Here is a 1098147-nt window from a genome sequence, read left to right on the forward strand (position 1 = left end):
GTCCCTGCGAACTCAACCTTATTTGGAAATAGAGTCTGTAAATTACCAAGAAGAGAAGATTCGGGTGGGCCCTACCCCCATCTACTTGGGTTCTTATAACAAAGGCAGCTTTAGACACAGAGACAGACCAGCACACAGGGAGGATGCTGTGGGAAGATGAAGGCAGAGATGGGGATGATGCATCTACAAGCTAAGGAACGCTGGCTTGTAGAGGCGAATGCTAGCAGAGTCAGATGCTGGGAGGGAAGCGTGGAACAGATTCTCACCGCCCTCAGAATGGACGAGAGTTTTCCTGAAGAAGACTGAGATTTCTACTGAGAGACTTTGCAAAGAAGGACTTTGCCAGAGGAGCTTGTTGGCATGATGGCACAGAGCCCTGGTGAATAGCGGGGGGACTATGCGTGAGGAATACCTTCCTGGTGAGGCTCAGGAAAGGCCAATTCAGTAGACCCTCCTGTTCTACTAAATCATCTGGAACCTTAAATTATCCATATACACATACACAGTTTTTAAAAATTCCCACACTATGCTGTACCCCAGATGAGTTATAAATCAGAACCTCTAGGGAGGGAGGATCTAGGTATCAGTCTTAACTGTTTCCCGGGTGATACCAATATTTAGCCAAGAACAAGGATATTGAAGTAGAGGATACCTTTCCAAAAGGCACTGAAGGGCACACCTGTCTTACCTTTAGTTTCAACGATGATAAAGTGTATTTGAATAGAAATGCCCATCTCAGGGACTTCTGTACTGTTGCTGGAATGATTTATATAGTGGAAACAACAACAACAAATGGGTAGCCTTGAGGTGGGGAAAAAAGAGCAATGCTGTTAAAAATAAAACGTTTTGATTTTTTTCTCTTTGCTCATGAAAACTTTGCAAAATATTGCAAAGTTTGCCAAAACAAGGTTGGATTCCTACTCTGTTTTCTCTCCCATAGCAATTCTAATTCCCAGCATCAAAATGCCCTCCTGTACCACCCTCTGATTCACAGATCCCAAAGAGGTTGAGTATTCCATCTCAGAAATTCATTCTCCCTTGAACTTAGTACATGTTTGCACTCTGAGGGCATTTAGAAGGAATTGCTTAGCAAAAGGCCTGCAGGGAACCTGTCGTAATGATGTGGTTTTAAAGAACACCCCAGACCACTTGTGGGGAATCACTAACCACCCCCTGTGTTTCGTTTTCTTTCCTGGTCTCCAGGCTTTCTGTAGTCCTTCGGTTTCGTTTCCAAGGCAGAATTTACAAGGTATTGCTGACTGAAGAACAACTGCATTTTATCCAACAGTCTTGTTGGGTTTCAGTTTCTCACCAGGAGAACCGTCATATTTTCCCACAGTTTTTCCCAATATGTTCATTTTTATTTTGTTCCATGTTGTCCCTGAAGATGGAACGGAGAGGGGAGATAAACATATATACCCTTGGCAGACAGGTTGCAAATGCAGATCTTTTTCCTCCTTTTTCTAAATGGGGAAGCAGGAAGTCTAGCTCTTTGTGTATGTGTGTGTGTACACGTGTACATGTGTGCACGTGCACGCATGCGTGCGTGTGTGTGTGTGTGTGTGCCCTTGAATCCTTTGGGGTGTGGGAATAGGGAATAAAATAGATCTTCTTCAATGGCTTCAAATAATGGCCAAACAGGAGCTCAGGTTCACTTCCCAGACCCCACTTGGTCCCTTGATTGAGTTTCATGATGCTTGTATCGAGTGGGTGTCTCAATCCCTGATCTTCCTGTTCAGCGAATCATTTCACCTGGCAAGCAGTTGATTCATGGGGATAAAGGCCCATGTCTGGGATGTAGAGGCTATAATTGAAAACCCCGGAAGTTTGCTTTCGAAGCCTCTTTTTGAACCAGAGGATGCCAATTGCCTTTTATTACCAGATCACATCGCCTTTTTTGTGAATTCAGCTGAGTGGGTTTTCTTTTAAAAGTAGACTTCGTGTTCTTCCCCCATCTGTTTCCAAATGTTTTATTCAATATTTGTTTCTCATCAAAATTCGGGTATCACTTCCCACATCCGCGCACACCAGAGGCTAGTTTGCTTTCCAATTACATGCCCCTGGTTGTCTGCCCTTCTCCTCTCTGGACTGCAAATGCTCATTTCTCCCCTTTTCATATCAGGCCTAAAAAGACGCCACAGGTGTTGTCATATTTAGCATATTCCTCTTTCAGCTCTGAATGAAGACAGTGGCTCTGTGGCGTCTGATATGAGTCTACGGGCTAAATCGATAATGAGCCTGTCGAGACAAATAGGGCAGCAATTGTTCTAGCCAGGCCAGAGGAGACAAGAAAAATGCCAATTGCAGACCCAGTGGTGAGCCAGCTGCAGAGAGCAGAGGCAGTACTGGATTAATGAAACTGCAAGGGCTCAGCTTGCACCGGGAACGAAAGCGGCTTTGGGAAAGGCATATGGCAAAAATAAGCCAAAGTTAATCGTTAAGTCAGGCGTCCACTAACGCAGCATCTGCTCGAAAAGGAAAACACATCAACCCCTGCACGGTGACATTTCTCCAGCTCCTGTCTAGCAGGGAGGGTGTGCAGGGGGGGATTAACAGGGCAACCAACCACAGTACTACCGCTGTGGCTGCCAGGGAGGCAGGGGGATCTCTGGCCCTGAGTGTGCCTGGGGCCCCGGACCTGCCAAGCACACGCTCCAGGCGGGCAGCTGTGGGTCCCACTACTGGCTGTGGCCAGGGGAGCTCTGGTGCTCACCCGCCTCCCCCTTTTCCTTCTCTCTCATAAAACGAGAGTGCAACCATGCACTCTTGTTTCCTACAACTTCTTCCTGCACTGCCGGTTATCATCAATGGTCTGCAAGCTCAAGTGCATGACCTCATTTACAGAGCTCTGGCAGAACGTCAGTGGCAGGTTTTTTCCTGCACCGTTAGTAATGGCGTCCCATTCGGCCACTTGATTCTGAGTCTGCCATAACTGCCACAAAGAACATCTATGTCCAGGACTTTGTAACACTCCCACTCCCCTCCCTAAGAGACAAGAAGAGGCCAGAGGGTATGGACTCTCAAAAGCGTGCTGCCTTGCCTGGAATTTGTTTTTGTAGTTGTTACAGAGGATGACCATGGTTTTAGCCTTGGGCTGTTCTGCTTGAAATCCAATTGCGTGTTCTGAGGGCGATTCCAATGGATATTAGTGGGACGGATATGAATGTCACTTAAGAACATAGCTTCCCAAGTCACCTAGATTTGAGAAACACTGGGTTTTGCAAAGGTTTCTTATTGTACAATGTTTCTTTATTGTACAGAGGCTCGATATTTTTAAGATGCTGACATGCCATGCTTTGTGAGTATAGGCAGAAGATAAGAGTTGGCAAAATGTCCCAATTTATTTTTAGCCTCAGAACCCATTTTTGGAAGAGTATTTATGGGTTGAACTCTGTTCTCCCAAATTCATATATTGAATTGTCGCCTTCGTTTGGGCTGCTGTCACAAAAAGACCATAGACTAAGTGGCTTAACCAAGATTTACTTCTCCCAGTTCTGGAGTCTGGAAGGTCCAAGATCAAGGTACCGGCAGATGAGGTATCTGGCGAGCCGCTTCCTAGTTTATAGGTGGCCGTCTTCTCACCATGTCTTCACATGATGGAATAGACAAGGGATCTTTCTGGGGTCTCTTTTATAGGGGTGCTGATCCCATTCCTGAGGACTCCAGCTTCATAATCTAATTGCCTTCTTAAAACCATCACATTGGGAAATATGTTTCCACCTATGAAATTGGAGGGGACACATTGAGTCTACAGCACCTCAGAAGGTGACCTTATTTGGAAATAAAGTCTTTGCAGATCAAATTAGTTTAAGATGAGTAGGGGAAAATTTGGACACAGAGGCAGACACACACATGGGGAGGACACTGTGTGAATCTTGGATTTATGCTGCCAATGAGCAAAGAACCATCAGCAGGTAGGAGAAAAGCTTGGAAAAATTCACCCCCTTCATAGGCAGCGTGGTCCTGCTGACACCTCACTCTCAGGCTTCTACCCTCCAGAACTGTGAGAGGATGGATGTTTGCTGCTTAAAGCACCCAGCTTGTGGTGCATTGTTGTGGCTGCCCCCTGGAAACTCGTGCAGTATTTAGGGGAACACTGTTTGGAAGAACTTGCTTTGAGAAACTCTACTTATCAGGGTTAGCAGAATAGCAGTTATAACAGTCTAAGAACCTATTTGTGGAAGTTTAAGATTTTAAGAAGTTTAAGGCTTCGTTTAAGATTTTCTATATGTTTGAGGATCGAGTTAATTATGACTCATTGATGTCACTTCACATTTAAAGAAAAATCTTAGGTCAACCATATAAGATATTTTCTAAAGCAAAACGGACACCCTGCCCTCTTAAGTCCCACATGCTCCAAGTATGAAACTAGTTTCATTAGCTTAAGCTGATGGTAATCTTTCTGCCTTGCCTGAATAACTGCTGCAGCCTTTGATGAGATGGGTTGGCATAAGTGTCCAGGAGTTTCACTAGCTGTCTTTATTGTATTCCTATACCCCACTGGCTTGAATTGAAATGGAATATCTTACAATCTGTGGCTACTCAGGAGCTGGTGATGTAGCTATTTTATTGGGGGAATTCCTGAAGTTGAATAATAGTTAACACCCAAATTTGGGGGTTTCATGGATCAGTAAAATTTTTTAAATTGGGACGGACATAGGTTTGTAAACTGGTCTGTTTGTCAAGCAAGCATATTAAAACAACAAATGACAAAATGAAAAAAGATCCACAGCTACCATATTCTTAGGGACATGACTTAAACTTTTTATTTTCCCAAGAAAGAATATTTAAACCAACAACCAACTAAATATACCAAAAACCCCAAACCAGTGTCTCTGACAACCATATACTAGTGAAACTGGGTTTTTTTTTTTTTTTTTTTTTTTTTTTTTGGTCTTTTTGCTATTTCTTTGGGCCGCTTCCGCGGCATATGGAGGCTCCCAGGCTAGGGGTCAAATCGGAGCTGTAGCCACCGGCCTACGCCAGAGCCACAGCAACGCAGGATCCGAGCCGCGTCTGCAACCTACACCACAGCTCACGGCAACGCCGGATCGTTAACCCACTGAGCAAGGGCAGGGACCGAACCTGCAACCTCATGGTTCCTAGTCGGATTCGTTAACCACTGAGCCACGAGGGGAACTCCCTGTTTTTTTGGTTTTTTTTTTTTTTTTTAAGTTTCCTTTTATTTTTTTTTATACTACTCAATGAATTTATTACATTTATAGTTGTACAATGATCATAGTGAAACTGTTTATAAAAGGAAAGGCTATTTCTCAAACCAGAAAGGTAGAAAGGACGAAATGTCATGAAGATACTAGTGGGTTATGTGTTTTGAGTGCTGTGCTATGTGCGAGGCCTATTCTTTTACTTTTTTCTTTCTTTTTTCTTTTTTTTTTTTTTCTTTTTTAATCTTTTTGGCCACACAGATGGCATGGAAGTTCCTGGGTCAGAGATTAAAACTGCACCGCAGTAGTGATCCAAAGGTGTTGCAGTGACAATGCTGCATCCTTAGCCCTCGGTGCCACCAAACTCCAACCAGGAATATTCTAAATGCATTATATGTATAAACTCAGTCCTCACAAAAACCTGTAAGGTTGAAACCACTGCCTTCATTTTATAAGGGGAGAGGCTGACGGAGGTGCCAGGTTTAAAAGTTGCCTCGGGTCACCCTGTTAGGTGTGAGGTGGGGAGTTGAATTCACCCTCTGTTAGGGGTGAGGCTGTCTGCTCTGGTCTGTATGATGTGATTTTGAATATGGTACAATCTTGCATCTCCATCAAGATGGTCTTTCCCAAAAAAAGAAACCTCTGAAAATTGAGTGTGTGTGGATGTTTTTATTCTGTTTTCCCCCTTTTGCTGTGTAACATCATCGCAGAAGCAGTCTGGCTTGGCATTTGGGGAGCCCTAGATTGCTCCTTTGCAGGCTGTGTGCCAGCAAGAGACCCAGAATGGAAATAGGCTGTGCTGTTTATGGAGGGAATTCCTAAGGTAGAGGGGGGAAATGGCTCATTTTTCTGTAATCAGTCGTCTAGGGTTTGTGGTAGGACTTGAGCAACCTCAAAAAAGGTGATTTCAAATCAATCATTTCAGCTGACATTTTGAAAATACTTCAGGGCGGCAGAAAGTTAATGTATCAAATGCCATTAAAGGTTTAAAACAACCAAACCAAAACTAATATACTCTAAACTTAACCTCAAAATCTGGGTTTTGATTTGGTCCTGAGCTTGACTGTGTGTGCGTGTGTGTTAATTTGAATGCTGTAGCCAAGATGCATATGAAAACAGCCCACATAAGCCACTCAAACGGAATAGCAGGAGTTACTGTTGTGGCTCAGTGGGTTAAGAACCCAACCCAGTGCCGGTGAGGATGCTGGTTTGATCCCTGGCCTCCCTTAGTGAGTTAAGGATCCAGCATTGCAGCAAGCTGCAGTGTAGGTTGCAGGTGTGACTCATTCAACTCCTAGCCCAGGAACTTCATATGCCATGGGTGTGGCCTGAAAAAAGAACAAAACAAAACAAAACAAAACCAACAAATCAAAACAAATGGAATAGCATCAAGTATATAGATGGACTTCTGTAACCAGAAATTACCTTACAGAAGTAACATTTTCGAGTGCAAAGTTTCACAGTGTAGCATGATTTAGTGCAAGGAGCACATGCCTTGGAAGCGGATAAACCTGGGTTCAAATCCCAGCTCTTCTTCTTCACTGTGTGAGCTTGGGAAAGTCACTTAACCCTCCTGAGTCCATTTCATTTGTAAAATGGGAGCATTGAAACTATCTGATAGTTTTTTAAATGACGGTTAGGTTAATTCACATCTAGTGGTTAGCATTATTACTGACTAAAGGAGAATCGTATTATTAAACAAATATTTATATGGGTTCATATTGTTAGACCCTATCCTAAGTGATTTATAAATTTTTGTGGTAACTCTGTGAGGGTAGGTATTGTTATCATTTCCATTTTACAGCTGAGAAAAATGAGGCATAGAAAGGTTGAGTAACTTGCCCACGGTCACAGAGCTGGTGTCAGAGGAGGGGTTCAAACTCTGGGGTGGTCAGAGACAATAGCCACGAGTGTGTAACCGCCCGGTAACTGTCACTGAAATACTTTCAATTGTAAGCATTTATCAGTCAACCAGACTTGAAAGATGGGCTTCACCAGAACTTCAGAAACAAAGAAATAGTTGTTGGGGTTTTTTGTTTGTTTGTTTTCTTGCTTTTTAGGGCCATGCCTGCATCCTATGGAAGTTCCCAGCCTAGGGGTCAAACTGGAGCCACGACTGCTGGCCTACGCCAGAACCACAGCAATGTGGGATCCGAGCCGCGTCTGTGACCTACACCACTGCTCACGGCAACGCCGGATCCTTAACCTACTGAGTGAGGCTAGGGATTGAACCCGCATCCTCATGGGCACTAGTTGGGTTCTTAACCTACTGATCTCCAATGGGAACTCCAAGAAATAGTTGAATGTGGACCGATTGTATATGGTTTTGGCTAGCTGTGAATGTGCTCTGCTAAAGCCGCAGAGGAATACAGGGTGGATTTCTTTAACCACCATTCTCTTCACACTAGTGTGTGGGCATCAGTTCCCAGGTGGCTCCTAGTCCTCCCCCATCGCTCCCCTCTTATTCTCTGGAGTCCTTTCTGGCCTGACTCTCCTACCCCAGCCCCAAGGTTCTTTCCTGGCCCTCCCTGGATGCAGGGATTCTCCAACCCTCTCAGGGGCCTCCTGCCTTTGTCAGCATCTTCATCGTGGCCTGCCACTCTCCCAGCCCTTCTCTGATGCCAGCCTCCTTCCTCTCCACCTCTCCTTTCCCCATATCCTGCCCAGGCTCCACTTGTACCCAGTCTTCTCACCGTCAGCACAGGAGAGAACCAGAGGCCAGGACACACAAGCCCCCAAGCTCACCCACCCCAGCACGCATGTGCTGCAGTATAGAAATAAAGTTCTTCCTCCTCTTTATTTATTTTTTTATTTTTTTTATTTTCCCACTGTACAGCAAGGGGGTCAGGTTATCCTTACATGTATACATTACAATTACAGTTTTTCCCCCACCCTTTCTTCTGTTGCAACATGAGTATCTAGACATAGTTCTCAATGCTATTCAGCAGGATCTCTTTGTAAATCTATTCTAAGTTGTGTCTGATAAGCCCAAGCTCCCGATCCCTCCCTCTCCCTCCCCCTCCCTTTAGATGCGCCGCCCTTGGGCTTCTGGTCTCATTCTCTGCTCTACACAGGGCCTTTCTTCATTCCTGTTTCTCCCTCTTTCTCTCTTGCATCTTCCTTTCTCTTGAGTGTTCTCCATCTCACAACTGCCCCTGCCCCAAACCCTGCCATGGCGTCAGCCTCCTGCCCTTTCTCCCCTTCCTTCACTGATGCACTTCTTGAAAGAGAGCTTGTACCGGTTTCTCCTTTCTCTCGTGCAACCCACTTGTCAGCTCCTGCGGTCTGTTTGGCTTCTTTCCACAACACTTGACTGAATTGCTCTCTCGGTGGTCATCCATGGCCTGTTAATTGTTGAATCCAATAGCATCTTCTCGGTCCTCACACCTGACCTCTCAGCAAGACCCCGCATGGTCTGGCCCAAGGCCAGCTCTCTGGCCTCATTTCCCAGCACATCCCCCTTCCTCACCCCCTACAGCTACACTGACCTACCTACTGTTCTACAAACAAGAGGGCACTGCTCTTTCATGGCCTTTGCATGCACTGGTGCCTTTGTCTCTAGAACATTATTCTCCCACATATTTGCATCTCTCTTCTCTTCATTTGGATCTGTGTAATGGCCACCATTTTTTCTTTCATTTTAATCCTCCCTCCATTTTTTCTTTTTCCTGCCACACCCTTGGCATATGGAAGTTCCCAGGCCAGGGGTCAAATTGGAGCTGCAGCTGCTGACCTATACCAGAGCTACAACAACACAGATCCTAGGCACTTACACCATGGCTTGCTGCAACGCTGGATCCTTAACCCACTGAGTGAGGCCAGGGATTGAATCTGTATCCTCATAGAGACAACATTGTGTCCTTAAGCTTCTGAGCCACAATGGGAACTCCTAAAGATCACTTTTTAAAGAAGCCCTCCCTGAACCCTGATCTAAAATGGGACCCTCTTTCCTCATCACTTCCAATCCCCTTACATGCTTGAGATTTTTTTCATAGCACACATCACTACCTACCTGTTTTCTCCAAGAATATAGTTCTGTGAAGGCAGGGACTAGTCTTTCTTTTTTGCAGATGTGCTTTCAGCACCCACACACACAGTAGGACCTAGCACATAGTAGATGTTGAGTTAAAGGAACAAATTTGAATGTCCCTCATCTGTCAGCTTCTGTGATGCCACACTCTCTAGTTCTCTCATTGCCTCCTTGACCAAGCTTTCTTTCTCTTGAACTTGACCTTCTTCATCCACCCTGGATATTGGAGTTTTGTTCTTGATCCTCTTCCCCCCCCCCAACTCTAAATCTTGCCCCTGGGCCAGTCCATCCATTGTAGTGACTTTGGCCCTCACTTACATGGGGATGTCTCCTGGGTCTTTATCTCCTGGACCTTTTGACTAAGACAATAATTGATCCATTATTTCCAGCAGTCTACTGTACACCTTGACTCCCTCCAACTTACCGTGGCCAAAAGAAGGCCCATCCTTCCTCTAGATTCTTTATTTCTGTCTCAGCTAATGGCATTGCCACCCACCTAGTTGCCTAGGCTAAACATGTATTATCTTTCCCTTCCACATCCAAGTTTTGGTACGTCTGCTTCAGAAGAATCCATTTCTTCTGCCATGCTTGAGGCCAGGCCCTCCTAGTCTCTTAGTTGGACTGTTTTAAGAATCTGGATTGTTTTAAAGCCCTGTCTCCAGACTTTGCTACCACCAATCCAACCTATCTACAAAAACTGCTGCTAGAATTCTTTTTTCTAAAAGGGAAATTTGATCACCAGCTGTTATTTCAAGAATCTTAGCAGATACTCATTGCCTTGAGATTAAAATCCTAACTCCCTGGTATGACCCTCAGGCCCTTATGATTGGTCCTGGTGAACTTTTGCTTTCTTTTTAAAGCCAAACTTGTGGCATGTGGAAGTTCCCAGGTTAGGGGTGTAATCCAAGCTGTGGCTACCGGCCTACACCACAGCCACAGCAACGCCAGATCCTTAACCCACTGAGTGAGGCCAGGGAGCAAATCCACATCCTCATGGACCCTATGTTGAGTTTTTAACCCACTGAACCACAGCAGGAATTCCAGTCCTAGGAAACTTCGCATCTGTTCTGAAAGAACAAAGAGCTGTAGCAGAGGAGCTGGTGCCTTTCCTGCAGGCAGAAAGGAGCAGTAAATGTCTCCTGCCTCAGCCAAACTCAAGTGAGGCAGGAAAAGCCAAGGGCTTCTCAGCATAAGGTGGGGATGGGCTTGGAGAGTTAACCTAAGGAGCAAATCCTACACGATACTAATGGGCAAAATACCCTTTGCTCCAAAGATATGAAACTTTTCCTAAGAAGGAGTAGTAAATTCTTTTTTAAGTGTGCTTACTTCATAGGTAATAATGTTAATATTTATTACTTATTATATACTAGTGCTATTCTAAATGCTTCATATGTATTAATTCACTTAGTCATTAGACACTATTAGGTAGATATTGTGATTCTCACCGTTTTTACAGATGAAGCAACTGAGGCACAGAGAGGTTATGTAAATCTGCAAAGTGCTTACAGTTAGAGGGGATACTGGGATTCAGATTCATGTAACATGGCTTTAGCATTAGTAAGGTAGTCAGGGGAAAATGCAGGTCACTGAGAAGGCAATGAAATTGGAATTGGGGAAACCATATTTCTTCCTTCTTTCTCTGGGGCCCTCAGTGACTGAGCTGAAGAAAATGCCATAAGTAACTGAGGCAGGAGCATACAGGAAGAAATTTGATGGGAAGGAGTTTAGTTTTCTCGACAATACAGTTTGGGTGTTTGAACAGAGACAGGAAGGAGTGGGATGGAGAAGAAAGGACATGGGGGAGAGAGAGAGGAAATGGATGAGAATCAGAGGAATGACCAGGCTCCGTGGCTCCCTTTCCTGTGATGCTCTGAGCTGAGTATGGAAAATTCTTGTTTGGCCAAGGATACAAGTCGTTGTTTGATGACAGTGTGGGCTTTCATACCTCCCTTGCTGGCTCTGTCTCTTCCACAAGCCTCCAGCCATTGCATCTTTTGGAGCATTTGACCATGTGGAAGCCGGTGGACGGAGCAGTCTGGAAAAAGGGCTGGTTTCACACACACACACACACACACACACACACACACACACACACCCCGCACACTTTGATAGAGAAGAGGTTAAAGGAGTGTTGGCCTTTGAATGAATTAAACTTGGATACAGGAGAAACCAGTGATTGAGGACTTGGATGATCCCAGCTTCCAGAGGCAATAGTACTAAATGTATTATTGTCCCAGGTTGGTGCCCCAGGACACAGCAAAGGCCTGCCACAACCAGACGCACATATTTCAGCCACATCAAAAAGCCCATTGCTGAGGAGTTCCAGTCGTGGTGCAGTGGTTAACGAATCCAACTAGGAACCATGAGGTTATGGGTTCGATCCTTGGCCTTGCTCAGTGGGTTGAGGATCCGGCATTGCTGTGAGCTGTGGTGTAGGTCGCAGACACGGCTCAGATCCTGCGTTGCTGTGACTCTGGCATAGGCCAGCGGCTATAGCTCCAATTAGATCCCTAGCCTAGGAACCTCCATACGCTGCAGGAAGCAGCCCTAGAAAAAGGAAAAAAAAAAAAAAAAAAGCCCATCGCTGACTCATCCACTAGGTCTCTCCCACATCTGGGAGATTTATTTGACAACGTGCTGCTCTGACCTTCCATTCCCCTCCCTCTCCTCCAACTCTTGTTACTCCCTTCAGTTCTTTCTCCTTTAGATGGAGGTCTTACGGGACATGGGGTGTATTTCTGTTATCATATAAAGCACATTGAATTATGCTTTTCTTACTAAACTGTGAGCTCCTTTAAGAGCACACTTTGAATTCTATTCTTAGTATTCCCAGCCAGAAGCACAGAGCACATGGTAGGCGCTTAATAAATGTTTGATGAATACATAAATGAATGAATACCTGTAAAACATTTAATGGTGCTGCAGCTGTTGCTGCTGTCACTCCTCATGCATCTCGGTGGATTTTTTTTCTCCCTGCATTGGCACACTGTTTCCACTGAGAAGTAAACAACCCCCTTTTCCCCTTGGGAGATTCCAAGGGTTTCATTTGTTACATGTCACTCGTTATGGCATGCAAATAATCTTTTATCAGTTGTTATTTCAGTTTCTTTATTTAAACAAAAAAAAACCCTGGAGTTCCCCTTGTGGCTCAGTGGTAACGAACCAACTAGTATCCATGTGGACTTGGGTTTGATCTCTGGCCTCGTTCCGTGGGTTAAGGATCCAGCATTGCCGTGAGTTGTAGTGTAGGTTGCAGACTTGGCTCGGATCCTGTGTTGCTGTGGCTGTGGTGCAGGCCGGCAGATGCAGCTCTGATTCTACCCCTAGCCCAGAAACTTGCATATGCCGTGGGTGCGACCCTAAAGCAAAAGGCAAAACAAGAACAACAATGACAAACAAACAAACAAAAACAACTGCTTTGTAGTAGAATCACCCTATAATGGAGAATCTACACTGAAAAAAATTGTAATTCTTAATAATGATTACAGAAAATTTCCCAGACGGATTCACTTTACAGTGGCTACTGCCCTGGACACTTTCAATCCATTTTCTTGTTTAATCCTTAGAGTAATCTCCATTTGAGAGAACATTGTTTTCCATTTTAAGATGAAGATACTGAGGCTTAGGAAGGTTGAGTGACTTGTCCAGTCTACCTAAGAAGTGGAGAAGTCAGAATTCCAAACTAGATTCATCTGAGTCCAAAAATCCATGCAAGGTGGAGGCATGGTGGGAGCTGAGTTTCAGAGCCCTCTGACTGCTGTTCGGAGGATGGTGTGAGGGCGACAGGTCCAGAGCTGGAGAGACAAGCATGAGCATGCCCTGGCCTTCAGCTGGAGTGACTGTGAGGAGGACTGTTGATAGATGCAAACTGTTACACTCAGAATGGATAAGCAACGAGGTCCTGCTGTAGAGCAGCGTGAACTAGATCCAATCCCTGGGGATGGATCATGATGGAAGATAGTGTGAGAAAAGGAATGTATCTGTATGTATGACTGGGTCACTTTGCTGTACAGCAGAGATTGATGCAACACTTTAAATCAACTATTCTCTAATAAAAAATAAATTTAAAAAATTTTAAAAAAGAAAGCATATTTAGGACATACAATGTAAGGAATTATTTATTTATTTTTGTCTTTTAGGGCTGCACCTGCAGCCTATGGAGGTTCCCAGGCTAGGGGCCCATTCGGAGCTGTAGCTGCCAGCCTACACCACAGCCACGGCAACACGGGATCAGAGCCGCATCTGTGACCTACACTACAGCTCACGGCAATGCCGGATCCTTAGCCCACTGAGCAAGGCCAGGGATGGAACCTGCGTCCTCATGGATGCTAGTCGGGTTCATTAACTGCTGAGCCATGGCAGGAACTCCCTAATGTGAAGAATATTGTGATTGAGTAGATGGAGAAGGACAGGCCAGGGAAGACTTTTTGACGTTCTAGCTCCTGATTGGTCGCCTGGGCATATGAGGGCTGTATTTACTGAGTAGGAAATAATAGGAGGGAAATACGGATTGGCGAGAAGATAATAAAATTCAATTGTGGGGGGGGGTTTATATACTTGGGGTATCCAACTGAAACTTCTTGCAGACATTTGTATATATGAAATTCAAAGGGAGTTCTTTGAATCTTCTAAAGAGTCATTCGCACTGCATAACCATTAGATTTACAGCTCTTTTTAGTTACCAAAAGTTTTTCACTTAACAGTCAGAGGAAATGAAGGAAATATCTGTTTGTCAGTCAGAACTTCTTAGGGAAATATTATCCATATTATCCTGTTAAATGCTTGAGTGAGGTTTTTCCTTGTATTGTTCTTTGCTATTGCCTGAAATCATTCTGCACACTTAAGTTTATTGTATTGACTTTTGCTCATTGTCAGGAAACAAACAGCTAATGATGTTCCTTCTGCTTCTGTAGTCTCAAACTTCTCTTGGTTGCCAGGTGAAACATCTACCGCTGTGAGTTATGTCCAACTATCCCTTTGAAAATACATGTTGTAATAATATCCATTTTTCTTCCACACCGTCATCTAACTTAAAAGAATTATTACTTTTCCCTTTAATTAAGCATTTGGCCCTTCAGTATAGCCTTGTTTATATTCCTAGGCACAAATGAAAATACCATGATTAAATAAATCCTAGGAGTCCCAGCTCAGACTATCTCACTAAGAAGACTGCAAAATGCTCTGAGATAAAAGGGAATACAGAATGGCAGCAAGCGATAAAAAGCATTATGTAATTGAACAATGGAAGGAGGATGTGCAAGCCAAAATGGGCTGCTTGCAGATCTCCTTGGCTTTGACTGGGTGTCCAGTATAGCTTGCCTGTCGTTGCAGATATTGCAATGAATATTGGTCTGCTAACATCTGCATGCCCTTCATGTCTGTGAACCACTTCTCCCCACATCAATTTTTTTTTTTGTCTTTTTTTTTAGGGCTGCACCCACGGCATATGGAGGTTCCCAGTTTCTAGGACAGGGGTCAAATCAGAGCTGTAGCCACTGGTCTACGCCACAGCAATGCAGGATCTGAGCTGCCTCTGTGACCTACACCACAGCTCATGGCAATACGAGATCCTTAACCTGCTGAACCAAGCCAGGGATCGAACCTACATCCTCATGGATACTAGTCAGATTTGTTTCCTCTGAGCCACAATGGGAACTCTCCCCCTGCCCCACCAAATTAAAAAGATCTGGATCCTACTAGAGAAGCTGAAAACATCATGATTATTCTCCCAGATCCTTGGAGTTACAGTGTAGGTGCACGATCCAGACGCTGGCAATGAAAGATTGCCGCACCATGCTTGCAGCTGGATGCTGGTGGCAAGAAGCAGGGACTGCGTGGACTCTGCAGCAGCAACAACCAGTCTTCAGAGGCTGCAGAGTGTGGTTCTAGGACCAGACAACTGTGTCTGCTCTCAGTGGTTTGGGCATACTTGTCGTGGAATCCATGGCCAGCTCTTGTGGCAGTGGTGTCTTCATCAGACCAGCTCTGTGGTGTGTGATTTGGGACTTTGCCTTTGTCTGTGAAGTCTCCATGCCTGGCTCTCCTAAAGATTTTGCAGGATACCCAGTGCACTTTTATTAAATTCATTTTCTGCTCACATTAGCCAGTGACATTGTGGATTGCCTGCAATTGATACATGGCCTAGAAATTCCAGTCTATATACCAAATTTTAAGGATTCCCAAGGCCCTGTCTCCCTCCCTATGGCTTCTTTCTTGGAATGTCTTTAGAATGTATTTCACTTTGCCTGGTATTATAGTTACATTTTTAAATATTTATTTATTTATTTACTTTGCTTTTTAGGGCCGCACCTGAGACATATGGAAGTTCCCAGGCTAGGGGTCGAATCAGAGCTTTAACTGCCGGTCTACATCACAGATGCAGCAATGCCAGCTCCAAGCCACATCTGTGACCTACACACCACAGCTCACAGCAACGCTGGATCCTTAACCCACTGAGCGAGACCAGGGATCAAACCTGCATCCTCATGGATACTAGTTGGATTCACTACTGCTGAGCCATGACGGGAACTCCTAGTTATATATTTTTTAAAATCAGATATTTGAGAGCAGAGACTACCTCTTATTCATCTCTGTATCCTTCTGCTAAAGCTGCATGCCAAATGCCTTGCACACAGTAAAGATTGTTTGTAAAATTGATTTCAGCGAGCTGTAAGTCAACCATACATTTATAGCTGCAAAAAAATGACACAGGCTAAGCCCACCTGTAAGAGTGGTCTGTGGATCCCTGAGAAACATTGGGGGGAAGAGCTAAAGGATGCTCTTCCAGTGGTCCAGGCTTAGGCAGTGAAATTCTCCCTATGATGCTTGACCTTTAACAGGTAGCCCACTGGTCAGTGAGAGCCAGAGTGATGCCAGTAGCCTCTCTAATCAGAGTCTCCCATCTGAGTCTATTCACTAAGCAATAATGGTCTGTGTCTCAAACCTGCTGGGTCTTCTGGTGTGTTATGGACCTGGCTTTTTCTCACTTTTCAGCAGAAGGGAAAGAACCTTCTTTCCCTGTTGAAGAGAAAGAAGTAGGGATTTCCAGTTGTGGCTCAGCAATAATTAACCCAGTTAGAATCCATGAGGATGCAGGTTTGATCCCTGGCCTCACTCAGTGGGTTAAGGATCCAGCATTGCCATGACCTATGGTGTAGGTCGCAGATGTGGCTCAGATCTGGCATTGCTGAGGCTGGGATATAGACCGGCAGTTAAAGCTCCGATTCAACCCCTAGCCTGGGAATTTCCATATGCCGCAGGTGTGGCGCTAGAAAGACTGAGAAGGAAAAAAAATAATTTTTTTTTGAATGAATAAATGAAGACCATGGTAAGAAAGTGTGATTTTACTGAGTGCATAACAGGGGCAGTTCAGTGGAAGAGTTTTGTGCAGCAGGGAAACGTGATGAGAGTTACATGTTATCAAGACACTCTAGCAGCATTGTGTGCTTACCCATTAGCAACCAGGAAATTACATTTACTTTTGGACTTGAGAATATTAACCAGTGTCATTTGGGGCAAAGAAAGGCATGTGAATTGAAGAAATTGGAGATTAGAAGAATAAGAAGAAAAATAAAGAGGAGGGTGAGGAGAAGCAGAAAAAAAAAGAAAGCATAAAAAGAAAAGGGTTGTGAAAACAAATGCCTGGGAAATTTAACTCCAGACAACCAAACTGGCCCCTCTCAGTGAGATCGAGAGCGTGGCGAGGCAGTGAAGCTTAAACGAATAAAAAGAATTCCCTGGCAAGAGCTTTGGGTTGTGAAAATTTTACCCCTAGAGATTAATCTGAGCCCTTATGAGGTTATTTTCAGAGCTGTGCTACCATCTTTTCACCTAAAGTTTTTGAGAAATTTTGTGCTGATCAATGATCCAGGAAGTTGCTGGTATCTTGGGAACTCTATTTAACCCTTGTGCATCACATATGGGCAACAGGCAAGCTGCTGGTGGGATTGGGGGTGGGGACCCCTCATGATCCAGATGACTTTCCGTCAATTTTAATATAATAGTGGTGGCTGCTAAGATAAACAGGACCTCTTAGAATGCTGGGTTCAATATGGAAATCTCAGGTGATGAAAAGAAGAGGTCTCATAATTAACTCTGAGTTAATGGAAGGAGAACAGTGTCATGAATCATATCAAACAGTAGATCATTTTAAAACTCCATCGAAAGCTGGGCTGTGGAATGCACTGTATGACGTCTGTGGCAGAGGGTTTACGTCTTATATGCTTTGCTTAAGCTAATAGTAAAATTGGTTTGTATTCCATCTGCATTTGAAAGATGTTTGGTAGCAAATGGACTGGCTGGAAGGAGTAAGAGTAAGGAGAAGAGGAAAGGAAGGTATCGGAGGAGAGAAGTGGCTTGAAGCAGGCTGGCTGGCCAGGAAGTTCAGGCTATGGTAAAAACTTGCCACAAGGGTCTGCATGATCCCAAACCTTTATGCACCCAGTGAAGAATGAAATGTCTAGTCAACTGGTATCCTAAAAGCACAGGGCCTGATAAAATCAACATGTGATAAATATTTGTTGAATGAATGAGAATGAACTTTCTCTGATTTTTGGAGTCATGACTCCTTATTTCATTGGAAAGCCAAAGTCTGTTGCTCTTTATTTTTTTAATTTTTATTCTTTGGTCTTTTTATCTTTTTAGGGCCATACCCACGGCATATGGAGCTAAGGGTCTAATCGGAGCTGCAGCTGTCGGCTTACACCAGAGCCACAGCAACGCCAGCTCCGAGCCACGTCTGCCACCTACATCACAGCTCATGGCAACGCCTGATCCTTAACGCACTGAGCGAGGGCAGGGATGGAACCCACAACCTCATGGTTCCTAGTTGGATGTGTTTCTACTGTGCCACGATGGGAATGCCAGTCTGTTACTCTTTATGAAGTGATGTCTTGAAGGCACAGAGATTCTTTTCTTTTTTTCCTCTCTCATTGGACTGATCCCAGAATAGTAAAAAAAAAATAATAAAAAAAAAGTTTTTAGGCCTTGAATATAAAGCCAGCTGTTGCAACCAGAGTTTTAATACTCCAGCCCGACCTTTGCTGCCATTGCTCTTTTTGAAAAGCAGTGGGTGATTGGCTTTTTTTTTTTGGGGGGGGGGGTATTGGCTCAGCTTTTTTTTTTTATTTATTTTTTTTTTATTTTCCCACTGTACAGCAAGGGGGTCAGGTTATCCTTACATGTATACATTACAATTACATTTTTTCCCCCACCCTTTCTTCTGTTGCAACGTGAGTATCTAGACATAGTTCTCAATGCTATTCAGCAGGATCTCATTGTAAATCTATTCTAAGTTGTGTCTGATAAGCCCAAGCTCCCGATCCCTCCCACTCCCTCCCCCTCCCCCTCCCATCAGGCAGCCACAAGTCTTTTCTCCAAGTCCATGATTTTCTTTTCTGAGGAGATGTTCATTTGTGCTGGATATTAGATTCCAGTTATAAGTGATATCATATGGTATTTGCCTTTGTCTTTCTGGCTCATTTCACTCAGTATGAGAGTCTCTAGTTCCATCCATGTTGCTGCAAATGGCATTATGTCATTCTTTTTTATGGCTGAGTAGTATTCCATTGTGTATATATACCACTTCTTCCGAATCCAATCATTTGTCGATGGACATTTGGGTTGTTTCCATGTCCTGGCTATTGTGAATAGTGCTGCAATGAACATGCGGGTGCATGTGTCTCTTTTAAGGAGAGTTTTGTCCGGATAGATGCCCAAGAGTGGGATTGCAGGGTCATATGGAAGTTCTATGTATAGATTTCTAAGGTATCTCCAAACTGTTCTCCATAGTGGCTGTACCAGTTTACATTCCCACCAGCAGTGCAGGAGGGTTCCCTTTTCTCCACAGCCCCTCCAGCACTTGTTATTTGTGGATTTATTAATGATGGCCATTCTGACTGGTGTGAGGTGGTATCTCATGGTAGTTTTGATTTGCATTTCTCTTATGATCAGCGATGTTGAGCATTTTTTCATGTATTTGTTGGCCATCTGTATATCTTCTTTGGAGAAGTGTCTATTCAGGTCTTTTGCCCATTTTTCCATTGATTGATTGGCTTTTTTGCTGTTGGGTTGTATAAGTTGTTTATATATTCTAGAGATTAAGCCCTTGTCAGTTGCATCATTTGAAACTGTTTTCTCCCATTCTGTAAGTTGTCTTTTTGTTTTCTTTTGGGTTTCCTTTGCTGTGCAAAAGCTTTTCAGTTTGATGAGGTCCCATGGGTTTATTTTTGCTCTAATTTCTATTGCTTTGGGAGACTGACCTGAGAAAATGTTCATGATGTTGATGTCAGAGAGTGTTTTGCCTATGTTTTCTTCTAGGAGTTTGATGGTGTCCTGTCGTATATTTAAGTCTTTCAGCCATTTGAAGTTTATTTTTGTGCATGGTGTGAGGGTGTGTTCTAGTTTCATTGCTTTGCATGCAGCTGTCCAGGTTTCCCAGCAATGCTTGCTGAATAGACTTTCCTTTTCCCATTTTATGTTCTTGCCTCCCTTGTCAAAGATTAATTGACCATAGGTGTCAGGGTTTATTTCTGGATTCTCTATTCTGTTCCATTGGTCTGTCTGTCTGTTTTGATAGCAGTACCACACTGTTTTGATGACTGTGGTTTTGTAATATTTTTTGAAGTCTGGGAGAGTTATGCCTCCTGCTTGGTTTTTGTTTCTCAGGATTGCTTTGGCGATTCTGGGTCTTTTGTGGTTCCATATAAATGTTTGGATTGTTTGTGCTAGTTCTGTGAAAAATGTCATGGGTAATTTGATAGGGATTGCATTGAATCTGTAGATTGCTTTGGGTAGTATGGCCATTTTCACAATATTGATTTTCCCAATCCAGGAACATGGACTATCTTTCCATTTCTTTACGTCTTCTTTGATTTCTTTGATTAAAGTTTTATAGTTCTAGGCATATAGGTCCTTTACCTCCTTGGTCAGGTGTATTCCAAGGTATTTGATTTTGTGAGGTGCAATTTTAAAAGGTATTGTATTTTTGTATTCCTTTTCTAATGTTACATTGCTGGTATACAGAAATGCAACTGACTTCTGAATGTTAATCTTATATCCTGCTACTTTGCTGAATTTATGAATCAGTTCAGGTAGTTTTGGGGTTGAGTCCTTAGGGTTTTCTAGGTATAGTATCATGTCATCTGCATACAGTGACAGTTTTATCTCTTCTCTTCCTATATGGATGCCTTTTATTTCTTTTGTTTGTCTAATTGCTGTGGCTAGGACTTCCAAAACGATGTTGAAGAGCAGTGGTGAGAGTGGGCATCCCTGTCTTGTTCCAGATTTGAGTGAGAAGGCTTTCAGTTTTTCCCCATTGAGTATTATATTTGCTGTGGGTTTATCATAAATGGCTTTGATTATGTTCAGGAATGTTCCCTCTATACCCACTTTGGCAAGGGTCTTGATCATGAATCGATGTTGGACTTTGTCAAATGTTTTTTCTGCATCTATTGAAATGATCATATGATTTTTGACTTTTCTTTGGTTAATGTGGTGTATGATGTTGATTGATTTGCCTATGTTGAACCATCTTTGTGAACCTAGGATGAACCCTACCTGGTCATGGTGTATGATTTTTTTGATATGTTGTTGGATTCGGTTGGCTAAGCTTTTGTTGAGAATTTTTGCATCTATATTCATCAATGATATTGGGCGATAGTTTTCTTTTTTGGTGGTATCTCTGTCTGGTTTTGGAATGAGGGTGATGGTGGCCTCATAGAATGTCTTTGGGAGTATTCCTTCTTCTTCAACCTTTTGAAAGAGTTTAAGGAGGATGGGCACCAATTCCTCTTTATATGTTTGATAAAATTCACCTGTGAAGCCATCTGGTCCTGGACTTTTATTTGTAGGGAGTGATTTTATGACCTCTTCAATTTCATTTCTAGTGATTGGTCTGTTCAGTTGGTCTGTTTCTGCTTGATTCAGTTTTGGCAGGCTGTAAGATTCTAGAAAATTGTCCATTTCTTCCAGATTGTCAAACTTGTTGCCATACAGTTGTTCATAGTATTCCCTTATGGTTTTTTGTGTTTCTGCTGTATCTGTTGTGATTTCTCCTTTTTCATTTATAATTTTGGTGATTTGGGTTCTTTCTCTCCTCTTTTTAGTGAGTCTGGCCAGGGGTTTGTCAATTTTGTTCACCTTTTCAAAGAACCAGCTCTTGGTTTTATTAATTTTCTCTATTGATTTTTGATTCTCTATTTTATTGATTTCTTCTTTGATCTTTATAATTTTCTTCCTTCTGCTGACTTTAGGACTTTTTTGTTCTTCTTTTTCTAATTCGTTTAGGTGGAGGGTTAAGTTGTCAATTTGGGATCTTTCTTCTTTTTTGAGAAAGGCCTGGATTGCTATAAATTTCCCTCTGAGCACTGCTTTCGCAGCATCTCATAGATTTTGAGAGGTTGCGTCTTCATTATCATTTGTTTCAAGGTAGTTTTTAATTTCCTTCTTGATTTCCTTATTGACCCATTAGTTTTTTAGTAGCATGTTGTTTAGTCTCCATGTAGTAGGTTTTTTCTCTTTCCTTTTCCCATGGTTGATTTCTAATTTCATGGCATTGTGGTCAGAGAAGATACTTGAGATAATTTCTATGCTCCTAAATTTATTGAGATTCGCTTTGTGTCCCCATATGTGGTCGATTCTTGACAATGTTCCATGAGCATTTGAGAAGAATGTGTATTCTGATTTTTTTGGATGTAGTGTCCTAAATATATCAATTAAGTCTAACTTTTCTATTGTTTCCTTTAGGATCTCTGTTGCTTTATTGGTTTTCTGTCTAGAGGATCTGTCCATTGATGTGAGGGGCGTATTAAGGTCTCCTACTATGATTGTATTCTCATCAATATCTCCCTTTATGTCTGTTAATATTTGTTGTATGTATCTGGGTGCTCCTATATTTGGGGCATATATGTTGATGATAGTAACATCCTCTCCTTGGATGGGTCCCTTGATCATTAAATAGTGTCCTTCTTTGTCTTTCTTTATGTCTTTTGTTTTAAAGTCTATTTTGTCTGATATGAGCGTTGCGACTCCTGCTTTTCTGTCATGTCTATTGACGTGAAATACTTTTCCCCACCCTTTCACTTTCAATCTATATGTATCTTTTGTCCTAAGGTGAGTTTCTTGTAGGCAGCATATTGAAGGTTTTTGCCTTTTTATCCACTCAGCCACTCTGTGTCTTTTGATTGGGGCATTCAGTCCATTGACATTTAAGGTGATAAGTGATAGATGATGATTATTTATTGCCACTTGAACCTCGTGTTCCAGTTAATTCTATGGTTCTCCATTCTTCCTTTTTTTTTTTGGTTGGATGGTCTCCTGTTATTATCTGCTTGAGTGTATTTTTTTTCATTTTTTGCAAATGCAAATATTTGCTTTTGGCTTGTGGTTGCCCTGTTTTTTAAGTATGCTAACCCCTTCCCATAATTGTGTGTTTTAGCCTGATGGTCCTGTAAGTTCAAACACTTCATTACTATATTAAAATTAAGAAGAGAAACATACAAACAAACCAACAAAAAGGGTTATTTACTTCCTAACATCCCTTGCCCACATTTTATGGTTTTGATGACTCTTTTTTATTTTTTTCTTTTTAATTTTATTTTGTTTGAAGCATGTTCATGATTAAATCTGTATGCTGGCTTATTTGAGTGACTGCTCTCTCATTGCGGTTTCCTCAGTCCTAGTTCTTCCTCTTCTTCTTCTTTTTTTTTTTTTCTTTTCTTTTTTCTTCCCTTTCCTTCCTTTCTTTTTGGTTTAGAGAAGCCCTTTCAATATTTCCTTTAACCTGGGTTTTATGTTGCTGTATTCTTTAAGTTTTTGTTTGTTGGGAAAAATTCTTATTTCTCCTTCTATTTTAAATGATATTCTTGCTGGATAGAGTATTCTAGGTTGCATATTTTTTCCTTTTAGCACTTTAAATATCTCTTGCCATTCCCTCCTGGCCTGTAGTGTTTCTGTAGAGAAATCAGCTGATATTCTTATGGGGGTTCCCTTGTAGGTAACAATCTGTTTTTCTCTTGCTGCCTTTAGGATCCTCTCTTTATCACTAACTTTTGCCATTTTTATTATGGTGTGTCTTGGTGTGGGTCTATTTGGGTTCAGTTTGTTTGGGGCCCTCTGTGCTTCTTGTATCTTGAACCCATTATCCTTTAGATTGGGGAAGTTTCCATCGATAATTTCTTCAAATATATTTTCCATCCCCTTATCTTTTTCTACTCCTTCTGGAATTCCTATTATGCGTAGATTGGCCCGCTTTATATTATCCCATAGGTCTCTTATATTGTCTTATATTGCTTTCCAGTTTTTTGATTCGGTTTTCCGTCTGTTGACCGGATTGAGTGATTTCCATTATTCTATCTTCCATATCACTGATTCGTTCTTCTGCATTATTCATTCTGGTTTTTACTGCCCTTAGTTCAGTTTGCATCTCTGCAAACTAGTTTTTCTTGGCTCCTCCTTATATTTTCTAGTTCCTTTCTGAGGGTATCTGCATTACTGTTCATATCTTATCTTAATTCCTTCAGTATTTTCACTATTTCTCTTTTGAACTCCAGATCTGTCAGACTGCAGAGATCTGTTTCATTGTTGACTGTTTTAGGTGAGTTCTCCTATTGGTTTGACTGGGGATGGTTTCTCTGCTTCTTCATCTTGCTTGTTGTTTTCTTTTTCCTGGTGGAGTTGTACTCTCCGTTATCGGGCAGTGTTTGCCTTGTCACTGCCGTGGAATGTTTCCTGAGGGCTGGCATTGTTGGTCAGTCTTTTTTGAGGCAGTGTGGCCTTTCTGGAGTGTTGATGGGGCTAACAGGGTTTCTTTGAAGCAAAGGAGGACTTCCTGAGGGCAGACAGGACTGGGAGGTCCACACCACGATGGTAGCAGATTTCACTTGGTCATGCAGAGCTTGCTCTGGTGTTTTTAGGCTGTGGGGTTCTTGCAGGGGGTTGGCGGTGTTGGGCAGCTACTTCTCAGGACTGCAGCACCCCCTGGGGGCTGGAGCAGCTATCTGGGTCACTGAGAACCTAAGAGGCTCTTCCCTATGGCAGCCCAACTCAGAAGGACAGCCTGAGAATGTAGGCGGATCTTTTCACAGTCTGGCCGAGCTTGTTGCAGATTTTCTGGTCTGCAGGGGCTCTTCCAGGGGGCTGGTGGTGCTGAGCAGTTATTTCACGGGAGTGGGGCACCCCCTGGGGGCTTGGGCGGGTAGCAGGGCCGTTGGAAACCCAAGAGGCTCCTCCCCGGGGCAGCCTGACTCAGAAAAACCATCCGAGAATTAGGCAGATCTATTCACGGCCTGGCTAGGCTTGTTCCAGCTTTTCTGGGCTGCAGGCCTTTTCTTGGGGGCTGGTGGTGTTTGGTGCTGCTCTGCGGAAGTGTAACCCCTCCAAAGGGCAAGCAGGCCTGTGCAGGGACAGCCCCTGTGGTGGTAGGCTTCAGGCAATTGTTGAGGCCAGCCCTCCTGGATGGCAGGCAGCCCCAGGTTTGGCGAGAGGGTAGGAGGTGGTGGGGGTGGGGGGAGGGGATGCACTGGGAAGCACAGCTTTCAGCTAGCTAGCGGGCCTGTAAGCTTGCTGTGGCGTGGGGGGTATTCTATGGGGACCCACCCCTTCTTCTCTCCCCTCCCCAGCACGGGCTCAGATCAGGCTCTTCTCCCAGGTTCCCTCTGATGCGGCTTTCCACGTGCCCGCCCCTAGAGTATTCCTCCCTTTCTCTGTGACAGCTTTGTTTTCTAGTCTCCCAGGCAGTCTCTGCCCCGTCAAATGGTTTCTAGACCTCCCCAGCAGTTTCCGCTCTGCCCCGCCCCCCCAGCCCGTTCTCCCGACTAACCTTCGGAGGCGAGGTCTCGGTGCCCAACCCCCACCCAGGCGTCCCCCGGCCCTTTCCCGGGGACTAACCTCTGGAGCCGAGGATTCGGTGCCCAGCCCCCACCCAGGCGTCTCAATTTTTGGTGACTGTGCCTGTAGTTCAGGTGGTCCATTCGGTTCTTGATCGGCCTTTCCGTACTCCAACTTACTGCTACACTCTTCTCTGCATCTGGAGATTCCTCCGGTTCGTTTGATCTTTCCCCTGTGTAGGTGACTTTCCAGGGTGCAGGATCCCTTTCTCCTCCGCAGTTCCCTTTCGGGAGTGCCCGTCCCGCTCGGATTCACCTTCTCTCACTCTCCTCTTTTCTCCCGTTCTGCCCAGTAATGTCACGAACTTCTTGTCGTTATTGGAGTTTAGGTTCCTCTGCCAGCGATTGGTTGCTGTTCTGTGCGAGTCATTTATTCTGTAGATGTGCTTTTTTTGTTGTGTTTGTGGGAGAGGGCGAGCGTGTCCCCCTACTCCTCCACCATCTTGTCCTCTCTCCTGTGATTGGCTTTTAAGTAGAGGTTTTTATTTATTTATTTTATTTTTTGTTTATTTTTTATTTTTTGTCTCTTTTTTTTTGTTGTTGTTGTTGCTATTTCTTGGGCTGCACCCGCGGCATATGGAGGTTCCCAGGCTAGGGGTCAAATCGGAGCTGTAGCCACCGGCCTACGCCAGAGCCACAGCAACGCGGGATCCGAGCCCCGTCTGCAACCTACACCACAGCTCACGGCAACACCAGATCGTTAACCCACTGAGCAAGGGCAGGGACCGAACCCGCAACCTCATGGTTCCTAGTCGGATTCGTTAACCACTGCGCCACAACAGGAACTCCCTAAGTAGAGGTTTTTAAAAGACAGGAGAATTAGGTACTTTAGTCTGAAATCTCCAACTCTTAAATGTCTGGCCGCTTTTGATACCTGTCAATACAACCTGTGCACAACCTGGTTACCTTTGGTGAAACTGGAGCCTGATCTCCACAGCTCTGCTGCTTCCATGGATTGGGGCTACTTTCAGCTGACCTAGCAGAGCTGGGTGCTACAGCCAACCCTCCGGAGAGCCTGCAGTCACAAGACACTCAACCAGCCCATGCTGCTGCTTTGTACCAGTTGGGACCCATGACTAGGAGACCCAGAGCTCAGAGGATTTTTGGCCGTCAGAACAATGCCCCCCAGCGGGTTGCTCCGTACCTTGCCTGGAGTGGTGAGAAACTCGAAGCTTTAATCTTTTCCTTGATAGGGAACCTCCATTCTTTTTCTTACTGGATCTTATCAGGACCATGACATTAAAGCTTGCTGGTGATGGTGTCCAGATGGTGTGAATCCATAACTCCATGTACACAGACTGATCTCAGAGAGAACCTGCTTTGCATTCCCATCATCAGACCACATAGGAATCTGTTCTAAGATACCATGTCTCTAATATCTCACATATACCTATCCTTAGATGTGCAAGTATACAAACTCTGTGTCACGGCAATAGAGCCCCATACAAACAAGGCACAAGCGCACAGAGAGCAATTCTGACCACATACCACCCAACCACCTGTAGAGATGGCTCCATTATTTCCAAAGTTGTGATCTAGCAGCCATATGGATAGACATTTCAGTTTCTCCTTATTTTTGGTGCTGCCCATGGCATGCTGAAGTTCCAGGGCCAGGGGTTGAATTTTAGCCACAACAGTGACAATACCAGATCCCTAACCTACTGAGCCACCAGAGAAGAGCCACCATATTAACAGACATTTTCAAGACGTCGATTTAGAGCCCTGATTGTCATAGATTATTCTCATTCATCACTTCCATCTCGCTAGCATAGTACAGAAAGAAAGCCAACGTCTTGGCTGTTCTGTGACATTTGTCAATGTTCTTTTATGGGCCAAGTTTACTGGTTGGTGTCCCTCATTTCTAATAAAAGAAGAGCTGTATTGGTCATTGCATTTGGCTGAATATGACAGGAATTTGACCTCAGTGGGTTTTTATTTCTCTTATGCACTGAGGTTTTAGGTATTCTGGTGCTGTAGGGTGGTTCCATGATGTCATCGAGCCCGGGGGCTTCCCCTTTCTTTCTGCTTGCCACCCTGCAGGTGAAATGTCTTCCTCATGCTCACAAGATAGCTTTTTCTCCTCTGAGCATCACCTCCAAATCCAAAAAGAAACAGGGTGAAGTGGAACAAGGAAGGAGAGATAAAGGTCAAAAGAGATGCCAACTGAGCCTGTCCCTTTTTATCAGGAAAACAATAATTTTCCTAAAATCTTAATGGAGTCAATTTATATTTCCACATATTTGGTCAGAACAAGACCAAACAGCCACCCTTAGTACTAGAAAAGAAGTTTGGAGACTTCAGTCTTAAGTCTTAAGTCTATTTGGCTGTTCCAAACTTCAGGGTTCTGTCGGTAAGAAATATGGAGAGTACTTTATCAGTAAGGATATTAGTCAGACAACCAGTTGCCTTTGTTGTAAGCTAAAACATGTGGAATACAGTTTTTTTCTAAATTCATTAAAATTTTTTGATACTGCAGATGATTCATCAGAGTTATTCCAAGCTTCTAATATATGAAGCAAATAAATAATCAGATTCTGACATTTCTGTTGGTGTGGTGATGGTGTGGAAATTAAACCTAGATCTGAAGGGCCTTGTTTATTTTTCTTCTTCTAGACTGTGGGCTCTGATAAGTGGTGGAAAAGACAGTGGGGGAGCGAGGGTGTATATTTTTTCTTTCTTTTTCATTGTTTTTCTTTTTTCCCCTGAGCATCTAACACATTAAAAGAACACACTGAATAATGAGTAAATGCTTGAGTAAATCAGTATACCCATGATTTGGCACCATCACCCATTGGCTATAGGATCTTGATCATGTGACTTGGCTGTTTCAAGTCTGCTCCTTCCCATCTCTGATACGGTGACATTACATGTGCGAACGTGCCTCACGGGGCTGCAGAGAAGATCAAATAAGATAACCTTGACAAGCATTTCTTAGGTGATGTAGCTATCTGCAAGCTGCAAAGTGCCTTCCATCCCATTGTCCTTCTTGCCTTGTCCTTATGTCACCCCCGAGTTGAAATAGAGTGAGGGCACCCTTACTGCACCCACTTTTGACAGATTAAGAAACTAAGGCTAAAATGGCTTGTAATTGATCTGAACTCAAATAAATTATAACTGATAAAGCTTGGTATTTAGGCTTGAAAAAAATAATATGCAAAAAACCTTCCTTATTTATAACCTGCATTTTTCCAAAAAAGATTTAAGGAGATGGGGAATTGTGAGGTCTTTAAAATGCTTATCCTGAGAAATACACTCAATAGCTTACAGATAGCTTATAGTACATAAAGTATCTTTTAGGTGGAAGCAAAGATTGAAAGCCCTCATGAAGTGTTTTCAAGACTATAAGGAACCCAAGGGTATAGACAAGAGGAGTTAATCTGCAATAAAATTAAGCTAAATGTGAGAGTTACCACCATGGCTCAGTGGGTTACAAACCCGACTGGTATCCACGAGGGTGCAGGTTTGATCCCTGGCCTCACTCAGTGGGTTAAGGATCCGGCATTGCCATGAGCTGTGGTATGGACTGTAGACGCAGCTCAGATGCTGCATAGCTGTGGCTGTGGTGTAGGCCAGCAGCTGCAGCTCCAGTTTGACCCCTAGGCTGAGAACTTCCATATGCCATATGTGCGGCCCTAAAAAGACCAAAAAAAAAAAATTAGGATAAGTATTGTTAAACAGGAAGGGCTTTAAAACCCTAAAATAGGCTAGTAAGTTTACTTTCTTCAGGATTTGAAAAAACAAGATGCACTCTCCTCTGTGGGAGGTGGTTGAAGTGCAGAACACCAAGAAAAGACCATGTGGTCGGCCTCCCTAAGTGTGCCTTTGAGCTTTATAATCTCTACACTTTTAGAATTCATTATCACTTCTGCTTATTTACTTCAAAATAACAACTGACACTTTGCAATTTACAAAGTGCTTTCACACATAGCCTCTCATTTAATCCTCACAACAACCTCCTAATATATTATGCACAGATTTCAGAAGAAGTAAATAACAAAACTGAAATTTGAACCAAGTTCTTCTGAATCTCAATGTGATGCTCTTTTTCTGAACATCTCATCTACCTCCCACTTGCACGTGGTCAGGCTGTAGTTGGCGCACTGGGGGGTTTACTCTTTTCTGCTCTAAACATGCTGTTTCTACAGTCCTAGGCTTGGTTGACGGAACCTCTTTCTCCTCAGTTGCCTGAGTCAAGAGATCTGGGAGTCAAACTAGACTTTTTGCTCTTTCTTTCTCCCACTTTTGCTCAGTCTGCTCAGGTCTTGTTGATTTTTTTTTTTAGCTCCTAAATATATCTCAAAATGTTGCCTTCTCTCCACCCACCACTACATTTTCATTCTAAGTCTTCACCGCCAATTATCGGAATTGCAAAAATAATGCTCCTCCCACACTTTCTCCTTTCAGCATTGCTTCCTGAAATCCAAACTGGGGCCAGAGTGAAGAACTTGTAAGCAGAGTGGTAAATGGGGAGATTCCCATGGAAATACCTAGCCTGGAGCCCTGTAGCACTCCCAGCCTCCTACTGCAGTGCTTCCTGCATTTCAGCAATTTTATAGTCCTTTCATCTTGTTGCCGTAGTCCTACACCATTGAAAATGATATTCAGGAGTTCCTATTGTGGCTCAGTGGATTATGAACCCAACTAGTATCCATAAGGATGCCGGTTTGATCCCTGGCCTCAGTGGGTTAAGGATCCGGTGTTGCCATGAGCTGCGGTGTAGGTTGCAGATGCAGCTTGATTCTGGCATTGCTGTGGCTGTGGTGCAGGCCAGCAGCTGTAGCTCCCATTTGACCCCTAGTCTGGGAACTTTCGTATGTCACAGGTGCAGCCCTAAACAGCAAAAAAAAAAAAAAAAAAAAAAAAAAAAAAAAAAAAAAAAGAAAGAAAGAAAGTGATATTCAGTGTACTGTTGGAAAGAATACGTTCATACTTATTGTACTCAATATTGGAGAATCCACATGACCAACTCATATCATGTGTTCTTTCCAACCTTCTAAATACTTGTGAAAGATGCTTCAGTTGTTCAAGGTCTGAAATATTCCTATGAGAACACTCGGCCTGAAATGTATGGGTCCAGGTAGGATGAATCAACAGAGAAGTAAGTGTTTTGGTCTAACCAAGAAAATAATATTCATGAAATCATGAGTTTGATGTACTAGCTATCTTTCCACCAATATACATTAAAAGCACATTTAGCTATTAAAAAAAAATTTTTTTTTTTGTCTTTTCTAGGACTGCAGCTGCAGCATATGGAGGTTCCCAGGCTAGGGGTCCAGTCGGAGCTACAGCTGCTGGCCTACACCACAACCACAGCAAGGCGGGATCTGAGCCACGTATGCAACCTACGCCATAGCTCACGGCAACACCAGATCCTTAGCCCACTGATGGAGGCCAGAGATCGAATCCGCAACCTCATGGTTCCTAGTTAGATTTGTTAACCACTGTGCCACGATGGGAACGCCTAAATTTTTTTTTAATGTTTGTGTTTTACCTAAAATTATCTCCTTATATCAGTGATAAACCTAGTATACTTTTGGAAACTTCTAGTGTGAAATAAATGCCTCTTTATAATTTGACCTCTGTTTCACTCTGTAGCCTCATCTGTGGGGTGATTGTAGGGTGGCGATACAATTTATCACACATACCAGCACATTTCTGAGTGTGAATTCATGCTTAACTTAGTTTGGACTGTCAGATATAAAACTGTACCATCCCAGGAAAATCTGAGCGTATAGTCAGCCTATTCATCTGCTCACTTCCTAATTTTTACTCTATGAACTTGAGTGATACTCAAGTATTTTCAGGTTTTTGTACCCACTATATGATTTGTATCCTCTGAGTCTTTGTAAATCCTGTTTCTTTAGCCTGGAAACCCTTTCTTAATTTTCTTTTGATACCTAGCTCCTAGGCATCAGCTTCTGCAGGAGGTCTTTCCAGACTCCACTCTGGACCAAATGAATGTTGCTGGTATTTCCTGAGAACACACCTTTATCTCATTTTCACAATAAGACATTCTCTAGAGCAAGAAGCATGCCTTACTGATTTTGTTCCCTGAAACACACACGTACATATTCAAGGTACATATAGTGACACATATATGGCTCACTATTGACAAGCCTGTGCAGGGACCCAGACTGTCCTCCTGAAGGTAACTCTGAAGTTGCCTGATGATGCTGACACTGCTTAAAAGCATTACTCTTGTCTACGCTCTCTTTTCTGTATTTACCTTCACATTTGGTGCAGAAGCAGAATATCGTGGTGCCTAAGACATGCCTTGGGGTTAGACCAAACAGGTTTAGAATTCCTGCTCTGTACTTACTAGAGTTTTGACCTTAGGCAAACAATTCAACTTTCCTAAACCTCAGTTTTCTTGCTTGTGAAATCTGGATGAGAATAAAACCCACCTCGCGGGAATGCTGTTATAATTAAGTGCTATGATACATCTAAAGAGGGTGAGTACAGTGTCTGGCATGCAGTATGTGCTTAATAAATGCTTCAGGAAAGAAACATGGGTAGATGTGATGAGATTGTAAAGAACGTGATATCTTTCTTCCACTGGCTCATTAAGGAACCTTGGATGTTCAAGGCTGTTTGGTTTGAGTCAAAGTCCCAGCATAAAGGACCATTCACAAGGCTCTGAAGAAGCCTAGAATGAACATAGAGAATGAAGACCTTACTATAGGGAGCATGTCTCACATTATAGCACTGTAATCATGAGCTGCTATGAGGTCTATTTGGACCTCTTGGCTACAGATCTTCCGTGCACCCAAAAAAGTAGGTTAGTAAGTCCCTAATGCCTTCTCCTCCAGCCTATGAACAACCTAGTTAATTAATCAATCATGCAATAGTTAATTAACTGGTTAACCAAAGAGTTATTGCATGCCTATTATGTGGCAGGTGCTTTTCCAGGTTCCTAATAAGCATTAGACATTTCAATATGTACTGGGGATAAGATGATGATGATCTGAGTATCTGGTTTTAGGAGCTCAAGTGAGTCAAAGTTTTCATTACATAAGCTCCCTAAATGTGGCAATCAGGTGCCTGACAAAGCCATGCCCAGGTGCTAAGGGAGCATGGAGGCATGATACCTAATCTTCACTTCCTCAAGGAGTGGGGATGGCATTTCAGAAAAGGCTTCTTCTCTGTTTCTTCAGTGGGGATTACTTGACATGAATGATCTCATTATCCAGCAATGAACTGCACAGGGCAAGAGCAAAGGCCTTCTTCACTGGGTCCTCTAACCCCGCCTGTTGTAATGAGGCTGAGAGGGTGTTAGGCAATGCCCTTGCATGCCTTTAGGGATCCAGCCCGGTCCCTGGGCAATGCTCCCTGCCCCCACTCCCCAGTCCTCAATGCTAGAAACAGAGAGAATTGGCTACTGCAAGCAGAAAAGTAATGTAATTAGGTGATTTCTGCAATGCGATAAAAACACAGGTAGGAACCAATGGAGTGGAAGAAATCTGAGCTTCATAGGTAACAGGGTGGAAAGAGAGAGAGGCAAGCTCTGATGAAATCAAGGTTTCAGCCTGGGTGACCTGACAGTGGCAAATAGTATTACAAGTTAGGGAGTCCTAGGGCAAAGAGGAAAAAGCTGTAATGAGAGTTTTATACTATTTTTGTTATAATTATATATAATTTTGAACAAGGACTAATCATTCTAACTATAAATGGCAATTGCCTTCTGCCTGGTGTTTTCACATTTTCTTCAGGTTCCAAACAAAATGAATCCTGCCACATGTGTCCTGATACAACCTAAACACACTTGGGACAAAGTGTATTTGAACAAAGCTTAGAAAGACGGTACAGTTCCAGTCTGTGCACAGCTCAGGTCAAGCTCTGTCAATTGTTAGCTAATGATTTCCAATAACTGATAAGCCACTTTTAACGTCCCTATAGATAAGTGTTTTTTTAAAATGACAGAGATGAAAACTGGTGGCTGCTAACCAAGACTTGGCATGCCATCCTTGACCAGCTTGGTGGGATGTGCATCCTTGAAATGTTCTTTTAATAATCCCAGCGTTGGTTACTTAAAATCAACCTTGTCACATTGGCATAAAGTGCAGAGATGGTGTCTAATTAAAATTCCAGTTTGGAATAATGAGTAAAATGTCTGAACTGTAGGCTCCTTTGAAACAGTCATAAACATCACTGTGCTTGCGCTGTGTTGTGTCAAATTATGCCAATCAATGTGTTTCTGGACAGCTGTCCTGCCATAACAGAGACATTTTAAAAAATATTTACAGCTATTAAGTCAAAGTTTTGTCATAAGCATTTATATGATCACAGAGTTAGTATGAAAATAGTTACTTCTAGGAGTTCCTGCTGTGGTGCAGTGGATTAAGAATCCAACTGCAGCAGATCAGGTCACTGTGGAGGCATGGGTTTGATCCCTGGCCTGGGTATTTCCATATGCCATGGTTGCAGCCATAAAAAGAAACAAGAAAGAAAATGGGTGGGTCTAAAGTGTTTAAAAGTTTTGTTCTGTGACATAGCAGGATATGTTTGAAATCTCCATTATGTATTTCATCATTCTGAAGCACACCTCTTTCGTCTCTATTAGAACAAAAGTAAATTGCCGGTCATTTCTCGATTTAATTTAGGTCTAATCTAGGTCTAGGAGATATAGTCTAAACTATATGTCCTTAGCTCCTGACCTTATGGAACCTTCATTTATTTTGGCGAGCGGGATGATGAGACAGAAGATTTATTCTAACAATACATTTTTATGTTACTAAATGCTATAAATGCACTAAATAGGGAATAAAGAAGTCCTAGGAGAATGGGGGCTATTTTAAGTAGAGGGTTAGGGGAAGAGCTCTCTGAGTTTATTTATTTGATCTAACATCTCACTGATGATGGAAAGACAGTCAAACTAATTTGTGGGAGGAAGAGGGCTGCAGGCAGAGGGGAGAACATATGCAAAGACCTTGAGACATGATAGAAAATGATGTGTTCAAGGAACAGAAAGGAGGCCTGTGTGGCTAGAATACATTAAGTGGAAGAGAGGGAGGAGGAGATGAGGTCAGCCGGAGATTAAGCCTTTCCCGATGCCTTTCCATTGCAAAGGCGGCAGTGGATGGTGTGATTTAATGTGGGCATTGAGATCACTCTGGCTGCAGTGTGAAGCACGGAATTTGGGAGACAAAAAGGAAACAGGAAAATAGAAGATGATGCATTAGTCTAAGCAAGAGCGAATTGAAGCTTTCCAAGTTGGAGATGGGGAGAAGTAGTTAGGTGGGGGATGAGTGTTGGCAGTCCAGGTCCACAGTACTTGCGGAAGGACTGAATGAAAGTTATCTTGAAAGAGAAAAATTGTAGGTGGCGATTTGGGGGGTTTAGTTTGAATAACTTCCTAAGTGCCGTTTACTGAGACGGGGGCCCCTGGGAAGGGAGCAAGATGGGGGGAGTAAATTCAAGAGATTAATTTAAGACATTAAATTTGAAGTAGCTTTTTGGACGTGCAAATACAGAGATCTCATAGGTAGTCATAAATATGTGTCGGTAGCTCATGGCTGCATCAGGATGGGAGATGTAGATTTGGAGGTCACGAGGATAGTGAAATTGGGGAGGCGGTGGTGTCAGTACATTGTCGATGCCTATGGGACAAAGGGGGAGCTGGACTGGGAGGCCTGGAATAAGAGAATTAGAGTGGTAGAAGGAGTATGCGGAGCCTAGGATGAATTGGGACTTTGTTTGTGTTGCTAGTAAAAATGATGCCTAAGTTAGGACCATGGGGAGGAGGAACTGAAGTGGAAGGTGGAGAATAATGTCAGGGTATAGTCCTCCCTGAGGATGTTGCAGGCACTTTGAAGGACCTCGGGAACAGAGATGGAGGTGAAGACAGAGGCTCAGATGCAATAGCTGCCCTGATTGAGGAGCAGGAATCAACTGAGGAGCAGGGTTGGCAGATGGGAGCAAGCAGGAAGCATGCAAGAATCAAATTCAGATGACTTGCACGTTAAAGGGTCTGGGAGAAAGGAGAATAAGAGGTTTAGGAGCAGCAAACTGGAGCAAGCAGGACCTGCTCTACCTCTAGGCCTGAGATACAGGCCTGGGAAAGATGAGGAGGAGGGGAAGGAAATCCCAGTTCCAATTAGAGCATCAGAATCCTCTTGGGAAACACAGATTTCGGGGCCCTATCTCCAGAAATTCAGGTTCTGTAAGTTTGGCGTAGGGCCTAAGAATGTGCATTTTTAATGCATTCCCAGATGATGTCGATGGTGCTGGACCCACAGACCCCAGCCTGAGAACCACTGACTTCAAACCAGAGAGGGACGTCCAGTTTCAGAAAAGAGGTTGGGGAGATTGTTGATAAGAGACTGACCATCAGAGGGGAACTTGGAAGTTTTAGAAGAGCAGAAGGGATGAGATACTATAGGAAAATGACTGGATTGGGTCTCTGCTGGTGCCTGGAGAAAACCAGAGACACACTCTCTCCTGGGATCAGCTCTTGTTGGCTACGGAAGGAGAGTGATCCAGGAAAGCCTCATGGTCCAGGTCGCCTTTATGCTTTAGAATGGCGTGTAGACCTGGACCAAGGTCAGGGCAGCTCCATGAGTGCAGAGGCAGGGACAGGGCATCGGACTAGGAGTGGGAGAAAAGAAAATGCGACCTCCAGTCTTCTGCTCTCTCCCCTGCATGGCAGGGCTGACTCAGCAGGAGGACAAGGCTGGTTGAAGAGCATCAGGCAGCTGGGGTCATGTGGGCTCCAGGTATTAGATTAACTAGAGCTAGGGATGATTTAAGAACACGTTAGCTTAGGAGTTGCCATCATGGCTCAGCGGTAATGAACCCAACTGGGATCCATGAGGATGTGGGTTCGATCCCTGGCCTCACTCAGTGGGTTGAGGATCCCACGTTGCCCTGAGCTGTGGTATAGGTCACAGAAGTATCTTGAAGCTGGCATTGCTGTGTCTGTGGCTGTGTTGTAGGCCAGGAGCTGTAGCTCCGATTTGACTCCTAGCCTGGGAACTTCCATATGCCATGGGTTCAGCCTTTTAAAAAAAGCAATCAATCAATCAATCAATCAAAATAAAGTTAGCTTACAAGACATTGAGCTCTGTTTTGCACAATGAACAGTGGTGGGCGCTGTTGTGGCAGGTCTTGCCCATTAGGATTTCAAAGCCCCAGAGGTGCTGGAAGAAAAGAATTTGTTGAACCTAGACTCTTTCTCTTGCCAGTCTCTGGATGTGACTGTTTCTAGGCACAGCTGAACCCAGGCGCTCAAGCCCTGTCATTTTGGAACCTCTCTCTTTCTCTCACAAATATTTCAGCCAGGTTGACTTCATTTCCAGAAATGCTTTCTCTTTCTGGTGGCCATCAGCAGCCCCAGCCCACACCTTCCCATCCAGAAAACCCTGTGAGAAAAACATGTCACTGTACCGCATAAATTGAGGTGACCCACCAGTCATTGTACTGAACACTGTGGCCAGGGGGACAGATGCACTGATTTGTCCTTATGTCATGGGCTCTGTGCAGGAAAAGGAGGGGGTGAATAGGGTTTTCTGTCAGCTCCACCTCAGTCTTATGCACAGAAAGAGTATGAAACTGATTTTCTACTGATACTGATTTCCTGTTGATATTAGGATGCACACTGCCATGTGCATATATAAAGTATATGAACAGCAAGGATTTACTATATAGCACAGGGAACTCTATTCAGTATCCTGTAATAAGCTCTAATGGAAAATAATCTAAGGGAGTTCCCCGGTATTGCAGTGGGTTAAGGATCCGGTGTTACCACTGCAGTGGCTCGGGTTGCTGCTGTAGTGCCGGTTTGATCCCTGGCCCAGGAAGTTCCACAAGCTGCAGGTGGGGCCAAAGTAAAGAAAGTAATGGAAAGAATATATATATATAACCGAATCACTTTGCTGTACACCTGAAACTAACACAATACTGTAAATCAATTATACTTCCATTAAAAAAAAGATGTCTTAGGATAAAAAACATAGTCATAATGTTTGTTGGACACTTAAGCTTGGTAAGTTATGTTCTGACAATGCACAATGTCATCTGATTTTCACAAAGCCTGGTGACAACAGTCCTGTTGGTATTCCCATGTTACTGATGCGCTGAGAGGTGAGGTCCGTCCATAGGTTTCTATGGCTTGTGAGTGGTGGGGCAGAACCTGGAGTGAGGACTGGAAGGGGAACAAGGACAAAGGGCAGTGTGTGTTTTGGGGAAGTTCTGATTGAGGAGCCCAGGGAGTGCCACCCAGGGGCTGATGGAAGGAGCGGCGTCCCCGTGTGAGGCAGGACCGTGGCAGATGGACATGAGGTGGGGGGCACATTCTCAGCATAGGGGTGGGTAGCACAAGTAGTGACCCAGCTGTGCCAGAAACCAAGGCCCTCCAGGAAGGGGAGAGGCTGTCAAAACAAAGTGCCCCGAAACTCAGAAAACTCCCCCGTAAGTGACGATGGACTTAATGAGGCTTTACTGCACTAAGCTGTTGCTGTCATGATCACTTACTCCTTCTGCAAACAGGTTAAAGCTGAGGTGGCACAAACGTTGAAGGAGAGAGAATTGGAGTCATGAGGATTATTGGTACCTCACTGACATGTTTGTACAAATATTCCTTCGTTTCCCATCTGCTTTTCAATTTCGCTTTAAGAGTCTGGAAACTTTATTTGCAGATCCACTCCCCCTTTTCCCCATAGGCAGAGTTGTGCATAATTATGCTGAACTTGAATAGATAACATGTGATTATGATTCCAACTTCGGCCATAGGAATGTTCATTTTGTTACCTCACACAACACTTTTAGGTAATATTATGGGAATGAGAAATGTACAAGGAATTTTCAGCAGGTGTGATGCTCACAGAACCATGCGCCAGTTCTTTTGCTGGTGTCCTGTTGGAAAGCTCTTTGGTGAAAGAATCACCAGGATCCTAGGGTGCCAGGTACAATTAGGTCCATGTGATGGATTTCCAGCTGCCCTTGAGAGGCGTCTCTGCTTCCCTCCGTGTAGGTTTCCCTCTCTTTATTTGCCCTCAATTGATCATAATAGCTGCAATAAAACCCACTTCACCTTAATAAAAACGAGTCAGAGAGGCTTATTCTATATATTCCAACCTCTCCTGCCCAAGTGCTGATTATTGATCTGAAAACATGCTATGCCTTAGCCTGGTAATGTTTAGCTTTATTTCCCCATTCAAGTTTCAGTAACAGCCACCATTGCTGCAATGGAGTTGCCCTAGCAGAGAGCTATGATAGCGGGCAGGTCAGAAAATCTATCTTGGGTCAACAATTCATCATAATGAAAATTGCAGACGCCCAAGCGCATTCACTGAGCAGTTAGCAGTTAGCAGATAGCGCAGTGCTTTCCCCCTGATGTATCATATGCAAAGGACGGGCTGACTCTCATCGATAAACTCAATTTCTTCAGAGTAGCTGATAATTATGGCATTAAGAATTGATTTTGCATAGCCAGTAACCGCATCGCCAAAGCTGATCTGGCTATCGTTGCTGTGAAAGGGAAAATGACAATGGTTGCTGCTGAAAGCCACAGGCCCCTAGAGAACTGTTAAGGAAAGTGAAACCCCAAAGCATTGAATTCTTTCCAGATGAGCCATTCTGCCAGCTACTTATTGTGCAGTGAGAAGTGGATATTTTGGAAGTGACAGCAAAATGACACAGGGCCGTGGCTACATTTACTTTCATCCCATGGTTTCCAGCCTCTTCCAACCACAAAGTTTACAGGTTGATGAGGTCATGTGGCCAAAAGGGCAAGAACGTCAGAGCTGTTCCAAGGTGGGAACATCAAGCTGTGTGTTCTGCCTCTTATTTTATGGTGAACAATAAACCCTGTAATATTCCATTCTATTCAATAGAGGTTTATTGAGTGTCCACAAGTCTCAAGCTCCCTGCTAGGGGCCGCAGTTTTGTGTGATTTGTATGCACCTTGTTTCTGTCCGTGTTTGAAAGTGCCACGGAGATGTTTCCTGGGGCAGGCTTTGCACTGTCAGCTAGATTTCTGCTCAACACCACGGCTGTCACGGTGTGTTATTGTGTCATCTACGTGCTCACACAAGCCACGAGCTGAGGGGAGCAGCTTCACAGTTGAAATTCCAGGTGCCATAACCTGCAAGCAAGGTGGGGTGTGACAGGGTTCTTCAGAGGTGGCTGGCCCTCACTCTGCACCTCTGGGCCGACTCAGCACAAGCGTTGGGAAGCAGGGTCTGACCTGGTAATTAATCCCATGCAAATGCATGACAAGGGAAAAACACAGAAATTACAGACATTTTACAAAAAGAAAGATTAAAAACTCACTTATAATCACCTGTAAATAACCACTGGTATTATTTTTGCTACCTGAACATTTACTTTGTACACACACAGAGGCATGTGCACACATACCCTCATAGTACAGAAATGCAGATGTACCTATTTTATAGACTTTTTTTTTTTAAACCATTGAAAAGATATCGTGAAGGAGTTCATATTGTGACTCGGAGGATTACGAACCTGACTAGTATCCATGAGGACGCCCGTTCCATCCCTGGCCCTGCTGCTCCGTGCATTAAGGATCCAGCATTGCCCTGAGCTGTGGTGTAGATCACAGACACAGCTCAGATCTGTGTTGCTGCAGCTGTGGTGTAGGCCAGCAGCTGCAGCTCGGATTCAACCCCTAGCCTGGGAACTTCCATATGCCGTGGGCACAGCTTAAAAAAAAAGAGATACTTTGAATACGTATTCATTTAGTTCACTTGTATTTATTAAGCATCTGTTATGTGCCAGACACTATTCTGGACCTGGAGATTTGTGAAGAAAAGAGCAAATTCCAGATTTCATGGAGGACTCATTCAGGTGGGCTTTTGAAGAGAACAGAAAACAGAGACATAAGAAAGTATGATGAGTACATAGCAGGCTGATGTGCTGGAAGGAGCTTCAGGGATGCTTTTGTTTGGCCAGACAGAGGGGGCCTCCTTCAGAAAATGACATTACACATGGAATCCAGTAACAAAGGGAGCTGGCCATGGCAAGATTTGGGGAAGGCATAGAGAGGCCAGCTAGTGCAAAGGCTTAAAGAGGAACTTGGCTTGGAAGTCTGTGGGAAGAGAAGGCCCTTGCAGCTGGGGTGGATGAAGGAAGGAAGATGCATAGGAGATGCAGGTAGAGCGTGAGACAGGGACCAGCTCTTTTCTACGTAGTTTTTTCTCTGTATGATCAAAGCCACTGGAGGATTTTAAACTAGAGAGTAACATGAATGCATTTGTATTAAACACATTCCCCCCACGCCCAAACCCTCTAGCAGCTGAGTGAGAGTGGATTGCCGGATGGGGGGAAGGGGACTCTAACTAGGGATGGCACTTAAGTCCTTAAAGCGGTTGTAGAGAACCGGGGAGTTCAAACCTTTACCCTGTAGGAAGCTTATTCATATCTTCCAGTGGGATTAACTTATTCCAAAAGCAGGCAACGTATGGGAGGAATCCCTCCAGGAGGCTCTTGGGAAGAAGAAAACCCATGTGAACCTTAGGATCAGGAACAAGAAAACTCTTTGTCCTTGAGTGCCACTGGCAGCGTTGACATTGGTGGGGGCTGGGGGGGGGATAGATGAAAAAGACAATGTGAGTAGAAAATGAGGAAGAGCAAGAAAGGAAAGCGCCAAGGGGAGAAATTAGAAAAACAGATGTCAAGTGGTTGTGAGTGGTAATGCCATTAAAAATTTCCTACTCACCGGGGAGTTCCTGGTGTGGCGCAGGTGGAAATGAACCTGACTAGTGTCCGTGAGGATGCGGGTCTGATCCCTGGCCTCGCTCAGTGGGTTGAGGATCTAGCATTGCCGTGAGCTGTGGTGTAGGTCGCAGACGTGGCTCAGATCTGGCTTTGCTGAGGCTGTGATGTAGGCCAGCAGCTGCAACTTGGACTCAACCCCTAGCCTGGGAACTTCCATATGCTGCACCTGTAGCCCTGAAAAAAAAAATTCTACTCATTGGCACCTGCAACAAAAAAATTATCTACTTCCTCCAATACTGTGTCATTAGTAAAATTAGCTAATTGTAAGGACTTTGCAGAGAATGATGGAATCCAGTGGCTTATGCACAGCTATAAGGACTCTGTTGTCTGAACTGTGGTGGAATTCTTATTAGGATATGAGAATAAGGAGCACAGGGTCTCAGGTAGGAACAGAAATGCAGAGTAACAAGATGTCATCTCAAAATCATTTTCCTGATAATTATACATAAAGAGCTCAATCTAGGCTCTCTTTTGTGCACTTAACTCCCAATTGAAGCCAAATTATAAGTAGAGAACCTGACTTTCATAAATTCTCATATCTGATCTCACATCCTTTCCTGTAATCGCTGCCTTTATCTCTTCTCATGTGTTGTTGGCTCATATCACTCTTAAGGATGGATGCAGGGGAGGGAGGCGTGCACACACACACACAAATGTAGAATCTAAATAACTGCCTCTTCTCTCAGGTGAATGCTTTCTGGGTGAGCAGTGTCTGTGAAAATCTTGTTTTGTCTGGAATATCTGGACAGTAATTGGGAAGGTTCTATACTCAGAGAATTATTGCTGAATGTAAAGAATGACAGGAGTTGCAGAAAGAGCAGGCACTTGGAAATCCTGGGTCTGATATCTGTTCTGTGACCTTGTCCATTCATGTAACCTCTCTTGGGGACTTGATTTTGTCATCTGCAAATTGTAGGTGGGATTATCTATCTTTCAGAACCATTTGCAGAGAATAGATATGATAATTTTGAAAAGTGCCCCATACTTAAAAAACGTCTTGTCTCCTCCTCATTGCCTTCTATTGCCTGGACACACAACCAGTCTAGAATTCCTTCCTTGAAGCCTCTTTCTCTGTGGACACATCTCCATGTGTACAGACAAAACACGTGCCTCTCTCACAGTTGTCTCCTGTCCTTCTGTCCACTAAATCCTGTGGCCATTATTTGGTGCATGGAGCTTTGTGGTTTCAAGCTGTCAGCTCACTGGGCCACAGTTTGGATCCATCAACTTGGTTATGGGCTATATAGTATATAAATAAAGACACCTCTTAAAATATTTTTAATCCTTCATCTTGATGGATGTTCTTGTCTTTTGCATTTGTCCTTTGAGTGAGAAGGAAACTAATAGTTCCTCTAGGTGACAGGGTAATTACACATCAAGAGCTATGTTGGCACCAAGACTATGCTGAGACTTCTTGCCAAAGGACAGAGTTTTTCAAAATCCCACCCCTCTTCCTGATGGTGTTAAGAGAAAGTACATGAACTTTTTTTCTTCATTTTAAAAAGTTTTATTGAAGTATAGTTGATTTTCAAGGTTGTGATAATTTCTGCTATTCAGCAAAGTGACTCAGTCGTTCATATACATACATCCATTCTCATTCAGATTCTTTTCCTACATAGATAATCACAGAACACTGGGTAGAGTTCTTTGTACTATAGAGCAGGTCCCTGTTGGCCATTTGTTTCATATACCTCAGTGTGCATATGCTAATCCTAAACCCCCAATCTATCCCTTCTCCCCCCAACATGTCCACTTTAGTAACTATTAGTTTTTCAAAGTCTGTAAATCTATTTCTGTTCTGCAATTAAGTTCACTTGTATCCTATCCTTCGATTCCACATGCAAGTGATGTCATATAATGTTTGTCTTTATCTAACTCAACTTAATATGATAATTTCTAGGTCCATCCATGTTGCTGTAAATTGCATTATTTTATTCTTTTTATGGATGAGTAATATTCCACATCTTCTTTATCCATTCCTGTGTCAATGGACATTTAGATTGCTTCTATGTCTTGGCTATTGCAGATAGAGATGTGTTTTTAAGTACATTGAAATGCTGGATCATCAGGGAAGTGAGAAACTGTTACTGACTCAGTCCTTTCCAGAATTGTCCAGAAATGGAGGATGGAGAAAATTCCTTGAACTCAGCACCAGGCTAAGCAAAGCCAGTTTGATGGCATCTGAGCTGAATTCATGGCCCATGTGTCCCAAAAGTCAAACAGCTAGAAGAGATCTGGTTCATGGTCTTGGTTCTATTACTGTTTCTTCTTGGCATAATCAAATTATGGTGAAATGACTCTGAGGCTCCCCCATACCTACTGAAATGTAGGTTGGCTGTCAAACACCCATGGAAAAGCCTATCCAGGTTAATGGGATGAAGCCATGTAGTGCAGTAATGTACAATAATAAAAACCAACATGTGTTGAGCACTGACTATATGTCAAGCACTTTACATGCATGAATTCTCTCAACAACTTTTTTTTTGTAGGTACAGTTCTGAGTTTTAATACAAGTACAGATGAAAGTAACTATTACTGTAATCATGATACAGAACACTTCTGTACCCCCCAAATTCCCACATGCTGTTTCTTTTTTTATCATTCATTTATACATATATATTTTTTTCTACTGTGCAGAAATGTCTTTATTTCCCCATTTTACAAATGAGTAAACTGAGGCACCAACTGACTCAATGACTTCTCCAAGGTTATATAGGGGCTGACTCAAAATTGAACCTAGGTAGCCTAACTCTGAAATCTGTGCCATTAGCCACAATGTCGTATTCCCAGTATTGACCCACATACATGGGAGAAGCACAATAGACTCAGAGTCAGGGAGTCTGAGCTTGAGCGCTGCCATGCTATTGCTCTGTACTCACAGGTAAATCCCTTACATTCTCTTATGTTTCCTTGTAACGATTACAATGCTGCTCCCCCAATTTCTTAGGACAAATAACCCTATCACTTATTAAGGATATACTATGTTCTGGGAATTTTATATACAGGTTAAAAAATTCCTTAGCAACGAGATCCTGCTGTGTAGCACTGGGAACTATGTCTAGTCACTTATGATGGAGCATGATAATGTGCGAACATAGAATGTGTACGTGTATGTGTAACTGGGTCACCATGCTGTACAATAGGAAAAAAAATTGTATTGGGGAAATAACTACTAAAAAATGATAATAAAAAAAGAAAAAAATATCTGAAAGGGAGGAACAATGATCTCCCATTTGTGACTTAAATTTTTAAATAACATGCTCAAGACCTGTTGGATGCAAAGCTATATGGATGCAATGCCTACACTCTTTAGGGTGTGTCCATTGAAAGAGTAAACATGAATACAAGATTCTGAAACCAAGAAGGTCACATCAGTCTGCACACACTTAAAATGTCCCTCTTGACCAGCCTGTGACCTGTTCTCATCCCCATGTCCCCATTGCTGTTTCTTCACCTTGACTCTTATTTTATATCATTTAGTGATCTGATTACTCACTACATGCCAGGAGCTATGCAATGTGCTTTCCATCCATTTAGTACTCAAAATAACTCTATAATGTAGGATTTTAGGGCTCTTTTCCAGACTATTCACTTGTGAATATACAAAGGAAGAAAGAAAAGAATAACCAGAGCAAGAAGTAACATTTTACTGAACACTTATTTTGTACCAAAGAGTGTCCTTAGAATTTTATGTAGGTACCACTAATCTTCCCTTTTTAAAGATGAGAAAACTGAGGTACAGGGAGATTAATATCAAGCCTGCAATAGGCAGCCTGACTCCAGATCCAATAGTTTCAGCCACGTTACAATCTTGACTTGTCCTCTCAGGGTAGATAATTTAATACTCATTGACTGAGGAAGAGACTAGAGCTCAGAGAAGCTGACTTATGACAAACACCTATTATGAGTCAGAACTGTTATTCAGGAGTTCCCACTGTGACTCAGTGGAAACAAATCTGACTAGCATCTATGAGGACACAGGTTCCATCCCTGGCCTTGCTCAGTGGGTTAAGGATCTGGTGTTGCCATGAGCTGTGGTGTAGGTTGCAGACATGGCTCAGATCTGGCTTTGTGGTGGCTGTGGAGTAGGCCAGAGGCTATAGCTCCAATTCAACCCATCACTTGGGAACCTCCATATGCCACAAGTGTGGCCCTAAAAAGACAAAAAAACAAAAACAGAAACAAAAACCAAAAGACTGTTATGCAGACCAAGCTTCTTGATTTGAAAGACCATCATTTTTGTATTGTACCTTGTTGCTTCACTTACCTGGCCTTCAGCCTATACTGAAGGCCTTTACTGTTTTCAGAATTTCAGTTCAAAAGGCACTCTGAAACTAAATATATAACTACCATATGATCCAGTAATCCCACCCCTGGGCTATCCAGACAGAACTATAGTTCAAAAAGATACATGCACTCATATGTTCATAGTAGCGCTATTCACATTATCCAAGACATGGAAACAACCTACATGTCCATTGACAGATGAATGGATAAAGAGGATGTGGTACATATACAACATATACACAATGGAATACTACTCAGCCATAAAAAGGAACAAAATAATGCCATTTGCAGCAATGTGGATGCAACTAGAGATTCTTATACTAAGTGAAGTTAAGTCAGGAAGAGAAAGACAAATACCACATGAAATCACTCATATGTGGAATCTAAACTATGGCACAGGAGTTCCCATTGTGGTGCAGCAGAAATGAACCTGACTAGTATCCATGAGGATGCGGGTTTCAACCCTGGCCTCTCTCAGTGGGTTGGGGATCCAGCATTGTGAGCTATGGTGTAGGTCACAGACATGGCTTGGCTCTGGTGTTGCTGTGGCTGTGGTGTAGGCCCACAGCTACAGATCCAATTAACCCCTAACCTGTAAACCTCCATATGCTGTAAATGCAGCCCTAGAAAGAAAAAAAGAAAGAAAAACCCCAAAAATCAATCAATAAAATACGGCACAAATGAACCTATCTACAGAACAGAAACAGACTCACAGACATAGAGAACAGACTTGTGGTTGCCAAGAGGGAGACAGGAGGGAGTGGGATAAATGGGAAGTTTGGGGTTAGTAGATGCAAACTACTATATTTAGAATGGATAAACAATGAGGTCCTACTGTATAGCATAGAAAACTCTATTTCTTGAGATAGAACATGATGGAAGATACTATATGAGAAAAAGAATGTGTGTGTATATAGATATATATATAGCTGGATCGCTTTGCTGTACAGCAATTAGCACAACATTGTAAATCAACTATAATTCTAAAAAGCTAAAAAATTTAAAAAATGAAAGAAAAGAAAGGCACTCTATGACACCTGAAGCCACTTTTAAATAAACCCTCTGAATGTGACCCTAAGGCCTAGATGATCTCCCTTTGCCATTGGCACCATGGTCAACTCTATAACTTTGGAGGCAAGGAAGGCAAACTGGTGGCTATGAGACTATGATTGAATGGTATGAAGCAGAACCTCTGTTCCTTTGGTACATGTGGTCCCCCAGACCTGTGGTTACACTTTAAATGAGGCATGATCACAGTGAGCATGTGAGAGATACTTGAAAACAACCCTAAACAGAAGAGCTTTTCCTGTGGCCTCATCCTATGATGACTCACATAAAATACCTTTCTGAATCTGTTATCCACCCCAGAAAGCAGGGATATAAAACAATTTTATTTAGCGCACAGTTCCATGGGTAATTTGGACAGGGCTCAGCTGGGTGGTCTTCTGGTATGGGTAAGGCTTACCTGTTTTTAGCTGGCCCCTTCAAATGTCTAGGGCCTTAGCTGGGAGGGCTGGAACTGCTGGAGCTTTCCTTCAAAAATCTCCTGTCGTCTGAAAGGCTGGCTTGAGCTTGATCACAAAGAGATGGAATGGCTCCTAGCCTGAAAGCAAAAGTTGCAAGGCTACTGGAGGCCTGGGCTGGAAACTTGCACCATGTCATTTCTCATACATTCTGCTCATGAGAACCAGTTATAAAGTCAACTAGTATCCATGGGGTGAGAAAGTAGATTCCACTTCTTGCTAGGAGCTTCCATGGCTCTATAGCCATATTTGCCCTCTGTCACACTTTCCTTACTTGGCTCCTTCCATATGGAAATTTCCCAATTCTCTTCTGCTCATCCATCATCACATGTCTTGTCCATTTCAGGGACTCAGTCTTACCTGAAGCCTTCCCAGTTACACAGACCATTTCTGTTCCCTTCTGGCTATGGTAAATAATTTAAACCATAATTATATATTATCTCTTATAGTTCTTTGTGTTGAATTATTTTGTTCATGGTGAATATTACCACTCTTGCTGTCTTCTCGCTGGAATTTGCCTAATAGAGCTTTGTTCTTTCCTTTATTTGAAACATTTCTATGTCATGTTATTTGAGGTAGGTCTCTTGTAAATAGCACATACTAGAATTTTGGTATTTTACCTAATCTCAGAATCTTTTAATAGGAATATTTGATGTATTTGTATTCCTTATAATTCTTTTTTATCTGTAATTAGTTTGCTTTTCTTTTTTCTTCTTCTTTTATTTATTTATTTATTTATTTATTTTGTCTTTTTGCCTTTTCTAGGGCTGTACCCGTGGCATATGGAGGTTCCCAGGCTAGGGCTCTAATCGGAGCTGTAGCCGCCAGCCTACGCCAGAGCCACAGCAACGCTGGATCCGAGCCGTGTCTGTTACCTACACCACAGCTAATGGCAACGCCAGATCCTTAACCCACTGAGTGAGGCCAGGAGTGGAACCCGCAACCTCATGATTCCTAGTCGAATTCATTAACCACTGCGCCATGACAGGAACTCCGAGTTTGCTTTTCTTCTTTCCTTCCCCCCCTCCCAGGAGTGTTGAAGTCATACATCTTATCTTTTTTCTTATAGGGGTTAACTTTATGTTTTCTTACATATATTTAATCTCTATATATCTCCTTGGTCTAAACAAAACCTTCAACATGCTTTTACAACTCTGCCAGGCTACTAAAACTTTCTCCATATATGCAATAAGGCTGTTTAACTTTCTTACCAATTGTGTGTTCACTGGAGTCATGCTTTTAATTTCCTTCAAGAACTTTTCCTCCGCATTCACATCTTGGCTAACTAGCTATTTGGTGCAAGATGCCTACCTTTCAGCCTGTCTCAGCTTTTAAGGTGCCTTCCTCACTCAGCCTCATCATTTATAGTTTTTGATTTAAAATGGGAGACATGATTTGTCCTTTCACTTCACTTAGAAGCTATTGTAAGTTTTATTAATTGGCCTAATTTCAATATTGTTGTATCTCAGGGAATGGGGAGGCCCAAGGAGAGGGAGAGAGATGGGGCAACAGAATGTCAGTGGAGCCAGCAGAACACACACACCATTTATCATTTAAGTTCCTGTCTTAACAGGTGTGGTTCACGGAGTCCCCAAACAATGACAAGAGTACCATCGAAGATCATTGATCACAGATTACCATCACAAATATAATAAGAAGGAGAACATTTGAAATGCTGTGAGAATTACCAAAATGTGACACAAGACACAAGGTGAGAAAATGCCATTGGGAATAAGGCTCCCATAGAATTGCCTGACCAGTGTTGCCGCAACCCTTCAATTTTTAAAAAATGTAATATCTGCAAAGCTCAATAAAGTGAAGTGTAATAAAACAAGGTACACTTGTAGAGAACATTTCCACTACTCCTGAAATTTTCCTAGGAATGCTTTGCAGCCAGGTCTCCCTCCATCTCCCTATGGTAGCTTTCTCAGAAACCAAGTGACCACTTATGTATGGGTGTAATTCTGGACTTTCTCCTCTGCTCCAATGTCACACTCCCTTGGCTACTATAGCTTGATAGCAAGTTGTGTAATCAGGTGATGTAAATCCCCCGACTTTGTATCTGGCTCCTGAAATCTCTGTTCCACTGACTTAAGCTACTAGTGATTGGATAGAGATTTCCTCAAACTCCTGGAACCAATCAAGGCTGCAGACTGTGCTGAGGGACTCTGTGTATATTTTGGGGGTGCTCCGTCAACCCTGAGTCAGGTTAACTGACTTTGCCTTTATTTCCTGCTGTGACAGAGCCTCAAGCTTAGAAGATCAGCCCTGGTGGGCCTTCGACTCTCCTGAGCACACACGTAGCCCTGCACGTGCACATGGCCTTTGAGGCTCCCAGGAATATGCTGGAGCTTTTCAAAGCCCTTACAGACATTTCATTTTCTAGCTTTTCACCTCAAGCTTTTGATTAGTTTATTGTTTGTTCCAACTGTACCTTAGGCAGGGGCAACTAAAATGTTAGCCTATAAATATTTTCAACCGATGCCCGTGGGAAGCAATGTTAGCACTGGACTAGCTAACGTTAGCATTGTCCTTTGATCAGGACAAATCCTTTGAGCCTGATTTCCAGGGAGCCGCGAAAAAGACCGATTTGTGTTCCCCTGGTGTGGGGAATAAGGGCTGTTTATCTTCATTGCTACTGCTAGGCTGAGAAGCAGGGGATGGGACTGGGACAAGTTAAAATGCCACGAAGTTCTCTGTTCTTACTGACAATCAGCTTTTTTGTTTGTTTTTTAGGGCTGCATCTGCAGCATATAGAAATTCCAGGCTAGGGGTTTAATCGGAGCTGCAGCTGCTGGCCTATAGCATAGCCACAGCAACACAGGATCTGAGTCGTGTTTGCCACCTACACCACAGCTCACAGCAATGCTGGATCCCCGACCCACTGAGCGAGGCCAGGGATCGAACCCGCATCCTCATGGATACTAGTCAGATTTGTTTCCGCTGAGCCACAACAGGAACCCTGAGAGAATCAGCTATTTTTGTTGAATAAGTTCTATCCAGACTGCTGAAGCCTTTGGTCAATTTTCAGAATTCTGAAAAAACTGATTGTGAAAGACAGCTTTTGTCAGTTTTTCCACTGCTTTTATTATGGCAGAATAGAATTTGAATCTTCTGACTCTGCCATATTTGCTGATGGCATTCCTCTAATGGATTTTTCTTTTGATAACGGGTTATATTTTCCTGCTTCATGATATATCACATAATTTTTTCTTAGAGTTTTGGCATTGTGAATTTTATAATGTTGGATGCTGGATTTTGCTGTATTCCTTTAAATATTGTTGGGCTTTATTCTGGGATGCAGTTAAATTATCTGAAACAGGCTTGATTTTTTTCAAGGCTTCTTTTTAAGTTTGGGGAGGTGGGTCCAGACCAGTTTTTAATCTGGAGCTAATTTGCTCCATTAGTAATTAATACTCTTCCAAGAACTCTGCCCAATGCTTTACATATGTGGTGGGTTTCCTATTCTTGCTGGTTTGAGGACAGACTCTTTCCAGCCCTATGGGAGCTCCAGGGATTATTGAAGCTTTTCCAGTGCTCCTCCAAATTTGGAATTTTTTTTTCTCCTGCATGTGCCAATTAAGTGACTAAGCTGTCAGGGGACCTCTCTATAGATCTCCAGAGTCATATCTCTGTGCAGCTCCCTCATCTCTGGTGCTCTGTCCTTGGCATCTCTTTTGTCATTTGACATGTCATAATATGACATAGCTCAGTGCAGCAACTGCTAAGATACTTGGCTTCTCCCTCCCTGCATAGCTGCCTGGAAACTCACCCCAAGCAGTAAACTGGGAAAATGGTTGGACTCAGCTTGCTCCTTTTTTTTTTTTTTTTTTTTTTTAAACTTTTAGGCAGCACTGTTGGCCAATGAATGAAAACCAATGTTTCATCTGTTTTGACTGGTTTTCCAGTTGTTTAAAGTAAGACTATTAATCCAATCCCTGATACTCTGCCACAGCCAGAAGTAGATGCCTTTGTTAACATCTTAATTAACTTAGAAGTAAATAGTTCTTTGTCTTGTTGGTCCTTTTATCACCAGTTTTCCCTTATAGTCCATGCTCTTCTTCTGCTTGGATTTATTTTTATCTTGCCAGAAAGGATCCTGGGTGGTATGCCTTCTGAATCTTTGTGTGTCTAAAACTATATTTCTTCATTTGTTGGCTTGGCAAATAAATCTATGTTCGAAATCAGTATAGCTTAAAGACATTTATTTATTGTTTTCCAGAATCTAGTTTTCCATATAAAGTTTCTATTTCCAATTTGTTGATTGCTTTTATTTATTTTCTTTCTTTTTTTTGGAGGTGGGGGGGCCCACACCTGTGGCCTATGGGAAATTCTGGAGCTGTAGCTGCAGACTACACCACAGCCACAGCCACACGGAATCCAAGCCACACCTGCGACCTACACCACAGCTCATGGCAATGTTGGATCCTTAACCCACTGAGCGAGGCCAGGGATTGAACCGGCGTCCTCATGGATACTAGTCAGGTTCTTAACCCACTGAGCCACAATGGGAGTTCCAATTGTTTTCACCTCTTTAGAAGCATTTAAATTTTTTAATTTTTCTCGGAATTTGGAAATGCCTGTGTTCCCTGAACCAAAACTCAATTGCTTTGATGGGAGGAGGATATAGGAAGATACTTTAAAAATTGAGCATTATCAAAAAACAAAACAAAACAAAAAACTGTGAAAGATGAGGTTTCCCCCCACAGATCTTTCTGAGCCCTTCGTCATCTGTATACTCTTTTTGACACCTCAGGCTTGCCTTGTCCCCAGTATGCCTGTTTTTGTCCTTATTTCTTTGAACTTCCTCATCAAGTCTGCCAATGGCTCTCGCTTGCTTTTGTAGGATATTTTTGGTCTTGTGAATCAGGCCTGTGCTACTTGTTTAGCTAACAGTAATTTGCTTTATGTAGAAACATAGCCTGAACATTCTATCCTCCATATAAGAAATTCAAATGCAGAGAATTATCTGCTAAAACATATAGATTTTTACAATTTGATATACAAATGTTCTGAAATTGGATATATCACTTTGCAGCTAGGTCTAAAAGAAAAGTGTTTTAGGTAAAAACCCAAGTTCCAATATGAGGATGACATATACTTACTAGTAAATGTTATGGCCTATGAAAATTAATTTGAGGTTTAAATAGGCACAAAAGAATGGTATTCGAGGTAATAATGTGTTAAAGGGAGCATTGCAGGGCCCATTTTCATTTTGCGAATTGTTCCTAAATTATGTAATGTCATTAAAATTGAAGCCAGCCCATGGAAGGCCATGGCTGTTGATTAAAAGCTGGAGAAGCAGCTTTGCTTTTGTTTGTGTGTGTTTTTAACCTACTGCGTGTCTGCTACACAGCATGAAAATGGCTATTCCCTTTCCAAATATTCAGCAGAGGAGAGGAAAAAAAAAAAGATAGGATATAATCTGGGGTAGATGCTTTTTGTTTGTAAGAATATGGTTTCTAAAATGCAATTTTCAGGATCATTCTACTGGAGCGTATTCTGACAGAGGTTTGATAGACACATGGAAGGTGAGAGAGGTAAGTTACCCTCTTGGGGGTTTAACACTGTATGCAGTGCAGTCAGTCCTCATGTAAATACTTCGGTCAACAGTATTTGGGGTGTTCCTCTCTAAGGCTGTAGCATAAACTGTTTTCAGTGCCACGTATGTATCCTTAGGGCTGAAGTAGGTTTATAAAGGGTTTCATTTCCTAAGGGGCTCTGGACAAGTTGTAGAGTCTAACGCTTCCCTCTGGAAAATGCAAAAAGAGGTTGGAAGAATAAAAGAAGAGAATGTGAGAGAATCGCATTTAGAAGTTAACCTTGGAAAACAGGGTTAAACTGCCTTCAAATTTCTGGTTTCAGTTTTGGTCCCTTCTCTAAGCTCTCCCCAGTAGCTGGACTGGCTGATAGGGTGTTTTGGGTGAGCCCCAGAAGAGCTTGAGGGTCACCAGAATGCTATTCCATGGGGCTCCCACTGGAACAAAGGAGCCTCAGGCTGGATGCATCAAGGTTCTGGTTTCTAATGCTTCTTCTGCTTTGAAATGTAGATGGAAGAAAGGGACAAAGGCAAGATGTTAATTTCAAACAGCCCCTGCCCGTAGTGAAAGACTGGTAGAAAAGAAGAGCTGTTTTGAAAAGAAATGCTTCCTTTTTTGAAAAAAGGATGACATAGAAATAAGACATGCTGAAGGCAGTGCAGAGACAGGAAAAGTGCAAGATTTAGGTAGAAAAACAAGCAGGCTCTCCAAGGTAGAAAGTCTACTTGGGAATGAAGTTCTTAAAAATATCTTCAAGACACTGCTGAGATATAGTTGGTTAAGATAGGAATTGTGGGCAACGTGGCTTCCATATAACAAATGCCTGGTCTCAGCCAGGATGAGCTCCTGCTACAGAAGAAACAGCTTGTGGTAGAGATGGACAGCCTGTGTGACTCTCCGTTAAGTTGTGCCAAATCAAAACTGCTGTGGCCATCTATCTAGTTGGTGAAGAAACAGTGGACAAGCCCATTGAGGGAAGCTTTATTTTTTCAAAAAGAAAGAAAAGCAAGGAATCAAGCCTTTTTATCTTGGGGAAAGAATTTTGGATAGCAGAAATGATTAATCCCACAAATGCCAGCTGCTTACATTCAAACTGACACTTGGGTACATTACGGATGACAATTGTAAACTAGTATGATTCTCTTGAAAGCAATCTGGCAACACAAAGTGAGAACTGTAGAGACAGTCATAGCCCTTAACCCATGAATCTCACCCTGGGGAATATGTGCTAAGGAAATAATTCCACAGAAACAAAGCTTCGACATGCAAGAAAATATTCATTGTAGCAGCTTTATAATAAGAACTACAAAAATGTCTCCGAGAAACAATATAGGTATAAAACAGTCGTGAAATTGTTTAGTAAATTATGGGCCATTATGTCTATGGAATATTATTCAGCCATTAAAACGATAATTATGAAGACCATGAATAACAAGAAAAAAATGTTTACACCACGATGTTGAGAAAAAAGCTGAATTAAAACACAATGTACATAATGATTGCATCTGTTTAAAAATCTGTATGTGAGTGGAAACAAAATGTGCAAAACAATGTTGTTATGTTCATTCGTGAACTTACTGATGACTTATTTTCTTTTTCAAAATTGAGTCTAATGAGAAATATATTTTAATAAAGTGCAGTGGAAATGGAACTGATAAAAGTGGTAAATAATAGAGCAAAATTGGCAAAGAGGGTATATAAGGTCATGCTATCTGTTGCTTGTGGACATTTTGTTCCTTTAGCTTAGCAGAGGAAAATCACTCTAGGTGTGTGTAATATAATTTACCTTTTATAATAAAAACGGTTATGCAGGTGAAGTGAGTCTAATGGAGCTGCTCTAAGCTTTGGTGTTAAGTGTACGGTTATCTTTCCATGATCATCAGTTAGAGATGCAGTGTAATCAAACCACCAGCTTGTTAGAAACAGATTTGCTGACTCCTGATTCCCCATTCTGAGCGACTACTACCACTGTCCACTTCCACCAAAACTTATGTGTTTAATATGTGCAAGTGAACATGTAATATGACTGTGTCCTTGTGTCTGTTTGTGCATCTGTATATATGTTTGTTTTTACCTGTTAAAAATTATGAACTATTTTATAATACAGAAAAATATATGAAACCAGTAAGTGCAGACCACTAAACAGTTATAAAGTGAACCCTTGTATAACCACCATCTAGGCTGGGAAATCATTGTACAGCCACCATCTAGGCTAGGAGCTCCTTGTACAGCCACCATCTAGACTGGGAACTCCTTGTGCAACCACCATCTAGACTAGAAACTTATTGCACAACCATCATCTAGACTGGAAACTTATTTTACAATCACCATCTAGACTGGGAACTCCTTATACAACCACCATCTAGACTGGGAACTCCTTTTACAACCACCATCTAGACAGGGAAATCCTTATACAGGCACCATCTAGACTGGGAACCAGAATGTTGCAAGTACCTCAGAGGCCCCTTCTCTCACCAACCAGTGTAGCCAAGGTCAGGAAGTGCTGCCTTGATTTGGGTAGGGGATAATCATTCCATGGTTTTGCTTGCTTTTCTCATGGGTTCCAGGTGCACAGAATTGTGTTAGTCATGATTTTTGGTTCACAGCCCACTGCTGTGATGAGTCTGTGCAGACACAGCTATTTCATTCCATTTCATGACAATATGATGAATCATGGAATTCATCACCTCACCTGAGAACTAGGACATTACCACTAACTTATAGCTTCTAAGTGCTCCTCAACTATCCCATTCCACTGCCTCCTTCTCAGAGGATCCAGAATTGTGTGTTATTCTTCCCTTGCTCTTTTTAGAACTAGTTTAACATCTGCATATATGTCTTCTCCTCTTCCTCTTCTTCCTCTGTCTCATAATGTTTAATTATGTCTGGTTTCAAATTTACCTGGATGGAAATATGCCACACATACTTTTCAGTGACTTGATTCCTTCACTAAAATTATGTTTATAAGATTTATCCTGTTAATGTGCTATCTCTAGTCTGTTTATTTGCACCTCTAAGTAGTATTTGATTGTATGAATATACCACAATTTACTTATTCAATTTAATTTTGATAGTCATTCATACTTCCTGTTTTTAAAATTATGAACAGTGCTGCTGTGAACAATTTTGAGCACATTCCCGAATGCACACATTCAGGAATTTCTCTAGGTTATATTCTGGAACTACACCAAATATACATTTCAGCAGCGTTTTAAAATCGATATTCAACCAAAGTTGAGGTGAGGGTTAATGCTATCCTAGTAGAATCACTTCTGTTACATAACCATAAAGTCTGACATTTTATTATAATATAATTACAGTAACTTAAATATTAAAAATTTTAGTGGTCCAATTTTAAACATTTTAAATGATACACTTATTTCTCAGTGCTGTTGATCATTGTTGGTTCCATTGGTGACACTATGGCTACCATATCACAATTTTGCAATAGAACTTACTTTGAATTAAGGTCATGTGAGAAGCAAATTATCATATCACACTCTATGAAGAAGCTGTGGGCACCAATGATTATTATCATTCCTTTCTTTCTAACAGGCTAGCTTCACTAGGCAAGCTAGGTAAAAGCTCTACTTCAGCTCACAAACTTGAATATTTGGTCTATGTGATGATGCAGTTTTACTGAAGCAAACCAAACCTTTGGGTACTTCTTGAGGAAGATCATGTGTATTTGCTGAAGTAGATTTAAGACTAATCTTTTCAGCCTTTTTTATTTCTAATATTTTTGCCTTTAATATTTTCCTACAACCATCGAATTAAGAAAAAAAAGTTTTTAAACCTCAAATTTAGAAATGAAGCAATGCAACAATGTTGTTAACTTTCAAAATTTAAAAAAGTGTCATACGGAAATGTCTACTTGTATCTCAACTTTCTCTGCGTGCGCAATAATTTCAGATTCTCCTTTTGCGTAGAATGATGGGAGAATTTTTTCAGCAGGTGTCAGGCAAGAAGTATTTGCATTTTCAAGCACTTGAGTTTGGTTACTTCCTCAGAATCTTATAGAAGATATATTATTTCATGTGTGCTGGCAATCCTGATTTACTGATATCGTTCTTTGCAGTGCATAGTACTGTTTTTGTTGTTTCTTTTAACACATAGAAGTTGCTTTTCTGATTTTTAAAAAAACGCCTTGTGCAAGTACAACACAAAAGTGTCCCCAAATCTCTTGTATGTCATGTATGTTGACTTTGGTAACAGTGGCCCCATATCGTTCTTTTATGATCAGTGATTCTGTAACATTAATGTTGAAGAATGAACACACCACTTGAGGGTGTGAACAATGTCATATATATCCAATTTCTAAAGCACTGGTAGTCCTTGCCATACAGTTTCATTATTGAATGACAATTCCATCACATTTATGATGTTTGATTTTTTTTTGGAGTTAAGCAATGTGATTAATAAAATTCATGCAATGGACACATATAGAATATTGCAACCAACAGCTACATAGACTATATTTCATTTTATTCAAACATATTCAGAATTTGAACATTTTCTGTTCATAAAACAAATCTCAACAAACATTAGAGACTAGAATCATATATACACATCCACTGACCACAATGCATTAACCTAGGAGTCAAAATCTTTATTTGGAAAATTTAACATGTACATTTGTAAAGTAAATACATAGATCAGAAAAGAAATCACATAGGAAATTGGAAAACATTTTGGAACTGACAAGAATTAAAATGCTATATATCAAATACTGTGGGATTCAACAAAACTAGGAATTACATATAACTACATATAGGAATTACTATAAGGGTAAAAATGCTCACATTGAAAGGAAAAGTAAAAATAACAATAATTATAATTATAAGCTAATCATCCAAACTAAACTTAGAAAACTTAGACTGTGAAATAAACTCAAAGAATAAAAAATAAGAAAAGAAATTTTAAAAACTGAGTAGCAATTAATTAATAAAATTAAAATGTAAACTATAGGAAATTTAAAAAGACAAACTGTTCTTTGGAAAGGCTAATAATTGACAAACCTATGAATGAGAGTGAAGAAGCAAAAAAAACACAAACTTTATGAAGGATGTAAAAGTGTAGAAACTGAAGACATTAAAGATAATAAAATACTGAGTTCCCCTTGTGGCTTGGTGGGTTAAGAACCTGAGGCTGGGGATAGAGTTTCGATCTCTGGCCTCACTCAGTGGGTTAAGGATTTGACATTGCCACAAGCTGAGGTGTAGGTTGCAGATGTGACTCAGATCCAGTGTTGCTGTGGCTGTGGCATAGGCCTGCAGCTAAAGCTCCAATTGGACCCCTAGACTGGGAATTTCCATAAGCCGCACATGCAGTCGTAATAAGAAAAAGAAAAAAAAAGATAATAAAATATTATTAATTTATAGGCAGTTTCGTGGAAATAAATTAAAGTATACAGATGAGATAGCTTACAATCTATTAAAATATTAAAATAATATGAAAATATAAATATAATAGGTTATACTCTATAATAGCTTATATTCACCATTCTAGAAAAATAGGAAACTTGATAGAGCCATAATAAGCATTAAAGAAATTCTATCAGTACTCAAAATTCTTCCCACAATGAAAACCCCAGGACCAGATGGCTTCACTGGCAAGTTTCAACAAGCATTCATGGAAAACGTTCTTCCAGTTCTCAGCAAATGATCAAAAGGTATGAAGAAGGAATGCTCTCAAACTCACTTTATGAGACTAGTTTAATATTGATACTGAAAACTAAAAACAGTTATTCAAGAAGGGAAGAATACAGATGACTTATAAATGTAGATGCAAAAACTCTAAGCAAAATATTAAATCAAGTCCAGCAATATATAAGAGGGATAATAATACATTCTGGTCACTTTGGGTTTAACCCAAGAATTCAAGACTGATTTAACATTAGAAAAATTAACAAATGTAAATGATTATATCAGCAGTCGAAAGGAAAAAACTCATGATTATCTCCATAGATGCAGATAAATTGTCTGACAAAAACTGACAATAAACATCAATTTATTATTGAAATTTGTAAGAAAACTAGGGAAATTTCTTAATCCATAAAGGTATTTATAACAATTTTTTCAACCTCATTTTTAAAGTGAAATTTTGAAGGTTTTGCCTTTAAAATCAGTAAAAGACAAAACGCTTTCATCTTCCCCTTTTTTAATATTTGTTGGAGATCCCAGCCAGTACAATAAGGCAGGAAAAAAAATAAAAGAATTATAAAGAAACTCAGCTGTCATTTCTCTACTATGATAAAAGGTATTATTAGAATTCATATTATTTTGCATTGAGCCTGTAATTTTTTCTCAGTTTTTAAGACCCATTATTATTTTCTACTAAAAAAGAAAAAAAAATGATGCCAATTAAATTCTGACATTTGCCTGAATAGTAGTTCTGCATACTGAATGATTTAATCTTTATTTGTACAGAAAGATTTGTCAGTTTCTTCAGTCCTTCAGGGTGTAGAGAAGTTCTGCTCTCCATTTTATTGCTTGATGTATGGCAGATAATTATTTTTTACTAATTGCAATAAAAACCTGCCACACAATTTCACCTGATATGGACATTTTCCTTTTTTTGTTTTTTTATCCTTCTGTAGAACACTTGTTTATTGTTTAGCAAATATATATAATATATTCTTCCTATATATCATTCCTCCTATAATGCATAGTTACTACATTAATATCGAGTCTATGCTCTCTTGCTCTGTTTCCGTGCTTTTTGTGTAATCAGTAATTTTTCTTGCAAGAATTTAATAATGTAATTGTTTTAAAGACATTTTAATTGTTACACTCAGCATACCTAGTACTAACTATATATACAGTTCGACTGAAACAGTAACTATAGCAAAGTTCACTATGCACAGAAAATGATGACTACTACCTTGAAAAGGTGATTATAAATTTGATTTTAAGATTTATTTGCATTTCAGAGATATTAAAATGTATAAAAAGATATACTTTGGAGTTACTTAACTATAAGACAATTAGCAGGTTTGCAGGATACTAGATTAATACAGAAGGACGTTTCCATTTCTTTACTAGCACTAGATGAAACATCCCGTTAGCTGTGTTGGAGTTGCTGAGTTTTTGTTCTACTTGGGGCAATAATAAGATGGAGCAAAGCACACTATAAGAGCTATGAGCACACTATTGAGAGTTAGCTCCAATAACTTCCCCTACTTTCCTGTTCCTCTTCTACTCTAGGTACTTTCCTGCTTTTCTACCCCCTTTCTTTTTTCTTTTCTTCTTCTTCCTTTTTTTTTTTTTTTTTTTTTTTTCGGTCTTTTTAGGGCCACACCCACAGCATATGGAAGTTCCCAGGCTAGGGGTCTAATCCAAGCTATAGCCAACAGCTTACACCACAGTCACAGCAATGCAGGATCCAAGCCATATCTGTGATCTATACCACAGCTTGTGGCAGCACCAGATCCTTAATCCACTGAATGAGGCCAAAGATTGAATCTCAGTCCTCATGGATATTAGTTGGGTTCATTACTGAAGAGCCACAGCAAGAACTCCTCCTGCCCCCTTTCAGACCCAGTACACCTTCTGTCTCTTCTGGGGTTTCTTGGACAGCTCCTGTAATGTTTTGGCACCATGAATCTTTCTATGGCTTATGGATTTCTCCAGGATTAGATTTGGAGAATGGAATAACATCTAGGTTAGTTTTCCATCTAATAGAAAATATTCAGTTTATACTTTTCTAAATCTCCTCAAATATCTCCTATTTATATATGTGTGTGTTTTCTGTTAAGTAACAAGGGTATGAGAGGGGTTTAAGTTATTCAGTGTTTCTATAGAAAAGGGAAAAATTCACCATATGATCTCTTTTTCACCATTTATTTATTTTTTTTTTTTTTTTTTTTTTTTTTTTTTTTTTTTTTTTTTTTTTTTTTTTTTTTTTTTTTTTTTTTTTTTTTTTTTTTTTTTTCACCATTTATAATCTTCATATATGTATATTTGAAAAATGTAATATTTATCAAGCCCTGTTATGTAATTTAAAGAAGTGAGCACAGTGTCTGTTATTGGAGCTAACTCTCAAAAGATCTGACAAAAGCCTTTAAATGTCCTGAGTAATGGATCTTGTATGTATTTTCTTTAGTTGTATCAAGTATTTGTGAATCCCTAGTCTAAAGAGTATCTAAGCAGAAAACACACTTTTAAAAATCACTTTAGGGAGTTCCCATCATGGCTCAGTGGTTAATGAATCCGACTAGGAACCATGAGGTTGCGGGTTCGATCCCTGGCCTTGCTCAGTGGGTTAGGGATCTGGCGTTATCATGAGCTGTGGTGTAGGTCGCAGACGTGGCTTGGATCCCACGTGGCTGTGGCTCTGACATAGGCTGGCGGCTACAGCTCCGATATGACCCCTAGCCTGGGAACCTCCATATGCCATGGGAGTGGCCCTAGAAAAGACAAAAAAAAAAAAAATCACTTTATACTCAGTCCTCTCAGAAAATTTCCAAGAACTGATCAGCCAATTTTATCTTTCAATAAATAAACCCTGATGATAGCCATTTTATGATTTGCAAATCTTTTATGACTTCTCTTTTTGGAAGCTGACCATTTTCTAAAAGAGGGCACCACCAAAATGTCACCTGTCTTAATGAGATAGGTGAAAAATCTGTTGTCAGGCATGTGGATGCTTATGTCTTCGTTCCCTCTCCAGTTATTCCTGCAGGCATTGTAGTTGTTCTCCTTGGTGATGCCATTGACTTCATCAAGTAATGTGCCACTTTTTGTTAATCACATAATATGGCTTTCTTATCAACCCGGTTCTATACTGTGCACTTTCTTTTTCTATCTTGGCCATTGTGTTGTGAATGAAGGAGCAAAATAAGGTATATCACCTGTATTGCTTTGGAAGAAAGTGATTGTCAAAATAATACTATCCCACTCCATCTATCTTTTCCCAAGTGACACAGCTGACTGCTTTATTGACAACGACAAATGTGGCAAAGCCAATAGAGCCAGGGAAGAGAAAAATAAGTGCCACCCATATTAATGATCTGTGAAAGACAGGAACACTTGGACAGTTTGATAGAGTTTTGGATATGGACACATCTATGGTAAATATGTCATATACATTTTCTTCTTCATAGGAAATCTAGAGGGGCTAATAAACTATAAACTACATCCAGTCAATTTTACAGTTACTTTCTTTAGTCTATTTGTAAGCAGGCTCATTATGGAGGAGACCTGAGGGTGAGAGATTTCTACCTTAGGTATCCATTTTGCCCTGAAACTTTTAGCAAGTTGTTTTCCTAAACTGTCTTCCTAGGAAGGTGGCAGAATTCTCAAGAGTTATTTAACATTTGCCTACCTCATGAATACATTTAAGTTCCTTTCACTGTTTATAATTATACTCCTTTAATAACCATGTTGAGTAGAAGGATAGAGCTCTAGGCTCTGGACTCGTTATTAGCTGTAACTTTGTGTGAGTTGCTTAACCTCTCTAGTCTCAGTTTTCTCATCTGTAAAATGAGAATAATTTTCACCTAAGAGGGATTAAATGAGAAAATGTGTATAATCATATAATAGAGGGACAGGATGAGAGTAAATGCTAGACAAACGTAGCTGTTATTTTTACTAACATCAGGGCAAATGAACGGAGGAAGTGGCTGTGTGGATAACAGTGGTTATGGTGTAAGGGGTATAACCAACCACATCTGATATCATGAACCTTGATGAAATAGAAAGCAGGGGACAAGGCACAACTCACACAAAGGATGACATAGCCTTTGAGGATGCAACAAAAACTGGTTAGAACCAACTAGGTCCAAGATGGCATAAAATTCAACTTCTAATAGAACTTGAGCTTCTATATGCTCATTGTAATACATATTACCTAAATGACACACCCACAGGTGCCATGACAGTTCCAAGGCCAACTATAAAAGGCCAAAAGTGGGCGTGGCTCAATTCCTGGAAATCCCTGCCCCTTCCCCAAAATAGTTATAATAATCTTCCCACTCATTAGTCGATGAAATTGCTAATGATTACAGCCCATAAAAACTCACCACCCTATGTTTTGAGGCCTCTCACCTTCTGAGATGGCCCACATTCTGTCTTGTAGAGTATGTTTCTTCCAGGTTGCTTTCACCTTCTGCCTCTCACCTTCTGAGATGGCTCACACTCTGTCTGTGGAGTGTGTTACTCTCTCAATAAATCCATTTCTTACCTATCACTTTGCCTCTTGCTGAATTCTTTCTGCACTGAGACATAAAGAATCTGAGCTTCATTAAGTCCTAAGGCCAACTACGTGATTTCAATTAAAAACAGTGGGTTCATGTCTTAGCTATCGTGAATAGAGCTGCAATGAACATGCCCAAATGTCCATTAACAGACAACTGGATTAGGAAGATGTGGTATATATACACAATGGAATACTACTCAGCCATAAAAAAGAACAAACTAATGCCAATTGCAGCAACATGGATGGAACTAGAGACTCTCATCCTAAGTGAAATAAGTCAGAAAGAGAAAAACAAATACCATGTTATATCACTCATTTCTGGTATCTAATATACAGCACAAATGAACCTTTCTACAGAAAAGAAAATCATGGACTTGGAGAATAGACTTGTGGTTGCCAAGGGAGAGGGGAGGGAGTGGAAGGGATTGGGAGCTTCAGGTTAATGGATGCAAACTATTGCTCTTGTAATGGATTAACAATGAGATCCTGCTGTGTAGCACTGAGAACTATGTCTAGATACTTACAACACAGCAGACAATGGGAGAAAAAATCATGTATACTTGTATGTGTAACTGGGTCTCCATGCTGTACAGTGGAAAAAAAAAGTGTGTTGGAGGAAATAACAATAAAAATAAATTCAAACAAACAAACAAAAACAACAACGAAAAAAAAACCCATAGTTCAGACACATTAAAAAAAACAACAACAACAACATATGTGGGTTCAAGCCCCAGTCTGGGTTTGGGCTGGGTTCAAGTCCCTGTCTGAGTTACGCAGATTCAGCTGGCCCAACCTGAGTTCCAATATTATTGAAAAGACTTCTTTTGTTCTTCCCAAGCCCAAAATTTGCTCTAAATCATAGAGGATTCCTGAAAGAACATAAAGCTGAAATGAGTTGGACAAAATTACAATGCTAACCTACTGGCAGTAAAAATTATTTTCAGCTTCTGAAGGAAATAAAAACTAATGTAATGAATGGAAGTGAAATAAAATAACCTTGAAAAGGATAATTAATTGATGAATAGATGATTAGAAAACACTTTAAAATTGAAGTATGACTTAGATCAAAGCTCTTGGCTAATATTTGAGCACTGAAGAAACACTAGATGTCTTATAAAAGAACTTTCAGCCTTATACTGAAACCCCAAGGCGAATAAACAAGGAAACAAAGCCAAAAAATCCGGAGATGCTGAACTGTATACAGTAAGTGAAAATGTCTTACGTTTTCCTTACCCATCTTCATAAACATAAGCTGCCACAGTAACAGAATCCATTGCATCAGATACAATAGGAGAACCCAAACCCCAAGATGTGACACATCCAGAAATGTCAAGCAATAAAGGGAAAGCATTTGCTTTATTACCATGAACTTTGAAGACCAGGGGTTAACGATCCCATAACCTCTGACCAATGTGTCCTTCATTTGATGGAAAAGCCCCACAAATTTAATATGATTAAAGATAAATCAGAGCTCTTGAAAAAACCATTAAGTCTTAAGTGTTAATTTCCTTAGTGAAATCTTTGCTCTATCACCTTGTTATATATGAATCATGACAGAGGAGTGAAAAAGCAGTGCTCCTAGATTTTGAGGGCTCAGCTTTATGCCTCCCATCCTAGGCCAAATCCTTAAGCTTCTAGTAAAATCTAACAATTTCTGAGAGCCTATTTATAAGGTCAAAAGAAGGGAAGAGAAGGTGGTGGGGCAGGTGGGGGGGGCTATCTGAACAAATGACAAATGAAGACATATTTCATTGAGATCTCATTGACTTTTAGAAATACTTTGAACAACAGCCATGGCCACTGGGGTGCTGTAATGACATGCCCCATTATAAAATGTAACACTAAGTAAACGTAGGAGTGGAAATTTAACAATTGAACATTTAATGGCTGCAATTATGGCAAAAGAATAATGAACCTATTAGACAGGAGAACTGGCAATTACTCTACAGCTTATTGGAATACAGCTGTGAAAAAGTAATACAGCAGCATACTTAAGAATGGTTATTAAAAGAGGATAATGCATTCTGTTTACACTGACAGAAGCAATTTTTCTTTTGAAATGAAATGGGGCTTTTTGGCTATCAGACATATGAACTCAGATATGATGAATCCTACTATTTAAAGGTAATGCATTTTCAAGATATGCCTCTCTAGCTGTAAATGATGCCTCCACTCAGATCATAAGGTGAGATTTTTTTTTTTTTGGTGGAAAAAAATGGAAGAAGATGTCACGATGGACTTATAAACGCTATATAAATCACCTGGAGAAAAGTGGGCTAAATTTTAAATGATCCAAATAGCTGCAATAAATGAAACAGCTACAGGTTCAAAGATGAGGGCTGTCAAGAGAGGGTGTTCAGAACAATTACATGATCTATGAAATCATCATTTCGGTGTCCAGGAGTGATGGATGTGTCCCACGAAGTTTTTAAATGTATACACTTCTACATACTATTTATATGGCCTTCTCCATTTTCAGATATACCCTTCCAAATGTAGTTATCAGAACCCTGGGAGTCAGCCAAACATCAGGCTGGCTGAAAACAATAATTGAGACAAAGGGGTCAGGCACTGAAATGCAGTTGAAGTGTAAGAAAAGTGTCCACCCTAAGTGCATTTGACAGAATGGAGAGGGGGCTGAGCCTTTCGAGACCCAGACGCCTGCCTGGAGACAGATTTTGGAGGGGGAGATACATTCTTGAAACAAGGTGTCATTTCTGGCCATTTTCAAAGTAGATTGGAGGAATATAAAAGAGAAGTCTTAACTTCCCAGAATCCTGGAAATTTTCAGAGATCCTTGGGGGACGCCCTCTGGTCCATCCTCTTCCTACTGATAGGACCATAGTTAAGCCATCTCACACAGAGTCCTCTGTTTTGTCTTTTACCAAGGAAAACTGAAGACTTGATGTTCACAATGAAAAAAAAAAAATGCGAACCTCCCTCTCTGTGCAGAAAGGCTGCCTGAAATTCAAAATCAGATCCCTTTTCCTATCATTTTATAGGACAGGATTAAATCATGGCGACCAGGACTTGAACCTCAACCTTCCTGGAAAACTGTTGTGTACAGATGCCCCCTCCCCAACTCCAGTTCGAATTTTGCAACAATCCCATCAGGTCACATGCCTGAAGCTTGAAGTCAGCTGCTCATTACGCCTTAGATAACAAGCTTATATAGCAAGAGATTGTTTTTAGTGGTGTATTCTGTCTGGTCTAGGACCATTTTGATGTCTGACACATGCAAAAAGAACAAAGTAAATTATCTTTTGACCTGGAAGGAAGTTGCTTAGGGCAGGGAATGTGAAGCTATAAAACAACAAGATATTTTTATCGTTTTAGGGCCACAGACCTGTTGTGAGAATCTAATAGAATCTGTAGAAAATCGCCCCAGGAAATTGCACATATATGATAGTTCTGCATGAAATTTCAGGGCTAGATCCTAGTGGGAAGTTGGCAGTCCTAGATTAAGACTTATACATAAGAATGGCCATTATCAACTTCTGTCACCCTTTATCCAGATTAAACTTATGCAACTCAGAGTTCTTGCTGTGGCTCAGTGGTAATGAACCTGACTAGTATCCATGAGGATGCAGGTTTGATCCCTGGTCTCACTCAGTGGGTTAAGGATCCAGCTTTGCTGTGGTATAGTCTGGCAGCTGCAGTTCTGATTCAACCCTTAGCCTAGGAACTTCTATATGCTAAAACAAAAACAAACAAACAAAAAACCTGATGCAACCGCCAGTTCTCAAACATTTGATTTAATGAAGCCAGTGATGGTGAAATGAAATCCATGTAATTTAAAAACATGATTGTAACTAAATGGTTTTCCTAGCCATCCTACCAAGTCAGATTCCAACTGATTTGGATTTTGCTCTCTCTTTCTTCCTCTGTTTGAGCTGGTAGAGAAGCAATGGAGAACAAAAGTCTAGTATGTGAACAAAGAAAGAGGATTTCAGATGACCAGCTCCTGAGTAATGACAGCTGATTAATAATTTTGCAGATAGGGATGAAGTCAAAAGATTAGAGGATGGCTAACCTCTCTGAACCCAACTTGTTCCCATTCAAGTTCAAGATGATGGAAAGAGGAGTTCCCACCATGGTGCAGCGGAAACAAATCTGACTAGGAACCATGAGGTTTCGGGTTCGATCCCTGGCCTTGTGCAGTGAGTTAAGGATCCGGCATTTCCATGAGCTGTGTGTAGGTTGCAGACACGGCTCAGATCTGACATGCTGTGGCTGTGATGTAGGCCGACGGCTACAGGTCCAGTTAGACCCCTAGCCAGGGACCTCCATATGCTGTGGGTGTGGCCCTAAAAAAAAGACCAAAAGGCAAAAAAAAAAAAAATGATGGAAAGGAATGAGAGCCCCTCTCTTCAGAGGGCCAATGAAAATGACCTGAAAAGACCTGTCCCTTTGTGGACTTTGCATGTGAACTCCAGTGTCTTGCTCGCCCTGCTCTAATCTCAATAGCTGCCCTTCTCGTCCCATACCTTGGCCCTTGGATTTCAGATTTTTCCTTGGACTTGGGGACTGGTCTCAAAATAAAATCATGCTAATCTCATTTACTTTCTGACTAGGTTGCTCTTAGATTTTATTCCCTTGAAATAGTTGTAGGTGTTTCCTAGAGCAAACTCATTTTTTTCGGTATACAGCTGCCCAACTAATCTCCACCTTCCAGACTCTGAAACCCAGAAAGAGGGCCCGAGAGTGAACCTGAACTTGGGCTTCCTGGCAGCATTCTACCGTGTGTGGGTACAGGCAGCAGGAGAAGGGGAAACTGTGGTGATCATGAATGATACGGTGATTATTGAGGTCGCAGGGGAGGAGGGTACTTGATTGACATGTACGCAGAAGTCCTCAACTTTAAAGTTCTGGCTTCTTTCATCAGATCACACAGACAGGTTAGAAAGAGGTAAGAAACACAGGTTAGAAAGAGGGCAACCTTCTTGCAATTTTAGGCTTGTGCATCATTTCAGATCACAGTGCCTATTATGCAATGAAATAATTCTTCGAAAATATTATAATTGTCTTATGAATAGTGCAATTACATTGCTGTGTGTGTGTGTAAAAGTTGTCAATTTGTCGAGTGAAAACATTTCATAGGTGTTCTAGATCATTTTCAAAATTTGTATGTAGTGGGAGCTTTGAAAAGAAAGAAAGGAAGAAAGGGAAAGGAAGGAAGGAAAGGAAGAAAGAAAATATCCTAAACCTCTATCTATTTATGAGAAGCCGTGGAGACAGAGGCGGGGGGAAGGAGAGGGAAAGAAAATTGGGAGAAGAGAAAAGAAAAACCGGACTTCCCGTTTAGGTGCAGAAGAAACTCAGTCTATCTTTTACTATAATGCCGTTGCTGTCCCTTCCGTTTCTTCCCACAAAAATTGAAATGTCCCTGTCCCTCTCCCTATCTATTGCCTGATTGTGTACTGCTGAATATATGCAAATTAAAATATGCAGAGGACATGGTATGGTTTCCTTGAGAATATATACTAAGGTGTTTTATTAGATGCTAAAGTACAAAGTGCCAAAATTCCCTGATTCGGTGACTTCACATAGTAGGGTCTTCATAAACATTTGTTATATTGAGTTCAAGTGAGTAAGTAAATTCTGAGATTGGTACATTTTCAAGTTCATCTCCAATGTCCGTAGCAAATCAGTGAGTAGCTTTGCTTAGAGGTATCCTCATGGACCACTTGGGTAGTGAATTGGCCTCATTCACTCAGGAGCTATCTGGTCAACCCTCTGTATTGCACACACAAAAGAAATGCTTGACTACACGAAAGAACTAAATTTCCAGCCCCAGATCTGTCTTTAACTAGCTGTGTGATCTTGAATAAGTCACTTTGCCATTCTGAGCTCTGTTTCCTTCTCTGAAACTGGAGTCACTGAATGATGAGTGTCTGAGAGATGTTTTTCAGGTCTAAAAGTTTGTAATTCTGTTAATCACTGTTCAATATGATGCTGTTTTGTTATAGGGCACAAAAACTCAGTCCTACATAGTCTGTTGTCTGAGTACACTGTATCAACATTTCTCAAGCTAATTAATATTTCTATTCATGCCTACAACTATGGAGCCTTTGTTTTTCTGAATACATCAACGGCTTATTTTCACTCGGCATGTCAATACAGAGGTAATAGAAACTTGGTCTGAGGGACAATTGAAGAAATAAGGCTTGTGATTATTAAGGAACATATGCAAATTTCTCAACAACCCAATCCTAGATTGCTATGATGAGATTTTTAAGTCTGACGCCAGCCCTAGCCTACTCTGGAGATTATGATTACATGTTTAGACACGTCTTATCATATCTCAGTGGGAGCTAGTTGAAAGCACCAACCAACTGTGATTTCTTGCACTGGAATTTTCAGCTGTAATGGCACAAGCTATTTTCTTTAGGAAGTGCATTTTACTGATTAGAAAGCACAAAAATAAAGCCAAATCTGGCAAACAAGGGGCTCAAAAAGGTGATTAATAAGAAAGAGAAAATTATGCTGTAAGAACATATCTTTATGAATGTGTTTGCTCCCTGGAGCTAATATCTGAGGCAAATATTCCGGATTTGGAATTGGCTCAGAAATGCAGCTATCAACAGAGTGATAGTGGCATAATTCTTAGAGAATATGTGTATTACTTCAGGAATAAACATAGCTCTTTCTTAATAAGTAGTGAGCCTTTATTCATTATTGACTGAAAAAAAAAAGTCAAAAAACAGTAAAGGAAAAATTTCAGAAGAAACTCTTCCAGCTTATGCCACTCTAGGTAAATTGTATTTTACACAAAAGAGAAGCACAGAAACTTGTTTTATTACCATGTAACATCATTTTTCATTATTTTCTTTGCTAGCTTTCAATGTTCATGGTAAAGCAGCTGTTTACATCCAATGTACTCTTTTCTTAGCTTCCTTTATCTTTAGCAGACTTTGAGAAAGGAACATATTTCTTTTACAAATACGGTACAAAAAGTCCTGCGCTAGGGAATAGCTCTACTTCTCAAATCTAACAAATCGATGCAAGGCTTTTTATTGTTTTCTCATTTATTCTCCCTGTAGCACATCAGCGCATATATCAGTACTGGTGTATTAATAATATTTAATGATAATTACGTTAGCAACATTAATGAAGCATTTTAATTCTCTTTCCCAATTAAATCAATTCCCTTGTGCTAAAAAGAAATCACTAGTAGTTCCACATCGACTCACAAAATTTTCCCATTATTTTAATGTTGGATTTTCAGACTTCCACAGAGATGTGGTTAATAAATATGCCTTTGAATGTAACAATTCAAATCCTCCCATTTCAGCTTCTACAGGTGGCATTTTTGTGGTCAGTCTTAAGGAAAGGAAGAGCAAGCTCCTGTGGTGTTGGGATGGGCTGGGAATGGGCACCTGTATTTGCCAATTTCAACAGGAGGCTTCTTCAGTAATATACAAGTGGGATTGAGTTTGCGCTTTTTTCCTTGGTTTCCTTGCTAGTATTTAACTAAGTTGGTCCATCTTTTACTGTTTTCCTTTGTCTTAATGTGTAGCACAGTCTTTTGTATTTATTAAAAAAAAACAGCTCTTTTTTATGATTTTTTTCCATTACAGTTGATTTATAGTGTTCTGACAATTTCTGCTGTACAGCAAAGTGACCCAGTCATATATATATATATATATATACATATTCTTTTTCTCACATTATCCTCCATCATGTTCCATCATAAGTGACTAGATATAGTTCCTTGTGCTATACAGCAGGATCTCATTGCTTATTCACTCCAAATGCAGTAGTTTGCATCTATCAAACACAGATTCCCAGTCCACCCCATTCCCTCCCCCTCCCCCTTGGTAACCACAAATCTGTTCTCCAAGTCCATGAGTTTCTTTTCTGTGGAAAGGTTCATTTGTGTCTTATATTAGATTCCAGATATAACATATATCATACAGTATTTTTCTTTCTCTTTATGACTTACTTCACTTAGTATGAGAGTCTCAAGCTCCATCCATGTTGCTGCAAATAGTATTATTTTGTTCTTTTTTTTTTGGCTGAGTAGTGTTCCATGTGTATATATACCACATCTTAATCCATTCACCTGTCGATGGACATTTAAGTTGTTTCCATGTCTTGACTATTGTGAATAGTGCTACTATGATCATACAGGTGCATGTGACTTTTTCAAGGAAAGTTTTCTCCGGATATATGCCCAAGGGTGGGATTGCTGGGTCATATGGGAATCAGCTCTTTAAATAAAGCCCTAAGTCTCATTAGATTAATACAATCAATGTTCATTTCTTACTCATGGCCCAGTCCAGTGTGGGTCATCAGACCATCCCACATGGCTCTCAACCAGCTCTGGGGACCAGGCTATTTCCATAGTGCAACTCAGGAATCCCAGAATCCTTTGCTCTCAACCTCTTTGCTGGAAAGTTTGTGGAAAAGGCACACCCACTCTTCTCTTCCTCAGATTAGAAAGGAGGCTGACCTCCTTTCGTTTTTCATCAGCAGGAACTAATATCCTGCACCCATCTAGACACATGAGGACAGAGAAATATAGTGAAGCCCTTTTTGTGAGGGAGGATATTTTGTGGGTACCAACAGTCTCAGCCATATCTTAAGAAAAATTAGAATCATTTCTATCAGGAAAGGGGAAAAGGAAAATTCAAGGTGTAGGTAAACAAACCAAGAAATCATTATTTCTCCCAAGAGTGTGGAAGGCTTTGGGGATCAATGAATTCTAGACATTCACTAATAGCAATAATTCCATCGTTAGTAATGCTGAGTATTTCCAGTTTGAAAAACACTTTTATAATACTGTACCCTCACAACTTGTACAATTTCCAAAATGTAACATTTGCTCAGTAAATACTGTTGAACCCATGACTGTGTATCAATTCAATTCAAAGCTTTAATAGCCCAGCATCTTATCACTGGTTACCTTAAGGGCCACTGTTAATAGTGTAACTTTAGTTACAGATGACTTTGCCACCGTCTACAATGTTCATTGGGCAACAAATGAGCAGAGTTGCCTCTTCCTTCTTTGACCTTTGCCCAGACAGCTTGTGTATATGGAACTGCTCTGGATCTGCTCTCTAGAAAGGAGAAAAAACTATCCTATAGTAGCCTCATTCTCCCTCCTTTTTTTTTTTTTCCTTAAATAGCTTTCTTGATATTGATGAGGGTAAATTCTAAGGGCTGTTACAGATGATCCCCCAACGTCTTTGAAGGATTTTATTACTGAAGTTTATTCCTTACTCATGACAGCCAGTGCAGGTGCTCCTGGTCAGATAGGCTCATTTGCAAGTTATTCACAGAAACTAAAGCTCCATCCCTCTTAAAGCTCTATTGCCTTCCACTTGTGTCTCCCAGGTTACACAGTGGTGTCATCTCCATTCAAGTCAACTGGAAAGGGAATGTATCATAGAAGTTTGTTTTTCTTTGGGGGGGGGGGTCTTTATGTCTTTTTAGGGCCACACCTGCAGCATCAGGACATTCCCAGGCTGGGGTCGAATCAGAGCTATAGCTGCTGGCCCACAGTCACAGCCATAGCAATGCCAGATTCGAGATGCGTCTATGATCTACACCACAGCTCACAGCAACACTGGATCCTTAACCCACTGAGCAAGGCCAGGGATTGAACCCACGTCCTCATGGATGCTAGTCCGGTTCATTAACCACTGAGCCATGGTGGGAACTCCATTACGTTTGGGAGGCTCTTACAGTAGAATTTCCATAGGCCCAGATCACTCCCACCTCTATTGCACTGGCTGCATCTCAGTCTCATGAACATATCTAGCTACAAGGGAGGTTGGAAAATGTTTTTGAGCAATTATTCTAGGAGGAGAAAAACAGGCAGTCTGTCTCACAATAGTCAACACAGATTAAGTAGTCATGGTATTTATAAGTTAATTCCCAGAAAATATATGGTACTTATGTCGAGAGGACTAAAAATTTTACTCACACTGTTCACAGGTATGTATTTTATCTACTAGCTATTCACTTTCTTTCACAAGCTGCCACCCACTGGTAATGGAAAAAGAAAAGAAACTAGATTTTAGTTCAGCTGAGTGATACAATAACACAGAAACCTTCTTATCTGACAGTCTCATTATCTATATTTGGTTGAATACTTAAAAACCTTAACAAGGCAGGAAATCACCAAAATAGTCATAAATACATTAAAGATTTCAACTTACAACATATAAATATAAATAGATATTGTTTTGCCTAGCTTTTAATATAAATTCAAAGACTCATTTGCATATGGCTTATTGACTCAAGTTAATCTTATCTTTTTTGCATAAACTACATCCACTGTGTTTTCTGTAATTTTAAGTTTCAATTTTCTTAAAAAGGAGCACATTTCCAACTCTCTGTCTTTCATACTTGTCTCTCCCACATCAAATCTGATAGTCATTTTAAATGTGACTTATCTTTTTTTTTTTTTTTTTTTTTTTGTCTCTTTAGGGCTGCCCTTGTGGCATATGGAGGTTCCCAGGCTAGGGGTCAAATCGGAACTGTAGCCTCTGGGCTACACTACACAGCCACAGCAATGCATGATCCAAGCCCTGTTTGCAACCTATACCGCAGCTCATGGCGACACCAGATCCTTAACCCACTGAGCAAGGCCAGGGATCAAACCTGCGTAGTCATGGGTCCTAGTCAGATTCGTTTCTTCTAAGCCATGATGGGAACTCCAAACAAGACTTGTCTTTAATGAGATTTTCCAATGCATTCATATTCATTTTTTTCTTTTTATGGTGAAATGCATCAAACAAATCAAAATATATATCTACAATTTAAAAATGTACCTATCACTCAGCTTTAGAAATATAACATTACTTATATACTAGAAGCCCTATGAGTGCCACTCCCCAACATTATACTCAAGCTTCTGCTTCTGAGCTAAATTTTATCTTGAATTTGAGGTTAATCATTTCCTTTGCTTCTTGCATAGTTTTATATCTATATGTAAATATTCCTGAAAATATATCTTCTTTTCTTTTGCTATTTCTTGTACTTTATATATATGTAATCATAAAGCCTAACAAGGACTCCCCCTTTTTTTAATTCAAAATTATTCTTCTAAAAACCATCCATGTTAGTGTGTATTTCTACCATTCACTCATTTTAACTGTTGTATATGATTTCATATTTCAAATAGGTCATAATTTATCCACTCTGCTGTTGATGAAGAGTGGATTTTATTCTAGGTTTTGTTACTACGAACGCTCTTGTACATGTCTCCTCCTGCACATATATAAAATCTCCTTGGCTAACTGTAGGAGTAGAAATACTGAGTCTTAGATGGTGGGCATGTTCAAATTCCCAATGTAATGTCAGTTTTCCAAAGAGGCTGTACCACTTTACCATCCTACCAGCTGTATGTGAGGGTTCTCATGGTTCCGCATGATCATCAACACTTGATATTCTCCTACTCTTTATGCCGGAAACTAATCCATTGTTGGATGAACGTAGGTATCTTTTTGTCAGCTTTTGGATTCTCATGACTCTCTTCATTGTCTTTTTAGTGAACAGGCATTTCAAAAGCCTCCACATGATAAAATGTATTTTTTTTTTTTGGTCTATAAATTGAGTTTTATGTCTTGTTTAAGAAACCTTTATTATCCCAACATCATACAGGTATTCTCCTATATTCTGTTTTAAAAGATTTATAATTTTCCTTTCACATTTAAGTATTTAAACTATCTGGAGTTGATTTTTATGTCTGGCGTGTGAAGAGCTTATTGTCCTAGTGCCTTTTATTAAAAAATCTGTCATTGCTGCACTAATCTGCAATGCTGGTTTTCTCATGCATTGTGTTTCTATATTAAATGAGTTCCTTTCTAGGATCTTGCTGTTCTATTGAGTTATTACCCCTGAGCCAATACAAAGCTGATGATTACTATAGCTTTACAAAAAAATTTTTTTTGTCCTGTAGGAAACTTTTCCTGATTTCCCTTTGTGGAAACATATTATGGTATTGAATTTTCTTATTCATGATCATAGTAAAATTCTCCATTTATTTAATACTTTAACTGGGAGTCTGGGGTTAATAAATGCAAACTATTGCATCTGGAGCGGATAAGCAATGAGATCCTGCTGTATAGCACAGGAAACTATATCCAGTTAATTGTGATGGAACATAAGGGAAGATAATGTGAGAAAAAGAATGTATATGTGTGTATGCATCTATATATATGCACACATATATATGACCGAGTCACTGCTGTACCATAGAAATTGACAGAAAACTGTAAATCAACAATAATGGAAAAAATAAAAATCATAAAAAAAATTTAAATATACTTTCATAAGAGTTTATAATTCTATCCTTGAAACTCTTTTATATCTTTCTAAAATTTGTTATTGGGTAGTTTATATATTTCTTGATATTGTAAATGTATTTTTCAAATTATATTTTCTAACTAACCTTTTCTTTATTAAACTCAGTAAGATCTTTTGAGTTGTCTATGTATACAGTAATGTAATTGTCAAATAGTAGCAATTTTGTTTTTTGCTTTATTGAAACTCATCAAAATAATATTTTCTGTAGTCATTTAGATGTTCATATCATTTTTTTTCTCTTTTATCTGATAACCCAGTGAATTACATCTATCAGTTTTCTTTATATTAAGCCAACTTTGAATTTCTGACATAAATGCAACTTGGTCAACCATATTTGGATTTTGTTGGCTAATAACTTAGCACTTCTACATTTATGTTCATAAGAGACATTGGACAGTAACTTTTTCCTTTTGTTCTATCATTGTCAAATTTTGATATCCAAGTTGTGTCAACCTCAATAAATTAAAATGGGAATGTTCTCTTTTTGCTCTACTCTCAGGATTAGAATAACTCACCTCTTGACTATTTTATATAAATCTCAGTGAAGCCAGCAAAAAAAAAATCACTAATTGTTATGTGACCATTCAGTTTTCATATTTGTTTGTGAATCAATTTTGGTAAGTTATAATTGTTTAAGAATTTACCTAATTCATCTCAGTTTTCAGATTTTTTGGCATGAAGTTGATCTAAACATTTTCCTTTTATTTCTTAATCACTGCTGTATATGTAGTTTACCACCCGTTGCCTTCTTAAAATTATTCACTTATCACTTTTTTATTCTTTACATATTTTTGCCTGTTTTGAAGAAAAATCTTTCTTAAAGAACAGATACTTGATACTCTTTATAGCAGCTTTTTTCCTTCTCCATTTCATTGATGTCCACTCTTATCCCTATTATTTTCTTCCTTAAGGTTTAAACAGCTTAAGGTGTTCTGTTTAAGGTTTAAACAGCTGGTGTTCTGTTCCTAACTTAATTCATTAATTTATTATTAGAAAATAATAAGCAAATGTTCTTATTTTCTAATATAAGCATGTAAGGCTATAAATTCTCCTCTAAGTAATGCATTAGCTGCCCACCACAAGTTTTGATAAGCACTGTTTCAAAAATTGTTAATTTACAAATATTTCCTAATTTCCACTGCAATTTTTTAACTAGGAATTGTTTTGAAGTATAATTTAAAGTTTCCAAGCATTTAGAACTTCTTATTTTTTTTGGTTATTTTTGTTAGTTTCTAAATCTGTGCATTGTAATCAGGAATTAGGAGTTCCCATCGTGGCGCAGTGGTTAACGAATCCGACTAGGAACCATGAGGTTGCGGGTTCGGTCCCTGCCCTTGCTCAGTGGGTTAATGATCCGGCGTTGCCGTGAGCTGTGGTGTAGGTTGCGGACTCGGCTCGGATCCCGCGTTGCTGTGGCTCTGGTGTAGGCCGGTGGCTACAGCTCCGATTTGACCCCTAGCCTGGGAACCTCCATATGCCGCGGGAGCGGCCCAAGAAATAGCAACAACAACAACAAAAAAGACAAAAGACAAAAAGAAAAAAAGGAATTAAGTTATGTTTGGTACTAATCTTTTAAAACTTATTAAGGTTCTCTTTATGGCCTAGCACATTATTAATTTTCATAAATATTCTTTGTGTACCAAAGAAGAATGTGTATTCTGGAATTTGGGGATGCAATGTTCTCAACTGGTCCTAAAATATTCATTGTGCTATTTAAATTTCATCTATTCTTAACTCAATTTTGACTGTTCTATCAATTATTGAGAACCTTATGTTTAAGTACCCCATTGTGATAATAAATTGTCAAGATCTGATTTGAGTCTAATGATATAGACTTTCAAATAAACACTTAAGTAAGCAGATGCAAATATAAGTTTGGAGTTCAGAAGAGAGATCCAGTGTGGAAATGGAAATCTAGAATCCTTGCAAGTAGATGAGTTTTCAGGCCAGGAGACTAGGTAAGGTCACACAAAGAGTGAAAATAAGAAGGAAGAGTGGAAGTCTGAGGATTGAGCCACAGGGCACTACAGTGTTTATAGGAGCTAATGAAACAGAAAACAAAAACAAAACCAGAGAGAGCGTCATCCTGAAAGCCTAGTGAAAGTTTTTCAAGGAGCAGGGACTGACCAACTGTGTCAAATTTTGCCAAGTCAGATGAGGACTAAGAATTGCACAGCAAACCGAAAGGATCTAGTAGCTCTATACTCAGTCAATGAGAGCAGAAGTCTATGTGTGAGTGGTGCTGAGATTAGCTATTGCTGGCCACCAGCATTCAGGGCACTGGGGTCCTGTCTTTGGTGTCAAGGAGCCAAGGAGAAGAGGAGTCTGATAAGAAAACTCAGGCTGTCCCTCTCTGCTAACCTTACTATCCATCTACCTCTACCCTGATGGGATTGTCCCCCACTGTGATGGGGCTGTCCCCACAGTGATGGAGCTGTCTCTGCTGTGATGGGGCTGTCTCTACTGTGATATGGCTGTCCTCACTGTGATGGAAATGTCCCCACAAGGATAGAACTCTCCCTGTGTGATGGGATGTCCCCACTGTGATGGAGCTGTCCCCACTGTGATTTAGATGTCCTTGCTGTGATGGAGCTCTCTCCACCATGATGGGGCTGTCCCCACTGTTATGGGGCTGTCTTCACTGGATGGGGCTCTCTGCTGCAATGGAGCTGTCCCTATTGTGATGGGGCTGTTCCTGCTGTGAAGGGGCTGTCCCCACTGTGGTTTGCACAAGCCTATGTGGTAGCCTCTTACAGGTTCCTGTAAAGAGAGTGGGACAAGAGTCTCTGTGAACTCAGAGCTGTGGTCCATAATTGAAAGCCCTTCCTCTTCCTTCTAGGGTGGATCTCACAGCAAAACGCTCTCACTGCCAACCGTTCTGCTTCCTCTGGTGGACTCCTGCCCACACTTCCTTGCAGCTGGAAAAGACAGGGCTTTTCCTTTGCCCACCTTCTATTCTTTTACTCCCTCTTCAGTCTCAGTGGAAAAAGGAGGTATTCTTCTGTGCTCTGGTGAAGCTCATGCTAAAGGACTTTGGGAAGTGTTTATGTTTGATAATGAACAGTCCATCACATTTGGCCTATAAGAAAGATGAGTTCTCCATCTTACTCTTGTCTCCTGTGCATGCTCACACACACAGACTGGCTCCTGGCTCTGGCTTGGAAGAAGATGGCTGCAATAGATAAGCCTTTAGGGAGAGATTAAAAGGTAACAGTTGAATGAAGGAGCCACTGAATTGGAAGCTTCAGAAGCAGCAGCATAAAAAGCCCTCTGTTCCAACCATTGGCATTGGCCTTAGAGGGGTAAACAATTCAAAATAACTCATGTGGCACAAGGTGGGGTGGGGGGAGTACCACCCTTGGAACTGGGTGAGAGAGAGCTGTCCCCTGTGTCCTGCACTTTAGGGGACCTAACTTCAGACTTTCTCTATCTCTGCTTTTCCTTACTGGGGTAGAAGTCACAGGAATAGACCCACCAGGAACCTGCATCTCCCCAAACCCTGCTTTTAGGCCACAGTCTCATCATCCATGTCTCAAAGCCCATATTACTAAGGCTTATACAGAATTCTTCCCTGACATTAGACTATGAGTCCTCCCATGAGTGGACCAAATCTGAAATGAACATCCCTCTAGGCTCTGGGTTTGGCCAGTGAGTGGTTGTTGTGGTCGGGGAGAGGGGTATATGTGTGATGGAGCTTGGCACTGGACAGAAGTATGTGTGTATGTATGTATGTATCTATCTGTCTATCTATCTATCTATCTATCTATCTATCTATCTATCTATCTATCTACCTATCATCTATCTACTGATTATTTTTTTTGCTGCACGCATTGCATGTGGAAATTCCCGGGCTCAGGATCAATCCTGCGCCATAGCAGTGACCTTGGTCGACATAATGACAATACTGGATCCTTAACCCCCTGAGCCATATAGGAACTCCAGTAATCATGTATATTTGAACTTCTCACAGTATGGGATGGAGTCAGAGATGGGAAGAGTGAAAGAGTGAACAATGCAGATTTTTCCAAACTACCGAATTCCAGCATAGAAGTTGGAGGGTTCTAAGAACTCTTAAATTCAAAACTGACCATCCAGGTTGTTATGAAGATAGATTGTTGACTTGCTAATGATGGACATTCTGATAGGTGTGAGGTGATACCTCATAGGAGTTTTGATTTGCATTTCTCTAATAATTAGTGATGTTGAGCATTTTTTTCACGTGTCCATTGGTCATCTGTACATCTTCTTTGGAGAAATGTCTATTCAGGTCTTTTGCCCATTTTTCAATTGTGTTGTGGTTTTTTTGCTGTTGAGTTGTATAAGTCATTTGTATATTTTGGAGATTAAGCCCTTGTCGGTTGCATCATTTGCAACTATTTTCTCCCATTCAGTAGATTGTCTTTTTATTATTTCCTTTGCTATGCAAAAGCTTGTCAGTTTGATTAGGTCACATTGGTTCATTTTTTCTTTTATTTTTGTTGCCTAAAAAAACATTTGTACTGTTGAACAAGACAACAAATAACAAATGCTAGAGAGGGTGTGGAGAAAAGGCTACCCTCCTACACTCTTGGTGGGTATGTAAATTGGTACAACCACTGTGGATAACAGTATGGAGGTACTGAAGAAAACTAAATATAGAGCTACCATATGACCCAGAAATCCCACTCTTGGGGATACATCTGGATAAAACTTTCCTTGAAAAATATACATGCACCAATATGTTCATTGCAGCACTATTCACAATAGCCAAGCATGGAAATAACCTAAAAGTCCATTGACAGATGAATGGATTAAGAATATGTGGTATATATACACAATGGAATACTACTCAGCCATAAAAAACAACAAAATAGTGCCATTTGCAGCAACATGGATGGAACTAGAGACTCTTATACTAAGTGAAGTAAGTCAGAAAGAGAAAGAAAAATGTATATGATATTACTTATATCTAGATTCTAATATGTGGCACAATTGAACCTTTCCACAGAAAAGAAACGCATAGACTAGGAGAGCAGACTTGTGGTTGCCAAGGGAGAGGAGGAGGAAGTGGGATGGGCTGGGATTCTGGGGTTAATAGATGCAAACTACCGCACTTGGAGTGGATAAGCAATGGGATTCTGCTGTGTAGCAGTGGGAACTATATCTAGTCACTTATGATCGTACATGATGGTGGATAATGTGAGGAAAAGAATGTATATATACATGTGTGACTGGGTCACTTCTCTGTACAGTAGAAATTGACAGAACACTGTAAATCAATTATAACGAAAAAATAAAAATCATTAAAAAAGAGATTGTTGTCAATGTAGAAAGATAAAACAGTTTTCATTTGACATTTTGTTAGACAGATTCATAAATTGTAAATATTTTAACATATCCCGTATCTTGCTCTGGGTCCTATAGATGTTAGGGGTGGAGTACAGGGGTGAAGAGTCACAATTAAGGCTGGTGTATGTATAAAATAGTGCCATAAGCAATGATATAATTTATGAACAATAAATGCTCTAGGTGTTTCTTTTTTAAAATGTTTTTAAATTAAAGTTGTGCTAATTTCTACTGTACAGCAAAGTGATCCAGTTATACACACACACACACACACACACACACATACACACACACATATATATATATATGTACATTCCCTTTGTTATATTATCTTCCATCATGAACTATTCCAAAAGACTGCATATAGTTCCCTGTGCTATACAGGAGGACCTCATTGCTTATCCATTCTAAATGTAATAGTTTGCATCTACTAACCCCAAACTCCCAGTCCATCCCACTCCCTCCCACTCCCAACCCCACAACCAAAACTCTGTTTTCTTATGTCTATGAGTCTGTTTGGTAGATGGGTTCATTTGTGCCATATATTAGATTCCACACATAGGTGATATCAGACGGTATTTGTCTTTCTCTTTCTGACTTACTTCACTTAGTATAAGAATCTCTAGTTGTATCCATGACATGTCTCCTTTAATAAAGCACCACATCTTGCAGTGCTGCTTCCCAACACAGGGCCCTAAGCAACACTCTAACTGCTATATCCACGAGGTGATCCTGCTAACCAGGCTGGCTGCCTCACTCCTCTGCTATGTAATCCCCTCTCCAAATAAAAAGCCCCTTCTCTCCCTAGGCTATGTACCTTACCTCCCTCCTATTTTTCTCTTTTCCTCCTGCTGATCTGAATTGTGCCATCTTATCAGCTCCCTTCTGCTCTGAGTATAGTAAAACCCTACTTGCCTTTCCAAGCCTAATAAAAGTCCCAACCCTGGTGATTTTTGACCATCTGTTTATGTTTCTGTCTCTTTCGGGAGCATTTGCGCCCCTGAGGTCAGGGAACATATCTGATTCATCTTTGTTTCTCCAGGCCTCCTCAAGAATCCTACACATGCCGGCATTCACTGGATGTCTTTAGGATAAATGAATAAATTATATGATTCTCACAGCATATGTATCTAGCACGATGGGTTCAGTCCTGGAAGATATATTAAATATATCAGCAGGAAGGCTGTTTCCTCTCTGTATCGTCTGCCTCCACCAACTGATTTAAAATTCTGAAACGGATACTGTAGTTATCTTTCAATGAATCTTTGAGAGTAACTAGCATTCTTGTAAGAGCGTAGAGGGTTTCTGAAAATACCTTGTTAGGTTGATTAAAGAAGAAAGGATGTGAAGAAGATGACTTAGGATGGAAAGGGAGACTGGTACTTCTCAAACCATCGTAACAAATGTCCCATGTCTGCAGATGTATTTTGGCTAAGGAGAAAGGGAGAGAAAAATCGGAGATTAGAAATTATCTCAAGATCCTGCAGTGAGAATTCTATTTTTTATCTCTTCCCTTATCACTGTCCTTATTTTTAGGATTCAAAGTGATCTTGGAGGTGATCTCCTCTGTCACTAGAGCCTCCCTTCTTAGTACAGGCTGTCACAGTGCTTGACAGTTGCATATTTCTATCTGGTTTATACAGCTTAAAAATACTTTCCACAGTGTCAGGCTGTCTTGAATAAATAATGCTGGCAGTTGTGACTTTGTGTCATCCCCTAGTCCAGTAATAGAGCTTTAAAAACCCTCCTACCAATTCATATTGGTCTTTGGAATATTTTTTTTCTGAACATTATTAGTTCAGCAGTGAATTAATTTCATTATGGCTTTAATTAAGGTTTTTTTAAAAAACCATCTTCACAGATAATACAGTTGAGATGGCTTAAAAGAGTCACTATCAAGCCAAAAGCTACACTATGATTAGGCAATCTATCAGGACAACACTTTTTCTCACAATTCAAGTCAAATAAAAATGAGGAATGGAGAATGAGGTGGCTGCTGAAACAAAGCAATCCTCTGCAGTCATGCCCCTTTCCCATTAGCAGGGAGGACCAGGGCTTGGGCAAGTCAGAAACAGAAACAGTAGCAAGAGCAAGCAACTGGATCTGGATGCATTTTTTTTTCCCTCTGGCTGCACCTGTGGCATATGGAGGTTCCCAGGCCAGGGATGGAATCTGAACTGCAGCTGCGACCTATGCCACAGCTCTGGCAACACTGGACCCTTAACTCATTGCACCAGGCTGGGGATTGAACCTGTACCTCAGTAGCAACCCAAGCCGCTGCAGAGACAATGCCAGATTCTTAACCCACTGTGCTACAATGGGAACTCTGTGGATCTGCATGCATTTTTAAGTTAGAGGGAACTGGGTGCAAATTCCACTTACTAAAACCTTAGGCAACTTAATCTCTCTGGGCTTTGATTTCTTCATGTTTTATTAATTATTAACATGAAACCAGCAGTAGATCTCAATAGATTGCTGCAAACAAGCTCAATCATGAATACAATTTATAAGGAAATACAGAGTCGTGCTCCTGTGATTTCAAAAAATCACATCACCAAACACATGAGTGCAGTGGTAATTACACACACTCAGAGTGGAACTGATAGAATCTGTAAAAGAAAAAAATACACCATGTTTTAACCACCACATACTAAAATTTTACAGAAAACTGACATAGGAACTAAGTCTTGAAAGATAAATTTGAATTCTCAGGAAAAGATTTTTTTAGCAACAACTAGATTAAACATTCTTATTACTCCAGAGGGCTCAGTGGGTAGAAATATTAGAGAAGAAGACTTTAGGTCACTGGGAGACTTGTCCAACCATCAGAATGCACAAGGATGAAGTAGGGTGTTTCTGGGGCTAGTGAGCTTCCCATGCCTAGAAGCAGTCAAGCAAAGGCAGGTAAGCATGCATTCTGGAGAAAGACTGCTTGGGTTGAAATCCCAGCTCCATCCCTTACAAGTCATGCCTTTTCGGGCCTCAGCGTAAAACGGAGATAAAAGCAATGCTGGCCTCACATGATTTTTGTGAGGATTAAATAATTAACAAATGTAATGCACATTAGTGCTGTGTAAGTTTGAGACCTTAGAAATCTAATATTTTAGACATAATTAGTCTATTAGTGGCAGCATTTCTTGGAGGGATTGTCATAGAAGGAATTCATGCTTTGGATGAGTTTCCCTGGATAATCAATACGCGATCTGTCTCTTCTGAGACCTCCTATTTCTATATTCCCTGCTTTTAAGGGATTAAAATTGTCGGTCAGTTGAACACATACTGAGACATTTTTGAAAAAAGGAAACAAAACAACAACAAAACCCCGTGACTCTCTAAAAAGTTTTTGACCACCTTTTTAAAAATAGTAATGAATATTACTTTTGAACAATTATTCATATAATTATTTTATGACTCCCCAAAGAAAATAGTTTCCCTCAAACTAGCACTTGGGCACCTCAGAGCATCAGGAGTAGAGAAGGAAAAGAGAGGGGACTGGGAATCAACATTAAATTCATTTCAGAAGAGACCAGTCTATTAAATGACTTTACAGTGTGATGTGTACATACGAAGGATGTTTGCTTTGGGCCATGGTGAATACATCCCTTTGCTGTGAATGCTGAGATTGGTCAGGATGGCAGCCCTAATGCATGTCCCCAAATTGAGGTAATGCAATGACTCCTTATTGCATGCAGCTTCCTTAGACTTCCCTGCTCCCACTACCTTAGACTTCCCTGTCTTCTGTGCTGCTGCTTGAGTGTTCCTTCTAAAATGCCACTTCATCCCCACCTGACCCCTCTCATGAGCTTCCCTCATATCTACAGTATGACATAAATTCTTTGTGTAATGACTCAACCACAGTGAAGTTCTCCAACTTATGTCTGTTTTCCAACTGAGGCTTTTGACCACCCATGATGTAGCTCCCTGGGCACCACCCAGATGTACTAAATCAGAGTTTCTGTACAGGAACGCAGAGGTCAAGAAACTCAACCCAACCAATCCATCCACAGTTGGCCTGGCTGCCATGATAGTGGAGAGGATTGGAGGTGGGGGTCTATTTTCACTGCAATTTAAAAGGCATTGATAAATTAATGTAATCAGCTGATCGCGAGTGAGCCATTATCCCAGGTCTGCAGAACAGTGCTCAGCCTTGAGTTCTTGTTTCCTGTGGCACATCCTAACCCAACCCATGTGGAATCTGAAAAAGGACACAATGAACTTCTTTACAGAACAGATACTGACTCACAGACTTTGAAAAACTTATGGTTTCCAAAGGAGAGAGGTTGGGGGGTGGGGGAATGCTGAGGGTTTGGGATGGAAATGCTATATCATTGTACAACTATAAATGTAATAAATCCATTGAGTAATATAAATAAAATAAAATAAAAGGAAAGGAAAGGAATTATGTTTGGCCCCAGCCCTCACATCTCTTTCCCTAATCAACAGCAGCAGCAGCAGAAGCAACACTTAACAAAAAGCTCCAATTGAGGCAAATAGCCAAAGACAACCTATCCCTTCTCCCTGCACTCTGTCTTCCAGCTAAACCAGAGATATAATTCACAGCAGCAAATCTGAAACTGCAACTCTTGACAGATAAATTCCATAACAAAAACCAATCATGACACTTGTTGCTGGCATGCATAATATTTTGAGCTTTCTGCCTAGAACCACCGAGAAGCAGACCTCCTTGACCTTGACTATATTAAATGAATGCACTGATACATTCATGTAATCAGCTGATCACGAGTGAGCCATCATTTCAGGTCTGCAGGACGGTGATCAGCCTTGAGCTTTGTTTCCTGTGGCACATCCTAACCCAACCAAATTGCCGTTTTACTAGCAGAAAGGTTGTCTTTTTGGCTGAAAATAGTAGTTATAGCAACATCCTGTGAAGGTCTTATTTTTTGACTGGTCACCTCAGGCAATATGTCAGCTGATTTGCCTGCTAGGTTTTCTCTGAGCAAATATAAGCCAGACAAGAAATAATAAAAATAAAAAAACACTGAAATCTCAGTTTGACCACAGATTTCACCCTTGTTCATGCCTAGGGCCAAAGAGGTTAAACAGGAAAGGAAACATGGACAGATGGCTGAATGAGCACATGGCAAATGCACAGGCTGGAGCCGTAGGGTAACAATGTGGGTGGAGTGGGGAGAAAAAAAATAAGTTCACTCTTTAAAATTAGGGAATATGAGGGAACTAGATTACCCATGACAATGTGATTTGCATCGTGGGGAAGAAGAACCCTCCAGAAAAGTGATTGATTCTTCAACTGGATTGCTCACCATGGTTTTGTCTAGATGGGTGAAGACTTTGGCTGTCATCTGAGAGTAGCCTAGAGTGAACTTCATCGAAAGCATCTTTCCAGAAACTTGGACCGCTCTTGCTGATTTTCCCAGTGGTAATTTATAGATAAAACAAATGATATTTGGGTTACTTAGGAAGGAGTGTTGTTGTGGCCACTGTCCCCAGCAACCCCTGCCTATAGAGAAGCCAGTGTCCCATGTGGAACCAGAAGTGACCCTGCATGATTCTTTCAATTAGACAAAGATGGCTAGAGGACACATCTGGACTTAGATACCTTTGTGCCAAATAAAGACGTCTCATTTTCAAAGCTCTTAATTTGCCAGTTTTTTAAATGATCCTGTGGCAAAAGGAGAGAGCTAATTAAGCATTTCATTATCTGACTGATATAACAAAGCACAAACTGAGGGTGAAAAAAAGAATCAGCACTGGGAAACATCTGTCCCACTCTAATGCTAAGAATTTCACAGCCTAGGACAGCATCTGCAGATGGAGGTTTTTAAAAATTGAAATAGAGGAGTCTTCAAATAGCATGTTATAGGAATGAATACCTACAGGGAATAAACTCCAGGTAAAGTCTGCTCTTCAAACCTGTACATAGAATTTATTGTTCTTAGAGATGATAGGGTACCCTCTGTACAAAGCAAATCATGTTCAAGTTGGCAGTGATTTAATGAATACAAAGAAATTATACTGGATTTACCATGTGTTGTCGCTCTCATTCACAAGACTTTCCAGAGTGTCTTACTAACAAGCAATTAAAATGTGAGAGATGAGGGATGGTGGGCGATGGGAAGATTGGTCTTAGTCCAGTAGCTTACAAATTGCCTAGAGTATCTCCTGGGTGGCTGGAGGAATGATGATTGCTGATGTCATAGCTGTCCCTACACATGTTTGAACAGGCAATGAGATCTGAGATTCTTTCTAAGTGGAAATGAAGAAAAAACTCAATTTGAAGCATCTTTAACGACTACTGTAATAAACCAGAATGCACATGGCACCATGCATCAATCCTGAAATGTGCTGCCCAAAGACAGCCACTCTAAAGCACATCAACAAATAAAAGCTTAATTATTTTTGATCTAAAATTAGTAGGTGACTAGTGCAGAAGTACAGAAAATACAGACAAGCAAAAAGAAGAAATAAAATCAATTTATAATCTCACCCCAAAGAGAGTTAACGGCCAGAATGCCTGATGCATAGTATGCACTTCAGAAATATTGGTTAAATAAAGATTTCCCCCGAGTTTTCTTTAATGCAAATATATACATTGCTTAAATAAAAGTTGGATCATATTGTACCTATTTTTCTGAAACCTGACTGTAAAAATTTTAGCACTGGATCATAAATAGGTTTCCACATCATTAAATATTCTAACAGTTTACACGACTGCTTGGAATTACCTTTGGGGACACATTTAAAGTGAACATTTGATGACATTTAGTAGCATCTTCTCATTCTTTCATCCATTCAATAAATATTTTTTGAACACTAAGTATGTGCAAGATTCTATTCTAGACAGTGGGACTTCATCAGGGAAGAGACAAAACTCCTGCTTTCAAGAAACTTAAACTGTAGCTGGGGAAGGCAGACCATCACATGAGGCATAATACCTCCATGTTTGAGCACAATAAGCACTGAAGAAGAGAATAAAGCTCAATAAAGGGGACAGAGCCTATCAAGGAAGCAGGGGAAGAGTATTAATTTAAAAAGATGAAATTTAAGAGTTCCTGCAGTGCCACAGCAAGTTAAGAATCTGGCATTGTCTCTGAGTCGGTGCGGGTTCAATCCCCAGCCTGGTGTGGTGGGATAAAGATCCAGCATTGGGGAGTTCCCATTGTGGAAACGAATCCAACTATTTTGCACAAGAATGCGGGTTCAATCCCTGGCCCTGCGCAGTGGGTTAAGGATCTGACATTGCTGTGAGCTATGTTGTAGGTGGTAGATGCAGCTCTGATCCTGCATTGTTGTGGCTGTGGTATAGCATGGCAGCTCTAGCTCCAGATTGGACCCTAGCCTGGGGAAATTCCATATGTCATGGTTGTGGCCCTAAAAAGACAAAAACAAACAAACAAACAAAGATCCTGCATTGCCACAGTTGTGATGTAGGTTACAGTTGCAGTTTGTATTCAATCCCTAGTCCAGGAACTTCCATATGCCATGGGTGCAGCCAAAAAGGAAAAAAAAAAAAAAAAAAAGAGAGAGATGAATTTAGATAGAGTCTTGAAGAGAGCCTTGAAGGAGGAGAGAGACAGGGTCACACAGATGTTTCAGAGAAAATGTTTCTGACAGAGGAAACAGCCACGACAAAGAACCTAGGTTGAAATATAATTGGTGTGTTCGAGGAAGCAAGGCAGCCGGAGCACGTACGGTAAAGGAAGAGAAATAGGACAAGGTCTGAGAAGCAGAGAGGGAAGATCAAGAGTGCTGGCTTTTTCCCTGAGGGAATTGGGAGCCTCTGGGGTGTTTTGAGCAGAGGAGTGACACAGGCTGACTTCTATTTTCACGGGGTCTGCTGAGAACCACGTCAAGAAGAGAATGGGCAGAGGTGGGGAAAGGAAATGAGTTGGGAGGCTACAGCACTGAAGCTGCCACAGTGATGATGGCTCAAGCAAGGATAGGACAGTGAAGGCTAAATTCAATGCTAGATGGGTTTTGAAGGTAGCATCAAGAGTATACACGGATGGGTGGGATGGGGTGGGGTGGGAAGGAAAGAAAGAGAAGTGTGAAAGTAACGCAAAGTGCTTGGCCGACCAACTGGAAGGGTAGAGTTGCCTGGTATAAGGATGAACAGAGTGTGGATGGGGCAGATTTCAGGAGGCAGAGGCCAAGGTTTGGTTTGAAGCCGTGTAAAGTTTGAGACCTCGATTAACACCCAAGTGGAGATGTTGCTGTGCAGTTGGATTTAGAATTTGGAATTTAGTGTCTGGGCTGGAGGTATAATATATATATATATATATATATATTTCTTTTTGGCTTTTTAGGGCTGCACACAAGGCATTTGGAGGTTCCCAGGTGAGGGGTCAAATCGGAGCTAGAGCTGCCGGCCATAGCCACAGCCACAACAATGCCAGATCCGAGCCGGTCTGCAACCTACACCACAGCTCACAACAACACTAGATCCTTAACCCACTGAGCGAGGCCAGGGATAGAACCCACAACCTCTGAATCCTAATCAGATTCGTTTCCACTGCACCAGGATGGGAACTCCTGGGGGTATAATGTTAAGAGTGATGGTCATAATGGTAGCATTAAAGTCAAGGGACAGGGTGAGATTGTGTAAGTGTAGGTATGGGAAGAAAAAAGAAGGGGATCAAAAATTCTAAAGCATTCCCACATGAGTATGTCCACCAAGGAAAGATGAAGAATTAGTAAAAGAAACTGACTGGTGAGAGGGGAGGAAAATCAGGTATGTGGGGCCTAGAATCCAGGTAAATAAAGCATATAAAGGAGGAAGGCACAGTTGGTCAGCTAAGTTAACCACTGCTCACAGGATCACTGCTACTAGTTAAGACAGTGCCTGGAATGAAACACCTCTGGAGAGGTGGGCTCCTACAAACTTGTAGCCAAACAGTCCAAGCGTGGACTAGGTTCCCCTCCACCACCAGCATCCCCTTCTCCAAGCAGCTCCACAGGGACCACCTGCACAACTGTACATGGCCACCCTCATTGCTGATGGGTAAGATAAGGACTGGGGATTGATCACAGACTATAGCAATGTGTGCACCCTGAATGCCTCTGACAGGAGGAGTTTGGGAAGAATGGTGGTCACAGAAACATGAATGTTAAAGGATCCAGAGAGAATGAGAACAGAGAAAGTGGAAAGAGAATCTTTTCCTTATTTAAGGAGGAGACTTGGTACAAAGAGGAGCAGAGAACTCAAGCAGTAGCTGTTGGGGGATTCAGGAGCACAAGAGAAATGGAAGTAATAGCAACATATTTGTGTGCTAATGGGAGCAAGTACAGCATCATCCTCTCTCGCCTTGACCCAGGGAGTGGCTTTCTCTCTTGTTTCCTTACATTCATCCTATAGTCTTTACTCCAAATATTCCCTGAGTGTGATCCTCTTAAATTATAAACCCAATAATGTCATGTTGTCTTCCTATCATGCTTACAATAAAATCTAAAGGCCCTACCATGAGTTGTCTGATCTGGCCTGGCTAACCCTCCTCTCTCATTTCCTACCACTCATCCCCTCAGAGATACAGCTTCAGCCACACCAGCCTCCTTGCTCTTCTTCAGACAGTTCAACCATTCTCCCAGCACAGGTGCAGGGCTTTGCACTTGCTCGTCCGTCTCACTGGAATTCTTCCCCACGTTGTTGCCTACCTTGTTTCTGCACCACATTTAGGCCTCTACCCAAACATCTCTTCCTAAGTCCTTGTCTGGCTCCCTTATGACCTTGTCACTCTCTGTTTTCTTACTATGCTCTTTTATTATCATAGCATGGATCATTCTATGACTTTATATAATCCTTTTTTTTTTTTTTTTTTTTTTTTTTTTTTGGCTTTCTAGGGCTTCACCCATGGCCTATGGAGGATCCCAGGCTAGGGGTCCAATTGGAGCTAAGGCTGCCGGCCTACACCACAGCCACAGCAATACAGGATCTGAGCCACATCTGCAACCTACACCACAGCTCATGGCAACACTGGATCCTTAACCCACTGAGCAGGGCCAAGGATGGAACTTGCTTCCTCATGAATGCTAGTCAGATTCATTAACTGCTGAACCATGATGGGAACTCCTAATTCTTTGTTACTGTCTATCTTCCCTCTAAATTGCAAGTTCCATGAAGATAAGGACTTTTTTTCATGTTCTTCATGTGTATGCCTAGTTGGTAAAATAATGTCTGGCATGTAACAGACACTGAGCAAATATATTTCAAATGAATGGATAGGAGTTTCCTGGTGGCTCAGTGTGTTAAGGATCTGGTGTTGTCACTGCTGTGGTTTGGGTAGCTGCTGTGGTATGGGTTTTATCCCTGGCCTGGGAACTTCTACATGGCACAGACATGGCCAAATAAATAAATAAATGAATGAATGAATAAATAAATAAATAAATAAATACAATTAGAACTACGAACTCTTTCATGCTTTTTAGCATATTGGCAATTGGGGGTCATGGCTTTGAGTTCTGATGGCCTTTGCAGATGAGTAGAGGATCTCCGGGGTGTACTTGTCTTTTCAGCATACAGGTGTTCCCTAAAGATATTCTGTCCAAAGGCAAAGGATTTTTGATTCAACCTAATCATACTATTTAAGGTAGTCATTTAATAGAAACATTTTGGTCAGACAAAAATAGAGAGATGCCCTCTGTCGTGGTGGAAAAGACCCTGGACACACATCAGAAGGCCTGGATTCAAGTCTCTGCTCTGCTGCAGTGTGACTTTCTGTAACTCACGATCTCCCTCTGTGCGGTTGAGCCCTGATTTCATATTTGTGAGAAATGATACCTGGTGTACCTGCCTCACCTCATTGCTTGAGGACCAAATGAGATAGTTGGAGTTGTGCTAATAAATGAGTGTGCATACATCTTTCCTCCGAATAAAAAGGAAGTGTTTGAAGCTAATCTAAGGGGGTGGGGAGAGAGCACAGGGTTCCTCTGCAGCATACGCACCATCTGGCTCTTGCAAACGTGTCCCTCAGGAAGACAAATGAGATAGTTATGGAGAATGGCACAAAGAAACATCTCGAAGGTGATATTTTCCAGCTCTAATAAGTCTGTGATCAAACAATCAAGTTTCTGGGGTAAAGGCCGCTACTTTCCACAAACTCACCTAGAAGCAGGTACCATATATTTAATGTCAAGAGTGTGCAAGCATAAGCACTTTCTGCCTGGGAAGAAGGGAAACCAAACTCATGTCGTGTAAAAGACAGGACGCCCTATCTCACTGGAATCTGAAAGAGCAATGTGTTTCCATAGGCGTCCCTCATGTGTCACCTGGCCATCCCAGCTGTCCCTGGAGTGACCAGAGAGATAGTTTACTCTATTTTACTGTATTTTCTTTATATTGCCCATGCCCATGGCATGTGTAAGTTCCCGGGCTGGGGACTGAACCCGTGCCGCAGCGGGGACCCAAGCTACTACATTGACAATGCTGGATACTTAACCCACTGAGCCACATGGGAACGCCATCAGAGGGGTAGTTTAAATTCAGCTTTGGTGTGTGTTAGTTCCGAGGAAACAAGAGTTGCCTGCAATGATGTGCAAGCCAGGAACAGCAAAGGGGAGGGAGAGCTCAGGGTTCCCTTCTATTTCATCTCTCCTTCCAAGCAGCGTTTTCTTTCTGTTCTTACCTGCTCCAGCCTCCTCCTCCATCACCATCCTTTGCTGTCTCATGTTTTTGTCCCCGTTACCTCAGGTTATGCATGTCCTACGAGGGTTGCCCTGAACCTGTGTCCCTCTCTTTGCAGTGGCCCGGAGAGCAAAAAGGGCCTCTTGGCTTTCCAGTCCCAAATATTTATAGCGAAATCTCATTGGCCCAACTCACCTGAATATTTTGATCCTGGCCACATAAATCTGGGGTCACTAGTCTCTTCGTTTTGGGCTGCCCTTGGGAGAGATGGCCACCCCTGGGCTGAAGCTGTGGCCAGAGTGAGATCAGGGGGAACAAAGCTTGGCTGGGCCCATGAGCAGACACTTTATGGGCTTGAGAAGATGCTTTGAGAAGGAGATTGGGTGGCACAGACACTTTAAATGAACCTTGTGCATGTGAGGGCACGTTATGTGTGTGGGTTGCCCCAGAGTCTCTTCTAGAATCATTGTTTATTTAAAAATAGAAGATTGGACTTCACTTCATAATTTGGCAGTTAACAAAACGACTAGAACCCATAAGGATGCAGGTTCGATCCCTGTCCTCGTTCAGTGGGTTAAGGACCTGGCACTGACGTAAGCTGTGGTGTAGGTCACAGATGTAGCTCAGATCCCACATTACTGTGGCTGTGGCATAGGCTGGTAGCTGCGGCTCCAATTAGATTCCCTAGCCTGGGAACCTCCATATGCCACATGTGCAGCCCTAAAAAATAGCAAAAAAAAAAAGTAGAAGGTTGTTACTCAGAGAGACAGGCTCAGTAGTTTATGGAGTCTCTCACTTTCTTTCCCTCGTGTCTATCAAACTAAAATATTTTAGGTCAGCCAAATTCATTGTCAAGGCTAACAGACTGGTTTCTATGTGCCCCAAAGAGGCTTAGACACCAAGTTCTGTTAAGCTGTAAGAGCTGTTTCACTGTATGTACCTTACTATTGTATGTTTAGGCTGCCCAGTGTGTAGACCCCACAGTGGAGCACAACCTGGGATTCTTTTACACTTCACCCCTCCGTGATGCCCACCTACCCAACTCTGGTCCCCAGTGGTGAGAACGGGACCTCAAACCATGACTTCATTTTCCCAGGAACATCCTTTTGGCTGTGCAAACCCAAGCAAGCAATCACCATACTTGGAGAAATACGGTACACCTGTCACCTGTCCTATTGAAAATAGAGGACTCATGGTCATATGGGGGCTATCATGGTTCTCTGTTTGACCATCGATGCCCCTGATACCAGAGATGCCTAGAGATGGGAACTGAAAATGCCCTCCCTCTGGGCACTGAGCTATTAGCCAACCCGTGTGTGCAACTGGTTCAGGGCTTGGACATTTACATGGCCTCCTGAGAGATGTTCTCAGGACAAAGGGGCCTGAAATTCTGCTGTCAGCTTCATCCCAGAATCTGAAGCACAGTGAAGTGCTCATATGCCCCACCCTTCACCAGTATAGCTAGAGGACTGGGTCCCCCAGGACTTTCTTGAAGTGGGGTCCCTATGGCTTTCTCTGTCATGGCCAGCCACCAGCCAAGTTACCTTTATTAAAAAGAAGGATGAAGAGCTCTGGCTCAGCCTGACTAATGAAGCTGATGGTATAAGGTTGCTATGACTCCCTTTCATTCCTAAATTTCTGGACTGGTTCTGGGAGGCACTCCGGACAGACTTCCAGTGACAGACAGCCTTCCCACGTTTGAGAGATCATGGTAAAAGATGGAGTTTCTCACCTTAGCAGCCAGTCTGACCTCCCACAAAGGGTGTCAGGGAGCCTCAGGAGAGTTTCCCAACAATATTCCTTCTGACCACATGTCCAGGTGAGGATGAGGATGACAAGGAAGATAACACCAGTAAGACCCATGGGTACTGGGGACAGTACCTGGATAGGGTCACATATGTGTTAGATGGCCCTGGTACTGGAGAGACATTTTCCCATTAGGGATAAAGGCAAATGTTCAAGAGCTGTTCACATGCAGGGACTGATTCGCCCTCAATTTTCCAGCCCTGTTACCTTTTTGACTAATTTCAAAGGGGGGATATCAGACAAAGACTGTGTGATATCACTTCCATGTGGAATCTAAAAAATAGTACAAAGGAACGTATATGTAAAATAGAAACAGACCCACAAATACAGAAACAAACTTGTCCTTACCAAATTGGGGAGGGACACATTCGGTGTATGGAATCAACAGGTATTAACTACCGTGTATAAAATAGATAAGAGGAGTTCCTGTCGTGGCTCAGGGGAAACAAATCTGACTAGTATCCATGAGGACATGGGTTCAATCTCTGGCCTTGCTCATCAGCTTAAGGATCCAGCATTGCTGTGAGCTGTGGTGTAGGTTGCAGATGCGGCTTGGATGTGGTGTTGCTGTGGCTGTGGCTTAGGCCCGAAGCTACAGCTCCAATTTGACCCCTAGCCTGGAAACCTCCATATACTATGGGTTCGGCTTTAAAAAGACTAAAAAAAAAAAACCATATATATATATATATATATATATATAGATAATAGATAGATAAGCAACAAGAATATTTTGTAGAGCATAGAGAACTATAGCCATTTATATCTATATATTATATCTATATCTATCTATATATATATAAAATAGATAAGCAACAAGAAGATTTTGTAGAGCATAGAGAACTATAGCCATTATCTTGTAATAACTTGTAATGGCGTATAATCTGCAAAAATACTGAATGCTATATCATACATCAAAAACTAATATTATATTGTAAATCAACTATGCTTAAATTTAAGAAGAAATAAATAAAAGGGGGAATACTGACCTGGAATCTAGATATTTAGGGGCTAAAATGATTCCACCATCTTTCCATCTCAAACTATCTTCAATGTGTTTGCAGGATATATTGGGAGGTTTGGAAGAGAGATACACTAGCAGGAAACACCCAAGAGGACTGTGCTTGCATTTCCTTTTCACACGTGGACAAAGGCTAAAGGACACGGAGGTTCTAAGACAGGGCTTCCGTGTACAGTTGGGCAGCTTGGCACTGCGAAAGGGGTCTGGCCTAAAGAAGCACAGACGTATTAAATAATATGCCCAGGTCATGGGGATGGTAAGTGACGGAACTCCTTGCACAGTGCCTGAAAAAGAGTAGGCTGCCAGAAAATAGTTAATAAATGAAAGACAGACCCCATCCAAAATTCCATTCCAAAGGCAGTGTTGTTTCCATTTGGACCATCTGCTTCCCTTTCAAATGTCTTTCATTCATTCACATTGAGAGAAAAGGCATTCTTAATTTTACATGTTATCTCTGAAACAGAAACATCACGTCTTGATGCTGAATAATCACATCAGATTATGAAGGTGGTAGGAACTTAGTCATTCTGACCACCCTCCTTGTCATGGGTGAGCAGCAGGCCGTAGTCGGCCTGGGATTTCCTTTGGGTTGGGTTTGGCAATGGAATACCAAGCGAGAGAATCTTAGAAGAAAAGATCCCCCCTTGGGATGGGTGGGAGTTTGGGGTTAGTAGATGCAAACTATTACATGTAGAATGGATAAGCAATGAGGTCCTACTGTACAGCACAGGGAACCATATCCAGTCTCTTGGGATAGAACATGATGCAAGATAATAGGAGAAAAAGATGTATAGATATATATGACTGGGTCACTTTGCTGTACAGCAGAGATGGGCATAAGATTGTAAATCAATCACACTTTAATAATTTAAAAAAAAAAGAATACCACGTGAAATGATTGCGTTGCCATGAATACAATGTATGGACCAATACCACGTCAGTCTCCCCTGCTGAGAAGCCCAGTGGGATCAGATAGGGAAACACAATGACACAGAACTGCGTGGGACCATCCCTGAGATTTATCAGGTGAGCTAACTCCCTCGGGTTTTAAAAGCTGGTGATCAATGTGGAGTATCACTCTAATGCAACTGGCCACAGCTTAGAATTCAGCATAAAGTTAAAGAACCTCTCCCAGGATGGTCTCATAATCAAGTAGCACAAAAGAACTTGTCCACTAGTAAGGCAGGCTCATTGCGTGAGTGGAGGGAGATAGCACTGGACACTGGATGAGTGCTCTACTTAGCATTTAACGGTGAGGGGAATGACTTAATAGGATCTCTCTTGGATTTAAACATCTGAGAATTTCTCTCTCTCTCCCTCTTTCTCTATCTTACTCTCACTCTCTCCTCCCATACTTGCTTATTCCTCTTCTCCCTCTTATTTTCCCTCTTGAGCTCACAGGAAGAGTGAGGTTTGTACACTCTACCAAATTTCTTACCCACTGGAACTGTGTCAGTGACGGTCTCTCTCCTGGAACTCTTGGTGCAAGAACTGGAGCCATTGTGCCTGTTTAAACCTTATAAAATAACTTCCTCCCCCTGGATTGCTCCAACAGCCATCTCGCTTCTCATCACCCTCTTGAACAAGAGAGTAAAAGTTACTTGCGTTTCTTACAAGTGCAAGCAAAGGCCTTATTACCTACTTGCCTCTGGATGCTGGAAATTGAGGGTGGGAGAGGGCATATGAATGGGCAGAGGCAAGGTACCAGAGACTGTTAGAATCCACTTCTGCATCTCAGGCTAGAACTGATTTATTAAACCATGTAGGTTTGCAAGAGGCCATCATGCCGCTAAAGTGGCCTGTTTATTCTTGTGGATGAGGGAAGGGCTCACTCCTGTTCCACTTCTGTTTTATTCCATCTTCTTTTCATTATGGTATTACATGAACAAGAGCAGGCAGCCCATGGATGGAGGCCAGGACCAAGTGATGCACCTCTCACACAGACCTGTATCCATGAAAACTCATCACAGGGAGCTAGTGGACTGGTTCAGATGGAATTAGAAGACATGCAGCTTCTCCAGCCTCAGCATCTCTCTTCTTCAAAATGGAGAAATTGGTCTAAAGTGTTCAATGATCTCCAGGGTCTTTCTGGCTCTTCGAAAATCTATTGAGCCTAAAGCATGGTTTTAATTATTCTGTTCACCTAGTGTCTATCATAGCACAGTGCCTCTGATTTGCCCTCGGATATATTTATTGTCTTAACCCCCCCCCATACACACACACAAGTTTTAGCAACTTAAAGTGGAATGAAGGTTGTCACATATCACATTCACATGGTGTCTCTGTCATACGGTAGCATATGGTTCTCTCAAAGGAATAGGATGGAAAATAATCCCTTAATTAGTTTAGGTGGTGGTTGGATGTGGAGGCTGTGAAGTGGGTGACGGGAGAGAGAAGATGAAAAATGTTGTAAAAAAAAATTCTTGATTTAAGCAGAACAAGATGTTTCTGGCAAGGGACTCATTTTGTAAAATTGTCAGTTTTTTGCGTGTTTTTTTTTTTTTTAGCAGTTTGATAAACGTTATAATATGTAGACTTCAAAACAATGATTCAGTAGCCACACTCAAATGGTCTTCTTTGGTAAATGAACAGAGGGGCCAGGTGAGAACTAGATTGCCCCAGAATCAGGGGGAAGTACCCCCCCATTAACTCAACAACTGGCAGGCAATGCATTTTGAATCATGTCCCATGTTACTAGGTCACATGGAAAAAAAAAGATCACCTTGGTGAGAGCCACTTGTATAGTTTAAACAACAAAACCTATAGTTTAGAGATCACCCGTGGGGCTTAAGTTCTGTGAAGAGAGAATTTCACAGATCTGGAGAAAATACCTTCAGCTGCACAAAAAGCATTATGAATTTCAAGAAATATGATCCTTATTTTCAGAATTCTATGACTAACACCCTTTTTAACCTTGAGATATTACGGAAGCTCTGGTAAGGTCCAGCTTTGGTATATATAATGCTAAAGCTGCTCTGTCAGAGACAGATTGATGGGAGGGCTATTATGTTACTCTGATATTAAGCTTAAAAAAAGAAAAGTATCTGTGGGCGGGTAAGCAAATCACGCTTTGTATTTTGATCTGAGAGAGATTGAAAGACATTTTCTGAGGCAAAGAATTTTTCTAAGTTCCTTTTGTTTGAATGAATTGTCCTCCTCCTACACTTTGGAAGGCTATTTTGGGTGCTGATTATAAGTTTAGGAAAACTTTTTAGTTGCCTGGTTTTTACTTGATGAACTGACTTCTGCAATCATCTTTTTTCCCTTTGATTTTTGTTTCTGAGACACGTGTAGGGCCTTTCAGTGTAAGTTTTGCAAACTTTTCAAATAGAGCCTTGTCTGAGATGTGAAGCAGCCATGTCTCCTCCAGCTGGGATTGATGGGCTCTCTGGTCATGCTCAGTGTGGCTGCACCGAGTTAGGATGTACATTTGCAGTCACTGTCAGGAGAGCACTCGCTCCTGAAGGATAGTGACCATCCAGGAAGATGTTACAGCTGGAAATGACTTATTTGAGGTGCCGTAATTGGGAGTCCAAGGCTATGACTATCTCTAGGTGTTTATTCCTCCTCTTCTTCTCCCTCCCTTAAAAGTGGAACATAAGGGAGTTCCCGTCGTGGCGCAGTGGTTAACGAATCCGACTAGGAACCATGAGGTTGCGGGTTCGGTCCATGCCCTTGCTCAGTGGGTTAAGGATCCGGCGTTGCCGTGAGCTGTGGTGTAGGTTGCAGACGCGGCTCGGATCCCGCGTTGCTGTGGCTCTGGCGTAGGCCGGTGGCTACAGCTCCGATTCAACCCCTAGCCTGGGAACCTCCATATGCCGCGGGAGCGGCCCAAGAAATAGCAACAACAACAACAACAACAACAAAAGACAAAAAAAAAAAGTGGAACATAAAAACTGGCAATGTGTCTACTACCCACGTGGGATTCCCTGGTAATTCCCCCAGGTCCTTTGAGACACCTATCTCCCATTCCAGCTCTTCCCAGGTCCTCAATATCAGACTTAAAAAAAAATCAGAAAAAATTATTGGAGGTGTTCATTTTCAAGGATAGAATAAAGTGAATATCCAAGCAGGATAAAGGAGACCAAAAGAGAAAGAGCACAGACGTGGGGAGACGATGAACAACCAAGTTAAACAGAGGCTGGCTGGAGGCATGAGGAAGTAGAACATTTAGACAAGCAAACAGAAAGAAATTGCTCACAGAAGTCTTAGGTTAAAGATGGTCTGCAGAGGTATCCTTCTTGTGATTGGTAAAAACTACGTTACAGGAGTTCTCGTCGTGGCTCAGTGGTTAACCAATCCTACTAGTACCCGTGAGGACGCTAGTTCGATCCCTGGCCTCGCTCAGCCAGGTAAGGATCTGGCGTTGCCATGAGCTGTGGTGTAGGTCGCAGATGTGGTTTGGATCCCACACTGCTGTGGCTGTGGCGTAGGCCAGTGGCTACAGTTCTGATTCGACCCCTAGCCTGGGAACCTCCATATGCGGTGGGTTCGGCCCTCAAAAGACAAAAGACGAAAAACAAAAACAGAAAAAAAAAAACAAAACAAAAAAAAACCCAACCCTGAGTTATAGCATCATTACTCCCTAAAACTCTTTACCAGAAACCTTTGGGGAATGAAACACTGCTTTTTACGTAATTGCCATTGACTTAATCTTTTGTTGTTTTGGTGGTGGTAAAATATATATATAATATAAAATTGGTCATTTCAATCTTTCTTAAGGTATCATTCAATTCAGTGGCATTAATTATGTTCATGATGTTACGTAACCATCACCACCATCGATTTCTAAAATGTTTCACCACCTAAACAGAATCTCTGTAATCGTTAAGCAGTAATTTACCATCCTCCTCCCTCCCACCCCAGTCTCTGGTAACCTCTCATCTACTTTCTGTCTCTGAATTTGCCAATTCTTGATATTTCATGTAAGTGAAACTATACATCCTTCCTATCATGTCTGGCTTATTTCACTTACCATAACGTTTTCAAGGTTTGTCCGCAAGGCAGCATGTATCAGAACTTCATTCTTTTTTAAGGCGAAATAATCTTCTATTGTATGTATATATCACATGCTGTTCATCCATTCATCTGGGATGAACCCTTGGGTTGTTTCTACCTCTTGGCTCCCGTGGAGAAAGCCACAGGTAACTAGTCTTTTAAAACTTACAGTAGTCATTTTCTAAAGAGTAGTTCTTCTTTGTAAGGTTATTTCTTTAAGGGACAGTTTTAAAATATCTTTGCTTGGAGTTCCCATCACGGCTCAGTGGTAATGAAACTGACCAGTATCCATGAGGACGTGGGTTCTATCCCTAGCCTCACTCAGTGGGTTAAGGATCCAGTGTCTCCATGAGCTGTGACGCAGGTTGCAGATGTGGCTCAGATCTGGCATTGCTGTGGCTGTGATGTAGGCCAACAGCTGCAGCTCCACTTCCACCCCTAGCCTTGGACCTTCCATACCCTGTGGGTGCAGCCCAAAGAGAAAAAAAATTTTTTTAATTAAAAAAAAAAACCTTTGCTGGGGAAAAGAATTTCCAGATCCACTTTGAATGCTTAGAGTGGTGGGAACCACATTCTGGATTTGAATATTGTCAGCAAAATCCCTTCTGACCCTGTCCTAGTTCTGCTAAGATGAACTAAGGGGTATCACATAGCAAGATTACAGTCCTACAGCCCCAGATGAAACCGGATGATAAAGAGTGCTCAGTACTGAGTCCAAAAATGGAAGTGAGATCCTAAGAAAAGAATGAGTGTCTGAAATACAGTTTCCTGTGTAAGTGGCTGAGCTATGTGGCTTTAGAGATAATAACGAATCATCAGAGATTCATACAGAAGACAGATCACTCTAAATACTTAAAGCAAGAAGGAATTTAAGATGGGAGACTTGTTGCTTTCAAAATTGTCAGAAGGACTGCTGGAGTGGGTACTAGGAGGGTTCTAAAGGGGTCTCAAAACCATTCTTCATTGACCCTTAGAGAAGCTACTATCTGAAACCATCACTGGGGTAAGAATTCAATTCAATTCATGCTCTTGATCCAGGGTCTGGAACCTGGAATCATGGCAGCAGGGGCAGCTTATGCCTTTGGCCACCTTCAGGGCACTTGCCTTGCAACATCTAGAAAGTTGGGAAATGGACTCCAGGTATTATTTTCTGGAATGTCTCACATTCTACACCTTTGCTTGCCAGCAGAAGCAGCAAAATAGACAGAAAAAGGTCATCTGTCTTACTTTCAGCTACGTACCCTTTACTCTGATCTTGCGAGCATTTGCTTTCCAAAAGAGTAGAACAAACTTGGATAACATTGTACTTTTTTCTCCCCGAATGGGTCTCGTGAGCACCAAAGACAATCGAGGCTGAATCAAAGGTCATGCATCCCCTGATGGGATTTCCTTTCTTTTTCAGGTTGAATAAAAATAGATTGTCCAGGGCTATTCAGCAGAATTTGAAGTTTGTGAGGAAAGGAAATTGAAAATGTGGAAAGAGATATCACCACTTAGTAAATAATTTTTTAAATTACCAACTTAGAGATGGCGATGAAAAGTAGCATTTCCATGGTAGTGAATTTAAGATGCGTGTCTGGGTCTGTGCAAGCAGATAGAGAAGAACTCTGTGATTTTGGAGAGTTGTTCCTCCTGGGGAAAGGGGTGCAGTTTCCACTATAGAAGACCTGGCATTTCAATTAGAGCCCAGCAAGTTCTAGAATGACCCTCGCAGTTTCTGAGGAAGAGGTTCTAAGTCAAGGGCTCTCAACATGATTCTGCCACTTTGCAACAGGATGGAATGGATCCAGTTTTCCTCAGGCATCAAATGGGCTTTAAAATACCCCTTCTGCCTAGTTTTCTCAAAGGATGTTGAAAAGACCAGGTGCAGTAAGAGCTCTGATAGCATTTTAGAAAAACAAGCAAGAGTTATCCATATGTAAGCTACTGTTATTCTTATCATTCGTTTAATTAAGTGCCTTATACTGCAGAATGCTCTCCATGAGTAGCTGTTTGAGGATTGCAGTTAACTGATTAACTCAACATAACTTCATTGTTCTATGTTTAAAGGCATTATTCAAGGCCGGGGAGACAGAGGCAATTCTTGTCCTCAAAATACTCTTAATCCAAAAGGCTCACAAACAGTATGTCCATTGGGTATACAAACAGATCATTTCAATGTCAAGTGGGAAGAGCAGAGGTGTGTACACTGGGGACTGTGGGAGCATAGAACAGGACCCTAATTTGGCCTAAAGAGCTAAGAAAGGTTTGTTAGAGGACGTGAAATAGAGAATGAGGGACAGTAAATGCGTGAAGCTGCCTTTCGGCAGTGACAACGAACATGTTTATTTTTTTCTTTCAGTAAAGAGGTCTGTTCAGAGAGAAATAAAAATGTTTACAGGTCCCTTTCAAAGGGATTTTAAAATAGGAGATGTAGTCCTTTGTGGCAAAACAGGTTTTGGTGTTTCTTCCACCAATGAAAGATTTTGGGTTTTGGAGAAAATTTTAGAAACTCTCTCTAGCATTCTTCACAGCATCCAATTGTAACTAGTATCTTTGTGGACATTGTATAGACGTTTAGATCTGGTAGTGGGGAGATGAAACTGAGAGACTAGAAGAGGGTGATGGATTGGCTTCCAAATTAGGCAGAAGACCAAAAAGGCAAAGGTTGCCCCCATAGGAGATCCTTAGACACAGGAAAGCAGGAGGAGGTGAGCTGACATTAGGTAGGGGTGGGTCTAAGTGGGCATAGGAAGTTTCTGAGTCAGCAAAAAATGAAAGGGAGATAGATACAAAATTCCAAGGGAATCACGAATTTCTCCTCTCTAGGGTCCATTTATAAAATAGCAGCCTTGGGAGTTCCTGTTATGCCTCAGCAGGTTAAGAACCCGACAAGTATCTATGAGGATGCAGGTTCAGTCCCTGGCCCAGGGGGTTAAGGATTCAGAGTTGCTGTGAGCTGTGATATAGGTCACAGATGCAAAACTGTGGCTGTGGCATCGGCAGGCAGCTGTAACTGATTCAACCCCTAGCCCGGGAACTTCCATATGCCTCAGACAGGCCCCTGAAAATTAAAATAAAAAAAAAAAAAATAACAGCAAGCTGCAACACTTCTGGGAAAAAGGATTAGTCTACTGTGTGTTGCAAGTATGTGTGGGGGAGAGGGTACTTCTCCTACCTTGGGGACCTGCACTGGTTAATGAGTTTAGGAGGAGCAAGGCAGGCATTTCGTTCTCTCTCTCTCTTCCTCTCTCCTTCTGGGAGCTGACTTCCCTCAAGAAGTACACAATCTGCACTGTTTCTCCGTGTTTGTCGTTTTTCAGGCGAGAGGTAAGAGCCTTTAGTGTTCACTGCAGCCCAGCATTCTTTGACCTTCAATTTCTCCTTGGGAATTTCACCAGGGAAGACGGCTTAAGTTCTAATATGTGGCACTCTTTTCATTGATGGAGAGTTTTGGGGTTGTCATGTAATCTCATTGCAGAGGCAGCAATAAGCTAAATCAGATATGTGGTGGACATGATATAAGTTGGGGAACAAAACGGTGGAGCCATTGACTATAACATGACTGTGTACTGTCCTCTCTGGTACTGTTTAGCCAAGGTCAGAGCTTTCTGGGACAAAATCTAACTGCCCAACTAGTGGTTGGTAAAGGGTGATTTCTTCCTTCAGTGGAATAGCCAGAGTCCTGATCGACCCTTAGGTTAGGTTAGGGAATATATGGAGAGAAGCTAATTTCTCCAACTCCAGGTTTCTGTGTAATAAACTCTCAATTAAGTGATACACTTGGGAGCATTGAGTTCACAGTGTTAGTTCTTTCCTCTCCCTGGGGTCTTTGGAGGCTCTAGGTGACTGAAGGTATAAATTATGCCCTGCCTGGCACCTCCCTTCCAGGGGAAGTGGTTGTTCAGCTCTTCCAAGGATTGTGGATGGGCAAGTCAGGGCCAGGTATGACCGGGCCCACCTGGCCAGGAGATGTGAAGCACGGTCTCTAATATCAGCTTTCATCAATAATCTGCCTGACTTTGGGGCCTCTCTCTTTTTTAATTCTAAACTTGGGTCTCTACTGATTCTGAACTTGGGTGGGGAAGGGAGGAATATTAAGGACAAACCCTCTCAAAGCCTTACAAGTGAGTGTTGGGAGGCTTATCTGCACTCCTTTAGCCTTTGCTGCATCATATGGTGCACACATGAGGGGCCAAATGCCACATCCTGGATGGCTGACTCCCGTGGTAGTCATCTCCCTGGCTCTGGGTGGTGATGTCATCAGCTTGGGAAGGGCTTTTGCAGTGCATTTGCTTTTCAAATGGCTTATTAGTCAGACAAATTTTTAGGTGCTATCCAGATAAAACTCAGGGTTTCACAAAACTCATTTTCACCATAGTGTCTCGAGTAAAGAAACACAATCCAGCAAGGAAAAAAATAACAAAAAATAATGTGGTTCCAATTTTTATATGCAGCTCCTAAAGGACGGTGAAAATGATTCAATTCAAAACCCAGAAGCATTTATTCAAAACTCCTGCTTGTTCCTCTTCAATTTATTACCATCTCAGTTGTTTCCTGAGCCTTGAGCTCAAAACTTTACTAGTCTCCTCACCACTATCCTTATTGCTTTTTTGTTTTCTCTTCCTTGCCCCCTTTTCTTTATATGAAATAGACTATTTTTCCTCTACCTACTTATAGGATTCTTTAGAATAAATGAGACCTGCGTGTCAATTTGAAATTTTTAATATGCAAGAGTGGCTTTTAAGCATAGAAAAAATTGGTTTTATTTATACTTACCTGGGTTTTAACATGATATCAGTTGTTTAAAATCTGTCATAATTTTATTTTATTACTTTTTATTTATAATGATTTTTATTTTTTTCATTATAGCTGGTTTACAGTGTTCTGTCAACTTTCTACTCCACAGCATGGTGACCTAGTTACACATACATGTATACATTCTTTTTTCTCACATTATCATGCTCCATCATAAGTGACTAGACATAGTTCCCAGTGCTATGCAGCAGGATCTCATTGCTTAAAATCTGTCACAATTTTAAAACCTGGTTTTCTTTCAGCCTTTACATTTAACTGATAAGTCTGTCATTCTATTTATTAATTCAGTAATTTAGGCATAACATAAAAACGATTTCTCAATGTCCATTAACTCAACAGACTAAATTCACTGTGACTGTTGTCAATTGGACTGCTCCATCCTGCATTGCTTGTTCTTCAAAAATCAATCCTTAAAATGAGCCTTTGAAATAGAGTTCTCTGCTAGCCCACCTGGGGCCAGTAGTGGGCGCTGGACAGACTGCAGCAGGAAGGGGCTTTTCCTCTTTGAAAGGCTCTTGCATTGTGTGCACTTTCTCCAAGTGCCCATCCACTGTGATGTGAGTAGCTTCTCCAAAGTCTGGAGATTCCCATGAAGATGGCTTTTCCACCTCCAGGATACTGCAGTGTGGGTGGTTTCTCCAGTGCCTTCTGTCTGCAGTGTACACCTGGCAGCTAGCAACTCTTCCCAGAGCCCTCTCAAAAGGTTCCCCAGCAAGATGCCTCGGGTAAGACACTCCTGTAACATCTTTCCCTGGCATCTTAGTGGATTTCTGGAAAGTTCCAGAGGGTGGCTTTCTAAATTTCCAGCTGTAGAGCACCACAGCAACTTCTCTGGTAAGGTCTCTTCCAGGAGTTTTATGGTGTCTTGTCTTACAGTTTAGGTCTTTAAGCCATTTTAAGTTTATTTTTGTGCATGCTGTGAAGGTGTGTTATGTTTCATTTATTTACATGCAGCTGTCCAGTTTTCCCAGCATCACTTGCTGAAGAGACTGTCTTTTTCCCATTTCATATTCATTCCTGCCCCTTTGTCCAAGATTAATTGACCAGAGGTGTCTGGGTTCATTTCTGGCTCTCTAATCTCTTCCATTGATCCATATATCTGGTTTTTGTACCAGTACCACACTGTCTTGATTACTGTAGCTTTGTAATATTATCTGGGATTCTGGGAGAGTAATGCTTTGGCAATTCTGGGTCTTTCATGATTCCATATGAATTTTTTGGATTATTTGTATTAGTTCTATAAAAATGTCATGGGTAACTTAATAGGGATTGCATTAAATCTGTAGATTGCTTTGGGTAGTATGGCCATTTTAGCAATATTAATTCTTACACTCCAGGAGCATGGGATTTTTTTAAATCCTCTTTAATTTCCTTCATTAATGTTTTATAGTTCTCAGTGTATAAGTATTTCACTTCCTTGGTCAGGTTCATCCCTAGGTATTTTTTTGGTGCAATTTTAAAAGGTTTTTTTTTTTAATATTCCCTTTCTATTATTTCATTGTTAGTATACAGAAATGTAACTTATTTCTGAATGTTAATCTTCTATACTTCTACTTTGCTGAATTTATCTGTTCAAGTCATTTTGTACAGTCTTTAGGGTTTTATCTTATAGTAACATGGCATTTGCATATAGTGACAATTTTACCTCTTCTCTTCTAATTTGGATACCTTTTATTTCTTTAATTTGTATGATTGCTGTGGCTAGGACTTCCAATACTCTGTTGAATACAAGTGGTGAGAGTGGGCATCCTTATCTTGTTCCAGATTTTAGCAGGAAGGCTTTCAGCTTTTGTCCACTGAATATTATATTGGCTGCGGGTTGATCATAAATGGTTTTTATTATGTTGAGATATGTTCCTTCTACACCTACTTTGGTAAGAGTTTTTCTCATGAATGGATATTGAATTTGTCAAATGCTTTTTCTGCATCTATTGAGATGATCATGTGGTTTTTGACTTTTCTTTGGTTAATGTGGTGTATGACTTGATTGATTTGCATATGCTGAACCATCTTTGTGAGTTTGGGATTGTTCCTTTATTCTTTAAAGTGTTGTTATTTCTCACTAGGCAATAGCTTATTACTCCAGTCCTCCATTATGGGTAATAACTCATTTTTTCAGGTGGGGGAGGCACACCTGTGGCATGTGGAAGTTTCCAGGGCAGAGATTGAAGCCAAGCCACTGCAGTGACACCAGTTCCTTAACCTGCTGCACCCTTAAGGAACTCTAATAATAATTCTATATATTAAACTTTCCCTGTGACAATTGCTATATGACTTCTGTCTCTTGAATGAACCCTGACTGCTATATATCCTTTAAATAAGCATTCCATTTATAAACCTAATTAATTGAATATGCTTAGACTCTTCACATATATACTCAATACACTTGGTTTTATCTTAAAACCTTTAAAATGTCTGAAAGGATAAACTTAAAATTCTAACAAGCAAAATCTTCTCAAATACCTAAGAAATCCATGTAAATTTATTTATTTATTTATTTATTTATTTATTTATTTATTTATTTATTTATTTTTAGAGTCACACCCATGGCATATGGAAGTTCCCAGCCAGGGGTTGAACCGGAGCTGTAGCTGCCTGCCTACAACACAGTAACAGCAAGGTAGGATCCAAGCCACATCTGTGAACTATATTACAGCTCACAGTAATGCCGGATCCTTAACCCACTGAGTGGGGCCAGGGATTGAAACCATGTCCTCATGGATAATAGTTGGTTCGTTACTTCTGAGCCACAATGCAAGCTTCATAAATTTAATAAATTAAATGCATATAAGTTCAAATTCATGTAAGCATTACAATTTGTTTAAGTCAAATTCTTGTAGAGATTTCAATTTAAATCATAAATCTAAAATCATTTACTGACTTAATTTTGGTGATAAAAGGCTAATCTTCTAGATTCAACATGCCAAGTTATCAAATACTATAATCAAAATTAAAATACTTTTAAATTTTTTTCTAGCACACTCTTTTTTAACTTTTTTTTTAAAAATCAAGGTATAACATACAATACTGTTGACATATAACACTAGTTTCAGGTGTACATGTAATGATTCAGTATTATATATATAATCACTTTATTTTTTATTTTATTTTATTTTTTATTTTTTGTCTTTTATAGGGCCGCACCTGCGGCATATGGAGGTTCCCAGGCTAGGGGTTGAATCAGAGCTGTAGCCGCCGGCCTACGCCAGAGCCACAGCAAAGTGGGATCTGAGCCGCATCTGCAATCTACACCACAGCTCACAGCAACGCCAGATCCTTAACCCACTGAGCAAGGGCAGGGACCGAACCCGCAGCCTCATGGTTCCTAGTCGGATTCGTTAACCACTGAGCCACGACAGGAACTCCTATATATAATCACTTTAAATAAAAACAGAGATTAGCTTGAACTTGACACAGCAGTTTGTACACTATAGAGTTGAGTTGCTTATTCATTCATTCTGTACTTATTCCCAAACCTTCTCAGGGCTGAAAATACATTTTCTAAGCTGTGAGACAATTTAATCTCTAGTTAAGTAAGGTTATTGGATCTGTGATTCATACTCATGCTGTACTCACCATCTGAGGCAGGCTAAAGAGATTGTCTTACCTGTTGGTCAAGATTTTGAGACTATAGGCAAGATATAGGTACTGAAATTACCCAAGTCTTTCTTTAAAAAAAACAAAACACCAAAAACTCTTCTTGATGTTAATAGGGGACTCCAAGGTCATAACCTTCCCAATGCCTTCATGTGATTTGGGTAAGAGGAGTTCTATAGTTTCACTCAGATTGCAGTTAATTCCTCTCAATTCTTGACTGAGTTCTGAACTTCTTTAGCAAAGAGTCAACAATGTTTAAGATATTTTTGATGTCATTTGGTTAGACCGTGCATTCCCATTCATTCCCCCCACCCCCACCCCGCACTTAAGGCCTTAATTCCAAAGTGCTGTTAATGTTATCTGGAAGCTACCACAGAAAGCTAGAATCCTGCCCTTTGAAAAAAGGATACTGAGCTTGTAAGTTGGGGAGAAGTGTAAATGTTTTCCTCCATTTCCATTACATCTGTATGTCTGAAATCAGGTTTAAGAAACAGTGAGCAGCTGGACAGGCCCTATGAAGACTGAGAGTTCAAATTTGGCCATGATTACTTTTCATGCTGTCTAATCTGTTCACACCTTACCCTAAGGGTAAGACTGCTTCTTATATCTGTTATTCTTTATAGTTCTCTTTACTTGGTTTCCTGGGTCATGCTAGTCTTGGGGTTAATTAAGAGCTTCTCTATTTGTCTTGAAGCCCCTTAGTTACATCATCAGAACTCAAAAACCTGGCCTCATTACTTTCCCATGGGTTCAGAGTAGCTTATACATCTTTACTCTTTCAAACAGGCATTTGCTGAGCACTCTGTCTTCCAGGCTCTATAATTGTCACATTACATAAATTATCTCATTTAATTCTCACCATGAGATAGGTATCTTTCACCACTTTTTTTTTTTTTTTTTTGGTCTCTTTAGGGCTGCACTTGCAGCATATAGAGGATCCCAGGCTAGGGGTCAAATCAGACTCGGAACTACAGCTGCTAGCCTAGCCACAGCCACAGCCACAGCCTCATCAGGTCTAAGCCATGTCTGTGACCTACACCACAGTTCACAGCAACACCGGATCCTTAACCCACTGAGCAAGGCCAGGGATTGAACCTGCATCCTCATGGTTACTAGTCAGATTCATTTCTCCAGAGCCATGATGAGAACTCCCACATTTATTTATTTATTTTTAATGGCCTCACCTGCAGCATAAATTTCCCAGGCCAGGGACTGAATCCAAGCCATAGCTGCGGCAACACCAGATCCCTGAAGCCACTGCCCTGGGCCAAGGATCAAACCTGCAGCTTCACAGCAACCCAAGCTGCTTCAGTCAGGTTCTTAACCCACTGCACCACAGTGGGATCTCCCTCACTACATTTCTATAGATGAAGAAACTGAGACCCATACACATACATACATGCTTATATTGCACCAGGTACTCTGCTAGGTGCCAGGGATGGAGTGGAAAGAAAATAGTAGTCCCTGTCTCTTGGAGTTTACAGACAAGTATGTGGGGGATACATATATATATTGTAATCAACATAGAACCTGACCAAGGACTGGGGGGCGAGGAAGGCTTCCCTGTTTAACTAGCAAAGTCCTTTAAAGCCCTTATTAGTTGAGAATTGTTGAAAGTATATGAACCCTAAGTTACAATAGACCTGGATTCAAATCCTAGCTCTTTTTTTTACTCTCCATGTTAACCTACCTAAACTTCAGTTTCTGCATTTGTAAAGTGGTGGTAATGATGATGATGACAATGATGACGACAGACAACTCATAAAAGTAAGACTTAAGTAAGACAATACATGTAAACATTTAGCATAGCGTCTGGCATCTAGATTTTCTTTTCTGATCTCTTGCTGTCCAATTTTGTCCTTCATCTTGGTTGAGCAGTCTTTTTTTTTTTTTTTTTTTTTTTTGTCTTTTGTTGTTGCTATTTCTTGGGCCGCTCCCGTGGCATATGGAGATTCCCAGGCTAGGGGTTGAATCAGAGCTGTAGCTGCCTGCCTACGCCAGAGCCACAGCAACGCGGGATCCGAGCCGCGTCTGCAACCTACACCACAGCTCACGGCAACGCCGGATCGTTAACCCACTGAGCAAGGGCAGGGACCGAACCCGCAACCTCATGGTTCCTAGTCGGATTCGTTAACCACTTCGCCACAACGGGAACTCCGGTTGAGCAGTCTTAATTCTCATTTCCAAGAACCTGGCTTTGTCTCAAAGTCCCCTTCCTTTTGGAAAGATCATGGAAGCTTCATCAAGCTCAGATTTCTAGAGGTATGGGTCTCAAGCCCAAACTCCCTAAAGAGGATGTATAGATTAGGTGCCTACCTCAAAAACAAAAGATCCTTGTGAGAAAAAACTCCTCACAATGAGCCAAACTGACAAACAAACAAACAGATAGAAAAGCTCATCTCCTACTGCATCCTTGCCAGTTGGCTATTTTTTCTCAGCTCTGATTTCTTGGGGTTCTGCCTTTCTTAGGAAAGCCGAGAGGGCTCTGCTCATTGCCACTCGTTTTTCATCATCCTCTGCTTGCTGTGGAGGTTGTGGCCACCTTGCTGAGCCTGCCAGCCCAGGATGCAATTACTGCCAGTTGCATTGAGACATCTTGTGTGAGAGAATGCCCTGTTACAGAACACACAGAGGGAAGCAAAACACTGATTATTTAATTTGCATTGTTTTTCCATGAATCTAATGCAACTCCCTTCTGCAAGGAGCATAGTGACAAAATAATTAATACAGAGCAGCTAGAATACAATAAAATAAACCTAGTTGCTTAAAAGAAAAGAGTGAGGGTAACTCATGGAAGCAGAAGCAGTCATAAAACATCATGTTATTTAAATAATGCTATATCTCTCCTGCCTTATCATACTGATTACATTCAACTAATTTACAAAATTGAAAGGTAATGAGCAGTATTTCCTTAAAGCACACTAAATAATAGTGTCAAGATGCAAATTTATTCATTAAGTATAGATGAGTGTGTTAAATATTCATGAATTGTTGCTCGTGGTATATAATTAATCCCATGGTCTTTGTGTCCAAAGCATTGAGAAGATAAAGGGTTGCACCACCATTGTTATAAAAGGATATCATCCCCCAAAATACCTCTCAGGGCCAAGGTCAGGCACCTAACAGATCACAATCTGGAACTTCATTTTATCAATACATTACATTGCATTTTAATAGAAACACGGCTATCTGATGACACAAGATTTATTTTTCCAGCTCCTATTTGATAATCTTGGTGAGAAGTAAACATTTCAGGCTTGGAGAAGCTCTTTCTTGATCAGAATATACTAGATCTGAGATTCTTTTTTTTTTTCCCACCTGGGGCATATGGAAACATTTTATAAAAAGTCCCCTTCTTAAGCAGAAAATATCATGCATCTACTTTTTTTTTTATAATCCTTTCTTAAAAAAAAAAGTTATTCCTTTAATTTGGAACACCTGGTTCTTGAATCTCTAGAAAATATAGCTCATTTTCTCTACATGGTCCATCTCATCTAGGGCCATATGGAGTTTGAAAAGTATTTCCCCAAATGGCTAATATATCTGTGCAGGTTCTGGAAACTTAGATCCACCTGTTCGTAGTGTTCCTTATTTACTTTCTAGGTTATTGTATAACTGTTTATTTTGATTCATGAGTACTGTTGTTGATCTCTGGGGAAACTCACAGGTGAAAAAAAAATTCAGAATTTTACCCAAAGTCATAGAAGCTGTAAGTATTCCTCCTTTTATATCTAAACTTGTTAATAAACTTTGAGGTGTTTGGAAGTTTTAAGACTAGGAAGGAAATTCTTCCAATTCTGTGACTTATCAAGAATGAACTAGGTATTCATGGTGTATTTTATGCAAAATTATATAAGTATATCTTAATGTCTGAGTGTAGATTGGATTTTTGTTCTCAGTTCTTTATTTTGGTTATATACCTGGAACTATAATTGCTGGATTATATGATCATTCTATGACTAATATTGTGAAGAACTGCCATATTGTTTTCCACAGCTGCTGGACAATTTTACTTTCCCACCAACAATATACAAGGGTTCCAGTGTTTCCACATTCTCACTAACACTTTCTATTATCTTTTTTCTTTTCTTTTTTATCATAATAGCCATCTACTGAATAGGAAGTGGTATCTCACTGTGGTTTTGTTTTGCTTTTCCCTATTGAATTTCCCTAATGACTAGTCATGTTGATCATCTTTTCATGTGCTTATTGGCTATTTATATGTCTTCTTTGGAGAAATGTCTATTCAAGTCTTTTTTTTAAAAAAAAAATGTAGCTGTAGGAGTTCCTGTTGTGGCTCAGCGATAATAAACCCAACTAGTACCCATGAAGTTGTGGGTTTGATCCCTGGCCTTGCCCAGTTGGTTAAGGATCTGGCGTTGCCATGAGTTGTGGTGTAGGTAGCAGAATATGGCTTGGAGCCTGTGTTGCTGTGGCTGTGGTGTAGGCTGGGAGATGAGGCTCTGATTCGACCCCTCGCCTGGGAACTTCCATGTCCACAGGTGCAGACCTAAAAAGCAAAAATAAAATAAGGTAAAATAAAATAAAATAACATGTAGCAGTAATTGATTCATACAAGATATATTTGCACCAGAAAAATATGCCTTAAAAAGGCATAGTCGTTTTCACTTGTAGAAATCGCAGTAAGTTTTGTTTTCTCTTTTATTCTTTTTGGTATTTTTTGTATGTGTTTACAATGCTTAGGCATCATTAGTTTTTGTTTTTTGGATTTTTTTCTATATTTCTTATAGGTTTAGCTCTTACATTTAGGTCTACAATTCATTAAAAAAACAAAAAGAGAAACCACAGAGTGGGAAAAACATTTGCAAACCATACATCCAATGACAGACAGGCATCTAGAACATAAAGAACTTTTCCAACTCGGTCATAAGTTCACAAAAAACACTTTAGAAATGCACCAATATTTGAATAGATATTTCATCAAGTAAAATACATGATGGTTAATAAGAACACAAAGAGATTATCAACGTTGTTCTTCACCAGGGAAATGCCAATCAAAATCTGCCATGAGATACTATCACACACCCAACCAGAATGTCCATGATCAATAACACAGATAATATCTAGTGTCAGGGAGGATAAGGAAAAACTAGAACCCGATGGATTTCTAATTGGAATGGAAAATAAGGTAGCCACCTGCAAAATATTTGGCAGTTCCTCAAACAGTTAAACTCAAATCCATCAGATTCTCCAATAATTCCACTCCGAGAAATTTACCCAAGAAAAATGAAATCATATGTCTACATAATGAGTTGTGTGTAAATAATCACAGAACCACCACTCATCACAGCCCTAAACTGGAAAAAAAAAATCTAAATGTCATAAGCTGGTTGTAGATAACAAGTTTTGGTTCATGCATACAAAGCAATACTACTTCATAAGACAGGAACAGAGTATTAATACATAATACTGCATGAGTGAACCCCCTCCAAATATGTGCTAAGTACAAGTCAACAAACACAAAAACTACATGATGTATAAAAATTTATATGAAATATCCAGAAAAGGTAACTCTACAGAGGCAGAACACAGATCAGTGGTTGCCTGGCACTGGGGCTAAGAGTAGGTATTGACATCAAACTGACACTGGAAAATTTTGTTGGACTGATGGAAAAGTTCAAAAACTGTACTATGATGATGCACAACTTGTTAATTTACTAAACTCACTGAACTCTGCACTTAAAATGAGTGAAATTTAAGAGCACACAGGAGTTCCCATCATGGCGCAGTAGAAATGAATCTGACTAGAAACCATGAGGTTGTGGGTTCAACCCCTGGCCTTGCTCAGTGGGTTAAGCATCCTGCGTTGCTGTGAACTGTGGTATAGGTCACAGACACGGCTGAGATCTGATGTTGCTGTGGTCGTGGCGTAGGCTGGAAGCTGTAGCTCTGGGAACCTCCATATGCCGAGACTGCGGCCCTAAAAAGCAAAAAAAAAAAAAAAAAAAAAAAAAAAAGCATACAAATTTTATCTGAATAAACCTGTAAAAAATAATCAGCCAAAGGTAGAGGGAGTGAGATACTGTAAAACCAATTTGGCAATGTGCAGAGAATTGCTGAAGCTGGGTGATGGTTAATACAGGTTTCATTACATAATTCTTTCTGCTTTTGTGTGTATTTTAAATTCCTCATGATAATTTTTTTTTTTTTTTGGTCTTTTTGCTATTTCTTGGGCCGCTCCTGCGACACATGGAGGTTCCCAGGCTAGGGGTCCAATCAGAGCTGTAGCCACTGGCCTATACCAGAGCCACAGCAACGCAGGATCCGAGCCGCGTCTGCAACCTACACCACAACTCACGGCAACACCGGATCGTTAACCCACTGAGCAAGGGCAGGGACCAAACCCGCAACCTCATGGTTCCTAGTCGGATTCGTTAACCACTGCGCCACGACGGGAACTCCTCATGATAATTTTTTAAAAGATTGTCCTGTGTTGTTTTGGTGGTTCCAAACTTTTATTGAGGATGATGACCCATATATACAGTTTTAAAATAAGGAAATTTTATGCAAAATTTAAAAATGAGAAAATGTCATCGATTTCTGACTTCTCTTAGGAAAATTTATAAAGGAGCCCAAGCAACAGTGGCCTATCTTCCATCATGTCAATATTAACTCAGGTCTGAATACTGGTTACCGACCCGCCTTTTCTCCTTCCTTGCTTCACTTTATCATGGTAGCTCCATTTAAGTTTGCAACTCCTGGGCAAAACAGAGATGTGTGAGAGCTTGGAACATTTAAATTCCCCAATCCCCCAAATTCCACATGTGGTGAATGAACAGAAAGTGTTTAAGATTTGAAGTCCAAGAACCCTGAGGTCAAATTACCTCTCTATCTTAGTCTTTTGATGATGTTGCATAAGTATCCCAACTCCCCAAAGTCTCTGTCTTCTTCTTTCTAAAATAGGGTTATCCATAGTACAGGGTAATTTTGAATATTATGTGAGATAATATATATGGAAATGCCCAGATGAGTGTCTGGCAAAAGGAAGTTCCCTGCACTTGGGTTTCCTTCCTCCTCTTCCATCCCAGTCTCTCAGTGTTTGACATGGACAACAACAACAGCAGCAGTGATAACTCTAATTTCTTGAGTGCTTATTAAATGCTAAATACTCTGTTAAATACTTTGTAATCACCATCTGGACCCATCCTTTCCAGTAATGCCTGGGATCGTCTTACGCTGGATATCTTTTGCCTACGTCCCTGCCTCCTTCAAATTTTTTGCTTAAAAGTCACCTTCTGAATGGCAAGAGATATTTAAAGTGCTAAAAGGAAAAAATATGCAACCTAGAATACTCTATCCAGCAAGAATATCATTTAAAATAGAAGGGGAAATAAAAATATTTCCCAACAAACAAAAACTTAAAGAATACAGCAACACAAAACCCAGGTTAAAGGAAATATTGAAAGGGCTTCTCTAAACCAAAAAGAAAGGAAGGAAAGGGAAGAAAAAAGAAAAGAAAAAAAAAAGAAGAAGAAGAGGAAGAACTAGGACTGAGGAAACTGCAATCAGAGAGAAGTCACTCAAATAAGCCAGCATACAGACTTCATCATGAACATGCTTCAAACAAAATAAAATTAAAAAGAAAAAAATAAAAAAGAGTCATCAAAACCATAAAATGTGGGCAAGGGATGTCAGGAGGTAAATAACCCTTTTTGTTTATATGTATGTCTCTCTTCTTAATTTTAATATAGTAATGAAGTGTTTGAACTTACAGCACCATCAGGCTAAAACACACATTTATGGGAAGGGGTTAGCATACTTAGAAAACAGGGCAATCACAAGCCAAAACCAAATATTGCATTTGCAAAAAATGAAAAAAAAAACCACTCAAGCAGATAATAACAGGAGACCATCCAACCAAAAAAAAAAAAAAAATGGAGAACCATAGAATCAACTGGAACACGAGGTTCAAATGGCAATAAATAATCATTTATCAATTATCACCTTAAATGTCAATGGACTGAATGCCCCAATCAAAAGACACAGAGTGGCTGAGTGGATAAAAAGGCAAAAACCTTCAATATGCTGCCTACAAGAAACTCACCTTAGGACAAAAGATACATATAGATTGAAAGTGAAAGGGTGGGGAAAAATATTTCACGCCAATAGACATGACAGAAAAGCAGGAGTCGCAACGCTCATATCAGACAAAATAGACTTTAAAACAAAAGGCATAAAGAAAGACAAAGAAGGACACTATTTAATGATTAAGGGATCCATCCAAGGAGAGGATGTTACTATTGTCAACATATATGCCCCAAATACAGGAGCACCCAGATACACACAACAAATATTAACAGACATAAAGGGAGATATTGATGAGAATACAATCATAGTAGGAGACCTAAATACCCCCCTCACATCAATGGACAGATCCTCTAGACAGAAAACCAATAAAGCAACAGAGATCCTAAAGGAAACAATAGAAAAGTTAGACTTAATTGATATCTTCAGGACACTACATCCAAAAAAAGCAGAATACACATTCTTCTCAAATGCTCATGGAACATTCTCAAGAATCGACCACATATTGGGACACAAAGCGAATATCAATAAATTTAGGAGCGTAGAAATTATCTCAAGTATCTTCTCTGACCACAATGCCATGAAATTAGAAATCAACCATGGGAAAAGGAAAGAGAAAAAACCTACTACATGGAGACTAAACAACATGCTACTAAAAAACCAATGGGTCAATGAGGAAATCAAGAAGGAAATTAAAAACTACCTTGAAACAAACGATAATGAAGACACAACCTCTCAAAATCTATGGGATGCTGCGAAAGCAGTGCTCAGAGGGAAATTTATAGCAATCCAGGCCTTTCTCAAAAAAGAAGAAAGATCCCAAATTGACAACTTAACCCTCCACCTAAACGAATTAGAAAAAGAAGAACAAAAAAGTCCTAAAGTCAGCAGAAGGAAGGAAATTATAAAGATCAAAGAAGAAATCAATAAAATAGAGACTCAAAAAACAATAGAGAAAATTAATAAAACCAAGAGCTGGTTCTTTGAAAAGGTGAACAAAATTGACAAACCCCTGGCCAGACTCACTAAAAAGAGGAAAGAAAGAACCCAAATAACCAAAATTATAAATGAAAAAGGAGAAATCACAACGGATACAGCAGAAATACAAAAAACCATAAGAGAATACTATGAACAACTGTATGGCAACAAGTTTGACAATCTGGAAGAAATGGACAATTTTCTAGAATCTTGCAGCTTGCCAAATCTGAATCAAGCAGAAACAGACTAACTGAACAGACCGATCACTAGAAATGAAATTGAAGAGGTCATAAAATCACTCCCTACAAATAAAAGTCCAGGACCAGATGGCTTCACAGGTGAATTTTATCAAACATATAAAGAGGAATTGGTGCCCATCCTCCTTAAACTCTTTCAAAAGGTTGAAGAAGAAGGAATACTCCCAAAGACATTCTATGAGGCCACCATCACCCTCATTCCAAAACCAGACAGAGATACCACCAAAAAAGAAAACTATCGCCCAATATCATTGATGAATATAGATGCAAAAATTCTCAACAAAATCTTAGCCAACCGAATCCAACAACATATCAAAAAAATTACACACCATGACCAGGTTGGGTTCATCCCAGGTTCACAAGGATGGTTCAACATACGCAAATCAATCAGCATCATACACCACATTAACAAAAAAAAGGTCAAAAATCATATGATCATCTCAATAGACGCAGAAAAAGCATTTGACAAAGTCCAACATCCATTCATGATCAAGACCCTCGCCAAAGTGGGTATAGAGGGAACATTCCTGAATATAATCAAAGCCATTTATGATAAACCCACAGCAAATATAATCCTCAATGGGGAAAAACTGAAAGCCTTCTCACTCAAATCTGGAACAAGACAGGGATGCCCACTCTCACCACTGCTCTTCAACATCGTTTTGGAAGTCTTAGCCACAGCAATTAGACAAACAAAAGAAATCAAAGGCATCCATATAGGAAGAGAAGAGCTCAAACTGTCACTGTATGCAGATGATATGATACTATACCTAGAAAACCCTAAGGACTCAACCCCAAAACTCCTTGAACTGATTAATAAATTCAGCAAAGTGGCAGGATATAAGATTAACATTCAGAAGTCAGTTGCATTTCTGTATACCAGCAATGAAACATTAGAGAAGGAATACAAAAAAATGATACCTTTTAAAATTGCACCTCACAAAATCAAATACCTCGGAATACACCTGACCAAAGAGGTAAACGACCTATATGCCGAGAACTATAAAACTTTAACCAAAGAAATCAAAGAAGATGTAAAGAAATGGAAAGATATTCCATGTTCCTGGATTGGAAAAATCAATATTGTGAAAATGGCCATCCTACCCAAAGCAATCTACAGATTCAATGCAATCCCTATCAAATTATCCATGACATTGTTCACAGAACTAGAACAAACAATCCAAACATTTATATGGAACAACAAAAGGCCCAGAATCGCCAAAGCAATCCTGAGAAACAAAAACCAAGCAGGAGGCATAACTCTCCCAGACTTCAAGAAATACTACAAAGCCACAGTCATCAAAACAGTGTGGTACTGGTATCAAAACAGACAGACAGACCAATGGAACAGAATAGAGAATCCAGAAATAAACCCTGACACCTATGGTCAATTAATCTTTGACAAGGGAGGCAGGAACATCAAATGGGAAAAGGAAAGTCTATTCAGCAAGCATTGCTGGGAAACCTGGACAGCGTCATGCAAAGCAATGAAACTAGAACACACCCTCACACCATGCACAAAAATAAACTCAAATGGCTGAAAGACTTAAATATACGACAGGACACCATCAAACTCCTAGAAGAAAACATAGGCAAAACACTCTCTCACATCAACATCATGAATATTTTCTCAGGTCAGTCTCCCAAAGCAATAGAAATTAGAGCAAAAATAAACCCATAGGACCTCATCAAACTGAAAAGCTTTTGCACAGCAAAGGAAACCAAAAAGAAAACAAAAAGACAACTTACAGAATGGGAGAAAATAGTTTCAAATGATGCAACTGACAAGGGCTTAATCTCTGGAATATACAAGCAACTTATACAACTCAACAGCAAAAAAGCCAATCAATCAATGGAGAAATGGGCAAAAGACCTGAATAGACATTTCTCCAAGGAAGATATACAGATGGCCAACAAACACATGAAAAAATGCTCAACATCGCTGATCATAAGAGAAATGCAAATCAAAACTACCATGAGATACCACCTCACACCAGTCAGAATGGCCATCATTCATAAATCCACAAATAACAAGTGCTGGAGGGGCTGTGGAGAAAAGGGAACCCTCCTGCACTGCTGGTGGGAATGTAAACTGGTACAGCCACTATGGAGAACAGTTTGGAGATACCTTAGAAATCTATACATAGAACTTCCATATGACCCTGCAATCCCACTCTTGGGCATCTATCCGGACAAAGCTCTACTTAAAAGAGACACATGCACCCGCATGTTCATTGCAGCCCTATTCACAATAGCCAGGACATGGAAACAACCCAAATGTCCATCGACAGATGATTGGATTCGGAAGAGGTGGTATATATACACAATGGAATACTACTCAGCCATAAAAAAGGATGACATAATGCCATTTGCAGCAACATGGATGGAACTAGAGACTCTCATACTGAGTGAAATGAGCCAGAAAGACAAAGACAAATACCATATGATATCACTTATAACTGGAATCTAATATCCAGCACAAATGAACATCTCCTCAGAAAAGAAAATCATGGACTTGGAGAAAAGACTTGTGGCTGCCTGATGGGAGGGGGAGGGAGTGGGAGGGATCGGGAGCTTGGGCTTATCAGACACAACCTAGAATAGATTTACAAGGAGATCCTGCTGAGTAGCATTGAGAACTATGTCTAGATACTCATGTCGCAACAGAAGAAAGGGTGGGGGAAAAAACTGTAACTGCAATGTATACATCTAAGGATGACCTGACCCCCTTGCTGTACAGCGGGAAAATAAAAAAAAAAAAAAAAAAAAAAAAGTCACCTTCTCACTGAAATCCATCTTGAGTATCTTTTTATTTATTTTTTTCTCTGTGTGTTTCACTTTGGATCTACTGTTGTGTCTTCAGGTTCACCAGTTTTTTTTCTTCCACAATTATCTGCTGCTAATTTTATCCTGTGTATTTTTAATCCCATACATTGCAGATTTCGCATCTAGAAATTTGATATGTGTTCTACATGTCTTTTCATGTCTGAACTTTTTGGAATGTAAGGAAAATAGTTATAATAATTTAAAACTTACATTTGCTAATTCTAATATCTGTGCAAATTCTGGATTGCTTTTAATTAATTTTTCTTTTCCTTTTCCTTTTTATTTATTTATTTATTTTTTTTTATTTTCAGGGCTGCACCCTCGGTATACGCAGGTTCTCAGGCTAGGGATCTAATCGGAGTTGCTGCCACCGGCCTATGCCACAGCCACAGCAACGCCAGATCCAAGTTGTGTCTTTGACCTACACCACAGCTCATGGCAACATCGGATCCTTAACCCACTGAGTGAGGCCAGGGATCAAACCCGCATCCTCATATATTATCCTGTTTCCTTGCATCCACAGTAATTTTTAATTTAAGGCCAGGTATTGTAGATTTTACTTTGTTGGGTAATGGTCATCTTTGTGTTCTATAAATATCCTTAGCTTCGTTTGGGGACACAAGTTACTCTGATTCAGTTTAATCCTTTCAGATCTTGCTCTTAAGATTTGTTAGGTGGGATAGACTAGAGTAGCCATTAATGATATGGCTAATTATTCCCCATTACTCAGTCAAGAACTTTCTAAATACTGTACTCAGTCTCCTATAAATAATGAGTTTTTTTCAGTTGTGCTAATGAGAATGGGCATTTTTCACGGCCCTGTATGAACTCTGGTAAATTTTCCTTCTAATACTTGTTGGTAGTTAATCCCCTGTCTCAAATGTGTGTGCTGATACCCATCTAAAAACTCTAGGGGACCTTCTGCAAATCTCTGAAGTTCTCTCTCTGTGCATCTTTCTCCTCTCTGGTACTCTGTCCTGCCAAATCTGGTCTTGCTAAAATTCGGGCTTCCCATTCTCTACTCAAAGATTTTGGTTGGGTTCCCGCTCCCTGAGACACAGCCAGAAACTCTCAAGTAGTGAGCTGGGGCAAACCTGACTTTGCCTCATTTGTTTCCCATTTCTCAGAGATTACTGACTTTTGTTGCTGGGGGTCCACTATCTTGGAAACCAAAGTTTTGTATATTTAATTTATTTTTTATTTTTTTGGTTGTTTCAAACAAAAAGGTAAATTCAGCCTCTCCTTATCACAGTTAGAAGAGGAGTTTTTAAGTTTTCTCTTTAATTATTAAAGAAAATATTTTATGTATATATCGCTAGAAAGGTCAGAGAACTTGAGCTTATTTTTGCCATTTATTGATCAGGGAAAGCCACTTTTGACATATGTGTTGGCCAGTACTATTTGATTTTTTTTTTTTTTTTTTTTTTTTAGGGCCGCATCCACAGCATATGGATGTTCCTAGACAAGGGGTTGAATCAGAGCTATGCTGCCGACATACACCACAGCCACAGCAACACCAGATCTGAGCTGTGTCTGTGAACTACACCACAGCTCACGGCAATGCTAGATCCTTCACTCACTGAGTGAGGCCAGAGATCGAACCAGCATCCTCATGGTTACTAGTTGGATTTTTTAACACTGAAGCACAATGGGAACCCCTTGATTTTTTTAATGATTAAATTTAGGAACACGGAACCAGAAATCACATGAAAACATGGAATGCATCGTCTTTTCTGTAAATAGCACACCATCCACAACAAGTAACATAAGGAATGCTTTCAATTTCCCTTGTGAGTGTCTGGAGGTGGAGAGGGCAGGGAAACATCTGGACATGATTGGAATGACCAGAAAGTAGGACCACAGACAGGCAAGCTGAATTTCAAGGCGTCTTTTATCATCATCAGTCAAGTCATTAATGAGAGAAAAGAATACACTGTATAAAGCATTAGAAGGAGATGGTGTCATTGTGAAGGACATCTCTTTGCGGTGTCATGATAAATGGAAATGAATAGTGACGGCGTTGACTCTTCCCTCTGGAGTTGTGAGACCATAGATGCCCAGGGTGATAAACTAAAGCTTCACTAAGCAAGAGAAGCAGCATTTGTGTGGTGCTCAATGGGGACGGTGACCTTGAGTTGCTGTAACATAGGACAGGCTACAGGGAGTTCCCTTCATGGCTCAGTGGTTAACGAACCCAACTAGGATTCATGAGGATGTGGGTTTGATCCCTGGCCTCACTCAGTGGTTTAAGGATCCAGCATTGCCATGAGTTGTGGTGTAGGCCAGCGGCTGTAGCTCCAATTCAACCCCTAGTCTGGGAATTTCCATGTGCCACAGGTGCAGCCCTGAAAACGCAAAAAAAAAAAAAAAAAAAAAAAAAAGGCTACGAAAAGGGCTGAGGACTGAGGCACCTGGAATTTCCTCAAACAGGTGGTAGATATAGAGATAGTGTGAGGAAGCAGCTGGGGAGGGACATCTATTTGCCTAATAATCTCTAGGTGATCCAGGGACATTAGTGATATTTTTAAAGTGACCCCAGATTATTTGCTAATCTTCAGCCTGACAATCTCACATGTTTATATTTTGAATTCTGCTTTCATAACTCAAATTGAAGTGGCTGTTGTCAGCTATCACGAAAACAAAGACTTGGGTCAGTCACAATTCAATTTCTCTCGGAACTAATTGACCAGGTAATTTTTTGGTTTCTTCATATCATATAAGCAGAATTCATATTCATTCATATGGGAGAGCAGAGGGTAATAATATTATTAGCAGATCACACTTACTCAGCTTGCTATAGTCCAAGCCCTTTATATGCATCAACTCAATTATGTCAATAGCTACAAAAAATTGATATTTTACCATTTGTAGATGAGGCTTTTAGAGAGATGTTAAGTAACTTGCCCAAAGTCATACATTTTATAAGTAGTGAATCCAAAAAGCCTCAGATTCCTCATCTAACAATGTGGGTATTTATTGGAACCCCTTGAATTTCCAGTGATAAATGAGACACCATGTGAAAAGTTCTTAGCTACAATGCTTAGCACAGAGTAAACACCCACCACATGATAGGCTGGTGCCTTTGTTATCATCAGTGTTTTTCTCAAGACACCTAAGTTGAGGCCTGAATTTGAAAACAATGCCTTCTGATTCCAGAGCCTAAGCTTTTTTTTTTTTTCTTCTTTTTGGCTTTTTAGGGCCACACCTGCTGCATGTGGAAGTTCCTAGGCTAGGGATCAAATCAGAGCTACAGCTACTCACCTATGCCACAGCCACAGCAACACAGGACCCAAGCCACATCTGCGACCTACACCACAGCTCACAGCAATGCTGGATCCTTTAACCCACTGAGCAAGACCAGGGATCAAACCTGCATCCGGATACTAGTCTGGTTCACCACCACTGAGCCACAATGGGAACTCCCCAGAGCCTATGTTTTTATCCTCTGCTTTTTTGTCTGTAACTTTAAACTATTATCATTTATTTCATATAGGTTTTAATGATGTACATGTGATTAGAGGCATGGCTTCAATTCCTGGCAGGAATATCTGACAACAGGAAAGTTTAAAGGAAACAAAGCAAGATAGAATCATAGAAGAGGAGGTCCAGGGTTTCCAGAGGAGCTGGCTTCTTCTTGGATAGTTAGATAAATATCTCAGGAAGAATTTTAGCAAACCCAGATTCTTGCATCTTCCCATACACAGAAAAGGACCAAAACCATTACCTGTTTATATTTATATTTATATTTATATCTATATCTGTTTTTGTGATTAGCAGTCATCTTTAACCACATCGTATGCTTGACTGCATATATTTCCTAGCCAAAAATCATATATAAACTGGCTCTTGAGGAGTAACCCATCGACTCAGCGGGTTACAAACCTGACTAGTATCCATGAGGATGCGGGTTCGATCCCTGGCCCCACTCAGTGGGTTAAGGATAAGGCATGGCTGTGAGCTGTGGTGTAGGTCACAGACACAACTTGGATCTGGCCTTGCTGTGCCTGTGGCGTAGGCTGGCAGCTGAAGCTCTGATTGGACCCCTAGCCTAGGAAATTCCACATGCCACAGGGGTGGCCCTAAATAAATAAATAAATAAAGCAAAAAAAAAAAAAAAAGTAAATAAACTGATTCTTCAGAGCAGTTCCCTCAGAGCTAACTGAATGACTGTCTCCCAGGCTACAATCCTCAGCAGGACCCTGCATGCAGCTCAAACTCACAACGCTTATGTAGATGTATCTTTCTTTAAGGCAACAGGCATAAGGATTATTTTAATTGGTTATTTTTAAGAGACAGCAGACACAGGAGGAGCTATGAAAACCAAGTACAGGTTGCCCTTTGTAAAATACAGTGGTATATGGTATGAGTGGCCAACACAGACCTGCTGTATAACCCCAGGAACTCTACCCAGTATTCTGTGATAATCTATAGGGGAAAAGCATCTGAAAGAGATAATGGATGTATGTACATATATAACTACATCGCTTTGTTATACAATAGAAATTATCACAACATTATAAATCAACTATACTTCAATAAAACTTTGAAAAGTAAAAAACAAAACAAAACAAAAAACCCAAAGGATTTATTTTTATCAGCAGAGAAGGCAACAATTTAAATTCGAGTAACAACCTTACCCTTGTTTACTGTGCTTTTCTTGGTAAACTCCCATAACTGTGTCCCCCTTACACAACTTCTTTTGTCTTTAGCGGGTGATGGTATTTAAGACGGTGGCCTCAGCCATTTTGGCAAGTGACTTAATTTTCCTGGGATTCTTGTGTGTTCAGAGATGTATGTGCTATTAAACTTTGTTTTTCTCCAATTAATCTGGCTTATGTCAGTTTGATTATTAGACCAGTGGAGGAACCTAGAAGGGTGGAGGGACAATGTCTCTTCCCCAAGCTCGGTGAGCAGTCAGCTCAGGGAGCAGCTAAGATGATCAGCAAGACCAAGAGAAGAGATGAGACCAGCAAGGTGGTGAACCTTGTGACCATGTGCCAGGCAATGGTGGGTCCTCAAAGCTTCCCAGTGGTTCAAGGAGCACATGGCAAAAAAAGAAGAAGAAAGGAAGTGGAGTCCTGAAAAAAATTAAGCATGAAGCCAATAGATGATGGAGGAAAAGTGTGGAGGAAAAAAAAAAAAAAAAAACAGTGGAAATGCAGTAGCAATAAGAAGAGCAGAAGTGCCTTCAATTCTGGTCCTTTCATCAGGAGCAGCTCACCCAGTAGCACAAAGCCTGATAATGAATGATGGCTGATACTTGAGCAGCTGCCTGAGCTTCCCTCCCTGTTACTACCTGCTTCCAGATTGTCCATCCTACAGTTTTCCTTGGCTTCTCAACATCTCCCCCAGTCTCTTCTTCACTTTGCTTGCTTATTAAGCATTATTTTATGCCAATCACAGTAGTCTAGCCACCTTTTCCTATTGCAAATGTCCTTGTGGTCACATGGTGGTAAGAAGCCCAAAGCCAGACAAGGCCGGGCCTTTGAAGCAGAAGAACAAGCACCTGAGGTGACCCAAAGCCCTAAGGATGCTCATGAGCCCTGGGCTGTAGGGGGCTGGGCTGTTGAAATAACTTTGTGCTGAAGTTCAACTTGACTCTCCCCAGTCCCTCAGGTTCTTTCTCACCTCTTCATCTAGACCTTATGCTCCCTGATAACTTGAGACTCAGACTTTGTGATCAGCTGGACTTGTAATAAAATTCTGCTCAATTGCTTATTGGCAGTGTGACCTTGAGCATCTTACTTAACTTTCCTGAATCTCGCTTTCTTGATTTGTAAAGGAGTAATGATAGCTCTTACCTTTGTCAAGGAGCTGCCCAGAATGTAGATGTATCAGCCAGGAGATGAGAGCTGCAGGATGAGGGACCCTGTGGGGTACCTGTAAAGAACTCCCATAAGAAAGTCAGCTGGTTAACAGCCTCCAGTCAAACACCTAGAATTACCTAGTAGGTTTATTTCTTTCCTCTTGCTTTTTTCCCATACCCCAAACCCAAGACTGGGGGGAGCCAAATGGCATAGCAAATGGGTGATGAGATTAACAGGAGAATCAGAGAAGGGTCTAGCTTGAAGCTGCAGAAGGGGAAGGGAGAAGACTTGATTGCTAAATCTTGTTCAGAATAGTCACTATTATGTGGGCAGACTCTTTTAATTTCTGAATTGAGGCCTGTTTTTGTTTGTGTCTTTTTGCTCTTTATTTTTATTTTATTTCATTTCATTTTATCTTTTGTTTTATTTTATTTTTATTAGAGACCTGTTTTTAATGACGTAAGTGGAAGAGGTGGTGTTGTTACCTGAAAGTGACCAGAAAAATACACGTCTTTATCCTGGGGCAAAGAAAACTCACTTTTTTTTTTTTTTTTTTTTTGTATTTATCTCTTTTGGAGTTTAAATTATTTCTTGAATCCATGGCTTGATGTCTTTCTTGTTTTAGAAAAAAATTTGGCCATATGTCTTAAAATATTCTCACTCTTTTTTTTCCTTCTAGGACTTCAATTATATATATGTTAAAATCTTCCTGTGCTTAAGCCTGGGTCTTTACTACTGACCTACCTTTCAGTTCACTAGTACTCTCTTCAGCTATGTCTAGTCTGCTCTTGAACTCATCTCTTGCATTTTATTTTCAGTTTTCAAAGTTTTCTTGTTGTAGAATTTCTATTTGATTTTTAGTTATCTGTTGAATTGTTCATCTTGACTTTTTTTAAAAACTATATATTACACACAGTTGTTTTGGTTTTACATGTGATATCTCCAGTATTTGTATTTTCCATAGGTTCATTTCCATTAACTACCATTTCCCTTGTTGGTCTCTTCTATTGGGTTTGCCTAATAGGTTTTTGTTAAAATTTTTTGATTTTGCATATGAAAAAATACAGACGTAATTTGATTCTGGGTCATATAATCTTCCTTCAAGAGAGGTTTATTTATTTATTTTTTTCCTGGAATTCAGTTAGTACTTTCAATGGTCTCAACTGGAAACCTTGGATGTTTACCGTAGTCTCTTCTCTATGGGGGCCTTGAACTTGAATTTTTTTACTTCCTAGCCCTGTTAAGCTAAAATTTTGCTGAGCTTCTCAGCCACTCAGAGGCTTCCTGCAAAGCAGCAAATGCTTTGAAGGAAAAAGCGGAGCTAAGTGTCAGGCTTGTCTCTTTGTACTTCCCTCCGTAAGGATCTTGATTCCTCATATCCTTGCTTCCTCCATGGCTCCCCAATGTTTTCAAACAGATTTTTTTGGTTCATAATTTATCCAGCTTTCCCGGTCATTCTTGGCAGTAGAAGTCAGTCCTGTACAAGTTAGTATGTCATCTCTGGAATCAGAACCTCTTATCATGCTTTTCAAATTGTAATTTTTGATGTACATATTTTATCTTCACTAGTAGGTGGTAAACTCTTAGAAGACCAGTCTATTTTCTACTTGTAACATCTTTCCGTACATATAATATATATGTTACTGACTGATTGATTTAATGAATTTTTATTGGGTGTCTCCCAATCAAAAAAAAAATACAAACTCATTTTCTACAAGTGTTAAAATTTCCCATAAAGATGCTATTGAAGAGTTATTGTGATAGGTGAATGTAGACTCAGAAAAGTGAGCCAGCTAAACTACATCAAAGTTTTAAAATAATGTCAGAAAAGTCAGACACAGAAATTCTGAAAACCTTGAACTCCCCAGGATGTATTCATTCTACACGAAATAGGTGTTCTGCTACTGACACTTTGATCCAACATCCTCGTGTTGTCAGAGTTCAGAAGCTTTAAGGCCTCAAAGTGCCCCTCTGATTTTGATCCAAAACCATAATCAGGTTTTGATCCATTGCAGAAAAGAGGTCTAATCTCTAGAGTCCAGCAGCATCCACAGCTCCAGAGGAACCATAAATGCATCGACCAAAGGCCCAGACAGGGGCAAACAACTGATAAATGTGTTGCGGAAACCATCTCTCCACTTCTTTCTTTCCTTTCTTCAATTACTTGCTCTAAAAATATTTATTTCTCCTTTTCTAGTCTTTTGAATTATGGTTTTTGTTACTGTTCTTTAAGAAATATTTTTAGTGTTTACTAGGAGCTAAATACTATGAAAGTACTGGGGCTGGGTAGATGCAGACAGGGATTTGAAAAGCATTCAAAAAGAACACATTTCCAGAATAGGGGAGACAGGTTTTGTGTGTGTGTGTGTGTGTGTGTGTGTGTGTGTGTGTGATGAAATACATAATAAAGAAAGTAGACAGCCTAGACAGGATAAAACCTGAGCCATGTTCCAAATTCCAGATTGAATCCTTACTGTGGAAAATATGTTCATAGAATGAACAACTGGATTTCAAGAAAACTGTTGAAGTGTAGGTTCTGATTGCCTTATAAAGTTCTCAGATTTGAGGGGCTTGTTATTTAGGTCAATGGAAGATGGTAAATTAGGCTCGCAGGATTTGGCAAAGATTATTTCAGAATAAAAGTACCTCTGGATTATTGCCTATTTTTGTTCATGTAAATAGTGATTCCAACAGACAGGAGAGTTTGGGCACTCAGAGGGATGGAACCTGCACCACAGCATTGACCTGGGGCCACTGAAGTGAACAACACCAGGTACTTAACCCACTGAGCCACATAGGAACTCCCTAAAACAAGGGTCAAACCATCTAAGAAAATATGGCAGAAGAGAGTCCTGAAAATCTGAGCCAGGAGAGAGTGTGATGGTTTTATTTATAAATAAACCATACTGGTTATACAGCTTTAAACAAGTCAAATGGATTATTTGGTATGGTGGTTCCATAAATAAAATGCTGGACCCACTGAGGACTGGCTCAACCAAAGTCTTCATTTTACCAGGGAAGAATATGATGGGCAACACGTCTCTTTCAAGTCATTAGGGAAATGGTTTTAACATTTTATAGCTGTCCTTACTGGAGAATATAATATTTTGATAATTAATTGGTAACCCGTCATCAAATTAATCTTTCTTCGTCTAGTAGTTATTTAGTGAGAACACATCTTAGTAGACTTTGGTGCGGAGGAGCCTAACTGAAAGATACTCACTGTATTATTTAGAATCGTTTTGATTGCTATTAACAGAAAGCCCCCAAGTAATAGGTAGTACAGGAGTTCCCGTAATGGCTCAGGGGAAACAAATCTGAGTAGTATCCATGAGGACGCAGGTTCGATCCCTGGCCTTGCTCAGTGGCTCAAGCATCCAGTGTTGCCGTGAGCTGATGTGGCTCAGATCTGGTGTTGCTGTGGCTCTGGCTACAGCTCCGATTCAACCCCCAGCCTGGGAACCTCCATATGCCGCGGGTGCAGCCCTAAAAAGACAAAGAAGAAAAAAGAAAAGAAAGGTAGCCCAGAGCTAGTATATTGCCTTTTCCAGGTAATTTCCATCATCATGTTGTCATGGTCCAAACCAGCATTCAGTGTTCCCAGGACACAATAGAAGGGGCAAAGCATGGGTCCAGTTTTGAAAAACTTTAATTATTATTATTTCAGTCTCCATAGAAAAAAAGTTAAATTTTGCATACAATTTTGATATTACACATCGAGTGCAATCCAGGATATATAAGGGAGGAAAAAAAAAACCCTCAAGAAATTCACTGCTATATGGGATAGTTTCAAATTTTTGTTTGCATATCCACTGACTGCTATTTACTTTCCAGAGTTCTCAGATAATTCCTTTACATTTTTTGACCAGGAGATAAGGTAGCGTGTGCTCACTCCTCAAGTGGAATCAGAAACCTGTCAGTTATTTTTAAAGAAATTTTCAGCCTCAAGCTTACATAGCATCCACACTTACATGTCCCTGACCAAATGGTCATACCCATCCGAAAAGTTATGCAACATATGCCCAGCCAAAAAGTAGAGGCTCTGTCATCGTGCAAGAATGGAAAAATAGATATGGAGGGAAAGCTATTAATTTCTGCACTACTCCTTTTATTTTCAAAACTCTGAAGGTCTAATAGGGTACACAGACATATAAATTATGTGCTATAGGAATTCCTGTCATGGCTCAGCGGAAACAAATCTAACATCCGTGAGGATGCAGGTTCGACCCCTGGCCTCACTCAGTGGGTTAAGGATCCAGCATTGCTATGAGCTGTGGTGTAGGTTGCAGGCATGGCTCAGATCTCACATTGCTGTGGCTGGGGTGTAGGCCGGCAGCTACAGCTCCAGTTTAACCCCTAGCCTGGGACCCTCCATATGCTGTGGGTGTGTCCCTGAAAAGATAAAAAAAAATTAAAAAATAAATCCTGTGTTACATTATTATATTATAATCTGTAAGAGGTTTATTTTTGTGAGCATATTTTCCACATTAGTGCCTCCAGAGTCTGGAGCTCTTTGAGGGTAGTCATGTAGTCCCAAAACTTTTGTAATATTTTGAAGAACTTCACAAAAGTCATATGTTTACCTTTAATTAGTTTCCAAAGATTAGTGAAGCATTATGCTTCTTTCCTTTGGTTAGAATTCTGTCAAGTCAATGAGTAATTTTAGCTTTCTTATCCTAATTAGAAGTTTAGATTCAATGTAAAATTTCTCAGTTATCAAAATGTAAAACAAATTGCTTTTTCCTTAATAGGTGCATTATAGTAGACAATACCTTTCAAAACATGGGACCTTCATGTTGATAGATTTTATTTGTCTAGATTCTTTTGGCAGCAAATAACAAAAGAGCAAAAACACGGTTCTGTTTTTAGTTTCTCTGAAACAAAAGGGGGAAGGGGGCATTTATTGACTCATGTCATCAGGAAAAAACATACTGGAATGGCATCATTCATGATTTCTTTGAGGGTTCAAAAGGTCACCAACCAGATAGATAGCTTTTTATCTCTCTATGCAACATGGGCATTTTTCTCACTGAAGGGAAGATTATTGGCCAGGTAGGCTGTTACCATACCTTTGTAGCAACATCACTGGGAAGTTAGTTCCCTTCTCCCAGAATCTGTTCATTAATAACAGGAAAAGGATCTGATTATCTTTGCTTGGGATCGATACCCATTCCAAACCAATCACCATGGTCGAGATCATATAGTACAAATTTGGTTCATCCTGGATAGCAGATCCTCTCATATGATCGTGTTTTTTTTACTGGATGAAGGGACATAAAGGGGAAAGAAAAGATATGTGTTGGGAAAAGAAAAATAACAGCTATTTAACCTTAATATGGAGTGCAATAAAAACCAAATATTATACCTGAGGTAATTTTATCTTTTGGTTGAGTATCCTATTTTTCTTCAGTTCCATCCTTGTATCATCCATCAAGCTTTTCCTTTGAGAAGGATAACAATCAGAGAAGTTTCTGCAGTTATCACTTACAGTAGTATACTCTAAACTTAATGTTCTTTCTGTCAGGAATTCTGTATTGTCACTTTGTGTCCCCAAGTCAGGAATATTTTCTATCCTTATAGCAAGAAAAGAAATCTCAACTTTATTTTAGCCATAGGTGGTATAGATCTGAAAGCTCTTTATTTTTTCTCTATCCCTTAGCCACATTCCAGCTGTGACATAGATAACCTAGCACCAGGCTTGAGTATTAATTTGAAATATTATACTTTTTTACTTTAAAAGATGTCCCAAACCATTTTTATTTAAACTTTTCAATTGTCAGTAAATATTTGCTAAATAAATGCATTTTAGGAGTTCCCATCGTGGCGCAGTGGTTAACAAATCTGACTAGGAACCATGAGGTTGCAGGTTCGATCCCTGGCCTTGCTCAGTGGGTTAAGGATCCTGCGTTGCCGTGAGCTGTGGTGTAGGCCAGCAGCTACAGCTCCAATTAGACCCCTAACCTGGGAACCTCCATATGCCATGGGTGCGGCCCTAGAGATGGCAAAAAGACAAAAATAAATAAATAAATAAATAAATAAATGCATTTTAAATGACTAACCTAATAAATATTTTTCATTCAGAATATCAAATATTAAAGACATTTTTGTCTTTTGGGGGGCTCTTATGATTTTCCCCTCTGTACATGTAACGTTTATGATGCATGTTTCATCCTAAGTTTAAAATGTAATGCAGAATTTTTGGAAAGGAGTATTCCTGACAGTTGCCTCAATTTTTAAAACTCAAATGCATTTCTCACTGTTTTGTCCTTTTCCCATCATTTTAGAACCTATCCAGCACCAAGGCCTCTAAGATTCTCAATTCTCAATGTGTTTTTTCCTGTTGATGAAGCCAAACCGCAAACAATGCATGCTTAGAAACAAATTTTACTCCTTAACTCTTGATAATGACTGAATTAATACTCCTTCATTCACACCTACTCATTCTTTCCTGTTTCTTTTTTACCACCATGACCTTCACTCTAAATATGTAATACTGGAGTTCCCATCATGGCACAGTGGTTAATGAATCCGACTAGGAACCATGAGGTTGCAGGTTCGATCCCTGGCCTTGCTCAGTGGGTTAAGGATCCGGCATTGCCAGTGAACTGTGGTGTAGGTTGCAGACGAGGCTTGGATCCCGTGTTGCTGTGGCTCAAGTGCAGGCTGGCAGCTACAATTCCAATTACACCCTAGCCTGGAAACCTCCATATGCCACAGGAAGTGGCCCTAGAAAAGGCAAATCAATCAATCAATCAATAAATATGTAATATTGTTTTTCCTAGTTCACTTGTACATTTCCTAGTTCATTTGAAAAAAAAAGGATAACTTTTTTTTCTTCCAGTTTTGAGATATAATTGACATAAAGCACTGTATAATTTTAAAGTTTACAGCATAATGATTTGACTTACATGAATCATGAAATGATTAAAATATGTTAAATGAACATCTGTCATCTCATATAGACACAAAATAAAAGAAAAAGGAAAACAATAATTTTTCCTTGTGATGAGAACGCTCAGGATTTAGTCTCTTAATAACTTTCATATATAGCATGCAGTAGTGTTAATTACAATTAATCTTGGCATGTATTATATCCCTTATATCCCTAATGCTTATTTATATTATAAGTGAAAGCTTGTACCTTCAACCAGCTTTAACTAATTCCTTCTCCCGCCATCCACACCCCTGGTAACCACAAATCTCATCTCTTTTCCTATGAGTTTCTTTGTTTGAAGTACAACCTACAACACTATGTTGATTCCTAGTGCACAACATAGTGATTTGGTATTTCTCTACATTTCAAAATGATCACAAGTCTATTTACCATCTGTCGCTGTACAAAACTTACATAATTATTGACTACATTCTCCATGTTGTCCCTTTCATAATCATGACTCGTCTATTTTGTAACTGAAAGGTTGTACCTCTTAGTATCTCCCACTTAATTCTCTCCATCCCTCACCCTCTCCTCTCTGGCAATCACCTGTTTGTTCTCTATGACTCTGTTTCTGTTTTGCTGTGTTTGTTCATTTGTTTTGTTTGTTAGATTCTACATATAAGTTAAATCATATGGTTTTTAATCTTTCTCTGACTTCTCACTTAGCACAATACCCTCCAAGTCCATCCATGTTGCTGCAAATGGCAAGATTTCAGCTTTTCACTTTTGAATATGATGTTGGCTATACGTTTGTCATATATGGCCTTTATTACATTGAAGTATGTTCCTTCTATACCCACTGTATAGAGAGTTTAAAAAGGATAATTTCTTATAGTCTTTTTCCCTCTTTCATCTTAGTTTTCCTTGAAAAAGCAACTCCATTGGATTATTCATTGATGAATTCACTTCCACATGCTATGTGCTAGATTTATTACAGCTTTTAAAACATTTGTCAGTTTGGCCTGTGATCAATTTTGACTTAGGAAAATATGAAAGTTTTGGTAATCAACATCAAGATGGAAAACTGGACATCACTGGTCTGCCCTCTTCTTTTGACTGACTATTTAGAATTCACCTATCTTCTCTCTGATTCATTTGTAACTTTTATGGAAGCTTTTTTTACCTCTTCTAGTTAGAGATGGAGAGGTAGGTAGTTATAGGTAACCCAAATAACCCTGCCTTTAGTTATTTATGGCTTCGTATAATCAATTTTCATTGAGGAACTTGATTCTAACCAATGAAATAGCTTAACATTGAAGGGATATTATTCCATGATTAGATTACAAGAGATTATAACTTTTATCTTACTGGCAGGCCCTTTCTTTTGATGCAGAAAGCTGTCATGTGTAAGCTGCCCTGTGGAGAGGCTTCCATGGCAAGGAACTAAGGGCAGACTCAGCTCAGGGCTTTCAAGAAACTAAATCTACTATCATGTATGCAGATGACATGATACTATATATAGAAAACCCGAAGACTCAACCCAAAAACTACTTGAACTGATCAATAAATTCAGCAAGGTAGTAGGATATAAGATTAACATTCAGAAATCAGTCGCATTTCTGTATAGTAACAATGAAACTTCAGGAAAGGAATAAAAAAATACAATATCTTTTAAAATTGCACCCCAAAAAATCAAATACCTTGGAATATACATGACCATGGAGGCAAAGGACCTATATGCTGAGAACTATAAAACATTAATCAAGGAAATTAAAGAAATTAGGAAGAAATGGAAAGTTATTCCATGTTCCTGGATTAGAAAAATTAATATTGTAAAAATGGCCATACTACTCAAAGAAATCTATAGATTCATGCAATCCCTATCAAATTACCCAGGACATTTTTCACAGAACTAGAGCAAACCATCCAAAAATTTATATGGAGCCACAAAAGACCCAGAATTGCTAAAGTAATCCTGAGAACAAAAACCAAGCAGGAGCATAACTCTCCCAGACTCAGGCAATATTACAAAGCCACAGTCATCAAGACAATGTGGTACTGGTACCAAAACAGACAGACAGACCAATGGAACAGAAGAGAGAACCCAGAAATAAACCCAGACACCTATGGCCAATTAATCTTTGACAAAGGAGGCAAAACATAAAATGGGAAAAAGACAGTCTTTTCAGCAAGAATTGCTGGGAAACCTGGACAGTGGCATGCAAAGCAATGAAACTAGAACACCTTCACACCAAGCACCAAAATAAACTCCAAATGACTGAAAGACTTAAATATAAGACAAGAAACCACCAAACTCCTGGAAGAGAACATGGGTAAAACATTCTCTGACATCAACCTTACAAATATTTTCTCAGTCAGTCTCCCAAAGCAACAGAAATTAAAGTGAAAATAAACCAATGGGACCTAATCAAACTGACAAGCTTTGGCACAGCAAAGGAAACCAAAAAGAAAACAAAAAGACAACTTAACAGAGTGGGAGAAAATAGTTTCAAATGATGCAACTGACAAGGGCTTAATCTCTAAAATATATAAACAATTTATGCAACTCAACAGCAAAAAAAAAAAAAAAACCCAACAACCCATGGAAAAATGGGCAAAAGACCTGAATAGACATTTCTCCAAGGAAGATATACAGATGGCCAACAAGCACATGAAAAAATGCTCAACATCCCTGATTATTAGAGAATTGCAAATCAAACTACTGTGAGCTACCACCTCACACCAGTCAGAATGGCCATCATTAATAAGTCCACAAATAACAAATGCTAGAGGGGGTGTGGAGGAAAGGGAACCCTCCTGCCCTGTTGGTAGGAATGTAAGCTGGTACAACCACTATGGAGAACAGTATGGAGGTACCTTAGAAATCTATACCTAGAACTACCATATGACCCAGCAATGCCACTCTTGGGCATAAATCCAGACAAAACTTTCCTTAAAAAAAGACACATGCACCCACATGTTCATTGAAGATCTATTCACAAACAACCCAAATGTCCAGATGATTGGATTAAGAAGATGTGGTATATATATATACAATGGAATACTACTCAGCCATAAAAAAGAATGAAATAATGCCATTTGCAGTAACATGGATGGAACTAGAGACTCTCATCCTGAGTAAAGTAAGTCAGAAAGAGCAAGACAAATACCATACAATATCACATATCTGGAATCTAATATAGGGCACAAATGAACCTTTCCACAGAAAAGAAAATCATGCACTTGGAGAATAGACTTGTGGTTGCCAAGGGGGAGGGGGAGGGAGTGGAATGGATTGGGATTTTGGGATTAACAGATGCAAACTATTGCTTTTGGTATGGATTAACAATGGGATCCTGCTGTGGGCACTGAGAAATATGTCTAGATACTTACGACGGAGCATGATAATAGGAGAAAAATGTATGTATACATGTATGTGTAACTGGGTCCCCATGTTGTACAGTGAGAAAAAAATTGTGTTGGAGAAATACCAATTTAAAAAAAAACAAAAAACTAAATGTAGCCAACAATCTCAGCTTTGAAGTGGATCCTCCCCGACTTGAGCTTTCAGACCAGATGTCATCCCTGTTTGACACCTTGTTATAGCTTTGTTAGAGACCTTAAAGAAGAGGACTCAGATAAGCCATGGCTATATTCCTGACTCACAGAAATTGTGATGTAATAAATGTGTGTTGTTTTAAAGCAACTAAATTTGATAGTTTGTCACAGAGTGATGTACCTAATAGAGATGATCTTTGTGATTTTATAATATTGTACACATATTTATCATAGCATGGATCACATCCTCTTCTTTATTATATAGACAAATCCCAAATTTATATCCTTGGCTAGCTCTACCTCCTGAGCTTCATGTGTAAAACTTCATTTCAATGTCCAGCTAAACATTTCCACGCAACTTAGTTTATCTCCAATTTCTTCTTCTACCATATTTCCTGGTATAGAAGTAGTACCAACATCTGCTCATTGTTCAAGTCAAAACTTGTGAATTATCCTAGATTTCTCACCCCTCATTGTGATCCTTTAAACAACAGGTCAGATCTCCTCCTGTGTTTAAAATCATTCTATGCTTTCTACATGTTGTTCTCACAATAACGTTAAAAATTCTTATGACAAGCTATAAAGACTTAGGTGGTCTGATCTCTGATTAATTGCTCATTTATCTCTTACCACTACCTTCCACCTCTCACCCCTGTGTTTTTTTCCAACCAGCTGTAGTAAACTTCTTTTCGATTCTTGAATTTCTTGTTCCCTTGTCTCTTAATCATGACTTTCTACCAGGTGCTATTCTTTGCCTATGCTTATCTTCTTCATACCCATTTTACTCAATTTGCTTCCACTCATCTTATTGATCTCAACTTAAATTCACTTTTATCAGAAAGGCTGCCTTGATAATCCCCTTGTCAACCTCTTGTCTGTGTTAGAATCTCCTCTGTCATCGCCCCTCAAAGCACCTGAATTTTTCTTATCCCAGCACTTATCCAATTGTGTGTAAAAGCCCATTAACTTGTTTGTTCTATCATTACACTATAAACTCCATAAAGGTAAGAATTATGTTGAATTTTTTTCACCAATGAGTCCCTTATGCCTAGTAGAATGTTCTGTTTTAATTGGTATTTCCTGTTCACTGTGATGCTGAGCACCTTTTCATGTGTTTATTGGCCATTTGTATATCTTCCCTTGTGAGGCATATGTTCAAATTGTCCATTTTTAATTCAGATATCTGTCTTTTTATTATTTAGTTGTAAAAATTCTTTATATATTCAGAATATGAGTCCTTTGTCAGCTATGTGTATTGCAAATATTTTTCCTCTCTGTGGCATGCATGTTCATTTTCTTAATAGTTTTTCAAAAAAAGCTTTAAATTTGATTACTCTCATTTATTAATATTTTTCTTTATAAATATGTATTAATATTTTTCATGTATAATTTTTTATTTTTGCATATCCTAAGAAATCTTTGTCCAGCCCAAAGTCATGAAGATTTTATATTTGGTTTCCTTTTTTTGTTTGTTTGCTCTTCTATGCTTAGATTAATCATCCTTTTCAGGTTTAATTTCTTTGTATTGTATAAGGGAAAAATTGAGTTCATTTTTTCCATGTAGATATCCAGTTGTTTCACCATATGTTTAAAAGACTATTCTTTTTTCCATTGGATTACTTTGGCATCTCTATGAAAATAAATTGACCAAATATATGCAGATCTTTTTGTGTGTGTGGACTCAATGACCGTAACTCATGAAAGCTGGGTAGCCCATTCAGCTGAATATAAAATGGAGAAAAGAACTATTAGGAAAGAAGTAAGATTCCCACAGAGATTGAGAAGAGACATGGAAGATTATTAATTTATGATCTTGCAACTACCTCTCTCCTCTCCATTTACCCTTATTCCCCACTCAGGGTCCCTCACCTACCACACAAGACAGTAATTTTTCCTGGAATAAGTCAATTCCAGAGAGACATAAGTAGGTTATTTAGGTCATGAAATCTATTTGATCACATGAAAAAGTGTGGTACCTTTATTAGATTTTCTTTGGAAGTTGTAGTCAATAGGTAAAAATCAAGGCAGATCCATATTATGATTTTTGCTTTCCCAGTCTGTGTCTTAACCCTGCTTAAGTCTTCAGTTAGATGCATATAGCTATCATTACATTAGAAAATTTTCATTCAAGCTCAGTAGATAAGTATACATAAAACTATCCTAGGAAAAAGCATAATCAGGGTAATTCATATTCACGGTAACTCCTAAAGCTGAGAGTGAATGCACATAGAGAATAATAATGGAAGACTAATTGATCTACATGGATAAGAGGGATAAAATGGATCCATATTTACACCTACATTGGTTCCACATCCTATGCTATTTAGATTCACACCTTACTTTGCAATGTCTTTTAGAGGTGCTATTTGTTCAATGAGTGCATTTAAAAACAGTACCAGAGCCCTCACTGGGGGTCCCCTAGCAGATTACAGAGAAAAACAACAGAGAAGATATTCACATTTTACTGAATCATGGACATTTTTATCTCATTTTTCAAAAATAATCCCTCCATTTTCAAATAAACATTGCTCTTCTGCAAGACGTTGCAGTCGGGAAGCCTCATCTTGTTTTAGATGAAAGCGTCTTTATGTCTCAGTGTCGATCTCCTGTATGAACCACTTCTATAAGGCATTGCTAATAGAAACTCAAGATGCACTTCCTGAGATCTAACATGCGCTGTGTCATCGGAGAGTTTGAATCAACCTATACGTGTATGTGAACATTACTTGCGCATATAATGTAATGATGAGTTTTATATATGAATCATTCTTTCCTTTTACTTCTTATACTTCTGTAATAACATATGATATTTTTGTTTGCATCATTCTTGTGTTTTTTATCTTATTCTGGGCCATCTTGTAGTTATTTAAAATTTTGATCTATCCTTCTAACTCGGTAAACTCCATAAAGATAAATACTATAGCCTACCTAGCTCTTTATTCTCCAAAGCCCATGTATTTGGTTATATTCAATGCATGTTTGTTGAAATAATATTTTTGCATAGCTATTAATAAAGACCAGGATTAATCCCGTAGTTATATACTAATTGTATTATCTAGCTTTCACTCTGGTTACGTTGTCAGGAACACAGTTAAAGCTTATGGCCTTTCAAATTCTCAGTAATGAGAAGACAGGTTTGACAGTGTGGGATGATTAAAGCGCTAAATGTTCAATTAGCCTTCTTGGATTAAGTCTAGTAAAGGCAAAGGCAGGTAATTTAAAGTTGTATTATGGAGAATATTATTCTACAAAAATCTTAAGGGCAATTTGAAAAGGGCATTGATTGCTCAAAACTTAAAATATCCAAGGCATCATTTGGAAACTACAAAAACCAGATAAAAGGATTATAAATATACTGAAAGTGAGTGGTACAGACTAGAAAACTGAAAAATGTAGCTCAACTCAAGAAGAATTTATTTAATCTAGCAATAATAGGAAAAGGTGGGCAATATAAATGACTCCTAAATCTACAGTGACATCCATTATCATAAATTACCAACACAAGGAGTGCTATGATACTAAAATGAACGTAATTTTCTTGAGTCATTACATTTAAAGACAGAGAGCATAGCAAGTATATAAAAAATATGGAGAGTTCCCGTCGTGGCTCAGCAGTAATGAACCCGACTAGTATCCATGAGCATGTGGGTTCCATCCCCTGCCTCGCTCAGTGGGTTAGGGATCCAGTGTTTCTGTGAGTTGTGGTATAGGTTGCAGACGCGGTTCGGATCCTGTATTACTGTGGCTGTGCATAGGCCAGCAGCTACAGCTCTGATTTGACCCCTAGCCTGGGAACCTCCATATGCTACAGGAGCGGCCCTAAAGAAAAAAACAAAACAAAACAACAACAACAACAAAATGGCAAAAAAAAAAAAAAAAAGGATATATGAAATGGAGCAAATTTTCCCTATTGGGAAGCAAAGGAAATTACAGCTCCTTGAGAAGCATTACAAGAAAGAAGCCAGTAATAGGCAGTTTTAAATTTGGGGTGTGTGTGTGGGTTGGGGTGCATGTGTGTATGTGTGTGTACATACCAACGATTGAATGTATCCCCAGAATTTAAGAAACAACTTTGAATGCGAATTTGGTGAAATTTGCCACCATCAGAAATAACGTGTTTTAAAAATGGCTTCTGAATGCACTGCTGATAAGGTAAGGGGATCCCCACACTCAGCCGTTCTCGGCTTGCTTTTTCAGAGCTTCCGTGTGCCATCTTCCCACATGGAGTTGCACACTGTTTCATAGGATGTGTGCTTTGAAAGGAGTCTGGGGTGGGGAGTGGGGCCAGTAAGTCCAACTTTCTGTCTAAATTCATGAAACATGGAACAAGGGGATGGGCTGATCCATCTGCAAATTATTTCACATGAACTCGCTCATTCTAAAAATCACACACTACTTTGGGTCTCTTCTGAATGTCCTCCTGAGATTTAATCTGAAATTTCATTCATTGACTCTAGTTCTGTCCAATGGAGCCACAGAGTTTAAAATTAATTTCTCACCCCCATTAATGCCTTTTAAATGTATGAATTCAGTTCTCCCTTAAACATTATATCAACCTAGATAAATGTTTTCAATCCCTGGTATGATATCACTTCCATTTTCCAAGTGATCCTGGTTTCCTCTCTTTTGAATGGATTCTTATTTGTCTGTTTCTGTAAAGTGCAGTGACTCTCACTGTGATAGAAAAATGGACATAATATTGGAAGAGCTAATTCATGAAAGAAAAAATATAAATTGTCAAATAACACACACGAACGTTTAACTTCCATGGTAATCAATTAAATGCTAATTAAAGCAAATAACCTTTCTTGCATATGTAAGTTTGGCAAAGATGAAAAATAATACCAATTTTTGACAAAGGTGCAGGGAAACACCTTTGTATATTGGACAGTAAAAGAAAAAAATCAAAGGTGTGTCAAAAAATTCATGAAAAAACTTGTTTATTCATGATTAAATAGATTATGGCACAATGTAGCTGTTGAAATTCTAGTGTAATTTAGTGACATTAAGAAAATGCTTGTGATTTCTTATTAAGGAGAAAAACAGGCTCTAAAATAGCATATTTTTATATATATGTAATTTAACTAGTATCTATAAAAAAAACGAGAGATGAATACCAAGCAGAGTAATAATGAATATCATACATTTCTGTCTTTTCAATGTTTCTGACAGTGGAAATATACTACTTGTCCAATCAGAAATTGAGTCAAAACAAATTTTAAAAATATTTCTAGAAGTGGTCTAATTAATCCTGGACCTTGTTGCTTGTCCTTAGACTCTTCTAGCATCTTAGGTCAGAGTGACCTTTGAAATTGTGACATATCATAGTAGATTGCTCTAAAACCTCCAAACACTTTGCATACGTACTTCTGTTAAGTCATGCTCCTGTCTTTTTTAGAACTTAAGGGCCTGGCTTTACATTTGTTCCTGTCCAATTTCATTTGGTTTCATCGGACCCATATGTTAGGCTGTTGAATGCTTTTTTTCTCCGTATTCTACTGTTCCTATTCAACCGCTAACCCCAGCTCTGCATGATCCACAGATGCATTTGCATGGTAATAATGTCCTCATCCAACATTAATGCCTTTTATCCATCAAAGATTGTAGATATGCCTTTTTTTCCACGAGAGATGAAACCTATTATAATCAGCATCACCAAAAGATGTGTTGGACAAGCCATTTTAATCTGAAGTAACACTGCCACTGAAGATGGAAAACCATGGTAATTGTCATACTTCTGGGGAAATTCAGGCATTTGGAAGAAAATCATTTTGGAAGATTATATAGATTTTTAAGTGATTTCTTAAGCTAGAAACAGTATATTTGAAAAGTTTAGCACTACTGGATGCCAGAACTCTTAACAATGCGTAGTATAAGGTGCTACTGAGGTACCCTGTATACTTGCGCTATTCACGAACTTTAACCTTGTGATTAGGGGTAGTGAGGACCTCATTTTATCCTTGTAAAGCACCTTAAGACATTCTTATCACCAGTTACAACTTTTAACCAGTTCAAACCTTGTCATTTATGAACCAGGTTCTCTAGTTTCTTGTCCTTAAAAGGAATTTCACAGTGACCTGGGAGAAGGTAAACATTAGCAGATTCTCTTCTCTAATTATTTTGTTTTTAGAGTCTCAACTAATCTCTCTCAATAGACAAACTAAGAAAATTTGTATGTTAACATGCAAAGCACTTTTTCCCAAGACAGTAAACAGTTTCCTATTAAATGAGAGAGAACTTTAGGATGTGAAATACTCTTTTCTTTTCTTTTTTCCTTTTTTCCTTTTTTTTTTGCTTTTAAGGGCAGCATCTACAGCATATGGAAGTTCCCAGGCTAGGGGTTGAATAGGAGCTACAGCTGCCCGCTTACGCCACAGCCATAGCAACTCAGGATCCAAGCCATGTCTCTGACCTACACCACAGCTCACTGCAATGCTGAATCCTTAACCTGCTGACCAAGGCCAGGGATTGAACCCAGGTCCTCATGGATACTAGTTGGGTTCATTACAGCTGAGCCACAACGGGAATTCCAGGATGTGAAATACTCTTGATATTAAGATAAAGTGTTTCTAGGTATCTTACAGAAAATAATGCCAAAGAACAGAAAGTACTGGGAAGGGAAGAGAAATGTTTGAAGGTGATGCATCCATGGGAATGCATGCCGTGCTGTTTTGGTGATGGACAAGACTTCTACGGCACACTTGGAGCTTTTTTCTTGAGCAAGCTTAAATGCCAATGTGAACAGAGAAAGGGAGGGGTGCAGAAGAGATATATGTAATTTTAAAATATAAGAACCAGTAATTTTGTTTTTTACTTTAAATATCATTGCAGCACTGTAGAGACCTGAACACCAAAGGAAAATTGCAAAGAGAGGCTCATCTTTGCAAAGCGAATAGGTACACAGAAATAGGTTGATCAGAAGCAAGGATCGATTTATATTACTTTAACCACAGACTATTAAGTCACTAAAGGTCATGTTTCTTCTGCTCTTGGTAAAGTTACTTAAAAGGGTTTCTTACTCATTTCTCTTTTCACTTCCTCTGGTAAAGGAAACCATATCCTTTTTCTGGCATAATAAGACCTCAAACAATATTCTGCTCTCAGTTTATTTCATTTGAGGTGTGGGCATTGACATCCATGTAAATAAATTGCTTCAAGTGTTCCTAATAAGAATTATCAACATAGATGAGTCATCCATGCAGCTAAACATAACTAAGTGGTTTTTTTTTTTTTTAAGGATGTATGGCTAAGAATATTATGGTAGAGACTCTTAAATGTTCATCAAGCCCAGTTTGTTTTACCCTTGGGCACACAGTTAGACGACATTGCCCATCTCACTACCAGGCCACGAGACTGAGCCTGGCCAATGGAATGACATGGAATGGTGCACACCACCTCTGGACTTGCCCATAAAACAAGATCCCCTCAACTTTCCCCATTAGTAGTCTAAATAGGGAAGCCTTCAAGGATGCAGAGCAGGGCAAAGCCTTGTGATGGAAGAAGCCCGTGAGTCTAAGTCATCCTTGGAGACAGGCTGGTTGGAGACGAGCGTCTATAGGGCTCATATTGTAAAGAGAAAGAAACTGTATTTTGTTAAGTCACTGAAATTTATGAGGTTGTGGTTATATCTATTAGCCTGCCCCTACTAGGTATGAATTCCAGGTCAAATTGCCTGTGTTTAAAAACCTCATTCCATCACTAGCGAGACACCCTTGAGCAAATTACTTAACCTCCCTGTGATTCAGTTTTATTTGAAATGGTGATAGATAGTAAAATTACGCACCTCACGGAGTATTTGAGGTGACTGGAAAAGGTCCAACATCCCTTTTATAAACCTGACATAGAAGCATAGGTTATTATTACTTTCTTCCCAGAAAGATCCTCATTTTTAAGATCATATCTAAATAAGGGTCCTGTAAAGAATTTGTTAGAGTACTACATGCTAATTTTGTTTTGTTTTTGTTGTTGATTTTTTTTTTTTTTTTTTTTTGGATTTTGTTGTGTTAGGGCCGCACCCACGGCACATGGAGATTCCCAGGCTAGGGGTCGAATCGGAGCTATAGCCGCTGGCCTCTGCCACATCCACAGCCACATGGATCCAAGCCACATCGGTGACCTACACCATAGCCCACGGCAACGCCAGATCTTTAGCTCATTGAGCGAGGCCAGGGATTGAACCTGTGTCCTCAAGGATGCTAGTCAGATTTGTTTCCACTGCGCCACGACGGGAACTCCAACATGCTAATTTTGTCAAAGGAGAAATTACCCACATATGATATTCAACTGCAAGAGTGCTGAGTTTTCTAGAAAGAAAACAAGGGGGAAAGGGAGGAGTTGAGGGAGGAAAGAAGTAATGAAAGAGGGAGTGGGGAAAGAACGAAGACTTCTCTATTTTAAGCAGCTTAGGTACCAATGCAACTTGAATAACAGGAAGGACTATATCTTAGCATCAGGATAGTTAATGTAGACAAAGCACATTCTGGAGGCTGACCAGCATTTTCTCTTGCCATTGTTGGCAGCGGTGTCCTACACATCTTTCTGCCTTGGATACCGAATATATTGAATCTCTCGCCCCACCCCACTACTGCCCTTTTTTCCCCGATGATGCATACTCTGGCTTTGTTCACCTCTTCTCATTTGTCGTGTTGTAAAAGTAAACCAAACTGAAATATACCAGTAGCCCTTTGCCACTTAGTAAGCTTTTCCCTAAGGCACAATGCCTATAAATAAAGCAATATGATGCCAGGGGAAAATAAAACCTCAACAAATGCACAACTGTGCATTTACAGTCTCTTCTATACATAGATGAAGATTACAGGTTTTTAAAGTGAATGAGAGACTACAGCAAAAATTACGTGAACTCAGAAAAATGAGTGAAGCATAAAATATACTGTATGTAATAGAAATGGGTATTTACTCAGTAGCAATGACAACAGAGTTAAACACGGGCAAATTAGAGCTTTGTAGGTTAGGTAACAAGGCATCACGAAATGCCCTGCTTTTGGTCCCTTCGGAGTTTCTTAGAAGAAACTGCTCACTATGTATATAGGCAAATATATGAATTTAGCAGTTGGTTATTTATTTGTCAAGATGTTCTTCACTTTTATGAAAGTGCGCCTCTATTTTTCTGAGGTCTCCAAGGCATGAACAAAAGGAGACATATCTGCGGAGAAAGAAGAGCTTTTTACTTCATAAACAAATTGTGCCTGTTCTGAAAAGAAAAAAAAAAAAAAAAGTAAAGAACTCAAAAAAAAAAAAAAAAAAGACATTTTCTGCAATGTTACAATGCCCAAGGACAGTTCTGATTTGATGCCTGAGCAATTTGCATGGAATTTTACTCTAGTGGTTTCCGTAAGATTCAGAAAAACAAGCAACAGGACAAATGCGATCACTGAGCCACAGGAACCATTTCCGAGCCTAGTGAATAGATTTTCAAATTCTCCTCTTCAAACAGTTTCACATGAATTGGCTGTAAAGAAAAAACCCTTTCCATCAGAGTTTTGTGGGGCATATGATTTACCTTCCAGAGAGTATGTGGGCTCAAAGGTGTACAAAGATGAGCATGAAACCAAAGGGTAACATTTTACCTACCAGTGCAGGCAAATTGTTTCACTAACCCAGGCAGCTGAATTGGTTCCAGGATGAGGCTAGTGAGGCTTTGAGGATAATTCAACAATAGGACCTGCCAGTTATACCAGGCAACCTCCATACTCAGTGGCTCTTAGGAATATCGATGGCTTCGTCATCCTCAATAACAAAAGAAACAAGAAACTGACTCTTACATCCTTTACACCAATCCTGGACTTTGCAATAATAGAACATGGCCTAGTGTTCACGACAAATGTAGATATTATCTGACTTACTCAAATATGTCCATACCTCAGGTGTAGGGTTATCTCTGATCATGAGTAGAATCAACATTAATTGAAGCCCTTGGTTTCTAGGAATAGACTCTTCCAATAAAGTCACTTAGGCATTTTTTTCATCTACTACTGTGTGCTAAAAACCAATCAACCAACAATGTAGTAGGACAAATACCAAAGAAGGAGGCATGAGATAAGAATTTAAGTCTCAGTACTGCCCTTATTCTGGTTTAGAGCCAGTGGCAAGTCACTTCACCTCTGCTGTCAGTTTCCTCACCTCCGAGATGCAGGAGTTTGATTGTTTCGTCTCTAAAGCCCCTTGCAGTTTTTTAAGTCTAGACAACTTACCAAGGCTAGCACTGGCCCCTTCAGTCATGGGATCTATGTATACTATTAAAATGATGAGGTCTTGCCTTTTAAAACTGCAGTTAAGGGAAAATTATTTCTCCCTCCTGGCCCCGGGAGTATAAATCATTCATTGTGCTAAGACATGCCAACAACTGACACGAGACAACAGAGCTTCTTCTTTGCGTTTGACATGCCACATTAAATGCAAATGGGTATGTTGTTTTTTAAAAAAGTGAGGAGTTCCCATCATGGCGCAGCAGAAATGAATTGGACTAGGAATCATGAGGTTGCGGGTTCGATCCCTTGCCTCGCTCAGTGGGTTAAGGCTCTGGCATTGCTGTAAGCTGTCGTGTAGGCCACAGATTTGGCTCAGATCCCTCGTTGCTGTGGCTCTGGGGTAGGCCAGCAGCTGTGGCTCCAAATTGACCCCTAGCCTGGGAATCTCCACATGCCATGGGTGTGGCCCCCCCAAAAAAGTGAGCCATCTGATTATATTTTCTTGTTTATTAAAATTAAACTGTGCTTGTAATTAACATCCAGTTAACACCACCAGGTGAGATACTTTAGTGCTTTTTTTCTATGGAAGTAACAAGTGATTCCCTTTGGATGGCTTTATACTCCTGGAAAGGTCAGCAAAGACTCCAATTCAGACTCTTGCTCTCACATGGGCTGATTCATTCCAAATCCTCAAAGAGCAATCTCCTTATATAATTTTCTTTTTTTCACAATGGTCACAGTTCTCTAGCCATATAATAAAAATCATGCAAATCTAAGTCTGCTCATGGTAAAGACAGGCTTATTTGAATAGGAGGACCAGTGTTCATTCACGTGGCGTGAATGGAGCTTGATGTGCTGTTTCTCAATGTGACTTTAGCTGAGCTGCAGTCGGCACAGTCTGTGATACAGATTGCTACACTTCCAGGTCTGATTTGTGACAACTGTGGCATCTAATTGTATCTTTACTTCTAGATTTAGCAGTTCCTCTAGCTTTATTCTTTTGGCCAGCCATTGCATATGATTTTATGTGCTCTTAGCATTAGCACATTTAATCTGGATTTTCTTTTTCCTTCAGGAATGAAAATGTAACCCAACAAATTTCGGATGAAGTCTAAAATAGATTTTCTGTGACTCTTACACATCAGTGAAAAATCAGGATTGCTACATCTTTGTGTATACACACACACACACACACACACACACACACACACACGGACTCTATGCTCATATATGCAAATTTCCCCTCAAATTGTTTTTTCTTTTTTGTCTTTTGAGGGCCGTACCCATGGTCTACACCATAGCCAACACCACAGGCTACATTGGGGCCTACACAGCAGCCACAGCAACGCAGGATCCAAGCCACATCTGTGACCTACACCACAGCTCACACCAACCCTGGATCCTTAACCCACTGAGCAAGGCCAGGGACTGAACCCATGTTCTCATGGATACTAGTCAGGTTTGTTACCACTGAGCCACAATAGAAACTCCCAAACTGTTTTTTCTTCAACAGGTTTGATAGCAATATAAAATCATATATTCTAAAAGGTTTCTAAATCACATTACATCATAACAATATAAATCATTACTACTTATCACTAGATTAGCTTAGAAGGGATTCAAACATTCATTTTTAAAACTCCTTTAAAATTTTCTTGCTTTTTTTTCGAGGATTCTGCAGAATTAAAATAAATAATATTTGCTTTATTATTTTTAGCTTGCTTGTTTTTATGTGATGTCAGAAAATTGTGGCCATTTTCCATAGTCCATTTGCCTAGGGCTTTGGATGGTATGGAAATATTTTTATTTTTCACACATTTAATTAACTTCTGTGATACATTCATATTGGTGATAAGTGAGTTCAGTTAATTTTTCCAATATTTAGGTGCTGGATGAAATCTCTTTCAGTTGACTAGAACCTATGGAATGGACCAGAAATTTGCATGACGAAGTAACTGTCCTTGAATTGCTTCTTTGCCATTCTCTTCTCTATCAGTAAATCTTAGATGGCAAATTTCTCAACAGGAGAGAAATGAGACTTTGTATTTCTACAAGCATCAGGACACTGAGGGTAAAGAAGAATAGGAAATGGAGGCAGAGAGCATGAAGACTGCGGAGAAAATAAGTCACGTGATTCTATCAAATGTTGATGACACTGGAAATCATCCAGTTAGGGTCTCCATGTTGTTTTTTTTTTTTTTTTTTTTTTTTTTTTTGGTTTTTAGGGCCACACCTGAGGCATATGGAAGTTCCCAGGCTAGGGGTCAAAATGGGAGCTGCAGCTGCCGGTCTACACCACAGCCACAGCCACACCAGATCCAAGCTGCATCCGCGACCTACACCACAGCTCACGTCAACACGGATCCTTAACTGACTGAGCAAGGTCCGGGATCAAACCTACATCCTCATGAATGATAGTCAGATTCGTTTCTGCTCCCCACAATGGGAACTCCTGAGAATCATCTGGTTTTTATTTCTCAATTTTAGAACAAAAGAGATGAGACCACAATAAAAAGTGTAGATTGGAGATTAGTAAGAGAAAGGGGAAGGGAGAGAAGTGGAGGCCCCCTTGCCCCCTCCAAAGGAAACACTGTCTATTTTACACACATATATTGGCACAAAGCCAGGGAGGCAGGAGGCAGCAAGTTCCTTCATCCCAGGACACCACACGGTAGGAGATTCAAGGAGAGATTCAAGGCAGGAGATTGAGGCAGGAGATTCAAGAAGTTCTCAAGCGTTTCTCATCCATAAGGGCTAAAACAAACAGGGCCACCCTCCATTTACCGGGAAACAAAATGAATCACATTATGTCATTCCCTGAAACACTCTGATAATCAAGGGCTCCTTTTCACTTAAAAAATGGACCTTCTGGGTCACAACAGGGGGGATAAAACAGTCTTATTTCAATGTGAACATTTTCATCTGTTTATTTTTCTTTGAGTGGGCATTCTATCCATCATTAGCTCAAAACAACTAACATATATAGAACTGGAAATCACACAAGGAAACAACAAAAGAATAGCAATGATAACAGTCCTGGCAAGGGAAGTGGCACTTGGTCATTTTTATGGATGTGAGTATGGGGGGGTATTGAAATGGCAGAAGAGAGCAGGAAAGAGGACTTTGCCCAAGATGGCCCATTTCAAAGGTGCTCATCTTGGAACTTCACAGTGCGAAGTCCTGCAAAGACCTCCTGAGATGAAATGCATGGTCACGTCCAGCCTCCAAAACGTGCTGTAAATTAAGCCCAACTTTTGTCTTCTGAATCATTGGCAAGGATGTTTTTGGTCTCTCAGCTTCTCTCAGCAAATCAACCGTCTACCTTTTAATGTGCAATGAGTCCACGGAGAACGAAGTCGTCTTAAGATGGGGACAAGAAACTGGATTTCTCAGCTTTTATTCCATCCTGTTGTTCCTGCTTCCTCATTCTTCCCCCACTTAAATATAGCCATGAAAACAAACAAACAAATCCCAAAAATGCCTTTGTTCGCAGGGGTCCTAGTCTATGGCCAAGACCATCCTTGGGATATTTTATTTTTTGCATAATCCTAATATAATATATTGTATTTGGCACTGACATCAACGGGTTACTAGTCTACACAAATGCTATTCTATACAAATATTAGCAAGGGGAGAGATCTGGAATATATCAGAGTAGTTTACAAATTACAGGTCATCTGCTAATATGTCAGAATGCGTAAGCAACAGCCGGGGGGGGGTGGTCATGAGAGTCACATAGGACAGCATATGTGAAAGGACTCCACATGGCAAAGCACTCTGGACATCAAGGTCATTCTTGTTATCATATAACAACTGATACACTCTACGGAAAATAAGCCCCAAGAAGATAAAAGCTCTGGTCAGATTAAACACAAGGAATCATTTCCTCTCCATGTCTAACAGTTGGCACTTGACAATGATAATGTTATGTATGGAGAGACACATCTTGGGCCTATAAAATAGAAATCTGAATATACAAATATATATTGGGAAGTATGGTGGGATATAAATTGATGTAAAAATATGCTTTGCTCTCCCTGTTTCACGATTTCAAAAAGCATACAATTTTGTGTTGTTGGATGTTGAAGCAGAGTTAGTAAACCCTTTTGGTTATGTTTTAAGAATGTTTTCACAGTATATGTTATTACAGTGTTGATATCTTACATGTTAAATAGCTCTCAAATATTTAGGACTCAACCAAAAATAACTAAACCTTAATACAGATGATTCTATTAACATGTTTAGTTATATTTTGGAGGACGGTAAGAATGGTGTGGTGAGAGTAGAAATTCATCAAGATGTGCCAGTTGGCCCATTTTGAATGACGTATTTGAGAGAGTCCAGTAATCCTGATGGGTCAGAGGTCCATGATCTCTTCCTCGTTAATTAGGAAATGGCCTGAGGCTTTAGCTGTAGGAGGTACTGCAGGAAGGTGGTGAGTCAGGAAGAGATCCCTCCCTTGCCCCCAGGTTGACCAGTACCTGTGGCAAGACCCCTGTGCCCAGGGTGCATTTCTTGGGTCAGTGTTTGACAATCAACCATTCTTCAAGATGGTGGAGCTGGTCAGGTTCGAGAGACTGCAGAGTCAATTCCCTTGGCTCATGAGGCCGAACCCCAGGGCTTTTGGAAGTTACTCACTGTTCAAGAATCCTGGGCAGCTTTCTTGAAGGATAATCTTTCTGTTTCACTGGTCATTGCTGTCATGTTACTGGCCTTTGTTTCAATTCCAGTTAAATTATAAAGTGCAGTATGTAATGTTGAACCTTCGGAAAGAACATAATGAACACGACCACCTTCCAATGGCATCCCAGGTTAAAAGTACCATCCGTATCTGAGAATGTACAGAAACTCGATCATCGCTGTTGCTGTCTCTATCATCAGCATCATCAGCATCATCAGCATCACAGTTGCAGTATCATGATCATGTCAAGTGGTGTGGCAAGGTCAGAACAGCCAACATCAAGACACTGTCCAGTTTGGGTGTGTAAATATTATCCTGTGTTTCTTGGCCCACTTAGCAAACACTTTCTTTTCAGTGATAAACCTATGCCCCCCATAGGGGGCATGTTCATGAAGGAAATATTCATCACATTCATCTCTTCCTTGTTCATAGTAATGGTAGGGGACTTTTCTATACCCTTCTGTCCTAGAGGAAAAAAAAAAAAAAGGAAAGGCAGGCTGAGATGAAGAATGAAGGTTTCATTTACAAGAATCCATTATGTGCCCAGTAAATGCATTTACTTGCAAACCTTTGCATGATTCTTGTCCATGAACTCAGTTAAAAGCTATTATGTATAAAAGCTTTTAGGAAGACATACCAGGTCCTTAGTGCTTTAATAAATCAAATGAAATTTATATATCATACCAATTACATGGCAAGCATCTAGCTCTCCTTTGAAGGAGGAAATGGTATATAATGCAAACAAACTTTGGATGGCCTGACTGCTTTTGCAGAGCTTGAAGAAGCTTAGTGATTTTTGGAGCAAGATATTTGGTTCATCTGTGCTCCATTATGCTTATAGTTAGGGTAGAAGTAGTGGATGATGAAGATTGTGGCTTATTTACCATTTTGACAATATCATTAAAACATTCTCTGAATTATGTCATGCCAATTGTTGGTAGGGAAATATATTTCACTACCTCGATGAAGCATGGAAGGTTTGTTTTATTATCTAATTAGAGACTATCCCACCAACAGGCATATACTGTGGATCAAATACCCATTTTAAATAAGGATCTGAAAGATTACTCACTAAGTAGTGAAATGCCATTTCCAGGAATTCTCATTAAGGTATCAGCTTCTCTGAGGCTCCAGGACATTTTGTCCTTCAAGATCAAATAGAACCACTGAGTAGATAGCCATCCATCAACCATTAGAGCAGCAGAAACAATAGTCCTGCTTTGCAAATTAAATCACCACTAAACTCATTCTGTATTTTTCCAAGCCACAACTCCCTGCTAAGCCATGAAGGGAAAAAATGTTCCCTCTGACATTTGACATTAGACAGTGGTAAATATTTTTCTTTTTATCATGCCTAAAAGTCACAACTTGATGCACTGACAATAAAATGTCATGTCAGCAAAGAACACTGGGAAATAATTGTTGCTTTATCTGTTTCTCAGATTTATGGTATTAAAATGAATGGTGATATTTTGACAAGATATCAGAATTGGAGATGCATAAAAATAATTTCCTGTGATCTTACTTGCAATAGGTGTCATTTATCATCCCGTAGACGTGAATGCCGTAACAGGCATCCATGGCCAGAATGAAGGTAAACCACCCGGTGCTGAGATAAGAGCCAGACTGGACTCTGTAGCGGGAACAAAAACAACAACACACAAAACAAAACCACACGGAAGACAAACACAGAGCAACAAGAAAGTGGCATGAGAAACGAGCAACCTTTTATCAAAAACATAACACTGGTTATCAGGGAAAAGCAGAAGGAAACTTGACAATCTGTCAAAGATACACACTTATTTTGAATTATCTCTGAATAATTTATAGGCATGCTCTCCCTCTTACTACCTTAAGCCTAGAAGCTATGGTGTGTGGAAGAGAAGCCATATGGCAAATATCTGAAGTCAAATAATCCTGCTTCCTTCAGGTGAAAAATAATTTATTTGGTTTTCCATAAGACACAAATTAGTGCTGTATATCAGAGGACAGGTTTTCTAAAGTTGCTTGGAGCCCTGATAGGAGCTGAATGATAATGGCGTTATCGTACTTTCTTGGACATATCACTTTCTCTGAGGCTTGCTGGGTTTTGGAGTGAAAATTGGATGCAGTGTAGGTGAAGGACTTGGTCTGTGAAAGCATCTGAAAAGTTTTCCCTCTCTGCTTTCCGGGCATCATGACACAAGACTCTTCCTTTGTAAGACCTATCTCAACCAGGCTCTTTTTATTGGACACCTACAATGTGCCCATTACTGTTATAGATGCTGAGGATACAATAGTTATCAACAACCAAAGCTTTTGTTTTCATGGAGGCCAGAGGATGGGATTCAGAGGTGGCTATGTTATAAAGATTGATTAGGGAAGATCTTTTTGATAATGCGAGCAAATATCTGGGGGAAAAAGGGGCAGAGAGGAGTTCCCATTGTGGCTTAGCAGTAACAAACCTGACTAGCATCCATGAGAATTCAGGTTCGATCCCTGGCCTCTCTCAGTGGGTCGAGGATCCAGCATTGCCGTGAGCTGTGGTGTAGGTGGCAGATGTGGCTCGGATCCCGCATGGCTGAGGCTGTGGTGTAGGCCGGCAGCTGCAGCTCCAATTGGACCCCTAGCCTAGGAACTTCCCTATGGCACCAGGACAGGGAGAGTGAATGGGAAGGAGCTATGTACCTCGTACTAGGAAGGCAGCCTCATGTGCAGTCTTTCAACCCTCTCTTGGTCACATAACAATATGTCTTTTGGGCCTGGAACTCTTTCTTGGCAAGGAGGGCTCACAGCCTGTGCTGCCGTATCACCTTGAGTGGGAATATCTTTCTCTGCTTCAGTCTCAACGTGTCCTCCTTTGTTTGGCTCATGCGTGTGTGTGTCATAGAGCACCTGGCCAACCTCACTGCTGGATCTGTCTCCTGCAAAGAGGGGATGGGGTCCTTTGTTCTGTGGCACAAGGGGGGGGGTGCATGCAGGCCAATAGCCCCGTTTCAGGTGCTGAGAGGGACTTGCTGACCATAGAGGCTCATGCCCACCATCACAGCTGATCTTGCTCTGTCTCTTCTCTAGGTGAGCACAGAGTTGTTCTACCCAGTGCCTGACTGTGGTGGGTTTTCGTTGGGGACTCCAATACCAAGATACAGTGGGTGGAAGTGTTTGGACTTCGACTCCTGGTGATAAGCAACAGATGCCACTTGCTTAACAGACCACGTGAGAGAAGCGCATTCCAGGGAGTTACCACAAATCTGAGGAGGTGTGCTGGAGTGTTTAAGGAAAAGTTGGGAAGTACAGTAACCAAGAGGAAGAGTGGCTGATGGAGTTAGATGCAGTGCTGATTGGAGGAGCCTGTCAAGTTCCCAATGGTTCAAGGGAATGTTTGATGAAAAGCTTGATCTCCATACTCATCTTTAGCCAAGATGACCCAATCCATCCAAAACAGATAACTGCCTGGCTCCTTAAAACTTTCCCCATATGGGCATCTGGGTCACCCCGGGTTATCTGGCAGCTGTGCAGCACCACTTCTAAGAAGGACTAAATTTCTTACTTTCCATCTAGGCTTTTGGGCCAACTGGAGCACACCCAGCTCTTCTACAAACTAACACTTGGCCACTGGCTACAGCTCTCTAGCCAGGAATTGTCCCCGCCGATGTCCAGCATCGTTGCTATGCTTCTCTAATATCAAGCGATCTGTGTGCTATAATTAGGACCCTGAATCCTTTGATTCTTTTTTTTTTTTTTTTTTTTTTAACCAGTGCCTAGGACCAAATTACTTGTGACAGGCAAGAATTTCAGGAGCAGCGAACTCGAAGTGGAGGTTGATAACGGGATTTTGTAACCTTTGGTTGATTTGTGAGGAGGCACAGACCCAGTGCATCTCTGTCCCACCCTCTCTGCCTATTTGTCACTGAATCCGAAATGCCCCTATGTAAGCAGACTTTCTTTATATCTCCTAGTGTGTTTAATGTATATATATGTATAACTGGGTCACTTTACTGTGCAGCACAAATTGACAGAACATTGAAAATCAACTATAACAAAAAAAAAATTTTTAAAAAGAAAGAAAGTATTCCAGAAACAGGATCACATGGAGCTGCATGTACTTTTCTCTATGATAGGAGCAGTTGCAGCAGCATGAGTTAGGGATGGGTGCGAAATGGGTAGGAACACATACCACAGGGAGGGAAAGATGAAAGAGCAACTTTGCTGCTTATACAATTGGACCTGCAGTCAATCCTGCATTTTGGGGTCTGAGGAGGAGCAGCAGTGACAGGAAGTGCTTAAAGCACCATCTGCTTAGAAACTTGGGAGACATCGGAAGAGGCAAGGGTCTGGACTAAAAGCTCCCAAATCAAATCAAGAAATTTTGTCTCTGCACTGATTTTTTTCCAGTTATTCCTGTGGCATTGCATCCCTCCCCACATTTCTTGCCTTTGCCTTTGATTTTTTTCTACCTTCCAATCCTCTCTTCATTACCAGGCTGACCAAATCCTAGGAGAGGTCATGAAAAATTACAGCATGGATTTGTACATGACAGGGAAAAATGAGTCTCATGTATTCACCCATTCATTCATTTTTATCAACAAACATTTATTGGGATCCTATTATGTGCCACTGACTCTTCTAGAAACTGGTGAAAAATGTAGAATATTTTCTTAAAGAGCACATGGTCTAGTAGGGGAGGCACAGGTGTTAAAACAATGAATCATGATACAGTATAACCACGCGGAGCCCATGCGTTTCAGAGTCAGTATCAAGTGCAGATCAGAACTGAAGGGAGCATGTTAAGTTTCCCATTCCACCTGTGCCACTACTCAAATGTGAGGCTTTGGACAGCTTACTTGGCCTCTTTGGGTCATCTTTGTTTCCTTGTCTCTAAAATGAAATAGTTGAACTAAATCCTACCCAAAGCGTCTTCTAATTTTAAAATCAAATGATTCAGGGATCATCACCTTTGACAGTCAATATGTTTTAACTTTTCGCCATTTGGCAGTTCCATGTTCCATGCATGTTGAACGTGTAACTAACAAACATATTAATCAATCAGATATCATTTAATGCACATTTGTGTGATGGGAAGGCCACCAAATGCCTGGGGTGTGTGGCAAGTTTGCCTTTGCATTGGTAGTGGCCATAGTCATGACATTTTTGAAGGAAGAAGCTCCATGTTTTTCTTTCTACTGCCCATGGAAGGTGCTGGGATGTCTGTCTAAGACCAAAGGCACAACCATAGTATTGAGGGTGAAGCATACTGTGAGTGAGAAAAAAGTCTAAATTGGGGCAAATTATTTTTCTTTTTATGTGTTTTTCTAGGATCCATCCCTCCACAGTGTTGCTATCAAGGACCAAGATAATATCAGAGCCCGGGGATAAGGGGAGATCATTCGTGGTGTGACATATGGAAACTTCCTCTGCAAAATAAACTCCTCTGCCTCGTTCTGGTCCATCCCAGACAGTTATTTCTGGGAGTTCAACAGCCAAGCTTTCAGAGCAGAATCCTCAATGGAGAAATAAGGTGCAGTCATCGAAGTGTTTCTCTATATACCTCTTCTTAACTACAGGGAAAGACAGGCAGGAATTTCAGGGTTTTGCATCTGGTCAAAGATTTTTTTTACATCTCATCTAATAAGGAAATTTTTATGTTTCCGATATTGATTACTTTTAAGCCTAACCTGATTTATTTTGTTTCTGGATAGACATCATAATTAATTAGCTCAAAAGCTCTTCCAGCAAGCTGTGGTGCATTTGATTCAGAGTGAGAGGCTCATACTGCCCACGTGTCCTCTCTTACAAATAGCACTTAATTAGACACATTTTTTCCCCCCTGGTGCCTCACTATATTTGATATGTGAAATCATGTAAAGTTTTCTACCCATAATACTTGCTGGGGCAAGCAAAGTGGTTACTTCTCAAAACACTCAGAGCTAATGTCCATATAATGATACTTGCAGTGGATAATGTCACCTGCTGGATTAGCATGGGGATTCTTCCAAATCAATGCCAGGTGATCTGGGTCCCTAAGGAATTTCACTGCCCTGGATGGCACTGGCTCTGGGAATTCTCGTAGTCACACTGTTTCTAAACTCTCCTGCTGTGTGGATCTACTAGAAAGGAGGAAGCATAAATTATATACTCAAGTAGACCTTTTGAGGCTCAATAAAAACAACAACAAAAAGGCTTGAGCTGATGTATGTGAAGTTGTTTAGGCTTTCCAGCTTGTAGTGACTTAGTGATAACTATCAGATGCCTTAAAAATTCTAAAAGGGTCTCCTCTGGGGCGAAATATAACGTAATTTGTCACTCATGCACGTAGCATTCTGTACCAGTTGGCTATCAGCCATGGCACTTTTTATACTTTCCACATTTGGGGATCGATAAAAACAATTATTGTCAACTACAAATAAACAATCAAGATTCCCATAGGGATGTTAAAAGAATTTAAGCCCTTACTTCAGTACAATAAGAAAGCTGAAATTAATGCAGCAGGATAATGAACCATGCAGGGGAAAATAAAGGCAGGAGTGTTAAAAGGAAGCTATCAATCATTTGTTTCCACCAGCCAAGCTTTGCATCCCACTGCTCCTTGGTAATCAAGATGCTTACCACTTGGAAACTGCTTAAATTTACTTGTTCATCTCTTGAAAAAAATGATGCTGTCAACACCTTGATGTAGCATATGCTTGAAGGCATATCATTTAAAATATGATCTTACATCTAGTTTATTACCAATAAAATATAAGCTACCATGCCCCTTGATGTTTACCCCTGTTCCTTGATGTCAAAAGGCCATCACATAGCCACAGGGATTCGTTGTCTGTCAAGCTAGCATTATTATTATTATTTTTTTTTTTACCAATTTCAATATTCGTGGCTGTCAGCATCCTTCATTTACCTGCTCCCCTGCTTCTGAGCACACTCCCTCATCTTTGCCTTTCTGGAAACATACTGTGAAGCATTTTTTTCCTATTGTTTGGCAAGCTGGAACTTTCCAGTGAGTGACATTTCTCTTTTGGATAGTGTCAGGGAAGGAACTGAGGAAATGGAAATGGTTATTTTTCAAAGAAAACAGAATTAACATTACATTTATTATCTATTCACAAGATCCTCTAATTATTGAGGACTGTTAGCTTAATGACTTGGGCTCTGAACTCAAGAAGCTTATACTTTAATGGGCAAAATAATAACACCTTCTCTCTATCAGGATTGTTTGTTTTATTTTCTTTGGCTGCACCCATGGCATATGGAAGTTCCCAGGCCAGGGATTGAATCCAAGCTGCAGCTGCGACCTATGCCACACCGGTGACAAGACTAGATCCTTAACCCACTGCGCTGGGCCAGGGATTAAACTTGCACAGCCACAGGGACAACACCAGATTCTTAACCTGCTGCACCACAGTGGGAACTCCATCAGGGTTATTTTAAATTTAATTTTTACTTTATATGGGAGTGTAGTTGATTTACAATGTTGTGATGGTTTCAAGTATAGAGCAAAGTGATGCAGTTATACATATAGCCATCCTTTTTCAGATTCTTATCAATCAGGGTTTTTAAATTTTGGCACATTTTAGATGAGATAATTCTGTGTTGTGGGAACTGTCCTCTATGATAAGTTCTTTTTCACATTTCACCAGACTCTTCGCTGTTACAAGCTCACCTGAGCCCTAAGAGGGCAGTAAACATCTTGAAATCCCTGGGGTCTGCTATTGGCTTTGGCGGGGAGGGGTCGCCAAGAGCCCAGTCCAAGCTGTGCAGGCTCTCCTTATCTGCAGTTCCCACTCTGCCTGCTCACTCTCCCACTGTTTCCTCATCCAAGACCAAGCATCTCCCTTCCTTCTCCTTTATGACAAGTCTACATGAAGCCATTCAGGCTTGGTCAATACTGGATTATTATCCTACCTTTCAACTTAGCCCTAGGAATCATCAAATACTCTTGGCCTAGACCCAAAGGGTAAGTCCTAGCCTGCAATGGGGGATGTGCAACAAGGAAGGGAAGCAAGTGTCAGAGAACAAGGATGAGTCCAGCTGATTAGTCTCTGTGGCTGCCTCCTTCATGCAGTGGTTCCTTTGGGAGCCTTTGGGAATACGCTTCCCCCCACCCTTCCTCACTCCCTTCCTTCCTTCCTTCCTCCTTCCCTCCCTTCCGCATATGGAAGTTCCCAGGCTAGGGGTCCAATCATACCTGCAGCTGCCGGCCTATGCCACAGCCACAGCAAAGCCAGATCCAAGCCACGTCTGTGACCTACACCACAGCTTACAGAAACAAGATATCCTTAACCCACTGAGTGAGAGCAGGGATCAAACCTGCATCCTCATAAACACTAGGTTGGGTCCTTAACCCATTGAGCCACAACAGAAACTCCCAGTTCTGCTGTTTCTAATTCTTTTCTTCCATGAGCCAATGCAAACAAGGCCTGAGGCATTCCAAGAGAAAATTTTGAAAGCACAATAACCTTTCATCAAAGCCCAAAGGGGATCCAGACCCTCGCCCAAATGGAGGTTTACTGGACAAACCACAATATTGGCAGTGGTTTCTGAAATCTGCTATATTCAGGAGTGAAAAGGGAATTAAAAAAAAGAATTAATCAATATTTCACGCCTTGTTTTAACACTCTTGGACCTCAGCTCTTTCATCAATATACTACACTGGCAGGATGAACAAAAATAGTGAAGTTTCCATATATCTTCCTAGGGAGAGGAATAGCTGACAGAATACAGGATTATTCAATTAAAACCATTCTTCCCCCATTTTTTTTCAAAGGCACATGGATAATGAAAGAATACATTTAAACAAAGAGACTGGCCAAGAAAAACAGCTGATGATTATCAGTAGCACCTTGGGATTCAATCTAATATTGTGAACCAGTCTAATGTAAGGGAGCTCAAAGTGTGGAAACAATTTCAGCTGTTCTCAAGTCATATATTTTTGTATGTCATCCTATAGTTGGTAGCTATGGTAATACTCTGGAGTTTGCACATTATATTAACACTGTATATTTGTACTATCTATCAGCGGGGCATGCCCAGCAAATCTTTCGGCAACAACTTCCTGCAAATCAGGTGGCAGAATTCTCGATCTTGGCTTGAATCATTGGCAAATGGACCTAAACTTTTCCAATGGGTAAAAACATCATTCTGTGGATGATTCCTAAGAGAATGTACCAAAACAAACAAACAAAAAGGAATCTAGGCCCGGAAAATAATGAAAAATGGGCCATGGGTAAATGGAGGAAGCTGTAAATCTTAAAAGACTGTAGACTGTCCCCATCAGCTAATGCAAAATGCCTGTGCTAATCAGTAGGCCCTTGGACTATAAATATAACAAATAGTTTTCCTGCCATAGAATCAACAGGACTCTCTGACTAGTGATGAATGCAATGAAACTGAACAAAAGGAGCATAATAAGAAATGACTGTGTTCTTTTCAAAATGTACATTTAAAAGTAAAATGGTACAGCTCCCAAAGGTATGATTTATGGCTGCTGTAGAAATAGAAGATACCACTCACAAAAATTACTTTGTTCATTCATCTCAGAAATTAAAAGGTTATTTCACTCTTGCCCTTGGGCTTTAAAGCCCCTTCAATCGGAAATGTTGATTTCTGGGATTTCATTCATTTTCTTAAATGAATAATGGAACCTCAGGAATGGCAGGAACTGATAGTGGAGATCTCTTTGGGCCACTTCATTAGGGCAGACTGGTTCCTTAACCCTTCTATTGGTTGAATAGCATCCCCTCTGAATTCATGTGTTTAAGCCCTAACCCCCACCGGAATGGTGTTTGGAGATGGGGCCTTTGGGAGGTGAGGAGCTTCATGTGAGCTCAGGAGGGTAGAGCCCTAGTGATGGGGTTACTGCCCTGGTGAGAAGAGGAAGAGATACCAGAGGTCCCTCCCTTCATGCTATGTGAGGACATAGCAAAAAGGCCAGAAGCCAGAAGGAGAGTTCTCACCAGAAACTGCCTGTGCTGGCACCTTGATCTCAGACTTGCAGCTTCCAAAACTAACAGAAAATGAATTTCTGTTGTTTGAGCCACCTCGTCTGTGGTATGTTTTTATGATGGCCCAAGCAGACTAAGACAATGGGGCCTTAAGGCCTTCTGCCAACAAACCTGAACTCCCCATTATATTTTCCAGGCCTTCTCTTCCTGAACTCCCTCGTGTAGTCACATGGGTCCATTTGTGGCTCCTTACGCACATCTTGTACATGCCAGCCCCCGTCTTTGCTCCTTTTGACTTGTGTACATTTTCCTTCTTCCTGAAAGGCTCTCCCCATCCTCTTCAGTTTCCAATCTTATCATGCGTTGATTCTGCTTGCCCTCACCCATTCCAGAAAGATTTGCTGAGTGCACTGTCAGTGGGAGGCACTGCGCTAGGCATTGGGAAGACCAAGTTGCCCCTAATCTCAACTCAGGGTCAAGTGGATGACTTGAGGGCTTGTTTCAAAAATAGGGCTGCCAAGGATGTCGTTCACCCACGAGGGCTATGAGAATACCCAGGGAAGAGTAACAGGCACTGATGGAGCAAATTGGGGAAGGTAGTTCCTTCCCCAGGAGGAGGTATGAGCTGAGCTGTAGATTCAGGCCAAATAAGAATGCAGGCAGGAAACAACGGAGCAGGAGGAGAGGCTTTTAGGCAGAGCGAATGGGCTGTGCAGTTGCACTGAGGTGTGAGGATAATGTGAATACAGAGTAGTTCTGATCTGTCCTCTAATCTGGAACAAACCTCAAAGCATCATCAGGGCTTAATTTCCATAATAAATTTCTGGTTGGAGACAGGATGTGTAAGTAACACTGACTTATTTCTCTTCTTTACATTATGTTTTGAAATATTAGAGGTAGCTTGACATTCTGTATAGCTAGTTTTTTTTTTTTTAGCAGATGGAAATTTATGGATTTGGAGAAAAGCATCTAGGGGAAAATTGGCAGAATTGTATTGTTTCTTCCTCGTGAAATTCCTCATTAATTCCGAACTGAGAAACAAGTAAACAATATGATTAAGAATAAAAACAATTGAAAAAATATGTGAGGCTAATGGGGGGTACCAAGTAAATGTTCATCTACATCAGAAACTCAGTTACAAGTTATGAGCAAACTCATCTAAACTCCACGTACCACCAAGCTGACGTCCTCAACACACACCCAAAGCCTCTCAACCTACTCCACTTAAAAGGTAAACAGTATTTACATAAACATTAAATTTAGTGAGTTTTTTTTCCTTTTTATTATTGAAATGAAAACTGATATCATTGCTGCTTAAAGGATGTGAACCCAGTGAAATACCTTTCTGGTGTAGAAACTCTGAATTTCTAAAAATGACTTCTATTGCATGATCTCCTCTACCCAGTGAAGCTTCTGAAGAAAGGATTACATTATGCACCCTAATACCCAACCTCTACTCTGAGTAACTGTTGCCTTCCCCAGACCTCTGGTTTTCTTAAAAGGCCCAGAATTTAAAGGATGTGCGGTATTAAGGACAGCCTGTGTGGGTTCTGGTTTCAGACCATTCAAACTACCATAGAGGCCCTTGTCTCAATGATGATAGATTTTCTATCAACTTTACTGCTCTAGATTATCTGTTCCCTCCTGGAACATGGCTTGCTCATGGGTCAGGAACTTTCCTGCCTCATGACTAGGTTTGGTCAAATGGCTTGCTTTGATGCAGGGACCGTAAGTAGAAGTGAACATTAGAAAGTTCCCAGTGGAGGTTTTCCTAAATATCACATGATTCCCATTTCTTACACTTCTTCCCTCCATCATGAGAACAGCATGTCCCAGGCAGAGAGTGCTCCTTCAGCCTGGGTCCCGTGACACAGATATGAGCCCCAAACTAGAGCCAAGTTCAGCTGAACCTAGCAGAGCTAGAGCTGATCCCACCCCCGTGAACAGGAAGTAATTGTTCTTGTAAGCCATTGAGTTTCAGGGATATTTGATATGCAAAAAGCTGACTAAATAAACTGTTTTGATTAATAATAATAACTTCTATTATTTATGGGACAGCAATATGTACTAGACATTGTGCCAAGACAGTGGTGCATGGGTCATTTTATTTAATCCTCACAACAAACACATCCTATGGAGAGTATTAATATTATTATACAAATGAAGGTTCAGGGATATATAAAATACTTGCCCAAAGACAGTCATATCAGAAAACTCAGTTCTTAACTAAGTTCTTTCTCGGTAACCATTATTCTTAGTTTTGCCCAAGGCATCACATATCTGATAGAGCAGCCAAGAAAAGACCCCAGTTCTCCTAGTTCTACTGTTCATCCTCTAGGAACATGTGGCTTCTTCTTGGACCACATTTTTTTTTTTTCTTCTCCTTCTTAAGGCCATATCTGTGGCATATGGAAGTTCCTGGGCTGGAGGTTGAGTCAGAGCTGTAGCTGCTGGCCTACATCGCAGCCACAGCAAAATCAGATCCCGGCTGCATCTGCAACCCACCTACACTGCAGCTTGAGGCAATGCTGGATAGTTAACTCACTGAGTAAAGCCAGGGAACGAACCCACATCCTGACAGAGACAGCGTCGGGTTCTTAACCTGCTGAGCCACAACAAGAACTCCTTGGGCCACATTTCTTTATGGTAAAATAAAAGGATTGTGCTAGGTAGGCTTAGGGTCTTTCATCACTAAAGTCTGTAATTGTAGTTATCATAACAGTCCATGCTAGAGAAATTATAAATGTCTAGCTGTATTTTTAGCATAAAGTTATTATCACCACTTTATAGATTTGTGTTTATAACTTTACCATTCAAAGAACTGTCTAAAATTTCAGCCATGGTCATATTCAAACAATAGCTTTCGGCTACTGATGTGGATATAGGGACCAACTTTAAAAAGAAATAGAGGTAAGCCCTGAAAATAAAGATCAAGTTCCTAGATTTACTTCATGCCCCAGGCATGGCTTCCTTTCAGCTGTTAGGTACTATAACCTCTTAATAAATTCCCTTCTTTGGCTTGTGGTCAGCTGAAGGAGGCATCTGTTCCTTGCAACCAAAGATTTAAAGTTGGATTGGTTGATCTCTAAGATCCTTTCTAATATAACATGTCTATTTAATACTCTCGGTAGGGTATCCACAGTATTCTTAGTGCTCTTTAACAATCACTATTTGATCTGATTCTAGTTCTACAGCTTAAATAAGTGGCTTCTTTCTAACTTACCCTTCAACTTATCTTGAAACCCTGCCCTTCCTAAGTTGATGTGATCTTCAGTATTCCGAATGCTAATCACCTTTCTCTACCCAAGGCCTGGGTACCTGTTCTGCAGCCTGATAAAGATAATTAAAGGAAGGTTTTGGCTTTCTCCCCTAGTTCTCTTATCAGCGATACCTGCTGCATATGCTTTCCTTAAGACTAAGGGGGAAAAACGGAAAGATTGTAATCAGGTAGGAGAATATCTAAGTAGATAAAAGGTTTTTTCCTGCCACTTTAAGTTTTTCGAAGAGAAAAACTTGTATACTTTTTCTTTCTTTCTTCCTTCCTTCCTTTCTCTTTCTTTCTTTCTTTCTTTCTTTCTTTCTTTCTTTCTTTCTTTCTTTCTTTCTTTCTTTCTTTCTTTCTTTCTTTCCTTCCTTCCTTCCTTCCTTCCTTCCTTCCTTCCTTCTTTCCTCTCTCTCTCTCCTCCTTCCTTCCTTCCTTCTTTCTCCCTCTCTCTCTCTCTCTCTCTTTCTTTCAGCTGCACCTGCAGCATATGGAGGTTCCCAGGCTAAGGGTTGAATCAGAGCTACAGCTGCCTGCCTACATCACAGCCACAGCAACACCAGATCAGAGCCACATCTGCAACCTATATCACCGCTTGCAAGAATGCTGGATCCTTAACCCAGTAGGGAGGCCAGGGATTGAACCTGCATCCTCATGGATACTAGTCAGATTCCTAGCCCGCTGAGCCATACCGGGAAGCCTCTCCCTTTGCTTTTTGACTGAACTGGCACTTGAATTAAACCAAGTTTTTCCTTTGGAAACAGTCTTAGCACAGAATCAGACTCAAACTTGCCTCTGACAAAAATGCTTTCTGAGCTCTTGTTTCTCTTTCAAAATGAAAATTTTTGTTTAAAAATAACTTTTAAAAAAATGAGGTTTACCTAACACATAGCATTATATTAGTTTCAGGTGTACAACATAATGATTAGACCTTTGTGTATATCTCAAAAAGATCACCAAAATAGGTCTAGTTATCCTTCATTACCACACAGAGTTACAGAATTTTAAAAATAATTTTTAAACAACTAAATTCACCAAAATAGGTCTAGTTATCCTTCATCACCACACATAGTTATAGAATTTTAAAAATAAGTTTTAAACAACTTAAAAGTTTTAACAAGGATTTAAGACAGAGACTTGAGATGGTTTCATGCCACTGAAGGAGAACTGGATATCCAAACTTGTCACTAAGGCCTCCAGTACAACAGGGATCATCATTAAACCAGCCTTGGCCAGAGCCAAACAACCAGAAAGATATAAAAGTGAAATTTAAAAAATTACAAAAGAGCACTGACCTTCTTCTGGTTAAGAAAGACCAATTTTGTTCCCACTTCCTGCCTTTCATCTATTATCGCCTTCTGGCTTACATGGCTCAATACATCTTGAGATAAATAATTTTGAGGGAATATTTACTTATTTATCTATTTTTAAGTGCTGCACTGACAGCACATGGAAGTTCCCAGGCTAGGGGTCGAATCAGGGCTGCAGCTACTGGCCTATTCCACAGACATAGCAATGCCAGATTCAACCATGTCTGCGCCCTACACCACAACTTGAGGCAATGCCGGATCTTTAACCCACTGAGCAAGGCCAGGGGTCGAACCTGAGTCCTCATGGATACTAGTCGGAGTATTAACCCACTGCTCTACAACAGGAACTCGGGAATATTTATTTTTAATAAGAAAATTTAAGCGGTATCCCCATTTCCCCATCTATTAAATTTGGTTTTATTTGGCTCACTCAAGAAGGATAATTCAGAGAAGGATGGACTGGGAGTTTGGGGTGAGTAGATGCAGACTCATATTTAGAAAAGATAAACAATAGGGACCTATCGTATAGCACAGGGAACTACATCCAATCTCCTGGGATAGACCGCGAAGGAAATATAAAAAAGAATGTATTTATATGAAAACTGAATCGCTTTGCTGTATAACAGAAATCAGCACAATATTGTAAATCAACTATACTTTAATAATTTTTTAAAAAAAAAAAAGGTCAGTAGCAACTGTGTATTGTCTTCGGGGACGGGGAACTTTAGCCTCTGACTTAGAGAAGGAGGTTTTGTTATTTCCATTAGGCTGACATTCATGACTGCCTTATACACAGTACCTTTGCCAAATTAGAGGCTATTCTCAGTGTCAAAGCAGACCTTGGATCTAGTTCTTCTACTCCAGCACCAGCAGATTCCTAAAAGGGCCATCTCTCAGCTCCAACAGAATACCTGAAGTCAAGGACTTGGTGATGGAATCTTCCTTGCAACAGTCCAAGCTAATGGGGTCTCACCTATTCAACAAGCTATTTGTCCACTAAGGTAGAATGTTATTCCAACTTAATTACGGGTATAACTCCCTGTGCTGTACTGTATGCTCTTGTTGCTTATCTATTCCATATATAGTAGTTTGTGTCTGTTGATCCCTTACCCCTAATTTGCCCCGCCCCTCTTCACGCTCCCTGTAGTAATCACAAGTTTGTTTTCTATGTCTGTGAGTCTGTTTCTATTTTGTAGGTACATTAAACCCAGTCATTTTTTTTTTATTGTCCTCAAATGTCTTTTTGTTGTTTTTTTTTGTGTGTGTGTGTGTGTGTGTGTGTTTTATTTTCCCACTGTACAGCAAGGGGATCAAGTTATCCTTACATGTATACATTACAATTACATTTTTTTTCCCCACCCTTTGTTCTGTTGCAACATGAGCATCTAGACAAAGTTCTCAATGCTACTCAGCAGGATCTCCTTGTAAATCTATTTCAAGTTGTGTCTGATAAGCCCAAGCTCCCAATCCCTCCCACTCCCTCCCCCTCCCATCAGGCAGCCACAAGTCTTTTCTCCAAGTCCATGATTTTCTTTTCTGAGGAGATGTTCATTTGTGCTGGATATTAGATTCCAGTTATAAGTGATATCATATGGATTTGTCTTTGTCTTTCTGGCTCATTTCACTCAGTATGAGAGTCTCTAGTTCCATCCATGTTGCTGCAAATGGCATTATGGCATTCTTTTTATGGCTGAGTAGTATTCCATTGTGTATATATACCACTTCTTCCGAATCCAATCATCTGTCGATGGACATTTGGGTTTGTTTCCATGTCCTGGCTATTGTGAATAGTGCTGCAGTGAACATGCGGGTACACGTGTCTCTTTTAAGTAGAGCTTTGTCCGGATAGATGCCCAAGAGTGGGATTGCGGGGTCATATGGAAGTTCTATGTATAGATTTCTAAGGTATCTCCAAACTGTTCTCCATAGTGGCTGTACCAGTTTACATTCCCACCAGCAGTGCAGGAGGGTTCCCTTTTCTCCACACCCCCTCCAGCACTTGTTATTTGTGGATTTATTAATGATGGCCATTCTGACTGGTGTGAGGTAGTTTTTGATTTGCATTTCTCTTATAATCAATGATGTTGAGCATTTTTTCATGTGTTTGCTGGCCATCTGTACATCTTCTTTGGAGAAATGTCTATTCAGGTCTTTTGCCCATTTTTCCATTGCCTTGTTGGCTTTTTTGCTGTTGGTTGTATAAGTTGCTTATATATTCTAGAGATTAAGCCCTTGTCCGTTGCATCATTTGAAACTATTTTCTCCCATTCTGTAAGTGGTCTTTTTGTTTTCTTTTGGGTTTCCTTTGCTGTGCAAAAGCTTTTCAGTTTGATGAGGTCCCATGGGTTTATTTTTGCTCTAATTTCTATTGCTTTGGGAGACTGACCTGAGAAAATATTCATGATGTTGATGTGAGAGAGTGTTTTGCCTATGTTCTCTTCTAGGAGTTTGATGGTGTCCTGTCTTATATTTAAGTCTTTCATCCATTTTGAGTTTATTTTTGTGCATGGTGTGAGGGTGTGTTCTAGTTTCATTGCTTTGCATGCTGCTGTCCAGGTTTCCCAGCAATGCTTGCTGAATAGACTTTCTTTTTCCCATTTTATGTTCTTGCCTCCCTTGTCAAAGATTAACTGACCATAGGTGTCAGTAAACCCAGTCATTTTTGATCCAGAGTAGACCAAATTTCATAAAGTGGGAATTGGGACAGAGGGAAAGCCATGTATCATAGAAAATGCCAGGAGAAATACGGGATAGAACTTAGAGAATGTTTCTTATTTGAGAGCATCTGATTGAAATGTGATGTTATTTCCACAGATTTTCCTACGCTGCAACAGTCACAGAATGTCAGCAATCTCCACGCCTGCCTATAAATATGAGAAGGACGCAGGAAAACAGTTGACTAGATCCTCTGCCTTGCACATTTGCTTTCATCAGTTGGTGAGTGCACCATGATGGTGACTAAAAGGGCTGCAAAGAAGGGACTAGAAGAGGCACCGAGCTCTGAGACCTGTTGGACAGCAGATGACAGAATGGCTCCTATTTTTGGAGCCCATGTATTGACTTTCCTTCATTCCTCCTCTCTTCCCCTTCTTCTCTGCTTAAATGTCCATAATCACGCCCAGAGGAAGAAAAGAACTACATATTTGCTTTTTGTAGAGGAGAAATATGAGGCATGAAATTTTGGGAAAGCCTAACCCCCAAATAAGCAAGTAGGTTGATGATTGCTGCCTTCCTTCCTCATGAACCCAGCAGAGGGAGCTGGTGAGTGATGCTGACCCATTGGGTTCTTACAGTTCCTGCCCCCTCAAGGAAGCCCCAATCCCTGAGCTTAGAGAGCTGAGGACTCCAGAGCACTCCACCATTTTCCCGCTTTGGAAGAACTCTTTACTGTCATCAGAGGCCAAAATCTCTGAAAAGTTCGGTTTTTTTTGTTGTTGTTTTTTCTTTTGTTTTGCTTTTGTTTTGTCTTTTTAGGGCCACACCTGTGGCATATGGAAGTTCCCAGACTAGGGGTTGAATTGGAGCTGCTGGCCTACACCACAGCCACAGCAACACCAGATCTGAGCTGAGTTTGCAGCCTTATACCACAGCCCACAACTCTGGATCCCTAACCCACTGAATGAGGTCAGGGATTGAACCCGCAACCTCATGGATGCTAGTTGGGTTAGTTATCACTGAGCCACAATGGCAACTCCTCTAAAAGGATTTGATACCACAGTATGGTTCCTTCTCTGAAGGGTATCCTTTCTTCTTGTTGCAGCCATCAATGGCCACATCCCCAGGTCCCACACGCCATCCCTGGAGACGCGGCTCCACTTCCCAGCTGTAGCCTTGGTTCCATTCTCCCTAGAGGCATTATTTCCACTCCTCTGCACCTTTTCCCAAGCTCCATTTGCCACCACTGCTACTGATAATGGATTCTGATTTTATTGTCCTGGGGGTATAGTCTGGGTATTGGTACTTAATAAAAAAAGTTTTTAAAAAAAGGCTTTCCTGGCTGATTATAATGTGATGTGTGTAGCCAGGGTTGAAAATCACTGCTATAAATGCTAGTTAGGTTTGAGGATTCTATTAGAAGTTGAGTTCCACTTTATTATGAATTAAATTAGCTTTTGAGGATTGGCCTGAGAATCTAACCACTATTTTACAATGTGTTTCTTTAGGAAAATGTGTCCCAAACTGACTGAAGACTTGCCAGTGAAGGAAAGCTGGTCAACAAAGGTATCCAGTATCCCAACTTTTTAAAAAGTTTATGTAATTGAAATATAGTTGACATAGTTTTAGGTGTACAGAATAGTGATTCTATATTATATAGATTTTACTCCACTTAAAATTATTAAAAAATAATGGCTCTACTCCTTGTACTCCCTGCGCTGTACAATATACCCTTGTTGCTTATTTATTTTACACATAGTAGTTTGTATTTCTTAATCTCATACCCCTGTCTTGCCCTTCCCTTCTCCCCATTCTCCACTGCTAACCACGTTTGTTTTTTAATCTGTACTTCTGTTTCTGATTTGTTGTATAATTCTTTTGTCTTATCTTTTAGATTCCACACACAAATAACACAGAGTATTTGTCTTTCTGTGTCTGAGTTATTTTACTAAGAATAATACCCACCAGGTCCATTCATATTGTTGCAAATGGCAAAATTTCATTCTTTTTATGGTTGAGTAATATTCCATTGCATATGTATAAATGTATCCCATCTTGATAATTCTCCCTGGCATATAGCAGGCACTAAATTTGCCCAACTTAGGTGAATAATTTTTGGAAGGCAGGCTGTTCCTAAGTTAGTAAATTGCTAACATTTTCCCCCAAGGAATTTTAAACAGTTTACCAATGTTTTCTCATTAATGATGTAACAGAGATATTGATATCTCCAAGGATAAACCCCATGCCAGAGACACAACCCAAATCACCATGCAAAATTTGGTCCACCTCAGCTGTACCCCTTGAATCCATCTACCTCCACAGTCAAGTTCCTCGGCCAGCTTTATTGAGATGTTAATGACATACAACATATGAAAGTTTAAGGTTTATAATGTAATGATTAAATATATGTACATATTGCAAAAAGATCACTACAATAAGGTTAGCTAACATTCACATCTCTTTATATTATTACAATTTGTGTGTGTGTGTGTGTGTGTGTGCACGCACGTGTGCAAGGGTGTGTTGATACCATTTAGGATTTACTGTCTCAGAATTTTTCAGGCATATAATATGGTATTGTTAATTGTAGTCACGATGCTATACATTAGATCCCCAGCTCTTAATTATCTTACAGTTGAGATAGAATCAAGATTTCAAATCCTTTTTTTCAGTCCTGTGACCCATAACTCAGCCAGAATTCTGATTTCATCTACCAGAACTGAAATGTGCTCTGCATTTTTTATAAATAATGATTCTTAGCACAAGGGTAGCCATATACAGTGGACCAAAGAAAGGAGGGTAAACAAAGATGGGGCTTCAAAAGCTGGGAAGAAGTGTTTTTGTAAGTTATTGGACCCATAGTGGATACATCAATATCAAGAGGTGTATTCACTATTAAATCTCTGAAATCATGAGGCAAAATATCAATTTACTTAAATTAATTCCAGTCTTTTGAATTTTTCACTGCAGAGCAAACTCTCAGAAAATTAAGTGTCATTTATACCTTCTTGAAGCTGTAAAGTACACACTTAATGGGCTTTCATGGCAGCCAATGTCTTAGGTCATTCTACAGACACAGGGAAGGCTCTTTCCTCTCTGCTCTTGGTGGCTACCACTCAGCCCTCCTGCTCCTATTGCCTTCCGTTTTGCAATCGACAAAGTCCAGAAAGTGGCTTTTGCATCCTGGACTCGCGTAGCAAAGCTTCCTCAGTCTTCCTGTCAACACAAAGCTCCTTCGATGATGTTCAGCCTCACAAGTGCTGTTTGATTTACCAGCAGGCCACTTTCCAGTTTTTTAAAATGGCTTAGGATCTGCCACTTCTTTGAACAACCTGCCTGTCAGAACACCTGCCATTCACCTTGGGCTGGGCTTGCGGTGATCCTTCATCCTCCGTAACTAGCATCCTGCCAATAGGACGGATGCATTTGGGATAGTGCCACCCTGACTTATTGAGAAGACGTTCTAAAACCCCAGTTTACAACTGCTGATTTACACGTTGTAAGAGAAGAAAATCAAAGTGCCCACAACTGTGGGGCTGTGAGTCCTGCTTCCTTCTGCTTGTGGTTCAGGAATTAATGGTGATATTAATGCAGCCAAAAGAGATGTCAGATAGTAGATGGCTCCAGATGCTGAATGATCTTACTTCATTTATCTATTTATATTTTGGAAGATGGCTCCATCATTCTTCAAAATATGTGTGTTACCCTTGACTCTGCCCTCTCCCTCATCCTTCAAGTCCCTTTAGCTAGTGAGTTGTGTTAATTCTTTCTTCATGTTGTTGCCCATATCTGTTTCTTTGCATTCCTCGACTGCTTTAAAACCCTGGGGAACAAGGTGGTTTGGGTGGAGGTCTCGGATTACTATATCCACCCATTGTGGTACATCTAGGAAATCTGTGTACACGTTTAAAAGAAGGGAATGGCTGGAACTGGTAGCAACAGTGAATAGGAATCCAGTCTCAGGAAGCCACTGTGAAACCCAAGATGTCCTTCGTTATCTGGTCATTTTCTTTAACATTACAGAAATAGGAAGTGGTGGAGGTGGTACAAAAATTTTTTTAAAGAGAAACAAGTATTGCTATGGAGAAAAATATGTTTTCTGATCTCCCTACCCAATAATTTTCTCTAGTCACAGGTGACTTTATTGTGGAAACAGCCTCTCTGTATTTCCTGGTGAGGTGTTGGAACTGGAAAAGCACAAGCTGGGTTAGACACAAAATCAATATTCTTTGATTCAGTTTCAGCTCTTCACTGTGGCACTTTCTCCCATCATCTCTTTCAAGAAGGTAATGCAAAGGAAAATCAGATTTTTCTCTAATCAAGGGTGATGAATGATTTTTAGCTTTGTGATAATCAAAGTGTTTCAAAGAACTCAGTGCTGCTTCAAATAGCACAGTCATACAAGTCCTGATTTCATATTGCAGCATAACACCGAAAGCTTTTGATTTTTATCATTTTTTCCCCTTTGTACACTAGTTCAAAAGTCACAGTATTTAATCAGCATGTTGAACATAGGCCTAGCAGTACTAAGTGGAAGGACCTTTGAATGGGTGAATGGATGAATTAGTTTCTCCCAACAAGTCACATGTGCTTCTGTGAAGAGAGGGATGGAGCATGGAGAGGTGGGAACCACTTTTCTATTGATAACCATTATTTCCCTCTAACACTCATATTTCCTTTCTTGGCGCTCATGACATTACAGAGGATAATGGATAACTCAGGGATATGTGATCACAGCAGCTTCTTTTTGTCTTAAAAGAAATATATCCAGGATTTAGTAAAAGAGTTGTATCTTGGAGTCCCCTTGTGCCACAGCAGGTAAAGGATCTGGGATTGAAATTGCAGTGGCCCAGGTCCCTGCTGTGGTGCAGATCTGAACCCTGGCCCAGGAATTTTCACATGCTATAGGCATGGTAAAAAAAAAAAAAAAAAAAAGTTGTGTCTTGTGCAACTTGTATTTTAGCCAAATGCAGATTATTTTTATTTTTAGGCTAGCCAGCATATGAATATACAAAAAGAGAGAGCTGGTAACTTATTAGCTGATTTAGAAAAAAAGCATTTGAATGTTAAGTTCCTTGACTAAGTTGAAATATCTGAGATGACTATTGCATCTTGAAAGTACTGAGGGAAAGAAAACTGAAAAATTTAAAGATTCAGTGCTAAGAAATACACCAAATAATAAAGGATTAACAAATAATGTATCTTTAGCACCTAAGGAATTTTATATATATATATATATATACATACACACACACTCACATATATATATACACACATATATATATTTTTTAAACCTAGATAAAAGGATTATTTTCTCTCAATTTAAATCATGCCCCACATTGAGAAGCACCTTGCATAAAAACAGGGGAAGAAAACAGATGTCCCCCCCAGATGTGGTTTTATTTAACAAACGCTATGAAGCTACTCACCAAACACCAAACACAGCAAGGTGTCTGTCTCGAGTGTGGCCCTGCAGAGCTAAGGTATTTTGGTTTTTGATGTTGAGTAATTTTTATATCAGAAAGGAAAACAGATAAACATCTTTGTGTGTTTTGATGCCGAAGCCCTCAGAAGATCCGAGAAGTCTTTCGTCTATAATAATATGGCATCTCTCTGAATAAAGTGTTCTGTGGCTAGAGGAGGAACTGGACTCCAGAGTGGCCCTGACACCCCATTTCTCCATGAATGTCCAACACTGTCCCAACAGTGCTTCAAAGGAAGTGTTTTAAAAAACCGGATCAATACTCTTCCATCCTCTTCTTGGGATTCCAGACCCACTAGTCATCTTCTCTGTTCCCTTTCTCCCTCCAGGCCTTCATTCTTGTCACCTCACTTTGTTCCCAGCGTCAGGGACAAGGTGCTCATGGAGGAGCTTGATTCTCTTGTCTAGGACTCTATCATTCCATGCTTCCCTGAGCTGACTTTGATGTCCCCCCCAGTTCTGTGGTGAACCGGAGTGACAAGAGCAAGGAGTGATTGCTTCTAAGCAGAGGAGGCTGTCTGAACTGTTAACCCTCTGGAGCAAAGAGCAATCATGTTTACGCACAGTGAGGAAAAATGGAGACATTCTGAAGCCTCATCAGTACAGAAAATGGAGCTAACAGGGATTCAATTACAAGCTCGCTGACAACCAGTTAGTGCTGTGCTTGGGTTCATCTCTCTTTTGGCTATTTTATAGAAAATATTTCAAATTAAGAAAATAAAATTCTATGATAATTCCCATACCGTACAAATTGTTCCAGAGCCTAGAAAAATGTGGGACATTTCCCAGTGCATATAACCAATCCAGCCTCACACTGATACTGAAACCCAGGAAAGAGCCAAAGGGGAGTAAGATGGAAAAGTGACAGTGCAATCCACTTATAATTACAGATTCAAAAACCCTCAATTAAAAACCAACCAACTGACCACAGCACTAAATTAAATAGCCATACTCTATGGCTAAGCAGGTCCTATTCTAGTAGGGTAAGGATAATTTAATACAAGGAAAGCTATGAATACGGCTCTTCCTAAATTAGTGGGATACTAATCAGTATTTTAGGAGGAAAGGACAGAGAGGTAATGTTTAGAAATGGTGGATTTAACAAAATTCTGATTTTTTTTTTTTTGGTTATGTTGAGAGAGAATTGACATAGAGCACTGTATCTGTTTAAGGTGTTCAGCATAATGATTTGACTTACATATAGTGTCAAATAATTGCCATAATAAGTTTAGATAACATCCACCATCTCAGGTACAAAAAAAAAAAATCCTTGTGGTTTTTTGTGATAAGAACTTTTAAAATCTACTCTCTTAACAATTTTCAAACAGAGAATTACTCACCATACAGCATTATGGTGTACATATTTTTAAACTGAATTTCTTCACTGCTAGACTTCTCAGCATCTTTCTCTATGATAAGAGCTAATAAATCTCTAAGAAGTGAAAATTCGGGGGAACATTTCTCCCAGCTATGTGATGAAGCTATTTGACCCCTCCCTCAATTTTTTTGATGGACCAGCCTGAGGAAAAATTGTTCTTGGGGAAGCATTTTTAGTGGATCCTATATTAATTTAATGCATTGTGTCAGTCATTCAAGGAAACACTATATCTTTGCTGCAAGAGATGCCAGAAAGAATTGAATAAATCCAATATTTAATCCAAATAAAATTGTTTTAATCTATGACTCAAGGGATATCTCCTTAATATAATAAAGAACCCCTCTCTTAAACTAAAGGCCAGCATCATAAGTAATAGTAAAGTGCTAGAAGGTATGTGTCATTAACATGCGGAATCAAAAAATATGTATGTTGTTATCTTTCTCATTAACATTGTTCTGGAAATTTCAGTGAATGAAATGACGAGAAATGTTAACAATGAGAAAGAACAGAGCTCTTACACCTGCATGAAATAATCGTTTAAAAAATATAGAAAGAGAGTCCCTGTTGTGGCTCATTGGAAGCAAATCTAACTAGTATCTATGAGGACACAGGTTCAATCCCTGGCCTCGCTCAGTGGGTTAAGGATCTGGTGTTGCCGTGAGCCATGGTGTAGGTCGCAAACACGACTTGGATCCGGCATTGCTGGGGCTGTGGGTAGGCTGGAGGCTACGGCTCCAATTGGACCCCTAGCGTGGGAACCTCCATGTGCTGTAGTTACTGCCCAAAAAAAACAAAAAAAGAAAAAAATGATAGAAGGGAAGCTAAAAGCTATTAGAATAAGACAGTTTGATAAAATGGCCAAATACAAAATACATATATTTAAAAGCGAATAGTAGTCTCTTATATCCAAAACCAATAGGTAGAAAATATAATGTCCTGAAATAATCCTAAACTTCCTAAAGCAAAAAGTGTTTTTAAAAGACTAAAGAATAATCTTAATACAGATTTGTGGGACTTTCAAGATTCCACCACCAATTTCACTCACTGGGAACACAGAAGGCTAAATAAATGTCCATTCTTCCCAAATTAATAAGTTTAAATGCAATTCTGATCAAAAGTCCACTGGTGCAAAAATAATCACAAGAGTAAAATACATTGACAAAGCTGGGGGTGGGGGACATTGATGACATATGTGGAATGCAAAGGGTTAATGTTTTAATATAAGAATAGCTTTTTAAAAACAACTCAGCAAAGGTAAACACTGAAGAAAATGGGCACAGGTGCATGCACTCACATGGGACTTTGTTCTGACAAATGCTCCTTCTCAGTGCTCCTCTGACCACCCTGTATCAATATCAAATTGACCACTCCTCACCCCCGGTCCCCTCATCCAGCCTCATTTTTTTCCACAGCACTGATCACTACCTGACATAGTAGAGAGTTGTTTATTTATTGCCTTTCTTCTCCTATTCAACTGTAAATTCCATGAGTGTTATTTATTTGGTTAATTTCTGTTTTTCCCAGGATCTAGAGTAATACTAGCTCAATAAGTATTTTTTAAGTACCATTTAGTCTCTTGTACTTATTTATTTCCTAAATGCACTGGATGTTTTGACTTATTTTATTTTATTTTATTTTTTTAATCTGTGATTGTCTTTTTCACTCCTATCAGTAAGTTCACACCTTAGGTTAATTTACTTAGGGCTACCCTATTGGCTTAGGATAGACTTGCTGTTTTGTAATGAAATTGTACTTTATTTGAAATTGTACTTTATGTGAAGCAGGGCACTAAAGCTTTGGGTACAAACCACATTTTAATCGAAATCTGTCACTGGTCTATGAAAATTCCCATTTGTGTTGACTGATTGGTTGATCTCAGTGTATAAGATTCTTATTAAGGAGGAATTTTAGGTGGCATTGTCACCTAGGAGCAGACTAGCCGCCAGAGATAATTAGGTAAATGCTTCGCTCGATTGGGGCAGTCATGGGACCATGTCAAGTAGAGCATTGCTAAGTCAGAATCAGAGCTCTAGGTCATGGCTGTACAGCTTGTCCCCTATAGTAGGGCACAGGGCCAGGAGGGAGGCTGGGGGCATGTGGGGCTCAAAATTAGCCTTTATTCTACTTGCCGAGACTTAAGCTTTGTTTCTGGCTGCACTGGCCCAGAGGAAGGGATGCCTTTCAATAATCCCTCACCTAGAGGGCCTCATTTCTCTTTTGTATCGTATCATAGGGTTATGATAGCATTGGGCCTGATCATACTGGATATTTTCCCTAATAAATTTACCACTAGTTCAGAAGGCAGGAAAAAAACAAACAAACAAAAAAAACCAAAAAAGGAAATCATCAGAGATTTCACAGCAAGAACATTTGTTGTCTAAAGAAAAAAGTCCTGGGACGAGCCTCTAGCAATTAGCAGTTAGGAGAGCTCAATGCCTCATTTTAATAAATCTCAATAAGCTTAATAAAAAAACACTTTTTAAAAAAAAAAAGAGATCAAAGTGAGAACAAGCCTGGAAATATGACCTTAAGAAAGACTCTAAATAAGTTTACACCCAAAATTAAGTTTAGTAAGATTGATAATAAGAAATGTTGAACTACAGAACTACCATCTACCCTTCTATTTATGAATTCATACATTTAGTGAGATTCTTCCAGCTGCCAATAGGTGATGGAAAATACAACGAGGATGGAGCTAGGTGAGGAGAGAGTACAATTGTAAGGTGCTACAACAGAGGTCCAAACAGATTTTTGGTAGTTTAGAAAATGCAATAACTATCTTTAACTGGGAATGTTGAAGAAGGTGTGCTGTAGAAAGTGATGTTTCTGGGTATTAAAGTGCAAATAGGAGTTTGCTTGTTGGATGAAGAGGGAGAGAACATTCCTAACAGAGGGATAGTATATAATGAAAGACAAAGAAGTTAAGCTGTGGAACATTCAGGGAATGATCAGGAGTTTAACATCACCACACTACAGAATATATATGAGTGAGTGGCAAGGACTAAGGATAAAGAGGTGGATTTTAAATCTGGACTGCAAGAGAGCCTTCTTTGCTATGTTTGTGTATTTGGATTATAGCTTTTTTATATATTTTAAAGAGAGCTAACAAATGTTTGTTAGAAAATAACATGATTAGATTTTTATGTGAATTATGAACTGTAGTTGGTAAATACGTGATAAAATGACAAGATAGGAAGCCTCGTTAAGACATAATGGAGATAAAGACTAAGGTGTGAGAAAGGATTAAAGTGAAGAGAGGCAGAGCTTAAGGATCATTCCAGAAGAATAGCAAAACAAATACAAGAAGATTCAACAAAGAGTCAACTGAAGGTATGTCTGATCTGAAAACCAGGTGATGATGATGCTGTAATGGAAATGGAGAATCCAGAGGCACAATATTTTAGGTGGTAGAGAGTTTAGTATGGATGCGTTCAATGCTAGATTCCTTTGGGACCTCAGTTTGGGAAGTTCCCAAACCAATTTAGAATGAGTGTGGACAAGTCAGGTCTAGAGGGGTCTTGACATGACCCAACTATGGCTTGTAGGAGAGGAGCAGAGAGCAAGGAGAGAAGAGGACCAAGAATGGATCTTGAAGGAATTCCAACATTTGCTGCCTCAGCAGAGGGCAAGGGGTCAAAGAAAAACATGGAGCAGACACTTCAGAGATGCATGATCCTTTTTAGACTTTTCTAGATATTACATTTATATTCTTTCTTCATCTCTCATAGAGAATATTTAAATTATGCATATTGTTCTTGTCATTAAATTTTTTTAATAAAAAAACTAATATAACAGCCAGAGTAGGTGCTTACTTCTGAATTTCTAAGAGTAGGTTTAGTACTCAGCATTTCCTAAACACATTTAATTACAGAACCCGTAAGATTCTGATGTTACATAGAACGTATTCTGGAAAAATTATATATTTTTAGTAATCTTGTGTTATGTACAGAAGTTAAATTGAAAGATTCATTATAATAAAGTACTTCTTATTAAAAATGAAACACTGAAATCAGTCTGTTCTCTTCACTCAAATATTCAACAGTTCTTTCAATGAACTGTGACTTTGCAAGAATGAGACAATTTTTTTTTTTATGTATTTCAGGGTAAAAGTCATAAAGACTTATACATTTAAACCAAACATATAAGCTTATAGACTAACACAAAGGCTTTTTTCTATACGTGACCTTGTTTTTGTCTTTTTGTCTTTTTAGGGTCACACTCATGGCATATGGAGGTTCCCAGGGTAGGGATCTAATCGGAGCTATAGCTGCTGGTCTACACCACAGCCTCAGCAACACCAGATCCGAGCTGTGTCTGTGGCCTACACCACAGCTCATGGCAACGCTGGGTCCTTAACCCACTGAGCAAGGCCAGGGATTGAACGGGCAACCTCATGGTTCTTAGTCGGATTTGTTTCCATGGTGCCACGACGGGAACTCCTATACTTGACTTTTAATTTCCAATTTAACTTTGGCCCAAATCTACATTCACTAAGATAAAGATTTTATACAGACAAATGTATAGAGGTAAAGAGTTTATCATTCCACAAAATAATAAACTAAGCTTAAAAAATACAGTATTATCAATTTAGACACTTATATTCCAATCCCCTGTCTCCATAGCAGGAGTGGTCATTATTTTAGTTTTTGGATTTATATTTGGTATACTTTTACTATATATGTATATGTCCATAAACCTCATATTATTTGGCTTTGTGAGTTTTTCAACTTTATATAAGTGGTATCACTTTTCATTTATCCCTCTGTGACCTGTCTTTCAATACTTTGTGAGATTCATCTCTGTTAATGCTTGTAGCTATATAGTTCACGTGCTTTTTTACTACCATAATAAAATCCATTTATGAATACATAACAATTTATTTATCCATTCTTTTGTCAACACATATCTATTTCCCAGTTTTCTTTTTCCTCTTGCAAACATTGCTACTATGAACATTCACGACCTGTACTAGTGTTTCTCTAGGGAAATACCTTGGAGCAGATAGAGAGGTAAGCAAATGTTCAACTACAAGCTAATGCCAAATTGTTTTCCAAGGGGCTGGGACCAGTTTCCATGTCTATCAATAGCACATAATAGCTCCTTCTGCTCTTTGTCCTCGGTAATAAACTGTATTTTTAGACTTAATTTTTTTTTTTACCACTCAGGTGGGTGTAAAATGGTATTTAATTTTAGTTTGAATATGCATGGCCCTGATTCCTAAGGTGGGGAATATGTTCACATGTTTATCAGATATTCATGTTTCTCCTTCTATAAAATGCCTGTTCAAGTTATTGCTTATTTTCTTCCAGTGGGTTGTTGGTCTTTTTTTTTCTTTTTCTTTTTTTTTTTTTTTTGTCTTTTTGCTGTTTCTTGGGCCACTCCCACAGCATATGGATGTTCCCAGGCTAGGGGTCAAATCGGAGCTGTAGCCTCCGGCCTATGCCAGAGCCACAGAAACTCGGGATCCGAGCCGCGTCTGCAACCTACACCACAGCTCACAGCAAAGCCGGATCATTAACCCATTGAGCAAGGGCAGGGATCGAACCCGCAACCTCATGGTTCCTAGTCGGATTCGTTAACCACTGCGCCACGACGGGAACTCCTGTCTTTTTCTTAATGATTTTTTAGTAATCCTTCAGGCTACTCTCCTCTCTGCGTTATAAGTATCTTCTCCCACTGTGCCTTATCTTTTTACTTTTTTTTTCTTTGAAACATTTTAATTTAAAATTAATCAATAAGTTAAACTGATGAAACTTTACAAAATAAAAATATATTAATACAATCAATAAGATTATCAATAATAAATGTGTCAATAATAATAAATTGTAATAATCAATAAACATATCAATCTTTCCTTTACAGTTTGTGATTTGGGAGCTGTTTTTAAGAAATCCATCCCTCATCAGGTATCAAACTTAAGATTCTTTAAAAAGAACATTTCCTTTGCTTGCTTTACACTTAAAATCACAAACCTTTTATTATTTTTTTTATTATTATTTTTTCATGTGTTTTCTGGGGCCGCACCTACAGCATATGGAGGTTTCCAGGCTAGGGGTCTAATCGGAGCTGTAGCCACCGGCCTACGCCACAGCCACAGCAATTCGGGATCCGAGCTGCCTCTGCAACCTACACCACAGCTCATGGCAACGCCAGATCCTTAACCCACTGAGCAAGGCCAGGGATCGAACCCTCAACCTCATGGTTCCTAGTCAGATTTGTTAACCACTGAGCCATGACGGGAACTCCCACAAATGTTTTATTATACTTAGATTTATTACAGTAATAAATCACAAACAAAACGGTTTCGTTGGCCTCAAGTGTACTCTTCCACCTTTCCTCCTGCTATCCTTCCCGGTCTCTGCTCACTCATCATGTCCTATGTGAATGAACACCTGTGTGCCCACACACACAAATGCATGCACCCGCGTGCCCCTTTCTTTCTCTCCCCACAGTCATCTCCTGTCCTACCGCCTCACTGAAGTGGTCCCCAGTCATAACTTGGGTGCGATGGCACCCTCAGATTTTCACACTGAAGCTTGTTTCTGTAAGTGCTGGCTTTGTGCAATCCTTAACCAAGCTGTCCCTAGCTAGGGCTGCCTTTCGCTTTTCTTCAATCCTTTTTTCTTTCTTTAATCCAAGAACGTCAACTTTTATTCATTCATGTCAAATTACCTGAAATTATATTTGCCGCATTTAAATGCTCATTAATGCAAATGGCTGAACAAATCCATTTCGGTGGATACTCAATACAGCTGTCACTTCAACACAGCCTCATGACAACTCCCACATCAAAACAGTTCTTTATTTGCTAAATTTTGACCCATTTTGACTCCCATGTTACTTTTTTTAGCAGTCGAGAGTACATATGACAGCTTTCTCCCCCCTCTCTTTCTAGAAGTCGTATAAACATTCTCTCTCATGATGACCTCACCCCTTTGCAAAGCAATTAGAGACTAAATCTGAATATTTCTTCCTTGTCATCTTCCCCACCTCCTCTGAATTTTTCTTCATTATCTGTTTTCATTCCCAGACCCATTGTTGGATCTTGCCCCAACCAACTTTGGGTTAGACTTCCCCTTACCCCCAAACCTCTCCTTTTCCAGACCTTTTCTTCTTGGTTTGTTATTTATTTATTTAGTCTTTTCTAGGGCAGCACCCGTGGCATATGGAGGTTCCCACGCTAGGGGTCCAATTGGGACTATAGCTGCAGGCCTAAGCCTCAGCCACAAAAGCACTGGATCCGAACTGCATCTGTGGCCTACACCATAGCTCAGGGCAATGCCAGATCCTTAACCCACTGAGCAAGGCCAGGGATTGAACCCACGACCCCATGCTTCCTAGTCGGGATCGATAACCACTGAGCCACAATGAGAACTCCTTCTTCCTGGTTTCTGATGGGCTTTCCTCTCTCCCCCAGCTGGTCTCTTTCAGCACTGCCTGTGCTAATTCCTACTCTCACTCCATTCTTTCCCCACTCCACTGCACACTGGCTTCCCATTCAGTCTGTAGGTCATGGACTCCACATAATTTTTCTTAGGAGACCTAGGAATTAATCTTGGTTTGGCCACTGGCTAGCTGTTTCAAACTCCAGAAGAAAGGAAAGGAATTTTTTCAGCCATATTGTCCTTGTAAATAAGAATAATTATCCCTACCCCATTAGGTGGTTGTGATTGAACAGTATTTGAAATTGAGCTTTGTGCCAGCACATAATGGGAGTTCTATATATGTAAATTTTCTTTATCTTTTAATTTAGGTGCCTCTTCTTTAATATCCTCTTTTAACTTTGAAAAATAAATGCTTCTTGAGCTAATGATGGAAATCTTTTACTGCACACTTATCTCTTTTAACCAAGACTCAATATTCTACTTCCTTTATTTATTAAAAATAATCATAAATTTCCCTCAAATGACTTGTTTATTTCATTTTTTATTATTTGTCCAGTGATATTTCAGCAAAGACTCGAACATAAAAGTAAAAAGAACTGAATTTAGTGAACTTTAATATGCTGTTTTTCTAAAAAAAAACCTTGAAGGTGGCTTCAATGCATTTCGTCAACTTTGTAGATGACCATTTCCAGGAAATTTTTTAGTGAAATGGAATTAGGAAAAATACATTAGATAAATGGCTTCTGAAGTAGTGCTCTAATCTAATTATTGAAGCTAATCAATATTCATAAATTGAAGGCTGACCCCACAATGTTGTTTTAATGCATTTATTTGAGAATAACCCAGAAACATTTTGAACCACACCAAACAGACCTCTTCAAGACACAGCACAGCACAGTCTCAGCAGAGTGAAATAGCCACAGAAGTAGAACAGATTAATATACTGGATGGGGTAGAATGAGGCATACACTCAGATCCAGGAATTTTTGGAGGGGAAGAGGGCACAGAAAAATGAGCAGGGGTCCTGTCTTATTGGTCCTTACATCCCTAGCTTCCAGCAGAATGTATGAAGTCAGCATGGGTACCCAGAGAAAGTTGGACTAAATAATGAGAGTAGGGTTGAAATGCGACTCTTCACTTGAGAGAGAGGTGAAGGTGATCCCATTTCCAGATTAGTGTAGCTTCAAAATACCATTTGTTTTAAAATAGATTGATAGGAGTTCCTGCTGTGGCTCAGCAGTAATGAATCTAGCATCCATGAGGATGCAGATCCATGAGGATGCAGGTTCAATTCCTGGTCTTGCTCAGTGGGTTGAGGATCTGGCATTGCCATGAGCTGTGCTGTAGGTCACAGATGTGGCTTGGAGCTGGCATTGTTGTGGCTGTAGTATAGGCTGGCAGCTACAGCTCTGGCTTGACCTCTAGCCTAGGAACCTCCTTATGCCACCAGTGCAGCCTTAAAAAGACAAAAATAAATAAGTAAGTAAATAAATAAATAAATAATAAAATAGATTTGTAAGTCCTACCTATTTCTCTCTTACCTCTAGATCAGTTTTCCAGATGGAGAATATAAACATAACACCTAGGACATCAGATTGTATGCCCTGAAAACTATATCTTAAGGATCATAATTTCGTTGAGGTGCATCACCCAAAATAATAAAATATGATCAGAGAATGGAAATATTTTTTCATATTTCCTGTCACTCACCCCTCCCACATACACACAGCTAAAAAATGGAGAGAGTAATAAAATAATCAAATAACCATTTATCATAATGTCTTAGATATTCATATGTAGACACAGTACTCAGCTCCTTTTCATCATCAAATGTTAGCTGTTATTTTACAATGAGCTCATACTCTACAACTGAAAAAAGAACATGAAATCTTACATAAACATTTTAATTACTTTATGCACAGGAGGATGATAAAAGATGATTTATTTTAATGTGAATAGCTAATGAAAAATAAATGAGAAGTATTAATGGTGTTTCTTCTATCAAATTTATGAAAATCAGCAATCCTAAAGATATGCATAAGGAAAAAAAGCAATGCGATGAATTCACAACCATGAAAAAAGCAAACAATACTCATAAAGGTAGGTTATTTTTTTAAAACAAATATTTCAATACTCAGTTTTGTAATGTGTTTTCACTTTCCGTGAAAAACACAGAAATGCAGCCCGAACTAGATATACTTGATATCACATATTTTTGTCAGAAATTTATTTTATATGTAGATAAAGAAGCAAGTATCTGGTAGGTATTTATATTTTTGAAGAAATGCTCTAATTACTTTTTGTTTAAACACAGGAAAAGGGATCTTTTTGGTCTGACAAAGGCTTCTCACTTCTTTTTTCATTTGTGAAGTATTTATGGTGGGAATGAGCAGTTAGCTCCTATGCTTTTCTATAAAGCACACCCGTATCATGGGTATAGAAGAGATCAGTAGAAGGATTAGTGGAGGTTTGAAAGATATTTTACTTTTTCCTATCATTGAATACAATGGAGTAGATATAAAAAAGTTTTTTTGATCCAGGAAGATTGATATAGGATTAGAATTCATATTTCTTTCCCAAGGCCTCACCATCAGTCTAAATTCTGAATCTGTAAGCAACATTTTGCAAAACATTTCTACTTGTCAGCTTGACTCCAGTCATTCTTTGGTCCCCTGTGGCAGCTGATCCTTCTGAAAATCCTGGAACCTATGCATGAAGTGCATGAAGGCATGAGATTCCTGCCCTCCTGGAATTTGATTGGCAACCTATTCATCTTGGTTGTGAAGGTATCTGGCTACGAACACTTAAACTGAGCCTGGATAACTAAAATCAGGGTCTGGTGGAAAGGAGGCAGGACAGACAGAGCAAAGAGTATGAGTCATGCATTATTTTAGGAAGAGCACAGAACCTGGGGAAGACCACAGAAGACCTAGACCTAGACCTAGACCTAGGAAGACCACAGAACCCAATCCATTCTCTGATGATTATTAGTGTGAATTTGAGCCCATCACTCAACCTCTTTGATCTCATTTTCTTCGTAAGTAAAGTGACAATAAAAAATACAGAGGCCCTCTACTTGCTGATAGTGTAAATTATCAATAGCTGCTCAGAAGTCCTCTTGCTTGTTAAGTCCAAAGTAACCAATTTTTGAATTTCTTTCAAAATGGCAGCCCCTTCAAAGTTTAAAACCAGGAATATTTTTTCTCTTTATTATTGGCATATTATGGAGGTAACTTAAAAAAAAAAATAGAGTCCTTTCACCCATTGAAAATCGGGAGAGAAAGGTAAGCAATCTCAACAAGGCCCACAATAGTTAGAGGGAGCACTGCCAGCTCCAGTATCTGCATTCAGTGCCCAGCCTACTTCTTCACACTGTAGAAGTAGTATATTGAGCCTATTCTCAGGACAGGGAAATAGTTTTGTCAGCAATTTTCCCATGCTTCTCAAACCGTGCTTGAACACTTCTGAGTTAACTAGAGTGGGTCTGAATCTCAGGGCACAAACAGATGTATAAATGATATATAACTTTATTTCTATTTTGAGCTTCCATTCAGCTTCATACGGCAAAAGTGAAGTCAAGTGGTGTGTGTGTGGGGGGGGGGGGTGTGTGAGAGTGGGTGGGTGTGGTATGTGGCTGTGGCTTTCCCCTAGAAAGAGAAGGAAACTCATCACTGTCCCCACCAGGACCTAGCACATGGTAAGCAAGCAACTTATATTTATTGAATAAATGAAGAGAAGATGCCTCAAAGTGAATGATGAAATGCTTCCAAATGAAGAGAAGATGAAATGCCTAAAAATGAACAGAAGATGCCTCACTGCTTTATTAGACCTTCTCCCCACTTCCTGGAAGTTCTGGGTAGGAGTGTCTTTGGTAGGCCTCCTACATGGATCTAATGGGAAAACTAATCAGTAGAAAACTGCCTACCATCTCTTTGCTTTATGCTTTTAGATTCAGACTAAACTGTGGATTTTCCTTCATTATTCTTTCTTTCATTAATGTCCCCAGAAATCTTTTAGACTAGAGAAAGTCTCTCTGAAAACACAGCAGTAGTTAGCAAGAAGGAAAAAACAAAAACCTTTTAGCCATCTCTTAAAATGAACTCAAGGATAATTATAAGCCCCAAGTATAAACACACTCAATCAAAATTGAATTCAGGTCTAAAGAGACTGACTAATACCATCCTATGCAACTCGGTGTGTGGAAAACCAGATTGTGGCCAAGTGTACAATTCATTGAGAGCCACAGTCATAACCATTGTTCTGACAATGTGAAAAACAGGGGAAAAGTTCTGGGCTGATGTTATTTTAATTTTTGCTGTAGCCTAATGTAATTAGTTGTTTACTTGTTAGAAACCCCTACTTCACTGTTGCTTTGTTTTCTAAAATGAGATACTAGGCTAAATTATTTAAATAAAAAACTTGATAGCTGCCAGAGATCTTATAAGATCAGTAACAATACAAATGCAAATTTGTCTACATTATATTTCTTGGAATTTGAAGTCGGTGCTGTCCAAGAATTTTTTTCAGTTAATACTAAACTATATTTATTTATTTATTTATCTTTTTAGGGCTGTACCTGGGGCATATGGAGGTTCCCAGGCTAGCGGTCCTATCAGAGCTGTAGCTGCCAGCCTACACCACAGCCACAGCCACAATGCCAGATCCAAGCCACATCTGCGACCTACGCCATAGCTTCCGGCAACACGGGATCCTTAACCCACTGAGTGAGGTCAGGGATTGAACTGGCGACCTCATGGATCCTAGTCAGGTTCGTTAACCACTGAGCCATGACAAGAACTCCTAAACAACATTTTATGTCTTTTTTTTTTTTTTTCAGATTTACACCCACCCACCCTCCCTTCCTAGGACCCTTACTGAGCAACTACTATTTGCCAGAAATTGTGATAAAAACTGAAGCTATCTCACATAAACAGGAGATGGTGAGAGCTGACTATTTAATTGGAGAGATAGGCATTAAAAATAAATAACTTCTTGTGATCAGTAAAATAAAAGAGGGCATGTTCCAGTCATGGCTCAGTGGAAACAAACCTGACTAGTATCCATGAGGATGTGAGTTCAATCCCTGGCCTCAATGGAATAAGGATCCGGCATTGCCCTGTGCTGCGATGTAGGTCGCAGACGCAGCTAGGATCCCCAGTTGCTGTGGCTGTGGTGCTTTCTGGCTGGCAGCTGTAGCTCCAATTCAGCCCTTAGTCTGGGAACTTCCATATGCCCCAGGTGTGGCCCTAAAAGAGAAAAAAGGAAGAAAGGAAGGAAGGAAGGAAGGAAGAAAGAAAGATAGAAAGAAAGAAAGAAAGAAAGAAAGAAAGAAAGAAAGAAAGAAAGAAGAGAAAGAAAGAAAAAGAAAGAAAGAAAAAGAAAGAAAGAAAGGAGGGAGGGAAGGAGGGAAGGAAGGAAGAAAGGGAAATAAAATAAAAATAGGGAGTTCCCGTCGTGGCGCAGTGGTTAACAAATCCAACTAGGAACCATGAGGTTGCGGGTTCGGTCCCTGCCCTTGCTCAGTGGGTTAAGGATCCGGCATTGCCGTGAGCTGTGGTGTAGGTCGCAGACGCGGCTCAGATCCCGCGTTGCTGTGGCTCTGGCGTAGGCTGGCAGCTACAGCTCCGATTAGACCCCTAGCCTGGGAACCTCCCATATGCCGCAGGAGCGGCCCAAGAAATGGCAAAAAAAAAAAAATAAAATAAAATAAAATAAAAAAATAAAAGAGGCATGCATAAGTTATTAAGGAGGGAGTAATTAATTCTGTTTGGGGAAGCAAAGGAGAAAGAAACATAAGCTAAAGCAGGAGGTCCTTGAAGAATTTTCCAGGAATCCTCCAGGCCTCGTTTTAATACATAAGGCCCACATTTCATGAGTTTATCTGAATTAAAAAGATAAACTCTGCATTTTCCAATGCAGTGGTTCTCAGCCTCAGTTTCTGTGCATTAGAATCACCTGGGGAGCGCTTGAAAAATGGGGATGAGGAGACTCTACAGATCAATTAATTCAGTGTCCCTGGAGTGAGCTTCAGTCACTGATACCTTAGAAAAATTTCCCCTGGTGATTCAAGTTAGCACTAGGCCTAAGAACTATTTTTCCATGGTAAGCAACTACAAGACACGCACGCGCTTTGTCTTAAGCCAAGGGCCAAGGGGACCATTATTTCAGGAGAAGGGTAATAGATGGAATTGAGCTATACGTTGTGTGTGAGCCTCCTTAATATATACATATATTAAGGATATATGTATATATTCCTTGGAAAGAAAATAGAAAAAAAAAAAAACCCAAAGGTTTATGCATGGCTTCATTTCAAATTGCATTCAATATAAAAATCAGATCCAAAGAGGCCTAATACACATAAATGATGTTTATTGGTAGTTCCTGGGCCTTGAAGATTATAACTCAGTCTGTGTATTTGAAAATTCTTATATGTTAAATACTTTGGGTTATAAGTGCTTGAAATGATTCCAATCTCAGTTAAACTATTCTGAGGGGAACATGTTTAGTATGCAGTGGATTAAATATAGAATATATCTATATTAAAAGTCTCCTCTTTTTGAAGAATGGAGGTAATCTGAATAAAATACAGGTCTTAGTTAATGCTAATACGATCTGTACATATTGCCTTGCTAATTATGACACATGAAAAATATTAACATAAGATGCTGAGTGTAAGGTATGTGGAAACTGTACTACAGTCTTTGAAATAAATTGTAAACGTTAAACTGTTCAAAACTTTAAGCTCTTTTAAAAAAGTCTCTCCTTTTTGTTTTTAAAGCTTATCTACATCATTCAATGCCTTTCTCACTCTGCATGAGAATCTGAACTTCGGTTAACTTTCCAGCTCTGTTCCCCTGTAGAGAGGTAGAATATCAACTATGTTACTAGCCAACATTGCTTATGATAAAAATGACTCCTGGTTGATAAACTGCATCTGAGCTGGGAGAACTATAAACATCTGATAGGAAGCCATAGTGTTAGGCTTACTTGATTGTGGGGACTCTTTCTAATTGGCAGGACCCTTGTGGGGGTACTGGAAGCCATACCTATGGCATTGTCATAGGAGATATTGGTTCCTGTGAACCACGAGGTTTTTGGAGCAAGGTAGTTCTTATACCTGCCTGGCATGAAGCTCATTTCCTTACAATTCAGCTGTCACCTGGACGCCAAGAGAATAGCTTCTGGATGGCTGTATGGACTCTGCAAGCTGTCCCCTGAGAGGAGAGCCTGATGCTGCCTTGCTGGAGACTGTATCCTGTCCTAAAGTTTTCTGAGCAACTAAATTGCCAAGGGTAGCCTATAGGAGACCTGTGAGTCTGTTAGAGGAACCCAGTCTGATGGATATTGTCTACCTGTACCTCCACCTCCTCAGAGAAGCTGTAGACAGATGAGAAATGGTATTACATTTTCTTTCATATACTCAGACATACATCTATTGAGTGGTTGCATAAGAGCAATTAAAAGATCAGTGGTGGTAGAAGTAATTGTTCATGCAAATTCTGTGGAATCATAGCTAATTTAAAGATGATCAAAGAAAAAACAATGTAAAGAGCCCAAAGGAGCATGCCTGTCTATTATCTATCTCTGTATCTATTTCTCTATGTATCTATCATCTATCTATGTATCTATCATCTTTCTGCCCATTCATCTGTCTACCATCCATCCATCTATCCATCCATCCATCCATTTATCTATTATTATTGAGATTTTTTTTTCTTGAGAGGACATATCAGGATATAGTTAAAAGCAATGTATTATGGGGTATAGTTTGATAACTCAGGTCTTCTGAAAAGCTAGATGTAATTAAGAGGGTATTTTAGATCTTTGGTACATTTGAAGGTTCCAAAAGTCAAGAAAGATCTTGAGGGACAAGTGTGTTTTTTTCTAAGAGAAGGGCAAAACTTTTAAAGAGTTAGGTAGATGCAGTATGGTTTTCTTCTTTTCTGTTTATCTATAAATGGAAATCATATTTGTAATGCTACTAATGGGACTGCTAGCTCTCTTATAAAAAGATTTAGTTCTAGATGTGTTGAGATGCTTCTTTTTTTAATAGCTCCATTTTTATGTTAGTACTTTTTCCATTTTCTACATTCGTCAGAAAAAATATATATATATATATTTCCAAGAACCAAAACTAAAATTATGTGCCCACATAATTGGATTTCTGCAGCCCCTAAAAGTCAGCCCTTAACCTATGTTCAGAGCCTCATCCTAAGCCAATCCAGAAGCTCCTTGTGGATGAAATGCAAGAAGAGGCAGCATGAGGGCCAACCTTCCACTCTGGGTCCCTTATGCTAATTGTGATGGGCTTTGTATGAATCTGGACAATTCTTAGATTTCCACAGGTGAGTGTGTGGCTTACCCCAAATAAGTAATTCCCCCTGCTTTGCCATCCCTGTCCTATGACCCATGACATCAGCCTTCTTATTCCACTGTACTGAAGCCATTTGTTTATAGGCTATATTTCCCACTGAACTGCAGTGCAAGTGCCTTGAGAGCAGAGACTGGGTCCCATTTATTTTGATTCCACAACAAGTATCACAACTAGCAGACATTCAATGATTAATTACTGGAATTAAAATAAATTTTGGGTGGAAGTAGAGCAAACAGTCTCAGATAAAGAGTCTGAGAGGTGATTCTGAAACTCTGGGCAGTCTTGTGATATTCGTTACCAAAGAAAGAAAAGTCTCTTATACTGCCAAGTTCAGTTTCTTAAAGTTGTGCCCCATTCCAGGCCAGCAAAGCTTCTGATCTCTTTTCTATTTTAGACAAATAGTAGTTTCCAAATGTTCACCCTGCCAAGATTTTGTTATCTAATGTGGGTGCCAAGAACTCAAGGTAGGAGCTAATAACCTTGTTGCCAGTAAGGATACCAAATTAAAAATTAACAATGCAATCACATAAAATTCCAGTGATAGCATCACAATTAGCTCTGCAAAACAACACAGTTCTTTGCAGAACCTTCCTTTGCTTCTATACTGCATTTTGTCTGATAATCACTTGCCAACAAAGACATCTTACTAATTACAATTTGTTATACAAGGAGCTGGAAAACTGATAAATGATTCATTGATTATTTTCTTTCAAAAATAATTCTTCCATCCTTGTCCTTAAGTTACATTTGGATAATAAATGGAGGCCTTAAGTGCTTTCCCAGGGAGTTATTTAGAAGAAATCATGTTGACAGTTTTAATTCTTAGCAACTTAGCAACTCTGAGTGGATCCCCCCCCCTTTTTTTAAAGGCACACACACACGATTTGTATCCTTTGCATCTGTGGAAATGCTTGGTTCTTTTCAAAGCAGATCTGTTCTATCAAATGCTCTTTGCTTCTCTGTAAGATACTTCAAAACCCCACCATTTCAAGTTATGTGAATGCAACTCCCTCTCCTCCTTATTCCCAGATGGGTGGCTGGCAGGGCAAGATGTTGCATAGCAATTATCCTGGTTTCCTTATTCTGAAAAGATCAACACATGATAGCTAAGTAGTCTGAGGACAGTGGTTGGGGAGTAGCAGGAATCGGGGCAGAGGTGGGATGGGGGCCAGTTTAGAAGGTCTTCAGTGACTAGGGAGGTGTGACCTGGAGGTCTCAGATGAAGAAGAGTAGAGGGTGATGGGGCGAGAGTCGGGGGCTCCAAGGTTCTCTGATGCCGTCTCTTCCCTAAGTGAGTGAGGGAGTAATAAATAAGTTGGTTTATGATCTTCAAATATATAACAAGAAATCCAGGACTTCCTCCATCTGGACATTTTCCCTGTGTGGGTACCATGTTCTTCTTCACAAGTAACTTGCTCCAAATAGATCTTTGTGTGTTTTCTCAACCATTTTCCCAAGGCAGTATCCTCATCTCAGTTAAGGATGTTAAGATCAGGTAGCCAGAAGCATTTCTTCACCATCTTTGTGTCTTTGTTCTCCCTTAACTCCACATGTTATTGCCAGATTCTACCCCATAATATTTCTCAAATTCATGACCTTCATCTTCCTTCACTTAGAACCTCAACGTCCCTGTCCTGGACATCTATAATCACTTCTTGACTGTTTCTCCCACTTATCCATCTCCTAAACTGCTACCACAGTGATTTTTCCATAATGCAAAGCTGATTCTGTCATTCCCCTTCCTTAAAAAACATCTAGACCAAGGAATCAAGGCTAGTATTTTTACTTTGCATTTTTAAAGAATCTTCACCATTTTAATCTTATTTACATTTCTGGGCTCATATCTGTAAGGTGATGCTCTAATTTCATGAGATATTAGAACTATTTAGAATAACTTGTAGAACTCCTTAACTGTGCCATCTGTAAATTAAACAAACATTTATAGTTTAGATACGAGGTGCCAGGAACTTTCCTGGGACTTGGGGATATAGATGTGACATGTTTGCACTGCTGTTCTGTCCTAGGGTCTCTTCACTGACTCTCCCAGACGGAGGCAGGCAGGCCATTTCTGTGCCATCAGAATTTATTGACCAAGTACCCACAGCTCTAATATGGTATATTATAAATATGTGCTTTGGTATCTCTTTCCCTCACTACACTCTAGGATTGAAGTCCTTGAAGAAAAAGGCTGTGCCTCCTTCATCTCTGTATCCTTAGTGCACAAGGTGGTACCTGGCATGGAGTGGATGGCTGGTAAATGGTTTCTGAATGAACATGACAAATGTTGTCTGTCAGATGTGTCTGGGAGACACAGGCTTCATACACAGGGGCCCTGTGTGCTACAAAATACAGGTGTGTCACCAAAGGACCCGTGGAGACACCCGCTGTCAAAGTAATCTCCCAAATTTCCCCATCAAAATGAAACTTATTTTGTTGAAAAATAAAAATAAACAAAACCAAAAGGAAAGTAAACTGGTTTCTCAGGGAAGTGAGCTTCCAGAGGGAACCTGAGCACAGGCCTGAAATGCCCACTCCCAACACACACACACACACACATTCCCCACCCAGTTAACTGTTAATAATCCTTTATATCTTCACTCATTTGCATTTTTGCAGAAAACCTTCTCTAATCTGCCCTCTGCTCAGATAAAGTGAAGTCCCCCTGTGATGTATTCCTATAGCAGCAAATGCCTTCTTTCCGTAGCCTTTACCCACCTGTAATTGTGTTTATTTTTGCAATTATTTGACTCATTTCTAATTCCCCTTCCAAATCGTAAGCTTGACAAGGACAGGCTCCATGTCTGCTACATAGGAGATGCTTAAAACATACATTTGCATAAAACATTTGTTGAATGGTAAATCCTCCAAATAATTTAAATGGTAAATCCTCCTAATTTAATCCTCCAAATAATTAGCCAAGGTAAACACCATTATCATCTGCATTTTCCAGACAAAACAGACACTGAGAACAATTAACTATCCTGCCCAAGGTCACAGAGTCAGGCAGGGATGAACCCTCAGGATAGTTACCGAATTTCTGCATACTGGCTTCCTGAAGTACAGGGAACAAATCTAGAGCAATTTAAAAACTTTGAATGAAGGAGCTCATCTTTATTATTCACTGTTGAATGCCCAAGAAAATGATTAATTTTAAACATGAGTTTAAAAAATTTTGAGTGAATCCACAGAGGGTTTGTCTTTTTTGATCTCTCAGCTCTGATTGGAAATAAGTCAGATTTAAGAGTGGTGTTGAAATCTCCACCATGAAGATCTGTATGGATGCCTGGAGTCTAACAATAGAAAAGATAAGCCTATTTTCTCCTCTAATGTATGGTTCTTGTAGAATTCCCAGGGTGAGTTTGAAATAATTTAAAAAAGTAATCTGATAGTTGCGATTTAGCGAAACACATCTGACAACTGGGTATTGAAAAATTTATTGTTGCATTATTTCATAGCCTCCCTAAAATCCTAATCCGATTTCTCTTGCAGAATGGCTGGGTTCTTTCCTAATAAAAAACACTGAAATGTAATGGCAGATGAGATGAGGTCACATTACGTAGTTGCTTAAAAACTCAGGAAAGTATAGGTCTTGATTAGAGTTCTACAGACCCCAGTTAATGGGGAGTAGAAATAGAGGCACTTCTTGAGTACAGACGTACCACGTGGGTACAACTTAGCCACGGTGAACACATTTTCCAAGGCCATTTGCTGATCCCACGCTTAACTGCCATTGGACTCAGCCAGAGAGGAATAAAATACATGCCCAGTTAGCAGGGTCCTTAGCCCAGTGAAAAGGCAGGTGACATAACACAAAATGGCTTGTGAGAACTGAAACCCATCTGCTACCCCTCAGAGAAAAAGTAAGGGGTTTCATTGCCCTCTCCTTTCCAAGTTTGGTGTAGACAAAAAGCTATATGCATGAAGGAATGCTGATCATCAAGGAAGAACTGGTTTCTAACCCACTAAATATCTGAATGGCCCATGTATCTGCTTTTAGTGGAATCTTGCTATTTTTTCAATGTTAATTTAAGCTACCCTTAAAACAAGCCAGTTTTTAAATTCCCCTTGTTTCAGATGGGTTCTCCTAATATTATTCAAGTAGTCATGCGGTTAGGACCAGAACTCTGGGGAGTTGGCTCCCTACCTGACGTACTGCATCATGTTAATGCTGAATTTCAGACATGAATAAGCTACTGTCGGAATGCTTATGAAAATTAGCAAGTTTTATTCTCTAACCACTTAATAAAATCTCTCTCAAGATTTTCTCATTTAGAAGGGAATGGTGGAAAGGAAGTCAGGGCACATTTGTCCTGCTAACCAGGCAAATTCCTTCACACTAAGGCAATGGGTAGGCATTCTGGTGAATAGGAATGAACTACATGTTAGAAAGCACAAGTGAAGAGAAAATACAGTTCAGAGCTGTTAGCATTCTTGCAAACTACTGCGTAAGTGCTTGATTGTCACGTGAAATGGTTTAGCCCTCATGACAAATCCTCAGGATAACAAACAGGGAGATATTTGTGAATGGCATGAAATATTAGAGACCAAAGCAATGCTTTGCTGTGGTGGGTTTTCGTGGCACATTATTCATGCATTTTTGTCTTTATTCAGAGCTATGTGGACACACATCTGCTTAAATGCATTAATTTCCCCTTTCTGAGTCATTGGGCAGGTGCAGGTTGATATCACCATGTGTCACATACCCAGTCAGGGTCTAGAAAAAAAACCACTCAGAGTACTTCAAATGGAGAAAATTTAATCCTGGAATTGATTACATTGCAAGACCTAAGAAGTCAATCAAGGGAAGATGAGGCATTCCAAATATAGGCAACAACAGGTAGCCAGTACCCCCAGGACTGGTATTTCCAGAAACTGGTTCACTCAGGCTGGAACAAGTACTACTGTGGAGGCTGCCTACAGCGAGGTGACTCCTTGGATGGGGTCACAGAGGGGAGGGATGTTCAGTGGGAATGGAGCTAAAGAAGAAGTAGTTTCTGATGGAAATGCCCTGCAAAGGCACAGGGAGAAATACCTTGGCTTCTCCCTCCTCCCTCTGTCCAGTCTACTGACAGTAATCCCTGCTGGCCAGATCTACAAAGCTGACTGTTGGGGGAGCCTGGAAAAAGGTGATTTCTATGATTGACAATAGAGCAGGGGAAGGGAGGGAAATGGACCCATGGACAAATAGGCAAATGGCCCATCCGCACACGAGCACTGCCCTCCAGTGTCCCATCCACGGCAAATATTAAGTATACTGCTTCTGTGCTATAAGCTTTGCAACAGAGTTAATGCTTTCTTTTCTTTTCCTTATGTTTCTTTTCAAAAAGTTTTTATGGCTGCACCAGTGGCATATGGAAGTTCCTGGGTCAGGAGTCAAATTGGAGCTGTAGCTGAGGCCTACACCATGGCCATGGCAACACTGGATCCAAGCTGCATTTGTGATCCATGCTCCACCTTAAAGCACTGAGGAAGGCCAGGGATCGAACCCGCATCCTTACAGAGACATCGGGTTCTCAACCAACTGAGCCACAACAGGAACTCCCTCTTTTCCTTGTATTTCTATTGACTGTTATTGACCTATCCCTGTTCCCTGTGCAATAAATACATTGAAGCTGAAGTTTGCTGTGATAAAAAAGCAGAGATCGGGAGCAATGTACCAAAAGTGGAGGCCAGTGGAAGGCTTAATACACTTTATTTGGACATAGCTACTTTTAAGAAAAAGATCTGGGTGAAATGTTTTGTCTCAATATATTTTTTTTGATAGACTCTACATTAAAAAAAAAAATTACTCCTTGACTATTAAACATTTATTGCATCTATCATTCATTTTGGGGAAGGGTTTTGGGGTACATACAGTACAAAGAGAAATAGGCCCTAAGGTCTATTCTAGCAAGGAGAAGAATGGCTATGGGTGAGAAAAGGAAAAGGGGCAAATGTGTTTTATGTATCTATTATCTCTGCTTCCTACCATCTCCTTTTATCTTCCCAGGTTTGCTGAAGCATAGCACCCCTGGTACCCTTTTCATGTTCCTGGAGGCCCATGGATGCTCACCAATGGGTGCTCTTGGGGCGTTTGTGGTACCACAACCAGCACTGAGATCTGGCTACATCTTTTGGTGTCATGAGCCTGCCTCTCACCAATCCCAGCCTCAGGTTTTACCACCCACATGCCATTTCTCTTGTGTCACAGGGACTCATTAGATGTGAACCTTACTGCCTGAGGGTGGGCTGTCTTCATGACTTCCATTTATAAAGAACCTGTTATGTGCCTGGAACTAGACTGGACCCTTAGCCTGGATTATTCCACTGAATCCTCATGGAAACACCTAGTTTACAGACAAAGAGACAGTTTTAGAGATTAAGCAATTTGCCCAGGGTCACCCAACCAGTAAGTCAGAGAAGTGTGAGTTCAACCGGCTTCTGTGTCCAATCACTGAGTCCATTATATCCTCTCAGACAGCCTGGGGCCAGTTTCTCAACCAGCAGGCTGCTCCTATTTACACCAGGCCACAGCTAAAGAACTTGGCCCTTTTAGCAGGCATCTCAGAGCCACAGTCATAGCTCTTCACACACACAGGAGCTGAAGAGAACTGGGTGGGCGGTAATGTTGGCCACCTGGCTGGCCGATGACATGTCTATGCCCTCAGGATACTGACCAGGACTCACACAATTTGCTCTGCCAGTGCCTGGACTTCTAATCAGCCTTCCATCTCACAGAGTGAATCAGTCGGTGTCAGGTAATCAAACAGATTTCTTTCCTTGTCTCTTCGCATTTAGGGGGCTGTATCTACTTCCTACAGCTTATTTTGTACCACTTATCAAGACTAATCTAAAATCATTCGAATAATCATCCACCCAAACTGGCCTTCATATCTGATTCCAGCTGGAGTATAACAGAAATCTTTTCATTTCAGTTTTAAAGCATTGCTTCATCCAACTGACTGTCTGTTAACTGACACAAATCTAACCTAAAGGTTATGAATCAGCAGGTAAATGCTAAAATTCTATCAGTTTTCAGACCTGGGGTTTATGCTATTCATTATAAATAAAATCAAAATCCTACACAGGAAGAGGAAAAGTACCAGGGATAGATTCATTTTAAAAAATAGCCACTTGGGAGTTCTTGTGGCACAGCAGGTTAAGGATTCAGTGTTTTCACTGCAGTGGCTTGGGTCGCTGCTGTGGCACATATTTGATCCCTAGCCCAGGAACTTCACATGCTGTGGGCCATAAAGAAAGAAATAAAATAAAATAAAATAAAATAAAATAAAATAAAACAAAAACATCCACTATTATCTAAGGGCCAAGAAGGCAGTAGTTTCTGAGTTATAGATGCTTTTTAGTCCTGTTCATTGACTTTGACAAAGACAATAAATAGCATACAGAGTAGATATATTTCAAAGAAATATTAAAGCACTGATTAATGTAACAACATTTAGATATATAAAGTCTCTTGTAAAAGAGGGAGAAAAATTAAAATGCTTTTGGTTCTTAATGAAACTGTGCCAGGCTCATATAAATCTAAATTCCTTAACCTTAACCTGAGCTTAAAATAATGGGCTAACTTGACAGAGCTTTACAAATCCTCGCAATGAACATTATCATTTATTACCAGAAGGAGCGATAATAGGAGTAGCGGGGAGATATCCCACATTGGGAAGTGTCCAAAGAGTTAAGCAAGACAATATTTCTTCTTCACAATACAAAGATAAAAGAGTTGTAAAACTGAGAGTTCATTTCATTCACTTGGAAGAGAAGGGCAGGTGGGTGTTCTCGTTAAACAGATTGGAACCGTTTCCTCCAGGAGCGGAAAAGAGAATGAACAAACACAGGAGGTAATATTCACTCCACAGTGCAAGAAGGTACATGGATTTAAAGTCCATCACGGTAATTAAATTTCAATGTTGACACAGTACATCTCAACATTCAGAGTTCTAAATATAGTTTATACAGTGCCTCTGAGCAAAATGCAGTGCACATGAATATTTATCTCTGGAGCGATGATTCTTCTGTCACACACTTGGAAAAGAAGGGTTGAGTTTACGAGAGACCAAAACAGAGTCCACAGAATTTGATGATAATAATCATTTTACATAGTTGAAATGATCTCGTGGCCTCATCTGAATCAGTGGTTTTCTAAACATTTTTGGTTGCAGAACCCTTTGTCCAAATGAAATCTAATTAGAAGTCAAATATTTGAGATGGGCTGAAGTGGAGTAGGTCAGTTGATTTATGAGGGAGACAGGGTGTTCCAGACCCTTGATTGCCTAATGCCACAGTAGGGCTCTCAGATGCACACCCTAAAACCACTATTTTAACTCATAAAGAGGTAAAATAAAAATGCATTTGGCATTTGACCAATTTTAAGGTACTGTAGTGATTTTAAGGTACTCACAGATGGTAGAGAGCTATGTATTTCAAAGGAAGGACATATGGAATCATTTGATTATGATAGGGAAGAAGTAATAAGATTAGAAGTAAATGTTATCTACTTTTTGCCACTCTTCTGGATGATACCCTCGTCTTTCATGTTATTCTCAGGTCCTCAGCTCTGGCTTGGTCCCAGCATGGGCTGTGCATCCACTCTGTGTTTACCTCCAGCTGTAGTCTGTCCAGCTCTAACCTCAGAGATGGTGTCTGTATTGGGGCTCTCCTTTTGCCGAAAGTGACTGGGACTGCAAGGTGCTGCTCTTCCTTTTATGCCTTGCATGTTTCTCCAGTATTAGTTCATATTTCCTTAGGCACACTCACTAGAGTATCGGTCAGGTTAAGCATGCTATGGTAACAAATAACCCCAAGCCCTCAGTGACTTATAACGACTTATTCCTTGCTAAGAAATGGTCTATTATATGGCCACAATGGGTTTGTTAGATGTCTCCTTCACTCCAGGACCCAAGCTAATGGGACCCTTGTATTTGAGACGTTGCTGGCCTTGTGAGAGGAAAAAGGATATGTGGCAGTATACTTCTAAGGGTTCTGAAAACTTTCCGTTGGAAGTGGCACACATCACTTCTGCTCATATGCCAGTGGCCCCAAAGAGTCAACTGATCAAATTGGATATCAAAGAAGTGGCACAGGGGTGAGGTAATATTAATATCTGTAACCCTATCATCTTTCCACAGGGAGGTACCCATAGGAGGGGCCTATAAGGAGTGGCAATATTTTCAACAACACTATTACTGCAACCAGCGAATTATTAAGGTTCCCTTCCTCACGCCACCTTTGAGAAAGCTCAACTGAACCATCTTGTTTTGTTTCTTATGACACATAACTTCAGTGGTGGTACCATATTTCTGTAGAGTTGGCATAACCCATGTCGATTTCCACTGAGAGTCAGAAGTAGGATTTCTTTATGTTCTTCTTTTAGAGCTTGTTTTTACTATTAGGACTGCCCATTAAATAATTTCATGCCTGAGGTTGCTGCTAGCTTTTAAAATAATTTGGAAAGCAGAGACATCTAACATGTTCTGAATCAAAAGAGTTGCTCTGCCTCAGTGCTGATGACTCTCCCAGAAGGATGTTTTTATGGAATTCTATAATTATAAGATCATAGATTAAAAGAAATATTTTCAGTACACATTAAGAGTGACAGACTTAATTTGCATCAAGAGGAATTGAGTTGTGTGTCATAGATGCTTATTAGGGGATATCATTCATGGATAACCCATAATATATTCATTCATTCATTTGTTCAGCATTTATGCGAAATAAGCAATCACTGTGCCATATAAAGCAGTGACCTCATGGACTTTACAAATACAATCTAACATGACATCATAAATGGCATATTCAATAAACAATATCATCCCAACAGCTACACTGATCCAAGCTCTACCATTTATTGACTAGATCTACTTAGGTTCTATAATTTTCTCCATACTAAGGAAGGGGAGAATATAAATAACAACCTCATAGGTTTGTTGTGAAGATTTCCTGAGATAGTGAAAAGCCCTTAATTGGGCCTGGAGCATAGCAAGTGCCCAATAAACATTAGGCATTGACCCTATCATCAACATGACCTCATTAAACATTAGAATGGAGGTGAGGAAAAGAATCTGGCTTTGAAGAATTTCATCTGAAAAGAATCTGGAGGTCTTCATTAAAGAAGCTTACTATAGGTCAACAGTGTAAAGTAGCAGTTTAAAAAGCTAAATCCAACTGAAATAATAGATGGAAAACATCATATTTTAGCAAAATTAATTTTATTTCAATCTTCCCTAACCAAAACTCACCTAGAATATTGAAACATGCTCTTTGGTGTGGGGCATGTATTTCTGAAAATGGAGTACCAACTGTATCTGCAACACACAAGGTTCTAAGAACATAGCCCCTATAAAGATGAGTTCCTGGCATTACATGCTGGCAAGCAATCTTGCATTTTTGTTAAGTCGCTAGGAGTCATAACACGCTTTAACTTTAGTTTCTTCTAGGAATTTTTCAGACAACTGTTGGTCAATCCTACAGGGATGCTTTACAATGCCCTTCAGAATGTCGAAAGGACTTACTCCAATCCCTAATTTTCTGCCAATCTTTACCATCTGTTACCTTGACCTTTTCATCAAAAGCTCCTCAAGCAGTGGGAAACCCTGCATGTTAACACCCAGTATGATACTCTTCCTGTGTTTCTTTGCCTCACTCTCAGCACTACACTTGCATACATTTTGTCTGCCATTATGGTTTGAAGCTATTCACCAGAACACAAAAATACATGGTAAAGGAGAGGCTCCTGAGTGGTGTATAAGACATACTGATGAACACTTTCAACTCAATGTGGTGCAGTGGTTGGCTGAGAATATTTGCCATATGGGGCACGACTGTTTGCTGCCTGAAAGCATATAGCACAGGCTACCCCACCAGCTCTCACTGCTCAGAGTACACCAGCACTCTGAGGACGTGAAAAATTATATATATATATATTAACAATGTGCTTTAAGGAATCATTCTATAAGTGTGCGTTTTCTTTGGGGAAACTATTTCATATACAAATAGTATTGTAGGGACATGGACAACAAGGGACAGTACTAAATGGATCTTTTGTTCAAATTTAGGGACAGTTTAAGAGCGATAAGTATAAACCATTGTTTGCTTAGATAAGCAGGTAATGAGAGAGGTTGGAAGCCAGGTTAGAGCAGCTAGGAATGGGAGCATCCAACAAGAAAAGTTTTACTTGAAAGGTACTTTCAAATAAAAAGGGAAGCTGACTTGCTCTGTCTGGTTCCAGAGGGCAGAAAGAGGACCAAAAGTCAAAAATTATTTTTAAAAAGCCTATTTTTGCCTAAATTGAGAAAAGGTTTTCTAGTATTTTCTTGCTCAAAAGAAGAATATTTTGTCTTCTATAATATTGAGCTCCTTTTCACTAGAAGTAGTAAAGTGGGATGACCATTTGTTAGAGACAGTATATAGGAGACTCATAATATTGGAGGTGTGGTGGTTTATAAACAATGGCCCCAAATCAACAATTTGACAAATTAACATTCCTTCTGTAAAGAGGTGGGGTCTATGTCCCTTCTTTTTGAATCTGGATAGGCTTGGGATTGCTTTAATTACTTTAACAAATAAAGAATGGTAGTTACTATGTTACTTCCAAAGCAAGGACATGGAAGCTAGACAATGTCTGCCTTGTTTTCTTGGAATGTTGGCTTTTGAGAGGCTCTCTCTCAGAATCCAGCCACCATGCTGTGGGAAATCCGTGCCACTTGGAAAGATTATACATGGGAAGAAAAATTCCAATTACATTGAAACTTTCATTTGTATCTGTTTTGTCACTTGAAAAATTAGAAATAAATTAAGTCCTACTAAAATTTAATATTCTACACGACAATGGCACCATCACTCATCTGTGTGTCAGAGAGAAAACATATTAAACATTCCCTTTGAGCATATTGTGACGTACTCTGATTTAGGTGGCTTAGTCAAACTGTGTTGTATATTTATTATTTAATTTTGACTTATTAATTAACTTTTTAAGATGCACAAGGGGCTTAAAGGTAATCCTGCAAAGAAATCACCAACTGACAAAAAATACTACCTAGGCAAACACAGGAACACAACATAAACTGGACAGAGCAGACACTTCCCCTTCCTAGGTCAAACTTTCTGCGAGTCTCAGTGCCAGAATAAAAGCTGTTACTATCCAATCAGAACTAACCAAACAGGAGTTCCCGTCGTGGCGCAGTGGTTAATGAATCCGACTAGGAACCATGAGGTTGCAGGTTCGGTCCCTGACCTTGCTCAGTGGGTTAACGATCCGGCGTTGCCCTGAGCTGTGGTGTAGGTTGCAGACGCGGCTCAGATCTCACGTTGCTGTAGCTCTGGTGTAGGCCGGAGGCTACAGCTCCATCTGACCCCTAGCCTGGGAATCTCCATATGCTGCAGGAGTGGCCCAAGAAATAGCAAAAAGACAAAAAAAAAAAAAAGAACTAACTAAACAATTCAGAAACTATCCAGGGGCGTATTTAAGATACATACTTACACTCACTCTATTATTCACCCTCACCCTGAGAGTTGTGTCTTGGTATATTAGTGATTAGAGCACATACATGCATATTTGTAAATAACTATAAATAGAAGGTTAAAGGAGTTCCCGTCGTGGCTCAGTGGTTGGCGAATCTGACTAGGAACCATGAGGCTGCAGGTTCGATCCCTGGCTTTGCTCAGTGGGTTAAGGATCCGGCGTTGCCATGAGCTGTGGTATAGGTTGCAGACGCGGCTCGGATCCCGCATTGCTGTGGCTCTGGCGTAGGCCAGTGGCTACAGCTCCGATTCGACCCCTAGCCTGGGAACCTCCATATGCCGCGGGAGCGGCCCTAGAAAAGGCAAAAAGACAAAAAAAAAGAAAAAAAGAAAAAAAAGAAAAAGGTTAAAAATATGAAATTGCCATTATTCACATATTTTTGGCCTACAAAATATCAATTTAATATAGATGGTTCAACCTAATTTATTGAGAGTAGATGCTCAAAAATCACTTACCCTTGGAGTAAGGACCATCAAAAATTGTAGACTACTGATTTAAGGAATAAGACGTGTGATAAGCATGGGCTTAGTGAATGCACAGGTAACTGTTTACCATTGCTCTCCAACTGTGTATATATCCTTGGTGTCTATGCGAGCACACATGACATGTTACAAAATTACTCCTTTCTTTGTCTGGAGGATAAATAATTTTATTATAATACATGGACTCTTTCCAATTAGAGTGGCTCTTAGCACCCAGATATATTGTGAGGCACTGACTTGAATGACAATGACTGTTCTTTGCCTGACTTCATTCTGCAGTGATCTATGTAGAAAATCAACATTCCTTAGGAAGAAACAAGGCTTTAAAAAGAATGATCTTTATGGGAGCTGGTGGTTATAGAGAATTTTAGTGCCAATAAAAAGAAGATGAGGATTACTTGTTCCTTGGAGCCCGTGAGGTAATTAAAAAACAATATTTAGTGGCTTTTAGAATACCTATTTCCATGAAATCTTGGCATTAAACAATTCAGGGAAATCAGAATAGATAAATCACCTAAACAGATCAGAAGAAATGGATAAAGGAACCATAATTCTATGCTACCTCCACCCCCTTCGGATTCACTAAATTATTTCAACCTCTTGGCACAAAATCCCCACAACACTCCAAAGCATGTGTCTTGCTTAGGTGCATGTCAAAATCAGCGTCTGAGAGATTGTACAGGGAATGCTTTTCTGTACAAGGGAGAGTTTTCCCATTGAAGCCTCCTCCCAAATGGCTTAGGAAGGCCACTCTCATCCTGCTCATGCAATATCAACATTCTAATACACCCCCACCTGCTAACATTGTGCTCAGTTTCACAGCACAATATCTAATTATTCCTGAGAATAAAAGGAGATCGTGAGGTTTCTTCTTCATTTTATCATTGATTCATCCAACAAGTATTCTAGTGGCTACCAGGTGCCAGGCAATGAGGAAGAAGACACAGAAGAGCATAGCAATTTGCAGTCTGGGACTAAGAGACCTCAAAAAAAAATCAGAATTCCGAACGCCAGGTGAATTTGGTTTGCTAAGATAACATAAAAATATGAGAAGAATAAGACATGTTGTTGAAAACTGATGTGTTCTGGCACTTTTGTGTATCTCAGTCATTTACATTTAAAAACCAGTTCCTTGAGAAGTTATCCCAAAGTTAAAACCATGTGACAGAACACTTGGAATGAGCTGAAAATGAGAGAGAAAGGGTAGGCTGAAGAAAATGGAGAGGGAGCTGCCCATTTCCAAAGTCCCTGAGATACAAACTTGCAAAAGAGTAAACTGTGAACACAAACGTGTCCAAAGAACTTGGTCAACTTTAAGGGGCTCCTAGGGGGGGAAGATAGGACATTTTCAGCATCAATAAGGATAATAACTATAATGGATAGAAATACTTCAATAAATTTAGATTTCTGTGTTCTTCATGACGTCAGAAAAAAATACTGGGTACTGACAAAGAAGGCCAGGGAGTTAAGTCATTATTTTGAAAACTGTTAACTAAAAGAATCAAACAACAAGGTCCTACTGTATGGCATAGGGAATGATATTCAATATCCTGTGATAAACCATAATGGAAAAGGATATGAAAAAGAATATACATGTAAAACTGAGTCACTTTGCTGTACAGCAGAAATTAACACAACATTGAAAATCAACTATTCATCAATAAGATATTTTCAAAATGCAAAGAAAAAGTTATCCTCCCTTTTCTACACTAACTGAGCCACTGTTAACCAAAGAGTAATTAAGATAATTTTTTGATTATAGAAATATTACATCTAACAAATGAAGAATTCATGAGAAGGTAAGAAAATCACCGCTTTGCAATCTCTAATGCATTAGTGGATCTAGGCATTGAAATTTAATGGCTAATATCTCCAAAAGAAACAACTAGAAATTATGTGTTTTCTATTAAGTAGACAATATCAGATATACAGCCGTCTTATCAAAATAAAATAAAATAAAATAAAATCTTGCAGTTCCTGTCATGGTTCAGGGGAAACGAATCTGACTAGTATCCATGAGGACGCAGGTTCAATCCCTGGCCTCGCTCAGTGGGTTAAGGATCTGGCATTGCCATAAACTGTGGTATGGGTCTTAGCTGTGGTTCCAATCCAACGTTGCTGTGGCTATGGCATAGGCCAGCAGCTACAGCTCAGATTCAACCCCTAGCCTGGGAACCTCCATATGTGGCAGGGGTGGCCCTAAAAAAAAGACCAAAAAAAAATCTGAATATGATTAAATCTCTAAATATATGATCTAACTACTAATTATAGAAATAAGAGGACCAAAGAACACATTAAACTATACTGTGAAGATGCAATCAGCAGAAGCTAGACTGTGAGAAGCTACAGGACCAGCAACCAAATATAATTAACAAATGAACTGCAAGAGAAAAAAAGAGGAGGGTAGTACCTATATATTTCTAAGAGTTTTAAAGACCTATCGATCTACTGTACTATATATAAACTTTATTTAGATCATTATTTTTTTTAAAAAAAGAGGTATTATGAGTTCCCGTTGTGACTTAGCAGGTTAAGAACCCGACTAGTATCCATGATGATGTGGGTTCACTTCCTCCCCTCCATCAGTAGCTTAAGGATCTGGCATTGCTGCCAGCTGTGGTATAGGCCACAGATGTGGCTCGGATCTGGTGTTGCTGTGGCTGTGACATAGGCTGGCAGCTTCAGTTCTGATTTTACCTAACCCCTAGCCTGGAAACTTGCATATACCACAGATGTGTCCCTAAAAGGAAAATAAAATAAAATAAAATAAAATAAAAAATAAAAAGAGGTGTAAGTGTTTATGACACTTATGAAACCACTGGAGATGTAAATACTGCCTGGATATTTGATGATACATACAAGCATGGTTGTTTTTTTTTTTTTTTTTGGTGTGATATTGGCATTCTGGTCATATATAAAAACTGAGTTTTTACCTTTTAGAAGTACATACTGAAATATTAGAAATGAAATAATGAAAGTCATATGACCTTGGTCTTGCCTCAAAATAATAAATGTGGGCTTGGGGAGATGTGGCTAATGGTGAAGACGGGTTAGAGTAGGTTGATGAGTTGATGTGTGTTGGGGCTGGAGGTGGATATGTGGAGGTTCATTATGCTTGTCTGCTCAGGTTTGTGTATGCTTGGAACTCTCCACAATAAAAAGAAAGGGAAAAATTAGCAAATACATAAATGCATATACCAAAAGACCATCAGGAAGAGGCTACTTTAAGCTGTATCAGGTTTTTCAGTCAAGTTAGCATACACCTAATGATCTGGTTCTCTCAAAGCCAAAGCTATACCCACATGGAGGCATATGAGTATATGTAAACATGATAGAAAATAGGACCTCTGTCTCTCAGTGCATTTGTGTAGAATATATGTATGTCCACATGCACACAAATGTAAACACAGCTATATCTCCAGATGCATCTTTTTGATATTCTGCTTGACACAGTTTGTAGTCTTGTCAGAGAAGGCTGAGATCAGACTGAAAGCAAATAAATCAATATTTCAATTATCACAAAAACACATTTCAGATTGTGTACCAAATGACATTAGTGATATGGGTAGGTAGCATATATAGAGTGTGTCCGTGTGGATGCAGACACTGTGCCTTAACAGTTAAGGAATTCTGCACTACCAAATATCTGCGCCTAGGTTGATTTCACCCTGGAGAAAATGCACAGGATCTAGGAATACACACTGCAGAGCGGCTCCGTGTTTCCTGGGGCTGATCGTTAAAACTGAATACATATAGAATCTCCCAACAAATCAGGCAATGAAAAGATGGTTCACCTACTTTTCATAGCAAAGGTCAAAGCATCCATCTTAACATTGCCCTGTGAAATGCCAGTACAGAGACACCTTTAAAAAGAAATACAAGCAAACAAATAGCCCCTTGAAAACTTCTGAAAAGTAACAAAGTCCAGATTATTACATAATGGCCTCTTGTGTCTGAGTGCTTACCACAACTAGTTGTTTATACATCAGACAAACCCTTAAGGACCCCTGAATTATTAGGGCAAATTAGCTTGTTTCAAGAAAGTAGTAGATTATTACAGATGAAAGTGTTTTACCAACTGGGGTTTTATGGTTGGCAAATGTGATTATACATCCATTAGCATCTGCAAGTCTAAAAAAACAGGTGCCATATACCTCTCAGAAACACCTCAGTGCGGCCATCCTAATTTCCACCGTTTCAAAAGAACAAAGGGAGTTTTCTCCAGGCTTAGTCAAAGACGATTTTTCAAAAGCTGAGTAGTAAATGAGGGCAAATTATTTCTGTAACTTAAACGGTTATCAACTCCCCATCTGCTATGGCAAAAAGAAGCGTCTGTCATTTTTTGAAATGTGGCAAATGTTGACCATCTACTTAATTAGTCTGCTGTGCTCACCCAATAAACATATTGAAATTTTATAGAAGAGAAACTTGGGGAAAGTAATAAATAGTCTCTTTCTCCATCTGAACAGAATGCAGTCATAAAAAATGAGAAAGCCGCCCTCCCAGAGCTGCTTAACCTATGAATGCAACTCTGCGGGCTCCATCACTGCGCTGAGGCAGGCTTGTAGTTTATATCATCACTAAGGAGAGCAAGATGTACTTGGGAGGAGCAGGCAGCACCTTGATGCTTTGAGGGCGTCGACACAAAACGTCCCCCCACTTCACCATGGCTTTATTTTCGACAACTGCCCATGTGTTTACAATGAACTCTGAGCAATACCTGGAGGAAGACATGCCCACTTTTCAAGGTCTATGGGAAATGAATGCTTTTATGACATGATTTATAAATGATATTATATCTATGAAATTTTAATGCTTTAATTTTGGCCCACATGGCATGAATTAGTGAGCCAAGATGCTATCAGGCCCCATTTTCACAAGAGCAATTTCCACCAAAAGATTAAGAGGCCATAGCTCTCGCTAAAGGTTACCTTCCCAGCCGAAGGACGCCGTGGCAATGGAAACCTCACATGGCCTTTCTACAAAACAATTCCCTCAGAGGAATCAAAACACGCTCTACTCTATAGTCTTGTCATCCAAGTCAGAGAGGTGGGAAGATGAGCACATTTTGCTTGGAGAAGATTCCATGAGGACAAATTAAATAAAAACAGATCAGAAAAGAGAGAAAAACTTTAAAAATATGTATGTGACACAATTTTCCCTTCTTTTCAAAAATTTTCATTGTATCTGAATCGTTGGGCATCAGGTCAACAAAGGAAAAGAAGAACTTTTTGTAGAGGCAGTTTTCACCTTTGAACCATAGACATAAAAATTTGTTGTTTTTCTTTCTTTTTTCCTTCTTTCCTTCCTTTGTACTGCTGGTGGTGGCAGCTACAGTTCCATCAGTCGACGCTGCAAGGGTACCACTGTACTGGACATTGCGGAGAAGTAATCTCAGAACCTGTTTTGATTTCTAAGGAGGAAGGAAGAGTAACCACTGCAGCACAATTGGTTGTAGTGGATGCTGACATTGTGTTATGTCACTGGCTCTAAAGAGTGCAGGGAGAAGGGAAGTCAAGGACATCTGCAGGGACCAGGAAAGGACTCCATGTAGAAGAGATGACACAGAAGAGGACAGAACTTTGAAAGCTACAGTGGGAAGGGACACTCCTCCCAGGCAAGCGATCTGCCTAGATCAGTAATGGCACTTCTGGCCTCCAGATAATGAATGTGTATGGAAGCTTCAGAAAAATGCATATTATAGATATAGAAAGAGATATACCCATATATAGCCATCTCTAAGTATCTATCTATATCTATTTATCATCTATTATCTGTTTATCTATATCTATGTATCATCTATCATCTATCTATTTCCACCTATCTACCGAAGGGAATTCATTACAATGCTAATCTACTCCTCCAGCCATGAGAACATTCTCGTTCCTGTGACTGCTGTGGAAAGGGTTAATCGGGCTCCTCAGAGCTCACCCTTCTGGCCTTTCCTCTAGCATGTCATCTGTACACGCCAGAGTTATTATACAACTTTCATGAAACTAAGTGTACAGGACAGGCTCTAAGGTGTGACTGATGTCTCTTTTGTAAGCCAGAGAAATTTGCACAGCCTGTGTCTCAGGAGACTAATATTTCAGCTCTTCTCAGGGTGTTATTACCTGTTTGTGTCTGGCTTCCACAGCAGTAGACTGCCAAGATTCCTTGGTCTAACTGCAGCAAGGGAAAAGCTTTCATCAATTATGGATTGGGAGCAAACGATTAACTTTGCAGGAAGCAATTCAAATGAGAGCCAAATTTCTCTTTGGACATTCTGGGATAGAAAAACTTTGGTTTGTCAGGAGATACAAACACACTTCATCTTCCATAGTGTCTATGGGTTCCATTAAGGTCTATCCCTTGGCCTTTCCCTGTGTTGCTATAAGAATAAAAGCACCATCGTGAAGAGAAACTTCTTGTGCCAACTAGCTAATAATCCTGTTCTCCACTGCATCTGACAGTCTCTCGGGGAGAAGCAGAGGCATTCTTTGTGCAGAGTTGCCTAAGGTTTCCCTAGCTGGCCCTGACTACACTGGCCACCTGTTCCCTGTTTAGAGAAACCATCCTCCCCCCTCCAACCTTCTGTTCCTTGTCTCAGACTAACGATGATATATGGGGTTCGGTGTTCCTCCTAATTATGAAAATTGCTTTCCATAGGTTCCAAGATTTTTATTTGATATCTTCTCGCAATCTTGGCTAGCCTCTGTGCCTTGGAGTTCTTAAGTAAAATTAGATCGTAAGCGTCCCCATATGGGGTCTGACATACAGCTTTTAACCAGGAGGTCTTATTTAAAAAAGGAAAGCCAATGCTTCAAAGAAAAAAATGCCAGTTATTTATCATGTGGTCCCCCACACCACCAAGCCTAGGCTTCCACATCTAAAAAAAAGTTCCTGCATCCTGTTGCAAGAACACCATCAGCCCATCATCAACGAACACACACCACTGCTCCCCTTCTCTTCCCTGTAGATTCTCATCCGTATGCTGCTCCTTCACGATTCTTTATCTATGTCTGCAGGGGCCCCACTATCTCCTTAACTCCCAGAGTAAGAAACCTAGAGTTGAGCACTTCCCACTCTCTCCTTCACTTCTCCCACATTTAGTTATCATCAAACCTCTCCCTTTGCTATCTTCTAACCTAGTCCACTCAAGTCCACCCAGACTCTAATAACTTCATTTTAGGCTTTCCTGGTTTCTCACTGGGATTACAGCAGATAGACAGCAATCTGCACTTAGTCCCACCTGCCTCCTTGTTTCAGCCTTATTCCCATTTAATTTGCACAGTTTCTACCCACTGTAGTCCAAATGATTGTTTGGAAATGCAAGTCTTCTATTATTACTCTCTTCCTTCAAACCCTTCAGTGCCTCTCCACTACTATTACACAATGCACAAGGCTTTTGTTAATAAACCCTGGAAGATCCTACCCCTTCTATTTCGAAGTAACTCTGATTTGTCCTCTGGAACATGGCTCATAGATTTCTTTCACATTCTTCTGCATTTCTCTAAAAGAACCTGTCTGCAATTTGTCTGTCTCCTTGAGCTCCTTTGGGGATGGGAGCATGCTCTGATTGGTCTGTGAGTCCTCAGATAATGACAGTGTCAGACACAGCCTAGGTTCTCATTATGTTTGGTGAATGAATCAAGTATGCAATTAATGAGTAGTTTTCCTCCCCTTGATTGGCTGCAAAGGGCAGAAGTGGATATGACAGCAGTTTTAAGGTGCTACTGGAAATCACAAATGGAGGGAAAAGAATTCCATTGTTTTATTTTTTCAGTGAAACTGTTAGTGTGCTTGTGATGGTTGTTGGAAAGGAACCTAAGCATAATTATCTTTCTATTGATAATTATATCAGTGGATTTTCATTTCCTCTGCACATAAAGATTAACACCATTACGGCATTGGAGACATTTCATCATTGGCTCCTCCATGACAGCATACTTTGCATTTTAGAGTTTCTTCTTAGCTATAAAAATAGGTATTTTGGCTGTTTCAAATGGCAATTCCATATCCAGAGTTTCTATTAAAATAACTTGGCAATTCAGACACCTTTGATCAAAGGGGAGTCCAAACTGAGCTCAGAAGATCAACTTTTCTTTTGCCTTAGCAACCAGTTTAAGGCAGCCACACGTAGATCAGTGAGAGAGGAAGGTGCCACCTTTCCAATTAGCTAAGTCAGATAAAATCAGCTCTGCAGACACAGGAGTGACAGATGTCAAAGCTAGGTTACTTCAGTCCTAGTCCTTCCATAGCCCACTGGTGTTTCCTTATCTGCTCTAGTACCTTTGTCACTGGTTTTACAGAAGAGACTTTAGCACCTTAGATACATTCAAGGCTCTTCCTGGATGCTTAACACCGAAGCCTGGGAAAAATGCTGCTCATGCCTCAATTCCACTGCCTGAGACAGTTCCTGAGACTTGCACATTACTTTCAACAGAAATTATAGGTCATGGATTTTAGGTTCATTTTTAAAACTGGAGCTACTGACTGGTGCAATGGGCTGCCTTAAAAAGTAGAGAATTTCCCGTGCCTGAAGATTTCTAAGAATGGTAGAGAATTACCGTTTAATATGCCAGGGGGAGGATGCAGCTGTGGGGAACAGGTAGGAACAGACAGGGCAGACCATGTAACATTCAAGTGTCTTCCATCTTTGAGATTCTATGAGAGTCTATGAGCCTAATAGATTTGACTCAAGTTATGGTACATTCTATGTGCAGGCTTAAATAATTGTCTAAGAGCTATAAAATACCATCTGCAAATAAGACCGATATGACAATCTCATTTTTATGTAATCCCCTATTTTAGACACACAAATTAGATAAAAAACCCCTGATCATGAATTTAACACATCATCACTCAAAACTTGCCAAATATCAGGTCCTGAAAGTGCTTATTTAGAACAATTTGGCTGCCAATTATTGATTGGATTTTCAAGTTTTGCACTGGATATTTTTACCCTTTGCTTTCTAGTTTCCATGGATTATAACGTCTACAAAGGCATTTTTACAGTATTTTTAGCATCTAAAACAGGGCTTGGTACATAGTAGGTATTCAATCATCATTTATTGAATGATGAACATTTCCTTACCCACAGATTGGTGGAAAGATAAAGGTCTTTGTCTCCAGTAAATATTTTCCTTGTATCTTTTGCTATTGCTCATGCCACACCCTCACTCCTATCCACAACTGCTTTCAAAGAGCAGGACCAGACTACTCATTACTGCCCAGAAATATAAGACCAGAGGATAAATGCAAAATATTAACAGTATTTATATTATGAATGTGATTTTTCTTTATGCTTTTTCATTTTGAATAATTTTCTAAAATGAATTGTTACTACCAGTATGACACAAAAATAAAAGGAGATGGAGTTAAAGGAGATGCCACCTTGGCCATCCCTTCATACGAATCTGGGCACCATCTCTATAAACATGGAGTCAAGACAGTGTTTTCCTTTTTTTCTGTGTAGATGAAGCACAAGTAATGTGACCTCGTTCATACAGTTGCACCAAGATCTGGGCAGAGATGAGCTGAACGCTTTGGCTCCCTGGATGAGGGCAAGGTCCAAATTAGAGATGCCTTGTACTGTGCAATTCACACCCAGAGCGCTGCTTCCCTGGAAATAAGAGCACTGCCTCTAGGTGTTTAAAATCTGTGTGATGGATGCTGCTCCCTGTTGGTCAACAACAGGATTTGTAATGTGAAAGGAGGAGGCAGATGACACAGTGGCCTGTCAGAGGGTTTATATTTGCCTCTGATGTTTCAACAAACATCAGAGGATGCTTTGGAGAGGACCTGAAAGGCAGGTTCCCTCACAAGGACTGAAAATTACTTTAAAAAAGGGCTGGGAGAAATCATCAGGCGCCTTGCATGCTCTGTGGATGAGACCTGGCCAAGGGGCTTCTAAGGTTTGCTCAGCATTGCCTTCAGCCAGAAGTGCAACTAAAACAATGAAACCTATTTCCCCATAGCTCCCCTGGCAACACACTTCTAATCTAGCCACATCGATCACTGAGAAAAGATTATCCACTTCTACGAAACTTAGTTAACTTTCTGGGCTATGGCCGGAGATCAGCCAAGCTTCTCTTAACTGATAAGACAAGCAATTTCATTTTCTTCTCTAGTGAGTTTACAGTACGAAGTCACTACCTAGAATTGTTCAAAATGGTATCGTCTTGTCTCTTTGCCAAGCTGCGAAACTAACAATACTTTTGACAAGCTGAAAAATTCTTGAGCTGCCTGCTGTCTCTGCAACAAATTTCCTTCATCAACTAATTCACTAATTTGGGTCTTCTTGAGAACTCGGCTAATTTGTAAGAACAGGTGGCTCATTCCATAAGTGTTCAATAAAGATTCACACATGATTACACATACAGCATTGCCTTTAAAACAAATGAAGAAATGTGTGTATTTATGGAGAAGCTAAAGAGACAGACAAGAGATTCTTCAGTAGCTAACAGTGTGCATCTGGTAGTCTGGTAAAATTATTTCAAAAACTGGTAGGGGAAGAGAGTGGAGGCAGGTGACATAAGGATATAAAGTTCTTGTCACAGGGACAGTTCACTAGTCTTGGGAACCCACCAAGAGGCGACAGATCTGAAAACAAAGAAATTGCCTCACTCTTTATTTTGACTTTATTCTTACGTTCATTTGAGTTCATTCATTCATTTAACATCTTTGGAGCACCTACGATGTGTCAGGTTCTGGATTTGAGTTCATTCATTCATTTAACATCTTTGGAGCACCTATTATGTGTCAAGCTCTGTTTCAGTCACCTCAAAAGTCATCTATTTTCTTTTGTTATAAAAGAAGAAAAGGTGTAAGGCTAAGAAAATGTCATTATCTTGTGTAACAAAATAAATTAGATGTTGATATATTACTGGAACAGGTTAGAAAAAATGAGTCCACGTCCAAAAATTGTAGCGTCAATCAATCCACCAGTTGTTTGGACATTAAGGAAAAAAAAAAAAGAGGGAGTCTGGATCAAGACGGCAGAAGTAGGGAAGATTCTGTACTCACCTCCTTCCATGGACACATCAAAAATTAAAAATACATGTTGAACAACTATCTCTGAAAATGACCTGAAGACTAGCAGCACAGACTTTTTTTTAACAAGGAAGAATATAAAGAAAAGACCACATCGAGACAGGGTGGTAGGAGGGACAGAGATGCAGTCTAGTTAGAACTCTGGTACAGCAACACACAAAGGGAGGGATCTCACTACTGCAGGCAGAGGTCCTCCCTGAGAAGTGAGGGGTCTGAGTCCCATACACAGAAAGTTAAGCAAAATGAGGGGACAAAGATAAGATTTGGTGTAACATGGACTGTGGAAGGCAAGGAAGAAGAGTCTTGAATACCTGAGATTCTGGCTTTAGGCCTGGATAAAAAGGAGCCTTACTCATCACCAGGGATGTGCACCATCTTTGCATTTCAGGGAAAATAAGCCAAGGACAGTTTGGGGAGAAAAGAGAATATGTTCAGATTTAGGCAGTTTGAGGCTTTAGTTTTCTGCAAGTGCACTGAAGTAGAGACATCTCGTTCTCTGATAACTGAGGTTTGGGTCTAGACCTCAGCAGGCATTGGCTGAGCATCTGATTGCATAAGGTGAACCTAAAGCCATGAGCATGGGTGGAGTTACTGAAGGGTTACACCTAAAAAGAAGAAAACCAAGAAAAAAGTCCTGGGGAGAGTATTTTTAAATTAAGAAGAAAATCCATAGAAGGAGATGAAAAAAGACCAAAAGGGATTAAAAAAAAAAAAAAAAAAAAAGAGTGGTGGACCACAAGGCAAAATAAGAGAGCATTTTGATGAAGGGAAATAAGACAAGGGAATGAGAGAGCATTTTGATGAAGTCAAATGCCCCAGAAAGGGAAATAAAAACAAAGAAAATCTCCATGTACTTTGGCAGCATAGAATGTCACTGGTAAGTTTTTTGGTCTGGTAGGGAGAAGAGTTACAGAAGTAAATGGAAACGTAGGGAAAGAAACATGTTGAAAGTATACACCTCTTTGGAGCAATTTAATATGAAATATGGAAGAGGTTTTTAAAACATTTTTAATGAATTAATTAATTTGGAATTGGGGTTCTTTTGGCTGTACCCATGGCATGGGAAAATACCCAGGCCAGGGAGAACTCGTGCCACCGCAGTGACAACCTCTGATACTTAACCCTACTGTGCCACCAGGGAACTCTGGAAGAGTTTTATCACAGTTAACCCAGGAGAATATGGGATCAAGAAACAAAAACAAATGATGGATGGAATTAAGCAACTTCCTAGGCTGCAGGGAGAAAAATCAAGAGTAAGAGAAATCATTGAAGGTATAGAAGGAGGGAAGGGGGGAAGTGAAATAAGGTCTGAGGGCAGAGGAGCCAATGCACAGCGGAAGAGTTGCCCATTACTACACATACATTTTAATGATGTTTCATAAAGGTTTATACTATAAAGATATTTTTATAAAGATATTCCATAAAGGTTTAACTTTCATATTGATTTAAGATGGACATTATTAGCTCACCCAACCAACATAAGTGTACACCCTTCAGAAATGACTGAATTAACTTTCTAAATTAGATCCATTACTTCCATAGTTCAGAGCATGGCTCGGCCCTTCTTTAACTTCACTGCTTCATTATAGAAAATGTATCGGGCTCGTGTCTAGAGCCTTAGACAGGAGATGATCAGTGATTTGGGCCACCTAGACATGGCTGAGATATTAAGTCATTTGATTCTTGAAGAGAAAAGTAGGTGTTAAGAACCGATTTCCCTAATTTCATGAGCATCAAATCCACGAACACAGAAGTTTCATGGCTTGAAAAAAAAACCTCTGATGCTAACAGCGCAAGTGATAAAATATGGGTCTAATCAAAATGAGTCAGTACTGAACATTAAGCCCTGCAGCATTAAATTACTCAGTGCAGTTTCTGGTGAGAAATATGATATTTGGGGATATAACCTAACCTGTAGCCATAAATAATACACAGGGTGAGAATAAGCAGGAAGAAGCTCGCTAAATGCTGTCCTACATGATCTTAATTGTAGTCTCATTAGGATAGTAATTTATTTGCGTTTTTTTTTCAAGCAATCAGGTTTTCACATTCAGACTGCACTTCTAAAGTTGACTTGCTAATAAAATTGCATTTGCAACCCATATTAACATGATTTTATTTTGAAAGTGTCATTTTGATTTGCCTAGAAGTCTTGTTTTGATTTGCCTAGGCTAATTTTGCAGCAGAACAAAACAGAATTTTCTTCCGTTGTCTCCGCTCACAGAAGGTTAATTTGGCAGCCCCTGGACTGGGTTAACGAACTGACTAGCCATGTTTCTATTAATTCATTTTTGCCAGGCTGAAATCAATTTTCAGGCTGGAATACTTCCTCCTCCTTGCATATACTGACCTTGTTTTGTATCAATACAACACGATATGTCTGGGAAGGAAAAGCTAACTCGGAAACAGAGAAACTGGGATTTTATTATGTTTTATTGTATTATTTTTGCTGCCTTCACTTCAAATGAGTGTACATTTGGGCAGCAGAGAGGGTATTATATGCCCGTCATTCATTTCCCTAGAGAATGGCTTATCAACTGCTGGAAAAGAAGTTATTCTATTCTGCAAAACGCATATCAGATCCTTTGACAACCAGTACTCATTAAGGTCCATTCTGCACACCAGAGAAGCCCAGGCGAGCCCTCCCCTGGGGCAGTTTAACCCATTTATTCTTCTCACTTTACCTCTAGGTTTCTGGCAACAACAAGAACTCACTACATTAAATTAACAAAATCCATTTGGAAAATGAATCTTTTGTGATGGGTTCCAGGAAATGTTAAGGCAAGAATGAATACTACCAACACTTCCATGCACAGCCGAGATGACTGCTTTGATACACAAGCAGAGCCGCTCTGGGCAAACAGGGGATTTGAGGCAAGGGCTCATTAATGCACCTGCACACTAAGGAATGTGTCCGTGTTTTCACTGTGCCTTTCCATCGTCTCCTCTCCATATGCAGAAACTCTGTCTGCTATTGTTTGGTGGGAGAAAAACGGCTGGTGTACGTGGGGAATGGTTGTGTGTATCAGAGTAGGTGTTAATCCATGCAGCCATTCAATGTCGTCGGACTCCTGTAGAGATTCCAAATTACAGCACGGCCACACAGGGTTTATAGACAACTCTCACGCTGGGAGAGAGATGGTGCGAGAGAGCGCCAGGAAGAAAGTACACACACAATATGGAAGTGGGCTTGGGCACAAACCTTCCATAATATTTTTATACATGAGCTTTGGTGTGTTAAGGGGAAATGCTTAACATATACGCCAGTTCGGCTGCTGGGGAAGATGTACAGGTGTCCTGGAATGAGTACCAGACTGTGGCGGGAAGGGCAGGGTTCGAATCATGCCTCTACCTCATACCTGGTGCCTGAACTCTAGGCAAGTGCTGGATTTCTCTGAGCTTCACAGCAGGGTGTGATAACAACCCGCTTCACGGAAGGGCTTACAGGATGGGTGACATAATAGATAAGCAAGCTCCTAATGCCCGCTGTGCCTTAACCAGGCATTCTGCCAGGCACTGGGGATACAAAACAGGAAGATATGATTCCTGTCTTGAGTTGAAAGTGTTTTCTTTAATTTCTAGAGCCTCATCTTATTGTCATAAGACCTTAAGAGCTAACAGTCCTATTTTTAACCAAATAGATGCAACTATTGAGGCACAGATACACACACACACACACACACACACACACACACACACACACTTGTCTTTTGTCTTTTTAGGGCTGTGGGCCACACCCACGACACATGGAGGTTCCCAAGCTAGGGGTCGAATCAGAGCTATAGCTGCCCGCCTACGCCAGAGCCACAGCAATACCAGATCCGAACTACACCATAGCTCACAGCAATGCCGGATCCTTAACCCGCTGAGTGATGCCAGGGATGGAACCCTCATCCTCATGGATCTTAGGTTCGTTAACCACTGAGCCACGACGGGAATTCCAAGGCAGAGATATATAATCACTTGATTAAATCAAGTAAAACAGATACTTAGCAGAGAACCTGTGGTCCTGATACCCAAATGACTGTTCCAAGCTCGAGAAGGCAGGTCCTTCCTTATCACATTCCACAAACTGATTACAAATTTACACACCCGCCCGAGACAAGGCTGAAGAACTCCCAGGGTAAATAACTGAAATGCGCCCAGAAGGGACACAGTAGGTTCTTGGGACCAGAGCATAAGCATTCATCAGAGAAAGTTATTTCCTGTTAAGTACCAATTTGATTTGATTTGAGCTGTTCAAAGCATATCTTTGAAATATCAAAGGATTAAAAGTGTTATATTAATTACCTTCACATTTGGATACTACTGTATCTAGTGGAGTGGCTGCCTAGTGGTGCAATTTTAAAATGTTTTATTGTGTGAAAGGAAAGAAAAAAATGAGATTTTATAGCATCGTTTTGTGAGTGTTTAGGACATCCTCAGAAACAAGTCTTTCATTTTGCTTGCGTTTTTCTAGTAAAATGTCCTAAGTAAATAACAAGTGGTACTTCCTCTGTTTCTTTGATTATTGGTCTCTTGTTGGTACCTTACTTTCCAGTCATATCAAAAGTAAGGTCATGATCGCGCCCAAGAATAGGCATAATTAAGAGCCTCCACCAGCTTGCACAGTATATTAAACCTGGAATTGAGATTTCAATCAGATACATTATGGTACAGTGAAACATCAAAACCAAGAAAAAAGAGGGTCTCATCGCTTAAACATATTTCATTTGATCCAGGCATCCCCTAAAAACAGTACAAAAATGTGTATTCTGCTTTCCATATAAATAATGGGGAAATATTAATATCCTTTCTCTCCCTTCTCCCCGTTCTCCCTCCCTCCACTCCTTCCTAGCTCCTGCCCTGCTTTATTGGTTCCTTTCTTTCATTCAACAACTATTTTTTGAGAGTGCGGTGACCAACAGTCTGGGATTTTCTGAGATAGAGTGAGTTCCAAGGATGTGAAATTTTTACTCATAACCCTGCGACATTTCCAAACAAACTGGGATGGGCTGGCCACCACACTCAACCTCGAGGAGTACCTGGTCTACTTTGTCCAGGTACTACTCCAGGTGCTGGGCACTCACAATAAATAAAACAGATCCCAACTCATCCTGTGTATTTTGCAATGGAGAGAGATCAGAAATAAATTCTGACAAAGCGCGTAAGTGCTAGGAAGAGAATGGGTAAGAGCGTGATGGGTAAGGCGAAGCGAGGACTCTTACTAAGAGTGGTCTAGCAAAACCTTTCTGGTTAGGCGACGTTTCAGTAGGGTGGAAGGACATGAGGGAAGGAGACACAGTGTGTCTCAGGGACGAGTGCTCCAGTAATGGGAAAGGCCCTGGGGCAGGAGGGTGTGGAAGGGTGGGGGGAACAATGAGGAGACCCGTGTGGCTGGAATGGAGAGGAGTAGGAGGTAGGAGATGGGGGTTCTAGAGGGACATTGTAAAGAATATGAGCTTTTACTATGAGTCTGATGCGAAGCCACTGGAGGGTTATTCAAGTCTATAAGAAAAGTTCTGGTTTCAGGGGAGAAAATTAACTATAGGGAGAGAGGGTAGAAGCAGGAAGTTCTTGCTACAGTCTATTATTGGGATGTTTTGAGATTAAATTACTCTTTATCTTCTACTTATTAAGACATGCTCCTTTGGAAGCTACTTTATATATCAGGCCAGTCTGGGATGTATGGATGGATGGTTGGATGGATGGATGAATGGATGGACAGGGGATGGATAGATACATACATAGATACACCATGCCATTATTTTGGTTCAAAATCTGGGAGATACTGGGAATTTAGCCTCCAGGGATCCTGATGAGACCTTGGAGACCATTTACTACTAACTCATATCTACCATCCGAGGAAATCACCTTTTCTTTAAAGATAACATCTTTTATCAACCAGATACAAATATGTATTTACCTGGCCGCTTTCTAATATATCACAATATCAAACTCAGAAAAATCACTGAAATAAAAAAAAATACAACACTGCTCAAAATAGAAAAAACTTTGGAAAGAAAATCTTTTTTAAAAAAGACTTTTAACAGTCTGATGGTATAGATAATAATTTTGAATCATATGAATGTACTCTTTTCTCCTTCATTCCCTTGTGCACACTCCTATATCATCCCAGAGGCATCCACCTGCCCAGGGAGGAAGAGGATTTCTAGGGCGGGGTCCTGAAGGTAAAGGAAGAGCTGAGTTGCAGCTTTGGACATCCAGATCTTCGGCACAGGCAGCAAGACAATAGTTCTTAATAACCAGCTCTGCTGAAATTGAATAGGATTTTCTAAAATCTGTTAGCTTCAATGAACACATCCAGAACCAGGCCTGAAGCACAAATCAGGCCTGTTTGTGCTTTTCCTATCATGCAGAGAGGATACCCTCTCTGACACTTCAACTGAGCTCTGAGGCTAACTGTGCCACCAAGAAAGACAGGACTTAGAGGAAGCCCAATCAAGAGAGCAAAGAAAACAGAGGGGCCTCGCTTTTCTCTGACGAGGTCCTTTGTGGGAAGAAACCGGAAGAGAGTGGTAGGGGACACGGATGGGAAGACCACGTCTTGATGTCTCCTGGGGGAGGGGACAGTGGTGCTCGGGGAGGAGACTGTAGCGGTGGCCTGTCCCAAGTGCAGTGGCCTGTGTTTAGCTCTCCAGAATCTTCCTCCGCTCATGTGAGGTGGAGAGGCCATTCAAAAGCTTCCTCCTGGACCCGGGAGAACAGCAGGAGGAGATGTGTGGTGAGTTTAAAGACACGAGCTATCAGTTTAGAGCCATTTTGTTCCCAGCATGGCACGTCCCCGTGGTGTTTACCCAGTGAGAGCCCAGAATAAAGCACAGGCATCCCCAATGAGATCAGAGGACCCCCTCCCCCGCAACATTGCTCCCACATACTCAGAGCTTTGGGAGGAGAAAGGAGGAGGGGAAAATTCTGAAAAGGCCTCGGATTTTCCTCAAAAGGAGTGCTTTATTTTATTTTGTCTTTTTGGCTATTTCTTGGGCCACTGCCGCGGCATATGGAGGTTCCCAGGCTGGGGGTCGAATCGGAGCTGTAGCCACTGGCCTACGCCAGAGCCACAGCAAGGCGGGATCCGAGCCACGTCTGCAACCTACACCACAGCTCACGGCAACGCCGGATCGTTAAACCCACTGAGCAAGGGCAGGGACCGAACCCGCAACCTCATGGTTCCTAGTCGGATTCGTTAACCACTGAGCCACTACGGGAACTCCCAAGAGGAGTGCTTTAAATAGAAAGAAAAAGAGGAACCAGAACTGTCAAGGTGAAGTTTCTCTCCTACCCAGGAGGAAGATGAAAGCTCACAAGGATTAGATGAGTAAAAGAAAAACAAAGATGCTACATTTATTCTGTGTATTTGAATCTGGAGTGTTCCCTTTGAGTCTTACCAGTTTGCTATCACCAGTGGATCTACCACCAGTGTGCCATTTAATCCAAATCGGGCCTGGCATTGAAGGTTGCTGTCATTTGTTTTTGAATAATTATTTTGAATTAAATTCTCTGGAAGAATGGATCCAGGTGACATGAGGCCTGAAGCCTCTATGATTAGAGGCCCTGAAGATTTTTAAGAAAAAATAAAATTACAGATACAAGTTAAGTAGGAAAGGAAGCATTTATGCTTTTTTTTTTTTTTTTTTTTTTTTTAGGGCTGCACCTGTTGCACATGGAGGTTCCCAGGCTAGGGGTCCAATCAGAACTACAGCTGCCAGCCTACACCACAGCCACAGCAACATCAGATCCAAGCTGCATCTTCGACCTATACCACAGCTAACGGCAATGCCAGATCCTTAACCCACTGAGCGAGGCCAAGCGTTGAACCCGCAACCTCATGGTTCCTAGTTGGATTCATTTCTGCTGCACCACAAGGGAAACTCTGAGAGCTATTTCATATAAATGTTTGGAAGTATTTAGAAGGAACAAATAAATCACAACAAATTATTGGAAACCTGGAGCTTTAGTTCCTTTTCTTTATTCCATGCAAATGAGGGGCCCTGATGCCTAAGCTTCATTAGCTTCATTTTAAATCTCTGGGCCTCGGTTTATCCCAAGATGCTATCCTGTTTTCCGTAGAAACTTATGCTGCAAGATTAAATCTAGGGCCTACTTAGAGGCGAACTGACAGACCAGAAGAGGACAGCCTACTTCCTTTCTTCATAGAAAGGGGTACCTTGTCGAGAAAGGGGTACCTGGTCAAGTTCATCATATGTTCACTCCCTGCCTCTTATCCATTCCTCCTCCCTGGACAGGGGATGCTTAAAGGATTCTTCTTGCACAAAACAGAAGAAATTATTACTACTTTCTATTCATGCTGACAATGTTAGGAACAGTGACTCTTAGCCAAAGTCTCTTTACAGGAGCACAAAGAAGAAAGAACAGTACCAGGGACTCTCACAGAAGTTGTGCTAAAATCCCTTCTATAGCCTTTATTTTTCTATGGAAAAAAAATTTTCTGCTTCATATTTTTTCATAATAAAATTGAACAAAACATCCTGAACAGTTAAAACAGTGTGGTTTTCTCCACTGGATAAATTAAATAAGACAATATATGCAAAGTGCCTTGTAACTATACCCTGCTAAATACATGTAAAATATTTTTACTATTGTTATTATTTGCTATTATTTCTACTGCTTGGGGGTACAACATTAAATTTATTACTAAATATGCCTAACTTTGTCATCAGGCTGTTGCTGAGACTCTGAAATCCTAAGTTCTATCTTCCTTTGGGGAATCCTGGAGAAAATTGTACAGGTAAAAAGAGTAACATTTTAAAGAAAGTGCTGGGACTGTTTTCAATAGCCAAGACATGGAAACAACCTAAATGTCCATCAACAGAGGAGTGGATCAAGAAGATGCGGTACATATACACAATGGAATATTACTCAGCCATTAAAAGGAACAAAGTTCCCGTCGTGGCACAGTGGTTAACGAATCCGACTAGGAACCATGAGGTTGCGGGTTCGGTTCCTGCCCTTGCTCAGTGGGTTAAGGATCTGGCGTTGCCGTGAGCTGTGGCGAAGGTTGCAGACGCGGCTCAGATCCCGCCTTGCTGTGACTCTGGCGTAGGCCAGTGGCTACAGCTCCGCTTGGACCCCTAGCCTGGGAACCTCCATATGCTGCGGCAGCGGCCCAAAGAAATAGCAAAAAGACAAAAAAAAAATAATAATAAAAGGAACGAAATGCCAGAATTTTTAGCAACATGGATGGACCTAGAAATTATCATGCTAAGTGAAGTCAGCCATACAATGAGACAACAACATCAAATTCTTTCACTGACATGTGGAATCTGAAAAAAGGACAGACTTAACTTCTTTGCAGAACAGATACTGACTCACAGACTTTGAAAGCTTATGACCTCCAAAGGAGACAGTTTAGGGGGGTGAAGGGATGTGCTTGGGTTGTGGGATGGAAATCGTATAAAATTGGATTGTGATGATCATTGTACAACTACAAATGTAATAAATTCATTCAGTAATTTAAAAAAATAAAGAAAGTGCTGGGAACGGTCCGCATGACTTCTGAGGTAGCTTCTGATTCTCCAGACAAAAGAGAGGTCAGGCATTTGCTTCTCTCGGTTTTCCCCTCTGTCAGCACATGGAAAATAATGTGCATTTTAAAATGGACCAACAAGATTTACTTTCATCTCTGGCTCAAGGCCTAGCATCCCTTCCTTCCCTTCCACAGGCTTCCCACTCCCCTGCCCGCCTGGCTTAGTGAGAGGGTTGCCAAGCAAGATTGGAAAGTGATTGATTTCCCATTTTGATACAGCTATGTTGCTGGTTGTATTTTTCTTTAGCGGTGTTAGTTAAATATTTAATGGAATCTTAAGAGAAAAATTCTGTCTATGTAATGTAAACATATTGTTAGGTTGCCTGAAAGGGTCACCTCTTGATTATGCTGAACATCAGGAGTATCCATAGTCTCTTCTCAGTATTCCAGAGAGATGCTGTCTCACATGGCATTGGGGCTGCTCTGACTTGATGCATAGCCCAAGAGTATTTACGGTAAGAGAGCTGGTCCAGCATCACAGGGGGGTTCGCTCCCTTCATCTGCACATCTGATCGACAGCTTCATTTTTCAAAAATAGAATTTTAATTTGAGAATTAATCTCTCTGACCTTCACTGTGCAAACATGTGTGCATTCTATAATCCACAACAGATCCTGATTGTTTACTAAACAAAGTTTTCCAAAGTTATCACAGCAACGTGTCTATTTTTACAAGGCAAAATTAAAGAGACTGGGAAGATGTTACAGGCAAGTAAATGTTGCTCCTAAACAGTAAAATGACTTAAAATTCTTCTCCAACCTGGCCAGCAGGAAGATAAGAAGTGATGGGTAAAGGCTTTGCGGGCAGCACCCCCAGCATATGGAGGTTCCCAGGCTAGGGGTCTAATCAAGCTGTAGCAGCTGGTCTATGCCACAGAAATGCCAGATCCAAGCTGCATCTTTGACCTACAGCTCACGGCAAGGCCGGATCCTTAACCCACTGAGTGAGGCCAGGGATTGAACCCGTGTCCTCATTGAAACTAGTCGGGTTCATTAACTGCTGAGCCAAGATGGGCACTCTGGCTCTGGATGTTACAAAATAAAGTGTTGTTTAACCCCCTATAAGGGGTGATGCTGGGAGTGTCTGTCTAGTTACCTCCTTATAATCTTGCATTTGTTCCCTCTGTACCATCCCCATGACCATTGTTTTAGTTCAAGCCCTACTTATCACATCATCATGTCTTGGACTAGAGCTACTTTCTTGAGCTAGTTTCCTTATCTACATTTTGTCTCTAACACCCTGTCTTCCTTATTAAGGGATACTTAATAACCTCGCTTTTTTTCTTTTTAACAGCTTTGTTGTGATGTAACTCACATATTAGTCATTCATTTAAAGTGTATAGTTCAATGATAGAAGATAATATGAGAAGAATATATATGTGTGTATGGCAAGATCACTTTGCTGTATAGCAGAAAATGACAAATACAAGGAAAAAAAAAACAGCAAAAAACCCATAAACAATATTCCACTGGACAACCAGTGGATCATTGAAGAAATCAAAGATGAAAACAAAGACACTTGGGTTGTTTCCATGCCTTGGCTATTGTGAATAGTGCTGCAATGAACATGCAGTGCATGTGTCTTTTTCAAGGACAGTTTTGTCTGGATTTATGCCCAAGAGTGGGATTGCTGGGTCATATGGTAGTTCTAGGTATAGTTTTCTAAGGTACCTCCATACTGTTCTCTATAGTGGTTGTACCAGCTTACATTCCCACCAACAGGGCAGGAGATTCCCTTTTCTCCACACTCCCTCCAGCATTTGTTATTCGTGGACTTATGAATGATAGCCCTTCTGACTGGTGTGAGGTGGTATCTCATGGTAGTTTTGATTTGCATTTCTCTAATAATCAGGGATGTTGAGCATTTTTTCATGTGCTTGTTGGCCATCTGTATATCTTCCTTGGAGAAATGTCTATGTCCATCGACAGATGATTGGATTAGTAAGATGTGGTATATATACGCAATGGAATACTACTCGGCCATAAAAAAGAACAAAATAATACCATTTGCAGCAATGTGGATGGAACTAGAGACTCTCATACTGAGTGAAGTAAGTTGGAAAGAGAAATACAAATACCATATGATATCACTTATACCTGGAATCTAATATATGGCACACATGAACCTTTCCACAGAAAAGAAAATCATGGACATGGAGTATAGATTTGTGGTTGCCAAGGGAGAGTGGGAGGGAGTGGGAGGGATTGGGAGCTTGGGGTTAATAGATGCAAACTACTGCCTTTGGAATGGATAAGCAATGAGATCCTGCAGTATAGCACTGGGAAATGTATCTAGTCACTTATGATGGAGCATGATAATGTGAGAAAAAGAATGTATACACATATGTGTGACTGGGTCCCCTTGTTGTACAGTAGAAAATTGACAGAACACTGTAAACCAGCTATCATGGAAAAAATAAAAATCATTTTTAAAAAACACATAAATTAGGGGGCTTATCCTGAGTGGACATGACCTATTCAGGCCAGCCAGTTTTTAAAAATAAAAGAGACTCAGAGTTTCCACTGTGGCACAACAAGATTTGGAATGGATTAGCAATGAGCTCCTGCTGTGTAGCACTGGGAACTATGTCTAGTCACTTACCACGGAGCATGATAATGTGAAAAAAAAGAATGTATACATATATGTGTAAGTGGGTCACCACGCTGTACAGTAGAAAAAAAAATAATGTATTGGGGAAATAAAAAGAAAAAAGAAAACAAAACAAAAGACACTTGGAGACAAATGACAACAAAGATACAAAAACCCAAAACCTATAGGACACAGCAAAAGCAGTTCTTAATAGCAATATAATCTTACCTCAAGAAAGAAAAATAAGCTCAAATAAACAACCTAACCTGACACCTAAAATAATTAGAGAAGGAAGAACAAAGGCAAAAATTAGCAAAAGGAAAAAATCATAAAGATCAGAGAAGAAATAAATGAAATAGAGGCAAAGAAATAGAGAAGAGCAATGAAACCAAAAGTTGTCTCTTCGAAAAGATCAACAAAATTGATAAATATTTAGCCAGAATCATTAAGAAAAAAAGAGGGCTCAAATCAATAAAATTGGAAATGGAAAAGGAGAAATGATAACTGCCTCCACAGAAATACAAAGGATAAGATACTACTATAAGAACATTGTAAATCAACGACAACAAAAAATTTTTTAAGTGTACAGTTCAGTGGATTGTAGTACATTCACTGATTTGTGTATCTATAGTAATTAATACAACCTAATTTTAGAACATTTTATTAGCCCCCAAAGAAACCCTGTACCCATTAGTAGTCACTCCTTATACCTGTTCCAGCCCTAGAAGACAATTACTCAATGCATTTTCTGTCTCTATAGATTTACTTATTATGGCTATTTCACATAAGTGGAATTATATAATATAAGGTCTTTTGTGACTTATTTAGCATAAACAAATATTTAGCATTGTTTACAATGTTCACCCTTGTTGTACCATTTCTCTATACGTTCACTGCTGAATAATATCGTATTGTATGTATATACCACATTGTTTTTATCCATTCATTACTTTATGGGCATTTGGGTTGTTTCCTCTTTTCGGCTACTATGAACAGTCATGTACTAGTTTTTGTGTGAATAAAAGTTTTTTGTTATCTTAAGTGAAATAAATGAATCACATATAGCTGTAGGTTGAACATTTTGAGAAACTATCAGATTGTTTTGCAGAGTGTCTGCACCATTTCACATCCCCAGCAGCAGTGTGTGAGGGTTCCAGTTTCTTCATCTTTGCCAACTCTCATTATTTATCTTTTGATAATAGTTACCCAGTGGTTATGAACTGGTATCTTATTGTAGGTTTGATTTGCACTTTTCTGATATATAAGGATGTTAAACATATTTTCATGTGCTATTGACAATTCACACATTTTTTTGGGAGAAATATCTATTTAAGTCTCTTGCCCATTAAAATTTTTTTAATTGAGTTATAGTCATTCTTTATATATTCCAGATACAAGTCCTGTATCAGGTAAAGAATTAGAAAATATTTTATCCCATTCTGTGGTGGTTTGTCTTTTCAACTTTCTCAACTGTATCCTTTTAAGCACCAAAGTTCTTAATTTTGATGAAATGCAGTTCATCTGTTTTGTTGTTGTTGTTTCTTATGCTTCTTGTATCAAATATAAGAAACCAATGCCCAATCCAAGATCATGAAAATTTACTCCCATGTTTTCTTCTAGGAGTTTTACAGTTTTATTTCCTACATTTAAGTCTGTTATCCACTTTGTTAGTTTTGTGTATTGTATGAGGTAGAGTCCAATTCCATTCTTTTATATATGCAGTTGTCCTAACACCATTTGTGAAAGGGTGATTTTTATTACACATAAATATAAGCGATTCATTTCATTTCGCACTCCAAATTCTGTAATAGTCCACTGTTGAGTAGAGTAATGATTTCTAGACTTGGACTCCATGAAGCAGCCAAGTAAAATAATTTTGGGAGAATTACATAGGGTTGTAAACTTTTCATTATTATTCTGGAGAGCAATAGGTAAAACAAGTTTATACTTCCTCTACATAATTTAACAGAATATATTTTACATAGATGCACACACCAGGAAAGAAAATAATCTCAGAAGTCAAGTACCTTAAATAAACTTAACTTTATTAAAAACTCTGCAGATTGCCCTTCTTTTTTTCATGTTCTTGAATACTAGTGGAAATATTTATCACAGTCTGTCACTTGTGAAACATCATGACTCCTCCTGCCTAACAAGCTCCATTTCTTGTCATGTTCCTCCTACACATCTTATGATACAGCCATATTGAACAAACACGACTTATTTTCCTATCTTCTTTGCTTCTGGCTGGAAACACACTCACCAAATCCCATTTTCCAAAATGGAAGAAGCACACACATAAACTGTAATATAATATGAATGGTATAATAGTGATATAAAGGCCATTGGCGTGCACAAGTTCATTTCCAGCTTATCTGATTTATATTTCTTGGAAAGGGAGTTAGGATAACTAATGCAAAAACACAGTTAAATCTCAACATCACTACTATCGACAAGTCTTAACCTTTCTTAGATTCAGATTTATTACCTGTAATCAGAGATAATAATGTCTCTTCCACAGGGTTACTGTGAAGCTCAAATTATTTAAAAAATATGTTACCTAGTGCAAAAGCTAGATGCATGGAAGTTGATGGGTAAATGTTATTTGCCTTCCTCTCAGCTCTAGAGGAATTAGAGGTTTGCAACCCTGATTACACGTGGAATCACCTGGTGAGTTTGAAATAGCCTATATCCATCCCATCAACAAGCTAATCCTGAAATTTATATGAAAATTCAAGGAACTTGAAGAAGAGGAAATAAGGCTGGAGAACTCATACTTTCTGATTTCAAACTTTATTCCATGTAGCAATAATCAACTGACTTTTCACAAGAATGCCAAGATAACTCAATGGAGGAAAACTAATACTTTTTTTTTTTTTTTTTTTTACAAATAGTTCTGGGACTATTGGATAACTACATGAAAAAGAATCAAGCTCTTCACACCAGACACAAAACTTAATTAACTAAAAATTGATCAGAGCTAAAGCTATACAATTCTTAAAAGACAATATAGAAGTAAATATTTTTGATCTTGACTTAGGCCAAGCCTTCTTAGATATGACACTAAAAGCACAGACAAAAAAGAAGTAATAGATAAACAGGACTTCATCAACATTAAAATTTTTGTGCTTGAAAGAACATTGCCAAGAATGTAAAAAGACTCCATGAGAATGGGAGAAAATATTTCTAAATTATGTATCTGACTTCCCATTGTGGCGCAGCAGAAATGAATCCAACTAGGAACCATAAGGTTGTGGGTTCGATTCCTGGCCTTGCTCAGTGGGTTAAGGATCTGGCGTTGCCATGAGCTGTGGTGTAGGTCCCAGACGTGGCTTGGATCTGGTGTTGCTGTGGATGTGGTGTAGGCCAGCAGCTATAGCTCCAATTAGACCCCTAGCCTGGGAACCTCCATATGCCATGAGTGTGGCCCTAAAAAGAAAAAAGAAAAAAGAAAGAAGAATAAATTATATATCTAATAAGGCATTGTATCTAGAATATATAAAGAATGATTACAACTTGATAACAAAAAGGCAAAATAACAGATAACAAATGGGCCAAAGATGAAATAGACATTTCTTCAGAGAACATATATAAATGGCCGAAAAGTATATGAAAAGTTGCTCAACATCATTAGGCATCAAGGAAATACAAATCAAACCCACAACGAGAAGCCACTTCATAACTACATGGGTGACTGTTACCAAAAGATAGATACTAATGAGAATTGACAAAGGTGTCAATTCTGGAACCTCATACATTGCTGCTAGGGATATAAAATGGTGCAGTCATTTTGAAAAACAGTCTGATAGTTTCTCAAATGTTAAACACAGAGTTAGCATGTGGCCCAACAATGCCAGTTCTACATATATATTCAAAAGAAACAAAAACATATGTCTCACAAAAATGTATACATGATGTTCATAGCAGCATTATTCCTAAAAGCCAAAAAGTAGAAATAATCCAAATATTTAACTGATAAATGAATAAATAAAATATATAGGTATATATAGTGGAATATTTTTCTGCCACAAAAAATAAAGTGCTGATATATACCACAACATGGATAGACCTTGAAAACATTATGCTAAGTGAAAGGAACCAGTCACCAAAGGCCACATAGTGTATTATTCCATCAATAGGAAATATTCAGAATAGGCAAATCTACAGAGATAGAAAATAGATTAGTAATTACCTAGAACTGAGAGAGATTGGGGTATTGAGAATGACTGCTAATGGGTACAGTTTCTTTTGGCGGTAATAAAAAATGTTATAAAATTGATTTGGTGATGGTTGCCCAACTCTAAAAATCCTGGAAAGCACTGAACTGTATATTTTAAGTGGATGCATTATGTGGTATGTGAATTATATATCTTAATAAACCTATTACAATTCCCTACTCTCAAAGTTTCTGATTCAGTTGTTCTGGCACCTTGACCTTAAAAAAAAAAAAAAATCCCTGGTAATTCTAATGAGCTCTTTATCAACTTCTCCCTTTAATTTTCCTGACCCATCTACTTTAGAAAAATGTATTCAGTCTGTCCCACGTGCTCCCTTCTTCACATCTGCTATTTTCTCACTCTTTTCCAGCTGTTCAATATCCTCGGTCTACCTTATCCCCAAATCAGAACTAGTCAACGCGTGTCTCACCTTTGTTGGATCTGATTCAAGTGTCATCTCCAGGAGACTTTAATTGGCCAGTCCCACTCTGCCTTGCTCAGTGGGCACTCATTGTGTTCTCCATTGATTTGTTTTTTTGGTGCTCATCAGAATCACCAACTCAGGTGTGAGCGGGAAGAAAGCTTTAAGAGAAAAAGTTGTCCACCCCACCATCATTTTAGTTCAATAGCTGATACAAAGGTCCAGAGGAAACAGAATTCAATTCCAAGCATTTGCCTACTTTGCATTTGTTGATATTTTCTTTATTATTTCAAGTAATACCTCACATACGTGTTTTACCTGTCTGATTAGGTTACAATCTTCTTGAAGAGATACAGTAACAATTTTATGGGAACTTTCTGATCCTGTTAACAATAAAATATATATTTACCCTGATGAGGTGACATTTCTAGTGTCTTCCTGAATTTTCTATTTATTTATTTATTCATTCATTTATTTTTAATTTATTTTATTTTCCCACTGTACAGCAAGGGGATCAAGTTATCCTTACATGTATACTTTTTCCCCCCCACTCTTTGTTCTGTTGCAATATGAATATCTAGACATAGTTCTCAATGCTACTCAGCAGGATCTCCTTGTAAATCTCTTCTAAGTTGTGTCTGATAAGCCCAAGCTTCTGATCCCTCCCACTTCCTCCCTCTCCCATCAGGCAGCCACAAGTCTATTTTCCAAGTCCATGATTTTCTTTTCTCTGGAGATGTTCATTTGTGCTGGATATTAGATTCCAGTTATAAGTGATATCATATGGTATTTGTCTGTCTTTCTGAATCAATCAATCAACATCATATACCACATTAACAAAAGAAAAGTCAAAAATCATATGATCATCTCAATACATGCAGAAAAAGCATTTGACAAAGTCCAACGTCCATTCATGATCAAGACCCTCGCCAAAGTGGGTATAGAGGGAACATTTCTGAACATAATCAAAGCCATTTATGATAAACCCACAGCAAATATAATACTCAATGGGGGAAAACTGAAAGCCTTCTCACTCAAATCTGGAATAAGACAGGGATGCCCACTCTCACCACTGCTCTTCAACATAGGTTTGGAAGTCCTAGCCACAGCAATTAGACAAACAAAAGAAATAAAAGGCATCCATATAGGAAGAGCAGAGATAAAACTGTCACTGTATGCAAATGACATGATACTATACACTGAATTTTCTTCTTATATCATTCAAGGAAGCTTTTACTTTTAAGGGTGTTGAGGCTATTTTATAAAAGGCAATAAAGAATCAACTAGTCTGTTTCCATTATGCAGAAGTGAAGGGATTTAACTTACCAAAGGAGACATTTAGGTAACTTTGGGCAAATTACTCAACTTCGATTTTCTTTTTTTAAAAAAAATTAATTATTTTCCCACTTTATTGAGGTATAATTTCTATGCAAAAGCTGTGCATAATTAATGTATACAATTTGATGAGTTTGAACACATATACACTTGTGTTACCATCACCACAATCTAGGTAATAAATATATCCATTGCATCCAAAAGTTTGGTTTTAATTTAAATGAAGCTTTCTTGCCAGGCTCAGTCTTAGTTGAATGGTGTGTTCACTTCTGCTAAGGGAGCTTTGGAGCCTGTACTACCTGGAATCAGCTGGAAAGATCCATAGAAATGATCTTCAACCTCAATTTTCTGAATCTCAGTTTTTTACTTGAAAATGACAGAATGCCCATCAAGTGTGGTTTTTTTGCTGAAGAGTAAATAAGTTAATACTTATTTAATATTTAGGGAGTGTTTACCTGCTGTATCCACTCAGGAAATATTAGTTACATTAATTGCCGTAGTCATTACAATTATTGGAATTATTTCTAGCCTGGAATTAGTCCTTAGCAACCCAAAGATTTTTACACAGTTGGAATGTATTTTTGCTTCAAAGCACTGAAGTAGCTCTTCACTGGCCTGAGTTAATACAGTTTCTTATATAGCTAATTTCCATCCAGTAAGTAAAAATGCTTATAAAACTATATGCAACAAATGTTCAAAATACTAATTTCCACCTGCCTCTGTATCAAACCATATGTCTAAAGGAACTGGCTGTATTAACCAAGTAAACTTCCTGACTCCAGGCTTCAGAGAAGGAAGAGCCTGTGTCCCCAGAGAATGCTGCCCCCATCAAGCAACGGCACGCCCCAAGGAGGGTGTCCTCATTAGTTAAGTTCTTCCACTGATTTCACGTTGAAGTTTTGTTTTGAAGCTCAGTAAAGCTGGCTTAATTGGCTTTTCTCCCCAGTAGCAGAAGTTTTGGGAGAAGATGTGTTTCTTGAAATCTAATTACATATCTTAACTGTAACCTGAGAAACTTAAAATTCACAGACGCACTTTATCTGTCAAATATGGAGACAGGTGGCAAACGTGGGCCATAAAGGTGGAGATTTAGTACCCAACCTCATGAATTGTTGCTGCTTTTCTGTGTTTATTACTTCACAGTTAATCAAGGAGATAACTCCCAGGAGTTTGGTATCTTTCTCCCTAAGTTCTACATGATGAGGAGGGAAAGAGAAAAGAATATTCTCTTTGTAACACATTTCTGATTGGAATAAGGTATTTGATTCACAAAGCCTTGAGTGGAAAACTAACATTAAATGTTTTCCTCAATTTCTGAAATCTTTTTTTAAAGCCAGCAGACAAGGATATTACATGATTGCTACTATTTGTGTACAGTCCTTTTGGTACAGTAACTTCTCAGTAATTGTATGAATATATGCATATAATTAGGATAGATATTCAGAAACAGGTCTGCTCAATAACCATCAAAACCGCATTTCTATGCTGACCTGACATTTTGCCACCAAGAGCAATTGCATTGAAATAATTTTGTAATATGGAAGCTCTAATTACTGAGCAGAACATAGTTTCTTTGCTGAGCATCAGAACTACAAAAGGTTTTCCATGTATATAAGTCTCAAAGACGATGCAATTACAAAAGATGAATAAAAATAGAGGAAAAAACACAAGTGGTGCTAAAAGAATAAAGCAGATGCATTCTTCACCTCCAGCTATCATCAGTGCTACCCAAGACAGCTTCAAGGAAGCCATGCCCTCCCAGTTCAAGCAGTATCCAGGTACCTTGAACAATTAAGGACCTTCTTCCTAAAGAGTTGACTCTAGATACAGGTCTTACCAAGTTTTTAGACAAAGGGCCAGCATGATTCACCTACTCAGCAAATAAGGTAATCATGGCACTGGATCACATTACTTCAGAAATCCTTGGCTGATAGGAAGTGCTTCTATACTCTTTATTTAATGCTCCAAAAGAAGTAATTAATGGTCCTCCCTCTTCATTTCCCACTGTTCATATCTTTTGCTACTATTATACAAGCTTTACATATTTCATTTTTTTAAATGTAGAAATGTCAAAACATGAAAGAAAGAAATTATGAACTAAGCACACAAAGACCTAAAAGGAAACTTACATGATGCCAAATAAAAATAATTGCTAAAAACCTTAAAGTTTCTACTCCTTTAGGAAAAGACCCAGATATCTCTTTGAAACGCTCTTGATAATAAATGTGTATTATCTTAGGAATTAAAAGATGTTTCAACGTTAGAAAAATCTATTAATGCATTACACAATATTAACAAAGTAAACAATAAACAATCCATGACAAACTCAATAGATGCCTAAAAAGTATTTAATAAACTTTAGCATTCATTTGTGTTTAACTCTTAGTAAATTAGAAAAAAGGGGGAACTTCCTAAACTTAATAATTATTATCTATCAAAAATCTATAGCCAGGATCAAACCTACCATTAGAGTTAAGACAAGGATGCTTGCTATCACTACTTCACTTGAATGCTGTTAGGAGGTCATATGAAAAGAAAAATAAAATGAAGTACACAATGCAAAGACAGAAACGAAACTATATTTTTGTGTAAATGATCAGTTTGTTTACATAATTAAGTTATGAGAATCTATAGACCATTAGAATGAGTCATTATTCAGTAAGGTGGCTAGATACAGGATCAACCTAAAGATAACAATAGGATTTCTACACACAGTAATAACTCCCTCAAGAAGAATAATAGAATAAATACCACCTTTACAATAACAACAAACTAAAATGTAGCTAAGAAAAAATATAAACAAATATGTGTTGATCTTTGAGGAATAAATTACAAAAGTACTTTCTGATGGACATCAAAGAACTGAATAGATAGAGCAGTATACCAAGTTTATGGATAAGAAGATTTAAATTAATCCATGTATAAATGCAGTGATTTTTGAATTTTCACCAGGTTTTTTCAAGAAACATTATAAGCCAATCTTGAAATTCATTTGAAAGAGCACAAAAGGTCAATAATAATTAAGACCATTTTGAAGAAGAAAAGGGTAGAGGTGGCCCGACCTATTAGATACCACAATTAATAATACTGATACTACAACTAAAATAATAGCAGCTGACTTTTACTGAGCAGTAATTAAATTCCAGGTAAAACCTTTGCATACATTATGTGTTTGGTACACATATTGTCACCATTTTACAGTTAAGAAAGAAATGCAGACACAAAGAGATTAAGGATTTCTCTGAAGGTGCCAAGGCTAGGCCATGGCAGAGCTGGGATTCAAACCCAAGCAGCATGACTCCTGAGCCCCTGCCCCCAACCCTATACAATAATGTCTCTAAAGCTATAGTGACACATTAAAGTGCCCTATTGATGGAGATATAGAAAAACAGCCACTGAAACATGATATTGAACCCAGTAAGTGACCCATGAATAAATGGAAACTTGATACCAATCAATGAACAAAAAATGAAGTATTCAGTAATGCTGCTGAGATTGCTAGTTATCCATAGGGAATAAAATAAACCTAGATCCCACTATTTTACATAAAAATAATTCCACCTGGACTAATTGTGGGGAGCAAAAACTTGAACTTTTTTAAAAGCAAATACGGGAAGATATCTTTAAGATTTTGGAGATAGAGAAGGATTTCCTATGTAAGACATAAAAACCCAAACCACAAAGTCATGAGTTGGTATATTTTACTATATTAAAATTTACTACTCCTATTCACAAAGCAGCATTGTATCAACAACATGAGTAGTCAAGCAGCAATTTGAGGAAGACATGTGCAATGTGTGTCAGCAAGAAAGGACTGCTATCCAGAATAAAGAACCTTACAAATTGATAATGAAAAAAAACAACTCCTTGTTCCCCTAAAAAGGGCAATAGATGTGAACAGGTGATTTTCATAAAAGGAAATCTGATTGGTCAACATATCTAGTGAAAGATCCTCAACCTTCCTCATTGTCAGGGAGATACAAAATAAAACAATTTCACACCAATAGACTGACAAAAATCAGATCAGATACCCAATGTTGACTACAGAAGTAGTGTCTCTCATCTACTACAACATTTTGTGGAATACTTTGGCAAAATCAAAGAAAGTTGAAGAAATACTTCCTTCACCCTGCAACTTTATTTCTGGACATATACCTTGGAACAAGAAATTCTCACATGTGTGACAAAGAAATATGTAGAAGAATATTAATTGTGGGTGGCATTATTTGCATTAGGAAAGGACTATAAGTGGTCAAACTATTTACCAAGAGGAAAAAGGATTATTAAATTGTAATATATTTATACAATGAAACAGTACTGAACTACACACAGGAAACATGGTTAAACATCAATAATATAATAGTTGAAAACACTGGAGGATAATATTTTTAGTAATCATATAACTCACGTTTATATAATGTTTATACAAAATGATATTTATATACAGCTGGAAAACATGTATAATGCCCCTATAGTTTTATACTGCTTATGGATATGTATATAATCATGGAATAAAAACACATACTAGACTCGTAAACCCAAATTCAGGACCTGGTTACCTCCAGTAGGAGAAAGGCGGCAGTAGGAGCAAGGGACCAGGAAAAGGGACACAGGGACTTCAAATCTTTTTGAGATGTTGTTTGTCAAAATGCAATAATAACCTCAGCAGACCACAAGAGCCTTTGGCAAAAATCTGCAAATCTGGCAGAGCTGGGTAGAGGGTATTTGAATGTTGAGTATTTCATTTCATTTATATGTCTCTATATTTGAAATATTTTTTAATAAAAAGGAGCTATGTGTAGATCAAATTTTGATAATCAGAATCCTGTTTTCCCAGGAGGTTGTGATTATATGATAATTTCAGAGGTAGTTTCTCTTCTCTTTTCTTCTGGCAGCCAATCAGCCTGAGATAAACAATATTTATGAAGTATCTGCCATTTGTCAGGCACAAAGCAAGCTTCTGGTGATCAAGTGGTGAGAGCCCCAGCTTTGAAATGTATATATATATTCCAGTGGGATTACGACTGTACATCTGCAAAGCATGGTAAAAGCCACAAAAAGAAGAGAACTATGACTGTATAACTGGGACAAGCACGTACTGTGGCAGGTTTGGCTGCCTGGAAGTTTGGCTGCCTAGAAGCTATTCACACCTCTCCATCTCCCTTGCCTTCCTCTGCTATAGAGGTTGGGAAGCTAATCATGATTTTCCAGACTCCCTTGCATGTGGCACAGTTCTAACCAATTAGATACAGTTCAGCGTCTCTGGGGACTGGGGCCTTTCCTGAATAGAGAAGCTAAACCTCACAGGCCGAAAGCCTTTCTGCCCTCTTGGCTCCTCCCTGTCATTCTGCCTGAAGCAGGGATGTGATGCTGGGGATGAAATAGACATCTTGGGATGATGAAGATGGAAATCACATATTCTGGGGATGGAGCAGAGGGAAAGGCTCCTGGGCCCTTGATGACATGGCTGAGCCATGGTTCCAGCCTTGAACTGTTTACTCTGAATTTCTTTTTTGCAGGGTTATAAAGATCTACTGACTTGAGCCACTTTTTATAAGAGTTCCTCTAATTTTCAGCCAAATCATTCCAAACAGACAGCTTCTAAGAGGTGTGACATTTAAGTTGCAAGGAGGGGAAGGAAAGGGGGCCAACCCTCCCTTTCCAACCTAACCCAGAAAGCAGGAGGAGGCAGGAGAGTAGGAGGGTAAAGAAGGCCAGCAGAGAAGGGTTGGCCTGTTTGAGGAACCCAGGGAAGCCCACTGATGCTGGAGCTTGATAAAGGGGACCAATTTGCAACTGGCTGAGAATCTGAATATTTGACTCTCTTTCTTGGGCTCCAAGGCTAAGAAAGGTGTATTGATCTTCAACAAAGATGGACTCAATAGCACCCAGGGTAGTTGCTCTTTTCCAAAACTGCTCTCTATAAAGAAAAGAATTAACCCTCAATCCATCTACTTGGATTTTTGTGTTTGCTTTTTTAAAAAATGAAGTCCACCTAGTCCTCCTTAAATCCAGAGACACAACTTTCTCTACTCTTCCTCCACCACCCAGGAGGAAAAAAAAAATTAGCATCTCACCAGTCCCCTTGACATAAAGTAAATTGCAATGATAGGATTTAACCAGTGCCCAGCCAACCATGTCTTAGGCATTCCCCGTGCTACAAAGGTTTCTATCTTGTTCTGTATTTATCTGAGTGAGAAGAGGCAAGTTCATTGTTGAAGAGAGTCTGACTTGAACAACACAACAAAAATCTAGTTGCTTTAATCCGGTCCTCACTGTGCATTAAGGAAAAAGTTGGCTTATTTTCCAGCATGCTTCCTATTGGTCTATTTCCTGAATCCTGTTCTTTTGTGTTGAATGAAAGTTATTTTATAAGACAGTATTTGCTGGGCAGCTGGGTAGGCAGAGTGCCGGTTCAGGCAAGAAGCCCATGGCTTGAAAGAAAATGTCCTTTTCATCTGAAAAGTTCTACATTTGAGGGGTATTCTGCAAGTTTCCACTTGGCTATTTTCAAACAGACCTGGTTATTTATTATTAGTTTCTGGATCTCTTCGCTTTCCTTCAGCTTTCTGCAGATAAATTCTAGCTATCTAATCCTTTGACTCTTTCATCCATGTCCTTTCCTCAGGCTCCTGAAGTCATTCACTCTTGTGAACGCATTTCTTCCAAATTGCCTGAGCGTCCCTAGGACTGAGGCAGTGGGAACACAACATGAGGGCCAGGTGCTGCTCAGCTAGAACCCTCCACAGAGGAAGGAAGGCAGCCTCAATCTGGACTTCCCTTTCATCCTGCCAGACTGCCTGGCTGGCTTGAAATTAATTTGCAGACCACTGTGCCCCCTGGGTCTACTTGGGCATCATTGCATTCTGGCGTCTGCTTCCCGGAGAACAGCTCTGTGTTTGAATTCTCTCCCCCCAGGTGTATTCACTGACTTGCCTTTTTCAAATGCTCACAAAATTATTATTCCCAGTCTACATACCTCAGGTCTCAAAGGTCGTTTGCATTTTATTTCTGTTGCCGGAGCTGCTCATGATCCTTTCCAAATTGGAACCATTAGTGGATTCCAAAAACAAGCAGTTTCTTCCCTTTTTCCATCCAGGTCATGAATAAGAATGCTTAAATAAGAGTCGGACCCACAGTTGTGCCAACAGCCTATCAGGTGGCACATTTTTTTTCTTTAAATTCTTTTCCAGTATGGTTTATTACAGGATCTTAAATATCATTCCCTGTTCTATACAGTAGGACTTTGTTGTTTATCTGTTCTCTGTATAAGAGTTTGCATCTGCTAATCCCTAACTCCTAATCCCTCCCTCACCCACCCCTTCCCCCTTGGCAACCACAAGTCTGTTCTCTATGTCTATGAGTCTGTTTCTGCTTTGTAGATAAGTTCATTTGTGTCATATTTTAGATTCCACATATAAGTAATATCATATAGTATTTGTTTTTCTCTTTCTGACTTACTTCACTACTAATCTCTAGGTCCATCCATGTTGCTGAAAATGGCATTATTTCATTCATTTTTTATGGCTGAATAGTACCCCTTTGTGTACAAATACATTTCTTTTTAATCTGTTCATTTGTCAATGGACTTCTATGTTGCTTCCATGTCTTGGATATTGTAATAGTGCTGCTGTGAACATACAGGTGCATGTATCTTTTCAAATTAGGATTTTTCTCCAGATATATGCCCAGGAGTGTGATTGCTGGATCATATGGTAGTTCTATTTTTAGTTTTCTAAGGAACCTCCATACCGTCCTCCATAGTGGCTGCACAACTTACATTCCCACCAATAGCATAGGTTCCTTCTATCCACACCCTCTCCAGCATTTGTGGACTGTTTAATAATGGCCACTCTGACTGGTGTGAGATGGTACCTCATTGCAGTTTTGCTTTGCATCTCCCTAATAAGTAGTGATGATGAAAATTTTTTCATGAGGTGGCACATCTTCTTAATCCTCCTTCAGGAGTGAGCCCACCACCACCAGCACTACTCAGAACCTTATCAGTTTACAGGAGGTTTTAGCCAATTTAAACCCCACATTTACTGAGAATTATGCTAGGTGCTGTGAGAGATTCTAAATCATGCATGACACAAGCACTGCCCTTCAAAAGGCTTCTGGAATCATAGAGTACAGGCATACCTCAGAGATACTGCAGGTTCAGTTCCAGACCACTGCAACAAAGCGAATATCACAAAAAAGCAAGTCATACAGATTTTTTTTTTTAGTTTCCCAGTGCATATAAAAGTTATGTTTACACTCTGCTGTAGTTAAGTGTGCAACAGCATTATGTCTAAAAAACAACATACATACATTAGTTAAAAAATACTTTATTACCAAAAAATGTTAACCATCATCTGAGCCTTCAGTGAGTTGTAATCTTTTTGCTAGTGGAGAACCCTGCCTCTGTGTTGATGGCTGCTGACCGATCAGGGTGGTGTTGCTGAAAGGTGGGGTGGTTGTGGCAATTTCTTAAGACAACAAAGAAGTTTGCTGTATTGATTGACACTTCCTTTCACAAATGATTTCTTTGCAGCATGTGATGCTGTTTGATAGCATTTTACCCACAGGAGAACTTTCAAAATTGGAGTCAGTCCTCTTGAACTCTATCAACTAAGTTTATGTAATATCCTTTATTACATAAAGGATATTTGTCGTTTCAACATCAATTAAGTTTGCCTTCTTATACGGATGTGGTTGACGGTGTCCCCAAACAATGACAACGGTGACATCAAAGATCACTGATCACACATCGTCATAAATCTAATACTGAAAAAGTTTGAAAAATCATGAGAATTACAAAAATGTGACAAAAAACACAATGTGAGCAAATGGCTATTAGAAAATGGTGCTGATAGATCTGCTTGACGCAGGGTTGCCATAAAACTTCAATTTGTAAAAAAAAAAAAAAAAAAGAATATTGGAATAAAGCAAAGCATGATAAAACAAAGTAAGCCTGTACATACGATCCTCAATATTTTATAAGTATCTTAAATGTGCCAAGCGCTATTAGGCACCGAGGTTTCAAGCAGGTAGAGTTTCAGTGAGTTTGGTAGCAGATAGTCCCATATAATTGAAACACAGTGTAAAAACAACAATGAAGTATACTTGTCATTCTTTTGCCTCAGTTTCTTCATCTGTAAAATGGCACCAGTCTTCTACTAAATTGTCGTTAAGGTGTGCATAATACGAGGTAAGGACAACACTTTGTCCCATACATGACACCAAGTCTTTGGAATGTTACTATTAATAACAGTTGCATGTATAATAATAAAGTGGTTATTATTACTACTGTCTCGTACCTTCAATCTGATTGATGAGGCTGTCTGCAACATTGTGATAGGATCATTCAGAAACATTACTGGGTCCACTGGTAAAGAACACTGTGATGGATAACAATACTATGATGGCAGGAGGAAGAGAAAGCCTGATGAACACAAATAACAAGGTCACACTTACAGTGCAGTTCTCTGGCTTAGGAATGCTGCAAAATGCATGGGAAGTAACTGACTTTGCATTTCAGTAGAGGGAAACGAATGTCATATTGTAAGCTCTTCTGTCACTCTTGAGTTTCAATCCTACATTATCCTGAATTAGAAACCCCAGATGTGGTTTTTAAGCTTGGCGAGTTTAAGAAGTCAGGGGAAGCTGGACGTGAATAAGACCTTCTGCTACCCAAATTAGGTCATTCCTGCCTAAGGCAGTTGCAGAAACTCTAGGGCGGCAGTGGTTTGCAACGGCTGCTTCTTGACCAAGTTCTCACTGATCTGCAGCAGAATGAGAATGGTAAAGACAGTGGAAAGAGGATTTCATGCAACTAAATGTCCTTAATTTAAAGGACTGATACAGTGTTCTTTTCATTTTGTGGGTGTTAAAGTCATCCCTTTCATAGGAAGAAAGATGCTCTGAATATCTCCCCTCCTGTATGGGGCCTCCAAATGTTCAAAGTTCCATGACACTCATTTCTGTGAAACCTTATCTAGTTCCATGACTTTAATACCATCAATATGATGATAACTCTTAAATGTATATCTAGTAGCAAAATATTCCTCTAAGCTTCTGATTTGTACATCCACCTGCCTTGGATATCTCACTGGCACCTTAAATTGACAAGGTCCCCAAAAGGGACCCTTGATTCTCCCTTCCTGTCTCGACCTGTTCCTCTCTCTCAGTTTCCTTGCTCAGTAAACAGTACATTAAATGGCGAGCTGCTCAAAATGGGAATGTGAGAGTCATCCTTGATACTTCTCTCCGCCTCCCTCCTCCCCCTCATCTATCAATATGGCTCAGCGATTCTAGTTTCAGAATATTCCTCAAATCAGAGTTCCTGTCATGGCTCGGCAGTAATGAACCTGATTAGCATCCATGAGGATGCAGGTTTGATCCCTGGCCTCACTCAGTGGGTTAAAGATCCAGCGTTGCTGTGAGCTGTGGTGTAGGTCCCAGATGTGGCTTGGATCTAGCGTTGCTGTGGCTGTGCTCTAAGCTGGCAGCTGTAGCTCTGATCTGACCCCTAGCCTGGGAAATTCCATATGCCTAAGGTGTGGCCCCAAAAAGCAAAAAAAAAAAAAAAAAAAAAAAAAAAAAAATTCCTCAAATCCAAGTATTCACCATCACCACAGTTGTCACACGAGTCATATCTATGTGACACATCACACTCAGAAGTCACATCTGATTTCATCCCAACTGATCTCTCTCCTTCCCTCCAATCACATCCAGAGGAATCTTTTAAAAATATAAATCCTGATTTACAATCCTTAATTGCTTTCTGTTACTCTTAGCATAAAGTTCAAGTTCCTCATCACGCTCTACAAGGCCCTGTATGGTCTGAGCCCTGTTAGGTCCAGGCATCTGTTTTAAAGAGGAAGAGCTCCCTACCCTCTCTGTCCGTATAAAATTAATGTGTCCCATGCTGTCAGAGAACCAGGTTTATCTCCTTAATAGCACCTTTCTCACTACGAATTTTATATATATTGGTGTAATTGATTAGCAGCTATCTCCATCACAGACTATTTTCTACTTGAGGGCATAGCTTATGTCAAGCTTTGTTTCTCATTGCATTTCTGGGGCATATTCTAGTCATTACAGCAAATACGTGCTCATAAGTCTTTGCAAATAGGTAGAAAGTAAGAAAAAAGGTTAACATCATTGCTTGGAAAAATTTTTTAAAAATGGGACCACCCTTTTCAGGACTCCAATTAAGATTTTTTTTCCTTGTCTCAAATTGAAAAGTCTGAGAATACTGCTCTGTGGTTGAACAGATAAATCAGTTTGGGCCTCTGGATATAATGGCCATGTGAATAGCCTTTGAAAGCTTGTGGGAGGTGCTGGTAGGGTTCAGCCAGTGTTGGCCTGGTTCTCTGCTTTTTGTAGTGGAGCAGGTTTTTTTGCTCTAATTCTAGTTCTAGAACTCTGGGCATGGGCTCTAAATTTTTTTTAATTTAATTTTATTTTTATTAGAGTATAGTTGATTTATAGTGCTGTGTCAATTTCTGCTGCACAGCATATGACCCAGTCATACATATATATATATATATGTATGTGTGTGTGTGTGTGTGTGTGTGTATTCTTTTTCTCCCACTATTTTCCATCATGTTCTATCTCAAGAGATGATTGGATATACTTTCCTGTATAGGACATCGCAGCTTATCCATCTAAATGTAATAGTTTGCATCTACTAACCCCAAGCTCCCAGTCCATCCACTCCCCCCTCCCCCCCAACAACAAGTTTATTCTCTGTGCCCTTGAGTCTGTTTCTTAAATAAATGCCAATGTGGTACCGATTCCAAGGTTAGGTTCTGAATTTCAGAAAAAAATTATTTGCAAATATCATCTGATGTGCTGATAAACTCTAAAGATAGAAAAACACATATATGGTAAAATCTGGTCCATACACCAATTGGCTATACAGTATCCCAAATCATAATACGCGGATGATAAATTAGAAGAGCAAGATTCTAAGCCAACCAATCATATTTCTATTTACAGTGGCAGCTTGTGTTATAGCACTTGGATTGTTCTATCAAATAATTTATTGAGATCCAGATGCTCCAGTTCCCCATCTTCCCTGAGTGAGTGATTTTCAGGTAATCCTGTCCAAAAACAAGGCAGTTGGTACTTAACTGTAGGCTCCCACACTTGTCAAAGGATCTCCAAAGAATATGAAATTGCTTGTCATCTTTGTCAAAATCACATATGAGTGAGATATTGGCTATCTGTGTTGTAATTAAAAACTCAATTAAAAGAAATCCTGAATCATTATCAACTTTTTCAGGCATGAGTTGTCCTATGGAAAAGCAAGCTGTTTATAGCTCAAGCTTTGCCCAGTATTCAAAAGATGGCTGAATTCCAAAACAGGCCCAAGGAAAAGATGAAATCTGGACCAAGGTGGAGGCATCGTAAGAGAGGGCGCGAGCAAGATGCAGACAGTGACATTGCCTGTCAGGTAGCAGTTCCTCTCTTTCTAGAATTAGTGTGTATAACTGTAATTCTCTAATTAGATTGTGTCATTTCATTAACATTGAGGACCACTGTCCCTAATGAGTCTCTTCAAAATGAGCAAACAGGAGGTAGCTTATCATTATGGCCCTCGTTTATACTATGCCTATCTAGTAGATGAGCATTATAGGAAAAAATTAATTGCATTACGGTGGGTGCCACTGCATAGGAGCACATTTGGTTCTTAGGAAATGATTATCCTAAGTGGTTGATCATATTAATTGGCTACAGAGAGTATGCATCATCGGCGATGAGAGTGAAGCAAGCGTGTGTGCATATCTGAAAAGGAAACTCACCACTTTATAGCCGTCTAGCAATAAAGCAGGCCGTTTTTTTTTAAACCAAAGAATGAATTATTAATAGTAGTAATTCCAGAGCAGCCTCTATTTATTGAGAACTTACTATGTACTAGCAATAAGGCTAAGCCCTTTAAATTCACCATCGCACTTAATCCCCACAACAGTTCTATGAGATACGTGCCATAGTTTGCAAGTGGTAATCAGGATGCAGATCAGTTTGACTCTAAAACCAGTACCTCTGACTATAAAGTTGTACGTTTTAGATACAAGCTTGATGGAGACCAGAGCCTCTTGAGCATTTTTTTTATTATTAGCCCAGCCATCCTGTCAGCCTGGGCATAGCCAGTTCATCTGGGATTCAGTATCTAGGTATGATACTGAGCTCAAGGAGCTCCTGTGGGTATTTTTTCCTTCTATTCATTTAGAGATTGTTTGGGCTTAATGGAAAACACTATTTTTTAAAGAAGAAAATGGCTTAGCTTTTGCTTTTGTGACTGTAACACCAACCAGCAAACAATAGTAAAGCCTGATTTTGTCAAAAAAAAAAAAAAAATGGCACCAATTCAAATTTTCCCAACTTTCTATTGACAGGAGGGGTAAATAGTACTCTTCATCTGTGGCCTGAAACTTCGAATGAATGGAGATAATATATACTGGACTATGTCATGTCAGAAGCAGCAGCAACTTTTCTTGAGCAGTGCTCACCGTGGCATACCTGACAATGGGGACACCACAGAGGATCTCCACTGTCCTCATTATTATTCCAACCACATGATCTTCATACATGCTTCACTTTGTGGAAAAGGGAAGACTCTGGTCAAGAGCAGAGAGTGCCAATTTTCAGAGTTTGGGAAGTGGGGTGGGTCCCATAGGACAAGGCCCCTGAAAGCCAGAGTGTCCATCTCAAGGGCAGATGCTTCTGGGATGGTTGGAACAGTTGACGGGGCATCAGCTATTTATATCTTTGAATGAGAGAGTTTCATCAAATAATCAATGGATTTCTTAAGTGTGTGTGAGGGCGGGGGTAGGGGTGAGAAAAGCTTATGCATGGAGGTGGCAGAGGCAGCGAAAGAACCAAGGGTGCTGAGGGGGAAAGTTTTAATGGCTGCTGGGAGAGCAGCCCTGAAAACGATGACAAAGATGATTTCACCTGGTAAATCACTGTGTTTGGTGTTTAGGGGAATGATAAATACTAATGACCTTGTCCTGAAGCCAGGAAGCAGGATCGACACCCCTACCCCTTCCACTCTCCCATCACCCACTTTCTTCTTTCCACCTATCCTTCCAGTCTCAGAGATTTACATTTAAGTCTTTCCTGCAAAGGGCCAATCTTTCCTATAGACCCATCCCCTCCACCTCTCCCACTTTCTTTGGGAACATGCTATAGCATTTTTTTTTCTATTTTATTACATATTTCTACCTTTCCTGTCATTGGTTCCTTCTCTTCGGCCTCCAACCTTAACTTAAACTTCTCAACTCTTAAAATAACCTGCTCCTGCCCCTGCATTTCCTCTCGCTGCCATCCCTCTCCTTCCTCCCCTCCAAAATTCTCTGCAAAGAAAGACTCTTTCTTTCCTCACTCTCCTTACATTCATCCCTCGGTTGACTGCAGTTGGGTTTCTGCTGCCACCCTGCAGCGTGACTGCTTTAATAGAGTCACCAAAATCACAGATTTCTATACTTAAGGGATTCTTTTTTAAGCCCTTATACTGGATTTTATTGCTCTGGGTTCCTTTGCACCCTAGCACTTTCCTGATCTTCCATTCTTCCGGCCTCTGTGCCATGATGCTGTATTGGGTGCCTTCACGCCACTTCACTGTCCCCTCTGGGGTTTTTGGCTTGCTCCTTGGCCCACCCTCTAAAATCTGGCCTTCCCTGGCTTCTGGCTTTGAATCTCTTCTCTGAGAGGTTTAACCACCCCTTTAATGCTCATGACTTACAAATCTGAATTTCCTACTCAGATCTGCTGTTCAAAATTCAGGGCCATGTATCCAACTGCCTCCTGGACACCTGCATTCGAATGTCTTATAGGAACCTTGAGATAAACATGATAAAAAATGAACATGTATCTTATGGCCTCTGCCTGACTCTCCCTCAGGATGCTGGTATATAAGCTGTACTACAAATCACCCAGTCAGTCTGACCATAAGCTTGAGGGTCATCCTCACCAACTCTCATAAAATGAATACTGTACATTATCTTTCTTTACTATTTTTCAGATCTGCCCTCCTTGTTCTAGCTCTCCCTGCCCAAGTTCCCGCTCACACCGTCTTTCACCCGGACCACAGTAATACCCTCCTCATGCTCTCCTGACCCTCAAATCCACCTTCCATACACCCGGAGTAACCTCGTTATGCCTTGGCTTCTTTGGGGTTCCAACAGCGGGGTAAAATCTGAACTTTTAACACAATATACTGCTGTGATCTGACCTCTCAAAGACACATCTTTTGGAGTCCCTGTCATGGCTCAGCAGTGACAAACCCAACCAGTATCCATGAGGATTTGGGTTTGATCCCTGGCCTCACTCAGTGGGCTAGGATCCGGCTTTGTCGTAAGCTGTGGTGTAGGTCGCAGATGCAGTGCAGAGTCCATGTTGCTGTGGCTGTGGTGCAGGCCAGCAGCTGAAGCTTCAATTTGACCTCTAGCCTGGGAATTTCCATATGCTGAGGTGCTCTCCTCCCTGCCCAAGAGACACATCTTTTGCTATTCTTTGTTTGATATTTTAAGCTTTAGTCATATTGATCCTTTTAGTGGCTCAGAATACACCACACTAATTTTTTTACCTCAAGGCTATATTCATGCCATCTCCTCCTCCTGGGTCTCCCTTCCTCTCCTCTCCGTAACTTCTGCTGATCCTCCTGACCCCAAAACATAGTCAGGGTTCCTTTCTATGCTACTTCTATGCCTCTTCTATGCTCCTGAGTACCTGACATGTATGTATCATTTCACTTATAAACACACTGCCATTCTTCTCAATTTTCCCAATATAAAACCAGAGTGTTTCCCCAATATAATTATAAATCCTTAAGGGCAAAGATTAGTATTATTATTTATCTGAATCCTCAGTACCTAAAGCAGTTCCTGATACAGATTAGGTACTCATGATTTCTACTGAATGCAACAATAACAGAAACAAATATGTATATAGGACTTTAGATTTTTCAGAGTGCCTTCCAACATATTATCTTCTTTAGTGTTCATGGTACTCTTCCTTGGCTATTCAAATATGCATTTTATCTCAGTTTATACCATATGTGGCTGAGAACTACCTGAGAAACACAGCACAGAATTCCCATTGTGGCTCAGTAAGTTAAGAACCTGACTAGCATCCATGAGGATGTAGGCTACATTCCTGGCCATATTCGGTGGATTAAGGATCTGGCATTACCACGAGCTGTGGTGTAGGTCGCAGATGCAGCTTGGATCTGGCATTGCTGTGGCCGTGGCGTAGGCTGGCAACCGTAGCTCTGATTCGACCCCTAGCCTGGAACTTCCATATGCCACAGGTGTGGCTGTGAAAAAAAAGAAAAAGAAAAGGAAAGAAAAAGAAAAACAACAACAACAACAAAACATGGCCCACCTTTATTTTAATAGGAAATCACCATATTCCCCAAATAAAGTTCAAGAGTCAGAAAAAAAAAAAAAAAACACCAGAAACAAAAACACAGGGTGTTTTATTTTTTTTTCAAATTCGCATTCTCATGTAAGCCTTACAGTTTACTCCAGGGTTTCTGATCTCTAAAACAAATGATTCAGTCATTTTCTGTGCTCTGTGCTGTTTTTGGTAACAACATTTTACCTACTTATTTTCCAACTTTTTTTTTTCCCCTTCAATTTTTAAAGCAGGTTTTACTCCTCATTTAGTCCAAAAATTTCTAGGAGTTTCCAGTCCTCATTTTTCATTTTACCTGATTTTTTTAAACTTTTAGATGGAAGATGAATTCACAAATTGGTTTTGTATGTAAACCATTACAGTGAACTGCTCTTTGACGACAATTTCATTTGCCCAGTAGAACAGTAGAATAAAATAGTTATCAAATTCCACATTTGCTCATGAAGCAAATAGAGTTAAGTTATAAGACATGTAGCCCATTACCAATACCATTTAATGTTTTTTCTTTAAGACAAATAGCTTTACCTCCTGACCTAGAGAAAAAGAAGCCTTCCAGCAACCAAGAAGCTCATGATTTAAATGCTGTTCAGAATTTTAATAATGGTTTGTTCAATATTTGAATTCACTTCCTTAAAGATAAGAGAAAGCAAATTAGATTATTTAGTTACTGCTTCCCTACTAAAGGGAAAAATATCATCTGCATAAGATTTTAATATATTCATATTCTGTTTCCATTTCTAAGTGACGGCTCTGTAGAGGAAAGAGTTGTGTTTTGATAGATAGAAAATATAGCACTCCAGATTCTGGTCCCAACATCTTTATCAGCCGCCACATGATTTAAAGGACAGTATTCCTTTGCTCTACTTTACAAAAGCCATAAAAATTAGAACCTGCCCTTTACTAGAAAGACAACAGACTGAGCCTAAAAGAAATCAGCTTGTTGTCTAATGATTATTATCCTATAAAAGAAATTAATTTCAGCAGTGATACTAGAATTCCTAGGGCTTTCTTTCTTTTTTTTTTTTAACACATAAGTATGAAGACCAGACTTCCATATGCCAAACGAGATACTGTTGCAAAGGCTAGCAGATTGACTTAAATTTATAAAAATATAAATAAACACTTACTATGTGTCAGACACTTGTCTAAGTGCTTTACAGGTAGGCGTTATCTTCTCCTTCTATCATTCTGGGAGCCTAAGAGCAGAATGCAGAGGACGTGCTCTCACCTCTGCCCAGCACTACCTCTCCCAGCCTCTGTTGCCTTGTGCATGAATACTCTGTATTTCATGAGGGTGACTTCGTGTTAAAGACTCTCCATGCTGAAAAATTTTAGTGACGTCCAGAAACTTAGCAACTTAGCGTGGACAAGTTTCAAGAAATCACTTTAACCGAGAGCCAGTTGATGTGCTAAGTGTCGAGCACCTAGTTGGTGGCAGGTTAGAAACCAGGACATAGTCTCCTGGCCACTGAAGAGTCTACTCTTTCCATATTCTTTTTCTTACATAAAAGAGGGAAAGGTGAGACACTCATTTAGGTCACACATATTTCCTGATCACGACCACATGCCAGGCACCAGCTTAGATACTGCAGACCTGGTTAGGAGGAGACAAAATGCCTACCTTCATGAAGTCATGGTACCCAATTCACTAAATAAATAAGGATTTACTGATTGCCGATTGTGCACTGGCTCCAGAGTGGGGATGGGTGGAGTGGGGGTGGGGAGAAGAGTGCAAGAAAGAGTCCTTGGTTTCCAAGGAGCTGCATGAAAGACATGGGAACAATAGGAAACACTCATAGGAAAATACAGAACAGTATAATCAAGAGCCCAGTTGTAGGGTAAATGGATACCAAGGGATTTCAGAGAAGGGGTGATCCAGAGCATGGGAGGGACCTGGTATGGACATCTGGAGAGAGCAGAGAGGTGAAGGTGATGGTTGCCTACGGTGGCGTAGGCAGCAGCCAGATTTAGAGACATGGATGGACTTTTAAGGCATAAGCCTTCATGAAAAAAATAAGACACGTGAAAACTAACATGCCGTTCATGTTAAGCACAATACAGACATATATAACAACAATAATTATTTGGTAAAGATGTATGCAATAAAAAATAAAGCACATAAAGCATAACAGAGTGCCTACTTATGCAGAGAGAGGAAAGGGGATAGGAATAAGTATGATAAACACTTTAATTCATTGATTAATTAAAAAGTAGGGAGTTTCCGTTGTGGTGCAGCAGAAATGAATCTGTCTAGTATCCATGAGGATACAGGTTCAATCCCTGGCCTTGCTCAATGGGTTAAGGATCCTGCATTGCCGTGAGCTGTGGTAGAGGTTGCAGATGCGGCCTGGATCTCGCGTTGCTGTGGCTGTGGTGTAGGCCGGCAGCTGTAGCTCCATTTCGACCCCTAGCCTGGGAACTTCCACATGCTGTGGGTGCAGCCCCCAAAAGCAAAAAAAAATTTTAAATAAAATAAAATCAGAGCCTTCACAGACCAAGGATGAAATTGTGTTATGACCTGATTCTGTCAATTCTCTGCCATCAAGTCCAAGGAAAAAAAAAAATACTCGAGGTGTCGGGGTGGCCTGGGATAGACTCAGAGGAGCTTTGTAGGATGTACTGACCTTCCTTCAGGCTGGGAGAAGGATGGAGAAGGTGATCTGGGGGAGGGGACAGTATTAGCAGGAAGCAGCCATTATGCCCAGAGGGGAAGAAGGTACATGTGGAGTGAGTGGAGGAAATCTAGGCAGACACAAAGCTTGGGTCTCCAGGGAACCCTCAGAAGTCAGGCAGAGGCTTCAGGTGTGATGGCAGAAAACAAGCAACAAGAAGAGGAGCCTGCCAGCATCTTTGGAAAGGAGGACTCAGGCAGTGAAGCACCTAAAAATTCAAATGGTGGAATGTTCCAAGGTTTGCGAATGAGGATTTGAATCAGTGGGACAGGCAGGGGCATGAAGAAGGGACACTGTGAGAAGCCCTCAAAAATGCCACAGGGATGTACTCGTTTGGTTCCTTGTGTGGGACATCTTTGAGAGTTTGCTTCAATGTAGCCTTGGTTCCTGAAAACAGTTAAGTGGGTCACTTACTTAGCTTTCCTTAGTGGTAGATTAATTAGCCAGCTGTAACTCCCGGATCTCTATTTTTAAATAACGACTTGCATAAATCTCTGAAGACAAGAACTCGCCACTAGTATACAGCATATTCCGGCAGCTGCAAGTTATTATGCCCAGTGGAAATTAAATATCTTTTAGGGAAATCATGCGAGATCTCGTGACAAATATGAAATTAACCCCTGCCACCTCTATGCCCAACTCATTTCTTCTCTGCCTGCCATCCTAATAAGCAGAGTCTCTGGGGTCCTGAAATGACAGCAGAATTGGCAATATTTTAAAAAGGCATTATTCGTCTATGAGCATTAGTGAAAGATAGAGCCTTTGTCCCAGGCTGAGCTAGAAGCTTGGAAATCAAACATTGATAAAAACACACAATAGGCTCCTACTAAAAATCTATTAACCCATGGTAAGACAAGTGATACTTATAACTCCAGGAATATAAACAAACAAGCCATTTTAGTTATCATTTTAAGCATCTTATCTCCTCTGCTGAATATGCTCATGTTCTCACTTCTTTTTCCTTCTGACCAAATGCATTCTCATATGACTATTACTTCTTTCTTTATTTACAAGCTCCAGCTTACAGATTACATGTGACTTTTTACTTTCCCTTTTCACTGCCTATTTTTTAACACTAGGTTTGGGTTCTTGTAGTTTGTAGGAGATGCAAAACTGCATTCTCAGTCAGAGTGAAACTGGAAGAAAGAGAAGGAATGATAAGAGCTGGCTGTTAGTAACTCCAGCAAAGATGTATGATGAAGGGTCCTGAGGTCTGGAGCATTGCTGGGTATTCAGGTGCCATTTGTAGACATGTGTTTAATAAAATGGCAGTCAATACACTGGCCGTCATCACCTAGCAAAGGATGTAATTCATTTGGCCATTTTTCAATAAAAGACAGAAGTCAGGCATGGTTTTGTCAGGAAACCCATCCCTGGGTGGGTGAAAAAGGAACCCTCAAATTTCCAAGTTATTATAAAGACTCCATAATGAACCCTTGATTTCCCATGTGAGCACCAACAATCTAGAATCCAGGAGAATAAAAAGATGGAAGCAACATACATGTCCATCCACAGATGAATGGACAAAGAAGATGCATATACACAACAGAGAATTACTCAGCCATAGAAAAGAATGAAATAATGCCATTTGCAGCAACATGGATGGACCTAGAGGTTATCATACTAAGTAAGTATGATAAGTATAGAGAAGGACAAGTATTGTATGTTATCATTTCTATGTGGAGTGTGAAACGTGATGCGAATGAAGTTATGTATGAAACAGAAACAGACTCACAGACATAGAAAACAAACTTATGGTTAACAAAGGGGAAAGGGGGGGAGATACATTAGGCATTTGGGATTAACAAACACAAACTACTATGTGCACAATAGCTAAACAAAAAAGTTCTACTGTATAGCACAGGCAACTCTATTCAACAATATATAATAAGTCAGGAGTTCCCATTGTGGCGCAGTGGGAATGAATCCGACTAGGAACCATGAGGTTGTGGGTTCGACCCCTGGCACTCGATTAGTGGGTTAAAGATCCGGCATTGCCGTGAGCCATGGTGGAGGTCACAGACACGGATGGGATCCCGAGTTGCTGTGGCTGTGGTGTAGGCCAGCAGCTGTAGCTCCGATCAGACCCCTAAGCCTGGGAACCTCCATATTCCATATGCAGCAGATGCAGCCCTAAAAAACCAAAACCAAAATATAATGAACCATAATGGAAAAGAATATGTGAAAGAATATCTATAACTGAATCACTTTGCTGCACACCAGAAACGGACACACTGTATATCCAATATACTTTAATTTAAAACAGAAAAAGGAGGAATCCCTTTATATAGATGCCATACTTTGGGGTTAGAGGCACATCAGAGGTTATCGGTGAGGACCTGAAAGGAGAAGGGAAATGATGGCAAGCGCAGCAGCCCTACATGGAGGGGCCCAGCACTCAAGCCTATTGCTGCGGAGCTGAGATCTGCTGAAACCTTTTCAGGGTCCGCCCTGATCCCCAGGCTTTCCCTTAGCTTTCCACATGCTCCAGGACAGGCCTGGCTCTTACAGGGAAGGCTTCAATCCCCAGTGCTGCCAGGCAATGCTGTTTTCCTTTCATCTGAGTCCAGACATGGCTCCAGCTCGGGTTTTCACCTTGACTCTTTGACCTCCTGGGTCAAGAAGTTAACACAGGTTTCTGCCTCCAGCTAATGGTTTCCAACACTGCTGAAGGAGAGTCTATCTTATCAATTATGGGAACTTCAGACGTTGGCATAAAGGTCATTATTGTGTTATGCACCTGGAATCACATTGTAATGAGGCAAATCACATTCTCTTACAGTCAATGAGGGGGAAAGAAAGCACACAAAATGGAAATTACTCCTAAAATGACCTTGCTAGGTTTCTACATCCGGCTGGCAGAGCCTGTTTCTATACATCAAGCAACTGACGTGGCAGCTTTGTCATATAACCAGGCAGCCCAATCTCATGTTAGCAAACATGCCATTATGGAACATATGGCATAAGCCCATTAATTGTGTGCACAGTTGATGAATTCCCAGCATAGGACCTGTGATGTTTACTGATTCACTGCCACCCTGCCCCAGGCTGCTTCCAAACATGTCAGAAAAATAAAATGTCATCCATATTTGCATTCAGAAGTTATTCCATATTTACACATGCTAATAAAAACAAAAGCTTGCTTTTTAAGGACGGGGCAAGCTCCCTAATCAATTTTCTGAGAGGCCCCAGTGTTTGACACTTTCTGCATACACTGCATTCACTGGAATAGCAGCTTAAACACACAGGGGGGCTGGCTCTGGGGCTTCTCACCCCTTCCGATGCCGACAGCAGCTAAGAGCAGACAGCTAGCCAGGAGAGCGGACGGTTCCCCTGGGTCACTCACGTCCTCCACCTGGTCAACTTGCCTTAGCCTGCTTCTTAGTGACTCAACAAATATTTCATGACCCAGTGAATGAATGAGCAGTACAAATAGCTGTGACCTGCCAGTGCCCTAAAACTTCGGGGCCTCTCCGTAATAGCCAGCTTCCCTCTCCAATTCCACAGCCTTGATCTCTTTGCTGGAATGTAGCATTTGGGTTCATTAAACAGGGCATAAAGGTCTGGCTCCAAAATTCACTGGTAATGTGATTTTCATGAACAAATCACTTGACTTCTCTGAGCCTCAATTCCCTAATTCATAAAATGGGTGAATCACAGCATCTGTCTAAGGATTCTTTAAGATGCAAGAGACAGAATCCCAATTCAAACTATTTTAAGGGGAGCACAAAAAAAATGTTTATTGGCTCCCATGGCTGGGAGGGATATGGCCCTACCTGTCCCAGTCAAGGGATGGGGACCTGGGCTTCAAATATAGATCAAGACTCAAAGCCACTGGAACTCCTTCCCTCCTCCATCTCTCAGCTCATTTCTGCTTGGCTTCATTCTTTCCTACTGCAGCCATACCTCCTCAGCTTAGAATGAGCTTGGTCACTGAGAACCCTAATTTCACATTCTTTTAGCATCATGAACTCAGAGGCAAAACTGTTTATTCTTCACCTTCAAATCGAATTATTCTCTAGTCTGCCAGGGGAGGCTTGGGGTCGGCCCGGCTGGCTCACATGTTTACCTGAGGATGAGAAGACTGATTGATAGACGTGGCGTTGTGCCCGCCCCTGCAGCTAGGGCAAAGGATGTGGCCACAGTGAAGTACCAGAAGGGGGATCAAAACCTTGCTGAACAAATAAAGCAAAAATAAAAGCTGTCCCTAACCCATCTCATCAGGCTGTTGTGAGCACCCAGGCACACGGCAAGCGCTGAACAACCCAAGGTTAATATGTTACATAAATGGACTTTGTAAACTGCCAAATGTCATATATGAGTCCTAGCAAATTAACTACCAATGCTATTTAATATTTCTCTTTCTGAGGGTGGAAGACCAGTATTAACCACAGATATAATGATAAAATTTACCGTGTAGGAAGCAATTACTACAAGTCAGGAACTGCTTTTCCGAGGTAGATAGATATATATGCTATGAAATAAATACTATCATTGTTCCCAGTTTTTACATAAATAAACTAACACAAAGAGAGGTAAAGCAACTTGCCTGAAGTAATGAAACCAGCAGGGCAGTGAAGGTTTGGCAGCATGGAGTCTGGGTCAGAGTTCACATGCCTAACCACCAAGCCTCAGTATTTCTTGTACTAGGAGTATGGGATGTAGGTTAAAAAGGAACTAATGTTTTGCATTGTGTCTTGTCCTTGATGTGCTGAAAACTCCATCAGATTGGTAATTGCGTCTATCCTACTCACAGTTACATAAATATGCCACTCTTAAGGTCTATATGACTCATGTGGGAAGAGTAGAGATAATGAGGATTGGGCTAGACTTTTAGCTGAGTGCCTGAATGTCATTCAAATAATAATGCTTTTGAAAATGAATATGCACATCCATTTTCCTGAAATTCAGAAAAGATGCATAATATTCAGGTGCCTAATAACTTGGCTGCTAGTTAATTATGCTTGACACTTATATAGCACTTCACCTTTTAAAATCATTCTAGAATATGTTAGTTCATTAATCCTTACAACATCCATGTGTACAGGGAAGGTTCCTGAACTTGCCTCTGATCTCCCTACCAGCTGGTATCTAAATACTCAGTGGATGTGGGAAGGAAGAAAAAAGTTGAATAAACCAAGGAAGGAACAAACACATGTTACTAAGAATGACAGAGACATCTGAGCAGTGAAGGCCAAAGGAGCATCCTCTGACTTAGACGCTTGCCTCTGACACATAAACTTTAAATATACACTATCCATATAATAATTATTCATTTCCAATTGGTTAAAATGTAAGAAAACTGCAATCAATTCACTTCAAATGCCTGTACACCAATCACTTGACCTTATCAGTGGTCATTTCCATCGATTAAGACTTGCTTCTACCTGTAAATTTCCATAGTATTTTTATATGTATATTCCGAGTCCTGTTTCCCACGCCAATTCTACTTTTCTCAAAAAGAATTGGCCTGATGTTAACATCTGGTATGGTTTTGGCTATGCTCGGTATAGATTCCTTCATGTTCATGTTCTCTTGTCATCTGGCTAAGAGTGTTTCTAGGACAGCTGGAGATGCTGGGGTGACCCCACTAGTCACCCAAACAAAGATGTTTCTGGCCATTGCTTTTTCACTTGTGTACTGTGACTGCCTCTGCTTCTCCTCAGGCATGGGTGCTGATTACCACTGACAAGCCAAAAAAGTGGAGAAAGAAAGGTGCCTAAACAAGGTAACAGGGTAAATACCATCCTAGGATCTCTGGAGCCACAAACAACAGTTTTTAAAAATTATCGATAAGGCATGCCCATTAACAGAATGGCATAAAAATGAGACCGGAAGCAGACCAACATACAATTCTGGTTAATAAACAATCATCTTATTTCTTGCATTGGCTCATCCCACTTTCTCAAAGTACTGAAGATTAAACGGAAGGCAGTATAGAAAAATAGTTACAAGCTCAAATTCTAGGGTCAGTAAGACCTGGGTTCAAACTGATTGAACAAATTACTATGTGATTTTAGGCAAGTTGCTCAATCTCTGTTGAGTATCAGCTTCCACAGGATAATACCAGAACCTACCTAGTAGAATTGTTACAGGATTAAATAAAATAATTTACTCACAGGTTTATTACCACAGTGCCAGGGGTATACTGGATGCTCAGAAATAAAGATTATTAACTGTCTCCAGAATTCTTTGAAAGTCCCATATTCAATTTTGAGGTATGAATTTGAAGCTTCTTTAAAATGATAAACCCAGGAATGACTGCCTGTGTAAGAGGCCTTGTTGCAGTCTGTGTTAACACATGGTGATATTTATACGCCAAGGTTAGAAAGAGGAAGGCTCTAAATCACCCAAAAGGTCAGATACAAGCCAGCAGTTACCAGACTAATATGCAGTGTTGATCCTGGGCAAAGTCAGGGAATAGATGATGTGTCTGTGATGAGCCTGTGTATTTCTGCTTGTACCCTCTTCCCTCTTCCTGAGATGTTATCCTCACCCTATTTTATTTGGAGCAATTGAGACCCTCCCAGATGTCCTGGAAGTCCCAACAACTAAATGACTACTTTACCTCCTCATGACTGCTACTCTGGCAGCTTAAGACTCTCAAGGTTACTGATGGTAGCTTTTGTCCATTTCCTATAACCACATTATTAACCTGGAAGATTTTTCAGCTCCTTTCCCTCCTTTCAAACAGCTACAAGATAATCCATGATAAAGGCACTTGACAATGTTGCCTCTGATTACTCATTAGCATGGGACAAGGCAAGGATGTTGAAGGTTGGGGAGAGGGGTCATCAAGTTCACAGGTCAATTTGCATTGGCATGGGGACATCTGAGCAGACCTTTTTAGAATCAATCCACTGGGGGAACATATAGAAGGAAGCATTCAAACCACAGTGCTCAAGCAGAATGAACACTTATTTCACAGACACAATTACAACTGCCAGGGGAGAAAATTTTTCTAAAACTATTTAATCTCTGAAATGGGCAATAAGCTTGTCAGCCTCTTGGGCATTTCAACCTTGGTGCAATGGTTCATAGCAAGTCTTTCTATGACCAAAACCCATTGGAATTCATCAAGTGTCTTCATTCTTTCACAATAAAATTCTTTTAGGGCTCCGAGGATGAGGCAAGCTTTGTGTGAGCAATATATGCTCCTCTCTGTCACCAGTGCAAACCTGGGGAAATGATAGAGAAAGGAGCCTTAAAAAAATGAGGATGCTCATCCTGTAAGAGTTTGAGATGCTATTTCTAAGGCAATTTCCCCCTGAAATCAACAAGTCCAATTCAATTCAAGTCCAATTCAGGCTTGTCTTCCAGAATGTCCAGTAAATCCTCAAAGACATGAACTGTGTACTTGTTTCTGTATCACTTTCTACCCATCCTCCTTTGCGCCCCACAAATTCATTATGGCTATGAAAGGTATTAAGATTAAGACGAGAATTAGCAGTCCGAGAATTTGCTAGAACTAGCCATTTTCCCCCCTATCATGTCTATTAATGACTGCAACATTATAAACAATAAAGTTTAATTAGAAACTAAAGTGTCTACAAGCAATTAAATATGGAGGAAGTATTAAAAAACACAGCATGAAGGATCATATTTTTAAAGCATTTAAATTGCAAATGATGTTATTGACAGAACTTTTGCAAGAAAATTTGTTTGGGAAAAGAAAAAAAAAAAGAAAGAAATCTAAAGTGAAGTGTTGACTCCCATGGCATTTACAGGCAAATAAATATTTAGGATGGATCAATTTGCAACCCTGAGCAGATGCTTCAGGAAATGTATTCAGATAATGGGAGCTGTCCTTAATTTCTACCTCACTAAGTCAATGAGGAAAAAAAATCAACTTAAAGGATTCTAGAGTAATGACATGACTCATTAGTGTTAAGGCCACTTCAAATTATAGGATTCATCTTCAGTTACTGAGAGAAGAAAATTATTAATGAGCTTCATGCATGAATATTTAGAAAGGGATGCACTCACTCTAGGCATAAAACTATCTGAGCCTGTAATCACAGAGTTTGAGGTTTCTGAAACCAGATTCTAAAAAAAAAAAAAAAAAAAATTTGCCTCACTTTGGTTCTATAGCTCACTGCTTGATAAACAGTGCTAGAAATGGAAGCTGTGTGCCAACTAAGACATTAAGAAGAGCTCAGAGTATTGTAAACTACAGGAACAGGATAAAGGCTGGGGAGAAAGGAAAGTTCTAACTTCATGGAAAGATGCAAAAGAAGGGGGAAGGTGAGTCTTCGTTCCTCTATGTTTATTCTATTCCAAAGTACAGTGGAAGCAACTTCAGAACAAAATGGAAAGATAACCAGAGGTCAGGCATTTTTTCTAAATGCTCTGAAGTGCTGCATGGTTTCTGCATTAGTCACTGGTTTTGGCATTTGTTCTTGAGTGTGAATCTGGACAGTCAGCTTCCATCTTTAACTCCACCACACATTATGCCCCTTTAGAGAGATGTTCATTTGAAGGCTTTTTTTCTTTTTCTTTTTTTTTTTTTCCCTGTCTTTTGTCTTTTTAGGGCCATATCCGCAGCATGTGGAAGCTCCCAGGCTACTGGTCCAATTGAAGCTGCAGCTGCCGGCCTACTCCAGAGCCACAGCAGCGCCAGATCTGAGCCACGTCTGGGACTCACACCACAGCTCACGGCAACGCTGCATCTTTAACCCACTGAGTGAGGCCAGGGATCGAAACTGCAACCTCATGGTTCCTAGTCAGATTCGTTTCTGCTGTGCCACAAAGGGAACTCCTGAAGCCTCTTGTAATAAAAGTTTGGTGTATGAAGGAACTGTGTAGAATGAGTAGTCTTATTTTTTGCAAATAAGATATATAAATAATAGTATTGTGCAAAATGAAATATTCATGTGTAAAGTCAAAGGAGAAGTCCAGAATGAGAAGCTTTCAAGGGATTCCGAAGTTTGTAGCCAGTGGTGGCGCCTCTTGTACCAGTCATGAGAAAGACATTAATGTTCTCTCTGCTGGGTTTGAATACTGCCAAAAAAAATGGGCATTTGTTCATTGGCTCATGGGATGACCTACACCACCTATAAATTATCTCTAAGGGAAGGAAGAAAACTGAGACAGATCTTTTGGAATTCCTTTCTAAAGGTCAAGAATAATGGCAACTCTATTTTCTACTACAATTAGGTCTCTTCCTACTCTGTGTTTGAACTACAGAGGAAGAGAAGTATGGCATTCCCAGTGGAAGTCTTCAAGTTGACAGCCTGATCTATTTTAATTTAATTTACTTTTTCTTTTTTCAGTGTTTGTGAACATAGTAAACTGATTTTATTTTATTTATTTTCTTAATTTAATTTTTAAAATTATTTCCCCAATAAAATTTTTTTCTACTGTACAGAAAGGTGACCCAGTTACACATACGTGTACACATTCTATTTTTGCACATTATCATGCTCCATCATAAGTGACTAGACAGAGTTCCCAGTGCTACACAGCAGGATCTCATTGCTAATCCATTCCAAAGGCAATAGTCTGCATCTATTAACTCCAAGCTCCCAGTCCATCCCACTCCCTCCCCCTCCCCCTTGGCAACCACAAGTCTATTCTCCAAGTCCATGAGTTTCTTTTCTGTGGAAAGGCTCATTTGTGCCCTATATTAGGTTCCAGATATAAGTGATATCACATGGTATTTGTCTTTCTCTTTCTGACTTACTTCACTCAGGATGAGAGTCTCTAGTTCCATCCATGTTACAGCAAATGGCATTATTTTGTTCTTTTTTTATGGCCGAGTAGTATTCCATTGTGTATATATACCACACCTTCCTAATCCAATCGTCTGTCGATGGACATTTGGGTTGTTTCCATGTCTTGGCTCTTGTGAAGAGTGCTGCAATGAACACACGGGTGCAAGTGTCTTTTTTGTCTGGATTTATGCCCAAGAGTGGGATTGCTGGGTCATATGGTAGTTCTAGGTATAGTTTTCTAAGGTACCCCATACTGTCCTCCATAGTGCTTGTACCAGCTTACATTCCCACCAACAGGGCAGGAGGGTTCCCTTTTCTCACACCCCCTCCAGCATTTGTTATTCGTGGACTTATTAATGATGGCCATTCTGACTGGTGTGAGGTGGTAGCTCATGGTAGTTTTGATTTGCATTTCTCTACTAATCAGGGATGTGGAGCATTTCTTCATGTGCTTGTTGGCCATCTGTATATCTGCCTTGGAGAAATGTCTATTCAGGTCTTTTGCCCCTTTTTTCCATTGGGTTGTTGGCATTTTTGCTCTTGAGGTGTATAAGTTGTTTGTGTATTCTAGCGATTGAGCGAGCCCTCGTCAGTTGCATCATTTGAAACTATTTTCTCCTATTCTGTAAGTTGTCCTTTTGGTTTCTTTTTGGTTTCCTTTGCTGTGCAAAAGCTTGTCAGTTTGATTAGGTCCCATTGGTTTATTTTCGCTTTGATTTCTGTTGCTTTGGGAGACTGACCTGCGAAAACATTTGTAAGGTTGATGTCAGAGAATGTTTTACCCATGTTCTCTTCCAGGAGTTTGGTGGTGTCTTGTCTTATATTTCAGTCTTTCAGCCATTTGGAGTTTATTTTGGTGCCTGGTGTGAGGGTGCATTCCAGCTTCATTGCTTTGCATGCCGCTGTCCAGGTTTCCCAGCAATTCTTGCTGAAAAGACTGTCTTTTTCCCATTTTATGTTCTTATCTCCTTTGTCAAAGATTAACTGGCCATAGGTGTCTGGGTTTATTTCTGGGTTCTCTCTTCTGTTCCATTGGTCAGTCTGTCTCTTTTGGTACCAGTACCACACTGTCTTGATGACCGTGGCTTTGTAATATTGCTTGAGGTCTGGGAGAGTTATGCCTCCTGCTTGGTTTTTGTTCCTCCAAATTCCTTTGGCAATTCTGGGTCTTTTGTGGCTCCATGTACAGTTTTGGATGGTTTGCTCTAGTTCTGTGAAAAATGTCCTGGGTAATTTGATAGGGATTGCATTGAATCTGTAGACTGCTTTGGGTGGTATGGCCATTTTTACAGCATTAATTTTTCCAATCCAGGAACATGGACTATCTTTCCATTTCTTTACATCTTCTTTAATCTCCTTGGTTAATGATTTATAGTTCTCAGCATATAAGTCGTTCACCTCCTTGGTCTGGTGTCTTCCCAGGTATTTGATTTTTGGGGGTGCAATTTTAAAAGATATTGTATTTTTGTGTTCCTTTTCTAATATTTCACTGTTAGTATACAGACATGTGACTGGTTTCTGAATGTTAATCTTATATCCTGCTACCTTGCTGAATTTATTAATCAGTTCAAGCAGTTTTGGGGTTGAGCCCTTAAGGGTTTCTGTGTCATCTGCATACGGTGACAGTTTTACCTCTTCTCTGCCTACTTGGATGCCTTTTATTTCTTTTGTTTGTCTGACTGCTGTGGCTAGGACGTCCAATACTATGTTGAACAACAGTGGTGAGAGTGGGCATCCCTGTCTTGTTCCAGATTTTCGTGGGAAGGCTTTCAGCTTTTCTCCATGGAGCATTATGTTTGCTGTGGGTTTGTCATAAATGGCTTTAATTATGTTAAGGTATGTTCCCTCTATACCCACTTTGGTGAGGGTCTTGATCATGAATGGGTGTTGGACTTTGTCAAATGCTTTCTCTGCATCTATTGAGATGATCATGTGGTTTTTGACTTTTCTTAACGTGGTGTATGACGTTGATTGATTTGTGTGTGTTGAACCATCCTTGTGCACCTGGGATGAGTCCCATGTGGTCGTGGTGTATGATGTTTTTATATGTTGTTGGATTTGGCTAGCTAAAATTCTGTTGAGAGTTTTTGCGTCTATATTCATCAACGATATTGGCGTATAGTTTTCTTTTTTGGTGGTGTCTTTGTCTGGTTTTAGAATAAGTGTGATGGTGATGCCATAGAATGTCTTTGGGAGTGTTCCTTCTTCAACCTTTTACAAATGTTTAAGGAGGATGATTTTAATCTCTCTTCGTATGTTTGGATTAAATACATCCTAATTTTGAATATCATATAATCTATGATTTATTTATTTATGACTACATTCATTTCACTGATTTTTTTTTCTTTTTATGGTCATGCCTGTGGTACATGGAAGTTCTTGGGCTAGAGGTGGAATCAGAGCTGCAGCTGCCCAGCCTATGCCACAGCCACAGCAATGCCTAATCCAAGCCGCCTATGTGACCTTTGCCATAGCTTGTGGTCAATTCTGGATCCTTAACCTGCTGAGGGAGGCCAGGGATCAAACCTACATCCTCCAGGACACTATGTTGGGTTGTTAACCTGCTGAGCCACAATGGGAACTCCCATTTTGCTGATTTTCGAGAGAGAGAGATAATTGCAGTGTCCAATTATAATTGTAAATTTATTTCACCTTATGTAATTCTAGTACGTATACCTTACGTTTTCAATGTTATGTTGTTAAAAACCTAATCATTTTTAATTCTTTCCATTTAAATTCAAGTACATTTACAATTGCTTGGGCCAGTGTTGCTTTACTAGTGAAAGTTTACATTCAACTATTCTGGGCCATTATAATACAGGCTTGGACTATATATAAAAGTTTAATGTAGCTGAAACCTTTTGTGTGTCATATATGGCTTCTACTTTAAATATTTTAATTGATTCATATTTATTGTAATAACTGAAGTATTCATTCTGTGGTGGTTTGTTTTTTTCTTCCTTTCTGTGTGTATTTAGTTGATTTTACTGAGTTTTTCTTCATTACATACATAGTAATTACGCATTCCACTTTTTCAGTATATGCGTATATACACTGTGGAAACTTAGAATTTTAAATTTTATGTTAACATTGAGTACTTTTCAAAATTAACCTCCTGAATAAGACTGTAAGTAATTTTTCAGTTTCTTTTCCCACCTCTCTTCCCCTTCCTGTGTTTTTTTGTAATGATCAGCAATTATATATTCAGGTTCTTTTTCTTAAAAAAAAAAATAAAGCTTTCTTAGTAATTATGCATACAAATTGTCTGAAGTGTCACACCCTTATTATCAATTGTTTTAGACCTATCAGTATACTTTCTGGTTAAATTATTAACCATCTTTTCTTATATCTCACATCATTATCCTTTTGTAGAATCTTTTGTTTTTTTCTGGAGCATATCCTCAAGTGTTCTTTTCAAAAAGAACCTATGAGAACTTGAGTCTAAAAATTTCCCCTTTATTTTCACATTTACAAAATAATTTAAGTATAAAATTCTAGTTTGAAAATCAAGTTTCCTTAGAATTTTGAAGACATTGTTCTACAAGCTCTATGTGTCCAAATTCTCTGATGAAGAGAAGGACACCAGTCAGTTTCTTGTTCCTTTGTAAATAATCATCATTCACTGTACTGTCTAAAAGAGTAGCCACCTATATCACATGTGGTATTGAGCCTTTAAAATGTGGGTAGAATGAATTTTTAATTTTGTTACATTTTAATTGATTTAAATGTAAAATGAATTGGTAAAATGAAGTGGTAAAATGAATTTTTAATTTCATTACATTTTAATTGATTTAAATGTAAATTTAAATAGTCATATGTAGATAGGGACTACTCTATTAACACAGTTTTACAATCATGCAGATATAGCTAATCATTAATCTTTATTAATTCTCAGTATGGGCTTTCATTCTCCATGAGTCATTTTTTCTTTCATATTCCTCAACTCTGTCATTTGTGCTGTTTGTAGGAGAATCCCTCGTTTTGATCTTTGGGCTCATTATTCAATTTTCGACCATACTGCTGATATATTAATTTAGGTAATTTTGTTTTTAATTTCCAAGATCTCTGCTCATTTATTTTTCATTGAAGCCAGTTGTTTTCAACATAGATGCTATGTTTTTTAAACATTTATGAGGTTAAAAATGTTTGTATATTTATAATATATATGCTTTTTTTCTTGTTTCCTCTGATAACTTCTGTTTCTTTGGTGGTTACTTCCTCTCTTTGATGAGTCAGTGACTCTTTTCATGCTGTAGTTTCCCTCAAATGTTTAGTGATTCATGCATGTTTGCTTATATTTGTATGTGAGGATCTTGATTGAAAAGTATTGATGGTGACATCTTATTTACTCAGCACAAATGAGAATCTCTGTGGACCTATCAGCAAATACAGACTCTGATAATAAGAGCCTTGGTTCCAGGGACTAGGTAAGGGAAGAGAGACTGTAACTAGTTAGACCTCTGTTTAGAGATAGTTCATAGCCTCTTATCTTGGCAAGCAGACTGTAAATTACCAGAAGTACTTCTCAGAATTCCCACTTTGTATAGCTCTTATTAGAGCTTAATCCTAGAGGCAATCATTGGAGTTGGCTGTGCTAAGAGCAAGAGATTGGCACAGTACACACACACACACACACACACACACACACACACACACACACACAGAGAGAGAGAACAAAATTACCCGACCAATCACCCACAGTCTGTAACTTCTAGCTGTCATTACTTCTTCTGATCTGGTAGTTAGTTGGGGTTCTTCTGGAAATTTTCAATTATTTTGGCGCTCTCTCTTTTATTTGTATGGCTTATAGATTATAGAGACCTGCTAAGTTTGTTTTTTTGTTTATATGGGATGCATTTAGATTTAGAATTATTATATCTTCCTCATGGATTGGCACCTTATTGTAATATGACCTTGTTTAGCCCTAGTAACCCATTTTGCATTAGAGTTTTGGAGCTGATATTAGTATTGCTATTCTGGTTTTCTTTGGTTAGTATTTATATGGTACATGGTACCTCTTTGCTGTTGTAAACACATGTAAGTTTTTAAAACCCCACCTAGCCTGAAAATGTTAATCTTTTACTTGAACTGGTTTATACATTTATAATTAATGTTTAGGTTTACAACCACTCTTATTATTTGCTGACTGTTTGGCCTATCTGAAGGGTTTTTTAAAAACATCTTTTGCTATTTTCCCTTCTTTGAGATGATTCAAGTGATTTTTGTCATTCTTTTTTTTTCTATCTAGTATTTATCAGTTTTACATTTTTAGATAATTCTGCTTGAGGGCAAATTTAATAAACTAAAATTTAGTCTATTGCTGGTATTCCCTGTCTCTAGTCTGGTGCCCTCCATTGCTTGCAATTGAGAGCCTGCTCTAACTATTAGGCACATTTGCCATAGCAGGTCTGTCTTCTCAGCATCAGGAGACTACAGTTTTTTTTCCATTCTACTTTTCAGAGTTTGTAATTTAGTCTTTAGTCTGTAGTCTTCTATCTGTACACTTTCAAACTTTGGAGTATATTTTGAGGGAGAAATCTCTTTTGTCTTGAGATTCCTCAAATATCCAATTTTATAAGTCCATTTCATCGAAATGCTGAAATATCTGCTGGTTTCCCTGTCTTCAGCAGTGACCCTCTGCCTGTTGAGAGTCCAGGTACCCAGCTTCCACATGTAAGAATCAGCACACACTTTCAAGGAAAATGCAACTGAAGATTATTATTACTCCCTTTTAAGAGTCTCCTCTTTCCATGATTTTTGCCTCTCTAGTCCTCATTATTTCTATAGCTGTATATATATTTAAACAGGGGATTTTTGTATTTATTTTGTATTGTTTTAATTTCTTCTCAGCAGGTGAATTGTTCTACCAAAAACTACCTTAATCTACAAGGGACAGAAAAGCCTGTCCATCTATTTTTATTCATGTCTCCAACATTCCTGCCAGTTTACTGCTCTGCTATTAGGATGCCCAGTTTTCCAGTCTTACCATGCTTTGACAGCAATTTGCTGTAAGGTCACATCAGAAATTATTTGAGAAGAAAATGAGTAATTTGAGTAAGCCATTTGATCTAGAAAGATTTTCAACTTTCTACTCTATAGTTATCCGATTGTGTCTGTCCCTACTACTATATTATACATTACTTAAAGGTAAGAACTATATATTATTTATGATCATGCTTGCTTTAGCGCTTAGCATATGTAATCACATATAGTAGGTGCTCATCATTTGCTTGTTAAAAAAATTATGAAATAAATGACCTAAGATGATCATGGTCAATAACTTTATTGATACCTTCAACATTTTTGAATAGTATTGCTTTTAAAAATCCAAAATATTGTGTATGGTATTAGAGAAATAGAGACAAATATTTTGTTTCTTTAAAGAATGTGGTATAGTCCATGCCCTTAAACAAAAACAATAATAAAAACAATTTGTTTCTAGCTTCTGGGATTTTTCAAAGAGAATTCTTTAAAAATGAAGGGCTTTAATCATCAGGTCCCTTTAGATTTTGTAGTGGTTCAAAAAATATAGAAAAAAATTGATATATATTTCATTTCCCTCCTAACACTTATATTTCCGTTTAGGAAAGAAAAAAAAACCACACACATGAAAAAGAAAATTGAAAAGAAATGTTATCCAACAACATAAAAAGTCATACTTTTCAAAGATTATATTTCCATTTCTACATAATACACTCTCATAAGGAAATCATCAGTGCATTTTTAGTCATAAACAAAGTACTGAAAAGAAAATGAGTAGCAATGTAAATGACTTTCTGGAAAGTGACATCTATTCCAATCTCAGAAAAAATGAACTCTCTGAAATATTAATTGATCATAATGAGGAGGCCAAACTTTAGAGGAGCCAGGGAGTATTTCCCACAGGCCCACAGCTTGTTGCGAAGACACGTATGAACACTGGCTTTAAATTTAAATTTAAAGTAAAGTATTGGCCAATATTGATGAATATAGACGCAAAAATTCTCAACAGAATTTTAGCTAGCCAAATCCAACAACATATAAAAACATCATACACCACGACCACATGGGACTCATCCCAGGTGCACAAGGATGGTTCAACACACACAAATCAATCAACGTCATACACCACGTTAAGAAAAGTCAAAAACCACATGATCATCTCAATAGATGCAGAGAAAGCATTTGACAAAGTCCAACACCCATTCATGATCAAGACCCTCACCAAAGTGGGTATAGAGGGAACATACCTTAACATAATTAAAGCCATTTATGACAAACCCACAGCAAACATAATGCTCCATGGAGAAAAGCTGAAAGCCTTCCCACGAAAATCTGGAACAAGACAGGGATGCCCACTCTCACCACTGTTGTTCAACATAGTATTGGACGTCCTAGCCACAGCAGTCAGACAAACAAAAGAAATAAAAGGCATCCAAGTAGGCAGAGAAGAGGTAAAACTGTCACCGTATGCAGATGACACAGAAACCCTTAAGGGCTCAACCCCAAAACTGCTTGAACTGATTAATAAATTCAGCAAGGTAGCAGGATATAAGATTAACATTCAGAAACCAGTCACATGTCTGTATACTAACAGTGAAATATTAGAAAAGGAACACAAAAATACAATATCTTTTAAAATTGCACCCCCAAAAATCAAATACCTGGGAAGACACCAGACCAAGGAGGTGAACGACTTATATGCTGAGAACTATAAATCATTAACCAAGGAGATTAAAGAAGATGTAAAGAAATGGAAAGATAGTCCATGTTCCTGGATTGGAAAAATTAATGCTGTAAAAATGGCCATACCACCCAAAGCAGTCTACAGATTCAATGCAATCCCTATCAAATTACCCAGGACATTTTTCACAGAACTAGAGCAAACCATCCAAAACTGTACATGGAGCCACAAAAGACCCAGAATTGCCAAAGGAATTTGGAGGAACAAAAACCAAGCAGGAGGCATAACTCTCCCAGACCTCAAGCAATATTACAAAGCCACGGTCATCAAGACAGTGTGGTACTGGTACCAAAAGAGACAGACTGACCAATGGAACAGAAGAGAGAACCCAGAAATAAACCCAGACACCTATGGCCAGTTAATCTTTGACAAAGGAGATAAGAACATAAAATGGGAAAAAGACAGTCTTTTCAGCAAGAATTGCTGGGAAACCTGGACAGCGGCATGCAAAGCAATGAAGCTGGAATGCACCCTCACACCAGGCACCAAAATAAACTCCAAATGGCTGAAAGACTGAAATATAAGACAAGACACCACCAAACTCCTGGAAGAGAACATGGGTAAAACATTCTCTGACATCAACCTTACAAATGTTTTCGCAGGTCAGTCTCCCAAAGCAACAGAAATCAAAGCGAAAATAAACCAATGGGACCTAATCAAACTGACAAGCTTTTGCACAGCAAAGGAAACCAAAAAGAAACCAAAAGGACAACTTACAGAATAGGAGAAAATAGTTTCAAATGATGCAACTGACGAGGGCTCGCTCAATCGCTAGAATACACAAACAACTTATACACCTCAAGAGCAAAAATGCCAACAACCCAATGGAAAAAAGGGGCAAAAGACCTGAATAGACATTTCTCCAAGGCAGATATACAGATGGCCAACAAGCACATGAAGAAATGCTCCACATCCCTGATTAGTAGAGAAATGCAAATCAAAACTACCATGAGCTACCACCTCACACCAGTCAGAATGGCCATCATTAATAAGTCCACGAATAACAAATGCTGGAGGGGGTGTGAGAAAAGGGAACCCTCCTGCCCTGTTGGTGGGAATGTAAGCTGGTACAAGCACTATGGAGGACAGTATGGGGTACCTTAGAAAACTATACCTAGAACTACCATATGACCCAGCAATCCCACTCTTGGGCATAAATCCAGACAAAAAAGACACTTGCACCCGTGTGTTCATTGCAGCACTCTTCACAAGAGCCAAGACATGGAAACAACCCAAATGTCCATCGACAGACGATTGGATTAGGAAGGTGTGGTATATATACACAATGGAATACTACTCGGCCATAAAAAAAGAACAAAATAATGCCATTTGCTGTAACATGGATGGAACTAGAGACTCTCATCCTGAGTGAAGTAAGTCAGAAAGAGAAAGACAAATACCATGTGATATCACTTATATCTGGAACCTAATATAGGGCACAAATGAGTCTTTCCACAGAAAAGAAACTCATGGACTTGGAGAATAGACTTGTGGTTGCCAAGGGGGAGGGGGAGGGAGTGGGATGGACTGGGAGCTTGGAGTTAATAGATGCAGACTATTGCCTTTGGAATGGATTAGCAATGAGATCCTGCTGTGTAGCACTGGGAACTCTGTCTAGTCACTTATGATGGAGCATGATAATGTGCAAAAATAGAATGTGTACACGTATGTGTAACTGGGTCACCTTTCTGTACAGTAGAAAAAAAATAAAAGGGAAAAAAATTAGGTTGTATTTAAAAATATATACAGGTATAACTTCATGGCAGTAAATGACACCTTTTTAATATTTAGAGAATATTTATAAAAGCCACAAAAAGCCACATTTTGAAAAGCAGAAGTTATAGTCTCCATTTTATGCCTAAACAGAGTATAAAACATGCCACCCCTTCCTACAAAACAAAGAGAAACAATAACCAAAAAACTCTCCAAGTATAAATGCAAAAAAAAACCTTTACTTTCAATAAATCTTTAAGAGGAAGACAAAATTAAAATCAAAATCTGTCTAGAAGCAAATAGCGGTAAATAACTATGAAAAATATAGAAAATAATTAAATAATTAACTTAATGTAATAAGCAGACATAAAAGACTATTGAAGGCAGGAATTAATAAAAGAAAGTAAACATAGCAATAACCGAAGGTAAACCTTAAAAAGATAAGATTGATTACTAACTGCAAAAGCTGATTCTTTGTAAGAATAAATAAGATCTATAAAAAATTGACAAGTCTAATGAAAAACTATATGAGATATTTAGGTAAGTTAAAAAAAATTTAAATTTTTTATATGGCAAAAATAAAACATTAAGAGTATACTTAAAAATTATATTCACTAGAACACTAAAAGTATAAAACACAGACATAAATCTATCCAAAACTTGCAAGACCTATATGAAGGAAATGATGAATTTTTACTATAAGACATAAAAGGAGAGTTGAACAAAGAAGGCAATATATCATATTTTGGGGTGAGAAGAATTCATATTTCAAATGCTTATTCTCTCAATATAAATCTACAAAGTTAATAAAATTTCAATCACTATCCCATGGTTATTAATAAATTTAAGCAGTTAATAATTTAGTTTATACATAACAATAAAATGTTTAAGAATATCAAAGAAAACTCTGAAATAACACCATAATTAATTGAGATGTTTCACCAGATATCAAATTTATATATAAATTGATAAAATGACTTAGAAAAAATAAAGGAAAAGACTGAAAGATTTTTATTAAAAATATATTTTTAAACTTCTATATTGGAAACGTTATGATAAGCAAAGTTGAAAGGTAACTAGGCGGAAATACCTATAACATTCATAATACACAATGGTTTGTTATGAATTTTATACAGAGTTCTCTGAAAAAATTATAAAGACAATAAGACATTAGAAATCTAAACAGGCTGCCCTGGGGAAGAGCCTCTTGAGTTTGCAATGGCCCAGTTAGCTGCTCCAGCCCTTGGGGGGTGCCACACTCTCACGGAACAGCTGCACAGGACTGCCAGCTCTCTGTAGGACCCCCTGCAACCCAGAGAAGCTACAACTACCTTGGCCAGCCGTGAAAAGAATCTGCCTACACTCTGAGACATTCCTACTGAGTCGGGTTGCCCTGGGGAAGAGCCTCTTGGGTTCTCAGTGACCTGGATAGCTACTGCATCCCGTGGGGGGTGCTGAACTCCTGAGGAAGAGTGCCCAACACCGCCAACCCCCTGCAAGAACCCCATAGCCTAAAAACACCAGAGCAAGCTCTGCCTGACCGAGTGAAATCTGCTACCATCGTGATGTGGCCCTCCCAGTCCTGTCTGCCCTCAGGAAGTCCTCCTTTGCTTCAAAGAGACCATGTTAGCCCCATCAACACTCCAGAAAAGCCACACTGCCTCAAAAAAGACTGACCAACAACGCCAGCCCTCAGGAAACATTCCAAGGCAGTAACAAGGCAAACACTGCCCTGTTACGGAGAGTACAACTCCACCAGGAAAAAAGAAAGCAACAAGCAAGATGAAGAAGCTGAGAAACCACCCCCAGTCAAACCAACAGGAGAACTCACCTAAAACAGTCAACAATGAAATGGATCTCTACAGTCTGACAGACCTGGAGTTCAAAAGAGAAAGAGTGAAAATACTGAAGGAATTAAGAGAAGATAGGAACAGTAATTCAGACACCCTCAGAAAGGAACTAGAAAATATAAGGAGGAGCCAAGAAAAACTAGAACATTCATTTGCAGAGATACAAACAGAACTACAGGCAATAAAAACCGGAATGAATAATGCAGAAGAAGGAATCAGTGATATGGAAGACAGAATAATGAAATCACTCAATCAGGTCAGCAGACAGAAAACCCAATGAAGAAACCTGAAAGCAATATAAGAGATCCATGGGATAATATAAAGTGGGCCAATCTACGCATAATAGGAATTCCAGGAGGAGTAGAAAAAGATAAGGGGACGGAAAATATATTTGAAGAAATTATCGATGGAAACTTCCCAAATCTAAAGGATACTGAGTTCAAGATACAGGAAACACAGAGGGCCACAAACAAATTGAACCCAAATAGACCCACACCAAGACATATTATAATGAAAATGGCAAAAGTTAGTGATAAAGAGAGGCTCCTAAAGGCGCAAGAGAAAAGCAGAATTTACCTACAAGGGAACCTCCATAAGATTATCAGCTGATTTCTCTACAGAAACACTACAGGCCAGGAGGGAATGGCAAGAGACATTTAAAGTGCTAAAAGGAAAAAATATGCATCCTAGAATACTCTATCCAGCAAGAATATCATTTAAAATAGGAGAAATAAAAATTTTTTCCAACAAACAAAAGCTAAAAGAATACAGCAATACAAAACCCAGACTAAAAGAAATACTGAAAGGGCTTCTCTAAACCAAAAAGAAAGGAAGGAAAGAAAGGGAAGAAAAAAAAAAAAAGAGGAGGAAGAACTAGGACTGAGGAAACCGCAATCAGAGAGCAGTCACTCAAATAAGCCAGCATAAAGATTTAATCATGAACATGTTTCAAACAAAATAAAATTAAACAGAAAAAAAAGAGTCATCAAAATCATAAAATGTGGGCAAGGGATGTTAGGAAATAATTAGACCCTTTTTGTTTGTATGTTTCGCTTCTTAATTTTAATATAGCAATGAAGTGTTTGAAACTACAGGACCATCTGGCTACAACACACAAGTATAGGAAGGGGTTAGCATACTCAAACAACAGGGCAACCACAAGCCAAAACCAAATATTGCATTCACAGTAAATGAAAAAAACAAACAAACAAACGAAAAAAACATTCAAGCAGACAATAACCGGAGATCATCCAACAAAGAAAAAAAAGAAAGGAAGAATGGAGAACCATAGAATCAACTGGAACATGAGGTTCAAAATGGCAATAAATAATCATCTATCACTTATCACCTTAAATGTCAATGGACTGAATGCCCCAATCAAAAGACACAGAGTGGCTGAGTGGATAAAAAGGCAAAAACCTTCAATATGCTGCCTACAAGAAACTCACCTTAGGACAAAGGATACATATAAATTGAAAATGAAAGGGTGGGGAAAAATATTTCACACCAATAGACATGACAGAAAAGCAGGAGTCGCAACACTCATATCAGACAAAATAGACTTTAAAACAAAAGACATAAAGAAAGACAAAGAAGGACACTATTTAATGATTAAGGGATCCATCCAAGGAGAGGATGTTACTATCGTCAACATATATGCCCCAAATACAGGAGCACCGAGATACATACAACAAATATTAACAGACATAAAGGGAGATATTGATGAGAATACAATCATAGTAGGAGACCTAAATACCCCCCTCACATCAATGGACAGATCCTCTAGACAGAAAACCAATAAAGCAACAGAGATCATAAAGGAAACAATAGAAAAGTTAGACTTAATTGATATCTTCAGGACACTACATCCAAAAAAAGCAGAATACACATTCTTCTCAAATGCTCATGGAACATTCTCAAGAATCGACCACATATTGGGACACAAAGCTAACCTCAACAAATTTAGGAGCATAGAAATTATCTCAAGTATCTTCTCTGACCAAAACGCCATGAAATTAGAAATCAACCATGGGAAAAGAAATGAGAAAAAACCTACTACATGGAGACTAAACAACGTGCTACTAAAAAACCAATGGGTCAATGAGGAAATCAAGAAGGAAATTAAAAACTACCTTGAAACAAATGATAATGAAGACACAACCTCTCAAAATCTATGGGATGCTGTGAAAGCAGTGCTCAGAGGGAAATTTATAGCAATACACGCCTTTCTCAAAAAAGAAGAAAGATCCCAAATTGACAACTTAACCCTCCACCTAAACAAACTAGAAAAAGAACACAAAAGACCTAAAGTCAGCAGAAGGAAGGAAATTATAAAGATCAAAGAAGAAATCAATAAAATAGAGATTCAAAAAACAATAGAGAAAATTAATGAAACCAAGAGCTGGTTCTTTGAAAAGGTGAACAAAATTGACAAACCCCTGGCCAGACTCACTAAAAAGAGGAGAGAAAGAACCCAAATCACCAAAATTATAAATGAAAAAGGAGAAATCACAATGGATAATGCAGAAATACAAAAAACCATAAGAGAATACTTTGAACAACTATATGCCAACAAGTTTGACAATCTGGAAGAAATGGACAATTTTCTAGAATCTTACAGCCTGCCAAAACTGAATCAAGTAGAAACAGACCAACTGAACAGACCCATCACTAGAAATGAGATTGAAGATGTCATAAAAACACTCCCTACAAATAAAAGTCCAGGACCAGATGGCTTCACAGGTGAATTTTATCAAACATATAAAGAGGAATTGGTGCCCATCCTCCTTAAACTCTTTCAAAAGGTTGAAGAAGAAGGAATACTCCCAAAGACATTCTATGAGGCCACCATCACCCTAATTCCAAAACCCGAGAGAGATAACACCAAAAAAGAAAACTATAGGCCAATACCATTGATGAATATAGATGCAAAAATTCTCAACAAAAGCTTAGCCAACCGAATCCAACAACATATCAAAAAAATCATGCACCATGACCAGGTAGGGTTCATCCCAGGTTCACAAGGATGGTTCAACATACGCAAATCAATCAACATCATACACCACATTAACAAAAGAAAAGTCAAAAATCATATGAACATCTCAATAGATGCAGAAAAAACATTTGACAAAGTCCAACATCCATTCATGATCAAGACCCTTGCCAAAGTGGGCATAGAGGGAACATTCCTGAACATAATCAAAGCCATTTATGATAAACCCACAGCAAATATAATACTCAATGGGGAAAAACTGAAAGCCTTCTCACTCAAATCTGGAATAAGACAGGGATGCCCACTCTCACCACTGCTCTTCAACATAGTTTTGGAAGTCCTAGCCACAGCAATTAGACAAACAAAAGAAATAAAAGGCATCCATATAGGAAGAGAAGAGATAACACTGTCACTGTATGCAGATGACATGATACTATACATAGAAAACCCTAAGGACTCAACACAAAAACTCCTTGAACTGATTAATAAATTCAGCAAAGTAGCAGGATATAAGATTAACATTCAGAAGTCAGTCGCATTTCTGTATACCAGCAATGAAATATTAGAAAAGGAATACAAAAATACGATACCTTTTAAAATTGCACCTCACAAAATCAAATACCTCGGAATACATCTGACCAAAGATGTAAGGACCTATATGCTGAGAATTATAAAACTTTAATCAAAGATATCAAAGAAGATGTAAAGAAATGGAAAGATAGTCCATGTTCCTGGATTGGAAAAATCAACATTGTAAAAATGGCCATATTACGCAAAGCAATCTACAGATTCAATGCAATCCCTATCAAATTACCCATGACATTTTTCACAGAACTAGAACAAACAATCCAAACATTTATATGGAACAACAAAAGGCCCAGAATCACCAAAGCAATCCTGAGAAACAAAAACCAAGCAGGAGGCATAACTCTCCCAGACTTCAAGAAGTACTACAAAGCCACAGTCATCAAAACAGTGTGGTACTGGTATCAAAACAGACAGACAGACCAATGAACCAGAATAGAGAACCCGGAAATAAACCCTGACACCTATGGTCAATTAATCTTTGACAAAGCAGGCAAGAACATAAAATGGGAAAAAGAAAGTCTATTCAGCAAGCATTGCTGGGAAACCTGGACAGCTGCATGCAAAGCAATGAAACTAGAACACACCCTCACACCATGCACAAAAATAAACTCAAAATGGCTGAAAGACTTATATATATGACAGGACACCATCAAACTCCTAGAAGAAAACATAGGCAAAACACTCTCTGACATCAACATCATGAATATTTTCTCAGGGCAGTCTCCCAAAGCAATAGAAACTAGAGCAAAAATAAACCCATGGGACCTCATCAAACTGAAAAGCTTTTGCACAGCAAAGGAAACCCAAAAGAAAACAAAAAGACCACTTACAGAATGGGAGAAAATAGTTTCAAATGATGCAATGGACAGGGGCTTAATCTCTAGAATATATAAGCAACTTATACAACCCAACAGCAAAAAAGCCAACAAGGCAATGGAAAAATGGGCAAAAGACCTGAATAGACATTTCTCCAAGGAAGATATACAGATGGCCAACAAACACATGAGAAAATGCTCAACATCGCTGATCATAAGAGAAATGCAAATCAAAACTACCATGAGATACCACCTCACACCAGTCAGAATGGCCATCATTCATAAGTTCACAAATAACAAGTGCTGGAGGGGCTGTGGAGAAAAGGGAACCATCCTGCACTGCTGGTGGGAATGTAAACTGGTATAGCCACTATGGAGAACAGTTTGGAGATACCTTAGAAATCTATACATAGAACTTACAGATGACCCCGCAATCCCACTCTTGGGCGTACATCCAGACAAAACTCTACTTAAAAGAGACACATGCACCTGCATGTTCACTGCAGCACTATTCACAATAGCCAGGACATGGAAACAAACCCAAATGTCCATCGATAGAGGATTGGATTCGGAAGAAGTGGTATATATACACAATGGAATACTACTCAGCCATAAAAAAGAACGCCATAATGCCATTTGCAGCAACATGGATGGAACTAGAGACTCTCATACTGAGCAAAATGAGCCAGAAAGATAAAGACAAATACCATATGATATCACTTATAACTGGAATCGAATATCCGGCACAAATGAACATCTCCACAGAAAAGAAAATCATGGACTTGGAGAAAAGACTTGTGGCTGCCTGATGGGAGAGGGAGGGAGTGGGAGGGATTGGGGTCTTGGGCTTATCAGACACAACTTAGAATAGATTTACAAGGAGATCCTGCTGAGTAGCATTGAGAACTTTGTCTAGATAACTCATGTTGCAACAGAAGAAAGGGTGGGGGAAAAAATGTAATTGTAATTGTAATGTATACATGTAAGGATAACTTGATCCCCTTGCTGTGGAGTGGGAAAATAAAAAAATTAAAAAAATAAAAGAAATCTAAACAAAGGACCATTTACAAGAAAAGAAATACATCTGGCTAAGAAATTTAGGCAACATTCATCAACCTAACCGGTATAAGAGAATACAATTCAAATAAGACAGTATATATTAGATTTAGAATATAAAAAGATGGATAGTATTTTTGAAAAGGTGGTAAAAAGAGCAAGCTCAGATGCTACCCAAGCACAACACTTTTTGAAGCAATCTGTCAATGTGTACTTATCAAAATATAGAATGCCCATATTCCCTGACCTTGCAACCTCACTTCTAAGAATCTCTCCTGTCAAAAATCTTGCATTTATACAATGTCATACTTACTCAGTAATTTCCCCCACCCCCAAAAAATCAGAGAGGACTTTTTCAATTGACTGGTAAAGAAATCCAGCTCAATTATGCCAAAAATAAAACATTATGAGTTTAAGCAAAAAATAAACAAAAACAAAAAGGAAAAAACATATAGCCATTAAAAGTAAACAATAGGAGAAAGAGGAAAATTTATATATATATATGAGTATAGATACACATATGTCTGTATGTATAAATATCTATATATAGATATTCTCAAGACATATTGTTAAATGACACTTAAAAACAACTCAAGTGGCAGGTTAATGCTAACATAATTCCATCAAACAACAAGAAGTAGCAGAAAGAACAAACACCCCATAAGTTAAAATATTTGTGGGTGTATGTGCATGCAAAGAAAAAGCGCTAGACTCTTACTAGAGGTTATTCTGAAGGAGAAATGGAGACAATCATTCACATTTTAAAATTCTATTTTCCATATTCTTAAAACCCCTTCCCTAGAAAAATCATAACATTCAAATATGGGTTTTTTTTTTCATGTAAAAAGAAACATGTATGAAGAAATGATATTAGGGTAGCACAGAGGGAAGAAGAGACTAATGCCAAGAAATAATTCCAAATCTGGAGCCTGAGATACCATCCCTGCCCTTCGGGAGGTTAAGGGAGATAAATTTTTCGCAGGTGGCCATGACACAAGCATACAGGTCTATATGAGAAGTAAAAACAAATTGAAGGAGAAGTCAGAAGAGAGCTATTACTTCAAATACGTTACCTCATAATTCATGTTGTTCCACTACTTAACATTGAGAGGAAAATTCATTTCATTCGAAATAATTTATTCATATCCCTAAACTGAACAGCATATTGATTTTGCTATTCATTTTCACTACACTCAAGAGGCCTTCTATGTGGGGCCCTTTCCATTTTTAAGTGTCCTCGAATCACCCACAATTGTACTGCCAGTCTCTGAATGTACTAAAGCATCGTCATCATAGAGGGAGATGGTTTTTTTGCTCAGTTTAGTTGAATATAGCAAAGATTTGTGTGCCCCGTCTTGTGCAAGGGCTGGAGAGGGTGATGGAAATTCCATGACTTGCTCTACAGGGGAGAACAGAAGTGTAAGGCTGGAGGTGTGCTTAGGGTCCTGTCGGACACTAGAGTGGCCACACTCAGGTGGGGTTGGAGGAGATAGGCAAAGACTTTTGAGGAGGAGCGGGCATTTAAGGGAGACTTGATCAACAACAGGATTTACCTGGGGAAGAAGGTGTGGAGGGCAGGTCCACGGGTGTGCCTAGTGGAGACAGAATCCGCTGTATCTGGATTGTAAGAGAGTACTGGAAAGAGAAGGGTGGAGGTGGCATCAAAGAGGCAACCAAGGTCAGACTACCTGAGGGCTCTGAATGGAGAGTTAAAGAATTTACATTTACATTTTATACTGGGCGGGATTTGAAGGGTTTGAAGTCGCAGAGTTAGATGTTCTTTGCATACACATACACCCACAAATTCTTTTAACTTATAGGGTGTTTGTTCTTTCTGCTGCTTCATGTTGTTTGATGGAATTATGTTAGCATTATCCTGCCACTTGAGGTGTTCTTTAAATGCCATTTAATAATACATGGATCTCTCTGGTGCAGGTAAGAGAAGGGAGCAGAGACACCCATTAGGCAACTTTGGCAAAAGATCCTGATGTTCTGAACTAGAGTGGGAATAGCAGGTAGAGGAAGTGGACATGTGTCTGAGAAACTCTATATGAGTCAATGTACTAGACGTGAGGATCAAATGAATTCCTATATCCAAAGGTCTGAGACTAGGCAATGGCACAAAAGAGACTATTTGGTATTGTCATTCTTGGATCCACTATGTTCTCTCTGCTCTGATCATCCTCCCTCTGGAGTCCCTCCCTGTGGTCCCATGGTTCGCACTGTAGTTCTCATCATGACACACAGGACAGTGTGCTCTCTCTGGCTATGGGCAGCAAGACTGCACATCTTTGTCTCATTTGTATTGCCTTCCCCAGCACCCACTCTCCTACCTTCCTCAAGGTCCTCAAGACATTTTTGGTGAAGAGTAGGAACCAAAGCCAATAATATCTTTTAATACTATTTTTTTTTAGCTCAAAATCATGCCTACAAATGTAAATTAATTCAGTATAGATGCCCATTCTAAAGTTCCTCTTTAAGGCTCTTAGTACATGGTGGGTTGAATCATATCCTATATTTTTTCTGCCGTGATCTATTACGCTAACGTGGAAAATCTAAGTCATCCAAGCCTTTGATTTCATTATCAGCGCTTCAGGACAGCCCACCATGTTTTAACGGATGACACTTCAGGACAGCCTAGCATGTTTTTTTGTTTTGTTTTGGTTTGGTTTGGTTGTTTGTTCTGATTTTTGTTTTTTTGTCTTCTTCCCTCCCTCCCCTCCTTCCTTCCTTTCTTTCTTCTTTTTCAGCTGCATCCTAGGCATATGGAAGTTCCCAGGCTAAGGACTGAATCTGAGCCGCATGGCATCTGCAGCTGTGACGTACACAATAGTTGCAGTAATGCTGGATCCTTAACCTGTGCAGGCCAGGGATTGAACCAATACCACAGAGACAAGCCGGATCATTAACCCAGTGTGCAACAGTGGGGACTTCCAGCCCACCATGTTTTAACTGTGTTGTGGAGAGTTTGGGCTCGGTCAGCCCTCACAAAACACTCTCTGCCACCTTCAGGCTGATACTCAAGGAACTGAGCAAATCTCTTCTTCTCTGTGGTAGTTAAAATGGCCCCCTAAAGTTGTCTATATCCTAATTCCCTACAATTCTGTTACCTTATACAGCAAAAGGGACTGTGCATTTGTAATTAAATTAAGGATCCTGTGATGGAGACATTGTCATGAATTGTTCAGTCCCAATGTAATTACGAGGATTTTTGTAAGAAAAAAAGGGGACGCAGGAGAGGCAGAAAAGGAGATGTGACAGTAGGAGTTAGCGTTCAGAGTGATGTGGGGCCATAAGCCATGGAATGTGGACAGCCTTGCATTCCTTGCTGGAAAAGGTGGGAAAAACAAGATTCTCTCTGACAGCTTCCAGAAGGACCAATCACAAAGAAAGGACCTTGACAACCCATTTTCGACTTGTAACTCTTGAACTGTAGGAAAATACGGTCGTGTTGTTTTAAACCAGTAAATCTGTGGTAATTTGTTACAGCAGCAATGGGAAACAAATACATGCCCTTATCTCGAATTTAATTGGAACAAACAACATCTGGTTGAACTTGTTCCCTTTGATGTAGTCTGATATCTCAAGAATTGCTCTTACATTCTACAGCATCAGAGCAAGCATAGTGCCTCACTCTTTTTATGATTCTAATCAAGATATTACTGTCTCATCAGCACAAAAAGAGAAATGAAGTGCTGATACACATGACAGTGTGGATGAAACTTGAAAACATTCTGCTAAAAGAAGCCAGTCACAAAGGGCCACATATTGTATGATTCCATTTATGTGGCATATTTAAAAGAAGCAAATTTATAGAGAAAGTGAATTAGTGGTTTCCTAGAGCTGGAGGAAGTTGGGGACCTGAGGGATGACAGCTAAAGGGTATGGGGTTTCATTGTGGGGTGATAAAAATATGCTAAAATAGATTCCGGTGATGATTGTACGACTCCCAGTGTACTAAAAGCCATTGCTTTGTATGCTTTAAATGAGTGAATTATATAGTATGTCAGTTGTATCTTTTTTTTTTTTTTTTTTTTTTTTTTTTTTTTGCCTTTTTGCTATTTCTTGGGCCGCCCCTGCAGCATATGGAGGTTCCCAGGCTAGGGGTCGAATCGGAGCCATAGCCACCAGCCTACGCCAGAGCCACAGCAACGCGGGATCCGAGCCGAGTCTGCAACCTACACCACAGCTCACGGCAACGCCGGATCGTTAACCCACTGAGCAAGGGCAGGGACCGAACCCGCAACCTCATGGTTCCTAGTCGGATTCGTTAACCACTGCGCCACAATGGGAACTCCAGTCATTTGTATCTTAAGAAACTTATTCCATAAAAAAGAAATGAAGTGAATGAATATTTCCCATTAAATTATTTCCTGAGGAGTTCCTGTTGTGGCTCAATGGGTTACGAACCTGAATAGTATACAAGAGGATTTGGGTTCGATCCCTGGCCTCACTCAGTGGGTAAAGGATTCTGTGTTGCCATGATGATGGTGTAGGCCAGCTGCTGCAGCTCCTGTTCAACCCCTAGCCTGGGAACTTCCATATGCCACAAACGCGGTCCTAAAAAGACCAAAAAAAAAAAAAAAAAATTTCTTGAGCTGCATCTCTGGTTACATGACCTATTTTACCTCCTCCAGCCGCCTCTCCCTCTGGCCCCACCTCCTCTCTACTTAGGACCATCAGGATCATATCCAGCAGCAGCTCCTAAGAGATACGGCACCAAACTGGCTAGCATTTTCCATGCTTTGTTTTGCCTGTGAAATAATGCTTTGCTTCATCCTGTTTGCGTCTTCCTAAAAACTCTTGCCACAGCCCAACTGCATGTCATTTTTCATTTTCTCTAAAGGGATGTTCACCTTAAATATGTATATCTGTTCTCTTGCGTGGACATGCCAAGGCTCCACGCCACTATGTCAACATTCATGTATGTTAACTTCAGCTGAATTCTAGTCTTTTTCTTCAGGGCCTGCTCTCACAGAGAGGTGACAGCTGATTGCCTTTATGACATGGCCTGAGTGTTGTCATCTGATCCAAGTGTCCTTAGCCAAATTGTCTCCAGCCTCCGCTTTTCACTAGCTAAGCCACCTGCCTTGGACCTGAAACTCTCGTTTTTAGTCTCTCCTTTAGAATAAGGCACGAAAGTCCTCCTTGAACTATAAACGGGCCTTGGAAAGGAAAGTGTGTTGAGACACTGACACATATTTTCTCCAATACAGAGTCAAATGTAACTGTTGCTCAATCATGTTTTCAAAGAATGGGTTGGAGAGATTGGGGGCATGCAGCACAATCTAGGGAGGGGTTTGCTATGCTGATAACCTCAGTACTGGGAAGATGCACAGAGCCAGGGAAAGCCTCGGGACAGTGAACACCTGTTTACCCGGGTCACTGCAAGAGAGAAAGGGACCATTAAAGGGAAGATGACGTTTTAGGGTAAGGATCTTTCACTTAATTCCATTCTGTCTGGGATGGGCTCAGACTCCTTTTTTGCCTGGGACAAGATTCTTCTTTTTTTTATTCTCCTTAATGCAATATTCTTCTACAACTATTGAACTTCTGTCACATTTCAGTGGTTGTAGAAGTAGCTGCCCTCTCCCCGTGGGTGTATATTTAGCTAGTACAGAGTTACAAGAGCCCCAGGATTCAACAGGATGCAGGGGACTATCTAATGAAAGAGAAGACCATCCTGCTCTGCTCTCACGGGCTCCACTTCCAAAGGCCACAGCAACGCTCTGAAGTTTATTAGCATATGATGTCTCAAATCAAACTCAAGTCTCATGTACAGCCCATTATTAAATAATGATCATGTCTCAAGGTAGGAGCTGAACCCACTTCATTTTTTCCTCTGCTGTTAAATAAGGAGGTTGCCTTCAGTGACTATTGACAAGGACACACAGTCACATCCACACTGTGCCTGGCACTGAAATTAAGTGGCACCTCTTCCTCCCATGCACAAGCTGCTCCATATGTATATTTGGAAATTATTTCTGGGAGTTCCTGCTGTGGTGCAACAGGATCAGTGGCATCTCTGCAGTGCAAAGACATAGGCTCATATCCCGGCCCCAGTAGAGTCACAGGAGGTAAAGGACCTCACCTGGCCACAGATATAATGTACGTTGCGACTGTGGCTTAAATATAATCCCCAGGCTCAGAACCCCATATGCTGTGGGACAGCCACAAAAGAAAAAAAAAATAATTCTGATTCTTAAGATTAGCAAAGGCAAAAAACTGATGATAGTGCAGCCCATGGCCCTCCATACTCAGCTCCATCTTCAGTGTTTAGCACTGCGTTTCAAGCAATGTATGGCCAGACGGACCAGCTCTGCGTCTCCAGGGATGAAGAGGTGATTCTACATTTAAACTTATTGAAGACTTAGTCTTTGGAAATAAAATTCTCAAATCAGGCAGACCGAGTTTTGCCAATTTGGCCCCAGTTTTAGTTGTTCTTGGATCTATTTATAAAATGAAGAATACATGGCAATAATTGATGATATAAGACAAGCTCCAGTTTGATTACATATCTAAATGTTATCTGACATATTACCCCAAATTTTTTCAATATTAATTTTGGCTGCCCATTTTTTTGCTAAAGTATGCTAATTAGCATATCACTACAGAAAATAATGTTTCTACTATGTATCAGGAAATATTCAGCCTCGTTACCTAATAGAGAATTCTATGGGGTTTAGTAGGATGATGATGTGATGATATCTGTCTCTTCATTGGCCAAGTTGAGTTTCATTTGTGAAATTATAAGATGAGAAAGAACTACTAGAAGCTTCTGATCTCTCGATCACTGAAACATGCTAGAATAAAATGACAGTGGGCATGATCCTATTAAAATATTTCATAACATCTTTTTACAGTCTACATCATTTTAAAAACATCAATCTAATAGTATTACCTAATAGTTTAAAGACACTCATGTTGTGAATAATATAACGCCAGCAATAGCAAAAATTTGATGTAATATGATCCATTATGCCACGGGAGCATAATTATGTTAGGTTCTTTCAAATCTAGGATTCCACACAGTGAAGACCCAAAATATCACGGTATCACCCGTTAACACAAATATCAAAATGTTGCTTAAGCATCCATTGTTGGGTTTCCTATGCTATTTGTATATTTGATCTGCATTTACACTTCCATATGCTTTTTAAAAAGACAGTTACTTTTTTGCAGTATAAATGTGTAAATCTTCATGCTGAATACTGAAGGCACGTTGAATATTCATTTATTTATTCCCCCAAACATGTATTCAATACAGCAGTGGGTTAAACTGTGAGCATCCAAAAGTATGTTCACCTGGAACCTCAGAATGTGACCTTGTATGGGATAAGGGTTTTTGTAGATGTAATTAAGGCACCATTGGATGGCTTCTCCTTTGGGAAATTTTGCTTGCTGACAGTGTTTGTTGGGCCAGTTTTTCTTTTTTTTAATTTATTTTATTTTTTGTCTTTTTGTCTTTTTAGGGCCATACCTGTGGCATATGGAGGTTCCCAGGCTAAGGGTCCAATTGGAGCTGTAGCCACCGGCCTACACCACAGCCACAGCAACTCAGGATCCAAGCTGCATCTGTGACATACACCACAGCTCATGGCAATGCCGGATCCTTAACCCACTGAGTGAGGCCAGGGATCAAACCCATGTCCTCATGGATGCTAGTTGGGGTGTTAACTGCTGAGCCACAACGGGAACTCCAGGACAGTTATTCTTTCTATCCCACATCCTTAACTTCTTTTGCCGGCTTCATTTATTTCAGTGTATAGAGCTTAAGGTATACTTGGGTTAAGGATCCAGTGTTCTAGTGAGGTATAGGTCAGGTGAGGTGAGCTGTGGTGTAGGTCGCAGACGTGGCTCAGATTCTACATTTTTGTGGCTATGGTGTAGGTTGGCAGCTGCAGCTCTGATTCCACTCCTAACCTGGAAACTTCCATATGCTGCAAATGTGGCCCTGAAAAGCAAAAAAAGAAAGAAAGAAGGAAAGAAAGAAAAAATTAAAATATTATTCAATCACTATTTTTCATATATTAACTTTTGTTTTCTTGTGTCTGGTGAGAAGAACACAAGTTTATTGCAAAAAAAAAAAAAAAGACCTAGGTAGGGCTATTGTGGTCTTGAGCAGGTTTTCTAATCTTTAATAGCTTCCATTTCTTCTATATAATGGTTTTATGGTTTGAATTATGCCCTCCTAAAATTCATGTTGAAATCCTAACCTCTAGTACCTCAGAATGTGAACTTATTTGGAAATAAGGTCTTTATAGGTTAAAGTTAATCAGGTTAAAATGAGTTCATTACGATGGGCCCTAATACAATATAACCAGTGTCCTTATAAAAAGGGGAAATGTATATACAGAGAAATGAATATAAGGCAAACCATGTGAAGGGACCAAGGGAAAATACAGCCACTAAAGCCAAGGAGAAAGAAGGAATCAACTTCGCCAATTCCTTAATGCTGGACTTCTAGCCTCCAGAATGGTGACAAAGAAATGTTTGTTATTTAAGCCACCCACTTTGTGGTCATTTGATATAGCAGCTCTAGAAAACTAATATTGATGGCAATAATAATACTTAACACAAAGGCTTATTTGAGAAGATAAAGTGATATGTCAGATACTGCATATCACTTTCCCAAAGACCAGCACTTTTTCTTACTTGCTACAGAGATCTGATTTTTCTTTAGGTATCGTGACGAGGTCCTTTGATCTCAAAAATGTGGATGTGGTCCTTGGACTAGGGTGAGCATGTGACACAGCCATGGCTCATTGAGATGCAAGGGGAAACGGCTGGGGGATTCGGAGGATACTGTTCCTGGATGAGAGTCACAAGGGGAGAAACATTGCCCTTTTTCTCGAGATTTGGAAGTGGTTTGTAGGAGGATGAGATGCAAGACACTGTCACATCCATCTCCGAATGGGGACACTGGGAAGGTCAAAGTGTCACAGAGATGCTGAACTGATCTGGAGCTCTAATTTCACTGATTGGCTGAATCAATTCCAGTGACTCCCTTTCTCCAGGCTGCTTATTATATGAGAAAAAGAAACTTCTGTTGTTTAGGCACACTTAGCTAAGGATTCTCAAACCAAAGCAACAAGGCTGCTATTTCATAATGTGCACTCATTAAACACAGGTTCCCTTTCCCTTTTGTTCTTTGCTTCCGAAGCCATCATGGCTTTGCTCCCCACTCTGCCTCGTGAGGCTTACTCATTTAGGCTGCCTTGATATCCTGCTTCTCAATCTTCGGCTACATTAATTTGGAAAAACTGTATTTAGCTTGTGCACAAGCCTGTTTTGTTCTTTGATTTTTCCTTTACTCACCTCATAAAATTTGCTTTCTCTGAACTGAACTCCTCTCCTGCTGTGTCAACAGAATGATTTTGTTTCCCTGGTGCTTGTTTTTGTGTGACTTAGAGTATAACCTCCTGGGATAAGGACCTTGCCTTTGGAAAGATTTGCCTTATAAAGCATCATTTGGGGATTTAAAAATTATGGATGGAGCATGTCCAGGGCGCTGGGGAGTGTCTGCAGTAGAGAATGGATGGGAAAGAGGCTGGAGTCATTGAACAGGCACTGGCCTTTTCCACCAGGAGGTCAGTGGTTTAATTTGGCTCAAGGTAATAGCGAGCAGAAATCCAAATGAGAAATGGCTTGGATGAGGAGGCAGAGAGGAGAAGGAAAGGAGTGCATTTTAAACTAATTTCCATGTAAAACATTACTGCCAACACTAGAACAAGGGAAAAAGGGGAAAATATGTGTCTTCTTCCTCCTCCTCCTGGGGGGTCCTCCCCCTACAACCCTAGAAGTAATCACTACGTCTTATTCCAGAAAAGGTTTATGAATATGTGGTCACATATAATTAGAGATAAGGTTTACTAGTATTGCCTTTGTATTTTGTATAAGTGGGTTCACTGTAAATACTATTCCACAACTTGTTCTTTACTCCAAAATATATCTTGGATATTTTTCCACATCTATATTCGTTCCATAAATATCTGAGTAAAAGGTAAAATTACTTTGCTGAAATTATCCTTCAGGAAAGAAGGATAATGACTTGGGGGTTCTTGCAATGTTTCTCAGATTTATAGAATGCTTTCCTGGGGGAAAAAATGTAATTGTAATGTATACATGTAAGGATAACCTGACCCCCTTGCTGTACAGTGGGAAAATAAAAAAAAATATTAAAAAAAAAAGAATGCTTTCCTCATTACCTGATTTTGAACAAAAGATTGTTGCTTGGGAAAGAGGCACCAGCCTATGACAACCTCGATCAACAGTAGTTTTGAAAGCTTTTTGAGGGTTCCTGATGGAATTGTTTAAAAGGCGGACAAAGAAATTGATCAGATTAATCTGTACCCTTGGGGGATAAGAACACAAAATTTCAAGCTTGACATGGTATAAGCAAGCCTTTCAAAGATCATTCAATAAGCCACAGAATTACAAGTAGTGTTGTGAATCCTACATATACCCCTACAGAATGAGGGGGAAAAAAAATCCAATTTTCCTGATGTTATGTGAATGGGTACTTGTGGTTTGGGAGAAAATTTCTAGTGAAAGCATCCTATGTTAGCCAAAATATGCTGCATCTCAAGTAACAGATGGAAATAAGTGAAATGTACTCTGAATGAAAATTATGTGTTAGATGGCACAGAAAGGAGATCCAGTTCATTTAATATTTAAATAATTTAAATAATACTGACTCAAGAAATGCAAAGAGTGAAAATATTTCCAAAGTAATATTTTACATGAAACAAGGTCTTAAATGTGAATGCATAACTATATTAATCAACTAAATATAAGTACACACTTGACTATTTCATTTATAATACCAAAAACATGTACATCTTAGTTAACCAAAGACTTTAAAAAAAAAATCTTCACATTGAAGAATGTGAGATTGCTTTATATTCTAAGAGACTTTCTATGAGAACGTAATGGAAGAGTTACCCCATTCTTGAGGGCTACCTACTACTCTCTAACAGAGATGCACTATGGTTTATTCTGCCAGTTGTCTTTGATGGCCCTTTATATTTTATGGTCTGCAATTACAAATAAGATTGCAATGGATTTCCTTACTCTTCATGTACTCTTACAAGTATGTCTATGGAATAAAATTCCTCCAAGTCTAATTTCAGGGTCAGTTTATGTTATAACTAAATAGAATTTTCTATTCCTTCTTTATTTTCTCTCCTGCTCACAAGAGGGGGTTCTATGAGTGCAGCACATTTGAGTTGCACTATATGTGGCTGTCAAAATCAGCAATAATATTTATTACCTTAAATATTTTCGCTCTGAACTCCACAGGACCTCCTTCCCTCCATTAAGCCTACAACTTAGAGCAAGATCCCATCAAGGGAGGATGTAACAGAACTGAGAATCTGGTAGCTGCGTATCTGGATGACTTGAAAGATAAAATGGAGGGAAAGAGCCATGGAAAGAGAAGGTGAGAAAGCGCATGGACAAGGAGACTAGAGAAGAGGCTCCCTGATATTCATCTGAGTTGGACTCTGTGTATTCAGGTAAGGGAGCTGAGAGGAAGAGCAAGCATATTCTCTGGGTTTCACGTCTGCTTAGTTTCTGGTGATCGGACTCTACCTTCCAAACTCCATCAGATATTATGGGCATTACTAAGAGGTGATAAATATTGCCAAACTGCCCTCCAGAGGGGCAATTTCAAATGCTACCTCCACCTAGACTTTTCCCTCTTATCCTCACCAATGTTTTGTATCATCCAACTTTTAAATTATTGCCAATTAGTGAAAAAATAATATCTCAGTGGTATTTCTTTACATATAAGATTGAGCCCTTTCTTGGTCATGTCTTATTTTTCTCTGCCTATTTTTTTAGTAGTTTATATTTTTCTTACTGATATGTAAAGAGCTTGTTGCATGTTAAGGAAATTAATCCTTTGTCTGTCAAGTGGGGCACATTACTGCATATGTTACTTATCTTTTGATGTTGTTTAATTAATAATATTGCTTTCTGGAGTCCTCATCATGGAGTCCTCAACCTGACTAGCATCCGTGAGGACACAGGTTTGATCCCTGGCCTCGCTCAGTGGGTTAAGGATCTAGCGTTGCCGCGAGCCATGGTGTAGGTCTCAGACACAGCTCGGATCCCATGTTGCTGTGGCTGTAGCGTAGGCCGGCGTCTACTTCTCTGATTGGACCCCTAGCCTGGGAACATCCATATGCCACAGGTGTGGCCCTAAAAAGACAAAAAGACCAAATAAAAATAATAATAATAATAATATTGCTTTGCAGAAGATTTATATTCTTATATAATCAAGCTTATCAATTGCCTTTCTTATATCTTCTGTTGTAAAGTGCTGCTATATTTTAAGGCCAGCTGGTTAATGGATCAGAGCATAGAAAAGCAGTCATAATCTCATTCTAGCCACTTACCAGGCAAGAGACTTTGGACAAGTCACATAAACTTTAATAAGTTTCTTTCTCTAAAGAGAAGAAACTTTACGATCTGTCTTCCTCTGTTTTTCTAAGCTGTGCTGAGGACTGAATGAAGTTTATCGAAGGCTCTTGACCCTACACTGTCTACATGAGTGGGAAAATAGTTTAGATCTGCAAAGGAAAGACAAAATATGAAGTATTTTTAGAAACGGAATTCCTCAAAAATAAACACCTGAATTAGGGAAAAGCAACGCAAATTTGTAGGATCAACTAAGTAGGTTTTGAGCAAGGCAAAGAGGGGATTTTATGAAAGTTTCTTTCTCCTGCTGGTCAAAACTCCTCCAAGCCATCTCAGATACCATAAGCTATTAGGTCATCCTAATGACCCTGACATTCAAAAATTTCCTTCATATATCCTGTCAGTAGTGAAGACCAGTGGTCAGGAAAAGACCTAAACACTTAACTCACTTAAAAAATAATAATAATTAACTATTTTTTTATTTTTAAATTTTAAACAAATTTTAAAGGTTACTTTCCATGTATAGTTATTACAAAATATTGGCCATAGTCTCCATTTTGTACAATACATCCCTCGTCCTATCTTACATTCAATAGTTTGTACCTTCCACACTCCCATGCCTATCTTGCCCTTCTACCCTTTCCCCTCCCCACTGGTAACCACTAGTTTGTTTTCTAGGTCTGTGAGTTTGCTTCTTTTTTGTTATATTCACTAGTTTGTTGTATTTTTTAGATTCTGCATATAAGTAATATTATACAGTATTTGTCTTTCTCTGTCTGATATTTAAATTAGTGTAATTCCCTCCAAGTCCATCCATGTTGCTGCAAATGGCAAAATTTTGTTCTTTTTATGGCTGAGTAGTATTCCATTATATAGAGGTACCACATCTTTATCCACTCATCTGTTGATGGACACTTAGAACACTAACCCGCTAACTACTTCCTCTTTATCTTGTAGGGGTTCTAATTGAGAACAGAAGGCACAGGCCAATTGGTGATTACAATAAAGCATCAGCTTTATGGGTGATAAAAAGCATTAAAAGGAGGCATTCCCAGAATGGCTCAGTGGTTAACCAATCTAACTAGCATCCCTGAGGATGCAGGTTTGATCCCTGGCCTTACTCAGTGGGTTAAGGATCCAGCATTGCCATGAGCTATAGTATAGGTCACAATTGCAGCTCAGATCCTGACTTGCTGTGTCTGTAGTATAGGCCAGCAGCTATAGCTCTGATTTGACCCCTAGCCTGGGACTCTCCATATGCTGTGGGTGTGGCCCTTGAAAAAAAAAAGCATTGAGGAATGTGGGAAAGACTTCCTACCACTTCCTCTTGGCGCACATGACTCAGACTTGGCCACTGGGTACAAGCAGTGGGTACAAGCAGAAATGCAGAGCCAGAGAGGGCAGAGCCCTGGTTGGACCACCCAAAGCAGCTCCTGTGTGGCTTGTTTACTGCATGGAGTCAGAGGGCAGGACTGAGTTGTCCACAGGGCACTGGTCTACCGTGCTCAGCCACAGGGTCTGAGTCTGTCATCCTGCCCTTAGCCAGCCTGGTCAAGGGCACTCACCCAGGCCTTTTGCATTCTCCCCCTTCATATGAGGCCCTCCCTTGGGGACACTGTGAATGCTGAGAGAGAGGAAAGAAGTGTTGTTTTTTAAAATATCACCCACGTTGAGGAGGTGCTGAATGAAACTCTCTTGTCTTCCAGTGGAAACATGAAGAAGGAGAGAGATCAGTATCCATCCCTTAAGATTATGGGCTTCGATGCAGACACACTTGGCTTTGACTCTACCAGTACTAACTGAGTACCATTCGGCAAGTTACTTAAACTCTGACCCTTAGCTGCCTCCTCTCTGAACTGGGACATGAATACCTATCCGCAGGGTAGGGGAGAGAATGAAAGAGACAATCATGTAAGGCACTTAGCAGAGGAACTGGAGCAGAACGTGAACCCAATAGCTGTTAGCTTTCCTTCTGTATCCCCTAAATCTTTTGTAAGGACCAGGCTTAGTTTTTGCTCCTTCACCTCAGTGAAGCAAACAGTCACAGATTAACCTCCCGTTCATGGTTTGGCTTCATGCTTCTGAAGCAAAACAATACCATTTCTTTTATCATCTTCCACTGGGCCAACATTTTCCAGCCTTGGACATTACCGTGGCCCTGTTCATAACTCTCTTCTAATTCACGTTATTCCTCTTTACTTGTGATGCCACAGACTGGACAATGGGCACTGCTCCCAAAGACCATGATGATCCAACAGGTACAACAGAGTTTCTTCCCCAGGCCCCTCCAAAGCTGCCCACCCTTATACCTCTCTCCCAGCCAGGAAAGTGAAGAGTCCTTCTTTGAATTCATGTGGCATCAATGATTCCTTCTTTCTTGCCATTCCAGATATTCTATCTCCCCTTCCTCAGAGAATCCTGAATTAGGGTTATTAATACTCCTGCCTAGGTCCCCTGAAGAAAGCAGACCATCTGGCATCATTGGCAAGATGCCAAAATGGAATCATTAAAAACAAAAACCCCAGATAAAAACAAAAATAAAGAACAAATACCAAACTTTTCAGTTTCTTCATGCATTTGAAGAAGGCAGGTGGCAGAATGGCCCTAGCACTGGAAAAAGGTCCCACCTGAGGCCACAGAGCAGTCAGCCTTAAAGGGCAGTGACTTCAGGATGCAGACATATGGAGAGGTCATTTGTTTCTCATTTACCCAACAGATAAGAATATGGAAAGAGTCTCAGTCCATTTGTTTGATGGGTCTCCTAAGCCAGTAATAAACAAATCAATACAATTAGTTTTGGCTCATCATCATTAAGGAACCTTCACTGCTGGGACACAATTTAATTACACCTCTTGCCTCCCATGAAAAGAAACCTCTGGAGGTGGGTGGCTTCTCTTGGGGTTGTTGCAGTGTGGTAGAGGGTGGGGCGGCTCAGAAGCAGAATAGTGTGCACATGTAAGGCACAGCTGGGATCTGCCCAGGATGGTTCTGAGTTCTTGGGAATTCTTGTGAACACATCTGCATTCTGTGTGAAGCTCAGACATAACAATGCTAACAAATTGAAACAATGAATAAAGATTAAAATGAGGATGTCTGATCCAGAAATGAAATCAAACCAGAAGGCAGAATGCCTGGTGTGGGTCCTCGACCACGTCCCTCTGTGATCGTGACAGTTACAGAACTGCCTTCTGCCTAAGCTTTTTCAGCAAAGTCTCTGGTACATTAGGACTAACAAGCAGCTAATTCTCTGTAAATGAGACCTGTGAATTCAATGATGCTTGTACAAAGCACTTTTTGGACCACAGTTGGTGCTCCATAAACTTAAAGGTTGGAAGAGCATCTGTCTACTTCTCAGGTGGATTGTTTCCTATGGACAGAGGAACCATTTCACATCTTTCCACAGCCTACCCCCACTTCCAAGTAGAACTCATCTTTAAACCTGAAGACATGATGGTCCAATTAAAATGGTTGAAATTTTGATTTTGAAAGGATCTTAGAAATATCACTGTGACCAACATCTTAAGTTTCAAATTGGGATACTAAGACACAGAATGGTTACCTTATTTGCCTAAATTACGCAACGTGATGTGGACCAACATTTTGGAACTTAAGTCTAAAAACTCAATTGTTTGGGCTGCCTTTGCTATAGCCTATCAAGTCCCTATTTCCATAATTCCCTGTTAAGGAAGACTCTCAAATATACAACCTTTTGAAAGTTTAATTTACTATCTCAACTTACAAGTTACAAGTCCTTCCCCACTGGGTTCCACAGATGTTATGGAGAAAAATTATTTGCCCAAGATTTTGCATCCTCTAATTTATAGGATCCAATAATCAATTAAATATATATTTTTGGAGTTTATCTTTCTTTCCTTTTCAAAATACAGTGAGATACATGTCGATTTAAAAACCCATATTTAGGAGTTCCCGTTGTGGCTCAGTGGTTAACGAATCCGACTAGGAACCATGAGGTTGTGGGTTCCATCCCTGGCCTTGCTCAGTGGGTTAAGGATCCAGTGCTGCCATGAGCTGTGGTGTAGGTCACAGATGCGGCACGGACCTTGTGTCGCTGTGGTTCTGGCGTAGGCTGGCAGCTATAGTTCCGATTAGACCCCTAGCCTGGGAACCTCCATATGCCACGGGAGCGGCCCTAGAAAAGGAAAAAGACAAAAAAAAAATATATTAAAAAATAAAAAAATTAAAACCCATATTTAAACATATGGAAAGGCTTTACAAGTCTATATTGTAACTTGGAGGTGAGTTACCTAGGAGAGTCTCCTGACCTTTGTCAGATTGTGATGTAAGTGAGAAAAAATATTTTTTTTATTAAGCTAGCATAATACAAGGATTGATTGTTACAGTACATAGCATTACTTACCCTGACAACTACATGAGACTTTTCACACCATTGTTTGAGATTACAAGGCATATCTTCCAACCAGAGCAAGAAATTCTCTCCTTCAGCACCTAATTCATATGCAACAATATTATGACAAGTATACTTTAATTTTTAGCACTCTTCTCTAATAATAGTAATATCAACTCTATCGCTCTCTCCATTTTCTAATACTAGTAAAAATGTCCATTAAGGAAGTACCTAGCATACACACCGTATGAAGGTTACTCTTCTGCGTAACCTTGGCCAAGCCACAGGATGTCCAAACATTTGGTTGAACATGAATTGGGAGACTGAGTAAAGAAGATTCTCTAGTTGCATCCATGTTGCTGGTTGCCAAGGGGAAGGGGAAGGGAGTGGGCTGGACTGAGAGTTTGGGGTTAATAGATGGAAACTATTACATTTAGAAAGGATAAGCAATGAGGTCCTGCTACATAGCACAGGCAATTATATCCAATCACCTGAGACAGAATACGATGGAAGATAACATGAGAAAAAGAATGTTTGTGTGTGTGTGTGTATATATATATGGTGCTAGGTCACTTTGCTGTATAGCAGAAATTGACAGAACATTGTAAATCAACTACACTTTTTTTTTTTTTTTTTTTTTTTTTTTTTGTTTAGGGCTGCACCTGCAGCATATGGGGGTTCCCAAGCTAGGGGTCTAATTGGAGCTACAGATGCTGGACTTCTCCATAGCCACAGCAACGCATCCTTAACCCATTGCGCAAGGCCAGGGATCGAACCTGCAACCTCATGGTTCCTAGTCAGATTCATTTCCACTGCACCACGATGGGAACTCCAACTATACTTCAATAAAAAAAAAATTTTTTTAAAGACTGCCCACCCAGGAGTTCCCGTCGTGGCTCAGTGGCTGGCAAATCCGACCAGGAACCATGGGGTTGCAGGTTCGATCCCTGGCCTTGCTCAGTGGGTTGAGGATCTGGTGTTGCCATGAGCTGTGATGTAGATTGCAGACATGGCTAGGATCTGGTGTTGCTGTGGCTCCGGTGTAGGCTGGTGGCTCCGGCTCTGAATGGACCCCTGGCTTGGGAGCCTCCATACGCAGTGGGTGCGGCCCTAGAAAAGGCGAAAAGACAAAAAAAAAAAAAAAAAAAAAAAAAAGGTAGGCCCCACCCTATCAGTTGAAGACCTGGATAGAAATAAAAGACTGATGCTCCCATGAGTAAGAAGAAACTCCCCCTGCCTGACTGCTTTGAGCTAGGACATTGGTTTTCATTCTTGCTTTTGAACTCAATATTGGCTCTTCTTGGGCCTGGAGGCCCTTGGGCTGGAACTACAACACTGGCTCTCCTGGGTCTCCATTTACTAACTGCAGACTTTGGGACTTGTCAACCTCTCTACCAAGAGCCAATTCCTTAAAATAAATCATACATGTTGATATGGATTTCATCCTTTTAGTTCTGTTTCTCTAAAGAACTCCAAGAGAAACCCAGTGAGTGTTGGTCAACGAATGTACAAATGGATTAGAAACTTAATTCAAGATATTTGAGAAGCTCTCATCATGGCTCAGTGAAAACGAATCTGACTAGCATTTTTGAGGATGCAGGTTCGATCCCTGACCTTGCTCAATGGGTTAAGGATCTGGCGTTGCGGTAAGCTGTGGTATAGGTCACAGACGCAGCTTGGATCTGGCGTTGCTGTGGCTGTGGTGTATGGTGGCAGCCACAGCTCCGATTCGACCCCTAGCCTGGGAACCTCCATATGCTGTGGGTGTGGGCCTAAAAAGTCAAAAAGAATAAATAAAATAAAATAAAAAATTAAAAGAAATCAACACCAGATGTATGCACTGTCTTTGAACAGCTGAAAATACACCTATGTATGTTATCTCATTTAAGGCAGGAAGACAGGAATTCTTTTTGAACAGTTCAAGGCTCACCTTTAGAAAACTAGAAGATTTCAAAATAACACGGCACATTTGAGAAATAATCAAAATCAGGAATTAGTACTTTGAAGTCTCAACACAAAATCGGGAGCAAAGGGTAGGCCTGGGTAGACTCTAGAGCTGAAGAAATGACAGCTATAGTTTATGTGTCTTTCTTTCAAACAAAGACCACGCTCTACATCTGGTATTCCTAAAATTCCTTGCCATATAAGCCACTCCAAAGGCTATTTTTTCAGTGTTGCCTTCTTGTCAAGTTTCTCTAGGCTTCTCTCTGGGCACACCCTGAGGCCGTGTATTTTAGACTTTGCCAGCTCTGCAAGGCAGCATCTACCTCTCCAGCCACCTGCAAGACTTCCAGCACAAATTGTTTTATAAGAGATATTCTTTACTTCCAAAGAGAACATTCAGTTTTGAAAGGTTGCTGAATGATATAAGCAACTGGAAAAAAAAAGAATCTAAAATTGAACTTAATAGAGATGAAAATTATATATAAAAACAAGTCTACAGGTACTTTAAAAATAAGTCAACAAAGGTCAAAAGATGTCAAGGCCGTGTACCCTATCCCCCACCCATCCCCTCACAGGCCTGGCCCTCGGGGTGAGGTAAGGGTGTAGGGTTTGAGACCATTCAGAAAATCCCAGGGCACCAGGGGGTGTCATCTCCTTGCAGAAAACTCAGCCAGTTGGAAGAACAGGTGATGAAACATCGCTTATGGGTGACCTTACTGATGCTCTCCTGCAATAGATCTGAAGAACTCCTAAAACTGCTCAAACCCACGTGCTTATTTGTCTTTTGTACTTTTTTTAGTACATAAGAAAAAGCTCCCTAAATCTCCCCTTTATTCATTCTCTTATTTGGAGTTTTCCTAGATTCCCACTTAGTACTTCCCTCAGGGTGGCTTACACTGCACACCAGTGTGTCCTATACCATAGGCTACTTCCATATCCAACTTAGGTTTGCGTATCTGCTTCCACATGGTGTTACCACATGGGGGTGGTTTGGTCTGGGTTTCTAAGACACTCTGTACAGCATGGCTGGGGTTCAGTGTTGGTGATAAGCTACTGATAATATGTTTTCTTCAAGCATGGACAAACCATGTTAACCTTTTATTATCAAATAATCAGATATCTAGTTTGCAAGAATAGAGGTTTTTTCTTTTTAATTTTTACTAAGCTCATATTTTTAGGTCTATATTTTTAATTCTTTTTGATGTAAGTCTATTTTTCTCACTTAAGCCAATTATTCTAAAGCACCATTAAATTTACTATTAGTTATGTGTTTTATTTATTCCATGTAAAGACCTCTTGGTAATTTTTTAGGCTTAAAGAACACTGATAATATTATTCCTATTCATTAACTCACTAGGCATCCCGTCCATTCTCAGAGGGCAATGAGTTAATTCATTGACAGGGAAAGAGCAGAGATCATGGCGGGGAGAAAGCCTACCACAGTGCAGGTTCCTGAATTGTCAAAACCTTAGTTTGCTCATATGACAAACAGGAATAATGATATAAGCTGCAAATGCCATGAGATAGTTGTGTACATTAAACTGTATATTCATATAAGGATGTTAAGTTGGAAGTTTTGGCTGAACACTCAGCTTTCAGAGATAACAAATACCACAGTGATTTATGAGACAGACCAGCCTGAAGGATTTGAAAAGGAGACCGCTAAACCCAATTATGCAATTTTAAGCAAGTCAGCTACACAGAGTATAAGAAATCTGAGATAGGAAAGAATATGAGTGGGAACTTGAGCATGAGCTGTGCTATGAGGTTTCTACCCCACAGGGGTATTTACCTTTCACCTCCAATCAAGTGAAAGAGACTTTGACGAGACCACTTGGAAATTTGGTATTTGTTTCCTGCAGCAGGGGAGATGTAGTTAAACTGGCATCTAACATCCAAAGGCAACAATGACCTGAGAAGTGTTACCCAGAGACTCTTGGGACAAAGGGTGTGAGGGTATGCCTTAGATTAAATATAGGCCATGTAAACATGGGAACCAGAATGAGGTCGTGTCAGCTCCATTCTGTTCAACAGGGCCTTTGAGATGGGAAAACTCATCGGATAGAGCCTGGGGGTGGGCCTCTTAGCCTTCATTCCTTGGGACTATGGAAGGATTAAAAAACTAGTCAGAAGAAAATAAATTATCACTTCTATCAAGAGAACTACGCCTTTGGGGAGTTCCCATCGTGGCACAGTGGTTAACGAATCTGACTAGGAACCAAGAGGTGGCAGGTTCAATCCCTGAACTCACTCAGTGGGTTGAGGATCTGGTGTTGCCGTGAGCTGTGGTGTAGGTTGCAGACATGGCTCAGATCCCGCATTGCTGTGGCTGTGGCGTAGGCCAGAGGCTACAGCTCCGATTCGACCCCTAGCCTGGGAACCTCCATGTGCCACAGGTGCGGCCCTAGAAAAGGCAAAAAAAAAAAAGAGATAGAGAGATAGAGAGAACTGTGCCTTTGGGAGATCCTAGCACTGAGGATGGAAGGGGGATTTCAAAGAATTCATGAAAGTATTCAATGAGAAAAAGAGTTTTAATATAGGCTGAGTTTAAAGGGCATGAGGCTAGCCTACAGCAAAACTGGCCATGTAAGAGCTTGCCTCTCCTCACCACTTCCTTCAATACCAAAGGCCTATAAATAGCAGCTAGCTCGTCGGAGAAGAGCAAGAGAGGAAAGGAAATCAAATGCATAACATCTGCAGGCTGTGGGCCCACTGGGAAGACAGAGAACAGCTGTAATTTTGAATGAAGTTGGAAGGTTTGACTGTTACATGGGACCGGACATTTCAAGTACCAAATGGTGACAATATTTTGTTACTTAAGGTGACCAGAATATTTTTATTACTTAAGGGGTATCAGAAAAACCATGGGTATATCTAAGATGAGGTTTCCTCCAGCAGCAGAGGAAAAAATAAAAATATTTTAGGGAAGTTCCCTGGAGGTCTGGTGGTTAGGACATGGTGCTTTCAATGCTGTAGCCTATGTTCAATCCCTGGTTTGGGAACTGAGATCCCATATCAGATATATGTGTATATATATATATATATATATATATATATATATATATGCCGCAGCTATAAAAAAATAAAATAATTTTAAAAATAAAAATAAAAATAGAGAGGTGACAAAATAATTGTATCATTACATTCCACAAGTTGTTAGTTTTCAATGTCAGTGAGATATATACACACAATATATATAAAAACGTATACACTGTATAATATTATGCTAAAAATTGAACTGTCTACAGAGACTACATTGAAAAAATAGATGGGAATTTCCAAGGCCAAATAGCATGTGCAAATTTTCAAAAACCTGTTCTTGGCTCCTAGACTTTAATCCCTACTTTGAGCATCCAGGAGGGTCTAGGGTGTCGTATAAGGAAGAGAAGATGTGAAGGCATGTCATCCAGAGAGCTCTGCTTTGTTGACTCTCCACCTCCCCACTTCCACCCTAGGTCTACAGTAGGATCTTCAAGAAGAACATTGGGAGATCTGTGGGCTGTTTCCGGGTTAGGAGCTAGAGACGACTAATGCCTAATTAACCCAACTAACCAGCCAACCCTCCCAGAGTCAGTCAGGGAAGGAGAGGCATGTTTCCCATGGAGAAGATGTGGGTCAAACAAGGGGCGTGAGATTTTCTAGTATCATCCCTAAGAAGTCTGCCTAACAGTCTCCCACCAAGAAAGGTACCCTCCAGCTCCTAATGACTGAGCAAAGAGCCACAAGAAACCATCTAGACTGGAATATACACAGGAACATGCTTAGGATATGGGTCCACAGAAGAAGGGGCCCAGTGGGGAACCTCTGAAGGGCTCATGAAAGCTTCCTCAACCAGGCAGAGCACCTTAAACCATCTGCCAGGCCGACAGCCAAGGAAGAACTAGTAAGGCTAAGGCACTTTCCCTTTAATCTCCCTCCCTCCGACATCCTAGTCAACCCTGAGTTGAGGTGATCTGAAATAGCAGATGAGGAGAGAAATGAGCAAAGGAGAACAGAAGAGTCCAAGCACTCTTCAGAGTCAGGAGCTCTCTGACTGCAGGAAGCCACCTGCGGGGGGCAAGAAGATGGAACTCAAGTTCAGAGTGTTGATTGTTCCATAGAACTGGAAATCACTATTACTGAGATAAGCCTGCATCTGTGACTTCAAGGCATTTTAGGACCGTTTTATCCATGAATGAACATTGAAATTATTGAGCCTATTTGAATTTTTCACCCAGGAGCAGAGAAAGAAAATCCCTTTCCAAAAAAAAAAAAAAATGGAAAAGAATGGTAGAAAACAAAAGTTGCAATTTGATTGCATAGCAGTCAACAATAATATACCCCAATGCCTAGAGCAGCCCTAGTGCCTAGTCAGTACTCAACAAATATTCATTGGTTGAATAAAACAAGCTAGTTTCATGTACATACACACACACACACACACACACACACACGCCCCTAAACTCTGGAAATTCTAGTAATACTCCTAAATTAGTACATTGTTATGATAATTATTAATGGTAGGATCCAATCCTCTGCAACCTTGAAAAGCAAGGCTTGCAGTGAAAGCATTCATCCATTTGTCCACTCATTCACTGAGATAACACATGTCAACTAAACAACTCTATTCCAGGCACCATGATGGCCAGTGGAGACAGAATGACAATACAACTTCTGTCCTTACAGATACCACAGTTCAAAGGAGGGGAGATGGTTAAGCAAACCAAGAACTGCTTCCAGAAATCTTGAAACTTTGACTGGGAGGAAGAGGAAGAAGAAGAAAGACGAGATCACAAAAAGTCCATGAGTGGAATTTGCTGAGTCCTGGACAGCCAGCAGCCAGATTAAAGACAACATGGGCCAGGGAAATCGCAGTACCAGCAAAGAAACAGAAATGGGAGAGGCTGCCAAACAGGTATTTTGCTCCCTTCACAAATTTGTGCAGTGCTAGTTCTGGAAGCAGAAGCCAGGTGGTTACACAATCATGGACCAAGGACAGATGTTAGAACAAGCAAGAATGGATGGCTGGGGAAGTGGGGGTGGGGGGGGTGTGAAGGCCAGAATGCCTTATAAATTGTCTTACATTGTTTTGCATTCATTTATGTAGTCAGTCATTCAGTAAATATTTATTGTGTTGATTCTGAGCCAGTCACATGCTCTGGGATGTGGGCTCTGGAGAATTGTCCATTGGAAGCCCACCCCGGTCTTTCTGTTTCTTAGCTGCTAGGGCTTCTTATTCTAACCCGTGCATGGCTGAACAATAAAGAACAGAGGCCCAAGGAGTTTTTGTTGTGGCTCAGACGTAATGGGCCCGACTATTATCCATGAGGATGGGGGTTCAATTCCTGGCCTTGCTCAGCAGGTTAAGGATCTGGAGTTGCTGTGAGTTGTGGTTTGGGTTGCAGACCTGGCTCGAATCCCGCTTGGCTCTGGCTGTGACGGTGGCGTAGGCCGGCAGCTACAGCTTCAATTTGACCCCCAGCCTGGGAACCTCCATTTGTCGTGGGTGCCGCCCTTAAAAGCAAAAACAAACAAACCAACAAACATAAAACAGAGGCTTGGAATGAACCCTCTCTGACTTTCGTCTAGGTGATTCCACTCAAGGTACTTAATTTCTCTGAACCTCAGTTCCCTTATGGGTGAAAATGCTATGGTAGAAGTACCTGCTTGCAGAGGTGTCAGGTGGGTGAAATGAAACAGTTCACAGGAAGGAAATGGAATAGTTCCATGCACACAGGAAGCCCTGGATGAAGGTTAGTTAGTTATCACTGATTGTTCTCTGCGTTTCTTTTCTGGTCTATTCCCTGGGAAATGAGGCAGTTCATTCTACTCCCTGCAAATGCTGTGGTGTTTAAGATATTCCTACTTTGTGAAGCCATTTAATATTGGTATGTGGGATAGCTCCTCTCTTTTCCCTCTTAATCAGTGTTATTGTTAACACTCAGAAGCAATATAATGATTATGACTCTAAAAGGAGTGCAATCTCAGGGGCTCATAACCTTTCAGAAAATAAAAGCTCTCTTGGGCTCAAATTCCGAATGCTGGCTCTTACTGCAAAGGTGAGTGTGTGTGTGTGTGTGTGTGTGTGTGTGTGTGTGTGTGTGTGTGTGTGTGTGTGGAGAAAATTTGATAGAACTCTCTTTGACAAATTTCTGAGTCATTGGAGCATGAAAAAAGGTGTTTCTCGTCCTTTAAAAGAAATTCTTGGTGCCTTTTTCAGTGCCTGAATATCTCAATGAGCAGCTTGATTTTAAAATGTCAAACTTGCCACAGAACTTGGTTCTTGAGTAGGACAAATGCCTTTGATTTGTTTGAAGAAATTTGATTTGGAAATAGCCAAGTGATTAGTTGTCGAGACCAAGGCTTTGAAGTCAGAGTATGGATTTCTATTATAGGCCCTTGCAAAGCTCCAGACATTTGCATGTAAAATATTTCTAGAACTTTTGCATATGCTTAGATATTAAAATAAGCATGCCTAATGCATTCATAAGATCCCATCTGTCACATACACAATGCACTTTAAAATGCTACCCAATGAGGAAATATAGTCTTGTTGTTTAACCTTAATCAAATAGGAGAACAAACACACAGTGCTGATGACCTATGATTGCTGAAGTCCTCAATGCACAATTGTATTTATTCTGTACACTGTGCATTTGGGTTACTGTTAAATAATAGTTTGTATGCAATCTCCATTTGAAAGAGACTCAAGAATATGGAGCTGAAGCAAAGAGAGTCAAGAATCATTCAAGCGTAAAAACAGACGTCTAAAAAGGACCTTGAAAGGTTAAATCATCCATCCCTACCTGAAGTTACACACTTTAGAAATGTTAGGGCTAGAGGAAACCAAGGGAGTTCACCTACTCTGAATCATTCATTTTCTAAAATCAGGAAATTGGGGTCCAAATTAGAGTTTGTTAAAATCTTATTTGTGGTTTTCTTTCAGATTTTCAGAAGAGAAAATTCTACAACTTCCTCTAGCAACAAATTCTTGTGCTTAATCATCAGGAAGCTGCAACTACCTTAATTTCCTCCAATTAGGACTATTTTCTTGATGTGTGTGGATTGAAAATAGCAGTACACCATACATCTTTGTTAGTGACTAATGTTAGAACATGACACTATGACAAAATGTGAGAGATTACATATAATTAATCCAGAGATGAGAAAATGCACAGAGAACCTAGCCAGACTTTTTCAATAGATTCACAGTTCCTCTATGGTGATGCAGTATCAGAAGGGTTAAAAGGGAGGATGAGCTAAATTCTAGCCCTGCCCCTTACAAACTGTGGAAATGGGCAAATCATCTCCTCAAAGTCTCTATTTCTCTGTAGAAAATAGCAATAGATAGTATTGGAAGACTGCTTTTAAAAAGACTCAGAAAAGCGTCTAGTCCATTGCCCATTTAAACACTCACTCTATGGTGTTTTGACTGTGATTAATATCATTTTTATATATCATATTTTTAGGGTAATAAATAAGGATAGTGATTAGCTCCTATCATCACCTCTGTCCTCTCTAACAAATATGTTATTTTATTTATTTATTTTTTTTTTTTTGGTCTTTTTTTGTCTTTTGTCTGTTGTTGTTGTTGTTGTTGCTGCTATTTCTTTGGGCCGCTCCCGTGGCACATGGAGGTTCCCAGGCTAGGGGTGGAATCGGAGCTGTAGCCACCGGCCTTCGCCAGAGCCACAGCAACGCGGGATCCGAGCCACGTCTGCAACCTACACCACAGCTCACGGCAACGCCGGATCGTTAACCCACTGAGCAAGGGCAGGGACCGAAACCGCAACCTCATGGTTCCTAGTCGGATTTGTTAACCACTGCGCCACGACGGGAACTCCTATTTTGATATATATATAAGAATTTACTGCTATAAAGAGAGTTTGAAGGACTAGTATTGGGGGCAGGAGCGAAGGACTCTTCAGGTTGCTGAAGGATCTTTTTCTTCTTTCTTCCTCAGAAATCAATAAGTATGATGTCAGCTGGAGGTACTATGTATTTTGTGCAGGAGGATGGACTAGGTGATGCTTTGATATATTTCTATGATTTCCTGACACTGGACTATCGAACATCATCTTTGAATTCCATCTTAATTTCTTAGTTTAAGCACTGATTCATGTTTACACGTAAAAGAAACTTAACAAGATACAGAAGCCACATATAGGCCTGTGTCCAATCTCAAGATCTAGTTGTAAGAAAGAGCTATTATTTACTCTTTTGTCAGAAATACAGAAGATAAATCTTGATTGCATTATCACTGGAGATTCTAACTTATCTGGGTAAAATGAATTCTAAATGATTATTGATAGTGATGGCTCTTATGCAAACCTATTTTGGATCAGTAGTTGAATATTAATTTGCGCCATAATGAAAAGCAAATCCTTTAAGTTCTCATTCTCATTATATAATACAAATTGATGTCACAACATGACCTGTAAAGAAAAAAAATCTTCCTCTATTATTTCCATTTATTAGTTTCATACATTTAATTACAGATGTGGGAACTGTCAATTTTATTGCCTTTATTAACCAACATCTACAGACAACTTCACTAATTTCAGGTCAGAATGTTATATTAAAAAAATGAGATTTTTTTTTTTTTACAAGTGGAATGACCAATAAAGGGATAGATTTAGATAGTAGCAGGTTGACACATAATCAGGGGAGTCCTGACAGGTCAATGATGGGTAGCCAGGATCTTCTTTGATTGGATGATGCTATGCAAGGTTTGGGGGAAGAAGAAGAAGAATGTTGACTTTGTCTCTACATTCCAATGACCTTCTCTCCAACTTAAACTCATTTCCTGGAGTAACCTCTTCTAATGATTTGAAGACCTAAGTGGAGTGGACAGTATTTCAGTTCTGCTCTATGTATCCAGAATACCAAAATAATTTTAAGCATGTTGACACTGTGCTGGGGAGGGTACCGCAAAATAGTAAACTAGCAGAAGGGCTACAGGCACAAATCTGACCACAGGGAGAAGAAGGTCAACCAGAGGGGGAAAAAAATCTAGAGCCAGGTGACTATAAAAAATAATGGAACTGGGAGTATCTTGATTTTAGAACAGGAAAAACATGTCATTTTCTCGTGTGAGCATTAAAAAGCCCATTCTTTGTCTGAATGGAAGTTAAAGATACTGGGCCTGTACGGAAAAGAACCTGACCTCACTGAGGAATTGAAGGCTCTCTGGAAATTACCTATAGTGGATCAATCAGAATAGGAAAGCCTGATACATCAAACATAGGACAGACATTGGTTCAACCTGGAATTCAACAAAATTTCCCCAGAGAGTAAACCCAAGGGCCTCCAGAAAAGAGAAAAGGATGTGTTTGCTGAAGCTCAGGACAGGAAGTCTATATCTGGTGAAATAGAAACTTCCCTACCCCAAGCAAAACAACCTTTGACCATGTGGCAGGATAAAGATGGCACCTGCAAAGTGAATGTGACAGCTCTGGGCCTAAATAGGCTGAGACTTCATTTAAAGATCATAATACAATTTAAAGAGAAATTAGCCCCAAGAGCAGGCAAACACAAGAGGATCAGATGAGGTCAGGAGATGAAATCCACTAGACGGGGGTAAGAATGAGAAATCAGGAACCCTCATTGTGTCTCAGTGGTAATGAACACAACTAGTATTCATGAGGATGACGATTTGATCCTTGGCCCCATTCAGTGGGTTAAGGATCCAGCGTTGCCGTGAGCTGTGGTGTAGTTCGCAGGCTCTGGCAGCTGCAGCTCTAATTTGAACCCCAGCCTGGGAACTTCCATGTGCTTCGGTGTGGCCCTAAAGAAAAAAAAAAAATGAGAAATCATCATCCACAGTTAAGAAACCGGGCCCATAGGCAGAAGGAGCTCATCAGTCTTTTCATCCTTTCTCCTGACCCTTTCCCAAATGCCCATGCTATGGATTAGCCTGGTTCAAAGACATTCGCCTTGGTCACAGGCTCACATGTGTCACATGCTGAACACAAAAGGATCAAGGGCAGAGCTCATGGAAGAGGGGTATTTTCAGCACAAGGTATGGAGTCATATGATGACTTTGTCTCTCACATTCACTGCTCTGTGGCCAGTACCTAGAGGAGTGTTTGGCAAGTGATAGCTACTCAATGTATCTGTGTTGGGGGACTGAACAACTGAATGAAGCAGAGAGTGGAGCCTAGAGGGCCCCTCTTCTCTTGATGCAACTCTTGCCCTGAGAACATCTGTTGCAAAGGGCCCTAAGGACCCTCGGAGAGGCAGCCCAGGCCAGCACTGTCCGAGGCACTGGGACAAACATGCTTGGACGCCCTCAATCTTGGACTGCTTCTCTTCCAGTACAAATGTGCTCTTCCTTAGCCAGCCTTCATTCCCCAAACAGGTGAGATGTCAAAGGCCAGGCTCCAGTGAAGGCTTAGGGTAAAAACAAAACAAAACAAAATGAACAAAAAACCAGAGGGAACTGCTCACCCTAATTTGCTTCAGGTTCCCTGTTATACTAAAGAACTCTGCTGGTCCAGTTTGGCTCACAGAGGACCAGGACCTCAGCTGCGGTGCCACTCAGATAGTGAGTCATGATTCTGTCTGCCTCTTGTAACAAAATACAATGTTCAGGAGTTCCCGTCGTGGCGCAGTGGTTAACGAATCCGACTAGGAACCATGAGGTTGCGGGTTCGGTCCCTGCCCTTGCTCAGTGGGTTAACGATCTGGCGTTGCCGTGAGCTGTGGTGTAGGTTGCAGACGTGGCTCGGATCCTGCGTTGCTGTGGCTCTGGCGTAGGCCGGTGGCTACAGCTCCGATTCAACCCCTAGCCTGGGAACCTCCATATGCCGCGGGAGCGGCCCAAGAAATAGCAACAACAACAACAACAAAAAAGACAAAAAGACAAAAAAAAAAAAAAAATACAATGTTCACCCAAACCATGCTTCATTAAAACGTAGGAAAGTGGCCCCACTCTCAGCATGTCCAGGGATAAACACTTGGGGTAATTTAAATGTTTTAATTATGTCTCTCCTTTTTCTTTTCATAGTCAATGGAAAGTGGAAAGTAGGCAGGACAACAGGGCAAAGGCGGGGAGGAGGAAGACACTACTGGTGCCTCCAAGGAAGCATCTTGGAACACAAGTCAGGAAAGAAAAGATCCAGGTGATCCTAGATCATGGCTTCCAGGAGAATCTTTCTCTCCTGTGGCCACAGAGTCAGGACCAAGGCAGGTGCAGGGGCTGAAAGAGCTGCTAACCACTGATGAGGATTTCCCTCCGTCGGGGTGACTAGAACATGTCCTAAAAACCCCTCATTGTGAAGCGATATTCAAGCGACTTGTACACAACACAAAAAGATGCGAGGGTGGCCCATGGTCTGGGCTACCAGCTGTTCATTTTCATAAAGAGCAACGTGCTTTTCAGTTTAGGGTTTTAGTGGCAACTAGTGCCTGATGCCATAAAGCCCTGTATCCCAACTGCTCCTCCTCTGAGGAGAAAGAAATCTGTGCAAAGCACAAGGATATTGTTCAGAACTAATGTGCTGAATGGTCTCCAGTCATGAAAATCATACCTAAGTTCACTGCATCTCAATGAAAATGGCCCTGTTCCATTGAGGAAAGCAATCTACAGCCTTATTGAAGCAGGTGAATGTCTGAATCAGAATCAGAATTTCTTACATGCTTTTTACTTAATGTATTTTCCCATTCTTTTTTCAATATTTTTTGGCATAAGTACCCTAGCAATAAATGATACAAAGTTACACTAGAGCAGGGGTTTGGGAACTACAGTCTATGGGTTAAATTCAACCAGTAACCTATTTTCGCAGGAGCTAAGAATGGTTTGCACATTTTTAAAGGGTTACAAAAAAAATAACAAAAAAGAATATGAGATAAAGATCACATGTGACCTGCAAGACAAAAACATTATTATTATTATTATGGTCTTTCACAGAAAAGGTTTGCTGAATCCTGCATTAGAACATTTTTTATTTTCTTAAATCCAAAATTATGAATGAGCACTAGGAAATATATCGAGTCACTTATGATGGAGCATGAGAAATAGAATGTATATATAATATGTATGTGTGACTGGGTTCCCCTGCTGTACACTAGAAAATAGAACACTGTAAACCAGCTATGATGAAAAAATAAAAATCTTTAAAAAAATTAAGAGTGATAAAATAAAGAGGAACCAGAATGTCAGTGGGTTTGCCTGAAGATTTACAAGGATTCTGTGAAGCAAGAGAATCATCTTGAAGACAGTATAAGTTATGGAAATCTTAAAGACAGTATAAGTTATAAAGTGACCTGTCATTATATAGTATTATATAAAACAACTACTACATTTAAATCATTGATTAATGCACTCAGATCTCATTTCTTTATGCTGCAAACATTTCTGAAAAACCATTTCAAGGATAGGCCAAAAATGAGAAAGCCTCAAATCAGCACTAATTCTAATGAGGATGGGTACCACTTATCCTGCCCTTAGCAGGTTAAGTGTTTCACATACAATATTTCATTGAATCTTCAAAACAGCCCCATGAGATGGACAGTACACCCCTCATTTACAAGCTGAAGTGACTGAGGTCCAGAGAGGCTAATGGCACATCCAAGCCTCAAGGTTAGTAAGCTATGGGACAAGACAAGGATTTGAATTCTGTCCGAGCTGATCACAGACCCTAGCCGCATAATCATTACAATAGAATCTTTACTCAATATCGTCTCCCTTAGAAGAGAGGCAGTATACTTTCTTTTCACTTTTTTTTTTTTTAAATACAGCACAGGGAGTTCCTCTTGTGGTTCAGCAGTAATGAACCCTACTACATCCATGAGGATGCAGGTTAGATCCCTGGCCTCGCTTGGTAGGTTAAGGATCTGGCATTGCCATGAGCTATAGGTCGAAGAGGTGGCTCCGATCTGGCATTGCTGTGACCGTGGGGTAGGCCAGCCACTGTAGCTCAGGTTCGACCCCTAGCCTGGGAACTTCCATATGCCATGGGTGCGGCCCTAAAAAAAAATAAATAAATAAATAAATAAATTTAAAAAAATATGGCACAACCTGGCAAATGGGAAGTCATGACATTGCCTGCCAGGTGAGTTTCACACTTCAAGATCTCAGCTGCCTCCCTCCACCATCCTTCTGAAGACACATGTTCACCCTTTCTGAAGGTTTAAGAATCCATAAAAGGATAACGTCTCTGGTCCTTTCACTGGGGTTTAAAAAGCTGGGATGAGGGTTTCTTATTTTCATTTGAGGCTATTTCAAGAGAGAACCTCTGAATGAGGATAATTTTAGTTGAGTGTGTATGCGCTGTTTCTTATTTTTGCTCAGGCAGCACAGTCTTCCAAAAGGTGTAACTAAAATAAGGTGCAAACCTGCGGGATACTTCATTGCTAGTTTTCTCTCCCACGTGTCATCTCCCTCTCCTTTCTTCCTCCCTTCTGCTTGAGGTCTCCGCTTTTTCTACTAAATACAGGAGTTAGAAAATAACCTCCAGGCTGGAACAAATGGGAGGAAAGGCTGGTTGCATCTTTTTGTTTGAAATATCTAATAGCTCCAGCCAAGACTAGGCCCTCAGTTTCTGACCTGTGCCTCTAGCTGTTATGGGAACAGTTTTACAGGGAAGTTGTGCTATCACATCAAAAAAAAAACAATTGTAAACTAGACTTAACCTTCCTCTAGAATCCAGCTCTTTTTCCAGACATATTGCTGTCCACAACATTACTTCTAGATGCAGAGTTTCATAATACCTTTATTTTCCTTTCTCTTCTGCCCCAATTAATCAGCAGGTCAAACTGAACCTGGCACCTACTGTTCTCCCACATTTTCCCCTACTTCTCTTTCTAGACTTGCCAGATCATCATCTGACACCTGGATTCTGTCTGAGAGCTTTCAATTTGACCCCTGTCTGGAAACTCTTGCCCTTCCCATCCGATTTCAGCACAATAAAGTTCTCAAAATTCAGAGGTGTAAAGTGATAACCACCATTTATCTGCACACATTTCTGCAATGCCGGTAAATTTCAGTGGCAAGGGCTTGTTTTTACTCCACATGTGTTGGTTGAAACAACTTGACCCGAGGCTGTGGGAATCAAGCTGCCAGGACTGATGTGTCTGGTGATGCTGCTGGGGTGGCTGGACCAGTTGGCCCTCTCTTCCCATGCTCTTTTGTCCCCAGGGCCTCTGTCTACTGGCCTTTCCCTCCAGTGAGCCAGGGAAGTTGGGCTTTTTATATGGTAGCCCATGATTCCTGAGGGCTGAAAACAGAAACTGCCATGTCTCTTAGGGCTTAGGCACAGATGTCATACTGTGTCACTTTTACTTCTTTCATTTCACAAGTCTGGCCCAGATTCAAGAGGAGCGGATAGACTCCACCTCTTGATGGGAAAAGTGACAAAGTAACATTGCTAAAGGGCATGTAGTATGGGAAGGCTTTTTGTGTGACCACGACAACAAGATAAAATGGAGTTCTCTAGTGGCTCAAGGGTTAATGACCCAGCATTGTCACTGCTGTGGCTCTGGTCATTGCTGTGGCGAGGGTTTGACCCCTGGCTGGAACTTCAGCATGTCGCAGGTGCAGCCAACAACAACAAAAAATCCATATTCTAGCACTTATGTTTCTACATTAATGGACTCCAATCTACTCAAAAATAGAATAGTCAGCCCTATAGACAGTTAACTTCCCATCTATATGTGCATTCAAGGACAGATTGTGTGGCACAAGGGTAGGACCTAATCCAACTCTAGAAGTCCACCCTTTCCAACAGCATTGTAAAATTGTAAGAAAGAGAAAGATGATTAGGTAAGTCAAGGAAAGTATGGATATCATCAATCATTTACTTGTGGTGAAGACTCTTTTGTGTGTCTGTGTGCAGAATCATTATAAATGTTAACTTCACCCTGTAGACCACAATCATTTCAAATGTTCACAGTCGACTTGCCATCAGCTGGAAATGTTCCACTTGTGGAAGCAAACACCAACATCTCACTCTGTGAGCACAATTTCTTTTCAGACCAGAATTTTCACTCCTTTGTCAGACTATACATTCTGGCTAGTGTCATCTTGTCTCTGGAAGTCACAGCCATGTAACTGCTTCATTTATCAGTCCTACTTCATTCCTCACTCCTGCCCCATCTTTCCTCCCACCAGAGGAGCTTGATCCTATGTCACAAGGACAACCAGCTATTAGTCTTGAATGCTTTCAACTTTCTGCTCCATACCCACAAAGGTATGCATTCTTAGCTTTTTCCCCCACTTTATTACCCCCATCCTACCCCAACCTGAGAAAACAGGAAGCTCCTCCTATCCGAGGTTCATCCATCCATCTACCTCTTCTCTGAGTTCCATCCTTCCTTGTCTTCTTAGTAATATTACTCTTAATAATGAATCCCTAACTCGTCTACATCTTCAACCCATCACTCTCTGAGAACCACTCCTTTTCCTCCAGGATATAAAATATTCACCTTCCACCTATCAGGAACAGACTTCCTAATCTCTATCCCCTATCTGACTATGACCTCATTTTCTCTCCAGCTCTCATTGCCAAGCTTCAAGAGTGATCTAAACCTGTCTTTGTATACTCATCAAAAACCACAGCTAGTATTTACTGAGGACTTGTAAGGATACTAGAACTGTTCTAAGTATTTTACCCACTTGATCTCATTTACTCCTCGTAACAACCTTGAGATGCTTATATTTTCATTCCTATATTATAGAAGAGGGGATGGAGGCAGAGAGGTATTTAGTAACCTGCCCATAGTCAACAGCTATTGATTGGCAGAGTCTGATGTTAACTTGGATGGTCCGGCTTGAGTCTGTGGGCTCACCCATCAGATTTTACCAGCTTGACCATTCATGCTATTCAGACCACTGCAGTCAGGCTTCTCCCTGAAACTGATCTCACAAAATCACCAAGGCCATGCTAATTGCCAATATCAATTGACAACCACACTCTTTTAAAGTGGCTGACAAATTATTTATGAAGAGAAATGAAGAGGAATGAAGCTGGGGAAAAAAAAAAGAAAGAGGAAAGAGACTTTCCATTTCTTGTTCAGGTGGGAAGGCATAGCATGGGAAAGCTGGTCCTTGTTCAGCATGACTGAGACCAAGAAAATCAATATTTTCTCCTATCTATGGCTTATTTGTCTTAGAACAAATTTCTACATGGAAACATCCAAAATGTTAGTCAATTCAAATCACAAACTCACAAATAAAGGCAAGTGCTCATTGTACTTGCAAGTAATCCCACAAATCAAGGGTTTACCTCCTTAAATGCCAATTTTGCCAGGGCTACTGCATACTCTTAACACATTAACACCTGCAAAATCCTATGGCTGTTAGAAAAACTTCATAAAACTCAGTCTTTTAACAATTGGTCAATAGTGTTAGCATGTTCAACTATTGAAAAAAGTCTTCATTGTTAAAAAAAAAAATAGCCGCCATCCTATAGAAGTTTGAAAACCTAACTTAAGACATTCTTATGAAAGCTTTTGGGAAAAACACAATGACAACAAAAAGTTTCAAAAATGATGCCAAAAGACTGAAGAATGTAAAACAAAGGGGAAATAGTTCATTCTTAGATATCTGAATACCTTTCATTTCTATCTCATTTAGTCAACAAATGTTTATCTGATGCTAAGTGGCATGAGAGTTGCCATAATCTGTGCAGAAAGAGACTTGAGAGGAAAATTTCATAGGCTTTAAATTCTGGCGCTCACTGTATGTGCAAACCAGGAAACATTTGTTTATTCATGTGACATATGCTGACTGCCTATGTTGGGTAAGGATTTCAATGCCTTTAGGGATCTGATCCACTTTCAATGAGTTTATAGATCACTGGAGGAAAAAGACAAGAACACTATGAATAATAATGCAAAGTAGGCACAGTATTTTTAAGCACTTGGAACAGCTATATGCATATAGTAAGGATTCAATAAATATTTGTTAATAAACAGTAAGTGCTATAACGTAAGTTCATATTAAGTACTATAAACATTAGAATAAGGAACTCAATAGGTGTTTCATGAAGATAGTATTTGAACTGGACCTGAAAGAGATTCATACTACCACTGATAGCCACAGAGAAAGATGCTCCAGGGCAAAGCCAAAGAGGCAGGGAAACCCAGAAGATATGTGATTGGTTGTTTTTGCCAAGACTAGGAAGTTACCCAAGGAGTTACCATCTCAATTAATAGGTAATAAGGAACCAAAAACATTACTGAGGAATGGTAGGACAGGATTAGAACTTTAACTTAAGAAGGTGAATTGTCAACAGGGTATTAATATAGGATGCATGAGATTCTGAGTGGGGAAAAAGAACAAATCATGTATGTATTTCCACACAAAGCCTAGCTATCAGTACACATATTAGATGTATGTCATCTGGTTACATCATCCAGTTCCTGCTTCCGGTAAAAGCACCTGAGCAAAATCACCCTGGCTCCATGCTCAGCCCAGTTGCTTGGAGCTGATCCTAGCTCTGTAGGAAAACAGTCAACCCAGGAAAAACCTTGGCCTCAGTGATGGGTTCTTGAGATAGACATCTGACCTAACTTAGACAAAATAAATCAGAACTTGAGTTTTTGTCCAAACTCTTGGGGGAAGAAAGCCCTTGATTTTTTTCCCTTTTTCCTTCTACTGGATTTGAGTAAGCATGAGTGAAAACATATGTTTGCAAATAGAGGCAACCCAGGAAAAAGTGTGCTTTATGCTTGTCATATAGCAACTTCTTAAAGTGCTTAAGCCATTTTTAGCTGCAATAGTCACCTAATTTGTACAAATAAAAAAGATCTTGACTGATACAACAAGAGCTTTATTTAATGAATAAACATAAGAACAGGTGACTGGCTTTACAGGCAGAGCTAGAATAGATCCAGTAGGAGAGTATCTAACAGATCAGCTCCCATCCCTTGATGCCAACTGTCAATTAGTTTCACCAGGAATCTCTTTCACCCAGGAACTCTAATTCATTTTAACCCAGTAATGTTATGATATATGTTTCAATCACAGAGAATCACAGTACTAGGCACACAGTAGCAATGCAATAAATCCTTTGATTGATTCTTTGCAGAAACTAAGCTTTAGAGAGAAAACAAGTCATGAAGGATCCTGTCCCCTCCCCCCAAAGAAAAAGTATATTTCACTGCAAGTAAAAAGATTAATCCTGGAAATGCCACTCAACTGGCCCAAACAGTCTCCACTAGGTGAATGCTGGAGAAACAAGAGGGGGCCATTTTCATTTCTGCTCACCTGATGCAATGGCTCCATTAATACAGAAGAAAAAAACCAAATACCCATCAGAATATTTCAAACTTTTTTCATTCTAGGAGCTTAATACAAATCAGTCACAGCCACTCAGTATTCCTATGGTGGCATTACATTGCCAAGGCTTTGGCTGCTCTGAAATAACATAACTGCTCTCCTCTGCCTTACCTGTCATTAAATTGGTGGGTTTTATACATCATTCATAAGCCTCCTGGTGTTATTTACTGTGAATCTCTCTGGCTCAAGTCACATTTGATCAACACACTGAGAAACAACTGTTTCAGCCACTAAACAAAACTTTTATAAAAAGAGAAATGATTTGAAACATGTTCTGGATTCAGCCTCCCTTAATACAGTTAACTGGATTAGCTGCCAGGTATATGTCTCTTTGTGAATTATTTGATAAATTTGTAACTCTTTCCTCCAAAGTTCTGAATTGAATTTATTCAATATTTACCGAACACTTACACTATGCAAGACACTGGGCTGGGTCCTGGGGCAATCTGGTGCTTTGTACTATTAGATACCATCCCTCAGATCCATAAGACAGTAACAAAAATGTAAAGGTGAGGACATGAAGGAGGAAACAGGATGAGGTGTGTTGTGTTAGGGTAGCAATAAACAGGGAAAAAGAAGTCTTTCAACAATAGTCTTTTGTGGAGGTGGAACCTCAATAATTCCGGCTAACCCCCAGGCTAAATCATTGCAACACATAACCAGAGGAATTAAAAAAACAACAACAACAGATACAATAATCGTCTCCTGCATAAATAGCAATATTATTTGACTACCAACCTAACAATATTGTAATAACCAACAAGTTATCCTTTTGTGAGGTTTTGTCTTTTATACTACGGAAGCAGAAAAAGCAATGATTCCCCATCTGTAGATTCAGTGGTTAAAGAAAGACTATTTTTTTTTTCATGGGTGATACCAAAGTATTGACTTTCCTTCCTCCTTCCCTTTCCTGCTTCCTTCCTTATATTCATCCCTCCATCTTTTCTCTGTTTCATAAATATTTACTTGAGACCACTAAAAAGTGAAGGAGAAATTTCCATCATTTTTGCTATCATCAAATTATACTGATTAGAAACCCCTCCTAATTAACTACAATGACACATCATACTCTGGACCTGGAATTCCATAGTCTCTCAATCTCAAATGATAGGTGTATGTTTTCTCAAGTATTATAAGCAAAGTCAAAATCTTTTGGTTAAAAAAAAATGAGTAAAGAACAGGAACAAAACTATGCCTAAAGCCCCATCCATAAGCACTTTCAGAGGGGTGGTAAAGTATTAGCCTTGGAGTTTAATCGTTTCATTAATTGCAGGGTTGGTATATTCAGTGGTAAGAACCTGAGAGATTTGGGGGCAACTCTTCCTCCGTATATTCACAAACAAAATTACAACATTGTCTTTTTTCAGGGTGTTCTATTTAGTAAGATCCAAAGCTAAAAGATTTTTTGATTCTTATGGTGTGAATCCAGTAAGCTAATGTCAGGCTCCTCCTCAGTGTGACCCAAACAGCTATTCACACCATTGCCATTAAATGATTTGGAGGGCAAGGTTTTATTTAGTTGCTAACCAGCAATAAGGTAATAAGGGTCTTTGCTGCCCGCTACCTTCATTTTTTTCAAGATTTTATGAACTCAAGACTTTTCACAAATGGGCAAATGAGCTAAACCCACCCTGACTCATTCTGCCTACTATTGCATTATTGACAGAAATGGGGACAGAAGTAGGGGAGGGAGGAGGAGAGGGAGGGAGCAAGGAAAGATAATTGATTTCTGGTATACATAACACCATCATTTTAGCAAAGAAGAGCTTCAGAAAAAAATAAAATAAAATATGAGTGTGTCAGCAAGAGCTTGCATAAACATAAATACCAATATTTGGCATTTCAATGCAAGTTACTTACTGGTAGAGTTACGTAAAGAGCAAATGACCTTATCTGAACACCACTGTGGACTTTCAGTCAATTGATGCAATCAACATTGCATTTTATTTCATTTCATTTTATTTTAATTCCTATGTTAGCTCTTTCTAAAATTGTTTCAGGCATCAGTTTAATTGCTATGTATTTGAGAACCTGTATTAAATTCCAATTAAGAAACATTTTTTACAAACAATTTTCTCCCAATTAAGAGAGAAAAAAAGGGAAAATATGGGTATGAAAAAAGAATTGCCTGCTATCCCACTACTCAGATAACCACTATTGACAAGTTGGCATCTTCCTTTTGTTTTTATTTATTTATTTATTTATTTTTTTGTCTTTTTGTCTTTTGTTGTTGTTGTTGCTATTTCTTGGACCGCTCCCGCGGCATATGGAGGTTCCCAGGCTAGGGGTCGAATTGGAGCTGTAGCCACCGGCCTACGCCAGAGCCACAGCAACGCGGGATCCGAGCCGAGTCTGCAACCTACACCACAGCTCACGGCAATGCCGGATCGTTAACCCACTGAGCAAGGGCAGGGACCGAACCCGCAGCCTCATGGTTCCTAGTCGGATTCGTTAACCACTGCGCCACGACGGGAACTCTGCATCTTCCTTTTTTTGGCCACATCTGTGGCACATGGAAGTTCCTGGGCTAGGGATCAAATCCTGTCCCACAGCATCAATCCAATGTGCAACAGTGACACCACTAGATCCTTAGCCCACTGCACCACAGAAGTACTCCAAGTTTACATCTTTTTAATTTCTTTTTTCTTTTAAGTCAGAGTGCCAGTGTCAAATTTGGAATCATCTTCTACACATAGTTTTGCATCTAACTTTTTTTTCACATAACTTTACTATAGACATTTACTTGACTAATATTTTTCTACTTTACATTCAATGCCCATTTAATAGACCATAGTATGACTAGAACATGCTTTATTTAAGCAGTCCTTTATTGTTGGGTATTTAGGTTATTTACAACAGGTCTTTTTCCATTGATGCTTTTAGGTCTGATTCAAGCCTGGCAGGGATATTTTTAATATTCCCTTTCTGTCTTATGGATCTTTGGAATAGAGCCCCTCCCACAAAGCCTATTATTCCACGCATGTAAGTACTTTTCAGTTCATGGCCACAAGCTACACTCTTGAAACATGTTAAAGAAAATGATTTTGTCTGCATTATCTGATGAGATATTCTTCCCCAGGCACCAACATTAAAAACCCTCAAAAGAACAAGAATGGAAAGATTATAAAATCTCTTCCATATTATGGAAAGATATCTAACTCTTCTGTTCACCGATTTGGTTTCTCTTTTGCCTAAATTTGGTCGGTTATACACTGGTTTTCCAAATCCTTGAAGCTTTCAGGCCCCAAAGGTTTATATCACAACAGCTACAATATCATAGTAAAGTTCCAATAAGAACTATAAAACATTTCTCATTGATATTAATCTTTACAGTTAGGTAGCTTTTAAGATCCTAATTATTGGTAAATGCAAAACAACATTGTAAAACTAAAATTAAATTGTAAAGCTAAATCTGAATATATTTCAGCAAATTCCGTTTCATCATATGCATGCAATAATCTTATAATATCATAATCAGTTTTTTCACTGACGACTATAGCATAAAATTTTACATGTCACCAACTAGAGTTCACATATATAAATCCACATAGGTTTTTAAAAACTGATTGAAAGAGTCTCAGTTGTTGAGTGCTTGAGTCGTTTCTAACTGTTCACTAATATAAAAAATTCTGCAGTGAACATCTTAAGTTTTTTTTTAAATTCTTCTAAATGATTTCTTTAGTCTAATTTCCCAGAAGTGAAAATACAATATCAAAGAATACACACTTTTATGTATTGCTGAAATGCTCTTCAAAGCAATTACATTGCTACCAATAAAATGTGAGTTCAGTAGTTTCACCAATATTGTACCAGCAGCGACTAACAGGGACTTGCTGTATATAGCACAGGGAACTCTACTCAGTGTTCTATGATAGTCTATGTAGGAAAAGAATCTGAAAAAGGAAAAAGACCAAAAGCAAAACCAAAAGAAACAAAAAACTAATTAAATTGCAAAGAACAAAACAAAAAGACCCCACTTTTAAAAGAATTTCTAATTTACAGTATAAAATGACAACTGCTCATGGTTTTTAATCTATGCATTTCTATGGGCTGCTCTCTCAAGAACCCCAGGGAGCTATGTGCAGGATTCTCACTTGGTGAAGTGGTAGTGAAAACAGGAAGATGTATAAAAATAATATAAATGGGTCACTCCAGAGCAATTCAGCTCATAGAGACATCTCTTCTCTTCCAGATAAAAGATGATCTAGGGAGTTGATACAAGTTTGCATCTCCCTATATCTGAGTCGGTGTCAGCATCACAATGATTTAACCCAACTATTTAAAACTGAAGGTCAGTTTTTCTGGAGCCTCACAATAGTCAACCTAGATTTATTTGGTATTAGGGCTATTATAAACCACGACAGGGAGAAATGTTTGTTATGACACAATTTATTTTTCTATGAGCATCCTTTATACTAAAAGTCATAAAACATTTTACAGTGATACATAAGCTAATGGTCCTTGTAGAATGCTGATTTTTCAATGTTTATTTAACTTGGGATGAAAAATTGGTTGTTTTATTTTCTGGCAGGTAACAGCTGACTTTTCAACAACTATGTTAAAGAAAATAATCCCAGAAGTTAAGACAGACCACAGATCCGGAACATCGTGATTTACTCTCTCCCAGTGCCTCATGCAGAACCGAGGAAATGCAGCAATATGGTGAAAACAAGGGAGGAGAGAGGAAAAGTACAGGAAACAACAATAACCTTCACCAACAGGGAAAAATCCGTCAACCAAGGAATATTTATTCCTCAAAGAAGTGAAAAACACTCTCTTATCTTTTCCTAGTAAATGTGCAACTCCTCAGTTGCTTTCAGGGTATGGCTGATATTACATTTAAATGATAAAGTAAGACAATTTGAAGTTCACAATATCAAATACAGCCAACGGCTCCCCAAGGACCAAGAAAGAAGAATCAATGGCTGTACGCTTGAAGGCTTTAGGCCTGCGGTAGTATTTTCATAAATTAAATTTATAACCAGCTGGCTTGCTTTCTTTTGCTCTTTCATTGAAGTCAAAACATCATACCTCCCCATCGAGATGACACTGACAGTTCTCAGACAGACTTCCCGGCTTTCTCTTTTTTTTAATCCCCAGTCCCTCATCTTCCTGCAGAAACTCTGGGAAATGCTTGCTTCTGAGGGAATAAAGGGTAGATGGGGGTTCTTCTCAAACCACACAGAAATGACTCAGCTAGTCAATGATAAAGCCTTTTATTCTCCAAGGACATAAATTCAAAATTTGGAATCAGGAGAATGTCTCATTGGGTAGTAGGGCAAATGACTCAATATTTAAAGTATAGAAAATTCAATGTTTGATTTTTATTCACTTGAGGGTTTCCAAGGTCCTTTGCTAATTTATAGTTCATTTATTCCTCTTCCTTCTCCTTCAAATTCCATACTGTCTACTCTTTTACCACCGAAAGGGAAGCAATGGATTACAATCAGATTTTGTTTTCAATTTATAGAATGTCTGCTTTAAAAAAAATGTTTGAAGCGTTGATAAGATGAAACATGATAGCAAATGAGCATTTTGGGCAAGCTGATGGCAAAAACAAAGAGGCTCTTGGAAGATGAAATAGTGGAAACAATGTTTCAGAGTTAGGTTAGGCTGAGTTCACATCTCAGTCCTGAAGCTGGCTGTGCAAGTCTGAACAAGTTACTGATACTCTTTAACTCCCAGTTTCTTCATCTATAAGATGGAATTTAGAGCTACATGATAGAGAAATTGCAGTGACTAAACAGGATGATAATATAAAGATTCTAATATGATGCCTGTCTAGGACCATTCCTGGAGTACAGCAGGGAATGAATAAATGGCCATTGCTGATAGCAGGAATTTGTTATCACCCCACCTTTTTTCATTCTTCCTGGAGAACAGATACCAACACCCAACTAGGACTCACAAAGTGGAGGTTGGTGGCAAATTCGTTAGGAGGGTAGTCAGTTCTCTCACTCTTTTATGAAACTCTTCCTCCCAAGATACTTACCACAAAGCCTACTGAACCCAATGATTAATGATGAAGGCTATGACTGCTTCATAGGTCATGATCAACATCACCCACAATGACAAATATTTATTGAGCTTTTCAAGTATCTGTTGGATAGAGATAAAATATATTTGTAGGAACCAGAGGTTGTGGTTTAAATACCTTTCCATATTGATTAATAAGATGGCTTCCTGGAAACATATATAAACATAAATTAAGTCTTTTGAAAATGTTTCAAAGGTGTCTGTCAGAAAATCAGCTAATGCACAAGTCAGGAGAACTGGAAGGTCTTAAGTGTGAGCGAGAAAGTGGGTGCTCCAGTAAGGTACACAATGCTGAAGGGGTGATGCAGATGCAAAAGAGAAACCATGGTGCTATGCTGCCCCCCAAGCCTGGAAACTGAGAGTTGTTGAGGGAGTGGTCACTGGAATAGAGACAGAAAGAACCATGTGGGGAGAGCATCTCAAAGGAACTGTGGTTTTCAGTACAGCAATAGAGCCTGCCTAGCATGACCTTGCAGGGAGCAAGCTGGGAGAATACATTGTCCTGCCTCATTCTCCTCCCTCCCTCTGATCTCCTGTTAGGACATGCAGTGGCTAAACCCAACCAGAGGGCAGAGAGCAAGAGGAGCCCTTGGCTGCCATCCATGTGGGCTAACCTCCCAGGGCAGAGAGTGAGATGAAGGTCATAGAGTGAGCCTGGGAGAGCCGATGGAGGAGCTTCAGTCTACCCATAGACCCAGGCAAGATGAAACCAAGTCTTAGAGTGGGAAAGTTCCTAGACCAGATGGTCCTTTACAGCAGGTTCTGTCTTGCTCACTTTGTAATCCTATCGTCCAACAATTACCTAGCTCAGAGTAAGCACTCAACAAATAGCTGTTTTAGGAAGAGCAGTATTCCCTGGGTATTCACTTTGGTATTGGATTTTTTTTTTTTTTTAGAGAACATTTTCAATTTGCTACTCAACCGATCAAAAGCTTGTCTCTGCAGAGTCATAGAGAAATACGAAAACAGACAAAGTGACAAAAGTTGGCATGTGAAGTCAAAACTGTCTTATCTCCAATGAGCTGTGCAAGGCAGTTCTGCACATGAATGCCTTCCCCAGCGAAGTCTGGCTCCCTCACAGCAAGTTGAAGTTTAAATCCTATATGAATGCTATTGACTGATATAAATGGAGCCCCACAATTTACCTAAAGCAGCAGCTTTTAGATTAATGTTTAGAGGAGCAAATTTAAAGAAGAGTACAAAATGAAATAACTCTGTGAATTTTTAACTTAAGCTTCCACTATTAATTTTTTTAAAACTTTCTATGTTTTTCCTATTAAGATTCTCTGTGGTATTTTTATTTTTGATTGGACAATGTTAAAATAATTATATGGGGATTAAACCTCCTAAACTTTGGCCATAATTTTTACAAAAGCTGACTAAATATAAAACTTTAGGAACTGTTTAGGCAGGACCAGTGATGTTTGATCACAAGCCACACATTGGGATGTCATTTAGGACAGTGTTATTTCAAACAACAAGCAATATACTGCACATAGCAATCTAGGAGACACTCAGACATATACTGGATCACAATGTAAAATGTTTTTCTTTTGTAGAGAGTGGTCAAACATCTTGAAATACATTTTCCTAAATGCCAATGTGGCATTTGCTCTGTTTAAAACATGCCTTAATGTATGATATTTAATCAGGGCTATTGACATACCTGTATCTTCTGTTTATCCATCCATTTGAAACAAATACTGTGTCTTTCTATGTGCCATGCATGCTAATAAACTGTATCCTTTTCTGGTCTATTTATTTCTTTAAAAAATGCTGACTGCTACCCAGTAAATTAATTTCAAGACCCACTAATGGGAAGAGACCTACGATTTTAAAAGGCTTGATTTGGCTTAGCTTATATGTAAGTGCCAATTGTGAAAAATAAGAAATTGCAAGGCAGCCTGAAACAGAAATAATGGGGACCAGAGGAACTAAAGAGAAAAACAACAGAATCATTTATCTGGGGACCTATGGAGATGGCTGACCCCATTTTATATTAAGAGTTGGGAAAGAGAAGAGGAAATAACCTATTAATTCACTCACACATATTTTTTCCATTAATTCAATCATTCATTCCACAGACTTTGAGTTCCTGATCTGTGTTTTGTCCCGAATATATAGAGAAGGCATAGCACCTATCTATATACTCCATAAGTTCACAATCTGGGAAGATGGTGACAAATGTGGGATGATTATTACATGGATGACAGCAGTTGCTTTAGATGTACAGGATGCTAAGGAAGCAGGAGGCCATGTGGTCGGCCTGACTGGGAACGTCAGGTAAACTGCCCACAGGAGGCCATGCTAAAGACATGGTAGGTCCCTTCAAGAACCTTCCCAACTTGCCTTTTCAGGGCTTCAGTCAAAGTAACCAAAGTCTCAATCTTTTTTTTTTTTTTAATGAATTTTATTTTTTTCCATCATAGCTGGTTTACAGTGTTCTGTCAATTTTCTACTTTACAGCAAGGTGACCCAGTCACACATATATGCATTCTTTTTCTCACATTATCATGTTCCATCATGAGTGACTAGATATAGTTCCCAGTACTATATGGCAGAATCTCATTTCTTATCCATTCCAAAGGCAATAGCTTGCATCTATTAACCCCAAATTCCCTGTCCATCCCACTTCCTCCCCCTCCCCCTTGGCAACCACAAGGCTATTCTCCAAGTCCATGATTTTCTTTTGTGTGGAAAGGTTCATTTGCGCCATATATTAGATTCCAGATATAAGTGATATCATACAAAGTCTCAACCTTTATTCTGCCTTTTACTACCTGAGTGACCTTGAACAACATTCTGAGCCTCAGTCTTTCCATCTGTAAAAGGAAAAGGTAATAACACCCACCTAGTGGAGTTGTGATACAGATTAAGCAGGATGTACACTAAGGAGCTTAGCAATGCACCAAGAGTCCAACACATGCTCACTGCTATTATCACTATCAAGGCAACACCAAGATCATCATTCTGTCCTTCTCCCTTAAGCCAATGGCAAGACTGCCCATGCAAAATAGTAACCTGAATGATTGAGCTTTTTGAGGATAGGTCGTCATGAACTTGTATAGGCATGGCAGACGTCCATGCCAAGAAAGAGACCACAGCCTTTAGGGAAGAAGGATGTGGAACAAAGGCTCCAGCATGAAGCATTATTTGTCTGAAGCATGTTTTCCTAAAGTTTCAATACCATTATCTGAAGTGTTTAATTATGTAATTTTAAATATTTTGATGCTTTTGAGGTTTAAGGGCACAGGGTATAATTACTTAAAGATGAAACATAAAGTAAGGAGTAAAGAGCTATCAAAACCCAAAGTCTGCCAGGGGAGAGACAACTTCAATATTAAGCACAGCTCATTAAACTGGACTAAGACTCAGATGATAACTGATCGTTGAACACTGTGCATTTTGCATAGTTAGAGGAGTCTACGGAGAATATAAACTACCAACAGATACAGAGTACCATGAAGACCAATTTTATAGGTGAGAAGAAAAAAGTAGAACCAGATTAAATAAGACAGTGACCGATCTCGACTGATAAGATTTCATTCCACTTCCAGCTTTTCCAAGTTATAACATTTTGTGCTATTATCTTATTTCAATAAATAAGACATTCAAATAAAATGATCACAAACATTACTCCTTCTCACTTGACTATAGAAGCCTAACTCTACCATGGTAAAATCTGCTACCAGTCCTTCTCTTATCCATGTAGCCCAAATGCTTAAAAAAAATCAGAAATTCTGGGTCCCTAATCTAGTCATTGGATCTAAAAAGAAATACATCCCTATTATCAAGCTAAATGTTTTCATCAAGAATGATTTTGATGATGTGAACGAGAAAAGTAAATGCTCTTTAAAAGATTTCATCTCTGTGTATTAAACCAAATAAAATGAAAGACAACAGGATGCTGGCTTGGGTTATAATCTTATTACTGCTTACAGCAATTGCTAATGCAAATGAAGAAGAATGAAGCTAGGCCCATTTAGCAATTGTCTTTGAAGATAATGCCGACTCCTGGAAACCTGCAGTGACGAAGCTTCAGATGCAATCGTGAAACTTGGTTCTGCACTATGTCATATATTTGCTGGAATCAAAGGATACCTTGTTTCTTGACAGATGGAGCCAGGGGACCAATGATCAAAGGGAAAGACATGAGAAAGGGACTTCTTAGTGAATAGTGGACAAAGAACTTAGCAAAATTTATCCTTGAGACTTTTCCATGTTATGTGATTTCTAGCAAAATGACTGACCAGTAGCTTCCAACTTATCTCAAGTTTTATGCTTAAAACATCATCGCACAAAAGCAAATGAATGTAAAAAATGGGCAAAAAGATTTGACATATCTCCAAAGAAAATATGTAAATGGCCAAGAAGCCCATGAAAATATTCTCAGTCTCATTAGATATTATGGAAATGCAAACCACAATGAGGTGCCAACTGACATGGAGTATGATAGCTATTTAAAAAAAAAAAGAAAGAAAAAAAATAACAAGTGTTGGCAAGGATATAGAGAAATCGGAACCCTCATACATTGCCAGTAGAAATTTAAAATAGTAAAGTCACTGTATAGAACAGTTTGGCACTTCCTTAATAAGTTACACACAGAATCATCATAAGATGCAGCAATCCCACTCCTAGGTATATACCTAAAAGAACTGAAAATTAGTGTTTGTACAAAGACTTGTACAAGAATATTCATAGCAGCACTATTCACAATAGCCAAAAGGTGGAAACAATTTAAATATCCCTCTACAGACGAAGTGATAAACAAAATGTGGTATATCCAGGCAGTGGCATATCATTCAGCCAAGAAAAGAATTGAAGTACTGATACACATTAAAACATGGATGAATCTTGAATGTATAATGCTACGTGAAAAAAGCCAATCACAAGGCTATATGATTCCATTTATGAAATATCCAGAATAAGCAAATTCACAGTTGGAGAGAAAGCAGATTAATGAGTGAATGTCAGGGAATGGGAAAGGGATAATAGGGAATAACTGCTTAATAGGAAAGGCTTTTCCTTTTGTGCGATGAAAATGGTCTGACACTAGATAGTAGCGATGGATGCACACTGTACTAAACACTGAATATACATTTTAAAATGGTTAAAATGGTAATGTTTATAGTACGTGTATTTTTTTTTTCTGTTTTTTAGGGCTGCACCTGCACATGAAAGTTCCCAGGCGAGGGGTTGAATTGGAGCTACAGCTGCCAGCCTATGCCACAGCCGAGGCGAGGGGTTGAATTGGAGCTGCAGCTGCCAGCCTATGCCACAGCCATAGCAATATAGGATCCAAGCTGCATCTGTGACCTACACCACAGCTCACAGTAATGCCAGATCCTTAACCCACTAAGCCAGGCCATGGATCAAACCCGAGCCCTCATGTATATTAGTCGGGTTCATTTCTGCTGAGCCACAATGGGAACTCCAGTGTGAGTATTTTCACACAGACACAATGGCAGCTCCAGAAGTTCTATACAGAAGTAAGGGAGGTACTTAAGGGTAGCAACATGTTTGAAAGGATCTAGAGGTTTTGCATCAAAACTGTGTTTGCTAAAAATAAACAAATTGGACCCAATCAAACTTAAAAGCTTTTGCACTGTCGGTAAAGGAAACTATCAATAAAGTGAAAAGACAAGCTACAGAATAAAAGAAAATATTTACAAACAATGTAACCAACAAGGGCTTAATTTCCAAAAAGTACAAACAGCTCATACAATTCAACAGCAAAAAGACAAACAACCCAATCAAAAAATGGGCAAAAGACCTAAGCAGACATTTTTCTAAAGAAGACATACAGATGGCCAAGAAGCACATGGAAAGATGCTCAACACTGCTAATTATTAGAGAAATGCAAATCAAAACTACAATGAGGTACCACCTCTCACTGATCAGAATGACCATCATCAAAAAGTCTACCAATAATAAATGTTGGAGAGAGTGTGAAGAAAAGGAACCCTCCTACACTGTTGGTGGGAATGCAAATTGGTGCAGCCACTATAGAAAACAGTATTGGATTTCCTTAAAAAACTAAAACTAGAGTTACCATATGATCCCAAAATCTCACTCCAGAATCTTTCACCAGAAAAGGTGAAAACTCTAATACCAAAAGATACATGCATCGCAATGTGCATAACTCCACTATTTACAATACCCAAGACATGGAAACTATCCAAGCGCCCATCGACAGATGACTGGTTGCAGAAGATGTGATATATAATAGAATATTACTTAGTCATAAAAAAGAATGAAATAATGCCATTTGCAGCAAGATGGATGGATCTACAGAATATCATATTAAGTGAAATGTCAGGCAGAGAAAGTCAAATATTATATGATATTACTTGCATGCGGAATCTACAAAAATACAAATGAATGTATATATAGAAGAGAAACAGACTTACAGATAAAGAAAATGACTTTACAGCTATGAAATGGGAAAGGAAGGTTGGTGGAAGGGATAAATTGGGAGTACGGGTTATAAACTACTACACATAAAATAGATAAGCAACAAGGATATACTATATAACAGAAATAGAGAGAACTATATTGAATAACTTGTAACAACCTATAATGAAAATAATCTGAAATAAATGCGTGTGAACTGAATAACTTTGTTGTATACCTGAGTAACACAATATTGTAAATCAACTATACTTCCATTAAAAAAAAAAAAAACCTAAGAAATTATGTTTGCTCAGCATGAACATGGTTTTCACATAGATTGGGATATTTACTTAGGATGGCAGGAAATAAGGGATTGATGGAGATGAAAGAAGGGAGAAATTTATGGGAACTATCCCACAGCACTGCCAATGTTAAAAAACCTTATAGAATGAGCCAGTTTTTCCATTTTTAAATAATAAATATGGTCTGCTATTCCTGACAGTGGATGCAGAGAAAATAAAATAGACTTTGTGCCTTCATCAAGTTCACACTTTGTTACCTATATATATTTAAATGAGCATAGCCTATAATCTCTACTTATTCTCCTCTGCAATACGGAAACAGTGTTATTTTTTTTCTCCACTCCCCTGATATTTTTTTTTTTTTTGTCTTATATTGCAACAGGGAGCAAGCATGTTTACATACTTGTAATAAGCTGCTCCCCCCGCCGCCGCAGCCAGCAGCCCACAATCAATTCATTCTATCCCCATATTTCTCTCTATTAGACAGCAGTGCCTTATTGTCTAAGGACACTATTTTAATCTATCAGGCCATCTTGAATCTAAGTTTAAAAACCAGGAAAGGAAAGGAAGCAAATTTCTCAGAACTGATAGCTTAGAGGTTGTTTCTATACAACTTAAGCAGAGGTATGTTCACTCCTAGGGATATTTACCGACATGTGAGGAGCATATAAATCCAAGAAATAATACAGTACATCTTCCTGAATTGTCAGTTTCTCTCCATGATAAGGGAATCTAAGAGTATTATTTTTATATTAAAAAAGATACTTTATGGAGCAAGATGCACAATCCATGTGGATTTTTGAAATTATATGAGACTTAAAAGAAATTTCTCACTAGCTTCCAGACACTGAAGGGGCAAGTTCATTCTCCTCTGCCTTGGAGAACATGTAAAAGCACTTTGTAAAAACTGCTCCAGACCATACAAATCTGCAGCAACATAGCACTGGGCATGCTGGTGGAAAAGTATGAGGGTGTAAGCTAATGCCACACAGACAAGCCATGATCTTACTGCAGAAATGTATTGTGCTTTACAAATACACAAAGTTCACAAAGTTTTTTTACATATATAATTCTTTCAGTCCTTACAATGTCCTTGTGAGGTTGGCATTTTCATGGAGAAGGGTAAGGTGGCTTGAGGATTTAAGCAACTTTCATTTATAGGGAGATTAACAGTCAGACTAAGACTCCAAAGGATCCTAAAAGGCAAAACAAAATGCTGGGCTGAGAGGGATGAAGCATTGGTTCAAAATGAGCACTGAGAGAACAGTCATGCAACTGCCCATCCTTCCCCCCATGGGAGGGGATGGGGAAGGAGAGAGGGGGAGGTAGAGTTCTCATCCAGAATAACTGAGATAAAAAGAGGAGTGGGCACAATGCAAAGTGCGAATGAAGATTTGTTGCTAACAAACTCACCCGAATATGCAACCTGAAAGTCAAGATACTCAGCATCCCAGGAACAAAGATTATATCCCCAGGAGATTGGGAGATTTTCCTGAAGAAATTGTATGTCTCCTAGAGAAAAGTCTACATATACTAAATTAGGAATCCTCCAGAAAAGTTAGTTAGGCAAGACCAAGCTACAATGAACACAAAACCCTCCACCCAACACAACTTTCGATCAGCTTTTATTCTCTGCTTTGTTCAATATAAATCAGCAGCCAGACTGTCATAAATTGAGGAAATCTTCCAAAGTGAAAGCCAAAAATTAAAACATACAGAAAAAAGGAAATAGTAAAAAGTAATATGCATACATAATATGTGCAGGAAACAGAAAAAAAATGACATGATATAAATAAAAAGACACTGCATTCATAAAATAAGAACGAGTTTTATGGAACAGAAGTAATCTGAGCATGCAAAGGAATTCCTGAAAGGGAAAAAATTAATAGCTAAACACTAAAAGCCTAATCATTGGAATATACATTAAAGTAAATCTTCCTAAAGGTAGGATAAAAGAGCAAAGAGAAAAGAAGAGAAACCCAGAGAACAACACCCTATCTAGTATAAAATTAACAGAAGTTTCAGAAGGAAAACTGAAAAAAAAAAGTAGATAGGATGAAATTATCAAAGAAATAATTCAAGAAAATTTCCCAGAGCATAAGAACAAACTGGGATCTCCATATTCAAACTGCTTACTAAAGCCCAGCACAGTCCATTTAAAAGGACCCACAGTTAAGCTCACCACACTGAAATATCATAACTCCATAGATGAAGAACAAAATTCTTAGAGTTTCTAATGAGAAAAAATCAGGTCAGGCACAAAGGAGCAAAAAAATAAGATAATATCAGACCTCCCAACTAGAAAATGATGGAACAATTTCTCCAAAATTCTTAGGGAAAGATTCCCCAGCTAAAGTCTATTCTTAACAAACTATCAATCCGGCATGAGGGTAGAATAAAGCCTTTCAGAAAAAAATGCAAAACAACTTTCTTTTCTTATTTACCCTTTCTTCCGAAGCTCGTGGATGATTAATCAAGAACAATGAGGGATTTACCAAGAAAGAGAAGACAAGGATGCAGGAACCAGCAATGCAACAACACATGTGATGTGGGGAGACTACAATGGCAACTATGCAAGAGGCCTGGAGGCTACCCTGTCCAGGTATGAATAAGTTTGAATATTCAGGTAGAAATATTAATATGCACATGGCAGTGCTGATGGACTGTTTAGAAAACTATGCAAGTAAAAATACAAGGCAATTCGTATCACTGGAAACATAACTGTAGCATATTTCTTAGCTTTGCAATAACATTTACACAGTTTTAAACACTGAAATTTTGCCTTAACTAAAAATTATGATAAAGCAGTATTGGGGGACTGGGTAAAGAAAATATGTGGTGGGGATAAGAGAGAAAAATTCTAAACAGCCATCACAGGAATTTCATAGGAAATGTCTAAATTTGAGACACCAGAGAAGTACATGTATGTTATTTAAAAACATGAGTATAAATAGCATCATCTAAAGATGATCCATGATTGCCACTAGAGGTAAGAATGACAAGAATGATGGTGGGGAGAGATGAATGGCCTGCTATTTTTAAAAACACTTTTAAGCATATGCATGTATTATTTTCTTTAAAAATTTTAAAAAGAACTCTATGTTGTTTTATGATAGAGGATTAAAGAATTTTGATATAGCCAATACAATAAGATGCTACATAGTCATTAAATAACATGTCACAAAACATCTGTATCCAAGAATGATTTATTGTTGAGGGGGAAATAAAAGTAGACTGCAACAGTATACATTCTACAATTCAATTTTGTAAAACACACACACACACACACACACACACACACACATGGTGGGTATATATTATGAGTATAAAAATAGTCCGTGGAGTTCCCACTGCGGTGAAATAGGTTAAGGATTTGGCATTGCCGTAGCTGTGGGGTAGGTTGCTGCTGCCACTCAGAGTTGATCCCTGGCCTGAGAACTTCCATATGCTTCAGGTGCGTCTGGAAAAAGAAAATAATTCCTACCCTCAAACAATTTCTAGTCTAGTAGGGAGGCACACATATAAGCTAACAGTTTTGATATGATGTGTTTGTCAATAAGATGCAGGGGTTCTCAAACTTGAGCATGCATCCAAATTACCTGGAGGACTTGTTTCATCAAAGCTTTCAGGGCCCCACTCAGAGTTTCTGATGAACAGATCTGGGGTGCAGCCCATGAATTTGATTTTCTAACATATTTCCAGGGGATGCTGATGCTACTGGCCTGGGACACACTTTGAATACCACCGATACTCTTATGTGTAGGGTTCTCTGACACGCTGGGACCAGCATGGGCATTAGCAGCTTCCTGGAGGAGATGCTTCCTGTCACATCTTAAATGGTTGCATGTAGTCTCTGAAGTTCTTACCAAGTTGGAAAACCATCTTGAACTGCTAACAAAGCTTACAAGAAATTCCAGATTTACCAATGACAAGACAGTACATACTGACTACCAACATCTTCTTTCCCTGCTTTGAACTAGAATTCCCTAGTCATTACTGGTTATTTCAGACGAAGCAGCAGCTCCACCTGGCATTTTTACATGATGAACAAAATAGGGAAATGAAAAAATTATCACTAAAGAATTGTAGCTGATGACAAAAATCTTCTGAGTGAAGGATGACTGGGAGGGGCCCAGGTATGTTGGGGTCCTAAAAAATAAGAGAAAAGCAGTCCTGATTCCATCTAAAAAGCAGAGGACACAAGACTGGCCAGCTGGTTAAGAGACAGCCAGGACTACCCCCTGCTGTGACCCTGCTCACTGCTGTCCCTCTGATCATTTTTCCAGAGCAGAAGGAACAGTGGAAAGTAAGAGAAGGACCAACACTAGTGACTTCCTTCCAGTGCCCCGATACTATCCTATGCCTTTAATAAGTCCCCACACTGGTAAGGACATCCCTAAATATTTCAGGCTGTAAGAATGCATCAAAAACAATCTCTGCTCACATGATGGCTCACATGAGCTAGTTTCTCCTCATTGATTTTTTCCACACTTTATTTTTTTTTCCTAAGGGCAAAAATAAAGGAGACTTATGACATGACATTCAGGCAGTATATAAATATACTACATCACACAGAAAGTCATTTACTGATCACTGACTAGGTCAGAGGCACTGTGGTGAGATGGCCAAGGACAGAGAGATGACCCAGTCATCCTCAGATAACATAGGTGCTTGCCCATGAGCAAGCAGGTCCTTAGTGGTGATACCACACTCTACACTCAAAGTGCATAAACAGAGGCAGACTGATGAAATAGCGTTGATTTAGAAATCCATATCTTGGTTTCTCATGGCTGCTCTGTCTCTGACTAGCTGAGTGCACTTGGATAAGCCTCTGTTTCCACGTCTGTAATCAGGAGATGGAAAGATGTTCCCTTCTTACTACTTCACAGGGTGGATACAGAAATTCAGTGACATCAAGAGCAAGAAAACAGTTCAGAAAGTAAAGGTCCTGTGCAAATGTATCAAGACATTACTGCCTTTTTTATCAACCAGGAATTTTCAACCTTATTTTCAAGATTATAAGGGCACCTGAGGCTCTTCATGAGCTGATTCCTGAAAACTTCTTGAGTTCACTACAATGTTTCAGGAACTTGTCTGACTCTCACTGGATGGTGTATGCTTCACATAGAGCATGGCCTTGAACAGGTATTGAGTAAAAATTGTTGGGTAAATGTGTGAACACATGTTGCAAAAGCTGTATGAGAGAACTGTGGACATATTTAGAGCATCCGGCCTCAGAAAAATGAATAGATTGAAAAAATATCTTCTAGCATCTCTTTACCTAACTCAAAGGATCTATAATCTGATCAATTTTTAGAGAAATGAATGCTGAAACTCAGATGCCATGATGGTTGCTATCAGTTGACTCATTGCGAAAGGAAAAAGTCTGAGGATGGATACCATGAAGCCCGTAGTTGGCCACGTCTAGCATAAATTAAAGCTACCCCTCCTCTAAAAGGGTGCTGACTTTTTGCTTCTGATTCTGTGAGAAGTAGAAAGTCTATTCCAGTTACCTGAAACATTGGTCTGAACTACCCTAGTAAAACTACCCTAATGAAAATTTGTGTTGAGAAATAATTGGAAACGCTCTTTTCCACAGTTGTGAAGATGCCAAATTGCACCCATTATAGAGTCTCCTCGAAAGTGAGAGCAAAGAGCACTTATCTGAAATATAATTCTCTGGCCATCTCTCTTGCATGGGAGCCTGACCTCTTTATGATACATAAGTTAAGATCAGAAGGGTATTTTCTATGATAACACCTTCATTTTTCAAATTGTGTTGTTTCAAACTTTGTAAAATAATTTTTATACAGCATGAGATTGTGCTTTAAAAACCTGACAAGGCCAGAACGCCCATTGTGGTGCTGTGGATACAGATATAATTAGTATCCTTGAGGATATGGGTTCAATCCCTGGCCTGGCTCAGTGGATTGGAGCTCTGACACTGCCATGAGCTGTGGTGTAGGTTGCAGACATGCCTCGGATCCTAAGTTGCTGTAGCTGTGGTGCAGGCCAGCAGCTACAGGTCTGCTTCAACCCCTAGCCTGGGAACTTCCAAATGCCATAGGAGTGGCCTAACAAAGAAAAAGAAAAAAAATAATAAAGAAAAAAAACAAACTTGACAAAGCCAAGAAAGCTAAACCACTGTCCAGTTCACACTTCAGCCAAAGCTACTGATAACAAAGAGTAAGATCCTGGAATTCCTGTGGTGGTACAATGGTAATGAACCTGACTAGAATCCATGAGGACATGGGTTCAATCCCTGGCCTTGGTCAGTGGGTTAAAGATCCTGCATTGGAGAGAGGATTAAGATGGTGGAATAGAAGGACTGGAGCTCAACTTCTCTCCTAAAAACAACGAAATTCACAACTAAATGCTGAGCAATCTCCACCCGAATGGACTGGAAACCTTAAAAAAGATACCCTACTCCAGAAGAAAAAGAGGAGGCCACATCAAGAGGTAAGAGGAATGATTTCATGATATAAACAACCCCATACCTCCCAGGTGGGAAGCCCCACAGACTGGGAACTAACTGGTTCACAGAGATTCACCTACAGAAGTGAGAGTTCTGAGCTCCTCATCAAACCCTCATGTGTGGGGACCTGGCACTGGGAAAAAGAGCCCCTGGAGCATTTGGAATTGAAGACCAGTGGGGCTTGTGCACAGGAGCTCCACAGGACTGGGGGAAATGGAGACCCCATTCTTAAAAGGTGCACACGGACTTTCACATGCACTGGATCCCAGGGCAGAGTGAGGTCTCCATAGGAATCTGAGTCAAACCTGACTGCAGTTCTTGGATGACATCCTGGGAAAACAGGGGTGAATGTGGCTTGTTGTGAGGGAGGGACATTGAAAGCAAAGCTCTCAGGAATATTCAGCAGCTGCCTTTCACTGGAGGTGGCCATTTTGGGAAAATCTGGCCCCACCTGTCAGTCAGCACTGAGAAGCCCCAGGGCAAACAACAATCCAGGAGGGATCACAGCCCCGCCCCTTAGTAAACAGGCTACCTAAAGACCCCTCAGGCACACAGCTGCCTCTAATCCCATCCAGAGACTAAGCCCCACCCATAAGAGGGATTAGAATCAGTTCCACCTACCAATGGGCAGGCATAAGCCCCCCCGCATCAGGAAGCCTACAGCAAGCCCCCATACTGACTTCAGACGCAAGGGGGGGCAGATGCCAGAAGTAAGAGAGGCTATAACTCTAGTATCTGTAAAAAGGTCACCACACCAAAAACCTATAAAAATGAAAAGACAGAGAACTATAACTCAGGTGAGGGAGAAAGGAAAAACCTCAGAAAATCAGCTAAGCAATGAGGAGATTCTCAGCCTCCAGGAAAAAGACTTGAGACTGTTGATGCTGAAGATGATGCAAGACATTGGAAATAAACTGGAGGCAAAGATGGATAACTTACAGGAAACACTGAGCAAAGAGATACAAGATATAAAACTTAAACAAGAAGAGATGCAAAATACAATAACTGAAATAAAAAACGCACTAGAAGCAGCTAACAGCAGAATACAGGAGGCAGAAGAATGAATAAGCAAGGTGGAGGACAGATTAGTGGAAATTATGGATGTGGAACAGAAAAGAGAAAAAAGATTGAAAACAAATGAAGAGAATCTCAGAGAACTCTGGGACAACATGAAACGCACCAACATCCGTATCATAGGGGTGCCAGAAGGAGAAGAGAGAGAGAAGGGGACAGAAAAAATATTCCAAGAGATCATAGCCGAAAACTTCCCTAACATGGGAAAGGAACCACTCACTCAAATCCAGGAAGCACAACGAGTACCATATAAAATAAACCCAAGGAGGAATACACCGAGACACATATTAATCAAACTGACCAAAATTAAAGACAAAGAGAAAATCTTGAAAGCAGCTAGGGAAAAGAAACAAGCAACATACAAGGGAACCCTCATAAGGTTATTGGCAGATTTTTCAGCAGAAACTCTGCAGGCCAGAAGAGAGTGGCATGATATAGTTAACGTGGTGAAAGGGAAAGACCTCCAACCAAGATTACTCTACCCAGCAAGGCTCTCATTCAGATTTGAAATGAGATTTGAATTTCAAAACCTTCACAAATAAGCAAAAGCTGAGAGAATTCAGCAACACTAAATCAGCCTTACAAAAATACTAAAGGAACTTCTCTAGGCAGAAAAGACAAGATCAGCAACAGGAAACAAAAATGCCACACATGACAAGGCTCACCAGTAAAGGTATATATATAGTAAAGATACAAAATCATCCATGCACAATTATACCACCAAACTCAGAAATCATGAGAAGAGGTGGGTACAAATGCAGGACACTGGAGATGAACTTGCAATTAAGAAACCAACAACTTAAAACAATCTCATATACATATAGACTCTTATGTCAAAACTTCAGAATAACTGCAAACCAAAAACCTACAATTGATGCACAAACAAGGAATCTCTGGAGAAGAAATGTATCACATAGTAAATAAGTGCATAATCCACCATGAAGGGGGTCATTTGACATCATTCTTGGAAGGCTGAAGTTTTCTTAGATCTGATTCTGATTTCCTCTCCATCAAAGAATCTATGATAAGTATAATTAAATAATGCAACTGTACAATTAAATAATGCAGTTCTACAATTGTATTATTAATAACCATTTCTCTCCATGGTACAGTGTAAGGGCTATAATGCCTTGTTTATCACATCACCTAGAATGGTGTAATGCCTATATTGAAGAATCAGAAAGATGTAACAAATTTTTTTAACTAATTTATGCATTTTATATTTTACTTATTTTCAGAGGGTGTATTATTTTTGTTATTCTTACCAGTTGTTATTCTTTTTATTATGCTATATAAAATATTTAATGGTATATAAGGCTTTCTTTATAAATTTCAGTTGCATAATATACACAATTGTAATATAAATGCTAATTTTTAAGAAAAATTGAAATGTAATAGATAATACTAAATGGTAAAGATGAAAGCCATACAAAATGGAATAAAGCATATAATAAATTTCCTATTTGTCTCAGCATATTTTCCATTCCACTTCTCCAGAGAAACTTAATCTTTTTCTTAAGATCCATGATATAATAATCTGTGTGAATGTAATTGTGTTTAAATATATGTATTTTACTCTGTAAGAAAATAAAAAATATATTAAAAAAAAAAAAAAGAAGATCCTATGTTGCTATGTCTGTGGTGTAGGCCGGCAGCTGCAGCTCTGATTCAACCCCTAGCCTGGGAACTTCAATATGAAGTAAGGTCCTTTTTGATGTAGAGATTCTTTTCTTTTTTTGCTTTTTAGGCAGCGCCTTTGGCAAATGGAGATTCCCAGGCTAAGTGTCGAAGTGGAGCTACAGCTGCCAGCCTACACCTCAGCTACAGCAATGCCAGATCCGAGCCACGTCTCCAACCTACACCACAGCTCACAGCAATGCCAGATCCTTAACCCACTGAGTGAGGCCAGGAATCAAACCCGCAACCTCATGGTTCCCAGTTGGATTCATTTCCGCTGCGCCACAATGGTAACTCCTGATGTAGGGATTCTTGATCGAGATGGGTAGGGAAGGGAAAAGATGCTTAAGAATTGCAGAGGGCCATGAGTCCCCCACCTCGGTCAGGACTTCTAAGAATTTCTGCCTTGTACTCTGCAATACCTTCCTGAAGAAAGGAGGCAGAGCCCTCCCAGTTCCAGGCTGAATGAACTGATGGAGCCATCACTCTTTAAAGCCAAGTTGGATAACACTACCTTAACCTATCCCAGACACTGAATTAACAATGACAGCTCTGCCTTTAGCTTTGGTTTGGCTGAGACACTTGGATCTTGTAATTCAAAAGTATACCAGTAAATGTGCTGGAATAAAACCAAGTTGGTGCCCTCAAGGCTTCAGAAATTAAGACTTCAAGGAAAAGAAATCTTGAGTAATCATACTTATGATACTACAGATTTCAGAGATCACAGAAGGAAGCTACAGAAAGCTAGTAATTTAAAGAGAAAAAAAGAAAGATCTTAAACACAGTAGGAAATTATTTTGACTTTCCTCATCAGTCCTAAGTGTGAAAAACTGAGGGCTATATTCCCTATGAGTCTGATGAAAGAGGATAACCAAGTTGTTTCCATTCAAACTGTTGAATCTTGAATTCCATGAAAGAAATACTTTTATTTTTTTATTTTTAGGGCCACACCCACAGCATGTGGAAGTTCCTAGGCTAGGGGTCCAATAAGATTTACAGGTACTGACCTACACCACAAGCCACAGCAACATGGGATCCAAGCTGTGTCTGAGACCTACACCACAGCTCCTTACAACGCCAGATCCTTAGCCCACTGAGCAAGGCCAGGGATCGAACCCGCATCCTCATGGATCCTAGTTGGGTTTGTTAACCCCTGAGCCATGAAAGGAACTTGCTGCCTTTTTTTTTTTTTTTTTTTTTTTTTGGATTGAATATTACCTTCTGTTGGTGAAAGTCAAAAGAGAGATTCTACAAGGGGAAATGTCAGAATGTCCACTGAGTCAGGTCCCTTGCTGGGCGGGAGGAGAATAATGCCAGGCTGGGTGCAAATTGGAGGTTCCCCTCAGATAACAGAGCCACTCAAGGAATAGATGGAAAAACAAACAAACAAACAAACAAACAAAACCAGCAAAGTGTTCTTGGTTGATTGAGTCAAAAAAAAAAAAAAAAAGCACTTAATACATTTTTCCCTAGTCCACATCATGGGTCAATAAAGCTTGAGATGAATTACTTCACAACACAGATAGATTGCTTCTTGGAGGTATATGGGGGTAAAACTCATCTAGGCACCTCTGAACTGTGTCATGCTAATAAAAGCAAGCCGTGATGTGGATAACCCCAAAGAGTGCAAAATGAGAAAGTCATTTATTTTGAGTTACAGAATGTACCATAGTCTTTGTTGTTTGCGTTTTGCTTGTGGAAATGTGAAAACTACTGTGTGGCCACATCAACGGGGAGAAGAGACAAACTCGAAGGAGTAAATCCGCTTGGGATGGAGTGTTTCTGTGGATACCTGGCAGGTGGCAAATTCAGAGCTAATTAATCATTAGATTATAAAGGGCAAGGGGTGTTAACTCATTACATGAAAGGGAAAACTGCAGCTGATGTTACTTCACCTGACCCAGGTCACACAATAAGAGTCCTTTGCTCTGACCCTGAGGTCTTTCCCACTCATTCCCACTATGGCTCCATGTATCTGCACATTAGCACTTTGAATGGACTGGAAGAACATCAAGGAGGTGACAGAAAGCCCTACTAAACTGATGAGTGAGAGACAAGGGGTTGTTTAGAGAAATTATAAAGCTTGAAGATTGAGACAGTCATCAAGGAAAGCTGACCCTTCCAAAGTGTGTCCTCAGAGACCTTGGCCAGAGAAAGAGCAGTATTTGATGAAGAATAATGGCATTCATCTCAATTTGAGGTTGTTCAGCTTTTCACATCCTGTTTCCTGCTAATGCTTTTTTGGGGGGGTGTTCTGAGGATAGGAAAGCTAAGTGTGTGGGCTCTAACATTAAATCTGAGTTGGAATCCAAGCTTGAGCATATTTTATCCCCTATCATTCTGACCCCTGATAGTTTAGGCAAGTCACATAATTTTTCTGAGACTCACTCCCTTACCTGCTATAAAATAAAGACAGTAATTGTACACGCCTCATAGGGTTATTGAGACGACCAAGTGAGATAATGTACATAATACACGGCCCAGGACCTGGCATTTAGTAAATATTCAACAAATGACATTTATTTTCATTGAAATAATAATCAGAGGTCCACACATCTTTGTTCAACCTTTCGGGTTGAGTAAAACCACATTCTCACATGTCCTTAAGGCTTGGTGTCCATGTTGCTTTTTGTTTTTCTTTCTACTCAGTAGCTCCTGAAATAAAGGACATCTTTTATCTTATTTGCTCTGCCTAGTTACTGCCAGACAGTGAATCTCATGATAAAAAACACGTTTAAAATTTCCATTTACTTTAAATAGGGCATCATAAAATTAATCAATTATAGTATACGAGGCTATAATATTCTTGAGCGGTTTGAAGGTAAAAATCTGAAAGAGAATTTGATGACGAATAATAAGATTTTATCAAATACAATTCTATTTTCTAGAAAAAGGAAAGGATATACCTGTAGGGGGTAGTTTGTCCTTGGTATAGTCTCCGTTTTCAGATCCTATCTCTCGTTGCCTTTCCATAGACAGCCTGTCACCGTCCTGGCCTGATCATCTCTAATTTGGGCTGTTGTAATAACCAGCGAATGACCCTAACTGGGCTCCTTGGTTGTACCCTTTTATAGGACATCATTTTCTGCCACAAAGCTCACTTTTTGCAAATATCAACATCAGGGTCAGAAATTTCTTTCTTTTTTTTTTTTTTTTTTTTTTTTTTGTCTTTTTGCCATTTCTTGGGCCATTCCCAAGGCATATGGAGGTTCCCAGGCTAGGGGTTGAATCAGAGCTCTAGCCGCCAGCCTACCCCAGAACCACAGCAACACGGGAACTGAGCCACATCTGTGACCTACACCACAGCTCACAGCAACGCTGATCCCCAACCCACTGAGCGAGGCCAGGGATGGAACCCGCAACCTCATGGTTCCTAGTCAGATTCGTTAACCACTGAGCCACGATGGGAACTCCAAGGGTCAGAAATTCTTGATCTGGCAAGCCAGGCTCTTTCTTATCTGGTACCTATCTTTACTTGCAGGACACCTCCTCAATATTTTCCATTAAAAGAAAGTTCTACCAACACTAAACTTCAGCACACGTCACACCTCCACACCTTTGTGTTTTTACTCAAGCTATTACCTCTGCCTGGGAAGTCCTTTCTCTCCTAAAAAGTCCAAAATAACCCTTCTTATATTTATATTCTCCTGAACACATGTCAGGGACTATTCTAAGCACTTGCAAAATATACACTGGCTCAATCTCCACTAAATCCAATGGGATGGTAACTATTATCATCTCTTATTTACAGAAGAGAGAAGTGAGGCACATAGAGGTTAAGCAATATGTTCAAAGTCACACTACTGGTAAATAGAAGCTATTTCTGATCAGTTAGCTTTAATTCTGTCCGCTTTCCCAGTATAGGATCTTGTTTATACTGCCATGTGGGTGCTTGTTACAGTCTGCTGGGTTATAAGCTCCTTTTCTTGTTTACCTTTGGATTGTCCGTGTTCAGCACTGTAACTTACATGTAGTGAGTGCTTATCTAATGGTTACTAACTGCACAAATCGAATAAGAAAATAGAGGTACGTTCTCTACAGATTTCCTTAATATCATGTGTGCCGTTGCATCTTTAGTTGGTTACAAAAATGGGTTTAGTGGCAGCTGAATAGAAATGAGGGAGGGTAGATGAGAGGACATAGTTTCAGAGATGGTATACTTTTTGTAAAAGTACATGCTTCAACCTACCGCAATAACCCAATGCCTTACACACTCCTAAATCCTGAAGTGTTACTGAAGCATATAAGGAGAAATTGAAAACATAAAGCATAGCTTTTCAAAGCCCAAATCTTTTTAAACAAACTTCCTTTTTTCATTTCTATACATTAGGTTTTATTTTAAGCGACACACATTAGGGAGAGTTAAGAGCTCCTTGAAACAGTTTAGTCTTGACAGTAACTCTTTGTAGAGACTCTTTACTAAACCATTTCCCCAGGACTCACTTCTCCCATTAGCTGTTACAAGAAAACTGATAATATACGATATTTCATGCCCTCCATAGACATTGCTTATCTTGACCAAAGTTCAGGCGAAGAATTACTCTGGGAGAATTACTATGGAAGGGTTACTGTGTTATTATAAAAATCCTTCAGACATTTCCAAACACCACATCTCAGTATCCATTGCAGCCTTCAGGAAAGGTACATAGCAATGAGCAACTGTGTCCTTATTTCAAAGAAGAAAAAGTAAACCAGGGGACTCTTGCTTAGCTCATGACATCACTGCTTTTCTGATGTCCAAGTTGTTGTTTATTGGGCACAGGGCTACAGGTACAAAAAGCATAAAACTGCCCTTTGTTCTCAAAAATGCTCACATTCTAGCTGGTCAGAAAGACATCTACTCAAATAGTTGCTCCTTTCCACATTCTGGCCTATAATCAAGGAGACCGAGAGTGCAGAGGAAAGAAAGAATTATTCTGCTTAGCTGTCGGCTGAGCAGGAAGGGTTCATGCCAGAGGTCTCACTTCTGAGCCTCAAAGAGGCACCAGATTTGGCCTGAGGTTGAGTATGGAGGAGGCAAAGTGGGGCTGGCAATCACAAGTGGGATGAAAAGCATTTGCAAACATAAAGGCAAGAAAAGAGGCTAAAACACTGTTTTGTTGGAGCATGGGGCGCTTAATGATACAAAAGGAGGAGAGAGAGAGGAAGAGAGAAAGTAATTAGATTTTTCCTACTTTATATAAGGAAGGCTATCTTATATGAGACTATTAATAAGGAAGTCAGAGGTCTGTAGGAATTAAATACAATTAAATGATTTATTACAAAGTCAGAATATGGCATTTGACAGCATATCATGGAAGGCTGATTAAGAATGATTATTTAAGGAAAATCATAAGGCCTTTCTAAATGGACCACAGTCATCAGTATGTGAAAAATTAGTATCAAGGGTTGGTCAAAACTTTAAAAGATAAACGATCTTAGAAAAAAAGGTTTAGATTAAGCCTTGATTACACTTAGAATATCCAGTTCTTTATATTTTTTGACATTAACTTTTTCGATAAATGCTGACTGAGAATCTTTTATTAACCAAGTAAATTCTTAGAAATGATTTTAAGGAATTAAGAAAACACAGAAATGAAAAAAGTTTCAAATGAAACTAAATAATTCCTCTTATTATTCATGTTAAATTATAGGTGGCCTTTCTGTAATAAGGAATTCAGTAAGCCTTAAAAAAAGAGACTTGGATGAACACTAAGAGTAAACCAATGCTATATTTATCAGAGAATAAATTCACCTTAGAAGTCGAAAAAGCACATCTGTGAGAATAATTAGACCACAGAAAACCTTACTGAACACGGTTGCTGAGAGGCAGTGATACAAAACCTAACAGAAGGTTAGGAGTTGTTCTGTAGTGTTGAACTTTTTCCTGGTATGAGCATACAGAGTTGCACAGGATTACTAGTTAAAAAGGCGTTTTCAGAACCTTGTCTCAGCAGCAGTAAGCATAGGTTGGCCAAATGCACAACAAAGCTCACCCATGCTGAACCCCCGCTCAGAGCAACAGCCCACTTTCCATCATGCTACCTGGATTGGTGATTGGAGATAAACTTCCTAGAATATGCAGTGGTTCAATTCCTAAAATTGGTGATGCTACAGTCAACAGTTGTGTCATTTTTCAAGACGCGGACAACTTTTAAAGTGAGAAAATCCTCAAAAATGTTGCAAATCATCTTAGACAAAAAATAAATTTGGATTATATGTAAGGTCTTTATGTTTCAATTCCCTTATTTGTGGGGGGCGGGGAGAATGGAGAGGAAGGAATGTTTTTCCTCATGACGTTATTGTAAGAGTTAAATAAGATAATGTGAGAAGAATAATTGGCACCGTGCCCAGTACAAAGCCAAGGATGTGTTAATTTTTTTAAAAAACAAATCTCCAACATATATACACCCGTTGTGTGTTGGGTTAAAGAGCTTATCTCCAATATTTAATGTATTAAATATGGCTGAAGCAGCACACACAGGTAAAACAGAAATGTTGACCCTATTTCTTGAGAGTTACATAGTCCTAATTAAATGAAAAGGCTGTGACTCAGAGTACTTCAATAGTAACCAGTGATCAATTCATTCCAAAAGGAAAGTAACCGCTTTAGGCTTAGAGTCACAGCCCATAGCCTTAATGACCAGCAGTTTCCCAAATGTGATATTCTGATGGACTTGCAGGTCCTTTGAGAATTACTGCCATGCTCAATCATTTGTCCTTTAATCTAGCTTTGAATTCAGTCTCATTTGATTATCAGCAGCTTGAGTTTAAGTGAATTTAGAAAATTACATATCGACACAGAGTAAAATTTATACTTTTTATAGTCAAATGCTTTAATGCAAAAGAAATTGGATTACAAATTTCATTCAAAGGAGTTTCAAAAACAAAGACAGTGGTTTTTGGTTTTCACTCCAATTTGATGAGTTTTAGAACAGGGTGAAGCATAGGGCAAAAGTCTGTTGTCATTTGATACTCTCCATGATTCACTGATATTTAATCATGATTCACTGATATTTAATCATCAGTGGAAGAAAATAACTTACCAATATAATCATGAACACAACAAAACTAATATTGTTTTGGTTATACTGAAATATTGACCAGAATCCTACAGAAACTACTTTTTCAAGAAGGAAAAAATATTCATTTTAGGGGATTTATAGTTAAGTCTTTTTAGCTTTGGTCAAATAATATTATTCAGGGAAAGTATTACCAGGGTCTGGGTGCAGTGCACTTCACATTTTCAGATTTATTCAATTATTTACTCAGCATTCAGGAAAATCATTAGCCATCATCTATCATTCAAACACGGGAACGTCAAACCTCTAAGACTTTCTTTAACCTTTGTTCTGGCAACTGAATAAGAATGTTCCTTATTTCTGAAAGAGGAAATGCTAGATTTTTCTCACTATTTGCCATAGGCATACTTTTCATAAATTTGTCTTCCATAATATGCATATATTTCTTTAATCACATATTTCCCCCATATATAAGCTAATAATAATAACAATTATAGTATCTTTCATCCCATATATATTATCAAATTGCTTTTAGATTCATAGTCATACTTGATGTCTTCAATCAACTCTTTAGTATATATTTTTATATTCCTAACCTATATATTTATTGAATACTGAATGAAGTATTAACTCAACTTTACACATAAGGAAAATGAGATACTGAGAAACTGAGTGGCTAAGAGTACTAAGTATGAATTACCAAAATATAAAAAGTAATAACAAGTTATCTTCAATAACAACTTAGAGTGTGCATTTGTACACGTATATCAGTCAATTGCAGTGAATTCAATACAAAGACAAATCTGTTCGTATGACAAAAAAAAAAAAAAATGGTTTACTAGACCTTAACTTTTCTCTCTACTATAGCCTGTAAATAGCTACCTCTTCTAAAATACTTTTTTATAATCTTGCTTTGCATCTATTTGTTAACATGTCTGCATCCCACACTAGAAGAAGCGCTTTTAAGGAAATTTTCATGTTATTCATTGTTGCAGGGTTTCTAGCCCATAGCAAATGTTCAATAAATCTTGTGGCATAAATAGATAAAATGCTAATGTGTCATATGTGTGAGCTGATTCCTTAGGATAGAAGCTTGTGTTTAATTAACAGCCCGATAGACCAAAGTGCTTAGAACATAACAGTTTATGGTATGAAATACTCTGTCTATATTCACATATACACAATGAGAGGCAGTAATTTCATAGGCATGTAAAAATGGGCCTGCTCCCTGATTAAAGGTTATTATCTTTGTCTCTGATTATTGCCACCTAAGAGAGGCTCTACCCCATGTTAATGACCACACCACATGGAAAGAAATCTGGGAGCTCAGGTTTTATTCAGGGTCCTGCCACCTTAGTTCCTGGGTGGCCTTCCATGGTTTACTTTTTGCTTTTTTTGGGTTTTTGTTTGTTTTGGAAGTTTGAGTAATTTTATTTTATCTTATTTTTTGTCTTTTCAGGCCCGCACCCCCAGCATATGGAGGTTCCCAGGCTAGGGGTCAGTCAAATCGGAGCTGCAGCCGCCGGCCTATGCCAGAGCCTCAGCAACGCGGGATCTGAGCCGAGTCTGTGACCCACATCACAGCTCACAGCAACACCGGATCATTATCCCACTGAGTGAGCCAGGGATCAGACCCGCATCCTCGTGGATACTAGTCAGATTCGTTTCTGCTGAGCCACAACAGGGACTCCATGGTTTACTTTTTGAAGCTGCTATCTGTGAGGAGTGAGCAAGGAGCAGCACTCATCATGCAACTTAAATGAGTGTGCAGCAATCAGTAAGAGCAGTCGATAAAAATACTAAAATAAATGAGTGAAGGAGTGAATGGAAAGATAAAAGATGTATTAAAAAAAAAAAAACCTCTGTAGTCACAATGTGATGCTATCATAATGAATAACCTTTCTCACATCTCACCTCTATCTGCTATCATAAGGAGCTTTCAAAAATAATTTCATATTGGACCAAGGGCACTGGATTTCATAAGGCAGCCAGGGCTCTTTCCCTGCATTTTCTCCATTTAGGAACAATTGGCAGTGAAAGCCTAGCCTTGGGGATTCAACAGAAGTGACCCATGACTTGTTGTTTTGTAGGTGCCTGCTAACCACTGGATCACTTCCACAATCCCCATGGACAGCTGTCCATCTCCAGCTCAGCCAGCCATTGTAGTCATGATTGGTGGTGAAGACAGACAAGGAAAAGGAGGTTTGATGGAGAGCTGGAAGCAAGACCCAAAGCCAGGCACTCATTAAGTTATTTTCCCTGCCAAAATACAAACCATTTCATTGCTTTTCTTTCTAAGTATAAATATTTGCACATATGTGCCATGAAGCAATTTCAGAAGTACAGAATATTATAATGAAGAAAGTAGAAGTCATGCATAACCCCATGACCCATTCTGCTAACTATTCTTTCAGACCTGAAGACATCTTGCATAGCCAAACTACAAAATGCAGAGGAAAGAAAAACCTGAAATAAGAGAGAGGATAAAATCTTTTTTTTTCTCTCATAAAGGAAAAAAAAAAAAAAAAAAAAAGCTTAACTACAAATCAAACTAAAACTGAACAGGAATGACAAGCATTACCAGAAGTCTAGAAGATCCACAGGACACAGAAAGCTTTCAAAAGGAGGGAAAAAAGACAGTGATCAAATCAGCCCGTCTCAAAAAAACCAAGGCGCTGAAAAGCATTAAGTAGCAGAGTCAAGAGCGATCAGAAGAACAAAGAGAGATTCAGGGGGAAGAGTGCGAGCAGGTACCAAGAGGAGAGGGAAAAAGGGAGCTACAAGAAGCAGGAGGCAGCAGGGACGGCAAAAGGGTGTCACCACGACAAGAAAAGCATCATACGAATAAAGGTGCCCATCCTCAGATTGCATCCCCGAAGACCGCCTGTATAAGTTTGTGATCTGTCCAATGTCTTGGTTTTTATTTTTTTAAGCAATAAAAATATGTTTAGATGGTACAAATCCAAGAAAAAGACTTCCAGTTATACTCCACATTTCCAACTCATAAAAATAAATTACTCGGCATTATAAAAGAGAAAAATGAAGGAAGGTCACTTAGCTAGATATTTTAGCCAGAATTTTTTCAGTGTATAAAATAAAACATTTTAAGAGGAAATGAAGCTTCCTATCTCATTTCCACATCTTATTTCACTGGCAGCTCTCTCCACATAGAAGAGAACCTAGTGTGCAAGAGATATCTGAGAAAAACTGATTTGGGAGAGAAGTGTGTGTGTGTGTGTGTGTGTGTGTATTTAAGACAGAAAGAGAGAGAAAGGACAGGAAAGAATTTCAGACAGATTTGTTTCTGAAAGGAGGCTCTACAAAAATCAGGTGGATTTGTCTTAAATTTTATTTGTTTACCAAAATGTGATTTTCATTTTATTTGGATCGATCTAGCTTCTGGTTAAAAAAAAAAAAAAATCAAATTTTAATGTTGGATTTTTTTCATCCATGTAAGCCTGGAAGCCATGGGAAGTGACTTGTCCAAGTTTACCTAGTCAGTGACAAGGCTGGGGAAAGCATCACCTGCTTTGTTTCTGGGATTTGCTAATCGGCATCAGCTACAGATGAGCTAACATCTGCTCTTTCAGAAAAGAAGTGAGTTAAGGGCCCTTCTAATATGGGAGACTGAGAAAGTGGCCCCTCAGCAGGAGAGGGGCTACCAGAGCTGTAAGCCTAAGCCCTGTGTGTCTGTCCTTTCTCAGAAACTCTCAGCTAAAAGGATACTTCCCCAAGGAGAAGGTCTTTGAATTGAGGGCAAAGGAGATTCTGCTTAATTCTGCCAAGAGGTTTCATAAGACTCCTCTAAGAAGTAGGCTCAGAAAACATTCCTTCTAAGTATGAAATCAGCTCCAGGCAGATTCTTGCCGTTGCAAGAAGGCTTTTGAAAATTATCTTCAAGTGTTTACAAAATTGACAGTTTCACCAACAAATATTTGTTGAGGACTTAATATACACCTAGTACTTTGTACAGAAAGATGTAAGACAGCCTTGAGAAGCTTCCAATCTTGACAATCTCATTGGCCAGCTAGAATCATACTCAAAGGATTCAGAAATGGCCAAAGCTGCCCATAGAAAGTGTAAGATACAGGGAAGGAAAAATAAATACCTGAGGAACTCATAAGGAAGGAGGGATAAATAGGCTGTTAGAAACTGCTGCAAGAATCGACTCTTGAGCTGTGCCTGAACAGATTTACAAGACCAGGGTAAAGAAGGAAGGGCATTTCACCTGGGGAAATAGGATTAGCAAAGATACAAAGCTCAGAGAATGTTGGAGGAAAATGAACAGACTCATTTGGTTGGGCTAGAGAATATTTGTAAGGACTGGTTGGTGATAAACTTGGAGAGAAGGTAGGACAAATTTCTCAGGACAAGAATGCCAGGTGAAAGATACTATTGACATGAGGAGCCATCAGAGATTTATGGGTAAGTGAATGAAATGCAAAGTGACTTAGGATGATTAACCTGGTAGGATTATACAATTTGGATTGAAGGGCAAAAGATGGGAAGGGGGGAAAATGGAGAAATTTTTGTTATCTAAACATGAGATGATGGAAACCGAGAAATAGAAATAAAACATATAATCCATATTATGAAGCAAGGGGTGGTGGACTTGGAAATGCAGTCAGAATCTGGTTTGGAAAAAGGAGCCAAGTTTTAGACAGATTAAGTTTCATACAGAAATTGCCCAATAACTAACCTAGTTTAAGAGACTAATATATAGAATTGATGTCAGAGATGGAGATAACATGTAATCGTGATGTTTGACACTATGGGAGGAAATGCTTCATTTATGCTCAGCATATAAAGGGAACAAAAGAAAAATAAAAACCCATGTTACCAAGTCTGCCAACTTCTACCTGGATTTCCTTGAATGGCCTCTGCTTCCTAATGACAAAGACTCTTTCCAAGGGTCTGGATAGAACCTCACAGTCCATTATTCTGAAGGTGAAACCCAAGTAGTTGGAATTGCTAGTGACTTGGCCAATGTCTTTCACAGCCCAAGTGTCTCAAAACTCTATTCTGGAGAACATGTGGATTACATATAAAGGGCCTCTATGCTATTTTCAATATGATACATGTAAGCCCTTTTTTTTCCATCAAAAGGGCTGCAAGTGATATTTTGAAAAGATACAGAGAGGTAAGAATGGTCATCCCATCCTTCACAAGAGGTACCAGAGGTCAAAACCCTCATGCAGTATGGTTTACCAGGATGGTTAAAAAGCAGGGTAACACTTGAGCACATCTGCCACTAACTCCTCCTCCCATCTCTCCCTCTCTATCCTGTCTCTCTCCCTGGCTTTTTAGGGCCGCACCTACAGCACATGGAGGTTCCCAGGCTAGAGGTTGAATCAGAGCTGTAGCCACTGGCCTACACCACAGCCACTGCAACATGGGATCTGAGCCATATCTGCGACCTACACCACAGCTCATGGCTGGATCCTCAACCCACTGAGCAAGGCCAGGGATCGAACCCACATCTTCATGGATGCTAGTCAGGTTGATTAACTGCTGAGCTATGATAGGAACTCCCTAGATGAGCTATTTTTCAGTCTTCTTTTTGTTCAAGGGGAGAACTGTATGCTTTCATCTCTCTTCACCTTTTCATCATTCCCATCTTCATTTTCCCACTCCCTTCCTTCCTCCCTCTCTCTTCTAGTGGCCATAATACAGAATTGAAGTCTTCAATTGTAAAGTTCCTGGTTGAAAAATTTTATCCTTCTCCCTTAAGAATGCCTTAGCTTATTTTTTTCTTTTTCTTTTTTTTTCTTTCTTTCTTTCTTTTTTTTTTTTTTTTTTTTTTTTTTTTTTTTTTTTTTGTCATATGGAAGTTCCCAGGCTAGGGGTTGAATTGCAGCTGTAGCTGCCGGCCTACGCCATAGCCACAGCAATGGCAATGCAGGATCTGAGCCATGTCTGTGACCTACACCACAGCTCATGCAATGCCAGATCCTTAACCCACTGTGTGGATACTAGTCAGGTTCATAACTTGCTGAGCCACAATGGGGGAACTCCCAAAGAGCAGATACTATTATTTCAACTTTACATGTGGGAAACCTGAAGCACAGATAGTTAACTCTTTGCCTAAGTCACATGGGTAGGACGCTGGGGTCAGTTGTATATTATAGTCTATAGCAAAGAACCAACAGCTACTCCTATCCTTCATCCCATATCTGGGTGGACCTCTTCTAACTTGAAAATTGTAGAAGTATTCTAAGCAAAAGCAGTAGTTACAGACAAAACACAGATGAGTCAAATACACACAGATATTTTAACTATATCGATGACATAATCCAAGAAACCTTTTAGAAAGCTAACCCCTTTGTAAGAACTCATATTTACAGTACATGTAACAAAAAGGCATTAAGTTATGGTTTCTGGTAGGATGGATGGTTGTGTTTCAAAACTTATAATAGAGGTGGACCCTGGCTTCACTACCGTCTCTGCATACACTGTTTCAAGCAAAATGTAGTCCGTTTATAAGAAGTGCAGAAATGTTGTTAAACTTAATTAGATGTAATTGTCACACTTTCATTAGCTATTAACATATGTAAAGATAAACTAATGCATAATGAGTTCTTTCATTGTCACATAATTATAATTGTAATGATTATATTATGACCACTATAGTACAGTGCATATTTTCACTTTTCCCATTAGTGGGCAATTATTTATAAGGTTTTCTATTACAATCTGTCCATAGAGACCAAGTTATTAATGCCTTCATTTTCCTATATCATCATTATATCCACAGTGTTGAAGTCAATATGATAGCCACAGGGAGAATTGTAAAGCAACATAGAAAGAACAACCAAACACTACAACCATGAAGTCGGCTCACTCAACACATGCCTGAGGAAATTTCAAGATGGAGAAAAATAATATATTAATATTCTTATGAGACATTCCAGTTTATAAGGTTTCCTCAAGTGTATTTCCTTCATTTTTGTGGCCTTAATTCTCCAACTCTCTCCTAAGACAGTTTCCATGGTATGAAATATTCACTAGCCTAACCTTTGAAAAATGTCTTAAACAGCTTTCACCACTCAGAGAATTAAATTAACATCCCACAAAGCCATTTTGAGAAATTTTTTGAATTGTTCAATCTCAGGGTTGTATGTCAGGAAGTAAAATGCTGATGAACTGCATGGTCCATCCCTAAAGATAGAAATGGGGACATTTACTGGAACAAAGGCCAAGGGTAATGTGACTGGGCAGTAATCATGGCAACAGTAATTGTGAGTCTGGCAAATTAATAACAATAATAATAATAGCACCTAATAGAGTTTTAGCTTTTAAGCACTACCTCTGAGAACTCACTCATTATTCTATTTGGGAAGATCGAGGCTATTTGGGGGACTGGGAGAGATATCCAGGAGTTTGCAAAGAGATTGATTGGTTTTTTTGTTTTTTGGGTTGTTTTGGGGTTTTTTTTGTTGTTGTTTTTTGAGGGGCCACACTGTGGCATATGGAAGTTCCCAGGCTAGGGGTCGAATTGGAGCTGCAGCTGCTGGCCTATACCACAGCCACTGCAACATGGGATCCAAGCTGTACCTGTAACCTACACCACAGCTCATGGAAACGCCAGATCCTTAACCCACTGAGCAAGGCCAGGGATCAAACCCGCATCCTCATGGATACTAGTCAGGTTCATTACCTCTGAACCACAATGGGAACTCCCTGCAAAGAGATTTAGAAATGTAGCCTACTCAACACCAGCCTCAGCTGGTTGTTCTTGAGGCCCCTTATGGAGGCAGTGAGTTCTTCAGGGCGTCCCTACAGCCCTATGAAATCCTAAACATCCTCCTCAGCTACACTGGAGCTATTCCAGTTATTTCTTCCATCCTTGGCCCCTGGGACTCTATAAGGTCTGTAGAAGAAATTAAGGAAATAGAGTTAAACCTCAAATTTCAAAGTCTCTCATAGCTTATATTATTCAAGTTAATGCTAAAACTAAACAGATTTTTATTTCTCTCCCCCAGTATCTCTCCCTGAGAAAAACCATTGGTCAAAGTGTTTGATAAACATTTATCTGTATAGTTTGGTCATAAGATTTGAATTTTTCTAATTTTTTTCCATTCAAATGGAGAATCAAGAATCCTGGCACAAAATAGGTCACTGATTCTTAAATACTGGTATGTGTAACACACAGGTAACTGATTAAAATGCAGAGCCCTGGGTTCTAATCCCAGAGATTATGAATCCACAGGGCTAACGGGCTATGGTTAGAACCTGCAAAAGACTCTGAAACAGGTGGTTCAGAGAGAACATACACAAAACAGTAACCATGGCACTTGGCTAGGATTCAGAAGACCCTATGATCAAAGCTTCACTATAATAAGAGGTGTAACCTTGAGAAAGTCACGAAATCTACCCTGGTTTTAGATTTCCTCACTCATGAGATGTGTGTTTTGGGCTCATTCTGGAGTTTCCAAACTCTCTGTAAAAAGGGACCATGACATTGGTAATAGAGATTCTTGAACTACGAATAAAATTTCAAAAAATGAAATAGGAGTCATTTATTTACCCAACGCAAAGTCTCATTGACGCATTCACTGCTTTTGGTTTTCAGCTGGAACCACATCACCTCTGGCTATCAGAATTTCTGATGGCAGTTTCATTTGTCTCTGATTTATAAAAATGGAGAAATGAATACTACTAACAAAGATGTCTTTTTCATAGATCACATCTTTCAAAGCATAAAGCCCAGAGGGCTAAAATTGCATAAGAGAATATTAGCACAAAAATTGGGGGACACAGTGGGATAGACTTTTCTAAGTTCTAATCAAACACTAAGATTTCTTGATCAATACTGCTTCTTAAATTAAGGAACTAACAGTTCCACATAGACTCATTTCATCTACTCAACAACTGGGTAATGAGCATCACTCATGGGCCAGGTGCTACTTGAGGAGGTAAAGGTATAGCACTAGTTAGAACAGTCCGGCTCTCGTGGTGCTTACAGTCTCATTCGGGGACTGGAAGAGGAACAAGCACAAACATAATGTCTCAGGCCATGATAAGAGACATAAAAGACAATAGAGTTTGCTAAGCAGGTTCGAGATGGGGCATCAGATGAAGATGCTTGTCAAAAGGGCTCTCTGATAAGGTGACATCTGAATCAAGATCTAAAAGAACTGAAGGAGACAAATCATGCAAATCTCTGGGAGGACTCAGACATAAGGAGTTACAGAATAGATCCTTTTTTAAAATAGAAAGATAATTCATCTTTGTTTTATTATCATAAGCTTTACATAAGCAAACACATTTACAAACTCATGTTCTGGGCCAACTTCAGTTCTGTAGAAAAGCACATGATCATGACTTCTTAACAGGGCTTGTAGACAGCACAGGTGAAATATCTAGCCCGCTGGTTATCCGACAATGGAGTAAAGCCTGGATTCTGGCACATGACTTGTTTCTGCCGCTTCAAGAACCTATCTTGATTTGCCCCACATCCTTGTGGTCAACATATTTTTAGCTCACTCTGGGATTTGTTCTGTCTTGGCAGGGTTTCTCAGCTGCTTTCATTTCCTACCTACTGACAGCCTGATGAGCATGATTTATAAATATTAAAAATAAGGAGGTGAGACGGATGCAAAGAATCTGCCAACACATGCCGAAACCGCTGATGAGTTCCCAGCAACACTAGAGAACATGTTTCAAACACCAGTGGAGTCACCACGTCTAGGACAATGTCTGGCACCTAGTTAGCACTCAGGGAATATGTGTGCAAGGAATGAATGGAATGTATCTAAGAGACTTGAATAATGCTACACTTCCTGCACTGCCTATCTCATACCAAAATAAAAGCTCTGCCTAAACAGAAGAGCTTGGTGTGAACGTATGTGGGTGTCTGTTAGTAAACAGGATGTTTTCTATCCTTTATGAGAAAGCATGGCAGCTGCTCACAGAGCTTCTAATACAGGAAGCTGCTAGTTTTATATCCTTGAAAGCCCCGATTTGCATAGACACCACATAGAAGGCAGGAGTTAGAAATGGAAACAGTATGTGATCACCAAATCTCACTGTTGCTAGAAAGTTCTGCCTGTGGTTTGTGATTTTTGGAAATGTGGATGTGCTGACAACAAAATTAACTCCACCAAAGAACTGAGAATTGCCTACTCTCATCATCCCTCTCACTATAATTTACATGACTTGACGAAATTAGACTGTTATTTTCATCGGGGTGATCTGCAAAATCATAAAATGATGTGTATTTTGGGAAGGCCTAATTAACTCCCGTTAGTTCCACTGAGGTTTTAGCTGCTAATATAAGCATTGCAAATATCACGGAGGTGTTCACATCTAGTTTTAGTAACTCAAAGAAATACTCAAAGGACTTGAAAGAAAAATCTCTTTAGAAATCAGGCAATAATGAGGATTTGAATCAAATGGTGAGCCTATGGGATAAAATCAGATCAACTCTATCTGCCAAACTTGCCTTGCAGCAATCAGCAAGAAACATTTTCATAGTTGAAGCCAATATTAATAATCAAAACAGAATTATAGACATATACACACAAAGTCCATCCCTATTCAGTTTTTACTACAAACATTAACTAATATTGATCAAGCTGTTTGTCACAAAAGTTTCCTTTAACATATAATCAGCATATGAAGTGAGAGCCATATTTCCTAGACAATTGCCAGCACCTTGTGTCATACTTGTAAATAATGGGCTACTCCTATTGAGCACCATCTGCTTAATATAGAAAAATGTTCATCTTAATTAGGAAATTCTTCTTATTATTTAATATTCATTGAACACCCACAATGTGCTTGGCAGCAAAAACACCAGAAACACATACTCTGCCCACTAAGAATCCACCTGCTAGGGAAAATATGATGAACAAGTTATGCAGCCATTTCTGTTTTTAACATATTTTATGTAACTCTTTCCAGGCGACAGAGTTGCCAATGGGTCCCTCTCTGGAAGGGTCTTGCCTCCTAATTAAGGTGGGATGGTGAACTGTGAGTAATGGGTGAAGAAGATGACAAAAGCAAATTAATTATGGTCACCACGATGAATAAGTGAAATCTGCTCCATTGATGGAATAAATTTTAATATACTATTGAGTAAACCCAACTTTATTTTTGTGGACTGACAGATTAGGACTGTACAATGTATTAGAAATACAGAATGCATTGTGGAAAAGTCACCTTGAAAAAGCAACTGTTCTTTGTTTTGCACTTACCTTCAGTGCTTATGCACCTCCACAAGGATCTAACTATTTTCTGTAATATGAACATCTTAGTTAATAAAGATTTAATGGTCAAAGATCTACACTCAACTAGAATCATTAAGACAGACTGACAACCTCTCCCAAAAGCCTCCAACTATATCCTCTTCTCTTTTTCCTACACTCCAATCAACAAGAGTTCAAGAAAATTTGACATGTTCAATATTGCAACTGTGTAGAAAAGCATTCTTGGGGAGAATAAATGACTGTTCACATCAAGAGACTGTTACATATATGCCTGTAATAGTGCCTGGCATGAATTATCTAGCACAAACTTTATCATTTTAGTGAAAATTATAATGTTTTTTAAATGTAGTTTTGCTCCAATAATTGAATAGCTCAAGTATGTTTTGTTTTTTGTTTGTTTTTCCCAGATCTTAAATTTTAACTAGTTCCCATGGGAAAGGCTTCCCCATCCACCTTGCCAGTGTCTCACTAAGTATTTCCAGTCTGGTTATGTTTCTTTATACTTCTCATGAAATCATATGTGCTTCTCATTCTGCTTTCTTCATAAGGAAAACATATAATGAATGAAAAAGAATGTGATGACATTGGTCATGTTTCTTACTGTCGTTAAGTTTTACTGTTTTTCACAAATCAGTAATACCAGTTTCCCCCAATGTCCCTTTGGAACAGGTTGAGTCAAAGAATGAAATATTATCTGATATCTCCCTGGATAACCACCTCACTCAGATAATTCAGGCAAAAGAGAAATTACATGCTAGCGGACGTAAAGCTGCAACGATGGCAGTTGTCAAACAGTGCCAATATGAACTTTAAATGAAAACAATTTGAAGGAAATACATGACAGAGGGATAATGACTAGCTCCTATATTGTCAGGGTAATAAATACCTAATGAGCAAAATTGTAAAGCAAATGGTAGGTTGAACATACACCCAAATGTTGATTCTTGACTCAAAGTCAGAGAACAGAATGATTTGTCTCTCTGTCTAGAATGATAAAGCATCACTTCTTCATAAGCTAATGAGCAGCACCATCTGGCATGATTGCAGAGGAGCAAGATCTTAAAGTGAAGAATAAAATGACAGAGCTGCAGCAGGATTTCCATAGGAGGTTAAAAAATTCCTCACTATTAAAACTCATCATGATAAAAATAACTTTAGAGGTTTACGTAACACTATGCCAATAGTATAAAAATTCACGACCAAATGTATTCAAAATAACTGAATCCTGACATCTCAGAATCTTTCTCTACCACAGTGATTCTCAAAGTGTGGTCTCAGGTCCAGCAGCAACAGCATTACCCGGAATTGGTTAGAACTGCAAAACACGAAGACCTTGGCCGAGAACCATCAATCTAGAAACTCTGGGGGGAGGCCCAACATCTGTGTTTTAAACAGCCCTCCAGATGATTCTGATGTAGCCTCACCCTTGGGAACTACTGCTCTACCAAACCAAAAAGGAGTCAAAGGTTTTTGCTGGAGACCATAGACATTAGCTAATTTGGTCAATTCTGTTTAAACACTGGTCCATGTGCTAAAAAATATAAATCAGTTAGACCAGTTCCTTGAATGACATGATGGTCTCTTTGAATAAGAGAGCTGTCATCTTAACATCCTTCTGTAGAACAACAGCAGAAAAAACTGCCTAAAACTTGAATAGCTTCTGAACACATGTGTTTTGTTCTTTTTAAGCTTCATTGGTAGATTCCTTGAGACATGTTTTGCAAGTTTGCCCAAATCTTTATTTAATTGATTTACTATCTCTTGGTCATTCATTCAGCAAATATTAAGTATCTACTATATGCCATGGACTATTCTAAATGCTCAGCATAGCAGTGACAGGAGCAGACAATGATCGCTGCCCTTAAGGACTTACATCTTAGTTGGGGAAAAGGAAAAAAATAATACTGATAAAGACCCATAAGTATATAAAATATTAGAATGTAAATAATGCTTCTGGGGAAAGAAAGAAAAAGTATAACTAAGTACAGAGAAGGAATGTTGCTTATAAGGAGCAGGGACTTCAATTTTAAGCAGTATTTTGGTAGACTCACCGAGGAGGTGACAAGAGCAAAAGCTTGAAGAAGATGATGGAATTGATCACGAAACATAGGAAGAGAAAGAGTGATCCAGCCAAGGGCTGAAATAAAGGCCTGCAAGAGCAGGTGTGCCTAGTGTCTTTGAGCTGCAACGTGGGAGACTTGTGGCCAGAGCAGAGTGAGCATGAAGGACGTTTAATAAATAGAGGTCAGAGAGGAAACAAGGGGCCAGATCACCCTGGGAATCATTGTCAGGCATTGTAAAAACGTGTGCTTTTACTCTTATCAGCATTTACTCTAAGGGAAATAGGGGACAATTTCAGGGTTCTGAGTAGAAGAGTAACATGATCTGAATGACACCAAAACACTCATTAACTGTCTTCTAAGTCTATGTACAAATTCATCAACCATTTATGCAGGAGGTTGAAAAACACGACTACTATTTTTTTCTTTTCTTCATGAGGTTATTTAAAAGTACTTTCACTAAAGAAATTCACTTTATTTTCAATGACGAAAATATTGCCTAGGAGACAATGAGAAGCTAAAGTTGGGTATGGTCTGTTCTCCTATACTTGGGTCCTTTGTTTTCTGCCTTCTGTGGTGGTTGTTGTATTTGCTTCCTAAAGGCCCACAGGTACCACCTTGGGTTTGGGTGTTAGAAATTACTTTTTTCACCAGGCAACTGACAGCTAACAGAATTGTGAGTGAAGTCTTGGAACCCGCTTTGCCACCAAAGTGAAACTAAAATGGAAATCTGTATTTGAGGAATGGCTCTGTCAGGGACTTATTAAAAAACCTACTGCCCAGCCATGAAATCCCTGGAAAAGGTAATAGACTTGCCAACCTTTGGGTAAGATAGAGCAAGGGGTGGTCTGTCTGAGTAGACTGTAGAAACTTTTCTATCAAAATGTAATCCTATAACTTGCCTTGTTCGGTATTACTGTGACCCCTATATACTGAAGACGAGGGTTTGGGAATTCACAAGTATTACAACAAATGGCAAAGGGACTTGTAAACTTAAAAATAAAATACTATTGGTATTATTTATTTCACTCCTTTATTCATTTATTCATTCATCTATCAAATGTTTACTGAGTATCTATTAGAATCAAACACTGTATCAGGTGCTGTGGAAACAGATATTTAAGAGCTGATATTCCCTTAAAGAGTTTATTGACTATCTGGAAAGATTAGACAGACATGACAACAATGCATGAGAGAGAGTGATGATTTTTATATTTAAAAAAAATCCAAATCCTGTGGATTTTCAGAGGAGGAAATATGAGTTCTTGTTAGAGATATTACAAAAGGTTTCATGAAAGAGGTAATATTTGTTTTGGTCAAAAGGATGCATTTGTGTGCATGGTGATGGGAGGAAGTAAAATTAGGCAGAAGGAGAAATCTTCTCCTTATTCTGTATAAACGCATAGTGTCAAGGCTGTATTATTAGTCACCCCTGTAAGAGACAAGGCCACAACTAGAGCAGCAGTAGTGGTAATGAGAGGAGAAAGAACATGAGTTATTGCTTGGATCATGTCAAGGAAACCTCAAATATCTGTTAGCCATTTAGCTGAAAGAAGTAGAGTGAAAACAACATATTGTTTGATGTTTTGATGCTTATCCACCACAGTTAGGTCTGAGAATAAATTGGAGATAAGTAAAATCCTTGTTCTTAAGAGGTGTGTTGTGGAGTTCCTATCATGGCACAGCAGAAACGAATCTGATGAGGAACCATGAGGTTTTGGGTTCCATCCCTGGCTCAGTGTGTTAAGGATCCGGTGTTGCCGTGAGCTGTGGTGTGGCTCAGATCTGGTGAGGCTGTGGCGTAGGCCTGCAGCTATAATTCTGATTAGACCACTAGCCTGGGAAGCTCCAGATGCTGCGGGTGCAGCCCTAAAAAAAAAAAAAAACAAGTGTGTTATCTAATGAGATAAGCAGACATATAAACACAGTCAGGCCAGATAAAGAAGACCCTTGTTGAATTCTTTCGGACTTCAAGATATCACGCTTAATAAGCCAAGAATAGGGCATAGGCACAACATTAGAATTCAATGACAAGCAGATTACCAAGGCTATTTGAGAAATAGCTATTCTTCAGTTATGTATTTCTTTAACACAAGGAACAATGTAATGCTGTCCCATCCCTTCATTCAGAGCGAAATCTCGAATAGTGCAGTTCCAGATGTCATCCATGGATTAAGAGCATTGGCCTGGCCTGTAAACTTGTTCAAAATGGAAATTCTCCGGAGTTCCTGTCCTGGCTCAGTGGTTAGCGAATCTAGCCACTAGGAACCAAGAGGCTGAGGGTTCAATCCCTGGCCTCGCTCAGTGGGTTAGGGATCTGGCGTTGCCATGAGCTGTGGATAGGTTGCAGACTTGGCTTGGATCCTGCATTGCTGTGGCTGTGGTGTAGACTAGCGGCTACAGCTCTGATTAGACCCCTAGCCTGGGAACCTCCATATACCACAGGGGCAGCCCTGGAAAAGACAAGAAAAAAAAAAAAATGCAAATTCTCAAGCTCCACTTCATATCATCTGAAGCAATAAGTGACTGTATGTATGCTAAAGTTTGAAAAGCACTGTACTAAGAAGGAAGGAAGGAAGAAAAGAAGAGTACTGTACTGGTCCAAGAAGAGCCATTCTTCAGTTTTAAAAAAAAAAAAAAACTAAAGATCAAAGCCCACTTAGAAGGTCAATAATACTATATCTAATAAAAAGTTTACCCAAGGCAGCAGAAATAAAAGGAAAAATAAACAAATGGGACCTAATCAAACTGACAAGCTTTTGCACAGCAAAAGAAACCATAAAAAAAAAAAAAAGACAATCCATGGAATGAGAGAAAATAGTTTCAAAACACAACTGACAAGTACTTAATCTCTAAAATATACAAACAACTTATACAACTTAACAGGAAAAAAACCCAACAACCCAATTGAAAAATGGGCAAAAGATCTAAAGAGACATTTCTCCAAAGAAGATATAGAGATGGCCAAGAAGCACATGAAAAAAGGCTCAGCGTCACTGATTATTAGAGAAATGCAAATCAAAACTACTATGAGATATCACCTTACACCAGTCAGAATGGCCATTATTAATAAGTCCACAAATAACAAATGCTGGGGAGGGTGTGGAGAAAAGGGAACCCTCCTGCACTACTGGTGGGAATTGGTTTAACCACTATGGAAAACAGTATGGAGGTTCCTCAGAAAACTAAATATAGAACTACCATATGACCCAGCAATCCCACTCTTGGGCATATATCCAGATAAAACTTTCCTTGAAAAAGACACATGCACCCATATTTTCATTGCAGCACTATTCACAATAGCCAAGACATGGAAGCAACCTAAATGTCCATTGATGGATGAATGGATTAAGAAGATGTGGTATATATACACATTGGAATACTACTCAGCCATAAAAAAGAACAAAATTATGCATTTGCAGCAACATGGATGGAACTAGAGACTAAGTGAAGTCAGAAAGAGACAAATACTATATGATATCATTTATATCTGGAATCTAATATACAACACAAATAAACCCTTCCACAGAAAATAAACTCATGAACTTGGAGAACATACTTGTGGTTACCAAGGGGAGGGGAAGGGAGTGGACTGGACTGGGAATCTGGGGTTAATAGATGCAAACTATTGCTTCTGGAATGGATAAGCAACAAGATCCTGCTGTATAGCACTGGGAACTATATCTAGTCACTTATGATGGAGTGTGATGGAGGATAATGTGAGAAAAAGAATGTATATATGTATGTGTGAGTGGGTCATTTATTTTTGTTTTCCTTATTTTTGTTTTGTCTCTTATTTTTGTTTCCAGAGAAGCAAAAATTCAATTCAAAAAACATTTGTAGAGCTCCTACAACATCTCAGACACTATGCAAAGTATTTTGAAATGGTTGTCTGAGCAATTAAAAATCTAGCAGTACAGGAAGTTCCTGTGTGGCACAGCAGGTTAAGGATCTGGCATTTCAATCACTGTGGTTGCAACTGTGGCATGAGTTCAGTCCCTGGCCAAGGAACTTCTACATGTCGGCAGAGTCGCCAAAAAAAAAAAAAAAAAAAAACCAAAAAACAAAAAACACCTAGTAGTACAGATGGACATGGTGAAGACTGAAAACTTTCAAAAAACCCAACTTTGTCTTAAGAGCCTAAACATGCAAAAATTGAGAAAAAAGAAAGAGACTGCCTCTGGTCCATATTTTTCATAAGCATTCTTAATTTCTTAATTTTGATCTAAACTTGGAGAGAGGTGGAGATATTAAAAAAAAAATTTCAAAGGAGAGGAGAAATCAAAATCATAGTGGTAAAGTTAATCAACTGAAGAGATAAATCTCAAGACATAAAATAAAAATTCCACCCAGCACAAATGAACATCTCCTCAGAAAAGAAAATCATGGACTTGGAGAAAAGACTTGTGGCTGCCCGATGGGAGAGGGAGGAGTGGGAGGGATCGGGGTCTTGGGCTTATCAGACACAACTTAGAATAGATTTACAAGGAGATCCTGCTGAATAGCATTGAGAACTTTGTCTAGATACTCATGTTGCAACAGAACAAAGGGTGGGGGAAAAATGTAATTGTAATGTATACATGTAAGGATAACTTGATCCCCTTGCTGTGGAGTGGGAAAATAAAAAAATAAAAAAATAAAAGAAATCTAAACAAAGGACCATTTACAAGAAAAGAAATACAGTGGGAAAAATAAAATAAAAAGTAAAAAAAATAAAAAAAAATAAAAATTCCATGACTTTAAATAAATACACAGAAAAAGAAAATTTAAAAATTAAAAAAAAAAAAAGCTTTAAAGCCCTTATTAAGTTTAAAACTGTAGATATACTCCAATGAAGTTTCTAATATAAGGCCTGTTTGTCTTTGAATTTTCCATACTTTGGCATCCTTGCATGCAGGTGTGTATTTTAACACATGACAGGTCACTACTGGTATCTTGATAAATTACAAACATCCCTTTCATTCTCCTATTATTAAAATAGATTCCTCCTTCTTTTTTATTGAATTTCGATTTCTATCCCTCGTGTATTATAGAGGAGGCCTAATATAGGTCACTAGATGCCATCATGAATAATAGGAAAAAGGAAGTCACCTGTTACCCTATGCTTGTTAGCATGAAAACACAGCCCTGGATGCCTTATTATGCGTTTTGACTCAGGAGTCCTATGGGTCTGCCCATGACTGCTGTGTGAACTCATTGTTCCTGCCAAAAACATCAGCTGAGGTGGGAACATTAATTCATCTTAACAGAGATGTGTCAGTGTTGCTCCTGAAAAAGTGCTGAGATGCTGTATTTGCAAAGACCATCTTCAAAAAGAAAAAAAAAAAAATACTCTTTTTAATACTGTGCTCTGTCTCTCAATCCAAGAATTTTTCTGCTTTGCCTATTTTCTTTTGGTCCAGGTTTTTCTGAGGTGAGTACCTATTTATTCTGAGTTAGAAATAACTTGACATCTTTGTTTTTGGAATCCAGGTAGAGTAACAGTACTTTTTTGGGTGAACTGTGCCTCTTGGTTGACTCTTGGAAAAGCAGTTTCTGGGTTTTGTTTCTGCCCCTCCCCCTTGCTGCACTGTGGTCTGTTGAAGCAGTTTGCCTACCTTGTGTCCCAACAGAGGGGACTCAGAGGGTTCCCACATTCTCAGGGGAGAAGCTTAAAATCTCTTCCCATTCTAGGAACTACTAAGGGTTTGCAAGCCTATGGGATGTGAGCCAGTGTAATCCCTAATATCGATCACGCAGCAGCCCCAGAAACTTTCAAAATGGCCAAACTAAAACAGTGAAATCTGGGCTGCACTTAAAACCCAAACCAGATGACAAAACCGTCTTCAACAGAAGGCAGTGAGAAACAACACGTTGCTGATTTCTTTTTCCCTCTGTAAGACTGAGCAGGGATGGATGGCACATGCAGGCAAAGACTAACCATGCAGCCATCTTGATATTTACCAATCAGCTTCCCATTTGACAGCATTTTCTGAAAATGACTTTTGTGCATCCTGTTTCCTAAATGATCCTTAAAAGAAACATCCTCCCTTCACATCCTCTGCACCTGAAGCAGTAATGTGTTGAAACTTTGATCTATTTGCTGCTAGCTTTCATTAATTTCATCCATCCCTGTAGGCAGAGCCACATTGGTGCCAGCTAATGAAGACCTATTTAGGGCAGCTCAGGGCCTTTTATCAGCCCTGAATTAGCTTTGCACTTTTAATGGGAACTATGGCTTTCTTAATTATTACTTAATTAAATAATGTGCCTGCATTTGCCAATGTATTTCTAAAGTATGATGCAAGCTGCAACTGCCTACCTGCCCATAGGTAAGCAGAAGAGCTCATAACAGGCTCTGTTGTTTCTTCAGGAGAGTTAACATTTGTTTTGCATCTGTACATGGCCAGGCACATAATCACATTCTTCAAATGTTGAATGTAATACCATTGCCACTTTCAGACCCAGAGCACCTCTAGGGTATTTCAGTCTTAAGATGTATTAAATGCAAATGTATAAATGTCAGCAGGCTAGTATTATTTATGCATAGCCATCATTCAAAGGGGAAAAAGAGATCCATTTTGGTCCAGATTATTTTGACTATAAGACCTTTAATTCCAAAGGTTTCTGTTTGTTGAAGATAGTTTCCCAGAAAAATATTTGGTAAGTGGAAATATAAAGGTGACCACTGCCCAAGGGACCTAGAATTCCAAAGAAAATGGAGCCAGAGAAGATGAACAGAGAAAGGGCAAGAAATCTCTCTTCTTTCTGTTCTCTCAGCCTTTCCCACAAGGTCACTCTTCCTAATTGACAAGCCAAATAATTTCAGTCAGTAACTGATAAGAAAGCAAATTAAATTTCATTTGGTTTGAAAAAGCATTCCAATATGCTTATGAGTTGGTCTAACTCATTCTAAGAAATTTAACGGAATACATATTTCTTTTATTACTTTGTGTTGTCTCAGTAAGGGATTCCTTAAGATAAAAATTAAAACCTGGAAAAATGTAAAGATGCCCACCTTAATGGAGGAGGGGCTTATATTTTGCCACAAGGATTTTGCAATTTGAGGAAGCAAACTGAGAGGCAAATTTTTCTTTGAAGAACTTCATTTAACATTTCCCTATCATGAATCACTTTAACTAGTAGGGATACCATTTTTAAAAATTCTATAAATTATCTATCATGATGGTGACATAACCTCTTCATTAAAAACTTAATGACGAAAATGAGCACTTGCTAAAATGTTCCAGGAAATGCAGACAAATCAACCAAAATAGCTTACACAAAAGTCAAATTATAGGGACGTACCTTTTTCCTGACTCCTTCATGCCTGCATGATGTATACCATTTAACTTACTCCTCTTTACTTAGGAGAAAAAAAAAATGTTTAAAACTTTCGTAAGGATATCATGGACCCATATGAATACTTGCATTAAAAATAGAACATGGCGGATGATAACATGAGGAAGAGAATATAACAGAAAAGAAAGTATACTGTTCTGAAAAAAAAAATCTTTGATGCAAAATAATCTTAAAATGTTTATAGTAATCATATTGCTAGTTGTTCTGTTATTCTACAAGTGTTGTGTGTATGCCGTGAAATAAGTATATGAGTATTTACATTGGTAGTTCTAGGACCTGTGATTGTCAGCATGCAGAAAGAAGAACAGATAAAGATAGATAAAATAAAATAAAAATGTGGGTAGCCCTGAATTTGAACTGCAAGTTTCAGTTTGAACTCATAATGATTTATATTTAAGCAGTACATACAGCATATGTTGTTCATATATTAGCTCTGTTCAATGAAAAGACTAAGAAATAATCCAGTAGTAATGAGCACCTGTAGCAACAAGATTCTTCTCTCTTAAATACTAAATGGACTAAAGATCTTTGGGAAAAAATGTCTGATTCCAGGTCTGCATCAGGATGTGAACAAGAAGAGCCTGAAATATCCTATAATGCTAGGAAGCAAAGAACTTGCCTTAGAAGACTTTGTTTCTTTCATAAAACTACTAAAGACATGTAAGCCATTTTGAAGAGGTTCCCATAGCTCAAAATAGGACAATTTGAACATAAGAACATAATTATAACGAATTGAAATATTTCAAATATGTTTAAATATGTAAGTCAACATGTAAATACTGAAAAATAAATTTACTGGTCATGATAGGGAACCCATGCTTTAAAATTAATAAATAAAGAGAAATAATTGGTACTATCTTCTATTTCAAGGTAACCAAATGATTAATGAGGGTAGGTTTATCTTTATAAAGTATATCAGCTAATAAATGAAAAAGAAATGATGAAATATCACCATTTTGCAACCTATGATGAATTATTAGATATAGACAATGACCATTAATGATTGCTAACATAAAAAGAGAGAAAACTAGATAATCTTCATCCTAATAGAAGTATTGCCTAATAGTCTTGATAAAAAAAAAAAAAAAAAAAAAAACTTAAAAAAAATTAGACCTGAATCTGATAAATCCTCAGTATAGAGATACCAATGTAGAAGGACCATATGGGGATGCAATCAGCAAAATCTAGACTATGGGCAAACAACTAGGTTTTACAATAATAGAGACAGTGGGAGAGAGGAAGCCATACAGGAGACACATCAACTATTTGTAATGTACAGTACCTTCTGCTAGTCCTGATTTGAACAATGTATGGTTCATAATGCTAATCCTGATTCAAATTAGCTTCAAAATGTTAATGAGATCATTGGAGAAATTTGAAAATAGACTAATATATAATGCCATTAAGGAAGTATGCCGGTTTTTATGTAGGACAAGAGCACTGTGTTTATTTTTAAGAAGCTTTATCTTTTAGAGATATATGCTAAAACATTTATGAATGAAATAAGATGATATCTGGAACGTGCCCCAAAATAGTCTTGGGGAGAGAGAAAGTGTATAGGGTACAGGTGGTATAAGACTGGCTATGAGTTAATCATTATTCAATTTGAGCTGCAGTTAAACAGAGGTTCATTACAGCATTAGTCTCTCTATAAGTCTGACATTTTGCTTCATAACAAGTTAAAAAATATCCTTGTTTGAAATTTCGCAATGAACATCAGGTCACTATGGGAAATCCTTAGACAATAAAACCCTCACAGCTAAATTTACGATATGGATTTAAATCCGCTATAGCCCTTGAGGTGATTTGGGGCAACCTTTTGTCATTCAACTAGGTTTTACCACAACTACAGGTTCTGCTCATTTCTCTAACACTAACACAGTTGTCTTCTTTGGTCTGCCTGCAGTATTCAGTGAAGCACCAGACGGAATTCGACTAGGTGAAGAAAACGACAAAAAGCATCCTAAAATCATTTTGACTTTTCTTCTACTTTTATTTTGGTAACTTTCTCAATTGAATGATACCTGCAAATTAATTTTACCAAATGAGCTTTTTGCCCACTGTCCAACAGGTTTCCTCATCATGGCAAGTAGGAAGATGAATCTCGAAAAGCCATTCTCTCCCAGTGCTCCGTGTACAATCCACACATCTGTGACAGTGCCGTCTCACGGAAAGCTCACAGCAGAAGCTAACACAATCTAAACACAGGGGAACAAACGGCATTGCCGAGCTCTTCTCTGATACCCCAAATTAGTCTGGGGCTTATAGTTATGACTGGAGGATACCCTGAGGGCTAACTATTACTAATGGAAAACCGAGTATATCTAATTAAGCATATTGCTCTGGGCTTGTGAGAGGTCAGAAATTTCTAAAGCCACTTGAGAACAGTCAGAGAGAGAGAGAGTGCTATAGAAATGATATTTATAAACATAGATTTATTTATTTATATAGACTGATGCTACATGTGAGAGTATTTCTTTGAAGTATGTACCTATTGCCTGTCTCTTTTGGACAGCGTATGATACACTGATTCAAATCTAACCACGGGGATTCTTTTTGCTAACCCTAAAGTGGAAGGGGTCACTATCATGGCTATTTGTCTTGCATTTCACTAGAAGCTATGCATTTTTGGTGCTCGGAAGTAGAAAACACTAAATTCAACCTAGATTATCAACTGGAGAGTTGGTCTAGACAAGATTTGAAAACAATTATCAGCATTTAAACTATACCAAGAGACATCAGAAACTCCCCTTCCCAAGCAGATACCCCAATTCAGTTAAAAGTTTAAGTTTGATAATAATGAAGAATAAAAGATAACACATTTTGAGGATCAGGAATGTTAATGTTGGAATTATAGCCAATGCTCCAGTTACCCACGATATTATACAAATAAGCAAAATTTACTGGCAATTCAAAATTTTACCAATCAGTTTCAGTATTTGCCTTCAGTAGTTCCCTTTTTGAACTAGATATACGACTTAAGATAGGCTGATTTATCATTTTACTTCTCTGTCATAGGCTGGCTACCTTTCTAAAGAGGAAGATAAAATGGCAAGCAACAGAGCTGTATGGGAGAGGAGGAGGATGAAGAGGGGGTGTGGGTAGGGGAAGCAGGAAAAATAAGGAGCAGCCCTTGAGAAAAGGAAAGGGGAAAGGGGGTTTATAGAACACCGTAGAAAAATGGATGTAATGAAAAAATGCAAATTGGTTTTTAGGTAATTGAGTGAACGGTATATATATCTCATTTCTCTTCAAGAATCCACTGGTAATGATTTTAAGTAATGCATAAATTCAATGTGGTATTCTGCTTAACACGTGAAATGCTAAGTTATGATGCGCACGACAGTAGGGTCTATTTGCATGCAAGGAGCTGTGCGACCTTATTAGAGAATCAATAGCTATTCTGTTCTGTGATCTCAGTAAATTTCTTCCACAACTTCCAAAGGAGTTTAGGTCCTAAAGTTTCTTAACATTTCTATTTTGAAACAGAAATGTGTAGACTTCTTTCGGCTAAAATCCAATTTAATCAATAACAAATTGAGCTAAATAAGAACAAATCTAAAGATATCTTGGGGACGCAGCCAGGGTTTTTTGGAGCCTCGAGCCAACCAAAAGGAAGTGAACAGAAGGTAGTGTAGGTGGAAAAAATGGGGCCTAGCTGCTGGCTCTTCGAGTAATCATAATAGTCAAAAACATAGAACAATCCGTTTGAAAAATAACTCTGTTCATTTGATAGCTGGCAAAAGAACTCAGCAAAGACTGAGCATGAAAGACAATAAGGCTGCTTCTCAGAGGACTCACCTGTCTTTCCCAGTTTCCTTCTTGAACACGCCATCGCAGTAACTCATGCGCTTCTCTGTGGTCACGTAAATTTGGGCATGGGGATAGATGTCGACAGTCTTTTTCAACATGTTGTAAACAATGCCGTTGCCGTCCTTCCTCATATTGCGGAAAGGGCCCCAAATAACATAGATAGTAGTGTTTGCTTCCTTGAAAAAATAATCAGGGTTTTTCAGCAGAAGAGGCACACTGGTATGGGATACGACTCGGATCCTCGTCATGTGGCCAACATCTTCCTCGTAGCCCTTGGTGGGGGCGTTGTTCATTCTCCAGATGCAGGAGGACTGGTCTATTTCATTCCCCACCTTCTGGCCAACCATCTGACCTGAGTTTGACACTATGGCACAAAGGTTACAGTCCAGCTGCAAAGGCTGAAAAACAGAATGAGAAACAGGGTGGTGGCGGGGGGTGGGGGGGGGGAATGTATACATTAGTAAATTCCACGTAACCAAACAAGTTCCTCTGAGAAAAGAGGGAATCCAGATATTGCACATAACTAATTAGCATGGGACTACCTCTGAAATATACTTTTACCAATCCTATAGCAGCTGCTGCAGGTTATCAAGCTCAGGGCATGCTTCCATTTAAAGGGTGAATACAGACTGTTCAGAAATAATTTTAATTTCTATCTTGTGTGAGCTTAAAATTAAATAATAATCATTTTTGTCCCATGCTCAATGATCTGTTTTCATTCAAAACGGTAATGTCCAAAGAAATAATATGGAAAGATTTGATCTCTGTGATAAGGAGAGTGGCTAAAAGAGAAAGAAAGCAAAAGGAATATATCCAGGCATCGATTCTGTATTTTGCTTATATATAGGCATGTTATACAGTAGTGGATAAAAATATGAAAAAGTCGGTAAATGATGAGGTTCTGAAAAAAGATTTCCAGTGCCTAGGACTACTTAAGACAAGTTTTAGGCTAGCAAAAATATCATACAGGGCCTTAAAAAAATTCCCTTGTGTCATTATGTTAACTGGCTTTTGTGTTTTTGTTTATTCTAGATGGATAAGGAAAGGTTTCTTTGAGGAACTCAGGGAAGGAGTGTACAGGAGTGTATGTTTAACTCATAAAGGTTAAACATCAGCTTTCAGGACTTGTATATGATAGAGCTGCTGTCAAAGATTCAAATCTAGATCAAACGCTAAACCCACCGCTCTTTGCACATATTTCCTGCTTGCTTTCCTCCCAAGCAAACCAAATACTGTCAGCCCTCCGTGGATGGAAATTACCACACTATCTGGGTTGGCTGAATCTCAGATGCAGAACTCAGTGTGGGGCTGACTGAAAGGGAATTAGCATCTGAGGGTTTTGTTGTTTGCGGGAGTCCTGGAACCTGGAAACTAAAACCCCTGTGGACATTGAGGAATGACTGTAAATTCCTTATTCCACTTCCTTCCCACAAGAAGAGAAGCCAAACTTCTAAAATAGTGATAAAGGAACAGAGTGATTTGTTGATACATATCTTTCTTATTTCTTTTCTATGAATTCCACGTTTTATGTATTTATTTATTTGCTTTTTAGGGACGCATCCGTGGCATACGGAGGTTCCCAGGCTAGGGGTCCAATTGGAGCTGCACCTGCTGGCCTACACCACAGCCACAACAAGGCAGGATCTGAGCCACATCTGCAATCTACACCACAGCTCACAACATCAGATCCTTAATCCACTGAGAAAGGCCAGGGATCGAACCCGCAACCTCATGGTTCCTAGTTGGATTCGTTTCTGATGAACCACAATGGGAACTCTGAGATTCCACATTTTATATCTGACATTTTTTTTAATGATTTTTATTTTTTCCATTATAGTTGGTTTACAGTGTTCTGCCAATTTTCTACTGTACAGCAAGGTGACCCAGTCACACATACATGTATACATTCTTTTTCCTCACAGTATCATGCTCCATCTTAGTGACTAGACATGGTTCCCAGTGCTGTACAATAGAATCTCATTGCTTATCCACTCCAAATGCACGTTTGCATCTATTAACCCCAAATTCCCAGGCCATCCCACTCCCTCTCCCTCCCCCTTGGCAACCACAAGTCTGTTCTCCAAGTCCATGATTTTCTTTTCTGTAGAAAGTTTCATTTGAGTTGTATATTAGATTCCAGATATAAGGGAGATCATATAGTATTTTTTCTCTTTCTGACTTACTTCACTTAGTATGACAGTCTCTAGTTCCATCCATATTGCTTGAAATGACATTATTTTGTTCTTTTTAATGGCTGAGCAGTAGTCCATTGTGTACATATACCACATCTTAATCCATTCATCTCTATTTGACATTTGATCTGGATTTTTTTGGTGCCCATTGATCACTGGCTCCTTCTACACTGGGTATCAGTTGTGTTGCACTTTAATTTATTGTTATGTCTTTCTTCTAGACAGTAAGCTCTGTAAGAGCAGAGTCAATGTTCACCTTCTTCATTTTAACTCCACTCCCCATGAGTCCCTAGAATACTACAGTAGCTTAATATACAGTGGTTAAGCTAGGAAACAAAAGCCATTTCATTAAAATAATTTACTAGGGCCCTGAACACTGAACTTAATATTAGGGAAGGAATAGACTTTTCCAATTCATCTAGAATTTCTAGAATTGTTGATTTCATTGAAAACAGAAAAGCAATCCAGAAGAAACATAATCACACACAACAGGTTCAATCTACATGGGTGAACTGACTGGCAAAAAGCCTCAGAAAAGTCACCAGGAAAACTATCACACAACTGTAACAACAGATCATCTTCCCTACCAACAGCAGTTATTTGAGTAACTACTATATGCTAAGCACTGCTCTAGGGTCTGTGAAATTTTTCAACAAATACGCCTGCCCTCACAGAGCTGACATTCAAGTGAGGGGAGAAAGGCAACAGGCAAAGGGGCACAGCATAAAAATGTTAGATGGAGGTAAGTGCTGAATGGGGAAAATTAAAGCAGGGAAGTAAGGATGCATGTGTGCATGTTGGTGGAGTGATCAGAAAAGGTCTTTTGAAGAAATGATATTTGAGGAAAGAGTTGAATCGAGTAAGAGGGCTGACCATAGGATTGGGGGCGGGGGGGCGCGGGGAGTCCTGTGAAGCAAGAGCAAAAGGCACTGCAAATACTCCAAGAGTAGAAGAGGAACAAAAGGAGAGCAGCGAGGCCTGGCTGAGCATTAGGAGAGCAGGGAGTGCTGGGGCAGGAGGGGTCGAAGTGGTGGCATCACTGAGGGCCTTTTACTTAGGGGCTGTTGGAGGGCTTGTGGCAGGGAATGAGTGGCCCATTTACACTTGAACAGCTATTGCTGCTGAGTGAAAACTGACACAAAGAAGGGAAGGGTAGAAATAGTGAGAACAGGCTATTGCCACAATCCCAGCAAGAGAGGATGGAGGCCTGGACCAGGTCAGGTAGTAGAGGAGGTGGCAAGAAGCTGGTCTCATGCTGAATATTTTCTGAAGGTAAAGCCTGCTGGGTTGACCAGAAGATGGAGGGTGGGATCTGAGAGAAAGAGTGGAGTTGAGGATAACTTCCTATTTTTAGCCCAGGCATTTGGAGGCCTGAAACTGCCTTTGATTGGGAAGAAGAAGGATTCTGATGGAACAGGACCAACGGAGGAAGACAGGAGCTCATTTTCACACCTATTGGATTTGAGATGCATTGAACACAGACTCCTGCAGCAAATGTTATCATAAAACTCATCACGCTTTCTCTTAATGTTTCCTGATAATTAAAGTAATATGGGTTTGTTGTGAAAAACTTAAATAATACAAAAAATTGAAACTCTACCACTCAACACCAGCTACAATATTCTGTAGCATTTTCTTCCTTCTAGACACAATGAAAATACCATTTATACAATTTGGCAGCCTTGGTTTTCACATCATTAAACTTTCCCATGTCAGTAAATAGTCCTTAGAGACCTTTTTAATGCCTGCACAATATTCTATTCTATGGCCATACCATAATGTACCCATCTGTCTATTGCTGGGCATTTAGCTAATATCTGATTTTGTTCTACTATAAAAAATTGCTTTGATGAACAACCTTGGGGATGCTAACAATTACCACATTAATTTAACTTCATTTCTTTGATTTAGTTTTTATCATACACTGTATGCTAGACTGATGAGTGTATCTATTTGAGATGTCAAAATAAAGAATTTCAAAGAAGTTTTCTTATACAGCCACAAAGGTCCATTTGTGAAGTGTCTTAAAACTCTGCTATGAAAGGGACTGTCCATCACTCCTGCTACAGTAAGATTTCTGATCTAAGGTGAGCAGCAGGTGATCCAGGCACCAGGTTAGAACAAGTCCTCTCAAGGTAAGTTGAGTATATTAGGGCAATTGGAAATAGGATTCTGGAGGTTGATGCCGTAGCAAAGACTTCACCAACAGGCAAAAGGAGGCACAAGGGAATCCTCTTAGAATCAGGCATTGACCTGACCCTTCCTCATGCACCTAGGAGTTTACAATCTTTTGGGATGATAAGGAAGAAAACAATTTTCTTCCTGCCAGGCAATTTGCAGCAAGGCCTGACATCCATGACACTTAGCTGAGTCCTCCAAGCTTACTTAGTCATGCAAATCAATGCCCGATTTAAATTGTGCCTGTCATGTGGCACACTTCAACTTATCAGTGAGATAGATGCACAAGACGCAGGGAGGTTAGGTTCCAATTACTGTTCCAAGACATTACTTCACAGTATAATAAAAACTATTTTGGGGGTACAGCCTCCACAAATTTTAAACAATCAAAAAGAAAAAAAATATATAAAGAAAAAGTCTTGGATGTATTCAAATCTGTAACATGCAGCATTTTGCAGTGGATTTCCAAATCGTTAAAGGGAACTAGTCGTTAAAGGCTTAATTAATAAGAATCAGGATACTGGAGTTCCCGTTGTGGCGCAGTGGAAACAAATCCAACTAGGAACCATGAAGTTGCGGGTTCAACCCCTGGCCTCGCTCAGTGGGTTAATGATCCGGCATTGCTGTGAGCTGTGGTGTAGGTCACAAACTCCGCTAGGATCTGATGTTGCTGTGGCTGTGTGGCGTAGGCCAGCAGCTATAGCTCCGATTGGACCCCTAGCCTGGGAACCTCCATATGCTGTGGATGTGGCCCCAAAAAGCAAAAAAAAAAAACCAAAACAAAATCAGCATACTGGTTCCACTTGACAACTGTAACCTCTGGGCGTGACCAATTGGGACATCACAATCTGTTGCATGACAACATATCAGGATGCTACAGCTGTGCAGATTATGAGGTCAGCAGCTGACTAACAACTTGAGGGCAAACACTGGGAACTACAGTCTGGTGTTGGCGTTAACAAATATGTCATGTAACTGGCCAGAGGGCTTCTGGCGCACTGACTTTGGGGGTAGGTGGTGGTCTTTAAATTGCCCCTTTCTTTTACACGATTCATTTGGCCAGAGTTGTGAGAAACTTCCACGAGTCATACTGCTTGGTCTGAGACCTGCCTAGCTGGCTTCCAGAATGAGGTACAGGGGATATGGCTGTACAGAGGGAATGCTCTTTTTACCACTTGGTTGCAGGAACCATCCTTACAGTGAGCTAGCAGCACAGGGCTGGATGAATGAAACCTTCCTAATCGTAATCAGGGGCTTCAGGTAACACAAAGCGCTGGTTAAACCCAAGGGACTCATTTATACATTTGAAGGCACCTTCAAACTACAGTTGAGCCCTGAATAAAAAGAAAGACGCACCTGGGCATGAATGGATGGTTTGACCCAAGAGCTGCTCTTATCTGGTTATCTCAGTTCCCTTTACTAGCTTTATCGCTGCAGCGTGTGATCTCAACTTTCTTTGTTAAAATGTCCTGCTGTTTCTCGAGCTCGTTTATATTATTTGATTTGGGGCTCTTGCTTGAAAATGTATTCCGGATGTGTCCACTCGCTCAGTTCTGCCTCAGTAAGCAGTTTCTTTCTAGATTGAGGCCCTGGATTTTCCGAGACCTTTGGAAAGATTTATCTGGCTCCCCTTTATCAAGACCCATCTTAATTTTGAATTCTTCTTTCGGTTGACTGGTTGACTTGTCCCTCTTTTTTGTTTCTTTTCATTAAAAGCAGACTTGACCTCTTTGTCTTTTCTTTTTGTACACTCAAAAAAAATCATCAAGCCAAATGCTTTGCTTGGACTCAGGCTGTGTCTATAAACTGACATCACCACAAATATTCAGCCGACCCTGTCTGGGTAACAGCGTCCCTGGGAAGACAGAGCTCGCAAATGTCACACACTTCCTTTTTTTATTCGAAGTCTCAGATATTGATTTTTTTTAATGGTAACATTAAAAGGCATACTTTGTTTTACTGTGCTTTGTTTTATTGGGCTGCACATCGTTTTTTTAACAGAAGGAAGGTTTGTGGCAACCCCAGGTTGTCAAATGCTGGCTAGGATTTTTTAGCAATGAAGTATTTTTTAATTAAGGTACATACCTTTTTTAGACATAAGACTATTTCACACTTAAGAGAGTACAGTATAGTATCAACATAACTTTTATATGCACTAGGAAAGCAAAATATCCATGTGACTTGTTTTATTGCGATATTCACTACATTGCAGTTGTCTGGAACTAAACCTGCAATATCTCTAAGGTTTGCCTCATTTGATTTGAGTATTCTCTCCCTCTGCAACATATACTAGCTCTATGCATATCTGATTGTAAACACTCAGCTTGGAGAAAGTTAAGAATTTGGTCACAAGTTGTAAACAACCCTGTGATTTTTATCTAGTACCTATTCCATGCAAAGCTCTGTTAAGGGTAAAAAAAAATTTGAATTGTAATCAGTGTGAGCTTTAACCTCAGTACGGAGCACTGAGGTAGGTGAGGGAGTTTTATGATCCACGAGGGTCAATTAATATACCATTTTAAAGGCCTAAGAGATTACCTTGAAAAACAAGTCCATTCTCTGCCTCCTTATAAGAAAAAAAGGACTTAGTTCCTGTCTGGAGTGTAGGGAGCGGATGAGAGACAGAAGAAAGAGTGTGAGGAAGATATACAAGCACAGTTTATTATATTTATTGATTGGTGACATGATTGAATTCCTACTATGGGCCAGTTATCCTGCTTAGCACTTTATTACATTATTTCACTCAGTTTTCATAATAAATCCTTCAAAAGCTAGTTTGTTTTTATTTCTGATTATTGAGTTGGGGACATTGAGATGAACATGATGTCTAGTGGGTTCTAGATATCTTTCAGGTTAAAAAGGGCACATGTATTATCTTTTATGAAATGCACTCACAGCACTATTAAGAAGTGGGAGATATTAAAGAAATATTAATTATTAATGTGCACAATTCCTAATCTACATACAGGCAAACATCTCAAATCTCACCTGGTATTATATTAAAATTATGCATATTAAATTATAAATTAATGCTTTTAAACATGCTGGCAGCTAAGAATTTTACCAAACCAAGACAAAGTTTCTTAGCTGATGAAAGTCTCCACAGGAGGGTAAGAGTTTGCATGGGGGTGGAAATAACCTCTTCTTTCTGGCAAGGACATTATAATAGCATGAGAAATTATGTGGACTTTTTTTTCTTAATAATTTATTTTGAAATATGGTTGAAATTTCAGTTCAAGATAAACTAGTCATGACCAGTTTTATTATCTTTAAAATCGTCCTCCACATTTTTCACTCAACGTGCTTTTCAAACTTTTTTCATAACAACAGTGAGCTGTGTTTCTGAAGCATTAAATGACTGCTGTCCAAGTCTGAGAAAACAAAAGGCCAGGGCAGATGACGTTTTTTATAATGCGGTCTCTGTGCCTAAAGCGAGTACCTCTCCCTTTAGGAAAGCCTCCTTGAGGGAAATTCTCTTTAGAAATGCAAAGTGGCTGCTTTTAAGCCCTTGGGACGCAAAGTCAGCTGGAAATTGCCAAGCAGTCCTCTGACTCATGAATCCCTCTCCCTTCTGATACGATGCAGTAGGGCATTCAGGTTCAGACCAAGGGCAGGAGTTCAAGGACCACCCTTCTGCTGATTGGAATAAGCACCTCCACAGTCCTAGTTTGACCTTATAGGGTCAAATACCCTCTTACCGGATACCAAGGAGGAGCTACTATTTGAAAGATGAAGAGGCTGTGTTTCCCTACTCCCACTCCCCTTGGATTATAAAACTGTAGCTCCTCTAATCCTGGGGCAGAGCCTCCTTCTCTATTTCTTGCCTATCACTTTGTCTCTTGCTGAATTCTTTCTGCGCTGAGGCACAAAGAACCTGAACCTCAGTAAGTCCTGACATCAGGTGAGTGTGATTCTAATTTAAAAACCCTGGGTTCAAGTCCCAATCTGGGTTCTGGTTGGGTTCAAGTCATCAGTGCTCTCAGTGTCACTTCCATTGGTATGAAGGTTCTAGGACACTGTCTATGCTCCTACCGCAGGTCAATTTATAGACACAGATTCTTGTCTGCAAAAATGTTAAAGAATGTAAGCTCAAGGGAATCCTTGATATTATGGAGGTGGGCGGGAGGAAAATGTGGCTAGTCTTACCTCTTTTTAAGAGTCTGTGGTATTTTAATAATTAGCTTTATTTTCCTGTGTTTAAATATTATTTATATAGACTCTTTCTTTGGCTGCACCTGTGGCAGGCAGAAGTGCTTGGACCAGGGATCAAACCTGAGACATAGGAGTGATAACACTGAGTCCTTACCACTAGGCTACCCGGGAACTCCTATATAGACTCTAGAAACCAGTTTACTAAGACATGCCCAATTGATGCTTGCCTCATTAAAAAAAAAGAAAAAAAGAAAAAATGACCCAAACCAAAACTATTAGGTATTCGCTTTGATCTGTAAGTTTCACCGTTTGGTGAGTCAGTCACTTTTCTTTTCAAATTAGGACACATATGAAGACCTCTTTCTGTTTCTCTGCTCTAAATTTACACACACACACACACACACACACACACACAGGGTCACCCTTATCCAGCTAATGAGGCAGCTCACTCTCTCAGCCACTTTTTTCATCCTGCTTCTTACCAACCACTCTGGAAAATTCCCCTCTCTCTTCTTTGGGTAAGAACCTGAAAAATGGCCCTATCCTTTTTGAATGATATATTGGGACAACTGCCAAGCACTTTACATTTTCATCAGTAAGAATGAAATATTTAACCTTTACTTTTTTCACTGTGAATAAGCTTATAGACAATAGAATAGATAATTAAAATCTGTGAATTAAAACTTGCAAAACAGTGTGCTTTCCCCAGCAAAGAGGAATGGCCATGTACGAAAGGTCACCTGTCAACTAGTTCTAGTTATTAAATCTCTGCATTTATCACTAAGGTGGCTCTATGGAAAGCGAAGGTCAAGACATTAAATTATGAAACAGTCAGGATTAGAAAAGGTCACTAAAAACTCAAGTAAAATTTAACCAAACCTGCTAATTCTACACTCAAACATCCAGGGATGAAACACAGCAATGGATAGAGCTAATCGATCTCCCTACTTTAACCCCATATTGAAAATGAATTTCCATGTGATGCCTTGAAGTCTAAAATGAAACTTGCTCATCTCAAATAAAAACAGGAGCTTCGATAAATATTTCAGAATGAAAATCATGTTTGAATCGAACCAGGTTAAATTATTAAAAACATTGTTTTACACTTCTCTAAGGGTTGCTTTCTTTTCAACCACGAGAATGCAATTTAAAATACTGGTGATGGGGCACTCTTGGCACCTTAAATGCTTTACAGGACAATTAGCAACTCACCACTCACTAATTTACTACTTAAATGTTGAAACAAATGAGATCTTTGTTTTTCATCATGCAATTTGAATGGATTTGAACAAAGCAGGTTGAACAAAGCTCCAGAGACACACTTTTCAGTTTGCTGTCATTTATTCCTCTACTCTTCCTGAATGTCTTTAGAGTTTTAGTTTTAGAGGCTTCAACACGTATAATGATGCCATTGGGGAAAAGATTTTGCCTTTATTCTCCTTGATGTTCTTTTGAGGTCTTTCAAGAGAAAGGTACAAAAGAGGCATTAACAATCTGGCATTGTTTTTATTGCTTGACAAAGGGAAAAAAATGTATTTTAATTTTTCCCGTGTTTCAGGAATGATTAAGCAAGCTGTTTTCATCTACACGGAGTCACTTTCAGCAGACCTCTAACTGTGAGCAAAGAATTGTAAAGACGGTTCTAGAGAGAAATCAACACAGTTCAACCAAACCAGCCTTAAATGTATTTCTTTGCCCCTCTGCTAACCAGCCTCTTTCAGTTAATGCGGCTTTCAAAAGCAGTGTGTGTAAATCATATACTCTGAGTAACAGCACATAAAAAGACAGATTTGATAACCCACGGTTTGGCTCTGACTCTCTGTGGATTTGGGGTATGGCATTTACCTTGATTCCTACCTAGTGGCATTACTCCCAAGCATAAAACTTAATAGGGGGGTACATTAAAATGTTAATGTCAAGAAATAATTCTAAAACTGGAAACATAAAACCATGTTTCTCAGTCACAGGAGATGACGTGTTCTCTTTATTTGGCAGTTCCTTTAGCAAATGCATCTATCTAATCATGAAAGCATGCCAAAAGAAACCAGTTTGCTTTCTCTGGACTGGAAGGCAGATAGTGAGTCTTCTCAAACCACAAGTTTTCACCTATTGACTGGAAAATTAGAGGTGATTCATATTTCACTATCACTATCAGATCAAAACAAAATTCAACTAATTTTGAGGCCAAATTACCTCTGGATTATCTTCCTCTCCTTTGAGGAAGATAAGCTCAGGACCCAGGGCTAACGTACTATCCAGGTATATCATGTAAAGAAGGTAAGAACAAAAACTGATTCATGCTGTGGTATTACTCTCCCACCCTGTCACTCAACTAGGGACATGGTTCTCAACTAGCTGCACATTACAATGACCACGAGAGCTTTTAAAAAATTATAATGGTCAGACTACACCCAAGACCAACTGACTCAACCAACTCTTGAGGATGGTACCTGCACATACGTTGTTTCTTGTTTTTAAGTTTCACGCATCATTCCAATGAGCATCTAGGTTTGAGAAATATTGTCCTAGAGGAATTAGCAATGGTAAATGAGACCAGAGTGCCTGACAAAAAGGATGAAAAACAAAATGGTAAATTTGGATTCCTCAGGCACTTACGTGGGCAAGATGGTAGGAGAGTAAATCCTTCCAATTACCCCTCAAATACTACTAGATTGGTGAGCAGCACTTAGAATGGACATCAGCCCTAAAAGTCAGAGGTTATGAAGAACAAATGGTAAAGATATTGGAAATCTGCATGTAGTACCCATCATGAGAACTTTTATTTCCACAAAGTTATCATTACTGTACAGCATTAGAGGGCTCCTTTATGGTCTGGTCAGAATTTACTTTGGAAACAAATAGATGCTACTAATTGTCAGGTAGAATTTCTGCTGGCATGTAAGAATAGTGATAAATTGAACAATCACTGACATTCATTCAATACAGTTTTTTTTTTCTCATTTTATTTTCCATGCTGGAGCATGCATTAGTGGATTTGAGAGGAAGGGATTGGTGGAGATTGAGAAATTGCAATACAAAACAAGGGCTCACTAATGGAGTGAGAACCCAGGAAAGACAGGAGTCAATAATTTAAGGAATATTACTCAGCAATAAAAAGAATGAAATATTGTCATTTGCAGCAACATGTAAGTCAGACAAAGACAAATATTGTGATATCACTTATATGTGGAATCTAAAGAATAATACAAATGCACTTGCTTACAAAATTGTATCAGCCTCACAGACATAGAAAACAAAACATATAGTTACCAAAGGGGAAAAGGGTGGGATAGGGATAAATTAGGAGTATGGGGTTAACAGATATATACCAGTATACATAAAATAGATAAGCAAAAGGAACTGCTGTAGAGCACACGGACTATATTCAATATCTCATAATAACCTACGGTGGAAAAGAATCTGAAAAAGAATTAATATATACGTGTGTGTGTTTGAATCCCTTTGCTGTATACCTGAAACTAACACAATATTTGAAATAACTATATTTCAATAATAAATAAATAAACAGATAAATAGATAAATAAATAAATGTAATCTAAGGGTACAGTTGGATGAGTAGCCTTTGAAAAAGTAGAGACACTCGTTTCTTTGATAGAGGAAAAAGAATTAAGAATGAAGAGAAATGTGACCTTTCAAGAGTGGAACCAAACTAGAATTGACTCCAGATTCCCTTACTCTTCTATAAAGCAAGTAAGCGGGTGATTATTAGGAGACTTAGAAATAAGGTTAACAGAATTTAGGAGAGAGATGAGCTGTTGAGACAGAATATTTTGAGAAAGAATTTAAAAGAGTCCCAATTGTGCCACAGTTAGAATTTAGAAATTAAGGATTTCTGATAAATATACTGAAGGTTATGCATTCTTTCTAGTACTGTTTAAGGCATAGAGGTTAGTATGAAGAAAGAATTTAACCAGCTTCATCCAGGGCTGGAGACTGGGGCAAATGGTATATTGAAATATCAAAGTTGAGAAATAATTGTGGGCACCAGCAACACAATTCCAAGATGAATGTGGAAGGAAATGGTGAAAAAAATGAGCAAATGGAAGAGGTAAGGAAACAAGAATTTCTTAGTGGGGGTTATGGGCATTCACTGAAGACAGGAAGAGATATGTTTGCTTTGAATATCCTAAAAGTATGCTTATTTGGGAATAAGGAGAAAAATGTGGTTTATATAGGCTTTAAATTAAGGGCCTGTGATTTCTACTGAGACATGCTTCAAGAAAGAAGCTGTATTATAAGTCATTCCTTGTAGTTTGGAAATGCAAAAAAACAAAAAGCAAAAGATATTCAAATTCATTATTGTTAAAAAAAAAAAGTACATCTGTGGATCAGAAGAATTATTGCTAGATGACCATACTACTCAAGGCAGTCTATAGATTTTGTGAGATACCTATCAAAATACCAATTAAGTTTTCACAGAACTAGAACAATTTTAAAATCTGTAGGGAAACACAAAAGGCCCCAAACAACCATAACAATCAGGCTTTTAAAAAAGTGGAGCTGAAAGAACTAGATAATCTCATGGGAAAAAAAGTAAACCTAGATCCTTATATGCAAGAATCAGTTTCTGGTGAATTGGAAACATGTATCTGAAAGACAAAATGTAAGCTTTAAGAAAAAAAAAATGAAGGAGAAAACTTTTCTAGTAACAGAATAGGAAATTTTTTTTTCTTTTTATGGCCGCACACATGACATATATAAGTTCCCAGGCTAGGGGTCAAATTAGAGCTACAGTTGCCGGCCTACAGCAACGCAGTATCTGAGCCACATCTGTGACCTACACCACAGTTCAGGGCAACACCAGATCCTCAACTCACTGATCGAGGCCAGGGATCAAATCCACATCTTCATGAATCATAGTTGGACTCATTAACCGTTAAGCCACGAAGGGACTCTGGAACTCTTTTAATTTTTATTTTATATTGGAGTATAGTTGATTGACAGTGCTGTGTCAGTTTCAGGTGTTTCTTTTTCAAATTCTTTCCCCATATAAGTTATTACAAAATATTGAGTAGAGTTCCCTGTGCTATACAATAGGTCCTTGTTAGTTATCTCTTTTATATACAGTAGTGTGTATCCTCCCCAACCTCTCCGCTCTGGTAACCATAAGTGTGTTTTCCATGTCTGTGAGTCTGTTTTCTATTTTGTAAATAACTTCACTGGTATCACTTTTTTTTTAGATCCACATATAAATGATATATGATATATATTTTTCTGTCTGATTTACTTCACTTAGTATGATAATCTCTAGGTTCACCCATGTTGTTGCAAATAGCATTATTTCATTCTTTTTATGGATAATATTCCATTGTATACCTATACCATATCTTTTTTATCCATTCCTTTCTCAAAAGACATTTAGGTTGTTCCCATGTCTTGGTTATCGGAAATAGTGTTGCAGTGAACACTGGGGTGCATGTATCATTTCAAATTATGGTTTTCTCCTATGCCTAGGAATGGGATTGCTCAATCATATTGTAGTTCTTAAGATATGAAAGCACTAACAAGAAAGAAAAAGATTGATAAAATAAACTGTATTAAATTTAAGAATAGCTGTCCTTTAAAAAAATGACATTAAGAGAGTGAAAAAGCAGGCTGCAGAGATATTTATACAGTTGATCCTTGAAAAACACATATTTGAACTGCAGGGATCCACTTACACAGGGATTTTTTTTTTTCCTCCAATAGTAAATACTACAGTACTACATGGTCTGCCATTGGTTGAATCCACAGATGTGAAACCAAGAATATGGAGGAATCATGTCTTCGGAGGGCCAACTATAAATTATGCATGGATTTTCAGCTGCACGGAGGGTATGGAGGGTTGGTGCACCTAATTCCTTTGTTGTTCAAGGGTCCACTCTATGTGTTTTCTTCCTTTCCTGGGTGTGTGTGTGTGTGTGTGTGTGTGTGTGTGTGTGTGTGTGTCCTAGAAAAGGCTAATATACAAAATATATAACAAATACTTACAAATCAATAACAATAATAAATCAACAATAACAATAATAAATCAACAGCCGACAGTCAAAGCAATAGTAAGACTGGCAAAAAAAATCAGTCGTTAAGTAGAAAAGGAAATTCAAATGACAAATAAACACAAGAAATAGTGCCTATCCTTAGTAATCAAGAAATGCAAATTAAAACGAGATGTGTTTAGACAGCTACCAGGTTGCAGAAAATAAAAACGTCTGACAATACCAAGTTTTTAAAAGAATATATAGTAACTGGAAATCTCAAGCAATAACTGGTAAGAGTGTGAACTTTACATTAACACTTCAGAAAACTGTAGCGTTACCCTGCATACTTGAATATATGTGTGCGCGTGCGTGTGCGTGTGTGTGTGTGTGTGTGTATGTGTATATATTCTATTTCCTGCAATACATTTCCCCGAAGAGTGCATTCTTTTAGGTACGAGGATTCAAGTACAAGCATATTCACAGCAGCATTATTTATAACACTCTTAAATTGCAAATAACACCAATTTTCATTAACACACGTGCAAGGGAATACTATTATGCATTGAAAACAAATGAACAACACGGATGAATCTTGAAAACATTACTTTGAACAAAAGCCAAAGGAACATATAGTAGAAGATTCTATTTATATAGTACTTTTAGAAAACTAACAGTAGTTTATTTTTTTTTAACATGGTAAGGAATATCATTCTGAAACCCAAACTGACATCACAGTTAACAGTGCCCTACCAGCACAGCAGTCATGTGCCATAAGATGGTAGTTAAAAATGGGCTTCTAAACAGTGTTTTGTAGATAAATATGTTGAGAAGTGTCACATATATTCTCTACCTCTTGAAGATTACCAATGCATATTAAATACTAAAGGCTATGAAAATTTATTCACTAGGGAAATCTGTCTCGTGTTGTTTAATTCTGAGTTTCATAAAATTATTTGGGAACCTCTTCCTTATTGGGGGGGGCAGGGCTGGGTAGGCAACCAATTAACATCCTATGGGATAATAGTTTGGAAACTCTAAACTAGATATAGTCTTATTAGATCTGGGAAAAAGACATGAATGCCCACTGATACCATAATTATTTCACATGGTTCTGGAAGTTCAATAAAAAAGCTGAACCCCAGAGGCAGAGTTGGGGTGGTATTAATACTGGAACAGAGGAAATAAAAATCATTTTTTATAGATTATATGATAACCTTCCTTGAAAACACAACAAGCCAGAGAACAATGATTAGAATTAAACGCAGAATTAAAAAAAAAATAGTAGCTGGCTACAACATGGATATACAAAATTACCAAATGTACAGCATCAGGAAAAACAGAACTAGTATAAAAAGAACTCTAATGCATAATAGCAATCAATATGCAAAATACCTAGGAAAAAATAAATAAGAAATTTTAAGAAAAATGAACATCTTATATAAGAATGAACTGTAATAGACTGTTCAAATATTGAATCATAAGTGGTTTGCAAGAAAAAAAAAATCAAAGTTATACATCCAGACTAGATGCTGGCTGAAGTTCATTTTTGGTTTAAGATCTTGTAATCTCCTATTGGACAAGCTAAACCCTTTGAGTTATAAGAGTCTGGTATTGAGATTAAACATAAAATTTATACTCACTTTGGAATCTCTTTTGCCTTTATTGCTATGGTAATTATAGTTTGAAATCCTTTTCTTGTTTGAATAATTATTTTAAACTATTTTAAATCTTCTTCTAGATATCATGGGTTATTGACCCAGTAAATGAAATTACTGAGGCCACAGTATTTTAATGCTTTAATGAAGTGGCTTTCTAAAATGCACAGTCCCTGTGACCATGTAAAGCATAGCAATTAGCTAAAACTGAAAATTACCACTCTTCCAGGACCCAAGATTGCGGGAACTAGACAAACTAAAGACTCCACTCAGGCTTTAGAAGATCAAAAGACAATAAACAAATAATTACTCACAGGATGAATGAATCAACCAAAATGCTTTGAAAACTTCATTGCATCTTGGCCACAGTTTTAAGAGCAGATTTCAGACTTTCTTAGTGTCTTCTCCAAAATCCATGTAACCAAATTTTAGAACTTTCCACAGGGTTATTTTGATAAAGAGCAATTTGGGCATCTTACAAGCACCGAATATTGTAGTAACTTTACATGTTTTAAAGTTAAAAAAAACCAAACTTATGGTTACCAAAGGGGAAACATAGGGGGGAGGATAAATTGGGAGGTTGGGATTAATAATATACATACTACTATATATAAAACAGATAACTAACAAGGACCTAATGTACAGCACAGGGAAATCTACTCAATATTCTGTAATAACCTATAGGGGAAAAGAATCTGATAAAGAATGGATATATGTATATGTATAACTGATTCACTTTGCTGAACACAAATTAACACTACATTGTAAGTAAAAAAATACTCCAATAAAATTTAAGAGAACTTCAGAAGAACAAAAATAAGGCTCTTAAGTGAAACCAGATCAATTGTCATTAAATATTAAAGCATAGCCAATTCAAAATATAAATGAAATTTTACTTTTTGGTTCATTTACAAAATAGAGGTTTATTCACAGTCCATGAAGGGATGGGTCTCTTTCTCATCTTAAAAGAAGGAAATGTGAAACTTGTAAGAGTCTTGGCTGTGTACTGCAGCCAACATAAAAGCCTCATGACAGCTTCCCTGCCTCACACCTGGACTCATGTCTGATGCTGCATATCCGAAACATAGGGCCTAATTAATAAGCTATGAATCAAGTATGAAAATATTACTGACTGTGGCCTGACAGTAATATTTTATTATTAAAATATTATTATAAAATAAGCGATTATTTTTAAATAATAAATATTTTTATTATTTAAAAAGAAGTAAAAAACAAACTTTCAGTACCATTTGGTGGAGGGGTCGAAGTGTGGGGTGTGAAGGGTGAAGGAGACAGGGAAAACGGTGAAAAGCCAATTTTTCTAGTTCTAATTTTTAAGAAAATGTTTTTCGTGTATATACGTGTGCACACGTTCCTGTAAACAAACAACTGCTAATTTTAGGCAAAGTATAGTTAACATTTCAAAAAATAGGATTTGCTCCAACTAAAGGTTTATCTCCTATTAGAGAGATAAGAAGTTTATCACACTGTGACCATATCATTTCTATACCTTTTTTGGTGCCAAAAGCATACATTTGCCCATAAACTGTATTTTCCAAAATGGGCTAAATAATGAAAACATAATTTAAAATAAAAGCTATTAATATCAGGGCTCTGAAAGTTTAATATGTAAACATTTACATATAAATATACACAGTTTTATTTTTATTTATTTTTTTTTTTATTTATTTTTTTTTTTTTTTTTTGGCATTTCTTGGGCCGCTCCTGCAGCATATGGAGGTTCCCAGGCTAGGGGTCTAATCGGAGCTGTAGCCACCAGCCTACGCCGGAGCCACAGCAACGCAGGATCTGAGCCCGTCTGCAACCTACACCACAGCTCACAGCAACGCCGGATCGTTAACCCGCTGAGCAAGGGCAGGGATCGAACCCTCAACCTCATGGTTCCTAGTCGGATTCGTTAACCACTGTGCCACGACGGGAACTCCAATATACACAGTTTTATAGTGTAATTTCAATACCATCAACCTTCAACATTCCCTCATCATTCAGCAACATTCATATTTCCACTGCTATCTCATCTGAAAGAACTTAAGTTGGCTTAAGAAAATTATAATGGAGCCAGTTTCTAGCAGCATAGTAGAATACAAATAAGCAGTGGCTTTGTCATCAGATTTGCATTCAAATCCCCCCATCACTTTCTATCTGTGTATTTTTGCATAGATTTCTCAGCTCTCACCTCTGTTTTCTGCAACCCACTTATTAGTTACCCATGAACAACCTCTGTATTTGCTCCATGGTAATCTTGAGTAAAATTCAACACTACTACTCATCTCCCACAAAAGAAAGACCACCCCACGGAGCATAAATGGATAATGTAAATTTAGCTGAAGATAGCTTGGGGATGTGGAAAAGATTCTCCCCTTTTAGATCTTCAGTTCTTCCAAGCAACACACCCTAGATTCTATATCTTCATTTCTTTACAAAGCAGTATATCCAGGATCCCTCTGGGTTAAATGCTCACATCTATTACTCACCCAGTTTCCTAAACACTTCGTAGTTTTCAAGTTCCAACCTTCTTAGGGATGAGTAGAGAGGCATCAATAACAAATCACGTGATTAATAAATAAAAGCACATGTGCACACATTTTCAAGGGGGAAAGGAGAGCTTTTTATTCCCTTCATTGTATCATGTGAGGATTCCCTTCAGAAGCTGTAAAATCATTCTGTTTTGGCTTTCCTCTTTGTTATTTTTCTTAGAAGATGTGAGTAATAAAGTTACATATGTTCCAGAAGCATCATCCACTTGTTACTTTCATTTTTTTTTTTATTCCACATCCGTCTGCTTGGTAGAAAAATGCTACTTAGAAAACAACAGGAGGTAAAAAGTCAGATGCAGCTTAGGGACACACAGAGGGAAGGCTTCTGTGTGGGCTGGATCACATATGTGGAATACGAATGGTGAATAAAATCATTCTTTCATCTCATGATGAGATAAACTCAGACCTCAGTTACCCCATTGTCCCACAGAGGAAACAACTGTGATCCATCCTTAAGACTGCGCTGCAAGCTTCAAAAGACAACCAAAGACAGGAAAATTCCACTAATGGCTATCTGTCTCCTCTGAGTGACAATAAGATAGTTCCAAATCAAACGCAGCATCAGGACTTATTTCATACAAACAAAAGGATAGATTACACTAAAATTTTTTAAAGAAAATTTTATTTCAAAATAGATTTCCTGGCTGGGTTTTAGGAAGACTGTTCTCAAAAAAAAAAAAAAATGTGTTATTTATAGTCCTTTTTGGAAAACTAGTTAGGTTTTATGCATAGTATGGATAACCACAGATGGCAGTAAAGTGTATAATGTATGCAAAGAGGAATGGTTCCAGGCTGATATTTTTTCCCTGGAAAACTTTCTAATATTTCCACATTAATAATGGACCATTATCTAGAAATCGAAGCTGCTAAGTCCAAACACCATAGGATTTGTAGTTTTGCTTTGAATGTGTGCTTGCAATTATCCAGCTGCAAGTTAAATGCAGTGTAGCCTATGGCTTCCCAAGCTGAGTTTTTGCTTTTATTTCTAGCCAATTGACCTGTGCTCTAGTTTTTGACTGGAACATTAGTCTACAAAAATGTCCTGGATGAATGAGATGACACTGCCACCAAACCCTAAGTTCCAACGCTCAGGCTGGAAGTCTAACCTCTAATTTACTCTAGTCCCAGGCTGATTAGACCCATTATTTAATGAAGTCTCTCTTGGTTGTCCGTCTATCAAATTATTTGTATTCATGGAGAGAAAGTGATAAGCCAAAATGCTAATTATCCATTTTTCTAAAATAAAGTGTCCATGCTAAGAATAACAATGAGTTATTAAAAGAGCACTTTTCATCTAACATATTATATCTTAACAAGCTCTTTAAATCCAGGGGTTTTCATTGCTGGACATCTTATCTAATAAAAAGGAAGATGTTTACCTTCTATCTATTCTCTCAGCACTGGGCTACAGCTTTCGAATTTGAAAGCTGTGGGAAATAATGAGATAAGATGGGGAAATCCAGTCTTTAAAAACAGATTAAAAAAAAAAAAAAAACCCTATCCCTAATGTATTGATTCATATCATTTGTTCAAATACATGAGTCTTAAACAGGAGTTTTCAACTGGGAGTGATACTGTCTCCAAGTGACACTGGAAATGTTTGGAGACAATTTTGGTTGTCACAATAGGGGGCGGGGGTAGATACTACTGGTAACTAGAGGGTAGAAGCCAAGAATGCTGGTAAAGATCCTTCAGTGAACAGCAAAGACCCCACAACAAAGAATTATCTGGCCCCAAATGTCAATGGTGCTGAGGTTGAGAAACTCAGGTCTAAAAGGAATCGAGGACTCCTAATAAATGATTGGGCAATAGGTCTAATGAAATCAGGCATATAAATGCTATGGGTGTAATCTTTTCTGTGTTCCAAGTTTTACTGATTTTTCACAAAAGCCTAACTTCTCAGAATAATATCGGTTGCTGAATGTAGGTCAAGCCCTAATTTGACAAGATCCCACATTTACATCTCTAGAAAACTTTCCCTCTGATGAAAACTGGATGGATAAAAATGTGTACTGATGGAGAAATAGGAAAAAAAAGAAAGAGGGTAGATAGGAAGAAAGACAGGGATTGCCGCTGGAAAGTGAGTAAAGTCAATTCCAGTGTTTTAGGTCAAACATACATATTGCTAAAAGCGTTGTGACTTATTTCTAAAGAATATGCAGTCCTGCAAAAAGTTTTATTAGCGAGTGAATTTATGTGCTACCTATGTAATCAGCATTACTTTCCCACATAACCCATCTTCATTTATGTACAACCACCCAGCTAGAATAATTTCCATCCCCTGTCCCAGACTCCCCACACTCACACTTGAGGACTTTCACACAGGGACTGCCTTCGCCCAAGAGCTGAAATAACTGTCACCACCACAACCATTTTATTAATCACTTAAAGAATTAATAGACATTTGGATAACTGGGAATAAAGTGATTTGGAGAGCATAAATAATGCACCATTTGGTTTTTGGTGTATACTTCTAGGATTAAACTTCCAGGGCAAAGTCCTAAGTTATTTTTTTCATCATAAAACAACTTATAGGTTCAACTCTTCTAGACTTCCTAGAGGAAAAGTCAAGAGAAAACAGTTTATTTTCTAGACAGGTTTCTGTTTCCTTGGCACACAAACTCCTGGCACTAGAGAGCTGTAAGGAACACAGTGGTTTGGGGTTGGCAAGCTCTGAGCATCTCAGTTCCCAGCAGCCAGGCTCCTCTGAGGCCTGCCAAAGCCACAAAGCAACACTTAGTCTTTGGAGCCAAAACCCCTTGGGAGGGAACCATCGTCCTCTGTGCAAAAACTCAGCACATGCTCCATTAGCTAAAAGGTTGATTGCCAGTAGCAGAATCTTTAATAAACCTTAGCTGATTTTTGAAATTTGAAGGATACTAGTGTTACAGGAGTTCGATAGTCAATAAAGTATTGATAATATAGATGCCAGAAAGAAGCAGCCATCTCTACTACTTAACACCAAAGTCCCTCTCATTGGCTCAGATCTAATTCAACAAATTCCTTTCAAAAGCAAAAAAAAAAAAAAAAATCTTGGAAATAAAGATAATAATGGCTGCAGATACTGGGAGAAAGAATCATAAACATTTATTTATACAGAACAACATATCTAAAATTCACGTATACCCAATGAGGAAACATTTATTAGATTGCAAGGTGGTTCTTTCCAAAGAAAACACAGAAATAAAAGTACCATGAAGCCAATATAAATAATAAATTACTTCTATAAATAAATGAGCACAGGGAAATCTAGCAAAACCCACAAAAACAAGAGTCATACATATAACTGAGTTGTATGTAAAGCCTGGATTAAAGGTCAATATGATACAATGATAGGAAGTGGTAGCAGATCACTGATAGAGGAGAAAGCAAATATCCAGCTGGGTTAAATTGTTGGCTACTATAAAAAATTAAATTATATACTTTCTTAATAAATGGTACCAAAAAGCTAGGCTGAGTGTATAAACAGTATTATGTGAAAGCAGAATACTTAATCATGTAGAAAACAAATGCATTAGGATGTTTGGCATTTGATCTTATTTCGCATTATTTTCTCTGTATGATCACACTTTCATTTCCTCCTTGACAGATAAATTGTGTCCAAAACAAAAATCTTCCAGAAAAAAAAATATTGAAAATGTGGTTGATGTGTGCCATACAGTATTAAGAGTATAAATTAAAACTGATTTCAAAGGTTAAATGTAATGAAGTGTATCTAAGATACACAGTTACCAATTAAAAACATATTTGTGGTAATTAGCATTCAAAATAAACATGGCGATCCTGAGCTCAGGAATCCACATCTCATATTCTCAAAAGGCATATAGACCCATGAAAGCAAGTGAATCCAAAAACAAACTCCACAAAGCAAGACAAAACCCTCTGGCATTCGTTTAAAAGTCTCCTTAAGGAGACTGCTTTATTATTTCTTTTAACACCCAGATCAACAAAGTTCCCAGTGCATGTAGAATAAACTCCAAACCTTTCACATGGCCTCAGGCAGCCAATCATAATCTGCCAGCAAACTTAAGCTCTGTACATTTCTTGACCAGGTCTTGTTCTTGCCTCAGCCTCAGGACTTGGAATACTCTGTTCCTTTATTCTTGGCTTTGACCTCCACTTCTGTGCCTTTTTTTTTTTTTTTTTTTTTTTTTGGCAGGTACTTTCTCACCATTGCAGAACCAAGCTTAAATGTTAGCTTTCCAAACAAGTCTTTTCCTGACCAAAGTAAATCCTTCCCATTAGGCCCTTTCATAGCACACAGTATTGTAGCCTCAGAGACATTATCATAATTATAATTGTGTATTTACGAATCCATTAACTCATTATCAGTCTCTCCCATTACATCCTAGATTTCTTGGAAGAAGAGAACAGTACATTTGACTCTGCATCCATGACACCAAGCTGCCTGCCCCAAGGCAGGTGTTAATAAATATTTCTGAACAAATGAAAATAGATTCAGATGTGCTGTAAATATCACACTGGTTAAGAGACTTAGCTGTGATGTTTACTGATAGAGTGGTTTCAACATCATTATCCAACATCAGTGTCATATAGGGTTCTTCTTTATTTATACAGCATCTTATATTTTTCAGAACAAGTCTGAATTTTTTTTTTTTTTTGTCTTTTTGCCTTTGAGGGCCACACCCGAGGCATAGACCCCCTAGGTTCCCAGGCTAGGGGTGTAATCTGAGCTGTAGCCACCGGCCTACACCAGAACCACAGCAACGCGGGATCTGAGCCCTATCTGCAACCTAGACCACAGCTCATGGCAACGCCGGATCCTTAACCCACTGAGCCAGGCCAGGGATCAAACCCACAGCCTCATGGTTCCTAGTTGGGTTTGTTAACCACTGAGCCACGACGGGAACTCCAAATTTTTTTAAGTGCGAGTAAAATCTGAGGAATCTCCAAAAATATGGAGACCTCTGGTTTCACTGAGACATACAGTTTACTAGCTTCCTATTGAACTGGGAAACAATATAAAATATAAAATGTCCTTGGTGTATTTAGTGCCAAGCCATACAAATATAAGTCTTTGTGTACATGAGCACATGTGCACATGTGTCAAAACACACCCATAAGCAGATTCCTAGCCAGGAGCTCTGCTGGACACTGTCTTGACAGAGATATGTGAGACTTTATCCCCTGAGTTCTTTCCTCTCTTGAAACTTTTCAAAAATTACTTTTTTAACCTACATTTTACTTTAACATCCAAGAGGTCTAACATGAAGTTTCAGATAAAGTACCGTATTGAGTTAGAGGGACTGAATCTAAAACAGACTTGAATTTACAATAAAAAGGTTATGATACCTAGAGAACCCAGGATGACAGGATTTTTTTTCTTAAGTAGGTCAGTTCAAATGGGTACCACGTGAAAAAGGAAGAGGGGTTTGAAAACAAGAAAAATAAAAAATAACAATAGGGTAGGATTATTCATCTACATAGAAGACCATAAAACAATTTTTAACCTTCATGTTTAAGAAAATAAAAGGCAATTTTAAGAGCTATTGGAAGAGTACAAGGTGTAACTTTCAATTATAGTTTTAATAGTTAATAATTAGATGGTAAGTTTTTTAAAAGTAAGGAAATTGTTTTGTCCTTTGCAGAACTCCAGCATCCAAAATAGTGTCTGACATGTAGTAGGCAATCGGTAAATACCTGTTAAATGAATAAAGGCAATAATAGCAACTTCTATAAACACTTTCTCAAATATTGTGCTTAAAAAGCTCATAAATAAGATACCAACTAACCATCACATCAACCTTAGGAGGAAGGTTTATCATTACCCTTTTATAAATGAATTAACACAGTCCAAATAATTTCTCCAGGATCTGAGAGCAAAGCTAGCATTCACATCCAGGACTAGTTGACTGCAGAGCCTGCATTTATAACCACCATTCTAAACAGGCTTTTTGGACATGCAGCACTGAATGGAAGAGAAATGCAACCACGTTTAAAGGATGTGCAGAAAGAAAAATCAGAATATAAGATGAACTACAGAGTTGGAGAACGGCACCTATTTCTGTGCAATCAGTTCAGTGAAGCTGCAAGTACGATGCCACAGGATATTATGGAGGTGGCTAAAGGCAGGATGGGGGTGGGAAAGGGAGTCCAGAAAGAATAGATAGCAAACAAATAAAGAGCTTATTCCTTTCCAGAGTAACAACTATACCGCTAGCCGCAACATTGCCAGTGCTGTCAGAAGAACCTTACAGAAATGAGGCAGACCCTGTTTTTCAAAAGAGTAATAATGAAAAAATAAAGTCCTGTGGTGCTTTTCCTCTATCTGCCCTGCTTATAAATTCATAGCACAGCATGGCGGTTATTAAAATCCCATATGTGAGAACCACACACAGCACAAAGAGATATGAATTGGCGTTCCACGGAGATAATGCTATCTAATGGGCAAAACAAGTAGTAGGGTTTCATTTTTATTCCGAGTACATTTGCAAAGGGCTCAGCAGCTAGCTACTTCGCATGGATAGCTGCTTCTCCCCTTCCTTCCTATGGATTAATAAGTGGGATATACAAGAGTAGGGTCGTGATCTGCCCAAGTTTGGATATTCCCATGACAGTTTTTCTTTGCTTGCAACTTTTGAAATAGAGTGGATTAAGATTGTCTCCAGTTGCCCTGGCACAGAAGAAGGGCAGAGCACAACCACTCTATTCCCTGCATGGCATCAGGCAGGCGCGGGAGTCTGAAGGGGCTCACCATTTCTGGTCCAGGAGTGCACCAGAAACTCGCCTCGTAGCCCAGCACAGGCTGGCTTACACTTGGTTATTTTTGGGTTCCTTTCTTCCCAGGTTTGTGTCTTTCTTTGGTCAGAAAAGACTGCTGAATGTCCTATTAGAGGAAATCAAATATGACTAACAGCAACAAATGTTGGTCTATGTGCTCTGACAGAGTGGAAAGCAGCATCCTAGACCAGAAAGCCAATTTTAAGAATATCCTATGATCTTAACCAACAGAAAACCTTATATCTGAAATTTCCTAAGTAACTTAGTGCTGGAATTTAAGGCAAACCAATGGCATCTTTTTAATGCATTTACTCTGAAGTCCCAATATTTTCAACAGCAGGTAAATTCTTGTCCATAGATACCTGGACCAGGTTATGGGTAGAAAACACTAAAGAACAAAGAAGTTTAAAATTTAACTAGAACACAAAGTCTTTCCAAGAAATCAAACCCCCCAAAACATCTAAACAGAATCTAAATCAAAAAAAAAAAAATCTGCAGTGTGTGGGAAAAGGATAATAAAGACAGGAAATTAACAAAATGTGAAGGACTTCTGAGTTGGAACATCATTCATTCAGGAAATACTTAATAAGCATCTGCACTGATCCTGCCCAGGAGGATTCCACAGGGAAGAGAGAGATGAAGTCTGTCCTCCTGCAGCTCCCATTCAGTGCTGAGAGGGAAGGTAGAAGACCACCTCCTGTAGCCCTAGAGTTACCTTAGTTTTTTAAAAAAATTAAATGGTTTGTCTGATGACCTACTTTTTCTTCAAAGAAACCTTGAGCTCCAATGTAAAAACTCATTTACTGAGACGACAGCTTGAAATGAGGAGGAACAATCTTGGGAGCCACGGTGAGACAACCCTCTCCAGCCTGGGAAGAAGACCAGAGAAACCACACCCAAGAGCAAGGAGAAGGCAGCAAGATGAAAGGCCATTCTGGGGAGAGGGTGAGGCTAAATGAGCCTTTCACTTCCTTGTGTGGGAAAGAGAAAACGCTGGGTGGGAAAAGTGGGAGCTTCCTGGAATGAAACTTCACTATCCAACTTGTTAGATCTCTTCAAAACCTCTACTGATGTAAGTCAACCATCTAACGACCACATCGGAAAAGGGCTAGTGATTCAGGACTACTCTGATTTCAAGAATCATTTACATAGAGGTCATAGATACTCTCACCAGAATAAGGCTACATAACCCCTATGTATGTGAGATACGAAGGTAGGCAAAAAACAGGGAGGAATAAAAATCTCAAGGCTAACAGTGAAGAGGCCTGGGTTCTAGGTTCATCTCTATCACCCATAGTTATGAGACTGTTCGGCAAGTCACTTCCTCTCTCGTCATCCTATATGTCAGTGGCAAACAGCCTCTGCTTGTCTAAAGGAAGGGTTATCAGGAGAATAAAACAAAATAGATTTTAAGAAACAAGAAAAGGATACATTTGGAAAGCTCATGGCTCATTTTCACAGTTCATTTCAGCTTAGTTTAAGCCTCTTGGCTGAGAGTAATTAAAAAATAACATCTACTGTAATGGTAATTACTATAATTTACAGAGTGCTAATACATGTACCAGGCACATATCTCATTTAATCCTTACAACTCTGTGGGGTTCCTAGGATTACTGCCCACATATTACAAAGGAGGAAGCCGAGGCCCTGAGAAGCGAAATGTTTTTTGTGAAAATCCATATATCTGGTATATCAACTCAAATCCACCTGACTCCAAAGCCTACAGGTTAAAGCACTCCACTGTTGTAGTTCTTACTCATCTCTCAAGATTTAATTCAGTTCAAATCAGTATAATTTCATTCGATTCAGTCCACAAAGAGATTTTTTTTTTTTAAATACATAGCTTTTCAGAGTTCAGGTAGCTTACACATGTGCAGAAAATGACATTTGCCTACCTTTGGGCGAGTTCTCAACGTACTTAGCCATGAGTTCTTACACAGTGAAGGGTGATTGCATCGGGAAGGGACAGAGGTCACATGTCCTGGCACTCACAATATGGGTCCTTAGCACAGTGCTAAGCTGCTCTTGACACTCTCCAGGGCTGCAGGGTCCCGCCAGAGTTAAGAAAACAAATTCTTCTCATCTAATTCTTAACACTTACACTAATTTATGCAGCTCTCTTCAGGCTTCTGGTTTATGAGCCAACTTTGTCATCAGTGTAAGCTCATCCTCATCCATAGAAAGAAAACAGAATCAGTTCCTAAAATATCTGTGCCTCCAGCTTTCCGGAAATCCCATCTCCTGACTGCTCAGTATAGTGCTAGGTATTAGAGGGATTTAAAACAAATATAACAAACGGTCCAAGCCCCCAAGGCAATTAGAGTAACAATCACAAACATTTATAGAGTGCTTACTTTTGTGCCAGGCGCTGTTTTAAGTAATTATTGACTCATTTGATTCTCAAAACAGCACTATGACATAGGTATTATTGTTACCTTGATTTTACAGTGAAGAAACTAAGACACTGAGTTTAAGTGATTTGCCCAAGTATTAAGCTGGGATTTAAACCAACTACTACGTCTCCGGGGCTATGTCTTTAACTACTGCATCGTGCTGCCCCTGTGTAACATGCCCTATGTGATGGGGAAAAGAAAGAGATCTGAGACAATTAAATAATACCATTAGCTGGTATATTTATTTCCATAATAAATAATAGATGAGATTGCTAATAGGGTTTAAAAGTAAGACTTTATTAGGCGGAGGGAGGTTCAAGGAGAATACAGAAATGGAACCCAAGAAATTCCCTGTTTGTAATATTTGCCTGCTTTTCACCCAGAAAGCACTTTGGCTTTTTTTTTTTTTTTTTTTTTAATCTTGAGTGGTTTGGCTTTGGGGATTTTTATTAAAAGATACATTTAATGAGATATAACATATATAAGTAGGAAAACAAAAAACTATTCTGACCTCTATCATTATAACTTCATTTTGCCTGTTTTAGAATTTATAAATGGAATCACATGCAATGCATTCTTTGTGTCTGGCTTTGTTTGCTCGTTACTGCATCTGTGAGACCCATCCATGTTGCATATGGATAGCAGTAGTTCATTCACTATTCCATTATATGAATATATGACATACAATTTTTCATTCCACTGTTGATAGACAAAGGGTTGTTTTCAACTTCATGGATATAATTGTACATCTCCCTCTCTGCCAAAGGTACCATTTGTGTTAGGTATCCAGGAATAGAATTACTGGGTCATAGGGTATGTGTATGTTCTTATTATCTTTTTGTTATTGATTATAGCCTGATTTCACTGTGATCAGAGGAAATACTACATGTAACTTCAGTCCACTGAATGTTTTAAAGATTTACTTTATTCATTAGCATGTAATCAATTTTATTGACTGTTTCGTGTTATACCTGAAAAGAATGTGTACATTACAGCTTTTGGGTAAAGGGTTCTATATATGTCATTGAGGTTAAGGTTTTGTTAACTGTTGTTCAAATATATATATTCTTACTCTTATTTTTGTCTGCTAGTTTAATTTTAATACCATATTATTATTCACATTTTTGTCAGCTAACTTAACAAAGAGAGAGAGCAATTCTATTAATTTTCCAACTGATTGTCAGATTATCCACTTCCAAATTTTGTCAGTTTTTGCTTCAAACAATTTGTGTTATTAACTGCGTATCTTTTAAGATTATTGAATATTACTGTCAAATTGCTAATTTTATTACTAATACGGTCTTCATCTTCTTTCCTTAAATCTATAGTGTCATATCAGTGTTTATCACTAATATGGCCTCTTTCACTTTTAGCATAACTTCTTCCCTTAAAATCTCCTTTTTATAAGTGTTTTCATGGTATATCTTTTGACATTCTTTTATTTCCAAACTTTCTGTGTCCTGATATTTAAGAATGTGTTTATTCAGGTGGCATAAAAACTATTTTTATATGATTGAGCAATATGTCTTTTTAATGAAAATATTTAAATCATTTATATTTGATATAACTATGCATATATCTGGATTTAAATTTACCACTTTGTTTCTTATTTCAATTTATTCTTTGTTTCTATTTTTTTCTTGTCTTTTAATCAGGTAATTTTTTCTTTTTACTTTTCCATGTCTTTTTTATTGATCTGTTACTCTACATTCTTGTATTTACTTTTTTATTTTTACCCTGGAAATTACATTAAGCATTCTTAACTTACTAGGTAAGTTTGTATTTTTACCAGTTCCCAAATATTTCAAGAATCTTACAACACTTTAAAACTTTACTCTGCTCCTATATTTTTTGCTATTATTGTCATGTATTTTAATTTCTAGACATTATTCTTTCTGTTGGCACAATATTTATCTGTATTTACCTTCATATTAAGCCTTTCTCTTGTTTTTCATTCTTTTTTTTTTTTTGGTTCCAGTACTTCCATGTAGGTTCATTTCCTTTTGCCTAAATAATCCTTTTTAATATTTTACTGTGAGTCTGCTGTCAACAAATTCTCTGATTTTGTTCATCTGCAAATATCTTTATTTCATCTTTACTTTGAAGGGTATTGTCACTTAGTAAAGAATTAGGTTGGCAGCCTAAAGATTATTATTTTCTTTCAGCACTTTGAAGATGCAATTCCACTGTCATATGGATTCAACCATCTGCACTGAAAAAGCAGTTTCAGTCTTACTATTATTCCTTTGAAGGCTCTTTTTTTTTCTTTCTTTCTTTCTCTTTTCTCTGGTAGCCTTCAATGTATATTCCTTTGTCTTAGGTTTTCAACAGCTTCATTCTGACGTTCCTAGGTATGCTTTTATTTGTATTTATGATGTTTACAGTTCATGAAGCTTTATAAAGTTGTACTTTAAGGTCTTTAGCATTTTGAAAAATCTGTAGGCCACACAGTTTCAAATGTGACTGCTGCATTCTTTATCTCTTTGACTTCTGGGGCTCCATATGTACATGTGTAATATCATTGTTTCTCTAACAACTTGAAATGATTTTTTTTTCCTTTTAGTTATAATCTTAGACTAATTCTGTCATAAAATAAATTGAGTATTTTGTGGCAAAGTCAATTGCTATAATTTATACATACTCCATCCTTAATTAATTATCTTGTTAGGAATGGATACTAAAAGTGATGTCAGGAGTTCCTGTCGTGGCGCAGTGGTTAACGAATCCAACTAGGAACCATGAGGTTGCGGGTTCGATCCCTGGCCTTGCTCAGTGGGTTGACGATCCGGCGTTGCCGTGAGCTGTGGTGTAGGTTGCAGACTCGGCTCGGATCCTGCGTTGCTGTGGCTCTGGCATAGGCTGGCAGCTACAGCTCCGATTAGACCCCTAGCCTGGGAAACTCCATATGCCGTGGGAGCGGCCCAAGAAATGGCAAAAAATAAATAAATAAAAGTGATGTCAGGATTATTTTGAGAAGCACCATGTTAGTTTTTTTCCATTGGGTTTCATGGTCTGTTATGTTCTTTTCTTTATCTTTCATCCTTTCGTCTCCAATCTATTATGTGCTTCAATTTCATCCTTTCGGCTCCAATCTATTATGTGTTTCAATCTATTACGTTTTACTAACATTTTATGCTTTACCAATCTTCTCTTCTACTATGGACAATGTACTACCAACACATCTCTTGCTGGAGTTCCTGCTGTGCAGTGGGTTAGGAATCTGACTGCAGTGGCTTGGGTCACTGCGGAGGTGTGGGTTTGATCCCTGACCTGGAACAGTGGGTTAAAGGATCTGGCATTGACACAACTGTGGCATAGGTCACAGCTGCAGCTTGGACTCAATCCCTGGCTTGATAACTTCCATATGCCATGCGTATAGCCATTAAAAAATAAAAATAAATAAACACATCTGTTGCATTCTTAATTTATGTCTGAATTCTAGGATTTACATTTGACCCTCGTTTATAGATTACAGTTATATAATAATTAACATCTATTTTTCTTAAACACTTTAATCATAGCTTTTTAAAATTTTTCTGATAATTCAATATATCAATAACCTGTAGTCTATCCATATTTCCTTTGAAATTCAGTTACTTAGTCTTGTTTCCTGACAGGTCTGGAAATTTCCATTGACTACTGTACTTTTAAGGGTGTTAAGACTTTGAATGATATCTTCCTACACAGAGGATTTCACTTTCTTCTGGAGGACAGCATAGGCGCATTATCTTGGTCCTGTAGATAACAGTCTATTTCCAGCTTTTCTTTCCTATTAGAGCCAGCTCTTCTGAGTCTCAGTTGGGAGTCTGCCATTTTTACCAGGTTCCTTCCCCCTTCAGGGGCTCTGAACTACAATTACTGCCTCTTCAATTCTATGGGATTGTTTAAATCTCTGTTTAGACTTTTAGTCTCTTAAATGCTGCATTCTTCTTGGCTTCCCAGTTTCGCATTCTGCTTGTGCACAGTGTGGAAGTTCACAGACCCCTAGGGAAAGTGGCATGCTGAATGCTGGCTCAGATATCTCTGAGTTCCCTTTTCTCCGGCATCTTCATCCTTCATGTTATGGCTGTCTTAGTACTGAACATGAGCTTTTGTCTCCTAATTCCACTGAATTCCTGTCAAAGCTAGGCCACTACTTTCCTTCAGCCCCAATGCTCCTTTTATGTATTACAAATGTATCACAGGGATAAATCCATTAAGAAGGTCCTGCTCACATTTCCTTTTTTTCAGCTATCCTGACTTCTTAAATTCTAGCCCTTTAGCTGCATTCTGATACCTTCAAGCAGTAATTGATCCAGATTCCTAGTAGAATTAGTCTGATACCAGCTTCTCCATCATGTCTGTAAGCAATGTGCTTACAGAATTCAATAATGTAGAAAATTGCTAACATCACTAAATAATAACAAATATTCAATAAATATTTACTAACATTATTATTCTTACATATTAGCTAATATTTAGTTCAGGGACATCTTTTAGTGTAATGTTCCTGGGAGCTCTTACTCTAAACTCTCAATTCCACATGTTGTTTATTCCAATACTTGCCTTGGCATTGCAAATTCTTATGTATTGCCCTTAGGTCATATGATGTCGGATTTGCCTGGTATCTGGTAATCTTGTATTACCATAAAAAGTCCTTTAAAATCCTCTAAAGGTGTGGGTGGGTGGGTGTGGGTATGTGTGTGTGTGTATGTGTGTTTGCTTTTGTTTCGATTTTTTAGCAGCCCAAAATATTATCAAACAAAACCTTACAAAGATTCCAATAAGTGCATCCAGAGCTACCCATTTTGATTACTCTTCTCTCACTCTTCCTCATGATAGATAAATAGATAGATAGATAGATAGATAGATAGATAGACAGACAGATAGATAAACATTCCTGAGTTGTGCAGTCGTAGAGCCCAAAAGCTCTGAGGAACCCAGTTTAAAAATTACTGCCGTAGTGACAACTTCTGGACACTGCAGCCCTTTCAACAAAATAATCTTTAAATAGTAAAGTCATAATTTTGGAAACACTGCCCAGAATTTTATCTCCTTTAAATCACAATATAGAAAGGCCCATTATGACTCAACTAAAATTTCTGGTAATTTTTACACATCACCACACTCCTTTAGTGCTCAGCAGAATCCATGTTATTATATATCTCCTCCATAATATGCTAAATACACAACATCCAGAAAAAACAAGCATCAGATAAGGCAGCATACAATCATTATCACATTATCGTTTGATTGTCACATATAACCAAACACAACTCTGATTCAATGTCAATCTCTTCAATGCTAGAAGAAAACCACATAGAAAAAAAAAAAATGTGAAGTATGAAAGCACCAGGGAGGAAAAAGAAAAGAGAAAAGATGAACAAGAAAACATGTTTTATATAAAGGTAAACATCTTAGGTCTCATGTGATATTGTCAAGGCACAATGTCACGTTCAAAGGAATAGAGTTGAAAAATACAATAACTTAAAACTTGATTCAAGTCTTATTTCAGTCTCTCAAAAATAAATTTAAAAGTAGATAGTTGAATAGACAAATAAGAGATCTAAGACATAATCCAACTCTCTTCCTAATAAACTATAAATTGAACATACCATCAGAAAAGTATCATAATGCCAGCTAATGATAACTTCAAATGACCATTATGAACCAAGTCATGTGGCTCTTCTTTTTGGAATTTATATTTTATATAAATGAAACATGCAGATGTGGCTTTTAACATCTTGTTTCTTTTTTGTTATCTTTGTGAGACTTGCCCACATTTCCTTTTTCAGTGCTATATAGTGTTTATGGTATAAATATACAATTTGTTTATCCATTCCACTATTGGACATTTTTATTATTCCCAAATATAGCTATTTTGAATAAAGGTGCTATAAACATTTAAGTGTATGATGTTCAGTGCTCATAAGTACTCATTTTGTTTGAATAGACACCTAGAAGTAGAACTGCTAGGTTATAGGATACAGGCATACCTCAGAGATATTGTGGGTTCAGTTCTGGACCATTGCAAAAAAGTGAATATTGCAATAAACTGAGTCACACCAATTTCTTAGTTTTCCAGTGCATATAAAAGTTAGGCTTATACTGTAGTCTATTAAGTGTGCAAGGCCTTATGTCTTAAAAAGCAATGTGCATGCTTAATCAAAAAAAATACTCTTGCTAAAGAAATGCTAACTCTCATCTGAGCATTCAGTGAGTGGAAGAAGCAACATCAAAGACCACTGATCACAGAACACCATAATAGATATAAAAATAATAATGAAAAGGTTTGCAATACTGTGAGATTACCAAAATGAGACACAGAGACAAAAAGTGAGCAAATGCTGCTGGGAAAAAGGCGCCAATAGACTTATTTGATACAAGGCTACCACAAACTTTCAATTTGTAAAAAACACACACTACCTATAAGGCATAATAAAACAAGGTATGCTTGTATATATATATATATATGTTCAATTTTAATCGATAGTGATAAACAGTTTACCACAGGGGTTGTATTAATTAAACTCATACAAGCAGTGTAAAAAAAATTTCCGATTTCTGCATATCCTTGCTAACACTTGGTTTTGTCATTTTTTGGTCTAGCCATTCTGGTGCTATTTTTTTCTTACTGTGGATTTAATTTGCATTATCCTGATTAGTAAAGAAGCTGAGTATTCTTTCACTTATTCACTCTTCATTTCACTATCCTTCACTAGTTTGTGAAGTGCCTGTTCAAGTTTCTTGCCCAGTTTAAGAACACTTCTCGAAAGTCTGCTTCTTTTTTTCTCATCTTTTCCCAGGAACCCACGTGGCTGATCTGGCACACTCCTTGGCCCCTCACCTCCTACTATTTATTTTTCCTCCACACTTTTCTCCTTACTCTTTGCTTCACCCGATACTCAGATTCTTCCCCACAGAGGAGATCCTCTGATACAGTCAGCAGGAATCCTCCCCATTCTTCCCCTCTTGCTACTCTATACTGTCTTCTGTTTCTACATCACCAAAAGCCTGGGATACTTCTCTTTACAAGTTTCTTTTTTATTTTATTACAGTTGATTTATAATGTTATGTCAATTTCTGCTGTACAGCAAAGTGGCTCGGACCTACATACATATACATTCTTTTTCTCATATGATTTTCTATCATGTTCTACCACAAGTGATTGGATATTCTTTAGAAGTTTCGTGTAAGTTATGTGCATTTTTAAAAGTCCCTTTCATGACTCTCCCACTCTCCTATGCCACGTTGGGTACCTGGCACTGACTAAATTCTGCAGATGGACAAGGAAAGAAAGAACACACAGGGGACCACTCTGTGGTCTCGGATGTCAAATTTGACCATTTGCCAGGAGGAGCCTGTTTTTCTGGAGATAAGCCCACATTTCAAAAGGAACCAGCAGCCTACCAGGTCCCCTAATATTCCTCCAGGGTAGTATTCCTCATTGCTCAGTAACCTCAAACCGAAAGCAATAATCAGACTCTCTGTCTTTTTCCACCATGGAAAACTATTTGGCCACAGTTTGACAGGCACAGATGGTACCACCAGCTGCAAGTTTTTTCAGTTCTTGTTGACTCTAAACTGCCCTAGTCTTAATCTCTTTGCAGTCTGCTCAGTAGCATGGGAGATGGGGCCAAACTTGTAATCTGGGAATAAAATTCATGATAGGAGATTTAGTAGGGTCTAGTGAAGGATGAGATGGGGTTTGGGATTTTGGCAAGATCCATGAGAGAAAAAAGCCCTGGCAAAAATGTATGGATAGTCAAAATGAACCAAAAATTGTTTTAGTAAAGATAAGTTTCCATAAATGGAAGAGGTGCAAAAAGTAGAAAATATTCTTAGGTCTCATGATAATTTTTCTGCTGGTCTGAAAATGTATGTATCAAAGAAGGAATAAGGAAAATAAAAATCATGTCATGGTTGGGTGCTCCATATGGTCAGAATAGCCTCAACTGACCATTCTGATTGTGTGAAGTGTCATCTAACAGAGCTGGATGATCTTTTGTATTATAGAAAACACTTAAAAAGCAACTGAGTCATTTACATATATTCTGGGTCCTCTGTACAGAAGGAAGTATCACTCATTCCCTGCAAATGATTCTAGCCAAAGATCTGTCAACAAGGATTCATAGAGAATTGGAAAAGGCTGATCATGTGTCTTACTGCTAAGGACAATGCTACCACTTCTGACACCTTCCTCTCGCCTTCCCAAAATATGAACCTATGAATCCATAGCTATCATTCTATTACTCTTTGTTTTTATATCCGGCTACTACCAAATACCAGGACCATCATTCTAAGTGTAGGGAAATGAGCCAAGAGGCCTGAGGTAAGCCCTTTTAACCCCAAATTTGTTATATAAATAAATCTGGCCTCTGTGGAAAACAGTGAAAAGATGGTGCTATCCATACAGTCAGGGGTGTGAGAAGTACCAAAAAGCATGTCTGGGGCCACTAGCTTCTCATTCTGAAGGATGGCACCATGTCATTATACACCTGCAACACCTGGGCCCAGGTAGGCACTCAAGGGCAAGTTCATTTCCATAATAGCAATGATTTTTTTTGAGTTTCTGCCATGCGCCAGACATGATACTGAGAACTTTACATACATTTTCTCAGCAAATCCTCACAAGAGTACTATATGCTGGTTCCATTATTAACCTCCAAAAGTTAAAAAAGGAATATAATACTAACAGGGTTTGCTAATTTATACATGTGTGGTGTAATACCCTGAGCAACCACTAAGAATACTATACAAAGTGACACAATTAAAAACACTATAAATAAATAAATATGGAATCCTAAAAATGTTCAGGTAACTCTCAGGAATACAAGAAAAGAGATGCAGAGGGATGAGAATGGAAGAAACAAAAAGCAAACAAGAAATACAATGGCAAACCTAAGCCCTAACATAACAATAAATACTTCATGTGTAAATGGTCTAAAAACACCAATTAAAAGCCAGAGGTTTCTGCAAAGCAATAAAAGCAACAATCCAACAATATGCTGTCTATAACAATAGATACATACAACAACTTGGGTAGATCTCAGGGGAATTATGCTGAGTTTAAAAAGCAATCTCAAAAGGCTACATAGTGGGTGATTTCATTTATACAGCATTCTTTTTTTGTTTTTTGGGGCCGGCACCCAAGGCCGGTTCCCAGGCTAGGGGTCAAATCAGGGTTACAGCTGCTGGCCTACACCACAGCCAGAGCAACATGGGATCCGAGGCGTGTCTGTGACCTACACAAGCAAGTCCAGGGATAAACCCACAACCTCACGGATACTAGTTGGATTTGTTTCCACTGTGCCATGATGGGAACTCCCTATAGGACATTTTTGAAATCATAAAATTATAGATGTGGAAAACAGCAAACAGGTCAGTGGTTGCCAAGAGTAAGGAAGAGAAGAGAAGGAGGGAAGTATCTGTGGCTATAAAAGGGCAGTATAAGAGATCCTTGTGATGGAACTGTTCTCTTTCACGACCATGATATTGGTTATACTAACCTACACATGTTAACCTATGTAGACATTGACACACCCGTGCATGTAAAACCAGTGAAATCTGAATTCGCTCAGGGGATTGCATCACTGTCAACCTTCAGACTGTGATATTAAACTATATTTCCCAGGAAATTGGGTGAAGGGTATACAGGGTCTCTCTGTACTATTTCTTACAACTGCTGCGACTGCTGTGAATCTGTATCTCAAATTAAAAGTTTTGTTTTGGAGTTCCCACCGTGGCGCAGTGGTTAACGAATCCGACTAGGAACCATGAGGTTGCGGGTTCGGTCCCTGCCCTTGCTCAGTGGGTTAAGGATCTAGCGTTGCTGTGAGCTGTGGTGTACATTGCAGACTCGCCAATTGGACCCCTAACCTGGGAACCTCCATATGCCGCGTGATCGGCGCCAGAAAAGGCAAAAAGACCAAAAAAAAAAAAAAAAGTTTTGTTTTGTATTGTTTTTTAAATAGAGCAGGAAATATGCACTGAAAAGAAAGTCTCCCATTTACTTCTGTCTCCCAATCCCTCCATTCTCCTTCCCAAGAGTAACTGCTATGGCGAGTTTCTTACTCATCTTTCCAGAGATAGTCTGCAGTCTCTCCACACAGAAATATGTGTGATTATGGACACAGATCTTTACACAGACGTGAACATCATACACAATTCCATTTCACACTGCTTTATCAATTTATCTTTGAGCTTTTAGCAACAATAGAGCACCTTGTTGAAATAGGTGCATGGTATTCGATCCTATGAATACATCCTGATTTACTTAAATCTTTCTTCACAGAAAAGCATGATCCAACCAAAAAACAAACATGTAGTTTATTTCCAATTAATTTTTATTATAAACAATGCTCCCAGGTGAGCCGGTGATTGGTTTTTTCTAACCATGTCAGTCCTACCCCGTACACACAGCCTCAAACAACCCTTGGTTCTGGGGTCTTGTGAGCCGGGCCTACATCTTCTAATCACTTCACAGTGTGTTATGTTCTGAACTTAGCAGACATGGAGCAGATGCTTGTTTAACTTCGTTATCATGCCCCTGGCTTTGCGTCACTCGGCCTCTCATTGTTACTTTATTTTTAGCTTGCAACTTTTCCTTGGTAAAAGTGAACCTATTCATCGTTTCCTGCAGACGTGTTCTTCCACTTTAAGAATCTTTCCTCTCAATTCTCTCCCCAAACCCAGAGCACCCCTCTCTTCTTCCTTCACACCCCTGCCATTCCTGCCATGACTCGTCCTCTCTGAATGAGAAACCACTTTTCCTACAACACCATTTGGACAAGCAGCTCGAGCAGAAGTGTAGCTGCCCTTTCTCCTGGAGTACAAAGGAAGTGAGGTGTTCTACTACGTCTTACAGGCATGCAGCCAGGTATATAGAACAGGGTGTTTATGCTATGGGGGAGCAGGGACCCATATTTTGACATCATAGGATCCTTCTCCATTTCCTCTTCCTGTACTACCACCCTTCATCCCTGGACTTTCCAGTCTTTCAAATAGACACTTGAAACAGAATAGCAATTAGAAATTAATAAATTTTGTTGTGAAAAAGCATGAGAGAAGAAAGAAAAGCTGGCCATTTCCCAATGCCAACTGTGGAAAATCACAACAAAAAGCATTTTTTTCAGTTGTTTATTTTGTGTGATAACCAAAGCCATCGCTCAGCTCATGTACAGGGAGGGTGGCTCATTTCTGCCAATGACCCAACAAAGGAAAAGGCTGATAGAATTGAATATGTGTGAGTGCCTGCATGTGTGTGTTGAGACTAATGAAAAATTAAGGCACAGAGGGTAAATGACAGATCCATAGTTGTTTTAAAATTGTTCCCATATAATATTTAAATTAATGTCTCCAATGTCTGGTAAATGCTCAATGCATAGTTGTTGACTGAATTTGAATGAAGGAGAATATCTGTTTATATAATGGGTTTTCTTAGAGCTCTCTACCTGCATGTCAGATGTCTGTTCCATTAGTGTTGAATGTGCCTGTGATTATGAAAGTTTAATAAAAGGTGATGAAGCTTTCCCTCTTCAGGTAAATATTCTGTAGCCCTTGCAATATTCCATTATGTGCAAGCTCTGCCTTATCCCTAACCATTATTACTCTGCATGGCAGGACTATTTTAACATCTGATCTATTCCACCAGGTGAAGCAAACAAATTAGGCAGAGCGCCACAGCTGCTTGATATAGGATGTCCTCATGTTTCTGCTCCCTTTTTTAATACACCCAAGCATCACATTTATTTTTTCAACAGCTGCTGCACATCGAGCAGACTTCTTAATTAGCTAATGTTTGGAAAGCCCTTTGAAGATAAAAAGCCCTATAGAAGTGCTAAGTGTTATTATTACCTTGACAAAAGAGTTCTCTTTTACCTTGGCTCACTGCAAAAATGTGTGAGTTTTCTTCTCTCTAACTAGTGGTAGTCAAACCACAGGCTACATAAATCTCAGGAGAAAGAACTTGGAAATTCAGCTGTGGCCCTTGAAGGTAGGCCATTGGATAGCCAGAGTGCTCCTTCATGTCTTAATGTAATTTTCACCAGGCACTGGAAGAGAAGAATGCGAGGGATGGGAAGGCTGAGCTTACAGCGTTGCTCTGGGAGGAATGCAAACCTTAGAACCAAGATTTGCCTGGCCACACACCTGAGCTCTTTCAACAACAGTAACACTTCAAAGTCATACTCATTAGAGAGCCTCAAGAGGGTACAGAACAAGTATGGTGTCATTACCCACATAACCTTTTATGATTATCGAAAGGTAGAGGAGGCAAGAAGCATGTCTGGCTGGTCTGATCAGGGAAGTCATTAGGAAAATGACCTTGATTACTCTTGTGAGGAGTTAGCCTGATGTATCCCACAGAGCAGGAACACCAGCCCTCTCGGATCACCAGCTCACGGCTGAGCACTTGATGCTATGTTCATTTCAGAAGGTATTCACGAGCTAGGAGGTGAAAATAATGGGGAAGAGGAATTGAAAGAACAAATACCCATGCCCTGGAAATCAGCTCTGGCCTTCAGTGCTGATTGAAATAAATTATTCTCGATTTTTTAAAATAAAGAAATTACTTAAATGTATTTCAAAAAATCATATTGTTACCAGTTTTTCCTAATGGCACTGAAGTTTCAAATCTGAGCACCTGGAAAGATAGGACAGCCATGGCATTAGCTGAAAGGGAAGGAATTTAGAAGAAAAGAAACCAGGGACAGGGGAAGTAATAAATTCTACTGAAAGATTCGAAGTTGGAAAATCTTCCCTTCAACCCCCCAACTGTTAGGCAAGGACTATGCGAGCAGCTTTAGTACCGTCTGCCCATGCAGAGCCCTTAATCAGCCTGCTTCTCCTATCACTTGAAAGCTGCTGCCTCCGCTTCCTGGTGCCAAAGTACACTTATGGAACAAGGACACACTCGACAGGCTCGCACGCCAAGATAAAAACACTTTTTTGGTGTCCTCCCTAAATGATACTGGAAGTAGAAAATACTGTCTGTATTACACAGCTCTAGGGCTAAAACTTTGGTGAGTGTCGAAATCCATACTCCAGATCAACTCCAAAGTAATCTCTTGGACCAGGGGACAATTCATAACTCTCTGCTGCAAAGCAGGAACAGGAGTAGTGAGCTGCTTAATAGTGAAAGCTTGTTTGTGGCTAATATATTAGATAAATTATTCAAGAACAACATCTTTGTGAGCCCTGTAATTACTGCCAAGTAAGTGAGCTTGTTGACCTACAAAATGTAGATCAAAGACCAAATCTGCATTTCACATAAGATTCCTTCCAGGCGTTAAAAACTGGGTTGACCAAGTTGCTGATCTAAAACCCAAAACAAGGAGCACAAAATATTGTCACTCAGAAGTTATAATGTAGTTGAGATAGAAAGGTTCGGATAACAGAGAAAGAAAATCTTGGACTCACCACTGCCAACAAGTGACATCAAAATTCTCCATAATTTGACCCAATCATTCTTTCCAAAGACATCTTCCATTACTACTGTTCAAGTCTCCAAGATTCCTCTAACCTGAGTCACTCACTTTTCCATTTAATGTATAGCCTGTTTCCCACCCCCACTTGCTAATTCCTATTATCCCTGTTTTTAGAATGCCTTTCCACTACCACTCCCCATTTCCAAAGTCTCCCCCTTGTTCATAGTTATCTCATATGTCACTTCCTAAGGGAGCCTTTCTCTCAGGGAGGAAGTATAACTAGCACTTCCACTCTTTGCTCATATGGAAATCACTACTTTCCCCTGTATAGTGATGCAATAAAAGGATGTATTTTGGTAATGGCTTTATTCATCTGGAATTTCCTTGAGAGTGAGATCCCTATCTATTTCATCTTAGGTGCTTTTTGGCTGTCAGTCCAGTACTTTGAAAAGTAATGGGTGGTGAATAAAAAGACATCTAATAAAAAAATCACTCAACGGTCCTCATATTTACATCACTTATTGCCAGGGACTATTCTAAGTGCTAGGGATATGCTGTGAACAACGTGGACTAGTATTTCTGACCTAACAGAATTTACGTTCTAAAGTATAAGGCAGAGAATAAACAAAATAAATAAGTTGTGGATGGGTGGTTAGATGGATGGATAACACAGTAAAAAACAAAAAACCGGCTTTATCAGTGGGAAAATAAACTTTCCCAGAATATTTTGTATCCTCTGTTAAAAATCAGTTTCAGGAGGGAAAAAAGGGGTGGTTCATCTCATCCACAATAATTTTCAAAAGAGGACAGAGATTTTGTCAATTGATTGCTTTATTTGACTTTACATGCTCCTGAACAAGTCAATTTGGTGACCTTGTAAAAAATGTTTTAATGCCCATGAGTTTACGAAGAAATTTCTTTGGGTCAGAAAGAGCATGTTCAGTCTGGGGATGCTCCTACAAAAGGAATCGTCTTTTCAAATGAGAATTAACCACTAAGGATGGAAACATGAGAAGGCAAAAGTCTGGAAGAAAAAAAAGGAAGATTTTCACACTGAAAAATGGATGTCTGTTTATGTTAATTTAATCAAGTCTATAATGAAAACAGTTTACACAATGTAGTTGGGATCTACTATCTTCAGACCCACAGCGGCCAGTTCCTGTGTCACAAGTGAGTTCATTAAGCTTCTTATGATTAATGTACTAATTTTTCTTTGCAACATGGAATGGTGAGAATCATTTTGTGTGTTACCACTCGAGAGATGACATGAATACCTGGTACAAGAGGGTGACCACATTTCTCATGCTCGGTCTTTGCTACACTGTTACTGGAGAAAACAGCAAGAGGCATTACATTCTCTACATTATTTCACAAATTGATTTCAATTTTAGAGAAAACATCTATTTGTGGCTAAAACTCTACTTCAGACTTAGTGAAAAACACTTCATGAATAAGAACATCTTTTCAGTGTTCCAAGCTAGCTCTTTGAAAGGAGAAAGGAGCCTCACCAATTCAATGGCATTTTCATTTCCCACATGATTTGCAAGGCTCACAATGTCCTGATTTGAAATTTTCTACCTATTGCAGAGCTAGCATTGCCTAATGTCTAATGTGGTCTCTGAACATTTCCACTTTCATCTCAGCCTCTAGCATTAACTCTTATACTCTTACTGGCTTCCTGCTCCTTCTTCATGCTTATTTTCTGAGGTTCTAAGAGACAAGCGGATAGAAGGGAGGCTGCATATGCCTTGGGAAGGGGTGGGGTAAATCAATGAAATGATTGATGAGTGAAATGATTTAATCAGAATCTGATTGTCCAAGTTCAACTCCTAGGGCCACAATTACTAGCTGTGTGACTTTGGGAAATGTAACTGATTTCTCTATGCTACAGTTTTTTTCTTTGGAAAAATATCGATACTGCAACAGAACTGTCACGGGGGTTAAATAAGTTATTATCTGTAGGTAGTGAATGCCTGGTGTTAGTAACCTCCATGTGAGTATTTGCTAGTTGATGTTCTTCCTACAAGTGGAAGAGGGAAAAAAAAAAAAAAAAAAAAAGAGATTCTTCTGAGGCCAGGAAACATCTCAGCCTGCTCTGGCTAGAATTCAAAGTGATGTCTGGGCATGTTGACAAGTTGGGGGTAGGCTTCTTGAAGTGTGTATCTATAAACAATAGAAGAGATTCCTGGGAAAGAATTTTTCCTGAGGGCTGAACTTCATGATTTAGACCCAGTAACAAAGGTTTTGGTCTTGGTGAAGGAAAGAATTATTTTGATTATATCTGATCTGACCCCAGGCTAGTCTCATAAGTCAAATAGACATATTTGGTTCTAGGGAGATAATGAGCTATATAAAAAAAGGAAGAGACATTTTACTAAAATCCTATAAAATACTGGAGCATGGCCCTGAGACCCCCTTCTAAAGAGTGTAAGACACTCTTGGGGAAAAAGAGGTGTTATTCTCCACTTCAGCAGAGCAGCAGTAAAGGGGAGGGGGAAACAGGGTACAAATCTTTTAGTGGCCACAGACCAAATGACACTTAGCTAAAGAAGGGCGAAAACTATTGATTTCCACAGCCTCTGAATGCCATTGGAACCAAGATCTAGTTAAACTGTTGCTTTCTTACAATATGGAGATTAAAAAATGTGACATGGCTCATAAACTATTAAGCCATCAAGAAATTTCACCTGCTAGATGTACAATTCTAACACAGTCCCGAAAGGAATAAATACTGTCATTCATTATGCACTAAATAAATACTTATTAAGCCCCTCCTATGTCCCAGGCACTGCATGTTAAGTGCTAGGGATACAAGGGGACATAAGATGACAACTTTCTACCCTCATAGAGCTGTCGGTCTGGAGTGGAGACAAGTCCCCAGACCTCTGGACATCAGTCAATGCCTGGAGGGGAAGGCACACAGTGCTGGGAAGCACATGAGCACAACCTGCCTGGGGCACCCACCAGTGAAGGCTTCGTCTTTGAAGGAATGATTTCTATACTGAGGAGTTGAAGAATAACTACAATTGAGGTGGGCAGACAGAGCGAGAAGGAGCATTCCAACCCATGGCAATAGGACGGACGAGGGTCCAGATGCTATGCCACATAGAACTCTTATAAGCAGAGGCCAGCAAACTGTGGCTACAGACCATGGCCTGTTTTTGCAAATCAAGTTTTATTGGAACATTCACTTGCATAAGGTATATAGCTGGTTTCATGCTAGAAATGGCAGAGTTGAGTAGTTGTGACAGAGACTGTATGGTCTGCAAAGACTAAAATGTTTACTGTTTGGACCTTTACAGAAAAAAAATGATGCTAGAGCATAACAGGGAAAGTGGCAGAGTGGTGAGCACTCTCCCAGGGAATTGCCTTCAGCATTTTTCTGGTGTTGGATTGGACAGCAGTATAAAGCAAAATAGAATGAGCTGACAAGTACGCTTTTCTGTGCAGGTCACAAGTCAAGGCAATAGCCCCTGTGGCACTAAGAAAGGAAGAGGTGCTTGTGTGTTATGTTTTTACATTTGTGCTTCATCAAGACTTTCCATAGCACATATTTTTATCCAAGTTACTGGAAGGCACCAACTCTTTACATGCTGCTGAGACCAAAAACTGTCTCTAGATTATTGCCTCAAATTTCCAGAAACATGCAGAATAAACACACTATCTGACAAGCTACATGACAAGCCCTCTTAAGATGAAATGCTGAAGGCAGGTGGCACACCCAGTGTGGCCACGTTGTCAGTTCTTGATTGAAATCACAGTTGATATTCTACTGGTTCAGACAGCTATCAATAATATATGAGCAGAAAACCTTTACTTTGCGGTTTTAGAATGACAACAAAAGTTTCACTGAACTTTTGCCCCATTCAAAATTTAATACATGCTTCTGCCTCAAACCTTCTCCCTTACACTCTTAAAAGTCCTACCACCCTTTGTTCTTAGTTACATTTATTTCTGTTGTCTATAAGGATTCAGATAAATATCCCACTTTCTGTTCCCATAGAACACTGTGCTTAGAAACAACAGCATTCTCTCCTGTCATGTACCCAATTCCTGCAACATCCTTGAGGGCAAAGCTATAGCCTTCTCACTGTTGTAGGTCCATGCCTAAAACATTCGTTGGTCCTCAATATATATTTACATACTGTACGCATGAAAAGGGGAGACCAATGATGATTGGAATAATTCTATGGAATGAAATTTTTATATATAGTTCCCTCTTTAGTTAACAAGCATAATTACATGAATAATGAGCCATATGGTTCTGATACCAACCACTTTTCCTTCACACCAAGGAATTAGCCAGGTGTTGCTCAGAGAATATTCTCTTTTCTGGTGTAGATTATACCTTGTTCTGCTTTACTTTGTCTAGATTTTGCAATCACACTGATTCTCTGCCTCAGAGTCCTACACAGCCGTTTTCAAACACTGCTCCACTAGAATGGCCACGTCTTTATGTCAGAATGTTTAATATTTACTATAAAGACTTCTCAATCTCTCTTATATCATAAAGATTTAATTAACCGTATTTCTATGGAGACTTGTTTATTCCAGCCAGCAAAATGTTAGCTTCCACACCTTATACTGAAAAATGATAGGTACTCTTTATCCACCATAGTTTTCTGTTTTCAGCACTTGTATTTTCTGCCATGCCAGGGAGGTGAGAGGCAATTTTTACACAGAAGAAAAAGTGATTTCTTAATTTATTTCAAGTTGAGACATCAGTGGCACCTTGATACTTGCTGGGTGATAACTTTCTGTTTAATCGTTTTATATCTACAATCACATAGAAGAAATCAAACCAAGTAGAGAAGGACCTAGAACTTCTCAAGGAAGTAAGATGTTCAAAACGGAGAAAGATCGTGGTATAAGGTAGTTGTTTTGCAACCCATGTCCTTATATTTATTCTTATTCTTATCACATACTTCTTTTGTTAAGTACATAATCCATGGGGTAGGGGGAGGAAATACCTCACAGTTGATGTTTCAACAAACTCAAAATCAACTAGAATTAATTGTGTATTTTCTTTGCACTTAAGATCTACTTTCAGTGGAGTTCCCGTCGTGGCGCAGTGGTTAACTAATCCGACTAGGAACCATGAGGTTGCGGGTTTGGTCCCTGCCCTTGCTCAGTGGGTTAATGATCCGGCGTTGCCATGAGCTGCGGTGCAGGTTGCAGACGCGGCTCGGATCCTGCGTTGTTGTGGCTGTGGTGTAGGCCAGCGGCTACAGCTCCGATTGGACCCCTAGCCTGGGAACCTCCACATGCCGTGGGAGCGGCCCAAAGAAATAGCAAAAAAGACAAAAAAAAAAAAAAGATCTACTTTCAGGAGTTCTTGTCATGGAGCAGTGGAAACGAATCCGACTAGGAACCATGAGGTTGCAGGTTCGATCCCTGGCCTCGCTCAGTGGGTTAAGGATCCGACGTTGCCGTGAGCTGTGGTATAGGTTGCAGACGTGGCTCGGATCTAGCATTGCTGTGGCTGTGGCCTGGGAACCCCCATATGCTGCAAGTACCCTACAAAGAAAAAAGACCAAAAAAAAAGTGTGTTGTACAAAATTAAGCTGGGTTAAAAATTGATTCTTTCATGCATAGACTGATTTATAAAGAAAACAATGCAAAGAAGTAAGGAATTAGGAAACGGATTATGAATCAGCTTAGAGAAAAAAGAATGTAAGAAGTTAATTCTGAAAATAAAGAAACCATCCAAAGTGAACAGAGGAAACAGGAGGGATGCAGTCTGAAGTAGCAAGGCAGTAGCTTTTTTTAATGCTGGCAATTCTGTAATTTCACACCGAACACATATGTTTTATCAGGGATTGTGGATAATATAAGGACTTGAGAGAGAGAGTAAAGAAGAGAAGAAAAGCAAATGAAAGTGGAAGATTATATTTATAGATGCATACATCCATGCAGTTGACACAAGAATAATAACCATGAATTTAACTAATGAACCCAATTTTCAGAAAAGTGTAAATAGCTATATGTTAGTTTATCAATTTTCAGAACATGAGAAAATGGAAAGGCTATGCTTGTCATTATTTTAAAAGAATTCTAGGACCTATTTTTATATACATATTCAAATCTTTGTGAATTATTTTTGAAAACATCTTAATTATGTGGATGACACATTGATTTTCACTGGGAAAAACCTGAGAGTCACAGACTCTAGGTCTGGAAATTATTTACAATATCACAGAAAATTCTACTCATTAACGTGTTGAAACAGAAATAATAGATATATCTTCAGTAAACGTTGAAAGGAATTTCATTTTTAAAGAATTTTTGAAAAAAAGATGGGTTTTTCTTAAAAATTCTGTCCAAAGTCTCCTTGATCCTTCAGGAGGTCAAGAGTCATTCATTTCCACAGTCTATTCACTTATCTGTCAAAACATCCAATATCTGTTTTTAGAGTTTTAAATATTCCTAGCACTGAGTTTCACAATATTTTTCTGCTTAAAGAAATATTTGATACCATGATTGTCAGAGAATAACAATCTAGAATAAGAAGACTTAAGTGACAAAGATTTTTGAGAATTTTCCAAGTGTATTAAAATATTCTTCCCTCATTTTTATAAAGGAAATATTAAAAACAGGTCTTATCCAAGGACTTCATATTTTCAGATACACTTAGTTTAAAAATGGCACAATAGCTCAGAGGTGGAAGCAATTCAGCTGTCCATAGATAGGAGATTGGATAAACAAAATGTGGTATACACATATACTGGAATATTATTCAGCCTTAAAGAAGAAGGAAATCCTGTCACACACTACAACAGGAAAGAACATGGAAAACATTATGTTAAATTAAATAAGCCACTCACAAAAAACAAATACTGTATGATTCTACTTATATGAGACACCTAAAGTAGACAAACTCATAGAAACAGAAAGTAGAATGGTGGTTACCAGGGAATGGGGGACGGGGGAAGAGGAATTGTCATTTAATTGGTGTACAGTTTCAGTTTTATAAGATGAACAAATTCTGGAGCTCTGTTTCACACTAATGTGAATGTACTTAGCACTACTTGAAAGTGCACACTTAAAATGATTAAAGTGGTAAATTTCATGTTATATATTTTTACCACAATTAAAAAAAAAAATCCAAGGTATGTTTCCAACTCATTTACATTTCATTCATCACTCATTTGCAGAGAAATCAGAGGGCCATGAAACCCTTGCCATCAGTCCTTTAATTAGCCTCTAGCTCTTTGTTCTGAGACACAAAATCTCCTATTTTGACAGGATTAAATGAACAGGAGTGCATGAAAGGAAAGATTTAAATTTTCCTTGAAATTGAGATGCTGACACCAGGAGGCCAAGAAGGTTCTAAACTTGAAATGTACGCTTGACGATCACTATTAATAACTAAGATATACCATCAAGCAGATTCCCTAACCTACTTATTATGTATGAACACAAGCAATTATGCCCATGCACAATACACATACCATATACTGCTGAGCATGGAATCAAATTAATGTGTAATATAATCTAGCATGGGTAATTGATAGCAGGAATATTGATTAGCCACCAGAAATATTTCATCTCAACACTTTATATTTTCATTATTAAGTAAGGAAATAGACAAGTATATTTATTACTAAACTACTGAAAGAAAGAGCTGGGATAGGAAATATCTGAAATCAGGCCCAAACTTTTTCATTCTCAACAGAGCAGCAGTTATTCAGTTATACTGCTTAGACTACAGGTACCAGCAAAATAAACAATGCAGAGTCTTTGCTCTTAGAGACCTTGTAACAAAATAGGAAGCTAGCTTGGATTCTATATAACTAAAATATAAAAGGAATAAGATAAGAACCATAAACAAAGGGCTATAGGAATGTAAAAGAGAAAGAAAAATAGACTGAAGTCATAGACTTATGGTCATTTAGACTCTGCTTGAAGACATCAGAGATAAAAATCTACTTCCCAAGAGCATCCTTTCCATTTTGGGAAGTTCTGGTTGAGTAAAAACTCTTTCTTGGTAAATGAATGTATATCTCCCTTTAGCATACAATTATTTGGAGGAGTAACACATTAGGTTTCTCCACTTTCATCTATAGGTAACCCTTATTAATTATTAGTAATTAATTCATTTAATCATATATCATCAAACTGGATGTGGAAAATCCAAGTGGAGCTGACTTGGCATTTGGATCTGAGAATATGGAAGACTGGAGAGAGATCTTAGCTGAGGGTTTACATTTGGGAGTCATCAACCAATAAATGAGTCTTGAAATCCTCCATCATTTCTCAAGCCTTTCTTCTCTCTCAGCAACCTAAGCCCAATCACTTACCCATCCTAGTTGATTCTACTTTCAAATTAACTCTCTAATCTTTCCCTCAATCACTATCATCTCTTATTTTAATAGCCTCAAATTGTCTCCCTGTATCTAGTTTTGCAAATTTCCGAACCATTCTCCATACTGCAGCCAGATTTATCCTTACTCCATCAGATTGTTAGAGCTGCAGTGACAAAGTACCACAAACTGAGTGGCTTAAACAACAGAAATTACTGTCCTACAGTTCTGGAAGCTAGGAGTCTGAGATCAAGGAGTTGATTTCAAAATAAGATCAAGTCACTTGGCTTCTGACATAACTAGGCAAGAATCTGTTCTAGGCTTCTCTCCTAACTTCTGGTAGTTTCTTGGCTTGTGGCAACATAACTCCATTCCCACATGGCATTCTCCCTGCATGCATGCCTATCTCTCAACAGGGCATTTTTAAAAATAAAGACACTGGTCATATTGGAATAGGGATCCATCCTACTCCAAGACGACTTCATTTGAACTAATTACATCTTCAATGACCTTATTTCCAATAAGGTCACATTCTGGAGTTAGGACTTCAATATATGAAGGAGGTGGAGGGAGGACAAGATTCAAGCTATAACACTGAAAAAAATGTAAACATGATCCCATCATTTCCTCTTCAAAGGATCTAATGTCTCCCCACTGCTGCCAGGATAAAGTCCATGGTTTACTAAATTCTTCATAATCTGTCCCCTTGATTCTCTCTTGTTTTATTTCTTGCAACTCTTTCTCCCCATCCCCTTCCCAAATGATATTTGGGTCAAAATGTAAAATTATAATAGCAATATGTGTTTTGTCTTTGTTTTTTTGTTTTTGTCTTTTTGCCATTTCTTGGGCCATTCTGCGGCATATGGAGATTCCCAGGCTAGGGGTCAAATCGGAGCTGTAGCCGCCGGCCTACACCAGAGCCACAGCAACGCAGGATCCGAGCCACCTTTGTGACCTACACCACAGCTCACGGCAAGGCCAGATCCTTAACCCACTGAGCGAGGCCAGGGATCGAACCCGCAAACTGAGCCACGACGGGAACTCCAATATGTGTTTTCATAACATGGTGCTCTAAGAGATTCTAATAGTGGTTTGACCTCATCAGAGAGATGAAAAGATGCTTCTTCAGGGAAGTGATGATTGATCTGAGAAGTGAAATATCTGAAGGGTGGGCCATTGAAGAAGGGAGAGAAGAGCATTCCAGATAGAGGAATCAGCTTATCCTCCCCGCTTAAAGGATGGACTAAGAAGGGCGAGGGGCGCATGGCATGAGATGGGGCTGGAGTGACAGGGAGGGCCTCGAACAGAACAGAGCTCCATCCAGGAGTGGCGAAGGCACCAGGAATCACTGAGAGTCCTACCTGGGGAAATGAAGTCACAAAATCTGCATTTCAAAAAATCACCCTGGTAACCATGGAGAACGGGGAGAAGCAAGGGGAAGAGGCAAACAGGGATGTGAGAAGCCCAGCTTGAGACTATTGGAAGGGTCCTGGCAAGAAATGACAGTGTTCTTTTGCTTGGAAATGGTCTAAGTGAGTTTTAGGAGGTAAAATCTTAGAGCTTGGAAGTGGATAGGTTAGGAGAAGTCAGGGAGAAGGAAACACCAGAGATGATTTCTAGAATTTTGGCCTGGGTACATGGAAAGCCCAGAGTGTCATTCATTCAAATGAGAAAGAGCAGAAAAGGCTCGTGAGTTCTGCTTGTACATGTTGGGTCTGAGAAGCCCTTGAGGCATCTTGAAGATGGTGGGTGGGCAGCTGGAGGTTCAGAGTTCTTCTCCCAGGTGGATATATAGTGACTCTCCACCACGTAGGCTGTAACTGAAGCCCTAACCATCAATAAGTCAAAAACAAGAAAAAGTCCTAAGATACTGGGCTTAAACTGCAACATTTAAACACTGGATTGGAGAAGAGAAGCCAGAAAAAGAGAGAACAAGGATCATTTCATATCATGCATATGGAGGGGAGAAAATGTTTCAAAAACTAAGAGCAATGAATACTGCCCGAAGGACAGCTAAGAAAAAGACTGAAAACAGTAGAAAAAAGACGTGGAAGAAAAAGAAAAGGGAAGGAAGAGGAAAAGATGGAAGAAAATGAATGAAAAAATGTGCCTGCCATTATTTTTCTCCTCTCCAACCTAAACATCTCATGTCTTTCAACTATTTAGCATGTCACAGCATTTTCCCATTTTCAGGATCTTCATGTGGAGGCACTCTAGTATGACAGTGTTTTCCTGGAATATGAATATAAATATTCCTTTTTATCATCATTCCCTCAGCCCTGCAGCACACTTGCTGGACAGGAGGAAGATCTGAGACCAGTCAGAGCAGAACTTTATTCTCAAAGAGCCTTCAGTCCAACAGAAATTTGGAGGCATACTCATCTATATTTACTTGTAAGAAAATGTAATGCAAAATGCCTCCAAAAGAGATTGTTATTAACATTTGGAAGAGGTGGTCATTCATTTTCATTAAGTTTTTATAGAAAAAGAAACATCTGAACTCAGTCCAGTAGAATGGGATGGAATTTAGATGGTGAGGAGAAGGTAGGAAAAGATCTTCCAGTTAGAAAACACAATAAAGGCAGTAGGGAGGGAAATCAGAAGACTGATGTTGGGGAGTGGGAAGAGGAGCACTAGAAAAAAAAAAAAGAAAAAAAAAAAAGGTTGTACAACTAGTTTGTGGAGGGCTATGAGTACTAGGCTAAAGATTTTAGACTGTTTCCTGTGTACAGTAAGAATTTACTAAATCTTACTCTTGATTCCCATTTCTGTCTCATTTTTTGTCCCTTGAGTTACCTACTGGAGGCATGCCTCTTTGGATCACCCTTAGCACTTTCCCTCAAACATAATTCTTCCCTTCCTTCTTTCTTTCCTTTCTCCCTCCCTCCTGCCCTCCGTTTCTTATTTACTTATTGTCAGTATAATTTTTATATTTAGATCTCAGTAAGGTTTCCTTGAAAGTACTGACCCAGTATAGGGATGGCTCAGAGAGAGGGAGAATAGCTATCTATGGCTATTATAATTTTTGTTGAATTGGGCTCAGGCATAGATTATCCCTGTGGATTGGTTATCAGGACTAGGAGATTCAAGAAAGAAATTGTTCATAGAACCAGAATGCCTTTTGTTGTATTCCTTTTTTTTTCTTCATGACACTCCTTTAATTTTTAATTAAATTTTATTACCTGCTTTATATCTAATATCGTCCTTGTCTATCCCAGCTTTCCTTAGGTCCATTCATTGCTTCACTTTTCTTCATAGCACTTAACAACATCCAACATAATACATTTTTTTGGTCTCTCTCCACTGTTCCCCACTAAAATGTAAGCTCCATGAGATATAACTCTTTTTTTTTTGCTTTTTAGGGCCACACCTGCAGCATATGGAAGTTCCAGGCTAGGAGTCTAATGGGAGTTGTAGCCGCTGGCCTACACCATGGCCACAGCAACTCGGAATCTGAGCCATGCCTGAGACCTACACCACAGCTCATGGCAACAGCTGGTCCTTAACCCACTGAGGAAGGTCAAGGATTGAACCTGTGTCCTTGTGGACTCTAATCGGGTTTGTTACCACTGAGCCACAACAGGAACTCCCATCAATGAAGTACTATTTTTTCACTCTATTGTTCACTAATATCTCCAAAGCTTAGAACAGGGTTGGGCATGTGGCAGGCATTGCATGTTATTGAATGCATTACTTAATTTGTTTTGGCCTTTATATCTGGATCCCACCAAAAGTATTCTAAACAGACTGCCTTGCTTTTTAGAAAACAGTGGACAGCATTAAGAGTCCAGTAAACAGGAGTTCCCATTGTGGCTCAACAGAAATGAATCTGACTAGTATCCATGAGGATGCAGGTTCAATCCCTGGCCTCGCTCAGTGGGTTAAGGATCCAGTGTTGCTGTGGCTGTGGTGTAGGCCGGCAGCTACAGCTGCAATTCGACTCCTAGCCTCAGAACTTCCATATGCCTCGGGTGTGGCCCTAAAAACAAACAAACCAAAAAAAGAGTCCAGTAAACAAAGGTGATAAAGGCTAGACTCAAAAAAATATCCAGGGGGTAGAGTGTCCAAAGGACTTGACAATTCAATAAATGTTTAGAAAAAGTGAGAGAAGGAAATTGAAGATGATTCAAATTTTCAGACTGAGTGAGAAGGAAAAATAGGAGCTGCTGAGGAACATGGAACCAGGAATACTGGCAAAGAAGCAGGTTTGGAGATTAATGTTTTAGAAATTGATTAACTGTATTATTATCATTTCTTATAAAGTATCGCTTTGCACCATGATATATTATTTTGCAAAAGCAGAGAGAGGTGATAAATGCTTGCATTCCAAATAACCTTCTTTAAGCCAACAGTATACTCTTACAAGACAATACCATATGGGAAGGCGAGACAGAGAGAGGCAGAACAAAGAAATTCTGACGTTGATAGATGAAACCCTTGACTTGATAAATGGTTCATGCAGATCAGGAACGGGAAGTCCTGCGTGCCAACACAAAGAGCCAAAAATAATCTTGTAGTTTAAAAGAGTGAATGAATGATACGGGACTCTGGGCTTGGAAAAGCCTCAGCTGTGATCATGAAATATGTATCAAAAGCACTGGCTCTCTGGGTGATACATAAAGTTTTCTCTCTGCCTGTGAAGAAAGCTATTTTTTTTCTGATACAGAGTGGGCCAAATTCAGATTACAGAGTCTACATTTTGTAATTCTTCTAGCATAAATTGCTGCAAACCAAGCGAAATCCAGAATGCATTTTTTCTTGGTTGGTGGAGACAGTGGCAGTCTATAAAAGGAAACGAGCCAGCAGATTTATCCTCTTTATCACAAAGGGAAATCACAATGCACATCTCCAAGCAAAGAGGAAAAGATCATATCTCAGAAAAAGGACTGAAAGGAAATACGCTAAAGTGGAAATTTTCTTTGGCGGGAATATGCCTAATTTCTATTTTATTTCTATATCATGAATATATATTACTCTCCAATTAGAAAAAAATAAATAAAGGGTCTCTTTAAAAGACTGATCTCTGGTGCCAAGAGGCTTGACATAAACTTGATGGGTCATTTTAAAGAAAACCTGACAGCCTGCATCTTCACCGAAAGAAGAAATTAATTGAGGAGGGAGGGTTTTTTTTTTTTTTTTTTATATCAACCCACGTCATTCTGAATTTAAGCAAAAAAGAATCCCTGTGATTGTTTTGAAAACAACCAAAGCGTTGCAATTTTAATAATCCTGATGAGATGCTAAATACATTACATTCTACTCAATTCATAGACACTTCTTAAATTCTTAGTCCATAAAATCAAGCCTCTGCATCCAAAAAAATGTCTATTTGACATATAGTTTTTACCTCAACATTTCTCTTCTTATCTCATTAAGAGTCTACAAAAATGTTTTATTTTTGTTTTCTTTTGCTATGCTTTGTTTTAACGGACCTTTTAAAAAAAAGGGGAGTTTCTTTTGTGGCGCAGCAGTAATGAACCTGACTAGTGTCCATGAAGATGCGGGTTCGATCCCTGGCCTTGCTCAATGGGTTAAGGATTCGGTGTTGCCATGACCTGTGGTGTAGGCTGCATACTTGACTCAGATCTCAAGTTTCTGTGGCTATGGATGTGGTGTAAGCCGGCAGCTACAGTGCTGATTCGATCCCTGGCCTGGGAACTTCCATATGCTGCAGTGCAGCCTTAAAAAGCAAAAAAAAAAAAAAAAAAAAAAAGGAAGAAGAAGAAATGCAAGGGATAAATAACCAACCTGACAGCTAAATATAAATGTAGAATTGTCAGTACTGGCTACCTTGCCCAAACCAATATTCATACAAACATAAGTAATCGTTTGAAATGAAACAGAAAATAAAAAAGAAACCTCTCTTCTATATACCCATCCACACAGGCACACACCTCACCAAATTCCATAAAATGTCACATAAATAAAAACTGATATGATTTTTAAACTGACAAATCAATCATCTTCTAAATACAGCACACCTCTTGCGTGAATAATTTAAGATCCACTGTTCAGATCTATAGAAGCTTAAAGTTCTTAAAATTATCGACAAACACCTACTGAGGCACAGGCCCAGTTCTGGCTGGAGAAGACGCATTGTGTGTGGAGCTACAAGGTTCCCTCTTTTGTGGAGAAGCCAAGACGGAAGTGGAAGGCCAAGAAGAAAGAAGAGCCATACCCCAAACTAAGAGGAACTCTAAGACTGATGTAGAGGATAGATGGTGGCCTGGGGGGTAGGCAGGGCTGACATGACTGCGCATCCTGGGACAGGAAGTCAAACTAGTTTGGTTCCCACTGCACCAGCCAGTGTGAGTCTACAGAAGTGACAGCAGCAGGAGCGACCGCTATCAGGGGAGGAAGGGAGTGAACACTTGGTAGGACCCACAGTTTCAGCAGTGCGTTTGCAGCCATGACCCCTATCATGGTGGGAGACATTACCCTGGCATCTGTGCAGCTTGAAGGGAGCCTGGGAACATGGTGAGCCTGGCAGAGCTGTGCAAAGACAAGAAGGCTGCCTCTGCCCTGGGAGGTCCCCAGATCCACTTGCTGGGGTCTGTGGAGCTGAATGGGACTGGGAAGACCAAGGGGGTCCAAGTCCATGTCTGAGGGCCAATTTCTTTGTGAATGGAAAGTAGGAATGAGCCAACAATATAGAAGATGACATTGAGCTCCGGGCTGACTCCATGGGAGTCTTGGGGATAGGGACAGATTTATTATTAGATAATTCTCTATTGGCACTCTTTGGAGATAAATGACATAAGAGGTTCTCCATGGTGATAAATGACAGCATTGTAAAGGCTCTGAACATGGAGCCCGGGAGCACAGGCCTCACCAATAGCCTGGCTCCCAATACCCTCTCCTAGTTCTGAGACCCAAACCCAGATGCCCTCCCCCTACTGCTTCCTGTCTTGCCTGCCCAGCCCTGGCAGGGGACCCCAGCCCCAAATCAGATGAGGCTAAAATTTGGCCAAATTTCTGCAATAACTTTTCTGGTTCAAAACGAATGAACAAACACTGGACGAGCTCACTTAGCAGTCACAAGGAGAAGGGCCAATGTAGAGTATCACAAGGAAGGCCTCAATGAGGAAGTGACAATGAGATTTTCAGACAAGAATGGCTAGCCATGGGAAAACCATGGCCTCAAGAGTGTCCAGGCAGAGGAAACAGCAAGAAATCCCATGGCAAAAATATATGCAGCATGTTCTGAGAATAAAAGAAAGGCAGTGTGGCTAGAGAGAAGATGTGGGAAGGGTTCCTTATTAGTGATGATAGGGAGTTGGCATTTATTTTGATTTCAGAGAAAGGACAATAAGGACTTTAAGGAGAGGAGCCAAGTCATCAGGTTTATATTTTTAAAAAATCTCTTTGGCGGTTCTGGAGATTGGATGCTCGGATGGGAGTTGGAGGATGAGAGTGGAAGCAGATCAGTGTATGTAAAAGTTGGTGGTGTCAGATTAGAGAGAGAGACAGGGAAAAATCAAGGGAAATGGATAGGTTTTGGAAATCTAACTGGCTGGCATATTGATGGATAGGACGTGGAGGAAGACAGGCAGCTGAATACTCTAGGATTGCCTTTGAGGTTCTTGGCTTGAGAAACTGAGTGGATAGCTGTGCCATTTATGAGACGGGGAGGAATGGAGAACAACTTTGAAGAGAAAACTCGATTTTGCACATGCACTGAGATAACAAATACATAGCCACATGGAAGTGTCAAGCAGATAATGGAATATACAAGTAAGAAACTCACGGCAGCCACTGGAGGTGGAAGTATAAAGTCATACACAAGGTTTGCAAGTAGTGGAATGGACAGGGTCACCCAGGAATAAAATATAGATAGAGAAGAAAAGAGGACCCAAGGCTCAAGCTCTTTAGCACTCCAGCAATTAGAAATCAGCCAGAGGTGGAAAAGCTTTGGAACAAGTCTGATAATAGCCAGTGAGGTAGAGGGGAAAAACCAGGAGGCAGGCACTGCAATGAGTGCTTTGCTGTCAGTTCAGAAACCCACAAGTCTTGTAGCATTCATGCTCTAAGGAGGAGGAAGTAATCGGCTGGGTCAGATGCTGTCAAGAGGTGAAGTCAGCCAAGGACATGGACCGAACAGCTGTGCTGACAACACTGATGTCATGAATGAGGCCAACAAGGACATTTCAGTGTTAAAAACTAACCTATTTCTTAAACAGAAACTACAATTACTTTCAAATTATAAAGCACCTGAGAGCCATAAGGCAAAAAAAAAAAGCAAATAAAATAACCAATGGCAGTAATCAAACAGCATTACAACAGTGGTTCTCACAGCTTTACTTTATTGTCTCTCTATAGAGCATGTTTATACAATTTTTTTTCCTAATTGTCCTCCCACCCCCATGAAATTTTAATACCACAGGTAGACTATATATTATCTATGTCCTGTGGTCCTTTGAATGGCCACAAGCCATTATAATATCAAAGAACTTTTGCCACACTCAAATCTCCCTAGAATCATTTTCACTTCCCTATGGATGTACTATCACTCTTGCTGAGCATGCTCACGTTATAATTATTGGCTGCTATGAAAATTGTATTTGGGGGAAATTATATAATTTGCTCATCATTAGAATGATCCTATAATTTATCATCCAACTGACATATTTTTGAGAGGAAAGAGGGTGGTAATGGCAACTGTATTTAGACTGTAGGCAAAGACCAAATCCCAGACACAGTGGGGTATGACTCTCCTATCACCATGAACTCTGAAAAGAAATTGTAAAGATATAATTGGCAATAAGTGAATTCTAAAATAGGCAAATCAATAAATCTAAGAGCTGGTTTGTCAGAAAAATGGACAAAATGAGCAAACATGGAAAGTTTAAGAAAGACAGAAAAAAAAATACAAAGCAAGTCAGAAGTTATAAAACAATACAAAACATAAATATAACAGATTTTAAATGTATCGGAGAACACTAAATACATTCCATACTAGGAAATTTGAAGGTCTAGGTAAAAAGGGAATGCTCTGGGAATGTACAAATTTTTTTTTAATGAACTCAAGAAGGACTTAAAGACTATGAGTAATCATGAAAAAAAGTAAAAATGTTATCAATTTTCAAAAATAAATTTAGGTAGGCCATATATTTCTGTGGAAAAAAATTCTTTGAAATCTTCAAAACACACATAGTGATATGCTACATAATTTGTTTCCAAGCTGAACAAAAAGAAAGTCATTCAATTCATTTTATAAAGCTAGCATAAGCCTCATGCCAGGATGAGATGGCTAAATTAATACACAAAGAAAACTGTAGCCTAATCATGCATATGAATATAGACATGCGCATCCAAAGAAATTCTAGCAAATTAATCCATCATCACAAGCTGATTAGTATGCATGATTCAGGACAAAATCTGCCTTACTTCTCAGGACTAAGTTACATTCTGAACTTTTGTATGTAGGTGAACTCTTTTCTTGAGAACAAGGGAGTTAGAGAAAAATGTGATGCTGCAAATGCTTAGAACTATAAAAGTGAAAAATGTGTCAGAAAATTGAGATGTGGTGTTTAAAATAGTATGATCATATATCAGAATAATAATGCTCAGGAAAGCTCCAGTAACCTAGTGTTTGCTTCACAACTGTCAGCCCCTATATTAGTGTAAGTACTAAAAGATTTTATGATACTAATATTTCATGCTTTAGATGAGATAAAACAATACTTTTAATCCATTATCATAATTTTAATCCATGTCACAGAGTTGGTATAATAGAAAGCTTATCTAAGAAGCTGGAAAATGTGTTTATTTTCAACCCGTCTTGGTTTAAAAATCTAAGACATGATTCACACATTTATCCATCTTATTGATGATTCTTTTATTAGACTATTAATTGCACTTGAGCTGAAGGATCTGATTCAAACCTAATGCTTTTAAAATGTGTCACTCACAGAACACTGTCATGTTTTTTCTCTTATTCTCAGTAGTTAAACCGTAAAAAACTTAAGCTTAAAATATCAATTTTTGAATTCAGTACTTGGTAAATCTTGGGAGGGAGATTTCAGCATTCAATATATTTTATTTTTTAACCTTTTTTTTTAACAGTTGATTTCAATGTTCTGTCTATTTCTGCTGTGCAGCCAAGTGACCTAGTTATATACATACATTCTTTTTCTCACATTATCTCCATCATGTTCCATCATAAGTGATTAGATATAGTTCCCTCAATATACTTTAAACTTATATATGTTCACATTTTCAAACTGACATAAAAGTCACATGAGTAAGAGAATAAACATGTCTACACTTTGCACCAGAGTCACCAGTTGTTAACATCTTGCCACATTTACTTTATCTCTTTATCCATCTACATGGATTTTTCTATATTTCTTTATACTTTTGCTAAATTATTTGAAAATGCTTTGCAGACCTCATGATCCTCCAGCATAGATACTGTAAGCATCGGATGATTGTTAAGTACACACAATACATTTAACAAGTTGCGGAAATTTAATAGTGGAACAATAATATTTTCTAATATGCAGCCCATTTCCAGACTTTGCTAATCAACACTATAATATAAATCTTGTTTATTAGTTTACAACTTTTACAATCAAGTTATATTATATAAGACTTGGAAACTTTAAATACAATTATAGAACAGAACACAAGCTGCCTTGCCAATGTAAAAGGGAAGAGAAGAGCAGGACAGATAACACACTCATCTTGATGGGTAGCTATCCAAAGGCAATGGAACAACAAAAAATCTAAATCTAAGTTTATTACTCAAAACTGAAAAGAAAATCAGCAGAATAAGCAAAATGTGAACATAACCATTAAACTTTGGGAAAGGAAGAAGAGGAAAAGTAGGGAGAAAGGATAAGTGAACTCCCCTTTTTTTCATACAGGGGAGTCAATAACTCTTATCTGAAGTTAATAAATGAAGGAATCATAAAATCAAAAAATAAGGTAGGATGGGTCTATCTCAAAATATTAGTCTAGCTGTTCGCTGGGCATCTCCCTCCAGATCTTTTGTCTTATTTGTACCCCAAGAGTTATTTGCCTCCTTCTACACCTACCCCGCCCCTATACCAAAGGGGAAAACAAAGATTCAAGAGCCAAACTAAGAGGTTTGCAGGGCTTTTCCTCTAGGAGAGGCTAAGATGGATGTGGGAAGAAGGATGAGAGAAGGTGAGGGGCCACACAGTGAAAGGAAAGGGAAGCTATCCAGGAGGGACAGAAAGGGAACAGCTCCCACAGAGGTCTGGAAAGCAGTACGGAAAGACTTTGAAGATGAGCTGTCCTCAGCTGGGACTCCTCTACACCAATTCATCCTCCTGGACTATGGATCTGGCGTTCAGCATTCATGGACACTTGGAAGACCCCACCTGGAACTTTGCCCCTGCCCCTGATGACTCTAGACTGACCCAGCAGGAGAGAACAGTGCAACATGCATCACCACTCATACCTATATTGTTTAATGCTATAATATAGGCAACTATCAGAAGAAATGATCTTTTTTTAAAATTAAAGCTCTAAAAAACATGACTGAGAAAAGAAGCAGCAGAGGGAATCGATGCTTTTTATTTTCATTCTTGTGAACTATTAGATTCTTTATATGTACATTTATTACCTTTGTATAATTTTTTAAAGAGAAGATTAAAACTCTTGGCTTTCATCACCAAATACCTACTGTGAACCAGGCACTATGCTAGGTGCTTTAAAAACACATTCTTCCTTATTGTTAAAAAAAAATTAGTATTGTATATATAAAGATAGGGCTTAATATTAATTTAATAAATGGATTACTAAATGAATGAACAGTGCATGTGTATAAATATGCTACATAAATGAACAAATCTTGCATGAAAAGCTTGAAAGAATGTTAGAATTCCAATCTCATCCACCGACCACATCATCACACATATGATTATTCTGCCTGGATTGCATAAAATTGGCATCAGCTTTTTCAAAGTTCTTGTTGTTCGGGAGAGGGAAAAAAAAAAAAGAAAAATCTATCATTCAATGATAATTTCAATTTCTGCAGCCTTACTCTGTCTTGGAAGTTCTCGGTCTCCAGTGGTTTAGAGAAGAGGAGGTTCTTTCTGGCACAGAAAACCTTAAATTAGAGTGAATAAATGGAGACTTGGCATAGCATTTCTGAAAGGTTGCCAACCTCTGCTCAGCTGCCTTTTCCACATCAACTCTCATGTGCAAAGGGAATCAGAATGTACAAGTTGCTAGCAAAGATACTTCCACATTCTGAAATGTACAAAAATCACAGGTGGTCTCTCACACTAAATTAGACTTTCAGGGTAAATCAATAGGGTCAGAAAGTGCACAAGACAATAAAACTACCGACTAGACAGTCAGTGCTAAATAATAAGTTATCTCTGTAACACAGTGTATAGAAAGTTGGAAAATAAATAACAGAAGCTCCTTTTCAAGTGTATTCAGCATGGGCTCTTTTATTTTGTAGGGTTATTTAAGAATAGAATATCTTTTACAGCAAAAACTTGTTTTCAGAGCTTCCAGTTCACAGGCTTCTAGGAAAAACAAGAAAAAAGTTCTCTTACTATATAATTACTGTCACGGTCTGTAGAGAGATGACTAGAATTAAACTTTGTCAACAGAGTTGTAAAGTTTCAATTTCTTCATTAAGTTTCTAAGATGAACATCAAACACGTGTCATAATAACTCATATTTGTTAACCACCACATCATCAGACACCATGCTAAGCACTTGACATACATGAATTCATTTACTTCTAAAAATGCCTTCTGAGATCAGACATACTAACATGGCCCTATTTTCTCGAAAGAGTTAAGCGACTTGCCCAAGATCACTGGATTAGCTGGGGTTTTCCAGAGAAACAGAGCCAATAAGATGGATGGATAGATAAGTAGATAGATAGATAGACAGACAGACAGACCAACTTGATAGATTTATATAGCTAAAGATAGATATATCTAGAGTTAAAGAAACTTACTGAAAGATTTTTTTATAATGAATTACTAACATGCTAGTGGAGGCTGAGTGGTTCAAGATCTACAGTTAGCAAGCTGGAGACCCAGAAGAGTTGAGGGACTGAAAACCAAGAAAGTTGATGGTGTAAGTTTCAGTCCAAGTCTAAGTCCAAAGAAGGGAGAAAACTAACATTCCCACTTGAATACAGGGAGAGAGAAGGAATTCTTTCTTACTCAGACTTTTATTTCATTCAGGCTTCAAAGGATTGGGTAAGGCCCACCAGTATTGGGGAGGGCAATCTGCTTTACTCAATCTACTGATTCAAATGTTAATTTCATCCAGAAACATCCTACAGACATACCCAGAAATCATGTTTAACCAAATACATGGGCATCTCATGGCCTAGTCAAGTTGACACACAAAATTAACCATCACAGTCACAAAGCTGGTAAATGGCAAAGCAAGAAACTTAAACCGAGGCAGTCTGACACCAGAACCCTGGTTCTTAGCCACTATGATATATTTTTCTCATGTATACTAAGCAAAAGTATGGTAAACCCTACTATAAGCAGTCAATTTCATCAGGGGATAACAGCACAGGAACTAGATAGTTGCTCCAATTCTCTAGGATTTAAATACCTTGGATACCACCGATTCTTGCTAGGATACCGTTATTATATCATCATTCCATTTCATTGTATTACATTCCATTTTATTCAATATATATCACAAAGTTAAAACCATAATTAGTCTCAAATACACAAGGGGCATATGTCAAAGATATACTGAAATTATTAATGAAGGAATCAGAAAGACAACAAAGCTGATTCAAAAAATAACACAATAACCTGCAGGAAGGTAGGTAGGCAAGCAGGTAGATGGATGCAGAGATGGATGGGGAAAAGAATTGCTAAAATAACATTTGTAAAGATATATATCCAAAAACTGCCTAATGGTCTGGAAAGCAATAAAACCCAAACATTTGGGGTCATCTTCTCTACTATAAAATCATTTGCTTCGCTATTGAAGAGTAGTGATTTGCATCTTACTAGTTTTCTATATGTTAACATCAACTTTATAGTCTAGACTGTGACCAAATAATAAGCCAAACAAAATTACATTGTCCAGAAAGACTGACAAACCTAACCAAGGCATGTTAAATAATGCTCTAGTATGACAAAGAAAAGATAAACAGTTTTCTTTCTGCATCATTTCCAAACTTTAGGTGCTCTTTCTTGAAAAAAAAATGTATAAACAGATAACACTTAAGCCAAAATTTTCTCTGCAAATATGTGTGTGTGTGTGTGTGTGTATACTCCATAATGATAATAGTAATCTTTTGAGTCCTTATTTTCAAGTCTTACCATGAGCCAGGTACTATGCTAACCTATCTTTTGGTACAGGTGTCCTAACAGCGTAGAAAACCCTGGGGAACCACCTAGCACAGTAGTTAAAAACATTGACCTTTAACCCCAACAGTTACCACCTCCTATCTATGACTTTGGAAAATTCATTTAACTGATGTAAGCTTAATTTTTCACTTTTGTACAATGGGAAATAAAAATTAGTGTCCACCTTCTAGGACTACTGTGAGGACACTGTACTCATGAATGAATCTACTATAAATCAAGAAGAAAGGTGACCTAGTCCCTATATTCATCACATAGAGTTAAGACAATTAACATAAAACAATACTGTATGCCAGCTGACAATAAATAGCAGAGAGAGAACGAAAATATGGTGAGGAGGATGGGTAGCAAGAAAAAGCGATGGTAATGGGGAGTTGGCATTTTATAGGAAAACCATTAAAAAAAGTCAGGGAGAACTTTTATTTAGTAAATGAAGAAAAAAGAGTTCGAAAGAATGAAGGGAGAAAGCCATGAGGACATCTGTTCTAGACAAAATAAGAACAAGTGCAAAGGCCCTGAGGCAGGAAAACTAGTTTGATCAGGAATCGCAAAGAAATCAATGTGATGGAATGAAGGGAAGAAGGGGGAAGAATGGGAGGAAATACTTTCTGAGATGGGGGTGGAAAGTGGTTTCTACTGAGAGGTGGGGATGGGGTGACGATCCGATAAAGATACTGGTTTTCACTCTAAGATGGGTCGTGCCTGAAGAATCTTGAGCATAGGAATGATAGGATTTCCCTGCAACTGAAAGAGACATGAGAAGAGACTGTATGTAAAACTCTTAGCATTGTGTTTAATAAATGTTACCACATTATTACTTTCAGCATTAGAGGCAGTATTGCAAGGTAGAGATACTGCCGTGCTCGGGTTTTGATGGATCTCGCTATTAACATCTTCTCTGGGGGTATGAGATATGCTTACAAATGTTCAGCCAACTCGTTTACCCACTGCCTCTATTCTCCTTGGCTCTTTTATTCATTCTCTCATCTCCCCTCTTCTCCTCTCTGCACTCCAACAATGCCTCTGCTCTCTAGGTGTGCTTTCCTCTTCTTCTATACTACTTCATTCTCCTGCATTTACTTTAAGGAAAAGGGATTCAGAAAGGGATTTTAACAGTCGGTAACATGAAAGTGGGACAGGTAGAGGCCCCCAAAGGCAGTGTCTGCTCCTCACAGATGGAGAGAGGGAGGCTGAGCCCCCAGTGGGGTGATGGACTCTGCCTGTTCTGCCCAGGCTTACTTACCCACGGTGAGGAGGGTGGTTGGCTCCTGGCACCACAGCCGTCTGCTGGGACTTACAGGAGGGCTTAGCTGCAGATTAATCAGCTGTTCCCTTGTAAAGCAGAGCTAAAGGTCCTGAGGGCCTCAGAGGACACATGGGAAGGACCATGTCCAGCCTGGAAGAGGAAAGCTGGAGCCAAGCACTGAAAGAGGCTGGGGAATCCCAACAAGGGGTTGGAGGACATCTGATACTTTGATACCTTCTGCTTCACAGTGTTTACAGCTCTCACCCTTGCTCAGAGTGCTGAGGAACAGCGATGGGGAAGCACTGGAGAGTGAGGGCCACAGAGCCCTTACGATACCTCAGCACGGAACTCATTTTTATGCACATTTTCCTCACTTAAATCTCACAACAACCATGTGAGGACAGCATTCTGTTCCTGATCTGTCAGTGCTCAACATTCTCGATCTTTCTTTTATACCATACTCCTCGCTAGGACCGAAAGAACCAGCTTAGCACAGTAGAAATGGTCTTTGCTGAACACCTGGCTATTCTTCCAGGCACCAGAGACACAGTCTTCATGAAGAAAATGGACAACACGCAGGTCCTGAAAGAGCTCACATTCTAGTGTGGCAGACAGACCAAAAAAACGAGATCAATGAGGAAGTCAGTACGTCAGGTATTAGTAATATCAAGGGAGGAAAAAATGTTAGGAAAGGGAATAGGAAAGCAAAAGGCAGGGGGTAGCTGGGAGGGGAACCGGGAAGTCTCCTCAGAAGCATAAGGGTGACAGGATCCTCTCAGACCAAGTGACACTGTAAATCAAAATCCCTTTATAAAAACACAGGCTTTCCTGTCTTCCCAGAATAGATAGAGTGAACAGTTTCCATTCCTGCCCAGAACGCTATACCTGGTTCCTCATCATTCAGGTCTCAGGTTAAATCTCAGGAATATTACTCAGCTATAAAAAAGAGTGAAATAATACCATTTGCAGCAACATGGATGGACCCAGAGATAATCATACTAAGTGAAGGAAGTCAGACAAAGACAAATAACATGATATCGCTTATATGTAGAATCTCAAAAAAATTATACAAATGAACTTATTTACAAAATAGAAACAGACTCACAGACACAGAAAACACACTTATTGTTATCAAAGGGGAAAGACGGGGACAGATAAAGTAGAAGCTTCATATTGACATATACACACATCTGTAAAACAGATAACCAACAAGGACCTCCAATATAGCATAGGGAACTATACTCAATATTTTATAATAACTAAAATGGAAAAAGAATCTAAAAAAAGAACATAAATACATATGTATATTTGAATCACTTTGCTGTACACCTGAGACTATCACAATATTGTAAATCAAGTATATTTCAATAAATTAAAAAAAAAATCTCAGGAAAGCCATCCGTGGCTACAGAGGTGGTTTCCTTGTCATTTATCTGGCAGTCATAACTCATTAGCATAATAACATCATGTCTGTTTCTTTTGTAACACTTTTGATGATTTCTAATTTCATCACATATTTGAGTATTTGCATGTTTGTCTTCCTCACCATTCATATTATGAGTTCCAAGAGGCCCAGGATAAGATCTTGTCCCACACCTGCCCACATCCAATGCTTAGCCCAGTGCCTGAGAGCTCTTCGATGAATGAATGAGTGAATGAATATGCCACTTACAGGAATCTTCCCAGATACCTTAATTCCTCTGTCAAAACCTGTGTTACAATTACTTTTCACCAGCACATTTATCATATAATGTAAGGGACTCCTGCTATTCCGTGGCATTAACACACTATCAAGGCTTTAAGAAAATAAAAGGCAAAGAATATCAAAGCACTTCAAAGCTAGAAAGAGGTGTTTGGTCCTCACTTCTCTTCTGTGGTCTGTAGGATTTTGCTTTAGATGCTGAGAAGAAAAAAGGAGACATAAGGTAGGGCTTTGTTCTGACCTTGAGGACAGGGAAAGCCCTGCTTGCATACCAGTAGTTGACAGGCCACGGGTCCTCAGAGTTTTTCTAGCTATTCATCCTGGCTGCATGCCTGGTTTCTGTCTGGTTTGGACTACATTCCCAAGCTTTCTAGGATGCAGATTCAGCTCCCACCGAACTCGGAGCACACACACAGATCTCACATTTTTATTTTCATTTCTCCTGGTTTGGCGTTATCGTCATGCTTAGCCTTTCTTTTCCTTTTTTTTCTTACAATCCCTCCAGACTGCAGAACAAACTAGTATTAAAGCATAAGTTTTATTTTTAAAAAAGGTTTTTTCATTGAGAAATGGTAGAGTTGAAGATGTCCATTTTACTTGTGTTACTGAGTGTCTAAAAAGAGAAAGCTTCTGAACTCAGATGATAAAGTGCACGCATTAATCTTTCAGTTCTGAAGATATTTCATTTATCTCTCAAAAAGTGGGGAAAGGCAGCTTAGAAAAATTCATTTAGGGGAGAAAAAAAAACAGGATCATCAAATTAATGACTGAAATGCCTTTCAGCTACAACTGGCTTATTTGGCTAAAGGAGGATAGAATACACACATCATCTGTGACCTTGCCCTAGTCACCACGAGATTAGAGATGCAAAATGCATTGAAAAAGCCCCCTTAAACCTAAGATGTTAATGGCTGGGCACCTCGGCCAGCTCTAGACTCTAAGAGCTTTCAGGGTGCCTCCTCCAATCCCTGCCCCCAGCTGCTCAGGAAAGCCTTACTCCCAAACACAAAGCCTTTCAGCATTTTAATTTTCTCAGCCTTTTATAAAAAGTAGACCATTTCACCACCTGCCTTGGAAAAAGAAGTGTGCGGATTATCGTTCAAATATTTCAATTTCATCCTTTGGCAGAGCTTGATTCCTCCTGGGGGATTAGCTGCTGGCAAGGCTGGGCTGTCAGAGGCTGTCCTAGCTGCTTCTCCCTGGTCTCTGGCTAGGCAGGGGCCAAACTCTTTACATTCCTTGATGATTTCTGTCGCAGGATGGCTGTACACCTTCATGAGAGACAAAGTGACCACTCTAAGGCCCAGCTGGCTTGTGGGGAGCAACCTCCTGGACCACAGAGGTTTAAGAGATGAGACTGGCCACAGCAATAAAGGTCTCCCATCCATCCTGCCCTGTCCTCACCACTCCCCAGAGGTGTGTTGATCTGAAGGGCACACATAGAATCACCATCAGCTCCATGTTAGGAAAATGCGCCTATTTCTGGGCCTCTGTGCACAATTACCAGAACCTTAGGCCAACAGTTGTTTCCTCTTCACTTTTGCAGAGATAAAAAATGAAGGTTAACCTCTGGGCCACTTGGCAGCTCCACAAATACACACAGAGGGACCACAGCAATGATAATAACTAATATTTGCAAGATGCTTTGAAGTTCACCAAGGGTTTTCAGATAAGCTGCCTGGAAGTCTCACCACAGCCCTGTGAGGTAATTATCACCATTATCCACCTCCCTCTGCACTAAAAATCCCTGAAACTAGCTCCAAGTTCAGGGCATGTGTTCTTGGCTTTTCTTCCACCAAGAATGGTCTTCCTGCAAACACCTGCATGGCCTTCTCTTCACTTCCTTGAGGTTTCTGCGGAACATTACCTTTTCACAGAAACCTTACCTGCTTCAGTTTTCCCTCATAGCACTTGCCACTTATGTATCACTTATGCATTTATATATTTTTGTAGTTTACTGGCTCCCGTGACAAGAGTAGAGCGAGAGGTGGACTGTGTCAGTCCCTGCTGTATCCCAGTCCTTAGAATAGCACCTGCCACATAAGAGGTCATCCGCAAATAACGATTGAATAAATGAACAATTGAGTGATTGAGGCCCCTTCTGCAGTGGACCACACGTTATTGACAGAGTGGGACATCAAGAGGAAAAACGTCTGACTCCGTATGTGAGTTTCCTATCACTGCCATGACAAATCACCATAAATTCGCTGGCTTAAAACAATACAAGTGCATTATCTCTCAGTCCTGGATGGAGTTCAGAGGTCCGAAATGGGCCTTACTGGCCCCAAATCAAAGTATTGGCAGGGCTCTCTATGTTCCTCTTGGAGGCTCTTGGGGAGACCTCATTTCCTGGCCTTTTCTAGCTTCTAGAGGTGGCACACATTCCTCACCTCTTCCAACTTCACTCCATCTTCAAAACTAGCAGCCCAGCATCTTTAAATCTCTGATCCTGACTCTCTTGGCCACAGCTCTCCCTTATAAGGACCCTGGGAATCACCTTGGGCCTATGAGGATAATCCAGGAAAACCTCCTCATCTCAAGATCCTTGACTTAATCACAGCGGCAAGTCCCCTTTGCCATGTCAGGTAACATATTCACAGTTTCCAGGAATTTGTCTACAGACAGATTTGGGGCCATTATTCTACCTCCCACACTCAAGGTCACTCAGTGAGTAAACACCAAAGCTGAGACTACTGTGCAGGTTAATCCCTCCAAGCCAACGGCTGATTCACCAGAGAGAAGAAGGAAAGCCAAGAATGATCCTGACGACAGCATCAGTACCAATGACAGACAGGTAGCAGTGGCCTGGGAGCCATTCCAGCCTCTACTACTGTGTGCTCCCCTTTCTTCCATCCTAGATGGACATCCTGGAAGATAATCCTGATGACAGTGACTGTGGATAAACAGGATGTGGACTTGGCCCCAATTCTTTGGCTCAGAATCCCAGGCAGGAGTGCTGAGAGTAGACTTCCTCAACCTCAGCACTGATGATTCTTTGGGCCAGATAAGTTTTTGTCGGGGGAGAGACTGAGGGCTGCCCTGTACGTTGTAGGATATTTGGCATCAGCATCATTCTTGGCCTGTCTGCACACCACTTCCTTCCCAGCAATGTCAACCGAGATATCTCCCCATTATTCATAAACGCCCCCTGGGGTGGGAGAGGGAATAGAAAAATCAACCCAGTTAGGAACCACTTTAGAGAAAACAGAGCTAAATGCCCCAGCCCGGGGGGCAAGGGGCAGAGAAGTCAAGCCTCCAGATGCAGCAAGAGTCCAGGAATCTGAAATTATAGGTGTCTCTGTCTTTATCTACATCCAGGCCCATCACCTACAATAGAGGGTTCTGTCTGAAATACATTTGGCTGCACGGAGCATGAAGTGCTTCCCCATACTGCTGGCAAAACATAATTAACCAAATGACAATGGCTTTCACAGACACATTGATTCCTGTAATTTCAAGTCTCCATGACGAGATAAATCAGCAGCAGAATTATATTTATCAGCAAAAGCCTCCTCTCCTGGCAGACCTTTTGTTAAAAAAGATGATCCTAGAAGAGTAATACTTGCCCTCAGCTTTGCAAAGCAGTCCACCCATAAAAATGTTAATAGGCATAGCATCATTCTCAGGGTGCTTTTCCTCCATTAGCTGTGGGGCTCCCCTACCAGGTCTGCGGTGGGCTTTTCTGACTGCAAGGAGCAACGTGGTAAGAGGCTGGTCCACGGAGAGCCATGGGCTCAAGGACGGGTATCCTTGTGTAAATGCTAACTCCTAGTCTGGACGTGCACCACTCCACGCAGCCCTTTCGAAATGCCATTCTGGGCCAGAAAGCACAGGAGGGTTCATATCACTCATGCCCAGTACTTGAGGTAGAATCCCATTCCATGTAACCAAGTTATGCTAGCAGAGTACCTGGAAAATATCACAGTCCCCAAGGGTCTCAAAAGCCCCTACAATTCTCCCCAGATAGATGAGTGTTAGGTCAGGGCTTCCCAAACATGCAAGCAAGCCCGCTGTGGATCCTGTTAAAATGCAGATTTTGATTCAGTAGGTCTGGGCTGGGCCCTGGAATTCCACATTTCCTACCCGCACATACAGGTGATAGTAACCCACAGGTCATCCCTTAGGTATCAAATACTACACAGCCTGCTTTTAAACCCCTTACCCTTTACTCAGTTGAAAAAGGCCTCGGTGCCATAGGAGGACATCCCTGAACAGAAGCCACTGGGACCCTAGTTCCAGTTCACACACAAAGAGATGTTTGTTTGCTGCCTCAGTTACTCTGGCTTCCAAACCCAGCGGGAGGGATAATTTCCCGACTTATTTCTGTATCACTGTAATTGCACAGTAGCTCCTGCCATTTGTTAGCACGCACATCTGGCAGCCCTCTTGCCTCCAGGCCAGCAGGCTCCAGACTCCAGAGTCCTGCAGAGCCTGGGCGAGCATCCAGTTGCTGACACAGCAGCCAGAAGGTGCATGGGGACTGCAGGAATGACTGTGCCCTGTGTCCAAGGTGGCTCAGCCTGGCCTCTGCTGAAGCAACAGGAGGGGACAGATTTGGGTGACGGGGAGTCTGGAGATCAGAGGCTGGCCTCTGCCTGGACAGGCGGCATCTGGGAAGCTATGGGCATATTTGAATAACTGGCCTGGGGAGGCAGAGGCAGAGGTCATCCTTGGCCCGTGAAGGGAGCCCTGCTAGTCTGCACTCTGGCGGAACATGAGCTCATCTGGAGGAAGCCCTGGCTACCTGCTAATGCAGCTGCTGTTCACAAACACAGGGAGGAAAGGGGAAATAACTAAAGAGTCCCTTTGACAAGGCAGGGCAGGATAGATTCTGCCTAGACCAGGGAGATGCAGTTCCATGTGAATCAGCTCTCACCCTTGCCCACACCACCCCATCAGCCTTACCCTTTGACCTTAATCAAGTTATGTACCTTTCTCCTGCCTCATGTTTTTCCTCATCAGAAAAATAGGAATTAAAGGAGCTCCTGGAGTTCCCGTTGTGGCTCAGTAGTTAACGAAACCAACTAGGAACCATAAGGTGGCGGGTTCGATCCCTGGCCTCGCTCAGTGGGTTAAGGATCCGGCATTGCCGTGAGCTGTGGTGTAGGTTGCAGACGCAGCTCAGATCCTGAGTTGCTGTGGCTCTGGCGTAGGCCGGGGGCTACAGCTCTGATTAGACCCCTAAGCCTGGGAACCTCCATGTGCCACGGGAACGGCCCAAGAAATGGCAAAAAGACAAAAAAAAAAAAAAAAAAAAAAAGGAGCTCCTCGTCACAGAGGTGCTGGGGAGCGCAGTGCCACCAATCAGACATTAAGCCAGGGTGAGAGAAACTGAGATGCTGTCAGAACCCCCAGCTCTTTTACTTTGAACAAATGACCAAAACTTGTAGTCACTTAGTTCCCTCACCTACACAATGGGATTAAGATCCCAATGATGACCTCAATTTCTAACGGAGATCATATATGAATATGACAGTTGTAAACTGCCCCAAATGCAGAGATTTCATCACTGATGCCAAATGAGATACAGGAGCTTTGTTTATACCACAGAGATTCGCTATTGTTTAGAATTGGAGATCTTTATGCTTAAGTGTCTTGGAATTCACCTATATGGTAAATTTAAGGTCACCCCATGACAATCATTAGAGAAAAACCGAAAATAACCCATGCCTTGCCATGCTCAGAAATAGAATACTATGAAACATGTTTTAGATCAAAATCCTATTATTCTAAAAAATATCTGAAATGATGCCAAAAACAAATTAAGATAACTGAGCTCTGCTTTGCTTCCTTTATGTAAATGCAATCTACCCTGAGTTCTTCTTGGTAAGCTAATGGCACTCGGAGGAAATCCACAGTGAGAAATTGCAGCTTCCTCCCAGCCTCCTCAGCCTGCCCTGGCATTTTCATCTTTGCCTCATGTCACGCAGGCTTTGAAAGAGTGACCCTGCCCTCCAGACTCGCTTATTATCTTTCCCCGAAATAGGAGTCCTTATTAAAATCCATGCAGCCTGTTCAGCTGTGGCATTGCTGGCTGAGCCCAAAGTGAAAAAAAAATTGCAAATAGCAAGTAAGAAGAGGAAAACAGTTTTACATGACTCTTTTGGATCAATCAAATTAATAATTCTATCAGAAATAAGTTGTTCTTACTCCAGCACAGTTAGGAATATGTGGTTATTCACTCTAGCCTGATGGTATAAGGTTTCCCCATAAGAGGTCGTCCTTCATTTCACAAGCCTTCCTTGAACATCTACTCTATGGCACACTATGTATGCTAATTGGAAAAGGAGGTATTAAATGCCTCAATTAGTTATCTGCTTGGTCTTTATTGAAGTAGGCATCCGGCAGAGCTCTCCTCCCAAACAATCTTTTGAAGCAAGTAAGGGAAGGCATGTTATCAAATAGTGAAAAATGTAGTGTTCTGGCCCAAACTAACAAAGTCAGTAGAGGATTGAGCAGCATCAACTCAGATATTTTGAAAGAGTTGGAACAATACAATGAGTATGTGTAACCCCCGGGTGTGCATGAGAATCACCTGTAAAGCTTTCTAAAAATCCCTGTGATATCTGTGACACTGTCTAACCTCTAAAAAGCCTAGTTTCTCAAAGTATGGTGCCAGGACCAGAAGTGTCAGCATTATCTGGAAACACATTACAAATGCAAACTCTTGAAACTGGCCTGAGATCCACTGACTCTGAAACCCTGATTAGGGCCCAGCAATTAGTGTTTTACCTAATCCTTCATGTGAATCTGAAGCACGGTAAAGTTTGGAAATTACTCCTAAATTATATTTTCCACGCCCTCAGGTGAGCTTACGAAAGAAGTTAATTTGGCATTGGATTATTTCTTACTATTGTGGTTCCCACAAAAGCAAAATATAAATGGAGAAGTCTCAGAGGAGGATAATTAACATCATTAAGGAGACAAAATCACATCTCAATGAGTTCAAACTCAAGATATATAGTTAGATAGCAAGTTCAGAAAATCATTAATTGTATAGATTAAATTAAGCATGGATTTGGTTGGCCAGTGTCAGAATACTACAAAGCAATAACAGCAAAGAGAAGCTTCAAGGAAGAAATCTTTAGCAAGAATTGGCTTGATCAGTGTATCATAAACACATGTAATTTCTATCAGGTGAAATCATGTCTGAAGTAAGAGATACTGTCGTATTAAATTTAGTCATCAAAGCTCAATAACGCTTAATGGTTTAGATTTTCCATCAGATTGCTTGGGTACTTCCACCGAGCTGCTCTATGATTTGGGCAATTAATTAACCTCTCTGTGCCTCAGTACTTTAATCTGTAAAACAGGAAAGCAGTACCTACCATACAGCATTGTTGTAACAAATATGTTCACATATGTAAAATTCCAGTAAGCACTGGATAAGTGTTAGGTACCATAACCATTGTCATACCCTCTTTCTATTTCCTACTGCATCTGGCCCATGATTCAAGTATTTGCTAACTTAATGGACAGATATTTATAAAAGACTTAGGAATTTGACAATACACATAGACAAGGAGTAAAAGAAAACACAGATAAACAAGGACAGCTAGATTCATGGGGGAAGATAATTTTTTTCATTGACTTTGATTAAGGAAAAAAAATAAATGAAGGTTGAGATAAACTGATGGATGTCAAATCCATAATTGGCAATTATAGGAACCAAATGATATTTGACTTGAATTACAGAGATAAAAATTGAGTACTAAAATTAGAAAGGATCTTGGCAAAACATGTATTCCAAATCAATGTGAGGATATATATTTGATAGCATCACTGTGAGTCTAGGTATAAATACTTCCATTCACTGAGACCTCATTATTTCACGACACAGCACATTCCAATTTTGAACTGTTCTAATGCCCAGAAAGTTATTACTTATATTGAGTTCAAACCTGCCTTCACACCTTCCCATCACTGGTCCTCCTTCCTGTGATTTTTATGAAACAGAAATCTTCCTGAGCCTCCACACCCACTGAACATATTAGAACGGAGGAGAACCACATCTCTGGACAAAACTAATTTGTGTTTCTGTTAGGGTTGAAATGCATACATTTTAAAATATTTCTGGATAGGCTTCTCTCTGTGTGGAGGCACCAGTAGAGGCAGGATGGGAAAAGAAGAGACTTGAGACATAAAGAAGGCCCTAGCTTTAAGGAGTTTATGGGTGGGTATGTAGAAGAAGTCGGCTCTGCACATAGTAATGGGAACAAACAGTTACAGATGTTCTTCTAGAAATAGGTAGAGACAACACTAGGAACACAAGCACACCAAGGAGGAGAACATAATCAGAAAAGACCTGGAAGGTGAGCAGTTCATCAGGTAAATGAGGGAGGGGCAGACATTTGAAAAATTCAGAAAGGTATGAAATACATTGTGTATTTTGGAATTCAATGTGAGTTGGCATGGCCAAAACTTTGGACACTGTGGGGAAGGGATGCAATGAGAAATAAGCTGAGACAAGCAGATGTCCAAATGGTCTTAAGGACAATACCTAGGTTGATACACAACACACACTCTACTCTTATAGCCACTGTGTCCACTACCTCAAGGAAGGCCATTAGCCCTGAGACACTTAGCGCAGCCTAGACATCACACAGTAAAAACTTGACTCGTCTTGGCCTTATTCCTTTCCAAGAAGTGGTATCGACTCTGTTCTACAGAAGGCAACTTAGAGTTCAGTGAAGTACCTCATCTCAATCTGAACACTATGGCACCAACAGAGGAAAATCAATCTCGCAATTTGCTGAGTCCCAGTTTTCTAAATGCTCCCAGGTCTCTTGAATTAGAAAACGAGAAAATGGAAATGGCTGGATAAAGTGCACCATATTCCACGACTTCAATGAACAGGAAAGGATGGGGTGTAGCCTCTGATTGTTGGTGGATTAGCGATGAAACCTCCAGGTTCAGCTCCCACAAGGCATCTGAACCAAATGCCTTGTTTTCCCTTTGGGTCGTTAACCCAGGTAAACTCCACTGATTTGGTGAAAGGTACCCCAACCACACCAATACACGGCCATAGAAGTAATTCCAGGTTAGGAAAATTGTGAATACAAGGACATTTATAGCACTAATGACTTCAACAAATCTGAGCTCATAAACAGCAGGCCATGAACTGAAATCCTTATATTCCAATTAATCTTCCAAGAAACTTCATGAAAGCACACTTGAGGGAAAAAATCCATGAGATATTCTAGGCAGGCTTCTTATAAAAAGAGAGGAATAATCAGAAAAGACACAATGCACTGACAAGTAGAGTGATTATTAGCTGGGAATTCTTAAATTAACACTCTTTGGTAAATGTCTACTTCCTATAAAAGGAATCTTGACGTTTTTTCAAACAAAGGCCCACTTGAGACACTTACTCATCAGAGCAAACTTTGCCCTAATCAGCTTCAGGTCATAGGGAAAAGACAGGGATGGGATATTTTCATGATAGGACCATTACTAAAATGGGAACCACAAGTGATTCACGAAAGGAGTGATTGGCTAGATGAAGAATTGATAGCAATTTATCTAGCATCTAAATCGATAAGTTGCAAGACTCTTAAGAAATAATGGTTATGGACAAGCAAAGGAAGCAAAGTTTCCACTGAGTCATAACTTAGAGAGTTGAGGGATTAAGGAAGCATTTGGATGACTGCACATCCACTGAGTGACTGCAAATAGGAATGCATCTGGACAGAGCCATCTGGGCATTTGTTTGTGTGATTAATTTTCCAATAAAGATCAAATAAGTTTCTTCTCCATACGCTTTAGTAAACATACACTCCTTTCTCAGTCCTGTATTTCACTACTCATTAGAAAGCAATTGTTCTTCACATCAAACTCTGCAGTTGTTCATTGCCCTCCCTTGGTTGGGCGAAACCATTGCAAATCTGAGTGACTGAATGTGCAACAACCATCCTAAAAGGGTCTTATTCAAAAGGAATGGCCAATAGCCTCACATTATTACCATGGCTGGGCTAGATACTGTCTATTGGTCCTCAATATCCATTTTTAACTTCTATTGTGCTCTTCTCCCATCCTGCGTCATGAGAGCTGGAAAACTAACTGCACTTCTCAGGTTTCCTGGCCATTAGGGATGCCATTTAGATTCTGCCAATGGAATGCACTCCAGCAAGATCTGAATTGCAGAAGGAAATGGGGCTTAATCTTCCTGTAGCATTGGTGGCTGAAGGGAAGCCTCTGGCAATTGGGAGTTTCACAGCATTTTCACTAACTAGATACCATATTTGTAATGTGGAAAACTGGCACTAACAGTAGCTTCTTGTGGTTATCTGACCTTGAATTACCAATGTACCTTCTTAGCCCCTTGGATTACTACTTGTAAATAGTGGATAATAATATTGTATAGGGTTTCTTTGAATACTACATGAGTGTTGGTAAAGGAGGTGTTAGGTACTACTTTTGTTGCACAAAAACCACCTAGACGAATATCTGGCAGATATGTGTCCAATAACGGTTAGCTAAGATGATGATGCTTTGAGAGGATACAGCTGACAAAGGGAGAGATTTGATGTCAGAAGACAAAGGACAGTAGAGGGACACTTAAAAAATCACATAACCTCTCTGTGCATCGTTGGTTTAACGTCTCCATTCAAAGTGGAGAATATACCAATTCACAAGATTATTTATTAAATGGGATCACATGTCTATAAACTTCATAAAGCATAGAGAATCACACAAGTGTTTATCATTATTCGTTGCAACAGAAAGTGCTGAAGAGCATCGTAGAAAGGAGCCATGACTTCAAAGGAGAATTAGGCAAACCACCACGGAGGAGACAGCCTTTGGACTGAGCTTTGAGGAGTGGTTTCTACATGTGGAGACAACAGAGAGAAGCCTGCCAGTTTGAACTAAGGCAGGAAGGTGAGAAACTGACAGGCCACTATAGAATTATATTATTCTTCTCCTAGCTCATCTTTTTCTAGTAGTTATGCCACAGAAACTCTGATAAACAGTTAAGAGAAGGAGTCCTAAGTGGAATTTCCTAATTGGCTTTCTGCATACTTAACATCACTTACAGAGAAAACTGGTTAGTGGGGGCAGGATGCACTGAGAAGAGAAAGCTCATGGGCATGATTATGTAGCCTACAGAATTTAAGATGCATTCTTCTACATTAAAAGGAAAAAGAAAAAGAAAAGAAAAAAAGACAGCTTCCTACTAGTAGGAAAATGTCAAGGTGGCTCATATGGTGAATATTATTCTATTACCATGATGTCGTTGTTTTTGTCAGCCTAAGTATTTTTAACACAGGCATGCCGCTCGCTGAAGAGGTGAATGACCTCATGTTAGGTGACTCTATTCCCAACCTCTAAGTGGGGATAATAACAACAGGCTGAGACTGGGTTACTTAATGAAAAAGAGATCTTTTTATAATGATCATGCTTTAGATCATTTTATATGATCATGCTGGTTTTTAGATGCAAATAAGCGAACTGACCATAGACCCATGCACTAAATAAATAAATAAATAAATAAGTAAATAAATTCTGGCGATTATCAGAGCAATTGGAGTCCATTCATATGCATGTGACTCCCATGGATATCAAAGACAAATCTGCCTCTTTGAAGTAGATGTTCAAGAAAGAAACACAAGGGCAATTTGGCACATAGCTCAGCACCTAAAACTTTGCCTCATTTTTATCCTCAGTGGATTTCTGACCAATGATATCAATTTCCACCTAATTTAAAAATCAAGAAAATATATTACCATATGCTCCTAGTTCTTCATTTTTGCTCTGAAAGGCTGACCTTAAAACATCCTGGATGCTCATATTATTTCAGCTATACAGGGGTAAAAGGCTCAGTGCAGCCCAGGATGAAAGAGTTAGCAACCACACTGCTTTTGAAACAGGGCTTAAGTAACTCACAAAACAGCAATTTCCTTTGAAAAATGAAAGGAGAGAAATATGAGGTCAATTCATCAGCAAGATAGCAAGAATGGGGGTGCTGCTGTTGTTATGCCTACAAAGACAAAACAGTAAAAAGTCAGGAGGAGAGCTTCACTTTTGTACTCGGCCCAGACGTGGACTGCAACAAGATAATCCACTTACAGCAGCTCATACCAGTATGTAAAAATATCAAGTCTTATACTCATGTTTAACTCAACAAAAACAATCAAGATTAGGTCATATACAAGAGATATAGGCCATTGAACCCCAAGCAAAGAAAGCAGGGTCAGTATGAAGAATAATGTTTTGACATATTGGATGCTCTTTATCTGCCTTTGATTATAGGACTAGAACCTGGGACTCTGAATTCCGGATTGCATGACTCAGCACTGCCATTTTGAGCAAGTGTGACTTGGAAGAAGTTGTATAACCTTTCCCAGTCTCCCTACCTACAGTATGGGAGAATCATTTTACCCATAAAGTATTTTGCATTTAAAACCCCAAGGAGTATTTGTGGAAAAGTTTCAAATTCAATGATTCATTAAAATATTTACACACTGTTATGGTTAATTTCATACATCAATTTGGCTAGACCATGATGTCCAGCTATTTGGTCAAACTTGATTCTGGATGTTTCTGTGAAATTGCTTTTTGGATGCAAGTACAGTTTAAATTGGACTTTGAGTAAAGTAGATCACCCTCCATGATGTGGGTGGGTTTTATCTAGTCAGCTCAAGTCCTAATTGAACAGAGAGTGACCTTTCCCAAACGAAAAGGACTGACCCCAAGAGAAAAGGTGGTCTGTCAGCAAAGCACCTGTGGACTCCAACTACAATTCTTCCTTGAGGTCTCAAACACACTGGCCCACACCCCATCTCATCAAGCCTCCACAATAACATGACCCAATTCCTTAGAAGAAATTCTCTCTCTCTCTCTACACACACACACACACACACACACACACACACACACACACGCGCGCGCGCATGCATGCATGTACATCCTGTTGGTTCTGTTTCTCTGCAAAACTCTGACTACTGCGTACACCATAAAAAAGAAGAAATTAATTGACAAAGTCAGTTCAAAACAGGAAAGTACTATCTTGATAAGTTTCAAGAGAAAAATCATAGTCATTTCAATATATGCCCCAAAGTCATTTGATGAAATTCAACACATCTAGATACAATTTTAGAAAAATTGAAAAGTAATTGGGTTCTTCCTTAACATGGTAAAGAAAACAAAGTCAGCTTGACTTTATGCTGCGTGGTCAAGCATTAGAAATAACCTTTTTAACAATCTTTTTAGAAGTAGTTATTTCCAATTGTTTGATAAGATCTAATCAATGCCATAAATATTGAAAAGAAGTGAGAAAAAGATCATACAAAAACATTGAGATTGCACACAGGAACAATGCAAAGGGAACTTCCAAACCTTAACTAGAATTCCTAAGAGAGTTCAGTATACAAATGCAAGATAATTATGTAAAATTAATAGCATTTCTGCAGACCAAAATTAAACAGCTATAAATATGATTTGAAGCTTGCACTAAAGAGAAGAAAAATAATTCAGCAAACACTTAGAGAACTCCTATTATATGTGACAAAAACTTTGTTTAAAATGTATATACAGGGAGTTCCTTTCGTGCCACAGAGGAAACAATCCGATGAGGAACCAGGCCAGCAGCTGTAGCTCCAATTAGACCCCTAGACTAGGAACCTCCATACGCTGCGAGTATGGCCCTAAAAAAGCAATAAATAAATAAATAAATGTTCTTGGAGTTCCCGTTGTGGCACAGGGGAAACAAATCTGACTAGGAACCATGAGGTTGTGGGTTCGATCCCTGGCCTTGCTCAGTAGGTTAAGGATCCAGCATTGCCATGAGCTATGGTGTAGGCTGGCAGCTGTAGCTCCAATTAGACCCCTAGCCTGGGAACTTCCATATGCCATGGGTGTGGCCCTAAAAAGAAAAAAAGAAAAAGAAAAAAAAATGTATATACAAGTTCTTTTTCAGCAAATTAATTAAAAATTGCTTTTATAGGTAATACTTTCTTAAAGGAAAGAGTGACTGCTATTAAAATGTCTTTAACATATAATGGAATTCCAATAAATAATGTACTAGTGTGGGTAGATAAAATTACTTGGGGAAAATATTCATTCTCTCCACATTCACCTCCATAGAGCACATGTCCTACACATTGATCTTGGCCACATCACTTGCCTTGGCCTCATGGTGGGTGAAGTGTGTTATCGGTGCCTCTTCACTTTGGCTTGGCTCTGTGACTTGTTTTTGGTCAATGAAATGTCAGTAGATATGAAGCAAGCAGAAGCTTGTGATGTGTTTCCAAATTTTGGCTTAATCTCTGTGCTTCTGCTTTCACCATGGACTAATACACTCCAGGTGACCCAGAGTTCATCAGCGAAGAGAAACACAGGAAGTACATTTGCGACCCACTTGTGAATTTGAAGCTAAGCCCAGGTGAGCTCACTGGAAAGCTGTATCCCAGCTGACCCATACAAGAGTGAGCAAGAATAAATGACTATTGTTTAAACCACTGAGTTTTGGGGTGATTTGTTACACAGCACTGGTATACACATAGTAGTCTGATACAACCAAGAATCTCCATTTTGTTCAAAAAATAATGTAGAGGTGAATTTATTAAATATTCTGAAAAAAAGGTGAGCAGAGAGGAAGCAAGTCTAATCCCACAAGGAACAATCATTTTAATATTCTGTCTTTTTATTTTTTTAGGGTAGGCTGAATCAGAGCTATAGCTGCTGGCCTACTCCACAGACACAGCAATGCCCAATCTGAGCCTCATCTGTGACCTACACCACAGCTCATGGCAACACTGGATCCTTAACCCACTGAATGAGGCCAGGGAATCAAACCTGCGTCCTCATGGATACCAGTCAGATTTGTTTCCTCTGAGCCAAGACGGAACTCCCAATCATTTTAAAAATAGTATTTACCAAAAAAAATGTTGATAAATGAACCAAAAGAAGCACAAAAAAATAGAGCTAACTGTATACATTATTTTATATATATACTTTATATATACATTATAAAGATATATATTTTGTATATATATGCCCATCAGCAGACTATTGATTTAAGATGTGGTGTGTATGTATACACACACAAAAAAAAAAATGAAATAGAATACTAGCCATAAAAGAATGAATAACAACAACTCCAGCAATGTGAATGGAACTAGAGAGTATCATACTGAGTGAACAAAGTGAGAAAAAGACAAATGTATGATATCATTTATATGCCGAGTTGCAAAAATAATACAAATGAATTTATATACAAAACAAAAACAGGATCACAGAGATAGAAACAAACTTATGGTTACATACTTATGGTTACCCTTTACGTCAAAGAGGAAGGGGGCGGAATAAGGAGTATGGGATTAACAGATACAGACTACTGTATATAAAATAGGTTAAGTAACATGAATTACCATGTAACACAGAGAAAAAATTTAATATCCTGTAATAACCTATAATGGGAAATAACATGAAAAAATATGTATATAACTGAATCACTCTGTTTACATATGAAACTAACACAATATGTAGATCATCTATAATCAAAAAAATGGAAAACTATGGGCAAAACATACTTTTCAGAAGGGTTTAAAATTAGTATGATCTCTCTTTTCATTTTATGGTATCTATATGAGAAGATGGATGTTACATCTATTATGATTTCATAGATCATAATAGATTTACCTGTGATCTATTAGAGATTATTAATTGATAATCATCCATATGACTGGGTCACTTTGCTATACAGCAGAAACTGACACAACATTGTAAGTCAACTACGCTTTAATAAAAAAATAATTAAAAATAGCTAATACTTATATAGAGTAATCACATCTCTACTGTGGAACAGCTTGTAAAACCTGAGGATAAAGAGAGGGACTACTTTGTTTCTGAAAAAATGCCTCTTCTGCATTTATTATATATGCCAGAGGTAGGTAAATGGTAACTGAAGTATTCTGATAATTTCAAAATGTACTCTTTAGGTTATTTTTCCCCCAGTTTTAGTATGTGGAAATACGGTGCACAAATCTTACCTTTTTCTAGTCTTGGTTGTTTCTCCGCAAACCCTTGAGACAGAAGTACTTTCATTTAAATATCCTCTTATGCAATCATTTTCTATATATTCCTCTTCTATATGCTCACATTTATATGCACATATTTATGAATTTGTAATTGTGGTGTATGTAAAAGTTTGTGGGTATTTTTTTACATTGCTAACCATTTATCATTATGCTATTTATTCTGCACTCCTCTCTTTCACTTTGAATACCATTTCATATGTATTTTTCATTTTATTTTTTATGGTTTGATTTACATATAAATCAAACGTTTTAGATTTATAGAAAAAAATTGAGAGGATAAGACAGAGAGTTCCCATATACCCAATCCAGTTTCCCCTATTATCAAAATTACACTTTAGTATAGTACATTTGTTACAGTGAATGAAACAGTATAGTAAATTACTATTAACTAAAGTCCATACTTGATTGAGATTTCCTTAGTTTTGACCCAATGCCATTTTTCTGTTCCAAGATCCCATCCAGGACGCCACATTACACTGAGTAGACATATCTTCTTAAGATTCTCTTGGTTGAGGCAATTTCTCAGACTTTGTTTTTTGTTTTTCCTGGTGTTTTTCTCATCAAGACAGGGGTTATGGGTTTAAGAGATGAAGACCACAGAGAAAAAATGCCATTTTCATCACCTCATCCTAAGGGATCACACTATCAACATGATTTATCACTATCCATGTTGACCTTGACCACCTGGCTGAGGTAGTGTTTGTCAGGTTGCTCCACTGGAAAATTATTCCCCCCCCTTTCCATGTTATACTCTTTGGAAGGAAGTCACTATAAGCAACTCAAGAAGAAGTAAGAGTACTCATTTCTTTTTTTTAAATTATTTTTTAATTTCAATGATTTTTATTTTTTGATTATAATTGGTTTACAGTGTTCTGTCAATTTTATACTGTACAGCAAAGTGACCCAGTCACACACACACACCTATATACATTCTTTTTCTCACATTAGCATCGATCATGTTCCATCACAAGTGATTAGATATAGTTCCCTGTGCTATACAGCAGGATCTCATTGCTTACCCACTCCAAATACAACAGAATGCATCTATAAACCCCAGACTCCCAGTTCATTCCACTCCCTCCCCCTCCGCCTTGGCAACCACAAATCTCTTCTCCAAGTCCACGCATTTCTCTTCTGTGGAAAGGTTTACTTGTGCCACATATTAGATTCCAGATATAAGTGATGTCATATGGCATTTGGCTTTCTCTTTCTGACTTACTTCATTCAGGATGAGAGTCTCTAGTTCCATCCATGTTGCTGCATATGGCATTATTTTGTTCTTTTTTATGGCCGAGTAGTATTATATTGCGTATATATACTACATGTTCTTAATCCATTCATCCGTCGATGGACATTTAGGTTGTTTCCATGTCTTGCCTATTGTGAACAGTGATGCAATGAACATACAGGTGCATATGTCTTTTTCAAGGAAAGTTTTACCCAGATATATGCCCAAGAGTGGGATTGCTGGGTCACATGGTAGTTCTATACTTAGTTTTCTGAGTACCTCCATACTGTTTTCCATAGTGCTTGCACCAATTTACATTCCCAACAGTGTAGGACGGTATCCTTTTCTCCACATTCTCTCCAGCATTTGTTATTTGTTGACTTATTAATGATGGCCATTCTGACCAGTGTGAGGTTGTACCTCAAGCAGTTTTGATTTGTATTTCTCTAATAATTAGTGGTGCTTCGTTTGAAACTATTTTCTCCCATTCCATAGGTTGTCTTTTTGGTTTTTTTATGGTTTCCTTTGCTGTGCAAAAGCTTGACAGTTTTGATTAGGTCCCACTGGTTTATTTTTGCCCTTTTATTTTTGTCTTTTTGCTTGTATAGTTGTTTGTTTTAAGGGCTGAACCCGCTTATAGCAGTTCCCAGGCTAGGGGTAAAATCAGAGCTGTAGCTGCCAGCCTACACCACAGCCATAGCAATATGAGATACTAACTGCATGCACCAGCCCACACCACATCTCAGAGCAATGCTGGATCCTTAATACACTGAGCAAAGCTGGGGATTGAACCCACGTCCTCATGGATACTAGTCAGGGTTGGTTATCACTGAGCCATGACAGGAACTCCAAGAGTACTCACTTCTAAAAGTACTCCGACAATATACTTATACTGGACATTTAATTATTTTTTAGACTGCACCCATGGCATGTGAAAGTCCCAGCGCCCTGGATAAAATCCATGCCGCAGCAGTAAGCCAAGCTGCTGCAGCTGGATCCTTATCCCCCTGCACCACAACAGAACTTTGTATCTGGACATTTTAAATTCTATTTTCTAGATAATACTAACAGCTTGAGTGTTTCACAGATAGATACTGCTAAAACAATAAAAATAAAGTACTTGATTCTAGTAATTTGTTCTAGTAATAAGTACAATACCTGATCACTGTATAAAAATTGGAAAACAACTTGAAGAAAAAGGTTATCTAAAATTTACCACCCAGACATAGACTCTAGACATAGACTCATAGACTACAGTTCATATTTCCAGGGACTGTCTCCAAACCTTCTTTCTGTGTCTACATTTAAAGAGTTAAAATAGGGAGTTCCCGTCGTGGCGCAGTGGTTAACGAATCCGACTAGGAACCATGAGGTTTCGGGTTCGGTCCCTGCCCTTGCTCAGTGGGTTAACGATCCGGCGTTGCCGTGAGCTGTGGTGTAGGTTGCAGACGCGGCTCGGATCCCGCGTTGCTGTGGCTCTGGCGTAGGCCGGTGGCTACAGCTCCGATTCAACCCCTAGCCTGGGAACCTCCATGTGCCGCGGGAGCGGACCAAGAAATAGCAACAACAACAACAACAAGACAAAAGACAAAAAAAAAAAAAAAAAAAAAGAGTTAAAATAACCCTCTACACATAGTATTCCATCTCGTTTATTACCAGTTAACATTATGAAAAACTGTTCTGTACTTTTAGACAAAAAGTGTTTTCTTCTTTACAATTCCAGAGCCTAGCACAGAGGCCAGCATGCAGTGGATGCAGCAAGTGTGGTCAATGAGCTTTACCACTGGAACAGATGAAGCCTCCATGAAACCATTGACTGGAGGATGCTGACCAAGGCATTCTCAGTGTCTTCCTTTGCCTGCACAGGACAACCAAAGGCACAGGCAGAGCATCATGAATTTGGGGCCTTGGAAATTAGTTAAACCAATGAAATAATATGTTCTCTGTAAGGACTAACAGAGATGATGGCTTGTAAAGTGCATGGCTCCCAATAGGCCCATGATCTCTTACCCCAAATCCTGTGGACTAGGTATAAGCTAGAATTCAGAATGCTTTAATTGAGTTGGCCAACAGAGCAAATGTGCAGTGTATTATGAAACATCGCGACTGGGCATAGGGAAACACATTGTACTCACACAGTCATATTTTTTTATAGCAAAGGATGTGCATAGTCACAATAAGTACCTGCTTTGTAATTTTTAATATTGCCTTCTAAGATTCCCTTGTCTCTGTGTTATCGGAACAGAGGAGTCTTGGTTTTCTTAGCCCCAGTTTATTTCCATCTAGGGACCAAATTTTTCATTGATTTTTCAGCTTGCAGGGTTCCTAGGAAACGCAAGCAATAAAATTCAAATTTTAAGACCACTAGGGTAGAGGTCTGGTATTTTAAAATTCTAGGGATAATTTTTTTTTTTCTCTAAAGACCAAAGATATAAAGAAGCTTCCTTATCTGTTCTGTGCCAGTTTTCATGATCTCTTTCCTAGGCTACCTCTTCACTTGGGGAGAGCTTATAAAGGCCCAGCATTAGGTGGGCGTGAAGGGTTCTCACTCTCTGCCTTTGCTGGACCCAGATCTTGCTCTCCAACCTGCAGAGTGCATAATACCCATCCCCTCAGTCACTGGCAGGGACAACACCCAGCTTTCATGTTTACTTCTCTTTCCATTCCTTCTCAGTTTCTGGTGCTTCAAGATTTCCCTGATTTCTAGCAAGGTCAACTGGGCATTAAATCACATATCCAATTTTATCCAGCATGTCCTAGTGTTACAGCAGAATTCTGTAATCATACTGCTGGAACAGAACTCTTCACTTCATTTTCCTGTTGAATCAGTAATCTATTTATTAAATATTTTAGAATATCTATTAGCCATATTATTCAATTAACTATATATACAACTTCCCAAGTCTGTGGGATATTATTTGACATAGGAGCTACAATTACGTTTGAAATAATTTTTTTTTTTTCTTTTTAGAGCCTCACCCATGGGTGTGCAAGTTCTCAGGCTAGGGGTCAAATTGGAGCTGCAGCTATCAGCCTACGCCACAGCCACGCCGCATCTGTGGCTTATGCCGCAGCTTGAGCAATGCCAGATCCTTAACTCACTGAGTGAGCCCAGGGACCATACCTGTATCTTCACAGACACTATGTCAGATTCTTAACCTGCTGAGCCACAACAGGAACTCCTGAAATAAAAATTCTTTAATAAACATTTTTCTTTTGTAAGTAAGCCTTTGTAAGCCTACTCTGGAAAATGAGAAATCGTAATTTGATGCTATCTCTTTAGTGACAAATTATCTTCCAGACATTGAATACAGTTGTTTAGCTGAAATTATTTGAATGTTCACTATTCTGAAGAGCAACAGAATAAATCTGTTATGCTGAAATGTCAATACCCTCTAGGTGGTATTGTTTCAAGATACTAATAACCAAACTGAACCACATTCTCTTTCTTAGTGAGCCCCAATTTTAATTTTTCTTGAAAGTGGGGTTCATGGCTACTCCTTAGCACATTGTCTGGAACTGAGCATGGACTCATTAAATATTTAATGACTGACTAATATTTACAATTAATACTAACTGCCACTTGATGAGTGGTTTTGTGCTAGTCACTCTGTGAGGCTATTAGCTGGAACTTGGAAAAGATGAACAGAAGTTCCCATCGTGGCGCAGTGGAAACAAATCCGACCAGTATCCTTGAGGACAAGGGTTGGATTTCCGACCTCACTCAGTGGGCTGGGGATCCGGTATTGCTGTGAGTTGTGGTGTAGGTTGCAGACATAGCTTGGATCCCACATTGCTGTGGCTGTGTGTAGGCCAGCAGCTGCAGCTCTGATTCAACCCTTAGCCTGGGAACCTCTACATTCCGCAGGTATGTCCCTTAAAAAAAAAAGAAAAAAAGAGAGATGAATAACAACTCTTACCATTGGGGCATTAGTTCTACTATCTTTTTAACTTTCATGTCAGGGTGCCTTTTGGTGGGTGCTCTGTTTTGTTTTTCTCTGCTTGTTACAAATGAAGTAAATTGATATTTAAATTTCTAATAGGAGTTTTCAAGTGTATTAACCTGACACTTGGCAAATAGGCATTTTTCTACCCAAGGTTCTGTAATGAATAAAATTCCCTTATATCTTCCTGGGGAACCAATTACTACTTTGAAAACTATGACAATAACACATCTTTCATCAATAACAGATGTGATTTATAAAGTGAAAATAAATCTGCTTTGACTGATGATGCCTCATAGCAATAAGAAAGATTTCATGTGCATAATTATAATAAAACAATATGATTAATCAGTTGAGTAAAACTAGAACTTCAGTAAGTAATAAGTCCTATCAGACTATTTTCTGGCTTTGTAACCTTCATATTCCTTCCTCTAAAGTACAAGTTAGTTTCCTAAACCCATGTCCCTGAACAGGGAACATATAGTGTGCATCTCTGTGGACACCTGAATCAGCTGAGGGACTGACTGATGGATGTGTCTTCTCATGCTCAGCTTCCCAGCAGGTTTGAAGTATGGATTTGGAAAGAGAGCTCCTCATGTGCTCCAGGCAGCACCTTGCTTAAAGGTGAGTTTCAGAATGTTTAATGGTGGTGGTTGTAAAATAACTATAAAGTATAATGTATGTATCAGCTAGGACTCTTTTGGTTGCAGGTAACCAAAACATTACCCAAACCAGCAGACATGAAAAGGATTTACTGGCTTATACACTCAATTTACTGACTTATATACTCAAAACAAAGGGAGGGTAGACTGGCCTTAAGAATGGCTGCTCTGTGGAGTTCCCGTCGTGGCGCAGTGGTTAACGAATCCGACTAGGAACTGTGAGGTTGCGGGTTCGGTCCCTAGCCTTGCTCAGTGGGTTAAGGATCCGGCGTTGCCGTGAGCTGTGGTGTAGGTTGCAGACGCGGCTCAGATCCCGCGTTGCTGTGGCTCTGGCGTAGGCCGGTGGCTACAGCTCTGATTCGACCCCTAGCCTGGGAACCTCCATATGCCATGGGAGCGGCCCAAAGAAATAGCAAAAAAGACAAAAAAAAAAAAAAAAAAAAAAAAAAAAAAAAAAAGAATGACTGCTCTCAGCACTAGAGTACTGTCCCTAGTGTACTGTCCAGGCCCTTGCTTGAGCTCTGCAGCTGGCTTCTGCTTCTCTCCAGGGAACACAGCCTCTGACACCCAGAGAATCGTATCTCAATAGCTCTACCACTGAAAAGAAAAGAGTGTCTCTCCCACAGCATGATGTAGAAAAACAATGAACCTGGGAAGACTTCAGAATGGCTCATCTTGGGCCATGTGTTCACCCCTTGACCCGCCATGCAATTGGTCAGTCACTGGCCTGAACTTTCTGCTCAGTCACGTGATCAGGAGTGAAGAGATTATTTCTGTAATAAAGAGACAGTGGCAAGCACAGGAGGTACTATATATACATATAACTGGTTAATTATACATTTAAGCATTTAATTACATGATATAATGAATATATATATATGTAGTCTGTGTGTGCTTGTGTTTAAGAAAGTGTAGGAGTTCCCTTGTGGTGCAGTAGGGTAAAAATCCGGTGTTATCACTGCAGTGGCTCAGGTGGCTTCTGTGGCACAGGTTCAATCCCTGCCCCAGGAACTTCCTATGCCATGAGGGTGGCCAAAAAAAAAAAAAAAGAGAGAGAAGCAAAATGTAAATTGTCCTGCAAGTATGTGTGTGTGTATATATTGCCCACATGCTTTTATACATGCATGTGTTTTCTGAATATTTGCATGTACTGGTTCATGAATATGGATGGATGCATATGTTATATGTATATATTATTATTTTGCAAATGAGAGTGTTAGGAGTTCCTACTATGGTTCAGTGGTTAACAAATCTGACTAGCATCCATGAGGACGAAGGTTCGATCCCTGGCCTTGCTCAGTGGGTTAAGGATCTGGCGTTGCTGTGAACTGTGGTGTAGGTCGCAGTTGTGGCTCGGATCCTGAGTTGCTGTGGCTGTGGTGTAGGCCAGCAGCTACAGCTCTGATTCCACCCCTAGCCTGGGAACCTCCATATGCCATGGATACGGCCCTAAAAAAAGAAAAAAAAATAAGAGTTTAGTTTTTGCTGTACAGTAGAAATTGAAGAACACTGTAAATGAACTATAATGGAAAAAAATAAAAATCATTAAAAAAAAGATAGCTTTTGTTTTTGTTTTGTTTTTCCCATAGATCTCATTCACATTCCCAGATCACAATTACCCAATGAATGCATTTGCTATAGTCTATCCCCTGGAGTAAGTTGCATTCCAGGCAGTCTGGCCCTTTTTGCCCCCACATGTGTCTGATTTCCTTCTCTGTTAAATTGGAGGATCACACAGGACTATGGCACTGCCTCAGGGGCCCCTTGGGCATGGGATGCCTTGTCCATGTCAGGGTTGTACAGAGTAAAACATTATTAGCAGTGACAACATATATAGATCTACATGGCAGCTGGACCAAGGTAAGAGCACCTCACTTCTGGGTACCAACCAAACACCATGAGGAGCTAGAAGATTAGAACTAAAGTTAATGGCTAGTTCCTGTTGTGGCTCAGTGGTAATGAATCTGACCGGCATCCATGAGGATGCTGGTTTAATCCCTGGCCTTGCTCAGTGGACTAACGATCCAGCATTGCCATGAACTGTGTTAGAGGTCACAGACATGGCTTGGATCTGGCATTGCTGTGGCTGTGGCATAGGCCAGCAGCTGCAGCTCTGATTCAACCCCTAGTCTGGGAACTTCCATATGCTCCACCTGCAGCCCTAAAAACAAACAAAAAACCTAAGGGTAATGGAAGAAGAGAGATGTAAGAAATGAATCAAGGAGCATGAGGTAGTGGTGATTACTTGCACAGATGTTGTTAGTTTACTGTGGCTTTTCCTGTAGTGTTCTTGGCTTGTTGGGAGTGGTAGGAGCTGAAGGAAAATGGACAGTGCATATTTGAAATTTTTGCTTTTGCCCAACTCTGCTTTTTCTTCTCTCCTTATGCCATCCAACTCTTCATCCTATGCACATGTCTCACTTCCCACCCCCAACAAAAGCTTTCTGGAATTATAACTCACAGCCATGTCTGTCCCTCTCATTTGACACTTGAACAGAGATTGACTTGAGATATGGCCACTGTTTGGGAGCTGTGATTTCACAAGAAGACTGAGACACATAATCTCTTCTCCACTCAATAAACATATGCCCTCATGCTCAGGAAAAAGATAAATTATCTTTAAAATGATGAATCCAATATGCACATGCCAAAGAAGCAATCTTTATTCTATGTTAATTTAGTTGTTCCCTTTTCTATAAAAATCTAACAGTTGAAAGTTATTTTGCTTTAGGATTACACAAATGGAATGTTTAGATTTTAATTAACAATTAAATTGATCATTTTAAAACTTTTGGAACATATATTTGCATATAATTGCTCTCAATCTACTTATGAAAAATCCAAAGCCTGCATCCCCAAATACAGAATACCTATTCATGTCAGCTTTAGTTACATGTGTACATTTATTTGACTATGTGGAGTGTGTGCTTTTATTGCCAAGACCGTCAGCTCAGTTTCTTAATCGTCGCTATAACCACAATTCGGGAAATTCTATTGCAACATCAATCTGTTCTGCACATCTTTAATTAGGCCAGTGTGGCCTGTCTGTCACAGTAACGGATGCTAAGTATTCTTATTTAGCCTACTTGAGGCTTTAAGATGTTCTCATTTTTTAAAGAGACATATTTCGGCCTGATGACATTGTTAAGCAAATCAATACACAGCCCTACGATTTGCTGTGTTCCAGAAATTCTGTGCTTGTTCACTTGCCGCATCTTTAGACACCACAGGAAAGGGCACCCTTCCCCAAATACTGAAATCCTCAGCAGCTCTAGTTGTGATGACTCTCTTATCAGATCGAAGGGAGACATCTGTCACCCCGACAGATCACCAGGAAGATCTGCCTGGCATCCTATTGATCCCCGGAGCCTGATTCTCTTATCAAGTAGTTAATGCAAATAAGTTGCGGGTTGTTTGCTCCGAGCAATGACTTCACACCAGGTCACCAACAAAAAAGACAACACAAGGACTGATGCCATGGTCTGGAAACTACAAAGAGAATTTAGCCTAAAGTTCACTTCCTTCTCTTTCCTCAGAGCGAGCCATGATCTCAACAGGGAGAAACAATGATTACCTGGAACAAAGCCCTGCAGTATTTTAGACTTTTATACCGTCTTTCTGCCACAATTAATTTAAAATGAATCACTAAAATTTGCATTAAGGAGAGAGCAGAGTTCTCAGGATATTGCCAAACACGGGTACTGGGATTTTTTTAAAAACGGATATGGAGGTGTTACATGGTTTTCACTGGTCAAATTCAAGGTCAAATGATAATACAGTAAATTATTAAAATATAAAAAGCTATAGGTGGAGGTCTCTCAAATTCAGTCCTATGAAAATGGAGGGTTGCATTATCAACCAGCAGTGACATGAGAGGGCAAGTCTGAGCAGATGGCTGATGAGGATTAAAATAGGAGTAGGATGCAGGGGACATGCATATAGGCCCTATTGCAAAGTCTAAATCTTTCCTGGTCCCAACTTCAGCATGGCAGTACCTCCTCCTGGTTGTTGTCAGCTCAAAGTACTGATGAGGAATTTGGGTTCTGTGGTCAGCAGGGACTCTCGGAATCTCAGCACTCACGGAGTTAGCCGGCACTCATTTTGCTTTCCTGCCTCTCAAGACCTCTCCTCCCCCAAAGGTAAGAACTTTTAGTCTGTACACATTAAGAAAGGGAAAGGCAACAGGAAAAAGGATAGGAGCCAATCACCAAATGCATTATATTTAGACTGGCATTGTTATGGTGGGATGGGCATTTTAATTCTTTCAATTTAACTCTGCAACACTAGTCCATAGTTTTCACGACATGCTCCTTTTTTTATCAGTATGGAGCAGGAAATAAGAAAAAAAAAAAAAACAAAAAACTCCAGCAGTAGGAAATATAAGCAAATGCACCTTTTTCTCTCTCCTGTGTTCTTTGTACTTTTATGTCTTATACTTCCTTTGGGAATAGATCATTCAAAAACTAGGTGAATTGATAAAATGAGGCCGAGCAGGAATAATACAATTTACCATATGTGAGGCCTTCATGACAGACTATCACAGATTCATGAGACTCCTATACTTCCACTGATGCCAGGCCAAAGGGACCAGAACTGATCTCATTTTTAAAGATAATAAGAGAAACAGAGTTTGCTCCCAAGCAACTCAGCTCTCCACTGTCCACGAGATCGTCAGTCTAATTCTTCCATTCTCAGCTCCTGCCTCTATTTAATGGTATTGAAAAGACATTCTTTCTTGTAAACGTTTCTGGCCACAAAAATCTTTGCCTAGGTGGCAGCAATAGCTGGTCCAACAGAGGCATCAGGGGATAAAACTATCATCAACAATGATCATGTTTGCAAATGCTCTAAATCTGGAAATCACTGCTGGCATATCTATATGTGTTTAAAAAAAATTCATAGAAGTCTGGTAGATTCTTGAAAGCATGAGCTTTCTTCCGAGAAACCTCTGAGAAAAACCTCAAGGACCATGGTTTTAAAATAAACAGATTCCCTTGGTGACCACTTGACTCAGCTCAGCCAAGCTGGTGACCCTTCAGATTAGAATAGAGTGATCAGGGACATAGGAGTGTGGTTATCTTTAAACCAAGATTTGAGGGCCACTATTATGGCTATTTGCTCCAGAACATCAAATCCACCACTCATCATTTTAGCTGTATTACTTTGCCTCTTGAAGATTTTTTTTCTTCCCAAGTCTTATTTAATGCAACTATCTTTGGGAAGGATTGCACTTGAAACCATTACTTGGTAAGGGTCAAAGCACAGAGCACTTGAGAGTAAGTGCAGAGCACAGATATGGGGGTAGAGAAGGGCAGAGTTCTGAGAAGGAAAGATGAAATTAATAAAGTGAGAGGTAGAGAGCCACCAAATTTTGTTCTCCTCCCAACTTAGTCTAGAACTATCCGAGTTTGGAGGGAAATCTGTCATGCTTTTTGGGTGCTCCATGTAAAAAATTTCCATACAAAACTGTTTATTACCTGTACTAATGTTATAGCATGGGGCCTCCCTTTCTGTCATGCATAGATGAGAGGAATAAGTTTCCTGTATGCCAGTTTTTGCATCAAGTGAAATTTCCTGTTTTCAAATATGTCTATTTTGGTTTCGATATGTTATTTTAGTTATTCCTTGTTACATTAGGTGAAACGTTCTGTGTGAGTCCCAGTCAGTAACCACCCTCCTTGGCCTCAGAAGGTACTTTAAATTTTTTATTATGAAATAGACATGTAGAAAAGTGCATACAGCATGAATGTGTATTTAATAAGTATTTAGAATGTGAATACCCATGAAACTTCCACCTGGATCAAGAGATAAGACATTGTTGATATTCCAGAAACGCACACTTATCACAAACCACACATGTTTCTCAAAGGTAACTGCTCTTCTCACTTACATGATTTTTCTGGCTTTTTTTTTTTTTTCCTTTTTTAGTTTTATCTCCTCTAACTGTCCCTAAACAGCATCATTTAGTTTTGCCTCTTCCTGTGATCTAAAAATTGAACCACACACTGTGTATATTCTTTTATTACTGTATCTTTTCTCAAAATTATGTTTAAGATTCACACAAGTGGTCACACCTCGCTGCAATTTCTTCATTTCCATTGATGCATGGTATTCTAGTATATAACACAATTTTAACCATTCTCCTACTGATAGTCTGTGGGTTGCTTCCAGGTTTTAGTTGTTATGAAAAATGCTGGATGCATGCTGTCCATGTCTCCCATTGCATGCGCTTATGGGCGTCCCTAGTGAATATGCGGATGATTGGAAATGCTGGGACAGAGCGCATACAGATCTTCAACTTTACTGGATAATAGGAAGCTGTTTTTTCCAAAGTGCTTGTTCCCCCAGCTAGTGTATAGGGGCTCCAGTTGTTCCCCATTTTCACCAACACTTGGTATTGTCAGATTCTTGATTTCTTTTGCCAATCTAGCGCTTTGTGTATAGTGATTCCTCCTTGTGCTTTTTTCCCCCTTCTCATTGTGGTTTTACTTTGCAAAACTCTGATTTCTAATGGAAACTCCTTTATATGTTTATTGCCTTGAAAACAGAGTCTTTAAAATTTAAAGTCTGATACTCTGGACTGGTATTGCGGTGTTGTTCGCACTGAACATTTCATGTCATAACTGGTAAGTACAGGGGAAGCAAAAGAAATTCATTCACTGAACATGAGTATGGCTGGGTACCTCATGCCCTTTGTCTTATTTAACCCTCTTAATAACTTTGTTAGCTGATCTTGTTTTCATCAGTGTGAGAACTGGCACTCAAACCATGCCTGTGTGTCTCCATGGTCTAAAATTCTTTTTTCCAATAGTCATATTTCCTCCCAAGAAAGTAATTCCATAGGATCCAAATAATGATTAATATCCTGCAGAAAAATCATTATATTAAAAACTATACCAAAAGAATTTCAAAAATAGCCTGGTTCATATGACTAATAGCCCTAGGAACTACAGCCCTAGGTCAGTTTTCCCCTTAACACTCCAAAATCCAATCCATTAATATTTAAACAAATGAAAGGCTCTTTGATATTTGGTTTTCCCTCATGAGAGTAATTCAGGAGATGCTTCAGTCCCATGTTTCATTTTCTCCCCATGTCAGGCACTTGTTTTTTTGTTTTGTTTTTTTTGTTTGTTTTTTGTCCTTTTAGGGCTGCACCCTCAGCACATGGAGGTTCCCAAGCTAGGGGTCTAATCGGAGATGTTGCAGCCAGCCTACGCCAGAGCCGCAGCAATGCCAGATCTGAGCCAAGTCTGTGACCTGCACCACAGCTCACAGCAATGCCGGATCCTTAATCCACTGAGTGAGGCCAGGGATCGAATCCACAACCTCAAGGTTTCTAGTGGGATTCGTTTCCGCTGTGCCACGACGGGAACTCTTTTTTTTTTTTTTTTTTGGCCATGTCAGGCACTTGTGAAATGATTCACATGATCCGGTAGAGTTAAAGAATACTGAATGACAGCCAGAAACAAAAGTAACAAAAGATGAGAGTGAGACAAACCATTTTCTAAGAGGTAAATGTTTCCATAGGTAATCACTGTATTAAGATACTGAACAAATTCAAGCAATGGATACTTTTGAAAAAATTAATTTCAAACCACTTAAAGGATAAACATCAGGCAAGGTTCCTAAGAATTTGTCTGTTATTAATAGTGCCCCCCATTTTTTAACGATAAAGTTCTAATAAAAAGTCTGTGAATATAACTGCAAATAGAGAAACAATTTTCAAAGGATCAAATTAACTCGATGCAATAACTCTGGTTGGATATTGCCTATGAAAGGGGATGGGCCAAGTCAGTTTTCAACATCCTTTCTCGGATGCTAAGAATAACTCTTGGGATAGGAGCAGCATTCTGTGGGTAACTCTCCTATCTGGCATCTTTACAAACTGACCTTTCAAAGGGATCTGACCCCAAACTCGTCCCAGTAATGTAGACACACTAATGATTTGTACCTTTGTCACCAACAACCTCCAATAGGCTTGGACTTTGTATTTATGAATATTAACCTCACACTCATCCCTCTCCATAGAAACAAAGAGTGAAAGCAATTTTATTAATCACTTCTGTACACTTCATACATTTTGTGAGGCTCATTTCATTTTGACTTCCCTCCATGATACAAATCCTTGCTTGCAACAGTGCTGGCACAGTGTGTACTTTCTACTTGTCAATATACCTCCATTCTCTTCTATAGCACCAACTGGCTACAAAGATTCAGAGGTTCAGTGATTATAGGATTTGAATGATTTTAACCCCTTTAAATATGGAAACTCTTTAAATCCCATTATCTCTGCAGCCATGGAGAATTTTAAAATCAGCTTGGCCTTTTCTAGCTTGAGGTCTAAGGATTACAGAGTTTTAAAGAGCACAAATGCTTCTCTGCAGTTCTACAGAGAGCTGTCCCCAACAGTTGACCTCCAGGAAATAAAGCCAGCCAGCTCTCCAGCTGGTAACTGCTGATCACAGTTTCTGAATGGAAAGATATGTATGTTGTGCCACAAACCACTAGGAAAACAGGTAATTGCTTCCTCAACTCCACGTGAAGCCAGTAAATCAGAAGATTTGATGTAGGAGGGACAGCAGCCTTTAGACATGTGTCAATAAATGTCTAAGGATGAGAACACAGAAAATATCATGGACCCTAAGATGCTCACTAGGGCAGAGAGTAAGTTCAGTGATTGGAAACCACCCTGCTCCCTAACGAAGAGCTATTACCATGGATACGCTCAAACTCCGCATAACCCTCTGAGGTCTTACCTCTTGCGTCCTCACATTTATGTATCCATAGTGAGTGCGAAGGGGCCGTCTGTACGTATAGGAGAATGGTATCCATTTTGTACCAGGTTGTCCAAAGCAGTTTAGTAGCAATGGGAAATTCGCTTCATTTACAAGGCGCACAACCAGCAGGAAGAGGAACGCTGCTATGAAGCTCACTGCAATCACAGATTTTCTCTACAAAACATTCAAAAAAAAAAAAGAAGAATGAATGACTTTCAATCATAAGTAGTCCCGGAGAGGTTCTTCCTCTCTCTTTTTCTTTCAAAGGGATCAAAGGGCTTTGTCATTTAGGATATATTTAACTTGCAGACAGAAAATAACCATTTGGTAACCAGGTTGTCTTAGTATGCTGAGCCTCCAAGAGCAAGCAGAGCAGAGCTCTTGCATTAGCTTTCCATTCCACCCCTACCCTCCTTACCTTCCCATTCTCCTTGATGATGCCTAGTCACTTTTCAAAACCCAAATCAGACATTCCCACCTGCAGGAAGCCATTCCTATCTGCTCAGTTCTCTCCCCACCATCTATCCCTCACCCCCAACCTATCTACTCTAATAGAGGTAAGAAGTCCTGCCACTTTCATACACACTCCTTGAAGTCACACCTACTGTTGTAAGTTTTTCGTGGTATGATGAATTCCTCATGTGACTTTTCGTCCATGTAATTTTGCGACCCTGGAGAACTGGGAAGTACTGTTCCATGCTTCTCTGTGTACCCCAGGTCCTTAACACACTACCTTATGTACTGCAGTCACTTAACAAGCACTGGATTCAATGAAGAATTAGATTTTTCACATCTTGTAGACCCAGTCTCATTATGAATCATTATTCTGTTTCTTTATTTAGCCTGGTCTATGGGCAACAAACTGTGTCTGTGCAAAAGAACCTGCAAAAGTAAGATTCAAAAAACTAATAGTGTAGAAAAAAAAATCCACATCAAGAAGCATAAGAACAACCCCAAAATATGTTGTCATCAAATCATAGTGGAAGCAACTGTATCTGAAGGGGATGGAGAAAGGAGATGTGTATTGAGATTGAACTTGATAAAATGCATATGTTTTAATTGATAGAGATGTGTGGGTGGAGCTTTCTAGAAAAAGGGAACAGGGTGAGGAGGCAAGAAGCAATGAAGTTATTCAGAGCACACAACACTTTGTTTTCTTCTTCTTTATAGAAGAACAAGCCAAAAATACAAATGGTAACCTTATGGACTATCTCAGACACCAAGCTGAGAAGTCTCTACTGAATTTGTTAAATGACACAAAACCAAAAGAGATTTTTCGTTTGTTTGTTTAATTTTTGAAATGTGATTGCCGTAAGTTATAATAAAATGCCAGTGTTTAAGAAGTTTTGAAGCAGGGAGGAATGAAAGGTAACCAGCAACTAGTTAGGAGAGTATTCCAATTGGCTAGGTCAGAGGTAATGAGGGATGGAAACTAGAGCAGTGGCTGGGGGAGCAGAAAGGTGAGAAAAGACATGAGAGACTCAATTTAGATGGAAGAGAGAGAACTTGGCTACCCAGTGGATATAAGAGGTGGACGGAAAATTTAGAGGTATCTGAGATTCTGAATCCAGGTAGCTTAAGTAATGCTGATCATGTCAGGAGAAACCAGGGTGGTCAGGGCAGGAACTGATTTAAGATTAGGAAGACAAAGCCTTTGGCTTTCTAAACTCTCATTTTCAGGTACTTGCTGGGTCATCTGGATGGAGTCCTCAAGGGGTCAGGCAAAAAGCCAAGTCTAGAGGAAGAAGAACAAGCAGGGAGTTCCCATTGTGGCTCAGCAGTAAGGAATCTGATTAGCATCCATAAGGACGCAGGTTCGATCCTTGGCCTCACTCAGTAAGTTAAGGATCTGGCATTGCCATGAGCTGCAGTATAGGTCACAGATGCGGCTTGGATCCCGAGTTGCTCTGGCTGTGGTGTAGGCCGGCAGCTGCAGCTCCAATTTGACCCCTAGCCTGGGAACTTCCATATGCCACTTGTGTGGCCCTAAGAAGAAAAAAAAAAGAAGAATAAGCAGAGCTGAGGGCAGATGTCAGGAACAACTCTGCCTTGTCTCCAGGGTGAAGACACAATGACATATTCCTTCCTGAAGCTGGGCTTGGCCCCTGATCCTTCTTCAAACTAAAGGAAAGCAACACAACTTTCCGGGAACGACTGAGTCTTTGTTGTTGGTGCTGTTGTGTTTTTAGCTCGCCATTTCTGGTGGAATCAGCTTCTTTTTGGTCTTTTCCAAGGAGAACAGAAACCCAAAGCCATCCCCTGTATCCTCCCGGGGCCCATGGTCAGAGTCACTGTAAGGGCAGCAGAACGAGGCCACAAAGTCAGAGACATCCAAAGGAAGTCTTTGCTCCTGCTGAGCTCCTGTAATTTGTAAAAGCCCCATCCATTCCCCTGTCTAGCCAGCCTAATTTTCCAATCACCTGAAAGTCCCTTGAGTTCTGCCTCCTCAAAACCCCTTATCTCACCACTAACTGCCACAGCCTTACCTCATTTAACCTTCTAATCATGAAAAACTGTTTTAATTTGCTCCTCTGTGGAATCATTATGTCCACAACATCGCAATGTGTCAAGGTAACAGCTTAAATGAGGTGATGGATCTTACAAGTTTAAAGGGACACAGACCAGAACAGATGGCTAAATAAAAGCAAAGGGGCCAGTCACCCATTAAGTAAACAGGTAAGAACCTTTTTTATCGACATCCGGTAGCCCGCTGCACAACAGCAACTTGCTTTGAAGGAGACCCAGATGGGATTTGTGCCTTTGTCTATTCCAGACACAGTATGGCCCTCTCCTTCTCTTAGCTGTTGCATGGCATCACATGGCTGGGGGCTTGGGGACAAAAGTGTGGAGGGCAGTTCTGAATTCACGGATATTGTGTAGCAACACACACATAACACATCCACAAGAGGAAAAGAAATCAGTCATTTTGAGAGACACTTCAAAGTGGATTGAACTCACAGTTGTAAGAGGCTGTTCCCTAGTAATTCATGTCGGCCTCCCATGTTCTATCAAAGGGGACCAAGTAATGAGCACAGAGAGCATGAAGGGTGCAAACGGGAAATGGAAGCCAGAGGAACGGAATGGAAGTCTGTGCTGGACCTGGAATCACAGTCTATGGTGGGCAGATGGGCTCCTTTCACAGCTCTGGCTTCCAGCCCCATTTCTGTTGTATTGTCTGAACCTGATTCTTTGCCTTCCTTCATGTTTCCATATTCTTAACATGAGCATATTTTCATAGGGCTGATATAAAACTACCTTGAAATTTCATTAGACGAAGTCTAATGTCAAGCACCTTCAACACGAAGTGCATTCTTCTAGAAGTCACTTCTGCCAGATCTTGACCTTGAGCTTCAATCAGGTGCAACGAGAAGCATGGATGAGGTTGCACACACCAGAATGCAGTGAGAATGTGTATGTGCATTTGTGTAAGAATGTGTGAGTTGGGGAAGTAACAAAGTACCAATATCCATGATATATATGCATATATCCACTCCTTCAAGCCACAACTATTCATGGAGTCCCCTCTCTGTACAGACTTGGAGAGGGGCTGAAAAAGAGAAAAAAAAAAAAAAAAAAAAACCTTAAAGAGAGGCAAAGTACGCTTCTGAAGAGTCACAACTTAGTTCACCTGGCAAGAAAACTGAATGAATACCAGACAAGGTGATGGAGCTATGCACAGGGCCCTGCAGCCGTGAAGAGGAAGGGGAGGTGGGTTGTGCTTGGGGCAATGCTTGTCTGAGGGGGTTATGTTCAAATGGAGTCCTGAAGAAGGAGGAGGAGTGTGACAAGTGGAGTTGGGAGGGAATAGCAAAACTAAAGGCAGAGAGTATTTGAAAGGCCTTCATTTGGTCAGAAATGCTCAAGTCATTTGGTAAGAAAAATATATAGACTGTAGACATGGAAGATATGCTGCGAAGTAGCCAAGGTTTAAATCCTAACAAAAAATAGTAAGCCAAATGTATGAAGTCAAATGCAACTCTCTGTCCCATCTACCTTACATAATGAAAGGATAAACGCATAGAAGTGCTGTTTTATAAGTCTGACACATTCTTCACTTTCCAATGAAGTGAAAAATGTCTCCATCGCTTCATTTTATTCCAAACTGCCATTTAACACACATCTTCTTTCCAGCGGTTTGACTTAAGCTTATCCCCTTCATAGCTTATTCTTTCATTATTTTGAGTCCATCAATGCTCAGCAAATGGGACTCTACTTTTTCACACAGGTGTTCTATGTCTAGCAGTTTGTTTATGGAAGTGGTCACTGCTGCCGTTATTGAAGCAATCACAGCATCCCCAAGATTCAACAACCAACAATACGGTAGGAAGAAGCAACAGTATTTGTCAAGTTTATAATACATAAGATTTAGACAAACTTTTTGTACTGCAGAAACCAGAGGCGAATTTAGTAAGTCATTCTCCTAAGAGGAGAAGCGTGAACATTAAATGATACAATGGGTGGAAAAAAACAGTGCACATTTCTGGGCACATAGTGAGCCCTCAAAAAATGGAAGCTGGAGTTCCCGTCGTGGCGCAGTGGTTAACGAATCCGACTAGGAACCATGAGGTTACGGGTTCGGTCCCTGCCCTTGCTCAGTGGGTTAAGGATCCAGCGTTGCCGTGAGCTGTGATGTAGGTCGCAGACACGGCTCGGATCCCGCGTTGCTGTGGCTCTGGCGTAGGCCAGTGGCTGCAGCTCTGATTCGACCCCTAGCCTGGGAACCTCCATATGCCACGGGAGCGGCCCAAGAAATAGCAAAAAAAAAAAAAAAAAAATGGAAGCTGTCACCATTGCGCTATGAGTACAAATTGTGAGAACCTTGGTGGACATTAGCTATGGTGGGCATTGGCCGGCCCATGTGAACACATGATAAGAACTGAGAGAGATCTTTTTCTTAAATATTCCAAGCAGCTGCAAACCCTTGAACTACTCAGTGCAACTCATCCACAGAAGCTCTGAGAGAATGTCACGGTGCCCAAATAGATCTGATGAATTGCTTTAGGGAAAGCTTCTGCCTTCTTTCAGACTAGTCTGAAGGGGCCTTTAACAACTGAGACATTTGGAATTTAATCCCCTCTGTGCTGCAAAAATATGCATCAAAAATATGGCATTCCAGTTGCTCACTCTTTGGAGTAGGAATATCATTTATCAGACTTTGCAGCAGAAATACCTATTTCAAAATAAAACCCACTGAGAATTCAGGATTTAGGGAGAAAACAAATGCAGAAATTTGTCTTTTTTTTTTTTTTGTAAGGGCTGCACTCTCGACATATGGAAGTTCCCAGGCCAGAGGTCGAATCTGAGCTCTAGCTGTCGGCCTACACCACAGCCACAGCAACTCGGGATCCGAGCAGCGTCTTCAACCTAAACCAGGGCTCACGGCAATGCCAGATCCTTAACCCACTGAGCAAGACCAGGGATTGAATCCTCGTCCTCACGGATACCAGTCAGGTTTGTTACTACTGAGTCCCAACGGGAACACCCAAATGCAGGGATTTGTACCTAGCAAATCTGCAGCCTATATTAACATTCTTATATTTTTATTCTTTTTACCACAGCCTTTAGCCACAGAATGGATTTTCTAATTTTTAAGTTAGTTGCTAGATTTTTTGGTTTCTTTTTCATAAATGATAACCACTATATAAAGGTATATTTTTTGGCTTAAATAGTACTTTTTTAATGGCTCCACCCACGGCATCTGAAAGTTCCCAGGCCAGAGATTGAATCTGGATCCTTTAATAGGGGATTGAACCCACACTTCCACAGAGACCCAAGCCACTGCAATCAGGTTCTAACCGACTGTGCTACAGTGGGAACTCCAAATGCAATCATTTAATGACTGTATTAGTGGCTTACAATGTAAAATGGTCCATTTTTGTACATATGCTATCATTTACTCAATAATAAATATGAAAACACAGTATCAACTGTATTATTTATATCAGTGCTCAGAGACCTCACACACTAAGACCCTACCCATTGCTTATTTGGGACCTTAGCAAATACAATTTCTTTTCCCACATAAAGAGTGTGTCTTCAATGAAATCTACCTTATGCCATTGGCCAAGCTCCAAACTTGGTTCTCCCTGAATACAGTAAAGCTTCTTCCAATGCATATAAGGATGAATTAGCAAAGCTCAGCATATATAAATAAAACCTTCATCTGTTTTATTTATTGAACCAACTGTTTGGATCCTGCTAGTTAAACTATGGTGAACTCTGGAGAAAATCTCACTCATTTGTTGGGGGTATAAGAAAAGGAGGGTTTAAAAAGGTGGACAATCCTAGAGTCCACACAGGAGCTTATCAAGGGCAGCCTCGGGCAGCCTGGCTGGTAATAGACTCAGTGAGGTCATCAAGAAGAGAGTTGTGAATGTCCACAAAGGTCAACATGGGAGAAGCAGCAGCATTTCAGAATCCAGGAGGCTGATGAAGAAAATTCAATCAGTAAAAGCAATGCATTTTGAGAGTAGACTTTGAAGAAGGCAGAGCGAGTGAAGCTAGAGAGGCAGGCAGGGATCTGATTATCAGTCTTACATATCATGCCAAAGAGTGTAGACTTCAACGTGGGAGAGAGGGTCAGACTTGACTGTGGATAGCTCTCTTTGGAGATGGTGTGGTCACTGAATCGAGAGGTGGAAAAGACCCTTTAGGAAAGACAATGACAAAAGCCAACAATGGACCACTTCTTCAGATATCAGTAATGGACATTCAATTCTCAATATAAAAACTGCAATTGTTACTTTCAGAAACTGGCTTTTCTTTCCTAGTAGGGGTGCTGGGAATAAAGTCTAGATATAGCAGATATGTATGAATAATCATCAGAGGCTTAACAGAAGATCGTATTTAATGAGTGCTATTAGTCGGAGAAATATTTCTGTAATCTCTATTTTCCAGATGAAGAGATAGAGATATAGAGAAGTTGAGTTAACTTGCCCAAGGTCACAGAGCAAGGAAATAGTAAAGAAAGGTATTGAACTCAGTCAGATATTCTGATTCCAGAGCCTCTGTTTTAGTATATGGATTAACTACGTTGTTAACTGTTACTCATACCAAAGGGAATATTCTTCTTATAGGACTGGTTCAGAAATTTTAAAAACCTGTATTAGCCATAAGCAGATTTTGTAATAGATTTTTCTCAATAAATAAAATACATAATTCATATGGAAAATTGAGAAGCTGATCTGAAGCATGGTAATTACGTTTATTTCTAAATCAGTAATCAGTGGACAACTTTAATTCTGGCTTTACTCCTAGTATTAAAAAAAAAAAGAATGTATATATGTATGTGTGACTGGGTCACCTTGCTATATAGTAGAAAACTGACAGAACACTGTAAACCAACCATAATGGAAAAAAACAAAAATCATTAAAAATTTTTAAAAAACCCTCCAGGGTACTATTGGTTATCGCTAAAGAAAATAAACCAATTATTCTTCCACTCCTGCTAGAGAATATTAGGTCCCCTTTGTCATCAATAGTATGGAGTCTTAATGCAGGCAGTTTATAGGAATCAATGTGACAGAATGGGTATCTTCCTTTATCAGCTCCACAATTTCATAATCTTTTTATTCAGCGACAATGCAGCCAAACAGCAAAAGGGTAATGGTTTCTTTAAATACATAATACATACATAAGTAAATAAAATTAAAATATTAAAATTAATTTTTTAAAGTATTAGAGCATCTTCAATATGGTAATCTACTTTAAGAATTCGGAGCCATGTCAACATGTCACCTTCAGACATGGGTACAGTCCAGTAAGATTATATATTCAATAAGCAAAAACCAAAGCAACAGAGGTCTCATGGGCACCATTGTTGTAAGTTATTCTATGTAAAAAGCTAATCCTAGAGAAAAATTATAGGTAGCCACAATTTCTTCAGGGATTTTTTTTCCCCAGAGACTTCTTAAGGCTGCAAACACTAAGAAAAGTTCAAGTTAATGTGAACAATATGAGTGTCAGATGGCATGATGAGAGGTCACACTGAACTTTCTAGCACTTATTTTAAAACCATAATGAAAAATGTCAATGAGTTTTCAATATGCCTGCACATTTTTCTTATGTTATTTGAGGAGGATATTTAGGTTTCCTGGCCTAATTTGATTTTCAATCTGCTACAACATCAAAAGAAAACAACCATGGCTACATTCACTGAGTTTGTTTTATAAAATTATATAAAACCAGTTTATATCATTTTGCCTCTTCATCTTCATTGTATTGCTTCAGCATATGTCCTTTCATATAGCAGGAAAAAATCAAAGTTCTTCAGAAATACAAGATAGAGCAGAGGATGGATACTGAATATACAGAATGAAGGGAACAGCAAGCAAAGTCTCTCAGTGTGGCTGTACAGATAGACAGAACAACTTTATCCAAAAGGCTGGTTCTCATGATGAAAACATTAGCAATTGGGGCAGAGAGACCTGAAGTTATCCTTTATGTTTCACTAAATCCTAGTACTTATGGGAAGAGATATGTTCTGGTCCACCCGTTGTCTTCTCCCTGTGCCCCTGGCTTTCCCCTGAGGGAAGAGAGGCACTAACTAATAACCAGGGACAATGAAGATAATTAGGTAAACCGACCAGGTGCTTTCGTTTTATCCTCAGCCACCTTATACTCTTCATTTGGTTTCTGCAAACATCTCATTGGCATCCTTCACTCTTAAAGAGATGAATGTGTCTCTAAGAATCCAATTCATTGTGTTTAGGACACCAAAGGGAGCACAAGGATACATTCTGCTGGTCCTAATGTCATTGGGGAGGGAATCCTGCCCAGAAGCATCATGATAATGATGAGAATGACAAGGATAAGGACAATGAGGATGACACCAACCAGGTGCTCTTGTTCCTCTGTGCATCTACATGGCATTACAGTGTACAACACTCACCATTAGAGCACTTTCAGACCTACCACCTCACATGATTCTCCACATTGCCAGTGAAGTAAGAAGGAAAGGTTGGATGCTTGCAAGTCCCATCTCCCATTTCTCCTTTCATGCCCTCCGTATTTCCAGCTGGACTTCTCACCATTCTCCAACACCCCTTGGCTACCCAGTTCCTATGACTCTGTCTGGGCTGCTCCTCCCTGGGGCCCTGCTGTTTTCTACCATCCCCATCTCTACAAGTTCAAATGTAACTCAGCTTAAAGGGTGGGTCCTGCCTGAAGTTCTGTATTTCTCTCTGGTTTCCAATTCATGGATCAGGGTGAGGTCAGTCAGGTGGGTAGAGAAGAAGATAGAAGAAAGAGATTAAGAGAGTGGGGAGGGAGGAAGGGAGAGAGGGAACAATTCCTCTAGAATTTTGTTTAAAAATTCCTTGAGGACATGAACAAAGTGAAAAATAGCACTTTTTTTTCTTTTTTTAATCATTTACTTATATATATATTTTTTCCACTGTACAGCATGGTGACCCAGTTACACATACATGTATACATTCTTTGTTCTCACATTAAGTGTTCCATCATAAGTGACTAGACAGAGTTCCCAGTGCTACCCAGCAGGATCTCATTGCTAATCCATCCCAAAGGTTACATTCTGCATCTATTTACCCCAAGCTCCAAGTCCCTCCCACTCCCTCCCCTTCCCCCTTGGCAACCCTAACCCTAACAAGTCTATTCTCCAAGTCCATGATTTTCTTTTCTGTGGAAAGGAAAACTAGATTCGAGATATAAGTGATATCATATGGTATTTGTCTTTCTCTTTCTGACTTTTACTTCACTCAGGATGAGACTCTCTAGTTCCATCCATGTTGCTGCAAATGGCATTATTTTGTTCTTTTTTATGGCTGAGTAGTATTCCTTTGTGTATATATACCACACCTTCCTAATCCAATCATATATCAGTGGACATTTGGGTTGATTCCATGTCTTGGCTATTGTGAATAGTGCTGCAGTAAACATGCAGGTGCATGTGTCTTTTTTAAGGAAAGTTTTGTCTGGATATATGCCCAAGAGTGGGATTGCTGGATCATATGATAGTTCTATGTATAGATTTCTAAGGTACCTCCATACTGTTCTCCATAGTGGTTGTACCAGCTTACATTCCCACCAACAGTGCAGGAAGGTTCCCTTTTCTCCCCACCCCTCCAGCATTTTGTTATTTGTGGACTTATTAATAATGGCCATTCTGACTGGTGTGAGGTGGTAGCTCATGGCAGTTTCGATTTGCATTTCTCTAATAATCAGTGATGTTGAGCATTGTTTCAAGTTTTTCTTGGCCATCTGTATATCTTCCTTGGAGGAATGTCTATTCAGGTCTCTTGCCCATTTTGCAACTGGGTTGTTGGCTTTTTTGCTGTTGAGTTGTATAAGCTGTTTGTATATTTTAGAGATTAAGCCCTTGTCGGTTGCATCATTTGAAACTATTTTCTCCCATTCTGTACGTTGTCTTTTTGTTTTCTTTTTGGTTTCCTTTGCTGTGCCAAAGCTTGTCAGTTTGATTAGGTCCCATTGGTTTATTTTTGCTTTGATTTCTGTTGCTTTGGGAGACTGACCTGAGAAAACATTTGTAAGGTTGATGTCAGAGAATGTTTTGCCTATGTTCTCTTCTAGGAGTTTGATGGTGTCTTGTCATATATTTAAGTCTTTCAGCCATTTGGAGTTTATTTTGGTGCATGGTGTGAGGGTGTGTCATACAGGCAGCATCACAGTGTCTTGAATTTAGAAGACAGTATATATTTGTGAAAGACGAAAAAGAAGGAAGGATGGAGGGATTGAAAGTTATCCTCTTCTAAATATAAGTGCTAAGTCATCCAATAACTTTTTTTAGTTGAGGATCATTAAGAAAATATGTTTCTCCATGAGGAGGAAAGCCTCCAAATTATTATTTTCTTTCTTTCTCTTAATTCTCTTCACTTGGAGAGTTCTGTGTAGATTCGATGTGAGTGTGGAGGGGAGATGAGGGAAGAGGATTAGGAAGGGGAATGTAAAGTGAATATTTGTTAAACTGGACTTTTCACTGAGCATTGCTTTGAAGTTCTTGATAGAACTTGCAGATCTGAACTGCAGGAAATCTGCTTACAGCAACATCCTTTATATAGCACACAATGAAAAGACTAACAAGAATTCCCAGTTTTTAGAAAACCAATTCTTGTCTGAGGAGAACACTTAAAGCTAGAATCCAGCATCATGGCATGAGAAGTGGATAACAAAAGGAGAGCTCGTCCTTCTAATGAGGACAATGGCCCATTTTCAGAGAGGATGAATTTGCAACTGTTTGCTGTGTGCTCAGCAAGTATCAGGTACTGTGCCAGGAATTTATAGGGATGAAATTGGATTCTCACCAGCAGCCTATCTGTAGACGCAGGGTGGTCAAGTTCCACTAAATGAGCCAATAGATGTAACCTTGAGCACATTGCTTAACCTGCTTTGCTTCTGTTCTCTTACCTGGAACTGGGGAAACAATAGTATCTACCTACTATGACTGTTCAAGGTTTAAACGAGTTACTACATATAAAGGGCCTTACAGTACCTCCTGGGAAATGGAAAGTGCTCAGCACACATTAGCTTTTATTGTCAGCAGACTTCATCAGATCTAAGACATCAATTATTCATCACGTGGTTACTCTAAATACGGTAAGAAGGGAGAACAAAGTGGGGGTCTAATTAGAGACTTCTGCAAAAAGCTAAGACACTAAAATGCTACTCCCTTGGAGTTCCCATTGTGGCTCAGTGGAAAGGAATATGACTAGCGTCCATGAGGACGCAGGTTCGATCTCTGGCCTCGCTCAGTGGGTTATGGATCCGGTGTTGCCATGAGCTGTGGTGTAGGTCATAGACGTGGCTCGGATCCTGAGTTGCTGTGGCTCTGGCAGAGGCCAGTCTGGGAATTTCCTTCCACCTCAGGTATGGCCCAAAAAAGACAATACATACATACATACATAAATACATAATACATATACATATACATACATAAATAAATACTGCTCTGTTAAAGTTAGAATATTCCAGAATTAAAGATGCCATCCAGTAAGGCACAGCAAGACGAGAGAAAGGAAAAATAACCTCCCCTGGGAATGTGAACTACCATCAGGTACTCAAGCAGGTTTTTGATATAAGTTCATATGACTAGTGTGATTCAAGGAAGAACTCAGCAAATAAGTCTATGTAAAGTGGTCTTTGGATGGTAGTATCCCCAGGGGATCACCTGAAACAACACAAACCCTATCTGGAAGAACTTAACTTTGTCGTAGGCAAATAATGACTGCAAGATATTGTGTATAAGACACACCTCATTCTCAGACATGTGGAAAAAATAGGAAAATATGTTTAAATAAATGAAAATTGGCAGTAGTGTCATCGTAGTGGTCGTCATCGTCACTACTGCCACCATCACCGCCACCACCATCCTCATCCTAAGGAACAGAGAAAATCATCTTGAACTGTCTTAAACACCTGTCCCTTATCCTAAACCCTAAAGGAAGTATAACCACAAATCCATAAAGAAAGGATGACAGAGTCTTGTGGTTTGCCAAGACATTAGAAATCAAAACACCCTTTGGTTTTTGTTTTTTCTTTTCTTTTCTTTTCTTCTTGTCAGGACTGCACAAGTTAAAAAAACAAAAAGCACCTTCTTTTTTTGAAAATGGTTACACTATCTTGCACATACATGCATAAGGCATCCCAGCCCCACGCACAAATATCAATTGTTGCACCTCCCAACATCTCTTTATAAAGAATCCTTTTGCAGTTCGAAGTCGAACCTTAGTGGAGGAACACACACATATTAAACAGTCTTTTGCTGAACACAAGTATTTTTGCCAGAGCTCAGGTCTCAAGATAATAATAAACAGTATTGTGCTAAGAACACTTGAATTTCTAAGTAAGAAAGTTTCCCTATCAATTCTAGATTTAATATTGCATTGACAGTCATTTGAATCGCTCATAAAACATAAAGCATATTAGTTTATCACATAATCTTCTGTGCTAAAATAGCAGAGGCAGAAAGATCTCCACTGTCAAGCAGAAGCCTAGAAGTACATGCACACGATCTGTCATCAGTAAGTCTTTGATATATTTTTTAATCATAACCAGATCAGTCAATGCCATATTTCCAATAGCCTACTAGCTACCTCTATTTGGATGTCTGAGGTAACTCAAATTGAACAGTCCAAACCCCAATTTATAATTTCCACCCCCCCAACCTTCTCTACTTCACCTATACTGTGCCTCTGAGTACCTACCACTAAAGTTACTTTGGAGCCCCAGTAATTAAAATTTCAGCTCTGCTTAGTAGCTATACGACCCAGGGCATCTTAATTTTCTTTGTCTCTACTTTTCATCTATAAACTCATAGTCATTATGAAAATTCAATAATATGATAAATAAAGGACCGAGCTTAGGACTGAGCAGGGTAACAGGCAATCAATGATCATTAATTTCCTTCCTTTCTCTATATATTGGGTCTCCTGCGCAAGCTATCCTTCCTTCATGGAATGTCTTCTTTCCTTTCTCTGTCAGAAAACTGCTACTAATTCTTTAAGACCAAATCCAAAGGCCATCTCTTCTGCAATAGCCCTAACCCTCCACAAAGATTTTAGAGCACTTTATTCTGAAGCATAAGAATAAATCATGTGGTAATAATCACATTATGTGGTAATTATTTGATTACCAGTCAACCTTCATCATTCAACCAAATTCAGCAAATACACAGCACACCATGCCCCCGTACTCTCTCTGGACAGACATTACTAATCAACTGTAGTACCATTTTTTCCCTCAGTGAGGATGCTAATTCAGAACCCTTTCAATACCATGCTCCAGGCAGTAGTGATACTAATCAATGAGACCTGGCATATTTATCACTGTGGCACAAAACAGGTATCAGCTTAAGTCCAGAGGCTGTGCCTTGATAGGTCTATGACCCATGTAAACATGAGTAAGATTTTTATCCTCTCTAGGCCTCAATTTCCTCATCTGTACAATGGAATGTTTTAGGAATCTAGCTGGGTCTCAAGTCTAATGGCACTATAATGATGACCAGGGACCCCTACTGGTCAGAGCGAGTGCTGCTTCAAGGAAGATTCATAGCACAGTTCTGTACTTGGCCCCCAGTCTGTGTCCAGGCCCATTTCTTATCACAGAGTTAGGCATGCCTTCAGACACTCAAAAATTGAAACTGGTGTCTATGTAATTGAAATAGAAATGGGGTGAGAATTTGTGATCTTTAAACTTGGTAGATAGCAGCTGCCATTTACCAAAGCCTACCTGATTGCAGCTATTTTGCACCTGCTGAGAAAAAGTTTGCAGCAAAAGAGATTATTTCCTCTTTAACCCTTGTCTGACAAGAAGCTTCCACTTATTTTCACTCAATTGTACAGAATATGATCAGGTTCAGTCTTTCATATGTATGTGGATATTGAGGGGTTAACACACCTGGTCAAACCACTTCCACTAAGCCCTGGTACTCACAATAGGAACTTTAAATGTCCGCTGAGTTACTTTGTTGAAAACCTGAAATCAAAGCAAAAAGAGTCTGAACATTTTCAATTCTATGTATATTTATCTGGTTTTGTATCTTATATGCGACTGCATAAAGATGAGATTTCTCTGGAGACTATTTGTTAGTTCTATAAGCCAAATATTCAGATTTATTCAGTAAACATTATCATAAAAGCATACACCAAGGTAGTTCCAGGAAAAGAAATTACCAATAAATAGTTGTGAAGAAACAAAGGCCATTTCCCCAAATTTAGAAACAGATTCAGTTGATGGGAAGCAAGCTTGGGCTAGAGCTTAATATTTTAACCAAAATCTCAGTGCCGGTGCCCAAGACCCAACCTAGGTGGGTATGCCTTTGCAGAATTGGGTCCCAGGGATTGAATTTTCACAACTCCTCAAGGGCTTACTGCCCCCATCTCCCCAACACTGAACCTTCCATTTACTATATGTCTCTGTGCACTGTTGCAAAGACTGGCTTAATACCTCCATCCCCAAGGGATTGAGAGCTCTTGAAAAGCAGAAGCTCTACCTGTCCTGTTCACCAATGTTTCCCCATTGGCAAAAGCAGCCAAGCCAGAAGCCTCATGTAAACAAACATCCAAAACACATGAGTAACCTGGGAAGATTTTTGGAGGCCCGAGTGAGCGTGGCCCAGTTCATCTTCTCCAGCCACAGATCTAAGGGCCTCGCTCAGCAGCAAGAGCAAGGCCACCTCCACACCCTCCCCTCGTTTGCTCTTAAGCACCTAACTGCCAATTGGTAAGATGGTGCCTGGAAACCCCATAATTCCTGTTCACTTAAAAAACAGTAGTTGCCAAATTTGTTGGGTAATTTTCCAAAGCACAAAGTTGGTCCATAGTCAGCATATTTTGACATTTTCCTGCGTTTTGTTATTTTTAGGTGATGTTTTGCAAATCAGGCTTTGCTCCTGATTTTAACAAAGCCTTTTCTTCCTGAGCAAAATAGATGAGCAGTTCAGCAAGACAGGGCAGCTTTTATCTGCAAAAAAATCTGCCTTTCAACAGAGCAGACAATAGGAGCAAAATGGAGGCAAACACATGCAATATTTCCTGTATGTGAATTGTGATGCTTTTCTCCTGTGGGATGAGCGAGTGGCAAGATAGTTTATTCCCATGTGGCCCTGATAGCAGGTCCTGAATACTTATGAATATATCACTTTTATTGCCTTTTATATTGAATTACTGAGAGAGAAAAAATACTTTTGTGAGAATTTCAAAATCAAAATACTTTAGGAGCTTTTAGAATCTACCTCCAGGACAGAAAGAAATCCTTAAGAAAACAAATAGTTCTGTTCTGCTGAGAGATCCCAGGTACCACTCCCACTGAGAGAGGGCCCCTTCATGGAAAGGGAGATGTTATCAAATATTCATGCTGACTTTCAGGGGAAAAGGTAAGTGTCTATTTGGGGTCCAGGCACTCTGAGCCTTGTCTTGGTGGCTTTAGAACTTGCTGTGTAAGGGACAAAATTTGCCTGTAACATTTCCGCACCACATGCTCCTTTGGGATTTGATTTGAGATGCTTCCTAATGGTATATTTCACTAGAACTCTCACCTCCCCATTATCCATCAATCGTAAAGATTCTCATTCAATATGTATCATTTCTTTGGTGTTCAAATGCATTTTTAGTAGATTTCTTCTTCTTTCCATGTAGTTAAGAACTCCACAAGCCAAGCTAGGTTATTTCAACCACTTTAATTCTAGGCTTGTCCTTTTTCTATTTCGGCGAGAGGAAGTTGTTTGTATGGTGAGATGGAGTCCAAGTGGCTTAGCATGATACAAAAGCCCCTTTATGATCTCACCTCTGACAATCTGTCCAGCCTAGCTCTCAGCCTCCCCAAGCTCATTCTTCATGTTTTAGCTACAGTCAGCATACTGCGTTCTGGGAAAGCTCCTTGCTTTTTGGTAGCTTCACACGCTGGTATAGTTCCTGCTATCCAAAATTTCAGTTCAGGGGAAAACAACAATGACAAAAACAAAACAAGCCCCCCCCCAAAAAAAAATCTGTCTTCAGACTCTAAAAAAAAACTTTACCTCCTTTTAGGGAACCCTCCTGCACTGTTGGTGGGAATGTAAACTGGTACAGCCACTATGGAGAACAGTTTGGAGATACCTTAGAAATCTATACATAGAACTTACAGATGACCCCGCAATCCCACTCTTGGGCATCTATCCAGACAAAACTCTACTTAAAAGAGACACATGCACCTGCATGTTCACTGCAGCACTATTCACAATAGCCAGGACATGGAAACAAACCCAAATGTCCATCAACAGATGACTGGATTCAGAAGAGGTGGTATATATACACAATGGAATACTACTCAGCCATAAAAAAGAATGCCATAATGCCATTTGCAGCAACATGGATGGAACTAGAGAATCTCATCCTGAGTGAAATGAGCCAGAAAGACAAAGACAAATACCATATGATATCACTATAACTGGAATCGAATATCCAGCACAAATGAACATCTCCTCAGAAAAGAAAATCATGGACTTGGAGAAGAGACTTGTGGCTGCCTGATGGGAGGGGGAGGGAGTGGGAGGGATCGGGAATTTGGACTTATCAGACACAACTTAGAATAGATTTACAAGGAGATCCTGCTGAATAGCATTGAGAACTTTGTCTAGATACTCATGTTGCAACAGAACAAAGGGTGGGGAAAAAAATGTAATTGTAATGTATACATGTAAGGATAACTTGATCCCCTTGCTGTACAGTGGGAAAATTAAAAAAAAAAAAAAAAAAAAACTTTACCTCCTTTTTCCCCTAGCTTTTCTACTGCCTGGTAGGGAAATTAGTCCCTACATTCTTGGGGAGTCCAGAGTCAGAGAGGAAGGAGGTAGGGGGCAGGGGGAAGAGGTAAATAGAGATATAAAAACCAAACTAATATATATACATATAAATGTATAATATGCTAACATGCACTGTCATGTTGTAATTGTAGTAACATTAATTGAGCACCTACTATGTGTGTGGAATTGTGCAGGACCCTTTACACACATTTCCTCTAATATTGACAACTGCAATACACATCAATACTCTTATCCCCCACTTAACAGTTGAGGAAACTGCTGATCCAAGGAGAAAAATGATTTGCCTAGGATAGCAACTAGTGTAAATAGCAATATCAAGATTCAAAACAGATATCTTAAAAGCTAGCGCTCTTTCCATTATACCTCAAGGATATTTTATCTCACAGCCCTGTATTTATTAAGTTATAGATCTGCCTACTCCAATAAATGCCTTGAAAGAAAGGACTACAACTTGGACCCCTAGTCCTGAAAACTTATTCTTTGGCTCAAGAAATGTTGGTGAAGCAATAAATTAAATGAATATAATAACGTACCTCTGTGCTTTTCAGGTGAAAAGATGGGTATGGCATGTGGAAACTGAGATGTTTGTACATCTCTTGATATTTTGTCATAGTCATTGTCAAGAGGCAACGTAGTCCAAAGAGATGATGATTTGGAGACAGAGAGACCACATCCTGATCTCAGCTACACAGTGGACAATTTAGTTCCTGTCTACAGCTTTCTAAACTGTAAAATGGAGATTATAAGAGCCACTTCCTCACAAATTTATGAGGTTTAACTCTGATAAAGCTATAAAAAGCCCTTCCTTCATAAACACCCAATATCCATATGTGTTGACTGATGGTGACAGTCAACTACAGAAGATATTTTTTTGCCAAAGACTATTTTAAAATATTGCCTTTGTGAGAAGATGAGGGCTAAAGAGATTTAATATTTTCTACAAATCAATACGCATTTATTGAGCACCTACACCGTGTCTATATAGAGTTTGAGTTCAATCTGTTCTTCTAAAATAAGAAAGTCAGTGATAGCAGAAAAATATAAAGAAGAAAAGCTAGTATGTATTCATTATAAAGTAGTTCAACGTCTTTATTTTCCATCGGGGTTGACATTCTACAAGGGCAGGAACTGTGTGTTTTGGTTGCTACTACATCATTCTCATATAATATCTGCTATACAGATGGTGCTCAACAAACATTTATTGAATACACATCCCTGTTTCACTGTTTAGTAAAATCCTATCATGGACTTTGGGGTTTCTAAGATACGGCATGCTCTGGAAATGGAAAGGGAAAAGCAAGAGAGAAGTGACCTTTTAATACAGGAAAAGCAACAGGAACATGTATATTGAAAACTGATAATAAAAGGGGAAGAGAAGGATAAGAAAGTCCAGGAAAGTAGGAGCAAACCAGGACCTAAGTGCAGTGACCAAAAGACATTTCCTTAGAAAAAACAAAAAACATCTGAACTTTTACCATCTACTGATATTACAGTGCTCAAAGCATCTTATTGCATGAAAGTGTATTTTCGTCCTCCCACCATAACGCACACGCTTTTCCCAAGATACTGGCTTTGATCTGCAGGTTTTATTCTTCTAATTCCTCCTTTCTGGAGCCTACCCTAGTGAACTAACAGGCATTAACAAAACCTGAGTTTGCTCCCAGACAAGTGAATTTGACCCCTCTGAACCTCTAACCTGGAAAATGAGGAGAGTAACCGACCACTTCTCATAGTACAGCGAGGATTGAAAAATAATATACATCGTGTATCTGGCACACAGTGAGTGTTCCGTAACAGTCTCCTCTGTTCCCTATTCCCTATCTTCTGTTCTGAGGATAGAATTTGTAACTAGTAAACCTCAGTTCAGCAGAGGTAGGAACACACGCACAGATTCAAACACCTTCCCTTTACCAAATACAAGCCCAACACCTCCAAAGAATAATACACTTGGTAGAACATTCTGAGAGTTTTAAACTACAAAGGCCCAGGCTAGTAGCACCTTGAAATACAACCTTTGGGTCTCTTTAGTTGGAAAAATCTTCAAGAAGCTCTTTGATATCAAAGAACATACCTATTTTTGGTAGCTTTTAACTATAATTGCTTGGGCTCCCCGGTGGGAAAAAAATAAAGTCTCACGCAGAAAAAGAAAAGGGAAACATCTCAATAAAGTCTTCTGGAGGAAAAAAAAAAACTCTCGCTGGTTTGCAAAAATTCTTAACAGAACTCTTTCTCCTCATGGCATGGAGTGGGGAAGCTGTCAGGAGGAAGAACCAAATTACAGTGGGGAGAACAGGAAAGAACCACAGGGCTCTGTAACCTGATCATTTTTTACACATTGTGCATCTTCCCTTCCTCATCAGGCATTATGGAAATTTGATTTATTTTACCTTCTAACAGGGGAACAAAATGTGTAAGATAAACAGAATCTTCCCAGGAGAGTTCACTTTTCTTAGAGTAACAGACATGTGCATTAATTTCACATCAATTATATACCTAAATACACCAACTAACATCATGCTACTACATCCCCGTCACCCTGCTTCCCGTAAGTGGGTTGAACTTGACCTTCAAAGCCCTTGAAATGCAAAAAAACCTTACTCTTTTCTGACATTTATGAGTGTCTTTTCTGCTTGACTGCCTTTTACCGTCTGGAAATAATAGTGAAAGCATTGTAGACGAAACCTGCTATAAACACTGACAAATAACAGGAAAGGCAGACAGTTTTATTCTGGGCAGGTTAAAGCTAATCTAATCAAATCTAATTCTCTCTCTTTCTGTAAGCCCACCACTATGTTCAATTTATTTTTTGATTAGAAGTGCAATACGACAGTCCTCTGTTGGCCTGCAGTTAAACAATACTGAGCTGTACATTTTCCCTACAAACAATTCTGATGAAACAACAGATTTTAAAGGTTTAAAAAAAAGGGGGGGGTTGATACAAGCTAAGGTCTAAGATGATTTTAAGGGAAACTTTTTCTCACTGTTTTTTTGATGTTGAAAAGTTATGAATTGGTTCTCTTCTAACCAATAATAAAACACAACTGAGAGAAAAGTGTTCTTTGGTCCTGGGTTTTAGATATTTAAGAAAAAGGGCTCTTTGGAATGACTGACTAATGGTAGTAAAGACAGGACGTGTATTTTAATACTGAATAAAGGGAACAATGAGACTTGAAGAATAGTTAGCAATTCAGTCAGCAAGGGAGAAAGAAGCTATTTTCTTTCCACTGAACAAATGTACAGTCTCTCATCAAAAATAGAGCTCCCTTAGTGAGTACAAAGCAAGGCGACATTCCCTCCAAATGGCTGTGCATAAATGACCAGTTTGCCTTTATGTGGAAAGTTTTCAATGACCTGTAAATCAGCCTGTTTCTCCCTCTCTTTAATTGTGGTATAAAGCCAACGTGCACACACCCGCATGTGCACGCACGTGCGCACACACACACGTACACACAGAGTTACTTCCACCTACAATGTACCAGTTGTTAGAAATAACAAGAAACATTACTGATGGTCTTAGAAGAAGAAAGACAAAAAGACCACCACTTTATCTTCAAATTAATAGTAGTATACTATACGACTTTCACCTAAAAGACTAGGAAATCATCTACAACACGTTGGAATTTCAACAAGATATTTAATGTTTCTACTGTTAAATTTGAGACTGAAGAGCAGCAGCTGCAGAAGATACTATTACTCTGTGGCCCAGCAATCATACTCCTTGGTATTTACCCAAAAGAGCCAAGCACAAAACATGCACATGGAGTTCCCGTCGTGGTGCAACAGACATGAATCCAACTAGGAATCATGAGGTTGTGGGTTTGATCCCTGGCCTTGCTCAGTGGGTTAAAGATCCGGCGTTGCTGTGAGCTGTGGTGTAGGTCCCAGACACAGCTCGGATCCTGCATTGCGGTGGCTGTGGTGTGGGGTGGAAGCTACAGCTCTGATCAGACCCCCATCCTGGGAACCTCCATATGCCGAGGGTGCCGCCCTAAAAAAAGACAAAAAGACCAAAAACACAAACAAAAAAGGCCAAAAAACAAAAAAAACCTACACATGAATGCTTATAGAAGCTTTATTCATAACTGCCAAAACTTGGAAGCAACCAAGATGCCTTTTAATAGGTGAATGAATAAATAAACTGAGGTATATGCAGGCACTAAAAAGAAAAGAACCACCAAGAGTTCCCGTCATGGCTCAGCAGTTAGCAAACCCGACTGGCATCCATGAGGATGTAGGTTCAATCCCTGGCCTTGCTCAGTGGGTTAAGGATCCGGGTTGCTGTGAGCTGTGGTGTAGGTCACAGACGCGGCTTGATTCTGGCATTGCTGTGGCTCTCGTGTAGGCTGGCAGCCACAGCTCTGATTTGCCCCCAGCCTGGGAACCTCCATATGCCATGGGTATAGTCCTAAAAAGACAAAAAAAAAAAAAAAAAAAAAAAGAACTACCAAACCATAAAAAGACATGAAAGACCCTTAAATGCATATTACTAAACAAAAGAAGCCAATTTGAAAAGGCTACTTACTGTATGATTCCAACTATATGATACTTTGAAAAGGCAAAATTATGAAGATAGTAAAAGGATCAGTGGTTGCCAGGAGTTAGGGGACGGAGGGGATGAATGGGGATTTTTAGGACAGTGAAACTACTCCATATATTCCTACAATTATGGATACACATTACTGTAAATTTGTACAAACCCAAAGAACGTATAACACCAAGAATGAAGCCTAATGTGAACTGTGGGCTCGGATAATGATGAGTCCATGTAGGTTCATCAGCTGTAACAAATGTACCATGATAGTGAGGCAGTAGCTAGTGGAGGAAGTTTTTCATCAATGGGATCGGTGAGTATATGGAAAAATCTCTATACCTTCAACTTAAAACCGCTCTAAAAGAAGCCCATTTTTTAAGAAAGAGTGGCAGCTGTGATAAAAAGGAAAGAATATTTGCCTTGGGTTTCATCTGGCCTTGGTTCTAGTTTGGGTGTTTCTACTAACCAACTATGTAACCTTGGGCTTTTTTGGACTCAGTTTCTTTGTATGTAAAATCAGTGGAGAGGATCAATAGATTTAATATTTTCAAAAGTTACTTCTAGCACCATGTGGAAGTTTTGTAAGCCTAATGATCACACAAGAAAAGTGGCAGATTAGTGCCAGTCTGAGGGAAAAGAGGACCCTGCTAGCATCTGCCAAAATACCCAGTTTTTCTCTTACCAAATTAACTGATCAAATCTTGAAAGACATAACACTATAGGAAGAACACTGTTGACAGAATAAGCATTTTAAAGATTCTCAATACAGTAGAAAGATGCGTGAAAAACAGTATGATTAAATTTTACAATGATAATGAGATAGGTCACAAATCCGGGGGGGGGGGGAAGCACTGTTCCAATGAAAGATGGGTGGAAATGCCTCCTTGATATTTCTAGAAGGAAAAAGGAAGACCTAAGGTTTTAGTTGACCAGAAAATTCAACATGATTGACACAGCTGCTCAAGAAAACAATTAATTGAGGGAACTAGGGGTTAATCTGGAGCGGAGAAAACTTGAGGGGTGATTAAGCATCAAAGTACTTTCACACGGGAGGAACTGGCATGTTCTTTTTTGAGTGGAACACAGAACTAAGTCTACCAAGTGGAAGTTCACAGAGGTAGATTTTTGACTTCATACACACAATAACTTCTCTTTCATGTATTAGAAAGTGTTTCTATGACCGGGTCACTTTGCTGTACAGCAGAAATTGATGGAACATTGTAAATCAATTATAATAAAAAAAAAAAGAAAGTAAGTGGTTCTACGGTATTTAATACGCCCCAGGCATAGCTAAAATGTGGGCTACAGAGACAGACACAGATTCATACTCCCTGGGCCAGTAACATACAGGCTACTTTGAGAAGATGTGAACCTTCCAAAGGAAGCAATCATGCAAAGGCTTACTGGTGACTTTTAAAGGGAAATCTTATATTGGGTGGTTTGTTAAGTTACAATGACTGCTTTTTCTGGTGTCCATCAATGGATAGTGGACAAAGAAGATGTAATATATATATTACGACCACGAGGAAGAAAGAACCTCAAGTTGTAAACCTGCCATTTACAACTGCATTGCTAAACCTAGAGGGTATGAGGCTAAGTGACATAAGCCAGACAAAGACAAATACTCTATGATCTCACTTAAATGTGGACTCTAAAAACAAGCAAGCAAACCAAACTCAGAAACAGAGTAGAATGGTGGTTATCAGAAGCTGGGGAATGGGCAGAATGGGGAGATGCTGGTCAAAGAGCACAAGCCTTCAGGAATAAGAGAGAAAAATTCTGGGATTCTAATGTACAGTGTGGTGACTACAGTAAATAATACTGTACTGTGTACTTGAAATTTGCGAAAAGAATAGATCTTATTCTTATCATACACACAACTAACAACTGTATGAGGTGACAGATATGTTAGTTAACTAGATTATGGCAATCATTTCATGATGTGAATAAATATCAAGTCATCACACTCTACACTTTAAATATACATCATGTTATTTGTCAATTATACCCCACTAAAGCTGAGAGGAAAAACAAAACTTCTTCTCACTTTTAATTCCGGGCTACCGGTCCAAGGTGTGGCAGGGCATTTTTTTTTTTAATTGCGTTAAATAAGCGACCTTACTTAATGGCATTTACATACCAAATACCGGGCTTTCGTCACAGGAGGTACTTAAGCGAGCTTATGTTACCAGTTCATTCATTCTTTCAACAAACATTTCATAAGATCTCTTCATACCTGCTCTGGAGAGGTCTGTCCTTATGATGCTGAAAACGCACTGATTTTTCATGAGCATTCCTCAGTACCCAGATCTCCCACTAAATTGAAACCATCATTTCTAACAAAATAATTTAAATCAGGAGGAAGAGTGCTTTAACTTCCCCTAAAGTAGGGAACCAACAATTGCCCGTTTCCAATCAGAACATTAAGTTCCTGAGAAGTTTCACTCCTTATTACTGGTTCAGTTGATGTTTTATGACAGGCTGCAATGAATACAAATCCCAGCAATTGTCTTGGAGATCTCTCAAAACAGCACTGTAAGATTTCCTTGGTGAGACTGATAAGTCTTGTGGCTATAAATCTCCCCCAATAACACTGCTTATTCAATTTAAGGCTACAAGCCTGGAGAGATTAATGAGATGAGTTGTCCACTAGTCAAGGAAGAACACAAGCTCTGTCCCATCTTATTTCATCTTCTGGTTTAATCATTCTAAGTGTTATGTAATGTGACATTCACACATTATTGAAGACGTTCAAGGAACAAACTGCATATCACTAATCAGCAGATCATTTTTCATTTTCATTTCTTACAGACTCTAAAATTAATGATGCCCTCCCTCCTCTATTAAATCTTTTTTTTTTCAAAAAAAAAGTTCTATTAAATAAGAAATTGGACATGGGAACAATAAGTATTCCTTTTTCTTTCCTTTTGCAATTTTGGTGCTTTTCCCCAAGCTAATGAACCTCAGCAGTGTTAGAAAAAAGGCTTAGAGAGCAGCAACTTATTTTGTTTTGGTTCGTTAAATCTCTGACAAGCAACTTGCTCCTTCAGGATCCAAAAGTTCTCTTTCCACTTGATTCTTTCATGTCTGTTATTCCTCTTTAACTTAGTGGTTGCAACACACTTGGATGTTATTTTTCAATCTGCTAATTGGGTCCAGGGGAGTGCCGGGGGGACTGGGGCAGCCGGGCCCTGAACTCACTGAGCTCTGTGCACTCTGCCAGACCTGCTCCAGCTAAAATCCTGCTGACAGGGCTGCAGGAGGGCCCAGGGCTGGGGCAGCTGATGGAAGGGGGCACTCTGGCCCTGAGCACTGCAGCCTCAGTCAGCTTGGAAATAGAGGGCTGGTCCAGCCATCCTGATCTGCGCCCTCACCAGTGATGTACTGGGAGACTTTCTTTTTTCTTTGTTTTTTTTTTTTTTTTTTTGCCATTTCTAGGGCTGCTCCCTTGGCATATGGAGGTTCCCAGGCTAGGGTCTAATTGGAGCTGTAGCCACCACCCATGCCAGAGCCACAGCAACGCGGGATCCGAGCGGCATCTGTGACCTACACCACAGCTCATGGCAACGCCGAATCCTTAACCCACTGAGCAATGCCAGGGATCGAACCTGCAACCTCATGGTTCCTAGCCAGATTCGTTACCCACTGAGCCACAACAGGAACTCCCGTACTGGGAGACTTTAATTAAGAAACTCTTCCAACAATATTGTAAAATATTGAAGAAGGCTTATCAAAAAGAAGCTCAGGGTTCTCTGAAATTTCAGCTTCTAATGGGCTCTAGGAACCCTTTTTATTTTAAAGTTAAGACGGTCAATTAGAACATCCATCTCTCTCTTTCCAGCTCAAAACAGCCCAGTCTCTACAGGTTATTACCCTTTACTCTCTTTAGTACCCTCTTCCTTAATAACATTAAGCATTACTTCATTCTGACGTTTCCCAGTTGTCAAATTCAGCCATGGATGGATAACACTGCGCCTGGCATAAAAGCTTGGTAAACAGGTCGGGCGGGACATTCCATGCAATCTCCTCCACCCCCATTTTATGCACCGACAGCTGTCCCCCTCCAGAAAGCCACCTTCCTTCAGGGAACTTGCAGTGGCTGATCAATCATTGAGTGAAAAGCAGCAGCAGTAATGTTTGGGGAAGCCTGTAGGATGTCAGTACTGTCAGGAGATAGATCTCCAAATGCAAATGTTCCAATTGTGGGAGAAGATGAGATAGCCTTGGAAGGGGAGAGGAAGAACAGTCAGTCATCAAACTTGACTTTGGAACAAAAAGGCCTGGGTCTCATCCTCACTGCCTGCATCGCCTCTCTGGGCCTTGGTTCCTCTGCTGTAAGATAATGTCTGCTTCAAAGAGCAACTACAGAAATACACCCACCTAGTTAAAGAGGCTACAGGTTCAGCTATGGTAAGAGGAAAAAATGGAAATAACATCAATATCAACCAGAAGAAGAGGCTAAGTAAATAATGAAATATTCATTCCATGGGCATGCGGCAGTTTAAATGAATGAGACAGATCAGTATGCTTTATCATGGAATGATCTCCAAGACATAAGTTCTCCTCCAAAAGCTAATAGTAGAAATTATGCTTATATGCTATCATTAGTATAAAAAAGAATACAAGGAGCATTGTACATGTTTTCATGTTTAGTCTGCATGTAAATGAATAGAAAAAATATAAGACGTAATACTTTTATCTATTTATTTATTTGGCTGCACCTGTGCCATGTGCAAGTTCCTGGGCCAGGGATCAAACCCACATCACAGCTGCGATCTCAGCCACTGCAGTGCAATGCCAGATCCTTTACCTGCTGCGTTGCACAAGAACTCCTGGATATAACACACTTTGATGGTGGTTAACCCTGTGGAGGGAGCAGGGAACTGAGACCGGAAGTGCTGCTCAAAGGAAATATTTACTCTGAACAGCAATACATTAACTTCCTTACTAAAGAATGCATTTATTAAATATGAAATTAATTAGAAGTTATTTTTAAAGGAAAAGAGTGCTTGTGAGATCACGTGTGTCAAGCTAGTCTGGGAAAAAACAGAAACATGCTTGGTAGACCTGAGCTTTTACTATTTGCTCTGCCCAGGCCAAACCCCACACATCCTGGCCGTGTGCGTCTTGCGCAAAGTGGGCAAAGCAACTCACTCCTTCTCCGTTTAGTTCTTCCACCACCGCTGGCTCCAGGAAAGGACCAGCTGAAGAGGGAGTGTTCTTCCACTGGTTTCCTCTGTGTGTAAAGGAGCAAAACGTGGACATGTGGACTCCAGGCTGAGCCCACAACAGGCTTGCGGTAGTGCCTATGAATTAAAGACTGGCGATTATGAGGCCTCAACATACACCTAAACTTCTTTTTGGATTCTTCTGTCATTTCTTCACTGGGTCTAATTCAATGGAGTTGACTTAAGTCAGGGTTTCCTAAACCACTTTTTCTTTTTTTTCCTTTTTTTTTTTTTTTTTGCACACACACAAACCCCTCAAACTCCCATCAAAGGGCAGTATTTTTCCTAATTACACCATCCAGGAATTTTTGCCCTCTTGAAGATACTGTTACCTCTGTTGAGGACACATGACTTTTTATTTTTTTTCCTTTTGAGGGCCTCATCTGCAGCATATGGAATTTCCCAGGATAGGGGTCAAATCAGATCTATAGCTGCCAGATCCCTGACCCACTGAGCAAGGCCAGGGATCGAACCTGCATCCTCATGGATACTAGTCGAATTTGTTTCTGCTGTGCCACAACAGGAACTCCAAGGACACATGATTTAAGCTACCCATTCTTTAACTATGTACCAGGTACTGCTTACAGCACTGTACCTGATGGAATGTGTTTAATGGTCAAGATCAGCTGAGAAATCTGAGGCATAGACAAGTACTTACCATAGGTTCCAGTCATACCTGTCAGAACCGTGGGCCAAACCCAGACAGTCTGACTTCCTCCTGTGCTCATGCCACTTCCCAGACAAAAATGCCCAAAATGCTTGAGAAGAATATCCTGCCTCCCAGAGATCAATGGAGTTTATCCCGAATGGAACCGTCACCTTTCTATCATGTTTATAGCACACAGAGTTTGAGATTAACGGTAACACACCAGAGTGTAACATAAGGTCCTGTAAGCACAGGTTTCAAGAACACAAGTGGGAGGAAAACACAGACTGCAGTTTTTACTGCAGATCATGGCACTTAAAAACATAGCTTCTTGAATGAGATGAGAACATACAACAGCACAAGACAGGGGAGTTCCCATCGTGGTGCAGTGGGTACCACCCAGAATCTGACTGGGAACCATGAGGTCGCGGGTTCGATCCCTGACCTTGCTCAGTGGGTTGAGGATCCGGCGTTGCTGTGAGCTGTGGTGTAGGTTGCAGACGCGGCTCGGACCCCGTGTTGCTGTGGCTCTGGCGTAGGCGGTGGCTGCAGCTCCAATTGGACCCCTGGCCTGGGAACCTCCATATGCGGCCCTAGAAAAGGCAAAAAGACAAAAACAGCACAAGACATAGCTCTGAAGGGCGAAGACTGGTTCCACACGCTGTACACAAAAATCAGATTTTGAGCCCCATGCCTTCATACACCGATGAACAAAGTTTATGTTCTCCTGCTCCCTGTGGGGGAGCCTGGGTCACCTGTACCTTTCCCATCTCATCACCTGAGACTCCTAAAACAGTGCTCCCTCCCTGCCTCTGGCCATAGCCCATCTCTTACCTTCCCAGATGCTCACGCACACACCTCTGCCCATGCAATGTTCTTCTCTCTGGTCATCCAGGTCCAACCTACTTTTGAGGGTCTACCTCAAATCCAGTCTCCTCTTACCTCAGAAAAGACACTTCCTTGGAGAACCCCACCTACTCAGCCAGATCTGATTTCTCCCTCGTTGGAGCTGCCTCACACATACAGAGCACACTGCCCATCTGAAGTTCTCTGCAGCAGGGGTTGACTTGATGGTCCTGTGTGCAGTTCCATCTGAGTCCCCTGTTCCCTGGTGGGAAGGCCTGACTAAGGGCTTCCACTTCTAGGTACTTTGCCCAGGGGCCAGCAAAGAGTGCCTGATGGGGTGGCATGTTTGGGGCACTGGCATCTGATGTGGTTTGCGGTTTAGACTGTGCAGACCAAGGCATCTATTGGGAGTGGTGAGGGGGAGCTTTGTTTTGATCAGTCTGAAAGCAGAAACTGGACCACAGGACTAAACAAAACTTCAACACTGGACATAAGGTTGGAGAGGATAAAATAATCAACATACCAGCTCTGAGTTTCCACAGTAATTTTACACTTTCCTTTACTCCAAAGCTTCTAGACAACAGTCCTGGCTTAGGCTCATGGGCTAAAAAGCAGATAAAAATCCTCATAAGCAGAAGAGCCTGCCTCCTCAGTGAATAAGGAATCAATACCCTCTCAAGAGAGAGCTGGAGATGTAATTTCCTGTGCTACCTCTGAGAAGAGCAGTGGAGTGGAGGCAATAAGAGCAGGGCTCCCAAGAGAGGCTGATGGCTAATTCCAGCTCTTCTGTGCAGCCTTGGATAAATTACTTAACAACTCTGTGCCTTGGTTCCTTTCTTTTTTTTTTTTTTTAAGGGCCGCACCCATGGCATATGGAGGTTCCCAGTCTAGGGGTTGAATCAGAGCTACAGCTGCCTGCCTACACCACAGCCACAGCAACACAGGATCCAAGACGCATCTGCAACCTACACCACAGCTCTCGGCAACACCAGGTCCTTAACTCACTGAGGGAGGCCAGAGAACGAACCTGTGTCCTCGTGGATACTAGTCAGGTTCATTTCGGCTGAGCCACAATGGGAACTCCATGCCTCAGTTTCTTCATCTGAAAATGGAGTGAATAACAGTATTCCCACTTCAAAGATTGCAGTGACAATATGGTACACTTAGTGTTGTCAGCTACAGTTTGCAAAAGTGCAAACAATCACTTTTTTATTGCATTATAAAAAGTGCCTGTAATCAGGAAAGAGGAAACTAGCAGATGCTCTTTATGTCTGTATAATGTGGAATAAGAACAGACTTGCCCAAGGGACTCACTGTTAACAATGCTTAAACTCTTTGGGCATCACTGTGTACATTTCCCACAGGACAGTATAAAGCAGGCTGGCTTTTACAACACCCACAATTTGGGCTCGAGATGACAGAGGCACTTTTTAATTAACCTGCTGCCACCAGATGATCCTAGATAAACTATTCATCTTCTAAACAAATGAGCTTCTCACACCTACTAAAATGAATCAAAAATCAGAAGAGCTGTTAGCTTGGGAAGGGAGGAGGCTTCAGTTGCATGTGAGCATATAACTTAATTTCTGATGGAATTTATGCACCATCCTATACTCTGCTGTTGTCAACAAATGGCAGAAAAATAACCTACAACTGACAAAAAGCAAATTTATAAATAACTTCAACCACCCTTACTGTCTTAACAAAGCAAATTCTCTCCCTAATGATGCTGAATAGCGGCTATGAAGGAACGTACAAACAGACACATGCTGGGATCATTGGTGCAAAATAAGAAATTACTTCCCCTAAAAACACTTTTTCACAACCAAGGACATGAACGCAGTTGCTCCTCAAGGCCGGCACCATACCCCTGCCTACTGCGTCCTCTCTGGCCCTGAAAGGTATAAAGGCCGAGCTTGTTCCGGTTTAATAACTTCTCTTTTTTTTTCTTTCTTATTGATTTCTTCCTACAACCATCTGCTGGCAAGATTAGAAGACCAGAATTCAGAGCAGATTGAAGTATATACACTTTTTAGTGTAAATTATTTCATTTCACTGGGGTTGCTTGTAGGGCATTTCAAATGGTGTGTATCTAACTGGGCCTTTTATAAACAACTGCCAACCCTACATTCCAGAGACAATTTCAGGGAAAAGAAACTGTGTGATTTTCAATTCAGTGACAAGCTCTTCATGTTCCAATTGCCCCACTCTCCTGGTACCTTCACAATTGAGGCAGCAGTCCTAGGGCTCAGGCTGGGGCACTTCTTGCCTCAACTCAATTTTGCAATTCCATCTGCCTTGTCTGAAGCACAGCCATGAGCTGGTGGCTTTCGAGTACTGACAATCGCACTTTTTGGAAGAAGGGAAAGACCGCTGAATCTCAGGCCACCCACGAAGAGAAGGAGTGCAACCCAAGGTCAAAGCCAAGGAAGACAGGCACAAACCTCCCTCTCGGGGTTGTGTACAAGGAACACAGGAAAAAAGAAGGCCTGGCCCTCTCTTCTCTCTCACGTGATTCTCCATAGCTGGAGATAAGGGAATGGTTGGAGAGACCTGTAACTCTTCAGACATGTTTGATCCTAGGATGCTGAAAACACCACACTAAGGTGATAGCAGGCCCCTTCTAACAGAAAACGCCCTGTGATACCTCTGACTGTATCTATTAAGTTGTTTGAGTGTGTGTGTGTGTGCGCGTGCACGCGTACATATGCATATATCTGCCTGTCTCTCCCTCCTGCTAAGTCCTTCCTTATCTCCCTCTCTGTCTCTGTCCTTTACTCCGCATGTATCTTCCTGTCTCATCTCTCTCTGTTCTGTCTTTGCCTCTGTCAATCTCTGTTAGTCTGTCAGTGCCTCTCTCAAGGTTGTCCAGTCAGTCAGGGCTGCATTACGACTTTCATGGGCCCGACACTTTGCCTTCATGGGCTCCTTCATTTAAAAAAAAAAAAAAAAAATCACAAAATATTTTGAGATTGCATTGCTATGGAGGCAAATATAATCTCGGAGGGATCCATAATTGTATATTCATTATTACTTTATTTCATTTCTCTCCTGATTAAAAAAAATTAAATATTTTGTGGACCCCCTAAAATTATCATGGGCCTGAGGCAACGTGCTTTGCAGTTGGTCTCTCTTTACAGCACACACCCTGCACACACACACACACACCACACCCTTCCAACAGGGGGCTGACCCTGAGTTCCCAGACTAAAAAGCTGTAAGCAAGATCATCTGGTCTACTTCTGCTGTAAGCTTCGAGGTTGATGTTATCTTGCACCTGCACAGGAGTTCCCGTCGTGGCGCAGTCGTTAACGAATCTAACTAGGAACCATGAGATTGTGGGTTCAACCCCTGCCCTTGCTCAGTGGGTTAAAGATCCACCATTGCCGTGAGCTGTGGTGTAGGGTGCAGACGAGGCTTGGATCTCGAGTTGCTGTGGCTGTGGCGTAGGCTGGTGGCTACAGCTCCAATTCGACCCCTAGCCTGAGAACCTCCATATGCTGTGGGAGCAGCCCTAGAAAAGGCAAAAACACAAAAAATAAAATAAATCAATCAATAAAAAATTTTGCACCTGCACATTCCTTACTTCTCACCGGTTAGGGGGGTAACCCTTGTCTTGTCCTTATTCTGGAATGTTGAGGCTAAAGCTTTGGGTGAGAGCTTCCAGATAGAACTAAACTTAGTATGCACTCCTGCCCATTTTAGTTCTAGGTTAGGAGCATGGAGTTCTCCAGGCAGCCAGGTCTCGTCTACTAGCCCTCTGCGGTGGAGATGCAGCTGAAGGCCAGGCAGGACTCAGCTGCTTCTTTCCTTGTCTCATTTCCTGCCTCTCTTACTGAGAGGCCTGGCTGTCTGAAGGCAGAAGCATACGCGGTCATGCACCTCCCTATCCACGAACATGTTCTGGCCCCCCATCATCTCTCTGAGGATGCCTTGGCAGCTCACACTTCATGAACCTTGATTTGTCATTTCAGAGCCAGCAGGGCAATGACACATGGTGTGGGTTAGGAGCAAGTGGCTTTGATCACCTTGGGCTGTGAAGACTGAAAATAATTATTTGCCTCTAAACCTAACCATCACCCACACTCTATCCCTGAGAGATAATTTTCAGGTTTGCTATTTGGTGCTTTAACGTGTTTCTATAATAGTCCTAATTAAAAAGCCCCACCGCCCCCAAATCCCGAAGCTTTTTGCTATTTCCCTGGGAAATGGAATAAAATGAAATTGATTTTCTTCTTTATCAGCAAACCGTATAAATTGAAGGCACAAATCCCAGGAAGCCTGAACATTAAACTCATCTTAATGCTACTAATTGGACCAAAAACATGCCCCTTTTTACTTGTTAAAATTTTGAAAAACAACTAAATCCCACCTGTTTCAATCATATGTTCCTATCTATTTCCGTTGGCCCCAGTAAAATAAAAATAGGTCCAATTGTGCTTTTTTAACAAGATTTCTCACTTTTCGAAGGGTCATTTGACCATTTCTGGCCTTCATCCTTTTTTTTTTTGCCAGTTTTGCTTACAATAATGTCCTCTTCCTATTTGCTTTTATTTGCTAATGGATTTCCCTCTCTGATCTTTTGGTGAAACCTACACACATTTACTTTCTACTTTCCTTCGAGTCTCAGAGACCTCTCAACAATTCACCCTTCTAAAACAAGAAGAAAAAATTAAAATTATAAATCTAATAATAATGGTAATACTTTAAGGCATACATTTCTGTCCTTTCAATATCCTATGCATATCTAAGTCAGTTCTCTAATATTTCCACTGGTTTGAACCAATCACAAGATTCACATCTTCCAACAAGCAAGGACACAAAAAGGATGAATGGCAATGAGATCAGGTGCCTAATAACATATTCATGAAGGTTCCCTTTTGCATGGTCATATGAAGTCTATGAGTTAGGCTCAACATGGATTTCTACACAATTTGAATCCCAACGCCTAAAGAAAAAAATGGCATCTATTTATTTATTAGCTAACTGATCTCACTCAGAGAGCTTCACCTTGGAGGACACAAACAAAAGAAATGCAATGGAAACACAAAGGTGGAGAGGTGGATGCCTGTATTTCTTTTTTGGTTAGGGCCACACCCACGGCATGTGTAAGTTCCCAGAATAAGGGACACCTATGCCACAGCCACAGCAGCTCCGAGCCGTGTCTGTGACCTATACCCAAGCTCACAGCAAGGCCTGGGATGGAACCTACATCCTCATGGATACCAATCGGATTCGTTTCCGCTGAGCCACAACAGGAAATCCTGATGCTTGCATTTCTGTCTCCTGACTCCTTCCCACCTCAGCATCATCAAAGAAACATAGAAATCACAGGAAAAATGGAGCTTGTCGCACAGGAAAAGAATCTGATCATTTAAAGTCATGACAAGATGTGTAGGGTCAACCTTTCAAACCCAAGCTTAAGGTAGACGACCATAAAAAGCAAAGCAAGGCATAGAGAAGCACATTTGTACCAACCAGGCCAGAGTTTTGAGTTTATTGTTGATTTCATGAGCTGTGGTAGGTCCTGATCCCTTGAGCCTTCCCCTAAGTTGAAGGGACCAAGGAAACCAAACAGACTTCATGGTCCTGCTCATACATATGCAACCCTTCAAGGAGCTCTACCCCAGACTGCCTGAATATGTTTGCATTTGTTTAAATATAAAAGCTCTACTACGATAAATATAAATAGAACAATAAAAATGATTATTAATTCAATTGGTTAAGCAGTACATCAAAATTCAATGTGAGTTAAGAAAATGGATTTTCCTCTTTGCAAGAAAAAAAATGCATTTTCAGTACTGTGTAACATAAGCAAATAATAATATCATAGGGAAAAAAAAAAAACTTAAGCTACTACCCCCAGCTCAGTGGTCTTACCACAGTGTGCTAGGGCACCCTAAGGTGCTGGGTGGGTCACTGAGGGACAAGAGGGAAATTCGGGGATGGAAGTGCCATTTCTATGGTTTTAACGCAGTGGGTCGTCCATAAGATACAATTGCAAGAATGAGTCTAGTGCTTTTTAAAAATTACTTTTTTTAAGTCAGAGTTTGATATTTTCAAAGCTCAATAAAACTTTTCCTGACAAATAGGAATGTGTGCCCTTGTAAAAGATTTTTTTCCAAATGTCATTGTGGCACTACTGGTAACGGGAAAAACTGGAAACGACCTAAATACCCCGTAACCAAGTATTGGCATATAGTAAGTACAGGGTTCTAGGCAATATTAAAAATCATAATGTATGGGGGTGGGAGGTTTAGGATTGGCACCTGCACACGGAGGTATATGGAATGATTGGCCAGTGGGGACCTGATGTACAGCACAGAAAACTCTACCTAATATTCTGTGATCATTTATGTGGGAAAAAAATCTGAAAGAGAATGGATATGTGTATATGCATAACTGAATCCCTCTGCTGTACAGCAGAAGTTACCACAACCTTATAAATCAACTAAGTACAATAAAACTTTTTTAAATGATAGTGCAGTTTTAAGCATTTTGACATGAGAAGATGTTCATAATAAACCTTAAGGGTTTCAAACAGATAGAAAAGATTAAGTATGCTATAATCCCTTTTTATATTGTATTTATCACAGCTGAAATTATAGATATGTTTATAACATGTGAAATATAAATACACATACCCATATGAACATATATTTGTGTCCAAAAGCCTCTTGCCCTCTGCTCCCCTCTGGAAATCCATCACAAAAGCTTAATATCACCAGTCTCTCCAGGCAGGACAAAAGGAAGAAAAAGAACTGAACAAATAAAGCTCAAACTCCTTCAGCAGGCAGGAGAGAACAAATGAGAAATACATGTAATATGATTCTGTCTCCTCACACGAGGTGATTATATATTGTTTCTAATCACTTCAGGCAACTTGAGGGCATGGATTTGGGAAATCGAAGAGGCTTAGACACATCCTGCCTTTTCCATTTCCATTTTCCATGCATCCCACCTTCTCCATTAACCTTTTCCTCCCTTTTCCATTACTGTCTGAAGATATTCCTGCTTCTCTGGTGTCATCAATTAACTTAACACAGGTAGAAATGCCATCATAGCACCTGGCATCTGGTGTGTGCTCACTATATGGCCTCTTCCTCCCTGCCCTTACTTGCCCAGAGCCACACAGATTTTGTGCCTAAAAATGCATTAATGATCTTAAAGAATAATGAAGGCAGGCTACATGCATTAACGCTTTCTTTGAAAGCTCCTAAATAGGCAGTATAATTGTGCAGCAAAGTGAAGTTTGGGGCCTTCCCAAGGACCAAACATTTGAAAATGAGAACAAGATGCTGAATAAACCCAAACCACAGCCAGTCTGCCAGTTTGTAGTCATTATCCTCTGGACCTAGCTCCCAGGTTCTGGTTAAACAGAAGGGTGCTGTCTGTTGGTGGGTTTCACTTTCCAATGCTTTTCCCAGTGATCCTGGCCCCACTTGAATTCCTGTCTGTGTGCCTTGAACACTGTGCATCCTCTGTGCAGATGAGGAGCTGGACAGGGCTAACAGCTGGCACTGGCTCCACCCTGCAGGCTGCTGGCATCTGCCTGGCCAGCTTCACCCCTGCCAGTGGCGGGGCTGCAATCCGACACCTCCCTCAGACTGGAACCAAACAAAGTTCATTCATTCACCCTTTTACTTCATTAGCAAAAAATAAACTCACAATTAAGTGTGCTTTTGTTTCATGTTGTTTTTTCCCTAAGGCCTCTAAGAGAAAAAATTTACAGACTCCAAAGAAAAGTCCATACTGATTTATAGGCAATCTCTCAGGGTAAAAATATCTTCAATTAAAAGAAAAAAAGCTCACAAGAAGGTCTCTTGACACAAATAACAGTCAGTGACTCTGCCACTTCCTATGTGTGGCTCTGGGTAAGTTATTAAACCTCATGGAGCTTTAGCTTCCCTATCTGTAAAATGGGTAATAACATAGTAACAGCTAAGTACTCAAAGGGCTATTATGATATTAAAGAGTCAAATTTACAAAACCATTTATAGACTTGGGTGGAGAGAAATACGGCAATTTCAGTGAGCATCTACTTTGTATTAGATGGTTTCAGATACTACCTCTTACATCTCTATGACCAAATTGTAAATGGCCATTCTTCATCTCAATTTACAAAAAGAAAACAGAGGTTCAAATAGAACAAAAGATCACGGTCCTCATCCTTGATTGAAACAGTTACAAATTCAGGTCCCCAAAGGGCATGCCTGGTATTCCTCTACCAAAGATAATAAATGCTGAATCATACCAAAAAACATAATTCCTGCTCCCGAACTGGAACGGACAGAGTAGTTCTAAGATGAAAACAGACATTTGAGAGCAGCAATCTCTGGTTCATGCTTTACTCCATCAGCAACATATTTTTAAGAACATATCCTCAATTCACGCAGAATGGAGACATATACAACTGACTGAATAAATATATATAGGAACTTCCGAAACTTTTTCCACCTTTCTACTTTGGCCTCTTGGACTCAAGACATAACAGACGGCAGAGGGGAGGAAAGAGGAGACAGAGGCAAGAGAAGGAAAGAGAGAAGTGAGCAGGAGGGACGGAATGGAGAAGAGAATGACAAATGAAAGAAGAGAACTGGCAGTAGAGAAAGGGTGAGGGGAGAGGCAAGAAAGAGACAAGGGGAAAGAGAAAAAAATATTTACTGAGCATCCGCTTTCTCAAAACACCTTTACAGGTCAGAAAACATTTAGAACTCTCCTGGTTGAAGAACCTCTATCTCTACCCTGTTTCTGAAATGGCACCTATGAAAAGGTTCTCTATTAGGTTTTGGAAACTCTCTACCTCATTCTTCATACTTCATTTGAGGACTCTGAGGAGAGCTGGTGAGGCTCCTGAGACTGGCATGCCCAGTGCAGGAGTCACAGCTGTGCTCCTGCTCTAAAGAGCGGGGAGACTGCCTGTGGCCATGGGCACTCTGGATCCACTTCTGCCTTGGACAGCTGGACAGCTGGATGGCCATTGGCAGACCTTACTCCAGGCACCACAGCTGAACCCAACACTCTTGAGGGCTGTTCTCCATTGATAACAGCCACTACCTGCCTCTGACCAGCCATCAGGAACACTAGTAGTCATTGCTCCCCCCAAAGGCTCCTCCCTCGCTTTTGTCTTATAACAACGTCCCCCCAGAGCTCCGGAAGTCTGTTGCCTAGTGCAGGTTGATTGATGAGAAGTGTGACTTCCAGTGGAGGCGTCCACCCATGAGGATCACAAGTGGCCAGATGATTTGTAACCTTCCCACCAAAGCACACAGGGCTCAGGCATCCAGGCCACAGTCAGCAGAGAATCCTTCCCAGTCAAATCCACAGAGGAGACTTTTCACAGCCATAAGCTTTTGCTTGCATTGTTACCAGACTTTTCCATCACTGACTCTTTAAGAAAATATTAAAAGGCTCCACACGGACTTCTGCTTTACAGTTTCATTTCCCCAGTCTGGCTGTGTGCATCGACACGCAGTTGAAGGGAGGCATGCTGGTAATGGATGCTATCTGTTTCCTCGGCTGTGCAAAAACACCTCGCTGAGGCCCAGTGGGCCTCCTTGGCCAGCATGAGTGACAAAAGGCGTGGGACGGGGTGCTAGCAAAGCTCTGCTGACATGGGGGTGGGGCTGGGGTGGAATGTCATCTAACGGGGCTGTAGAGGGAATTATTCATTCTGGCCCTTAGACTTCGTGCTTAGAAAATTCTGAACCTTCGTTTGGCCAGAGGGAAAGCACAGAATGATGAGTCAAACTATTTTGGAGGGAGACTCGAGTGCTTTTAAATCCTGACTTTGCCATAAACACATTAGCTGTGTGACTTCAAGCAGGTTACTTGGCTTCTCTAAACCCTGGCTACCTTGTCAATGAAATAACATCTGCCTTGAAAAGTGAGGTTAAATAAGATAATATAGGTGTGACAGGCAAATTTATTTAAATTACTTTTAATCTGTATTGCCTCCCTTTATTTATTTATTTATTTATTTATTTATTTATTTATTGTTGGTCTTTTTAGGGCCGCACAAGCGGCATATGGAAGGTCCCAGACTAGGGGTCGAATTGGAGCTGCAGCTGTCAGCCTACACCACAGCCACAGCAATGCAGGATCCAAGCCACATCTGTGACCTACACCACAGCTCACAGCATTGCCAGATCCTTAACGCACTGACTGAGGCCAAAGATTGAACCCACGTCCTCATCATGGATACTAGTTGGGTTCGTTACTAATTCCTACCCTTCTTTCTTCCTTTCTTTCTTTTACTTTTCAGAACTTTTTTTTTTATAATGATTGTAACTCCCTTTTTTAAAAAATTTTCTTCCTTCTCCTTTCTGGCAAGTAGAAAAACTATCATTCTTTGCCTCTGGGATTTGGGCTCATCAAGAAGTAGAGCTGAGCAGATATCACAGGCCTTCTTGTCTTCAGTAAGCACTGAAGTCCACTGGGGAAAAAATGCCCAGCAATAGTTAGAAAATGTGATGCTGAAATACATCGCTTATAATAAGGATACAAAGGCCTAAATTGGTTAAAGATATGGGTAGATAAAGCTATAGAAAGCCTCGAGGTTATAAAATTATAAAGATGTCAGTTCTCCCCCAAATCTATAATTTTAGTGTAATTCAATACAAATACTGGAAATTTCCAAGCCAATTATAAAATTTATGCAGAAGAGCAAAAGGCCAAGAATGGCCAAGCCACTACTGAAGAACAAGATACAGAAGGTGGTGGGGTGAGAAGAGACTTGTGTAATCAGATTTAAAGCTTATTATAAAGGTATGAAAGTCAATGACTTTATGGTACTGACACAAACATAGACACACAGACAATGGTACACAAGAGTCCAGAAATGAATCCACGCATATATGGACTTGAAAGATAACAGCATTATCAATTCAGATCATTGGGAAAAGATAAATGGTGGTGAGACAGTTAATAATCATAGACAAAAAATAAATGGAATAGTGACCCCTTTTCATGCCAGGTCATTTAAAGAGGGGTGGGTGTGGGTCGGAGGGTGTGTGTGTGTGTATGTGTCTGTAAAATGAAGTTGGAGTAGGAAATGATTTTTATAATAAGACACCAAACTATAAGCCATAAGGAATAGTTTGATATATTTAACCATTTTGAATTTTTTAATTTATTAAGACTTTATTTTTTAAATATAAAAAGCCAATGTATAGATCACAAATTGGGAGAAGATACTGCAACATAAATAACTGATCCTTGATTTATAAACAGAATATATAAGAACTACAAATCAGTTCAGGAGGGAAAAAACAACACAACAGCAAAATGGGTAAGATATGAATAGATATTCCACAAAAGAGGAAATAAAAATACCAATAAACAAAAATCTTCTCAAAACAATTTGTTGAAAAAATAAATCAAACCACAAAACATAATTTTCACAGGCCAATTTGACAACTGTTTAAAATTCTCACAAAACCAAATATTGGAAAAATATGTGAAACAACAGAATTTCTAATATTCTGTGCATATTAAAAATAATTTTATGCCATTGTGCAAAAAAAAAAAATTTGCATTATCTAGTAACATGAAAAATTGTGCCTGGGGAGTTCCTGTGTGGGTCAGTGGATTAAGGATCCAGCATTGTCAATGCAATGGCCCAGTTTGTTGCTGTGGCATGGGTTCAATCACTGACTTAGGAACTTCTACATGCCGTAGGCACAACCTAAAAAAAAAAACTGTGCCTGATGTCATTAACAATGTCATTCTTAACTATATGTATGTATATTTGGAGGGAATTCCTTCAGTGCAGGCACTGGAACATACAAAAGAGATGCTTCTCTTTGTATTATTCGTGATACTCTTAAACTGAAACCGAAAAAAGTCCATCAAGAGTAGACAGATGAATAAACTGGTACCATGAAATGCTCTATCACAGTGAAAATGTCCATCAACACAGATGAATCTCACAAATCACGTGGAATGAAAAAAGCAGGCTGCAGAAGAAGATACGCAGATGATATGCTAACATAAAATTCAAACTCACACAACACTAAACAATATATTGTTTAGGAATACACACATATGGAGTAGAATTAAAGAGCAATATGTTAATAAACACAAAGAAACCTTCCCTCTGGCAGTGAACGTAGGAGGCACAGCTAGAGAGGACTAGAAAGGGCTGGTTATATTCTATTTCTTAAGCTGGGTGGTGATTCCATGGGTTTACATTATATAATTCTTCATGTATCTTATATGTTATATATATTTTACATGTATAAAATATTTCAAAATAATGTTAATAGACTCATGGGACCTGATAAAGACCAAAGAGATGTTAGGAGAGGTTTGATGGTAGTTATTCTGAGAGAAGGATTCTTTATATTCTGAAAAGCTACCCAGAGCCAACTTTCTTCTTGAACATGTGGTATGCAAATACATAGACGGGAGTTACATTAGCCATTAGCCATTTTCTCCCTACAAAGAAGTACGTCTTAGGCTCAACCTCATGTCATAGTCAACATATTATAGAAGAAGAATGAAACTGGTACCATGATGACGCTGTTAAATTGCTGAACCAAACCAACCCTGAACCAGCACTACCTATGGACCATACAGACATGTTAAGTCAGTAAACCTCCTTGTTTAAAATATATAAAGACCAGAGAGGATAATTTTATCAAATACTAAGAAAAAAAATCAATTAAGAAAAAATCAATAAGGAGAACCTAGTGGTAGATATTCAGAAACAAACTCATAGACATAGAAAACAAACTTACAGTTACCAAAGAGGAAAGGGAGGGAGAAGTGAAGACAAATTAAGGGTATGGATTAACAGATACAAATTACCATACATAAAATAGACAAGCAGAAAGTATTTATTGTTATATCACAGGGAACTCTATTTAATATCTTGTAAAAACCTATAATGAAAATATAGGTTATTTTCTGGAATATTCTGAAAATAATCTGGAAAATATTCTGGAAATATTCTGGAAAAAACATATAACTGATTCACTTTGCTGTACACCTGAAACTAACATAACATTGCAAATCACCTATACTTAAATTTTAAAAAAAGAATAGGGAGGTTAAAAAAAATGGGGAGGGGATTAGAGAGAGTCAGGAGGGGGAATAAAGAGTTACCTCCCCATCTCTAGCAGTAGACACTCAAGTATAGACCAGGAAAGACCTCGACATGGTCACTAGGCACTGTCTGGCACAAGAGACAATGGTCAAGTGTAGACAACTGAGCAATGATGAGAACTCTGGCACAGCACTGATGGGTAGAGCAGAGCCCCAAGAAAGGCCAAAGTTGTGCTTCCTGTCACCTGGGAGAGAGGGCTTTAAAATCAGGATATAATATTTCCAAAAAAAAAAAAATTCTATTTCTTACACATGTGAATTGGTAGACCAGGATTCAAATCTGCTACACCAGTGAGGTCCCAAGCTAGAATTTCCCAAAGTAAGCTTTAGAAAACACTGCTCTCTCATGAAGAAAGATTTCCTATTCATGTAGGTTTAGGAAATGTATGCTACAACCTGTTCATGCTAATTCACAATGCACCTTGGAATATTAAAGCCCTATAATGAATCTTTCTCTAAATGCATTTGAGCAGTGAACTTTTCCAGAGGGACATCTATCACAAACGGAGAAACCGTAATTGTGCTAAACACATTTTGGAAAACACTGTCTCTATATGGCATAGGAGGTCAGCCTCTCTGTCTACAAGGATGCCTTACCATCATCCTCTTACTCAGGATATCTCAACTCCACTTACTGCAGTCTCAGAGACTGACATTCTCTCATCCCCTAGTGAAGCAATGGCCTTGTGTCACGTTGGAATTCACTGCAAGATGAATTTCAACAGTCCCCAAATGTGAGTGCTTCTGCTGTCACAGTAACAAACTGTGAGTGGTGAAGGTCTCTACCAGTAATTGTTGAACCATACAAGTTTGTCAAGAAAGCAGTAAGAGGGCATCCTGGAAAAGTACCCCTTCTCCATGACTGTCCCCATAAACTGCTTATGTTTGCATTTACTGTTTGCTTTAGAGATGAGAAATCAGACAGAGAGGACTGGGGCTAGCATTTTGTAAATAATATCAGAATAATATTAGAATTTAGTAAGTTCAGACTATCGAACTACTAACAATCTTCTATTGATGGAAGAAATGTGGGCCATACAAATAGCTTTAACTCATGTTCCATTCAAGGCTCTTGAATTTCTGGCTTGTGGATTCCTGATGTGCAATGATGAGCAAGGGGAGGACAGACTGATCAGCGATAAGGCTGAGCAAACTGAATGCCTGAATTACTGGAGGATGGGAGAGCTGGGAGCCAAGTCATGAAAGACTGCCCCATGCTTGCTCCAGGCCACTGTGTTGTTCAAAGACTTCCAGAGACAGATTTCACAGCTGGGTCCTCCAACTCCACTTTGCACAGCAGGTGTGTTTTTAAAAGGCTGTGGGTAAATTAGAATCTTTATAGAAACTTTAAAAAATTAATATGAGTTGGAATTGGTTTAGAGTCTATAGAGTAAGTTGGAGAATTAAGATAAAACTCGGTAAGACAAGTTTACATAATACATTTTATACACACACACATAATATATAGGTACTCACAAGTATACACATATATAATACATGCACAGTTTGAAGGTATTTCTCATTATTGACAAACTATCATTGGCAAATGACAGCTAAGTAAAATTCCCTCTAACTACGAATATGTTTCAGAAAGATTAAAAAGGAAAATAGTAAAATATTAACTGTGTCTGACTTTGGATGTCATGATTATGACTGGTCTTTTTCTTCCTTTTAGTTTTAAGCTCCAAAATTTCTATGATAAATGAGACTCTCAACTCCAAGCCATATAACATTTTCCCACTGAAAGAAGCAGTGAGGTGCCACCGGCTTTGGAAATGGCCAGAGATATTTAACCATAGACCTGCATAGTATATAAAGCTCAAGAGTGGCAGGAGGACTGTGTGTGTGGGGAGGTAAACTCCAGCATCATAGTGCAATGCAATTTACACATCTTGAGTGGATGGTTAGATTGTTTCCAATGGCTCCCCATTATAAATAAGGCTGTGATGTAAATCTCTGCTCAAATTTTAGCTTTATCTTTTTAAGGATTAAAATTCCCAAAGTAAGATTAATGGCTCGATGAATATTAATATCTGAAGGCTTTCAGTGCATGCTGCCGACTGCTTTCCAGATTGATATACCAGAAAATATTTATATCAGGAATATACAAACAGGTCCATTTAATTTCCTAACTTTAAGTATTAAAATTTGTATTTAACCTTTACCAACTCGACAAGCAGAAGATGGTACCAAAGAAGTGTGCATCTCCTTTGAGCACTAGGAAGGATAAAGCTTTTCCTGTAAGTTTAGTTAATTTCCTCCTTAGTGAATTGTGAGTTCTTCCTCTCAACTCAATTATCTGTTGATGTTTGGGGTTTTTTCCCCTTCAAAGTATATATAAATGTTTTACATTAAGATTATTAACCTTCTGTCAGTCATATGTTATGAATATTTTTCTTGTTGTGATTTAATTTTTATATAATTCTGTTGTTTCTCTATTTTTTCTGTGCTTTTAAACACTCAGAACCCTTCTATATTGACATCAAATATTCTCTAAATTTCCTTAAGAGTTTATGATTTTTTTTCATTTATTTTATAATTCATGGAGATTTTTATTTGTCTACAACGTGAGCTGAAAATACACCTTGATGTTTCCCCAGATACCCAATTTTCTCAACATTCTTTTTCTCACAATACCTTCTTAATGAAATATATTCAATTATTCCATATACCAGGATGTCTTTCTTTTATAATAGAAGAAAGGCTATAATTTTTTTTAATTTATAAATGCAATAAAGATCTCATTATTGAAAGGACTGTAAGTGAATCTTTGAACACTTCTTAAAACGGCCTCTCCTCTCCCCACACCTACCTCGTTTATCTATTATTAAATACTGATCCATCTACCAAGCTGAAAGCAAAGTATAGCCCTCTGTTCCCTTTCCATACAGGCTCTCCCTTCATTATTCTTTACCTCACTGCAATGTCCACCAAACCAGGGAGGTTGCTGAATTACCCCTATCCTCTCAACACTCACAATTCCTAGGGCACACAAATTGGGTCAGTCAGTCCCAAGGGCATCTTGTGGGGTGGCTGGGACAGGGAAGGGCTTGCAAGTTTAAGAAGATGACACTTGATGATACAGGTGACGGGATTAGTAAAACAAAAACAACACTCAGTGCAAAAAAGAGCATTCTACTCCACTGGTGCTCACTCTGTGACATTAAGGTGGAAACGCTCTTCATGGTTCAAGCACAGGCATAATGAAAGAACACTGAGCTAGAAACAAAGAAGCCTGAGGCCCTCATCCTAATTCTCCCTCTAACGACCTTGGACAAGTCAACGAACTTCCTGGCACCTTGGATCACTCATCTGTAAAAGGAAGGGCTTGCTTGACTATTACAATATGCAGTTTGGAACTTCACAGGTCAATTGTGCAAATATATTTAGTTTGGGTCACATGATGTTTTGTTTTTAAGGAAACAGGGCACGGCACTCTGTTTCTAAAAGCCACTATTGTCATGAAGCTAGGTTCAATCACTTAGGTTCCTTCCCTGGCCTCAGAAGAGCCTAAATAATCTCTGAAGTCCCTCTTTATAGATTTAGCTACTCTGTCAGTAATTCATATTAACTCTACCATCAAAATACACTGTCGTCTCACTACTTCTCACCCCTCCCCTGCTGCCACCTTTCTCCAAGCCACCAGCCTCTCTCACCAGGATTACTGCAATGGCCTCCTAATGAGTCCGATGCTTCCATCCCAGCTCCTCTGCGGTCTTTTCCCAGTAGAAGCAATCTTCTCGAAGCATAAAAAAAGTCGTCACTCAAATTGAGAGAATAGGATATTACACAGTTGTAGAAGTCCCAGGAGGGGACCACAGATAGAGAGGGAAACCTAGGGAACTTTGGGAGACCCCTGTTAAGTTAATGATGGCTCAAGAAAGCCATCAGAACATCGTGGAACCGAAGCAGGCTTACTTAACTATAAAACCATAAATAAAAGCATGACATATGCCTCGGGCCATTACGTGAAAGAGAAAATGAGGCCTGCATTCAAGTTCAGGAAGATAATGATCCTTAGGACCAAGGACAGGAATTTAAGGGAAAGATGACATTCCAAAGTCAGAGACCCTCATTATGTGGAAACCAGAGATGAGTCAACATATTTTTAGCATATGTTACCACCCTCCTGCTGATTCGAATAAGCACCATGACAGTCCTAGTTTGACCTTTTTTTTTTTTTTTTTTTGTCTTTTCGCCATTTCTTGGGCTGCTCCCGTAGCATATGGAGGTTCCCAGGCTAGGGGTCTAATCGGAGCTGTAGCCACCCGCCTACGCCAGAGCCGCAGCAACACGGGATCTGAGCCGCGTCTGTGACCTACACCCAGCTCACGGCAATGCCAGATCCTTAACCCACTGAGCAAGACCAGGGATCGAACCTGCAACCTCATGGTTCCTGGTCGTGTTGGTTAACCACTGAGCCATGACAGGAACTCCCTAGTTTGACCTTATAGTGTTAAATACTCTCTTGCCAGATACAAAGGAGGAGCAGTCTCCCTCGTGCCCCCACTCCCCTTGGATGATAAAATTATAGCACACCAACCCACCTAATCCTTGGGGCAGAGCCTCTTTGCCTGCCTGCTTGCATCTCTCACAAGTATCCTATCTTTTTTTTTTTTTTTTTTTTTGTCTTTTTGCTATTTCTTTGGGCCGCTCCCGCGGCATATGGAGGTTCCCAGGCTAGGGGTCTAATCGGAGCTATAGCCCCTGGCCTACGCCAGAGCCACAGCAACGCGGGATCCGAGCCACGTCTGCAACCTACACCACACCTCACGGCAACGCCGGATGGTTAACCCACTGAGCTACGGCAGGGACCAAACCCGCAACCTCATGGTTCCTAGTCAGATTCGTTAACCACTGCGCCACGACGGGAAATCCTGCAACAGCTTTTGGATCAGTCGCTTACAAGCATGAACTAAATGAAGACATCCTGCCCTCACAAAAGCCACCACTTTCACTAAGAATGGCTGTGCTCCTCTGCCCTGGACCTCTCGGCCCCTCCCCTCCCTCTCTCTGTCTGCATCTTTCATCACCTGAGGGTATGGCTCAAGCCTGGTCCTAGATTTTTCCATTTCACACACCAACACAATCTGGAAATAAAGAAATACAGAGGTGGGAAGAACTGTTCTCAGGTTGTCAGATTTTTATTGTGTCAAGCAAAGGCACACTTTCTAAAAAGACCTCCTCAGCAGGATATTTTGACACACTCCTGGGAAATAATAAGTACATAATCTCAAAATAAGTTTAATAATTTTAACTTTCTGAAACACTTGGGTTTCCTCACAGCATGAGCCATAGGTCAGAGAAATTTTCTCAGGGGCCAGCATTTGCTGTAAATGCCCCTGAATCCCTTATCTAGAATGATAAAACCTCAGAGTGATTTCGACATTGGGGAGCACGGCTCTGACTCTAACTTAATGCCTCACTGGATTTCAGGCACACATACATTGGGGTCCCTTTGAAGTCACAGCACTCTAGAGCAGTTAGAGTCTAGGAGAGAAGACAGGGCTCATTACCAAGGTCCAGGATTGTACAGGGAATATTCTTAGTGGATGTGATAGTCCATGGTCTTTATGGAACTAAGCAATTAGCTTTCCTTTTTTCTACTCCTTTCAGAATCCTTCAACAGCTTTTGCTGATCAGCAAAGAGCACTTGGCAAATAACCAAATATGTATGCATGGCCTTATACTGAGAGCCACAGAACAAGAGCCAATCCTATTATAACTGAGTAGCTACCAAATAAAACTTTAAAGCAGAACCAGTGGTGCACCTGCAGCCAAATATTGAGGTAGAATATACACACACACACATATATATATACACGCACATTAATTGTCAATGTTTAAAAATTGCAGAACATGGTAGAGTTTACCTAAGATTCTGGATTTCTGACTTCTCTTGAAAAATCTAAAAATGTGGCAATAATAAGCCCTCCTTCCACTGTGGCCACAGGTGACTGGTGCTGTGCAGATTCAGGCCATGCCCTCTTCCCTACACTGAGTCATTTCATTACCTGCCTGGAGGCTGCAAGCATCTGTGTTGACCTCTGGCTTAGCCTATGGAAGGTTATTTATACTCTGCTTAATCCCTAAAGGGATTGAAAGAGGCTGAGGAGAGAGAGACAAGGAGAAAGGGGAGGACGGAGAAGAAAGCATGCAGTGAAGCCAGGAATAGGGCTGTGACCTCATGTCCACCGCACAATTCTATCCACTTAGCTGGAGATGGGCTGCAAATTTGGTTCCTGACATCTTCACAGCTGACCATAACTTAGAGTCCGAGACAAAAACACAGTCAAAGTTTCACCCTTTAGTGAAATACAGTCTCTCTGCATAAATAACATTAAACTTCATGGAGCCATTAATCATGAAACAGCAAGACATGGCCACACAAAGTGCCAAAACGTGTGGTGTTGGTGACAGACAAAGTGATCTGACAAAGGAGGCTTTGGTTGGCCCTGGGAAGATGGGTATGCCATGGTTTCGTGGAGCACAGCATGGGCTGCATAAACAGAAAACACACTCATGTCAAAACGACAGGAAAAAAACAAAACTGTGTCAAGTTCATTTAGTCAACAGGTACTGTGCGTAATTTCCAGACGCTCTACCTTCTTCCTGAAGTATTTTCTTTGAGTTGTTGTGAAACTATGGGAGACATGAAACTAGTTCAAAAGGAAATGCCTCTTAAAGTTTAGGGCATAAGGACCTCCGCTCTGAGACTTTGAGACCCAATTTCTTTCTCCATCTTCAAATCAAGATCACCCGCGCATGGCTTTGCTGATGAGCAGGGTGGGGGAACTGAAGGAAAGGCTGAGGGCCACCAGACAAGCTCAGGGACGAAGGGGACCCCACAGAGCGCCACTGCCGTCCTGTGGCTGGTACCCCAACGCAATGCATTGCTTCCACTTTGTCTCTCTCTTAAATCTGCACCAAGCAGCATCAAGATGAATTCCAGCAACTGCTCGACAATCCCACCTCTATTTCTGCCTGTTGCTGATGTAGAGTTTTGTGCAGCTTGAGCGAAACAAATGGCAGATCCATTTGGCTAAGCAAAACAAATCTTGAATTAGCAAACAGCACCACTACCACTTCTAGGTTTATTAGTGGTGGAAGATATATTTCGTGCATTTTCTTCAGTTCAATATCTTATCTGTATCAAAATGGGGGCAAAGAGCTCATCACATCAATAATGGAATTTCAAGCAGCCATGGGGCTAGGACTGCAATTTTCTTCCCTACATAAACGGAGGTCTGTGAGTTCTACAGGGAATGGACCCTCTCCAGACAAATCAATTAAAAAACTAAAAAGCATTTTGGTCGCTGAGTCAGAGGGACATGAGAACACTGCATACTTCCCACCTTCTCCCCCCCAATCCCACAGAAGGTAGAAAGCGGAAATCTTTTTTCATGAGATATTGACTATATCCTCATATCAAAGCTGCCACAGTCATTACAGAGTCTGCCAGGATTTCTGTAAGAAACTCTGTCTGGGGAGGTTTTACAGAATATTGGCTGCTTTCGAATCACAAAGAGCTGATTTTAAAGCTGGGGTCTCAGTTGCCATGAATTCATTTCCTTTGCATATCACACATAGTCAGAGCAAGGACATTTCTTGGGCCTCTGTCCACTAGCAAGTTTACAGAGATGATAATTTAGGTAATAGCCTACTTTCTTCAGAAAATATGTATTTTTTTCAAACCTGAGAATTATGAAGATGAGATTCATATTCGGCCTCAATACAGACATATTTGTCTTCAGAACCTTTATCTTATTTTCAGTGGGGCCCGTAGAAAAGGTGGTAAAAGTACAGTGAGGGGAAGGCAAGTTCTCTTTCCTGTAGAAGGAAAGAGGGAAACAGGGAAAAATACAGCCAGGAATGCAGTTCTGCCTTGTCTGACTTTGGACCAAAGATGGACAGAGCTTGGGCAGGATGGGAAGAAGGGTGACAGAGTCAGCAACCTGTTGAGATCCGAAGTGACACAGACTAGTGACCAAGTTCAAGAGAGGTCAGTTCCAGCTGGAAGAAGGAGGTGGCAGATGGTTCCATGGGTCCATCCAGCAAAGGATCATGATCAAGAGGTCAGGCCTTGAGCATCCATCCTGGGACAGGTAACTGGGGACAAGGGCCCAGGGACCTGAGTCGAAGAGGTCAGGATGCTGGAAAGAGTTCTCGATACAGGCCCTGTCTACTGCTGCCCCCAGTTCTGGGCTGGAAGGAGAATTGGAATTCTCTAGAAAGACTTGGGACTCAGCCAAGGTTGGGAAGCTGGCTAGAGCAGAGGAGCTTTTGCTGGCAGGGCTGGCTCCCAGTCCAAGTCTCTCACCACTCAGCACACCGGCTCTCAGGGACACCTGAGCGACACCCTCCATGGGACACAACCCAAAGAAAATGCTTCCCTGAGCCACTTGTGACCAATCCCACAGCACAGCTGAGCCCAAAATTGTAGGTGGCCACAAACCTTAACACGTGGCTGGAGAGCAAATGGGATAAGGAGACAGACAGTTCCCAAGTCTCCATCATCCCAAACTGTTTCTGCTCCAAAAGGAAGACAAGGGAATCACAGTTAAGGGCCAGTATACTCACAGGGAGGGTGGCCACAGGAAGCTCAGGTGGGGCTGGAATCAAGACGGAGCAGGGAGGTAAGAACTGGAGATGGTGCCCACTGAGCCAGATGTTAGACAGGTCCTCAAAGCAGCCACTGCTCTTTTTTTTTCTAGAGACCAAGTCTTGTCCTCTAGGCTTTAGAAAGTTTTGCTTTCATCAGCAGGAAGTCAATATGCCACCTCCACATCTGATGAATGAGAACAAGTAAATCTGGTAGTAGCCAGGAATGCAGGGTCCAGGCCCAACAAAGCAGAGGCTTCCAGCTCTACTTCCTCTGAAATAACTTCGTCTGCAACCCAGTCTCTCTCTGGAACAAGAATAGGAGACCTGGCAAGTAGGGACTTGAAAGAATCTTCAGTCTGACTTGAGAGAGTTTTTGTGATGCTGAAGAAAAGACCTGGGCAGTGGAGCCCTGGGCACCCAGCAAAAGGGGGGTGGCATCTAGTGCTTTGCACCTGCCATGTCTGCCACAGGGTTCCCTGCAGCCAGGAGAGGGTTTGCTGGAGAGAAGGTATCCAATAACATGCGGTGAATGAATAAATAAAAGTCCACAACATCCAATTTTCTACTACCAGCTATTTGCAGTTGGTGAAGTGACCCTGAAAGTTATAATTTCTTCTCTGAAAAACTGAAGGAATTGGACCACCACCCAGGAAAGTTTGAAACTCATTATATAGCCCATTTGCTTAGAACTTCAAGTATGATTTTTCTAACTATGATCCTCACACCATCTACCTGTGAAACTAGAGATTCCTGGGTCCTAACCAGACCTACGCCCCCAAAACCTTGGAGGAGGATGGCTGTAAATACAAGAATCTAAACCTTTCATAAATACTGCAGGTGATACTTAGGTATACAATGATTTGAGAAACACTGACATTTATTGAAAAACACTGGAGTTCCCATCCTGACTCAACAGTAATGAACCCGACTGGTATCCACAAGGACATGGATTTGATCCCTGGCCTCATTCAGTGGGTTAAGGATCCAGTGTTGCTGTGAGCTGTGGTATAGGTCACAGACGCGGCTTGGATCTGGCATTGCAATGGCTGTGGTGTAGCTGGCAGCTATAGCTCTGATTCTAACCCTAGCCTAGGAACTTCCATATGCCGTAGGTGCAGCTCTAAAAAGAGAAGAAAAGGAAAGGAAAAGAGAAGAGGAGAGGAGAGAAGAAAAGAAAGGAAAAGAAAAGAGAAAAGGAAAAGAAAAGAAAAATGCTCTCTTCTAGGTCCTAAGCCTGAGACTTCATATATACATACTTTGATTTAATCCTTAAAATTATGTCAAGAGGCAAGTATTATCATCCTCATTTTATAAGATACGGAAATTGACTTGAATAAGATCATGCAGCCTGAAGTAGCTGAGCCAGGATCCATCCAAAATCCCTGCTCTTACACACTGAAATGAGTTCAATGACATCAGCCAGAGAACCAATAATAAGCAGAATGTTCTGTCTTCTTCTCAATCTTATTCCACTTTAATTTTGATGAAAGTATATGCTTGGGGGTAAAGAACTGAGAGGAAATGTGGTTGTATTTGTGGGCACTTATGTTTTCAGAGCCTAAAAACATGAGGAGCAGTAGAGGCAGGGAAAACATAGGGAGGAAGGGAAATAGGAATATAGATGAGAAATGCAATGTTTGTGCATTGAAGTAAAATGTTACAATTGAAGTTCATAGTCTTGATTTAAAATGGTTAGCTATGCTGGGTTATTATCCTGTAACATGCTCAGACTATGATTTTGTACCAATATTGTCCCCGACGTAACCACTGTGACCAGCTTAGAGGTAACCTTGATGGCTGATGCGACCATAACTGGTCTCAAAAAATTGAACTGTGTTCCCCCGAAACATGAAACACTGAAAGCTGATGTGTCAATTTTTAATTGTGTTTACTCTAGCCAAAACGGCTTTTCTTCTTTCTTTTTCGTAAAGATTTTTATTTTTTTTATTATAGTTGATTTACAAGCTTTTCTTGCCACAGTCAAATATTACCTATATAAACATTCCTGGAGCAAAATGACACTGAGTTTTATATTTTGCATGCTGTAAATTGTCTCTTAAGTGGCTTCATAAAATGAGGAATATGAAATTTATTTTTTGTAATCTAGAGAAAGAATTGCCACTCCTTAAAAGTGGTAAATATGTCTCAGTAATATAATCTAGGACACAAAGCATTAGAATTATAGTCAAGAGTCATGGGGAGTTCCCATTGTGGCTCAGCAGGTTAAGAACCTGACATAGTATCCATGAAGATACAGGCTAGATCCTTGGCCTCACTCAATGGGTTAAAGAGCCGGAATTGCAGGGTAGGTCACAGATGCGGCTTGGATCTGATGTTGCTGCGACTGTGGTGAAAGACGGCAGCTGCACCTCCAATTCAAGCTCTAGCCTGGGAACTTCCATAAGCCACAGGTGGGGCCATAAAAGTTTAAAAAAAAAAAAAAAAGTCATGGGTATGGCTTCATCAATAATCAGTTTGGTAATTTCAGGGCCATGAAAGGCTTCCCCATCCTGTTTTGACATAATATCTACTGCTATGATATCGGAGGAATTTCATGAGAACCTATTAATTCAGTAAATGTGAAATAGCTTTGAACACCTAAGTTCTTTATTTCTAATGTGATTAATAAGAATCACATATGGGACATTCCTGTCGTGGCTCAGTGGAAATGAATCTGACTAGCATCCATGAGGACGCAGGTTTGATCCCTGGCCTTGCCCGGTGGGTTAAGGATCCGGTGTTGCCATGAGCTGGGGTGTAGGTTGCAGACGCAGCTTGGATCTGGCATTGCTGTGACTGTAGTGTAGGCCAGTGGCTACAGTTCCAATTCGCTCCCTAGCTTGGGAAGCTCTATATGCCCTGGGTGCGGCCCTTTAAAAAAAAAAAAAAAAAAAGAATCACATCTGAACAAGGCCAGATTTGGGTTTGGGTTATAGGCATTCCCAGCACTCCTCACCCCCTCCTCTTGAGCACTCTACAGTAAGCTATTCCATAGAGCATCTCAGAGGATGGATTTAAGTAAGTGATTCTTGCAAAGGACTTTGAGCAACTCACAGAAAGAGACATTTGAAGCACAAATTATTATTTTTATAGAAGATATTACAAGAGTAGGGGAGCAGTTACTACAATTACCATTCAGTGAAGAATCTCCTTAAGTGCATATGGCAGACGTGCTTGGTGAACCGAAATATTTTCACGGGTCTTAAATGTTTAAACTAATAACACCTATCTAGTTACTGAAGATGATTTGATGGCTATAATATAGATAGATAGATAGGTTCATTATAACAAATGAATTCACCACGGTATGAAGAAAAATTGAAGCCACTACTATTATGCTGATGCAGCTGCCTAGCGCTAACCCCAACTCCCTCCAGACACATTATCTGATGGTTCTAAAAGAACAGCAGACTATTACTTAAGTAAGTTTCCTCATCTGTAAAATGAGGGGAACAGAGGTAATCTGTGTGGTTCCTTCCAGCTCCATAAGTATGCAGTGGTTTCTGTATGTTGTGCAAAGTAACAAAGGTATTATAAATGGTGTGCCACTGCAAGATGCCACTCAGGCACAATCAACAGATAAAAGATAGAAAAAGCGTACTTCCTAGGCCCACTAGAAGGGTGACCCTGACTTTGGTTTAATAAGTAATGCTAACACATCGACAGAAAGAATATGTCCATTGCCAGGGATAAGCATTAGAGAAATATGATGTTCAGAGGGGCAAATGTGTTTGCCCAGCAGTGTTCCAAAAGAATGAGACACTGGAGCTGAGAAAACTAAACCAATTCCACTACCAAAAAGGTAACTGCTATGGTGAGGTCTGAATATTCTGTTCATTTCCCCAGAGCTTCAGTATCACATGCCTAAATCATCTCCTTTCTTTGACTTCATGCTCCTTGAGTTACCATCAGATTAATGACACAGCTTCTCAGTAACCTCAGGAAGAGAATGGGGGGGGGGGACGGACAGAAGAAGTGACAATGAGTGGGGCACAGAGAGCCTTTGATATAAACATTTAAATGTTGATGCCTGTAAAAAGGATACCATAAAAGTTATTTCTGACTTATAGATCAGTCATGATAATATCAGCATATCATATTTATCAAGCACTTGCTATGCTCCAAGCAGGACTGCAAGTGCTTTACACATATGAGCCGTTTAATCAACAAAGCATCTTACAAGGAAGATCCCATGCTAATATGAGAAGATTGAAGCTGAGAAAGATTAAATAACTTACCCAAGATTATACAATTAACAGTGGCAAAGGACTTGAGCTATAACCTCTATATTGTTCTTCCAATTTAGTTTTCATGAGGCAGAGACTGAAATGGATGACCTGAAGACAATCATTTTCTACACGCATAAGATAGATCAGATGTGGAAGATCGTGGCTCAGCTAAGATGCTGCTCCTGAGAACCCCTGCCTCAGGTACCCTTAGAGAATATGCCCACAGATACAGCCTTCAGAGCACCATGTACCCCTGGACCCAGTGAGCCTCAGATAAAAGAAAGTTATTTCCTCATCGTCCACATACATGACATCACTCCGAGAGGTTGGGAAATACCACCTGTTTTGAAAGGGGAAGCAGGAAATGCTCCGGCACACCTTTTCAATCCCCAGGGACAGATGACATCCTGAAGGATGATGAACCATGCTTCTGGCTGGAACAATTCACTCCCGGATAAAGGTCTACTTACTAGCCATTTTGAGTCCTACCAATGCTTTTTCACATTTGCTGATTTGTTTCTGTTTCCACTAACATCTTTGCATCTCAGATGACCTCATGCCTAATGATGCAAAAGTCTCTTAGCTACTTCTTGGTTTCTAGCTTTTACTACCTCTACCTAATTCTACACAAAGCAGCCAGACCAGTCTCTTGAATGCTGTTTTCATCTTACCTCAACTTGGTTGATGCAAGTTGATTACAAGTTGATTGCTTAGATGATGATATTAACATCAAAGGAGAGGCATCCACGTTGACAGCAATACTCTCCTGGATTAGCCCTCTCTACACTCCTCTTTTACTATCATAAGTATTAAATATGCCCATATTTTTACAAATACACATATCTATAAAAACTGAGCCCAATAATACTCATTTATAGCGGCATGGCACGGAATTAGCATGGTGGATCTGCATTGGGCAGAGCTGGTATAGAGTTCTGGCCCCACTAACTTGGGCAAATTTGATACATCTTAATGAGTCTCAGTTTCCACAAGTATAAGATGGAGATGAAAAGGGTATGTTTCCCAGAGGACTGCTGTGCTAATCAGGGGCTGGCTGGTAAAGGGTGCTGGCCCATATCTTGCCACATGGTAAACACTCAATAAGTGTTTTCTATCATCATCTCATGATTATTACAGCATTGTGGCTTAGTGGTTAAGAGCTCAGACACTGGAGTCATAAATACATGGTTTAGGCAAATGAAAATTATAAGGTACGGTCTTTATAAATTTCACCCTGTCTTCTTCCCATGTGAAAAAAAAATTTTTTCCCTTGGTAAAACTGTTTAACCGCTGGAAGTTCTCCATCCCAGATAGTCTTAAGATGTCATTCAGCAATTGTTAGAAGCAAGATCTAGAAAAGAAAAGTATTGCCCCACAGTAGAAAGACTTCAAACCTCTTTGATTAACAAATATTTGATTCTCTATTAGGCACCTGGCCTAAAGATGAATGGCATGCCCTGCCCTCAGAGAAGTCATGTCCTAGTTCTAATTGAGGATGTTTTGCTGGATACCAATGATACGGTTGCTCTTGTTGCATAGCACCTACTCCACACCTGACTCAATGCTAAGACCTCTGCACCCAGTATCCCATTGGTCCTCCAGGTTCTTTGAGAACAACAATATTTCTCTAATTTTTCATGAAGAAACTGAGACTAGAGAGGTTGGATGGCTTGTCCAAAGTCACACAGCAGATAGGTAATAGGGCCAGGATATAGCTGACTCTACCATCTAGGCACTCTTCTTTGGGCATCCCATCTCTTGATTGCCCAAGCATTGCCAATACTCAGTTTTTTATCACACCACGGTTGAGATATAGACAATGGCAGCTTTCAAATGGAAAATTTACCTAACTGGCAAAAAATCTGGACTACTGTGAATGCCCATCAATAAAAGAATGATTGAACAAATTATGGTATATCCAAACCGTACCATGTGGTCATTAAAAGACACAGATTATGTATTAACCTAGATGGATGTTACGGTATGTTTTAAGTTTTTTAAAAAAGAATCCCTTAAAAAGTTGTTAATGAAAAAATGAGCCCAAGGGTAAGATAGAGATGGACACATTGAATTTAATCTGAATCTGCACCTAATTTTCCTTAGGCCTATCCTGATTTACTGGCAAAGTAAAATATCTTTTTAGTACAAAGTGTACCCCATGAAACATACATGAAGTAATATAGAAAGGTGATTAGGAACACAAGCTTTGAATTCAGACAGATCCAATTTCATATACCATTTCATGATCTGTGACCTTGGCTATGTTCCTTATCTTTAAAATCAGTGTCCTCCACTATAAAATGATGATAATAATATCCCACCTTATAGGGGTGTTGTCCTGATTGAATGGGATAATTAAAGAAAATTCTGAACACAGTACCTGGCACAGAGCAGGTGCTCAATAAGTGGAGGCTATTACTCTATTATCTAATTGCCTTTGAGATCAGCCTTTGCTAAAAACAGAAATCCTTCTGCAGATTGACATTTAAAAGGCCACCACCACAAAGAATACACTCAGGCTTCCAGGGAGGTACTTGCGAAAGTGTGGGCTGATGAATAAATGACATTTGATTTTCTATTCCAACATCTTTCCATTTCAACATCTTCTGATTAGGCAGCCACATGCTACTCTCTAGCTGCTCAGCTTCCCTCCCACACTTTCAAAACCAAAATGATTTCAGATGTGAAGCGTGGTCCCCAAGGCTTTCTCTTTGCCATGATCACAGATCACCCACAGGTCTTTGGGTTCTAAGGCCCTGAAGCCAGTGAGGTAATTAGCTCCATGAACACAGTCCAGTTATTTCATACTTCAGTTGCAAAAAGAAAGAAAAAAGAAAATGAGGGCAAGGGAAAGAGAAAGGAGGACAGATGAACCAGTCTGCCTTCTCCCTCTGAAGTGTCACTGCAGGTTCTAGAGCAATGGCTAGAAGGAAGGAGAAAAATTTCAATTTGGAGAGAGATTGCCCAGCTGCTTTGTAAACCAGAGCAAATAAATACAAGCTTATCAACGCTGAATATGTCACTGCCCAAGTTTAATTAAATTCAGCTTCAGAGTATGTACACTCAGCACTAGCGTTTATGACTAATAGAGAGGGTATAATTGCCAAAAGCATATAGGTCACAGCACCCATTTCACTTATAGTTTCCCCTTAGCAATCTACAGAGTACTGGCTGCTTCTAAACTATTTAAAAGGAGGCCCTAGCATTAGAGTATGGACTTATCTAAGGGAGAAGGACTTAATCTTTTTTAGAGAAGAATGGTGGTGGTGATGGGGGTGGTGATATTAACAGCAAACATTTATCGAACACTGATCAGGTGCCAGCACTATGCTGAGTGCTTTAACCAACAATTCATGTGATAGATACTGGTACATGAATTAGACTAGAAGAGGTTAAGTAACTATTCCTAAGCAGCGATGAGCCACATTTTAGACCCAGGCCGTCTCTCCTCTGAGCTCAAGCTCTAACCACTGTGCCATCTTCTATTTAGGTCTCTAAAGTCCTTGTCCCTATTGTATCTAGCATTTGATTTCTTCTGCCCTTAGAAGTTTCCATTGCTGCAGCTGCTTCTAATTTTTGATAAGCAAATGGTAACCTAGAGAATTTCATTCTAATGCTTCCCACTGTCTACAGCCATACCAGCCTCCACGCACCCAGTAGCATCTAATGCTTCTCACCTACATATTTCATTTTTTCATCTCCTCAAAGCAATCATGGCCATTTGAGCCTAGTGCTATATTTCTATATTCTTTCAGAACATGCGTTCATCTTCTATTTCCCTGAATGAGGTTTTGTTTGCAGCATATAAGATAGGAAAACAGGATTGGAAAGGCAGGAGACACTAAATCCTCTCATAGAAAGACGACACTCTTGTTCAAAGATTTCAGAGTTTTGGAGTTCCCGTTGTGGCACAACAAACAAATCCAACTAGGAACCAGGAGGTTGTGGGTTTGATCCCTGGCCTCGCTCAGTAGATTAAGGATCTGGCGTTGCTGTGAGTTGTAGTATAGGTTGCAGATTTGGCTCGGATCCCAGGTTGCTGTGGCTAAGGCGTAGGCCAGTGGCTACAGCTCTGATTCAACCCCTTGCCTGGGAATCTCCATTATGCTATGGGTATGGCCCTAAAAAGCAAAGTTTAAAAAAAGAAAAAAAAAAAAAGGTTCACAGTTATTTGATGATCTCACTCCACTAGAAAATTTTGGAGGAAATAAATTTTGAGGGACACAAGCTTATCAACTTTTCTAAGTCTGCCATGTAATTTGGTGATTTCTGTTTCTTCAGTCAGATTCTGCATCATGCAGTATGTGGAGTCCAAACCTTCATTTGGGTTCACTGTGTTTCCTACTGCCAGATTTTTATTTCCAGCTAGACTACAAGTCCCTTGTGGGCAGAGTCGCATCCTGCAATGCCATGCACACTCAGCCCTCCCAGAGAATCTTATATATGGGAGGCACTCAAAAGAAGTCAGAGATCGTTTATTTTTTAAGCAAACTCCAAACCTCTGAAACATTGACACTCTAGACTGCCTTTCTTCCTCCACTATTGCTTCATCCCAGGGGAGCCTTCAAATGACAATAAAATTGATTTCCTTCCCCAGCAACCTGAAGCCCTGATGGCTGTGGAATTATCACCTAGATATAAACCCATCTGTGCTAAATGTGCCCATTTCTATAAAAACCTAAGGAAGTAAGGACCTGACCTTAGAAGCTATGTTAGACAAGTATATTTGGCCTCCCAATGTAAAGATCATGCAATTTTGTAAGGAAATACAAGGTACTTTTTAAACTGAATTGTGTCATACATAAAAATGTTCAATAAATATTTACTGAATAAATGTCTTCTTCCAAAATAATTAAACTTAACACCTTATCCTACTTTACAAATGAATTTCACTGTAAAAGTTGGAAATAGGTTTATGGCAAAAAACACTTTAAATTACATACAAATCATTCTAATTAAGGACCAATTGTACTTTGAGAAGATACTAGTTACACTAGACAATTTAAACATGAGAAAGACACTGCAATATGCTTACTGCCTTGAGGTAGGATATAAAAGCTTAAAGGTCACAGCAGTTTTCAGGTTTGTGAGAGATGCCTGAACCCAGCGTCTAAGTCAGAGGGAGGCCAAATGGGCAGGGATGCCAGCCAAAGAGTGCTACATCACCTGCTGTACAAAGTGGGATTCTGCATAAGATTCAATTTCATGAAAAGAAAAAGCACCTAAAAGTGCAAAGAAACTGGACAGAAAATAAAATACCATCGAAGGCCCAAATCAAACTTTTTTCCCAAACATCATTCAGCAGAGGGACATGTCATTTTCTCTCAGCTGTTATCAACTGTGCATCTTGGCCCATTTTAGAAGCTGCTGGCTTTCATTACTGAACAGTGAATTTAGGGCAGAAAGACAGGCGCAGAGCACAAGCTGAGACTCAAGTGGGGCAATGAAAGACCAAGTGCGGGAGATTGACTGGAATCCCACTGCAGGATGAAGGGCTACTTACTGCTGAAGAGCACAGCCAAAGACTCTTAAAAATTCTTTGAGCTAAATCAGGTACTACCCAAATGAGTGCTTTTCAAACCTGACTATGGTTTAGAATTGCCCCTGGGGCTTGTTGAAATTATAGACGCCTGAACTCTACCCAGATCTACTAAATTAAGAGTCTCCGGGAGTGAGAAGGGACCCAGGCAACTATATATTTAACAAGCCTCTCCAAATTATTATGATGCATATGTAGCTTTAGAACCACTATTATAAGCCACATTGGTATCATGGGGGTGAATTCTCAGCAAGAAATAGCAAGACGTTTTGGCTGGTGATAATAAAACCATACTCATGTGGTATATGTATTAAAATACTTCCCAACATCCAAAACAATTAATTCACTTTTAAAAGATGAATGTTTATAATTCAAAAAGATATATGCACCCCAACGTTCGTTTCAGCATTAAGTACTATAGCCAAGGCATGGGAGCAACCTAAATGTCCATCAACAGAGGAATGGATAAAGAAGATGTGGTACATTTATACAATGGAATACTACTCAGCCATAAAAAAGAATGAAATGATGCCATCTGCAGCAACATGGATGGACCTAGAGATTATCATACTAAGTGAAATAAATCAGACTGAGAGTGACAGATGTTGTATGATACTACTTATATGTGGAATCTAATAAAAATGATACAAAAGAACTTATTCACAAAACAGAAACAGACTCAAAGATTTCAAACTTATGGGTACCAAAGGGGAAAATGTTGGGGGCAGGGATAAATTAGGAGTTTGGGATTAGCAGATACACACTACTATATATCAAATAGATAAAAAGGACCTACTGAATAGCACAGGGAAATCTACTCAATACTGTGTAATAACTATATGGGAGAGAATCTGAAAAGGAATGAATATAGGTATATATATATATATATAACTGGTTCACTCCACTGTATACCTGAAACTAACACCAGTGTAAGTCAACCATACTTCAATAAAATTTAAAATATAACAAAATAAAAGTGAAGGTTTAAACCATACGCTCTGAAATCTTTATAAACTCAACATTATAATGCAATGCCTCCCTATAGTAGTTCTATACTTGCAACAGATAAGAAAATTTCCTCACTCACTCATAATAACTAGCTGCTTTTGACAACTGTCACATTTTCTCATTGCTAAGATTTGGAGATTCATCAAAACCAATTGCCAGTCAGTCATCTGGCTTTGTAAGTTTCTTTATAAATATAATCAGTAGCCCTGGACATGGATAGGAATGTCCAAAGTATTGTGAATGCCTCAGATTACTCTGATTTTAACTTTTGTGGCTGAGGTATTTTTCTCATTCCTATGAAATTACTATTTAGTGTGCCCTGTTTATAACACACACAACACTTGATCTTCTCAAGTCTCCTGAAGATTGAAAAAAAAAAAAAATTCCCAAGTAATTTTATGTTTTCAGAACTTTATGAAGTACTCCAAACCACTTCACTGGAGATACCAGCTGCCATCCTATAAAAGCATAACAAGTACCAGGAGGAAAGAGTTTCAAATCTTATGTTAAAGAACACACATAGGCGTTCCCATCGTGGCTTAGTGGTTAAGGAACCCAACTAGAATCAATAGGAGAAGGGTTTGATCCCTGGCCTCGCTCAGTGGATTAAGGATCCAGTGTTGCTGTGAGCTATAGTGTAAGTTGCAGATGTGCCTTGGATCCCGCGTTGCTGTGGCTGTGACTGTCAGCCAGCAGCTGCAGCTCTGACTCAACCCCTAGTCTGGGAACCTCCATATGCCATAGGTGCCACCCTAAAAAGACCAAAGACAAAAACAAAAAAACAAAAAAAAAACCCACATATAGTTCTAACGTACCCATGTCTATCCTCCAAAATATTTTTTTGAAATTGGCTTATATTTATTTTTGGTTGATAGAATTTAAACTCATGGAAGCAGTAGGATGCCACCTACAATCCCACTTTAGCACACGCCACCGCTGCTGGAAAACAGCATGTTTAGGATCTTTCCTTTCTTTCCATAGCTCTTCTTGCACCCATAATGGGGGGCTCTTGCTGCCTCAGAGTTCCAGTGTCTTTTTTTCCTTTATAATTAGTGAATGTTCCAAATAGCTGGCCTTGTCTTACATGAAGATGGTCTTTATTTTTTTTGTTAAAGATTTTTATTTTTTTATCATAGCTGGTTTACAGTGTTCTGTCAGTTTTCTACTGTACAGCAAGGTGACCCCGTCACAAATACATGTATACATTCTTTTTTTCTCACATTATGCTCCATCATAAGTGACTAGACGCAGTTGCCAGTGCTACACAGCAGGATCTCCTTGCTAAGATAAGCTATTGGTTTATTTTTTTTATTACTCAAATGAATTTATCACATCTGTAGTTGTATAATGATCATCACAATCCAATTTCACAGATTTTCATCCCACAACCCAAGCACATCCCCCCACCCCCCAAACTGTCTCCTCCGGAGACCATAAGTTTTTCAATGTCTGTGAGTCAGCATCTGTTCTGCAAAGAAGTTTAGTCTGTCCTTTTTTCAGATTCCACACGTCAGTGAAAACATTGGATGTTGGCTGGCCTTGTCTTACATGACGATTGTCTTTAAAAATTACTACAGTTTAAAAACATGAATGAATTTGCAACCTATTCCACAATGGCTGTTCCAAGGACATATACTTGAAGAGAGGCAGGAAGAATATTACCGTTTACTTTTCTTTTTTTAAATGATAAAGGTAATTTAACTTGTTATAACAAGTCAATATACATGAAGTAGAAATATATGTTTAAACTATCTTAAAGTACTTTAATTTTTACCTTTAAAATTAGATAGAATATAAAATGTGGCAAAATTAAAACTAAGTACCTACATTTTTTTGACTTGTTACATAAGGTAGACTTGAGACCCCTTTCTATCTTCTCCTAATTAGACCTTACTGTGTGTGTGTGCGAGTGTGTGTCTGTGTGTGTTTTACCATTGAGAACTTAATTCTTTAATTCTATTTTTACCCTGTATCATTATACTTTGGGTTTTTTTTTTCCTTTTCCTTTATAGGCATTCTCATAGAAATAAAAGTATATGATTTCTATTTAATTTTCTTTATATCATTTCCCTGATTTTGATATACCGCCTTTTGCTTTTATTATTATTATTATTATTATTATAGTAAGAACACTTAACATGAGATCTCCCCTCTCGACAATGTTTTAAGCATACCTCGCAGTACTGTTAACTTTAGCCACAGTGCTGTACAGCAGACCTCTTGAACTTAACCATTTTGCATAACTGAAACATACACCTATTAAATAGCAACTCTCCATTTCTCTCTCCCCTCTACGACCTTTTCCTTTTGTCCTTATTTTCATTTTACTCTTTCGGTTTCCAATTATTGTTCTGGTGTAGATATTCTTTCCTGCCTGCCGTAAGAGAAAAAGAGCAAGCCCTTAGCATAGACACACACACAGCTTCCTAGAAGAATGAGTCTTTCAACTGAGGCTGCCAACTCAAATTCATTCAGAAAGCACAAGGCAATAAAGCAGTGCAACAGGCAGAGTATAAGACATTAAGGAGCAATGGCGATTGTAGCACACAGCACTGGAAAGCCACTTAAATGCAGCTGAATTTAAATTTATAACAACTGAACAGAATACAGACAGGAGCCACATTCAGCCCTACAGGGTCAGTTTGCAACCTCTGCAAGTTTGCATTCCCAATTTCGTTTTTAATCTCTCTCCAGACAGGAAGTCCAGTTGGCTCCTTCTTATTTGTACCCATAGTAAAGAGCTATACAACAGATATAACAAAAGAGCAGATAATCCAAAATCTGCATACTGGCCTCAGTGTGCACTGCTATTCTTACAAATTTTATCACATGACTATAATTTGTTCACACTAACCCTGCATTAAAAATAATTTGCATTCCTCCCAAGTCCAAACAAACTCAATGGAACAGGGGAGGAGGACGGTATGAAACTGACACAAGTGATGAAACCGACCTACAAGAATGTGGGCACCCTCACAGGTCAAAAACAGCTTAATGCAACATTCAGTAAAGCGTGAAGGCTAGAAATTCACAGGTAAATTGTGGCAACAACTAGATACCCAATGTCTGTGGGACAGCCACTGAATTTAGCCGTTGGAGATGGCTGAACTTGGTGAAATAAAAGCCGGCTATAGCCTCTCCCTACCATTTGTCCACTGTCAAGAGGGAATTATTTTTCACAAAAACAGCCTTTGAAATGGTATCCAATGAAAATTCTGCCCACTGCTTACCAAAAATGGAAACAACACAAGAGGAGGATAATTGTCATTTTCTCCTATCACAAAAGAGAGACTTCTAACAAACTGAACAGGGAGGAAAAAATCAAAAGCTCGGTATGAAAGAGCTTTGCCATCCTGATGAAGGGTGCGTCACTAATGCCACAGCAGCTTCCTTAATTGTGACTAAGCACACTGATAATCCCGCTTAACACTCCTTTCCTTCTTAGAGCTTCAGAGTGCTATTCCCCCCGATCCATTTATGCCTAGAAAAAGTATTCCCAAGAACAGAGGAAAATCACATCCTAGGTGGTGTATATTTAGCATCCCTATTGCATTTTATGGCTTCAAGGTTTCTTATGGCCATTTGCATGATTCCTTCCTGCAAAAGCAGGAGAATTGTCTTTGCCAGGCAGAAAAATAGTCATTTGCCAAGGTCACAGAGAAAATTAACAGAATGATTATCCAGATTTTATAGCCCCTTCCAGACCATCACTTCATTCACCAAGGGCTTCTACCTCATTCACCACTACTTCCCTGCTGATTGGCCATTGAGAGGTTTTGAGAATCCTTTGAAGGATCCCAAGATCTGTGTTGGCACACACACAACATCTTTCCACAGAATCCCACTGAAAGATGCAAGTCAGTGCCCAGGGAACTGACTGTACACTCAAGAAGGTAGCCACCTGCTAGAATACTAGAAACTAAAAAAAGTCAGAACGCTCTGTAAAGAGGGAGTTTCCTGTACTAAAAAGAGTAAAAAAATGCCTAGTTTGCCTGCCTTACAGTGTTTTCAACCAAGCTTATAGGTATATGTCACTGTCATGAGACGTTTCCACAATATTTTCTTAGCCTCTTTGCTGAAAACTCCATCTTGTCCTGCTTTACTTTTACCCCACCTTCCTGCTTGAAAAACAGTCACAGTGCTGGTAAAGACTTAAGTTTAAGAACAAAGACCTAAAGGCATAAGTTATTCATAGGGTCAGCTGAATGAGGACATAATGCGTTGGTCTGGGCACACAGGACTGTGCAGATTGGCACACCATTTGCACAAGCATGATATGTCCTCTAAAGAATAAGAGAAAAAGAACCTCCTGGCCAAGTGGTCTATGAGCAGTAATTAGCAGAATATGCATTAGCAAAGAGAACCAAGGTGCAAACCTAGGCACGCCAGGTTGCTGCAAATAGGCATGCCCTTCGCTGAAGCAGAGAGGATTCTCTGAAATACTATGCATAGATAGCTTCCTCAACTGCTAATGATTGTTAAATGCCTAAAGGTCAGAGTAAAAGCTTAACCATCTACCAGCTATGTGACTTTTAAAATAATAAAAGAATGTATAAAATAATAAAAAAAAAAAACCTATATCCTCCACCTATAGCCCCCTCCTCACTTGACGTCATCCTAAAGAACACAATAAAAGCCGTGTGGTTTCTTGAGGCAGTGCTCTTGGTCCCTGAGAACTTGAGTCCCCCTGTTCCCACCTTTACTTAAGATAAATGTCTCTGTGTCTTGTTTTATGTTAACTTTTTTCCTTAAGTTTCACAGCACATGTTCTTCATTCAGCCCCATCCTGCTGAGCTGGTCTCAGCATATCACCATGGTGACCAGGGTTAATGCAATCGCATCCATAATTTTCCATGGAGTGTATGCTCCAATTAAGCCCAGTTTCAATGAAACAGTAAAAGAACTCTATAATTTGACCAACTTTGAGATGCATTCTAGCAGGGTTATTGAAATAGGAAGTCAGATGTTTCACAAACATTTTCAAGACCTGGGGTGCTGACATAATCTCTTTCTGTCTTGATATCAAAAAAGCTTTGATTCTATATCAATTTAGGTTCATGTGAAGCTTTAATAGTGAAAGGCTCCACATTTTGAATGAGCTCCTCCATTTCCATGCAAGCCCAAAGATATCAGTGATAGTACTTCTTTGGTACATGACTTCAGGGAACTCAGCAAACACTCATTTCTGCTTCCTTTTCAGAAAAGCTATTTGTGGCCCATTTACTAATAATAGATGGACAATGCAGAAGAAAGTTTACTTTGGAAGTAATTCTAAACATAGGAACCCAAGGCTCTTGGGAATTTTTAAGACAAAATTGTACTTTCCTTTGTATTTTATTTTCTTCAGATTTCCAGTCTTGGGGTGCGTGCGTGTGTCTATATGTGTATGCCTGTGTGTGTTTTGTTTCCTATAAAGTGCTGGCTCATAATACCCAGTGCAGTGAGACAGAGCCCTTCCAATAACACAAAGTAAGCAGCACAATAACAGAAGTGGTAAAATTCTATTTTATATCCTGACTTTCTCTGCTTCCCCCCACTAGCATCCTACTGTCAAAAAGAGAATCTGATCGATCGGTACATGACAGTAGACAGTGATTTAATTTCTGACACACGGCAATAAGGTAGACTTCATCAACAATCCTTGATCCGTGAGAGATTGCCTTATGATCTCCCAGTCCACAAACCTGATTTAAATTGAATGTTATCACAGCGCAGCTTACCAATTAAATCAAGATGTCTTAATATTACAGAAAAGAGATTCGTAAAAGCAGTAACAGCATTTCTCAGCTGTGTTTACAGCCTTGGACATCGCTATTTAAATACCCCCAAGGATATAAGTTCTAGGAAGAATTTCACTGCACAATTTCAGTTCACTGGTTTTAACTGCACATCTCTTCCAGTACCAGTAGCATTCGGGAATGCAAGCCTGGTTCCCAGTTCAAAAAATTAAGAAAAGGGACTGTCCTTAAAAGAACTGGACTGGAGTTCCCGTCGTGGCACAGTGGTTAATGAATCCGACTAAGAACCATGAGGTTGCAGGTTCGGTTCCTGCCCTTGCTCAGTGGGTTAACGATCCGGCGTTGCTGTGAGCTGTGGTGTAGTTGCAGACGCGGCTCGGATCCGCGTTGCTGTGGCTCTGGCGTAGGCAGGCGGCTATAGCTCCGATTCAACCCCTAGCCTGGGAACCTCCATATGCCGCGTGAGCGGCCCAAGTAATAGCAAAAAGACAAAAAAAAAAAAAAAAAAAAAAAAAAAAAAACTGGGCCAGATGTATTAGAAACATCACCTATATTTTTTTCCAACTACACATCTTTTCAAACATTCATATGAAATAGCTCTCGGAGTTTCATTGTGGCGCAGTGTAAATGAATCTGGCTAGGAACCATGAGATTGCGGGTTCGATCCCTGGCCTCACTCAGTGGTTAAGGATCTGTCGTTGCTTGAGCTGTGGTGCAGTCACAGACATGGCTCAGATCTGGGGTTGCTGTGGCTCTGGCATAGGCTGGCGGCAACATCTCCAATTATATCCCTAGCCTGGGAACTTCCATTTGCCACGGGTCAGCCCTAAAAAGCCAAAAGACCAAAAAAAAAGCTCCCATTTGACACCACATGTAAGGACTTGACTAAGCACAGCATACATATTACCCTAGTTATTCCTATAGAACTTTGAGAGAGGTACTTGTTCCATATCACAATGGTAGATACTGAGGTTCAGAGAAGTGAAGCAGATGACCTCAAATGAGACGTATACGCCTACATTCAAATCCCAGTGTCCACATAACTACTACACTATAATGCCACAGCACGCATCTCACGAGCTATCTCTTTGGGACTATATGCAGAAGTTACTGTACCAAGCTGCTGTACCAAGTACAGGACAAGATGAGCCTCCCTAGGCTTCGCCCCCTGGACCTCTGTAGCCAACTTAGCATCACTTAATTCCTCCCATTGGTTTTTCTGGGTTTTATAACTCTCACATAATAACTCTCCCCATCATCCAAAAACAAAACAAACCAATTATAAGATGAAAAGCACTTATGCCATAATGTGGACTACTTCGAAATTTGGACATGTTTGCCTTTAGAGGTGTGAGGAGAGTAGCTTTAGTCATACTTGAGTGGGTAAATTCATTCACTGGGACCTTTAACATCTTTTCTGAGTGAGGTACTAACTAGATATTAGGGCAAGGCAGTCTCTGCTTATCTGGGAACTGACAGGTTTGTAAGTGGAGTTTGAGGTTGAGAAGATGGAGAGAGAAAGGAGAGCAAGGGATTGAAGAATGCACTGGAGGAGGCCAGGGAGAGGGATTGGGGCAAGAGAGGAACTTGTAGCCAATCACAGAAGGATGATGAGAAACATAAGAGAAGTCAACGCAAGGTGCTGTGGGTCTCAGAGAAGCTTTTCCAGGGCTAAGTGTGGGTCTGAGAACTTTAAGGTGAGTAAGATTTCATGGAGCAGGGATGCAGGATAAGGTCCACTCCAGGAAGAAGAAAGAGAATGGGCAATGGTGTGGATGGACGTCAGAGAGCAGAGAGGAATTTAGAGCTCCGTGAAATCAGCCAGGAAGGGAGGTTGAGGCAAGAATTAATAGGTCTACATAAGCTGCACAAAGAATTGAGGCTTTGTTCTCCAGGCTGTGGGAGTCAGTGAAGATTTGAACGAAAGGCTGGCAGGATACGGTTCATGGTTTTGAAAAATCATTTTGGCAGAAATGGAGACAAATGAGTTCCAGTCATGGCTCAGTGGTTAACGAACCTGTCTAGCATCCAGGAGGATGTGGGTTCGATCCCTGGCTTCACTCTGTGGGTTAAGGATCTGGTGTTGCAGTGAGCTGTGGTATAGACTGCAGATGAGGCTCGGATGCCGCATTGCTATGGCTGTGGCGTAGGCCAGGGGCTACAGCTCCAACTGACCCCTAGCCTGGGAACCTTCATATGTTATGGGTGTGGATGTGCAAAGACAAAAGACAAAAAAAGAAAAAAAGAAATGGAGGCAAATGATTAGGAGAGAAATTGGATATTTCATACTGTAATATGCAGGAAAGAGACAATGAAAATTTGAAGTAAGACGGTGGCATTGGAAAGAAGAAACATAAATAGATAGAACTGGTGATGTTGGGGTGAAAATAGGAGAATCTGGTAATTAGGGTAGCTGGTTTTGCCATGATCAAAGGAGTAGAACAAATTGGTGAGGGTGGGAAGGTGAGAAAAAAGGGAGAAAACGTCAATTTTAGATATTCGGAACTTGTGCTGCCAAAACTTCTAGGTGAAGATCTGTGACAGAAAAGTAGAAATTCAGGGGGGAGCCCAGAAGAAAGATCAAGACGATAAACACAGATCTGGAATTTCATCAAATTTGGCAACTGGTAGGTTATTGGTAACGTCATTGTTCTCTGAGAGCATAATTTGTGTTGAGTGGTTGACTGAAGCCTGAATACACAAAGCTGAGGAGAGAATGTAACGTATCCTACATTATTAATGAAGTAGTTCTAACCATCTCATGTGTGCATTTTTTTTTTTTTTTTAGGGCCACATTTGCAATGTCTAGAAGTCGAACAAAGCTGTAGCTGCTGTCCTACACCACAGCCAGAGCAAGGCCAGATCCAAGCCATGTCTGTAACCTACACCACAGTTCATGGCAGCACTGGATCCTGAACCACTGAGCGAGGCCAGAGATGAACCCACATCCTCATTTTTAACCTGCCGAGCTACTATGGAACTTCTCATGTATGTATTTTCTATTCCTTCCAATGACTAGAAGCTCCTTAGGGCAGGCATCATGACACACTCGCCGCCATGGTGCAGACACTAGCTGAACTGAAGGAGAGAAGTAAAAGGAGCAGATAGAGAAGACCTCCTTCTAGACAGCCCTTAGACGTGTACTTGGAAGCTCCTCAGATTGCAGACAGCAGCTCTTTCTCTTTCACCTCTGCAAATGAGATTCAGGTTTCCTCCTGGCTGAAGGCCTTGCTTATTTTCCATGGATTAACGCTTCCAAGTGAGCAAGAACTGACTTGCCAAGTAGTCTAATTCACTTGGCTGGTGTGTCTCACTTAAAAAGCCATTAACAAGCCAGACTAGAAAGGTGAGGAATGCCCAATTAAAGCAATTGCTGCAGTGTCCAAATGCCTAGCAGCTGTGCCCTCCTTGCACTGCCGATCTGCTATGAAAAGAAGATTTTAACAGTTCTTTGATACCACAGCCAAAACCTTGTCTGGAAGCCATTGAGGCCTGACAGGGACAGGTTAGAAATTACAGCCCATCCTCTTCCTACAGCTCTGGGTTTAAATCCCTGAAAGAAACTTTTATGAACTGGGCCAAGATTCCTTAGAGGGGACACTCAAAACACAAGCAACAAAAGAAAAAATAGGTTATGCAGACTTCATCAAAATTAAAATTCTGAGCTTCAAAGGATACCACCGAGAAAGTGAAAAAGACAATCCATAGAATAGGAGAAAATCCTTGCAATCATCTATCTGGTAAGGGAGATATCTGCGTACAAGAATATATAAAAAGCACTCTTTATGCAGAAAATATAAAGCACTCTTACAACTCAACAGTAAAAAGTCAACTCAATTTTTTAAGTGGACGAAGCATTTGAAAAGGTCTTTCTCCAAAGAAGACATATCAATGGCTAATAAGCACATGAAAAGGTACTCAACATTGCAAATCAGCAGAGAAATGCAATTCAAAACCACAAGATACTATTTCGCACTCACTAAGATGGCTAAAATCAGAAACATGGGCAGCAAGTTGACAAGGATGCAGAGAAACTGTCTACTGGTTGGACTGTAGAATGATGGAGCCACTTCTGAGAACACTTTGGTGATTAAACCTATGGTTACCATATGTCAGCACTCCCCCTTGTACATACATACCCAAGAGAATTAACAACATGTTCATACACAAACCTCTACATAAATGTGCACGGCAACATTATTCATAGTAGCCCCAAAGTGAATACAACTGATAAGCAGGTAAACAAAAGGTGGTATGGGTATAGACGACAATATATTTGGCAATAAAAAGAATGAAGTATTACAAAATGAAGGAACTCAAAAATATTTTGCCAACTGAAACCAGCAACAAAAGGACACGTATTATATGATTCCATTTATAGAAAATGTCCAGAGTAGGTACGTCAATAGAGACAAAAGTAGACGAGTAGTTTCCAGGGGCTAGGAGAAGAGGATAATATAGAAACGGCCTGTTTGTACTTGTTTCATGGGAAGTTGAAGAAATCGGTAGTGGAGATGGCTGAAGAACTTCTTTGAGTAGACTAAAAACCATCGAATTATATACTTTAAAAGGATATAGCACTGGGAGCTATGTCTGGTCCCTTGTGATGGAGCATGATAATGTGAGAAAAAAGAATGTATACATGTATATGTTGACTGGGTCACCTTGTTGTGCAGTTCCACTTTGCTGTCTATTTTCTAAATTGACAGAACATTGTAAACCAGCTATAATGGAAAAAAATAAAAATCATTATAAAAAATAAAAAAATAAAAGCATAAACTTTATGGTAAGTGAATTATATCTCAAAAAAGCCATTTAAAAAAAAAAAGAAAAGGAAGGAGTTCCCGTCATGGCTCAGTGGTTGTTAACAAACCCTTCTAGGAACCATGAGGTTGCAGGTTCAATCCCTGGCCTTGCTCAGTGGGTTAAGGATCCTGAGTGGCCGTGAGCTGTGGTGTAGGTCGCAGACGCAGCTGGGATCCTGTGTTGCTGTGGCTGTGGCATAAGCTGGCGACTGTAGCTCTGATTCAACCCCTAGCCTGGGAACCTCAACATGCTGCATTTGCAGCCCTAAAAAGACAAAAAAAAAAAAAAAAAGAAAGAAAAAGAAGAATAACAAAGAGATTTATGAACACATGCAGTCTCTCAGAGCCTCCTCCTTGACTGAGAACATAGGGCATTTCTGTCCAGGAAGCAAGGTGAGAATATCAGCTTCAAGAATGTCTTGACACGTGCACCCGCATGTTCATTGCAGCACTATTCACAATAGCCAGACATGGAAACAACCCAAATGTCCATCGACAGATGATTGGATTCGGAAGATGTGGTATATATACACAATGGAATACTACTCAGCCATAAAAAAGAATGCCATAATGCCATTTGCAGCAACATGGATGGAACTAGAGAATCTCATCCTGAGTGAAATGAGCCAGAAAGACAAAGACAAATACCATATGATATCACTTATAACTGGAATCGAATATCCAGCACAAATGAACATCTTAGAAAAGAAAATCATGGACTTGGAGAAGAGACTTGTGGCTGCCGGATGGGAGGGGAGGGGGAGGGAGTGGGAGCGATCGGGAGCTTGGGCTTATCAGACACAACTTAGAATAGATTTACAAGGAGATCCTGCTGAATAGCATTGAGAACTTTGTCTAGATACTCATGTTGCAACAGAAGAAAGGCTGGGGGAAAAATGTAATGTATACATGTAAGGATAACCTGACCCCCTTGCTGTACAGTGGGAAAATAAAAAAATAAAATAAAATAAAATAAAAAGAATGTCTTGAGAGCCATGTTAACACAAAATAAACTGGTGCTTTGAGAAGAAATTGGACCTTAGTGACTACCCGGTTGCTAAGTGGCCACAGATGGGACAGTTTCTCTGTCTTTCGCCTATATCCTCTTCTTTCCACCTTTGTCTTTGTGAACAAGGAGGATAGAGGGAAAAGGAGGGAACAGAGGGAGAGAAGAGAAGAGGGGGAAGGACAAGAGAGGAAACAAGGGTTTGGTTCCAGGAGAACAGAATTGGAAACCACAGGCTCTATGGAGACAGTCAAAATTATGGATCTTTGACGAGAAAGCAGGAAAAAAATAAAACAGATCTGGGCTTAGGATAGCAGCCATTGAGTTCCATCCCCTTCCTTTAAAAATTAAGAGGCAATGATTTGATTAAAGAAAAGCATTAGCCAAGCAAAGGGCTTTAAATAGCGACTGCTAGACTTGAAACCCATTTCCCTAATTCCAAGGAAGCTAATTGCTCTCAGTTTCCTTCCTTCGATTAGATCCAGAGAGAGGTTAGCTGTTATAACTGCTTTTTTAGGGAGATGGTGACATTTGAAAAGCCATAAAGGAGAACAAATAACAGTCTCAGCTTGGATACTGCAAATACATTTTAGAAGAGTTTTTAAAAGAGGAGACAAGAACGTTTTCCTTAATGAGAAAATTCAAAGCCAGTCTCTATTAAGTGTGGAAGCCGCTTTTGGATAAAAGGAAAAGGTGGAAGAATAACAAGAACTACCATTTGCTGAACAACTTCTGCACACCAGGCACTATAAAGTAAGATCTTTATTTCCATTAACAGCCCAACAAGCTAAGAACCACCATCCCCATTTGGAGAAAACTTGCTTCCCAATCCCCACTGCCTAGATTCCACATTCAGAGTTATTGCAGGACATCTGAGTACACTAAGAAATAATACTTTAATGTTTAGAGCAGCACTGTCCAATAGAAACATATAACGTGAGTCACATATAATCTTATATATAATCACATATATATACATACAGATTATAATTTTAAATTTTATAGTAAACATATTTTTCAAAAAGGAACAGAGGAGGAGTTCCCGTTGTGGTGCAATGGTTAACGAATCCGACTAGGAACCATGAGGTTGCGGGTTCAATCCCTGGCCTCACTCAGTGGGTTAAGGATCCAGCATTGCCGTGAGCTGTGGTGTAGGTTGCAGACGCGGCTCGGATCCCGCATTGCTATGGCTCTGGTGTGGGCCGGTGGCTATAGCTCCGATTAGACCCCTAGCCTGGGAATCTCCATATGCCGAAGGAGCGGCTTAAGAAAAGGCAGAAAGACAAAAAAAAAAAAAAAAAAAAAAAAGGAACAGAGGAATATATGTATTTCATATATACTGTGAAATCCAGTGTATATTTTGTACTTAAGTATCTCAATTCAGACTAGCCACATTTCAAGTATTCAATATCAATACATGGATAAGGGCAACCGTTTGGGACAGTAAAGCTCTACAGGATTTTACAAATTTAAAATGAGGAGTTCCCATCATGGCTCAGTGGTATCAAACCTGACTAGTATCCATGAGAATGCAGGTTCAATCTCTGACCCAACTAAGTGGGTTAAGGATCTGGCCTTGCCCTGAGCTGTGGTGTAGGTCACAGAGGCGGCTCGGATCCTGCATTGCTGTGGCTGTGGCGTAGGATGGCAGCTGCAGCTCTGATTCGACCCCTGGCCTGGGAACCTCCATATGCTGTGGATGCAGACCTAAAAAGACCCAAAAAAAAAAATTTTTTTTAAATTATGAGATGCATTATCCTAAATAGTATTCACAATAACTCTGTGACACATTTTGCGGATGAATAATCTGAGACCCAAGAAGCTAAATGGTCTGGCAAAGTCACAGAGATTATCATCCCTTTTTCTTTTTTTTAACAAGAAGGAGAAGGGCTGAATAAGTAAAAAGATCACAGGTACAAACCAAGTTTTAAACCCAGTTCTGCCTTTAGGTTCAGTGCTCTTTCAAAAATGCTTTACAGTTTGGCATTTTCTAGCTTTCTCAGACTTGGAGAGCAGAGAAAAAAGATAGCATTAAGATAAGTTAAAGGGACAGAACAAGAAGACCCAAAATTGAATCGCTCAAAGATAACAGTTTATTTCCAAATGTTCCCATTCCGTGTGTGTGTGTGCGCGCGCGCGCGCTCACGCACGCAAATGGTAGGGTAAGAGTTCAGGGACTCAGCCTGAGGGCAGTTCAGCTGAATGGCTTCCAGGGTCACTCTGGACACACCTTCTCAGCTGTCTGGAAGAGAGAGGACAGCACAGAGGAGACTTGTAGGAAGTTAATGGCCAAGCCTGGAAGTGGCACCCATCACTTGCACTCACATTCCTCTGGTCAACACTTGGTTAAGTGGTCACACTTAACTATAAAGAAGGCTAGAAAGTGGAGAGAAAAGAAATTAAAGGGAAATTAAGAGGTATAAGAGAACGGATTTGGGTAGTCACCCAGCTGGTAGTGCTCACCATGGCTAACTAGATATAATTCTGAACTGACAAAAAACGCTAGCAAAGAGTAAAGTGAATTAGAAATTAAATACAGACCAGGCAGAGGAGGAAAGGCTAGCATTTTAAAGCACCTTTTATGTAAAACACCATGCTAAGTATTTTATGTAGGTTCTCCCAATTAAACTGTACAAAAATTTGATGAGATGGGTATCATTTTCTCAATTTTCCCAAAGAAAACTGAGAAAATTAGTCAAGGTTAAATAAGTTGCCCATGGACAAACAGATACTCATTGTTGGACAGAGTGCTCTTACAATCTCAAGTTATTTCCAACATACCACACCATTACTAAAGAACTAACAGTGAAAAAATAGTTACCCTTTATGGAATGCCGGGTCCACAAGGCACTAATGCAATGTATTATATATATGTTATTTTATTTAATCTTCTCAGCAAATAGAAAGACACAACTTTTTTTTTTTTTTTTACCATGCAGATTCAAGGAAACTAAGACCCATAACTTTCCAAAGGTCATGTAGCTAAGCAAGTAATAGTTCATCTAAACCCACTTGTGACTTCAAAGTATACATAATTTTCCCCCAGAATTAATTTATCAATGGCCACCTCAATAGGGATAAAGCGCAATGAGACAAAGGATAAAAACTTGTGTCTGAAAGGTGGGAACAAAGCATAGGAAGATTAAAAAAAAGAGAGAGAGAGAATCCGGAAAAAAAGACTAAGGTGTTGATAAGAGAAACTTCTATTAGCACAGGGCCTTTTTCACATGTCATCTCAGCCCTGCATCAGATTTCATAACAAAGTTGTGACTGGAGATGACTTTGCTTCTAGGAGAATTCAAGACTGTGTCTTCACATCCTCTCTCCTCCGCTATGGAAGATTAGGGTTACTGATAGATCAAGTTCAAGAATCCTGCCTTGGATCACATATCTAGTAACTGGGAAGTTAGAAAAAAAGAGCATCATTGAGGCAAATGCCCCTTCTATGTTCTCTCCATGTGACCCCGGTGATAATAAGGCTGGACAATTTCCTTCAGATTCTGCCTTCTACTGGCCCAATCTGAGAACCTCAGGAAATACCTGTGACCCAGGACAGCTCTGCCAACACTCTTGAGACCAAGTCTCCTTGCTCCTATACTTATTTCTTGCTTGCTGGGCCTTATAGTTTCATAAACAGCAAAAATCCAGAATACTGGAGCAGGGAAGATAGGAAGAGAAGGCTGGTTATCTACACTGCCCCAGATTGAGAAAGACGAAATGCTTTGATAAAAAGAATGGACCAAAAACATCCCTAGATGTGTCAGTATGTATACAGTCCAGTACTTGTGCTGATGCTATTTCCTGCCCTTAGCAAATATTCTGTCGCACAATTATTTCTACTTTTTCACCACAAAAAATGCCATCCATCCTTTCCAGTTGAAATCCAAAGTCATAACTTTTATGAAAGCCTCTCTGCCCTGTACTCTGCATAGTTGTATTTTTCCCCTTCTGATTCCTCCAGAGAGCTTTGTTTATTGTCTACAGAGGCAATGGCATTGCATTACAATTAGCTATGGCTGCATCGCCCTTCTCCTTGGCTAAATTGTTGAGTTCCTGGATACAGAATGTTTCTGCACATCCAGCACCCAGCACCAAGCCTGGCAGGAGATAGATCTTCAACAAACTTCTGTAAATGAACTAGAAACAAACACTTCAAAATGCCCCAAGATGGTCTACTTGGTCTTTGGTGTTTTAAGAGACTCAGCTTCTCCCAGCTGAAGGTTGACTCATGCTGTGGGCATTCTCTAGTGCATTTTTCATTCGCCATAATAGCCTCTTCTTATCATGCATTTTATTGATCTGTCTGAGCACTGAAATTTATTATTTATTAGATTTCTGTAATAGCTTTTTGCTCCAAAGAGCGCAGCGTGATATGTGGAAAACTCCAAGGCAACAGCAAGAAGACCAGAACAATGACAGCACAGTGTGGGAAATGGAGAGGAAGGGTAGAAGGAATGGCAAGGAAAGGCCATTCTCCTCAGAAGAGTGGCAGCCAGGCTCCTGGAAGTCCCATGCCAGTCCTGGTCTTAGCTCAGCCCTCATCTATCTCCGTGTTTGTCCGACAGTCTGGCAGGAAAAATCGTATGAGAAAGCACTTTGAAAAGTTAAAAGCATCCTACAGATGCAAAGTAATATTATTCCATTATCGTTAATCAGCATCAACATAATTCATCCAAGAGCAGGAAGTACTTCATATTCAGACAAGTGAGGAAGACGGTCTGGAGTTATCTATCTTCTCCAACTAGACTATGCACTCTTCTAAAGCAAGGGCCATGCCATATTCATTTTTTGCATGTGGCACGAAACCCAGCATTCCCATATCCAGAAACATTCATTTTTGTCAGGAGTCCTGGTGGGTGACTGGGTGTTAAGTGCCCTCTAAATAACTTCCATTCATTCTAGTCTGATAACCATGAGACTTGGTCCTAAGAGAAGAAAACGTGTTTTACTTTTTCTACTTATACTGTTTCTCCGATAAATTCTAATCCTATAAAACCGTTTAACTTCTATCATATTTCTAGAAAATCAAGCAAGCGTTGAGATAAGTAAGCACATCTCAAAACCTTTAAGCTTTGTTGACTGGCCTCTTCCATGAACCTAAAGGTGCAGCTGAAATGGGCCCTCACCTCTCCTAACATTTTGAAAATAAGAATATTCGAAGTAATTCACTGACTCACATGCCCCTCTACACCCTCCCCCCCAGATACCACTTGACTCTTCCTCACCGTGTTCCAGCCCCAGTGCACTCAGCCTAGCCAAGTCCAAGGCTAGCCAATGGCCCATCCCTTCAGTATACTCAGGAATCCAACCACAAGCTCGCCGAAGGCAGAAAACAGGTTCTGTTGGTCTAGTGATTCCTAGCATGGTATCAGAGACCCTGTTCACTGAATGTTAACTAAATTGGGAAACCATCACTATTTTTAAAAAGTTATTGACAAGATCAAAATGACTATTTTATGTCTGTTTAATTAACAGTTTTTATGACATGGCTGACCTTTCTATCTAGAAAATTGTGGCAGAACCTTGATTATGCAAATGTAATACATTACATGAAAAATCACATTTACATAGAAAGCAAGTAACAAGTTACAAATTTTTGAAATATTCTTTCATTATTTAAAGTGTTGCAGGAGTTCCCATTGTGGCTCAACAGGTTGCAAACCTGACTAGTATCCATGAGGATTCAGGTTTGATCGCTGGCCTCACTCAGTGGGGGATAAGGATCCAGCATTACCGTCAGCTGCGGCACAGGTCGCAGACATGGTTCGGATCCCAGGCTGTGCCTGTGGCATAGGTGGGAAGCTGCAGCTCCAATTTGACCCCTAGCCTGGGAACTTCTATATGCTGCAGGGGCCCTAAAAAGCAAAAAATAATAATAATAAATAAAACAAACGTATTGCACAATCAGTTTGAAATTACAGCCTTGTTTACCATCAAACAAGTTGGAAGTCTTCAGCCACATCAAAATCACTTCCCCTCCCTAAGCTTCAGTTTATCCATTTATAAACTGGGAGTGCTGGAGATAAAGAATGTACTTTGAAAATTTCTATAAGGAATAGAAAGAAGTATAACAATATAGTCCCCGACACATAGTAGGGCCTCGGGTAGTAATAATAATTATTTACATTGTAATTCTTTCACATGTCTACTTACCAGTAATAATTAGAGCAAACCCTCATACAACACTTTATACACCAGTCATTTAATCCACACAGTACCCTACGAGGTAGTGTTACAGGTTAAACTGTGTCCCTCCCCAAATTCATGTTAAAATTCTAAACACTAGTACCTAAGATTATGACCTGATTTGTAAATAGGGCCATTGCAGATGACTTCATATTGGAGATGAGGTTGAGATGAGATATACAGAGTAGAATGGGCCCCTAATCCAATATGGCATGTGTTCTTATAAAAAGGGGAGAGTTAGATGGAGACATGCCTAGGGGATAAAACCATGTGAAGATAAAGGCAGGGATCAGAAATGCCAAAGATTGCCACTAAACCTCCAAAAGACCTCAGAAGGAACCACCTGCCAAACACCTTGATCTAAGATGTCAAGCCTCCAGAACTGTGACACCATAAATGTCTATTGCTTAAGTCACCTAGTTGGAGGTATTTTAGTAGAGCAGCCCCTGAAAACTAATATAGGTGGGTATTCTTAGGATCTCTATTTTAAAGCTGGGGAGCAGAGGCATGGGAGTTTGTTATTCTATCAAAAGAGAGAGACCTATCTACTTCCGGTTCTAAGAAAATAACCCTGATTTTCATAGGCATCCAAAGCAAGCAAAGTACTTACCCATCTGTGTGAGTTTGGGCACTGAAAATAGAGGGGGTACCCATTTTCCTCCTTTGAACAATGGCTCTGAGCAGTTCTTGTTTTCTCTGGAGAGTCAGAGACCACCTGCTGAGGGACTGTCTCTTGGCACCTGCCTCTGCAGAGAGTGCCCAAGTCAGGCCCTGATACCTCAGGTTGAAGCACTGGAGTCTCTGGAGAAGCTGAAGCCTACCCTTCCCAGGTCTGACCTGAGGGGGGGGGGGCTATATTTGAAGCAGGGAGGAGTAAGCTGTGAGCATCTGAGTATCTAAGCAGGCCCCTCCAGGGTGCTCTAGTGAAGGAAGTGTTTAAATGTAAATTTGATTGATTTGCTATTATCATGTGTATTCCTCATTTTCCTTGGGCCCTCTGGGAAGACGAGAAAGAAAATCCACTCATTCCTGATAAATTGATCTTGGAAACCCTGGTTAAAAAGCTGAGACTGTCTATTCAATTCTTCCAAAGCAACAACCTTTTGAAGCGACTGTAAACTTTCTCGTGGCTGCCTCAGTTAACTATTAAATGTGTTTCAAAGATTGAATGTTCCTGGAACTGCCTCACAGAAAAACTCAGGTGTAGAGCCTAGTTTATAAAATAACAGCAGGAGATTCCAGTAAGAGGGTCAGAGGAAGGGACACTGTATACCAGACTTTGGTCAGAAACAGGCATTTCTGTTAGGATTGTGTGGATCAGCAAAGCACAGGCTTCCAAACTTCCCAATGGCCTGGAAGAGACTCTGAAACCCCACTGGGAAAGAGCCAGTAATTTTGGGTAATTTCTCAGCATGATATTAAAACTGCAAATACCATGCTTCCAAGCCAGGAGCCAAAATTTCTCCAGGAGAATGTTCTGGCTCACAATGGAATGAGGAGGTGGGATCTCAGATCCTAGTGGGCAAAACAGCAATTTAGAAGCTCCCAGGCCAGCACAGAAGAATTTGAGAGAAAGAGAAGCAGGTAAGTACCTAGAAAAAGGTGGATGGTCCGAGAGTGGTTTCCTCACCCTCAGAGCGAGCCTCAAAGAGGCAGCCTGTAGCATCAAAGCACATGCCCTGGACCACACAGACCAGCACCTGAGTCAAGGCTCTCCCAACTAAGCATTTGCTGTTCTTGGGCACATTATTTAACCTCCCTCCCAACCTACGTGTTTACATCTATTTAATAAGAAAAATAATACCAATGGCAGAACTTCAACTTTAAAAAAATGACTAACCCTTAAGGAGCCTCTTTAGAGATATTAAATTGCCACCCATTACATTTTAACACAACATACACACTGCATATGTTTCTATATTGTATGTATATATGTGTTTTACACATAAAGATTATTTGTTCCCAAGAATCATTTTTACCCTTGACCTGCTATGTGCGTACCCCCCTGAATTCATATATTGAATCTCTACTCTGGTGTATTTGGAAGAGAGGCCTCTGGAAGATAATCAGGGCTTGAAAGTGGAAACCTAATGATGCAATTAGCACCTTATAAGAAGAGGAAGAGAGCCAGTCCTTTCTCTCTGTATTTCCACCCTGTGAAGCTCCAAGGAAGAAGGTGCTCACCAGACACTGGATCTTGGACTTCTCAGCTTCTGAAATTGTGAGAAATAAAGTTTTATTGTTTAAAACCACCAATGAACAGTAATTTGTTATAGCGGCCTAAGCTAAGATCAGGCCCTACCGATAATGCATGCCACATAAGGTGGTTCTTAAAGAATAAATGATACACTGTAGATGAAGTTCTTAGCACAGTGCTAACACTAACCCATCAGGCATGAGCACTTCCCATTCAGAACAGATAAATGCTCTAAACAACAGGTCATCCACACCACCACATGACCTGTGCGGTAGATCAATTTAGTGGTCACCATTCTTCACTCTCCTGTAGAAGCGCTATCCACCCACGCCTTGCCTTGGCCTCATGGCTGGTGGATGCCCTTCCTCACTCCTCACTTTTGGGTTTGCTTGTGAGCTTACTGGCCAATGGATGTTAGGTTATTCTCAACTTTTTTTTTTTTTTTTTTTTTTTTTTTTAGGGCCATACTGGCAGCACGTGGAGCTTCCCCACAGCTCATGGCAATGCGAGATCCTTAACTCACTAAGTGAGGCCAGGGATTGAACCTGCATCCTCATGGATACTAGTCAGATTCATTTCTGCCGAGCCACATAGGAACTCAACTAAAACTTTTGTCTTTTTTATAATGTTGCTGCAAATCCACATCTCATGCATCCTATCCCTATGCAGGTGATTTCTGGAATTGATTAACTATTAATTTTAATCATATTAAATAATGGCAAATCTAACTAAACAGAGCTTTTCCAGTGCTAACACTGTACAAATTGGTAGTTCCAATATTATACTAATATTACTGGAAAGGAATTTGGGAGGAAGTGACAGAAAGAAGAAACCAGGAGAGGTGGCTGCAGTACAGCAGCAGCAAACATGAACTGAGCATTTACTATAAAGTAAGCACTACTCCAGTCCATTCCAAGACTTTTTTGTTGTTGTTGTCTTTTTTTTTTTTTTTTTTTGCCATTTCTTGGGCCGCTCCCGCAGCATATGGAGTTTCCCAGGCTAGGGGTCCAATTGTAGCTGTAGCTGAAGGCCTACACCAGAGCCACAGCAACTTGGGATCCAAGCCATGTCTCAACCTACACCACAGTTCACAGCAATGCCGGATCCTTAACCCACTGAGCAAGGCCAGGGATCAAACCCGAAACCTCATGGTTCCTAGTCGGATTTGTTAACCACTGCGCCACGACGGGAACTCCAAGACTTTATTTTTTGATCCTATAACACTCTCATGAGGCAGGCACTTCTCAAGGGCCAATGTCTCAGAAGGTTGGTGAGGTTAAGTACAGTGTCCAAAATCACACAGTTCCTGAGTGGTAAGACCAGGAATTGCTCTGGTTCCAAAGCCCAGGCTCCTAAGTTCCTGTAGCAGAGAGACTTTCCCTGATTTCACTCTAACAGGTGGCTCACCTGGGCTACCTCTAATTGCCTAGTTCCTGTAAACTACTCAAGCCGTGCATTAATACTCCAATCAAGAGTTCATCATTTGGCCAAGAAACACATGAAAAGATGTACAACATCACTCATTATTAGAGAGATGAAAATCAAAACCACTCTGAGGTACCACCTTACACCAGCCAGAAAGGCCATTATCCAAAAGTCTACAAACAATAAGTGCTGGAGAGGGTGTGGAGAAAAAGGAACCCTAGTACACTGTTGGTGGGATTGTAAATTGGTGCAACCACTGTGGAAAGCAGTATGGAGATTCCTCAGAAAACTAAACATAGAACTAACATTTGATCCAGGGCATCCCACTCCTGGGCATCTACCCAGAGAAAACCACAACTCGCAAAGACACATGTACTCCAGTGTTCTCTGCAGCACTATTGACAATAGCCAAGACATGGAAACAACCTAAAAGTCCATCTACAGAGGACTACATCCAGAAGATGTGTACATATACACAATGGAATATTACTCAGCCATTAAAATGAACGAAATACCAGCATTTTTAGCAATATGGATGGACCGAGAAACTCTCATGCTAAGTGAAGTCAGCCATACAATGAGACACTAACATCAAATGCTTTCACTGACATGTGGAATCTGAAAAAAGGACAGACTGAACTTCTTTGAAGAACAGATGCTGACTCACAGACATTGAAAAACTTATGGTCTCCAGAGGAGACAGTCTGGGGGGTGGCGGGATGTGCTTGGGCTGTGGGATGGAAATCCTGTTAAATCAGATTGTTATGATCATTATACAACTACAGATGTGATAAATTCATTTGAGCAATAAAGAAAGAGTTCATCATTGCTCAGAGTTCCCATCATGGCTCAGTGGTTAACGAACCCGACCAGGAACCATGAGGCTGCAGGTTCGATCCCTGGCCTTGCTCAGAGGGTTAAGGATCCGGTGTTGCCGTGAGCTGTGGTGTAGGTTGCAGACGCGGCTCGGATCCCGAGTTGCTGTGGCTCTGGCGTAGGCCGGTGGCTACAGCTCCGATTGGACCCCTAGCCTGGGAACCTCCATATGCCGAGGGAGTGGCCCAGAAATGGCAAAAAGACCAAAAAAAAGAAAAAAAAAAAAAGAGTTCATCATTGCTCAACCATAGGTCTGACCTGTTGCTTCTTCCAAGACACAGGTTACCCCAATAGAGGAGGGATGATGGTCACCCAGTACCAGGAAGCAAGGACTTGTTAGAGAGAAGGGAAGGAACTATGGAGGAATTTATTCACCATTCCACTACAGCTCTACTCTCCTGGGGAAGAGGAATCTGAACAGGACATGTAGAGGGCCTTAGGGAAAGGAGCTTCTCTGGTCTGATGAACTGGACCAAGGAACTGTACCTCGGGCAGGCTCAATTAGAAAAAGGAAAACTTTTCTAGAAACTTTCTCCCAAATGGCCATGGCAGGCTTAGTCCCAGCTGCGTGGGATGAAGGCTGGGATTCAGAGACCATTTATGTCTCTTCAGGCAAGGGGCTTTGTTCAGACCCAACTCGCCCTGCTGTACCCAGTGGCCATGGAGTGGGGTGAATGGACCTCCCTGTAGATGTCCTAGTACCACAGGTTAAACCCTGCTGACAATGCAGAAAAAGCTCAAAGGCCACCAGCTATGGTCTGAATGTTTGTGTCCCATCCAAAAAAAAAAAAAAAAAAAAAAAAAAAGCATGTGCTGAAATCCCCAGTGTGATGATACTGGAAGGCAAAGACTCTGGAGGAAATTAAGTCACAAGGGCAGAGCCCTCATGAATGGGATTACTGCTTCTATAAAATAGGTTCCAGAAAGATACCGTGCCCCTTCCCCCATGTGAGGACACAGCAAGAAAGCATCAGCTATGAACTAGGAAGAGAGCTTCACCAGAATGCAACTGTACCTTGATCCTGGACTTCCCAGTATCCAGAATTGTGAGAAATAAATTTTTGTTGTATATAAGCCACCCGGTCTGCATGATTTTGTTACAGCAGCCCTAATGGACTAAGACCTGACCATATGATGGATAAAAACTGTCAACTTTTGGAAAGCACACTTGCTTGAACTACATTAGTTATGGAGAGTCATTTTTTCAGTATGGCTGGTTGCTGATGCCTCTCTCTGTCCACTATGGTCTGTAGACCACTATAGATAAAACAATTCTGAGTATGTTTCTTTGTAAAGTACAACACTGCACTCTGCTCTAAAGAGCTGGATTCTGGTACCAGACTTCCTGAGATCAAAGTCTGGCCCTGTTACCTACAAACTACATGACCTTGAATAAATTAGTTTTTTCCCTTTAAAATGGAAATGATGATGATAACTCTAAGTCTGGCTGTCAAACTTCAATTAGTTGCTTCAGGTATAAGTCTTTGCATAACAAATCACTCAATTATTAATGGCTTAAAACAACAACCATTTAAAAAAACAGAATTACCACATGATGTAGCAATACCACTACCAGACATATATTCAAAGAACTGAAAGTAGGATTTTGTAGAGGTATTTATACATCCATGTTCATATCAGAATTATTCACAATAGCCAAAAGGTGGGAGCAACTCAAATGTCTCAGACAAATGAATAAATAAAAAAGGTGTGTGTATATACACACACAATGAGATATTCTTTGGTCTTAAAAAGGAAAGAAATTCTGACATATGCTACAACATAGATGAAACTTGACAGACATTATAATAAGTGAAATAAGCCAGTGACAAAAAGACAAATGCTGCATGATTTCACTTCTATGAGAACAGTCATATTTAGAGAAACAAAAAGAAGAATGGTAGTTTCCAGGGACTGGTGAGAAGGGGAAACGAGGAATTGTTGTTAAATATGTACGGTTTCACTCTTTCAGGATGAAAACACTCTAGAGACTGTTTGCATAGCAAAATGAATATACATAACAGTAATGAAGTATACACTTAAAAATGGTTAAGATGGTAAATTTGTGTTATGTATATTTTGTCACAATTAAAAATAATGAAATCATAAACACTTTTAAAAAAACAAAACTGTCACTGTACACAGATGACATGATACTATATATAGAAAACCCTAAGGACTCAACCCCAAAACTACTTGAACTGATCAACAAATTCACCAAAGTAGCAGGATATAAGATTAACATTCAGAAATCAGTCACATTTCGGAGGGATGCGCTGGGGTTGTGGGATGGAAATCCTATAAAATTGGATTGTGATGATCATTGTACAACTATAAATGTAATAAATTTATAGGGTAATAAAAAAGAAATCAGTCACATTTCTGTATATTAACAATGAAATACTAGAAAAGGAGTATAAAAATACAATACCTTTTAAAATTGCACCCCAAAAAAAATCAAATATCTGACCTGAATACACCTGACCACGGAGGCAAAGGACTTATATGCCGAGAACAGCAAAACATTAATCAAGGCGATTAAAGAAGATTTAAAGAAATGGAAAGATATTCCATGCTCCTGGGTTGGAAAAATTAATATTGTAGAAATGGCTATACTACCCAAAGAAATCTACAGATTCAATGCAATCACTATCAAATTATCCATGACATTTTTCATAGAACTAGAACAAACAATTCAAAAATTTATATGGAACCACAAAAGACCCAGAATTGCCAAAGGAATTCTGAGGAACAAAAACAAGCAGGAGGCATAACTCTCCCAGACATCAGGCAATATTACAAAGCCAGTCACCAAGACAGTGTGATACTGGTACCAAAACAGACATACAGACCAATGGAACAGAAGAGAGAACCCAGAAATAAACCCAGACACCTATAATCTTTGACAAAGGAGGGAAGAACATAAAATGGGAAAAAGACAGTCTTTTCAGTATGTATTGCTGGGAAACCTGGACAGCTGCATGCAAAGCAATGAAACTAGAACACACCCTCATACCATGCATGAAAATAAACTCAAAATGGCTGAAAGACTTAAATATAAGACAAGACACCATCAAACTCCTGGAAGAGAACATAAGCAAAACATTCTCAGCAACTTTATGAATATTTTCTCAGGTCAGTCTCCCAAAGCAACAGAAATCCAAACAAAAATAAACCAATGGGACCTAATCAAACTGACAAGCTTTTTTTTTTTTTTTTGTCTTTTGTCTTTTGTCTTTTTGTTGTTGTTGTTGTTGCTATTTCTTGGGCGCTCCGAGCATATGGAGTTCCAGCTAGGTCGAATCAGAGCTGTAGCCACCAGCCTACGCCAGAGCCACAGCAATGTGGGATCCGAGCCGCGTCTGCAACCTACACCACAGCTCACACCACAGCTCACAGCAACGCCGGATCGTTAACCACTGAGCAAGTCAGGACCGAACCCGCAACCTCATGGTTCCTAGTCGGATTCGTTAACCACTGCACCACGACGGGAACTCCTGACAAGCTTTTGCACAGCAAAGGAAACCAAAAAGAAAACAAAAAGACAACTTACAGAATAGGAGAAAATAGTTTCAAATGATGCAACTGACAAGGAAGGGTTAATCTCTAGACTATACAAGCAACTTATACAACTCAACAGCAAAAAAGTCAACAACCCATTTGAAAAATGGGCAAAATACCTGAATGGACACTTCTCCAAGGAAGATATACAGATGTCCAAAAAGCACATGAAAAAACACTCAACATCCCTAATTTATTACAGAAATGAAAATCAAAACTACCATGAGATACCACCTCACACAAGTCAGAATGGCCATCATTAATAAGTTCACGAATAACAAATGCTGGAGGGGTGGGGAGAAAAGGGAACCCTCCTGCACTGTTGGGGGGAATGTAAGCTGGTACAACTACTATGGAGAACAGTATGGAGGTACCTTAGAAATCTATACATAGAACTACCTTATGACCCAGCAATCCCACTCTTGGGCATAAATCCAGACAAAACTTTCCTTAAAAAAGACACGTGCACCTGCATGTTCATTGAAGCTCTATTCACAACAGCCAAGACATGGAAACAACCCAAATGTCCATCAACAGACGATAGGATTAGGAAGATGTGGCATATATACACAAAGGAATACTACTCAGACATAAAAAAGAATGAAATAACACCATTTTCAGCAACATAGATGGAACTAGAGATTCTCATCCTGAGTGAAGTAAGTCAGAAAGAGAAAGACAAATACCATATGATATCACTTATATCTGTAATCTAATATATGGCACAAATGAACCTTTCCACAGAAAAGAAAATCATGGACTTGGAGAATAGACTTGTGGTTGCCAAGGGGGAGGGGGAGGGAGTGGGGTAGTTGAGGAGTTTAGGGTTAACAGCTACAAACTATTGCCTTTGGAATGGATTAGCAATGAGATCCTGCTGTGTAGCACTGGGAGCTATGTCTAGTCACTTATGATAGAGCATGAAAATGTGAGAAAATAGAATGTGTATATGTATGTATAACTGGGTCGCCATGCTGTACAATAGAAAAAAAATTGCATTGGGGAAATAACTATTACAAAATAATAATAGTAACAAAAAATAAAACAAAATAATAAAAAAAACCCAACCATTTTCTTAGCTCACAATTCTGTGGAACAGCAATTTGGTCTGGGCCTTGTTTATAGCCATCTGGTGGCTCAACTGAACCTGCTTCGTTCAAGCTGGCCTCTGTGATTGTTAATTTTACTTGTCAACTTGACTGGGCCATGGGGTGGGCAGATATTAGGTAAACATTACTCTGTGTCTGTGAGGGCATTTCTAGTTGAGAGGAGCATTTAAATTAGGTAGACTCGGTAAAGCACACTGCCCTCCCCAAACATGGGTAGACCTCATCCAATTCATCGAAGGCCTAAACGGAACAAAAAGACTTGATAAGAGAGATAGAGTTCCCATCATGATTCATGGTAACCAGACTACTATCCACGAGGATGCAGGTTCGATTTCTGGCCTCAATCAGTAGGTGGGGGATCCACCATTGCTGTGAACTGTGGTATGCATCACAGACGCAGCTTGGATCTGGAATTTCTGTGGCTGTGGTGGATTCTACCCCTAGCCTGGGAACTTATGCTGCAGGTGCATCCTGAAAAGCAAAAAAAAAAAAAAAAAAAAGGCTTGTAAGAGAGAACTTGCTTTCCCTGTCTGATTGTGTTCACACTGGGACAGCAATGTTCTCCTGCCTCTGGAATCAGACTCAGGCTGGAACTATATCATCAACTCTCCAGGACCTCCAGTTTGCCAAACTGCAGATTCTGGAACTTCTTAGCCTCCATAATTGCATAGGACAATTCCTTACAATAAATATCTTTATAAATCTAGATCTGATAGATCCTCTATTGGTTCTGTTTCTCTGGAGAACCCAAACTACTATAGCCTTAACTCATATACCAAGGGGTTGATGGACTTGGCTGGACTTCCCAGACAGTGTGGTCCTTCATCCTAGCCCTGTATTCCTAGGGTGAGAGGGAGGCAACGGGGTCTCTCAGGACCCTGGCTTGTAAGTGGCAAAACATCGCTTCTACCATAGTCACTTGGTGAAAGTCACAAAGTCATCCTAGATTCAAAGAATGGGACAACAGAGTCCCCTCATGGAGTGGGAAGGGGCAGAAATTAAAGTTAGATTGCAGGTGTGCATATATAAGCAATGAAGGAATTATTACAATGATCTTCACAAAGCAACTACCACTTAAGGTGACTGGAGTAAGGACAGTGACTGGCATATAATAAGTATTCAATACAAGGCTGTTATCGTTTTGCTGTTGTTGTATTTATCGTTGATACAATTCTTTGAATTCCAGAAATGTCTGCCAATTGATAAATCAGTGTTGAATCTCATAACTTTCCAGTGCATTTCTCCTGATCACAGAGATGAGTAAAAGCCATCCATTACTAACAGGCATCTATATCTCTGTCTTTATAGATATAAATTCATAAGATATATATGTTTTATATATCATATATAATGTGTTTTATATACATCTTATAGAGAGATATAAAAGACTTTCTATATCTAATGCCTTTTTTTAAAAAGGCAAAAGTATAGAATTTAATAATGCTAATCTATGTTTTTCAAACTGATATAATTCAGTAGGTTGACCTAATCATGAGGTTTTATTTATTTATTTATTTTTGGCCATCCCTATGGCATGTAGAAGTTCCCAGGCCAGGGGTCAAACCCATGCCACAGCAGCGACCCAAGCTGCTGCATGGCAATGCTAGATCCTTAACCCACTGTGCCACAAGAAAACTCCAGGTTTATCTAACCGTAATTGAATAAAATTAAATTATTTTGAAAAAATACTGAAACTCTAGTATATTTCCATAGAATCCTAGAAACTCAACTAAAAAAATAAAAGATAATGGGAAAATAATGTAGATCTTTCACCACGAACAATGTTTAAGTACCTCTGCAACCTTCTTTTCTTTAATCTTATTAAAGCTCCATAATTGCAATTTTTAAATAGGGTAATAACGGAGTGAACACAGATAATGAACTCAGTGGAGAAAGAACCAAATATAATAACAAAATAAGGTGTGATAGCGTTTCAAACAGCTCTTAGGCAGTTCTTCCGATTCTTCTTTTAACACTCACATGTACTCCTTCAGGTTTGAGGAGAGGTCACTGCTGAAATGTCATTGAATTTTCATTAGAGAAAGAAAAAAAAAAATACCTTTGCTTTTATTTCTCAGTCCTGCACCGGGTCCTATTATCGGTACAAACAAGTGTATGCAGAAGAAGTTGGAGCTTCCAAGCCAGCTCATCTATAAGCAAGTAGTAGCCCTTTGGTGACCCACTAATCTCAGATCTCCCATTTCCAAATCTTTTGAGAATAACATTTGAAAAGATTTGTCTTCTTTAACATTAAAAAAAAAAAAAATCCACTGGCCATTGATCTCCATCACAAAGAGGCCCTCTGCACCTACCCACTCAGTGCCATAAGAGTATAGTCTTCTGTTGAATAGCAAAACCTAATTGCTGCCTTGTCGTTAGTAATGTGCTTTACCGTTCTGCCCTTTCTACACATGGAATGGCAACTGAGGGGCCACAGTGCATCTCTCTCAGACCAGCCACAGCCCCCTCCAGAGTTAGGATATGCTAGCGTATCTAAAAAAGCAACAGCCACATGGCATCATCCACCTACAGAGGTTAAAAAGTGCTCCTGGGAGTTCCTGTTGTGCCTCAGCAAAAAAGAACCCACCTAGTATCCATGAGGATGTGGGTTTGATCCCTGGCCCTGCTCAGTGGGTCAAGGATCCAGCGTTGCCATGCACTGTAGCACAGGTGGCAGACATGGCTTGGATCTGGTGTTGCTGTGGCTGCGGCTTAGGCCAGCAACTGCAGCTCTGATTTGACCCCTATCCTAGGAATTTCCATATGCTGCACCTGCGGCCCTAAAAAGCAAAAAACGAAGATGCTCCTGGATAATGTAATTCCCTGCCCAACCAGGCCCTGTGGAGATAAGCACAGACCACTAAAATGAGAAGTAGCAAAGGCTATTTATTCAGAGCTTACTACAGCAAGAGAGTCAGCCACCAACACTTGCATTTTGGCAGAGACTCAAAGGCAGGCAGAGGAGTGGGAAAGCTTCACAGTGGAAAAAAGGGAAGGCTTTGCGTGTGCCCTAACTGAAGACTGCAGGTAGGGAGAAGCTGGGGGCAGGCCAACTACAAATGGGACATCTTCTGTGACTGGTTAGGGGACCATACTTGGTGTTCTCTGGTTGGGCCTAATGAGAAGTGGCAAGAAGAATTAGGGAAGTTGTCAGTCATTAATCAAGTCTTGGCCATGTGGGACTGATTGTTACAGATGTTATTATTTAACTTCCTGGATTGTTTCTAGAAACAGTAGTCTGACTTCCAAAAGTCTAACTTAACAGAGGGAGGACTGCCTGTGCTACTTACTATAGATAAGGAGTTAGTTTCCAGGCAGGTTGCTGCAGGTCATAGGTAAAGTTCTATTTTTATACATGGTCTGGCACACGGTCTGTTTGTATATTCAGTCTCTAAGCCCTAAATGAAACCTGAGCAGGTGCAGTAAGCATTAGCCTGGTGTGTCTACCTTGAATCTGATAAAGCCTATCAGAAGTCGGCTCCCTTCCCCAGGCTGCTCTATTCTCTGTTCAGATGTCCATCAACATTATCTGAGAATAATCATTGACACACAGGGCTCTCTCTCCCTGACTGCTATGAATTTCTACAGGCAGAAACCATTGTTTATGCTGCTTCATTTCCAACTTACAAAGTGACAAACAGCAGACAACTTGAATGAAAACTTACTCTTAGCTAAAATAAAAAATGTTACACATTTTATTTCTTAGAATAGGAAATCCATCTCATTTACAAAGATAATACTTTTCCTGGAAGTATACCAAGCGGGAGATTGAAGAATGGATAATTAAAAAATAATTTGCAAGACTGACATAATAGTTCCTCTAGAGTTCTGAGACCCACTTCCTACAGGGTTTTTAATGCGCTGCTACAATTTGACCCAGAGCGCAGAGTAGGCACAGCAACATGGTGGAGTAAGTCAGACATAAAATAGAACAGAAATGAATTTGAAAGAGAGCTTCATGTGCTGTGGCTCCAAAAAGACCTTTCTTTCCGGGGTTACCAGATCACCTATGAATTAACCTGGTTAATACAAGTGTTTAAAGGAAAAGAATTGGATTTGTTCCATAAACTGCTCAGGTTAATCCAAGATCGAGAGGAGTAAAAATGTGTGTGAGAGAAAGCACCACATTAGTCATAAAGCTTGTTCTTACAGGAGTCATTGTTTGATTCATAATATTACCAAAATCACAAGGCTTTGCTTAAAATTTCGCATTCTTGAACTATGATGTTTGTAAAAATTCCTAAGTGATAGGTAAACTTCATGCCATGGTCTATCTCCAACATTTCAGTAAGAAATTCCATCCTGCCTAGAGAGATGTGTTTTGCTACAACAGGCATCCTTCAGCCTTGACATCCTAACCTCAATTCTCTTGGGCCTGAAGCATACTTGTAGCTGATTGGTGTTTACCTCCAAAAATACACTTTGTTAACAAAGTAATGCAATTAAATGTTCTACAAATGAGTACTTGCAGGTTTTAGACAGTTTTTCCCCTGGAACATAGGTTCTAGAAACCACATCCTTTACCAAAAAAAGCTCAACACAGTATTTCACAAGGTTGTAGTATAGTCACAGCTGCATATCTCTTACAGCATTTCCAATGTATGCTATATGGTCACATGAGAGCAAATAATACTAGAAATACCCTCACTCCTCAGTAGATGCTGATCATTAATGTAACTGAACTTTTAAAAAGAGTAACGTGGAAGTTTTGGCATCTGTGTCCCTAAATATTTTAAAAATATAGGTCAGAAACTTAGCCGGTCAACATCAGGATTGTAATCTAAATTGCTGCTAAAATACATTCCTGTAAGTAGGATGTAAACCCTGACAGGTGCATAACATAATGATACATTTGCACTTATTTAGAATAAAAATTCTAAATATCCTCTACAATTTTAATTCATTTTGCAAATATTTACTAGGTACTTTCTCTGTGCTAGGAGTCAAGTTGGTGATGCAGCCCCTGCCCTCAGGACTTCATTGTCTAGTGATAAATTCACCTGGACAAATAAACAAGTGGTTTTAATACTATGTGATAAATGTCACAAGTGAGCCTGATCTTCAGGTTCTCAGGCATCCCAAATGAGAAGGCAACCACTTCATTCTAAAAGGAACTGAGGATGCTAACATTCAGCCCCGGCACCTCCACCTTATTGGATATTTCCAGCCGGGGTCTACTTTGATTGATCAAAGCCACAGCACTCCTGAATGTAGGAGAGGGAGGAGTTCCAGGGTTCAGAACAAAGATAAAATAGGGATATGCTTCCTGAATTTACCTATCATTTTGTGCCACCAACTGACATTTCCAGTTACATCTGGTTTTGACTTAATTGTAAACTCAAATCATTTGGGGGAAAACAAACCAGTATTTCTGCATGACAAAGAAGTATTTCTTGTTTTTATTGTAAAAGTCAATTAAACCCAACCCAGGAATCAGAATTATTCTCTGGTTTTACTAGAATTCCCACCGTGGGTATTCTAGTAAAACTCCATTTACCATCTCCAACAAGTTTTTTTCCCCTTTTTTTGTTTGTTTGTTTGTTTTTTGGTCTTTTTATTTATTTATTTTTTGTCTTTTTGATATTTCTTGGGCCGCTCCCTTGGCATATGGAGGTTCCCAGACTAGGGGTCCAATCGGAGCTGTAGCCACTGCAACGCAGAATCCGAGCCATGTCTGCAACCTACACCACAGCTCACGGCAATGCCGGATCCTTAACGCACTGAGCGAGGCCAGGGGTCGAACCCGCAACTTCATGGTTCCTAGTCGGATTCCTTAACCACTGGACCACGACGGCAACTCCTGTTTTTTGGTCTTTTTAGGGCTGCACCCAAGGCATGTGCAAGTTCCCAGGCTAGGGTTTGAATCAGAGCTGCAGCTACTGGTCTACACCACAGCCATAGCAACTTGGGATCCAAGCCTTGTCTGCGACCTACACCATAGCATGCAGCAATGCTGGATCCTTAACCTTTGAGTAGGGCCAGGGATCAAACCCCCATCCTCACAGATACTAGTTAGCTTCATCACCACCGAGCCACAATGGGAACTCCTCCAACAAGATTCTTAATAACTACATTTGTAACTACTTTTGGGGGCCCTGCCCATAGCATGTGGAAGTTCCCAGGCCAGGGATCCAACTAGTAACATAGGAGTTTCCTGAGCCACTGTAGTGACAGCGCTGGATCCTTAACCAGCTGAGCCACCAGGGAACTCTTCTGTAACTATTTTAATTGAATGCAACCTCTAAAAGAAAAAAATAAGCCCTTCCAACCTAGGCACCCTTGAGAGCAATCAGGTCCCTGGACCAGAGCTATCCATCCCTAGGCTGACAATGCCAGGCCACACACAGACCCCAGATGTACTTCGGGAGACAAACAAGTGAATTCTCTTTTTCAGAAAAAACACACAGTATTAAGTCAAATTTCAATATTTCTCACCCTCCACTATCTGCCAGAAAAGAAGAAAACCCAGAGTGTGGTGTTTTATACCCATAGTCTGAGTGCAATTGATTTACTTTCATTGGAATCATTCATCTATCAAAGCTGAAAACATAAATGTCAAAGCAGCCATAATATATTTGCACCAATAAAGTCATCGGTTATGCTTTCATACCACATAGAGAAAGAAGACTTTATTAACCTTCACAAGGATTAAACACAAAAATAGTGTTAAAAGAAAACACTTGAGAATATTTTGGGGGACTGGTGCGTGGGTGAGTGGGTGGAATGGGGTAGGATGAAACAAGTAAGTGATAACTGGGGTCCTGAGATGAGTAGAGAAGGAGAAAGTGGCTCTTAAAATAAAACAGTTCCTTTCAAAGTTTAAATCTTTGGTTCCCATACAACATTCCTCAGCCTCTCATCCTAATTTGTCATCATTTCCTCTCCATTGTGTAATTCATAGATGTATGCAATTTATTAGCAAACATTTCCCCCACTTTTCCGAAAGCTATTATCTAAGTAATGCTATTTCCTTACAAAATGAGAGGGCATTAAGTAGGCTTTCTAAATCCAGTGAAGCAAATGGCAGGTTAGAAACTGCCTCTAGGAGTTCCTTTCGAGGCTCAGTGGTTAATGAATCCAACTAGGAACCATGAGGGTTCAGGTTCAATCCCTGGCCTTGCTCAGTGGGTTAAGGATCTGGCATTGCTGTGAGCTGTGATGTAGGTTGTAGATGTGGCTCGGATCCTGGGTTGCTGTGGCTGTGGTGTAGGCCGGCGGCTACAGTTCTGATTCGACCCCTAGCCTGGGAACCTCCATATGCCGCCAGTGCGGCCCTAAAAAGACAAAAAAAAAAAAAAAAAAAAAAAAAAGAAAGTGCCTCTAGAATAAGTAGTGACATAGGCAATGCTATTTTGGGTGGCCTTAAATGCTGTTGGCGGGGGCAGGGGGGGCAGGAGGGAGGTTCATTTCCTTATTTAATGGATCTGTTTTTCCCCTCAGGTTTGTAATAGCTCCTTTTCTCACCTCCATCAATGGCTAATATCTCAGGAAAGGAGCCTCTGATAAACTCATCAGACTAATACATATCACTTAAAAAGCATAATGCATTCTTCACGGGGGGCCAAGCCATCAGCTAAAGTAAAGAGTTTCTAATGATAAAATTTCTGGCATCCACACACAGGAATGAGGACTGGGGAAAGGTTGTTCTTTGGGCAGAGGGCATGAAATTCAGCATCAGATTATACTTCATTTCAGGATATTTAGAGACGCTTTAAAGTCTTTGGGAATAGTAGATTTTGTTACATCAAATATACTTTGAAATAAGGAAGGCTTTGTCTCAGATAAGCAGGTAGGTGCTCAGTTTCTCAGCAGACAAAAAACAAAAGAGGGCTTCAGAAGAGCATCACAAGAATCACTGAACTGGCTGCTGCTCAATCTCTGTTCCTGATCCACAATTCAGGAAGCAGCCATCTACTTAGGTAGCTATCTGTCCTATGATACCAGGTGACATCCATGTAGTCTGAAATAAACCAAGCTGGCTTTCCTGAGTTCTCTGCTATCATCTGATGCCCACACTATCAATTAAACCTCCAGGGGACCACAACTTCAGAACAGGTGTCTTTTCACAAGGGATGCACATACCTTCCAAAGTCACTTGGTGAGAAAACAGTGCTTTTTAATACAAGACAAAGGCTATCGTGTCACACAGCACTTCTAATCAGACTGCCTTAGGGAAAAACTTTCTATCTGCCTAGGCTCTCTGTCCCCTTAGAGAGGCTTATAAGTACTAAAATCAATCTCCAGCACCAGAAATCTTTTGTTTCATAAAACATAGAGGAATCAATTATAACCTGTTTGTGTTGAATAGAGAATCAATATACTATTACTTAACATAGGAGACCAAGATACCTCATCCAGGGGAAAGGCAACTTGAAGTCCAGATTACATAAACCATCCCTCCGCAAGAAGGCAATGTTGTTGTCAGCATTATGGCTCTGAAAGTCTGTCTCAGCTCCACGTAAGAAAATAAGGTAACTTCCAATCAACCATTCGCCTATTTGTTAAACAAATATCTAAGGAGTAATTACTCTGGGCCAACACCATCCTTTAGGCTGGGCCTACAAAGATGGACAGAATACACTTCTTGTCCTCAACTTTTGCAGAGAAATGCAATATGTGTTATAAAGGAGGCCAAAAAATATGAGAGCGTTTCTGACAAAGGACATAAACTTCTCCGGAAAAGGTGGTCCTAGAATAAAATCTTGAAGGTAAAATAGACGTTCACAAGACGAAGCCAAGGATGAAGAAAAATCATTACAAGCAGAATGATCATTACTGTCAGAGGCAGCAAGGTATGGATGAAAGATGGGTCCGGAAATGTTGAACAGGTCAATGTCAGAGGAGCATCATAGAATGGCTGAAGGTTGCTTGTAAAGTTGGACAGGTGTTTCTTAGTGAAGAGTTCAGATATTTTAGAGTAGATCAAAGATGCCTTTGAGACTTTGACCAAACCTCTGGCTCTTTTATACATAAAATTTTGCATACAATTTCAAAGAGTTCACCCGTTTCCTGACTGCAACTTACAGACCCAGATTTAAGGATTCCTAAAGCTAGAAAGGTTTTAGCCAAAAAGTTTACAAAATCAAAGTTTTTTTTTGGGGGGGGGTGAGGAGGAATCATTTTGGCATCAATGAGCAGAACAGAAAAGTGAATTGGCAGAGTCAGGACAACAGAAAGCTGTTAAATGTTGCAGAAAACACCACTGCACAGGTTCTTAACTGTATTGGCCAACTGCAAGAAAATAACGTGGATCTTTATAAGCTCTGGCCTGGATACTACCAAAAAGCACATTTCAAATGTCTAATTTTTAACACTTAGAGCTTTCAAAGAGGCCAAAAAAAGAGAACAAAACAGAGATGAAAAGAGAATTTCAGCATTCTCTTCCTCAAAAGGGTGGCCACCCAGCAACAGGGCAATCATTCTCCTATTCATCACTCACATTACAGAGTCAAAAACACAAGTTCATTTTTCAACACAAAGCTCATGCCAAGAGCTAGATAACAAAATTGCAGAGTGTGAAACAGCAGATATTCCTTGAGTCAAAGTATTATCTTAATAACTCTTATACCCATAATCTGTACACTTAAGAAATCTATTGTAACAGGAAAAAAGCAGATACAAAGCCTATCCCAAGGATTACGTCCCAGTCTGAAGAGCAATGCATACATATTGTTTTCTTCTTTTGTCGTGAATTGCTGAGCTCATGAAATGAAAGGAAAGAGGGAGGGCAGGCAAAAACAGGGCAATAGACTCTCATTGGTGATCACATAGTCAAGAGACAAGGACTTGGAATGAGGGATGGAAGATGATCTGAACAACAGATGACAAAATATATTCCGAGGGAGCATGGGGAGAAAAGGAAGCTTTGAAGCCCAGAACAGGTTAGAACCAGGTGAGAGCCCCAGTTGATCCCACAGTATTTTAGGCCCTCGGTACAGCCAAATCCACGTCACAGAGGTGGCACATGACAGTAACACCTTCGTTACAGGTTATTGTATAACTGGCCTCAGGGCAGGTGGTTGAAACTGAAACCCACACCTTTTGGATGTTTCCCAAGTTCAGACTTGTCCCTCTTTGCACATAAAATATGATTTGGTTTCCTAGGAAATGAATCAAATTGTACTCCATGACTATGATCCATGTGCCTCTCAAATGTATTTTCATTAGGAGTTCCAGAACTCAAGTTTCTTGATATTTATCCTTATATCTTGCACCCATCAATTCTATTTTCCTCAGAGGCAGTCCTAGAATCTTTGCTCTACAAGGGCTTCCCACCTCATCCCCAAGAAGATCCCCATCCCAGCTGCACCAAGTCTGTACCAATGAATCCAGAGCCAACCTGGCCCCTGGATGTGAATAAACTGTTAAAAGCCAAGGTCTGTGCCCCAGCTAAGGGAGGGCACCACCTGGGGGACAAATGCTTTCTTGGGACATACCAGACTATACACCTATCAAGACTGGGAGGGTGTTTACCAGGCTTTTACACTATCTTTGAAACTGTAAAGGTGACAATCAGGAACAACTTGAAATTCTTACTCCTATAAGTGTCTCTAAAAAGAAGACCACCCAGGAATACCATGGCATGCTCCCAGCTCCAGGCATTTACCTAACTATTTCCTTGGTCCAAATCCCCTCTCCCACCCCAATAGTTTCACCAGGTTCACGGCTCCTTCAGGACCTGGCTTAAATCCTGCTTCTTCCAGGAGGAAGTCTTTGCCACATCCCCCATGACAGAGCTGGATCACCCTCTATTATGTGCTCCCATGGTGTTTTCCCCTAAATTATAATGATCTGATTACTTGTTTCTATCTGTCAATAGATTGTAAGATCTGTGATGGCCGAGTGGCCCCCTCGCCTGGCATATAGGAGGCACTCAAATGTTAACTAAATGGAATGAATGACCCAATCATGCCAGTAGACCTGAGAAACCTTAAAAATGAACCAAACCGCTAAAAAAACTTTCACTCTGTGTGCAATGCATGTATTTAAAGAACAACTAAAAACAATGGGAATTTTCTTATGTACTATGCATCCTCTCAACACTTCATTTTTTCTGTCTCTAATGCCTGCCCCAAAACACAAAATTAGGATAGATAGTAGGATAAGTTTTTAAAGGCCTAAGTTTCAGGTCGAAAAGTTGAGAAGTTTTACCCTAGCCTCATACATCAGATAACATTTACCAGATAATTCAGGGAGCCCTTTGAAATGTGAACCAAAAAACCTTCAAAAAATTAAGGGAAAATTAAAGCAAAACGAAATTAATTGGGAAAAAAAGTTTCTACTCTGCCAGTGTTTGCCATTTTAGATTTTCAAGACGGTGTCTATGAGAAACAGTAGGCCTCTTTTTCATTCACTGATAAGTTCTTTCTCTGTAATAACCACCATGAGTCACAGGAATGACTCAGGGCTGGGACACTCAGAAATGGGAGAATCCAGAGCAAGATGGATTACTATGCTCCGGGTCTCCAGAGATCCAATTCTCTAACCTCAACTTGCTTAGCACCAGAACCATACCTAAGTTAGAGGAAGCAAAGTCTGTGTGTCAAGTGGGTCATTTCCACCATGGAGCTTTATTTATAGACAGAAAACAGCACACTATCAAATAATGCCTTTTTATACATCATATGACATGTTCATCATATCCAATCCAATCATGCCACTCACAACACGCACTTAGCAACGTACGGCCAAAGCCCAACCCCCCTTTTACTCTTCAAGGACCTCATCACCATGAAAACCCCCACAGGATGCTTCTAGGGAGGACTTATTTCTGTGCACAGGGGAAGGCTGCCCTAGAAGACCCTCGTGGCCCAGTATCTGCTTAGCTGCAGAGACAGGCCAGGAGAAAGCATCAGGCAGAGGTCACATCTAAGCACCCAGAGATTTGCATTTGTGCCTGCACTGCATTTGCCACAGGATCGCATGGGACCTCAAAAAACATTTCATGAGTTCCCGGTACTTCAGGCTTCACTGGGTTCTCTAGGATGACAAGAAGAAAGTCCCAAACTTAAGTAAGGGGCTAGGAAATAGCTAAGACAGAAGAAACGAAGCAGATTGATTAAGACAGCTGAAAGCAGAGCAGGATCTGTCACATACCTTGTGAGCACTTATATCATCATGTGCCAGGAACCAACCTACAAATGTAAAATCACTCATCTCATTGAATCATTCCAAGCAGCTTCCATGGCAGGAAATCAGTATCTTTGTTTTTACAATGCAGGGACCAAGTCTCAGAAAGTTCAAATCACAGTGCTAGCCTCAGTTCTTCTACTTACTATGTGACTTTGGGAAACATATTGGATAAAATTTCAAGGCATGGTTTCTTTAGCTAAAAATGGGAACAACAGTATTATCTACATCATAGGATTGTTACAAGGCTTAAGGGCAAAATGCATGCAACTCCCTTGGTGCCTGATATGGTAAGTGACAAATACAAGTAGCAGAAGTAACTGTTAACCAATATTAAAAATAATAACAACAATGATAATACTAGTGATAACAAATACAGCAATATTACTAGGAAGTGGCAGAGCTAAGATTCACATATAGGTCTTTCTGATTCTAAAGTCCTTGCCTTTTAAAAAAAAAAAAAAACTAAATGCATCTTATTGAAGGGTAGTTGATTTACAATGTTGTGTTAATTTCTGCTGTTTAGCAAGGTGATTCAGTTACATACACACACACACATACTTCTTTATATTCTTTCCCATTACGGTTTATCACACAGTGTTGAATATAATTCCCTGTGTTATATAGTAGGACCTTGCTGTTTATCCATGAAAGCCTTTGCTCTTAATTCTTAGATCCGCAGTACAGTACTTAGCTAATAAGAATCAAGATGCACGAGTGCAGGGAGGGGTGAGAGGGAAGAGGAGAAAAGGAGGAAGGAAGAAAAGGAGTGAGGGGAGAGAGGAAGGAGGTGGGGGAAGGAAGGTAAATAAATGATACATACGGATATATATGAATACATAGATAACTGTTTTCTGCAGAAAATGAACATTTCTTCAGCTCTTCTTCATCTCAAAGAGGCAACATGACATGTTGCATTAACTCTTGAGGTTAGGTATTTTATAGAACATAATTGTTTTCCTCACCATTGTACCTCTAGCTCCAAGCATAGAATTTGACACACAGAAGTTCTCAATGAATATTTGTTGACAGAGTGTCCTCTCCAAGGAGATTTTGATAAGAACCAAGGGACAGCTATTCAAGCCTCTGAGGTCTCCGGACTGGACAGGAGCCTGCCTCCTTCTGGCAAGGCTGTAGGGCTGCTCTGTTTAAAGACAGCCTCCTGGGCCAAGGCAGGCAGTGAGCACCACATCCAGCCCTGACCTTCAGTCTCCTCAAGTTTATGTTTGCAAGCAAAGCTTGCAAGGTTCAAAAGAGCTGAGAAGCAATCACCCTGAATGGCAGTGAGGAGGCACTATTTATACTCAGAATGACAAATTCTAAACTCCTACTAGATGTAGAATAAAGATTTTGCTGGCGCTAAGACAGTAAGTTAGACTATCTCATCATGAGAGAGATAAAATATTTGATTCACAAAGCTTTTTCAACCTCCTTCTGGACTGTGATTAAAAGAAAAATCTACTTCAAAAAATGAAAGGGATTTAGGATCACAATTTAATTTCCTCTTCTCCTTGAGAAAAACACACAAAACACAAAACAAAGTAACTGAGGATTTCTCAGAATACTCTGTCAATAAAGGAAAGTTATTAAAGAAGCAGAGAGAGGTTTAAGTTTTTCCACAGGGAGTTAAAGACTACTATTATGATTTCAAAACTTGTACGTTAAAAGACTTTTCAATTGATAGATTTAATCGTGTATGAAATTAAAATGAGGTGTTATCTTAAAAGGCTGAATTTATTTTAGTACAATTCAAGCATTTTAATATATGCCCAAGGCTGACTGTTTATCAGAGTTGGCATTTTTAAAATAACAAGGGATGATGCTAATACTTTTTTCCTAACAAGATTTGTAATTTATGTAGCAGGAACAACTTAATGTGCCGGTGATTTGTCATCTTGCATCTGTAATTGATGACAAAGCACTAACTTTTACACATCAAAGAAATTAAACCTAGCTTTCTTGTACATTATTGACCTTTACTGTACCCAAAGTGGCTCAGGAGAAACAAATTACACTGCCGTAAAATTTCCTATTTCTTTCCACATTGGATTTCATTCAATGGTTGCCCCAAAACCGCTCATCAGTAATAAAGTTTTGTCTTTAGAAGATGCTGTGCCCATTCGATGTGGGGGAAGAAAAGAAAAAAACAGTTGACAAATGGTCATTTGACCCATATATTATTAAATTTATCCTTCAAAGATATAAACGCTGTGGCTTCCTTCCAGGATGTTCATCTAGGCCAGAACAGAAAATGCAAGATATAATTGGTGAGAATCCATAGAACTCGATGATCCTGGAGATTTAGGCAACAATAAATATTTCTCAAGCACCTGTGAAGGCCTGGCCCTTTTCTGGTACTGGGGATACATCAGTGCACACTTCGAACAAAAGGCCTGGAGGCTTACAGTCTATTAAAGGAATACATACAGACATATACGTGTGTGTGTGTATGTCTGTGTGTGTGATTTCAGATGGTGATAGAGAAAAAGAAAAAAGGAGATAAAGACTAGAAAGAGAGACTATAATTTGAGCAAACTCCTGAAGGAGGTGATAGTAAATTATGCAGCTATCTAGAGGAAAAGCATTTCAAGAGGAAGAAACAGCAAGGGCAGAGAACCAGAGATGGAGAAAGTGCTTGAGAGGCCTCGAGGAACAGCAATGAGACCCGAATGTCTCAGGGGGTGAAAGTAAGAGAGGAGGTGAGGTCAGGGATGAAAGAAAACCTTGCTTGCCATTGAACCCATCACCTAGCCGGTTTAAATCCTTTCATTTCTGGGAGGTCTCTGTCTATCTCCAGAGCCTGGCATTCCCACCAGCTCCAGAAAGCCCTACTGTCAGCGAAGCACTTCTCTAGCCATCTTCTGAAGCTCCCACTCAGTGGATCCCTTTCTACCTTCTGGAATGCCAGGAACCATCACTTCAAAGATGGCATGAGAACTTTTCTCTTTATCTTGATAAACTAAAAACTGCATCAACCTTATTCCTCTGACAAGAGGTTCAACAGATATTTATTGAATACCTTCTATGTTTGAAGCACTGAAAATATGGAGAACTCGGCGATGAAGAAAATAGATTTTAAAATGTTCTTCTTTCATGATGCTTATACTGTTATGCCAGTCACAGAGGAAAATGAAATGAATCTGTCATAACTTAACTTGCAAACCCCTGATGGCTCCTAATTGTCACAACTTCCCTTTATGAGTACTCAGAAATCATCCTTTTGTGACTTGTTCCCGAACCTTTTCCAGAATTTATATTGCAATGATCTTAAAAACATCTCATGTGCAAAAAAAAAAAAGAAAAAAAGGAAAGAAAAAACAAACCCAGAATGCGCTTTAAAAAAAAAAAATTCAACTGAGTGAATTTTTAAGACCTTATTGGCTATATTCAGTGATTCATAAATTAGGCAGCATCCCATCCAGCACACAGAAAGGAGCTTCAAAGAACCATATAAAGGCAAGAGTTTTTACAGGCAGAGGGAAGCTCGAACAGGAAGGTTATATTGGAGGAAAAGGGTGGGGGGCAAGGAGAGGGGGCTTGGCTCTTGCAAGTTTACTTCCTGTAGGGATAGCAGGGGTTTATCAGGCAGATGACCTAACTAGTGCTGATCAGATGACTCCTGATTGACTGGTTCAATATTCCCTTTCTGGTAGAGGTAAAACTGTAACTAAGTGTCAGTTGGCTGACATGGGGCTTAGCATAAATGGCTCCATTTTTTTTAGCACATTTTCTTGTTTTTAACAGTGCTTTTAAATATTTGAGAAGCAAGAAAATCTGGAAATTTGGTTGCATCATGAAGTATCATGAAAAGATGGGAAATATCAAACCTAGCTCTCTACAGCAGTTCTGTCTAATAGAACTTTCAGGATTGATGGAAGCATTCTACATCTGTGCTGTTCAACATGGTAGCCACCAGCCGCAGGTGTTTACTGCGCACTTGAAATGTGGCCAATGTGACTGGGGAAATGAATTGTTAATTTCATTTACTTTTAATTAATTTATAGTTAAATTTAACTCGCCACATCTGACCAGCAGCTGCCATAGTGGGCCACACAGCTCTAGAGGGATCTAAGTTATGAAATGACTACCTCTCCGAGTGGGGAGGGAGGCAAAAAAAAAAAAAAAAGTATAAACTCACTTTTTATCGCCTTTGGTCATTGCTTTTTCTTGGATTTCATTCAATGACATTTATTTTTTTCTCCCAAAACAATCCTGAGGGGCAAGCAGTCCATTAACACATTCATAAAAAGTAAGCATTCATTTAAGACCTAAAATAAATTAGATAGTAGTCAAATAGGGATATCACCGGCTTTGTCTCTGCAAATCCATCTCTTTTGTGGGATGTTCACAATTAAAAACATGTGCCTCAGTGGGTGCCTGCCACCCCTTAATCAGATGGTGATGGCCCCAGAGGTAGACAATCTCATCTGCCAGCTTATGTCTAGGAAAGGCACATGCCTCAACAGATTTCAGAGGCAGAATAAACACCTGTCACTATTGACCTCACCAAAAGGCTGTGGTTAATTTGTTGTTTTAATGTACATGTGACTTCACAAAAATCTCTTAAGTGCTCAATAGGCCTCTGAGTTAGCACATTCCTGTGATGCTGCTAGGAATAAGTAGAGCAAACAAAACAAAATATGGTCTTTCTAAGGTAGCAACTGGCATAAATACATTTGGTTGCTGCATTCATTGCTTTTAGGTCAAACATTTTTCAGCATAAAAATACTAAGAAACAAAACTAAGATGAAACTTTATTGTAATTAATATAAGCTACTGTAACATAATCCCCAAAGCAAACTTCGGGGGCTTAAAACACCACATAGATTTATTTCTTGTTCAAATCACTTCAGTTTCATGTGGGTTGATGGGGGAAATCTTTCCATGCCATGTTCCAGGGACTCAGTACACTTCCAGCTAGGCCTTCCTTATCCCCTGGCTTTTCCACTCCATCCTCTGACTCCAATCAATGGACGAGGGAAGAGACAAAATGTGGAGGGTCATGCAAGATTTTTAGAAGCCAGGTTTTGAGATGCCAAACAACATACTCCACAAGCAAGAATTCAGCCCTGTGTTCCTACCCAACAATAAGGAAGGGTGAGAAATGTAATTTCAACCATGTGCCCAGGAGAAAAAGGAATAGAGGCTCAATGAACATATAGCATTGACTTTGCTTATCATGAATTTGGATTCTTTGGGAAATAGTCCAGCCTGAATGAAGGAAGTCATTCAGTTAGTCATTCAGTTATTCATCTCAAGCATGTGCAGTAGATTCAATTATTTACCACGTTTCCAGCACACCACAGATCAGACTTTATTACATATGCTTCTGATGTTTTCTTTCTCCCTTCCTGTGTCTTAGACCCACCGGCGGCACCCACAGATACTATCTAGCCCAGCAAGTAACTGATCAAATAGTGCAAACAGAAAATTCATGAACAATAAAGTCCCCCCTATTTCGCCAGGTTGATGAGCTTCCTTATAACAACTCGGAAACATTTCATGATTAATCCCCAAAGAATTTGCACTTTTTATCATGCACCTGCATTTCAAAACGGTCTCAAACAAACAAACAAAAAAAAACAACAAACCTCTCTTCTCATGGAAATCACTTTTACACCTAGGAAAAAATCAAATTGCTAAGTTTCTTCAGTATTGCATGGTCGAGAGTTCCCATCGTGGCGCAGTGGTTAACGAATCTGACTAGGAACCATGAGGTCGTGGGTTCGATCCCTGGCCTCGCTCAGTGGGTTAAGGATCTGGCGTTGCCATGAGCTGTGGTGTAGGTTGCAGACACGGCTAGGATCCCGAGTTGCTGTGGCTCTGGAGTAGGCTGGCAGCTACAGCTCCAATTCGACCCCTGGCCTGGGAACCTCCATAAGCGGCAGGAGCGGCCCTAAAAAAGGCAAAAAGACCAAAAAAAAAAAAAAAAAACTGCATGGTCGACGTGAAACTAAATCCTGATACTCCCGAAATTTTTAAAGGTTCAGGGTGGATAATCAAATCCTTTTCCTCATAATCATCATTATCAAAATTGTCTATTAATACTATATATAAGGCAGGTGTTTTTTTGTTTTTTTCTGAAAAATTCCTCTTCATGATCCAGTACCTCTTTAAATCCAGTAAAATTAAACTCTGAACCATCAGGAAGTATTTTTCAAATGATCAAGAAATAGATCCTGCCAAAATAAGGCTCTTAATTAAAAATCAACAAGATTACTGCAGGCACAGGCCAGTGGTGGTGGCAGGGGGTGATAGCAGCTTGTTGAGCTCTTAGAGAATGCTGCTTACGGGACAAATATGGTCCAAAAAACACCAATTCAATTTTAACAAAATGAGATTGTCTGGAAACATTTCACAATATTTAACATAGGGGAGCAGTTTCCAAAAAAATGAGGCTTAGATTTTTGGAAATAACAATTAGGACGTCATCTAAGGGGCAAGATCTAAAGTCTAATTATTGCGCAATGGAGTAGTTGTCCGAAGGTGGAAATGAAGTCTTTAACAAGGCTGCATGCCCTGAAATGGACCAAAAGAGGTATCACTAAAATGTTGTTTTACTATCTACTGGATATATTTAAATGAGAATGTCTAGCAAGTGTGGGTTATTATGGAGTGAATTATATCCATTAGGAAGTCATATGTTGAAGTCCTAACTCCAATGTGACTGTCTTTAGAGATAGGACATTTAACCAAATGAAATGAGGTCATAAAGGTGAGGCCCTAATCCAGATGGATTGATGTCCTCACAAGAAAAGGAAGAGATAGCACGAATGCAAACACAGAGAAAAGGCCACATGAGGACACAGGAAAAGGAGGCCATCATCTGCAAGCCAAAGCACGTTCTCACCAAAAACCAACCCTACTGGCATCTTGATCTTAGACTTCCAGCCTCCAGAACTGTGAAAAGAAAGTTCTGTTGTTTGATCCACACAGTCTATGGTTTGTGACAGAGGCCTAGTGGACTCACACAAGGATGAATACAGAAAGCCTCAGGTCATGTTAGAACAGGGGTCCAGGCGAACAGATAAATTCAGTTCAATGTAAATAAGGGCCAAGTCACAGATCTCAGAACAAAGGGCAACATCAAGAAGTGTCTGCAAATGGAAGCGTACTACCCCTTCAGCATACTAGTCAGAGAAAGGATATGTATGGTTCACATGAGGAAAAAAACAAAAAGCCTAAAGTACATGTGGCTCTCAGACACAACCACAGTGTGGCTAAGGCTGCCAAGTCACTATACTGTTGACTTCCAGAAAATGCAATCCTGAATCCAAGTGGGGTTGCTCTGGGCAATGACCAAACTAGGTGGAAAACGGACACCAGCTGGTTGAAGCCCTCCGGGGACAAATTTATCTTCGTGGAGCTGGGCTTCCTGAATACAACACAGGGGCAGCCGTTCTCTGGGGAGAGTAGGACTCCGCAGGCAAGGGGAATCAAGGGGCGACGCAGGCTAAAATCAGCTCTTTAGCTCGGACTGCAAGTCCGCCACTGCAAATAACTGACGGAACATTAAAACCATCCTGGGAAAAAAAAAAAAAAAAAAAAAAACCATCCTGGGCATGAAAAATGCCAGCACACGCCAGGGGCTTCTTTACCAACTTTTAAACCATTCCTTTTGGCCCATAAAGAATTCCCTCATCTTGGGGGACTTCAAGATGCCAAGAAAGTGGAGTTCCCATTGTGGTGCAGTGGAAACGAATCTGACTAGTGTCCATGAGGATTTGGGTTTGATCCCTGGCCTTGCTCAGTGGATTAGGGATCCAGCGTTGCCGTGAGCTGTGGTGTGGGTTGCAGACACAGCTCAGATCTGGCATTGCCATGGCTGTGGCATAGGCCAGCAGCTGTAGCTCCGATTTGACCCCTAACCTGGGAACTTCTATATGCTGCAAGTGCAGCCCCAAAAAGAAAAAAAAGTAAAAAATAAAAAAAAAAAAGATTCATTCCAGGAAAGTCAAGCAGATCTCTGTTCCCCACAAGCAATACCACCACTTCTTCTTCCAGCCTCTCCCCTAAAGATACCTTGCTAAGTTAAAGCAGACAGGCTCCCAGCCCACACGACACCTTCATGTGTATTAGGAAGAGGGTCCTCCCTCGGGGATGTAGCCCTGCACCAGGTGCCAGGCTTGGCAAGGGAAGCACAGGTTGGCAGTCAGCCCACATTGGGGCTCTGGGGCCGGCAGGCACGCTGGAGCAGGATGCAATCTGCACAACTAAATGAGAGGCTCTGGTGTAAAAGACTGAGTGTTTGAAGCCTCATGAGCAACTCTGCTCATGACAGTAAGAAGTCCATGCTTTTATTCCAGCAAAAATTCAACGGCTGCAAGGAGCACTCCAAGTGCAACGGACACAGGGTAGAAGCAGCCATTAAATGGGCACAACATCCCAGACCTAATCTCAAGAAAAGTGCAACTTAGCAACTTATGAAGTGAACTTTAGAGTATTAGCCTGGCAAATTCTAAGATAGCTTTAAAAAGAGAGAGTCAAATAATAAAAGGCCCGAGAAAGCACCAACACCTATGCAAAAAGAGCCACTAAACACAAAAGCCTTAAGTACAAAAGATATATTCATCTCTAAAGATGAAACACCGAAGGTTTCTGGAGAACAAAGAAACTCAAAACTGAGCCAAGAAGAATGAAGGAAAACACCAAAAAGATAAAGAGAGAGCATTCCTGTAAAATCCTTATCAACACTAATTGTCCAGAGAAATGTGGGGGGGAAAGCCTATAGAATACAGGTAAACCTGCTAGAAGAGACCATCTAACATGAAAAACATTTATGATGTATATTACTCCAATTATACAATGTGACTGGAAAATGGTAGAAGCAGATTTTTTTTAATAAAAATTAAAAAAAATTAAAAAAGGAAAACCAGGAGTTGCCGTAGTGTCTCAGCAGTAACAAACCCAACTAGTATCCATGAGGATGCACGTTCGATCCCTGGCCTCGCTAGGTGGGTTAAGGATCTGGCATTGCCATGAGCTGTGGTGTAGGTTGCAGATGCAGCTCGGATCTAGTGTTGCTGTGGCTGTAGTGTAGGCCAGCAGCTACAGCTCTGATTGACCCGGAGCCTGGGAATTTCCATATGCCGCAAGTGTAGTTCTAAAAAGACAAAAACAGGGAAAACTTAACAGTTACTTTAGAAACACCATCATCATCATCATAAGAGAAAAAGAATCCTGCTACCTACAACAAAGCCACTCAGATCTTAGTTGAGGACAAGAGTTAGAGACAGGTGCAGTGGCCCACCCTACCTTTCCCAGGCCCACCCTCAGCCTTTGGAGATTTGATTCAATAGCCTGGCACTAAAAAGGCCCCTGATGCTTCCCTCACAAAGTCAGACTGAAAGCCCTTGGATTTTATCCACAGTGGCAATTCTAATAACAGAGAAAGACTCTGGAAGGCAGAAGCACACAGTTTGAGTCTCCATTCTGCTTCCAGGAGGTTGTAACCAACTAGAGTATAATCCTTGCATAGACTAATTTTCCAACCAAATGTTGTGTTGTAATCCTGAGCTTTTACTGCTCACGCAGGCATGAGATAATGGTGAAATCTGTATGACCATCTGCTATGGTCTAAATGTTTGTGTTCCCACTGAAATCCTAATCCCCAAAGGTGATGGTGTTAGGAGGTGGAGGTGCTTAAGTCATGAGAGTGGAGCCCTCAGGAAAGGGATTAGTGCCCTTCAAAAAGAGGGTCCAGTGTGATCCCTTCCCCCTCCACCACATGAGGATACAGTGAGAAGTCTGCCACCCAGCGGAAGTCCTTCATCTAATCATACTGACACCCTGATCTTGGACTTCTAGCCTCCAGAACTATCTTGGGAGCCAAGGTCAGCCCTCAGGAGGACAGGCCCAGAGGAAAGGTCTCATCAGGTCCTGCAATGGGCTAAGAGCTGCCCTGCTAGAGAGTTCCGGGGTCCTGGGTCCCTTTGGTGGAGAGGGGATGGTGCAGTTTCTAGGAAATCCATGTCCTTGCTCTTGGGGACTCCTCACTCCATGGGTGGGAGCAGCTGGAACCAAGCGCTAAAGTTGATTCCTCTAAAGCACAGGGTCAGGGCTCAAGACCCAGCCTCTCCTGCCCTGTTCTAAGGCCAGTACAGCTTCCTCATGAAGTAGCTTCCAAGGTCATTTTATATGATCGGCGCATCGGCATATCCAAGGTGAAAATTTAACAGCCAGTAAAGAATATAGACTGTGGAGAATCAACACTGGAGAGATGATAAAATTAACATCCGTTCTTTAGCACCAATTTGAAATGAGGGCAGGTAGCCACCCTTACTGTGTCGTCTCCCAAATCGGGTTAACCCCCATGAGCACAGGAGCAGGGGAAATAGCCAGCCAGGTGGTGCAGCCGGGGTTTGGTGGATGTTAGGTGAGAAAGCAGACAGAAGAAGCACAGGCTGGAGTACAACTGCCAGAGTTCAAATTCCACCTTGTCACTCTTCAGGCCACTGTGTGGTTTGGGTTCACAATTTGTAAAATGTGGCTGATATCCACCTCACAGAACTATTAGGAAAATTAAATGAGATTAATCATGTTGGCAGCTCCCGTTGTAGCTCAGCCTCCCATCGTGGCTCATAACACGATGTAACAAACCCAACTAGGATCCATGAGGATGCAGGTTCAATCCCTGGCTTCGTTCAGTGGGTTAAGGATCTGGCATTGCCATGAGCTGTGGTGTAGGTCACAGATGCAGCTCATACCCTGTGTTGCTGTGGCTGTGGTATAGGCCAGCAGCTATAGCTCTGATTTGATCCCTAGCCTGGGAACTTCCATGTGCGTGGGTGCAGCCCTAAAAAGACAAAAAAAGAGAGAGAGAGATTAATCGTGTAAAGTATCAGTACAGTGAGTCAATTAGACAGGGAAAAAGGTTTTTGTTGCTAGTTACTACTAAAATGACAGAAAGATAGAACCAAAAGTACAAAACAGTAGATTGACAACCCTCTCTTGATATGTGGTGGAAACTACCGGAGGCTTCCTTCTTTGGGAATTCTTAAGAAATGTCAATGGAATGGAAAAAAACAACAACAACACATTTTACTACCTCAAGGGAAGCAAGCACACACCTCCCCCACCATGATGTATTGTCTAATGCTGCTAACTTAGGGGAATAAAAAGTATGAAATCTGTCATACAAAGAAAGACAGGTTACAAGTTCCCAATGTGGCTCAGCGGAAACAAATCCATGAGGATGCAGGTTTGATCCCTGGCCTTGCTCAGTGGGTTAGGATCCAGCATTGCCATGAGCTGTGGTGTAGGTTGCAGACATGGCTTGGATCCCACATTGCTGTGGCTATGGTGTAGGCAGGTGGCGGTAGCTCCCATTTGACCCCTAGCCTGGGAACCTCCATATGCTGTGGGTATGGCCCTAAAAGGACAAAAAAAAAAGAAGAAAAAAATAAAAGAAAATTTAAAAAGACAGGTTAACCTGAGCCAGGTGAAAGGAGTTGTTTTGCAGGAAGTAACCATTTAATTGTGAGTTCCATGGTGCAAGAGGAATAATATCCTTACTGCTATAATTATTGTTAATAACTATCACCACCTAATGAATGCCTTCTAAGTGCCAATACTTCGCTAGCTGTGAGCATTAGCGCCACTCCTTATGCATCTCTGAAAGCTACAGATATATTTAGTTTTGTTCAGAAATATTAAGTCACCTATCTAAAGCCTTACAACTAGAGAGTGGCAGGGTCAGGATTCAAATCCAGAAAATGACTCCAGTGACCAGACTCCAAGTTCTACCATCCCTACTCTCTCCCACAGCCTAGAGGAAAGTTAAAAGCCACCAGCTCTCAGCTATCTCAGGATGACAACAGAGGAGGCACGATTATATATGTGCTGGAAGGTGGTATTATTTTCTGTGCTGTTTCTGGCACTTGAAACTCTTCCTTCCCTGTGGCTTCATAGAACTTCATCACATTAAGACTTCACAGGATTATCTTATGGTCTCATTTTTCTGTTCCTGGAAATATAAGCTTCCAGAGTGCAAAGACCATGTCTCACACTTTGTTATTCTCAGTAGCCAGCACCAAGTCATAACATAAAAGGGGCTCAAGAAACACTATTTGAATACATGAGCGATGGTCTAAAGAGAGAAATAAGATAAGAACCAAATTGGGAGAATATAATGGCACTGGCTATGGTGAGAAACACAAAGGTAACTTCATTCAATTCCAAGATGGAAAATAATACTGACATTAGATGGTCTCATCTCCTTTAACATCCCTAGTGCTTAATCTGTCAGTCACCACACACAGATTTAGTACTTACTGCCAGGTATTCATTCTCAATTCTTTGAAGCATAAAATCAGCAGCATCAGATAATATAGCTGTGGAAATGCTTTTGGTTTCTTTGGGGAAAAAAAAAAATATATACACACTTTCATTATTTCTCAATCTGATTGTAGATTTCCCTCCTCCTTGACAACATAAAAGTAGTGGCAGCAAGGATCTCATTCACAAATGCACGTTTATTTCCCTCAGAGGATGCCAGATGGGACCAAACAAGATGCTCTTTTGGAAGGGGGTTCGGATTCCACCTGGCACATCACCAGGATCTCTCCCTCTCCACATCTTTATTTACCACTCTTATGGCCCTGAGGTCAGTCTTCTGAAGTAGGGCATGATGACTTGGGGACTGACCTGTGACTTGGGGAATGCTGAGCAGGCAGGGGAGGTGGGGAGGTGTAATAGGCCACCCACCATCAAGAAGGCAAAGGGAATCCATGCACCAGTGAGTGTACAAGCCCTTTCTTGTAAAACAGTCATTCTCCACAGTGCTGACATGGCAGAGCATTTGGAAGGCACAGAGCTCTTCACTCAGGTAGACCACCATTGAAATGCAGATATACTACACTTAAAATAATTGCATACGTGTTTGGGGCCAATCAGATCTAGCTGGCCCATTCTTCCATCAGCACACATTTAGTGAGTTATGATTCTGTATCAAGCATTGTGCTCAGGGATTGGGAAGATAAAAGTCAAGGAAGAGATCTTGCCTGTCCTGAAGAGCCCCCAGCCCAGCAAATAAATGATGAGAGTAACAGCAGCATGGGGAAGTTAGAGAATTGCTAACATTTACTGAGTGCTCACTATGTGCCCAGCATTGTCCTAAATGCACTTACATAATATGCCAACTTATCTAAGAACCCTATGAAGTAAGGTACAGTATTATATAAGATTCCAAGCTATTGGCACTCTGATAGAGTGCTATGGAAATCCAAAGTAATCTCCCAAGTAAGAAATCTCTTACTTGCTTTACTTAAGATCACTATCAGTAAAAGGCTAAAAGATTATGAGAATAAAAACCTAAATTGAAAAGGTTCTAGCAAATAAATCCACCCCCCCACCCCGAGCCATTTAGAGAAAGACTTGCTATTGCCTGATTTTAGCGTTAAAACACACATCCTGTGATAAGGAGTACTCTGAATAGTGCACATTTGAGAAATAGACTCCAAGACATCCAGGCCAGCAACATCTCCCACAAGTGCCCCACCTCCCAGTGGAATAAAAGGACTCCTGTCCTCACAGCTCTCCCAGGGCACTCAGCTCCACCCTACTCTCCTCTACCAACAGACACTAGGCTTTGCTTAGAGACCAGGTTAAAGGGACAGGTCTCAATTCCAACTCCTCCAATTCAGAATTTAGAGTAATCTAGGTAGGTAAGAGGACCAAGTTCTAATGTATAATGTAGATAGAATAAATGGTGAAAATGTATCATGGAAAAAAAAGGATTTCTAAGAATTCCTACACTTTGAAAACCCAATTTCCATCTGAATCAAAATGCTAAATATAAATCATTTTACCACCAAACATTTGCCGCTTACGTTTTCTTATCATCCCTTGGCTTTTATTCATTTCTTTTTTGTGTGTGGGTTTTTTCTTTCTTTCTTTCTTTTTGTATTCAAACATTGACTTTCTTGCACTTTTATTCATCCGCTTCACAAGTAAGTCACCTTTTTCTCTCATTTGACTATATCCTTTGGAGGACAAGGTCCCTCCCATTGGTTCTAAACCATCAATGTGTATCAGAATCACCTGGGTAGTCTAAAACTTACCAACCCCCAGTGTAATCCCCAGAGGTTCTATTTAATTGATACTAGGTAGTTTTTAGAGCTCTTCTGAGTCTTGATCTAGTTCACGCATGTGGCTACATGGTGAATTCACCTGGGGAGCTTTAGTGACACCTAAGCTGTATTCACAGACTCTGGTTTAATTGATTGAATGCTATCTTCACCGACCTGAGTGCAGCTCTGTTGATCTGAGTGTGTCCTTCACTGATCTAAGTGTCCCTTTTTATTGATCTGAGTGCCCCCTCCATTGATCTCAGCACTGCCCTCATTGATCTGAGTGTATCCTTCACTGACCTAAGAGTACCACTCATTTATATGAGTGCTGCCTTCACTGACCTGAGTGAAGCTTTCATTGATCTGAGTTTCACCTGGGTCCCAAGATTTTCCCTGCATGCTCCAGGTGACTCTACTTCGAAGCTGAGACTGAAAAGAACCAGTGTTGACATGTACCCTAAGACCTACCATAGCACGTGCATATGGCTGACAGCCAGTAAGTTTTCTGCAATGCATACTAACAATTTCATTTAAAATTTTCTGAACTCTGATTCTACAACTTCCCAAAAATTAATCAGAAACAATAAAGTTTCATAAAAGTTACCATACTTGGATCCCTATAAAGCTGCAGACCTGATTATCTTAGGAAGTATCTCCTTCCTTGACAGGCAATTTCTTCACAATTAAGATGAACTGAAGAACTTTCAGATATGCCTATTTAACACAAACAGCCCAAAGGCCACATCAATATACACCTGATAAATCACTACTTTGAAAATGCAGTGCACTAAGGCCACATATACATGAGTTGCCTACATTTTTTAAAGACTCTAGGCAGATTTTTTTTTTTTCTTTTTTTGGCCGCACCCAAGAAATACAGAAGTTCCTGGGCCAGGGACCTAATCCATACCACAGCTGCAACCTACGCCACAGCTGTGGCAATGCCAGATCCTTAACCCATTATGCCAGGCCAGGGACAGAACCCACACCACTACAGTGACAACACGGGAGGGATCCTTACCTCGAAGTGCCACAGTGGAAACTTCTAGGGAGATTTTTTTTTTTTTCTAATAGTTGATCTACAATGTTCTGTCATTTTTCTCTGAAAAAATTCATCTCAACATCTAAGACTAACTGGTTTTAGCAGCATGAAATAGGCAGTCTCTGATCGCGGACACTTTGCCCTCCCCTTCTTTCATTTGGTGTTGTCTGAGTATCACCTCTACTTCCCTTTCCAAGAACTCACAGTACACAGTCATCACTTCCCACAGGGAGTTTCAATAGATCCAGGACTGGAAGAGAGTGGGGAGGAAAGACCTGGAATAGAACTGGGGATGGTCTTCACTTTCCCCTGATGCTCAGCGTTACGAAAGCAAAGCTTAGGGCTTCACCCATATACGCATCCCCTCCACAACCCTGTGGCAGCCTTTCACAGAGGTTCACAATAAATACTTCCATTGAATTTCTTTAAAGCCTTGGAGCTGATAATAGATGTATGCATATGTACTCGCAAACCCACACATACAATCTGCCCGAACCTCCTTAAAGGACCCCCTTAGAAACATCAATCAATGATGCTCCCTTGCTCTCTGGATAAGGACCATTGCCTAAGAGTTAAAATCAAAGATGTGTGCCTGGCTTTGTTTCTCCATGTGTCATCCTCCTGTTGTAGCCAGAAAATGCCCCTGATTTTCCCTCTGTGTCCTTCACGGTCATCTCTGATGTCTAGCCACTGTACCCAGAAAGAGTGCTGAGTCAGTTAATTACTTTTGCTTTAATAGGAATTCTGTTATTTTACCAAGTCAATGCTCCTTGAGCTTTGGATACTTAAATTTTACTAATCCATTTGCCAATATATTTTGCGCATGCCAAATGCTATGTACTTAAGGTTATCAGTAATTATAAACTGGAAATTGCCACTCTGCATCCAAGGACAGATTCACGCCCTATTGCAGGTCTTCTGGCTAGAATCCCAAATGATACTAATCCAGAGACACTTCTTTACCTCCTTGCTGCTGAGGCCTCTGATTCTATCCCCTCCCTGCCCCTTTTTACCTTTCCTTTCCCTCTTATTCTTGTAATGTAATTGCCCCACTGAAATACTGTTGATTCTTTGTGGTCTTCCTTTTTTGAACAGCTCTTTTCTCCCTACCACCTTATATCCTGACTTCCTAAGCAGAGAAGCCATTATTTATTTGTTCCTACACACTGAGAACTACAAACAATTACCATCAGTGCCAACTAGCCATACAGCCACCTATAAATTCTGTTTCCTTCTCGATGAATTCGCTTTCACTTTCAGATTCTCAGTCTCAACATAAGGATTTAATAATCTGGGTCTTTTCTTCCCTTTATTTTTCTTTTTTGCTTACTGTCACATTTTCAAAGGTCACTCTACCTGGGGTAGAGTTGGAGAAGCCTGAAAATTCAACTATGGATGACATGTTTTAATGGTACTTTCCATAGCCCTGAGAGCATCTGGGTCTCAAAATACTTGCTTATTAATTATAATAGCACCCAACGTTGCCTGAGTACTTACCATGTGCCAGCACTGAGCATTTTATGTACATTATTTCTTCATCTTCACAACCTTGGGTATTATTAACCCTATTTGAAAAGGTACCATCAGTTTTCACCTGGACTTTGACATCATCACCTTATCTCCCAACATTCATGTTCTTAACACGATGTCCAATGATAAAGGGATTTGTCCTGGAACATTACATAGATCACATTGAAACTGACAGCACTAACAGCCTGAACCTAGCCAGAACACAGATTGCGACTTGAACCCACGTGCTGGGACTCGAACCCAGCCAAAAGCCAGATTGGGACTTAAACCCATAGTTTTAAATTTGAGTTGTTCACCTTGTGTCTGGACTCACCAAGGTTCAGGTTCTTCTATGTCTCCATGCAGAAGGAATTCAGCAAGAGACAAAGGGATAGGTAAGAAACACATTTACCAGGATACGATGCTTGAGGAGATGCCAGCAGGCAGGCAAGGAAGCTCTGACAGAGGATCCCATGGGCCACAGTTTTATCATCCAAGGGGCGGGGGCGGGGGAGGGGGGGTTGGAAAGACCCGCCTCTTCATTTCCGGGAGTAGTAGCGCCTCCTTAGTGTCTGGTAAGGTGTGTATTCAAATCAGCTGAAGGGTTGTCTTCAAACTCTTGCCCTTGGTCTGAATCCGAATGCAGGCCTCATCCCATCCCCCACCCAATGACCTGAAGCAAGCCTCACACCTCCGCTATTTAAGCAAGTCTGCCCTGTTCTGATGGTTTTCTTGAACTTACAGTGGTCTCCCAACATCTCCCAGGTTTCCCTATTTATCTATGACCCCTACTGAGACTTCTACAACCACCTGCGCCTACTTCATCCCTATCAACATCACTGCCTCCCACTTCATTCTACTCCCTTCTCCCTCTATCTCTCCTTAGAAACATTAATGCTTTCCTACTGCTCTTCGTTTAAAGGACAAAATCCTTAGCATGGCTCTGTACTGGCCCTACACCCCATCCAGCTTTATTTCATAACCCCCATCTCCCTAATTCTCGATATGACAGCTAAACAGCTCCAGGCTCCCTCCTCAGACCTCTAACTCTCAGTCTCACTCTTCCTTCACCCACCCATTCTCAACTCTACCTTCAGCCCAAGAGTCACTTACTTAGTCAGGGAAGCCTCACCTGACCTCCCAAAGCTTACCTGCCCTTTTGTAGCACCAGGCTCCTCCCCTCCACACTCGTTAGCACACTGGGAATTTGACACCTTTGATTAATACCTTTGACTAATTTGATAGCTTTTCATTAATGAGGACATGTGGTCCTCAGAGTTTGGTTTGGGACCAGGAGCACCAGTATCACCTAAGAACTTACCAGAAATGGAAATTCTGGGCTCCCACCTCAGAAATTGAGGAGCAGCATGCAGCTTTGTTCAATTCTGCAGGTGATTTTGATGCTTGCTAAATTTTTAGAAGTAATGCAAACTGTAAGCTCCAAGAGGAAATTTTGGGATCATCATCGTGTTTCACCATATTTGATGATGAATGACTCAAGTTGAAAAACCCAAGACTCTGAAAGGTTAAATAACTTGTCCAAAATCAAAGATTTGGCAAGTAATAAAATCAAGAATGATTATTTATCACTATGTTTGCAACCATTTTTTGTTCATTCCAAGAAAAACCAAAAAATGTTGCTCATTCATATTTACACTGAATAATACTTGGAACAGCTTCCCAAATTCCTATTCCCTTTTATATATTACATATACCCTCATTTTTATAAACACTGATGACAGGATATTAAGTCATAAATACACAATAAAAGTGCATAGGAGTTTCTAAAAACCTTACTTCTGTATTCTATAGGCCATAACCAGGATGAGATGAAGTAAAGTTATAAAAGTCATTATAAGAAGGTTGCTTTAAATTTAGAAAACAGCAACATACTACACAAAGACAAGTGAGATGTCAGTAAATAATTTGGAAATTACACAATAATGGAAGTGGATAGTCACAACTTTCACTTATCTAATACATTTTCTATGTGACATCTAAAATTTCCCAATTTAGAAAAGGAAAGAGAAAAAACCTACTAAACAACATGCTACTAAAAAACCTACTAAACAACATGCTACTAAAAAACCAATGCGTCAATGAGGAAATCAAGAAGGAAATTAAAAACTACCTTGAAACAAATGATAATGAAGACACAACCTCTCAAAATCTATGGGATGCTGCGAAAGCAGTGCTCAGAGGGAAATACAGGCCTTTCTCAAAAAAGAAGATCCCAAATTGACAACTTAACCCTCCACCTAAATGAATTAGAAAAAGAACAAAAGAGACCTAAAGTCATCAGAAAGAAGGAAATTACAAAGATCAAAGAAGAAATCAATAAAATAGAGACTCAAAAAACAATAGAGAAAATTAATAAAACCAAGAGCTGGTTCTTTGAAAAGGTAAACAAAATTGACAAACCCCTGGCCAGACTCACTAAAAGAGGAGAGAAAGAACCCAAATAAACAAAATTATAAATGAAAGAGGAGAAATCACAAAGGATACAGCAGAAATACAAAAAACCATAAAAGAATACTATGAACAACTATATGCCAACAGGTTTGACAATCTGGAAGAAATGGACAATTTTCTAGAATCTTACAGCCTGCCAAAACTGAATCAAGCAGAAACAGATCAACTGAACAGACCGATCACTAGAAATGAAATTGAAGAGGTCATAAAATCACTCCCTACAAATAAAAGTCCAAGACCCGATGGCTTCCCATGTGAATTCTATCAAACATATAAAGAGGAATTGGTGCCCATCCTCCTTAAACTCTTTCAAAAGGTTGAAGAAGAAGGAATACTCCCAAAGACATTCTATGAGGCCACCATCACCCTCATTCCAAAACCAGACAGAGATACCACCAAAAAGAAAACTATCAGCCAATATCATTGATGAATATAGATGCAAAAATTCTCAACAAAAGCTTAGCCAACCGAATCCAACAACATATCAAAAAAATCATACACCATGACCAGGTTGGGTTCATCCCAGGTTCACAAGGATGGTTCAACATACGCAAATCAATCAACATCATACACCACATTAACAAAAGAAAAGTCAAAAATCATATGATCATTTCAATAGATGCAGAAAAAGCATTTGACAAAGTCCAACATCGATTCATGATCAAGACCCTTGCCAAAGTGGGTATAGAGGGAACATTCCTGAATATAATCAAAGCCATTTATGATAAACCCATAGCAAATGTAATACTCAATGGGGAAAAACTGAAAGCCTTCTCACTCAAATCTGGAACAAGACAGGGATGCCCACTCTCACCACTGCTCTTCAGCATAGTTTTGGAAGTCCTAGCCACAGCAATTAGACAAACAAAAGAAATAAAAGGCATCCATATAGGAAGAGATGAAACTGTCGCTGTATGCAGACAACATGATACCAAACAGAAAACCCTAAGGACTCAACCCCAAAACTCCTTGAACTGATTAATAAATTCAGCAAAGTAGCAGGATATAAGATTAACATTCAGAAGTCAGTCGCATTTCTGTATACCAGCAATGAAATATTAGAAAACGAATACAAAAATACGATACCTTTTAAAATTGCACCTCACAAAAATCAAATACCTCGGAATACATCTGACCAAGGAGGTAAAGGACCTATATGCTGAGAACTATAAAACTTTAACCAAAGAAATCAAAGAAGATGTAAAGAAATGGAAAGATAGTCCATGTTCCTGGATTGGAAAAATCAATATTGTAAAAATGGCCATCCTACCCAAAGCAATCTACAGATTCAATGCAATCCTTATCAAATTACCCAGGACACTTTTCACAGAACTAGAACAAACAATCCAAACATTTATATGGAACAACAAAAGGCCCAGAATCGCCAAAGCAATCCTGAGAAACAAAAACCAAGCAGGAGGCATAACTCTCCCAGACTTCAAGAAATACTACAAAGCCACAGTCATCAAAACAGTGTGGTACTGGTATCAAAACAGACAGACAGACCAATGGAACAGAATAGAGAATCCAGAAATAAACCCTGACACCTATGGTCAATTAAATCTTTGACAAGGGAGGCAAGAACATCAAATGGGAAAAGGAAAGTCTATTCAGCAAGCATTGCTGGGAAACCTGGACAGCTGCATGCAAAGCAATGAAACTAGAACACACCCTCACACCATGCACAAAAATAAACTCCAAATGGCTGAAAGACTTAAATATACGACAGGACACCATCAAACTCCTAGAAGAAAACATAGGCAAAACACTCTCTGACATCAACATCATGAATATTTTCTCAGGGCAGTCTCCCAAAGCAATAGAAATTAGAGCAAAAATAAACCCATGGGACCTCATCAAACTGAAAAGCTTTGGCACAGCAAAGGAAACCCAAAAGAAAACAAAAAGACAACTTACAGAATGGGAGAAAATAGTTTCAAATGATGCAATGGACAAGGGCTTAATCTCTAGAATATATAAGCAACTTATACAACCCAACAGCAAAAAAGCCAATCAATCAATGGAAAAATGGGCAAAAGACCTGAATAGACTGTTCTCCAAAGAAGATATACAGATGGCCAGCAAACACATGAGAAAATGCTCAACATCGCTGATTATTAGAGAAATGCAAATCAAAACTACCATGAGATGCCACCTCACACCAGTCAGAATGGCCATCATTAATAAGTCCATGAATAACAAGTGCTGGAGGGGCTGTGGAGAAAAGGGAACCCTCCTGCACTGCTGGTGGGAATGTAAACTGGTACAGCCACTATGGAGAACAGTTTGGAGATACCTTAGAAATCTGTACATAGAACTTCCAGATGACCCCACAATCCCACTCTTGGGCATATATCCAGACAAAACTCTACTTAAAAAGAGACACATGCACCCGCATGTTCACTGCAGCACTATTCACAATAGCCAGGACATGGAAACAACCCAAATGTCCATCGACAGATGATTGGATTCGGAAGATGTGGTATATATACACAATGGAATACTACTCAGCCATAAAAAAGAATGCCATAATGCCATTTGCAGCAACATGGATGGAACTAGAGAATCTCATCCTGAGTGAAATGAGCCAGAAAGACAAAGACAAATACCATATGATATCACTTATAACTGGAATCGAATATCCGGCACAAATGAACATCTCCACAGAAAAGAAAATCATGGACTTGGAGAAAAGACTTGTGGCTGCCTGATGGGAGGGGGAGGGAGTGGAAGGGATCAGGAGCTTGGGCTTATCAGACACAACTTAGAATAGATTTACAAGGAGATCCTGCTGAGTAGCATTGAGAACTTTGTCTAGATACTCATGTTGCAACAGAACAAAGGGTGGGAAAAAAAATGTAATTGTAATGTATACATGTAAGGATAACGTGATCTCCTTGCTGTACAGTGGAAAATAAAAAATAAATAAATAAATAAATAAATAAAATTTCCCAATTTATTATAGTTATTACTCAATTATCAATTTTCCTTCCTCCTTTACACACACACACACACGCACACACTACACTCTCCTAACAACCTACTTAGTAGGTAATCATATTTAGGTAAGTATAACTATTGGCCTTTTATCTATCATTACAATGATTTCAAATCACAAAAAAAGTAACTTTAAAATTTTGTTTGACAGTAATAAAAGCACACAAAGTGAAACTCAATCTTAAATTCACTACTTTCAAAAACTTAAAATGAGTGAAAGTTTCCTCCTCTGCTCTGTCAACCCCACTTTCCCAGTAGTCAGTCAACTTTTAACTCTTCGGGGACTATCTATCACAATTCTTTCTAAACATACTGAGACATAGTTATCTACATACAAAGGCATATGTCTACATACAAATATATGTTTATAGATAGATAAACCCACATTTATTCACAGTTTTTGAATAATAAAAAAGGAACACATTGGGATACAATTTGTTTTTGCATTACTATCCTACGGACAGAGGAACTCCGTGAGGGTATTTATTATGATTAATCTTCTGATATCAGAGGTGGGACAGCAGTCTTCTTCCCAATCATTAAAAACATTGGGTGATCAGACGGCTCCAGTCAGGCTGGCATCTCAAAGCACATACTTCAGGGAACAAAGAGGAATAGGACTAGAAAATGTAGAACAAAGTCTCCTGGGAAAAGGCTTGGGAACAATCTTTCACCCCAAGGGTACTTGTAGTCACCACAGTACTGTTCCTAAGCCCCATGAGATACTGCCCTCTCTTGTTCTTATCTACACATCGAACTTTAAAAGGCTTGGATTCCTAGACCTGGAATCATCCATTGCGAGCACAGAGAGACAGACAGACAGACAGACAGACACACACACACACACACACACACACACACACCCTTCCTTTGTTTTAAGAATCTGCTTTTAAACTTGTGTGTGTTATTACATGTCTTATCCTCATTGTTGTACTTGGCAGAAAGTATCAGTAACACTTAAACCAAAGATGAGCTCAACTTAAAGCCATCAAACAATGTTTAATTCATGAGAGATTGTTTTAGGATATAAACAAAGCATGACAACCACCATCCAATCGGAAAATAGAAATCTAGGCAATGTAGATTTCATTGCTCCAATGAGCAGGACACCATGAGCTGGTTTAAGCACAGGATGATTTATTAGAAGGATTCAAAGGAATGAATGAGCTGGATCTTAAGAACTTACTGGAACTGGGGACTGAGATGCTCAGAGAAACCTGGGAGCTCTTTCTCTCTGTTGCTGGTCTCTGCCCCTCACCCTTCATGACTCTATTCCTACAGACCTGATTTCTCAATTTTCCTACTTACATAGCAACAAATGGCCACACCCAAAGACTTGCTGGGAATCTGGTAGAACCAATTACAAAGTCCCAGATGCCAGCACTAATAAGCACAGCTTAGTAGAGAAACCCAACTGTGTCCAATCAGTTGCTGTTAGAAAGTTTTATATACAAAAATGGTTTCTCCCATAGTCACCATGTGCAATTGGGCAGGTGGAAGTACCAGGAAAATGGACACTGCACTAAGTTCGGAAGATAACCCACTAAAAATTTACTGCAAATTTTATTTAGCCTAGCCACAGTTTTCCATTTGAATACACAAACAACTTCTCATTTAATCAGGAGTCTTAACTCTCCCAGGTGGGATGGCTGTAAATCTCAATTTCCCAACACCTTCAGGACAAACGGGACACATAAATTAGAAGAACAAAGATTGCCAGACCAAAAAATGTAAAGCTTCTGAAGGTTTTAATTCAAATGTGAGCTACCAACTGCATTCCCCATTAAGTGGAAAAAGTTACGACACATCCTATTTTAATTAAAAGAGCCTTGAAACTATTGATGAAATTTTTAAGCGTAAAATCCAAGTAAACAGCACAGAATTTCCTTCAGGTCAAATTAGCATATGGCCACAGGATCCAACTCTGAGATAGTCATGATGAATCACAGCCACTTAGAATCCACTGGATCTTAGTTTTGTGTAAATAATATATTAGTACCTTCAAAGGTCAGGAATCTGGAGCACATAACAATGAGGGAAAAAAAAAATCATACAATGTATGACACTGATTCTGGAGACTTGGTTATATGTCATCGTAACCCTTCAGTGTTAGCTACGCATCCTCTAAAGTTAATACTTTTTCATCAAAAGTGGCCTTTATAAAATAGAAACAATTCTGTTACTCATCAACTCCAAAGGAATTTTTCTTTAAGGGAGTGGCAAGCAGTCTCTGGCTGGGAAGATCTGTCTATATTATAAAGCCCACTACATAATTCAGCAGTCTGGGCCAGCATCAATCTTTGGAGGCACAGCATCTGTCTTCAACTCTAGATTTTATGATTCAGAGCTTCCGCTTGGGTTATATGAAGAGTAAGTGTGGCAGTTTCCATAACCAGCCACACCCTTCTGTCTCTTGGAATTTCCCATCACTGCAAAATGACCCTGGGACCACATGAAACTCAAATCCATTGAATGAAAGAAAGGACTTTAAGCCATAGATACAAGGTTTGCTCCCTTTCGCAGAACTGAGCTCTTCTAGATTTCCCCGGCACTGCCACATCCTTGGTTTTCCTCCTTCTGCTCTTGCCAGAACCTGCTGAGCTTCCTGCACTTCATACTCAATGCATCCTCCCTCAGCCTCACCCAGCGTGTCAACTTCCATACAGTTATTGGCTCTGATCAGTCTCCTCTGATCAGTCTCCAAACCCAAACTTCATTGGTAGAGATGAAAATTTCCTCACCTCTTGGCTCTCGTAAGACACCTCCATTTCAACATATCTAAAATCCACACCATCTTCTCCTAATCCTCCCAAATAAATCTGTTCCCCCTCCTATGCTTCCTTTCTCAGCGAACAGAGCCACCATCTTTTTCAGGGCACAGGCAGAAGCCTTAAGACAGCCTTGATTCCTCCCTCTCCCTCACTATTCATGTATAACTTAGTCACCAAAGCCTGACAGTGCCATTACCTACATATATCTCAAGTCTATATCCTTCTCTCCATCCCTACAGCCACTACTTTAGAGCAGGTGGCAGGTATTTTTCACCGAAACTGCTGCAACAACATGTTTCCTTGTCTCCAGTCTTGCCAGCTCCCAACCATTCTCCACACTATCTCTGTTCACGTCACCCACTGGAATAAAAGTTGTCAACTGCCCTCCAATGCTCTCAATACAAAGACAAAACTTACTGATTCCCAACCAGGGGCAATTTTACTCCCCCCACCCCCAAGGGGCATTTGGCAATGTCTGGAGACATTTTTGGTTGTCATAACTTGGGCAGGGGGCTGTGGGGGGAAGGGGGACTGGTGGTGTCAGAGACCGAGGATGTCACTCAACAGCCTATAATGCCCAGGATATCCCCCAGCCCCATCCTAACAAAGAATTACCTGGCCCCAAATCTCAACACTGCTGAGATTAAGAAACCCAAACGGAGGAGTTCCCATTGTGGTGCAACAGAAACCAATCTAACGAATATCCATGAGGATGTGGGTTGGATCCCTGGTCTTGCTCAGTGGGTTAACAATCCGGCATTGCCGTGCGCTGTGGTGTAGGTCACAGACGCAGCTTGGATCCTGCGTTCCTGTGGGCTTTGGTGTAGGCAGTTCGACCCCTAGCCTAGGAACTTCTACATGCCGCAAGTGTGTCCCTAAAACGCATAAACAAACAAACCCTAACCTTCCTACCTTGTGATTTTCTACCTCCTACACCAGCCCCCTTGACTTAACCTCAAGGAACCAGGAAATTAAACTTCTTCCCAAAGACACTGTGATCTCATTCTCCTCTAGGTCTTCCACACGATTTATTCGACCTGGAATAGTGTCCATGCAGTTTGCCTGCTTTCCTTACCTGACTAATTCATAGTCACCCTTTAGGTTTCAGCTCTGATATGACTTAACACTGGGAACACTTCCCCGCCCCATGAATCAGGTGCCCCCTCAGCCCAATCAGCTCCCTGTCCTACCCTGTTTTAAGTGCCTGTTGGCTTAATGGTGAAGTAAACTGGTCCAAGCCTATCTTGTCTTGTTCGGTTCTCAGCATCTCACGCAAAAGCCTTTCCCGTGGTTGGCACCTGCATATTTATTGGATGAATATGCAACAAATACGTCCTGTCATGCATACCACACTCATTTCAGAGTTGCTAATCCTTGAACTTTATCGGACAATTTAGGGAATAGGGCAGAATCCTATTTAGCAACTACCAGGGCACTCCCACTAACCCTTGAACTTTATACTCAAGCCAAGTGTATGCCTGTTCCTGGTTTCCTTTGACGAACTCTTTTCCCCAACACAGTTCCTCTACCCCAGCAGTTCTCAAAGTACGGTCCACAGATCTTGAGGGTGAGAAGATCCTTGAGATTCCATTAAGGGACTACAAAGGCAAAACTCTTTTTATAATAATACTGAGGTATATTTGCCTTTTTCTTCTTTGTTGACACTGGCACCAAAGATACAAAAGCGATGGTAGTAGGTAAAAGTCATTAGCACCTCAGTGGGACTTAAGACAGTAGCACCAAATTGCAGTAGTAGCCATTGTGTTCTTCTTGCAATGAAATAAATAGTGCTTTCAATTAAGAGGGTTCTTAATGGACCAGTAAAATAATTAATTTTAGTAAACATTGTGTATTAAGAATGTCCTCTTAGGAGTTCCCATTGTGGCTCAGCAGGTTCCAAAGGGGACTAGTATCCATGAGGATAAGGGTTCAATCCCTGGCCTTGCTCAGTGGGTTAAGCATCCTGTGTTGTCATGAGCTGTGGTGTAGGTCACAGAAACTTGGAGCCTGCATTGCTGGGGCTGTGGTGGTGACTCCTAGCCTGGGAAATTCCATATGCCGCGGGTTCGGCCCTAAAAAGCGCAAAAAAAAAAAAAAAGTCCTCTTAATATTCTATGTGATAAAATGGGGAAAATGCATAAAGTACTTCTGTACACACACACCTAATTGTTACAAGGAAAAACACTTGTCCAACTGTTTGAGCCATTAGCTCAACTAGTTGCTTTTTTCATTGGACACAATTTTTATTTGAAAGGAAAACTAACAAAGTATGATTATTTATTGCCAGACCTTTTCTTGAAAAATGAATAAAGTGATCCTACCACTTCAAGAAAAACAACTAACAGTATCTGATGACAGTAATAAAAATCTAGTTTTCAAATAAAAATTAGAATTTTATAAAACTTTTATCTGCTACCATGAGCTTGACAGCTTCTCAGTACTTAAAAGCTTTTCTGATGAGATATTTGAGAGGTGATATTAAGGAATATAATTTTTGGCTATTGTGTAATGAAATGTGTCAACATTTGAAAGATCTTCACTAACTCAGTGAACCAGTATTTTCAAATGACCAATACAAGATGTGACAAAATCATGCATGGGTAAAAAATCCACTCAAAGTACATGCTAGACCAATGGATTTTAATGTAGCAGAATATGAAAAGTTCATTGATTCGGTTTCAACTAACCTTTAAGAAATTACCACTTGGAGTTTTGCTGTAGTACCAAAACAAAATGTCCCTAATTATCTGAAAAGGATATTTAAACACTCCTCCCTTTTCCAACCACATATCTGTGTGAAGCTGAATTTTCTTCATCTACTTCAACACAGCATTTTGCAACATATTGAATGCAGAAGCAGATATGAGAATCCAGCTGTCTTCTATTAAGGCAGACATTAGAGAGATTTGCAAAAAAAAATGTTTAATGCTACCATTCTCACTAATTTGCAGGGTATAATTACTTCTCATAAATATATATTATTATTTGTGCTAACATGTAATTAGTTAATTAGTACTACTTTTAAATGAATTAATATTTTTAATCTTCCCAGTTTTGATTTCTAATACCATAAATATCAAAAGATGTAATTCACATAAACAGGTTTTTGAGATTCTCAGTGCTTTTTAAGAGAGTAATAGGGTTCTAAGACCCAAAATTTGAGAAGCACTGGTCTAGTTTATAAAACTCTCCTCCTTGCATATAACTCCTTAAGATCCTGCTCAGTATCTCAGATTACTTCCTTTCCAAAAGCCTTCCCTGGTTTATACTCAACTAACTCTACTCACACATTTATTCTGTAATCCTTCACTGCACATGTAACACAGTTTAGATCCTTATATTTTTACAAGCCCAGTTTGAGTACACAAGACCTGTGACTGCAATCCAGCTAGTTCATTTCCTAGTTTAACCTGGAAAAAGCTCCTTGCGCTAAGCCTCAATACCTTCATTTATAAAACAGAGATAATCATAGTGTCTAATATCATTATGGTTGTTGGGAAGACATATGTAGCCCCCTAAAATTCATATGTTTAAGCCCTGAGCCCCAGTGTGTACTTGGAGAAAGGAAGTAATTAAAGTTAAGTGAAATCATAAATGTTGAGTCCCTGATCTGATGGGATTGGGGTTCTTAGAAGAAGAGACACCAGAGAGCTAATTCTTTCTCTGCCATGTGAGAATACAGTGAGGAGGTGGCTGTCTGCAAGCCAGGAAGAGGGCCCTAACTAGAAACCACATCAGCCAGACCTCACCTTGAACTTCTAACCCCAAAAATGATGACAAAATTTTCTGTTGTTTAAGCCATCCAACCTATGCTGTATTTTTATGGCTGCTCAAGAAGACCAGGACAAAAGATTAATAAAATAAGAAGTGTAAGCATTTAGTACAGTTCCTGGTATATAGTGAACACAATAAATATTCTCCACTATCACTATTATTGTTCATTCAATGAGTATTTATTTAGTATCTACTACAATCACCAAGTTTCCTGCCATCCTGGAGCTTACAGTCTGGAGGAGGTAGTGGAAGGTGGGGGAAACCATGGTTAAGCAAATCATTATTCCAAAAATATATATAATTATGGTTATGCTAAATGTTGTGGAGGAAGTCAAGGATGTTAAGAGAAGATATAAAAGGGACACCTAATATAGGCTGGAAGGGAAGTAGACATTTAGGAAGGCATTTTTGAGGAAATGACATTTGTGCTTTCACCAAAGGATAAAGAAAAGTCTTGCAAGTCTAGACTCATAAAGAGAAGAGACCATGTCTTTCCCTTGTGGACCTTGCACAACGTGGGAGAATCTACTTTGATAATGGAATATTTGTTCTATCTAATTTAAGCCACACTCAGAAATACAAAGGCTCGTTTCTAGTTTTTCATGCTACTTTTAATGTTTATTCTGGCTTTTTATATTCATATCCTAAGCTTAGTGATTGTGGAAAATTACTAGTAGTAGCAGAATCACCTTCTGGGGAAACTGAAAAATGACCTTTACAGGCAAAAAAGAAAAAAAAAAAAAAAACAGAAGATGAAAGGATCAATAAACAAAAGTCCCCAGTTTCTCAATTCACCTGACTAATGTTACAATCAGAAAGAATTTAATTCCTACGGTCAGACACTTCAGAGAAATAAAGACCAGGAGGTGAAAACAAGGACACATGGGAGTCTATGAAAGTAGATTCCAGTCTCACTGTTAAGTGATTTTTCCTGATCAAAGAGAAAAAGCAAGGAAAAGATTTGAAAAATGATCCACAGAGCTGAGAAGCACATAGCTGTGAATATTCCGGTTAAGGCCGTCTATTTTAACCACCTGGCCTCAGAAACAAAACTATCCTCTTATTACAAAAACATAGGCCCCAGAAACTAGAAGAAAGAGAAAGATGAAAAGCAGCTATGACTTCCTGTTGGCAGAGACAATGGAAGGGACCTCTGAGGCTGTGTCAAGATAATAAAATATTAAGCTGTGTCTCAATTTAACTTTTCCTTCAGCATTCCCACAAATGTTCTGTGAGAGCAGGACTCTTCATAAATTCTTTTTCCAGCTCAAGTAGAGTGCAGGCTCTTGATAAATCATGAACTGTAAATAGCCTAATGGAAGGAACCTCTAGCTGGGAGCCAGCAGATCCTGGGACCAATCTTAGTTCATGACTATGGAGAAAATGTGCCCAAGATTCTCCATCTCTCACATGAGGATAATGGCCTTTGAAGAACATTAGTTTATATGTAAAGATGCTCTGACTTTTTTTTTTAGCGCTGCACCTGAAGCACATGTAAATTCCCAGGCTGGAGGTCAAACTGGAGCTGTAACTACTGGCCGCAGCCACAGCCACAGCCACACTAGATCCAAGCCACATCTGCAACTTACACCACAGTTAAGGATCATCACTGGATCCTTAACCCACTGAGCAGAGCAAGGGATTGAACCTGCATCCTCATGGATACTAGTCAGGTTCATTTCCACTGAGCCACAATGGGAAACTCCTGACTTTTTAGAAATAAGAAAATCTTAATACAATCAATACAGTCCCACATTATAGACCAGCATTATATTAAAGTATACACACAGTCCCCAACTTAGGATGTCTGGACTTAATGATTTGCTGACTTTACAGCAGTGCGAAAGTGATGCACATTCAGTAGAAACTACACTTCAAATTATGCATTTTGATCTTTCCCTGGGCCAGTGATAGGCAGTGTGACATTCTCTCGTGATGCTGGCCAGCATCAGCTTTCCTTCTGACATGTGATCACAAGGGTAAGCAACAGATATTCAACAGTTCATTATAAACTAGGCTTAGTGTGGCGTGATTTCTGCCCAGCTAATGTAAGTGTTCTGAGCACATGTAAGAGGGGCTAGGCTAGGCTAATGTTCAGTAGGTTAGGTGTATTCAATTTTTGACATGACATGTTCAACTCACGATGGGTTTCTGAGTTGAGAAATCCATTCATACTCATTCTAAGTTGAGGAAGATCTGGAAGAGGTTTACATTTAGACCTTGGGCAACTCTTCCTTTATAGAGATTTAGAAGGTGTTTTGAACTGTCCAAGAGAGCTGGCCAATGCAAGCTATTATTCACCTATGATCTCATCCATTGTTTTTATCCCATCAGAGGGTTTTTCCTAGGGCCTCTGGCTCTTTCCTTAAGTCCTAGGACAAGGCCTGCTCCTTTAGTCCCAGAAGATGACCTCATCTCCACTGTCAAGTCACCACTTTTTACTATCCTCAACTTTCCAACTTCCTTCCTTAATTCTTCCTCAACATATAAGATAACTTATAGGCACCTCCACCCATCCCTCCCCCTGTCCCATGTCAAAGGACAAGTGTCGGTCACCCAGCTCAACCTAGTCTCCCACCTGTATTGGCACTTCTGCTCCTTTGACTCCCCAGGAACCTCAGCCGCTCCTCTCTTTTCTCTTCAACCACTTATTCCCAAAGGTCTCCTTTTCTTTTCTTGCCATTTCTAGGGCCACTCCTGCAGCATATGGAGGTTCCCAGGCTAGGGGTCTAATCACAGCTGTAGCCCCCAGCCTACACCAGAGCCACAGCAACTCGGGATCCAAGCCACGTCTGCAACCTACACCACAGCTCACGGCAACACCGGATCCTTAACCCACTGAGAAAGGCCAGGGATCGAACCCAAAACCTCATGGTTCCTAGTCGGATTCGTTAACCACTGAGCCATGACAGGAACTCCCAAAGGTCTCCTTTTCTACAAGTACATATACATACTCAAGGTTTGTTCAATTTTTTTTTTTTTTTTAATGCCATGAGCCCATCCTCCACCACTACCAAGGACCTCCTCCATATCCATTCAACTTTCTGCATGGCAAAGCTTCCCGAGAGAGGTTCACACCAGTGGTTCTCAAACTCTAATGTGCAAACAGACCAACTGAGGAGCATAGGAAAATGCAGGTTCTGATTCAGTGAACTTGAATTTCTAACAAGTTCCCAGGTGATGCTGATGTTTCTGGTTTGCAGGCCACACTTCCTGAAGTTAAGTTTCTATTCTTCCATTTCTCTGTTGCTATGTCCACTTCTAGAACCAATATCCATTTTTGATGGGATTCTGGGGATGGAAAACTTCCTGATTCCATTCACATACGCCCTTTGAATAAGAGCGCCTTTCTCCCGGGGGCCTCAAATAAATACAGCACACCCTTATTTACTCTTTCTACACACATATTTGTAAGAACAATGACAAATAACCTATCAGCTCCATGGTTTGGACTGGATGGCTAGCAAGCTTTATCTCAAGAAGAGAGACCTCTTTGTATAAACAAATCTGCTGAATAGCAAATAAATTTTTTTCAACAAAACATGGAACCACTATTTTACAAATCTGATCAATAAGGGTGGGATAGATTTCCGAAGTTTTTGTGGACCAGAGGCAAAAACCAATTCTGCACATCTAGCTGAAATTCTTTTTTTTTTTTTTTTTTGGTCTTTTTTTTAGGACCACACCCATGGCACATGGAAGTTCCCAGGCTAGGAGTTGAATCAGAGCTACAGCTGCCGGGCTATGCCACAGCCACAGCAACACGGGATCCAAGCCGCATCTGTGACCTATATCACAGCTCACAGCAATGCCAGATCCTTAACCCACTGAGCACGGCCAGGGATTGAACCTGTGTCCTCATGGGTACTAGTTGGGTTCATTACCACTGAGCCACGATGGGAACTCCCTAGTGGAAATTCTTAAGAAATTATCTCACCAAATAATTTTATTTGCATTTATTTCTGGAGGGTTTTATGCTGTTTTGTTTGCTTTGCTTTGTTTTATTTTTCAAAATAATCTAAGCTAAATCCTTCCAACAGCTGGGCCTATGTCCCAAAGCTTACAAATAAAGAAACAGCAACCATTTCAAAAGCAGCAAGAAGTGACTAGGCTGAAAGCTTGTCCTGCGTACTTTTCTAACAATTCTGTGTTGCTTTGCAAAAATCCTTCCTTCCTGTCTCTGATCCTGACTTTCATCCTACTCTACCCTCCAATCTATCAGTGCAGACAAAGAAAATATAGTCCTTGAGTTCTATCACTACCACAGAACATTCCTGGACAATTGAGCATAAATTACTCTATTGGAAAAATGTCATGAGTAACTACAATACTTCTGGTTCCATTAGTTACCAATTACATACAATGACTTTCCTTAAAATAGGGATTGTTAAACTCTACTCCGAAGTCAAAAGGTTCTCATGAGGAAAAGAGCATCAATCAGATAAACTTTCCTTTATCGGCCACAACAGAATTCTCAGAATTCACATTCTATTATGAACCAATGACTAGAAACGCATGCCTCCAGCCAGGCTCAGGGTCGGGTTCTCACAATGTCAGTCCCTCCAGGGTCCCTTCAAGCCTGCAAAACAATCCTCCAATTCCTTAGCCTGGACCAGAAGACCCTTCACCAGCCGGCCCTCCTTCCACCTGTCTCTGCCCTTTCACTCTCCACTTGTGCTACTTCTACTTCCCTCAAGAGCCCTTCTTTCTCCCACTTGCATGTGGGGTTGCAGTGGAAGGGAATCTAATTGCAAATTCAGCTAGGATTTCCACTAAAAATTAAGGAATTTCAAACTCTAGACTTTTGCCATTGGTGTTGGATTTACTCTTTGTAGGTTTCTAATCTCTAATTAGTCATTCTCTCCACTATTCATCATAAGGTATATGTGTCTCAAATATAAAAAATTCTAAATTCACTAATCACAATGACCAAAGCGAATCTGAGTCCATCCATACTTCCTTCTACTGTCTACTGACCTGTAGGCTTCAGCCCAGAATAATAAGGAGGCACCAAGAAGCCCAGGGTAACTACATACAGAAATGGATACAAAAGAGCCAGAAAGGGCCTATGTGGCCGTGGATGGTCTCTGGGTTTCTGGAAGTTGTAGACTTAGCACAGGGTGGTGGTGACAGACAAAGGAAAAAAAAAATGTTGGAATACTGTAAGAAAATAATTTAAGAACTTCCCTGCATGAAGATGGGCATATGAAGTATATTCTCCCAGCAGAGGAACAAATGCTCCTATTAGATCATCTACCCTGACGAGGCCAGGATCCCTTAAGGAATTCCCTTTCCCATTCTCTTTTGGCAAGAGGGAATAGAGCATCACACCCTCCTGACCCCATCCACCTCTTCCAGAGAGACTGGCTCTGGAACGGCTGCCTTCCAGAGGCTAGGCCCTGCTAAGACCGCCAGGCAATTCCAAGTACTTAAAAGACTACATAAATGGAAGATCGATTTCCCATAAACAACAATCCCTTAACAGACTTCACAATTCTAACCCTACATAAACTAATTCCTTCCAGCTCCCCAAATCACTTTAATAATCACTTTTGCTCTTACCTACAAAATATATACAGATTATATCTGAAACTACTGCGATCCACTCGTAGGCTCTTAGTTCCTGCTCATTTCTTTGAAGACAAATCAGATCTCAAGTTCCAAATTCCCTAAGATCTAAGTCTCTGAACAATTTGAAGGAAAACAAACAAAAGTTCTTAAGGTGTAGGGCTCTATATGAAAAGCTCAGAGAAGACAGAGAAGCGTGGAAGCTCAAGTCAACCCCTAGGTCCAAAATTAACTGCTTAGATGTGTCAAAACTGCCAGGAGTCGGTCTGTGTAAGCACAGAGCTGTTCACTGTGGTTTCCTACAAATGGAAGTGTGTGTGTGTGTCTGTGTGTGTGTGTCTGTGTGTGTGCATCTGTGTTTATCTGTATCTGTGTGTGTGTGTCTCGGGGTTGGGTGTGGGGGAGGCAGGGGTTCCAAGACTAAAGAGTCAGGAAGGGAAGTTTCAATGGACAAAGCTCAAATGCCTAAGCAGAGGGTCTGCACTGCTGAAGTCCTATGACCCTGTGTGACTACCCTTCCCCTTTACAGAAGGATTACAAAGTATATAACTTGTTGCCTTTTATAGTAAGCAATGCAGTGACTTATACAATGTCCAAGGATATTTTTAGTCACCAGTTGCATCATTTATAGAAGAGGGATGCTTAGAGCCAGTAATTAATTTATCTGGAGGTTGCAAATTTGTTGATTCTATCCCGTCAGTTAACTGGAATACATACTGAGAATAAAATACACATATATATCATAGCCTAACCTTTACTTTATTCCCGGGCCTCACAATGGAATATCAAGTAAGCAATTACAGAACCACAGGATGTAAAACAACCACAGTATTTTGGCTAAAGAAGCTGTGACTCCGAAGCGGGATACATTCATCTTTTGTGTGTCATAATGAAGGTAGTAATTTGTTTCAGTGCCATTTAGAATGCACGGCTATTCTGCAGAGAAGCATCCAAAACATTAAAAAGAAGATCAGAAGGAAAACTGTAATTTCTTAGGAACCAGTGCCGGAACTAAAACTTGAACAATAGCAGGAGGTTAAAATGGCACATTTTGAGTTTTTAAAAAATTCAGCCTTGAGGAAGTGGGAGGAAAGGGATGGATATGCAGTTTCCTTGGAAACTAAATGTGATATTGTGGCAGCAATAAGCCTCAGAAATCATTGTTTAGAGGGTGAAAATACTGCTCACCTGCTTAAAACCGGACAAGGGTAATTTAAAACCTAAATAATTGTGATCCCTATGAGAATCCTAAGGGAACTCTAAATACTGCCGTCGAGTGGAGGTACCACATACAAGCTCATAAATCTATAGAGGAACAAGAGAAAGGGCCCCCGTGAGGTAGCAGAAAGCAGACGACGGCAGCAATGAGTTACAGGTACAATTTCCAGGGCACTGATGTAAATAGGCACCACTGGGCAAGCTCACTCTCCAGCTCTCCTTGATCCTTTCTCATGGCCTTGGAAATACACCACGGTCTGAGACAAGCAGGTTTGCTGGGAGACTGACCTTCAATCCTCATCCCCACTCCACCACTCCCTTGCTTTCCGAGCATGGACACCCCACTAACCGCCCTGGGCCTCACCTGGAAGAAAAGAGAAAATATCACTTAAGAGGGTTAATTTCTCTCTCTTTTGTTGTTGTTGTTGTTGTTGTTGATGGTGGTAGTCTTTTTAGGCCCATGCCCACGGCATATGGTGGTTCCCAGGCTAGGGGTTGAATCGGAGCTGCAGTCGCTGGCCTATGCCACAGCCATAGCAATGCCAGATTCGAGCTGAATCTGCAATTTACACCACAGCTCATGGCAACACTGGATCCTTAACCCACTGAGTGAGGCCAGGGATTGAACCTGCATCCTCATGGATACTAATCAGATGCACTTCCACTGAGCCACAATGGAAACTCCTCTCAAGGTTACTTTCAGAATTAAAGGAAGAAATACCTCAGATCACTGCCTGAAACATACAGTAGGGGACTCATACGTGATAATGATTTTTATCTTCCCAATGGCCAGTGGAATTATTCTGACCTGTCTGCTTCTTTCCTCCATGGACAATCCCTTATGAACAAAGAAATAGATTTCACATGAGAATCTATGACAGGAGGTCTTTACAGAGAAATGAATCAGATATGGCACCTAGTCAAGTCAGAATTGAGGTATATGGGTCTTCTCTGCCATTAAGAATGAATCCCACTGATGACACAAAGATGGAGGGTGGCAGGGGATCACGTGTGGGTGAGGAGCTGAGTTGAATCCCGACTGTCTGAGTGTAAGACTATTCCTCCATGAGGACAGGGTCCATGCATGGTCTGTCCACGTTTATGTCCCTAATATCAAAGCAAAACCTGGAACATAGTAAATGCTCCATAAAGCATGGTGTGGAATGAAGGCCAAGGGCAGTGGAGTGTACCAGGAGCTCACAGATAAAGATATCTAGGGATCAGGAGCCAGGAGTAGGGCTCAGAATGAGAGCACAAATGAAAACCATGGACAAGGGGGAAAAAAAATGCTACCTCCATGGAATGTCCATGCATGCATTTGAGTGCTTACTGTGTTCTGGGCACAATTTTAAGTGTTTTGGAACAAAACAGACAAAGAAGAGGCCTCTTTTCCTGGAGCTTACATTTTAGTGACACTCTGCCGTGTTACAGGAAAATGATTCATGCGTCTGTCTGTCTCCTCCACTCTGCTGTGAGCTTCTGCATGAAAGGCCCCTTGTCCTGGTCATCTCTGATCTCGCAGGGCTACCTACCGTTCCTGAGGGCCCACAGGAGGGCACTGTAAGTATTTTTTGAACTACACTCCAAGTTAGGCATCGAGAGAAGCAGAAACACAGAGCTACATTGGCTTGGGTTTGGAAGCACGGCCGTGCCAGGTATGAGCCTCAGCTCCATCACTGACTCGCCTGGTGACCGTCTAGCAAATTACTTTACCTCTCTGATCCTGTTTCCCCATCTGTAAAAATGGAGATCCTGGTTATCTGTAGCTCACAGGGTTGGGGTGAGGGTTAAAAGACATGCTGCTTCAAAGCAATTAGCCCAGAAGAGAGCACTTGGTGGTCAGGAAACGGTCCCTGCTGCTCTCTGATCGTGATCAGCATCATTATCGTTATTATTCCTCATCAGGGACCGGAGCACGGCTGTGCTCAGCTGGAGAGGGTGGAGAAAAAATTGGAGCAAATCCTCACCTGCAAAACTTTTAACTCAAAATAAGACAGTTTGATCCATAAGACCTCTCCCCCACTGACAACCCTGTCTAAAGGAGACCCGCACGCAGGCCTCCACAATCCATTTTGTGTGACAAAGCATCCTCTGATCAGCCGCAATGACCTCCCTAGAGTGAGCCCTCCTTTGCAGCCCAATCCCAAACGGCCTCGGTTCCCACAGATGGTTCTCATTAGCTGCTGTGCTCCCAGGGCCCTTTCTCCAAGGGTCAACACTCAACTTTGTATTTCTAGTTTTAGTCGTGGGCCAACATGGAAAAGCTAGAACCCTCTGGGCTTGGTGACTTGTATAAGCTAACTTATCTATAAGGAAGCAGAAGCAGTTCTCTCAGAGAAATAATCCTGTGGAGATGCTTTTTGCTCACATAAGGGATGATCGTTCTAACACAGTTAATGACTGGAAATGAGCTGGAGGAAGAAATGATGAAAGATTATTAAAAAGTTATTAAAACGGGTCCAGAGTGGAGAGGGAGAGAAGTGGCAAGGAGAAATAAGAGAGACTAAACACACAAACCTGTAGTTTTAATTTTATATGGATATATACATTAGACATTTTTTTTTTCTTTTTATATGACTGCACCTTCAGCGTACGTGGAAGTTCCTGGGCTGGGGAAAAATAGAAGCTGCAGCTGCCAGCCTACGGCACAGCCACAGCCACAGCAATGCTGGATCTGAGGCTTATCTGCCACCTACACCACAGCATGCGGCAATGCTGGATCCTTAACCCACTGGGTAAGGCTAGGGATGGAACCTGCAGCCTCGTGGACACTATGTCTGGTTCTTAACCTGCTGAGCCACAGTGGGAACAACTGAACAATGTTTTGATGCATATGTAGTATATGACGATCAAGTAAGGTTTTAGAAACATATACAACTTCGTCAATAACATATGTACAGATAGTCATGACTTGCTCCGCCCTTTCCAAAACATATATATATATATATATAATACATTCAATAACGTATATGAAGTATATATGTACATACAGTTATTTCTTATCTCTACCTGCACCCCCCAAAAAAGCCATTTCTGAAGTTTACTATAGAAATCAACAGCAGCAACAACGACAAAAAGGACAATAAGGCTTGCAGTCTTGTGCTGACCTTTAAGTTAATAATAATGTAATAATATATCAACAAATAAATGAACTGGAGAAATAAGCTTAAAATAAATCATACAAAATGTTCTCCAGACAAGTCTAAAATAGCAGCGCTACACCAGAGTATTGAAAAGTCTCCTAAATTCTCATTATATCACCACAAGATTGACAGTAACTACTACTTCATTGTCATTATTTTCTATTCTTCTCCGTAATCATATATTGAACAGAGCCCCAAAGAGACAGCATCGGAATTGCATTGCACATGGCAGCATGTGCAAACTCTGTGATATTCCTCACGTCTAGCCTTAGACGCCAATACCATAAATATAGACTCCATTTCTCAAACGACAATTTTGCTCATAGGAAAATAAGTGGCAAGTCAAAATTCAAATGACTGAAGTTGTTTTAGGTAATTCATAGGTTGTAAAAACTAATGAGAAGTAAAAAAAAAAATTATGAGGGTATTACAACTCTCCCATTAAAATGAAAATCTATGTTATAACTTTATGCTCTTCAAATACCACACCAGACTGAAGCATCAAGCAATATATAAAGTGTTCTGTTCCTAAAAAATTTCTTTGTTTATGTGGAGGGATAATGTTACTTGTTAACTTTAAGAAATACTTGCCCAGCTCTCTTTTTAAATCAGAATAATCTCTAATTCTACATGACCATCAAAGTTTATTTTTAATCAGCAATTCATTTGAGTAACTAAAATGAAAATTACTGCTAAAAGGCCAAAGGACATTACCCCACACACACGCACCACATACCTCAAGTGTGACAGGGTAAACTGAAAGCAGATAATCATGTCTCTAAAAGGAAACTTCTATGAAGTCATCATTATGAACAGTTTTATGAATAGCACTAAAAGATAGCACATTTATGAGAAATGATCATAAAACAAGACTCAATCAGCCAGATACTAGTTTCATGCTACAGAAAGGACTATCTAGACTTATTCACAAAAATGGCATTGTTGTTACTCTTTTATGCTCTCAACTGTGGCTTCTCAGTACACAGAGGGTATTGTGCATTAGGGTGCCCAGTGGACAAATGATTGTCATTAATCAAACAGCATGATTTATCTTCTGAAAAACATGGGAGTAATGCTAAGGAACACCAACCTAAGTGCTAAGTACTGCTTGCCATAGTGAAAATGCTTATTCTGTTTCAATCCTGAAACCCAGAGTACAGAGAAAACAAACAGGCAGAGTGAATTTGATACTGGACTCTCAAATTTCTATCAGAAGGATCTGCTGAGAACACAGGGTGAGACCTGGCCACATCGTAAGGGAGATTCAGCAACCCTTGCAGGTATGAGAAACAAGCATTCTGATTCAAATGTCTGGGTGTTCGTGTCCTGTCATAACATTAAAATAATCATGCAAATCTGCCTCCAGCTGGTCTCTGATTTGCATTCATTTTTTTTCCGTCTAAAATGATTTATACACACTTGTACTAAATTCTAAATTCTAATCTTAACATTCAGTCTTGGAAGAACAGACATTTATAATATTTGAACTAAATTTATAATGTTAATAGCTAGCAATTATTAACATTTTAAGTGTGTGGATGACACCAAACTTGGTTAATAAGCAAACTATCTGCATGCATGTTTTTCACAGAACTGAGCACTAACCATATTTTTTGGCTAATGTAAAATATAGTTAGTTACCATGGATATTACCTCTCTAACACACGAATGTTAAAAGCACTTAAAATATTGCATATTGATTAAATATACGAGGATAAGGAATTAACCCTTATATAATTCAAAACCCTTCACAAACCCCACTGAAAAAATGGAGAATTTTCTATTCTGCAGTTGTATTTAATGTTAATGAAAAAATGGAAAATTCTCTGTTCTGCAGTTGTATTTAATGCTAATGACTTGCTTAAGAACAGTGGAAAATTTTATACTGTGGAAGCTCTAACTTATGCAAAGATCATTCAAGCAAAAACTCAGAATTCATCAGCAGGTAGTCCACACTCTTTTAGAAGAAATGAAATATAAGCAAACAAAACTTTCCTATGGGATTGGAGCCACTTCCTGGATCCTGCTTTCATGGAAATCCAACCCATACCTGAATAAATTCAGTCTTTCATATCAAAGCTCAGGCAATTCTAACAACAATAAGAGTTATTACATTTCAAGTGAAAACCCAATCTAACACTTTTGTTGGAAAACTTAAGCTTTAGTTCTCTTCTGCAAAAGGACTCCATGAAATAAAAGTTACAGTTGACCCTTGAACAACATGGGTGTGAACTGCATGGGTCCACTTATACGTGGATTTTTTTTTCAATAGTAAATACTATAGTATTACTCCATCCATGGTTGGTTGAATCCACAGATGTGGAATCCCAGGTACTGAGAAACCATGGATACCAAGGGCCAACTATAAACTACACGTGGATTTCAACTACGAGGAGCAGGGGCACCCCAGCCTCCATGTTGTTCAAGGGTCAGCTATATTTTTCTCTTTTAAATGAGAAACTTGGACTCTGAGAAGCAACATGCTGAATGTTACATACATACTAGTACATAATCAAGCTGATCTGAAAACCCAGATCTACTAAGAACACATTTCTTCAACAAATACTTTCTGAACACCTACTATGTGCTGGGTCCTCTACCAGACCCAGGAATCTACAGTGAACAAAATGAAAGCCCTTGAAAACTTGGAAAGGTCTCCTGCCTCCAATTCAGCTAGCACAGTTCTGCTTCAAACTGATTTATATCTTCTTCCTCAGACAATTGAGCAAAGGTTTCCAAAGCTCATTCTCCTGCTTTCTCTGACAATTTCCCTCTGTCCAACCACTCTTTCTCTCTCTCACTTTATTTATTGATTTATTTGTTTGCTTTCTAGGGCTTCACCCGTGTCATATGGAGGTTCCCAGACTAGGGGTTGAATCGGACCTACAGCTGCCAGCCTACGCCAGAGCTTCAGCAACACCAGACCCGAACAGCGTCTGCAACCTACACCACAGCTCATGGCAACACTGGGTCCTTAACCCACTGAGTGAGGCCAGGGATCGAACCTGCAACGTCATGGTTTCTAGTAGGATTCATTTCCTCTGCACCATGACAGGAACTCCTCTCTCTCTCACTTTAATTTCAAACTATTGACCCTGAGCAGAAATTTTCAAACCATGCTATGCATCAAGGAATCTTTTGGAACCATAGACTCGTGGGTCTACATTCAATATACTGAATTAGAATCTATAGGGGAAGAGGCATTCAGTCAGGCTTGGGGACCTCTTCCTCCACCCTCACCATGCCACTCAGTAAATATCAAGGACAACTACAACTGATAACTTGTACATGGCCTTGTTTTTTTTCTCTCTCTACCATTAGGCCTCTGTGATTGTCCAACATCTGCTGAGTTTTGCCAATTCTTTTTTTTGAGGGATCAAAGACAGAACACTCTCCCAAGAAACTACTCATGCCTTTGAGTTTAGTGAAGTCCTATTACATTCATCACTCATGTCCAATACAAGATCTTTAAAAAAAAAAAAAAAATGACTTTCCCTAGTGGGGAGACCAGATATTTTTCTGTTTCTTCATACTTTTTATTCTCCTGGATAGTTGCTTTGAATACTTTACTTAATATTTAATCTTCCTGTGCTTGTGCCTTGAGGCATAGCCCTCCAAGGGCACAGAGGTCAAAATCATAGCCTCCAAATACTCCACAGGTTTCACATTAAATAATCACGACAATTCAAACGGAAGACCCAAACCCCATGCAAACTGCCAGGAACACGGGGTCCGTGTGCAGGCCATCTCTGTCAAATCTGAGATTTTGTTTTTAGTCTCCTATTGTCACACTAGTAGATGACTATTCCTGCACCCTCCTTTCCAGGGAGGGGCCGTATTCTGCAAGAAAATTGCTCCGTCACTCAAGAGTGATGACATCGATGGAGCAACCCTGGGATAGAAGTGATTACTGAAGCCAGCGGAGACTCTATATTAACCATCATTCCCCCTGCATGCCACAATCTGAAAGAAACAGGAAAGAAGACTTTCAGCTGCTACAGTATCTTAGGGAATCATCTGACAGCTTATTTATTAAATGCATTTTAATATTAATTCTCCTCTGTGCCATAGCTGACCTTGACAAAAATTTACTGAGTCTCAAGAACACAAAGCACAATGGCTGAGGGAAAGCGCGGATGGGAAGAAAGCTGCACTTAAACTCCTTTTCCTCCTATGCAGATACATACAAAATCGGTTACAATGAATACTACATTAGGTAGCTGACCTTTTTAAGAGAGAGCCTAAAACCCAGGATAACTTAGAGCCCAATTAATTGGGATCCAAATTATTTTTCTCTCTTCACATTAAGAAGAAAAATGCAAATCAGAGGAACACACAACAATATAAAGAAATTTTAAGTTCCTCCTCAAACATGTCCTGGATCCAAAACACATCTTATCTTTCTTTTTTTTTGCATTTTTGCCTTTTCTAGGGCCGCTCCCGTGGCATATGGAGGTTCCCAGACTAGGGGTCTAATCAGAGCTGTAGCCACCAGCCTACACCAGAGCCACAGCAACGCAGGATCCAAGCCGCGTCTTCGACCTACACCACAGCTCACGGCAACGCAAGATCCTTAACCCACTGAGCAAGGCCAGGGATCGAACCTGCAACCTCATGGATCCTAGTTGGATTCATTAACCACTGCGCTGCGACAGGAACTCCCACATTTCGTCTTTTGAGTCCTATAAATGAGGACTACATGCAGAATGATGACTCTCAAACACAGTACCCACACAGTTATATTCAATCTCCTATATTTACTAAGTCAAAATGTGCATCGAAACGCTCTCCAAAAGGGAGCTTCCATTTAACTCTTATTTTTAATTGTGTTAAAAAAAAAACACATAACACAAAATTTACCATCTTAACCATTGTTAAGTGTACAGTTTGGTAATATTAAATACACTCCCGTTGTTATGCAAAAATCACCAAACTTCCATTTCTTTCCATCTTGCAAAACTGAACCTCTGTACTCCTGAAATAATTAAAATTTTTGATTTAACTCAATCAAAAATCCCACTGAACAGAACTCTCTATTCTTTAAATATTCTGTCTACTGTTTTTATTCTTATATAGGATAAAATCAGGACCAAATATGTATGATTTAATTAATCTGGGCTAGCATTTTAAGCCCAGTTTATACATTATGGCTCAGGAAGTAACTATTATTTGTTCCAGAAAGTTATGTTTAATCTTCAAGTATTGACATACCAATGCTGGGGAGTGCTTTGAGCTGAACGTTTGTGTCCTACAAAAATTCATGCGTTGAAATCTAACCTAATCCCTAACTGTGATGGTGGCACCCTCACAAACTGGATTAACGCTCCTATAATGAGGCCAAAGAGGAGTTCCCTCTGTGGAGCAGTAGGTTAAGAACCTGACTGCAGCAGCTCAGGTTGCTGTGGAGGTGCGGGTCTGATCCCCAGGCTGATGCAGTGGGTTAAAAGATCCAGTGTAGGTCGCAGCTATAGCTCAGATTCAATCTCTGGCCTGGGAACTTCAATATGCCACAGATGTGACCACTGGGGGCAGGGGGAAGACCAAGAGGCCAAAGAGTAAGTTGTCCTCTTTTGGCCGCGTGGAGGTGCAACACAAAGTCGGCAGTCCGTAAACGGGAAGAGGGCTCCTACCAGAACCGGACCTCAGAGCCCTGATGTCAGACTTCTAGCCTCCAGGAATGTGAGAAATAAATTTCTGTTCTTTATAAGCCACACAGTCAATGGTACTTTGTTACAGCAACCTGAGCAGACTGAGACAGTGGGTGACCAATCAATACAGTTAGCCTAATTTGGATTCGAAGTCACAGTCCTCTTTACTCTCTCAGAATCTGTTTATACCATTAATTAGGATCAGAACCACTTTCACAAAAGCCTGGGAGATGACTATCCGTAAAACCACACTTTAATCTCTTTAACACACTAGGAAAAATAACTACCAAGGACTCTAGTGAAAACCAGTTCTTGTGACCTCCCAGAAATGAGTGTTCTGTAAGTCAAACCAAGCCTATTGGGCACAATGCCAAGCAGGTACAATACAGAGACCAGCTTGGCAGTGGGCGTTATTGACCATGCAGCAGCAGCAAGGCTGCAAGAAGACGCAGATGCTCTATGGAGCATTTGCAGCCGAAGCATAAGATGAAGCTCTGTGTCAGTCTTTTTTGGTTCTGAGTCATTAGTTTCAGGGTGGGAAGGCATTAGAAAACCTTTCAAGCCACAAACCACATATCTTAGGGAGACGGCTAATTAGAACTCACCCTAAACTGTGAGAGAATTAACAGACATTAAATAATCATTATTTATAATTGGGGAATCAAGTTACCCAAGAGGAAAAAAATGGGAAAGCTCAGATTGCCTTGGTTAATGTTTAAGTTGTAAAAATAAAAGGATAAGTAGTTCCCCAAATGACCAATAATGTGCTCTCAAAGTTAGTAGCTTAGAAACTTTTTTTTTCAGAAACTTTTTTTTTCTTGAGAACCAATAGTAAAATTGTGATTGGGATCTCCATTCTTAAAAGATCACAGAAAAATGATTTCATCCACATTAGTTAAAGACAAATAGCCTGTCCCAAGCGCTGGGACAGTGGCCAAAGGGTAATGCAGCTAACGGGGAAAAGCAATTGTCTTGCTTCTTTTCATAGCATAGACCCAAGGAGAATGTTTGCAAAGAAAAAAAAGATAAGTCTTTAATTTCCTTGTTTCTCCTTCTCTGCACTTCTTTCTCATCTTCTGGTACTTCTCTTACAGGGTCCATGATATTCTCAAACAACCTTAATTTCACTCCTTTTCCAACTGTAGTGAAAACTTGGTCCCCAGTCTGGCCAGACCAATCTCAAGGTCTGTCCCTCAGGAGAGCTGGCCCCAAAGGATTCAGAGCAAATGAATCAAATCAAGATATGGAGGAAATCAGACTTCATTTTTTCAGTTTTGCTCTAAAGTAGTAACTTTGCAATCAAAAACTTTTTTAAGAAATGCAAATAAACATGAAAACACAGTTGACACTTAACAACACACATTTAAACTGCATGGGTCCACTTACACAGGGATCTTTTTTTTTTTTTTCCCCCGAACGGTAAATAGTACAGTACTACAGGATCCACAACTGGTTGAATCTTCTGATGTGGAACTGAGAACACACAGGGCTAACGATAAATTATATGCATTTTCGACTGCATGGAGGATTGGCACCCCTAATTCTCACCTTGTTCCAGGGTCAACTGTATATTCTTAAATGACATTAAAAAGAATGAGATGATCCAGTGTGAGAGGGCTTGGAAAAATAAGCACCCCCAAAAAACTGCAAGGCAGTGTAAACTGATTATAGCCTCCCTGGAGGGCACTTTGGTTATACATGTCCAAAGTCTTTTTTTTTTTTTTTTTGTATAATGCAGCAAAAACACCACTAAAAACTATATGAAGGAAACTATCAAAGGTATGCACAGAAAAGAATGTGCAAAGATGTTTCTCACTTGTTACAACAGAGAAAAATCAGAAACCTAAATGACCAACAAGAGCAGATTGTTAAGTAAATAATGAGACCTCCATACAATGGAAGACATGAAAAAGCAGCACATCATAGAAACATATTTAATGATATGAAAAAAGGGAATTCCCACTGTGGTGCAGCAGAAACAAATCCAACTAGGAACCATGAGGTTGTGGGTACAATCCCTGGCCTCACTCAGTGGGTTGAGGATCTGGTGTTGCCATGAGCTGTGGTGTAGGTTGCAGATGCGGCTGGGATCCCGCGTTGCTATGGCTCTGGCGTGGGCCGGCAGCAACAGCTCCGATTAGACCCGTAGCCTGGGAACCTCTATATGCCACAGGTGCGGCCCTAAAAAAAAGACAAAAAGACAAAAACAAAACAAAACAAAACAAGACAAACAAAAAATGATATGAAAAAAACTTCATCTTCTGCTAAATGGACTAGCAAACATATATACGTATATTTTATGATATACAGCAGAAATGAATCCAGCTAGTAACCATGAGGTTGCAGGTTCGATCCCTGACATGGCTCAGTGGGCTAAAGATCCAGCATTGCCAAAAAATGATATGAAAAAACTTCATGATCTTCTGCTAAATGGACTAGCAAACATATATATGTATATTTTATGATATACAATTATATATTAAATTATATAAACATACTGAATATAAATAATATAAATGAAATTATAAAGTAACCTGTATACATGTACAATAAAATTACATAATTATATAAATTTTACATATATAAACTTTATCATATACTTTATATACATAAAATCTATATATAATACATATAGTTACATATTTATCATATATATGCATATAAAAATAAATAAAATATTAGAAAGACATTTACAAAAATGTAAACAGTGGTTAGCTCTGTTTTTTCTTTGTGCTTGTTTATGATTTTTACGATACCTGTGTAAATGACAAAAGTTATTTTGAAAAGTTATTTTTTTAATTTAATTCAGAACACTAAAAACAACAAGAACTTCAATAGCTCCACTAGAGAAATGTCAAGAGAGGGTAAGAGGTTTAATCTGTCAGAGAGTTTGTAAGTTGGAGACTATGGGTTGTTTCTATGACACTATTATTTGGGGTAACACTCTCCCCAAAACACACACACACAATTGCCTCAGTGAATACCTGTTGGGTTAAAAACAAACAGAAGAAATACTTAGTCCTTAAAAATACATTCCTACCAATACACAGTTCTACCTTTATACTTTTCTCAAAATATGTGGCTGCTTCTGCTGCTGAAAGAAATACAGTACATCCTGATGCTTTAGAATACTTGGAATCATGTTAATTATTCCTGCAGAATGTTTAAAAATTCATATTATTTACTCCTGAGAGACCATGACAACATCTCTCCAGATTGCACCGGACTATTCTTATGTGAATCAAGGATTTTCATTTCTAAGATGCAATAGCAAAGCTTTGGACTTGGATCAATGAAAGGAAATGAGCTAATGTGGTTTGTCTGCCTTTCACCAGAAGCACCCCCAATACTTATTTACAGTCCTGAGTGTATCATGACTCCATTTGCAAGTTAAATTGACTTGTCTGACACAAAAACAAAGCTAAACGGTATTACTGCAAACTATCCTCCTGGTTTATTCTCGGCACCACAGATCTGTCTTCTGTGCAAACATCCTGGCCAGCGAAGAGATAAGCAGGCCAATAATGAACCAGGGTTCAGAATCCCAGGCTTTAGAGCATTGAAATAATTTCCTTTATAAACATTTTTGTCCCTCTCATCAGCAACACAGTTTATTACTACTTTCTGCATTTTCTTAAGTCTTGGAGATAAATGCCCACTTTTTTCAATCAAATACAGTTTTTTATTCTAATTCCACAAAATCAGCCTTGGCATTGACTAATGCCATCCTTGCTCCTTCCTGATTGTTTTACTTCTATCCTTTAATCACTAAGAATATACAGCAAATTCCTAAATTTGCAACACTCTATTATCATGGGATTGATATAACTATACAATTTGAATATTCTATGTAAAACTGCTGACATGTTAATATTTTTAATCCATTAGATTTGGGAATTGCATAACAGACCATGTAAGTAAGTGATAGCTGGGCTAAGAATATCTCACTGGAACCAAAGCTCAGGAATCCTAAATAAACATAAATACTTTCAAATGTCTACTTAGGAGGTACATATATTAAGAAAGAGTATTTTCAAACTTTGCAATCACTCCTATTTCTCTAAAGCTGCCAGGCTTTTCTTTAATAGCTGCCACCTATATAATAGCTACCCTTGAGAGCCTATTCAGGAGTTCCCGTTGTGGCTCAGTGGTTAAGGAATCCCATTGGGAACCATGAGGTTGCGGGTTCAATCCCTGGCCTTGCTCAGTGGGTTGAGGATCTGGCGTTGCCGTGAGCTGTGGTGTAGGTTACAGACGACACTCCGATTCCTCGTTGCTATGGCTCTGGCCTAGGTTTGGCAGCTACAGCTCCGATTAGACCCCTAGCCTGGGAAACTCCACATGCCGTGGGTACAGACCTAGAAAAGCCAAAAAGATGACACACACACCAAAAAAAAAAAAACTCACTATTTTATGCACCAACAAAAAATACTGACAATTAAACTATAACATGTCATTCACTGTAAGACACATTCAAGTTTTAGATAGACAAAAAATGTCTTAGTATCAATGAACTATATTATTCTTATTTTTTTATTCAAGGAAACTTAGACTCAAAAAAAGTGACGCATCCAAGATCACACAAACAGATATGGCAACGTCAGGGTTCAGATCTATCCATTCATATCCGAAATGCACACCCTCCCCATTCTGCCATGTGGCATGTACATTATGTAACAGGGTGCACGATAAATTTCTGGTAGACTATTTCCGTCAAACATCAAGCATTCTATATTTGTTGATCACTGCAGACACACTACTATGCTCAGCCCTCAGGAGACCCAGATATTATTTAATGAAGGTTCTTCCCTCAACTTTCCATCGATTTGATGATTCGAAAAAGAGACATAACCTTTAAGAACAGTTTTTAAGGCACAGGACTAGGTATTGAAATATGTAGCACAGACTAAAATGCTATAGGTTTTGGGAATACAATCCATTCTGAGATGGTGAAGCTTCATGAAAGAAGGGGATAAAATCAGACTTAAGGAAGCACATCCCTCCCTCTAGTTGCCGCTTAGGATGCAGTAGCCTCAGAGAGAACTTAGAATAGTAACAACTGCCATTTGCTGAGCACTGTACCCTAGGCTCCTATTTCTCTCACCTCTTCAAACATACCACATGTTCCCCTGCCTCTGAGTTTAACCACACTCTATGCTCTCCACCTGGAACCATATTTCCCTGGCTCTGGACCTGGCCACCTTCCCTTTAATCTTTCATATCAACTTTCAATACGACATCCTCTGTGCATCTATGTGATCCCCAGACTCAGCCAGGACCCCCCATTAAATACTCCCACAGCACTTCTTTTTTTTTTTTTTGTGCTTTTCAGGGTTGCACCCACAGCATATGAAAGTTCCCAGGCTAGGGGTCAAATGGGAGCTGAAACCACTGGCATACACCACAGCACAGCAATGCCAGGTTCAAGCTGCATCTGCAGCTCACGGCAACACCAGATATTTAACCCACTGAACAAGGCCAGGGATCGAACCCAAATCCTCCCGGATACTAGTCAGGTTTGCTACTGCTGTGCCACAACAGGGACTCCTTATTCTTCTTTTAAATACTTTGAACCCTGTAATTATTTGTAATTATTTACTTCCACGTCTGTAACTGTGTATAGTCATCTGTCCATTAGACCTGGCCATTTCATGCTGGCAGGAACTGTTCAGTTTGCCTACCACTCTACCCCAGGACAAACATAACAGGAGCCCAATAAATTGACTCATGGTTATCCTGACAAAGCATTCACAACTCTTATCTCACTTAATCTTCACTATGCCACTAGAAGGTAGGTGTCATTATTTCTCCAATTTTACCAAGTGAAGAATCTGAGGCTGGAAGAGGCCAATTAATTTACCCATATCCCACAAGTGAGGATGCAAACTCCTGCCACGTGTGCCTGACACCAAAGGGAGGTTTATAACCTCTAAGCCATCCCCAACTCCAGCTCACAAGCAAAAGCACAGAGGAAGGCATAAAATGGCATTTCATGGTACAGACAAACACCTAGCTACGATGGATAATGCACGTGCAACAGACTCAGGTTAAACCCTTACTGAGGACCTGCCAACTGCCTGAACGTGGGCTGAGCACCTTTGGACAATGGATTTTAGAGAACTTTGGAGCACACTTTTTGAAGATCTTTTTTTATCCCCCTAGTCCTCTTCCCCAAGGTAAATGCTGACTGGCCAATTGACATTGACAGTTGTCAGTTCCCAACATTTTTTCTGACCAACTCTGACCTTCAGTTAAGGGTTTATGATGAAAGCTTGTTAATATTTAATTGAAACAATAATGGGCACTACTATAATTAAATCACATTTAGAAAAGGCAAGCCAATAGAAATGTATAAACTTTAGGCACTACGTTAAATCTGGCATCTGTACAGACTACGTCCAAATCGAAGGTTGGCCACTCAAGGCAAATTATGTGGCTCATTGCTAGGGCAAACCAGAGCTGGATGAGCCAAATTACAGATCAGCTCCTCAGCAAAACTGAACTTGACACCTCTTTCCTCAGGAGATTGGGAATTATCTTCCCAACATGTACTCTGGAACATCAGTGTCAGCCCATTCTGCTATCTAAATTTAGATCTCAATACAGTATGTAAAGCATCTTGCTGTTGTGGTCATTAGCAGAGAGAAAAACCTCCAAAGGTCCCATGATTAAACGAAGACCCATGGGATCTGTTCCACCCTCTAAGGAAGCTGTCATTTCTTCTTGCTGCTCTTAGTGAAGGACAGAGGGGAGGGGGCTGGGAACAAGCAGGGAAGCAGCATGACAGAGGGTCAGGAGACCTAGATGCTGACCCCATTCTGCTGTACACTAGCTCCGTGACCTTAGTCAAATCAAGACATTTCAAAAAAAAAAAAAAAAAAGAGTTCCCATCATGGCGCAGCAGAAATGAATCCAACTAGTAACCATGAGGTTGCAGGTTCGATCCCTGACATGGCTCAGTGGGTTAAAGATCTAGCGTTGCCGTGAGCTGTGGTGTAGGTCACAGATGCGGCCTGGATCCCGCATTGCTGTGGCTGTGGTATAGGCCAGCAGCAACAGCTCGGATTAGACACCTAGCCTGGGAACCTCCATATGCTGCAGGTGCGACCCTAAAAAGACAAAATTAAAAAAAAAAAATCTCAGGGTCACAAAACTCTTCAACATCTGTTCATTCAGACACTTTACTGATGTTTGAATCCCTTTAGTAACATCATTGCTAAGCACTGATCTAGTTTACGCTTTATAATCAAGTGAGAGAGAAATCATTACTTCCACTCCCTTTCCAGTGTTCTGTAGCCTGTGAGAACCTTGAAGAAGGAACTGTTGGAGAGAACCTGAGGTCTGAACAGCAACTAGCTCTAACATCTTGGAGAGTAGAAAGAGGTCACTGGCCCATCTCTAGGGAAAGAGTGATTAATTATTAAACAAGGATAAGTATCATGTAAGTTTCCAAAAAAAAAAAAAACAAAAAAAAAAAGAGAGAGAGAGAGAAGTCCATAAGTGACTTACTTGTAGAATAAAAAGAAAAGTTCTTAAAATACTGAAACCATGTTTTCCACATGCAATGTTTAGCCATGGAGAAAAAGATATTTAAAATATAAGACCTACATATAACAAATAAAATAAAGTGATCATATAGCAAGCTACTTTAATTGTGGTTGTGGCTGTGGACTGGTGACGGTCTACAAATTATTATCAGGCCACAAGGAGACAGGAGATAGAATATCCATCAACTTTGTCACAAAACTTACTTTTTGCTTCAGTTGACTGTGTTTGTGTATCTGTGTTTGTGTGTCTGCATGCCAAAACTTTCTCAACGAAAGGAGCAGTGCATTGATTTACATTCTGGTGCATGTACCTCACCTTGATCCAAACAGTAATAAACAATTCATAGAATGGCCACTTCATGGAGCACGGCTGGAGAGTAATAAGGTGGGCATTTCCCAGTGTGACTCTGATGAACCTGTAGCACCTCTTCCTTCACTCTGTGAAATATAACTTCCCCAAATCACCCAAAGCAGGCATGTCCACGGTCTTACTCAGAAGTTGATGCACTATCTTCCCATCTCTAGACAATTACGCCCCTGCTTAAATTCCTCGGAGAGCTCCCCAGTGCCTACTGCTTAGCTTTAACCTTTTGAGTTTATTTTTTTTTTTCTGTCTTTTTGCCATTTATTGGGCCGCTCCCGCGGCATATGGAGGCTCCCAGGCTAGGGGTCGAATCAGAGCCATAGCTGCCGGCCTACACCACAGCCACAGCAATGCAGGATCTGGCCACATCTGCAAACTACACCACAGCTCACGGCAACGCTAGATCCTTAACCCACTGAGAGAGGCCAGGGATCGAACCCAAAACCTCATGGTTCCTAGTCAGATTCGTTAACCACTGAGCCACAACGGGAACTCCTAACCTTTGAGTTTAATCACCAACCATTCCCTGTTCCCACTGGATCCCTGAGATTATTAATCATTCCCTGAACACAGTACATACTTTCATCCATCTGTGCTTGGACTCATACTGTCTCTTCTGCTTGAAATATGCTTTCCCTTCTATCTACCTATAAACTCCTATTCATCCTTTAATAGCCCGTTCACATGATGCCTCCTGTCAAAGTCTCAGCAACTATCCCAGAAAGAACTACATATTTAGACCCTCTTTGGAAGGCAGTTTAGTACCATAAGTAACAGGGCAGACTCTGCAACTTGACTCCACAACTTCCATCTGTATATTCTTGGGCAAGTTATTTAACATCTCCTGCCTTGGTTTTCCTGTCCATAAAACAGAATAAGAGTACTTCCCTCAGAGGATTGATGTAAAGATTAAGTTAGCTAATCCATGTAAAGCATTGAGCAACAGTGCTTCATTGTGTTCCCAAACACTTATTTTCATCTTCTGATATTATATTGTATTATATACTTAACTGTTTCCATGCCTGTTTTCTCAAACATGGTGTAAGCTTTTAAAAGACAGACCTTTAATGGGTATCATTTATCTTTTTATCTCTGTCCCTAACACCGTGTCTGGCACATGAAAGGCACTAAATAAAATAGTTGTTCAATAAATGCAGAAGGATATAGATGGATGAAGCCAGAAACACGATGACTCTAGACACAGTCGATGGCTCAGAAGGCAGTTTAGAAAAGGACTCCGGGCTTAAATTCCCCAATCGAACTCATCATAACCTCAGAAGGAGACACCATCTTCAAGTCAGACTATTCTGCTCTGTCACCTGGAAAGGGTGCTTTCCCATCTCTAGTCTTCTTCCCTGAAAGTGGGAAAGGAAACGGCCTCCCCTCTCCACCATCACTCATCCCAGCTTAAACCACAAAGGAGCTTGGAACGGTGATGAGAAAGAACCGTCACTTGCCAGCAAAGGGCCTGGGTAGGGTTTCCAGCTCAACCACTTGCCAGTTTCATGATCTGAGGCATACTCCTCAACATCACCCTTTTCTTATCCATAAAATATGGATACCATTTCCACCCTGTGGTTGAGGAATAATCAAGCAACACAGGAGTGTGTAGTTTACATTATAAAGCACTAGGTAAATAGCAAGAGTTATTATTAGATGATAAAAAAGCTACTAATTGCCAGGTTCTTATTCACTGACAGGCACTGTGCTAAGAGCTTTGAACATTATCTGATTTAAGCCTTATAAGCAATATGATAGCTACTATTATCTCTACACTAAGGTTCCTATAAGCAATAGGGGCTGATTCTGCCTGGGCTAAGTTTTAACAGATTTAAAAAAGGAGGAGAAGAGGAAGAAGAGGAGGAAGGGGAAGGGAAAAGAAAAGGAGGGGGAGGAAGAGGGGAAGGAGGAGGGGAAGAAGGAGGAGGGAAGGGGAGGGAGAAGGAAGAGGAGGGGAAAAGAATAGAAAAAAAAATGTTTAAATACTGGAGTTGCTCAAAGAATGAATCAATCCCTAAGCACACTGCCCAGGCTAGGCAGGGACCAGGGGCAACCCACAGACTGCAGCAGTAGACACAAATGGATCTGCTCTCCAGACTGGGTGAGGTGCATAAAGGTGCCTCAACACCAAGGGCACCTGTCACTGGGTTTCAAACTCCTGGGCTAGAGAAGTTGATTGGCCTGGTTCCATCAGCTGCCATGACCATGGAGCAAAACCACAGTGCACAGACACCCCACCGCTGCTGAGAAAGGGGACTGTTTAGTAAGCCATCAGGATATCACCAGAAGGGCCCACCATGTCCCCATTTTACAGGTGAAGACTCTGACCCAAGTCTTGGTGCAAAATCTGGGGCTTACACTTGGTAGAGCCAGATGTCAACCTTTGACAGTCAAGTAAGAACTGACACTCTCACTAAACTGCCTATTTTCCAATAAAATGAGTCCAGGAAATCTCCTCATAAGTATTTTCACTAAACTGTCAAAAATAAACAATGATTCCTTCTTCATTACCTTTAGAGGCCATCTGCCAGGTGTTTATGGGCCACCCTCTGCAGCCAGCTGCCAGGACTTGGATCTTGCCTCCTCCACTTATTAGCTATGTGACTTTGGTTTTTTTTGTTTGGTTTTTTGGGGGGGAGGTTGTCTTTTGTCTTTTTAGGGCTGCCCATGGCATATGGAGGTTCCCAGGTAGCGGTCAAATCAGAGCTGTAGCTGCCAGCCTATACCAGAGCCACAGCAACGCGGCATCTGAGCCATGTCTGCAACCTATACCACCGCTCATAGCAGCACCAGATCCTTAACCCATTGAGTGAAGCCAGGGGTTGAACCCACAACCTCATGGTTCCTAGTCGGATTCGTTTCCGCTGCTCCAGGACAGGAATTCCCAGTTATATGACTTTGAACAGATCACTTTACTTCTTTCAGCCTCTTAGTGGGTTACTTTGAGGATTAAGTGAGTTAATACATAATTCACTTGGTAAAGGACTTAAAACCCATGTCTGGCAAAAAACATAATAGCAAACACACTGAAGAACAAAAAGTTAGAGGAATCACACCAAATGATTTCAAAACTTACAGTAAAGCTATAGTAATCAAAATAGCACAGTACTGGTGAAAGAATGGACACACATATCAATGGACCAGAAGAGACAGGCTAGATGCAGATCTATACCAAGAGTCAAGAGACTTTTGATGAAGGAACAAAGGCAATTCAATGGAGAAAGGATAACCTTTTCAACTAATGGTGCTAGAACAACTGGATGTCTACATGTTAAAAAAAGAAGAAGAAAAAAAAAACAGCTAAACACAGACCTTATATCTCTCCCAAATTTAACTCAAAATAGATTGCAGACCTAAATGTAGATACAAAAACCATAAAACTTTTAGAGAGAACAAAGGAAAAAAATCTAGATTACCCTAGGTTTGGAGATGAATTTTTAGAGGGAACACCAAAAGCATGATCTATTTAGACATATCAAAATTAAAAACCTTTGCTCTACAAAAGACACTTAAAATAATGCAAAGATAAGCCACTGAAGTTTTCAGAGATACTTGCAAACACATATCTGACAAAGGACCTGTATCCAATCCAAAGAATTCATGAAACTCAACAATAAGAAAGTCCAGCTAAAAATGGACAAAAGATCTAAGCAGAGATTTCACCAAATAAGCATAACATTCTGTTTTGTAAAAATCATGTTTTGCCTCATTTGTCACTAGGAAATTATCAAATAAAACAACAATGAGATACCATACTTATGAGAATAGCTAAAATACAAAAAAAAAAAATCAAATGTCAATTGCTGGCAAGGAAAAAGAGCAACACAAACTTTCATTCTTCAATTGGTAGGAATACAAAATGGCACAGCCAATTTGGAAGACAGTTTGGCAATTTCTAACAAAGCTAAATATAGTCTTAGCATACAATCCAGAAATCACACTCCTAGATATTTACCCAAGTGACGTCAGAACTATGTCCACACAAAACCCTACAAGCAAATGCTACACCAGCTTTATTCATAGTCACCAAAAACTGGAAGCAACCAAGACATCCTTAAATAACTGAATGGATAAACAAACTGGAGCATATCCACCCAATGAAATATTATAAAAGGAAATGAGCTATCAAGCCATGAAAAGACATGAATAAATCTTAAATGCATCTCGCTAAGTGAAAGAAGCCAATCTGGAAAGGCTATGTTCTATATGATTGCAATTATATGATATGACATTCTGGAAAAAGAAAAACTATAGAGACAGTTTAAAAATCAATGGATTGGGGGAAGGTTAAACAGGTGACTAGGTGCAGCAAAGCAAATTCATAGGGTGATGAAGCTATTTTCTATGACACCGCAATGGCAAATACCTGCACTTGTCAAAACCCACTGAAATGTACAGCAAAGAGTGAACTTTAATATATGTAAATTTTTAAAAATCGTGTAAAAAGGTCAGTGGAATCCCATGATAAAATGCAGAATGTGACAAAACAATCTAACTGTATTACAAATGTATGAAACAACCTCACTGAAGCAAGTGGGGGGAAAAAAGGTGCTCCCAAAGTAACACTGGAAATGAAGAGTCCGTAAAACTAAAGGCAAAAGAAATTGTACAGAAGCAGCACTGTACTCTAGTGGATCAAGTTATTTTCCATGGGGGTCTGGATCACAATTCTGACACTGCTCTACATGGGGTGAACTGGAACTGAGCAACTAAGTCAACACATGGGGGATGGTGGGAGCCAAGTTCACCACTGTTGAGGGAGGAGATCATGGATCCCCAAGGGGAGGAGGCCAGAATGATCCTGTGCTAATGGGTTAGAGCTGGAGACACAGGTATGCTCATGTTTAGCCTGGCACAGATACAGATGGTTACATACAGTACAGGCACACATAGTTCCCTGCTCTGTCCCCTGAAAGGGCCCATAAGCAACAGCAACCTTATAGCAATAAGAACGCTCAGTGCCCAGGTCTTGGTTTTCATACCATCCTCCAACAAAACAAGCAGAGCCTCTCAAAGAAAGGACTGATTCTAGGGCTAGGGTGGAGGGGAGATGTATAAGATGAGCCTGGGGTATCTTGTGTGAGAAAATAAGAAAGTACTGAAAACAGCAATAACAACAACAAATGCACAGTGCTGAAGGTATGTCAAAGTGACACAAGGACGACTTAACAATAGCCAAAGCTGGAACAATCTGAACAACAAAGGAAAGTACTTTGTTACCCCAGAATATAAAATAAATCTCTATGAATCCATAAATAAACAATTGAATAAGTGAATACATGGGTGGAAAGAGACAAACTTCCTATCAGAAGAATTGCAAAGAATTGGGATAGATATTGTGCCCTCAAGGTGAAGCACAACTCCCCAATCCTAACTGGGGGCTGTGCATAGTGACCTTCTTCCACACAGTGTTAGTGCAGAGGAATAGTAATTTAAAGGGAGAAACCTGCCAAACACTACCTCAGCTCAGTGTTAAAGATCAGCATCAACCATGCTAAGTCGTGGGGACAGTATAGGCCCTTGATAGGATGTGATGAGAAAGGTACTTTATCTCTATGGTCTTCCTCTCAAAAATCCATATCCCCATTCTAACCAAGAGAAAATGTCAGACAAATTGCAATAGAGGGACATTCTACAAAATACCTGACCAGTGCTCCTCAAGAGTGTCAAGGTCATCAAAAGTAAGGAAAGTCTTACAGATGGCCAATAGGCGCATGAAAAGAAGCTCCACATCACCAATTATTAGAGAAATGCAAATCAAAACTCTACACGGTGCCACCTCGCACTGGTCAGAATGACCATCATTAAAAAGTCTACAAATATCAGGAGTTCCTGACGTGGCTCAGTGGTTAACAAATCTGACTAGGAACCATGAGGTTGCAGGTTCAATCCCTGGCCTCACTCAGTGGGTTAAGGATCCGGCGTTGCCCTGAGCTGTGGTGTAGGCTGCAGACGCAGCTCAGATCCCACATTGCTGTGGCTCTGGCATAGGCTGGTAGCAACAGCTCTGATGAGACCCCTAGCCTGGGAACCTCCATATGCCACGGGTGCAGCCCTACAAAAGACAAAAAGACAAAAGACCAAAATGATGAAGAAGGTTTAAAGAAAGGGGAGCCTTCCTACACTGTTGGTGGGAACGTAGGTTGGTTTAGCCACTATGGAAACCAGTATGGAGGTTCCTCAAAAAACTAAAAATAGAGTTGCCATATGATCCAATAATCCATCTCCTGAGCATATATCCAGACAAAATTCTAATGTGAAAAGATACATGCACCCAAATGTTCATAGCAGCACTATTTACAACAGCCAAGACATGGAAGCAACCTAAACATCATCAACAGATAGATAAAGAATATGTGATATGTATACGTGTGTGTGTGTGTGTACATGTGTACACACAATGGGGTACTACTTAGCCATTTAAAAAGAATGAAATAGTGCCATTTGCAGCAACATGGATGGACCTAGAGATTATCACATTAAGTCAGAAAAAGAAAGACAAATACCATATGATATCACTTATATGCAGAATCCAAAATATACAGATGAACTTATTTATGAAACAGAAACACTCACAGACATAGAAAACTTATGGTTACCAAAGGGGAAAGGAGGTGGGGGAGGAATAAATTAGGACTTTGGGATTAACAGATACACATGACTATACCTAAAACAGACAAACAAGGAGGTCCTACTGTATAACACAGGGAACCATATCCAATACGATATCCAATATCATGTAATAAACCAGAATGGAAAGGAATATGAAAAAGAATATGCATAAAATTGAAACATTTTGCTGTACAGCAGAAATTAACATAACACTGTAAATCAACTAGACTTCAAGGGAGTTCCCAGATTCGGGAACAAATCTGACTAGTATCCATGAGGATTCAAGTTCGAGCCCTGGCCTTGCACAGTGTGTTAAGGATCTGGCATTTCCGTGAGCTGCGGTATAGGTCGCTGACACAGCTGGATCTGGTGTTGCTGTGGCTGTGGTGTGGGTCGGCTTCTATAGCTCTGATTCAACCCCTATCCCGGAAACTTCTATAATGCTTCAGGTGCGGCCCTAAAAAGACAAAAAATAATAAAAAAATAAAATAAAACTGTTCTAAAACATAAATTTTATTAAAACAAACACAAAAACAAACCACGCCTAGCACATAGTAATCCCATATAATCATTAGCTATTTATGATGGCGGTAGTTGTATTCATGCATGTGTGTGTGGGGGGGTAATTTGCTTTGTGAGTCCATTATGTTCTTCCTGTGCAAATTTAGGTCCAAGAACCCAGAAAAAAACTGTCACTATGCTTGTCACCAAGCAATGACCACTCCCAAAACCTATTATCCCCAACAGGAATAGCACTGGCAGCTCTGTTGATTAACGTTGGTGACTTTCTAGGGAGAAGTCACACCACATTCCTACAAATAAAGGACAGGTCACCACTCGCATCCTTCAAGGCTAACAATTTTCTTAAGACTGGTAGAAATGCAAAGATTTCAATAAAGACATGCCTTTAATTGGAGGAACTTCTGACCAAGAGTCAAGGAACCAAGCCCACACACAGCAGCTTCCGGAAGACCTAGAAACCCGGGAAGTCAGAACGGTGGTTTTGTTAAATGGTAGCACTCCCTGATGTACTGAGTGAGTGAAATACGGCTTGTATTTCCCTCGCTTGAAGTCTTAAATCCTCTCTAAATGGAAAATCTCCTGTCAGGCTGACCCACACGGACTACGGGCATTCTTCAGCTCTCCGAAGTAGGCAGGATCAACGCAGAGGATCAAATCCTCATCTTCCCACCGACCTCAACATGAGTGGGCTGCAGCCAAGTCTACACCAAGTATGTGGGCAAAGGAGAAGAGCAGACTGGATGTACAGCATTTCAAGGGTGGATGCTGCTTCTGCAAGCGCAAAAAAGCCCCGGGGTTATGATCAGGTTTCACTAATGAAACACAACTAAGCAGGGACTGTGCTTAATTTACAACAGAGGTTTCCAGACACTAATCCTCCCCACTCCTGCCTGGGCTGGAAAGTGTTGTTCGGTTCATAACATACCTTGAGAGTGGAAGCTAAGACACAAAGTAGTATCTTAAATGCAGTGCACTTCTGGCGACTTCAACTGAGAAAGTCATTTTTTTTTTTCCTGGGTACTATTGCTTTAAGAGTGACGAGAGTGCCCTCTCGTGGGAGAGGACGGACCCTACAAGCAGGGTGTAAATAATGTGCCCTACACTTCGTGGCGCTGGTCATTGCAGGTTCCCTAGTTCCTGTCCTCTGTGTCCTCCTTTTCATTACCTGGTGGTGTTCAAGAGAACTGGCCACCCTCCCTGTGCAAGAAAATTCCTGAGGGAAATAAATATACCCATTTTCAGATGGATTGGGCCAGTTCTGCTTCACTTCTCTCCTGATTAGCATCTGCCTGGGCGTATAGCTCATCCTCAACACTGAAAAGGCTACCCTGATACAGACAGCGGACACTTCTTCATCACTAAGAAAGACCAAGCCGACTCGTTAAGCCAGGGGGAAAGTTCTTAAAAACACACCCCAGTGCGAAAAGTGCCCATTTCCAAGGGTCCAACTTCAGACAAACACCAAAGGGGGGATATATTTCTTGATGTTACCAGACCTTTCTTTCAAAATCAGCAGCCCAGAGATAGGAAAATCAGAAGTGAAGGGGCTCAGAGTTGATGGCCTGATATAGAATATGGCTGTTGCCGTCTAGCCACTTCGTTAGAGGGCAAAAGTAAGTCACTCAAAGAAAGTCATGTTCCTTGTTTTAAACAAAACATAGTTTTTGTCCAAGTGGGCAACACAGGACAAGCTATACCAACAACAAAACACAGAAAAGTCTGACTTTAGGGAGTAAGATGTGGAGCGGCTCACCTGGACTCCTTCCATGTTTTACTGAAGTGACTGAGAAAGTTCCCTGATTGAAATCTTCTCCCTCAATTGGGTTTGTTAGCCAAAGGCTACCATTTGGTCTAATTTGCATACACAGGCAGGTGAGGCTTTGAGCTGGGAGCTCAAGGATGATCCATCTCCCAGGGCTCACAGATACTCTCTAGGCGCCCACAGGTATATAAGGATCCAAGGAAGTGGCAACAGAATGCCAGCTTAGTTGTAGTTATCCTGGCAGCAAAAAAAAGGGGGGGGGGATGGCAGGAGGCGAGCATCATCAGCGTCCTTCACCAACAGACAACTTCATGTGACATGCAAATAGGCAACAGCCACAGGAAAAAATATCACAATAATATTCAAAGGAATTCAAACTAAAGCTATGTTGTTATATCATTTTCTACCTATCAGGTTGGCAAAATGAAAAAGAATGACACATCTGTTACTTCAGAAGATCTAAGGGACTACCAGAAACACTAGGTAAGCGAATATAAAAATGAGCTCCTCATTTTGGGGACCAGGTGTATCCAACTCCTTTAAAAAATGTGCTGACCCTAAGACCTAGCAGTTCCCTTCTGGGAACTCTAAAGAAGACCTGGACAAGTTTTCTAACATGAGGATCCCTTCTCCAAAAGTTTCGGAATGACCACATAATGGGACTTAAACTTTTGGCTTCAGATAACTAAGAAAATGGAGACACAACTTCAACAACCAAAATACACCCAAGAATTAAGGAGAGTGTAGATGGAACCCCATTTTTCTCACTTTTCCCCATGACTGGAAACCTCTGCCCAAGGCTCAGAATAATCAGTCATGTTTCTAGCTAGTCCCATGAGTTCAGAGTCACACCCAGGCATTTTATTTCCAATTTAAATATTTCCAATCTGCTGGGGGCTTTGTTTCTGCCAGACACCACATGCTCAGCATCCTCAGCACGTGTTCTCCTTGGTGCGGGGTGGTTAAAACCGCTGGCTCAGCCTTGGGAATCACACAGATGCTCCACTCTCAGTATTACCAAAGGCTTCTGGGCATTTCAGAATCAAAGAGCGAGCCCCTCCTCAGCTAGCTTAATGCTTTATAAACAATCCTGCCCTGTTCATCCAGAGGAGCTCCATACATGTGTGATATGCACAAGTCATGTGTGTCATCACACCTGGTGGGACAGATTTAGAAGCTGCTCTTTGTGATAAATATTTCCTCTGGTCTTAAACAACCTAGACAGTAATAAGCCACTGTTAAGGTGATGGCTGTTGGGCTCTTCCAAAATGGATCAGCCATGTCCTTGGAAAAGTAAAAAGCTCGAAACCCAAATAAACGCTTAAGACATGACAATGACAAAAAAAAAAAAAAAAAAAAAAAAAAATGAATAAAAGATGTCTTCAAAAATATGATCTTCCTGGGAGACTTTATTTACACATTCAGCCATTTTTTGCTTTTTCTCTGGCTCTTAGGATTTAATGCCTTTGACAATTTTTCACTCAGGAAAAGACTAACAAATCCATAATGGAAAGGGAATACTGTTCCGTTAATCAGATGCCATACCTCATAAATCATTAAAATATAGATTTCTGCCTTGAGTAGCCAAGTGGAAAGAGCACTAGAGCTGGAGTCAGGAAACTTGGATTCCTGCGACCTTGAATCTCAAGGACTGGCTCTATGGTGACCTTGAGGCTCTGTTGCTTTTCTGAGCTTGGGATTCATTCTCTATAAAGAAAATGTCTTGGTTCCTGTCTGTGATCCTTCAGAAGGTGAATACGGGATAACAGATGGAGCAGAGTTTCTGGCCTTGCACCACAGCCCGCGGCCTTTACTTCAGCCCCTGCATCCCTTTGCCTGAGGCTCCCTGGTGGACAACCCCGAGGTACCTGTGCTACACTGTCCTCCAGACTCCCCAGCAGGAACTGAGTGCCAGCTGTCCACAGGGGTGGCTTGCTTGATAACACATCCTTTGCTGACATCCTCCTGCCTCATTCCTCACTTCCCCATCAGTGTTTCCTGGATCATCTCCCATACAACTACGTGCCCCAGAATTCTCGTCTCAGGTCCTGCTTCCGTGGGAACCCAGATTAGAGCGGAGGGGTTATGTGCCTTTCTATCAAGGTCTCAGTCTTTGCAAATGGCCTATCCTTAAATAGTTAATCCCTCCTTGGGATGTAGGAAGTAGACGATTTTCTCCAGGACCGACAGGGATGCACACTTTCAAAAGTGACACAACTTAGTGTGTACCTCCCCTCTAAAACTCAAGGCAGTTTTGTTTGTTTGCTTGCGTGCTGGCTTGCTTGCTTTTTAGCGCCGCACCCACAGCATATGGAAGTTCCCAGGCTAGGGGGTGAATTGGAGCTGCAGCCACTGGGCCTACACCACAGCCACAGAAACTCGGGATCCAAGCTGAGTCTGAGACCTACGCCACAGCTCATGACAACACCGGATTCTTAACCCACTGAGTGAGGCCAGGGATGGAACCCACATCCTCATGAATACGAGTTGGGTCCGTAACTTGCTGAGCCACAACAGGAATTACCTCAAGGCAGTTCTGATGGCTCCTGCGATGCCTAGAGGTCCTTAGCAAGGGACCCCAACAAAGTCAGAGGGCAGAGATCTAAAGGCATGAGAACATATGGCCACCATCCCACCTCCTGGGCTGGCTGCTCTGTCTCTGACAGAACCCCCAATGTGTTACTGCAGGCTTAGAAAGGGGCCCAAATGCCAGAGATGTCAGATTGCAAAGCAGGTTGAATGGGAGCTGTGGCTGAAGATTCAAGGCCCAACCATTCCTCTTCAGTGTCCAAGAGGCTGAAAAGACAGGATGATAGCCCAGGGATAACAACGCTACCAAAGACTCAGGTCCGCTGAGGCCCCAGACAACTCCTGGCTGTTGTACATTCAGGCCACCATTTGACCGTCACTGAAGAAATCTTTGCCCCCCATCTCAGGTGCTGTCATTGTCCAGACAAAGCAGAAATGGAAACCAAGCAGAGACTGGACTCTGTCTGCCGTCTCGTGCTCTAGCAGGGTTTCCAGGGTCCACTATCACCCCACCATTGCGCAAGCCATGCCCACAGGGGATCTGCTGGACCCTGTGAGTTTAAGCCACACTGCTTTCTACGGCAAATTGAAGGAAACCATCACTATGAATAGAAATCTTAAATCACAAAGGGACAGACATGATGAAGACAGAATAGGCTAAAACTCCAAGGAAATCTCGGAACCACAGATGTGAACGATCAAAAGGATAAAACACAATGAGGAGGGACTGAGACCGGAGGAAATCTCCCCACTCACTCATTTCACATCAGCAATGAAGAGTTAACCTGACTCATCACTGTTGGCTTTACGTGACACCTCTAAAGAAGAGAAGCAGAAACAACAACAACAACAACAACAAAAGGTAAAAAGAGGAAAATTGAGGTCAACTGGATAGATGTGTGCTTTTCACACCAGAGCATCGACATAAAAGCCCAGCCCCCCAGGCTCTGATTGGTGAAGATGTCCTTTGGAAAAATATATAGAAACTCTTAAGTTGAAACTGAAAATGTGATTTTCAGTGCTAGAAGATCTTAGAGGTAATCTAGCCATGCCTCCTCATCCCAAAGAGGAGGAAGTACAATGCAGAAAGGTGCAGGGCCAGGGACAGGAACGAGAAGAAAACCTCATTCTCCTAAATGGAGCTCTTTCTATTGCCACTGCCAGATACAAACTCGGCTCATCTCCATGCTCTAGGAAGAACATCAAGCATGCATCTCAAGGGCACAGGTGAGACGGGGGGTGCTGTGTCCACTTTGTACAGCCAGAGACACAAATGGGGCCAATTTAATGGAAGCCAGTGTAGAGTTTGTTCCCGTCACTTATGAGTGAATGAATGAGATTCTTACTTAAGAATCACCACATCAGGAGTTCCCATCATGGCTCAGTGGAAACAAATCTGATGAGCATCCATGAGGATGAAAGTTCAATCCTTGGCCTCGCTCGCTGGGTTAAGGATCCAGCATTGCTGTGAGCTGTGGTGTAGGTCCCAAACACAGCTCAGGCCCCATGTTGCCGTGGCTGTGGTGTAGGCCAACGGCTACAGATCTGATTTGACACCTAGCCTGGGAACTTCCATATGCGGTGGGTGCGGCCCTAAAAAGACAAAAAAAAAAAAAAAGAATCACCGTATAATACAACAGAACATTACTCAGCCATAAAAAAGAATGAAATAATACCATTTGCAGCAACATGGAGGACCTAGAGATAATCACACTGAGTGAAGTTAGTCAGAAAGAGAAAGACAAATACCATATGATATCACTTCTATCTGGAATCTAAACTATGACACAAATGAACTTACCTAGGAAACAGACTCACAGACATAGAAAACAAACTTAAGGTTACCAAAGGGGATGGGGGGGGAGTAAATTAGGAGTTTGGGATTAACAGATACAAACTACTAAATGCAAAATAGATAAACAACAAGGATCTACTGTATAGCATCAGGAACTCTACTCGGTATCTTATAATAGCCTATAATGGAAAAGAACTGAAAAAGAATACATATATATATATACACACACACACACATAAACTGAATCATTTTACTCTACACTTGAAATTAACACAACATGGTAAATTAACTACTTCGATTAAAAAAAAAAAAAATTCACCATATCATCCAGGAAATGTCACCCAACATACCAAACAATAGTATGCTTACAGGTGTGCTTGTAGACTAACAGGGACTACCAGACTCCTGGGGAATACACACATTTCCACTTCACTCTATGTGAAAGCCTCTTCTTTCAAATGCCTGGATGTGGCCGACTGAGACCAATCATGGCCTGCTCCTCACTTTACTTAGTTGAAGGATCTGTGAAGGCAAAATCCTGCATATTGTCTTTGAAACAAAAATGATTTGGCTATTATGTATCAGGTCCTAGGACTGCAGATGCCAGAAGAGCAGAGAGCATCATCTACGCTAGCCGGGCCATTTAGAGAGTGATAACCAGATGCCGTGGTGGAGCAAGAAGGCAGAGGAGGAAGAGGTTATGCTCACCCTCTCCCACAAACACAGTAAAGAAACACATCTACATGTAAAATGACTCAGACAGAACATCAACTGAATGCTGGCAGAAGAACTTAAACCTCCAAAAAGGGCAAGAAACTCTTGACATAACCGGGTAGAACAAAAGACAAAGAGAGAGAGAGAAGGAATCAGGACAGGACTAGCATTCCCGAGGGAGCTGTGAAGGAGAAAAGGAGCCCATATCCTGGGAAGCCACCTAACTGATGGAAAAACCAGCCGAGTTGGAGGGACCTCAAAGTTGCCGAGAAAAGCGCAGCAGCTGGACTGACAACAGCAACGCAGAGTGAAAGCCACACAGATCATCTGAACCACCAGCCTGGACACCACAGCCTGAGATGATCGGGCAGGGCTGGGCGCTGAGACTCAGGCTCTGGAGGTCAGTCCGCGGAGAGGACTGGGGCTGGCTGTGTGGAGACAGCACGAGAGGCTAAGGAGCAGTGCACCACGGATGGGGGAGCGTTATGCCATGGGCTGAGGAGGGGAATGCCTCGGTAGAGGGAATTCAGGAGCAGGTCCAGATCCGCAGGAGAGGCAAGGTGCCCCTGTTGGGGAGTACGAAAAGAGGAGGGGCAGAACACCATAGGAAACTCCCTGCACCAGAGTGTGCTCATGCCCGCGGGCTCTCGGAGGGCGGGGCAGCTCTGGCGCAGGTTACCGGCAGCAAGAAGCCTCTTGCTCACTTAGGGGAGACTGGGCATTTCTTGTGCACCTCTTGTGTGGGCTAAGGGGATCAGGGCGGTAAGTGCAACGTTGATGCCTCTTGCGTGATCTACAGGTGGCAGGGACACACACGACGGCAGTTGTCTCAGAGGCCAGAGGGATTCATGGCTTGCCACCACTGGAGGCCTGTGAGTGGGCCCCACCTGGACCCCAGTCACCACAGGGTTGGCAAAAAAGAAAAAAAAGAGGGAACTGCAACCAAGGACCATATGCTGCTACTCTCACTCCCCTGGGAACATGCCCACCCTGCAGCTGCCACTGCCAAAAGCTCTGGGCAGTGCCCAGACATTGGTCACTGTCTCTTCCCAAGATCCTACAACTAGAGCAGCTGGTGCAGTACCTCCTGCATGGGCTAAGTGGAACAGGGTGCTTCTTGCGTGGTCTTCAGGCAGCAGGGGCAAACCACCACAGTTATCCCTGATTTCAAAGGTGGGCATGGCCCACCGCCACTGGGGATACCTGAACAAAAATCACTTGCAGCCCCACCCACCTCAGAGGGCACCACAGAGAAGGACATTGTGACAGAACACCACCTGTTGTTGCTCTTGCTCCCCTGGGAGCACACCCACCCTGCTGCTGCCACTGCCAAACACTCTGGGCAGTGCCCAGATACTTGCTCACTGTCCCTTCCCAGGAACTTATAACTAGAAGCAGCTTGTGCAGCACCTCCTGTGGGGACAAAGCAGGATGAGGTGCTTCTGGCATGCTCTACAGGAGGCGGGGGTGAACCACCGCAGTTATCTCTGGCTCCAGAGGTGGGAGTGGCTCGCCACCACCAAGGATCTGTGAACAGACACCACTTGCAGCCCCATTCAACTCAAAGGCACCACAGAGGAGGGCATTGTGACCAAACACCACCTGTTGGTGCTCTCACACCCCTGGGAACACACCCGCCCTGCTGCTGCCACTGCCATACGCTCCAGCCAGTACCCACACACCTGATCTCTGTCATCCAAGGACCCTGCAACTAGGAGTAGACTGTAGAGCGCCTCCTATGTGGGCTAAGTGAGATGGGGTACTTCATGCATGGTTTACAGGTGGCAGGAGCAAACCACCACAGTTATCACTGACTCTAGAGGTGGTCATGGCCCGCTCCCACTAGGGGTCCCTGAACAGGCACCACCTGCAGTTCCAATCACCTCAGAGGAGGGCGCTGCAATCAAACACAAGCTGTTGTTGCTTTCAGTCCCCTGGGAACTCATGCACCCTGCTGCTGCTACTGCCAAATGCTCTGGTCACCTTGTAGATCTGCCTAGAGCTCATTACCACTTCCCAGGGCCCGGCAGCTAGGAGTAGCCTGTGCCAGCTTCCTGCAGTTCCTTGTTGCCGTTGAGAGCCCAATGACCAGGCACTGACTGCTGGCCCTACCCATTGCCTCCTTCTCCCTGAAAACACACTGAGTGTCCTGGGAACAACAGCCTGCTCACACCAAAGAAAGCAAATATTCAAACTCCCACACCAAAAATAAATAGTAACCCTCCCAAAAATACAGAGGGGTATTCTTGCATAGAAGTAGCCTTACAAGATTACAGTTTGGCTTCCCCAAACTCACAGAAAAAGAAAAACACAAGCAAGATGAAGAACTCAGAAACAATTTCCAGTTAAAGTAACAGGAGAATTCACCTAAAGCAGTCAACAATGAAACAGACCTCTGCAGTCTGACGGACTTTGAGTTCAAAAGGGATATAGTGAAAATACTGAAGGCATTAAGAGAGGATATGAACAATGATGCAGATTCCTTTAGAAAGGAACTAGAAAATATAAAGAGGAGCCAAGAAAAACTGGAAATTTATTTGCAGAGATACAGACTGAGCTAAAGACAATAAAGACCAGAATGAATGATGCAGAGGAACAAATTAGTTACGTGGAAGATAGAATAATGGAAATCACAATTGGAACAGCAGACAGAAAACCAAATGAAAAAACATGAAAGCAATATAAGAGAGCTATGTAATAATATAAAGTGGGCCAATCTACACATAATAGGAATTCCAGAAGGAGAAGAAAAAGAAAAGAGGATTGAAAATATATTTGAAGAAATTATGGCTGAAAACTTTCCAAATCTAAAGGATACTGATATCAACATACAGGAAGCACAGAGGGCCCCAAACAAGTTGAACCCAAACAAGCCCACACCAAGACTTAAGAAAAATGGCAAAAGTTGAAGATAAAGAGAGGATTCTAAAGGCAGCAAGAGAAAAGCAAAGCATTAATTATAAGGGAATCCCCATAAGGCTATCAGCAGATTTCTCCACAGAAACACTATGGGCCAGAAGGAAGTGGCACAATATACTTAAAGTGCTGAAAGGAAAAAGTTTGCAACCTAGAATACTCTACCCAGCAAGAATATGATTTAAAATAGAAGAGGAAATAAAGAATTTCCAAAACAAACAAAAGCTAAAAGAGTATAGCAATACTAAAACCATTCTAAAATAAATACTGAAAGGGCTTATCTAAATTAAAAAAAAAAGAAGAAGACGAATTAGGATGGAGGAAACCATAATTGGAAAGCAGTCACTTAAATAAGCCAGCATACATATCTAAACATGAAGATGTTTTTTAAAAAAGACATAAAAATCATACAATGTGGTGAAGGAAAGTAAGAAAATGTAGATTATTTTTCTATTTTAATGATGTGTTTGAGCCTATATGACTATCAGGCTAAAGCAAGCAGATATAAGGAGGGGTTAACATACTTAAAAAAAAAACAGCACAACCACAAATCAAAACCGAACATTACATTCACAAAAACTGAAAAGTTCTAAAGCATAAAATAAATGGAAACCATCCAAACAAAAAAGAAAAGAAGAAAAGAGAAACAAAGAATTGACTGGAAAACAAGGTTTAAAATGGCAATAAATATATATCTATCAATAATCACCCTTATATGTCAATGGACTGAATACTCCAATCAAAAGACACACAGTGGCAGATGGGATTAAAAAAAACAAAATCCTTCAATCTGCTGTCCACAAGAAACTCACCTTAGGGCAAAGGACACATATAGACTGAAAGTGAGAGGATGAGAAAAGGTATTTCATGGCAATAGACAATACAGGAAAGCAGGAGTTGCAATACTCTTACCAAATAAAATAGACTTTAAAATGAAGGCCATAAAGAAAGACAAAAAAGGACATGATTTCATGGTTAAAGGATCCATTCAAGAAGAGGATATTATAATCATCAATATATAAGCCCCTAATAGAGAAGCACCCAGATACCTTCAACAAATAGTAACAGATGTAAAAGGAGAAAAGGATGGGAATACAATCACAGTAGGAGACTTTAACACCCCACTCACATCAATGGACAGATCCTCTAGACAGAAAATCAGTAGCAACAGAGATCCTAAATGATGCAATAGAAAAGTAGACTTAACATTTTCAGGACATTATATCCAAAAAAATCAGAATATACATTCTTCTCAAGTGCATATGGAACATTCTCAAGAACTGATCACATCCTGGGGCACAAAGCTAACCTCAACAAATTTAGGAGTATAGAAATCACTTCAAGTATCTCCTCTGACCACAATGGCATGAAACTAGAAATCAACCACAGGAAAAGAAATGAGAAAAAACTTACTACATGGAGACTAAACAACATACTACTAAAAAACCAATGAGGAAATCAAGAAGGAAATTAAGAAATACCTCGAGACAAACAATTATGAAGACACAACCACTCAAAATCTATGGGATGCTGCAAAAGCAGTGCTCAGAGGGAAGTTTATAGCAATACAGGCCTTCCTCAAAAAAGAAGAAAAATCTCAAATCGACAACTTAACTGACCACCCTAAATGAATTAGAAAAAGAAGAAAAACAACAAAAAAAAACCGAAAGTCAGCACAAGGAAGGAAATCATAAAGATCAAAGAGGAAATCAATAAAACAGAGATAAAAAGCAATAGAAAAAAATCAATAAAACCAAGAGCTGGTTCTTTGAAAAGGTAAACAAAATTGACAAACCTCTGGCTAGACTCACCAAGAGGAGAGAAAAACCCAAATAAACAAAATCAGAAATGAAAAAGGAGAAGTCACAACAACAAATACTATAGAAATACAGAAAACCATGACAGACTACTATGAACAATTGTATGGCAAGAAATTGACAACCTCGAAGAAATAGACAACTTTCTAGAGACTACAGCCTGCCAAAACTGAATCAAGAAGAAATCGATCAATTAAACAGAGCAATCACTAGAAATGAAATTCAATATGTCATAAAAACACTTCCTACAAATAAAAGTCCAGGACCAGATGGCTTCACAGGCAAATTCAACCAAACATACAAAGAGGAACTTATCCCCATCCTCCTTAAACTTTTTCAAAAGGTCAAATAAGAAGGAACACTCCCAAAGACATTCTATGACACCACCATCACCCTAATTCCAAAACCAGACAAAGATACTACCAAAAAAGAAAACTATAGGTCAATGTCTTTGATGAATAGAGATGCAAAAATTCTCAACAAAATTTTAGCCATCCAAATCCAACAACATATAAAAAACATCATACACCACGACCAGGTGGGATTCATCCCAGGTGCACAAGGATGGTTCAACATATGCAAATCAAACCACATCATACACCACATTAACAAAAGAAAAGTCAAAAACCACATGGTCATCTCAATAGATGCAGAAAAAGCATTTGACAAAGTCCAACATCCATTCATGATCAAAACTCTTACCAAAGTGGGTATAGAGGGAACAAACCTTAACATAATCAAAGCCATTTATGACAAACCCACAACAAATGTAATACTCAATGGAGAAAAGTTGAAAGCCTTCCCACGAAAATCTGGAACAAGACAGGGATGCCCACTCTCACCACTGTTATTCAACATAGTATTGGAAGTCCTAGGCACAGCAATCAGACAAACAAAAGAAATAAAAGGTACCCAAATAAGAAAAGAAGTGGTAAAATTGTCACTGTATGCAGATGACATGATACTATATATAGAAAACCCTAAGGACTCAACCCCAAAACTACCTGAACTGATCAACAAATTCATCAAAGTAGCAGGATAGAAGATTAACATTCAGAAATCAGTCACATTTCTATATGCTAACAATGAAAACTTAGAAAAGGAATACAAAAATACAATATGTTTTAAAATTGCACCCAAAAAATCAAATACCTGACCTGAATACACCTGACCAAGGAGGTGAAAGACGTATATGCTGAGAACTATAAATCATTAATCAAAGAAATTAAAGAATATGTAAAGAAACAGAAAGATATTCCATGCTCCTGGATTAGAAAAATTAATATTGTAAAAGTGGCCATACTACCCAAAGCAATCTACAGATTCAATGCAATCCCTATCAAATTACCCAGGACATTTTTCACAGAACTAGAGCAAACAATCCAAAAATTTATATGGAACCACAAGACCCAGAATTGCCAAAGCAATCCTGAGGAACAAAAACCAAGCAGGAGGCATAACTCTCCCAGACTTCAGGCAATATTACAAAGACAGTGTGGTACTGGTACCAAAAGAGACAGACTGACCAATGGAACAGAAGAGAGAACCCAGAAATAAACCCAGACACCTATGGTCAATTAATCTTTGACAAAGGAGGCAAGAACATAAATAGGAAAAAGACAGTCTTTTCAGTAAGAATTGCTGGGAAACCTGGACAGCTACATGCAAATCAATGAAGTTAGAACACACCCTCACACCATGCCCCAAAATAAACTCCAAATGGCTGAAAGACTTAAACATAAGACAAGATACCACTAAACTCCTGGAAGAGAACATGGGTAAAACATTCTCTGACATCAACCTTACAAATGTTTTCTCAAGTCAGTCTCCCAAAGCAACAGAAATCAAAGCAAAAATAAACCAATGGGACCTAATCAAACTGACAAGCCTTTGCACAGCAAAGGAAACCAAAAAGAAAACAAAAAGACAACCTACAGAATGGGAGAAAATAGCTTCAAATGATGCAACGGACAAGGGTTAATCTCTAGAATATACAAACAACTTATACACCTCAAGAGCAAAAAAGCCAACAACCCAATCGAAAAATGGGCAAAATATCTGAATAGACATTTCTCCAAGGAAGACGTACAGATGGCCACCAAGCACATGAAACAATGCTCAACATCACTGATTATTAGAGAAATGCAAATCAAAACTGCCATAAGGTACCACCTCACACCAGTCAGAATGGCCATCATTAATAAGTCCACAAATAACAAATGCTGGAGGGTGTAGGGAGAAAAGGGAACCCTCCTGCACTGTTGGTGGGAATGTAAGCTGGTACAACTACTATGGAGAACAGTATAGAGGTACCTTAGAAAACTATACATAGAACTACCATATGACCCAGCAATCCCACTCTTGGGTATATATCCGGACAAAACTTTCCTTGAAAAAGACACATGCAGCGATATGTTCATTGCAGCACTATTCACAAGAGCCAAGACATGGAAACAACCCAAATGTCCACTGACAGATGAATGGATTAGGAAAATGTGGTATACATAAACAATGGAATACTACTTAGCCATAAAAAATAATGAAATAATGCCATTTGCGGCAACATGGATGGTTGAGTCTCCAGTTGGAGACTCTCATCCTGAGTGAAGTAAGTCAGAAAGTGAAAGACAAATACCATATGATACCACTTATATCGGGAATCTAATATACGGCACACATGAACCTTTCCACAGAAAAGAAAATCATGGACTTGAAGAATAGACTTGTGGTTGCCAAGGGGGACGGGGAGGGAGTGGGATGGATTGGGAGCTTGGGGTTAAGAGATGCAGACTATTGCCTTTGGAATGAATTAGCAATGAGATCCTGCTGTGTAGCACTGGGAACTGTGTCTAGTTATTTATGATGGAGCATGAAAATGTGAGAAAAAAGAATGTAGTATGTATGTGTGTGTATCTGGGTCACCACGATGTACAGTAGAAAATAATATATATTGGGGAAATAAAAAAATTAAAAGTTAAAAAAAAGATAACCAGGTGCCACACACTGCTCCAAATTCCTCATGAATTATCTAATCTCATTCTTCCACAGCACTATGACCCGTTTCACAGAGGAAGAGACTGAGGCTTAGAAAAGGAAAACGACTCCTTACACAGCTCGTACATGAGAATCCGGAGATGAAAGGCTGCCTGGTTCCAAGCCTTTGCTATCTTACGTCCCAAATAAATACATATTTTTATTCATCTGATTAAGCCCCATCTTGGAACAGAACAAATTAACGTTGGTGATATAGGAATACACGGAAAAGCTGTAATAGAAAAGGCTTGGGGATTAAAGGGGGTTTATGAGAGAGAGGACTAGTTATGCCACTGAGTCCCCTGGGGACAAGAGACATGCAGTGGAAGAGAAAGAATCACATATTTTCTTCCACTGTGGCTGAGCGGAAAGCCTATGTCAGCAGCCTTAGAACACATTTGGGGCCTAGCACTGCCCAAGAAAACGTACTTTACAAAGAAGAGCTTTGCAATTTCCCAGGATCTGTTTATACATGTGAGGGTGTCTGAATTCTCTCTGAGGGAAGGGAGGGCAAGTAAATGACAAAGAGAAAGAAATATAGATACGGGGGGGCGGAATTCAACAGATTTGCTCTGAAATGGGAAACCTGGTCACCCAAAAAGGGGGAGCGGAGGAATTAAATGGGCAAATGAGACCCAAAAGAAAAATAAACTCATCAATCCCCTCACCACCCACCCACCCACCTCTCAGTTCTTGGACCATTCTCTCCTCACAGGATGAGCCATTGAAATTTTTGCAACCCAAGCTTTGTAACATACCAAAGGAATGTCTTTGGGGGAAAAAGAAACTTTGTGGAAGTAAAAACTCCCTCCCTTTAACAGCCCGTTGAGGATGCCAAGGTAGGTAAGCTCTGCTTCGGTCTGCCCAGGGCAGTCCGACACATGGACAGAACGGTTTACCAGAAGCTCACTGTTGCATTGGTTTCCTTCATGTATACATTTACTGAGCATATTCCACAGTGATGTAAGAAGCAAACAGGAACACTCCAGGAGCCCTTTTCAGCTTAAAAGTAACTTTACTCCAAGGCCGAATGTACTTACTGAGAAGACAGGGATAAACAACAACCTTCCAAAGAAAGGGATCCTTACAATGAGGGAACAGTTAGGATTAGAAAGGACTTCTTGAAAGAAATGGTACTTAGACTCAGAATGGCATAGACAGATGATGCTAGATCAAGACGAAAGGCTAAAACAAAGTGAACTAGGGACAGAAAGAGCAGAGAATCAACACTGAGCACAGGCAGGAGATGAACCCGAGAATGCTCCGTCATTCATTCTGTCTATATTTGAAACATTTACTGAGCACTAACCACTTGCTAGATGCTGTCGTGCATGCGAGGGATGCACGTGAACAAAACAAAGAGCCCAGTCTCATGGAGCCCACGTTCTAGTTGAGGAAGGCAGACAGTCAACAAAATCTACTAGGAGGCTTAAGGACTGCAAAGAAAAATCAAGCAGAGCATGGAGGAGGACACTGAATGCTGGGGAAGGGAACAGCGTGGTTGCCAGTTGGTTGGTCCAAGAACACAAAACAAAAGGTCTTGAATATCAGGTTAAGGTGTTTGAATCTGACATCAGAGACATGGAAGAGGCAAAGCTTTTCTGAGAAAATGCTTGTGAAAGTCTTGACAGTAAAATCAGTGATCAGTAGGGGTGAGCTGCTGCTGGTGGTGAATTCCGGGCAAATTTGAGAATACGAAATTTACACCAGCACACAGGATCATTAGACACAGCACAGAAGAGGCAGAGGCACATGGGAGAGATAAGGGCCACAAAAGAGACAGAGGCACAAGGAAGAGGTTGGGAAGTGCATTTTGCTGAAAACTGATCTTGCTGAAAAGTTCCTAAGAGGCTTCTACCAGGGAAGAAATTTCAGAATGATTCACCCAACAACCCAACCCCACCTGGAAGCATATTAAAGGTTCTGAGTTGTCTTGTGGCAAACCCAACAAGCAGAACTGTTTAATTCCAAATCCAGGTTTTGCCCTCTTTCCTAACCAATTAATATTTTTAGGGGCCAAGAGGAGCAGAATACCTTTTAAAACATGGCAGGACAAACTTTGGGAGATGCTGATCAAAAGCAAAAGTAATAAAACCCTGTAAATTTTAAGAAGAGGATGGATGGGCTAAGAGAGAAGCAGATGAAAAACAGGCAGAGGCAAACATCTGATGGGAGTAGCTGGGAGTGCCAGGGGGAGGGGAGGGGAGGAGCCATCAAAGTCAAACAGGACAGGAGGATGCTGAGATGCCACTAACGCAGAATCCTCAAGGACAACTCAATCAAAAGTTGAGCCACCTTCTGGGGAGGTGCCATGAATGCTAACTCGCTTCTGAAAGCCTCCCATCTGACAGCAGTGAAAACAAGAAATTAAGAAAGGGATACTCTTCCTTTCATAAAAAGAGAGAAGTCACGGCTTCAGACAGGCAGGCAGCATCCTCGATCACCCCTGCCATCAATCCTGAAAGGATGGAGAAGGACAGTGCATTTTGAGGGAGCAAGAAAAGAAGAATGTGTTGTTTAGAATTAAGCCTTGTTTAATCAAGCTGGGAATGTAAAGATCGTATTAAATCATCCATCTCAAAAACGCACATCTTGTCCATTCACACAGACATATATAATCCAAGCATCTCTTTTCCTTGGCTGCTCAGCAGGTTGTCTGGACTTATTAAACCGCCTTTACACCTTTCAGACAGCAGGAAGTTTTAAAAAGCAAAGACCCAGGAAGCCATTTCTGTTTATTTACCAAGTTATCTTACAAGACCAGCACAGACCCAGATTCTCTCCTAATCAGAGAACAAATTTGTCAATGAATCACTTACAAGTCCACTTTGAGGAAAAAAAAAAAAAAAAAAAACTCAGAATAACAGAAATTTCTTTCCCGATCCCACTATTTGGGAAAAACCATTGAGAAAGCAGAAGAATTTACACCTGTTAAAATTTTTAAAGTCCCCCCCCATTAAACTGTCCTGTGAAATTCAAATTTATCTTTTTTTTTTAAATTTTTAAACACATAGAATTTACTCTCTGACTCATAAATACCAGCAAATCTGTGATGTCATTACAGGAGCATGAATACAGATATATCTATTTAAACAGCCGTGCAGTCCTAAATCAGAAGTGAGTTTCAAGTCACTAATTATTACCATAATTTTAAAAGACCAATACACCAGAATAGTATTTTGAGCCAGAAGTATTCAACAGACTAGTGCTTCTCAAACAGTAATGTGAGGAACTTACTAAGCTGCAGATTCTGATTCAGTAGGTCTGAGGGGGGGCCTGGGGTTCCACATTTTAAACAAGCTTCCCAGGGCACTCGTGATATTATACAACCTGTATCCTTTGAGTGACAAAGCAACAGACCATCTTCCAGAGCTGACACGTGAGGAAAGGCAGCACGGCTAGATGAATGAAGCTGGGTGAGAGCGACTGAATTGCTTTCTCCGTTTGCCTGGTGATTCCTGTAGAACTTTAGAAAAAATTACTGCTGCCCCTTCAGTTTGGTTAGACTTAGAAAGCTCAAATTCATATGTGTATTGGAAGAACAAATGCAAAGCAGAAACATGACATTGTAATAACAACGTAGCGTTGGCACAAGGCTGTCTACTCTGAACTGCTAAGACTAATAAAGAGGGGGATTCTTAGATGAGTCTGGGTTCAGGTACAGGATTTGGATTTTTATAAATACACAGCTGATTCTTAGGATCACACAAGTTCTAGACAAGCTACAGCAAGATAAGCATTCTTCTCATTTTGCAATAAAAGAACTGGAAACTCAAAAGATGTGCAAGTCCACCCGCTCATAATAGAGCTAACATTCAAACCCAGGCTGTCTTTATGATACTGAGAAAGAAGCTCTCCCTCTAAGTTATACAATTTGCCAAGGAAAGTCCCAAACCATTGTTGGTAACCAGTGTGTAAGAAAATCACTGATGTCAAATTTTTAAGAAATAAAAATATCAGGAAATGTAGTCTAGTGTGCTTAACAAAATTGGGGGTGGGGAGGGAAAGTGAGTGTAGCATTTATTAAAAGAAGTGGTAGTGGGATTCTCTGGTGGCTTAGGGGATTAAGGATCTGGCACTGTCACTGCTGTGACTCAGGTTGCTGCTGTGCCATGGGTTTGATCCCTGGCCCCGGAACTTCTGCATGCAGTAGTCATGGCCAAAAAATTAAAAATTCAATAAAAATAAAAAATAAGTGGTGAGAAATTTTCATCGTGGCTCAGTGGAAACGAATCTGACTAGCATCCATGAGGACGCAGGTTCGATCCCTGGCCTCACTCAGTGGGTTAAGGATCTGGCATTGCCCTGAGCTGTGGTGTAGGTCGCAGATGTGGCTCGGATCTGGCGTGGCTATGGCTGTGGCTGTGGCATAGGCCAGTGGCTACAGCTCCGATTTGACCCCTAGCCTGGGAACCTCCATATGCTGTGGGTGCAGCCCTAAAAGACAACAGAAGGCAAAAAAAAAAAAAAAAGAAGAAGTGGTTAACATTAGGAGCCAGCGCAGGCTGTCTGGATGGCACAAAGGCTTCACAGAATCCTCAAGAACATCTCAATGTTGTATTTTTATAATATGTGTCTATGCATATATTATAAATATATGTGTATATATAATATATATTATAAATATATGTGTATATATAATATATATTATATACTACAATATATGCAATATATTATATATAATCTGTTATACACTACAATATATATATTATATATAATCTAATATATATTATATACTACAATATATGCAATGTATTATATATAATCTAATATATGTTATACACTACAATATATATAATATATATAATCTAATATAAATTATATACTACAATATATATAATATGTATTATATATATAATCCAATATATATATTATATACACATTTATTGAGTGCTTCCATGTGCTGGACTCTGCTCTGAGCACATTACTTCCCAGTCATTTAGTTCTCTCAGCAACTGTGCAAGGGGGCATCACACCATTTCACAGATAAGACTGGCCCAGAAAGGCTAGGGACTTTCTCAAGGTCAGCCAGCTAGGAAGCAGCCGATCGAGCTTAAAACCTGGGCTATCTTGGAGTTCCCGTCGTGGCTCAGCGGCTAACAAACCTGACTAGCATCCATGAGGGCATGGGTTCAATTCCTGCCTGGCTCAGTGGGTTAAGGATCCAGTATTGCCGTGAGCTATGGCGTAGGTCATAGACACGGCTCTGACCTCACGTTGCTGTGGCTGTGGTGTAAGCCAGTGGCTACAACTCCAATTAGATCCCTAGCCTGGGAACCTCCATATGTCTTTTAGAGCAGCCCTAAAAGACTAAATAAATAAATAAATAAATAAAATAAAAAATTAAACCTGGGCAATCTGGTTGGAGGAGCCCTTCTCCCAACCACACTCCAACCTACCTCTCCAAGGGCGGGCTCTGGGGAGCACATGGCCAGATTCAGTCTTCGTGTCACGCACATGTTTGGTACCTGAGACTGAGTGGCACAGATCCCACTTGCTTCAGTAGGAAAGACAGTCTTTGTTTCCTTTCCAAACCAAGCCTCCATATTGCTATTAGGTAACAGTCCTTCTCAGAAGTTCTTATCTCAACATGGGAGGGAGCTGAAGAGTAATTCATTGAATTGTTTGGAAAATGTTTTATGGATTCGCCAACATGAAAAGGCAGGGGAAAAGCCATAGTGTTTGGTATCGTATTCTAACAGAACCATTCAACATACTTTTTTTTGACATATTTTAAGTCCTCTTCTGGATACTACCTTTTATCGGAGGGATTACTTGAGGAAAAATGACTGCTCTATCTATCACACAACCATGTCCTGAACACCCCATTTCAAATATGCACACGAACAGATGGACACACATACAAACACAGACACCCACACACATACATATACATAACTTAGACACATAGACACACAAAGACGTACATACATATACCGACACATAAACAGATACACACACACACACACACACAGAGCTTGGTAAGAAGTCCACATGGGTCCTGGGCAAGTACCTCTGTGATCAGCTAACAAGGCTTTAACAGATGAGTTTACTAAGACTATCACACAACTAGAGAGAAGCTGCAATTCCACAAGTACTATAAATATTCTCCTCTCTTTAAGGGCAGAAGACAAGTTGGTGGTAAGGAAACTACTTTTTAAATAAATCCAAAGTAAATTTTAAATTCTTTCCTGCCAAGATCCATTTCATGAAATAAAAATAGGTTCCTTCCCACCACCCAGAAAGCCTACCCTAAGAGTAAACAGAATACCTTCAATTTTCCTAAAAACAGGTTTCCAAAAAAAAAAAAAAAAAATCACTGTATCACTAGCTTAGGCATCTAATTTCCTTGTGATAGGAAAGCAATCCCTCCTGCACCCTCTCCTCGCTCTGGCTGCAGGCCAACATATTCAAAGAGAACAAAGCCGAAGAAATAAAAGACATGGTATACCCAGATCTAATCCTTCATGTGAACTGACTAGATGTGGCTCACAATTAACGTGGTCCTGAAGCAGATGCAAAATGCAGAAGAAAAAAAAAAAATCAGGTGTTCAAGACAGCGAAGCATGGCCACTACCAGCAAGTTCTGCCCATTGCCCTCACCAGACAGCCAAAGCTGGCCACTCCCTTGCTGGCTGGAAAGCTCCAAAACATGATTCTTTAATATCTTTAGAAAGACTCTAAGTTCTCTGATGAGGCATTTAAAGCCCTTCAGGGTTTTTATTCCCATCTTATGTATTTCACAGTGGCAGAGATGACTGTCTCCCTTTTTCTCTTAGCAACAGATTCTGGCACCTGACCCAGTTAGAGGCTACATTTTCACCCTTCCTTGCAGGTAGGCATGGCCAGACATTTTAATTCTGGGTGGCACCATCTGACCCACAGTGCCATGTAATTTCATGTCTCAGCATGAGTAGGGGGGTGCCTTTCTTCCTCTTCCCTGTGGCTAGTGGTGCAGTGGCAAGCCCACCGTGACCACATGCACAGAGACAACAGCCCAGGAGACGGTGGAGCATCAAGATAAAAGAACCCGTGTCCCTGGAAGACCTCTTGCAGCAAAGCCAACCTCTGTTTCTAGACACCTAGAACATCCATATTATCTGTGAGAGAGAAACTTCTAAAGCCCCTGAATTGTTCAATCTCTGTTCCAGTAGCTCAGCCTCTTCCTTAACCAGCTCACTCATCCTGTCCTTCCATCCCAACAAAGATGGCCTTTTTCCAACCTTCCCAACATCCCTCTCATCGCCATGACTTTATTCTTGGGGTGGGTAACTGTCTCTTACTGGGGTGTCCTCGTCTTGACAAAATGTATTCATTCTCCAAGGTCTGGGTACTCTCCTGCATCCTCTATAAAGAATCCTGAACTAAATCCCTTTATCTTAGAGATTCAGTGGCCCTTTTAATCTGAAGCTTTGGCACTTGATCTAATTGTTCCACAAGTATATTCTTCTAGATCTTCCTGGGAGGGGCCATGCAGTGTATTGAAAAAGCCTAAAACCAGAGTTCCCGTGCCTCAGTGGTTGACGAATCTGACTAGGAACCAGGAGGTTGTGGGTTCCATCCCTGACCTCGCTCAGTGGGTTAAGGACCTGGCGTTGCTATGAGCTGCTGTGTAGGTCGCAGATACGGCTCAAATCTGGCATTGCTATGACTCTGGCGTAGGCCGGCAGCTACAGCTCCGATTAGACCCTAAGCCTGGGAACCTCCATATGCTGCAGGAGTGGCCCTGGAAAAGGCAAAAAGACAAAAAAAAATTTTTAATTTAAAAAGCCTAAAACCACCACTTTGCTCTCCCATGAAGACAGGAAGGAATATAGCTTTAAATCATAATTGTTGTGAAGAGAATGAAGCACATGCCAAAATATCTATTATAATGAAGATGCTCAAAGAATTTTACTTCTTCCTTTCACTTCCCCTTTCATGTAGGAGGGGTTCTACATGTCATTTACTTCCCCCAAACACTGTTACAGAACTGGGCACATAACAGGGAGGCAAATAAATGTTTTAAACTGCAAAAATCCAAGTATTTTTTTAGGCTTTTTTCTGCCACAAGCAAACATAACACTGACCATCTGCATAAAAACGAAGTTTTAGCCTTTCACACTTAAAAAAAACCAAAAACATACTATCTTTTGTCGACTCTTGACTTTCCTCCCCAAAGAGGCCATGAGGGACTTAGGCTTGCTTCAGAGTTTGGTAGAAGGAATAGTAGACTCTCTCAGTCTAGCATGCCAGGAGCTGTGGCCACCTCTCAGCCTGTCCAGAGAGAGACAGACATGCAAGCTCCCTTCTTCCCTGCGTTACAAACAAGAGAAACCCTTGCTCATTCAGCAATGGGACAACGCCCACAATCTGTCACCATGGGAGAGATCCCTGGCTATGCAGGGTGTTTAAATTCAGCATGATAATGAGACCATGCAGCCAATAAAAACATGCTTTAGGCCTGCCACAAAGGAGACTGGCAAACTCCCTGGTGCCAGCTCAGTAGATGGAGCTGCCAGGGATACCAGCATGGGGCACTAGAACCAAGTCTCCAAGCTCCAAAAAAAAGAGAAAAGAAAGAGCCCTCCATTCATCCCTGCTTTCATCCAGATTTTCTCAAGTCATTCATTATTTCAAGAAATATCTACTAAGTTGAGTGCCTACTATAGGCAAGTCATGGAGTATACATATAAGAAACAAGACAAAGCCCCACGGTTTTTACAGACCTGAAAGAGGCAGAAATAAACAGGTGCTTTCAATGTAATCTGATAAACACTCTGCTAAAGGAAGTACAGGATCTACAGGAGCGGCTAGAAGTGAGTACAGGAAGGGAAACGGGAGATCCATCTGAGTACCAGGGGCCTCAGGATGGACCCACTCCGCATCCGACTCCAGGTTAGTGTTTGAGCTACCCCTTTTTGTGCCCCTTACCTGGCGAAACAAAAGCCTTCCATACTCAGCAGCACTGCGAGGGCAGCCAAAAGTAAAAGGGGCATAAATCACCCACAGTGTTAATGAAAAACCCTGTTAAATGGCCAACAGATAGAATGCAAAACTCTCTGCTCAAGGGATCTTGATACGTTACTTCCAGAGAGCATCAGATGAATCTTTTTCCCCATCAAAGTCAGTAAGAGCTGAGACAAGAGACAGGCGGGGAAGCATCCGCTTCTGTAGTCAGAACACCAAAATGAGACCAATTATATTGTTCAAGAGCCTAGACTTCATGGTAAGAGGCACCGCATGTATAAACCAATGATGGATAGACAGATCTAACAGGAGCACTGAGCAAAGCAGGGAGGAAGTAAAGAGATTCTCTTGCTTTGGAAGGGGGATTGATCTCATTTGTCCTAAAGACAAGTGGGGATTCAACCTTCAGATCTTATTCACATCCCTCTTCCAACCTATTCTGCTTGGTGCTTCCTCTATCATTGGGAAAGAGACAAGCATGGTATTTCAGAGCTACAATCTTAGAGGTCATCTAGCCAGTCCCTCATTTTACGGGTGAAGAATCTGGGGTCAGAGAAAGTAAGTGCCTTGCCCTGCTGGTTCGTGACAAAAGCAGCATTAGAACTCAGGCCCTGGACACTCACTTAAGTGCCTGTCCCTCTAATCCACTTTGAGCCCAGAAACCTGGCATCAGACAAGTACTTATTTGGGAAAGATTAGGCTTTGCTTAGAGACCTTTTTCCTTTAATACATCTCTCTCTGAGAATCTATGTCACGAAGACATAGCTATTAGGACAAAAGCTATCGCTGTTTAAAAGCTTTCAGCCTGGCTTCCTACAGGGATGAAGGCCAAGGAATAAATCTGCAAATGGAGAAAAAGAAGCCACTGTCACCGAATAAATGCTTATTCCCAGGAAACAGGGTATGTGCAAGTAAGAGAGTATGTGTGTGTTTGGATGTGTGCATACATGCGTGCATGTATACCTGTAAGTGTGAGAGTGTTGTAAATGTGTATGTGTGTGTCTAAGAGCTGTGAATGTGTGTGTTTATGGATGAAGGTCTTCTTGTGAATTCGTGTGTATTTGTCCACTTGAGCTACTCTAATAGAATACCATAGACTGAGTGGCTTATAAACAACAGAAATTTACTTTTCACAATTCTGGAGGCTGCAAGAACAAGAGCAAGGTGCCGGTAGTTTCAGCGTCTGGTGTCAGCCCACCTTCTGGTTCATAAACATCTATCTTCTCACCACTGTGTCTTCACAGGGTGGAAGAGACAAGGGATCTTTGGGGTCTTTTTTATAAGGGCACTAATCCCATTCACAACACCTCCACCCCATCCCCATGACCTAATCACCTCCCAAAGTCTTCATCACCAAATAATACCACGCTGCACATTAGGATTTAACATAGGAATTGGGGGGTGGGGGTGGCAACAAATAGTCTGTGGGAGAGTGTGTGATACGTGTTTCTGTACGTTTGTTGTGTACATGTAGTTATATACATTTATGGTATTTTTTTAACTTTACCTTATAATCATGGGGTGAAAAAGAAGGAAATGAAAACAAGGCTCTATGCTGCTGGTTTGGGCTGCCTTCGCAATGCTCGGCAATTGGGCCACTGGCCAGTTACTGGGGGATCGCTGTCTAGGAGCCCTTTTTAGCGTTTGGTGGAAAAAGTCACCATAGTAAAGTTCTAAAGAGAAACTGGAACCCTGAACAAATATACACACACACACATACATTTATGAAGGTATGATGAGGATGGATTTTATTTTTTTAATATAATAAATGTTGATGAGGATGTGGAGAGAGAGAACCCTTATACACTGTTGGGGGAGTGTCAACTGGTAGAACCATTACGGAAAATGGTAATGGCAGTTCCCCAAAAAGCTAAAAATTGAAATGCCTCATGATCTGGCAATCCCACTTCTGGGTCATGAGAAGGAACTGAAATCAGTATCTTGAAGAGGTATCTGCACTCCCATGACCACTGAAGCATTATTCAAAATAGCCAAGATATGAAAATAACCTAAGCATACATGATGAATGGAGGAATGGAGAAAGAGAGAGAGAGAGAGAATGTAAAATTATTCAGCCAAGAGAAAGAATGAATTGCTGCCATCTGTGACGACATAAATCAACTTTGAGGGCATTATGCTTACATAAGATAAGTCAGACAGAGAAAGACAAATACTACATAGTATCCTTTACATGTGGAATTAAAAAAAAAAAACCTGGAGTTCCCGTCGTGGCGCAGTGGTTAACGAATCCGACTAGGAACCATGAGGTTGCAGGTTCGGTCCCTGCCCTTGCTCAGTGGGTTAAGGATCCGGCGTTGCCGTGAGCTGTGGTGTAGGTTGCAGATGCGGCTTGGATCCCGCGTTGCTGTGGCTCTGGCGTAGGCCGGTGGCTACAGCTCCGATTCAACCCCTGGCCTGGGAACCTCCATATGCCGCGGGAGCAGCCCAAGAAATAGCAACAGCAACAACAACAAAAAACAGACAAAAGACGAAAAAAAAAAAACAAAAAAAAACCCAAACTTATAAAAATAGAGAATAGAACATTGGTTACCAGAGACTGGGGGATGGGGGAATTGAGTTTTTTGTTTTTTGTTTTTTTAAGATACACACTTGAAATTAATAGATAAAAAAGTTCTGGAAATCTAACACACAATATGATGATTAGTGTCAACAGTACCATATTATATGAACTTTGAAGTTGCTAAGGGACTAGATTGTCATTGTTCTCAACACAAAAAAGAAATGATAATTATGTGATGTGATAAAGATGTCAGCTAACGCTACTATAGTAATTATATTGCAATATATAAATGTATCAAACCAACACATTGTACTTCTCAAACCTGTACAATGTTCTATGCAATTAGAACTCAATTTTTACAACTTAGTGAATTGTAAAAAGAAGAAGAAAAAGAAGCACCAGCAGCAGCAGCAATGGTATATACACTAAGTCAACAAATTACTCAGGAGGTTTCATTTCTCTTCCTTTCAGAGAGAAATGGCACAAAAACTTGAGGAGCGCCATTGTACTTAGAAGGCTGTTTGGATATACATATAAAGACAATTTGGGGAGGTGCCCGTGAAAAGTATTAAAGCTGCTGTGATGCACAGTACAAGGATTCGAGCATCAAGCTCTGGTCCTATGGCTAATGCTGCCTCTTAAATATGGTCTAGAATCACGCATTTGTTCAAACTTCCTAAACTGTCCCCGCTGGACCAGGTTGGCAACACCAACACTGCCCTCAGGAAGCGTCCCACACTCTGTCCTCAGGAGGAAGCTTGCAGGAGGACACGTTGTTCCCAGGACACTCTGCTGTGTCACCATCTAAGGCACTAAGGGGTTGTCTTTCTAAAGAGCCAGAAATCTCCCCTCCACAAACCCTTCTGAAAACAACCTTTTCTCATGTTTCGGAATAAGTGACATCTTTTCAATCAGCATTTTTTTTTAATTCTCAGACTTCAGTCTTCTTCACTAAACTGTATGATCTTTCACAGCAAAGATCATGTATTTTTTCTCCATATCCTCATGACCTATCACAATGCATAGCATATGTTTAAGCAAGTGGATATACTAACTAATACAGGCCTGAATATCATAGAGGCAAGTTTTATCACAAAAGCAAGAAGATTTGTTCTTACGATGATACAACAGCATTTAGAGCAAGGCTCCGAAATCATCTGAGCCATGCCAGTGGCTTGCCAAGGAGTATGGGGGTCAAAATTTGGGGGATGGCTTCCTTAGGGCACCAGTGAATTCAGAATCACAAGCAGCTGAATGCAAGAAAAGCATATTCAAGCAGACGTTTCCTGCTGAACCAGACAAGCAGTTTGGCCCTGGGTAAGGAACTGAATCCCTAAGAAGGATTTCCAGCCTAGACCATCACCATCTTAAAACCTAAAATTGGAACCCACAATTTCCCTTGTGGGAACATGGCCTCAACTTGATAAGAACGGAAGCCAATAATACCTTCTGCTCAAATAGTGAAGATTGTACAAGAAGATTTTTTTTTTTTTTTTTTTTGCTGTTTCTTGGGCTGCTCCCATGGCATATGGAGGTTCCCAGGCTAGGGGTCCAATCGGAGCTGTAGCTGCCGGCCTACGCCAGAGCCACAGCAACTCGGGATCCAAGCCGCATCTGCAACCTACACCACAGCTCATGGCAATGGCGGATCGTTAACCCACTGAGCAAGGCCAGGGATCGAACCCGCAACCTCATGGTTCCCAGTCGGATTCGTTAACCACTGAACCACGACGGGAACTCTCAAGAGAAGAATTATTAAATCAAAATCTTTTGCACTGATGGAGGTGAGGGGCAGGGTGATTCTGTTCTTCTGGAAGTTTCTACTTTGAACAAAATGACATGAACTTTCATTGCATTTGTCCGGGTCCTATCTCTGTCTCTTTCATGCTTCTTGACCATTATGACTTGAATCACCTGCCTCCCAGAAACATGCTTCCACCAACACACTTCAACTGTGGACCATGTTTATTTAGGGCAAGTTAAAGAACATCTTCTCATTCTCATGCAGCTGACCACCGGATCCCAAGAAGTCTCCCAAACAGCAACTAACAACTAAGGGTGCCTTAAAAAATGGCAAGAATTTCTGTAAACACTCAGGCTTCCCAAAAAGACATAATAGAAAAGACGAGCACTGCAGAGTTTCTGCTAGACAGTCATTTAGCCTAGCAGTAAACTCCCTGCATAAACAGCAGGGTAGGAGAGAGGAGGCAGGAGTGGACTGAAAACAGATTCCCAGGGAGGCCAACCTCACTTTCAGTTCCTCCTCTTGTCACTTCCCAGCTGTATAATGTTGACCGAATTGCTGAACCAATCTGAGTTTGGGTCTTCCAATCAAAAAAGGAAGCTAAAAATATCATGTGCTATGGTCAAGATTAGGTAAGATGTTATTTTTCAAGCACCTAGGGCTGACTCTGACACTGGGTAAATGATGGTTAGCATCAGTACCAGAATTTGTATGAGAACTGTCATTTCCAAGGCCTAAAATTCAGCAGACTTCAGGGGAAAAAATTCTCACCAAAGGATTAGTGACAAAGACCACAATTCCAAATCATCCTAACCAAGGGAGCGAAAAGAAAGACATAACTTTCCAAATATTTCAAACCTTTTCTAAGCAGCAATAAGGCTCCTGAAATTGTCATGTACAAAAAGAAGTCATATAATTTTGGGGTCAGATGCCTCCCCACCTCTGATGCTTATCCAACTATGAAAGCTGTCTATTACCAAGCATCTTCTGGGGCTTGTTTATCGAAAAGGAAAATTTTACACACACACACACACACACACACACACACACCACTTTGGTAAACAGCCCCCTTGGGTTTTGTTTTGTTTTGTTTTCCTCCTGTGAAAACCAAGCAGTATAGAATTAGCTTAAGGATCTCACAGAAGACACCACTTAATGAGATAAAAATTGAGTCTATCAAAGATGACTAGATGATATATTATAGACTGCAAATTTACCACTAATTTCAAAACCCTCACACATTAGCAAGTCCTATAAATGCATTTAATTTGTAAGCTGTACATCAAGGAACAAAGAGTCTCTTGACAACAAAGCTATTTTGAAGAAAGTTTGCCTCCCAACAGAAATAAATGCATCTAAAACAGCTATTGACCAGCCTCCTGCTATTTAAGAAACTCTCTGAATTTTGTTTCTGGAAGCACATTTATAAATGGCCTGTAGCCATCTCTTGTTATTAGCTCTTTACAATGAAGGATATAAAACTTTTCAAATAAAACACCTGTATTAAAAATTCCACCATGGGCCTGTCAGTGGTAGGCGGTACCCTTTCCCAGCTCTGTGCAGCAGATTCCGGAAGACTGCACACGAGCCAGCACAAAAGGCCCTGACATCAAAAGAGCCCCCTCCTATGCAGAAGTCTTTAATAGAACCAGAGCAGAAAAGCCTGGGGTATGCAATCAAATCACAGATTTAGGGGCACAGCCTTTCGGGGCGGGGGGGGGGGTGCTCCTTCACCACAACACTAGGGACACGTGTGACACCTGGAATTAATCATGTGTGCCCAGGATCAGCACAAAGCCCTGTGGACAGAAACCTGCTCAAGGAAGGAAGGCAGTTGCCTTTCTACCACAGGCCTGGGCACTGGTTTGGGCCTGGAAGACAAGTGCTCCCTGAAAGGAGGGGTGCTGACTCAGGTGGCAGGTAGCCCTACCACGAGTGCCTTCACTGCTTCGGTTTCACGACACAGTGTAATCAGATAGCATATCTGATAGCTTTCAAAATGCACAGTCAAAAGAACATAGGTTCTTCTCCCCCGCCCCTCTTTTTTGGCCACCCTGCAGCACATATGGGTCCCAGGCCAGGGATCGGATCCGAGCCGCCGCAGCAGCTGTGGCAACGCCAGATACCCAACCCAGCATGCTAGGCCGGGGATCAAACCTGTGCCCAGTGCTCCCAAGATGCTGCTGCTCCCATTGCACCACAGTGGGAACTCCCAAAAGAACACAGTTTTGGGGGTTTTTTGTTTTTTTGTGGGGTTTTTTTTTGGAGTTTTAGGGCCCCACCCACGGCATATGGAGGGTCCCAGGCTAGGAGTCAAATCGGAGTTACAGTCTGTGCCACAGCCACAAAAACATCAGATCTGACCAGCATCTGCAGACCTACACCATAGCTCACAGCAATGCCGGATCCTTAACCCACTGAGCGAGGCCAGGGATTGAACCTGCAACCTCATGATTCCTGGTCAGATTCATTTCCATTGTGCTACAACAGGAACTCCCACAGGTACTTGAAGTTGGCCCCGGGCTGGATCAATTTTGTCACTGGCCTTTATTAGCTCTGTGATCTGGACAAGTGATGGAAACCTTTTGAGCCTTCATTTCCTCAACTGAAAACTAGGGATGATAATGTCCACCTCACTGGATGCTGCTGTAAACAAGGTAACCTACATAGACACTCCCAATTTATCTCTGTCATGTCAGTATATACTCAATATTTGGTTCATTTTCAAAACAAGGCATATGACAACGTGGGATATATGTACGTATATATTAAGTTCAAAAAGCAAAACATGAACACAAACACAGCTCTGTGCAAGGAAGCAAACAAATACACAAAACAGAATAGGAGGAAACATACTAGGACCTCAGCCATTCTACTTCTGTGTGGAGGGATTATGAGTCAGTGTTTTCTCCTTTTCCAAATTTTATTTTAAGAAGAAAATATTACTTTCATCATAGCAACATTTCACCATTTTAATAAAAGCTGGTTATTAAAACTCAGGGTTCTTGAAAGGGACAGTGTGAAGAAAGGTGGTGTTTAAATACACGGCCATAGACCAGCTGGTGGAACACTCATCAGAACGGACGTTAAGTGGACACACCTCATGGTCAGAAGCACACAAACAAGTGTCAACGAATATTCTGGAGAAAGTTGAACAGAAGTCACTGTCAGTAGCTACACCCACTACTAAAGAAGAAGCCTAGCAGCAAGTGGGCCTCTCTGAGGACAGCACGTACCCCATCTGGGTATCCTTCTGGAAGCGGACTTAGAATGGGGCTTTTCCAACGACAAGCCCTGGAAGCTGTTCCATTGGCTAAGATTTGGGCACTGGCCTTGTGACCTTTGGATCTTGGAAGCCCTGTGGAACTGCAGGTGCCCTCAATGCCCACACATGCTGGTTGGAGTCTGTGGCAGCAGAAAAACATATTGGGGTGCCAGTCTCTTGGATTTTGGACCCACAAGCTGCCTGAAGCCACTGTCCAACATGCACCCTTTGAACGGCCGCTTCTCACTGCTGTCAGACTCTGGCGGTGATGGAACATTGCACATCAAAAGAACTTACGTGACTCTGAGACCTGAGGTTACCCGGCTTCCCACCAATCTCAATAATAAAATCAGACAAGTTCCATCATCAAATGGAAAATGGTACATTCAAAACTGGGCCAGGCCAGGACTCCAAGGGATCAATGGACTCCATAAGAAGGCAGCCAGACTGCCAGCAGGAACAGAGCATTCCAAAAAGGGATGCCTTCCCCGCCTCCGTCCCCAGGGAGGGGAGGTCATTCCTTGAAGAGGTTCTGGCTGAGAGGCATGGCCTGATTTAATAATGGTTCTGCAAAACTGAAAGCTGGTGGGGCCCACTGGGCTGTCACAGCCATCTGCCACATGCATGGCCACCTCTTAGCAGAAACTGGAGGATGCTCCACCCAGCGGACGGCATATGGTGGTAATGGCTGTGCAAGTCAATCCACCCAACAAGCCTCGCTAGATTTTTACTGACTCCTGGGCTGTGGCAAGCAGTCTAGCCATTTGGTCAAAGGACTGGCAACTAAATAACAGAATTATTACAGAAACCCCTGAGTGAAGACAAGGACAAAATACCTTGATACATGCAACTGACAAGTCTTAGTCACTCATGTGGATGCTTATGACAAAGGGCTTTTCAAACCAGAACAGGAATGAAATGTCTGAGCTAACAAGCCACAATGGTAGCCTGCTGAATGCATCAGAGAACCAGTCATGGAAGTGTACCTAAATCAGGAATGGACCAAATCCAGGGGAATAATCCTCAAAGATGCAGAAGCCCAGGATGTGGTTTTGCATACCTTGCAATTGCTGCCAACAAACCCAAGCAGTACAAGGAGAAGGAGGACCTACCTGCTGGGGCATCTGCAGGCTTAGATTCAGCAGACTGATTCCACTGGACCTTTAACACTCAGATATGGGCTGCTCTGATGCCTCACAAGCTTGACACTTCCTCCAGACATGGAAATGCCATTCCCATATGGTACCCACATGCCAATAATTCCCTAGTCACACTGGAAAAAAATCTCTGCCATGTGTTCAGGTACCCTTCTGGCCCCCATTCAGATCAGGGAACTTCTTTTACAGCACAAGCCACACCAAAGTGGGCACAATCCCATGGCATACACTGGACCTTCCACATTCCATGCCACCCACAAGCCAAGGGAGCCAGTGGATGGTGGAAGACCAAGACGATTAAAAAAAAGACATCAAAGATTATTAGCAGGGTGGTATCCTCATCTCACTAGAGACATTTGGATACTCAGGGGGATGAAGTAATAAGTGTCCCTCCTCCCTGTACCACCTGAGGCCAGAGATGCTCTAGCACTGCAATGCGTGCTCAGGAATACTAGCTTGGAGGGGGTGAAGGACAAGGCAGTAGCCTGATTAATTTACACTTGAGGAATCCCAATCTCAGCATGCTCAAACACTCCTTTTCTTTTTTGCCTCTTCAATGCTCTGCCCAGGAACAGTTTGTGGCCCACATAAAAGTAGCACTTGACACAGGGACCCAGCCCCTACTCTAACTTGGAAGGCATGCTGCCCCAGGGTGCTTGGCAACCCTGGGACCCCATAGGAAATAAGGACAGGGCCACAGAATACCACAATACAAGGATTCCCCTGGTAGCATCAGGAACTCCCAACTCCCCTGTACAGGTGATGTTACAGGATATGCAAAGTTTGTACAGGACATAACTTGATTGCCTGGACTGAATGTTGGGCTGAGAGGATTAAGTGTAACAGCAAGAGTAATGGGTTCCTGAGGAGGTCCTGGCCCCTGGGTTAGGAGGGACAGGCTGGGTGGCCATCCTCAGACCCTTCACACCTCAAGTGACAACAAGAACATCTTCCGCCTTGGAAGATAAGGCAGACCTCTCTCTTCCTCTTTAAGACCCATGGTGATACCTGGACTGATAACACCTCATCAAAATCAGCACTGCTATAGCCAAGCAAGGTGACCTAAAACAAAGGTGGATCTGCCACCCAAGGCTGAGAGGCCTCTTGCTTCAGACCCCCACCCTGGTGGCCTGGCCAATACATATGACCAGGACTTCCTTAGGCCATCAATGGATCTGCCTGATGAGTGACTCCACTGATAAGAGTTCAGGTGCAGGATCATTCCAGCGTCTTCTGCTTTAATGTCATCTATAACATGATTAGAAAGGACCCCACAGGGGGTCAGGTGTTGCCAACTCATACAGGCAATCTGGGCAGAGGCAGAGGTATAAATTTTTCTCTTAAACCCACAACAAGAGGCAGGCACAAGATGTAAGTGGGTTAGTCAAAGATACAATAACATGGTGGCGGTCACTTGTTCTCATGTGAAATACATTTCTTTTTGGACCTCAATGGGCAATGGCCTTGACACTGGAGAAGAGTCTTGCTGCCTCAGGGTCCTAGGACCCACTGTCCATGTGGATAACTGCATAGCAAGGGAGAGGGCCCACGCTCTGCTGGCCCATCAAAGGGTGGCAGGTGACATTTTTCCCAAGGGGAAGACTGACAATTGGTTCCACTTAACTATCCAAAATTAAATACCAGGATAGCACACAGGCCCTAGAAAAGATGACATACACCCTCTTTGACCATGGCAGAAATGGCTAATTCCACCATCCAGGCCATTCGGGACCAAAGGGATTCACTGAACTCACTAGCCAAGTTGATGACGGGTAACCTGATCACCCTGGATTACCTAATGGCAGAACAAGCTGTTAGAGCCAACACCTCTTGCTCCATGTACATCAACAATTAGGGGAAAGTCAAGACCAAGCTGGAGAAAAACCATATTCAAGCAGGATCATTTGTAAGTCCACTTTACTCTCATTCTTTGACCTTCTTTGTTGGCTAAACCCTGGAACCTAGGGCTCCTGACTGAGGGCCATACTCCAAGAAAGTCTGGTCATTCTCCTTGGAAGTTCACATTGGTGGCCCTGAGCACATACTGTCTCACTTGAGCAGGGAGGTTCTGTGAGGCACAGAACACCCCTCTGCCTCCATGTTCAAGATAGCCAGTGGTCCTGGAACCTGTGACATATTTTGTTTGTTTTTCCTGGTACCCCACTGAGAGTTGGGGGTGGACTGTTGGGGCAGCAGCCACCACATGACCTGTATGCTCTCCCCAGCATCACCTAAGGGTGCTCTGGGCCTGGAATATTTCCATATATGGAGGCCAGGTGCAAGCTGTCTCTTGGCTCCAAGTTCTTCCTTATTAGGAGAAACTGTCCCTTTGCTGGGAGGCAGTAAACTTCCTTGTGTTGCCTAAGCATGTGTGTTTTATGGCACCTGGCCAGCGCCCCAGTATCTTTGCCCCCTGCCTTCTCCACGGGGAGAGAAGGGAGTCTTCATGCAGAGGGGTGTGTGCAGTCCATCCCCTGCGTCAGCTCTCAGGAGAGACTCGACTCGCTGGCCAGGACAGACAAGCACACACCATAGACGCTGATCTTGCTGCATTACTTCTCCCTTCTGGGCAAAGCACTGTTCCAGCCAGCACATCATGTGTTGAGTCCTCCTTGGAAACTCGGAGCCCACAGGTGCTGCAGGGGCTTGAGGTCTGTGGGCTTCTATTTTGGGGGGTTGGCACCGCTGTGCTCTTTACTGCCCTCCAGGTGGCGGGAATCCTCACCTGGGACTGATCTTCCTTTCTACGCGCAACAATGTCAAGTAGCAATAGCTGCTATGGGGAAACACACAGCAGGTAAGGAAAGAGAAGGACGCACAGAGAATTACTAATGAAGAAGTTGGGTTAGATAAGGCCTTAAAGATGAGATAAAGAACTGTGGACATCCTAATGTGATGGGAACTGACGGAGGCTGTACACATAGTCACCCACCTTGTACGGACAGTCTCCAGGCACACAATTCATGTCTGCCTGGGCAGACAGCTCTTTTACCACTGTGCCATCTCAAGACACAGACATCAATGACACATCACCAAGTGCCCTTGGGGAATCTTTCATTCTAACCTCTTGATGCTACTGAAAATAACAATAAGATCTTTCTCAGCATCGTGGTGAGGAGTAAGTAAGATAATCCACATAAAATAATGAGAACAATGCATGCTTTAAGAACACCATAAATGTTTATTATTTCAAAACACGGTAAAACATAAGAATCGAAAAGCACGCTTAACCCATTGATTTTATTGTAAATAAATACTAGACCCTTGACTTTATTTCCATTTCAGATTTGCAATAAAGTCTATAGTTGGAATAACACAGTTCTTTATTCCCTTTAGTTACTGTCTTACTTCAGGCTGCTAGAGCAAAAATAACAGACTAGGCTGGGTAGTTTAAATAAATATTTATTTCTCACAATTCTGGAAGCTGGAAAGCTCAAAATAAGGTGCTGCAGATCCGCTCTCCGGTGTATATACATAGCCATCTTCTCAATGGATCCTCACATTGCTAAGAGAAAGAGAAGAGAGAGAGGCCAGGACAAGGAGAGAGACAGAGAGACAATGACAGAGATAGAGACAGAAACACAGAGAGAGACAGAGAGAGAAACAGACAGAAAAGAGACACACAGACAGAGGGGAAGCAAGCTTTCCCCCATCTCGTCTTATAAGGGTACTAATCTCACCATAAAGACCCCCACCTTCATAATCTAATTACTTCTCAAAGGCTCCATCTCCAAATACCATCACATTGAAGATCAGGGTTTCAACACATGAATTTTGGGGGAACACAACACGCAGTCCTTAACAGTTACCATGTACCCCTTCACCATCATCTGTTAGTAAGAGAGTAGAAGATTCATATTTTTTAGCCAAAGCAGATACAGTATCACTCTGCTGCCAACAGAAATATTACTAATGGACCGGGAACCCCATGGTGGCTTTTCTTGTTGATTAAAAGCCCGAGCCCCAGGGAGACTCAGTCTTCCCCAGAGGGAGTTGTTTGGGTCTCTCCCTACTGCCTGGGCTCCTGTTAACATCAGCCCTTGTTGACGCATCCACCCGCATTTTTCTGGACATGCATTTTACACAGTCCATCACAATGAGCACACAAAAACCTTAAAGCAGATTCTAGATATCTATTTCCCACCTCAAAACTTCCCTTTAAAAGTATTACTACAGGAGTTCCCATCGTGGCTCAGTGGTTAACGAATCCGACTAGGAACCATGAGGTTGCGGGTTCGATCCCTGGCCTCGCTCAGTGGGTTAAGGATCTGGCATTGCCGTGAGCTGTGGTGTAGGTTGCAGATGCGGCTCGGATCCCGAGTTGCTGTGGCTCTGGCGTAGGCCTGCGGCTATGGCTCTGATTTGACCCCTAGCCTGGGAACCTCCATATACTGCGAAAGTGGCCCAAGAAATGGCAAAAAGACAAAAAAAAAAAAAAAAAGTATTACTACAGACCTGGGAAATTCTGAACTTTGTTTTCATCATTTTCTTACATGGCTCTTGGTTTTCTAAGTACAGGGTCTAGGCTCCTGCACTCAAGAAGGCTGAAACAAGACATTTATCAAAGATGCTAGCTGGAGCTGTTTAGAACTACCATTTGACTGTCCACTAGATTCTAGGTACTTAACATGTACACTCTTTTTTAATTCTTAACATAACAAGGCAAGGTAGATAGTATTATCTTCATATTACAGACGAGTTAAACATGGCAAGGTAGATAGTATTATCTTCATATTACAGACGAGTTAATGGAAATACAGAGTGGTAACATTATTTGCTCAGAATAAAGCCAGAGCAGGGCCTCAAACTCATGGTTCTGACTCCAAGGCCCACCGTCTTTCTTCTGTTAGATGCTGCTTCCCAGAGCAACAGTCAGAGAACAGTACCCTTTATGAGAGTAAGGAGATGCTCACTTGATTTAGAGGGGAAAAAAAAAAAAAAAGAAAGAAAAAAGGCCCCTTCATTATGAAATGTATTCACTTACGTCTGTAAGAGGCATTCATATCTCACCAAAGGGGGGAAAAATGAAAGAAAGACTCTACCCTTAAGGGCATCACTTACCAAGTTTCATGATTAGTAATTAATTCCATGTGAAACAGGGGCCTAAGGTTAATGAGTGAGTGAGAGAAAGAGGGAAAGGAATATAGGGGAGAGGCACAAAAAAGACACTAAAGAGATGGAAGGGCATAGAGAGGAAAAGATATTAAGAAAATAAAAGACTTTTTGTGTTCTGTTTCTCTTGAAGTATTAGAAGTAACTTCCTTATCAGTGAGACTCTTGAGAAAGAACTTTGAAAACATCTTTCAAGACAAAGAAATGAGGCCCTGTATCATTTAGGGGCGTTCTATATTAACTTAAGTCTTGCAAATCCAGTAAGATTTCCAGACAGAATCCCAGGAGACCTCGCTGCCTCCAACACCAGCAGGAAGATTTACACTAACTGAATATGGCTCTTCAGCAGGGCCGGCTCAGGGATCCATCTACCTAAACAGGATTCTAACACAGAGACTGGGAATGAAAGTAGGAGACTGGGGTGGTAGGTGTCAGTGAATACCTTAACAAGGACATGAGTCATATCCTGAGTGGTATTTAAAAACACATCAGGATGAAGCAGATCTTGCTGTTAAAGAGAAGGCAGAGAAACAAAAAGGAATCAGCCCCAGATCTGCAAAAGCTGAGAAGATGCCAGAGGCAGTCCACCACAAAGATTTTGAACCCGGCTGCAAGAGTCTGCTGTCTGCTGATGGGAAACATATGCCTCGTTGTACAGAGAAACCCGTGTCTGATCTTCTGAATGTATTCTAGGTACTAAAATAAGATGACAAAAGATGCTTTATGGCTCCTTCCAGATGGACCACAGAGTCTTGCACTGCAAGCTGAAAGGGGTTCAGTGTGAAACTGAGTCCCAAACTACCATTCATATTCTGATCACCAGCATTCAGTGTTTCAACATCCTGCTGTATCTTCATTTTCAACCTTCTGACCCTACCAAAGTCATGAACAATTTAGTGGGATGCAGTGCAGACACAGTGTAAACACAGCCAGCACAGTGAGACACCACCTGTGTCTTCCATCAGAGGAAGGAAGCAGGACTGGACTGGACTCTAAATGGTTCTATAACTTAGAAAACACTTTTAAATCACACCTTCAAGGAGACATGAAATACACTGTTCCGTGGGAAACAAAGCCCATCTCATAAGTTTCATGTTGCCGTGTAACTATCTTCATCTCGCACTTGGCCATTTTTCTTTGTAATTGCCTGGAAGTTAAATACATCTTTCCAGGAGTTACAGGTAAATGCTGCACAACCACAAAAGAAAAGGGATCTTATCACATGTACATTCGATTACAAGGTATTCCAAATTTGTCATTGGGCCTTCAGAAGTTCAAGTAAGAGCAAAACAGGTAAAGGAAAGCCCCAGATACACACAAACACAAAGAAAAAGTATTCTGAGTCATTAAATGTGATGTCTTTCCCTCACCAGGTGTGTGCCAGTTCAGCCATACTGGTTGTTGGTAAATAGTTGCCAGGACCCTGTGCCTCCCCATGAGCCAGCAAGTAAACAATGAACAGCTACCTGGTGGAGCAGAACCCGGTCCAAGGCGATGGCCAGCCAGCACTGTTCTGAGTGGCTGTGCTCCTACCCCATCCACAGGCAAGGAGCCAAGGGATGTGAGTCCCACTTCCACTTCCTGTCCAATAACTATTACTCTAATAGTTACAACTATTATAACTACCTCTAATAGCTGAATCCGTTATTCATTTACTCCATAAAAGATGTATTGAAGTTCTTACATGGGTTAGACATGGTATAGGTCTTTGTGATACAGATAAACAAGGAAGACAGATCTCCTGATCTCCAGGATTCACAGACTAAATGGCAGGGAAAGAGAGTTAAACCAACAACTGCAGCCCAGCATCATCGTCAGAACAGTGACAGAGGAAGCCCGGAGCACAATGGGAACACCTGACCTAAACTGAGAAAGTCAACCAGAGCAAGGCAAGGGAGGGCAGTCCTGTGAGGCATAAAGAAAGACTGGTTTGGCTAGGGGGTAGGGATCTGAGGCTGGTGGGGAGAAAAGCAAGAGAGGAGCCTGGAGGGTCTGGCAGAATCCAAAAAATGCAGATTTTGTAGGCCACATAAAGGAATGTGGACTTGATCCTAAGAGCAAGGACTTTTACATCCTACAGGGATCACCTTGGCTACACTGAAGGGCCTGGAGGAGAGCAAGACTGGAGACGATGAGGAAAGAAGAGGGGAAACTGAGGCAGACAAAGAGAGAGGATGGTGTCCTGAACTACAGCAGCAGCAGAGTGTGTAGAGAGAAGACGGTGGACTCAAAATGATTTGGAAGCAGAACTGATGGGGCCTGGGAACTGACTAGACCTGGGGATATAAACAAGAGGCACCAAGGCTATCCTTGCCTGGGTACCTCACCTGGAGGAATGGATGGGTGGTAGCACACGTCCTAAGATCAGGATACAAATCAGAACCAAAAAGAACATGGGGAGAAGAAGAGTCTGAGTCCCACTGAGGGATAGGCTGAGCTCTGCGGTAGCTGCAGGGCAACCCAGCACAGTCATCTAGAAGGAGCTGAGTTAATGATGTCAAGAGAGGGGCTGGGGCACAAGACACAAATTTGGGTATCATCAGTCTAACAATGGTAAATGAAGCCATAAACATGGATGGGATGGATCACCCAAAGATAGGGGAAAGTGAGAAGGGGAGGGGAAGTAGGGAGAGGAGGGAAAGAAGAAGGCTGTCAGAAGGGTGAAATGGCTCATATTTAGGGCTGGCTGACTGAGAAGAGCCTGCTGAGAAGCCCCAGAGAAAGGCCATGCGACCATGACAAGGAGGCCAAGCAGTCACTTGGTGATCGAGAGTCCCAGTGCCTAAAACCTGAACAGAGTCTGATAAGTGGATCCAGGATCACAAAGGTGAGGAGTGAGGAGAGGATGGGAAATTCGGGGGGGGGGGATTTAATTCGCCTGACCTCCAGCTCTAAGAATGGATCATAGCAGAGCAAAACCTTGTTAGCCACTTACAGATTGAGAGGGGCTGTCCCAGAGAAACCCAATGCAAACCACAAATGTAAGCCACATTTGTAATTTTAAATTTTCTTGTAGTCATATCGAAAAGGTTAAAAACAAATGGGTGAAGTTAATTTTAATACCATGCTTTATCTAAGCTAATATATCAAAATATTATCATTCACTAAGTAATCAATATAAAAACCTATTAATGAGGTATTTTGCATTCCCTTATTTTGGTATTAAGTCTCTGTAATCTGGTGTGTACCCTTCTCACAGCAGATCTGATGTGGATTCAAGAGCTAGTGGCTACCATACTGGACAATGCAGCTTTACAGTTTACCCAAATTTGCTTTAAACAAATAAAAACTCTGAAGAAGTGTGTGATCAACAGGCACTCTCTGAAAGGCCTAAGTATCAAGTAAAATACCAAATCCAGATGAAGGAGAATTGGGACAATTAGGGAGCTTTTTTTTTTTTTAACCACTGTCACAAAAGGAAAAGAAGTTGGGGACAGAATGACCTCATGCTTGGTGCTGAACAGTGCAGCAGATGACAGCTGCTGTGAAACAGACTGGAGCGGGTTTCCCGTTAGAAATAGGTCAATACGGCTTTTTAATACACAGTAGGCGGAGTACTTGTCGCCATCCAGGGACATGCTACATTATGCAAGGTCAGGAGGGCAGAAATGCAACCTACCCATGGAGACAGGCCACTCCCTGAAACTGTCAGCGGCCACCTAAAAAGATTTTTAGCTGAGGCTTCTCAAAATCCTTTCCTCTTCTCGTCATACCACCTTAAAAGCGTGTGTGATTTTCTCATCAGAGAGATGCTAACAGGAATCAGCTCTGGCTCTCCTAACCGCCCTGAGCTCATCATCAGTGAGAAGGGCTCCCAGGGGAAGAAGGGCAGATGGTGATGAACGGAACTGCCCGGCTTAGGTTCACCTGGCACTCCAGGAATCACAGTCAGGAGCCAGTTCAGCTTGCTGGCCTCACTTCTCCAGCTTTGAGACCTCTCAGCTGCTCCTGAAACCAAGAGCATTTTTTTCTTGTAGGATAACTCCAAAAGTTGTTATAATAGAAACTCTCACCCCTGGGAGAGGAGAGGGTGAAATGTTGACACGTAAACCTAGGAAATAAAAGCAGATTCATGCCTGCCTCCCCAGCCTGGCCTCTCACATGGCCTTACCTTCCCCACCTCCTATTTTACACTTTGGTAATAACACAAAACTGGTGCCCCCCCCAAAAAAAAACCACACACACCTAGTGTAGTTAATAGACTAGGCTTTGAGGACAAATCCAAATCTCACCGCTGTCACGTGTTAGCTGTGTGACCTTTGGCAAATGACTTGACCTCTGCCACTGAGTTTCCTTATGTGAAGAAGGGGGAGACTAACCAAGCCAACTCCGCAGAAATGTGTGAGGATTAAAACGAGACAATGGGGAGTTCCCGTCGTGGCACAGTGGAAACGAATCCAACTAGGAACCATGAGGCTGCAGGTTCAATCCCTGGCCTCGCTCAGTGGGTTAAGAACCTGGCATTGCCGTGAGCTGTGGTGTAGGTCACAGACACAGCTCAGATCTGGCGTTGCTGTGGCTGTGATGTAGGCCGGCAACCGTAGCTCTGATTAGACCCCTAGCCTGGGAACCTCCATATGCCTCAAGTGTGGCCCTCAAAAGCAAAAACAAAAACAAAAAAACAAAAAACAAACCAAAAAAATGAGATAATGTACGAACAGGTGTAATAGGAATTAAAATGAGTAGCCCTGGCCCTGAAACATGCTCAGAGGCATATGAGTGATTACTGTGACTTATTACATCCCTGCAGCATGTGTTCCATGGTGTAGCCATGATTATTATTCTTAAAATCCCTACTCCTCCCTGCACAGCTGACCTCAGCTCTTCCCTGATTCTGCTGGTTTTCCTGACAAGGCCCGTCTACCATACCCACAAGCCCACTCACACACTCACTTAGATCTGACGCCCCTCCATGGGCAGCTGGTACGTCCCAGTCTTGCCATTCTTTTTTTTTTTTTTTCTTTTTTTTTTCTGTCTTTTCTAGGGCTGCTCCCACGGCATATGGAGATTCCCAGGCTAGAGGTCTAATTGGAGTTGTAGCCACTGGCCTACGCCAGAGCCACAGCAACAAGGGATCCAAGCCGTATCTGCAACCTACACCACAGCTCACTGGCAATGCCAGATCCTTAACCCACTGAGTGAGGCCAGGGATCGAACCCTCAACCTCATGGTTCCTAGTCGGATTTGCTAACCACTGAGCCATGATGGGAACTCCACTTTTGCCATTCTTTTTTTTTTTTTTTTTTTGTCTTTTTTGTCTTTTTGTTGTTGTTGTTGTTGCTGTTTCTTGGGCCGCTCCCACGGCATATGGAGGTTCCCAGGCTAGGGGTTGAATCGGAGCTGTAGCCACCGGCCTATGCCAGAGCCACAGCAACGCGGGATCCGAGCCCCGTCTGCAACCTACACCACAGCTCACAGCAACGCCGGATCATTAACCCACTGAGCAAGGGCAGGGACCGAACCCGAAACCTCATGGTTCCTAGTCGGATTCGTTAACCACTGCGCCACGACGGGAACTCCGACTCTTGCCATTCTTAACTCAACAGTGCTGTATATAGTAACTACCTGTTCTCGATTTTGTCACTTCCCTCCAGCAATGCCTCTTAAATGCTTTGAGGAGGTTAAACGTGAGCTGACATGAAAGAAGGGGGAGGGAGCATGTCGATCTCTGAGGGCAGAACGTCCCAGGAACATTTAAGAACCAACAAGAGCGCTGGTGTGGCTGGCGCCCAGTGAGTGAGGGAAGGAGGTCACAAATGCAAGGCCAGTGGGGCCAGACTGTAAAGCCTGTAATGCATGGAAAGGGATATGGATTTTTTTTCTAAGCAAGAATAAAAACCTCCTAGCAGGCTTGTGCAGAGGAGTGGTGTGATCTAACCCACATTTGTAAAGGCCATTCTGTCTGCCGTGTGGAGAACAAACAGTAGGGAGGCAAGGGTGGACACAGAGAGATCAGATGAAAAGGCTTGAGCATCAAAGGTCCACGTGAGAGATGGTGGTGGGTGAGCTGATGATGATGGCAGAGATCCCAACCGGACTTGCTGATGGACTGGATGGAAAAATAGGGCAATACCTTGGGGTTTGGCCATACAACTCGGTACGGTGAGCCAAATAATGGTCCCCAGAAATTTATATCCTCATCTCCAAACCTGTGAATATGCTATCTTGCATGGCAAAAGAGACTTGCTGATACACTTAAATTGAGATGTACAGATTATCCTGGATTATCTGGGTGGACCCAATGTAATCTCAAGAGTCCTTACAAAAGAAATATGGAGGCGGAAGGGTCGGAGTCAAAGAAGGAACTGTGACAATGAAAGCAGAGGTCAGAGTGATGCAAGACCAGCAGCTATGGAATAAATCAGGCTGATTCTTCAGCCTCTAGAAGGTGGAAGAGGCATGGAAATGAAGACACCAGAAGGAATGCAGCCCTGCCAACCCATTTTAGAACTCTGATCTCTAGAACCGTAAAATAATAATATTATTTTAAGTTAGTGGTAATTTGCTACAGCAGCAATAGGAAACTAATATACCTGAGTTTCCTGTGATGCATTTCTTGAGACAGCACTGGAAAAGGAACAGGAACAAGGAGCTCCGAAAGCGTATGCTGGATCTGAGCTACCCATTATCTGTCCAAATGGAAATACCAAGCAGGTTGATGACAATCAAGTTTGCAGCTTAGAGGGAAAGTGGAACTTCATTTGACCTTAGGAAAGTCCCTTAATTTCTCTGAACATCGCTGTCTTCCATAAAATGAAGTTATATCTTCTTTATCCACTTCAAGGATCAAAAGAGACATTATATGCAAGTGTTCAGACTGTGCCACTAATATAAGGCATTTACTATTCCTATAAATTAGCCTCTAACCCAAAGGCAATGAGGGTCATTTTTCAAAGACTTCTAAAGTCTTCCGTCTCCCCAAAGCTCCACAGAATGCACAAAGAAGCACTTGAGGCAAAAGATGTTTGCAATTCTCAAGGAAATACCAGCTACCCTGGAAATGCCCAATTAATAGACTATAAGCAAAATCACGCCCTCTGCACCCTGACCACCTGGCTCTTTCTCTCCCCAGATCCAGCCACCCAGACTAGCTGTGACTAGCTTATATCCAAAAGCCAGGTGATTTTATTTCTTACTAAATGATTCATGAGTTTGAAAGGGCCTTAGAGACCAGTCAGAGTAGTCCAAGCTCCCACCAAATGCAGGGTCCATTCATTCATTCATTGTGCAACCATTTGCTGAGCCTAGGCTGAGCCCAAGCCTTGTGCCAGGATCACTAGGCAGACTAGGACACAAGGCAGGCAGCTCCAGAGCTGAAGCCTCCTAGAACCGCTCAGCCACCCAGTGAGGGAGGCATTTGCTCTTCATGAGGCTCTGGACTCCTAGGGGCCAGCCACTTAAGGAGGGCTTTGGGGCCAATTCTGAAACTTACTTGAATCTCAGTTTCATTATCTATAAAATAGGGATTCTGATCCCTGGAAAACATTTAGCATAGTACTTGGTTCTCATTAAGGGCTCAATAATTGGCAGCCTTCATTGTTATGATTCATGTTACTCAAGTATCACCTAACTTTTTCTTTATAAAGAAGCTAAAACACATCGTCCTAAAATATCAAGGATGACAGAGTAAGTAAAATCCTCATCCTCCCGACAGCCTTAAAAATATCTGAGGGCAGATTTTATTACGCTTCTTCATCTCTCTTCCAGAGCCAACAGAACCCAACTCCTAGAAGTCCTTCCCATTCTCATCGTTTGTTCCTATGTGTATCATGTTTGGCTACAGCCCTCTTAAAATATGGCCCTCCATGGAACACAGCGGTCTGACCAATGTCAAGTATAACGGAACCATTATAGAGTATAAACATCTAGAATTAAAGGATTTAACGATCATTGTTTCAATTACTCATGAGCAACCCCAAAGATACATGACATGTTCTAGGGTGAGATTTCACTGAGGTAATAAATTTGAATCATCTAGATGATACAGTCAGTGTTTGGAACCATCATTTAGACTCCAGGGGCCCAGCATCTCTCCAGCAACACAACTTGGAGATCTCCTCCTTGTCTTTGGGCAAAATAATATCTGTAAAGTAATTACAAACTCAGATTCCCTGTGAAAATCTGCCATCAAGCAAAGGAAGCCATTTTAGTAAAACAGGCTTTACATAGGAAACACATGATCCAAACAGAAATATGATTTGGGACAAACAATGACCCGTACAAACACGTTCATATTATCAAGTCTGAAAGTTTGGGATGGCCTCAAATGGTATCTTTTGCAAATGTCCTGTGCCCTCTGCATATATATCAATGAAGCTGAAGAATATGTTAGATCTTCTGCATGTGAATGAGGCAGCATTGTGGGTACAAAACTGAATTAAGACATAGGTCCCTGAGTTGCACACTCAGTTCTGCCAGGCACTGCCTGACCTTAGAAAACTGCCACTCTTCTGGGTCTCCATTCCTCTGCCTATAAAATGAGAGGTTGGAATAAATCAGGGATTCTTCACCTCCTGTCCAGAGACAGATAGCACAGGGGAGATGTTTACCCACTGAGTTTTAACAATAAGGATACTTCTAAAAGAGCCAAAGCATTTATCATATTCTAGGCATTGTCATAACTGCCTTACATAATACCCATAATAATTGCCAAGACATAAATGTTTACTATGCACTTCATAAATACTATTTTACTGAAGCATAATATTCCAGTGCAGGAGTTCCCATTATGGTTCAGCAGTAACAAACCCAACCAGGATCCATGAGGATGCGGGTTCGATCCCTAGCCTCGCTCAGTGGGTTAGGGATCTGGCGTTGCCCGAACTGCAGTATAGGTCACAGACTCAGCTTGGATCCTGCACTGCTATGGCTGTGGTGTAGGCCAGCAGCTGCAGCTCTGATTCGACCGCTCACCTGGGAATTTCCATATGCTGTGGGTGTGGCCCTAAAAAGGCAAAAAAAAAAAAAAATTTTCCAATGCAGTAGGTATTGGGTAACCCAATTCCTACTATTAGCAACCCATTGTATTGATAAGGAAGTTGAGGTTTACAAAGATCAGGCAACCTGCTTGAAGTCACTCAGTGTATGAAGACCAGAGGTAGGATCTCCACACGGGTCTGAATTCACAGATCCTGTTCTTATCCACTCGGCTACAGCTCAGTAACTAGAGAAGAGAACTAGCTGGTTATCACTCCAGAGTAGAACTGTCTTTCAGTTGCCTATTTTCAGGCTAGCACTTTCTCAAATCTCAGCAGTGGCTGTTCACTCAAATTAGCAGGTCCAGAGGCCAGACCAGCTTGAGTGACCCTGATATTAGCCAAGCTTCTCACTCCAAGAGCTGAGGGTGCAGCAAAGACATAATTAGGAAAACGTAGTCAGCCATGCTCATAAATAAACCACGCTTTTTATTTATGCTAATATTATTGCTGTGTGTATTACCTTCAAAAAGAAATAAGACCTGAGTGGGCTGTAAAGACTCAGATGAGAGAGAATACTACAGGTAAAATTTCACTTCTTATTAAGTTTTTACACTCAAATCCATGTTAAAGTATTTTTGCTTATGCAGCAAAGCTTCCTTAGAACACATTTTCATTCTTGGGAAATGTTAGATGAACTGAACTTTTCCTATTCCTTTGTATCTTCAAACTAAACTAGAGGCTAATTGACTTTCCATGAATTAACAAGCTTTGAGGCTCACTTACCACCTGAAGACGGGCCTAAAGCAGAATTGTAATATGTCTATAAATATCTACACACATAGGGAAAAATGCGCATTCGTCACTAAAACTGACTCTTGCTAGTTTTAATAAAAAGTGGGCAGAGATGATTTTTTTAGAGGAATACTATCATATTATGGAATCCAAGGCTAAGGGACATGCTCGAAAGGTCTAGAACCAGAGCCTAGAGCATGTGGAGGACTCAGGAATGGGTTTTCCCCCTCTGATTTCACCTTAAATTCTCTCTGTGGATTTGCTTTATTCCTCCATCTCTGTGCCTCAGGACACTGGAGAGAACGTGGCTTCCAACAGCTCTTCACTCTGGTCCTCTGTTTCAACCACCAGGAGAGAAACTAATTTTTCTTCCTCAGTGCCAATTCCAATACCCCAGGGAATTAAATAAAACCCGGGTTGGGAGTTCCTGTCATGGCTCAGTAGTTAACAAACCCAACTGGTATCCATAAGGATGCAGGTTCAATCCCTGGCCTTGCTCAGTGGGTTGGGGATCCGGCATTGCCATGAGCTGTGGTATAGGTTGCAGATGTGGCTCAGATCTGGCACTGCTGTGGCTGTAGGTGTAGGCAGCTACAGCTCCAATTGAACCCCTAACCTGGGAATCTCCACATGCTGAGGGTGTGGCCCTAAAAAGACCAAAAAAAAAAAAAAAAAGAAAGAAAGAAAGAAAGAAAGAAAAAAAGAAAAACCCCTGGATCAATCCACTGTGGCTGAGATATAGAGTAGCCTAATGCGACATGACTGCTTCCACCATAACCATAGAGCTAGAGCAACAGGGAAGAAATTTAGAACAGCAAAGAGGCCAGTGGAGGGGTGGTCAAGCTACAGGCAATTAAAATACTATGTGTCCCCTACACATCCCTCTTGGGGTAAGCATTTAAGTCAGCAGAAAGCTCCTAGCTCACAAAGAGTCCAAAGCCTTCTTCAGTGTGGCTAGAAGCCTCCAATCTGGCCCCTGACCACGGCTCTACCGTCCCCAGGGCGCATTCATCATCTTACTGAGCTGCAGTCACCGTGCTTTCTATTCATCTCTACAATGACAGCTGCTCCTTCTCACTTCAAGGCCTTCACTTAAAGTCACCACACTCTCTATCCCTCCCAAGCATCTCCTTCCCCCTAGGGTATCTTCCACTTAGACTTCCTCATGATATCATACCAGACCAGAGCACTGACCACAACTGCAATTAAAGGCTGTATAGCTTTTCAGTTGATTGTTTTCTTTTTTGTTGTTGTCTTTTTGCTTTTTCTAGGGCCACTCCCACAGCATGTGAAGATTCCCAGGCTAGGGGTCGAATCGGAGCTATAGCTGCCGGCCTACGCCAGAGCCACAGCAACACAGGATCCGAGCTGTGTCTGCGACCTACACCACAGCTCATGGCAACGCCGGATCCTTAACCCACTGAGCAAGGCCAGGGATCGAACCCTCAACCTCATGGTTCCTAGTCGGATTCGCTAACCACTGAGCCACGACGGGAACTCCCTTTTCAGCTGATTTTCTTGCCTCTCATACTATAAACTTAACGAGGACAGAGCCTAATTCTCTTATCTGAATCCAATTCCACAGAGCCTAGTTTACTGCCTTGCAATAGCAAATGCTCGAAAATTAGTTACTGCATATTTTCAAGTGAAAAAATGAGCAAGTAAACCAGGCTGAATCCTAAACTTTCAAATGTAGTGGTATCCAAAAGGCAGGAGTGGCCTAGCATCAAATGAAGTATTTCTCACATCTCACTTTCCAACTCAGAACACCTCCACAGACAGGAACCAATTGGCAGGTGATGGCTGGCAAGGACAACCTCAAAGGCATAAGGATTGCTTTGTCAAACCACTCCAACCCTGAAAACAAAATCAAAATGTGGTCCACCAAGAAGCAGAGTTTCAAAGAAGCCAAGTACATGTTCCTGTCCCCAAAGCTTTTCTGAAAATAGGCTATGAGCCACTCATCTGAAAACTAGAATTTCCAAAACATCAAGGTTCCTCTCAGCCTAAAATCAAAAAATCCATGACCAAATGATCATTGCTTCAGACCTACAGCCCCTATTAAATGCAAATGACTTCTTCTGTGGTTTAAATACCAGTGTGACTTTGGAAAATGATTGGCATGTAGTAAATTTAAATTTTACTGACATTAAAAAAAATTATAACTGCCCCCAATCAGTCATAAATCATTGTGGGTGAGAGTCTGCTACCTAGTTTACTTACAGACATAGTAAAATTTTCTGACACAGAAAATACATGAAAACCAAGCCTAAGTTCCAAGGGCCAAATTTCCACTATGAAGTGCCTGGAAATAAATCCTGAAACAAAATATGTCTAACAAGTGATTCTATAGAAGCAGTCTCACTTATTTTTTTTCCTTAAAAAAACAAGCCCGATTTGAAAGAGAACAAAATATGAACCGTGTCATTATTTTAAGTCAAGACAAAGCTGCAATGTCAATTATCTGCTATTATGGGCAGAGATGCTTCTTGATCTCAGCACACTCTGTACTCTCTTTAGAATATCTCCTCTGCTAATCAAGTTCTTAGAACCAAGAGAGGAAACCTACCACTGACACACATGCCTCAACGGGTCCCTTTCTTTGCTAGTTCTTTCCGCGTAGGTTTTTTTCAGCTGCACAAATATTTTCTCTAAAAAGTAATACGGCGTCCTTAATTATGCACACTCCCTTTTTCTGTATACTGTATGATGAGGAAAAATGTCCTCATGGTAGAAACTGTAAAACTAGAGGAAAGCAGAAACAAGCAAACAAGAACCTCTCATTCATAGCTCGGAAGTTTAGTTTACACTAGCCTGGGCCTGGCATAGGGCAGAGTTCTTGTTCTAGGAAAGGAGTAAGAAGGAATCCTCATTCCAGGAAAGGAATGGATAAACAACCACACGAGTGCTGAATTTCAATTCTGATAAAGACTCTAAGGAAAAAATACAAGAGAGGATGCTATGAAAACTATAACGGGAACCCTTACTCTAGTTTAATATTTTGGTGTCCATGCTTCCTACATTTTTTCAGAGAAACTGTTAAATGTACATACATTTTTTTAAATCTACCTGGGATTGGGTAGATTAAAAATGTCACATTATTTCCAAAGATAACTTCCACAGGCAAAGGAGTTATCTGTCCCAGAATTTCCCTAAAAAATCCCAGGAAACAACAGTGAGCAAGACAGCCATCGGTGAGATACAAATGGCCACAAACGAAACCAAGGAATTATGATTTTTAGATCTCTCCAAAGCAGTCAAATAACCTCTGGCCAAAAGGGGTCCATTGTTGAGACCTGGATGAGGTTATCACATCATATTAAAGGTATAATTAAAAGTATATAAAGGGAGTTTCCATTGTGGCTGAGCGGGTTAAGAACCAACATAGTATCTGTGAGGACCCCTGGCCTCGATGAGTGGGTTAAGAATCCAGAGTTGCTGCAAGCTGTGGGTATAGATCACAGACGCAACTCAGATCTGACATCGCTGTGGCTGTGGTGTAGGCTGTCAGCTGCAGCTCCTATTCGACCCCTACTCTGGGAACTTACATAAAAAGGAAAAAAAAAAGTGTTTAAGAACATATTACATACTGTGCAGCACAGGGAACTGTGCGTGAATGGGTCACTTTGCTGTACAACAGAAATGCAGGAAACACTGTAAATCAACTATACTTCAATTAAAAAAAAAAAAAATGTAAGGGGTTCCCATCATGGCTCAGAGGAAACAAATCTGACTAGTATCCATGAGGATGCAGGTTCGATCCTTGGCCTTGCTCAGTGGGTTAAGGATCCAGCATTGCATGAGCTGTGGTGTAGGTCACAGACAAGGCTCGGATCCTGCATTGCTGTAGCTGTGGCGCAGGCTGGCGGCCACGGCTCCAATTCGTCCCCTAGCCTGAGAACCTCCATATGCTTGGGTGTGGCTCTAAAAAGTCAAAAAAAAAAAAAAAAAAAAGGAACACATCACAGGCTCTCCTTCCAGGGTCTTACAAATTTGTCACAGTTGGTCACTCACCATCACTTCATCAGAGTTCTTAGTTTGCAGATAAGACCTCATAACAATGTCATTTGGGAATTCTGCCACATGATCTGCCCTTTAAGATCTAGCTGGATCTCAAAGATCAGCCAGGGACCCCCTCAACTCCAGGCCCAATAGAAATACAAATCTCTCACTTAGATTTCTGCAAATTTCAATGTGAAGCTATGTTCCCATGGTCGAACTCTGCCTACAGGATTTTATTTCCACATCTGCTATCTCTGTTACACTCAGCACAAATTTAGACACAAAATCTCAACACCTTTCTCAGTTTCCACAAAATAACCCACTCAAAAACCATTTGCTACTAAAATTAGAATTGCTAAAGATCAGTAGGTCACAGAAAGTAGAGAACACAGCACACAGGGAACTGAAATAAACTTTCACATTAGACGTGAACAATTCCTAGTATCTCTAGGGTCTTCCTATTGGCCTTTTAGAACATACAGCATTCAGTCTTTTGTCATCGTTCCAGATTCTCTTTTTCCTCTCTTGCCTCTACTTCTTTATTTTCTTCTCCATCCCTGCCGAGGGCTGAACAAAACACAAATTCCTTTCACTTTCTCATAGTAAAAAGATTAACCATCTCTTTGAGTGGCTTGGGCTCCCAACCACCAATGTTTTCAGTGTTTCACCATCTACTCCAAATGACTTTCATGCTATTTTCCCAAACAAAAGCAACTCTCCTGCCAGGTAAAGTATGATATCAGCTACTCCTTTTTATATCATACTTTTCAGGGCCCAAAATCATGATGAAGCAGGCTTGTTACTCTAAACCACCCACTGGTGGGCACCTGCAATCTGTCTACACAGCCTGTCCCTTCAAGACTTAGCTTCAACTCCTCAGACTCTCAGGTCTAGAAAGGTCCACAGAGATCATCAAATATGCCCTCTTCATTATATACAGTGCAGTATATTTTTTTGCCCCCAAATTGGCCCAAATCCAAATTAGAGGCAAGCTTGCAAATTAGTGGCAAACATGCATTTTGTCATGTCCCCATCTCTCTAGGACAGTGCTATTTATAAGGCTGACACACACACTTCTGAATGCACAGATATTTAGCATTAACCCAGGCAATTCAAAAGCAGGGCAAAGCACAAAAGTTTCAAGTTTATTTTTGAATGTATTTAGGTACTGGTTTCTACTTTCTTTACAAAAGAAGTAGTCTTCTAGTTCACACAGTGACATCATTCTAATTCCCCTAGGAGTATCAATATCCAGGTTTACATTCACATTAAGGTGTATGAGGTGCAGGTAACTGAGACCAGATTCTTTCCTGAGAGCAAGGTTCCAGAGGAGGAGAGGATATGGTAAATATGAGGGTACTAAAAGAACAAAAACCAATTCTAATGAAGCCCTTTGGGTAGAAGGTAGAGAAAGAGGAAATGAGCATGGCCAGCCCTGCTGGTTTCCATCCAGATATTCATAAGCTACAGAAATTAAACTTCAGCAATTCTCAGCTCACTGCTTGATAGTCTCATAGGGTGATATTCTTGATATTCTCATTATTATAGTCCTACAATTTTAAAAACAAATGTTTAATTCAGTATATTTTCGGATCCTTTCAAGTGGCCATTTTTTTACAGTGGAAATTCATCTTAATAATTTGTTAAGCAGAGGAAACCATAGAAGAGCAATGCGATCCCTTTTGAAAGCTGAAAGAACACACTCTCCAGCCTTATTCTCAGCTAGGCGTTTCTTAACCTTCTCAGTCAGTTCCTACACGTCAGAAGATATTTCCCATCTCAGTTTTCAGGGAAGAATGACTTCATCCAGGCTCTGCGGGGTGCCCTGGCTGACAGGCAGGCACTGCCAGATACAGCCTCAGCCTCTCCCTGCTCCGCTGGGCCAGGATCCGCCAGGCCAGAGGGGAATCTGGGCTCTCCCAAGTGCTGCAGCAAGAGAGGCAGGCACTGAGCAGAACACACCACCCAATGGACAGAAGAAGATAGGATTTGGTTTCCTTTGAGCAAAACATTCCAGAATGACTTACGGAAAGCGCTAGATGAGTGCTTTTGACCAACTATGCGATAGCTCTTAATAACAGTCCTTTCCACCTCACCTTAGTTTATAGCAGGCTTTGGTTTTCTGCGTGGAAACCCAATGCCGCACTTGTTTGAGAAGGGGAGCAGTGAGCGTGTAACCAGGTAGAAAGTCGGCAGAAAATACTGCTCACTTTTTTTGTAACCAGTCAACTTCTGTTTATGATGGAAGTCCATGTAAACCACAACAGAAATGAAGCCCAAGTACTGTTGTTCTCTTCCTATATTCTAGGACTCTGAGTGACGTATGATTCCTCCCAGGAATGCAAAGGCTGCACCAGACCTGTCAGAGAAACTATAAATCATCCAACAAATAATATGAAAACAGAGTCAATGAAACTCCTCATAGAGTGGCAGCTTTCTGATTAGCTGTCATGCTGCTGTGGACTAAGGAACCCCGGAGAAGATGCTCTTTTCTTTTAGGCGATAAAATTTTCATACTCTTCAGACATCTCTCTCTCTCTCTCTCTCACACTCACACACACACACTCACACACACACACACACACACACAAAGGCATCTGCAGATCTGAGAACTCATTGTATTGGTATTTCTTTTTTCAAGATGACTGAGACTTCCTTAATCCACTAAATCTAATCGTAACTGAGATTTTCTTTTTCCTCTCTCCTAGCACCTTCATGTCAATCAAAGTATTTAAATTCCCCATTAAATATTTTAGAAACCCTACAAACCAAGGTTCAAAACGCTGACTGGATGAAGTTGGTGCCTTTGTTAAGAACATCTGTTTGATCATGAGTAATTCTGCAGTTACTTTCTTTTTTAATAAAATTGGAAAGCTTCAGTGATAAACAAAGAACCTGGCTGAACACAGTGCCATCCAAGAATCTGGGTTGAATTTACCTCTAAAGAAGGCCTTGATCTGGAGACCAGGATTTGATTAAATAAGAAAGGTGGGGGGTTCCTGGTTGAGAGTCTTCAGATGGCCTTCAAAGGTCCATGAATCCCTTCAAATTGCATGCAAGGCTATGTTCTATCTTTCATGGATTTTATGGGGGAAAAAAAAAGTCCACAGTTTTCAACAACAGGGTTGATAACCCAATGAAATTTAGGAACCTTGAGGTGCACAGGCAATAATTGTTGAATAAATGAATAAATGAGTAAATGACTTGGAGAACAGCCTACTACCAGTCATAACCTTCCGTGATCAAATTCTTCTTGGGAAGCACTTTAAAGAAGTTAGTAGAAAGGAAATTGAAACGACTGAGCCATTATCACATAAGTAAGAGCCAGGCTCTGATCAAGTTGCTATCCTGTCCCTCCATTCTTTTACCAAACATTACCTTACTCTTCACAATTCTCAACTACAGAGGGCCCAAACATATAACTGAAATAATAGCTCTTTTTCACACTTTTGAAAAATTGCTTCAAGTATTAAGGACCCAGTGCCTAGATGCCAGGAGTTCTAAATGTCTCCAGACAGAATGTCAGAATGTGAGCGTCAAGGATAATGGAAAAGCATATAGGAGCAAAAGGATAAAGCCAGCACACTGGGGTGCAGAAAGAAGGAGTAGACAGAAATAAGATCCTAGACCTGCCATAGAAGCTTCATTCTTCGCCACACTGCATCCTCCCGAGAGCCTGTGCACATGGGCTACCCACTCTGGTCCACCCCCACGACAATATGTAAACATAAGGTGGGCTAGAGAGTAGGGCAATAAGAAAGAGGGGCTCAGTCACAAAGAGGTGTGTGCTGATTAATAAGGAAGGAGGTGGGAGCAGAAAGGCACCTCTACATACCAAGAATTTTAAGAAAACAAGCGTAACACCACAAACAAGAACATTTACAAAGCAAGGAGACAGTCACGGTATCAGGGAGAATAGAAGGGTTGAAGGAAACATTTCCTGGTATCGGACCCATCTGAGACGCCATGCTGGTTATATGTCTTAAGACTGGGACCAGGGCAAGTTTTTAAACCCTCTGAGCCTCTGCTTCCTCCTCAGGGAAATGAGGATAAACATAGGACGATATCCTTGGGTTATTGATGATTATGAGATAAAATGAGAATGCATTTAAAGAATAGTATAGTTGATTTAACACTTAATCAGCAATATCTGCTTTTATTCTCATCAGCCATTGTATTCATGGGCTTAGTCAGGAAAGAAGTCAGTCAGCAAAGAGGGACCAAGTCCACTCAGACTTGAAGATGTGCAAGGACTACAGCTGCAAACCAGCAAGGAAGAGTCCCTCCATTAACCAATTAAACCCTAACCAGTTGGTGAAGACCCTGAATGAGGCCTATGTTTCTTTCCATAAACTCATGAGCAGGGAGCCTGTGATGGCTATTCTTTCGGCTCCCAGAAAGGGAAAACCAGTAGTTACTTTCTGAGGAAGATAGCAAAGAATTATCTTTAGGCTTTTTAGAATGTACCAATCTTGGGCAAAGGGAAATATATGTATCTGTGTTCCCATTTCAGAGTGAACGCTACCATGCATATATTTCCCATGGCAACAGCCACGAGCCTGGGGGAGAAAAGACACTTAGGAAGTATCACTATTTTATTTATATACTTCAGCACCCTGATTTCAGTCATCATTCTCCATCCCAGACTGTTGTTGTTGTTAACAAGTCTACTCTCTTCCATCTAAAAATTAACATTCCTGGGAGTTCCCATTGTGGCTCAGCAGAAACAAATCTGACTATTATCCATGAGGATGCAGGTTCAATTCCTGGCCTCGCTCAGTGGGTTCACAATCCAGCATTGCCTTGAGCCTTGGTGTAGGTTGCAGGTGTGGCTTGGATCCCACATTGCTGTGGCTGTGGTGCAGGCTGGCAGGTATAGCTCTGCTCCAACCCCTAGCTGGGAACTTCCATATGCCATGGGTGCAGCCCTACAAAGACCAAAAAGAAAAGAAAAGAAAAAATAAAAATTAACATTCCTCATATTTGAATAATGGATTTTTATGTTTGCTTAATTCAAAAAAGGGGAAAAAAAGGTATTTTGTTGCTATTGCTCTGCCTCACTCTACCAGGTGACATGACTATTCAGCTCATGAAGAACTTGGCTGTCCATCGGATGATTACTGGATAGAGCCCTGCAGGCCATCAACATAATCACAAGAAGGACTCAGTCATCCTAAGAACGAGGCATGTGGCTGAGGTCAAGACTTGCGCACAAAGCTCCAAGTCCAAGAAGCAAAGCATAGGGAGGAAAACAATAGTTTCCAAGACCATTTTATGGACTCTGCAAAACTGCTCTGTCTGCCCCTCTTGCTCTAATCACCATTGTTAAGTTCACTTTTTTAGGGCTGAGGGCTAGAGAGGAAACAAAAATTTGCTCTGGAAGAGAAAATTCCTTTAAGAAAACTAACTACAGCAGTAACAATACCATTAATAGAAATAACTAACATTCCTTGAGCATTCACTATGTGAGAGACCCTGTGCTAGACACTGTATACAAATCAGCCCATTTAGGCCTTATGGTCCCAAAATAAAGTAGATGCTATTACTATCCTGAACTTACAGGTGGGGAAAGTCAACATTAACAGATATTGTAACTGGGTAAACCAGAAAGTGACCCATAGTAGACAGGCTTACAGAGAAGACCTACAATATAATGCATCTAAAATCCTGCCAAGCCATCTCAAGTGGCTACACAGCCCTAAAGAATGTGGACAACATTGCTTTCTGCGAGGGAGTTTTGCCTTAATAGTTAAACTTTGCTTATCGCAATCAATGATAGGGAGGTTCGATTTCTATTACTGTAAAACCCAAATTACAGAAAATGTGTATGCACAATGCAGTAATGTGTTAACATAAATTCAAGTGCATAAAACAGGAAACTTGACTCTAGCTTAGACAATAAAGGAAATTTATTAGCTCATGTTAACAAAAATGTGCTGCAGTAGAATGGACTTCAGGGATGGTTTGATCAGTACTCCAGCTTAGCTGTTCTGCAATTCTTTCACCTTTGCCCTCCTCTTTGTGTCTACTTCGTCCTTAGGCTGATTTCTCTTGGAAACAAAACGGCTGCAGCAGCTCCAAGCCTCACTTGGGCAGCCCAGACCATCCTGAGGAAGAGCAATTTTCTCTTTCTCAAACAAAAACCCTTTATCTCACACCAATTTGACCAATTTAGATCACATGCTCAGTGCTGAACTCATCACCATAGACAGGAAACATGTTATACACTGACTAAATAAGGATTGGGATAGGTCTGCAATACTCGAGGAGGATGGTATTTGGGAGATGTGTCCATATCTATTCCTCCAAAATTTGGTTACTATCAAATTAGGTATAAAATAGTTCCCAAAAGAATTATCTAGGTACAGTAAGAAAAAGAGGTGGTGGGTACTAAAAAAGTAATCAACAAATGTCCAAAAGTGTGCCAAGCAGAGAACATTTGAAGGATCTATAACAGAACAATGTGCATTTAATTCTGCATGTAGGGAAGTGATAAGATGCTCGGGGGGAAAAGTCTATTTACTTAAATAGGCTCAACATTTCCTTTGTTCAGATTCATTTGTTTAACCACTGCCATCTTCAAAATTAGCACCAGTGCAGACTTTCATCCAAGCCCTTCATCAGCCTCCAAATTAGCAAGAACCATCTGTATTAGCAACATTTTCCTGATCCAATTCTCCCCACTCAATTTTAATTTTCATTAGACATGTTTTCTTTTCAATGACCTCCTTGGCATCACCGTGAACTTTGGATGTCCTGGGGGAAGGTGGTACAGCAGAGTAGTTAAGACAGCAAGCAAGGAGAATTCCGGGCTCAGTATGAGCTCTCTTACCAGTTTGAAAATTCCAGACAAATTATATAAATTTGAAATTTCTTCACCTGTAAGTGAGGATAATAACAGCTCTATCTCATAAAGTCAAGATTAAATTAAACAGTGTACATAAGCACTTAGTAAACATCCTAGCACAGTGCAAATGCTCAACCCATATTAGCTCTTCTATTAACAAGAAATTAAATTAAAGTTCATGTTAGTGCTCTGAGACATTTTTTAATCTTACAAACAAATTGATTAATCAAAAGAAAAAAAATTCCCTTTTGCATCCATCATCACAACATATGACTCAGCATCATAAAAATGACAACAATATATGATTTGTTGACTGCTTACTATGTTCACAGGACTATGCTAGGTGTTTTACACACTGTGAACTCTAAAGGACAAGTATTTTGGTGTTATTTTACAGAATAGAAAACTTAAGGCTCAAAGAGGTTAGAAAAGTTACCTAATGTTGCAGAGCCAGTAAATAACACAGCAAATACATGAAGACATAGGAGTGCGGCTCCAAAGCTCATACTCAGATATTTCCAAGTTAACTGCCAATTCTGTTTTCTTGAGCAAATGAAGAATTGTCCCTCATAAAAGAAGGCTAATCTTCCCAGTTAAAAAGAAAATAGAAAGGAAAAATAAAGAAGTGTTTAAAGTGGTATTTGTACAATAATTTTAGGAAATGTAATAGCCAGTTGGTAATAGCACTAGCAATCCAGGATGTATTTTATGGAGCTATTAATATATGCCTCGAGTGGTCAAAGGCATCACCACTCACTTGAGGCAAGTAGTAATGGCCAATAAAACTTGCCTTGTAGTGTCTTAATGCCATATTATATCATCATACTTATAATGAAATGCCCTTAAACTTCAGTGTTATCAGAAAAGCAGAAAAAGTGGTGGTTAAACAAGCTAGAAAAGTGAGGAAGAAGCATAGAAAAGTGGAAACATTCCTGAACTAGGACCTAAGTCTGACAGTACTATGCATCTTCATGACCTTCAACACATCTCAAATCTCAGGATCTCTTGAGGACAAGCTAAGACCCCTTCCAGCTTCAACAGTCTGTAGTTACATAGAGTATTTTATTCATTCAGTAAGAGCTCACAGAGTACAAAATATGCACCAGGTACAGCCTGTGCTAGGAGCTGAGGACATAGTTGTAATCAAGGCAGAAGTCCTGTCTCAGATGCTGGATTTCAGAGGTAAATGGATAACTGTGAGTTGAAATACTGTCCTGCTTTGTAACTTTTCCCTTCTTGTACATCATGAACATGACCAAGCAAACATTACAAAACCTAAATAACAGCTGAATTTGGGTGAGGGTACGGGCCATATTTCTTTGCACTATTCCCTCTACTTTTGTGATATTAGAAATCTTTCATCATAAAAATTTAAGACAGATAAGAAAAGCTTCAGGGAGACTTCTGAAATAACCTACTAGATATACAAGGTCTGCTAGACAGACCTTTCCATCAAAGACAAGCAGGAAAGACAGACAAAATTTTATGAAATGCTTAAAAACATCCCAAAGCCAACAAGATTGCCAGGGGAGGGGAGAGGGAAAGGGCATCAAATCAAGGTTAGAAAGAAGTCTAAAGAAAAGAGAATGGCATTTTAGACCTGTTTTCCCTCTATGGATGCTTTGAGGAACCAAGGGAATAGAAATTTGTGTTCACAGTCAGCTGAGAATAGGGTGAATAGACCTAAGAGTACCATTTGCTTGGGGTTAGGATCCCCAAAGAGCTACACCATAGAAGGAAGGAAGAAAAGAAAACTAACAGAACCCCAAAGATAAGACTGTGAGTTATCTTCAAACTATCTCAACCTCTAAAACTGAAATAAGGTGCTTCTTGAGTGCTAAAGCTCTAAGCACATGCAGAAGCAAACATAATCTCCTCTAGAGTTAGATAGCACTGACCTCAAATTAAATCTGAAAACAACTGTGTGATCGCTCACACACAATTGAAAATAACCAAGCACATGAGAAGATAAGATATAAGTAAAAACCAGCAGAAACAACAGAAATAGAAAGATCCACAGGGCTCCATATTTGGAATCATCTGAAACTTTTCAGTGTGGATGTGCTAACACCATAATTTCAGATTTACAGACTCCAGAACTCTGACGGAATAAATTTCTGTTGTTTTAAGCCATTCACTTTTTTTTTTTTTTTTTTTTTTTGCCACACCCAAGGCATGTGGAAGTTCCAGGGCCAGGGATTGAACCCACAATTCAGTTGCAACTTGCACCACTGCTGAGGGCAATGCCAGATCCTTAACGCACTGTGCCACATGACAGCTTCCTTCATATTTAGCAATGTAGCAAATTACTACAAATGTCCTAGGAAATTAAGATAAACAGGAAACTCACAAAAAGAAAGAATCAAATAGGAAGCAGCCCAAGCAAGAGGGGAGAGTGAATGGAATAAAACAATACTGGACAAGATAATAGCTGAGAACTTTCCATAACTGAAGAATGATATCTGGCCTTGGAAGGAGCTAAGACAAGGTGTCCTAGAAATAAATCCCAAGAAGAATTAACAACAAGAAAACATCATCTAGGCATATTATGTTAAAACTGCTGAAAACCACAAACACTTAAAATCAGTCAAAAGAGGAAAAAAAAAAATTAGGCTTTAACTTATCAACAGAAACAAGGGAAACCAGAGGTAAATGAATGTCTTTAAGTGTTGAAAGAACATAATTGACAGCCTAGAATTTTATCCCCAGAGAAAACATCCTTAAGAATGGTGGTGAATTACAGACATTTCAGACAAAAACTGAAAGAATTTGCATCAGCAAACCTACAATAAAGAAAATACTAAAGAATATTTGTTCTTGAGGCAAAAAGTCAGTGATCCCAGAAGGAAGATCAATGATACAAGAATAAGTGGAGAGCAAAGAAGAGAATAAATACATGACTAAATGAGAATAAAAGATTGTGTAGGAGTTCCCGTCGTGGCGCAGTGGTTAACGAATCCGACTAGGAACCATGAGGTTGCGGGTTCGGTCCCTGCCCTTGCTCAGTGGGTTAATGATCCGGCGTTGCCGTGAGCTGTGGTGTAGGTTGCAGACGCGGCTCGGATCCTGCGTTGCTGTGCTCTGGCATAGGCCGGTGGCTACAGCTCCGATTCAACCCCTAGCCTGGGAACCTCCATATGATATGCCACGGGAGCGGCCCAAGAAATAGCAACAACAACAACAACAACAACAAAAAAGACAAAAGACAAAATAAATAAATAAATAAATAAATAAATAAATAAAATTTAAAAAAAAAAGATTGTGTAAAACCATACTGCTATTTTAGGCATTTTAAATATATAGAAGTAAAATTTAAAACAACAATGACAGATAAGACAAAGTTATAAGAGAGATTAAAGTGCACATTTATATACAAGTTATAAACAAAATTAAAATATTTTCATAATAGTATCAAAAATACTCAAGAATATCTAAAAATAAGTGGCTAGTTGTGATTTATACTTCATATAAAATAGGTAAGTCGCAAAGACCTACCATATAGCATAGGGAAATCTATTCAATACTGTGTAATAACCTGTCTGGGAAAAGAATCTGAGAAGGGATAGATATGTGCACATGTATGACTGATTCACTGTGCTATATACCTGAAACCAACACAACTGCATAAGTCAACTATACGCTAATAAAATTTTAAAAAATAAAAAAATAAAAGTGCCTAAGAAAAAAATCTTTAAAAGGTGTGAAAGACCTCTCCGTAGAAAGGAATAGAACATTATTGAGAGAATTTAAGGACAATAATACTTAGAGCTATATACCACATTCATAGGCTGGAAGATCTAATTTGTAAAGATATCAATTCTTCCCAAACAGATCTACATATAGTTAATGGAGGTTTAAAAAAAAATGTTTTATACTTTACTAAAGCATAAGACACATACAATCAAATATGCACATTTTTTAGAGTATGCTTTGATGACCTCTATAATCAACACCCAAATCAGTACCCATATGCCCCTGTGCAGTTCATCACCCCTACCAATCTCCTCCACTCCCCACTCCAGTAAAAAAACTGATTAGACTTTATCATTATAGAGTAGCCGTGGTTGTTATAAAACTTCTAATAAATGGAGTTGCACAGTCTGTATTCTGTATCTGGCCTCTTTTGCTCAATGCATTATTTCTGAGATTCACCCATGTTGTTAGGTATATCAGTAGTTCAATCTTTTTCATTAGTATCTTTACAATGTACAATATTGATTCTATAAATCAAACATATTGATTATTTCTAGTTTTGAACAATTATGAATACAGTGCTATAAATATTCATGTACAAGTCTTTCAGGAACATATGTTTTCATTTCTCTAGAATAAACACCTAGGAGTCAAATCTCTGAGCATTCAGTGCAGTCGGAAAAAACCACAAATGAAATTCTACAACGTTGTGGAATTTGATGAACGAATTAAAAAATTCAAAAGGAAATATAAAGGGTTAGAATTTGGCTTACGGAAGAACAACAGGTAGAAGAGCTGCCTCCAGCAGAAATAACAACATTATAAAACTCATTATGAAAACACTACGGTGTGGTGTTGGTGGAAAAACAGTCTAACAAATCTACGGTATTTAACAAAAGGCCCAGAAACAGACCCAAATATATGTGAACACTTGGTGTATGACCAAGGTGCCTCTGCTAAGCAAGAATCAAAGGACAGTCTTTTTAATGAGTGGTGCCAGGAAAATTAGGTACTAAATGTGTGTAGTAGAGGGAATTAATACTTTATTTCACATGAAACAGAAAGATAAATTCTAAGTAGCTTTAAAAAAAAAAGCTTTTATTTGTTTTTCATTCATTTAATTTTATTACATTTATAGTTGTACAATGATCACCACAACCCAATTTTATAGCATTTCCATCCCAAACCCCCAACCCATCACCCCCACCTCCTAAGCTGTCTCCTTTGGAAATGGTTAAGTTTTTCAAAGTCTGTGAGTCAGTATCTCACGGTTCTGCAAAAAAGTTCATTGTATCCTTTTTTTTTTTAGATTCCACATATAAGTGATAGCATATGTTGTTGGTCTCTCACTGTCTGACTAACTTCACTTAGCATGATAATTTCTGGGTCCATCCATGTTGCTGCAAATGCCATTATTTCTTTCCTTTTTATGGTTGAGTAATATTCCACTGTGTATATGTACCACATCTTCTTTATCCACTCTTCTGTCCATGGACATTTAGGTTGCTTCCATGTCTTGGCTATTGTATCTAGTGCTGCATTGAACATTGGCATACATGTGTCTTTTCGTGTCATGGCTTTCTCTCAATAGTTGCCCAGGAGTGGGATCAAAGTAGTTTTTGATAGGTTCTCAGGAGGATGGAGACAGACCCGCCCCCATCTCGTAATGGGGCTGTTCACCTTGGTGACCTGCTGTGGACATAGGTAAGACCCAGCACAAGATCCATACCCTTTCCTGGAATATGGATGCTCAAGTTGGGCAGCAAGAAACAAGGGCCTGCAGAAAACAACTGCTTGTCTAGATTAACCACCTACAAGGATTAACTGCCCTCTGTCATGGGACTAGATCCCCCTACCCCTCCCTTGATCATCCCCTCCTCCTTCTTCCTCCGTCTTCATTATTCCAGCCACGGATTCCCACCACAGATCCTTTCTAAGCCTGGCATCGCCTCACAGTTGGAGCTGGCACCATCTTGAGCTCAGCCAGTCCCCCTCTGATGTCTTAATAAATCTCTCCTGCTTTACTAACTTGACCTCGCACATTCCTCCCTCGGCAAACCTAACAGTTGTGAAATCCAAAGTTGAAGGGCAAAATGATATCATTTCAAAGAGTTAATATACTAAAATATTTTCAAGAAATCAAGGTAATCAAAAGCATCTTAAGGAGTTTTTTTTTAAATTATTAACTATAAATAGGACTAATAAATGAGACTATTAAAATTGTTTTATTCATCAAAGCACACTAATAAGAGAATGAAAAGGCAAGACAAATGGTGAGGAGACCTCTGCAATACATACAACTGGAAAACATACATTAATGTACAGAATATATATATATGTATATATATATATAAAGAATCTCTACTAAATAAAAAAGGAAAAAGACAGGTGATCCAATTTTTCTAAATAGAAAAAAAGAATAGAACAACAGTTCACATAAGGGGATATTCAAATAGTTAATCAACAGGTGAAAAGAGGCTTAACCTTATTCTTATCAGGGAAATGTAAATTAAGATCACAAAGAGATATCACTGAATATCTACCCAAATGGAAAAAATGAGGTGTCCGACAATACCAACTACTGTCAAGGATATGGAGCAATAGGAATTCCAGTATACTTCTAGTGGGAAAATAATCGGAAACAATCATTTGGAAAAAACATTTAGGTAATACCTACTGCCAGGAAACACTGAGAAAGACTTTGAATGGGACAAAAAAAGAGTACTGAATCCGCAGGCTAGTTCGCCCTTCCATGTTATCCTGCTTTTCATTGTCTTTGAGCTATCTACAACTACTTAAGGCGTAGAAAACTGATAATAATGCAAATGCTTCTTATCGATATAAAGGCAAAAGAATTGTGTCTGATAGAATGCAACGGATAACTGCATCATGGATAGACTCATTTTACATCTATTCAAATGCATTTTGGCATCTCCTGTTGCCTGCACATGTCGGGGTCTCTCAATCCTCCCTTGAACCAGTTGTAACATCCCATTGGTTCTCTCATTAACTGATGAATCAAATGAAATCTTTAGCCTGTTCGTTTTATACTTGTATGAAAGTAATGATTTTACTTTTTTAAAAAATTATTATTTAATGCCACTAAGACCAAAGATACATATAGTACATGCTATGTCCCAACAATTCCAACCAACCAAAACACATGCATATACACTTCAAGAGACATGGGCAAGAATGTTCACAACATCGTTATTTATAATAACTAAAACCTAGACACATCCCAAGTGCCCATCATGGTCAAGTGGATAAACAGTAGTATATTCAGCTACTAAAAGGCAACAGCTACACAGCACAAGGAAGAACCTCAGATACATAATGTTGGGAGGGGGGAACCCAAACATAAAACAGTATTTTACTGTATCACTCCATCTATATGAAATTCAAAACCGAAACAAAACTAAACCACAGTGCTTAGAAATATATGCTTAGGTGACAAAACTTCTAGTAATAATTTCTTTGCTTTGCTTTATGAAGTTAAGCAGTGACCTTCTTGGAAGAAGTGAGAGAAGGTAATAGGAGGAGTGCTTCTGGAACACCACAGTATCAGTAACAATCATAAACATATTCACTTTATGATAAATCATTAGGCCATTCGTTTTATGCACTCCTCTTAATGTGCACTGTCTTTCACAATAAAGAAAACATTTTTTAGAAAAAGACTTCAGGGAGTGAAAGCCCCAATAGCCAATTAGAGACAAAGCTATAGTACTCACTATATTGTCCAACAAGCAAATTTTCCACATTAATATTCCAAGTCATTAAAGAAATGGCCTCCAGAGACTATTTTCTAATCCCCAAAAGCAGTAAAATAAATGCAATAAACTGCTAGGAGAAAGCTTAACAGTCCAGTGCCAGGATTGCTTTTTTTCTTAAAAGAGGTTTTGCCAGGTTCACAAACTGAGTATTTGCAGTCAGAAGTTAAAGTTTAAGCTTTAGCCTGCTCCTCTGAAAACAGAAAATTAGCTGCCATTCAAAAGAAATTAACACCTGCATCTACCCCATTTCAAGAGAAAATTATTTCTTTCCATCTCCCCTGTAACTTGATACATGTCTGCATGTGTCAGGTAGTGGTAGCAGCCCCTCTGTCATCAGCCTAGGTAAATGTTTCCTAGGTAACTGAGCCCTCTCCCATCAATGCCAGCTCCTCCAATCTGCCTGGGCTGAGTTCACCAGGCAGAGTTGGCACCATCCCCATGTGCGAGGGGAGAAAAAGTTAGAAAATTCAACCAGCCCCCCTCAGTTGTGCATGTTTTGATTAATATGTCAGAGCATGAGAAGGGCACGTCTGAGGGGGCTATGGCAAAGGCTGTGCCACATTTACGAGACATCCTATTTCACTCCACCTTGAGAGGCAAAGAAGACAGGACATGAGGGGAGCTGGGGGGACAGGTAGCGAGTAACAGAAGAAGCAGCAGAGTATCTAAAGACCTCTTATGCTCTGTGCCCCACTCTTCTGGCACTCAACACTAGAATACTAACTCCTTTCTTTGCAGGAATAAAAACAACAATAGTCACCATTTATCGAACCCTTGCTAACTGTCAAACACTTTACATCAAATATCTCGTTTAATTGTCTTCACTATAATCCTTACAGGTGGGAAGATTTGTCTTCTTTTTCTAGGAGGAACTGCGGCTCAAAGAGGTTAAGTGATCACACCTAGTGAGATCACAAGATCACACCTAGTGAGAAGTCTGACCTAATATCTGGAGGAAACTGTTATCCTCCCACCTCCCATTCTGGTAATGAATCACCCAGTCTTTGTAAAAAGCAACTCTTTAACTACAGACTGACTCTAGAACTCTAGAGGTCCCTAGCTTCAAAATGATATATAAAGTTGCCACGAATGACACTTAAAAAAAAAAAGTGTATGTGTATGTGTATAACTGAATCACTGCTGTACAGCAGAAACTATCACAATGTTGTAAATCAACTCTACTTCAATAAAGCTTTAAAAATGAAAAAAAATGTAATTAATTTAAAAGGGAAGGGTAAGTTATAGTGCACCTTAGAATTTTCATGTATATGAAAACACAGGTTTGGTTTAGTTTGGTTTGCCATAAGGCTAGAATAAAAATTACATATTCAAATAGAAAAAAAAAAAAAAGTAAAGTACAGTAGTGAATGAAATTTCTCACATGAGAGACAACTTACACCATAAACTTCACCTATACAAAGTATATGTTCTTACTTCATATTCATATTGTTCCTGCCAACATTCAGCGAAGCTGATTATGATTTAGAGACAGCGAAACAAAGGTTCGAAAATGTTTGCTGCCTGCTGCCCCCCACCCCCCACCCCAGATCCCAGGGATGTAAATGGTAGAGTGAAGACTCAAACGACCAGTGTCCCCAGTTATCTCATAATGACCACTGAGAATGCGTACAGGTCAAACAGATAGGCATGTGAACAGGGACCACGTGGTTATTGATAATTTTTGGAGAAGCCCTCAGTAAAGGGCTATCACCCTGGGCTAGAAAGCCATACTCTAACTGAGTATACAAAGTTTATCAGTATTTGGTCCCCACTCGCCTCCCCAACATCATCTCCAGCTCTTCAGCCAGGGCCAAATGTTCACTTCACTTTCGAAACCAAGCAAGGCCCTGTGGGCTCCTGGGCACACAAACCTTTCTGTGTCCCTCTTTCTGGTTCTTGTTCTTAGGGAATAAATGCCAGCCTCCAAGAGTTCCAAAGGGTAGGTTCAGGAGTTCCCGTTGTGGCGCAGTGGTTAACGAATCTGACTAGGAACCATGAGGTTGCGGGTTCGGTCCCTGCCCTTGCTCAGTGGGTTAACGATCCGGCGTTGCCCTGAGCTGTGGTGTAGGTTGCAGACGCGGCTCGGATCCCGCATTGCAGTGGCTCTGGCGTAGGCCAGTGGCTACAGCTCCGATTCCACCCCTAGCCTGGGACCCTCCATATGCCGCGGGAGCGGCCCAAGAAATAGCAACAACAACAACAACAACAATAACAACAAAAAGACAAAAAAAAAACAAACAAAAAAAAAAACAAAGGGTAGGTTCAAAAGGATGCTAATCAGGGAAGGGAGGGGTTGCAGAGACCAGGGAGGGGCAGTCAAGAGACAATAGTGCAGCCTTGGGGCAGGGTCCTGGTCCCTCCTCAAGGAATATAGATAACAATTATCTTAGAGTTCTTCTTCAGAACTACAATCCCCAACAAATGGAAGATGTTAATGAAGCATTCTTCCTTCCAGAAAGAGGACCACCAGACCTCTGAACACCAGCTTTGAAAACAATGCAAGCTTGCCTCTACCCTGATCCTTATCTACAGCCCTATTTTTCACTCCCCAAACCATAAAACCACCTCCCAATCTCTCCTAAGGGGGGTGGGGGGCAACAGTCTTTGAGGCAGTAGCCTGCTGTGACCCTCCTCTGCATGGCAAAGCAATACAGCTATTTTTTCTCCTTCACCCAAAATTGTCTCCATGTTTCTATTCCACACCAGTGAGCAGAGGCCCAGTTCTGGCAACACTTTGACCATTTTCTCTGGCACCTCCATGCTTTTGTTCTCATTGTTCCTTCCATCTAAACACTCTGTCACTTCTCCACCTGGAAAATTCCCGAGCTTCCCAGATTCCTCTTAACTATGTTTTTATTTTATTTTATTTTATTTTATTTTGTTTTGTTTTGTCTTTTTGCCTTTTCTAGGGCCGCACCCGTGGCACATGGAGGTTCCCAGGCTAGAGATCTAATCAGAGCTGTAGCGGCCAGCCTACACCAGAGCCACAGCAACGTGGGATCCGAGCAGCGTCTGCGAGCTACACCACAGCTCACGGCAACGCCGGATCGTTAACCCACTGAGCAAGGGCAGGGATCGAACCTGCAACCGCATGGTTCCTAGTCGGATTCGTTAACCACTGTTCCAGTTCCTCTTAACTTTGTCACCTGCTTTCTTGAGGCCCCTGTGGCTGATGCCTGCCTCTGTGAGAGCCCCAGGTCCCCTGTGGTAACTACACTGTGTCACTCTTCTGTCTTCAAGCAAGGTAGGTGTCTTGCTGACCTCTACCTCTTCACAAAAAGTTCTCAGGAAATGCTGAGAGAAAGAGAGAACTCAGGCAGTCTCAGGTTCTAGGTATAGACCATGAAGGGATCATTTTTGCCAAAGTGATGGAAATCCTCTTCTCTCTTTCTCTATTTCCCTTTACAGCAATCCATGAAAGGCTAAAGAGCAGCTTCTTGTAAAATAGTCCATAAAACTGTATGTGGTAATTAAGTGTCGCCAGTCCACAGAGCGCCAGTCCACAGAGCACCAAGCAGAGATAAGCAGCACTCAGGGACTGACTGCCTTCCTTTCATATGCACTGGGGCTGTCTTTTTCTTTTTTTCCCCCAGAAAAGTTGTACAAGACAAATCTGTTACAGCGTTTCCATGTTAGTCCTGGGTATTTTTAGGCTGTGATTTTTCACTATGGCAAGGACGTGCAATTCTTGTCATATCTTCAAATCTTCCCTACAACTCTCCTACAAACCTAATTGGGAAATTGTATGTATCAGACACTCAGCCTAACAAGCAAAGCTCAAATCCAGATAATTCAACAAAGGTGAGTCAAACCACCTGCCTCTAATGACAGGCCTAAAGGAAAAGAAAGTGAAGGGAGCTCACTTTCAGAATATGAGCCATGGGAGGCCAGAAAACATAAATGGAATCATGTAAGCTTAAGGCCAGGCAGTCCGAATTTGAATGTCTAACTCTGCCACTCACCACTGAGTGACCTTGGACAGCTCACCTAGGCAGGACAGGCTACCTAAGTTGAAGGATGCTGTGCAAAAGGTAGGAATCCCTTGTTTAAAGTTATGAAGAACTTTTAGGCAGCAACTGCAGAACATTAAATCAAGTGCAAGCCCTCCGAGCATGCCATGAATTTGTCCCTTCATCTAGCCTCTCAGTTTCTTCCTCTGTAAAATGGACACAGTAAGAGCACCCATCGCCCAGAGTTGTTGTGACGATCAAATTAGAAACTCCAATTAAAAAATGCTTATAAGACTGTAGGAGAAAATGTCCCAATAAAATGTAGAAAGGAGAGACCCCAGCCATGATGACTAAGCAAAGTCTAGCCAACTGCCCCAACCAGTCCTCCCCCATGCATCTGCTTCCGCATCTACTACTTCACCTGACGTCACTCCGGTCCAACTAGTCAAGCTTGGACCCGGAAGACATAACCCATAAAAGCCTTGTGAAACCCTTCTTCCAGGCTCAGACTCTGGAGAGCAATCTCCTCTGAGCCCGCCGGCGTAATAAACCTGAGTTCTCCAACTCTCCGAGTGCTCGCTTGGTTTCTCGCCGGTTAAAAGAGCTGATCCACTGCAGCCGCAAAGCTGCCGGAGCTGGTATGCTACAGCCACGGGGCTGTCGCCAGAGCTGATACGCTGCAGCGCAGGGCTGCTGGGTATCTGCCGTAACAAGACAACCTGAAACATATGAAAAAATAATAGCTTTTGCCATTGCTTTTTTTTTAATTGAAATACAGTTAATTTACAATGTCATGATCCGGGGTACAGCAAAGTAATTCAGTTTTATATATATGTATATATTCTTTTTAATTTTTTTGGGGGGGAGGCCCGCATCTGTAGAATGCAGAAGTTCCCAGCCCAGATATCAAACTCCTTCCACAGCAGTGACAATGCCAGATTCTTAATCTGCAAGGCCACCAGGGAACTTAATGTACGTGCGCGCGCACACACACACATTCTTTTTCAGATTATTTTCCACTATAGGTTATTATAAGATATTGAATATAGTTCCCTGTGCTATACAGTAGGATCTTGTTGTTTACCTAGTTTCTACATAGTAGTGTGTATATGTTAATCCCACACCCCTAATCTATCTCTGCCCCAACTCTGCTATCCCTTTCGGTAACTGTGAACTGAAGTGTGGCACTTGCCATCAGCCTCTACTCGGATTAAATCATGAGCCAGGGCTGCCATCAACCTGTAGCACCCCCTGAGAGGAGTTCAGGCTGAAAACTAGGAGTGAAAACACTCTGTGCTCTGGGAAAACTGGAAGAACAGGTCTTTTAGATAGTTAGGTATTTTTAGGAGATTTTATGTGCCCAATTCTTGCATCTCCTCATATCTAGAAAAACACCGAAAAGCCCTATGGTGATGTCTGCTCCTTGTCACTAGTAGTAACCTTCAGGAGACCAGCCACAAACTTTTGCAAAATGTGTGCATGGCTGCATGCACCTCCCCCTCACCTTTATTATATCCTGATATCCCCCCTTTCCTCTTTGGGCGGTATTTCAGGGCTATCTGAAATACCACAGCCAGGTCTATAGTTAAGGATAAAACAAAGAAGTCACCGTCATCTTCGAATGCAGTCATAGAATGCAGTCACGTCCAAGGGTGAGACCCGGTGAGTCCTGTAGGCAGTGAAAACTCAGGATACTGGCCCAGACAGCTGAGATGCTTATCAAAGGAATGATTTCAGTGAGCCCAGGCCTCTTTGGTTCTGCTCCCTGCCCTTTGTTACATAAACTTCTATATACCCTAGCTCCTCCCTCATCTCCTTGGAGCAGAGCTACCTGAGATGCTCTCTCCCAGGCTTAAGTCCTAATTTTACACCAAAGAAAACTTAACTTTCCACCTTCAGCTGTGCATTTTTTTTGAATAGACAAACCCATAAATTTGTTTTTGAAGTCTATGAGTCTATTTCTGCTTTGTAAGTAAGGTTATCTGCATCATTTTTTAGCTACATATAAGTGATATCATATGATACTAGCCTTTCCTTCTCTGACATACTTCACTTAGTATGATAATCTCTAGATCCACCCATGTTGCTGCAAATGGCATTATTTCATTCTTTTTTTATGGCTGAGTAATGGCCAATTGTGCATATGTGTGTGTGTGTGTGTGTGTGTGTGTGTGTGTGTGTGTGTGTGTGTATACACCACATCTTACTTATCCATTCATTTGTCAATGAACATTTAGGCTGTTTCCATGTCTTGACTATTGTAAACATTGGTGTGCATGTATCTTTTCAAATTAGTTTTGTGTGGATATATGCCCAGGAGTGGGATTGCAGGATCATATAGTAACTCTATTTTTAGGTTTTTTTTTAAGAACCTCCACATCGTTACCTTGTGAAAGTCAAGTTATGAAACAAAATAATTGAGCCATTAATATTCCACTACAAAACATTTTTTTTTCTTTTTAGGTCCTCACCTCTGGCATACGGAGGTTCCCAGACTAGGGGTTAAATCAGAGCTGCAGCTGCCAGCCTACACCACAGCCACAGCATCGCCACATCTGAGCCATGTCTGCAACCTATGCCACAGCTCAGGGCAATGCTGGATCCTTACTGAGCAAAGCCAGGGATAGAACCACATCTTCATGGATACTAGTTGGGTTCATTACCACTGAGCCACAAAGGGAATTCCATAACACAATTCATTACTGAGGGATTAACCATAAGGTCCTATAAACCACAAATTTCTGTATTTAACTCTAATTGAGTTTACAAAAGACTGATGCCTGCTATATCTCAAAACAAAAAAACAAAACAAAACAAAAAACTATAAGGCAAAACAAGGTATCGCTAAACAGAGGAAATAAACCCAAGACAGAAAGATGGGCTTAAGATGGGCTTCAAATCAAAGAAATTTTTAGGAATTCCTTGATATTTTTACATTCAGTTTAGCTCAGATCAAAATTATTTTTATAAGCTCCTTCAAAGTACAGTTATGTTTAGTCCATTTCTATAGTCCTCTATGATTCTCTTCTCTATAGATGTAGGATAGCCAAGAATTAAAAGCAAGGCATTTTGAAGTTCCCACTGTGGCTCATCAGGTTAAGAACCTGACTAGTATCCATGAGGATGCTGGTTCAATCCCTGGCCTTGCTCAGACAGTTAAGGATCTGGCATTGCTGTGAGCTGTGGTGTAGGTTACAGATGTGGCTCCGATCCCTCATTGCTATGGCTGTGGCACAGGCAGGCAGCTGTAGCTCCAATTCAATCCCTGGCCTGGGAAGTTCCATATACCCTAGGTGCAGCCGTAAAAAATAAACATAGAGCATTTTGAGTCACACAGATCTGAATTTAATCCCCTCACTTCACTATTTACTTCGGCAATCTAGTCAACTTCCCTGAGTGTTTCTCCATCTGTAAAATGGGAATACATCCACCTCAAATAGATGCTATAAAGTTTTACCCACATAATGTAAGATGACTAACTCAGTGCCTGTCACACAGTAAGTGCTCAGTAAATAACAACTGGTGCAAGGACAATGTTATTGTCCTTCCGTGGTAGGAGTGGAAGACAGGTCTATACAATGAGCCAGAGGGCAGAATGACCTAGCATCCTCATTAAGAGCAATACTGTCAATGAACTTGACTCAGCTCTACCACACAGAGCCTAAAGTCTGCAACGTATCACCTAAGTAACCCAAAAGATAATGTCTAAATTTAAGATTTCTTCATTAAGTATAACGTTCAGCCACCTGAACAACCAATAATTTATTTGTATAAAAATATTTAATTTCTTTTTATTATTGGCTGGTCCTTAATTTGATAGATAAAACACCAAGCTCTGCTATAAACAAGCACACTTAGAACTTTGGCACATTTTAATTTCTAGCATTCTATTTGAAATTCTGCCTGGGCAATCACTGTAGCAAATTCAGAATTGGGACAAGTAATTTCTAAATACAAAGGACCATAATCAGAGTCTCTCCAAGGACTCCAAGCACTCTAAAATAAGACAATAAAATATTCTTCTCTTTGGCTCAGTATCTCCAAAACATACAGTGATCTGTTTAAATCCTATTAGTGTTTCCCCATTTCTAAAGGATAAAGTCCACACTACCCAGTAGGACCTACATGATCCTTCATGATCTGATTCCAACTATATCACCTCCTACAGCTTCCAAAACCAGATCCGTGACAGCCATCTACAAATTTTCACTGTTCCCCAAAATGACCTGTTCCTTCATTCCACCATATCTTTGCACCTGCTATTCTTTTTGCGGAAATTAACTCATTAAATTATTCATTTGTTTGTTGACTATCCTAGGCTAGATGTTAGGTACACAGGGATAAACAAAATAATAACCATGATTTTTGCCCTTTCAATCTTTCCACTGACAGGCAAATAAACAAATGTTTGCATGTATTCATATATTAAGAAAGTGTTAGGCAAACAATAAAAAAGGAAGGTTAACTGGGAACATCAAGAAGTTATATTTCATTGCTACAAATTATCAAAGGCCAGTACAAGGCAGGAAACTTTACTTTGGGACATGAAAGGTGGGAAAAATTAGCATTAAAAAGAACCTGCTGGCAAAGGACTGCAGGCAGGGGAATAGCAACCCAAAGGCTCAGAAGCAGAAAGGAACTCGGCATGGTCCAAGAACTGGATGGAATGAAAATAAGCAGGGGACCAAGACGTAGATGGTTTCTCAAAAATAAGCAGGAGCAAGAAGAGCATGAGTACCGTGAGCCTTGGAAAGGAGTTGATTTTGTTCAAAGTGAAATAGAAAGCCACCAAGAGGTTTAAACAGAAAACTGACATGATCTGATTTACTTTTTAAAGATCACTTTGGCTTCCCCAGTGGAGTATTGGGGGGAAAGCGAAGAAGGGGAGAGCAGGGAGATAGGTCAAAAGGGAAAACTGCCTGGCATTTCCCACCCAGTCAGAATGATGGTCTGATGTGCAAATACAAATTCCATCTCCACAGGGAAACTAATTTCACCAGGTCTAACTTAATCTAGTGGGTCTTCTAAATGCCACTAATTCAAAAAGTCATTCTTTAAAGACATTTGTTTTTTTAAACTCAAAGAATTTATTTTTTAACTCAGTGTATCTCAAGTCAGAAATCAACTTTTTGGAGTTCCCGTTGTGGCGCAGTGGTTAACGAATCTGACTAGGAACCATGAGGTTGCGGGTTTGATCCCTGGCCTTGCTCAGTGGGTTAAGGACCTGGTGTTGCCATGAGCTGTGGTGTAGGTCGCAGACACAGCTCGGATGCTGCATTGGCTCTGGTGTAGGCTGATGGCTACAGCTCCGATTCGACCCCTAGCCTGGGAACCTCCATATGCCGGGGGATCGGCCCTAGAAAAGGCAAAAAGACAAAAAAAAAAAAAAGAAGAAATCAACTTCTTTGATTTTTTTTTTTTTTTTTTTTTTTTTTTGGCTACACTTGTGGCAGGTGGAATTTCCTAGGCCAGGGATCTATCCAGCACCTCAACAGCAACCCAAGCCGCTGCAGTGCAACACTGGATTCGTAACCTGCTGTGCCACAAGGGAACTCCTAAGCAATCTTTTCTTTTTTTAATCTCCAATAGCTCCTTTGAAGTGGATTGATTTGATATTGGAATAGATTTCAATAGTCATAAGCAATTCTCTGTACTAGGAGGTAGAACACCAAACTGGGGACGGGGGTGGGGGGAGAATTTGTGGCCTTCTGTGTGATTGTTACATATACAGACACCAGAGCCAAACTGCCTGCTGTGACTTTAACTACTCTGCACCTTAGTTTTAGTTTCCTTATCTGAAAAATGGGGACTAAATCAGTCAGTAAGTTTGAAGTGCTAAGAACAGTGCGTGGCCCTTACCGCAGATAGTATGTTAGCTAATAACAGTAATTACAAAATAATATGGTCACACAAATTTTCTACTCACTAGCCACAGGACCCTGAGTAAAGAACCAGAATTTTCTGTAAGCCTCAGCCTTTCCTCCCAGGTAAAATAGGTAGACAATAATAGTGTTTTTCTAACAGGATTACTGAATATTAAAGGAAGTCTCATGTACATGCCTTAAATACAGTATCTACCCTAAAATGCCCAGAAAATGCTTGCTAATTATAAGCTATTATATTATTGTGGGCAAATTACAAATTGGTTTGTCCATGTATGAGTACAGGAATATTTTCTTTGGCCAAACTTCTGGATTCAAATCCTGCCCCCTCCTTTAATAGTTGTACAACCTTTGGGGAGATTACTTAGCCTCCCCAAGCTTCTATTTCCTCATGACATGGGATGGTATAATAGTACCATTTGATGAGCTTGTTAAGGATTAAATGAGATAAGAAAACTATAAAGCCCAAACAGTGGCTATAAGCACTCAGTGATGTAAGCTATGGTTACAATTACTATCATTATTCGTACAGATCCTAATTTCCCTTCAAAAGGAATTAAGTCTTCAGCTTCTCTTTTATCTCCATCCCCTTTACCCTCCTCTGACCCGTATTACTTGGATTCTCTCTAAATGCTTAATAATAAACTTCTTCACAGGTTAAGAGGGGGAATAAAGGTTAAACACAGAGCCCTTTAACCTACACAAATCTGGAAAGTATATATAAAGTGAATTTCAATTGTTCTAATACAGAACTCTAGAGCAGTATTTAGTTTGGATGTCCTCTCTTTAAGTAAGATTTTAGTAACAAGGGTCCAAGATGGGTGACAGAAAAACATACCCTAATTTACCAACAAGTTAGAAGCAAAAATCTTGGTTAGCTCAAGCCATCAACTAGGTCTCTAGGGTTAAACACATGGAAGAATTAAATAAACAAGAGAGCCAAGGAACTAGTAATTAAGTGACATAAACCAGGGTAGGAGAGAGAGAATCTCTTACTCCCCACTGAAAGAATGGAAGGAAAAATACATAAGAAAACAAGCATAAGGTGTCATGGCTTCAGGTACCTGCTGTGGCTGGTGAATGAGTTTTCTCTAAGAACTAGGGAGAAAGAAGGGACAAAGTTGAGAAGGCCAGCGGTAAAAGAGCAAACACGAGTTGTAACAAAGTCAGCCTCTAGGCCATGCAGAGGTGTGTGGGATGACGTCTATGGGCTGTCACTGTGCACTGGAAATTGGCACTTGCCATCTGCCTCTACGTGGGCTGAAGCATGAGCCACTGCAGCTGCTAACCCTGAACACCCCCTGAAAGGAGCTCAGGGTGGAGATCAGGAGTGAGGCACTCTGCGCTCTGGGAAAACTGGCAGAACAGGTCTTCATATGAGAAGATTTTATGAGCCAACTTCTTGCATCTCATCATATCTAGAAAAGCACTAAAATCCTTCATGGTGACGTCTACTCTTTGTGACCAGCAGTAATCTTCCATAAAATGTGTGCTTGGGTGCATGTACTTCCTCCTTCACCAAAATCACCTATCTACTGATATTTCCTCCGGCCTCTTTGGAGTGTTATTTCGGAGCTATCTGAAAGGCTGCCTCCTGGGCGATAGTCCTCATTTTGCCCCAAATAAAACTTAACTTCTCAACTTTAAAGCTGTGCATATTCTTAAAGTCGGCATCATGAACGCCACACCACTGGTTTTACACCAAAAGTAGAAAAGACTCACATTTCCCAGAAAATTCCTACTGGGATGGCTTATATCTGGGATTCTGCAGGGGGCTTTATCTGCTTGGCAACAGAGTTCTATAAGACTTTCCTGGTACAAAGCTGAGATTACTGTTCTGCTGTCCACCAGTTCCACCATCCCCGGGTTCCACTCACCCCAGTGGACCGCTGTCCTCAGGTTCCACTGTCCCAGGTCAAAAATACTCAAAAAAAAAAAAAAAAAAACCAGAAAAACAAAAACCCAAACTCCAGAAACCTACCCAAAGCAAAACTTGCATGTGTCTGCGCCTGGTAATGATTTACATTGTATTTACAAGTATTTACATAAAATGTACATTGTATTAGTCATTGTAAGCAATATAAATAAGATTTAAAGCATATGTGGAAGGATGCACCTTAGGTCACATGCAAATACTATGTCATTTTATATAAGGGACTTGAGCATCCTCAGATTTTGGAATCTGCAGGGGTGCTGGAACCAACAGGTAGGTAAGTGAGCATCTGGACGCCAAGGAACAACTGTACTAAGAGAGATCTCTGTAACATCTGTATTGGCACAAGTCTAGGAGGCCAAAGATGAGAGGTGAGAAATTAGAAAAATGAGCTCCACGATAAATAAAGGCAGAGAAATGGAGAGCCAGGAGGAAGCAAAAGGGAAAATTTTAGAGATTTATTTTCTTTTTTATGCCAATTCGAGCTTATAAGAAAAGATTAAATCAGCAGTTTCCAACGCTTTTTGTTACTTATTAAATCTCAAACAAGTCTATGAATCATCAACATGAAAAAAAAAAAAAAAAAGCTATCATCTTTCACCAGGCTTCATTCTCCCCATTTCTAATCCTTAAATAATGACTTTTTAAATATGAGACTCACTAAGTCAACGATTAAGACAGTGACCTCTAGCACTAACACATTAACTTCCATGACCAAAGCCAGTACAATCTGACTACAGAAGCTGTTTCTGGCACCCCCAGGTCTCCTCATTAGCCAGCAGAGAAACTAGGGGCACAAAGTGAAAAAGGGGTTGACAACCAATCGGTAGGAACCAAATTTCCTGTTTTATAAATAATCATCAACTGATTCTGAAACCGATTTGAAAGAAACAGTTCCCAGAAATGCAAGACAGATGCCCCCAGCGACAGGTTCATTTCAGAACCAGTCCCTTGCTGCCAGACATGGAAGCACAGGCATTTCAACATTCATGGTGGCCTGAGGCATCAGAAAGCCTGGGGTTTAATGAAAACAATGGAGGTAGAAATCAAATGATTAGAAGCCTAAAAAGCTAATTAGAATGCACTTGACGAATATTTCTAAATTGACTTAAATTTCTAGTCACTTTTTGTTGGGAAATACATGGGTTTAAAGCTTTCCATAAATCAGCAGCTATTTGCTGAGCAGGATGAAGTATGGTCGTTTTGCAGGAAGAGGGATTCCTTCTAGGGCCTGGGAGTGGGCTCTTGTCTAACACTCAAAAGAACTGTCGGAGGAGACACATGTGCCGACAAAACAAAAGACTTTAATGGCAAGGGGCTCCGGGGTGGAGAGCAGCAGGGGAAGTGAACCCAGGAGAACTGCTCAGCCATGTGGTTTGAAGTCTCCAGTTTTATGGGAATAGGATTAGCTTCCGGGTTGTCTCTGGCCAATCATCTTGCTCGGCCTATACTTGGTCTGGCTCAGGGTCCTTCCGGGTGGCGCACGGATCTCTCAGCCAAGATAGATGATTCTAGCACCAAGGATCCTGGGAAGTGGCTCATCTCCTCTCTCCTACTGGCCCCTCCCAAATCCTCCCAGTTAGTCTTCAGGGCAGCATCAGGGCCTCCTGTTATAAGTCAGCTCATGGCAGGGGCTATTATTGTGCCTGGCCAAGGTGGGCAGTCAGTCAGTGGTCCCCTAACAGTAGGGCTACTTGAGGTGTGCTTGATCGAGATGGACCTTACCAGCATCACCTGGGGGCTTGTTAGATATGTAAATTCTTGGACTCCTACCCAGACCTTTAGAATCACAAACTCTGGGGTAGGGCTTAGCAATCTCTGGTATAACAAGTCCTTCAGGGGGTCCCAGTGCAGTTCAAGTTGAGCAGCACTGGGGTCAGCTCATCTGTGAGAAGCAGCAGACTTAGGGATCAAATTGTGGAGTCTGAACTCCAGGCCCACTGTGTGGCTTTGAGAAGTTACTTAACCTCTCTAGGCTTCAGCTTCCCCTGGCACATAGAATGCTTGGCTCCATGCTCATTCGATGTCCCTGATATTGACAGTGTGAGGTCCCAGATGTGAGTACCCTCACCGCCCCTGACCCTGGCACTTAGAGTCTACAGTAGGAACTCAACAGTCCAGTGTAGGGGTTGACACACTTTATCCGTAAGGAAACAGTAAATATTTAAGGCTCTGTGGGCCATACAGTTTACATGCTAACTTCTCGACTCTGCCATTATATTATGAAAGCACACAAAGACACTAAGAAACAAATAAGCATGGCTGTATTCTAGAAAAGCTGTACTTAGGGACACTGATATTGGAATTTCATATATTTTCACATCATGAAATCTTCTTTTGATTTTTTCCCAACCATTTTAAAATGCAAAACCCATTGTTACTTGTGAGCTATATACCAACAGCAACAGGCTGGATTTGGCCCAAGGGCTGTTAGTTTACAGACCTTGGTCTAGTGCTCTCACGTCAGCAAAGTTGTTAAGCTATATGAACCAGAGTTTCCTTATCTGTCAAATGAAATTAATAATGTCCATCCTGTAATCCTGTTGTGGGATAAGAGATATCTGTAAAATATCTGGCAGGCTGTCTGCCAGAGAGAAGGCACTCAGCAAATGGCACCTTCTGTCATTTATAATGAACTGTTCATCTTATGAAAAAAAAATGCTAACACTCTATGATTCAGGAAGACTAGGTGGAGCAGGGTAGGAACACAGGGCAGAAGTGCAGGCAAGCAAAACAGAGCTGCAGGTTTACAAACCAGTTTGCTCTAAAACACACATCTATGAGCACGTTGCTGAATTTACAGACATGCAAATAAGCAGTCAAAAAATAAGCAAACTGTACAAAGGAACTCCAATCACCTTACTCTCTTGACTTAAAAGAAGACATGTGGTTTATTCTGGATGTCTAAATTGCTGCCATATGTGTACCGCCCTCCTGGAGTAAAGGGACTATTCAAATAAAAGTGTATAAAGTCTGTCTCTGACCTCAAAGCCTCCAGGAGTTCACACTACCACACTGAGACCAAAACAGCACCTCCTTGGAAGAATTCACAGATGCTCAACATCTGGGTGGGGGGGAGCATCAGGCCCAGGATATGGAAAAGCTTAGAACTTCCTTTCAAATGAAATTTCAAGGGGTCATCAAAGGCTCAAATATATATCCCTAGGTCTGGAATTCATTATTTGCTCTTCATTTGCATTTGCTTTTTTTTTTTTTTTTTTTTTTTTTTGGTTGCCAAGAGTCTGACCAAGAGAGGTATCCTCTCCTTCTGATTCCTGGTCAGTAGGCAATCCTTTCCCCCAGCCACCCTTATACTGTCCTCAGCACCTCTAAGTTTAGCAGTCTCCTCTAGCTCTAAGGATGAGTAACTGAACAAACATGATGTCCTATATAGCAGCTGCTTGAAACATGGCTACTATAACTAAGGAAGAACAACTTTTACTTCATTTTATTTTATTCAATTACTTTTAAAAACTGATAACCAATACAACTCTTGGAAAACTTTTAAGCATCTCTGGAGTAACTTATATATGTGAATCTACTTTTTTAATTGTACATTTTATAAAATCTAAATAGAGATCAAGTATTTGCGATGAAAATTTAGCATTTGAACTGAGATATGCTGTAATGGCAAAATACACACACAATTTTGAAGACTAATGAAAAAAGAATATAAACAGCTCATTATTAACTTGATATTGATTACATATTAACATGAAAATGTTTTAGATATATTGGGTTAAAGAAAATATATTATTAAAGTAAATTCTGCCTATTTCTTTCCTCTTTTTTTTGGGGGGGGCACACCCATGGCATATGAAATTTCCCAGGCTAGGGGCTGACGTGAAGCTGCAGCTGCCGTCCTACACCGCAACCACACGGGATCCAAGGTGTGACTGCGACCACACCACAGCTCATGACACCACCAGATCCTTTAACCCACAAAGCGAGTCAAGGGATCAAACCCTTGTCTTCATGGATACTAGTTGGGTTCTTTATCACTGAGCCACAATGAGAACTCCCTTTTTGCTTTTTTTAATGTGACTCTTAGAAAATGTAAAATTGCCTACGTGGCCTGCATTATACTTCTATTGGACAGCATATCTATATAGCATTAAATACAGGTATTATTGTCATTACTCACATGCATCACAAAGCTAATGGGACTCAGAAACTCTGCAAGCCACAGTCTTCTTCCTACCCATCTCCTGGAGAATAGCCCTTCTCTTCTAGCTACCGTTTTCTCTGATCCATAAGGCAAACCCTTATAGAGAGAGACTTGCAGTTCTCCTTCTCTAGAGTCAGACACATTGTTGGGGCAGAAAACACCAACCACCACCAGGAACCACAGCCCTGCTCTCCGCAGGTGTGTATCCCATTTGTCCCAAGGAGGAGACTTGTCCCAGCACAGTTATTCGCTCATTCCAATCCCTAAAATCTAAGATGAGGAGTTCCTGTTGTTGCTCAGTGGGTTAAGAACCCAACTAGTATCCATGAGGACGTGGGTTTGATCCCTAACCTCTCTCAATGCTTTAAGAATCCAGCATTGTAGTGATGTGTGGTACAGGTCTCAGATGTGGCTCGGATCCCACATTGCTGTGGCTGTGGTGTAGGCGGGCAGCTGCAGTTCCAATTCAAGCCCTAGCCTGGGAACCTCCACATGCTGTAGGTGTGGCCCTAAAAAGACAAAAAAAAAAAAATCTAAGATGAGCTCCACGTGCACATCTTAATCCCACATTATGACTCCTTCCCAGTGCAGGACATATACATTTTACTTACAATTCCTTTGTGATCATGATCTTCTCAGAACAAGATGCAAATAGAGTTTTCATAACGGACCAAGTTTTCCTTTTGTGTCTGATAAATGCACAGCTAATAAATTCCTTAGGAAACCAAATAGCTTTTGAAATTAGAGAGAAGTCCCTTCCAGTCAAAAGTTTTCAAACCTGAATAAATATTAAGACATGACTGAATGAACATGGGTGCATATTTATATTTACTATGTATATGCTGAAACACACACCTTTTTTTAAAATACAAACACTAGCTTGACTTAAGTACAAAGATCTCTCTTTTCCTGGCCCCTTAGCAAATTCTTCAAGAGTTAACTTTCCCCCACTTTCCCAAATACCGGATGGTGTGAGCCCCCAGCCCTCGTCATACAGGAAATGAGATAGAGGCCTGGGGATTGAGCATATGGGCAACAGCTTCTCTGAGAATGTCCCTTACCCCAAGGCGGCTGTTTATTGAAGTCTCTGGATCCCTTAGGCCAAGATTTCTGACTTTAAATCAAGTGAAAATCAGAACCAGAGCCTACTCTCAATTCTTGAGGTTGAAGAGGTAAGAAAACAACAGTAAAAGCACAGATAATCGCTTTATCTCTATGAGCCATTTTCTTTACCTTCCCGCTGACAAACCTTAACAAACCTGCTAACAAGGAAAGGAATTAACCAGTCTGGGGTTTAGCTCCTCTCCCTTTCCAGGCTCTGGTGGAAGTGCTAATTGGCAACAAGATGCATACAAGGTGTACCTCAGAGTAGCCAGGGACCAACAGGATCTGGATAATCCATAAATTGAAATAATGAGCCTTTTAATAACCAGGAGCTAACTGCAGCTTTCTGTAATGGGATCCTGGTAGCACCTATAAATCTACCCTCTCCAATTAGAAAAGGGCCTTCCTCCACTTTTCTCTAAATCTAGGAAACAGAGAACCCATCCAGTTCCCAAGCCTCAGGCACAAGCATGTGTTATTTTCTCACAAACAGATAAACATTTTCCTCCTGGGGCAGAGATATCGTAACTTTCCCCAGTCATCTGCTGGAAAGCTTAATGGGTTCCCTCTGCTTTCCTCAAATATAAATCCTTCTTTCTCCCACAGGTCCCCAAGACAGGTTTCCTTGATTCAAGCTGTTATCTGATTATTAATAATACTAATAATAGTTTTGCCGTATGGGTACAGCACATTCTGCTTTGCAAAGTTCATTCAATGAGCTTCGTCTCTTTTGGACTCCAATACCACCCCAGGGGGGATTCCTGGTTGGGAAGCCTGTGGCTTATATGATCTGTTGGTCTCTTTAAGAAAGAGCATATAAAATTATAAATACAAAAATGCCAGAACCTCTTCCCAGAGCCTTGGAGGGCCCCTGAAGCTTGGGCTAAGGGTAAATCCAACCCTGTATCACTCCTCTTTTTCACTCCCACCTTCCAAGGGACATAGGGGTTTTTCATGAACGGGGGTATGGTCATATGACTTGCCCAGGGTCAAAGGGCTATTGGTGGGGAGTTCCCGTTGTGGCTCAGTGGTAACAAACCCGACTAGAATCCTTGAGAATGTGGGTTCAATTCCTGGCCTTGATCAGTGGGTTAAATATCTGGTGTTGCCTGAGCTGTGGTGTAGGTTGCAGACACGGCTCAAATCCTGCGTTGCCATAGGTGTGGTGTAGGGCAGCAACTACAGCTCCAGTTTGACCCCTAGCCTGGGAACCTCCATATGCTGCATTTTCAGCCCTAAAAAGACAAAAAAAGGGTGGAGGGAGCTATTGGTGTCAGAGGCAGAATTAGAACCTTCATATTTCCCCTCTTATTTATCTGTGGCCTGTCTATATCCTCTAGTTCCTCTGTCACAAAGGAGACTCCGAGGAAGGAACACATAAAAATAACCCAGCTAAAAGCAATCCTCACCAGGAGGATGTTAGAAAGCTGTCTAGACTGAGTTTGGCCCCAGGGAGAAGATGGTGAAATAAACTCAAAGACCCTACCAATGGTCACTGAATTGGCACTGAAGGTAAAAGACACACTATACCACCCCCCCCCAGAGCTGAGGTTAACCCCACCTACAGCACTTATTAACCAGAGGACCTGGGACAAGTTACTTAGCCTCTCTGAACCTCAGTATCTTTGTGTATAATAAAAGTTCACATGAGAAGATATATGTAAAGCACTCAGCACAGGACTCAACCTAAACACTCTAGGTGTTCAATAAAGAGCAACGGTTATCACTGCTGTTGTTTTCGGTTCATCCAAAGAGCAATGCTTTGGCACAAGCAACTCATCCCCCAAAGAATGCTAAGGGAAGTTGCAAAGGCATGTGCTCAGTCATCAAAAGCCTAAAAATTAGCAGGGTAGCTACTGAGACTTGAGCATTCCTTGGGCAGCAGAAAGAAACATCACAGCAGAGTTATTAAACAAAGTGCCTTGTCTGTTCTACTTGCCGGGGTTATCTTAGAGTTTCAGGCTTGCAATCTGTGTACCTGGGAAGTTCCTGTAGTTTTCTTCTCAGTGAAGCCATATTATTTGCCAATCCTTGGAGACCCCATACTTTGAGAACCACAAATTGTGGTTGTGGGTGTTGGGGTTTTTTTTTTGTTTTTTTTTTTTCTTTTTTGTTTTTGCTTCTTTGTTTCTATTAACCCAGGGAACCAAAATGATCATCACAAAATTGACCTGAGGAATTTATACTTTTCTTCTTCCCTCCTTTGAGTCTGGGTCTCTCTTCTCCTCCCTCCAGATTTCAAATTGGCTCCAGATTTTATATGAGAAGCAGTAACAGATCTAAAAGAAACAAACTGAGAAGGAATTTAAGGAGCAAACTAACTGATGAACTCTAATCTGCTCGCTACAGGTTTGAGTGAAAAATCCATGCTATGCTCAAGAAGAATTCAGCCATTCACAGAGGAGGTCAGGTCAGGCTGATGTCTATATTTGGCATCTCAAAAAAAAAAAAAAAAATTACATCATTTATACATTCAACATTTAGGGAACACTTTACCAAGAGTCTGGCTAGTTGTTACAGATTATCGAGTTGAATAAAACAAGGCTTTTTCTGCCTCCAAGATTCAATTAGGTAACTGCCAACACCACCGCTCATATATTTTCACACACCTGTCTTCTCACTGAATCTGTAATTTTTACTTAGGGCAAGAACAGTATTCATTTACATATGCTTAGTAAACACTAGCTGATGATTTACTAAAGGCTCCTGTGCTTTATGAGTTCATGGTGAAACAAAAGAGTTGAGCATATAAATAGCAAATTAAGATTACAGGGTAATACTGCTGCTACAGAGAAAAGAGCCAAAGCATGGGGCCACAAAGGAAGCCTGCTGAGGCAGGGGTAGGCGTAACCGCAGATGTGACACTGAAATAAGAGTTGAAAGATAAGGAGAACTCTATCAGTGGAGGAAAAGTGATAGTAGAGGGAATTTCCTGCAGAGAAAACAGCATGTACAAAAATAACTAATAGCTAATAATTATCAAGGACTTTTTGGGAGTTCCCATCGTGGCGCAGTGGTTGATGAATCCGACTAGGAACCATGAGGTTGCAGGTTCGATCCCTGCCCTTGCTCAGTGGGTTGAGGACCCAGCGTTGCCGTGGGCTGTGGTGTAGGTTGAAGACACTGCTCGGATCTGGCATTGCTGTGGCTCTGGCGTAGGCCGATGGCTACAGCTCCGATAGGACCCCTGGCCTGGGAACCTCCATATGCCATGGGAGCAGCCCAAGAAATGGAAGAAAGACAAAAAAAAAAAAAAAAAAAAAAAAAAAGGACTTGTTATATGTTGAGTTCTATTCTATAGAAATTAGCTCATTTATTCCTCATAACCTTAAGAAGTAGACACTATTTTTGCTCCCATCACACAGATGAGGAAACTGAGGCTTAGAGATTTCACTGCTGGACCAGACTGATCTGACACCAGAGCTCAGGTTCTCAATCCCTAAGATACATTCCAGGGGCACAGAGCCATGAAAGGAGGTGCTAAAGCTAGAGACTTGGGATGCATTTGGATAAGAGTCTGGATCGTGGTTAAGGGAGTAGTAGGTGGTGAGGCCAGACACATGAACAGGGGCCAGACTCTAAAGGAACCTGAATGCCAAGCTAAATAGCTGGATTTATCCCACAAGGATTGGGGAGCCAAGACAAGTATTTAAGTCTACAAATGGATTGATCAGCACTGCACTTTAGCACAATACTCTGAGATAATGTGGAAGGTGAGCAAGATTATGAGGAGCCAGAAGGAAAGGAGGTTATTTCAAAAGGCAAACTAAATACTAGGTTCTGGACAAGGCAGAGAGAATAAGGATAGAGAATAATGGGCAGATTTGAGAGACCTTCCTAAGACAGAAATTGATGCAGTAGGGTGAAGTATTAGGACTGGGGCAAGGTGGGGGAGAGAGTAAATGTGAGCACACCAAGCCCATAACTTGATATCAACATTCACCCAATTTCCCATCAGTCAAGATCAATGTCAAACAAGGACAGGTGACTGGTAGAGAAGATACCAGCTTAGTCATATACCTTTTGTGTTACTGTCTAACTCCTTCAAGTTCCCAGTCTCATCAAACTGGCAAAACCATAGTCTTCTCCAAGGCAGAAATAATTCACAAGTGTCTTGTGTCCACATGTGTCTACTCAGTGTCCATTCACTGCAGAACTGAATATCAAAAAAAACCCTTAATACACCTCACTAAATATTTGTTAAACACCAAAGTTACACGACATACTGTTCTCCAAAAGTAACTGCTGACCAAAGGCAGAAATTATAAAAGAAAATAGGAGCAGGTTTTATTACATAAAAATTTCTTTTTTTTTTGGTCTTTTTTGCTATTTCTTGGGCCGCTCCCACGGCATATGGAGGTTCCCAGGCTAGGGGTCCAATAGGAGCTGTAGCCACCGGCCTACACCAGAGCCACAGCAACGTGGGATCCGAGCCGCGTCTGCAACCTACACCACAGCTCACGGCAACGCCGGATCGTTAACCCACTGAGCAAGGGCAGGGACCGAATCTGCAACCTCATGGTTCCTAGTCGGATTCATTAACCACTGTGCCACGACGGGAACTCCTATTACATAAAATTTTAAAGTATCTATAATTTATAAAAGATAATGGTTTCTATAACTTTAAAAGTTTTACTTTACTAGTAAAAGTTTTACTTTACTAGTTTTACTTTACTAGTAACCAAATATATACAATACATTAAATACCTTTCTGGTCTATCAATTTTTAAAGCCTTAAAACAACCCATGGAAAGAGACTGGCCCTAGATTTGATTGTCCACAGTGATGCAGCTCCCCAGGAGAGCTGCGTAACCAAGAGCACAGCCAAAAATGAATCTTCAAAGGGCTGAGGTTGTTGTTAATGCAGTAAACTAGTCCATCCTAGCTAACATGTGGATTTTCCCATTTAACCCCTAGAACAACCCAGTGAGGAAGGCATGATCATTCCCATTTCAGAAACTGGAGCCTTCGAGTCAAGAAACTTGCTTGTGGTGATACAATTAGTAAATGGTGGATCCACAGTTAAAACCCACATATTTCTGGTTTTGAAGCCCATGCAATATGGAGTGAGTATATATTCCACAATTAAATGATTACTGAGGGCAGAATGAGCCCTTAGATAAACACTACCTTGAGGAGATATTTTGTATGCCCCCAAACATTTAGTGCCATGGGATAGGCTTTTCCTCTTAGCTAGTCAAAGATTCCTATTTGGGATCACTATTATAGGCAATAATGATATGTTAATCAACCCCTTTATATCTCAGTTTTCTTTTTTTTTTTTTTTTTTGTCTTTTGTTGTTGTTGTTGTTGCTATTTCTTGGGCCGCTCCCGGGGCATATGGAGGCTCCCAGGCCAGGGGTTGAATCGGAGCTGTAGCCACCGGCCTACACCAGAGCCACAGCAACGCGGGATCCGAGACGCGTCTGCAACCCCCACCACAGCTCACGGCAACGCCGGATCGTTAACCCACTGAGCAAGGGCAGGGACCGAACTGGCAGCCTCATGGTTCCTAGTCGGATTCGTTAACCACTGTGCCACAACGGGAACTCCTCAGTTTTCTTATATGTAAAAATGGATAATAAGATCTACCTCAAAAATCTGTTGAGAAGATTAGATTTTCCACACAGAATAAAGTCGACCCTGTCTCAAAAGTTATCCTTCTGAAAATCAAGCTCCATCACAGTAAATCATATTCAGTCTTCAAAACGCACCCTCAATACCGTAAGCGGGAAGCCTGTCTTGATTATCCAATTAGAGGGCTCACTGCTCTCCTACTCCATGCTTCTATTATACCTTCCATAGCCCTGCTATTCTTCACATTGTAACAAAGACATTCATTTACTTAACTATCCCCCTTAATATGCCGAAAGCCAGTTGAGAAAGGAGTCCATGGCTTATACACTGTGATGTCAACACCAAGATCAGGGTCAGCATATGTCAGAAAATATTTCATTGAGGAGTTCCCGTCGTGGCACAACAGAAACAAATCCGGCTAGGAACCAAGAGGTTGTGGGTTCGATCCCTGGCCTCACTCAGTGGGTTAAGGATCCGGCATTGCCATGAGCTGTGGTGTAGGTCACAGACATGGCTCAGATCTGGCGTTGCTGTGGCTGTGGTGTAGGCTGGGGCAACAGTTCCGATTAGACCCCTAGCCTAGGAACCTCCATATGCCGCAGGTGCAGCCCTAAAAGGACAAATGACAAAAAAAAAAAAAAAGAAAAGAAAATATTTCATTGAAAATAACAACAGGATAACATGTGACCCTCACGAAACCCTGTCAGGCATTGAACAACTTGGGGAAACTGAGGTTCCAAGTTGCAGTGACTGTCTAAAATCATATGCAAGAGACCAGGTTTGTACTGTACCTGAGTCTCTGGATTCTCCACTCCACCACACATGGCCTTTTAAAGACAAGGAGAAAAGGCCCACCGCAGGTCATCAAAACCATCGCTGCACAAAGGTACTTTGTTTCTCAAAGGTGGTTAAGGATTCCGAATGGTATTAGGGCATCTTAGAAAGTCATCACCTGAGAAAGTACAGGAAATAGAGCTAAAATATAAAGAAGGTTGGAAGATCTGGGTCTAAATCCAGGCTCATTCTTTAATTCTGTTCACTTGGGCAAATCTCTTAAATTCAGGAGCCTCAGCTTCCTCATGTGTAAAATGAGGTTTTAAACAATGATACTCAGCTTATAGGGTTTGATGTAAGAATAATAATTATATGAAACGGGGAGTTCCTGTTGTGGCAGGAGAAACGAATCCGACTAGTAACCATGAGGCTGCAGGTTTGATCCCTGGCCTTGTTCAGTGGTTAAGGATCTGGAGTTGCCATGAGGTCGAATATGCGGCTCGGATCCTGCATTGCTGTGGCTGTGGTGTAGGCCGGCAGCTGTAGCTCCAATCAACCCCTAGCCTGGGAACCTCCATAGGCCATGGGTGTGGCCTGAAAAAGCATTAAAAAAAAAAAAAAGAATTATATGAAACAGGTTGAGAATATATTAAGGATTAATTCAATCATAGTTATTATATTTCAGAAAAGAAATAGCATATATGGAATGCCTATGCCATAAAATAATTTTCATATATTATTTCATCTCTACAGCAACCCGGTAGAGTATAAAAACCCTATGATGCTATCACTTTAATCTTACATTGAGGAAAATGAGACTCAGAGCATTTAAGTAACTTGTCCAAGGTCACACAGGTAGCACTTAGCAGAGCCTGCTTTCAGACCAAGGTCTTTCTGAGTCCAAAGCCTCAGTCTCTGTTCTTTGCAGTTTACCTGCCTGCACCCCAGATAAGTTCCAGTGTAGAAAAAATAAGGAGGAATCAGATATGCCCCAAATGTCTGAGGTCAGTGTGAGGGACTAGAAAGGAAAGATTGGATCACATTCACATGTAGCTTGGGATGTGTATGAAAAATGTTTGGAACATGTGCAAGATGAGGCAGGGGAGAAACCAAAAGGGAAGAAGACAGCCAACAGCAAATGTCATGCTCCTCAACTTCTCTTTCAGCTAATAACACAATAATAGTAGAGATGACTCATAATCATATTTCAGTCCTTGTGCTAGGAGTCTCCAAGGTAAAAATCCCATATTGTAATACCAGTGTGTTGTTTCCTCTTGATCTTACTACCATTATGTCCCAGAAAATGTTCCAAAACCTAACAGAGGAAGTTCAGAAAAATCACAGGAAATATCTAATCTCCTTTATTCTAAGAAATGGAAACAAACTCTTCAAGGTTAGTTCTTATGTGCATCATTAGCATCAAGGCATGTTGGAAGAGGATTCAGGTAACTAATAAAGCATAGATGGCTTCAAATCACCCTACAGAAAAACAAAAGCTCTTTCACAATAACATAACAAAAAAACTTGATTTCTGGTGTTTTCCTCTGTCACACAGCTCCCCTAAACTTGGAACAAATAGGCCTTTGCATTCTCCAGTCAATGCCCAGGAAACTTTCATACTGTAAATGTTTTGAGTCATGCAGTCAGCAGTCAGGTTAGGCACAAGTAGAAATGGCAGCACAGAAAACCAAACCAAACAAACAAACAAAACTCTCCTTGGAATAAAAAGTTCTCAAGTGAGGCACCATACCAAGTTCTCCCACCTGATGCCACAAGGCTGTGAACCCAGAAAGATGCATAGTCCAGGCTTAGAACGCAAACTTGGAGAAAGAAAACAAAGAAGGGGTGGCTCAGCAGACTCTGATAGGGAGTGAAATAATCCTGCCTGTTTAAATTTATAAGGACAGTTTGAAATTCTCTACTAATACATCCATCCTCTTGTGAACTTTTCCGAAGTAGAACTAATGGCATAGAAGTTAGCAGATCTCACAGAAAACTCATTCCTAAGGGACTACCTGTAAACTCAGAAGTTTCTGTCTTCACGTGATCAAATGCTCAGCAGAACCCCCTCTTGCTCACTCACCGGCACTCAAAGTGCTTTACCCCTCAGCACCAAAACCCCCTGTGCCCAGCCTTTCCTCTTCTCTGCTTGGCCCCATAAAGGCCTCAGGCAATAGAGCTGCGGGACCCGGGGGAGCACCCCTCCCCTCCCTGCCATCCCCATTATTCGGCACACAGCCCTGTTCTCCCCTGGAGCCAACAGTCTGCAGCTCCTTCAATGCAGGCGCGAGCAGGCAAGAATAGTGGGAAGAGAAGCTGTGCCAGCTGCATGTTTCAGAATCTCCCTCCATATGCATTTGCCAAAGGAACAAAAAGAAAATCAACGCCAGGAAGACAACTGAGATGAGGATGCGGTGGGACCGCGGCTGACTCCGTGCCTCTTAGCAGCAAGAGGCTGGCCAACCACGCGTCCGAGCCATAGATGCGAGTGGTTACCTTCAGGATGCAGGCCATGGCGCTCCGCCGGCCCTCCTGCCACCAAGCAGCCGGCGCGCCTGGGTCAGGGGCAGTCCCGGCGGCAGGCTGGAGGCTGGTACCGCTGCAGGACCGCTCCAACCCACATTCCCGCAGATCCTAATAAGGGGACCGCGGTGCGAGCTGCGCGGGCACAGGCCCCGCCTCTTGGGTCGTGGCCCCGCCCCCGACCCCGTCAACTGGCTGGCGGCCTGCGTGGGCCCGCCCCCAGGTCACGTGCCGTCCCTGGCGCCGGCGGCTGACTCTCAGTGCTTGCTACTTTTCCTTTTTTTTTTTTTTTTTTTGTGAGCATTCTGTAGTTCATCGTATATAAAGTCTCTCATCAGCGACCAGGGAACTGGGTCCCTCTGGGGAGAGAGAGCGGCCTTTTCTTCTCGATTTGGTCTCCTCTAACGGATCAGAGAACGCCTAGCAGACACTTCACACTTTTTAAAAAGTTAAGTGGGTTTGGCTACATCAAAGGATTCTTCAAAAGTAGCAAATCAGATTCTCCCTGAGCCGTTTAAGGATAGAGCCTTCAGTCTACTTTAAAATTCTTTGATGGCCTTATATAAAATTAACAATTTGCTATTAATAAAGGAGCACAAATGCCTATCGCCGAAAGATGCCACAAACTGTATACTGTGTATATTTTGTTTGTAAGTACACATACACACTATGCACACGTATATATAATACATTGCTCCATCTTGCTTTAAGCGTATGTGTTTGTGAAAATTTTGTGTATACAGCAATATACTGTAAATAGAAATACATATGTATTGAAATACAGTATATTCTCATATATACGTTAATTGTATATGTATATAAATTGTAAGCATGTGTGTGCACACGCACAGGACTTTGCCCTTTCCTGCTACAAGTTTAGAATCTGAAGAATCTGTAGCAACTTCAATAACAAGGTTAGATCTAAACTTTCCTGCTAGGATTGGAAATCCAGAGAGGCAATTTTTTTACCTCCAGCCTGAACCTTCTGATGCTAAAACAAAGGGTGATACGGTAGCTGTGCCTAAGAAGCTGGAGGCTATGGAGAAGATACTTTTGGGTCCTCTCTACCTCTCCTCAGCAGGCCCCTTGAGTGAAAATCAACAAGGAAAGCCCAATTCCCAAGCAAGAACCAGCCAAGAGAAGCAGAGTTATTTCTGCAAGGAAAGTAATATCACACATAGCAGGAAAAGGGAGAGAACATCCTGTGTATATACACAGATTTCCATCACTTGGTCTGTCAGATAAATCTTAAAACCAGGCCCAAAATATTTACCCAAAAGAGGTTTCACTTGCTGGAAGCCCAGTCTAGTTTGCCTACATGGAGTCAGAAAAAGCACTGTGGGCTGTTGGTGGCTGTGACGTTGTGAGATTGGCTCACAAACCTCAAGGCAGAAACTCCCAGCTTTCAAGGGATCTGGTGTTTTCTTGCTGAGAACATTCAGCATCCTGAGAGAGCAGGAGGAACCTTGGGGAAAGGTTTGGAAGGCCAAAACTATGGAGGAACTACCTGCTCCCAAAGGAACCTCCTCTTTTCAGGCTTCCTGAGGGACCACCCTTCTCTCCCACGCCTTCCTCCAGCCCCTCCGACTGCTTCAGACATCTGTTATACTTCCAGTCAGAACACCTTGATCATGATTGTATATTTTAAACCACTGCTTCCGCTCATGGTCTTTAGTGGGTTTGAAAACTCAGAATTTCATTCATTTATGAATTCAACAAACCTTTATTAAGCTACTACTAGAAGAATGAACCTTTTTTGAGCTACCACTAACTGTAGGGAAGAACCTTTACTGAGGTATTACCAGACCTATCAGAGATGAGAGAATGATTTCCATGGTCTCTAACAGCATCTCAGTTTCACTTAAGTGGGAAAGACAAGAGTACATGATGACATAAGGTGGTAAGGTCCTTAACCAAAGTGGAAGCAAAGCTCAAAGGAAAGAAGGACTGGGTGGCAGGTGGGAAATACAAGGGTGGGCAAAGCCCTCTTTCTCCACCCAGAAAGTCTGCAGGTCTGGGAGACACCACAGCAGACCCCAGTGAGCAACCCTGCTGAACACTTCCGTGCTGGGTGACCTTACCCAAGCTTCTTAAACTCTCTTTAATCTTTAGCTTATATAATAATTTATAGTTCTTTGTGATAATTAAATGAGATAATGCTTGTAAATCCACTCAATCACTGGCATTATGAACATTCTCAAATGATAGCTTGTAGGAGAGCATCAATAGGATAACTGCCATTCTTCTTGGGTATCTCAGAAAGATAAGCACTGATGAGGCAAATATTTAGCATCTTGTGACTTGCATATACCACAGGGAGGGTTCTACTGGCTCCCTTGGTCTTGAGTCTGGATCTCTCAGTGAAACTCCCACCCATCCAAGTCCACTCTTCCCAAAATATTTTTTATTAGCATCCACAAATTATAACTAAATATAGAAAGGAAATGTACTTTTAATAACCTGGAAACAAATTCCATAACTGTAAAATAAATCTGGACCAGAAGTTTTACAAAATAATATTAACAATCACTGTTTCAGCTGGACAACAATTGAAGGGAAATAAAAACAGATTCTGAACCTACCAGGGAATGCAAGTACAGCCAGTTGTGCAGGCAGATGGGGTCTGAGAGGAACCCCATCCTGGATGGCCAGGATCTTTTTTGGTTTGTTTTGAAATTGGCCAAACTACAGGGATAGCTGAGTCTAGTCCATAGAGTAGCACATTTTCCTAAGTCTCGAGTTATGTGACTTAAAGCAAAAAGCTCATTTCCAAAAATAATAATAACAAAATGGAGGCACCATGCCATTATATGCAATATGCTACCTGAAACTCACAACATCCATAAGAATGTTGTCATTCTCAGCTGGTAAGTGGGGCAGGGGTGGGGAGAGACAGGAATTTGAACCCGGGTAGTTGCTTCCATATCTGCCATCTTAACTGCTACACTCAGCTGCCCAGTATGTCAGGAGCCCAATCTTTACCGTGTGACACCATTCAGATTTAGTCTACTGTCTTAGATTTGATAATCAGAAAACCTAGGGTTAAGTATATATCCTAGCTAGGATACATACTAGGATATAAAACCTAGGGCAAGTATGTAAGTATGTGGAAGATAGATACATTCTATCTTTCTGCATGTACAAGACAGGAATATTCACTTGTATCTATCAACCCCCAGCTCCTGGAATCTGCCTTAACAAGGACATGCACATTCCTTCCAGGTCTCTCCTAAAACCAACCTGTTACCACCTTCTGTCCATGAGAATTTCCTCCAAACATAAACATAGACTCTCACTGCTGTATCTCACCTATAACATGGGCCTGTCATGTCCTAGCCTGCCAGCCCTTACTTCCTTCATGGTAAGATCCTTGGAGCCTGGCCCTATCACTACATCAGCCTCCTGAGGGCTCTTCTTGGCTCTAATAGATCCATCTTCCTTTTCCTCATGGGCTTTTCACCAGTGAGATTTTAACATGACTTAAGGCTGAGACCTCATGAGTTATGACAAGTCTTGGGCTAAAATGTCCTATTTAAATTCAGTTTTGCTTCATTGTAAACAGTTCCATTACCAAGTAATTCTCTGAGTTATATAGTTTCCTGATAGAAATAGAATTAAAATGCAGACTCTCATAACATTTCCAATTTCATCTTGCACACATATTAATTTAATATATTTGTATTCAACATAGAATCATTTATTAAGGTTTTAATTGGACCTCAATTTTTCCCATCTAAAGATTTTAAATGAATTCCAGATATCATAAAATTCTTCTTGTCATCCACTACATAAATTATGCTTCTATAGGAGACTGTGACTGGAAGATTCATTATACAATGTTATGGGAAAGTCATTTTTTGACATCCTGAGCCAGGATAGGAAATGATTTTGTCTAGAAACCATCACACTGTTACAATGTGACCTAGGAATTTTTTCATATCCTAAAGCACATGTTTATCTGTCCATGTCCATGTCTATATCTGTAACTATATGTGTATCCAAGTATCTCTATGGCTGAACCCTTTTAGGTAGATATTTATGAGAATATATTGACATGTAAGTTAAGCTTTTCCCCCCTTCATTTAGGGTAGAAAATCATTCCAAAATATCATCCATTTTGCATTCCCAAGACTTGAGCCTACTGCTTTTTCAGAGCTTTACACAGTTCTAATCCAGAATTCATCATTATCCCTGACTATACTGATACTTATCTGGGATTAACTCCAAAACAAGTTATGCATGATTTAAAACGGCATTTTAAAAATATTATATCTTTCCTCATTCTCTCTTAATGTTCTTCCTTAACTTCATCTCAGCTCTACTCTATTAAAGTTCCTATCATTTCCCAAAATATTTTTTAAATGAACCAAAAAAAGAAAAAAGATGTCTGTAATTAAAAGAAAAAAATCTGAAGTTATTATTTTTACCTAATTCTATTACCAAGAATGTAGGTTTTAACAAGATTTAGTTTCCTTAAAGAATTCCCCCTAAGGTTTTTTAAAAACATAATCAACTAGGGAGTTCTCCTGTGGCACAGCAGATTAAGGATCCAGCATACTGACTATGGCAGGTTGGATTGCTGCTATGGCATGGGTTCAATCCCTGACTTGAGAACTTCTGCATACCATGGGTGCAGCCAAAAAATAACAAAGTAAAATAAAATAAAATAATAAAAATTAAAAGACATAATCAACTGAAAGTGAACATGGCTGGAAGCACTGGTATGTCATTTGAATTTGATTTGTATTGGATTACTCCAAGGCTATTGAAGCCTCTGTCATTAATTGAGTCTGATATTTCTTAACCACATTTACCAGAGTTTGTTTTCTTTTTATTGCGAGGTTCTTGCCATGTGTGTTTCTCTATACTCTTCTTAGATTTCAACCCTCAGTGAGGCTTAGTGACATGCTGCCTTAAAATATTAGAGAGGAAACTTGGTATTTGAAATGCATCCATGGTGTTAGACAGGGGGAGTCTAATATTTGGCCTCCTTCTGCAGTGCGTCTTCCTGATCCATTTTTTTCTCTAATGAATTGGCCCTCAAAAACTCTTTGGAGACAGCTTTTTTTTTTGCTAATTCTTTGTGTGATTACAACCCCCCCCCGCCCCCCCAGTTTTTGTATCTATGTCTGAGCTGTTGTAGGGAAGTTAAGAGAAGAAAAATGTATGCAATCCAAAGACGAAAGGTCCATGGAGGAGTCATCTAAAAACACTCTTACAAAAGCCCCACAACAAAGTATTGTTTCATGTCCAACAGTGTCAAAATCTGTAAGAGCTGCTCACAGCACACCTGTGAAGCAGGTGTTAGGAAGCACAACCTTAGAGAGTCAGGGGACACTTCCTATACTGAAATGTCATTCATTCTTTCGAAGAGCAACAAATATAAAGCAACAGTGGGATCAGGACTAGAAAACTGTTGTTCATTGTTTTTGATTTAATAAACATTTGCAAGCACAGGTGATGTGTTTAGGCAGCGGAGACAGCTTGGCTTCCTCCTATATTCAAAACCTTCAAGGGGAGTTCCCGTCATGGCGCAGTGGTTAACGAATCCGACTAGGAACCATGAGGTTGCGGGTTCGGTCCCTGCCCTTGCTCAGTGGGTTAACGATCCGGCGTTGCCGTGAGCTGTGGTGTAGGTTGCAGACACGGCTCGGATCCCGCGTTGCTGTGGCTCTGGCGTAGGCCGGTGGCTACAGCTCCGATTGGACCCCTAGCCTGGGACCCTCCATATGCCGCGGGAGCGGCCCAAGAAATAGCAACAACAACAACAACAAAGACAAAAAAAAAAAAAAAAAAAAACCTTCAAGGGTTCCTCATTAATCTCCAGAGCTGGGTATGTTTATAGAGCTGGGTATGTTTATAGGCCTGGTGACATTCCTTTCCTTATTATTGCCCATTATTCTCTTACACCCAAACTTTGTTAGTAATGATCTACATAGTGAATATTTTAGACTTGGGGCCATTCGTTCTCTGTCACAACTACTCAACTCTGCCATCGTAGCACAAAAACAGCCATGGACATAAACAGACGGTGAGTGGCTATGTGCCAAGAAAACTTTATTTATGGCTACTTTATTTATGAATGTTTAAATTTTATATAATTTTCAGTGTTAGGAAATGTTATTCTTCTTTTTTTTTTCAACCATCTAAAAATGTACAATCCATTCTTGATTCAGCAGGTATATAAAGATCACAGGCCAGACTGGGCCCCAGAGTGGTTTGCCAACCTCATCTTGATCTTTGCACTATTCATCCAGCCAGATTTCACCATCCTTCAAGTCTGAATCAAATCCCATTTGGCCTTACTTCCTGCATAGATCACAAGCATCCTAGCTTATTTTTTTCCTTTGAATCCTTCACCTCTCTGCACCCCAAGCAAGGAAACACAGCCACTCTGAAGTGACAACTAAGAATGCCAAGTGAGAAGGTGTTAGCAGCCACAAATGTATAAAATTTAAAATCAAACTATACTTTAAATTAAAAAATTAAAATAAGTAAATACATAAATAAGTAAAATTGAAAATCAGATGGTCCTAACATTTTGGACACTACTCAAAAGATTTTGAGAAGAAAATTTTGGATGTATTAGTAATCCCTCCGCCACATATGATATTCTTAGTTCATCTTATATTTTCTATAAGGCATATAGAAGATCATCGTAGTCTTTATTTTTTTGAATCAACAGAGTGATTACATGATTTAGATGGATTTTGCAGTCCATGTTTAAAGACAAGAGTGGCCTGTAATTACTGTTGTGGGTGTTCTCAGTTGATTAAGGAATCAGTGATGCTTTTCTTCTAAATGAAAGCTGCCTTATTTCCATCAGGATTTTTTTTTTTAATCGCTATGTACAGTATTTTTTAATCAGTCACAGTGCATTATGTTTATCTGATATTTATTCTCATTAAAAATGACTTGCTGACTTAACACTACTTTCTTTCAGTTCATTCTACTTTCTTTTTTCTTTTATTTTTTCTTTTCTGGCTGTGCCTACCGCATAGAGAAGTTCCCGGGGCCAGAGACTGAACCCATGCCACAGTAGTGATATTTTTATCTTTGTTTTTATTAAAATAAAATGAATAGGATCTTCAGTTGAAGAAAAATGGATTTTCAAAGGTATCAAAAATTTAAATAACTGAGTTTGCAGGTTTTACTGATACTTTTGTAACTAAGAAAGAGTAAGAAGTTACATTCTCAGTAATGGCATAGTCCAAATAAGATTAGTCTTCCCTTCCAAGGGGTGAATTCAGCAGTATTATGACAAGACGGCAGAATGAGACCATTAGAAAAATGTCGTTTCCTTTATCTCGTATCAGCTTACATTTTAAATGAGTTAGAACATTCTATTTTTGAACTGTAATAAAAATTTGCCATTTAAAAGTAGATGAACATTAGTAAACCACCTCTCTCCTGATAAACTAGCCTCTCAAAAAAAGTTATGTCTATTAGCACAGTCATTGGATGAACCCAAATTTAAAAAGAAAACAAAACCGTATTTTTCTAAACATACAAAAATATTTTATACCTATGTCCTGCTCTTTTCTTTGACCTGTTATTCTTTTCCATAATTTTTGGTATTCTCATTACCCCATTTAACCTCTTCCTTTTTTTTTTTTTTTTTTTTTCCTTCTTTTTTTTTTCTTCTGCCTTTTCTAGGGCTGCACCCGTGGCATATGGAGGTTCCCAGGCTAGGGGTCCAATCGGAGCTGTAGGTGCCAGCCTACGCCAGAGCCACAGCAACGCAAGATCCGAGCCACATCTGCAACCTACACCACAGCTCATGGCAACGTCAGATCCTTAACCCACTGAGCAAGCCAGGGATCAAACCCACAACCTCATGGTTCTTAGTCAGATTTGTTAACCACTGAGCCATGACGGGAATTCCTCCTCTTCCTTCTTTTACAACATACTTTGCCCTTTTTCCCAGGGAAAAGTTTTTCAGTTTAAATTTAACAAGAAAATGAAAGGCCAAGGGAAATATTTTACCTTGAGAAAGTACTAGTTTGGCTCAAATATTTGTCTGAATAAAAGGCAAATACTCAAGGTAATTGACAAGATTTGTGAAGGGTCTGAGATTTACCCCACATGCAAACTAAGATGTTATCTGCATTTGTTTGTGGCTGTTGGCTAAAGCCCAAGATCCCCGGGCCATATAGGACTCTTTATCATTTACAGGCATAGGACTATTTAGCACTCAGAGCAATTACAGGCAGAGTATCAGTATTGGCACCCATTTCCCAAGCCCTAATTTTTACAACATAACTTGAAAACCACATATTTGTACCCACAGTGGGTTGCATTTAATGGAACCCTGCACTTAGGGAACTCAAATCTTTACATTGGGCAATACGGCATGCTGGCCTTTTGCTCCTGAGGAAAATTCTCTCCTCTAAGTCTGGTAGCTATACAAACATCCTTGAAAAGATTAACCCAAAACAAGAGCATTCTGTACCTCAGTTTGCAAGATATACAGAAACTGAAAAGACGAAATTGAGAATTATCTCCTATTAGTAATCACATTCACTGTACACATCATTATGAATTGTGTCTGATTTGGTAATATGGACCTATTTTTTATTTTTCTTTCTTTTTTAAAATTATTATTATTATTATTATTATTTTAATAGTTATTTCCCCAATACAATTTATTTTTCTACTGTACAGCATGGTGACCCAGTTACACATACATGTACACATTCTGTTTTCGCACATTATCATGCTCCATCATAAGTGACTAGACATAGTTCCCAGTGTCCCAGTGCTACACAGCAGGATCTCATTGACTTCTTTTTTTTTTTTTTGGTCTTTTTAGGGCCATACCACCGCCGGCATATGGAGGTTCCCAGGCCAGGGGTCTAATCGGAGTGGAGCTGGGCCTACACCATAGCCACAGCAATGCCAGATCCAAGCCTCGTCTGCAAACTGCATCACAGCTCATGGTAATGCGGGATCCTTAGCCCACTGAGCGAAACCAGGGATTGAACCTGTGTCCTCATGGATACTAGTCAGATTCATTTCCGCTGAGCCATGGAGGGAACTCCTGGACCTCTGTTCAAAAAACCTGAGCAATTGGAAAAGCTTAGGAAGCATTCAGGGGTGTTTGTTGAATGAATGTCGAATACCTCAAATAATTTTTTAGGACAGAGAGTTTGTAAAAATAATGAGGTTAAGTCATTCTAAAGTACACACAGGTTCAAAATGTTTATTTCTCCTCCAACCCCAGATATCCTCCTATTCCATCAAGACACTGTATGCTTTAAAATGAAATATTTACCCACTGACTCCAAAAATATCTTTTCTTTCTGTTTCTTATGCTACACACACACACACACACACACACACACTCTCTCTCTCTCTCTCTCTCTCTCTTTTGGACATAGATTACATATGATGTCATTAAAGTTTTAGCCGTGTAGAGAATGTGATTGAATTACTGATGAGTAGCTGGCTGATTTCACTGTTAAACATTCAAGATGCTCATATAACTAAAAAGGGTTTTTTTTTTTTTCTCCTCTAAACTACACTTCTTTTATTTTCTTTCTTTCTTATTTTCAGCAAACACAAATTTTCACTTGCCAGGCCCAGGAAGGAATTAGAGAAAGTAAGTATAGAAAGGCCCATTATTTACAGAATTGCCCTGTTTTTAAATGACATGAAGCAGTCACACAGACCTGGCTACTGCACAGATGTTAATAATACCTTAAGCGGGCATCTGAATTAACCTTCTGTTTTTAGGCAAGATCATGCTAACTTAATCCATTTCAGAAAAGAAGAACCCGTCATATTTAAAAAGGAAATTTTACAGCATTCTTTAGGGACATTTGGCTCCAGTATTTCTACTCTCTCCAGAATCCTCCTTTATGTGGAAACTGACCTTTCCCTTGCAACAAATTAAAGTCATTATATACAGCTCTGACCTCTGATCTCTTTGTGGTCCTGCATTCCACTTGTATTCTCCATATTCCAGTGCCCATCCAGTGTCCATGTGTGTCTATGGGTCCAGGACACTAGGCCCTGAAAAACGTGTGTGGCAGTGAGCCTCTGATGAGGAGGCATAAAATAAACACTTTCCATTTCCCTTCCATGGTAAACTTCCTCCTCTTCTTAGGCGCCTCTTGTCTGCAGCCAGGGAATGGGAGTGACATCACTAAACGTGTAATATGCGGTGTGCTGTGGGGTCAGCTGAAGGGTAATTTCTAGGAAGCACGCCTACTCAGAAGACAAACCAGTGCTGGCATTGAGCAGGGACACTCAGCAAAATGATGCATTTGAGATGGCATTTCCGCAGGGTACGCAGTGCCAAAGACCTCATGCACCGACCCAGCCATGCTAACAATCAGAACACTAGTGTCCTTCAGGGACACTTCAAGTGGCTTCTTTATGGATTAGGAATTGCAAAATAATGAGATTTAGCCAAGAGTTCATCTTGAATGAAAGTGAAGACATGCTGTCAATGAAATGCTTCTGGAGTTCTGCAAAGCTATCTTTTAGCTCTGCACCTCAGGGTAGAAGTGCCCCGTTATCAGTTTTGTTCAGGATGTTTCAAAGCTAAAAACCCAAGCTGACTCTAGAAGTAAGCGATGCTCCTTCTCCTGATTCAAAATGTGTGTGTGTTAGGGGATGGAAGGGACAGGTAAGAAAGATATGTAGAAGAAAACACACACACACAAAACGATATCTAGGAAGAGAGGATTAAGATGGTGGAACAGAAGGACTGGACCTCAACTTCTCTCCTAAAAACAACAAAATTCACAACTAAAGCCTGAGCAATCTCCACCCAAATGGACCGGAAACATTAAAAAAGATAGCCTACTACAGAAGAAAAAGAGGAGGCCACATCAAGACGTAGGAAGGGGCAATTTCACCATATAAACAACCCCATACCTCCGGGGTGGGAAGCCCCACAGACTGAAAACTAACTGGTTCACAGAGACTCACCTACAGAAGTGAGAGTTCTGAGCCCCACATCATACCCTCACGTGCGGGGAACTGGCACTGGGAGAAAGACCCCTGGAGCATCTGGCATTGAAGGCCAGTGGGGCTTGTGCACAGGAGCTCCACAGGACTGGGGGAAATGGAGACCCCATTCTTAAAAGGCGCACATGGACTTTCATGTGCACTGGGTCCCAGGGCAGAGCAAGATCTCCATAGGAATCTGGGTCAAACCTGATTGCAGTTCTTGGATGACATCCTGGGAAAACAGGGGTGAATGTGGCTTGTTGTGACGGAAGGACATTGAAAGCAAAGCTCTCGGGAATATTCAGCAGCTTGCGTGTCTCTGGAGGTGGCCATTTTGGGAAAATCTGGCCCCACCTGTCAGTCAGCACTGAGAAGCCCCAGGGCAAACAACAATCCAGGTGGGATCACAGCCCCACCCCTCAGTAAACAGGGTACCTAAAGACCCCTCAGGCACACAGCTGCCTCTAATCCCATCCAGAGACTAAGCTCCACCCACCAGAAGGATTAGAATCAGTTCCACCTACCAGTGGGCAGGCATAAGCCCCCCCCCCATCAGGAAGACTACAGCAAGCTCCCACACTGACTTCAGACACAAGGCGGGGCAGATGCCAGAAGTAAGAGAGGCTACAACTCTAGTATCTGTAAAAAGGTCACCACACCAAAAACCTATAAAAATGAAAAGACAGAGAACTATAACTCAGATGAGGGAGAAAGGAAAAACCCCAGAAAATCAGCTAAGTGATGAAGAGATTCTCAGCCTCCAGGAAAAAGACTTGAGACTGTTGATGCTGAAGATGATGCAAGACATTGGAAATAAACTGGAGGCAAAGATGGATAACTTACAGGAAACACTGAGCAAAGAGATACAAGATATAAAACTTAAACAAGAAGAGATGCAAAATACAATAACTGAAATAAAAAACGCACTAGAAGCAGCTAACAGCAGAATACAGGAGGCAGAAGAATGAATAAGCGAGGTGGAGGACAGATTAGTGGAAATTATGGATGTGGAACAGAAAAGAGAAAAAAGATTGAAAACAAATGAAGAGAGTCTCAGAGAACTCTGGGACAACATGAAACGCACCAACATCCGTATCAGAGGGGTGCCAGAAGGAGAAGAGAGAGAGAAGGGGACAGAAAAAATATTCCAAGAGATCATAGCCGAAAAATTCCCTAACATGGGAAAGGAACCACTCACTCAAACCCAGGAAGCACAATGAGTACCATATAAAATAAACCCAAGGAGGAATACACCAAGACACATATTAATCAAACTGAAGACAAAGAGAAGATTAAAGAGACAAAGAGAAAATCTTGAAAGCAGCTAGAGAAAAGAAACAAGTAACATACAAGGGAACCCCAATAAGGTTATCGGCAGATTTTTCAACAGAAACTCTGCAGGCCAGAAGGGAGTGGCATGATATACTTTCCTTTCAGTGATGAAAGGAAATAACCTCCAACCAAGATTACTCTACCCAGCAAGGCTCTCATTCAGATTTGAAGGTGAAATCAAAACCTTCACAGATAAGCAAAAGTTGAGAGGATTCAGCAACGCTAAACCAGCCTTACAACAAATACTAAAGGAACTTCTCTAGGCAGAAAAGAAAAGGCTGCAACATGGAACAAAAATTCCACAAATGACAAGGCTCACCAGGAAAGGTATGAAATCATCCATGCACAATTATACCACCAAAATCAGAAATCATGAGAAGAGGTGGGTACAAATGCAGGACACTGGAGATGAACTTGCAATTAAGAGACCAACAAGTTAAAACAATCTCGTACACATATAGACTCTTACATCAAAACTTCAGAATAACTGCAAACCAAAAATCTACAATTGATACACAAACAAGGAATCTCTGGAGAAGAAACACATCACATAGTAAATAAGTGCTTAATCCACCATGAAGGGGGTCATTTGACATCATTCTTGGAATGCTGAAGTCTTCTTAGATCTGATTCTGATTTCCTCTCCATCAAAGAATTTATGATAATTATAATTAAATAATGCAACTGTATGATTAAATAATGCAGTTCTACAACTGTATTATTAATAACCATTTATCTCCATGGTACAATGTAAGGTCTATAATGTCTTGTTTATCAGATCACCTAGAATGGTGTAATGCCTATATTGAAGAATCAATAAGATGTAACAAATTGTGAGGACATATTTATATAGTTACACTGTTTTTTAACAAATTTATGCTTTTTTTTTTGTCTTTTTGTCTTTTGTTGTTGTTCTTGTTGCTATTTCTTGGGCTGCTCCCTCGGCATATGGAGGTTCCCAGGCTAGGGGTTGAATCGGAGCTGTAGCCACCAGCCTACGCCACAGCCACAGCAACACGGGATCCGAGCCGCGTCTGCAACCTACACCACAGCTCACGGCAACGCTGGATCGTTAACCCACTGAGCAAGGGCAGGGACCGAACCCGCAACCTCATGGTTCCTAGTCGGATTCGTTAACCACTGCGCCACGACGGGAACTCCCCAATTTATGCATTTTATATTTTACTTATTTTTGTTATTCTTACCAGTTATTCTTACCAGTTATTTCAGTTATTCTTACCAGTTATTCTTTTTATTATGCTATATAAAATATTTAATGGTATATAAGGCTTTCTTCTTTATAAATTTTAGTTGCATAATATACACAATTGTAATATAATGCTAATTTTTAAAGAAAAATTGAAATGTAATAGATAATACTAAATAGTAAAGATGAAAGCCATACAAAATGGGATAAAGTATAGAATAAATTTTCTATTTGTCTCAGCATATTTTCCATTCCACTTCTCCAGAGGGAGTCACTTAATCTGTTTCTTAAGATCCATGTATAATAATCTGTGTGAATGTAATTGTGTTTAAATATATGTATTTTATTCTGTAAAAAAAAAAATAAACAAACTGGTAAAAAAAAAATATATATCTAAAGCTGCTACCAAGTCTAAGCATGAGATCAGATATAAGGATAAATGACTAAATGAGTTTGTCTGAATCTTTGCAGTTTTTTTCCTCTTCTTAAGGCCACACATGCAGCATAAGGTGGTTCACAAGCTAGGAGTCCAATTGGAGCTGCAGTCTATGCCACAACCACGGCAATACCAGACCCAAGCTACATCAGCAAACTGTGCCACAGACTGTGGCAACACTGGATCCTTACCTCACTAAGCAAGGCCAGTGATCAAAGTCGCATCTTCATGGACTCCTATGCTGGGTTCTTCACCTGCTGAGCCACAACGGGAACTCCTCTATGCAGTTTTCATCCCACTCCTCACCACCCCCCATTTTTCTTTTCAAGTCTCCTTTTTGTTCACAACCCATTCCTCCACCTGTATGGTCTTCCCTTCTCTCTTCAGAAGTCAAAATTCAAGTCAAAAAAAAATTTTTTTTTTTTTTTTTTTGCTTTTTAGGGTTGTACCGTGGCATGTGGAGGTTCCCAGGCTAGAGGGTGAATCAGAACCACAGCTGATGGCCTACACCACAGCCACAGCAACACGGGATCCGAGCTGAGTCTGTGACCTACACCATAGCTCATGGCAACGCCGGATTCTCAACTCACTGAGCAAGGCCAAGGATCAAACCTTGCGTCCTCTTGGTTGCTAGTCAGATTCGTTAACTACTAAGCCATGATGGGAACTCCCAAGTCAACTTGAAATGCCTAATTCGAAAGCTAGAATCTATATGATGATGATCCTAATAGGAAATATTTATTCAACAAATTCCTTTGCATTAGACATGGAGCCCTGAACAAGGCAAACACAGTTCTGGTCTTACTGTACTTGCAGCATGCAATTCCCCTTCTAAACGCCTATGGACTTTACTGTAACTCTGACTTATCTGGTAGTTGGGATATTCTTCTTTGTATTGGGAGCTTTGATGATGGATCTCTTTGATAGACCTATTTACAGAATTTTCCACCTGAGAAAGATATCAGGACATACAGCTCATTTCCAGATACAAGAGAACTTAATTACATCAATGGTAGAATAGAGCCAAATAAGAAAACTGTAATTTCAGTAAAATTAATTGAGTCTTATAGAGAACTATTTTGCCTCAATTCTGACAGTTAAAAAATGTTTCTGAATGTGACTGTCTATAAGAGCAATATTGCAAACAGAATATTTCTTTAAAGGTTAATGTTTTCCAGGGTCATTCTTAGCAATAATAGTTTTCAACAAGCAGAACTACAGATAGAGGTGGGTTAGGAAATTGGGCCTTATATATACTGATCCAAAACCATGCTCAAGAACTCAATGAAAAAAATTCCTCTCATTGGTTACCGTCTTAGCATTGCTTCTTTTTTATCCAACAAAACTGTAAGGGAAAAAATCCAATTATTTGAGGGTTCCATTTAGTTGGGTTCCCATGAAGCTTATTCCCATAGTCATTAGTCTGTTGGGCTACAGCTGGGAAAACTATGGCACGATGCTCTCTGATGACCTGCCAGTGGTGTGGGGTGGTAGATTATCTCTCATGGTATTTAACCAGTAACTGCAAATTACCCATATTTCAAACAAATTGTACCAACAATTTAACAAAGGGAGTCTGTCAACATGAGAGTTAACAACATAATCGAACCAAATAAAACATCAAACAAACCCAATTATAATTATATTATATACTGGCTAAGTCTCTAATCATTTCCTGGGTATGTCCCATGCTTATGTAAGTCACAGGCACCTTGTGGGAAAGGGATGTGTCTTTTCTTTCTTTGATTTTCTCTGAAAGGCTCAGGATGATGCAAGACATGCAATCAAGTCCTGATTGAAAATATTATGGTGTCCCCTCCCTCAATATATAATTCAGCATAGAAATCATACTAAAATACAAATTAGCTGGAAGCCCAACAAGCTCCTGTTTTGTTTTGTTTTGTTTTGTTTTTATGGAAATTACCTTGATGCTTTTTCTTTAGTAAAAATATAAATGTTATTTATTAGATTATTAATTAACATGTTAAATCAAATACATTTATGTTAAATATATAAGTACAGTAAAAAATACAGATATACTTCATGAAATATAATCTGTATTTAATAATTTGCAAAGATTTCTAGAGTAAACACTTAGCTTCTGCTTTAACCATATTAGTCCTTACTGCCTTCATTCATCCTCTTGGTTATATGTCCATTTTTTGCATCTCAGCATTTATATCCTCTAATGTAGGAAAAAGAAGTATTACTGACATGTTTCATTTGCTAAATTAAAACTAAGATGATATTATGTTTCCAATTTTTTAACCTATTACCTTGATGCTTTTGTATATATATATATATATATATATATATATGCACACACAGAGAATATAATATATATACATATATATTTTTTACACATAAGATGAAGAATAAATACACACATATGCACATATTATAAACTTCTTGCCCATTCTAAATTATTTTTTTGGATGCCCTAGTTTTGTTGATGCTTTTCAAATATGTAGAGTTTGCCTATTGAGTAATTCGGCATTGCATGTACTAAAACTACATTGGGAAAAATAAACACAACAAAGGTTGCTTTTTTTTTTTTAGGGCTGCACCCGCAGCATATGGAGGTTCCCAGGCTAGGGGTCAAATCGGAGCTATAGCTGCTGACCTACACAATAGCCACAGCAACACCAGATCTGAGCCACATCTGCAACCTACACCACAGCTCATGGCAATGCAGGGTCCTTAACCCACTGAGTGAGGCCAGGGATCGAACCCACAACCTCATGGTTCCTAGTCGGATTCGTTTCCGCTGTGCCACGATGGGAACCCAACAAAGGCATTTTAGATGCACAGATACGTGGGCAGAATCTTAGTAACTGGTTCAGACTTCTTGGGTCACTTCTCTTAAAGGAAATGGTTCATTAAGGTATAAATGCACTACTGAGTAGCCATACCAGACCATTTGTCCTAGAAAATAAAATTTCTTGAGTGATGTGATTTTCATCAGGAAAATACTTGGAAACAGCAAGCCCCCTTGATATCCTTCCCTGAGTCAATGAAATTCTTAGACTTTTCATTGTCTATATCATTATACTATTGCACAAATGTACATAAAACTGAAGAAGCCTAAGAAAGAAAAAAAAAATGCAACTGAGAATCCATTGTCATAAAATTTACTTCTATTGCCAGAAAGAATAGCTTTGATTCCATTTTCATATCTAAAGTATCTAGGTGTATTAGAGTTCCCCTTAAGCTGATATAACTTGTTTACCAGCAAATTTCAAAGTTAGAGTGAACTTTTCACAGCACTCTTTCATTGAAACTCCTGGTTTTCAAAGCCTGTATCATTATTTGTTATATATTTTTAAAACAAATGTCTCCTACTCAAAATCTTATGCATCATCTAAACTGTTTCTCATGGTGGTTGTGTGCAAATCCACTGAGTTTAAAAACAAATATGATTTTGAAAGACACTGTGTTGCTCTAACAAAGGGAACATTGTCCATCTTCCCTGACAGCCTCTCTCTAATTAAAGAGGCCCTGATGCTCTGCAGAGTGCCAGGCTCCTTAAACAACCCCCTCCCACCTGCTGTTTTCACTGCACAAACAGTGGAAAAAACAATTTGTAGCTTACCAGGGTCTCTTTCCTAGAAGAAAATGTAATGTTGTCTTAAAAGGGATAAGGAAACAAAATTTCCTGAAGAGACATACATTTCTTATTTTAAAATACCACTGGCCGGGAGATTTTTTTATTTTTTTATTTTTTTAAGAGCGCTCTTTAATACCATCTATGGGTATCTATCCATTTTGGGGGGGTTTTTGGTTTGTTTGTTTGTTTCTTAAACAGTGGCCTTTCACTTATTTTATCCATACCGATAAACCATCTTTGACATTCTATTTTCCAAATCCTGGTTCTGCAAAAGCACAAAAGCTGAGAGATCATTTCATGACTAGAAATGACAACATCAACTTCCTCACTTTCTAAATATCATCTTTAGATGGACATTTTACACAAACAACCAACGATGATGCTCTGGTCTATTTTGCAGTCATAGCGTTTCACGTTAGAGCTTACAAAAGGAACATTTTCCTCTATTTTTTCAGACTTAATCTAGGTATTTGCTTAGTGAAGCTCATGTCTAGAGCACTTCACATGTGTATACATATCTATACACCTTTATAAAAAGAATGCAATAATATCTAACATAGCACCATGCTGTTCCTAATTTCTTTACATTTCTTTATGAGAACTGTTTATTCAGTAAGAGATAGATCATAATATGGTCTAAGTTAAGGCCAAAGTAACAGCAGTAGAAATATTCTACATTCATACTTTAAAGGTTCCAAAATAATTCATTCCTATTTTATCATTTGATCTTCACAGCAAGCCCTGAGGACCTGTTACCAACCAGGATTCTTGGCCTTTCTGACCAGAAGAAATTAAGATAAGAAGCCAGACAAGAAATTCAGACAAAGCTTTATTGGAGCTCCTGTTGTAGTAGGAGGGAATAAAAACAAGCAGCAGATTCCCTTGCTTGCTCCCTGAGGTGGCGGGGGATGAGCTGGTTCTTTATGGGGTAAGAGCTGGGGTGCGTTCAGAGGTTGGGCTTAGGTGGTTTGGTCACTCCTTTGGTGGTACTGTATGTAGGGTGTAAGCTCAGCAATCTGTTTTTGTTCCTGGCTCCTCAGAAGTAGTAGTTGGATTTTTGGTCTTTTTGTATCTCATCCATAATTTGCCACAAATGCGCATGGTATGCACACAGTTATTTTTAATCCTTTAGAGTTTCTTTATATTTTGTTGCCAAAGAGATATCTGTCCAGGTGCAAGCACTGCAGCCAAGGGCCTCAAGTTCCAAGTCCCAGCCTGTCTCAGATCAAACAGCTGATAAATGTTAAGGGATGATACAAAATCCAATTCTCATGCTCTAAACCAGAGACTGACAAAATGTTTCCATAAAGGGACAGAGAGTAAATATTTTAGACTTTGTGGGTTTAATGGTTGCTGTTGAAACTAATCAACTATGCCACTATAGTGCAAAAGTAACCATAGACCATATATTAATGAATGAGTGTGACTGTATTTCAATAAAACTGTACTTGCAAAAACAGGCAGTTGACTAGATATCTGGTGGGCTGTACTTTGCCAACCTCTATTCTAAACCAGTGGTTTAGCCTGAGAAGGTATAAGTCCGAAGACAATTACAAACTAATTAAACTATTGGTCTTAAGGAGAGGGAGAGATTATAGTTTGAGCTATCAAAAAAAAAAAAAAAGGCTTTATGGAAGAGAAAGCACTTTAGCAGGGTCTGAAAGATTGGTTAGATCTACATATGGGCACTGGAGTGCTGGATATTTCATGCAAAGAGAACAATGTGACCAAAACTCTGCAGACAGGATGTAGAATGGGGTGAATACAGGAAGAGTAGGTAGTTCAGTTTGACTGACACAGCAATATGTGAAGAGGACCAGAAAGATAGAAAAGGTGGGATTTTCCTTAGATAAAAATACCTTGAACTGAAAGATAAAAATCTATTTCTACAAGAAAACTAAAACCCCTTATATGTTGTGAGTAGAAGAGTAGCATGAAGGAGGAAATAATTATTCATTCTTTCTTATGATGATCAGAGAAAGTTGGAAGAGAGTGACTGAGAATTGGGCTGGGTCCTAATGAGTGAGGATGCATTTCCAGTTATTGAAGGGAAGTATCTGGCAGAGAAAGAGCCCATTGAAAGATGGACTTGAAAGGCCGTACCCACTAGACTAAGGCAGTGATAAGACAGCTTGCCATTGGCCTACACTACAAATGCAAGAGTCAGCTAAGAATCAGAAACCCAAAGCTATGTGCTGTATTATAATTATTTGCTTCTGATCTGTTAGTCAGGGATTCAGGTTGAGCTTGGTTGGAGGGTTCTTCTGCTCTACTGAGACTAGGTTCATTAGCTTGCCTGCATTCATCTGTATTCATCTGCATTCATCTGGGCAAGGTGAAGGTCCAAGAAATCTTCACTCACATGTTTGTTTGCTCGGGTGCTCCTCCATTCAGCCTCTCCCTCTATACATAGTCAGCATGGATTTCTTTAGCATGGTAGTCTCAAGGTAGTTAGGCTTCTAATATGATGACTGGCCTCCAAGAGGGGGCATTTCAAGTGGTGGGACTCTTTTAGGATCCAGTCTTGGAAGTTATAAAATGTTTCCACCACATTCTATTAGTTAAAGCCAGTTACAGGGCAGCCCAGAATCAGGGGAAGGGGAAATAAACTCCATCTCTTGATGGGTGAGTGGCAGGAGCAATTTATAAAAGAGCTTGTGGGAGAGGAGATATCATTGTGGTATTCTCTAGAAACACAGTCTAGCATAGAAGTTTAACATACAAGTTAGGTCAGACCAATGAAACCTTGAGGGACCTCACAGAGGCAAACTCATAACCACTTCTATAACCCAGGCCTTATGGGATGCACAGGGAAAACAAACTCTTCTGAAAATGAACTTGTGATCAAAAATCACAAACCACATTAGGGAAACAGGATGTGGATACAGTAGAGAGTGGAAATTGCATGCTGTGTGACCTGGAATAATAAAAGAAAATGAAAGAGGCTTAGAAATAAACACATTTAAAATGCTCATGGAGCTAAATGGGGAAACCAAAAATATAAGGCAAGAACTGGACAGTATAAAAAAACAAATAGGCATTTTTGAAAAGTATTAAATTGAGGGAGTTCCCATTGTGGCTCAATGGTTTAAGGACCCAACACTGTTTCTGTGAGAATGCAGGTCCAATACCTGGCCTTGATCAGTGGGTTAAGGATCCAGTTTGCTGCAAGTTGCAGTGTAGATTGCAGATGTGGCTCAGATCTAGTGTTGCTATGGCTGTGGCACAGGCCTCAGCTGTAGTTCCTTTCAACCCCTAGCCTGGGAACTTCCATATGCTACAGTGCAGCCATAAAAAAAAAAAAAAAAAAAAAAAAAAAGAAGAAGGAAAAATGATAAGAAAAGAATTAAATTGGAATTTTAACTGTGAAAAATATATTCATTGAAATAAAAATCCTTAACAGATAAAAAGGTAAATGAAATGGAAGATAGACCTAAGGAAATTATTCCAGGACAAGTATAGTACAAAGAGAGTACTTAAAATATGAAATGTGATAAGGGTATTAAGAAACTAGAAACTTAAAATAAGAAGTCTAACATATATCTAAAAAGAAGTCCAGAAGGAAATAATAAAGAAGATGAATAAGAACCAGCATCCAAGGAAGGAATGGCTGAGACCTTTCCAGAATTGAAGAAAGTTATTTTATAAGGAAGTCATTATGGATAACACTAAATTTCAAGCACAGTGAATAAAAAACAAATCCAAAACTATACACATCTTGGTGAAAATGTGCAACATCCAAAACAAACACCAAATCTTCAAAGCTACTGGAAGAAAAACAAGACATATTAGTGACTAGACTAAGTTCTCCTCAGCAACAATTGGTAGATAATAGAATAATATATTTGAAGTATGAGAGGGAATGACTGTCAACCAAGAAATCTGTGTGGCACTAACATATCATTCATAGGGAGGGCAAAAAAAGGGATGTTGTGGAGAAAAGAAACCATCAAATCAGATCATTTTTTATTATTAAACTTTATCAAAACATAATTTATGTACAATAAAGGGCATCCACTTAGTATAGTCAATGAGTTTTGACAAATAAATACAACCTCCTAACTATCACTACAAACCAAGGTACAGAACTTTTCCCTCATGGTGCAAGGTTTCCTTATGCCCCCTCCCAGTCAATTCTTCCACCCAACCTTGTCCCCTAGTAACCACTGATTTGCTTTCTGTCACTATATATTCGATTTTTTTTCTTGAGTTTTTTTTTTTTTTTTTTTTTTGTCTTTTGTCTTTTTTTGTTGTTGTTGTTGTTGTTGTTGTTGCTATTTCTTGGGCCGCTCCCGCGGCATATGGAGGTTCCCAGGCTATGGGTTGAATCGGAGCTGTAGCCACCGGCCTACGCCAGAGCCACAGCAACGCGGGATCCGAGCCGCGTCTGCAACCTACACCACAGCTCACGGCAACGCCGGATCCTTAACCCACTGAGCAAGGGCAGGGACCGAACCTGCAACCTCATGGTTCCTAGTCGGATTCGTTAACCACTGTGCCACAATGGGAACTCCTTTTTCTTGAGTTTTTTAATGAAATTCTAATGGATTTAATCTTTCTGTCTTCTTTCATTCCATTTAATGTATTTCAGATTCATCCATGTCAGATGTATCACTAGTTTATTCCTTTTCATTGCTGAGTAACATTCCATGGCACAGAAAAGAAAACTTATGTTTGGATATCAATTTCAGGCGAAAGAAAATTTAACTATTAGGGATAAAGAGATACTTTATATAATGATAAGAATCACATTACACCAAGAAAGAAACACAAGTATTCATTTCCATGCTTCTAACAATATAACCACCAAGCATTTAAAGCAAAAACTGACTAACAAAATAACTAGGAGCAATTTTAGAATTCACCATCACAGTATAAAATTCTTTTTCTTTTTACCACTGCACCTGCAGCATATGGAAGTTCCCAGGCTAGCGGTTGAATGGGAGCTGCAGCTGAGACCTACATACAGCTCATAGCAACACTGGATCTTTAACCCACTACGCGAGGCCAGGGATCGAATTCACATCCTCACAAAGACAACATTGGACTAAGCCAAAACAGGAACTTCCAGTATAATTTTTTAACAGACACTTCTCTGTGAAAAAGTTAGATCAAGCAGTTGAAAGTGAGGAAGGATATAGAAGATGAGTAGAGAGGAGGGGTTGAAATGTACAATAAGATGTCAGTGGTGGCTTCATTCATTAGTTGGAATGGTAAAGCACAGTCACCTAGCTCCATTGGGACAGGGTTCATGTGAAGGGTTAACACTATTAGCTATTCTGTACTACGTTGATGACCATGCTTCTGGGGAAGATTTAAAAACAGAAATTGGATGCTTTTTCCTTCTCCATGAAATAAAGACCAAAATAACAACAGTAATAAATAGCAGTAACTGAGCACTCAGCAGGTATCAGGCCATATGCTAAACACTATACATGCATCATGTCTTTTACTTCTTGCATCCACTTTTGAGTGATGGGAGAGGAAACAGACCCAAAGAGGCAGCTTATGAGTAGCAACATGGGAACTTGAATTCTTAAACTTGTATCTAACTCTAGAATCAATATCTAACACAACAGATCATATTGTGACAACTCCAAAGCAAGAGTTCACAAATTTCCATCATTAACTGCCTCTTCTTCTGACAGTGTAGCTCATTCTTGACCCAAATCCCTACTAAACCACAGACCAGTTCATTCTTATTCAAACTGTGGAGTAAACAATCAGCTGGATTATTTCTCATGTAAAACATTGCATCTGCAGAGAAACAAGACAGGCTTTTTTTTTAAAACCAGTCTGCCTAGGGCTGGACTTGAGATAGAAGTGAGAAGTAGCAGGGTGCATGGCCATAGCTGATAATGAAACCTGGAGATCAGAGCGGAGAATGACATGGAGATATAGCACATCAAAGGACAAGGAGCCCCCTAAAATGAGGCAGCTCAGGTAGACCCCACTCCCTGCTGCAGTTGTGGATTGGGACGCTGCCTCAGTCTTATTTTAACCACTACCTGATCTCCTATAACCAAGTAGCCACTGCCTTGCATTGCATGTGCTTGGATCTTTGCTTCCTGTGACCTTGATTCTTCCCTCACCCCTAGATCATCTTGCAAGAAAAAATAAATATTTTAATGCAGAATACATTCCAGTTCTCCTGGGTTTTAGAAAGCTATAAGAACTAGAACTCCAATGTCTCTGTTACCTGATCTAAGCTTAGGTTTATGAAAACGACTCTTTCCATAATCTGAATTATGTCTTATACAAGAATAGAAAGGGATAACTCATTGGTATTCTACAGAGAGCCTGTCATTTTCCACAGAAAGATTATGAGGAGATACAACATTGAGAGGACACAAATAAAAAACTCAAAAGATAAACATTACCTTAGCTTTTGCCAAACACTGTGTATGTTGGCCACCAAGCATGCGTTGGTGCTAAATAAATCTTTGATGATGACAATGAATAATATGATACTGTAGAAGGCTTGGAGCAAAAATATCTATTAAATTAAGTGAAATGAGGGTTACACTGTGTTTACATGAGCAAAATAATGGAATAGGTGAGCAATTGTTAAGTGAATTTCATTAAACTAGATCACCAACTGCCGAGATTCAAATTCCCATTCTTCTGTGTGACCTTAACTATATTATTTGATTTGTCTGTGTCTCAGTCTTCTTCTCTGTGAGGTAGGGATGTTAAGGTTATTTCCTGGAGTTTCTATGAGGAATACATCAAATTGTATGTGTGGCATGCAGTGAGCACTCAGCAAATCTTGGCTCTTGTCTTTATTATTACTATTATTATCATTATTTGCTTTTTAGGGCCACACCCTCAGCATATGGAAGTTCCCAGGTTAGGGGTCGAATGGGAGCTACAGGTGCCAGCCTATGCCACAGCCACAGAAACACCAGATCCGAGCTGTGTCTGTGATCTACACCACAGCTATGGCAATGCCAGATCTTAATCCACGGAGAGAGGCCAGGGATCAAACCCACATCCTCATGGATACTAGCCAGATTTGCTTCTGCTGTGCCACAAGGGGAACTCTCTATCATTATTTCTTTTTTTTTTTTTTTTTCTTTTTAGGGCCGCACCCACAGCATATGGAGGTTCCCAGGCTAGGGGTCGAATCGGAGCTACAACTGCTGGCCTGTACCACAGCCCCAGCAACGCCAGATCTGAGCCGTGTCTGCAACCTACACTACAGCTCACAGCAACACCGGATCCTTAACTCACTGAGTGAGGCCAGGGATTGAACCCACAACGTCATGGTTCCTCATCAGATTCATTTCCATGATAACAACTCCTGTTGTTATTTCTGTAGGTCACTTCCTCTACTGTTTTATCTCTGTGAATAAGATGTAATCATATCAACCTCACAGAAACTTTTAAACTATAGGGTTCTAAATACTTAAAACCCCAAACTCCACACCAAAACTTTTACCCCACAGTTAATGTGATAGTGTGGCCCAGTGTTACATAAACACTGCATGTTTATTCTTCTCTTCACAAAGGCATTTGTCCTTATTGAAAGCAGAAAAGTGATCTCCTAATTAATATTTTCAAAAATAAGGCCCTACTTTATGCACGATTCTTAGTCAAAATAGATAAACATATAAGAAGTGTTCTCATAGGCAGTGGGCTAAAAACAACTTTGGCTTCAGTATTAAAAGGGCTAGAAAGTAGGTTTTTATGAGGGAAGAATACCAAATTGGTCCTTCTAGTTTTATCCTCCAAACATCATGCGGTATAGTGGAAAGAACACAAATCAAACAGACCTGGATTCAAATCCTTCATCTCTAAGAACTAAGGCCCTACTGTATAGCACAGGGAACTATATCCAGTCTCTTGGTATAGACCATGAGGAAAGATAATATAAGAAAGGGAATGTGTGTGTACACACACCACACACACACACACCACACACACACACATATATACACACTGAGTCACTTTGCTGTACAGCAGAAACTGGCACAACATTGTAAATTGACTGTACTTTAATAAAAAAATTAAAATAATTTTGTGTGTGGGTGTCTTTTGTCCTTTTTAGGGCTGTACCCACGGCATACAGATGTTCCCAGGCTAGGGGTCCAATTGGAGCTGTAGCCTCCAGCCTACGCCACAGCCACAGCAACTCGAGATCTGAGTCGTGTCTGGGACCTACACCACAGCTCACGGCAACGCCAGATCCTTAACCCACTGAGTGAGGCCAGGATCGAACCCACAACCTCATGGTTCCTAATTGGATTTGTTTCCACTGTGCCCCGACGGGAACTTCTTTTTTTTTTTTTTTTTTTTTTTTTTTTTTTTGTCTTTTTATCTTTTTTTTTTTGTTGTTGTTGTTGTTGCTATTTCTTGGGCCGCTCCCTCGGCATATGGAGGTTCCCAGGCTAGGGGTTGAATCGGAGCCACAGCCACCGGCCTACACCAGAGCCACAGCAACGCGGGATCCGAGCCGCGTCTGCAGCCTACACCACAGCTCACGGCAACGCCGGATCGTTAACCCACTGAGCAAGGGGCAGGGACCGAACCCGCAACCTCACGGTTCCTAGTCGGATTCATTAACCACTGCGCCACGACGGGAACTCCCCGGGAACTTCTAAAATATATTTTTTTTAAAAAACAAATCCTCCACCTCTTGTGATTTGCAGCAAGATAGTATTTCTAAACTAAGCCACAGTTTTCCATCTTATAAAGAGGGAAACCTTTGTAGGACTGATGTAAGAATGGGAGATAACAAATATGAACATTTCCTGGACCAAACAGCACTCAGTAAATGGTACTTATTCTTACATAGATTTTCCAAGGTTTTTACCATCATGGATTCATCTAAACTTAGTTGATTCTGTTTAAATCAGCCAACATTTCTCTTCCTCGCATGTTTACATCTTTGCGTTTGAATGCAGAATGGTGTAGTGTAATGAGCTTACATTTGAAAAATGACAGATCTGCGTTCAGAGTCATCTCCGATACACTGGGAGAGGGTTTGCTCCAAGGCAGACGAAAACAGAAGAAAGACTCTGACCTTTCTTTTACTAGCTCAATGACCTTCAGCAGACAAGGAGTTAACATCTCCAAGCCTCAGTTTCTTAAGTGGAAATGAGAATAATAACCCTAACTCATAGATTTGTTAGGAGGAAAGTAATCAATAATGAGGATGAATGATGATTGAATACATAGGAAGAATAGAAGGAGAGATTGAATAGAAGGAGATGATTGATACATAGGAAGAATAGAAGGAGAGAAGGAAAAAGAAGGGAGAGGAAGAAAAGAAAGGAAGTTAAAAAGGAGGAAGGAGGGAAGGAGGGTGGAAAGGAAGGAAAAATGTGTAAACTGAAAGTCACACGCTAGAAGTTGCAAGTTAAGTTTTATCTGGGGACTTTACTGAGGAGACGGCCTCTGAGATAGGGCTGAGGAACTGCTCCAAAGAGGTAAAGAAGGAGATAGGAGTTCTTGGTGGGGAAAACAAAACAAAACAAAATATGTTTTTCTGTGTATGGGAAGATGCAAGAGTCTGGGCTTACTGAAATTTTTGGAGTTCCCCTCATGGCTCAGTGGGGAATGAACCTGACTAGTATCCATGAGGACACGGGTTCAATCCCTGGCCTTGCCCAGTAGGTTAAGGATCCGGCCTTGTTGTGAGCTGTGGTGTAGGTCAAAGATGCAGCTTGGATCCCTAGTTGCTGTGGCTGTGGTGCAGGCCAGCAGCTGTAGCTCCAATTTGATCCCTAGCCTGGGAACCTCCATATGCTGCAGGTGTGGCCCTGAAAAGCCAAAAAAAAAAAAGAAAGGAAAATGGAAATTTTTCCTTAGATATGTATCATAACTATATAGGGACCAGTATCTGAAACACAGAATGTTTTCTGAACTTTCCTCAGGGTGCATTGGCAGCTACTGTATTTGCTGATAGCTTGTTGGCAGACACCATTCTTTGTTTACTGGAATGGTAGGCAACATACCCTTTCCATGGAAGGAAGGAAGAAGGAAGGCAGGGAAGAAGGAAGGTAGGTGGGGGAATGGAGGAAACAATGCACCCCACAAATATTTCAGGACCTAAGTACCTTACATCAAGATATTGCTGAAAACAAAGGGTACTGAAATCTTGAGGGCAAATCTTGAAGGAAGCCATTTGTAAAAATTAGCACTTCCAATAAGCCTGACATCTCATCCTTCCCAGACCTCATTAAGCATCTAGAATACCTTGGAAAAGCACCAAATACCAAATCATGAAAAATGGGAGAAAAAATTCCCAAGGCAAAAGTACTGTTTTATATCTTCCTAAGCATCTGTTACTTCATACTGAAGTATTTCATGCAAGAATATTTCATGTAATTCTAATAATTAACTGAAACAAATAGTAAGCAAGTAGCAGAACAGCAAATAACAAATCTCTTCTGATTTCATTCTCATTGTTCTAAGCCTTCAATAAGATATAAACATTCTTATATTCAAATTGCAAATAAAATTAAGAATGCACTACCAGTTTTATTAGAAAAAAATGTCTAGAAGAAAATACTATTTGAGATTTTTAAAAATAATAAAACAAAACATGCAGTTAGCATTGTTCTTTAAGGGGAAAAAAGCTACTGAAATCAATTCAACTTTTTTCTGTATGAAGGAAATAACCAAAATGCATTGAAAATAGTCTATTTTGAGCAGTCATAGTTTTCATTTTTTCTTAAATGATCAGACACAGATTTCACAGCTCATAATTAATTCCCAGTGCCCGCATCACCATTAATTTTTAATCAAAGCAGAGCTGCTGTGAGTGCTACTGCTATTTCACCAAGGTTAGTAGGGGGTTGTTTCCAGGCTCAGAAACCTTATTTGTTAGGAATAAAAAAGACTGATTTATATAAGGATGGCCAGATGCACCCTGTAATCCCAGCTAATTACCTACAGGTGATGGGAATCACACTGTGTTTTGACTCAAAAAAAAAAAAAAATCTACTTTCACAGATAATTACACATTTACACAGGCTAGGGATTTGGGGTTTCATATTCTTGGCAGTGTTAGACTTAGGAGCTATATATTGTTAAAAATGTTTCCTCTGTATGTATAAAAAGAATGCTCCACAATCAATTTACCATCCTTAGGCTCATAAATGTATGTTTACAGGAGCTCTCCAGATAGCACCGTAACACTGCACCAGGGAGCAAATGTGACACAAGTTCACAGAACTTTTCTGACGTAAAATCATCAGATGAGGAAATGGTTTCAATATGGGTCTAGGAAAGCCCCAGGCAAGCGATTCTCCAAGTCAACATCAAACAATTCAAGGTAAAACCAGAGAATGAATACTCAATTTCAAACCAGGGAAGTATTCTTTAAAAAAAAAAAAAAGAAAGAAAGAAAAAAGAAAAAAAAGTACTATCAACGAAACACCACTGCAAGGAAATTTGTTTTTCTTAGGTTTAATACCTTTGTGTAAAAGATATAACTTGGTCATTTAAATAAAGATACTGAGGGAGTTCCTGTTGTGGATAAGTGGTTAATGAACCCGATTAGTATTCATGAGGATAAGGGTTTGATCCCTGCTCTTAACATTTTAAATAGCTTAAAATGTTTTTAAACATCTTGGCTTTTATACACAGAGATTTTCTAAAGTAAAAAGTATTAGGGGTATTGGTGATAATTTTGATTTTTTACTTATTATTCTCTGAATTTTCCAAATTATTATGATGAATATGTACTGTTTCTATAATTGTTTAATGTTTTTAGCCTTAAAATGTTTGAGTTTACCAAAGTTGAGATGGGTTATAAAATAAAGGTGCCTGGTTCCTAATAAGCTACATAAATAAAATTAGTTTCCTCACTTAAATCACACCTCCCACTATCAAACCCTCCATAATACAGCAGCAAATATTCAATAAATGATTTATAAGTGCCTATACAATGGACACACATTTCCATTGTATAGGCATTTCCAAGGACTCTAGGAACAGATCTAGTTGAGCAATTTAGTTCAATAGAAACAATGGATGAGATTTAATATGGACTACTCCATGGAAGTATATGGTTCTAAATTAAGTTGATCATTCAATGTAATGTCAGCACAACTTCAACTTCAAATAATATTGATTACAAAGTCATGTAAATCCAGGGTTCATTAAATGACATATCCAGTTCGAACCCATTGCTCTCAACCCTCCCTCCAACACCATTAACTCTCTACCATTTCAGACAGCTGGGTTACTACTCTCTGCAGACACGTAAGCCTTAGGATATGAAGGGAACTGAAAATGTTCCCAGCTTAAAGTATCACCACCACTATCTTTTCAGGATACCTGAATTTCCTGCTACTCAAGACTCTTAGCCAAGACATTAACACCAAGAAGAAAAGAAACAAGATTATTTAACAATTGGGAATAAAGGCGGATGAATTACTAGAATGAGTGAACAAAGCTAACAAATGCAGAGAAGTGGGAAAGGAGAGTATACTTCCAGGTGGATGAAGTATCTAAGTGTAGGGAAAAGTGGGGCACACTTGGGAAGACAGCTTAGGACTTTGTTGTGGAAGACTCTGAAAGTTAGTCTAAGATAACAGATTTTATTGTTAAAGGATAGCAATCCATTGAAGACTTCTGATCAGAAGATAACATGATCAAAATGGTGCTTTAGGCAGTGAATGGACTGGAGCAGGAAAGACTTAAAAGGTAAGAAGACCAGGAGATGCCAGTCAGAGTGATGAAGGCAAGAACAAAGGTGTAGGAGGGAATGGAGAGAAGATAAGTTGGTGAGCATAGATGTGGGGTAAAGGAAGGTTCAGCTATGACTTCAGGAAGCAAAAGGAGAAAAGGAAGACCTGAGTACATTTTAGGCTCTGGGGAATGAGCTGATGGAAAGGAAGAGTCTGAATTAAAGCATGGGGGAAGAAGGGGATGAAGGCAAAAGAAAAAAATAATTATACTTTCTAAATATTTATTATGTGTCAGACCCAGGCAAGATGTTGTAAATAAATATCAACTTTCTGAAAGCAAAGTATCTTTTTCATCTTGGTATTTCCAGTACTTCCCACTTAGTAGGCACTCAGTAAATGTCTGCTGAATGAAAGGCACAGAGGGAAGAAGGATTGGCCTTGGTTACATAAAAGGACACTTTCTCAAAGGCAGGAGTGAATGAAAGGAATTCTGAGGGAACAGGATAGCAAGCCCTGATAGCTCAGCAAAATGAGGGTCAAGATAATTTGTTTAGATGAACTGTAATGACTTGGGTTGTGGGAGTGATATGATTAAGGCTTCGAGAATGGGAAAGGATTTCAACAGCTATTGTAAATATTGAAATAAGGATTCTATACATGAATAAAAATGTTCAAATGGCATTAAGGAACTGCTAATGTTAGCATGACCATGTAGATCCCCATTTTCTGACTTCCACCGCCTAGAAAGGAATTAAGTAGAGAAAGCCAGATAGCGATCATTGGCTTCTGACCATACGTAATCCTTGGCATATAACATCATCATATCTTTGGTATATTATTTCATTATTTGTTTGTATGAGTCTCTTCCAATATACAGATATCTCCTAAAAAATAAGACTTATGTCTTACGCGTCTCCCAGTCCCTTATATGGTCCCAGAGCATCATCTATCAGTGCTCATTTAAAACTGATGGAACTGTTAGCCAAGGGCTGTGCACCAGCCAGTGGGGTCTGAGGTGGCGTATAGCACATAAGACTGAAAGACATACTAGATAATGTTCAAAATGAACACAGAACGAGGTGAATGGATTTTAAGAACAGGAAAGAGAGTTGGCTACAAGGAACAAAATAAGAGATTAAAAAATAAGGACATTTAATTAATCACACAACAAGAAGACCAGAGCAAGGGCAATTCAGGGGTTGGTACAGTGACTCAAGAAAGTCTAAGACCCAGAATCTTCAGTATTTCTATTCAATTAACCATATTATCAACATTCACTCTTTTTGGTTCCAAAATATCTACAGCAGTTGTAGGCATTATGTTCAGATATAACAAGTTCTGGCAAAAAGAAGAAGGAGGAGGAGTTCCTGTCGTGGCGCAATGGTTAACGAATCTGACTAGGAACCATGAGGTTGCAAGTTCAATCCCTGGCCTCGCTCAGTGGGTTAAGGATCTGGCGTTGCCGTGAGCTGTGGTGTAGGTCGCAGATGCAGCTTGGATGCTGCATTGCTGTGGCTCTGGTGTAGGCTGATGGCTACAGCTCCGGTTTAACCCCTAGCCTGGGAACCTCCATATGCTGTGGGATCAGCCCAAGAAATGGCAAAAAAGACAAAAAACAAAACAAAAACAAAAGGAGGAGGGAGGAGGGGGAGGAGGGGGGAGGAGAAGAAGACGAAGAAGAGGGGGCTTCTTTTTTTGTATTAGGAAGGGAAACCTTTCCTAGATCTCAGGTGAAAAGCTCAAGTGCCATGGATCACATTAGTGTCATACGTCCCCGCCTTACCTGCAATATGGGCTGGGAAAGCTTAGGCATTTCCAGCTTATATATTGAGAGAAACCTGCTCTTTCCAGAAGGAAGAAGCTGTGGCAGTGTGAGTGGGGGAAATGGATGGAAGGTAGCCAACAAATAACATCCTCAAGGGGGGTTGAAAGAAAATTGGTCACAATGAGAATTTTACGGCCTGGGAAAACCTCAAAATAACTGTTTTGCCTCCCGCACCACCCATAATCCTGCTGAATACACCAAGTATATCAGCCCTGTAATTCAGTCTATAGCTGACTATACCAAGGTGGACATCTAAGGGCAGTCAGTAACATGTCAGTTAAATATGACATGGCTCAAAATGATAACCAAACCAACTAAATATTTTCTCAGCTATTTATATCAGGGATATCTGTAGCATGGATGATATATTCCTTAATACTTTGATGTGCTTTATACCTACACTTTCTTGTTTGTGTCTTCCCTTTATTCAATAGGAGGTATTTGACATGCCTCAAGGAGAATTAATACTGTTAAAGCAAAAATGCAAATGGAAAGAGAGGCATAATTTTTCAATTTATCTGCATTCCTTAAATTTCATTTTTCTTAAGAAATGCCAAATGAGTCACTTTGTTACATGCTATTAAAACTGCTGAACTATAACATGAGATAAGAACATGGGCTTTTGAGTTTATTTTTGTGAATGGTGTTCTGAGGGTGTGTTCTAGTTTCATTGATTTACATGCAGCTGTCCAACTTTCCCAGCACTATTGGCTGATGAGACTGTCTTCTCCACTATATATTCTTGCCACCTTTGTTGAAGATTAATTGACTGTAGGTGTGTGGGTTTATTTCTGGGCTCTCTATTCTGTTCCATTGATCCATATGTCTGTTTTTGTGCCAGTACTATGCTGTTTTGATTACTATATTTTTGTAGTATAGCCTGAAGTCTGGGAGTGTTATGCCTCCAGCTTTGTTCTTCTTCCTCATGATTGCTTTGACAATTCTGAGTTTTTAATGGTTCTATATATACATATTAGGATTATTCTAGTTCAGTGAAAAATCTCATGGGTAACTTGATAAAGAGATTGCATTGACTCTGTAGATTGCTTTGGGTAGTATAGCCATTGTAACAATATTATTCTTCCACTCCAACATCATGAGATAACTTTCCATTTCTTTGAATCCTCTAATTTCCTTTATCCTTATTCTTATTTTATAGCTCTCAGAATATGACCTCTTTGGTCAGGTTTATTCCTAAGTATTTTTTGATGAAATTTTTTAAAGAGAATGATTGTTTACGTTCCCTTTGATGTTTCATTGTTAGTGTACAAAAAGGCAACTGATTTCTGTATATTAATCTTGTATGCTGCTACCTTGCTGAGTTAATTTATCAGTTCTAATAGTTTTTATACGGAGTCTTTAGGGTTTTCTATATATAGTACCAAGTCATCTGCCTATACTAACAATATTACCTCTTCCCTTCCAATTTGGATACCTTTTATTTCTTTCTCTTGTCTGATTGCTGTGGCTATAACTTCCAATACTATGTTGAATAGAAGTGGTGAGAGTGGGCATCCTTTTCTTGTTCCGGATTTTAGCAAGAAGGCTATCAGCTTTTCATTGTTGAATATTACACTGGCTGTGGGTTTGTCATAAATAGCTTTTTATTATGTTGAGGTATATTCCCTTTACACCCACTTTGGTAAGAGCTTTTGTTTTTTTTCATGAATTGATGTTGAATTTTATCAAATGCTTTTTCTGCATCTACTGAGATGATCATGTAGTTTTTGTCTTTTCTTTTGTTGATGTGATATATTACACTGATTGATTTGTGTATGTTGAACCATCTTTGGAACCCCGGGATAAATCCAACTTGATTTATCCTGATCATGATCATAGTGTATGATCTTTTTTATGCGTTGTTGGATTCAGTTTGCTAATATTTTGTTGAGAATTTTTGATTTATATTCATCAAAGATGTTGCCTGTCATTTCTTTTTTGGTATTGTCTTTGGTATCAGGGTGATGGGCTTCATAGATTGACATTGGGAGTGTTCCCTTCTCTTAAATCTTTTGGAAGAGTCTGAGAAGGATCTTTACAAGTGTTCTTTGTATGTTTGGTAGAATTCCCTAGTGAAGCTATCTGGTCCTGGACTTTCCTTTGCAGGGAGTTTTTGTAAATTTAAAAATTTTTTCAGTACAAATTCTACTTGATTTCTAGTAATCAGTCTGTTCAAATTATTGACTTCTTCTTGATTCAGTTTTTGTGGATTGTATGTTTCTAGAAATTTGTCTTTCTTCTAGGTTCTCTATTGGCATGTAATTGTTCATAGTATTCTATTATTTTTATTTTTGTATTTCTGCAGTATTGGTTATTCCTCCTTTTTTATTTCTTGTTTTATTTGGGTTCTCTCTTCTTTCTTCTTGGTGACATGACCAAAGGTTTGTTAATTTTGTTTACCCTTTCAAAGAACTAGCTCTTGGTTTAATTGATTTGTTCTATTGTTTTTTCAATCTCTTATTTATTTCCTCTCTGACCCTTATTATTTCCTTCCTTCTGCTGATTTTAGATTTTGTTTTTCTATTTATTTTAAGTGGCAGGTTATGTTGTTTGAGATTTTTCTTTTTTTTCTGAGGAGGCCTGTATCACTGTGAACTTCTAAAAACTGCTTTTGCTGCATCCCATAGATTTTGTATGGTTGTGTTTTCAAAAAAAAACTCAAATGGCTCAAAGACTTAAATATATGACATGACACCATAAAACTCCTGGAAGAAAACATAAGCAACAGGACATTCTCTGACATAAATCGTATTAATGTTTTCCTTAGGTCAGTCTACCAAGACAATAGAAACAAAAACAAACAAATAGGAACTAATCAAACTTAAAATCTTTTGCAGAGCAAAGGAAACCATAAACAAACCAAAAAGACAATCTTTTTTTTGTCTTTTTGCCTTGTCTAGGGCTGCTCCCACGGCATGTGGAAATTCCCAGGCTAGGGGTCCAATTGAAGCTGTAGCTGCCAGCCTGCACCAGAGTCACAGCAATGCAGCATCCGAGCTGCGTCTGCGACCTACACCACAGCTCACGGCAATGCCAGATCCTTAACCCACTGAGCGAGGCCAGGGATCAAACCCATAACCTCATGGTTCCTAGTCAGATTCGTTAACCACTGAGCCATGATGGGAATTCCCAAAAAGACAATCTAAAAACTGGGAGAAAATATTTGAAAATGATGTGACTGAAAAGGGATTAACTTCTAAAATATATGAACAAGTCACACAAATCAATAACAAAAAAACTAAACAACCCAATCAAAAAATGGGCAGAAGATTCAAAGAAACATTTCTCCAAAGAAGACAGACAGATGGTCAATAGGCACATGAAAAGATGCTCAACATTTCTATTAGAGAAATGCAAATCAAAGCTAGATGAAGTACCACCTCATGTTGGTCAGAATGACCATCATTAAAATGTCTACAAATATCAGAGCTCCTGTCATGGTGCAGCGGAAATGAATCTGACTAGGAACCATGAGGTTGTGAGTTCGTTCGATCCCTGGCCTTGCTCAGTGGGTTAAGGATCCGGCCTTGTGGTGAGCTGTGGTGTAGGTTGCAGATGCAGCTCGGATCGCATGTTGCTGTGGCTCTGATGTAGGCCAGCAGCTACAGCTCCAAGTAGACCCCTAGCCTGGGAACCTCCATATGCCATGGGTGCAGCTCTAAAAGGACAAAAGAAAAAAAAAAAAGAGAGAGAAAGAGAGAGAAAATCTACAAGTATCAAATGCTGAAGAGGGTTTGGAGAAAGGGGAGCCTTCCTACATCATTGGTGGGAACGTAAGTTGATTTAGCCACTATGGAAATTTTGCAAAAAACTTAGAGTTTCCATAGGATCCAGCAATCCCTCTCCTGGGCATATATTCAGACAAAACTATAATTCAAAAAGATAATGCACCCCAGTGTTCATATGATTCACTTATATGTGAAACCTAAAATATGATACAAACGAATTTATTTATGAACCAGAAACAGACTCACAGACATAGAGAACAGACTTGTGGTTGCCAAGGGGCAGAGGGGGTGGAGGAAGAATGGATTGGATGGATTGGGAGTTTGGGATTAGCAGATGAAAACTATCATACCTAGACTAGATAAACAACAAGGTCCTACTGTATAGCACAGGAAATTATATTCAATATCTCGTAATAAACTGGAAAAGAATATTAAAAAAAATAGGCTATTTGAGTATCAGATATATGCCAAAGGACTGAGCAAGGGACCTGGGATTTCTGAATGTCATCAACAACAATAATAAAAATACTTGTCAAGTACTTTACTCTGCCAAGCAGAGTGTTATTTCATTTAAGGCACACAACAACACTATTAAGATAATGCAATTACTATCTCCATTTTACAGATATAGTTTGTTGGCCTACCGTGGATTCATCTTCAGTATCCTCATTCTAACACTATTCCATTGTATTCCAGCCTGCATTTCAGAAAAAGCTCCTGATGCATCTTAGAGATAATTTCATGCCACTAACAGTAATTGGTTCCAAGCCTATGACAATTAGTATACGGCATTTCTTTGAAAACAAAGATTGGTTCAAGAATAGGAATATGATCCCATCTGAGCCAATGAGACACGAGGGAAAGTTGACTTGGGGTCCCTGCAAAAGAGTCTCCTCAAGAGGTAGCCCTTGTAAGAGACACCTACTCTTTCTCTGAATGTGGTGATTTGCAGAGACAAAGCTTGGAATTACAAGGGGTTTTTTTTGCCATGGTATCAGTTAGGACAATTTTGGGCAGCAAGTAAGTTATCCAACTAAGAATGGCTTCGATTAGGAAAATCTATTGTTTCACAAACAGAAGTTCTAGAGGTAGAGTCATGGCTAAGCAATGTCCTGAAAAGAGAAAAACAGGTTTTTCACATTCTTCTCCTCCATGCTTAGCATGTTGACTTGATACTTGCACTTGTCTTCCCGTGATGGCTGATACTGTTCTGGGTATCACAGGTGGATTCCTTAGTTCTCATTGGCCATGGTTATATCACATGCCCATGACTAAACCAATCTTGTGCAAGAACAGAATTACTATGTTTTATTTGACAAATTAATATTCTCCTTTTGGCTCTGGAGGGTCAAACCCTCCTAAATACATAGAAAGATAAATGCTTGGCAAAATCTGAGCTCTCTCAGAAAATGTAAAAGTCTGGTGTTGGGAAGTTAATGCATATACACAGTTGCCAAGGGGGGGGAACCAGCCTGATGAAAAAGCAAACAGATGGAGGAAAGCACACAGACTTTTTCAGAGACAGAGATATGGAGGAAAAAAAGCCAGAAGAAGTGGATTAAGCCAAACCTGAAGGCCATCCTACCTCGAATTTACAGTTGTCAATACATTTTCTTTTCTTTTCTTTCTTTCTCTCTTTTTTTTTTTTTTTTTTTTTTTTTTTTGCTTTTTTAGGGCCATGCCCATGGCATATGGAAGTTTCCACGCTAGGGGTTGAATCTGAGCTGCAGCTGCCAGCCTACACCACAGCCAAAGCAACGTGGGATCCGAGTCATGTTTGCAACCTACACCACAGATCATGGCAACAACAACAAAGAATCCTTAATCTACTGAGAGAGGCCAGGGATCGAACCCACATCCTCATGGATACTAGTCAGGTTCATTACTATTGAGCCACAATGGAAACGCCCACATTTTCTTATTGTTTAAGCTTCTCGTGTTGAGAAGTAGAGTTGCCATACTGAATTAGGAATTTGCAGATTATGGTCTGCCAAATGAGGAGGTACAAACCACCCACACAGGATCAGCAGGCACCTCCTGTAGCATCCAAGCTCCTACTTTGCCAAAGTGAAACTTACCAGATTGTTTTGACCCCCCTCACAAAGAAAGTAGAATCACAAGATTTATTATTTACAGATTCCAGAAGCAGGCAAGGGGGGCAGAGGGTGGACACAGTGAGCCAAGAGAAATATAGTGTTCCCACAGGTCATGAGTGAGCAAGAGACAGAGAGCAGGGTAGCAAGCACCTATAAGGTGGTTGGAGTGCAGGTCACTAAATTTTCCTGGGCTTAACTCTAAATATTTCTTTTAAAAGGTGCCCTGGGAAAATCAAAGTGAGAAGTTATGTTTGTTTGTTTGCTTGTTTGTTTTGGTCATGCTCATTGGATATGCAGAAGTTTCAGGGCTAGGGATTGAACCCTGGCTACAGCATTAACCAGAGCCCCAGCAGTGATCACACCAGATCCTTAACCTGCTGAGCCACCAGGAAACTTCTAAACTCAAGTTCTGAACAAAATGTCCAGACTCTGGATGTGACCATAGTTATTACCACCATAAATTGCTTAGGCAGCAACTCAGAAACACAAAAGCTGTTTTTCTCATCATACTTGTCAGAGTCAGGTTTCCCATTACTTGCAACCCAAAGCATCTCAACTGGTGCAGCAGGAGAGACAGAATTCGAACATCTGGCTACTGACTCTACAGTCCAGATCTCAACTACCATGCCATTCTACATCCCTGGAACCTACATGAGCAATGAGATAGCAGCCAACTGGCTTGACTGGCTTAATTGCCAACATCTCCCAATTCTCCCCTTCAGGTTATAGTAAGAAATAAGGACCAGCCAGTCAGCTGCAGGTATGAATTTTCATGCCTCTTTTCTTCAGATCTGGATCTTGCTCTAGTCTCCCTCACTGACTTTTCTTCATTGCTGCCTCACTGTTCTTTCCATTTCTTTCCTTAAGTACTCTGGTATTGTCTATTCCCTAGCCAGGTTTTAGTTTGGGGAAACCTAAAATAATACAGTCAAGTAATGATAAGAATAATCAAGAAAAACAAAGCAGAGATATTTGGTGAAATGGTAGACAGTAAACCATTTTCTCATATTACTAGGGAAAATTTGAGAAGGCCTTGATGTTAGCAGGCTATGGTGAGAAAGAAAAAATGATGCAATTCTATTTTATTCAATCCATTAAGCCAGTATATATTGAACACTTATTCTGTGCCAGACACTTTACTAAGCTCTGGGAATATAACAGCAAAACTGATAATCTCTGCCTTTTTGGAGTTTGCAATCCTGTCTGAAAGACAGACCTTGACAAAATAATCACACAAATAAATATAAATATAACTGCTGTGGAGGAGAGGTATGTGCTGTACAATTTAAAAGAGAAGTTATTTCAAGAGGCAGTGGAACAATCGACCAATATAAACAAAAGATAAAATGATTTTAATTACCTGGCAAGGAGAGGAGTATCCAAATATTATCACCTGCCTGGTAGAGTACATGTATTAAGAGAAAAATATTAAATGATGATGTATTAGCCAGATAATCTGATTAAAACTCACATGTTTATCTAGCTCTCTTACACTAAGGTGTTTCCATTTCTACATAGTCAGAAAACATTACAATAAATGAGGAATTAGAATTTTCTTGATTGAGAGTGAGAAATCTCATCTTCACACAGCCGGGAAATTTGTTAGCACTCCCACTGGGGAGAAACCTGAGATTTTTTTAATTTTATTTTGTTTTTAACAGATTATACAATTTCAAACAAAAAGTTATATGAATAACAGAGTGAAGACTTATGAACTCTTTATTCAACTTAAGAAATAAAACATTTCCAATATAATTTTAAGCTTAAAGTACCATAAGCCTCTCGCTCCAATCACATTCCTTTCCTAATATACAGAGGTAACAATTATTCTAAATGCTGTGATTATCATCACCATACTTTTTTTATACTTACTATATAAATGTATATATCTCTAGAGAATAGTTACCATTTTACATAGTTCAATACTTTGTATTAACATAATCATATTGCATATATTCTGTAACCTGCTTTTTCTGTTCATGGTTTTATATATATATGTGATCTGTTTATGTGAATGTATATAGATTCTGTTTGTTAATTTTCCATGCTATATAATATTCCAACATATTAATTCATTCTCCTGTTCATGAAAATTTAGCATGTTTCAATTTGAATCCTTCTATCCATAAGCATGGCATGTTTCTCCTCTTAAAATAATTGAATCTTCAAACTTGTTTCAAAAGCATTCTGTGAATTTTGTACTACATCGACGAATGAGTACTCAACTGGTATGTCATCAGTCTAGCACTGAAATTATATATGTTTAACATGTTACATATGTGTGGACATTTGGTCTGAGTATAACTAAAATGGATCTGGGGAGTATATCTCTAAAAATCTTTTTTCTATAACACCCTTAAATATTTTTTTCATTATTACCACTGAAATTACAATAGCATGCAAGCATGATTACCCTGTAGGCTCAGGAGAGGAAATGTTATGAGCCTTTGTTCCTATACGGATATAAAGACACGGTCAGAAAGGGCTACCATTATTTGAATTCATAACGTATCTTCCTTCTAAAAGTGCTTTAAAACCTATACAATTTAATTTATACTGAAAGCACTCCTGAGAAATAGAGGTGCTTTTAGCTCAATTTAATAAGTGACACTGAAGTTTGTTGGATCACCCCAGATCAGAGACTAGCTTTGATTCTTGCTCAAATGGCATATACTCAAACTAAGCTGTCTCATACAGCTTTCATCTTTGATAGAATAGTTAAAGCCTACATTATTTTAAGTTCTGGCACTAGAAAAGCTATTTCAGCAACTGAATCAACCAGCACTCCAAATCCCCTTGGACAGTTTTATCAGTTACAGTCCATTTGGCTGGCAATAAAAGGAACCCAATTGGATAACAGTAGGAACATTTATTATCTCACAAAGGAAGAAGTCCAGAGGTAGTAGATTCAGTGGCTTATCATTGTCATCAAAGACCCAGGTTCTTTCCAATTCCTCTGTGCCTTTCTCAGTATTGCATTATCCTCAGTATGGCAGCAAAATGGCTGCAGCTGTTCCAGGCATCACATCCAGATACAATAACATTCAGAGAAATAGAGAAATATATCTTCTTATCACTCTTTCTCAGGAATGCTCCTCAGAACTCCTCTACAACCCTCACCCAGAAGACTTTACCTCTGGTTTCATTGTCAACAGCTGAGACACATGTCTATCACTGATTCAAATATTAACAAAGGAAGTGAGGCTGATTATTTTAGCCAATTGGGTCCATCTGATTATTTTAGCTGGATTTAGGGTCAGCTTCTCCTGAAACACATGACTAGATGGGGGAGGAGGATACACCCAAACAAAATCAAGGTTCTGATAGAAAAGGAGAAGAGGAAAGGACACAGGTTAGGCAACCAACATTGTCTATTAGAGTCAGCTGTCCTAAACCCCCATCTATACACTAAGGATAGATTTGAAATACCAAGAAAATGAAGTCAAGTTCTGCTTTAGCCTCAGGAAAGATTTTTACAAACTGCCTAAAGAACTACCCTACCTCAAACCCCTAAATCCTGTTGACTTCTGATCCATAGCTGCTATGGTCTAATGTCTGGGTCACCTCAAAATTCATATGTTGAACACCTAATGCCCAATGTAATTATGTTGAAAGTTATTAGTGTCCTTAAAAAGCTATGCCAGAGAGCTCCCTAGGCCCTTCTACCATGTGAGGATACAGACAGCAGACCCTGGCCAGACACTCCATCTACTGGCACCTTGATCTGGGACTTCCTAGCTTCAAAAACTACAAAAAAAATAAATTTCTGTTGTTTCTAAGCCACCAAGTGTCAGGTGTTTTGTTAGAGCTTAAACATACTAAGACAATAGCTTCAGTCAGCAAAGGTGGTCATCATGATTTGGTTGTTCCTGGTCTAAAATAAAGATGAATCTGGGCCTGAGTTGATGAACACTAAAAACGAATGTTTATTGTCCTGCTCAGTGGTGCTCTGCTTGGCAACTTAAGTACATTATTACATCTAATGTTAAATGGTAGCTAACATTCAACATATGCTTGAAGAACTCTCTAATGGTCAATGTGAATTTTAAACTATACAGGATTAGGAGTTCCCGTCGTGGCGCAGTGGTTAACGAATCCGACTAGGAACCATGAGGTTTCGGGTTCGGTCCCTGCCCTTGCTCAGTGGGTTAACGATCCGGCGTTGCCGTGAGCTGTGGTGTAGGTTGCAGACGCTGCTCGGATCCCACGTTGCTGTGGCTCTGGTGTAGGCCAGTGGCTACAGCTCCGATTGGACCCCTAGCCTGGGAACCTCCATATGCCGCAGGAGCGGCCCAAGAAATAGCAAAAAGACAAAAAATAAAATAAAATAAAATAAACTATACAGGATTAAATTATTGGAAACACTTCTTTCATTCCCCTTCCTCCTATCCCACAAATACAAACTGCTTAGTTACCAGACCAACTTGCAAAAAACAAATCAGATTTCAAGCAGGTATTTTAGAATAACCTGAACATTAGGTAACTTTTTTTGAGAGACAGATAGATATATGCTAAATGCTATAGATAGAACACAGCCAAACACTCTGCACGGAACCTTCCTGATCCAAGAGTTTGCATATACTCTGCCTTTTTTTTTTTTTTTTCAAATTCACATATTTTTTTAAATAAGTGGTTTTTTAAATGCTGCCAATATACCTGAAGATGCCAGTCCAATTTAGACAGAGATGTAAAAGATTGCCTCAATTTGAGAAAGGCAACTGTCAAAAATAAGAAGGTATCCAGAAAAGTGTGAGAGGTTCTGGTCAGGTTTACTGTAAATCTCAATTGCTTCCAGTGCCAGACTTAGATGCCTATTAACTAAACTACAACTCAGGTCTTCAAATTATAAGGGACTTCCAAAACTGCAAAAGTTTTCCAATAAAAGGAAACTTCTGATGTTTATGTGAGTTTACATCAATTTCTTCTAACCTTGTGATAAGCTTTTGTGAGGCTCAGCTGTAGGCAGTGTGCTATTATATTACATCTTTTTCAGTTTTCATGAATTCCTCAAAGTTTATTTGAAAAGACACGTGGTCTTCTTCCTCACAGTGCTTTAGCATCAGCTCAAAGGCAGTTCTGCTTTTACCCTGAAACAAGTTAAACATATATTTCTTTCAAATACAAGTTTTCCTCCATTGAGAATTCAAAAGTATTCTTGATGTATAGAGAAAGAAACATCCTTGGACTTCATCAATATGTGTGAAACGTGGCCATTTTAAAGCTGTCAATTTGCTTTCTTCTGGTATATTTGGAGAAAAGATGCCTGGTTGGGAAAGTCAAGTGAAGTTACTAGATTAGGTTCCAACAGATTAAAGGAGAATGTCAATGATCTCAAAGCCTGGAATATTATTTCAAGCCATTTTACCAGTTAATTCCTATGATTCCTTTTGTTTTCAACAATTTTTCTCCCACTGCACAACTTTCCAAAACTAAATCCTGTGCTGTCAATAGCAGACAGTGGTAAGGGAAAAGTATACCAATGGGCCTTCATGACAGTTGCCTATGGAAGAGCAAGGCTGGCTTACAAGGCACCTGGGGAGCTGAGAGAGAGGTTGCTGGAATCTCCTTTCTCATTTCCTCAGCTGCCAATCATTCTCTTATTTTCTATGATCTTTTTCCCTACTTTTTTTTCTCCTCTTCTTTCCCCTTCTTCAGTCTCTGAAACATTTTTTAAAATCTCATGCAAGTGGATAAGCAATGAGATCCTGCTGTGCAGCACAAGGAATTATATCTAGTCACTTGTCATGGAACATGATGGAGGATAATGTGAGAAAAAGAATATATATATTATATATATACATGTATGTATGAATGATAGGGTCACTTTTCTGTACAGCAGTAATTGACAGAACATTGTAAATCAACTAATAAAAAATTTAAAAATTATTAAGTGCCAATAAAGAGGCAAAATGCAACCAAAAAAATATACCGTGCAGTTAAAAGAAGAGATAATGACCATCTATTACAGTGTTTGACATCTACTCCATGTATTAAGAAAAAGCCATCCTTTGTAGAGTGGCTTTTTCTGCCTCCTCATCCCCATCCCCACTAAGTCCCAGGGAGGAATAAGAACTGCCTATTGATCACTAGATTTCCCATTAAAGATCAAGGTACTTGGCAGAAAAAAACATCTTTTTTAAAAAGCATACGATTAAAGCAGACTTTGAAATGAAGGCAGAGGCCACAGAAGTCAAGAGCCCCATCTGGCTAGACTTGGCAGTCAGTTTAAGAGTTGAGTACAAGGGGTATGGAGGGGGTTTAGGGGATGGCAGATATACAAACTTTTATGGGCACTGCAACCTAGTCCACTCTAGATGCATGCATGACACATAGGAGACATGTAATAAATGTTTTTGAATTAAGAACAAAAGGATTGTGAAGAAAAAAGTTGTAAGTAGATACAGTCAGAGTTACAAATTTGATCTCCTTATGTTATTTTCTAGGAGTCTTCAGTACATCTGAATTGTTTTTAATTACTTTTGTTTAATGGATTGAAGTTCTTTCAATGAGACTACTTGCCCTGGCTTTTATTCCAGTTATAAACACAGCTTGCCATCCACAGTGTCAGAAGGTGGTGTCATTTAGTAGCTGCAGAGCTGGAGTTAGAACTAGGTTTATGATTATTGTGGATGGGCATGTCAATGGCAGGATAAATTTGCTTTTTATATGTAAAGATGTCTCCCTAAGAAAACCACAGAATTCTTACCAATTTAACATATTATTTTAGAGGGATAATAGCATAAAATACATTACTCGGCAAGTGAAGCAGTTGGATGAAGGTAAAAAAAAATGGGTGAAATGTATTTATACTTTCGAGAATAGTGGTTGAACATCTTCTGGGTGCTAGGCATTGTGCTAGGTGTGATATAGCATAAGGAAATGTGGTTAGGGCATAAGAAAATCAGAAATTATGATTTAAATTAGGGGCATGGTAAAGACATTTCTCTCCTTGTGAAGGTTAAGTCAATGCGTGGTAAATACATTTCTATTCTTACAAAGGATAAGTCAAAAATTACATAAGGAGATCTTTTTATAAAATTAGGGACAAGGTGGCTGCAGCTTCCTATTTAGTAACCCCATCAAAGTCTCCCAGTACAGAGACCATGTGTTCCCCTTTCTAGGAATGCTATCTCCTTCCTTTTTGGAAACCTCTTTCTCCCTGACTTCACATGTATAGAGGTTCTAATGAGGATTGCATGTGGTAGGACCCCATTCTTTTGGCCACAGTTGACAAGTCCAAAGATGAACATGTGACCAAACCAGGAAAGGATACTGCTGGAGGCTTTGTTTCCTACCAAGTGGAGGAAGTCAGTTTAGAAAAATTTTTTTTTGCATTTTGTAACACATACATTATGTCACATATTTACTTTTTTTGTGTGAGAACATTTAATGTGGTCTACTCAGCAAATTTCAATTATACAATACAGTGTGGTCAACTATGACTGACATGTTATATATTAGATCCTCAGATCTTATTCATCTTACAAATAAAAGTTTATATTTTTACACCAATCTCTATTTCTCCCACTCCCAGCCCCATGCAAACATTTTTTCTACTCTCTGAGTTTTTTCTCTTACTTTTTCTTTTTCTTTCTTTAGATTCTACATGTGCTATCATGCAGTATTTGTCTTTCTCTGCTGGCTCATTTCACTTAGCATAATGTTATCCAGGTTTATCCATGTTGTTGCAAATGACAGGATCTCCTTTTTTTTTTAAGGCTAAATGATATTCCATTGTGTGTGTGTGTGTGTGTGCATATGTGTACCACATTTTCTTGATCCATTCATTCGTGGATGGGCATTTAGGTTGTTCCCATACATTGGTTATTGTAAATAATGTTTCAACAAATAAAGAATTGCAGATATCCCTTCAAGATAAATGATTCATTTCCTGTGGATATAAACTTGAAAGTTGGATTGCTAGATTGTATAGTAGTTCAATTTTTAATTTCTTTCTTTCTCTTTTTTTTTTTGTCTTTTTAGGGCTGCCCACAGCATATGGACATTCCCAGGCTAGGGGTTGAATGGGAGCTGTAGCTGCCAGCCTACGCCACAGCCAAAGCAATGCCAGATCCGAGCTGAGTCTGCAAACTACACCACAACTCATGGCCACATAGAATCCTTAACCCACTGAGGGCGGCCAGGAATCAAACCTGCATTCTCATGGATACTAGTCATATTTGTTTCTGTTGAGCCACGACGGGAACTCCCAACTTTTAATTTCTTAAGAAAATTTCATACTATTTTCCATTATGAATGTACCAGTTTACATTTTCACCAGCAGTGCACAAGGGCTCCTTTTCCTCCATATTCTTAGAGGCATTTGTTATCTGATGTGCAAAGAGAAAAGATGAGAGCTGGAGGGGAAGAAAGTCCTGGCAGAGCAAGAGTCCCTGGCTCCAGTGTATCTGTGCTCAGATGCACCGCTGCTTTATCCTGCAGACAACTGAGCCCCAATAGATTCCCGTTTCTTACTAAACTAGTTTGAGTTGTGTTTTGCCACTAGCAAACATAATATTTCTTTTTTTTTCTTTTTAGAGCCATACCCACGGCATATAGAGGTTCCCAGGCTAGGGGTCGATCGGAGCTGTAGCTGCTGGCCTACACCACAGCCACACAGCAATGTCAGATCTGAGCCGTATCTGTGACCTGCACCACAGCTCACGGCAATGCTGGATCCTAAACCCACTGAGCAAGGCTGGGATAGAACCTGTTGTCTCATGGATGCTAGTCAGATTCGTTTCCGCTGAGTCACAACGGGAACTCCAATCACAATATTTCTAACTAATAAACTTAACAAATTTAAAGTGATCTATATAAATAGGCAAGGGACTCAGCTAAACCAAAGAATTATTTTTTCAGTTTTACCAAAATAGGCTTTGGAAACAAAACACTAGTTAAAATTCCAACCTTTCTATTGTAGTTTACTACTACTTTGCACTACAGTTTCAACACCAGCTGTAAAAAGTAAAGTGTATGTGTGTATTCATCCTAAGGATCAAATTAAACAGTGTAAATTAAACACTGTGATTCTGGTCCACTCCATGAAGGTGGTCATTGCTATGTACCCATTGCGATGAGCCAGAATTAGAGAAAGCAAGAGTTAGTTACATATATGCTGGTGCGATTCTGAAAGAAAACAGACTGGAGTGATTAAGGAAGTTTTAGCGCATTCCACAGTCTGATGGAGAAAAATTATGTCTGTGTTAAGTGAGCTCAGAGAAATGATTCAGAGCAAAGCCAGCAGGATTATTTTGTCACAAGATACCATGGATAAAAGACCTGATAGAGTACAGAGATTACCTCCTTATAGAGTTCATAAGGAATTATTTGGCAACATAAGAAAGAAAGTCAAAGAAATAACACTTCTAGAGGTAATTAACCCTTCTCTGAAAATCCCTGGGTTTCTCCAAGGGCCTCAGCATATAAACTGGACCATTTGAGAGACCCTAGGTAGATTAGTGATGTCTATGCATAATCAATAACCAGAAAAGCTGCATCATTAGATAACTCGGAAACCTCAAAAATAATCTTCTCTAATAATTTATGCAAAGGATTCTGGCAAGTTGCTTAGATGAAAAATCTGGTGCTAAAATTACATTTGCAATTCTCAGTTGTATGTAAATTCAATGTCACACTCTTCAGATTGATGATCTGCTTTTCAAAATTTGGCAAGTGGTTCAGCCATTTGCAGTAGCTACCGTGGTATCATCACAATGTGTAATCAAAGTGCAAAAGAGATCATCTGGGACATCTCAAATCACTGCCAATTGAAAACCATGAGACTAATCTTAAATGAAACTTTAGAAATGGCAACTTTTAACTCCCAGAAGTCAAATACTCCACCAAAGATGGAAAATGAAAATGTAGACCTTTCTCCCCACTACTCATTCTCTTCCCCCCTACCAGTGAAACAAAAAAGATGCCTTGAAACATTGGAAAGCATCTCCAACCACAAAGCAGCTGTCATTTCCTACAGTGAAACAATTTCTCTGAGCTTCCACCACTGTTCTCACCTCTGAGGCCAACAAATCATTTCCTGCATAGGGCTCCTGCAGCTCTTGGTTCAGCACCTACCAGTAGGGCCCTTATCATGTTGTATCATAGCCACTAAAACAAGTGTTGTTTCCCACTCATGACTTCAGGCAAAGTCCTAAGCCTTATTCATTCTTGCTCCTTGAGAACTAGGACACTAACTCAATAGACATTCACTTAATATTGAATTTTCCTCTTATAGGAAGGATATGTAGCCTTGCTGAGAAGTTGAGTATTGCGCCCTGAGTAATTTTAAGAGATCCACCTTCATGAGGAGCTTCAGAGTATTCTTTGTCCTCATGTCATTGTTGAAGATACCCAATAAGAAACCAGTGAAGTTTTTAAGATTATTGAGCCCCTCTAGTTACATAGAAGCCAAATCATTTAACCTAAAAAATTGGTGAGCCAACTGAGGTGATAGCCTAGGAGGAGGGTGGTGAGAAAAGACGACTTTACTGAGGCAAAGTAGAATGTGCCTCTCCAAGACTATGGGTAATGGAAGTGGGGCAGGACCACAGATCAATTCAAATCTGGATTAGGGAACTAGAACAGTTATCTGATTTAAAGCAGCCTAGAGTATAGGATTTGTTTCTTCCAGATCCTAGAGTATTAAGCAATGTTTGCAAAACTGAAATTTTTAGATTGGTCTTGAAAATTCCAAACATTTCATTATTTTTCAGGGTGCCAAGTACTCCGCCTGATAAAGGTTTGAGATTAGTGTTCTTTTAAGGCCACAATAGGATAAAACATACTCTAATCTACTTCTGAAGAAAAGAGTTAACAAAAGAAAGACATTTGCCTTCTTTTCAGAAGAACTATTTAATGATCACAAAATCTTTGATAAAATCAGATTTCCAGAACAGTGATTCCTGGAGAAACATCAGAATGATGGAAACCTCCCTCCATGTCTGAATCCCACTTTGAAAGCAGAAGCAGGAGGGGCCTGAGGTTTGAAATCACTGTTCTAGCTTAACATTGTACTGATTTCTTGTTCAAAAAAAATGTGGGAGTTCCCGTTGTGGCGCAGTGGTTAACGAATCCGACTAGGAACCATGAGGTTGCGGGTTCGGTCGGTCCCTGCCCTTGCTCAGTGGGTTAAGGATCCAGCGTTGCCGTGAGCTGCGGTGTAGGTTGCAGACGCGGCTTGGATCCCGCGTTGCTGTGGCTCTGGTGTAGGCCGGTGGCTACAGCTCCTATTCAACCCCTAGCCTGGGTACCTCCATATGCCTCGGGAGCGGCCCAAGAAATAGCAAAAAGACAAAAAGACAAAAAAAAAAAAAAAAAAAAAGTGCAAAAAAACCCCCAGGAAACCTTAAGAAAAAGGCTTGAAATGCCAACTTCTGAATGTTTCAGGGCAACAGTTTTCTGACTTCGGCATTATTTGGGGCCCTCACATTGCATATTCCAAGGACCAGCCCTGCCTCAAAAATCTGCATTTTAGCAAGTCTCTTCTGTTATTCTGATCTTTGACCACCATTTTAAAGACATTTCTTTTTTTTTAATTTTTATTTATTTATTTATTTATTTTTATTTTTTGTCTTTTGTCTTTTTTGTTGTTGTTGTTGCTATTTCTTGGGCCGCTCCCACAGCATATGGAGGTTCCCAGGCTAGGGGTTGAATCGGAGCTGTAGCCACCAGCCTACGCCACAGCCACAGCAACGCGGGATCCGAGCCGCGTCTGCAACCTACACCACAGCTCACGGCAATGCCGGATCGTTAACCCACTGAGCAAGGGCAGGGACCGAACCTGCAACCTCATGGTTCCTAGTCGGATTTGTTAACCACTGCGCCACGACGGGAACTCCTAAAGACATTTCTTATAGATTCATTTTAATAAGAAGGATCCGGCTATTGTAAAGGAAAATGCTTTGTGTTGTGAGAAGAGAATGGGTATCAATGCAATAATATTGAATGTATGTAATGTGGTTTCATGTCCTACTTATTGATTTTTTTGATGAGGACAAAAAGTGGGTCATTCCAGTCAGTCAAATTGTATGTCAGCTATTAGCATTGTGTTCCAGAATTCTTTGATCTAAGAGACCCTTCTGGTCCATGAGCTAGTTTCAGGATGAAAGATTAGAGAGTTGTGTCATGATAACAAAATTTTTGTGGATAAGCAGTGTTATTTTCTTTTCTTTTTTTTTTTTTTTTTTTTTTTTTTTTTGTCTTTTTGCCATTTCTTTGGGCCGCTCCCGCGGCATATGGAGGTTCCCAGGCTAGGGGTCGAATCGGAGCTATAGCCACTGGCCTACCTACGCCAGAGCCACAGCAACGCGGGATCCGAGCCGCGTCTGCAACCTTCACCACAGCTCGCGGCAAGGCCGGATCGTTAACCCACTGAGCAAGGGCAGAGACCGAACCCTCAACCTCATGGTTCCTAGTCGGATTCGTTAACCACTGCGCCACGACGGGAACTCCAGCAGTGTTATTTTCTTACTGTTACTCTTCTATGAAACAAAGTAGGTAATTTAATTTATATGGATATACATTCTTTCCAAAGGACTTATTATTATTATTATTTTTTTTTTGCCTGTGCCCATGGCATGTAGAAGTTCCTGGGCCAGGGATCAAATCCCAACCACAGCCACTGGAGTGACAACTTCTAGATTACTAAACTGCCTGTGCCATAAGGGAACTCCTACATTTCCATTTTTAGAGTGGCCCATAAATATTCAACGTGTCTTAAATTGTTCTGTGTGCCAAAAGTTTGCTCACCTCTGCGTTGGACATGGACACTGAAGGGTTAATGAAGTACAGCTATTGCGTGCTTACTACCTTGTAAGGCACAGTACAGAGTTCTGCATAGCATCTCATTTAACCCACATACCAACTCTATGAGGTAGTTAATAATAAAATTCCTATTTTACACATAAGGAAAATGAGACTCAGAGTCATTAAGAAAGTTGAGGGCAGTTGTTTGGCCAGTAGGTGCTAGAATCAAGATTTTGAACTCAGGTTCATCAGACCCCAGACTCGTTTACCTCAAGAACTAAAAGCACATGCAGGCCTGACTGGTTCTCCTAAATGGACTAAAAATGAAGAACTAGTCATATGTCATTGTATGGTTAAGTTTTATTTTATTTTATTTTATTTTTTAATTTATAATGATTTTTATTTTTTCCTGTATGGTTAAGTTTAAAGTAAGGGGCAAGAAAGAAGCTGCTTCCTTTCTAGACTAGGAGAGAGTATTAAAGACCAGTTTTCCTCTATCTTGTTATCTTTGGTAGTGATGATGCAGCAGGTCAGAGGAGCCCTCAAAGTCTAGCCTTCAAGGCAAGTACCACTCACTCTGACAGCATCACATGCATGGCTAATGGAAAAGCTTTTACCTGCATAAAGGGGCTCCTTGTTTAAAATACATTGCTCTAACTAGCTTTCTGTAATAGCAAACTAGGAACTAGTTTTCTGTAATAACTATTAGGAAAGGATCATCATCTGGGAACAATATGGAATTTATAGGTTGAGAAGGGGTGGATTTTTTGAAATTCTCAAAGGCAAGCATTAGGAAGCCCGTTAACAAAGCTCTCAGGCAAACTGATGCCATCTCCTGGCATAGCCAGCAATTTTAGACTGAAATCATAAAAGGAGGAGGCTGGTCAGTTAAATATATAAAAAACTAGCTGGAAATTACTTCTCTTGCAACCCCAACTACCAGAACACAGCCAGAAACTAGAAAACAAAGACAAAAGACTTCTGAAAAGGTCAAAGAAGAGATCAAAGCCTGTGTTCTCTCCTGATACAAAAAGGCTCAGCAATTCCTAAGTCCTATTTTATAAACAATGTTAACAAAATTGATAACAGCCATAAGTAAAGCAGAATCTAGTGTAAGCACATGAACAGTCCCAATAGCTGCTAGTAATGTGACAGAGGAAACTGTCTTTTAATTTTTTTTAAATTCTATCTTTTTAAAACATTTTAAAACATAGTTGATTTACAATGTTTGTGTGAGTTTCAGGTGTATAGCACAGTGATTCATTATACATACACACATACATACATATGTATGTGTGTGTGTGTGTGTGTGTGTGTGTGTGTATGTATATATATTCTTTTCCAGATTCTTTTCCCTTACAGGTTACTACAAAATATTGAGTATAGTTCCTTGTGCTACATAGTAGGTCCTTGTTGGCTATCTATTTTATATGTAGTAGTGTATATATATTAATCCTAAACTCCTAACTTATCCCTCCCCCTACCTCACTTTGGCAACCATAAGTTTGTTTTCTATGTCTGTGAGTCTATTTATATTTCATAAATAAGTTCATTTGTATCTTGTTTTAGATTCCACATATAAGTAATATCATATATTTGTTTTCCTTTGACTTCACTTAGTATGCTAATCTCTAGGTCTATCCATGTTGCCGCAAATGACATTATTTCATTTTTTTTAATGGCTGAGCAGTATTCCATTGTATACATATACCACACCCTCATTATTCATTCATTAGTTGATGGACTTTTAGGTTGCTTCCATGTCTTGCACTGTAAATAGTGCTGCTAGAAATACAAAAAACCATAAGAGAATACTATGAACAACTGTATGGCAACAAGTTTGACAATCTGAAAGAAATGGACAATTTTCTAGAATCTTACAGCCTGCCAAAACTGAATCAAGTAGAAACAGGCCAACTGAACAGACTGATCACTAGAAATGAAATTGAAGATGTCATAAAATCACTCCCTACAAATAAAAGTCCAGGACCAGATGGCTTCACAGGTGAATTTTATCAAACATGTAAAGAGGAATTGGTGCCCATCCTCCTTAAACTCTTTGAAAAGGTTGAAGAAGAAGGAATACTCCCAAAGACATTCTATGAGGCCACCATCACCCTCATTCCAAAACCAGACAGAGATACCACCAAAAAAGAAAACTATCGGCCAATATCATTGATGAATATAGATGCAAAAATTCTCAACAAAATCTTAGCCAACCGAATCCAACAACATATCAAAAAAATTATACACCATGACCAGGTTGGGTTCATCCCAGGTTCGCAAGGATGGTTCAACATACGCAAATCAATCAGCATCATACACCACATTAACAAAAGAAAAGTCAAAAATCATATGATCATCTCAATAGACGCAGAAAAAGCATTTGACAAAGTTCAACATCCATTCATGATCAAGACCCTCGCCAAAGTGGGTATAGAGGGAACATTCCTGAATATAATCAAAGCCATTTATGATAAACCCACAGCAAATATAATCCTCAATGGGGAAAAACTGAAAGCCTTCTCACTCAAATCTGGAACAAGACAGGGATGCCCACTCTCACCACTGCTCTTCAGCATAGGTTTGGAAGTCTTAGCCACAGCAATTAGACAAACAAAAGAAATAAAAGGCATCCATATAGGAGGAGAAGAGATCAAACTGTCACTGTATGCAGATGATATGATACTATACCTAGAAAACCCTAAGGACTCAACCCCAAAACTCCTTGAACTGATTAATAAATTCAGCAAAGTGGCAGGATATAAGATTAACATTCAGAAGTCAGTTGCATTTCTGTATACCAGCAATGAAACATTAGAAAAGGAATACAAAAATATGATATCTTTTAAAATTGTACCTCACAAAATCAAATACCTCGGAATACACCCGACCAAAGAGGTAAAGGACCTATATGCCGAGAACTATAAAACTTTAATCAAAGAAATCAAAGAAGATGTAAAGAAATGGAAAGATATTCCATGTTCCTGGATTGGAAAAATCAATATTGTGAAAATGGCCATACTACCCAAAGCAATCTACAGATTCAATGCAATCCCTATCAAATTACCCATGACATTGTTCACAGAACTAGAACAAACAATCCAAACATTTATATGGAACCACAAAAGATCCAGAATCGCCAAAGCGATCCTGAGAAACAAAAACCAAGCAGGAGGCATAACTCTCCCAGACTTTAAGAAATACTACAAAGCCACAGTCATCAAAACAGTGTGGTACTGGTATCAAAACAGACAGACAGACCAATGGAACAGAATAGAGAATCCAGAAATAAACCCTGACACCTATGGTCAATTAATCTTTGACAAGGGAGGCAGGAACATCAAATGGGAAAAGGAAAGTCTATTCAGCAAGCATTGCTGGGAAACCTGGACAGCTGCATGCAAAGCAATGAAACTAGAACACACCCTCACACCATGCACCAAAATAAACTCAAAATGGATGAAAGACTTAAATATACGACAGGACACCATCAAACTCCTAGAAGAAAACATAGGCAAAACACTCTCTGACATCAACATCATGAATATTTTCTCAGGTCAGTCTCCCAAAGCAATAGAAATTAGAGCAAAAATAAACCCATGGGACCTCATCAAACTGAAAAGCTTCTGCACAGCAAAGGAAACCCAAAAGAAAACAAAAAGACAACTTACAGAATGGGAGAAAATAGTTTCAAATGATGCAACTGACAAGGGCTTAATCTCTAGAATATATAAGCAACTTATACAACCCAACAGCAAAAAAACCAATCAATCAATGGAAAAATGGGCAAAAGACCTGAATAGACATTTCTCCAAAGAAGATATACAGATGGCCAACAAACACATGAAAAATGCTCAACATCACTGATTATAAGAGAAATGCAAATCAAAACTACCATGAGATACCACCTCACACCAGTCAGAATGGCCATCATTAATAAATCCACAAATAACAAGTGCTGGAGGGGTTGTGGAGAAAAGGGAACCCTCCTGCACTGCTGGTGGGAATGTAAACTGGTACGGCCACTATGGAGAACAGTTTGGAGATACCTTAGAAATCTATACATAGAACTTCCATATGACCCTGCAATCCCACTCTTGGGCATATATCCGGACAAAGCTCTACTTAAAAGAGACACATGCACCCACATGTTCATTGCAGCACTATTCACAATAGCCAGGACATGGAAACAACCCAAATGTCCATCGACAGAGGATTGGATTCGGAAGAGGTGGTATATATACACAATGGAATACTACTCAGCCATAAAAAAGGATGACATCATGCCATTTGCAGCAACATGGATGGAACTAGAGAATCTCATCCTGAGTGAAATGAGCCAGAAAGACAAAGACAAATACCATATGATATCACTTATAACTGGAATCTAATATCCAGCACAAATGAACATCTCCTCAGAAAAGAAAATCATGGACTTGGAAAAGAGACTTGTGGTTGCCTGATGGGAGGGGGAGGGAATGGGAGGGATCGGGAGCTTGGGCTTATCAGACACAACCTAGAATAGATTTACAAGGAGATCCTGCTGAATAGCATTGAGAACTATGTCTAGATACTCATGTCGCAACAGAAGAAAGGGTGGGGGAAAATACTGTAACTGCAATGTATACATGTAAGGATAACCTGACCCCCTTGCTGTACAGTGGGAAAATAAAAAAAAAAAATAGTGCTGCTATAAACATTGGGGTGTATGTATCTGTTCAAATTATAGTTTTGTTTGGACATATGAAGATCATATTGTAACTCTATTTTTAGTTTTTTCAGGAACCTCCACACTGTTTTCATAGTGGCTGTACCAACTTACCTTCCCACCAATAGCATAGAGGGTTCCTTTTTCTCCACATCCTTTCTAGCATTTCTTATTTGTAGACTTTTTGAAGATGGCCATTCTGACCGGAGTGAGAGGATGCTGTATTGTGGTTTTGATTTGTAGTTCGCTAATAATTAGCAATCTTGAGCATCTTTTCATGTGCCTATTGGCCATCTACATGTATCCTTTGGAGAAACGTTTATGTAAGTCTTCTGCCTGTTTTTGATTAGATTGCTTGCTTGTTTTTGATATTGAGCTGTATGAATTGTTTGCATATTTTGGAAATTAATCCCTTGTTGGTTGCGTCATTTGCAAATATTTCTCCCATTCTGTAGGTTGTCTTTTTGTTTTATTGTTTCTTTTGCTGTACAAAAGCTTTTAAGATTAATTAGATCCATTTTTGTTAATTTTTGTTTTTATTTCCATTATTCTAAAAGATCTACCTGAAAAGATATTGCTGGTGTCCCCTGGTGGCTCAGTGGGTTAAGGATCCAGCATTGCCACTGCTGTGGCTCTGGTTATAGCTGTGGTACAAGTTTGATCCCTGGCCCGGGAACTTTTGTATGCTGTGGATGCAGCCATTAAAAAAAAAGATATTGCTATGATTTATGTCAGACAGTGTTCTGCCTATGTTTTCCTCTAGGAGTTTTACGGCATCCAGCCTTATATTTAGATTTTTAATCCATTTTGAGTTTATTTTTGTGTATGGTATTAAGAATATTCTAATTTCATTCTTCTATACGTAGCTATCCACTTGTTGAAAAGATTGTCTTTTCTCCATTGTATATTCTCATTTTCTTTGTCACAGATTAATTGACCACAGGCATGTGAGTTTATTTCTGGGCACTCTATCCTGTTTCACTGATCTATATTTCTGTTTTTGTGCCAGTATCATACTGTTTTGATGACTGTAGCTTTGAATATTCTGAAGTCAGCAAGCCTAATTTCTCCAGCTTCATTTTTCTTTCTCAAAATTGTTTTGGCTACTTGGGGTCTTTTGTGTTCCCATTTAAAAAAAATTATTCTAGTTCTGTGAAAAAATGCCATCAGTAATTTGATAGGGATTGCACTGAATCTGTAGATTGCCTTGAGAAGTACAGTCATTTTGATAATATTAATTCTTCCAATTCAAGAACATGGTATATTTTTCTGTCTGTTTGTGTTCTTTCATCAGTGTCTTATAGCTTTTGGAGTTCAGGTGTTTTGCCTCCTTATAAGTTTATTCCTAGGTATTTAATTCTTTTTGATGCAATGATAAATGGGATTGTTTCCTTAATTTCTCTTTCTGATCTTTCACTTTTACTGTATAGTAGTGCAAGAGATTTCTGAGTATTAATTTTGTTTTTTGTTTTATTTTGTTTTTAGTGATTCATGATTTTTTTAAATTACTCAATGAATTTTATTACATTTATAGTTGTACAACGATCATCACATGAGTATTAATTTTGTATCCTGCAACTTTACCAAATTCATTAATAAGCTCTGCTAGTTTTCTGGTAGTGTATTTAGGATTTTCTATGTATAGTATCATATCATCTACAAACTGTGACAGTTTTACTTCTTTTCCAACTCAGATTCTTTTTATTCCTTTTTCTTCTCTGGTTGCTGTGGCTAGGACTTCCAAAACTTTGTTGGATAAAAATGGTGAGAGTAGGCATCCTTGTATTGTTCCTGGTTTAATATTTTTTAAAAAAATTAAAAATTGAAAGTTACCATAGGGTGAAGATGTTCAAAGTCCTAAATGACTTGTGGTCATAAGGACATCACAACCTACAGCCCATTAGTGTCCACTATTATTACTAATAGACATATTAGTCATGAGACTACACGAAAGTTGTTCACTAATATTCTGCCTACTGTTTTAAAGACAGGGATGATATTTGAGAAAGAGGCAAGAGTAGGAGGAAGATTTTTCGGTTTACCTTTGAATCTCTGAACCATATTGGCTGCCATACAGAATACTACAGACTGCATGGCTTAAAAAACAGAAATTTATTTTCTCACAGTCCTGTAGGCTGGAAGTCTAAGACCAAGGTGCTGGCAGGATTGGTTTCTGGTGAGACCCCTTTTCCTAGCTTGCAGATGGCTGCCTTCTAGCTGTGTCTTCACATGGCCTTTCCCTGGTGTGAGTGCACTTCTCTATTCCTCCTCTTCTTATAAGGACATCATCCTATTGGATTAGGGCCCCATCTTAATTATCACCTATAGATAGTCACATTTGGAGGTAAGGTCTTCAACATATGGATTGAGGAGGGGTACAATTCAGTTTGTACCACATGTGAATAAGATACGTATTAAAAAAATAGAATAAAATAACCAATGGGACTTAACAAACTGACAAGCTTTTGCACAGCAAAGGAAACCATTAAAAAAATGAAAAGACAACCCACAGAATGGAAGAAAATCTTTGCCAATGATGCAAAAGACAAGGGCCTAATCTCTTAAAATATACAAACAACTCATGCAACTCAATAACAACAAAAAACAAACGACCCAACTGAAAAATGGGCAGAAGACCTAAATAGACAATTCTTCACAGAAGACATTCAAATGGCCAATAGGCATATGAAAAAAAAAATGCTCAAAATCACTAATTATTAGAGAAATACAATGAGGTACCACCTTACACCATTCGGAATGACCATCATCAGAAAATCAACAAATAACAAATGCTAGAGGGGGTGTGGAGAAAAAAGTACCCTCCTCCATTGTTGGTGGGAATGTAAATTGGTACAATCACTATGGAAAACAGTATGGAGGTACCTCAGAAAACTAAATATAGAACTACCATATGATCCAGCAATTCCACTGCTGGGCATATAACCAGACAAAACTTTCATTGAGAAAAATACATGCACTCCTATGTTCATAGCAGCACTATTCACAATAGCCAAGACACGGAAATAACCTAAATGTCCATTGACAGATGAATGGATTAAGAAGATGTGGTATATATATGTGTATATATATATATATATATATACACAATGGAATATTACTCAGCCATAAAAAGGATGAACTAATGCCATTTGCAGCAACATAGATGGATCTACAGACTCTCATACTAAGTGAAGTAAGCCAGAAAGAAAAAGACAAATACCATCTGATATCACTTATTTGTGGAATCTGAAATATGGAACAGATGATCCTATCTAAAAATATCAAACAAACAAACAAACAAACAAAAGAACCAGATCATGGCCAAGAAGAGAAGACTTAGGGTTCCCAAGGGGGAAAGGGGAGAGAGTGGGATGGATGGGCATTTTGAGAGTTTTTTGGGTGCAAACTGTTATATTTGGGATGGATGGGCAATGGGATCCTACTGTACAGCACAGGGAAATGTGTGTGGTTGGGTCACTTTGTGGTACAATAGAATTTGATGAAACATTGTAAATCAACTATACTTTAATAAAAAAAGGCAATGAGTACAAGAAAAAAAATCAGAGGTGAACGAAGATTTATAGACATTGATGTCCAGCAATATGTACTGTTGAATAACTTAGGGATCACCATGTAATGGAATATTCAGCTCATATTTATAAAGAATACAATGCTTGATAGAGGATAATCTGTGAAAAAGAATATAGATACATATGTGTGACTGGGTCACTTTGCTGTATAGTAGAAAATTGACAGAACACTGTAAACCAGCTATAATGAAAAAAATAAAAATCATTAAAGATCAAAAAATAAAGAATACAATGCTTAAACTTGATGGTAACTGAAACATTGCTATAAAATAAATGTATAATCCTAAAAAAGAATAAAATAAATTTAAAAATAAAAAGAGCAAATGTTAACCTGCCACTCCCCCCAAAACACACCCACACAATTAATTGGGTAGCTACCATGTGCTGGGTTGTGCTAATACTCTAAAAAAGATGAATCACAATAGAGGAAGCTTGTAATAAGAACAACAAAATGTTTTGATATTTAATTTAGCTTCCTGGAAAAGGAATAGTCATTTTCTATTGATGTTTCTAAGATGTGGCTGTACACAATACATTAGATACACTCTTCTCTTTCAATCCTTATTTTCTCCTTCCCCTCTCTTTTTCTCCCCCCTCTCAATTCTTCGTGTCATTTCTTGATTATACCTTAGTGAGTTTTTGGTGAACTCATTCTTTTGATTGCTCCCGATTAGAGTTTGTAGCCTAGAGACTATTAAAAGTTTCAGTCCAGGCTTGCTCATTTAAGAGAATTTGGGGTTCAATAAAAATTTTACATTTACCTCATTTTTTTTGCTTAGGGTGGAGGGTAGCAGGGATTCTGGTTTGCACTTGGAGCTTGTTTTCATTCCTTTCCCCTTCTTCTTTTCCTTCTCCTCCTTCTCATTGTTTTGAATTAGCTGGATTAAATCTTTAGCCCTCTGTCTTACCTATAAGGTATGATTTTGTGTACACAATATTCTAGAACAAGACAAGAAATTCCATTCTGGTTTGACTCACTGCTGTAAAGACAAGAGCAAGAAATCAAGGCAAGCAGTGACAACTCTGAAGCCAGCAGCTTCCATGTGCAGGTTCCTGACAGCAAAATCTATCACTTGCCATTCTAATACAATTCTACCGCAATGGCAGTTGAGGGCAGCTGTTGAACAAGCCTAGGCATTTTCAAGGAAATGTTTAAAACGAGTTTTTTCTATCTTTGATTTGTGAGGTAAGCTTCCTGTTTTAAGTTTGTTTTGTCCAAACATCTAAAGTACGCAAGGGAGGGTGCCATCTCTGTTCTGCTACAATACACCTGCCTACACTTGAGACAACTCAGAATGGGTTATAAATATCCTATAATTTGCTGAAAGTACTGAAGCACATCTTTGTATCTGGTTTTTCTCATTCTTCTTCTTCAAACCTCCTGGCATTTCTCTTATCAAGATTCGACAGCAGTGGGCCTGTAGCTTAGCTGTCTATTTATGCTTAATACAAGACTGAGAAAACATTTCACTGCTATAGATAACTTTCTAGAAAGTCAGATCCCTATTTCGTGTGGAAAGTTCAAGATTTGCCTGCTTAAAATTGTCTGTTAAGCAGTCACCGTGGAATTACATTAACTGACAGGGAAAGACAAGATTGAAATGGGGAGCAGATGCCTACTCATTTTAAATAAATTACTTCAAGTCATTGAAAGTAAAATTTTATAATTGGGACATTGAGATTAATGGCCATAGAACTGACTTGAGCAACTCCAAAGCTGATGACCAGCTACAGGGCTAACACACCTCCATGCTGACCAGCTCCACCCTTCCTGTTCTAATAAGAGCTCTCACAAGTGAAAATTTTCAATTATGTCAAAACCTCCTGTGCCAATGGGGAGTTTACTGGGATGACAATGGTCACAACTTGATGTCCTATTCCCAGTTTGCATTTTGATCTCAAAATGATCCTAATCTGTTCAAATTTCTGAGTGTCTGGCTGAAAGATAAGCTCACTCTTTTTGGCCACACCCATGGCAAGCAGAAGTTCTCCAGTCAGGAACTGAACCCGAGCCACAGCAGTGACAACACTGAATCCTTAACTGCTAGACCACCAGGGAACTCCATGGCTCACTTTTGAAAATACTCTAGTAAACACATATTCTTGAGAGCTTAACTTTAGTGGTATGAAAAATGCTGTGATTTGAAGGCTACTTCATCCAGAGATGCTTATCTTGCAAAATTGCCCTGGCTCTAACATACACATCATTCAGTATGCCTAACGTTCACTGCAGTGGGGACAGGTGTCCATGTCCACATGGAAATGCTTGTTTTTCTACTTTACCATTTCAAGGATAGCATTTGTCTCATCTTAATAGGTGGCAGGGGAGGCAGCTGGTAGAATTGCAGAGCTAAAAGATCATCTGCCTAGTGATTTCAAATCACAGTTTCTCAGCTGGTTTGGGGCTGACTGCAAAGAACTTGTTAAAAACGCAGCGTCATAAGTCGTGCCATGACGTGTGCCCTTAGGCATATTTAAGCCTCCCAAGGTGATTAGGATATACAATTAGGATGGGGAACCATTGCTGTAAATCCAATTCCCCCAAAGAGAATTGTTCTATCATTTGTTTTTCCAAATTACACCCTAAAAATTCCTAAGCTTATCAACAAAATAGATTCAGAGGCAGATCATGGGAAACACATACAACTTAATAACCAGGGCATTAACAAAAATACTAATGATAGAAAAAAAAACTGGCATGGTTTTTACATCCTCAAAAAAATAGGTTTTTACATCCTCAAAAAAAAAAAAAAAGGTGACGTTAGCTTGATGGATAAAATCACAAAGATTGGGAAGAACTACAGAGTACTTCTCAAGTGAATACACGGTCAAACTGAACCAAGAAGCTGGTGTGTGCTCACAGTGGATACTGTACCCCTCCAGTGCTTGCCACATTCAACAGTGTGAGGGCGTTTAACCACCACTGCTTGATGGTGCAATACACCAAATGCCCGGTGAGAGCCATAAATGATCCACCACAATGTCTATGTCATTCATCAGTGTCACTAGCATCACGCTAGTGGCCAACAGAGTATGAGGTAAGTCACACTTAGACCTGTCGTACGTAGCAGAACAATCTTCTAGACAACATTTCTACCGAGTGTTAATTTTGCTTCCACTTGAATGCTTCTGCCTGAGGTTGCTCACTCTGTTTTTGGAGAGCTCTAATAATTAAAAGCCCTTCTGTTTGTTGAGCTAAAATTTGTCTTTCTGTAGTGCCCAGCCATTTATTCAAGTCTAATTGTGCTTCTGCACGGGAAAGTTTTTCAGGCATTTGGAAAGAGTAATCTTCATTCTCCTACCTCTTCTCTTTCAGGCTAAGCATCCCCCTGTTCCTCACAGACTCCTATAGCATGGCTTAGAGTTCTTTGACCACCCAGGCTACCTCCCTTTAAAATACTTAGGGTTTTCATAAAAGGAAATTATTTGGAGAATATATGACCTAATCCTCTCTTATTCAGGAACAATGAGCAGGAAAAAATTGACTACAGTAGATTTCAATCCACTTAGCAAAACTGACCTAATGAACAACTGAGGAATATTTGGCATTACTAATCCACCGACATTCTTGAAAATCAACCATTTATAAGGCTTTAAAGGAAAAAAATAGATATAAATTGTAACATTAAAAGCATGCAGTCTGCTGCTTACTTCAACAACACATAGACTAAAATTAAAACAATACACAGAAGATTAGCATGGCCTCTGCGAAAGAATGACATACAAGGAGTTCCCATTGTGGCTCAGCGGAAACAAATCCAACTAGTATCCATGAGGATTCATGTTTGATCCTTGGCCTCGCTTAGTGGGTTAAGGATCTGGCGTTGCTGTGAGCTGTGGTACAGGTTGCTTATATGGCTTGGATCCTGCATTGCTGCGGCTGTGCTGTAGGCCAGCAGCTGTAGCTGCAATTTGACCCCTAGCCTGGGTACCTCCATATGCCACAGGCGCCGCCCTAAAAAGCACATGCATGCGCGCACACACACACAAAAGAAACAGAGCATTAAAAAAAAGAGAGAGAGAGAATGACATACAAATTGTGGTAGCAGTCTATGTTTTTGTTTATGATATGTTGTTCAGATGTTCTGTTATGATGAATACTTTTTTTTTCTTTTCAGGGCTGCACCTTCAGCATATGGAAGTGCCTGGGCTTGGGGTCGAATCAGAGCTATAGCTGCCGGCCTACACCACAGCCACAGCAATGCCAGATCCGAGTGACCTACCCCATAGCTCATGGCAACGTCATATCCCCCACCTACTGGGTGAGGCCAGGGATTGAACCTGTATCCTCACGGATGCTAGTTGGATTCATTTCTGCTGCACCAAAACAGTAACTCCCATGATGAGTACTTTTTTAACTTCTTTTTAAAAAAAATCCCCTCATGTGTTCAAAAGCACTACACATTTTCTGTGACTCAATCTCTATGCAAGTATTTGGAATGAGGGGAAAATGAATAAAATGGCATCCCTTAAAGTATGAAAGTGCGTGCTCAGGGTTTTGATGTCCACAATTGACCACAATACTCCAGATCTGACTGAACAATGTAGACATGAGTTAGACTATGAGTCTATTTGAGCTTGACATTGTATCTCTACAGATGAAGAGCAAGAGAATAAGTTCTGGCAGTCAAATCACACCATTGGGTCATCACTAGCAGTCACCCGTACCCTTACCTAGAGAGAGCATTTTAACCCTGAGGGCACACCTTTGCCCTGGCCACAGGAACCTGTGCTACCTGATTGTGAGGTGAGGGGGTGCTGCCTGACTTCAGCTCTCCTGGTCCCTTTCTACACCTCCTGAGGCAGCAGCTATTTGTAATTCTGGACACTCTCCTTGAAAACTATTAGCACTCTTTTCACATCCCATTTTAGACAAGATATGCGATTGTGGACAGACAAGTCTGTGGAACTATCCACATCTTCTTCACACCCAGGAGGGACTGCGCTCTGAACTGAACCAAGGCCTGCAACTTACCTCCTGCTAGGCCCTGGGGTTCCCCTTCTGTCCACAAAGGCACCTGGATACCCCCAAAACCCTAAGCATGTGTTTGTTTATTTATTTGTTGTCTTTTTTTTTTTTTAGGGCTGTGCCCATGGCATATGGAAGTTCCCAGACTAGGGGTTAAATTTGAGCTACAGCTGCTGGCCTATGCCACAGCCACAGAAAGCAGGATCTGAGCCACATCTGCAACCTACACCACAGCTCAGGGAATGCCAGATTCTTTAACTCACTGAGTGATGCCAGGGATCGAACCAGTGTCCTCATGGATGCTAGTCGGGTTCGTTACCCCTAAGCCACAACGGGAACTCCCCCAAGCATGTGTTTAGCATGAACTTCTATTAAAACATATCTCCAGAGGCACACTTATGGACGTGGTTTTGGGTACATAAATTTTGGTTAATACATTTGTGTCTATAAAATGTTATGCTTTACATTTGTCAGTCATGTTGTAGTCCCTGGGATTCTGGACCATCATCTAACATATCTGTTATACTCTCAGGTCTGTATCACATGCCAATATGATTTGCATGGCAGCCGTAGTCTTTTCCCTACTTAATAAGACTGTTGAAGCACAAAGACCAATGACAAAGCCTTGTGGTTATGTCCCTAGAAACCTCCAATGACACTGATCCATCAAACCACACTCTGGGTATTGTGCATCCATAAGGTATGAACCTAGGAGAAACTGACTCAAAAATAAACTTATGGAGTTCCTTTCATGGCTCAGTGGTTAACGAACCTGACTAGGATCCATGAGGATGGGGTTCGATTCCTGGCCTCACTCAGTGGGTTAAGGATCCAGCATTGCTGTGAGAGGTCACAGATGTGGTTGGATCTGGTGCTGTTGTGGCTGTGGCTGTGGCTGTGGCTGGTAGCTGTAGCTCCAATTCGACCCCTAGCCTAGGAACTTCCATATGCCAACAGGTGTGGTCCTAACAAGCAAAAATAAATAAATAAAACAAATAAATAAACACAATGAAATCCATTATATCAAAAACAAAGATCATGGGAAAACAAGGAAAGTCTGAGAAACTGTCACAGACTCCAGGAGACTAAGGAAACATGACAACTGAATGCTATGTGGTAACCTGGATGGGACCCTGGACAGAAAAAGGACATTAATGGGAAAACTGGTAAAATCCAAATAAAGCCTGCATGTCATCTAATTACCCCAACTACACCTAATTACGCCGATGTTCGTTTCTTAGTTTTGATCAGTGCACCATGGTTATATGACACATTAGCATTAGGAGAAGCTGGGAGAAGAGTATATGGAAACTTTTTATAGTAGATAGATGGTAAATTAGATGGAAATTAGTTTCCATCTAATTTAATATCTTGTAACGCTTCTCAATCTAAAATTATTTCAAAACAAAAAGTTTTAAAAGTCTAAAAGTTTTTGAGCAAAGCTATAAATGCTCAAAACTTATCACTTCCCAATTCTACTACGTTTTACTCTCATCTACCGTCTACTCTCATCTACGGTCTAGTGGTTATTTACTTCTCTGGTGTCTGTGTGCACACACTGTTAAACACTTACCAGCGTACCACTCTTCACAATCTTCTTTACTAATTAGAAAAATGGTAATAGTCTGCTCACGCCCTTGACCATGGCAAGAATTTTTTTTTAAATCAATTGATTACTAGGGGAGAATCTGATCTGCTTTCCTATAAACAAAGTGATTGTGTGATGACAGCTTTGGATCTCTTTTGGACTCCATTATCTGCATGTCTGCATTGTTTCTGGAGCAATCAGCATTTTCTGAAACCTGTAGTGATTTGAGGAGCATTTTAAATATTAAAATCAGAAGAATCGTTTTCTTCTTTAAGTCCAAACTAAAAAGGAATTCCCCTATTATGCAAAAATCTTACCCCATTAACCATCTCCCTCAAAACAATCACTCCAGGCCCTACTACCTAATCCATTCCCTGTCCTGGGTGCACTGGGTTTCAATCCCACCTACCTAATTATCAAGTGGTTATGACCACATACCCTGTGTTGACTAGAGAGTAGCTACAATATAGTCTGCAAATGCTTTTCCAAAATTAGATACATTCGGTCTAAAGCAGTCCCTTGACTAACTGGCCCAGTTCCTCCTTTAAAGGAATTAGGCTGTTCTGATGTGAATTTTTTCTTGGTAACCCCTTACTTATATGTCATGTTTTTCTTAAAAAGGATGTGAGGTGACTCTCCTATTTATTAGTTTGATTGCAAACTGTCTAAGATGCAGACGAATATAAGAGAACTGCAGGAAATTGTTTCCTAATTGTTAGACTCTCACACCACGTTCAGGAAAACACAATCACAAGGCTTGCTTCAGAATGGCTTCTATTTACCTTCATTTTAATCGAAAGCAAGTAATTAAGAAATTTTCTCTCCGGAAGACTTCTAATAAGCAAATTTCCATTATCCTTAACCACATAGTGTGAGATGACTTTTCTTTTCTTAATGAATCCTGTAATGTGGATGTGGACATGCATTAATCCAGCCATGGTTGAGCAGAGTGGAGCCCAAGAAGACAAGAATCAAAGGATCCTCTTTCCTTGGTACACAAATTAATAAGTGCATGATGTAGACTTTTCGATCAAGAGTCCAAAAGGACAAGAAAACCTGAATCTCTCTTTAGCCTAAGGGACTTGGCATTCTTTATGTTTTTAATGCAACCATGTCCTATTGACACATCTGAAAATGTGACAAATTTGATGACGACTTTGAATAGAGGATTTTACAAATGATAAAAGGTACTACGTATTGTGCCGAACAACCTAGGGTGCCCTTTAAACAAGTCACCTCATTTAAAATAATGGGGATTATTATCCTTTTTTCACAGGTGAGGCAATTGAAGTGCAGAGATGTAATTTGGTTCTAGATGACCAGAGTAGTAAACTGTCAGCTGGGATTTAAACCCAAGACTCTTGGTACAAAAGTCTTTGTTCTGTCCCTATGTATCTCTCCTTGGATCTGTATTAATTTGAACTACTGAGCAATAAAATGATGAACTCAATTTTTTACAGTGAGAGCCATATGAGGTAGTTCTCAATCCCATTTGTAAAACCTTTCGGAACACACCTCAATATACATACAGGTACAGCTTCATAAATTATGTACTTATGGTGTTGTAATAGCATAATATGTACATGATAAAAACATAAAAGTAGAAAACTTGTAAAATACTATAAAAATGTAAATATATTCTAATAGTTTCTCCTCCCAACCCCGTAGGTCATCTTGTACACACACCCCTGCAATCTATGCATTGTTTCTGACCAAGGCTGCCCTTCGCCAAACTTAATTAATTATATACTGTTTTGTTAAATTCTTATGAATACTTTGCACTAGTATTTTTTACGTGGGTTTATTATTTCAAATATAATTAATATCAGACAATACCAGCTACTTTTCCCTTATAGGTGACATGAAAGGAGCATGACTCTTGGAGAGATCAAAGGGTAACAGCCAAGCCTAACTTCAATCCTATCCCATGCCTGGGACATGACCTGTCCCCTCAGGACAGCTCCACAGCCACACTGTACCATCTATGCAGGAGTAGGATGAGTATCACTAATGAACAGGGGTTCTGAAGATTAACAAAAGGTTACAAATCATAGAGCCCCTGGAGATGATCGAAGTGTCCTGTTAGTATTTCTGAACTCAGCTCCATTATCTGTTTTGTGGACTGATTGGATTTTTACTAAATGACCGAAATGCATGGCGAATTCACGCAAAATCTAAAGAATTTTGCAAGTGAAAGTTTCTTTTTCCATGATGATCATTTATTTTGCTGCTAGGATGCTCTATGTTTAGTTAGGACATAATGCAGACTGTACTTTACCAGCTTAAATTCCCAGTGCATGTTGAAAGAGTTTTCCAGAAGAATGAGAACACTACTGGTGGCATAATTCATCAGGGAATCAGGGTAAATCGGGGGCAACTATACTGCAAAGCAAGCCTGGATTAATGGCTATCCTTATGGTGGTTCAGCTAAATATTTTTATATATCATTTCGATTCAGTGGTTTTCAAATCGTGTTCAATTGAGTTCAAGAATGGTGCCTGCCATGCAGGTGTGGATGGAGAGGAAGAAAATTAAGAGACCAGCAGGGGGCGCGCTGGGCCCCCTTCACTAATCAGAGCAATTCTGATCTGTTATATATTAGAGGCGCTTAGAGGATTTAACAAAAGGGTCTATTAAAAAGAATTAACCAAAGTCCTAATATGTATTGGAAATTTAAAATTTTATCTCTGTAAATAAAATATAAAAGTTTCCTGCTGTTCATTTTTGAAACTTGGGGAAGAATATGAGGGAAAAATCAGATTTGATAAAACTCAAGGGTAAAATATTAAGGGTGTTGTGGCTCAGCGGGTTATGAACATGACTAGTATCCATGAGGATGAGGGTTCAATCCCTGGCCTCGCTCAGTGGGTTAAGGAGTCGGCGTTGCTGTGAGCTGTGGTGTAAGTTGAAGACATGGATCGGATCTGGCGTTGCTGTGGCTGTGGCGTAGGCTGGCAGCTGCACCTCCAATTCAACCCCTAGCCTGGGAACATCCATATACCACAGGTGCCGCCCTAAAATAATGATAATTTAAAAATTCAGAAAATTAATATTTTTAAATTTCTACATAACACTCCATGCTGAGATACAGGATATTTGTATTAAAGTTAGAATTTCCAACTTCATCCTCACTGAGGATGACCTTAGTGACAAAGTCAGTCAGCTTAGCACACTTCTGAGAGTCTTTATGCAGACGTATCTGGAGGACTGATAAAGGATGTGCTGGGGTTTTGAACTCTGAATCACTGCTTATCAATCTTTGTGGGTGCTTTAAGAGCAAAATCAAGATAGATGAATCTTCCAGCATGTGGGTGGGGGGTGGGGACATTATAAGAATTAAAATACATGAAAAAAGCCAGTGTCCTTGCTCTGAAGGATTTTTCTGCAAAATGTATTGGTGGAGAACTGTCATTTTCAGTGGAGTGTAACCTCTGAGCCTGTCAATGTTGACAGCCTGCTCAACGCGGGCCTTGTTAGCTGTTTGCTAAAGGAAAGACAGTGCACATGCAGTGCCAGGTAGTTGCAGCGAACCCATCATTACAAGCACAGAGAGACTGCCACAAACTTGGGAAAACAGAAAATGTTTTGACATGAGTGACTCAGTATCTCAAATAGTTCCAGCACCTATGGTCCAGAGGAGACTCCTTACCTACTTGGTCAACTCGGCCTCAACCCATTTTATGGGGAAATAATCCACAATAGGAAACATACCCTCCAGCCAGGCAAACCTACTGCAAGTCTATTATCACTCCCAAACTTTTGCCTTCCTTAACTCTCGATCCTGAAATGTCTCTTTGCCTCCATCCAAATTGTCTTCATTCTTTAATAACTAAATCAAACACTTCCTGCTCTTTAATCAGCTCTGCTTATAGCAATTTCTCTATTCTCCAAATTACATTCATTCATTCAACAAATATTTATTGAGCACCTACTATATGTCAGGCACTGTTATAGGTGCTGTGGATATAATGCTGAATGAGACACACATGTTTCACTCTTACTGATCTTAAAATCCTAATGGGATAGACCAGTTTGAAAACAACATTTATGTATATAATTTCTCTCTCTTGTATATATTTATTTATATCTTTGTACACACATATTTATATTTATACTTATATATTATGACTCCAGGAAATAGTCCTATAAGGAAATATAAATCAGGATAAGGGAGTCTCTAATATCCACAGTCTGTGACACTCGTTTTTGACACAATACCTTGTATTCTGATTTAACTTTTAATCTGAAATGATTTTGTAAGAGTCTTAAGGGACAGATGTACTATCTTTGTATCCCATGCAATGCCTACCTCAGATCATGCGACAGATGTTCAACAGATATCTATTGAATTATCTCAATTAAATGAAATCCATTTGCTGACATCATGGAGAGAAATTTTGACTTGATGCTGGCTAATGGGCTGGCTTAGTCTCCACATAAAGATGAGAAGCTATGGGAATGGTTTGCAGCTGTCACAATGACAGATGCTAATTTAAGTCACAGATACTTTGTTTTGAAATATGAATAGATTCCATCCATGCAATAATTATAACTACACCGATGGTTCTTAAGCCATAATGTTCATATTTTCTCAATTTTCTGGTACAGTCTTCAATCTATATATTTTTATTCTTTTCAAAATGAAGTTTATAACTACTTAATTACATTGATAACTTTATATGCATTTAAGAATTTCTCATACAAATCATGGAAAAAATAACACCGAATTAAACAGCATCTGTGGGTGCTCTTTTTCTGCAATGCCTTCAGTTTCCCTACATAACCAAAATCTGAAAGGCATGTTCTTTATGCCATTCTTCACGCTTATGAATAAGTTATGTTTTAGAGTGAGTCAGTCTGTTAAATATTTTTGAGCATCCAAAGACAAAAGACTGATTTGGGTGAAGAATGTGGAAATGCAGGCAATGATGAAATTCTGCCCTTGCCCTGGGGTGAGGGGTCCAGCCAGACACACTTTCTTATCTGTGGCCTTCATTCCTTTTCATTTCATTATGATTCAGAAAGTGGAGCACACCTCCAGGATGACCTTCAGCTTGTGGTTGTTGGAAACAGAATGTGTATTCTGTGGATGGTCAATGGACACCTGCTATATAGCACAGGGAATTCTACCTAATGTTCCATGATAAGCTATATGGGAAAAGAATCTGAACAAGAATGGATTTGTGTATGTGTATAACTGAATCACTTTGCTGTACAGCAGAGATTATCACAATATTATAAGTCAACTATACTTCAATAAAACATTAAAAAATGAAAAAAAAAAAGAACATATATATTCTGGAGTCAGACAAACATGCATTCAAATCGTAATTCTGCCACTCACTTGCCAGGTGACCATCTTTCTGAATCTGAGTTTCCTCACTGTAAAGTGGACATAATGATAACCACCTCTTAGAGTTGTGGTGAGGATTAAATGGGATAAGAGGCATCTTAAACACATTGTGCACAGAAGACTATCAATATATTGCCACTATTGGCTTTCTTTCTTTCTTTCTTTCTTTTTTTTTTTTTTTTTTTGCCTTTTCTAGGGCCACACCTGCAGCATATGGAGGTTCCCAGGCCAGGGGTTGAATCGGAGCTGTAGCCACCCACCCACACCAGAGCCACAGCAACTCGGGAACTGAGCTGCGTCTGCGACCTACACCACAGCTCATGGCAACGCTGGATCCTTAACCCACTGAGGAAGACCAGGGACCGAACCCGCAACCTCATGGTTCCTAGTCGCATTCGTTAACCACTGCGCCGCAACGGGAACTCCTATTGCCACTGTTTTCATCATTATTTCTCTCTTGCAGTCCTTTTGTGCTAAGCATTGAAATAGAAATATGAATAAGACAGCTTCTAAGACTTGGAGAAACTCATAGTCTAGATGAGGAGAGAGAAACATAAGCAGACAATTCTAACTGGTGAGTGAACAAAAAGTATTAAGTGTAACGACAGAGAAATGCCCAGGGTCGTGTGGGAGCTTGGAGGAAGAGTATCTAACCCATGAAGTGGGAGAAAGCTCTCTCATGAGTATCTCATGAATAACTCATAAAGTAGAAAAGGAAGTTCATCAAGAGGGAAAATGGAAGAGTAGTTCAGGTACGGGGAACAGTATTAGTAAAAGCAGGAAGCAAGACATTAACGGTGCAGGAAGGGGGCTTTAAGCCATTCAATGTCAAAGTCTAAGGCAGAGAGTGGTGAATGTGAAGCGAGGAGGCTAGAGATAAGAAGGAAACAGCGCAGGAGTTCCCCTCGTGGCACCATAGAAGTGAATCCGACTAGGAACCACGAGGTTGTGAGTTTGATCCCTGGCCTTGCTCAGTGGGTTAAGGATCTGGTGCTGCCGTGAGCTGTGTGTAGTTCGCAAATGGAGCTCAGATCTGGTGTTGCTGTGGCTGTGTCATAGGCTGGCAGCTGCAGCTCTGACTGGACCCCTAGCCTGGGAATCTCCATATGCCGTGGGTGTGGCCCTAAAAGGCCAAAAAAAGAAAAAAGAAAAAAACCCAGGATAAAACAGCTCATGGACTTATGCCATGGTAAGGATTTTGAATTTCATCCTGCAGAAAATTGGTAGAAAATGCAGCTGGAGCATTTAAATAAATAACTGACACAGTTATATTTCAATAAAATAAATCACACTAGTGGCTTTGGAGAAAAGGACTTGGATGAAGACGTTAGGAAGTGAAGAAACACTCAAATGATATCCTAAACTAGGGCACGGCTGTAGGGATGGATTTAAGAATTAAGAGGTAATTAGACAGGGCTTGATATAGGGAGAGGAAGGAATCAAGGAGAACTCACAGGTTTCTACATAGGTGGCCGAAATGGAATGAGTTTAGAAGGTTCAGGGACATTGTGAGCCACAGTGGGGGTTGCTTCATCTATCCTCCAGGGCCCAGAAACGCCCTCCGATTATGGCAGGGGTTGGCATGGAGAGTAATATTGAAACTAGAGACTGCTGTGCATTAGTCAGAATGACATTCCAGCTCCATAAAGAGAGTCACTAATACACTGTGGCACAGTTTGGCAGTGACAGCCTCCCCAAAGTGTAAGCTTTACATAAGGCTAGATGCTTACATGTGTGAAGTAGCAGTGGGGTTCGTGGGAGCACGAACGCACACCCGACTCTACTGAGGGAGACAAGTAGCCCCACTGAACAAGAACAGTCTGCAAGGACAGTCTCGTCCTGGGAGAGATCCAGGGTCCAGCCCAGAACCTAACGCGCGAATTGAAGTGATGAGAGCTTAAAGGTGAAGGGCTTGTTAGTCGTGGGCACAAGATTTTCCCTCACCCTCAGACCTCCCGATTGCCGGACCACCTTCAGGAGGGCCAGTGTTAAGGGCTCTCTAACATATTATCTCGTCCCTTCTTAACCAAGCAGGTGATGAACTATTCTGATCTCCGCAGCCACGTGCTCCTCTTCACTGGTACAGTGATCAATGCCCATAATGAATCTTTCTTCAGAGAAGTTTCAAGCACCACAGAACACATCACAGTGGATGAGCAGCTTAAACTGTTGGCTCCTGAGCCTCGATGTGAAGGAGACAGCGGGTGTCAAGGGCCGGCTGTCGTGATTGATTCTCCTATGGCATTACGTGCAGTGCCGGGGGGCCCTCAGGGATATATCTTACCGCTCTTTAACAGTCGCCTGCAGAGTCCGTTACTCATTGCATTTGACCTCCTCTCACCAAACAAGACCAAACTGGCTGTTTCTACGGTTTTCCATTATCTTGTAACAGACTCATTAACAGTTCTGAACTTCTGACTTTATAATCCATTTTTACTGAACGGGTATGTGAATGCTTTAACTTGGCTAATAAAATATTTAGAGGGAGAGATACCTGTAGATGCCATGAAGAGGTTAGGTAAACTGAAAGGGGAATTCTCCTACACGTGTAAGTTCTAAGCCATTCATATATATCTGTAAAAACACCGAGTTCTCCCTTTCCTCTTAAGGCTGGAAATGCTGCCCTTTTTTGGTCTTCTAACAGTGCCAGCACTAACAGACATTTCTACTGAAACATGTTACTCTAACATAGAGGTTACTGAGTGCACCAGTGGTACAGGATTTAGGCTATGTATTAAACCCTCCCTACATCTACAGGGAAAGTGAATGCGTTCACAAAGATGCTTTAAAGAAAATTCTTTCCAGGAGTTCCCGTCATGGTGCAGTGGAAACAAATCTGACTAGTATCCCATGAGGATGCAGGTTTGATCCCTGGTCTCGCTTAGTGGGCTAAGGATCTGGTATTGCCATGAGCTGTGGTGTAGGTCGCAGACTCGGCTTGGATCATGTGTTGCTGTGCCTTTGGCGTAGGCTTCAGCTCTGATTCTTCAACCCCTAGCCTGAGAGCCTCCATATGCCCTAAAAAGACAAAAAAATAAAAATAAATAAATAAAAGAAAGAAAACTCTTTCCAGATATCACATAAAAAGGCAGATGCAAAGTTTTGACTGTAGGCTTCTCATTCTCACAAAAAAACTCAGCACAATGGTCACTTCTCCTCCTCTACCTTCTTACTCTCTTCTTGGTTGTGTTAATAAAGAATTAACTCTAGGTACAAAACTGAGAAACACCTTGACACATACTCAGGCAACTGTGACCTGCCCTGAGTTAGTCAAATTATTTTGACAAAGTGTGGCTTTACCATCCTTATAAAAGTGAAAATGAGAAGCACGCTAGACTCAACAGCAGACTATTTATGGTATGGCCATGAAAATTACAGGAACAAAGAGACTGCTTGTTTTTTAGGAAGGCTAGATTGGTACAGAATACACTTTCCATGGGTATGTTTTCTAGCTGCTGTTTGGAATCAATTTTAGGGCAAAAGTGTGTAAGGCTGGAGAAAGGAAATGAAGAAAATCTTGTATAGCAGCAGTTTTAAGGATATAGCACTTCTAGGTAGAAAATAAGAGAGGACACTGAAAGCTTGTTTAAACTGAAAGACTCAAGCTGGGTTTTGGGAACAAGGATTTGATGGAACCTGTGCTAAACACACTTGGAAACAGAGGAAGAAATGGCTTGCATTTTTGCTTGTGTCTTTTAGAGGTGTGATTTTGCTTTTCAAATGCTCCGGGCACCCCTGATGCCTGAACACAAGTTTGTGAATGCTCCTACCCAACTAGGGATATGCTGACATTTACATTTCAATACATTTGCAAGATTAATTTTAGTTGTTCCACTGCGTGTGCATTGCAAAGGGCTTCATATTATCCACAGAATAATGGATTTTACAATCTGTAGTTATGTCTAGAGTCTACAGATTCAGCATGAACTTCAGCATCCTATAAACCTTATAGCTTGAAAAGTCCCTTCAGAACCAGGGTCCATGACCTTTAGTCTGGGCATAGAAAAGTGACAGGTAACCAGTTTTCCCACCTTGGCCAGCAAAACATGGCCAGGTTGGAGATGTTACAGAAACTGTTGAAACCAAGTCCTCCTAAAATCCACTTACTAGGAGTTCCCGTCGTGGCGCAGTGGTTAACGAATCCGACTAGGAACCATGAGGTTCGGGTTCGGTCCCTGCCCTTGTTCAGTGGGTTAACGATCCGGCGTTGCCGTGAGCTGTGGTGTAGGTTGCAGACGCGGCTTGGATCCCGCGTTGCTGTGGCTCTAGTGGCTACAGCTCCGATTCGTCCCCTAGCCTGGGAACCTCCATATGCCACGCAAGCAGCCCAAGAAATAGCAAAAAGACAAAACAAAAACAAAAACAAAAACAAAAAAATCCACTTACTGAATTTATGATTAACTCTATCCAAAACTTTATTCCCTTTCTTGTCCCGTCTGACCTCAGTCCCTTTCTTGTCTCTTCTGAACTCAATCCTGTGCTAACTGCACACTAATCAACCAGTGTCAGAGGACTAAAATTGCTGCAGTACATACATCATTAACATGTTAGAATCACTGTGGTGACAACATTGTTAATGGGCCAAAATTGCTATTACAGACATCATCGTGAAGGTACCAATTCAGGTTGTTTCTCCAGGGCAAGATGAACTAACGGACGCCTGAACCATGGACCACCTGGCCAGAGAATTGAAATCAGAGTCATCCTAACTCTCAAAATTACAATTAAGAAATGTCACAGAAATGTCACAAGATGATGATTCATCTCAGCTCCTTTGTTGTTCCCCTTTAAAAACCCTAAACTCAAAGACCAAGCTGGTATGGATCTGAGACCTGTTCTCCCATTCCTTTGCTTGGTTGCCCTGCCATAAACCCTTACTTTACCACAAACACCTGCTGCCAGAGTTTGGCTTTCTGTGCTGCGGGCACACAAGCCCCTGCTCCATTCCACTGTGGAAGTTATGGAATGAAGCATCAGTTTTCTCTACCTCTCTGGAGTTAAATTTATTGATGTTGAAGGCTCACCATTTTAAAACATAAAGGACTGACTGGTCTTTATCTTATTTAACAATTAACTCAACAACATTTATTAACTATCTTTGGATGGCATGCAAAGTACAAAGTACATGCCAGTGAGTTAGACTAAAATAGTACACGAAGATGGTGATCCATGGGACGCTAGTAGTGCAGGAGAAAACAAAAAAAACAATGTTTAAGGTGTTAAAAATAGAATGATGGCGTTCCCTGGTGGCTCAGTGGGTTAAGGCTCCAGTGTTGTCACTGCTGTGGCTATGGTTACTGTCATGGCTTGGGTTTGATCCCTGGCCCTGGGAACTTTCACATGACACAGGTGTGGCCAAGAAAAAAAAAAAAATAGAATGCCAAATAATATTTGAGTTCTAAAAAAATTTAATGTGTGTGTAAGAAAAATACTAAATGCAATTTTACAGTTGTTTTCATGATTGTGCATGGTCCACACTTGAGAAATGGTATCCTGTGCCCAAGAACAGCAGGGGATCCTATGAGAAATCCCCTGCTGCCAGATGCAGAGGCTCATTCACCATCAAAAGCACTGAATTCTCTAGTCTAAACTAGCTACTTGCTGGTGTCTGTAAGTTCTGGATTTCTGAAGACCAGTGATCCTCAAATTTTCCTGCCCTTCTGGCCCCTAACAGAAGTATAAAAAACAAAAATACACCTTTACATATTCTTAGACCACTATCTTAAATGTTCCAATATCAGTTTAAATAGGTGCGAAGATGTAGTTTCTAGCATATTGTAAATATTCACATTTATAAGTTTCAAGTACTTCATTATGTTTTTAAATAAATACAGTGGAACCTAAATACCTTTGTGCTTGATACCCATCATCATCTATTCGAAAGAGAGATGAAAATACCCTGTCCATTGGACATTTTACACAATACTTTTTCTCCTGGTGTAGTTTTTCCATTTTACTTCTCTCACATAATTGTATCCTAACTAATAGTATGCTATGCTTGAAAATATTTTATTGATCACCCTATTTTCTGCTACAAATATATTTCTAAACAGAAATTTATAAGAAAGAAACTATTTCTTTTATAAATATGAAGCTCTAAGTGTTAAATTATTTTTCAGTATTGTGTTATTTTCAACATTATTAGTTGTAAATGGTTGATTAAAGCAGTATAACTATGTTTCCAATTCTGAAAAGTCATTAATGGACAAAACAAGTAAACTATTACTGGGATACACCTTTAATGCAATAGATTTTTTTCTCAATTAATTCATGTAGGCTTGGATGAATATTATTTAAGGCTGAAATGAAACATGATTCAACATCAGTTCAATCCTATTAATCTTTTAATGTATTTAAGTGCTGAGAAATCATTCCGGACAGAGTTCCGTTATAACTGTGTTACTAAATTTTTGATCTAAGTTAGATGCCAAAAATCACACAGTGATTTATCATCAAAAAATTATTTTTTCATGACCTCTCCTTTCTCAGTTCAAAGTGGTCCTCTTCAATATTGTTGATGACGAGACTGGAAAGTCTGACTTGTAAAAGGATATGTTTCAAGGAATTAGAGCCATTCCCTTTTCAGTTCCTGGGAAGCCTAGCTAACCACAAAAGCTTTACAGAGATTTAACAAATCAGTCATTCATTATTAATTAAACTCATTACGGCCTTTCACTTTCACAAGAGGCTCCTTGTTTGTAAATTTAAAATTAGGTGAAACTAGAACTTGTCCATTTTTGGCTTTTTTCTCCATTGCCTATGAACAAAGATCTATACCTTCTTGTCCAACTTTTATCTATAAAACATATCAAAGCAACTTTAAAAGGGCATGGCAAATAGAAAAACACTTGATGTTTATTTATAGATAGAGATTACACCATTTTCATCGCATAGTTGAAGACTATTAAGTTTACAACTAGAAATCTGGCAGAGTTGGAACAAGCAAATCAATATCTGAGAGGAAGATATGGATCCTATTGAAGTGAAGAAGTTGGTTTTCTAAAGTCCAGTGCATTACATGCCAGACTGCATTTGAGGAATATATATATATATACTGCCTTTTTTGCCTTTTCTAGGGCAGCTCCCACAGCATATGGAGGTTCCCAGGCCAGGGGTGAATCGGAGCTGCAGCTACTGGCCCACACCAGAGCCACAGCAATGCGGGATCCGAGCCATGTCTGTGACCTACACACAGCTCAGGGCAACGCCAGATCCTTAACCCACTGAGCAAGGCCAGGGATCGAACCCGCAACCTCATGATTCCTAGTTGGATTCATTAACCACTGCGCCACGACAGGAACTCCTGAGGAACATTTTATTCTCTACTTAGAAATTAACATCAAGAAGTAGTAAAGGCTTGTCTTAAAGGTGAATATGGGTGTAATAAGAATTGCAATGGACATTCTTTACAGTAGAATCCACACATATTATTAAATTAATCCATATTCTATAAAGGGATAGAAATAGAATAAATTTGCAGAAAGAAGGTTGAAGGAGGACAGTGAGTGGGAATCTTCCTCCCAAGTTAAAAAACATAAGTATATACATATATTTACAATATCTAATTTTCTCTGGTAAAAAGTCATGAAATTATTTCTCCTACAGTTCTAAGTAAATGTTTAAGAAACACCTGTTTCATTTTTATGAAGATGCACTGTTGATCTGCTGAAAGTACATGTAGACATTTGCTCTTCCTCCTCTTTGAAATCAGGCAAAATTCTCAACCAAGTAAAGGTACTCTCCCTTTTTTCATCACTGAAAACGGTGAATGTGCCAGGATAATGTGCATGATAATCAATAAGTATTCCCCAGTATCCTTGTTATAAATCTTAACTATCTTAAGATAAATTGGTAGAGTGTATGAATGTCAGGGTCCAGACAAGAAAACAAAAAATGCAGGAGGCATTTTTAACATCAAGTTTACTTCTGGGAATTGGTTTTCCAGATGGTGGAAGGCTGAATGGGCAAAAGGGTCACCAAGGTAACTCTGATGTACAATAACAGCAGGAGCAGCTGCTGTCCAGGGGAGAGGCTGGATTATCAGAGCCCAGAAGCTCAGAGCAAGTCCCTCAGAGCTGGGGCTCAGACCTCAGCAGAGGGGCGTGACCCAGCTGCTGCTAAGTGTCTGAGAACATGCCAAGGGCTGGTTCTGAGAGTGCCAAAGGAGACTGGGGACCACAACCAACTGCTGCTGTCAGACGACGGCCATTGCTGGGGTGATGCTAGAGGATACAAGAAAACAGGGAAGAGAAAGATCCTTTCTGGAGTTTCCTTGTGGCACAATGGGTTAAGGATCCAGCATTGTCACTGCAGTGGCTTGGGTTGCTACTATGATGTGGGTTCAATCCCTGGCCTGGGAACTTTCACACATCACCAATGCAGCCAAAAAGAAAGAGAGAGAGAGAGAGAGAGAGAGAGAAGAGAGAGAGAGAGAAGAGAGAGAAAAAGAAAGAAAAGAAAGCAAACCCTTCATCCTTGCAGTCTTTCTTTGCTGTCTCTATTTGCCGACCCTAACGGGAAGCCAGCTGGCAAAGAAGAAAGAATTTATAGAGTCCTAGCCCATAGAGTAATGCATGGAGGGGGATTTGCAGATGAGAGGTAACACCCAGATAACTGGCTCAGCATAAGGCTGAGTGAGCCTTGAGCTTGTCACCTGAATGATAGTGGCTGCCTTTCTGACTAGAAAGTGGAAACCTATGTTTTGCTTTTTCCTCACATTTGCATTTCAATGCCTGGAACAGAGTCTAGCACTTAGCAGGCACTCATAAAATATCTGTTGAATGAATAAAATTTAAACATAGATCTCTTGGATTGCAAAGCCCATGGTATTAACTCTTTTGACCATTGCTACTACAGCCACTGCCTTTAAGAGGAAATAATCCAAAGAGAATCTTCCCACTTTACAAGTTGGCCTGTAAGTGTCCTGGCAGCCTATTTTATTAATGTCTCCAATGCTACTAGAATGAACCAGAAAGAACTGATAAAACATCAGCAGTGACTAATGACTTTCAGCCTGCCTCTTTTCACAACACAGAACAGAACTTTACCTGATGACCATGTTGACATAAAATGTCACACACAGAGACAGTCCAGGTTTTCTTTTGTGTTAAACTAGAACTACAAATACGACAAAGTGATAACTGCCACAAGAATGTCAGAAATGTATCAGACATGCTTTTTTTCCAAAAGAGACCAATCTATGTACATCACTCTCTATTCAAACTGAAAAAACTTAAATGACCTCAGTGCCAAAAAAACAAGTTGTTCTTAATGAGCTGTGGCCTTTTAAGCCCACAGGTTCACGCCTGGCTCATGAGAATGCACCACTCTCTACCCCTCTTCTGCCCTGAGTCATGCCGCACGTCGCAACAGGCAGCCTCTCCTCTTCAAAGCCCAGAGACATCACTGCCATTCTCATTTGCATTTTTTAAAAAACAAAGAGGAAGAGGAAGATTTTCAGATTAAAAAAAACAAACTAATTAATTTAACACAACCCTATGATAATCCATTGGGGTATAACTGTTCTAGCTGCAAGCAGGTAGACATTTAAGCCTTTTCTCACCATCCCTGATGGGCTTAAATAACTTTCTGAGTGGTGTCACATGCATGACAGAAGATCCATGTCACGAATAGGAGTAAGCAGGTTACTAAACCTTGGGCCACATTTTGCCCAGCACAGAAATCTGAATCTACACTACTTTTAGCATTAGTTGGGTCTGTGTTCTACAAGGCTAAATGGGACTCCATAGAACTGCTTTGGAAACTTGTGCCTTGGCCTTCTAACTTGTTCTGTCTCTCATATCCCCTTGAAGTTCAAGGCCATATAACGATGTTGTGGATTCCTAAGGTTCTTCTAAGGGCAAATTTTGAGTGCTAACATATTTTGGTTTTGAATGTTGTTTACTGATTCATTGTATTTCTGGAAGGACAAGTTGTTTTTTGCCTGATGCTCAGTTTGGAGGTGAGTTTTACCCTTTCCTCTCACTCAGGAGGTTGTCTGATTATATTCCCTTTCTGATTCAGGAGAATGAACTGCTGGATTATTTTACATTCAGTCACACTCACCTACAGTGGAGTTTAAGACAGTTATGGTGTTAAAGCCAAAGTCTCACTTGGAGAAATGAAGTGTTGGCAGCTGAGTTGGAAAAGCCTGGGCAGAGGTGGTTTTTGTACACTATGGAGTAATGTTAGACCAACATATGGCTATAGATGTGTCGGTGTCTGAGCCTTTAGGGCCTGTCTGTGGGGAAGTTCTCAGACACCCCATTTGGAACTTGTGGCTCAAGTAAAGTTGACTTGTGTGATCACAATGGGTTATGAGTATCTGGAGCCACTGGGCAGGCAGTTTTCATTATTAGTGTCCTACTCTCTCAGCATACACCCTTTCTGCTTCATCATCTCTTTCTTCTCATTGGTCTACCACTGTTTCTTCTTCTTCTTTTTTTTTCCTTGTTTTGTTCTGTTCTCTCTGAATCTTTGCTGTTTCACACCTAACCCTATTAATGTTATCAGGATTCAAAAGGTTGTGGGATTCCAACTCAAAGCAATCTTGAAATCATGGTCTGGTTTCCAATGTACCTCCAATGCTGGTAATTACAGGTGATAAAGGAATTTTGTAATGGCTTCATCATCTAACTCATGAGATTGATGCTAACATCTCTTTTATGTTTTTATTTAAAAATTTTTTTAAATTTTATTGGAGTATAGTTGACTTACAATGTTGTATTAGTTTCAGGTGTATAGCAAAGTGAATCAGTTTATATAAATATATAAACATATCCATTCTTTTTTCTTATATAGGTTGTTATAAACTATTGAGTAGATTTTCCTGTGCTATGCAATAGGTGCTTGTTAATCATCTATTTTGGTGCTTATATGTGATTCCCACCCTCCCAATTCCTCCCTCCCCCGTGGTTTTGCCCTATGTTAATATCTCTTTTAGACAGAGTTGCAGTCTTACCACCAAGATGCTTTCCTTTAGATTAGCAGTTCTCAAAGTGCAGTCTAAGGAACGCTGGGGAATCATAAAATATTTTCAGGAAGTCTGTGAGGTCAACATTTTAAAAATAATAATACTGAAATGTTATTGGCCTTTTTTACCCTTTCCTTTCACAAGAGTACAGTGGAGTTCTCCAGAAGCTACATGTTGTGTGATAACACAATAGACTGAATACAGAGGCAGTTATGAGAAACCTGTTGTCTATCTTCTGTTAAGTGACATTAGAGATTTTTTTTTTTTTTTTGTCTTTTGTCTTTTTAGGGCCGCACCCATGGCATATGGAGGTTCCCAGGCTAGGAATCCAATCAGAGCTGTAGCCGCCGGCCTTCACCAGAGCCACAGCAACGCGGGATCTGAGCCAGGTCTGCGACCTACACCACAGTTCATGGCAATGCCAGATCCTTAACCCACTGAGCAAGGTCAGGGATTGAACCCACAACCTCATGGTTCCTAGTCAGATTTGCTTCCACTGTGCCACAACGGGAACTCCAATATTAGAGAAATTTTTTTAAATTCAAAGCAATGGCATTATTCTCACTAAACTTTTTTCATTGTGGAGAATATATTTAGTTTTCACAAAAAATGGGTTATTTCTGTTAACATGTAATGGGTTTATTAGGTTTAGGTTCATTATTATTGTTTTAAAATGAATAGGCGAATATTCTAAAACATTTATCAACAGATCTAATACAAATAAACAAAAAAGCTCTTTGCGGTCCTCAAAAATTTTTAAGAGTGTAAAGAGTTAGCAGATCAAAAAGTCTGAGAACCTCTGTATTAGATTATAGCCTGAACAAACAAGCATCAGTCTTCATTGTAGAGTAACTTCCGTATAGAGCAGACTTCATGGGAGAGTCTTAATACATCAGAATAAATCCTGATAGCTTGAACTGCAAACTATATTAAGAGTCTAACCATAGCTCACCACCCTTATCACCTGTACTCTAATCCACTTCTATTGGAGAGATTTTCTCCAGTATGTATTAGTTCATCCATTTGTACCCCACTACAATCCATCTAGGATATTGCAACCAGGGTGACGTTTTAATCTTTTTTTGTATTTTTAGGGCTGCACCTTCAGCATATGGAGGTTCCCAGGCTAGGGGGCTAATCAGAGCTGTAGCTGCCCTCCTACACCACAGCCACAGCGAGGTGGGATCCAAGCCACGTCTGTGACCCTGAACCACAGCTCACAGCAACACCAGATCCTTAACCCACAGAGATTGAACCTGCAACCTCATGGATCCTAGTTAGGTTCATTAACCACTGAGCCACAACAGGAACTCCCAGGGTGACCTTTTAAAAGTGCACAGCCTTTCTTTGGCTAACCTTTCTTTGGCTACTCACCACACCGAACAAGCCTTTGCAGGCCTGCAAGACTCCAGGTGATCTGGTCCTGCCAATCCCAACCTCCTCTCCAATCACTCATTACTGGTCACACTGGCCTTCTTGCAGATCCCAGATAAGCCTGTTTTTTGTTTGTTTGTTTTGTCTTGGGGCCCTTGCCCATGTTTTTCACTGTGCTTGAAGTGTTCTTCCCTTAGATACCTGTGTGGCTTCATTTGCCTCTTTGTCATCTCCTCCAAGTTCTCTTAAATTGTGCCCCAACCCTCTCCCATTCCATCGTCTTTATCCCCCGTACCCTGCTTTTCTCTGTTGTTAGCAACAGCCTGACATTATATTACACTCTTTGTTTATTGTCAGTCTCTCCCACTGGAGTGAAACCCCCAGGAAGTTAAGAGACTTTGACTATATTACTTATCCTGCAGTATAATCAATGCCTAGAACAATGCAGAGTACTCAGTAGATGCTCAATAAACATTTGTGGCCTAAGTGAGATCTACATGCTCTATTTCCTTATGGCTATATGTAAACTCAGCATGTGCTAAGTATTTAGCTCTAAACCAGGTACTAGGATATGGAGATGAATGAAATACAGCCCAAAGCCTATGTTATAAATCAGAATGACATAGATCTTAGAAGAGTAGTACAGGCAAAGTATTTAAGAGAAGTACAAAGGAGAAAATGATTAATTACCACTGGGAGAATTCAAAGAAAGTTTCATGATGGACAGAATAACTAAAAATGCCTAGTAATGCTAATTTCAGTTTTAACTTATGTGAGCTCTGCAAAATAATCTTTTCACTTTGCTGTAATCCTAGCCACAACTACTCAAGGCTTTTGTCTTAAAATATCCAGAGGATCTGTTGGTTCATTCCTACTACCAAAAGTCAGTTTCAACAGGCAGCATAAGGAGCTAATTTTTAGCTAAAAAGAAAAAGTCCAAGAACAGTGACTACTCTGGCCTCCTGTTGAGGAGGTTTCTAAGCATTTGGCCCCAGACACTTAGTCCAGATGGTTTTTATCTTGGAAACAAAAAATCATGACTAAATTTCACAAACTCTGATCTGGTGTCAGGAAAACCAAAAAGATTTAATCAACATTTTATAAGGGTCTTATATAAAGCGTCAGATCAATGTGCTGTGAAAATTCCCATGAGCATAAAAAGAAATGAAAATTAAATATGTTAATACACATTGCCACTTGCACACTATTGCCAAAATGAGAACCAAGAATTTGAAAAATTAATGAAAAGAGGCACCTGGAGTTAAAGGGAGAGAGGGACAGAGGGACACAAAGAGGAAGAGAGGAGGAAAGGGAGAGGCAGTAACAAAGGGTTTAGCCTTTATTGAGACTTCCTAGTGTTGAAAAGAATGGAAGGTTTTGCAATAAATAGCCTCAAATATCACATATATCCATATCACCCCTAAATATCAGATGAATGTTTGGTACCATTCACCTCAGAACTGAGGTGAAATGTGTTAAGTGTCTACACTGTATTTCATATGGAGAGCTTTCAGTGACACCCCCTTTCCCCAGTTTGTACAGAGATTTTCCGTGCTGCATCCAAATCTCCCCCAAGCCAATTACAACCTTGATCTTCATTTCCAAGTGCTGTTGAAAAGGCTATTTTAAAACTAGTAATAGCTCATCAGACTTCATACACTACTCTCTCCATCATTTATGTATCCTTTGGGGTCTAATTCCTGGACCACAAGTCCTACCACATGAGAAATTAATTATAGGCGTTCCCCTTGTGGCTCACTGGTAACAAACCCGACTAGCATCCATGAGGACACTGGCCTTGCTCAGTGGATTAAAGAACTGGCATTGCTGTGAGCTGTGGTGCAGGTTGCAGACACAGCTCGGACCTTATGTTGCTGTAGCTGTGGCGTAGGCTGGCTGCTGTAGCTCCAATTCGACCCCTAGCCTGAGAACTTCCATATGCTGAGGGAGCTGCCCTAAAGAAGAAATAAAATAAAATAAAACAAAATAAAATAAAATAAACACAAATTTTGCACACTGAGTGGCTAGTCCTTGACTGTTGGCCTTATTAGGGAGATCCATAATTTCTCTTGATCCCTGCCCAAAGCACTGGTTTATCCAGGGACTGCACTGATCTCATGAAGGACCTCAGGTTCTTGCACCATGTTTCTATTCTCCTGTCGACAGTGCTGGCTTCCTCCTATGGCTGGTTCCCCTAGTGGTACTGGTAGCAATTAGTAATGCATGCTATTTTGTTCACATCTAGCAGGAGACAGAACCACTTCCAGAGGTGTCTTCTCAGGTGTAATAATATTAATTCTCTGAAGCCTCTGAAAATTCTTGTTTTTTGCTTTTCAAGGGCACACCTGTGGCATACGGAGGTTCCCAGGATAGGAGTCAAATCAGAGCTACAACTGCCAGCTTACACCACAGCCACAGCAACACCAGACCCAGCTTCATCTGTGACCTACACCACAGCTCAAGGTAATACCAGATTCTTAACCCACTGAGTAAGACCAGGGATTGTACCTCATCCTCATGGATACTAGTCGGGTTCATTACAACTGAGCCACAGTGGGAACTTCTGAAAATTCTTTATCAAATCTCATTGCTCTGAATTGGCTTCAGACTCACCTAATAACCCTGAACCCATAACTGTGGAAAGGAGAACGGGTTCATCTTAGCTGAGGATCAGCTCCCCAACCCTCATGGTTGGAACACAATGGGAAAAGTGAAATTGGGGTGACATCCATGCTATCCACAACAGTTCAGGACCTTATAGGAACTTCTTTTATAGTTCTGTTTATATGACTGTAATTCCCTCAACCTCTAGAAAGCAAAATAACTTCTGAGCAGTGAACACTCACACACAGACCTGTAACCTCCAGCCCCCAAGTTATTTAATCATTTTATTTGTAGATACTTGTCTAGATTCACCACTCGTTTCCGTCAAAACCCCCTTTACTTGGCCTTAACTAAATATGAAGATATTCACTGATTCTTGTCTCAGAAAAGAGAGTCCATCTCTTCATTCAGCCCTAAGGCTGTGTGAAAGAAGGCATTAAGTAATGCCCAGAAGTTGGCCAAAAGTGACCCTTGACAGGTCGGACTGTTGATTTCTCATCCTTCTGGCTGAGGTATCTTCACTGACCACCCAGCATCTGGACAGGTCATGACATGACTCCAGGGGGTTAATGTACTTTATCACTTTGATGCTAAAATAGCTGCAGTTTTCTTCTATCACTATCATGGTTAAAAACATGGCCATTCACAATTCATGTTATTCTATTTGCCTAGATATGCACTTATTTGCCATGTTGATTTTATTTGGTTCATCCAAATACTTGGAAGCCCCCGAGGACACCAAAGGAGAGCTGGATCTGAAAGCATCTCCTGCAAGCCCTGAGATAGCCTGAAGCATCCCAAAAGAAATCTGATGAATATGAGACTTTCTTTAGGAGGCTTCCACTCCAAGCACACCGGACATTGCCTGGGTGCACACAGATGCTTCCAACAGAAATAAACAAATCCAACATAATGCTCAATGGGCTTCAAGTCACAGAGAAGACTTCTCCATGTCTGCTGGAATGTTTCACATAAGCCTTTGTTGTTCTTTCCTTTTGCTAAAGGGTGATCAGTTCTCTCTGATCCAGATCAATAATTCTTATGCTCCTATGGACAGGGAATTTTATATTAGCTGTTTTTTCTCCACTGTCCTTTTTCTAATGCTAGGAACAAAGAGCTTAAAATTCGATAAAATTTTTCTCTTAGCTTGCACATTATCAGTATCCTCTTTTACCCAGAAAAAGGGAGAAAATGTTTACTTATGTTCTTGGCCACAGTTCCATCATAAAAAAAAGCTCTTCTTTTTTTTTTCCATTTTTGGTCACCCTGCGGCACATGAAGTTCCCAGACCAGGGATCAGATCTGAGCTGCAGTCTCCACCACAGCTGCAACAATGCCAGATCCTTAATCCATTGTGCTGGGTCAGAGGTTGAACCCATGTCCATGCTCCAAGATGCCGCTGATTCCGTTGCACCACAGCGGGAACTCAAAAAAAAAAAAAAAAAAAAAGCTGTCTGTATAGATATTTTATTCCTACAGCTCTTTGCAACAGATTTTAGAGGATTACTTTTTGGACATTCTTTGATCCAAATATTTGTTTGAGACACTGTGAACATCTCATGTGACTGAGTACCAACCCATGTTATTAAACATCAACTGAGTTGGCGATGTGAACATCTCTCTCTATGAAAACTCATGTACAGCCACCGGAAAGTACAGGATCCTAGGTGGGCCACAGTACAGCCCCAGGGAAGATCTAGAATGACAGCTTTGTGGAACACAAAGCCACAAACTGAAAGAAGTCAAGAAATATTAGCTTGTCATCCAGACTTCCTTTAAAGTTTAACAGGCCAAATTCAATCAAATGTAGCTGCTTGCCTATTTCAAGTTAAAAGCTCATTAATAAAAACAGAAATAAAAAGACATTTTAAGACCTAATCAGGGGATAAGTTGATAATTTTTTTAAGCCACTACTACTATCCAAGATCATGGCAGTCACTCAGGATCACTCTGTCTGCTGGAAAATCAGTTAAGGACGAGATAACTGAAATTTCTGCACCATCAGCTGAAGTTACCACTTGCAAAATGAGCCAAAAGGAGGATTAAAAGACATATGCATAAGAGATAGAGAGATTTTCCATGAAGAGATAGCACATTCCAAAGGCAGACATCACTCAGCAACATTGCACAGCATTCATTGGTTTTATCTTTCAGTGACAGATGTCTAAGTTGGCCTGAAATTGGACAAGTCAACAGTTTTCCAAACTAGCTTAGAAAATAGACCCAAAATTGGATCTATCTTGTTACTAAGTACAACCTACCTTCTATCATTACCTATCAATCTGAAATATCCCTTAATAATAAAAATTTTGATGGAGTTCCCTTCATGGCTCAGTGGTTAACAAACCCAACTAGGATCCATGAGGATGCGGGTTCCATCCCTGGCCTCGCCCAGTAGGTTAAGGACCCAGCGTTGCCATGAGCTGTGGTATAGGTCGCAGATGCAGCTTAGATCTGGCATTGCTGTGGCTCTGGTGTAGGCTGGCAGCTACAGCTCCTATTCGAATGCTAGCCTGGGAACTTCCATATGCCACAGGTTCAGCCCTAAAAGGCAAAAAAAAAAAAAAAAAAAAAAAATTGAGATCTGAAGTTTACCCCTAAGTTTGCCACTCAAGCCAGCTCACCATTTGCCCATGTATTTATCATTAAAAGAGGGAACTTCATCAAGGCCTCACTGCATCTGTGTCTCTGGCCTCAACAGCAACTCATTCTGAAGCACAGGAAGGATCTGGCCCCTGATGATTTAGAATGTAGGGAAGCAAAAGTTGGCACCCCACAAACATCTCATTGGCATGCATTTTATTTTGGGCTGAAAACAATCAAGGCTCAGGAAGAAATTTTGACCTTCCCCACAACTCCCTGAAGAATGTAGAGGACCTGTTCTAGGAAGGGAGCTATCAGCTAGATAACTATAGTATGAACTAGGTTTGTAAATAGGGAGAACCTAGCAAAGTCTATTTGTTAAAATTTCTCTATGTCCCATTGTATTTGTACAGCACAGCACACACTTATTATCCAAACATTTGCTTTTTCATCTCCATGTGACTTGCCTTCCTCTCCTTTGAAATCCCAAACCACTAACCCCAACATCCTCTTTTGCCTTTAGCTGAAGATAGTATTTAAGGTGAAGGTTTCTGCCATTTGGGAGAGTTACTCAGTTCTCCTGGATCTTTCCCATGCATACATGTTATTCAATCTGTGCTTGATTTTCTCCAGCAAATCCGTTTCATGGCAATCTAATTCTTAGACCAGCCTAGAAGGGTAGAGGAAAATTTCTTCCTCCTCAACAGGAAGAAGAGAAAAATTACCATGATTTACAGTCCAAACCTGACTAGTTTGATCATCTGGAAGACTTTATTTTTATTCCTTTATTGAGCTCCTATGGCACATCTATCAGTTTTGCGAGAGATGCAAAATAAAAGATATCCACTTGGAATGAGGGCTATTGTTAACTTCTATTCAGAAAACAGGAGGGAGTTCCTGTCGTGGCTCAGTGGTTAACGAATCTGACTAGGAACCATGAGGTTGTGGGTTCGATCCCTGGCCTTGCTCAGAGGGTTAAGGATCCAGTGTTGCCGTGAGCTGTGGTGTAGATCACAGATGCGGCTCAGATCCCATGTTGCTATGGCTCTGGTGTAGGCCGGCGGCTACAGCTCTGATTAGACCACTAGCCTGGGAACCTCCATATGCCAAGGGAGAGGCCCTACAAAAGGCAAAAAGATACACACACACACAAAACAGAAAACAGGAGAGAAGAAAATAATACCTGCTTACAAGGAGAAATCTAAGAGAAGTTCTGGGTATTCAGTCTCATCTTCCTCTTAACCCAGGGAATTCTGTACCATTAGTAATGAAGCCCATGGACAATTTACATATTAGTTAGGGACATATAGTCTAGAGCCACTTGTAAAACCCAGCTCCTCCACTGAGCAGCTGTGGGGACTGACAAATTACTCAGCCTCTCTCAATCTCAGTTTCCTCATCTATGAAATAGGGATAATGCTACTACTAACCTCAAAGGGTTGCTGTACAGAGGATTAAATTAATTTACATATGTAAAGTGCCTCAGATAATGCCTGGCATTTAAAATCAAATACACAATTATATTAATAATAACTATGCATTAAAAATTCACATATATGAAACATATATTTCAAAACTATACAGTAAAGGTTACATACATACAATGTAACTGAAATTACAGCTGAAATTCTGCTCCACTATAAAAAAAGAACAAAATAATGCCATTTGCAGCAACATGGGTACAACTAGAGATTCTCATACTAGTGAAGTAAGTCAGAAAGAGAATGACAAATACCATATAATACCACTTACATGTGGACTCTAAAATATGGCACAATGAACCTATATAAAAATAGAAACATACTCACAGACATAGGGAACAGACTTGTGATTGTCAAGCGGCAGGTGGGAGGAGTGGGATGGGCTGAGAGTTTGGGATTAGTAAATGAAAATTATTACATTTAAAATGGATAAGCAATGAGGTCCTACTGTACAGCACAGGGAACTATATACAGTCTCTTGGGATAGAACATGATAGAAGACAGCATGAGAAAAAGAATGTATACATATATTATACACACACACACACACACACACACACACACACACACACACATACATATATATGACCGGGTCACTATGCTGTACATCAGAAATTGACACAACATGTAAATCAACTATACTCAAATAAAAATAAAATTTAAAAACTATATAGTAAAAGCTAAACAAAATTAAATAAATTTTATAGTAAATAATATATAGTATATATCATAAAATACATACAATTAGAAGCTAAATAAAAGTATCCTATTCTTTAAAATCACTTGAGGAGTTCCCGTCATGGCTCAGTAGTTAATTAATCCGACTAGGAACCATGAGGTTATGGGTTCGATCCCTGCCCTTGCTCAGTGGGTTAAGGAGCCGGCATTGCCGTGAGCTATGGTATAGGTTGCAGACGTGGCTGGATCCCGTGTTGCTTTGGCTCTGGTGTGGGACGGTGGTTACAGCTCTGATTAGACCCCTAACCTGGGAACTCCAAGTGCTGTGGGAGTGGCCCTAGAAAAGGCAAAAAGACACAAAAAAATTAAAAAAAGAAAAAAAGAAAATCACTTAAAAAATGAAGGTATAATTCAAGTCCTAGAAAGTGAATAGAAAACTAATATGTATCAAAACCATAAAAGGCATCCAGAAGTAGAAAACACATAAAACTTCACAGAAAGTTCGATTTCAAACCTATATGTGAGTTGCAGTAAATTTACAAAAACATATAAGAAATTTTTAATGATCCCGATGTATCAAATGAAGGGTGAGATGATACTTTTTCTTTAATCCCCTTTAGTATTGAGCAGAATCATTAAAAGAATTTTACTAACCTCATACCTAATGTAATAGCTATTCAATAAACATTTATCATTGTTAATAATTATGATGGTGGTAGCTATCTCATAAACAAAATCATAAAAAATTCATTTCTAGCAACTAACATTTGATTAGGTCTTTACAAAGCACTTCCCATATATTATTTTGATAGAGCCTCTCAGCTTCCCTATGAGGAGTACAGTATGTTTTTTCTTTTTCCTAGATGGAAAACCCAACTCAGGATGGTTGAATAACTTGCTCAAGGTTACATATCTTGTAAGTAGTAGAGATGAACCTCAAATTCAAGTTCATTTTTTTCCTACACTTTAGAGAGGGAGCATTTTTTTCTACATTTTTTTATACACAACAGAGCATTGTGTATAACTGCACAATGACTGCTGGCGATGCTGATGGGGAGGGTCAGTGGAGCTGGAGCTTTCCCTCAAAGATTCCTACCAACACAACATGTTTTTTTTTTTCTTTTTTCCTGCCTCCATGCTTCTTCCAAGTTACCAGTATAGCTGTCTCAGTATCAGATGAAAGCAGTGCTGACAGGAAGTAAACCTCTGTGGGCTAAGTCATTCTTTCTTACAGTTCTTTCAGGTCACTACTATGTAACCTTATCTTGCCTGAGCCTCTGGTCATTTAAAGCAACAGTAACCAAAGTGATTACAGATTTTATTCACCAAACTTAATTCAAAATTATTTTGGACTTTTTTGTTATTATTAAAATACGGTTGATATTTAAAAAATATATAAATATATTATAATATATATTATAAAATATAATATAAATATATATATAATTATATAATATATAAAATATAGTGTTGTGCCAGTTTCTGTCTTACAACTCTGGACTATTTTCAAAAAGTAAATTCATTTTCAAAGAGTAAAAATTTGCTACAAATCAGGGAGAGTCAATACAGAAGAGAATTCTCAAAAAAAAATTTTCAGAAAATCTTAATCAAAAGCATATCATTAAAATAAGAGCGGAGGAGTACCATTGTGGCACAGCGGAAACAAATCCAACTAGGAACCGTGAGTCTCGGGTTCAATTCCTGGCCTTGCTTAGTGGGTTAAGGATCTGGCATTGCGTGAGCTGTGGTGTAGGTCGCAGACACGGCTTGGATCTGGTGTTGCTATGGCTGTGGTGTAGGTCAGCAGCTGTATTCCGATTGGACCCTTACCCTGGGAACCTCCATATGCCATGAGTGCTGCCCTCAAAAGACAAAAAGACAAAAAAAAAAAAAAAAAAAAAAAAAGAGTGGAGTTCTGCTACCACGTGGTGTGTAAAGAACCGAAAGAGCATTATTCTCACCCTAATAGCAAGGGCTGAGGTAGCAGGATAACAAGCTGCCCGAATTCCAAGTGGAGATAAGCCCCTGCAGGGAGAGTGGGTCAGGCAGATGGGCCCACCTGAGGCAGAGCAATAAAGAGTCACTGGCCAGCAGGCAATTAGGTAAGAAGAAATCAATTAAAATTTTAACAAGTTGCTATAGGCCACGTATGGGCTAGTGTAACAGAAAAGAACTCCCAGGAGTCCCAGATACAAGAGGAATTTGCACTCCCAGCAGGCTCATCTCCCTGAACCACAAGAAGAAGGGGGCAGATGGAACTCAAGCGAGTCAAATTCAGCAGTGCAGTTATGTCGAAGACGGTCAGCCCCTTCTGGGGAAATAAGGGATTTAACCTGGGTCCCTTCTCCCACAGCCAGGAGGGGTGGGCAGTAAACCCTGTTGTCTTTCAAGGCTCATGTAAATTGCACACTGCTACTGAAGAAAGTTCAGAAGGAAAAAGCCCCCACCCCTGGGGAATAAGCAGAAAAAGTCCCAAGTCTAAGATCTCATGGGTTGGAGATAGAAATTTAGGAATCATCAGCATATATTGGTACTCATAGTGATTAGAATGGATGAGCTCACCATGGGAGTGAATTACACAAGGAAAATAAAACAGGATCATGGGCTGAGCCCTGGACAACTCCAACTCAGCAAAGGCCCAACTGTTAAGTAGGAGAAAAAATTGAGAAAATGTCATGGAAGTGAAGAAAGCCAAAGTCCATTTTTTTAAATGTCATATTTCTAATTTTACAGTAGATCATAGTGACCTTCCTCCCAACTAAGCTGTTGGTGAGCTTTAAAAAATTGACAAGTATCTGGAAGAAGTGGTCACCTTATTTAATGTAAAGTCACAGATGCACTAAGCAATAACATAAGTTTACCAGGTGATGAGACATGGGGTTTAGTCCAAATTTTAATGTTAATTTGCTCTGCAAATTTAAGTCAGTCACAGTCTAGTTGTGTTTCAGTTCCCTCATCTGCAAAGTGTTTTTTTTTTTTTTTACTTCTTCACTCACTCCAAGTATCTGTTGAGTGACTACTACATGAGATGCCCAAGTGGGATCAATTCCACACCACCTAATCACTAGGATAGACAGGATAATAATGTAAGTGCTTTGGGAAGTTCACTGTGTACACATGCTAAATGCTATATGTGATTTTGCTGACTACTCTTCTTTTCCAAAACCTCTTAAAATCTAAAATACGCTATAATCATGTCCCTTACATGACTCGGATGCAGTCCTATACAGAACTAGAAGAATGACCCAGGACTTTCTCTCAGCATTCCCTCATTCTTTTTCCTATGTTGAGTGTCCAATGGGTGCTAAGTCCTGCACTAGCTGTGGAAATACAAATATGAATAAAATACAACCCTTGGAAGTGGGATGGACTGGGAGTTTGGGATTAGTAGGTGAAAACTATTGCATTTGGAATGGATAAGCAATGAGGTCCTGCTGTATAGTACAGGGAACTATAGCTAGTCACTCATGATGGAACAGGGTAGAGGAAAATATGAGAAAAAGAATGTGTGTGTGTGTATGTGTGTGTGTATACATAAAACTGTACAGCAGAAATTGACAGAATATTGTAAACCAACTATAATTTAAAAAAAAACCACTCACCTTCAGCTAGCTCATAATCTAATAAAAAGACAGTCAAGTGAGCAAATACATGGAATGCAATGGGCTTTCTCAATACTTTTCTCAGTAATCTCTTTTTTTTTTTTTTTTTTTTTTTTTTTTTTTTTTTTTTTTTTTTTTTTTTTTTTTTTTTTTGACTAAGCAGATTACTGGTTAGTTAAGAAACCACAAATGGCAAATCCTCTTTGTTTTTATTGGACAAATTTAAAATACTTTTAACAAATTGAATACTAGAGAGGGAAACTGCCCACTTCCCATTAATTGAGAATAGCTAAAGAAATCAAACTGCTTTAAAAACAAAAACAAAAAACAAAACAAAACAAAACAGGAGTTCCCGTCGTGGCTCAGTGGTTAAGGAATCCGAATAGGAACCATGAGGTTGCAGGTTCGATCCCTGGCCTTGCTCAGTGGGTTAAGGATCTGGCATCGCCCTGAGCTGTGGTGTAGGTCGCAGACGCGGCTCAGATCCCATGTTGCTGTGGCTCTGGTGTAGGCTGGTGGCTACAGCTCCAATTAGACCCCTAGCCTGGGAACCTCCATATGCCGCAAGAGCAGCTCTAGAAAAGGCAAAAAGACAAAAACAAAACAAAACAAAAAACTCTTGGAAACAAGTTGATTCCCTGACCAAAAGCTATTATCTGAAATGTTTCTTGATGGAAGGGTATATCACCACATCTGGGCAAAATAATGCGGAAGAAATTTAGCAATAAAGCGACAACAAAATTAAGGTATTAAAACTCCAAAGGTCAACATCCTGACAGCTATTTCCAGGAGCGTTCACCACCCAAGACAGAGCCAAAAATACTACCTTAGAATTCTCTTAAGGATTATCTAAAATTCTGCCAGCCAGCGCTATCTGTAGCTTGGCCCTCCTGATAACAAATCAAACATTTTGCTGATTTACATTAAGATTCCATCAGAACTGTCAACCTCAAGGATGGGAAAGAAGTGAATGAAAGTACCCTGAGGGGGGGGGGGGGGGGGACTTCATCTTTTCATTGTCTTACTCATAAGCAATTCCTTTGTTATTAAGAAAGCAAGATCTCATTAAAATTAGAAAGAAACGAATATTTGTCTTTCCAAGGGCGGGCAAAGAGAGGAAGAAGTAAAGTTGAGGGAGGGGAGACTCAAAACTGAAAGTCCAAAAAACGTAAAGGGAAAATTACTTCAAAAAGTATTTAGCTGAATGAACAACCACAGCACTTTTATAATAACCAAAGGGCCTACTTTGAGAGCCTTCCTTTAAAGATAATGGCACTCACTATCTTATAAAAGAAAGAAATGGTTATCTCCTCAGGACACTAAACAGTCTCAGTCCTCAACAACCACTGAGGAGTTAGTTATGTTAATAACTTGCATTTAAGGCAAACTACTTGATTGGTTTATTTAAACTGTCAACAGTTCCCCTTGTGGCTCAGCAGGTTAAAGACCCAACTAGTATCCATAAGGAGATGACTTGGATCTGGCATTGCTGCAGCTGCAGCATAGGCCAGCTGGCAGCTGCAGCTCCAGTTCGACCCCTAGCCTGGGAAACTTCCATATGGCACAGGTGCGGCTGTAAAAAAAATGGTCAACTGAAAAAATATAAATAAATAATGCAGGGTGCTGCACATAAGACAAGTTTATTTGGGGTCTTAAGAATTGCAATTTGGAAGACACAGAAGATTTGGGTAACCCTGAAAGATTGTTCCCAGGAACAGAAAGAGCCAGAGGTTTATAAAGACAAAAGGCTACAAGGTTGTTAAAAGATGCCTGGAGAGAATTGTGATTGACCCTAACAAAGACAGAAAATATTTATCTTTAAGGAATCACAAGTTACTTTAGGAATTCCTCAGGTCAAAAGGTCAGATTCCATCCAGTCAAGATGTGTCCAAGTCCAGTTTAGAGAACTTTCTTAGCATACCAGCTCTGTTTTGATTTTCCTTTCACAAAATAAAAAACTCCAGGAAAAAAATCTGAGTCTATATTTCCCATTCTTATCGTTAACAGTTTGTTAAATTGGTGGTTGCTTGGTTTTCACCCAGTTTCTCTCATCTGTTAGATTGAGGGTGTTGACTTAACATGAGTTTAAGAAGAAAGATTGTACAGTTTCTTTGAAAAATCCAATACACACAATCATATTCAGATAATCACACTCCAAAGTGATTTATAAGGGCCAACCTATATAATTTTCAAATATGTGAACAGACCTCAAAGAATGAGATTGCTTTTTGCCTGATAGGCATGATTGCAGATGAGGTCTCCATTAAGACCATTTTTAACCTGCAGAAAATTTTAAATGACACCCTAATAATAGTTAACTTCCAAACATAAAATGTCAGCTCTGACCTTGGCCAAATAAAATGTACAGTTATTGTATCACAGGAAATGCTATTACTTTGCATTTCCAATGCCCCCTTTATTCAAACAACAATAAAAATATTTCAAGATAGGCAATCTTTTTTTTTTTTTGGCCACACCCACAGCATGCGGAAATTCCCAGGCCAGAGATGAAACCCATACCACAGCAATGACAATGCCAGATCCTTAACCGTTAGGCCACCAAGGAACTCCAAAAGTGGGCAATCTTCATTTTCCTTATCTGGCAGCATTGTTCTACTAGACAATGTGACAAAAATGCTTAAGAACCAAAGAAAATGCTGTATTTGACTTGATGCACTTTTGCCATGGCTCAGGACACTTTGAAGTCGAAGTCTTCCAGAAAACATCCACCCATAGCGGAGTGCATGGCCAATATGACCAGGAAGAGGATAAGGCTTCAGGGATGCCAAAGGACCCATCTGCCCTGTCTCCTCACTAGCCTCTCATGATCTCTCCACACAACAGCCATGTTCAAAAGCTATAAATCCAAACAGGAATATAATCAAGATAATCAAGAGGTTATTAGCATTAGCTAGTGTGCAACTAGGTGTCAGTAGCTATCACTTTGAAGAGAAAAGGATATGTATCTCATAGAACTGTTGTGAGGGTTAAAAGAATCAATACACAGAACAGTGCCTGCAGGGTCTATATAATCAATAAATTATATACATAAATATAATACAGTAATAGTTATGAAATTTGAATAGAAAGCTCCTCTATGGTTCATAGAATGTGAATAAGAAAGAAACTCAAAGCACTATGTAAGTTCTTTCTCCTCCCCAGTGATAATAGGGAAAAGGTTTAAATGTGCTGGTAGGTTCTGGATAGTTTATAAAAGGATAAGCTATGGCCTTATATTCTAAGTTGGCAGTCATGGCCGCAGCTGCACTTCTATCCCTCTTGCTCCTACAGCTGTTAATATTTGCAGATGCCACCAGAAGCTTTGGTGTGCCAATTTCAGTATAAATACCATATCTGAAAAGTGTCAAATCCATTAGAATAGTATTTCTTTACATTATTGGAGAGGGATGTTTCAAGGGACAACTCCAATTATATCTATATTCTCCAACACCCACTCCTAGGGGCTGTTGCCACAGGGACCATGCAGAGAGAGAACACAACAGGTAGAATCTATGTGGAATTAGACAAGCAGAGCCATCTAAGATTTTCCAGTTTAAAAACGACAGATCGACATCTGGATGAAAAAATGGCATTTCAACTCTCTTCATTCTGCAATAATTAAAATATTCTGAATGCATAAGTGTGTGGAATCTTTTATCTAGTAAGCCAGGGCTGAATCTTCTGGATGCACATTTAAAACACATAAAAGAAAATTCTTCAATGAATAATCAGTTCCAGACAGCTCTGTACAAAGAACATTCTTAATACAAGTCAAAACACAAAACAAAATGCTCAGCATTACTTTCCATCAGAAAACTCTTTTGGATTGCTATAAGACATGAAGTCTGCTCCTGGTGAGATTTTGTATCTAAAAATGAATGCATTTAAGAAAAAATAAAAGAGCAATGCTTAAAAGATTTCACGAATTCATTTATCACAATCATTAGCTCAACATGGGTCTTCCCTTGGAAGCAAGCTGATGATAATCTTGGTGGAATAGTTAGCAAGGATGTCAACCAGATTGCATCTTTTTTTAAAAAAAATTAAGATATAATTGATATATAACATTGTATTGGTTTCAGGTGTATAACATAATTATTCAATATTTTTATACATTGGGAAATGAACGCCACAATAATTCTAGTTAATATCTATCACCATGTGTAGTTAAACTTTTTTTTTTTTTGTCTTTTTGCTATTTTGGCGCTCCGCGCATATGAGTCCCAGCTATCGAATCGAGCTGTAGCCGCCACCTACCCAGAGCCCAGCAACCGAATCCAGCCGCTCCCTACACCACGCTCACCACGCCGATCGACCCACTGCAAGGCAGGACCGACCCGCACCTCATTCTAGTCGACTCGTACCACTGCGCACGACGGACTCCAACTTTTTTTCTTATGGTGAGAACTTTTTAAGATCTACTCTCTTAGCAGCTTTCAAATACACAATACATATGGTAACTATAGTCACCATGCTGTATATTACATACTCATGTCTTATTTATTTTATAAAAGGAAGTTAGAACCTTTTGACCCCCTTTGCCCATTTCACACACCCCCTTACTTCTCATTTCTGGCAATGATCCATCTGTTCTCTATATCTATGAGATTTGGTTTTTTGTGTGCTTTTTTTTTTTCCCTCTTAAATTCTACCTATAAGTATGTTCTTATGGTATTTGCCTTCTTCTGTCTGACTTATTTTATTTAGCATAATGCCCACAAGGTCCATCCATGGCAAGATTTCATTCTTTTCATCCAGGTTGCATCTTGATTACACTGCCATATTGAAAATCCAAGAAAAGCCAAAGATTTGACAGCCCTCAAAATAATTCTTCTGGTCATATTCACCAAAGCCTTAGAAGACCAATTGATACCACACCCCTTAACCAGGAACCTTCTTTTGTTTGAAGACTGTTATAGCCTGACTTTTCATGTTTCCCCTAGCCCCTTTTTATCTACAAACATGAGCTTTTGCAAACAACGACCTTGCTTAATACTAGTTCATTAGAGGAAGATGAAGAAAAAAAGGCTTGAGACAAGCATCCTTACTGCCACAAATAATAAAATGTCATTGTGAAAGTTGCCTGAGAAAGTTGTACATTTTAATATAACTGTACTGATATTTCTTATAGATTATGTCCCATCCCCAAAATAGAAATTTCAGAGACCACTAAGAATGTTACCATCTGAGCTAAAGCCACAACAAACCAAGTTCATGGATTATAGGACCCTAACTGATAATTAACAAAGTGAATTTACAGAGGTTCCTGAATGTACAACTCCCCTTCCAATCAGAGATATAGTATTAAAAGAAACTGGAACAGAGAATTATGAAAGAAGTAAAATCAGTCTGGTCAGTATGTCAGGTCAAATTACATAAATAGGTATGTAAACTATTACATCCCTAGCAACTTATCTAATTACATAAATAGGATAAACAAGGAGGGGTGAGGGGATAGAGTACCCATCCCATTTTCCTTTGTTCAATTTTAAATCTAATTCCTAATTCCTAAACGTAAGCTGATCACTGGATTATTCTGCATCTTTATCCACTCTCTTAATCCCTCTCTCTGTCTCTATGCGTGTATGTGTTTCTCTCCTTCCCTCCTTCTCTCCCACTATCAGTCTCTCCTTTTTCAAATATGGTCTGACTTAGTCAAAACTAACTGTCTAGTGATTCCTGGGCCATCTATCAGATATGGTTTTCACAGAAGAAATCAACTGTAAATCAAAGATTGGAGAATGGGGGTTTTATTAATTATTTGGGGATCTATTTTTATTTTTTGTCTTTTGTTGTTGTTGTTGTTGTTGTTGCTATTTCTTGGGCCGCTCCCGCGGCATATGGAGGTTCCCAGGCTAGGGGTTGAATCGGAGCTGTAGCCACCGGCCTACACCAGAGCCACAGCAACGCGGGATCCAAGCCGCGTCTGCAACCTACACCACAGCTCACGGCAACGCCGGATCGTTAACCCACTGAGCAAGGGCAGGGACCGAACCCGCAACCTCATGGTTCCTAGTCGGACTCGTTAACCACTGCGCCACGACGGGAACTCCTATTTTTATTTTTTTAATGATTTTTATTTTTTCCATTATAGCTGGTTTACAGTGTTCTGTCAATTTTCTACTGTACAGCAAAGTGACCCAGTCACACATACATGCTTTTTCTCACATTGTCCTCCATCATGCTCTATCATAAGTGACTATATATAGTTTTCAGTGCTATACAGCAGGATCTCATTGCTTATCCATTCAAGAATGGGGGATTTAAAATGATCATGACCATTCATTCTGAAGCAGTATGGTTTTTCAAATGGAAAATCACTCAGAATTTGGTTTCCCCAACTCATCCACCCCTTACATATAGCCCTTCTTCCAACTAAACCTAGGAATTGGTTGCTTGCCAAGTGATAGTGTGTTTTACATATGAGTACATGAAATGTGTTCATAAAATTTCAGCATGAACTTTTTATCAAAAATATCACTCTTCTGTGTGCTCAAGAGTGTTTCTAGTGTGTCTCCTTCCAATCACACTGGGAAGCTGTGCAATTGTGCCACTGCCCCAGATTTTCTGAACCTCCTCCACAATTCTCTTTTGTGGTTGCAGCCTATTGACATCTTTAGTTTGAAGTGAATCTTCAAACTTTGAGGGTGTATATTATTTTTGAAATATGTTCCAAGTCATTTAGAGTTAAATTTAGTGATTAAAATGGGTAAATATTATTTGAGGTCAAGATAAAATATGACTATAAAGTTCTAGCCAGAATATGTTATTCATTTTTTACTTCTCTTGGTGTCTAATAATAGCACACTCTCAAGAAAGGCTAGTCAGGATGCATAATAGATTTCATTGCATGGTTCATAAACTAGTTCTGAAGACCATTCTGAGAATTTTAGAATAACCACGGTCTCTCTTAGGTGTCTGCTTTGAGTGAAATAGCACTGATTTTATATGAGTAAATTCCAGTGTTTTAAAAACCTCCTTCCTTTATTGCCACATTCCTAGTATGTATCTGTTGATCGGGTCTAGCCATCTGCCACAAGTTGACTTAGCCTAACTTCTGTTCAGATATCTTGGCACACCTATTAATGACTGAAACAGACTTTGGTCTAGAGCAGGGGGTGGGCAAACTTTTTTTGTAAAGTAGACACCAAATATTTTAGACTTTGTGGACCAAGCAGCAAAATTAAGGATATTATGTATTATTGATGAAGTTCAAAATATTATAATAATTATCTAATAATTTTTTATAATATAGATCTAATAATGACAAGAATGAAATTCTTCTTTGGCGGGTAATATTTCACTTAACTGGGGTCATGGTCAATGCTTCCTATCATCAAATTGACTTCAAATGTTCATCTGTGAAAACAATCCTTACAGAAACAGGCAGTGGGGCCAGATTTGCCCAACAGCCAGTTTACCAACCCTTGGTCTAGTATCTTCAGTGAGACACTGCCAGCTCCAGAGGTTGATTTATCTCTCCCAGAAGAAGTGAAGGGAGACTGCTATAGTCTGAATATTTATGTCCACCCCCAATTTTTTTTAAATGATTTTTATTTTTTCCATCATAGCTGGTTTACAGTGTTTTGTCAGTTTGTCCACCCCAAATTTGTTTGTTGAAATCCTAAACCCCACCTCCCCCGCAAAGGCGATGGCATTAGCAGGTGGAGTCCTTGGGAGGTGATTAGGTCATGAGGATGGAGCCCTCACTCAAGAATGAGATTGGTGCCCTTGTAAAAGAGACCCTACAGAGCTCCCTAGCCCCTTCAGCCTTGCGAGGATTCAGGAAATCTGTGACCTGGGAGAGGAGCCTCACCCAAACATGCTGGCATCCGGGCTAGACTTCAGCATGGTAGGGGATAATGTGAGAAAAAGAATGTATGTATATATGTACCTAGTCTTTGGCACTTTGTTATAGCAGACCAAATGGACTGTGACAAACCAGTTTGCATTTAATCTTATCAAAGGCAAGAACCATTATCCTGGAAGCCCATTACCCTTGATTGCTTTCAGGCCCATCTTCTCCGTGCTCTAGGGTAGAGAAGAATTGAGGGGAAGGCTAAGACATCTAGCAGGTGACTGGTTCTGAATATCGTTCTCAGATTGACTGTATTTCATTGATTCGAAGACACAGAGTTTTTCACAGTTTAACATCACTGAAATTAGGTTGGGCCTTCCCACAAATGATTTAATTTAATTGGCAAGATTTATTTCTTTCTTAGTGCAAATAAAACAGTGAGGAGACTTATAATTGATGGCATCTTGGTGTCTATGAAATATGGTAATATTCCTCACTCAAAGCTGCAGTTCAGCTCCCTTTGGAGTCTTCTCAGCCCTGTCTGGGTAACTGCTTTTCTTATTAGAGCTTATGTTCTGCTTCCTTCTGTTGCCACAGAAATGGGCCCTTTTGGAAATGTCATTCTGGGTGAAGCCCTTGGATGCATGTCAAGAAACTATCAATTTTGGATTACTTGGTAGCTTGGTGTGATTACAGCCTTGTTTAGGGGTGAACTTGCTTGTAAATTTAGAGGTTATCTTTTTAAAAAATTAAAATTCCATTCCTTTCTAAATGACAGGAGCGAGAAATTCTTGAAGGTTAGTGCATCCAGCCTGCAACCTCTCCCTTGTGAATTAGCTTCCCTGGAGGGAGAAAGCCAGCCTCCTCCTGAGTTGGCTCAGAGCCGGTTCCCTTAACAACTGTCTCTCCAAGTCTGATGCTAGGCGCCACCTGGTGTCTGAATCAAGCAGGCACAACAGATAGTTCTACTGAAGGAAGTTTGAAGATAAGGCGAACGTTGGAATCTAATGAATAGAACCAGGAAGTCAGGCTCAGACCAGATGAGGCATTACAACACATCTATCTGCTTTACCACATGGAATGTGAAGGCCCTATATGAGTAAATGTAGTCTAAAGTAACTGATTTTTTTAAAAAACAAAAGCAGTTACCGTGGAAAGGGCATCAATTAGAAGTCTGATTTTGTCATTAATCAGCAGATCCAGTTATATGGCAGGCACTTTACTAGGTACTTGAGCCTGGTGTTGTGCTAATTGCTTTACATAGATTAATTCATTCAAACCTTATACTAACCTATAATGTCTCCCTCTCCACTCTACTACCTGTGCAATATTCTAGGAAGTGGCTTTTGAGAAAGAACTCAGGAGGCTTAACACCATGAAAGCTTCAATCCTCTTAATCAAGAGGTGTGAAAGCAGAAGACAAGGGAGCAGGAGAAAACCTCATCATTGGTCTGACAAAGGGCAAAAATCTTCACTATTGTTAGTGAAAGTGCTTCCTCATAGACAAGGCTATTCCCAAATTTTTCTAAAAGTTTGCTACCAATCTCCTTTTTTTTTTTTTTTTTTTTTTTTGTCCTGTGCTCACCAAAAATCAAATGACTTCTCAGTAAAAGTCAGGGTTCCTAGAACTATGTGCACTACTCCGAGGCTGTCTGAACTCTCCATTGTTATGCAAGTGCCAAAAACTGCGTCACATCACTGCGGCAGCAGTCTCCATTCCTGCAGCCCTCCCAGCCATCAATCTCCCTAGCACCACTCACAGATGGGGGGGGAGAGGGGGGGGGGCTTGAGCCAGAGATGAATCACAAACATAAGGAGAGAAAAATGCATAAACATATGGAGGAAATAAAACTCCCCTGGAAAGTGGCAGAATTTATTTTCACTCTCCAGGAGCTGTCCTCCAGACTTGCAAACCTCCACCTTCTTGAAAAAGCATCTGGAAGTTCAGAATTACTTTCATCTGGCAAACTCAAGAACTGTGACTCTGATATTTTGTATCTATTTTCTTACTTAAGACTTTTGAGAGCACTACAGGTAGAGCATTGTCTCTCATCTTTTACCATCTTCCCTCTTGAGAGGTTTGAGATGAGTTTAGGTGGGCTCAGAAAGAAAAAAGTAATAATAATGTGAATCCTAGGAAAGCTTTGAAGTAAATGAGAGCCTATCTATGAAAATTATGTATAATCTGAAAAGTACTGTGCATGTGTCAGGGTTCAGTTAGGAAAGCTGAATACTGTGAATATTATGGGGATAAAGGATTTAGTAAAAGAATTAGACTTCAGACTTTACACAAAATATGGGAAGAGCCAGAGAAGTCAAGATCTGGAAGAGGAAATAAGAGAATCAGAGAAAGAGTCATGAACCAGTGCAATTAAAGCTTTGGCACAGATGGACAAGTTATTGTACCTCTCCTGGCCTAAGTCTCCTCAGCTTTAAAGGTAAAGAATGGTCCAGAACCTGACCAACTGTATTCAAATCCTGGATCTGCCACTTATTGGCTATACAGCCCTGGGCAAGTTACTTTACCTCTCTGTATCTCATATCTTCATTTGTTAAATAAGGATCATAACAGCACCATCTCATAGAGCAGTTGTGAGGATTAAATGATACTTAGAACAGTGCCTGGAATATGTAAGCATTCAGTAAATGCGGTCATCTTTATCATCAGAGGAATACAGTGACAACTAAATGAGATGTACATCAAGCAGCTTGCTCATTTTCTGGAACATAATAAGAGCCATGTGCTTTGATGATTTAGGGTTTTGAGTCAGAGACATTGTTAAGGACAATATGGGAAAAGTCTGAAGGCTGGAAATGCAGGACATGTTAGGGACAAGTAGGTATGGCTGGAGGATAGGTTCTGAGGGGGACTGATGGGAAGTGTGACTGGAGACATATGTCAAGTCTAAAGCAGGAAGCGCTTGACTATCACATAAATAAGAGCCACAGCATGCCCTGGAGACTGATAGAATGAGAGATGTGCTTTTTAAAGATTATCTGGCACAGCTTGTAGACTAGAATGGGGATGGGGAATCAAATCTCCAGGGAGAAATGCTAATTAGAAAGTTCTTACAATAAATTAAGGCAAGCAGTAATGAGGACCTGGATTAGGACTGTTGGGTTGGAAATGAAGAGATGGAGGAAAGGTATGTCACAGGGCAGAAATAACAGACCACTGAAACTACTGGGATATTGGATATAAGGAACAGGAGGGATCAAGGGTAATTTTCACATCAAGGGAATTAGAAAAACAAAAGTAGGCATGGGTGGAAGACGATTTTTGAGCAAGTACAAATGAATTATTCAGGTGATTCTGTGTGTGGTCTGGAGCTCAGGAGAAGTGTCAGGGCTGGAAATAATGATCTGAGATGCATCTGATGAGAGATATAAGAGTGGAAGACAAATGCCCTCACTGCCAATCTCACTTTAGAACATGGGAGGAAAAATTAAGAAATCAAAAAGAAAAAAAGAAAACACTAATACAGTATTAGCAAATCTTATTTAACAATGTATGTGTGCATGTTAAAAGGTAAACAGATATAGACAGATAGAACAACATGGTCAATTAAAATTTATTCAAGGAGGTGAAAGATGGTTTAACATACTAGTATAAATTACCACATTTCTAATTAAAATGAGAAAAAACAAATTTCAGTAAGTGTGTGTGTGGGGGGGAACATTTGATGGAATGCAGCATCTATTCATTATGTTTTTTTAAAAAAACTCTTAGCAAACTATGACTAGAAATGTCTTGACATGATAAAGATTATATAGAGCAAACATACTCACTCCTTTTTAAGGAATCATTAAAAACATTCCTTATAAAGTCAGAAACTAGACAAAAATACCCCCATCAACATTTCTATTTAACATTTCACTAGAGGTCTAAGCCTGTATAGCAAGACAAGAAAGAGAAATAAAAGGATTGCAAAGTAGAATAAAAAATATTATTCTCAGACAATGTACTATATAGCAAAAATTATTTAAAGATAACAAATCATTAATAATTCATAATTTTTCATAAATTCCTAAAATAGAAGATCAATATATAAAAGGGAATTGCATTTCTAATACTATCAACAGAAAATGTATTTTTAAAGTTTCCATTTAGAATAGCATAAATATACTTATATCAATGTGGACTTCATATCACATACATCTCATATTGTGTACATATATTTATATAGTTATATATTACATATCTGATAAGGAGGAATAAATCCAAACTAAAGGTTCAGAGACCTTTATGAATAAATTTTTTTAAATATTAAAAGATATTATAGATGTCTCAAATAAATGGAGAGATACACAATGTGGATTAAAAGATTCAATATGATAAAGATGTCAATTTTCCTCAAATTGGAATTAATTAATTAATCTAATGTTTTTCCAACTAAATCTTCACAGATTTGACAATGTGATTTTACAATGTAAAGGGGAGATGATCAAAAGTGAATATGAAAATTTTGAAAACTAAAAACAAGATTGAAGGATTTGTCCTACCTAACATCAAAATGTATTACCTACTTGTGGTAATTACGACAGTGTGATAATAGCCAGAGATAAACAAAGGACCAATGGAACAAAATAGAGATCCTGAAACGGACCAATGCATATCTAGAAGCCTAATCTAGAACACATGTAGCATCATAAGTCATTAAGTAAAGGGTAAACTACTAAATAAACAAATCATGTTAAAACAATTTATTCTTCTATGTGCAGAAAAATGAAAGTATACCTTTACCTCACACTATAAACCAAAATTCTAAGTGATTAAAACTTAATTTTAAAAACCAAACTTTAAATAAAATTACAGTATATATTGACTACAGCTATCTGTTATTTTCACACAAATCACAAAAAGTACAAACCAAAAATTTAAACACAATGTAAGCAAATGTATTTGCAATGCCTAGAACCACAAAAGTGTGGTGCCCACCATGCCACAGTAGTAAAAGACTCATACAAATTCACAAGGAGAAACTCAAAGCAGATGAAAAATAAGCCAACAACATATGAACAGGCAATTCTTATAAAAGGGCTATAACACTATGAAAAGCAGCTCATAAATGTACAGATGTTGAGCAACTAAAGCACAAATCTACCATGGATGGATCTGATAAGTCAGTAGGACCACTTGGAGAGCTACTGCCATTTCCCGCGCACTTGAAGGTGAGCTCATACTTCACCCCGCAAGTTTATCCTTAGGTATGGACCTCAAAGGGCCCTGTATTGCCCCCTGGGGGCATTTGGAAATTTGTTAGCTGTCGCCCAACTTCAAATTAGAAAACATACCTCCAGTCATAAACATAAAGGAAAATTAGCCATTTCATCTTGAAAATATTAATGTAATGGGTTATATCCAATTAGCTATATAAAAGGGTGAGATTTCTTACTGTCTTTGCATTCTCTTAGCAGACTGCCTGCGATGCACATCACATTCTGGTTTAATGCTTGTTCAATCATATACGTATTTTCTTTCTCTTAAAAAAAGGCAGCTCAAACTCACTAGTAATCAGGGAAATATAAGTTAAAACCATAAGATATCATTACATACCCATCAAAAAAAATAAAATAAAATCCAGCAATAGCAAATTTGGTGAGGTCATGGTGAGGTCATACACCACTGGTGAAAGCATAAATTGGTATTCACTTTGGAAAACTGTTTGGCGTTGTCTCGTAATTCTGAAGAAGCACCTACCCTACGCTTCAGCAATTCCTTCCTTGGTTATGTACCCATGCCCAGAAGAAACTCTTACATATGTGCTGTAGGATACATGTATACAAATGTTTATAGAAGCATTGTTTTTGACAGTCTAAACTTGGAAACCACTCCAAATGTGTTTCAAGAGAAAAACAGGCAAACTTCAGCTTCTTAGAACAATATCAATAAATCTCCAAAACATAGCTGAGTAACAAAGCATTAACCTTACTTGAAGAGACACCTATCCTTTGTCCTTAGCTAGTGGGTGTTGATCTCTAGGCCTCTGGAATGTTATAGGACTGTCTTTCTTTGTCTTTTATGGAGGGGGTTCGGGCCACTCAGTATCCACTTTAACCCCTGGAGGGGCTGCAGACTAGAAGTTAGCCACATGGACAGTCAACCATGAAGCTCCAGTAAAAACTCTGGATACCAAGGCTTTTTTTTTTTTTTTTCCTGTCTTTTTATCCAGAGACATATGGAGATTCCCAGGCCAGGGGTCCAATCAGAGCTATAGCCTCCTGCTCACGCCACAGCCACAGCAAAACAGGATCCAAGCTGTGTCTGTGACCTACATCACAGCTCATAGCAATGCTGGATCCCTAACCCACTGAGCAAGGCCAGGGATCAAACCCGCATCCTCATGGATTATAGGCGGGTTCATTAACCTCTGAGCCACAACAGGAACTCCTGGACACGAAGGCTTGAATGAGCTTTCTAGGCTGGCAACACTCCATGCGTGTAGTCACACATTTTTGCTGGTAAAGTAACTACATCTATGACTAGAAGCTCCATGTGTGGTAGTTTCCTAGACCCTGCGTATGCATTTCTTCCCTGCGCTGATTTTAATTTGTACATTTTCCCTATAATAAGCCAAAAAATGTGAGTATGATAGCTTTCAATGTCCTAAGTGAATCTTGTAGTGAATTACCAAGTATGGGGGTGGTTTGGGGACCCCCCTGAACTTGCAGGTGCTATCAGACATGAAGGTATACCTTGCTCTCTAATTTTGCAATGATGTTCAGGAAAAGAAGCAAATTATGTACACACACATTCAATATAATACTATTTATAAAAAAGTGTCCAATAGACAAAACACTGAAGGTCTTACATCTCTCTTTGTGCAGGCTGTCTACTGTGGCCTTTGTAAACAGTGCCTCCCTAGACTTAGACTTGTGCAAGCACATCCTGCTCAGGTGGGCAAGGAAGTATCATAGCAAAAATTTTTAGTTAACAGTATAAAGCATGCATGAGGATGATAACTGCAGTCTAGGGCACTGGTTGTCTCTCTGGTGATAATGGTAGGGAAAACAATCAAGAAGGCCTATATAGGGACTTCAGCTACAACTACAATATTTTATTTTTTTAGGCTGGGTGATGGGTGCTTAGGGGTCTTTATATTTTTCTCTATCCATTTTCATATGTATGAAGTATTTCATTCATAGAAACCCTGTATTTAAGGGACAAAAGGAATAAAATGACTCAAAAAAGGAGGAAAAAAAGATCAAATATATAGCAGCACACAACATCAGGGGAATCAAAGAGGAGTTTTAAATAGGACACAATGTTCACAGTGCTTCAAGGAGCTGAGGATGATAAGAAGTGATTTGTGGATTTAGCAGTTAGATCATTTTGATCTTTTGAAGAGCAGTTTCAACAGAGCAATAAGAGTGAAATCAGATGGCAAGAGGTTGAGAAGAGAGTTGGAAGCGATGAAGTGGAAGCAATGAGTGTTGATGCCACTATGTGAAAGCTCAACAGCAAAAGATAAGAGGTGGAACATGAATTGCACCTGCAAAGAATTCAAGATTCTGCTATAGACTCTAATGTTGGTGTTCCCCCAAATTCATGTTGAAACCTAGCCATCAATGTGATGGTATTAGGAGGTGGGCCTTTGGGAGATCATCAGATTATGAGGGTAGAGCCTTCATGAATCAGATTAGTGCCCTTATTAAAGAAACCTCAGAGAGCTTCCTCTTACCCTTCCAACATGTAAGGATACACAATAAGAAAAATCCCATCGGAGTTCCTGTTGTGGCTCAGTGGTTAACGAATCTGACTAGGAACCATGAAGTTGCAGGTTCGATCCCTGGCCTTGCTCAGTGGGTTAAGGATCCGGCATTGCTGTGAGCTGTGGTGTAGCTTGCAGACGCGGCTCGGATCCTGAGTTGCTGTGGCTCTGGTGTAGGCTGGCAGTTACAGCTCCAATTAGACTCCTAGCCTGGGAACCTCCACATGCCATGGGAGCAGCCCTAGAAAAGGCAAAAAGACAAAAAAAAAAAAAAAAAAAAAAAGAGAGAGAGAGAAAGACCTCATCTATGAACAAGGAAGCAGGTCTCACCAGATGCCAAATTTGCCAACACCTTGATCTTGAACTTCCTAGCCTCAGAACTGTAAGAAATAAATCTGTCATTGATAAGCCACTCAGTCTATGGTATTCTGTTATAGCAGCCTGAGGAGACAAAGAGTCATTTTTGTTTTGTTTTGTTCTTAAGAAAGGTGGAGTTTGGTGATAAAGAGGGGGAAATTAAATATTGGAAGGAAAAAATATAATATCATTGTCATCCTTTGGGAATACTAATTCTCTTTCATCATGTACATTCTAGAAGACTAGGTATAATAGTTGCACATAATTTAAATAGTTTTCTTACCAAGGTCTTAAATTACCCCCCAAAATTATCATTTGTAAGTTTGGAAATTTGAGTGCCTTTTTTTGACACATGGTACAAAGGATGGTTGGTTTCCATGAAAATCTTTTTAACAGAGAGCAAGAAATAAGCTAAGACCCTACTTTATTCCCTGAAAATATTACCTTATTCTGACCAGTTGACAAAATAGCCATAAGACAAAAATTAGAAAAATTAAATTTAAAAATCTTTCTCTGTAATTCTGGTGCTTGAGTAAAAACAGAGGTAAAAGGGGTGGGGACAACTAGACTGACATTTTTATCAAGAATCTTCTGAAGGGGCTTCAAGTTGCTCTTCAAAGTTGTTACACATTATGACCAAGGGCCCTTTTTTCATTCAAGGCCAGGAATTAGATAAGAAATAGATATGTCAGGGAATCCCTCCAAGTATAAATTTGTACCCACCATTTTTCATAGAGGCTGAGTACCTTCTGTGAAAAATGCTTGAACCTTGTCCACAGAGCAGTAAATACTGGGCACAAGCAGGACTGGGGCATAGGCAGAGGCAGTGATCAGAGACACAAATGGGCCTTCCTGGCTTCGTCCACCGTGAAGCAAGAGGGCAGGAGGGTATGAATGCACCATGGACCCTGGCAGGCCCACCACTCAGGTAGGAAGATTGTTGCTGTGTGAGCTATTTCTTGAAACTCTGTAACATTCATAGATCAGAGTGACTCTGTTTTGTGAGGCCCAATACGCACAAGCACACATGCATACTCACGCAGACGCTCATATCACAGAGGGCAGGAACTGCCTCCCACTTACCTAAATTAAGACTAAGGAATTTGGTTGTGGCCCAGCAGTAATGAACCCAACTAGTAGCTATGAGGTTATGGGTTCCATTCCTGGCCCTGCTCAGTGGGTTAAGGATCTGGCATTTCCATGAGCTGCAGTGTAAGTCACAGATGCAGCTCAGACCTGGTGTTGCTGTGGCTGCGGTGTAGGCCAGCAGCTGTTGCAACTCCAATTTAACCGCTAGCCTGGGAACTTCCATATGCTGGGAGTGCAGCCCTAAAAAGCAAAAAAAAAAAAGCAAAAAAAAGACAGAGCATAATTGGGTCCAGGATGAAAGACCTGGATCTGCCCTCCATGTCCATGTTGGCCCAGAGAGAGTGGCTTGCAAAGGTATCACAGGAGCCTGGAAGTGGCTCAGTCGACCAGGCAGCAGCAAGCTGCCGGTCCTTTGTGAAACTTGGGGACTCCCATACATACTAGGGGGGATGGGCACGTAAGTGGGGCAGGAGGAGGCTAGGTGTGGAACCAATAAGATATGGGAATTATTATTAACACAAGCTCATTTATACACACAGGGAGCTAAGCTTCAAATCATCTGAGATATACATCCACATCTGGAGCAGTCACAACTTCCTTTCTCTTGATTCCTGTGTATCAGAAGCTGTCTTATTAACCCTCAGTAAGGTCATTTTTAGCTCACAAATGGAAAGAACACCAGGAGCTGCTTTTGCTCAGAAAAATTTGCCACAAAATTTTTTTAAAGCAGAAGTTCTCATTCTGTAGAGATTTTTGCTTCCTATCTGAATTTCACAGTTATGTCCAGGCTTTCTCAAGCTATTTTGGTCTTGCTTTTGTTGATTCTTATACAAACAAGAATGTTGGCTCTGCTGGATGAGTCATCCTGCAGATACCCACAGCCTCTCGTTGGCCCCATGGCTTCAGCCCTTGGCAGGGCACTATGGCTGGTGACCCAGGTTTCTGATTTGTACCCTCCCTGACAATTAGGAGACTAATGGCTCCAAACAGAACTCAGCTAACTTGGTAGCTTTAGCCTAATTTTCCAAAACTCCAGCCACAGGTCCCCAAAACCCAGGTGGGGTGGAGAAAGCACAGGAAAGAGGAAGTTCACTTATCCCAAAAAATAGGGGTGAGGGGTGGACTCCAGTGCCTGCCCCTCCAACTTTTCAGAGACTTAAAGGGCTGCCTTTTCCATCAAAGGACTAAAAACAGAGAGAGGGAGCCACAGGGTGACAGGGAGCCCTGAGCTGGGAGCTGAATTCTGGCTCCAAAGAAATAGGCAGCTCCAAAGAAAATTAATTCATATCTCTGGACCCAGGGAGACGTCATGGGTTTCAAAACTCTGTGGAGCACGGAAGGTACAAAGTGAAGACACTATGAGCTCGAGCCTAGCCTTTGCTTTTCTAGCAATGAAGGTGCTCAAAGAGTTAAGACGTGTGGCAGGAAGAACTATACTTCTTATGTGGACCAGTGACCATGTGACTTTCCTATTTCCTGTCAGGTTTGTACCCACCAAAACCTTCCCTTATGACCTTAACTCAGCACCTCCCCAGCAGCGTGCCTTTGAATAAGCTTGCTAAAACTCTAATCATCTGAGTCCCAGGCTGTCAGGTGGACATATGACAGCTGGAGCCCCTAAGACTGTCATCTCCAGCCACAAGCAGCCTAATCTATTTATCCTTATGCAATATACAAACACTATTTTTGATATGCTGCAATGAAGAGAAGATTAGAAAACACAGCTAACATATCTGTCTGCAGGGTTCTGTGTGGATGAATTTGCCTTGGAGGTGGCCTGGGTTTTTCACGGACATGCTGCTCAGATCTCCCCCTCCAGTCTGGAAACACTCATTTCCCTGGCCACTGGGAGTGCTGGCAGCTAACAGCTCTCAGCTGAGTCTCTCAACAGGGCCCTCGCCCTCTGCTGATGAGAACCACCAGACTCAAGGTCACTGCCCTCCTCAAGGATAGCCTGCAAATGATGACTGTTCAATGATGGGGGGCAGGAATGGAGTACTGGTTCCCTTCCCACCAGCGCTTCCCTAGTCAAATCTGAAGGGCCACACCCACCCCAGAGCCCCTCTAAGTTCAACTTAAGCCTCTTTTTCAGTGCACCACAGTTTAATTTCCCTTTCTGCCCAATCCTGCCATCTTTTCTCCCTACAGGAGCTCATCCTGGGGGCACACACAATGAGCTTCCTGCATACAAATCTCCATCTCAGAGTCAGCCTCCCGGAACTGGAACCAACCTGTGACCACCTCTGATTCAATCTCTCTTCCAGGTAAAACTCATCCCCTCTGGGAACATGTAGAAACATAATTAAGCATAACCTTGCCATCTCAGATGAATCTCATTTCAACGTCCATTTCCCACAGAGGTTATTAAGGTCTTCATTCCTTCTGAGTCCCTTTTTTCTCATGCAGTCCGTGAGGTCTATCTGTTTCCACTATACTAGACTTCTTCAGTGAGGTTAATAAAAAAAGTTTTACACAGTGAGGAAGAGAAGTAAATCCACAAAAGGTAAAAACTCCCATTCTAACACCCTCTCGACCATAAGCATCAGATGTTGCTGTCCAGGGGTAGCCTGAGGGTTGGATGGTCCATGCTATTACCCTTACTTAGATAATAATTACAATGATAATAACTATTACTGCCAGCAATGTATACTTGCTACATCATAAGCGCCACACTAAATTTTTTTTTAATGTATTTAACTTTCTCAGCAAACCCTATGAGGAAAGTATTATTAACCATTTCTACAAATCACCAAAGTGAGGAAAGTGAAGTTGCCCAAGGCCACATTATTCAAGAGTTGGGTCTAAATGCTGCATATTTATCCCTTTAAAGCTTAATCCTGTTCCTCTGCACCAACTCTCCTATCCTCTGTTCTTCCTACCACTCCTGTTCATACTTCACTTTTGTGGGGAAAGCTTCATGAGTGCCGGGATTTTTTTCGCCATTGTTTCTTGCCTACAACAGTGGCTGGCAGGTGGCAGATGTTCAATTAGTTGTTTGTTTATTAGCCTGTTTGAATGAATGAATGAACAAGATCCGGTGGCATGATCCTGCCAAAGTGGACTCAAGCATTAAAAAATACGCAGGAATGTGTCTGAACTCATTTGTTTCTGAGCAAGAAGCTGATGCTGGCCCATAAAGTGGGTCCAAGTTAGAAAAGGAACCTCTTTTTAATTATTTATTTATTTATTTAGCTTTTTAGGGCCATACCCACAACATAGGCTAGGGGTCTAATCTGAGCTACAACTTCCAACCTACACCACAGCTCACAGCAACGCCAGATCCTTAACCCACTGAGCGAGGCCAGGGATCGTACCCGCCTCATGGTTCCAAGTTGGATTCATCTCTGCAGTGCCATGAAGGGAATTCTGGAACCTTTTTAAAAAAAACTTACATATCATATGATATCACTTATATATGGAATTTAATAAAAAATGATGCAGGTAGCTTGTTTATAGAACAGAAACAGACTCATCATTTTAAAAGCAATCTAAGGTTTGCGTTTTTTGTTTGCTTTCATAGGGAAAACTGTGGCAAGGAGGGAGGAATTGGGAGGACGGGGATAACGTATAATACCAGTGTACAGAATAGATGATTAATGGGAACCTGCTGTATAGCTCAAGGAAATCTACTCAATAATTTTTAATAACCTAGTGGGAAAAAAGAATAGATAAAAAACCTATATCCAGCACCTATAAACCCCCTCCTCACTTGATGTAATCTTCAAGAACACAATAAAAGCAGTGTGGTTTCTTGAGGCGGAGCTCTTGGTCCCTGAGACCTTGAGTCCCCCGGTTCCCACCTTTACTTAAGAAAAAAAAAAAAAGAATAGATAGATAGATAGATAGATAGATAGATAGATAGACAATTCACTTTGCTCTACACCTGAAACTAATACAACATTGTAAGTCAACTATACTCCGATAAAATTTTTTTAAAAAAGATGAGGATATGAAAAAATATATATAAATAAAAGCTGTTATATACACCTGTCAGACCTACCAGAAAACTGTCCTCCAAAATGAATTTCTTTCTTTTTTTTTTAGGGCCACACCCGCAGCATATGGAGGTTCCCAGGCTAGGGGTCTAATGAGAGCCACAGCTGCCAGCCTACACCACAGCCACAGCAATGCCAGATCTAAGCTGCATCTGCAACCTATACCACAGCTCCCAGCAACACCAGATCTTTGACCCACTGAGCAAGGCCAGGGATCAAACCCACAACCGCATGGTTCTTAGAGTCCAGATTCCAGATTCCTAGATCCCATGGTTCCAGATTCATTTCCACTATGGCATGACGGGAAGTCCAAATGAATTTCTTAGAATGAGATACTCTACTGCCATCTGTCCAGAAGTAATAACTGCACAGATCTACCACATCTAGGAGGTGAACCATGTCCTCTTTAATGTGGTGCTTTGTGCACCAGACAACCTGCATAGCCACATGTGGTATCTCTACGTGGACAGGCTAGGCCTAGTTTATATTTTTGGGTTTTTGTTTTTTGGTTTTTTTTTTTTTTTGCTTTTTTTTATGGCCGCACCCAGGACATATGGAGATTCCCATGCTAGGGGTTGAATTGGAACTGCAGTTGCCAGCCTATGCCACAGCCATAGCAATGTGGGATCCCAGACATGTCTGTGACCTACACCGCAGCTTATGGCAACAGGGGATGCTTAGCCCACTGAGCAAGGCCAAGGATAAAACCCGCATCTTCTTGGATACTAGTCAGATTCTTAACCTTCTGTCTAACTAGATACTAGAGTTATATTTGTTTTATTTTCCGACAGGTAGACTCTAACTCATATTTGTTTTTACATCCTCACTCAGCTACCTTTTGTCAACTTTGAGATAATGGCCAAAGTCTCAGAAAGTTTGCTGGTGAAAGTCTTGGTATTACTGAGACTTTCCACTCAGTAAGGTTCATGCTTGCAGAGAGAGCTCTCTGATCAGTCTTTGATGGAGAGCTATTTTCAAGAGCTATACAATTTCTTGATATTCTTTTTCACTTGTGGAAGACAGATTCTCCTGAGAGAATACAATATCTTAAGCACTTTAAAAACACTGTGAATGTCATCGCCTCCCTTCTGAATCAGGCTTTCTCATCAGTAATCTTCCTCTCTGACCTCTTTTTACAGCCTGTTTTACTCCCTTTGTCCCAGACAGATAAAACAGCCAGTCTGGAAAAGGTCAAATTCAGCATGCCAAAATAATATATATTTCTATATTTCTAATGAAAAGAAAGACAGATTGAAAGATAACATTAACCAGTCTATCTCTGAGGCTCTTGAGGAAGAGACACTAGAAATTTGAAATCATGAATCATCTTTGATCAAGGATGCCCAGATGCCAATATATAAACCAACTGAGTATTTCATTTCATATGTAGTTCTTTACAAAGAACCAGGAGAGAAAACAAAACAAAAGGAATGTAACAGGCTATCCTACTGTTATAAAATGCAAAGGCGGATATGACAGGACCCAAAAATGGAGTTGGCTCAATTCCCAAGATACTGAAGTGAACATGATTTGTGAGTATAAGTAGGTCACAGTAAACAAATACCAATTTTACTTTGATGATCAGTTTGTCCCATTTGCCATGGCAACTAAACTAGATCTAAGTTGTTCCCACATTTGAGAACCCACTGCATTTTGTTTGTTCTTCTGTTGGAGTATTCATGTTGGATGGAGTTTTCAGCTCACTTATCCATCTCTTCCCCATTGGGTTGGTATTACTTGAGACAAGAACCACATCTTACCCATTTTTATGTGCCCAGTGACAAGTATAATCCCTGACACCTCATGGGTGTCCACAATGCTTTGTGGGAGTCAGTTGTATGTTGCTATGGACGGACTGTGTGCCCCCCCGAATCCACATTTTGAAGCCTTAGTCCCCATTGTGGAGGTAGGGCCTTTGGGAGATAATGAGGTTTGGAGAAAGTCATGAAAATAAAGCCCCCATGATGAGACTGACCCTGATAAGGGAATGAAGAGATTAGAGCTCTCTTTCTCTAACTTGTTTGGATATAGAAGGAAGGTGGCCATCTGCAAACCAGAAAGGACCCCTCCCAATGCTTGCACCTTGACAGCAGATTTCCAAACTCCAGAACTGTGAGAAATAAATGTTTATTGTTTAAATCACCCTGTCTGTGGTATTTTTAACAAATATTTTTACATTGGTGCAAATGAATCAGACACTACTCTTTTTTCTTTTTCTTTTTTTTTTTTCTTTTTAGGTCTGTACTCATGGCAAATATAAATTTCTGGGCTAAGGGTCAAATCAGAGCTGCAGCTGCTGGCTTATACCACAGCCACAGCAACAGCAACGTGGGATCCGAGCCAAGTCTGTGACCTACATCACAGCTCACAGTAACGCCAGATCCTTTAACCCACTGAGCGATCCTAGGGACCAAACCCGCATCCTCATGGATACTATTCAGGTTCTTAACCCACTGAGACATGACGGGAACTCCCAGACACTATTCTTTATTATGCAGTTTTGCTTCTGGATAGTAAAGGAAGAGGTATCATTAGCAGCATCCAAAAGGCTCAAAGGACAATGTCCCTAACAGAGTGCTTTTGCCCTCACAATACTATTAATACATTGATTTCCTTTCATTTCTCCTTATTTGCTGAAATTCACCCATTTCTCAGACATCTTTGTGTATTGTCCTATTACGTACTGTGACTCAAGCAATGAAATGCAGGTGCCTAGAGGAAGTCTGTGACTCTCATGATAGCGGGCATGAAATGAATGGACAAAGTTCCCTAACTACTACACTAGGAAGATGTTTAAATATGTTGCACAGCAAGTGCCATGTGCTGCACAAAGGGAATGAAAGCTTTGTGAAAAGAGAAAGAGACTCTGCTTACCTAAAGACTTTTACAATCTTTCTCTGTCATTCTGCCACATTCAGGAATAATGCAGCAGAGGGATTACAACCCCCACTGCAAAGAATACTTCTTCAAAAAAAAAAAAAGAATGAAGTTTCCAGAACATTCCAGTATTGAACATTGTGGCCCCAAAGGTAGCACGCATCACAGCTAACAGTGGAGAGCACTTGCTATATGCCAGGCACTCTGCCAGAAACTTGACAAGCATTTCATCCTTAGAGCCACCCAGGGGAGGAGGTGCTCCTATAATCTCCATTTTATTATAGATAAGGAAACAGGTTTGTTAAACAGGTGAGTAATTTACCTAAGGTCTCATGGAAAATAAGGAGCAAAGCCAGCCTTAAACCCTAGTCTGTCTGCTGGAACGCTGAACTTTGAGCAAGTGCATAAGCAGAAATTAAGTGCGGCAAACAATGCCAAAACTTACCAATGAATTTGGGTTCTTCTCTTTTTCCTGGCACATGGCTGGATCACAAGACCCATTTAAGTTGGTCTTCAGCTACTTTGGTCAATGAACTGATATAATATACTGCATGGCAGAAGCACTGAAAACCCAAAGTCAACTCTGCACTTCTCCTGCCATAGCAAAACCTGAAGCCCCATGTTGAGATGGAAGCATCTTCCAATGCCCACTCCAGATATGGGACCAAGGATGATAACAGAGAAGGAAGGACCTCCTACAGGGCCAAGTCAAGGAGATTGATAGACTCAGAGAATTTCCTAAAGAGCAAAATGGAGCTCCATCTAGGGATATTCTCCATGTCCAAGGCAGGAAACTCACATGCCAGTGAGTTTTCAGAATTGCTGTGTGTTTCCTATTTTTCTTACAGAATATGAACATTTATTGAAGTTATCTTGTCCTAATTACAGGGAGAGCAAGGGGGGGGGCAGATGATTTGCCTTTTTACTTCACAGTGTTTCATGGGGATTTGGGGTTCTCTCTTTTGCAGGATGCTATGGTCTCAATGTTTGTGTTCCATCAAAGTTCATATATTGAAATCCTGACTCCTGAGGTGATGATATGAGGAAGAAGAGGACTCAGTCAGGAGGGCAGAACTCTCATGAATGGGATCAGTGCCCTTATTAAAGAGGTCCAAGAAATCTCCCTTTCTTATCATATGTGGACACAGCAAAAATACGCCATCTATGAACCAATAAATGGATTCATTCAGACATCAAATCTGCTAGCATCTTGATCTTAGATTTTGCAATATTCAGAACTATGAGAAATAAATATCTGTTGGTTATATACTACTAAGTTTCTGGTATTTTTAAAATTAAAGTATGGTTGATTTACAATATTGTGTTAGGTTCTGATATATAGCAAAGTGACTCATATATATATATATATATATATATATATATGCATATATATTCTTTTTTTTTTTTTTTTTGGTCTTTTTAGGGCTGCACTCGTGACATATGGAGGTTCCCAGGCTAGGGGTCCAATGAGAGCTGTAGCTCCTGGCCTACACCACAGCCACAGCAATGTGGGATCCAAGTCACATCTGTGAACTACACCACAGCTCATGGCAACACCAGATCCTTAATCTATTGAGCAAGGCCAAGGGATTGAACCCATGTCCTCATGGATGCTAGTCAGGTTTGCTAACTGCTGAACCATGATGAGAACTCCATATGTATATATACTCTTTTTCATATTCTTTTGCATTGTGGTTTATTATAGGATATTGAGTAGTTTCTTGTGCTATATAGTAGGACCTTGTTGTTTATCTATTTTATACATAATGGTTTAGATCTGTCAATCCAAAACTCCTAATTTATCCCTCCCCTACCCACTTTGGTAACCATAAGTTTGTTTTCTATATCTGTGAGTCTGTTTCTGCTTCACAAATAAGTTCACCTGTGTCATATTTTAGATTCTATGTACAAGTGATACCATATGATATTTGTCTCTGATTTACTTAGTATAATAATCTCTAGGTCCATCCATGTTGCTGCAAATGGCATTATTTCATTATTTTCTATGGCTGAGTGGTATTCCATTTTGTTTATATGTATGTCCATATATACACTACATCTTCTTTATCCATTCATCTATTGATAGACATTTAGGTTGCCTCCATGTCTTGGTTATTGTAAATAGTGCTGCTATGAACACTGGAGTACATATTACCTTTTTGAATTAAGAGTTTTGTCTGGGAGTTCCTGTCGTGGCTCAGTGGTTAATGAATCTGACTAGGAACCATGAGGTTGCAGGTTCAATCCCTGGCCTTTCTCAGTGGGTTAAGGATCTGGTGTTGCCATGAACTGTGGTGTAGGTCACAGACGCTGGTTCGGATCTGGCGTCACTGTGGCTGTTGTATAGGCTGGCAGCTACAGCTCTGATTAGACCCCTAGCCTGGGAACCTCCACATGCTACAGTGCGGTCCTAGAAAAGACAAAAAAAAAAAAAAAAAAGAGTTTTGTCTGGATATATGCCCAGGAGTGGGATTACTGGATCATATGGCAACTCCCTTTTTAGTTTCTTAAGGAACCTCCACTGTTTTCCATAGTGGCTGCCCCAATTTACATTTCCACCAACAGTGTAGGAGGGTTCCCTTTTCTCCATATCCTCTCCACCATTTGGTATTTGTAGACTGGCAATTCTGACCAGTGTGTAACTCACTGTAGTTTTGATTTGCATTTCTCTAATATTTAGTGATGCTGAGCTTCTTTTCATGTGCCCATTGGCCATCTATATGTCTTCTTTGGAGAAATGTCTATTTAGGTCTTCTACCATTTTTTTTGACTGGGATGTTGTTGTTGTTGTTAATTTGTATGAGATGTTTGCATATTTCAGAAATTAATTCCTGTTGCAAATATTTTCTTCCAGTTCACAAGTTTTCATTTTGTTTTGTTTATGATTTCCTTTGCTATGCAAAAGCTTATGTTTGATTAGGTCCCATTTGTTTATTTTTTCTTTTATCTCTTTTATTTTTGGCCATAACTATGGCATGTAGAAGTTCCCAGGCCAGGGATCAAACCTGTGCCACAGCAGCAACCAGAGCCATAGCAGTGACAACACTGGATCCTTAACCTGTTGACCCTCCTCTTTTTCACTTTATTTCTATTGCCTTGGGAGGCTGACCTATGCAAATATTGCTCTAATTTATGTCAGAGAATGTTTTGCCTATGTTCTCCTCTAGGAGTGTTATGATGTCATGTCTTAACATTTAGGTCTTTAAGCCATCCTGAGTTTACTTTTTGTGTATGGTGTAAAGGTATGTTCTAACTTCATTGATTCACACATGGCTGTCCAGCTTTCCCAACACCACTTGCTGAAGAGATTGTCTTTTCTTCATTGTACATTCTTGCCTCCTTTGTCAAAGATTAATTGACTGTATGTGTGTGGGTTTACTCCTGGGCTCTTTATTCTGTTTCACTGATCCATTTCTCTGTTTTGGTGCCCATACCATGCTGTTTTGATTACTGTAGCTTTGTAGTATAGTCTGAAGTCTGGGAAGGTTATGCCTCCTGCTTTGTTCTTTTACCTTATGATTGCTTTGACAATTCTGGGTCTTTTATGGTTCCATATGAATTTTAGGATTATTTTTTTCTAGTTCTGTGAAAAAACATCCTGGGTAATGTTAAACATTCAGAAATCACATTAAATCTGTAGATTGCTTTGGGTAGTATGGCTATTTAAACAATTGTATTTCATGGAGTTCCTGTTGTGTTTCACAGGTTAAGGACCTGAAATTATCTCTGTGAGGATGCTGGTTGATCCTTGGCCTCACTAAATGGGTTAAGGATCTGGTGTTGCTGCAAGCTACAGTATAAGTATAGGTTGAAGATGTGGCTTAGATCCAGTGATGCCATGGCTATGGCATAGGCCTCAGGTACAGCTCCAATTTGACCCTTAGCACGGGAACTTCCATATGATGCAGGTGTGGCCATAAAAAAAAAAAAAAAAATCAATATTAGTTCTTATAATCCAAGATCATGGGATGTATTTCCATTTCTTTGAATCAGCTTCAATTTCTTTTATCAATGTTTTATAGTTCTCAGGATATAGGTGTTTTACCTCCTTGGTCAAGTTTATCCCCAAGTATTATTTTATGTGATTTTAAAAGACTTTTTTTTTTAACTTTCTCTTCCTGATAGTTCATTGTTAGTATAAGAAATTCAACAGAGTCTCTGGTATTTTATTAAAGCAGCAGCCCAAATGGACTAAAATAGAGGACAATATTCTGAGTATAGGGGAAAACAGCAAACCTAATATTTGGTTACTAGGTTAGAGTAAGCATTACAAGTTACTCCCCAATATTTCTCTTTTATTCTCAGAGTACTAGCAGATTGTACTTCCCTGTCTCTTGAAGTTAGGCATAGTCAACAGGTTTTGTTGGCCAATGTAGTCTGAATAAAAATGATGTGTCACTTCTGGGCAGAAGCATTTAAGATTCAGTACATGATCATCCATGCTTATTTGGCCCTTCACAGCAAACCCTGAAACCTTGTGTTAAAAGAGCAATGTTGTAAGATGATAAAGCTTCCATCAGCCTGGGCCCCTGTCCCTTGCCAACACAAGTTAACTAAAACTCCCAACAAATGGCAGAACTACGTGATGAATTATTCTTCATTCTGGCAAGAAGGAGGACCACCAGAAACAGTCCTGGGGCTGCTAAACACCAAATTTGAAAGACAATACAAGCTTGCCTCTACCCTGATCCTTATCTATGGCCCTATTTTCCACTCCCTAAAGTTTAAAACCACCTCCTAATCTCTCCCAAGGGGGCACAGTCTTTAAGGCATTAGCCTGCTGTGGCTCCCTTTGCATGGCAAAGAAACAAAGCTATCTTTTTCTCCTTCACCCACCCCCCACAAAATAAGACAAACCTTTGTCATTTTAAATAGAGAGAGTCTGAAGGCTTCTTGCTACAATAGTGAAATTTAGCTTATCCTGATCACACCCTAAAACTGACAGCTGTGAAATATAGTTAATATTTCAGCTTAGACTGGATTGTAGGGGTCAGAAGAGCAGTGGAAGGCACCTTAAAAAGAACCTAAAATGAACCTGAACCCTTCATCAGTCAAACTGATCAGCCATTGCTCTTTGGTGAAGAAGAGATAACACAGAACCAACGGAATTTATTATAAATGTAAATATAATAAAAGAAATAGGATTTATGGAGTCACTCATTTGCTCCCCCCCACCCCCCGCAAATGCTTTATTTGTCTTCAAAATGAACTGAGTTAAATATCCCTTTAGGGATCCCCAGAGAGGATGACCAGGTAAAGAACACTTGGAATAGTGGTATTTCTCATAATGTGATTTGGGAACACATTATACCAGAATCACTAGAGGCCTTATTAAAAATCCAAACCCCAAGGCCCCACCATTGAAACCCACTACATCAAATTCTGTTTTAAGGAGCCTTATTTCTGTCTGGGTATGTACATAATACACTTTGACTTTTCCTAGAGTTACATAACTCCCAATGCAGTAATCCCACAATCCCCTTAAGTCAATAAATGCTTAAGACCGTTAACAGTTCTTAGGCATTAACGCCCAAGTTAATATTAAAAAGTGAATTAGAATCATTTGGCCTTAAAGTAGGCATCTTTGGTAGACTTGGAAAAAGGAAGCACCCATAATTACCAATGAAATCAGTATTTAAAATATCTTTTGGTATTAATGTCAAGAATATTAAACATTTACCCTAGTCTTAATTCAACCATTACCCTGGGTGTTAGGTATACAAAGATGATGGTTTCACATCTCAAGGAAATTTTTTTTTCTTTTTCAGCTGCACTCCTGGCATGTGGAAGTTTCTGGGCCAGGGACTGAGTCCAAGCCACAGCTGCAGCAAAGCTGGATCCTTAACCCACAGCACCACAGTGGGAAATCACTCAAGGAGTTTCTTGAGGAAGGAACAATACAGTCTATTCCCATTATTCATCATTGTTATGTTCTATTAAGTTACCACAGGACTGAATTAGCAAATACTGAACCCGCTGCTCCTAGGAGATACAGGATTAGGTTCCGGTGAGCTTCCAATCATAACATTTTTTGTCATCCTATAAATATATAACCTGTTCTATATACGTTTCTATTTAAAGACTATTTAATATATATTGTTGATGAATTAACATCTAACTCACAGCCCACAGTGCTATAACCCATGCCTGAATAAAGCTTATATAACTCATGTATTTTGTATGCAAGGCACATGACAGAAGCACTACACAACACTTCAGTCCTATGCTGGAGGTGCATTTTTAAACAGCAAAATAATCAACAAAAAGTTCAAAAATGTGAAAACTGTAGCATGAAACATGCCACAAAAAGGACACTTGTTCACAGTGTGAGAGATAAAACAAGAAGGCTGCCTGTTTGACCTCAGCCAGGAACATGTGTGATGGGTGGTTCAATTTTTTTGCTTCTGTGGGTACATCCACAAGTGAAAGTGGATGAAAGTGCCATAAGAATTGGTTGGGGGACATAGATACATTTTAATGAGGGAGGAAATAAGCAAATAAAGAATTATGAATAACAAAGATCAACTCTGTATACATCAACATTGTGCAAATACTGTAATGGAAGCATAGACAAGGTATGAAGGAGATGCAGAGAAAGGAAACTTAAGAGTTTGGTGGGCAAGGATGGAGGAAGACATAAAAGTAACCAGAGAGGAAGTAATACTTAAGCAAAGGCTTGTGAAGTAAACAGGAATTTGACCCATAGGTAAAGAAGAGAGTATTCCAGAAAGAGGGAAATACATGTTGGAAGAACATGGGACTGAACAGACTGGCAGGTGGTGATCCTGAAAGGCCTTGCATGCCATTCTGAGGAGGCTGACCCTCATCCTCTGTAAGTATCAGGGAATGATATCCTGGTTAATTGAACAGACTCTTTTAAGTTTTCATTTCCCTTCTATTTGCCATATTCCTACCTCATCTCCAAGTACCCGGCGATGAAAATGCTTATCTTCAGAATAATGATTGTTTGCCCTATCCCTTTTGTAATTTCTCCTACTTATATTTCATTTCCTAAGCATGGCTTGCCGGAAAGCTCTACATTATGATTTATTCACTGAGTGATTTCACATTTAGGAGATGATGTTTTGGCAATGTTTTGATTAGATGAGAATCCAAGACATGGAACATAACATGAATCAATATCTGTCTAATCCCCAGATAACTACAACTCAATCAAATAAAAACATCAGAATAGTTAGGATATCTACCACATATCAGGAGTGTGCTTTTGACCAAGCAGGGGAAATACCATCAAGGAATGAGCCTCTGTGTATTTGGAGAAGGTCAACCAATTCAAAGACTGGATAAATTAACCAGCCTGTCAACTGAGAGGAATGTGAATTCCTGGGGTCCCTGTGATGGTTGTTGTCATTGTTTTTAAGTGCCCGGAGTCATTTTGTTGCTTTAATACCCATTAACTGTGCTCCAGCAGGTGTGCCTTTCATTCACTAAATTGAATTTCCACACTTACCCCGGTGACCACGTATGATCACCAGACAGCAGATCAGTCCACTATCATCCATCATCTTTTTTATTACTGTATCCCTTAGTTGTCCTTCCTTAAAATCCCTTAATTGTCCTCCCTTATGCTAATCTCACTTTTTTTCCTCATCCATGCTCCTTCCAGAGTGACCTTTGTAAAGTGATAAAGCCAACACACTGCTTTCCAGCTGGGAAATCTTCACTCTCCTTAAATGGTTTCAAGACCCAGCTTGCTCATGTTTTCCTTAACTCTCTCATGACCCTCATAGGTATATTCAGTGTTTGAGTTAATGGTTAAATATGTTACTATTTCATTCTTCTCCCAAACCATGATTCATCCTGCCATGGGACCTCTGCACTTGCCACTCCCTCAGCCCAGAACATTGTTCTCCATTCCCTACCACACATTCCTACTTATTTACTGAATTATCTTAGACATCATTTCTTCTGGAAAGAGTTCTAGCCACCCTATCACTCCCTTGCCCTATTGGGACTTCCATCATTCCCTGTATTTTCCCTAACAAAGCATAGAGCATCCTGAATTATTTCTTCCCATTTATTTAACTATCTTACCCCATTAGACTGTGTGCTTCACCAGGATAGGGACTGTGTCCTGTTCTCCCTTGTATTTCAAGAGCCAACAGAGTACTACACTATGTTCACAAATGTTTGTTAAATGTTTGAGTAAATGAACAGTGAGTGACTCAATACTGGCCTCTTCCCAAAGAAGACAGGACAGCATTTAGAATCTTAAAAAAAAAAAAAAAAAAAAAAAAAAAAAAAACAGTGTGAGTTCCAATTCCACCCATTACTGTGTGTGATCATGGACAAGTCACTTATTCTTTCTGAGACCGAACTCTTATTTGAAAAATAGGGGAGACAATAACCCCTGTTCCAGAGAATGGTAGTGATGGTTGATTAAAATGTGCACAAATAGGCACTATAAACTGTGATTGGTTAAATACATGTTAGTTATTATATATATATACATATATACAGTAAAAATATACATTTTTACTGTTCAGAGGGTTAAGGTTTTTAACCACTGATTTCATTTTGAAAGGGAGTTTAATTTGGTGCTGTGGGTACAATTTTAGCCTATAAATGAAAATCATTGTACTGTGAATAGATTAAGATATTAGGACTCTCATGAAATGCAGCAGGAAATTGGAAATGTTCTAAAAAAAAAAAGAAAAGGCTAAATAGATGGAGACTTTTGCATTTCTAAGCATCCAGTATTCACTAGAAAAAAAAAAATTAAGAAATACTCTATGCAAAGACTTTTCTTAAATCCTCTATCCAGTATAAAAGAAAAGAAATATGGCCCATGATAACTTTATTTGCTCACAGTAAAACAATAATTTATAGCTAACCCATTTTCTGTGTGGTCAAGTGGAAAACTGGACATTGCAGATGATCTTGGGACATGCAGACGATGGAAATTCTACTCTTCAGCTCATTCAACCATACAGAAATTTCAGCTTGCTTCTCCATAGACCCTGCACAGAAAGCACCATGGGCAATAGCTCAGCTTCATTAAATGACCAGAGGAGCTAATGGACAGTCATGCTGATCTTTTCATGCAGTGAAAAGATAATTTCTCACTTTTGGCTTTCAGATCATTTCTGAATCGACTTCGCTTTCTATTTCTAGACCAGCAATCATTTTTAAAGTCTGGGAAACTGACTAGCTTATCAGCATATGCCCTACCAGTGAACTCCAATATGGAATAGCCATATAAAACAAGGGTCTATTCAAACCAATTCCTACCCCCAGACCTCAACTGTGAGTGAAATTCATGTAAGCAGGTGGATTTTTTCAGTTGCTGTTTTTTAGTAAATTACAAAGACACAGTCTGACAATCTAGAAGATATTTCCCCAATTATTTGTCTGAGTTCTGATAATGAGGTAGAAGGGCTCTCAGCTCCCCTTTTAGTTTATCTCTGCATATCCATGCTGCTTCATCTCTATTTTCCTGTTTTCTTAGAAGAGAAACCGCTCATGTTTCTTGAAAGTTTACCCCTTCCCATGAGCTCTGTGCTACTTGTCTTGTCTTTCTATATACTAGGCAGGAAAAACATAATCAATAAACTTTTTGGTTAATTGACTTTGAACCCACACTAATACCTCCCTCTGCAGCATCTTCAGTAACTACACTGACCCTTATTTTACATCTGAAAACATGCTCAAGCTTTCCCTACCTTAGGCAAACAAAAAGTGCTACTCAGCCAATTCATTTCAACAGATACTTCCTTGGTACTTAAATATGTTTATAGAACAATGATGTCACCATGAGAAATACAAGAGAAATAAGAAAATCTTTTCCCCAAAAGACCTTCTAGTCTAGCCCAAGAAATGAGACACATACACAGTGAGATGCTGGCTTGAAGAGCCTGGCTCTTCTGCAGACCTGTGCAAGTTGCTCATTCACCTCCAAACCTCTGTTTGCTCATTTATAAAACAGAAGCAATGATGATGCAAACCCCAGTGAACTTTATGGGACTGAATGTGTTAATGTATATGCAGCACTTAGTACAGTGTGGCTCATAGTCAGGGTCAGATAAGTGTTTTTAAAAGTAATAAAATGAATACATATAATATGGTAGAAAATCTCTTATCCCTACAATTTCTGAATGACTTTTCAAATTAAATAGATGTACTATGATTTTTTAATAAAACATACCAAATACCATGAGGAGCCATTGAGGGTTTTTAAGCAGGGATCTGACAAGATATAATTTGTATAAAAAGTAAAAATAAAAGTTAACAAGCTGAGCTGTGAGTTTTTAATTTGTTTTTTAATTTTATGGCCACACCCACAGCATATGGAAGTTTCCAGCCAGGGATGAATCTGAGGTGCTGCTGCAGCAACACCAGATCCTTTAACCCACTGTGCAAGGCTGGGGATCAAAACCGGAGCCACTGCAGTTGGATTTTTAATCCATTGTGCCACAGCAGGAATTCTTTTTTTTTTTTTGAGGTGAAAGCAAGTTTATTTAGAAAGATACACATTTCATAGACAGAATGTGGGCCATCTCAGAAGGGGAGAGCAGCCAAGCTGAGTTGTGAGTATTATTTTCCAGAAAACATATATAAAATCAATCTATCTATCTATCTATCTATCTATCTATCTATCTATCATCTGTGTTTGTATAAGTTCATGTTACTAGGAGATGAGTGAGGAAGAAGACAAATCAAGCTGTTAATAGACTACTCAAGGGGTATGGGTAAGAGAGGAAATGAGTAGATTTATCTTTATGCACATCTCTACAGTATTGTTTCGCTTCACAAATTATAAAATAAGGAGTTCCTGTCATGGCGCAGTGGAAATGAATCCAACTAGGAACCATGAGGTTGCAGGTTTGATCCCTGGCCTTGCTCAGTGGGTTAAAGATCCCGCATTGCTGTGAGCTGTGTGTAGGTCACAGACGCGGCTCAGATCCTGCTTTGCTGTAGTTGTGGCATAGGCTGGAAGCTGTAGCTCCTATTCGACCCCTGGCCTGGGAACCTCCATATGCCGAGAGTGCGGCCCTAAAAAGCCAAAACAAACAAAAATAAGATTACTGTTTTAATTTGAAAAGTATCACGGAAAAAAAGTGACTTTAAAAAGATAACTCAGTCTGCAATGCGGAGAAGAGATCATCAGGTGGTGAGGGTGAGAAGTAGAAGGCCAGCTAGGATATTTTGGTGACAAAGCAAGAGTTGATGGCGGCCTACATAGGGGTTGGAAGCAATGGTGACGGAGAGAAGTGGACAGATTTGGGGGAAATTTTGGAAGTGGTGCCAATGTGTTATATGGCAGGGGCTAGGGGAACAGTGAAGTAAGAGTGAAATAAAAAAAAAATGATTCCAAGGTTTTTGGTTTGAACCCTGGTTTGAACCCTGGGGCAAGTGATGGTACCATTTCATGAAAGGTAAGACTAGGGAAGGAGCAGGTTCGGAGAGGGTTGCCTAGAGATAAAAGGATTCTGTTCTGCAAATGTTAGTTTTGAAATGCTCCCCCACTTTTGGCCACACCCGTGGCACATGGAAGTTCCTGAGCGAAGGATCAACCTGTGCCACCACAGTGACAATGCCGGGTTCTTAACTGCTAGGCCACCAGGGAGCTCTCTGAGATGCCTTTTGACAGCCAGGTGGAGGTGGATTTCCCTCTGGACTGTGTTATTTAAGATGTAAATTGGGAAGCAAAGTTCTCTATATGAACATCAGCATTATAGGAACAGCATGGAAAGGAAGTCATTTCTCCTGACTACTTTAAGATGCTGCTTTCTTACAGACCAAGAGTTGCTCTTGCCCAAAGAAGTACAGCACAGAGGTAGCTACTCTTCTATTCCCAGATATGTTCTCTCCTTCTTCCTATGTAATAGACCTTTGATTTTTAATTGGGCACACGGCCAAATTGCAACTAAATTCACACCAGTGAGCACAAAAACTACTCTCTGACAATTTCAGAAAAAAACACATTAAAATATAATTGGCATATCCCTTTAGCACTTTCTCTCTCTCTATCCTCTGCTACCAGAGATAGATGTGAGTGCCGGAGCTCCAGCAGTCACCTTAGACTATGAGATTGAGATTCATACCAGAGAGATGGCAGAGAGGAGAGTTGGAAGAAGCTTGGGTCCCTGATGACTCAAATAAATCAACATACCAACCTCAGATAACACTCTTGTGGACTTCTTTTATAAAGGAAAAATTTTTGGAGTTCCTGTCATGGTGCAGCAGAAATGAATCCGACTAGGAACCATGAGGTTGAGGGTTCGATCCCTGGCCTTGCTCAGTGGGTTAAGGATCCGGTGTTGCCGTGAGCTGTGGTGTAGGTCACAGACGCAGCTCGGATCTGGCGTTGCTGTGGCTCTGATGTAGGCCGGTGGCTACAGCTCTGATCAGACCCCTGGCCTGGGAACCTCCATATGCCGCGGTTGTGGATCTAAAAGGTCAAAGGACAAAGATAAATAAATAAATAATAATAATAAAAGGAAAAAATGTAATTCTATCATGTTTAAGCCACTCATATTTTGACTGTTTTGTCATCTACTGTCATCAAATTAATTCTGTCTGTCAAAGAACAGAAAGAAAGCACTATTAGTTATAAGATTTGACATTCTCAGAATTTCTTATCCTTCACTTCTTGACCCTCATATCAGCAACCTCTATATTCATAATTGGAACTTGCTTAATTTTCTTCTTTTACTATTTTTTTCAGGTTTGGGTATTAAATTATGCTGGGCACATAAAATAAATTGGGTTTATAAAATAAATTTGGGTGCTTTTTTTTCATTGTCTGAAATAGTTAAAAAATAGTGGAATTGACTGTTCTTAAAAGTCAGACAAAATTCAGCTGAGAAAGTTACTGATACTGCTACCCTTTTTAAACAGTTGATCTCTAGTTATATTTCCAAAATATGCTATAAGCATTGGTCTATCCAACTTTTCCATTTCTTCTTATGCCAACTTTGATAATTTGTATTTTACTAGGAAAACATCTTTCCTCTAGGCTTTCAAACTTACCACCAAAAAGTTGTACATAGGATTCTCTCTGCTGCATTTAGTTTAACTTTTTACTGAAGTCTAACCTAAAATTATGTTACAGCAAAGTGAGTCATATATGTATATTCTTTTTCATATTCTTTTCCATTATAGTTTATTATCATGTTGAATATAGTTCCCTGTGCTATACAGTAAGACCTTGTCGTCTTAAAATATTACCTATAATAGTTTGTATCTGTTAATTCTAAACTCTAATTTATCCCTCCCTATCCCCAGTCCCTTTTGCATCTCCAGCTAAGCCTCCTTCCTTATTTCTAAACGCTTTTTGCTCTACTTCACTTTTCCTTATATTGAGGTCTCTGTTCAGTTCCTTTGCTTGCTTTGTGTCCTTTCCCATGTTTTTGTTTGTTTGTTTGTTTCTGCTTTTTAGGGCCACACTTACGGCATACAAAAGTTCCCAGGCTAGGGGTTGCTACAGCACAGCAATGAGGGATCTAAGCCACATCTGTGACCTACAACACAGCTCACGGCAACATCGGATCCTTAACCCACTGAGCAAGGCCAGGGATCGAACCTGCATTCTTCTGGATACTAGTTGGGTTCATTACCACTAAGCCACAAAGGGAAATCCTTTTCTCATGTATTTTCTTCAGGTATGGCATAGATTCAAATATCTTAGCCTGCCTCATGAATTATACCTTGACTCTGCTTGGATCCTTAGCTTCAGTCCTTTTCTCTAAGTCATTTTCCACTTTAAATACTGCTGAAGTTCAAAGCCAGTCTTATTGCTTTGCCTTTGTAACTACCTTTTCCTTTCTGCCTGGAAATGTAAGATATTTTTTTTAATCTTGCAATTCAGGAATATTATCAGGATATGCCTAAATAAGTCTTTTCTCTTCAGGCTTTCCTGGGACACTTTCAAATTGTAGTTAGGTCTTCTTTTTAGCTCTCTTATCACTTTTTTTTTCTTTAGTTGGAATTCCTATAGGATGTTTTTAATTGATCTTTCCTCCAAGTTTGTTCCCTTTTCTATCAGGAGTTCCATTTCTTTGAAAGTTTGCTCTGTGTCTGGATACATTTTATCTTCTAGACCAGTACTCAGCTATTGACTTGAGACAATGCTCTTCTCTCTCCAACAACTGAAAGTTTTCATTTATAAATCATATTTTAATTCCAGACAGTCTTTTCTGTGCTCTTTTTATAACCTTAAATGCTCTTTTCACTGTTTTATCCACGCTATCCTTTATCTTCTCCAGCAACTATATTTCAATAGGAGTCCATTCCAAGAGTCACACTCAGCCTCCTCTCTCTACCTGGGTCACTAGTGTGCCTTGTCATTTTCCTTTGACTACTTATGGAGGTGCAAATACAGCTGCTGGGGTTCCTTAATGGCCAAAGGCCTGAAAATTGAAGAAAACATACTGTTCTCTGTTCTTTGGGGCAGGTGCTATAGCAGCAGGCGGGCTGTCATATCCTATCCATCACCTCTGCACCCAATTTCCTCCCATTTGCTCATTCACTGGAATAAAGGGGATTCAGCCCACCTGCTCAGCTATTCCTCAACTCCTTGGGATCCAGGGAAACTGTACCTGATAGCAACTCTCCTGTAGGACTGACCCAGAGTGAAAATATCCCTACACTATTTCTCTATACCAGCTGCATACCCATCCTCAGAGCCTTCTCGTGGGAAGCCCCAGCTGCTTGGCTCAGAAAAATGGACATATTGGAGTTGGAATAGAGAGGAATGAGAAGTCGCCATCTTCCCAGAATCTCCCCTGTGCGTAGGTATGTGTTTTATGTTTTGTGTTTGTATGTGTGTGTGGGAAAACGAGTGAGTGTGTTTTAACTAACATTTATCACATGCTTACTAGGTATCCTAGGTTGAATAGTGTTTTCCCAAAATTCAGGTTCACCTGGAACCTGTGGATTGACCTTATTTGGAAATAGAGTCTTTGCAGATATAATTAGTTAAATCAAGATGAAATCATATTAGATTGGGGGGGCTTAAATCCAATCATTGCTATCTTTACAGAAGGCCATATAAGGAGAATAACATGTAATGACAGAGACATATAAGGAGAATAACATGTAATGACAGAGAAAGAAATGGGCGTGATGCGCCTACAAGGGAAGGAACACCAGAGATTGCCAGCAACCACCAGAGTGAGGCAAAAGAACTATCCTTCCCTAGAGCCTTCAGAGGGAGCATGGCCCTGACGACACCTCATTTTCTGACTTCTACTTTCCAGAACTGTAAGAAAATTAATTTCTATTGTTTTAAGCCACGTAGTTCATAGTCTTTCGTTATAGCAGGCCTAGGAAACTAACATAACTAGGTTTCAGGTGCAGTATGAAGAACTTGAATTTTATTATTTCATTTAATTCTCACATCAATCCTATGAGGTAAAGCTATTATTATTATTATTATTATTATTCCCATTGTACAGACTAGGAAAGAGCCATAATCCACTTAAGCATTTTTCCCATGGTCAAACCATTAATAAGTGATGAAGCCTGGACTCAAACCTCAGCAGGCTGGTTCTTAATCACCTCTCCATAATCCCCCAATGACTTAGGAATTTAAACACCCTTCATATGGTTATTACAGACAAACAAGAGCCAAACACAGCTTGTTGGTATGACTCTAAGGACTTGGCTTGCTAGCATGAAAGGATCTTTCCAAACCAGGAGGAGAGAAGCCTGTAACCAGGTAAGTGACCCAGCAGTACCTTCATCATTGAGTGTGAGACACTGGAGGGGCAAGTGACAGCATCTAACAGTGCTTGTGGTCTGACTACAGCCCTTTGTAAGAAACATTCCTTCTGATGTGTGTTTTCACTGGTTCTAGTAGACTAAAATGTTTTCTTTTATAACTGCAATGGAGTAGTTATTCAGCAAAGTTAGAGAAAGTAAATCATGTGGCACAACCCCTGAAATAATGCAGTTTCTAAGGGCTGCCCAGGTGACAATGCACCCTTGCATTGGGGTACCCCCTCCTTTCTGTCCACTAATGTCCTGTGCCTGTTGCTACTGTTGCTTCCTCTGCAAAATGTTATACTTTTCTGTTTATTTTTCTGTGTCCATCACAGGAAGGTAAGTTCCTTGGGGGTCAGGATGATGTTTTACTCAGGTATCTATCACCAGCCCCTGCACAAATGGCTACTGGTTATATATTATCTTGTACTCTTTCATAGTTGCTTCTTTGGATGATGATTTATTTTCTCAATGATTTACATCTTGAATGGAAGAGAATTTTTGTGAAGCTGGGCTCTTTAGAAGTAAGGGACATGGATTCCCTGAGAGGGGAGAGGAAGGTGTTCTAAGTGGAGACAATAGCATTGATATAGCGCAGAGAAACAGGATGAAGAAAGCACTAGAATGAATTGGGTGAGGGGGACTGCACTGTTATTATCATGGCTGGAATTAGAGCCCATATTAGCTAGAAAATAAGAAAAAGGCAAGGCTTTCTTTAATGTCTAAGAACACAGAAGGAGCCTGTTTTCTATGTACTGTGATTTTGCCAACTCCAGCAAGGTCCCTCTGACTGGAGCAAATCCCTCCTCAGTCCCATTGATACCTAAAATTAAAGCTTTTTAAATTATAAAGCTTATTAAGTTATAAAGAGGATTGGTAAAAAGAGCACAGTAATTCTTATAAGTCATTGTATCTTAATGGCTATGCATTTATCACAGCCTTTGCGGAGAACACAAAATGTGGAGATGAAAGAACATGAAAATTTGGGGTGGAAGAATGGGAAATGCAATGGCAGAAGAGGAAGAATAAAAAATACATATAACTAATTTCACAGTTTTGCCTGGAATCTTGCTCTGTAAATGAGGCTGGGGGGCTTGGAGGCAAAGTCTTTAAAGATCATTTATTCTCAAGAGAATATTTTTGTCTACACATTAGAAAGTATAGTTTATTAATTCACCAGCGCTCCCTTTATCAACATTCACTCACACCCTAGGGAAAAGAAACAAATATACTAGCACCTGAGTCACTGCAAGTGAGTAAGTATTTTATTTCTATCACATAGAATAAGGGAGTATACTTAAGTGATTTCTACTTTTTTCCAACTGCTTTTGATCCCACATTAGATTTGCCAGGACGCTTTTTAAAAAGTAACCTCAAGGACAAGCAAGTTCAAATCTGATTATTATATCTTTTGACAATACTTATTAAAAACTGGAAAGACAAAGATGCTGTCAATTTCTCATTTTGCTGACCTTGCCATTTTCTAATGACATCAGCAGAAATAGGGTATATCTCTGCCAAAGGTAATATTAGTTTTGTAAGAGGATATGCTGAGAAATTAACTATCTAGCGACTTAGAATTTTTTATCTTCATATTTATCACAAAACCAAAGAAAAGAATAGAAATGATATTGGTCAAATATATCTTCATTTAAAGTCCATTCCGGCATTCTTACTACCAAGTATTCTGAGAGGACAAAAGTGCATGTTAACAAATAATACTCTTTTTTTCTTTCTTTTTTTTTTTGGTCTTTTTAGGGCTGCACTCCGGGCATATGGCAGTTCCCAGGCTAGGGGTCGAATCAGAGCTGTAGCTGCCAGCCTACATCACAGCCATAGCAACACAGGATTTAAGCCACGTCTGCTACTTACACCATAGCTCACAGAAATGCTGGATTCCTAACCTACAGAGCAAGGCCAGGGATTGAACCTGCATCCTCATGGATGCTAGTTAGGTTTGTTACCACTGAGCCACAATGGGAACTCCTTATTAATACTTCTAATGCTAGTACTACTACTAATACTAATAACTACATATAATGATGTATGTGCCAGTTATATGTGCTTTCCTATTTATTTTTTTAAATTTTAATTCTCACAAAAACCCCAGGTCTGTCTAAATTCCCAATGTTTTAGACATTGTGCTTTTGTCAGTCAGACCTGGCTTGGAGCAGAGTCTCTGCCATTTACCTGTTGTATGTGACAAGGAAGTGATACCACCTCTCTCTTTTGCCTCATCTGAAAAGCCGGATAGTCACAGAACCTACTGTGTAGGTCTGACTGGTCCACAAGGTGTCAGCATGACTGGGGCACCAGGTGCTCAGATATTTGGTCAAACATGATTCTGGGTGTTTCTGTGAGGGTATTTGGGGATGAGAGTAACATTTAAATCAGTAGACTGAGTAAAGTAGATTGCCCTCCCTAAGGTGGGTGGGCTTCATCCAGTCTGTTGAAGGTCTGAATAGAACAAAAAGGCTGACCCTCACTGAAATAACAGAGAATTCCTCCAGCTTGACTGCCTTTGAACTGGGATACTGGCCGTCTTCCTGCCGTCAGACTCAAACTGAAATATCAGCTCCCCCGCGTCTCCAGCCTGCCAACTCACTTTGCAGATCTTGGAACTTACCAGCCTTCATAAACTATGTGAGCCAATTCCTTACAATAAATCTCTTTATGTGTGTGTGTGTGTATATATGTATATATTCCTTAAAATAAATCTCTTTATGTGTATATATATATATATCTTTATGTGTGTGTGTGTGTGTATATATATATATATATATATATATATATATATATATATATGCCAGCCTTCATAACCATGTGAGCCAATTCCTTACAATAAATCTCTTTAGGTATATATATAAGACAATTCCTTACAATACATCTCTTTATGTATACATATATATATATCTCATTGGTTCCATTTTTCTGGAGAGCCCTGATTAATACAACAGGGTAGTAAGATCTAAACAGGGCAATGAAACAAAGTACTTACTAAGTACAGTGCCCAGCACATACCACAATGCAACTGCCTCTCTAATAATAGTCATAAGGTAAATTTTTTAGCTCTTTAGAAAGTGAACATATCCCAAGGTTGTTCTCTGGATTCAAAACACAAAATGAATACACTAATATTGATGATCCTTGCTTATAATTCATTTCATGATACCGTTCTTTGTTGGTTGAATTATATGTTTTTGAGAAACACAGATTGGCTGATTTTTAGATCTATATTGAGTTAGTTATTAATCAATGCTATCAAAGTTAGCTTATTACTGTGTCAGGAATTTAGAGGCCAATCCCTATTTTTTTCTTGAATTTTCTCATATATCTATATTTTATTCATCTTCTAAAGCTGTATTTCTCTGAAAGAAGAGAATCTCTAAGAAAAATAGCAGTTCAATAAATAAGCTATTCGAATCAATACAATAATATGAACCTATATTATAAGAGTGACAGGATAATTACTGTCTATAAAATATTCTGGTGAAAGATATGCAATCAGAGCATACAGAAAGAATATGATGTAAGTTGTTTTAAATGACCTGTTCTCAAAATGAATCTCCCAAGTAAAAGTAGAAGAGTAGATATAGAGGTCCTTACAAGATCAATGAACAAGCTGAATATGAATTTCCTCCAGAATCTCAATTCAGTTTACTATGTATTCTGCACTTATTTTGAGCCAGGCACTGTGCTTGGTCCTAGGAATATAAAGGTGAGTGATACCTGCTTTTTGCCCTCAAAGAGATCACAGTCTAGTTTCCATCCCTCCTAGGATGCAAGGAAGAAGTAGTCAGCTCAACCTGGAAGATAAGGATAAGGTAGACAACAGCATGGTCGTGGTGATGGAGAGAAAGGGAAAGGGGAAAGAAGAGGGGTCTTAGGATAGAGAAAGCATACTGAAAAAGACACCAAAGTATTGAAACAGCATGATGTGTGGGGAGCAGTCAGAGGCTGCTCATGACTCAGGGGATAAGTGGAGAGAGGAACAGACCAGCCATAGATGGTGCTCAGGTTAGGGAGGGTCTTCAGTGCTACAGCACAGGAATTTAGATGGGTCACATAAGCCATTTGTATTAATCCAACATGATGGTGCAAAGTGCTTTGGTAACACCTCACTGTTTACAACAAAAGATACTGTTTCACCTTTCAAGTTCACTAAGTCCATTAGTGCTAGACTCCTCAACACATGGTTTTCTATATTGTGGTCTTCTAGCAGAATATATTTGCTAAGTCCTTTCTTTATCATCTAAAAAATGAGAGCTAGAAGTGGAGAGAAGGAAAAAGATGGTTGGGGAAGAAACCACAGGTTGATACTGGTCTTTCTCCATTTTACCATTTTCCTAGTGGTGGAGAGGATTGTGAGTAAGGTGAAGGTGCTCCACCTGTCTTCCTGTCTCACCCTGGAAAGAGCTGGAAGTCCAGGAGCACCAGGAGTTGCTGAGAGCTGATGTTACAGAGCTTATGCAAAGCATGCAAGCTATTCTGTGGCTTCAAGAAGGAGAAACCAAAGGTTTCCATGCTACTGGCTGGTGGAGATTTAGAAATAAGTTAAGAGGGATATCAGGCTGCCTGAGACAGCCACCCACCTAGTGAGAAACCACACACCTGAAAAGGCATATGGTATACTATTCTGAAGTAGGGGCTGAAGTCAGAGGGGAGCATCCTCCTCTGGGGATTCCCCAGGCCCAGAGCTGGATCAGGGGAGCACAACTGAGAGTGCACATCACCTATAATTAGGCCAATCAGATGATGAGGAACCTGCTTTCTGTGGCAGGAATGATCTCCAGATATGAGCAGCTCTTTATGTCACCAGCATCACCAACATCACCAACAGAAAGGAATTCACATCCTTATCTTTAAGGTGTGGACAGCTCTCAAGTGGACAGCTCTCTCTCCCTACCCCACCACCACATATGCCACTAAGGGCATAAGCACATGAGAAGGGAGGGAAAAGATGAAGGGAGAGGAGTCCACATCCTCTGGTGTCCTTCACTGACCCTACTCAGACGTCAAGGATAGAAATTTTACCTGAGATGAAACTAAGACCTTAATAGCAAGATTAGGCTCCCAATCACTAGATTGGGACTGATGTATAATTAACTGGCAACTTTATTATCTTTTCCGTTTCTTCTCCCACCTGGTAACTTGGGTTCTGAATTGCAATCAAGAGTCATGATTAGTATGGAAATAGGTACCTGGAAGTAGGGGGTTGAAAATGACAGATCTAACATGTGGGACTGGCTCTATCAAGGAGCAGTATGGGCAGTGGGCTTCCCTTTGACCCTATCTGGGAAGCTGACATTCCATGTAATGCAGTGTAAAACCTGCTGATTAAACATGCTGGTTAACTTTCCACAGAAAAGAAAATCATGGACATGGAGAATAGACTTGTGGTTGCCAAGGGGGAGGGAGTGGGATGGACTGGGAATTTGGGATTAATAGATGCAAACCATTGCCTTTAGAATGGATAAGCAATGAGATCCTGCTGTATAGCACTGGGAACTATATCTAATCACTTATGATGGAGCATGATAATGTGAGAAAAAAGAATGTATATATGTATGTGTGACTGGGTCACCTTGCTGTACAGTAGAAAATTGGCAGAACACTGTAAACCAGCTATAATGGAAAAAAATAAAAGTCATTTAAAAAAATAAAACATGTTTAAATTAAAAGAAAAATAAACCTGCTGGTTAAACTGTTACTTGTTGTATCTGAGGACCTCAAACATGCCACTTGCCTATAAAATATTCTTGTCCACTGTGACTGGCTAGAGACAATTTGGGGCTGGGGCTTCTTCTGCGGGTCAGGGCAAATGCTCCCTCAAAACTGTCCCTATGCAACAGAATAACTAGTAATTGATTGTGAGAAGGGATTTTTTAAATGTAATATGAAGGCAATAAATATGGAGCACTTTTATTTATTTATTTATTTTGCTTTTTAGGGCCACAGCTATGGCATATGGAGGTTCCCAGGCTAGGGGTCTAATCAGAGCTATAGCTGCCGACCTACACCATAGCCACAGCAACACCAGATCTGAGCTACGACTGTGACCTACACCACAGCTCACAGCAACAGCAGATCTTTAACCCATCAAGTGAGGCCAGGGATCGAACCCACAACCTCATGGCCTCATGGTTCCTAGTTGGATTCATTTCTGCTGCGCCACAATGGAAACTCCAATATAGAGCATTTTTATGTTGTGCAACTGTGTTTGGGGCTGTGATTTTACATGGTATTCATTTTAACAATCCTGTGTCATTAGGCAACGCAGTTGAGCATCTTTGAGGTGGAAGGGATGAATGAAGAATTTTCTTGAGGAATGAAATCTCAGCCTAGCGCATATGGTGGCCATGAGGTAAACTTCATCTCCACGCTTAGTCCATCTCAGAAATTTCTAGAGGCAACTATGAGAGATATGCATAAAGGGACTTGGGCCAAGACTGCCCTAAACTTAGACCTCAATTGTTGCAGCAGCAAATATTGCTTTAAAAGTTCCAGGACAGGAATAAATGGGACCTCTAATGTAGTTAAGGAACTACATCAGAGGAGCCTTATCCACACCTGAATGTGACAGAGATGATGTGCTCCTAGAGTTAAAGGTGATGCTCTAAAAGATGAAACTTTGTGGGGAGATTCTTGGGATTGACTAAGTATATTCTGAATGTGATAAGAATATAGACAATTTTTGGCTAGAGGGAAGTCTACAGTGGTTTTAAAATATGTCTGAAAATTCTTTCATATTCCTCTCTTTAAAACATAGAGCCTAATTCCCCTCCCTTTGTATGTGGGTTGGACTTAGTGACTCCTTTCTCATCAACGGAATGTGGCAGAAGAGCTAAAGTGTGACTTTTCCAACATATTGAGGTAATTTTCTACACACCAATAGATGGCAAATATCCATCTCAAGTAGTGCCACAGTACTATTCCCAAATGCTCTCTAAATAAAAATCAAAACCTGTTGTAATTGAAAGTACCACACATTATAATAAATAGTCTCCCTTCATTTACTACAACTCATAAATCATCCCTCCTCTATAAATTCTTCATTTCTGTAAATTCTTCATTTCTCCTTTCCATACCCACAATTTTATTGCGATTGTTTCTCTGTGTGTCTCCCAGAATAACATGAAGACATCTTGAGAATAGGAGCCACAAGTATAAGGCCATGGTGCCTTGAAAATTTAGAAGGTAGTTAAAATTGTTCATTATCCACAAGAATGAAATTCAGGACAGCAATTATACATTTAAAAATTTTAAGTTAAAAACAGAAGAATGATTTTTACATAGCAAATATGCCATAAATATTGGTTGCAGGAATGACTGATACACTGAACTTGATTAACGGCAAAGATGTTAAAAAGAGAAAACATAAGAATGGAGAAGTTTGTTCAGCTGGGTAAAGCTAACCCTGAATCCAGGATCAGTGTAAATAAATCAGCAAGATATTATTGAACAATTCCAAAAAAGACACGATACCATAATGTAGAAGGAATGACAATAACAAAACAATTGAAAACATATTGCTAGAAAGGAATCCAAAGAAAAAGAAATTCTTTTTCTCTTCATGTCCAATTTCATTGCTTTAAAAAAAACCAATCACATCTTTCTTTTCTAGTTGAAAAAAAGAGAAAAATATTACACAATTTTGAGGTAGAAGATAGAAAATTTTTTCCTAAAAGAGGTTTTTTTTTTTAAATTTCCTCAATAGGTTGAAAAATATAAATCATAGCCCATTACAATTGGATGCTGTTTTATGAGTCACAAGGAGTTTTTCACATTACCTAATTTACCTTTTGCAACAACCCTAGATACACAGTAGGATTTTTGTTTGTTTGTTTGTTTGTTTGCTTGCAGATAAGGTAATTAAAGTTCAAAAGGGTTAAAAGATTTGTTCAAAGTCATACATAAGAAAAGGAGGAGAGCCGATCCTTAAATCCAGGTCTTATAACCCCAAATCCAGCCACATCACTGTGAAAAACTGAGTGAAGTCCATGGGAAAGTTTATCAGTGAATGAATGATCAGCAAGCACAGCAGTATTTCCTAGCAAGTCGTAAAAGCTCCATGTGGAACAAACTGCCCAATTCCAGAAATATAAGCCCCATAAACATCACACCTTACCTGAAATTAGAAGGGGAAACTCAACAACTGCTGAATCATAGCCCCGTTTCACAGGGTAGCTTCCTTGACTTTATAAAGTATTTTCAGTATTTTCATTCATCATTATTATGCTGACCCATTTTCTCGTCTAATAGATGATAGCTGTGGGCATAAAAAGAAAAACGGAATTCTTTAAACAAGTTTATCAGTGGATTTACACTTTCTTCAACTTTTTCAATGACTATATCTTTGAATCAACATAATATCTGTATTGAAAAGCTAATACTTCCAGTTGTATTGAAAGTTATAAAAGTATATGCATAAATTGATTATGTGATTATTAAGTAAAACTGAGTAAGGGAATGATTGTGCTGACATGGAATAAATCATAGAAGGGTGATAAACATAAGCCAGGGGGGACTCATAAGAAGGATTCTGGAGTAAGGCACTAGGACAGTAAGAACAGGATGGGAATGACAAGACCATACATAGCAGAAAAAAATTCAAATGAATTTGGTTGGAGCAGAAAGGGGCTTGCCAGGGGGAACTGCAAAATAAAAGGTGTTTTGGGACTATAAGGTTAAGGATTTTAGATACTATTATGAAGCTGGGAGCGCTTGATCTAAGGAGATAAAATGATTAGAAGACCTATTTGGCAACTATGGATAGGATGCATGTACATTTAGGAAATCCAAGAGTACAGTAATAAAAGATCCTGATAAAGGCACTGAAAGTCAAAGAAATATAAAATTTAAGAGCTAGAGAGGAAAAAATAGTGATCTGGTGGTTACCATCTTAATCAAGGATCAAACTTTGCACCACTAAGAGTGGGACGATCTGTCAGAATACTCTTTCTGTTATGACTCAAAATATACTCCAATATCACCTAAGAACAGATTTTATTAATAATGCTTATAACTGAATCTAATGAAGGCAGATTATAGTAAATATTAAAAGAGAAGTTAAATTGCAGTATGAGTAAGTAATGAGATAACTACAGAATGCGGAATACTCCATAATTTTCACAGAAATAGCATAAAAGGAGAAGTTTGGAAACTGTTTCGAAGCCCAAAGAGAAAAAAAAATTAAATGTGATGAATGAATTTCTGTTGGATTTGTATTTTAATTTAATTTAATTTAATCTATTTATTTATTTATTTATTTTAGGGCTGCACCTGCAGCATATGGAGGTTCCCAGGCTAGGGGTCTAATCAAAGCTGCAGCTACCTGCCTACACCACAGCTCACAGCAATGCCAGATTCTTAACCCACTGAGCAAGGCCAGGGATCGAACCCACAACATAATGGTTCCTAGTCAGATTTGTTTCCGATGTGCCATGATGGGAACTCCTGGATTTGTATTTTTAAAAAAGATCTGAAAACATATCTTAGGACTTGGATTTGAGGAATTATATATGGAGATTACATCAGATAATTTGGAGATGAGCTAGAGAAGAAGAGAGAAATTATGTGAATAACATATTCACTTGACAAAAAAAGAAACTAAGCCCCAGGAAGTTTACGAGCAATTTGCCCAAAATTATGCATTTAATTCACTGTAGATCGAGTTCAATCAAGGTTTTTTCCTTCTCAATACAATGTTCTTTCCACTAGTAGAGACAGATGTTATTTATGTAAATCATGCCTATTATATGAAAATACAAAAATAACTAGCCATATAGAAAGTAAGCAGAGAAATGCTGTTTCTTGGATATCATTTATCAGTGAAGTTTATTAATTTGCTGCATGGGTGTATAAGGACTGACTAGTTCTTCCCTCTGTGAGAAGCGACTCCAGCCCCAATCTTTCTACATCCATGTACTTTGCTGTCTTTTCAATCCTTTATTTTTTATATTATTTTATTTATCTTTTTAGGGCCTCACTCACAACATAGGAAGTTCCCAGGCTAGGGGATGAATCAAAACTACAGCTGCTAGCCTACACCACAGCCACAGCAACGCAGGATCCAAGCCATGTCTGCAACTTACACCACAGCTCAGATCCTTAACCCACTGAGCAAGGCCAGGGACTGAGCCTGCATCTTCATGGATACAAGTTGGATTCATTATCACTGAGCCATGACAGGAACTCCTCTTTTTAATTCTTTACAATTAAATTAAAAGATTTCTTTTTCTCTACCAGTCCAACAATTAAAACCAAAACTGAAAAACCACAGCAGAAAGCACAAGGGATTCTATCTTGTCCCTCTTAGTTATAAAAGTGTATGCTACCTCCCAGAGAAATACAAAAAAATGCTGAAACAAGAACAAAGATGTATAATCCACAGCCTAAAACTTCTATGGTTTGGTTCATTATTGTCTATTTCTCTCCCACAGATGATATTCTCTTTAATACTGAGAGGATGGCCACTTGTACATAAATACATACTCACAGAAAGACAGACTTACCCAAACAAAGGTAGAGGGGAAAAAAAAAAAAGCCTACCACAATTAACAAAATCCTCTATAATTTTTCATTTTAGGGAGCTGACTAGAGCAGTAGATATTCTTGTTTACTAGGTACTGACTTGTATTTTTGTTTACTTATGTGCTTGTTTTGAGAGAGAAATGTCCATTTGTTTCAAGACAACTGTTAAAATACATAATATAATCAATGCTCATTTATGCACTGAAATGACGAATTGACAAAATGCAGCAATATTCCACAACAACGGCTTTTCATTTCAACATACTTTTTGACCAAATATTTTATTTTAAAAACAAAATTAGCTTTAAGCAAGTATCCAAACATACTGATTTTAGTTTATGTTCTCTGCTAGTCAATGAGTATTGGTATTTCTAAAAGGTGACCTAGAGAAACAGAAAGAGAAAAAACAAGATGGCTAGAGTATGGAACTAGTGTTTCTGATGGATAAAATCATGCACAAATAAACTTGAAATTCATAATTCATATTAAGTTCAATTTGTTCCTTAGTATATCAATTGTATAGAAACAAGCTCACATTTCGAACCAGGTATCATATCAGAATTGACTACTTGAAAGGAGAATTAGTAGTTTGAAAATTGATCGCTTAGCATGGAATTAGAGCAATGAAAGGATTTATGCAAGGAACATAGTCTGATGAAATCTGATGAAAAGTTCCTGCTCCAAAACAGGAAAGACTTTAGAAACCCTAATGCTCATGTGATTCAGATGTTAAAACACTTTGAACTGCTGGATGCTCATTGCATGTATTTTTATAAAGTCTTCTTTTTAATATGCTGGTTATATCCTTTCGGTAAGAGTTTTAAAATACATATTATCATTACTGATTAAGTAACAACCAAGTAAAGCAATTTTTCCTCCAAGGACCTAAAAGACATTTTGTAGTACTCATAATGTGTTGGTTTCAAAATAGAAAGCTTTATTTTCCCTAAGGCTTTGTACTAAGTACAATGTATACTGACATTTCATATTTTATGAATTGATATGAAAATAAAACAAATAAGTGAGATTTACATATATATGAAATATAATGAATATATAAAAATATAAAATGAACATAAATATCTAAAATGATAAATCAATCATCTAAAACTTAAGCCACTCCACTACAATGTTTTTGAGCACTCCTCATTGCTGTCACCTATACACTTGACATTACCCCTTATTAAGGAAGATTATGGAATTTTATTCACATTTTTTATCTGCCCTAACTTTTAAAATCTTCCTGCCAACATCAATGGACAATTCATATAATGATCTTGTAATAAGATTGATGGGCTCTTAAACTACAATAACCTTAACTCGACTTCTAGGCTCTAATATGGACCTTGTCTTCAATAGACTTTCCCATCTCATATACATTAGACTTTAATACTGTACTCCCAGATTGCAACTTCCATCCTTCCAGATCCCTTCTTCATTCCTGCTTCACCTAGTCTTTGGCCATGGAAAAATGTAGTCCCATTTTCTTCCAGCCCAATCCTTTCCTGACTTCTCTTCCTTCTTAACTGGTTGATCATTTTGACCTCAATTCTACTTTTTATATACCACAATATGACCAAAAAGTTACAATCTTGATCTCAAATATAAAATTTATTTGGTTTTGCTTGCCTGATTACAAAAGAAACACATGTGCATTGGGCAAATATTTAGAAAAGAAAGAAAGTAATGAAGAAAACTTAAATCACCATTAATCACATTAGAAAGAAATATCCAGTGTTAACATTTTGATGTGTATATCTTAACATTTATTTTTATTCATACACACACACACACACACACACATATGCATACACTTTTTTTTTGTTTTGTTTTTTAGGGCTGCACCCATGGCACATGGAGGTTCTCAGGGGTCCAATTGGAACTACAGCTGCCAGCCTATGCCATAGCCACAGCAATGCAGTATCTGAGCCGCATCTGCGACCTACACCACAGCTCATGGCAACACTGGATCATTAACCCACTGAGCAAGACTAGAGATTGAACCTGCAACCTCATGGTTCATGGTGGGATTTGTTTCCACTGGGCCACAATGGGAACTCTATGCATACACATATTTTGAAAAATATAGACAGCACATATTGGTTCTTAAAATCATGTGTTTTTTTTAATTCAAATGCTACTCTATAAATAAAGATAAAAATTTTTACAAGATTCTTGAAAATGTAATATTACAAATGCCTTTAAGTTATAAATATTATATGATTTATGTAGCAGAGACTTTTTTTATGAACATTATGACCAAAACTATTATAATCTCCCATTAGTTCCTGTCACCTTTTAAAATTCCAGTTGTGATTATATTTCTCTCTTGATTAAATATTTCTGTATAGAGAGGTCATCCCTTATTTTAAATACTATTTGGCATTCAGAATTCGATAGCATTTTAAAACATAAAAAGGTCTGTGTTCTTTTCAGTATTGCCATTTTCTTCAAATAGAATATAGTATCACCATAAGTCTCTATATACTAATTTTCAAGGGTACACAGTTTCTTTTCATTATCACTAAAATTCCTATTTTAAAAGACACATTACTATTTAGAAAAGAAAAGTCTGTACCCTAATAGAGCCATTTCAAAGCACTTTCCCTGCACCTCATTTAAGGATGTACAAAAAACAATAAAATTAATTCAGAAAAATGGAAAGAAGGGAAGAATCCAAAAAAACCATCTACTTTACAAGAGTTGAATGTATAACTGGTAGAATATTTTTATACACTGTTTTTTGTTTGTTTGTTTGTTTGTTTTTTAATGTTTTTTTTAACCTTAAAGTACAAGAGAACACTAACCCAGTAGTTAAATAATTTTAGCAGCATTTATTTTGCAAAAGGGAATGTTTGTACAATAATAACACAGAAACACATGAAATGTACACTTAAAGCCTAGGAGAGCAGGTCCCAGACACATATTGGTTGGCATCTGTATCTGCCTCACCCTATGGCAGCCCTTGAACCACAATTACAACCCTCAGGATTCTGGACAGAAGTTATGAACCAAAATTTATATTTAAACACCTATCAGCAACAGATAAGTCCCAGAAACTATTAAATGATGCAAATATATGTATCAAGTATAACTGTTCTCCTTTTATTTTTCAATGTTCAAAAATAACTATGAAAAAAAAGAACCCGACTAGTAACCATGAAGTTGTAGGTTCGATCCCTGGCCTCACTCAGTGGATTAAGGATCAGGGGTTGCCATGAGCTGTGGCATAGGTTGCAGATGCAGCTTGGATCCTGTGCAGGCCAGCACCTACAGCTCCGATTTGACCCCTAGCCTGGAAAACTCCATATGCCACAGGTGTGGCCCTAAAAAGACAAAAGACAAAAAAATTTAAAAATTAGTATGTGCCACAAGATGGTAGGAGGAATGCTTTTGTGATATAATCAAGTCCCATCCCTGCTGGGTGTGCAACCCACAAACAGGAAAATATTTATATTGCAGAGGTTCTCCTGTAAGAGTTCTGAGCTCCAGGTCAGGCTTCCCTGCCTGGGGGTCTGGCACTGGGAGGAGGAGCCTCCAGAATATTTGGCTTTGAAGACCAGTGGGGCTTGAGTGCAGGAACTCCACAGGATTGGGGGAAATAGAGACTCTATCAGTGCATGTGTACACAAGGTTTCCACATGCAGTGGGACCCTGAGCAAAGCAGTGACTCTATAAGAGCCTGGGTCAGCCCTATCTGCAGGTCTTGGAGGGTCTCCTGAGGGAGAGAGAGTTGGCTGCGGCTCACAGTGGAGGCAGGGACACTGTGGAGGCAGGGACACTGGGGGCAGAAATATTCTTCAGCTGAAACTCTCCTAGAGGTTTCCATTTTGGCAATGAGACCTGGCCCCACCCAACAACATGAAGGCTCCAGTGCTGGGTGCCCCAGGTCAAACAACCAACATGGTAGGAACACAGTCCCACCCATCAACATACAATCTGTCTAAAGCTGTCCTGCTTCTAGACATGCCACTTGACATGGACCTGCCCATAAGAGGGAAAAGACGCAGTTCTACCCACAAATGGACAAGCATCAGTCTCTCCCAACAGGAAGCATGCACAAGTCCCTGGATCAAACACAACCTCCAGGGGGGATACACCAGAAGCAAGAGGGACTACAATCCCACAGCCTGAGAAATAAAGACCACAAACACAGAAAGTTAGACAAAATGAGATGACAGAGAAATATGTTACAGATGAAGGAACAAGATAAAACCCTAGAAAAACAACTAAGTGAAGTGGAAATAGGCAATATACCTGAAAAAGAATTCAGAGTAATGATAGTAAAGGTGTTCCAGCATCTCAGAAAAAGAATTGAATCATACACCATGATGACATAAGACAGATTTTTAAAGACCTAGAAGATTTAAAGAACAAACAGAGATGATCAATACAATAATTGAAATGAAAAATACACTAGAAGGAATCAATAGCAGAATAAATGACACAGAAGGACAAATAAACAAGTGGGAAGACAGACTGGTAGAAATCACTGAAGTAGAAAAGAATAAAGAAAAAGTGATAGGGAGTTTCCACCATGGCACGTGGGATAATGATCTAGCTTATCTCTGTGAAGACACTGATTCAATCTCTGGCCAGATATAGTGGGTTAAAGATCCTATGTTGCTACAGATGTGGCATAAGTTTTAGCTCTGGCTAGAATTATATCCCTGTCTAGGGAACTACCATATTCCATGGGGTGGGGGGCTGAAAAAGAAAAAAAAAAGAGTAAAAAATAAATGAGGACAATCTAAGACATCTTTGGGACATTGAACACACCATTTGGATTATAGGGGTGCCAGACATAGAAGAGAGAAAGAAAGAACCTGAGAAAATATTTGAAGAGGTAAGAGCTGAAAACTTCCCTAACATGGGAAAGGAAACACTCAAGTCCAGGAAGTGCAGAGAGTTCATACAGAATAAACCCAAGGAGGAACATGCCAAGACACATATTAACCAAACTGACAGAAAATAAGGATGAATAGAAAATACTAAAAGCAACAAGGAGAGAGAGTTCTCTCATGGTGCAGTGCATTAAGGATTCAGTGTTGTCACTGCATCAGCTCAGGCTGCTGCTGTGGCATGGGTTGGATCCCCTGCCTGGGAACTTTCAAAAGTCATAGGAACAGCCAAAAAAAAAAAAAAAAAAAAAAAGCAACAAATTACAAGGGAATCCCCATAATGTTATCAGCTGATTTTTCAGCAGAAATTCTGCAAGTCAGAAGGGAATGTCATAATATAATTAAAGTGTTGAAAGGAAAAAAACTTAACTAAGAATACTCTGCCAGCAAAGCTCTCATTCAGACTCAATGAAAAAATCAAAAGCTTTACAGATAAGCAAAAGCTAAGAGAACTCAGTGCCATCAAACTAGCTTAAAACAAATGCTAAAGGAATTTCTCTAGACAAAAAAGGCCACAACTAGAAACAAGAAAATTATGAATGAGAATGCGCACTGGAAAAGGCAAACATACACTAAAGTTAGGAAATCACCCATACACAAACATGGTATCAAAACCAGCAATCATGAGAAGAGGAGACTAAATGCAGGATATTGGAACTGCATTTTAATTAAGAGAAAAGCAACCTAAAACTGTCTTGTATATATACAGACTGCTATATGAAAACTTCATGGTGACCTCAAACCAAAAATCTATAATAGATACAGACACAAATAAGAAAAAGTGATCCAACATAACACTAAAGATAGTCATCAAATCACAAGAGATGAGAACAAAAGAGAAAAGCAAGAAATGAGACCTACAAAAAGAAATCCAAAACAATTAAGAAAATGGCAATAAGAATGTACATGTTGATAATGACATTAAATATAAACAAATTAAATGCTCTAACCGAAAGACATAGACTGACTGAATGGATAAAAAACAAACAAACAAACAACAAAAAAAAACACATATATGCTATCAACAAAACAGCCACTTCAGATCTAGGGCACATATAGACTGAAAGTGAGGGAATAGAAAAAGGTATTCCATGTAAATGAAAATCAAAAGAAAGCTGGAGTAGCAATACTTAAATCAGACAAAATAAACTTTAAAATAAAGACTGTTAAAAGAGATAAAGAGGCACTACCTAATGATCAAAGGATCAATTCAAAAAGAAGATAATAACACACGTATGTGTGTGTGTGTGTGTGTGTATTTGCCTTATATATTGAGGAGTACCTCAATATATAAGGCAAATGCTAAATGCCATAAAAGGAGAAATTGACAGTAACACAAAAACAATGGGGGACTGGAGTTCCCATTATGGCTTAGTGGTAACAAAACCAACTAGTATCTACGAGGATGCAGGTTCAATCCCTGCTTATTGGGTTAAAGATCCAGCACTGCCATGAACTGTAATGTAGGTCACAGATGTGTCTCAGATCCAGCATGGCTGTGGCTATGATGTAGGCCAGCAGCTGTAGCTCTGATTTGACCCCTGGCTGGGGACTTCCACATGCTGTGGATTGGACCTAAAAAACAAAAAGAAAAAAAAAATAGTGGGGGACTTTAACAGGCCACTTACATCATTGGACAGAAAATCATTAAGGAAACACAAGTCTTAAATGACACATTAGACCAGATGGACTTAACTGATATTTATAAAACATTCCATTTGAAAGCATCAGACTACATTTTCTTTTCAATTGCACATGGAACATAGCCCTGGGCCACAAAGCAAGCCTTGGTAAATTTAAGAAAATTGAAATATCAAGCATCTTTCCAAACACTATTCTGAGGAGAGGACAAGATGGTGGAGGAGTAGGGGGACATGCTCGCCCTCTCCCACAAACACAACAAAAAAAGCACATCTACAGAATAAATGACTCACACAGAACAGCAACCAATCGCTGGCAGAGGAACCTAAACTCCAATAACGGCAAGAAGTTCGTGACATTACTAGGCAGAACGGGAGAAAAGAGGAGAGCGAGAGAAGGTGAATCCGAGCAGGATGGGCGCTCCCGAAAGGGAACTGCGGAGGAGAAAGGGATCCCGCACCCTGGAAAGTCACCTACCGGGGGAAAGATCAAACAAACCGGAGCAATCTCCAGATGCAGAGAAGAGTGTAGCAGTAAGTTGGAGTATGGAAAGGCCGATCAAGAACCGAATGGACCACCTGAACTACGGGCACAGTCACCAAAAATTGAGATGCCTGGGTGGGGGCTGGGCACTGAGACCTCAGCTCCAGAGGTTAGTCCCCGAGAAAGGGCTGGGGGGGCGGGGCAGAGCGGAAACTGCTTGGGAGGTCTAGAAACCATTTGACAGGGCAGAGACTGCCTGGGAGACTAGAAGACAAAGCTGTCGCAGAGGAAGGGAGCAATACTCTAGGGGCAGACAAGTGGACAGCCACATCAGAGGGAACCTGGGAGAAGAGCCTGGTCTGCGCCCATGCTGGGGAGGGGAGAAAAGAAGGGGTGGGTCCCCATAGAATACTCCCGACACCACAGCAAGCTTACAGGCCCGCTAGCTAACTGAAAGCTGTGCTTCCCAGTGCATCCCCTCCCCCCACCCCCACCACCCCCTACGCTCTCGCCCAACCTGGGGCTGCCTGCCATCCAGGAGGGCTGGCCTCAACAATTGCCTGAAGCCTACCACCACAGGGGCTGTCCCTGCACAGGCCTGCTTGCCCTTTGGAGGGGCTACACCTCCGCAGAGCAGCACCAAACTCCACCAGCCACGGAGAAAAGGCCTGCAGCCCAGAAAAGCTAGAACAAGCCTAGCCAGGCCGTGAATAGATCTGCCTAATTCTCGGATGGTTTTTCTGAGTCGGGCTGCCCCGGGGAGGAGCTTCTTGGATTTCCAGCGGCCCTGCTACCCGCCTAAGCCCCCAGAGGGTGCTGAGACCTAGTGGACCAGCTGCATAGGACTGCCAGCTCCAGGCAGGATCCCCTGCAGCCCAGAAAAGCTGCAACAAGCCTGGCCGAGTCAGGAAAAGATCTCAGACGGTCTTTATGAGTCAGGCTGCCCTAGGGAGGAGCCTCTTGGGTTTCCAGTGGCCCTGCTACCCTCCCAAGCCTCCAGAGGGTGCCGAGACCTAGTGGATCAGCTGCATAGGACTGCCAGCTCCAGGCAGGACCCCTGCAGCCCAGAAAAGCTGCAACAAGCTTGGCCGAGCCAGGAAAAGATCTCAGACGGTCTTTCTGAGTAGGGCTGCCCTGGGAAGGAGCCTCTTGGCTTTCCAGCAGCCCTGCTACCCGCCCAAGTCCCCAGGGGGTGCCCCACTCCTGCGGAATAGCTGCTCAGCTGCACCAGCCCCCTGGAGGAGCCCCTGCAGCCCAGAAAAGCTGCAACAAGCTTGGCCAGACTGTGAAAAGATCCACCTACATTCTCAGGCCATCCTTCTGAGTTGGGCTGCCCTAGGGAAGAGCCTCTTAGGTTCTCAGTGACCCAGATAGCTTCTACAGCCCCCAGGGGGGGCTGCACTTCTGAGGAGCAGCTGCCCAACACCGCCAACCCCCTGCAAGAACCCCACAGCCTAAAAACACCAGAGCAAGCTCTGCATGACCAAGTGAAATCTGCTACCATCGTGGTGTGGACCTCCCAGTCCTGTCTGCCCTCAGGAAGTCCTCCTTTGCTTCAAAGAAACCCTGTTAGCCCCATCAACACTCCAGAAAAGCCACACTGCCTCAAAAAAGATTGACCAACAACGCCAGCCCTCAGGAAATATTCCACGGCAGTGACAAGGCAAACACTGCCCGATAACAGAGAGTACAACTCCCTCAGGAGAAAGAAAACAACAAGCAAGATGAAGAAGCTGAGAAACCACCCCCAGTCAAACCAACAGGAGAACTCACCTAAAACAGTCAACAATGAAACAGATCTCTGCAGTCAGACAGACCTGGAGTTCAAAAGAGAAATAGTGAAAATACTGAAGGAATTAAGAGAAGATATGAACAGTAATGCAGATACCCTCAGAAAGGAACTAGAACATATAAGGAGGAGCCAAGAAAAACTAGAACATTCATTTGCAAAGATGCAAACTGAACTAAGGGCAGTAAAAACCAGAATGAATAATGCAGAAGAATGAATCAGTGATATGGAAGATAGAATAATGGAAATCACCCAATCAGGTCAACAGACAGAAAACCGAATCAAAAAACAGGAAAGCAATATAAGAGACCTATGGGATAATATAAAGTGGGCCAATCTACGCATAATAGGAATTCCAGAAGGAGTAGAAAAAGATAAGGGGATGGAAAATATATTTGAAGAAATTATCGATGGAAACTTCCCAAATCTAAAGGATACTGGGTTCAAGATACAAGAAGCACAGAGGGGGCCCCAAACAAATTGAACCCAAATAGACCCACACCAAGACACATCATAATAAAAATGGCAAAAGTTAGTGATAAAGAGAGGATCCTAAAGGCAGCAAGAGAAAAGCAGAATGTTACCTACAAGGGAACCCCCATAAGAATATCAGCTGATTTCTCTACAGAAACACTACAGGCCAGGAGGGAATGGCAAGAGATATTTAAAGTGCTAAAAGGAAAAAATATGCAACCTAGAATACTCTATCCAGCAAGAATATCATTTAAAATAGAAGGGGAAATAAAAATTTTTCCCAACAAACAAAAACTTAAAGAATACAGCAACACAAAACCCAGGTTAAAGGAAATATTGAAAGGGCTTCTCTAAACCAAAAAGAAGGAAGGAAAGGGAGGAAAAAAGAAAAGAAAAAAAAAAAAAGAAGAAGAGGAAGAACTAGGACTGAGGAAAACGCAATCAGAGAGCAGTCACTCAGATAAGCCAGCATACAGATTTAATCATGAACATGCTTCAAACAAAATAAAATTAAAAAGAAAAAAAATAAAAAAGAGTCATCAAAACCATAAAATGTGAGCAAGGGATGTTAGGAAATAAATAACCCTTTTTGTTTGTTTGTTTGTATGTTTCTCTTCTTAATTTTAATATAGTAATGAAGTGTTTGAACTTACAGGACCATCAGGTTAAAACACACAATATGGGAAGGGGTTAGCATACTTAAAAAACAGGGCAACCACAAGCCAAAACCAAATATTGCATTTGCAAAAAATGAAAAAAAAATACACTCAAGCAGATAATAACAGGAGACCATCCAACCAAAAAGGAAAAAAAAAAAAAAAAAAGAAAGGAAGAATGGAGAACCATAGAATCAACTGGAACACGAGGTTCAAATGGCCATAAATAATCATCTATCATTATCACCTTAAATGTCAATGGACTGAACGCCCCAATCAAAAGACACAGAGTGGCTGAGTGGATAAAAAGGCAAAAACCTTCAATATGCTGCCTACAAGAAACTCACCTTAGGACAAAAGATACATATAGATTGAAAGTGAAAGGGTGGGGAAAAATATTTCACGCCATAGACATGACAGAAAAGCAGGAGTCACAACGCTCATATCAGACAAAATAGACTTTAAAACAAAAGACATAAAGAAAGACAAAGAAGGACACTACTTAATGATTAAGGGATTCATTCAAGGAGAGGATGTTACTATCGTCAACATATATGCCCCAAACACTATTCTATGAGATTAGAAATCAATTATAAAAAGAACTACAAAAGAAAGCACAAAAAAAAAATGTCGATAGGCTACACAATATGTTCTGAAACAGTCAATGGATCATGAAGAAATCAAAGAGAAAATTTAAAAATATCTAGACAATGAAATAACAATGAAAACAAAAAATCCAAAACCTATGGGATATAGCAAAAGGAGTACTAAAAGGGAAGTTTATAGCAATACAAGCTTACCTCAGAAAATAAGAAAATCTAAAATATACAACCTAAATTTACACCTAAAGCAATCTGAGAAAGAACAAAGTTAGTAGAAGGAAATAAGCAATAAAGATCAAAGCAGAAATTAATGAAATAGAGAAAAAACCAATAGAGATCATTAAAACTAAATGTTGCTTCTCTGAAGAGTTAAACAAAATTGATAAACCTTTAGGTAGACTCATCAAGAAAAAAAGAAAGAGGGTTCAAATCAAGAAAATTAGAAAAATGATAAAGGAGAAGTTACAATGGACACCAAAGAAATACAAAGGATCATAAGAGACTACTATAAGCAACTATATGCCAGTAAAAGGGACAACCTAGAAGAAAAGGACAAGTTCTTAGAAAGGTACAATCTTCTAAATACTGAACCAGGAAGAAAAAGAAAATATGACTCAACAGCAACAAAAAACCAAACAGCCCAATCGAAAAATGGGCAGAAGATCTAAACAGACATTTCTCCAAGGAAGACATACAGATAGCCAGAAGGCACTTGAAAAAATGCTCAACATCACTAATTATTAGAGAAATGCAAATGAAAACTACAATGAGGTACCACCTCACAACAGTTAGAGTGGCCATTATTAACAAGTCAACAAAAAACAAATGTTGGAGAGGATATGGACAAAAGGGAACCCTCCTTCACTTTTGGTGGGAATGTAAATTGGTACCACTACTATGGAAAACAGTATGGAAATACCTCAGAAAACTAAATAGAGAACTACCACATGATCCAGAAATCCCACACCTCAGAACATATCTGGACAAAACTCACTGAAAAAGATATGTGCAACTGTATGATCACTGAAGCACTATTAACAATAGCCAAGACACGAAATGAATTTAGGTTTTCATTTAGGAAACATTCATAGGAAACATTTAGGTATCCATCAACGCATGAATGGATTAAGAAGATATGGTACATATAAACAATGGAATACCATTCTGCCATAAAAAAGAATAGTTCAATTTGCAGCAACATGGTTGGAACCAGACACTCTCACATTAAGTGAAATAAGTCAGGAAGAGAAAGATAAGTGCCCATCAACATATGAATAGATTAAGAAGATGTGGTACATATATATAATGGCATACCATTCTGCAATAAAAAAGGACAAAATAATGCCATTTGTAGCAACATGGATGGAACTAGAGACTCTCATACTAAGTGAAATGAGTCAGAAAGAGAAAGACAGGTGTTCACTGACAGATGAATGGATTAAGAAGATGTGGTATATACATACAATGGAATATTATTCAGCCATTTTAAAAAGGACAAAATTGGGAGTTCCCTGCATGGCTCAGTGGTTAACGAACCCAACTAGGATCCATGAAGATGCAGGTTCAATCCCTGGCCTCACTCAATGGGTTAAGGATCTGGTGTTGCCATGAACTGTGGTATAGGTTGCAGACGCAGCTTGGATCCCATGTGGCTATGGCTGTGGTGCAGGCTGACAGATACAGCTCCAATTTAACCCCAATCCTGGGAACCTCATATGCCATGGGAGCGGCCCTAAAAAGACAAAAAAAAATAATGTGTAATGGTTTAAAAGAATAAAATCTCTCTCCTAAAAAAGAAGGAAAGAAAAAGAAAGAAACTGTGACTTAGAAACTTCCAACAAATAAAAGTCCAGGACCAGATGACTTCACAGGCAAATTCTATCAAATGTTTAAATAACCGTTTACACCTATCCTTCTGAAAATATTTCAAAAAATTGCATAGGAAGGAACACTCCCAAACTCATTCTATAAGGCTGTCACTCTGATACCAAAATCAAAGATACCACAAAAAAGAAAATTACAGGTCAATATCACTGGTAAACAAAAATACAAAAATTCTCAGCAAAATACTAGCAAATTGAATCCAACAATAAATTAAAAGTATCATACACCACTATCAAGTAGGATTTATCCCAGAGATGCAAGGATTCTTCAATATCCGAAAATCAATCGGTGTAATAAACCACATTAACAAACTGAGGAATAAAAACTATATGATCCGCTCGATAGATACAGAAAAAGCTTCTGACAAAATTCAACATCATTTATGATTAAAAAAAAAAACTCTCCAGAAGGTGAGCATAGAGGGAACCTACCTCAATATAATAAAGGCCCTATATGACAAACACACAGCTAATATCATAATAAATAGTGAAAAGCTGAAGGCATTTCCTCAAGGATCAGGAATAAGACAAGAATGACCACTCTCACCACTTTTACTCAACATAGTTTTGGAAGTCCTAGACCCTGTGATCAGAGAAGAAAAAGAAATAAAAGAAATCCAAATTGGAAAAGAAGTAAAACATGCATGTATAAAATGTAAAAGAAGTATAACATGCAAATTCAAATTAGAAAAGTAGTAAAACATGTAGATGACATGATACTATGCATAGAAAATCCTAAAGATGCTATCAGAAAAGTACTAGAGCTGATCAATGAATTTGGTAAAGTAGTAGGATGCAAAGTTAATATACAAAAATCTCTTGCATTCCTACATACTAACAATGAAAGATCAGAAAGAGAAATTAAGGAAACAATCCCAATTAACATCACATCAAAAAGAATAAAGTATCTAGGAATAAACCTACCTAAGGAGGCAAAAGACCTCCAAAATCTGTAAGATGCTGATGAAAGAAATCAAAGACGACACAAACAGAAAGATATATATACAATGCTCTTGGATTGGAAGAATCAATATTGTGAAAATGACTATACCACTCGAGACAATACATTCAATTCAATCCCTATCAAATTACCAATGACATTTTTCACAGAACTATAACAAAAAAAATTTTTAATTTATATGGAAACACAAAAGACCCCAAATAGCCAAAGCAATCTTTAGGAAGAAAAATGGAGCTGGAGGATTCAGGCTCCCTGGCTTCAGACTATACTACAAAGCTACCGTCAGAAAAACAGTATAGTACGGCACAAAAACAGAAATATAGATCAATGGAATAGTATAGAAAGCCCAGAGATAAACCAATGCACCTATGGTTAACTAATCTTTGACAAAGGAAGTAAGAATATGCAATGGAAATTTCTGAATGAAAAACGAATAAGAAATTTTTTAGATTTTCTGATCTAGATGAAAAAAATTACATTTTCCAGGGTGATGTATAAATATATGTCCTGAAAGTGCCCTTGTAAAATTATCAAGTTTTGGACACTGTTTTCTTAAAAAAAAACTGCTAATTTTGAAATAAATGATATGATACTGCTTCTTCAACAGATTTGTGTCTCTTAGTTTTCTTTTTCTTCTTGGCTTTCTCACAGCATGCAAAAATTCCTGGGCCAGGTACAGAACTTGAGCCACAGCAGTAACAATGAGCCACAGCAGTGACAATGCCAAATCCTTAATTGCTAGGCTGCCAGGGAACTCCTCTCTTGGTTTTCAAGTGACCAGATATGGCCCTCATTTGGGTTGCAATATTGACAAACATTTTGTGCAAAATACATTGTGCTCATCATCAATTTATTTAAAACATGTAAATTCTGTACAAAATTTTTTATTTAATAAACATTCACTTTATTTAGATCATTACTGCTAAAAAGGTGTTTTGGAAAACACAATACTGTTGATCAAATTATAAAGTAATTTCATTGTGTAATAAATGACAAAACAATTATAATAAGAGATCTTAATATATCCCATATGTTCTAGGACAGGAATGTTCATCCTGTATTTTCTGCACATATTTCATGCATACCCAACCAATAATTTTCCATGTTTCCCACTGACTCTGCCTACTAATGACCTGGTAGCCTTGGTGTCTTGCATGTTGTAGCACCAGCCACATCACAAATGGCTGGAACACTAGGTGTTTCAGAGACATCACCGCTGAACACTTCTATACCTCTGGCCAGAGAAAGTTACCTGTTTCTAGGCTGCAGGTAAGTAAATTTAGCCTATGGTATTGAAATACTTCACTTTACCAGTGAGCATCATTATGTTGTCTTTGAAAGGGCAACAAGTTTGTTGCACCTGGAAATGATCATGACACAGATTCAGGTTATCTCAAGGTCATCATTCAGATTTCACCATGTGTCAAAATGAGAAAACAGTTAACTATACATAAATTCCCTATACTATTAGATGAGACCATGGCAGGAGCTAGAAGTGAAAAGTAGAGATCCCATGTCACACATCAGGTTCCCCATAGACTCAGAAATTGAGAATGGTACACAAGGTGTTTGTAGGAGTGTGTTCTTGGGATCAAAACATGTGGTAGAAATAAAAGAAGTAGATTTGGGCAGAGGGAGAACAGAGAAGTAATGCAGTCCCAACAAAGGCCCTTGCTAATCCAATGGGGAGCTCCGGAGCTGGGATGGTTCTTATGATTGTCCAAAATTGGAAGAGGATAAGACTTTAACCCCCTACATTTATCAGTAATTAGATGAGACAAGATGGCTCTATCTGAGCACAAGTCCTAGAATTAAATTAATGGATTACACATTTTTGGGGTTTTTTTGTTTGTTTTTTGTTTTTTTTTTTTTGTTTGTGTGTTTGTTTGTTTGTTTGCTTTTTAGGGCCACACCTGCAGCATATGTAAGTTCCCAGGCAAGGGGTCGAATCAGAGCTACAGCTGCCGGCCACAGCCACATGGAATCCAAGCCACATCTTCGATCTATACCACAGCTCATGGCAATGCTGGATCCCTGACCCACTGAGCGAGGCCTGGGATGGAACCTGCATCCTCATGGATACCAGTCAGATTCGTTTCCACTGTACCACAAAGGGAACTCCACATTTTTAGCATTTAAAGAATAGTTCAGTTAAGAGATGTCTGCTGACAACCACTACCAGCAGCTGGAGAAGTGAGTGCTTTGGTCTTTGGAAGAATCAGGGTAGCAACCTTGCATCTACTAATTCTCCAAAGACATCCCAGATTATGTCATAACAAATCCTTGTTAAAAAATGAAAAACCTGGAACAATACTAAACTGGACAGGAGTCAGTTCAGTAGGAGTAATTCACCACTATTCCAGACAAACTGGCATGTTAAGACCAAGTACCACCATTCCCTATTGGTTACACTCTTTGGAGAACCTTTGATCACCTTTTGATTTCTATCACCAGTTTCTCCCCTGCTATTTCTTAAATGTTTGTCTTTCTCTAATAATCCAATCTTTGTCACCTTCCCTTATTACTACATATTTAGATTAACCTTGTATATATTGATGACTTCATTAAAACATTTTTTGAGAGGATTTCATATTACAAACATTCTGCTAATTTCTGGGGTTTTAAAAAAAGATCTCATCTATGTTGCTGCATAGAGGTAAACATATAATCTATGGAAGTATATAAAGGATTCGAGGGGTACCAAATCTAAACCATAGGAAGGATTTAGGGTCAGGGATAACTTCTTGACTCGAGAGATGTAAAAGAAGAATTCCTATTCATGGGTGAAGAACAGGAGATTTCCATGTGGAAAAAACACCATGACACACTCAAGCAGGTACAAATATTTCAGCATGGATGAAGTTTACAGCAATGAAGCAGTGAGAGATGTGACTAAAGAAGAGACATACAGAAGTTTGTGACTTTAGCTTGAAAGCTAAGGTGAGGCTCAAAAAGACTTTCAGTGGAATAGCATCTTCAGGTTACATTTTGGAAAATCAAATTGGCAACAATATAGAAAATGGTTTGGACTGGACAAGATGTAATAATGAAAGAATCTAGGAACAAAATATGGGGTCTAATTTTAAACAGTTCAAATGATGTTGGAGAAAAGAGGACTAACTTGGAAGACATTACAAAGAGGCAATATTCAGGAAAACTGGAAATGGAGGGGAGGAAAAGTTCGAGGCAAGAGTTATAATGACCATAAGGCTTCTCACTAGGGTAACTGGCTAGGTAGTAATGCTGAAACCGGGTACAAGCCCCTAAATATTTGTTTTGAAGTTAAAGTCTTTTCCTTTAGCCTCCCAGGCTTTTCCTTAGTCTCAAAAGGCTGACACAAGAATTAATGATTAGGAAATATTGTTACAGCTAAAAACTAGTTAAAACAGTCTCCATTATGTTATGCCCTTCCTTGGCCCACTAACTTGTATAACTAACATTTACTTTCTAGTTAGTGTTATAAAGCATCTGGCTTTTCACAAATAGATCTCTTCCTTACTTAATTGCTTCCTTTTACTAATGGTTACTTTCTAGTTAGAGCTATACTGCATCTAGTATTTTCTTTTGTAATTAAAACACTCCCTAACACCTATTCCCAGTAAGCAATCTCCTTTCCAGAGAAAAGAGCAAGGAACAATAACCCCCAACACAACCATAAACTATCACTGGACCAAGGGATGCTGGATTTGACCACTCCAAAATGATCTATGGATAGAGAATAATATAGACACTTTAATCAATAACCCTGTATTTCGAGATAAACCTATAAAACCCCTTACCATCCCCTCTCAAGGCAGGACACAGTTTGAGGCATTAGCCTGCTGTGGCCTCCTTTCCCTGGCAAATCGATAAAGCTGTTCTTTCTGCTTCACCCAAAACTCTGTCTCCAAGACTTAATTGGTGCCAGAGTACAGAAGCCACATTTCACCTACAGTGTCACTAAGAAAGAAAATAATATAGAAAAAGAAGGAAGTTAAGGAGTAAGAGTTGGTGAGTACAGTTTTGGCGTGTTGCATCTGAAGTGCCTGTGGGATGTGTAAGAGGGGATGTGTAACAAAGAGGTGATGTGTAACAAAAGTTGCACACACATGATTAGAATTCAGAAAAGAAATATGGGCTGAAGACATACACCCTGGGAGGTCAGTGTCATACAGCTGATGTGGAAGACAGGCAAGGAGATAAAACTAACCAAGAAAACTCTCCAGAGTGAGAGGAGAAGGATAAAGATAACTTAATCCTAGGAGGACACCACAATTTATTGGATAAGTAGAGGAAGAAAAACATTCCAAGAAGGCTAAGCATTCAGAGATACAGGAAACATTTGAGAAGTGAAAGACCATGGAAATCAAGGGACTTGATTTGAAGAGGCTGGTTTGAAGAAGATGGGAGTGGTCAAAAAATCCAGTAAGTTTTATAATAGAAGTAAGACATGTCCATTGATTTAACAACAAAGGGTGCATTAAAAATGTTGACAAGATGGAGCAGTCTCAGTAGTGGGGCAGAAACCAGACTTCAGTTGATTGAAGAGTGAGCTGCAGAGGAAGAATAGTAAATATGAATATAAGATACACATTCAGGGATATAGGAAGGAGAAGGGATAGGAGATGAAAAGAAATAGAGGGTTGAGATGTGTAGGAGTTACTGTTGGGGTTTTTTGTTTGTTTGTTTTGGGGTTTATTTATTTATTTATTTATTTATTTTTATCTTTTTGTCTTTTTAGGGCTGCACCTGTGGCATATGGAGGTTCCCAGGCTAGGGGTCTAATCGGAGCTGAAGCTGCTGGCCTACACCACAGCCAAAGCAACTTGGGATCTAAGCTGCATCTGCGACCTACACCATAGCTCACAGCAATGCCAGATCCTTAACCCCTGAGCAAGGCCAGGGATTGAACCTGCAACCTCATGGTTCCTATTTGGATTCATTTCCACTGTGCCACGACAGGAACTCCTATTGTTGCTTTTGAGATGAATGTGACCTAAATATGTTTACATGGTGAGAAACCAGAAAAGAGATAAAGTTAAAGATACAGGAGAGGAAAATGATACTTGGAACAAGGTCACTAAGAATAAAGAATAGAACAAATTTTAGAGGTAAATACTTAAACAGGAAGGTTACTGGGAAGTTGAAAAAAATGAAAGGTAAGAATGGGTGCTATTGTGAGCCAAGTTGTGTCCCTAAAAACAAATATATGTTCAAGTCCTAGAACCCTAGTACCTGTGAAAGTGACCTTATTTGGAAATAGGGTCTTTACAGATGCAATCAAGTTAAAATGAGGTAATATTGGATTAAGGGGGCCCTAATCCAATGACTAATACCTTTGTAGGATGAAAATTTGGACAGAGACACACATACAGAAGAGAGACTGTGTGAACAAGGAGGCTATTTTAACAAAATATAATACTATGGTTTGGAACTAAGTTCAGCAAAAGAAATTTTACATATGGTTGAGGTGGAGTAATATGCAATATTTGGTTTCAAGTCTATTATTCAACCAGTGATGCTAACCAACAGAATGATTGCTTGAAGTGAAATAACCAGGACTAACTAGCCTTACTTCATTTATTCCCTAGCCTGGAAAACAAGGAGTTGTTGCTCATAAAATGACTTGGGTATCATGTAACTGGTACTCACTTCTCAGGTACAGAAAATGATTGGAAAGCTTGTTCTAGTGAAGAGTTTAATCTCCCCTGTAAATCTTACTGATTTCCAATGTCTTACTTTGTCCAATGTCTTTCATTCCCTCTGTCTAGATGGTCAGATATACAAAAATAAGCAAATTCAAATTAATAGTTTGACTCTTCCTTCTGCAATATTTTTTAGTCAGTTGCCTTATACCCTTCAAATGATTTGTAATTCAAATTAAAGAATCTAAGAAGTCACAAGTTAGATTCTGACCTCTTAAATTAACTTCATTTAAATAGCTCCAACTACAGGAAAGAGCAGACCTTCTTGCTTTGGGGGTGAAAAGAAACACAATTTGAAATGTCAGTTGCTTCAGGCAGATACATCATATTAAGTTGTATTTAAACATAGCATAAAGCTAGTTTCACAGTGAATTATAATAAAAAAGTCACTAAGTCATCTGTTTTCATTGATAGTAGAAAAAGGAAAAGAATGTATTATTACTTAACATAGGGAAAATGGTTCATATATATATAACAGTTTAGATTTACCTTCATAAAATGATACTTTTTCTCCAAAAAATAAAAAATCTATAAGTTTAGACAATAATTGATATAATTTGGTATAACATCAGTGTATATATGAATTAATGTGATGAAAATTTAGAAATAAAAAATTTGTTCCATAATTATTTTAGTTGGCAACAATGAAGATTTACAGTTAATGATTATCTAAGGGAGACAAAAGTATTTAGAAACCTGGAAGTATAAATCTATGAAAAAAATAAAGCTATCTCAGACTGAGTAGATTTAAAAAGAGCTCTCCTATTTTAGGTAGATCCAGCTAAAGATCTACAAAACATTCCTAGGTCAGTGCAGTAATACCTTCTCACCATAAATTCTTCATGATATATACATTACCTTAAATTATTTGCTAAATATTTCTTAGCCCAAAAAGAAAATCAAGAATATAAATAGAAACAATTTATAGAAATAACAAAAATACATCAAATTAAAAATTTTAACAGTCTAAGTGACACTTAAAAATGTATAATTTAAAATATTTTTGTAAAACGAACTAAAGTGGTAACAAAGAAAAGAAAAATTAGCAGGAAGCTCTTTTAAAAATGAAGGTAAAGGAATAATATTAATAAAGGCAAAAATTTAAATATTCGTGAAAGAAAACAGTAGAACTTTATGCTGCATCCATACTGGTGATTTTTAGTCTCCTTCTTGTGTCTCAGGGCATTTTTATAAGCTATTTCCTCAAACTCGAATGATACCTGCCTCTTCTTCTCATCTAAATAACACTAAATCTTTAGCGATCTCAGTGTAAACATTATTTCTTCAGAGAGGTAAGAAGTACCCTGACACCCATATGGGTTAATTCCTACTTCTATATGCATCCATACCCTAGCATTTGTTACATTACTTGTTCACTGCTAGATTATAAATATCACAAGGCCAGACCCTACCCAGGGTGGCTTGCTCTCTCTGAGGGGGGAAATAAAACTTGCTGTACATTGGAAAAATAAATAAATAAGTAAACATCACAAGGGCAAGGACCATATCTGATTACTTCACCACCGAACCTCTAGCGCCCAATATAGTGCTCTTCATAAAATACGGGCTTGAAACATTTGTGTCAAATGAGTGCATAAGTAAATACATGAATGAAAGAAGACTTGGGAAAAATAAAATCAAATACACAATTCTCCAGAAATTTGAGTCCACAAATATACAAAATTAAGGATGGGAAAAGGAAAAAACAGATGATGAAGAGATTTTAGAGAGCCATATGGCATCAAGGAAACCCCTCTGAAGAAATAATATTTAAATTAAGATCTCTAAAGATTTTGTAAGTGTTAATTAGATGAAAAGAAAAGAAGAGGCAGATATCATTCCACTTTGAGGAAACACCTTATTAAAATTTCCTGAGGCAGAAAAAAAGAAATAAAAGGAGAACAGTATGGCTGGAGCATAAAATTTCCTCCTGGTACACTGGAGACATTTCTTTTAAAATCAGTAGCAAGACAAGGAAGCCCACTAGCAACAATTATTAAACGCTGACTAGAAATTTCTATCCAGTACAAAAAATAATTCAGGAAACCAAAATATGACATATAGCTAACACACTAGGGAGTCAAAATTACTTTTATTTTCAGATGATGCTGTTTTCCAACTAAAAACAGAAGAAGCCAAAAAAGAAAAGATTAAAACTAATAAGAGAGGTTAGTAAGAAATCTGGTTACAAAGCTATACACAGTGTTTCCTGTTAGTCTCATCCTATTGACAGTGATGCTATTGGCTAGGAATGGTGGGGGCATTCAGATGGGCCTGTCCTACTTGTGGCAGCCCCTCAATGCATTTCCCCCACCTGAGCAATGTTGTGGCTGGTTCTTACTACGTCTTTAAAGTCCTACCCTTCTGTTTGAATTATCATTTTACAACAGCAACAGCCATCAGGGGCACCTCAGCAACAGCCATCAGCAACAGCCATCAGGGAACTCTGAAAAGACAAGATTTACTACTCACAGCTCTTGGAGAGTATTCGGCACACACCTGAGGGCCACATAGGCAAGTTGCTTGCTGGCAGAGGGAGGGAGAAAGCATGGACCTGGGTTTCTGCCTTTATTGGGATTGGGGGTGGGGTTCCTATGGGGTTTTGCTATTAGATTTAAAACATAAGAACAGGTATTAGGGTGGGAGAAGAGAAAAATGGGATTACTTAAATGGTCAGTTATCTAGCTCAATCAGGGCTTTTTAAAAGGGCAGGGGCGGAGTTCCCGTCGTGGCGCAGTGGTTAACGAATCCGACTAGGAACCATGAGGTTGCGGGTTCGGTCCCTGTCCTTGCTCAGTGGGTTAACGATCCGGCGTTGCCGTGAGCTGTGGTGTAGTTGCAGACGCGGCTCGGATCCCGCATTGCTATGGCTCTGGTATAGGCTGGTGGCTACAGCTCCAATTCGACCCCTAGCCTGGGAACCTCCATATGCCGCGGGAGCGGCCCAAGAAATAGCAACAACAACAACAACAACAAAAAAGGGCAGGGGCAGCCTAGTTCCTTATCTAGTGGTTTTGTTAGCAGCTCTGTCATACAGTTGGCAATAGGTTATTCAAGACGGATGCCTTTGAAATGGAAGCATCACCAATCAAAAAGCTCAGTGTCAGGCACTTACACTACAATCAAAAAAGCTTATTGTTAGGCGCTTATACTACATATATGGTATAATACCAAGTTTTTAGAAGATATCTATCTTTTACATTCAAATGTTATGGTTATCTCTGGGTAGTAGAATTACAGGTGATTTTCCTCTCCTTTACACTTTGCTAGAAACTAACTTTATAATCAGTGAGTTATAAATGTATAAATAATTATATATATGTATAATATGTACCTACTTACCTAAAAGAGCCAATACCATATAATTATATTCATAAATATCAGTATCAGTTCAATCATAATACAGTGTAAAATAGCCTCAAGGTTTAATATAATGTGTTTTCCTCCAAAATAAACAACCCTAGCCTCTCTAATAATTGGAGACATTTATTTCAGCTTTATCTGGGTAAACAGAATCTTTTTTTGCCTGGCTCTACCTTCTACTCTTTAATTCCCAATTTTGGGAAACACATCAATCATAAAAATTACCCAAGAAGAGCAAATAACCAAGTTTGTTAGGTCACTAGCCTTAACATTTTGTATAATTAGTTAGCTGGCCTTCCATTATTTTTAAGTATATCAGCTTTGTAAATGGCTCTTTTTTTTCCTTTGAAACTCAAAGACTGTTTTTTCACTTCACATTTGTGTTTTGGATTTGTCAAGCTATCAACAGTTAAATGAGAAGTTAATTAATTATTAACTTAAAATCAAAAGAATGATAACGCATTGAAGAATGAAAACTTCGTTTGACTTAAGTGAATTCTATTTTTTTTTTTTTTTTAAGGGCCGCATTCACAGCACATGGAGGTCCCCATATTAGGGGTCCAATCAGAGCTACAGCTGCTGGTCCATGCCACGGCCACAGCAACGCCAGATCTGAGCCACGTCTGCGAACTACACCACAGCTCACAGCAACACTGGATCCTTAACCCACTGAGCAAGACCAGAGATCGAACCCGCAACCTCATGGTTCCTAGTTGGATTTGTTTCTACTGTGCCACAACAGGAACTCCAACTTAACTGAATTCTAAATCCCTCTCTATATGATGCAATGGTCAAACTAAAGATTCATATTTTAAAACAGAATGGAGAGGTAAAATGATAATTCAAACAGAAGGGTAAGACTTTTAAAGACATTTTAACATTTAAAATCAATTGTGTGACACAGGAGCTTAGAGGCTACAAAAAAATGTTCTGAAAAATAATTTATACATGTATGTGTAACTGGGTCACCATGCTGTACAGTAGAAAACTGACAGAACACTGTAAACCAGCTATAATGGAAAAAAAATCGTTTTATATGTATATATATATATATAAAATGTTCTGAGTCCCAAAGTAAGTCTTAGGAACTGCCAATATTTCCAAATTATTCAGTTTTATTGCAAAAAACTATACTTGAATAATGTTGTCTAAGCTTGTTATAGAAATTCTTTTATTAAATTAATACATATCATACATACCCTTTTCTTTTAGGGGATGGAAGGGAATAGGATTATTAAAGAAATAGCCATTGAAAAGTTTGGGTAGTTTTGGGAGTCCCTGTTGTGGTGCAGTGGAGATGAATTTGACTAGTATCCATGAGGATGTGGGTTATCCCTGGCCTCACCCAGTGGGTGAGGGATCTGGCTTTGCCATGAGCTGTGGTGTAGGTCATAGACACAGCTCAGATCCCATGTTCCTGTGGCTGTGGTGTGGGCTGGCAGCTACAGCTCTGATTCCAAGCCTGGGAATTTCCATATGCCATGGGTGTGGGCCTAAAAAGCAAAAAAAAAAAAAAAAATTGGGTAGTTTTATAAAACTCTAACCAAAAACATTGTTGATTACCCTCTAAAAGAGTGAATATTATGGCAATATCTCAATATAAAAAACACTGATCATTAAGCTATTTAGTGGCAGTTATCAAAAGGAGCCACATGGCAGGGGTTTAACAAAAGATCTGGAAACTTTAATTCCTTTTTTTTTTTTTTTCTATCTTCTGTCTTTTGTCTTTTTAGGGCCACACCTGCGGCATATGGAGGTTCCCAGGCTAGGGGTCCAATCGGAGCTGTTGTTGCCTGCCTACACCAGAGCCACAGCAACGCCAGATCTGAGCCACGTCTGCGAACTACACCACAGCTCACAGCAACACTGGATCCTTAACCCACTAAGCGAGGCCAGGGATCAAACCCGCAACCTCATGGTTCCTAGTCAGATTCGTTTCCACTGCGCCAACATGGGAACTCCTGGAAACTTCAATTCTTGGTAATTTAAGAATGCAGAAGTATGTTAGGGTAACCTAGAGAAATACATCATTAATTTGTCCCTTAGATTTTTCTCTCTTTTAAATATCAAGTTCTCAACTGACTATTGGTTAGGTACTAGATCCCAATGATTTCATGCTTGAATTCTATACAATGCTAATTTATTATAATAAATGATTGATATAAGACAGAGAAATAGGGGTGGTTCACAGCAAGATGGTAGAATAGGAACTGCCAGACTCTCCTTCCCACACTAACAGACACCAAGTTAACAACAATATATAGATCAATTTCCTTTTGAGAAAGCCAAAAATCAGTTAAGAGGCTCCTATACCACAGGCAAGCATGAAACCAGCTACATCAAAGACAACAAGGAAATTCATGGTACCTACTCTCCAGAGCACCCCTACCCCCAGCATAGCATGACCAGGAGGAAACTCCCAACCACCAGATTCTCCCAGAGGGGAAAGTTGGAGCATGTGTCCAATATTTTGGTTTTTCAAGGGGCTCCTTGAGGGACTGGTTTCTGTTTGGTGTGTCTCATAGGGCACACTTTCTTTTTATTATTATTATTATTATTATTATTTTATTTTATTTTTTTATTTTCCCACTGTACAGCAAGGGGGTCAGGTTATCCTTACATGTATACATTGCAGTTACAGTTTTTTCCCCCACCCTTTCTTCTGTTGCGACATGAGTATCTAGACATAGTTCTCAATGCTATTCAGCAGGATCTCCTTGTAAATCTATTCTAGGTTGTGTCTGATAAGCCCAAGCTCCCGATCCCTCCCACTCCCTCCCCTCCTATCAGGCAGCCACAAGTCTCTTCTCCAAGTCCATGATTTTCTTTTCTGAGGAGATGTTCATTTGTGCTGGATGTTAGATTCCAGTTATAAGTGATATCATATGGTATTTGTCTTTGTCTTTCTGGCTCATTTCACTCAGGATGAGATTCTCTAGTTCCATCCATGTTGCTGCAAATGGCATGATGTATCCTTTTTTATGGCTGAGTAGTATTCCATTGTGTATATATACCACCTCTTCCGAATCCAATCATCTGTCGATGGACATTTGGGTTGTTTCCATGTCCTGGCTATTGTGAATAGGGCTGCAATGAACATGCGGGTGCATGTGTCTCTTTTAAGTAGAGCTTTGTCCGGATAGATGCCCAAGAGTGGGATTGCGGGGTAATATGGAAGTTCTATGTATAGATTTCTAAGGTATCTCCAAACTGTTCTCCATAGTGGCTGTACCAGTTTACATTCCCACCAGCAGTGCAGAAGGGTTCCCTTTTCTCCACAGCCCCTCCAGCACTTGTTATTTGTGGATTTATGAATGATGGCCATTCTGACTGGTGTGAGGTGGTATCTCATGGTAGTTTTGATTTGCATTTCTCTTATAATCAGCGATGTTGAGCATTTTTTCATGTGTTTGTTGGCCATCTGTATATCTTCCTTGGAGAAATGTCTATTCAGGTCTTTTGCCCATTTTTCCATTGATTGATTGGTTTTTTTGCTGTTGGGTTGTATAAGTTGCTTATATATTCTAGAGATTAAGCCCTTGTCAGTTGCATCATTTGAAACTATTTTCTCCCATTCTGTAAGTTGTCTTTTTGTTTTCTTTTGGGTTTCCTTTGCTGTGCAAAAGCTTTTCAGTTTGATGAGGTCCCATGGGTTTATTTTTGCTCTAGTTTCTATTGCTTTGGGAGACTGACCTGAGAAAATATTCATGATGTTGATGTCAGAGAGTGTTTTGCCTATGTTTTCTTCTAGGAGTTTGATGGTGTCCTGTCGTATATTTAAGTCTTTCAGCCCTTTGGAGTTTATTTTTGTGCATGGTGTGAGGGTGTGTTCTAGTTTCATTGCTTTGCATGCAGCTGTCCAGGTTTCCCAGCAATGCTTGCTGAATAGACTTTCCTTTTCCCATTTTATGTTCTTGCCTCCTTTGTCAAAGATTAATTGACCATAGGTGTCAGGGTTTATTTCCGGATTCTCTATTCTGTTCCATTGGTCTGTCTGTCTGTTTTGATACCAGTACCACACTGTTTTGATGACTGTGGCTTTGTAGTATTTCTTGAAGTCTGGGAGAGTTATGCCTCCTGCTTGGTTTTTGTTTCTCAGGATTGCTTTGGCGATTCTGGGTCTTTTGTGGTTCCATATAAATGTTTGGATTGTTTGTTCTAGTTCTGTGAACAATGTCATGGGTAATTTGATAGGGATTGCATTGAATCTGTAGATTGCTTTGGGTAGTATGGCCATTTTCACAATATTGATTTTTCCAATCCAGGAACATGGAATATCTTTCCATTTCTTTACATCTTCTTTGATTTCTTTGATTAAAGTTTTATAGTTCTCGGCATATAGGTCCTTTACCTCTTTGGTCAGGTGTATTCCGAGGTATTTGATTTTGTGAGGTACAATTTTAAAAGGTATCGTATTTTTGTATTCCTTTTCTAACGTTTCATTGCTGGTATACAGAAATGCAACTGACTTCTGAATGTTAATCTTATATCCTGCCACTTTGCTGAATTTATTAATCAGTTCAAGGAGTTTTGGGGTTGAGTCCTTAGGGTTTTCTATGTATAGTATCATGTCATCTGCATACAGAGGGCACACTTTCAATCTCACTTTATGAAGCATACATTACCCTGATACCAAACAAAGACAAGAAATAAGACTACAGGCAAGTATCACTGATTAATGTAGATGTAAAGATCCTCAACAAAATACTATCCAATTGAATCCAATGGCACATTAAAAGGATTATACACCACAACCAGGTTTATCCCTGGATGCCAGAATGTTCAATCAACATAATTCACCAACATTAACAGAACAAAGTGGGAAAAAAAATCACATGATCATATCTGACAAAATTTAACACCCTTTCAGTATTCAATGAACACTCAAAAACTATGAAGAAAAGGAAATTACCTCAACACAATAAAAGCCGTATATGACAAGCCCATAGTTAACATCATACTCAGTGGTAAAAAACTGAAAGCTTTTCCTCTAAGATCAGGAACAAGTCAAAAATGCCTGCTTGCACCACTACTATTCAACAGGGTATTGTAGTCCTAACTAGAGAAATTAGGAAGGAAAACGAAAAGGCACAACAATTAGAAAGGGAAAAGTAAAATTATCTCTGCTTGTAGATAACATAATGTTATACGTAGAAAACCCAAAAAGATTCCACCAAAAGAAAAGTTAGACATAATAAATAAAGTTGCCAGGTATTAAATCAATATACAAAAATCAGTAATATTTCTGTACATATTAGCAATGAAAATCTGAAAGGAATTAAGAAATATAGCATCAAAAAGAATAAAATACTTGGGAATTAACCAAGGAGGTAAAAGACTTGTACACTGAAAACTATAGGACATTGCTGAAAGAAATTAAAGATGATACAAATAAATGGAAAGACATCTTGTGTTCATGGATTGTAAGACCTAATATTGCTAAAATGTTCATATGACCAGAGGCAATCTACAGATTCAATGCAATCCCTTATCAAAATATCAATGCCATTTTAATTTTCTGCCATTATTTCAGAAATATAAAAACTGATCCTAAAACTCATATGAAACCACAAAGGACCTTGAATAGCCAAAACAATCTTGAGGAATAACAAATAATCTGGAAGCCTCTTTCTGACTTCTAAACATACTGCAATGCCACAGTAATCAAAACAGTATACTATGGGTATAAAGACAGACATATGGACCAAGGGAGAAGAATACAGAGCTCAGAAATAAATCCATGCACATATGATCAAGTTATTGTCAAAGGTGCCATGACTACGCAATGGGGAAAGGATAAACTCTTCAACAAACAGTGCTGGGAAACCTGAATATCCACACGGAAAAAAAAGAAATTGGATCCTTGGACTTGGAGGGCATTATGCTAAGTGAAGAAAGTCAGACAGAAAAAGACAAATATCATATAGTGTCACTTATACGTGGCATCTAAAAAAACACGACAAACTAGTGAATATAACAACAACAAAAAAGCAGACCAACAGATACAGAGAACAAAATAGTGGTTACCAGTGGGGGGGTATGGGGACAACATAGGAGTGGGGACCTGGGAGGTACAAACTTTTGGGTGTAAGACAGGCTATAAGCATGCATTGTACAACAGAGGGAATAGCCAATATTTTGTAATAACTATAAATGGAGTTTAATCTTTGAAAATTGCATAAAAATGAAAAATTTTTAAGGTAAAATATCAAAACTGAAAAAAAAGATATTAGACCCTTGTTTTACACCATACACTAAAATAAACTCAGAATTTCCTGGTCTAGTGGTTGGGATTCAGAACTTTCACCACTGAAGCCCAAGTTCAGTCCTTGATCTAGGAATTGAGATCCCACGTCAAGCCATTGCACACTGTGGCCAATAAATAAATAAATAAACCCCAAATATATCAGAGACAAATCATTTAAGACCTGAAAAATATAAAACTCCTAGAAAAAAAAACATAGAGGAAAGCTTCAAAATACTGGTCTTGACAATGATTTCTTAGATTTAACACTAAAAATTCAGACAACAAAAGTAAAAATGGGCAAGTGGGATGAGAACAAAATTGGAATCTTTTGTAGAGCAAACAAAACAGAGTAAAAAGACACCCTAAGGAATGGAGAAAAAAACTGTGACCACATATCCAATAAGGAGTTAATATTCAAAATATATAAGGTGCTCCTACAACACAATAATATAAAAACAAATAACCCAATTTTAAAATGTGGCAAGGACTTGAATAGACATTGCTCTAAAGAAGGCACACAGGAGTTTCTTTTGTGGCACAGTAGAATTGAATCCGACTAGTAACCACGAGGTTGTGGGTTTAATCCCTAGCCTCGCTCAGTGGGTTAAGGATCCAGCCTTGCTGTGAACTGTCTTGCAGATTGCAGATACGGCTTGGATCCCATGTTGCTGTGGCTGTGGCATAGGCTGGCATCTGTGGCTCCAATTAGACACCTAGCCTAGGAACCTCCATGTGCCGGGAGTGCAGCCCTAAAAAAGCAAAATAAATTAATAAATAAAATAAAGAAGGCACACAAATGGCCAAAAGGTATGAAAAGAAGCTCAACATCACTAATTATCAGGGAAATGCAAGATAAAACCACAATGAGATACCACCCTCACACCTGTTAGGGTGACCATTATCAAAACAACAGAAAATGACAAATGCTAATGATGATGTGGAGAAATTGGAACTCTTTTTGCAGTGCAGGGATTGTAAAATGGTGCAACCACTATGGAAAACAGTACAGAGGCTCCTCAAAAAATTAAAACTAGCAGTTACTTCATGGCTCAGTGGGTTAAGGATCCACAATTGTCACTGGTGTGGCTCTGGTTACAGCTGTGGCACTGTAAACTTCTGGCCTGGAAACTTTTGCGTGTGGTGGATGTGGTCAAAAACAAACAAATTTTTAATTAAAAATAGAACTATCATGTAATCTAGTAATTCTACTTCTAGGTATTTATTCAAAAGAACTGAAAATAGCAACTCAAAGAGATACTTACATTCCTATAGTCATTGCTAGTTCATCCACAATAGCCACGAGGTGGAAACAATCTAATGGTCCATCGGCAGACAAACAGATAGAGTGTGGTATATACCTACAATAGAATGTTATTCATCCCTAAAAAGAAGGAAATCCCGCCATACATCACAATATGGATGAACCTTGAAGATGTTATGCTAAGTGAAATAAGCCAGACACAGAAGAAAAACACTGTATGATTCCACTTTTATGAGGTAACTTAAGTAGTTAAACCCATAGAACTGTAAAGTAAAACGGTGGTTGCCAGGTCTGTGAAAAGGGGGAAATGGGAGTTTGCTGTTCCAATGGACATAGACTTAGTCATACAAGATGAAAATTTTCTAGATCTTTGTTGTACAATGATGTGCAAATAATTAACAATACTATACTGCACACTTAAAAGTTTGCTAAGAGGGAGGCCTCACAGTAAATGTCTAAAAAAAAAACAGAGCCCAGAAATGAACTCACCCTTTTACGGACAATTAATCTATGACAACAGAGGGAAGAAGATACAACTGGGAAAAGAGCCTCTTCACTAAATGTGTTGGGAAAACTAGACAGCTATATGCAATATAATCAAACTGGACTACTTTCTCATATCATGCACAAAAATAAATTCAAAATGGGAGTTCCCGTCATGGCTCAGAGGTTAACGAATCCGACTAGGAACCATGAGGTTTGGGGTTCGATCCCTGGCCTTGCTCAGTGGGTTAAGGATCCAGCATTGCCGTGAGCTGTGGTGTAGGTTGCAGACGCGGCTCAGATTTGGCATTGCTGTGGCTATGGTATAGGCCAGCAGCCGTAGCTCCGATTAGACTCCTAGCCTGTGAACCTCCATATGCCGCAGGTGCTACCCTATAAAAGACAAAATAAATAAATAAATAATTCAAAATAAACTAAAGACTTAAATGTGAAACCTGGAACTATAAAATTTCTAGAAGAAAATACAGGCAATATGCTCTTTAACATTGGTTTTAGTAGTATATTTTGGGGGATGTCTCCTCATACAAAGGAAGTAAATAAATGTGACTACATCAAACACAAGAGCTTTAACACAAGCAAGGGAAACTATCAACAAAATGAAAAGGCTGCCTACTGAATGGAAGAAGATATTGCAAATGATTAATCCAACAAGGGGTTAATATGCAAAATACACAAAGAATTCATATGACTCAACATCAGAAAAAGAAACAACCTAATTATAAAATGGGCAAAGGATCTGAATAGACATTTTTCCAAAGAAGACATACAGATGGCCAATAGGCACATGAAAAGATGCTTAACATCACTACTCATCACGGAAATGCAGGTCAAACCATAATCAGATATCAGAATGATTAGTATCAAAAAGACAACAAATAAAAAGTATTGGTAAAGATGTGGAGGAAAAGGAACTCTTGTATACCATTGATGGGAATTAAATTGGTGCAGCTATTATGGGAAATAGCATGAAATTTTCCTCAAAAAATTAAAAATAAAACTACCATATAATCTGGCAATTTCACTCCCAGTATTTGTCCAAAGAAGATGAAAACACCCACTAGAAAAGATATATGTACCACCATGTTCATTGCAGCATCATTTACAATATGCAAGATATGGAAGCAAATAGATGAAGGAATTGAAGTTCCCTTCGTGTCTCAGTGGTTAATGATCCCGACTACGACCCATGAGGATGCAGGTTCAATTCCTGGCCTCACTCAGTGGGTTAAGGATCCTGCGTTGCTGTGGCTATGGTGTAGGCCGGCAGCTGGAACTTCCACATGCTGTGGTGTAGCCCTAAAAAGAAAAAAAAAAGAGGAAATAAAGAAGTGGTATACAATGGAAGAGTCATCCATAAAAAGAGAATGAAATCTTGCTATTTTCCACAATGTGGATGGACTAGATGGTATTATGCTAAGTAAAGTCAGACATATATGATTTCACTTACAAGTACAATCTAAAAAAAAAAAAAAGATAAACATAACAAAACAGAAAGAGTTATAGATACAGAGAACAAACAGGTGGTTGCCAGATGGGAGGGAGGCAGGGGAGGGAAAAAAATAGATGAGGGAGATAAGAGGTGTAAACTTCCAGTTACAAAATAAATGAGTCAATATGAAAGGTATAGTTGGGGAATATAGTCTGTAACTATATAACATCTTTATATGGTGACAGATCATAACTAGACTTATTGTGGTGCTCATTTTGCCTTTTTTTTTTTTTTTTTTTTTTAAGGGCTGCCCCTGAAGCATATGGAAGTTCCCAGGCTAAGGATCTAATTGTAGCTGCAGCCACTGGCCTACACCACAGCCACAGCAACATTGACTCTGAGCTGTGTCTGTGACCTACACCTCAGCTCAGATCCTTAACCCACTGAGTGAGGCCAAGGATTGAATCCACATCCTCATGGACCCTAGTTGGGCTCATAACCTGTTGAGCGACAGTGGAACTCCATGGTGCTCATTTTGACATGTATAGAAATACTGAATCACTAGGAACTAACATAGTTTATAGGTCAATTATACTTCAAAAACAAAGTAAAAAACTCACTCATATCAGATTTGTGGTTACCAGAGGCAGGGGATGGGAGGAAAGGGAATTGGATGAAGATAGTTAAAAGGTACAAACGGAGTTCCCGTTGTGGCTCAGTGGTTAATGAATCCGACTAAGAACCATGAAGTTTCGGGTTCGATTCCTGGCCTTGCTCAGTGGGTTAAGGATTCAGCATTGCTGTGAGCTGTGGTGTAGGTTGCAGACACGGCTCGGATCCCGTGTTGCTGTGTCTCTGGCATAGGCTGGTGGCTGCCGCTCCGATTAGACCCTAGCCTGGGAACTTCCACATGCATCGGGAGTGGCCCTAGAAAAAGACAAAAAGACCCCCAAAAAAAAAAAAGGTACAAACTACCAGTTATAAGATAAATAAGTACTAGGAAAACAAACAAACAAAAAGACACAGAACTGGCAGAGATGGCATTCCATTGCAGAAGGGGAAGTTAAGAACTTATATTCTTATGAATGAAAAGCCATGTGATTTCCACAGAGAAAAGAGAAGTCTGGACTTTATGTACTTTTGATGATACCTTCTATTAGATATGTTCCTCTGAAAGAGCCTTGCAGAGCTTAAAAGAAGAGTGGCAGAGAAGAATCTGCTGGTAGCCCTCAGGGTCCTCCTAATTCCAGAACACCTACCATGGTGATACTTTTAAGTATGAATTAGAGAGATTAGACTTTGGTTTTAAAATGTCTACAAATTTTATATATGTACTTATTCTTCTGTAAGTAACTGTATTTCTAAAATGCTTAATATAAATGAACTGTATGCTTATTTTAAAATTTTAATTATAATACTAGATATTTTGAACTGTCTGCCTCCCCTAGCTACAACTGACTAGCCTGAGTGGTAGATATTGTCACATATAAATTGGTCAGGAATCTATGACTTAAAATAGCTTACTTAAAAATCAAGATTAGGGAATTCCCTTTGTAGGTCAGTGGTTAACGAACCCGACTAGGAACCATGAGGATGTGGGTTCGATTCCTGGCCTTGTTCAGTGAGTTAAGGATCCGGCATTGCCGCGAGCTGTGGTGTAGGTCACAGACATGGCTCGGATCTGGCGTTGGCTGTGGTTGTGGCGTAGGCCGGCAGCTGTAGCTCCAATTCCACCCCTAGCCTGGGAACTTCCACATGCTGCAGGTGTGGCCTTAAAAAAAATTAAAAATTGAGTTAAATATTCAACCGGATGCTATGAGGTAGAGAAAAGTCTGACCAGCTGTAGCTCTGTGTAAGCCAAAGTTCTAAGGAAACCAGAAGTAATAGTCTCAGTGTTTCTGGAGGGTTGCCTCAGTCATAAATAGAAGAGTAAAAATTCCATTTGCCATGTATTTTAGGATATTCCCTAAAACTGACTCAGAGCTATTAAATACATATTTAAGGCATCATATAACATATACATGCTTTTTTCTTTCTGCCATTAGGTATACACTGTTTCTACTTATTCTTAATAGTCAGGAAATCCCCCTTCTCTCAATTTTGTTTTAACTTTTTATCTTCTATTAAATGTAATCAGTGATCAGTGATGTTGAGAATGGTAAAGCCTGGCAAAGGGGCTACTATAAATTTTTTAGAGTAGGCAGAATTGTTACAAGCAATAATTTAATATAATTATGTAGAAACTGTATGACTGAAACCATCAAAAGCCCATTCTAATCTAATGACGCCTGTTTTACATTTTACTGAAATTATACAAACACATCTCCCACCTGGGATGTACCAGTAGCACTCTCTTCTGGTGAAACTGCTCAGCAGGCCAAGTCTGTCTTTTAGTCACCTCCCTTTAGTACCTCACTTGTCCAGTACTGCTGTGCTACATACATCCTTTGAGCTTTCCCAGTCCTTAAGTCATTGTTCTAGGATTTTCTAGATCTTAGAAATGTAGTTGCCCTGAGCACAGCCAGATTACAGGCTTAAACATCTAATAAAAGTGACTTTACTTAAAATATTAATCAGTGATAATAGTTTCAAGGATAAGCCTTCTGGATTACACCTAGGCCTGAAATGCTCAAACCTAAAGAACAATTGAGTGGGAATTTCAGGCAGCATTTGAGACCTATAAGCTTTTGGCCTACTCACAACAAATAGCGTTAAACATTTAATCTATGTCTAGGGTATTCAATGTTTTGTTTGTTTTGTTTTGTTTTTTTTTAGAGTATTCAATCTTAAGTACTGAGAAAAACAATATTTATTTGAAACTCACAATTTCTTAATCATTAGTGTATAACATATGGAACATTTTTCTTTAAATCAGGACATTTATAAAAGCTATTGAATATATTTTCAGTGCCATTAGACTTCTAATGATTTTATGAAGGATTTTCCATGAACATGAGACTATATAAGCTACATTCAGGCACAGAGGTTACACCCAAGTCTGAAGGTAGCTAAGCACAGAGACGAAGGACATTGACTGTGGACTCAACTTAGGTTCAAATCACTGCTACTCACTATGACCTCCAGCAAGTGACTTAACCAATCTAAACCTCATGTTCCTCAACATAAAATAGGGATAATAACAGAGAACTATGAGGGTTAAATGAGAAAATGCATGTAAAGCACCTGTCTAATACAATCCAAATACATAAGAAATCACTATATGTTATTATTATTACTCAGTAGATTGTATACTGAATATGTTTTTAATGTTTACCATTAGTTTAAAATTTTTTAATTTATTTTTTATTTTTTTAGTCTTTTTTTTTTTTTAATCTTTTCTAGGCCGCACCCGTGGCATATGGAGGTTCCCAAGCTAGGGGTCTAAATCGGAGCTGTAGCCACCGGCCTATACCAGAGCCAGAGCAACGCAAAGCCTCGTCTGCGACCTACACCACAGTTCTCGGCAATGCTGGATCCTTAACCCACTGAGCAAGGCCAGGGATCGAACCCGAAACCTCATGGTTCCTAGTCGGATTCGTTAACCACTGAGCCACCAAGGGAATTCCTGTCTTTTGACTTTTAGGGCCATACCAACTGCATATGGAGGTTCCCAGGCTAGGGGTCTAATCAGAGCTACAGCTGCCAGCCTATGCTAGAGCCACAGCCACATGGGATCAGAGCCACGTCTGCGACCTACACCACAGCTCAGGGCAATGCCAGCTCCTTAACCTACTGAGCGAGGCCAGGGATCAAACCTGCAACCTTGTGGCTCCTAGTCGGATTCATTTCCACTGTGCCATGACAGGAACTCCGTAAAAAATTTTTTAAACTAATGCAGTACTAGGGAGTTCACATTGTGGTGCAGTCTTCTCTGTGGTGGCACAAGTTTGATCCCCAGCCTGACAGAGTGAGTTAAGGATCTGGCGTTGCTGCAGTTGTGGTGTAGGCTGCAGCTGCATCTTGGATTTGATCCCTGACTTGGAACTTCCATATGCTGTGGGTGTGGCCAAAGAGAGAAAAAAACTAATGAAGCACTAACTTTGAATTAATATGTTCTGGTTATTACATTCACAGTGAAAATGACCTTACAATTTTTATCTGATTACAAAAAACCCATCTAATCAGACATTAGAATCATAAAGAAAATTATAAAGGAAAAAAGGGGGAAATCATTCAAATTTATACATGTAGAGTCATACATTGTTTTTACTTTCATAATAATATTTTTTCATAAAGTAGGATTAATCTACCATCTGTTTATTTTTGTTTTTGAGATATAATCGTAGAGCTCTTGTTTCTGACTTCTATTCACAAACTAGCTATGAAAATGGAAAGGTAGCTCTCTCTTTTTGGAGAAGCAGGGCAGAGCAAAAGTAAAGCCTCTGACACCATCCTGCTTGGATTCAAATTCCAGCTTTACCACTTACTAGACATAGCATGTTGGGTAAAGTCACATAAGCTCTGCATCTCAGTCTCTCTATCTATGAAGAGGAGTTGTTCAAAGAATTAAAGGAGTTAATATAGAAAATACTTAAACTAGTGCCTGATACATAGTGAGAAGTATGTAGGAGTTTATTATATATGGTCATGCAAAGGTACTTATGATATATTGCTATACAAATAAAATCAGTTTATAAAATCAGTTATACATAGTATTTACCATTTGTATAAAAAGAACAAAGTATATAATAGTGCATCTGTTCACATACATAAGCATAAAAATATTTAAAAGGCTCTATATAAAACTTCTAATGTGATCATTTTGAGGGATTGTGACTGGCTCTATAATGTTTCAATTTATTACAACATTTACAACTATTAAATAAAAATAATTCAATTGTAGGGAGTTCCTATTGCGGCTCAGGGGGTTAAAAACCCAACTAGTGGAGCTCCTGTTGTGGCTCAGCAATAATGAACCCAACTAGTATCCATGAGGACACAGGTTCGATCCCTACACTCTCTCAGTGGGTTAAGGATCCAGTGTTGCCATGAGCTGTGGATCCCACATTGCTGTGGCTGTGGTTGTGGCCAGAAGCTGCAGTTCTGATTTGACTATTAGCCTAGGAACCTCCATATGCCACAGGTGCGACACTAAACAAAACGAACAAAAAAATTCAATGTTAAAACATATTTTTGAGGTAAAGAAAAGAAAGTAGAGGAAAACAAAACTCTTAGTTTTCAAAAAGATGACAGAGTTACCAGGTTTTCATGCTAAAAGAGAGTTTAGGTTTTATAAAATACAATATTAGTTGAAGTATATTATAGTAAACCTAAAGTTATAATTTCTCTTTACTAAAGAGTCATCATTTATGTTATGTAAAGAAAAAATGCAAAAGGAAAAAGAAAACAATTACCTTTAAAATTGCTAATAAATATACTCAAGGTTGTTAAATTTAACAGAAAGGTGGCTAAAAATTAACTAGTAAATAATATTAAAACAACCTTAATATATTTCTGCTCTATTTTACTGAAACAAGGATCCCATAGTAAGCTTGAAGTGCCTTTAGTGCCCCAACTGTATACATTCTGCCTAATAAAGAGACGAATACTCTATAAGACTTACAGTTCTGAAAGAAAGTTTCCAAATTTTGCTTTATATTGTATGACATCTTTTCTCTCTGAGAATTAATACAGTATCTATTGCCAGGTCTCTTAATCTATCTAAGTCATAGTTTCCTCAATTATAAAACAGGGAAAATATCCTATGAGGATTAAGTAAGAATATGCAGTTCTCATACAGAACATGAGAACAACAGTACTTGAACTTTTTCACTCTATCATTATCTCTTTGTCGTATGACAGCCTAAAAAGGATCAGCAATCTGATTAATATGTTGTTTAATGTATAGACTATGCTTTTAGCACTTGATAAACATACATACAGGCTTGAGCTGATTACTTAGAAAGTTAAATATATTATATCTTAGCTCTCACACATGCCATTTCTGTCCAATATGTCTTTCTCAAAGGTCACTAGTTACCCAAAATATCCCAAGTTTCTGACCTGTGCTGATGACAGATCTCCATCTATTGTGATGTCATTCAGTACTTGATGGTAATATTTCACATGATATTTTTTTTTCTGGCTACAGTTTAAAGGGCACTTTCTGTTTATGGAGTAAAGCCTATCATTATCAAAATATGTAACCGAAGGATTACAGTATGACTTCCTGTGATTTTATTTCTATATTGGTGCTTTAAGCAGCAATGAGTAAATCATCTAAATTATGTCGTAAGACCTCTTGTCCAAGAAGCAATATATTCTGCAATCTCATTGACAAAATTGTTAAAAGACCATCCTTGCAGTTTTTGGGGCAGTGGGGATATCACTGCTACGAACCCAGGATTTACAGAACACTGGCAAAAATTCTGAGGTATGTCGACTTGGATGGGTTTGACATACTGCTCACAGATTATATTGCATTTGTGGAAAAATCAGGATACCGATTCGAACTCAATTTTAATCTTGAATTTACTGAAATATGTGTGAATACAATTCTGTACTGGGTTTTTGCCAGAAAAGGTAATCCTGACTTTGTGGAATTACTTCTCAAGAAGACAAAAGACTATGTTCAAGACAGAAGTTGTAACCTGGCACTGATATGGAGGTAATAATCACATATGTTTTCACCGTAAAAGAGACATTTTCTCTTTAGGATACTATACAGCTTTTTTTTCCCCTAAAATGTATATACATAGTAATATATATGGATAAGAAATCCTTACTTGGTTGTGCATTCATTTGTTCATTCCTTCATTACTTAATGCAGTAAAATTTCACCTATATATATATTATTAGGTACCAATAGATTACTAGTGGTTTGCTCTATAAAGCTTACATGTTAGTGTTCAAGGTGATGCAATGTTAGACAAAGACATTGTTTTTGTGTAATACTGTGATCTCTTCTTTTTGAGAACACTGAGAACGTATACCTGTAGTAACATATATAAATTGACTTTTGAAGTATAATTCAGGATATATACACATATTCACTTAATAATACTTGTTAAACATAATAGTTCTCTATGTTTATGTTAAATATTGGAGTTCTTATTGTGGCCGAGTGGGTTAAGAACCCAACACAGTGTACGTGAGGATGCGGGTCTGATCCCTGGCCTTGCTCAGTGGGTTAGGTATCCAGGATTCCTGCAAGCCACAGTGTAGATTACAGATGCAGCTTGGATCCGGCATTGCTGTGGCTGTGGAGTAGGCCAGCAGCTGTAGTTCCGATTTGATCCCTAGCCCTGGAACTTCCATATGCATCTGAAAAAAAATGTATAAATTGATAAATTTGACTCCAAATTCTCCAGAACTAAACTCAGTGAAAGTCAAATACCCAATTCAATCTGTTATAGAACCAAACTTTCACATAGTCTGAACATGTCACTCCAACAAATAAATACTACTGAGGATCTTATCAGAATAAAATATCCAATATGACCTCTTTGAAGTCATATTACAGATTTTTTTGGTCATGCTCACAGCATGCAGAAGTTCCAGGGCCAAGGATCAGACTCACGCCACAGCAGTGATAATGCTGGATTCTTAACCCACTAGGCCACAAAGGAACTTCCGTAATACAGATTTCAGAGTTACTTAGTTGCACTAACTCCAATTTACTTTTTGCTTTTAGGTATTAGTTTGATTAGAACAGATGTGCATTTGTTCACTCATTCAGCAAAATATTTATCACCTTACTATGTAAGAGGCACTTGTACCGGGCATAATGATAGAACCACATGTGTAATGAAAAACAAGACAGCTAAGATCAGTTTAAGACTAAATCAATTTAGGAGTTCCCGTCGTGGCACAGTGGTTAACGAATCCGACTAGAAACCATGAGGTTGCGGGTTTGATCCCTGACCTTGCTCAGTGGGTTAATGATCCGGCGTTGCCATGAGCTGTGGTAGGTTGCAGAGGTGGCTCAGATCCCACATTGCTACGTGAGCTGTGGTGTAGGTTGCAGATGCGGCTCGGATCCTGTGTGGCTGTGGCTCTGGCGTAGGCTGGCAGCTACAGTTCTGATTAGACCCCTAGCCTCGGAACCTCCATATGCCGCGGAAGCGGCCCAAGAAATGGCAAAAAGACAAAAAAAAAAAAAAAAAAAAAAAAAAGACTAAATCAATTTAGATTTTGCCTGAAACAGAGTTGTTTTCTTGATCATGTAGCACTGAGGAGTTGGAGAACTACTAATTTCTTTAATGATAACCAAAGTACATAACTGATATCTAAAGTCTGGAATATCAATAAATAAAACTCCAAGATAGCACTTTTTGGATGTTTTAAGGACTATGGAATATGCAACTATGGCAGATATCAGCAGCTTCTAACTGTCACTAGCTGGGCTAAGTAATGCCTGTGTGTATCCCTGGCAGGACTATGGTAAAGAAAAAAGAGGTACAAGAGAGGAAGAGAAGATATGTTTTTCAAAATTTAATGAGGGGGCACAAGAGGGAAAAACTGAAAGGAAAGGAAGGAAAATTGAAAAAAGAGGAACATAGTGGACATGATAGAGTGCCATTAACAACTGTCTTAAGTAATAAACTGTTTTAAATTAATACATTTTGACTTAGATGCATCCACAAAGTAAAACACATTACAGGCCAGTTCTAAACACCACAACATCTTTTGGGTCTTTCAGAGCCACAGGAGTTGAAATTCTGATGGAACCTAGGAAGCATTAGCAAACCTCCCCCAACACCTCTTCCCAGGCAGCAACTCCTATAGAATATCTCTGGCTGCTGCTCATCTGGTCTGTGTTGGAACAACTCTAGCAGTACTGAGCTAACTATTTCTTGAAGTAAACCATTCCTTTGCCAGAGACTCTTCTCTTCCTAGTTATCCATTTTCCCTCAGAGATTTTACCCAGTCCCACGATTTTAAATACTATGATATGCCAATAACATCTTTCCCTCCAGCCCTGACCTCTCCTCTGGGCTTCAGACTCCTCTTACATTAGGCCATCTGCTCAACATCCCCATAGAGCATCTCAAATTTAACAGAAACAAAACAAAAACTTTTTTTCTTTGTTTCTTTTTTTTTTTTTTTAGGGCTACATCCGCTGCATATGGAAGTTTCCAGCCTAGTGGTTGAATCGGAGCTGCAGCTGCTGGCCTACACCACAGACACATCAACGCCAGATCTGAGCCACGTCTGCCACCTACACCAAGCTCATGGCAATACCAGATCCTTAACCCTCTGAGCGAGGCCAGGGATTGAACCTGCATCATCACAGAAACTATGTCAGGTTCTTAGCCCACTGAGCCAGGGCAGGAACTCCCAAAACATATATTGATCTAAATTACCCTCTTCCTGCCAACCTGCTCCATCCCCCTTAATTCATTTGATTAAGAGTTTCTATTGCTCAAGCCAGAAATCTAGGATTTCTTCTTGATTCTTCTCTATCCTTCACAACACATCAGCAAATCCTTTTGACTTTATTTCTAAAACATAACCGAATTAGTTATACTTTTCATCTTCTTCATTTCTAACCTAAATGAAGCCATCATCACCTTTTGCCCAGACAACTTCGATAAACTCTGAATCTTCCAGCTTCCATTCTTCCCTCTTATAATCTATACTTGACTCAGACGCCTGAGAGTTACCTTGTTAAAATGTAAAATAGGTCATAACACCCATGTTTAAAATCCTCCAAAGTTTTCTCACTACATGTGGAGTAAAATTCAAACTCAATACCAATTTTTAATAACTCCCATGTGGTCTGTCCCCACATCCAGTCTCATATCATTCTCCCCCTTAATACTTTATTCCCATCACACATTGGTTTGTTTTCTATCTACTCTTGCTAAAAGTAAGCTCCATGAAAGGGGAAACTTTTGACTACTTCTTCAACTTTGAGTTCTCAGTGCCTAGAATAAGCAGATACATAATAAGTTCTTAATCAAGATCAAGCTGGTTATACTGCGAGCCACACGGGAAGTCCAAGATCAAGCTTGGTGGGAAAATGAATTTTATACGGTTATATTAGACTTTTCTTTCTCATGGTGCACTGAAATCTGTCTCCATTTCTACAACTCTGCCCCCAAAGATATAGAGAGCAAAGTTCATTTATCCTCTCTCCTATATGAAAACCACTCAAAAATTCAATTACAGTTATGATGTTCCCACAATGAAAATCTTAAATTTCCTATTATCTGTTATTTTTTATTTCTATAGCAACATGATTCTTAGGTCACTTTCCCCTGTATACACTCCAGTCTGATAATTTCCCTATTATAACAATGAAATGTCTAAATAGGTCTCTGGAGGAGAGGAGATAGAATTAATGATGGAAAGGAACTTAAGTTTATCAATAAGTGGCAATAATAAATGTTACTATGGACAGATTGTTAAAGGGAGATGATGCCATTCAGTTAAAATAATAATAATCATTTATTAAGCATTTTCTAAGTACCAGGCACTATGTTATTTGTTGAAGATACAAAAACAAATTAGATATATTTCCTGATTTTGGAGCACTCATACACTAATAAGTGATCCATAAAAAAGTTATAATTACACTCTAAGTTCAAAAATAGAGGTATGGACTTCCCATGTGGCTCACAGCAAAAATAGAGGTATGGATAGGTAGAGGACACTGATAACTCTATTAGGGAGAAGAGGCTCTTTATTTAGAAGAACTGATGTATTAAATTGATTTTGAAAAGATGAAAAGGAGTTTTCCCTGTCTTTCCCTTGAAGAAATGTAATCTGGGCAAAGAAAGGCTGACTAAAGTCGAGGAAGACATAAACATGTAAGCAGTGACTACAGGTAATTCAGCAATTGCATTGCTAGACAGTGAGATGGAAATCAGGTCATAGTGAGAGATAAGACCTATAAGGGAAGACTTAAAGTACTTTGTAGCCCATACTAAGGAATTTGAAATTTACACCATAGGTCATGCCCAATCAGTGAAGGTCAAAATTGTAGTATGAAAAGATTCATTAGCTACCATTTGAAGTCTGGTCTATGGGAAAGAAGGCAGTAGCTAGGGGCAGGGAGCCCAATCAGTAGACTGTTCAGATTCTCCAGGTACAATGGCAGCTCCAGAATTTCTGTAGAGGAGGAGTTGAGGGAAGCAAATTGATTGAAAGGAGGGAGGTGTTTAGAGGAGTTGCTTGAAGCAGAATTTGCATAGCATGCCCAGTATGCAAGATTATATGTGTATTTATAACAGTTTTGGGGGGGGAACTAGTTGTGTTCTACCACCATTTTCTCCAACCCTTAGCTATCCTTTGATATCACAACTGTCCAGGTAAATTATAATGAGCACTGAAACTAAAATAATAGCAATGAGGAAAAGAAGAGATGTTATTGAATAGAATAACCAGAAATTACAGTAGGTGATTAGAACTAAAGAAAGAGAAAGAAGAAATAATCTTCAGATTCCTAAATTTTGATACTGGATAATGATTGTATTAGTTTCCTTATGCTGCTGTAACAATCCTCCACAAACGTAATGGCTTAAAACAACACAAATTTATTATTTTATAGCTCTGAAAGTCAAAAGTCCAAAATGAGGCTACAAGGGCTAAAATCAAGAGGTCACAGGGCTGGTTCCTTCTGTAGGCTTTAGGGGAGAATCTGTTTCCTTGTCTTTGCCAGCTTCTAGAGGCTGCCTACATTCCTTCTTCTGTCTTCAAAGCCAATACTGTAGTCAGTTCTTTCACTGGCTCTGCTTCTATCATTCTATGACACCTCCTCTAAGGACTCTTGTGATTATACAGGGCCTATCTGCATAATCTCCCACCTCAAGATCCTTACTCTAATTATAGCTGCAAAATCCCTTTTGCCACATTAAGAGGCCATTATTCAATCTACCACAATGGTCATGCCACAAACCTATCAAAATTATTACATGAGACCACAAAGTGAGTTTTGACATGAGTTTGCATTGCCTAAGGGATATCCAACTAGAGATGGGCAGTAAGTGGCTAGTATACAGTGTCATCTTTGATGTCTTTTACCTTCCACATCTTAATTTGTCAGAATATCTGTTGAGTCTACCTTCAAACAATATTCAGAATTAGATCATATCCACTGTTATCACCCTGTACTAAGCTAAGTGACTTCTTTCTTTCTGACTTATAACAAATTCTCAATAAAGGTGAGACCCTACTGCTTTTTTACTCAAAATCTCCATGGCTCCTTCATTCCATTTAGAGTGAAAGATGAAATTCTTACAGTAATCTACAATGCTTTACATGATGTGACATCCCATTACTTCTGTTTTCATTTCCTACTACTCTTCATCCTTTTCACTCTTTTAGCCATACTTGTTCCCTTACTCCTCCTTCACCACTCCAGACACACTTTCTTGCCTTAGAGTTCTTAAATATTCAAATGGCTAATTTCTTCATCTTCTTCTTCTTTATCCAAAGTCACCTTTCAGTAGGGCCCTCTCCTAACATCCTATTTAAAATTTCCAATTGGAAAATGCCAAAAGTTCAGAACCAGGCAGCTTCACTGGTGAATTCTGCCAAACATTCAAAGAAGGCTTAATCCTTCTCAAATCATAGAAAAAACTGAAGTGGAAGGAATGCTCCCAAACTTATTCTATGAGGCCAGCATTTCTTTGATACTAAAAGCAGATAAAGGCATTACAAAAAGAAAGGAAGATAAATTACATGCCAATATCCCTGTTGAACATAGGTACAAAAATCCTCAACAAAATACTAGCAAACTAAATTCAACAACACATTAAAAGGATCATACATGATGTTCAAGTAGAATTTATTGATGCAAGAATGGTTCAATGGCCGTAAATCAATCAACCTTATATACCACATTAACAAAACAAAGAATAAAAATAAATATCTATCTCAATAAAGACATAAAAAGCATTTGACAAAATTCAGCATGTATTTATGATATAAACTCTCAACAAAGTGGGTTTAGAGGGAACATACCTCAACATAATAAAGGCTATATATGAAAAACTCATTAATAACATATTATCCAATGATGAAAACTTGAAAACTTTTAGTCTAAGATCAGGAACAAGATAAGGATATCAACTATCACCACTTTTATTCAATACAGTATTAGAAGTCCTAGCTAAGCAATCAGAAAAGAAAAAGAGATAAAATTGGAAAAATTAGAACTAAAAAAGTAAAACTGTCCCTATTTGCAGATGACATGATACTATACAGAGAAAACCCTAAAGACTCCACCAAAAAATTATTTCAAACTAATAAACAGATTCAGTAAAGCTGTAGGATACAAAATCAATATGAAGAAATCTGTTGCATATCTATACACTAGTATCTATCAGAAAGAGAAATTAAGAAAACAATTCCATTTACAATTTCATCAAAAGAATAAAATATCTCAGTAAATTTAACCAAGGAGGTGAAAGACTTGCACTCTGAAAACTGTAAGATAGTGATGAAAGAAAATGAAGGCAACACAAATAGATGTAAAGATATACCATGCTCATGGATTCAAAGAATTAATACTGTTAAAATGTCCATACTACCCAGAACAATCTACAGATTCATTGGAATCCCTATAAAAATAACAATAGTATTTTTCATGAAACTGGAACCAATAATCCTAAAATTTATAAGGAAACATAAAAAACCACATATAGCCAAAGTAACCTTTAGAAAGAAGACCCAAGCTAGAGTTATCATGCTCTGTAATTTCAAACTATACTACAAAGCTATAGTAATCAAAATTTAGAGTACTGGGAGTTCCTGTTGTGGTGCAGGGGAAACAAATCCAACTGGTACCTGTGAAGATGCAGGTTTGATCCCTGGTCTCACTCAGTAGGTTGGGGATCCGGCGTTGCCATGAGCTGCAGTGTGGGTTGCAGACACAGCTTGGATCCTGCATTGCTGTGGCTGTGGTGGAGGCTGGCAGCTGTAGCTCTAATTTGACCCCTATCCTGGGAATTTCCATAATACTCAGCTGTGATCCTAAAAAGCAAAAAACAAAACAAAAACAACAACAACAACAAAAACAAAAAAACTGTACAGTACTGGCACAAAAACGAACATATAGATCAACAGAACAGAATAGAGATCCAGAAATAAACTCATGTATATATGGTCAATCTATAACAAAGGAGGCAAGAACATAAAATAGGGAAAAGAACAGCCTTTTCATTAAATGGTGTTGGGAAAACTGGACAGCTACACACAAGAGAATCAAACTGGACTACTTTCTTGTACCATATACAAAAATAAACTCAAATGGATTAAATATTTAAATATGAGACCTGAAACCATAAAAACTTCTAGAAAAAAACATAGATGGGAGTTCCAATTGTGGCTCAGTGGGTTACAAACCTGACTAGTATCCATGAGGACTCATGTTCAATCCTTGGCCTCACTCAGTGGTTTAAGGATCCACCATTGCTGTGAACTGCAGTGTAGGTTGCAGCTGCAGCTCAGATCCCACATTGCTGTGGCTGTGGCTATGGCTGTGGCCAGCAGTTGCAGCTCTTATTTGATTCCTAGCCTGGGAATTCCCATAAACCACAGCCCTAAAAAGCAAAAAAAAAAAAAAAAAAAAAAAAAACCAAAAAGAGAGAGAGAGAGGCAGTACTCTCTCCCGCATCAATCTTAATATTTTTTGGGATATGTATCCTCAGGCAAGAGCAACAAAAACAAAAAAGTGGACTTCAAAACAAAAAGCTTTTGGATAGTAAAGGAAACTATTTAAAAAGTGAAAAGGCAATGTACTGGGTTGAGGATGATATGCGCAAATAATATATCCAACCAGTAGTTAGCATCCAAAATGTATAAAGAACTCACACAACTCAGTATTATAAAAACCCAATTAAAAAGGGACAGAGGGCCTTAATAGACAATTTTTCCAAGGAAGACATACAGATGGTTTATAGACATGTCAATAGCCACTTTTCATCACTAATCATCAGAGAAATGTAAATCAAAATCACAATGAAATATTACCTCCCACCTGTCACAACACCTATTATCAAAAAGACAACAAGTAAGTGTTAGCAAAGATATAGAGAAAAAGGAATACTTATGCACTGTTGGTAGAATGTAAATTGGCAGAGCCACTATGGAAAACAGTATGTAGGTTTCTCAAAAAATTAAAAATAGAGTTACCATATGATCCAGTGATTCCACTTCTGGGTATTTAATCAAATAAAATTAAAATACTAATTAAAAAAGATATATGCACCCTATGCTTATTGCAGCATTACTCACAATAGCCAAGATATAGAAGCAACTTAAATGTCCATAAGTAGATGAATGGATAAAGAAGTGGTGTGTGTGTATGTGTGTGTGTGTGTGTGTGTGTGTGTGTGTGTGTGTGTAATCATATATAAAATGCATTATTACTCAGCCATAAAAAAAGATAAAATCTTGTCATTTGTGACAACATGGACAGACTTAGAGGGCATTATTCTAAGTGAAATAAGTAAGAGAAAAACAAATACTGTATTTCACTTGTATGTGTAATCTAAAAACCAAAACAAATGATCAAACAAAACAAAAAGTAAACCGACTCATATATACAAACAAAAAACTGTTGGTTTCAGGGCAGGGATGGTGAGGAATTGGGAGAAATAGATGAAGGGAATTAAGAGATACTAACCTCAAGTTATAAAATAAAAAAGTCATGGGAATGTAATGCCAGCATAGGGAAAATAGTCAATAATATTGTAACAACTCTGAATAGTGATGAATGGTTAATCACAGTGATCAATTTGAAATGTACATAATTACCACACCACTATGTTGTATACCTGAAACCAGTATAATATTGCCTATCAACAACACTTCAATTAAAAAAAAAACCAACTGAAAAATGCCCTCATTGCACCTTCCCAGCATTTCCATACTTCTCATCCTACCCTGCTTTCTCTTTTTCCCACAATACTTATCAAATGTTCTAACACATGATAAAATTTGCTTGTTTGCTGTGTTCATTCTGTATTGTCTGTTACCCCTAACTACTATATTATCAAGAAAGCAGGTACCTTTGTTTTGTTCACTCAATATATCCCAAGAACCCGAAATAGTATCTTGAATATATTATGCATTCAATAATATTTTTAATAAATTAAAAGACAGTAGTTGATGTTATGGTAATAGATGAAATTGCTTGAGAACAGTAAAATTAAAATCAGTTAAAAGGCCACATCTATTTTACTTAGATGTTGAGGGAAGAGGAAGAGGAACCAGTGAAAGAGGGTTGAGAATGAATAGAGACGTAAATGCATAACCTGAAGAGAATGGTCCCACTGAATCATGGGAAAACATCTCAAGAAAGCCAACTGTATCAAATATCAGAGATAAAATTATTATGAAGAAACATCTATTGAATTGGCAGCTAGAAACCAAAAGAGAAACAGTAGGGGAAATTTTAGAAATAATTATGATAGCTGCAAAATTGAATCATTCTCTGCATGTCTATATGGAAATATTATGTCCCATTTTATAAACACATATATGACAGGTTTTCAGATACAGAGGGTTCAGTTCATTAACCTCATATTTAAAAACTGATTCTTGCTTTGCTTGCCTCACTCCATCCATTTAAGCATTGTTATAATTAACTGTCAGTACAGATTAAGCAAATTTTGGTTTACAATAACACGCTCTTTAAACGTGAGGATTAATCATATTTCATTGAGTACAGATTAGACTTTTAAACCTCATTTTAAACCTATTTGAGTTTTAGTTATATTTTCAACATTTTGGTCCAAATTATATTCTACAGGTAATGCCAATTTTAATATCTTAAAATCAACTAATATATAAATCTTTTTTTTGGGGGGGGGCCTCACCTGCGGCATATGGAGGTTCCAAGGCTAGGGGTCAAATCAGAGCTGCAGCTGCTGCTCTACGCCACAGCCACAACAATACCAGACCCGAACCGTGTCTGTGACCTACATCATAGCTCACGGCAAGGCCAGATCCTTAACCCACTGAGCAATGGATGCTAGTCAGATTCATTTCTGCTGAGCCACGACAGGAACTCCTAATATCTAAATCTTAACAAGGGCCACTTACAGTATTTTTTTGTCCCTTAAGTTCCCTGAATTCTAATACTTACAAGACTCAAGTCAAATATTTTCTTAAAAATTAGCAAGATGGAGAGTTCCTATTGTGGTATAGCAGAAACGAATCCGACTAGTATCTATGAGGGTGTGGGTTCGAGCTCTGGCCTTGCTCAGTGGGTCAGGGATCCAGTATTACTGTGATGTAGGCTGGCAGCTGTAGCTCCGATTTGACCCCTAGCCTGGGAACTTCCAAATGCCACTGGTGAGGTGCTAAAAAAAAAAAAAAAAGTGAGCAAAATGTATTAGATTGCTTTTGAAAAGTTACATGACTGCATTTCTTTAAAATCATAGTAAGCCTAAAGCTGCAGAATAAATAGAAAATTAATAATATGTTTCAGGATAAGAGTAAAAAAAAATCCCCTGATGAATATTTGAGTTTTTGCTATGGGCCAAGTATTATTCTAGGCATTCAGGGATATAACAGTGGACTAAACAGAAAGTATTGTCCAGAGCTTAAAATTTTATAGTTTATCTTGCCCACCCATTTATTTTTAAGATAAGAAATGAAAGCTTACAGACATTAAACATGTCCAAAATGATAAGGGCTTGAGGAATAAGAGAAAAGTCAGGCAATCTTCTTCATGGCACTTTGTACATGGCTCCATCATATATATATAATTAAAAGTAAATGTTAAATAATTTTTTAAAAGAGCTTATTAAACAGGGCCCTATATGATGAGCAAGTCTTGCTCCAGAATTGAAAATGGAGGGGAAGAACACATTCAAATCAAAGAAATGTAAGAGTTGAATGCAGCAGTAGTTTGGGAAAATGAATACAATAATCAGGAGAGGAAACGGAGAAGTAGTTTAGTTCGGTTTGGGATATGTGTTGGAAGTATTCCTGAAAAAGATGAGATGATTCCAGGGGAGAGCATATATATATATATATATAGAGAGAGAGAGAGAGAGAATTAGAAGGATATATATAGTACCACAGACAGAGTGATAACAAAACCCCACGTCTTAATTTCTATAATGCAATCCTGCACTACACTGCATTTTTTTTTTTTTTTTGGTCCTTTTAGGGCTGCACCTGCAGCATATGGAGGTTCCAAGGCTAAGGGGTCAAATCAGAGCTGTAGCCACTGGCCTACTCCACAGCCACAGCAAAACCAGATCCAAGCCGCGTCTGTGACCCACACCCCAGCTCATGACAACGCCAGATCCTTAACTCACTGAGCGAGGCCGGGGATCAAACCTGTATCCTCATGATGCTAGTACCTGTGTCCTAATGGATACTAGTCAGATTCATTTCCCCTGAGCCACAGTGGGAACTCCCTATACCGCACTTTTTTTAATCACAAAATCTTGAAATTTCAGAGCTCAATGAAGCTTTGGAAATAAACTAGATGGTCTAGCAATTTTCAAACCATACGTTCTGGAGCTCCTGACAAGGGAATAACCACGGGGGAAGTCTCTAGGACCCTGAAATACATTTCAACCAGAGAACTTATCTAATATAAAATATTCATTTTATATATCTGGTTCATGTATAACACTACCCCAATGTTGGTTTATGATTGTAAATGAAACATTCTTTCCAATTTTTAAAACAATTTTATGGCTACACCATGATATATGGAAGTTCCCGAGCCAGGGATGAAATATCAGTGCAGCTAAGACCTGCAGCTGTGGCAATACCACCTGTGCAGGACCAGGGATTGAATCCACACCTCTGCAGTAACCTGAGCCTCTGCAGTCAGATTCTTAACCCACTGTGCCTCAGAAAGAACTCCTCTGTCCATTTTTTTTTTTTTTTTTTTTTTTTGGCCAAACACCCACTAATCCCTCAAATCTTAGTTCCAGGTTAACCTACAGACAGTGACTATTCCAGGTAGAGTTAAATGCCCCACTTGTCAGTGCTTCTATAGTATCCTAAGTATGTTTCTATTGTAGCAATTACCACCCTGTATTGTACTTACTGAATTACTTGTCTTTTTCCCTTACTAGACTATAATAAGCATCTTGAGATCGAGGATTGCATCTTGAGATCGAGGATTTCATCTCTGTAAATATAGTACTCAGTACACTCTGGGCGAGCAAACATTAAATAAATTAGTTAATGAATGAATAAGCAAATGAATGCATAAAAGTGTAAGGAAACTAAGACTCAAAGAGGCTGACTGACCCAATGTCATACAGCTAATCAGGAGAACCAAAACCTAATACCAAGAACCCTTACATCTCCATTGTGTTTAGCACTATACCTTGTTACTTCCCATCTTAATCATTTGAAAATTTAAAGTTCCTTCTGAATAAATGCTTTCCTTGCTCTGTATAATTTTCCAAAATTAATATTTATAGTTTTATGCTGTTCTGCAGAATATACCAGTGGTTTATTAGACCAATCAAGATAATTCTAGAGACAAAGACCATGAATAAAATTTCCCTTTCTTTAATTCTAAAAGCCATGTTTAGTTGGCCAAATCAAGGCCTGATAACTAATACAAAATCCCCTTTGGTTGGTTCTACCATGTCCTATATATATAGGACAATAGCAAACATAAATGTCTACTAGATTAAACAATTGCAAGAACAATATACAATTAGAAAAAAATAAAATTTTCATCAATAGCAAACATAAATGTCTACTAAATTAAACAATTGCAAGAACAATATACAATTAGAAAAAAATAAAATTTTCATTTATTTTATAAGGGAGGAGGAATTTTCAAGTCCAGCTATCATGTAGCACTCCAGGAAAAAGAAGATTTCAGAGAACTCTCAAAACTCTTACTTTAGAAGGAAAATTCGTGCTCTCTTTGACAGCATATATACTTTAGAAGGAAAATTAAATTCTGTCCTTGAGGGACTTAATATGGCCCTCATAATAATTTACATTTCTTAAGTCTAAAAATACCAACTCTCATTTTATTAGAGTGAACAAAACCGAAATAAGGTAGCTGCACTTATTCCTTTTTAGTCTAATCTTCAAACTTAATTCAATCTCAAGTCTGATATATGATCAAGAACAATGGGAGTTCCCATTGCGGCTCTGTAACAAACCTGTCCAGTATCCATGAAAATGCAGGTTTGATCCCTGGTCCCCTCAGTGGGTTAAGAATCTGGTGTTGCCATGGCTCAGATCTGCTGTTGTTGTGGCTGTGGCTGTGGCCAGCAGGTGCAGCTCTGATTTGACCCCTAGCCTGGGAACTTCCATGTGCCATACCTGCAGCCCTAAAAAGTAATAAACAAACAAATAAATACATAAAGTAAATATTTCCCTCATATTATAAATCTCTTGTTTGTTTTTACAAGTGTTTCAAGGGGCTTTAAGTGTGTAGTAGGATTTTCTTGTTTTTTAATCTCCAGGTTGGCCTAGATTCTGAGTGGAAAACTCTTCTTAAGACATATTATATATAAATGTAAAGTTATTTAAGATACTTACTATTTAAGATAATACTATTATTTTACCGTTACTGTTAAGACAAAGTGTTTTCCACATTTCTTAATTCTATACTCAACAAGGTTTTTTGTTTGATTCACAGAACTTTCACACCAGTATACTGTCCAAGCCCATTAAGTGGCATCACACCTCTACTTTATGTAGCTCAGACAAGACAATCCAATATCTTAAAAATACTCCTGCAATATGGAATCTTAGAAAGAGAAAAAAACCCTATCAACATTGTGTTAACAATATTACTCTACCCTTCAAGAGTGAGAATAATGGTTGATCACGAATTGGTCGACATCCAGGAAGATGCCAAAACATGTTTAGTGCTATGTTCCAGAGTGCTTTCTGTCATTTCAATCAGAGAAATAGAGGTAAGCAAAATATTGTACATTGGGTTTGGGCTCAAGTATTGACCCATTTTAAGATAAAATTGTTAGGCAAGAATAAAACTAATTTTTTTTTTTTTTTGTCTTTTGCCATTTTCTTAGGCTGCTCACGTGGTATATGGAGGTTCCCAGTCTAGGGGTTGAATCGGAGCTGTAGCCGCCGGCCTACGCCAGAACCACGGCAATGCCGGATCCGAGCTGAGTCTGCCACCTACACCACAGTTCTCGGCAACGCTGGATCCTTAACCCACTGAGCAAGGGCAAGGATCGAACCCACAACCTCATGGTTCCTAGTCGGATTCATTAACCATTGTGCCATGGCGGGAACTCCGAATAAAGTTAATTTTTAATCTACACATCCAGTGAGAAATTAGTCACTGAGTATATGCTTATAAACTCCAATTATCTGGAACATTAGCTCCTTTTTTTCATAATTTTATGTTTTCTAAATATGAATGAATTTTTAAAGTTAAATTTATAGTTTACTTTAGTAGGTATTAAGTATATGTATGCCTATTATTATTAATTCTAATTACTTAATAATCTGTTTGTTAGGATTACTATATCTCTGAGAAACATGACAAATTAAAATTTTAAGTCCTCTTTTCCAATAGAATATTTTAAAATGAGAGTTACATTCCTCCCCACAAGTACAATCACGTACCAAGAAACATATGTTTCTTTTCAAAATTCCAAAACAATTTTAAGCATGTAAATATAAATAAAGGCTTAAAAAATATTTGTTCAATAGAAAATATCTATCTCAAAAATGTGGAGTTTCTCCTGTATAAGGTTTACAGGAAAAAAAAAGATCAACCCTCTGGAGGGCACGTCCACTCTGTCAAAATGAACTAAGTTTCAGCAACAAATTATATCATGTCTATTAGTAGTAAGAAATAAGTCTGCTTAAGGCAAAGAAAGCTACCCCTATAAATTTAAACAAAATTACCAAGGAATCTAGCAGTTAGTTCCCCTTATCTTAAAAGGTAGGACTTCAAAAATAAACTCCTAAGAGATATAACTCTGCTAGGTCTTTAATTTTTTTAAGCCTCAACAAGGTGTATCAATTAACCATGTCTGGGCCAACTGTAAGGAGAGAACACTGGTCAAATTATTTTGGCAACCAATTTTAAAACAAAAAAAAATTTTAATTTTTGCATCTTCAGTAATTTGCTTCTCCTTGGTCCAGTGTTAGTCCTGCACATATTGAACATCAATATAGAACAACTGATTCTCAAGCAGCTCCATGAATGCTATTCCTTAGGTTCACTCAGAATAGAAAAGTACTAGGAGAGAGTGAGTTGATCAAATTCACCTGCCTGAATGGTAAAGTTGGATTCCATTTAATTATAGTTTAATAAGCGAAGTAGCATTCAGTAAGGTGAAAGAAGGCATAAAAACCAGCTTGAAGAACACTTTAAATGACCCTAACTTTGATTTCCACACTTCCCAGTTTTATTATAAATATATATTTAGATATCTTTACTTCCGGACCACAGTTCTGTAAATAAGAGACTGTGCCTATTTTGCATAGTCTAGTAATTATTCCAAGCACCAAGCTCAGGCTGAGTATATAGGAGATAGTCTTTAAATAAGTGTTTATTGAATTATGGGAAATTATGTATCATCCATTAAAGTATCAGGCAGTCTTTGGAGTGTAGGTGCTACTAGAGAAGTACCTCCGTAATACAGCAATGTCTTTTACTTCTAAGTCAATCTAATAACATTTGACTTTTAGAACTAAATCTTTAAAAAGTGGTAACTTAGGTAAAACTTAAAAAGGTGGAGTTCCCGTCATGGCTCAGCGGTTAACGAATCCGACTAGGAACCATGAGGTTGCGGGTTCGATCCCTGGCCCTGCTCAGTGGATTAAAGATCTGGTGTTGCTGTGAGCTGTGGTGTAGGTCCCAGACGCAGCTCGGATCTTGAGTTGCTGTGGCTGTGGCATAGGCTGGAGGCTACAGCTCCGATTAGACCCCTAGCCTGGGAATCTCCATGTGCCACATGAGCAGCCCTAGAAAAGACAAAAAGACAAAAAAAAAAAGTTATCTTCATATGGATGGGCCTCTTGTCAAGTCTTCTTGTGATTATGGTTTATGAAGTTTTACTCTACATTGGTTGGAATCATCTGGCGATTGTTCAGGATTTATGCTGTCTGTGCTCAACCCCAAACCAACTGAAGTAGAAATTCTGTAGCTCAACCTCAGCGTGCATATTTTATAAAGTTCCCTAGATGATTCCAGTGTATGGCCAAATTGGCAACACTACTCTAGAAGGAGAATCTCATAAACCCTAAGTGCATAACCTGCCTAAAATTAAAAACAGACTCATAGTTGTAAGAAATAATGTTTTATGTCCTTAGATATATTAAACTTCATATATGATTGAGAGAATAAAATGGGAATAAAAACATTTGCCTCAGGTGAAAATGTTTTAGAAAAAATATTATAACAGTTATATAAGTGTAAGATATATTTTATGAATTCAAATAGAAATTAAAATGCTTTTAATTTGGACTAATCCAATGATTAACATCAAAAAGTTAAAATATTTCCCTTTTCTTAGACGCAGCTAAGTTTAGGAAGACGTCCAATTATTTCAAATTGGCTGGACTACATTCCTTCAACAAGATACAAAGATCCATGTGAACTACTACATTTCTGCAGAATAACCATCAGGGCTCAACTACTGACCAACAATATGCTCCCAAATGGAATATTTTCACTTCTAATTCCTGCTCGTCTGCAGAACTACCTGAATTTAGAAAGCTAATGCACATCTTTTTCTGCATTCTTCAAGGATGCTCACTGTTGTATGGTTTAGAAGTTAATAAACTATTAACTTCAAAAAATTTTTATTGTACTTAATATCCTATTAGAAGATATATTTTCACATGATACCCTAAATGAATCACTTTTAAATAAACATATGGCTCTACCCATTAGGTTTGTATACAATGGAACAAATTATATACATTTCAAAAAATATTTTAGATTTACCCTTTTATTCTGCTCTTAAAATTTTTTTGGCCTTAGAGCATTCATGTTACTTGTAGAAAATCTGGTCATATTAATATTATGAAATCTAAAGTTCTTATTATTAGTATGCCCTAAGTTAAGTAAAATTTAAAAATATTTTACTCATAATAATATTTTGTATTCATAATGACTATTTATTTATTGAGTTATTTTTCAAATAAAGCACTGTGTTTGGTAATAGGGAATAATTGATAAAATTAAGATGTGATCTTCTTTCTTTTAGAGAAGAATTTATAAATCTATAGCAGCCATGGTCACAAACAATACAAAGTGAAGAATTAGTCAACTAAAGTATTGGGAGTAGGATGGCAGAAATGGATTATATTTGGAAGTAATTAGCCTTAAGTTAACAACATGGAGGTTGGGTGTTTCAGTTTGTGATACCTCTAAATACTGGCCCAGCAGTATTTCTTTAATGAAATATATTTGCATTATATAACAATAAAGTAATTTTGTGTATGTAACATAATGATTCAATAAATGTATGTATTGGAGTTCCCATTATGGCTCAGTCAGTGGAAATGAATCCGACTAATATTCATGAGAATGCGGTTATGATTCCTGGCTTCATTCAGTGGATGAAGAATTCAGTGCTTCTGTGAGCTGTGGTGTAAGTCGCAGATACAGCTTGGATCACACGTTACTGTGGCTGTAGCTGTGGCTGTGGCCGGCAGCTGCAGCTCCTACATGACCCCTAGCCTGGGAACTTCCATATGCCATAGGAACATTCCTTTAAAAAAAAAAGTGAAGAAATGTATACACTGTGAAATAATCATCACAATAAGTCTACTTACCCATCACCACACAGAGCTACAATTGTTTTTTCTTGCGATGAGAACTCTTTTTTTTTTTTTTTTTTTTTGTCTTTTTGTCTTTTTGCCATTTCTTGGGCCGCTCCCACGGCATATGGAGGTTCCCAGGCTAGGGGTCGAATCGGAGCTGTAGCTGCCAGCCTAGCCAGAGCCACAGCAATGTGGGATCCGAGCCGCGTCTGCGACCTACACCACAGCTCACGGCAATGCCGGATCGTTAACCCACTGAGCAAGGGCAGGGATCGAACCTGCAACCTCATGGTTCCTAGTCAGATTCGTTAACCACTGCACCACGATGGGAACTCCAGTGTGATGAGAACTCTTAAGATCTACTCTCTTAGAATGACAACCTATGGAATGGCAGAAAATAGTTTCAACCATACAACCAACAAGGGCTTAATCTCTAAAATATACAAAAAAATTATACAACTCAACAGCAAAAAAACCAACAATCCAATTGAAAAATGGCAAAAGACCTGAATAGACATTTCTCCAAAGAAGATATACAGATGACCAAAAAGCACATGAAAAAAATGCTCCACACCGCTAATTATTAGAGAAATGCAAATCAAAACTACCATGAGGTACCACCTCACACCTGTCAGAATGGCCATCATTAAGAAGTCCACAAATAACAAATGCTGGAGAGGGTGTGGAGGAAAGGATATCCTCCTTCATTTTTGGTGATAATGTAAGCTGGTACAACCACTATGGAAAACAGTATGGAGGTAACTCAGAAAACTAAATATAGAACTACAATATGACCCAGCAATCCCACTCTTGGCCACATATCCAGACAAAACTTTCCTTGAAAAAGATACATGCACCTATATGTTCACTGCAGCACTATTCGCAATAGCCAAGGCATGGAAACAACCTAAATGTCCATCAACAGATGAATGGATTAAGAAGATGTGGCATATATATACACAATGGAATACTACTCAGCCATAAAAAAGAACAAAATAACGTCACTGGCAGCAACATGGATGGAACTAGAGACTCTCATACTGAGTGAAGTAAGAAAGAGAAAGACAAATACCGTATGATATAACTTATATCTGGAATTTAATATATGCCACAAATGAACCTTTCCATAGAAAAGAAAATCATGGACTTGGAGAATAGATTTGTGGTTGCCAAGGGGGAGGGCGAGGAACTGGGAGGGACTGGGATTCTGGGGTTAATAGATGCAAACTATTGCACCTGGAGTGGACAAGCAGTAAGATCCTGCTGAATAGCACAGGGAACCCATCTAGTCACTTGAGATGGAGCACAATGGAGGATAATGTGAGAAAAAGAGCTGGGTCACTTTGTTCTACTGTAGAAAACTGACAGAACACTGTAAACCAACTATAAGGGGAAAATAAAAATCGTTTCAGAAATAAAAAATAAAAGATCATAAAACATAAAATGAAATAAATAACTGGATGTGAAATAAGATACAATATGCATAAAAATCTATTCCTTACTACTAAGGACGAAGAACTTTGAGTGTTTAAAATTAATCAGAGAAAACCATGATTCAAAAAAATACATGGACCCCAATGTTCATTGCAGCAGTATTTACAACAGTCATGATATGAAAGCAACTTTAATGTCCATCAACAGAGAAATGGATAAAGATGCAGTACATATATACAGTGGAATATTACTCATCCATATAAAAGGTTGAAATAATGCCATTTATAGCAACATGGATGGACACAGAAATTATCTTACTAAGCGAAGGAAGTCAAGAAAGATAAGTATCATATGACATCAGCTATATGTGGAATCTAAAAAAAGATGCAAATGAACTTGTTTACAAAACAGAAACAGACCCAAAGACTCTGAAACCAAACTTATTGTTACCAAAAGGAAAACACTGGTGTGTGAGGGGGGAATAAATTAGGAGACTGAGATAAACCTATATACCCTACTACATATAAAATAGATAAGTAACAAGACCTACTACATAGCACAGGGAAATCTACTCAATACTTTGTAACAATCTATATTGGAAAAGAATTTGACAGAGAATGGGTATATGTGTGTGTGTTTATATATATATATATATATGTATACACATAATATCCATTTTGTTGTATACCTGAAACTAACAAAACTAAGTAAACTATATATTCCTATAAATTTTAAAAAATGAAAAAGATCTACTCTCTCAGCAACTTTCAAATACATAATACAGTATCATTAACTAGTCACCACACTGTACATTATATCCTCAGGACTTATTTATAACTGAAAGTGCAACATTTGACCACCTTAACCCATTTTACCCACCTCCAAATTATATACATTTAATATAATAAAGAAATGGGTAATTTTGATCCAATGTTACATCAAAATGAAAATATTATCAGTTAAATCTGCGTATTTGATTATAAAGAAACTTAACATCTTTAAAAAATCAGAATATATTCTAAAACAATTTCTTAGCTCTTTTCTTTTGGAATATCTAAGGTAATAACTCTATATAACGATATGGTCAAACTTTTGCAACACAAAGGTCAGAACGGGGGACAATTCTCCATGGATCTCTCATGCTTCCACCTGTCTTATGAGCAGAGGCACTGACTATATCACTCTTGACCACCTTTTAAGGATGTTTGTGCAGTGAGTAGCCTTAGAAGACACAGTGGCTCCCTCTGAGTAGAGGGCAGTTTTCTTCAATGTCTAATATAATAAAGGCAATGTCTTTCTCTGGGGAAATGGTCAAGCAGGTTTGCTTGAAGCTCACTTTAAAAGACTGGAGTGGAGTTCCCTTATGGCGCAGTGGTTAACGAATCTGACTAGGAACCATGAAGTTGTGGGTTCAATCCCTGGCCTTACCCAGTGGGTTAAGGATCTGGCATTGCCGTGAGCTGTGGTGTAGGTTGCAAACGCGGCTCGGATCCTGTGTTGCTGTGGCTCTGGTGTAGGCTGGCGGCTACAGCTCCGATTAGACCCCTAGTCTGGGAACCTCCATATGCTGCAAGAGCGGCCCTAGAAAAGGCAAAAAAAAAAAAAAAAAAAAAAAAGACTGGAGTTTCCCAGGAGTTCTCATTGTGGCTCAGTGGGTTATGAACCCATGAGGACATGGGTTCCAACCCTGCCTTGCCCAGTGGGTTAAGGATCTGGCATTGCCCTGAGCTGTGATGTGGATCACAGACATGGCTCGGATGACTCATTGCTCTGGCTGTGGCATAGGCCGGCAGCTGCTGCTCTGATTAGACCCCTAGCCTGGGAACTTCCATATGCCACAGGCGCGGCCCTAAAAAGCGAAAAAAACCAACCAAACCTAAAAAACCCCCAACAACTGGAGTTTCCCAAGCTTAGGGTTCTTCAGCTATAACATCAAAACATCAAAACATCAATCTACTATGTCCACATCTACCTGGACCACTCCAAGTCTTAGAGGATGGGGGTACATGGAACCAATACAAACACAGGTGCATGCTGTGCCACTAGTAATAATAATAAGGTTCTTTGTTTCTGCCCTGGTCTTTTGTTCTCTGACACCAAACATGATACTATGGTAAGCTAAACAGCTAGTCTGCAAGTAAGGTAAAAATCATGGACACTTCACAGTCCCTGAAAATAAGAATCTGTTCCCCATCACATCACTGCATTTAGATCCACTTTAGCAGATTGTGGCTGACAGTATCCATTTTGTCTATCTGCAATTTGGGGACTATCAAAATTTTGAAAATTCATAAGAAAGGGTATTCATTCCAGTCTTAGAGTAAGATGAAGTGATTGTGTTGTTTAAGTTTCTGAAGAATAGAGCAGAAATGGCAAAGAAACAATATAACTAGATCACTTGCTTTTCCTTTCCTTCCATTTTCATTCCCTTATATGCATTTTAGGGTTGAATTATAGGAATGTTTATTTATTACATTTAAACTACATTAATTATGATTGAGCATATTTTAAGTTCATAAATAAGTATATAGGAAGTTCACACAATACATAGTTCATTAACATTTGAATATTTTACCAGTAGCATGTAAAAGAGTTAATTATTTTGGTTGAAAATATGTGTTAACATGAAGAAAATGAAAAAATACCTTTAATCTAGCTTATAAAGAAACAAGATTGCTGATCCAGATGAAGTGAATTATCTGGGCAAATTTGCCAGCAAATCTTTTAAATTAATTCTCTAGTTTCCATCCTTTTCTTCCACCCTCCTCCTCTTATATCTTCAGCTATAAGAGAGCTTAATTAATTTTATCTAGTCATCACTTTCATTGAACATGGCTCACAACATTGCTAGAGAGTGGGCAACAAATAGCACCTAAATTTCAGGAACTTCTACTAGAATTTTCCTTATTTCCGTATTTCACAACAAGGTTGATGGCATTACCACCTAGAATCATATTTAACTCTTTCCTTCTCAATTAACTTGCTAGGGCTACTTTTAACAAGGTACACAAACTAAGTGTCTTAAACCAACTATAATTTACTGTCTCATAGTTTGGAGCCCAGAAGTTCAAAACTGAAGTGTTAGCACAGAACCACACTCTCTCCGAAAACTATAGGGGAATTCTTCCTTGCCTGTTCCTAATTTCTGGTGGTTTTCCAGCAATCTTTGGCATTCCTTGACTTGTAGATTTATCACTCCAATCCTCTTCTTCACATGGCTTTTCCTATCGGATTAGGGGTCCACCCTACTCCAGTATGAACTCATCTTAACCAATTAAGAAATGATTCTATCTCCAAAATAAGATCACATTCTGAGGTGGAGGGAATTAAGACTTAACCATCTCTTTTGAGGGGACACAATGCAATCTATAATACTTTCCCTTCACCGAGAAATTGGATGAGTCACTAAATCTAGTCAGCACTGACTCTCCTTAATAGCTTTCAAATCAACATCTCTCCTTCACCAGCCACTCCGCCCTCTCCTTTCTTCTCCTTCACACACACACACACACACACACACACACACACACACACACACACACACACACACATCTGTTCCATTCTCATTGTTTCTATCCTTAATCGTCTATTCTCTTCTGGACAGCTGAAACTAGTTTCTTAAACTATTTCATCTCCTTGATTCTGGTTTCAAACACACATCCCAAAACCATTTATGCTACCACTCAGATGATCTTTCTAAAATGGAAATCTGCTCATCCTCTCCCTCTACTACCACCACCACCACTCTCTTCCACCCTCCAGCCACAGACCTACAAACTCCTCAGTCATCTAAAGGAGAATTGATATAAAGCACCTCCTTCATCATTTTCCACCCTCCATGCACTCTATCCCCCAGCTAAACCAAACCACTTGCCATTTCACAACTCTTTGCTTTTATATATGCTGATTTTACCTAAAATGTTCTTCCCTTCCTGAACACCTGACATATTTCACTACCCTTTAAACTCCCTTGATCCACAAAGATTTGTACACTTATCTTGTGCTAATATCCTTCCCATGTTCCTCTACTATTGTACTCATCACATGGTGTCCCAACCCTGGTATATGTTTTGTTCTCTTTACTGCACTTTAAAATTTTACTTCATGGTCAGATATTTTCTGTGCTCCTAGTATGTTTCTTGATTCATGGTAAATATTACTGAATTAGACTTTTGTAGTTCTTTTGTTTTTGTTTTTGTTTTTTACTTTTTAGGGCCACACCTGCAACATATGACGTTCCCAGGCTAGGGTTCAAACCGAAGGTACAGCTGCTGGCCTATACCACAGACACAGCAAGGCCAGATCTGAGCCACATCTGCGACCTATACCACAGCTCATGGCAATGCCGGATCCTCAACCCACTAAGTGGGGCCAGGGATCAAACCCGTGACCTCATGGATTCCAGCTGGGTTTGTTTCTGTTGAACTCACGACTTTTTGAAGTTTTTTAACAGTGAAGCCTACTCTAAGACTTTTGCTGGAAGGGAAAGATTTTCAAATGTGTTACTGGAGAGGTTAAACTAAAAAGCACCTAAAAACTATTTAGGAAAAATATTTTTAAAAATTGTTTCCTTGCTAAAGAATGGTCAAAATAGTTTTAAAATATTTTAAATGCATTAGTCACTATATGTCTATTAGAACAGACAAAAATTAAACAAACAAATAAACCCCAGCAATACACCAAGTGCTAAAGGACACATGGGACAATTGGAACTCTCATACTTGGCTGACAGGAATGCAAAATGGTACAGACACTCTGAAAAATAGTTTTCCAGCTTCTCATGAAATTAAATAGACACTAACAATACGACAGAGCCATTCTACTCCTATTTAACCTAAATAAATTAAAACTTAACATTCACACAAAATCCCCACACAAATGTTTATAATGGCTTTATTTATAATCACCAAAAACTAGATGTTCTTCAGTGAATGAATGGATAAACTGTGGTACATACAAGCAATGGAATACTAGGCAGCAATAAAAAGGAAAAACCACATGAGTAAATTCTAAAGTGCATGATGCTCAGTAAAAGAAGCTAGTCTCAAAGAGTTACATACTATATGCCTAGAAAAACAAAACTATAGGAAAGGAACACCTAACCATTCCCAGTGATTGCTGGGTTAGATTTAGGGGTCAGGGAAGAATTTGGCTACAAAGGGAAAGTACTAGGGAATGCTACAAAGGGAAAGTACTAGGGAATCATGTGGTGATAATAGAACTGTTCTGTATCTTGATTGTGGTAGTGGTTCCACTAATCCAAAAGTGTGCTAAAATTCATAAAATTGTACACCAAAAAAGTTAATTTCACTGTATATAAATTACCATAATAAATTTAAAAATAAACAAATGTATTAAACTTCCTAGGTATGAAGATAAACTGCCCATTTCCTCTACTCCCATATAACTTACCTCTAGACTTAAAAAAGATTAGTTTATGTCAGGAAAAAGATGTAACAGACTAAAAGAATGGCTTTGCAGTAGAAATTCAAGGAGTTTGATAAAACATTATGGACACTTATCTTAAAAGGCTGGATTATAAGATAATGATCTGTAATTTTAGAGAAAGGCAAAAGCAAAGAGGTACTGAAGAGTAAAGCAAATAGACCTGAAAATTAAAGAATGGATTGTCTCCCTAGTATTCACCTCTTTTCTATCATACCACGACTTAATAATTATATCTTCATTTGATTTACTTTTTCATATGTTTCTGCCTCACAAAAATGACTGAAGAAAAAGTAATTTAATTTTAAGAAGATATAAACCCATTTTTATTTCAGCATTTCAAATCTAAAATAAAAGAGATTAATCAGTTGGCTGTAATTTTTGCATCAAAAGCTCTAAGTGATGAAGAATTTCTTAAAAGTCTGGTGGAATTTAATATTGGGGTTAAATGTAAAGGAAAGGTAATACATTTAAGGAAATGATATTCAGTATATTTAATACTTCACATCTGTCTCTGCTTGCCTGTTTTTGTTCCACAGCCCTTGCTCCCTTTCTGCCTTTTACTGCTTCCTTCCCTTTCTTCCATGTCCTCCCAAACAACCCTTTCCCTCCTAAGTGCCTTCTAGAAATTTTCCAAAAGCCTAATTATCTAACTGCTCGTAGAAATGACTGTATAAAATATAATTCATTTCAAAGGCTGTGAACTAAAATGTGGCTAATGGTCAAATTCAAATACTGTGGTGCTCTATTTCTAAAACATGGCAATAGGAAATATACATAGTTCCAACAAAACATTTAATATACATCTAATATAATTCCAAACACTAATTTACAATTACTTTTCAAAAAAGTATATGTCATTCAAATTATAACTTTACCCGGCTACTAATATGTACTTAGAATGCTGAGAAAGAGTTTAATAAAGTCAAAAATACTAACATTACATTTTATAAAAATACGCATATACTATCAAAATAGGGCCCTAACCAGTCTGTGAACAATTTTTTTTGGTCAAATTACTACGACTCCTGCAGCCTATTGAATGTATATCCTGAATTCCAGATACTTAGTTTCCAAGAATATCTTCTCTATTTTAGGACTTTGGGCTGAAATTATGCAAGTAAGTAACCTACTGGGATTGAACTGTGGATATAAAATGCTTAAGAAGACAACAGTTCTGGAGTTCCCGTTGTGGCTCAGTGGTTAGCGAATCTGACTAGGAACCATGAGGTTGTGGGTTCGATCCCTGCGCTTGCTCAGTGGGTTAAGGATCACAGATGTGGCTCTGATCCCGAGTTGCTGTGGCTCTGGCATAGGCTGGTGGCTACAGCTCCCATTCAACCCCTAGCCTGGGAACCTCCATATGCTGTAGGAGCGGCCCAAGAAATGGTAAAAAGATCAAAAAAAAGCAAAAAAACCAGTTCTTTTGCAGTTACTGAATAATTGATGGTTTTCCATTTTCTTTTGTCCATTTACGAAACCAAAATAACCTTTGGGTTAACTCTAAATGGTGATGTCAGCCACATGACTATGGAAAAATAGTTCTATAAATGCTCCCTGGTGAAGCAAAGTTGGGGGAAATATATCAATACCACTTTTCTGCTATCTTGGTTACTCACTTTAAAAAAAAAAAGGTCAAAAATGAAAATTTGGAAAGGGGAAAAGAGAAGAAGTTGGTGAGTAGGAAATGAAACATTTGGCTATTTGGTAACTAACTCCAGAAACCCTCTGCATTACAAAATATCTATTTGCTTAATATCACCCTTTATAACTATCATAAATTCCAAAAGGAATACTTTAAAATTCTCAACACCATTCTAACAAACTTCAGAAGCATCTAGTGTTGGAATCTGGGGTTATTAAGAGATTACTGAATTATAATAAGAGGGTAAAAGAAACACTGCTTTAGAAAGAGTGTGAAAGAAAACCTCATCCAAGTTTTCAGACCAAAAAGGAAAAGTTTCTTTCAGTTAAAGTATTTACGATAACATTTTAAACCATAACTTGTAAACATAAATAAACATAAGATATAATAACATGGTTTCATAAATAAGAAAATATCACATTAGACTTATTTTTTCTAACGTAAAAATCAGTCCTTAAGTTATATAACAAATACTTTCTTTTATAGAACATATAGATATTCTGAGAATAATATAATGTAATTTTCAATTAAAATATAAAATTTAGCAAGTATTCTTTTCTTTTGCTCGTGAGAAAAATGAATTCTAGGTTCCTCATTAAGACATATTATTTCATTAGTGTAAGATATGAATTGTTGTTATTCTTCAGTTTTCCCTGAAACTTGTTCAGCCCTGGGAAAATCTGCTTCATACTTCCTTTTGAGATTACTTAAATATGTTCGTAAACTGTCTGGATCCAATTGAGAGTTTCTAGCAGTTTGAACAAGCCTAGTAGCTAGATGGTACACAGCTCTCTGTCTTTCCATCTCAGGGGTACTCCTTTGATTTTGCTGTCAATTGAAAAAAATATATAAAAATTAAAATATGAATACTATGGTTTTTATTTTGGCAATATCCTATTTCCTTTCATAGAAATAAGAATGCAATGGCTAACTAACTCCTTTGGATAAGCCAGTCTCATCCAACTAGCAAATAATACACCAGAATAAATAAATGTTTTTTGGGGGAATAAAATTTCTAATGAGTATTTACTACTTATCCTTGAAAATGACTTTTCAATGAAAACATCTGCTACACAGGTCAAATTTCTCAATACAAAATCAAAAGGTAACAGAAAATCCACCAGATTATGTTCTACAAACATTTTCTCTTTAAAAGGTATGGGAAAATAAATAGGACTCTGTTCATTGCTATTCAGTATTCATAATTTTAAATGTCACTCAGGAGTACTACTCTGCTATCTCCTACTTTATTTCCCCAACAAATAAACTGGTAGAACAGAATGGGTCATCAGTAAACTGTTCGTCCCTCAAGAGAGTCCAATACAGAAATTGCTAGAGCCTAAAAGAAAATACTGCCTGGGGGGTAAATTACATTTTTAAAATAAACAGCAATATGATTATAAGAGAAATGCAATCAAAACTACCATAAGATATCACCTCACACCAGTCAGAATGGCCATCATTAATAAATCCACAAATAACAAGTGCTGGAGGGGCTGTGGAGAAAAGGGAACCCTCCTGCACTATTGGTGGGAATGTAAACTGGTACAGCCACTATGGAGAACAGTTTGGAGATACCTTAGAAATCTATACATAGAACTTCCATATGACCCCGCAATCCCACTCTTGGGCATCTATCCAGACAAAACTCTACTTAAAAGAGACACGTGCACCCGCATGTTCACTGCAGCACTATTCACAATAGCCAGGACATGGAAACAATCCAAATGTCCATCGACAGATGATTGGATTCGGAAGATGTGGTATATATACACAATGGAATACTACTCAGCCATAAAAAAGAATGACATAATGCCATTTGCAGCAACATGGATGGAACTAGAGAATCTCATCTGAGTGAAATGAGCCAGAAAGACAAAGACAAATACCATATGATATCACTTATAACTGGAATCTAAGATCCAGCACAAATGAACATCTCCTCAGAAAAGAAAATCATGGACTTGGAGAAGAGACTTGTGGCTGCCTGATGGGAGGGGAGGGAGTGGGAGGGATCGGGGCTTGGGCTTATCAGACACAACTTAGAATAGATTTACAAGGAGATCCTGCTGAGTAGCATTGAGAACTTTGTCTAGATACTCATGTTGCAACAGAAGAAAGGGTGGGGAAAAAAAATGTAATTGTAATGTATACATGTAAGGATAACCTGACCCCCTTGCTGTACAGTGGGAAAATTAAAAAATTATATAAATGAAAAAAAAAAAAAAGAACTGAATATCTAAAGGTCTTCCAAAGTATTAGAAAATTCCATTTTTTAAGCAGTATTTCTTGGGTATCATTAAGTATAGTTTGTTAATAATTAAGTCATAATTTCCAGTAGCTTTTATTGCTATTTATTTATTTTTCTTTTTTTCTCATCATAACTTTATTTATTTATTTTTTAAGGTATACAAGGTGATTATTTTTTATTTATTTATTTTTTAATATATATATAATTTTTTAATTTTCCCACTGTACAGCAAGGGGGTCAGGTTATCCTTACATGTATACATTACAATTACATTTTTTTTTCCCCACCCTTTCTTCTGTTGCAACATGAGTATCTAGACAAAGTTCTCAATGCTACTCAGCAGGATCTCCTTGTAAATCTATTCTAAGTTGTGTCTGATAAGCCCAAGCCCCGATCCCTCCCACTCCCTCCCCTCCCATCAGGCAGCCACAAGTCTCTTCTCCAAGTCCATGATTTTCTTTTCTGAGGAGATGTTCATTTGTGCTGGATCTTAGATTCCAGTTATAAGTGATATCATATGGTATTTGTCTTTGTCTTTCTGGCTCATTTCACTCAAGATGAGATTCTCTAGTTCCATCCATGTTGCTGCAAATGGCATTATGTCATTCTTTTTTATGGCTGAGTAGTATTCCATTGTGTATATATACCACTTCTTCCGAATCCAATCATCTGTCGATGGACATTTGGTTGTTTCCATGTCCTGGCTATTGTGAATAGTGCTGCAATGAACATGCGGGTGCACGTGTCTCTTTTAAGTAGAGTTTTGTCTGGATAGATGCCCAAGAGTGGGATTGCGGGGTCATATGGAAGTTCTATGTATAGATTTCTAAGGTATCTCCAAACTGTTCTCCATAGTGGCTGTACCAGTTTACATTCCCACCAATAGTGCAGGAGGGTTCCCTTTTCTCCACAGCCCCTCCAGCACTTGTTATTTGTGGATTTATTAAAGATGGCCATTCTGACTGGTGTGAGGTGATATCTCATGGTAGTTTTGATGTGCATTTCTCTTATAATCAGCGATGTTGAGCATTCTTTCATGTGTTTGTTGGCCATCTGTAAGATATTCAGTTCTTGAATACTTTCATTCAGGGTTGGGAGTACAGCTGGAAAATTCTTCTTTCACTTCTTTGCCTGAGCTAGGTAGGGGAATCAGCAGTTTTTAATCTGAACTGTTAGGTAAAGTCTTAGTCAGTTTCCATTCACTAAGTGAAATACAATCCCTTCAACTCCTCAATGGCCAGGATCCAGATAGATCTCTATTGTCACAATAGCAAAAATGCTTCCATGAGATAGAATACGATTATCATATATTCATATATCCATCATTTGATACACTGATTGATTAACTAACAGTTTATTATTTAAATAACAGTTATTGAATGTCTATTACTATCTATATTCCAGACCCCGTAATTTCTGTTTCTGACTATAGGACATAAAAAAATGTCATCCTGGAGTTCCCATCGTGGCGCAGTGGTTAACGAATCCGACTAGGAACCATGAGGTTGCGGGTTCGATCCCTGCCCTAGCTCAGTGGGTTAACGATCCAGCGTTGACGTGAGCTGTGGTGTAGGTTGCAGACGCGCGGCTCGGATCCTGTGTTGCTGTGGCTCTGGCGTAGGCTGGCAGCTACAGCTCCGATTGGACCCCTAGCCTGGGAACCTCCATATGCCATGGGAGTGGCCCAAGAAATGGCAAAAAGACAAAAAAAAAAAAAGTCATCCTGACATAAATAATGAAGTCAAAAATCTAAGTCTTACAGTGAAACTGACATGTTTACAAGCAATTGATTAAGGTAATCATGAAAAATTCTGTAAGAGGTACAAAATGTTCAGAGGAAAGAAAGTTCACTTCCAGCTTGGGTCAAGAAAAGCTTAAATAGGATGGAGTATTTGAAATGAATCTTGATGGAAAGAAGAGCCTAGATGGTAGAGCATTCCATATGGAGAAAACAGAGCAAACACATTAAAAAGCACGGTACACAATCAGGTCAAAATGATGAAATGACAAGTAATACAATGTAGTAGAAATGTATGTTATGGTTAAATTGAGAAAATTTATGTAAGGTTGGGGTAGTAAACAAAAGGAGATCATAAAGCAGCAGTTAACGAGTTTTTGTGTGCTTAAAAATCACCTGAAGATTGGTTAAAAATGTATATTCTTGAGCCACAGGAGACCTTTGAAATTCTGGGATGGTACCCAGTATTCTAATATAGGTAATTCTCAGATTATATTTTGAGAAATAATCATAGAAGACTTTCAACATTAGGCTAAGGAGTTCAACTTGTATCAGGTAAGAAGCAGCTGAAAATTTCTGATCAGGAAATAACATGATAAGAACTATGCATTAGAAGACAACCTGGTAGAAGTACATAGGATGGGTTGGAAAAGAGAGAGAACCTACTGCATAGTCCTAATAAGAGGTAGTAAAGAAGGATTCATAGACTCTAAAGGGAGATTTGAAAGTGAAGAGATGAAATTTCTCAAAAGATGCTAAATTTAATTTTGGACCCACTGAAGAGTGAAAATATAAATTAAAATTTCAAGAAGAAATATGTAAAAAAATACAGAGACTCAGGGTCTGAAACGAAATGGAAACTGAGGAAAGGATGATAAAGAGTATAGAATTTTGAACAAAGAAACAAGGGTAAAATCTTAGGAATACTTCTATTTAGTAGGTGGAATAATAAAAAGCACTAGGGAAGAAAGGAAAGAAGTAATTATCAAAGAGGTAGGAGAATGAAAACATCCAGAACATAATTCTACAGTAGCCAAAACAGGGAAGAATTATGAAAACATAAAGAAGAGTAGTTTCGAACACTATAAAGGGAACAGAGAAGATAAGAAGTGAAAAAAAAGGCCATAAGATTATATAAATAGTTGGTATTTAAGAAGAAACTTTCAGTAGATTGATGACAAGATCCAATGTGCAAGTGGACAATGGAAAAAGCAAGTACAGACTACCCTTGAGAAATGTACAGTAAAAGGAAGAGAAATACAGTATGAAAAATATGGAAGGAAGGAAGGAAGGGAGGGAGGGAAGGAGGGAGGAAGGAAGGCCTAACCATATTTGTAGTAAAAAGAAGAACCAGTGGAAAAAAAAATACTAAGGATGCAAAGAGAAATGAAACTGATGAAGTTATATCTTAATGGGGCTGGAAAGAAGGTAGAAAAATTAACCTTAAAAAGGTTGAAAGGTAATCTCTTCCTCTGAGATAGGTAGGGAAAGAAATGGGTAAAAAACAGAAACTCCAAAATAGAATTCTGAAGGATAAAAGGTTTAAGGACTCATCAGCATGACCTCAAGTTTCTCAAAAAGTAAAGAAAGTGAATTTTCAGTAGAGAGTAAAGTTATTGAGGGCTCAGGAATAGGAAAATTTTGAAATAATCACTATTTATTAATTAATAAAACAGAAGAAAAAAAATTAACCAGTAAAATAATCAACTAAAATTAGAATATATTAATTTGCAGTGGATAAAATTAGCCTGTCTTGAATATATTTTGAGCAGCATTGGGAAACACAAAGCCTAGAAGGCTACTGGAGAGATTCTCCATAATTGGAATTTGGCAAGATAAATTCTGAAGAATTAGGCAATGAGAGGTTCTTCAGAAGTGGAGCACTGCTAAAATTACCAGTGAAGTAATTCCAATGGGGTAATTCAGCAAGCAAAAGCATAAAGACAGTCTGGGAGGTCAAAAGACTGAGGAATGCAATATTTTAAAAGAAATTGTGAAAGGGATTAAGATGGTGGAGTAGAAGGACTGCTCACCTTCTCTCATAAAAGCAACAAAATTACAACCAACTGCTGAACCATCTTCAACCAAATAGACTGCAAACTGCCAAAAAAGATATCCTATTCCAGAAGACAAAGAGGAAGCCACACTGAGACAGTAGAGGGGAGCTTATGTGATATAAGCAACCCCAAACTCACCAGGTGGGTGGCCCACAGACTGGAAAATATATTGTAGAGGCTTGCCCATGGGAGTGAAAGTTCTGAGCACCATGTCAGGTTCCCACTCCTGGAGATCTGGCATTTGGAGGAGGGGCCCCAGAGCATTTGGCATTGAGGACCAGTAGGGCTTGTGCACAGGAGTTCCACAGGACTAGAGGAAACAGAGACTGCACTCTTGAAAGGCACACACAGACTTTCATGTGCACTGGGTCCTGGGGCAAAGCAGATACTCCATAGGAATCTAGGTCAGTCCTGCCTGTGGTTCTCGGAGGATTCAGGGAAAACAATGGAACTTTGTGGGGGGAGGACATTCAAGGTAAAGGTCTTGGGAATTATCATCAGCATGAGCTCCTCTAGAGGTGGCCATTTTGGAAAAATCTGACCCCATCCATTAGAGCCGAGAAACTCCAGGTCAAACAATAATCTGGGTGGGAACACAGCCCCAACCATCAGCAAACAGGCTGCCTAAAGACTGCCAAGGCACAAAGCTGCTTCTAATCACACACAGAGACAAAGCCCCACCCACCATAGGGATAAGAATTAGCTCCACCTACCACTGGACAGTCCACCCATTAGGAAGCCTGCAGCAAGCTCCCACACCAACTTCAGCCACAGAGGGGGAAAACATCAAAGCAAGAGAAGCTATAACCCTATCGTCTGCAAAAAGGAGACCACACAAAAAATCTACACAAAATTAAAACGCAGATAATTATCATACAGATAAGGGAACAAGAAGAAACACCTATAGGATTTATCACATTTCAGGGCCACAAACCAAGCTTCAGTAAATTTAAGAAAAATGAAATCGTATTAGGCATCATTTCCAATCATAACACTATAAGACCGGAAATCAACATCAAGGAAAAAACTGCAAAAAACACAAACACGTGGAGACTAAACAACATGCTACTGAACAACCAATGGATCACTGAAGAAATCAAAGAGGAAATTAAAAAATACCTAGAAGCGAATGACAACAAAGATACAACACTGCAAAACCTATGTGATGCAGCAAAAGCCATTCTAAGAGGAAAGTTTATAGCAATACAAGCCTACCTCAGGAAACAAGAAAAAGCTCAAATAAACAATCTAACTTTACATCTAAAGCAGCTCGAGAGAGAATAGACAAGACCTAAAGTTAGCAGAAGGAAAGAAATCATAAAGATCAGAGCAGAAATCAATGAAATAGAAACAAAGAAAACCACAGAAAAGATCAATGAAATGAAAAGTTGGTTCTTTGAAAAGATCAACAAAATTGATAAACCCTTAGCCAGACTTATCAAGCAAAAAAGAGAGAGGACTCAAATCAATAAAATTAGAAACGAAAAAGGAGAAGTAACAACAGACATCACAGAAATACAAAGGATCATAAGAGACTACTATATGCAACTATATGCCAATAAAATGGAAAACCTAGAAGAAATGGACAAATTCTTAGAAAAGTACAATCTTCCAAGACTTAACCAAGATGAAATAGAAAAGATGAATGGACCCATCACAAGAACTGAAATTGAAACTGTGATTTAAAAACTTCCAACAAAAGTCCATGACCAGATGGCTTCACAGGCAAATTCTATCAAACATTAGAGAAGAGCTAACACCTATCCTTCTGAAACTATTTCAAAAAATTGCAGAGGAAGGGATATTCCCAAACTCATTCTATGAGGCTGCCATCACTGTGATACCAAAACCAGGCAAAGATACCACAAAAAAAAGAAAACTACAGGCCAATTTCATTCATGAACATCAATGCAAAAATCCTCCACAAAATACTAGCAAACTGCATTCAACAATACATTAAAAGGATTGTACATCATGTTCAGTGGGATTTATCCCAGGGATACAAGGGTTCTTCAATATCTGCAAATCCATCAGTGTATACACCACATTAACAAACTGAAGAATAAAAACCATATGATCCTCTCAATAGACGTGGAAAAAGCCTTTGACAAAATCCAACACCCATTTCTGATAAAAAAAAAAAAAACCCTGCAGAAAGTGGGCATAGAGGGAACCTACCTCAATATAGTAAAGTCCATATATGATGAACCCAGACGAACTCACGGCTAACACCATTCTCAATGGTGAAAAGCTGAAAGAATTCCCGCTGAGATAAGGAACAAGACAAGGATGTCCACTCTCACCACTGCTATTCAACATAGTTTTGGAAGTCCTAGCCATGGCAATCAGAGAAGTAAAAGAAAAAAAGGAATCCAAATTGGAAAGGAAGAAGTAAAACTATCACTATTTGCAGATGACATGATACTATACCTAGACAATCCTAAAGACTCTACCAGAAAACTGTTAGAGCTCATCCATGAATTTGGCAGTCACAGGATATAAAATTAATACACAGAAATTGACTGCATTCTATATACTAACAATGAAAGATCAGAAAGATAAATTAGGGAAGCAATCCCATTTACCATTGCATCCAAAAGAATAAAATACCTAGGAGTAAATCCACCTAAAGAGACAAAAGACTTGTACTCTGAAAACTATAAGACACTGATGAAAGAAATCAAAGGTGACACAAATAGATGGAAAGACATAACATGCTCTTGGATTGGAAGAGTCAATATTATCAACATGACTATACTACCTAAGGCAATCTTCAGATACAATGCAATCCCTATCAAATTACCAAGGACAGTTTTCACAGAACTCAAACAAAATATTTTAAAATTTGTTTGGAACCACGAAAGACCCAGAATAGCCAAAGATATCCTGAAAAAGAAAAATGGAGCTGGAGGAATCAGGCTCCCGGACTTTAGACTATACTACAAAGCAACAACCATCAAAACCATATGGTACTGGCAAAAACACAGAAATATAGATCAGTGGAACAGCATAGAAAGCCCAGAATTAAACCCATGTACTGACAGCCAACTAATCTATGACAAAGGGGGCAAGAATATACAATGGAGAAAAGACAGCCTATTCAATAAATGGTGCTGGAAAAATGGACAGCCACATGTAAAAGAATGAAATTAGAACACTCCCTAACACCATACACAAAAATAAACTCAGAATGGATTAAAGACCTAGATATAAGACCAGATACTATAAAACTCTTAGAGGAAAACATAGGCCAAATACTCTCTGACATAAATGACAGCAACATTTTTTCAGATCCACCTCTTAGAGTAATGACAGTAAAAACAAAAATAAACAAATGGCACCTAACCAAACTTAAAAGTTTCTGCACAGCAAAGGAAACCCTAAACAAAACAAAAAGACAACCCACAGAATGGGAGAAACATCTTTGCAAATGAATCAACTGACAAGGGATTAATCTCCAAAATTTATAAACACCTTCTGCAGCTCCATACCAAAAAGTCAACAACCCCATCAAAAAATGGGCAGAAGATATAAACAGACAATTCTCTAAAGAAGACATACAGATGGCCAAAAAACACATGAAAGAGTGTTCAACATCACTCATTATCAGAGAAAGGCAAATCAAAACAACTCTGAGGTACCACCTTATACCAGCCAAAATAGCCATCATCCAAGAGTCTCCAATCAATAAATTCTAGAGAGGGTGTGGAGAAAAAGGAACACTATTACACTGTTGGTGGGATTGTAAATTGGTGCAACCACTGTGGAAAACAGTATGGAGATGCCTCAAAAAACTAAAAATAGAACAACCATTTGATCCAGGAATCCCACTCCTGGGCATCTATCCAGAGAAAACCTTGACTCACAAAGACACATGTACTCCAATGTTCATTGCAGCACAATTTGCAATAGCCAAGACCTGGAAACAACCTAAATGTCCACCAACAGAAGAGTGTATCAGGGAGAGGTGGTACATATACACAATGGAATATTACTCAGCCATCAAAAGGAACGAAATACTGGCATTTTTAGCAACATAGATGGACCTAGAAATTATCATGCTAAGTGAAGTCAGTCAGATGATGAGACACCAATATCAAATGCTTTCACTGCCATGTGGAATCTGTAAAAAGGACAGAATGAACTTCTTTGCAGAAGATACTGACTCCCAGACTTTGAAAAACTTATGGTCTGCAGAGGAGACAGTTTTGGGGGGTGGGGGGATGCACTGGGGTTGTGGGATGGAATTCCTATAAAATTGTATTGTGAAGATCACTGTACAACTATAAATGTAATAAATTTATTGAGTAATAAAAAAATTTAGGAGTTCCCGTTGTGGCACAGTGGTTAACGAATCCGACTAGGAACCATGAGGTTGCAGGTTTGATCCCTGGCCTTGCTCAGTGGGTTAACAATCTGGCGTCGCCATGAGCTGTGGTGTAGGTTACAGACACAGCTTGGATCCTGCATTGCTGTGGCTCTGGCATAGGCTGGTGGCTACCACTCCAATTAGATCCCTAGCCTGGGAACCTCCCTATGCCATGGGAGTGGCCCTCAAAAGGCAAAAACAAAACAAAACAAAACAAATTTTAAAAACTATATGATCCTGGAGTTCCCGTTGTGGCGTAATGGTTAACTAATCCAACTGGGAACCAAGAGGTTGCGGGTTTGATCCCTGGCCTTGCTTGGTGGGTTGAGGATCCGGCATTGCTGTGAGCTGTGGTGTGGGTTGCAGATGCGGCTCAGATCCCACGTTGCTGTGGCTGTGGTGTAGGCTGGCAGCTGCAGCTCCGATTGGACCCCTGGCCTGGGAACCTCCATGTGCCATGGGAGCAGCCCTAGAAAGGGAAAAAGAGACCAAAAAAACCCAAAAAAAACCACAAAACTATATGATCCTTTCAATAGATGCAGAAAAAACTTTTGACAAAACCCAACACCAATTTCTGATAAAGAACCCTCCAGAAAATGCGCACAGAGGGAACATACCTCAACACAGTAAAGGCCATATATTACAAATGCACAGCTAACATCATTCTCAATGGTGCAAAGCTCAAAAATTCTTGCTAAGATCAGAAACAAGACAAGGAAGTCTGCTCTCACCACTTCTATTCAACATAGTTTTGGAAGTCCTAGACATGGCAATCAGAGAAGTAAAAGAAAAAAAGGAATCCAAATTGGAAAGGAAGAAGTAAAACTATCACTATTTGCAGATGACATGATACTATACCTAGACAATCCTAAAGACTCTACCAAAAACTGTTAGAGCTCATCCATGAATTTGGCAAAGTCACAGGATATAAAATTAATACACAGAAATTGACTGCATTCCTATATACTAACAATGAAAGATCAGAAGGGAAACAATCCCATTTACCACCACATCAAAAGAATAAAATACCTAGGAATAAACCTACCTAAAGGGACAAAAACCTGTACTATGAAAACTATAAGATGCTAATGAAAGAAATCAAAGATGACACAAACAGATGGAAACATATACCATTCTCTTGGACTGTAAGACTCAATATTGTCAAAACATCTAGATTACTCAAGGCAATCTACAGATTCAATGAAATCCTTATCAAATTACCAAGGACATTTTTCTCAGAACTTGAACAAAATATTTTAAAGTTTGTTTGGAAGCACAAAAGACCCAGAATAGTCAAAGCCACTTTGAGAAAGAAAAATGGAGCTGGAGGAATCAGGCTCCCTGATCCCTGACTATACCACAAAGCTACAATCACCAAAACAGTGTGGCACTAGCACAAAAACAGAAATACAGATCAGTGGAAAAGGAGAGAAAGCCCAAAAATAAACCCAAGCACCTACATCAACTAATCTATGACAAGGAAGGCAAGAATATACAATGGAGAAAAGACAGCTTGTTTTTGTGGTGCTGGTAAAACTGGACAGCCACATGTAAAAGAATGAAATTAGAATACTCCCTAACACCATACACAAAAATAAACTCAGAATGGATTAAAGACCTAGATATAAGACCAGATACTATAAAACTCTTAGAGGAAAACATAGGCCAAATACTCTCTGACATAAATGACAGCAACATTTTTTCAGATCCACCTCTTAGAGTAATGACAGTAAAAACAAAAATAAACAAATGGCACCTAACCAAACTTAAAAGTTTCTGCACAGCAAAGGAAACCCTAAACAAAACAAAAAGACAACCCACAGAATGGGAGAAACATCTTTGCAAATGAATCAACTGACAAGGGATTAATCTCCAAAATTTATAAACACCTCCTGCAGCTCAATATCAAAAAACCAAACAACCTCATCAAAAAAATGGGCAGAATATCTTAACAAGCAATTCTCGAAAGAAGACATATAGATGGCAAAAAAATAAATAAAACCATGAAAAGATGTTCAACATCACTCATTATTAGACAAGTGCAAATTAGAGCTATGATGTACTACCTTATACCAGCCAGAATGGCCATCATCAAAAAGTTTACAACAATAAGTGCTTGAGAGGGTGTGGAGAAAAGGAAACCCTATCACACTGTTGATGGGAATGTAAATAGGTGCGACTACTATGGAAAACAGTATGGAGATGCCTCAAAAAACTAAAAATAGAATTACCATTTGATCCAGCAATCCCACTCCAGGGCACCAATCCAGAGAAAACCATGACTTGAAAATATACATGGAGTTCCCGTCATGGCTCAGTGACGAATCCGACTAGGAACTGCGTGGTTGCGGGTTCAATCCCTGGCATTGCTCAGTGGGTTAAGGATCCAGTGTTGCCATGAGCTGTGATGTAAGTTTCAGACATGGCTCGGATCCCGCGTTGCTGTGGCTCTGGCGTAGGCTGGCAGCTACAGCTCTGATTAGACCCCTAGCCTTGGAAACTTCATATGCTGCGGGAGCAGCCCAAGAAATGGCAAAAAGACAAAAGAAAAGTAAAGAAAATATACATGTATCCCTTTGTTTATTGCAGCACTATATACAATAGCCAAGACATGGAAGCAATGTAAATGTCCATCAACAGTAGAATACAGAAGATGTGTTACATATACACAATAGAATATTACTCAGCCATAAAAAAGAAAGAAATAGTAGCACTTGCAGCAACATGGATGGACCTAGAAATTATCAGGCTAAGTGAAGTTAGCCAGACAGTGAGACACAAATTTCATATGCTATCACTTACATATGGAATCTAAAAAAAGGATACAGTAAACTTCTTTGCAGACTTTGAAAAACTTATGGTTACCAAAGGAGACAGGTTGGTGGGGGGAGGTATGGGCTGGGGGGTTGGGATGAACATGTTGTAAAACTGGGTTGTGATGATGGCTGTACAACTATGAATATAATAAAATTCATCGAGTTTTAAAAAAAGTAAGTGTGAAAGACGTAGGAAACTTAACACTGAAGAAAATTTTGTACTGCACCTAGCGTGGTTTACTCAAAACACCAGATTCTTAAAACTGTATAAAGCAACTTGATGCAAAAAAGATTTCGAAATTTTCAGTTAGCAGACATGAATTCAGCGTTGGATCTACTGCTTCCTAGCAAATCACCTAACCTCTGTGAACCTCACCTATAAAACTGTATAAAAGTAAAAATACTTTTATTATTTATATTTTATTATACCTGCTTCATGAAAAGTTATGAGGCTTATGTATGATAATGAATAGAACAGCTTTGAAAACTAAAAAAAAATGAAAATGTTATGCAAAGCGATTTTTATTTTAATGCTTACTTTACCGAGATTTATTTTCTTATAAAGTTAGTGTAGCAATAAGTATTGCAGTAACTGAACTGTTTAACTTGTCTCCTATCTTATTAGTAGATTTGCTGGAAAAAATTATAAAAAAAAAGTTTTGTGAAGTAAAAAGGATTTTCTTTATTTAGGAATTAGGTTTTTCTTTTAGATATTTTAATTATTAATTATTATATATTTAGATCCAAGACCATAATAAACATATACTAAAAGTATTTTCTTGAATTTGAAAAATAATTCTTATTGCTAAAAAGCTTCTTACCAAAATTTGTCTGGTAATTTGAGTTGTGATTTCTTTGGCATCCAAGACAATTGATGGTGGGAGTGATGATGCCTCTGCAGCTTTTAATCCTAAAATTATAAACAATGGAGCTTCAATAGTGTTATTGCTGGTATTTTTGTGTTTGTTTTAACCAGTATTAATCTTTTCTTCACAGATTTGAATTTACTTAGTAGCTCATTTATGAACTACTTAATTCTCAAAATCAAGCTTTCCTAAGTTCTAGATAACAACTTACCAATTATTAGATTTAATTTCTTGCTAAGACATGTAAGACAGGAGTTCCCATTGTAGCGCAGCAGAAATGAATCTGACTAGGAAACATGAAGTTGCAGGTTCAATCCCTGGCCTTGCTCAGTGGGTTAAGGATCCAGGTTGCTGTGAGCTGTGGTGTAGGTCGCAGATGCGGCTTGGATCTGGCGTTGCTGTGGCTCTGGTGTAGGATGGCGGCTATAGCTCCGGTTAGACCCCTAGCCTGGGAACCTCCATATGCCGCAGGTGCGGCCCTAAAAAAAAAAAAAAAAAAAAAAAAAAAAAACAAGGCAAAAGACATGTAAGACAAATTAGAATCAATTACCTCTCAAGATACTTCTGAGATAGCAGAAAACAAGACAGGAACAGGAAAAGAGGTAATTAGAAAATCAAATAATAGTAGTAACATTGAAATTTCAACTACAAATTTAGTTGGTTTATGGGTCAAAGGACATATGGATTTTGCAGGGTAGAAAAGAGTTTAGTCAGAGATAAGCCTACCACTAGAATATTCATCTATCCAGCAGATAGGTCAATGAGGGAGGGATTTCTCAGAAGATATAATGGTAGTTGACTATCCTTCATGCAAATTCAAATACCAACCATCATTCTCATGTTCTCAGGGTTTAATTTTTGTATAAGTGCCTTATAAGCTTTCTGCTATTTGTTAATAGAGTATTGCTTCAGAAGCAATAGAAGAAATGCTAACATTTATTTAGAAGTTACAGATTACTAGGCACTATGCTAGGTAGTTTGTATTTGATAATTCATTTAATCTTCAAAAGCCCACATAGATGAAATTGAGGCTTCTAAAGATTTTTGTTATTGTTGTTGTCTTTTTATCTTTTTTTTTAGGGCTGCACCCGCGGCATGTGGAGGTTCCCATGTTAGGGGTCCAATCGGAGCTGTAGACACCGCCTGTGCCAGAGCGACAGCAGTGCAGGATCCAAGCTGCGTCTATGACCTACACCACAGCTCACGGCAACGATGGATCCTTAACCCACTGAGCAAGGCCAGGGATCGAACCGGCAACCTCACGGTTCCTAATCAGATTCGTTTCTGCTGCACCAAAACGGGAACTCCAAGGCTTCTAAAGATTAAACATCTGATACAAATTAAGTTTTCCATTTGACTTTCCCATTTCAAATACCAAAGAAAAGATGTTTTTTTCACTCACAAAGGTCACATTCATAGCTAAAATAATTTTTGGAATTTTATATGTAAATTTCAATTGAAAATTCTCTGAATCTGTGCAAGTTTATGTCACATAATGATTCAGATAGAAAATAACTAATGAAGTTTATGAATACATATAATTTGAAAGTACATTACCTTTTAGGACTTAAGATTTATTTGTTAAATTTACTGAATCTGAATAAAACAGAAGAATCCTGTTACTGAAATAGTGTCTAAGAAATACACAATTTTCAATTCTTTATATAAATTGCAAATAAAAACCAAATTATATTTTCTAAGGACATAAACTATACTTCTGCAACTTTTGTAGTTCTACACAGTTACTGTTAAAATAAGCTTAATATATCTAAAATGTGAGTTGGACATAGAAAACACAGTCTTGGAACATTTAAGCACTCAAAAGAATGAAAGTTGGTTAGATTGACCAATAAGTAAAGAGGAGAAGAAAGTTTGTCTTATAAGAATATGCAGTGTTTCAGTGTATACACACAATTTCTATATGCATACCGTAATTTTTTTCTTCTGTGAGTCCCTTAGAAAGTTTGTAGGTATACAAGATTGCTTCTTTATTTCTTGAGGTGTTCTTTACATGTTGAACTTCAAAATACATGTTTTCCACGTTAGGATACAGAACATCTATGTGGCATAGTTCCAGGAAATGTGTAGCAAACAGTGTAAATGCCTAGAATATATAATAATGAATATCAGTCATTTTAAATGAACTAGAAATTTTTATTTTTACTATTTAAACAAAATTTTAGTTTAGCTTTCTAAGTAGCTTAGCAGAAATGTGGAAATGAAACTAACTTAGAGGCTAACATAGTCAATTCATCTTATAATGTTTTAAAATCTTATATTCGAAGTTCCCACCACGTGGTTAACGAATGCAACTAGGAACCATGAATTTGTAGGTTAGATCCCTGGCCTTGCTCAGTGGGTTAAGAATCTGGCATTGCCGTGAACTGTGGTTTAGGTCACAGACGTGGCTTGGATCCTGCATTGCTGTGGCTGTGGCATAGGCCTGCAGCTACAGCTCTGATTTGACCCCTAGCCTGGGAACTTCCATATGCCTCAGGTGTGGCCCTAAAAATACAAAAGACAAAAAATAAAATAAAATAAAATTTTATATTCAATTAAGGAAACTTGTTTATTATGTTTTCACATAACATGTATGTTACTTCTGGGAAAAAGAACAAATGTAAAAATAAAACCCTAAAAAAAAAAAATGGAAGATATTGAATGGATGAAGTTTATCAGAAATAAGGCTACTAACTGAGCTAATTATTTATTAGAAAAGTAAATCATAAACAAAATCATAACATTTCCCTCAACTTATAAAAAAAATTTACTTTAGAAGTAGCTTCTGGAGTTCTCACTGCGGTGCAGCATGTCAAGGATCTGGCATTTCTGTGGCGGCATGGGTTCAATTCCCAGTTCAGCAAAGCGGATTAAGGATCTGGAGTTGCTGCAGCTGTGGCATAGGTCATAGCTGAGGCCCGGATTTGATCCCTGACCCAGGAACCTCCATATGCTGAAGGTACAGCCATTAAAAAAAAAAAAAAAAAAAAAAATCAATTAATTAATTTTTTTTTAAATAAATAAAAGTAGCTTTCTTCCATATAGTAGTTCTGGGAAAGTGAAATCAATGGATTGTCTTAGTTATTTGAAATTGAAATTTCAATTGAAATTTTGTTTTCCTTTTTTTTTTTTTATATTTGCATTGTGTTTGGGTTAGGTACTTATAGGGGAATAAAATATTGAGAACACTGCTTACTACAATGATACTTAAACTTTAGGAATTCCCTGGGGAGTTTGTTAAAGATGCAAATTCTTGGTGCTTATCCCCTTCACATTTCAATGAGAAGCTATAATTGAGGGCAATAGGAAATGCATTTTCCCTAAGTACTGTAGGTGATTTTGACAGAGGTTGCTCAAGTGACTTACGTCCAGAACAGTGGCTTCCTGCCTAGAGTTACTGAAGCAGAAAGAGAGTTGAATAACTAGTTATGTTTTAAGACATTAGGGTGAAACTAAAGAGGTGATTAGTGGAAAATTTAAATATTAAGACATTAGAAGAAAATATTTGACTGGCAAAAGGCTATCAGCTATGGAAAGGGGGCAGCAAGGAATGGTTTTGTATATGATAGAAAAATAATAAATCTCAACTGACTACTAACAAATCAAAAGGGGGTATAAAACAAACCAAATTAATTAATAATAGGAGAATATTTAGAAACCCAGTAAAATATTTAGAAGCTAGGAACCATGTTCATAATAACAATAATGTTCTCAAAATTTATATATCAAATCAATATTACAGTAACTCTGTAAACTCTATTTCAGGTTTGTTTGTTTGTTTGCTTGCTTGCTTTTTAGGGCTGCATTTGCAGTATATGGAAATTCCCAGGCTAGGGGTCCAATCAGAGCTACAGCTGCCTGCCTATGCTGCTGCCACAGCAACTTGGGATCCTAGCCACATCTGCAACCCATACCCCAGCTCACAGCAACGCCGGATCCCAGACCCACTGAGCGAAGCCAGGGATCAAACCCAAATGCTCATGGATATGAATCAGATTTGTTTCTGCTGTGCCACAAAGGAAACTTCCTATTTCAGGTTAATTTGATTTAACAAATAATATTTCAAGGCCTATGTATTACAAGGATTGTGTTAGGCATTAAAAATACTAGGTTAGAAAAAAGTTCCTTAAGTAGCAATAATTATATATATATATATTTTTGTTGTTGTTGTTGTTATTGTTGCTATTTCTTGGGCCGCTCCCGCGGCATATGGAGGTTCCCAGGCTAGGGGTTGAATCGGAGCTGTAGCCACCGGCCTACACCAGAGCCACAGCAACGCGGGATCCGAGCCGCGTCTGCAACCTACACCACAGCTCACGGCAACGCCGGATCGTTAACCCACTGAGCAAGGGCAGGGACCGAACCCGCAACCTCATGGTTCCTAGTCGGATTTGTTAACCACTGCGCCACGACCGGAACTCCGCAATAATTATATTTTTACTATCAAGCTAGCTGCTTCAGGGAACATAAGACAAATGAATTTCATGAACATGGGCCCATTGGTTTTGGTATGAAGTGAGTTTCTTAATCAGAAGCAATTTTGTGTGGAATACCACAGTCATGAACAAAGCATTTTGTTTAAGTTCATGGGTGGCAGTTTCGGCAAAGTCATACAGTCAGGGAAAGCAAATATGTTTCCCGAGTAAGTATCTAGTCCAGCAAGAACAAACTGCTGCGGCTTTCATGATGGAAGTGGTCCAGTGAAATCAACCTGCCACCAGGCAGCTGGCTGATCCCCTCAGGGAATGGTACAGTATCAGTGGTTCAAAGCTGGTCACTGCTGCTGGCAGACTAAGGCACTCAGGGGTTGCTGTAGCCAGTTGGCTATGGTGAATGGATGTCTATGTTGCTGAGCCCAAGGACAACCTCCAACCATACCACCATGTCCACTTTATTTATGAGTCCATTGGGTGATGCAGGGGAGCTAGGGAAAGAGGCTGACTGGTATCCAAAGACCAGGTCATCCCATCCTCTCCAGAGGTGACAATTTGATGAGTATTCACTTGGACCAAAATATGTTTAATTTTTTGCCTATTCAAAGAGATTTATCCACATTCCCCTTTCCCAAATGTCCTTGTCACCAATTTTCCAAAAATGTTCTTTCCAAGTCCCAGCCATACCATTGGCCACGGCCCATGAATTGATATATAATCGTATATCTGGCCATTTCTCCTCATAAGCAAAATGAACAACCAGGTACAATGCTTGAATTTCTGCCCACTCAGATACTTTTCCTTTGCAGTGTCCTTTAGGGATGCCCTAAAAAGGGACTAGAGTGCAAAGGCTGTCCATTTTTGGGTGGCACTTGAATATCATGCAAAAGCATCTGTAAACAAGGAAAGTCTTCTCTTCCTCTGTCACCTGACCAGAGGGCACTCTCTATGACATCACAGGTGCAAGGTGAGAGAGAGAAAATAGTGTAGTAGGATTGGGGACCATAAACATTTGGGCCATTTCCTCATGTAATTTACTTGTACCTTCAGTGCCTTCTCAGGCCCAATCATGTATATATCACTCCCATTTGATGACAGAGTGCTGCTGTGCATACCCAACTTTATGGCTATTGGGTCAGATAACACTCAGCTCATGATGGTAAGGTCAAGTCACATAACAACTTAGTGCCCTGTGGGTAACTCTTCAGTCCCTACTAAGGCACAGTAACAGGCTAAGATCTGCTTCTCAAAAGGATAGCAGTTATCTACAGAGGATGGTGGGACTTTGCTCCAAAATCTTAATGCCCTGTGCTGCAAGTCACCTATAACTCTATTACTCTGTCAGTTGCATTGTAATTCAGCCAGTCACAAAATGAGATTCTGGGTTTGATTTTCAGGAATCTCAGGCTATAGGAGGTAAGAGTATCCTTTAGGACACACATAGACGCTTTCAGGTCATGTATGAATAGATTTATTCAGGAATTTGGATTCCTAGATCATCTCCTTTTCTTTCCTCACTTTGTCCAGCAACATTAAAAACAACTAGATAATCTCATGTGTTAGTTTACCAAAAATGTTTGAAAGTATCATATACACAGTTACCCAGCTCCTTGCTTCTTATAAGTGGTTGATGAAGACTATCCAATGCTGATATTTTGCATACTTCTATTGCTATTTCACATTATGGACTACCAGTGCCCTCGTTACTGCTGGAAATAGAGTCATTAGTATCTTTAAATCTAATCAGATCAGAAAGTCAAATCCAGTGAATTCCCATTGTGGGTCAGCAGGTTATGAACTGACTAGTATCCATGACGATGAAGGTTTGATCCCTGGTCTCACTCATTGTGTTAAGGATCAGGCATTGCCCGTGAGCTGTGGTGTAGGTCACATATGCAGCTCAGAGCCTGTGTTGCTGCGGCTGTGGCTGTGGCGTAGGCCGGCAGCTGTAGCTCCAATTCGACCCCTAGCCTGGGAAGCTCCATTTGCTGCAGGTGTGCCCCCCCCAACCCCACAAAAGAAAAAGAAAAAAAATAACCATTCCTGCTTCCATCAGAAATGAAGTAACAAAAATATAAATGCTATGGTATGTTTTTACCACCTGAAATTGTTTAAAGAGCTATTTTTAGGTGCCTAGAAAATCCAATCATGATAAATTTATAAAGAATATATCAAAAAATGGACTCAACAGCATAATTTACAATTGCCAAGGAATGGAAGCAAACTAAATGTCCAAGAACAGATAAATGGATAAAAAAGATTTGGTATATGTTTATAGACAAGTGATTATTACTCATCCATAAAAAATAATGAAAAAAATTTTAATGAAGTGTAGTTGATTTATAATGTTTCAGGTGTACCACAAAGTGATTTAGTTATATATGACTTTATAATATATAAAGAATTATATATATTCTTTTCCAGATTCTTTTCCATTATAGGTTATTATTATTATTATTTGTCTTTTTGCCTTTTCTAGTGCCACTCTCGTGGCATATGGAGGCTCCCAGGCTAGGGGTCGAATCGGAGCTGTAGCCACCGGACTACGCCAGAACCGCAGCAACGCAGGATGCGAGCCGCATCTGCGACCTACACCACAGCTAACGGCAACGCTGGATCCTTAACCCACTGAACAAGGCCAGGGATCGAACCCGCAACCTCATGGTTCCTAGTTGGATTCGTTAACCACTGTACCACAATGGGAACTCCCATTATAGGTTACTATTATTGAGTAGAGTCCCCTGCACCATACAGTAGGTCCTGTTGTTTCTCTATTTTCTATATAGCAGTGTCTGTTAATCCCAAATTCCTCATTTATCCCTTCCCCTCACCCCTTTCTTTCCCTTTTAGTAACCATAAGTTTGTTTTCTATGTCTGAAAAAAGAATAAAATTTTGCTATTTGCAGCAACATGAATGGACTTGAAGGGTATTATGCTAAGTGAAATAAGTCTGAAAAAGACAAATACTGTATGACATCATTTCTATGTGGAATCAAAAAAATACAACAAACTAGTGAGCAAAACAAAAAAGAAGCAGACTTACAGAAAACAGATGAGTGGTTATCAGTTGGGAGAGGGAAGTGAGGAGAGGCAATATATGGATGGGGGAAAAAAGGGTTAATATTGGATTATACGAAATCATCTGTATGAAACTTTTGAGCATTGTAAAGCACTATAGAATTTAAATAATCTTTTATTCAATAAAAAAATAAAAATTAAAAATAAATGTAAAAACACTCAAAATTAATGTACTTAAAATAAATAGAGAAGAATACCTTTAAGCTCAGCAGATATTCACAAACAGCATAACAAATGCCAATACCTTCTTCTGTATTAGTACCTCTGCCAAGTTCATCAATTAATATGAGTGACTTGTCATTAGCATTATGTAGAATATATGCTATCTGAAAATACAATTTCAATATTATTCCTTATAACCAAGCTGATTTCACTCTCATAGAAAAATGAGGAAAATCTAGTCTCTTTATTAGTTCATTTAAAATATAACTTTATAGAGAAATTCTTCTGAGCAGAAACTAACACATTGCTTTTCATGACTAATAATTCTAAGAGTGATGTGTACATAGATAGGCATATGCACCCGTGTATGAGACAACACAATAAATAACCATTATCTAAAATATTGATGCTTCAGATACAGTGAAATAAAGCAGTGAATTAAAAGTTTAAATAAAGCAAAAATATGGTCATTTTCTTCTCTACAAATGACTAATCAATTGCTGTCATAAAACCCTCTAAACTATCTCTCAAATTTATTTTAACATCTCTATAGCCAGATGTTAAAATGAAATTTTTCTTTTCATTTTAACACCTCTATACCTGGTTAAAATGAAAAGAAAAATTTAGGGCAAAGCATCCAAGTCCACTGATTCCTGATTAAACAAATAAATTTAAACCCACGCTCAATAAAGACCTATGTCACAACACAATAGTAACCTTCATGGCCATTTTACCTTTCTATGGGACTAAGCTTCTTGTGAGGCTTAAAAATACACCTTGAGCACCTAATCTATTGCTATATTCTCCCAGAGATATTCAATACATACTAAATAATTACATAAAGGTCACATAGGGTGGGCAAATGATCATTTTATTCTCCCTTTATCTAAAGCAAATTAAGTAACTGTATAGTGATCCAGTAATTCCTATCTACTAAAGATAGACCAAGAGTGACACAGAATTCCTTTAGTCCTTCCAGCTTATTGACATTTGCTCAGATCAGAAATAGGTGATGATACATACTTTGTTACAGAAAGTGAAAATTCTACAAAAGCACAGAAGGGAATGATTTTTAAAAGACTTCTAACATAATGATCTTTTATTTTTAAAATCAAGACCAACGTGAACAATAGATACTATGCAAAATGTTCCTGTGCAGGTCATCGTTTTCTGAAGTCTTTTATATATTCCATACAAAAAAACATGAAAGCATGTTTTTATCATTCAATACCACTAGCTTTCTTTTTAAGCTGTATTTTTCAATAAAACATTTGCTTCCATTTCCACCTAAGACAGAAATTAGGAAGCTGTCTTTGACTGCCCTCTGGCTCTTATAGAGGAGTATAAACATATTTGCATGCTTTAGTATAAGAATACTTTCTTACATTATATTGACTGTTAGTAGGAGAATTCTATATGTTTTCAACATAAGAAAAGCTGAGTCTGAGTACCTCTTTCATTTCCTTCATAAACGTTGATGAATTTGTTTCAATATCATCATCAGTACTGATTCTTGTAAATATCTGTTCAGCAATCCTAAAGGAAGAATATTCTGCTGGAACATACGAACCTATAAAATGAAAGGTCAAAGTAAACTGAGATGTTTTTACAAAATACAAGTACTACCAACATTTTGCAATTTCCACCAACTTGGATTATTTAGTAGCCTATCTAAGGATTAATGTGGTGGAAAGATCATTGGATACAGAGTTAGAAACATGGCTCCAGCTCTATCATTTACTATATATAACCTTAGACAGCACTTAAATTCTCCCACTTTCATCTTCCTCACAAAAAAAAATGAAAATGCTCACCCTACCTACTGAACAAAGGTTACATTTAAGTAATATTAGAAAGATAATACACATTCAAGTATATTAGAAAGATGTTATAAACTTGATAAAAATTTTAAATAATACAGTTAGGAGATGGAGTTCCCTTATGGCCCAGTGGGTTAAGGATCTGGCATTGTCACTGCTACGACTCAGGTTGTTGTGGTGGCACAGGTTTGATCCCTGGCCTGGGAATTTCTGGATGCTGTGGGCATGGCCAAAGGTGGTAATAATAATACAATTAGTTGATAAAGAGTATTTGAAATGTGAACATTTGAAGGAAATGCTTATGAAGTTCAAGTTGATAAAATCATTAAAGAAAGATGTATTAGGAAATATATGTTATTAGAAATATACAGAAATATCCACAAGTAGAATGAAAGTAATCATTTAATTTTTTAAAGGTGAATTTTCATCCACAAGACTGTTTCTGCCTGAGAAATTATGTGCCTAACTAATCTGAAATATTCATCTTTTGAAAACAAATCAATATGATTAATGTACCTACCTTTATATGAAATGGGATACAAAAGCCATTCTAAAACCATAAGAAGATAAAAGTATGCAAATAGTTGAATGGAAAAAGTACCATGTATACAGAACTCTATATAGAGAAAATGGTAAAATAATCGGAGCCAAATTATTCCAAGATGTAAAACAAAGGCAAAGATGAAGAATAAGATCTAACTCTAAAGAATAAGGACTAGCAAGAAAAGAAAGCAAAAGTCAGGATGATACAAAAAAAAAAAAAAAAAAAAAGAGTAGGAGTGCTTATTGTGGCTCATTCAACTACTCTACAGGAGGATGCAGGTGAGATCCCTGGCCTCACTCAGAGGGTTAGGGATCAGGCAATGCTGCAGCTGTGGCGTAGGTTAGCGATGTGGCTCAGATTTGCTATTGCTGTGTCTGTGGCACAGGCTGGCAGCTGCGGCTCCAATTCGACCCCTAGTCTGGGAACTTCCATATGCCATAGGTGCGGCCCTACAAAGAATAAACAAAGTAATAATAATAACAATGGCAATTATAATAATTGCACCTCAGAGAGCAGCTATCTTAAATAAAATTTTCTCCTAGGATTTCCAGAAGGATTAAATGAGAACTAAATGTAAAAGTACCATGTACAGAACATAGCATATATAAGTGAGTTCCCATCGTGGCTCTCAGGTTAAGGACGTGACATTGTCTCTGTGAGGATTCAGGTTCTATTCCTAGCCTCACTCAATGAGTTAAGGATCTGGTGTGTTGTCATAAGCTGTGGCAAAGGCCTCAGCTGCAGCTCTGATTCAACCCCTAGCCTGGGAACTTCTATATGCTGCAGGTGTGACAGTAAAAAGAAAAAAAAAAAGAAAAAAATATATCATATATGGTACATTTCATAATTTCCTTTCTCTCTTACCTTCTTCACCAGAGAAGCTTTCAACATCTCTTACCATCACGGCTTATCTAAATTATTACAGAAGGCTACTGGCTAGTCTTTTCCTTCTTGTCTGACTCTTCTCTAACTATACATTAGCCAAAATGATCTATCTAAAACTCAAATCCAATCAGGCCATTCTCTTACTTAAACTTCAACAGCACCTATAGATTTCTGGATAAAGTTCAATCTCCATTAAGTACCTAAGGCTCTTCATGATCTGACTCCTGCCCATCCTGCCAGCTTTAAGCCTGCACTTCTTACAGCCACTCTTTGTTCTACAAAGCAAAGGAACTACTAAGCCTCTGGATTCCTTGTAGTTCCTCAGGAACATTATACTGCTTTTGCTTCTGTGCTGTAGAATGTGCTCCTACCTCTATTTGGAAAGTGTCCTTTCCATACCTTCCCTTAAGTCCATAGCATTTTATACATATTATCTTGCTCAATCTCTACAATTCTTAGACATGGGTACTATTATAATTTTCATCTACAGATAGAAAAAACTAAGGAGGTTAAGTAATTTGTCTAAGATCACACAGCCAATAACCAGACAAGCTAGGTCCAACTCCAAAGCCTATATTCTTAACTTCCATGGCTTTCAACTCCTTCTGTTTCCTTTACAATCAGATCATATGAGATATTACACATACATGTTAGGTATTCAGAGGATGAAGATGAATAGTAACAAGAGAAGTAAAGTAATAGTCATTTTTTTTTTTGTCTTTTTGCTATTCTAGGGCCACTCCCATGCACATGGAGGTTCCCAGGCTAGGGGTCTGATCGGAGCTGTAGCTGCCGGCCTACGCCAGAGCCACGGCAACATGGGATCCGAGCAGTGTCTGCAACCTACACCACAGCTCATGGCAATGCTAGATCCTCAACCCACTGAGCGAGGCCAGGGATCGAACCTGAAACCTCATGGTTCCTAGTCGGATTCGTTAACCACTGCGCCACGATGGGAACTCCAAGTAATACTAGTTTTATTCAAATATTTGGAGGGCTATTCTCAGGAGTTACTAGATATTCTGAAATGTGTAGAAGATATGAATTAGGACTAATGAATAGAGGTTACAGAATGTCAAATTTCAGGAATTCCCATTGTGGCTCAGTGGATTAAGAACCCGACATAACGTCTGTGAAGATGCGAGTTCACTCCCTGGCCTTGCCCAGTGGGTTAAGGATTTGGCATTGCCACAGCTGCAGCAGCAGGTCACAAATGCATCATGAATCAGTCACTGCTGCGGTTGTAGCATAGGCTGGCAGCTGCAGCTTCAATTTGATCCCTAGCCCAGGAACTTCCAAATGCTGCAGGTGCAGCTGTAAAAAAAGAAAGAAATAAAAAAAAAATAAAGTCAGATTTCAATTCAGTATGATGAATGTTCTAACAACTACAGCTATTCAACAATTAGTCTGTGTTTGAAAAGACAGAGCTCTTTATAACCATTCAGACAGAAGATTACATCACATATGAATCAGTATTCTTATAAGGTGGAAAGTTAACTAAGATGGCCTTTCAAATTATAAATCCAATAAAATATTTACTTTCCATTCATTCATTCATCTCTGATTTTCCTTTCCAGTAGTAAGAGTAAATTTGCACTGTATAATCAAAATTATTATTGCTGTATTTCCTTACAATCCATTACATTAGACTATGGTTTTTCAACCACACCTTGGGCTGGATAAATCATTTTTGTTTATGTGAGTGGACTGGGGGTGTAAAAGAGAGAAGGTGGCTGTCCTGTGCACTGTAGGACATTTATCAGCATACCTGGACTTTACATTCCCCTCAGTTATGACAACCAAAAATGTATCCAGATATTGCCAAATTCCAGGAGGTGAACCCAAACTGTCCCTGGTTGAGAATCACTGCCTTAGGACCAAGTATCTCTTCTCTTGATTTATATAATTCTCAAGGAACCCAGTTTTCAGAAATAAGAGGTGAGTTATGCCTCTATACCAAGAAATATGTAACAATGTTGGGCCAGTGACAGCTATTTACGTGTGTGTGTGCGTGAGCGCACGCACGTATGTGTAATATATCACTTGCTATGGGCAAGTTATTGGTATCCCTTAAATTAAGTACATGTTTCTCTGCCCAGTGTTGTAATTTAATAACATGAGTTATTAAAGGCAGCAGCTTATCCTACTTCTTTTTTTTGTTCCTTTTTAAGACCACACTTGTGGCATATGGAAGTTCCCAGGCTAGGGATGGAATCGAAGCTGCAGCTGAGGTCTACGCAACAGCTTGCAGCAAGGCCAGATCCTTTAACCCACTGAGCAAGGCCAGGGATCGAACAGACATCTTCTCAGACACTATGTCAGGTTCTTAACCTGCTGAGACACAATGGCAACTCCTATTTCACTTTTTCTTACAACAAAGTTTTTGAATCTCAGATAATTATACAATTCAGTTTAGTAATAGTCAACACATTAATAGCTAGAGTAAGCAAGCTTCTACTTGTTACATCTCACAAAACTTAGTACAATATAATCCAAATTGGATGGAGCCTAATAAAATACCAAATAATAAAAAGTTATGACCTATATAATAGATGCTACTATACCTTTAAATAGGAAAATCTACTCCAAACTGCTCCTCAGTTAATTAGGAAGCTAGATCTAAAATACCGGGCACAAAATATTTTAAATGGGGAACAGATTTTGTAACTATAAAGTATATCCATAACTTACCAATCTGGGCCATAATCTGACAAAGAGCAATCTGTTTCAAATATGTGGATTTCCCACTCATATTTGGTCCAGTTATAATTACAAAATTACTCCCTTCTGTAATATAGGTATTGTTGGCCACAGGTTTTTCCACAGATATTTTTTCAAGAATGGGATGCCATCCCTGTTTGATTGCTAAAGTATCAGTAAACTCTGGCCGAACTAAAGAGAAAAATGGAATGTTTTGAAAGATTAATGTATTTACACTTAAAGATTTTGTGGTGTGTACATATCGTTCATACTTCAGTGATATTACTATGGTCAATTTGGAACAGCATCATTAAAGTATTATTTTACCCTAAGTCCCTCTAAATTATAATTGACATAGTTTAATCACATCACAACTTTTATTCATTTCCAGAAAAATCTAAGATTTAGTTCCTGTCATTGTGATAGTCTACAAAACCATGAAATGTTCATGACATTTTCATATTTCCAAAAAGAATCAACCAACCATTGATAACACTTTTAAATAACAATTTATAAGTACTCCAAAATTACACATTTACTTAATCCTTGCCTTAACTATTATTTCAAATTTGGTATACTTAGCTTTTCAAATGACATAATGAATATAGAGTAAACCAAATAAAAATATAATTGTATGTCCAAAATAACAGAAATGTTGTCTAAAAAGAAATCTCAGAAGATAGACAAAACAGACACAAAGATACTGTTAATTTATAGAAAGAAAACGTGATCAAGTCTCAATGGATCATTTCTGAGGTGAAGGGAGGAGAAAGAGGGTGGAGGACAAGTAAAAATTAAAATGCTACATGCCTCTAGATGAAACACATGAATAAACTTGAAAGCATTAATTACAATATTGAGATTGGTTAGAAAAATTTTTAAATTATTTTTAATATTTTTGATACCAAAAATTCATTATTTATAAGTTTGGAGTTTCAGGATGGTCTTCTCAAAAGGGAGCAACATCACATATTTAATAGTTAAGATAACTACTATTAAAATAGCTGATCCCTAAAATAAGGTTTTTAACCCCAAAGGAGATATAAAAATTAAAGTTTTGGCTTATAAAATACCAACTGAAAAATTTAACATTTTCATAAGAAATGTAGAAATATCAAATAGGAAAAATATTTTTAAAATAACTTCTCCAATTATAAAATTAAATTAACATAATATTTTAGAAATATTACTTCTGATTTTAACTAGTAATTTTGATCTTATTAATGTCATTAGGCCCACAATTACTCAACCTTAATTATCACGTGCAAGTTTCATAAATTCACATACTGGAGTACGGCTTCATTTTGTTTGTTTGTCTTTTGAGGGCTGTACCCGAAGCAAATGGAAGCTCCCAGGCTAGGGGTCGAATTGGATCTACAGCTGCCAGCCTACACCACAGCCATAGCAACACCAGATCTAAGCTGCATCTGCAACCTACAATGCAGTGCACAGCAATGCCGGATCCTTAACCTGCTGAGCGAGGCCAGGGATGGAACCCGCATCCTCATGGATCCTAGTTGGGTTCATTACCACTGAGCCATAATGGGAACTCCTAGAGTACAGTTATTACTGATAAGTTTGATAAGAAATTTCAAAGGGTGACTAACTTGAAATATTCATTTAATATTAGAAAATTACTTAACACATTCAAGACTTGTGTGTAGACCTGGGATATAAAAATAAATGCTAAAATTTCTGATCTTGGGATGCTCATATCTAAGGAACTAGTTTAAAAAATGCTCAAGACTTTCAAGACTCATTTCTCTCCTGTCTATTAGTATTAGCATCACACTGCTACTAATGTATCTTCAGATTCAAACTTTATAAATCTGTGTCACCATTATTTTCACCAAGGAGATAGCTCTACAGTCTTTCTTATTTGGGGAAACTTTAAAGTTTCTCGCATTTTCTTTCTTTTATCATTTGTCATTTTCTCAGTGAATACTTTTCTGACTTTTAAAAAATTGAAGCTTATTATCAATTTACAATGTTGAAAGAAACTTTAAGGGTAATTTCACTTTCTCTATTTTGAATCTTAGTCTAGGCCCATAGGCAAGAGACTGTATTTCAGGTAAAATATATATATATATATATAAAGCATTCATAATTGTGTAAAATTTCTTGACTGGAACATAAATTTCAGTAAGCAACATATTTACCTCAAAGAAAATAACTTACCGTAGTCAGAAAGAGTGCAGGCATGAGCAAATGACAGCAGCATATCCAGCATTGACACAGTATCAGATAGTTTATATAAGCAATGAATATGTTCATAAATCTCACTAAGCAGTTTGCATACTATCCTGAAAATACATGTGTGGTAAGACAAATAATGTATCTCAGAGAGCAACATACAGTGGAATTGTAAAACAATATTAAAATCATTGCCTGGGATAAAATAATATTCACAGTTGAGTTATACACTTCAGATAAAGTCTATCGTTCTACTGCCTCATTTTAGAGATAAGGAAATTGAAGTTCATGCTCAAGGTCACAGTTACTTAGTAGCAAAGAATCTATCTTCTGGTGTGGTAATACCGTGTTTTGAAATTACTGGTTTAATTAAATACTAATAAAATAATTTTAATATAAATATTTTATAGGTCCAATCAAGCCCTCACTATACTTCAATTGATCCCATCTGCTAATAATTTTTTTTCAATGTTAAATTTCATTTAAAATTATATTTTTTCTCTCATCCACTCTCTCTCTTCCTCTCCTCCCTCTCTCTCTCTCTCCTTCCCTCGCCCCAACACACAAACACATCCTAACAATATTATTATTTAAGATTTTATGTGGCAGTTACTTTTTTTTTTTTTTTTTTTTTTTTTTAGGGCTGTGCCTGCAGCATATGGAAATTCTCAGGCTAGGGGTCAAATCTGAGCTGCAGCTGCAGGCCTATGTCACAGCCATAGCTACACCACATCTGCGACCAATGCCAGATCCTTAACTCACTGAGCAAGGCCAGAGACTGAACCTGCATCCTCTTGGATACTAGTTGGGTTCTTAACCTACTGAGCTGCAACAGGAACCCAGAGTTATCATATCATGACATAATATATTTTTTCCCTTATATGAAGAAATATGTTCCCCGAACTTACTGTATCTTATTGCCTCTTTGGTCTATGCCTGAAATTGTTTTGAAAGCCCAACATTTATCTTTACCATCTCAGCTCACCAATTCTGCATGTCCTAGTGCTTATTTCTAGATGCACTGCTACTGTTTCATGAAAGGCAAAAGACGCATTATTGTGATGTTGTGACATAATAAGTACTAAGGCATGAGAGATATTTCAAGATATGTCTCATGTCATTATCACAATGGAAATTTGGCTGGGTATAAAGCATTTTCTATAACCTAGCATAATGTTGATTATTTTTCGTAATTAAGATTGCCCTTGGAATTCCCGTCATGGCTCAGTGGAAACTAATCTGACTAGTATCCATGAGGACACAGGTTCAATCCCTGACCTCGCTCAGTGGGTTAAGGATCTGGCGTTGCCATGAGCTGTGGTGTAGACTGCAGATGAGGCTTGGATCTGGTGTTGCTGAGGCTGTGGCTGGCGTAGGCTGGCAGCTACAGCTCCGATTTGACCCTTAACCTGGGAACCTCCATATGCCATGAGTGCAGTCCTAAAAAAAAAAAAAAGATTGCCCTGAATATTCTGTGAGGCTCAGTGATCCCAACCACAGTGTCAGATACTAAAGTTTTAACTGTTTTCCCAGCAAGTGTTCTTTCCTTGCTCACATTCGTAACTTTACAACTTTTTTCAACTAAAAGGCAATTAATGAAACTTATCATGGTACTGCAAATTAAACCAATTTAATTCAGTATTGAAAATTTTCAAATGCTCTTACATATAAGTCATGTGATAGATTTCTCTCAAAGACTCTTGGCATCTTTCATTCATTTTAATTAAATCTGTGGATGTGAAGCTATAAGAATTTTTCACTTTAGAAATCTGCCAGGAGATTAAAAATATAACTATCAAGATACATATACACTTCTATGAAGTAAAAAACACACAGATTTTAAACAATAGAAATATAGGCATTTATGTTAGTCAATTTAATTTTCGAAGTATAGTATCACAAAGAAAATCCCAAACAACGTTTGTGAACGAGAAAAGGAAGCTTCTGCTTCTAAAACTAAAGCAGAATTTTTAAACTCCATCCATCTGACATGACTATTTTCACACGTCTTAAAGTAAACATGCACAAATGTTAAGACACTACATCTTATCACCATAAGTAGTAATGCCCACGGTAGAGAGTAATCCTCACTCTACCTCTGATCCCTGTCTTAGCTGTTACTCCACATCTGAACCTCACTCAACAGCAAATTCCCATTACTAACACTTAACGCATTCTTCATCCATCCCTCACTACTTGCTAATACTTTTTTTTGTTTCCTTTTTTGACCACTCCATGGCACATGGAGTTCTCTGGGCCAAGGATCAGATCCGAGCTGCAACTGTGACCTGTGCTGCAGTAACTCTGGACCCTAACCCACTGTGCTGGGCCATGAGATCTAACCTGTGTCCCAGCACTCCAGAAATACTGCTGATCCCCTTGTGTCACAATGGAAACTCCAATACAATACTATTTTAAAGTCAAACAGTTTGTTTTTGTGAAAAGGTCCCCTCTGGGGCAAAGAAAACTAAGATTACAATGGATTAGATTTTCCCAAATGGCATACTGTGAAGGAGTTAACATGTATATAGAAGAAAATATTGTCCTAGTGCAAAGGTTTGGCAATATTGGATTTTTAAAAATTAAGCAAATTTCTGTACTTTAGAACTTCTAAACATTTAACAGGTGGATGTACATTGAGAACCACCTAAAACAGGAGATAGTACAGTTCTTTCCAAACTTCTTTGCTCAAAAATTCCTTTTGGGAGTTCCTACTGTGGTGCAGCTGGTTAAGAATCCAACAACAATGGCTTGGGTCACTGCAGAGGTGCAGATTCCATCCCAGGCCTGGCACATTGGGTTAAGAAATCCAGTGTTGTCACAGCTACAGCATGGGTTGCAGCTACAGCTGGGCTTCAATCCCTGGCCCAGGAACTTCTATATGCCACAAGTGTGGCCATAAAATTTAAAAAACATCTAAATTTAAAAAAAAAAATCCTTTTGGACTTTTTTCATTTTCCTTTTTTAACCATACCAAGCTCCCCAAAATGTGGGAAACACTGTGTTTGGTATTTCTCTTTACAAAATTTTCAGGGGGTTCTCGTGTGGTACAATGGGTTAAGGATCTGGTGTTGTAAGAGCAGTAATTTGGGTCACTGCTGTGTCACAAGTTCAATCCCTGAACTTCCATATGCCATGGTACAACCTAAAAAAAAATATTTTAAATCACTCTTAAATTAGTAAAGCTGTTAGGTGGGTGGGTAGGAGCAGGAGAAGCAATTTACAGAACATTCAGAAGTTTGGCATGTAAAACAAAAAGTATCTGAAAATATGTAAATGCAATTCTGTAAAATCAGAAACAATAATTTTCTAACTAGAACTCTAGAATGAACCTTAATAAACTCTGAGGGAAGTTTATCATTGAATAGGGCTGTACAATCTGTAGTCATCTGGATGAAAAATCCTCGAGCAGAGCTAAAACTTGTCCTTAAAGGAAGACTATATTTTTCTGCAAGCTGCGATATCATTCCTAGTGGCCAGAAACAAGAAAAAACAAAAACAAAACAAAGAAATTTTAATGAGAAAATTACTCTTTATGTTTAGAAAAAAATCACATAACTTTTCTCATTATTTTTTGTATAAGTAGGAAGGTAATATTACTTTTTTAAGTTGAAGGCTAGTTGATTTACAATATCACATTAGTTTCATGTATACAACATGGTGATTCCTGAGGTTCCCATGGTGGCTCAGTGGAAGTGAACCTGACTAGGATCCATGAGGATCAGATTAAATCCCTGGCCTTGCTTAGTGGGTTAAGGATCCGGTGTTGCCGTGAGCTGTGGTGTAGGTCATAGACACAGTTCAGATCTGGCATTGCTGTGGCTGTGGTGTAGGCCAGTGGCTATAGCTCCGATTCAACTCCTAGCCTGGGAACCTCCATATGCCACAGGTGCAGCCCTAAAAAGACAAACAAAAAACAAAAAACAAAAAAACAAAAAAACAGTGATTCCTTTTTCTGTGTAGATTATATTCCATTATAGATTATTACAAGCTACTGAATATAATTCCCTGTGTTATAAAGTAAATCTTTTTTGCTTATCTATCTTATGTATAGTTTTTTGTGTCCATTAATCCTAGACTCCTAATGTGCCTCCACTCTCCCCTTTGATAACCATAAGTTTGCTTTCCATGTCTGTGAGTCTGTTTCCATTTTCCATACATATGCATTTGTACAATTTTTTAAATTCCACATATAAGTGATATCATACAGTATTTGTCTATTTCTATCTGGATTATTTCACTAAGCATAATAATATCTAGGTCCATCCATGTTGCTGCAAATGGCAACATTTCATTCTTTTTTATGGCTAATATTCCATTGTGTATATTTATACACACACACACACACACACACACACACACACATCGTATCTTGTTAAGCCAACAGTCTGTTGACGGGCACTTGGGTTGTTTCCATATGTTAGCTATTATAAATAGTGCTGCTATGAACACGGGGGTGCATATATATTTTCAAATTCGAGTTTTCTTTTTTTTTCTGGATATATACCCAGGAGTAGGATTGCTGGATCATATGGTAGCTCTATTTTTTGTTTAAGGAATCTCCCGACTTTTCCATAGTGGTTGCACCAATTTTACACTCCCACCCACAGTGTATGAGGGTTCCTTTTGTTACTCTTTTAAACTCTTAACAATTTTTAGCCTGGAAATTCCCAGGCTATGGGTTGAATCGGAGCTACAGCAGCAGGCCTTCGCCAAAGCCACAGCAATGTAGGATCCAAGCCGCATCTGTGACCTACACTGCAGCTCACTGCACCACCAGATCATTAACTCACTAAGCCAGGCCAGGGATCTAACCTGCATCCCCATGGATACTAGTTGGGTTCGTTTCCAATGAGCCACAACAGGAACTCCAAGCTCCAACACTTTTTAACATCTAAAATATGTGCTTAGGTGTTCTTTTAAGAAAAAAAAAAACAAAACAAAACACTGCAGCAAAAAGATGGTCATTCTGATAAATACTTTGAAAGAAAAAGAAACTAAAAAATTAGAGTTTGTTATTTATTCCATTTATTTGATACTGTACATAGAAAACCCTAAAGACTTTATCACAAAACTAGAATTCATGAATGAATTCAGTAAAGTTGCAGAATACAAAATTAATACATAGAAATCTATTATATTTCTGTATACTAACAATGAACTATCAGAAAGAGAAATCTATTGTATTTCTATACACTAACAATGAACTATCAGAAAGAGAACTATCAATCCCATCTACCATTATATCAAAAAGAATAAAATATCTAGGAATTCCTGCTGTAAAGCAGTGGGTTAAGAATCCAACTGCAGCAGCTCCAGTCACTGTGGTGGTATGATTTCAATACCCAGCCTGGCACAGTGGGTTAAAGGATCTGGTGTTGTTGTACCTACCGTGTAGGTTGCAACTGTGGCTCAGATTCAATCCCTGGCCAGGAACGTCCATATGCCGTGGGTACATACATAAAAATAGATGAATAAAGGAATAAATAAAAAATAAATATTTAGGAATAAATCTAACTAAGGGGGTAAAAGACGTATTCAGAAAACTAAGACACTGATGAAAGAAAGCAAAGGAGACACAAGATAGAAAGATATACCAATTTCCTGGACTAGAAGAATTACCATTACTAAAATGACCATACTACTCAAAGCAATTTATAGATTCATGCAATCCATATCAAAATAATAGTGGCATTTTTCATGGAATAAATAATTTTAAAATTTGTATGGAAACACAAACGGTCCCAAAGAGCCAAAATAATCTTGATAAAAAAGAACAAGGCTAGAGGTATATTGTTCTGTGATTTTTTTCATATATAATGATTTTTATTTTTTTCCATTATAGCTGGTTTACAGTGTTCTGTCAATTTGCTACTGTACAGCATGGTGACCCAGTTATACATACATGTATATATCATGCTCCAGCATAAGTGACCAGAAATAGTTCCCAGTGCTACACAGCAGGATCTTATTGCTAATCCATTCCAAAGGCAATAGCCTGCATCTATTAACCCCGAGCAGCCCATCTGTCCCTCTCCTTCCCCCTGCCCGTTGGCAGCCACAAGTCTATTCTCCAAGTCCATGAGTTTCTTTTCTGTGGAAAGGTTCATTTGTGCCATATATTAGATTCCAGATATAAGTGATATCATATGGTATTTGTCTTTCTCTTTCTGACTTACTTCACTTAGTGTGAGAGTCTCTAGTTCCAACTATGTTGCTGCAAATGGCATTAATTTGCTTTTTATGGCTGAGCAGTATTCCTTTGTTTATGTATACCACTTCTTCTTAATTCATTTATCTGTTGATGGACATTTAGGTTGTATCCATGTCTTGGCTATTGTGAATAGTGCTTGAATGAACATGCGAGTGCATGTGTCTTTTTCAAGCAAAGTTTTCTCCGGATATATGTCCAAGAGTGGAATTGCTGGGTCATATGGAAGTTTTACACATAGTTATCTAAGGTACCTCCATACTGTTCTTCATAGTGGTTGTACCAGCTTACATTCCCACCAAAAATGCAGGAGGGTTCCCTTTTCTCCACACCCTCTCCAGCATTTTTTATTTGTGGACTCATTAATTGATGGCCATTCTGACTGGTGTGAGGTGGTAGCTCATGGTAGTTTTGATTTGCATTTCTCTAATAATTAGGGATGGTGAGTGTTTTTCATGTGCTTGTTGGCCATCTATATATCTTCCTTGAAGAAGTGTCCATTCAGGTCTTTTGCCCATTTTTCAACTGGGTTGTTGGCTTTTTTGCTGTTGAGTTGTCTAAGTTGCTTGTATATTCTAGAGATTAACCCTTGTCAGTTGCATCATTTGAAACTATTTTCTCCCATTCTTCAGGTTGTCTTTTTATTTTCTTTTAGGTTTCCTTTGCTGTGCAAAACTTGCCAGTTTGATTAGGTCCCACTGGTTTATTTTTGCTTTGATTTCTGTTGCTTTGGGAGACTGACCTGAGAAAACATTTGTGAGGTTGATGTCAGAGAATGTTTTACCCATGTTCTCTTCCAGGAGCTTGATGGTGTCTTGTCTTACATTTAAATCTTTAAGCCATTTTGAGTTTATTTTCATACATGGTGTGAGTAATTGACCATAGGTGTCTGGGTTTATTTCTGGATTCTCTCTTCTGTTCCATTGGTCTGTATGTCTGTTTTGGTACCAGTACTACACTGACTTGATGACTGTGGCTTTGTACTATTGCCTGAAGCAGATTGATGGTTTTTGCTTTTCTATCCAATCTGCCACTCTGTCTCTTTTGATTGAGGCATCAAATTCAGTCCATTGACATTTAAGGTGATTATTGATAGATACGCATTTATTGCCATTTTAAACCTTGTTTTCCAGTTGACTCTTTGTTTCTCTTTTCTTCTTTTCTTTTTTGGGTTGGATGATTTCCATTTATTTTTTGCTTGAGTACATTTCTTCTTAGATTTTGTGAATGTAATGTTTGGTTTTGATTTGTGGTTGCCCTAGTTTTTAAGTATGTTAACCCCTTCCTGTATCTGCTTGCTTTAGCCTGATCATCATATAGGCTCAAATACATTATTTTAAAAAAAGTCTAGATTTTCCTACTTTCCTTCTCCACATTCTATGATTTTCAAGTCCTTTTTAACATCTTCACGTTTGTCCTTTTGCTGTTCCTTGTGTTCATCATTGCTTTTACAGCAGTAGTTTTTTCCCCCCGCTTTTAAATCTGCATGCTGGATTATTTAAGTGATTGCTTTCCAATTGTGGGTTCCTCCATCTTATTTCTTCTCACTTCTTTTTTTATTTAAAGAAGCCTGTTCAGTATTTCTTTTAGAATGGGTTTAGTATTGCTGTACTCTTTCAGCTTTTGTTCGTTGGGGAAATTCTCTATTTCCCCTTCTATTTTAAATCATATTCTTGCTGGATAGAGGATTCTAGGCTGCAAAGTTTTTCCTCTCAGAACTTTGAATGTATCTTGCCACTCTCTTCTGGCCTGTAGTGTTTCTGTAGAGAAATCAACTGATAACCTTATTGGGGGGGGGGTTCCCTTATAATTAACACTGTTTTTCTCTTGCTGCCTTTAGAATCCTCTCTTTAACTTTTGCCATCTTTATCATACTGTCTTGGTGTGGGTCTGTTTGGGTTCAATTTGTTTGGGGCCCTCTGTGCTTCCTGTATCTTGATAGATATCAGTTTTCTTTTGATTTGGAGTGTTCAGACATAATATCTTCAAATATATTTTCAACCCCCTTTTCTTTTTCTTCTCCTTCTGGAATTCCTATCATGCATAGATTGGCCCACTTTATATTATCCATAGGTCTCTTATAATGCTCTCATGTTTTTCCATTTGGTTTTCTGCCTGCTGTCCTGATTGGGCGATTTCCATTATTCTGCCTTCCACATCACTAATTCATTCCTCTGCATCATTCATTCTGCCCTATAGTGCCTTTAGCTCAGTTTGGGTCTCTGCAAATGAATTTTCCAATTTTTCTTGGCTCCTCCTTATACTTTCTAGTTCCTTTCTAAAGGAACCTGCGTTACTGTTCATATCCTCTCTTGATTCCTTCAGTATTTTCACTATCTCCCTTTTGAACTCAATGTCTGTCACATTGCAGGGGTCTGTGTCACTGTTTACTGCTTTAAGTGAATTCTCCTGTTGCTTTAACTGGGAATGGTTTCTGTGCTTCTTCATCTTGCTTGGGTTTTTCTTTTTCTGTGAGTTTGGGGAAGCCAAACTGTAGTCTCAAAAGGCTACATCTATGCAAGAGTACCCTTTGTATTTTGGTGGGAGTTACTATTGGTTTTTGGTGTGGGAATTTGAATATTTGCCATCTCTTTCTTTGGTGTGAGAAGGTTATTATCCCCAGGATGCTCAGTGTGTTTTCAGGGTAGGGCCAGCAGTCAGTGCCTGGTCATTGGGCTCTCAACAGCAACAAGGACCTGCAGTAAGATGGCACAGGCTATTTCTAGTTGCAGGGCCCTGGGAAGTGGTAATGAGCTCTAGGCAGCTGTAGGTCACCTCTACAAGGTGACCAGAGCATTTGGCAGTAGCAGCAGCAGGGTGCATGAGTTCCCAGGGGATTGAGAGCAACAAAGCTTGTGTTCGATTGCAATGCCCTCCACTGAGGTGATTCAAGCCACAGATGGTGCCTGTTCAGGGACCCATAGTGGTAGCGGGCCACGACCACCACTGGAGTCAGTGATAACTGTGGTGATTTGCCCCCATCACCTGTAGACCTTGCATGAAGCAACCTGTCTCAGCCTACATAGGAGGTGCTGCAAAGGCTGCTCCTAGTTGCAGGATCCTGGTAAGTGACAAAGATCAGGCGTGCAGGTATTGCCCAGAGCATTTGGCAGTGGCAGCTGCAGGGCAGGTGTGTTCCCAGGGGAGTGAGAGCAACAGCGTATGGCGTTTGGTTGCAGAGCCCTTTTTCTTTTTTACCAACCCTGAGGTGACTGGGGTCACAGGTGGAGCCCACTCACAGGCCCACAGTGGTAGCAAGCCATGAATCCCTCTGGCCTCTGAGACGACTGCCGTGGTGTGTCCCTGCACCTGTAGATCATGCAAGAGGCACCACATCACACTTAGCCCCCTGATATCCTTAGCCCACACAAGAGGTGTCTGGCCACTGGCAGCCTGCACAAGAAGTTCCCAGTCTCTCCCAAACAAGCAAGAGGCCCGCAGGAATGTGCAGGCTCCAGCGCAGGGTGTTTCCTATGGTGGTCCACCCCTCTTCCTCTTGCCCACCCCAACAATGGCACCTTGTCTCTCCTGTGGGTCCAGACCTTCTCCCTCGTTCCCTCTGCCATGGCATTCCCCTCCCTAGCCCATGGCGTACCATTCCCCTGCCCATGGTGCACTGCTCTTTAACCCCTCCGGCTGTCCCCACACAGCCTGCCCCAGTCTTCTCCCCAGGACTAACCTCCAGAGCCTGAGTCTCAGCGCCTAGCCCCTGCCCAAGTGTCCAGGCTGGTGGTTCAGATGATCTGTGCAGCTCTCACTCTGCTTTGCTGTTCTCAGTCCAGCTGCTGTGTTTTCCTCAGCAACTTTGAGGTCCCTCCAACTCGGCTGGTCTTTCTGTCAGTTAAGTGGCTTCCAGGGATATGGGCTCCTTTTCTCCTTCACAGCTCCCTCGGGAATGCTAGTCCCATCCTAATTCCTTTTCTCTCTTTTTGTCTTTTATTCTACCAGTTATGTCAAGAGTTTCTTGCCCTTTTTGGAGGTTTAAGTTCTTCTGTCAGCATTCAGTTGATGTTCTGTCTGAGTCATTTTACATGTGGATGTGGTTTTTTGATGTGTTTGTGGGAAAAGGTAAGCAAGACCTCTTACTCCTCCACCATCTTTCTCCACTCCCTGGATTTACATTATACCACAAAGTGACAGTAATCAAAACAGTATGATACTGGCACGAAAAAGACACACAATCAATGGAACAGAAGAGAGAGCCCAGAAATGACACACTTACATGGGCAGTTAGCAAAAGAGGCAAGAATATACAATGGGGAAAAAAACAGCCCCTTCAATAAATAGTATTGGGAAAATCTTAATAGCTACAAGAATCAAACTGGACTAATTTCACATACCACACACAAAAATAAATCAAAATGGAATAAAGACCTAGGAGTTCCGATTGCGGCACAGCGGAAACAAATCCAACTATTATCCATGAGGATGTGGGTTCAATCCCTGGCCTTGCTCAGTGGGTTGTGGATCTGGTGTTGCCATGAGCATGAGCTGTGGTGTAGGTCACAGACGCAGCTCAGATTCCACATTGCTGTGCTGTGGCACAGGCTGGCAGCTGCAGCTCCAATTTGACCCCTAGCCTGGGAACCTCCATATGCCACAGGTGTGGCCTGAACAAGGAAGGAAAAAGAAAAAAATGGATTAAAGATTTAAATGTTACAATCTGAAACTATAGTGGAACTAGAGACTCTCATACTAAGTGAAGTTAGAAAGAGAAAGATAAATACCATATGATATCACTTATAGCTGGAATCTAATATATGGCACAAATGAACCTTTCCATAGAAAAGAAAATCATGGACATGGAGAACAGACTTGTGGTTGCCAAGGGGGAGAGGGAGGGAGTGGGATGGACTGGGAATTTGGGGATAACAGATGCAAACTATTGCCTTTGGAGTGGATAAGCAATGTGATCCTGCTTTAGCACTGGGAACTGTATCTAGTCACTTATGATGGAGCATGATAATGTGAGAAAAAAGAATGTATACATGTATGGGTTTGGATCACCCTGCTGTACAACAGAAAATTGACAGAACACTGTAAACCAGCTATAATGGAAAAAATAAAAATCATTATTAAGAAAAAAGAATAATTACCCCCCCAAAAAAATCTGAAACTATAAAGCTTCTAGAAGAAAACATGGTAAGCTCTTTGACATCAGTCTTAGTAAATTTTTTTATATGTCTCCTCATGTAAGGGAAATAAAAGCAAAAATAAACAAACAGGACCATACTCAACTAAAAGGTTTTATACAGTGAAGGAAACTATCAACAAAAGGAAAAGGTCAACTACTGAATGGAAGAAAATATTTGCAAATGATATATCTGATAAGGGGTTAATATCCAAAATATACAAAGAACACATACAACCCAATATCAAACCCATATAACCCATTTAAAAAGTGGGCATAGGAGTTCCCATTGTGGCACAGCAGAAACTAATACAGCTAGGAACCATGAGGTTGCAGGTTTGATCCCTGGCCTCGATCAGTGGGTTAAGGATCCATCATTGCCATGAGATGTGGTGTAGGTCACAGACACGGCTTCAATCCCAAGTTGCTGTGGCTGTGGCGGAGGCTGGCAGCTGTAGCTCCGATTAGACCCCTAGCCTGGGAACTTCCACATGCTGCGGGTGTGGCCCAAAAAAAAAAAAAGACAAAATAATAATAATAAGAAGAAGTGGGCATAAGATCTGAATAGACATTTTTCCAAAGAAGACATAGAGATGGCCAACAGTCACATGAAAAGATGCTCCAACATCACTAATCATCACAGGAATGCAAATCAAAACCACAATGAAACAGCACCTCACACCTGTTAGAATGGCTATTATCAAAAAGACAACAAATAAGAGTTGGCAAGGATGTGATGAAAAAGGAAGTTTGGTGCACTATTGGTGGGAATGTAAATTGGTACAGCTGCTATGGAAAACAGTACATAGATTCCTCAAAAAATTAAAAACATAATTACCATATGATCCATCAATTCCACTCCTGGGTATTTGTCCAAAGAACAAAAAGACTAATTCAAAAAATATATGCATCCCTTTGTTCACTGCATCATTATTTACAATAGTCAAAATATGAAAGCAACTTTACTGTTCATCAACAGATGAATGAATGAAGAAGTGGTATGTGTGTGTGTGTGTATATACATACTCTATTCTTCAAAATGGTTCTTCCAAAAATTTTCCTGATTTTCTCAGTGGCACCACCATTCTCAGGCTAGAAAAGTTCAGTTAGCACCAAGGGCTATATTTCACTTTACCACGGCCATAGCTACTCAATTACTAACTCATCAATTCTTTCTTCAACCTCATTTCTCTCTTCTCATATACATTGCTATCTCCCTAAATAATGTAATAGTTCAAAGTAGTTCCTCTTTCCATTGCTCCACTCAAATTCACTCAAAATATCCTCTTGATCCTTTCATTGCACATTTCCATTCTCCTTTGGAAAAGTCTCCAAACTGGCCTTCAAAGACTAAATTCTGATCCCCAGTCTCTATTTCTGATCTTATCTCTTAACTAATTCCATAAGGGAATGCCCTACTCCATCCTAACAAATTTCCTTACTCATTCCAGTTTCCTCACCCCTTTGTACTTCAGTTTGTATCACTGCCAACAGGTTCATCTCCTTTCTAGGCTATTCCATCTATTAAAGACATTCTCATCCTCTATGCCTCCACCACCCAGTCACTCTCTGACCCCTCTCACCTGCTATTTTTTCTTCATATATCTTATATACATGTGAAACTATACACCATATGTAATTTATATATTTTATATATCAATATGGATATACTTATTTGTGTGTGTTTATGTGTCTCCACTACTACAATATAAGTTCATAAGGACAGGGATTTTGTCCCGTTCATTTTATATTCCCAGTACCTAGGTCAGTGTATATATTTACTAGGATACCAATAAATTCATTCAATGAATTACTATACTAGCTCAAATGTTACCTCTTCTAGACAAAAATGATATCTCCCCCTCCACTGAAACCCTGTGCATGCATTTTTCATGTAATTCGTTCACAACATTGTATGAAGGTATGCTAATCTCCCTGCTTTCATGTAATTCTATATTTAAATTCAAAGGAGAAAAGAAGAGAAACATTATAAGATTTTGAGATTTGTTTGTTTCCCACATTTGGGGAAATCACAGGGGTCAGCACATCTGGAGTGCAATGGACAATCCTCGCCCTGAGAAAACCACCTTGGTGATCATGGTATCTCCCCTGCCAAGTAAGTATGAGATCTTTAATTTTTAAGGCTCCTTAAATGATAATATGTTTTGGCCTTATCTGTTTCAGTAACATAAAGTAAATTTAAAATAAGCATGGCTAATTACCATCAGCCAAAAAGCACAGCATGTCCTAAAAAGTTTTATTTCTAAAAAAAAAAAACAGAAAAAATCTGGCCAAGTAATTAAATTACCTGCTATGTCATCTACAATCTCTGTATATGTTCTTCTGGCTATGTCAAGAAATTCATTTATGTTAGACCTCACTGCATAGCACTTCTGAGTCCTCATGTTCAGGCATCCTTTCATGTATCTTGCATCATCATTAATTACTGTTTTAATCTTGTCAAGTATAATTCCAAACCTAAAAAATAACATTATAGGCAATAAGCCAAATGATTATTTTAATTTATAATTGACTAATAGTTAATGATAGCAAATAACAAATTTTCCCGAAATCGTTGTTTAACATTACTTGGAAAATAAATAATTAAAATATGTACTTAAAATTACAAGTCTTTTTGGTCAAGAACAAAGGTGCCCTGGAGTTCCCGTTGTGGTGCAGTGGTTAACGAATCTGACTAGGAACCATGAGGTTACAGGTTTGATCCCTGCCCTTGCTCAGTGGGTTAAGGATCTGGCGTTGCTGTGGCTGGGGCGTAGGCCGGTGGCTACAGCTCCAATTAGACCCCTAGCCTGCGAAACTCCATAAGCCACGGGAAGCGGCCCTAAAATAGGCAAAAAGACAAAAATAAAATAAAATAAAAAGAACAAAAGTGCCCTGCTAAAAACATTGTTAAAATTAAACTGTACTTAGATCTTATTCAGTATTCATGTATACTAATTTTTGGTTACATTAGGCCCTTCATGATTTAACAAGAGAATAATATATTTTTATATGTACAAGTCCTTCCAAGGAGAACAGCTAAAAAATAAATACTAAAATTGTATATGATTTCAATATTTAATGCTATTCTAATTGTTCATTAACACAAATACTCAATGTGCTATTACCATATTTACTGGCATTTATAAGATATAATGTATAATTAGATTTTTGATGAATAGTTTAAAGTTTCTGTTAACCAAGACTCAAGTAAATTTTTCCATAGAATTGGAATTCCCACTGTGGCTCAGCAGGTTAAGGACTTGACATAGTCTCTGTGAGGATGTGCATTTGATCCCTGGCCTCACTCAGTTAACTCCTCAGGTTAAGGATCTGGCATTGCTGAAAGCTGCAGCATAAGTCATAGATGCAGCTCGGATCCAGTGACCGAGCAGCTCCAATTTGATCCCTACCCCATAAATTTCCATACGCCACAGTTTCCATAAAAAGAAAAAAAAATGTTCTATAGAATGGAATTAAAGGCTTTAAAATCAGTTATAATCAGGGAGAAAGGAGCAATCTGCTATTTTATTAACAGTTGAGTAGCAAAGACCTCTTATCTTCCAAGGAACCGTAGTAAGCTCTTAATAAAGGTGTGTTGCAGTTCTTCAAAGTAATCTATTAAAGAATAAAATAAAGAGAGTTAAGGAAAATAAATTATGACATTAATCAAACAAAATCTTATTTTTCTTTTATTCATTAGCAGTAAGTTGCATCCATTAAGAAAATAATTTTTTGCTTTTTTGATAGATAAAAACTATAGTTTTAATTTGTATTTCTTTGAATAACAATGACAGCAAATATTTTGGTACTACTTATTAACTGCTTTGGTTTCCATTTTGTTATTTGCCATATTGCCATTGGCATTCCAGTATTTTCTTATGAAATTATATGTTTTATTGATAACAGAAATTAATACTTTCTGTCATTATATACATTTTTCCTTTCTTTGCCTTTGACAGTTGAAATTTGTGTTTCCTTAAATCTGCCTATTTAGAGGGATGATTTATTATCCCTCTTTCATTCAAAAAAAGATGACAAAACTTTTGAAATCTTTTGCCAAATTGCTTTCATTATATACATATATATTTGGGAATGAACTCTACAAAAAAATTCTTACCCTATTTTCATCATTTTTACTTAAAACAGCAGTTATTTCTTGTCTTTTAATACAAATTTTTTTCTTTTGATTTTTATTTTCTACAAAAATTCTATACAATCTTAACAGCTACTTTCCATTTACAGTTATTACAAAATCTTGGCTATATTCCCCCAAATCTTGGCTATATTCCTCATATTGGCTATATATCCCAAACCTATCTTACATCTAATTGTATTTCCCACTTCCCCTCTCCCCAACCACTAGTTGGGTGTCTCTGTGAGCAGAAATTTGATTTTTTTTTATTACTCAAGGAATTTATTACATTTGTAGTTGTACAGTGATCTTCACAATACAATTTTATAGGATTTCCATTCCACAACCCCAGCGCATCCCCCCACCCTCCAAAACTGTCTCCTCTGGAGACCATAAATTTTTCAAAGTCTGGGAGTCAGTATCTGTTCTGCAAAGAAGTTCATTCTGTCCTTTTTTCAGATTCCACATGTCAGCGAAAGCATTTGATGTTGGTGTCTCACTGTGTGGCTGACTTCACTTAGCATGGTAATTTCTAGGTCCATCCATGTTGCTGAAAATGCCAGTATTTCATTCCTTTTGATGGCTGAGTAATATTCCATTGTGTATATGTAACACCTCTTCTTGATCCATCCTCTGTAGATGGACATTTAGGTTGTTTCCATGTCTTGGCTATTGCAAATAGTGCTGCAATGAACACTGGAGTACATGTGTCTTTTTTTTTTTTTTTTTTTTTTTATTTTCCCACTGTACAGCAAGGGGGTCAGGTCATCCTTAGATGTATACATTGCAGTTACAGTTTTTTCCCCCACCCTTTCTTCTGTTGCGACACATGTGTCTTTTTGAATCATGGTTTTCTCTGGATTAGATGCCCAGGAGTGGGATTGCTGGATCAAATGGTATTTCTATTTTTAGTTGTCTCAGGAATCTCTATACTGTTTTCCACAGTGGTTGCACCAATTTATATTCCCACCAACAGTGTAATAGTGTTCCTTTTTCTCCACACCCTCTCTAGCACTTATTGATTGTAGACTTTTTGATGATGGCCATTCTGGCTGGTATAAGGTGGTACCTCAGAGTGGTTTTGATTTGCCTTTCTCTGATAATGAGTGATGTTGAACACTCTTTCATGTGTTTTTTGGCCATCTGTTATGTCTTCTTTGGAGAATTGTCTGTTTAGATATTCTGCCCATTTTTTGATGGGGTTGTTTGGTTTTTTGGTATTGAGCGGTAGGAGGTGTTTATAAATTTTGGAGATTAATCCCTTGTCAGTCGATTCATTTGCAAATATTTTCTCCCATTCTATGGGTCGTCTTTTCATATAGTTTAGGGTTTCCTTTACTGTGCAGAAACTTTTAAGTTTTGTTAGGTGCCATTTGTTTATTTTTGTTTTTACTGTCATTACTCTAAGAGGTGGATCTGAAAAAATGTTGCTGTCATTTATGTCAGAGAGTATTTGGCCTATGTTTTCCTCTAAGAGTTTTATAGTATCTGGTCTTATATCTAGGTCTTTAATCCATTTCGAGTTTCTTTTTGTGTATGGTGTGAGGGAGTATTCTAATTTCATTCTTTAACATGTGGCTGTCCAGTTTTCCCAGCACCATTTACTGAACAGGCTGTCTTTTCTTAATTCAAATTTTTTAAACGTTTGCAGCATACAATATTTATTTTTTATTTTTTTACATGTATACATATTTTTTCTCACATGACCATGCTCCAACACAAGTGACTAGATGTAGTTACCAGTGCTATAAAGCAGGACCCATTGCGTATCCACTCCAAAAGCAGTAGTTTGTACCTATTAACCCCAAATTCCCAGTCCATCCCACTCCCTCTCCCTCCGCTTTGGCAACCACAAGTCTGTTCTCCCTGTCTGTGATTTTCTTTTCTGTGGAAAGGTTTGTGCCATATATTAGTTTCCAGATATAAGTGATATTATGTGGTATTTGTCTTTCCCTTTCTGACTTACTTTACTCAGTATGAGAGTCTCTAGTTCCAACTACGTTGCTGCAAATGGCATTAATTTGCTTTTTTATGGCTGAGTAGTATTCCATTGTGTATACATACCACTTCTTCTTAATTCATTCAAGGAAATTAAAGATGCAAAGAAATGTTCTTGCCTCTTTTGTCAAAGATTAATTGACCATAGGTGTCTGGGTTTACTTCTGGGTTCTCTATTCTGTTCCATTGGTCAGTATGTCTGTTTTGGTACCAGTACCACACTGTCTTGATGACTGTGGCTTTGTAATATTTTCTGAAGTCTGGGAGAGTTATGCCTCCTGCTTGGTTTTTGTTCCTCAGGATTGCTTTGGCAATTCTGGGTCTTTTGTGGTTCCATATACTTTTTGGATTGTTTGTTCTAGTTCTGTGAAAAATGTCATGGGTAATTTGATAGGGATTGCATTGAATCTATAGATTGCTTTGGATGGTATGTTCTGTTTTTCCATCCAAGGAGCATGGAATATCTTTCCATTTCTTTGCATCTTTAATTTCCTTGATTAATGTTTTTATAGTTCTCAGCATACAAGTCTTTCACCTCCTTGGTCAGGTTTATTCCCAGGTATTTATTTTTGTATTCCTTTTCTAATATTTCATTGGTAGTATACAGAAATGGGACTGATTTCTGAATGTTAATCTTATATCCTGCTACTTTTCTGAATTTGTTGATCAGTTCAAGTAGTTTCTGGGTTGAGTCCTTATGGTTTTCTATATATAGTATCATGTCATCTGCATACAGTGACAATTTTACCTCTTGTCTTCCTATTTGGATGCCTTTTATTTCTTTTGTTTGTCTGATTGCTGTGGCTAGGATGTCCAATACTATGTTGAATAACAGTGGTGAGAGTGGGCATCCTTGTCTTGTTCCAGAGTTTAGTGGGAAGGGTTTCAGCTTTTCTCCATTGGGTATTATATTTGTTGTGAGTTTGTCATAAATGGCTTTTAGTATGTTAAGGTATGTTCCCTCCATACCCACTTTGGTTAAGAGTTTTTATATCAATGGATGTTGGACTTTGTCAAAATGCTTTTTCTGCATCTAATGATATGATCATGTGGTTTTTTACTTTTCTTTTGTTAATGTGGTATATGATGTTGATTGATTTATATGGTGAATCATCCTTGAGTGCCTAGGATGAATCTCACTTGGTGGTGGTGTATGATCTTTTTTATATGTTGTTGGATGAATTCCACTTGGTGGTGGTGTATGATCTTTTTCATATGTTGTTGGATTCAGTTGGCTAAAATTTGGTTGAGAATTTTTGTGTCTATATTCATCAGATATTGGCTGATAGTTTTCTTTTTTGGTGATATTTTTGTCAGGTGTGGGAATTAGGGTGATGGTGGCATCACAGAATGTCTTTGGGAGTGTTCCTTCTTCAACCTTTTGAAAAAGTTTAAGGGGGATGGGTATAAGTTCCTCTTTGTATGTTTGGTAGAATTCACCTGTGAAACTATCTGGTCCTGGACTTTTACTTGTAGGGAGTGTTTTTATGACATATTCAATTTCATCTCTAGTGGTCAAGCTATTCAGTTGATCTATTTCTTCTTGATTCAGTTTTGGCAGGCTATAAGTCTCTAGAAAGTTGTCCTTTTCTTCAAGGTTGTCAAATTGGTCGGCATACAATTGTTCATAGTATTCTGTCATGGTTTTTTGTATTTCTGTAGTATCCGTTGTGACTTCTCCTTTTTCATTTCTTATTTTGTTTATTTGGGTTTTTTCTCTCCTCTCCTTGGTGAGTCTAGGCAAAGGTTTGTCAATTTTGTTTACCTTTTCAAAGAACAAGTTTTTGGTTTTATTTATTTCTTCTATCGTTTTTTTAATCTCTATTTTATTGATTACCTCTTTGATCTTTATGATTTCCTTCCTTCTGCTGACTTTAGGTTTTGTTTGTTCTGCTTTTTCTAATTCATTTAGGTGATGGGTTAAGTTGTCGATTTGAGATTTTTCTTCTTTTTTGAGGAAGGCCTATACTACTATGAACTTCCCTCTGAGCACTGCTTTTGCAGCATCCCAGAGCTTTTGAGTGGTTGTGTCTTCCTCATCATTTGTCTCAAGGTAATTTTTAAATTTCCTTCTTGATTTCCTCATTGACCCATTGGTTTTTTTTTAGTAGCATTTTGCTTAGTCTCCATGAAGTTAGTTTTTTTCTCATTTCTTTTCCTGTGGTTGATTTCTAGTTTCATGCCATTGTGGTCAGAGAAGATACCTGAAATAATTTATATACTCTTAAATTTGTTGAGGTTAGCTTTGTGCCCCAGTATGTGATAGATCCTTGAGAATGATCCATGTGCATTTGAGATGTATGTATACTCTGATTTTTTGAATGTAGTGTCCTGAAAATGTTGATTAAGTCTACCTTTTCTATTGTGTCATTTAGGATCTCTGCTGCCTTATTGATTTTCTGTCTGGAGGATCTGTTCATTGATGTGAGTGGGGTGTTAAAGTCTCCTACTATGATTGTATTCCCATCAATTTCTCATTTTCTGTCTGTTAGTATTTGCTGTAGTTTTATATATTAACGACTGTAACATCCTCTTCTTGAATGGGTCCTTTAATCATTAAATAGTGTCCTTCTTTGTCTTTCTTTATGGAATTCATTTTAAAGTCTATTTTGTCTGATATTAGTATTGCAACTCCTGCTTTCCTGTTTTGTCTATTGGCATGAAATATCTTTTCCCATGCCCTCATTTTTGATCTATATGCGTCCTTTGCCCTAAGATGGGTCTCTTATATACAACAGATTGATGGTTTTTGCTTTTCTATCCAATCTGCCACTCTGTCTCTTTTGATTGAGGCATCAAATTCAGTCCATTGACATTTAAGGTGATTATTGATAGATACGCATTTATTGCCATTTTAAACCTTGTTTTCCAGTTGACTCTTTGTTTCTCTTTTCTTCTTTTCTTTTTTGGGTTGGATGATTTCCATTTATTTTTTGCTTGAGTACATTTCTTCTTAGATTTTGTGAATGTAATGTTTGGTTTTGATTTGTGGTTGCCCTAGTTTTTAAGTATGTTAACCCCTTCCTGTATCTGCTTGCTTTAGCCTGATCATCATATAGGCTCAAATACATTATTTTAAAAAAAGTCTAGATTTTCCTACTTTCCTTCTCCACATTCTATGATTTTCAAGTCCTTTTTAACATCTTCACGTTTGTCCTTTTGCTGTTCCTTGTGTTCATCATTGCTTTTACAGCAGTAGTTTTTTCCCCCGCTTTTAAATCTGCATGCTGGATTATTTAAGTGATTGCTTTCCAATTGTGGGTTCCTCCATCTTATTTCTTCTCACTTCTTTTTTATTTAAAGAAGCCTGTTCAGTATTTCTTTTAGAATGGGTTTAGTATTGCTGTACTCTTTCAGCTTTTGTTCGTTGGGGAAATTCTCTATTTCCCCTTCTATTTTAAATCATATTCTTGCTGGATAGAGGATTCTAGGCTGCAAAGTTTTTCCTCTCAGAACTTTGAATGTATCTTGCCACTCTCTTCTGGCCTGTAGTGTTTCTGTAGAGAAATCAACTGATAACCTTATTGGGGGGGGGTCCCTTATAATTAACACTGTTTTTCTCTTGCTGCCTTTAGAATCCTCTCTTTAACTTTTGCCATCTTTATCATACTGTCTTGGTGTGGGTCTGTTTGGGTTCAATTTGTTTGGGGCCCTCTGTGCTTCCTGTATCTTGATAGATATCAGTTTTCTTTTGATTTGGAGTGTTCAGACATAATATCTTCAAATATATTTTCAACCCCCTTTTCTTTTTCTTCTCCTTCTGGAATTCCTATCATGCATAGATTGGCCCACTTTATATTATCCCATAGGTCTCTTATAATGCTCTCATGTTTTTCCATTTGGTTTTCTGCCTGCTGTCCTGATTGGGCGATTTCCATTATTCTGCCTTCCACATCACTAATTCATTCCTCTGCATCATTCATTCTGCCCTATAGTGCCTTTAGCTCAGTTTGGGTCTCTGCAAATGAATTTTCCAATTTTTCTTGGCTCCTCCTTATACTTTCTAGTTCCTTTCTAAAGGAACCTGCGTTACTGTTCATATCCTCTCTTGATTCCTTCAGTATTTTCACTATCTCCCTTTTGAACTCAATGTCTGTCACATTGCAGGGGTCTGTGTCACTGTTTACTGCTTTAAGTGAATTCTCCTGTTGCTTTAACTGGGAATGGTTTCTGTGCTTCTTCATCTTGCTTGGGTTTTTCTTTTTCTGTGAGTTTGGGGAAGCCAAACTGTAGTCTCAAAAGGCTACATCTATGCAAGAGTACCCTTTGTATTTTGTGGGGGGTTACTATTTATTTTTGGCATGGGCACTTGGATATTTACTATCTCTTTTTTCAGCATGAGTAGGCTGTTTTCCCCAGGGTGCTGAATGTGTTTCAAGGGGGAGGAGGCAATGGATAGGAGTAGAAGTCAGTGCCTGGTTGCTGAGCTCTTAGCAGCAAGGACCTGCAGGAAGATGGCACAGGCTATTTCTAGTTGCAGGGCCCTGGGAAGTGGTAATGAGCCTTAGGCAGATTTACAAGGTGCCCAGAGCACTTGGCAGTGGCAGTAGCAAGGTGAGTTCCCAGAGAAGTGAGAGCAACAACAGGTAGTATTTGATTGCAGTGCCCTCCTCTGAGGTAACTGGAGCCACAAGTGGTGCCTGTTCAGGGACCCCTAGTGGTAACAGGCCATGCCTGCCTCTGGAGTCAGTGATAACTGTGGTGGTTTGCCCCTGCCACCTGCAGCTGACACAAGAAGCACCTCATCCCATCTAGCCTCAACAGGAGGTGCTGCACCAGCTGCTCCTAGTTGTAGGTTTCTGGGAAGGGACAGTGATCAAGCACCTGGGCACTGGCCAGAGCATTTGGCAGTGGCAGCAGCAGGGTGGGTATGACCGCAGGGGTGTGAGAGCGACAACAGGTGGTGTTCTATTGCAATGTACTCCTTTCTGGTGCCCTCTGAGGTGGTTGGGGCTGCAATGGTTCTTGTTCAGAGAGCCCTCATGGTGGTATGCCACACCCACCTTTGGAATAAGAGATAACTGTGGTGGTTTGCCCCCACTACCTGCAAACCATGCAAGAAGCACCCTGTCTCACTTAGCCCACACAGGAAGTACTGCAAAAGCTGCTCCTAGTTGCATGTTCCTGAGAAGTGACAGTAGTCAAGCGTTTGGGAGCTGCCCGGAGCATTTGGCAGTGGCAGCAGCAGGGCAGGTATGTTTGCAGGGGTGTGAGAGCAACAACAGGTGGTGTTCCGTCACAATGCCCTCCTCTGTGGTGCCCTCTGAGGTGATCGAGGTCACAAGTGATGCCTATTCAGTGACCCCCTAATGGTAGCAGGCCACACCCATTTCTGGAATCAGATATAACTTTGGTGGTTTTCCCCTGCCACCTGTAGACCATGTAAGAAGCACCCCATCTCACTTAGCTCATGCAGGAGATGCTGCACCATCTTCTCCTAGTTGAAGGGTCTTGGGATAGGACAGTGATCAAGTGTCTGAGAGCTGCTCAAAGTGTTTGGCAGTGGCAGCAGCAGGACAGGTGTGTTCCCAAGGGAGTGAGAGCAACAACGTGTGGTGCTTGGTTGCAGTGTTTTTTTTTTTTTTTTTTTTTTTTTTTTTTTGCTGACCCCTGAGGTGACTGGGGTTAGGTGACTTCCCAGGGTGTGGGTTCTTTTTCTCCTTCACAGCTCCCTCTCAGGAATGCTAGACCCATCCTGATTCCTTTTCTCTCTCTCTTTCTTTTCTTTTGTTCTACCCAGTTACGTCAAGAGTTTCTTGCCCTTTCTGGAGGTTAAAGTTCTTCTGCCACCGTTCAGTAGATGTTCTGTGCGAGTCATTTTATGTGTAGATATGTTTTTCAGACGTGTTTGTTGGAGAAGGTGAGTACAACATCTTACTCCTCTGCCATCTTGATCCTTCCCCACTTTTTTTATTCAGCATACAGTATTTAAAAATGGATGAAAAAAAATGGATGAGAAGATCACCATTTGGAATCATCAGAGTTACTGCAGGTAAGAATCATTAATAAATACCAAAATTAATGGGTGAAAGTGTGATGGGGAAGAGTGTATTTATGCAGTCTCAAAGTATCTCTTCACAGATTACTTATACTTTATAGTGAAGTAACTGATCAAAGTCAGTATCACCGAGAAGGGAAAAAGGACTTCATGTGCCTCTTGAAGTGATATACTGAGAAAGATACAACATTGTTCAGAGTATTACTGCCAAAAACATATAAGCTGAATTTAATCATGAGGAAATAATCACACAAATTGGGGAATATCCTATTAAACAACTGACCCTTACTCTTTAAGATGTCAATATCACAAAAGACAAAGAAAGGCTGAGAACTTTTCAGTTTAAAAAGTATAAATAAACAAGACATTAAATATAATGTATGGTCCCTGTATCAGAAAAAAATTCCAAAAAGAACATTATTAGGACAACTGGAAAAACATAAATATGGGCTGTATATAATACACAGTTGAACCTTCAACAACGTGGATTTGAACTGTGTGGGCCCACTTACAGCTGGATTTTTTTCAACAGTAAATACCACAGCACTACACAATCTGCAACTGGTTGGAGCTGCAGATGCAGAACAGCAGATATGGAGGAACTGCAGACATGGAGGAATTCTTGCAACTTACTCTAAGTATGAAATTTTTTCAAAATAAAAAGTTAGGAGTTCCCGTCGTGGAGCAGTGGTTAACGAATCCGACTAGGAACCATGAGGTTGCGGGTTCGGTCCCTGCCCTTGCTCAGTGGGTTAACGATCCGGCATTGCCGTGAACTGTGGTGTAGGTTGCAGACGCAGCTCGGATCCAGCGTTGCTGTGGCTCTGGCGTAGGCCGGTGGCTACAGCTCCGATTTGACCCCTAGCCTGGGAACCTCTATATGCCGCGGGAGTGGCCCAAGAAATAGCAAAAAAACAAAACAAAACAAAAAAAAGTTAAAAAATTGAAGCTAGACATGTTTTATACAATATCACACATATAAATTACCTTTAAAGGATCCACAAGTTCCAAGGTATGTTTTAGGTATATTAAATTGGTTATCTTTGATTCAGCTGCATTAACCTATTAAGACAAAAATCCAAAAATGGACATCATAAATATTTAATATTTGAATGGATTTTCCTGTTGAACATTCTATAGTTACCATATTCCATACATTTTTATTTATCAACCGAGGCAGAATGATAGCTAGACAATGGTTACAAATTACTGACCCATCATGATAAGCCTAATGCACTAGTTTCCTATAAGTCTGAGAGTGAGAAGAGTCCATCTTATTGTATCCAACTTTCATTTATTTCTATTTCAGTGCTTTGGGTCCAGCTTAACCCATAGTAGCAGTAGTAGATATGATTCAATACTGACTAGCACTATGAGACTAAGTTTAAGTTTAAAGGCAGAAAAGGTATTCGTGAATGAATGGTATTTTAAAAATTGAATCCAAACTTACCAGTTACAGAACAACATGAATTTCCCTCATTGTTCCAGTTTATGCAAGTAAAACAATTTTCATAAATCCAGTGGTCAAAACTAACTATAGCCTTTCAAAAGAAAAGAAGATCAACATTCTAAACTTCAGAAATAAACTTTTGGGCTTTTGGGGGGGGGTGCTGGGTAGTTTTTTTTGTGTTTTTTTTGTTTGTTTGTTTTGCTTTTTAGGGCCACACCTGCGGCCCGTGAAAGTTCCTAGGCTAGAGGTTGAATTGGAGCTATAGCTGCCGGCCTATACCACAGTCACAGCAGTGCCAGATCCAAGCCACATCTGCAACCTACACTACAGCTCATGTCAACGCCAGATCCTTAACCCACTGAGCGATCCTAGGGATTGATCCCACATCCTCATGGATACTAGTCAGGCTCGTTACCACTGAGGCACAATGGGAACTTCCAAATAAACTTTTTATAAATCAAACTGTACCATCCCCAAGGCCAAACACTGGTACTAAACCTGGGGAAATAAGTAATGTTTGTGAATGGACTAATTCACCAATACTGACAAGGAGTTTTAGGATATTACACTTATAACATAGGTGCTTGATAAAGAGCTGTTTCTTTTTGAAGCCTCTTGACCTATATCCCCATTGCACAATACCTGGACTGTTCTGTGACTATATGGATCAAATTAGAAGAAATATTAAAGTGAATGTTGTAGGCCACAAAACAAGTTACCTCATGCTCTCTTATGATGAATCTCTGAAACCAACTGAAAGACTAAAAATAAATAAATTTGACCAAACACAAGACAGCTACCATTACTATTACCAAAGGAGAATATCTTCCAAAAATAGCTAAGATGCCCTTGAAAAAGAACAACATGGAAGGACTAATTCTAATAAGTATCAACTTATAATAAAGTTTAGGCTAATTAAGAAATTGTGGTATCAGCCAAGAGACCAATGGAAGAGAAAAGAATCTAGAAAGAGACTTAGTCATTTATGGGCACTTGATTTATGACAATGGTTGACTATGGAGCAGCAGGGAAAGGAAAGTCTTTCTTATAAATGGTGCCAGGTGCCAATATGATTAGGAATCCATATGAAAAGAAATGAAATGTGGTCCCTTTCTCACATCACATACAAATATCAATTCTAGGTGGGTTATATGTATAAATATAAAAATTAAAATAATAAAACATCTAGAATACAGCAAAGAAGACTATCTTCATTACCTTGGGCATTCTAACCAAACTTTTCTAAGTTTTATAATTGACGATTTGGCATATATTAATCACAGGCCCAAACTAACAGCCAAAGTTGATTTACATCTCCCCCATGGGCTAGCTTTTGTAAGTGTACAAAAATCGTATCACAAACACACCAATCAAAAAGTCCACCATTTGTGTTTTGCTCCCTATCAAATAGGGGATATTCCCACTTAACAATTTCCTACTATGTAGTAATAAAGGTTTTTGTGATATTTTCCCCTCACTTTTCCACCTCCTGAGCAACCATGTTTCCTCCCTATGTGACCCTACGTGGCATACTTCTTTCTCTCAGGACACAGCAGTAACAACACTGGATCCTTAACCCACTGGGCCATCAGGGAACTCCCTAAACTACATTTAAATTAAGAACTTCTAATAAGTCAGACAGAGAAAGACAAATACCAAATTATCTTATTTATACATGGAATCTAAAAACAATCCAAAAATCAAGCACATAAATACAGAATAGATTGGTGGTTACCAGAGAAAGGGTGTAGTGGGGGTGGGCAAAATGGGAAAAGAAGGGCAAAAGGTACCAACTTCCAGTTGTAAAATAAATAGGCCATGGGGATGTCATGTACAGCATGGCACTGTATTACGTATCTGAAAGTTGGTGAGAGACTAGATCTTAAAAGACATCACAAGAAAAAAAATTATAATTATGTATAGGAATTGATGTTAAATAGACTTAATATGGTGATCTTTTCATAACATATACAAATACAGGATCATAAAATAAAAGAATTTCTATTCATCAAAAGACACCACTGACCCAGGAAATGTTCTCCAAAAACCAATTTTGAAAAACTAGAATTTTAGGGCAAATAATCTATTTGAAAATCAATTCCAGGAAGTATAGGCAAGAGAGTGAGCAAGTAAAAAAGGGAAAGGAAGAACAGTAATACAGAATGCAATGATGATCAGGTTACCAGTGCAGTAGAATTGTTGACCAATTCTACTGGCAGCCTCTCAGAGATGGTGAGAGGAAGCTTCAGAAGCTATCTCCAGAGGTAAGGAAAATGAGATATTTGCTCACCAACTCGTGTTCAGTATTGGTCAAGATCTTTTTCTGGGGAAACAACTCCTTGATTATTCTCCAGTCTTTCCTGCACCCAGAGAAAGTTCTCAGGCAGAGAGTTTTGGCTGCTTTCTCTGAGAAGCCTTCCTTGGACAAAAGTGAACACTAAAGAGATGTGGGTGGCACATCAACAAAATCTAGTCCACAATAGAGTAAAAAAAGAGCCAACTACAGCGTGGGAAAAGATATTTGCAACACACAGAACCAATAAAGGACTTATTTTAAAAGAAGCTCTATAAATCAAGAGAAAAATGGGCAAGACTTTCACAAAAGAAAATACTCAAATGGTCAATACACATAGGAAGGGGTGTTCAATCTCATTAACAGGAAAATGCAAATCAAAACCACAATGAAATACTACTATCTACCAACCACTATGGCTAAAATTTTTAAATTGACAATATTAGGTTTGGGAGAAGAGCAATGGAACTCCTCATATACTCCGGATAGAGTGTAAATTGATACAATCATTTTGAAAAATATTTTGGCAAACATTTTGCCATTATCTGCTAAAGCTGAAGATAAGCATACCTCATAACTCAGAAATTTCATCCCCATACACCCAATAAAAATATGTCCATAATTATATTGAGACAGATATAAAATTAATAAGCAGTATTATTTCTAATTGCTAAAAATGTCAACAACTCCAAAGTCCAACAACAGTGAAATGAATAATAGAATATTCATACAGTAAATTATGTAACAATGGAAATAAATGAGCTATAGTTAGATGCAATGTGATAAAATCTTATAAACAAAATGTTGGCTAGAAGAATCCAGGTATAAGAAACAGACACTGGGAGTTCCCGTTGTGGCGCAGTGGTTAACGAATCCAACTAGGAACCATGGGGTTGTGGGTTCAGTCCTTGGCCTTGCTCAATGGGTTAAGGATCCAGCGTTGCCATGAGCTGTGGTGTGGGTTGCAGACGTGGCTCGGATCCCGCATTGCTGTGGCTCTGGCGTAGGCTGGTGGTTACAGCTCCGATTAGACCCCTAGTCTGGGAACCTCCATGTGCCGCGGGAGCGGCCCTAGAAAAGTCAAAAAGACAAAAAAGAAAAGAAAAGAAAAGAAATAGACACTGGAGTTCCCACTATGGTACAATGGAATTGGCAGTGTCTCTGGAGCACCAGGACAAAAGTTTAATCATCAGCTTGGCACAGTGGGTTAAAATACCCAGTATTGCCATGGCTACAGAACAGGTTGAACCTGCAACTCAAATCTGATCCTTGAATCCATATGCCACAGGGCAGCCAAAAAAGAATAAAAATAAAATAAATAAATAAATTGTATTTATATGTACATATAAATTATACACATACACGCACGCACGTGCGCGCACACACACACACACACACACACACTGACTGAATCTTTATATGTGAAGTTTTAAAAGGAACTGGTAAAACTAAATTATAAAGAAAAACAAGAAAGTGATTAATAAAAAGTGATCTCTTTTTGAAGGGAGGTAGAGAGTAATGAACAAGAAGGAGCAGAGGAGTTCCCATTGTAACTCAGCAGATAAGAACTTGACTAGTATCCAAGAGAATGTGGGTTTGATCCCTGGCCTCACTCAGTGGGGAATCCAGTGTTGCCACAAGCTGTGGCATAGATCATGGATGCAGCTGTGGCAATTCACAATTCAATCCCTAGCCCCGAGAACTTGCATATGCTGTGGGTGTGGCCCTAAAAAGACAAAAAAAAAAAAAAAAAAGGAGCAGAAGGGACATTTTTGAAGTATAAGCAATACCTGTTTCTTTACTTGAGTTGTCATCATATGGATGGTCCCTTTGGTAATGCCTGAAGACGTTTTAGCTGTGTTAACTGGGGGTAACAGATTCCACTGGTATCTAGTGGGTAGAAGTTATGGATGCTACTAAACATTTTAGAATACACAGAACAATAAAAGAATCATCCAGTCCAACATGTCAACAGTGCCAAGGTTGAGAAATCCTGCTGCAGAGGAGTTGCCTTACTCTAATTACACAGGTACTCTCTTAAGCTCTTATATCATTAGTGATCTTCCTGCTGCTTCTTCTCTCTCACCAATCTCGCCCTATCTTTCTGGCTTTGAAAAAGTAAGCTTCTATGAATCCTATAGTTGCAAGGTACTAAATGTTGCCCAACCATAGGAGGAGGGAGGCAGATCTTTCCTTGAGTGAGTATTCCAAATGAGTATAACCTTGAGTGACACCTTTACTGCAACTTGTAAGACCCTAATCAGAAGACCAAGCTAAGATATGCATAGACTCCTGATCCACAGAATCTGTGAGATAATAAATATTTATAGTTTTTAGGAGTTTCCTAGTGGCCTAACCATGAAGGATCCAGTTGCTGCTGTGGCATGGGTGAGATCTCTGGCCCAGGAACTTCCACATGCTTCAGGAGCGGTGGGGGGGGGGGGAGTGGAGAAGTGGAAGATAATTCTCCTGGTCTTTCAAATTTTTGCATCTCTTGTGAGCAAAGACAATTTGCCTTTGTTCTAGACAGTCTTTTCAAGGATGTATGTATACTGACTAGCCTTGAATGACACAGTGCCTCCTTCTAGAGCAAAGGGAAGGCTTGCTTACATTTGGGAAGATAAACACAATATCTCCCTGAAGGACAGCAGGCAAACATGCTTACTGCCCATTATAAAAGATTCAGGTTCCCTAAGCTCAGCAATTCTCTTCTGCAAGACAAAGAATGTATATGTGTACATGTATAACAATCACTTTGTTGTACAGCAGAAATTATTACAACATTGTAAAACTTCAATAAAACTTTAAAAATCAAAAAACAAAAAAACACTGCATGTGCAGGTTGTCACCTAGCCCTCTTCACACCAAGAAAATGCCAATACTCTATTACTGTGAGTATAAAGTCCTTTCTCCCTGATCTAGGGGTCTGTGTCTTCTGTCAGCATTTATGAAACTATGGCAGGCTAACTTGTTAGCTTGCAAGTAGAGTCGAATATCAGATCCCTTACAGTTCTTGATAATGCTTTGATGTAATGGCTTTCTTCTTTTTTACCAAAATCTCACAATGAATGATAAATTCCTTTGAATTAGAGACTTAATTCCTACCAAATCCCTAGCACTCATCACAGGGCTTAGTAAAGTAACTTACTGAAATAATTAAAGAAGGAGCCATGTACTAGATATCTATATGGAAGTCTGAAATCAATGGAAAAAAATCAAGTTTTTCAAAACAAAGCAAAGAAATAGATAAAAGCCTGAAAAAAATTATTTAACATCAGAGTTTCCAAAGGTGGGAGGAAGTATTTTGGACATGTATAATGGAAAACACAAATATTCTCTCTTTTTTTCTTTTTTTTTTGGCTGCACCTGAGGCATGTGGAAGTTCCCAGATCAGGGATCAAACCCACAACACAGCTGTGGCCTGTGCCCACAGCTGCAGCAAGGCCAGATCCTTAACCTACTGTGCCACTAGGGAACCTGCTACATAAACATTCTTAATGCAATAATTAAAAAGGGAGTTCCCATTGTGGCGCAGTGGTTAACGAATCTGACTAGGAACCATGAGGTTGCAGGTTCAATCCCTGGCCTCGCTCAGTGCGTTAAGGATCTGGTGTTGCCATGAGCTGTGATGTAGGTCGCAGACACGGCTTGGATCCCGCATTGCTATGGCTCTGGTATAGGCTGGTGGCTACAGCTCCAATTCGACCCCTAGCCTGGGAACCTCCATATGCTGTGGGAGCGGCCCTAAAAAGAAAAGAAAAAAATATATATATATATAAAACCAGAAATGATCTAATGCGAAAACATGTACACTGACCCTTGAACAACACAAGTTTGAATTACATGTATCCACTTAAACAAGTATTTTTTTCAATACATACATGTACTGTAGATGTATTTTCTCTTTATCTTCCTTATAATTTTCTTAATAACATTTTCTTTTCTCTAGCTTACTATATTGTAAGAATACAGTATATAATATACATAACATATAAAATATGAGTTAACCAGCTGTTTATGTTAGCAGTAAGGATTCTGGTCAAGAGTAGGCAATCAATAGTTAAGTTTTGGGGAAGTCAAAAATTATGTGAGGATTTTCAATTGTTCAGAGAGTCAGCACCCCTAGACCCTATGGTGTTCAAGGACCAATTGTATATTACTAATTTTTATTGCTAGTAACACCGAAATATTAATATGCGTGACTGTGTAATACTATATATTACACAAGTTGACAACAAAGAGACTGTTCTCAGGTATAATCTGATCATTAATTCTTTACTGTAGTAAAATTGAAACAAACAAATCCTTTGCTTATACACTGCTAAGAGCTGAATTGGTAAAAAAAGGTATATTAAAATTTAAACACTCAGTACCTCAAAATGTGATCTTATTTGGAAATAAGGTCATTGCAGAGGTAATTAGTTAAGATGACATCATACTCCAGTAGGGTGTACTCCTAATTCAATATGACTGGTTTCTTATAAAAGAAAGCCAAGTGAAGACACAGACACAGGGAGACCATCATGTGACAAGAAAGGGAGAAATTAAAGTTATGTAGCAGCCAGTCAAAAAACACTAAAGACTGTCAACAAATCACCAAAAACTAGGAATAAGCAAAAAAGGATTCCCCTATAGTATCCAGAAAAAACACAGTCCTCCCAACATCTTGATTTTAGATTTCTAGCCTCCAGAACTGAGACAATAAATTTATCCTGTTTGAAGCCACACAACGTGTGGTATTTTGTTTCAGTAGACCTAGGAAACTAATACACATGGTAATTATTAGTACAGAGTAGCCATTTCCTATTCCTATGCTGCACTGCATTTTTCTGTGTTAAAACACGTCATTCATAATACAGCTGTCCCTTAAGTCATTTATTTTTTATTTGAAAATATCATTCAAAGCAGAATATCCTAAGGGTAGTGCCCTGCATTTATATTCATAACTGATTATTCATTTCTAAGACTCTGAAAGTCCTAAAACATTTAATGGCTCCAAAAACACGGCTAAACAAGTACAGAGTTTTTAAAAAGTTAATGATACACATCAGCAAGAACATTCCAAAAGTAAAGTGGAGAAATCTCTGCATATACTCAAAAATAATTTTTACTTTAATATAAACACTATGATTTAATATTAGTTGTCAGGGTCCAAACAGGAAGAAGATAGCATCTCTGGTGCAGGGGAAGCAAAACTAGAATAGGGTGAGGATGGAGAGGTGGCATAGCACGAGAGGACAAAGAGGGCACTATACTGGAGGTCTGCCTAGTACAAAGTACATGACAAACCTGAACAAGGTCAAGAGGGTATCTGGGCAAGGGGAGAGGTGACAGCCTGGCCTGGACCCCAAATAGGCTGAGGTAAGTCTCTGTATAGAAGGTCATCTTTAACACAGAGTATCTGAGTCTGAGGTAAGGAGGATTTCTGGATAAGAGGATGATTTAGCAGGGAGTACCAGAGCATAAGCAGAGTTGGGATGGCATCTGCATGGGGAAGGGATGGCAGTGATCAGACACTGGTGACATAGAGGAGAGGATGCCTTAAATATGTTACTATATTAGGATAATGGGAGCTAGGTTTCTTATTGTCAGAGAAAGGAGTTACTAACACGGAAAGGGAGAAAACCAGTATGAACTCTGAGATGTTGGACTGAATTGGAGCTACTGATGTGAACTCATGGTTTTCAAGTGTTTAGATGTATAGAAATAAACATAGAGGTAAATGTGTACATATCTTTACATTCATTCATTGCACTTATTCCCTAACCATGAGAAGACTTGGAAACAGTGATAGCCCAAGCAAAGAATACATCTAGTATCCAAACCTTGATTTTTAAATACTGTACCCCATTAAAATAAACCAAGGATCCTGGAAGAAATGGCTGATTCAAAGGCAGGAGCAGGAAAAGTACAAGAAAAGCCTGGTTCATTTTCCTGAGCAAGAAAGCAATAAAGTGTTCAAAGAATGATGGGTACATTTTCAAATGATATTGAGAACAATTAAAAGAGGCTTGCATTAGCCAAATCTGAGACAATTTGAGAATCAAAATAAATGTTGATTGTAGGAGGAAATAAAATAACCCATAAATCCACAGAGATTAAACAACTTGAAATTTTGGTAAGAAACAGACTATTTACAATGGTCTCAGAGTAACTCCCCAGAGAAAACTTAATAATTACACAGGGAAAAAAGCAATTTTACAGTGGAAAAGTCTGGTGGATACCATACCAATCAAGTGCACAATATTAACATCATCATAATGGAACAAACTGAAATTGTAAACCATCTGATAAAATGTAATAAGAACACAGCCTCATTTCTGTGATATTCCTGTAAAAGATAAGGAAACATCAGACAAACCCAAATTGAGAGAAAATAGCATACCTGTCATTTTTAAGTGTCAAGGTCATGACTGAAGATAAAATAAACACAAAAACTAAAGACAAGTTTTGTCCAGATATATGCCCAAGAGTGGGATTGCTGGATCATATGGTAGTTCCATGTATAGTTTTCTAAGGTACCTCCATACTGTTCTCCATAGTGGTTGTACCACTTTCATTCCCACCAACAATAACTAGGTCACCATGCTGTACAGTAGGAAAAAAAATTGTATTGGGGAAACAACAATAAAAAAAAAAACTAAAGGTAATGCTTGATTCTTAACTTAATCTTTTCTCTATAAAGGATATTATTGACAACCTGAATGGGATCTGAGGATTAAATGGTACTATCATCACTAATTTCCTTATTTTGAAGACTTACTATGGTTGGATAGGAGAATATCTTTGTTTGTAAGAAATATTAATGTAATTGAGAATGACAGAGCATCATGTTAGCAAATTATAGAAATTATAAAATTTTCTGGGTCATGTTAGCAAATTATACAAATTATAAAATTTTCAGGATCATGTTATCAAATTTTAGAAATTATAAAATTTTCAGGAAAATAACTTCTTTGTAATGTACTTGCAAATTTTCTGAAAGTTTGAGATTTTATTTAATTTTTATTTTCACTTTCTTAAAATGTTGAAACCAAAAGGTCTTACATGCTTCCAGAGCATGTAGGGGGAAAAAAAGTCAGCCATATCCAAAAGTCAGGAGTCCCAGTGGTTTCAACGTCTTAATAGGAACATTATAGGCTACAAAACAATGGGAAAATGCCTCCAAAATTATGGAGGAAAATTATTTCCTGACTAGAATTCTATTTTTCAGATGAACTATCAATCAATTATGAAAGAATGAAAAAGCATTTCAGGCATGCAACATCTCACTCTTTCTGAGAAAGTTACTAGAAAATGTGCTCCACAAAAAGACATGGGACACAAAAAACAAGAGACGTGGGACACAAAAAACAGAGACATGGGACACAAAAAACAAGAGATCCACTATAGGAGAGAGAAACAATGATGTTGAAGAAAAACCTAGGGGTCATAGCTCTATACTAAAGAAAGAGAGATAACCAGCCCAGATTGGAATAAGTTAGAAGCCTATGGGACATATATTTTACAGAGGTTGAAAGTGGTTAAGTACTTGCAGTGAATGAATGTACAGAGAGGATATTTAGATACTGAAAGAATATTTAGATAACTGGTGGAAACATCTATTCTTGTTTTTGGGGTTTTTTTTTTGTCTTTTTGGGGTTGCACCCATGGCATATGGAGGTTCCCAGGTTAGGGGTCAAATTGGAGCTGTTGCTACTGGCTTACGACAGAGTCAAAGCAACACCAGATCTGAGCCATGTCTGCAACCTACATCACAGTTCACGGAAATGCTGGATACTTAACCCACTGAGCAGGACCAGGGATCAAACCCATGTCTTCATGGATACTAGGCAGGTTGGTTACTGCTGAGCCACAATGGGAACTCCTGGGAATACTTATTCTTGAATAAGCAAAAGTACACAGTAAATCATACAAACAGAAAAACAGTTATTGCAGAAACTGACAGAACAATGTGAATCAACTATAATAAATTTTTTTTTAAAAAAGAAAAATTTGGAGTTCCCATTGTGGCGTAGTGGAAATGGATCCAACTAGGAACTCATGAGGTTGGAGGTTTGATCCCTGGCCTTGCTCAGTGGGTTAAGGATCTGGCATTGCTGTGAGCTGTTTTGTATGTTGCAGATGAGGCTCAGATCTGGCATTGCTGTGGCTTAGGTGTAGGCTGGCAGCTACAGCTCCAATTAGACCCCTAGCCTGGGAACCTCCATATGCTGTGGGTGCAGCCCTAAAATGACAAAAGACAAAAAGAAAAAAGAAAATGTTGCTGTCATTTATGTTGGAGAGTGTTTGGCCTATGTTTTCCTCTAAGAGTTTCATGGTGTCTGGTCTTATATCTAGGTCTTTAATCCCTTTTGAGTTTATTTTTGAGTATGGTGTTAGGGAGTGTTCTAATTTCATTCATTTCCATGTGGCTGTCCAGTTTTCCCAGCACCACTTATTGAACAGGCTATCTTTTCTCCATTGTATATTCTTGCCTCCATTGTCATAGACTAGTTTGCTGTAGGTGTGTGGGTTTAATTCTGGGCTTTCTATCCTGTTCCACTGATCTATATTTCTGTGTTTTTGCCAGTACCATATGGTTTTGATGATTGTTGCTTTGTAGTATAGTCTGAAGTCCAGGAGCCTGGTTCCTCCAGCTCCATTTTTCTTTTTCAGGATGTCTCTGGCTATTCTGGGTCTTTTGTGCTTCCAAACAAACTTTAAAATATTTTGTTCGAGTTCTGTGAAAAATGTCCTTGAGAATTAGATAGGGCTTGCACTGAACGTGTAGATTGCCTTGGGTAGTATAGTCATTTTGATAATGTTGACTCTTCCAATCCAAGAGCATGGTATGTCTTTCCATCTATTTGTGTCATCTTTGATTTCTTTCATAAGTGTTTTATAGTTTTCAGAGTACAAGTTTTTGTCTCTTTAGGTAGGTTTACACCTAGGTATTTTACTCTTTTGGATGTGATGGTAAACGGGATTGCTTCCCTAATTTCTCTTTCTGATATTCTCAGATCCACCTCTTAGAGTAATGACAGTAAAAACAAAGATAAACAAATGGCACCTAACAAAACTTAAAAGTTTCTGCACAGTAAAGGAAACCCTAAACAAAACAAAAAGACAGCCCACAGAATGGGAGAAAAATCTTTGCAAATGAATTGATTGGCAAGGGACTCATCTCTGAAATTGATAAACACTTCCTACCACTCAACACCAAAAAAACCAAAAAACTCCATCAAAAATGGGCAGAAGATCCAAACATACAATTCTCTACAGAAGACATAACGGATGGCCAAAAAACACATGAAAGAGTGTTCAACATCACTCATTATTAGAGAAAGGCAAATCAAAACCACTCTGAGGTACCCCCTTATACCAGCCAGAATGGCCATCATCATAAAGTCAACAAACAATAAGTGCTAGAGAGGGTGTGGAGAAAAAGGAACACTATTACACTGTTGGTGGGAATATAAATTGGTGCAACCACTGTGGAAAACAGTATGGAGATTCCTGAGACAACTAAAAATAGAAATACCATTTGATCCAGCAATCCCACTCCTGGGCATCTAATCCAGAGAAAACCATGATTCAAAAAGACACATGCACTCCAATGTTCATTGCAGCACTATTTGCAATAGCCAAGACCTGGAAACAACCTAAATGTCCATCAACAGAGGGGTCAATCAAGAAGATGTGGTACATATATATAATGGAATATTACAGCCATTAAAAGGAATAAAATATCAACATTTTTAGCAAAATGGGTGGACCTAGAAATTATCATGCTAAGTGAAGTCAGTCAGACAATGAGACATCAACATCAAATGCTATCACTGACATGTGGAGTCTGAAAAAGCAGAACAATACTGACTCACAGATTTTGAAAAACTTTTGGTTTCCAAAGGAAACAGTTTGTGGGATGGGGGGATGCACTGGGGTTGTGGGATGGAAATCCTATAAAATTGGATTGTGATGATCATTGTACAACTATAAATGTAATAAATTCATTGAGCAATAAAAAATAATAAAGTAAAAAAATAAAATTAAATTAAAAAAAGAAAAAAGTATTAATTCTGGGGGAAAAATGTAAAAATTTGGGCAAGTTCAGCTCTGTGTGTAGCATAGATAGTCATAATCATTTTGATAGAATTAAAATTATATCATAATCCTACTGGGTGATGGGAGGTAGAGAAGTTCCATGTTTATGGGAGAAGGAAAAGGAGAAAGAACTAGTCATCTTTCTGGCAGGGAATTAATATGTAATATTAAAAGATATCATCAAGAAAGTGAAAAGAGGAGTTCCCGTCATGGCTCAGTGGTTAACGAAACCAACTAGAACCATGAGGTGGTGGGTTTGATCCCTGGTCTTGCTCAGTGGGTTAAGGATCTGGCGTTGCAGTGAGCTGTGGTGTAGGTCGCAGATGTGGCTCAGATCCCATGCTGCTGTGGCTCTGGTGTGGGCCGGTGGCTACAGCCCCAATTAGACCCCTAGCCTGGGAACCTCCATATGCTGAGGGAGCAGCCCTAGAAAAAGCAAAAAGACAAAAAAAAAAAAAAAAAAAAAAAAAAAAAGTGAAAAGACAATCCAAAGAATGGTAGAAAACATTTTGTAAACCATACATATAGTAAGGGACTTATATCCAGAATATATAAAGAATTCTTATAACTCAATAATAAAAAGATAATCCAATCAAAATTGGCAAAAGATGCGAGTAAACATTACTCAAAGGAAGATATACAAATGGCCAATAAGTACAAGAAAAGATGCTCAGCATCATTAGTCATCAGGGAAATGCACATAAAAGCCACAACAGACCATTTCACACTTAGTAGGATGGCTAGAATAAAAAAATCAGGTAATAATGAGTGTTGACAAGGATGTGGAAAAATTGGAACCCTCATAGACTGCTGGTGGAAACACAGAATGATACAGTCACTTTGGAAAACAGTTTGGCAGTCCTCAAACATTAAACATAACGTTACCATATAACCCAGCAATTCCGCTCCTAGGTATATATGCAAGAGAAACATAAACTTAGGTCCATGTAAAAACTTGTATGTAAATATTCATATCAGCATTATTCATAATAATCAAAAGTGAAAACTAAAATATTCATCAACTGTTGAATGGATTTTTAAAATATGCTATATCAGTAGTTCCCTGGTGGTCTAGTGGTGAGGACTCAGCAATGTCACTGCTGTGGCCCAGATTTAATCCCTGGTCCTGGAATCGAAATCCCACATCAAGTGGTTGCAGGCCACGACAAAAAAAAAAAAAAAAAAAAAAAAAAAAAGGCGCTATATCTATACAATGGAATATTATTTGTCAATAAAAAGAATCAAGTATTGATACATACTACAATATGAATTCAACTGAAACATTATGCCAAGTGAAAAAGCCAAACACAACAGACTATATATTTATGATTCCATTTATATGAAATGTCCAGAACAGGCAAGTCTATAGGAGCAGATAGTTTAGAACTGCCAAGAACTAGGGGAAAGAAAACTGGAAGGAATGGGAAATGATTGCTAATGGGTACAGGGTTGCTTTTTGGGGTGATGAACATGTTCTAAAATTGACTATAGTGACTGTTGTACAACTGTGAATATACTAAACATGGTTGAGTTGTTCACTTGCTTTTTGTTTTGTTTTGTTGCTTTTTATTCTCAGGCCAAGGGTCTAAATGGAACCACACCTGCCGCCCTACACCACAGCCACAGCAATGCAGGATTTGAGCTGCATCTGCAACCTACACCACAGCTCATGGCAACACCGGATCCTTAACCCACTGATCGAGGCCAGGGATCCAACCTGCATCCTAATCGATCCTAGTCGGGTTCATTAACCACTGAGCCACGAAGGGAACTCTGAATACACTTTGAACGGATGAAGTGTATGCTTTGTGAATTCTATCTTGATAAATCTGTTATATTTTTTAAAAATGAACTGTGGTGATATATATGTATGTGTGTGTGTGTGTGTGTGTGTGTGTAAAATGTATGACAACAATAACCCAATAGGAGAGAAGGGAAGAATGGCAGCAGCACACTACCATAAGATTTTCTTTTCTTTTTAGGACTGCACCTGCAGCATATGGAAGTTCCTGGGCTCGGGGTCAAATGAGAGCTGCAGCTGAGGCCTACACCACAGCCACAACACCACCGGATCCAAGCCCCATCTGTGACCTATGCTGCAGCTTGTGGTAACACTGGATCCTTAACCCACTGAGAGAGGACAGGGATTGAAGCTGCATCCTCATGGACACTACGTCAGGTTCTCAATCTGCTGAGCCACAACAGGAACTCAAGGTTTTCTTTTTATTTCAGCTTTACTGAGGTGTGATTGACACATAAAACTGTAAGAAACTTAAAGTGTACACTATGGTGATTTGATATACATATATATTGCAAAAGGATTCCCCTATCTAGTTAAACATCCATCATCTCATATATTTATCTTTCTTTTTTGAGTGTGAAAACATTTAAATTCTATTCTCTCAGCAAATTTCAATTATACAATATGGTGTTATCAACTATAGTCACCATGTTTTACATTAAATCTTCAGACCTTATTCATCTTACAGTTGAAAGTTTATATCCTTTTACCAAATTCTTCCTGTTCCTCTCATCAGCAAGAACTAGTGATAATATTCCTACTCTCTCTCTCTGAGTCTGCCTTTTTTTTTTTATTTCACATGCAATATTTGTCTTTTCTGCCTCTTATTTCACTTAGCATAATGCTCTCAAGGTTTACCCCTATTGTTGCAAAAGGTGTATTTCCTTCTTTCTCGTGGCTTCCTAATATTCCTTGTGTGTGTATGTGTAGCACATTTCATTTATCCATTTATCCATCAATGGACACTTAGGTTGTTTCTGTATCTTGGCTATTGTGAATAATGCTGCAATGAACATGGGAGTGCAGATATCTCTTTGACATCCTGTTTTTATTTCCTTTGGAACCATATTTAGAGATGGGATTGCTAGATCATATGATGGTTCTATTTTTAATTTTTGGAAGAACCATTATACTGTTTTCCATAGTAACTGCACAAATTTACATTCCTATCAATAATTCATGAAGGTTCCTTTTTCCCCAGATTTTTACAAACACTTGCTATCTCATGTCCTTTTTGATGACAGGCATTCTAACAGGTGAAAGTTCCCAAATACTGGAAAGTAAACAACACACCCGTAATTAACCCATATGTCAAAGAAGAAATTAAAAAGAAAATCAGAAAGCATTTTTAACATTTTTAGATAAAAAAGAAAATCCAATATATCAAAAAGTGTGAAATACAAAATAACTATAAAGTACAGCTAAAGCATGATTCAGAGGTAAATTTATAGAACTAAATATATATATTAGAAAAGGAAAAAGTGGGAGTTCCCTTGTGGCTCAGCTGTAACGAACTCAACTAGTATATCCATGAGGAGACGGGTTCAATCCCTGGCCTTGCTCAGTGGGTTAAGGATACAGCATTGTCATGAGCCATGGCGTAAGCTGCAGACATGGCTCGGATCTGACGGTGCTGTGGCTGTGGCATAGGCCAGCAGCTGCAGCTCTGATTCAGCCCCTGGCCTGGGAACTTCCATATGCTGCATGTGCAGCCCTAAAAAGAAAAAAGATGAATGAACGAGCAAACAAAGAAAGAAAAAAAGGATGGAAGGAAGGGAAAGAAAAGAAAAGAGAGAAATAAAGTAAGGATGGAAGAAAGGGAGAAAGAAAGAGAGAAAGAAAGGAAAGGAAAAAGTTTCAGACCAATGACCTCAACTTCTACCTTGACAACACTGAAAAAGAAGAGCGAACTAAGCACAGAGTAACAGAAGAAATTAAAACTAAGAAAAACAGAAATCAATGAAACAGAGAACAGAGAAAAAAGAGAAATCAATAAAATCAAGAGCTGGTTTCTTAAGAAGACCAATAAAACTGATAACCTCTAGCTAATAAATTCAACAAATTGGGTGAAATGACAAATTCTTCAAAAGATACCACCTACCAAAGCCTAATCAAGCAGAAAGAGGTAACCTGAATAGCATCATATGTATTTAAGAAGTTGAATTTATAATCAAAAACCTTCCTACAGGGAGTTCCCTGGTGGTCTAGTGGTTAGAACCAGTGGTTAACACTTTCACTGCTTTTACCACTGCAGCCCAGGTTCAACCCCGGTCTGGGAACTGAGATCCTACACATCAAGCTGCTGCACATTGTGGCCGTAAATAAAAATAAAATAAAAACCTTCCTGCAAATAAAATTCCAAGTTGAATGGATTCACTTGTGAATTCTACCAAACATTTAAGGAAGAAATAACAGCAGTTCTACACAACACTGTAAGAAAACTGAAGAGGAGGGAATACTTCTAATCTCACTGTATGCAACTAACTAATTTTGACATCATTTGTTCTCCGTTACCTCTTATTTATATATATTGACTTTTAAGGTGTTTCAACTACTTAAGGAGACTTCCAGTTCTGTGTCTGCCCAACAGCCAAAACTTTTCCATCTAATGATGTTTTTATTATAAATGAAATTTGAGTTCATTTTATTATAAAAGAACCTTAAAAAAATTGTTATCTCTATAATACAGAAAGGATTCTTAAACATAGATAAGCCTTCAATGGATCTACAAAGTAATCAAATTTTAAATAAAAAATCTATTGTTTTTGTTGTTGTTTTTTGACCTTGGCTATACCCACAGCATGTGGAAGTTCCCAGGCCAGGGACTGAACCCAAGTCACAACAGCGACAATCAACACCAAATTCTTAAACACCAGGCCACCAGAGAACTCCTAAAATTTAAACTGATGTTAAGACTTTTTTTCCTTTTTAAGCATATAAGCAAAAAGACACAGGTGACCCTTGAACAACACAGGTTTGAACAGTACAGGTCCCTTCATATGTAGATTTTATTCAATAAATACAGTACTACACAATTCAGTTGGTTGAATCTATGGATGCAGAACCCTCAGATACAGACAGCTGATTATAAAGCTACACATCAGTTTTTGACTGCATGGGGGAGGCAGTGCCCCAACTCCCACATTTTTCAAGGGTCAACTGTACATATATTCCATTAAATATTTTTCAATTCACCTCAAACAGAAGAATGAAAACCACCTATTACTTTTTTATATAAAGTGCCTATAAGCACTCAATATTTAAATTTGAAAAATATTCAAAAACTGTTACATTCTTAAAGGTTTGCATATTTGAAAATGAATCAAACTTTATATAATGATCATCTTTTAAAAGTACCATAAGGTTTGGATCTAAGGCCATTTGTATCTAGTTATTTTATAGGCAAATATTATTACAGTGTAAGTTTTTTGAAAACTATATCCAAACTCTTTAAGTAAATATTTGATTAATGAAAATATGCTGATTCCTCAACTAAGAAGTTTCTAAGTATATCATATACGGTAAGACACTGAGGAAAAAAGTTTCCTTTAAAATGGCATAAAAATACTCTTGATATTAATCAGGAAGTACTTTTCCAAAAGATTTTCATAATTTCCAATTGTTACATCACATTAAAACAAGTTATATCCTATAATATATAATAATATATAATGTATACATAAACATACCGTATCTTGCTTTGGAATTTGGACTAAAACAGAAAGAAGTTGCTCTGTATCAAGAAATCTTGCTATAACTGAAAGAAACAGAGAGTATGAGCATTTAAACTTTATGTTACAGTTTAAAATATAGCTATGTAAAATATTATCCTGAAATAATAGAATAGTTTTACCTGCAAATATTACTTGTTTTAATTGTCCCTATCTATCTTACATTTACCAGGAATAAAACAATAAATTTTAGTGGTCTTCTCTTAATTTTGATTGTTCAGAACTTGTCTTCAAATTTTTACACTGTTGATCACCACTTCCTTCTTGAAACTACTTTTCTGGCTTTTAGATGTTCCTTAGCAAAATTTTCTTCCCTCCTTTTTGATCTCTAAGTTTTCTTCATAATACTTAAAATATCAGATAATATTAGTTTAACAGCACAGTTCAACCACTAATCATGTAACCTTCCAGAAGTTACCTTACTTCTCTGATAATATGTGTAAAGTACCTTGCACATATTAGAGCTCAAAACTGTTATTATTCTCAACTCATTTTCTAGCATCAAGTACACTATAAAAGTAAACTTATAGAAAATTATAGTCTATCTCATTTAAATATCCCCAGGTTTTTTTTTTCTTTACTTTAAACTATAGTAATGATTTCTTAATGGCTCATGGTTGTTATTATCATAATGTGTGATCACAGAAGTTTTTGCATAAACTTACTGATACTTACACAAAGTGGTCCCAACCTAGTATCCTTTTTTTTTTTTTTTTTTTTTAAGGGCCACACTCACAGTATATGGAAGTTCCCAAGCCAGGGGTCCAATCAGAGCTGTAGCTGCTGACCTACAGCAAAGCCACAGCAACACCAGATCTGAACCGAATCTGTGAACTACACCACGGTTCACGGCAACAGCAGAACCTTTAACCCACTGAGGCCTGGCATCGAACCTGCATCCTCATGGATACTAGCCGGATTTTCTTAACCTGTTGAGCCACAACAGGAACTTCCTAACCTATTATCCTTTAAAAATATAAAATAAACTAAAATAAAAACAAAAAATTTAAGCCACTTCCTTCTTGTTCAAACTTTTGATAGTTTTCAGTTTAGAACTGTGCCCATTACTAGATTGCCACTTCGACAGTAATTATGCTAAATCTCTGTTTAAAAAATTAGAGTAAGTTGAGTATACTGTTATACTATTATGTTGTATTATTATGATATTTTATACATGATTTCACTATCAGACTCTCTTAATTAAGCCCTCCCATAGATTGACTTTTCTCTTTTTCAGTCTCTTCCTCCTTCCTTTCTCCACGTCTATTATAACAAACAGTATAATGTTTCTAAAATAAGGAGTTGAGTTCCCTTGTAGCACAGTGGGTTAAGGATATGGGCATTGTCACTACAGCAGCTGGGGTCACTGCTCTGGCATGGGTTTAATCCCTCATCTGGGAATTTTTGCATGCTATGGGCATAGTCAAAAATATAAATAAATAAGGATTTGATCATATTACTCCCTTAGTTTAGAATCGTCACATTCCTATTGCCTATAAGAGAAAATTAAAACTTCTTAGTCTCACATAAAGGCCCTTCATAAGCTAGCCCCAATCCTCATTTCCTGCCATTCTCCAAGCTACAAGTCATAAATAACCACTGGCCATGGCTTAAATACAGCAAATTCTTCTATAACAATATAAGTATAACTGCAAAAACTTACGTTAACTCTACCTTCCCCGGCTTCCCAGAAAAACAAGTGTAACCTGGTAAGTAATGACTGTTCAAGATCACAGTCAGCAACACCCATTCCAGATCTATATCACAGCCACTACATCCAAAAAATATTTTTGTTACCCTTATGCACATCAAGATACCCTGCTCAGTATGTTCCCTTTGTCTTGAATATGATTTATAGGTTTCACCTATTGTCCAAATACTACTCATTCCCTTAAGACAGAGCTAAAATATTCTCTCTGTGAATCCTGGATTCTACCTATTCCAGCTCCCTCCTCCCTCCTCTATGTTTGCACAAAATATTAAATAATCATTGCATTTACTACACTGTACCATATTTATTTATTTAGAGTTCTTTTTCTTTAACATGAATATAATATCCCTAAGAATAAAAACATAACTTAATTTTTGTCATTTTTTTATCCCTACTGTAGAATGCTTATAATAAAGGACTGTTTTTTTATGAGACTCATATTCTCATATTTTAATAAACTCTAAAAATTACCCTCCAACCTTACCCTATATTCCTGCTCCCCTACTTCAATACATTTAAGATAAATTATAAACTGTCCTGATAAAGAAACAATAGAAATATTTAACATTTGTAGATGCCAATTTAAAACTTTCAGTTATGAGGAATAATAAAACTTAAAATATATCAAAATTAAAGTTTCAAATAAAATCCAAGCTTTTTGTTAAAAATCTCATCATATAAAACACCTTTGGAAGAACAGAATAAAATCTTCAACAGGTTCAACAATAAAACAATTATCTTAACAAATATGAACATCTGTTACGTCCTATCCTTGTATGAGAATCACCCAACAAAACATGCACTTACAACACAGTAAGTGCTACAACAAGATACGAGAGGTAACATGTACAAAATATGCCTAACACAAACTTGGGAAGTCAGAGCGGCTTCTCATAGAAGTGACATCTAAACCAGACTGGTAAATGATGAACTGCAGTGGGCTAAAGAGTAGCTTGGGAGAACAGGTTGCACGGAATGAATAGGAAAGATTCTAGACAAATCATACAGGGTACAAAAGCTAGGACATGAGATGCACAAAAACAAACACATAGATCAATGGAATAGAAGGGAGACCCCAGAAATAAACCCACACACATATGGTCAATTAATCTACAATAAGGAGGCAAGAAATACAGTGGGGAAAAGACAGTCATTTCAAAAAGTGGTGTTGGAAAAACTGGACAGCTATATATAAATGAATGAAATTGGAATATTTTCTCATACTATATACAAATATAAACTCAAAATGTTGAAACAAGTGGTGAGGAATTCCTATTGTGGTTCACCAGGTAAGGACCTGATGTTGTCTCTGTGAGGGTGCTGGCTTGATCCCTTGCCTTGCTCAGTGGGCTACAGACTCTACATTGCCACAAGTTGTGGCATAGGTCGCAGATGCAGCTCAGATCCGGTGCTGCCATGACTGTAGTGTAGGCCTCAGCTGCAGCTCAAATTTTGACCCCTACCCCAGGAACTTCCATACGCCACAGGTGCTGCCATTAAAAAAAAATGTTGGAGTTCCCATTGTGGCTCAGTGGGAACAAATCTGACTAGTATCCATGAGGATGTAGATCTAATCCCTGGCCTTGCTCAGTGGGTTAAGAATCCAGCATTGCCGTGTACTGTGATGTAGGTCACAGACATAGCTGGGATCTGGCATTGCTGTAGCTGTGGCATAGACCAGAGGCTACAGTTCTGATTCAACCCCTAGCCTGGGAACCTACATATGCCATGGGTGCAGGCCTAAAAAGACAAAAAAAAATGTGGCATACAAGTGGTGAGAATGGGAATTCCTGTCGTGGTGCAGCAGAAACAAATCCGACGAGGAACCATGAGGTTGCAGATTCGATCCCTGGCCTCGCTCAGTGGGTTGAGGATCCAGCATTGCTGTGTGCTGTGGTGTAGGTCGTAGACACAGCTGGGATGCTGCGTTGCTGTGGCTGTGGTGTAGGCAGACAGCTGTACCTCCAATTCAACCCCTAGCCTGGGAATCTCCATATGCCGCTTGTATGGCCCTAAAAAGCAAAACAAAACAAAACAAAAACATGTGGTGAGAATGGGCATCCTTTTCTTGTTCCAGTTTTAGCATTTAGTGGGAAGACTTTCAGTTTTTCTCCATTGAGTATTATATTGGCTGTAGGTTTGTCATAAATGGCTTTTATCATGTTATGTTCCCTCAAAACCCACTTTGGTAAGAGTTTTTATCATGAATGGATGTTGAATTTTGTCAAATACTTTCTCTGCACCTACTGAGAGGATCATGTGGTTTTTCTTTTGTTAATGTGATGTATTACATTGATTGATTTGCATATGGTGAACCATCCTTGTGAACTTAGGATGAATCTACTTGCTTGTGGTATATGATCTTTTTTATGCATTGGTATATTCAATTTGCTAAAATTTTGTTGAGAATATTAGCATCTATATTTATCAAAGACATTGGTCTATAATTTTCTTTTTCGGTGTATCTTTGTCCAGTTTTGATATTATATTGATGGCAGCTTCATAGAATGTCTTTGAGAGTGTTCCATCTTCTTCAATCTTTTGGAAGAATTTAAGAAGGATCAGTACAAGTTCTCCAGCTTTTGCACAGCAAAGGAAATCATTTAAAAAATGAAAAGACAACCTATGGAACAGGAGAAAAGAGTTGCAAATGATGCAACTGAGAAGCGATTAATCTCCAAAAGACACAAACAACAACAATAAAAAATAAACAACCCAATCAAAAAATGGGCAGAAGACATTTCACCAAAGAAGATATAAAGATGGCCATTAGGCACATGAAAAAATGTTCAACATCACTAATTATTAGAAAAATGCAAATCAAAACTACAATGAGGCACCACCTCACACCAGTCAGAATGGCCATCATTAATAAGTCTACAAAGAATAAATTCTGGAGAGGGTGTAGAGAAAAGGGAACCCTCCTACACTGTTGGCAGAAATGTAAACTGGTATGACCACTATGGAAAACAGTACTGAAGTTCCTCAGAAAACTAAATATGGAAACACCATATGATACAGCAATCCCGCTCCTGGACATATATCTGGACAAAGCTATAGTTCAAAAAGATACATGCACCCCCTATGTTTATTATAGCACTACTCACAATATCCAAGACATGGAAACAAACCAAATAACCACTGACAGATGAATAGATTAAGAAGATGTAGTACATACATATAATGGAATATTAGCCATAAAAAAGAACAAAATAACAGCATTTGCAGCAACATGAATGCAACTAGAGATTCTCATACTAAGTGAAGTAAGTCATAAAGAGAAAGACAAATACCACATGATATAATTTATATGTGGACTCTAAAAATATGGCACAAATGAACCTATCTACAAAACAGAAACAGACTCACAGACATAGAGAACAGATTTGTGGTTGCCAAGGAGGAGGGGGACGGAGTGGGATAGACTGGGAGTTTGGGGTCAGTAGATGCAAACTATTACATTCAGAATGGGTAAGCAATGAGGTCCTACTGTATAGCACAGGGAACTACATCCAATCACTCTGGATAGATCATGATGGAAGGTAACATAAGAAAATGAATACACACACACACATATACGCACACACACACAAGAAAAGGAATGTACATACACACACATATATATATACACACACATATATGTATCACTGGGTCACTTTGCTGTACAGTAGAAGCTGACACTATGTTGTAAATCAACTATACTTTAATTTTAAAAATTCCAAAAAATATATATAAACTCAAAATGGATTAAACACTTAAATGTAAGACCTGAAATCATAAACTCCTAGAAGAGAACATAGGCAGAACATTCTTTGACATAAATGGTCAATATTTTTTTGGATCTGTCTCTTAAGGCACAGGAATTAAAAACAAAAATAAACAAATGGGACCTAATGAAGTTGAAAAGCTTCTGTGCAGCAAAGGAAAACAACAACAAAACAAAAAGACAATCTACTAAATGGAGAAAATATTTTCAAATGCTATGTCCAATAAAGAATTAATATCCAAGATATATAAACAAGTCATAAAATTCAATATCAGAAAAGCAAATAATCAAATTTAAAAATGGACAGAGGACCTAAATAGACACTTTTTCAAAGAAGATACATAGATGGCCAATAGGCACATGATAAAATGCTCAACATTGCTAATCATCAAAGGAACACGAATCAAAAGCATAATGAGGTATCACCTCACATCTGTCAGATTGGATATCATCAAAAACATCACAAATAACAAATCTTGGCAAGGATGTGAATAAAAAAGAACGCTTGCACACTCTTGGTAGGAGTGTAGATTGATACAACCACTATGGAAAACAGTACGAAAATTCATCAAAGAACTAAAAATAGAATCCAGCAATTCCACTCCTGGGTATATATCTGGAGAAAAGAAAAAAACTAATTTGAAAAGATGCATGTACTCCTATGTTCCCAGCAGAATTATTTACTATTGCCAAGATATGAAAGCAACAGATGAGTGAATAAAAAAGATGTGATATACACACACGCGCGCACACACACACACACAGAATGGACTACTACTCAGCCATTAAAAAAATAATGAAATTTTGCCATTTGTAAAAACATGAATGGACCTGAAGGGTATTAAACTAAGTGAAATTAAGTCAGGCTAAGACAAACACCATATGTTCACTTACATGTGGAATCTTAAAAAAAAAAAAAAATGAACAAAAGGAGTTCTCACTGTGACACTGCATTGGGTTAAGAATCTGACCGCAGCAGCTAGGGTCGCTGTGGCTGTGTAGGCGCAGGTTCAATTCCCAGACCAGCACAGTGGTTAAAGGATCTGGTATCACTGCAGCTACAAAGTAGGTCACAGGTGCAACCAGGATTCAATCCTTGGCCCAGGAACTTAAATGCCATGGGTATGGCCATAAAACAGATAAACAAATAAACAATAAATAAGGGAATATAATAAAACAGAAACAGAATCACAAATATAGACAACAAACTAGTAGTTACTAATGAGGAAAAGGACAGGGGAGGGCAAAGATAGAAGAAGGGGATTAAGAGTACAAACTACTATGTATAAAATAAGTAAGCTACAAGGATATATTACACAGCATAGGGAATATAGATATTATTTTAATAACTTTATTTTTTTTTTTGTCCTTTTGCCTTTTCTAGGGCCAATCCAGCAGCATATGGAGGTTCCCAGGCTAGGGGTCGAATCGAAGCTGTAGGTGCCGGCATTCGCCAGAGCCACAGCAACACGGGATCGGAGCCGTGTCTGTGACCCACACCACAGCTCACGGCAATGCTGGATCCTTAACCCACTGAGTGAGGCCAGGGATCAAACCCGCAACCTCATGGCTCCTAGTTGGATTCGTTAACCACTGCGCCACGACAAGGACCCCTATTTTAATAACTTTAAATGAAATATAATTCATAGAAATTTTGAATCATTATATTGTACACCTTAAACTAATATTGTAAATCAACTATACACCTAATGAAAATAAATTAAATTTTTAAAAAATTTTAAAGCCATAATATGAGAGAGGACATGTTCAAGTAACTAGAAGAAGTTCAATATTCTAGAAGGCACAATGGAAAGTGAGGAATAACAAGGGATGGTGTAGGAGATGACAAAGAAAGAGCCATCCAGAAGAGTTTGGATTTTATCCTAAAAGTAATGAGAAGAGACTGAAGGATTTTTATACAAGTGAGTATGTAGTAGTGCCTCAAAGATGTCCACATCCTAATCCCTGAAACCTTCAAATATGTTACCAGGTAAAAGGAACTTTGAAGATGGGATTAAGTTAAGCATCTTAAATTAAGAGGTTATTCTGGATTTTTTGTGAGTCCCAAAGTAATCACAAGGGTCCTCATAAGAGAGAGTCAGGAGGATCAGACAGAGTGAAAAGATATAAGAACAAAAGCAGAGGTTGGAAAGTAGAGAAGATATTATTCTGCTGGCTTTGAAGATGGAGGAAAGAAATGAGTCAAGGAATATAGATGGCCTCTAGGAACTAGAAAAGGCAAGGAAACAGTTTCATCCCTAGAGTCTCCAGAAGAAATCTGGATCTGCTAACACACTGATTTTGGCCCAATAAAATTTATTTCTGACTTCAGAACTGTAAGGTAATAAATCCAAGTTGTTTTAGGCCACTAAATTTACGATAATTTGTTACATCAACAACAAGAAACTAATAAAGAGTAATACGTTCATATTTATATTTTCAAAAGATCACTCAGACTGCACTATAGAGAAAAGACTAAAGAACGAGACTAGGGGAGGGAGTTCCCTCATGGCTCATCAGGTTAAGGATCTGGCATAATCACTGCTGTGCCTCTGGCCACTGCTGTCACAAGTTTGATCCTAGCCTGGGAACTTTTACATGCCACAGACTGGAGGAGGAAGGCCAAAAAGAAGGCTGCTGCAATAAATCAGATTATAGATAAATGGTGCCTCAGGCTGGAGCAGCAGCATTGAGAATAGAAGCTAATACATGCAGGAGCTACAGAGAAAAGAGACTGCAGAATTTGATGATTAATTTCAGGGAAGGTGTAAGAAAAAGAATGTATGTATATATATGTATAACTGGGTCACTTTGCTGTACAGTAGAAATTGATGGAGCACTGTAAACCAACTACAATGGAAAAAATGAGAATCATTAAAATGAATAAATAAATTCTCTATATAATTTCTAAAAAAAAAAAATTCAGGGTAGGGAAGTATCAAGAATACTTCCAGTGTCTGGTTTGGCAAAAAGCTTGTATGTAAGAGTTCCCATTGTGGCTCAGCAGTAACGAATCCAACTAGTATCCATGAGGACGCAGGTTTGGTCCCTGGCCTCACTCAGTGGGTTAGGGATCTGGTGTTGCCATGAGCTATGTGGGTTGTGGACATGGCTCAGATCTGGTGCTGTGGCTGTGGTATAGGCCAGCAGCTACAGCTCCAATTCAAGCCCTACCTGGGAACTTCCATTTGCCACAGGTGTGGCCCTAAGGAGACAAAAAAAAAAAAAAAAAAGCTTGTATGTAGAGCTATTCTCTGAAATCAGAAAGGACTGATTTAGAAGTGAAGATGGCATAGTTCAGACACTTTATTTTTTTTTTTTGTCTTTTGTCTTTTTGTCTTTTGTTGTTGTTGTTGTTGTTATTGTTGCTATTTCTTGGGCCGCTCTCGCGGCATATGGAGGTTCCCAGGCTAGGGGTTGAATCGGAGCTGCAGCCACCGGCCTATGCCAGAGCCACAGCAACGCGGGATCCGAGCCGCGTCTGCAACCTACACCACAGCTCACAGCAATGCCGGATCGTTAACCCCCTGAGCAAGGGCAGGGATCGAACCCGCAACCTCATGGTTCCTAGTCGGATTCGTTAACCACTGCGCCACGACGGGAACTCCAGTTCAGACACTTTAAATTTGAGGTGATTGAGGAACATCTAATCAGTGCTCAGTAGGTAATAAGATATATGGGGCTGAAGGTCTATAGAGATAGCTAGGCATGAGATTAAATGTGGAAGTTATGAATATGTGAATGATAATTATAAAACTAGGACGGTGGGTAAATCATATGATAAAAATATACAGGGTAAAAAGACAACCTAGGACATATTTTTGAAGAGCAATAACATTTAGGGAATAAGCAAAGAAAAACAAGCCTAAAAAGAAAACTCGGAAGTCTTTCTCTTCAATTTGAAAGAACGGACTCTGGGGATCTTACTGTGTTCCCTGATCAAGGACAGAGCTTTCTGAAGATAGTACAAAACCGTGTACAGCCCTATAGTCTATTTGGAAATAATAAAGATAATATTATAAGGGATATGCCCCATTTGTTTTGAATGCATAATCATAAACTTTTTAAAGAAATGAATGACAGAGCTTAAAAAAAAACTTCAAGCACACTTGTGGTTGCCAAAGGGGAGGGAGAGGGAGTGGGATGGACTGGGAGTTTGGGATTAGTAGTTGTAAACTATTACAATTAGAATGAATAAGCAATGAAGTCCTGCTGCACAGGGAACTATATCCAATCACTTGTGATAGAACATGATAGAAGATAACATGAGAGGGAGTTCCTGCTGTGGCACAGGGGAAACAAATCTGACTAGTGTCCATAAGGATGTGGGTTTGATCCCTGGCCTTGCTCAGTGGGTTAAGGATCCAGCATTGTTGTGAGCTGTGTTGTAGGCTGGCAGCTGTAGCTCCAATTTGACTCCTAGCCTGGGAACTTCCGTGTGCCATGGGTTCGGCCCTAAAAAGCAAAAAAAAAAGGGGGAAGACAATATGAGAAAAAGAGAAAAAGAATCTGTGAATATATATACATATATGTGTATGTATATATAACTGGGTCACTTTGCAGAAATTGACAGAACATTGTAAATCAACTATAATAAAAAAATTTAAAAAAAGAAAACCCCAAAAAAGTAGGAAGGAGGAGTTTCCTGGTGGCTCAGCAGGTAAAGGATTTGGCACTGTCACTGCTGTGGCTCAAGTAACTGCTGTGTCACAAGTTTGATTCCAGGCCCAGGGACTTCTACATGCCATGGGAGCAGCACCCACACACACACCAGCCCATGCAAAAAAAAAAAAAAAAAAAAAGTAGGAAGGAAATCCAGAGACTGTATAAACACAGAAGAAAAAGAAGAGATTATTGGTGGTACCATAGAAGTTGTATTTTAAATAAGAGAACTAGCATATGTCCATTATATTTAATAACAGTGAGACTGTGGGTGAATGTTTTAGGCTGGCTTCTCCAGAAGCAGACTCTGAGATGAGGATTCATGTGCAAGTGATATATATTAAGAATATGCTTTCAAGAGAAAACAATGAAGAGGAAAAGAAGGACAAGAAAAGAAAAAAAGCTAAGGAAAAATGTAATTTCAGGATAAGACCTATGGAAGGAACTTCAATAGATCCTGTAGAAGGATTTTGGACTTTAAGTTACATTCACGGTTTTTGTAAAATCAGTGTGAGACAGCTGGGCTTTCAAACTCCCAAACCATTCAGTCATTTAAGGGCTGCAAGGCACTTTTGGCACTCTATGCTTGAAAGAAAAGCACTCTAATAGCCTAAGGGCAGGTCTCTAAAAGAGTTCAAGTGTAGACCACTAGAAGCAAAAGCACACAGAGCAAGAAAAGGGCACACAGAAAAGTAAAAGAGACCCAAGAGAATCTGGACAGAGAACCAACATTATCTGCTATGGTGACCTTGACAAGACCAGTCTCAGTGCAGTAGTGGGCACAGAAACAAGACTGAGATGCAGGGATGAAGAGACGATAGTATGTGCAGAAATTATTTTTTTATTTTTTTATTATTATTATTACTATTATTTGCTTTTTAGGGCTGCACCTGCGGCATAGGAAGTTCCCAGGCTAGGGGTTCAATTGGAGCTACAGTTGTAGGTCTATGCTACAGCCACAGCAATTCGGGAACCAAGCCGTGCCTGAGACCTACACCACAGCTCAATGGCAATGCTGGATCCCTCCCCCATTGAGCGAGGCCAGGGATTTAACCTTCATCCTCATGGATACTAGTCAGATTCATTTCTGCTGTGCCACAAAGGGAATGCCCAGAAAATTTGTTTTTCAACAAGTTTGGTGATGAACGAAAGAAAGAGAAAAGGTGTTGCTATGAACAACAACTAGAGTGACCAGTTAAAAGTGTCCTTTTGATACTTTTTCCAAAGTCTCACTAAATACACCAGAACATACAGAAAAAGATGAATATACTCAACAACACTGGAAATGCAGAATCACAGTAAATATAATGCCAGAATTCTGAATGAATTATGACAGCTAAAAGGTATTTAGAATTGGACTGAAGAAAACCTGTCTAGGTTGTAAATATTAGACTACCAGGATAACAGGTGGAGGTTGGGAAAGTGGAGGTACAGAAGACAGATCAAGTTACTGAAAATCAGGAATTGGACTAGAATCAGTACATATAAACTGTCCTTCCACCTACAGATTTAAGAAGAAAATCTGTGGAGTTCTCACTGTGGCTCAGTGGAAATGAACCCCACTAGTGTACATGAGGACGTGGATTCGATTCCTGACCTCACTCATTGGTTTAAGAATCCAGCATTTCTGTGAGCTGTGCCATAGGTTGAAGACATGGCTGGGATCTGGCTGTGGCGTAGGCTGGCAGCTGCAGCTCTGATTTGACACCTAGCCTGGGAACTTCCATATGCCACAGATGCAGCCCTAACAAAAAAACAAAAGAAAGAAAGAAAAATTGTACTGTCATGCCAGTGAACAAATAGGCAGGTGCCAAGGGCAGTTCTCTTACCTCATGCTATGAGTTGAACTGTGTCCCCCAAAAAGAAACCTTCAACCTTTATATCTAAGTGTGCTATTATTTGGAAATTGGGTCTTTGCAGATGCAATCAAGTTAAGGTCATTAGGATAAGCCTTGACCCAATATGACTGGTATCCTTATAAGAAGACAGTGTATGTTTTAATAATTTGTATTTGTAAAACTAGATGATATTCATTTACCTGACTGAAGTCCAAAAAAGAGCTCCTCATCTTGAAGCAGTTCTTGAACACAATCTAATCTCATGTTAATGGTTTCAATATCAACTAGAGGTTCTAATATGTTAGAACGAAGTCTTCTGCTTCCTCCAGGAGTCTTAGTATAATTCAGAACACCAAAGAGTGTATGATTATTCCTTTAAAAAAAAACAAATTAGGAATATTTCATTAAGTATACAAAGGAAACTCCAAGAAAACCACAATTTAACTTTTGAATTAATCCTTTAATCTACAGTAGTATGTCCCAAACTTTAATATGCATATAAATTATATGAGGATTCTGACTCAGTAGGTCTAGGATGTGGCCTGAGAATCTGCATTCCCAACAAAATCTCAAGTACACTGTCAGTTAGTAAAGCACACTTTGATTAACAAAGATTGATAATATCTTCTTGCACTTAATTAATGGCTGTTTTCATAGATCAGTTACAATACTCAGACTATATATAATATTCTAGTCCATGGAATTGCATCAATAAAAGCAAAGTATCAGAGTTTCCATTGTGGCTCAGCAGAAACAAATCTGACTAGCATCCATGAGGATGCAGGTTCAATCCCTGGCCTTGCTCATTGGGTTAAAGATCTGGTGTTGCCGTGAGCTGTGGTGTAGGCAGCAGATGCAGCTCGGATCCCATGATGCTATGGCTGTCAGCTACAGCTCTCATTTGACCCCTAGCCTGGGAACCTCCATGTGCCTCAGGTGCAGCCCTAAAAATACAAAATAAAAAAAAATCAGAAATAAAAGCACAGTATCAATAATACATCCTAAAGTAGGGGAAGAACTTTTACATTGATAAAAATAGGTATTTAATATAATCACTCTGTTTTAACTTAAGAAGTTAGAGAATTAAAAGAAGAAAGAAAATATCAGGTACAGAAACTAATAAAAACAAAGAAACAAACAAGGCTGTACAGAGAATGACCAGAAGGGTTGCTTTAGGGAGTTAAGAAGGCATCTGTGCAAAGATGATGATGAGGTGGGAAAAACGATGACAAGGATGGTGAGAATAGGTAACATAACTGAACACTAAGTATGTTCCAGGCCTTATTCTAAACACTTTACATACAGTTGGTTGGCTGCATGGAGACAGCCTGAGGGGCTAGGGAGCAGTACATCACAGGCTGCAGAGTAGAGGGCCACAGCCAAGGGAGTGAGGCACCACTGTTGGGGAGGCAAGAGGAGTAAGTGTGGGACCACTATAGGCATATATTTCTCTGCACACATGCAGGCTCTCAGGTGGTAGAGCACCTCTTGCACAGGCTATGTGGCACCTCGTGTGGGCTATGGGCAGTGGGGGCAAACCACTAGGGGTCTGTGAACAGGTATAACCTGCATCTCCGGTCACCTCAGGAAGCCAAAGAGGAGGGCACTGCAACCAAGCACCATCTGCTGTTGCTCTCACTCACCTGAGAATGCGCATGCCCTGCTATTGCCACTGCCAAAGGCGCTGGGTGTCGCCTACACCTGCCTAGGGGGTCACTAGGATCTGTAACCAGGAGCGGCCTGCACCACCTCCCCATAGGTCCTTACCACTGTCAAGGGCTCAGCAACTGGGCAGTGGTTAAAGGCTCTGCCCGCAGCCTCCAACTCCCTGGAAGCACAAGCAGGCCATATACCAGCACACCCCTGATCAAGGGGATAGCAGCCTGCACACACTGAGGAAAGATACCAAACATACAAAGAAGAACTTATACCTATCCTTCTTAAACTTATCCAAAAGATTGAAGAAGAAGGAACACTCCTGAAGACATTCTGTGAAGCCACCATCACCCTAATACCAAAACCAGACAAAGATACTATCAAAAAAGAAAACTATAGGCCAATATCTTTGAGGAATATATATATATTCATCCCAGGTTCACAAGGATGGTTCAACATATGCAAATCAATCAACGTCATACACCACATTAACAAAAGAAAAGTCAAAAACCACATGATCGTCCCAAGAGAGACAGAAAAAGCATGTGACAAAATCCAACATCCATTCAAGATAAAAACTCTTACCAAAGTGGGTATAGAGGGAACATACCTCAACATACTAAAACCCACAGCAAATATAATACTCAATGGACAAAGGTTAAAAGCCTTCCAACTAAAATCTGGAACAACACAAGGATGCCCAATGATAACTATGAAATGTGACAACGTAAACCTGAGCATATACACACACACACACACACGTCATTTGTCATTTATTGTACAGCAGAAATTGACAGAACATTGTAAATCAAGTATAATAAAAAACAAAAAATAAATTAATAAGTCTACATATAGCAACTGCTAGAGAGGGTGTAGAGAAAAGGGAACCCTCCTACACTGTTGGTGGAAATGTAAATTGGTACAACCATTATGGAAAACAGTATGGAGGTACCTCAGAAAACTAAATATAGAACTATCATATGATCCAGCATTCCAGAAATTATGGGCTATTATACTATATAGTAGTGCAGGCTAAAATGATGTAGGTAAGGGTTAGGGTTGTCGACTTGGACGTGGTCAGAGGTGATCCAGAATATGCATATACTCCAAAGGTTGAGTCAGAGAATTTACTAACATATTGAATCTGGATTAAGAGAGGAATTACTCTTAATTTATCAGACTGCCAAAATTTTGGTATATCAATTTAAACAGGTTTTTAGGGAACTACACAAATCAAGACCTGGTTGGGAATATGGGGAGGGTTTATTATAGATACTCCTCAGGCATAACATTGAAAATTTTACTTCTGCAGCAACAAAGGAAGAAAGGAGCATATCTGAAACTGCTCTTTGCAATAGAAATCAACAAGTGAAACGGAATGCTGAACCGGTGACAAATCCTAAACACTTAGAGCTATTCAGACAGTTCAGTACGTAGAATGCCCATCTTTTAACCTAATATTCTTTGGTTCAAGTCTGTGAAAAAAATTTCTCCTTTCAACTATACTATGGACTACTGGAGGTTAAGTATCCTTTTATTTAATATATAGGAAGAACTCAAGCAATGTTTGACAATGACAATGGTAAACAATAATTATGAAATGTGACAAAGTAAAACTGAGCATAAAATCATTTGTAATAATTACCAATAGTGGTTACCCTATGTTATTTTAACTTAGAAAGTCAATGACAGAGTACTTTTTCCAGATATTATCTTATCCTTTTTCCCTAGCAATAGAAAAGATATTGCTTATTCACTAAGCTGAAAAGGAATAACTACAATTAATTATAAACTCCTTTAAAAGGTTATAATTTTAGACCATCATTATTAAGAGGAACTGCAAGGTGTTGAGGTCACTATACTGACTGATGACTAAAAGTAGAGTATACAATTCTATTCTTATCTTTACTAAAAAGTAGTACCAGCAGAACCTAGATAGATCTAAACTGTTCTTGAAGATTAAAATAAATAACAAGCAGGAGTTCCTGTCGTGGCTCAGTGGTTAACGAATCCGACTAGGAACCATGAGGTTGCGGGTTCGATCCCTGGCCTTGCTCAGTGGGTTAACAATCCGACGTTGCCATGAGCTGTGGTATAGGTCACAGACGCAGCTCGGATCCCATGTTGCTGTGGCATAGGCCAGCGGCTACAGCTCTAATTCGACCCCTAGCCTGGGAATCTCCATGTCCTGCGGGAGCGGCCCAAGAAATGGCAAAAAGACAAAATAAATAAATAAATAAAATAATAAGCAAAATTAAGTTTGTAACAGTAAATAATGTCTGGGAATTTCACATAATGGAAAGATAAGAATGCACAAAGTGACAGATATTTAAACGCTATGGCTCTAAAATTGGAACTAAACACTGAGTTTAAAATTGTCTAAAGTAGTCTTTATTCTAGTCAATACTCTTAATACTAAAATTTATAATCATTTTTTTTTTTTTTTTTTTTGTCTTTTTTTGTCTTTCTGCTGTTGTTGTTGTTGTTGCTATTTCTTGGGCCGCTCCCACGGCATATGGAGGTTCCCAGGCTAGGGGTTGAATCGGAGCTGTAGCCACCGGCCTACGCCAGAGCCACAGCAACGTGGGATCCGAGCCGCGTCTGCAACCTACACCACAGCTCACGGCAACGCCGGATCGTTAACCCGCTGAGCAAGGGCAGGGACCGAACCTGCAACCTCATGGTTCCTAGTCGGATTCGTTAACCACTGCGCCACGACGGGAACTCCCTAAAATTTATAATCATTTTAAGTTCATCCTTTTCACTAATTTCTGAAGTTATATGTAATTACTGAGAAGTTGAGATTTTACTCTAAGCTTATTTACTCCCACCTTGCACTTCACCAAACTAAATAGCTTATAGTTTCCTTGCTTATACCATATTGCTATATTGAAAATCATGCCAAGAGTTCTCTTGTGGTGCAGTGGGATAAGAATCCAGTGTTGTCACTGCAGTGGCCTGGGTTGCTGCTGTGGCACAGGTTCAACCCCTGGCCCAGGAACACCCACATGCCACAGGCGTGGCCAAAAAAAAAAAAAAGGAAAATCATGCTTTCAAGACTTTGTTATTCACTGTCTCGTCACCTTTTCTACCTCTTAATCTAGATAACTTCTATTTATGTGTCAAAACTCATGTCAGGAGTTCCCATCGTGGCTCAGCAGTTAATGAATCCGACTAGGAACCAGGAGGTTGCAGGTTCGATCCCTGGCCTCTCTCAGTGGGTTGAGGATCCAGCATTGCCGTGATCTGTGGTGTAGATTGCAGACGCGGCTCGGATCCTGTGTTGCTGTGGCTCTGGTGTAGGCCAGCAGCTACAGCTCTGATTCGACCCCTAGCCTGGGAACCTCCATATGTGGCAGCAGCGGCCCAAGAAATGGCAAAAAGACAAACAAACAAATAAAAACTCATGTCAGGTATTATTCCTCTAGAAAGCCTTTTCTAATTCCTTCTTTTACTCCTTAACTAAAGCCGAATTAACTTTCTCTGCTATGATCCCATCTTTTTTTTTTTTTTTTGTCTTTTCTAGGGCCACAATCATGGCATATGGAGGTTCCCAGGCTAGGGATCTAATTGGAGCTGTAGCCACCAGCCTGCGCCATAGCCAGAGCAACTCAGGACCCAGACACGTCTGCAACCTATACCGCAGCTGACAGCAACACCAGATCCTCAGCCCACTGAGCAAGGCCAGGTATCGAACCCACAACCTCATGGTTCCTAGTTGGATTCGTTAACCACTGAGCCACAACAAGAACTCCTGATCCCATCATTTTTTATGCAAACCTTCATATCACTATACATTCTCCCTCATGATCTGTAGGGGACTGATTCCAAGACCTCCACCAAATACCAAAATCTGCGGATACTTAAATCCCTTACATAAAATGGTCTAGGGAGTTCCCCTCGTGGCTCAGCATTAACAACCTAACTAGGGTCCACAAGGCTTCGGGTGTGATCCCTGGCCTCATTCAGTGGGTTAAAGGATCTGGCGTTGCCATGAGCTGTGGTGCAGGTTGCAGATGCGGCTCAGATCCCACATGCTGTGGCTGTAGTGTAGGCCAGTGGCAACAGCTTCAATTCGACTCTTAGCCTGGGAACTTCCGTATGTCATGGGTGTGGCCCAAAAAAGCAAGAAAAAAATTAATAAATAAAATGGTCTAGTACAGTGAGCTTACCATATCCACAGGTTCCATATCTGTGGATTTAACTAATTGCAGATCCCTCAGCTAGGGAGAGCCAGATACACTTAGTACACATTAATGATACTATACGTCTCCTCCTCTAGACAGTAATTCTTCAAGAGAAAAACCATCACTCACTAGTTCTTTGCACCAAATTAAACCCATGTTAGGGAGTTCCCGTCGTGGCTCAGTGGTTAACGTATCCGACTAAGAACTATGAGGTTGAGGGTTCAATACCTGGCCTTGCTCAGTGGGTTAAGAATCCGGCATTGCCTTGAGCTGTGCTGTGGGTCACAGACGTGGCTTGGATCCTGCATTGCTGTGGCTCTGGTGTAGGCCAGCAGCTACAGCTCCGACTAGACCCCTAGCCTGGGAATCTCCATATGCTGTGGGAGTGGTCCTAGAAAAGGCAAAAAGACAAAAAATAAACCACTGCAGGGTGATTATACTACCTTCAAATAACATTTTGATTCTAATTTAAGTATCCCACTAGGGAATCTATAAACACTGTTGTTCATGTGTGTGTGTGTTTGCACTCACACGTGTGTTCACTGCCTCTTATTCATGCTTATGATCAATATTCCTCTAACTAAAGCTAATAATAATCCAATAAAATCGGCAACCTAGTCATACACAAAGACCAAGTTGATTCAACTATATTTACCTTCTCAAATGATTATATAGTTCCTTGAATTTTCTATTATTAATGCTTTTTTAAAACTTGTTATTTTAACTTTGTAGTATTTCAGACACAGTAACTTTTTTATTCCTACGACAAATTTTACCATTTTAACCATTTTATGCACACTGTGTCATTAGGTACACTTGCAATATTATGTAACCATTACCATCGTTCATTTCCAGAGCTTTCTTATCATCCCAAACAGAAACTCTGAATCCATTAAACAATAACTCCCCCATTCTCCATTTCCCTCAGTCCCTGGTAACCTGTCTACTTTTTGTCTCTATTAATTCCCCTATTCTGGGCATTTCAGATAAATGAAATCATTAACTACTTTTCCTTCTGTGTCTGGCATATTTCCCTTAGTACAGTGTTTTCAAGGTTCATACATCTTATGGTATGTATCAGAATTTCATCCTTTTTTAAAGGCTGAATGATATTCCATTGTACATATACTCCTTATTTTGTTTCTCATCACTCTTTGATGGACATTTGCTTTGTTTCCACATTTTGGCTACTGTGAATAATACTATGAATACTTGCATGCAAGTCTCTGTTTGAGTCCTCACTCTCAATTTTTTTCAGTATATTCACAGAAGTAGAATTTCTGGATCACATGGTAATTCTGTATTTAACTTTTTGAGGATCACTATATTATTCCCCAAAGTGACTGCACTATTTTACATTCCCACCATAAATGGATTAGGATCCCAATTTCTCCACATCAGCACCAACATTAATTTTTCATTTATGTAATAATAACCATCCTAATAGGTATGAAATGGTAGCTGTAATTTTGATTTGCATTTTACTAATGACTAGTGATGTTGAGAATCTTTTTCTGTGCTTAAAAAATATTACATAAAAAATATACTAAGAAATTTCCTAAGAAAAAAATTGGATGATCTTACCTAGAGTCTTGATTATTAATTAGTAATTCAAGGTTTTGGGCAGATGATGAATCTATCATGGCTGTCTGTTCACTACCCTGGAAACAAATCTTCAGCGATTTTGGTGCATAAAGTGAATTTTGAATAAACTCAATATATTTTAATAAAGCTGCAACAGCTGCAAGGCAGTAATACCTGTAAGGTGACCAAATATACATCCCTATAAATCTTTAGAATAAAAAAAATATTGCTATACAACAGAATGGATCTAGAGATTATCATACTAAGTTATGCAAGTCTGAAACAAAAATACTATATGACACCACTTATGTGTGGAATCTAAAATATGATACAAATGAACTTATCTATGAAACAGAAATAGACTCACATACATAGAGAACAGAACTGTAGTTGCCAAGGAGAAGGAGGATGAGGGGGATGAATTGTGGGATAAGCAGATGCAAACTATTATACATAGGATGGATAAACAAGATCCTACTGTATAGCACTAGGATATATTCAGTATCCTGTGATAAACCATAATGGAAAAGAATATGAGAAAATGTGTTTATTTATTTATTTATAAAATATATAAATATATAAAAAGATAGAGAGAGAAAGTTCCTGCTACAGGTTAGGGATCCAGTGTTGCCTGTGCAGCGGCTCAGACTGTTGCTAAGGTCAGGTTTGATCCCCATAATGGGAACTTCCTGATGTACCATTCTAGGTACACATTCAAATAATATCAGAAAAGTCTGGAGTTCCCGTCGTGGCTCAGTAGTTAATGAACCCGAACCAGGAACCATGAGGTTGCGGGTTTGATTCCTGGCCTTGCTCAGTGGTTGGGGGATCCGGTGTTGCCATGAGCTGTGGTATAGGTCGCAGACGTGGCTTGGATCCTGCGTTGCTGTGTCTCTGGCATAGGCTGGCAGCTACAGCTCCGACTGGACCCCTAGCCTGGGAACCTTCATATGCCATGGGTGTGGGCCTAGAAAAGACAAAAAAAAAAAAAAAAAAAAAAAAAAGTCTGAGAGCTTTAAAAGTACAGTCAGGAGGTCCCAATGTACAGGAAAGTAAGTTTTGATCTCTGTGAGAGTATTCATCATGATGAACTGAGTGAACAAATGGCCCAACTTAGCTCAAAGAAAAGTATCTGTTCAGCAAGTTCTAAGAAATATCCGTTCTAAAAATATTCCCTATCTCATTCTGAATCTTTTAGGAGTAAAGGTATGAGGCAACGGAAACACAGCTTTAACTGTGTTCTATTTCTGTGCTCTCACATTTCTAGTTTACTCTAGCTACTCACTCTAGCTTTTTACTCCAAAGTGAGCAGCAACCACTAGCACAACAGATTATCATTAATTTGGAGACATTCTATATAAATTAAGTTAGCAAGATATGCCTTGTGTATAAATTTTATTTGTATTACTATTTCAATAATTACTGACTGTGTTTTATGAGCCAGACATTTTCCCAGGTGGAAGGGAAGAGCAAAGAATAAAACAGAGAAAAGACCTTGCCCTCCTGAAACACACGCTTGAGATGTACTACTTTCTTTAAATTATAACTTACTTGGACTGAACCTCCATTAGGACAGTGCTGAATTCTGCTGTGCATAACTGTTCAATGTACTCTAGTCCTTTTGTTTCATTGAAGTATTTCCTTTGGATAGTAGTGAAATTAACATTCTGAAAAGAATTTTTAATTACAAAGTAAAATTTAAGTTTCACTTGCCCCAAACTGCTTTTTTAAACACATGCATGTATGTGGGTAGGTAACTTAAATATTGCATGAAGTTTATTTTTCATTATTTATCACTTTCTAGAGTTAAATGAGTTTTATCAGTTATTTACAAAAAGAGGATGATGATCTGTCTTGCTAAGTGAATTACAGTAGTCTGTAGCTCTTATTAGGCTATATTCAAATGAAATTTAAGTATAATAATAAAAAATAACCTAAGAGTCTCTGCCTTCTACTCCTTTTATTCTACAGCAACAACAGCAGCAAAGGTTTTACATTCAGCCTCATGTACTCTATGATAATTGAAAGAGGGTAAATCTTTGTTACACACTCGTTGGGGAAGACAATTCCAGCTCTCAAATACACTAGTTGGGGAAGACCAATTCCAGCTATCAAATCTATGAAATGCTATCTAAATGAGGCGAATTTATTTTAAAAATAAAAGGAAATAATGGAATTTTTTTTAAAAGAGGAAAAAAAGCATGCAGTTGCAGAGTAAAAGGTCTGCCTGCTTTGAATAAAAGTAATAGATAAGAAAGGTAACATAATAACAATAGAATGTGAAAGAGCTATAACACTGAAAAAAAGTCATAAGCAGGTAGGGAATCTGCTATGTGCCGAGACTGTTTAGACAGCTATTTCATTTAATCTTTATAATAATACTGTAAGTCTTGGAGAGATAGTTGGGGAGAGGATTAAGATGGTGGAACAGAAGGACTGGAGCTCAGCTTCTCTCCTAAAAACAACAAAATTTGCAACTAAATGCTGAGCAATCTCCACCCGAATTGACCGGAAACCTTAAAAAAGATACCCTATTCCAGAAGAAAAAGAGGAGGACACATCAAGAGGTAGGAAGGGGCGATTTCACCATATAAACAACCCCATACCTCCGGGGTGGGAAGCTCCACAGACTGAAAACTAACTGGCTCACAGAGACTCACCTACAGAAGTGAGAGTTCTGAGCCCCACGTCAAACCCTCACATGCGGGGATCTGGCACTGGGAGAAAGAGCCCCTGGAGCATCTGGCATTGAAGGCCAGTGGGGCTTGTGCACAGGAGCTCCACAGGACTGGGGGAAACGGAGACCCCATTCTTAAAAGGCACACACAGGCTTTCACGTGCACTGGGTCCCAGAGCAGAGCAAGGTCTCCTTAGGAATCTGGGTCAAACCTGACTGCAGTTCTTGGAGGACATCCTGGGAAAACAGGGGTGAATGTGACTTGTTGTGACGGAAGGACATTGAAAGCAAAGCTCTCGGGAATATTCAGCAGCCATGCCTATCTCTGGAAGTGGCCATTTTGGGAAAATCTGGCCCCACCTGTCAGTCAGCACTGAGAAGCCCAGGCAAACAACACTCCAGGTGGGATCACGCCCCGGCCCTCAGTAAACAGGCTACCTAAAGACCCCTCAGGCACACAGCTGCCTCTAATCCCATCCAGAGACTAAGCTCCACCCACCAGAAGGATTAGAATCAGTTCCACCTACCAGTGGGCAGGCATAAGCCCCCCCCCCCATCAGGAAGCCTACAGCAAGCCCCCACACTGACTTCAGACACAAGGGGGGGCAGATGCCAGAAGTAAGAGAGGCTACAACTCTAGTATCTGTAAAAAGGTCACCACACCAAAAACCTATAAAAATGAAAAGACAGAGAACTATAACTCAGATGAGGGAGAAAGGAAAAACCCCAGAAAATCAGCTAAGTGATGAGGAGATTCTCAGCCTCCAGGAAAAAGACTTGAGACTGTTGACGCTGAAGATGATGCAAGACATTGGAAATAAACTGGAGGCAAAGATGGATAACTTACAGGAAACACTGAGCAAAGAGATACAAGATATAAAACTTAAACAAGAAGAGATGCAAAAGACAATAACTGAAATAAAAAACGCACTAGAAGCAGCTAACAGCAGAATACAGGAGGCAGAAGAATGAATAAGCGAGGTGGAGGACAGATTAGTGGAAATTATGGATGTGGAACAGAAAAGAGAAAAAAGATTGAAAACAAATGAAGAGAGTCTCAGAGAACTCTGGGACAATGTTAAATACACCAACATCCGTATCATAGGGGTGCCAGAAGGAGAAGAGAGAGAGAAGGGGACAGAAAAAATATTCCAAGAGATCATAGCCGAAAACTTCCCTAACATGGGAAAGGAACCACTCACTCAAACCCAGGAAGCACAATGAGTACCATATAAAATAAACCCAAGGAGGACTACACCAAGACACATATTAATCAAACTGAAGACAAAGAGAAAATTAAAGACAAAGAGACAAAGAGAAAATCTTGAAAGCAGCTAGAGAAAAGAAACAAGTAACATACAAGGGAACCCCAATAAGGTTATCGGCAGATTTTTCAACAGAAACTCTGCAGGCCAGAAGGGAGTGGCATGATATACTTTACGTGATAACCTCCAACCAAGATTACTCTACCCAGCAAGGCTCTCATTCAGATTTGAAGGAGAAATCAAAACCTTCACAGATAAGCAAAAGTTGAGAGGATTCAGCAACGCTAAACCAGCCTTACAACAAATACTAAAGGAACTTCTCTAGGCAGAAAAGAAAAGGCTGCAACATGGAACAAAAATTCCACAAATGACAAGGCTCACCAGGAAAGGTATGAAATCATCCATGCACAATTATACCACCAAAATCAGAAATCATGAGAAGAGGTGGGTACAAATGCAGGACACTGGAGATGAACTTGCAATTAAGAGACCAACAAGTTAAAACAATCTCGTACACATATAGACTCCTACATCAAAACTTCAGAATAACTGCAAACCAAAAATCTACAATTGATACACAAACAAGGAATCTCTGGAGAAGAAACACATCACATAGTAAATAAGTGCTTAATCCACCATGAAGGGGGTCATTTGACATCATTCTTGGAATGCTGAAGTCTTCTTAGATCTGATTCTGATTTCCTCTCCATCAAAGAATTTATGATAATTATAATTAAATAATGCAACTGTATGATTAAATAATGCAGTTCTACAACTGTATTATTAATAACCATTTATCTCCATGGTACAATGTAAGGTCTATAATGTCTTGTTTATCAGATCACCTAGAATGGTGTAATGCCTATATTGAAGAATCAATAAGATGTAACAAATTGTGAGGACATATTTATATAGTTACACTGTTTTTTAACCAATTAATGCATTTTATATTTTAGTTATTTTCAGAGGGTGTACTATTTTTGTTATTCTTACCAGTTATTATTTTTATTATGCTATATAAAATATTTAATGGTATATGACTTTCTTCTTTATAAATTTTAGTTGCATAATATACACAATTGTTATATAATGCTAATTTTTAAAGAAAAATTGAAATGTAATAGATAATACTACATAGTAAAGGTGAAAGCCATACAAAATGGGATAAAGTATAGAATAAATTTCCTATTTGTCTCAGCCTATTTTCCATTTCATTTCTCCAGAGGGAGTCACTCTATCTCTTTCTTAAGATCCATGATATAATAATTGTGTGAATGTAATTGTGTTTAAATATATGTATGTTATTCTGTAAAAAAAATAAAAATTAAATTTAAAAAAACAACAACAAAAAATAATAATACCGTAGGTCTTGTATTAGTTACAATTTTTTTCTAAGTCAAATTCTGAAAAGTCAAGTAACTTTTGGAGTTCCCTTGTGGTGCAGTGGGTTAAGGATCCAGCATTTTCACTGCAGTGGCCTGGGTCACTGCTGTGGTGTGGGTTCTATCCTGGCCTAGGAACTTACATATGCCAAGGGGTACAGCCAAAAAAAAAAAAAAAAAAGTCAAGTAACCTTTCTAATATCATACAATTGATATGTGCCAGACCTGAGACTTGAATTTACATTTATTTGACTATGAGGTCCATGTTCCTTTCACTTCAAATTACTTCTTATTTAATGAAGGTCTTTTTATGGTAAGTGCAATAATAATAATAATAACACTGATTCTTCCCTCTGCTTATAATACCTTTATACTAAATACTTCTATGGCTCTCTCTCTCTCACTCCCTTCAGGGCTTTACACAAATGTAACCTTATCAATGTGACCATTTCTGATAATCCTGTATGAAACATCAGTTCTCTAGGAGGTAGATACCATTATTGCCCCTATTTTACTGAAGAATAAAAACTGAAGCTTAAACAGGTTCATCTATCCCACGTTCTATGTGATTCTGTCCATGTAGGACTGCCAATTGCAGTACTCTGTACCCCACAGAAAAAGCAAATGACCTGGGATTAATTAATCATAGAGCTTCTATTCCCAGAAACAGTGATTAACTGTGGGAGCATGAACAAAGCAGGAATAGTCACGGTTCTTCTCTAGAAGTCATATATGAATACAGGAAGAAAGAAATTATTTTTTCTCTCAGTTGGCTAAGCTGAAAGGACAACAGCCTCAAGCTATCAGCAATCTTTTTTTTTTTTTTTTTTTTTTTTTTTTTTTTAGGGCCGCTCTTGCAGCATATGGAGGTTCCCAGGCTAGGGTTCCAGTAAGAGCTACAGCTGCCGACCACAGCCACAGTCACAGCCACATCAGATCTGAGCTGCATCTGCCACCTACACCACAGGTTATGGCAACGCCAGATCCTTAACTGAGCAGGGACAGGGATCGAACCTGCAACTTCATGGTTCCTAGTCGGATTTGTTTCCGCTACACTATGACGAGAACTGCAGCAATCATTGTCTTAAACCTCACTGAGGTTCCTATTTGCAGAGAAAGGAAGGAAGGAAGGGGAGATGATGGTAGGGATGAGAGCAGGAATAGGATCTATCTAACCATTTGGCTTCCCAGTTACATAAGACGATAAAGAATTTCCTCTTAAGTTACTTAAATTTCTGTTACAACCAAAGGACTTAGGATGCTTAATCAAAACAAAATAATGAAAGTATATGGAGAGTTATACATAAATAAGGGTGATGAAAAAAAGTCTGAAGTAGTGAATGAAAAAGATAGATACAAAGTCTTGTCTAATAGCAACAACAGATTTACAGCAGGGATCATTTCCAGCAATGAGTCAAAGATAACTGATCTATGTAGGATCTCTAAGAACACAAGAAAACTTATATGACTATAGATATTGAATATATTAGGAATATACAGGAGTTCCTCTCATGGCTCAGGGGAAATTAATCTGATTAGGAACCATGAGGACACAGGTTCAATCCCTGGCCTCACTCAGTAGGTTAAGGATCCAGTGTTGCCGTGAGCTGTGGTATGGGTCACAGAAGAGGCTCGAATCTGGCATGACTGGGGCGTATGTAGGTCAGTGGCTATGGCTCCGATTCAACCCCTAGCCTGGGAACCTCCATATGCCATAGGTATTGCCCTAAAAAGATTACATATATATATATATATATATATATATATATATATATATATGTATATATATACATATATATATATATATTTGCACTCCTCAGGAATTATTCTAACTGCAATGCGTTAGGAACCACAACCTCCATTCCACAAAGCAGGGAGATTTGCTAGAGGGAAGAAATAAACTACGTGGTGGAAAGGCCGTTACTGAAAGGCAGAACACTGGCTGAATAAGGTTCCAAAGCACTCCCCTGCCCCAGTCCCACAGATGGAGACTGAAGTAGAAAGCTGTGAGATAGGACATGCTGCCAGGAGAAGCTGCAACAATTCTATAATACAGATCAAATTCTTCAAAAGAAAAAATACCTGCTAATAGCTGCTATCCCCTAGAAGAATAAGAACTTCAACTAGCCCAGCACCACAATAACTAGCTTTCAAGAAGCTATACTTAAGGAAATCCACACTTTCTCTAAGGGTCTGCCTCCTGTACACTCTGGGAAACCCTCTTCTTACCTAAAACATTTTTCTTTTTGTTGAAAATATATCGGAGTTCTGACCATGGCACTGTGGTTTAAGAATCTGACTGTGGCAGCTCAGGTCATTGTGGAGGTGCAGGTTTCATCCCTGGGCCAGCACAGTGGGTTAAAGGATCTGGCATTGACACAGCTGTGGCGCAGATCTCAGCAGTGCCTCAGATTCAATCCCTGGCCCAGGAACTTCCATATGCCATGGATGTGGCCATAAAACTTCAAAAATTTTAAAAATAAAATACATCAAGGGTGCCAAATCAAATAACTGCATTTTTTTTTTTTTTTTTTGGCTGTACCCATGACATGTGGAAGTTCCCAGGCCAGGGACTGAACCTGCATCACAGCAGCAATGGAGCTGCTGCAGTGACAACACCAGAGCTTTAACCAGTTGTGCCACAAGAGAACTCTGGATTCCCTGTCATTTTTATTTTATGCATTAATAGTTCCCCTCAGGACTTGTTTTTAGTGAGTACTTCAGCGTAAACATAAAATTGTTCAAATTACTGTTCTTCAGCATAGGATAAAATGGAGTTTAAGTAAATAAGAATAAAAATCACTTACTTTGAAATTTTCTGTGATAAGGGTAAACAACTTGGTTGAATTCCCCACAACACAAGCAGTATTTGACATTATTATTTCCAAAGGTGATAAAATTTTGAGTTTAGTGATCACCTAAAATTGTTTGAATAAACAATTTCTTAAATGTAAGTTTAGAATTCTCTAAAACAAAAAAAAGTTTCATATTTTTCTAAGAGACAAGTACTTATAATTAATTCAGAGATATACAAAATCACAATTGTCCTATGTATTTGTAATGATGATATGTTAAACACACATCCCATAAAATTATAAATACAAAATATTATCATAAAGATAGGCTATATTTTATTCACAGTAGTTTGTATCAGCTCTAAGCCCCCAAATAATTTGAACTTATCAAATATGTATTCCTAAAAAAAGATTTTTTTAAAATAAATTCTTCTACTCAGTATTTTATTCATCTCCTTGAAAAACATAAAGATTCAACAGTTTAACTATGGTGATTCATCAACATGGCTATATCGATACAACTCAGAAGTTGAAAAGTACAGAAACACAGATGAGAAACATCTATTTTATAACTGCCTTTTATCTACTTTATAATTGCTTTTTACAATATAAGGTGCATTTCTTAGTCTAGAACTAAGACTATTATTCTAGACACAGAAATTCTTTTTTTTTTTTTTTGCCATTTCTTGGGCCGCTCCTGTGGCATATGGAGGTTCCCAGGCTAGGGGTCGAATCGGAGCTGTAGCTGCCGGCCTACGCCAGAGCTACAGCAACGCGGGATCCAAGCCGCGTCTGCGACCTACACCACAGCTCACGGCAACGCCAGATCCTTAACCCACTGAGCAAGGGCAGGGATTGAACCCGCAACTTCATGGTTCCCAGTCGGATTTGGTAACCACTGCGCCACAACAGGAACTCCTAGACACAGAAATTCTTTTTTTTGTTTTTTTTTTGTTTTTTTTTTGTTGTTGTTGTTGCTATTTCTTGGGCTGCTCCCGCGGCATATGGAGGTTCCCAGGCTAGGGGTTGAATCGGAGCTGTAGCCACCGGCCTACGCCAGAGCCACAGCAACGCGGGATCCGAGCCGCGTCTGCAACCTACACCACAGCTCAGGGCAACGCCGGATCGTTAACCCACTGAGCAAAGGCAGGGACCGAACCCGCAACCTCATGGTTCCTAGCCGGATTCGTTAACCACTGCGCCACGACGGGAACTCCAGAAATTCTTAAAAAATATGCCAGAACATTCCTCTTTTTAAAAAACTTTTATCCTATTATTTTTAAATTTCATAAAAATGTTCAATACCCAGATAAAAAGTTAATATGCACTACTGATACCACTTAGGTTGTTAGGTATATTAAAAAATTAATTATTAGAGTTCCCTGATGGCCTAGCAGTTAAGGATTCAGCATTGTCATGGCTGTGGCTGTGGCTCAGGTTCAGTCCCTGGCCTGGGAACTTCCATGTGCTGCGGGTAAGGCCAAAAAAAAAAAAAAAATTAATTATTAGGTGGTAAAAAGAAGCCTACACACTGGGGAACCATAAAAGGGAATTAGGAAAAGGAATAAAGAAAAATAAAAAATTAAAAATAACATAGAACTTAATATTTTAATAACAGTAATTGGGTCAAATAACTTTTTAGAATATAGAGATCAGGAATAGACTATCTCTACCTAAGTCACACAAATTCCCAGGACAACAGGCCAGTGGCCCAAATTAATAATAAGTGATAGAAAGCAAAAGCAAGAAGTTGAGAGACTAAATTATGACTGATCTAATACACCAGTTTCCCTTATCTCTGGAAAATAAAATTTAAAATACAATTCAATGGAAACAACCCGTTGGAGATAGCACTATTACATTTACTATCTTTGGAATGAATCCAGGAATTATTAAATTGAAGATACTAACTTTAGAAATGAATATTAATTTGGAATATTCAAGTAACAGCAAAACATGTTATTTTAGAACGAAATAATATTAAAAATTAAGATCAGATTAAAACAATTTATTTTAGGTCAGAGTAATCTATATTGGTTGTATAATAAATAACCTTTACTCTACCAAAAAGTCAACTAATTAGGAAAGCATTGATGTGAAAATGTGCATGATGCCCTCTAGATGAACCATTTCCTAGGAGTAAAAATTCTTACCTTTGCATATGTTGTGTTGTCTGCAAACTGAGATAATATAATTTGTGGGCTTTTTAAATCAATACTTGCCATCCCTATTTCACCTCTGGCAAGTCCTCTCCCTTCTACAACGGCTACAACAACTGATGGAGAGTGCGCAGAAACTGCAGATGAGGATGTAGCTGTTAAAAATTTTTTAAAAGAAAATTTATAAACATTATAATAATACTTTCAAGTTCTTTCTCACAAGATCTCAAAGCAACAAATCTAGACACAACTATCAATATCCAAGGAAAAAATTTTCTTTTGATCATCAAAAAATAAATTTTCATATCCAGACCAAAGGAAAATGTTAATTATCTAAATATTTTGCCAAAGCTTAGCCTCACGTTTAGAAATAATAATCTTATGCATTGTCTTATTTTATACTTTGTTGGAATGACATGATAAATTTGGGATCAGAAAATAGATTATGTATCATCATTTAAAAGTTATATGAATTTGAGCAAATTATTTCATAATAATCATAAATCACAAAATATAATGTAATAACTACTCTAACTCAAGAGGTGGCTGAAGGATCAAATGAGATAATACATATGAATGTATTTTATAAAGTATAAAACATTATACAACTATAAACTCCAATTATGAGATACCTGTATAATGTTGTATATTTTATTAATGTGCCAAGAATGTTCTAAGTTCTTTACTTGGATTAACTTAGTGAATTGTCACAACAGCTCTATCAATAGGCATCGTTATTTTCTCCATTTACTTCTAAGGAGACTGAGGCATGAATGGAACTGATAAAATTTGTACACAGGCTGACTGGCTCCAGACCTGGTGCTCTTAACCTCGACAAAAATTAGTGATTTTGAGATCTGTGCCTTACAAACCATAAATATGCATGTAAGTAGTTTAATCTTTCTAAAGCAACCATTTCTTTATCTGCAAACTAGAAATACCACATCTTTCCATAAAGTTGATATAAGAATTAAATGCAATATAGAAGAGTTATGTAAAGCATGTCAAATTAATCGTGGATTCAAAAAAATGTCAGACTAAATATATCTAAAATTTTATTTTCAAAAAACAAAACTGGGGAGTTACCGTCGTGGCTCAGTGGATAACGAATCCGACTAGGAACCATAAGGTAGCAGGTTCGATCCCTGGCCTTGCTCAGTGGGTTAAGGATCCAGTGTTGCCGTGAGCTGTGGTGTAGGTCGCAGATGCAGCTTGGATCTGGCGTTGCTGTGGCTATGGCATAGACTGGCGGCTATAGCTCAGATTAGACCTCTAGCCTGAGAACCTCAATATGCCATGGATGCAGCCCTAGAAAAGACAAAAAAAAAAATTGTCTTTTACTCCTTTTTCAACTCTTTAACATATCTTTTTCTTCTCTTTTTTCCCTCACTAGTCTAGAATACCTTTTTTATTTCTATCTCCTATTATAACACCTACAAAATTATGTAAACATTTACGCTTAGTCAGCAGTCAACTTAAGAGTTCATTCAAAAATCTATTGTGTGTAGGAATTCCTGTTGTGGTTTAGTGGGTTAAGAGAATGCAGATTTGGTCCTTGGCTTCATTCAGCAGGTTAAAGGATCTGGTGTTGCCACAGCTGCAGCATAGAGCTGGGATCTGGTATTGCTGTGGTGTACACAGGCCTGCAGCTCCTATTGACCCCTAGCCCAGGAACTTCCATATGCCACAGGTGTGGTTCTAAAAAGGAAAAAAAGAAAAATCTATTGTGTCTAAATCTCAGAACGCTTTTTGCCATGAAAGCCTTATTACACATGGTGATTGAGTTTATATTCGATCTACAGAAGTCAATTAAAGTTCTGCAATCAAATATGACCTTCTCTCTCTCTCTCTTTTTTTTTTTTTTTTTTTTTGACGTCACCCGAGGTTTATGGAAATTCCTGGGCCAGGGATGGAATCTAAGCTGAAGCACTACAACATTGCAGCTGCAGCAATGCCAGATCCTTAACTCACTGCACTACAGTGGGAATTCCCAACCTTCCCATTTATAACTGGAAGCTAACTGGATTCCAGTGTTTGGAAATTCAGTACACTTAGAAAACATCTCCCTTAAACTTTATATTTTTTTTTTTTGGCTGCACCGATGACATGTGGAATTTCCTGGGCTAAGGATCAAACCCATACCACAGTAGGACCTGAGCCACTGCAGTGACAATGTCAGATCCTTAACCTGCTGCACCACAAGGGAACTCCATTAAAAGAACATTTACACTGTTATCTGTTGTAAGTTAGGTATATATGAGCATCACAGTACATAAAGCTTTTTTCTGGGTCTTTTCTTATTTCCCTAAAGTGGATCCTTAGTAGTCTAATTGCTGGAAAAAAGGAAAACCATCATTTATTTCTTGTCTTTTCTAGGGCCGCAGGTGCAGCATGTGGAGGTTCCCAGGCTAGGGGTCTAATCAGAGTGTAGCTGCTGGCCTACGCCACAGCAACGGCAACATGGGATCCAAGCCACGTCTGCAACCTACACCACAGCTCACAGGCAACGCTGGATCCTTAACCCACTGAGCAAGGCCAGGGATCAAACCCTAACCCTCATGGTTCCTAGTCGGATTCGCTAACCACTGAACCATGATGGGAACTTGCATATACTGTCAAATTTCTTATCAGAATTGTATCAATTTTTAATTCTATTAGCAGTCTATGAGAAAAACCAATCTTAATGAATCCTTACTGGTATTAACTTCTGATATGTATTATTATTGTTATTATTAGCTGTTTTAATGGATTGATGCATAAATTTATATTTTTAAAAATTACTATCAAACAGAACATCACTTAATATATCCATTTGTTTTCTATATCTTGAGATGTTTACATCCTTTTTACACAATTTTTACAGGCCTTAGTTTTTCAGCCTGCTTTTGTAAAATCAATGACAATAATTGATTGAGGATTTTGTAAATCAATGACAATAATTTATGGATGCTACCAATCTTGCTTTTTTTTTTTTTTTTTTTGCTTTTTAGGGCTTCACTTGCAGCATATGGAAGTTCCCAGGCTAGGAGTTGAACTGGAGCTGCAGATGCCGGCCTATGCCACAGCCACAGCAATGCCAAGTCTAAGCCACTTCTGCAACCTATACCACAGCTCACAGCAACACCAGATCCTTAACCCACTGAGTGAGGCCAGGGATCAAACCTGTGTGTCCTCAAGAATACTAGTTGGGTTTGTTACCACTGGGCCATGATGGGAACTCCACCAATCTTGCTTTTTTGCTATCACAAAGATTTCTATTTTTGTATACATAATCTTTTCCTTTATAATTTCTTCCATTGTTTTTCTACTAAGAAACTCCTTAGTATGACAGATAACCAGAAGTACAGTTAGAAGTATTCATGAGCAGTTGCTCATAGTTTAGCAAGATGGTCAGGGACTTGGAAGGAACAGGTCCTTGAAGACAGTGACAAGGAAAGTTTAGGAAAAGAATGTGGATGAATCTTTTAGAATGAGCACTGACTTTGAAAATGTTTGTCTCAAGTGAATGCTCGCCAAAGGGCATCTGCTGTAAAGGAGACTCTTAATAGTGGTGGACAAAATGATACATTCTATTAATGACAATTAGCCTCTTTTCCAAGCCACCCCAGGGTTTCCTCAATAGACTGGTGAACAAATGAACCATGGTAGCAAGAATTGAGACTATGCATGGGCTCAACAACATGAACTCCCTCTTACCAAGGCTGACCTGGTTAACCTTACTGCTGAATGCCCAATCTACCAACAGCAGAGATCAACATTAAATGTCCCATATAGCGTCATTCCCCAGGGGGAAAACACACCACCTAGTGGTTCGTTGATTACATTGGATTTCTTCCATCAAGGAGGAAGCAGATATCTGTCCTCACTGGAATAAACACATATTCTATTCATATTCATACACATATTCATATTTGCCTTCCTTGCCCATAATGCTTCTGCCAGCATCATCACTAGTGAGCTCACAGAGTGCTTATCCATCATCATAGCATTCTACACAGTATTGCATCTGATCAAGGAACTTGCTTCCCAGCAAAGGAAATAAATACATCAATGGGCTCCGGCCCACTGAATCAACTAGTTTTACCACATACCCCATCACCCAGAAATGTCTTGCTTAGTCAAAAGGCAAAATGATTTACTGAAAACTCAGTCACAGTACCAATTGGGAGACAACAGAATGGGGTTCTCTCTTGCAGAAAGTGATTTATACTTTGAATCACAGATACTATATTCTTCATAACCAGAATACACAGGTCAGGAGTTCCCGTCGTGGTGCAGCGGAAACGAATCCAACTAGGAACCATGAGGTTGTAGGTTCGATCCCTGGCCTCACTCAGTGGGTTAAGGATCCAGCGTTGCCATGAGCTGTGGTGTAGGTCACAGACAGGGTTCAAATCTGGCGTTGCTGTGGCTGTGGCATAGGCCAGCAGCTGCAGCTCCTATTAGACCCCTAGCCTGGGAATCTCCATATGCCCCAGGTGCGGCCCTAAAAAGACAAAGGAAAAAAAAAAAAAAAGAATACACAGGTCCAAGAATCAAGGGGAGAAAACAGGAGTAGCTTATTCTCACTATTATACCTACCAATCCACCTAAAGAATTTTTGCTTCCCATTCTAGCAATTTTGAGCTCTGCTGGTTTGGAGATCTTAGTCTCCACAAGGTTATTGGTTCCACCAGGTGAGACAACAATGTTTCTACTGAACTGGAAGATGAGACTACCACCTGCCCATTTGGGGCTCCTTATTTATGCCACTGAACCAACAGGCAAAAAGGGGGGGGGGTTATATGTGGATGGAGTGGTCAATCCTGATTGCCAAGAGGATATCATGTTGCTATTCACAATGGAGGCAAAGCAGACTATGTGTGGAAGCCAGGGTATTCTCTAAGGCACCTCTTAGTATTTCCAATAGTAAAGGTTAATAGAAAACTATAGCAACCCAAAAAGAGACAGAATGACTAAGGACTCAGACCCTTCAGGAATGAAAGTCATTCCACCTTTACTGCTGCAGATAAGGGAAATGTGGGATGGGTTGTGAAAGAAGGAAGCCATAGATATCAACTATAATCTCATGACCAGTTACAGAAGCAAAAACTACAGCAGCTTTGGCTATTTTCTCTATTCTTTGTTACATGCACGTTCATTTGTATAAAGTAACCACTTTTTCTCTTTTCAATTTCAAAAAATTTTTGTACAAGTTATTAAATGCTAACTATACAATTTAGAACAGAATATTCAGTGGACCATGACTGAAATTGAAGTAATCAATATGCAATGACTGTTGAGTCTGTCAATCTTATTTTAGGAAAGAGTGAGAACTGCCTCAGTATAGATGTACATATCCCGTTAGGTAGAAAAACAGAATCACTTTGTTGTTATAAATAAGTTCAAATGTGTGTAGAATGACATGTATGGAAGTTGAATAGCCGAAGGATTATGCCAGTTATCAATTTATTGTCACTCAGATCCAAGTTCACACTTCAACATAAGCTCTGCAATAATGGACAGAATTCCTATAAGCATTTCTTTTTTAAAGTGTGCATAACATTAAGTTTTCTCAGTTGAGGGCAGTGGAGGGACCTTTCAGGATGAAGGGCTCTCCTTCAGTTTCCACTGCAGCATGGTGGATTAGCAGTGTAGGTCTGAGGACACCTAGCGGTGACGTGCCCAGCTACACACCCAGAATGTCAGGTTCTTGGGTGATCACAGCCACAGCCTATAACAACCTTCCTGAGACCCTCTCAATAGAGAAATCCTGCAGTCTAGGCCTCCTGCCCATACTAATCCCCTCTGCTCTTTCACTCTCTCCTCAAGTCTGTCTTCCACAGTCCTCTTGATACCACCACCCTCCCAAGAGGGAGACTGTTTTCCAAGACTCCAACCCACACCAGAGCCCACTCCCATTGCACAGCCATTTTCCAGACAGCAGCTATAATTCATCCACCCCGCCTGTTTCCTGTTTGCCCTGGATAGTAGACCAGCTCCAGCCTGGCAAATCTGCAGGAATTACTGAAATGGCCTTGATTATCCCCCTTCTCCAAAGAGATCTGTACAGCCCACAGAGGGGGCCCACTTTGAAGTATGATCTCTTGGGAGCCCCCTGCCCGTGGGTACCTTATAATGTTTTCTTATATCCTATAGTTACTATTTCATCACAGTTTAATAATTCTTTATATTAAATCTTCCCTGTTTAAATCATAGTATGGTTCTACTTCAGACTGGATCTTGTCTGCTACAGTCTCTGCCTTCATGGAGTTTACAGTTCAGCAAAGAAGAGAGACAATTTTAAAAAGATAATCAACCTCATTTATAACCAGGAAAATGCAAATTCAGACTCTAGTTAGGTAGTGTTTTACAGCTGCTAGACTGGTAAATATTAAGGAGTCTGACAGTACCAAATGCTGGATAGGATATAGGTCAACAAGAACTCTCATACATTGCTAGTAAGAGTATATGTTGGTAGAATCACTCAGAAAAATAATTTGTCATTATTTTGTAAATGTACACATTCTTATACTTTTTAACTAAGAAATATTTACACATGTAGACCTTTTTCATCCATTTTATCCTCAAGAAAATCTAGATTTAGATAACACTAAAATTTAAGTATTAAAAAAATTCAACAGAATTATCAGCATTAACCTCTAGATTTAAATAAACATTATATATAAAAGGAAGGGCTTTCTGGAGTTCCCATCGTGGCGCAGTGGTTAACGAATCCGACTAAGAAACATGAGGTTGCAGGTTCGGTCCCTGGCCTTGCTCTGTGGGTTAAGGATCCATCATTGCCTTGAGCTGTGGTGTGAGTCGCAGACGCAGCTTGGATCTCGCATTGCAGTGGCTGTGGTGTAGGCCAGCGGCTACAGCTCCGTTTCGACCCTGAGGCTGGGAACCTCCATATGCCGAGGGTGTGGCCCTAGAAAAGACCAAAAAAAAAAAAAAAAAAAATTAAAAGGAGGGGCTTTTTCTTTTTCAATCAGAATGATAAAAAAATAATGTAGGGAGTTCCCATCATGGCGCAGTGGAAATGAACATGACTAGGAACCATGAGATTGCAGTTTGATCCCTGGCCTTGCTCCATGGGTTAAGGATCTGGCATTGCTGTGAGCTGTGGTGTAGGTCACACACGCGGCTTGGATCCCAAGTTGCTGTGGCTGTGGCATAGGCTGCCAGCTGCACCTCTGATTAGACCCCTAGCCTGGGAACCTCCATGTGCCACAGGTGCAGCCCAAAAAAGCAAAAAATAATAATAATAATAATAATGTAGACTTGCATTTATTAACAAACAGTATCAACATCACAAACTATGTAGCCTTATTAATCTAGCCTCAAATTGTGAATATGGCTAAACTGAGGTATTTACTTTTTATTTATTTTTGGCTGCACCCATGGCATATGAAAATTCCTGGGCCAGGGATCAAAGCCACACTGCAGTTGTGACCTGTGCTTCAGCTGCAGCAATGCCGGATCCTTAACCCGCTGTGCCACATGGGAACTTCCTAAATTGATGTATTTAATATTCAGTCTTCCACATTAGCTACAAATAATTTCAAATTAACTACCCTAATTTATAATTTACAAAACTTTAAAAGTTTCTAAAGGTCATCCAGGTCAATATTTCATTCACTTTACCTGAATATTCCATCTGCGGTGTCCAACTTTTATAACCTGATCTCTGGTGATTTCCAGCAGATAATGGAGTTTTTACTATTTGAGGACAGGTACTACCTCGTGCAGAGGATGAGCTTGTACCAAGAGTAAAATCTGAGGCAAATGTGTTTTCTGCATAAGATCTTTTGCTTTTACAGTATGAACCTAAATTAAAAAAAAATTAAATATCAGTACTTAGATTCAGAATTATGCAATGTTGTATTAATCTCCGTAATTTATATAGAACCGTATCATGTAATTATTTTAATATAAAAATTATGACAAATTTAATATTACTGACAAATGATCTTGTACTAAATTATAAGGAAAACTTTTGCTATATGGTTTTTGCTTATACAAGTTCACTGTGACTACTCTTTTTTTGTCTTTTTGCCTTTTCTAGGGCCGTTCTCACAGCATATGGAGGTTCCCAGGCTAGGGGTCTAATTGGAGTTGTAGCCACTGGCCTACACCAGAGCCACGGCAACATGGGATCCGAGCCACATCTGTGACCCACACCACAGCTCATGGCAACACCCACTGAGCAAGGCCAGGGATCAAACCTGAAACCTCATTGTTCCTAGTTGGATTCGTTAACCACTGTGCCATGATGGGAACTCCCACTGTGACTACTCTTGCTAAAATCATAACTCCCTAATAATCTTCAAATATACCAGATATGTTCACTTTATATAGTAATTATGAATACCCTTTTCCTCTGTTGACTTTTTCACTTAAATTCTCTCCTCCCAGGCAATTGGTATACAAAGAGTTTTAGGCTCACTTGGATTGTTTCTTATTTAGTTACTTACCTACTGATATAAGATATTACCTATTTTTATAGGGTTGTCATAAAATCTGAAAGCCTAAAATAATGTCTTGGCACATAGAACTTCCTAAATATATATAAATATACATATATACTGGGTCTCTTTTCTCCTCTTCCCCTTGATTTCCATGACAACCACTTGATTCCCCTTAAACTACTTCTGTCTGCCTCTTAATAGTTGACTTCCCAAGATTCCACACTTTTTTACTTTCTCTCACAAAATTATGCATTTTCTCTGGATGTCTCATCTATTATTTTGGCTTCTATTAATATCTATTTCCTGACATACATCTTTCACTCCTCTCCTACACTATAAACCATGGGAGCAGCAAACTATATTTAAAAGGGCTGGTTAGTGAATATTTCAGGCTTTGTGGGCCAAATGGCCTGTCACCATAACTCAACTCTGTCACCATCACAGGAAAACAGCCATAGATAATAAGTAAGTGAAGGAACATAGCTATGTTTCAATACTTTATTTTATTTTTGGCCAAATCCATGGCACATGAAAGTTCTTGGGGCAAGAATCAAACATGTGCCACAGCAGCAACCCAAGCCACTGCAGTGACAATGCCAGATCCTTAACCTGCCGAGCCACAAGGGAACCCCAAGAGCATTATTTTTTAACTAGAAATAGACTCACAGATTGAAGCAGCAAAGGACATAAGATTTTCATTTTCCATATAACTCTGGAGACACTGTAAGATAGTGTGGAAGAAAGTTTGAGGCAGTAATCAGACATAAAATTATAAGGGCCTTTAATAGCACACAGAGAGAAAAGGACAATTACCGAAAAGATAATTTTATGAGTTCCCTGTGGCCTACTGGTTAAGGATCCAATGTTGTCACTGCTGCTGTGCAGGTTTGATCCCTGGTCTGGGAACTTCCATATGTTAAGGGTGCAGGCAAAATAGTAATAAATAATAATACAGGACTTCTTAACTATTTGGATGTTATAGTGAGGGAGTACTTGAATTACTGAAGTTTCCTGAGTATCCCAATGACTGAGGTAAGTGAGAAAAACAGACTGAAGAGCTACAGACAGATAAATTCAATTAATCATATAGTGAGTTTGAAGATATCCACTGGTTCCTCACTAAAAAACTCACAAGACAGTCTGAAATAGGAATCTGGAGCATAGATGAGACCTGAACTGTGGTAATAATCACATCCAGGTAGAAGTGGCCTAGGAAAAATCCTCCAAGGATGAACCACTACTTTGGGAACTGACTAACAAAGACGACCATAGTTCTCTAGAAGATGGAAGAAAAACAGGGGAAAGTAAAATCAAGAAAACCAGATTAAGGAGTTTCTGTCATGGCATAGCAGAAATGAATCTGACTAGGATTCATGAGGACGCAGGTTCTGTCTCGCTAAGTGAGTTAAGGATCCCGAGCTGCCGAGAGCTGTGGTGTAGGTCACAGACGAGGCTAGGATCCTGGGTTGCTGTGGCTGTGGTGTAGGACGGCAGCTATAGCTCCGATTAGACCCCTAGCCTGGGAACCTCCAAATGCCATTGGTGCAGGCCTAAAAAGCAAAAAGCAAAAAAAAAAAAAAAAAAAAAGGTCAATAGACCAATCAAGAACTTTAAATCCAGAGGAAAGGTCAGGCTGTGAAAAATGGAGTCCCCTTATAACACAAAAAAATGACCAGTGGATTTGGCGTGTTACCGTACCATTGAGTTGCGACGCTGTGTAGAAAACAGTATTTTGCCCCTGACTGGAGGGTGACTGAATACAAAATAAACCCATTGAACTCTCTGTGAAAGACATAATTTTTCATACTAAACATATCCACCTGAGTTAGACGAAATGTTAAACTTAGTCTATTTTCATGGCATCCTGGAAGGACTTGGAGCCAAGTTCAGGAACCAAGTTTCACCACTCCCATCACCACACTCAGGCACAAACGCCTCAGCTGTCACGTGGGGGCGGGAAGGGCCATTATTCTGGGTGTTCGGCCTGCCTTAGATCCCGGCCATCCGCCATCAGCCCTGTCATAAAACCAGCCCTTTAACCACTCAGACCCACCACATTCCCAGAGGACCTGGATCTCATCTTTCAGCCAAACCCCAACCTAAGTTTTGTGGCGGCTCCCTGAGCCTCCGGAAATTCACACCAGCATCCTTGCCTTGGGCCGGCAGAGCGCTTGGCGGGCGCGGGGGCAGACTGCTGCTGCTGCTCCGGTCGCCCGCAGCCCCAGACGTGTCAGGACGGGAGGACACAGAGGCAGCCTGAGCCGAAGGGCCGCTCTGAGGAGTCTCCTGGAGTCCCAGACTGCATCGAGGAACCTGGGGTCGAACCTCTACGGATAGGGAGGAGTCCCCAGGTACAGGAAGCGAGGCTGGTGAACTCTCAGGCCTCAGCATCCTCACAAACTCTCTCAGGCACAAGCAGCTTTCTGAGCGCCTCTTCCCTAGGCCCCCAAAACAAGCAACGCGAGACACAGGCTGGAGTCCAACGCGCAGGCGCAGAACCGGAGCCATGTGGAGCAGGCGCAGTCTAGTCAGTGCGCCATCACCGTCAACCCCGCATGCCCATCCACCCCCGGGTGGTTCCCGGTCCCATCAACGCCTGCGGAATTTAGTTTTCAGCTTAATTTGAGGTACGGACTTCCTCAACCTCAAGAGTATTCAGGACCCATCAACGTGGTACCCCTGCTATTCACACTGCTCCGTATTTCCTAATTCACAAGGCGTATGATGCTTTGCGACATCTCCCACATACCTCCAAATACATTAGCTTCTTTTTATATACAGAACACTATCACTGTGCACCCAGTGCTTGTGATGGTGGAAACATTTAATGATCATATAATACAAACCGTCTAACATTGGTCTGTCTTGTGGCTAAAGAACCATTAACCCTATACAGCTTAAATATCCATTAACTTACTCAAACGTATCGAGCAAGTGAAACCTAAAACATAGTAAATCATCACTATGCGCAAAATTTTATTTGGCTGCAACTGCTGCACGAAGTTCCTCAGCCAGGGATCAAACTGGCACCACAATAGCAACAAAGCCTTACAGTGACTGCCAGATACTTAACTGCATCACAAGGGAACTCCTAAATATATGTGTGTATATATATATATATATATATATTTTTTTTTTCCTTTTCGTTTTTTAGGGCCCAACTCACAGTACACGCAAGTTCCCACGCTAGGGGTCAAATCAGAACCGCAGCTGCCAGCCTACACAAGTCATTACAATGCAGGATCCAAGCTGCACCTGTGATCTACACCGCAGCTGACAGCAATGCCAGATTCTTAACTCACTGAGCAAGGCCAGGGATGGAACCGGTATCCTCATGGATACTAGTCGGATTCATTTCTGTTGCACCACAACGGGAACTCCCACTCCTAAAATTTTTTTTTTTTTTGGTCTTTTTGCTATTTCTTGGGCCGCTCCTGTGGAATATGGAGGTTCCCAGGCTAGGGGTCTAATGAGAGCTGCAGCCGCCGGCCTACACCAGAGCCACAGCAACGCTGGATCCAAGCTGCGTCTGCAGCCTACACCACAGCTCAGGGCAACGCCGGATCGTTAACCCACTGAGCAAGGGCAGGGACCGAACCCGCAGCCTCATGGTTCCTAGTCGGATTCATTAACCTCTGCGCCACGACGGGAACTCCCTAAATTTCTTGAAGTAACTCTTACACAGGGTATTGCAAACATGCTTGAGAAAATTTCAACTGACAGAAATACTGTGGCAGCTACCAACCCGTTTTTTTAATTGGGTGAGAAAAAAACCGCCAACAATCCCTTGGGGATTCTCACATCAAAGTATAGCCCAGATTATAATACTACAGTGAATTACCATTTTTAAAATCATTTTATGACCAACTCAGTAACCACAAATGTATGAAATACTCCAATTTCAGGCATCTTTTTCATCTTTTAATTCATATGGAGTTCAGTTAACATTCTCATTGATAATGACCAATTTACATTAACTATAGTTATATATAACAAGGGAGTACAAACACAAGACTTCAGCTAAAGAATCCAACTAAGTTTGCTTTTAGAGACACATAACACTTCTTGAAACATAAACAAAATATATGCAGAATAAAAGCATTCCAGAAGAAAATGGACAGCTGCAGATACAATAAAGGTCTTTAATTTACAGTATGTATAATCATATAATTTATTAAAATCAACACAATTCATGTACAAAATATTAACATCATAGCCATTAAGTTTGCTAAGCACTTCAAATACCAAAATATTAAGATGGCAAAACTACAAGTGACCTTTGCATCGAAGGATCTAATCTAGCTTACTAGTTCAGGTTGAACATTCACTCTCCGAAGTACTTCTTCAGGCATGCAAAAAACAGGATTAACAGGTTTAATCTGCTCTTCTCCCAAAAGTGACAATCCAGCAATTCCAAATAGAGTATGAAAAGGATCTACCTATTAAAAAAAAATAAGAATTTACAGTTATTACAAAATGAAAATTCTTTAATAGAAATTTTAAAAGCATCCTTTCAAAGCAACCTTGGAAAACACCATCCTTTTTTGCCCTGTATTTCTAAGTCTGGAAACCTAGAGCCCTTAGAACCCTTAAGAATAAAACAGAGCTAAGCTGAAAAATTATTCCATGAACAAAAATATACTTGCCATATCTCCTGGCCTGTCCGCAAATCCTCCGGTTTCTTCATCTTGACAAGCCAAGATGAAACTACGCAGTTTCTCTCTATCAATCCAATGAAGCCTTCCAATTATCTTAAGGGAAGCCAACACCCACCACGAATAGCATACATCTGGTAACTACAGAAAAAAGCCACAAAAAGGTGTCATAATTTTATTTCCTAGTCCAAATATTGGAGGTGGGAGGGGAATCAAGGAATATATTCACAATGCAAAGTTCGAAACACTGAAATCCATAAATATGATGCTTAGAGTTTGAAGATAATTACTGGAAAAGACCAAACACTCCATTCCAAAGAAAGCCATGCTAAATGTTTCAGTACTTAGCAACAACCATCCACCTTGATTTCTATCTGCAATGAAACATTTATCTATTAATAAGGCTCACAGGAACTATGAATATTTTCAAGTGTTGTCCACGCATCACCCTGGCTCCTCAAATCACAGTTAACTTGAGTTTAAAAAATGCAGAAGATCTTACTTTTCTTTGACTAGGTAAGAATCTTCATTTCAATAAGATCCCTGGATGATTTATAGGCACAGTGAAAGCTGTCCCAAACTGTAAGGGCAAGTTTCTGGCAATCCCCATTGATTTTCTGTTGAAAGTTGCCCAGGTTTTCCACTGGATCTTAACTAGAAACCACCTGTGGTTATTTCCCTACCCATTAACTGATATAGAAATACTGAGCAAGTGAAACTAAACAAAAATGACCCAGATAAACGCATTGTCATGCCCTATCAGAGTTTAGGTCAGGCGCCCAGCAAGTGAGTCAACTCTAGACCATTACTAGCTTTTAGATGTGTAAATGATTTTTAAAAAGTTTTGCAACAGGAAAATCATACAAAATTTGTGTGTTTACAGTAATTTTAATGGAACACAACACCACGCATTCATTTCTTATTATCTACGGCAGCTTTCACTTTTCAGGGTAGTACTTTCAAGATCATAGGTCTTACGAAGCTAAAAATATTTACCATCTGGTCTTTACAGACCCAATTTAGCATAGGCGTGAGAGCTAAACAAAACCTTTTCTTTAAAAATTAATTTTTTATTTTATTTTTGGCCACACCTGCAGCATGCAGAAGTTCCTGGGCCTAGGAATGAACTTTAACCACAGCAGTGACAAAGGTGAATCCTCAACCACAAGGACACCAGGGAAGTCCAAAAAATTAAGTTTCAAAATGATGCTATAATCCAACTTTATAACAAAAATCTCTGATTTGGCAGATCCATTGTCCTTTCCTAAGTGGACATTGAGATTTCTGTACAAGATGCATGCTTTAATAGTACTGACTCCCAGATAAAACTTTAAAATACTGCATTACTGATTCCCTGTTATAGAACAAGAACTAAAAGGTTTGATGAAATAGCTTCATTTTGATGCCTAAAAAATACAAAGGCTTCAGAACAATAAGGGAAAAGATTCTTTAAGAATTTATACTAGGCTTTCCATTGTGCCTCAGCAGTAACAAATCTGACTAGGAACCATGGGGTTGCTGGTTCGATTTCTGGCCTCACTCAGTGGGTTAAGGATCTGGCATTGCTGTAAGCTGCAGTGTAGGTCGCAGACATGGCTCTGATCCCATGTTGCAGTGGCTGTGGTCTAGGCCTGCAGCTACAGCTCCTATTTGACCCCTAGCCTGCTGCACATGTGGCAAGGAATTTATTCTCTCTTCTTCACGAATGTCTTTTACATGGACACCAGGGTTTAAGAAGCATTTCAACCCCCGTTGTTTTACTTTTTGCCAAAAGCATTTTTAGGAGATTCAATGAAAAATTGCAAAGTAGGACGGTAATGAAGCTCATCAATTTATAAGAGCAATAGTGAAAAAAATGAAAGACAAAAATGCAGTGCTCACTCAAAGGTATAAAACTTCAAACAGTTTGGGGAGTTCCCTGGTAGTCTAGTGATTAAGATTCAATACTTTCGACACCGTGGCAAGGGTTCAATCCTTAAGTCTGGGAACTGAGATCCCACAGGCTGGTTGCATACCATGGCCATACAAAACAAAACAAAACCTGGAAGTCTTAGAAACAGTACCTTCTCTGGCCTTCCATTGAGTCCACCTGATGGAAGCTGTCGTTCACAAAGCCACCAACCAAGTAAATCAGAATTTACTTGATGCAACTGACTAGTAATAGCCAGGAATCCTGTGCAACAATAGATCTAAAATTACAGACATAAAGTATATGTGTATATTTTTTCATAGTAACAGTGATAAGAACTACTTAAATTATAAAACTTTCTATCTAAAAATTTGCTAACAGTAAGAATCACGAACACAAACATCACATTTACACAATCCAAGCACACTAGTACAATCCAGTTCTGCAATGAAATACTACTGTCACAATTTCTTCCTGGCAAAGCAAATTTTGACAACAATTTATAAATAAAACATCCTCTGGCACAAGCAAATAAGTGCCCCAAAAATACAGGGACAGAATTTTCTCATCTGCTTTAAAACTAATGGAAAAATCAGGAGTTCCTGTAGTGGCACAGTGGTTAACAAATCCGACTAGGAACCAGGAGGTTGAGGGTTCAGTCCCTGGCCTTGCTCAGTGGGTTAAAGGATCCGGGGTTGCCCTGAGCTGTGGTGTAGGTCACAGACGCGGCTCGGATCCCATGTTGCTGTGTCTCTGGCATAGGCCAGTAGCTACAGCTCTGATTACACCCCTAGCCTGGGAACCTCCATATGCCGCAGGGAGCAGCCCTAGAAAGGCAAAAAGACAAAACAAACAAACAAAAAAACCAAAAAAACAAAAGAAAACAAAAAAAACACTAATGGAAAAAATCAAAGTATTTTTGGTAACTACAAAATTACTTATGTTTACCTGGGTCAGAGGACTTCACTAACAGGGGACTGTATAAAAACTCCTATAAAAACATCTTCCTTAATCAGTAATTAACAATTCTTATGCAACATCTTACACTATACTACTACATTCAGTCAAATTAACTTCATAATTAACACAATGAAATGCTATCAATGCATTTCCCCAGTTACACGGGCTATCCCTTCAAAATCAACACTACATTTTAATCTGGATTGATACATTACCTGCCCAGCATGGGATTCAGAACCTGGCCTGCAACCAAATCCACCGTCAAAGTTCATACAGGATAATACAAATTCAATTGCTTTTTCCACATTAATAGCATCCAGCTTCCCCTGTAAATGAAAAAAAAATGCCTATTAAATTGGTACAACTATGGAAAACAGTATGGAGGCACCTCAGAAAACTAAAAATAGAACTACCATTTGATCCAGCAATCCCACTCCTGGGCATCTACCCAGAGGAAACCATGACTCACAAAGACACATGTACTCCAGTGTTCACTGCAGCAATATTTGCAATAGCCAAGACCTGGAAACAACCTAATGTCTATCAGCACAGGAGTGGAGCAAGATGAGGTAGTACATACAGACAATGGAATATTACTCAGCCATTAAAAGGAACGAAATACCAGCATTTTTAGCAACATGGATGGACCTAGAAATTATGCTACGTGAAGTCAGTCAATGAGACACCAACATCAAATGCTTTCACTGACATGTGGAATCTGAAAAAAGGACAGAATGAACTTCTTTGCACAACAGATACTGACTCCCAGACTTTGAAAAACTTAATGGTTTCCAAAGGAAACAGTTTGGGGCAGGGGGGATTGCTGGGGTTGTGGGATGGCAATCCTATAAAATTGGATTGTGATGATCATTGTACATTTATAAATGTAATAAATTCATTGAGTAATAGAAAAAAAAATAAAACACACACAAATGCCTATTAAATTCCAAAATAATCTTGGAAGCTTAATCATATTCCTATACAATATTAAAAACTTACCAATAGGGCCAAAGTTGCCACCGCACAAAAAGAGAATCTTGTATCAATTTCACCTATAAAAGGATCAAACCAAAACATTATCAGAGGCTTCTGATGATGCTAATAAATAGCAAAAATTATAAACAACCTCTATACAACTACCATGGTTAAATTTCCAAGAGTTCATTCAGACTTAACATGTACTTCTATCTAGGTCACCAGGAAGGAATGCTAAATCTGAAGTGCAACTGCTTTACTTCTAAGAACTTAATTAAAACTAGTAAAATGCTTTGTCAAAAATGTAAGAAAACACATAGCACCAAGAAAGGTATCAGAAAAGGACTAGTCAATTTCTAAGAATGATAATAAACTTACCCTAATATATAAAAGTAGATTTTCACATCCCATGAAGCAGCTGGTCTCTCCGGCCTGCACTGTATTCAGCCCTAAAGCAGAGATTATCTACATTTATCAAGTAAAATACTATTCCCTCCCTCCACTCAAATATTCAGTAAGTTTGTAAAGTTTTTTGACTATTTTTTCCATGCAAGTATTTTTTAAAAAACTTTACAAAGCCACCAAATATTGGGGAAAAAAATTTCACCTACCTTATCTTTTAGACTGGCCCCCTCTGTTCCAGTACTCCTGTATGCTGATATAACTAGCACAGTGCATGCTGGAACTTCCAGCAGACCATTAACTCCAGTTAGACCAGCTGCTTAGTGGGACCTGAAAAGATGAAAAACTTAAAAATCTCCTTATAAGTTTTTAGCAAAGCCCCCAATTCATCATACTTTAGAATTTGTAACAAAGCTTATTTCTATGATATACACCAAAGCAGGACATTTTTACATTGGTATTTTGGATGCAATGAATTAAAGGAACATTACCCCAAATATCTCCAGCAAAAGAACCATCTTCTTTTTGTAGACTCTGAACATATTCCACAACTTTATTTACATCAATAACATTAATACTATCATAAAGAGTAAGGATCTGTAATAAAAACAAACCAAAGTAAATACACCTCTTCAACACTGCTAAGTTTGTTCTAATGTTCTTCCTCAACTACCTTAAGTTGTTAAGCATGTCCCTAAGCATTGTGAACTCTTTTCAAACATGCACTTATCTTCTACTATGCAATAAAATTACAGGTATTATCAATACAACCCTTTAACCACAAAGTATTATTTTTTACTTACAAACTGTCAACTCAGCACTCCAAGATTCATATAAACTAATGTATACAGACTTTAAATCTTTGTGATCTTCACTAATACCACAATTTAAACTTCATGGAAAAGAGCACAGTGGTGAAATGGCAGAGTACATGCAGGGAACCACAGGCATCTTGTATTGCCAGAAATAAAGCAAGATGAGAATAGCAAGGGAGGAAATAGCCAGCCTTGGAGGGAATCAAATGCCATGCAGGAAGGTTTTGCAACATAAGAAATAGCTGAATGAAGGAGGCTTCTACACATATGGTAAACGGGCTTTGGCCAATTTATATAATCCGTTATGTTATTCTCTTTGAATATGTTCCACATGAAATTCTGTAGAAAATACTACTTGCTGGAGTTCCTGTTGTGGCACAGCAGAAAAGAATCTGACTAGGAACCATGGTTTCAGATTCAATCCCTGGCCTCGCTCAGTGGGTTAAGGATCGGGTGTTGCCGTGGGCTGTGGTATAGGTGGCAGATGTCACTCAGATCCTAAGTTGCTGTACCTGTGCCGTAGACTGAAAGCTGTAGCTCTAATTTGACCCCTAGCCTGGGAAGCTCCACATGCTGTGGGTGTAACCCTATAAAGACCAAAAAAAAAAAAAAGAAAATACTACTTTCTTTGAGAAATGCTAGTTTCTATTATAAGACTTAGGTTATATCTTTCAGGATAGGATACAATATGCTAATAAACCAGAGTTCCATGGCTTAAACAAAGATTTTTCTTGCTTAAAACAAAAACACGTCCACTGACGATTTCTCAAATATTTACATATACTGAAAATAAATACTTTACCAAGGTCTCAGTGTAATTTTAGAGTTACATCAACTTCGGGTTCAGCTAATACATGCCATCACATCATTGACCTTGTAGAATAGATGTCATATGAAAAGATACTGGTTTCTCTCACCTTCCTAATACCTAGTTTCAATTTCCCCACTCTCAGGTAAGAGAATAAACTATCATGGCTGCTTAGTTTTTAGTATTTACCTGGACAGCACTAAGAGTATATAAAAGATGCGGATCATGTCCAATGCTAGCACTTATTCCACCACACTCGTGTTGACACGACTTAATAAATGCCAAAATTTCTTCTCTATTCATACGGTGTAGTTGTCCCATGAGATCCATTACGGTCAGACCCCAATAGATTCCACTCATTCTCAGATATTCAGACATACAGTATTCCTAAAATATAGAATTACTTTACTGTGTTAGTTTGAATTGATGCCAGCTTAGATACTGAACACACAAAGCCCTACAGCCACTGTTACACCGGTAAAATATCTACTTCCAATTAAGTTGTTCATTAATTTTTTCTAAGACTGTCCCAGAGAGGAAAACTTGGAAAGCCATTCTTCAGGGCTGAACTTTTTCAAGGTCTCAGAGTAATTCTAGAGCTTTAGTGTTACTACACATCACTGTAAACTCAGGTAATACATGCCAACACATCATTGACCTTGAAAATATTGTCTAAACTACAAAAATAGTAATCTAGTCCGTACTTCATAATTCATACAGATCTGGGCCGAATGGGAATCTACTTTGCCTACCAAAGTAAGAAACATGGTTAATTCCCATGGTCCCTCAACAGATATCCAAAGGTGCATTCACTATACTCAAGGATACAGCTTCAGGCTTTGGCACGCAGGAGTTAGATACCAACATGGTCCATACTGATCTATTTACAGAATGGTCTACATCTTTAAGAGTATAAACTTTTCAACATAAAAGCATACATACGTAATCATCTTTCTTTGAGCCATAGGATGCAATATAATCTGCATGCTTCTCCAGGAATAGGGTGTCAGGTGCATCTGACTTGATAATGACATCCTTCTGCGGTGTACCCTTCCACAATAAATTGATTTCATAAGTTATCTCTTAATATTTGACCCCAGAGCATGTGTTCAATATACATCTGAACTTTTTATTTCGTGTTGCCAAATGAAAACTTTCAATTTAAAATTATCTGGCCAAGAAAAACCAAGGCACTAAAGTCCTTCATAAAGATCCAAGTATTTTTCAGGTCTCAGAGTAATTCTAGAGCTAAAGTAGTACTAATCAACTTTAGATTCAGAATACATGCCAGCTCATCATCGACCCAAAAATACTACCTTCATCTGTCTTTATCTTTCACACAGAACACCAAAATAAAATAAAAATCTATTTATTCCATAATTTGAGTTAAGTGCTTTAATGAAGTTTAACTCTAGAAATTGTATAAATTCTGGGAACTTCGAAGCACCTTCCATATACCTCAAAGGTTATTTATCAAGGAAGCAGTCCCTTTAGACTCACCTTCTCCAGCTTTAGCCTGTTTCCCCAAATGCAACAAGTCCCCAAGGGACGAGAATGCTGCTCTAGTTATCCACATTTCTGATCTATATCTAAGACTGTACTTTACTGTTTTATTTGAAGTAGGTCACAACAGTTATCAATAATAAAATAGTGAATTTCTCAGAGTTCCCGTTGTGGCTCAGCAGAAAGAATCCAACTAGCATCCATGAGGATGTGGGTTCGATCTCTGGCCTTCCTCATTGGGTTAGGGATCAGGCACTGCTCCGAGTTGTGTAGGTCGCAGATTAGGCCTGGATCCCACATTGCTGTGGCTGTATCATAAGCCAGCAGCTACAGTTCTGATTGGACCCCTAGCCTGGTAACTTTCCTATGCCATGGATGCAGCCCTAAAAAGAAAACAAAACAAAACAAAAAAATAATAGTCAATTTCTTGTCTAGCCCATTGCCCATTAAAATTTACTAGGTCAACAAGATCGTACCGCTAATCATTCTAAAGATCTTAAATAATTCTTTTTTAATTTTATTACTCCATTTATTACATTGGATAATAATTCTAACGCATACATATATATATATATATATATATGCTTCAACCTACATATAGAAGGAAAAAGGTACTACCGACTTGCCCAGTTTTTAGGAGGAAATTAAGAAATCCGGTTGTTGAACCAGGAGGCCCGACCGATAGCAGGAAGTCTGAATAAAATCAGAGGCGGCAACGACGCATGCAAGGCCTGCAGAAAACGCTGAATAATACTTCACCCTCTCTCCCGCTCTCAAAAATACTCCCAAGACCTCTATCTTAACGCGACCATTCTCCAATATTTAGTAAACAACCCACCGGTGACTAAAATGCTTAATATCACCCTTCCCAGGCTCCTCCCGAGCCATCCGGACAGCAATGCAATACACGTCCACACTCACCATGTCTGACAGCGAAAAGAGAACTTGGCTCTTTCGTGGGCGGATTTAGGCAGCACGCGCCTGCCCAGAAGCGTCTCTCAGGTCCCCTCCGCGCCCAGACTTAGGTGACCACATTCCCGCCTGAAGGAAAGAGGGATCCCGAGGCTGCTCTAGGACCCCATCGGCTGCTCATGGCTGTCCTCGCTGCCTGTGCTTAAAGTCTCTAAGCCCGTTTTCTTGTCCCTTAAACACCGCCGTTTTATCTAAAACTGTTTTAAGTAATGTTTAAATATCTGCATAACTTTTAAGAAATCGTTTATTGTTGAGGATCTTTGAAATGCCTGGTAATAAATAGAGTTGCACCGTAATTACGTGTGCAATAAATATTCACATTCAGCTCTTATTAGCTAACTCTCACCTACTCCCTCCTCTTTCAGGAAGTTCTAATATTTGCAATATTTGGAGATTGTTTTTGAAAAGGAAACACCGTTATGCTTCTTATAAGCTTTCCATCGAATTCAGCTTTGCTAGGTGTGTTAATGCAGCTATTTGTAACTGTGCTTTCTTAGGACTTTAATCCTTAAAAGTATTTTGAGCACCTACCAGAAAATACTGGCACCTACTCTTAAATTTTTTTTTTTTTCAGGAGTTCCCATCATGGCGAAGCAGAAACAAACCCAACTAGGAACCACGAGGTTGTGGATTATATGCCTGGCTTCGCTCAGTGGGTTAAGGATCCAGCGTTGCCTCCACTGGAGGTGTGGTGTAGGTCGCAGACCTTGCTCCGCTGGGATCTGGCTTGCCTGTGGCGTAGGCTGGCAGCTATGGCTCCAATTAGACCCCTAACGTGGGAACGTCCATATGCCAAGGGTGTGGCCCTCAAAAGACGAAAAAAAAAAACCTGAAAAGTAAGAATTTGGGGAAGAATTCCTTACGCAGAGATATGTGTGAGCTATCAATAACTGAGAAAATATTGAATCCACTATGATGATAGATTTCATTATTTCTCTCTTAGTTCAATTGCTATCCCCAGGTATAGTTTGAGGCTAGGATAACATGTATTACTAAATGCATGTTAAGTTTAGAACTATCTATTTCTGGTGAGTCAAGCCACTTATCATTAAGTGATGATGTTTCTAGCCCTAATAATTTTTATCTTAAAAATTATTCCTTGGGAGTTCCCGTCATGGCTCAGTGGAACCATGAAGTTGTGGGTTTGATCCCTGGCCTCGCTCAGTGGGTTGAGGATCCGGCATTGCCGTGAGCTGTGGTGTAGACTGCAGACATGGCTCAGATCTTGCACTGCTGTGGCTCTGGCCTAGGCCTGAAGCTACAGCTTGGATTCGACCCCTAGCCTAGGAACCTCCATATGCTGTCAGTGTGGCCCCAGAAAAGACCCCTCCCCCCAGAAAAATTCTTCTTTGGAGTTCCTGTCGTGGCTCAGTGGTTAACAAACCTGTCTACTATCTGTGGGTTCACAGGTTTGATCCCTGGCCTTGCTCAGTGTGTTAAGGATCCTGCATTGCTGTGAGCTGTGGTGTAGGTCACAGATGTGGCTTGGATCTGACATTGCTGTGGCTGTGGTGTAGACCAGCAGTTACACCTCCAATTGGACCCTAGCACCACATGCTGCAGGTGCAACCCTGAATAGACAAAAGACCACAAAAAGTCTTCCTTGAAAGTTCCTTTATGGCACAGCAGGTTAAGGATCTGGCCTTGTCACTGCAGCAGTTTGAGTCCCCGCTCCAGTGTGGGTTTGGTCCCTGGCCCAGAAATTTCTATATGCCATGGGCACAACCAAAAAAAAAAAAAAAAAAGTCTATCTTGTTAAATGGTGCTGCCAAAAAATCAATCACTCAATCTGAGAAAGATATCAATCTGAGAAAGATATGGAATTTTTTATTAGAGTTAAATTTGAGATGTTATAACTTGGGAAGAGCAACTTGGAAATCTCTGAGAGCTGTTCTGCCCACAGTCAAAGCACAGTTAAATGCTGGTTTTCTGTGGGTTTTTTTTTCTTTTTAGGTCCATACCTGTAGAAGGGCCATATGGAAGTTTCCAGGCTAGGGGTCAAATCTGAGCTACCTACACCACAGCTCCTGGCAATGCCGGATCCTTAAGCCACTGAGCAAGGCCAGGGACCAAACCTGTGTCCTCATGGATACTAGTCAGTTTCCTTTCTGCTGAGCCATAACTGGAATTCTTCTAAGAAGTTAATCATGTTAATGCTAGGTTGATTGATTTTGGCCTCAGGCTGGGCTTGCAGATTTCCCTGGCCAGGGCTCTAATCCAAACCACAGCTATAGCCAGAGACTTAGCAGTGACAAGGCCAATTTTTTTTAGCCCTCTGAACCAGGAAGGAGCTATAAGGATGCTGCTATTTATTGCCGCTGATGAGGAATGTTTTGTCCGTACGTAATTCAGATACACAATGCACATTGCAGGGAAGAGGAGACCACAGGGCAGAGATTTTTTTTTTTTATGTTTAAATATTTACTGTCTTGCCACAAAATATGAATTTTATTTCACAATAGTAATGTAAGTCCCCCAGCTTTCTTTTACCTCTAAATCAGATGAGGGGGAAGTGTTGTGGAGTGAGAGGAACCAAGGGAGAGAGAGAGAGAGAAAAAAAAAAAATTCAAACCTGGAAAAAGCAACACTCAAAATAAGAATAACACAGAGTTCTCTTGTGGTGCTGTGGGCTAAGGATCTGGTGTTGTCACTGTAGTGACTTTCATTTGATCCCTGACCCAGGAACTTCGGCATACTGTGGGCCCAAGCAAAAAAAGAGACAATAATGCATCAAATCCAAAAAGCAACATTCAGACTGAATCAAACTGCTGAAGTAAAGGAAAGCAAGCCTCCCTTCCTACTTTATGAATTCATTTAACAAATATGTTTTGAGTGCCTAGGATGTGCCAAATATTCTAGGTTCTGGGAGTACAATGGTGAGCAAAATGGAAATACGTATAGGGAACAAATGTTCTAGAAATTCTTGTAATTACATTCAGTAATTTTATCTCTAGCTATTTGTTCTACAGATATACTCTCTTTGGTATAAAGTGACTTATGTGGAAGAATATTCATAGCAGCAAGTCTCTGTAATAGCTAAAGATTACAAATATTTTTAACCATCAAAAGGTTAAATAAACTATGGTGTTTTCATTATGCAGCCATTAAAAAGAATGAGGAGGAGTTCCCATCGTGGTACAACAGAAACAAATCTGACTTAAGAACCATGAGGTTGCAGGTTCGATCCCTGACCTCGCTCAGTGGGTTAAGGATCTGGCATTGCCGTGAGCTGTGGTCAAAAATGTGGCTCGGATCCAGCGTTGCTATGGCTGTGGCATAGGCTGGCAGCTGTAGCTCTGATTCGACATATGCCAAGGGTGCGGCCCTAAAAAGCAAAAAATAATAATAAATAAATAAGCAAATAAAAAGAATGAGGAAATGCTGCAAACATTGTTGTGGAAAGATGTACAAGGTATGTTAGGTAAAAACCAAAACAGAATGTACCAAACAATATACCAATGTACCATATGCTACTATCAGTGTGGGAAACAAAGGGAAAAAAATAAATGGATAAATTTGGGAATGCACAGAACCAAAGCAGTTGCCTACTGGATGAGAAATGGGTGAACAGTATTTAAGGAAAGCTTTTCAGAGTTCCTGTTGTGGGGCAGCAGAAATGAATCCGACTAGCAACCATGAGGTTGCAGGTCAGATTCCTGGCCTTGCTCAGGGGGTTAAGGATCTGGCCTTTTGGTGAGCTGTGGCGTAGGCCAGCTGCTATAGCTCCAATTAGACCACTAGCCTGGGAATTTCCATATGCCACAGGTGGGCCCTAAAAAGCAAAAAAAAAAAAAAAAAAAGGAAAAGAAAGAAAAGCTCTTCACTGAACACTCTGATACTTTAAAAACTTGGTATGTTTCCCTCTTCAAAAAATAAAAATATCTACCCTCCAAAGAAAAGTATCTACTAAATATGTATGTGTTTATATATATATATATATATATATATATTTATAAATTTATTCATAAATTACATTTGGAAGTTCCCAGACTAGGGGTCAAATCAGAGCTGCAGCTGCTAGCTTCTGCCACAGCCACAGCAATGCAGGATCTGAGCCACATCTGCAAACTACACTACAGCTCATGGCAATGCCAGATCCTTAACCCACTGAGCAAGGCCAGGAATCGAACCTGCAACCTCATGGTTCCTAGTTGGATTCATTAACCACTGCACCACTAGGGGAACTCCCTTCAAATTCTCCCTTTTATCAGCTTTCACATCTTGTTAGTTCCCTCATTCTATTGTGGGAAGGGGGCCCCCTTCCAGGGCCCAAGCATTGGCCCTTGTCTAACACTCAGAAATGAATTGTCCAAAGAGGCTCATGTGCTGACAAAGCAAAAGACTTTATTGAGAAGGGGTGCCCAGATGGAGAGCAGCAGGGTAAGAGAACCCAGAACTGCTCTGCCAGGTGGCTTGAAGCCTCAGGTTTTATGGTAATGGGGTCATTTTCCTGGTTGTTTCTGGCCAATTATTATTATTTTTTTTGCAATCCATCTTTTTATTTATTTATTTTTATTTCCCCAAGAGACTATTATTTTTTTTCTACTGTTCAGCATGGTGACCAAATTATAAATACATGTATACATTTTTCTCTCACACTATCATGCTCCATTGTAAGTGACTAGACATAGTTCCCAGTGCTATACAGAAGGATCTCATTGCTTATCCATTCCAAAGGCAAGTCTGCATCTATTAACCCCAAGCTCCCAATCCATCCCACTCCCTCCCCTTGGCCAATTATCTTGCTTGGCCCATACTTGGTCCGTCTCAGGGTCCTTCTTGATGGTGCATGCATCTCTCAGCAAAGATGGATTCCAGGGATCCTGGGAGATTGGTTTTCTCCTCCCTCCTATTGGCCCTTCCCAAATTCTCCTAGTTTTCAGGGCAGCATCACTTTCCTTACTGGGACTTTCTGCTATGAAACAACTCATGCAGGGTGGGTGGTGAGTCAACAACTTCCTAACCCCTAGCCTGGGAACTTCCATATACCTTGGGTGAGGCCCTAAAAAGACAAAAAAAAAAAAAAAAAAAAAAAAGGGGGATTGAACTCACAGCCTTTGACCAAGACAAGATTTACCAGACCCTTATCATCGTCCCACCCATCTTGATGAAATGCCCTTTACCCACCTAGAGAAACCTGGCCTAATCCTTTCTGCCCCCTACTAGAAAAGGTATGTGGCCCTCTTCTCATCCCTGCTCTTATGGGGGCCTATATAAGGTATATAACCCTCAACCAGCCAGGTCTGCAGGGGTATCCTAAAACCTCTTCTATCTCTGGGCTATAAAAATAGACATGCCCGCATGCCCAGGGTCAGCTCCCCAATTGTCAGGAAGTCATCCTGCTGTGCTTGCAGCATTTCTTACCTCAGTAAGCCACATTTTCTCTTCACCATACCATGCCAGGAATTCTTCTGACCTATGTGCACCATGACATTCTCCGGCAACTGTGCATTCACAGAGCGAACAATCATGTTTGTTGTTCTACCTATTCTCCTGGCTGTAATGGCCCTAGCCAGTCAGTTTTTTAAGGGGTAGGAAATCTAATACATACATATTAGGTTTTATTCTATCGTGGGATCAAAAAAGCAAAGAAAGCTAGGCTGTAGAAAAAGAATAAATGAAACATGTCAGGGAGAAGTAGAGTTGAGACATAGAAAAATACTACTTCATGGATTCCTAAAGACTATTTGGGTTCTGGTCACTGCCTAAAACTGACTCTATACAGCCTTCAGATCCATGAGGCACTTCAATATACTTAAACCACATTTGTTCATTTTGCTTAAATAGCTTAAGTTCATTTGTGTTATTCTGATGAAAAGGTCTTAAATGATAGTCGTATAATGCTTAATACTTACTATCAAGGCAACTTTAATATTCTCATCATATGGCTTTGGTATATTTTTACATCTAGAAACTTGGTTTAGAATATGTAGGTGAATTTTTGGAGTTCCCATCGTGGCTCATCAGTTAATGAACCCGACAGTATCCATGAGGATATGAGTTCGATCCCTGGCCTTGCTCAGTGGTTTAAGGATCAGGTGTTGCTGTGAGTTGTAGTGTAGGCCTCAGATGCGGCTTGGGCTTGGATCCTGCAGTGCTGTGGCTGTAGTGTAGGCTGGCAGCTGTAGCTCGGATTACTCGGATTAGACCCCTAGCCTGGGAACCTCCATAGGCTGTGGGTGTGGTGATAAAAAGACAAAAGACAAATAAATAAATAAATAAATAAATAGGAAGCTTGTGAGAGATGCAAGCTGGCAGGCAAGGAGGGTCTTCCCTGAGGATTAGGTGGGCTACAGTTTTATCATCCAAGGGGAGTGGAGGGGTCTAAAAAGACATGTTTCTTCCTTTCTGGGAGTAGTAGCTCCTCCTTAGTACCCGGCAAGGTGTGTATTCAAATCAACAGAAAGGCGTCCTCAAACTCTTGCCCTTGGTCTGAATCCAAGTGCAGGCCTCATCCCATCCCCCACCCAAGAAACTGAGGCAATTCTCGCACCTCCACTAGTCAAGCAAGCCTGCCTTGTTCTGATGGCTTTCTTGAGCAATTATAACTCACAGTGATCTTCCAAACTCCCCCAAGTTTCCCTCTTTATCTATAGCCCCTTATTAGGACTTCTACAACCACCTGTGCCTACTCCATCCCTGTCAAGAATAAGATTCAACTGTGGATGCTCAGTTGGTATCAGAATTGGAAATCATAAGTGATGTCAGAAACATCATTTTAGTATAACATATTTTAGCCACATTTGCTATTTAGAATTACAAAGAAATAGTAAATCCACATTTGGTTCTTTCATTATTATACTGATATTTCCTGAGGCATCTAATGCAATCTAATGAAAAATGGACAGGTGACTTCATCCAATTCAAAATCAAAACATGGGAGTTCCTGTCGTGGCATGGGGGAAATGAATCCAACCAGGAACCATGAGGTTGCAGTTTCTATCCCTGGCCTAGCTTGGATGCTGTGGCTGTGTTGAGAGCCGGCAGCTGTAGTTCTGATTTAACCCCTAGCCTGGGAACCTCCATATGCTGCGGGTGTAGCCCTAAAAAGCAAAAAAAAAAAAAAAAAAAAAAAAAAAAAAGTACATAAATACATAAAAAACAAATCAAAACATGAATTATTTTCCAGCATAGAAAATAAATCAAGTATACACTATTACATGAAGTAATAAAACTTCTTGGAAAGAATATAAATATATACACAAATTGAACAGATACATAACACAAAACAATTTTATTTTACAATGTATCCACATGAAATGAGATTCTGTACTATAGACCAAAGGTTAACCAGAGACCAACAGAATCATATAAAAATAATTTAAGGTAAATCTTTATTGACTTATTTTCAACAAAGCAAGTGAAACATGGGCTTAGAATTAAAAAAGATTTTCAAGTAACTTCTGGTCATTGTATAATGGAGAATATGAACATAAAACCCTTAAGTCTACAAAATCACTGGCAAGTTATTTAAATACTAGAATATTTTCTCAATGTAAACTTTGGACATTCTAAATACTTTTACAAGGCAATTTTTTATCATTGGAAAAATACTGAAATTCCAAGGAATCTCTGTTACTTTAATTTTGAGGTCAAAATAACAAAACATTTATTTTTTTCTAGGTTAATGAAATTCAAGTAAGTAGAACTAAGGACAACACATAATTTTAATAAAACCAAGTCTATTATAGAAAAAGCAAGTCATAAAGTTAAACAAATGTAGACAACTACTATTAGAATCTGTTGCATAGGTTTAGTATAGAATACTTATTTTTAAATTTTTACTGGAAAAAAATCTTAAAGCCCTTTCTCTTTCCTGGAGTTTAAATGGTAGATCAGGTTCTAATTACTCAACAATTGTTCATATAGTGATTTTGTTAATTTTTATACCGGCCAATGTGTTCACGGGCTATAATAATCCTTTGAATTTGTGCTGTACCTTCATAAATCTGCAAAAAAATAAAAAATTCATGTAGGTTAAATATCTTCAGTATGTAAATACTTTGATTTACTCATGTTTTGGTACCCTAAGCTCTTTTGCAGTACCACGCGGAATCAAACCATATATAGGGTTTGTTGATTACAGTGGTTCTGAAACTTGATTTTCTGAGACCTATGAAAATGCACAGTTCTCTACAGATTAGTTTAAATTATTACAGAACTCATTTACCAAAATTTTGGACAGTCTTAAAACATCAAAGTATATTAACATTTCCAAAACTGTTTGGAAAATCAAAAGTTTAATGTTGCTAAAATGTTTAACCAATTTTTTAAAACTATTTTTATTTAGTTGTTACTTTCGGTCATTTTCTTTCTTTTCTTTCTCTCTTTCTTTCTTTCTCTTTCTTTTTCTTTTTAGGGCCACATTCGTGGCATATGGAATTTCACAGGTTAGGGGTCTAGTTGGAGCTACAGCTGCTGGCCTATGCCACAGCGACAGCAACATAGGATCCAAGCTGCGTCTTTGACCTACACCACAGCTCACAGCAATGGTGGATCCTTAACCTACAAAGCAAGGCCAGGGATTGAACCCACATCCTCACGGATCCTAGTCAGATTCATTAACCACTGAGGCACGAAGGGAACTCCCACCTTCAGCCATTTTCTAATCATACTTTTAAATTTGATCTTTTCCCCTTGTTACCTAAGGAATACAGTTGTTAAAGAAAAAGACACTGGAAGGATTTGGTTTTGCTCACTTGAGTGTTCCTAGTAGCCAGCCCTCATTTCGTTTAAACTTCTAACCATTTGTTAGTTCAGATGGCACAGAAAAGCAATAATTATAGTCTCCAAGGAAGGGAGAGTATTACCAGGTAAACCTGTAACTTCGGATAAGGCACAAATTCTGGTCCTACGTTTTTTTCAAGGCTAAATTTGAGGGGCTACACTACCTAAATTTCTTTTTTTCTTTAATATGCTATGATTCCACCTCTAGAATTCAAATGACTGGGTTTGTCAAATCATTTGCTAGGGGTTGAGGGAAGCAAGGGATGGTTTATAATTAAACTACAAGTGGATATGGGCATTTATGTCTTATTTATTAAATTATTCCTGTTTTTAAGTTTTTCTAACCATCAATTTAATTTAGAAGAGTCATCTATATCACTTTCTCCTCAGTGCTGGCGTTTTACCCTTCAAATATGATTTCAAGAGTTGTCAGATAAGATTCAAAATAAAATAATTTAATTAAGTTAAAATGATATGCACACTTTTAGGAGAGCAAAGAGTGGATTACAATTAGCTAGGATGTAAAGAATCAAAGAAGGCTGATCCAGATATTGTGTACATATCATTTACTTTGTTAGCCTGTTCTCTCTCTTTTTTTTTTTTGTCTTTTTGCCTTTTTCTTGGGCTGCTCCCACGGCATATGGAGGTTCCCAGGCTAGGGGTCTAATCGGAGCTGGAGCTGCCAGCCTACGCCACAGCCACAGCAACGCAGGATCCAAGCCGCGTCTGCGACCCACACCACAGTTCACAGCAACGCTGGATCCTTAACCCACTGAGCAAGGCCAGGGATCGAATCCCAACCTCATGGTTACTAGTTGGATTTATTAACCACTGGGAACTCCGTAGTCTGTTCTCTCTTGAGGGGTATACGTCAAGGTAACATTCTTCTTTAAGTTAATTAGTTCTAAAGATTTAGGCTCACAGCCACCTATGATAACTATTTCTTTTTACTAGTGCCATAAAAATCTTTAAATAGACAAAAATCTACCACATCATTCATGAATAATACAAACCTTAAGAAATTTAAAAAAACACCATTTTTTCACATTACCTGATAGATCTTGGCATCCCTCATTAGTTTTTCTACAGGATATTCCGTATTAAATCCATTGCCTCCAAAAACCTGAACAGCATCAGTAGCTAACTGATTTGCAATATCTGCAGCATATGCCTTTGCAATAGAGGCATAATAGGTATTTCGGCGACCAGAATCAATCTCCCAAGCTGCTCTCTGGTAACTCAATCTAGCTAGTTCAACTTTCATTGCCATGTCAGCCAGCAAAAATGATATTCCTTGGTGCTAGAATTAAAAAGAAAAAAGTTTAAAGATATTTATTGACTAATTTAAAAGTTGTTTTCCCAGGGACTTTTTTTAAAACTAATTTTAGCTTAAAGACTAGGAAGAAATAACAAATTGAGTTGGATCTTGGATAGGATCTTTAAAGAGAAAAAGTACATTAGTGGAAAACTTGGCCAAATTTGAATAAAAAATACAGTTTTAGCTGATAATATTTTACCAATATTAATGTCCTGTCCTCAATCTTATACTATAGTTTTGTAATATGCTACCACTGGAGGAAGCAGAGTGTAACTTTTTAATATAAAAGATGTATGACATACAAAATTATATTATTTTCAGGTGTGACTTGAAAACCAAGCACACTAAGAAATGAGCACCACTCTAAGTCTAGTAACCATCTGTTAATATACCCAATTATTTCAGTATTATTGACTATATTCCTTATGCTGTATATTACATTCCATTGACTTATTATTATTTTGTCTTTTTGCCTTTTCTAGGGCTGCTTCCATGGCATATGGAGGTTCCCAGGCTAGGGAGTGAAGTGGAACTGTAGCTGCCGGCCTACTCTACAGCTACGTCACTGGCCTGCTTTACAGCCACGTCTTCGACCTACACCACAGCTCATGGCAATGCTGGAACCTTAACCCACTGAGCAAGGCCAGGGAATGAACCTGCGTCCTCATGGATGCCAGTCAGATTTGTTTCCGCTGAGCCACAATGGGAATGCCTGTTTTGTTTGTTTTTTAGATTCCACACATAAGTTAGGTCATATGGTATTTGTCTTTCTCTGTCTTATTTCACTTAGCATAACACTCTCTGGATCTATCCATGTTGTTGCAAATGGCAAGCTTCTGGGGTTTTTACTGCTGAATAATATTCCATTTTGTATATATACTACATCCTTATCCATCAAAGCAGATGGAGTTCCTATCGTGGCTCAGTGGTTAATGAACCCAACTAGTATCCATGAGGCTGCGGGTTCGATCCCTGGGCTTGCTCATAGGGTTAGGGATCCAGCGTTGTCATGAGCTGTGGTGTAGGTCACAGACGTGGCTCGGATCCTGCATTGTGAAGAAAATGGAACCCTCACATACTCTTGATGGGAATGTAAATGCTGCAACCACAATGGAAAAGAGTGACATAAGTTCCTCAAAAAATTTAAAAATAGTACTATCATATTATAGTATGATCCAGCAATTTCTCTTCTGGGTATTTACCTAAAGAAAACAAAAACACTAATTCAAAAAGATAAATGCACTCCCATGTTCACTGCAGCATTATTTACAATAGCCAAGATATGGAAGCAAACTAAGTATCTGTCAATAAATGAATGGATCCTTGACATCCTTGCCAAACTGTTATCAGTTGTCTTTTTGATAACAGCCTTTCTGACAGGTGTGATGTGATAGTTCCCTGTGATTTGGATTTGCACTTCCCTGATGATTAGTGACTTTGAGCATCTTTTCATGCAATACATTATGTGTGACTGGTTCACGTTGTTGTACAGTAGAAAACTGACAGAACACTGTAAACCAGCTATAATGGAAAAAATAAAAATAATTAAAAACACACAAACATATACGCTATAGATATATAGATATCTTCTTAGAAAAATGAATTCAACTAGGAACCATGAGATGGCAGGTTCGATCTCTGGCCTCGCTCAGTGGGTTAAGGATTCAGAGATGCCATGAGCTATGGTGTAGCTCACAGACACGGCTCGGATCTGATGTTGCTGTGGCTGTGGCATAGGCTGGCAGCTATAGCTTCCACTGGACCCCTGTTAGAGACCACTGAACTGCTGAGCTCTGTAGAAGGCAGACTTGGTACAGGCAAGGGCACAATAAGCCAAGGAATGCTTATGGTGGCAATGGTCAGGCATACATGCTGACAGGTTCTAAAGTACAGGGTCTCTGCTAAGATAGAATAAGGGACTAATACAATCATTTTTCTGTCCTGCAAGCAACTGCATTGTGTTCTAGATAAATGCACCAGTGACTCTGTTGCTGGTAGCCTTCTGTAATCTCACGAGGAGGTAACCTTAAAACTGCCTGTGCCTGTTTCTGCCCACTAACCTAATTACATCATCTTCGCTAATAAAAGCTATGTGGGCTAAAGCCTAGGAGCCTTTGTTCTAAGAAACAGAGTGCCTCCTGGTTCCCCACTTTTCTAAAATGTAAAAGTCTTGTGTGTTCTGTATGCCGTGCCATCCCTCTTCAGGATCTCCATTGACCTGCAGCGGTGGACACAGCAGACTCCTAGCCTGGGAACCTCCATATGCCCCTGGCACAACCCTAAAAAGAAAAAAAGGAGCTACAGCTGCTGGCCTACACTACAGGCACAGCAACACAGGATCCAAGCCGCCTCTGCAACCTACACCACAGCTCATGGCAACGCCAGATCCTTAACCCACAAAGGTTAGGGATCGAACCTGCATCCTCATGGATACTAGTCGGATTCATTACTGCTGAGCCACAGTGGGAATTCCAATTAATATTTTAATGTAGTAGTTGCCCAATTACTATTTGTTGAGAAGTTCACAGTGCAAAACATTCCTTAAGAGCTAGAAGTATAAAGGTTTCCAAAACAGAAATTTACTGTTTGTATGGAGCTTTACATTCTAGTGAGGCAGTAAAGAAAGACCATAAACACACATATAATGTTGGGTATTGCTATGTAAGATAAAAAGTAGGATTAGTATATAGAGCGCTGGAGGTGATATTTTACACAGGGTAATTACATTCTTTGGTGAAATGAATGAGGAAGTGGATATTTGTGGGGAAGAGCAAAGGTTCAAAACATCAAAAGGCCAGTGTGGCTGATAGAAGACCATTGTAAGGACTCTGGATTTTTAATCTCAGTGATGAGAAGACATTGGAAGAATTTTGAGCATAAAATGGTTAAGGAAGGGAGTTCCCTAGTGGTCTAGTGCTTAGGACTTGGCATTTTCACCACTGTGGCCCAGGTTCAATCCCTGGTGTAGGAATTGGTCCCATCAAAAAAAAAAAAAAAAAAAAAAAAAAAGAAAGAAAAGAAAAAGTTGAGGAAGAGGGAGATATAAGTAAATTTCTTTCTAAGTATATGTTATTTCAGTGTCAAATCCCAAACAGCATTTTCTCCTCATCCATTTTCCTATCAAGAAATGGAAATCATGGAATCATGGGGAAATGTCATTGCTAACTTGCAATAATAATCAATACAGATGGGAGTTATTCTTTTTTCTCTTTTCTTTCTTTCTTTTTTTTTTTTTATTTTCCCACTGTACAGCAAGGGGATCAAGTTATCCTTACATGTACACATTACAATTACATTTTTTTTCCCCACCCTTTGTTCTGTTACAACATGAGTATCTAGACAAAGTTCTCAATGCTACTCAGCAGGATCTCCTTATAAATCTATTCTAAGTTGTGTCTGATAAGCACAAGTTCCAGATCCCTCCCACTCCCTCACCTCCCATCAGGCAACCACAAGTCTTTTCTCCAAGTCCATGATTTTCTTTTCTATGGAAAGGTTCATTTGTGCTGGATCTTAGATTCCAGTTATAAGTGATATCATATGGTATTTGTCTTTGTCTTTCTGGCTCATTTCACTCAGTATGAGATTCTCTAGTTCCATCCATGTTGCTGCAAATGGCATTATGTCATTCTTTTTAATGGCTGAGTAGTATTCCATTGTGTATATATACCACTTCTTCCGAATCCAATCATCTGTCGATGGACATTTGGGTTGTTTCCATGTCCTGGCTATTGTGAATAGTGCTGCAGTGAACATGCGGGTGCACGTGTCTCTTTTAAGTAGAGCTTTGTCTGGATAGATGCCCAAGAGTGGGATTGCGGGGTCATATGGAAGTTCTATGTATAGATTTCTAAGGTATCTCCAAACTGTTCTCCATAGTGGCTGTACCAGTTTACATTCCCACCAACAGTACAGGAGGGTTCCCTTTTCTCCACAGCCCCTCCAGCACTTGTTATTTGTGGATTTATTAATGATGGCCAGTCTGACTGGTGGGAGGTGGTATCTCATGGTAGTTTTGATGTGCATTTCTCTTATAATCAACGATGTTGAGCATTTTTTCATGTGTTTGTTGGCCATCTGTATATCTTCTTTGGAGAAATGTCTATTCAGGTCTTTTGCCCATTTTTCCATTGATTGATTGGCTTTTTTGCTGTTGGGTTGTATAATTGTTTATATATTCTAGAGATTAAGCCCTTGTCGGTTGCAACATTTGAAACCATTTTCTCCCATTCTGTAAGTTGTCTTTTTGTTTTCTTTTGGGTTTCCTTTGCTGTGCAAAAGCTTTTCAGTTTGATGAGGTCCCATGGGTTTATTTTTGCTCTAATTTCTATTGCTTTGGGAGACTGACCTGAGAAAATATTCATGATGTTGATGTCAGAGTGTTTTGCCTATGTTTTCTTCTAGGAGTTTGATGGTGTCCTGTTGTATATTTAAGTCTTTCAGCCATTTGGAGTTTATTTTTGTGCATGGTGTGAGGGTGTGTTCTAGTTTCATTGCTTTGCATGCAGCTGTCCAGGTTTCCCAGCAATGCTTGCTGAATAGACTGTCTTTTTCCCATTTTATGTTCTTGCCTCCCTTGTCAGAGATTAATTGACCATAGGTGTCAGGGTTTATTTCCGGATTCTCTATTCTGTTCCTTGGTCTGTCTGTCTATTTTGACACCAGTACCACAATGTTTTGATGACTGTGGCTTTGTAGTATTTCTTGAAGTCTGGGAGAGTTATGCCTCCTGCTTGGTTTTTGTTTCTCAGGATTGCTTGGGCAATTCTGGGTCTTTTGTGGTTCCATATAAATGTTTGGATTGTTCTAGTTCTGTGAAAAATGTCCTGGGTAATTTGATAGGGATTGCATTGAATCTGTAGAGTGCTTTGGGTAGTATGGCCATTTTTACAATATTGATTTTTCCAATCCAGGAACATGGATATCTTTCCATTTCTTTACATCTTCTTTGATTTCTTTGATTAAAGTTTTATAGTTCTCAGCATATAGGTCCTTTACCTCCTTGGTCAGGTGTATTCTGAGGTATTTGATTTTTGTGAGGTGCAATTTTAAAAGGTATCGTATTTTTGTATTCCTTTTCTAATATTTCATTGCTGGTATACAGAAATGCGACTGACTTCTGAATGTTAATCTTATATCCTGCTACTTTGCTGAATTTATTAATCAGTTCAAGTAGTTTTTGGGTTGAGTCCTTAGGGTTTTCTAGGTATAGTATCATGTCATCTGCATACAGTGACAGTTTGATCTCTTCTCTTCCTATATGGATGCCTTTTATTTCTTTTGTTTGTCTAATTGCTGTGGCTAGGACTTCCAAACCTATGTTGAAGAGCAGTGGTGAGAGTGGGCATCCCTGTCTTGTTCCAGATTTGAGTGAGAAGGCTTTCAGTTTTTCCCCATTGAGGATTATATTTGCTGTGGGTTTATCATAAATGGCTTTGATTATATTCAGGAATGTTCCCTCTATACCCACTTTGGTGAGGGTCTTGATCATGAATGGATGTTGGACTTTGTCAAATGCTTTTTCTGCGTCTATTGAGATGATCATATAATTTTTGACTTTTCTTTTGTTAATGTGGTGTATGATGCTGATTGATGTGTGTATATTGAACCATCTTTGTGACCCTGGGATGAACCCAACCTGGTCATGGTGTATAATTTTTTTGATATGTTGTTGGATTTGGTTGGCTAAGATTTTGTTGAGAATTTTTGCATCTATATTCACCAATGATATTGGGCGATAGTTTTCTAGAAAATTGTCCATTTCTTCCAGATTGTCAAACTTATTGCCATATAGTTGTTCATAGTATTCTCTTATGGTTTTTTGTATTTCTGCTGTATCCGTTGTGATTTCTCCTTTTTCATTTATAATTTTGGTGATTTGGGTTCTTTCTCTCCTCTTTTTAGTGAGTCTGGCCAGGGGTTTATCAATTTTGTTCACCTTTTCAAAGAACCAGCTCTTGGTTTTTTTAATTTTCTCTATTGTTTTTTGAGTCTCTATTTTATTGATTTCTTCTTTGATCTTTACAATTTCCTTCCTTCTGCTGACTTTAGGACTTCTTTGTTCTTCTTTTTCTAATTCATTTAGGTGGAGGGTTAAGTTGTCAATTTGGGATCTTCTTCTTTTTTGAGAAAGGCCTGGATTGCTATAAATTTCCCTCTGAGCACTGCTTTCGCAGCATCCCATAGATTTTGAGAGGTTGTGTCTTCATTATCATTTGTTTCAAGGTAGTTTTTAATTTCCTTCTTGATTTCCTCATTGACCCATTGGTTTTTTAGTAGCATGTTGTTTAGTCTCCATGTAGTAGGTTTTTTCTCTTTCCTTTTCCCATGGTTGGTTTCTAATTTCATGGCATTGTGGTCAGAGAAGATACTTGAGATAATTTCTATGCTCCTAAATTTATTGAGATTAGCTTTGTGTCCCAATATGTGGTCGGTTCTTGAGAATATTCCATGAGCATTTGAGAAGAATGTGTATTCTGCTTTTTTTGGATGTAGTGTCCTGAAGATATCAATTAAGTCTAACTTTTCTATTGTTTCCTTTAGGATCTCTGTTGCTTTATTGGTTTTCTGTCTAGAGGATCTGTCCATTGATGTGAGGGGCGTATTAAGGTCTCCTACTATGATTGTATTCTCATCAATATCTCCCTTTGTGTCTGTTAATATTGTATGTATCTGGGTGCTCCTATATTTGGGGCATATATGTTGACGATAGTAACATCCTCTCCTTGGATGGATCCCTTAATCATTAAGTAGTGTCCTTCTTTGTCTTTCTTTATGTCTTTTGTTTTAAAGTCTATTTTGTCTGATATGAACGTTGCGACTCCTGCTTTTCTGTCATGTCTATTGGCGTGAAATATTTTTCCCCACCCTTTCACTTTCAATCTATAAGTATCTTTTGTCCTAAGGTGAGTTTCTTGTAGGCAGCATATTGAAGGTTTTTGCCTTTTTATCCACTCAGCCACTCCTCTGTGTCTTTTGATTGGGGCGTTCAGTCCATTGACATTTAAGGTGATAAGTGATAGATGATTATTTATTGCCATTTTGAACCTCGTGTTCCAGTTGATTCTATGGTTCTCCATTCTTCCTTTTTTTTTTTTTTTTTTTTCTTTTTGGTTGGATGGTCTCCTGTTATTATCTGCTTGAGTGTTTTTTTTTTTCTTCATTTTTTGCAAATGCAATATTTGGTTTTGGCTTGTGGTTGCCCTGTTTTTTAAGTATGCTAACCCCTTCCCATAATTGTGTGTTTTAGCCTGATGGTCCTGTAAGTTCAAACACTTCATTACTATATTAAAATTAAGAAGAGAAACATACAAACAAACAAATTTTCCTAACATCCCTTGCCCACATTTTATGGTTTTGATGACTCTTTTTTATTTTTTTTCTTTTTAATTTTATTTTGTTTGAAGCATGTTCATGATTAAATCTGTATGCTGGCTTATTTGAGTGACTGCTCTCTGATTGTGCTTTCCTCAGTCCTAGTTCTTCCTCTTCTTCTTTTTTTTTTTTCTTTTCTTTTTTCTTCCCTTTCCTTCCTTTCTTTTTGGTTTAGAGAAGCCCTTTCAATATTTCCTTTAACCCGGGTTTTGTGTTTCTGTATTCTTTAAGTTTTTGTTTGTTGGGAAAAATTTTTATTTCCCCTTCTATTTTAAATGATATTCTTGCTGGATAGAGTATTCTAGGTTGCATATTTTTTCCTTTTAGCACTTTAAATATCTCTTGCCATTCCCTCCTGGCCTGTAGTGTTTCTGTAGAGAAATCAGCTGATATTCTTATGGGGGTTCCCTTGTAGGTAATATTCTGTTTTTCTCTTGCTGCTTGAGGATCCTCTCTTTATCACTAACTTTTGCCATTTTTATTATGATGTGTCTTGGTGTGGGTCTATTTGGGTTCAGTCTGTTTGGGGCCCTCTGTGCTTCCTGTATCTTGAACCCAGTATCCTTTAGATTTGGGAAGTTTCCATCGATAATTTCTTCAAATATATTTTCCATCCCCTTATCTTTTTCTACTCCTTCTGGAATTCCTATTATGCGTAGATTGGCCCACTTTATATTATCCCATAGGTCTCTTACATTGATTTCCAGTTTTTTGATTCGGTTTTCTGTCTGCTGACCTGATTGGGTGATTTCCATTATTCTATCTTCCATATCACTGATTCGTTCTTCTGCATTATTCATTCTGGTTTTTACTGCCCTTAGTTCAGTTTGCATCTCTGCAAATGAATGTTCTAGTTTTTCTTGGCTCCTCCTTATATGTTCTAGTTCCTTTCTGAGGGTATCTGCATTACTGTTCATATCTTCTCTTAATTTCTTCAGTATTTTCACTATTTCTCTTTTGAACTCCAGGTCTGTCAGACTGCAGGGATCTGTTTCATTGTTGGCTGTTTTAGGTGAGTTCTCCTGTTGGTTTGACTGGGGGTGGTTTCTCAGCTTCTTCATCTTGCTTGTTGTTTTCTTTCTCCTGAGGGAGCTGTACTCTCCGTTATCGGGCAGTGTTTGCCTTGTCACTGCCGTGGAATATTTCCTGAGGGAGCTGTACTCTCCGTTATCGGGCAGTGTTTGCCTTGTCACTGCCGTGGAATATTTCCTGAGGGCTGGCGTTGTTGGTCAATCTTTTTTGAGGCAGTGTGGCTTTTCTGGAGTGTTGATGGGGCTAACAGGGTTTCTTTGAAGCAAAGGAGGACTTCCTGAGGGCAGACAGGACTGGGAGGTCCACACCACGATGGTAGCAGATTTCACTTGGTCATACAGAGCTTGCTCTGGTGTTTTTAGGCTGTGGGGTTCTTGCAGGGGGTTGGCTGTGTTGGGCAGCTGCTCCTCAGGAGTGCAGCACCCCCTGGGGGCTGGAGCAGCTATCTGGGTCACTGAGAACTTAAGAGGCTCTTCCCTAGGGCAGCCCAACTCAGAAGGACGGCCTGAGAATGTAGGCAGATCTTTTCACAGTCTGGCCAAGCTTGTTGCAGCTTTTCTGGGCTGCAGGGGCTCCTCCAGGGGGCTGGTGCAGCTGAGCAGCTATTCCGCGGGAGTGGGGCACCCCCTGAGGGCTTGTGTGGCTAGCAGGGCCGCTGAAAACCCAAGAGGCTCCTCCCCGGGGAAGCCTGACTCAGAAAGACCGTCTGAGATCTTTCCCGACTCGGCCAGGCTTGTTGCAGCTTTTCTGGGCTGCAGGGGTCCTGCCTGGAGCTGGCAGTCCTATGCAGCTGATCTGCTATAGCTCGGCACCCCCTGGGGGCTTGGGCGGGTAGCAGGGCCGCTGGAAATCCAAGAAGCTCCTCCCCGGGGCAGCCCGACTCAGAAAAACCGTCCGAGAATTAGGCAGATCTATTCACGGCCTGGCTAGGCTTGTTCTAGCTTTTCTGGGCTGCAGGCCTTTTCTCGGGGGCTGGTGGTGTTTGGTGCTGCTCTGCGGAGGTGTAGCCCCTCCAAAGGGCAAGCAGGCCTGTGCAGGGACAGCCCCTGTGGTGGTAGGCTTCAGGCAGTTGTTGAGGCCAGCCCTCCTGGATGGCAGGCAGCCCCAGGTTTGGCAAGAGCGTAGGGGGTGGCGGGGGTGGGGGGAGGGGATGCACTGGAAAGCACAGCTTTCTGTTAGCTAGCAGGCCTGTAAGCTTGCTGTGGTGTCGGGAGTATTCTATGGGGACCCACCCCTTCTTTTCTCCCCTCCCCAGCATGGGCGCAGACCAGGCTCTTCTCCCAGGTTCCCTCTGATGCGGCTTTCCACTTCCCCGCCCTTAGAGTATTGCTCCCTTCCTCTGCAACAGCTTTGTTTTCTAGTCTCCCAGGCAGTCTCTGCCCCATCGAACTTGACAGACCGGTTTCTAGACCTCCCAAGCAGTCTCTGCTCCTCCCCGCCCCACTCCAGCCCTTTCTCGGGGACCAACCTCTGGAGATGAGGTCTCGGTGCAGAGCCTCCACCCAGGCGTCCCCTGGCCCTTTCTTGGGGACTAACCTTCGGAGGCAAGGTCTCAGTGCCCAGCCCCCACCCAAGTGTCCCCCGGCCCTTTCCCGGGGACTAACCTCTGGAACCGAGGTCTCAGTGCCCAGCCCCCACCCAGGCATCTCAATTTTTGGTGACTGTGCCTGTAGTTCAGATGGTCCGTTCGGTTCTTGATCGGCTTTTCAGTACTCCAACTTACTGCTACACTCTTCTCTGCATCTGGAGATTCCTCTGGTTCGTTTGATCTTTCCCCCGAGTAGGTGACCTTCCAGGTTGCGGGATCCCTTTCTCCTCCTCAGTTCCCTTTCAGGAGCACCTGTCCTGCTCGGATTCACCTTCTCTCACTCTCCTCTTTTCTCCCGTTCTGCCCAGTAATGTCATGAACTTCTTGCCATTATTGGAGTTTAGGTTCCTCTCCCAGCGATTGGTTGCTGTTCTGTGCGAATCATTTATTCTGTAGATGTGCTTTTTTTTGTTGTGTTTGTGGGAGAGGGCAATGTGTCCCCCTACTCCTCCACCATCTTGTCCCGTCCCCCTTTTCTTTTCTATTTTTTATTGGTAATTCCTGTGCATGTGTAAGTTCCTAGCCCTGGGATCGAACCTGTGCCACAACAGTACCTCGAGCCAGAGTAGTGACAATGCTGTGTCCTTAACCCAGTGAGCCACCAGGGAACACCTAGGAGTTATTCTTAACAGATTTTTTTCGTATCATTCCAAACAACTCCAACTTCACCCAGATGGAGCACTCTGACTAGACAAAGGAATAGGCAGTTATTTCCATTAAGAGATTTTACCACCCAGTAATTTGTTATCAATGTGACTAGTTTTACTCATTGGTAAGGAAACTTACTGTGCTCTGATTTTTTTTTTTCTAGGGCCACACCTGTGACATATGGAGGTGCCCAGGCTAGGGGTCAAATAGGAGCTACAGTTACCTGCCACAGCCACAGCCACGCCAGATCCAAGCTGTGTCTGCAACATACACCACAGCTCACTGCCTATCCCACAGCCACAGCAACTAGAGATCCGAACCACATCTGCAGCCTACACCACAGCTCATGGCAACACCGGATCCTTTAAAACACTGAGTGAGGCCAGGTATCAAACCTGAGTACTCATGGATACTAGTCAGGTTCGTTACCACTGAGCCACAATAGCAACTACAGGCAGAAACTGGGGGATTTAAAAAATGATTTTAGGCATTCCCATCATGGCTCAGTGGAAACAAATCTAACTAGTATCCATGAAGATGTAGGTTTGACCCCTAGCTTTGCCCAGTGGGTTAAGGATCCGTCATTGCCATGAGCTGTGGTGTAGGTCGGAGACATGCTCAGATCTGAGTTGCTGTGGCTGTGGTGCAGGCTGGTGGCTGCAGCTCTGATTCGACCCATAGCCTGGGAACCTCCATGTGCCCCGGGTGCGGCCCTCAAAAGCAAAAAGCCACAAAAGCAAAAAACAAACAAAAAAACACCTGCCCTGATTCACATTATCTTCTCCTTACCAAAGCAGAAATAAATTATTTTGTACTTAAAAGATAATTTTCAAATATTTAGGTGGAAGTGAATGTTTTTACATTTTAACAAAGCAAGTATACTATTAATTACCTCTGCAAGCAGCTTTCCAAAAGTTTTCCTCTCCAAGGCATACTTGGTAGCTTCATCCAAAGCTCTTTGTGCGAGTCCCACAGCACCGGCTGCTACCTAGTATTTCAACATTTTACAAAAAATAGGTTAATGTTGTCTTTAAAACATACAGTATAATGGCTGTTTGCCTCAAATTCTAAGTGAAGGATTATACCTTAAGACCTAAACCTTAAGACAATAAAGCATTTAAACTTATATTACATATGAATTGAAGGTTAAGGGAAGTCATTTGTAAAGCACAGGATCACACCTAGAGACAAGTCATTCCTTCTGTTTAACAAGGGAAAGCCTCTCAGGGGAAATATTCCTAATTAGAGAGGGGGCAGAAAATAAGTACACATCAGCAGGAATAATGAATTTAAGTGTGAATGGCTTCTTTGCAAATCTAACTATAGTAATTTTTTATTCGCTAAAATAATTTTTATAACAGATAGCAAGAGTACTGAAGAATTCAAAAACAGAAAACAATCTCTCTCCATTCTTAATAAAAGAAGCAAATATTCAAAAAAAAATATACACCAAGCATATGATGTTAAAACTATTCACTGTAATAAATAAAAAGCCTATAAAGATTATCAAGCCATGTAACTTACCGGAGGTCTGGTTTTATCAAAAGTTCCCATTGCAATTTTGAAACCTGCTCCCTCACCAGTTAAAACATTTTCCTTAGGCACTCTCACATCTTCAAAGACAATTCCTCTTGTATCTGAACATCGTTGGCCCATATTTATTTCCTAACAAGGAAAATTATAATATAATATAAAGGAACATTTTTTAGCTAGCATGTATTTTTGCTTTAACCACTGTTGTATGACTTTCTGCAATGATCTTAAACAGAGGTGGACAAACTAAAGCCTGCAAACCTGTCTTGAAAGACAGCTTTACTGGGGAGTTCCCTTTGTGGCTCAGTAGTTAACAAACCCGTATAGGATCCATGAGGACTCGGGTTCTATTATCCCTGTCCTTGCTCAGTGGCTTGAGGATCCTGCGTTGTGGTGAACTGTGGTATAGGTCACAGACTCAGCTTGGATCCAGCGTTAATGTGGCTGTGGCGTAGGCCAGTGGCTACAGCTCCAATTCGATTCAACCCCTAGCCTGGGAATCTCTATATGCTGTGGGTGCAGCCCTAAAAAAAAAAAAAAAAAAAAAAAAAAAAAAAAAAAAAAAAGATAGCTTTACTGGAATTCAGTCAAGCCTATTCCTTTACACATGCTCTATGGCTACTTTCTTACTACAATGGCAGAATTGAGTAGCTGACATGTGGCTCTCAAAACTTAAAATATTTACAACATATTCTGGATCTTTACCAAAAAAGTTTATCAATTCCCCAGTCTAAAACAATGTTATACAAACTTTGGAAACGATAGTAGTCTAACATCTATATGTATTTATTATCTAGAGTGACAAATTTCATTATATGTTTGAAGACTACATCAGTATAAGCATTTAACAAACATAATCTGCTTTGGAAAAGTAATATACTGGGTAAAAGCTGAATTTCTGTTCTTTTGGTTTTCTGCTATTTTAGGGCCACACCCGTAAAACATGGAGGTTCCCAGGCTAGGGGTTGAACTGGAGCTGTGGCCGCTGGCCTACACCACAGCCACAGTGATGCAGGATCAAAGTCTCTTCTGAGACCTACACCACAGCTCACCGCAACGCCGGATCCTTAGCCCACTGAGCGAGGACAGAGATCCATCCCAAGTCCTCATGGATTCTAGTTGGGTTGGTTAACTGCTGAGCCATGGCACTAACTCCAAAAATTAACTACTTTAAATATACATCTCAGATGTGGCCATTAAAAGGAAAAAAAAAAATGAATGAAAAGAAAACAAAAGTTCCCTGGTGGCCTGTTATAGACCCAGCATTGTCACTGCTATGGCTTGGGTCACTACTGCAATAGGGCCTGGGAATTTCCACATACCTCAGCTGTGGCAAAACAAAACAAAACAAAACCCTCTTATATTAGCAACATGATTCCATTTTATTTTATAGGCCAACCTTAACCTGCTGAGCCACCAGGAAACTCCTCCTCATGTAACTATTTTTTTTGCTTTTTAGGGCTGCAGCCACAGCATATGGAAGTTCCCAGGCTAGGGGTTGTATCAGAACTGCAGCTGCCGGCCTACACCACAGCCACAGCAACTTGGGTTTTCAATTTAAGATCTTCAGTAAGCATCATTTCACCCTGTAACATCAAACACAGCTTTATTTTTACTGCAATATAATACAAACAAAATGTTTTCAAATATGGTTACTGAAATAACAATTTTGAAATTTACAGTTAATTGGAGACCTTAATCACTGATAAATATACATTTTACCTTTCTTCCAATCTGCACTCCTGGGGTATCTGCTTCCACAATAAATCCAGTAAAGGCTTTACTAGCAGGAGCCTTTGGATCCGGATCAGAACGAGCCAATAAAAAATACCTAATACATATTTACATACACGATAAAGAAAATGTATCAGTAGGTAACAACATATGGTTATTGTCATCTTAGTTATTAATCCAACAATTCTAATTATTTTTACTATTACTTTATTTTTTCACTTTTTTAAGGCCACACTTGTGCCATATGGACGTTCCCAGGCTAGGGGTCAAATCAGAGCTGCAGCAGCTGGCCTACACTAGCACAGCCACAGCAGTAACTAATCCGAGCCGACCTGCAACCTATGCCACAACTCAAGGCAACGCTGGATCCTTAACCCACTGAATGAGGACAGGGATCGAACCCGAATCCTCGTGGATACTAATCGGGTTCTTAATCCGATGAGACACAATGGAAACTCCTACTCTTATTTTATAGATGAGGTAATGAAGAATCAGAGAGGTTTAAAAGCTTGCCCAAGTCACACACCTATAATGTGGCAAAGCTAGTATTCCAACTCAGGTTTACTTTTTTTTTTTTTTTTTGCCTTTCTAGGGCCACACCCATGGCACATGGAGGTTCCCAGGCTAGGGATCCAATCGGATCAAACCCAAGTCCTCATGGATGCTAGTCTGGTTCGTTAACCACTGAGCCACAATAGAATTCCTGGTTTACTTCTTAGCTGATACGGTATTTAACTTATTTATTTATTTAGTCTTTTTGCCTTTTCTAGGGCCACTCCCATGGCATATGGAGGTTCCCAGGCTAGGGGTCTAATCAGAGCTCTAGCCACCGGCCTATGCCACAGCCACAGCTACGCAGGTTCCAAACTGTGTCTGCAACCTACACCACAGCTCACAGCAACACCAGATCTTAACCCACTGAGCAAGGCCAGGGATGGAACCCGCAACCTCATGATTCCTACTCGGATACGTTAACTACTGAGCCACAACGGTGGCTTTTAATGGTAGTTCGAGCTATAAGTAAAAATTCCTTGAATCAAGATGACAAAGTTTGTATGCATTGGAATTGACAACTGTTTTCTTTCCCAAACTAGTTTAAGTATTTAAAGGACAAGCTATCTGGAAAAGGAAGGTAAATGATGCTGCCTGTGAAAAGAAATGAGATAGATCCCCTATGTTTGAACTACTGTCCACTTTGTGCAGCAAAAATCAGTGTTTCTGTAATAACTGAATTATCATGAATACCTGCTGAATTTTTCCCAGCTTAAAAAATAAAACATGACAAAAGGCACAACATCATGTAACTCTTGTTCTAAATAACCTGGTACAGGAGAGTTTTTTAAAAAATGCCTTAAGCGGAGTTCCCGTCGTGGCGCAGTGGTTAACGAATCCGACTAGGAACCATGAGGTTGCGGGTTCGGTCCCTACCCTTGCTCGGTGGGTTAAGGATCCGGCATTGCTGTGAGCTGTGGTGTAGGTTGCAGATGCAGCTCGGATCCCGCGTTGCTGTGGCTCTGGTGTAGGCTGGTGGCTACAGCTCCCATTAGACCCCTAGCCTGGGAACCTCCATATGCCGCGGGAGCGGCCCAAGAAATAACAAAAAGACAAAAAAAAAAAAAAATGCCTTAAGCAAGAAATTTATTTTCTTTCTTTTTTTTGTCTTTTTAGGGCCACACTCGAGGCATGTGGAGGTTGCCAGGCTAGGGATCTAATCCTATCTATAGCTACCGGCCTATATCACAGCTACAGCAGTGCCAGATCCAAGCCTGTCTGCAACCTACACCACAGCCCACGGCAACCCTGGGATCCTTAACCCACTGAGAGAGGCCAGGGATCAAACCTGCAACCTTGTGGTTCCTAGTCTGAATCATTTCAGCTGCATCACCACGAGAACTCCAAGAAACTTATTTTCTATGCTTAAAACTAATAATCTAACATTCACTCCACAGTTTTACTTAATAGCAGTTTAAAAAATATTAAAAATTGTTTTCTAGTTTCATATATTACCTAATTTGTCTTACTACATGAAGAATTATACTTAATGAGTCCTTAAAATTATGAAAGCTAATTGCATTGTTGGATTTCTCTCACTTTGTTACATTTTAATTGTTTCTTCGCTTTTTTATTACTTGCTGATCTTATGACGACTTACCTAACCTAAAGGTAACTACAGCATTCTATAACACCGGACACTCATAAAGTGATTGATAGATATGTTTAAAATAAATAACTTTCTGGAAAGCTAGCTCACTCTTAGGAACAATGCTTTGCCAGAAAACAGCACCAAAAAGCACACGTATTGACTGAATCAGAACATTTGCAGATAAGAGAGCCCATTTTAGTTCATTATTCCAATCACAAGGTCCTTCTTCTAGAATTGTCTACTTATATATTTGTAGTGATGAGTAAATACATTGTTTTCCATTTCCATAACTTAACACATATCAGACAGAACTGTTGAAATGCTTGTCCTTATGTTGAACTATACTCTAAATTTTTCTCACTTTCACCCATTAATTCTAAACTGGCTTTCTGAAGCAAAAACCTACAAATCTACTCTTCTGTGTGACATTATTTCAAAAATTTCAAAATTCTTCCAACACAACTCTTAATGGACTATATTTTCTCAGCTCACTGTAAAGCAGGACATTTACCTGCCTTTAAATTTATTCTGTTTTGTTATTCTATGTCTTAAAATGAGTTGCCTCGAACTGTTACCATTTTATTCCGCTTATCTGATGCTACTACTGTTACTTCAGCAAGAAATTACATTAGCTTTTTTTTTTTTTTTTCCTGCTTCTTAGGGCCGCACTTGCAGCATATGGAGGTCCCCAGGCTAGAGGTCTAATCGGAGCTGTAGCTGCCAGCCACAGCAACACAAGATCCAAGTCAAATCTGCGACCCAAACCACTGGCTCACAGCAACGCTGGATCCTTAACCCACTGAGCAAGGCCAGAGATCGAACCCACAACCTCATGGTTCCTAGTTGGATTTGTTACCACTGTGCCACAACGGGAAGTGCACCTTAGCTTCTTAGATGCAGACAAATCACACTGTTGATTCCTATCAAACCTTCATCTTTTTTCCTACAAATAATGCTACCAATATGTTTTCCTTCAACATTTTATATTTATACAAGTGATTTTATGACCCTTTGTTGAACTTCTTGTCGTTATTTTTGGACCTATATATTTGAAACGTAAAATTCTGTCCTCTCTAAAAGCTAATGCTTTATTACTCAGAATCAGAGAGATGTGTTATATCAATGGCTTTCCTTTTTCCTTAGTGTCTTAGGCGGGACAGTTCCAAGGAGGTCCTGGTTCAGCGGCGAGTAAGCCAAGTAGATGGAGCTCTAGCTTTCCTAGTCAGTTTCCCTAGGTCAGGTGTTTTGTTTTACTTTACAAATTAAACTTCTGAGACAATCTGAAGAAAGACTTCAGGACTTTGCATAGTGTTTGAAAATCACTGAACTATTTGTATTTATTATATTTATCTTAATTGTGGTGATTTAATATTAAAGGAGAGAGAGGGAGATTCAGAATATAAAGTAATTAAGAAGCGATACACAGAAATGTTTTTTATATTTTTTTCAGAGATGTTTTAAACAACATACCAATTAGCTTTTCCTCCATTGGTTATCCACATCTTCTGGCCATTAATAATATACTCGTCACCTTTCTTTTCTGCTTTGGTCTTTATCCCAGCTACATCAGAGCCTGCTCCTGGTTCTGTTACACAATAGGCCTATAATATACAGAAACAAGAGGAAATAATTAAATGTTAACTATTAAATTATGAACCTTTAGAACCAGGAGAGTATTTTATTTTTCAGCCGGTATTTTAAATATTTAAAAATATCTAAAAATAAAATGTTCTTACGGAATCAAACTGCTAAAATATAAAAACATTTAACAAATTTTTTTTTTTTTTTTTGCTTTTTAGGGCCACATCTGTGGCATACGAAAGTTCCCAGGCTAGGGGCTGAATTGAGGCTATAGCTGTTGGCCTACACCACAGCCACAGCAACATCAGATCCTTAACCCAATGAGTGAGGCCAGGGATCAAAACCTCATCCTCATGGATACTAGTTGGGTTTGTTTGCGTTGAGACACAATGGGAACTCCTTGATACATAATTTAAAATCAGATGAAGAATACCAATAAAGTACATTAAAAATTAAAATGTTAGCTACCCTCAGTCAAGTTAAACTCAATTTCACACGTATTCATTAATTCAAACATTTATTGAGTAGAATCTACCATGTACCAAGCTATGATGGAGGATATGGAAAAGCCAGAGAGGCCTGTCTTCAGAATTTTTACTATCTAACAGTGGAGAGTATTAAAGTCATACACAATGAGCTTAAGAAACTATCTTAGCTTTAGGGTGTCAGAACCTTCCCAGAGGTGTTGCTTAAATTAAGCCTAGAAAAGGAAATCTTAGGAGGTAGAAAAAAGGGGGAATTTGTATTCCAGGAAGAATCAAACTGCTATATACAATGATACCAAGATAAGAAGCCAGGTTACTCAGTGCCTCTCTCTCTTTTTTTTTCAGGGCTGCACCCGTGGTATATGGAGGTTCCCAGGCAAGAGGGTGACAGATTTACCTTTTAGATAGTTTATTATTAAAGAAGTATAAAAGACAGATTTAAGGTGGGATAATAATACTTTTTACTATCTTCCAGGTATCACTCTAACTACCTGACTCATATAAACTTCACAATAATCCTGATGACACAGGTACTAGGTATTTACATTTTATAAATAAAGAAACTGAGACACAGTGAAGTTAAGAAATTTTCCCAAGTTCACAGACCTACTAGTTGGCATAGTGGAGTTAGGGACACAAATTAGACAAGAAAGAAGGCTTTAACTAAGAAGCAAGATAAGGGAAGAAGATAAGATGAAGTTGAGATTTGTGGTGTGAAATCCACAGGATGAGATGACTAAATAGGATGCTGGGGAGCTAAAGTGGGTGTCAGGAAGTTTCCAATTAGGGATAGTCTAGAAGAGAAGCCATTCTAAAGAGTGGGGAGAAAATAATTTGGTTTGGGACACATTTAGCCTAAAGTATTTAAGTTGAGCCAAGAAGAAATGTCTAACAGATAAGTGCATGTAAGAGGGTAAAGCTCAGGGGAGAATTAAGGGCTGAAACTGGAAACTTTAAATAGACTACTCAGCAAATATACCAAAACTTAACACCAGATGGGGAGACTGATTTGGCAATTTTAGTCAAGAGTAAGCTTTATGTGGGAGTGCCTGTTGTGGCTCAGCGGGTTAAGAACCTATTTTCCATGAGGATGTGAGTTCGATCCCTGGCCTTGATCAGTGGGTTAAGGATCTGGCACTGCCGTGAGCTGTGGTGCAGGTTGCAGTTGTGGCTCAGATCCTGTGTTGCTGTGTCTGTGGTGTAGGCCTGCAGCTGCAACCCTATTTTGACCCCAGACCAGGAACTTCCATATGCGGCCCTAAAAAGCAAAAAAAAAAAAAAAAGAGTAAGCTTTATGTAAATGAACAGTGCTAATGCTACAAGCTATATTTATAAAAGTATAGTATCTAAAATAAGAGTGATAGAACATCCTACTCTGTACTCATCAGACCATGCTAGAGTACTATATTTCGCTCTATAACATTTTTGAGTCAGTGATTACTAAGAAGGTGATGGGATTTTACCCATGTGTTATATGAAGAAAAGATGAAAAAATTATGGCCAATTAGTTTTGAAAAGACCCACATTCAAATACCTGAAGGCTATACAGCCAAGGAAGAGAATCTGGCACGCGCGCGCGTGTGTGCGTGTCTGCGTGTGTGTGTGTGTGTGTGTCTGTGTCTGTCTGTCTGTCTGTCTGTCTTTTTTAGGGTCGCAACCACGGCATATGGAAGTTCCCAGGCTAGGGATTGAATGAGAGCTGTAGCCACCGGCCTATGCCATAGCCACAGCAATGGCAGAACCCGCCACCTCATGGTTCCTAGTTGGATTCATTTCTGCTTAGCTGTGAAGGGAACTCTGAGAATTTCAATTGACAGGAAAAAACTACTGTGAAGTTATTCAAATTTGTTGAACACCTATTATGGTATCAGGTGGTGAAATTATAAAAGGAAAAGACACAATCCTTTCCCTCAGGGGCATGTAATCTAGATGAGCATTCTAATGGTCAGAGATATTTCCAAACAGAGCTGCTAGAAGGTTGTGACTCCCAGACATGAAAACATGAGCTACATGCTCTTTCTCACAGGAGTATTTTAGTAGAGGAGATTCAGGTGAGTTAACTAGATAACATTCCTACCTAGAGATTCAAAGATTTTTTCAATGTCATTACAAAAAAGATATACAAATGAACTGTCCAGAAAAGATAACCCTTTAACATACCAAAATTGTATATTTTAAGTACCTTCAGAAAATCTCCCTCCCGAAATATGCTATCAGACATTCCTATGTTTTGTAACGAGACATAGTTTTTACAGCTTATGTATGAAGTGTATGGGTCTGTGTGTTTCTATACAAAATGGCTGGTTCTTCAGAGTTGCTCTTATCTGACTGTTTTCTAGTAATTAAGATTAATTTTACAATGCATTTTCAGCAGAAGCCTTTTTTTTGTTTGCACTGCAATCTGTTCTCTTCATCACACTGTAAGCTAAGCAAATTAGTAACATTCTTTTATACATAATTATGAAGAATTTATTATTTACTTATTTTGCACAATCCTATGAATTTTATAATTTTGTGAATACATTTTGGGTAAGGATCTACCAGATTGCTAACTTATGGGCTGGAGCCCAGTTTTTTTTTTTTTTTTTTTTTCTTTTTTCTTTTTAGGGCAGTACCCTGGGCATGTGGAAATTCCCAGTCTCGGGGTTCAATTGGAGCTGCAGCTGTTGGCCTATACCATGGTATAGCATCTTCGATCTAGCTCATGGCAACTCTGGATCCTTAACCCACTGAGCGGGGCCAGGGATTGAACCTGCATCCTCATGGATCCTAGTCAGGTTCTTAACCTGCTGAGCCACAATGGGAACTCCCAGGAGCCCAGCTGTATTTACTATTTTATTCCCAGTCCACCTTGTATTCAAATATTTAAAAGAAGGAGTATAGGAGTTCCCATTGTGGTTCAGTAGAAATGAATCTGACTAGTATCCATGAGGATGTAGGTTTGATCCCTGGCTTTGCTCAATGGGTTGGGGATCAGGCATTGCTGTGAGCTGTGGTGTAGGTCAGAGATGTGGCTCAGATCCCAAGTGGCTGTGGCTGTGGCACAGGCCAGCAGCTGTAGCTCCGATTTGACCCCTGGCCTGGGAACTTCTATATGCTGTGGGTGTGGCCCTAAAAAAAAAAAAAAAAAAAAAAAAAAAAAAAGACGAGTATAGCATCATACTTTTTTTTTTTTTTTTGTCTTTTTGCCATTTCTTGGGCCACTCCCTCGGCATATGGAGGGTCCCAGGCTAAGGGTCTAATTGGAGCTGTAGCCACTGGCCTACACCAGAGCCACAGCAACGTGGGATCCGAGCCATGTCTGCGACCCACACCACAACTCACAGCAACGCCAGATCCTTAACCCACCAAGCAAGGGCAGGGACCGAACCCGCAACCTCATGGTTCCTAGTCCAATTTGTTAACTTCTGCACCACGACGGGAACTCCCATCATACCTTTCTTTATTAGTGTTTTTTGCCTTACATGCTAACAGGACTAGAGGTAGCTTATATAATACATGGTTTTGTTTTTTGTTTTTTGCTTTTTATGGCCACACCCAATGTGTATGGAAGTTCCCAGGCTAGGGGTAGCATCGATGCTACAGCTCCCGGCCTATGCCACAGCCACAGCAATGCGGGATCCAAGCTGAATCTGTGACCTCCACTGCAGCTCACAGCAACACCAATCCTTAACCCACCAAGCAAGGCCAGGAATTGAACTCATGTCCTCATGGATAGTAGTTGGATTCATTTCCACTGTGCCACAAAGGGAACTCCTAATACATGTTTTTTTAAAAAAACAGGATGAAGTGAAAATAAAGATAAAACCATTAAATATGTCTTTCTCTCCTGGAATTAATCTAAAAGATTGTTAATGATACTTTTCTGGCATTCTGAAAACGTCATAAGTAGGTTATCTTTCTTCTGGAAATAAGCAAGAGGTTTATTTTATGACACTTTCTTGGCATCCCAGAAACATCACTGCACCTAAATATGCTGCTTTTGTCTTAACGTGTTATAGCTCCACGTATACATGTAGACTGAAAAGGAAAAACAGCACACTTATTCCCTTCTTTAAATGTGAAATAGAGCATCAGCTGCATACTCACACACATCAATGGCTCCTCAGTCATTCTCCCCAAATATTTCTTTTGTTGTTGATAATTTCCACCAATAATAAGGGGCACTTGCTATTAACCAAAGAAAAAATGACATTAAAAAAGCAGGATATTTTCAAATTAGGTATGTATACTCAAAGACAATAATTCAAAACAAGAGAACTATTTTCTCCCTAGGGTAAGTCCAAAGAATTGGCCTTTCTTCTGCCTCTATGTTAGAGAGCTAAAACCATGAGGATGTAAATTTGTAAATCAGTATTTTCATAAAACTAAGCTATACAGAACTTGTTGATAATATAACATGTAAAAATCAACTATAGTAAAATACACAAGATTAAAATTTATAAGTAATGACATAGTATATATGATCAGGCCTAAGAATTACTCACTAAATTTCAGTCCTGCCAGCAGCAGCAGCAGCAGCAGCAAGCCATTCTAATCCTTCTCTTGAATGCCCTTGTCTAAGAATTACCACTAAAGCCATAGTCAAAGGGTACAGTTTCCCCACAAGGACAGCTAGGACTCTGAGTACTAAAGACAACAAGGCCAGAATGACCAACTCATAGAATTAAGAACTCCAGCCTTCACTGCAGAACTTTGTACTCCTTTTTAAAGAAAACTGTGTTCCACTAACTAACCTAAACTAGCAGTACTGTTTCATTAACAACAGCCCAGTAAGGTAATTAATTTTTTTACGTAGCTTACCCCCAGAGTATTTGCTTCAATAGCAGTCTGAACCCCTGTACATCCATAAGCCAGTTCTTCAGTAATTAAACAGCTATCAATAATTCCAAGTCCAAGACCTCCTACAGTATCAAAATGTTTTAAGAGCCCATTATAATACATAGCACATCTTGACGGAAAAAGGTGAAGTATTTAAATTACTTAGCTATAACCTAATTGATTTTAAAAACAAAATTGCAAATACACCATCTATAACACAAGTAGCTATAAGTTTTATGGCTAATACAGTAACAAAAGTATACTTCTTTGGAGTTCCCGTTGTGGCACAGCGGAAATAAATCTGACTAGGAACCATGAGGTTGTGGGTTTGATCCCTGTCCTTGCTCAGTTGGTTAAGGATCCAGCATTGCTGTGGCTGTGGCATAGGCCAAGAGCTATAGCTCTGATTAGATCCCTAGCCTGGGAACCTCCATATGCTGCGGGTGCAGCCCTAAAACAAACAAAGTATCCTTCTCTAAAATGTTTTAAAATTTTCAATAAATTCTCTTACTATTTATAATCTGGACCTGTCTTTCTGTTTCAACTTGATTTTGTAAAAACTTGTTTCAACTCTGCTAAAACTCTGACCCTTTGAGGAAAGGAGTGAAAGGCAAAAGTCTCAATAAAATGTAAAAATGAAGGCAAAATTAAAATGCAACAAATCAACCAATTCTACAGAGCAGTTACCAAGGATTAAGATCAAGTTAATACTGGAACCAGCTATAAAGAAGGAAAAATGCTTCAATGTGATGAGCACAAGGCTTTTAAAAGCTGGCAAATACAGAAGTTGGAACAGGGACACAAAGGTAGAAAGCCATTCCATGGCAACAAATATTTGAAAGAATGACTAAACAGAATTTTTCAAAATTTTTCTCATTCATATGCATCCTAGGATTAAAAATGTAAATAAAGATTACCAAAACTTTCCGGAATGTGTGTATTCATTAAACCAAGTTCCCAGGCTCTTTTAAGTAGTGGGACAGGGTACTGAAAGAAAAAAATAATAATAAACTTTAAAAAGTTATATTTAAAAATCATAAAAAATGTACAAGGCTTTTCCACCCTTAAAATACATACACCTACCTCGCCAGTTCTATCATATTCTGCAGCAACTGGGATTATTTCCTCCCTGGCAAATTTACGAGCAGTAGCTTGAAATTCTTTCTGCTGTTCAGTAAGCTCTAAGGGAAAGTTATTATTTACAAAACATTAAAATAGGACAATGAGTTAAGGAAATGAAATCAGTGTATAGAAATTTTTATTTGTAATGGAGACTTTAACCTTGATAACCAGAAAGTCAGACTACAATGCACTTTCAGACGAATCAAGATTTCACTGTACTATATGAATAAATCTATGTCAATGCTAACACCAAACTGGCAGGTAACATTTCCAGTTTTACAAATGAGTAATATATATATAAATTATTTAAAAAATTGTTATTTATTACTAGCTCCAAAGCAGACTCATTAAATATTTACTAACAATGAAATGAAACCAATATGTATCACATGCCCTAAACTCAAGAATCAATGTAATCAGGGAAATAAGACATGACCAGTGACCAGAAAGCAATGAAACTTATTCCAAAATATCATATAAGAATATTAATACCATAATTTCAATTTTACTCCTTTAACCTCAGATAATTTATATTTATAAATTAGCACAAAGCAACTGGCAAAAGTGGTATGAAGGCTTCTCAAATTAATGAAGTGAATAGGGTGGATGGACCGAGAATAAAAGCCAATTACTACTGCATTTTTTCAAATCCATGCTTTTATAGTTTCATTGTGGTGGCATCCAACATCAAAGGATAGGTAAAAGGTAGAAGAAATATATAGGGCATTGCAGGCAAGAAAAATGAGAGCAAAGGCAGAAAGGCAAGAATGAGCAAGAAAGATAAAGACAGAGTAATTAGGGATTTGTGAAATAAAATGTAAAAGACATTAGAAATTTGGTGTTCACCCGAACAGCCTAAGATCAAATCTCTCATTTTATAAACAAGCAAAAGCCAGACTGAGGAAATAATAGCCCCATAGTCTTACAATGAATTATCAGTAAAAGTATAGCGATTCAGTATAGTTTTTTACACATCACAATTTAACTTCTATTTTTTTTTTTTTTTTGCCTTTTCTAGGGCTGCTCCCAGGCACATGGAGATTCCCAGGCTAGGGGTCTAATCGGAGCTGTATCCGATGGTCTACACCACAGCCATAGCAACACCAGATCCAAGCTACGTCTGCAACCTACACCACAGCTCATGGCAACGCCGGATCCTTAACCCACTGAGCAAGGCCAGGGATCGAACCCACAACCTCCAGGTTCCAAGTCAGATTCGAAAACCACTGCGCCACGATGGGAACTCCACAACTTTACTTCTAAACATGACTTTACTTTGAAAATTGGGGCCAGTTCATATCAAGATTATGGGTGGGTAAAGGGTAGGGAAGTTAGGGATCTATTACGTATTATCTGAGAACCTACTTTGATCCAGTCACTATGTGCTAGGACTCAATTTAATCTTGAAATAAATCTTGTACTGTAGCTATTAAGCCCTTTTTATAGTTAAAGAACCAGATACAAGTGGTCATAGCTGTTATCCCTATTCCTTTGAGTTCCACAACCTCTCTTGTAAACATATCTATCTCAACTTCTGTCACTCAGATTTCTCCCACTAGTCTCTTACTGTTGAGCATGAATTTGTATGCAACAAACTGAAACTAAATAGCCATCATACTAAAGCCATGCAAAACATCTCAATGAGGAAATAAGATCTAGTGTCCAAACTGCTCTTCTCACTTTGCTTAAAAATTTTCACTTAATCCTGTTTTTTTTTGTTTGTTTGTTTTTAAACTTTATAGGGATCCTAACAGGGAATATTCCCCAGTGGCTCAGTGTTTAAGGATCTGGTGTTGTCACTAGGGTCACTGTTGTGGTGCGGGTTTGATTCCTGGCCCAGGAACTTCCGCATGCCACTGGTACAGCCAAAAACAGAAAACAAATAAATAAAAAAAAAAGACACTGACAATCTTAAAATATAAAATAAAAGCAGGAGTTCCCGTCGTGGCGCAGTGGTTAATGAATCCAACTAGGAACCATGAGGTTGCGGGTTCGGTCCCTGCCCTTGCTCAGTGGGTTAATGATCCGGTGTTGCCATGAGCTGTGGTGTAGGTTGCAGACGCGGCTCGGATCCCACGTTGCTGTGGCTCTGGCGTAGGCCGGTGGCTACAGCTCCAATTCGACCCCTAGCCTGGGAACCTCCATATGCCGCGGGAGCGGCCCAAGAAATAGCAACAACAACAACAGACAAAAAAAAAGACAAAAGACAAAAAAATAAAAAAATAAAAGCAAAAAAAGACTTTTGAGTTTGTTATTTCTATCTAGGTATGAGTTAATTATCTGGCTGCCTTTTAACTATTTTCTGAGACCAAGTGAACAGAGAAAAATTTTTTTTCCTCCTGCCCTCCCATCCCATCTCTTGCTATGCCTATGGCACATGGAAGTTCTTATCTTGGGCCAGGGATTAAACCCAAGCCACAGCAGCAACCTGAGCCAGAGCAGTGACAACACCGGATCCTTAACCCACTGAGTCACAAGGGAATTACATAAATTAACTAGAGGAAAGGTAATAATTTTGAAGCAAGAAGCACTTTAGGAGGCAAAGGATGCTTAAGAAAGGAGTTACTTCTTTTCTTTCTTTCTTTCTTTTTTTTTTTTTTTTTTTTTTTGCCTGGGGTCTTTATATTAGAGAGAAAAGAGGAAGGAAAATCTTATTCTTTTTTCCTTTTGACATCACATGGCTCCTTGAGCCCAAAACTGAGAACGACATATACTAACACCAAACTGCAGTTCAGATATACTACGGCCAAAACAGGCTTTGGGTTATTAGCAAGCACTTAGCATTGTGGATCTAATAAACGTTTAAGAAATATTTGTTGCATTCATTTCTAAGTTGAAAACTATGCTTTTATAATTGTGAATTCGTTATTTATTTGGGGCTAGCTACCTAAGAAAAATGGCAAGAATATATATGTATGCTACTAATATGGATTTATGTATAGGGTATTACGCTGAAGAAAACATGATCAGGAAGAAGGATGTGACTAACTGAACAATCTGTAGCTGGTGATTGGATCTGTTCATTGACAGACATTACCAAGTTTGTTTACAAACATATACCAGACACATATAAAAAGCTGCACACATACACACACATATATAGTGTATACATATATATATATATGCATATGAAACATAAGTTCAAAGTCAAAGGACAGGAAAAACATACCAAAACTAAATCCTGATCCTGGTTCACACTGTGGGACAGCTTTTGTATGTTGTGATCTCCAGCCAAAATGAGAAAGACTTCTCAGTACCTGTAAAGAATTTTATTGCAATAAATTTGATAAATTAAACAACAATCAAGTGAGAAAATACTGATAATTATAAATAGAGCAACTTGAACCACATTCATGAACATAGTTTAAGTCATGACTTAAATGCTTTCAATCATAATTTTATTTCTGTATTAAGCTAATTATCAGATATTTAAACGGATAAAGGAAAAAAAAATTTAAACCCAATGCAAATAAAACTAATTAGTAGTATTTGCACTACCAAAATGGAGTGTTTTTAAGAGAAGTAACACTCAGGGGTACTAGTAGACTTAGGACCACTATTCAAGAAATCTCCCCAACAAGCTCTAGAACACTTGTGATTGGGAAGCTGGGATAGGGAGCAACAACAGGCTGTTATTATACTATGTTCTAGAGTTGCCTAGTCCATCAACTTTTTTTGTTCTTGTTTTGTTTCTCTTGGGGCTGTATCTACAGTATATGGAAGTTGCCTGGCTAGGGACTGAATCTGAGCTGAAGCTGTGACCTACACCACAGCTGCAGCAATACTGGATCCTTAATCCACTGTACTGGGTTGGGGTCTGAACCAGTGCCTCCACAGAGAGAAGCCAGATCATTAACCCACTGCACTACATTAACCATTAACGTTGATACCGTCCCTGTGAGCCTCCCAGGCGTGCCTCTAGGAATTTTCTCCTTGGAGGATCCCATTTTCTAAGATATCTCACTTTAACAAAATAAATAAGACAAAACCAAGTTCTATATGTTCTGCTGTTCTCTGGAAGTATTCTCAAAATATTCTAAGCCAGGAGTCAGCACACTATGGTACCAACCAGTTTTATAAATAAAATTTTACTGGAACACAGCCATACCATCTTGTCTATTTCTGCTTTCATAGCAGAGTTGTGAAACCATATGGTCCACAAAGTCAAAAACAGTTACTGTCCCTTTACAAAAAGTTTGTCAACTCTACTATAAACCATTAATATACTACTTGTCTTACTATCTGAAATATACTTATATTTCTTCAAAAACATAAAAATATGGTATCATTGCTTTGCAAGCCATTTTTATACCCTTAACAGTTCAAGGTACACAAAAAGTAACCACTTACATTTATTAAAGTTATCAAACTGGAAACCATACTGGAACTTTTGAGTAATTGTTTAAGAACAGCCAAAATTACACAATTTACACTTCAAGTATTTTTGATGAAACTATTTCTAGGCAATTCTAGTAAGCTAGACATTGAAAGAAAAGAGAAACTCAACAATATACTAAAAGACCAAGGACTGAACTTGCTTATGTTTTTCAAAATCTGTGAAAAGAAACCATCCACTTTGACAGCTGTCTATCTGGCAACTTCAGCTTGTAAAGAGAATCACCTACATTTAATGTGACAATAATAGGAGTTCCCGTTGTGGTGCAGTGGTTAACAAATCCAACTAGGAACCATGAGGTTACGGGTTTGTTCCCTGCCCTTGCTCAGTGGGTTAACAATCCGGCGTTGCCGAGAGCTGTGGTGTGGGTTGCAGAGGCGGCTCTAATTCCTTGTTGCTGTGGCTCTGTTGTAGGCTGGTGGCTACAGCTCTGATTAGACCCCTAGCCTTTGAAATCTCCATGTGCCACGGGAGCGGCCCTAGAAAAGACAAAAAGACAAAATAAATAAATAAATAAAATAAAGGGACAACATAGGAGTTCCTGTTGCGGCACAGTGGAAACAAATCTAGGAACCATGAGGGTTTGATCCTTGGCCTCACTCAGTGGGTGAAAGGAATCAGGATTATTGCTCTGACATTTATATTAAGAGCTCATGCTATCAACCACTTTGCTGTATCAATCCTTCAATTTAGTATCCTAATTGGTTATTAGATTCTATAAAGAAAAAAAAAAATCCCAGGAAAAAGACCAAAAACTTGACTCTTCTAAATGTATGTTTAGATAGCACTGCATGAAAATTCTAAATTCACCAATACAGGTAAAATGGTGAGCTGAAAGACTTTAAATAAGGGATTATTACTGTATTTAAAATAATTTACAAAAAATTTCTATATGGTTTTTTTAGGAAAACATGTTACACTGAGTACAAAGGTTGCTAAAGCCAAGGGCAATTCCCAGAGACCTGCAATTAACTTCTTTTCAAACCTGGAAAATGGGGCCAATATTGGGTAATTAATGAGATGATCAGGGTTTTTTTTTTTTTTTTTTTTTTTTTGGCTTTTTAGGGCTGCACCCGAAGCATATGGAGGTTCCCAGGCTAGGGGTCTGATTGGAGATACACCTGCCGGCCTACACCACAGCCACAGCAATGCCAGATCCAAGCCAAGACTGCGACCTACACCACAGCTCATGGCAACGCCGGATCGTTAACCCACTGAGCAAGGCCAGGGATAAAACCAAAACCTCGTGGATTTGTTTCTGCTGAGCCACGACAGGGACTCCTAAAATCATTTTTTAAATCCCCCAATTTCTGCCTGGAGTTCTCATTGTGGCTCTGTGGTAACAAAGCTGACTAGAATCCATGAGGACTAAGGTATGATCTCTGGCCTCATTCAGTGGGTTAAAGGATCCTACCTGGTGTAGGGTGCAGATATGGCTCAGATCCCTAGCTGCTGTGGCTGTGGCATAGGCCTGCAGCTACAGTTCCAACTTCTCCTAGCCTAGGAACTCTCATATGCCTTGGGTGTGGCCCTAAAAAAAAAAAAAAAAAAAAAAATTCCCCCAATTTCTGCTGTCAGAGCCCATTAACGTATACAGCAATGACAAATACTGGACAACAGGCATTAGAATTATTCTAAACTCTAAAACTGCTACTATTTTGGTCGAGGACATAACTTTCTTAATTAAAATGAAGTTTAAGTGGCAGTCTTATGTGACTATATCAATAATATTTAAGACAGCAAAATATACCTAGTAACTCAAACAATTTAAAGTCTGTGAGGGAGTTCCCATTGTAGCTCAGTGGTAATGAACCCCACCAGTATCCATGAGCAAAGGACAAGAGCTCAAACCCTGGCCTTTGCTCAGTGGGTTATTGATCTGACGATTCTGTGAGCTGTAGTGAAGACACAGCTGGGATCCAGTGTTGCAGCTCTAATTCAACCCCAGCCTAGGAACTTCCATATGCCTCCGGGTAAATGAAGCCAACCCCCCCCCCCCCAAAAAAAAACAGGAGACAACACTAGGATATACAAAAAGCTTTAAGAAAAATTCTGCTGTAGGATTTTCTTTTAAAAAAAATTGTTTTTTGGCTGCTCCTGCTGCACAAAGAGGGCCAGGCATCAACCTTCCCCTCAGTAGTGACAACACTGAATCCTTAACTCACTAGGCTACCAGGGAACTCCATCCCCCCTTTTTGTAAAGGCACACAATGTGGAAGCGTTCCTCTCCTTCTTACAAAACCAAGTGTTATTAACCATATTAAATATCCTGAAGGGCAGCTGCTCCATTTTCCTTTTCCCCGTGACTTGGCAGACACCCAAGATTCAAGTTCATCTGAGTTGTGCACTTTCCAGTATACATCAATTGCAGAATGAAATTTATGACTTCCGTCCTAGGCTGGAGATAGCCGGTAGAGAATTTTCTCCGAGATACTACTCTAGTTCGGCAAAAACTGGGTGTAATTCTGTAATTCCCCGCCCAATTCGGAGATAGATGTACTTCGGTGTAGGATGGGAAATCTTTGGAAGGATCTCAGCCCAGAGAAAGAAAAAGGATATTCTGAAAAGTGGACGCCGCCTACATAGAGAGCAGGTGCCGAGGGGATAGAGTTAAGAGCGAAAACCCCAGAAGTATTCAGTCCCACAATGAGAGGAAGGGTGGGCGCGAAAGCCAGGCGAGGGCCTGTAATCCCAGCCGCTGCCCGGGATTGGGTAAGGAGAGCCAAGGCGCCCCGGAAGCAGAATCTCCCCCCACCCCGACCGCACCTATTTTCGGTCCAGGTCCCCCTCACCAAACATCGCAACCTCCATTCCCCACCCCGCCGAGCCCTGCCCTTCCTCTCACCCTGCAGCTTCGCCTAAACATCGCTGCCATGCCGCCAACCGGTCCGGTGACTCAATCTCTAAACCACCCTCTGGGTCAAGACCGCTTAAATTTGGTCGCATGACTCACCGGGCCCCGCCCACCCGCACCGAGCTCTGGGGCGGGAGGGGGCGGGGCCTGCGAAGAGAGTCTTTGAAAGGGACGTGGAAGACGGAACCCGCTGAGTGTGCGGGATTTAGCTGAACGCTCACTCTTGGCCTCGCCTACGCCGTGCGCGCCATCTTGGGAAGGGGTCTGGCGCGCTTCTGGGGCCTGACTCTTCCGCAGAGGTGGTTCCTGAAGAGGCCCCGCTTCCCACTAGGCCTTTGAGTTCAGACTACCCGCCCTCTTGGGGAGAAGCGGAGGCTGCCAGCGGTGCGGAGATGGAACCGCGAGGGGGAGGAAGCGGCGGAGGCGAGGATTAAGAGGGGGCCGGTAGGCTGGCGAAGAATCTGGGTCAAAGGGCAGTGACCAGGATCCTGGCGCAAAGACAGCCCCCGGGCTTTCGAACTTGACTTTTTTTTACTCTCTGACCCACCCAGATCGCTTCTGCTTTAAGGAGCCAAAAGTTCACATTGCTGGACTCAAGGCGAAGACTGTTCTGTGCTTAAAATTTAAACAGTGGGAATCTGAATCACTTAAGTAAATTTGATTTTACAAATAGCCCTAGGGCTGTCTATTACTGTTTACGTGTGTGGGTGTGGAGAAAGGTTTTGGAAACAAGGGTGTAAGATGAAGCCTTATCTAAAAGCTCCTAGCTTAGCGAGTTGGAAATAAATGCTTGAAGAATTCTATTTAAAGTCGCTCTCCCAGTTAGAGATAACTGTGATGTTACAAAGCCAGGGGATTTGTAAAGGTGATGTTACAAAGCCAGGGGATTTGTAAAGGTGTCCAGGCTTGGATGTCTGTTTGTGAAAACTAATGGAAGCCAAGTGTAAATGAAGAGTATTAACGTTTTCCAGAATTCCCAGAACTTTTTATTTTTATTGCTTCCATCCTAATTTAGGCTCTCATCCCTCCCCCCTAAATCTTGTTACTAACAACTCTTGACTAGTAAAGACTGTCTCAAAATAAATCTAAGACAGGTGTTCACTTTCTATATGCTGTTATTGTACCCCTCTACCAGAACCTTACACTTTGTCTTCCGGAAATATATGATGTATTTATTTGGACCGGGACAAGGCAGACTGTTAAATGCTAAATTAAAAGTACCGGAGAGGAGCTCCCTTTGTGGCACAGCGGAAATGAATCTGACTGGTATCCATGAGGATGTATATTCAATCCCAGGCCTCGCTCCGTGGGTGGGAGATCCTGCTGTGCTGTGAGTTGTAGTGTGGGTCAAAGACCAAGCTCGGATCCCACGTGACTGTGGCATAGCCTGGCAGTTGTAGTGCTGATTTGACCCCTAGCCTGGGACCTTCCTTATGCTGCCTAGGTGCAATCCTTGAAAAAAAAAAAAAAAACGTACCAGAAAAACTTGGAAAAGGGATAAGTCAGTTTGTCCTGGACTCTACAAGAAAAGCCCTCAAAGAGGTAGGTAAAGCATAAAATGGACTGTTTGAAATGGATTGGATTTGGCTATGCATGTCTTCTTTTTTTCCAGTTTCTTATTCTGAACGTTTTAAGCACAGAAAAAATGAACAGAAACTACAAAGTCACACATATGCCCATCACTAAACTGAACTTGTTTATGTTTTTCAAAATCTGTGAAAAGAAACCATCCACTTTGACAGCTGTCTATCTGGCAACTTCAGCTTGTAAAGAGAATCACCTACATTTAATGTGACAATAATAGGAGTTCCCGTCGTGGTGCAGTGGTTGACGAATCCGAGTAGGAACCATGAGGTTGCGGGTTCGATCCCTGCCCTTGCTCAGTGGGTTAACGATCCGGCGTTGCCGTCAGCTGTGGTATAGGTTGCAGACGCGGCTCGGATCTTGCATTGCTGTGGCTCCGGTGTAGGCCGGTGGCTACAGCTCCGATTGGACCCCTAGCCTGGGAACCTCCATGTGCCATGGGAGCGGCCCAAGAAATAGCAAAAAGACAAAAAAAAAAAAAAAAATGAATGTGGGTGTCCAGTTGTTACAGTGTCACTCATTGCATATCTAATCTAAAGGAAAAGTGTTTGCAATTTTCAAAATTTGAATCTATGATACCTGATATTATTTGAAAACTCTTCTGGAACCTATTGTTTGGTGACTTAATTGAAGATCTTTTCCTTTTTGTAAAATACCTTTTTAATTTTTAGTTTTTTCCTCAAAACTTTCTAACCTAATTTCCATGACAAATAATTACTCATTTATTATCTCTACATATAATTTTTTTTTTTTTTTTTTTTTTTTTGTATTTTTGAGGCTGTACCTGAGGCATATGGAGGTTCCCATGCTAGGGGTGGAATTATAGCTACAACTGCCAGCCTGCACCACAGCCACAGGAATGTGGGACATGAGCTGTGCCTGCACCTTATACCACAGCCCATGGCAATGCCAGATCCCAGACCCACTGAGCGAGGCCAGGAATGGAAGTGGGTTCATGGATTCTAGTCCAATTTGTTTCTGCTGCAGCACAACTGGAACTCCCTCTACTGGTTCTTAAATCCTCATCTTGGTTGATGATCCTGAGTTTTATTTGGCAGTGTGTAACAGGTACCTGGCCCCCGCACTTGAAAGGTACTTGGAGTGAGGGCTGGTTGAAAGATACCAGCAAAATACCCAACCAGTCTAACAGTATTGAGGGGTGGTGTGGTGGAAAGATACCAGGTTTTGCTGAGCTGAAGGAGACTGAGTGTTTTGGCTGAGTCATTAGTTAAGAGGCTGATGTGATGCTTTTCCTCAGGGCAGCTGCCTTAATAGAATTTGTCGGGATGAAAGTGAAGGTATTAGATGAGAGTTTTTGCCCTGAAGAAAAGAGACAAAACTCCTCTAGGAAGGTTTTAAATTTCTCAGGCAACTGAGAAATGTACAGGAGTGGTGGAGGCAGAATCCTCATACTGTGCAGTGGTCCCATAGGGAAACCCACTTATTGATTAAAGACTTGCTCATCCAGGGATCGTGCATAAGAATTGGCAATTCAGTGATCTAAGCTGTCTTAGACCACTGAAGGGAGAAAATTTTCTCTTTCCTTCTAGATACTTCTGGTTGGTCTAACAATTACATTGGCATGAGACAGATTTAACAGGAGAAAATGAAATAAAACCAAACATGTACCCATGGGAGAAACCCATGAGGCACTCTCCAAAATGGCTTCACCTTGAATACCATCCCCAGCTCGAGACAAAAGAGGATGTTGAGTTCGGGGAGAGTCAGTTACCAGGAAAAGCATGGTAAACCAGGAAGATTGTGATGCAGAGGAAAAATCCTTGCCTTTTCCATTGAGAAAAGTTTCTAGAGATTTGCTCATCCTCCTCTTCCAGGTACTGAGAGGCAGACAACCTTACAAATAGAGAGTTAAATGTTTCTCACAAAAGGGCAGTTCCTACTTGGTTTTCAGGTCCTTTCCTCATCTGCTGTTTCTCAGAAAATAGCCAACTTAAAACAATTCATATGCCAAAGAGACATAGTTTATGGTGGCAAATTCTGCTCCTCTGTAATCTCTTTCAGAAAATATTATCGCTGTAGCCCACACTGATCTTCTCTACTCATAAATGATTGTGTAACCAATCTAGTGCGCTATGGGGCTCCTAGGCATACAAACCTTCTATGTCCTCCATTTCTTGTTTTTAGGGAATAAGCCTCAGACTCCATGACGTTCCCTGAATTCCAAAGGGTAGTTGCTAATTGGGGAAGGAATGAGAGGCTGAGACCAGGGAGGAGCAGTCAAGAGGCAATACTGCAGACTTGGGGCAGGGTCCCAATTCTTCCTCAAGGAATATAGATAACAATATCTCTGAGCCTTTCAGTAGAACTAAAACCCCCAAATAAATCAAAGAACTACTTGAAACATTCTTCATTCGTCATTCTTGGATGAAGGGGGACCACCAGAAGCAGTTCTGGGGCCACAGCTTTGAGAAACAATGCAAGCTTGCCTCTACCCTGATCCTTATCTACAGTCCTGATCCTTATTCTGCTCCCCAAATTATAAAACCATCTCGTAACTCTTTAAGGGGGCGCAGTCTTTAAGGCATTAGCCTGCTGTGGACCCCTTTGCCTGGCAAAGCAGTAAAGCTATCTTTCTTTTTTTTGCCTTTTCTAGGGCCGCTCCCACAGCATATGGAGGTTCCCAGGCTAGGGGTCTAATAAGCCATGCCACAGCCACAGCCACTCAGGATCCAAGCTGCATCTGTGACCTACGCCACAGCTCATGGCATCGCCGGATCCTTAACCCACTGAGCAAGGCCAGGGGTCAAATCCACAACCTCATGATTCCTAGTTGGATTCGTTAACCACTGCACCATGATGGGAACTCTTTATCTTTTTCTCCGTTACCCAAAACTCTGTCTCCGCATTTCAACTTGGCACCAGCAGACAAAGGCTGAATTTTGGCAAAAATCAAGACTTTTTTACCAAACCAAACTTGAGTCCACATGCCTGCCATACAGCAAAGACAATTTACTGACACCAAGTTGTGGTGAAGTAAAGTACAGTGTTTATCGCAGGGCCCAGCAAGGCACTGTGAACTGAAGTTTGGTACTTGCCAGTAGTCTCTACATGGAGTAATACATGAGCCACTGCAGCTGTCAACCTGCAGTGATCAGGAGTAAGGCACTCTGCACTATGGGAAAACTGGAAGAACAGGTCTTCAGATAGATGTTTTTTTGTTTGTTTGTTTTTTTGTCTTTTTGCTATTTCTTGGGCCGCTCCCGCAGCATATGGAGTTTCCCAGGCTAGGGGTCTAATCGGAGCTGTAGCTGCCAGCCTACGCCAGAGCCACAGCAACGCAGGATCCGAGCCGAGTCTGCGACCTACACCACAGCTCACGGCAACACCGGATCATTAACCCACTGAGCAAGGCAGGGATCGAACCCACAACCTCATGGTTCCTAGTTGGATTTGTTAACCACTGCACCACAATGGGAACTCCTAGTTAGGTGTTTTTAGGAGAAGATTTTGTGAGCTTGATTCTTGCATCTCTTCATAGCTAGAAAAACACTAATGTCTGTCCGTGATGACTTATGTCTGTGACTAGCAGTAGCATTCACAAGACCAGCACCAAACTTCTGTAAAATGTGTTCATGGCTGCATGCACCTCCCCCGTCACCTTTATGACATATCTTGATATCTCCTCTTTCCTCTTTGGGTCAGTATTCAGAGCTTTCTTTCTTTCTTTCTTTTTTTTTTTTTTTTTTTTGTCTTTTTGCCAGTTCTTGGGCCGCTTCCGCGGCATATGGAGGTTCCAAGGCTAGGGGTCTAATCAGAGCTGTAGCCCCCAGCCGATGCCAGAGCCACAGCAGCGCAGGATCCGAGCCGCGTCTGTGACCTACACCACAGCTCAGGGCAATGCCGGATCTTTAACCCACTGAGCAAGGGCAGAGATCGAACCCACGACCTCATGGTTCCTAGTCGGATTCATTAACCACTGCGCCACCACGGGAACTCCCAGAGCTTTCTGAAATACTGCCTCCAGGGCTGTAGTTAAGTGACAAAACAAAAGATGTCATCTGTGAGAACCTCCACTCCCAAGGGTAGGCCAGTGAGCCCTGAGGAAACTCAGGAAAGAAACAAAGACTGGCCCTCAGCTGAGGTGCCTATCAAAGGAGTGATTCCAGTAAGCCCATGTCTTTACATTTTCCCATAGAAACTGTTTTCCTGTAAATCTTTTTTCCATAAATCTGGTTATCTGTAAACCTTTTGTTCCTACTGAGGCTGAATACTAACTCAGGTAGTCAGTGTAGGAGCATGGGCTTCTGATGCCTTCTTTGATATGGCTATTGATTAAAGTTTGTGGTTTAAGGGCTCCAGAGAGTAATATCCTCACAGGCCTTGTTTACTATAGGAAGTGTGCCTTCCTCACAGGCCCTGTTTACTGTAGGAAGTGTGCCTTTCCCCACAAGGACATTAATCTCTAGCCAACTCCTCAACTGATAGAAAAGGAATGAGAGGAATGATGACTCAGTCTAAGGGAAGAGCAGGACAAGGAAATCATGGGACATTTCCACCCCTAAAACCCCTTTTGGACAAGGACTGCTATAGGTAACTGGGCAAGGCCAATGGGAGAAAACCACATCTTTCTGGATCCCATGTTGGTACCCCCCCATCTTTAAGGGATTAAAAACCCCTACAGGACAAAAGAGAGTGGTGGCTCTTCTCCCCCTTCCCAGCAGCCCTAGGAGCTATTTGTTTTCCTATAATAGACTTTGCTTGCTTGTTTGCTGCCTGTGTGTTCGAGGAGTTCATTCGACTGAGTGAACAAGAACCCAGATTCTGGTAACATAGTTCTAGCATCACTACTACTTTCCCTTTGTTGCAAAACTCATATATCCTAGCTTCCCCCCTCGCCGCCTCAGAGCGGTTTCTCAGGATTACTTTAGATGTTGTACTCCTGGCTTAAGTCCTAATTTCACCCCAAATAAAACTTAACCCTCAACTTTCAGGTTGTGCATTTTTTTAGTTGACAGTGTAAAGGCAACGCCTGTTCAAAAGACCCAAACTCCTGGATGATTTGGGAGGATGAGTTTTCAAAGGCAAAGTTTGGAGTGAGGGCTGCAGGGTGTGTGTCTTTCTTCTGATGGGTCAGGTGATAAGATAACAGGGTGGTGTTTAAAGAATCTTGTGCTCAGCCTCTATCTGCGTGGGGGCCTTGGTTCCTAAGAACTCAAAGATATATTGTTATGTATCTC

The 1098147-nt window shown here is 39.6% G+C and overlaps 5 protein-coding genes across 11 annotated transcripts; 1 reads left to right on the top strand and 4 right to left on the bottom strand.

Moving 5' to 3' along the window:
• Nucleotides 149257-717060, bottom strand: ST6GALNAC3 (ST6 N-acetylgalactosaminide alpha-2,6-sialyltransferase 3). Of its 5 annotated transcripts, XM_021097753.1 has the most exons (6): nt 583355-585131; nt 583009-583181; nt 466332-466526; nt 368853-369262; nt 152580-152687; nt 149257-151519 (listed from the first exon to the last, which is right to left on the bottom strand). In XM_021097753.1, exons 2-6 carry the CDS (start codon nt 583009-583011, stop codon nt 151333-151335), a joined length of 903 nt encoding a protein of 300 aa, XP_020953412.1. In that variant the 5' UTR covers nt 583012-583181; nt 583355-585131; the 3' UTR covers nt 149257-151332. The 5 variants fall into 5 exon arrangements, with proteins under 5 accessions (XP_020953412.1, XP_020953411.1, XP_020953410.1 ...); XM_021097752.1 differs by lacking the exons at nt 583009-583181; nt 583355-585131 and adding an exon at nt 716883-717060; XM_021097751.1 differs by lacking the exon at nt 583009-583181 and having other exon boundaries at nt 583433-585133.
• On the top strand, nt 899024-916636 carry ASB17 (ankyrin repeat and SOCS box containing 17). The gene is made up of 3 exons (XM_021096461.1): nt 899024-899564; nt 913491-913770; nt 916351-916636. The coding sequence occupies exons 1-3, from the start codon at nt 899164-899166 to the stop codon at nt 916555-916557; spliced, it is 888 nt and encodes a 295-aa protein (XP_020952120.1). The 5' UTR covers nt 899024-899163; the 3' UTR covers nt 916558-916636.
• Nucleotides 926667-1040306, bottom strand: MSH4 (mutS homolog 4). Its single transcript, XM_021096463.1, has 20 exons — nt 1039164-1040306; nt 1036187-1036369; nt 1028552-1028712; nt 1026411-1026521; nt 1019831-1019946; nt 1018280-1018453; nt 1011053-1011225; nt 998834-998901; nt 980502-980576; nt 970937-971001; nt 969692-969861; nt 959374-959510; nt 957707-957810; nt 956027-956151; nt 953840-954040; nt 949351-949469; nt 947935-948063; nt 942156-942330; nt 940182-940270; nt 926667-926957 (listed from the first exon to the last, which is right to left on the bottom strand). The coding sequence occupies exons 1-20, from the start codon at nt 1039516-1039518 to the stop codon at nt 926766-926768; spliced, it is 2922 nt and encodes a 973-aa protein (XP_020952122.1). The 5' UTR covers nt 1039519-1040306; the 3' UTR covers nt 926667-926765.
• On the bottom strand, nt 1040910-1049979 carry RABGGTB (Rab geranylgeranyltransferase beta subunit). Of its 3 annotated transcripts, NR_145513.1 has the most exons (11): nt 1049959-1049979; nt 1048477-1048584; nt 1047724-1047921; nt 1046403-1046508; nt 1046121-1046241; nt 1045888-1045958; nt 1045534-1045586; nt 1044750-1044860; nt 1043729-1043854; nt 1041657-1041806; nt 1040910-1041449 (listed from the first exon to the last, which is right to left on the bottom strand). NR_145513.1 is itself a non-coding variant. In NM_001348295.1 (9 exons), the coding sequence occupies exons 1-9, from the start codon at nt 1049959-1049961 to the stop codon at nt 1041309-1041311; spliced, it is 996 nt and encodes a 331-aa protein (NP_001335224.1). In that variant the 5' UTR covers nt 1049962-1049979; the 3' UTR covers nt 1040910-1041308. The 3 variants fall into 3 exon arrangements, 2 of the variants coding, with proteins under 2 accessions (NP_001335224.1, XP_020949270.1); NM_001348295.1 differs by lacking the exons at nt 1045888-1045958; nt 1046121-1046241; XM_021093611.1 differs by lacking the exons at nt 1045888-1045958; nt 1046121-1046241; nt 1049959-1049979 and adding an exon at nt 1049876-1049956.
• On the bottom strand, nt 1057328-1091391 carry ACADM (acyl-CoA dehydrogenase, C-4 to C-12 straight chain). The gene is given in 12 exon segments (NM_214039.1): nt 1057328-1057958; nt 1059788-1060036; nt 1071589-1071684; nt 1072221-1072361; nt 1073952-1074060; nt 1077577-1077707; nt 1082262-1082342; nt 1082976-1083076; nt 1083911-1083980; nt 1084077-1084174; nt 1087285-1087372; nt 1091357-1091391. Coding segments are annotated over 12 exon segments (1266 nt in total). The 5' UTR covers nt 1091387-1091391; the 3' UTR covers nt 1057328-1057886.

This window comes from Sus scrofa, chromosome 6 (genome assembly GCF_000003025.6).
Source record: "Sus scrofa isolate TJ Tabasco breed Duroc chromosome 6, Sscrofa11.1, whole genome shotgun sequence".
NCBI classification, from domain to species: Eukaryota; Metazoa; Chordata; class Mammalia; order Artiodactyla; family Suidae; genus Sus; species Sus scrofa.

Coding starts and splice junctions, on each gene's coding strand:
- MSH4 (XM_021096463.1), bottom strand. CDS start 1,039,518: ATGGCTCCGGTTCTGCGCCTGCGCGTTGGACTCCAGCCTGTGTCTCGC. Junction 980,577..998,833: donor AAATTCCAAAGCAAGATACG/GTATGTTTATGT, acceptor TTGTCTTAATAG/GTTAATGCAGCTGAATCAAA. Junction 926,958..940,181: donor AAATTACCAGACAAATTTTG/GTAAGAAGCTTT, acceptor TTCAATTGACAG/CAAAATCAAAGGAGTACCCC.
- ASB17 (XM_021096461.1), top strand. CDS start 899,164: ATGAGTAAATCATCTAAATTATGTCGTAAGACCTCTTGTCCAAGAAGC. Junction 899,565..913,490: donor AACCTGGCACTGATATGGAG/GTAATAATCACA, acceptor TTTGATTCACAG/AACTTTCACACCAGTATACT. Junction 913,771..916,350: donor TTTCAATCAGAGAAATAGAG/GTAAGCAAAATA, acceptor CCCTTTTCTTAG/ACGCAGCTAAGTTTAGGAAG.
- RABGGTB (NM_001348295.1), bottom strand. Junction 1,044,861..1,045,533: donor TGGCAACTTTGGCCCTATTG/GTAAGTTTTTAA, acceptor TTTCATTTACAG/GGGAAGCTGGATGCTATTAA. Junction 1,041,450..1,041,656: donor CGGACAGGCCAGGAGATATG/GCAAGTATATTT, acceptor TTTTTTTAATAG/GTAGATCCTTTTCATACTCT.
- ST6GALNAC3 (XM_021097751.1), bottom strand. CDS start 583,513: ATGATAAAACTGTGGCCCATGGGATCCTCTGTCAGAGCTTCCTTGCCT. Junction 466,527..583,432: donor TCCTCAAGCATCGTATCCTG/GTAAATGTGTTT, acceptor AATGTTTTGTAG/AGAAAATCTGTGATTGCAGT. Junction 151,520..152,579: donor ATAAATGACACCTATTGCAA/GTAAGATCACAG, acceptor TTTTTCCTCTAG/GACAGAAGGGTATAGAAAAG.